General features: G+C 47.3%; 1 protein-coding gene across 1 annotated transcript; it reads left to right on the top strand.

Moving 5' to 3' along the window:
• The first annotated feature begins 281421 nt into the window (after positions 1-281421).
• Positions 281422-809569, top strand: LRRC43 (leucine rich repeat containing 43). The gene is made up of 12 exons (XM_085632775.1): positions 281422-281620; positions 392653-392910; positions 393484-393594; positions 426847-426986; positions 457948-458186; positions 474938-475110; positions 512767-512917; positions 548452-548591; positions 657119-657292; positions 726678-726875; positions 781356-781437; positions 806535-809569. The coding sequence occupies exons 1-12, from the start codon at positions 281531-281533 to the stop codon at positions 806678-806680; spliced, it is 1902 nt and encodes a 633-aa protein (XP_085488901.1). The 5' UTR covers positions 281422-281530; the 3' UTR covers positions 806681-809569.
• Positions 809570-835000: the final 25431 nt, after the last annotated feature.

Genomic DNA, 835000 nt, shown 5'->3' with positions numbered 1-835000 from the left:
GGTCACCTGGCTGCACGACCAGATAGCCCTGCGGGCCAGGCAACCAGATGGTCCTGCGGGCCGGGTGACCAGATGGCCCTGCGGGCTGGGGGACCAGATGGCCCTGCGGGCTGGCAGCCGGGCTAACTCCAACTTCTGTCCTTCCTCAAACTTCGAGAAAAATGGGCTCCCCGTCAGGGAGAGGACGTGGTCTGGGCTTAACCCTCCTTGGTTCCAGCCGAGGGTTCGGGCGCTGGGGACCGGGGGCCCACCGGGGCCTGGGGAGGCATTTCCTGGCCTGACTAGGGTTCGGAAGCTGGGCCCGGGGCTTGTGCTCCGTCCCAGGGTGCGGGAGCCCCCCATCCTGCAAGCCAGCCGAGGGTCCGGGATCTGGGGAAGGGTGTCCACCGGGGCACGGGGAGGCTCTCCCCGGCCTGGCTAGGGTTCAGAAGCTGGGACCGGGCCCAGGGCTCGTGCTCCGTCTGGCGGGCCCCGGGGTGCATGAGCCCCCCGTCCTGCAAGTCAGCCGAGGGTCCGGCCACTGGGGAAGAGTGTCCACCGGGGCCCGGGGAGGCTCTCCCCGGCCTGGCTAGGGTTCGGAAGCTGGGACCGGGCCCGGGGCTCGTGCTCCGTCCAGCGGGCCCCGGGGTGTGGGAGCCCCCCGTCCTGCAAGCCAGCTGAGGGTCCGGGTGCTGGAGACAGGGGTCCACCGGGGCCCAGGGAGGCTCTCCCCGGTCTGGCTGCTTTCAGAAGCAGGGACCGGGCCGGTGAGCAGGTGTGGTTGGGTTTATCTGCTACGCTGGTGGAGCGTAGTTTTCTGCCCACCCCTAGTCCAGCCTGCCACAGCAGAAATGAGACTATGGATTTTGGGGTTTGCAAACTCTGAGCATCTCCTTGGACAGACATGACTTTTGGGCACAATCCCAGTTTCAGCCTTTACAGGGTACTGCACTATGTTCTTGGACGAAAATATTTGTGGTCCCAAAGTTCTTCCTCGTCTGCTGTTGTAAAAGGTGTTTAAGTCGCAGTTTTACCTGCTTTTATTCATCGTTTTACTCTGCATTTGCAGGTGCTGTAGGATCCAATAAAATATTTCTCGAACAAGTTGAAATGGAGCAAATCGTACTTGTTTCCCTTTTTATGGCCTAAAGTGAGTTAAGAATGAACAATGACTAGCTCTCTGTGCACACACCCCACCACCGAAAAGTAGTGTAGCCCATTCAAAAAAGTTAATAAACTTTAAAAAGTAGATTCACCCTGAAGAGGCCGTCTGCAGTCCTTTCGGTACACAATTTATACTGTATTAGGCTATTGCCACAGCAAAGTTTTTCCCAAATGTGCCAACATTGTTATTTACAGGTAGTGTATTCAGTTGAAGCGGTTCACCTGGAACATAAACGTTATCAAGGTAGGGCTGGACTACCCCCACCTGATTGCAATTATATATAATTCTGGTGACCAGTTTATAATTTTCGGGTGTCAGTCCTATCTGGATTTTCTCCAATTCCTGTAAATAAAGGTGTAAAACTCTCAAAATGATGATGCTCCCTCGCCATATTGAGCTCTCGTTCACAGTTTGTGAAGCTTCGGGGGGGGAGCTGGAGTGGGGGTGTAGGATGCTGCATTCAAACCCTGGGTACGTAAGTCCTCTTATGATTTCATACAGCACGATGCTTCATCTGTGGGTGTTTTTTTGAATGAATATATATGTTGGCTGGCAAAAGGTTGGCTGGGTAATGATGACGGTAAATATTAGACAAGCAGACTGCACATTTTCTAAGAACTAAATTGCTTGTTGTGTAACTGCAATAGGCTGCGGGAATTAAAGGATTAATTGCCTGCCCCACAATTATTGGTTTCAGCCAAAGGCAAGGGCACACCATGATTTAGGTCATTAATATCCAGCAGTGTGATGGCGATTGGATTATTATCACACATAGTAACTATTAATAAGCGTTGTTGAATTGGAGACGTGCACCACTTCACCCTTAGGAGTGACTCGTTGAGAAATGATCTAATTATACTTTGAGGAAGGAATCCACTGTGTGATAACAATATACATATTGGCGGGAGTCAAGAAATGCTGTTCATAGAGTCACATGAACACCAGTGGCATGATGGCTTCACCCAGTGCTTTAAATGGGAAAAAATAAGTTCAGGAACTGATCAAATCGAGCTACGGATGTGGCTAGTGGGCGGGGCTAAGGGTGATGCTATGGGCCGGGCTAAGGGCAGGTTAAGATACTAAGATAATTCTATCATCTGTCAGGCATGAATATAGTCGTTTACGTCAAATGCGCTTACAACGCATGCAAATACAACACGGTCGTTACAACGACCGCATTGTTACATCGCGGTACCATTACAACGCAAGTCGTTACAACGACTTGCTCTAGACGGCGCGCTGGACTTAGGAATAGTATCATTTACTATTCCAACTCCAGTGTGTGCAACAGTAGGGAAGGTGTTGGAATAGTAGATTAAACTATTCCTTAGTTTAGAGCACCATCTAGAGTGACATGCGTTGTAATGGTACTGCGATGTAACTATGCTGTTGTTGTAACAACTGCGTTGTAATTGCTATGCATTGTAATGCATGCGATGTAATGGTTGTTTCCCGTCAGGCATCCATTTTGCACTTGCATTGCTCTTGTTAGTAGTCTCAGATTTGCTATGTGTGCAGAAAATTCCCACATGACCAATAGCATTCTGGAAAGCACATGTCCCATGCACCAGGAGTGATGATGGGGTGGTCCATGGGACACGGCCTTCGTTCAGAAACCTCATGTTCCTGCTTAAAGGACATATTGTGTTATCTTGGAGAGGAAAGGTTGACTGTTTGCTTTAGTTTGTCATTGTCACTTTTCTTCCAAACCTCTGGGAGCATCTGGCTGTAAATATCACATTGTCCTCAAAGTAGGAATGATTGCCCCATTGCACTCCTTGTAGGATGGCCACCTCGCATGGAGGCAAATTCAGGGTGGTATTGTAAAAAATTCAGGACAAAGGATCAAAATTGTGGACAAAAGAAGGAATCGTCATACCCCACTGGTTTTATCAAAGCATTTATTTACTATTTTTTATATTGCACTACTTATTCACTGTGCTGTTTATGTGATTGCCTCAAGGTATGCTACATTCAGGTGGTTATGTCCTTGCTCATTAGTAAATTGATACCCTTGGGTATCAAGGGTGATTATGTTTCTAAACATTTCAATTTGCGGAGCAAACAGTTTGCGATACATTAAGGTAAGTGACATTTTTACCTTCTGCTAGTTTAGGCAAGTTAACCAAATACATCTGGCTCACCTGACCCTCCACTAGACCTAAAAAGAATAATGAGGCAGAGCAGATGGCGTGTGTGACAGTCTCACCCCACATGTTAGGATGTGAGGTACCCACAACTTGTCTGTAGTCTCACAGCACCAAGAAGGCCCTGCATTAGAGTGTGCATCACTGACTATAGTTATCTCGAGACTCATAGCCCGACCACCAGAGAGAGAATTAAAGAGCAGGATGAAGTCAAGATCACACAGTAGATCTTCAGAAACTGATTGAAGTGGTTGAATAAGCAGCACCCTCCCACCCTGGCAAACTCTGACGGTGCGATGGTCAATTAGTAATGCTTGTGTAGGGCAGGTGGGCGCAGGCCCCTCATAATGTTGGGCCCTGGGCAATTGCCCACTCTGTCCATTTCTTAAAATAGCTCTGCAGTCTAGCCAAGCCTGGACCAGTGGTCTGGCTCAGCCCTAAGTACCTAAGAGCATGCAGAACCTTCAAAATATTGGGGATGCAAATTACACAACAAGCAAAATATAAAGACGATTAAGACTTTAAAATGGATAAAGTCTTTCTTTAACTCATGTAAGTGTTTCAGTTTAGTATATTAGATCACAACATTGTATTGACATTTATTTGAATTGGAAGTTTCTAAACATGAACTTTAAAATATGTATTAACCCTCCCTGCTGACAAAGCCATGAGTGAACAAAGCATACGAATTGTCAGGTGTCCCTTATGTCATGACCAATATTATTTTTATGAATCAAGGAACATTACTCTATATTGAAGCATGTACAAGTGATGTTTTACACCGGATCCATCTTGAACTGAATTACTTGAATGTGCTCTCAAATGTCACCATCACGTCAACTAAACACATGAAGTAACTTGATTTGCCTTAAATCAAACAATTTAGTCATGTGGGTGACTCGGAATTTGAATCCATGTTTCCTGGTCAAACATTGTGCAATTAAACAGCTGACTGTATTACTTTTTTTTCTCAACCCCATTTAGCACCAGATGATGGTGTTTTTGTTCAATTCTGTCAGATGAATTATACACTGTGATAAGTAAATACAGATCACAGGTCAATTTGACACAATGTCTTTAAAAAAAAGGTACCTGTGAAGGTGAGGGACTGCGGGGCAACATATTCTAACATTACTGACTTTCTCAGTGGTTGATGGGCACTAAAAAAAGTATAGATACTGTGATCCTAAGTGCAATGGGGATGTGGTCAGTGAGCTTGGAGGCAGAATCAAAGGCACAGCTAAAAAGAACAAAATATTCTGTCGCTAATTTTTGGATCTTTTACTATCCGGTAACTGCATATAAAATAATGCACACCTTAAATGAAAAATAAAACAAGTTTTAAAAAATCAGTGGGAAATGCACTATTTTATGTTACAAAATGATGTATGTGAGTGCGATCAGAAGCCCATGGAACTAAATTTCTATTTGGTTCAGAAGGGAATAGTGACTTTGTGTCCCTGCCCGTCACAGAAAGCATTATGAGTGTGTGAGTCATTATTTTAAATTTGCATTACACACAGTATAAGATACGCTGCTACAAAATGTGGACATAAATGTAGGTAAAAATCAAAAGTGTTTTCAAAGTGTACATTTTAGTAATATGTAGATTGCACCTAGTGCAAACAGCTTTACAACTGTCCATTAAAAGCAGGCGCTCAATCACTCAGCTTGGAAACACTACCAACAATACCTCTCAAAAAAAATACATTTTTGTCTTCAGGAAGTTTGAAGTGTTTCTATCAATTACCATTGGATCTCAAGCAGCCTTTACATTTACAGTTTAACTGACTGCACAGATCTGCATTTCTTTTCAGCGCATGCAGCCAAAACCCTGGCAAGAAGGCTTGTTTTTAGGTTTGCCTGGCTATAGCAGCGTATGCGTTGCTCTCGCCATGCGAGTGCCTTTTGCAATCAATTCTCTCAAAGCCGTACATGGACGCGTAGGGATGGACAAAGATGGCTGCTCTCGCCATTTGTCCAAACCTAACAGAATGCTCATGTACGTGCGGACTGTGGACAGTCCGACGCCATCTTGTGCCAATAGCTTCCCGTTGTCCATGGCAACCAAGCTTCTTATCAGAAGCTTCGTCACGTTAGTTTCCTGTTCCCACCCCCCTCCCGTTGGCCGTGTTCTCCATTCCCCCCACCCCCTTCCCATTGTCCGTGTCCCCTTTGTCCCCGCCCCCTCCCGTATGGCTGTGTTCTCCATAGTACCCCCAGGGGCACCCCGAGGTGGGCGACAAAGAGGTCGGTTTTGGCTCAGGCACCCCTTATGGTGTCGCGCAGAGGTACCCTTTGTACCGGCCTGCTTCCAGATCGCCCTGTAACTCCGCCACAGCCCTGGAGGCGGCTCACTGTCGCAGCCAGGGCCCCCCACCAACCCGCTATAGTCTTACCTGCAACCTCTCCTGACTAGGGCTTCCTGCAACTAGCTGGAAGGGAACCATCCCTGCAGAAAGAAGAGTTTGAAATGTTGCCACCTTATGACACTTTGCAGCGCTAGCGGGACTCAAACCCTTGTCCTGTGAGATCCCTTACAACCACAGGCACAAGACTACCAGTGAGCTATAGCTCCTGGTGTTGTAGATGGCCCCATCTATGTCCCCAAAGCCCTAGACGCTATCCTGGGTCGGATAGAGTCTGCTGAAATAAAGGACCCGTTGGGCCCGTGAAGATGTACCAAGAACTATTCGCCCCCTTGTGGGAAAGTTACACCTCTTCACAATTCTGGGCGGGAGGATGCCGGCACCCAGGCTCGCAAGGCCCCTGCCGGCACCCAGGCTCGCAAGGCCCCAACAATTTGATGACCTCATCTAACGGCCACCCTCCGCACCGGGTGTGCCTGAACCTGCGTGCCCATCTCTGGGACAGCAGCTCACTCTCTGGATGGCCCCTCCCCCGCCCGCCTGCTTTGGCTACTATGGTGAGAAGGGTTTTGTTTAACCATTGGGCAGTCCCCTCTATATGCTAAACCTGGTGCACAGGAGTGCTCCTAGCTGACAGCGCTTGCCCATGGGCAAGGAGCGACTCTTGCCCCTGCCCACCATTCCTTATTCCTTATGGGAATTATGCCCCTACAGATCCCTCAGTGATGAAAGCCCCTAGGCATACCAGCTTCGGGAATCTGTCTGGTTTGAGCAGTGCGCGCTGTCTGTATGGTTCAGGCATTGGGGATTGACTAAGTCCTACTTCGCCCCTCCCATCATGGTCCCCGGTAGGAGGGTGGCGGGGGGGTGCCCCCCGCCAACCCAGAGCATCCTCTGCGGTGCCTAATTTCTGCTCCGTTGAAGTAGAGTTTTAGTGACACCCTGGGCGTGCCAACTGTTCTATTGACATAATGTCCCCTTGTGTTTGACCCGCTGACACCCCAGTTATTGGGACGGCAGCACCATATGTTGGCTGGCCGCATCCCTTAAGCGAGGTAAAAGTGTCCGTAAACCATGTTCCCAGTTTCCTGCAGCTGCAGTACGCGACCAGTGACTCCGCTGGGGGGTACCACCAGCCGCAATGGTCCTCTGGACATTAAGAAATGCCTTATTCATACCTGGGCCTATCTCTAAATGATGGTGATTTCACACAGCCGTAAGGCCAGAGGCCCGCCTTGAAACCTATTTACTTGTTTTTTGCTACTCGGCCCCCTTATGGGTAGGCATCAAAGATTGGGCAACGCGCATGCTCCCAGGGCACGGTGCTGCTGGAGAGCAGATGTTTACCCACTCGCTGATACTTTATCTGTTGCTAAAATGCCCTACCGCTGGAACCGTAGACTTCGTGGTCCCACCTAGATTGATCCCATCGCCTGGGGGAAACCCAGTGGTGGACAGGACCTGCATGGTACCTCCCCCCCAGCGTAGCTATCGCTTATTTGTGACGCCGAAGCAGGAGATGCCCCCTTAGTCTCAAGTTCTAACCCATAGAGGATAACCTTGGGGGCAGACAAATCTGTGGGAACCAACCGGAAACTTTGGTGCAAATGCCGGCCCTATCCTGAATGTTGCGAATGCTGCATGGTCAATAATGCCCTGACACCATGAGGCTCTACGTGGTGTTTACCAAACATTTTGAACGACCGCACACTTGCTATATAACAACTATACGACCCACATGCCGCCCTGGCTAAAGCGCGGGTGGATAGGTCTTCATTGAAGCAACCCGAAATCTGTCTTTGGTTGCAGGGGAATGCCCCCCCAGTGTACATCTGGACCTGCTTCTATATGGTACCTTCAACTGATCCTCCTGCAGGCCTGACCCTAGGGTTTGGTGCCCGGCTCAGTGTGGTGCCGGCTGGTGTTTTGCAGCTTCTCACACTACCCCTGTACCACCCCAGTTCCGATGGCTAAACAAGGCTTGTGAGCTGTAGAAGATGACCGAAGCCACAGTTCAGGCTTCGTCTGGTAGCATATCAAAATTGCTTCCATTCTGAAATGGTGGGACTGTCACCTCTCTGAGTTGAATAAGCCTTAGGTGTCTCCCTTCCGTGAATAGCAAGCTCACCCCAGGCATGTGTAGCGGGCGCCGCGTTGCCATGCGGCCAACGTTATACTAAGTAACGTGGCATGTTGGTAGTCCCGGTAGTCCCGTGCTAATGTTCTCTGCCTGACACCCCACAGAGGGCTGTGCTTACAGCCTGCCCTGTGCAGTGTACGCCTTCTAAAACTCCAGGCCGCACCCAAGACAGAAGTTATTCACGCAGTTCCCACTGCTCCTCAGTGCGGGACCCCTCTTCGCATGCAGATAATTGGATTCCCAGGTAATCTAGCGTTCGTAAAGTTTTTGCTTGACTTTCAGTGTGGGAATGGTGGCCCTCTAAGCCCGCGCATGTACAGTCTGCACGGCAAACCCCCGGAAATCCCGCACTACTGGGGAGGAGGTGTACCACTCTGGAGGTCCCTCTTGTTCCCACTGACCTGCCCGGATGCTGGGGCGGGGGTCCTGGGAAACAACGACCAACTGAGTGATCACTTGCAACCCGGTCGGGTTGATTGCCCAGACAGAAGTTGTATTGAATAAGGAACCTGCATGGTCCAAGATTTAACTCGGGCGCCATGAGGCGGTCTGGAACACGGACCGGTGGGCCGCAAGTTATCGGCCTAACAATGAACTATTGGTGAGTTGGAGACAGAGATACCCTCCAAAACACTGAAATAACAACGGTGAGAATAGTTCTATGAAGAAAAGCATTGAATGAATCGCTCCTCAAAGTGAAGGGACAAATAGCCTGTCTGGTTACCCCCAAGGCAGGCGTACCGCAATGCCAGCTGTAGGCAGAGTGACACACAACCACCGACCTAGAGCTATTCATGGCAAAATGTACCTAGAGAACCAAATTGCGCAAAACTAGAATTTGGCATACGCGCGCGCTTCCGCCGCAAGGCAGTTCTACGGAACCCTGACAATTGTGCGACTACATGCCAGGCGGCAACTTCCTATCGCCCACACCTTGCTCCTGCCGAGCTGTCCATCATAGTAATACCACAACCAACCTAGATACTCGTGCAGGCATGATACTTGCGCCTGTTCCAAGCCTTCCAAACTATACAAATGGCTTGTTCAGCTGGCAACAGAGAATTAATCCCAGATGCATAGATCCATGCCTGTTGGGTCATTTCTACAATATACGGGCCGCACCAACTTGTGGCAGACTGTCCCCAGCGCCAGTTTGCAATTTGCTCGCGTGCGGCGACCCGCAACCACTTGGTCAAATCCCACCGGTAACTTTGTGCCGTGATTTTGGCCCTAGTGAGGCGCTATGTGGTGACCACTTCTTCTTTTGCCGCTATGTCAGTGCATCCCCGCATTCACTGCGATTGGGGCACTAAGCTACACCCATATCTACACCCCTTTTTTGGCTTAATCAATGCTTCCATTTGCATTAAATAATACACTACCATTCTATCTTGGTTGCGTTGCCCTCCAAGAACTAACCACCCACCTGGGTGGCTAGGTGACAGTTAAAGGCCTAAGGCTGGCACTTTCTTGCGAGCAAAACCAAACCACGCAGATGCAGCACGTCTATTGATATCAGTAATTGTACGAACATACCCGTGTACGGTAGTCTCTGGGTCCAGACAATTCGTAACTCTGACTCGTTGGACAATGGTGACCGTTACTGATAGGCCTGGCTAGCAGTAGCCCCACAGCTGTAAATTGCTCCTTTGCGTGTCAATCCCATCTCAACACCGTGCTCAGATCAAGGCCCACCTAAGCATGTTGGAGGGGCAGAGTTGCGGACTTATAGCACACCTCTTTTAGACTGTCGGCAGCGTTCCATGTTTAACTGTTACTAACATAGCCCAATGACCGTTCTACGTTAGGACTATCCCCACTCTGGTCCGCCCTGCCCAAGGACTAATGCACTTGGGAGCGCTGTCCATTAAAAGCAGGCGCTCAATCACTCAGCTTGGAAACACTACCAACAATACCTCTCAAAAAGAATACATTTTTGTCTTCAGGAAGTTTGAAGTGTTTCTATCAATTACCATTGGATCTCAAGCAGCCTTTACATTTACAGTTTAACTGACTGCACAGATCTGCATTTCTTTTCAGCGCATGCAGTCAAAACCCTGGCAAGAAGGCTTGTTTTTAGGTTTTGCCTGGCTATAGCAGCGTATGCGTTGCTCTCGCCATGCGAGTGCCTTTTGCAATCAATTCTCTCAAAGCCGTACATGGACGCGTAGGGATGGACAAAGATGGCTGCTCTCGCCATTTGTCCAAACCTAACAGAATGCTCATGTAGGTACGGGCTGTGGACAGTCCGACGCCATCTTGTGCCAATAGCTTCCCGTTGTCCATGGCAACCAAGCTTCTTCGTCACGTTAGTTTCCTGTTCCCACCCCCCTCCCGTTGGCCGTGTTCTCCATTCCCCCCACCCCCTTCCCATTGTCCGTGTCCCCTTTGTCCCCGCCCCCTCCCGTATGGCTGTGTTCTCCATTTCCCTGCCCCATTCCCGTTGTCCGTGTTCCCGTTCCCTTTGTTCCCGCCCCCCTCCCGCTGTCCGTTGTCTCGCAGCTTGTTCTTTTCTTGCCAGGTAATTTAGTCAAAGTTGCCTCATCACTTTTTCTTCCTTTGCCGCATAATTCCAGCGGCACTACTTTTCGACAAACCCAGCTGTAGCAGTTAGGAGGAATAATCTTTGTGATCGATGCAAAGTCAATATTCCGAAGTCTGCAGAAGAAAAGTCCGGCTCCATGTCTGTAATGCGTTTTATTCCCTGAAAAGTGATCCCCCTGCTACAGAGATCGATCTACTTCCTGCTACAACAGCTGCGAGCGAGTGAGACCGGTAGCTGCAGTAACAGAAACCCTTATGGGCCCAGCCGCCTGACTGGGACTTACTCACGCAATTGCAAAAGTTAATGTTTACTCCCGTGTATTTCTGTTTTAACGAGTAGCAGCCCTTTATGGCAGACGAAGAAATAGCGCGATCGTGTTTGCCGCTGCCCGCGTCCCAAGCAATGGGACATCAGCAGGGCAGCATTCTAGTGGCCGCCCGTCGGAGCCTTCCCCCCCTTGCTGCCTCGCGCGCGAGGCCTACGCCCACTTGGGAAGAAACCCCCTATCGCGTGGGGCTGGAGGCGGACCGGGGGGGCGGGGGGCGCGGCTTACCCGCTACTTAGTGGGCTCTCTCGCCCAGTTCCTCCTCTGTCTCCTGCGCGCCGCGACCCAGCCTGGACACGCGTTATCGTCGATACTCGGATCGGGATATCCCCCCCACCCCCCACCGCCTCGCGTCGTCGTGCCTTTCTGGAAGAGCTTTACGCGGTAAGTCTTGCTAACCTCTCCCACCCCGGCCCGACTAGTTCTGTGCAAAGCGCTGCGATATGGCATGGTGCTGGGCCGGGTAACGCGTCCAGCCACTCAGCAGCACTTCCGGGCAGCGGGGCTATTTGCAGAAACAAGGTTGGCCTCGTGTCTCCTGCTTCCGGTAACGCGGCGCACGCGAGGGTTCCGGCAAGGAGGGCCGGGCTGGCTCAGCGGGGGGGGGCAGGACGAGGGTTCAAATCCTGCCAATGCTCTCAAAGTTCCCTACGTGGTAAAATGTCAAACACTGCTGTGCCAGAAGCTGTAGCTCTGAGGCAGAGTCAAGTGTCTTTGGGGCGGCAGTCCCCTCCAGTTCAAGGGTTCGAGCCCTCCACCAGTTCAAAACTGACAGTTTGTGGGGATTGGCTTCCAGCGGGGGGGGGCGGGCTAGCAGGGTCACACGCGGTGCAGGCCGGGGAGGCAGGTTGGCTGGCAGAGGTGGCCACAGGGCGGCGGGATGCACATGCAGGGCGGCTCCCGCCAGGGCAAAGCCGGCGCACTAGGTGCATGCAAAAGGTGTTCAGGGTTGATTACTTCTCCGCCTTCCAAGGCTGGTAGCTGCCACGTGCTGTGTTTGCGCCTGATGCTTGCCATTGTACTAATCACCGTTCCTTTTCCAATTACAGGTGGTGAGGGAACGCCCGCGCATGTAGGGCTAGGACCGAGGCAAAGGCGCTAAAAGGACGCACGTAGCTGTACTGTCGGAGCATCGCCATGGAGAACATCGGGACACCGGGTCCACTGTTCTCCCAGGACACGTCGGTTGAGGAGACTCAGTCGAGCGCACCTCAGGAAGGGGTCTGGGCGGACTTTATGGCTTTCGCCCGGGAGAAGGGCACGGCTTGCGATTTCCAATGGGGTTGTAAATTGCAAGGCTCATTAATATTAATGAGCCTCTCGCAATTTGCAAGCCCATTGGGAATGACAGGCCCTCCCAGGTATGGTGGCCTGCTGGGTCAGCAGACCATCATGTCTGGGGCTGCTTTTAAATAAAGCAGTTTAAAAAAAAAAATGCATCCCGTTTTCATTAAAGGAAAACGGGGTGCATTTAAAAGAAATTAAAAAATAAAACGCCCCCCCCCCCCCCCCCCGCCCGCACAGGCGGGTACCATACCTTCCACCCCCGCTGCCGCGGAGCCTGCGCCAGTTGCACCTACTGTTGTAGCGGCGTCCGGAGGGGAGGGTGTAACCCAGGTCCCGAAGCCCCTAGTTACGCAGGCACCGCTGGCATCAGGCCGCTGCTCCCTGGCGTGGTTGGTGCCGCAGGCCGCAAAAGAAGGGATCTGGAGGAGGGAATATGTAGACATCCTGACATTACTTATGCATGGGTCAGCTGGGGCGGACACGAGGAAGATGGGCCGCAAGGAGGAGGAGAGGGTCAGGTACCAGCGGTGGCCGGACAAGACCATCGAAAACTGGACATCTGCATTCAATATATTGGCAGCGGTTATAGTACAGAAATTCCCCGAGCAGAGTGAGGCCCTAATGCAGTACGCCAGCACCATACAAGAGGAGGCGAGGCTCTCGGGGGGGTTAGGGTGGTTCTACTATGACCAAGATTTCAGGAAAAGAATGGCCATATGCCCAGACTTGGGGTGGGATCAAAAAGAAATTCAGCTTTGGGTAGAACACATGTGCCGCCCCACCAGGGAGAAGAAGGACCAGGGATATAAAGGGCAGGGTGAGGCAGTTGACAAGAGGAAGGACCACTCCCCCAAGCGCTCCTTTAGGCAGCCTTTTCGTGGTGGCAGGGGGCGGGGCCAGCGGCAGGGCAGGAGATTCAATTCTGGGACGTGCCGCCTTTACAATGGGGGCAATTGCACCTGGGGCAGGTCATGTAAGTTCACACACAACTGCAGCAAGTGCGGCGCTCAGCACCCCGCTTCTTCCTGCTCCTCCAGCCAGAGCGCCCCACAGCCCACAGCAGCACCCAGGAATGACGCCCGTATCTGAGACCACACCCGGGCCCACCCCCTCACCGCCAGCACCCCGCCCTCCCACACCAGTCATGCACCCCGCTTTCCAATGCTCACCACAGAGCGCCATGGCCCCTGTCAAAGGTCCTTCACCCATCATCCTGGGACATATCCTTCCACTCATTAGGAGGTATCCATTGCTCAGGGACAGACCGCTCCTGGCGGGGGGGTTCATCGATGGTTTCAGGATTCCCTACAATGGGCCGATGGAGGCCAGGGACGCTAGGAACCTTAAATCAGCTAGGGATCTGCCCGGGGTGGTGGACCAAAAGGTGGGGAAGGAGTTGTCAGCGGGTAGGATAGCGGGTCCTTTCAGCAGCCCGCCCCTGGACAACTTTCTAGTGTCCCCCCTTGGGGTGGTGCCGAAAAAACAACCTGGCGCATACCGTTTGATCCACCACTTGTCCTATCCTGAGGGAAATTCGGTGAACCACTGGCTGGACGAGGGTCTTTGTTCTGTAGTGTACTGCTCCCTGGACATGGCCATTGACATGGTCAGGAGAGTGGGACAGGGGGCGTGGCTGGCGAAGGCGGACATTGAATCCGCATTCCGCTTGCTGCCGGTTCATCCAGCTAGTCAACATCTGCTAGGCTTCAAGTGGGCAGGGCAGTTCTTTTATGATCGCTGCATGCCGATGGGCTGTGCCGTATCCTGCGCCTACTTCGAAGCCTTCAGCTCGTTCCTGCAGTGGGCCTTGGGGGAACTACACGGGATCACGCAGGTTACCCACTACCTGGATGACTTCCTAATTTTTGGCGCGAGTGGGACGAATGAGTGTGCAGTGGGTCTGAGTCGGTTTGAGGAGCTGGCAGAATTCCTGGGTGTTCCCCTTGCCCCAGGTAAGACCGAGGGCCCTGCGCAGGTACTGACCTTCCTCGGAGTGGAGCTGGACACGGTAAAGGGCGAATCGAGGCTCCCCGCCGAGAAGGTACAGGGCTTGTTACAGGACATCCAGGCGCTGCTGGGCAAGGACAAAGCGACCCTGGGGGCTGTCCAGAGCTTGATTGGCAAGTTGAATTTTGCAGCGAGAGTGATTCCAGCTGGCAGAGTGTTTTCAAGGAGACTGGCAGGGGCCACGGCTAAGGTGACCCGGAAGCACCACTTTGTAAGATTGACCGCAGGTTTGAAGGCTGATCTCGCCATGTGGGCTGAATTTCTGAGGGACTTTAACGGGACGGTGATTTGGAGGGCCCCTTGGATAGCCAGCCAGGAGCTCTGCTTGTTTTCGGATGCGTCTGGCAGGGAAGGTTTTGGTGTGATTCTGGGGGACGAATGGTGCGCGATGCGATGGCCCAATGCTTGGCGTAAGAAGAAGGTGACGCAGAATGTGGCAGTGTTGGAGCTCTTCCCGATTGTGGTAGCACTGCACCTCTGGCGGGCGGCTCTGAGCAATAGGAAGGTTGTCTTCTGGTCGGACAACATGGCGGTTGTCCACGCCATCAACGGCCTGACTGCCTCATGCCCGCTGGTCCTGAGCCTACTGAGGGAATTAGTCAGGGAGGGCCTGCGCAGCAATGTCGAGTGTAGGGCACGGCACATCGCGGGGGTGCGGAATGTGGCAGCTGATGCTCTTTCTCGCTTTCAGTGGCTCCGGTTCCGGGAGGCCTGGCCGCGTGCGAGGGCGGAGATGACACCATTCCCGGACCACCTCTGGCGCTTGCTTCAGTGGGAGAAAGACTGAGGAAGATGGGGGAGAGGTCCCTGGCGCCGGCGACACGGCGGAAATACCACTCGCAGCTAGCAACTTTCAGAGCTGTGAGAGAGGCGCTGGGTGCCTCAGCCTTAGGGGCGGAAGATCAGGTGGAGGCCTTTGTGGTATGGGCCAGGGAGACCGGCAGATCGCACTCTTGGGTCAGCGGTCACCTGGCGGCAGTGCGCCACGAAGCTAAGCTAGATGGTAGGGGCGACCCCGCGGGATCATCCAAGATCAGGGCGGCCTTGAAGGGCTGGGCCAGGGAGGAGGTCAGACAACCGGACACTAGGGCACCCATTGAATACAGAGACCTCCAACTCCTCTTAGATGTTTTGCCCCTGGTAACTTTCTCACCGTTTGAGGCCAGTTTGTTGTCCACAGCTTTCTGCCTGGCATTCTTTGGCGCTTTTAGGGTCAGCGAGCTGGTGGCCAAATCTAAGGAAGACCTGTCTAATTGCGCCCTGGGGATTGCGGATGTGACCCTTGACACAGCACTGGAGCTACGTATCCGCAGATCTAAAACAGACCAATTGGGGAAAGGGAAGACAGTGGTGCTACAGACTCTGGGGGATAACAGGTATTGCCCAGTTCACTGGGTCAGGGAATACCTTGCTTTGCGTCCAGAATCCCCTGGTCCCTTTCTGATCCACGCAGACGGGTCCCCCCTCACCAAATTTCAGTTTGAGCGTCTACTAGGAGCTTCACTGGCAAGAGCCGGTCTAGCGGGGAGCGGTCGCAGGTTTTCCTCGCACTCCTTTAGGATTGGTGCCGCTACCACCGCGGCCAAGGCCGGCTTGGGCCCTGAGGGAGTAAAAGGGGTAGGCCGCTGGGAATCGGACTGTTTCAAGAAGCATGTCCGTCCGTGAGGCTGTGGCACAACCCGGAGCGTTGTTCCCGCTCCAAGTTTTGTTCTGTACATTGTCATGAACGCATCGTTTGTGTGTGCAATAAAGATAAGCTTACTTAAAGGCCGTTTCATCGCTTTATTGGCAGGTTCCCGGGTATGGTTGGTAGGCCATTCCTACGTCTCGAGGATGGAACGCTGGGCAGCCCACAGGAACTGGTCGCAGAACTTTGCCACTACACAGCTTGAGTGGTTGGGTTCCCCGGGCATGAAATGGAGTGAAGCTCGCGGCATGATTGAGCAGCGCCTGGCAGTTGCAGGGGTCCAGCCCAATGTTATCATCTTGCACTTGGGGGGTAATGACTTGGTTGCCAGGGGGAGGAGGGCTCTGCTGCTGTCAATGCAATCTGACTTACAGGCCATCAGCCAAACCGTAGGGTCATGCGAGGTTTGGTGGTCTGAAATTGTCCCCCGCAGGGTTTGGAGAGGGGCCAGGTCCACGGCTGCGGTAGAGCGGTCCCGTAGGAGGCTTAATAGGTCCATGCAGAAATTCTTGGAGCGCAGGGGCATGGGCTTCATCAGACATGCTTTGATCCAAGAAAAGGTTGAGGGGTATTATGAGGCTGACGGGGTGCACCTCTCCAGGGTAGGCATGGACATGTTCCTCCTGGACGTACAAGAGGCATTGGCTGGCAAGGGACATCAGTAGCACTTGTTAGGAGAGGGGGGCTCTGGCAGCGACGGTAGCCTCTCCAGAGCTGTGGCGGAGTTACAGGGTGATCTGGATGCAGACTGGTACAGTAAGGGTACCTCTGCGACAGGCGGTACAGTAAGGGTACCCCTGTCTGGCACAGTAAGGGTGCCCGAGCCAAGGTCCAGGAGCCGAAGGGGGTTCTGGGAAGACCGCGACGGCGCCCCGTTAGTCCTTCGGGCGGTTGGGGGGCCTGACCAACCGGGGGTGGCCACAACACGCTCCGCCCCTGTCAGAAGGGGCGGGAGTAGGAGGCAGATCACGTGACCCAGTGGATGATCTGCAAATATTTATGTGCCACACTGCCAGGGCATCGACCCACCGTGTGTGCTGGCTCACCAGGCGGGCGGGCAGCAAGGGGCTGCCTGCCCTGGATCGCCCGTAAGATAACCCAATTTTATTATCATACTGTGTTGTATGAAATAAACCTGCAGCAGTTCTTCACCCACAAATAAAGTGTCAGTGTAATCTTTGGGTGATGTCTGTGTATGCGTGTTGACTGAAGCGGATGACGGTGTGGTCACTATGCCGCTGCCCGCGTCCCAAGCAATGGGACATCAGCAGGGCAGCATTCTAGTGGCCGCCCGTCGGAGCCTTCCCCCCCTTGCTGCCTCGCGCGCGAGGCCTACGCCCACTTGGGAAGAAACCCCCTATCGCGTGGGGCTGGAGGCGGACCGGGGGGGCGGGGGGCGCGGCTTACCCGCTACTTAGTGGGCTCTCTCGCCCAGTTCCTCCTCTGTCTCCTGCGCGCCACGACCCAGCCTGGACACGCGTTATCCCACCCTTTCCTCTTACCCCGCATGTCAGGCTCGGCGCGTTATTGGAATGTTTTAATTTTTCTTTTTGCGTTGCAGGCGGAGTTACAGGGTGATCTGGATGCAGACTGGTACAGTAAGGGTACCTCTGCGACAGGCGGTACAGTAAGGGTACCCCTGTCCGGCACAGTAAGGGTGCCCGAGCCAAGGTCCAGGAGCCGAAGGGGGTTCTGGGAAGACCGCGACGGCGCCCCGTTAGTCCTTCGGGCGGTTGGGGGGCCTGACCAACCGGGGGTGGCCACAACACGCTCCGCCCCTGTCAGAAGGGGCGGGAGTAGGAGGCAGATCACGTGACCCAGTGGATGATCTGCAAATATTTATGTGCCACACTGCCAGGGCATCGACCCACCGTGTGTGCTGGCTCACCAGGCGGGCGGGCAGCAAGGGGCTGCCTGCCCTGGATCGCCCGTAAGATAACCCAATTTTATTATCATACTGTGTTGTATGAAATAAACCTGCAGCAGTTCTTCACCCACAAATAAAGTGTCAGTGTAATCTTTGGGTGATGTCTGTGTATGCGTGTTGACTGAAGCGGATGACGGTGTGGTCACTATGCTTCTGTAATGATAGTCTTTTTCACCCATGTATAGCCTATACTTTTGACTGCTGCAATAGAGCTGAAAAGAATCACGAGAGCCAAAAGCTCCGAAAGGCAATAATGTATAGATGGGCATCACTTTGGTATTTGTTGACATGAATGTAACTCTACAGTCAATAAATAGCAGGGTGTGGCCCCATCCCAGCTCGTGAATCTAAGACCATTTGAAAAAGACCCTAGAATGACTACATTCCCCCTGAATTGCTGTCTAATGCCTAAACAACTCACCTAATAATTTTGCAAAGTGCCAACCAACTAGCACTGGACACCTCGGATGCCAGCTTGGGCACAGAAGGCAGGAAATAAATCGTAAAAAAAGAGTGGGGCTGTAATTAGCACAAACAATGCAAAATTATCCCAATTTGATTTAGGCAGGTTCACTCGAATTATGTGATTCTGCGGCCGCAGTGTTTTCCGTATAGTTATAAATTTGCTACTCTTGCCCCATTATCCATCATCTACTGCATAATTTGTACGTTTTAACCATTTCTTTAATTCAATTTGAGTGAAAGTTATTAAAACATTGTCACTCACAAAAGGTGCCACATTACGTTGCATAATGTGGCTTGTATTGCCACACAATTTAGTCTACCCTGCCACATAATTTGCCCCCCCCCCCCTTGCTGCAGAATTCCAGTGGCATGGATATTGGAAACAATGTCACAACCCTATTATTCCCTTTAGTGTAATGGGCCGTATTTTTTAGTCGCAGCTGAGATACAAACTACCAAATATATAAAAAAAAATCATGTGAATGTATGTTTGGAGTTGATTGTTATTTTATCTAAACCACATATTCATGTCTGTCTTCATGTTTGTCACTGCAAAGCAGCAATAAATGTTTGAGAAATAAATGCATGCGTTTACAAACATTTGATCATAGCTGCCATAGAATAAAATGCAAATTAAGGAACCCAAATGTTTTTTAACAAGCTATGCACTCCAATGCCATTATCTTTTATGCATATAACTCGTCAAGTTAATGTCAGTAATGACCATCATGGAAAATACATGTATTTCTGATATATTAAAGTCTGCCGTGGGATAAGTCCAATTTTCCGTTCGGGTATTTCAGAGGTTTGTGATCACGTTCTTTTTTTATTGGTGCTCTGAAGCAGCCTTCTGACTATATGACCACCATAAAAAAAGCCACACATTAACTACATAAAATCACACCTGGAAATGTGAAAATATATTTATAAAAAATTATATACACTGTGAATGCCAACACACCCTTTCTATATATTTATGGGTTTTGATTGATAGGCTTTATTTCGATACATAAAATATCTTAAAAGCAGTTCAACAGTTAAGGAAAACAACAAATAAAACACTTTCCCAGAAAAAAAGAAAGTAAAAAATAATAACTTAGTAAATACAATTAATACAGTTAAAATCAGGATTAAATTGATACGGAAAGCCTTTTTACACGAATCAACCAAGTCCACTTTAAAAATTTAGACACACCACAAACCACCAAAGTGGATGTGTCGGACAATAAAATGCGTAGGGCCACAGTGTGATAGCGAGTTCCCAACTGTCTACAAAGTGGTTTGAGCCAGCGCCTCCTGGGAGAGCAATAGTCAGGGCATTCAAAAAGAATATGTGCCACCGTCTCGACCCGCGTGGAACAGAGGGCACAAAAGGGGGAGGGCTGGGGGGACAATTTCCACCGGGATATCAGGTCACCTACAGGTAGAATCCCTACTCTAAATTTAAAATATAAAGCCCTATCAAATGGAATGGAAATCATGTCGAGATAGGGTACGTAAGCTACCACGTCTTTAATCCTCAAAAAGGCTACAGTTGACTTACATAGGCGTGGATCGACAGTGAGTTTGGACGAAACCCAATCCCAATACAATTTCTTTAAAGTGGCTTTAGGAGGGGCAGATCGAGTAACCCAAGCTTCACCTAAGCCTAACTCCCCCAGAAGATGTTTAACGTCCCGCAACCATGTAATCCTATACCAGCCCCCCATTGACATCACCTCGGAAAGTCCCTCCGCATAGGAGGCTAATTCGGGCACCCTCCACAAGCGGGCCCACAGGAGCAGGGGACGAAGTCGAGCTTGGTCCGTAATTGATCTGCAGCCTAAATCCAGCAACACTGGGACTGTGGGTGTGCTCAAAGGGAGAGCCATCAGATCTTTCAAGAATTTGCTCTCCGATTTTGCAAGTACGTCGAGATTGCTTGTACCCCACAACTCCGCCCCATACAAGGCAGCACTAACCCCTCTAGCTTTATAAATCTCCACAGCTGGGGCAATAAATTGTTTTGTGGAAGAACGATGTTCCCTAAGCAACACACCACCCACCCTTTTGTGGTTAAGGAGCATCTTGTGAATATGCGGAGTCCAACTCATAGAGTCGATAAGGCGGATTCCCAGGTAGTCAAACTCTGATACCCTCTCCAGGTGAGCAGAGTTCAAGACCGGGAGGCGCCACAGTTTCCTAGGAGGATTCATGATCAAATATTTGGTCTTGTCAACATTGATCACCAATCCCCTAAGGGAACAGAACTCCTGGAAGCGGTTAAGAAGTTTTTGGAGGCCCTGGGGGTCTTTGCAATGAGGAGGGTAACATCTGCAAAGAGCAGTGTGGTGATCCGAGTGCCCACCAGGGAGGGTGCATCAGCAGGTTCTTGTAGCAGATACTCAACCACACTATTCACATAGAGAGAGAATAGGGTGGGAGCTAACACACATCCCTGGCGGACGCCCCTACTCACTGGAATTCTGTCAGTTTTCTCCCCGTTCTTACCCCACCGCACCTGCGCATAATTGCCTGTGTGTAGTTTTATCAGGAGTGATAGGATATAAGAAGGCACCCCCAAACCCTGCAAGACCCTCCACAGTTCCTCCCTAGGTACCAGGTCAAAGGCAGTCTTGAGGTCGATAAAGGCCAGATAAAGACTGCCCTTGCCCAGCACCACCACCTTCCAATGCAGGAGCGCCAGTCTGAAGGCTTGCTCGATGGTCCCGGTTCCAGAGCGAAAACCAGCCTGGAAATCTGACAGGATCTTGTTATCATCCACCCATTGGAGGATCCTCCCCAGAATCACCTTCCCTGCCACCTTTTGGGATGAATCGATAAGGCTTATGGGCCTATAGTTAGCGGGGTTGTCCCGACATCCCTTCTTGAATATCGGGACAACCCCTTTCCAGGATTCAGGTACAGATGCTCCCCCCATAATAGCATTCAGTAGAGTGGAAACCAACTTCCCCCATTGCTTGGGATTGGCACGTAACAAGTCACCGGGTATCCCGTCAGGCCCAGCAGCTTTTAGGGGGACCAGGGACTTAATTACGACCTCCACTTCTCTGTCAGTAAAGGCATCGACCACAATGTCCCTTGCCTCGACCACCAGAGCAAAGGAGTCATTAAGGACCCCCTCGGCAGGGGTATAAAGGGACAAGAAGTGGCTAAACCAATTCTGAGCTGGGATATTACATGTCAGCAATGTGCCAACAGGCCTATCCCTGGTTCTTACCAAACTCCAAAATCCCCTAGCATTCCTGTCCAAGCTTGCAGCCAAGAGGTCCGCCCAGAACTTCTCCTCCCCCTCTCTTTTTGCTACCTTTAAGGTCTGGGAGTAATCTTTCCTTGCGAGCCTAATTGCAACCTGGGATTTAGATTTGACAGCCCCTACCAGCGCTTTTTTCTTGACTCTGCATTTTTTTGTAAACCAACCCTGCGTTTTGGGCAGCAACTTCCTGTTATTAGCACGAGGAGCCATGCTAGGGAGAATAAACAGGTTGCTCAGCGCCCTAGTTAAGTTGCAGAAGGTCAGCGTGACCTCCTCTGGCGATCGGGTCAGCGACTCCAATTTGCACTGTGCTGCAGCCAGGAGTGCCCCTAAATCTGCCACTTTCTCTTCGGACATGATAAGCTTAGCCCACTTCAGCTGTCTACCACAATTGGATGGGAAAACTTTGTGGGGGTTTGGAGCTATATAAGATGATAATCCCCCCTTATCAGTTAACCACCGGGGAAAGAGGGCGAGTGAAAGGAGATTATGATCACTCTCAGTTGTCGGTATGATCTCCATATCCTTCAGGATGCTCCAGAGACTTACGTCAAGAAGAATATAATCTATTCTAGACGTATGATTCGGCCTATTATAAGTATGAGCTCCCACTAAGTCAGACTTTGACCTCCCATTAACCGCCCTAAGGTCAAATTCCATGTTGAGGGAATTAATCTGTACCGCCACTTGGGTCCACCTCTTGATAGGAGGCAGCGCTAGGGCAGGAATCCCCCTCCTGGAGTCCTCCTCACCACTTCCCAATGTATCGTCCAAGCCCAAAGGCTCGAACGTACAATTCAGGTCTCCTGCCACCAAGATGCGAGATTTATTGGGGCGCTGCCTGAGCAGATCTTCTAATAGGGATATTGTGGCCGATAGTATACCACCCTTCGTGCCTCTGGCGTAGATGTTAAAGATGTCCAGGAGGAGGCCATCCCGTGCACCCTTTATAGTAATATTGAGGAGATCGGGAGAGTTGGTGGGGTGCTGAACCACCTGACAATCGAGAGCGACATCAACCCATATGAGGAGATCACCCGAAGGGCGTCCTTTCCCTAAAACAGGGGGGACAGCGGGAACAAAATATGTCGAATATCCGACCTTATGGCAGGGCTCCCTGCACCATGTTTCTTGAAAAATGCAAATAGAGTAACCCTCCACAAGGGCGTTCCAGTCTGGTAGTCCCAGCTTCCTCGAGATACCCGCAACGTTCCAGCTAAAAATCTTAAAGTCTGGATCTGCCACAACTGGCTCCCTGCGGGGCTCGGTGTTTAGTGCCCCCTCCGTCAGATCTATAAAACTTAATCTACTGCCCCCACTTAGTCTTCCTGCGAGCGGGTTAATATCCTGTGATGGGTTAGTGGCTTCGTCTAACTGAGAGGGAAGAATGGCATTGCTTTCACCCAACTCGTTTGGCACAGGAACATCACCTGGGCTTAGGACCCTGATGGCCACCCTATGGCAAGTGTCGGTTCAATATCCCGACGGCCCCCCATAAGACCCGGGCCAGACTGCCGGTTGGAATAATTGAGGGATGACAGGATTCTCGGGATAAATAGGGTTATTGCTCCAACCCCCGCCAAAATGTAAACCATTATAATTTGCTGCAGTCCTAGGGTAAAAATAGGTTAAATCTACTACACCAATGCTTGCCCCCCCAATTACATACTTTTGATTGCAAATAGTTTGAGCAACCCTATTGTCTTTGAAGTTTACCACCACACAATCTCCTTCTAGGTGCTTACGACCATAACCTACCCACCCTACCCTTCTCACTCCTAGGATCAACCCATCTAGACCCCTAGGAAGAGGTCTATTGGTCTTTAACCAGTGCATGGTTTTATTTTTTAAAGCCTGGTGGGATTCATAATGATCATCCTTCAAAGTGGGTACGTTAGTAAGTATGGCGACATACGGGTGGCACTCGGGGGGCAAATTCACCGGTGGAAAAGTTGGAGCCGTTTTGGGGGAAGATTCTTCTGGCTGGGTTTCTCTGGGGAGGTTAGTACAAGTTCTGGTCGAATGAGCTTGATCGAGACCATTGCCTTTGGCAATCCCATTCGAGGTTCCCTTATATTTAAGAGGTCCCTTCCTACCCGGCAGCTCAGCCCGGATAGGCTTCTTTACCGGGACTTTAAGAGGCTTAGGTACACTCGGTTGTGCTAGGCCTAATTGACTAGTACTGCCTGAGGTATCCGCAACCTGTGCAGCAGGTGCATTAGCCACAGCCAACATATTTACAGTGTTTGCTGTATTAGAGGCGGTAGGTGTGGCCTGTGTGGATGCAGGGAACATCCGGGTGCCACTATCCCCTCCCTGTCCATCCTCCCTGATTTTAGAGTGCAGTTTGATAAGGGTTTTTAGAGAGAAGAAATTATCCAAGGTTGCCTGTTCGAATCTATCCAACCTCTCTCTCAACCCTTTTACTCTCTCTACAATCGGGGACAATAATGTTATCATCAGATCTTCAAATTGTTTAATTGTTACAGAGTCATTAGGTGGAGCTAAATGACAGTCTGCTGTTGGATCTACACATGCTTCCTCAATCATATAACCTGAGTGATCACCCCCCTTTTCCATCCCGGGGTTTTTCGTGCCCAACCCCTCACCCGCTTTAGTTCCTAATCCCCTGGCACCATACTTCCTTGGTCTCTTATAAAGTTTTGGGAAGCTGCCTTTACGTGGGCTAGCAATCCTTTTCCTTTTAGTATAAGTTACATTCTTGGATACCGTCAGTGGTAAGACATGTGGCTGAGGGATATTAACTTGGATAGTAGGAATGATAGGGCGGGTTGTACGGACAGGGAATTCACTGGAGCATGGGTCAAAACTACTACTATCAACAGGAGGGGGAATAGATAAGGCTGCCAAGCTCTCCAACCTATCTATACTGGCCCTCAGAGATGCAACCCGTAAATGCTCCAGTGGAGGGGATGTAATTGAGAGGGGATCTGAACTACATACAGGCGAGGTAACAAGCGCCAGGGAACCCAATGAGGACCGTTTCGACGGAGGAAGTTCTTGGGAGAGACACCGCTCTGTCATTACAATCTCCTTCTCTATGACAGCAGCTACCCGTGTAATGAACTGATCCATAGTGCCTATAATACAGCTGGCTCCACCCTCTCCTCCTCTCCTGAGGCTCTTCCATGAACGGGTGGACATTAACACAGGTTATAGTGGTAACCAGATATTAATAATAATAATAAACCCCTATATGTCTAAAGATACAAGTGTTGTTGTCAGGGGGGTGGCCCGACCCGGCCCTGGACAGCCCCGGACTGCCACAGACTGCCCGCCCTTTGCCCGGGCTTCGCTCCGAGCTTCGACCCGCGCGCGACCTGCGTTCGCGGACGTGAGCGTGATTAAGTACGTATACGCTGGGGTCGTGGCTTGCAGGGAGAGCGGGCCGGGTGTCAGCTATTGGCCAGGCAGGGACTCCTGGGAGATGGAGTCCCTGCAGTAACGCTCGCAGCCCTGCTGTACTGCCACAGACCTCCCCAGCTGCCGTAGAAACTACAGGTACTCCGCTGATTTTTTCCGTGAAGCGGGACCCACAAAGCGGGTCCGGCGAACAGTGATGACAAATACAGCAATTAGGTCCAGGCACAAGATTCCTTGAGATGAGGGTCCACTTGCCCAGGGTCCAAGTAAAAGCACACAGGGTCCCACCAGCACCGGGGAAAGAAGGTGTTCTTAAATGCAGCCGGTGCGCTGGGGGCGTGGCTTGCAGGGAGAGCGGGCCAGGTGTCAGCTATTGGCCAGGCAGGGACTCCTGGGAGATGGAGTCCCTGCAGTAACGCTCGCAGCCCTGCTGTACTGCCACAGACCTCCCCAGCTGCCGTAGAAACTACAGGTACTCCGCTGATTTTTTCCGTGAAGCGGGACCCGCGAAGCGGGTCCGGCGAACAGTAATGACAAATACAGCAATTAGGTCCAGGCACAAGATTCCTTGAGATGAGGGTCCACTTGCCCAGGGTCCAAGTAAAAGCACACAGGGTCCCACCAGCACCGGGGAAAGAAGGTGTTCTTAAATGCAGCCGGTGCGCTGGGGGCGTGGCTTGCAGGGAGAGCGGGCCAGGTGTCAGCTATTGGCCAGGCAGGGACTCCTGGGAGATGGAGTCCCTGCAGTAACGCTCGCAGCCCTGCTGTACTGCCACAGACCTCCCCAGCTGCCGTAGAAACTACAGGTACTCCGCTGATTTTTTCCGTGAAGCGGGACCCACAAAGCGGGTCCGGCGAACAGTGATGACAAATACAGCAATTAGGTCCAGGCACAAGATTCCTTGAGATGAGGGTCCACTTGCCCAGGGTCCAAGTAAAAGCACACAGGGTCCCACCAGCACCGGGGAAAGAAGGTGTTCTTAAATGCAGCCGGTGCGCTGGGGGCGTGGCTTGCAGGGAGAGCGGGCCAGGTGTCAGCTATTGGCCAGGCAGGGACTCCTGGGAGATGGAGTCCCTGCAGTAACGCTCGCAGCCCTGCTGTACTGCCACAGACCTCCCCAGCTGCCGTAGAAACTACAGGTACTCCGCTGATTTTTTCCGTGAAGCGGGACCCGCGAAGCGGGTCCGGCGAACAGTAATGACAAATACAGCAATTAGGTCCAGGCACAAGATTCCTTGAGATGAGGGTCCACTTGCCCAGGGTCCAAGTAAAAGCACACAGGGTCCCACCAGCACCGGGGAAAGAAGGTGTTCTTAAATGCAGCCGGTGCGCTGGGGGCGTGGCTTGCAGGGAGAGCGGGCCAGGTGTCAGCTATTGGCCAGGCAGGGACTCCTGGGAGATGGAGTCCCTGCAGTAACGCTCGCAGCCCTGCTGTACTGCCACAGACCTCCCCAGCTGCCGTAGAAACTACAGGTACTCCGCTGATTTTTTTCCGTGAAGCGGGACCCGCGAAGCGGGTCCGGCGAACAGTGATGACAAATACAGCAATTAGGTCCAGGCACAAGATTCCTTGAGATGAGGGTCCACTTGCCCAGGGTCCAAGTAAAAGCACACAGGGTCCCCTGTTTATAGGTAACTGAGTTCATGAATGGCTCAGAGTGATATCATTTGAATACAGTCATGGTGCTCTGTGTTGTGGCTTCACCACTCTATTTGGGCAAATTTTGTTGTGCCTCAAACACCACATGTACCATCTGTTTCGAGAAGTATTGTTTGCTTAAAGTGGGTTTACAGCCTGCCCATTGCTTACCATTGGTTGGCTTCATTGTCACACTCATTTGCTTGTTTTTTATTTGCTAGCGTCTTTGAGCTTTCCTTCCTTTTCTTGTGTTTGCTCCTTGCCTGGGGAATGGATGTAATACTGTGTCCTTTCACTGCTTGCTTTTTCAGGTGCCATTTGTTTTAATTCACTTGAACACTCTACAAGAGGCCATGTGGTTTCCAACTGCTTCCATAGTGTGCTTCTCTGCCCCACTCTGCCACGCTCTGTGTTACTCTCTCTTGCCAGTGTGCATCTTCCCCTACTCTCCCACATATCCTTCTCTCCCATGTGCTTTCTCCCCACCAACCTCACTTTGCTGTCTTTCATTTGATCTCCTCACATGAGCCCTGTGTCGTTTCCCCACCCATACCTTGCTTCTCTCTGCCCCCGTTATGCTTCTGCTCCCCACTTGTACCACTGTGTTGCCTCCCTCCCCAGCATTGCTTCCATCTCCCATTGTTTCTTACCATACCCGTTCTAAAAAAAGAAACACTTTTGCCTTTTTTTAGTTACCAATCCAACTCAGATTGGTTACAAAAACTCTCTCAAAAAGGGTGCTGATCTTTTTTTCGATACACTCGTGTGTGGTATGTGCACCTTCAAAATGACACTGCAGGCATGCAAAAAGTATTTTTTTAATCTTTTAGCCATGTTGCTCAGCATTAGGCTGCAGGGCTAAAAGCACTGGCAGAGCTAATAAATCCCAAAGGTGAGACCTATTGGCTTTACCAATGCTTGTATTGAAATAGTTCATACCGGTTTTGGTATGTGGCTGGTGTTATTCTCCCAGTCTGCCACTAGAGGTCTCTGCATGCGAAGGGCTATGTTTAGGTACCTCGAGAAGCAGCTTTGAGCAGCATCAATGAGTGAATCCGTCAGTCCTAAAACTGAAGTTTGGACTCCCTTTTTTCTTCCTTCAATAATGCCCAACACTCAAGGTATTCTGGGGAAAGGTTTTTGACTTCATCAATAATGTGTTTAGCTGTAATTTAGCGATAGAATTCTCGTCCCTCACAACGGCGGCTATACGAACGAATCTAAGGTCCGAGAGGAATAAAGAACTAATAGACCTCTTACTGACAGCAGCGGTTAAAATGGTACTAGCCAACTGGAAAGATTCAAGCAAAACAAACTACAAAGGATGGATCACCTGGATCACACACCTCAGAGGAGCGGACAGCATCGCGCTACAGCACTCACCATGGAAAGCGTCCTCGAAAGGGCTGTGGGAAGCGCTGGACAAGTACCTAGTCCCTTATAAACCCCCATAAACATCTGGCCTCCACACTTAGATGGCCGATCCTCGAGCCAAAGCCGCAGACCGAAACAGAGCTTGCACGGGCTCGCAGGTGGACTCACAGACACCGTATATCTGGAAAGTTGTAATGAAGTATGTATAGCTGTTACCGATGTAATACCAAACATCTGTACCTCTCTTCATGCCTGACCTATCCCTCTTTGGCTTCACCACTTGATTTTCCTATCCTTTCCTCCCTACACTTCTTTCACTGTCAAAAGATAATAAGTAAGGGGTAGCTACATAAGCTGCAATGTAAGAATGTTCTCTGCCACTCATGGCTAACCCTGTAACATTACTTGTGATTGTATATGGTACATAAAAAAAAATAAAAAAAAATAAATGCTGTGTGTTGCCTGTTTTTTTGTTAATAGGTTCTGTTAATGTTTCCTGTATGCCAGCGGGTTTTCTCTTTCCTTGTAGCGTGATCTCTCATAAGCATCCTACCTGCTCCTTGGGGTATTGGAAGACAAACCAGTCTCTGGTGACTCATAGATTCCAGGTTGATGTATACATGTATGTTACTTGCACAGTGTGACCCTGGACACAAAGCAAGCCCTGCACTTGAGAAGGGGTTCACCGTGATAATTGGGCAGAACAGGAAGAGTACAGAAATGCGGGGGGGAGGGAGGGGTGTGCGTGCGTGTGTGTGTGTGTGTGTGTTTTTCATCCTGTGTTGTTTCTGCCCTCCCCCATCTTTTCCCGGAGGGCACCACAAGGGCTCCTCTCACTTGTGCACGGCTAGATGTTTGAATGAATTCTGGCACGTGTGCTTGAACTGCAGGTCATGACTTCGAGTCACGGAAAGGCCAATTCAGCCTTTAATCCTTCCGAAGTCAATAATTGCATTGGGTACTACTAATGCCTGTTTTTATAGTGCTTAGATTCAGCGACACCGCTGTATTCGGTGCTAGATTTCTGCTCTCGTAATTCGCAAGACTTGTAAATAATGTGACTAATCGATTATGGTTCAATTATAACATGATTGAGTCATAATCGAATAGTCAGCAATAGATGTCGACTAATCTGGACAGCTCTGAAATCATTGATGACAAGAATGCTCGCTGTTCTTGTAACACTGATTTCAAACTCGACTTATGTAAACTAGAGTCTGCATTCTCATAATAATCATTCAGTCACAATATATGATAAGTTTAAAGATTCAAAGAGGACAATGCCATTTGGGATCGAGGTATACAAGGAAGTGACGTCTATAGTGCATAGTAGCCAATGGTTTATGTCTTTAACATCAAGATCTTTCAAAAGGTTGAGTAAAGCTGTAGTGTCTTTGAGATAAGATTGCTGTTTTTGTACAATTGGTTGTAAAAAATAGTCAAGGTATTTACCTATCGGTTCAGATAAAGATCCACATGCCTGACCGTTAAGAATACCCCTGAAGAAGGGTTCAATCGGACCCGAAATGCATTGGGTACATCGTTTAAATATACTGGATGATTTTTCCCAGCTGTTTTGAATATCATTTACATGAAAAATACTGAAAACAAGTATATTTCAAACCAATAAATTGATTGGTCAAACATCGATGTTTCATGAATTAGATTTTGAACTAATTTGATAACATGTCAATGGCTGATTGAACAGCCCATTGTAAAGTGCTCACGCCGGCAAATGGCATTGTCCTCTTTGCATCATAGACTGGCAAATTACCTACGTCGCCATTGGATAGGCGAAATGGCGTTCTGAGCACATTTTTTTAAACTAAGTGTTATTTTTGGTTTAACATTTGTATAAGTGTGCACGTTGGCCATCGTTTTGAAGTTTAAAGATTCGACTAAGAGTTGGAAGTATAGGGGGATTTGGCTGGAGTATGCATTTCACTTTTATTTATTGGGCTGCACGGTGGGTAATCTGTGGGTTTTCTGCACTTGTCGGTTTGAGGTGTACCCAGAGAGTACTCACAACCTTTCACTGCTCTTGACTTGTGACAGAAACTTCTCAACGAGTTTTATAAACTGATGGTAGGCCAAAATTGGCAAGCTATTAAATGCATTTTAAGTGTATTGTTCTGGACTTTATATACTCTATGTAGATTTTAGATTAGCCTTACTGATGATGGTGATGACTGCTTTAGAGGCGGACATGCTGTGCTAGGAGAAGGGAAAACCGTGGCAGAATCCTAAAGCGAGAACATAATTGGGTTTTAGCTGCCATCGACTGAGTGGCCTTACTGATGATGGTGATGACTGCTTTACAGGCGGACATGCTGTGCTAGGAGAAGAGAAAATCGTGGCAGAGTCCTATAGCGAGAACATCATTGGGTTTTAGCTGCCATCGACTGAGTGGTTATTTTCAGTAAGCATCACAGAGGGAACCAAGGCCCGTATTTATGCTACACAAAGTCGTGCGACCATCAGCAAGATCGACTTCCATGCGCTAAGCTACTTTTCTCTCAAGGTCAAAGTTCGCTTTGCGTCCAAACCTCTTAGTTCAAGCCCGCTGTTAATGTATGCAAGGGGGGACATATATAGGGTGGGCCAGCGCAAGATTCATTGATTTAGGTGCAAAGCCAGATCTACTAAGATAGTTAGATCTGACTTTGCGCCACATTTTAATGCTTGGTGAAACCACGTGCAAGCAAGAGGTCAAGTGGCGCGTCGCCAAATATACCTATGTATAACAAGCACACATCTTACACGCCAGACCCCTGTGCTGTTGTCTACATGTGGAGATTTATAATGGAATCTGTACCTAGAGTACAAATCCTAGGCTAGAAACTACTAACTCACCTGTGCATCAAAGTACACAGCTGAGTATCACGCAGAACAGCCAGTTTTAGCATGTGCATCCCTAATGACTTAATCAGAGAGCGACGTTTGCTAAATTTAGACATTCTGCACTATTTTCACTCTTCGCACAATGCAGCGCTGCATTTGTCATGCATTCCATGAAGGACGGCAAATCTGGGCTCAACTATCCAGTGGCAGCCTTACAAGATGCCATAAGGAACTTCCAAAGGATTCGGGGGTGGGGGGAAGGGAGGGAGAAGGGGAAGGGCATTCTCTATCTAGACTCATTTCTTGATTTGATTTGATTTGGGTTTTATAGAGCGCGTAGCTACCCTCGGGCGTCCCAGCGCTATAGTGTCGGCCTGAAAGTACTCCTGGTATAGGATTATTGGGGGAAGAGCCAAGTTTTCAGTAATCTGCGGAATGAAAGCAGATTGTTTTCTGTGCGAATGCTGAGGGGGAGGCTGTTCCAGAGCTTGGGGGCGTGGTATGCAAAGCGGCGCCCATCCGTGCGTGCTCTTCTTATTCTGGGGACGCTAACAAGAAAAAGGGAGTCCGACCTAAGCTTGTTGGTAAATTTATGGGGTTTGATGAGTGGTTTTAGTATAGGTGGGCCTTTACCATATAAGATTTTATGAGAGATACATAAGTTTTTAAAGGCGATGCGCTCCTGGATGGGGAGCCAGTGGAGAGCCTTGAGAGAAGGTTTAGCCGAGCACCTTGATTTCGTCTCCGTGAGCAGTCTTGCTGCTGCATTCTGGGCGTGCTGAAGTTTTTTAATGACAGCTACTGGAGCGCCTAGGTACAGGGCGTTTCCATAATCCAGTCTAGATAAAATAAGGCCCTGGACAAGAATTTTTCTAGACTGGGAAGGGATAAGAGGGAGGATCTTGAGAGATCTGGAGGGTTGGCACCTACTTGGTAAACTCTGACAACCAAATGGAAGCACATTCACAATGGGAGCAAAAAGGGGAAACAAGGAGTCAGCCCGCCCCCACTATATCATTTAAAAACAATAATAGGTCCAACCCGGAGAGAAGTGAATCACACTTCTTTTCAAGACTCCTGGAGGTCATTTAATGCTTCTCATAGAAACCTCCCAGTACAGTTCTGGTTAGCAATCCAATAACTGATTAGTCGTTACTGTTCAATTTAAAAAACTATTTTAATCAATAACCACATCAAATGAGCATCCCGCCCTGGTCAAAATAAATGTGTATACACAACTCAAAAGATTAGATCAATTTAGGAAAAATGTGTGAAAGGGCTAGAAAGCACCTCACATGCGCAAACCCACAGGGCTGCTGGATGGTACTCGCCAGTATGCCCACGTTACCATCATCGGTCACTTTCTAGCCACAACAAACAAACATTGAAAATGCAATAAGTCTCGCCTTTGATTGTTAAAACCATTTGCTTTGCTAATGGTATTGTATAGCACAGCAAATGGCTTTAACTTAATGAAAAGCGAGACCTATTGCATTTTTAATGCTTGTTTGTTTGTGTGTCTGCCGCTCCCTCTGGATCATAGCACAGGAAGCTTCCACTTCAGCTGAGGCATTTAAAGTGTAACATTGGTCTTTTAGCACAAAGGCTAAAATTATGGACAAATGTTGTCCGTTGAATTCTTCATCACAGACAATAGAGGGTTAATTCTCGGACAGTCTGTGAAAATTATGGATGGTTGGTCATCTTAATTTCTTGGGCCTCTCTTAGTTCAGGATATCTTCAGGGTATCTTCCCAACAAATGTTGCTGTTCTTGTTTATTTGCAACCCAAACTGGAAAACGTGTTTCTTAAGCTGCCATCGGGCAAGACCACCAACGTGCTGCTACACCTCATAATTTACAGTGTAAACAATGTTGCCTGCTCGGTGACCTTTCTGCACAGATCATCTTAAAACTGTGAAAGCTGGGAAAGAACATCCTGCCAGGCGCTCAATTTGCCCTATTCAGTCCCTCCATTCAACACCATTGTTGAAGCCTCGCCTACATACCCCTCCCATCCTTCACAAGTCAGATGTGGCAGTGGTGCAGGGTGGAAAGGAGCCTCCTTTCAGCACAATGGCTAGAGTGCAATGCACAGACACAGAAACTGCATGCCTTTCCCACAGATCTAAGGATAATTTAGTAGCTCCTCATAACGAAGTGCGTGGAAATGAAACTCGAGCTGCAAGGTCACACCTTAAAGGGAACAAAAGGTATGAGTACCGGTACTCTCCTTGGTAGTGGAGAAGTGCCGGCACTAAGAGGGGAAAAAATAAGAAGTGCTGGTATTCAGTACCTGTGAGTAATGTCCCATTTAAAGCACTGGCCTCACCTGTGATGGGATGCCAGGCTTGCCTTATAATTCCATTGCGAATATTTTACAGGGAACCATGTAGTATGGAAAATAATTTTAGAGTGGCCTGTGAAATACAGATTTATTTGTCATAATGACAGCCCCCAAACCACTCTGCCAAGTTGCGACATTGTCAGGGCTGCAAAGATTATGCAGCATGAAGGACACAATTATACAGCAAGGTTATCAAAATTATGCATCAAGCATGCAAATTATGTTGCACATTAACTGGCAGTATTATTTTCATCAATTTGAGCAACAAGCAACATTTTTGGTGAAAACTTCAATTTATGTGATAAATGCAGTAAATCCATAATTATGCAGTAAATGGTGCAGTTGACAAATCCTTACATGTTCCTTACCATTGTTTTTTTGATAATAATCTGTTCAAGAAAGTTGAACAAAATCAAAAAAAATCTAAATTCAGTCAGTTTCTATTGCTAGTTGCACTTGGAAGAACACAAGCTAACTACCCCAAAATAAACATGTAATATAAAATATGAAAAATACATAACCGGTACCTTGTGCAATTTGACCCTTTATTGCCAACTTGTGGTTCCAGTGACAATTACAAACTGCTTGGCATTTGGCCAGAACAACTCACTGACAATATTGAAGCATATTGCACAGTTACCAGTTATAGATGCAAAAGACACACACACCACATATATATGTATGTATGTATGTATGTATTCACAATCCCAGGAGCTCCTCCTGGGAAATCTGCCCGTGGTTCGGTGGCGCGCGATGCGGGTAGAGCTGAACCGGCGTCACTATTCCCAACCAGATTCCAATAAATAGTGCTCTCAGGATTCAACTAAAGGATTTCACGTAGAAAGCTGTCATCCACCACGTTTGAAAATGAGTATCACATACGCGGAGCGCTGGAGAATGAAAAGAAACTGCAGTGAGCCTACGGCCTTACATGAAGCACAAGATGCGCTCACTAAAAGGATTTTGCAAAGAGGGTACAAATACAACTCATTGAAGCAGGGACACACTACTGAAACATGACATTGAGAAGGTAAAAGAAAAGAAAAAGAACACTGGAAGTCAGATCAGGATGATCACTAGTTGCAATGCCTACCAGGCTAAAGTGAGAGATAGTCTGTGTAGGCATTGGTATCTAGTGAAACAAGACCCTATATTACATGGGATGATATCACGCAGACTCATGGTGACTTTTAATAAAGCTAAATCCATGAGAAATGACCTATTCAATACCAACCCGGAAATAGTAAGAGGGGGAGGATGGCTAAATGCCAGTCCTAGCTTCCATACATGTTTTAAGTGTAAAGCATGTAAGTTTGGTCAAAATGAACGACAGGTCATACCTCCATTGATGAACAGTCCATGGAAAATAAGGTTTTCTTTAAACTGTAAAAGTGACTATGTAGTCTATATCATCCAATGCACTTTTCCTAAAATGTATGTTGGCAGTACAATTCATATGGTACATGTCCGCATCCTGCAACACCTCAGGGCGGTAAAGAACAATGATAAAATCTATGTGGTAGCTCGCCACATTAATGAGGTGCACAAAGGAAACATTAATGACATCATATTTTTCTATTGATCAAGTACAAAAGCTAAAAAGAGGTGGAAATCGAGAAGGTAAACTCCGCCAACTTGAATCAAAATATATAATGTTATTCAGTTAAAAAAATCCATATGGATTGAATGCTGAAGAGGATCTGCATGTTCACCTGATATAAATAAGATATCCATTGTAGTAAAAAGATCTTTTTAAAGCTACTTTTTAATATAGAACAGAGATGGGAAGACAGACCGGAAAGATCAAGCTATAGATTGCATTATAAATTCCAAATAATCAAATAGATGAAACTTTTCAGAGTTAAGAATCTTTTTGAACAATCTACCATGAACCATTTATTATCTGTATATTAACATTTTAAGAACATAAGTTATGTTTGTATGTATGGCTAAGCAATTGCACTTTTAATAGCAATTTTTGCACATAGGGAGAAGACAAAATCGTAGTTTAAGTAAGTACTTGCACTTTATTTGGACTTTATCACGTCGAGTACTGTATGAGATCTGTTTTACAAAAGAGTTTTATTATATATCTAAATGTGATGTATTTGGTTTACTTGGCAGATACAATGGTTGATTATGAAAGGGAGATATTTTCAGAAAATCTCTAAAGTCAACACAAATGACTGAATTTAAGTGAAAAACCAATCAATGGAACTTGCACTTTATTCAATGAATACATATTAGTATTGATGCTGCTGAAGTACATTTTGGACTCCTTTACAAATGTATATACATCTAATTTTTAACATCATTATTTTATCCATTGATATAGTTATAATGTATTAAATAACGAGTTGTTATTTATTGCGAGGACGTTAAGTAAGTGTGCAACACTTATGAGACAAATTAAATAAGTGGAGTTTTGTAGAGCATTTGTTCTGAAAATACATGGTTTACTATGTCTAGGCAAATCATCACTACATTAGCGCTTGAAGCTCCAAAATTGACAAATTAATTGACAAATTAATTGACATGATTTTAGATTGTCATTGTTTTCAATGTTGATGACCATGATTGAATTGTGGTTATGATCTTTTTGTTAAATATGTTTAAGGAGAAAGTGTAAACTTTGAATTTAAGCAGCAACGCAAGTCTGTCTTCCATAGCCATTCAAAGACTGGGTCATGTGACCGCAGTACTCTGTTTAAAAAGCATTATGGTTTTAATGACTGTCAATGTGAACAAGGCAGCCGAAATGTGTCATAGGGATAACATCGAAGTAAATATGAGGACGGAATAGCAATGCCACCCTTGTATCGGTGTCTGATCTTTATGGAGTTTTCAGAAATGGTTGGAATATATATATATATATATATATATATATATATATATATATATATATATATATATATATATATATATATATTCAATGAAAAAACCAAAGGTTTCACACATGTTATAGTTAGCTGGACATTTCACTCGTAAAAAACCAATGAAATTTCCCCATTATAGTTAGTTCAGGTAACTATAACTCGCGCGACCGCAATCCACTGCTGATGACGTCACATATTACATCACTCATGACATGATCAGTGACATCACTGATGACATCTTTGATGACATCATCCAGTGAATATGTGTCTTTCTGAAAAATAAATATTTTTTATATATGTATATCTAAAGGTTAATGGAAGAATAAATGGGTAAATAAGTGTCTAAATGGATGTTTTTTTTTGTAAAATTAATTGTATAACTGACTTATTAACAGTATCTTAGTGAATAAAAGTATTAGTGAGTAATGTTTAAATATTTAAATATCTGTATCAGTGTCTCACTTTGTGTATAAGTGTGTATCAAAGTTTATATTAGGATAAGAGGAGGTCTGCCACTCTTACACAAGGATGATGTCATCAGTGATGTCTCAAATGACATCACTGATGACATCACTGATGACATCATCCAGTGAATGTGTGTTTTTCTGAAAATTAAATAGGTTTTATATAAGTATATCTCAAGCTCGATGGAAGATTAAATGGGTATATAAGTGTCTAAATGGATGATTTGTTTTGTAAAATGTATTGTGTAACTGATTGTTAAAATGTATCATAGTGAATACATGGCTTAGTGAGTAATGTTTAAATATGTAAATATCTGTATCAGTCTCTCACTTTGTGTATAAGTGGCTGCATGGGTTGGTGAGTAGCTACATGGGAGTCAATATAGGTTATTAGTTGGTTTTTTGAGTATCAGTCTGAGTGTCTGCATGGTTCGGTGGGGGGTATTACGTAGTGCATAGGTGCATGAATGAGTGACTCACTGTATGTGTTGAAGACAGCATGTGTGCATGACTATATGGGTGGATGAGTATGTGTAAAGGTGTGTTAGTGAGTGAAAGACTGTCTCAATAGTGTCTCCATGAGTAACTACATATGTTTTTAACTGTTATATGTGTCTTTTGGTGTATATAACTGAGTATATGTGAGAGTAAGAGATTGAAAGAGTTCCTGTATGAATAAGTATGTGTTTTTATAAGTGATTGTTTAAAAGACTAAGTATGTGTAAGTTTCTGTAGAAGTATGTGTGGTGGTGTGTGTATAACTGTATATGCAAGTAAATGGATGTTTAATTCTTTATTAGCATGAGTGACTTTGTGTGTGAGTAACTCTATGGATGAGTGGCGTTGTGTAACAGGATGTATAGGTGTATGAATACATATGATGAGTGAGTACATGTATGAGTGACTGTATAGGACTGTTGGTGAATGAGTGGATGTGTATGTGGTTCTTAGAATTACTGAATGGGTTGTTGTAACTGATATTGATATGTTCATTATTTCGAACATTTTAGTTTCATTTTTTTTAAATGTGTGTATTAAAGGTTATATTAGGGGAAGAAGAGGTCTGCTACTATTTCACAAGGATGATGTCATCAGTGATGTCATCAGTGATGTCATTTGAGATGTCATCAGTGATGTCATGAGTGATGTCAGTGACCATGTCATGAGTGATGTAATATGTGACGTCATCAGTAGTGCATTGCGGGCACGCGAGTTATAGTTAGCTGAACTAACTATAACGGGGAAATTTCATTGGTTTTTTACGAGTGAAATGTCCAGCTAACTATAACATGTGTGAAACCTTTGGTTTTTTCATTGAATTTCTAAGGTTTTTTAAATGCTAATCCCTAACTATAACATGTGTGAAACCCATGGTTTTTTCAGTGAATTTGCAAGGTTTTTAAAATGCTAATTTCTAACTATAACGTGTGTGATACCCATGTTTTTTTCAGTGAATTTGTACGGTTTTTTAAATGCAAATTTTTTTTTGTCATTTTTTGTAACCCTTTGTATAAAATAATATATGTACTATATCCTGCATTATGGAAAGGTTTTTTTTTTTTTATTTATGCATTTTTTTCCGTGCGCGTACGGTAAGCTGACGGTACGTGCTTCGTACGTCATAAGTACGGTGCGCGTACGTGAGTGACGTACGCGTACACCCGGAAGCAACGTCGCGGGTACGCAGGGGCGTGTAATGCGCATGCGCGATACGCAATACGTGCGTGACGTACGCGTACACCCGGTAGCAACGTCGCGGTTATGCAGGGGCGTGTAATGCGCATGCGCGAGTGTGACATACGCGCTGCGTAAGCGCACCGTAAGCGTCACGTGCGCGCACGGCAGGTCATGTGACTTACAAAGAACACTTTTTATTGGTTGAAATTACTTTCACTTCCAGAAACTTCCCACACCACACCCATTCCCCTCATTACTGCTTGAAAGAACACTTTTCATTGGTTGAAACTACTTTCAGTTCCAGATTCTTCCCACACCACACCCATTCCCCTCATTTCTGCTTGTGATTCTCTAGGAGCAGGAGCTGGATTGACATTGGGATACAATGGCAGAACAGCAGACCTCTTCTGAGAGTGAGGCCAGCAGCACCACCATGATCCAGAGAAGGAGGAAACAAAAGACTTCTTTTGTATGGGAGTATTTCACTTTTCCAGAGGGGGAGAAAAAGGTGAATGCTCCATTGGTCACTTGCAAACTTTGTGGTCGTGTTTTATCAAGAGGAAATCCAAGGAGGAAATACTCCTTTGGAAATCACTCTATGAAGAGACACCTCCAGGACAGACACCCAAGGACCTTTGCTCGACATGCTGAAGAAAACCCTTCAGTAAGTCACCAGAGCCCAGCCTCAGATGCTCAGCCGAGTACATCATCGGCAGCTCAGCTGAGCCCTTCCTCTGATGTGGGAGCATCACCTTTTTCTTCTCCTGTGGACATCAACCCTCGATTTGGGAGCGTTGAAATGAGGTGTACAAAATGTGGTGGTCTTATTGTTTTTGGGGAGATCAGTCTTACCCTTATTAACAATAAGATAGACCAGCATGTTTGTAGACGCTCATAATACTCCCATTCTTTCTTTCCTCCATCCCTGTATGAACCCAACGCCTCTTATAAGAGCCAACCTTACCTCTCAACTTTTTTTTATTTTTTCTTTGAAACTTTTTTTTTATTTTTTTTTACCGTACGCGTACGGTAAGCGTATTTTTTTTTATTTTTTTAAAAACACTAAAAATCAATTACCACATCTCAAGATCCTTGAGAAATTAATAACTAATTTTTTTAAATCTTTTAAAGATAAAGTGGACCAGACCACAAAGTATGCAAGTGACCAATTGAGCATTCACCTTTTTCTCCCCCTCTGGAAAAGAAAAATACATTATGAATCCACTTTTCAGATTCTGAAAACAGCACATGTCCAAACTGCTTTTTCAGACCACCACCATGTGTAACCTGGGTGGCTGCCTACATTCCAGCAAGGGCAACCAGCCTTAGTGATGCTGAATGTATTTGCATTACTGGCTGAAACCTCAAACCCCACTCGCTTGTAAATACTGTGCATGATTCCACATGGTAAGCAGCTGGGTGTGTGCTAAGAGTCTGCTTCTGCACCAAAAAACGGCTCCCCCTTTCCATCTAATGCAACTGTGAAATCACCAGAGCAATACGCAATAAATCTCTGCCTATAATTCCTCTTTGCACACAGAGTCATGTTTTCACATTAGTCACAAAACGAAATTTCTTTGCCAATTTGAAAGCACACTTACTGCTCTTTTTTTTGTCAAGTGACAATCACTTTTACAGACTGACACATTATGAATCCACTTTTCAGATTCTTAAAAAAGCACATGTCCAAACTGCTTTTTCAGACCACCACCATGTGTATCCTGGGTGACTGCCTACATACCAGCAAGGGCAACCAGCCTTAGTGATGCTGAATGTATTTGCATTACAGACTGAAACCTCAAACCCCACTCGCTTGTAAATACTGTGCATGATTCCACATGGAAAGCAGCTGGGTGTGTGCTAAGAGTCTGCTTCTGCACCAAAAAATGACTCCCCCTTTTTACTACTAATGCAACTATGAAATCACCAGAGCAGTACACAATAAATCTCTGCCTGTAATTCCTATATGCACACAGAGTCATATTTTCACATTAGTCACAAAACGAAATTTCTTTGCCAATTTGAAAGCACACTTACTGCTCTTTTCTTTGACAAGTGATAATCACTTTTACAGACTGACACATTATGAATCCACTTTTCAGATTTTTTTAAAAGCACATGTCCAAACTGCTTTTTCAGACCACCACCATGTGTAACCTGGGTGACTGCCTACATTCCAGCAAGGGCAACCAGCCTTAGTGATGCTGAATGTATTTGCATTACTGACTGAAACCTCAAACCCCACTCGCTTGTAAATACTGTGCATGATTCAACATGGTAAGCAGCTGGGTGTGTGCTAAGAGTCTGCTTCTGCACCAAAAAATGGCTCCCCCTTTCCATGTAATGCAACTGTGAAATCACCAGAGCAATACGCAATAAATCTCTGCCTATAATTCCTCTTTGCACACAGAGTCATGTTTTCACATTAGTCACAAAACGAAATTTCTTTGCCAATTTGAAAGCACACTTACTGCTCTTTTTTTTGACAAGTGATAATCACTTTTACAGACTGACACATTATGAATCCACTTTTCAGATTTTTTTAATTGCACATGTCCAAACTGCTTTTTCAGACCACCACCATGTGTAACCTGGGTGACTGCCTACATTTCAGCAAGGGCAACCAGCCTTAGTGATGCTGAATGTATTTGCATTACTGACTGAAACCTCAAACCCCACTCGCTTGTAAATACTGTGCATGATTCAACATGGTAAGCAGCTGGGTGTGTGCTAAGAGTCTGCTTCTGCACCAAAAAATGGCTCCCCCTTTTTCCTACTAATGCAACTATGAAATCACCAGAGTAGTACACAATAAATCTCTGCCTGTAATTCCTATATGCACACAGAGTCATGTTTTCACATTACTCACAAAACGAAATTTCTTTCCCAATTTGAAAGCACACTTACTGCTCTTTTTTTTGTCAAGTGACAATCACTTTTACAGACTGACACATTATGAATCCACTTTTCAGATTCTTAAAAAAGCACATGTCCAAACTGCTTTTTCAGACCACCACCATGTGTATCCTGGGTGACTGCCTACATACCAGCAAGGGCAACCAGCCTTAGTGATGCTGAATGTATTTGCATTACAGACTGAAACCTCAAACCCCACTCGCTTGTAAATACTGTGCATGATTCCACATGGAAAGCAGCTGGGTGTGTGCTAAGAGTCTGCTTCTGCACCAAAAAATGACTCCCCCTTTTTACTACTAATGCAACAATGAAATCACCAGAGCAGTACACAATAAATCTCTGCCTGTAATTCCTATATGCACACAGAGTCATATTTTCACATTAGTCACAAAACAAAATTTCTTTGCCAATTTGAAAGCACACTTACTGCTCTTTTTTTTTACAAGTGATAATCACTTTTACAAACTGACACATTATGAATCCACTTTTCAGATTTTTTTAATTGCACATGTCCAAACTGCTTTTTCAGACCACCACCATGTGTAACCTGGGTGACTGCCTACATTCCAGCAAGGGCAACCAGCCTTAGTGATGCTGAATGTATTTGCATTACTGAGTCCAACCTCAAACCCTTAAACTATTCTTTTTTTATACCAGTACACCTTAATTTATCGTGAAAACATAGTCCATATTTTTTTACATGTTCCTCACATTTAAATTTCTCCCAAAACAGAAAATGATAAACACAACTTCAACAAAAGGAATTCCATTTCTATTATTCATTTCTTAATTTACCATATACATCCCCTCTCAAACTCTAAACTCACCTTTAAAATTAGTTAGCTGTGAAAGAAATGTGGCACTCAAACAGCAGATTATCAGAGCCAGGATCTCTTTTCTTTACACCTCTCTCCTATTCTCTTTCTATTGGTTGAAAACCAACCCTTTTCCAAAAGTACCCTTCCCCCAACTTGAGTTCTGCCTAGTACCCTTCCCCCAACTTGACTTCTGCCTGCTACCATAGCAACAGCTCATGGAACACTGCTGTGTGGAGTTAGGTCAGAAGTTCGCCAAACAATGTTTCAATTCCACAGAGCAAGAGTGCTTGACTTTTCAAACCTAACAGCAAATCCAAAGTACTGTTCTTTGGTAACACATTTTTCTGTACCAATACAAAACATGCTTCTATTAATTTACACATGCAGCCTAGTTTTTATTCTAGAATGGTATGAAACAGCCAATCAGTTCTTTTTTTTATGAAAAAAATATGTATGCCTCCATTTCCAAACTGTCTTTCATTTCATTTTCCCATTCTACTGAATTACACCTCCTGAGTGCATCCAGATCTCCTTGGAAGATGTTCACAGTGTGGATTGTAGGGCACAGCTATGTCTTCTGGAGTGAAAAGTATGCAGAGAAAACAGGTATGGTGAGAGACCTTGCTTTGCCAAATGTAGACATTAAATGGATTGGTCAGAGAGGGTTAAAGTGGCACCAATTGATGCCATTGGTGAAATCCTTCATGCAAATCCAACACCCTGACCTCATAATAGTGCACTGTGGTGGCAATGACCTAGGCACTTTGACTGGGGTAGGTCTGGAAATGCTTATGAAGGACACCTTTGCACAACTGTTTTCACTTTTCCCTAAAACTGCCTTTGTGTTTTCTAACATATGCCAAAGGCAAAAATGGAACTGGTCCAATCATTTCTGTCCGCAGATTGACAAAGCAAGAAAGCACGTCAACAAATCTGTTTCTGCTTTCCTCCGTGACTATGGTATGGGTTCCATTTACCACAACAACTTGCGTTACGACATGCAAGACATTTATAGAGGAGATGGTGTACACTTCAATGATGAAGGGAACAGAGTCTTCCTCTTGAACCTTAGACTCTGCATCGGTACTTACTTGTAGGTACCACTAAAAAATCACTTCATAAACACAACGGCTCTTTTTAGAGCCCCCTAATATCTAAACACTTAAATCTGAATTTTATTTCTCTTTTTATTTTTTTTTTCTACCGTACGCGTACGGTAAGCTTACCGTAAGCTTACCGTACGCGTACCCCGCGATTTAAAAAAAAAAAATAATAAATGTTTTCTTTGAACTTTTCTGTCCTTCTTTGACCCCCTTACAAATGTTAGGGGGTCTGTAACTCTCCACCTTGCCCCCTTTTCAAGATATCACTCTTTTTTTTCTGAGTGAAAAACATGAAATGGCGGCCGCCGCTTCCTGGTTTCGACCGATTCGAATGTTTACTAAGATCTAAGGGCCAATCAGAATCGCGCTCGCGCACGCCACCGTACGCGTACGGTAAGCGCACCGTAAGCGCACGGTAAGCTGCCACAGATATATATATTGATTAAAAGGCTATTTTCTCAGATTCTACTGAACAGATTTACACCAAACCTACAAAAGGCACTTCCTTGACCTAGGGACTACCTCTCTGCCAAATTTCAAGTAATTCTGTTCAGCCGTTCGGGCTGTAGCCCTGTCTAAAGGTCCTATGGAAAAATGCATGGGAAAAACGCGTTTTGGGACCCCCCTTTTATCTCAGCCCCCGCTTGACGAATCCCCCCGAGACTTTCAAGGAAGGAGCGGAGCGTAGCGCCCCACCTATTTTGAAAAATTCGCGAGGGTTCGTCCACCGGCGCCAAAGTTATTCAAAATAGAATGTTGCGGATTTCCTATGGAAACGTGGTCCTAACTATAACTACCTACTGGCGACCGCCAGTAGGTAATATATATATATATTGTAGAAAACTCCACGACACTCGGTTCAGTAAAGGAATACTCGCACTCCAAGGCTCGTTGTAAACAAAAAATGTTTAATGGCAACGCGTTTCGAGCAGACGCTCTTCTTCACTGGCCACAGTTGTAAATCACTCATCCACCATTTCTAGTGTACATAAACATAAAAAACGGACCAACTGCTGCTCGTAACCCGAGCATGAAAATAAACAAAAGACTTTCTCATATCTCATAGTGAGAGAAAATTGCATAAAAAACGTAAACTGCCCAGTGGCAATTAAGACAATAACTCCAGTTATCATACCAATCAATTATTTCCATATGAACACTCTCAAAAGACAGGTCAAGTGACCTGATGATCATGGTCCTTCGCAAATTCTAGATCAGAGTGAGATAACAAAATCCCAAATATATTTACACGAGGTTTTGAACACAGCAGGAGAAGGCAGGGGGCACCCAACCGGCAAGTATTGTCCTGGAAGCACAAATCCAAAACATAAAAATGTTTACTGTTACCCTAACAGCATTAATATTCTAACTGTATTCTTAGGTTCTTTAATTTTGTTTTATGTTTTATTCTTTATTTTTTTATTATATTATTTTTTAGTTAATTATCCTTCATACGGATCTATGAAGAGCAGACAATTTCACCCAATAGCTGCTTATCCAATATGGACAAAAAGTTCCTCATCTTCATTCAGGCCAAAAGGGTTCTTGGACTCTAGAAGAATAATATATTGTGACTCCAGAACTCTTAGTAGACAATAAACATTGGCATTTGGTCAGAAATGACCCAGTTGTGGGTGCAAATGTGAATATGCATCCACAAATAACTTACCGCAAAGTTCATTCCTTACAGGATATGCTTGTGAGAAGTTATATGGGAGCAAGCAAAAAGATCACATGGATACAACAGCAGAAAGGCTTTTTTAAATGTGGGAAATGTAAGGCCTGCGGCACCAGCAAAAATGTTAAGACTTACCCCCTACCTACAGGGAGGATTGGTACTATCAAGAAATTTATGAATTGTAACACTGAGTTTTGTGTGTATGTTATCAGATGCCCATGTGCCAAGTTGTATGTTGGGAGTACAATTTTTCCTGTTAAAAAGCGGATCCTTGAACATCTTAGTGCGATCAGAAATGTGGATGTTAATTATTCAACTGCCAGGCACTGGTTGAAATATCACAACAAAGATGTTAATTGTTTTTCATTCTTTGGAATTGACAGGGTTCCGGCAAACCCCAGAGGGGGAGATCGGGAGAAACAACTAAGAGTTCTGGAGTCACAATATATTATTCTTCTAGAGTCCAAGAACCCTTTTGGCCTGAATGAAGATGAGGAACTTTTTGTCCATATTGGATAAGCAGCTATTGGGTGAAAGTGTCTGCTCTTCATAGATCCGTATGAAGGATAATTAACTAAAAAATAATATAATAAAAAAATAAAGAATAAAACAACATTAAGGAACCTAAGAATACAGTTAGAATATTAATGCTGTTAGGGTAACAGTAAACATTTTTATGTTTTGGATTTGTGCTTCCAGGACAATACTAGCCGGTTGGGTGCCCCCTGCCTTATCCTGCTGTGTTCAAAACCTCGTGTAAATATATTTGGGATTTTGTTATCTCACTCTGATCTAGAATTTGCGAAGGACCATGATCATCAGGTCACTTGACCTGTCTTTTGAGAGTGTTCATATGGAAATAATTGATTGGTATGATAACTGGAGTTATTGTCTTAATTGCCACTGGGCAGTTTACGTTTTTTATGCAATTATATCATAATGGATTTTCTTTAATTACATTTGCATCTAAACACTCTCTTGTATATTAATATATGTAAAAAAACTCTTTGTGAATTTGGCACTGGCAATTGTAGATGGAGGATTGTTTGCTTATTTATACATTTTTTCTCTCACTATGAGATATGAGAAAGTCTTTTGTTTATTTTCATGCTCGGGTTACGAGCAACAGTTGGTCCGTTTTTTATGTTTATGTACACTAGAAATGGTGGATGAGTGATTTACAACTGTGGCCAGTGAAGAAGAGCGTCTGCTCGAAACGCGTTGCCATTAAACATTTTTTGTTTACAACGAGCCTTGGAGTGCGAGTATTCCTTTACTGAACCGAGTGTCGTGGAGTTTTCTACAATATATTACCGGAACCCGAATCCGGGAACTCGCACCGACCCCGAGAGGAGTGGAGCTGACGCGGTCGGGAAACTTTCTACTTCAAAATATATATATATATATATATATATATGTATGTATGAATATATGTTCACAATCCCGGGAGCTCCTCCTGGGAAATCAGCCCGTGGTTCGGTGTCCCGCGATGCAGGTAGAGCTGAACCAGCGTCACTATTCCCAACCAGATTCCAATAAATCACGCTCTCAGGATTCAAAGAAAGGATTGTGTAATGGGATAGGGGAGGAAGAAACACGAGAACCAGTGGGCCGTACTAATCTAGGGTTTATTAATTTGAATAAACGTCTTCTTCGTGCAGTTAACACATCAGAGGTGGGGAAAAAGAGTCCTTTTGGGGCTGGTGCTTTCCCTCTCCTGGAAGCGGTAGACTCCACGTCGCGTCTTCTGTCCCGCCGTCTCCAGGGAGTCTCCGTGGTGGGGTGACAAATAAAACAAAAGAAAAGCGGTATGAGATGGCAGTTTGATAATTTCTAAAACAAGGGATGGGGGAGTGTAGGACCACCTCCCAATGTGCTACACACACTCCTATATAAACGGTGAGGTGAAGGGGAGCCAGGTAGGTGCTCGCGGTAGGGATTCATCAGGCAGAAGGGGGAATAAGGCGGTTAATCTTCCGGGTGCCCTTCCCGCCTCCCAATCCAACCCAATACCCGTCCCCGTACCTTGGAAAACCACGCTCTTCCTGGAGCGTGGCGGGGCTGTTCGCATTGTAGAGGGTTTCTCAGCGAACTCTGCTCTTCTTGTAGATTCGGCGTTCGGGGTGTTCTTTCTTCGGCAAACCCGTAGAGGATCGTGCTCTGCCTCTCAGCGTCATCTTCCTTGTCGGTGTGCATACACACTTCCTTCTTGTCGTGGGCCAATCTTATCGGGCGGTTTGACGAAACATCAGCAAAGGGCGGGGCTCCAGTGGACGCGATTCCCAAATTAAAGGGACCATCCTCCGTTTCTTCTACTGTATTCCAGTGCGGTGCTGAAGCGTGATTCCATTCTTCCTGTTGGGGAGAGAGAAGAGGGAAAGAGGGGGAAGTTGCAGACCACCAGTCCACATACATATTGTCATACTCTGATGTTAATCCCACCTCGTTACCTACCCCCCCCCAGGATTCTCCCACTTTGGGAGAGGGAACACCCGGGAGAGGTAGTCCGCATTCCCATTGTCTTTTCCCTTTCTGTGGCATACCGTAAAGGTGAAGGGTTGAAGAGCCAAGAACCAACTAAGGACTCTGGGGTTTTGTGCTTTGTTTCTGCACATCCACTGTAAGGGGGCATGGTCAGTGTACAGAGTGAATGGCCTTCCTTCTAAGTAATATCTTAGCTTGTCTATGGCCCATTTGATTGCTAAACATTCTTTCTCGATGCTTGGGTATTTCACCTCCCTTGAAAAGAGCTTCCTGCTAATGTATAGAATGGGATGCTCGACTCCTTCATCCGACCTCTGCGACAATACCGTCCCCAGCCCATAATCGGAGGCGTCAGTGTGTAAGATAAAGGGTTTGTTAAAATCCGGGGATGCTAATACCGGACTTGTGGTGATGGTAGTTTTTAGAGTCTGAAAAGCCTCTAACATTTCCTGGGTAGGTTGGAGTAATAGCTGGGGTTTGGTACCTTTCCGAAGTATGTCAGTCAAAGGGGCGGCAACTTTGGAGAATTGGGGTATAAACCGCTGGTAATACCCCAGTAAGCCTAAAAAGGCGCGGAGTTCCAGTTTGTTCGTGGGGAATGGGGTCTCTACTATTGCTCGTACCTTTTCTACCTGAAGTGTTATTGTGCCATGCCCTAGAACATACCCTAGGTACTTTACTTTTTGGAAAGCTGCCCGAGATTTTCGGGAGTTGATATGTAGGCCGGCTTGTTTAAGGGCTTGAAGGATCTTCTGGAGATGTGATAGGTGTTCTTCCCATGTCCTGCTAAAGACCACTACATCGTCTAGATATGTGGAATAGAATGGGTGGAAGTCTTGGAGTACCGTATTCATCAAACGTTGGAACGTAGCAGGTGCCCCGTGTAGCCCGAATGGCAAACCATTAAATCCGTACAGTCTTTCTGCTGTTGCGAACGCCGTCTTTTTGTGGTCTTCTTCTCTCAAGGGCACCTGCCAATATCCTTTAGTCAGGTCTAATGTAGTGATGTACTTAGCATCCCCTAATTTTTCGATAAGCTTGTCTACTCGTGGGATGGGATAAGCATCGAAGGAAGAGATGGCATTCAATGCGCGGAAGTCCATGCAAAACCTTGTTGTGCCGTCTGGCTTCGGCACCATCACTATTGGGGATGACCAGTCGCTTACCGAAGGACGTATCACCCCTAACCTTAGCATGTCCTGTATCTCTTTCTTTACTGCGGCCCTTTTTGCCGCGGGGATTCGATAAGACCGTTGTTTCACCACCTTCCCGGGGGGTGTTATTATACAATGTTCAGCAAGAGTTGTTCTTCCGGGGATGTCTGAAAACAGGGCCGAGAAGGGTCATAATGTTTCATATAGTTCATCTCTGGCTTCCTTTGTGAGTTCCTCATTGATCACTAATTGGTCATGGGTGGTTTCTTCTGTACCTGTAGTAGGCAGAGACAAATGGGCTTGTCTTGATGGGGGTCCCAGCCATTTTTTTAACATGTTTATGTGATAAGTTTGTGTTAGTCTTGGGGACACCTGTACTATATATGACGTTTCTCCTATGGCCCCCACGACTTTATAGGGGCCTAACCACTCTGATTGGAATTTCTTTGAGGATGAAGGGAGAAGCACTAGGACCCAATCTCCGATGGATACGTGTCTCCATTTTTTTCCGCAATCGTAATAGGTCTTTTGTTTTTCTTGGTTTCTTTCAAGATGGGAGTAGGCCAGGTCTCTTAGTTTCCAAAGTTTGGACCTTAGTTGCTGTGTATACTCCAACACACCTTTGCTCTCCTCTTCTTCATCCCTTTCCCAAGCTTCTTTCGTCATTTCCAGTAACGACCTGGGCTGCCTGCCATATAATAGTTCAAAGGAGGAGCAGCCCATGTACTTGTGCACGGAGCACATAAAGGGCCAGAGGTAACAGTCAGTCCCATTCTTTTCCTTCGACTGCCAACATTATTTTGAGAGTGATTTTTAGAGTTCTGTTGTATCTCTCTACGAGGCCATCTGTTTGGGGATGGTAAACGGCGGTTCGTATGTGATGCAGGTCTAGGGTGCGACAGACCTCAGTCATGAGACGGGATACAAAAGGTGTTCCCTGATCTGTAAGGATTTCCTTTGGAAACCCCACCCTAGAGGATAGTTCCAGCAACTTGTCTGCGATGTTTCTGGAGGTAGGTGCTTTGAGTGGAAAGGCCTCCGGAAACCTGGTGGCATAGTCCACAATAACCAGGGCATATTGATTCCCTTTTTGCGCTTGGGGTAAAGGTCCAATCAAATCCATTCCGACTCTTTCGAATGGATTACCCATGATGGGTAGTGGCTGAAGGGGTTCTTGTCTGGGGTCGTTGTATATTTTTTTTCTGACACTCTTCACAGGTCTGGCAGTGAATTTTAATGTCTTTATAAACGCCGGGCCAGAAGAAATGACGCAAGACATTTTGGGTTGTCTTTTCCACACCTGTGTGTCCAGCTGTAAGATGAGAGTGGGGAAAAAAAAGGATTTGGTCTCTAAACACTAAGGGGACCAAAAGCTGTAGGGTATCCTCTGCACTACCTTTACGATATAACAGCCCGTCTTTAATCAGGAATTGAGGAAAGGCAGGGGAGGGATTATCTTGGTTTGCATGACCGGATTCCCAGGCATTAAAGAGAGTGGAGTCATTGGCTTGTGCAAACCTAAAACTCCTATCCATTAACCATGGCTCAGGGGATGTCAGGGCAGGTAGTGAGTGGCTGGTTGTTTTCTTTTTGTTTAAAATGCCCCATCCCTCCCATATACTGTGCTGGAACAGTCTCTAAAAGTCGGGGTTGTCTGTCCCCAACAGCAGTTCCTCAGGCAGTCCCTCTACCACCCCACCCTAACAGTACAGGGTTTCCCATGTGAGGTGGTGAGGACAATGGAGGCTACAGGATAGGGATGTACGTCCCTATGAACGCATCTGATATGTACTGTATTGTCGGGTATGAACTGGGAGGTGCTTAACAGGTTTTTCTGTATCTCCGATTGTCTACAACCGGAGTCTAGCAATGCTTTAACGTGTTTGCCATTCACCTGTACACTTACATGATAAGATGACCCCATCTCGGCTGTGTACAAAATTGACTTCGGGAAATAGCCCACTTCCATTGGTTCTTCTAGGGGTTTGCGTTTGGGACAGAGTCGGGCTATGTGGCCCCAGTCACCACACTCGAAACACTATGGACCACGGATGGGTGTGGAGTCCAACCGGTTTGGCTTGACCTTTGTTGGCTCTAAGGCTGCCCGTCCATTTCTTTCCGACTTGTTTGGTGTATACTTCGGCGTTTTCTCATTATACCACATGAGATTGCGTGGTTGGGCTCGGGAGAAAGTTGTAGTTATCTCCACTGCCAACTCGGGGGTAAGTTGATGGTGTTGCTTCAACCATCTTTGTGTCCCATATGGTAAGGTCTCCAGGAATTGCTCCAAATATATTCGGTCCATTATCTCCTCTTTGGTACTTGAGGCAGGCTTTAACCATTTGTCCGCCGCCATTTTGAGCCGAAAATAGAGGGTTTTAGGGTTCTCCCCTGGTCGGCCTCTCTCTTTCCTGAACTTCACCCGGTAGGCCTCTGCGTCCGTTCCTAGATGGTCTAATATCACATCTTTTATTATATGGTAGGGGCTGTCACCATGGACGTTAGCTGCCTAGTACGCTGACTGGGCTTCCCCAGTCAGTAAAGGAGCTAGAAAAAAGGGCCATTTATCCTTCGGCCAACCACAGGCTCTGGCGGCACGCTCAAAATTTAATAAAAAGGCATCTGGGTCTTCTCCGGCCATGTATTTTTGAAGGGAAACACCTGAGGGACCATGCATTGTACCCCTAATATCACTTTGAGGAGTTGTGGTAGGTTCCTTCAGGGCCTTTTGCAGCCCCTCAATTTGCGCAGTTATGGAATCCTTGAATACCTCACTATCAACTTGGGCTGAGGTCAACTGTCTTTTGACGGCCCATTCAAGTCTTTTCTGGCCCTTTACCAGGTGTTGTATAAGGGCGTCCATCATGTTTTTACTGACGGACGGTGTCGGATATCCCACTTCTGACACCACTTGTAATGGGGTAGGGGAGGAAGAAACACAAGAACCAGTGGGCGGTACTAATCTAGGGTTTATTAATTTCAATAAACGTCTTCTGCGTGCAGTTAGCACATCAGAGGTGGGGAAAAAGAGTCCTTTTGGGGCTGGTGCTTTCCCTCTCCTGGAAGCGGTAGACTCCATGTCGCGTCTACTGTCCCGCCATCTCCCAGGAGTCTCCGTGGTAGGGTGATAAATAAAACAAAAGAAAAGCGGTATGAGATGGCAGTTTGATCATTTCTAAAACAAGGGTTGGGGGAGTGTAGGACCACCTCCCAATGTGCTACACACTCCGATATAAACGGTGAGGTGAAGGGGAGCCAGGTAGGTGCTCGCGGTAGGGATTCGTCAGGCAGAAGGGGGAATAAGGCGGTTAATCTTCCGGGCGCCCTTCCCGCCTCCCAATCCAACCCGATACCCGTTCCCGTACCTTGGAAAGCCACGCTCCTCCTGGAGCGTGGCGGGTCTGTTCGCGTTGTAGAGGGTTTCTCAGCGAACTCGGCTCTTCCTGTAGATTCGGCGTTCCGGGTGTTCTTTCTTTGGCAAACCCGTAGAGGATCGCGCTCTACCTCTCAGCGTCTTCTTCCTTGTCGGTGTGCATACACACTTCCTTCTTGTCGTGGGCCAATCTTATCGGGCGGTTTGACGAAACGTCAAATGTAAATAGCCAATGTAAAGGATCCTAAAATTAATCTAAAAGTGAGTAAAAGTGCAAAAATAGTGAAATAATGATAAAAATACAGCGGGAATCCAGCGAGGAGGTAGATAAGAGGAACACTCCAAGATACTATTCTCCTAAATGAAGTTCCATCTTAACAAATACATAATAACAACCAAGAGCATAAATTGTAGCAAACGAGAGTCCCAAGTTATAATGGGTCCCCAGAGCTGCTTGTAGCTTGATGGTGTTGTTCCCAGATGAAAGAGGGAACTTGGCTGACAGTGTCCACATGTATGGAGAACTGGAACATACCGTTATGTGGAGAAAGCGTTTGATATTCATTGTTTTCTTGTCTATCGCCTTACTCCTTTAAAATTGAAAAGACAAAAGTAGGGGAAAGTATAAAAGGAGCAAATTAGTCCAAACGACTGGGTAACCGTTCTGCTCTAAATACAATTAGAAACTAGTATTCATATGATTAGTGAGGATACAGGTAAGGCAAACAAGATAAGTCAAGCAGTAGGATATCTTCGGACATGAGGAATTGATACTATATACACTGCAGGAAACAATCAAGATATATTTATATATATATTATTATTTTTTTTTTTGAGAAAGGCTGGGACCAGCCGAAGCTCGTCAGGACGGACAGAGCGCTGTGAAAAATAAATACATTATTTGACTTGGCTGGAGTGCCAATCACAGATACTCTTCTTGACCTCCCTGCTTCTTGCAACTCCGTGGCGTATAGCTGTGGCTAAAATGGTAGTGCTCCTTCGCCTTCCATGTTACTCCGCCAACTTACCCCTAGTTATACTGGCATCCTACTACTTTCAACACCAAATGCCTTAATTGTAAGTTGATTTGGGGGAGGGAGAGGCATAGGGTGAGCCTTGCCAAGCTGAAACGTCCGACAAACAAAGGGGGATGGAAGCACCAGATTTCCAGGGTTATTATTACGCAGCACAGCTCCAATGGTTGGCCTACTGGCTAGTGGGATTTCACCAACTCAATTTTATGCAAACGAGATGAGGCTATTTATGTTGGTTGCTTTTTCCGAAAGCCATATCCCACCCACCACCCTTCCCATGCTACTACAGATGGCAATCACAGCACTGCAGCGCAGCCTTTGCAAAACGGAGGTAAACGGGCATTATGCCCCTGCCGTTCCGCTAGTAGAGTTATTATCAGCGAATGGCCCACTCACACATAGGATTCTCTAACACTAGCTAGCAGTGGGAATCACAACTCTGGGAGACCTCTTGGAGGGGGAAACATTCCAACCATTCCATACTCTCACAAACATGACAGGTTTGTACTCAATGACAGAATTGTACTCACAATCCATTGACTATGGAGAGGTGCCCAGGGACAACCTTCCACCCATGCATTATTACAGGCCATGCACACGATTGGGCATGGGAGCCATTTTATAATCTGGCTCTACAGGGCCATACTGGTTCAAACCGGGGTATTGCAACAACTTCAACTGTTGTGGGAGGACGCACTGGGTAATCCTACCACGAGAAGGAATGGTAGCCCTAAAGTACCTGCAATGTGTCTCCCTCAATGCATGTTTCAAATTTAATTGTTTCAATATTTTACTAGGGGTGAGCGGAATTTGCGAAATTCACTTTCGCAAACTATCGTGAAAATGTTAAAAATCTCCGCAAACACGTGGAAATATTGCGAAGACGCGGAAGTGTTTTTCCCGCCCGTTTGCGGTATTTTCTGCATGAACGCGGCTCGCCAACTTACCCATGCGGTTGCTCACGGGCGCGGCCATCTTGTTTTCACTTGTCCCGCCCGCTCGCATTCGATATGACGTGCCCGCGTCCTCAAGCTCTCGCTCGTGGTGGAGAATGACGTGTTCGAGATCTCAATTATTTCATACTCTCGCCGTGCATGATCGCGAGAAGAAAGACGTGATCGCTTGACGAATGATGTGATCGCGCGACAAATGACGTTAATGCGGGCGCGAACTGTCGCGAGACAGCGCAAATGGCTACCAACAATCCAACATCTCGTGGAGAACGCGACCGGATCGGGATAACTTGTCGGCGAATGCGGGGATTCAGGTAAGGCGATCGTGCGCACGTGAGAATGTATTTTTTTACAGCGCGAGCAAGAAAAACATTTCTGGTAAGATGCGGATTGCGGAAATTTTGACATTTTCGCGCTCTCCGCGGAATACGAAAATGTCAAATTATCGCAATTTCCGCAAGCAGAACGGAATTTTCGCCCAGGCCTATATTTTACACATGGTTTACCTCACCCCCTCCCTAACTTCACAAGAATTATGCAACACCGACCGACTTATGCATGTCCCAGGCCTAGCCAGTCCCCAGTGGACTTGAACTTTCCAAACATGGTATGGTATTGCTCAGGGCTCCGCCACTACTGGGAGGGAGTATTATATATACTGGCAGCTTGTGATGGCCCTCCCCGACTTAATCGCTTGGAGGCCTCTTTGTTAGAGATCTACCCCCACCTGAAAAACGCCAAGGTATCCACGAGATCCTTGGACTTGGCCCTGATACTAGCCAAATGAGCTATCACCATGCAGTGGAAAGTCCAAGCCCCCACTACCCTATTAAGATGGAAACAGTGCTTTAAATGGGCTGGTACTGACTACGGGCACTTTTTTATTTTGCGAGGGAGAGTACCGGCACTTCTCAAGAGAAATGTAATACTTTTAATTGGAAAAAACCTCTCAGAAACAAGCCGACTCTGGTACAGAGTACCTGCACTTTTATTTTTCCATTTCAAACACTCGGTGGAAACAGACAGTGATCAGAAGGGCGGAGGCCAATAACACAGCTTGGCTTAGAGAAGAAAACAGGGCTTGCTCCAAACTCCCATAGCCTCGTCCTGGGCCTATATGGTCCAGGAATTTTAAACCCTTGGAGGCGAGAGCGAACATGGCCGGCTTTAGAGGGGTGCGACCAGTGCAGCCTCACTGGGCGCTGACCTGGAGGTGGGAGCTGTGTTTAGCAATAGCCTAGGATTTAAAAGCACTTGATGCAGAGTTCCTCGTGCATCCAGCTTTCAGGCAGCAATAAAAATGTCAGAATAATTTGTGATTAATGTTCCTGCTAGAAAGTGGGATCAGAGTTTTGTCTGGTGGCAAGTTTGACTCGGTATAACATAGCACAGAGGCTTAATATGCCTGCTGCAAAGAAAATCTGTATTTTATATGGATAGCTGATAGGAATAGGAAAGCTAGCCTTTACCAGCTCTTTGAAACAAATGAAATGTATGTGAGAGAGGAGCTATGGAGAGATGAGGGGCACTTTTACCGGGTGGTAGTGAGGGAATCAAAGAGGAGGTTATGGGGGGGGAGGGACAGGAGCTAAAACAGATTGTTGCACCACGCACCACCAGCGCTAAAGCTGGTCCTGAGAGCGGACCACCTTCCAAACTCAACCCAGCACACCCAGCCCCCTTAATACCGACTTAAGTTGCCAACGCCCAGATGCTCCCCCTTTGGAGTGTCCCACGACCCCTCTTGTCCCCCTCAGGCAAGTGACAGAATCCCCTAGGACTATCAGGTAAACTAGATCACATGGTCTTCAAGCTTCCACACTGGCGTCTGATCAATCTAGTCCACAGAGTCCACACCACACTGCTCAGTGTACACAAGATATGCAATGTAACAGATACATGACAGAGCATTCCAAACTACTTAGGTAGAACATTGCTCAAGTAAACTGCAAAATGAATTAAAGAGAAAAAAGGTACAGATTGTTTGAATAGTTATGATGATTGCTATTTCATATATTCCATTGAAATGTAAATCCTCTTGGAAACGGGAGGGGTCTGTTGGATTTGTTTTAACGTCACCGTTACAAATCGTAAAAGCATCAACCTGCAATAACTACAATAAAAAGATCAATAGTATTTGTTTTCTTGCACACTTCAGAGAGTCTTTCCGCTTAATTAAATATAAAGGAGGAAGACCGAGTAGCCTAGGGGAATACCTGAGTATCTGGATTGTCAGTGCCTTCAAAGGACCTGAGGCCATATGTACAACCATTTGCTTTTGCGACTCGGCAAATTGCGAAAAATTGCAAGTCACAAAAGCAAATGTACAACAGTGTCAGAGATGCTGTTGGCGATTCCCAATGGGTTTGCAAAATGTGAGGCTCATGAATATTAATGAGCCACTCGCAGTTTGCGACTCCATTGGGAATGGCTGGCCTTCTCAGGGATGGTGGCCTGCTGGGCTCAGCAGACCTCCATGTCAGGGACGGCTTTTAAATAAAGCAGGTTTTTTAATGCAGCCCGTTTTCCCTGGGACCACTGCCTGCCCTTAAAAATGCTTTACCACCTACAAGTAGGTGGAAATAGCGACTGATTTGCGACTGCAATTGCGGTCGCAAAACAGTCATACATAGGGCTCAGACTCGCTATTAGGAAGGGACGCCCTTGAAACGCTCCTTCCTAATAGCGAGTCGCAAATCTTAATTAGCGAGTCACAAAAATAAATTGCGACTTGCTAATTAGGGTTTGTACATGGCCCTTAGGTATTTTTGCATGCGCAAACGGGTCGCAAATCCATTTGCTCATGCAAAAATATGTCATACATCTGGCCCCTGGTGCTTGTGCGGAGGCGTAACTGACTCCTCTCTAACCAGTCAAGTCTTTTGGAGGCCTCAGCCTGTCAACTAATTCTCCATTTTCTCTATAAGCACATCTATCTATGATAAATTAATTTTGGGTAAATGAATATATGCTGGGCACCAGAGAAGTCTTACCTCAAAAAACATGAACCTTTAGAATTCCTCCCCGTCATTAATTTTTTAAGGGGGTCTTTTTCAACTTCAAATAATATGAAAAACTAAAGAGAATGACAGGGTACCATCCACCAACAAATCCCAAAAGCATTGGAGGCGTGCAATAAAGCTGGGCAGGCAGACGAACCCAACATCCCTTGAAGTGCAACATAGTGTTTGTGTTGTTAGATCTTCCATCTCTGCTGCTACACTGTGCAGGGTCTTTCGCTCAGCACAAGGCCTTGGAGTTTGGGGAACTGGAAGTGCGTCACCGTGGTGCCAGGAGTTTGAGAGGGGCTTTAGAGCCTTGCGTGGATTGGGATTTCACCCACTTTTCCTGTTTGTTGGATGCTTCCAGGGCCTGAAGGTCGCTGTGATTTTAGATCTCAGTATTTGCCACGTGAAGGCCTTTGCTTGAACAATGTTTGCCCCAGCTTGGACCTCTGAGTGGGTTGCTAGTTCGAGGCAAAGGGCTGGGGAAACCTGGTTCTGACCCTTGTATCCCCAATACTGGAAGCTTATGGGGCAAACATTCCCATCACGTGCAATTTTTACAGATGGCAATTACTCAGCATTATTTTTTGTATTGTTTTGATGTTGGGCAACTCAGTTCTTCTGGTTCTTCAGGTTGGGAATAGCCAGCATTGTACTTCTTTCCTGAATTTTAGATGGTTTTGTGTATTTTCTATCTAGGGTGGCAAGGATTTCAAGGTTTTGCCCCTGAAGAGAGAATCCTAGGCCACCCATGGTCTTTCCTTAAAGTGGAGTACGACGAATAGCAATGCTAGTCTTTATAGTAGTTTCCTGTTCCAGGAGCATACTTATGACAGCCCTGTTTTTTGTTTCTGGCCTGCCCCCATAGAGAAAGGATCAATGATCTTGCAAGGGGCAGGCCTGTCATCATTTTTTAAAACTTTTGAATCATGGTAATTTGCCTCTCTTGGGTGGGCATGGACTCGAAGTGCAGTGGTCTGGAGTAGGGGTGGGCGGAATTTGCGAAATTAACTTTCGCAAATTGTCGCGAAAATGCTAAAAATCTCCGCAAACACGCCGGAAATATCGCGAAGACGCGGAAGTTTTTTTCCCGCCTGTTCGCGGTATTTTTTGCGTGATCGCGGGTCGCCAACTTACCCATGCGGTTGCTCAAGGGCGCGGCCATCTTGTTTTCACTTGTCCCGCCCTCTCGCGATGCTTACTTCCTGTTCCTGGTCGCGCAATGCATGTTCGCGCCTGTTCGCGACCGCTTTTACTTGATCGCGTTGCTTTTTGCTTGCTCGGGGAGAAAATATTGCGCAAACTTGCGCACGTGGTCGCAATGGGCGTGGCCATCTTGTTTTTCACTCTATTGCATGGTTCTGGGGCCTGATTTTCACTCCTCCCAAAATCCTTTCAATCCTTTGTTTATAGCTTTTTTTGGATCTTTATTACTTATTATTTCTCTAACTATTTTCCTGCTTCTATATTTTTTTTTTTAGCTACTTTTTCTCTTTCTATTGCCTGCTATTTATTTCCATTACTCCTTTATTTATTTTACCTTTTCTTTCCCGCCCCATCCCCAGAACCATGTCCAAGGGTAGGGCTGTTCGCCGGCGCAGCCAGAGCCGCGACCGCCTTCCTTGCGGAAGGCGGCGCCCACAAGGGGTGCAGGCACGGGCCTTATTTGGGGAGGAGGAGTTGGCTGCACTAATTTTCTTTGTGCAGTGCCACCTCCCCTCAACCCTGGCAGCAGGTGGCAGGCCTGGGTCCGGGTACGGCCTCCGGGAGCGTCGGCAGCGGTGGGGGAAGGTGCGCCGGGCAGTGTCACGCATCTCTGGGGTCCGGCGCACCCAGGCACAGCTGACGCACCGGTGGTCCGACATCCTGGACCGTGAGCAGGACCTGCTGGACCTGCTAGGAGTGGAGGTCCCGGGGCTTGGTGAGTACATATTTAATTACTACAACTTTGTGTCTGTTCTTCTGCTCTGTGTTATATTTTGCGAATATTTTTTTTCCTTCCAACCAGCTAGAATGTTGCTGCTTACAATACATTCCAGGTTAATAACGTTTAAAAGTCTTCTGTGATTATGGTGCTCTTCTGCGCTACTACTAATCTTACTTGTTTGCAGCTTTGCGTTTGCGCTTGCTTAGCGTGATTCTTTACGAGTTTATTTTAGAGAAATTAAGTTACGTAATGCTGCAGCGACTCTAGTCCACTCCTTACTTTGTCCCGTCACTAATAGATAGGGGCGGATTGATGTTTAGGTACACTACTTTGTATGAGCTTCTAATTTGTTAGTGGTATGCGTGATGCCCCCTCACTCAGTTACGTGACGTGCTGCTAGTACGGCAGTCTTTAGAACCTTTTCTAGTTTGTTCAATGAGTGGTGGTAGGCTTAGCAGTTACTTAGCAGTAGCAGATCAGCATCAATCAAACCAAAATTTGGTGTATACAAAAAATGTAGTCATGTTCATGTGTCCTCCATGATTTGACCATACGCATTGTTGAGGAATACAGTGGAAATGCATACTTAATGTACAATTGGCATGCCTGGAATAGGTGGGCTAGGTTGGGTGGTACGTTGTACTTAGGCTTAGTTGTAACTTAGTTTTCTGGAATCAGAATGGAAGACTGGATTACTGTTGATAAATAGTAACTTAAGTAGTCGAACTGCGAATCCCCCGATATTACATGTTGACCAGATGAGATCGGTCAATGTAGTTATTGCAATTGTTGTTTACATAAGTGTTTTTTGACCGTTGTTGATATTGTATTTGTTTGACACCATCCATCAATGTTTGTCTCTTTCTTATATCTTTCCTGTTCATCAGCACCCAGGGGCAGACCGACAGGGACTGGGCAGTCGGCGGGACAGGAACAACACCACCAGGAGGACACCGCTGAGGGCTCCTCTGCTGGCCCCAGTAAGTCTTCTTGTTTTTAATAATATTTCTTATTCCATAACTTTTACTGCCCCATATTTTTCCTGAACTATTGTTGGTTTCCAAATGCTATTTTTTTACCACCAATTATCCTTCGATCTGTACGGTTTCAAAAATCTTATCCCTGCCTCCGCTATGATGACTCTGAGTACTACTACTACTACATACTATCAGTCTGTCTGTACTGTAGTAGCTAGTCTTGCCCAGTTGGCCAGTGCCACTCTTTGTGAAAGGTTGTAATATAAAACTCATATTCAGCAGTAGCTCGAGCCATTGAGTCCAATCCGTTGGGTCGTCGTCTTGTACTCCTTTTACTCTTATTGATCTTGAGGCTTTGAAAATTCACAGCAACAACAGCCCTACCAGATTTATTACTATTTTGATATGATACCCTATAGGACATACTAATGTTGTAGGGATCTTGCACATACATTTGCACCAGAAAATAGGATGTTGGTGATGGTAGGTTGGACCTTCCTTGCACACCTCAATCAGAAATTCCGCACCCACCACAATTCCACTGCTTGACTATAGTACTGTCTTGTCATAACTATTAGGTCTCGGAACCCTCCCCCCAAGATACCCAACAAGTAGACAACCCAGAACTTAACACACCCAACCTCTCAGTCGTGGAAGCAATTCACATGCACACCCTTACTTTAATTTGCTCACTCGTGTAAGTTAGTCCACACCAAATACCACCAAGTCTATGTAAGTTCAAAATGTTTATTTCAATTTGAGAAGGTCTGTACACTGTTTTCTTAGCAGCACCAACCGGAAAATCAATAACATTAAAACAATATACATTGTTACACTTATACAGTTGGGAATTAAATCATGATAACTGAACAGTGGTGGAAGGCAGCACCACCATCCCATAGCAATTTAGTTTATATAAATTTATAAAAGAAGATGTGAGTGAAGGGACCCCTCACCTTAGAAGAACCTAGTACTGGTAGTTGTTGCATCATTCAGAAGCTCTGGTTCGTAGAAGGGAATCTTGCGTCTCTAATGCGAAAAAATAAATGGTGTGCGTTAGTATATTGCAACTTGCAAGCATTTCTCAGCCGTGCCAAAAAGTGTAGCATCTATGGATAAGCAATATGGATTAACAGTAACAGTAGTACACCAGTACTTCCTAAAAAAGTGGCTTGTTAATGTTTGTGGACCGCTTGTACGCAGCGCGTAGACTAGACAGTAGCAGTGTGAGGCAGGTCATGTGGGCTCAAAGGTGTCTTAAGAAGCTGCAAGGTAAAGGTAACGTCGCATGTGCAAAAATAAAAGCCACAAAGGTAAAATGGTAGCATGGCTAGGGCTAATTAAGCAAAGGCTACAATGATCATATATAACTATTAGTCTCTACTCTACTACTACCTGATTTGTACTAGTGATGTATGTTAGTATTAACTCATTTTTCAACCTTGCAACTGATCAATAGGGGGGAGGTGTATATGACGCCTAATAAATGTGTAATGTTTTCTAGGCGCACTACCGACCACCAGTGCCGGGGCCAGCGAACAAGGCGACGCGGAGGGAGAGGATGCAGCAGTTGCTGCAGATACCGACGATGGAGCGGTAGGGGGAGTGGCAGCACCAGTGGCAGGCGGTGGTAAGTTAGATTCATAATCCTTAACTATTGTTGAACTTGACAGCACACTCACTGCAAGGGTGTACTGTATGTATATGTATACTGTACAGTTGTGACTTAGGGCCCCATTAGGATGGTGGGCGTATTGCCCCCGCCGGGCCGGCTGGAATTCACTGCCGACACCGCAGGGGCAAACCTCCGCCATCCCTGTAGAAATTATTCAGACCCCCCCACATGTCGACCAGGCGGAAAAGGGTTCAATATGCCGGTGGTGTCTCTCTGAACACACCGCCAGCCATATAATCTGCATTTTGGAATGCCTTTGCGTGGCGGCATTGCCGTCCGCCACGGAAAGGCATGCAGACATTGCAGAGTATGCTTGGGTGCCCCCATGGAGGGTACCTACCTATGCTATGGTACCCCCCCGCCTTTCCAAGCAAAACGCGACAGGCTTCATGCGGGGCCCGTCATGCTGTGCTTGGAAAAGCAGCACAACATGTATTTTTAGCATTGCTTTCGGCACCGCCAACCAGAATGTAAAAAAAACAGGATGCGCCAGCCACTGTGCCGGGCGCATCATCCTAATTAATTGTCCCCACGGGACCCCCACCCTTTTTAGCGTGAGGATGGCGGGCGGACAAAGTCTGCCCGCCATACGATGTCGTAAGTAGTAAGTATGAGTTGTTGTGAACGTTTGAAGTGTGAACTATAAGACTATAATCCCTTTAATTGGCATAGGAGCGGGAGTATCAAGTAACCAATGGCCTCATCTATCTAATTTCAACTCCGCTTTGAAAGTTTTATGGAGAAGAGCACCTGGTGCACTGTTCAACTAAAAAGTGAAAGACGGGTGGAAGGAAGAAGGACGGGCGCGATTTAAAATGTTATGTACTACTGTGCTTTATAGTGCTACTCTACCATGCCACTATGTGTATAAATAATTAACTTGTCTTACTGTTTTTCTAAGAGTATATTTTACAATTGTCTTGTTTTTTTCTTTTTGATACACAGCTACTCCTAAACTAAATCGAAGGGAGTTGGCCGCCAAGGCACGGCGTCGGAAGCTGGAGGCAATCCAGAGAGAATACCGGCGGCTGGTGGTCTTAGCCGAGGAGGAGGAGGAGACTGCGGCTGCAATTGGGGAAGCCTCCTCCCGTGGCCCGGGCCCCAGCCACCACCCTCCAGCGGTCCGGCACCACCGTCTGCTGGCTGCCCGCCGCCACCGTGCCATCTCCGGTGCCCCCCCCCACTGTGGCTGCAACTGCCGCACCCTTAGACGCCGCGTCGCCCGTTTAGAGGGCGAGATGCGCCAGATGCGTGTCTTCCTCGAGTCCCGCCCCACCAGTTAGTCCCTGTCATCCTGTTCTGCCCCTTTTTAAATTCTTGTTCTTAACTCGTTTGGGCGTTACAGACTTTTTTCTACTATGGACAGTGGTTGGGGTTAGGGAGGGGGGTGGGTCAGCTTTTGTGGGTTTAGTTTATTTTTGTTAGGGTAAATTAAATATATTTTTCTCTGTTACATGCAATGTTGTTAATGTTTTGTAGGTGGGGTAACTGTTTCCTTGCTGGTGCATGGCCGCCCATAGCCTGTGTTTGATTTCAATAATTGGCTGACTGTATAAGACACAAACAGATAGATGAGAGACACACCTCACTCATTGACTGGTCCTTCTAGTACTTTGTCTGTCCTCTAGTCTATGCATTCTTTGTACTGGTGTGTGAAAACGAAATCATTGACATGTCCATTATTAATTCTGCCTCCCCCAAACTTGTCTCTTACCGGTGCTTGATGTTTATGTCCAACTGTGTCACAGCACTGGCTGGATGGTGAAGATGGTTTCCTTTTTCATACATGCCATGATTGGGGTGGTGGTGGTGGTAGTATAGTAGTAGTAGTAGACACTGGCAGGGCGGCAGCATTTCCAAAAAAAGAAAAGGAGACAGTCAATCGCCTTTGAGAGACTGTTAGAGGAATAGTTGAATGAAGTACAGTACAGAACTTACCGAGCAACAATAATATGCTCAAATATTTGACAAAAAAACTGAATGGTGGTTAGGAGGATAGCCTACTAGACAGAGTTACAAACTATAGTTGTGTCGAGTCACTTGACTATGCCTACAGTCTAACAGTTATTGCTGTATTTGAGGAATGACAACAAACAAATCCAATCAATGCCGGCAATTCATGCTGAGGTATATGTTCCTTTGTTAAATAAAATAACCTCTGAAATATCCTACTCATGGGTGGCCAAGCAGAAGAAGATCATCGCTCTGCCTTGAAATTGAAGTAGTGTTGCTTTCACCACATCCGCCCCAGCAAGTGTGTGATTAAGTATTGGTGTACATTTAATTTAGTTACACCTCGACAATAAGTCACACAGCCCGGGGGAAGAGGGTTAGGGTTTGTTGAATGGATGGGAAGGGGGTTTTTGGGAAAGGTTTGACATAGAAAAACAGTATGCATACATAGACAAACAAACGACAATCATTGAAGACTACCATATCCATATGTTAAGGGAGAAAAAGGCAATGCATGCATGATGATGAGAGACCCGGATTACATACACTTCTAGTTCTTGTTCTGTTGTTCCGGCCTTAATACTTTAACACATAGCAAATAGAAATTTTAAATATTGGTAGGGAAGAAACGTAAACACAGAGCAAACCTAATGATGATAACAACTCCAAAAACACACTGTTGTAAAGATTGTATACAAGATATTAATCAAATTATTTAAAAGAAGATAAAAGTGGATACTGTTACTGTCTTATCCCGGTCAAAAATGTGGACTGGATTTGCATCTCGGCATTCCTCTTGCTCCTCTCGTCCATCAATCTTGGGTGTGTCGCCTCGCCACTGCCCGGCTGGAAAAAAAAGGTGATGGATTGGTAAGGTAATTAATATGCATTGTAATGTTTTACAAAGTTTAGGGCAAGGTCCGGCCTGTAATTGTAGATGGAAAACCAAAGGGGATATTGAGAAAGAAAGTGAAAACAAATGCACAAGTGATGGTGTAGTGCAACAAGAACACATTCCGAGGTGGCATGTATGCATCATCTCTACTCTAGTCTGTTTCCAGCATTGACCTTCAACAGTAACAGGAGAGAGCAGGCCCACAGTGCTTAGCATTAGCACATCCTACGTTAACACTTTAGAGTCCTTTTTTTCTCTCTCAAAGAGTTGGACAAACGCAAAGCACATTATCCATTCCAAACATAGCATTTTACAGTTTAAGTTAGTAAAATCAATGCACTGCAGTCATTCCACCGCTACACTCTATTCAACTTCTACACAGACATTTGGGTCTGCTGTGGTTGTTGTTGACGTGTTTACCTTTAGGCTTTTCTGTTTTATGCCACTCCTGAAACATCCTCCTGACTTCATCATCATCTCTTATACTTTTACTGACTGACTGTGAAGATCGGCCTGCAGTATAAGTAAAATTTTTATGACACAACAAGAGTAGAAATATAAATATTACTGACTTGAGTCATTCTTTATTGTGTACAGAAAGATAGATTACTACTAGTACACTTTGACATCACTTTGTGCACAACAAACAAACAACGCAAACACAAAGACCAATAGCTCAGAGTCAGGTGTCCAATGCATGCCATTAATTGTCATCATTCATTACCTGTTCCTTCTCATCTTAAGTTAACGGGCCATCTCTTTCGCCATCATCATGATGGACGGTGCTGTTGTGTCACAGTCATTTGCATTGCGCAGATTGAGTGAGTCCCCTTCCTGTATTGAATTAAAAGCAATGTATCACCAAGATGCAGGAGAAGTACACATTTCTTATCTGCAAGAAGGGGAAAATTAGTGTGTTCTGTAGAAAGTTGATTAGTGGCAGTGCGCAATTACATAAATTCATGCGCAACAAACACAACAAAATCTACATCATTCCGTCTGCGACTCTGCGGCCAATGCATGGCATCAATCATTACCTGTTCCATCTCATCTTGTTAACAGGCCGTCTATTTCGCCATCATCATCATGGATGGTGCTATTGTGTCACAGTCATACGCATTGCGCAGATTCAGTTAATGGCCAGTCTCTCTCGGCTCTGAAAGGAGGATAGCTATAGTAGTCATCTGATTCATGGTCCACTTGTTTTGGAAGGATGAGGAAAGTTTTAATTTGTTGTTACCATCATCCAATCATCATTCATGAGGGAAATGGAATTGAGCAGGAGATTCAGTATGATCGAGCGGAGGAGCTGGATTCGGAGGACTGTACTGTCAAATGGCAGACACCTGAAACTTGTATATTAAATTAGAAGAGTAGAAGATGGTGATAATGGATTTGTTGCGATTCACAAGTTTATAACCGGAACGACAGACACATAAACAAAGGGGGAAAAAAGGGAGGAAGACAGTAAGTGCGAGCCTAATTGTCAGGGAAGTATAGCTCGTCCTCAAACTCTGGGGGTTCTTCCAGTAGTAGGTAATCATCTGACACAATACTTCCGTCACCTGAGCCGCTGTCCTCATCTTCCTCTGTTGATTCATGTATTGTGTAATTCGGTGGTATGAAGTGCTGATTCATTTTGATCATTGTTAACCTCTCCACGTTTTTTGGAGATAGACTGGTCCTTCTCAATGTTTCAATGGAACCAGCAGCACTGAAAACACGTTCGGAAGAGACACTTGCGACAGGGCAAGCCAGATAGCTTATCGCCAGCCTGCTGAGCTTCGGCCATTCAGACCTTTTCCTATACCAATATTGCAATGGGTTTTGATCAACGTACACCTCTGTTGGGTCGTCCAGATAGGCCTGGACCATTCGCTCAATGTTCAGGGTTGCTGATGGTAAGCTTTTGTGCTGTTTTTTCTGTGCATCAGCACTGTGCTTACAATAACCCATCTTTACATACCAATCCTGTAATGATAATGATTGTACTCGGCCTAATGATCCAGTTTTTGTTTCTGTAGTCGATAGTGATGGTGAGTGTTGTGATTGTGAGCCAATCGCACTGCCCTCAGCCGACGAAGTTGCACTTGATTCTGCATGGCCTGCTTCAGTATCAGTACTTGTTGTGGGTTGATGTGGCGGGCTTTTAATTAGCAGCCCTTCGTTTTCAAACTTAATGGCTGCTTCAGCTATACAACTTTTGTAGCGGGCAACATCATTGTCGGAAAAAGCAAGGAATGTCTTCACAAGTCCTAATTTTGCACGTGGATCCAGAATTGTGGCACAAATGTAATGTTCTTGTGACAAAATTTTATTTTGTATCCTTACATTTTCAGTTAAGCGCCTGGATAAGCTCTCCACCAAGTCATGGGCTTGCCTTCTGTCCTCTACACCTTTGTAGGATTCGGACACATTATTCAGCTCATGCTCTAGCATTTGCAACAATGGGATAGCTTGGCCCATTGGACAGTCCTCCTTGCTGACTTCACATGTGAAGACCTCAAAAGGAGACAGCATCTCAGTCAGGCATTTAATTAGGGTCCATTGCTCCCTCTGAAGGGTCATGCCTTTAACACTAGCATCACTGCTTCTCTACCAGACATATTCATGGAGGGACCTGTGCTGTTCGTACAGACGATCAAGCATGTAATACGTTGAGTTCCAACGTGTTGCCACCTCCTGGATGAGTGCCTTGACTGGCATCCTAAATTCACATTGGATGATCCTCAGCTGCTTCCGAGCTTTAAAAGAATGGCTGAAATGAGTGCATATTCTTCGGCAGATGGCCAGTAAATTGCTGACTATGGGTTCTTTTTTCAGAAAGTCTTGCACTATAATGTTTATGCAGTGTGCCAAACACGGAACCCTGAAATAGGAACCAGGTTCCATGGCCTTAAGTACATTACTGCCATTGTCTGTGGCAACAAAACCAATACCAAGTCCTCTGGGCCGCAGCCATTCCAAAACCTTCGTGCGAAACTCTTCTAAAATGTTTTCAGCCGTATGAGGTTTCTCCATGGCGAACATGGCTACAGTTACATGTTTCCGAGTACCTTCAAAAATCGCAGCTGTGTCAACAACACCTCGTGCAGATAGTTTATCTCTAACCCCCACAAAAGAGATCCAGTGTGCAGTGATGCACATGTAATCTGTGGCTTGGCAACTGCTCCACATGTCTGTTGTCAGGTGGATATTGTGCACAGCACTCTTCTCCAAAGCTTGTCCAACCAATTCCAGCACATCATGATGTAGTGCCGGAACAGCAATTCTTGCGAAATAGGACCGGCTGGGAACTTTCCATTTCGGGCAGATGGCAGACACAAATTCAAGGAAACCCACCCCTTCCACAAATGAAAAAGGAAGAAGGTACAGCGCTAACATTTTAGCCAGCTTCGCATTGTACAATCGTGCCGTTGGGTGGTTGCGTTGGAACTGCCCCTCCAACCTAAACATGCTCTCAATGGTAGGCTGGCTTACTTTCCTTAGTGGTGCTGTTTTCATTAACCCACTAAGGCTCAACGAAACAGATTGTCTCATTGAGGTAATCGGTCGCCTTGGTGTCTCACCCTGACTCTGAGTATGGCTCTTACTGCGGTGCCACTCTGATGTTACTGAGGAGGATGTGGGCGTTACCACTGCAGTGACTGCACTACTGGAGACAGGGCTAGAAATGCCTCCCTGTTCTTCACCTGCCACCACAATAAAATCGCTCCCTGATTCTGAATCCTGACCAACTTCAATGGGTTTAGTTTTTCTACTTTCTTTTAACTTAAGTAGGTGATCCTCCCACACGATAGTGTGGTGTATTCTGAGATGACTTGCTTGTCCTCCGGTACCATAGTTTGTACCAAGCTTACCACGCCGAACACCTTGCCGACAAATTGAGCATATAGCAACGTTCTCCTCCTTGGTGCTAACAGAAAAGAAGTCCCAAACTGGGGAGGAGAACTTTCTGGCACTGCTGGATGTGCCACTTTCAACACCAGATGAACTTGAGGGGGTGCTTGAAAATATGTGACCCTGTCCACCTACACTGTGACTTTTACTACCACTTCCTACTGAGATGGTTGAGCTGGATGTAGGTCCCTGCCGGGCCTTGGAAAATATGGCAGCTGGAGGTAGTGGTGGTGTAACCTGTGTTGGTGAGATCCGTGCTACATCCCGCTCAGTAGCAGCCTTTCTGGATAGGGTGAGAATGTCGGTCTCCAATCCCTTTGGGGCGGGAGTAATGTGCGTGATGACTGGCTCGTCTTCATCAACATCATCACCCCCCTCTTCTACAACTACCTCCATAACTCTAAGTTTTTCTGGGACCTTCCTTTTCAGAAGCATTGTCTTGTGGCGTATACCACTCTCAGACCGAGCTGGTGGGACCCAAGTGTCATCACGATCATCAGAAGCGGGGCTTGAAGAAGAAGATGATGGACTAAGCCTCCTTTTCCTTGCTGGTGGTCTGGAAGACAATAGATCTTCTGAAACAGTGGTTTGACTTTGCTCCACTTTGTCTGCAGGAAGCTCGATTTCCTGAAATGCCCCTACGTCAGGAGCAACAACTACTATGGTGGGCTGTTGCGGCAGCTGCTGCTGTTCTTGTTGCGGCGGCTGCTTCTGTTCCTGCGGCGGCTGCTTCTGTTCTTGTTGCGGTGGCTGCTTCTGTTCTTGTTGCGGCGGCTGCTTCTGTTCTTGTTGCGGCGGCTGCTTCTGTTCTTGTTGCGGCGGCTGCTTCTGTTCTTGTTGCGGCAGCTGCTTCTGTTCTTGTTGCGGCAGCTGCTGCTGTTCTTGTTGCGGTGGCTGCACACTGATCTGCTGAGTTTGCGCCTGCGTTGAACTAGATTGTGTACTACTTTGCGGTAATAACATTTCTTCAACACCGCTGCTCGTTAGTAGACTGGCTACCTCTGCGACACTAAAGCCCTTGGGCCTAGGTTGGTGGGGTTGGACTGCTGTGCTGCTCCCAGCTTGGTTCCCGGACAACGCTTTGGTGCCAAAAAAAACATTGGCCGGCACACCACCAGTCGTGGTTAATGGCACTTCCTTTTTCTGTTCCTTATTCTCACCGGCAACTTTCTTGGTACTGGACCTGGTACCTTTCTTTGGGGCCATCTTCTTCAGATGTCAGGCAGGATGCAGATGCACTACAAGTTCTGGTCACACGTGGACGTGATGCGCAGCAGGACTTCTGTCTGGCTGGCAGTACAACAGGTAGCCGGGTGATGCTGCTGATGACACCTCCTACTCTGTCTTTTGTGCACCTAAAAGCAAATAAGACAGGAGAAGAACATCAGTGAAATGTTGCATTTGTTGTTGTGGTTCAGTTACTTAGTACTGTACTAGTGCAAACAAAAGATAGTCTAGCCATTTATGACTTTTTTTTTAACTAGAGCTATGTTATACTACTGTGTACAGCCACACACTACACTCTCAGGAAGGATAGGAAAGTTAATAATAACCACCAAAATAAAAATGTAATGAAAGTGGGGTGGACCATTAAATTATTTGAGCATCTCAGCATCCATGGAGCTGCTGCTGGCAAAGGGGGAGGATGGATGGAAGCAGTAAGCCAAATAGCCAATAGGAAAACCATGCAGGCCTATGGCAAAAGCAGGACACTAATAACTCACAGTCAAAACACCAAAAAAGGCCGCCACCCACATGGACACTCACAAATCACAAACAAGCCGGGGGCCTCGGAAACACCAGGAGCTGACAAAAGGCCTATAAAAGCCAGGTAAAGGATGCATGCTAAAGCACACTGCTCTGCCTTTTTAATGCAACAAAATGGAAATACGAACATTCACAGGCCCTAAAAAGGTCTGCAGGGTGCATGCATTGCACACCAACACACCAGACACATACAACGAAAGCATGTCTTTAAGACAACCAACGTCAGAAAGGCCACCCCAAAAAACACACTTCCCCAACTCAATCCAATGCCATCCATGCCCTAAATAATGTCTAAATTCAACTGATCACTCAGAAAACACTTGATTAATAAAGCTGTGGCTACCTGCTCTGATCCTAGTGGATGAAAAAACAGGCCTGTTGGCAGACAAGGCCAGGCAAGCTTGCAGGCCTAGGCTTCAAAATGGCCACCAGCCACATGCCATCAATGGGGGGGAGGGAAAAGAAGCGGTGGTCTATTCAGCTTCCAATGGTTAGTACAAAAATCAACAATGAGGGGGGGAATAGACCACTTGTCCTGTGTACCAGGGTCTCATTTAACGTGGATGGCTGTCGTTAAAAAACCCTCATATACGTACACAAGTCTCGGGCGGTATATGTTGATTCTCCGCCTTCGTGTGTCGTAATAGCATTATCATTGGGCTTTTTTTTGTCCAAATGCTTGCCTCCCCATGGAGGAAGACCAACTGGTTCTACAGTAGTGGTCAGAGAGATAAAAAAGAGGGTGTGCTCATGCTCAGTGAAAAAGTGATTCTGAAGATAAAACCCGGCTGTCAAAACTCTTTTCCTTTATTCTTGAGATATTTGACTTGGGAAATTAAAATCGTGAACGTGCATGTGGAGACCTAGTTATTGGTCTGATGCACTGGTTATTGTCTTTAGAAGGTCTGGTCTACATGTTTCAGCCTCGTGCAGAGTCTAGAGGCTTTCGTCAGGACCAAGGTGGGTTACGGGGAGCTACACTGGGCTCACCTTGTAAATTCTGGGGGCGGTTATAGTGTACTCACCACCCTTGAAGTAAGGAGTCAGATCTTTAAGTACCTGTTCCTTGTTTTGGATTCGAACATCTTGCTTCAGGATGTCAGTCAGGTAGTAGAAACCTGTTGCGGTTCCTCCGGCAGACCCACTTGTTCTGACTCTGAACAACTCCCAGGATAACGTCAGAGTCAGAACAAGTGGGTCTGCCGGAGGAACCGCAACAGGTTTCTACTACCTGACTGACATCCTGAAGCAAGATGTTCGAATCCAAAACAAGGAACAGGTACTTAAAGATCTGACTCCTTACTTCAAGGGTGGTGAGTACACTATAACCGCCCCCAGAATTTACAAGGTGAGCCCAGTGTAGCTCCCCGTAACCCACCTTGGTCCTGACGAAAGCCTCTAGACTGTGCACGAGGCTGAAACATGTAGACCAGACCTTCTAAAGACAATAACCAGTGCATCAGACCAATAACTAGGTCTCCACATGCACGTTCACGATTTTAATTTCCCAAGTCAAATATCTCAAGAATAAAGGAAAAGAGTTTTGACAGCCGGGTTTTATCTTCAGAATCACTTTTTCACTGAGCACGAGCACACCCTCTTTTTATCTCTCGGACCACTACTGTAGAACCAGTTGGTCTTCCTCCATGGGGAGGCAAGCATTTGGACAAAAAAAAGCCCAATGATAATGCTATTACGACACACGAAGGCGGAGAATCAACATATACCGCCCGAGACTTGTGTACGTATATGAGGGTTTTTTAACGACAGCCATCCACGTTAAATGAGACCCTGGTACACAGGACAAGTGGTCTATTCCCCCCCTCATTGTTGATTTTTGCACCAGCCACATGGCCAGGCCCAAAAACATCACAAAGGCCACCCCAAAAAACACACTTCCACAACTCAATCCAAAGCCATCCATGCCCTAAATGATGTCTAAATTCAACAGATCACACAGAACACACTTGATTAATAAAGCTGTGGCTACCTGCTCTGATCCTAGTGGATGAAAAAGCAGGCCTGTTGGCAGACAAGGCCAGGCAAGCTTGCAGGCCTAGGCTTCAAAATGGCCACCAGCCACATGGCCAGGCCCAAAAACATCACAAAGGCCACCCCAAAAAACACACTTCCACAACTCAATCCAAAGCCATCCATGCCCTAAATGATGTCTAAATTCAACAGATCACACAGAACACACTTGATTAATAAAGCTGTGGCTACCTGCTCTGATCCTAGTGGATGAAAAAGCAGGCCTGTTGGCAGACAAGGCCAGGCAAGCTTGCAGGCCTAGGCTTCAAAATGGCCACCAGCCACATGGCCAGGCCCAACAACATCACAAAGGCCACCCCAAAAAACACACTTCCCCAACTCAATCCAATGCCATCCATCCCCTAAATGATGTCTAAATTCAACAGACCACACAGAAAACACTTGATTAATAAAGCTTTGGCTACCTGCTCTGATCCTAGTGGATGAAAAAGCAGGCCTGTTGGCAGACAAGGCCAGGCAAGCTTGCAGGCCTAGGCTTCAAAATGGCCACCAGCCACATGGCCAGGCCCAAAAACATCACAAAGGCCACCCCAAAAAACACACTTCCCCAACTCAATCCAATGCCATCCATGCCCTAAATGATGTCTAAATTCAACAGACCACACAGAAAACACTTGATTAATAAAGCTTTGGCTACCTGCTCTGATCCTAGTGGATGAAAAAGCAGGCCTGTTGGCAGACAAGGCTAGGCAAGCTTGCAGGCCTAGGCTTCAAAATGGCCACCAGCCACATGGCCAGGCCCAACAACATCACAAAGGCCACCCCAAAAAACACACTTCCCCAACTCAATCCAATGCCATCCATGCCCTAAATGATGTCTAAATTCAACAGACCACACAGAAAACACTTGATTAATAAAGCTGTGGCTACCTGCTCTGATCCTAGTGGATGAAAAAGCAGGCCTGTTGGCAGACAAGGCCAGGCAAGCTTGCAGGCCTAGGCTTCAAAATGGCCACCAGCCACATGGCCAGGCCCAACAACATCACAAAGGCCACCCCAAAAAACACACTTCCCCAACTCAATCCAATGCCATCCATGCCCTAAATGATGTCTAAATTCAACTGACCACACAGAAAACACTTGATTAATAAAGCTGTGGCTACCTGCTCTGATCCTAGTGGATGAAAAAGCAGGCCTGTTGGCAGACAAGGCCAGGCAAGCTTGCAGGCCTAGGCTTCAAAATGGCCACCAGCCACATGGCCAGGCCCAACAACATCACTAAGGCCACCCCAAAAAACACACTTCCCCAACTCAATCCAATGCCATCCATGCCCTAAATGATGTCTAAATTCCATAGATCACTCAGAAAACACTTGATTAATAAAGCTGTGGCTACCTGCTCTGATCCTAGTGGATGAAAAAGCAGGCCTGTTGGCAGACAAGGCCAGGCAAGCTTGCAGGCCTAGGCTTCAAAATGGCCACCAGCCACATGGCCAGGCCTAACAACATCACAAAGGCCACCCCCAAAAAGCACACTTCCCCAACTCAATCCAATGCCATCCATGCCCTAAATGTGCTTGAAAATGAAATACATTCAAAAAACAACAAAAGGAACAGTTGCTTCATCATGCACACACACACCCACGAGACCATGCCCATGGCTAGCTCGGGCCTACTACTACTACCCACAAAATAAAAAAAATAAAAAAAGGAATGATGATAATTAATTATCAAAAATAAATTGTAGTTACAACAACTGCAATGCCCACAATCCAACAAACACAACAACCACTTACTTGTAAAATATCCTATTCCAAAAATCCTCAAATCCAATTGCAATGATGCCACAGACAAAAAGAGTGATCTTTCCAGCTCCAAATCCAAAGGCAGAATGAGCAGGAGATGGACAAAGCACTGGGAGGAGCCTGCTGGACAGGAACAGGAAGTTGGAGTTTCTGTGTCACTTCCTCCCTCTCTCCACCTTTTAAAACAATGACTCCTTGCACAAAAAAGGAAAGCCAAATGTCAATGTAAGGAGTTGTTTTCATCCAAAATCAGCATTTGCAGAAGGTTTCATGCTGCTAGAGCCGATATTCCTCTCCAAATTGAAAATTTGACGTTGTTGAGTTCTCGAGCTTCACATTACTTCCGCCGGCGTGTCGAAAACGACATGATCGCGTTCTCTTCTTTGTCCCTGTCGCGTTGGATATGACGTGTTCGGGGTCTCTTTCTCCTTTTCGCGTTCGATTAGACGTGCCCGCGTCCTCATCCTCTGGCTCGCGATGTAGAATGACGTGTTCGAGATCTCAATCTTCTCATACTCGCGTGGTGCATGATCGCGAGAAGAAAGACGTGATCGCACGACAAATGACGTGATCGCGTGACAAATGACGTTAATGCGGCCGCGAACTGTCGCGAGACAGCGCAAAATGGCTACCAAAATCCAACATCTCGTGGAGAACACGACCGGGTCGGGAAAACTTGTCGGCGAACGCGGGGATTCAGGTAAGGCGATCGCGCGAACACGAGAATGTATTTTTTTACAGCGCGAGCATGAAACAAATTATCACTAAGCTGCGGAATGCGGAAATTTTGACATTTTCGCGCTTTCTGCGGAACGCAAAAATGCCAAAATATCGCAATTTCCGCGAACGGAACGGAATTTTGGCCCAGGCCTAGTCTGGAGCTCAAGAGAGGAGGAGGAGTCACATGTCAAGGACGGGCTGGTTCTGTTGTGTTGTGTTGTGCAACCTGCTTCTGTTGTGCGTGGGAGTCCCTTGGTGCCCAGCAGGTGTATTAAGGTGCGATTAGTGTACGAAGTATCCACTCTTCCTGCTCTGCCCCCCTCTCTTTCTTCCTCTTATTTCCTCTCTTTCTGTCTCTCTGTCGCAGCTCCTCACTGAAAACCGTGCTTCAATAAACATCTCTTACCCTCTATTTCCTCTGCTTTCCTTACATCGTTCCCCTCTAAAATGGATCTATAAAGAAAGAAACACTTTCATTGGAAATGTCGTCTTTTTCTTCTATTTTTTGTGTTCCAAAGTGCAGCCTCAGGACCAAGAGAAAAAAGAGGTGCAAAATACAAACAATAAATAACTAAATAATGCATTACAGAGTGGTCGCAAAGTGCCCACATTGGTTTTGATAACACCTGAATACAGTAGCACCACTTTACAGAGTTTGCCAGTGAGCGCTACTTTTATTTTCTCGTCATTCTTTCAACAGCATTGTTTTCCCCAGGTGAGGACTGGAGTGGAAAACGTTTAATGTGATCCTTATTAGCTCTTTTTCTTATATTAGTTTATAAAATGTGTACTGCTGCTCTGTGTTCAGGGATGTTGTCTTTTTAAACCATACTACTTATGTTTTGTAAGGATTTAAGAAATGGACTTTGAAATGGGTCCCTTCCGAGTCCTGTAATCATGTGCTTAACATTTCAGGCAAAAACACTAATTGATTTCTGAATAATGAGTGTAAACTTGTTAAGGTAATCATGTTATTCTGCTTAGCTTTCACATGCTTTACTTAATCTTGCATTCCATATGAGGGTTTGCTTTTTCCAGGGTGTTACTTTTTTCAGGCAGCATATTACCCTTGTGCATAATTTGAATTAAGTCGCATCCAGGTGTTTATAGCGGGGCAATTGGGGGTAGCTGAAGGCAGAGCTGGTTTCTCTCAGTGGGACAGCATGGTGTTCAGTGGGGAAAAGGATGTGGTACTAAGGCCAGAGCTGCCGAATTTGTTACTGGGGAACCAGGTTCAGCCTTCGAGTCCAAGCCGCCAGACCACTCTCCTGAGGGAGTACATTCCCATGCTAGACCTTAGAAGCCCCCCAAGACCTTAGAAACCATATCTAGACCTTAGAATCCCTGGTGTCTTGGCACCTTGAAGGTCTGTCCGCCACAATCCATAATGAAGTTCACCTCCAGTCTTGTGGGCAGATCTACAAAGCAGCACACCCTAGAGTAGGGGTCTTCAAACTGTGGGGTGCGACACCCAGGGGGGCCGTGGAGCGATGCAAAGGGGGTCGCGCATTCCCAGTCACACTTCTGAGGCCCAAGGGCTTCAGCCCCCCCTATTCCCCCGTCCTGTGTCTCAGCCCGGGCTGCTGCAGTGCAACTCGAGCTGCTGGGGGCAGGGCAGTGTCTGGAGTCGTATCTCCGGCACGCCCGTCCGAGTTTTTCACAGGTCTTTAAAGACCATTTGCATATTTACATGCCTTTGTAAACTGGTTACAGAGGCTTAGTGTTTTTTCCTGGTTCCAGTACCCCCTGGGTCCCCACTCTGCCTATTCCTTACATTTGTATTGTACATTTACTGCAGAAGTGTGAGAATGCATTTCATGAAAAGGAATATAAAGTAGGGTTGCCAAAAGAAAAATGCCTGCCATGTTTAAAGAGCCTGCAAAGGCCTCTTCTTCACGCTAAATAGACTTATAAATAAAAAAGAATGTATTCATTTATTTGATCCCTTTTCTGTCTTTGTTCACTTTAATTATCAGTCATGGATCATTGGGCAGCCCTAGAACACAATTAAAAGTGCTTTCTATTTATATTTGCTGTTCTATGCACAGATAAGTGCTTAAAATACAGCTTTAGGTGACTGCTTATTTTAGTACCGACTGGACCATCAAAATAATCTGCTGGCAACCCTAACCATAGGACTGGAAGTTTGTTGCAGGATCAGCACATTATTTATTTCCTCCACCTTCGATCCCCGATTAATGCCATAAAAGCAATAGTTTAACTTAGGTGTTAAACCCTACACCACCGTCAATAACATGCTGAGTTACTTCAAGTGTCTCGGAATGCACCCTGCATTCAGACAACTCACTCCTCATTCTCACCCTTCACTTTCACGTTCACCATGCACTCTCAGCGATCACAATGCACTCACACTGATCACCATGCACTCACACCATTCACCAGCTGACCCTGCACTCACAGTGATCACTCTGCACTCACAATGCACTTGCGCTGTTCACCCTATACCTCACCCTGCAGTCACACAAGCACACTACTCACCCTGCACTCATGTGACACTTCACTCACCTGTCCCCCTCACTGCTCAATATGCAACTCACTCAAACAAGTTCATCAGTAATCATACATCCATTCTATTCAGAAAAGCGCCGAAGACATGGCTCTTTGTCTTGACTAGGCCTGGCTCCAGTGCTAAACCTCCCTGCAAGCAATGCTTGCTGCTAGAGCGCCGGGACACCTCTGTTGCTGAGGTAGCTGTTTGCGCTATACAAGCTCCAGTATTATTATTCGTCCCATTCTGAACTTGCAGCCGCACCCAAATTCATATGGCCAACTCACTCACCCTACAGTCACTCCTCTCACCCTACTCTCACACTGTTGCATCGCTCACCATGCACTCACATGGGCACTCTTGCCACCCACACAGTGCAGAGGGTTAATGTGCCTGCTACAAAGAATATGTACCATGCAGATCACAGAAATGAGCGTGAGTAAACTATGAGTAGCGCTATAAAAAAAGGAAATGTTTGTCAGAAAGGTGCTATAGAGAGATGAGGTGCATTGTTGGTAAGTGGTAGTGAGGGAACTCATGGAAAAGAAGGAAACGGGGTGGGGCACCAAAAAAGACTATTGCACCGTGTGCAACCATTGTTAGGGCAAGCCCTGGCTGGGGAGTGTTAGCCCTCCCCAAAGTTCTGGTGTAGTGACTCCCCTGCTTCTGCCTATTATTATTATTTACATTTGTAGTGCGCTACTGTTACCAAAAGGTGTCCTGGGTCTAATAACCATCTGCTGCCTGAAGGCAAATGAGAAACACATAGAAGGAGAACCTGCCAAATGGGGTAACCTACAGAGCATAGAGAAAGGTTTTTATATCTTCCTAAAGGATAATAGATTCTTGGTGGAGTGAAGCAAAGGAGGATGCAAGTTCCATAACTGCACGGCCTACACCAAAACAGCGAGACAGACAGCTCATGCCTTCTTGAATTAGGGAACAATAAGCAGAGTGGCAAAGGCCCGAGAGGAGCATACGGGTCCGACCCGTATGCTTGGTGAAGAGCGATGAGAGGATGAGAGAGGACAGCAAGGGAGTGAGAGAATTTGATTGAAGAGGTCAGGGGTGAGGAGAAATGTGAATTGCTAAAGAGAAGTGTGGACACGCAAGAAGTGAGTGTGAAAAAAACGCTAGGGCTTTTGTTAGAAGAAAGGGGAGATGTGAAAGATCAATGGGGGGACTGGAGAGGTTTAAGATACAATAGACAACATTTTGAATGGAGAGACAAGGTGAATGAGAAGGGCTGAGGGGCACGGGAGGTGAGGGGCCAGAGAGGCCATGAGATAAATGCAAGAGACTGTTAGAGATGAGGGCAGTGAAAAGACAGAATGGCAAGAGGTGATTAAAGGTGAAGTGAGAGGTTGAATGGGGAGAGTTCAGAAGTTGATCTTTCTGATGTTAATTGCTGTATTTTGGTTATAAACAGGTACTGATGGGGTAAATCTTTCGTCAGTGTTACTGTGTGTAAAAAATTAATTTCAAAATAATGAAGCAATGCTATCCCAAAATACCTTATTGTTGCCGCAAGAATTGAAATTCATTTAACTGTGTTCGACATTAGAACTGTACTGTCTATTTCTTTTTCTGTGGTTTTTATAGAAAAATTGTTGTGATTCTTCTTGAAAATACTTGATGAATCATTTGCTTGTATGTTTCTGAGTGAATGAATGAATGAATGTGAATAAATGAGTTGAAGTGTGATGAATGACTGATTGTGGTGGTTTGCAAATCTCAGTACACTATTGTTCTTTAAGTGTTTTGTAGAATTTTCTGATTGATCTATATAGTTGAAGGTCAACTAAACCCAAAATAATTAAACAATTGATTTATTCATTTGATAAAGCATCTTGTCCAAGGTTTTTGTTTAATTCAAAATTCCTTTCTCCTATTCGAATGAGAATAATGAAGTTATCTGCAGTATTAGCATCTTGTTGTTTCTTATTATAGTTGGCTTAGCTTTACTGCATTCAGCCAAAACCCAGTCTTGTTATTGATCCCAAAATACGCAGCATCACATAACACCATTTACATTTTCTTCCCACACAATTTAGTCAAGCCTGTCACGTAATTTGGTCCTCACCTGCCTCATAATTCCAGTAGCCCTGCCTACAGGTTTAGACATTTTTGTGAGGAGGGGGTCCTTACACCTCAACATGTTGACAGGGGGGTCTCGGCATCCAAAAGTTTGAAGACCTCTGCCCTAGAGCAACATTGACTCTGTCACCGAGGTGACAGGTTCCTTGAGGCCAGTCAGCCTCACCCATTGGTATCTCCTTTGGCCTCGGTTCAGCAGGAGTAGTGCAACTCACCAAAAATTGGCAATGCAGGATTTGCACACACACCAAATTAAGGGGCATGTTTACAAGGGAATGGCGAAGCGTGGCGTTAAGCAAACATTGCTAATGCCACGCTCACCCATTCTGAAATAGCAGGGATGCGCTTTATTTACAGTGGTGCAGGACAGCCCTGCTTTTTTCCTAGCGCTGACGCTAAACTCAGCTGCGTAGCACCAACGCAGGCACCCTTGCACCATAATGCAAGGGTGCCAGCGTTAAGGGAATGATTGTTTATGTGCAGAAAAAGTGTCCCTTCCTGTACTTAAACAATCCAGAATGGCTAATTGTAACTTCTATGTGTGCGGCATTGTGCAGCACACATAGAAATTGCAAATCATATTTTTTTAAATGATTGTTTATGTGTAGGAAGGGACACCTTTCTGCACATGAGCAATAATTCATGGCACTTTGCTGTTTCTATTTGTGCGGCACAATGCATCACACATAGAAACAGCAAAAACGAGGAGAAATTAATCATTTTTCCTCATTTCGCCATGTTAAGACCAGGTTTTCCCTGGTCTTAATTTTGCCACTGCCTCCTGTTTACGCCACCCTTGTAAATAGGGGGCAGCGTCAAAATCAGTGGGTGTTGCAGAGAAACAAAGGCCAGCCTGACAGACACTCTTATTGTTCAGGTCAGGCAGGCAGGCAGGAGCTGGACATGCGCTAAATACACAGACTGCCAGATGCCTGAACTGAACATTGCCAGGCTGAGAATTTTACACCCTTTGTGTGTGACCTCAGTCTGGCAAAAGTGCCTCAAGGCCCTCCCCCATGTGATGAACAGGAGCGCCACCGATTGCCTAGGACCTGGGCACTTCAGTTTAAAGGCCTGAAGTGCTGAGGGCAGAGTGTCAATCAGTAGCACCTAGTCACAGAGTAGGGTGGGATCAGCAGTCTCACTGACTCCATCCCACTCTGTGACAAGGTTGGGACTGCTGCCTTCCAATCGGCCAAAGAGGGAAGGCAGCAGTCCCAACCCTCCTGGGACCTCTGAGGCTTCCCTCTCGGAGAGCTGCAGTTAAGGTAAGTTTTATGCGTTTGTTGTTTCATGTGTGTATGTATTAATGTTTGTGTATCTAGCTAGCGCTATATACTCTCAAATAAATTAATAAATGTGTTAGTGTTGTGTCCGTGAGTGAATGCATGGATGTAAGTGAGGTGTATGTGTGACCACCGCTCCCTCCCTGGTACAATTACCATCTGCCACTGCTTTTAACACAGAGATCATTTTGTTATTTACAGCTAATATGTCACAATCCTTCTAATATAGCACAGTGAGGTATGACCGGACATCAAGAAACTGCATGCAAACTGAAAGGCATTACTTTAGAACCTTGTTTTTATCCTCAGTCTTTTGTAATTCCAAGGTTGTTAAAAAGGGTTACTTTGAATAATAAAGACTTATTAGCACACTCAATAACTGCATAGCATTTTAATTCTTACTGTGTGTTTCTGCAGACCAAGTGCTCTTAGTATATTATGCCTACTAGTGTGCATGATATGACTCCTACACATTGTATCCTCCATTGTGCACATGCATAGTAGTGCTTTAATTTACAATTGACATTTATATAACCATCGCTTTATGCGCTCTCCTAAGAGGCCAAGGATTGGATGTGCATTTAGTCTGAACACCTTAATGACCCAGTGGCAGGCACTGTGAGAAAGCAGTATCAGTAGAGTTGAGGGAGTGTCTGTGTTAAGGGTGTCACCAAAAGTTCTGGGAAATTGGGTAATCTTCCTTTCTGCTACAACAGCCTTGCCTTCATCTGTACCCCAAACAAACAAGTGCTTGCTGCAACACAATAGAAACAACAATGTCCTCTATACTTTTTAGTGCCAAAGTAAGTGGTCACAGTGAAGGACTTAGTAACGGAGGGCAGGGAATTGGTCAGAGTACGCGACTGTCTCTTTTCTGGCCTCTCCTTATATTTTAACTCAAAGTGTGGAACTCTCGACTTACTGTAGCAATCCTCAGTTTTCACACTGTTGCTTCACATTTACGTACAATTGTTTTGCACGAAAACTGTGTTTCAGATTTGTCTGCAGCAGTTTATTTTTGCTGTTGTCCCATACTGTCATTGTGAAGGAGTTTCTTGTTGTTGAATATTTTCAGACAAGTACATAGAATGTTAAGCCGTGCCAAACAAGTTGTGTTGCAATTGCTTTAATACAAGGGGGTGTTTCTTAATATGTAGATCACTGTGTGGTGTTAATTCTGCATAACCCTCCCAGTATTCTTTTTTGGAGCCACATTGTTGAAATAGCATTGAAATTCCTATTCATAGACATAAAGAGGTTTATAATCTGTTTTTGTAGAAATAATTCATGAATGTAAGCTTCGGGTTTGGTTCTGTGGTGACAGAACTACAAGATGAAAAGTAAAAGTGGTGACTGGTCTTGAAAATGAGTAGTTATTAGCACAGGTGCCCAGGTTAACCCCATCCCACTATCTGTATATTGAAAAGAATTTAGATTCGTCCTTAAAATGTTTTCTGCAAAATTTGAGAGATTCGGTTTTGGGCTGGTTTTTGGGCTGACACTGGTCTACGTTGTGCTGAATTTGGGCTTATCCTTGAGTGTCTTTGGGCTCGGGATAAGTCTCAAAATATGGCAACACTGCGCTTGATCTCTCCAGAGCGGCTGCGCTCGAATGGTTGCCTGACTGCGTATCACAGAAGCAATCTGCACCATTGATGGCAGCCACGGGTCACTGACACCAAGCGGCATGCCTGGAGATCCACGAGAGGACTGATGGCGGTATCTATCGTCGGTGGGGCGCCAACGGCGGCGGCAGAATGACGTGGACTCCGGCAGCCCCGCCACAACAGGGGTCGCAGGCAAGCCTGGGGCAGGGCTGCGGCCTCGTGGCGCAGTTTCCCCACAAATTGAAACCGAGGATTCTGGGCCCAGCTGGATGCCGAGACGGGCCGCTCCGTCCGGACCCCCGCTCAGTTACACAGTGGTGAGTCACTAGCTCGGCCTTTGGGTGGCTGCTGCATATAGCCAATCTTCTTCCAGCGATGCACGCAGTGGAGACGCTGATACCGATCTCTGATCCTCACGTAAGGGGGGGCCCCGACGGAGATGACTTCATTGCGGCCCATGCAAATGGCTCCTGGTGTCACGAAGTTATGTTGCACTTTCGAGCCCCATTAATCCACTTGCCTAAGCACCTTCTCCATCGCTTGCACAGGGAGAAAACAGCCAGAGCCACAGAAGTGGAGCTATTTAATAGCTCTAAGCATTGACCCAGCCTTTTGATGGCACGCTCCATCTGAGGGGGCCACAATATAACAGTTTAGTGTCGGCAAACCTGCTACGCACCCCAGAAATGAAGGGGCACTGTCCGCTTTATATGCTCAGAGACATCCATCATACTTTTCCCAATTGTGACGCCCCGTGCACCAACCCCTGAATTTTTATTAGCTGCCTGTGATCCACAACCATTACTGAGCCTCTCCTGCCTTATAATGGGTAGGGCGACCACAAGCAGCAGCAGCTACCATTTGAACTTACCAAAGCGCCCCGCCGGGAGGATGGGAATGCCGCGGCGCAAGGCGACCCCCTGGGCCCCACTGACCCCCCAGATGCTGAACAGCCCCCTATGGATGGAGCGGCAGCCATAATGGCGGAGCTGCCTGATGGTTTTTCAGCCATTGACGCGCGGTTTGACAACCTGGCGGCGCGCCTTGACACTATGCACAGCCACTTAGAACAACACGAGGCCCACATTGAATCTGCCAAAAAATGAATTTCCGACACGGAGGTTGCACAATCAGCTATGGCCAAACATCTAGATTGCATTGAGTGCCTCCTCAAGATGATGTCTGCCAAGGCAGTGGACCTGGAGGCAAGATCGAGACGCAATAACCTTCGAATAGCCGGGGTGGCTGACACCACCAACACAGGCCCCATGGAGGCATACGTGGAGCGTCTGCTCACGGACATCTTTGGAAGAGACTCCTACTCTGGGACATTCGCAGTCGAGCGGGCACATCGATCACTCGCCCCCAGATCGGCCCCCGGTGCTCCCACGCACCTGATAATAGCACGTCTCCTCAATTATCGTGACTGGGATGTGGCGCTTTGAAGGGCCAGAGATATCAAGGATCTTCAATATCAAGGGATGTCATTGTTACTGTACCTCGACTTTACACCAGTGGTGCAGGAAGCTTGGTTAAAATTTCAAGACATTAAGCGTGTTCTGAAAAGAGCCAATATTCGCTATGCCATGCTGTACCCAGCGTGTCTTCATGTTCAAGTTGACGGAAGTACCCATTTTTTTGGCATCCCCACGGTCGGTTGTATGACATTACCACGCCTTACTTCACCACGCACGTCTTTACATCGCACATATCACAGCGCATACCACTAACACGCATTTCCATTCATTCACATTACAAACACCTTCACCACGCATTCCACTACCACACAAACTTTTACCACGCTTACTGTCTCTGAAAAATTCTATCACAGTGTAGCACTGCCAACTGCTGTTGAAAATGTATTCATTAACTCTTAATACATTTTTTTAAATTCCATTTGTCGTTTACACATTTGTTAGTAATTTAACATGTTATATTTTTGGGGGGGAGACCCCCCACCCAACCCCATTTTTTAATTATCCACAAATGCGTGTATTTTTGTTGCAATGTAAAGACTCGCGTCCCAACAGTCTTTACGATCTAAAAAATGCATGGAAAATGTATTACGAAGTAACAACTTGCAGACTACATGCTGGGCCTGGGAAAGACTGCGTGAATTTTTGAAGACTGACCGTCTATACTCCCCGCATTTACCTCTACTGAATAACCCATAGATACCCCCGACCACCGAGAATTTAACACAACATGCGCTCTCCGGATGCTAGATTCGAGTGCTGGGGGATGCGTTTAGGGATGGTCGGGTGTGGTCAGTTACAGACATGGTGGAGGGCCATGATACATCCACATTGGATACATTTCTTTTACACAGGACAAGGGTCTCTTTGGCTGCTGCAATACGCCCTCGCTGATGGAACCACAGGACTTTCCTCCCCTATCCACTCCACAATAATCATATCACCCGATAGCACACATTTGTTCTCCAGGCTGCACCGCCTTGCCCAGACTCTTCGACCGGAGGTGGGCTGGGGCACGGACAGCATGGGAGACGGATCTGGGACATCCACTGACTGATAAAGAAATGGACATTTTGTTGTGAACAAACTCGCTACATTTCTAACAATTACAAACACAAGTTTCTTCACTTTAAATATATACATAGGGCCTATTTCACCCCCAAACTTCTGGCTAAAATGGATCCCACGAGGCCCGACAATTGTCACAAATGTGCAGCGCCACATGCCGACTTCATCCATCTGGCACGGAAGTCTTAGCGTTTTGGGAGGTGGTTTCGGTCATTTGACGTTGATGGTGGAATCAGAGCTATCACCCTCCCCATTGCTGGCACAGCTGGGATATGGTCACCTGCTGGGGACAGGAATCCGACACTTTACCACTATTCCTTTATTGCTGGCCAAGAGGCAGATCTCCCTGCCCTGGGGTGGAACCCACCCTCCGAAGGTAAAGTTAAGGCTGAGAGATCTAATGTACTGCGAAACAACTAGTGATGTTTATGCAATATTAATACCCCTCGCTTCTCGACCCAAGAACATTTGTCAACCACTCCGTTCCTACCTACTATTGCACCCTGAACTTACTGATTGAAACGTCTTAACACTAATAATACAACATGTACCAGGTGCCATATGTGGGCAATTAATACCACCTGTACTTTCTACTCATGTAACCCTGCATTGTTGTTGTTTGGAGATTGTTAGTATATTTGCCATTGGCGCATCGTATGCTACTTACCGAATTGATACGCTATGCACTATCTTTCCTGAGGCAACTATGTTTCTTTTTTGCTGTTTTAAAAAAAATGCAATAAAAACATATTTAGAAAAAAATAATGGTGAGGAATGGCATTATACTCTGTACATTTGTAGCACAAATTGCTGATTTCTTTATTTTGTATCTTGTCCCCGGAGTGGAGGGGGGTGGGGTCACTCTGCCCCCCCCCCCTCCCCCGGCCCTAGTGGAATAGGGTATTCCTACCCTGTCTTCGTATCACTTTTTTGTTTAACTTCAAAAGAGGAGAATATGTCCCAGGGTCCTGTAATGGCTGCCAGCAAAGTTTTTCTGATGTTGCTGGCAGTTCCACAGTTGGCAGCATAACCACTCAGCCACACCACATTTCTTCCCACAAACCACACACCGCTAACACATCATGGCTCCTGATTTATGGATGAACAATTCTGAAACCAAGGGGTAATGCAGGCCCCTATTAAGTTGAAGGCCTATGAATATTTGTTGCATGTGGGAGATTCCGAGGCCCCTCTTCACACTGTGCAGGGGGCCCTTCATTTTCTGTTACCCGACTTCCAGAAACTAGTTTTTGTTGCTGCGCATCTATTAAATATCCGCTTGCTTTTAGCTAGTATGTTTAAAATTCATTAGAATATATTTGCATTATAAATGCCTTAGACTAGTAACACACGTTTTATACAGTGGACTGAATATCCTACATGTTTGTGTCTAGAATGCCGTCCGCCAAATTCTAAATAAGGCCCTATGTCATCAATCACATTAGAATTTAAAAACAGTTCTGTAACTTGTACGTGTACAGTGGACTTATGTGTAGATGAAAAGAAATAGTAGCTCATGTTTATTCTGCCACTTTTTGTTAAAACTAAAAGGAAGTTTAAAATATAATAAACGGCAGATAAAATAAAAAGCGGGGTACCTGATCTGAACTCCATCCTGCTGCCTGCAATAGGATGTGACTGTGGATTTGGCACTTCTCAATGCCGCTGCCTCTCAGTGAACCAACCAACTGAACTCCGCTACTTGTGGAACTTCGCAGTTTTTTTGTCACTTCGCGGAGTATACGTGGAACTCCGCAACCTGCTAATATTAAGAACATTGGCTTGTTGAGCGCTCCACTGAACACAATGGAGTAGCTGTGGGCTTATAATGGCTGGTATAAGCCGGGGCCTCCAACTTTCCAATGTTTGTCTTCATGTTTCTTCCTTTTTAATTTGCAACATTCCCTCCTTAGTGGGTGGAATGTTCCAAAAGCTTTATAGCCCTTCCACCTCAGGCTATACCGGCTGTTAAAGGCTCTCTCCCTACACCTCAGGCCTATAACTCGTGTTCAGGGCCTTTAACAACCGGTACAGCCCATGTCAGCAGACTATAAAACCATAGTGAGAAGCGGTTGTAAGGGCACTTATAAAATTATGAGCTTCACTCTGCACGCAGAATCACTTCTATGGGCTTAGTGGTGAAATCCGTAGGATTTTCTACATCAAAGATCTCTTTTTCATGGATTTTAAATAGCTGCCACCAGCCTAAATGACTATTTCTTGGTGGTATGAACTGGTCTTATGGATCTAAGGCTGTAAGACCGCACAGGTCTGTGAGCCACAGCAACCTGGCGGTTTGGCTGATCTATGTACTGCTTCATGTCTTGTTTGTTCGTGAGAAAACACAATAAAAAATATTATTTTTTTTAAAGAAAGAGCACCGGGTACTTCACTTTACACACACAGTAACACCGGATGCTTAGCAACCTTTCTAAACATGGTTTTCCCTTTGTGTGCTGAGCGATTTTTCTGCAGGTGATTTTCCATCACACAGAATGTTTTTTTTTAACAAAAATTACCCTGGGCACTTACATTCCCCTTAGACTCCGGTAAATGAAGTTGAGGTTAGAGTTCTGCTTTCATCTCACATTTATTGCCACCATCTTTTTGACTACCATGTCCTATTAGTTCAGAAAGAACTCCTTACCCCTCATATCTTTTATTTTGTTCACTTCAATAGAGCATTGAGGTTGTCCAAGCTAAAGTCTTTTCTTAGGGAGGGTTTTCACACTTTTCCTGAATTATGCGCCATGCAGTCCTGAATACTCTTCTAGTGCTGTAGACTATGCCAAGTGATGGTCCAGGTTCAATTGTGAGTATTACTGATAACTTACGTTTGCTGAATGTGCCTCTTTTGAATGGGCTAACTATGCCTCTTTAGAATGTGCCAAATATGCCTCTTTAGAATGTGCTGAATGTGCCTCTTTAGAATGTGCCAAATGTGCCTCTTTAGAATGTGCCGAATGTTCTCCTTTAGAATGTGCTTCTTTAGAATGGGTTGAATGTGCCTCTTTAGAATGTTCCCCTTTAGAATGTACCCATTTGAAATGTGCTGAATGTGCCTCTTGAGAATGTGCCACATGTGCCTGTTTAGAATGTGCTGAACGGCCCTTTTTAAAATGTGCTGAATATGCCTCTTTAGAATGTGCTTAATGTGACAAATGTGCATCTTTAGAATGTGCCAAATGTGCATCTTTAGAATGTGCCAAATGTGCCTGTTTAGAATGTGCCAAATGTACCTCTTTAGAATTTGCCAATTGTGCCTATATAGAATGTGCTGAATGTTACTCTTTAGAATGTGCCGAATGTGCCTCTTTAGACTGTGCTGCATATGCCTCTGTTAGAAATCAGGTCTCTAGTTGGCAGAGGTATGCACCCTGTACATGTAGGGATCACAATCCTAGTCAGGGTAAGTCACAACACAATCCTAAATTATCCTGTGCTCATCCCCTAGTAGCTTGGCACAGAGCAGGCAGGCTTAACTTAGAAGGCAATGTGTAAAGTATTTGTGCAATAACTTTAGTATATGCTGAACATGCCTCTTTAGAATGTGCTGAATGTGCCTCTTTAGAATGTGCCAAATGCTCTTCTTTAGAATTTGCCAAATGTGCCTCTTTAGAATGTGTTGAATGTGCCTCTTTAGAATGTGCTGAATGTGCCTCTTTAGAATGTTACCTCTTTAGAATGTACCTCTTTAGAATGTGACTCTTCAAAATTTGCTTAATATGCCTCTTTAGAATGTGCTGAATGTGCCTTTTTAGAATAGGCTGAATGTGCCTTTTTAGAATGTGCTGAATGTGCCTCTTTTGCATGTGTTTAGTGTTCTCGAGTGTGCCAAAAGTGCCACTTTAGAATGTCCCAAATATGCCTCTTTATTTGGTGCGTAATGTGCCTCTTTAGAATTTGCAAAATGTACGTCTTTAGAATGTGCTGATTGTGCCTCTTTAGAATGTGCCCCTTTAGAATGTACTGAATGTGCCTCTTTAGTACGTGCTGAATGTTCCTCTTTGGAATGTGCTTAAGGTGCCTTTTTAGGCTGTGCCGAATGTGCATCTTTAGGATATGTTGAATGTAAATATTTAGTGCCAAATGTGCCTCTTGTGAATGTCCGAATTTGTCTGTTTAGAATTTTGCTGAATGTGTCTCTTTAGAATTTTGCTGAATGTGCCTCTTTAGATTGTGGCACTTTAGATTTGGCTGAATGTAACTCTTTAGAATGTGCCAAACGTGCCTTTAGTATATGCATAATGTGCCTCTTTAGAATGTGCCAAATGTGCATCTTTAGAATGTGTCCCGAAAGTGCCTCTTTATGTGCCGCTTTAGAATGCGCTTAGTGTTCCTCTTTAAAGTATGTCTATTTAGAATTTTGCTGGATGTGTCTCTTTCGAATGTGCTGCTTTAGATTTGGCTGAATGTAACTCTTTAAAAAAAAAATGTTTTTTTAGTCCTCATCCGCCTTGGGTAGAAAACAAAAAATTTGAAAACGTGCTCCGGGTCTCCCGTGACGTAGCACCAGCCAGAGATCTTTGTTTAAGGATGGATCACTTTACACCCTGCTTCGACTTCTCCAACCATAAATAGCTCAGTCTGACACAACCGCCGGTGGAGCTATCGCCAGAATAATAAAGCAATACAGTGTAAAGGCCTAATCATCAGACTATATAAGGGCAGAGGAATACACCCAATTTTCATAAGAAAGCCAGAACTCATTCCTTTTACTTTCTGATGCCCTATCTAACCGGATAGTGTATTTTACGAAGGTCATCCAATCTGTTTTAGTCATGGAGGGGTAGATTGTATCCAATTCTTACATATTTTTCTGTGGACCAGCAATATCAGATAAAAAATCAGCTTTCTAGTGTTGATTGGCAGAGATTCATAATATTCCGGGACCCCAAAAAAGGCAAGAGTTTTGCTTACTTGGAACATCTCACCGATTATTACAGACATAGAATTACTCACATCTAACCAGATCCCCTGGACCATAGGACACTCCAAGAACATGTGAATGTCATCCCCTTTTCCTTGCCATATTTTGGACATCTTGGCATGGGGCATTTCCCCAGCTTGGATGGTCTAAGCGGAGTCCAATAAACCCTGGTTCCTCCTTAAATTTGCAGCACGCACCGCGGAATATAGAATATTGCAAGATACTTGCCATAAATCTTCTGGCTGCATCCCCGGCAAGCTCCTCTCCCACAGTACCGTTGGCAGGTTGAAGTCTCCATCCCATCGGTCCACCAGAAGCCAGTACCAGTTTGCCACTTCTTTTTTTCTGATAACGCTGCTAATCATCTGAGATTCTAGTTCGTTTGATGAGCCAATGCCCGATCCAACAGAAAGACTCCAACATTTGATTTGAAGATATTTAAATCTTGAGAGCCTGTTGTTGGTAATCTCTTGCCCTCTATTCCAAGGGATCAGGTTTCCATTATCTCTCAGTTGACCCCAGATTAATATCCCTGATTCCCTTAATGGAAGGGTCAGGCTGTCCTTAAACCATTCATGAGACCCAGGGGAGTCCCAAATTGGTGCCAGTCCACTGTAATAACTGAATTTTAGTTCTTTCCTAATTTTATGCCACGTGGCTGCAAAGCACTGCAGAGTCTTAAGATGCACTTTTCTTTAAAGAATCTAGGGTCCCCAAATTTATGTATAAAAACCTAGCTCGCCCCCTTTCGCATCAAAAAGCATTGCCCTGAACATCTTTTTGGTATCAGAATCATCCGGTGTATTGAATAACATCTTTCCTCCTTTTAACAGAAAACCCAGACATAGTAGGATAGATCAGGCAATATCAGGCCCCCCTTGTCATACTGCTGTCTAAGCTTCTTCCATGCAATTCGAACCCCCTTTGAGGACCAAATGAAACTACTAATTTTTGACTGTACCCTTTTAAGCCAATCTTCCTTAAAGCCTATGGGGATGTTCTGAAACAAGAAAGTAGACTTAGGGAGAGTTGGCATCTTCACAAGGTTCACCCTACCATAAATTGTCAAGGGAAGGTGAGACCAACTCAGCAGTAGCTTCCCCACTACCTTACTACCTTCTGAAAATTAACTTCTGGAATTTATTCTATTTTTTGAATGATTTTAATACCTAAGTATCTCATTTCCTTTTTAATGCATTCCTGCTGCTAATTGATGTTCCAGGCCATTACAACTGTTTTGTTCTCCTTTACCTCGTAGCCTGAAATTCGCCCAAACTGTGATGACAATTCATATACTAGGGGCAAGGAAGTGCTTAGATCGGAAGTGTATACCACAAAGTCATCCGCATATAGCCCCACCTTCTTCCAACCCCGGAACTTAAAAGGGGGTATTCCGTCATGATTTCTAATCTGCACCACTAAGACTTCGATATATAGTTTAAATAGGAGGGGAGATAGTGGGCACCCCTGCCTGGTTCCACTAGAGATATTGAAGGACCGTGAGAGATTTCCATTTACCAAACCTTTGGCTGTAGGATTTTTATAAATCCTCTCTATGGACGTACAGACATTTTCACCCAGATCAGATAGCCTTAAAATCTTCTGCAGATAGGATCAGTTTTCCCTGTTGAAGGCTTTAGTCGCATCCAAGGTGATATGTGCTAGGGGCCCTTTGTAAACTGACGCTATGTCTATACCTCCGATTAAGTTGTATGTAAGATCTTTAATCCCCTGTCCCCGCACAAAAACCTTCTGGTCTTCATGTGGGAGATCCCCCACAACCCCATTCAGACTATCTGCCAATATCTTTGCGAAGATTTTGTAATCGCAATTCAGAAGCAAACATTTGGTGATTTATCTGGCTTTGGGATCAGGGTTACTGTGGCCTCATTCCAAGAGGTGGGAATCTCCCTTCAATTCTCAAATATAGCTTAGAACAGCCTCACCATTACCAAAATAAGATATTCCCCCAGTTTTTTGTGTATCTCAGTAGGGAGGCCATCCGGACCTGCAGCTTTACCTATTTTCCCTGCACTGATGGAGCTCCTGATCTATCCTTCTGTTATAGCGCTATTGATTACATCCCTTTGAGCTTCGCTGACTAAACGGGGAACATCCTGCCCAACCATTCTTCCATCTCTTCCCCCGTTATTACTAAATCCTCCATATATACCTTCCCAAAATGGCTTAAAAAGGCTTCTTCTGGGAGCATGGCCAAGATGGCGACTGGGTAAGATGTGTGTCCCCACGAAGGATAAGGACAGGAGCGAGAAAGCAGGGGGTGACTTTTCCAGAACGAAGAAGGCACGGAGAAGCCGTACTGACAGCCAGCACAGTTCCAGTAGCAGCGGACCAATATGGTGGTCTGGCTCCCAAATTGATGTCAGAAGGTGGAGCCCGGGAGAAATACAGTGACAAGCGACAGCCTGCGCAGACATTGGAAGGCGACCCCGATGTAGTGCTGGCAGTGGGGACTGCAATTAAGCAGCCGGAGACCCCGGACATCAACGCCGGGACCGGGAGAGAGCATGTAGTGGCAAGGTGGGAGCTGGCCCATGAAGGGATGAAGCACCCCAGCCCATGCCACACTCAACAGTAAGCAAGGCGGAGAGCAAGAGGCCGCATGTAGCCTTACCACCAGGAGATCGGCGCTGAGGGGCAGTGGCGATCGGACTTGGAGGAGGAAATAAGAGACAGAAAGAGACAGAGCAAGTGCCCTGATTGTTGAGGAGGCCCGAGGGGCCGTAAATCAAAAGGAGGGCACTGCAGACGGGTACTACAACTCGAGTCCGGGGCCTTGGGAATAAGATGAACCTCCACTGCTAGGCCCGCACAGTAAGATGGCATTGGGATCACTGTGCATACGATAAGGAAGGGAGTTCGCGTGGAAGCACACGTGAAGAACCCAGGAAGACCAGTTGCAGGGCATATGAAAAGAGCACTGGGGGCAGATACACCTAAGGCAGAGCCCGGGACCCGAAGAACATGGGTTGGCCCAAGGGAATGGAGGCCTAGGAGTCTTAAGAACCTGGCGGCTAAAAGAGAATGATTAGGGCCAGATCTATAAACACAAGAGCATAGGTGGGACTGGGAGATTGGTAATTTCCAGAAGGATCCAGCAAAAGGAGCGATCCCACACCTTATCCAAAGTCTGGGCTGGGGACGCTAAGAATGGTGGATGGCTACAAAGTAAATACACCCAAGGGGGATCCAGGCCTAGAAGACTGTTGACCACTGCCCACGCATAAAAGGTGACCCTGAATATAGTCTCATGAGGGAGGCCTCCTAAGAAGGATGAAGAGGCCTACAGAAAAGAGAGGTAGAAGGAAGTGCATCAGCGAGGCGGATCAACAGCTAACATGGCAGCAGGGAGAGGGAAAAAGGACCGAAGCCTCAAGGATATGCTGACTAAAGCCCCAATAACGAGTGGCGGGGAGGGGTGCACATCGCCCATCCCGCAAGCGGGACATGACTCAGAGTCTACGGAGGGGCTGGCCACTTGCACTTTTTTGGAGATGCTATTCAACACACTACGGGAGGATCTACAGACCCTGAGAGGTGAAATAACATCAGAGATGAAGGACGTCCAGAGGGATGTAGATGCCGTGGGTGAGAGAGTGGCCAGCATTGAGGAGCAGAACCAGGCCCGAGAGGAGGAAGTGGAACAGCTACAGCAGGAGGTGTTTCGCCTTAAAGCACAACAGATCGATCTCCAGGTGCACACGGAGGACCTGGAGAACCGGTCATGCCGGAATAACATCCGAATTAGAGGAGTTCCTTCCAAGGAAGAAGGTCCGGATATCACTCAATATCTATTGGGGCTGTTCCGGCACATCCTGAATATCCCCCAGGACTTTGAAATTAAGATTGACTGGGTGCACAGGGCGGGGCGCAGAGATGGGCACCAGCACCCCACCGAAGATCCTAGCTTACTTGCTGGATTTTCAGTTGAAAGAATCAATACTGTGCAAGGCCGGGGATTAGCAACCACTTAAATATCAAGACTACCCATTGTCCTATACCAAGATTTAGAAATGATAACTCTACAAAAACGAAGGGATTTCCGACTGACAAACAACACATCTACGGAATCACGGAGTGGCGTATTCATGGGGACATCCTTTCTGGTTAATCTTCAAATGGCAGGGCAAGCTTCACCAACTCAGATCATAACAAGAAGCATGCCAGATCCTCGGTATTGAGCATCCACTTGGCATCTCAAGGTTGCTGGTAACAGGTCAGAGGAGGCCGCACAAAGGACTATGCAGCAAGGCCGGACCCCACCACGATAGCGCTGGAGAGACAAGCAGTTCTACAATCGCTGTTCAAAGAGAAAGTGTCCCAGGAGGGCATCTGAAGGACCGAGGGACAGATAAGTGTATCACGACTGGCTTGTCAGGGGGCGGGGGGTTCCTCTGAGAACGGGGTGGCTCTCTGGGATTGACCACATTATGCACCCAACTTTTTTGTACACCAAGGACATGCGAACTTTACCTGCGGGTCCTGGACAATATGGGGAATTGTTGGAGTTTCAGTTGGGGTTAGGAAGGGGAGGGAGGGGATCTGGTACTTATGACAAATGGCTACAGAGACAACAGATAATGCTTGGGAGTTGGGCTACATCGGGGCTGGAGGGTGGAGAAGAGACGCAGGAATTTACAGATACCTCCAGGTAGCATTATTACTACCCACATGACGTGTCGTATTACACTTTGAAGGTTCTCACACTCAATGTGAAGGGTCTCAATAACCCCATAAAGAGGAAAGCTATCCTTTCTTATTTGGAGAATTCAGATGCAGATGTGTGTCTTCTTCAAGAGACCCACCTAAAGATTGGCATAGATTATGGACGCGAGTCTTCCCCCAGCAATTCATTTTCTCCTCATCGGATAAGAAGGCAGGAGTGGCAATCTTGATTGCTAAGCGGTTCTGTTGGGAAGTGAGAGATAAAGTAGCAGAAATTAAAGGGAGGCTCTTAGCTTATACACTGCAGGTGAGGGGACATACAATAGTGATAGGATCGATATATGCCCCCAACTCGGGACAGGAACACTTTCTGAAATCAGCTGTCTCAGAGTTTATGAATAGTCAAGAACGCATGACATTAATAGGGGGAGACTTAAACATAGTTATGGAGGCAGCTAAGGACAGATCATGGAGTTGTTATACACAAGTCGGAGAGCTCCCACGAGAGGGGGTGGGATGGCTCCAGACCATGGGACTGGTAGATCTATGGCAGGAAATACACCCCCAATTGTCCAAATACTCATTTTACTCTCACGCCCATGGTACATATGACCGCCTGGACTTCATAATAGGCACAACGGAATTGAATAGGTTAGTTGAGGAAGCAAACATACTGCCAGCAGCGCTCTCGGATCATGATGCAGTGATTGTCTCCATAAGGCTACCTATACAGCGGAAATTTACAGGAGGGTGGAGACTTAGAGAAAGCATGTTACACAAGAGCACCGTGATAACACAACTCACTAAATGTATCAAGGGTTATCTAGAGTTGAATGATTTCCCAGACATTACTGTAGCCACGCTGTGGGAAGCCCTAAAAGCGGTGGTAAGAGGGGAGATAATTGCCATCACAGCAGCAGAGTATAAGGAACGCAGGGAAAAAAGGGATCAATTGACATCACAGGTCTTAGAATTGGAACGGGTTCACAGACGAACAGGAGCACCTAGAGTATGGAAACAGCTGAAAGCGGCAAGTGTGCAACTGGCGGGGTTAGACCTAGATAGTTCTGAATATGCGGTGCTCCCGTTAAAATATTCCTATTACATAGGGGGAGATAGAACAGGGCGAATGTTGGCAAGAAAGCTCAGAGCCCGGACCCAACAGACAAAGATTCAGGCTATAAGGAACACAACGGGGGAGGAACTGATAGAGGACGAGGATTTGGCTCACACATTTAGGGATTTCTACATAGAATTGTACAAGGGGGAGGCCAGGTCGGATCAGCTCATAACATCATATTTAGAGGGGACTCACACGTCTAAGATACCTAGAGACCAGGCGGAGATGCTAGATGTCCCTATTCGGCTTGAAGAAGTGATAGGAGCAATATCACGACTTAAACTTCTGAAATCCCCAGGGCTGAATAGATTCTCAGCAGGAATTTACAAATCCTTTTGTCACATCTTAGCACCGGTCTTGACGTGGCTATTGAATTCATTCGGGGGGGCTGGGATCGATACCTTCTGGAATGCTGTCGGCGGCTGTTGTGGTCTTGCTTAAGTCAGCCAAAGACAACAAAGTATGTGGTTCATACCGCCCGGTGTCCCTTCTCAATGTGGACTTAAAATTGTTCATAAGCATATTGGTCTCTCGACTGGACCCACTGATGCCCGGGATCATCGAACCGGATCAAGCGGGATTTGTCCAAAATCGACAAAGTGGAGATAACACCAAAAGGATCCTACATTTAATAGATAAAGCACACCAGACAAACATGAATGCTCTACTACTAATGGTCGACGCTGAAAAGGCGTCTGATCGGGTAGACTGGTGATACCTCGACTGAACCTTGATTCACTTTGGCGTAGGGGAACTCTTCAGATCATGGGTGGCAGGATGCTATAGCTCTCCCACACCCACAATTGGGGTTAATGGCATTTCTTCTTGCCCCTTCTCTACCTAACAGGGCACCAGGCAGGGGTGCCCGCTGTCACCCCTCCTAATTGCCCTATACATTGAACTGCTGGCCCAAAAGTTCAGAGACAACTCCGATATTAAGGGCATTCCATTTGGGGGGAACAACATGCGATTATATGCCCCTGACATACTTGCTTCACTTAAAACCCCCGGGAGATCTCTCCCGGCCTCTTTAGAGGAACTGGAATCCTTTGGACGGGTTTCTGGATTCCAGACTAATTTAGGGAAATCACAGATACTCCATCTAGCAGGGTCACCGAAGGGCCCAGGGACAACAGGGCATAAACTCTCTGGTATCCAGGCGGCGGATTCTATCCATATCTGGGGATTGAGATTGCCCCGACGGTGGCACAAACAGTGGTGCTTAATTATGCTAAACTATCACGGCAGATCACGAAGGAGATAGATAGCTGGAAACATCATCATTTATCAGTTTTAGACTGAGTGGCTGCAGTTAAGATGTCATTGCTCCCTAAGACACTATATTTATTTCAGACGCTACCGGCTTCTCCACCTAAGGGCATACTCACTACACTACAAAAGAACATATTTCATTATATTTGGGCGGGTGGGCGATCTGGCATGCGAAGAGAATTGGGGTATTTGAAACTAGAAGAGGGGGGTTTAGGGATCCCAAATGTTGTGTCCAAATAATTATTCCAAGGGCCACACTTACCACTGGCCCGCAATATTATGCAAAATAAGGAGCAGTTGGCAACGTGGGAGGTTCAAACGTTTATTAGCCACCACAGAACTCTATATAGAGGAGCCTCGTCGATCCTCACCCATCAGGTGCGCCGAGGAAGACTGCTGGCTCCTTGACAGTAACACACTTTTATACATTATCAGTACAGCATACAAAACCTTATATGTGGAAAAGTACCAGTTAGTCCTGGCGCCCCTAATGAGCTCATGCCTATTTCTAGTTTCGGTTACACATACAAAGGGTTACTATCTTTACAGAGAAGGTCGAAAGGGTGACTCCCTTCTCGTCCCAGGTCTAGAGGAATTTGCTTGATACTCCCTTTTAGCAGATGTGACCTTGCTTCTCAGCAACTCAGCCTGTCTCCTAATTAAATGCAAGGAAAGGGGGAAGCAGAGGGTGTGCGGAAAAGACCACGTGATTCCCAAGTGAAAGAGCCGCAATCCAAGATGGAGGCGGTTCGGTTCTCGGCCCTTTTTGTCGTGCTACACATAATTGGGGATTTCGAACCGTTTAATACACCATAACTAGTCAGACTATCATTAGATATACTGCGCTAATCATATCATAGTGCCTTGAATACCTCAGAACGGCCCTTTTAGCGCAGCATAGCTAATAACGGGGTCAGTCTTCGAAAATACCCTCATCGATCTGCATTAAGTCATGCGTCTCCTTCTGAGCTCGCTGGGTATCTATTCTGGTTTGGACGGGCTCGGGCCTAGAGATGGATCGGCGAACTTGAGTAGCGCAATATGCACAGCAAGCAGGCCCGCACTGTAGACAAAGGCAGCAGGTGAAAATGAACCCTACTATTCCCAAAAGAATCATAAATAACTTCCATCCCCAGGTGGTCACCAAATCCCAAAACCACCCGGACAAAGACCAAGTACCAGTCTCGGTGTGAATTTCAGAGGCTAGCCGATGCAGTTTCTGAATGGCTAAATGGACAGAAGGGGCGGAGTCAGGTATATATACACAACAGGAACTGCCGATGACTCTACAAGCTCCTCCGCGATCAGCTAGGATAACATCTAAAACAAGACGATTTTGAAGGGTCACAAGCCGGGTCGCCTGGAGCTCCACTGTGATATTAGTTAATATGCCTGCAGTTGTATTAACCACCCCTTCCACCACTCTAGATAGCCTCCTAACTTCTTTACTATTGAGGATGGGTCCCCATATGAGCAACGCCCCTTTTATGATATCAACGAAGTGTTGGGCTGGAGTGTCAGTCTGGTCAGTGGCATCATTACTGGCGGCTTCAGCTTTTAGGCTCCGCCGATTTAAGGAATGAGATTTGTGATAATCAGAAGGAGCTATGTAGACCGGTGGGTAAAGGAAAGATAAGTAACATCGACCTGCCCATCCTCTGGGTAGCCAAGTGTATGCGTTTTCACCGCACACAAAATAAACATTGGGAGGGGTGAGTGTTGGGGGACTACTGAAAGTCTGCAGTTTATAAGTGTAATTACATCTACTATAACCTACGAATAAATGTCCAGTACCCTGCACGCAGAAGGAGGAGGATGTATTCAATACCGGGACCGGAATGATTTTCTCATCTGAGACATTTCGCTCCTGGAAATACTTGAAATACTCAGTAAAGTTAAAAGTCATGAAATCCAATACTTCATCCCTCAACCAGGTATCATTTTCATGATCAGTGTATACGTTCATACAGGCGGTAGGATCAAGGGTACCATCCGTCCCCTCAGCATTAGGAGTAAAACCTTGGTGTTTCTCTATAAAGGCATAATCCTTCTCTGAGAATCGACGTTCATCTATAGTGTAGTGTTCATATAGCATGGATAACATTTTGAACCAGGCTTCGCAACTACCTAGATAAGATAAGGGCATTGATATGAACAAATCTTGCTTATGCATCACTGACGGGAGAAGACCACAGACCCAACAATCAGTAACATTTGTGGAACTATGAGTCTGATGTAGCATCTCAATGAAGGCATTATGTACATATGTCTGTCGGTGTCTCTCCTTATGAGGGGCAAAAGTCTGGAAATGATGTTCCTTAGGAGCAGGGGTAGACACTATCAAGGTGTGCACAGGATGGCGGAACTCTAGATATATAAACAAACCTAAGCATAGTACAAATGATACAATCAATATAGAAATAAAAACAATTTTAACACGCAAGCTCCATGAGGAGAACATTGGCAAATGCGGGGGGAGTGGTACGGGGTACTATGGGGCGCCCTTCTTCAGGGACAAAACGAGCAAAAGGGTACATTTTCTCACTAAAAGTCCAATATAATCTCGGGAAAAGGGGCTTACAAGCAGTCCGACCTGCCGGAGGGTGCTTCTTTCCTGTGTCCGTATAGAGCCTCACAGGCAGACTCCTATCGTTCAGAGAAACCAAAAAAAGGTAAAAGATAAAAACTTCTCGCGTTGGGGTCGCACTTGACGCAACCCTTGTTGAAAGGAAACTCCACCTGGGCCCCCACCAACCGACCAATGTCTCTATCTTCGTTCTGAACAGAGCTTTACTGAAAGTTCCATGCTCTCAACGAGTTCAGTCCAGTGTTCTACCAACCCTCAGGTCTTTTGCCGAGGCCTCCGACTTCACTCGCCAAGGCTAGACCTGGGATTCCCTATTTCCGGGGCCGCAGGTGATATCGATCCCGACCAGGGGTTTCAGGATTCACAAACAAAACGGGCACAGTGGGGTCAGACGAGGAGCTGGGCTCCCGACCAGATGCCTCGCTTTTAGCAATTGGGTGGCCACAAAAAGGGGTTTCCAGGCTCACAGCACTCTCCCCTCGCCCGTCAACCTCTCTGCGGGTGTCCAGGGAAAGTGGTTATCTAGTGCTGGGTTCGCCCTGAGTTGGCAGGCCTTCCTCCTGGTCAAGCTGCTCCCTGGGCAACGGGAGGGGAACTCGCTTAAGATGGGAGATATGGATCCAGTGCTGCTTCCCCTCGACTTTCACCGCCGTTCGCGTTGCCAGGAGCACCTGGTACGGCCGGGAACAGCGCGGATCCAAACTCGATTTTCGTTGGTAGTTTCGAACCAAGACCCACTGTCCAGGTTCCACGCTGTGTCCAGGACCCTCCGGCAGGGGCTGCAGTACGGCAGATATCTGTTGATAAATGGAATGGAGATCTTTAGTCAAAGCATACAAATAGTCAGTCGACATAGGAGGGTCGATGTCCCTGAAGGATTTGGGCCGGGGTACTCCCCACACGTTGGCAGGTCTGCCAAAAATTACTTCATAAGGGGAGATACCGCTCCGGGAATGGGGAGTAGTTCTTACGGACAACAGGGCCAGGGGCAGGAGATCAGGCCATTTTAATCCTGTCGTGTCCTGAAGTTTAGCCAGTTTCAATTTCAGAATCCCATTATATTTCTCAACCAGACCCGCTGACTGAGGATGTCGGGCTGCGTGAAACTTCTGCTGGATGGACAGACCCATGCATACATACTTAACTAAGTTAGCATTAAAATGTGTCCCGTTGTCACTCCAAATCACCCGTGGCAACCCATATCGAGGGAAAAACTCTTTTACCAGAGCTTTCGCGGTTGCCAGGGCAGTATTCTCCTTTGTGGGATACGCCTCCACCCATTTACTAAAAGTACAAATCACCACCAGCACGTATTTCAGATTGTTAACTCGCTCTAGCTGTATGTAGTCCATTTGGAGTACTTCAAAGGGCAGGGTGGGTGGCGCAAAACTACCCGCCAAGACGGGAATGCTAACCCCAGGATTATGCTGGAGGCAAATCATGCAATGCTGAACCAAGTTCCTAGCTGTCTTATGGATATTAACATTATACCAGACAGGATCCAATGTGGCACAGATGCCCTGAACCCCTACATGTGAAGGTCCGTGTGCCATAGTTACTCCCGCATTTACAAATGCGTTTGGCAGTAACCATCTACACCTCTCTGACAAGTCAGTCCAACATCCATTCTCATCAAGCCTCCCCACCTGTTCTTGCCAGTATGTCAACTCTTCCGGGGTCACCTCCTTTTGTAGCTCTTTCACACTATCTATGGTGTTGTTAAAAACCCCTGCTTCTATCATTCTTGTCACTACAAACATGGAAGTGGTGTCAGACTGGGCTGTTTCTTTGGCAATTCTATCCGCAAAGAAATTTCCCCTCCCCACATCATCAACTATAGCCTTGTGTGCACTGCATTTGACTATGGCCAAGGTCTTAGGCAACGTTAATGTAGCCAGTAATCGGTCAACTAATGGTCCATTCTTTATCTTTTCGCCATGAGATGTCAAGAATCCTCTTTCCGCCCATAACCTCCCGAAGCTATGTGCTACACCGAACGCGTACTGGCTATCGGTGTAGACATTTAGCCTTAAGCCTTTCCCCAACTCGCAGGCCCTGAATAATGCAACCAATTCGGCCGCCTGGGCCGACCGGTATGGTATCTTTGCTGCCTCGACTACCGTTTGCAGGGTAGTGATCGCATAAGCCGCAGCTGTCGTACCATCCGGTAATCTAAAACAGGACTCATCAACATACAATTCTCCTTGGGCATCAGATAGTGGGGTGTCAGTTAGATCTATCCGGCCCTTGGTTTCTTCCTCAGTTCTAAAGATACAATCATGTATGTCTTGTCCACCATCTCCCGAAGGGAGGGGTAACAACGTGGCAGGGTTCAAATTAACACATCTTTTGATTGTTATATGAGGTGCAAACAGGGTCAATTCGTACCCTGTAAGACGCGCACTAGTTAAGTGCTGCGTCTGTGTCCTGTTTAATAATACGTCCACAGCATGAGGCACCATCACTGTCAGATCCGTATTCAGGACTAGCCCTTCCGATTGTCTGATTGCTACAGCCACTGCCGCTGCAGCCCTCAGACAACTGGGAAGTGCTCTGGCGACATTGTCCAAAACCGCCGAGAAATATGCACAAGGCCTTTGCTTACCAACAAAGTCTTGTGTCAACACTGAAAGAGAACAACCGTCCACCTCATGCACGTAGAGCACAAAAGGTTTCCGGTAGTCAGGGGTGCCAAGCACAGGAGCAGAGCAAAGAGCAGTTTTCAGAGCGGAAAAGGCAGTCTGGCATTCATCGGTCCAAGGTAAAGGCTCATGCACATCCTTCGTAGTTAGGTACAGGAAAGGTTTAGTCAAGAGAGAATAGTTAGCAATCCATTGGTGACAGTAGGAGGTTATACCAAGCAAAGCGCGGACATCACGTTGCGTGCGAGGAACAGGCATGTTAGTTATGGTTGCGATGCGCTCAGAAGTCAACCGTCTTCCCTCCTTCGACAGGAGATGACCGAGATAGGTCACCTCCGGTCGACAATATTGAAATTTAGAGAGCGACACCTTGTTACCATGAGTGGCCAAATGCCGTAGCAGGGTAACCGTGGCATCGCGGCAACCATGTTCTGTATCAGAGGCCACAAGGAGGTCGTCAACATACTGCAATAGGACATTACCTGGTGGCAATTGTAAAGAATCCAATACTCTTTTTAGGGCTTGGCTGTAGATACTAGGTATTTCGGTATACCCCTGGGGGGCGCGACAGAATCTAAAGCTGCGGCCCCCCAATGAGAAACCGAACAAATGTCTGCTATCTGGATGTATGGGAATACTAAAGAAAGAAATTCTTCAAATCAATCACCGAGAAAAATGTTGCAGTGGGAGGAATCATGGTCAAAATGGAATTAATGTCTGGTACCACAGGATATTGGGGTACCACAATCTTGTTAATCTCTCGCAAATCAATCACAAATCGGTAGGTATCAGCATAATCAGGGGACTGGGGTACGGGGGCTCGTTTAAGAATCGGAAGAATAGGACTGTTGCAGATATTGGAAGTCGTTTCCTCCACCACCCCTGTTCTAATCAAATCAGAAATAATGGCCAGTAAAGCGCGTTCTCCCGCGGGGGCTATTTTGTACTGTGGGATCCTCGGCAATTTGGCATTCTGTTTCAAGGTGATGGACACCGGGGGAATTTGTAGGAACCCTACGTCAGTGTCCCCCAGGGCCCAAAGATCCCTCAGGAGTTTTGCAAGCTCAGGGGGTAAGGAGTCCGTTTTTGAAAAACATTGAATGGAGGGGATAGAGGTATTCCGAATGGTCAGGTAAACTCCATCAGGGGAGCAATAGATGCGGGCATGCAATCTTTTTAATATATCCATACCCAGGAGATTTTCCCCACACTGGGAGGTGAGGAGGAAAGGCGATTCTATCGTAACCGGTCCCAGAGTAAGGGAAAGTGGCTTAGAAATGGGGCTTACCACCGGAGTTCCAGAGAACCCCACGGACACATTAGTCTGGCCAGACAGAGCGGCCCCCGGGACCAGGGCACGTGAAACAGAACTGTTCATAGCCCCTGTGTCAACCAAAAACTTACCTGATGCATCCAACAATCGTGCATGGACATAAGGTCCGGCTTGATCTATCGGGATTGACACATGCCCCTTACTCTGCCCTTGGCTGTCCTATGCTTGAGTATACCCGGCGTCTTCGTCCGTTACACGTCCGTCATTGTTGTACTGTTTACCTTGGCTTTGGTCGAAATAATTCTGACTGTTCTCACCTCGGGCTGCCTGTTCTTGTCTCGTGTATCCACCTCGATGCCCACTCATCCTTCCCCGTCCACGGCCCCTTGAAGCAGTATTCTGCTCATACAACAACGGGCACTGTGCTCTCCAATGCCCCTCCTCTTTACAAAAAGCACATTGATTTATGCCTAGATCTGTTCGCCCAGCCGTTTGCGTCGGTCTCGCCCCTCTTGGAGCGAAATTCTGCAACCCTCTTCCTCTTCCTCTACCCCTCTCCACTTGCTGCAGTAACACTCGTGTTTTCAAATCTTTCGACTTTCTTTCTGTCTTATCCTTGCTCTCATTCTCCCGATGCTCATAATACTGAGCCATGCTTAGTATCGTGGAAGGCGTGGTGGTCGTCCAAGTACTCTCAGCTGCCTGTAACCGGGCCGATACCTCAGGTAGCAAATTGGTTACGAATCTATTAACAAATAAACGCACACCCCCCTCCGTTGCCAAGTCCTGTCCGCTGAAGTCAATGAATACTCCCTCAAACCTCGTGAAAAAATCAGATACACTCTCGTCCTTCTTTTGCTTACAGGCCGTCAGCTTGTCCCAATCTACTTTCCTGGGTGGGATCAATGAATGCATACAAGTTATTATTTTCTCAGGCAAAGTCAGTATCTCAGGTCGGGGCTTGTTCCCTGGTTTACGATCTCTATCCCAGTTTCTCAGTTGGTCCCATGTCCCACCAAATTCTGTAACATGGTCCTGGTCATGTACCTGGCGCCAAATGTCCACCGGTACTAATAGGGCAAAGAATAATTCAATATCTGCCAACGTCATTACTGCTGACGAGGCGGCCTCGGTCAGTTCCTTGTAATATGCGGTGGGGTTTTTTCTAGGATCTGGCAACTGGCTTTTTAGGGATAGTACCTCACTCCGCTTCCAGGGGGTATAGACCCATTGTTCCTGGAACCGGGCGTCTATTCCCGGGCGGGTAACGACTCCGTGGGCATCCACCACTGCAGCAACTTCCGGATGGAAGATAGGGTGCACTTCTCGCATAGGGAACTGGGAGAATCCAGCGGGAATGGCAGACTGCAAACGAGTTCTATAAGAAACCAAAGTCTGCACCTTCCCATACACCTCTTCCGGTGTCAACTGAGATTTGTGGACCTGGTCAAGAATATCATATAATATAGCCGGAGCTTTCCCTTCCTGGTGTACCTGTTCCCACACAGAAATAAGACGGTTGGCCATATGCTCCAGGGCATGCTGTTGCATCACCGGTTCATAGTCTCTCATGGTACTCCAAATATCAGCAAGAGTATAAATGGGATGTCGCATCCACTGGGATGCTTGTGTGGCAATAGTTTCCCTTTCTTCCGTTCCCAGGGCAGAACGAGTGAACAACCTCCTACCCTCCGTTAGACTGGCCGGATGTATTGGAGTAGTCACAGCTGTTACCGGCGTGGTACTGGCGGAGGAGGAGGCCAGAACAGAAGGGGAAGACATTGACCCCGGCAACAGCTGAGGGGTCCCGGCTGCAGCTGCCGTCAATAAATTAGGCAGCATGGCCATAACTTCAGACACAGATGCCGGTAATCGGGAGAGGTTCGGCAGGGAGGGAGGGGTAGTAGTGGCCGGGGGAGCCGAAGCCGAGGCCCCCAGGGACATATTTGGGGCCGGGGCCGAGGCCCCTGACACCTCCGGATATATCCTCTGCGGTACATAAGGGGGCGGTGGCCTGGTGTCCAATAAATCCTCTATTTCATCTTCCGCATTCGGGCGGGTCACATAGCTCTTATCAACCTTTAATCTAAATTCGCGATTCATGCAATCCAATCCCTTCTCTACTCTTTCTCGGTCATAGGCCATAGCTTTCTGAGTAACATTCTGTCCTGCCTTGGCTCTAGCTACTTTCTCTTCCCTTATTCGCTGTTGTTTGGCCTCCTTCTGCCATGCAATTAGAGCATCGAACATGGCCTGCCTACTTCGCCTAGAAAACAGTTGTTCCTGTAGGAACGCAATTTTCTTCTCATCAAACGAACCCGTCTTGGGCCATCGCAACTCCTCATTTCCCTTGGTATACTTATGCCACAGAGTGCAGAACAACAACGGAGAGATCCCATGTTTGACATACATAAAATGGCTAGGACTGCCCTCCGGCGGGGCGGGTTGGCTCTCAGCTAATCTGGAGTCACTTGTTCGACAGCAGCAGCCAAAACAATTCAATTTACTAAAACAGGACATTTTGGTTAGTTTTCAGACATGTATACACAAAACAACAATCAACACGAATCATACACAACATACAATCGGTATCAGAGAACCAAGCCCGTCGACTCTGGTTCACAGTCCAAACACCAAACTGCATGCGGGATTCCGGCCACCCTCCTGGCTCACCACTAAGACCAGCCCCCAACGAGGACTTGCCCCGTCAGGAGTATGCCCTGTGGCTACCCAGTCTAGGTCGCGGGTCCTTCCACGTGCAATCCGTCTATAATCCTCTGGCGCGCCGTTTCCGTTTTTACTCAAATCAAATACAACCTGTACGTACTTCGAGTCAAACCACGGTAATGCTAACCCGATCAAGCAAGACACCACTCTCCGGTGCGTGCCTTCAAATCAATGCACCGCTGTCCAGCGCGAGCTTCAAACAAATGCAATCCGTGTTCAAAATCAAAAATGCATCGTTCTCAACGAATGCTCTTAAATCAATCAAATAACACACCGTCTTCAACGCGTGCTTTAACCAATAATGCACCGTTTATAACGCGTGCGTCAAATCAAATCAATACTCACCGGGTGTACCCAGATACGATTGTTCATTCTCCGCTGCCAACTCCTCCCGACCAAATCAGTCCATTTTCTGGGTTAAGCCCGTAGGACCCCGGTGAAGGGTAACTAGCAGCAGGGGACGTACCGAAAAGTCGCGCAGGGTGGGAGAAATCCTCAGGTTCCTCTCCCGCCAACCGGTCAGGACGCCCCCAATCCCACCACCCGAATACGGGGGGGGAAAGACCCTTTCACGGGGTCCCTTCGTGGTCGCCAACTGTTGTGTCCAAATAATTATTCCAAGGGCCACACTTACCACTGGCCCGCGATATTATGCAAAATAAGGAGCAGTTGGCAACGTGGGAGGTTCAAACGTTTATTAGCCACCACAGAACTCTATATAGAGGAGCCTCGTCGATCCTCACCCATCAGGTGCGCCGAGGAAGACTGCTGGCTCCTTGACAGTAACACACTTTTATACATTATCAGTACAGCATACAAAACCTTATATGTGGAAAAGTACCAGTTAGTCCTGGCGCCCCTAATGAGCTCATGCCTATTTCTAGTTTCGGTTACACATACAAAGGGTTACTATCTTTACAGAGAAGGTCGAAAGGGTGACTCCCTTCTCGTCCCAGGTCTAGAGGAATTTGCTTGATACTCCCTTTTAGCAGATGTGACCTTGCTTCTCAGCAACTCAGCCTGTCTCCTAATTAAATGCAAGGAAAGGGGGAAGCAGAGGGTGTGCGGAAAAGACCACGTGATTCCCAAGTGAAAGAGCCGCAATCCAAGATGGAGGCGGTTCGGTTCTCGGCCCTTTTTGTCGTGCTACACATAATTGGGGATTTCGAACCGTTTAATACACCATAACTAGTCAGACTATCATTAGATATACTGCGCTAATCATATCATAGTGCCTTGAATACCTCAGAAATCTTATGGATTATTATATAGCAGCCCAAATGAGATACCTAGTAGAGTGGAGTAGAACAGAATCAGACAAATACTGGCTATTCCAGGATAGAGCACTGGCTGGACTTCCTCTGTGGAAAATTCCCTTTTTAAAGAAGGCGGATAGGCCATCGAGCCTCTTGAGGTCACCTATTACAAAATTGTTGATGGAGGTGTGGAAGGGAGTAGCTATCAAGAAGAAACTTACGTAGTTTCCCTCCCCGATGTCACCATTGTTGGATAACAGAGAGTTCACACCAGGGTACGAAGGCATTCGCAACCTGGCAGACTACATCTTGCAAAGCGGCAGGACACATGTTTGACAATGACATGATCATATCATTCATACAACTACAACAAGATTATACACTACCTGACACAAAGCATTTCCACTATTTGTAGATAAAACATTGGTTACTCCACCCTGGTGTACACTCAAAGGTCAGTCGGAAACTGACAAGATACGAGAAGTGGTTGGTTACTAAAAAATCTGACAAAAAATCAGTCTCCGAATGATATGATATGCTGCGCCACACACCCCCTACACAGCACATCACCAGCCAGAAACAATGGGAAAAGGAACTAGGGAGAGAGCTGCCAAGAAAGTAATGGAGAGATTTATAATAGAGCCAAACATACAGCGCAGAATACAGCCAGCAAAGAAACGGCTATCAAAATAGCTACATATTGGAACCTGACCTCCGTACGCCTCAATAAAGGGAATCCAGACTGAAGCCCCACATGCTGGTGAGGGTGCGGGGAAGAGGGTACCCTGTTACATTTATTGTGGGATTGCCCAAATTTAGCAATGTACTGGCCCAGGATACTAGATGAAATAGATCAACGGTTTGTGACACAGATCCCACGATTTCCGGCATACGATGTGCTTGTACTGCCCAACCCCTTAACGTTTCCTTTGAAATCTTGTCGGTGGAAACAGATGGGTCTGGCCCTAGGGGCAGCTCTTCAAAATATTCTAGCACATTGGGGAACGCAAGTAACACCCACTTATTTGGGCTGGCTCCACAGACTGTGGATTGAAATATGGGGGAGGAGGCGCACACCTATTTGAACCTGTAAACTGTATTTTCTGCTAATTCTCAATGGTGTGACAGTGTTACGCCTGCTGTCAGGTCAAGCGTCTTATTAAATAGAGTAAAGAGTTACAAACCGGCGGGGTTGTATACACCGTGCACTGTGCACTGGGTTACTAGAGAACCCTACAAGTTTTCTTTAAGTGATCAAAAAATAATAAGCACATTAAAACCAGTGATAAATCTTAAGCATTGTATTGTTTAAATCTTGATACACATTAATTTGCATAAATCAAACTTAGGTGAACATAATTCTTTCACAAATATGCATCATATTGCATTAAGGTACATAACATGTGGTCATTACATCATGATCGACACATGAAATAATATACAGAATGGTTAGAAGAGAGCCCGATGCATTTCGGGACTGGCACGTCCCTTCATCAGGGACAACCTCAAATAGCAAAAGTGGTCAGACCAATATCAATAGCAACCTCATAATCAAAAATCGGTAGTACTCCACAGAGAAACGTGGTCACAATGATGGAAATGCCCTGTTGGGTTGCAGTGAAATAACTGGTGTGACGATCGAATAGAACTTTGCTGCCGGATGGCCTCAATCATTGAAAGTTATGGTCCGGGCTCAATAACGGGTGAAAAACTGCTGTGGTACATATTGGGGATGGAACGCATACATGCTTCACTCACAAACTCCGAAAAGGCATTTAAAGAAATATGGAAACCACTCCTTAATCTAATGTCAGTGAAATTTCATGAAATCACATGCCTGAAATAACGTTGGCTTCTCCGGATAACACACACAGGAGAAACATAAGATGCCCAATGAATCCTGAGTAAGAGAGATCTCTATAAGCCAGGTTCACAGTAGAGACAGACAATACGAGTACCAGAGTAAATAAACTGTAATAAGAATCGTATTCGGAAAAGGGTGGGTATAATGCGTTGTGATGCTATCATCAGCTGGATGTTTATGTTGATGACATTAATAAAAAACAGAGTTAAACCTAAAAAGGCTTCTTCTATGCCTTCCCTTGTTGGAATAGGATTTCCAGTAACCTCGCATTTGACCTCCTTTATAAAGCATCTTGCCTGATAACTTCTCACTTTCCAAGCCCGTAGCTTGCCACACCCTTCTCCATAGTTAAAATGGGCAAGTTTGCTAGCTCGCAATCTTTGTTGTAATCTCTCTTCAACTACCCCTACACGATCCATTTTGAGGGCCTGGAGATAGGTTTGCATCGACCCCTGCTCTGGTCCACTCCCTTGTAACTGTGTTCCAGCTGCTGTATCTTACTTTCAATTTCCGCTACCTCAGCTCTGTGTTGTTTACTTTTATAAGTTTGGACGGACATTATTTTCCCCCTCAGAAAAGCCTTATATGCATCCCAGACAACCCCTAGTGGCACGCTATCTATATTAGCCGCGAAAAAATCCTGGTATTCCAAACCAAGTTTCTCTAATATAACATCATCTAGGGCCATATGTAGGTAGCTAAATACCGGTCGGTAACGGACGAAATTCGGTAAATATCCCGTTACCGACCGGTATTTAGGCAATTGAGATGTAGGAGTCCAAAAAGAAGGATTCGGTAAATATGAATCGGTAAATACCAATTCATCTTTACCGAATCCAAATATACCGATTCATAATTACCGAATTCATATTTACAGATTCGGTAAATATGAAATGGTAAAACGATACCTGAGATGAAATTCGGTATTTAAGAGTCGGTAATTAACACAGATTGAAATCAGGTGGTAAACAGCCACAGTGCATATAAGCAATCCCAAAATGCAACAGAATGAACACCATGGCTTCTCTGTATGTGATTGCAAGGCGCCTACGTCTACAGGCAGCAGGTCTGAGGATTTGGAGACGGGAGGAACGCATTTACAGACAGCGCATCACACTCTTCCAACAGACTGAGGCTGAGATACATGAAAGGTACAGGCTACACCCCCAAACCATCATGGACCTGATAAGGGACCTGCACCAACTCCTGGACCAGCCAACAACAAGGGCGCATGCCATACCACCACATGTGCAGGTGCTCTGTAGCCTACATCTACTAGCATCTGGCAGTTACCAGGGGGTGATAGCTGCGGTAGGCGGGGTATCCCAGAGTTGCCTGTCCCGTTTCTTCAGGAAGTTCCTGGATGCCATGATGCAGAGAATGCAACACTACATTAGCTTCCCAAACACACAGGCTGAACTGCAGAAAACAAAGACAGACTTTTACCAGATGGCACACTTCCCGCATGTCATAGGCTGTATTGATGGCACACACATTTCAATCTGCCCACCAGCAGCCACTGTGCACATCTACAGGAACAAAAAGTCCACCCACTCCATAAATGTGCAGGTAATCTGCGATGCAGGCAAAATAATCACTGATATCGTAGCTAAGTTCCCTGGGAGCACCCACGACTCCATCATCTTCCAGAACAGTGGGATCTACACACGACTGGTTGCCAGAGAATTTGGAGAAGGATACCTGCTAGGTAAATCACTGTGACACTCCCTAATACTTATCGCAAATGAATGTGTATTGAGGCATGTGACTAATGCTACTCTCTTACTCACCTAGGCGATAGTGCATTTGCCGTGCGGTCATTCATCCTCACTCCCTACCTACACCCATCAACCCTGAGTGAAGACGATATAATGTGGCACACAAATCAACACGCAACGTGGTGGAGCGCACGTTTGGACTATTGAAAAGCAGGTTCCGCTGCCTCCACAAAAGCGGAGGCGCACGCCAGTACACACCCATCATCTGCTGCAAGATCATTGCCACTTGTGCAATGCTGCACAACCTTGCCACGAAGACAGGTACAGAGGTGGAAATAACAGATTTTGAGGACAATGACGATGAGTCTGCACAGCCAGAGCCCAACGCAGCAGGAGTGGCAACAGCAACAGATGGGAGAGAGAGACGGGCAGAGATCACATGCAACTATTTCTAAGTAAGTAAGGGGACACAGCCAGAAGTTGTATGCCATGACGTAGTTTTAATCATGCGGTTCACTGCCCTTATGTGGTGATCTTTCTTTTGCCTCTCCCTGTGCCGTGCAGCTCTGTCCTCATCCATCTTCGTGCACAGCAGCATGACGGACTGGGACATGTCCCGCATGCCCGCAGCCATCTCCCTCATGCCCTCAGCCATTGCGCTTATGCCCCTGTCAATATTGCCCATCGTGTCATTGAGGCCCTTCATTTGGCGCTGGACTGACAAGATTGCCTTTCCTTGTAGGCGCTGTACCTTGACCATGGTGGCCTCCAGCCCTAAGAACACCCCATGGCTCTCACCCTGTGGAGGTGGACTGTGCACCCGAGCCCTGCGGCGACGTCTGGCACCTGTGTGTGCTCCCTCAGAGGCGGAGTGCACACCGGCATGGCAACCATCCAGTGGCACAGTGGATGTTTCCGCAGCCCTCGAGTCTTCTGATGAGGACCCTGAGACATGTAATCTTGCAACAGCACGCCTCCTAGACCTGAACAATGCAGGTGGTGTCGATGCGGATGAGGCCAGCTGGAGTGGCGATGCTGGATGTGGTGGCGAGGCTGGCTGTGGTGGCGTGGCTGGCTGTGGTGGTGCGGCTGGCTGTGTTGCTGTTGTCTGGCCTGAACTTGTGGTGGTCTTCTCTGAGCTGTCCTTCCTTTTGGCAGTCCACACAGCACCCCCTTACACTGACCTGCTCCCTGCTGACGAGAGGCAACTACCTCGAAACACGTGTCCAGGGATGGCTAACGCAACACATACTGTTCTTTTTACACATCGTGGCATAGGCGTACCCGCCGTCGCCACTACATCTACCACAGTCCCTTGGGGCAACTTGCTGGTGTGACGAGCAGTGTGCGACCAACCTTTGCATAATTTTTTACGGCTCCCTTGAGCCAACGGGCTGACGAGCCTTGGATCTGCACCTGCGCGCCATGAGAGGTACTTGACCTGTTTTTAATTACATTTTGGCAGTCCACACGGCACCCCCTTACACTGACCTGCTCCCTGCTGACGAGAGGCAACTACCTCGAAACACGTGTCCAGGGATGGCTAACGCAACACATACTGTTCTTTATACATCGTGGCATAGGCGTACCCGCCGTCGCCACTACATCTACCACAGTCCCTTGGGGCAACTTGCTGGTGTGACGAGCAGTGTGCGACCAACCTGTGCATAATTTATTACGGCTCCCTTGAGCCAACGGGCTGACGAGCCTTGGATCTGCACCTGCGCGCCATGAGAGGTACTTGACCTGTTTTAATTACATTTTGGCAGTCCACGCGGCACCCCTTTACACTGACCTGCTCCCTGCTGACGAGAGGCAACTACCTCGAAACACGTGTCCAGGGATGGCTAACGCAACACATACTGTTCTTTATACATCGTGGCATAGGCGTACCCGCCGTCACCACTACATCTACCACAGTCCCTTGGGGCAACTTGCTGGTGTGACGAGCAGTGTGCGACCAACCTTTGCATAATTTATTACGGCTCCCTTGAGCCAACGGGCTGACGAGCCTTGGATCTGCACCTGCGCGCCATGAGAGGTACTTGACCTGTTTTAATTACATTTTGGCAGTCCACGCGGCACCCCTTTACACTGACCTGCTCCCTGCTGACGAGAGGCAACTACCTCGAAACACGTGTCCAGGGATGGCTAATGCAACACATACTGTTCTTTATACATCGTGGCATAGGCGTACCCGCCGTCGCCACTACATCTACCACAGTCCCTTGGGGCAACTTGCTGGTGTGACGAGCAGTGTGCGACCAACCTTTGCATAATTTATTACGGCTCCCTTGAGCCAACGGGCTGACGAGCCTTGGATCTGCACCTGCGCGCCATGAGAGGTACTTGACCTGTTTTAATTACATTTTGGCAGTCCACGCGGCACCCCTTTACACTGACCTGCTCCCTGCTGACGAGAGGCAACTACCTCGAAACACGTGTCCAGGGATGGCTAACACAACACATACTGTTCTTTATACATCGTGGCATAGGCGTACCCGCCGTCGCCACTACATCTACCACAGTCCCTTGGGGCAACTTGCTGGTGTGACGAGCAGTGTGCGACCAACCTTTGCATAATTTATTACGGCTCCCTTGAGCCAACGGGCTGACGAGCCTTGGATCTGCACCTGCGCGCCATGAGAGGTACTTGACCTGTTTTAATTACATTTTGGCAGTCCACGCGGCACCCCTTTACACTGACCTGCTCCCTGCTGACGAGAGGCAACTACCTCGAAACACGTGTCCAGGGATGGCTAACGCAACACATACTGTTCTTTATACATCGTGGCATAGGCGTACCCGCCGTCGCCACTACATCTACCACAGTCCCTTGGGACAACTTGCTGGTGTGACGAGCAGTGTGCGACCAACCTTTGCATAATTTATTACGGCTCCCTTGAGCCAACGGGCTGACGAGCCTTGGATCTGCACCTGCGCGCCATGAGAGGTACTTGACCTGTTTTAATTACATTTTGGCAGTCCACGCGGCACCCCTTTACACTGACCTGCTCCTTGCTGACGAGAGGCAACTACCTCGAAACACGTGTCCAGGGATGGCTAATGCAACACATACTGTTCTTTATACATCGTGGCATAGGCGTACCCGCCGTCGCCACTACATCTACCACAGTCCCTTGGGACAACTTGCTGGTGTGACGAGCAGTGTGCGACCAACCTTTGCATAATTTATTACGGCTCCCTTGAGCCAACGGGCTGACGAGCCTTGGATCTGCACCTGCGCGCCATGAGAGGTACTTGACCTGTTTTAATTACATTTTGGCAGTCCACGCGGCACCCCTTTACACTGACCTGCTCCCTGCTGACGAGAGGCAACTACCTCGAAACACGTGTCCAGGGATGGCTAACGCAACACATACTTGTGGGAGGGCGGGTCGGATAATCAGACGAGGAGGCTGTATATAGTGAGATGCTCTGCGAGTTTTATTCGAAATGACAGGTAATGGGCCACACGAGGGTGGTATGGATGTCTCAACGGTCCCTTGTGGTTCTTCTTCTGTTACTGATCCTTCGACTGATGGTTCTCCGCCCCTTCCGACCGCTCCGAGTACTTTGTGAGATTCTTCTTCTAGTTGTATATCCGGACCCACATTCGTCCCAGGGAGGCTCATAGGAGAGAGGAAAAGACGGCTGTCAGTAACGTATATGGTATGTGCCAAGGTTGTATCCCTTCACCGCAACACCACGTGAGAATTGTGCTGCCCTCCTTTCCTATGAGGGTGTTTGTATTTACAGGTGATTTTGGGCGAGAACGGTGAAGAGGTAAAACAAAGGGGGGGGGAAACGAAGGGAGTAAGGTACAGATCGGGAAAGGGTTCGTACTCTCTTCCTTACTCGGGTATATGACCCTTAGGCAACTCAAAACAACAAACAGAACATGGGAGAAAAAGGGGTTTCAGGAAAGTGCAGTCCTAGGGATGACTAATCATTACAGTGCAGACAATTGCGGACTTTTACTCAAAACAGTGCTCCCTCTCGTCAGCCAATCCCTCCCTTCCTGTACCCGGTCCCAACCTCCACCCGCTCCTCTTGCGCCCTCGCTCAGGGTTACTCACAGGCTCCGCCGCAACTCTCCCTGAGTTGCGGCCGCTCTCCAGCCTCCTCCGGTGGGCACCACCACTCCTCGCACCACGTCTCGTCTTCTTCGGCTTTTCCGTCCTCTTCGGTCTTTCTCCCGACTCGATCTCGGTCCTCGCGTCCTTCTTCTCCGTTGCTTCCGCCTTGCTCTTCTCCTAGTCCTTCGACCGCTTCCTTCTCGATCTTGTGTCCCTCGTCTCTTTTTACGGTCTGGTCCGTTGTGCTTCCGGGGTTAGCCCCTCCTCCTACCACGCTCTCCACGTCGCTGATTCGTCCCTGCGAAGGGGAAGGACAAGGGGGGGCGGTTATCCTTTCCGTCATACGTTCGACGGACCTGTGACATCGGGTGTCGGCTCTCCGGGCTCCCCGAGACCAGGGGATACGGGGGCCCCCGGAAGGTAAGTGACGGGGTGAACCTGTCTCCTTCTCACATCCCCTTTCCCTTGCTGTCCTTCTCGTAGGGGTTTGGGTTTGAGGAAATCGAGAAAGAAAGTCTACGTTGGCTTGTTCACTTCCTTTCCGATGTTTGGTATGAAAGCGATATGGTTGGAGGGATAAAAACCACCGTAGTACTCTATCGTTGTTCCCCTTGTTCCGCGCCAACCATTCTAATGGCGCATGATCGGTATACAGGGTGAAGTCCCTTCCTTCCAGGTAATGCTTCAGGGCATCGATGGCCCACTTGATGGCCAGGGCTTCCTTTTCGATGACTGCATAGTTCTGTTCCCTGGGGAACAGTTTTCTACTGATATACAGTATGGGTTTCACCTCCCCTTGTTGGGTGACTTGCGACAGGACCGCCCCCAGCCCTTGATCGGAGGCGTCAGTTTGGAGTATAAACGGCAAGCTATAATCAGGGCTAGCCAATACAGCGTCTGAGGTTAGGGTGGTTTTCAGGGTGTGAAATGCTTGCACTACTGTGGGGCTGGGATTCCTTAGCATGACTTCTGTTTTTACTGATTTATGTAAGAGATCTGTCAGGGGGGCAGCTATCTGGGAGAACCGGGGTATAAACCTCCTATAATACCCCAGGAGCCCCAAAAAGGCCCTGAGTTCTTTGGCGGTTCGTGGGAAGGGTATTTGTGTAATAGCCGCTAGTTTATTGTCTTGTGGTCGTATGACTCCTTCTCCCAACAGATACCCCAGGTATCTTACAGTTTGGGCGGCTAGATGGCTTTTGGCCGGGTTGATTTTGAGTCCCTGACTGCCCAAGGTCTGGATTACCTCATAGAGATGAGTCAAATGTTGTTCCCAGGTTTCACTGTAGATGACAATGTCATCGATGTATGCCCCGGCATACCTTTTATGTGGTTGTAATATCCGGTTCATAGCCCTCTGAAAGGTAGCCGGAGCCCCGTGCAACCCGAAAGGGAGTACTACAAATTGGAACAACCCATCGGGAGTGGAAAAGGCTGTCTTTTCTCGATCTTGGGGTCGAAGGGGTATTTGCCAGTACCCCTTACACAAATCCAGGGTACTGATGTATTTAGCCTTCCCGATCCGCTCTATCATCTCATCTACGCGGGGCAAGGGGTAGGTGCCGAACTCTGAGATTTTATTGACCTCCCTGAAATCAATACAAAAGCGTACCGAACCGTCTGGTTTCGGTACTAATACTATTGGGGGGTTCCATTCACTGGTGGAAGGTTCGATAATGCCCATCTGCAACATCTGCTGAACTTCCTCACGTATAGTATTCCTACGGGCCTCCGGTATCCGATACGGACGAAGGCGTACCGTTTTCCCTGCCTGGGTTTTTATCGAATGATCCACCAAAGTGGTTCGTCCAGGGGTCAAGGAGAAGACGGGCTGGAGGGGTAAGAGAGAGTTGACTAATTCCGATCGTAAGTCTGAGGGCAATTCCGCATCAATGCATTGGACATATAAGGGAAGATCCTTCCCAACCCCTACTAAAGAGGGAAGAGGTCCTTCCCATCGTTTCAAAAGGTTCACATGATACACCTGGTTGGTTCCACGCTTCTTATCTAATTCGATCCTGTAGGTAACGGGGGTCACTCTCTCTAACACTATATAGGGACCCTGCCATTGTCCTAATAATTTGTGGTCAGAGGAGGCCAACATGAGCAGAACGGCATCTCCCACAGCAAAGGTTCTACTCTTCGCCTTTTTATCATATTGTACTTTTTGGGCTTCCTGTGCTTTTTCCAGATTGTTTCTTACTATCGTTCTTATTTGTCCCAGATGGGTTCGTAGTTGGGATACATATTCTACTAGCGGTTTAGCGTGGTTGGGTTCTGCCTCCCAGGTCTCCCGCATCATGTCCATTAAGGACCTAGGTTGGTGGCCATACAGGAGCTCGAAGGGGGAGTAACCCGTGCTTTTCTGGGTTTTGCAGCGGATGGCATATAGGGCTAAGGGTAACATATCCTCCCATTTCCTTGTTTCTAGTTCCAATAGTTTTTTTAGGGTGATCTTGAGGGTGGCGTTGTATCGCTCCACCAGACCGTCGGTCTGTGGGTGATACGCTGCTGTTCTTATCTGTTTTATCCCCAATTGGGCACATACTTGTCTCATTAATTTGGACACAAACGGCGTTCCTTGGTCAGTTAAAATTTCCTTCGGGAACCCGACCCTAGCAAATATGGCGATCATTGCTTTGGCGATACTGGTGGCATCGGGATGTTTTAAGGCAACAGCTTCTGGGAACCGGGTCGCATAATCCACCAGTACCAATACATAGCGACACCCACTCCGGGAAGGAAGTAAAGGTCCTATGATATCCATTCCGATCCTACAAAACGGCTCATCGATTATTGGGAGGGGTTGTAATGGGGCTTTTGGAGGTCTATACCTACTGTTTTTTTGGCAGATAGGACATTCACGACAATAGGTTTCTACCTGTTTATATATGCCTGGCCAATAAAACTGTTCTAAGATTAATTGTTCGGTTTTCTCGTCTCCAAAATGTCCTCCCAGTAAATGACTATGGGCTAGGTAGAGTATTTTGTCCCTAAACGGGGTAGGCACTAACAACTGGGGTTTGGCTGTGGTTTTGGCCTGTCTATACAACAGACCATTCTGGATGAAGAATTGAGGTCCTACATGAAGGGGGTCTACCTGGTCCTTGGCTTGGTTCCATGCTTCCTGTAGTACAGGGTCCTCTCTCTGGGCGGCTCGAAAGTCTCGGTTGGTTTCCCAGGGACCCTCTTCCGTCCTGACGGGAAAAACGGATGCTGGATGACCCTTTTCTTTCCTTCTTTGATTCCTGGTTTTTCTACTCTTGGAGGGTGGCCATTCGTGATTCTCGTCCTGAGAGAAAGGTGCTATCTTCCACCAATCCTTCTCTTCAGGAACGGCTTTCGTGAGTAGCTCGGGTAGATATTTATAGTCGCTCCCCAGTATAATGGGTTCCGGGAGTCGGGGAATCAGGCCCACTTTGAGATCTGAGCCGGAATCAGAGGCATGCTGTATGTGAACATGAGTGGTGGGGTACGATTTAGTGTCTCCGTGTACGCACTGGATGTGCACCGTGCCATCTGGATCCCCACACGCTGGACCTAGATCCTGGGGTCGTACGACACTCTGTCGGCAGCCTGTATCGGCCAATGCGGTCAGGGGCTGTCCATTTACGTAGACCCCGCAGTGATACGGAGGGGTTTGTCGGGTCGAGGTGTGACAACTGTAATTCCGTGCTACTCCAATCTCCATGGGTTCTTCCTTTTGGGGACAAAACCGGGCTATGTGTCCTAGCCCCCCACAGTGAAAACATTGGGGCCCGGGGGGGGAGGTCTGAACACCGGTGGACCCTGAGGCCTGAAGGGAGGAGGTCCTGGGATGATTATAGCAGGATCGGGTTTTCGATTTAACGTCGGACGAGAGGGTCGAAGGGTCCCGCTTATTCCTGTTCTCCAAGGATGTTCTTCTCGTCCCTTTTGTGCTTCTTGGGCTTGGCTAGAGGCACTAGCGATCTCTACCGCTGTTTCCAGGGTCAAGTGAGCGTGCTGTCTCACCCATTTCTGTATGGGAGGATGAAGGGAGGACAAATATTGTTCCAAATAGACTTTGGCCATAATATCCTCCTTGGTAGCTGTAGCAGGTTTTAGCCACCGGTCGGCCATGTCTTTTACTCTAAAGTAAAGGGCTCGGGGTGTTTCTTGGGGCCCTTCTTTGATCTGTCTGAGTCTCAATCGGTAGGTGTCGTCATTGACTCCTAGTCTTTCCATGATACAATGTTTGATATCCTGATATGGGGTCAGTCCCGTGATGTTCGCTGATTGGTAAGAGGCTTGTAGTTCTCCCGAAAGCAAAGGCCCTAGGTATTGTCCCCATTTATCAGCTGGCCATGCGGCGGCTAATGCCATGCGCTCAAAGTTATTGAAAAAGAACTCCGGATCCTCACCACTGACGTATTTTTGTAGGATGACGGAGGGTAATGTACTGGGGCCTCTTTGTTGGCCCAGGGCATCCGCTATTTTCCCCATGGTCGTATCGTGAGTCTGTCCTTGATTGGTGATGACTTGTTGTAATTTCCCACGATCTTCTTCCACCACCGTGAGGAACCTCTCCATCGCCTTTCCTAGGCTCTCCTGATTTTCTGCCATTTTGGTTAATACGGCCATCATGTCTCCTCGGGATCCCACTTCTGACACCACTTGTGGGAGGGCGGGTCGGATAATCAGACGAGGAGGCTGTATATAGTGAGATGCTCTGCGAGTTTTATTCGAAATGACAGGTAATGGGCCACACGAGGGTGGTATGGATGTCTCAACGGTCCCTTGTGGTTCTTCTTCTGTTACTGATCCTTCGACTGATGGTTCTCCGCCCCTTCCGACCGCTCCGAGTACTTTGTGAGATTCTTCTTCTAGTTGTATATCCGGACCCACATTCGTCCCAGGGAGGCTCATAGGAGAGAGGAAAAGACGGCTGTCAGTAACGTATATGGTATGTGCCAAGGTTGTATCCCTTCACCGCAACACCACGTGAGAATTGTGCTGCCCTCCTTTCCTATGAGGGTGTTTGTATTTACAGGTGATTTTGGGCGAGAACGGTGAAGAGGTAAAACAAAGGGGGGGGGGGAAACGAAGGGAGTAAGGTACAGATCGGGAAAGGGTTCGTACTCTCTTCCTTACTCGGGTATATGACCCTTAGGCAACTCAAAACAACAAACAGAACATGGGAGAAAAAGGGGTTTCAGGAAAGTGCAGTCCTAGGGATGACTAATCATTACAGTGCAGACAATTGCGGACTTTTACTCAAAACAGTGCTCCCTCTCGTCAGCCAATCCCTCCCTTCCTGTACCCGGTCACAACCTCCACCCGCTCCTCTTGCGCCCTCGCTCAGGGTTACTCACAGGCTCCGCCGCAACTCTCCCTGAGTTGCGGCCGCTCTCCAGCCTCCTCCGGTGGGCACCACCACTCCTCGCACCACGTCTCGTCTTCTTCGGCTTTTCCGTCCTCTTCGGTCTTTCTCCCGACTCGATCTCGGTCCTCGCGTCCTTCTTCTCCGTTGCTTCCGCCTTGCTCTTCTCCTAGTCCTTCGACCGCTTCCTTCTCGATCTTGTGTCCCTCGTCTCTTTTTACGGTCTGGTCCGTTGTGCTTCCGGGGTTAGCCCCTCCTCCTACCACGCTCTCCACGTCGCTGATTCGTCCCTGCGAAGGGGAAGGACAAGGGGGGGCGGTTATCCTTTCCGTCATACGTTCGACGGACCTGTGACATCGGGTGTCGGCTCTCCGGGCTCCCCGAGACCAGGGGATACGGGGGCCCCCGGAAGGTAAGTGACGGGGTGAACCTGTCTCCTTCTCACAATACTATTCTTTATACATCGTGGCATAGGCGTACCCGCCGTCGCCACTACATCTACCACAGTCCCTTGGGGCAACTTGCTGGTGTGACGAGCAGTGTGCGACCAACCTTTGCATAATTTATTACGGCTCCCTTGAGCCAACGGGCTGACGAGCCTTGGATCTGCACCTGCGCGCCATGAGAGGTACTTGACCTGTTTTAATTACATTTTGGCAGTCCACGCGGCACCCCTTTACACTGACCTGCTCCCTGCTGACGAGAGGCAACTACCTCGAAACACGTGTCCAGGGATGGCTAACGCAACACATACTGGTCTTTATACATCGTGGCATAGGCGTACCCGCCGTCGCCACTACATCTACCACAGTCCCTTGGGGCAACTTGCTGGTGTGACGAGCAGTGTGCGACCAACCTTTGCATAATTTATTACGGCTCCCTTGAGCCAACGGGCTGACGAGCCTTGGATCTGCACCTGCGCGCCATGAGAGGTACTTGACCTGTTTTAATTACATTTTGGCAGTCCACGCGGCACCCCTTTACACTGACCTGCTCCCTGCTGACGAGAGGCAACTACCTCGAAACACGTGTCCAGGGATGGCTAACGCAACACATACTGTTCTTTATGCATCGTGGCATAGGCGTACCCGCCGTCGCCACTACATCTACCACAGTCCCTTGGGGCAACTTGCTGGTGTGACGAGCAGTGTGCGACCAACCTTTGCATAATTTATTACGGCTCCCTTGAGCCAACGGGCTGACGAGCCTTGGATCTGCACCTGCGCGCCATGAGAGGTACTTGACCTGTTTTAATTACATTTTGGCAGTCCACGCGGCACCCCTTTACACTGACCTGCTCCCTGCTGACGAGAGGCAACTACCTCGAAACACGTGTCCAGGGATGGCTAACGCAACACATACTGTTCTTTATACATCGTGGCATAGGTGCACCCGCCGTCGCCACTACATCTACCACAGTCCCTTGGGGCAACTTGCTGGTGTGACGAGCAGTGTGCGACCAACCTTTGCATAATTTATTACGGCTCCCTTGAGCCAACGGGCTGACGAGCCTTGGATCTGCACCTGCGCGCCATGAGAGGTACTTGACCTGTTTTAATTACATTTTGGCAGTCCACGCGGCACCCCTTTACACTGACCTGCTCCCTGCTGACGAGAGGCAACTACCTCGAAACACGTGTCCAGGGATGGCTAACGCAACACATACTGTTCTTTATACATCGTGGCATAGGCGTACCCGCCGTCGCCACTACATCTACCACAGTCCCTTGGGGCAACTTGCTGGTGTGACGAGCAGTGTGCGACCAACCTTTGCATAATTTATTACGGCTCCCTTGAGCCAACGGGCTGACGAGCCTTGGATCTGCACCTGCGCGCCATGAGAGGTACTTGACCTGTTTTAATTACATTTTGGCAGTCCACGCGGCACCCCTTTACACTGACCTGCTCCCTGCTGACGAGAGGCAACTACCTCGAAACACGTGTCCAGGGATGGCTAACGCAACACATACTGTTCTTTATACATCGTGGCATAGGCGTACCCGCCGTCGCCACTACATCTACAACAGTCCCTTGGGGCAACTTGCTGGTGTGACGAGCAGTGTGCGACCAACCTTTGCATAATTTATTACGGCTCCCTTGAGCCAACGGGCTGACGAGCCTTGGATCTGCACCTGCGCGCCATGAGAGGTACTTGACCTGTTTTAATTACATTTTGGCAGTCCACGCGGCACCCCTTTACACTGACCTGCTCCCTGCTGACGAGAGGCAACTACCTCGAAACACGTGTCCAGGGATGGCTAACGCAACACATACTGTTCTTTATACATCGTGGCATAGGCGTACCCGCCGTTGCCACTACATCTACCACAGTCCCTTGGGGCAACCTGCTGGTGTGACGAGCAGTGTGCGACCAAACTTTGCATAATTTATTACGGCTCCCTTGAGCCAACGGGCTGACGAGCCTTGGATCTGCACCTGCGCGCCATGAGAGGTACTTGACCTGTTTTAATTACATTTTGGCAGTCCACGCGGCACCCCTTTACACTGACCTGCTCCCTGCTGACGAGAGGCAACTACCTCGAAACACGTGTCCAGGGATGGCTAACGTAACACATACTGTTCTTTATACATCGTGGCATAGGTGTACCCGCCGTCGCCACTACATCTCCCACAGTCCCTTGGGGCAACTTGCTGGTGTGACGAGCAGTGTGCGACCAACCTTTGCATAATTTATTACGGCTCCCTTGAGCCAACGGGCTGACGAGCCTTGGATCTGCACCTGCGCGCCATGAGAGGTACTTGACCTGTTTTAATTACATTTTGGCAGTCCACGCGGCACCCCTTTACACTGACCTGCTCCCTGCTGACGAGAGGCAACTACCTCGAAACACGTGTCCAGGGATGGCTAACGCAACACATATTGTTCTTTATACATCGTGGCATAGGTGTACCCGCCGTCGCCACTACATCTACCACAGTCCCTTGGGGCAACTTGCTGGTGTGACGAGCAGTGTGCGACCAACCTTTGCATAATTTATTACGGCTCCCTTGAGCCAACGGGCTGACGAGCCTTGGATCTGCACCTGCGCGCCATGAGAGGTACTTGACCTGTTTTAATTACATTTTGGCAGTCCACGCGGCACCCCTTTACACTGACCTGCTCCCTGCTGACGAGAGGCAACTACCTCGAAACACGTGTCCAGGGATGGCTAACGCAACACATACTGTTCTTTATACATCGTGGCATAGGCGTACCCGCCGTCGCCACTACATCTACCACAGTCCCTTGGGGCAACTTGCTGGTGTGACGAGCAGTGTGCGACCAACCTTTGCATAATTTATTACGGCTCCCTTGAGCCAACGGGCTGACGAGCCTTGGATCTGCACCTGCGCGCCATGAGAGGTACTTGACCTGTTTTAATTACATTTTGGCAGTCCACGCGGCACCCCTTTACACTGACCTGCTCCCTGCTGACGAGAGGCAACTACCTCGAAACACGTGTCCAGGGATGGCTAACGCAACACATACTGTTCTTTATACATCGTGGCATAGGCGTACCCGCCGTCGCCACTACATCTACCACAGTCCCTTGGGGCAACTTGCTGGTGTGACGAGCAGTGTGCGACCAACCTTTGAATAATTTATTACGGCTCCCTTGAGCCAACGGGCTGACGAGCCTTGGATCTGCAACTGCGCGCCATGAGAGGTACTTGACCTGTTTTAATTACATTTTGGCAGTCCACGCGGCACCCCTTTACACTGACCTGCTCCCTGCTGACGAGAGGCAACTACCTCGAAACACGTGTCCAGGGATGGCTAACGCAACACATACTGTTCTTTATACATCGTGGCATAGGCGTACCCGCCGTCGCCACTACATCTACCACAGTCCCTTGGGGCAACTTGCTGGTGTGACGAGCAGTGTGCGACCAACCTTTGCATAATTTATTACGGCTCCCTTGAGCCAACGGGCTGACGAGCCTTGGATCTGCACCTGCGCGCCATGAGAGGTACTTGACCTGTTTTAATTACATTTTGGCAGTCCACGCGGCACCCCTTTACACTGACCTGCTCCCTGCTGACGAGAGGCAACTACCTCGAAACACGTGTCCAGGGATGGCTAACGCAACACATACTGTTCTTTATACATCGTGGCATAGGCGTACCCGCCGTCGCCACTACATCTACCACAGTCCCTTGGGGCAACTTGCTGGTGTGACGAGCAGTGTGCGACCAACCTTTGCATAATTTATTACGGCTCCCTTGAGCCAACGGGCTGACGAGCCTTGGATCTGCACCTGCGCGCCATGAGAGGTACTTGACCTGTTTTAATTACATTTTGGCAGTCCACGCGGCACCCCTTTACACTGACCTGCTCCCTGCTGACGAGAGGCAACTACCTCGAAACACGTGTCCAGGGATGGCTAACGCAACACATACTGTTCTTTATACATCGTGGCATAGGCGTACCCGCCGTTGCCACTACATCTACCACAGTCCCTTGGGGCAACTTGCTGGTGTGACGAGCAGTGTGCGACCAACCTTTGCATAATTTATTACGGCTCCCTTGAGCCAACGGGCTGACGAGCCTTGGATCTGCACCTGCGCGCCATGAGAGGTACTTGACCTGTTTTAATTACATTTTGGCAGTCCACGCGGCACCCCTTTACACTGACCTGCTCCCTGCTGACGAGAGGCAACTACCTCGAAACACGTGTCCAGGGATGGCTAACGCAACACATACTGTTCTTTATACATCGTGGCATAGGCGTACCAGCCGTCGCCACTACATCTACCACAGTCCCTTGGGGCAACTTGCTGGTGTGACGAGCAGTGTGCGACCAACCTTTGCATAATTTATTACGGCTCCCTTGAGCCAACGGGCTGACGAGCCTTGGATCTGCACCTGCGCGCCATGAGAGGTACTTGACCTGTTTTAATTACATTTTGGCAGTCCACGCGGCACCCCTTTACACTGACCTGCTCCCTGCTGACGAGAGGCAACTACCTCGAAACACGTGTCCAGGGATGGCTAACGCAACACATACTGTTCTTTATACATCGTGGCATAGGCGTACCCGCCGTCGCCACTACATCTACCACAGTCCCTTGGGGCAACTTGCTGGTGTGACGAGCAGTGTGCGACCAACCTTTGCATAATTTATTACGGCTCCCTTGAGCCAACGGGCTGACGAGCCTTGGATCTGCACCTGCGCGCCATGAGAGGTACTTGACCTGTTTTAATTACATTTTGGCAGTCCACGCGGCACCCCTTTACACTGACCTGCTCCCTGCTGACGAGAGGCAACTACCTCGAAACACGTGTCCAGGGATGGCTAACGCAACACATACTGTTCTTTATACATCGTGGCATAGGCGTACCCGCCGTCGCCACTACATCTACCACAGTCCCTTGGGGCAACTTGCTGGTGTGACGAGCAGTGTGCGACCAACCTTTGCATAATTTATTACGGCGCCCTTGAGCCAACGGGCTGACGAGCCTTAGATCTGCACCTGCGCGCCATGAGAGGTACTTGACCTGTTTTAATTACATTTTGGCAGTCCACGCGGCACCCCTTTACACTGACCTGCTCCCTGCTGACGAGAGGCAACTACCTCGAAACACTTGTCCAGGGATGGCTAACGCAACACATACTGTTCTTTATACATCGTGGCATAGGCGTACCCGCCGTCGCCACTACATCTACCACAGTCCCTTGGGGCAACTTGCTGGTGTGACGAGCAGTGTGCGACCAACCTTTGCATAATTTATTACGGCTCCCTTGAGCCAACGGGCTGACGAGCCTTGGATCTGCACCTGCGCGCCATGAGAGGTACTTGACCTGTTTTAATTACATTTTGGCAGTCCACGCGGCACCCCTTTACACTGACCTGCTCCCTGCTGACGAGAGGCAACTACCTCGAAACACGTGTCCAGGGATGGCTAACGCAACACATACTGTTCTTTATACATCGTGGCATAGGCGTACCCGCCGTCGCCACTACATCTACCACAGTCCCTTGGGGCAACTTGCTGGTGTGACGAGCAGTGTGCGACCAACCTGTGCATAATTTATTACGGCTCCCTTGAGCCAACGGGCTGACGAGCCTTGGATCTGCACCTGCGCGCCATGAGAGGTACTTGACCTGTTTTAATTACATTTTGGCAGTCCACGCGGCACCCCTTTACACTGACCTGCTCCCTGCTGACGAGAGGCAACTACCTCGAAACACGTGTCCAGGGATGGCTAACGCAACACATACTGTTCTTTATACATCGTGGCATAGGCGTACCCGCCGTCACCACTACATCTACCACAGTCCCTTGGGGCAACTTGCTGGTGTGACGAGCAGTGTGCGACCAACCTTTGCATAATTTATTACGGCTCCCTTGAGCCAACGGGCTGACGAGCCTTGGATCTGCACCTGCGCGCCATGAGAGGTACTTGACCTGTTTTAATTACATTTTGGCAGTCCACGCGGCACCCCTTTACACTGACCTGCTCCCTGCTGACGAGAGGCAACTACCTCGAAACACGTGTCCAGGGATGGCTAACGCAACACATACTGTTCTTTATACATCGTGGCATAGGCGTACCCGCCGTCGCCACTGCATCTACCACAGTCCCTTGGGGCAACTTGCTGGTGTGACGAGCAGTGTGCGACCAACCTTTGCATAATTTATTACGGCTCCCTTGAGCCAACGGGCTGACGAGCCTTGGATCTGCACCTGCGCGCCATGAGAGGTACTTGACCTCTTTTAATTACATTTTGGCAGTCCACGCGGCACCCCTTTACACTGACCTGCTCCCTGGTGACGAGAGGCAACTACCTCGAAACACGTGTCCAGGGATGGCTAACGCAACACATACTGTTCTTTATACATCGTGGCATAGGCGTACCCGCCGTCGCCACTACATCTACCACAGTCCCTTGGGGCAACTTGCTAGTGTGACGAGCAGTGTGCGACCAACCTTTGCATAATTTATTACGGCTCCCTTGAGCCAACGGGCTGACGAGCCTTGGATCTGCACCTGCGCGCCATGAGAGGTACTTGACCTGTTTTAATTACATTTTGGCAGTCCACGCGGCACCCCTTTACACTGACCTGCTCCCTGCTGACGAGAGGCAACTACCTCGAAACACGTGTCCAGGGATGGCTAACGCAACACATACTGTTCTTTATACATCGTGGCATAGGCGTACCCGCCGTCACCACTACATCTACCACAGTCCCTTGGGGCAACTTGCTGGTGTGACGAGCAGTGTGCGACCAACCTTTGCATAATTTATTACGGCTCCCTTGAGCCAACGGGCTGACGAGCCTTGGATCTGCACCTGCGCGCCATGAGAGGTACTTGACCTGTTTTAATTACATTTTGGCAGTCCACGCGGCACCCCTTTACACTGACCTGCTCCCTGCTGACGAGAGGCAACTACCTCGAAACACGTGTCCAGGGATGGCTAATGCAACACATACTGTTCTTTATACATCGTGGCATAGGCGTACCCGCCGTCGCCACTACATCTACCACAGTCCCTTGGGGCAACTTGCTAGTGTGACGAGCAGTGTGCGACCAACCTTTGCATAATTTATTACGGCTCCCTTGAGCCAACGGGCTGACGAGCCTTGGATCTGCACCTGCGCGCCATGAGAGGTACTTGACCTGTTTTAATTACATTTTGGCAGTCCACGCGGCACCCCTTTACACTGACCTGCTCCCTGCTGACGAGAGGCAACTACCTCGAAACACGTGTCCAGGGATGGCTAACGCAACACATACTGTTCTTTATACATCGTGGCATAGGCGTACCCGCCGTCACCACTACATCTACCACAGTCCCTTGGGGCAACTTGCTGGTGTGACGAGCAGTGTGCGACCAACCTTTGCATAATTTATTACGGCTCCCTTGAGCCAACGGGCTGACGAGCCTTGGATCTGCACCTGCGCGCCATGAGAGGTACTTGACCTGTTTTAATTACATTTTGGCAGTCCACGCGGCACCCCTTTACACTGACCTGCTCCCTGCTGACGAGAGGCAACTACCTCGAAACACGTGTCCAGGGATGGCTAATGCAACACATACTGTTCTTTATACATCGTGGCATAGGCGTACCCGCCGTCGCCACTACATCTACCACAGTCCCTTGGGGCAACTTGCTGGTGTGACGAGCAGTGTGCGACCAACCTTTGCATAATTTATTACGGCTCCCTTGAGCCAACGGGCTGACGAGCCTTGGATCTGCACCTGCGCGCCATGTGAGGTACTTGACCTGTTTTAATTACATTTTGGCAGTCCACGCGGCACCCCTTTACACTGACCTGCTCCCTGCTGACGAGAGGCAACTACCTCGAAACACGTGTCCAGGGATGGCTAACGCAACACATACTGTTCTTTATACATCGTGGCATAGGCGTACCCGCCGTTGCCACTACATCTACCACAGTCCCTTGGGGCAACTTGCTGGTGTGACGAGCAGTGTGCGACCAAACTTTGCATAATTTATTACGGCTCCCTTGAGCCAACGGGCTGACGAGCCTTGGATCTGCACCTGCGCGCCATGAGAGGTACTTGACCTGTTTTAATTACATTTTGGCAGTCCACGCGGCACCCCTTTACACTGACCTGCTCCCTGCTGACGAGAGGCAACTACCTCGAAACACGTGTCCAGGGATGGCTAACGTAACACATACTGTTCTTTATACATCGTGGCATAGGTGTACCCGCCGTCGCCACTACATCTCCCACAGTCCCTTGGGGCAACTTGCTGGTGTGACGAGCAGTGTGCGACCAACCTTTGCATAATTTATTACGGCTCCCTTGAGCCAACGGGCTGACGAGCCTTGGATCTGCACCTGCGCGCCATGAGAGGTACTTGACCTGTTTTAATTACATTTTGGCAGTCCACGCGGCACCCCTTTACACTGACCTGCTCCCTGCTGACGAGAGGCAACTACCTCGAAACACGTGTCCAGGGATGGCTAACGCAACACATATTGTTCTTTATACATCGTGGCATAGGTGTACCCGCCGTCGCCACTACATCTACCACAGTCCCTTGGGGCAACTTGCTGGTGTGACGAGCAGTGTGCGACCAACCTTTGCATAATTTATTACGGCTCCCTTGAGCCAACGGGCTGACGAGCCTTGGATCTGCACCTGCGCGCCATGAGAGGTACTTGACCTGTTTTAATTACATTTTGGCAGTCCACGCGGCACCCCTTTACACTGACCTGCTCCCTGCTGACGAGAGGCAACTACCTCGAAACACGTGTCCAGGGATGGCTAACGCAACACATACTGTTCTTTATACATCGTGGCATAGGCGTACCCGCCGTCGCCACTACATCTACCACAGTCCCTTGGGGCAACTTGTTGGTGTGACGAGCAGTGTGCGACCAACCTTTGCATAATTTATTACGGCTCCCTTGAGCCAACGGGCTGACGAGCCTTGGATCTGCACCTGCGCGCCATGAGAGGTACTTGACCTGTTTTAATTACATTTTGGCAGTCCACGCGGCACCCCTTTACACTGACCTGCTCCCTGCTGACGAGAGGCAACTACCTCGAAACACGTGTCCAGGGATGGCTAACGCAACACATACTGTTCTTTATACATCGTGGCATAGGCGTACCCGCCGTCGCCACTACATCTACCACAGTCCCTTGTGGCAACTTGCTGGTGTGACGAGCAGTGTGCGACCAACCTTTGCATAATTTATTACGGCTCCCTTGAGCCAACGGGCTGACGAGCCTTGGATCTGCACCTGCGCGCCATGAGAGGTACTTGACCTGTTTTAATTACATTTTGGCAGTCCACGCGGCACCCCTTTACACTGACCTGCTCCCTGCTGACGAGAGGCAACTACCTCGAAACACGTGTCCAGGGATGGCTAACGCAACACATACTGTTCTTTATACATCGTGGCATAGGCGTACCCGCCGTCGCCACTACATCTACCACAGTCCCTTGGGGCAACTTGCTGGTGTGACGAGCAGTGTGCGACCAACCTTTGCATAATTTATTACGGCTCCCTTGAGCCAACGGGCTGACGAGCCTTGGATCTGCACCTGCGCGCCATGAGAGGTACTTGACCTGTTTTAATTACATTTTGGCAGTCCACGCGGCACCCCTTTACACTGACCTGCTCCCTGCTGACGAGAGGCAACTACCTCGAAACACGTGTCCAGGGATGGCTAACGCAACACATACTGTTCTTTATACATCGTGGCATAGGCGTACCCGCCGTCGCCACTACATCTACCACAGTCCCTTGGGGCAACTTGCTGGTGTGACGAGCAGTGTGCGACCAACCTTTGCATAATTTATTACGGCTCCCTTGAGCCAACGGGCTGACGAGCCTTGGATCTGCACCTGCGCGCCATGAGAGGTACTTGACCTGTTTTAATTACATTTTGGCAGTCCACGCGGCACCCCTTTACACTGACCTGCTCCCTGCTGACGAGAGGCAACTACCTCGAAACACGTGTCCAGGGATGGCTAACGCAACACATACTGTTCTTTATACATCGTGGCATAGGCGTACCCGCCGTCGCCACTACATCTACCACAGTCCCTTGGGGCAACTTGCTGGTGTGACGAGCAGTGTGCGACCAACCTTTGCATAATTTATTACGGCGCCCTTGAGCCAACGGGCTGACGAGCCTTAGATCTGCACCTGCGCGCCATGAGAGGTACTTGACCTGTTTTAATTACATTTTGGCAGTCCACGCGGCACCCCTTTACACTGACCTGCTCCCTGCTGACGAGAGGCAACTACCTCGAAACACTTGTCCAGGGATGGCTAACGCAACACATACTGTTCTTTATACATCGTGGCATAGGCGTACCCGCCGTCGCCACTACATCTACCACAGTCCCTTGGGGCAACTTGCTGGTGTGACGAGCAGTGTGCGACCAACCTTTGCATAATTTATTACGGCTCCCTTGAGCCAACGGGCTGACGAGCCTTGGATCTGCACCTGCGCGCCATGAGAGGTACTTGACCTGTTTTAATTACATTTTGGCAGTCCACGCGGCACCCCTTTACACTGACCTGCTCCCTGCTGACGAGAGGCAACTACCTCGAAACACGTGTCCAGGGATGGCTAACGCAACACATACTGTTCTTTATACATCGTGGCATAGGCGTACCCGCCGTCGCCACTACATCTACCACAGTCCCTTGGGGCAACTTGCTGGTGTGACGAGCAGTGTGCGACCAACCTGTGCATAATTTATTACGGCTCCCTTGAGCCAACGGGCTGACGAGCCTTGGATCTGCACCTGCGCGCCATGAGAGGTACTTGACCTGTTTTAATTACATTTTGGCAGTCCACGCGGCACCCCTTTACACTGACCTGCTCCCTGCTGACGAGAGGCAACTACCTCGAAACACGTGTCCAGGGATGGCTAACGCAACACATACTGTTCTTTATACATCGTGGCATAGGCGTACCCGCCGTCACCACTACATCTACCACAGTCCCTTGGGGCAACTTGCTGGTGTGACGAGCAGTGTGCGACCAACCTTTGCATAATTTATTACGGCTCCCTTGAGCCAACGGGCTGACGAGCCTTGGATCTGCACCTGCGCGCCATGAGAGGTACTTGACCTGTTTTAATTACATTTTGGCAGTCCACGCGGCACCCCTTTACACTGACCTGCTCCCTGCTGACGAGAGGCAACTACCTCGAAACACGTGTCCAGGGATGGCTAACGCAACACATACTGTTCTTTATACATCGTGGCATAGGCGTACCCGCCGTCGCCACTGCATCTACCACAGTCCCTTGGGGCAACTTGCTGGTGTGACGAGCAGTGTGCGACCAACCTTTGCATAATTTATTACGGCTCCCTTGAGCCAACGGGCTGACGAGCCTTGGATCTGCACCTGCGCGCCATGAGAGGTACTTGACCTGTTTTAATTACATTTTGGCAGTCCACGCGGCACCCCTTTACACTGACCTGCTCCCTGGTGACGAGAGGCAACTACCTCGAAACACGTGTCCAGGGATGGCTAACGCAACACATACTGTTCTTTATACATCGTGGCATAGGCGTACCCGCCGTCGCCACTACATCTACCACAGTCCCTTGGGGCAACTTGCTAGTGTGACGAGCAGTGTGCGACCAACCTTTGCATAATTTATTACGGCTCCCTTGAGCCAACGGGCTGACGAGCCTTGGATCTGCACCTGCGCGCCATGAGAGGTACTTGACCTGTTTTAATTACATTTTGGCAGTCCACGCGGCACCCCTTTACACTGACCTGCTCCCTGCTGACGAGAGGCAACTACCTCGAAACACGTGTCCAGGGATGGCTAACGCAACACATACTGTTCTTTATACATCGTGGCATAGGCGTACCCGCCGTCACCACTACATCTACCACAGTCCCTTGGGGCAACTTGCTGGTGTGACGAGCAGTGTGCGACCAACCTTTGCATAATTTATTACGGCTCCCTTGAGCCAACGGGCTGACGAGCCTTGGATCTGCACCTGCGCGCCATGAGAGGTACTTGACCTGTTTTAATTACATTTTGGCAGTCCACGCGGCACCCCTTTACACTGACCTGCTCCCTGCTGACGAGAGGCAACTACCTCGAAACACGTGTCCAGGGATGGCTAATGCAACACATACTGTTCTTTATACATCGTGGCATAGGCGTACCCGCCGTCGCCACTACATCTACCACAGTCCCTTGGGGCAACTTGCTGGTGTGACGAGCAGTGTGCGACCAACCTTTGCATAATTTATTACGGCTCCCTTGAGCCAACGGGCTGACGAGCCTTGGATCTGCACCTGCGCGCCATGAGAGGTACTTGACCTGTTTTAATTACATTTTGGCAGTCCACGCGGCACCCCTTTACACTGACCTGCTCCCTGCTGACGAGAGGCAACTACCTCGAAACACTTGTCCAGGGATGGCTAACGCAACACATACTGTTCTTTATACATCGTGGCATAGGCGTACCCGCCGTCGCCACTACATCTACCACAGTCCCTTGGGGCAACTTGCTGGTGTGACGAGCAGTGTGCGACCAACCTTTGCATAATTTATTACGGCTCCCTTGAGCCAACGGGCTGACGAGCCTTGGATCTGCACCTGCGCGCCATGAGAGGTACTTGACCTGTTTTAATTACATTTTGGCAGTCCACGCGGCACCCCTTTACACTGACCTGCTCCCTGCTGACGAGAGGCAACTACCTCGAAACACGTGTCCAGGGATGGCTAACGCAACACATACTGTTCTTTATACATCGTGGCATAGGCGTACCCGCCGTCGCCACTACATCTACCACAGTCCCTTGGGGCAACTTGCTGGTGTGACGAGCAGTGTGCGACCAACCTTTGCATAATTTATTACGGCTCCCTTGAGCCAACGGGCTGACGAGCCTTGGATCTGCACCTGCGCGCCATGAGAGGTACTTGACCTGTTTTAATTACATTTTGGCAGTCCACGCGGCACCCCTTTACACTGACCTGCTCCCTGCTGACGAGAGGCAACTACCTCGAAACACGTGTCCAGGGATGGCTAACGCAACACATACTGTTCTTTATACATCGTGGCATAGGCGTACCCGCCGTCACCACTACATCTACCACAGTCCCTTGGGGCAACTTGCTGGTGTGACGAGCAGTGTGCGACCAACCTTTGCATAATTTATTACGGCTCCCTTGAGCCAACGGGCTGACGAGCCTTGGATCTGCACCTGCGCGCCATGAGCAGTACTTGACCTGTTTTAATTACATTTTGGCAGTCCACGCGGCACCCCTTTACACTGACCTGCTCCTTGCTGACGAGAGGCAACTACCTCGAAACACGTGTCCAGGGATGGCTAATGCAACACATACTGTTCTTTATACATCGTGGCATAGGCGTACCCGCCGTCGCCACTACATCTACCACAGTCCCTTGGGGCAACTTGCTGGTGTGACGAGCAGTGTGCGACCAACCTTTGCATAATTTATTACGGCTCCCTTGAGCCAACGGGCTGACGAGCCTTGGATCTGCACCTGCGCGCCATGAGAGGTACTTGACCTGTTTTAATTACATTTTGGCAGTCCACGCGGCACCCCTTTACACTGACCTGCTCCCTGCTGACGAGAGGCAACTACCTCGAAACACGTGTCCAGGGATGGCTAACGCAACACATACTGTTCTTTATACATCGTGGCATAGGCGTACCCGCCGTCGCCACTACATCTACCACAGTCCCTTGGGGCAACTTGCTGGTGTGACGAGCAGTGTGCGACCAACCTTTGCATAATTTATTACGGCTCCCTTGAGCCAACGGGCTGACGAGCCTTGGATCTGCACCTGCGCGCCATGAGAGGTACTTGACCTGTTTTAATTACATTTTGGCAGTCCACGCGGCACCCCTTTACACTGACCTGCTCCCTGCTGACGAGAGGCAACTACCTCGAAACACGTGTCCAGGGATGGCTAACGCAACACATACTGGTCTTTATACATCGTGGCATAGGCGTACCCGCCGTCGCCACTACATCTACCACAGTCCCTTGGGGCAACTTGCTGGTGTGACGAGCAGTGTGCGACCAACCTTTGCATAATTTATTACGGCTCCCTTGAGCCAACGGGCTGACGAGCCTTGGATCTGCACCTGCGCGCCATGAGAGGTACTTGACCTGTTTTAATTACATTTTGGCAGTCCACGCGGCACCCCTTTACACTGACCTGCTCCCTGCTGACGAGAGGCAACTACCTCGAAACACGTGTCCAGGGATGGCTAACGCAACACATACTGTTCTTTATACATCGTGGCATAGGCGTACCCGCCGTCGCCACTACATCTACCACAGTCCCTTGGGGCAACTTGCTGGTGTGACGAGCAGTGTGCGACCAACCTTTGCATAATTTATTACGGCTCCCTTGAGCCAACAGGCTGACGAGCCTTGGATCTGCACCTGCGCGCCATGAGAGGTACTTGACCTGTTTTAATTACATTTTGGCAGTCCACGCGGCACCCCTTTACACTGACCTGCTCCCTGCTGACGAGAGGCAACTACCTCGAAACACGTGTCCAGGGATGGCTAACGCAACACATACTGTTCTTTATACATCGTGGCATAGGTGTACCCGCCGTCGCCACTACATCTACCACAGTCCCTTGGGGCAACTTGCTGGTGTGACGAGCAGTGTGCGACCAACCTTTGCATAATTTATTACGGCTCCCTTGAGCCAACGGGCTGACGAGCCTTGGATCTGCACCTGCGCGCCATGAGAGGTACTTGACCTGTTTTAATTACATTTTGGCAGTCCACGCGGCACCCCTTTACACTGACCTGCTCCCTGCTGACGAGAGGCAACTACCTCGAAACACGTGTCCAGGGATGGCTAACGCAACACATACTGTTCTTTATACATAGTGGCATAGGCGTACCCGCCGTCGCCACTACATCTACCACAGTCCCTTGGGGCAACTTGCTGGTGTGACGAGCAGTGTGCGACCAACCTTTGCATAATTTATTACGGCTCCCTTGAGCCAACGGGCTGACGAGCCTTGGATCTGCACCTGCGCGCCATGAGAGATACTTGACCTGTTTTAATTACATTTTGGCAGTCCACGCGGCACCCCTTTACACTGACCTGCTCCCTGCTGACGAGAGGCAACTACCTCGAAACACGTGTCCAGGGATGGCTAACGCAACACATACTGTTCTTTATACATCGTGGCATAGGCGTACCCGCCGTCGCCACTACATCTACCACAGTCCCTTGGGGCACCTTGCTGGTGTGACGAGCAGTGTGCGACCAACCTTTGCATAATTTATTACGGCTCCATTGAGCCAACGGGCTGACGAGCCTTGGATCTGCACCTGCGCGCCATGAGAGGTACTTGACCTGTTTTAATTACATTTTGGCAGTCCACGCAGCACCCCTTTACACTGACCTGCTCCCTGCTGACGAGAGGCAACTACCTCGAAACACGTGTCCAGGGATGGCTAACGCAACACATACTGTTCTTTATACATCGTGGCATAGGCATACCCGCCGTCGCCACTACATCTCCCACAGTCCCTTGGGGCAACTTGCTGGTGTGACGAGCAGTGTGCGACCAACCTTTGCATAATTTATTACGGCTCCCTTGAGCCAACGGGCTGACGAGCCTTGGATCTGCACCTGCGCGCCATGAGAGGTACTTGACCTGTTTTAATTACATTTTGGCAGTCCACGCGGCACCCCTTTACACTGACCTGCTCCCTGCTGACGAGAGGCAACTACCTCGAAACACGTGTCCAGGGATGGCTAACGCAACACATACTGTTCTTTATACATCGTGGCATAGGCGTACCCGCCGTCGCCACTACATCTACCACAGTCCCTTGGGGCAACTTGCTGGTGTGACGAGCAGTGTGCGACCAACCTTTGAATAATTTATTACGGCTCCCTTGAGCCAACGGGCTGACGAGCCTTGGATCTGCACCTGCGCGCCATGAGAGGTACTTGACCTGTTTTAATTACATTTTGGCAATCCACGCGGCACCCCTTTACACTGACCTGCTCCCTGCTGACGAGAGGCAACTACCTCGAAACACGTGTCCAGGGATGGCTAACGCAACACATACTGTTCTTTATACATCGTGGCATAGGCGTACCCGCCGTCGCCACTACATCTACCACAGTCCCTTGGGGCAACTTGCTGGTGTGACGAGCAGTGTACGACCAACCTTTGCATAATTTATTACGGCTCCCTTGAGCCAACGGGCTGACGAGCCTTGGATCTGCACCTGCGCGCCATGAGAGGTACTTGACCTGTTTTAATTACATTTTGGCAGTCCACGCGGCACCCCTTTACACTGACCTGCTCCCTGCTGACGAGAGGCAACTACCTCGAAACACGTGTCCAGGGATGGCTAACGCAACACATACTGTTCTTTATACATCGTGGCATAGGCGTACCCGCCGTCGCCACTACATCTACCACAGTCCCTTGGGGCAACTTGCTGGTGTGACGAGCAGTGTGCGACCAACCTTTGCATAATTTATTACGGCTCCCTTGAGCCAACGGGCTGACGAGCCTTGGATCTGCACCTGCGCGCCATGAGAGGTACTTGACCTGTTTTAATTACATTTTGGCAGTCCACGCGGCACCCCTTTACACTGACCTGCTCCCTGCTGACGAGAGGCAACTACCTCGAAACACGTGTCCAGGGATGGCTAACGCAACACATACTGTTCTTTATACATCGTGGCATAGGCGTACCCGCCGTCGCCACTACATCTACCACAGTCCCTTGGGGCAACTTGCTGGTGTGACGAGCAGTGTGCGACCAACCTTTGCATAATTTATTACGGCTCCCTTGAGCCAACAGGCTGACGAGCCTTGGATCTGCACCTGCGCGCCATGAGAGGTACTTGACCTGTTTTAATTACATTTTGGCAGTCCACGCGGCACCCCTTTACACTGACCTGCTCCCTGCTGACGAGAGGCAACTACCTCGAAACACGTGTCCAGGGATGGCTAACGCAACACATACTGTTCTTTATACATCGTGGCATAGGTGTACCCGCCGTCGCCACTACATCTACCACAGTCCCTTGGGGCAACTTGCTGGTGTGACGAGCAGTGTGCGACTGTTGGACTTGGCCCTTCTGGCAGGTTCCCCCCGAAACTTTTTGCTTGTAATTGGTAACTTGGTGTAGTGATTTTGGGTTTCTGCGCACTTTACCGCTGTGTCCCAGGGTAAAGTGCGTGCGTGTTGTGAGGTTGGCCTGCCCTCCCATAGGAATGCATGGGGGAATGTAGATGTCCCGGTAGTTCCTGATGCGTGGGGTGTGCAGGCCCGTGTTTGGTATGTGCGGACTCGTGTGAGTGAATGCTGCGCGTTGATGTATGCGGCGGGCATGTACCTGGTGTGGAAGTGCCACTTCTAGAAGTGGGCACTTCAGTGTGCAGTCTGAAATGTGTGGCTTGTCTGATGATTGGCTGGTGAGGTCAGGTGACGGACTAGGGAATTCCCCAGAGTCAGGAGGAGTCACCCAGTGGTGAATGGGGAGTTAGCATGTTGATGGCTGGGGAGGAGTGTACCTGGGTCCTGAATAGGACAGGGCTTCCCCCACACAATGCTGGCGCCGGCCCCTGTGGTGCGTCTAATGACCCTAGCCCTGCCAGTGAATAGAGTGAGGGGCTGAGCACATCAAGGGTGCTCCCCAACCAGCTGCGACTGGTTTTCCCCCTCACCCTGAACCCAGAACAAAGGGATGTGGTGTATAAAAAGGGGCTGCGTCCCCTTACAAAATGTTCTTGTTCCAAACTCGAATCTACCAGGGGCATGCTGCTGCTGGGGCCCAGGGGAAGGCTTGCCTCCCTGGGCCCTGCCCAGCCCCTGGATGCCCTGGATACCTGGAGGACTTCTGGGACCTTTTTGGACTTTATTTGCTGTGCTTCCTTACTAAGCCTTATGGACTCTAGGCTGCCCTAGCGCTTGGTGGGCGCTGTACCTGCACTCTGCTGAGAGGCGCTTCATTTCTATGGCAGAGCGCTTCCCTGATTTACCCGAGCGCCTCTCTTTGCTGCCTGCAGCGCTGGGCTGCGATCTTTTTAGAGGGAATCCCCAGCGTAGGGATTCCCCCGCCTTGTGTCCTGTTGCGGGTGCCCACCCCGCTTATTCCTTTATTGATGTCCTTAATTGGCGGGTGCCACCCCGCTTTTGTGGTTAAAATTTGCGGGTGCCCACCCCGTATGTTCCGACACCGGGAAATCACCGCTGCAGCCCGGGCTGAAATCGGAAGTCAGGCGGGTTGAGGGCGGGCCTCCGGGACACCCAGAACAGGAAGTAGGAGGGCGGGAGCCTACCCCGCCTCCTTCCAGAGACTCGCGCTGTTCTAGAGGCCCCGGAGCAGGCAGGAGCCTACCCTGCGCCCCGGGGCGCTTGGCCCAAACGAAGAGTGCAGCCAGAACTTGGGCGGAGGGGGCGCGAGGCACATTGTCGGTGCCTGCCCCTCCGCGAGGAAACCTTGGAATCCTTCACGCCCCCCCCCCCGAGAGCGGAGAGAGGGAAGACGACGCGGGAGTCCCCGAGCAGCCCGGTGAGTGTTTAGGAGGGCTGGGGGACTCCGCGCATGTGCTGGGGGTGCGGGGGCAGTGATCGAGCCCCGTGAGGCTCCAAAGGTTGCCACGAGCATTTCTCGAGCCCCGTGAGGCTCTAGGGGGGCATTGTGTATAAAGAGTCCCCCGTGTGGGACTCTAACGAGACGGGCAAAATTGGTTATAGAGCCTAGAGGGCTCCAACGTCCCCCGCATTGTTTATGTTAAGAGCGCTAGTGCGCTCCAAAGTGACTTTCTGAGCTAGGTGGCTCCAACGTGCTGGATATTGTGTCATGGGCCAGTTGAGAGCCCAGGCCCCTATTTGCCTTCCACAGCTGCGCAGCACTTAGTGCCAGCTGCAGCGTTTAGGCCCTGCTTTGTCCCCAGCTGCCCAGCAAGTAGTGGGCAGCTGCTACGTTTAGGTTCTGGTGCGTCCTGGACTCTAATGTGATTGAGGTGTTATTGCGATTCATGCTAATGTGCTTTTGGGTGCTAGGAAATGTATTGTGTATAGCATGTTTTGCGCACCCTGTGTCTGATACCTCTAAATGTGGTTATTTCTGCCTAGAAGGTTGTTTTACCTGCTTAGGTTGATGGTAGGGAGAATGTACTTCCCTGTGCGATGTGCGCCCCTAGTATAGTTCTAGTTAGGTGGTTAGGTCTAATGAGTTAGACCAATGAGAATTGCATAATGTGATTTATGCCCCTGTGATAGATGCAGGATAGGTTTTATACCTGATGCTAGTGTGATGACGCTGAGGTCATTATTGCGCCAGTAGATACTGGTTATGTTCTACATGTACACTTGGTAATTGGTGTTATGTTCTAAGAGTGCTAATTCCTGACAGTGGTCCATGTGGCCCTGTCCCCTGTACATATAATCCCTTGTAAATTCTGCCCGTGCCTGTTGGCACATTGTAGAGTGTGTGTTTTTATCTAAGGTGTTGTGTATAATACAAAGGCTATTTTTTATAGAATACCTTGTGTGGAGTTTCCTTTGTGGTGGGCCTTGGGTGTTGTTGCTGGGTGCGCGCGCAAACGCTTTACACATCGCCTCAGGGATAAGCCTGTCTGCTCGTGCCAAGCTACCAAGGGGGTGAGCAGGGGTTATCTTTGGCGTGTAACTCCCCAGCCCTGACTAGAGTGGTGGTTTCTGCCTGGCTTTGGCGCAAGCCTCAGCCAACCAGAAATCCCATTTCTAACATTGGTGATCAGCGGTGGGATTTGGACTTGCGTTTGCGCTGTACCGCAGCAGCAACTGGCCGCACTACAAAACTCTGCATTTAGATAAATCACATGGTATAGGGATTATTGTTCAGAGGTTGCTTTTAAATGTCATTTCTTTGGAAATGTGTTTTTTTTGTGCACTGTGAGTTAGGTGTCCCTAGCTCGGGAGGGTAGATCATCCCCCTTAGTGCATTGTGTTTTCTGGATTCACCAGAGGGTGGGATCCAGTGGTGGCAGCAGATGTGTCCAGTGCATGTATTCCCATTCCCAGTTCCAGGGGTAGTGGTACCTGTGTCACGTGGTGGTCAGGTTGAGAAATCAGGGGCGGTAGAAACTGTCTTACCAGTCTTGGGAGGGGTTTGGGGATGAATGTGTAATGCGCTGGATGAATGTGAATGTCCCATTCCCAGTTCCCAGAGTAATAGTACCTGTGTCACGTGGTGGTCAGGTTGAGAAAATCAGGGGCGGTAGAAACTGTCTTACTAGTCTGGGGGGTGTGTGTGTGGATGAATGGTGTGAGTTCTCTGAAATAAGGAGCTTGCTGAATTCTTTGGTGTGAGTTCTCTGAAATAAGGAGCTTGCTGGTTGATTGGGTGTGAGTTCTCTGGGATAGGGAACTTGCATTGGGGAGTGATTCCAAAAGTAGTGGCTGAGGTGTCTTCCAGCCCAGCGTGGTGGAAGAGGTTTAGAGTAGCCCAGCTAGGTCTCGGTGTAGGGGCTCACGGCCTGTCTCTGCGGAGAAGGAGTGGGTGGGACTGCGTGTCTCCAGGTGCCCGAAACCCAGTGTCAGGGCCTGGATGGTTTCTTTAGGGAACATCAGGTCGGGGGCCTAGGCTGTACCAATAGGTCATTTGAGGAGGATCTCCCAGTGTCTAGAGGGCGTGGAGCGTCTGTAATCAGAGCTCCAGTAGTCCTGGTGTCTGGCGGTACCGCTCCAGTTGGGAGGGTGCGAAAGTCCAGAGGGAGGGGTGAGAGGGGGAGGGATTCCCCAGTGGGAACCAGTAGGTCAGGGACCAGCCGGGAGGGCTGTGTCACCACTGAGTGACCGTGGTGTCGCCACTTCTGTCCTGGGGGGTCTGCACGCACTGTCAGATGGACAGGAGGTCGTGAGATCAGCGCCAGGCAGACTGTCACACGACCCATTAGGTATGTGTCACCCTCGTTAAGTCCTGGTTCGCCAGGCATCTGACCAAAGGGTACGTCCCTCGGTTGGGGAGCCAGTAGTCGGTGTTTCCGGATCTGGACGTAAGGGCAGCTGTAGCCCTGAGGGCAGGTGGGGCTCATCTTAAGTAAAGAGACCCTGCTCTACAGTGGAAGGGGGTGCAGAGGGAGGGAGTCCTCGCCTCTGACCCCTTGGATCCCAGGTGGTAGACCAGTTGGTGGAGAGAGGTCCTAAACTGGTGGGAGAGTTGTGTTCTGGTGGGTGCTTCCCTGGGAGGGTGCGGAACCCCAGAAGTAGAGGTAGGGTGGGGCATTCTTGCCCGTGACCTCTGGTCAGCCTGAGGGTGCGGACCCTAGGTTGAAGGATCAGTGGTAGTTGGGAACTACACTGAGAGGGAGAGTGGAGAAGGGCTTGTATGCCAGGGGTTACTACCCCCCACTCTGGGTTTGGCAAGGACCAGTGGTATCTGGGTGGCCTAGGGCCTGGTCCTGGCCGTGGACAACTAGGTAGTACCAGTGGGGTAGCCTAGTTGGGCCTGAGTTCTTTTCGGTTGTTTTTTTTTCAGATGGAACCATGTTGATGGAGAAGGGCGTAGAACCGGAGAGTGTCCCTGCAGTGCGGGCCTGCGTCCGTGTTCTATCGCCCCAAGCAGGGAAGACCATCACGGTGGTGATTGGTCTGCCCTGCGTTTTGGCTGGAAGGGGGTTGTGTTGGACTTGGCCCTTCTGGCAGGTTCCCCCCGAAACTTTTTGCTTGTAATTGGTAACTTGGTGTAGTGATTTTGGGTTTCTGCGCACTTTACCGCTGTGTCCCAGGGTAAAGTGCGTGCGTGTTGTGAGGTTGGCCTGCCCTCCCATAGGAATGCATGGGGGAATGTAGATGTCCCGGTAGTTCCTGATGCGTGGGGTGTGCAGGCCCGTGTTTGGTATGTGCGGACTCGTGTGAGTGAATGCTGCGCGTTGATGTATGCGGCGGGCATGTACCTGGTGTGGAAGTGCCACTTCTAGAAGTGGGCACTTCAGTGTGCAGTCTGAAATGTGTGGCTTGTCTGATGATTGGCTGGTGAGGTCAGGTGACGGACTAGGGAATTCCCCAGAGTCAGGAGGAGTCACCCAGTGGTGAATGGGGAGTTAGCATGTTGATGGCTGGGGAGGAGTGTACCTGGGTCCTGAATAGGACAGGGCTTCCCCCACACAATGCTGGCGCCGGCCCCTGTGGTGCGTCTAATGACCCTAGCCCTGCCAGTGAATAGAGTGAGGGGCTGAGCACATCAAGGGTGCTCCCCAACCAGCTGCGACTGGTTTTCCCCCTCACCCTGAACCCAGAACAAAGGGATGTGGTGTATAAAAAGGGGCTGCGTCCCCTTACAAAATGTTCTTGTTCCAAACTCGAATCTACCAGGGGCATGCTGCTGCTGGGGCCCAGGGGAAGGCTTGCCTCCCTGGGCCCTGCCCAGCCCCTGGATGCCCTGGATACCTGGAGGACTTCTGGGACCTTTTTGGACTTTATTTGCTGTGCTTCCTTACTAAGCCTTATGGACTCTAGGCTGCCCTAGCGCTTGGTGGGCGCTGTACCTGCACTCTGCTGAGAGGCGCTTCATTTCTATGGCAGAGCGCTTCCCTGATTTACCCGAGCGCCTCTCTTTGCTGCCTGCAGCGCTGGGCTGCGATCTTTTTAGAGGGAATCCCCAGCGTAGGGATTCCCCCGCCTTGTGTCCTGTTGCGGGTGCCCACCCCGCTTATTCCTTTATTGATGTCCTTAATTGGCGGGTGCCACCCCGCTTTTGTGGTTAAAATTTGCGGGTGCCCACCCCGTATGTTCCGACACCGGGAAATCACCGCTGCAGCCCGGGCTGAAATCGGAAGTCAGGCGGGTTGAGGGCGGGCCTCCGGGACACCCAGAACAGGAAGTAGGAGGGCGGGAGCCTACCCCGCCTCCTTCCAGAGACTCGCGCTGTTCTAGAGGCCCCGGAGCAGGCAGGAGCCTACCCTGCGCCCCGGGGCGCTTGGCCCAAACGAAGAGTGCAGCCAGAACTTGGGCGGAGGGGGCGCGAGGCACATTGTCGGTGCCTGCCCCTCCGCGAGGAAACCTTGGAATCCTTCACGCCCCCCCCCCCGAGAGCGGAGAGAGGGAAGACGACGCGGGAGTCCCCGAGCAGCCCGGTGAGTGTTTAGGAGGGCTGGGGGACTCCGCGCATGTGCTGGGGGTGCGGGGGCAGTGATCGAGCCCCGTGAGGCTCCAAAGGTTGCCACGAGCATTTCTCGAGCCCCGTGAGGCTCTAGGGGGGCATTGTGTATAAAGAGTCCCCCGTGTGGGACTCTAACGAGACGGGCAAAATTGGTTATAGAGCCTAGAGGGCTCCAACGTCCCCCGCATTGTTTATGTTAAGAGCGCTAGTGCGCTCCAAAGTGACTTTCTGAGCTAGGTGGCTCCAACGTGCTGGATATTGTGTCATGGGCCAGTTGAGAGCCCAGGCCCCTATTTGCCTTCCACAGCTGCGCAGCACTTAGTGCCAGCTGCAGCGTTTAGGCCCTGCTTTGTCCCCAGCTGCCCAGCAAGTAGTGGGCAGCTGCTACGTTTAGGTTCTGGTGCGTCCTGGACTCTAATGTGATTGAGGTGTTATTGCGATTCATGCTAATGTGCTTTTGGGTGCTAGGAAATGTATTGTGTATAGCATGTTTTGCGCACCCTGTGTCTGATACCTCTAAATGTGGTTATTTCTGCCTAGAAGGTTGTTTTACCTGCTTAGGTTGATGGTAGGGAGAATGTACTTCCCTGTGCGATGTGCGCCCCTAGTATAGTTCTAGTTAGGTGGTTAGGTCTAATGAGTTAGACCAATGAGAATTGCATAATGTGATTTATGCCCCTGTGATAGATGCAGGATAGGTTTTATACCTGATGCTAGTGTGATGACGCTGAGGTCATTATTGCGCCAGTAGATACTGGTTATGTTCTACATGTACACTTGGTAATTGGTGTTATGTTCTAAGAGTGCTAATTCCTGACAGTGGTCCATGTGGCCCTGTCCCCTGTACATATAATCCCTTGTAAATTCTGCCCGTGCCTGTTGGCACATTGTAGAGTGTGTGTTTTTATCTAAGGTGTTGTGTATAATACAAAGGCTATTTTTTATAGAATACCTTGTGTGGAGTTTCCTTTGTGGTGGGCCTTGGGTGTTGTTGCTGGGTGCGCGCGCAAACGCTTTACACATCGCCTCAGGGATAAGCCTGTCTGCTCGTGCCAAGCTACCAAGGGGGTGAGCAGGGGTTATCTTTGGCGTGTAACTCCCCAGCCCTGACTAGAGTGGTGGTTTCTGCCTGGCTTTGGCGCAAGCCTCAGCCAACCAGAAATCCCATTTCTAACAGCGACCAACCTTTGCATAATTTATTACGGCTCCCTTGAGCCAACGGGCTGACGAGCCTTGGATCTGCACCTGCGCGCCATGAGAGGTACTTGACCTGTTTTAATTACATTTTGGCAGTCCACGCGGCACCCCTTTACACTGACCTGCTCCCTGCTGACGAGAGGCAACTACCTCGAAACACGTGTCCAGGGATGGCTAACGCAACACATACTGTTCTTTATACATAGTGGCATAGGCGTACCCGCCGTCGCCACTACATCTACCACAGTCCCTTGGGGCAACTTGCTGGTGTGACGAGCAGTGTGCGACCAACCTTTGCATAATTTATTACGGCTCCCTTGAGCCAACGGGCTGACGAGCCTTGGATCTGCACCTGCGCGCCATGAGAGGTACTTGACCTGTTTTAATTACATTTTGGCAGTCCACGCGGCACCCCTTTACACTGACCTGCTCCCTGCTGACGAGAGGCAACTACCTCGAAACACGTGTCCAGGGATGGCTAACGCAACACATACTGTTCTTTATACATCGTGGCATAGGCGTACCCGCCGTCGCCACTACATCTACCACAGTCCCTTGGGGCACCTTGCTGGTGTGACGAGCAGTGTGCGACCAACCTTTGCATAATTTATTACGGCTCCATTGAGCCAACGGGCTGACGAGCCTTGGATCTGCACCTGCGCGCCATGAGAGGTACTTGACCTGTTTTAATTACATTTTGGCAGTCCACGCAGCACCCCTTTACACTGACCTGCTCCCTGCTGACGAGAGGCAACTACCTCGAAACACGTGTCCAGGGATGGCTAACGCAACACATACTGTTCTTTATACATCGTGGCATAGGCATACCCGCCGTCGCCACTACATCTCCCACAGTCCCTTGGGGCAACTTGCTGGTGTGACGAGCAGTGTGCGACCAACCTTTGCATAATTTATTACGGCTCCCTTGAGCCAACGGGCTGACGAGCCTTGGATCTGCACCTGCGCGCCATGAGAGGTACTTGACCTGTTTTAATTACATTTTGGCAGTCCACGCGGCACCCCTTTACACTGACCTGCTCCCTGCTGACGAGAGGCAACTACCTCGAAACACGTGTCCAGGGATGGCTAACGCAACACATACTGTTCTTTATACATCGTGGCATAGGCGTACCCGCCGTCGCCACTACATCTACCACAGTCCCTTGGGGCAACTTGCTGGTGTGACGAGCAGTGTGCGACCAACCTTTGAATAATTTATTACGGCTCCCTTGAGCCAACGGGCTGACGAGCCTTGGATCTGCACCTGCGCGCCATGAGAGGTACTTGACCTGTTTTAATTACATTTTGGCAATCCACGCGGCACCCCTTTACACTGACCTGCTCCCTGCTGACGAGAGGCAACTACCTCGAAACACGTGTCCAGGGATGGCTAACGCAACACATACTGTTCTTTATACATCGTGGCATAGGCGTACCCGCCGTCGCCACTACATCTACCACAGTCCCTTGGGGCAACTTGCTGGTGTGACGAGCAGTGTACGACCAACCTTTGCATAATTTATTACGGCTCCCTTGAGCCAACGGGCTGACGAGCCTTGGATCTGCACCTGCGCGCCATGAGAGGTACTTGACCTGTTTTAATTACATTTTGGCAGTCCACGCGGCACCCCTTTACACTGACCTGCTCCCTGCTGACGAGAGGCAACTACCTCGAAACACGTGTCCAGGGATGGCTAACGCAACACATACTGTTCTTTATACATCGTGGCATAGGCGTACCCGCCGTCGCCACTACATCTACCACAGTCCCTTGGGGCAACTTGCTGGTGTGACGAGCAGTGTGCGACCAACCTTTGCATAATTTATTACGGCTCCCTTGAGCCAACGGGCTGACGAGCCTTGGATCTGCACCTGCGCGCCATGAGAGGTACTTGACCTGTTTTAATTACATTTTGGCAGTCCACGCGGCACCCCTTTACACTGACCTGCTCCCTGCTGACGAGAGGCAACTACCTCGAAACACGTGTCCAGGGATGGCTAACGCAACACATACTGTTCTTTATACATCGTGGCATAGGCGTACCCGCCGTCGCCACTACATCTACCACAGTCCCTTGGGGCAACTTGCTGGTGTGACGAGCAGTGTGCGACCAACCTTTGCATAATTTATTACGGCTCCCTTGAGCCAACGGGCTGACGAGCCTTGGATCTGCACCTGCGCGCCATGAGAGGTACTTGACCTGTTTTAATTACATTTTGGCAGTCCACGCGGCACCCCTTTACACTGACCTGCTCCCTGCTGACGAGAGGCAACTACCTCGAAACACGTGTCCAGGGATGGCTAACGCAACACATACTGTTCTTTATGCATCGTGGCATAGGCGTACCCGCCGTCGCCACTACATCTACCACAGTCCCTTGGGGCAACTTGCTGGTGTGACGAGCAGTGTGCGACCAACCTTTGCATAATTTATTACGGCTCCCTTGAGCCAACGGGCTGACGAGCCTTGGATCTGCACCTGCGCGCCATGAGAGGTACTTGACCTGTTTTAATTACATTTTGGCAGTCCACGCGGCACCCCTTTACACTGACCTGCTCCCTGCTGACGAGAGGCAACTACCTCGAAACACGTGTCCAGGGATGGCTAACGCAACACATACTGTTCTTTATACATCGTGGCATAGGCGTACCCGCCGTCGCCACTACATCTACCACAGTCCCTTGGGGCAACTTGCTGGTGTGACGAGCAGTGTGCGACCAACCTTTGCATAATTTATTACGGCTCCCTTGAGCCAACGGGCTGACGAGCCTTGGATCTGCACCTGCGCGCCATGAGAGGTACTTGACCTGTTTTAATTACATTTTGGCAGTCCACGCGGCACCCCTTTACACTGACCTGCTCCCTGCTGACGAGAGGCAACTACCTCGAAACACGTGTCCAGGGATGGCTAACGCAACACATACTGGTCTTTATACATCGTGGCATAGGCGTACCCGCCATCGCCACTACATCTACCACAGTCCCTTGGGGCAACTTGCTGGTGTGACGAGCAGTGTGCGACCAACCTTTGCATAATTTATTACGGCTCCCTTGAGCCAACGGGCTGACGAGCCTTGGATCTGCACCTGCGCGCCATGAGAGGTACTTGACCTGTTTTAATTACATTTTGGCAGTCCACGCGGCACCCCTTTACACTGACCTGCTCCCTGCTGACGAGAGGCAACTACCTCGAAACACGTGTCCAGGGATGGCTAACGCAACACATACTGTTCTTTATACATCGTGGCATAGGCGTACCCGCCGTCGCCACTACATCTACCACAGTCCCTTGGGGCAACTTGCTGGTGTGACGAGCAGTGTGCGACCAACCTTTGCATAATTTATTACGGTTCCCTTGAGCCAACAGGCTGACGAGCCTTGGATCTGCACCTGCGCGCCATGAGAGGTACTTGACCTGTTTTAATTACATTTTGGCAGTCCACGCGGCACCCCTTTACACTGACCTGCTCCCTGCTGACGAGAGGCAACTACCTCGAAACACGTGTCCAGGGATGGCTAACGCAACACATACTCTTCTTTATACATCGTGGCATAGGTGTACCCGCCGTCGCCACTACATCTACCACAGTCCCTTGGGGCAACTTGCTGGTGTGACGAGCAGTGTGCGACCAACCTTTGCATAATTTATTACGGCTCCCTTGAGCCAACGGGCTGACGAGCCTTGGATCTGCACCTGCGCGCCATGAGAGGTACTTGACCTGTTTTAATTACATTTTGGCAGTCCACGCGGCACCCCTTTACACTGACCTGCTCCCTGCTGACGAGAGGCAACTACCTCGAAACACGTGTCCAGGGATGGCTAACGCAACACATACTGTTCTTTATACATAGTGGCATAGGCGTACCCGCCGTCGCCACTACATCTACCACAGTCCCTTGGGGCAACTTGCTGGTGTGACGAGCAGTGTGCGACCAACCTTTGCATAATTTATTACGGCTCCCTTGAGCCAACGGGCTGACGAGCCTTGGATCTGCACCTGCGCGCCATGAGAGGTACTTGACCTGTTTTAATTACATTTTGGCAGTCCACGCGGCACCCCTTTACACTGACCTGCTCCCTGCTGACGAGAGGCAACTACCTCGAAACACGTGTCCAGGGATGGCTAACGCAACACATACTGTTCTTTATACATCGTGGCATAGGCGTACCCGCCGTCGCCACTACATCTACCACAGTCCCTTGGGGCACCTTGCTGGTGTGACGAGCAGTGTGCGACCAACCTTTGCATAATTTATTACGGCTCCCTTGAGCCAACGGGCTGACGAGCCTTGGATCTGCACCTGCGCGCCATGAGAGGTACTTGACCTGTTTTAATTACATTTTGGCAGTCTACGCAGCACCCCTTTACACTGACCTGCTCCCTGCTGACGAGAGGCAACTACCTCGAAACACGTGTCCAGGGATGGCTAACGCAACACATACTGTTCTTTATACATCGTGGCATAGGCGTACCCGCCGTCGCCACTACATCTACCACAGTCCCTTGGGGCAACTTGCTGGTGTGACGAGCAGTGTGCGACCAACCTTTGAATAATTTATTACGGCTCCCTTGAGCCAACGGGCTGACGAGCCTTGGATCTGCACCTGCGCGCCATGAGAGGTACTTGACCTGTTTTAATTACATTTTGGCAATCCACGCGGCACCCCTTTACACTGACCTGCTCCCTGCTGACGAGAGGCAACTACCTCGAAACACGTGTCCAGGGATGGCTAACGCAACACATACTGTTCTTTATACATCGTGGCATAGGCGTACCCGCCGTCGCCACTACATCTACCACAGTCCCTTGGGGCAACTTGCTGGTGTGACGAGCAGTGTACGACCAACCTTTGCATAATTTATTACGGCTCCCTTGAGCCAACGGGCTGACGAGCCTTGGATCTGCACCTGCGCGCCATGAGAGGTACTTGACCTGTTTTAATTACATTTTGGCAGTCCACGCGGCACCCCTTTACACTGACCTGCTCCCTGCTGACGAGAGGCAACTACCTCGAAACACGTGTCCAGGGATGGCTAACGCAACACATACTGTTCTTTATACATCGTGGCATAGGCGTACCCGCCGTCACCACTACATCTACCACAGTCCCTTGGGGCAACTTGCTGGTGTGACGAGCAGTGTGCGACCAACCTTTGCATAATTTATTACGGCTCCCTTGAGCCAACGGGCTGACGAGCCTTGGATCTGCACCTGCGCGCCATGAGAGGTACTTGACCTGTTTTAATTACATTTTGGCAGTCCACGCGGCACCCCTTTACACTGACCTGCTCCCTGCTGACGAGAGGCAACTACCTCGAAACACGTGTCCAGGGATGGCTAATGCAACACATACTGTTCTTTATACATCGTGGCATAGGCGTACCCGCCGTCGCCACTACATCTACCACAGTCCCTTGGGGCAACTTGCTGGTGTGACGAGCAGTGTGCGACCAACCTTTGCATAATTTATTACGGCTCCCTTGAGCCAACGGGCTGACGAGCCTTGGATCTGCACCTGCGCGCCATGAGAGGTACTTGACCTGTTTTAATTACATTTTGGCAGTCCACGCGGCACCCCTTTACACTGACCTGCTCCCTGCTGACGAGAGGCAACTACCTCGAAACACGTGTCCAGGGATGGCTAACGCAACACATACTGTTCTTTATACATCGTGGCATAGGCGTACCCGCCGTTGCCACTACATCTACCACAGTCCCTTGGGGCAACTTGCTGGTGTGACGAGCAGTGTGCGACCAAACTTTGCATAATTTATTACGGCTCCCTTGAGCCAACGGGCTGACGAGCCTTGGATCTGCACCTGCGCGCCATGAGAGGTACTTGACCTGTTTTAATTACATTTTGGCAGTCCACGCGGCACCCCTTTACACTGACCTGCTCCCTGCTGACGAGAGGCAACTACCTCGAAACACGTGTCCAGGGATGGCTAACGCAACACATACTGTTCTTTATACATCGTGGCATAGGCGTACCCGCCGTCGCCACTACATCTACCACAGTCCCTTGGGGCAACTTGCTGGTGTGACGAGCAGTGTACGACCAACCTTTGCATAATTTATTACGGCTCCCTTGAGCCAACGGGCTGACGAGCCTTGGATCTGCACCTGCGCGCCATGAGAGGTACTTGACCTGTTTTAATTACATTTTGGCAGTCCACGCGGCACCCCTTTACACTGACCTGCTCCCTGCTGACGAGAGGCAACTACCTCGAAACACGTGTCCAGGGATGGCTAACGCAACACATACTGTTCTTTATACATCGTGGCATAGGCGTACCCGCCGTCGCCACTACATCTACCACAGTCCCTTGGGGCAACTTGCTGGTGTGACGAGCAGTGTGCGACCAACCTTTGCATAATTTATTACGGCTCCCTTGAGCCAACGGGCTGACGAGCCTTGGATCTGCACCTGCGCGCCATGAGAGGTACTTGACCTGTTTTAATTACATTTTGGCAGTCCACGCGGCACCCCTTTACACTGACCTGCTCCCTGCTGACGAGAGGCAACTACCTCAAAACACGTGTCCAGGGATGGCTAACGCAACACATACTGTTCTTTATACATCGTGGCATAGGCGTACCCGCCGTCGCCACTACATCTACCACAGTCCCTTGGGGCAACTTGCTGGTGTGACGAGCAGTGTGCGACCAACCTTTGCATAATTTATTACGGCTCCCTTGAGCCAACGGGCTGACGAGCCTTGGATCTGCACCTGCGCGCCATGAGAGGTACTTGACCTGTTTTAATTACATTTTGGCAGTCCACGCGGCACCCCTTTACACTGACCTGCTCCCTGCTGACGAGAGGCAACTACCTCGAAACACGTGTCCAGGGATGGCTAACGCAACACATACTGTTCTTTATACATCGTGGCATAGGCGTACCCGCCGTCGCCACTACATCTACCACAGTCCCTTGGGGCAACTTGCTGGTGTGACGAGCAGTGTGCGACCAACCTTTGCATAATTTATTACGGCTCCCTTGAGCCAACGGGCTGACGAGCCTTGGATCTGCACCTGCGCGCCATGAGAGGTACTTGACCTGTTTTAATTACATTTTGGCAGTCCACGCGGCACCCCTTTACACTGACCTGCTCCCTGCTGACGAGAGGCAACTACCTCGAAACACGTGTCCAGGGATGGCTAACGCAACACATACTGTTCTTTATACATCGTGGCATAGGCGTACCCGCTGTTGCCACTACATCTACCACAGTCCCTTGGGGCAACTTGCTGGTGTGACGAGCAGTGTGCGACCAACCTTTGCATAATTTATTACGGCTCCCTTGAGCCAACGGGCTGACGAGCCTTGGATCTGCACCTGCGCGCCATGAGAGGTACTTGACCTGTTTTAATTACATTTTGGCAGTCCACGCGGCACCCCTTTACACTGACCTGCTCCCTGCTGACGAGAGGCAACTACCTCGAAACACGTGTCCAGGGATGGCTAACGCAACACATACTGTTCTTTATACATCGTGGCATAGGCGTACCCGCCGTCGCCACTACATCTACCACAGTCCCTTGGGGCAACTTGCTGGTGTGACGAGCAGTGTGCGACCAACCTTTGCATAATTTATTACGGCTCCCTTGAGCCAACGGGCTGACGAGCCTTGGATCTGCACCTGCGCGCCATGAGAGGTACTTGACCTGTTTTAATTACATTTTGGCAGTCCACGCGGCACCCCTTTACACTGACCTGCTCCCTGCTGACGAGAGGCAACTACCTCGAAACACGTGTCCAGGGATGGCTAACGCAACACATACTGTTCTTTATACATCGTGGCATAGGCGTACCCGCCGTCGCCACTACATCTACCACAGTCCCTTGGGGCAACTTGCTGGTGTGACGAGCAGTGTGCGACCAACCTTTGCATAATTTATTACGGCTCCCTTGAGCCAACGGGCTGACGAGCCTTGGATCTGCACCTGCGCGCCATGAGAGGTACTTGACCTGTTTTAATTACATTTTGGCAGTCCACGCGGCACCCCTTTACACTGACCTGCTCCCTGCTGACGAGAGGCAACTACCTCGAAACACGTGTCCAGGGATGGCTAACGCAACACATACTGTTCTTTATACATCGTGGCATAGGCGTACCCGCCGTCGCCACTACATCTACCACAGTCCCTTGGGGCAACTTGCTGGTGTGACGAGCAGTGTGCGACCAACCTTTGCATAATTTATTACGGCGCCCTTGAGCCAACGGGCTGACGAGCCTTAGATCTGCACCTGCGCGCCATGAGAGGTACTTGACCTGTTTTAATTACATTTTGGCAGTCCACGCGGCACCCCTTTACACTGACCTGCTCCCTGCTGACGAGAGGCAACTACCTCGAAACACTTGTCCAGGGATGGCTAACGCAACACATACTGTTCTTTATACATCGTGGCATAGGCGTACCCGCCGTCGCCACTACATCTACCACAGTCCCTTGGGGCAACTTGCTGGTGTGACGAGCAGTGTGCGACCAACCTTTGCATAATTTATTACGGCTCCCTTGAGCCAACGGGCTGACGAGCCTTGGATCTGCACCTGCGCGCCATGAGAGGTACTTGACCTGTTTTAATTACATTTTGGCAGTCCACGCGGCACCCCTTTACACTGACCTGCTCCCTGCTGACGAGAGGCAACTACCTCGAAACACGTGTCCAGGGATGGCTAACGCAACACATACTGTTCTTTATACATCGTGGCATAGGCGTACCCGCCGTCGCCACTACATCTACCACAGTCCCTTGGGGCAACTTGCTGGTGTGACGAGCAGTGTGCGACCAACCTGTGCATAATTTATTACGGCTCCCTTGAGCCAACGGGCTGACGAGCCTTGGATCTGCACCTGCGCGCCATGAGAGGTACTTGACCTGTTTTAATTACATTTTGGCAGTCCACGCGGCACCCCTTTACACTGACCTGCTCCCTGCTGACGAGAGGCAACTACCTCGAAACACGTGTCCAGGGATGGCTAACGCAACACATACTGTTCTTTATACATCGTGGCATAGGCGTACCCGCCGTCACCACTACATCTACCACAGTCCCTTGGGGCAACTTGCTGGTGTGACGAGCAGTGTGCGACCAACCTTTGCATAATTTATTACGGCTCCCTTGAGCCAACGGGCTGACGAGCCTTGGATCTGCACCTGCGCGCCATGAGAGGTACTTGACCTGTTTTAATTACATTTTGGCAGTCCACGCGGCACCCCTTTACACTGACCTGCTCCCTGCTGACGAGAGGCAACTACCTCGAAACACGTGTCCAGGGATGGCTAACGCAACACATACTGTTCTTTATACATCGTGGCATAGGCGTACCCGCCGTCGCCACTGCATCTACCACAGTCCCTTGGGGCAACTTGCTGGTGTGACGAGCAGTGTGCGACCAACCTTTGCATAATTTATTACGGCTCCCTTGAGCCAACGGGCTGACGAGCCTTGGATCTGCACCTGCGCGCCATGAGAGGTACTTGACCTGTTTTAATTACATTTTGGCAGTCCACGCGGCACCCCTTTACACTGACCTGCTCCCTGGTGACGAGAGGCAACTACCTCGAAACACGTGTCCAGGGATGGCTAACGCAACACATACTGTTCTTTATACATCGTGGCATAGGCGTACCCGCCGTCGCCACTACATCTACCACAGTCCCTTGGGGCAACTTGCTAGTGTGACGAGCAGTGTGCGACCAACCTTTGCATAATTTATTACGGCTCCCTTGAGCCAACGGGCTGACGAGCCTTGGATCTGCACCTGCGCGCCATGAGAGGTACTTGACCTGTTTTAATTACATTTTGGCAGTCCACGCGGCACCCCTTTACACTGACCTGCTCCCTGCTGACGAGAGGCAACTACCTCGAAACACGTGTCCAGGGATGGCTAACGCAACACATACTGTTCTTTATACATCGTGGCATAGGCGTACCCGCCGTCACCACTACATCTACCACAGTCCCTTGGGGCAACTTGCTGGTGTGACGAGCAGTGTGCGACCAACCTTTGCATAATTTATTACGGCTCCCTTGAGCCAACGGGCTGACGAGCCTTGGATCTGCACCTGCGCGCCATGAGAGGTACTTGACCTGTTTTAATTACATTTTGGCAGTCCACGCGGCACCCCTTTACACTGACCTGCTCCCTGCTGACGAGAGGCAACTACCTCGAAACACGTGTCCAGGGATGGCTAATGCAACACATACTGTTCTTTATACATCGTGGCATAGGCGTACCCGCCGTCGCCACTACATCTACCACAGTCCCTTGGGGCAACTTGCTGGTGTGACGAGCAGTGTGCGACCAACCTTTGCATAATTTATTACGGCTCCCTTGAGCCAACGGGCTGACGAGCCTTGGATCTGCACCTGCGCGCCATGAGAGGTACTTGACCTGTTTTAATTACATTTTGGCAGTCCACGCGGCACCCCTTTACACTGACCTGCTCCCTGCTGACGAGAGGCAACTACCTCGAAACACTTGTCCAGGGATGGCTAACGCAACACATACTGTTCTTTATACATCGTGGCATAGGCGTACCCGCCGTCGCCACTACATCTACCACAGTCCCTTGGGGCAACTTGCTGGTGTGACGAGCAGTGTGCGACCAACCTTTGCATAATTTATTACGGCTCCCTTGAGCCAACGGGCTGACGAGCCTTGGATCTGCACCTGCGCGCCATGAGAGGTACTTGACCTGTTTTAATTACATTTTGGCAGTCCACGCGGCACCCCTTTACACTGACCTGCTCCCTGCTGACGAGAGGCAACTACCTCGAAACACGTGTCCAGGGATGGCTAACGCAACACATACTGTTCTTTATACATCGTGGCATAGGCGTACCCGCCGTCGCCACTACATCTACCACAGTCCCTTGGGGCAACTTGCTGGTGTGACGAGCAGTGTGCGACCAACCTTTGCATAATTTATTACGGCTCCCTTGAGCCAACGGGCTGACGAGCCTTGGATCTGCACCTGCGCGCCATGAGAGGTACTTGACCTGTTTTAATTACATTTTGGCAGTCCACGCGGCACCCCTTTACACTGACCTGCTCCCTGCTGACGAGAGGCAACTACCTCGAAACACGTGTCCAGGGATGGCTAACGCAACACATACTGTTCTTTATACATCGTGGCATAGGCGTACCCGCCGTCACCACTACATCTACCACAGTCCCTTGGGGCAACTTGCTGGTGTGACGAGCAGTGTGCGACCAACCTTTGCATAATTTATTACGGCTCCCTTGAGCCAACGGGCTGACGAGCCTTGGATCTGCACCTGCGCGCCATGAGCAGTACTTGACCTGTTTTAATTACATTTTGGCAGTCCACGCGGCACCCCTTTACACTGACCTGCTCCTTGCTGACGAGAGGCAACTACCTCGAAACACGTGTCCAGGGATGGCTAATGCAACACATACTGTTCTTTATACATCGTGGCATAGGCGTACCCGCCGTCGCCACTACATCTACCACAGTCCCTTGGGGCAACTTGCTGGTGTGACGAGCAGTGTGCGACCAACCTTTGCATAATTTATTACGGCTCCCTTGAGCCAACGGGCTGACGAGCCTTGGATCTGCACCTGCGCGCCATGAGAGGTACTTGACCTGTTTTAATTACATTTTGGCAGTCCACGCGGCACCCCTTTACACTGACCTGCTCCCTGCTGACGAGAGGCAACTACCTCGAAACACGTGTCCAGGGATGGCTAACGCAACACATACTGTTCTTTATACATCGTGGCATAGGCGTACCCGCCGTCGCCACTACATCTACCACAGTCCCTTGGGGCAACTTGCTGGTGTGACGAGCAGTGTGCGACCAACCTTTGCATAATTTATTACGGCTCCCTTGAGCCAACGGGCTGACGAGCCTTGGATCTGCACCTGCGCGCCATGAGAGGTACTTGACCTGTTTTAATTACATTTTGGCAGTCCACGCGGCACCCCTTTACACTGACCTGCTCCCTGCTGACGAGAGGCAACTACCTCGAAACACGTGTCCAGGGATGGCTAACGCAACACATACTGGTCTTTATACATCGTGGCATAGGCGTACCCGCCGTCGCCACTACATCTACCACAGTCCCTTGGGGCAACTTGCTGGTGTGACGAGCAGTGTGCGACCAACCTTTGCATAATTTATTACGGCTCCCTTGAGCCAACGGGCTGACGAGCCTTGGATCTGCACCTGCGCGCCATGAGAGGTACTTGACCTGTTTTAATTACATTTTGGCAGTCCACGCGGCACCCCTTTACACTGACCTGCTCCCTGCTGACGAGAGGCAACTACCTCGAAACACGTGTCCAGGGATGGCTAACGCAACACATACTGTTCTTTATACATCGTGGCATAGGCGTACCCGCCGTCGCCACTACATCTACCACAGTCCCTTGGGGCAACTTGCTGGTGTGACGAGCAGTGTGCGACCAACCTTTGCATAATTTATTACGGCTCCCTTGAGCCAACAGGCTGACGAGCCTTGGATCTGCACCTGCGCGCCATGAGAGGTACTTGACCTGTTTTAATTACATTTTGGCAGTCCACGCGGCACCCCTTTACACTGACCTGCTCCCTGCTGACGAGAGGCAACTACCTCGAAACACGTGTCCAGGGATGGCTAACGCAACACATACTGTTCTTTATACATCGTGGCATAGGTGTACCCGCCGTCGCCACTACATCTACCACAGTCCCTTGGGGCAACTTGCTGGTGTGACGAGCAGTGTGCGACCAACCTTTGCATAATTTATTACGGCTCCCTTGAGCCAACGGGCTGACGAGCCTTGGATCTGCACCTGCGCGCCATGAGAGGTACTTGACCTGTTTTAATTACATTTTGGCAGTCCACGCGGCACCCCTTTACACTGACCTGCTCCCTGCTGACGAGAGGCAACTACCTCGAAACACGTGTCCAGGGATGGCTAACGCAACACATACTGTTCTTTATACATAGTGGCATAGGCGTACCCGCCGTCGCCACTACATCTACCACAGTCCCTTGGGGCAACTTGCTGGTGTGACGAGCAGTGTGCGACCAACCTTTGCATAATTTATTACGGCTCCCTTGAGCCAACGGGCTGACGAGCCTTGGATCTGCACCTGCGCGCCATGAGAGGTACTTGACCTGTTTTAATTACATTTTGGCAGTCCACGCGGCACCCCTTTACACTGACCTGCTCCCTGCTGACGAGAGGCAACTACCTCGAAACACGTGTCCAGGGATGGCTAACGCAACACATACTGTTCTTTATACATCGTGGCATAGGCGTACCCGCCGTCGCCACTACATCTACCACAGTCCCTTGGGGCACCTTGCTGGTGTGACGAGCAGTGTGCGACCAATCTTTGCATAATTTATTACGGCTCCATTGAGCCAACGGGCTGACGAGCCTTGGATCTGCACCTGCGCGCCATGAGAGGTACTTGACCTGTTTTAATTACATTTTGGCAGTCCACGCAGCACCCCTTTACACTGACCTGCTCCCTGCTGACGAGAGGCAACTACCTCGAAACACGTGTCCAGGGATGGCTAACGCAACACATACTGTTCTTTATACATCGTGGCATAGGCATACCCGCCGTCGCCACTACATCTCCCACAGTCCCTTGGGGCAACTTGCTGGTGTGACGAGCAGTGTGCGACCAACCTTTGCATAATTTATTACGGCTCCCTTGAGCCAACGGGCTGACGAGCCTTGGATCTGCACCTGCGCGCCATGAGAGGTACTTGACCTGTTTTAATTACATTTTGGCAGTCCACGCGGCACCCCTTTACACTGACCTGCTCCCTGCTGACGAGAGGCAACTACCTCGAAACACGTGTCCAGGGATGGCTAACGCAACACATACTGTTCTTTATACATCGTGGCATAGGCGTACCCGCCGTCGCCACTACATCTACCACAGTCCCTTGGGGCAACTTGCTGGTGTGACGAGCAGTGTGCGACCAACCTTTGAATAATTTATTACGGCTCCCTTGAGCCAACGGGCTGACGAGCCTTGGATCTGCACCTGCGCGCCATGAGAGGTACTTGACCTGTTTTAATTACATTTTGGCAATCCACGCGGCACCCCTTTACACTGACCTGCTCCCTGCTGACGAGAGGCAACTACCTCGAAACACGTGTCCAGGGATGGCTAACGCAACACATACTGTTCTTTATACATCGTGGCATAGGCGTACCCGCCGTCGCCACTACATCTACCACAGTCCCTTGGGGCAACTTGCTGGTGTGACGAGCAGTGTACGACCAACCTTTGCATAATTTATTACGGCTCCCTTGAGCCAACGGGCTGACGAGCCTTGGATCTGCACCTGCGCGCCATGAGAGGTACTTGACCTGTTTTAATTACATTTTGGCAGTCCACGCGGCACCCCTTTACACTGACCTGCTCCCTGCTGACGAGAGGCAACTACCTCGAAACACGTGTCCAGGGATGGCTAACGCAACACATACTGTTCTTTATACATCGTGGCATAGGCGTACCCGCCGTCGCCACTACATCTACCACAGTCCCTTGGGGCAACTTGCTGGTGTGACGAGCAGTGTGCGACCAACCTTTGCATAATTTATTACGGCTCCCTTGAGCCAACGGGCTGACGAGCCTTGGATCTGCACCTGCGCGCCATGAGAGGTACTTGACCTGTTTTAATTACATTTTGGCAGTCCACGCGGCACCCCTTTACACTGACCTGCTCCCTGCTGACGAGAGGCAACTACCTCGAAACACGTGTCCAGGGATGGCTAACGCAACACATACTCTTCTTTATACATCGTGGCATAGGCGTACCCGCCGTCGCCACTACATCTACCACAGTCCCTTGGGGCAACTTGCTGGTGTGACGAGCAGTGTGCGACCAACCTTTGCATAATTTATTACGGCTCCCTTGAGCCAACAGGCTGACGAGCCTTGGATCTGCACCTGCGCACCATGAGAGGTACTTGACCTGTTTTAATTACATTTTGGCAGTCCACGCGGCACCCCTTTACACTGACCTGCTCCCTGCTGACGAGAGGCAACTACCTCGAAACACGTGTCCAGGGATGGCTAACGCAACACATACTGTTCTTTATACATCGTGGCATAGGTGTACCCGCCGTCGCCACTACATCTACCACAGTCCCTTGGGGCAACTTGCTGGTGTGACGAGCAGTGTGCGACCAACCTTTGCATAATTTATTACGGCTCCCTTGAGCCAACGGGCTGACGAGCCTTGGATCTGCACCTGCGCGCCATGAGAGGTACTTGACCTGTTTTAATTACATTTTGGCAGTCCACGCGGCACCCCTTTACACTGACCTGCTCCCTGCTGACGAGAGGCAACTACCTCGAAACACGTGTCCAGGGATGGCTAACGCAACACATACTGTTCTTTATACATAGTGGCATAGGCGTACCCGCCGTCGCCACTACATCTACCACAGTCCCTTGGGGCAACTTGCTGGTGTGACGAGCAGTGTGCGACCAACCTTTGCATAATTTATTACGGCTCCCTTGAGCCAACGGGCTGACGAGCCTTGGATCTGCACCTGCGCGCCATGAGAGGTACTTGACCTGTTTTAATTACATTTTGGCAGTCCACGCGGCACCCCTTTACACTGACCTGCTCCCTGCTGACGAGAGGCAACTACCTCGAAACACGTGTCCAGGGATGGCTAACGCAACACATACTGTTCTTTATACATCGTGGCATAGGCGTACCCGCCGTCGCCACTACATCTACCACAGTCCCTTGGGGCACCTTGCTGGTGTGACGAGCAGTGTGCGACCAACCTTTGCATAATTTATTACGGCTCCATTGAGCCAACGGGCTGACGAGCCTTGGATCTGCACCTGCGCGCCATGAGAGGTACTTGACCTGTTTTAATTACATTTTGGCAGTCCACGCAGCACCCCTTTACACTGACCTGCTCCCTGCTGACGAGAGGCAACTACCTCGAAACACGTGTCCAGGGATGGCTAACGCAACACATACTGTTCTTTATACATCGTGGCATAGGCATACCCGCCGTCGCCACTACATCTCCCACAGTCCCTTGGGGCAACTTGCTGGTGTGACGAGCAGTGTGCGACCAACCTTTGCATAATTTATTACGGCTCCCTTGAGCCAACGGGCTGACGAGCCTTGGATCTGCACCTGCGCGCCATGAGAGGTACTTGACCTGTTTTAATTACATTTTGGCAGTCCACGCGGCACCCCTTTACACTGACCTGCTCCCTGCTGACGAGAGGCAACTACCTCGAAACACGTGTCCAGGGATGGCTAACGCAACACATACTGTTCTTTATACATCGTGGCATAGGCGTACCCGCCGTCGCCACTACATCTACCACAGTCCCTTGGGGCAACTTGCTGGTGTGACGAGCAGTGTGCGACCAACCTTTGAATAATTTATTACGGCTCCCTTGAGCCAACGGGCTGACGAGCCTTGGATCTGCACCTGCGCGCCATGAGAGGTACTTGACCTGTTTTAATTACATTTTGGCAATCCACGCGGCACCCCTTTACACTGACCTGCTCCCTGCTGACGAGAGGCAACTACCTCGAAACACGTGTCCAGGGATGGCTAACGCAACACATACTGTTCTTTATACATCGTGGCATAGGCGTACCCGCCGTCGCCACTACATCTACCACAGTCCCTTGGGGCAACTTGCTGGTGTGACGAGCAGTGTACGACCAACCTTTGCATAATTTATTACGGCTCCCTTGAGCCAACGGGCTGACGAGCCTTGGATCTGCACCTGCGCGCCATGAGAGGTACTTGACCTGTTTTAATTACATTTTGGCAGTCCACGCGGCACCCCTTTACACTGACCTGCTCCCTGCTGACGAGAGGCAACTACCTCGAAACACGTGTCCAGGGATGGCTAACGCAACACATACTGTTCTTTATACATCGTGGCATAGGCGTACCCGCCGTCGCCACTACATCTACCACAGTCCCTTGGGGCAACTTGCTGGTGTGACGAGCAGTGTGCGACCAACCTTTGCATAATTTATTACGGCTCCCTTGAGCCAACGGGCTGACGAGCCTTGGATCTGCACCTGCGCGCCATGAGAGGTACTTGACCTGTTTTAATTACATTTTGGCAGTCCACGCGGCACCCCTTTACACTGACCTGCTCCCTGCTGACGAGAGGCAACTACCTCGAAACACGTGTCCAGGGATGGCTAACGCAACACATACTGTTCTTTATACATCGTGGCATAGGCGTACCCGCCGTCGCCACTACATCTACCACAGTCCCTTGGGGCAACTTGCTGGTGTGACGAGCAGTGTGCGACCAACCTTTGCATAATTTATTACGGCTCCCTTGAGCCAACGGGCTGACGAGCCTTGGATCTGCACCTGCGCGCCATGAGAGGTACTTGACCTGTTTTAATTACATTTTGGCAGTCCACGCGGCACCCCTTTACACTGACCTGCTCCCTGCTGACGAGAGGCAACTACCTCGAAACACGTGTCCAGGGATGGCTAACGCAACACATACTGTTCTTTATGCATCGTGGCATAGGCGTACCCGCCGTCGCCACTACATCTACCACAGTCCCTTGGGGCAACTTGCTGGTGTGACGAGCAGTGTGCGACCAACCTTTGCATAATTTATTACGGCTCCCTTGAGCCAACGGGCTGACGAGCCTTGGATCTGCACCTGCGCGCCATGAGAGGTACTTGACCTGTTTTAATTACATTTTGGCAGTCCACGCGGCACCCCTTTACACTGACCTGCTCCCTGCTGACGAGAGGCAACTACCTCGAAACACGTGTCCAGGGATGGCTAACGCAACACATACTGTTCTTTATACATCGTGGCATAGGCGTACCCGCCGTCGCCACTACATCTACCACAGTCCCTTGGGGCAACTTGCTGGTGTGACGAGCAGTGTGCGACCAACCTTTGCATAATTTATTACGGCTCCCTTGAGCCAACGGGCTGACGAGCCTTGGATCTGCACCTGCGCGCCATGAGAGGTACTTGACCTGTTTTAATTACATTTTGGCAGTCCACGCGGCACCCCTTTACACTGACCTGCTCCCTGCTGACGAGAGGCAACTACCTCGAAACACGTGTCCAGGGATGGCTAACGCAACACATACTGGTCTTTATACATCGTGGCATAGGCGTACCCGCCATCGCCACTACATCTACCACAGTCCCTTGGGGCAACTTGCTGGTGTGACGAGCAGTGTGCGACCAACCTTTGCATAATTTATTACGGCTCCCTTGAGCCAACGGGCTGACGAGCCTTGGATCTGCACCTGCGCGCCATGAGAGGTACTTGACCTGTTTTAATTACATTTTGGCAGTCCACGCGGCACCCCTTTACACTGACCTGCTCCCTGCTGACGAGAGGCAACTACCTCGAAACACGTGTCCAGGGATGGCTAACGCAACACATACTGTTCTTTATACATCGTGGCATAGGCGTACCCGCCGTCGCCACTACATCTACCACAGTCCCTTGGGGCAACTTGCTGGTGTGACGAGCAGTGTGCGACCAACCTTTGCATAATTTATTACGGTTCCCTTGAGCCAACAGGCTGACGAGCCTTGGATCTGCACCTGCGCGCCATGAGAGGTACTTGACCTGTTTTAATTACATTTTGGCAGTCCACGCGGCACCCCTTTACACTGACCTGCTCCCTGCTGACGAGAGGCAACTACCTCGAAACACGTGTCCAGGGATGGCTAACGCAACACATACTGTTCTTTATACATCGTGGCATAGGTGTACCCGCCGTCGCCACTACATCTACCACAGTCCCTTGGGGCAACTTGCTGGTGTGACGAGCAGTGTGCGACCAACCTTTGCATAATTTATTACGGCTCCCTTGAGCCAACGGGCTGACGAGCCTTGGATCTGCACCTGCGCGCCATGAGAGGTACTTGACCTGTTTTAATTACATTTTGGCAGTCCACGCGGCACCCCTTTACACTGACCTGCTCCCTGCTGACGAGAGGCAACTACCTCGAAACACGTGTCCAGGGATGGCTAACGCAACACATACTGTTCTTTATACATAGTGGCATAGGCGTACCCGCCGTCGCCACTACATCTACCACAGTCCCTTGGGGCAACTTGCTGGTGTGACGAGCAGTGTGCGACCAACCTTTGCATAATTTATTACGGCTCCCTTGAGCCAACGGGCTGACGAGCCTTGGATCTGCACCTGCGCGCCATGAGAGGTACTTGACCTGTTTTAATTACATTTTGGCAGTCCACGCGGCACCCCTTTACACTGACCTGCTCCCTGCTGACGAGAGGCAACTACCTCGAAACACGTGTCCAGGGATGGCTAACGCAACACATACTGTTCTTTATACATCGTGGCATAGGCGTACCCGCCGTCGCCACTACATCTACCACAGTCCCTTGGGGCACCTTGCTGGTGTGACGAGCAGTGTGCGACCAACCTTTGCATAATTTATTACGGCTCCCTTGAGCCAACGGGCTGACGAGCCTTGGATCTGCACCTGCGCGCCATGAGAGGTACTTGACCTGTTTTAATTACATTTTGGCAGTCTACGCAGCACCCCTTTACACTGACCTGCTCCCTGCTGACGAGAGGCAACTACCTCGAAACACGTGTCCAGGGATGGCTAACGCAACACATACTGTTCTTTATACATCGTGGCATAGGCATACCCGCCGTCGCCACTACATCTCCCACAGTCCCTTGGGGCAACTTGCTGGTGTGACGAGCAGTGTGCGACCAACCTTTGCATAATTTATTACGGCTCCCTTGAGCCAACGGGCTGACGAGCCTTGGATCTGCACCTGCGCGCCATGAGAGGTACTTGACCTGTTTTAATTACATTTTGGCAGTCCACGCGGCACCCCTTTACACTGACCTGCTCCCTGCTGACGAGAGGCAACTACCTCGAAACACGTGTCCAGGGATGGCTAACGCAACACATACTGTTCTTTATACATCGTGGCATAGGCGTACCCGCCGTCGCCACTACATCTACCACAGTCCCTTGGGGCAACTTGCTGGTGTGACGAGCAGTGTGCGACCAACCTTTGAATAATTTATTACGGCTCCCTTGAGCCAACGGGCTGACGAGCCTTGGATCTGCACCTGCGCGCCATGAGAGGTACTTGACCTGTTTTAATTACATTTTGGCAATCCACGCGGCACCCCTTTACACTGACCTGCTCCCTGCTGACGAGAGGCAACTACCTCGAAACACGTGTCCAGGGATGGCTAACGCAACACATACTGTTCTTTATACATCGTGGCATAGGCGTACCCGCCGTCGCCACTACATCTACCACAGTCCCTTGGGGCAACTTGCTGGTGTGACGAGCAGTGTACGACCAACCTTTGCATAATTTATTACGGCTCCCTTGAGCCAACGGGCTGACGAGCCTTGGATCTGCACCTGCGCGCCATGAGAGGTACTTGACCTGTTTTAATTACATTTTGGCAGTCCACGCGGCACCCCTTTACACTGACCTGCTCCCTGCTGACGAGAGGCAACTACCTCGAAACACGTGTCCAGGGATGGCTAACGCAACACATACTGTTCTTTATACATCGTGGCATAGGCGTACCCGCCGTCGCCACTACATCTACCACAGTCCCTTGGGGCAACTTGCTGGTGTGACGAGCAGTGTGCGACCAACCTTTGCATAATTTATTACGGCTCCCTTGAGCCAACGGGCTGACGAGCCTTGGATCTGCACCTGCGCGCCATGAGAGGTACTTGACCTGTTTTAATTACATTTTGGCAGTCCACGCGGCACCCCTTTACACTGACCTGCTCCCTGCTGACGAGAGGCAACTACCTTGAAACACGTGTCCAGGGATGGCTAACGCAACACATACTGTTCTTTATACATCGTGGCATAGGCGTACCCGCCGTCGCCACTACATCTACCACAGTCCCTTGGGGCAACTTGCTGGTGTGACGAGCAGTGTGCGACCAACCTTTGCATAATTTATTACGGCTCCCTTGAGCCAACGGGCTGACGAGCCTTGGATCTGCACCTGCGCGCCATGAGAGGTACTTGACCTGTTTTAATTACATTTTGGCAGTCCACGCGGCACCCCTTTACACTGACCTGCTCCCTGCTGACGAGAGGCAACTACCTCGAAACACGTGTCCAGGGATGGCTAACGCAACACATACTGTTCTTTATACATCGTGGCATAGGCGTACCCGCCGTCGCCACTACATCTACCACAGTCCCTTGGGGCAACTTGCTGGTGTGACGAGCAGTGTGCGACCAACCTTTGCATAATTTATTACGGCTCCCTTGAGCCAACGGGCTGACGAGCCTTGGATCTGCACCTGCGCGCCATGAGAGGTACTTGACCTGTTTTAATTACATTTTGGCAGTCCACGCGGCACCCCTTTACACTGACCTGCTCCCTGCTGACGAGAGGCAACTACCTCGAAACACGTGTCCAGGGATGGCTAACGCAACACATACTGTTCTTTATACATCGTGGCATAGGCGTACCCGCCGTTGCCACTACATCTACCACAGTCCCTTGGGGCAACTTGCTGGTGTGACGAGCAGTGTGCGACCAACCTTTGCATAATTTATTACGGCTCCCTTGAGCCAACGGGCTGACGAGCCTTGGATCTGCACCTGCGCGCCATGAGAGGTACTTGACCTGTTTTAATTACATTTTGGCAGTCCACGCGGCAGCCCTTTACACTGACCTGCTCCCTGCTGACGAGAGGCAACTACCTCGAAACACGTGTCCAGGGATGGCTAACGCAACACATACTGTTCTTTATACATCGTGGCATAGGCGTACCCGCCGTCGCCACTACATCTACCACAGTCCCTTGGGGCAACTTGCTGGTGTGACGAGCAGTGTGCGACCAACCTTTGCATAATTTATTACGGCTCCCTTGAGCCAACGGGCTGACGAGCCTTGGATCTGCACCTGCGCGCCATGAGAGGTACTTGACCTGTTTTAATTACATTTTGGCAGTCCACGCGGCACCCCTTTACACTGATCTGCTCCCTGCTGACGAGAGGCAACTACCTCGAAACACGTGTCCAAGGATGGCTAACGCAACACATACTGTTCTTTATACATCGTGGCATAGGCGTACCTGCCGTCGCCACTACATCTACCACAGTCCCTTGGGGCAACTTGCTGGTGTGACGAGCAGTGTGCGACCAACCTTTGCATAATTTATTACGGCTCCCTTGAGCCAACGGGCTGACGAGCCTTGGATCTGCACCTGCGCGCCATGAGAGGTACTTGACCTGTTTTAATTACATTTTGGCAGTCCACGCGGCACCCCTTTACACTGACCTGCTCCCTGCTGACGAGAGGCAACTACCTCGAAACACGTGTCCAGGGATGGCTAACGCAACACATACTGTTCTTTATACATCGTGGCATAGGCGTACCCGCCGTCGCCACTACATCTACCACAGTCCCTTGGGGCAACTTGCTGGTGTGACGAGCAGTGTGCGACCAACCTTTGCATAATTTATTACGGCTCCCTTGAGCCAACGGGCTGACGAGCCTTGGATCTGCACCTGCGCGCCATGAGAGGTACTTGACCTGTTTTAATTACATTTTGGCAGTCCACGCGGCACCCCTTTACACTGACCTGCTCCCTGCTGACGAGAGGCAACTACCTCGAAACACGTGTCCAGGGATGGCTAACGCAACACATACTGTTCTTTATACATCGTGGCATAGGCGTACCCGCCGTTGCCACTACATCTACCACAGTCCCTTGGGGCAACTTGCTGGTGTGACGAGCAGTGTGCGACCAACCTTTGCATAATTTATTACGGCTCCCTTGAGCCAACGGGCTGACGAGCCTTGGATCTGCACCTGCGCGCCATGAGAGGTACTTGACCTGTTTTAATTACATTTTGGCAGTCCACGCGGCACCCCTTTACACTGACCTGCTCCCTGCTGACGAGAGGCAACTACCTCGAAACACGTGTCCAGGGATGGCTAACGCAACACATACTGTTCTTTATACATCGTGGCATAGGCGTACCCGCCGTCGCCACTACATCTACCACAGTCCCTTGGGGCAACTTGCTGGTGTGACGAGCAGTGTGCGACCAACCTTTGCATAATTTATTACGGCTCCCTTGAGCCAACGGGCTGACGAGCCTTGGATCTGCACCTGCGCGCCATGAGAGGTACTTGACCTGTTTTAATTACATTTTGGCAGTCCACGCGGCACCCCTTTACACTGACCTGCTCCCTGCTGACGAGAGGCAACTACCTCGAAACACGTGTCCAGGGATGGCTAACGCAACACATACTGTTCTTTATACATCGTGGCATAGGCGTACCCGCCGTCGCCACTACATCTACCACAGTCCCTTGGGGCAACTTGCTGGTGTGACGAGCAGTGTGCGACCAACCTTTGCATAATTTATTACGGCTCCCTTGAGCCAACGGGCTGACGAGCCTTGGATCTGCACCTGCGCGCCATGAGAGGTACTTGACCTGTTTTAATTACATTTTGGCAGTCCACGCGGCACCCCTTTACACTGACCTGCTCCCTGCTGACGAGAGGCAACTACCTCGAAACACGTGTCCAGGGATGGCTAACGCAACACATACTGTTCTTTATACATCGTGGCATAGGCGTACCCGCCGTCGCCACTACATCTACCACAGTCCCTTGGGGCAACTTGCTGGTGTGACGAGCAGTGTGCGACCAACCTTTGCATAATTTATTACGGCTCCCTTGAGCCAACGGGCTGACGAGCCTTGGATCTGCACCTGCGCGCCATGAGAGGTACTTGACCTGTTTTAATTACATTTTGGCAGTCCACGCGGCACCCCTTTACACTGACCTGCTCCCTGCTGACGAGAGGCAACTACCTCGAAACACGTGTCCAGGGATGGCTAACGCAACACATACTGTTCTTTATACATCGTGGCATAGGCGTACCCGCCGTCGCCACTACATCTACCACAGTCCCTTGGGGCAACTTGCTGGTGTGACGAGCAGTGTGCGACCAACCTTTGCATAATTTATTACGGCTCCCTTGAGCCAACGGGCTGACGAGCCTTGGATCTGCACTTGCGCGCCATGAGAGGTACTTGACCTGTTTTAATTACATTTTGGCAGTCCACGCGGCACCCCTTTACACTGACCTGCTCCCTGCTGACGAGAGGCAACTACCTCGAAACACGTGTCCAGGGATGGCTAACGCAACACATACTGTTCTTTATACATCGTGGCATAGGCGTACCCGCCGTCGCCACTACATCTACCACAGTCCCTTGGGGCAACTTGCTGGTGTGACGAGCAGTGTGCGACCAACCTTTGCATAATTTATTACGGCTCCCTTGAGCCAACGGGCTGACGAGCCTTGGATCTGCACCTGTGCGCCATGAGAGGTACTTGACCTGTTTTAATTACATTTTGGCAGTCCACGCGGCACCCCTTTACACTGACCTGCTCCCTGCTGACGAGAGGCAACTACCTCGAAACACGTGTCCAGGGATGGCTAACGCAACACATACTGTTCTTTATACATTGTGGCATAGGCGTACCCGCCGTCGCCACTACATCTCCCACAGTCCCTTGGGGCAACTTGCTGGTGTGACGAGCAGTGTGCGACCAACCTTTGCATAATTTATTACGGCTCCCTTGAGCCAACGGGCTGACGAGCCTTGGATCTGCACCTGCGCGCCATGAGAGGTACTTGACCTGTTTTAATTACATTTTAGCAGTCCACGCGGCACTCCTTTACACTGACCTGCTCCCTGCTGACGAGAGGCAACTACCTTGAAACACGTGTCCAGGGATGGCTAACGCAACACATACTGTTCTTTATACATCGTGGCATAGGTGTACCCGCCGTCGCCACTACATCTCCCACAGTCCCTTGGGGCAACTTGCTGGTGTGACGAGCAGTGTGCGACCAACCTTTGCATAATTTATTACGGCTCCCTTGAGCCAACGGGCTGACGAGCCTTGGATCTGCACCTGTGCGCCATGAGAGGTACTTGACCTGTTTTAATTAAATTTTGGCAGTCCACGCGGCACCCCTTTACACTGACCTGCTCCCTGCTGACGAGAGGCAACTACCTCGAAACACGTGTCCAGGGATGGCTAACACAACACATACTGTTCTTTATACATCGTGGCATAGGTGTACCCGCCACCGCCACTACATCTACCACAGGCCCTTGGGGCAACTTGCTGGTGTGACGAGCAGTGTGCGACCAACCTTTGCATAATTTATTACGGCTCCCTTGAGCCAACGGGCTGACGAGCCTTGGATCTGCACCTGCGCGCCATGAGAGGTACTTGACCTGTTTTAATTACATTTTGGCAGTCCACGCGGCACCCCTTTACACTGACCTGCTCCCTGCTGACGAGAGGCAACTACCTCGAAACACGTGTCCAGGGATGGCTAACGCAACACATACTGTTCTTTATACATCGTGGCATAGGCGTACCCGCCGTCGCCACTACATCTACCACAGTCCCTTGGGGCAACTTGCTGGTGTGACGAGTAGTGTGCGACCAACCTTTGCATAATTTATTACGGCTCCCTTGAGCCAACGGGCTGACGAGCCTTGGATCTGCACCTGCGTGCCATGAGAGGTACTTGACCTGTTTTAATTACATTTTGGCAGTCCACGCGGCACCCCTTTACACTGACCTGCTCCCTGCTGACGAGAGGCAACTACCTCGAAACACGTGTCCAGGGATGGCTAACGCAACACATACTGTTCTTTATACATCGTGGCATAGGCGTACCCGCCGTCGCCACTACATCTACCACAGTCCCTTGGGGCAACTTGCTGGTGTGACGAGCAGTGTGCGACCAACCTTTGCATAATTTATTACGGCTCCCTTGAGCCAACGGGCTGACGAGCCTTGGATCTGCACCTGCGCGCCATGAGAGGTACTTGACCTGTTTTAATTACATGTTGGCAGTCCACACGGCACCCCTTTACACTGACCTGCTCCCTGCTGACGAGAGGCAACTACCTCGAAACACGTGTCCAGGGATGGCTAACGCAACACATACTGTTCTTTATACATCGTGGCATAGGCGTACCCGCCGTCGCCACTACATCTACCACAGTCCCTTGGGGCAACTTGCTGGTGTGACGAGCAGTGTGCGACCAACCTTTGCATAATTTATTACAGCTCCCTTGAGCCAACGGGCTGACGAGCCTTGGATCTGCACCTGCGCGCCATGAGAGGTACTTGACCTGTTTTAATTACATTTTGGCAGTCCACGCGGCACCCCTTTACACTGACCTGCTCCCTGCTGACGAGAGGCAACTACCTCGAAACACGTGTCCAGGGATGGCTAACGCAACACATACTGTTCTTTATACATCGTGGCATAGGCGTACCCGCCGTCGCCACTACATCTCCCACAGTCCCTTGGGGCAACTTGCTGGTGTGACGAGCAGTGTGCGACCAACCTTTGCATAATTTATTACGGCTCCCTTGAGCCAACGGGCTGACGAGCCTTGGATCTGCACCTGCGCGCCATGAGAGGTACTTGACCTGTTTTAATTACATTTTGGCAGTCCACGCGGCACCCCTTTACACTGACCTGCTCCCTGCTAACGAGAGGCAACTACCTCGAAACACGTGTCCAGGGATGGCTAACACAACACATACTGTTCTTTACACATCGTGGCATAGGCGTACCCGCCATCGCCACTACATCTACCACAGTCCCTTGGGGCAACTTGCTGGTGTGATGAGCAGTGTGCGACCAACCTTTGCATAATTTATTACGGCTCCCTTGATCCAACGGGCTGACGAGCCTTGGATCTGCACCTGCGCGCCATGAGAGGTACTTGACCTGTTTTAATTACATTTTGGCAGTCCACGCGGCACCCCTTTACACTGACCTGCTCCCTGCTGACGAGAGGCAACTACCTCGAAACACGTGTCCAGGGATGGCTAACGCAACACATACTGTTCTTTATACATCGTGGCATAGGCGTACCCGCCGTCGCCACTACATCTACCACAGTCCCTTGGGGCAACTTGCTGGTGTGACGAGCAGTGTGCGACCAACCTTTGCATAATTTATTACGGCTCCCTTGAGCCAACGGGCTGACGAGCCTTGGATCTGCACCTGCGCGCCATGAGAGGTACTTGACCTGTTTTAATTACATTTTGGCACTCCACGCGGCACCCCTTTACACTGACCTGCTCCCTGCTGACGAGAGGGAACTACCTCGAAACACGTGTCCAGGGATGGCTAACGCAACACATACTGTTCTTTATACATCGTGGCATAGGCGTACCCGCCGTCGCCACTACATCTACCACAGTCCCTTGGGGCAACTTGCTGGTGTGACGAGCAGTGTGCGACCAACCTTTGCATAATTTATTACGGCTCCCTTGAGCCAACGGGCTGACGAGCCTTGGATCTGCACCTGCGCGCCATGAGAGGTACTTGACCTGTTTTAATTACATTTTGGCAGTCCACGCGGCACCCCTTTACACTGACCTGCTGACGAGAGGTAACTACCTCGAAACACGTGTCCAGGGATGGCTAACGCAACACATACTGTTCTTTATACATCGTGGCATAGGTGTACCCGCCGTCGCCACTACATCTACCACAGTCCCTTGGGGCAACTTGCTGGTGTGACGAGCAGTGTGCGACCAACCTTTGCATAATTTATTACGGCTCCCTTGAGCCAACGGGCTGACGAGCCTTGGATCTGCACCTGCGCGCCATGAGAGGTACTTGACCAGTTTTAATTACATTTTGGCAGTCCACGCGGCACCCCTTTACACTGACCTGCTCCCTGCTGACGAGAGGCAACTACCTCGAAACACGTGTCCAGGGATGGCTAACGCAACACATACTGTTCTTTATACATCGTGGCATAGGCGTACCCGCCGTCGCCACTACATCTACCACAGTCCCTTGGGGCAACTTGCTGGTGTGACGAGCAGTGTGCGACCAACCTTTGCACCAATACGGTATTTACCGATTCGGTAAATACTGATTCGAAACTCCGGTCGGTATTGTGGATTCGGTATTCATTTACCGAATTTTACCGATTCGGTAATTTTTACCGAACTTTTTGGTACATAGCAAATACCGATTTCTAAATACCGAATCGGTAAAATTCGGTATTTAGGAATCGGTATTTCTGGCCTACCTACATATGGCCCAAATAATTTAGTACGATCCAAAGTCCATCTTCTCTGTACCTTACTGTTTGAGTGTGCCAACACTAAAGTAGTAGCCAAGTGATCAGACAGGTGCGATCCAACATGGCTAACTTCTTGGACCTGGTCTTTTAAGTTTTGGTTGATCAGAAATAGATCTATTCTTGATTGATGACTGTGAGAAGGTGGCCTGGTATATACTGTCCACTAATTAAAGTAGGCACCCTGTACCAGTCCACACAACCCTTATGATGTATGAGGTCAAAGATAACCCTATTGAAAGCTATCATAGTGGTAGCAATGGAGAGCAGTCTTCAGGCTTAATCTTGTAGGAATGTAAAGCAGCTTATTTTACCAGAATATCACCTCCTGAATGACTAAATGAAAGGAGAACCACACAGTAGTTATATAAAAATATGTATTTATTAATATACCTATCTCTACTAATCTCTACATGAGATTGGAACATAAAGCACACAATACTGAATCGATAGTCCACACGTAAGTAGCACAATACACAGCGGGCTCCAGGGGGAGACCGAACCATATACTAAAAAAATCGTATAACAATCACGACTTCAATAGATACAGTGCCTAGAGCACGTAGAATCGCTAGGACCCCAAGGAACCACCCAAAAGAGTGACACAGGGAGCCCACGGAGGACGGGTGCAGAGAGGAAACACGACCGCGTGCTCCGTACACCTCTATGGGAAAGTCGCGGTTGTAAAGTTACAGTTTAAGGACACTTCTACGAGGACTTCAAGCAAACCCTTTGGAACATAGGAGGTTCTAGAGCCAACCCACCAGTGAGTACTGAAGTATCCGTGTTACCAATCTCAGAGGAGCCGGGTGCATAGGGGTCAAGTGGTGTCGGAAACCTTTGTCATTTTCAATGGAGAGCTGCAAAGTACTGCTGCCAGGAAGGTGAAGAGTGTCCGGTGGAATTCAAGCCTGAATTAGAGGTGAGAGGAACCCGAAAGCAGAGGGGACAGAGTCTGGGTCACGGCAAGTGACCAGGGGCTCGGTAGTCGAATGCCCACCGATGTCGGGTGCTTCAGGTGCGACGAAGGGAAGCTTCACTCTGCAGCCACAGGGACCAGGAGACGTCGAGGATGGCCAGGATCCGGAGGTGAGCTGTCCCACAAAGGATATCAAGTACTGAGGGGTCGGTGTCCGGCTGGAGCACCAACAAGTCTTGGCAAATGCAAACCACGCAGTCAGAGCAAACAGGTTACGGTGTGGACCAGCAAGGTCCAGGGGACTCCCCAAGCAATGGAGAGTCAGAGCACATCTGGAGCAATCAGGTAAGCCCACGTACAAACAAGGTGACCCTTGCCAGGACCCACAGGCCAACGGACCAGGGATCGCGAGGAGACCTCAAGCAAGTTTAAAAAGCACCAGCCCACAGAGCACTTGGTGAGTGGAGGCCGGATATCTTCAGTGCAAACACAGCTTGGGGTCAGGACTACATGGAGTCCAATGCACAAGCTCAGGAATCGCCAAAAAGCATATGCATTTAAAATGTACGTGGTGCACAGGGGTCCTGGTTGCACGGTCCCCACTTGGGATACTGGTCTCAGAATCTCTGAGAGGTCAGATCTACCTCAGGATCTTTCAGGAACCCATCTCCTGTGTTGCTGAATTCTTTGGAGTCCGCAGGAGCTCTGGAGAAGCAAACCGGTCTGTTGCGCTTAGGTGCCTGCTGCTGCAGGGGAATAACTCCTTTACTCTAAGGGAGATTCTTTAGTCGTGCAATCATCGTGCAGGCACTCGAAGTACTTGGTTTCTTCTTAGCAGAATCTTGTCCAGGTAAAATCTAAAGTCCTGTATCCAGGTAACCCACTTTATACACGGCGGCACAGGAGAGACGGATTACGTTGGTTAACAGCTGACCTCGAAATCAAGAGTGCTAATAGGCAGCTGTTCTCACTCCCCCGCCATTTTGAGTTTACAAACTTAATAAACTCGGTTCCTCTCCAAATGTGAGGGGCTCCACTTAAGGTGATATTCCCTTCTTCCTCTGAATTGTGAGGAGGGAGGTTCAGCACCTAGGGATTACAGTGGTGAGAGTCCTGAGGAAAGCCGGGGTATTAGTTTTGCTGGCTGAAACATGTCGATACCTATGCAGAGTGGAGGGGTTGGAATCTCATTATAAGCTCTCCAACCAACCATCCACATTTTTGTTTCTTGTTTTTATTCTGGACAGGGTACCTAACATTAAAATTACGATAAGGACTCCCTGTTACCAGTTTTATATCACTTGTTCTGCACCATTATCTCACCTGTAATTCCATGTATCACATTTTGTGTTGTATTGTCGTCCCCTCCCTATTGCTCCACCTCCAGCATTTGGCTGACGCGGAGGTGTGTTAGCAGCCCTATGATGAAGCATGACACAGCTTGCTGTGTGTGAGGGCAGTTTTATAAAATTGGTGCATTCCCATACACTTATCTACCCTCACGTAGCTTCTTAATTCCTCTTCTTTTTGTGAGATTTAAACTGTTGAGCGGGAGGTCGAAGAGGGTGTTATCATCTCACCCCTCTGTACGTTGTGTATTCTTAACCCACTTTATACCCATGGGAAGGGGTTGGACGGATTCTATAGACCCTCCTAGGGGAGGGGCAGGACAGAGGGGTGGCTACACCCATGTTCTTTGTCCAGTTTTGCACCAGAGCAGGAGCCAATGGCTCCCAGAACTGGTTTGAACAGGACTATGCATAGGGACACCAAATGTGCCCCCAGTGCCGACTTTTTGGCACTCTCAGAGTGCACCCACCTAGCCCCAAAACACGAAATCCTGTTTGGGAGGTGGTTACACCTCCCTGTGACAGGATGCTTATTGTCATGCCTTCCTCTGCTCGAGCTTGGCGCAGCAGCAGGAGAGCAGAATCGTGTCTGTGGTTGGCAGCATCCATTTGTGCTGCCCAGGTCGAGAAAGCTGGTACCGGGTAGACCGGTGACCCACAGTAATGGTTTCAGAAAGGTGGAATCATACCTCCCAGGTATGATTCCAAGGTGTTTGACACCAAACACAACATGTTTCTAAGCAGCCGTTTTAAAGTTAGCATTTACCGCGAGGTTATAATGCACTTAAACCTATATGTCTGGCTGCATCACAGACAACCCCAGAGAATGGTCTCCGAAGGCTGCAGAGGGGCCCTACTCATGCAGGGGCACCCTCTCAAGTAAAACCCAGCACTCTGCCTTCAGGATTGATGAGGCCTGCCATAGGGGGTGACTGAGTAGTGATTTAGATAGATATAGTGAACCTATATCTAAGTAAGTGGTGCAAGCACAGTCTGCTGTAGCAGGCCTGTTGTGTTGTTTTGAATGGCCTCTCATGTGTGGCATAATACATGCTTCAACCCATGGGAGGCCTCTGAGGTACCTATGCCCTGGGTACATGGTGTACCATATACTAGGGACTGATAAGGGTACCCCGGTATCCAATCTGGAATGTACCTAAAGTACATATATAGCAATTTAAAGGAGAAAGCGGATAGACTGGGGTCCTGGATAGCAAGGTCCCAGTCCGACTAGTCCAAAAACAGTGAGACATCAGCAAAAAGTAGGGCTAACCATAAGAAACAGATCCTACTTTCCTACAATGACCACATTTTTTATTGTTAAATGTGAAACTCCTTAAGATACCCTTTTACTCTCTCCAGATGTTGCACCATCCTAGTTGCTTAATAAAGTTTTTTCTCAAGGACCATGTCTTATTATTTACCTCAGCTCTACTTTTACAAGAGAGGTCCAGGTTCCCATCCAGCACAACATTAAAATCCACGGCTAGAATAATGGGATCAGGGAAGTTTAAGAGCTCTGACAGCAAATTGCTGAATGGGACAGGGTCATCTAAATTAGGGCCATAATATCCGACCACATTGTAAAACTGGTGGTAACATCTCAGTTTAACAATAACCCATCTGCCGGCCGTTTCCACTTTACTGTCCTCTATTGTGATCTGGGGGTTGTTTTTTACTAATATCGCTACCCCTCTTATGGTTAATTGTTGGTCAAAAATATGACCTTCTGTAACCACGTTCTGGATTTAAACGTCTCTCCCATCTCCTCACTGGTCAAATGGGTCTCTTGGAGAATTATGATCTGGGCAGAGGCATCCCTCAAGTATTGCAGGATCCTCTCTCTTCTATGCCTAACTCTAAGCCCATTTAAATTCCATGACAGAAACTCAATCTCTACGTTCTGACTAGCACTCATCTCTTACTCCCTAAGGTTATTGTTATACGGGAACTGGAGTCCCAATTTAGTTGAAGAGGGCACATTTATTTTTTAATTTTTGCCCACTGCTCCCCACCCCGTGCACCCAACCATACCTGTGAGCCCTTCACCCCCCCCCCACCCTGGAGAACCGTCCTTTTCCTTTTTCATGGCCTAAGCATAAGGAGGACACCCCGGGGTCGCAAGACAATAAACATAATATCTAGCTAAAAGTATTTATTCCTCTAAGGCAATCCGTGGGACTTAGTCGATTCACAGACAGTGGAAGAAAAAAAAAAACAGTGCAGACAATTCAAAAGGATGAGAAAAAGAAAAGGTAAAGGAAAAGATAAAAAGGACTGAGATTAGTAAATGCTTATACCAACACTCTCAACCCTCACTAACTTGTCCCTGTTTCTGATAGGGATTTAAGAAATGCTTAAGCTTCCTCTACTCGACGAAAGTTCTGCATCTTGTTATAATGCATTACTCGCAGACTGGCAGGAAATCCCTACTGTGCTGTGACATCCAGTTTTTTAGGGGTTCAATTAGTTTACCCAGCTCCCATTGTTTGTAAGCCGTAATCTGAGATATGTCAGACCTTATCTCGAAGTTGATGCTGTCTACTGATAATGTCTTCTTTTTTAGCGCCTTTGTGAGAATTTCTTCTTTGATTTTGTAGGTATGGAAGTGAACCAAAATCTTCCTTTGTTTTGTTTTATTTGGAGTTGCCCTAAATGGATCTCTATGGACCCTCTTTATGTCATTAATAAGATCTTGCTCTGTATGGTCAATATGGGTTACTAACTTAATCAGTCTTGCCACGAAAGCCTTCACATCATCCCCTGTCGCCCCCTCTGAAACTTTCAACAAATAGAGGTTGTTCGTTCTTTGGTTGTTCTCCAAAGACTCCAGTTTTCTTTAATAACTACTTCATTCCCCCCTTAGGAGAAGAATCTCCTTTTTATTAGCTTCCGATTGAAGCGTTAGATCTCTAACGGAAATTTCCAGTAGTGATGTCCTAGATGCGAGGTCATCTAACTTCCTTTCAAGGCTGTCACATGTTGACCTAATCTCCTTTTGATTTGTCTCAGAAGTTTTGAATCTGCTCCTAACTTCGGATGTTAATAGCTGGATTAAATCTGAGACTGATTGGGACTGTGATTTGGACTGTGATTGGAATTGTGGTTGGGATTGGAAAACAGCTACTGAGCTAGACCCCCCGCTCGAAAAGTGAGGATGAATCGCCATGCGATGTTAACTTCATCTGAGAGCTTTCTGGCTGAGGGGGCGGAGGGTCCATATTTCCAGTGAATATTGGATTCCTCTCCTCCTCCAACCTCAACGTGCTAGAGGCAGCTACTGCTGAAATTTCGGGGATACTTGCCAGTACCTTAAACGTATTCAGGCTTATAATATCTTTTTCTTCTGGCAGAAGTGACCCATTCAATAACGGATCTGAAGCTGTTTTTTTAAATATCAGGGTTTTTGACACCACTTAAAAAAAAAGTCCTTAGTGAGGGCGTAATCTTCAGATTCTGTATTTTTGTATCCAGCTTTTTTCTCCGTTTCCTCCTTCTGGGACTAACCCAATCTCCTGTGGCTATACAGCCTAAATTTGGTGCAGTAGTTTCTATCCCTGTTATGCCCTTTGAGAATTTAAACGGTGTATCCACAGTGGGGCCTCTCACCACTAGGCTTCTAAGCTGGTATCTGCCCTGAGGGGTACTACTTTCCAGTATATTCTCCACGTACATAGTGCCTGGGAGGCCACTGTGTTCTGTTGAGCTATCTCTTTTATGGCCAAAATACCCCTCTTTTGTTTATTAGTTGAAGGTACCTTTTTTTTACCGTAAATATTACTTTTTTTACTTTTCCTCCTTTCAAGCAGACCCCTCACAGAGGCTCTGGCCTGTACTTTCTAGGGTCCCTATAACTCTTCAAAATTTTCCGAATGTGCCTCTTTAGTTGGTGCGTAATGTGCCTCTTTATAATGTGTGCAATGTGCCTCTTTAGAATGTTCCAAATGTGCATTTTTAGAATGTGCTGATTGTGCCTTGTTAGAATGTACCCCTTTAAAATGTGTAGAATGTGCCTCTTTATGTGCTTCTTTAGAATGTGCTGAATGTTCCTCTTTAGAATGTGTCTATTTAGAATTTTGCTGAATGTGTCTCTTTAGAATTTTGCCGAATGAGTCTCTTTAGAATTTTGCTGAATGTGCCTCTTTAGAAGGTGCCAAATATGCCTCTTTAGAATGTGCCGAATGTGCCGAATGTGCCTCTTTACAATGAGTCTCTTTAGAATTTTGCTTAATGTGTCTCTTTAGAATGTGATGAATGTGCTGGATGTGCTGCTTTAGATTGTGCCAAATGTATTTCTTTAGAAGAGTGTACTGAATGTACCACTATAGAATGTCCCAAATGTGCCTCTTTAAAATGTGCCGAATGTGCCTCTTTAGTGGGTGCGTAACGTGCCTCTTTAGAATGTGTGTAATGTGCCTCTTTAGAATTTTCTGAATGTGTTCTTTAGAATATGCTGATTGTGCCTCTTTAGAATGTGCCCCTTTAGAATGTGCTGAATGTGCCTCTTTAGTATGTGCTGAATGTTCCTCTTTGGAATGTGCAGAATGTGCTTTTTCAGACTGTGCCGAATGTGCATCTTTAGAATGTGCTGAATGTGCCTGTTTAGAATGTGCCACATGTGCCTCTTAACTATGCGCAGAATGTTTCTCTTTCAAATGTGCCTCTTTAGAACGTGCCGAATGTACCTCTTAAGAATGTGCTGCATGTGCATCTTTTGGCTGTGCAGAATGTGCCTCATTTGAATGTGCTGAATGTGCCTCTTTAGTATGTGCTGAATGTTCCTCTTTGAAATGTGCAGAATGTGCCTTTTTAGACTGTGCTGAATGTGCATCTTTAGGATGTGTTGAATGTACCTGTTTAGAATATGCCTCTTAACTATGTGCAGAATGTTTCTCTTTAAAATGTTCCTCTTTAGAATGTGCCGAATGTACCTCTAAAGAATGGGCTGCATTTGCCTCTTTAGTTTGTGCTGAATGTGCCTCTTTAGAATCTGCTGAATGTGCCTCTTTAGTATGTGCTGAATGTTCCTCTTTAGAATGTGTCTGTATAATTTTGCTAAATGTGTCTCTTTGAGAACTTTGCTGAATGTGCCTCCTTAGAATGTGCCAAATGTGCCTCTTTAGAATGTGCTGCATTTGCCTCTTTGCGATACCAAAGGGGATGATGGACGGAGCGTTTGAGAAAATCAAACACTCACCCCCAGTCAACTGATCTGGGTTTAATCCATCATCATTCTTTAGCTCACTCCACCACCCCAGTTCAGACATGGCCATATGCAAATCAGTCTGACCCTGTGCCTCATGGGAACAGTCCAGCCCGAACTGCCAAGCCATGTCTTCCCTGGACCGGAAACAAGCATCCTGGGACCGGTTTCGGGTTCATAACCCTCATCAGCCAGGCTATCTTGAATCCAGTGTCAAAGTGAGCAACGGACCCACGTCTGGGCATACCCTGCCAACTTAGGGCGAACAAAGCGATACCAAAGGGGATGATGGACGAAGCGTTTGAGCAAATCAAACACTCACCCCCAGTCAACTGATCTGGGTTTAATCCATCACCGTTCTTTAGCCCACTCTGCCACCCCAGTTCAGACATGGCCATATGCAAATCAGTCTGACCCTGTGCCTCATAGGAACAGTCCAGCCCGAACTGCCAAGCCATGTCTTCCCTAGACCGGAAACAAGCTTCCTAGGACCGGTTTCTGGCATTTCAGCTGTCTTCAGCCAGGCTTGCTTGAATCCAGTGGCAAAGGGAGCAAGGGACTCACGTCTGAGCATACCCTGCCAACTTATGGCGAACAAAGCAAAAACCAAAGGAAATGATGGAAGGAGTGTTGAACATTGCAAGCACTCACCCCCAGTCAACTGATCTGGGTTTAATCCATCACCGTTCTTTAGTCCACTCTGCCACCCCAGTTCAGACATGGCCATATGCAAATCAGTCTGACCCTGTGCCTCATGGGAACAGTCCAGCCCGAACTGCCAAGCCATGTCTTCCCTGGACCGGAAACAAGCTTCCTACGACCGGTTTCTGGCATTTCAGCCGTTTTCAGCCAGGCTTGCTTGAATCCAGTGGCAAAGTGAGCAAGGGACTCACGTATGAGCATACCCTGCCAACTTATGGCGAATAAAGCAAAAACCAAAGGAAATGATGGACGGAGTGTTGAACATTGCAAGCACTCACCCCCAGTCAAGTGATCTGTGTTTAATCCATCACCGTTCTTTAACCCACTCTGCCACCCCAGTTCAGACATAGCCATATGCAAATCAGTCTGACCCTGTGCCTCATAGGAACAGTCCAGCCTGAAATGCCAAGCCATGTCTTCCCTGGACCGGAAACAAGCTTCCCAGGACCGGTTTCTGGCATTTCAGCCATCTTCAGCCAGGCTTGCTTGGATCCAGTGGCAAAGTGAGCAAGGGACTCACATCTGAGCATACCCTGCCAACTTATGGCGAACAAAGCAAAAACCAAATGAAATGATGGACGGAGTGTTGAACATTGCAAGCACTCACCCCCAGTGAACTGATCTGGGTTTAATGCTTTATTTGCAACCCCCCATCTTCATTTCTGTAACCTTGTTATTACTTTTGATCTCTCCGATTAATCCGGATTTCTTTGCAACCTCTCAATCATAATGTCTCCACTTTGTAATAATTTTTGATCTCTCCGATTATCTGGATTTCAACTCATCATTTATTATTTTTGTTCTCTCTCACCTCTACTTCCCATATCAACATACCCCTCTTTTTTCCAGTTCACACTTTTGATCGCCACCACCAAATCACAGGGCTAAACCGTATTTATTTTTCGCTGGCCTTTTTTGACGAGAGCACATACACTCTGGACACAACAACCGTGGGAGGAATGCCGTCGGTTTCACCTTCGTACTAAGGTAACATGATTCCCATTGATTCGGCATGCGTTCACGGCACCCGCAGTTTCCATCGCCATCGCGTTATTCATTTATTCTACTGGCATACGGAGAAGGCATTTAATTCATCACATGCACACTTGTTAAGACTCATTTACACGTGTTCACCATTTCCTACAGGCACAGCGGATTTCATTTATTTTATGCAACCGTTACTATCGTTTTTGCGTTCCGCTCTGGGCTTTTGTTTTTAACACGGTCACACTAACACCAACATGATTATATAAGAACACCACTTCTCATTTAGCCACAAGAGACTCTCTTTATACGTGCACTTATTCTCACTGTTCATCTCACGCAGTGTTGTTAGATTCCACAATATACATATTCAAGAGATCCCGTCTTTAGAGCATGGTTATTTCACTTTCTTGTTGCGTTTTGGTTTTCACTGGGACAGTGAGAGCACAAGTCACAATGTTTGCGCACTCATTTCCGTACAACACACTCATTCTATAAACATACAGGTCGCCTTACTTTCGTCCATCTCTATTTTCTTTAGGAATTTACTCCCTGACGAAGGGCAGGGCTACTGCCCGAAATGCATTGAGGTTTTCATTCGGATGGTTTATTTAGAGATCAAGAATAACCATTAAATAGATCTATTTCAAAAGAACATTATTATCTCATGAATACAATGAGGATATGATACCATATAATGAACAATACATTTTTGATTTGAGTTAGCCAAACTTTATTGATTATCTTCACAAACTTTTGAATGTTCACATAATTGGCAGTGCGCACGGAGGGACATCTTCTAAGTAGGGAAATGCAACCTTTTTGATTTGATCAGCCTTGGTTTAGATGTCGTTACCTCCCTACATGCCTATCCAACTAACAAACATTGAGAATCATTGATTGAATTGTTTACGGTGGTGTGCGTGATTCATCAACATTTCGTTTTAGAATGTACCTTATGTGACGCTATAGAAAATGCTGAATGTGCCTCTTCAGAATGTATCAAATGTGCCTCTTTAGATTATGTTGAATCTGTCTTGTAGTGATGATCGTTATCTACCTATGTACAACGCTAAGTTAGCATAACCGCGGTTAATGTTAGAAAGCCATCTTGCCGCTTTTGCTGCTTTTGCACACGACACTGTAGTCACATGTTATTAGAATTGAGAAATGCTTAATCGACTTTGCTTCACATGAGAACTGTCTGTTGTTAACATCTTGAACAGTGAATAGCGACCTTGGTCTGTACACAGTGTAACAGAAACAGTCTGGATCGCTAGACGGTGCATGTTGTTGAGTTCAGGTTGATCGGCCCACTAGTTTAGCCATAACACGCACGCAGCTGCAAATACCTGAAAGTCGAATGCTTTTAATATTGCAGTGCTACATGTTTTCAACACATTCGGAAGAAGAGCGTTCCTAGGAGCAGAGCATAGCTGATCCTGTGATGTGAACTCTCTGAGCTGATCTATACGGTATGGGGTTCCCCATTCAAGCCTAGAGACCTTTTATTAGTCTAATAATACTATTAGTGTGTTAGAGAAAGGAAGGTGGCCTAGAGCCACTGTCATTTTAGTATGATTGCTCCTTTCATTTTCTATGGTATTGTAACTATGCTGATGGTTTTGATTTTAATCGTTTGTCTGCTAATGTTAGCCAAACTGCTGCATATTAGGACACGAGGTTTATAAAATAAACTCTTTAAACTTTTCCCGTGTCTCTGTTTATTCTATTGTGGACTGGTACGAGAATAATTACGAAAAGGTGTTTCTGATTCCCACCATTCCTGAGAAATATACTAAGTCGCTTGTTCTGGGTTGTCTATACATTGGGACCGCCGATTAAACCTCGGATAACGAATGGGACACTGATGCTGGCCGGATAGGGGGTTCTGGGTTCTGAGGTGAGTTTTTGGTACACCGCAATTCACTGAGGGCCTGGGTTCCTGCGCATAGTTCTGCACATAAGCAGAATCCCTGCAACAGTCTCTTTAGAATGTGCAAAATGTGGCTCTTTAGAATGTGAATGATGTGGCTCTTTAGATTGTGCTGAATGTGTCTCTTTAGATTGTGCCAAATGTGCCTCTTTAGATTGTGCCTTGAATGACTATTTAGAATGTGCCAAATGTGCCTCTTTAGATTGGGCCGAATGTACCACTTTATAATGTGTTGAATGTACCTCTTTAGAATGTGACGAATGTGATTATTTAGAATGTGCCAAATGTGACTATTTAGATGTGCCAAATGTGCCTCTTTGGCTTGTGCCAAATGTGCCTCTTTAGATTGTGCCAAATGTGCCTCTTTAGATTGTGCCAAATGTTCCACTTCAGAATGTGCAAATGTGACTTTTTAGATTGTGCCGAATGTGCCTCTTTAGATTATGCCAAATGTGCCTCTTTAGATTGTGCCAAATGTGCCTCGATAGAATGTGCTGAATATGGCTCTTTAGATTGTGGTGAATACGGCTCTTTAGATTGTGACAAAATGTGGCTCTTTACAATGTGCTGAATGTGGCTCTTTAGATTCTGCCGAATGTGGCTCTTTTAATTGTTCCAAAATGTGGTTCTTTAGATTGTGCCAAATGGATCTCTTTAGAGTGTGCCGAATGTACCTCTTTAGAATGTGCCGAATATGGCTCTTTCGAATGTGCCTCTTTAGATTGTGCAAATTTGTGCCTCTTTAGATTGTGCAGAATGTGCCTCTTTGGGATGTGCCAAATGTGGCCCTTTAGAATGTGCCAAATGTGTTTTTTTGGAATGCACTGACTAATGTGTCTCTTTGGAATGTGCCGAATGTGCCTCTTTAGATTGTTACATCTGTGCCTCTTTAGATTGTGCCTAATGTGCTGCATTAGAATGTGTTGTATGTGCCTCTTTAGAAAGTGCCGAATTTGCCTATTTCAAATCTGCAGAATGTGTCTCTTTAGATTCTTCCAAATGTCGCTTTAGAATGTTCAGAATGTGTCGTTTTAGAATGTACCTTATGTACCGTTATAGAAAATGCCGAATGTGCATTTTGAGAATGTATCAAATGTGCCTCTTTAGATTATGTTGAATCTGTCTCTTTAGAAAGCTCAAAATGTCGCTCTTTGGATTGTGCCTAATGTAGCTCTTTAGATTGTGCTGAATGTGTTTCTTTAGATTATGCCAAATGTGCCTCTTTAGATTGTGCCAAATGTCCCTCTTTAGAATGTACCAAATATGTCTCTTTTGAATGTGCCGCATGTGCCTCTTTGGATTGTGCCTTAAATGACTATTTAGAATGTGCCAAATGTGCCTCTTTAGATTGGCCCGAATGTGCCTCTTTAGAATTTGCTGTCTGTACCTCTTTATAATGTATTGAATGTACCTCTTTAGTATGTGCTGAATGTGGCTCTTTAAAATGTGATGAAGATGACTATTTACAATGTGCCAAATGGGACTATTTAGATGTGCCAAATGTGCCTCTTTAGATTGTGGCAAATGTGCCTCTTTAAATAGTGCCAAATGTGACTATTTAGAATGTGCCTCTTTAGATTCTGCCAAATGTGCCTCTTTAGATTCTGCCAAATGTGTCACTTCAGAACTTGCCAAATGTGACTTTTTAGATTGTGCCAAATGTACCTCTTTAGATTATGCCAAATGTGCCTCTTTAGATTGTACCAAATGTGCCTCGTTAGAATGTGCCTAATATGGCTCTTTAGATTGTGCTGAGTATGGCTCTTTAGATTGTGCAGAATGTGCCTGTTTAGATTGTGCTGAATGTGGCTCTTTAGAATGTGCCAAATTTGACTCTTTAGAATGTGCTGAATGTGCCTCTTTAGATTGTTCCATCTGTGCCTCTTTAGATTGTGCCTAATGTGCCTCTTTAGATTGTGCCTAATGTGCCTCTTTAGGATGTGCTGATTGTGGCTCTTTAGAATGTGCCACATATGCCCCTTTATATTGTGATGAATATGCCTGTTTAGAGTGTGCCAAACCTACCTCTTTAGATTGTGCCAAATGTGCCGCTTTAGAATGTGCTGAATGTGGCTCTTTAGATTGTGCAGAATGTGGCTTTTTAGATTGTGCCGAATGTGATCTTTAGATTGTGCCTCTTTAGAATGTGCCGAATGTGGCTCTTTAGAATGTGCCACATGTGCCTTTTTATATTGTGCTGAATGTGCCTATTTAGAATGTGCCGAATGTGACTAATTAGAATGTGCCAAATGTAAGTATTTAAATGTTCCAAATGTGCCTCTTTAGATTGTGCCAAATGTGCCTCTTAAGAATGTGCTGAATGTTCCTATTTAGAATATGCCGAATGTGCATCTTTAGATTGGCCCAAATGTGCCTCTTTAGAGTATGCTGAATATACCGGTTTACAATGTGCCGATTGTGCTTCTTTTCTTTAAAATGTGATGAATGTGCCTCTTTAGAGTGTGATGAATGGACCTATTTAGAATGTGCCAAATGTGCCTCTTTCAAATGTGCTGAATGTGCCTCTTTAGATTGTTCCACATATGCCACTTTAGAATGTTTTGAATATGCCAAAAGTGGCTATTAAGATTGTGCCGAATATGGCTTGTTAGATTGTGCCAAATGTGGCTCTTTAGATTGTGCTGAATGTGCCTCTTTAGATTGTGCAGAATGTGGTTCTTTAGATTGTGCCACATGGGCTCCTTTATACTGTGATAAATATGCCTATTTAGAATGTGTCAAATCTGCCTCTGGAGATTGTGCTGCATGAGGCTCTTTACATTGTGCTAAATGTGCCTCTTTAGATTGTGCCGAATGTGCCTTTTTAGATTGTGCCAAATGTGATTCTTTAGATTTTGCCGAATTTGCCTACTTAGAATGTGCCAACTGTCTCTCAATATCCTGCCATTCATGTATCATGACGGAATTAAAATGAATGGCAGGATATTGAGAGACTAAAAGCAATCTCATTTTTGTCTAATGAAGTGGTAAAACCTTTGATACCGATATAATGACATACAACTGTACCACAGATGGAAATTAATCCTTTAAAGGCGACATAGGAGTATTGAATGATAAGCGAGAATCAAAGGTAACAATAACATGCCAATCAGTGATGTAAAGAGACATGGCTCTGTATTTACAACATTAAGGCATTATGGACTTTGTGGTCTTTTAAAAAAACAAACTGAGTTCAGTGAAAATGAAAGGGCAAATGCAAACAACATTAAATGAAATTGATTAGTCTGTGCTTCAAATTTAAAATCAAGTGTTCACTAACTCCGTTTTAAAACCTCACTAATAATCTACTCGGATGGCTTTCTATCGTGAGTCTTTCTTTGAACATTGAGGCATTGTGTGTCCGTCTTCACTGTTGATGAAATGTTTGCATAAATATTGAACAAATAACCACCCTTCTAATTAGCATATGATTAAGACTCATGTTGAGTTGAAACGCGTTATACTACATACTCTGCTGCCATTAAACAACTGTCACGAATGCTTGACTGGAGGGCTTGTTTTCACAGTACAGGAAAGTGCAGTATGTGTTTCTTTTTTTGGATATATATATATATATATATATCCGACTGGCAGTCACCAGTAGGTAGTTATAGTTAGGACCTATTTTCCATAGGAAATCCGGAACATTCTATTTGGAATAACGTTGGCGCCGATTGACGAACCTTCGCAAACTTTTCCAAACTTTTGGCCAGCTCCAGTCCGCTCCTATCCTGAAAATTTCACCGTGATTCGTCAAGCGGGGGCCGAGAAAAAAGGGGGGTCCCAAAACACGTTTTCCCCATGCATTTTCCCATAGGACCTGTTGACGCATCTACAGCCCGAACTGCTGAACGGAATTACACCATATTTGGCAAAGAGGTAGTCCTCAGTTCAGACTCGTGCCTTTTGCTTAAATGGTGTAAATCTGTTCAGTAGTTACTGAGAAAATTAGAGTTAAAAAGATAGATATATCTGGGCGGAGCCTAACCACACATCTCATCGTGAGATCTGATTGGCTGTCAGTACTTCATCCAAGAAGTGTTGGCAGCCATCTTGGGACCAATATACATGATAGCACCTCATTAAAAAGCATTGCAGTTAATAGAAGGTTTTAAGCCTTTAGTTACATTATAAATCATTTGTTGATGGTACCATACTCATTTTAGGAATTGTGGTGTGTTCTAAGGTGATTTTACCATGTGAAAAAGCCTTCTGCTGTGATATCATGAATCATGATTGAGAGAAAACTATTTTCTCATGCTTTTCCCACAGAGGTTTCTATAAGGTGATCTATAAGCTAAACTGAGAGCATATTTTCTGTAAATTCACATTATCTTTCTCAGTCATGTGAGAATGAAGTCTGACATTCTCAGTAAAACATGTACATCCAACAAGGGCAGAGACTGTCAGTTGATTCCTTTGTGTTCTACTGCAGCTTCCTAGAGTGTTCTAAAGAACAACTAGAGCGCTAACAGTCCTACTTATGACAAACGTATTGCACACCTGAAGCCATCTTGATTGGAATAAAGTGTTAACTCTTAATACATTTAATTTAAAAAGGAACAAAATGAGGGGGTTCATTTTGCCATAGAAAGTATGATTAGTGCTGCAGAAAGAAAAATTAGGGCACATTTTGAGTGACTTCTCAAATCCTCTTCTATTTCATAAAAAAATTCTGACATGCAGACTGCAACATGCACTTTCAATACCAGCAGCAGACTTCCCTGGTGAGCAGTAGCTTTACTACAGTGATCTAATAAGCAACTAGAGTGCTAACATTCTGAATTTATGGAAAATGTGTGACACATCTGAATGCCTTCTTGATGGAATCAAAGTTAAAAACTGAAAGTATTTCCTACTGAGGAGACTGCAGTAAGTAAGGAAATTAGGAAACTTCATAACAAATAAGTCTCCCAAAATGGCCACCAGAGACAAAAGAGCCCAAATGTAGCCCAAAAATCACCCAGATGTAGCCCAAGTATAGCCCAATGACAGAATGTCCCAGAGTGTTCTAACGAACAACTAGAGCGCTAACAGTCTTACTTATGACAAAAGTATGGCACACCTGAAGCCATCTTGATTGGAATGAAGTGGTAACACTTAAAACATTTAATTTACAAAGGAACAAAATGAGGGGGTTCATTTTGACATAGAAATTATGATAAGTGCTGCAGAAAGAAAAATTAGGGCACATTTTGAGTGACTTCTCAAATCCTCTTCTATTTCATAAAACAATTCTGACATGCAGACTGAAACATGCACTTTGAATACCAGCAGCAGACTTCCCTGGTGAGCAGTAGCTTTACTACAGTGATCTAATGAGCAACTAGAGTGCTAACATTCGGAATTTATGGCAAATGTGTGACACATCTGCATGCCTTCTTGATGGAACCAAAGTAAAAAGGAGGAGACTGTAGTAAGTGAGGAAATTAGGAAACTTCATAACAAATAAACTCCCAAGATGGCCACCAGAGACAAAAGAGCCCAAATGTAGCCCAAATATCACCCAGATGTAGCCCACATGTAGCCCAATGACAGAAGTGTGCAAAACACTTATTTTTGTGTATTTGCAGTTTTATAGAGTGCAGACTTGTCAGGTACTGGAGTGCTTTACATGAGCATTGGTTACATCACACAAGATCAAATTCATTTTGGTTGTAGACATGGGGAGATTAAGTGATTTGACCAGAATCACAGAATGTTGAGTTGAAGCAGAAACTCCAACCTGGTTCCCCAGTTGCAAAGTCTGCAGCTCTGGAAGTAACACCACATCCTCTCCCCTAGGTGCAACATTTAATCAAGTGGTCAACTGGATAAAAAAACATAAAGATTACAAATAATTTAAAAGTTCTTTGTCGCTATTTGAAAACCCAGAAAATATGTCCTCATTTTAGTTTTTTAGAGCTCTAACCATAATTTTGATGTAAATAAGACCCTCTCATATATGTAATTTCTAAAGGAAATGCTCTAAGTATTACAGTTTTGATTACATCAAGATGACGTCAGGCGTTCCACAGTTTTATTTTTTTACTTTCCCCCCCTCACCCCCCCCCCCGCCCCTAGAAAACCCCCCCCTTGTTGGTACTGGCGTGATGTATGCCAGTTTAACGTCAGAAAAAACCCTCCCTGAGCCCCCACAGTAGCCAAATAAGAAAAGGGACCGGCTTACCTCGACCTCCACCTCATAGTCTAATTAGTTGCCAAGGCAAAAATGTTTACGGGGAGGGCACGGGGGAGGACATGATGACGCGCTGGAATCGGAAGGAGGGAAGAAGCCCCTCAGCTATTGCTACCCAAATTAACTTATCGTATTAATGACCCCCTTTTATAAAAAAAAAAAAAAAATCCCCTCTTTCTCTTTTCCCTCCCTCAATGTTCTCTTCTTTTTCCCCCCTTTTTCTTTTTCAACTTTATTGTCCCTCTTTTCCCAACCTTAGTGAAATATTCTTTTTTTTTTTTTTTAATTCTTTTTTTTTCTTTTCCATTTTTTTCTTTTTTTTTCCTCCTCTCTCCCCTTCTCCTTCCCCTTCAATTGATTTTTCTAAATATTCTTTTACCTTTTCTCCCCTATTCTCGCTTCCTCCTTAACTTGCTGTAATCCACTCCCCCCTTTCTCTCCCTGACCCTTATTTAAGTTATCTTCTCTGGTCACCACCCCCATTAATCTTAAATTTCTCATACTCAAATTGATAAATTCCCCAGAGCAAAGACCACAGTTAACCAGATGACACTGCGCCTTTTTAAGAGTTTTTGTCCCGGGGGCAAAACCTGTGGGCCTGGAGCCTGGAAAAAGGGGGAAAGGAAGGTAAGAAAGAGAGCAACTCGACTTGGAAGCCCAATCAGTTTCCCTTCTCAGGAGTGCTGGCTTATGGAGGCAATTAGCTTGTCTGCCTCCTGAGGGGATCGTATATTATACATTTTATTGTTGTGCATCACCCTCAGGAAGGCGGGGAATCTCATCTGCACCGTTGCCCCTACTGCTCTGAACTTATCAATTTTTTGGCCTAGCTCCCACTGTCTGTCTAAGATGGTTTTAGACAGATCTGAACTAATCTCAAAAGAGAAGCCAGAAGCCGTCACTGACTTCGCTTTAAGAGCTAAATTAAGAATGTTTTCCTTGAGGGAATAGGTGAGAAAATTCACCAGTATCTTTCTAGGTTTCACTCTCCCGGGGTTGAGGCGGAAAGGATCTCTGTGGACCCTCTGAATGTCCCTCCCAAGACTCTCCACCGTCTCATCAAGGTTGAGTGAGTTTTTTATTAGGGTCACCACAAATGCCTTGATGTCATTACCCTCCTTCCCCTCTGGTACTTTTAATAAGCGGATGTTATTCCTTCTAGAGTAATTTTCTAGGGACTCCACTCTCTCCTTCATGACATCACTTTCCTTTAATAGAGACTGGATCTTAGACTCTGCTGACTCCAGGCTAGACTCCAAACGCCCTACCGAGTCTTCCAGATGCTCTGTTCTTTCAGAAAGACCGTCGACCTTCTTCTCAAGAGTCTCACAAACGGCCCTAATCTTCCACACTTTTGTAATAAATATAGAATGTTAGCAATCTAGTTGTTCATTGGGATACTGTTGAGAGGCAGACGCCAGGGGCACGGACTCTGAAAAGTGAAGGCAGGTAGGAGAGTGCAGAGGCAACAATTTGACCACACTGGGCAGGCAGGAAGAGCAGTGGCAGCACAAAAGACTATGGAGGGCAGTGGAAAGGGGGGCAGGGGCAACAAACCAACAATACAGGACTGGCAAGAGAGGCTGTGGCAATATAATAGACCATTGTGGGCAGAAGGAAGAGGCAGTGGTAGTACAACCATACATGCCAACAGACCCGTTTCAGCCAGGAAACGTCCAATGTTTTTAAGCTCAAATGGGCTTTATTTGATCTGTCTCCTGTCTACAAACTCCTCTTTTTCAATGTAACTCAAAGGGGAAATTCAATACCCCAGTTTTTTTTCAAAATCTCCCTCTTACCAAGTTCAAAATGTTCGCAAGTATGGTACATTGGATCATGGTAGACAGGAGGAATTGGGGTAGGGACATGGACTCGGATAACAGAGGACAGGAGGGACATGGAGAGGTGCACCAAACTGACCCTACAGGGCAGGCATCAGGGTTTGCAGCAGCACAATACACCACACAGGGCATGCGGGACAGGAGTGCAGCACAACAATCCATAGAAATCAATAGGGAGGGGACAGGACCATGCACATGGACAACAGTGAACAGAGGGGAAAGAGGCAATGGTAGCTAGCTGACCATAATGGACAGACAGGAGAGAAAGCTGCAGCATAACAGACCATAAAGGGCAGGAGGGACGGATCAGGGGTATTACAATGGAACAGACAAGCCAGGAGAGAGGGAATAGGGGTCTGCACATGGAAACAGAGGGCTGGGGGCAAGGGGGCAGGGCAGGAGCAGCAAGATGACCATGGAGGTCAGGCAGGATGGGCACTAGCAACAAGACACACCATGGAGAGCAACAATGAGACTATGATGGCATACACGCAGACCATGGAGGGAAGGTGAGAGGGGGTCAGGGGCAGCTAGCTGACCACACAGGGAAGGTGGGAGGGGCCATGGCAGCACAGAAGACCATGCATGGCAAGCGGGAGGGTTAGTGGCAGCACAATGGCTATGACGGGCAAGAAGGAGGGTGCAGGGGCATGCACAAAGGACCATGGAGGATAGAAGGGAGGGTCAGGACCTGGGCACAGACAAGAGAGTTCAGGGGAAGGGGCCTCACAACAGACCACGCGGGGCAGGCAATGAGGAGCAGTTGCAGCACAACAGACCAGGGGTGGCAGAAGGGTGTGGCAGTAAAATGGACCATGGAGGACAGGAGGAAGGGGATAGGGGCATGGCATGTGGACAGGCAGGGTGGAGGTGGCAGGGACAGGTTACAGTCATCTGACAATGCTAGGCAGGTGGGAGGGGAGTGGCAGCTCAACAGAACACTCAGAGTAGATAGGAGTGGCTGGTCCATGGAACATGGTGGGCAAAAATGATGGAGCAGGGGCATGCACAAAGACATCGGAGGGCAGGGGGAAGGAGAATAGGGGCAGCAAGCTAAGCACAGAGGCTAAGCAGGAGGTCCATGATGGGCCATAGAATTGGGCAATGGAGGGCAGGAGGAGTGGACTGGTACATCATGCTAAATGGAGGGCAGTGGCGGCACATCAGACCATGCATGGCAGGAGGGAGGAGGCTAGTCCATGGATTCAGACAACAGAGGATAGGGAGGAGGTGGATGGGGCAGCAAGCTAACTGTTCAGAGAAGGTGGGTATTAGGAACTTTATTGTTTTTAAAATGTGTGTCTGTGCAAACTATTTAAAATATGAACAAGTATGCAGCATAATCTCACTTTTATTCAGGAAGAAGAGGACGTTTGTGACTGTGACTCCGGGCTCACTTGGCAGAAACACCCCCTGACCCTCCACCCCCCATCGCAAAATGTAATGCCCGTGAAAAGGGTAGGTGAACGCAGTGTTAAATAGAACATAGTCCTGAGAGCACGATTGAAAATGAAAACTAGATATAGTATATGGTATAAACTATGCACCAAAAACTGTGATATAAGATGAACCGGGGCGTGAAATATAATATGCAATACATTGTGCACAATGACAGATTCATTGGAGAGCGCGAGATAGCACAGGCACTAGCGCGTGCTGTGCGATATGCGCCTTGGAGTGTAATATGCACAGGGCAGTGTTGTGTAACCTAACTAGTCTATAAAGTTGTAATATAAAATATGTGCTGGGGAGTGTAACGTTGTATATGCACTGTGACAAAGATATGGATCCCAGATTGTAATATGTATGGCATAGCGCTGTGCGTTATAACATAGGCGTCAAGGAAGGCACGTTAGATGGGGCAATATAACCCGTGCGAAGGCAAGTGTGGCATGACATATTCACGAGGTGGTGTTACAGTGCACATGGGCTAGAGAGTGTCATAGCATACGCACTAGCTGGTGGAATACAACACTCGGCGGGCACTGGTGGGTGTAACATAGCATTGGGCTCAGCCAGGAGCACGCTGTGACTCTCAAGTGAGGTTCGTCTCCTTTCCAGAGAGTAAAATAAAAAGTATTACACATCCGGCGGTGGATGTGTGTTTTATTAACCGTGAGGGGGGTTTCTTGCATAGTTTGGTCGAATTTTTGTCGAATCCCCTTTGAATGGCTTGGTGTGCATGTGTATTAAATGTGCCCGTCAATAGCTACCCATGTTTGTATAAATAAACGACAAGGGTGTCTACTTGGAGAGTACCCACCGGCGGGGGCGCCGGGATTAGGCGCGGTAGGGCGTCAGACACGTCAGAGCTTCACTAGCGGTGTAAATACATTCCACGTGCATTCATTGTATGCATAGTCGCCTTTTAATGAATATCACGCAAATCGTCATGGTGATAGGTACATACGGTTTGTCCAGCATGTCCTAGGTGTTTCTATAAATATATATTTTTTTTAAATAATAAAAAACAAAGGCTGGCCCGGGGGGATGGGGTCCCCGGGGCCATAAGTGGCCTGAGGAGGGGGGCAATGCAGCCCCCCTCCTAACGAATACAAAAAAAAAAAAAGGCCATGACCCGGGGGTTGGGGTCCCCGGGGCCGATTAAAGCCTTGGGAGGGCCAAATTAATTTTTTTCAACAAAAAAAATTAAGGTGCAGGCCCTGGGGGATGGGGTCCCCAGGGCCAATAAATTAGAAAAAGAAGGGGGGCCACACAGCCCTCCTTCTTAAAAAAAATTTAATAAATAAAAGACCGGCAAGGCGCCAGAGGCCATGCCCCCTCCTTGCAGCACTCTGCAAATGCGCCCCCTGGCCAGTTGTAAGTTGGGGAATTAATTCCCCTTCAATACTGAGGGTCCCTGAGGGCCAACTAGCCCAACCGGTATCTCCAGTATGCGCCAGGGAGCTGGGTTGCAGACAAGTGTTCTGAGGCCACGCCCGTTTTTACACCTCTATGCAACGCAGCTCTGTGGCGCTTACTGGAGTTACCTTGTGGGCTAGTTTGACCCTAGGGACCCTTAGGATTCAAGGGGACTTAATCTCTCAACTTAGAACGGCCACAGGGCGAGTTTGCACAGTGGTGAAGGGAGGGGACGGGGCCTGAGGTGACGTGTGCAAACACGCCCTGTGGCGTGTTTTAAGTTGGGGAAATAATTCCCTTTCAATCCTGAGGGACCCTGGGGGTCAACTAGCCCACCAGGTGCTTCCAGTAAGCGCCACTGCTCTGCGTTGCAGAGAATTGGTGCAGGCCGTGCCCCTTTTTCACCTCTCTGCAATGGCGCTTACTGGATGTACCTAGTGGGCTATTTTGCCCCTAGGGACCCTCAGGATTCAAGGGGACTTAATCTCCCAACTGAAAACGGCCACAGGGCATGTTTACACAGTGGGGAAGGGAGGGGATGGGGCCTGAGGTGACATGTGCAAACGCGCCCTGTGGCGCATTTTAAGTGGTAGTTTTAATCCCCTTCCCTATTATATACTAGGGGCTTACAGAGGAGGTCATGCTAATCACAGGGGGACCCCAACACATAGTGTTCCCTAGTGTATGTAGGTGTTTTCACTGTATTCTGAGTGTCTTTTAACATAGCACTAGCTCTAGGACTGGTTAGTCAGACTCAGTTACCACCAGTGTCCGTCTGAAAAAGTTGAGGGTACAGGATGATTTTGCAGCAAGGCTTCTTTCTGCTCTTCTGTTTGTTCGTTCTGCACGTTATCCTTCTTCCTGCACTTTTCTTCGTCTTTGAGGACTTCTGTTGCTTCTTTCTGCATTTCTTTTTTTTCTTTCTGTGCCTTTTTTCTTCTTTCTTCACATGTCCTATCTCTGTAGGCATAGTTAGAAATTAGCAATTATAAAACCTTTGAAATTCACTGAAAAAACCATAGGTTTCAGGCACGCTATAGTTAGGAATTAGCATTTAAAAAACCTTAGAAATTCACTGAAAAAACCATAGGTTTCAGGGGCGTTATAGCTAGCTGGACTTTTCACTCGTACAAAACCATTGAAATTCCCCCGTTATAGTTAGTTCAGCTAACTATAACTCGCGCGCCCGCAATTCACTGCTGATGACGTCACATATTACATCACTCATGACATGGTCAGTGACATCACTCATGACATCACTGATGACATCTCAAATGACATCACTGATGACATCATCCCTGTGATAGAGTGGCAGACCTCCTCTCCCCCTAATATAACCTTTGATACACACATTCAAAAAAATAAAACTAACATTTTCAAAACAATGGACATACCAATACCAGTTACAACAACCTATTCAGTAATTCTAAGATCCACATACACATCCACTCATTCACCAACAGTCCTATACAGTCACTCATACATGTACTCAATCATCATATGTACTCATACACCTATACATCCTGTTACACAACACCACTCATCCATAGTTACTCACACACATAGTCACTCATGCTAATAAAGAATCAAACATCCATTTACTTGCATATGGATCACTCACGAAATATCGAGAAGAAGAATATCGAATTGCCAAAATATCGAAGGAAAAATATAGAATGCCAAAATATCGAAGCCCTATCTCCAAACAGGTAAGTACAAAAATATAGAATCCTAAATATCGTTGTTAAAAATATAGTTAGTCACAATATCGAATTTTTTTAAATGTCTTAAAATTAATGTAAAATGAATGAAACAAAACATATAATTAACTGAAACATACTTAAAAATACTTAAATTACATTAAAATTAATAAATAATTAATGTAAGTAAAAAAAAAAAATACATATATATTAACGTAATATTTATTAAAAAAATGCAATATTTTTCGCGTAGGATAGCGGGCGGGTAAAATTTACTATTACCACTCCAGTAAGTGCAATAGTAGGGAAACGGATAGCGGGAGGGTAAAAATTACTATTCCCACTCCAGAGAGTGCAACAGTAGGGAAAGCGTTGGATAGCGGGAGGGTAAAAATTAGTATTCCCACTCCAGACAGTGTAATAATAGGGAAAGCATTGGATAGCGTAGGGGTAAAAATTAATATTCACACTCCAGAGAGTGCAACAGTAGGGAAAGCGTTGGATAGCGGGAGGGTAAAATTTACTATTCCCACTCCAGTGAGTTCAACAGTAGGGAAAGCATTGGATAGCGTAGGGGTAAAAATTACTATTCCCACTTCAGATAGTGCAACAGTAGGGAAAGCGTTGGATAGCGGGAGGGCAATATTTACTATTCCCACTCCAGTGAGTGCAACAGTAGGGAAAACGTCAGATGGCGTAGAGGTAAAAATTACAATTCCCACTCCAAAGAGTGCAACAGTAGGGAAAGCGTTGGATAGCGTAGGGGTAAAAATTACAATTCCCACTCCAAAGAGTGCAACAGTAGGGAAAGCGTTGGATAGCGTAGGGGTAAAAATTACTATTCCCACTCCAGTGAGTGCAACCGTAGGTGTCCCAACCTCAGGGAGTTTTAAGGTCTGTCCGAACTGTGGTCTTGACATCCCCAGAGTCCTTAATCTACCCATCTCCAGAAATAAAGAAAGGATGAGAGAGGAAAGTAGCAAGGAAACCCAAGTGATAAAATGCATTTTAGTCAATGTGAGATCTCTGGTCAAACATAGCATAGAATTTGCCAGACTCATGTGTGATCTAGGGGTCATGGTGGCTTTCATTACTGAAACCTGGACAGATGCAGCTTCCGGGCCGGATATTGTGGTAGCCACACCTCCCGACTTTTTATGCCAGACATTGGATAGACCTATAGGGAGAGGCGGAGGTCTGGCAGTGATTTATCATAAGTCAATTAAAGCTGCCTTTAAGCCACTCCCTATGGATACCTGTGAGGCATTATCTTTTAACCTTTCCCTTACCCATCATCACTCCATTAAGGGTTGTCTTCTGTATAGACCTCCGGGATCCAGGAAGGCGTTTCTTACCTCTCTGGATACCCTCATAGAAGAAGGTATGCTGGGAGATTTTAACTTTCACTTAGAGCTGACAGAAGAAGCGGACACTATGACATTGACTGACCTGATGATGACCGCCGACCTGAAACAACAGGTTGTGGGGTCCACGCATAGGGGAGGGCATGCCCTCGATGGGATTTTCTCTAGTTATCAGAACTTACATTTTAAGGGCTGTCTCCCTCTGGTATGGTCGGACCACGCGGCGGTCCAATTTGAGATTCTGCTGCCAAAAGCTCCCAGAAAAAACCTAGGCCCAAAGAAATGGGTGGAGAGAAGAGCATGGAATAAGGTGGATGCAGCCACCTTTAACGAAGTGTTGGTCTCGACCACAACACAACTTCCCTCTGAAGTGAATGAAGCCAGTCTAAGATATTCAAGGTGGCTGGAGCTAGCCTGTGACAGTGTAGCGCCAACCAAACTCCTTCGTCCTATGAGATTACAACCCTCAGCCCCTTGGTGTTCTGAGGAACTTAGGAACCTTAAACTTAAGTGTAAACAGTCTGAAAGAAGCTGGAGGAGGAACTATAATGATAAGGAGAAAAAGATGTATAAAGTCCACCTGCAGTCCTATAAACAAGCAATAGTGGCAGCCAAACAAAGGTTTTTCGCTGTTCAGATTAAGAGCGCTAAAAATTCTAGTAAAGAACTTTTTAAGACAGTGACTGCCCTTACCGTGCCGAAGCCCGTGTTAGTGCAGCCTAGCCAAGGACTTTGTGAAGATCTGGCCAAGTTCTTTTTATCTAAAGTTGAATCTATCTATACGGCCTTTAGCTCCCTTAGGGCCGGGAAAGCAGACAGTTGCACCGAGATTTCCACAATAACAAAGGTGTCCAGCCAGACGTTCCGGAATTTTCGGCCAATACTTTCTAGGGAAACTCAACAGCTCCTCATGGAAGCTAAATCTGGCTCGCCTCTGGACCCTTGCCCTGTAAAAGTGGTGAAATTGGCGCTGAGTCCAATTGCGGAATCTCTCACCACTATTGTTAACCTTATGTTTACAACTGGACTCTTTCCCAGTCAATGGAAACTGGCATCGGTCCTGCCACTTCTAAAAAAGCCTAAGCTCCCAGTTACGGATCCCAGTAGCTTTCGGCCAATCTCCAGACTGCCATTACCAGCTAAGGTGGTGGAGAAAATCATGAATAAGCAGCTTAGCCTATTCTTGAATGAGAACCAAGTACTTGACCCGACCCAGTTTGGTTTCAGACCTGGTCATAGTACGGAATCGGCTCTTATAAAGGCTACGGAAGAAATCAGGGTTGCTGTGGATCAGGGAGGGAGGGCGGCACTAATCCTGTTAGACCTGTCCGCAGCATTTGATACGGTTCACCATTCCATACTGTTGAACCGTCTAAACACCTGTGGCATTCAGGGGAAGGCCTGGGAACTCCTAAGGTCATTCCTCGAGGACAGGAAACAGATTGTTGCCCTCGGAGATTTTCAGTCCAACCCCTTTTCATTGCCTTGTGGGGTCCCGCAAGGGTCCTCACTTAGTCCGACTCTTTTTAATATTTATGTTAGTGCACTGGCCCCAATTATAGACACCTTTGGTTTCGGCCTCACATCATATGCCGACGACACTCAAATTGTGGTATCTCTGACACCGGAGTGCGAGGCTGATGTGGAAGGTCGTTTTCAAGAGTGTATGCTAGCAGTAGACAACTGGATGGCAAACAATTGTCTCAAACTAAACTCAGAGAAAACTGAAGTCATATTGTTTGGGAACAACACCAGCTTTTGGACTCCTTCCTGGTGGCCAGACCAAATGGGGAAAGCCCCTGTGCCAACTAGAAAGGTTAAGAACCTGGGGATCATACTAGATGATAAATTGACCTTAGGACCGCAAGTAAATGCACTAGCCTCTAAAATCAGCTATACCATTAAAATGCTGAGAAAAGTCCTGCCCTTATTGCCTAAGGACAATAGACAAATTGTAGTTGGTGCCACGGTAATGTCTAGATTGGATTACTGTAATGGACTCTACCTGAATATGCAACTAAAAGGATTAAAAAAACTGCAGATACTGCAAAATGCAGCAGTTAGATTACTTATGGACTCTTCTATTCCCTGTTCCGTATCCAAAGAGAGGAAAGCTTTACACTGGCTTCCAGTTAAAAGCCGTGTACAATTTAAAGTACTATGCCTGGCCTTTAAGGCCTTACATGGCATAGGTCCAGAGTTTCTACAGCAAAGACTGCGCTGGTACGTTCCAGGCAGACACTTGCGCTCTGAAGAGGTCAACCTGGTTTGGGTGCCTCGTATAAAGAAAGCCCGTTGGGGAGGCAAAAGTTTTATCTATGGCACAGCGAAAGCTTGGAATGAATTACCTCGCCATTTGAGATCTTTCACCGAGCTTTTACCCTTTCGTAAGGAATTAAAAACGTGGCTCTTTTCCAAAGAGTAGTCTGCCTCCTTTTATTGTTTCCTGCCAGTCTTAGAGAATCAAGAAGCGCCAGGACACCTCCGGGTATTTGTTGCGTTCTATAAATGACATTAACATTAACATAACAATTCCCACTCCAAAGAGTGCAACAGTAGGGAAAGCGTTGGATAGCGTAGGGGTAAAAATTACTATTCCCACTCCAGTGAGTGCAACTGTAGGGTAAGCGTTGGATAGCGTAGGGGTAAAAATTACTATTCCCACTTCAGAGAGTGCAACAGTAGGGAAAGCGTTGGATAGCGGGAGGGCAATATTTACTATTCCCACTCCAGTGAGTGCAACAGTAGGGAAAACGTCAGATGGCGTAGAGGTAAAAATTGCTATTCCCACTCCAAAGAGTGCAACAGTAGGGAAAGCGTTGGATAGCGTAGGGGTAAAAATTACTATTCCCACTCCAAAGAGTGCAACAGTAGGGAAAGCGTTGGATAGCGTAGGGGTAAAAATTACTATTCCCACTCCAGTGAGTGCAACTGTAGGGTAAGCGTTGGATAGCGTAGGGGTAAAAATTACTATTCCCACTTCAGAGAGTGCAACAGTAGGGAAAGCGTTGGATAGCGGGAGGGCAATATTTACTATTCCCACTCCAGTGAGTGCAACAGTAGGGAAAAAGTCAGATGGCGTAGAGGTAAAAATTACTATTCCCACTCCAAAGAGTGCAACTGTAGGGTAAGCGTTGGATAGCGTAGGGGTAAATATTACTATTCCCACTCCAGAGAGTGCAACAGTAGGGAAAGCGTTGGAAAGCGGGAGGGTAAAAATTACTATTCCCACGCCAAAGAGTGCAACAGTAGGGAAAGCGTTGGATAGCGTAGGGGTAAAAATTACTATTCCCACTCCAAAGAGTGCAACAGTAGGGAAAGCGTTGGATAGCGTAGGGGTAAAAATTACTATTCCCACTCCAGAGAGTGCAACAGTAGGGAAAGCGTTGGATAGCGGGAGGGTAAAAATTACTATTCCCACTCCAAAGAGTGCAACAGTAGGGAAAGCGTTGGATAGCGTAGGGGTAAAAATTACTATTCCCACTCCAAAGAGTGCAACAGTAGGGGTAAAAATTACTATTCCCACTTCAGAGAGTGCAACAGTAGGGAAAGCGTTGGATAGCGGGAGGGAAATATTTACTATTCCCACTCCAGTGAGTGCAACAGTAGGGAAAACGTCAGATGGCGTAGAGGTAAAAATTACTATTCCCACTCCAAAGAGTGCAACAGTAGGGAAAGCGTTGGATAGCGTAGGGGTAAAAAATTACTATTCCCACTCCAGTGAGTGCAACTGTAGGGTAAGCGTTGTGTCGTAAATAAAGCATGACGTGTAACTGACGTGTAACTGGGGGAAGGTTGCTGTACAGCCGGGGAGTCTGGAAGAGAGCCCTTCAGTGTCAGGACGACGAGCACATCTTGTATTATCTGATATCTAAAGTCCGGAGCAGGAACTGATCTGTGACATAGGTTGCCCATCACCAAGAGCCGTTGTGGCTTCTATTTCTTTATTCACTGCGTGGGCCTTACATGGGGGCTATGGGTTTTTCACTGACGTGAGCTTTGCAATCACTGAAAGGGAGACAGAAAGGCTAGGCTCTATCCTTTGCAGGCGGGTTTTGTTTATTCCTCCTTTTCCAGGCAGGAATGTGATTCAGTAGGAGTAAGCAGATAACCGTGCTCAATACTATCTCGGCACCCCGGACTGGGTCCCTTTGGCTGAGGCCCAAGTGTGCGAGGCCAAGGATACGCAGCTGCAGCTCTCAGAGCGTCTGAGGCCTGAAACCTCTTTTCGGGCTCCGGCTGAGCCACAAAATGGGCTTTCATGAAAATGGCACGAGTGCAGGAAAACATGATGCAAAACGTGTAGGCCTCAGTGCAGATTTGTCGTTTCTCTCATGGGAGACTTGATGGCAGGCCACGTTATAGCATAGGCATCATGGTTGACAGGCCATGGAGGGAAAATGCATGGCGTACATGCATGTACACGAAACGTTGGGGAACACATAGGGGACACATAGGCCTTGTCATAATCTTTATTTTCTCATTCCCTCCTTGTCCCCTAGTGGACCCTTCATGTCACATCTATTCTCATGAGACAGTCGATCTGTTCTTGCAGCATTATTTTTCCATTTTCAATGCTTTGTATATGAGGACGTGGAACACATGCAGTAGCACACAGGTCGCAAATGGGCCGGGCCACACTGCAGACATAGACAACAACTGAATACCATTAGTAGTATTAACCCACAGACGGTCAACACTTTCCATCCCCATGCCGATATTACTCCCCAGTCTAAGGGCAGCTGTACATAGGCTGTCTGGCCACAAATAAAGTAGGTGTGTCGTGATGCTCTGAAATAGGACTTTCCTTTGTCTTTAAACTCTATTATAGTATTACACTCGCTGTGCCCCAAATGTACTGAGCCTTCTTTTCTGACACACAAGTCCCCTTTTACTGGCAGGATTGTAATTGCAACTGGACCAAGTCCACGTGCCTGGGTCTTGATGTATGCTTTGGGCAATCTTGTGGAGCCTTGTTATTGCTTTTTATACAGATGGTGCGTTATTAGGAATAAAAACGCAACAGCTGGAGCCGATGATTCTACAAGCCCCGCCCCTATCCGCCAGGATGACGTCAAGAACAAGGCGGTTCTGAAGAACGACCATTCTCATAGCAGACTGTTCCTGGGTCAAGTTCCCCAGGGCTGATGCAGTCTCTTTTACAACTGTTTCTAGAATCCTTGTTAGCCTGCGGATAAGTTTACTATTCTGGACGGGACCTATGAAGAAAAAGAACCCTTTGTTGAAATCTGTATATTGCTCCCAAGCTGTCTCGGTCTGGTCAATGCCGGAGGCATCGAGCCCTCGTCTGTGTCTGATAAGTGCTAGTTGGGGATCTTGATGATCGTTTGATGGGGCCAAGAAAACGGGTGGTAAAAGAAATGATATGTAGCACGTCCCACCCCAGTCTAAGGGCAGCTGTACATAGGCTGTCTGGCCACAAATAAAGTAGGTGTGTCGTGATGCTCTGAAATAGGACTTTCCTTTGTCTTTAAACTCTATTATAGTATTACACCCGCTGTGCCCCAAATGTACTGAGCCTTCTTTTCTGACACACAAGTCCCCTTTTACTGGCAGGATTGTAATTGAGGATGGACCTACATTGTGTATGGGCTTGACATTCAACATTATAAAGTCGAGGGTCGCATTTCCTTGCTGATACTCTTCATTTTCTAGATCTGTACCTTTTCTTTGGGGAAGACCTTCTTCGTCTGGGAAACATGCTTCATTCATGACTTTATTCAAGTTACCCCATACCCAGTCACCCCTACACTCCTTGTCTTGACATTCTTTGGCATCACCGTTGATGGATGTCATTAAGGCAAACCATGCTCCGCAAGAACCATTATGGGAGAACGGAAAAGGGAAAAGAGGCAACACTCCCTTCACCTTCTGATACGGGGGAAGTCGGCCACAGACCCAGCAGTCTGTAGCATTGCTAGTCTGATGTGAATGGTGCAGCATCTGAATAAAGGTATTGTTGCGCAGGGCAAGTGGATAGGATAGCTCATAGGATGGCAGATCACTAAATGTATGCTTTATGGTATCATTAGTGGAGGAGTGTAAGAGTGAGGCAATAGGAGGAAAAATAGCATGTAGTATTAAGCTGATACATATTATCGTGATGCACAGAAGAGATATAAAAATCAAAGTCACTATACATCTACCACGTAATATTTTACAGTATTTGCTTTTCATCTTGCTCTTTTTATGATTATCATTGTCCGAGATCTTATGCAAGTCAGAATACATGTTCAACCGATTCACCACCTAGTGGACTTAATTGATCAAACGGGGTCTGGCTTTCTAGATCTAAGTTTAGCTTTGTACTCCTGCTGAGGAGTCTCCTCTAGTAAAGGGGGCTCAAAGTCTGAAAAGTTCGTTTCCTTTTTAAAAGAGTCGTTATTCCCGAAGTAGCGCTTGCAGTGGTGTATATGCAGCCATCCTTTCCGTCCTTCGACTTTAACGGCTGTCCTCATCGTCAATAGCACTAACTTCGGCGCCTTCCACCTCGGCTCAAGAGTACTCGTCCTGTCAAAGTTCCTTATTAAAATATAATCCCCAGGAGCGATGGAGTGTTCCTTGACCTGGGTGTTGTCGGGGAAGGCGGCGGCAACCTGCGAACGACAAGAGAGTAGTGCAGACATCAAGGAAGCCAGGTAATCTGTCAGCAAGTTACTATCAACATCAGTAATCTTTTTAGGCATCGGAGTGCCCCACATATTCGGTGGCCTACCAAAGACCACTTCGTAAGGAGATAAGCCAGTTCTAGAATGGGCTACCATTCGCATGTAAAAGAGGGCAACCGGCAGGGCTACCATCCAATCTACACCTTTTTCTGCACAAATCTTTGCTAGTTTTGTCTTTAAGGTCTGATTGTGCCTTTCTACAAGGCCTGCTGCTTCAGGATGTCGCACACAATGAAACTTCCAGGTATACCCTAACAGAAGGGACACCTGCTTCATGAGTTCAGAGGAGAAAGGCTGACCGTTGTCGGAATATACGACACGCGGTAATCCATAACGTGGGAAAAACTCTCGCACCAATTGTCTGGCGGTAGTTACAGCAGTATAATCAGGGACTGGATAGGCTTCTGTCCATCTTGTGAGTGCACATACAACTACCAGGACATATTTGTAACCTCTACATCTGTTCATTTGGATATAATCCATTTAGAGGACTTCAAAAGGATGGTCAGGTGGAGAGAATCCACCTTGTTCCACTGGAATGCCTTTACCTGGATTGAATTGGCAACAGATCATACATGTTCTGACTTTTTGTTTCGCTGCTGCACGCAGGTGCTTGTTGAACCAGATATTCTGTAAGCTGTCTAGCATTGCTTTCTCTCCTAAGTGTGCAGGACTATGTGCGGTATTTATGATCACTTGTACCATCGAATCAGGAAGAAACCATGTTGCTTTGCCCTTAGTCATCCAACCCTGATCAGTCAGTACCCCTCCTTGTTCCGACCATTTCTTTAATTCGTCTAGAGTAGCATGTGTCTGTATGTCTTGTACATCCCTGGAAGGATCCCTGACTGTCATGGCTTTGGTCATTGATGGTATCTGTGAGTTCGTCATGTCTAGTGGGGTCTGAGCTGTCTGTTTAGCAGTTCGGTCTGCCAGATCATTGCCTTGAGAAATGGTATCTGGGGCTTTAGTATGTGCTTTGCATTTCAGGATAGCTATGGCTGTCGGTAAATGTATCGCTTCCAGAAGGGCTTGTATAAGGGGGCCATGCTGTATCTTGGCCCCGTGAGAGGTCAAGAAACCTCTTTCTTTCCATAGTACTCCAAAATCGTGAACTACCCGGAATGCATATTGTGAATCGGTGTAAATGTTTACTCTCAAGTGCTTAGCTCTTATGCATGCTTGTGTCAGAGCGATGAGCTCTGCTGCTTGTGCTGACAGTATGTCTATTCTTTTAGTCTCTATGATTTCAGTAGCAGTGGTCACTGCATACGCTGCCACTAATTCTCCCGCCCCCGTCCTCATGCATGAGCCGTCAACATAGAGTGTTAGGTCAGGGTCTGGGAGTGCAACATCTGTCAAGTCTTGTCTTGGTTTAGTCACGGTATGTATCACTTCAACACAGTCATGTGGTGGAACGTTTTCTGTACTAGAGTGCAAAAGAGTAGCAGGATTCAGTATGTTGCATCGTCTGATCTCTATGTGTGGTTGAAATAACGTCAGCTCATAACCTGTCAGTCTCGCTACAGTCAGGTGTTGGGTTTGTGTCCGGTTCAAGAGATCCTCCACTGCCTGCGGTACTTGTACTGTCAGGGGGTGGCCCAGCACTATCGAGTCACTTTGTCTTATGGCTAAGGCCGTTGCTGCAACAGATTTTAGGCACGCAGGCAAAGCCTGGGCTACTGGGTCCAATGTACTAGAAAAATAAGCACAGGGCTTGTGTTTTCCTGCATGATCTTGTGTGAGGACAGATAGTGCTGTTCCATCCCGCTCTGTCACAAAAAGCATAAAAGATTTGTTGTAATCAGGGTCGCTAAAACTGGTGCTTGACATAAAGCTCTTCTTAATTCTTCAAATGCCACAGTGTGTTCTTTTGTCCAAGGGAGGACATTAGTAGAAGCTGCCTCCTGTGTCGTCAACTGCATTAGGGGCTTGGCTATGTAAGCATACTGGGGAATCCACTGCCTGCAATATGAAGTGAGGCCAATGAATGCACGTACCTCCTTTTGTGTCTTGGGCTGTGAAAGGCCAGAAATCAATTGAATACGTTCCGGTGTCAGTCGCCTACCCTCCTTGGAGAGCAAGTGCCCAAGGTACGCCACTTGCTGTTCACAGAATTGTAACTTCGAAGGGGACACTTTGTGCCCCTTGTCAGCCAGAAAGTGTAAAACCGTGAGTGATGCATCTTCGCAGTCAGTTTCTGATCTTGCTGTGATGAGAATGTCATCTACGTACTGTATCAGTGCTGTAGTGGTAGGCATATGAATACTGTCTAGTTGCCGTTTGAGTGCCTTACTGTAGATGCTAGGACTCTCTGTGTAGCCCTGTGGTGCTCTTGTGAATCTGAAGCTGCGGCCTTTTAAACTCAAGCCAAAAAGATATTGGCTGTCTGGATGTATTGGGATACTGAAAAATGCGTTCTTCAGATCGATAACTGTAAAGAACGTAGCCTCTGCATCAATAGCAGTCAATAATGAAGAAATGTCCGGGACCACCGGGTACTGTGGGACTACACATTTGTTCAATTCTCGCAGGTCCACAACTAATCTATAGACAGGTGGTGCTTTGGGATCAGTTCGCTTAAGAATAGGAAGAACAGGTGAGTTGCATACGTTTGAATCAGTCTCCACCACCACCCCTTGTGCAATGAGTTTGTCGATTAATTTCAGTAACCCTACTTCAGCCTCAGGTGGGATCTTGTATTGTCGTATCCGTGGCAGCACTACTCCTGCTTTGAGGGTGACCTGGTGTGGTGTAATGTTCATGAAACCTACGTCAGTCGGACCTTGTGCCCATAGGTGCTGTGGTACATTTTGGAGCCTGATGTCAAAATCTTTTATTACAAAATGTCCCTTGAAATCACGTAAATACAGTCGCACTCCTTCTGGCGAGCAACAGATAATTGCTCCCAGTTCCTTTAATGTCTTTATACCAAGTAAGTTTTCTGGACATGATTTAGTAAGCAGTAAGTCTGTTGTATGTATCAGTGGACCAACTCCTAAAGAGACTGGTTCCAAAACCTCGTTAATAATTGGCTTTCCTGAAAAACCCAGGGATATGCTCTTTGAGCCCGAGAGGGGTGCCCCTGGAACCTCGGAATGACTGATGGTAGTTCTACTCGCCCCAGTGTCAATCAAAAACTTTTTATCCTGTCCCAGTAAATGTGTATGTACATAGGGACCCTCTTGGTCCACAGGAACTGGAATAAGGGGCAAGTCGAATTCCCTCTCTAGGCTCCTTCATGAATATGCTTGGTATTCTGGATAGTTAGGTTGAGCGTGCTGATACATTTGTGCTGTAGCGTGGGTGGGTGCAGGTGCATGGACTGGCGGTGGCGGCGGTGGAAACGTATCTGATGTCTGATGCGTGTTATTTTCCTTGGGAGGAGATGGACGTGGCTTTGTTTTACCTGTAGCTATATTGTGTTTCAGGACTGCACATTCATTTACGTAGTGGCCTGGCTTCTTGCAATAATTACAGTTCCCTTTAACTGGTGTCGCGCTATTTTTGTTCGTGTTTGTGTTTGCCGGTGCCGATTGGGCCACCAGCATCTTCATCTTTGTGTCTTTCATGCGTCTCTTTTCCTGCTCGTGTTCTTCTCTAATTCTGTTCTGGTGATATTGTAACATTTGTAACATTTGTGAAGGGCTGTTTGCTTGCCAAGTACTCTCAACCTTCAGTACCCTATACTTAATCTCGGGTAGGGAATTTTCTACTAGTTTGCTCACAAAAAGATGGGGATATGATTCGCTACCGGGCTTAAGGCCACTATTGATAGTAAAACATTTCTCAAACCTAGAGTAAAAATCGCTTGTGTCCTCGTCTGGTTTCTGCTTACAGGCTGAAATAGCATCCCAGTCTTCCTTTTTAGTAACTAATAATCTAGGCAAAACTTGTACAAGGAGTTCAGGTAACTCTTTAGCTCGGGGACCCAGACCAACCCCCGGGGCTCTGGCTGAATCCTCTCTTTCCAACACATCCCAGCTAATCTTTTTCTCTCCCACCTCCCAGTCCTTTTCTTTAAGCTTCTCGTAAATACCAGCAGGCAATAGTACTTTCAATAATTTTAGAATGTCAGCATATGTATACTCTCCTAAGCGGAGAATGTCTTTTAGTTCTCGGTGAAAACCCCCCGGGTCTTTATCATGAGAGGGCAACATCTTTTTCATTTCCAGTATCTCTAATTTCGACAAGGGGGTGTAGACATACACCCGTTGTAGCACATTGTTTGTATCTTTTACAGGATGAACCTCTCGTAGGGGGTTCAGCTTGTCGTATAACTGTCGCCTATCATGAGGTGGAGCGGGAAGCAGGGACCTAGTCACGAATTCTATATATTTGTGTCGCTGATCTAGGATGATGTTTATCAATTCAGTACCCATGTTCGTCCACCTATCTAGTACTATGTCGTCCAGCAACTTATACAATAGACCGGGATCAGAATATTGACTCTCATACAACGTAATCAAATGTTGGACCATGTAAACACCAGCTATGCGCTGTTCGTTTGGTGGGAGGCTCAAGAACGTTTGGGCTACTATATCATTATTATATGTATCATATTGGGACACCCACAGGGTGGCTGACCGTGCTAATTCTTTTTCGGTCGGGGTGAGGGGCTGGTCGTTACCTATCCATCTATTCAGGGCCTTTTCGGTAGTTTGGAATAAACTTTCAAGGGAATATCTTTCTTTTATAGCCGTTCCCTGTTTACGGTAATTGAGGCCCTTGGGCCTCTCGAACCGTCGGGCATGGCCCACGTATAGTACTTTGTCTTTGTCCCCGGCTTCGTCATCAGAGGATGACTCAGCCTTTCCGTCCGGTCCTGCTTCGTGTGAGGCTATTATTGCCTTTCGGATTTTGGTCAACATGCTGTCTGTCTGTCCTGATTTATCATGCTGACCGGCATCTATGTGATCACTCCAACCTATATAACAAGGGTGTACGTCCCCGTCACCTTCGTCTTTTTCCCTGATCAGACAGTTAATTAGGAAACGAAGGATATAGGGGCATATGCATCAACCAAACTAATACCGATTCCTTAATAGCGAAAAATAAGGAATCGCCATTAAGGAATCGGTAATTGGCATGCATCAACAGATTCGGTGAAATTTAGCGATTCCTTAAAAATCGCTAAATTTACCGATTCCTTAATAGCGGGGCACGCAAACGGCCCCACTAGCAAATAGCGAGTTCGGTAATACCGATTTGGCAAATAGCGAGTTCGGTAATACCGAATTAGAAATTACCGAATCGGTAATAGCGAAATCGCAAATTGCCGCGTCGCTCCGGGAACAGGCTGATGACATCACCAACCAGGAAATACTGCTGCCCCACCCACATAGCCTCGACAGAGGAGCAGACAGGAGCTGGAAAGAAGGACAGGCTGTGCAGAGTGAGGCCACACAGATTCTGCCATTCACATCACACATCCATCATGTCGCAGGAAGTGCCATCCAGCGCAGAATCTGCACGCAAGCGCAAGAAGAAGTTTTCGGACAGGGAGCTGGAGTACCTCATCGAGGGAGTGTCCAGCAAACACGACCGCCTCTTTGGCAAGCTGTCCCTCAAGGTGCCTGAGACCGAGAAGCGGCGCATCTGGCAGCGCATCCGTGAGAGGGTCAATGCGGTTGGCGTCACTAGCCGCAGCATCGACGACCTTAAAAAACGGTGGTATGATCTGCGGAAGCGCGCAAAAGAGAGGATTGCTGAGAGGCTCCGGGAGGCAAGAAGGACTGGAGGCGGAACAAGCACTGCACCATCCAACACAGCCCTGGAGGACCTTGTGGAAGGGACGATAGAGCGGGAAGCCGTCGTGGGGGTGATCCAGATGGACACGTCCGGCGCAGCCACAAGTGCCCAAGGTAAGATGCATGCCTGTGCCACACCCAGCATAGCGTAAATCCATACCCATGCCCCCAGCCCAATCTCACTGTGTCTGCAGCTCTGGCACAGACAGTTCCACACATGACACTACTGCATCTTGGGAGTTGTAGTCTAGTCAGCCCAGAGTGCAGGTACAGGCGTAAATCCTCTGAGCACACAACACATATTTTGTACATGGCTGTAGACTGTTCATTTGTTGGACCACAGAGGGACATTGATGGGTACAACACTATGTAGGTGTAATCATCCCACTAATCATGCACTGTTTCACACACAGATGCATCACCTGGGGACTCTGACGACAGCGACCAGCTGATCATATCTGAGACACCCGTGGAGTCAGACCAGGAGACTGCGCAGGATGCGCACGCACCGCCAACACCTGCCACCCCACCAGCACCACCTCCACCAGCGCCACAATCAACGGCACCAGCACCAGTGCCACAAGCCAAGGCACCTGCGCCACAAGCCAAGGCACCACCACCTGCGCCACAAGCAACGGCACCAGCAAGCCAGCCTGCAGCTAGTACAGCCACAATACCGCAGAGGCACAGGCACCAAGTTGCGCCCTTGCAGGAGATGGCAACCCCCCCCCCACAATTGGCACCCACGCAGCGCACATCCACACCACCTGCTGCACCACATGGAGGCTCAAGACACGCACGGCGTCACAGGGCCCGTCGCAGTTCCGTCTCCTCAGCTGACCAGGATGTCCCAACAACCTCTGCAATTGAGGAGAGGATGCTGCGTACACAGAACCTGCAGGGAAGACATGTGGCTAGCATCAGCTGCAACATCGTGCGCCTAGCGAGGGAGATGCGCGCCATGACTGCAGCAGTCACCGACATGGGCTCCGCGGTCAGGGACATGGGCACGGCGGTCAGGGACCAGACCACTGCGGTTGCTGATGGCAATGCTCAGCTCAGGGAGGAGGTACGTGAGCTCACCCGTGCCATCAGGGAGGGCCATGAGTCCCAGAGGAGGAGTAACCGGCAGCTAATGTTGCGTTCTGCCGCCGCTACCAAGGCCATACAACGGCACAGCAACTGCACCGCTGTGTTGGCACGCCGCACAGTCTCCCTGCAGGTGGACCTTGGGCACTTCTGCGGTGATGTGGCCAAGTCACTGGGACACATCACCACTGCTGTGGAACAACTTCAGAGCAGCACATGCAGTGCTGCAGCATTGGGAGGGGATGACACCAGTGAGGCTGCCTCCAGTGTCAGCAGCGTGTCACTGGCAGAGGCCAGCACCAGGCGCCGAAGTTCGCGTGCCTCCACGGGGACAGGCCGTGGTGAGGGTTTGGATGCACCTGAGCGGAGGCTTGGTGTACGTGGCAAGCGCCACTAGAATTTTGGACATGCTGCAGGTCCATGGTGGAGCAACCATGGCCATCCAATTATTGTGTTTGCACAGGCCTGACTTTAAGGAACCTTTTATTTACATTTATGCAATCGGAGCATGATTCACAATGCTAGTTCTGTTGCACAATCCTCAGTGCTACTGTGCATTAAACAGTTGCACCCAACACCAACTTGTAATGTCTCATTTTACCCAGGGTCAAAAATGATTTTGCATTATGTCTGTCCGCCTCCTATGGCCCTCTGCTGTGTTTGGGATGTGTGCCGGTCGTCGTTGGGCGGGTGGTTGGTCAGCCTGGGGGTCGTCATCCCTGTCCACCTCCATGGGTATCCCCCTTCTGGTGGCAATGTTGTGCAGCATTGCACATACAGCAATTATTCGACAGCATGTGTCTGGTTGGTATAGCATGGCGCCGCCAGTCTTGTGGAGGATACGGAAGCGGCTCTTGAGAATCCCAAAAGTCCGCTCTATCACATTCCTCGTGCTGATGTGTGCAGCGTTGTAGCGATGTTCCTGCGGGGTTGCTGGATTTAGGTATGGGGTTAGTATGTATTCCCGCAGGGCGTAAGCACTGTCACCTAGAAGATAGAGGCATAGACTTAGCATTGGTGATGTACATACATGTGTGGTGTTGTTGTGGGGAAGCGTAGTTCTACTTACCTAACAGGAGTCCCTCTCCAAATTCTCCATTGAGTAGTCGCCTGTGCATTCCACTGTTGCGGAAGATGTATGAGTCGTGTGTGCTCCCTGGGAATTGTGCCACTAGGTCCGTTATGATGTTGTTGGCATCGCACACAACCTGCACGTTGATCGAGTGGTATGACTTGCGGTTCCTGAAAAGGTACTGATTTGCTGACGGAGGGCATATGGCGATATGCGTGCAGTCGATGCATCCAATCACATGTGGGAATTGTGCCACCTGGTAGAAAGCCTGTTTGGTGCGGTCCAACTGCTGTGGGGTTGTGGGGAAGCTGATGTGTGTGTGTAGCATTGTCAGCATGGCATCTAGGAATTTTTTGAAGAAGCGTGACAGTGCGCTTTGCGACACACCTCCGGCAACCACAATTACCCCCTGGAAACTCCCTGAGGCCAGTAGGTGCAGGCTGCATAGGACCTGAACGTGCGCAGGGATTGCATTGGTCCGGTGTGTCTGGTGCTGCAGTAATGGTTCCAGGTCTGCAATCAGGCGCATGATCATAGCGCGATTGAGGCGATATTTCTGGTACACCTCGTCCTCATTCTGGCCGAGCAGGGTTATGCGCAGTCTGAACACTCGCTCCTGGACCCTTCTCCTGCGCTGTCCTGCTGCATTGATCCGCATCCTCCTTGCAAGCACGTAGAGGGCAGCCATTTTGTGGGAGCCAACAGGGTCTCCTGGGCCAAATTTAAGGGTTTAGTGATTGCCTCAATCATTTGCACATATAGGAATTTTTTTTAAATTTTTTTTTTTTTTTTTTTTGTGACTTTACCTCCAGGTTTTGATTCCCCTTATTTAGCTCTGGCAAAATAGCGATTTTTGGAATTTTCGTTATTAGCGAGTTTTGTTGCATTGGGGTGCGATTCGTTATTTGCTATTGGCAATTTCTGGGAGCTAATAGTGATTTCGGTAATTGCGAATTCGGTATTTAGCGAATCGGTAAATTAGCATTTTGGGTATTAGCGATTCGGTATGTTCGAGGTTATTTATTTAGCGATTCGTTATTTGCTCGGGTTTTGGGTTGATGCATTGGGATTGGGTATTTTTCACACAATACCGGGAGCTATTACCGAATCGGTATTTTACCGACTGGATTTTGGCTTGATGCATAAGGGTGTTAGTTCTTAACAATTACTTTTCGGTTTTGTGTGGCCTCTGCTATGCACTCAGGACCCTCCCCTGTTCTTATGAAATTGTACATTTTCTTTAGGTGTTTATCCATATCTGGTAATTTTTCCAAATATGCGACTGCTTGTCTAAGTCTTAGTGAAATCACGAGCATATTGCTCTTTCCTGGATCTGGATCGTATATACATTCGGAGATGTCTACTTTTACAGTCGGCCCCCCTCCTGATGCTGTCCCGGATCCCTCCCCGCCGTCCTCGAGCTCCTGGAGTTGGGCCTGTGTTGGGGGTGCAGGGAAAGATCCGTCTAGGTTGCTGGTGGGGATTCCTCTAGGTAGGTGGTAACAAACGCTTCGGATGCTGTTGGTCTTATGTTTCGGGGTACTTGCGGTGGTCTTTCTACTGGGGCCACTCTTGCTAGTTCCTCTGAAAGGACGGGATAAATACCAGCAACGACAGTAATTCTTTCTCTTTCAGCCTGTTCTCTTTTGACCCGCTCCCCTTCCTCCTGTAACTTCTTTTCTTTGGCTTTTTCAGACTCCTGTCTACTTCTCTCTGCTTTGTGGAACTCTTTCTCTGTTCTTCTATGTGACTCCTTGCGCCAAAACTCAATGGCATCCTTCTGAGCAGGTCTACATTTTCTCTTCCATAGCTCTTCCTCTACCTTCATAATGCATTCCGCATCCCACGTTCCCGTGATAGGCCATCTATACTGTGTCTCTAAATCCTTCGTGTAATCCACCCATAGCTCTAAAAATAACACGGCATCTAAACCATGTTTACAGTACATGAAATGTCCAGGTGTGTCTCTAGGCGGAATGTTAACTGATTCCTCTAATACACCTTTCCTAGTACCTATTTTACGCAGTTTCGAAAACAACGGCATGTTGAAATGTAACCAAAAAAAAAAAAAATCACAATGAAACAATCTTACATACAAACCTGACACATTCAAACCTAACTGAACCTGACTAAGACAATAACATTCATACAGTTGAATCGGTGCACCTGAATACTTGAATACTTGAATACTTGAATGACTCTATGCATGCACTTGTATACTTGAATACTTGAAAACTCTATGCACTGGAATACAGCACAACCATACCGGTCTCACAAGTGAGACACGTCTTTACCGTGTTCATTAAATGAACCCGTCTTTATGCAACCCCCATGAAACTCACCGGGAAGCAGAACTTGAAGGCCTCGGACACTCGACGCTGCGCATGCGCGGGAATGGCGTATCTTTGGCGGATCTCTAGAAACCTCGGACACAGCTCTCTCGCAGGGTGGGCTCTGGGTCGGGACGATCCGCAATCCTCACCGCCTCGTATGGATGCCTGGTCGCAGTCCGTCTCCTCCGTTGGCCTGAGGGAGTTGGCGGGAAAAACCCGCGACGTGTACACTTGAAGTCCGTCACGGCTGTAGAAGGGGGCAAAACTGGACCTTCATCTCCGGCGCGTGGGGAAGGGGATTCGTCCCTGTTCGGGCGCCATAATAATGTCGTAAATAAAGTATTACGCACTCATAATTTCTATAGGTATCAATAGGATCATGCATAAAGCAAGAGGCTGAGTCCGTGGTATCAGGTTCAAAAGGGCTTTATTCCAATAACTTGAGTTATAGGGAGAATGGTTCCATCACCACAAGGGATCAGGAAGGGTCTTCTGCAACTTTATTCACAGAGCACAGTATATATACATTCCATATTATACGTAAGCAGGAGCGCTTCAGGCAGAGCAAGAGAGAATGAGATAAGAGCATGTGGGCGTGTAAGTATGCGTGAAGGTGGGTGTCCATGTGGGCGTCCACTTGATGAGTCATAGGTGAGTGTCATAGGTGGGTGGGTACCTGGAGGGGGTTGCGTGATCAGCTGGAACTTTACTGGAACTTTGCCTTACTTGTGCTCAACTCGAGCATGACGTGTAACTGACATGTAACTGGGGGAAGGTTGCTGTGCAGCCGGGGAGTCTGGAAGAGAGGCCTTCAGTGTCAGGACGACCAGCACATCTTGTATTATCTGATATCTAAAGTCCGGAGCAGGAACTGATCTGTGACATAGGTTGCCCATCACCAAGAGTCGATGTGGCTTCTATTTCTTTATTCACTGCGTGGGCCTTACATGTGGGCTATGGGTTTTTCACTGACGTGAGCTTTGCAATCACTGAAAGGGAGACAGAAAGGCTAGGCTCTATCCTTTGCAGGCGGGTTTTGTTTATTCCTCCTTTTCCAGGCAGGAATGTGATTCAGTAGGAGTAAGCAGATAACCGTGCTCAATACTATCTCAGCACCCCGGACTGGGTCCCTTTGGCTGAGGCCCAAGTGTGCGAGGCCAAGGATACGCAGCTGCAGCTCTCAGAGCGTCTGAGGCCTGAAACCTCTTTTCGGGCTCCGGCTGAGCCACAAAATGGGCTTTCATGAAAATGGCACGAGTGCAGGAAAACATGATGCAAAACGTGTAGGCCTCAGTGCAGATTTGTCGTTTCTCTCATGGGAGACTTGATGGCAGGCCACGTTATAGCATAGACATCATGGTTGACAGGCCATGGAGGGAAAATGCATGGCGTACATGCATGTACACGAAACGTTGGGGAACATATAGGGGACACATAGGCCTTGTCATAATCTTTATTTTCTCAGTTGGACAGCGTAAGGGTAAATATTACTATTCCCACACCAGAGAGTGGAACAGTAGGGAAAGCGTTGGATAGCAGGAGGGTAAAAATTACTATTCCCACTCCAAAGAGTGCAACAGTAGGGAAAGCGTTGGATAGCGTAGGGGTAAAAATTACTATTCCCACTCCAAAGAGTGCAACAGTAGGGAAAGCGTTGGATAGCGGGAGGGTAAAAATTACTATTCCCACTCCAAAGAGTGCAACAGTAGGGAAAGCGTTGGATAGCGTAGGGGTAAAAATTACTATTCCCACTCCAAAGAGTGCAACAGTAGGGAAAGTGTTGGATAGCGTAGGGGTAAAAATTACTATTCCCACTCCAGTGAGTGCAACAGTAGGGAAAGCGTTGGATAGCGTAGGGGTAAAAATTACTATTCCCACTCCAGAGTGTGCAACAGTAGGGAAAGCGTTGGATAGCGGGAGGGTAAAATTTACTATTCCCACTCCAGTGAGTGCAACTCTAGGGTAAGCGTTGGATACCGTAGGGGTACAAATTATTATTCCCACTCCAGTGAGTGCAATGGTAGGGAAAGCGTTGGATAGCGTAGGGGTAAAAATTACTATTCCCACTCCAGTGAGTGCAATAGTAGGGAAAATAATAATTTAATATTTTATTAAAAATAAATAAATTATTAATACCAAATAAAAATATTAAAATTAATTACCAATCACACAATATTTAATAATTAATTTTTAATAAATACCAATGGTTTTTATCAATAACCTATTAATAATTAATTAACAACCAATTAATTTTCAATACCAAAAATTAATAAATACAACTAATACTAATGAATAATGAATTAAGAATAAATTAAATAGCAATATACAAAAATTATTTCAATAATTAATTATTTACAATTAAATTAACTCCCACCATATTCCCCTATAAACCCACAACCCGCTACAAATAATAAATTAATACAATTAACATAATTATCAATTAAACAATTAATACTAATTAATTACCAATTAATACTAATTATTTACCAATTAATAATTAATCAACAACCAATTAATTTTCAATACCAATTAATAATTACCTAATAACAATTACATTACTTCCCACCCTATTTCCCTATAAACCCACAACCCGCTACAGAAGTAAAACGCAAAATTAAATTAAAAATAATTAATAATTCCTAAAAATTATTATTTAATGTACTATAATTAAATTACTTCCCACCCTAATCCCCTATACACCCACAACCCACTACGGAATTAAATTACACAAAAATTAAATAACATAAAATTCATTACTTTAAAAATATTCAAACATACATTCCAAAATTTATACATACTTTTAACACATATACTAACACTTAAAACACTATAAAAAAATTCGATATTTTTAACAACTATATTATTACTTACTTCTATATTATTTAAATCGATATTTTATTTCTTACCTGATTTTCGATATTCTTCACCACTATATTTTGGCAATTCGATATTCTGTCCATTCTATATTAAAAACTCGATATTCTGTCCTATCGATATTTTGAATTCGATATTATGTTTGTTTACCCTTGCATATACAGTTATACACACACCACCACACTTACTTCTACAGAAACTTACACATACTTAGGTGCCGATCACGATCCGTTAAAAAAATTCCCCGTACGACTCGTATCCGGTCTTTTTACCGTACGAATCGTACAAGTGCCGTACAAACTGGCAATCACGATTCGCATGGTAAAAAGTCCATACGAACCGCCTTGGGAATTATTCCCCACACGTCCTCGGGTCGGAAAATGTGTCCGACACGTCCTCGGACGATTTACCGTACAAATGTGAAAAGTGAAGTCCGACCGAGGAATCACGATCCAACCCGTGCGTCCGATCTGACAACCGTATGGTAAAAACACCGTCCGCACCGAACTCCCATTGCAACCATGGAGACATGTGCCCGCATACGCGCCCAACACTCCCCCCGGCACCCATACGGTCGAGTCGTACTCCCCGTGAATGTACACCCCCCCTGTATGTACACCCGTGTACGTGTCGAACCCCCACCCGTGTATGTACACCCGTGTACGTTCGAGTCGTACCCCCACCCCTGTACGTGTCGTACCACCGTGTATGTACACCCCTGTACGTTCGAGTCCTACCCCCACCTGTGTACGTGTCGTACCACCGTGTATGTACACCCCTGTACGTTCGAGTAGTACCCCCACCCGTGTACGTGTCGTACCACCGTGTATGTACACCCCTGTACGTTCGAGTCGTACCCCCACCCCTGTATGTGTCGTACCACCGTGTATGTACACCCCTGTACGTTCGAGTCCTACCCCCACCCGTGTACGTGTCGTACCACCGTGTATGTACACCCCAGTACGTTCGAGTCGTACCCCCACCCCTGTACGTGTCGTACCACCGTGTATGTACACCCGTGTATGTTCGAGTCCCACCCCCACCCGTGTACGTGTCGTACCACCGTGTATGTACACCCCAGTACATTCGAGTAGTACCCCCACCCATGTACGTGTCGTACCACCGTGTATGTACACCCCTGTACGTTCGAGTCCTACCCCCACCAGTGTACGTGTCGTACCACCGTGTATGTACACCCCAGTACGTTCGAGTCGTACCTCCACCCCTGTACGTGTCGTACCACCGTGTATGTACACCCCAGTACGTTCGAGTCGTACCCCCACCCCTGTACGTGTCGTACCACCGTGTATGTACACCCCAGTACGTTCGAGTCCTACCCCCACCCGTTTACGTGTCGTACCACCGTGTATGTACACCCCTGTATGTTCGAGTCGTACCCCCACCCCTGTACGTGTCGTACCACCGTGTATGTACACCCCTGTACGTTCGAGTCCTACCCCCACCAGTGTACGTGTCGTACCACCGTGTATGTACACCCCAGTACGTTCGAGTCGTACCTCCACCCCTGTACGTGTCGTACCACCGTGTATGTACACCCGTGTATGTTCGAGTCCCACCCCCACCCGTATACGTGTCGTACCACCGTGTATGTACACCCCAGTACGTTCGAGTAGTACCCCCACCCGTGTACGTGTCGTACCACCGTGTATGTACACCCCAGTACGTTCGAGTCCTACCCCCACCCGTGTACGTGTCGTACCACCGTGTATGTACACCCCTGTACGTTCGAGTCGTACCCCCACCCCTGTACGTGTCGTACCACCGTGCATGTACACCCCTGTACGTTCGAGTCCTACCCCCACCCGTGTACGTGTCGTACCACCGTGTATGTACACCCCAGTACGTTCGAGTCCTACCCCCACCCGTGTACGTGTCGTACCACCGTGCATGTACACCCCTGTACGTTCGAGTCGTACCCCCACCCGTGTACGTGTCGTACCACTGTGTATGTACACCCCTGTACGTTCGAGTCGTACCCCCACCCCTGTACGTGTCGTACCACCGTGTATGTACACCCCAGTACGTTGGAGTCCTACCCCCACCCGTGTACGTGTCGTACCACCGTGTATGTACACCCCTGTACGTTTGAGTCCTACCCCCACCCGTGTACGTGTCGTACCACCGTGTATGTACACCCCTGTACGTTCGAGTCCTACCCCCACCCGTGTACGTGTCGTACCACCGTGCATGTACACCCCTGTACGTTCGAGTCGTACCCCCACCCGTGTACGTGTCGTACCACCGTGTATGTACACCCCTGTACGTTCGAGTCGTACCCCCACCCCTGTACGTGTCGTACCACCGTGTATGTACACCCCAGTACGTTCGAGTCCTACCCCCACCCGTGTACGTGTCGTACCACTCGTGTATGTACACCCCTGTACGTGTCGTACCACTGTGTATGTACACCCCTGTACGTGTCGTACCACCGTGTATGTACACCCCTGTACGTGTCGTACCCCCTCGTGTATGTACACCCCTGTACGTGTCGAAGCCCCACCCGTGTATGTACACCCCTGTACATGTCGTACCCCCGTGTACCTACACCCGTGTACGTCAGAGTCGTACCCCCACCCGCGTATGCATGGAGCGTACCCCCACCACAACATCCTAAAGACGGAGCGCACGCCAGGCCCCAACATCACAACCGAATGTACGACTCGTACCAAGCCACACACAAGGACAGCACTGTACAACAAAATGGGCCATGTACACACCGTATACACGCACAAAAACGCACGTACACAACCAGGACAAACCAAAATGACACAAGAATACACCATTCGAATGGCACAAAGCCACAAAACATGTCCAACAACTACCAAAACAACACATTCACTGACCTGCAACTGCCAAAAACAAACAGAGGCCCAAAACACCACCACTCCTTATAACACACCCACCCAAACTTCAAACACAGCCACACCCACCAATGGACCAATTAAAAGGGCCCACACACACAAACCATGAGCCTTTGCAACAGACGCACTGCTGCCAGACCCCACAGACAACCTACAGCACCAAACTAGAAGCTTCACCACACCTTACACTTGCACACCTTCACACAACCACCTTCACAAACACCCCCTCATCACATTCACACACACACCTGCACAACCACACCCACACACCCACAACCATCCACACACACCCCCCCCACCATCCACACCCACACCCCTCACCATGCCCACTAACAAGAATCCAAAGTTCAGTAACCGAGAGTTGGAGGTCCTTGTCGATGAAATCCTCAGAGTCGAGCCACAGCTCTTTGGAACATTGGTCAGACAGACCAGCATTGCAGAGAAAACAGCCATGTGGCAGACCATCGTCGATGCTGTGAATGCTGTTGCGGACACCAGAAGGAACAAGCAGGAATGCCAAGCCAGGTGGTACGATCTGCGGAGGAGGGTCCGAGCCAAGATGACGGATGAACACAACCAGGCCAACGTCACTGGAGGAGGGCCGTCCCGCAGACCCGTACACTACCATCCCTGGGAGGAGAGGGTGATGGCCATACTGCCGGTGGAGGCAGTCGAAGGATTAGGAGGACTCAGAGACCCGGGTGAGTACACAAACAACGCACCTCACATGGGGGGAACGTCATCCACAACCAAACTCACAAACAGGCACGCAACCACCCCAAGCTATAGCATGACTCAACCACACTCCATGAACACGCACATGCCACTGGCGTCACCATGCCCCATGCACCCAGCTGGACAATGTCAAGTCACAGGCCACACAAGACACCAACACATGACACGGTAACCCGGATGGCGGGAGGGTGGGCCCCAAAATTCACATAGTGCAACTCAGAAGCAGACAACAATGCCCTCTGCCCATATGGCCTAGGTCACAGCCAGACAAACAGTGTGTCCTCACACAGGAAAGACTCGCCAGCAAATGGCGGGCGCCTTGCATTAACACATGGGGGTGAAGGCACTGTTTTGCACATGACAGCAGCTAATGAACAGCAAACATTGTGAAAGAGTGGCAGCACACACCACCACAGCAGCAGCGCAGAGACACACACTACACCCAATGGGTGCCTGGAGATCAGAAACAAACTCACATCAACAAGCCAAGGGCCATTCAAAGATCTGCTAGCAGTCTGTGCCCAGGAAGCTGGGCTAAGGTGACAGAGGGTGACACACAGAGGGAGGGAGAGGGGGACAGAGAGGGAGGGAGAGGGGGACAGAGAGGGAGGGAGACACAGGGAGAGCAAATCAGCCATGTGGTGTGTGGGAATGTCTGCTCGTCAGCAGGTGGACTGCGTGCATGTAGACAAGGGTGGCCAGTGCCAGCACCCTCCCTCTCCTCCATGGCAAAACACAGGGCCATGTCACAACCTGTGCACGAGCACAACGACAGCTACCTGCATCATTGAAGTGTGTGTAACTACTTCATGTGCCCACGTACAGTGCAACACGGAAGGCGCCAATGCACGGCTCGCCACACCTGCCCACTCCACTGCTGACTGCAGTCACACTTGACGCAGCAAGTAAGACTGTGCCACACATAGTTAAAGGCGCCAAAGCTGTGCCCAAGGGACACACCCATGCACAAGTGCACTGTGAGTGGAATGCAAGACAGATCCAAATTCCCAGAGGAAATGTTCCAACTTTGAAACTGATGAAACATGGATGTTGCATGGACCGAAATTAACATTGTCTCTCTCTCACACACAGGTCAGCCTCGTGGTTCACCCCCCAACACTGGGGGGGAAGACTCACAGGACCCGGCTCTGCGGGAGGCCGATCCCACCGGCAGCGACGATTCTCACCACTCTGTGGACGACCCCGACCAACCTGGCCCCTCTGGTGTCCAACCACCTGCAGCACCTGCGTCAGGTACAACGGGGCCAACCACCACCCCCACTCCTACCACATCCCAGGAGACACCCAGGATCCCTGCCCCACCACCACAAAGCAGCCAGGCTGGCCAGGAGGAACACGGTGTCCCGGGCACCCAGGAGGAGGCAGGCGACAACGCCAATGCCACCCCTCAGAGGTCCCGGAGACCCGATGTGCCCACAAGGGCAGGCCAGGTGCAAGTGGGCAGGGGTGGTGGGAGTGGAGGACGGCGGAGGCGCCAGCCTGACCAGTTGGCTGGGGATCCGGTATATTCCCATGTCCGAAACATCCTGGACACATACCGGCAGGACACCTTGGGCCTGGCCCAGGTTGTGTCCGTCCTCGAGGGGATCAAGACCCAGCAGGCCCAGCAACATGCGGAGCTACATGCCTGTCTACTGCAACACCAACGGAGGATAGAGGACGGACAGGCTGAGCTCGTGACGGCGTACACGGGAATTCACGATACACTCCGTCGGATGGCCGACAACATGGGCAACCCTCCCTGTGCCAGAAGGCGTAGAACATCACCACCCACAGGGAGGGATCAGGAGGAGGAGGAGGAAACATCCGATGGAGCATCCCAGACGTCGTCACGGCCTGCTTCTGAGGGTCCCCGCAGGAGGGCGGGTCGTCCACGGAAAAGACCGTGAGGGTCGGCGCTACAGCACCATCTCCCAGGACACCTGGCCTGGCACCTGGCCCACTGGAGCAACAGCAGCACAGCATCAAAAGACATTCTCTGCCACATGGCCTTGCTGGTCACTGTCTGACCAATGTTGACAAAGACTGGCATGGACTTCAAATGGCAAGGACACCAACTCCCCTACTGAACTTTGGATTCCAAACACCCGGAAAGCCCCTCATGTCATACCCTCCCACCCCCCCCCCCACACTAAAATAAAAAGTCACACCATGAAGAGAAGATGCCTGCTGGTTGCATTATTACCTTACATGTGTCTTGTAAAGTCTAACCATGCCTGAGTTCTCTTTTGACTTCAACCATCCACACCCTGGGGCCTGAGTCTGGCACAGGACACACGGGTCACAGTGTATTAGGCAAGACAGACATGGAGCACCATACACACCCGTGATGGGCCCAACCAGCTGAGGGGGTGGCCGCACAACCGTGCTGACGGACATATTGAGTACAGCAACAGTCATGCGCAGAGGTCAGGGATCATGTCCAGTGTCCTGGGTGGCACCCAGGTATGTGTAGACAGGTGGCAGAACCATGTCCTGCAAGCTTGAGTCCGGTGGATGCACATAATGGGGGCCTGGCCAACGTTGGATGCATGGGGATGGCACATGTCACAATACCCACACAGTCATGGACATCATGCACAATACACAGTCTCATCCCACACACACAGCTTGCATCTTGCTACTCGACACATAGACACATAGCCACTATCAGGGAAAACCATGCCAGACATGCTGGATGCACCGTGGCAACACACCAGCATTGACTGAGAAGAGGCACCTTGGAGGCATAGGGACACCTTTATTAGTCATGTATTCGGGAATGCAGAGGCAACTCGGAGTACACATGAACACTTCATGTGGAGTAACATGTGGGTCCAACACTGGCACCCCCCTTCTGCAGCACAAATGCGTGATAGCCATGGAACTGGCACACAAGCGTCGGCTAACAGCTAAACACCCACAGCTGCTCACGGAGAGCCTGCCATACACCATTGATCCGCTGATGTGGAAGTCCCACAGCATGTCAAGCCAATGCAAACCGTATGTGTCCGAGGGCAGTGTTACACACATTGATGCCATCATCACAATCCACTATCCCATCACTGATGACTGTCAACAAGTCTGACCATCTATTCAGGTGTACCCAGCTGCATGTCATGTGTTCCATGGTGATGCTACATGGCTGCAGAGGAACCAAACATCGACAGGGGCAGTGTGCATACATCGTGAACAACTGCCACACCCAATACACCCCTGATGCATCCCTTACCCTAAGGAGACTTCCAAACGTGTCCGTGCCTGTAACGCTGAGTCAGCACACGATGACGTGTCCATGAGGAATAGCAGTGCCACAACAATGCAAGCAGCAGACGGCATGCACAAGTACCTGGGGAAGAGAGACACACAAGAAGTCAGCCACAAAAAGCACCGCCACTTGCATGTGCATTTACTCGACACATGTATGGATGACAACATGCTAGGTCACAATTATGACTAGGGAAATACAACCATCACTGGCACCATCACTCCAGTGTCACACCCACACACACCTCTGACTCACGTGCCATACATGCAGGTGGAGACACACATCACAACACATGCCACACGGGGACCAATGCGTGCACACTCAGACACCGGTACTCACCACTAAGCAAAGAAGTCGCGAATGAGCCGAGTCCAGATGTCCTCTTGCGGCTCCACATCCTCCACATCACTAGCCCCATTGCCAAGCCCTTCGTCCTCCACGGGTGGATGGTCCTCGTCATCTTGATCCAGGATGAGTGGCACAGCTTTCTCAACTGCCATGTTGTGCAGCATGCAGCAGACCATGAAGATTTTGCAGACCTTCGCCGGGGCATATGGGAGGGCGCCGCCGGTCTTGTGTAGGCACCTGAATCGGCTCTTCTGCAGGCCAAACGTCCTCTCTATCACTCGCCTTGTCCGGCCATGGGCGGTGTTGTAGCGGAGCTGGGCCGGCGTGATGGGGTTGCGGAGAGGTGTGATCAGCCATGGCATGTTGGGATAGCCAGCGTCCCCTACATGGGAAGCACATGGACATCGTTAGAACAGGAGAAGCAGTCGTGCTGGAAGTCTACGCAAAATACAGGACAGACAGACTGTACCCACCAACAACACATGCTCGTTCGTTGCGCAGCTGCGTCATCATTTCAGGCATCCTGCTACGCCTCATGATGTAGGCATCGTGTGCTGATCCTGGGAAACGAGCACAGACATGTGAAATCACCATTTTGGACAGACACACCACAAGGGCATTGATGGAGTGGTAGTGCTTGCGATTGCGGTACGCTACCTCCTGTGCGTGTGGTGGTACCAAAGCAACATGTGTCCCATCTATGGACCCAATGACATGGGGCATCCCTCCCAGGGCATAGAATCCACGCTTGACCCCAGTCAACATTTCAGGGGTAGGAAAATGTATGAAGTCATCCAGGTGAATCAACATGGCCTCTAAGAAATCATGCAGCACACGGCAGAACATGCTCTGGGACATGCCACCAACATGAGCTATGGTATTTTGAAAGGTACCCGTGGCTAGAAAATGTAGGGCTGCCATTACCTTCAGCTTGGGTGTCAGTGCCGTAGGATACCTGTGCAGCAGTTGCAGGTGTGGTGCCAGTCTCGCCGTCAAATCCAGAATCAACCGCTGGGGGAAGCGGTAGCACCGGATACAATCATTCTCCCGCATGGCAGCCAAGTCCGGAATTGGTCGGGGAAGAGGCGGCGCTCTGCAGTAATTTGGAAGTGACAAGGAAGAGTGAGTGCACCACAACAACAAATAATTTGTCCTGAGCACATGTTAATCTGTCTATACACGTGCGACATACGGAGTCAGGTATGTGCCACATGCCCTGGACACGTATGGCTGGCAGGTGACACTCCTACCAAGACCCAGCTACACACGCAGATTGAGAACCTCCACATGCCATGGCATGGGATTAGCTGTGTCCCAGTGCAAGTGAACAGCCAGACGCAAGACAGGAGTGACATACACCCACACATCAGCAGAAGTAGGATGTCGATTGCAGAGACTGGTAGCGGAACACTAGAGCCACAGGTCACATGACATTACACTAGGACAGCCCACACACCTTGCCATGAAGGTGCACATGTCATGACTCACCACACATTCATAGAGAGGATGCAGACATGTCCTTGCTACGCTACTCCGTGTCCCATGCATACATACGCACCTCACATCCGATACCACATGTGGCATGGTGTGCGGAACAGTGTGCCATGGCCATCTACACACAGACACATGTTGGTTGCTGCAACGGCTGCAGCTTTTGAGGGAGCTCAAACATCTACCTAATGTGAACCCCCCACACATACATGACATAGTCACATCGTGCACCGTGGGTAGTGACATGTCAGGTGTGGTGACCCCTGTACCGGGCCTCAGGGGACACTTGCGTGTGTTGTTGTCCGTGCCATGCCAGTGACGCTCATGCCAAGTGTGCAGTACGACATGCACACATGTCAAAGGAGTCAAGGGCATGCCTGGCACACATTGCACATTACATATGTACACATCTCATCATACATCTGGTGCCTTCTCCACTCAGGAGTATTGTGCCACATCACAGCCTTTCACACCTGTGCCCCACACATGTAGTACTGCCCAGAGAATGCCTTGATGTCCATCCATGGACAAGTATGTCAGCCCTATTCCTTCCTGTGTGCTGCCTGTCACCACTGTGATGTGTGAAAAACACCGTACTTCTGCTAAGAGGGCCTGTGTACCTTCCCGTATCACTATGGGAGTGCTGCCGTATGTGTACCCATCGTGATGGTGAGCGTACAGGCATGTGTACGGTCCGTACCACTACGAGTACGCATACGCAAGAACACTCATAGTGGTACGGCCCGTACACGTGTGCCTATGTTCACTTTCACTATGGGTGTGCTCGCGTATGCGTACTCGTAGTGGTACGGCCCGTACACACGCCTGTACGCTCCCTATCACTATGGGTGTCCTCGCGTATGCGTACTCGTAGTGGTACGGCCCGTACACACGCCTGTACGCTCCCTATCACTATGGGTGTCCTCGCGTATGCGTACTCGTAGTGATGGTGAGCGTACAGACGTGTGTACGGGCCGTACCACTACGAGTACGCATACGCAAGGACACCCATAGTGATAGTGAGCGTACAGGCGTGTGTACGGGCCGTACCACTACGAGTACGCATACGCAAGGACACCCATAGTGATAGGGAGCGTACAGGCGTGTGTACGGGCCGTACCACTACGAGTACGCATACGCAAGGACACCCATAGTGATAGGGAGCGTACAGGCGTGTGTACGGGCCGTACCACTACGAGTACGCATACGCGAGGACACCCATAGTGATAGGGAGCATACAGGCGTGTGTACGGGCCGTTGCTATGCATTTGGGGTGCCCTAGGGCCCCGGAACGCACCGTACCTGTGTGTGAAGCTCCAAATTACATAGGGGACACATGAGGGACAAGTATTAGGGCCTACATGCATGCTGGTTGTCATGGAGGAGACCAAGTTTAAACTTTGATTTTGTTCTGGAAGGTGCACAGCAGAGGTCAGTTGGAATGAATCTACTTTGTTGCAATGTGTTTGTGGGGTTGACATCATGCTGAAGAAAAAAACAGAATAAGAACCCACTGACTGCTAGGTTTGAAGGGATTGGAGGAAACATAGGATGCAAATGTGAGTGACCAATCACTCTGCACTCCTGTGCATGAAATGGGCCAGCAAAGCAGATATAAGGCAGCCAGGTCCCATGAGGGAGCACTTGCCTGCACATCTCTGTATTCCACGACCCAGCTGCTGCTACTGATTTCCTGGAACCATGTCAAGGGCTGTGGAGAGGTCACAGCCATTCACCCTGGAGGAGAACATGGCTTTGGTGGATGTGATCCTCCCACAGTACCCCATGCTGTATGGGCGACCAGGTTATCAGGTGAGTGCAGTGTCCACTGGCACAGACTGTGTCCCTTTTTTTGTGACTGTGACTTCTGCTATTGTGTCCAGGTGTGACACACATGCTATGTACTGTAGGGGGGGTCCCAGGGGGGGGATGCCTGATGTCTCCCAGCAGTGCCCAGAGACAGGAGGGGTGTGTGCAGAGTCTCCCCAGCAGTGCCCGGAGACAGGAGGGGTGGGTGCCTATCACTCCCAGCAGTGCCCAGAGACAGGAGGGGTGTGTGCAGAGTCCCCCCAGCAGTGCCCAGAGACAGGAGGGGTGGGTACCTATCACTCCCAGCAGTGCCCAGAGACAGGAGGGGTGGGTGCCTATCACTCCCAGCAGTGCCCAGAGACAGGAGGGGTGTGTGCAGAGTCCCCCCAGCAGTGCCCAGAGACAGGAGGGGTGGGTGCCTATCACTCCCAGCAGTGCCCAGAGACAGGAGGTGTGGGTGCCTATCACTCCCAGCAGTGCCCAGGGACAGGAGGGGTGGGTGCCTATCACTCCCAGCAGTGCCCAGAGACAGGAGGGGTGTGTGCAGAGTCCCCCCAGCAGTGCCCAGAGACAGGAGGGGTGGGTGCCTATCACTCCCAGCAGTGCCCAGACATATGAGGGGTGGGTGCCTATCACTCCCAGCAGTGCCCAGAGACAGGAGGGGTGTGTGCAGAGTTCCCCCAGCAGTGCCCAGAGACAGGAGGGGTGTGTGCAGAGTCCCCCCAGCAGTGCCCAGAGACAGGAGGGGTGGGTGCCTATCACTCCCAGCAGTGCCCAGGGACAGGAGGGGTGGGTGCCTATCACTCCCAGCAGTGCCCAGAGACAGGAGGGGTGTGTGCAGAGTCCCCCCAGCAGTGCCCAGAGACAGGAGGGGTGGGTGCCTATCACTCCCAGCAGTGCCCAGGGACAGGAGGGGTGAGTGCCTATCACTCCCAGCAGTGCCCAGAGACAGGAGGGGTGGGTGTGATGCACAGTGTGAGCCTGGATCATTGATTGTGTAGTTGCCCTCATTCCACCTGTGTCCTTTCAATGGCACGTACTGCTTTTGGCCTTCCCCAGAGGATCATGTCCCTATGACAAAGTTGCAATGCGTTGGATGCATACTATGCCTTGTTGTAAACAGCAAATGTGTTCTAATATGTGTCTTTGTGACATGTGCCAGGTGTATTGATGTAGTGTCACTTGTTCATCCTCACAGGTAGACGCCTCTGCCAAGGAGCACATATGGCTGACCGCCGTCAGCGCCGTGAGGAGTGCGGATGGTCGGAAGCGGCGCCTGTCCCAGGTGAGGAAACGCTGGCAGGATATCCGGTGCTGGACGCGGAGGATCGCACGGGTCCTGCTGGGGGACTCACCTGAGAGCCATAAGAACCGCGGGCGCCGCCGTCTCTCCCACATCCACAAGCGTGTGCTGGCGGTGGTCTTTCCAGACTTGGACAGGCGCCTACAGGAGATGCAGCAGCAGGCAGGGGGTAGGTACATGTGTGTTTGTTGTGTTTCACCAGCATTTGTACGTGCACTGTTCCATGGATACACTGCCAGGGTTTTATGGTGCTGTGCAGATCCTGTTACCCACAGTATTGCAGTGCTCTCCTGCCTCCCTTCCCCTCCTTGCAATGTGTTCACTGGTCTGTGTGTAGTCACTCCGTCACAAGGTTATGTAGCCTGGCACCTTCTCCAAGTGTACTATGCCTGCAGCATCATGTGTGGGGGTGGTGTGTAACAGGTTTTGGGACCTTGCCTGTGCCCTGTCCAGTTCTGGACTTGTGGGTTCCATGTCAGTTGGCACTAATGCTGAGTCCAGACATGGGAGTTAATCTCTCAAGTGCGAGGCCTTCCAGCACGCATGTCCTATGTGGTGGCCTGTGACATGATGTGCATGAGTGTGCGGTACGCATAGTGCAGGGATGTTAGCGTGTGTTGCAGTCATTCCCATTCAGGAGCATCGAGTTGTGTGGCCACTACTGTCCCCAGGGGCATCTTTACCTAGGTATCATGTGTGTAATCCGAAAATGTCGAAAATCTCTGTGTCTACAGGATAGGTTGTGCTCTGTGCCATTGTCCCCTGGCACCATGTATATTGACGTGAAATGTAGTACAAGTGTCCACTGTCCAGCCTGACCTGAATTTCCCAGTACATACTCACGGTGGCCATTGCCTGTGTGTCTTGTTACAATCATCTGATGATGTTCATTTGTACATGATTATTTGGACAGGCGCGCCTTGTGTATTTTGTGTGCAATATTGAATTTTTGCATCCCATGTGTATTTCACCCAGACTAAGAGATGTACGTGCTTCCTGTGTCTCCAAAGAATTGTCTCATGTAGGGGGTGGGTGGTGCGGGCATGGCCTACATGTCAAGACCTGAAATCTCCTTGCTAGGACTGGCCAGTGTGTGATGTTTGCCTGGACATACACTCAAGGTGCAGTGTGCCAGTCAGGGTGGGCATGTTATCAGTATTACCTATAAAGCATGTGCCTCTAGTTCCTGGCTATGGTCCCTGCTCATCCCTATTTCCTGCCACGCTGTGTGGTGCAGATGCAGTGCTGTATTGTCCCCAGGGCCTTGCTCCTCAGTCAAAATTCCATGTCATCTCATTTGCTATTGTGTCATGCTCTCCATAGTTTTTCCGTGGCATGGTGGGTCAAACATCTGTGTCTTGCAGGGCCTACATCTGTACCTTGTTTTGTAGTTGTAACTCTTCTTTTCTTTCAGGCTATGCACTGTAACCTAAGTAGATTGGACTCATGTGACATATGTATACAGGTGTATGATTAATTTCTGTCTCTTCACCCTGCCCACAGCATCGTCGGGGGACACGGAGGGAGACATGGACACAGACGGCGCAGAGGGACCGAGCACCAGTGCCAGCGGTGACATCGTGGCTGGCACATCGAGTGGGACTGAGGTGGAGGAGAGTGAAGCCGGGGACCTGTCGACTGGCACAACAGAGTATGAAGCTGACGGGTCCGAGGATGATCTCTCCGAGTGGGCGGTGGCTGCACCACCATCTGACAGCAGCCCTACATCTCGCACCGCCCCCTCCATTGGCATCAGCCGCCTCCCACGTGCTCGTGTCCCTTCCCAGCGTGCCCAGTCACCGCATGTCTCCTTCCTGCCAGGCACCGCACCCCCTGCCCCTGTCTCCACTGCTGCCGCCAATGCCGAGTCTGTGGACATCCATCGGCAGTTGCAGGTTGGTCAGACTGCGATCCTTAATGTCCTCCATGCCCACAGCCAGGTCCTCAACAACATGGAGGCATACTTGGAGGGCATTCATTCATCGCAGGCTGACCAACGCAACTTGCTGAGGTCGATAGACTCGACACTGACTGCAGCAGTGGGTCTCCTGCAGCGCTACGTCCCACCCCCTACCCCTGTCCCTTCTACACTTCCCACTCCCATACCTGTCCCACATACACCCAGACGTCAGCATGCACCCACCACAACAGACACAGGCACCACACCAGCAGGGAAGGTCCGCCGCACACCTCCTGACACGCACACACAGGGTGTAGTAGGCACACCCACTGGGTCGGGGGCCAAATGTGTGACACGCAGCCAGAGTGGGAGTCCGCATTCCACCCAATCCACTCCCTCCAAATCCCCTCCCCTCAGCTCTCCTGGGCACATCTCCCCCAAAGACTCCTTCATGGCCGCTCTGTCCCTGAGCCCCACAGTGACGCCACCACCCAAGCGGTCAAGGAAGTCCTCGGTCAGGGTGGTTGATTCCCCCCCCTGTCTACACCCTCCCCCAGTGGCGCTGCGACCCATCGCTCTGACCCCCCCCCCCCCTCCTTGGGGCCTGTGGTACTTCGGGTGCAGGGGATTCCCTGGAGGACCTTGCTAAGGTGTGCAGCGAGATCCTGGCCTCCGCCTTTGGCCCTGCCCCACCCCCTGTGGTGGAGTCCTCCATCCCTGCACCCACGACGCCTACCCTTCACCCTCCTGTCCCTGCGGTGCCTGTTTCTTCCCCCCCACATGATGCCCTCACCCCTGTGGAAGACGACGGAATGTAACTGTGCAGGCAAGCTAGGGGACACGCATCCCACTGTGTCCCCCATCCAGCTGTGACTTCTGGACTGCCCTATGGGCTTTGTAAATATTGAACTTTCTACGAACATACAATTTTTGATCATGCTGATTAAAGCCATTTTTGTTTCCTTTGAACACTACTGCTTTTCTGATATTGCTGTTGGTGGGGCTGCTACATGATTTTGGGTGGTGGTCATGTGTTGGTTGTGTGGGAAATGTAGTAGTGTGCTGGTCATAGGGGGGACCCTGGGATCTGTGTGCCATCACACGGTGTTAGCTAGGTTTCTGTGTTCATGTAAGCAGTTGCTGCATGGTGAAATTGTCCAAAGGTGTATTCCTTCCTCTGTGGACCCTGCCATCTTCCCTGCAAGGTGTTCCCAATGTTTAGCGCAGAGCTGTGTGTACATTAGCTGGGTGTGTGACGGACTCCTTCTACTTTGCACATGCATGCTGAGCGATGTCTCCACCTGCATCATTTGTGGCATTCTTGGTAGTCATTGTACTTGTGTATGTGGACTATTGACATGACTTCATGTGTACATGTATTCTTTTCTGCGCTATGCATGCGTATACTCCCAGCCTCGCACACATGTTGTACATGTACTGCAGGGTCTTTGTGCACCTGACTGAAATTTGTGGGTATGGTATCTGTGGCTACTCCACCCTTTGCGTTTCATGGGCACTGCTGTGAGTGTTAGGCACACACCCCTCCTGTCTCTGGGCACTGCTGGGAGTGATAGGCACCCACCCCTCCTGCCTCTGGGCACTGCTGGGAGGACTCTGCACACACCCCTCCTGTCTCTGGGCACTGCTGGGAGTGATAGGCACCCACCCCTCCTGTCTCTGGGCACTGCTGGGAGTGATAGGCACCCACCCCTCCTGCCTCTGGGCACTGCTGGGAGGACTCTGCACCCACCCCTCCTGTCTCTGGGCACTGCTGGGAGTGATAGGCACCCACCCCTCCTGCCTCTGGGCACTGCTGGGAGGACTCTGCACACACCCCTCCTGTCTCTGGGCACTGCTGGGAGTGATAGGCACCCACCCCTCCTGTCTCTGGGCACTGCTGGGAGGACTCTGCACACACCCCTCCTGTCTCTGGGCACTGCTGGGAGGACTCTGCACACACCCCTCCTGTCTCTGGGCACTGCTGGGAGTGATAGGCACCCACCCCTCCTGACTCTGGGCACTGCTGGGAGCGATTGGCACACACCCCTCCTATTTAACAATATGTACGCTTAGTCCATACACGTGTGTGGGTTCGCTCCATGGGGGTACGGGTCGTACTTACACTGTTGGGGTGGGGGGTACGCTCCATACGTCCGCGGGTGAGGGTACGGGTCGTACTTACACTGTTGGGGTGGGGGGTACGCTCCATACGTCCGCGGGTGAGGGTACGGGTCGTACTTACACTGTTGGGGTGGGGGGTACGCTCCATACGTCCGCGGGTGAGGGTATGGGTCGTACTTACACTGTTGGGGTGGAGGTACGCTCCATACGTACGCAGGTGGGGGTACGGGTCATACTTACACTGTTGGGGTGGGGGGTACGCTCCATACGTCCGCAGGTGAGGGTACGGGTCGTACTTACACTGTTGGGGTGGGGGGTACGCTCCATGCATACGTGGGTGGGGGGACGTGTTGTACGTACACTGTTGGCATGGGGGTACGCTCCTTGCATACGCGGGTGGGGGTACGTGTCGTACTTACACTGTTGGGGTGGGGGGTACGCTCCATATGTACGCGGGTGGGGGTACGTGTCGTACTTACACTGTTAGCATGGGGGAACGCTCCTTGCATACGCGGGTGGGGGTACGTGTCGTACTTACACTGTTGGGGTGGGGGGTACGCTCCTTGCATACGCGGGTGGGGGTACGTGTCGTACTTACACTGTTGGCATGGGGGGTACGCTCCTTGCATACGCGGGTGGGGGTACGTGTCGTACTTACACTGTTGGGGTGGGGGGTGCGCTCCTTGCATACGCGGGTGGGGGTACGTGTCGTACTTACACTGTTGGGTGGGGGGTACGCTCCTTGCATACGCGGGTGGGGGTATGTGTCGTACTTACACTGTTGGCATGGGGGGTACACTCCTTGCATACGCGGGTGGGGGTACGTGTCATACTTACACTGTTGGGGTGGGGGGTGCGCTCCTTGCATACGCGGGTGGGGGTACGTGTCGTACTTACACTGTTGGGGTGGGGGGTACGCTCCTTGCATACGCGGGTGGGGGTACGTGTCGTACTTACACTGTTGGCATGATGGGGGTGCGCTCCTTGCATACGCGGGTGGGGGTACGTGTCGTACTTACACTGTTGGGGTTGGGGGTACGCTCCATGCATACGGGGTGGGGGTACGGTCCGTACATATCCGTCACCATGCTATGTGATGCTTGTGCGGGCCGTACCCAGGCCTTTGCCACGTGGGTACGAGCCGTCCCGCCATTGTTGGGGTGACGTAGGTGTGGGCGTGGTACAACTCGTACCCACGCTCTTAAGGCGTGGGTACGGGACGTACCTGTCTGGTTGTGTTGCCGGTTCTCGTCGTCAAGAACTTCCGTTGTGGCGGTCGCTGGCTTAGCTGGACACGCCCCCACCCCCTCGTAGTGACCAGGGCCTGAGGGTCAGGTATGTCCAGGGCATGTGTGCTGTGTGACTTTGGTGGGGGTTTTGTGGCCTGCCCTGGTCCTGCCACCCCCCCCCCCTTTCCCCCCTCCCTTTGTTGTTCTGACCTTCTGCGGCGTCTGCGTCGGAACCTGTAGAGGAGGTCGACTGCTATGAGGGCCGGGATGACACGTAGGTTCGGGTCCATGTCTGTCCGTCGCGTACGGGTACTCCTTGTTCGCGTCGTCCTGTCTGTCCGTCGCGTACCGGTACTCCTTGTTCGCCTCGTCCTGATTTCCCGGCAGTTTTTGGCAGCCGGAAAATATTCACCGTGCGGGATGACGTCGGTGCGAATCGTAATTCCTGGTTCGTGAATGGCAGGCTGCGTGCGTCCCGACGTCACGTCGGCGCTTTCCCGGATCGCATTTGTAGGTTTATTTTCGTCGGTCGGGGTTTTGTACGATTCGTACGGAAATGGTGTTTCCGTGCGAATCGTAATTCCATGTTTGTATATTTTGACGACCGGGTACGCGTCGGACGGAGAATATGCTCCGTCCGACGGTTCGTACCCGGTTTTTGCAGGATCGTGATCGGCACCTTAGTCTTTTAAACAATCACTTATAGAAACACATACTTATTCATACAGAAACTCTTTCAATCTCTCACTCTCACATATACTCACTTATATACACCAATAGTCACATATACTAGTTTAAAATATATGTAGTTACTCATAAAGACACTATTGAGACAGTCATTCACTCACTAAAACACCCATGCACACACTCATCTACCCATACAGTCCTGCACACATGCTGTCTTCAACACATACAAACAGTGAGTCACTCATTCATGCACCTATGCACTACGTAATACCCCCCACCGAACCATACAGACACTCAGACACTCATACCGATACTCAAAAAACCAACTAATAACCTATATAGACACTCATGTAGCTACTCACCAACACATGCAGCCACTTATACACAAAGTGAGAGACTGATACAGATATTTACATATTTAAACATTACTCACTAAGCCATGTATTCACTAAGATACACTTAATCAGTCAGTTATACAATCAATTTTTCAAAAACAAATCATCCATTTAGACACTTATATACCCATTTATTCTTCCATCGACCTTGAGATATACATATATAAAACATATGTAATTTTCAGAAAATCTCACATTCACTGGATGATGTCATCAGTGATGTAATCAGTGATGTCATTTGAGATGTCATCAGTGATGTCATGAGTGATGTCACTGACCATGTCATGAGTGATGTAATATGTGATGTCATCAGCAGTGAATTGCGGGCGCGTGAGTTATAGATAGCTGAACTAACTATAACGGGGTAATTTCAATGGTTTTGTACGAGTGAAAAGTCCAGCTAGCTATAACGCCCCTGAAACCTATGGTTTTTTCAGTGAATTTCTAAGGTTTTTTAAATGCTAATTCCTAACTATAGCGTGCCTGAAACCTATGGTTTTGTCAGTGAATATATATATATAAACAACCGCAATGGACCGCACTCCGCTAGCTCCTCCTCCGGGTCGCCCCAAGGGAAGCTGGTACATGAAGTTCTTGAGTGGTTCACCCCAGTGGGTGCAAGTAAGTACTTGTTGAACTGATGATCTCTGATGGAGTTCTTGAGTGGTTCACCCCAGTGGGTGCAAGTAAGTACTTGTTGAACTGATGATCTCTAGACCCGATACATGTCCCGGGTTTTAAAATATCGCCCGAGACATGGCTCGGGTTTCGGGATAACTTCCCTCCTCAGTAGAGAAAATAGTTAGGGGTGGAAGAGAGGGCCGCCAAGCAACCGTCAAGGGCCTCAGTGCCCGCACAGGCACGCAGGTGCGTCGTCCAGGAGCTCGTCAGCTCAAAGCTCGAGGGAGCCATTTTTATAAACAACCGCAATGGACCGCACTCCGCTAGCTCCTCCTCCGGGTCGCCCCAAGGGAAGCTGGTACATGAAGTTCTTGAGTGGTTCACCCCAGTGGGTGCAAGTAAGTACTTGTTGAACTGATGATCTCTGATGGAGTTCTTGAGTGGTTCACCCCAGTGGGTGCAAGTAAGTACTTGTTGAACTGATGATCTCTAGACCCGATACATGTCCCGGGTTTTAAAATATCGCCCGAGACATGGCTCGGGTTTCGGGATAACTTCCCTCCTCAGTAGAGAAAATAGTTAGGGGTGGAAGAGAGGGCCGCCAAGCAACCGTCAAGGGCCTCAGTGCCCGCACAGGCACGCAGGTGCGTCGTCCAGGAGCTCGTCGGCTCAAAGCTCGAGGGAGCCATTTTTATAAACAACCGCAATGGACCGCACTCCGCTAGCTCCTCCTCCGGGTCGCCCCAAGGGAAGCTGGTACATGAAGTTCTTGAGTGGTTCACCCCAGTGGGTGCAAGTAAGTACTTGTTGAACTGATGATCTCTGATGGAGTTCTTGAGTGGTTCACCCCAGTGGGTGCAAGTAAGTACTTGTTGAACTGATGATCTCTAGACCCGATACATGTCCCGGGTTTTAAAATATCGCCCGAGACATGGCTCGGGTTTCGGGATACCTTCCCTCCTCAGTAGAGAAAATAGTTAGGGGTGGAAGAGAGGGCCGCCAAGCAACCGTCAAGGGCCTCAGTGCCCGCACAGGCACGCAGGTGCGTCGTCCAGGAGCTCGTCAGCTCAAAGCTCGAGGAAGCCATTTTTATAAACAACCGCAATGGACCGCACTCCGCTAGCTCCTCCTCCGGGTCGCCCCAAGGGAAGCTGGTACATGAAGTTCTTGAGTGGTTCACCCCAGTGGGTGCAAGTAAGTACTTGTTGAACTGATGATCTCTGATGGAGTTCTTGAGTGGTTCACCCCAGTGGGTGCAAGTAAGTACTTGTTGAACTGATGATCTCTAGACCCGATACATGTCCCGGGTTTTAAAATATCGCCCGAGACATGGCTCGGGTTTCGGGATAACTTCCCTCCTCAGTAGAGAAAATAGTTGGGGGTGGAAGAGAGGGCCGCCAAGCAACCGTCAAGGGCCTCAGTGCCCGCACAGGCACGCAGGTGCGTCGTCCAGGAGCTCGTCAGCTCAAAGCTCGAGGGAGCCATTTTTATAAACAACCGCAATGGACCGCACTCCGCTAGCTCCTCCTCCGGGTCGCCCCAAGGGAAGCTGGTACATGAAGTTCTTGAGTGGTTCACCCCAGTGGGTGCAAGTAAGTACTTGTTGAACTGATGATCTCTGATAGAGTTCTTGAGTGGTTCACCCCAGTGGGTGCAAGTAAGTACTTGTTGAACTGATGATCTCTAGACCCGATACATGTCCCGGGTTTTAAAATATCGCCCGAGACATGGCTCGGGTTTCGGGATAACTTCCCTCCTCAGTAGAGAAAATAGTTAGGGGTGGAAGAGAGGGCCGCCAAGCAACCGTCAAGGGCCTCAGTGCCCGCACAGGCACGCAGGTGCGTCGTCCAGGAGCTCGTCAGCTCAAAGCTCGAGGGAGCCATTTTTATAAACAACTGCAATGGACCGCACTCCGCTAGCTCCTCCTCCGGGTCGCCCCAAGGGAAGCTGGTACATGAAGTTCTTGAGTGGTTCACCCCAGTGGGTGCAAGTAAGTACTTGTTGAACTGATGATCTCTGATGGAGTTCTTGAGTGGTTCACCCCAGTGGGTGCAAGTAAGTACTTGTTGAACTGATGATCTCTAGACCCGATACATGTCCCGGGTTTTAAAATATCGCCCGAGACATGGCTCGGGTTTCGGGATAACTTCCCTCCTCAGTAGAGAAAATAGTTAGGGGTGGAAGAGAGGGCCGCCAAGCAACCGTCAAGGGCCTCAGTGCCCGCACAGGCACGCAGGTGCGTCGGTCAGGAGCTCGTCAGCTCAAAGCTCAAGGGAGCCATTTTTATAAACAACCGCAATGGACCGCACTCCGCTAGCTCCTCCTCCGGGTCGCCCCAAGGGAAGCTGGTACATGAAGTTCTTGAGTGGTTCACCCCAGCGGGTGCAAGTAAGTACTTGTTGAACTGATGATCTCTGATGGAGTTCTTGAGTGGTTCACCCCAGTGGGTGCAAGTAAGTACTTGTTGAACTGATGATCTCTAGACCCGATACATGTCCCGGGTTTTAAAATATCGCCCGAGACATGGCTCGGGTTTCGGGATAACTTCCCTCCTCAGAAGAGAAAATAGTTAGGGGTGGAAGAGAGGGCCGCCAAGCAACCGTCAAGGGCCTCAGTGCCCGCACAGGCACGCAGGTGCGTCGTCCAGGAGCTCGTCAGCTCAAAGCTCGAGGGAGCCATTTTTATAAACAACCGCAATGGACCGCACTCCGCTAGCTCCTCCTCCGGGTCGCCCCAAGGGAAGCTGGTACATGAAGTTCTTGAGTGGTTCACCCCAGTGGGTGCAAGTAAGTACTTGTTGAACTGATGATCTCTGATGGAGTTCTTGAGTGGTTCACCCCAGTGGGTGCAAGTAAGTACTTGTTGAACTGATGATCTCTAGACCCGATACATGTCCCGGGTTTTAAAATATCGCCCGAGACATGGCTCGGGTTTCGGGATAACTTCCCTCCTCAGTAGAGAAAATAGTTAGGGGTGGAAGAGAGGGCCGCCAAGCAACCGTCAAGGGCCTCAGTGCCCGCACAGGCACGCAGGTGCGTCGTCCAGGAGCTCGTCAGCTCAAAGCTCGAGGGAGCCATTTTTATAAACAACCGCAATGGACCGCACTCCGCTAGCTCCTCCTCCGGGTCGCCCCAAGGGAAGCTGGTACATGAAGTTCTTGAGTGGTTCACCCCAGTGGGTGCAAGTAAGTACTTGTTGAACTGATGATCTCTGATGGAGTTCTTGAGTGGTTCACCCCAGTGGGTGCAAGTAAGTACTTGTTGAACTGATGATCTCTAGACCCGATACATGTCCCGGGTTTTAAAATATCGCCCGAGACATGGCTCGGGTTTCGGGATAACTTCCCTCCTCAGTAGAGAAAATAGTTAGGGGTGGAAGAGAGGGCCGCCAAGCAACCGCCAAGGGCCTCAGTGCCCGCACAGGCACGCAGGTGCGTCGTCCAGGAGCTCGTCAGCTCAAAGCTCGATGGAGCCATTTTTATAAACAACCGCAATGGACCGCACTCCGCTAGCTCCTCCTCCGGGTCGCCCCAAGGGAAGCTGGTACATGAAGTTCTTGAGTGGTTCACCCCAGTGGGTGCAAGTAAGTACTTGTTGAACTGATGATCTCTGATGGAGTTCTTGAGTGGTTCACCCCAGTGGGTGCAAGTAAGTACTTGTTGAACTGATGATCTCTAGACCCGATACATGTCCCGGGTTTTAAAATATCGCCCAAGACATGGCTCGGGTTTCGGGATAACTTCCCTCCTCAGTAGAGAAAATAGTTAGGGGTGGAAGAGAGGGCCGCCAAGCAACCGTCAAGGGCCTCAGTGCCCGCACAGGCACGCAGGTGCGTCGTCCAGGAGCTCGTCAGCTCAAAGCTCGAGGGAGCCATTTTTATAAACAACCGCAATGGACCGCACTCCGCTAGCTCCTCCTCCGGGTCGCCCCAAGGGAAGCTGGTACATGAAGTTCTTGAGTGGTTTTAGCAGCTTACACAGCAACCCTACACACTACCTCGAAACACGTGTCCAGGGATGGCTAACGCTACTCATACTTGCATGCATTACACGGGCATAGGCGTACTCGCCGACGCTGACCTCAGGGACCATTTTTCATTGGGGTAACACGCTTGGTAGGTGTAGCAGTGTGCGACCAATTAGACTTAACTTTATTTTCAGGCTCCCTTGAGTCAGTGGAGCCGACGGGCTCATGGTTACGCACCTGCGCGCTACGAGAGGTACTTTACCTGATAACGATTTTAGCAGCTTACACAGCAACCCTACACACTTTCCTACTCCCTGCTGACGAGAGGCAACTACCTCGAAACACGTGTCCAGGGATGGCTAACGCTACTCATACTTGCATGCATTACACGGGCATAGGCGTACTCGCCGACGCTGACCTCAGGGACCATTTTTCATTGGGGTAACACGCTTGGTAGGTGTAGCAGTGTGTGACCAATTAGACTTAACTTTATTTTCAGGCTCCCTTGAGCCAGTGGAGCCGACGGGCTCATGGTTACGCACCTGCGCGCTACGAGAGGTACTTTACCTGATAACGATTTTAGCAGCTTACACAGCACCCCTACACACTTTCCTACTCCCTGCTGACGAGAGGCAACTACCTCGAAACACGTGTCCAGGGATGGCTAACGCTACTCATACTTGCATGCATTACACAGGCATAGGCGTACTCGCCGACGCTGACCTCAGGGACCATTTTTCATTGGGGTAACACGCTTGGTAGGTGTAGCAGTGTGCGACCAATTAGACTTAACTTTATTTTCAGGCTCCCTTGAGCCAGTGGAGCCGACGGGCTCATGGTTATGCACCTGAGCGCTACGAGAGGTACTTTACCTGATAACGATTTTAGCAGCTTACACAGCAACCCTACACACTTTCCTACTCCCTGCTGACGAGAGGCAACTACCTCGAAACACGTGTCCAGGGATGGCTAACGCTACTCATACTTGCATGCATTACACGGGCATAGGCGTACTCACCGACGCTGACCTCAGGGACCATTTGTCATTGGGGTAACACGCTTGGTAGGTGTAGCAGTGTGCGACCAATTAGACTTAACTTTATTTTCAGGCTCCCTTGAGCCAGTGGAGCCGACGGGCTCATGGTTACGCACCTGCGCGCTACGAGAGGTACTTTACCTGATAACGATTTTAGCAGCTTACACAGCAACCCTACACACTTTCCTACTCCCTGCTGACGAGAGGCAACTACCTCGAAACACGTGTCCAGGGATGGCTAACGCTACTCATACTTGCATGCATTACACGGGCATAGGCGTACTCGCGGACGCTGACCTCAGGGACCATTTTTCATTGGGGTAACACGCTTGGTAGGTGTAGCAGTGTGCGACCAATTAGACTTAACTTTATTTTCAGGCTCCCTTGAGCCAGTGGAGCCGATGGGCTCATGGTTACGCACCTGCGCGCTACGAGAGGTACTTTACCTGATAACGATTTTAGCAGTGTAGTGAGTTCTCTCTGAATACGTACAGGCATTGTTAAGTTAGCATAACCACGTTAGATGTTAGAAAGCCATCTTTTTGCTTTTGCACACGGCACTGCGTTTACATGTTATTTCTTAAAACAAACTGCTGACTCGAGACTTGCTTCACACACGAGCAATCTGTTGTTACCATCCCAAGCTCTGCGCAGCGACCTTGGTCTGTACATGGTGTGACAAACAGTCTGGGTTATTACACAATGCATGTTTTTCACTCTAGGTTGATCGGCCCACTATTTAGCCATAACACACGCGCAGCTGCAAATGCCTGAAAATTAGTGCTTTTAGTATCATAGACATCATGTTTATTATTCAGACCGAAGACGAGCCTTCCTGCGAGAAGACTCCTGATGCTCCTGTGATGTGATTTCACTAAGCTGATCTTTGAGGTATGGGGTCCCCTATTCAAGCCTAAGAGACCTTCTATTAGCATAATAATAATATTAGCTTCTTAGTAAAGGGAAGGTGGTAGTATCCACTGTCATTATAATATGATCACCCCTTTTATATTCTATGGTATTGTAACTATGTTGCTGGTTTTGATATTAATCATTTGTCTGCTTGTATTAGCCAAAGTACTGCATCTTAGGACACGTGGTCTATAAAAATAAACCCCTTTTATTTACAACGTGTCTCTGTTGATTATTGTTGTGGACTGATGTGAGAATAATATACGAACAGGTATTTCCGATTCCCACCATTCCTGAGTATGTACTGAGTCGCGTGTTCTGGGTTGTCTTTTCATTGGGACCGCCGAGCTAAATCTCGGATAACGAATGGGACACTTATGCTAGCCGGATACTGGGTTCTGGGTTCTGAGGTGAGTTTCTGGTACACCACAATTCACTGAGGTCCTGGGGTTCTTCGCATAGTTCTGTGTATCAGCAGAATCCCTGCAACATGGCGCACCTAACGTTTGGTCTATGAGTTGAAACGCCTTAGTAGTGCTTACATTTAGTCCACAACACCCTCATTCTTGTTTCCGGATAACAAGTCTGACGGATTTAAACCTACCTAGTTCTATTGATATAGGTTCTTTCAAGCTTGATCATTAAAAAGGTTATTGAACCCTTGTGCTACTAAATACTTGAAGTATAGTTTGTCCTTATGGCAGTAGACATTGCGGCGCACAGCCGTGCAGCTCTGAAACGTCATTTGACGCAGTATGGGGTGCCGGACACGGGCATGGACGTCATCTTTGTGGTGGGAGCCGATGCGGCTCACCCGTTTGAGTTGTTCTATTCCTGGGTGACGATTCCGGCAGTCAGTGGAGATGACGATACCTTTCATTCTTACACTGCTACTGCCGTGCCTGCTAACTATGCGCCGTATAGGACACAGGAGATACCAATATCTGCTTGGCAACATCAGATTTGGTTTAATGGCGCCCTCCCCCATGTGGTTATACCGCCGAGAATGGGCCCTTTATCAATTGCGGGGGCCACTTGGCCGGTACTAGCCGGATTTACGCCTCATCCCCGTTACCTCACGGTGACGGTGGCTGAATTGCGTGTACTACACACTGCCCTTATATCAGTATATAGGGCGTTGGTGCAGTATGTGTCGCGCACTGTACAGGCGGGGGCGCCTGTTAGTGCGGGACAACCTAGTGATCGTCACGCGGTGGTCATTAGTCCTGTTATGGTCAATTCTGTTGTGGGCAAGCGCCCCCTCACAAGGGATGATTATCCTTTTTGGCTTGCTGAAAAATTTGACCAAATAGAGGCGGTTTATCCGCATACAACTCCTGTGGAAAAACACAGGATCCTCACCATTAGTTTGCCTAAAGACTTAGTTCCCCATATAGATGATTGTGTATCCTGGGGTAAGATTTTTGCTGCGACGTACGCGCAGTGCTTCGGCACTCCGTCTATGTTACAGCTGCCCTCCATAATTAAACAGGTTCAAGAGGACCATGGAGCGGAGTCTGCGATAGAATTGGGGATGCGGCTCCTCGGAGATTTTGGCCTGGTGGCTACCATGATAATGGGAAACCTTAAGGGTGATGCGTTGCACTTTCAGGTTCGTAATGAACTGAAGAAAGTTGCTGAAGAGGACAAGCCGCAGGAATTTGCAAAAATAATTTCAGAAGCATATCGCGATTTGGGTCGTAGCTCTTTAGGAGTTAAGCCTGTGATCAAAAATCCCGATTCTAAGCAGCAGGGTAAGGCAGAAACTTTTGGTAAGGATGGTCGGCCAATTTTTCCAAAACAACCTTGGCGGACTAAACAACAGGGAAAGCAGCAGCAGAAACAGGGCTCTCGGCCTGCCTCTCCCGTTCAGTCAAGTAGTGAACGCACTTATGATCTGCGAGATCGTGCTACTATTAAGTCTCCTGATAGATTTCAGGTTTCTGAACCGCGCTCTCCTCGTTCTTCACAGGAAACATCGGCTACACAGTCTGGTGGCGGAGGCGGTGGCAAAGGTCGGGGTGCTCCACAACAGCGTGACCAACCCCGACAGACTGAGGGTAAAGGCAAGCAGGACGAGTTTGCTCGACAAAGACCCCCGTTTCAGAAGAAGAAAGTGGCTGCTCTGACGGCTAAATATGCCTCAGATAGTGCGGACACAGCTTCAGAACCGGACATGGGCGCTGACGCTACTGGACAGCGCGGCAGAAATTACCATAGTCCGTCAAGCTCTGCGTCCATTTCTGGCGGCGACAGCAACTGATGTATTGGTTACTGTTGAAACAGCTGACACCAGAGTGGCTCCCCCTGATAGACTTTATGAAATAGTCTTATTAATAGAGGGTGACATACAACGTACTATAAAAGGGATTTTTTGGGATAATCTGACCACCACCTATGATATCCTCCTAGCGGAGGCAGATTGGCCCCCAGCCTTCATTTTGGAAGCTCCTAGAGGGGAGGAAAAAATCCTCCCGTCCTTTGCGCACACGGTGCCTAAGGACCAAGCTGAAATGTACGCTGGTGAGTGGGCGCTGGCGCTTGCGCCAGCGGTATATCGTACTCAAGTGGGTTGGGACCGGTTGTCCCCCTGCCATGAGATTCCGTTGCGGTCTATGCCCCAGCCTCAGCCCCAATATCCCATGCGTCGTGAAGCTAGACCTCACGTCGCGGCGATCCTTGAACAATTGGAATATCAGGGTGTAATTGAAACCTGTGTGTCCCCTATGAATAACCCTTTATTCACTGTAACGAAGCCTGACGGCTCGTACCGTTTAGTTTTGGATTACCGGCACCTAAACTCCCATTGCCGGACCTGCGCGGTACAAAATACACATAGCTCGGCTCTAGTCGACAGTCTCGTGCGTAAACGGTTTAAAACGACACTTGACATTTCCAATGGCTTTTTTAGCCATAACCTGTCCACACTGAGTAGCCAGTGGACAGCGTTTACTTCGGGCGGAAAACAAAAACAGTTTACGAGATTAGCCATGGGCTACAAAAATAGCCCTGGCGTCTTTTCCGCTCGCGTGGTTTCTCTCTTAGAAAGAATAGACCCCGAAGCATACTCCTATGTTGACGATATCTACCTCACGGATGATGAGCTGTTGCCGCATCTGTCTCGAGTCGACAATATTGTGGTGAGTTTTGCTGACTATGGCTACAAATTCAATTTTGCGAAGTCTCACATCGCGGAATATACAGTGTTGTTTTTGGGCTACGAGCTCAACAATGAAGGTAAGGGGTTAGCTCCCCACTTTCTGGAGAAGTGCGCATGCTTGAGTGCGCCAACGACACTAAAGAAATTACAATCTCTGCTGGGTTTTCTGAATTTCGGCCGTACGTACATTCCTGATTATGCCCAGCGTATCAAGCCGCTTTACGCCTTGGTACAACCCACATTTTCGAAGTCTAGCTGGCAGCTGGAACATTCTAAAATTTTACAGTCTTTACAGGCTGACCTTCTTGCTTCACAATATTTACTGACACGTGATAACCGCACCAACCTGGTAATAAGAATAGTGCCAGGCGCCGTGGGTTTCACGTATTTGACGTTTAATGAGGGCGATACAGTCCCCATTGCGTACAAATCCCACTTGTACACCTCTGCTGAATTACGTTTTTCCGCGGTCGAAAAAGTTCTGACTGCTGTACAGATGGCGATCCTTAAAGAACGCGCACTGTCGCATGGGAAACAGATTCTGGTTGTAACACCCTATCCTGCCTTAGAAGCAGTGACAAAGGCAAGTGTACCAAATTCTAAAGCTTTGCATCCTCGGTGGATACAATGGGCCACAACACTGACGTCGCCAGACGTCACTTACATCTTTGATGCCTCATTACAGACTCAAGAGTTCTTGCAGTATGAATTCGTTCATCCGGCTCCTCTGTCTTTGCGCCCGCTCGAAGAATACCATTGTGTCATATACACTGACGGGTCTGCGCAGCCCGCAATTGGATCAAAGCACGCCTACTCAGCGGCTTGCGCAATTGTCGTAGGTACTTTCGTAAATGGTGAATTCCAATCTGATGCAGTGCATACGCAGTCATTGGGCGATTGTACCGCGCAATTGGCGGAGCTTCGGGCTCTAGTGCTTGCACTGGAGTTTGCTGATCCCCGAGTCACTACTCTAATTGTGAGTGATTCTTTCTACTGTGTCCAGTCCTATAATGACAATTTACACTTCTGGTCTCAGAATGATTATCGAGAGACAAAAGGTGGCACAATTAAGCATAAAACGCTTTGGGTTCGAGTGGCAGACTTTAAAGAACGTCTCCCACTCGTGAATGTAATTCACACTCTTGGTCACCAACGACTTGGTGTCCATGCTGTCGGCAACAGCTTGGCTGACGAGGCAGCAAAAACAGCAGTGGCTACATACTTAGTGGCAGCAGTAACCAGATCAAAGAGTAAGATTGATGATGACATCTTGGCAGCTATTGCTGCTACAGAAAAGGGAGGCGTTTACCCGAAGGGTTTTCCTTCTCGTTACATTTACCATTTAAGTCCTGATAATGTCCCATTAGTGAGGATTAACGACGTTGGTGACAGAATTATTCCCAACGCGGACTGCAGACCCGCACTGATTCTGGCTGCTCATGAGGGGTTGGCGTCAGCCCACGCCGGAGTGTCAGCCACTATATCTCTGCTACAACAACGTTACTGGTGGTTTGGTTTATATAAACAAGCGCGCGCTTATGTTCTTGATTGTGACATTTGCCAACAGATTAAACCTTCTACTGTTGCGCGCCCATCACAAACGCAGTTGTACATATCCAATAAACCATTTGGTTGTGTTTATTTGGATCACTGCGGTCCTTTTTCTTCTGATACTGCGTACAAGTACATCTTGGTTGCAGTGGATTCGTGCACACGTTTTCTGTGGGTATGGCCACAAAGGAGTGCTGACTCGCGGACTGTCATCAGAGATTTGCGTGTCTTTGTGGGAACCTTTGCGTGTGGTACCTTCCATTCTGATCAGGGCCCTGCGTTCGCCTCTAAGGCTTACAAGGAGGCTATGAGAAATTTGGGGGTCCTAGTCAAATTTTCGTCCCCCTACCGACCTGAGGGTAATAGTGTGGTGGAGCGAATGAACCGTGACTTAAAGCAATCATTGACAGCCCGTGTTTTAGGCACAGGCCGGAACTGGCTAGCCCATTTGTATAACGTTCAACGTGCACTTAATAATCTCCCTAGAAGGTCTCTGGGTGGGCGGACCCCGTACATGATGCTCTTCGGAATCAGAATGTTTGTACCAGACCTTGATGGTCTAGACATGGCGGCGTCGACCGCACCCTTTGACGTAGATGATCACTGTGCTGTTTTACAGACTCTACAAGAAGCCAGAGACACTCTATCGAAGGAACACATGCCCTCCACATCTGAAGTTGAAGTTCAGGTTCCGGTAGTCGGCTGGCTACCCCGAGTTGGAGATCTGGTCCGTGAGAAGGTGGAGAACAAGAAGGAGTTCGGCCCCTCTTATCGTGCACCAGTTCCAGTGCTTGGAGTGCAGGGTACAAGAACAGTCATTTTACCTCCACTTCCTGGTCGCAAAGAAAACAGGTACATCTCTATTGACAATGTCAAACTTCAGCGAGTGGCCGATACTTCTTAGCATGTCTCCAGCAGTTTCATGCCAGACGATGCAAAGAAATTCAATGTTGACTCTTGCTTCTAACACCTTGCCTGATGTTGCCATCGAGATGCAATCGGTTACTGATCCCTTATTGATACCATCGGCTGGTGGTTTGCCCGAAGAGACTGAGTATGCTTATCCTACACGTGGTCCCTCGCCTGTTTTGCAATCTACGGCGCTTGGACAGTCCCGCTTCTCCTTTGACACTAACTCGTTGCCCTTAAGCCCCCCATCGAACATTGCTGTTTTTTTCAGCTGGTTTAAGAGACATTTTTTGATTGCACCTTGGACATACATTTGGCTGTTGCTTTTCAGTATTTTTTTGTTTATGTCCATTGGATTCGTGATAGTTTTTTTCCGTCTTGTGGATGGCCACTATCTGAGTGAGAGATCGACAATTAGACTTATCAATGGAACTTTGGCCCCCCACTCCTCGTCCCACGTCATGAAGAGGGACCAGACTTTTGTGAATATTACTGCCTGGCCCGTCTTGGATGGAATCGCATGGGATGCTGTTAAATTCCAAATTCATGGGCCTACAGAGGTCATTAATGTACCTAATGTATTTCGTGTTTCTATGGGTGATGTGGTTAGGCAGAACATACGTTCTGATGATTGGGATGTACACGCCATTGAGTCACTGTTTTCTGATTTGAAATATTATGCCGCTTTTGATGCGGAAGATTTATACGAAAATGCGGCTAATTATGCGGAACAGTATTGTTTTCAACATTATGGCAATCATTTCCTGCATAAAGCAAATACATTTAGAAATTTTGTAAATTTTACCCAATGGGAACACTGTCCTACTCCCGAATTCGGAAGTTCACAAACACTAGTTAACAAGTATTCATATTTTACCGATTTCAGTGTTTCCAACCCGGCAGCGTTTTATTTTAAGGTGCTGCCTGAGCCTACCGCAAAGGTTAGACTGACACACACAAAGTTACTTTATTCCAAGTCCTTTATGGACGAGTTGTCAATCAAAGGTTATGATGTATGGAAGGCTACTATTGATCTAAAGTCGGTTTGGGGTTCCAAGCCGTGGCAGGTACAGGGTACAGAGGCTTTACATCGTGCCTGTCTTATACCAAATCATATTTTATTTTTGAATTCATCCATCTTCCAAACCACCTGTTTTGGATTGGCTACTTCTAAACAATTAAAATCACCTTCTGTGCCGGATCTGGGCGCTTATCCCAATTGGGATAACCACACAGATCTGTCCCTTGCTGCTTTGCACTCCTTAGTTTCAAATACATCTTTCAATATTTCGAAAGTTAATGGTGAGGGTTGGTTAATTTGGCAAAGCAGTTCAGATATCTGTCAACGACGTTTTCTGGGACTGAAACCGGGGTATACTCAGGAACGCGTAGACCCTCGGTTTGAGTCGTCACATACTGTAACTACATACTCTGTGGGCAAGTTATGTCAATCTTGGCTGCGACATTCCACTTTGGCGTCTGTCAAAGTTCATTTATCACAATTACATGACAAAATAGATTTGAATGATTTTGTTAAGGGTCCTGTGGGAGGCAGAACCAAGAGGTGGGCGTATGCTATTTACAACGAAGTCTGGAAGTTGTCACAGATTGAGGCGGCTTCCAGATTGAGGGCTATTGACCAAGCCAACATGGAAAAGGTTTTAGCCGTTATAGATAACAGCATTAGCACTCTCTCTTCTAGGATTTATACATTAGATAATATTGTTTCATCAGTAGTTGATATTGTGCATGATGATATGTCTGTGTTATATCATGGTCAAAACCAGTTGCGTTCTGTTATGCAGTTTGCTTGGACATTGCAGACTTTAAAGGCAGGGAGAGTCCCTTGGGACTATCTTAACACTACATCGTTATTCCTTCCCTTTAACCTTACTGACAAGCAGCGATTTATGTCCATGAAGGATGCTACATATTCATTGTTACATATTGAAAAATTAGAACCATTGCCTTTTTCTGTAGCGGAGATCAATTCGGCTACGTGGTTAGTCCACGGATTGATAACTCTACCTTTTGCGCTTTTTAAGTTTACGTCTTGTATGAAACACTATGCTTTGGGTAGATATGAACCGCTGGGCACCGCTTTCATACATGAGGTTTGGTCCCTCCCCTTTACGTATAGATGTACTAGGGACGGGACTGAGGTTTATTTGAAGGGCGAGGAATGTACCACGTCACCTGACCATTCCTTGGTATGTAGGCACATTCAATTACACGGCGCATGCAATGTACAAGCACCGAATTTAGCATGCATCCTACGGGGTGTCCCAGTGCCTGTGATTACGCCTTCTTTCACACTGCTTGCTAACGGTAGTTATTTGATTTTGAATAGTGAAGCTTGCTGTGGGATGTTAGTGGGAATCCCGTATATTGTAACTGTCTCGCAGAAAGTGGTCTGCTGCAATAATGTTCTCTTTCCACCCCCGCATGGGCGGCTGGATGCTTCCATCTGGCCTTCGATTCCAACCTTGAAAGCAGAGTTCAACAAGTTGAGCAGAATAAGAGCCTTATTGTCCCAAAAAGAGGTGTCTTTGACTTCCTCTCGTGAAACATTCGACCTTCACGTTGCTAATACGCGCACAGAGGTACAGGCGCTTCTGAATACTGACCTCCCCCTGCATTTCGGCTCTTTGATCCAAACTATTTTCAATGCCTCGTCCACGACTGGCCTGGCTCATTTTTTTAAACTTGTGGGCTCGGGTCTCGTGACCTCTTTCCAAACTATTTTTGGTGTGGTTCCGGGCTTTTTTCATTCCCTTTTCTCGAGCATCTTTGGAGGTGTTCCGCTGCTTCTGGCACTAGTGGCGGGCGTGCTGCTTTTCCTTTTCATACTACGGAATGGCTGCTCCTTCTGTGCCGCACGTGCACCTGTCCCGCCTGCATCTTCTTCGTGATAGGATGCTTGACTTTTATGGAACTCTGCCATTGGCGACCTTAAGCCTGGCATATGGATTATCTTTCCGGTATTGCTACTTCACCTGCGTGCAGCCTGTGCTTCACTGCCTGGATTGTCCCTTTGAATGGCCTTTGGATTTGTGCTTGACCAGCCTGGTGGCTCCGGTGCCGGATTTCGATCGACTGATGAGGCCCTTAGTGTCTCACGAGTTGACCTGTTCTGGTGTCCGGATAATGGCTTGTGGAGCAGCACATGGGATCCTGGGTAATTGGGACATCTCTACAGCTGCCTACAACTTCTTGGCTATGAGCTATTTGGAGGAACATTCCGGGTGCCCTCTGATCGTGTTGGAAGCTCTGCTGATTGAAGAACACGTGTGTTCCTTTTCGTTGATGGATTGGATGGCTGAGACTTTCGCTGGCCCTGCAAATGATTTTTTGTTGGAAGCGGTTGCCACATATGCTGCCTATACATTCATGGATTGACTGAACTATCGTCCTTGGCGCCTGTCGCTCCTGGACGGCACCCTGCCGCGGCATTTACCTTTTTTTTTTTTTTTTTGCTTTCTCCCTGATGGTTGTTTTGAGTTTTTTTTTATTTTAATTGATTACATTTTTTTTCCGGACACCACAGTTTCCCCTTTTGCTTTTCAATTTTTGGATTGGTTACGCCTTGTTCTGCTCTGACGAAACTGAACTCTGCGTTCTCTCTTTTCTTGCCTACTAAATAGTGCTTCGATCAAGGGGGCGTGTAGTGAGTTCTCTCTGAATACGTACAGGCATTGTTAAGTTAGCATAACCACGTTAGATGTTAGAAAGCCATCTTTTTGCTTTTGCACACGGCACTGCGTTTACATGTTATTTCTTAAAACAAACTGCTGACTCGAGACTTGCTTCACACACGAGCAATCTGTTGTTACCATCCCAAGCTCTGCGCAGCGACCTTGGTCTGTACATGGTGTGACAAACAGTCTGGGTTATTACACAATGCATGTTTTTCACTCTAGGTTGATCGGCCCACTATTTAGCCATAACACACGCGCAGCTGCAAATGCCTGAAAATTAGTGCTTTTAGTATCATAGACATCATGTTTATTATTCAGACCGAAGACGAGCCTTCCTGCGAGAAGACTCCTGATGCTCCTGTGATGTGATTTCACTAAGCTGATCTTTGAGGTATGGGGTCCCCTATTCAAGCCTAAGAGACCTTCTATTAGCATAATAATAATATTAGCTTCTTAGTAAAGGGAAAGTGGTAGTATCCACTGTCATTATAATATGATCACCCCTTTTATATTCTATGGTATTGTAACTATGTTGCTGGTTTTGATATTAATCATTTGTCTGCTTGTATTAGCCAAAGTACTGCATCTTAGGACACGTGGTCTATAAAAATAAACCCCTTTTATTTACAACGTGTCTCTGTTGATTATTGTTGTGGACTGATGTGAGAATAATATACGAACAGGTATTTCCGATTCCCACCATTCCTGAGTATGTACTGAGTCGCGTGTTCTGGGTTGTCTTTTCATTGGGACCGCCGAGCTAAATCTCGGATAACGAATGGGACACTTATGCTAGCCGGATACTGGGTTCTGGGTTCTGAGGTGAGTTTCTGGTACACCACAATTCACTGAGGTCCTGGGGTTCTTCGCATAGTTCTGTGTATCAGCAGAATCCCTGCAACAGCTGCTTACACAGCAACCCTACACACTTTCCTACTCCCTGCTGACGAGAGGCAACTACCTCAAAACACGTGTCCAGGGATGGCTAACGCTACTCATACTTGCATGCATTACACGGGCATAGGCGTACTCGCCGACGCTGACCTCAGGGACCATTTTTCATTGGGGTAACACGCTTGGTAGGTGTAGCAGTGTGCGACCAATTAGACTTAACTTTATTTTCAGGCTCCCTTGAGCCAGTGGAGCCGACGGGCTCATGGTTACGCACCTGCGTGCTACGAGAGGTACTTTAGCTGATAACGATTTTAGCAGCTTACACAGCAACCCTACACACTTTCCTACTCCCTGCTGACGAGAGGCAACTACCTCGAAACACGTGTCCAGGGATGGCTAACGCTACTCATACTTGCATGCATTACACGGGCATAGGCGTACTCGCCGACGCTGACCTCAGGGACCATTTTTCATTGGGGTAACACGCTTGGTAGGTGTAGCAGTGTGCGACCAATTAGACTTAACTTTATTTTCAGGCTCCTGAGCCATTGGAGCCGACGGGCTCATGGTTACGCACCTGCGCGCTACGAGAGGTACTTTACCTGATAACGATTTTAGCAGCTTACACAGCAACCCTACACACTTTCCTACTCCCTGCTGACGAGAGGCAACTACCTCGAAACACGTGTCCAGGGATGGCTAATGCTACTCATACTTGCATGCATTACACGGGCATAGGCGTACTCGCCGACGCTGACCTCAGGGACCATTTTTCATTGGGGTAACACGCTTGGTAGGTGTAGCAGTGTGCGACCAATTAGGCTTAACTTTATTTTCAGGCTCCCTTGAGCCAGTGGAGCCGACGGGCTCATGGTTACGCACCTGCGCGCTACGAGAGGTACTTTACCTGATAACGATTTTAGCAGCTTACACAGCAACCCTACACACTTTCCTACTCCCTGCTGACGAGAGGCAACTACCTCGAAACACGTGTCCAGGGATGGCTAACGCTACACATACTTGCATGCATTACACGGGCATAGGCGTACTCGCCGACGCTGACCTCAGGGACCATTTTTCATTGGGGTAACACGCTTGGTAGGTGTAGCAGTGTGCGACCAATTAGACTTAACTTTATTTTCAGGCTCCCTTGAGCCAGTGGAGCCGACGGGCTCATGGTTACGCACCTGCGCGCTACGAGAGGTACTTTACCTGATAACGATTTTAGCAGCTTACACAGCAACCCTACACACTTACCTACTCCCTGCTGACGAGAGGCAACTACCTCGAAACACGTGTCCAGGGATGGCTAACGCTACTCATACTTGCATGCATTACACGGGCATAGGCGTACTCACCGACGCTGACCTCAGGGACCATTTTTCATTGGGGTAACACGCTTGGTAGGTGTAGCAGTGTGCGACCAATTAGACTTAACTTTATTTTCAGGCTCCCTTGAGCCAGTGGAGCCGACGGGCTCATGGTTACGCACCTGCGCGCTACGAGAGGTACTTTACCTGATAACGATTTTAGCAGCTTACACAGCAACCCTACACACTTTCCTACTCCCTGCTGACGAGAGGCAACTACCTCGAAACACGTGTCCAGGGATGGCTAACGCTACTCATACTTGCATGCATTACACGGGCATAGGCGTACTCGCCGACGCTGACCTCAGGGACCATTTTTCATTGGGGTAACACGCTTCGTAGGTGTAGCAGTGTGCGACCAATTAGACTTAACTTTATTTTCAGGCTCCCTTGAGCCAGTGGAGCCGACGGGCTCATGGTTACGCACCTGCGCGCTACGAGAGGTACTTTACCTGATAACGATTTTAGCAGCTTACACAGCAACCCTACACACTTTCCTACTCCCTGCTGACGAGAGGCAACTACCTCGAAACACGTGTCCAGGGATGGCTAACGCTACTCATACTTGCATGCATTACACGGGCATAGGCGTACTCGCCGACGCTGACCTCAGGGACCATTTTTCATTGGGGTAACACGCTTGGTAGGTGTAGCAGTGTGCGACCAATTAGACTTAACTTTATTTTCAGGCTCCCTTGAGCCAGTGGAGCCGACGGGCTCATGGTTACGCACCTGCGCGCTACGAGAGGTACTTTACCTGATAACGATTTTAGCAGCTTACACAGCAACCCTACACACTTTCCTACTCCCTGCTGACGAGAGGCAACTACCTCGAAACACGTGTCCAGGGATGGCTAACGCTACTCATACTTGCATGCATTACACGGGCATAGGCGTACTCGCCGACACTGACCTCAGGGACCATTTTTCATTGGGGTAACACGCTTGGTAGGTGTAGCAGTGTGCGACTAATTAGACTTAACTTTATTTTCAGGCTCCCTTGAGCCAGTGGAGCCGACGGGCTCATGGTTACGCACCTGCGCGCTACGAGAGGTACTTTACCTGATAACGATTTTAGCAGCTTACACAGCAACCCTACACACTTTCCTTCTCCCTGCTGACGAGAGGCAACTACCTCGAAACACGTGTCCAGGGATGGCTAACGCTACTCATACTTGCATGCATTACACGGGCATAGGCGTACTCGCCGACGCTGACCTCAGGGACCATTTTTCATTGGGGTAACACGCTTGGTAGGTGTAGCAGTGTGCGACCAATTAGACTTAACTTTATTTTCAGGCTCCCTTGAGCCAGTGGAGCCGACGGGCTCATGGTTACGCACCTGCGCGCTACGAGAGGTACTTTACTTGATAACGATTTTAGCAGCTTACACAGCAACCCTACACACTTTCCTACTCCCTGCTGACGAGAGGCAACTACCTCGAAACACGTGTCCAGGGATGGCTAACGCTACTCATACTTGCATGCATTACACGGGCATAGGCGTACTCGCCGACGCTGACCTCAGGGACCATTTTTCATTGGGGTAACACGCTTGGTAGGTGTAGCAGTGTGCGACCAATTAGACTTAACTTTATTTTCAGGCTCCCTTGAGCCAATGGAGCCGACGGGCTCATGGTTACGCACCTGCGCGCTACGAGAGGTACTTTACCTGATAACGATTTTAGCAGCTTACACAGCAACCCTACACACTTTCCTACTCCCTGCTGACGAGAGGCAACTACCTCGAAACACGTGTCCAGGGATGGCTAACGCTACTCATACTTGCATGCATTACACGGGCATAGGCGTACTCGCCGACGCTGACCTCAGGGACCATTTTTCATTGGGGTAACACGCTTGGTAGGTGTAGCTGTGTGCGACCAATTAGACTTAACTTTATTTTCAGGCTCTCTTGAGCCAGTGGAGCCGACGGGCTCATGGTTACGCACCTGCGCGCTACGAGAGGTACTTTACCTGATAACGATTTTAGCAGCTTACACAGCAACCCTACACACTTTCCTACTCCCTGCTGACGAGAGGCAACTACCTCGAAATACGTGTCCAGGGATGGCTAACGCTACTCATACTTGCATGCATTACACGGGCATAGGCGTACTCGCCGACACTGACCTCAGGGACCATTTTTCATTCGGGTAACACGCTTGGTAGGTGTAGCAGTGTGCGACCAATTAGACTTAACTTTATTTTCAGGCTCCCTTGAGCCAGTGGAGCCGACGGGCTCATGGTTACGCACCTGCGCGCTACGAGAGGTACTTTACCTGATAACGATTTTAGCAGCTTACACGGCAACCCTACACACTTTCCTACTCCCTGCTGACGAGAGGCAACTACCTCGAAACACGTGTCCAGGGATGGCTAACGCTACTCATACTTGCATGCATTGCACGGGCATAGGCGTACTCGCCGACGCTGACCTCAGGGACCATTTTTCATTGGGGTAACACGCTTGATAGGTGTAGCAGTGTGCGACCAATTAGACTTATATATATATATATATATATATATATATATATATATATATATATATATATATATATATATATACAGTTCATCGATTTCCTAACAGCAGCAGCTAGCTGAAGAACGGGACACGGACACCAATTGCGCGCAATTATATTTTTCTTTTAATTGCTGGCACTGATCGACATGGTAGATGACGCGTTTCTCCCAACTAGTGGGCTTGATCACATGACCATATTATACTCTTTTTTTCATTTTTAAAGCTCCCTCACCCTGCACGTGTCATGTGACTTAGAGAAAATAGAAAAAATACTCCACTTTAAAGTATGTTAAACGCGAACTAGTTAATCATATTAAATAAATAAATACAGCAACATGGGGCGAACAGTTCATAAATCGTAAAAAAGTTTTTACATAAAAAACCGTTAAAAAGAACAAGCAGAACATTCCTGGTTAAATCCTTTGCCAAACTTTTCAATGACTAACACATGACAGTATGCATACAACTTATATAAAATCATTCAATTGAAATGTTAATTGGGCATACTTTTCATTTAGTCTAAACGGTCGATTATTTTCACAATTAAGTCATTCCTAGCAGAAATAGCTGTTTCCTAATCTAGTTCCATGTGGAGCATAAAATAAGTGCATTAAAGTGACTGTGCCATAAGAACCAAATTTTTATAAAAAATCATGAATAATTTGAACACGGGCGGTCATAACAAAATGTTGTTAACTATCTTTTTTTTCCCCTCTCTTTTTTTCTTTTTCTTTTTCTCTTATCTCTTTATTCTATTTATCATCACACAATCAGGATTACTTGTATTGGACCACATAAAATTACTAGAATTTGATAATCATCTGTGATGTCAGCTGAACGATATGTTAGTTTGTAGATGACCATTAACAAACTAAAGTTGAAACCCGCTAAAATAGTAATAAAACTAGTTAAATCGTAAAAAACAGTTAATAGTTATTCATTGTAAAAATAACTAATATCTACAATAAATGAAAACTAAAAGACCCTAATAAATATAAAACTTTAAATAATTATAAATATCAATAAATAATTATAAAAAGTTGTATAATTCTTCCCCATTGTTCAATCCATTTGGGGTGCGGGTATCTAATTCAAGTATGAACCTGGCCTCCAATTGTCTCAAAATAATTTCCCTGTTTCCTCCCCTTCTCATTGGTGATATTGCAGCTATAACAAAATATCTCAGATCCTCCAGTTTGTTGTTATGTATAGCCTTAAAATGCCTGGCCACCAGGTAGGTCATATCCGAATTGACTATAGCTTTGAGATGCTGCAGAATACGTACGTGCACCTGCAGTTTGGTGCTACCCACGTACTGAAGCCCGCAGGTACAACTCAACACATAAACTGCATATTCGGTGCGACACGTATACCTAGCCTTAAGCTTACTGGTAGTGGGGCCATACATAGTAGTGTATTGTGATGTTTTGACCCCAAACTTGCATGCCCTACATGTGTTACATTTGATAAAACCATTACGGGGAACTAGCCACATATTATTGGGTTGAACTGAGTTGCTGATCAGCTCGGGGCTAGATTTGACAAGGGCATTATGCATAGATTTGGGTTTCCTAAAGGTCAAGGCTGGAGGGGTCGGAAACATTTGGTTTAAGACTAAATCGGTTTGAATAATGGGCCAGTGTTTGTTAATTATGGTCCTGATTTTCTTGTGCTGACACTGTAGGTGGTTACAAATCTCATTACTTGGTCTACCTCCTTCAGGTTATGTGGAGTTGCTTTATCGATGATTGTAGATACACATACAAAGTTATTGGAAATCGAATATTGCGAATTTCCTATGGAAAATAGGTCCTAACTATAACTATCTACTGGCGACCGCCAGTAGATAATATATATTATATATTCATATATATATATGCACAGCGCTTCACTTCGCCAAATTGACACAGACCACCAAGGATGATGCAACTAAATATATTCAGTGCTCATGCACACTATGAAGCGTATCGTAGCCCTGATCATATGAATGTGGCAGTGCCATACTGTTCAGATTTATATGGTGAAAGTTGGCATGAACACAGACAAAACACTGTACAAACATGTTTTCACAAAAGACAAATTCTGAATCTCAATGCAAGTTACAATATATTGTGTCATTTAAAAATAACATTCATATAATGTGGTATATATTTGTACATTCCATGATACACTCCATAATATTTCAAGAGACACCATGACATTGCTCATTGTCCCATTGTATCCTACACAGACCACTTGAACTGTGTTGTAGTACTGTGGATTGGAGTGTTCTCTTGTGAACAAATAGTGTGTCAGTGCCAACAAAAAAATATGTCAGTGTTCTGACTATGTACAAAACCTAAAGCCCCTAGTGGGCTTAACAAATTGAATGTGACATGCCGACCTAATAATCAGACATAATTAAACATAAAGCAGGTAAGACATATGATTAATCCTACATACCATTGTAGATGTCACCAAATATCTAAGAAAAACTTATTGTATTAGCATTGCTGTGCTTAGCAGACAGAACCCCTAAACAATATATACAAATATATGTATATTGTAGGAAAAAAACTCAAAAAGCTTTCATGCAGGGAAAAGTTACAACCTTCATTTTATAAGAAGGTGTGTAAATCCTCTTCACTGTTTAAACCTTTGGGAATTCTAGAATCAAGGTTCAATATGTACATAGTTTCGAATTTCTCAGGGCTTTGACTCGATCACCACCCCTTTTGGTGTGTGGTACTGAGTCAATTACAAAGTATGTCATTTGTGATACGTTGCTTTGATGAATTTTGGCTTAGTGCCTGGCCACTGAATATGATAAGTCAATATTTTTAATCACACGCACATTTTGTAATTTGCGTTTATGGGCCTGTAATACAGTGCTACCTTTGTATCTCAAATTGCAAATGCATGTGAGCACATAAATGACGTACTCACTTTTGCAATTGAAATTCCCTTTGATTGTGATGGATGTATCACTGAATAGTGGTAAATATTCCTTTGTGTTGATGCCAGTGGTGCATGCCCTACATCTGTTACATTTGTGAAACCAATTTCTGCCTGTTACCCAACTAGTGGTTCTGCTTATCCCTAGGCTTGATCTCACCAAAGTGTCCCTCATTGAATTGGCTCTGTGATATATTTGTAGTTTCTTTGGTACAAGAGCTCCTATTGTTGGGTCAGAGGGGACTAAATGGCAGTTTTTTCTAACAACCCTTGCCAATGCCCTATTTTGATTACGGAAGGTGGTTATAAGTCTGACAGTTTTTGATCCCTCTGTTTTAGTAAGGTTCCCAAATGGAATCTGTTCCCTAGTAATGTTGCTAACTTTCTCAAGTGCATTGTTGATAGTTGTGGTGTCATCAGGGGCATAACAAACACCACCGCAGCCCCCGCGGTGTGGGGGGGCCCTAATCTTCAGTGAGTGAAGGGGGGCCCCTCGGCTCTTTGGTGAGAGCTGTGAGAGAGAGGATTGCTCTTAAGCAAGCCTCTCTCTCTCTATAGGTGCCGCTAAAGCAGCCTGCGCTCGCTGACCCAGGACTGAAGAGAAACAAAGTATCAACTTACATTGTTTCTCTTCAGTCAGAGTCAAAGACAGGCCCGGAACAAGGATGGGGGCCCCAGAGACAGCATTCTCCACAGGGCTCTGCTCCTCTGAGGCAGCACCGAGCTGACAGGGGCAGGAGAAGGATTGCAGCTCCCTCCAGGAACAGAATCTGCTGCGACGCACTGGAAGGTAAACAAGCATTTGCAATAAATGCATTTGCATATATGCAAGTCATATATGGTTTGGATTGGAATTGTTAGTTGTGGAATTGTATTGTGTGGATTGGATCTGTATAGTGAAATAATATGGCATGGTGTGCAGTGTAATTATGTGGATAGTAATTGTGTGGTGTTGAGTGCACTGGAATTATGTGGCGCGGGATTGTGTGTCATGGAGTGGGATTGTGTGTCTTGGAGTGAGATTATCTGAAATGGTATTTTGTGATGTGGAGTGGTATGTAGTGGAGTTTACTTATGTGGTGTGCTGTTAAATATTGTAGCATGATGTGGAATTCCCTGGTGTAAATTGGATGTATGTGGTGTGTTGTGTAATTGTGTTGTTGGTTTGAATTATGTAGTTTGCTGGTGAATTATGTGGTGTGGAATGGAAATGTGTAGAGTTGAATTTGTGTGACGTGGACGTGTGCACTGTTGAGTGAAAATTATGTTGAGTGGTATTATGAGGCATGGTGTGAAGTGTAGTTATGTGGAATGTTGCTACGTGGCATAGACTGGATTTATGTGGTGTGTATTTATGCAATATGGAGTAGAGCATAGTTATGTGGAGGTAAATTATGTGGTGGTGGGGGGCGTGGCTTGGCGCGCAGCGATATGGCAGCACTATAGTGCGGCTCTGCCGGTCGCCACACTAATCCTTCGATTTATCCTGCGCTGTTGGAGCCCTTCCGTAAGCCCGACGCGGCGGAATTAACTGTGCACACCCAGGGTCCACACTGGTTACTAACTGGATGCGGCTAGCCCATCGCTTCGATCTGAGCCGACCTCCGGAGACTGTGTGCAGGGAACATGGCGGCGGACTGTGGAGGAGAGCGGCTGTGAGGGAGCGACGTGGAACGTTGGACGACTGCTGCGCTGTATTATCTGCGCTTTGGGACGGTCGGTGAGCTGTGTGGCCTCCTTAGAGGTAACCGGGAATATATCGCTCCTTTGCCGCGCCGATGCCGGAGCGCGATATCGAGTGCGGGGGCTGGTGGATGCTACTAACTCCACTGCTGGGGGCAGGATGCACTTGAGCGCCCGGCTCATGAGGACGCACTAGGCCGTGAGGTGGAAGATCACCGGAGCTCGGCGGAGGAACATCGGGAGAGCCCCGCTGGCAGCGCCATCGCGGTGAGGGGCAAAGAAAAGTCAGCGACCTGCTTCCCCCCACCGTTATTGTTTTGTACACCTAGGCCTGGGAGCTGCATTACAACCCTGGGGCCTTGTGGGGTGTCCAGGACCGGCTGTCATTGGTCTCCAGTGCCTGTTACCTCCCCGAACTTTGTCAAATATAAAGGGCCAGGTGCTGTTGGTGGCACAGTCTTTGTAGAGGGCTGGGTGCTCCTCAAGAAACGGAGACACGGAGGACAGTTCTGCTGGTGCCATTTGGAGCTACTGGGAGTACTGCGCAGCGCTTACCGGTAGGAATGTAGCTGGCCACAGAGCGCATGGGTGGACGCGGGCCTCGAAATCATTGAATGTGCACTTCTTGCAGAGGTAATTGTGGAGGCGAGCGTACTCTATTTGGCAGCCGACTGCCCATAATCGTGAGTCCTGGGTGCACGGCATCGTTTTCTAATCTTGCGGACTGACTGTGACCACGCTGGGATAGCAGACTGCTTCTGGTGAATGGACTGCATGCACAGCCTCTTGCTCCGTAAATCTGTAGTCACTCTGTGGACTCGCTGTATGTGCGGACTACCAGGCTGCACAACACAACAAAAATAACGGTAAAAAGAGACAAAGCTTGCTAATTCACAATAACAACATGGGGAAGCCTGATAAACACCAACCTCGCCTAAACTTTGAGTCACGCAAGGCTGGCAAGGTGGAGCAGAATACACCATCGGACTCGGAAATGGAAGCGACTGAGCAGGTCCCTACAGGGTTGGAGAAGACATTGGCGGCCATTCAGACAAGCTTACAATCTATAGACGGTAAAATGGAGGCGCTTAATGGCCGCATGGACAGTATATCAGCTAAATTGGATAAGCAGGTGGCGTGGATGGAGGCAGCGGAGCAGAGGATTTCGGATGCAGAGGATGGTTTACAACATGTGGCTGCTAAAACAACGGACATTGAAAAAATACTGGGGCTCATTAAAGATAAGAATGAGGATATTGAAGCGCGCTCGAGGCGTAACAATATACGCATCCTAGGCTTGCCGGAATCAACAAATGTGGGGCGGCTAGACGAATATATTGAAACTCCTCTGCAGGAAGTATGTGGGCCGGAAACCCTCTCCAACATGCTGGTAATGGAGCGCGCACACAGATCTCTGGCGGTGCGACCGCCTCCGGGCGCTCCGCCGCGACCCATTATTGCGCGGCTTCTCAACTTTAGGGACAGAGATGCGGTGCTATGTGTGGCCCGCCAGAAAGGGAAGATACACTATCAAGGGAATGAACTCTCGTTCTATCCAGACTTTACAGCTTCGGTCCAAGCCGCGAGAAAAGAGTTCCAAGGTGTAAAAAAACTGCTGCTGCAGGAGCAAGTGCCGTACGCTATGTTGTATCCTGCGCGGTTGCAAATTGGAGAAGATAGCGCGGCGAAGATCTTTAGTAACCCAAAACTAGCTATGGACTACGTGCGGACTCTGCGGCGCCAGAAACAAACACCGGGACATACCTCTGATGTAGAGTAATATTGTTGTATTATGTGTTCTGCTTGGTATCTTTTCTTCCCTGGCATCCTGGTTTGCGGAACGGTGGAGGCATGAGCACTAGCATGTTTACTTATTGGGAACTAGGGAACCCCTAATTGTTCAATATTCATTGGGCCGATAGTGAAAATGGCGATGTTTGCGATAATGACTAGGGGGATTATTTGCAATGGGTGGTTGCAGATGAACGATTGGCCTCCGCTGGGGACACATGGGGAGGTACTGAAGTAGCTTTCACTGTGGTACACTATGCGATACTGTACAAGAGCAGATTCCGTTGATCCAGTTTGCTGATGTTGAGTGACGAATGGGTGGGAGTTCTGGATGTTTGCATAGTGTTAAGATCAATATGTTCTATGTGGGCTCGGGAGGGTGCACCAGCGGCGGTATAATTGTGGGCAGCCCTCTCCCTCTAGTAAGGGAGAGAGAAGTGCGCCACTACGATCCCCCCATGGGAATACCCCATCTTGATTTGGGGGTGCGAAATTTTTTGTTGGACGGGGAAGTTATAGCAGGGTCTGTCTGTGGCGTATTGGGGTTGCCAAAGTGGGAGGGGGGAGGGGAAGGGCACTGGCCTCTTGTTGGGGTTGTTGAAGTTTTGTATGTAATGGACACAGACACAGATCCACCCGGGTGGTTGGGATGTTTGTCAATGCCAGAGATTCAGTGCAGATATAGGCGGGGCAGCAGGGGCATTGGGTGAGAGATACAACTGTATAACATGGAATATTCAAGGGCTCAACACTCCGAAAAAAGTTAGACAAGTATTAGCGTACCTAGATAGGCATAAAATTCATATTGCTTTGTTGCAGGAAACGCACTTATCCACACAAAGAGAGACTAATATTGCACGAAAGTGGGCAGGGTACCGGTTAGCGTCTTCATTTTCTACATACGCCAGAGGGGTACTCATTCTGATAAAGAAAGGCATACCATTTTCCCCAATACGGTCACAGACTGACAGCGAAGCCGATGGGCTCTAGTGCAGGGCAAGTTGGGAAATACATTTATTACGCTCATTAATGTCTATGGTCCGGTAGTAGACGAACCGCAACCATACGTACAACTGCTGGGAGTGCTCAGAACGTGGCCGGATGTGGCGACACTATGGGGGGGGTGATTTTAATACGCATCTTGACCCGATTCTAGACAAGTCCAATCCCCAAGGGGCGCGTACTGTCAAAGTCGCGCAATGTGTGTGCAATGCTATGGTAGAAATGGGCTTGGTGGACGTGTGGAGGTTGCACAACGCTGCTGAAAGAATAGGTACACATGTGACGCCGGCGCATCAAAGCTGGTCCAGATTAGACTACTGGTTACTGAACGAAGATGCTAACAGCTGGGCTACAAAGGTATACAATTGGCCGCGCACGCTTTCAGATCACAACCCAATAATGCTAGAACTCCAAATACCGACTAACACGCACTTCCCATTTACCTGGAGTTTCAGAGCTGAGGCGTTCCTTGAAACTATATACGAAGACACCATAAGGCAGGCAATTACGCAATATTTCGCACAAAATGTAGGGTCAGTGGATAGCCCAGCCATATTGTGGGAGGCATTCAAGGTCACAATCCGGGGGGTTTGCATGAGTACAACTTCAGGGATTTTGAGGGACCTCAGAGGTCAGCTGACGAAGCTTGAGGCGCAATTGAGTGAACTTGAGACGCAATATATCACAGATCCGGCGGCCACCCCTCTCGACAAGCTGCATGCCTTGTTAAAAGAGTACGATAAACTTGCGGACTCCGAGATACGATACAAATCAAGGCGACAAGTAGCTAGAGCCTATGGTGAGGCTTGACGCCCAAGCAAGCGGCTGGCCGAGACTATCCGATTTAGAACTCACTACCATCATATTCATAAGATAGTGGATGAAAATGGGGAGGAACACTATCAGCTGCGGGATATAGTGGAGCAGTTTAGAACCTTTTATGGTGAACTATACGCCTCTAGAGGCACTTGTGATGAAGCGAATCTGACTGAATATTTTGAGGGAGTCGCGTGTGTGTGGCTTGCGGATGGACACCGTGAATACCTCGGACGGCCCATAGAGGAGTCGGATATTAAGGAGGCCATTAAATCTCTACCTAATAACAAGGCCCCTGATCCAGACGGGCTCACTTCGGAATTTTATAAACAATACATGGACATCGTCGCCCCGTGTCTCCTAGAGGTGTACGCGGAGGCTCATGAGTCAGGGATACTGCCGCCCTCACTCTGGCAAGTGCTTATTATCACACTTCTAAAAAAGGATAAGGACCCGGCAATGTGCGAATCGTATCACCCCTTATCACTGATAAACTTAGACGCCAAAATACTGGCGAAAATATTGGCCACTAGACTGCAACCATTGCTCCCGGTCATGGTGCTGCCGGACAAGGCTGGTTTTGTTCCGGGTGTTCCACGTCCAATAACCTCCGCACGATATTCGCCATGTATCACATTTTAAACCCTGACCTTCAAGCTGCTGCGGTTATGCTTGATGCTGCTAAGGCCTTCGTTTCCATTGAATGGGGATATATGTTTTATATACTACGGAGATTGAGTCTTCCTAATGTTTTCTTACGCTGGCTGCAAATACTTTATACAGCCACGTCGGCGAGAGTTAAAGTTGGTGGCCTCACTTTAGACCCTCTACGTATAGACCGAGGCACCAGGTAGGGATGCCCATTATCGCCTCTACTGTTCGCTCTTGTGCTTGAGCCGCTTGCTTGTATTCTTCGTCAGTGTCACAGACAGACAGCGCTTAATTTTAATCAACGACCGGTTGAGATCTCTATATACGCTGACGACATGGTCCTTTTTATATGGGACCCACAGACCCACCTTTCGCAGGTGTTGCGAGAGTACATTCGGTTTGGTCTGTATTCTGGTCTTATGATCAATTGGGAAAAATCAGTGATTATCCCATTAACATTATGCATGCGCCCCCCCCCCCATTAGAATATCCTTTGATCTGAACGACTGATCCAGTCAAATATTTAGGGGTTTGGGTACATCGAGACCCTGAGGTAGTTATCAGGGAGAATTACGGTAGAGCGTCGCATCATTTAGAGGAGCAGGTGGAGGGGTGGGTGCATGTCCTTTTGTCTTTGGCAGATAGGGTCGCAGTGCTCAAAATGGTAGCCCTCCCTCATTTTTTGTATTAGTTCTGTAACATTCCACTTCCCTTAACCAGACATTTCTTTGCTGCGATCAGGACACAACTTTTAAAATTAGTGTGGGGAGGGAAACAGGTGAGAATTAGCTGGGCCACATTGACGCTTCCATACGCCGAGGGGGGGTTTAGTGCACCCGATCTATATATTTATTATTTATGTGCGCAGGCTCAATACGCTTATTATTGGTTTCGGCCATATGACTTTACCCCGCACTTGGCGGTGGAGGATGGGGATGCACATCACATACCACTGTCGGGAATACTCACTCATGTAAACAGAGGTACACCTCAGCAAAAGATTAATTCAATAGATGCGACGGTGGGCGCGTGGCAGGCGATCGTATGGCGGGAAAGCTCCCTATATATGCGCCGGCATTGCCGCTCGCTGGACATGCAGCGTTGTCTGTAATGCAGGAGACTGGTCCCATCAGGGCGTTAAAAGAAGTAGGAATAACGCATATGCGCGACATATACTCCGAGGGCAAATGCGCGCTAGATACTGAATTAGAGTTTATCAGCAATCCCAAGCCGCTATTCATTTACACTACACATCGCCTAAAGCGTGCCTTAAAAAATCATTACCCGGGGTTCCCGGCCGAACCACCGACGCTCCTCTCTCTGCAGTTGTTGCTGGTAACTCCCACAAAGAAGAAATTGATCACAAAACTGTATAAATCGATACAGGAGGAAGCACTAAGGGGGGTGGATCGGGGTCTGGAGTGTTGGAATTCCACATTAGAAACACCTCTGACAGTGAAAGACTGGGAACAAATATGCAGTCTGACATGGACACTCTCGCCCAACGGCAATTTAAGAATCATACATCTGAAATGTATACACCAGGTCTACCATACTCCTCTTAAAATGTATAAAATGGGACTTCGAAATACAGCGCAATGTAGGAGGTGTGGGCACGGCGACGCAGATTTCTGCCATCTTGGGTGGGATTGCGCAGCAGTCTACACATACTGGAAAGAGATACCCAGTCATATACATAAGATGGCAGGCGTTGAGATTCAGTGCACGCCGACGGCGTGCTTGCTTTGCTACGTCCCACAGCTGAAGGGGGCGTTGGGCAGGTTTGTGTGTGTCGCTCTTTTGTTAGCCAAAAGGCGAGTTGCTATGACTTGGGAGGGCCGCCTCAGTCCTCGGATAGCAGACTGGATTAAAGATTTAATACATTGTAGGGAAACTCTTGCAACCTACATGGAGGAACTGCCTGCTACATCGAGGCCTAAGGATATTTGGGAACCGCTTAGGCAATACCTGCAGGCTTATACCACTGCTGATGTTATCCTGTCTTAAAATAACCATTATAGGCTGCTCTGTTTACGGTGCTTGTAAAAATGTGTTTGCACGACAATGATTTGACTGTCGATGGTAGGTTGGATGTGTACTATGAAGCAATTGCATTAGGCCTGCATCTAACACCTGGGATCGCTTTATTTTCTCTTGATTTATGCGCCCTGCGAGGCGAAAATGTGTGCTGTTTTCAGCTTTCACAATTAACGTCTTTGTTTATCATTCCGGTATGTCTGCTGCTGAAAGTAGCTATTAACGCCATGTGAAAGTTTTGAAGAAAACAAGTAGGAATCAGCCTGGAAACAGACTCCGGCATGTTATTCCTATAATACTTACTCATCGTTATTTCCGTTCCCCCAACAACAAAACAGCAATGAAATTGGGCACTTAAGCGCTGTGGTGTCATTGTGTTGGAATCTTAAATCCTGGCTCCTCCATGCAGAGCGGCCGTTTTTGCACATTGTTCCCCGCAGGGAGGAGGAGGTTGTCCCGGTTCACATCACCCACTCCAGAGCTCTGGTGCCCTTCTCAAGCTCCTAACTCCCATCAGTAACCAGTCCTTGCATATGTTGCACTTGAAACGGCTGACATCGTAGGGCTGCCGGTGCATGGCACGCGCCTGCAACAAATCCTCGTGAGACCTAACTTATGGACTTTCTACGGAAATACGGCAAAATGTTGTGGGCATAGAAAAGGGACATTCATTACAGGACTACCACACAGGCAGCTGTACTGCATAATGATATTTACCGCATCGCGTTTAGGAGACCGGAAGTGTAGGAAAGTGGGTTTCTGTTGCAGTAACCCCCCACTGTTTGCCAGACTGCTGATGCACTTTTACTTGGTGTGCCCTGGGTCCCTGCCAATCAGGTTCCCAGGGCCTGTGTTCTTTCCCCAAAACAAACCCAATAGGCATCTCTGGCCACAGGTCAGCCCCTGGTAAATGGTACCACAGGTACCCAGGGCACTGTGACCAGAGAAGGCCTCTAAGGGCTGCAGCACTTATTGTGCCACCCTTAGAGTCCCTGTACCTTTACACACACACACACTGCCTTTGCAGGTTGCGTGTTTTGGTGCAGAACAAAGAGAAGAGTCGACATGGCACACATCGAGAGCGACATACGAGGGGGACTCCAGGCCAGCCACGTGCGCCGTTAGGACCCCTCCCCCATCCCCTCCTCCCCAGGGCCAGGCCGGCGGACCGGGCCAGCAGGGAGAAAGCTAGCCCCACCGCCCTCCCCCAGCTGCCCCCACCCCGGCAAGGACACACTCCCACGGGGAAAGGGAGGGAGGATGCAGGGAAAGGTACTGCCGGGCCCCCGGAGGAAATGCCCGGGGCGGGTATGCCACTGACCTCAAAAAACAGCGTCAGGGCAGCCAGGCAGGAGGGGCACCGTCGTCTGGGCAGGAAAAGAGGTCGCGCTGAGGGCGGGAAAGGTTTAAATACTTTTCCGCCCGTCCCCCCCCTCCTTCCGGAAGTGATGCCGTGCAGGGGGACCCACCCAGGTCCCCTCAACACTGCACTGCTGGCGAATGTGCCATCCTGTGGCACTAAAGATGGCCGCCCTCATAGGAGGCCCCCCTTCGTGGGCCCGGGGCAGCCTGGCAGTTGTGAGACCTGCGCTGTTTTGTCTTGTTGACCATTGTGGGTAGACCGTAGTAAATGGGATATTGAAGGGTAAACGCCTGAGGTGTGCTGATTCTGGTACTCTGGGTCGGTGACATAAGTGCTCCTCGGTGGCTTTGTGTCCGTGGAGAGTACTGGTGATGCAGGCGCGCAACACCCATTGGGCTCACCGGGCTTCAGCCCCCCCCCCCCCCCTAATGTGTGTCAGCCCGGCTGAGACAGCCTCGCGGGCTGACGTCCGTCTAATTGCAGCCGGTCCCGAGTACTTCACAGGTCTTTAAAAGACCATTTACTCGTTAATGAGGCTTTTGTTGTGTTTTCACCCCTTCCTACAGCCACTCTGCCTATGGCTGGAAGACTTAGCCCCCACCCCTCGAAATCTCTTTCAGCCCCCCACGAAATGTGTCTCTAGTTGCCCGCCTGTGATGATGGGATACTGCGAGACCGTGTACTGTGCGAGTGCTGCATGGCTGCTACAGCTATACATGACGTGTTCCTCAACAACACTTTTCACGCTGATGTTTATGATCCAAACTTTCAGTAAAAGCGAAAGAACAGGTCCCAGAATGCAATTCTGCTGGCTACAAAGTGGGACTCTGCCCCCCCTCCTCCCCCCCCCCCCCCACACCATTTTCTTGACGAAGGAATGCATCTTAATTTAGAATGAATCCATGGAATAGTGGGAGAACACATACAAGGCATTTCCCAGTGGGTGACTGTGTGCGATGAGTAAGTACCACTGCTCAGGTGCCATCTGTTTACGGCACATGAAGGTGACTTTCAACCAGTTCTGGATTTTCCTTGCAGGCTTGTATTTATAGCGCTTAAACTAAAAGTGAAAGTCTAAAATACTTCTCCAGGCTTAAAAACAATACCGACTGAAAGACTGGCGCTTGCTACGGGACATTTAAGATATGCTACCCGTGAATTTTGTGCAGAGAAGTGGTGCAGTCGCCAGGGTACTTGGTAACCACCCTTCTGTGAGTCTGTTTTTGCGTGCAAACACTGGACATTCTCGGGGGGCAGTGCACGCGGGTATCTGTGCTTCACTGTGCCTCATAGCAGGGTATGATGGTGTCTAGAACGCTGTGTCCAACTACTGGTAACGCTGTAGTTCTCTGAATGTCTCACCCCGAGCCATGCTGATATCTAAAAACTCCTCGTACCAGGGTTTGACATCAAAATATAAAAGTACAGCTGCTCACCATACCACAGTACCTGTGGGCCCCCTTTAAATGAGTGGAGTGCAGTTTCCCAGCACCTGTCCATTGAATGCCCTGCAATGTAGGCTGGTGTGCTGACGTCATCGATTCTTTGGGTGTCATTTACAGGTGGACATATTATCTGTTGTTCTCTTGATGCCTGTAACTGCAGGGCTAACTAGTGCTGTCAATCTGACTGAACAACATGCTCACGTATATTGAGGGGTTAAAATGTGGCCCCCAGAAAGGGGTTGAAGCAGGGTTGGAGTGCCATATTGGGTAATCAGGCAGTGCCCCGGGGGCTGCTCTCACACGTCATTGAGTGGGCTGGTAGGGCTGGTCTGACAAGTCAGTGAGTAAGGGATGTTTTGGCTTTTTCTGGGCCTGTTTTGTAGCCAGGTGGGACTGTGTTTACTGTTGATTTTCCAGAGATTAACACAAACATTGCCTGCAGCAAGCTTAAATCCACCCTGCCTTCCATGTATTGAGAAACTCCTGTACTAGTTCAAAACTGCCCTGATTTACAATAACGGATGGCCATTTTTTTTTTGCTATCTAATTTACTAATGAGGTACACTTTTACTTTGGTGCCCGGGCCTATTTTCTGTCCCAGTCCGACTCTAGGGTGGAGTTCCAAGGGGGAGAGGACGTTACATGAGAAGTGGGATTTGACGGACAACTTGCAAATCTATTTTTTAGATTAAATTTGTATACTGCAACAAAGACAACAAGCATTTGCAATGCAATAGGTCTCGCAGTTACGAGAGTTTCAGCTATTGGCATTGTAAATAACACCAATAGCTCAAACTTTAATAATGCGAGACCTAGTGCATTGCTGGAGCCCCTGATGGACAACGTACTCTATAGAAATGGGATTTACAAAGGTTTTGTTGACAATTGTGCTTTCCTCCTGTGCGCAAACATGGGCTTGGAATCATGCCTGGTGGGTGACGCTCCCAGAAAGAGGATTATTTCGAGGACAAAAGACGTCCTTGCTGCCTGTAAAATTGAAGACCTTTTGCAGAATACTATAGTGTACAGCCATAACTCATGTTTTTGTCCTTGTCCCTAAAATAAATAAACACCATAATTTCAAGGCTTTTATTAACAACAAAAAACATCTTTAAATCCATATATTGTAGCCAAGAGCATCAAAATCTGCATGCGGTTTCCTTTAATAGGAATTAACAGATTAAAGGTGTCCTCTGGTCAGCCCCGCATGCTTGTATGTTGATTAATCTTCCTTGGGATCAGATCGTAATGATCCCTCCCATGCCGCAGCTGCTTTTCAAGAGACGCAAGCTGTCGCTTACTAATGTGAGGAGTGCCTACCTCGGTGTGCACGTCCTCGTGAGCCCCTCCCCAGTGGCAGAGATCGACATTGCCGCCATCTACAGTTATCGAAACTAAAAACGGCGGTAGTTTCTGTGGAGCCCAAACAAAGGGAAGGCCAGGCCCATTTTAACAAGCTTGCCAAAAATTCTGTGACTGTTTCTGATTTTGTATCGTTGCATTTTTTTAAATAACTTTGAGTAATTACATTTATGTGGAGCGAACCACGCCCATAGGAGTAACGAAGCACTAATTTTCGAAACGACTCTCGTGAACTCCTCCAGTCGCCTCTGAGGCTGTTTACACGTGGGGTACAGGTGGTGAGGGCTGGTCGAAGCGCTTCACTGATTGGCCACCTTGTGATTGCCCTAGTGTGGGGCCACGTGCATGGTCATTGGGAGTCTCGAGCCCCAGGCCGCCAGCTGCACTGGGTCTAGGAAGCCACAGCCTACATTCCTAGCAATACTCTGCTGGGCGTTTTATAGAGCGGGAGTGGGACTCGAAGCGGTAACCGCTGCTAGTGAAGCTCTGGAGGGAGTTTGTTTCACGAAATGGTACGCTATTTCAGAGAAGGGAAAATATTTAAGAGCGCTTGGCCCTTAGGCTCCCTCTGACACATGTAATTCGTACTGTGAAAATCAAAGTTTCACATCTTCGTGTGACACAGGCAGCATGGATGTGATTGCCAATTAAACAAGCGACCTCTCTTGCTGCCTCCCGCGAGTGGTGCGCACGCGCCACAGCTAGCGATCTGTTTTCAATTATCGCGCCCGTGTCTGGGCACGATAATTGAAAACAGATGTCGGCGTGCGGGTAACAGACACCAATAGGCCATGGGCGGAGCAACGCGACCGCCTTTGGCCTATTGCGTGCTGTCTTTCTAAAAAAGATGACCGCAAACGCCAATACCGTGGACCAAAAGGAATCGCACACGCACGAGCGTGTGCGATTCCAGGGTCCGTTTTGGAACCCTTCACAAAAGGGCTCTCACCTGCGCGAGCAGCGCTGCGCACTGCATCACTAGGGGCGAACCCTAAAAAGGGCATTAGTTCTGTTCTGCCTTACATAATTGAGTGCAAACGGACTGCATTTAAACTGTATCACTGTGTTAAGGCACCTGCGGCCAAGATCTTTGTGCACCACGCAAACTCTGGGCTGTAGTAGCAGTAAGACAACTCTGGTGGTTCCTGCACTTGCTCTAGAGAGTTGCTAGCGATCTAATCACAAGTTTGACTCATCATAAAATAGCACTGAGGGTTAAAGCGTCTGCTGCACATCCTCAATCATCCGGGCACCAGCTGACCCCACATCAAAACCCCCGTCCTAAGATCTCTGTCTTTGATATGCGACATTACAGTATAGTTCTCCGAGTTCTGAAATGGCTGCAAGGAGCTGCATACAGGCTGCAAGGTATCTGTTTAGAACCATGCTGTTTTTTAATCAGTATTTTCGTATGCTAATGTTACTAAAATGGTTGCTTATTAGTGCCACTTCAATGATTCCTCGCTTAATTACTTACACAGACAGCTACATCTGCCATTCTTACAGTGAAGGCCTGTCTCGTACATTCAGAGGTTGGAAAGGTCAAAAACCTACCTCTAAATCAGAGTTTATCTCTTAAACGCTTATGATGTGACAAGGTGGGTGCTTTTTGTTCTCTCAATGGCATTGGCATTAAGGGCGCAAGCTGGCTCCCTGTTGGGATGATGCTGGAACAAAATGAGTGCCCATGGCTCTTCAAGTGATGCATTTGTGTTATCCCAGCTGCAACAGAACATAAGACACTTCCCTGTCCCACTGCAATTGCTGCTCTCACTACAAAACACAAGGTGCTGCACCCTGAATGTGTCCTCGTGTCAGCAGATTGCACCTGCATACATCAGTGTGGTGGGCTTGCATCTAGCTCAGTAATATCTGCTGCATGCAGCTGGACCCCTCTCTTTCCCACCACTGCTTGTACCCTCTCTTTCTCAATGTGTGTTCTTTAGCTAACTAACTTCGGCATTTGTTAAGCTCCCTTTTACCCAAAGGGGCTTCTTGGCATTGAATAATCAATGTGTATTGTTACCCATGTCAATGGTACTCATTGTATTGACCTCAGGAGGATAACAGAATGAGTGGACCCATCAGGATTTGAATCTGTGACTTAGAAGGCAAACATGGAACCCTGTAGAAAATGCAATAGTCCACTGAGCCATCAGATGCGGCGTTGGATGTCTTTTACAGCAGGGCATGCTAGTAGCTGTAGTTCTCTTTGCGTTTGTCACTGGAGGTGCTCTTTTTCTCAGTGCAGAGTATTTGGTATTTTTTTTCCTCTGAATAGTCCTTAATGCTGTGGATGCTGATATCTATAGTTCTCCGAATGTCACTCATCCCAAGGAATTCTGTAAATTGTAGTTCTGCTGTTCTGTCTTGCTGCAGGGCATGCTGGTATTGATAGCTTGCAGGGTTTCCTTTCAGCTGATTATGCTCATGTCTGCAGTTCTCTGACTTTTGCTGCATTGAATGCTGAAACTTGTGTTTTTGTTTTACAGCAGAACATGCCCGTAGGTGTATCTAAGTGACTTTTTCTGCATTGAATGCTGGAAGTTTAAGTTTTTTGTTGTTGCTTGAGTTCATGCTCATAGCTGTAGTGATCTGAGTGACACGCTGCATTGAATGCTAGATCTTGTAGTTTTTAGGTCAAGTTTTTAGGTCGAGCCTGGGCAGCGCATGTGTTGCTCTACGAGGAATGCTGTATTTGAGTAAGGACTTGGAGCTTCGCCCACTCTCTGCCCATATTTTTAATTGGCTTTTGTCCTTGTCCTTTGTAAATGCTGGCTTCTGATTCGTTAGTAGGATTGTTAGTCCCTCCTTAGTTCCGCCTTGTCTTCATTGTAACCTCCCATGAGGACTGGCCCTTTTGCTTCAAGGTATGTCCTATTTATTCTGTAAGCACTATTTTCTTTAATGAGTTTCTCCTACTGCTGGCACCACATGCTTTCCTGCAACAATCAGCGCACCATGTTCACTTTCCCATCGGCTCGGGACAATGCTGGCCGTTTCTTTGAAATAAAATAGGTCTCGAATTTACAAGAGGGTGAGCTATTGGCATTGTAAATGACAATGCCTTTTATTTATGTGTTATTTATCAAAACAGATAACTAAAAGGCATTGCCATTTACAATGCCAATAGCTTAAACTCTCTAAAATGCAAGACCTATTGCATTACAAATGCTTGTTAATAGTAGCTGTTGTTCATCAAAGTATTTACTATTCTTTTCCCACAACTGTCTTCAATATTTTCTCCTCATTATGTCATAGGCTAAGTTACATCATTGTTTACTTTTTTTGTATGTTTTTGGGCAGACATAAGATCCTGTTTACAAGCAGTTAGTGCAGAGTAAACCAAGGTTTGCTTTCAGAACTTTTAGTCACTTCAGAGTGTAAAACAGGAGAATCAACAATCTTTAGCCAAAATGTCAAAGAATGTTTTGTATCTAAGAATCTATCAAGCAAGATCATGGTATTTGTTCATACTTGTCACTCTTTTATTTTGCCAAAGTCACTCACTCCATTTTTACCTTTCAATACAGCTAGTCCTTTAATATTTTCCACCATATTTAGGATTTCTTATTTCAATGTTGAATGTTGACCCTAGTGGAAGATGATCCCTTTCTTTCTGTTGTAACACAGACAAGGAAGTGCAGAGGGCACGTTATATTTGAGAGACAACTGTGTGAATCAAGGTGGATAAAACACCATATAAATAATTTGATTGTACATGTATCAAATTAAATCTACCTGCACTTCACAAAGACTGAAGGTTAAGAGAAGTAATGATTAGCACTCCTTTTATCTGCTCAATCTTTCATACTTAACATATTGTCATCACAGGACCAGCTCATTAGTGATGTAATAAGTTTGTTGAGCGAATTATAATTGAAGTCACCTGTTATTATGACTTCATGTTTTATGTATTCGCAAAGTAGTTCTTCAGCCAATTCACAAAAGGTCACTATTTTTGCTTTTTGGTCACCATTTTGTAAGTTCAAGTAGACAGTGAGTGTTGGAAACATTAGGCCTTATTCCGATGTCGGCGGGCCTGCCACCGACAGGACGTTGCTGGCGGGCCCACTGTAATCCACAGAAGCAGTCCAACCGCCGGATTATGATTCGGCGGTCGGAGGCATTGGGCGGAGGGGACCATAGGTTAAGAACTAGTGATCTAGACTAAAAAGTGTTAGAAGGCCTTTGATGACCTGAACTCTGGACTCTGTTATACATCTCTACTGATGGCCCTTGGCTAAAGTCAGCTCTTCGTAGTGGGGATGAATTCTTCCAACAAAGTAGTTGGGGTGGCCCTCGCCCCACTCAATTAATAAGGGCAGGGAGCATCCTGTTGCCTACATCAGTCTTAGGTTGCTTCCTAAGGAGCATAACAGGGCTGACGTTGAAAAGGAGTGCTTTGCCGTCGTGTAGGCCTTTCGAAGGATCAGGTCTTACTTGTTCAGTATGAGGTCTGTAGTCCAGACAGATCACAGACCCCTTAAGTGGCGGGTGGCTGTGAAAGGATAGAACCAAGTTGCTCAGTTAATTAAAAAAATCACTCTCAGCCTAATCGAAGTCTGGGGTATGGTTTCTAACAAAAAACAAAGAAGTTCTATCAATATCATTGATATTGATTGATATTGAGTTGATAATCATGAAACTGACCAACGTAGATTCACTGTCACAAAGTTATTGATCATATAATGTACAGTGTCTGGAAATGTCATTACTTTTATACATTTCCTTCACATATGCAAATACGAAGTCAGATGGTTAAGAGTGAGATTGCAGGCAATGGGATCTAAGATAGGGGCCTCTGGTTCTCATGAGAAATTCGTGGAAAGGAATTTGAATTAGAGATGCACAGCAGGGGGTTTTCTGCTGAGTTAACAGGATTCGAACTTTCTTGCTGAAAGGTGCCAACGTGAAAATGAGGCTTTGGCTCTTGCAGATGAGAAAGGCTGCACACAGGAATACCCTATAACTGCAGTATAAAACAACATGGCTGATATAACAGTGATAGTCTAGTAGGTGTAAAACTGTGCATACATGTATGGCTCTGGGGATCAATCTCTTTGGAAGGATTGGGCCTAAGCATGGGGATCAAGGCAAGGTTACAGCACTGGAATGCAGATGGGCTTTGCTGCTGGATTTGCCAATCCCATGACCATGCTGTGCCAATGGTGAAGAAGGTCCCATTCATTCAGGTCTGAAAGGAGCATCTTTGAAGATGGAAAAGGCCCCTACATGACTTGCCAGAGTGTGTGGCCCTGCCCTGAGTTTCCCAGGGTTGATTCTCTGGTTCTTTGTGATCTTCTTGGTCCCAGTGCACATGGCAATCATGTATGCACTCTGAGGACCAGCATGGAAAAGGTTTGCGGCCCAGAACAGGACTCTATGGCCTTGAGGGGCACACCATGCACTCCCCCCCCTTTGCGGGGCAGTACTCATTTCAGCTCACTGTGCTGTTGAGGACTGACAGTGGAGACCAGTGAGGGGGCTGAGGCACTGAAGGTGAGGGCATTTTGTCTTGCTGCCCTTTACATTGCGCACATGTGCAGCTAGCTAGGAGAGTGTGAAGCGTTTGTGCTAGGCCTTACAATTGTAGCCTAGAAATGACATTTCGGAGCTCCTATGTGCCAATGGTTCATAAGATGGGTAGGAGAGAGCATGCAGTGTACATTGCAAGGCTCCTCGAAAGCAATCCTGAGGGACTCTGAAATTAACCTGACTCTAGGATCTGAAGAACACAAAACAGAGCGCTCCTCTGAAGTTCTGAGACATTTGTACCCCCTTGCTGCTTCATCCTTCTGCAAAGGAGTTACTTCCAAGTGCTTGGAAGGTAGCTGAGTGAGCAAAGGCTTTTTTTGTGCCTTTGCTTTCAGACCTCCTGAATGGAAGCTCTCAGCCTCGCCTCTCCTTGCTAACAATAGAGGTCAAAGTCTGCAGCTTTACCAGTCTGGGAAAATATGCAAAAAAGGTAAGAACTTCCTGAACTCTGTCAGTCCCAGATCTAAAATTCTGGAATCCACAATCCCGGTCTCCAAACTGAATATAGGTATGAGGTTGAAACCCCCAGTTGTACCAGTGCAGGTGACCCACAACACTAGAAACCAGGAAGACGTCTGAGCTCCAGGGTTTGGCTCACTGATTGCCAACTCTACTTGCCAGATTCAGTAACAGAAACTTAGGAAGTATGCATCCTATTACAAAATCTGCCTTGAAACTACCTTGAGGGTAGGAGCCCCTCCAGTCTTCCAGCACGCATCCTCAGACTGCTGAGGGTGGGTGCTGGATGTACCCTTGCTTGAAGGAAAGGCGGCCTAGAAGAGGAGGCCATAGGAGCTGTGCAGGAAGAGCTAAAGTTGGCCAGGGAAGGATATGCATTGCCAGGCCATGTGTTAAAGCTTTGAGACCCTGGAACCCCTTGCATTGTTTGCTGGGGGGAGATAATTTGCTCCCTGAATCTTTGCTTGTGTGTGGATACTTGGATATCTTTCCCTGACAACCAGTCCGTGGAAAACTGCGCAAAGCGTCCAGCAATACTCACTGTGAAGATGGACACACCACAATGAGTCTGTGATGCATTGGTGCTAAACAGGATTGCAACATCATTAGCAGCATTTAGGGATATAATCTCTACTCTCGACAACGTCAGTGGTGTGACTCGAAGTGGTTTCTTCATTTCATGTATGCACAGCACCTCCTTTCCAGATTTAGAAGGGGGTGCCTGGGAACAGAGACATCTCCAGGCTCATTCAGGCTGAGGCAGAGTGTGGACACTCTCTCCACATGAGCAGATGCATGTCAGGTGGAGGGTGCATCTCCAGCCTCAGACATGGCTCATGAGCAGATGCATGTCAGGTGGTGGGTGTATCTCCAGCCTCAGACAGGACAAAGGAGGAAACAAAGCCCTTATTGGATTTCTTAATGATAGGAAACATTGAGGCATTGCGGGGGAAACAACAAACATTGGCCCAATTTTGACTGGAATTTATATGCAACCACTCTGTATCCATGTTGGGAGGCTAGCGCCAATCCTAGTGAATTGTCGGGAGATCATAACCTACCAACCCTCCAGGGCAACTTACTAGATTTCACGCTGTCTTTATGATAGCCTTACCTATGGGGGCAGCCTGGCTGAACAGTAAGGTATTGACTATTATTTCTTACATGATTGAGGTCTGAGCAGGGTCGACTGACCTATAGGGTAATCTGGCAGTGGCCAAAGGACTGATCTCGCAGATGGGTGTATTGGCTATTTTTGGCTGTTGGTCTGTTTTAAGGCCTGGTGGACCTGTTGTTACTGGTTATTTCTCAGGTATTACCACAAACCTTTGCCTGTAACAAGCACATATGCATGAAGTGTCCCATTCCTTGCAAAACAATAAACAGTGTGCCTGTACAAGTTCAAAAGTGCCCTGGTTTGCAAACGTGGCTCACGTTTTTACCTATCTGATACGTTAATTTGGGGAAGGAGGGCATTTTTAGGTCTCGGCTGCGCTTGCGCAGTCTCGCGCCGAGATTTAATGACTTGGAGAAGAGGGGCTTGAACCCGCCCCTCTTCTCCCCTGTTCTCCATTGGCTGGCCTCTTGAATGCTGGCCAGCCATTGGAGAAGAGGTCAGTCATTCCAAACAGGCCCCGTCCTTTTCGGATCGGGGGGCGTGTTTTTTGCAAGAAGTCTCAAGGAGGAGACAACAGCAAAACACGCCCCCGAATCCGAAAACGACGCTGCCTTTCTCCGAGGCATTTCTGCTCTGCCTCGGAGAAAGGCGGTGGTGTCTTCCGGTGCCCTCGGCTTGTTTGTATGGCAGCCAGAGAGGTCGCTTGTGACGTGGTGGGTCACAGGACTTGGGAAAGGGGTTCATCCACTGGGCTGAAGGTGGACTGGCCATGCGACATTCCGGGTAATATGAATGCAGTCAGTGCTAAAGATCAGTTCTGTTTTTAATCATGTTTATCTGCACACACAAAAAACCCAACTGAATTCTAACAGTGATTGGTTCATGTTTGAAGTGCATAGTTGTGCGCTCGTCTAATAGGAAGGAAGCGCGCGTATAATGTTCATTTCCTGCGTCACAAGAACAACTCATTAACGCTATTTGTATACATACAATATAAGTCCGTGTTTGGGTAAAATACGTTCACCTAAATTTCTTTTGTAAACATGTTAAAAGCATGTTTTCGATTGATTATGTTGCCCACCCACTATCGTGTAGTTTTATTTTTGTTGCAGAAATACCGTCTTTCTTTAAAAGATGTTGGCGCTTACTCCATTTGGTCACGCAGGTAGATAGGTTATTTTTCGGGTTACCTAATGCGGGCTCCCGCCACACCCTTCTTCGGTACGGTCTGGCTTCACGCCCCCCTGCTCGTGGCTTCCAGCCCGGTGTTTCTGTGGTCCAGTTTCCCGCATGAAGGATCCGCGGGGTTTCCCTGCCACCACGAGTATTTTATGTGTAGAAAAGGAATGAACCGCCATCCGATGCATCCAGCGCCTAGAGTCTGGAACCAAGCTCTCCATTTGAACATCTTCACTTTGCGATCGTTTTAATAGCTTCATAATTAAAATTCCGATCCGGTAATTTGAATAATCATATCTTTTTCATCATCTCTTGAATGTTCTAGAAGGTGGATTCGATTGACAACTCTTGAGTACGTCTGCGCAACAAGCTGCCGTGCCCCCCCCCGCCTCCCTTCCCTTTCTCGTGTAAGCCTTTTAAACAAATTCATATAATAATAACCGCAAAACTATTACTCCCAGAATTGAAAATGATACTACATATTACCTAAAACAAAAAAAGCTGACTGACCATTGGAGATCACCAGTGGTCCCGGTCCATCTCTTCTGTTGCCTAACGAGCTGCAGGTGCAAAGCATGTTTCTACTGTGAATCTGGAAAAAGAACCGTGCGATCATTAACAGTATGTTAACACTTTCCAAAACAATCACACACCAGCACATTGTGTTTACGCTCTAAAAGCAGGTTAAAATGTAATACAAAATTCCATAGCACTGCTTCAGAATACTGTCAATTTCATCCTTTCTGAAAGCAGTTAAACTTTGATGTACGAAACAACCCCATAATTATATAAAATAAAAAAAACACATTCACAATTCTTGGTGTCGATTCATTTAATTTATTTCTTAATAAAATAGGCCCTCAGGAATTTTATAAGGAAATTGACATCACCGTGGTATTTGCCTTTGACGTCTCGGTGAATTGTGTATGCAAATTAGTCCACCATCATATTTTGAAAACTACAACCGGGACATTTGCGATCGTGTTTAATGTTTTAATGCTGCTTGCTTCAAGTAAAGAAAGAGAACGCGTAATACAGCACCTCCAAGAACACAAGTACGTTGTGACCACAATCTGCCCCAGGATGTGCGGGGCAAAAGGGCATTATAGATGTTTGTAATGTTTGGGCAATGTCCTTGTATAAATATCGTGAGTAGCCAATTGCACAGGTTTTTGTGAGACTTTCCCTGTTATGTACAAAATTGGAATATTTCGTTTAATACAACTGAGGGGGACATAGGTGTGTGTCGCGGTACATCCAGATAAGAATTTTAAAAGCTGTTAGCCAATCTTTGTTTTAGTCTTTTTTTAAAGTGTGACTTCAGACATGTCCCACTGTATGTAGTTTAACGCAAAGTGTGAAAGGAGGCAGTCTATAAGCGCACACGCATTGCAAGAAAGTTTACTTTAATGCCACGATTGTACAATGTCAAGTAAAAGCACAAAACCGACCACAGTGGAAAGACAGACGACACCGTTAAAGAGAACTCTCAGCTTTCTTCTATTATGGAGTAAATCTGAAAGGGACAAAAAGTTTACCCTACGTTTGTGAATAAGACAAAAAGAACTGTCAATGAACATTGTATAACAATAATCAAACATTGCCCCCTAGCTTTTAGAACACGTCCTGTGTCCTAAACACGTCCTTTAGTGCCCGGAAGCCTATCCAAGGACCGCTCGGAGCAGGATTGGTATGTTTTTTGAACGCGTCAACCCTGCTGCCTTGAGTTTCAGTGCAGGTGCCAGGCCCCGTCTGTGACTAGCAGGAAGGCCTACGGCCGACGCTGCCTGTTATCTCCTAGCAACCACAGACGCCTCGGATCTCCTTCTGGCGCCACTCGGCGCCCGCTTCTTTAATTACAAACTCCTCGAGGCTGTCACAGCGGCCCGACCGACCTTCACGATCTAACCGGGGGGTGCGGCCGCCCCATGCCTGAAGATGGCGGCAGCGGTGACGGCCCACGGAGCCTTCACAGAGCAGCTGAGGGCCTTGGGTCTGATGAACTTCCCCGGCGGCCTGGGCAGCTGGGTAAGGTTCGCATTCTTTCATTTTTCACGCCCTAAACCTTGGGCTAATCCACTAGCTAACCTGTCCTTACAAAGATAAACTTCACTCTTTCTGTTAAACAGTTAGGTTTTCCAACCTTATTTAAATCTGAAGGACTGTTGTCCGTCGGTTGTGATTTTGAAACAATGGACAACAGGCCAGTAGCCAGGAATATTTGGTTGGGGGGGCATGGCCCCTGTAATGACAACATCTAGAGGTGTTCCGGCCGGCCGGCTTGTACTGCCTTAAAATATTAGAGGGTGTGAGGAAATCCGATAAAGTCAAGAAGATATGATAAAAGAGAGAGACATGGGAGGATAAGAAAACACGAATATACAGAAAGAGTCAGAAAGAAGAAGAAGTAAAGAAAGGCAAGGGACAGAGAGAATGAATGGAAAGGCAGAAAGAAGATGAGGTGGAGAGATAAATCAGGAGAGACATGGAACAGCATATAGACAAAAATGAAATCAGAGAAAGACAGTGAAAGAGTTAGAGGAAGAGAAAGGCAAGTAAACTGAGATGAAAATAGGGAAAGACAGACAAAGAGCAGAAAGAACAGGGGGATAGAGAAATTTGTGCGACCTAAAGGTCAGAAAGATAGGGAGAGACTAGAAACACAGAGACGGGGTTAGACAGAGATGGCAAGTGAAAGAAAGACAGAAGAAAAAGACAGAGAGAGAAAAGGGACAAGAATAGAAGGGGATGCAGGGAAAGACAAAGGAGAGAGGCACACAGAGAGACCGAATGTGAGAGAGGTCGGCAAAGAATGTTATAGACGCAGCGACAAAAAGTTAGCGAGGGAGAGAGAAAGATATACATATAGAATGGTCAGGAAGAGCTAACAAGCGAGAGAGGGCAAGGACGAAACAGGAAGAAATATCTATTTTTGTTTTTATCTGACTATCTACCTGTTACTTTATGTCTGCATCTCTATTTTTGTATATATATGTTTTTGTGTTCGGGCCTATATCTATATCTAGCTATCTGTCGGTCTATCCGCCACTAACTAGCTCTGCATATCAACCTGTCTTTATTTATCTACCGTTCTATCTATTTATACATACATGCATAGATACTACATGCTTGGGTGATTTTATTGCATAAACTGCTGTGGTATAAAAACCCATATTTCACACAGGGAACCATGACATATGAGAAATATTTCACAGTTCTTGTGAAATGTAGGTTTCATAGTCATAATGACAAACCCCAAACAACTCTCTACAGCTTTACCACTGTCAGGGCCACTAGACTTACAAGGCAATGCTATCTGAATTGAGTAGCTAAAAAGGCGAATAATGCTTCACATTTTGGCAGTATTATTTTCATACGTTGAGCTAGAAACAATTTTTGTGGAATCTTCAAATCAAGCAAACTTATGTGGCAAACATGGTAAATCTAAAATTATGTGGTAAAGGCTGCAGCTATATAGTTGCAAAAATCAACAGGCCCTTTCCATTCCCCATTGTTTTCTTAATACTTTGTTCATGAACTGTAAACTCAAACATTTTAATTCCAGTCTGTGCTTGTTGTTAGATGATTTTTGAATCAAATAGATTTCTCATACTAACTACTCAAAATACATAAAGGCTTACATGTGCAATATAGTCCTTTATTGCCATTGCAGGGTTCTGGTGAAAGAAGAGAGCAGCAATGCTCCAAATCTTTGAAAATATGGAGCATTTCTGATCTCCTCTTTTCATGCAAAGCAACGTAGGAACTTTGCTTGTTGCCCTGCATTGTGTCAAAGTTTAGTAAATGTGGCCCTCAGTATACATAAATCACAAACTGCCCCAGCATCCATGTGCTGGGTATAAATTGCCCTCTGACCCGAGACCTGCAGGAACCGCAGTCTTGGTCTATTGATATAGCTAGGGACAAAAGATGCAGAGATGGATTTTTGAAATACTTTCCTTCCAGCTTCATCCAATGCATGCACTGCAATCGGAATTGAGCACTCAGTGCTTAAAGCCCAATCAGGAGGGTATTTCTCCAGTGTTTAAGGGCCAACTCTACCATATTTAGTATGGAGATCAGACCATCTTTTTGTTTTTGCAATACTCATCTGTACTGTTGTTTCAAATTATAGGGGCACATATGGAGGTTTTGTAAAGTTCTGGAAATCTCCTCTACTGTATTTTGTCTGGGGATCATCTGAATTATTGTTTCAAGGCCCTGAGATGGTGTCTGGAGCGATGAATGCATGGATGGTGAATATAAACAACTGGGAATTCATTGTGTATGGTGAATGAAAGTTAAATGGATGGTTGCTTAATTGTAGGTCGTGATTAGATGGATTCTGGAAGCCACCTGGAATAGACTTTGGGACACTAGTGAGATAGCTTTGCCTTTCAGGGCACACTTCTGGATGCACAAGGCTACCTCTGCTCACTGTAACTGTGTGGACACCAAATTGGTTTGGAATTTCTGTTAGCTTACCACATATCTTAGCGCTCTGAAGTGACTGCAAGGTGACATGTTAGAGCTATGTAAAAAAATAATCAGGGAGAAATGATTACCCCGCGAAGGATCAGAGGGGTGTTTAAATTAGCCCTCATGGTACACTATGGCAAACGGAGATGCCATTTAAGGTGACCAGATGTTGGTTATTTGCTTGAATAGTGCCTTTTTTTTTTTTTTTTTTAAACCTTTATTTATATCAGTCTGGAACACAGCTATTCAGCCGACATCCCGGAGGTTCGGCAGCCAATTAAGCAACACATGAAAGCGTCCGTAGCTCTAGTACAGGAAAAAGACAAAGGTTTCGTTTTTTAGACAACCTACAATAAATAACACTAGCAAGGCAGTATACACAATAAACTTGTGCCAGTTCCCGATGGGGGCGTGGCCCCATTCCCAAAATCAGGAGAAAGCCACCGGGCGGGTGGATGAGGGAAAAGCAGAGGCGCTAACATTCTAGCATATTTGCATCATGAAAATCCCAAGTTGGAAGTGAGGCTAGGGGGAAAGTTGCTCCTCTAACGGTTCAGTGGCCGGGGGCAGACATATATCACCCCTATACTGGTTCCATCGTCCCCATATCTTATGCCATTTCTTAGGCCGCCCCCGGGCACTATACACCGTTTTCTCTCTAAACATGCTCCAGTCCATATTGTCCATCCATGCATCCAGAGCGGGAGGTCTCTGAGAGCCCCACAGTCGCGCAATATCACGCTTCGCCACCATATTTCCTAGGGTCACCCATTGAGTCTGCGCCGCGTCATAATCAGTAGGACCCCAGACATTCAAAAGACAGCGCCGTGCCTCTGGCAGCAGTGCAATACCCGTGACCTGCAACACTACATGAATTTGCTTCCAGAACTCCGCGATCACACCACATTCCCATATGATATGTAGAAAGGTGCCCACCATCCCACAGCCCCTCTTACATAAACCATCCTCGGAGAAACCCATATGAATCAGTCGGGGCCCAGTGACGTAGACTCTATGAAGTATCTTAAGCTGGACCAGCCTTAGTCGTGCGGGGATCGCGACCTCCTTAGGAGAGGAGATGGCGTACTGCCAGTCCTCATCATCCAGTTCAAGGCCGTCCCTAGTCCACTGATCACGCACCCCTAGGAGGAGGTCGGTCCGGACATTAACGAGCTTCTTATAAATTAAGGAGATTGTACTCTCCGGCATATGGCCATCCAGGATCCGATCCTCCAAGGGAGAGGACTCAGGCACCCTCTCCCCTTCGACGAGGACGGACCGCAGAGCATGGCGTACCTGTGCATACCGGAAATATTCCGTACCCTCCAGAGCGTACTCCGTCCGTAGCTCGTCAAACGATTTAACTCGCCCCTTAGCCAGCAGGTCCCCCACCCTGGATATGCCGATCAGATCCCATTTCTCGAATCCCTTCGTGTGCCAAAGTTTCCCCAACATATCGGAATCAAACAGCGGAGTGGCGAGGGTGAGCTTATCCCTGTGCCCCTGCTGCCTGACTGATTAGAATTGTTGTATAGTTGTTTCTTTTGCCTCTGTACCGCGTGTTTGCTGCCCACGACTAGCCTTCGACTTCGCTCCCCGCTCCCCGCTTCCCGCCACCGCCGCGAACCACGCCCCTTTTTCCCTTCTGTACCCTCCCCGCTCCCGCCTCCCAGCTGCTCCGCCCCCCCGCGCACTTGGCCATATATGGCGACCGTGCGACGCAGGTGAGTGTGACCTAGTTCTAGGACACCCCCGCGCCGCACGGCCACCAGCTGCTGCGGGTGCCTCCCCGCATTTGTGCCTCGTTGCCCGGCTGCCGCCGCGCGGCCACGCCCCCTCCTTCGAGCGGCGTGGTCCGCTTCTCTCCCTGTGCCCCTGCGGTCTGACTGCTTAGTTTTGTTTGCATAACCTGAATTCTTGCCTTCTGTATCTCGCGTTTCTTTCCCTGTGCCCCTGCTGTCCGATTGCTTTGTATTGTTTGCATAACCTGAATTCTTCCTCCTTCTGTATCTCGTATTTCTTATCCCTGTGCCCCTGCTGCCTGACTGATTAGAATTGTTGTATAGTTGTTTCTTTTGCCTCTGTACCGCGTGTTTGCTGCCCACGACTAGCCTTCGACTTCGCTCCCCGCTCCCCGCTTCCCGCCACCGCCGCGAACCACGCCCCTTTTTCCCTTCTGTACCCTCCCCGCTCCCGCCTCCCAGCTGCTCCGCCCCCCCGCGCACTTGGCCATATATGGCGACCGTGCGACGCAGGTGAGTGTGACCTAGTTCTAGGACACCCCCGCGCCGCACGGCCACCAGCTGCTGCGTGTGCCTCCCCGCATTTGTGCCTCGTTGCCCGGCTGCCGCCGCGCGGCCACGCCCCCTCCTTCGAGCGGCGTGGTCCGCTTCTCTCCCTGTGCCCCTGCGGTCTGACTGCTTAGTTTTGTTTGCATAACCTGAATTCTTGCCTTCTGTATCTCGCGTTTCTTTCCCTGTGCCCCTGCTGTCCGATTGCTTTGTATTGTTTGCATAACCTGAATTCTTCCTCCTTCTGTATCTCGTATTTCTTATCCCTGTGCCCCTGCTGCCTGACTGATTAGAATTGTTGTATAGTTGTTTCTTTTGCCTCTGTACCGCGTGTTTGCTGCCCACGACTAGCCTTCGACTTCGCTCCCCGCTCCCCGCTTCCCGCCACCGCCGCGAACCACGCCCCTTTTTCCCTTCTGTACCCTCCCCGCTCCCGCCTCCCAGCTGCTCCGCCCCCCCGCGCACTTCGCCATATATGGCGACCGTGCGAACGCGCAGCGGTCACGCGCAGCGGGCGCGCCGATTGTGCGCCGAAGGCGCGCCAAAGGCAAGCCCGTCTACGCCCGTCCGCGCCTGGACCGCGCCCAGTGCCAGGACCCCTGGCCCACGGGGACCCCAGCCGACCCGCCTGACGTACACCGCCGCCACCCTCATCGCACTCAACACCGGCCGATTCCCAGGATGCCACCGAGCCACACCACGACGCACCCACGGACCCTTCAGCTGCCACGCCTGCAAGTTCTCCTGCATCCAGACCTGCCTCGCTCCAGCACCCGCCAAGTCGAACACCAGCAGCACCCACCTCAAGTGCATCCTGCTCAACACCCGCTCCGTCCACAGACACGCCATAGAACTCTGGAACCTCCTAGACACCACAGCCCCTGACGTTGCCTTCATCACGGAGACCTGGATGAACGCCTCTTCAGCTCCCGACATCGCCGTCGCCATCCCAGAGGGCTACAAGATCACCCGGAGGGACCGCACCGCCAACCAGATGGGAGGAGGCATCGCCATCATCCACAGGAACACCATCCGTATCACGACTAGCACCGACAACACCCTGACCACCGCCGAACACCTGCATTTCCAAATCCACACCGACCCGAAGACCACCCTCAGAGGCACCCTGATCTACCGACCTCCGGGACCACGCACCCAATTCAGCGAGGACATCGCCGACTTCGTCAGCCCGCATGCCCTCCCCTCCGCTGACTACATACTCCTGGGGGACCTCAACTTCCACCTGGAGAACAACAACGACCGCAACACCAGCACCCTGCTCGACAACCTCGCCAATCTTGGACTCAAGCAGCTGGTGTCCACCCCCACCCACCTCGCCGGACACACACTCGACGCAGTCTTCTCATCCAGCACAGACATCGCCTTCAGCCACGCCACAGAGCTTCAATGGACGGACCACAGATGCGTCCACTTCACCTTCAAAAGAACGACGACCCACCACCACCAGCAACAGACTGCCCGCAGAAGCTGGAACAAGATCACAGCCGACCAGCTCGCCACCTCCCTGAGCCAGCACCCTCCTGCCAGCTCAGCGAACCCCAGCCAGGCCGCCGACAACCTCACGAAGTGGATCAGCGACTGCGCGGACGAGCTCGCCCCGCTGAGGACCCCGCCCAGCAGACCCGGCAGTAGGAAAGCCCCATGGTTCACCGACGAACTCAAGAGCTCCAAGAAGAACTGCCGAGCCCTCGAGAAAGTCTGGAGAAGGGAACCAACACCAGACAACAGGACCACCCTCAAGCTTGCCACCCGGAAGCACCACCAGCTGATCCGCGCCGCCAAGAAAACTGCATTCAAGGACCGGCTGGACAACAACGCACACAACTGCAAGGAACTCTTCAACATCGTGAAAGAGCTTTCCAACCCCAACGCAGGAAACAACGACATCACCCCATCGCAAGACCTCTGCAACTCCCTCGCATCTTACTTCCACAACAAGATCACGGACATACACAACAGCTTCAACAACCAACCAACGCACACCACGACCGAACAACCACCCCCCACCACCACCCTCCACGCCTGGACTCCGATCAGCACCGAAGACACCATCCGCACGATGAACTCCATCCACTCCGGATCGCCGACCGACCCCTGCCCTCACCACGTCTTCAACAAGGCCGACGCTGTCATCGCACCCCACCTGCGAGACGTCATCAACACATCCTTCGACACCGCCACCTTCCCTGAGAGCTGGAAGCACGCCGAACTCAGCGCTCTTCTCAAGAAACCCACAGCAGACCCCACCGAACTCAAGAATTACCGCCCCATCTCGCTCCTCCCGTTTCCAGCCAAAGTCATCGAGAAGACCGTCAACAAGCAGCTGACCGCCTTCCTTGAGACGAATGGATCCCTCGACCCCTCACAATCTGGCTTCCGAGCCAACCACAGCACCGAGACCGCCCTCATCGCCGCCACCGATGACATCCGAGCCCTGATGGACAAGGGAGAAACAGCGGCCCTCATCCTCCTAGACCTCTCCGCGGCATTCGACACTGTCTGCCACCGCACCCTAGTGCATCGCCTCAGCAACGTCGGAATCCAGGAGAAGGCTCTGGAATGGATCATCTCCTTCCTCGACAGAAGAACACAGAGAGTCCGCCTACCACCGTACAAGTCAGAGGCCACCGAAGTCATCTGCGGCGTCCCTCAAGGATCCTCGCTGAGCCCCACCCTCTTCAACGTTTACATGAGCCCCCTCGCGGCCATCGCACGCCAACACAACCTCAGCATAATCTCCTACGCCGACGACACCCAGCTGATCCTCTCCCTGACCGACGACCCCGCCGCCGCCAGAGCCAACCTGCACGAAGGGATGAAAGAGGTAGCCGAATGGATGACGACCAGCCGCCTGAAACTGAACTCAGACAAGACGGAGGTCCTCATCCTGGGCTCCTCACCCTCCGCCTGGGACGACTCCTGGTGGCCTCCCGCCCTGGGCACCGCACCCAAACCGACAGACCACGCACGCAACCTGGGCTTCATCCTGGACTCCTCCCTCTCCATGACCAGGCAAGTCAACAACGTCTCCTCGGCGTGCTTCAACATCCTACGCATGCTACGGAAGATCTTCTGGTGGATCCCCACCGAGACCAGGAAGACCGTCACCCAGGCCCTCGTCACTAGCCGACTGGACTACGGCAACGCCCTCTACGCCGGTACCACCGCCAAGCTCCAAAAGAGACTCCAGCGGATCCAGAACGCCTCAGCCAGACTCATCCTCGACATCCCACGAACCAGCCACATCTCTGGACATCTGAGAGACCTACACTGGCTCCCCGTCAACAAAAGAATCACCTTCCGCCTCCTCACCCACGCACACAAAGCCCTACACGACCAAGGCCCGAGCTACCTCAACAACCGAATCAACTTCTACGCTCCCAAACGCCACCTCCGATCAGCCAACCACGCCCTCGCCGCCGTCCCCCGCATCCGAAGAGCGACTACAGGAGGAAGGTCCTTCTCCTACCTGGCCGCCAAGACCTGGAACTCCCTCCCGACCGACCTACGCCTGACCCAAGACCACCTCTCCTTCAGGAAGAAGCTGAAGACCTGGCTGTTCGAGCAGTAGCGGCACCCCCCTCCCCCCAGCGCCTTGAGACCCTACGGGTGAGTAGTGCGCTCTACAAATGTCTGTGATTGATTGATTGATTATCCTTCCAACCCAGCGAGTTCGTAACCGCCTTCCACACGTGCACCGCCACCTTGGTTGGCCCCGTGAGGGACCCATCCGTTGACCTGGAGTAGAGTGCTCTAAAGTAATTACCCCCGCGCAGCAACCACCGGTCCATAGCGAAGCCGGGGCTCAGCGCCGGATTGTAGACTCCGTGATTGATCGCACTCAACTGAGAGGCCCAATAATATCTTCTGATGTCAGGAAGCGCGATACCCCCATCGTACCACGGAAGGGTCAGCTTTGCTATCGCTATACGCGGACGGCCATCCCACAGCAACGAGCGCTGGAGGCTCTCAACTTCCCGAAAATAGCTGGCCGGGACCAGCTCCAGGGTATTCTGCAGGGCATAGAGAAACCGGGGACGAGACATCATTTTGAACAGCGCAGCACGGCCAAGGAGGGAAAGCGGCAGCCGCCGCCAGCCCGCCACATCCCGCCGCAGGCGTGTCAACGGAGGGAGCAGGTTTCTCTCATATCGAACAGTTGGATCGGTGGAGATATAGATCCCCAGATACAAGAAACCCTCCCGGGCGATCTGGATCGAGCAATTCTGCGGGAGAACAGGGACGTCTCCACTCAGGGCATACAGATACGACTTCCCCCAGTTAATGGTGAGACCCGAGTTCCTACCAAAAGAAGTCAAAATGTCACAGACAACTATGAGAGACTGCCTGGGTGAAGTGAGGTATAGCAGAATGTCGTCGGCATAAAGGGAAATGCGGTCCTCATGATCTGGTGACCATCGAATCCCCCTTACATCTGGGTGCCATCGTATCCAGGCCGCCAGCGGTTCAAGAGCGAGAGCAAACAACACCGGCGACAGGGGACAGCCCTGCCTGGTGCCCCTCCCCAGCTCGAACGGACGGGACGCCCTACCATTGACCGCGACTTTAGCCAGGGGTCCTTCATACAGTAGTCTCACCCAGCCAACAAAGCCAGGTCCAAAGCCGAATTTTGCAAGTGCGGCCCACAGATATGCCCACTCCACCGTGTCGAAAGCCATCGTGGCGTCAAGTGCTGCCACAATGGTCGGCTCCCGCAGCGTCCCCGTCCTTGCGAGCACGCCGTGGATGCGCCTAAGGTTCAACGCAATGTTACGGTGCGGGATGAAACCAGATTGGTCCGGGTGGATCAGGTCCCCGATCACCCTGATCAAACGGTTGGCCAGGACTTTAGCAAGGATTTTCGGCTCGGCATTAAGTAGCGAGATCGGCCTATATGAGCTGCACTTATTCCTGGGCTTGCCATCTTTATGTATGACCCCAATTGTCGCCAGGCGTTGGTCGAATGGAAGGCATCCCGTCTCCCGCGCCTCCACAAACATAGCTCGTAGATGTGGAGCGATCTTGTCCGGCCGGAGTTTATAGAACTCAATTGGCAGGCCATTCGGGCCCGAGGCCTTGCCCGGGCGCAGTGAGCGGATAGCACCCGCGACTTCGTCAGCTGTGATGTCGCCATCTAGATCTTCCCTGTCTATGTCAGAGAGGCAAGGCAAAGCAAGATCGCGCAGAAGTTCACACGAGTCCTCCACCGGCCTGTCCGACACAGAGGTATAGACCGTGCGGAAATAATCTGCGAAGCACTGGACTATGCCATCCGGCTCAGTGACAGTAACGCCACCCTCTGTTACTAGGTCCGGCACCACACGATTGACCCGCTCCTTTTTATCCAGCCACGCTATTAATTTCCCGGCCTTGTCCCCGACGTCGTACAGTCGCCCCTGCTGCTCCCTACTCAGAGCTTTGGCCGCATCCGTCACCAGGGCCTTATACTCCGACTGCTTAAGGCTCAATTTATGCAGCGCTGCTGCCGTGACCTCCTCCTCCAAAACCAACTCTAGAGCCGCCATCTCCGCCTCGATCTGAGCGACCTCCGCATCCCGCCGACGTTTGGCTGCCGCTATCAAGGAGAGGGCCTCTCCTCTCAGCACAGTTTTAAACGCTTCCCACAAAGACACCGCAGACATGACCGAGCCGAGATTTTCCTGGAAATAGCGATCGACCGCCTTCAGCACCGCACTACGAGTCTTAGGGTCACGGAGATACCAGGGGTTAATCGGAGCCACCCTGCCCCCCACTCCTCTACCAACATCCATACAGATCCACACCGGCGAATGGTCAGAAATACCCCTAGCCATGTGCCCAGCCTCGGACACAAAGGAGGCGTGTGCGGCCAAGGTAAGCACATAGTCAATTCTAGAGAGACTGCCATGCGCCCCGGAGTGGAAAGTGTACTGCCGCTGTGTGGGATGCAGCAGTCTCCAACAATCAACCAGACCAAGGGTATCTACAAAATCTGGAAGCCATTTCTGCGCCCCCCCAGAACTTCTTGGCGGGTGTCTGTCAAGCAATCCGGAGCCAACCGCATTAAAGTCACCACCCACCACCAACATTCCCTCTGGGAGATCCAACAGAGCCCTCCCCAGGTCCGCAAATGTGGAGGGCTGCAGCGCAGGAGGGACATAAACCGACACCAGGACCAGCGTCCTGCCCTCCCACCTCCCCGCCACAGCCGCAAATCGTCCCCTATCATCAACAGTGGTGGAGTCAACCTCAAACGGCAGCGAGGACCTGACAAGTATTCCAGCCCCTCTAGAGCCCGAGGAAAACCCCGAGTGTGCGACAAATTTGTAGCCCTTCCTGTTGAGTGCGTAGCACGTGTTACCTATCAAGTGTGTCTCTTGCAATAAGACTATATCAGGGGAGCATCGCTTCAGAAATTGCAGGACAATCCCTCGCTTAATACGATCCTCCAAGCCGTTAACATTCCAACTGAGTATCGTTAAGCCCCTACCCCCCATCCCGAAATGTAAGGAGACCTCCACCCTCCCCGTAGAACCGCACTCGAGCTACAGAAGTTTGCATCACTACGCCTTGCAGAACAAAAAACAACAACAACCACTTCAACAACCCCAATCCACCCCCCACCCTGCACCCCTGCGTAAGCTCCAAAAGCCCCCCCAACTTGCAGTGTGCCTGTCGCCCCATTCAAAGACTAATCTACAAAAAGAACCCCAGAGGAGGAAAAAGCTCCCTTCCTACCCCCGCCACCCCCCGGACTACCACCCTCCCGGAGGAACCGAAGACTGTGAGTCACCGTCCTGATCAAAATCAGAGTGATCTAGCACCCAAGTCCTCGCTCATTGTTCATCACGGCCACCTTCTGCTCCACCGTCATGTTCCCCGCTAGTCCGTCGTTGGGGCAATGTGTCCAGCCAGTCTCCGACCATGTCAGGTGATTCAAAAAAGAAAGTCCGCTCTTCATACACCACACGCAACCTGGCCGGGAAGAGCATGGCGTACTTCAGTCCCATCTCTCTTAGCCTTCTCTTGACCGCCAGGAAACCTTGCCGTTGCTTCTGCACCATCTGGGTAAAGTCCGGATAAAAACTCACTGTGGTGTTCTGAAAAGTCATCGAGCCGGACACTCGTGATGCTTGTAGAATGGCGTCGCGGTCCCTCAAATTAAAGATCCTGGCGACAATCGGTCTCGGAGGGGCCCCCACCTTGGGCCTCCCACCAGGGACTCTGTGGGCCCGTTCAACAGTAAAGAACTTACTAAGGCCTTTGGGCGCCAGATGGTTCACCACCAAGTCCTCCACGAACAGGTCCACCGACTGTTCCTCCGAATTTTCCGGGACCCCAATAATGCGCACGTTATTACGCCGTGCACGGCCTTCAAACTCCTCCAGCCGTCGGGCAAAGTGGTCATTTGCGGTCCTCAAGGTACGTACTTCCAGCTGCAGGTCAGAGACATCTCCCATGAGGCCAGAGGTTTTAAGGTACAAGGACTGAACCCGCTCATTAGTTTTCCCCAGATCTGCCCGAATCAAGTTGACGTCAATCGAGATTGTGTCCACTTTATGCGCCAGGGTCTCAAATTGCTGCCCGATAGAGGACTGCATCCGCTCGATGGCCCCCATGATATCCTGCAAGGTTAGTTCCGTGGCGGGGGGCAAACCGTCTTTCAAGGCTTCCAGTGCCCGTCCCGATCCGCCCGGTGACCCCTTCTGCTGGGCATAGCGGTCCATGTTGTTGGTTTGGGTGTATCCTCCCCGCCTGGTACTCTTGGGCTTCTGTTTTTCGGCTTCCGATTTGGTCGACATCGTGGTCTGCCGTGGAGACAGTCTCCTTGCCCATCCAGAGAAGACGACCATACAACAAGTGACCGGCGCAACTCACTCCCAGGCCAGGGCGCGATGAAGACAGGAAAGCGAAAGCGAAAGCGAAAGTGATGACACCGTCCTCCCGACGGCTCGCCCCTCACACGGCCGCTGTTGTTCAATTAGTGCTCGGGCACTGTGCCAGCGCAAGCCCCGGGCATCTTCCGGGGAGTAGGCCACAAACTTCCATGTAGCACAACTTCGGCCTCCGGTGAGCGATTTCAGTCCGGACAGCGACTATCACCTCAGCAACGGCTCGCCTCCAATATTCCGGGTGTTAAAAACAGGATGCTGCACAGGATATTTGCCGGAGGGAGCGAGGGTCTCAGGAGCTCTGAGCTCACGCGGCCATCTTGATCACGCGCTAGGCTCCTCCCCTCTAGTGCCTTTTTTTAAATTACATCTGTCCTAGCATCCTGACATGTTTTTGTTAGGTTGAATGAGCACAAGTATGCCATGCCTTGCAGCGAACCGAACTGCATGTTCAGCATGATGCAAAGATGGGTATCCCTCTAACACAGCCCTTCCACGTTTCCCAGGTCTATGTGTGACTGGCTCGTTCCGTCTAGGTTTTTTCATTTGAATTTGGTAGTGTTTAGCCTTGCTTATACCAAAGATAAAATAAGGAATACAAGTCACACAATGAAAAAGAAAAACACTTATGTGGACCATCTAGTCATGCGTTTACCCGGTAAATATAGCAGCTAGGCTACAAGCAAAGCTGCTGCCTTTTCTTACCATTGCTGCAAAAGGAGGGGTAAAAGTCGAGCATATCAAACATTTTGTCTTTTTAGGCAATCCAATTGCAATGTTTTTGTTTCATGCTATGCTTACCAAGTGGGAGATTTCTGGTGAAAATGGTAGAATGTGAACACACACCAAGCCAGATCAGGTACCATACTATTCCAGGCTAAGCAGATCTCCATGGCCCAGATCCACTTAAAACCCCATATATCTGCGCTGAAATGAGCAATTTTAAAGTGCAGCCCAGCATTTTGATTTCTTTTTTAGTGTTTAATCACCACAAAAACAACAGCAATAGCAATATCTGTGAAGCTATGTGATACCATAGTGCTAGAGCAGTGACTCATCTTTTTATTTCTACGCTAACACTTACTGACTGTCCTGGTTTTTGGTTTTTAAAGCCTGGCCACCCTACAATCACCAGAAATAAAATGTGGCCTAAGCCCCACTGAGAGAGTCTAAAATAAGAGTACGACAGGCAAACTCTGCATACTTGTGGGCTTCTGAGCAAACCTTCTAGCCCCAGCACTTATTCTTTTCCAAATTAGCCACCAAATCCAGCAAATATCTCAGATTTGAATTGCTACACTTGTATAGCTCTACACAATACGTAATAGCTTCTGAGCATGTTGTGTAGAGGGTGCTAATTTAACAAACAGCAGAGTAAGCCATGGTGGGACTGAACTTGGCTAACCAGCTCAGTGACACTACCTGCCACTGTAGGTTGTAGTAGTGAGAAAATAGGTGTGAGCGAGCCACTGAAAGTTCAAGCCAGATGTGTGCTGTACCTCAGCTGGAGTTCCTCTTGGACCCTTGAGATCAAAACGAAATGACTTTTAATGTGGCTGCCTGTCTCCAATGTTCTAGGCCCGGGCACCAAGAGTTAATGTCAAAGTATTAACCTTTGGTTTAAAACAGCAGATAAAGAAATTCCTATCTAGAGAGTAAATTGCACAATGTGAAACCACAAATTGTGGGTAAGTCCCAGCTTCCTTTCTTGACCAAATTGTGTGATCCTAAGCAAAGATTTGTTTCAACGTGCCACCTTAATTTTTATCATTACATATGGGAACACCTTAAAATAGATGAGCTCAGGATGTGCGCCGTACAAAAACCTATTGTGTTTGATTTAATGCGCTACAATATTGCTCCAAATGTAATAAGAACAAAGGGCACATATCATAACGGACTTGCATCTTATTGTTAACTAATGGCACTGTTCTCTTTGAGAGGGATAGGAATGTTTATCAGCTGAATTTGAAAAACTATCAGTTTTAATAAATGCCTCGCAATGCAGGTATATAATCTGATATTTTAAGGGGAAACTCTTCTGCTTTCCAGAATTAGGATTTAACAACCATTGATGTAAAACAGACAGATAGGCGGTAGAGATTCCTATCTAGCAGGGGAATTGCACAGTGTGAAACTCCCGGTGTGATGTCTAGCAGCAGTAACGACAGACACCAGTTATATGTGTAACACTAACTTTATTACTCTGCTTCCATCAACTTCCCTGTCCCTACTCTATCTCCCCCATCCTGTCGCCGCTCCTCCTCTTCCTCTAGTCCTCCTAACTCCGCCCACACCAACGACTATACCGCTCACCCTCTACATCTTCCCCTTTTTTAACAAAATGAAATGAAATGACTGACTTGTTTACAGTTCTTCAATAAGTCGTCGCGGCCTGCGAATGTCCTGTCTCGGTCTCAGTGACATGGTTCCTGTCACCACCTCTGAGTCTCCTTCAGGCCCAGGATGCGGACTCTCGGCAGCTCCAGCATGTTGCTCTCGGACTTCACTCTCTGGCTGCCCCCACAGTCTTTGAAGCGACTCCTTCATACCAGGCGTGCATTTCTGAAAATGAGACGCATTTCGGGTAACTCTTCGACTGTCTGATTCAGCCGTCACCATGGTACCCTTCTTCTGAGTGATTGTCAATGGTTCAGCTCGGAACTTGCAGTCTGTTTTCCGGTGCTGCTCCTGCTTGACGAGAACACAGTCCCCTTCATGGATGGAAGGCGATCGTGCTCTCCTTCTGGTGTCCGCATACGATTTCATTCTCTCTTTTCCACGACGATCTGCGGACACAACCTCTTGATGAATGCGAACAGGTGAGACTGCTCGTAGGGCGCCTTGCCATGTGGGTATCCTGTTCCTGATCGGTCTTCCCAGCATTAGGGTGGCAGGACATTTGCCCGTGGTGGCATGGGGAGTTGTCCTGTAGGCCCGGAGGACCTCATTGAGAGCCACCTGGAGGTCCCTTTTCTCACTGGTCGCTTGTTGAAACATTTTCTTCAAAGTGGCCATGAATCGTTCAATGGTGCCATTTGCCTGTGGCCATAAGGGCATGACTTTCCGATGCGTGAAGTTCATGTGCCGTGCAAAGTCACTAAACTCATGTCCGTTGAATAGAGGGCCATTGTCCGTTTTGAGCACCTTTGGAATACCCCACGCCGCAAACACTTCGTCCAGTACCGCGATAGTGCTGGCCGCACTAGTGGATGATACAAACTGGGCTATCGGGAACCGCAAATACTCGTCCATAATTGCCAGGACATACTTCCCTGACTGAAGAGGTCCATAGAAGTCCATAGCAAGTTCCTGCCACACGCCACTGGGTAATTCAGTCATTCGCAGAGGAGCCGGGGGACTTCCTTGACTGACAAGCTGACACTGCAGACAGTCTTTGAGAGTACGTTCCACCATCTGGTCTAATAACGGGGACCACACTCGCTCTCTCAGAGCTCGCTTCATTGCAACTACACCACGATGACCTTCGTGAGCTAGATTGACAATCCCTTGTCGTAGTTGCGTTGGGATGACGATCCTGTGATCCCTCAGCAGAAGCCCTTCCGAGGTGGCAGACAACTCCTCACTCACATGTCTGAATGCCTGCAGCTCTTGGTTGCTTGCTGGATCTACCGGTTCCTCATCATCATCAGATCTCCACCTGTTGGTCTGCAGGCGCCGGAGTACCTTCTGAAGAATGACGTCTTGCGCCGTCGCTTCCAGAATGGCCTCCAGGGGAACCGCAGGCGGTTGAGCCTGGCCCACGACAAAATGGACATATTCCTCTGCAATTGATGCCCCTGGCGCCGACGCAGTTCTAGGGTGGCGAGACATGTAGTCGGCCGGGTTGGCTGACTTGCCCGGCTTGTGCAGTATGGTGTAGGTGTACTCTTGCAATCGCAGGTCCCACCGCTCTATCCGAGGTGGCATCTTCGACCGTGGATTTCCAAATATGGTGACGAGCGCCTGATGATCCGTCACCATCGTGAAGTGCTTGCCATAAATGAACACATGGAAGTGTTCGCAGGCCCAGACAACCGCCAGACTCTCTTTCTCTGGCTGAGAGTACGCTTTTTCAGTGTCAGACAAACTGCGACTCGCATACGCTACGATGTGGCGCTGGTCCTCCTCTCGGTAATACTGAGCCAGGATCGCCCCTAGGCCCACCGGGCTGGCATCCACGGTTATTTCCGTCTTCCATTTGGGGTCAAAGTACGCCAGATTGTCAGCTGCCTCAACTGCCCGTTTGATGTCCTGAAAGGCCTGCTCACATTGACGGGTCCAGTCGAACGATTGTCCCTGCTTTGTGAGAGTGCGAAGTGGATGACTGATGGTGGCATAGTCTTTGATGTACCTGGCACAATAACTGGCCATGCCCAGAAAGGAACGGACATCACTGACGTCTTGAGGGCTCTTGGTGTCATTTAAAGCCATCACTTTCTCAGGGTCAGGCTTCATCCCTTCTCCAGAAAACACATGCCCAAAAAACTTGAGTGTAGATCGATGAAACTCGCACTTCTCTTTGTTCAATGTCAAGTTGGCGTCCAAGAGAGCGTGGCATACTCGATCGAGGGCCTTGTCATGCTCTTGGACGTTGGACCCATACACAAGGATATCGTCGCTGTAATTTAGCGTATTAGGTATGTGGCATATGGTTTGGCGTATTGCTTCCTGAAAGATCTCCGCAGCAGAAGAGATGCCAAAGCTTAATCGTTTATAACGAAACAGACCCAGGTGTGTCGCGAACGTTGTTATATACCTCGACCGTTCATGTAGTTCCAGCTGATGATAGCCTTTGTTTAAGTCCAGTTTCGAGGACACTCTGGCCCCATTCAACGCGGCAATCATATCACTCAAATGAGGCCCAGGATGTCGTTCCCGTTCAATCGCGGTGTTGGGAAGCCGCATGTCTACGCACAGTCGCACTTTTCCAGAAGTGCCCTTCTTGGGCACGATGACTACGGGTGACACCCATGGAGTGGGGCCGTCAGTCCTTTCAATGATATCTGAAGCGAGCAGTTCTTGCAGCTTGTCCTCCACAGCCTGCTGAAGGTGGTATGGTACCCGTCGGGGATGTTGAGCGACAGGTCAGATCTGCTCGTTGATGTGGAGTCGAACTTGACATTTATTCAGTCTTCCCAAACCACTGAATAGCTTGGGGAATTTGTGTAATATGTCCTGATCACCACTGACACGGTATAAGATCTCAACCAACCGAAGTCTCTCGGCCGTTGGTAGGCTGAGAAGGCAGTCAGCTTCCGGGCCATCAATCACGTGTATTACAGCGGACACCGACTTGTTCTGATGAAGAGTGGTTTGGAACTTCCCTAGACAGGGGAGCGGTTTCTTGGACATCCAGTTGAAGACCCGGACATACGCCGGGCACAACGGAGGTGGTGACTTCATCTTTTTGTACTCTGTTACCGGGATGTAATTCAGTGATGCCCCGCTGTCCAGGACAAACTGCGTGTCATGATTGCCCACGCTGATGTTCAGTCTCGGGTAGGTCTTCAATTGATCTGGATCGGCAACCATGCTGGCATATTCGACCGTGTACTCGGATTCACACGACCCTGATCGAGAGTCCGCGGATGGTGACCTTCTTGCCCAGCGAGATCTCCTCGATTCCCGGCTGGAATGTGATGAGCTGGAAGACGATTTTGGCCAATCTTGCACCGCTTTCGCGTGGTGTCGCCTGGTGTCCGAGCGAGTTGGCCTCATCGCTTCATTCTTCCTCTCCCGGCGATATTCGCCACAAGTCGCCTCAAAATGGTTAGTTCGTCCACACTTCCGACATTGCTGCCCCATGGCTGGACACGCTTCTCGGTGCGGGAAGTAATTCCCACATCTGTAACATTTCTTTCCCCCCTCTTGACTCTTGTCTTTTCTCCTTGATCCGTGTCTCCTGTGCTCAGTGTACCTCTGGCAAGAGGAAGGCCTAGAATGGTACCGGCGCTCCTTCGAGTGCCTGCGTCGGTGACTGTCTTGCACCCGGCATGCCTGCTCACGTCTTTCAGGGCGCCCGGCCTCCATGCTTTTGGCTTGCTCCTCCGCTTGGTCGTACACTCGAGTCATCTCCTCTATTTCCTCTAGGTTGTGACTTTTCCTCAGCAGCCTCCTCCTCAGTGTCTCAGACTGACACCCGTCAATTATCTGCGACCGGATGGCATCATCCGTTCAAAACGCATCGAACTCGCAATATCTGGACAATCGACGCAGTCGTGTTATGAACAAACTCATCACCTCTTCTTTCCCTTGACGGGCTTGATGAAAGGTATACCTTTCGTAATCCACATTTCTTTTAGTCAGAAACTTCCTGTTTAGCGCCTCGCGCACTTTATCATAAGTTCCTGTGTCCGCGTGAGGCAGTTCTTTGATGATCTTGCTAATTTCTTTGCCGACCAGATTGCGCAGTGCAATCACTTTGTCCTCATCCTCGGTCACCTTCGACCCTTTAATGTAATCCTCAAAGTCTTCAAGCCATTCTTGCCATCTGGAGCCCATGCTCTCCCCAACCGTTAACGGTAGCGGCTCTGGTGGGCGCAGGCGTGACATGCTCGTCATGATCGGTATGGCTTCGGTTCTTTGCGGCGAGTTGTGGTTTGACGTCATGGCAGCACGCACCTAACTCGTCCGGTCCTCCCCACGTGTCCGTCTGTTCCTAGCTTGCTTGGGGTCGGTGCCTGGTCAATTTCGTTACTCCTCGTCTGCCTCAGCAGATGCTTGACCACTCTCCTGACGAAATATTCTGTCTCTTGGCTTGTCGAGTGCTTGTTTAATTTCTGGCCTGACATAAAGATGGCCGCCCCATTGCTTCTTATGGAGATGTCCCACTGATGACTGCCTGACTCCAAGATGGCCGCCACACAGGGTCTCTCACTCCCACGAGGCCTTGCCTGCCACTCTCAGCCAGCTTGCCACACTATTTGTCAGTGCTTCACAATCATCACCTCTTCTAGTGCCTCACACGCACTCCAGGAGTCACTATCTGGCACAACAAGCTCGGGGTGGGCACCCGGCGTTCTTTTTCGCACGCGTGCCGTTTCTCACGCATCGGGCGTGAGATTTTCAGTTAGCGCGTAGCAGCGCTCAGTCACCCACGTGGTTTACCGCTCCGGTGCAGCCGTTAATCACCTCAGGAGCTGCCAGCATTCGTCGGGGTGGGCTCCCGCTCCTTCTCTCACAATCCTGGTGTCACTTGATATAGCGCGACTTAGCGCTCGATGACGAGCGCGTTTTCTTCACCGGCTGCACCGCAGGACAGGGGCATGTCTTCCTCGGCTTCTGGGGACACTGGGCTGCAGCATCCCACCTTCGTCGCCAGCTGTGATGTCTAGCAGCAGTAACGACAGACACCAGTTATATGTGTAACACTAACTTTATTACTCTGCTTCCATCACCTTCCCTGTCCCTACACTATCTCCCCCATCCTGTCGCCGCTCCTCCTCTTCCTCTAGCCCTCCTAACTCCGCCCACACCGACTATACTGCTCACCCTCTACACCCGGCTTCCCCGTTTGAGCAAATTGTGTGATTCTAGGCAAACATTGTATTTCCCCGTTACGCCTTTTCTTCATTATCGCCTATGAGAACACCTTCAAATGTGTGTTTAGGATATGCATTGTACAAAAACCTCTTGTGTTTAATTTAATAATCCATAATGTTGCTCTACCTATAATAATATAGGGCACACATGATAACTGACTAGCCTCTTAGTGTTCACCAATGGCATTGTATTCTTGGATGGGTCAGTATTTTTTTTAAGTTAAAGTTTAAAAACTATCAGTTTTAATAAGTGCTTCTCATTGCAGTGATTTAAATCTGATATTTTGAGGTACAATGGAAATATTTCCGCTTCCGGAATTAATAAGACGTTAAGTCAGGCCATTTATCTTTGATGTAAAACATTAGAGAAAGAGATTCCCATCTGGTCGCTAATTAAAATTGCACAATGGGAAAATATAAAACATGAGACCAATCACGGCTTCCCTGAATGACAAATTGTTGATCCTAGGCAAATATGTTATTTCTCCATGCCCAGTTTTTATTCATTGTCCCATATCAGAACACCATCAAATATGTGAGTTTAGGATGTGCACATCCTCTTGTGCAAAAATCTTGTGTTTGATTTAATAGGCTGTGATGCTGCTCCACGTATAAACAAAATCTAAGGCGTATATGGGGCACAAATGGCAACTGACTTAAAGTGTTCTTTAATGCAATTGACGTTCGGGTGGGTTTAAAACCATCAATAATCTGATAGTTTATGGTGAAACGCTTTTTGAAGATGCTTTTGAATCTTGAAGAGATTTTGTCATATTTTCTCATTGCTGCAAAGTTTACGTGGCAGATATTTTCATGACCCTTCGCTCGTGAACGGGCTTTTTCGAGCCAAGCCTGACCCCCTGCTCTGCTCTGGCAGGTGCTCCCTAGTAGTTTATGGTCTCATCCACCTCTTATGAGAACAGTCACTGATGTATCCAGTACTGAGGGCTCCTGTTTCTTTGTCCGGCTGGAGAACCCGCAGCTATCCTCGTCACTGGTGCTACAAACAGTATCATGTAGGTGGAGAGCAGCGTCTTGCCAATATTACGATGCCAGCTGCTGTAGTAATAAGGGTCCTCAGGCCCCGAGATCCGCGGCTCTGAAGCTCTGTGCGAGCAGAACGCAATCCTGTGATGGCACATACTACATGGAAAGGCAGCTCTGGCAACGGCAGGCTGGTGCGTGCTGCAAATGTTGGCCAAGCAGCAGGTGCATTGCAAGCAGCAACACAACTGGGTCCTATATATACTATGTGTGAAAGTAACTAACGCTGTTCCCTGAGCTGTTCAGCACATGTGCAAAGACACCCAAGAACTGCTGGAAGAATCAAGCAAGGGTCAGGAATGGCACGCCCCATATCCCTGGGCCCTCCTCTGCTTTTCTTGTGAGTTTATTTTCGTTTTTAGAGGTAAATGTCACATGTGTGACTGCACCGACCCTCCACTTTCTTTGTGGACGAATCCCCGCCCAGCCTCGACTCCTTTAGTAAAGCCTGACAGTGCAATCCACTATGCAGAGCGTTCTAAGAGCAGGCCCAAATTTCAATAATAATGTGGCAAAAAAGCAAAGGCAAAGCTTGTACTTTTTAGGGGGGCCACACGGAAAGATGGGCTGGCCCTCACACGGAAATATGAGCTGGCCCGGCCCGCTCGTCCCCACTCCCCACCCCCTCCCCCCCGTAGCTACAGCCCTGCTGCTGGACAAGCGAAAATGGCTACTCTGGCAGCCAGGTCAGTGTGTGTGCCGATTTATCTTGGCTTTTTGTGGGCCAGTTGTGTAGCCGGTTTTTACTGTTGTTTTCAGTGATATTAAACAAACATTCCCTGATGCACCCCTGAAATTGTCATGTGACCACATGTTGTGCACACACATGCCCTGTGTGTAACATGGAACTCTGAAAAATGCACTTTAGTGCAGTTTTCAAAGTTTTCACAAATTACCATCAACTTTAAATTGATGGTAATTTGCGATCCCTAATTGCGAAATCGCAATAAAAAATTGCATCATGCATTGCATTTAGGGATTCCCTATATGCATTCGCAATTTAAGTAATCGCAAATTTTGCGATTACTTAAATTGCGAATTTGCATTTGGGTTGATGCATCCCAAATGCAAAAATACGGGTCCCAAAGGGGCAGATTCTGAAAATCTGCCTCTTTGCGACCGGTATTTAGAATGATGCATATGCCCCTAAATCACTAAAAGGGACTACTTTTATTTTAGTGCCTAGGCCTATTTTATGTCCCAGTCTGACACTAACTAGAGTCTTCTCTTGGTATTGCCTTGCTTTTTAGGTCTCGCTGAGACAGCGAAAGCTGTCTCTTTGAGACATTTTGTAAGTGGGTTTTTAAAGTGCTTCCCCTGGCATAGAGTTACAGTGCACGAGGCGTGCACGCGCGCAAAGCAGACATATGGCTTTACGTCGCTCTCCCTCGTAGCCCCTCTCCGCCCCCTTCCCTGCTGCTATTTCACACCAGAACTCACACATCAGAACTCCCGCTTCTCCATCGCGTCTCGCGCTTTGTTCATTCTCCCCGCCCCCCCATCGCGTTTTGTTTTTCATTGTCATCGCGGGCAGCTTAAATTGCACAAGCGCGGTCCGCTTCGGCCGTGCTTGTCACATTGTGACTTTAAAGAGCTTGTTTAAATATGCTCCGTCCTCGCTTCACGGCTGGCCGCGGCGCTTTCCATTACAGTGGAACCAGTTTGTTGTATTTACTGTTAAGTATTTTAACACGGTAGGCGTTATGTAGACTGTGAGCACTACTTTCGTTATTCTGTTTCTCTTACTGCAGGAACGACTGCTTTGGTGCCTTCTTTTACCCCCCTCCCTCTTCCCTACCTTCCCCGCTCCCGTTGTCTGTGCTTTGTTAATCACCCCACCCTCCCGCTTGTATCTCCGTGTTGGGCAACCCTCCTACCCGCACTTCCATGTTGTTTGGCTGGGATGTGCGATCTTGCGAGAGGCGCGTTAATTTCATAACATTCAGGTGCCCCTGGGGCACCCCCAGACTGACTTTGCAAGTGTCAGGGGCCGTGGTGCAGGCCAGGTGATGGGGCTGCTGCTGTGCCATGCGCCGTCGCTGCTGCTATGAAGGTGCTGCCAGCGCTCCTTTCAGAACCCAGCCATCACGGGCCTCTCCATGCCCCCTCGCTGACTCACTGCTGAGGATCACACCTCCAGAGCAGCGACGGCATCTCCCCAGCCATCACGGGCCTCTCCATGCCCCCTCGCTGACTCACTGCTGAGGATCACACCTCCAGAGCAGCGACGGCATCTCCCCAGCCATCACGGGCGTCTACATGCCCCCTCGCTGACTCACTGCTGAGGATCACACCTCCAGAGCAGCGACGGCATCTCCCCAGCCATCACGGGCCTCTCCATGCCCCCTCGCTGACTCACTGCTGAGGATCACACCTCCAGAGCAGCGACGGCATCTCCCCAGCCATCACGGGCCTCTCCATGCCCCCTCGCTGACTCACTGCTGAGGATCACACCTCCAGAGCAGCGACGGCATCTCCCCAGCCATCACGGGCGTCTCCATGCCCCCTCGCTGACTCACTGCTGAGGATCACACCTCCAGAGCAGCGACGGCATCTCCCCAGCCATCACGGGCCTCTCCATGCCCCCTCGCTGACTCACTGCTGAGGATCACACCTCCAGAGCAGCGACGGCATCTCCCCAGCCATCACGGGCCTCTCCATGCCCCCTCGCTGACTCACTGCTGAGGATCACACCTCCAGAGCAGCGACGGCATCTCCCCAGCCATCACGGGCCTCTCCATGCCCCCTCGCTGACTCACTGCTGAGGATCACACCTCCAGAGCAGCGACGGCATCTCCCCAGCCATCACGGGCCTCTCCATGCCCCCTCGCTGACTCACTGCTGAGGATCACACCTCCAGAGCAGCGACGGCATCTCCCCAGCCATCACGGGCGTCTCCATGCCCCCTCGCTGACTCACTGCTGAGGATCACACCTCCAGAGCAGCGACGGCATCTCCCCAGCCATCACGGGCCTCTCCATGCCCCCTCGCTGACTCACTGCTGAGGATCACACCTCCAGAGCAGCGACGGCATCTCCCCAGCCATCACGGGCCTCTCCATGCCCCCTCGCTGACTCACTGCTGAGGATCACACCTCCAGAGCAGCGACGGCATCTCCCCAGCCATCACGGGCCTCTCCATGCCCCCTCGCTGACTCACTGCTGAGGATCACACCTCCAGAGCAGCGACGGCATCTCCCCAGCCATCACGGGCGTCTCCATGCCCCCTCGCTGACTCACTGCTGAGGATCACACCTCCAGAGCAGCGCCGGTATCTCCCCAGCCATCATGGGCCACTCCATGCCCGCTCGCAGACTCACTACTGAGGATCACACCTCTGGAGCAGCGCTGGTGTCTCCCCCAGCCCTGTCAGCATGTCAGCGCCCAGCAGATCAAGGGCCGCAGTGGTCTGTGGTGCCGAATACACCGAGAAATAAAGGAATGGACACAGGGGTTACATTTCTCCTCAGGCTCCAGGTCCTGTGAACGTAGAGTGACTACACTGCTCTGTGAATTATGTCTTGTTTAACTTCGCCCCCCCCAAAAAAGTTTAAAACTTTTTAAAAGTGTTGTATGCTGGCAATGTTGAGAGCTTGCGGCGTGTGTAATTTTGATGAGAAACGATGCAACATTCATTTTTATGCTTGAGAATAGCTGATTTCATAAGCATAAACTTTCAACTAAACGCGCACAGCAACACTACATGAGGTAATTACCGTCTTTTGAGAACTTAGACAACTATTTAGAGAATTTGAAAACGGGAATAATGCAATCGGTCTCGCATTTCATTAAGTTAAAGCCATTTGCTTTGCTATACAATACCATTAACAAAGCAAATGGCTATAACTTAATCAATTGCGAGACCTATTGCATTGCAAGTGCTTTTTTTTTACCGTCCTCTCAGGCCCCACCCGACCTCCTGTTCACCACCCCCACCGGATTAGCAAACCAATAACCCGCCCACTGGCTTTGCCAAAGCTTGTATTTTCCAGCAGTTCAGCCTTCTTTCTAGAGGAGGCCTTTGTGAAAAGAAACTTTAAAGTTCCAGCCCCGCCCCCCTTGTTCAGTTTAGGTCCTCCGGTGTAATGGCTCATTACCTCCTCTTCACAGTGAGTAAGTGTAAACTGATGTTTCCCAAACAGACAGGCGCGTTTGTCTGCATTTACACGATGTAGAAAGGGCAGTGCTTTAAATGGGCCATTACTCACCGGTACTAAGTACCGGCACTTCTAAATTTTCGGCGCTTGAGTACCGGAACTTCTCTTTGTACAAAGAGAGTACCGGTACTCTTGGGGCATCAAGCCAAGCTCAGTGAAATTTAGCATATACAAAAAAGAAGCGCGACACAGCTGACGTTTCAGTCCGTTTTCGTGAAGCACTCTGATCGAGAGCTAATCTCCCTACACAATGTGTCAATTTAGAAGCGGCCGGTATGTATTCATTCAGACATGGCAGGACGTTTGGGAGAGCCCAAGTCACACTGTGATTATCTACACAGTGTCCACTCATGCAGTGAAGTCAATAGCGCTGTATATTTGTGAGCAGGGACGGCTAAAAGGCATATATCGTGCCTTGCAGTAAATCTATAGAAGTCTTCCTGCTGGCATTGCAGAATACGGCAGCATTTGTTTGTAGTCCGATAAAGGGAGTCTGCCCACATTACTAAGCCTTGATTCCCACCAGCTACAGCGTCACTATCACCACCTTCCTCCTTTATCGGACTCCAAACAAATGCGACCGTATTCTGCTATGCCAGCAGGAGGAAAGATTAGCACTCGATCAGAGTGCTTCACAAAATGGAGAGTCGTGGCACATTTGAAACACATTGTCCTTTGTCATGCCCGTTGGATGTGAAGGGTGCAGGGGCATTACAACCAGAAGCAAAAATGTTCTTCTTCAGTAAGAAATACTCCGAGCTGAAATTAAAACTTTCTCATAGAGAGTGAAGTTTGCTTTGTGGGAAAAGAGGTTGTGTTCAGAAGTACAGCAATAAATCTCTGTGAGTGAACCAGCAAATAGGTTTGCTTCATTTGTGTGTGAAGTGTGTTGCCTAAAGCAAATGTTTTGTTATTTGTTGGGCAATTGATCGTATGGTCTAATGCTCTAGTCAAAGAGAAACTAACCACTTTACCTTAATAATGATCAAACCCTACTACAGAGCACTTTGTGAATTGTTATTCTCCAAACATGGAATATCCTGAATTCTCTAAAACCATGAGTTGGCAGTCTGTACCATAAAGCTCTTGAACTCACAAGGCCACCTGATCTAGGAAAGAACCTTGAATTTTAAACCTAAGTCCTTTGGATTTTCAAAACTAGTACTTTATTGGCCTAAATGCTGTACTTCGTTTTTGTGAACTTTTTCAATCCAAGAAGCTTCCTTGATATTCAGACCAAGCTGGTTTATCTCTTTGTTCCCTAAATTTTCCCTGTAACTTGCACGGGGATGGTGAAAACCGAGTGCTGTAGTCCAACAGTATTATTTTTGGCACCCACTCTTTTTCTTCTGAGAAGGCAGAGACACTGCAGCCTAAGGGGCGACCCTGTAATAGGACAATTACTCCGATTTAATCTGCTTTCCTCACTTTTTGCTGGGTTTTGGGAGTAGACTTAGATGCTGTGAAGATTGTTGGCCCATTTAGGGAAGCGTAATCAAATTGTTCTCAGGCTAGATTACAATCAAATTTGCATTGAGTGGCTCAGGTGAATGTATGTTTTGCATCTCAGTATCATTATGCACATCTGCGTATCAATTGAATCTCAGTCAAATTAAATGTATGCCTCTAGCCGGGTCCCTTAGCATTGCCAGTAGCCCTGCCCCCATAGCCCCGCCCCAAACCCTGCCCCCCTAGTCCACATCTCAATTTGGTGAGTACCTGCACTTATTTTTTTCCATTTAAAGCACTGAGTAAGGGACATGCTCCGTCAGGTTAGTGTGTGTAGCTATTGAACTGGTTTGGGAGAGGGGCACATTCCTAAATTCTTCAGATGTGGGAGCCCTTTAATACTCGATTCTACGGCTGCGGCATTTTCTGCATAATTATGGACAGGCATGCAACGCCCATTGGACTCAAAGGGCTTCAGCCTCCCCCGCGTCGTGTGTGGCAGCCCGGGATGAGGCAGCTTCCCGGCACACACACAGCCGCACCCGAGCACTTCACAGGTCTTTAAAAGACCTTTGGCTTGTTAATGAGGCTTTAATGGTTTTCACCCCTGCAGCTCCACTCTGCCTTTTGCTTGAATAATCAGCCCCCCCCCCCGAAATTTTCTCCTAGCCCCCCCCGAAATTTGACTCTAGTTGCGCCTCTGATTATGGATTTGCTGCACTCGCCACATAATACATCATCTTTTGAACAGTTTTCAGACTTTGATTTAAAATATATATAGTTTTGAGCTTATACAGATAAAAAGGTAATACAACTCTGTCACACATGTTGCTGCTCAGTGGTAGACCTTTTGGTAAAGTTAACTGGCCGCCTTCCTGTTGCTCATTGCTGTCTTTGGGAGTTAAACTGCTACTAATGAGGTGAAACCTTTCCAAAGATAGAGTTAACATGTGCAAACATGACAACGTGTTTAAGTAATGCTATAATGCCACAAATGGGCTACTTACACTGCATATTTAACCCTTTCTTGCTGCAGAAACCCATTAGCCCAGAGGGTATCAAAAGGCTATGAGTGAGAATCGAAGATTTCAGTAACAACTTTGAGTAATGAGGCTAAAGGATGAGTTCCTTGTAGCGGCCACAGAACACAGAGGTCACACAATTTCAACACAGTAGGGGCTATTTGTATCCTTTATAATACACAGTCACACCAGGGTTGGATTAGAATTAAAAATCGGGCCGGGCATGCTAAATAAAAGTGCCCAACATTTGCATATTGCCTTTCTGCAAAACACTGCTTCAGGTGAAGATTTATTAAAAAATAAAAAAAAACAGGGGGGGGGGGGTCTCTTTCAGTGGCATGTTTTCTTAACTTTAATTAGATAAACAAGTATTAAAAATGCAATAGGTCTCGCCTTTAATTAAGTAAAAGCCATTTGCATTGCTATACAATACCAATAGCAAAGCAAATGGCTTTAACTCAATACAAGGCGAGACCTATTGCATTTTCAATGCTTGTTTAATGAGACAACAGGAACTCTTAACAGAACTGTTATCCACTTTAAACTGAGAGTATTGCATACAAGCAAACATTTGAGAATAGATAAGCAGGAGATTTTAATTTCCCTACCGACTTGCGTGAAAGTGAAGAAAACGTCCAAGGAAACGTCCTGGAAAATTTCTGATGAGGATCCTCTGCCCCACTGTCACGGCAGCGGTATATCTTGTTCGCCGCTTATTTGATTAAGTGGGATGAATCATCATAGGATCTTGGCACCTGAGTGTCCCGTTCTCCAGGTGTTTATCATCCTCCACAAGGAGGGAGACTTTGCATTTATTACTTTTTTGCAGATTTATATAGCACAATTTCGACCTGAAGGTATTGGAGCGCTATACATGAGCACCAGTTACGTTACACAAGGACACATTCATTTTTTTGTTAGGCACGGGGAGATTATGTGATTTTTCCAGAATCACAGAATGTGGACAGGACCCCGAGGCTCAAACCTTGGTTTCCCAGCTCCAAAGTCGGCAGTCTAGTCGTCAGACCACATCCTCTCCCCATCGGGTGCCCGATGCTGCACTCGGCCGCCCCTGTGCCAATGTAGGTCTAAGTTTGGTGCTGCCTTATGGGTCCCCCAGTGCTTACCTTAATCCCCAGAGACTGGATTACTAAACCATGTTGCTTGCCAGTAAGCAGCATCTCTTTGATCACCCCCTTTCTCCATTGGATAACATTGGCGCCAGAGTCCAAATTTGAACCCTGCACCCAGACGACCCTGTGCCACTGGAGGTGCAGAGTTGCTACTTACATGATCCTTGCCTGGTGTTGATTCTTTATCCTGAAAACCAAGACTGTAATTTGTACACTTACCTGCAAACCTGCATTCTTGTTTTCCACCCATAGGTTAACATCGCTGAACTGAAAAATTGCACTGTGTCCACTTTTTAAGGTGAAAAATATTTTTTGTGAAAAACGTACTCACCTTTTAACGTATATCGTGGTCTTAAAATAAAGCTAGAAAGAAGCTTATGTTTCTAAAATTGGAGTTGATCTCCTTTTTGATGTGTCATTTATTAATCACTGTGTGTGTATAACAAATGTCTTACACTCCTTTGTGTTAGGTCTAAGGCTGTTTGACCACCATACCAAAAATAGAGCACCTTGAGTTACATTGAGCCATGTACCCTTCCGGGGGAATCTCTGGACTCTTTCAACAATATAACCAATTATTGGTATAACACATCAAGAGTCAGCTTCTTACAGACTGGAAGGGTCTTTGCCTTTTTTCCAAGTACAATGCAGAGCTTGCAACACATCAGCTGCATGCAGTGTGCATACTCTATTTTTTCTGAGAAAACCTCAGATTTTGAAAGCATCTAACAAATGTGATAGTGCACTCAAATGCATATTATTTCTGTCAAATACAATATCTCCAATTGTAATTTCCAGAGGCTGTGTCTGCTCTCGGATTTCAAATGTTATATCACCTCTTTATCCATTTCCTCATCACAGTCCTTACAGAACAAATGCGTCATGTCCTGCAACACACAACTACAAAGCCCTTTAATTTAAAAAGGTGTTAGACCTGACATCCTTGGCATGGTATTCTCCCAAACATTTTGCTTTCACTTCTCCTGTTTTGCTGGATTTGTTTTTGTTACAAAAAGAACAATTGATGGACAGAGTGCAGAACAATGTCATACATTCACCCCAGTACAGAGATCTGGGCCTAAATCCATCGGTTTGTTGCTCTCCATGCCATTCCAGTTTAACCTAGCCATATGCAAATCAGTCTTGACCCTGCACCCAATCGAAACAGTCAAGCCCGAACTGCCAGGCCAGGTCCTCCCTAGACTGGAAACAAGCATCCTAGGACCAGTTTGAGCACCGGTGGTGAGGAAAAGAATGATGGATTAAACCGAGATCTTAGTGACTGGGGTGAATGTTTGCATTGTTCTGTATTCAGTTCATCATTTGTTCTTTTTGCTTTTGTCGCCCTAAGTGGAAAGGGTATGCCCAGACGTGGGTCTCGTGCTCACACCAGATTCAAGCTAGCCTGGCTGATGAGTGGTAATGCCCCCAAACTGGTCCCTGTATGCTTGTTTCCGGTCCAGGGAGGACCTCACTTGGCAGTTCAGGCTGGACTGTTTCCATTGGAGCAGGGTCAAGACTGATTTGCATATGGCTGGGTTCAAACTGGGGTGGCGTGGTAATCAAAAGAACAATGGATTAAACCCATATCTTTGAGACTGGGGGTGAATGTTTGCCGCCACTGTTTCTGTGACTTCATCACAGTAACCGTGCAGTGTTGGACATGCCCAGATCATGTGGAACATTTCTACTCCGAGTTCACCACACCGCGGGCTTCCGCATTCTCCCTCTGGAAGTATTTGTTAATGCACCCTGGGGTGAGGCATCCAGGATGAAGAAATTAATTAGCCTAAATCTAGCATTTCTCGATACCTTGAGGTTCCCGGCCAAAACATTCTCTCAGTCCTTGTCATCTATAGGGGTGCCTAAGTCCGTCATCCAGCAGTCCTTCAGTGCATTAAGTGGTTGTAGGGTATCCTCTCCCATCACTCTATAGAGGCATATAACTGCTTTATTTCTGCCTTCCACTATGCCAATGTATCGGCAGGTGTTGTGATGTTTCTGTTGTGAGATGCCCGCCTTCCAGTGACGTCGGACGGCTGCTGTCACTCCCAATGCAGGAAGAAGTGGCCTTGGGAAGGTCCAATCCTTCTCTGAAATCCTCAAATGGGAGAAGTTCCCCATCTCTGTACAGGTCCCCTAAACTAGCTGTCCCCGACTGTGTCCAGTCTCCAATGCCCTCCCACTGTCCCGCGTGCAGCATAATATATAGCACTGTCATGGGGAGGTCTGGTGAATCCGGGATTTGACTATGTGTTTTTTGGAGCCATCTCCTGGAAAAGCGCCTCACCACCTGTATATTGCCGGTACAGTCAGACGGATCCCATCCACTTTCAGTCAATTTCGTAAAAGAGCATAAAGGTCAGGTATAAATGGCCCTATCTCACGTTCCTGTGTCTAACGCCCAGCTACTCATCGTGTGAACCACTGCAGTTGTCCTGCTAAGTAGTATGTTTCAAAGTCAGGGACCACAAGCCCTCCGTCACCAGTCGGGCGCTTCATCGTCATCAGGGCCACCAACTTACGGCCATTTCTCCAAAGAAAGGATGTTATAAGGAATTCTAGGTCAGTGAACCATTTCCTTGGTATCCATATAGGCAGCGTTGTGAAGAAATACAGCAGGCGTGGGAGTGCCACCATTTTTAAAAGCGCCACCCTTCCAGCTATGAATAGTAGTATGTTTTTCTAGAAATCGATACTGGTCTTTAAAGATCTTATAGCGGCCCCCATGTTATCTTTTAGCAAATCGGATTGGGAATGGTTTATCTTCATGCCGAGATATCCCAAGCAGCCAGGCTCTCATTGGGGATTACCCAGCCCATCCAGTGGGTCTCTACCCTCTGTCAGTGAGAAGATTCTAGACTTCTGCCAGTTGACCTTAAGCCCCGACATCACCCTAAATTCGGTCATCAGTTCCCTGACTCCCTCTAGTGCTCCCTCTGCCTCACCAAGGAACAGCGGTAAGTCATTAGCATATGATGCTATATAGTAATAATGTCTCCCTACTTGTATACCTTGGTACCTATTGCCTGTCCAGATGAGGCTAGCCAATGGCTCCATGGCCAGGGCGAACAGCAATGGGGAGAGAGGGCACCCCTGTCTCATTCCCCTCTCCACCCTATATTGCTCTAAGGTTGGAGACCCCTGTTCTTGACCCTGCTCCTCATGGGAACAGTCTAGTCCGAACTGCCAAGCCAGGTCCTCCCTGGACCGAAAACAAGCATCATGAGACCAGTTTCGGGCTGGACTGTTCCCAATGGGAGCAGGGCCAAGACTGATTTGCATATGGCTGGATCCAAAATGGAATGGCATGATGAACAAAAAGAATTCTGGATTTAGATAAGATCTCTATACTGGGGGTAAATGTTTGACTTTGTTAAGCATTCCATCCATCAATTTTTCTTTTTGCATTTGTAACCCGAGCGGGACGGGTAAGCGCAGACGTGGGTCTCGTGCTCACCATGCCAATGGAGTCAAGCTAGCCTGGCTGAAAGGGGGTGATACCCCAAAACCAGTCCCAAGATGCTTGTTTCTGGTCCAGGCAGGACCTGACTTGACATGGCAGTTTGTGCTGGACTGTTCCCATGGGGATCAGGCTCAAGACTGACTTGCATAGCTGGGTCCAAACTGGAATGGCAAGATGAGCAAAAAGAATAGATTTAGCCCCAAATCTCTGTACTGAGGTGAATGTTTGACATTGTTCAGCATTCCATCCATCAATTGGTCTTTTTACTTTTGGAAAGTTGGCATTTTCTCGTCCTAACCATTTGTGCCTTTTGCCAGTGTCCTGGGTCACATAACTGTGAATGGCTCTATTGTTGGGGTTTGCGTATTCCTTACAGAAAGTGGACACAAAGGGAGCTTAGGAGTGGACAGTATGGTCCATCCTGGCAGGATGACTGGGAGGAGCTGCAGCCAGTCCCACTTACACTTCAATAGATTCTGACACAAACACACGTGCCTGCCCTGACTTTTGTCACCTCAAACGTCTTGGAGCCTTGCCAGGGGAAGGGAAAGAAAACTTTTCAGAACCAGAGGTGGGAGTAGTATAGGGAATCCCCCACATCAAAGGCAGGCAACAGGTATAAATATTGGACCTTCAGAGCCACTCTTGAGAACACTCCTGGACTGCCGTGCTGCCAGAGGACTGCCCTGCTGCTTGAGGATTGCTTTGCTGTCTGAGAAGGAAGACTAAACCTGCTTACTGTCATCCCAGGCTAACCTGACTCCAAGGGTTAGGTGACTAACCTCCTGTTTGAGCAAGAGGGACAGAACACGCTCCAGAGGTCTCCCTGCCACTGCCCAGCTGATCTACTGCATCTGGACCTGCTTGAGCCCTTCTGGCCTCTGCTGAAGTGAGGTCCCGATCCCCAAGAGGAGACCCCCAGGTCCTGGACCTTTGGCTGACATCAATCTGAAGTCCTCCCAAGAAGAAGAGGTGAAAACCTAAAGTATATGTTTTTTACAAACGGGCCCCTTTGCGTTGAGATTCTCCTGCCGGTGATGACCACCAGCTCTGGTCAAGACTCCCATGTGATGCAAGATCAGCACTCCATGCCAGCAATGATTGTCCACGACGCCCACCAGCTCTTCACTCTACAGCGATGACCATCCACAGCGCTCTCCCTGCTCCTCGCAGCCTCCTCCACACCAAACGGAATTCTTCACTCAGGACTTTGAGAAGGTGACTCTTTCAGAGGGATTAACCTGGTCCCTATATCCAACCCATGCTCCTTTGCAAACTTGTGACTTTTCCCCAGTCAAGCACGACTTGATGACTCAGAGTGGCGCACTGTGCTTTTAGGTGCAATAATTACCTAAAACATGGAATTTGCATGTCTTCAGTTCTACTGATTGGATTTTTGTTGTTCTGGTATCATTTTATTTATTAACTTTTACTCTGTTTTCCTAAAAGGGTTTGGAATTTTTCTTCTGTTGTGTTTTCACTTTTTCACTGTTTGTATGGTGTATAATTACTTTACACATTGCCTGCAAGTTAAGGCTGACTGCTTTGTGCCAATCTTCCAGAGGGTTAAGCATAGGTTAATTTAGTGACTTTGTGGTTCACTCTAACAGGGATTGTGGTTGTTGCCTAAGTCGGACTTCCACCCCATCAACCAATAACCCCATTTCTTACAGACAGTTATATTGATTCTTCTCATTCTCTTTGCACATAATTAGCTAGCCTTTCAATCTGAAGTCCTGTGTTTCCTGATTTATGAGCCGGTGAATGCTGGGAGTTGCACTTGGCAGGCTGCCACGGGTGGCAAAGGTTTTGCTGTCTGGGGTTCCAGTGTCTGGTTTTCCAGTCAATAAATGTTCTTCCTCCTCTGGTATTGTATATCGTGTACATGATATGTTCTCTATTGGAGACCAATATGTCATACTTTCTAGAAACTGCAAAGGAATGGCATGATCAGTTCTTTGTCACTACCATTTGGATTTGTTCTTGAAATCTTGGCCCTTTGACATGCTACAATCTATTTCAGCTCCATGGTAAAGAAAAGTTGTGCCTTAAAGTGACTATTTTGTAAACAAGCTAGATTCTCTTAATATCTTCCTTGCTGAATTAATGCTTTCTTTATAGTCAGTACAAGAGGCCACTGATAGAACCATTATGGATGGAATTGTTGATCCCAATAAGGAAAATAGTTTTTCCACATTAACTTGTACTATTAAGGATTTGAAAAAGTAAGAAAATGACTAATAAAACTAGTTGTCAATAATCAATTTGTAAAGAGCCCTCAAGCCAATTTATAGCTAAGGGAAAGACTGAAGATTCTAAAGAATTCAAAGAAGGCCAAAGCGAGTGAATTTTCTAGGCGATGCAAATGTACACCCTTATGTTAATATTCAAGACAGTGGGGACTTGTATCTGTAGTTAACAGATTTGGATCCTAACACTACTTCACTTTGTTAATTACTAGACATTAACACCAGGTGGAGCTCTACAAACGTGCAAGACTCATCAAATGCAGATACAGCACTTATACTTTCTGCAGAGAGTACAATATTGTCGTTTGTGGACTTTTATTCTTGATATGATATCTCTTATATGAATAGGCAGTGATTCCCAAAAATATTGCATTCAATTTACCGGTGGCCTTTAAAAACCTCAAAGGATATGCTTTTCATTCAGTTTAAGCAAAAGAAAGATGAGAATAGGGAACATGTTAGACCCCAAGTTCCCAAGTGTACAGTAGGTTTGGAAACATTCAGGTCATATTCAATATAGGGTATTGATTTTCTTCCTAGGCGTTCTGTTGTATATGCTTTAGGTGTCCGTATATAGGTTTTCATGAAACATGTCCTTATATAGGCACAATTCACATTGCCCTTATATAGGCATAAGATCCCAGCCCTTATTTAGGCATTAGCCATGCTATCCAAATACAGGCATGGTCACCTACATGCGTCCACCCCAACGTCACAACGAGTTCTTAGAAACCAGACCCTTAAGCTCTTGGGAGTTCCCCTAGAACAGGATTATTGATTTCTCCAAGAACTCATTTATTATGCATGAACCGCTATTCCTTAAGGGTTCATTCCTGACGTCTTCCTCTGCCCGACTTTACGTCAATGCTAACATTCCAAGGCACCTACCGGGTATAAATATACCTTCACTTGCCCAAACAAGTAGGAGGAGACCTTGACTTTGGAGGAGCCCGCATCCCGGCCTGACGTACTGACAAGAGACGCTGTCATCCCTGCTCGCAGAGAATCCAGCTTCCAGTGTTCTGACTCCCTTCTCGGGGTGTTAGAGTTTGAGACCTGGAAAGAGATTCCCACCTCGTTCATTCTCAAGGTATGGAGCTGACTAGAACCTAGAGGGACTCTTGGCATACTAAAACTTGGCATACTAAAACTTAGCATACCATACTATAGAATACATCACCTACTTCTTACCTTGCACTACACTACTCGCATTTTTAGCTTATGTTATTTATGTATATGAATATATGTGTCATAGCTAAAAGATAATGCTAGCGCAGTATTATTCTTTCTACTGCTTACACTGTACATAATCTATCTCGCTGTCTTGTGATTGTAACAGCTCATATCTCTTACACGAGAAACAAGACTGTTCAATAAATCCTTTTATTGAAACGCCTGTCTATTCTTTCTGTGTAACTCTGAAGAAACTAAGCATGCACGATTAGCTGAGTGAAACTGTTATCTGTTGTTTCCACGATTCTGAGAGTGTTCCGATTCTAAAGGGAAACAAAGTTGTCATGTTTATGCGGTTGCCAGAAACTAATCCATTCTTGTTTACAAGGAGTTTCTAGTGGCCTCTGAGTTAGCTGGTACAAATTAATTAAGTTTAATTTACACAATAGGGGCATACTGACCTCAGTCCAATGCCAAATCTATAGGGTATATTATTCCAATGCGCAGAGCCTATTAGGGAAATAGGAACTACACTACATGGCGCCCAACGTTTGGTAAGACACTAATTTAACGCTAAATACTAAGTAACTCAGTTGTGCTTTTCTCAAAGATCCTTACTCACATACTCCATAAGACGTCTGGAGTGGGAAGGGTTAAGTATCTGCCAAAGCTGAATCGGACAAAAATCCTATATATTAGCTGTTTGGTTTGAATGTTGAAGGATACAGTGTTCCAAAATATTGTGCACCTTATCTTTGTTTCCTTGAAACTTGTTCTACATTTTTCAAAAACAATGTCCCTAAATGGGGATACGAACACCGAAAACGGTGTAGCTGCGGCTGATCCAGTCGTAACAGCTTTTAACTTTACAGGTTTGAAGGATACAGTGTTCCAAAATATTGTGCACCTTATCTTTGTTTCCTTGAAACTTGTTCTACATTTTTCAAAAACAATGTCTCTAAATGGGGATACGAACACCGAAAACGGTGTAGCTGCGGCTGATCCAGTCGTAACAGCTTTTAACTTTACAGTTTTTTTTTATTTTTTATAATTCATTTTATTGAAACAAACATCGGTTCATATAAACATTACAGAGGACACATAGCCAGAAAATAATATTGACATACGGAGGGAGAAAGTCATGTTTCAAACTGAAAGGGGAACATCACGGGGTAGGTGGGACATTTAATTCTGAACAATGTGGTGGCGTGCAGATGTCTACTCTATAGTTATTCCAAGGGCCACAAATGCGCGCCCATTTTTTAGGGCAACCCCTAGCGACATATACCGTCTTTTCCCTAAACTTACACCAGTCGAGATCTCTCTCCCAATTCTCCAGCGTAGGTGGTTTGGTGGCTCCCCATAATGGCGCGATATTTCGCTTGGCAATTATAAATCCCAAGGTGGCCCATTGTGTCTGGTGAGTGTTGAGATCTGCCTTCAGATGTTACGTAGGCAGTGTCTCGCCTCCGGTAAGAGACGGGTGTGTAGTACAGTGAGCAATACGTCGTGGACCTTGTGCCAAAAAGCGCCAAAAAACTTACATTCCCATATGGTGTGAAAAAAGGTTCCCAGCAATCCGCACCCCCTCCTACAGTCTCCTTTGTCAGTGACCCCCATACGGATCAGGCATGGCCTGGTAATGTACACGCGGTGAAAGATTTTTAGCTGCACCAGTCTGAGATGCGCCGGGATGGCGACCACCCTGGGTGAAGACACCTCCTCCTGCCAGTCTTTGTCCTCAATCACAATCCCATCTCCCGTCCACCTCTCCCTCAAAGCCACAAGGGGATCGGCGGTATTGTTTATCAGTTTCTTATATATTAGGGAAATGGTCTTTTCAGGAAGGTGGCTGTCGAGAATTCTGTCCTCTAGAGGTGGGTTGGGGTCATGCCTGCCGGTAAGAGCATCCGAAGTGCGTGTCTGATCTGGGCATAACGGAAGTACTCAGTGGGTGCTAGGTCATATTCGGCCTGCAGTGTGGTGAACGCCTTAATTCCCCCTTGCCCCCAGAGGTCTTTGATTTGTGTAATGCCTATGAGATCCCATTTATTGTCTCAAGCTCAGGAGATGTAGCTTCTCCGGTGTCACGCCTGCCTCTATGTCACCCTCAAGCTGGTAAATGTCGGCCTATTTGTCTAGAATGTCTTTCTGTTTCTCTCTCTCTTGGCCCCAGTGATCAAGGACAGGGCCTGACCTCGAACCACAGTCTTAAAAGCTTCCCATATGGATTGGGACGAGGGAACAGACCCCACATTTACGGTGAAGTAATCCTCCATGGCTTTGAGAAGGTTTGCGTGAATTTTCGGGTCTTTAAGGTACCAGGGGATGATCGGAGCCAGCCTACCCACTGTGACCTGGTTGAGTACTATGTGTGTCCATTCTGGGGAGTGGTCGGAGATGCCCCTGGCAAGGTGCCTGATCGTGTATGTGAGCAATGTGGGCTGCGGGGACTAGGCAATAATCCAGTCGGTATAGACTATGATGGGCGCCCGAGTGGAAGGTGTGTTGAATCTGGTTTGGATGGTATACCCTCCAAACATCCACGAACCACATAGTATCAAGAAATTCAGGTAACAAGTTAGCAGAGGGTCCCATCTCCCTGGGAGGGAAACGATCTAGTATGCCCAAAGCCACTGCGTTAAAATCACCGCCGAGGACCAGGAGGCCGTCTGGCATCGTGAGAAGGAATGAACCCAAGTCAGTGAATGTAGAGCCCTGTAGACCTGGGGGTACGTAGACTGATATAAACGTGATTGTGCAGCTTTCCCATGTACCCGAAATCCCAGAGTATCTGCCTCTCTCATCTGTCCATACTGAGCCCACCTCAAGTGGAAGCGTGTTTTTAAACATAATACTGACTCCTCGTGAGAGAGATGTGAAACCCGCATGTGAGACCATCCTGTATCCTCCCCTGTGCATTGCTTTGAAGCGGTTTCCAACCAAGTGCGTCTCCTGTAGGAGAATGATATCAGGGGCCTGCCATTTGATATATGATATATACGCTTAATCTTATCCCCAAGACCGTTGATGTTCCAGACAAAACCCTAACATTTTTGTCCCCCATGTCTCTCATAGCTCAGGCTTTTTTTGGCTAGTACCTCTGTGTCAATAATAAAAAGGAATACTGCTGTGCGAACCGTAACTACACTTAAATACAACCCCCCATCCCAACTACCCTCCCCCCCCTAGCCCAACGACCCCCCACCCTGCTGCCCTGCACTCTGGGCTCAGAACTGCCCATTTAAAAACTTGCAGAGTGCCTGTCACCCTGGAGAAGAACTATCAGTAGAAAATGTGAGGGCGCAGCAGCCCGGATATCTCCCCCCCCCCCCCCTCCCCCCCCGATGCAGCGAATACAAAGGCTCCAACATGGGTTACACTCCAAAGTTCAAAAAGTCAATCTTAACATAGGGAGGCGTTGCTCCGGGACCAGCCCCCCCCACCACCGATTACCTGCCCAACCAAATCCAATGATAAGCCAGTCCATGAGATGTCCCACATCCAGGTCATCCTTGTCAGCCATAGGCCTGTGAGGAGGCCTCACTCTCAGCATTACGATCTTGTGGGGTCTGCTCCGTTGGATATTCGAACCAGTCGGCTGCTTCCTCAGGATGCTTGAAAAACCAGATTTCCCCGCCCGATTCTACTCAAAGACGTGCTGGGAACAGCATAGAGTACTTCAGGCCCTTGTCTCAGAGTTTCTGTTTCACCGCCGTGAAGGATCAACTTTGACGCTGAACTCGTTGCGTAAAGTCTGGGAAAAAGGAGATGTCTGCGTTTTCGAAGCGAAGCGGGGCTCCCACTCTGGCATTTTGAAGGATGACGTCTCTATCTCGGCACTTGAGCACTCTTGCCAGCATCGGTCGCGGGGGAGCTCCCGGCTTGGGACCACCCCCCGGGACCCTGTACGCCCTCTCAATAACGAAGAACGTACTGAGGCCCTTGGGTTTCAGGTGTTGGAGCACAAGTTCCTCAACAAAGAGATCAGGAGCCTGTCCCTCCGCCTTCTCCGGCACACCCAAAATGCGCAGGTTATTGTGGCGTAATCGCCCTTCATAGTCATCCAGCTTGAGTTCAGTGGTTTTCCGGGAATTCTGTATATCTTGAAACTGCCCCTGGAGCTGGGTCACATCTTCAACAAGACTGGCGGTGGTGAGTTCCACCTTTTTGACTTTCCCGTTCAGCTTGGTGAGATCAGCGCGAATCAGGTTGTCCTTAATGGCGATGGTGTCCATTTTATGCTACAGCGCGATATGGCCAGTGGTAATCGCCTTCATTACATCTTTCAGGGATGGTTCCTGGTCTTACCCTCCCTGTTCTCCTGTTAGGCCACCCCCGGATTGCCGATGTTGGAGTAGATCTTTAGGGAGGGTATAGCGGTCAAGTCTATTCATTTGCACCGCCCTTTGCCCCTTCGTGCGGGGCACTTTGCTCTTCATTGTCACCATGCGGGCCGTTTGTAGGGTGTTCCTCCGATTACATGCGCTAGCGTCTGTTGGTGAATACGGGCGCACGTGGCTTAGCAGAGGGGCCAAGACTGTGTCTGGTTTTTACCTTATGGGCTGAACCAAGATGTAGCGCGCACCAGTGGCGCTGTCACAGCTCTCACTGAGTGGTCCTTCTGAGATGGTGGTGGTGGCAGGGGAGCCAAAAGCAGGTCCCGTGCGGAAGTTTGGATGTCGCCCCACACACTCTTGGTGTTCGGATAGGCCTTTCAGTAGGCTAGGGGATGTCTAAGGTAATGGGCAGCCTATGCCCCCTCCGATTGGCATATAGAATTAAGGAGCATGTCCTTACTTCATCCCCCCACTGTCCATATACTGGGTTGGTGTTCACTACGCAGGATGGGATCTGATCTTTTAGTCCTGTGTGGCCCTACTGAGATTTCTGGAGCTTCCTCATGATTTTACAGCTGGGGGGGTGCAACAAGCGGTTGTTTAACGTTACTGCTGCCTCTCTTCAGGCGCCCCCCCGCCCAAGCAGTCTCACCTCCTGTTATTGCTGTGTTCGGTCAGGACGCAGGAAGCTTCGCCCGGTGTGGCGCATTTTGGCCGATGTACGCACTTCGTTCCCAAGAGCTGCGGCAATGCCGGCAGATTTGCGGTTAGGCACACGAGGCCTCAGGGGCACTGGCAAAATCTCCAGCCCCGGGTCAACGCTCTCAAGGATCTGGGCCGTCGGCGCTTGCCAAGATCACAGGTCGCGCTGCCAGTTTCTTTTTGCAACCAGGCCCCAAAATTGAGACCCCGGCTCCAGCTCTCGAATAGGCCCACCGCTACCGGGATCTATATCTCCGAGCTCCGGGTGTTGTTTGCGGCGGGAGCCAGCCGCGGCGCCTCCGCTCACGATCGGGAGCAATTACCCACCACGGGGATTCAGCATTGGCAGTCAGGATGGCAGGGGGAAGGAAAGGGCTCACAAATCTGCGAGTCTAAGCGGCCATTACTCCCCGGATCTTGGCCATGCCCCCCAACTTTACAGGTTTAAATGAAACCGATGAGAGTGTTATACACATCCCTCCAAACTTAAGGAGAGCCATCGCTCTAAAACGTATAAAACACGGCCTAACACCAAGAGGTGGTAGAGCAGTTTTCATGATAGAGGCATACTATTTATGGATTGTATTCCCAGAATCAAATCCAATAACAAAAGTATTTCACTTCTTTGAAGAAGATGAACCACCAAAGGAATATATTTCTTTCGATTATATTGAAATTCCACTCACATACCAGGAGCATAATCTCTGGTTTAAAGGCACCCTAAAACATTACCAGGATCGGTCCACTAGGTAGACCAGGAGCAACATGGCCGATTCTAGCTGGCTACAAACCTCATTCTGACATCGAAGAGATGTCAGACAAAGAATTATTTACTCAACTACAAGAGTTAATAAAAAGTTACAGACAATTGGTCCAAAATGTCATGCGGACTTTCCCAGTCCAACCACCAATGGCCATTCCAAATCAAACCCCTCAACAAGGGTATACACTAAAAATTACTCCACAGACTTTACAGGTTGTCATGGGTAAAATGCCCACAAGACATGAACAAATTCCATTCTGGATAGCTCAAAACATTACTCAAATCTAAGCAGTATTTCCAAATACTATCCTTTATGAGAAACACAGAATCCTAACAATCTGTTTACCAATGTGGATCACACAACAACTGGAAGACTGCACCACTTGGGGCACAGTCCTTGCTGCCATCTATACTAAAACACATGGTGTTCCGTCAATTGCAGTAATACCAGATGTCCTGACAAATTCAAAACGAATACGGGGCAGAGCCTGCTCTGAATTTAGGTATGAAATTACTGAAAAACTTCGACCAGGTCTCAAAAATAATATTATCTAATATTAAAGGGGAGACAGCATCAGTGGCGATCCGCCAAAGCTTAAGAGAATTTGATGTAACAGAACATCAACATGTACTACTCAGAATAATAGAAAAATCTTATGCAGAATTAGGCAGAGACAGTTTTGGTGGAAAACCTTTTAGAAGCCAAAACTGTCTGACGGTCCTGAGAGGGACTCTAGTTTTCAAAATCCTACATCTTCTAAAGAGAAGTGGGAAACTAATAAACAAAATCCATAAGAGACACGTTCTCAATCCCAAGGTAGGTCTCCTCAAAAGGAGCCCTCTGAAAGGAGGAATAACTTCAGGTATAGGGATACATTAAGAAAACCTGACAGGTATCAAGATACTGATACACGATCCTCTCGTACCTTTCAGATATCGTCACAGACATCAGAAAGAAGAGGACGGTCAGATCACAAAGAAGAACGCGTGAAGTCAAAAGACGATCAACACGTTCAGAAAAATAAATCAAAACCTCAATTCACCAAAAAGAAGGTAGTAGGTCTGAAGATCAGACATGCAGAGAATACTGAGAACACAGCTCAAGAACGGAGAATGGGCTCAGACAATGCTGGACAGTGCATCAGAAGTAACAATAGCTCGCCAGACCCTGAAGGAACTTCTGGAGGTAGTGGACTTGAATGAGTACATCACAGTAGGGACTGTAGACACCAGGGTTAGTACTCCACAAAAGTTATATGAAATAACACTCCGGATGGAGGGAGACATACCAAGAAAAGTGAAAGCACTCTTTTGGGAGAAACTTTCAAGGGGTTATGATATACTTCTAGCAGAACAGGACTGGCCACCAAAATTTGTCAGGGAGTGCCCACATGGCGAGGACATCATTATGCCAGCCTTCTCCAACGATATTCCAATTCACCTAAAATATACTTATGCCAGAAAATGGGCAGTAGCCCAGGCCCCAGCATTATACAAAAATCATGTAGGATGGGATGAGGACTCACCTCACCACAAAATACAGCTAAAAAATCAACCTGCTGCACAAAGACATTACCCAATAAAGCAAGAAGCTAAAAAACAGGTCTGGGAGATCTTAGATCAACTTGAATACCAAGGGGTGATTGAAACATGCAACTCCTCCATGAACAATCGTTTGTTTCCTGTATCCAAACCAGACAATACATATCGTCTAGTTTTGGATTACAGACACTTGTTCCAAAACACTTGCAGTGCAAAATGCACATAGCACAGCATTAATGAATAACATTGTGCATAAAAAATATAAAACCACATTGGACATTTCAAATGGTTTCTTTTGTCAAAACATAGCACCTGAAAGCAGGTACTCAACAGCTTTCTCAATAATGGGGACCAAACGTCAATTTTGTTGACTCCCACAAGGGTTCAAAAACAGTCCAGGGTTATTCTCAGCAAGGGTAACAGAGTTACTACAACTTTATGATAACGAGGCATTGTCATACGTCGATGACATCTATCTGACAGACGATGACCTAGATAGGCACTTGAACAGGGTGAATACCATTATATTGGGCTGTGCCTCTGAGGGCTATAAATTCAACTTTAAAAAATCGAGAATTGCTCATCTCAATGTCCTTTTCCTAGGATATGAGCTTTCAAGTGAAGGCAAAAGCCTGGCAGCTAACTTTTTAGAAACGTGTGCGCTGCTCCAGCCTCCAAAAACGCTGAAAAACTTACAATCCATCTTGGGTTTCTTAAATTTTGAAAGAACTTACATTCTAAATTATGCAGAAAGGGTTAAACCTCTACGAATTAATCAAACCTGATTTTTCGACAAAACATTGGACACAGGAACACACAGACATCCTGCGTTCACTCCAAGTTAACATGTTAGCATCAAATCACTTACAAACATGCGTAAATAAACGCAATTTAGTGATCTGAATAATTTCGGGTCAATGCGGATTCACCTATTTTACATTTAATGAGGGTGAAAAAGTACCAATAGCATACAAATCACATTTGTATACACAAGCCGAAATGCACTTCACTTCAACAGAAAAGATACTGACAGCAGTTCAAACCGCTGTAGCAAAAATAGAGCTCTAGCCCAGGGGAAACGCATTATTGTCGGGACTCCAGTACCAGCCTTAGAGACGGTTACAAAAGCGAGCATTCCAAATGCAAACATCCTAGATGGATACAATGGGTTAATGCTCTTGCTACAACAGATGTTGAATATGTTTTTGATCCTGATTTAAAAACACAAGTGTTCCTGCAATATGAACATGAATGTCCTCTGCCCACTGAAATTCTGCCTCTTGATCAGTACGAATGTATAATTTATACTGACGGATCAGTACAAGCTGCTACAGGGAGTAAGCAAGTTTACAGTGCAGCATGCGCAATCGGTAAAGGTTGCATGCGCGATGGTATTTTCCGACCAATGGTCACTAAAACTCAATCTCTAGGAGATTGTACAGCTCAGCGAGCTGAACTACAAGCATTCAAACTGGCACTTGAGAATACAGATCGCGAATTCCCCACACTTATAGTGTGTGATTCCTTTTACTGTGTCCAGTCATATAATGAAAATTTACAGAATTGGTTTCAACACGGATTCAAAGATGCAAAAGGTGGCACAATAAAGCATAAAACACCTTTGGGAACAAGTAGTTCAGTTAAGAAATGAACTACCAAAAGCTCACGTGATACACACGCTGAGTCATCAACGTGATGGCGTTCACGTTGCAGGGAATTCATTGGCTGATGAAGCCGCAAAGGGTGCTGTACAAATGGCTTCTGTAGTTGCGATCACTCGTTCAAAAACGAGAATAGACAGTGAGATATTGTTGGCTGTCAATGCTTCAAGCAAAGGCAGTGGTGCAGCGTTACCAAAGAAATTTCCACTCAAGTACTCTTATGTAATTGATGCGAACAACGTTCCTTTTGCTCAAATCCCTGGAGTGGGGGATAGGGTAATTCCAAATATGGAACGTAGAGCAGCTTTGATTTATGAAGCACATCTTGGGGAGGGTCTGTCACATCAGGGGATCTCTAAAACTATATTAACATTAAAAGAGATGTACTGGTGGCCTGGAATGAATACACTGATTCACATCTTCATCGATGACTGCAGAGACTGCAATAGACAGCGTAGTGCAGAACGCCATCAGACACCAGACTATGAAGTAGCCTGCCCAGTACAAACACCATTGTTAGACAGCATTAGACTATCTACGCGCAGGCGTCCTTTATGACAAATGCGATCACAAAAACACTAACTCAAGGTTCCTATGGATGTGGCCACAGCGCTCGGCTGATGCTCGAACTGTTCCAAAAGATTTGCGAGTCTTTAGCAACACATACGCAATTGGCACACTACATTCTGACCATGGACCTGCATTTAGCTCTCGGGCTCACAAAGAAGCCATGGCCAGTTTGGGCGTAGCATTGCGGTACTCCTATCCCTTTCATCGTGAGGGAAATTCTGTTGTGGAAAGGAAAAACTGGGACTTAAAGCAGTCTATAAAAGCTAGAGTATTAGGTTCGGATGACGGGTGGGTCAAACATCTTTATGGGGTCCAATGCTCATTAAATAATTTGCCAAGAAGTTCTCTAGGGGGGTCACTCCATATGAGGTCCTATTTGGGACAAGAATGTGGGTTCCTGATCTCAAATGTAAAGACACAGTGGTGGAAAATAAATCGTTTGATATCAAAGATCGTTTGGCTGTTTTACAGGATCTAATTGAACTGAGATCGAAACAAAGCAATGTGTTCCTGAAGCCTACCACCACTGGGGAAAATCCGACAGTCCCAGCAAGGCCTGTCCGGATCCCAAAAGTTGGGGATCTAGTCAGAAAGAAGATTACGGACAAGAAGGAATTTGGACCTTCTTACAGGCAACCAGTACCTGTCCTAGCCGTCCACGGAACAAGAACTACTTCTGCCGCCGCTTGCTGGAAAAAAGGGGAAAAGATTAGTGTCAATCGACCTCATCAAACCACACTATGTGGCCGATACTAAATAGTAGGCCTCGTGGACTCCGACCTAGTAGCAGACGCCCTCCTCTTGCTACTATCCATGAGGTTCAGACTGAAAGACTCATAAACATCGAGAATTCAGCAGTAAGAGATGAAGGACTAAGTAACAATGCTATGGAACTCATCCTTCTTGAAACTCAAGTAACAGTTCGTCCAGATACACCTGTCTACACAAACGTAACACGTGATCAACTGGTTCCAGTGATTTCGACAAATCCTGATGCAATTCCAACAATTGACCGAACTGCTTCTGGCTACTTCATTAACTTTGATACATTTTCTGAGGATCCAAGTGAGCCTCAAACGACGCCAGCCCTAAAAACTTTCAAACAACAAGTACAAGAATTTTTTCGTTTTCTCAAAGACACTTATCTGGTTTCACCATGGATTGAACTATGGATTATTTCTGGAATATTTTTCTTTCTGCTTTGGCTAGCTTTGGTAATGGCTCTTAGCGTGCTTATGAATGGCAGATACATTCGTTTGGAAACTGAAAGTAAAAATGTAAACTTACTTTTAAAACCACACCAATCTTACCATCGTGAAGCAAGAGATTTGTCAGCAGTGAACATCACTGCCGTTCCTATACAGGATGGTATAGTTTAGGACAAAACTAATTTTAACATATTCGGCCCAACAGAGCTTTTGAAGATTCCACATTTATTTAAAATTTCATTAAGTGACTTTATTACCTCCAGTACCTATTCTGATGAACAATGAAAACTTAGAGGGTTCATCAGACTACGAACAGCTTTATTGTTACAACCACTATGGTCATCATTTCTTGCATAGATGTGCAACACCTAGAAATGTATTTATGTTTAACCAATGGGAACATTGTCCTACACCACCAAAGGGTAGTTCAAAAACGTTTGGAAATACATTTCCATATTTTTCAGGGCACAATACATCTGATCCAGAAACATTTTTCTACAGAAATGTGAACACAACAGGACAGAAAAATATGTTAACTATTACAAAACAGATTTATTCTGCAGCCTTTATTGCCCAACTGTCTAGACAAGGATTTGACTTTTGGAAAGACACAATCAACACAACATCTGTCTGGGGTTCTAAAGATTGGCAAGTGCAGGGGATAGAAGCTTTGTTTAGAGCCTGTATCATCCCTCAGCAAATAATGTTTTTGAATGACACTGTGCAACAAATGTCTTGCCTTGGATTAGCCAAGATCAAAGACATGAACACACCTTCTGTACCAAGACCTGCAAGTATTAGCACTACACAGGGAGCAGTCACAGTAGACACCATACTACAACAGATCAGATCCTGATTGGAAAAAAATGGTTGCTCTGGCCCACAGACACAAACATATGTCAAGAAAGGTTCCTGAATAGAATACAGGGCTTTACTATCCATAGGCCAGACCCACGTTATGTTCAACGCCAGCATTCTGGGGTAGTAACAAAATACTGTGTAGGGAAATTGTGCCTCGACTGGTTACAAAAATCTACACTCAAGGATGTGAAACTACACATATCTTTACTTAAAGAAGACGCAGACCTTAGGGATTTCTTGCTAGGACCAAGAAAACCGCGTCAAAACGTTTCATATATGCCGGCATTTATGCTGCTTATAATGAAATATGGAAGGTTTCACAGGCAGAGACCGCAGAAAGAATACATGAGCTTGATCGAATTAACTTAGAGAAATCTCTCTCTGTGGTCGACAATGGGTTAACAACTTTGACATCCAGAATATATTCACTGGACAACATTGTATCCTCTGCTATTGACATACTGGAACAAGATTTAGCCATGTTACAACAAGGCCAATCTCAGTTACGTTCTATTATGTTATTAGGTTGGACGCTGCAATCCTTGCGTGCAGGCTATGTGCCTTGGCGTTTTATCAACACGTCGTTTCTGTTATCAGAATACAATCTTATGGATAAACAGATCGAACTGGCACAAAGGGGAGCAAAGTATAATGGTATAAAATTACCATTTACGGTAGCAGAAAAACCAGATACAGAATGGCTTATCCATGGCAAAATAACTCTGCCTGTCACTACTTTTCATTTTCAGTATTGCCTCAAACTAAGGCAAGCAGGCAAATATGAAAGGTTGGGTAAAGAATACATTAAGATTTTAAGACATCCTGAGATTTACCTTACGAATATAGATGTTGGAGTAGGGTTGTGAAGTGTTTATAAGCGGTACACACTGTGAAAATGCACTGAGCAGATCTCTCATATGTCAGGACATTTCTTTACACGGGGCTTGTAATAGTTTTGTGGCAAACTTGTCCTGCCTCCTGCAGGGTACACCAGCTGCTGTGATTAATTCCACGTTTGGCCAACTTTCTAACGGGAGTTACCTCATGTTGAATGATCAGAGTTGCTGTGGCATGTTGCCAGGAATCCCATATCTGGTAACAGTTAGCTCCAGGGTTACTTGTATGAAAGTATTGTTCCCCCAAATAGACACAGTCAGGGAGTCACCTCTATGGCCTGAATGTTTCTTTTATACGTTTTGATACTTTAAGCAGAATGAAAGCCATGCTTTTGCAATAGACCGTGCCTTTGACCTCGGCCAAAGAAACCTTTGATCTACAAATTGCAGGGACTTCGGCTGAGATACAGGCGCTAATACGTACAAACTGCCATATACATTTCGTAGAAATGATGAGACGTATCTTAAACATGTCAGATACGAGCGGGATTGTACATGTATTTAACCCCTTCAGTGCCCATGACGAGCTGGACTCGTCATGGGCTGCGGTGGCGCTGTGCCCATGACGAGTCCAGCTCGTCATGAACCCCGCCCGCTAATGCAAAGCGCGGCACAGGGCGGGGAAAGGGGCGGGCATGCAAGGTGTTAAGACCATATGTTCAGGACTGTTAACACCTTTTCAGGCAGTTCTCGGAATCATTCCAAACTTCGTGCATTCGGTGTTTGGTGGTCTGCCATTAGTTCTAGCGCTCATTGCAGGAATCCTGTTCTTATTCCTACTGCTATGCTATGGCAAGCCTATCCGCCGGCGTCACTCCCAGCAACTTGGAGAAAGCTCTCCTAGAATGGAAATGCTGTGAGCGCATAGTGCAACTTCTGGGCATACCTCGTTTACGGGAACTTAATACAATATGGTTTCTGTCATTTAGACCAATCTGGCAAGATTGCATCTTACCTGTTCTACGCTGCCTGATTTGCGGTGAAGAATGCGTGCTAGACATTTGTCTAACACTCCCATCAGTCATGCCAATGGATATCGATAATGTACTGGACCCGATAACGGCCCAAGCTCTGTGTTGTCCCCAGAGGCTACCAATCCTGATGACGGCATTCGTTGAGATCTCACAGACGCTTCCTGCTGCTGCTGAGGTACGAGATGGATCAACAGGCACACAGGTAACAACGGATGTGAACATTGCTGCGGCATCCCATGCTGAGGGCGATGCTTCAAATCTCTGTGCAGTTAACCTTCTAAACGATGTGTTCCAACTGTCACCAACATCGGTAGACAATCTTTTGTCTAAAAGAGTTGAGGATTTCATGTTTTCTCCAGACCCATACACTGACTTTGATTCGGCTCACAGTGTACCAGTGAAGCAATGAATTAGGCCTCCCTATTTTCATAACAGAACAGAACTTGGAACTCTTCCTAAAATTGACTTTTTTCTAAATTTGAAAATACATGGCAATTGTAACGCCCTGAACGTCTCAGGATCGTTTAACAGACACGATAATGAGAACGCAACCACTTGTGAAGGTTTAGTTATTTTAATGAAGGCAAAAATAATACAAGGAATAAACAAAGGTTATAGTCACTGGAATCCTCCAGGCTAAGTACGTTACCAGCCCACAGCACGGATGGTCCTAGCCGTCCTCTGCATATACGCCGATCCCGGCGTATGCCAACAGAGGGCAGAAATGAAATGGCCGACAATGCCAATCGGTAGGCTGTGAGGGGCACGAAGAGTGTTGGGGAGAATCGAGGAGTCAGGGAAACACCCAGCCGGGGTCTCTACCTGAAGGGAGCAGCCGCTCAACCTCTTCCTCAGACTGCACCGGGACGCGGAGTCACCTCCTGGTGATGCGTCACCGATACCCCAATCACAAGCAAAGAAGACTGAACCGAGAGCAGCCGCTCGATCGATCCTGTGGACTTCCGAGTCTGTAACGCGGCAAACACCTCCTGGTGTGCGTTACAGCTGGCAGTCCCTGTATCTCTGGTCGGGCTGGGAGTTACGACTCCAACCAGCAAAAGCGCCACTGCGCTTTGACTCAGCCGAGTCAAAAAGCGAAGCTCAATGGTTATCCGGTAGAGCTTCCGGGTCCTTCACAGGTGATGATGGGGCAAGACACGGCCCAGGGAGTAACGACTCGACCTACCTCCGTTCTTGCCTTACTGGAGCACCACTCCGGAACACTGCTCTTCACTAAGCAGGTACGTCGGTGTAAACACAATATCCGACAGCGTTGTACCTCCCGGTTCCTCCCTTTATAGGGCGTGTTTTCCTTGAGTTATGTAACAGCTCTCCTGTTTACATAAGGGCGTGTTTTCCTTGAGTTATGTAACAGCTCTCCTGTTTACATAAGGGCGTGTTTTCCTTGAGTTATGTAACAGCTCTCCTGTTTACATAACCTCTCAACCGCTAAGCATCCTGGGAGATGTAGTCCGTTTTCGCTGGTTACCGTTTTCCTCCCCTCGCATGACAGGAATTCTTGACAGTACATCCTCCCTCTCAGCGGCTCCCCACGGGTCCAGCGCTGGCAGGAAAACGCCGATGGAACAAGGAGACCAAGCGCGGAGCATGAACCCCTTCAGCCGGTTCCCATGACTGCTCTTTCGGGCCATAGCCTTTCCATGCAACCAGGTACCACAGCTTCCCCCTGCGCCATTTGGACGCCCGTATGCCCGACACTTCATACTCCACCTCCGACTCCACGCATACCGGCCTAGGTGTCCCAGACGGCTTGGAGGGCGCTGGTTTGAGCAATGATACATGAAAGACAGGGTGTATCCGCAATGACTGGGGCAAGCACACCTTCACGTTCACGGGACCCATACACTTGGTAATTCGATAGGGGCCCATGTACTTGGGATGGAACACACTGTTCTTTCGAAACCTCATGTTTCTTGTGGATATCCAGACGTAGTCTCCAGTGCGGTACAGTGGCCCGTAACCTTCTCTTCCTGTCTGCCGCAGCCTTGTATCTTCTCTTGGCCTCTATTAGGACAGCCCTTGAGCGCATCAACGTGTCTTTTATGTGTGCCACCCTGTCCGCTGTGGCGGGAATCCTGTCCTCTCTGAACGGATGTAGAAATGGCAAGAACCTGGGATGTTGGCCATAGTTGCTATAGAACGGAGATGACTGTGTGGAGCTGTGAGTGGCGTTGTTATAGGCTATCTCTGCAACCCATAGCAAGTCGACCCATTCTTCCCTGCCCTGGTCCACAAAACATCGCAGATACTGTTTGAGCGTTTGGTTCAGGCGCTCGGTTTGGCCGTCCGTTTGAGGGTGGTAGCTGGTGGACAGGGCGGTCTTAACATGCAGCGCAGTGCACCAAGTCTTCCAGAATTGCGCAGTAAACTGCGACCCCCGGTCCGACACGATCACCCCAGGTAATCCATGCAGTCGTACCACATTCTTTAGGAGTAGTGACGCCAATTCCCTGGCCGTAGGGACTCTCTTGCAGGGGATGAAGTGCCCCATTTTCGTCAAGTAATCCACCACCACCAGTATTGCCGTCATCCCCTGGTCTACCGGTAGGCCCACCACGAAGTCCAGTGATATGCTATCCCATGGTCTATCCGGGGTCGGAAGTGGATGTATGAGCCCTTGGGTTCGGCCATGGTCGGCCTTCATGGTAGCACACATAGGACACTCCTGTCCCCACCTCCTGACATCCACTCTCATGGTTGGCCACCAGAAATGCCGTCCCATGCTAGCCACCGTTTTTTCAAAGCCCAAATGACCTGCGCATGGAGAGTCATGGCACCAGATGAATGCTTGTTTCCTTAGCCTAGGCGTGGGTATCAATAGGCACCTGCCCTTCAGGGGTATCCCGTCCTTCAGCTGCCATTCTCTGTGACTGAGGAGCCACCTCCGCCATGCGAATGACCTGATCCCTCTCTTTATTCCCCTCAGGAAAGTATCCGGTTGGATAACCCCCAATACCATCCTCGGGGAAATGATGGAATGCTCGGTCGCAGGCAATGGTTCCTTAACTGCAGATTGACGGGACAGGGCGTCCGCCTTCCGGTTTTCCGTCCCCGGCCGATATGTGATGCGGAAGTTGAACCCCGCAAAGAAGATCATCCACCGCAGCTGTCTGGGAGAAAGGTGTCTTGTGGCCGTCATGAACTGTAGGTTCCGATGGTCCGTGTACACCGATACCACATGTCTTGCCCCCATCAACCAATGCCTCCATTCGGTGAAGGCGTCCTTGATTGCGAGAAGCTCCTTCTCCGCAATATGGTAGTTGCGTTCGGCGTCGTTGAGTTTGCGGGACATGTACGCAACGGGATGAAGCACCCCTGTGTCGTGGTTGCGTTGGGACAAGATAGCCCCCAGCGCCACATCCGATGCGTCCGCTTCCACCACGTAGGGGAGATCCGGATCGGGGTGAGCCAACACCGGCGCCTTACCAAAGGCGCTTTTCAGGGCCTCAAAGGCTTTGTTCGCTTCAGGGGACCAGACAAACTCCTTGGACTTCCTCAGTAGCTGTGTGATTGGGGCCACCAATCCTGAAAATCCATCTATAAACTGCCTGTAAAAGTTGGCAAAGCCAATGAAACTTTGGACGTCCTTCACGCTTTGGGGCACCGGCCATTCTTTCACCGCCTTGATCTTTCGTTCTGCCATCTCCTGTCCCTCTGGACTCAGCATCACTCCGAGGAATTCCACGGATGTGACGTGGAAGTCACACTTGCTGAGTTTACAAAACAGCATGTTTTCCCTCAGCTTTTGGAGCACAGCTTTGACGTGGTGTACGTGCTCCTCCACACTGGACGAATAGATGAGGATGTCGTCGATATATACGACCACGTAGATATCCAACTCCTCTCTGAATACCTCATTCAAAAAGTACTGAAAGGCTGCCGGGGCGTTGCACAGACCGAACGGCATGACGAGGTACTCAAAAAGGCCGAACCTGGTCTTAAAGGCGGTCTTCCACTCGTCTCCGTCCCTCATGCGCACCAGATGGTATGCCCCTTTCAAATCCAACTTGGTGTAGATACGAGCTTTCTTGACCTGTTCCAGAAGTACACTGATGAGAGGCAAGGGGTACCGATTCTTTACGGTTATCGCATTCAATGCCCTAAAGTCCACACAGGCTCTCAGCTCCCCATTAGCCTTCGGGATGAAGAAGAGTGGCGAGGCGGCCGGAGACTTGGACGGGCGGATGAATCCTAGCTTGAGGAGTTTATCCAGGTACCCCCGGAGATGCACGTTTTCAGGCTCCGTCAGGGCATACAGCCTGCCGCTGGGAACGCTGGCCCCTGGCACCAGGTCGATCTGGCAGTCAAACTGTCTATGTGGTGGTAGCACTTCCGCCTTCACCTCATCAAATACATCCTCAAAACTGTGATAAGCCTGGGGGAGAGCCACATCTTTTTCTGCCGCTGTAGCCACCGTCTGACTCCCGCTCTCATCTGCGTCAAGGGATTCCGTTCTAATTCCACAATGCAGGATGCAATACGGTGACGTCAGTTCGATGCGATGTGTTGGCCAATCCACAGAGGGGTTGTGTTTCTGTAGCCACGGCAATCCCAATATGACGCCATATTGGGGCGCTCGGATGATGTTAAAATCGATGTGTTCCAAATGGTTCCTCCCACATCTCATCGGAAGGACCCCGTGTGCTGCCCGATGGGCCCCGTCACTAATCGCCTTCCGTCTACAGCATAGACGTCTTCGGGTACAGCTTTGGGAAGAAGCACTAGCCCTAGCCTGCATGCCTCGTTGTGGTCCATAAACATGCCAGTGGCCCCTGAATCCACCATGGCAACAACGGGTATCCACTGGTCATGCACTCCCACGTGCACCGTGAGAAACAGGTGTCGTTGTCCCTTAGTGACCGAGTTGGAAAGTGAAGGGATGGATGAGTGACTCCGAGATGCCCCTTCTTTGGTCTGGGAGTCCTCTAGTTTTCCGCCGGTACGTCCACCACGGCTGTTACCGACCGGTTGGCCCGATAACGTGACGTCTTCGGTTTGGCAGGGCATTCACGTACGTAGTGGCCTTTTTTGCCACAATATAGGCACAATCCTTGTTTACGGCGTGACTCTTTCTCCGTGGCTGTGAGGCTCGCTCGTATTGCGCCGATGTCCATGGGTTCTCCCTTGGATGCGGTGGAAGTTTCAGGACTTCCCACTGTCACATAGGATGGAAGGGAGTTTCCTTTTCTCCCATGATCCCCCTTTCTTTCACTTAGCCTATGTTCCAGCCGTAATACCAGGTTGATAAGGCCCTCACATGTCTTGGGTTGTGGGTCAATATGAGCCACGGCGTCCTTGAGCTCATCGCACAGCCCGTGATGGAAGAGCGCCGTCTGTTTAGCAACAGGCCACTTGGTTTCCGCAACCAGCCTTCGGAACGCGTTGAGATACTGCACCAGGTCGTTGGATCCCTGTCTCAACTCAAGCATTTCACGGTCCGCCGTGTACGAGTCAGCCCTTCTGTCGAAGACTTTCAGGAATTCCTCGCGAAAAGCACCCCAATCACATAAGATGGGGTCGTCCCAGCTCACCAGAGGTACTGCCCATTGTGCCTCGTTTCCAGCCAAATAGGATATAAGGAAAGCCACACGAGCCTGACTCGTGGGGAACGCCCTTGGTTTGCACGATAAATGTAGTGCCACTTGTGTGAGGAATACCTGCACTGTGTTAGGATCCCCACTGTACCTCTCTGGTGTTGCCAAGGGGACGGCTACCGGCATTTCCACTACTACCGCAGGGGTCTGGTTCGTGAGGGAGGTGCTGGGCGTGAGCGGGTCCAATTGGATAGCATCCAGTCTGGCTTTTACATCGGCTGTTTCTTGCCTGGAGGCAGCCAATTCAATTTGCACGGTCGCTAAAGCAGCCAGCACATCATCAAGTGTTGCCATGTCTGTTATCGACCGGGAGACAGTTAGTGTTATTAAGGTCGGATATTTTGTAACGCCCTGAACGTCTCAGGATCGTTTAACAGACACGATAATGAGAACGCAACCACTTGTGAAGGTTTAGTTATTTTAATGAAGGCAAAAATAATACAAGGAATAAACAAAGGTTATAGTCACTGGAATCCTCCAGGCTAAGTACGTTACCAGCCCACAGCACGGATGGTCCTAGCCGTCCTCTGCATATACGCCGATCCCGGCGTATGCCAACAGAGGGCAGAAATGAAATGGCCGACAATGCCAATCGGTAGGCTGTGAGGGGCACGAAGAGTGTTGGGGAGAATCGAGGAGTCAGGGAAACACCCAGCCGGGATCTCTACCTGAAGGGAGCAGCCGCTCAACCTCTTCCTCAGACTGCACCGGGACGCGGAGTCACCTCCTGGTGATGCGTCACCGATACCCCAATCACAAGCAAAGAAGACTGAACCGAGAGCAGCCGCTCGATCGATCCTGTGGACTTCCGAGTCTGTAACGCGGCAAACACCTCCTGGTGTGCGTTACAGCTGGCAGTCCCTGTATCTCTGGTCGGGCTGGGAGTTACGACTCCAACCAGCAAAAGCGCCACTGCGCTTTGACTCAGCCGAGTCAAAAAGCGAAGCTCAATGGTTATCCGGTAGAGCTTCCGGGTCCTTCACAGGTGACGATGGGGCAAGACACGGCCCAGGAAGTAACGACTCGACCTACCTCCGTTCTTGCCTTACTGGAGCACCACTCCGGAACACTGCTCTTCACTAAGCAGGTACGTCGGTGTAAACACAATATCCGACAGCGTTGTACCTCCCGGTTCCTCCCTTTATAGGGCGTGTTTTCCTTGAGTTATGTAACAGCTCTCCTGTTTACATAAGGGCGTGTTTTCCTTGAGTTATGTAACAGCTCTCCTGTTTACATAAGGGCGTGTTTTCCTTGAGTTATGTAACAGCTCTCCTGTTTACATAACCTCTCAACCGCTAAGCATCCTGGGAGATGTAGTCCGTTTTCGCTGGTTACCGTTTTCCTCCCCTCGCATGACAGGAATTCTTGACAGCAATTCAATCTGCTTACAGTAGAGCTATTCATATAGAACGGACTTCTTTGAATACTTCCAGGGACACATTGTCACCTTATTTACAACTATTTCATTTAGTACCAGCTTATGAAATGGCTTTGGTTTTTGAATAATTGTCAACCATTTCGTCATATGTATGTATTTCTAATAATTCCTATTGCATTTATTTCTGATATATGCTTAGAATGTAAAACTGCTTTAAAATGTGCAGTACCTTTTCATTACATGTTTAGCTACAGTTTTTTTAAAACTTCTTTTAGTATGCTTTTACAAATGTTTTTAGCAACATGTGGTACTCAGTTTAATGTTTAGCAGTTTTATGTTTAGCATTTAGTATTATCGTTTTTTCGAAAGTGGTGTGGGTGTTGTATTACACTTTTAGGTGTCCGTATATAGGTTTTCATGAAACATGTCCTTACATAGGCACAATTCGCATTTCCCTTATATAGGCATAAGATCCCAGTCCTTTTTTAGGCATTAGCCATGCTATCCAAATACAGGCATGGTCACCTACATCCGTCCACCCCAATGTCACAACGAGTTCTTAGAAACCAGACCCTTAAGCTCTTGGGAGTTCCCCTAGCCCAGGATTATTGTTTTTCCCAAGAACTCATTTATTATGCATGAACCGCTATTCCTTAAGGGTTCATTCCTGACGTCTTCCTCTGCCCGACTTTACGTCAATGCAAACATTCCAAAGCACCTACTGGGTATAAATATGCCTTCCCTTGCCCAAACAAGTAGGAGGAGACCTCGACTTTAGAGGAGCCTGTGTCCCGGCCTGACACACTGACAAGAGACGCTGTCATCCCTACTCACAGAGAATCCAGCTTCCAGTGTTCAGACTCCCTTCCCACCGCTCTCATTCTCAAGGCATGGAGCTGACTAGAACCTAGAGGGACCCTTGGCATACTAAAACTTGGCATACTAAAACTTCGCATACCATACTATAGAATACATCACCTACTTCTTACCTTGTACTACACTTAGGTCAGGTACACTGGGGTCGAACTAGTTAGAGTAGCATCTCATGAGTACTCAAATTTTTAGCTTAAGTTATTTATGCATATGAATATATGTGTCATAGCTAAAAGATAATGCTAGCGCAGTATTATTTCTTTCTACTGCTTACGCTGCACATAATCTTTCTCACATACTGTCTTGTGATTGTAACAGCTCATACCTCTTACATGAGAAACAAGACTGTTCAATAAATCCTTTTATTGAAACGCCCGTCTATAATTTCTGTGTAACTCTGAAGAAACTAAGCATGCATGACTACCTGAGTGAAACTGTTATCTGTTGTTTCCACGATTCTGAGAGTGTTCCGATTCTAAAGGGAAACAAAGTTGTCATGTTTATGCGGTTGCCAGAAACGAATCCCTTCTTGTTTACAAGGAGTTTCTAGTGGCCTCTGAGTTAGCTGGTACAAATTAATTACGTTTAATATACTCGATAGGGGCATACTGACATCAGTCCTATGCCAAATCTATAGGGTATATTATTCCAATACGCAGAGCCTAGTTCTAACATTGATTACAGTGTCCCTCAAAATACTGCAAATATGTAAGTGTTTGTACAGTTTCCTGCTGCCCGCTTCGCATTTATTAAGTTAGAAGAAATGCTTCCAGTGTTGAGATGTTACAAAAACAGTGGGGTACACGTCAGATTACTAAAATCTGTGTGCTGTCCCCGGTTCATGACATTAAGGAATCCTTTAGTTGGTCTTGGCTATCCTGTGTTTTAAATCGTAAAACATGCTGAGATCAGAAGTTCAGAAATATCTGACATGAACTGGGAATTTTGTGATGGTATATAGCTAGGGTCGAATGCATTTTGGCTTCTGATGATTTTTATTTGTTTAACAATTTTGTAATCACGTGTTTTTAGAAAACTTGGTTCATGAATTATTTTGATCGGCTTAATTATAAGGAATTCTCCAGCCCAGCTGATCCCATTTATAAGAAGCATGCCAACGACGGCATTGATATTCTTTTAAGGGTTGAATTTAACTGGACTGTTACTAAATTGATATTTAATTGTTATCCTATGTTTGTGGTGAGGTGTGATAGTGTCATCTCTTTCCTTGAGTAAGCATGAGTGATTTCCTGTCACATTAGAACCTTTTTTTGGCTGTTTTAATCTACAATATTATAATGTCTACGTATTGTTCTAGCCTTCTAGGCCTTGATCGTGTTCCTGTTATTTTGTTCAAATTAGCTTCACAACATTGATCAACAGTTTTTGAGTGTTTGTTTATAAAAAATCATAAATTCTAATCAAATTCCAGATTCTTGACAAGGGAGTCAAATTTTAGTCATTTATAAAAAGGGTAATAGTACTAATACTTTAAACTATCGCCTTATAAGATGTTACAGGGAAAGTTTTCATTCAAAAGCTGTATTAAGCCAACTCGAAACTTGGGAATAGGGTAATAATTTACTTCTCTTTGCACAAGTAGAGTAGCAACCCTTATGCTCTACAGTCGACACTTTATGCCTGTAGATGTTAAATGAGGAATACCCCAGCGAGAAGCATCGGAAGTTACAAATTGCATTAGTTGGCTTATCATGCGCTTTCATTCATGAGAGATTGGGAGCTTCATTCCATCAAAATATTTGTCTCAGACAATTATAGGTCTCCATTATGGCAAATGGGTGGAAGTTATGATTGGCCCCAGGTAAAGATCTAAAATCTAAAATTCTGCCAGTTAATGGATTCAAACAAGGTTGCATTCTAGCCCAGATACTTTTCTCGTTGTATACTGCTGATATTCCAACTTGTTTAAAAGAAAATTCTACGATCATTTAACCCTAATTTATGAGGTACTCATTTAACAACTTTTTTTGTATCTTTTTTTATTAAGTTTTGCAACATAACTCAATCTTATTATGATCTCATTGTCTCCACACTCACAATGTTTACAATATGGTGTACTTATTTTTCAAACATAACATATATAGGGGAGAGGATGTGGTCTGTTGGCTAGACTGCCGACTTTGGTGCTGGAAACCACGGGGTCGCGTCCACATCCTGTGATTCTGGGCAAATCACTTAATCTCCCCGTGCCTGAATGTGTAATGTAAATACGGTGCTCATGTAAAGCGCTCCAATACCTTCAGGTCGAGTTTGCGGTATATAAATATGCACACAAAAAAATAAAAATAAATATATATATATATATATATATATATATATATATATATAACAGCAGTACTAACTTGCTTCCCTTCCCCATTTCGCTGTTTGGCTCGCTGTATTAATTGTGCACTTTTTTCTCTTCAGTGGCTATTCTAGTGTATTCAATTACTTCAAGTATACTTAGGCAATTTAAGATGTTTTATCTTAGTTATTAATTAAGTTTAGCTCACTGTTCTCTTTAAACTTCCTCTGTTATGTGTGTTTATTCCTATTCTGATGTGGTCTATATTGTGAATATAGTTTGTAAATCCATTCATCTTACTTTTGTTGGTTTCCTTGTTTGCTTTTACTCATGGGGGCCAAGCATCTGGAGGAGCCAATAAATTGTGTAATAATGCGTCCCATTCAGTGAGGTCCATCATGAGCTTTTCGTTATGTGAGCCATGTTTACATGTTCGTATAAAAAAATGTGTTCTTAATTTACATGTGGTCAAAATGTGGTGCTTCCAACGTAAGGCAATACAGCGTTTAGCATCCCTAATGCAGCAAATTCTCTTTTCAATTTTAATTTTCTCTTATTAGCCATTAGATCTAGGATAAATTGTTTTACCTCTAACCCGGGGTGTTTCCCTGTACACTGTTGGTACACTGTTGCTTTTCACTACTTCCGTCTAGAATGTGTGTATTTTGAGGGCAGTGCTGCATGATGTGAAGAAGAGCAGCAGCAGCTTCATCACACCTGGGACACTGCAGTGAGTTTTCAGTGTAAATTTCACTTGTGAGTGGTGGAAGGTAAGTCATGTGGAGGATGTGGAACTGTGTTAGCTTAAGACTTGCATTACTGAAGATAACCGTTTGCCAGGTCCCACCCCATTCCGGTATGGCGATAAGTTCATCATGTCCTTGCATCCATCTGTCCCTTTACAGTGCCAGCTTTCCCTCCCATGTCTGTTCGCTTGGCGTTGTAAATTTCTGGTAAGCCAGATAACGACATCATAATGTGTATGTGGCTCAGGCGCTTCCAGGAATGTGCGCCTGATTTTCCTGACAGTTAATGGTTGGTGTCTTGCAAGAATTGTCCTGGCACAATTCTGTTTCTTGCACCTTAGGGTATGTGATAAATCCACCTTTCGGGTAAATATCTAATGTCTCACATCTGCCCATCCTCCAAACCTATGCGTATTTATCCTGTAGCAATGGATGCATTACACTGGCTACCAATTGCAAAGAGAATTCTTTTTAAGGTCCTCTTGATTACCTTTAGGGCTTTTCACCATCGAGGCCCTAAATATCTAACCGAGGGTTTTAAGCGATACAAGCCGGTACGTTGTCTAAGATCTGTGGGCCAAAACCTGCTGACTATCCCTAAATTTAAGCTGACAACTAAAGGTGGCAAATCTGTCTTCGTGTTGGGTGCTAAAGCATGGAACAAGCTTCCCTTTTCCTTACGCTCCTTGTCGGATGAAACCCAATACAGGAAAGCATTAAAAACTTGGGTATACTCTATGTCCAATTCAGCTTGTATAGCAATGGTCTGAGATGTAGTGTGCCGCATGTAATCTGTGTCTACTCCCCCCCCCCTTCTCGTACATCTGAGTTGGGTGAGCGCCAAGATACTCCCTGGAGTGGTAGCAGCGCTATAGAAGTAGCTTTTACATTACATTACATTACTATTTGCTTAAATGGACGTGAATCTATACCTGTATGTCATTTGTAAATGTTGGGCATGTAAGTGCTTTCTTGAGTATTCTTTTTCATATCGTCCTCGCTTGTCGCATTCTGTGGGAGAGGTGCATTCAAGTATGTTTTCCCCCATGATTATCAGTTCTGGTTCTGATTTGCACGTGGCCCATCCTAGTAAAACTTTCTCCCATTTGTGTTCTGCGTGGAACAAATGTACAGCATGTTGCACCTGCTTTGCCATATGGTATAATTCCATGTCTGGTACCTCTAGACCTCCATTACCCCATTCAAATTGAAGTGTATCTAATCTTATTTTGCTTCTCCTTCTGATCCATATAAGCAGAGTCAGTAATTGATTCAGCTTCTTAATAAACTGCTGTGGAATTGGATATGTGTTCCCCCAATCTGATACAAACACCTGCACTGGACTGCCATTTTAGCAAGTCAAACTCTGCCCATCATTGACAATGGCAGTGTGTTCCTAAACATTATAGATGATCTCAGACAATTTAGTATTTTGCCCATGTTTAATGAGTGACCTATTTCGGCATTATGTGAGACCTGTTTCCCCATTGAAAGAACTCATTGAAAGCCTGCTTCTGGGTTGTTACAGTTGTTCATCTGCTTAAGCCCTCCCAGTAAAGAGCTTTGTTTTGTCTTTATTAGTACACAACATTAGAGTTCACCAATTCTTGCTTATTCTTCTAAAAGAATGAGGGGACAGTTTTTGGGATCGCTAAGATACGCTAATGGATCATCTGCTTATAGTGATTCTATTTTATTGCTTGTGTCCAGTTGTATATCCTAGTCAGGTAATCAAAACTTAAGCAAAGAAGAGCAGTGAAAGCGGACAGCCATGCAGCCCTGTCTGTTCCTCTTTGTAGTTCCAGACTCTCTAATATTGTTAAATCCGTTCTGGCTGTGGATTTCATATAAAACATTGTGAAACAAGGAGAGGGGCTCTTATATTCCAAAGGGACAGAGCACCAAATAACCAAAATGTAAAAAAATACGTTTTCCCTTTAAAAGTACTCTAAATGATATCCGCACACTTATTCACCACAATCATTCACCAATTCTCACACTGTGTTCCGTTAAAGTTCCACTCAGGATGCTAAAGCACTTATAAAGATATTTAATTGATCATGTCACAATAATACATAAAAAATATACAAGAAAACACAAAAAGACAGTTTAAAAATTATTACATCCACAATATATTAAAACCAATGTGTGTCACAATTTTGTAAATTCATTACACTGCCAACTCCTTGGAAAGGAATATAATGAGACAGTTATATTTGTCTTATCCTTGTTAATTTGAAAATAATAGACAGCACCCTGAAGGGGAATTAATTTCCTGTCTTTGTTTTGCTACTGCCCTTTATAAAATATAACTGTCTCATTATATTCCTTTCCAAGGAGTTCGTAGTGAAATGAATTCACAAAATTGTGACACACATTGGTTTTAATATATTGTGGATGTAAAACATATTTTTTAACTTTTCTTATAAAACAGCCTATTCGACTTCAATTACCTCTGATCAAATCCCATTCGACCTGGTACTTCCCACACATAGTCCCAATGCACGATGTCAGATGCCTTTTCAGTATCTATCAATACTGCTGCACAGTGGTCGACAGTATTCTTTACGCTGTAAAATATATGGTTCCTGTACCTGATATTATGTAGGGTGTGCCTACGTTGTACAGAACTACTCTGGTCATCGCGCACCAGTTGTGCCAACACTTTTATCAGCCTAGTAGCTAGAAGCTTACTCAGTTTATTAGAATACACCTTTAGATAACAGCTTATATCTCTTCATGTCTAAAGGGTCTCCATCTGGCTTTTGTATCAGTACTATCATTGCTTTGCAGACCTCCATATACATCTCAGGAAGTTTGTCCATCAACTCCCTCGTACATGCTTGGGTATCTTGAGAGAGAGTCCATCACTTTCTTGTGTCTTTCCTGTCTTCATTCGTGTCCAGTTGTGTATAAACGGTTTTAATTACTGTATAGTTATCAGGGCATCTAACTCCTCCCTTTGTTCCCCAATGAGACCGGGCTGTATGAGCACCTCTAAGTAGCTTTATGTAGCTTAAATGATTTCTCTAGGTGGTAGTTTATAAAGCTCTGTTAAATATACGCAGAAACCATCATTAATACCTTTTTGTGTCATAATATCCCCATTCCTCTTCATCTCTCGAATGGACCTTGAGGGTTTGTGGCTTTTCTCAGTTCAATACCTAAACTAACCATTTGACTGTTTTAGATCTCTCCGTGTAAAACCTCTATCTATGGGACCTGTACGTAAATTAGTCTGATGCATCCGTGTGTGCCATTTATTTTTTTATCAGACTTCTACTATATCCGGCATTAGGTCTGGGTGGTGCGGAAATTCTCTGTAGGTTAGTCCTCATTTTTTCCCTGTTCCTTCTGCAGTCTTTCTTTTTCTAGCATTTTGAGGCCATTTGCTTTGGACATACATTCCTCCTGAAGTACCACCTTCATTGTCTGCCCTTCTGTTCTTCTACTGCCAATGCTACCTTACTTACTGTCACAGGAGCTGGTAATGGTTTCTCACAAACAGCCCAAAAAGACATGGCCCATCATTACCTCTGTTCTCATTCTCCATGTAGGGATTTTCGCTCTATGTTTAGCACCATCATAAGTGACCATAGGCAGTGAAGGGTCTGAAAAATATTATGCCATGTTTAATATCCCGCTATATTTTTGGTTCTGCTTCCTTTTAATAAACAAATACTCTAGCCTACTGTATGTGTCGGTCGTGGCTGATTAGTAGGAGTATTATTTTTCTGTTGGGTGGTGTGTTCGCGATAACTCAATCAAATCTATACCCGTCATAATTTCTGTTTGGGACTGTACAGTGGCATCTACTGAGGAATGCCTGACCAATTGACAATGGAACACACAGTTCGAATCTCCGGCCCAGAAAAGTCATATACGTGTATGGTTCTACCCTGTCCAACAGCATGCTGAAGAACTCTTTGTTGTCAATATTCAGTGAATATATATATATATATTTGTCAAACATATTTTCTGTCCATCTAGGACTACATATGTAACTAGGAATCGACCCTCTGGATCTGCCTTCCCGTCCCTGATTCTAAATGGCGCTCCTTGGGCTATTTATGTTAACACCCCGGCGCATAGTTTGAATAAGCTTGCCCAAACATTTGTCCTCTCCAATTTTTCCAACTCTTGTCCATTTCCTCCTCCCAACAAGTAATCTCCTCCAACATCACTTCGCTTATACCATATCGTTTCATGCATGAGTTATATAGACTCCTCACATTCCACATGATAATTTTCCAATTACTTCCCATTTATGTTGTGAAATTTTGCATGCATTGATTACTTTTTCATTCTTGTGAATAGAATTCTTATACTCTATTCATTCCATCTTTACCTATATTGGCAGGTGAATACCCTAAAGTGTGCAAATCGTTAATCTCTATGTTCAACAATAACTTCTGTATGAGATGTATTGTCCCTCTTTTTGTTGCTTGCATTTGATGCTCCCACTCTGGAGATCCACTGCTACCGCTTACTGGTAATCAACTTTAGTATTGCACCCTAAACAATAAACAAACAGTAGCAAAAATAAGTATTTCTTTGCCCAATTTATCATTGAAATCTTCTACAAGTCCCTTTTCAGAGGCAAACACTCATTGGCTCAAAGCAGAAGTATGCTCAGAAGTGCTCTCCAGCTGCCCCCTTTGCCTCATTGACAACATCACTTCTTGGCATTCATATTAGTTGCATCCTCTCCACATTTCCCTCCAAGCATTATTATTATGCACACTTGCCCTATATCCTGAATCATACCTTCAACATTGTACCTGCACTAGCTTTATTACACTGTGTCAGTTCAATGTCCATGATAATTGTCCCTCTCACATTGCAATCCTAAGTCTCTGGGCCTGATTTAGATCTTGGCGGATGGGATATCCCGCACAAATGGGACGGATATCCTGTCCGCAGTATTACAAGTGAATTATATCCTATGGTACTTGCAATACGGTGTGCTGCTGTTCTTGGTTGCTGGGGGTTCTGGACGTTCTGCCTCCTGTTTATGTTCCATTTTATTATCTGTACACGCAAGTATCCTGACGGATTTGTGTAGACTCTGTGCACTATACCACTGGACATATCATACCAAACCATGACATTGTGTATCGTATTGGGGTTCGTATAATTACCACTTGGTCATTGAAACCATTGACTGTCGAGTGAGAGGTCCCCATGTTTCACGGTACGGCTCCTCTGGCCTAGCCTACTGCTTTATGATATGGTCAATGTTAATTGAGTCCTGGTACCTATCTGTAAGCTGTAAAACTTGAAAACAATAAACAGATTTTTCACAACAAAAAAAAATGGTACTTGCAATACGGTGGACGGGATATACGTCATGTTTGTGATGGAGTATACCATATGCCAAGATCTAAATCAGGCCCTCTATATGCTGTGGGCGAACAAAGCAAAACCAAAGGGGATGATGGACGGAGTGTTGAACATTACAAGCACTCACCCCCAGTCAACTGATCTGGGTTTAATCCATCATCATTCTTTAGCTCACTCCGCCACCCCAGTTCAGACATGGCCGTATGCAAATCAGTCTGACCCTGTGCCTCATGGGAGCAGTCCAGCCCGAACTACCAAGCCATGTCTTCCCTGGACCGGAAACAAGCATCCTGGGACCGGTTTCTGGCTTACAGCCGTCATCAGCCAGGCTATCTTGAATCCAGTGGCAAAGTGAGCAAGGGACCCACGTCTGGGCATACCCTGCCAACTTAGAGCGAACAAAGCAAAACCAAAGGGGATGATGGACGGAGTGTTGAACATTGCAAGCACTCACCCCCAGTCAACTGATCTGGGTTTAATCCATCATCATTCTTTAGCTCACTCCGCCACCCCAGTTCAGACATGGCCGTATGCAAATCAGTCTGACCCTGTGCCTCATGGGAACAGTCCAGCCCGAACTGCCAAGCCATGTCTTCCCTGGACTGGAAACAAGCATCCTGGGACCGGTTTCTGGCTTACAGCCATCATCAGCCAGGCTATCTTGAATCCAGTGGCAAAGTGAGCAAGGGACCCATGTCTGGGCATACCCTGCCAACTTAGGGCGAACAAAGCAAAACCAAAGCTTGGACGTTCAATTTTTCCATAATTAGATGTTTTCTGAATTCACACCTTCTAAGGTTTGTTATAGATCTGTAATATTATAAAGGTTACTTTAAGTTTCCAGATCTTTCCATTGTCAGTAACCACATTCATATAAATTCTTACATTCATATATAGTTTTCTTTTCATCACTTCATAAACTCATCGGAAGGATAAAAGCATATTAGTATGTGATCCTCTTGCTCTAAGGCATGTGAAATAGTTTTAGTGTCTAGAGTTTTTGGTGGAGGGTTAAAGAAGGTGAGCAGGATGAATTCTCTTCTACAACCAGCTTCTTTTTGCAAGGTGCAATCGGCTGTGAATTGAATCAGTGGCTGGACCTTAACTTGAAAGTGTCCACCACATCGGACACAAGGGCGAGTTGTCACCAGGCTTCATTCCACCATAAATTTATGGCAAAAGAATATTTTAGTTGGTTGCCTAGAGCACTACAGAATAGATCCTAAGTGACCACTCTCCCGTAATTATTTGCTGCACAGGAATATAGCTCTGTGCTCATGAATAATCAGGGGCTCAAGACAGAACTGCAAAACCCAGATAAATTACCAATGCTAAAAATGTTTGACATTGTCTGCGTCCAGGAAACGTGGACAGTGGAGCCATCATCATTGGAGGATTTCACTGAATATTTTTCTCCTGCTACCCTGTCAAATTATGGAGGCCACCCTTCAAGGGGCATTGCCATCTATTTTTATCATTCAATCAATGTGGATGCTAGGGAAGCCCTATCCAGATTGCATGATATCTCAATGCTTCAGCTAAATTGCATAAAGCATCAACCGATTACTGATTCAAAGTCTATGATAATATGCAACATTTATGTTAATCCCAAAACATGTAAGTAAAAGGTCACAACAGAAAAGCTGATCACAGCTGTTGGGGAGAATATAAGCAAAAATCCGAATGCAATGTGCATTATCACAGGAGACTTTATATCTTTGCTATTTAAATGTGACAGTGAGCCCAAATTGCCTGACACATTTCTATATTGATATATTCCCTCATCTGTATCCGCAGAGTTGGATGAAAAAGGGAGATTCTTAGTCAAAAGCTCAACCTGCGAATCTTGAATGGAGGATCCAAATCTGATGGACCCGCTGTCTACACTCATGTTTCCCCGCAGCAGCAAGCCATTTTGGATTACATGTATGTAGTGACTAAAGATTCTAGGTATATCATGGACTTCATTATCACCCCCACTTTAGTAAGAGACCACTGTCTCCAAAAGATAACGTTATCTTGGGAACAAGAGTTTCATCTGCCACAAAGAATTTTAAGTCCCTCAGCTGAGGTGGAGCGCACTTAGAAACTTAAACGGCAAGCTGAATAGCCAGAGGAGCTGATGAAAAGGTGCACCATTGTATCCAGAACCGATTTTAATTTTAAGACATGTTAAACGTATTTTTTTTTAATTTTCCAAAACCTTTATTAGAGAAGTACAAGTCAAACAAAGTTCACTGTGCCACAGGGCCACTAAGATCTTCACAGTAAACAACCAAGTCAAATGGTACAAAGGCAAGTTATCGGCGTCTTGCAAGAAACATAAACATATTGAGGCTGAAAAAAGAAGCATCTCTACACAAACCAGCCACAGGGAGAACACACAATCGACAATAGCATCGAGTGGAAGCGCCACGGGCCGGGGAGGGCCTATGGGTAAAGAAAAACAAAAAGGGGAAAGGGGGGGGGGGCGGTCAACCATCAGCACCGGCGGCCACGCGGGCACAGGGCCGGCAGGGAGCGCGGGGGAGGCAGCGTCACTGGGGGGAGAATGGGAGCGAAGGTAAGTTACCAGAGGACCCCAAATATCAATGGGTCGAGACCTGGCGGGAAGTAAGTCCCAGAACTCCGTTAGTAGAGTCTGACACCGAGAAGCATCCTCCAGCCAGCTCTCGACCTTAGGAACAGGCCTGCGTCCCCAACACATTTCCACCCTACGCCTGGCCAGGACCAGCAGCATCGCTATTAAGCGTCGAGAAGCGTCCGGACAGAATTTGACAAAACCAAGAAGGCAAAGAGAAGGGTCAGGGAGCACTGTAGTACCAGCAATGTCCGAGACAGTGGAGCACACCCCCCGCCAGAAGTCAGAGACCTTAGGGCATAGCCATGCTAAGTGCGCGAAGTCCGCCGCAGGGGCAGCACAACGCACACAAGCGTCGCTGGGAATAAGCCCGAATTTATGGAGCTGCACGGGTGTACGGTACAACCGGTGTAAATACTTAAAATGAATCAGACGAAGTCGGTAATTAGGTGACAACTTCTTCATCTGGTTGCAGCAGTACAGCCAGTCGGCCTGAGTTATAGCCGTTCCAAGATCCGCACCCCAAGCCTCCCGCGCGCGGTCTGTGGAGTTGGAAGTGGACGCTAGAGTAAAAGCATAGAGTTTGGTGACCAGTTTACGCGGAGAAGAGGAGGAGTATATAAAATCGAGGGCTGGCATAGTGGGTGGGGGAAGCGGGAAAGTGGAGTGAAGCTTCCGACAAATAGCATGCAACTGGTAGAATAGAAGCGTATCCAATGAGCCCGAGGAGTCAGGAAGTGAGTAAAAGGTGTTCCCTGGGTAGAGGTCCGCCACAGTCCGCAAACCCAGACGAGTCGCATGTCTGGCCATTCCGGGAGGCTGGAGTGGAGGGAAATCAGGGTGATTAACCAGTGGCATCATATTGGCGGAGAGTAGAGGGAGATTAGAAAGCCGACGAAGGCTGGACCAGGCCCAGCGCAATGTCTCGACCGTGTCCACATCCGCCCTTGGGCGCACCGCCAGCGCAAACAGCGCAACAGTTCAGAGGGCTTTTATTGTGTTTCCACTTATTGAATGTCTTTGGTTGCAGTATGATTTAGTTTTATTGTACATTTGTTATATCACTGAGCAAATGATTTGCGATTGTTTTGTTTTTGTGATCTGCTCTTGATTTGTAATGGTTTTAATTACTCTAGCAATATAATATACTTACTTCACTTCTCTACATTTTGGCAACAGTCGTTTCCGATTGCATTATCCTATCATCAGTAATGTTGAAAGGTACATATTCCAGTTTCTCAGTTTCTAGACGTTCAATGCACCCTGGAAGCTCGGGTTTCTGGCTGCTATGTCTTTGAGGAGATCTAAGTAGTGCATTTGTGAGTTTCAATCTGTTTTGTCATGGTATACAGCATCAGAACATAGGTAAAGAGTCTAGTACTAGGCCTATGGGTCATTTGAGATGCAATATTTTGTCCTGCGATAATGAATTCAGGGAAACACCTCCATTGACTTCTCAGTTCACAAAACAGCGAAAGCCCAGTGCCTTTTACAAATCAGGGCCATGGGCTCTGAACTGTCAGGTCCTACAGCGCGTACTTAAAACGGTCTTGTCGTCTTTATAGACATGTTTTCATGACATTTGTCCAGCTGATGTGTTTCCTGTATCAAGGAATAGACAACAAACATAATGCCTATCCTTTGTTCTGTCTGTTACATAAATTCAACAAAGTATTTTGAAATAAACAAAACTGTCTTGTGGTCTTGAAATGGGGATGCTTCCTGGGCCTTGACTAAGACTATCTTATTTTTCTTTGACTTTACAGGAAAGTTGAGTTTGGATCTTCCTGTACTGGTAATATGAAATATTCTTCTGAGGATATCATAATTCTTCGTCTTAGGGTAATTACTTGAGGATACCTCTCTTTCTCATGAAAATTCACTATCTGTCGCCTGAGTCAGATGTATGAAGGTTCTTGCAGGATGTAGATGCAATGATTTTGCTAGGCAGGATTGTGTTCAAGGCATACAGTGCCAAGCCAAGTGGTTTTGCTCTACCCCATCCAGTTCTTCTCCGTGGAAGAGAGGGAAATGGGTGATAGCATATGTTGGGATATTGCTGAAAACTGCCCTGCAGCCATCGTGGCTTGCTTGCATGCATGATGTTGTCTTCAATAATTTGTTCAACTTTATACATAATGGTGGAGTGCCTCTTCTTTTGAAGTATGTCCACCGGTGTCTTCATATTTCTATTGTCTAGTTTTTTGATTTAGGGTTGCATTGTTTTGATTACTGGATCGCCTCTGATATTAGTGGATTTCTTCTTGGACAGTGTGCTTCTAGAAAGCGAGAGTTTTTCTGATGTTGGTGTTGCTTGTATTTCATGTCTCTGCTGTAGGTAGCTGGCAGTTGGTCTTTGTGTATTGCTCCCAGACAGTGAAACAAAGGCCCATATGCGTAAGCAGGATGGGCCATTTCTGACTTGATGAGAGGGACGAGCTGTCACCTACCACACTTGCACATTACAAAGGCTCTGCCAGAGCACACTAAAAAAGGGTTTGACACTAGTCCATTGTGACCCCAGACAATCTGGGGCGAGGGCAGGGAGGCAGGAATTTCCAAACACCTCTGAGGATGGAACCCTCCAGCTCCTTCTCCTACTTCAAAGTGATCACCAGGTATAAATATTGGACCCTCAGACCCAACTTTTCAGTACACCTTTGGACTGTGGAAAACTTAGAAGGATTGCTTTGTTGCTCTGCAAGAAAGACTGCTGCTCTGTTGCCCTGTTGCTATGCTTAATGTGTGAAGGAATGGAACGCCATCTTGAACCCAGGACCATCAGAGTGACTCCACGGGCTAGTTGGCTGGCATCCTGACCAGAGCCTCAAGGGCATAAGGCCTCAACCACCTTGAACCCAGCACCTGGACTCTGTCTAGTGTGAGTCGTACCCTTCAAGTGATGCCACCCCAGTCTTGGACAGTTGGAAGTGGCCTGAAGGTGCTCTGGCAGCCCTGCTGTGTGTCATGCCCCGCGGTCATGCCCCAAGACGTTTCCAGTATTTAAGGAGCATGGTTTCACTCGAACGCAGCTTAGCATTCTTGCTCCTAGCCCCGTTTCCGTCCTTGTTAGTTATGCCTGACTTTCGCTTTAGGATTTCCTGTTCCCGTTGGCGTCCGTTCGGTAGACGTCTGTTGCTGATAGCTGCGGTTTTCCTCCTGGCATATCTTCTCCGCTATTGCAGCTATTGTTGAAAGCGGCTGCTTTCTTCCTAGTAGCTCTGTTCCACAGCTACAGTAGTTTGAGCACGTTTGAATCTAATTCGTGTTCCACTGCTGTTTTTCCCTGTATTCCCTCTCCGGGTGCTCCGCCCCGCAGCCGGACTTATTCCCGTTGCTTGGCCGGGCACTGCTTACGATCCTTGCTTACTGGCAGGAGTTGTTCTCTCGCCTTCCCAGTGAAGACCCTGTTCTATTATTTATTTGGGGTACTTGCGTGGACCACAGTGCAGTGTACATGTGAAGGCTCATTTCACCAGAATCACGGTAACAACGCATAGCGCTGCCTTATTATACATATTACTGTTTATGTTACGTTTGGATGTAATTAGTCTGGTTGAATTCCTTGGCAGATTATTACCATACCCACTATAAGAACAAGCACGCACATCTCTCTGAGAACATAAAGAGGACTACGATCATGTGTTCCTCATAGTCCTCCTGGAGAACTGAGGGGTGAGCCTTATACATCCATAGCGTATTCATTACTAGTGAGTTGAGTTAGTTACATAACCTTATTTCTTCTATTGTACAGGAATACAGGGATTGATCCAAACCCGCCACCCTCTTATACTACTAGCTGTGACTAATAGCCGTGGTAGGTTCTATAGAAGTGTGTTGTTCATACACTGGTGTTGTATGGTGAATACAGAGTATAACACATTCCTTTCTTGCAGCTGGTTACTCCCTCAACTGTCCCTGACGTGGTTCCATCGACAAGACCTGTTTTTTCCCCACGCCTTTCCTTGTTTTGTTTCCCTGTTTTCCCCTGGCGTGCCATCTGATACTCTAGAGTCTGATAGAGTCGAAGGGCCGTAGGGGAGGACTGAGGACTATTCTCCAAGTTCCTGACGCTCCTGTGGAACGAACCTGGCAACCATTACAGAACGCTAAGCCCAAGTGGTGTGTTCTGCCCGAGCGTCATGGAACTGGGAGCAGTCTCGCTGGCGGATGTTGCCGGTATGATAGGCAACTTGCAGGCAGAGACTCAGGCCTTAGCAGATAGATTGGACACTCTCCAGCGCCAACAAAGCATAGCAGCAGCAGGAGGGAGAACTAATGTTGCACCACAAGTAATACAGGTCACTACACCTCCTTCCATTCCACTAGCCCCTCCTGAGAGGTTTTCTGGGTATGCTGCTAGATGTGCAGCATTTCTTAGTCAATGTCAGCTGCATCTTTCCTGTAAGGCTAACTGCTTTCCGTCTGATCAGTCCCGGGTTGCCTTTATGATTTCATACCTTAGTGGTTCAGCTGCTGACTGGGCCATTCCTTTGGTAGATAGAGATGACCCTCTGTTGCACAGTTTCTCAGCCTTCAAGAGAGAGTTCCGTAAGCTATTTGATAGGCATATGTACACTCATTCGTCTGATACCGAGTTGTTGGCTCTGAAACAGGGCAACCAAGATCTTGTTGCATACATTACATCATTCCGTAGACTAGTGGTAGAGTCCAATTGGCCTGAAGAAAAGCGTGGTACACTTTTTTACAGGGGGCTGCGTGACGACTTGAAGGACGCCCTATCCCAGATAGTAGAATTACCCGAGTCTTGTACTGACCTCATTGACTTAGTGGTCAAGATAGAACACCGGCTACAAGAGAGGAAGCAAGAGAAGGGGAAGTTTGAACCTCGATACGTAGCTACCAGAGAAAAGAAGGGTGATTCAGATAAGGGTACTGAGGAGAGTGAGCCCATGCAGATAGGCATAGTGAGGGGTCCATTGACTCCTGAAGAAAGGCAAAGAAGACGAATCAACAGGCTATGCCTATACTGTGGTAAGGCGGGTCACTTCCTGCGGTCCTGTCCGATTAAACCGACTCAGACAAAGAGCTCGGGAAACTAGAGAGCCCGGGGTCCTGTGAGACAAGAATCCCGGGTAGTTCTGGACTTACAGTCTCCTCCTCTGAGTACGACATAACCCTCACTAATCACCTTTATGTGTCAGCCTATATATCGCTTGAACAACATGGTCTTCATGTTGCCGTAATGATAGATTCCGGTGCCTCCGGGAACTTCATGGATTCTGATTGGGCAAGAGAAACCTGATACCTTGCACTAAGAAAGAGATAGTGAACAAGGTCACCACTATAGACGGTAGTCCTCTTATTTCAGGGCCAGTAACCCATAGAACAGTTCTGCTTCACATGAGAATAGACCCTAACCATCACGAAGAAATAGAATTCGATCTGATCTGTTCTCCACAATTTCCAGTGCTTTTAGGCATCCCATGGTTGAAGACCTATAACCCCATTATAGACTGGGAGAGGTCTACTCTAACGTTTCGCCCTGCTACAGGTCAGGAGTCCCAGATAGCGGTTGCACAGGTGATAACCGATACGGACAAGAAAGAACCTGTTCCTGAGTTGCCTTCCTGCTATCAGGATTTACAAACAGTTTTTGATCCCAGAGAAGCAGAGGTCCTTCCCCCGCACAGGGTATACGATTGTCGGATTGACCTCGAGACAGGAGCCAGAATCCCATGCAGCAGGGTTTATGCACTCACAGAAAAAGAGAATCTATACCTAAGAGACTACTTAGACTCCATGTTAGAAAAAGATTTCATCCGACCCTCACGCTCTCCTGCCTCTTCATCTTTATTTTTTATACCTAAGCGAGAAGGGGGTCTTCGATATTGCATCGATTACAGGAGATTAAACAACGTCACTATCAAGAACCGGTATCCTTTGCCTCTTATCGCCTCCCTCCTTGATAGAGTGCGCAGTGCTCAGTTCTTCACTAAGCTGGACCTGCGTGGTGCCTACCATCTAGTGCGTGTCAAGGAGGGAGACGAGTGGAAAACAGCCTTCTGCACTAAATACGGTCTGTTTGAATATCTTGTGATGCCCTTTGGGCTTTGTAATGCCCCTGCGGCGTTTCAGTTTTTTTATAAACGAAGTGCGCAAGGACATGCTTGATATGTATGTAATCGCCTATATTGATGACCTACTGATCTTTTCTCCTTCCATGTCGGAACATGTACTTCATGTGCGGAATGTGTTGGAGCGCCTACGCGATAACCACCTTTATTGCAAATTGGAGAAATGTACCTTCCATACACAAGCAGTGCCTTTTTTGGGTTTCGTTGTTTCTCCTTGGGGACTTGGTATGGATCCCGTCAAGGTTGAGGCTGTTCTCTCATGGCCAGCGCCCCGTACTGTCAAGGAACTTCAGAGCTTTCTGGGCTTTGCCAATTTCTATAGGCGGTTTATTCGGAACTTTTCGGAATTGGCAAATCCCATCACTGCACTGTTGAAAAAAGGAGTTCTGTTTGTGTGGTCGAGGGAGGCAGAGAGTTATTTTCAGCAGTTGAGATCAGCCTTCACAATTGCTCCTGTCTTACGCCATCCAGATCCCGCCTTGCCCTTTGTGGTGGAGGTGGACGCCTCTCAAGTGGCAGTGGGAGGTGTTCTGAGTCAAGCGGATCCTGTCTTAGGGGAATGTCACCCAGTGGCCTATTTCTCCCACAAGTTCACTCCCGCCGAATATAATTATGCAGTGGGGGACAAGGAGCTCCTCGCTATAAAGAAGGCCTTTGAGGAGTGGAGGCAGTATCTATTAGGTGCTCGTTACCCAGCTGTAGTATACACTGACCACCGTAACCTCCAATACCTAAAATCAGCCAAAGCCTTGTCCATGAGACAATTACGCTGGTCCCAATTCTTCAGTGAGTATGACTTCACCATACAATATCGGCCAGGGAAACGAAACGGCAAGGTGGACGCTTTGTCCCGATTGAGTTTCGAACAACCGGAAGAATCATTAGACTCGCCCAACATTATTCCCAGAGAGAACATCATAGGTGGGCTACTCACTGAGGAAGATTTCAGGAACCAGATCAGAAAGGGCCAATCCTCAGTGAATATGCAGGAACTAGTGGGCTCTCATGAAACCACTATTAAGGAGGGCTATGTTTGCATTCAAGGAGGAGTGGTGTTGCCTACCCGAGAACTGCAAGAACAGGTCTTGGATTGGTATCATTCGCATCCCATGGCAGGCCATCCAGGAATCAAGAAGACTACCAAGGCAGTGCGTGAACGCTTTTGGTGGCCTACTATGCTGAAAGACATAGAATCTTTTGTGAAAACCTGTCATGTGTGTGCTCAAAGCAAGGTATCCCACCAAAACCCGGTAGGCCTACTCTTACCACTAGCCTCCCCACCAGGCCCCTGGCATACGGTATCACTTGATTTTATAGTGGAGTTACCAGTCACCAAGAAGAATAACAATACATTGCTGGTTGTTGTGGATCTTTTCACGAAAACTGCTCATTTTGTCCCTTTGGGTGGTTTACCCACTACTGTTGAATTGGCTTCAGTATTCCTACATCAGGTAGTCCGCCTACATGGTTTCCCTTCTGTCTTAGTTTCGGATAGGGGGGCCCAATTTGTGTCTCGTTTTTGGAGGTGTTTATGCTCCTTGCTCCAGATAGATGTTAGGCTGTCCTCTAGCCATCACCCTCAGTCGGATGGACAGACCGAGAGGGTTAACCAGTGTTTCGAACAGTACGTTAGGAATCAAGCCTGCATTCCCTCACAGACTGGGATGAACTGGTATGGGTGGCTGAGATCTCGTACAACAACAATCCACATTCCTCCATTAACAACACGCCTTTCTTTTGTTCTTACGGTTTTCACCCAAAGCTGTTACCATTAGGGGTTCCCCCAGACAGCCTGACCCCGGCAGCAAATGACCTGGTTCAGAAATTACAGGGGATACACAGGGAAACCTTGGAGAACTTAGAAGTGGCCAAAGTGAGATACAAGGAGGGGGCGGACTTACACAGGAGATTGGAACCTATCTATACACCCGGGGATAAGTTGTGGCTTTCCACCAAACACATGTCACTTAGTGGTCCTCGCAAGTTCAACCCCAAGTTCATAGGTCCCTACAGGGTGCTAAAGGTGGTCAACCCGGTGGCTTTGAAGCTAGAATTGCCTGCTTCCTTCAAAATCCACCCGGTGTTCCACGTCTCGTTGGTAAAACCAGTTGAGCCAGGTACCAAGTTACCTAAAAAACCCACTCCTGTAACCATCCAAGACACCGAGGAGTACGAAGTCGAGGCCATAGTAGACTCACGTAAAGTTGGGAGGTCTCTCCAGTATCTTTTTCATTGGAAAGGTTATGGAGTAGAGGAACGCACTTGGGAACTAGCTTGTAACGTGCATGCTCCTCGTTTGGTTCGACTTTTCCATCAGAGACACCCGGACAAACCCAAGCAGTTGGGGGGACATTGTGGGGGGAGTGTGCTGTCATGCCCCGCGGTCATGCTCCAAGACGTTTCCAGTATTTTAGAAGCATGGTTTCACTCGAACGCCGCTTAGCGTTCTTGTTCCTAGCCCCGTTTCCGTCCTTGTTTGTTATGCCTGACTTCCGCTTTAGGATTTCCTGTTCCCGTTGGCGTCCGTTCGGTAGACGTCTGTTGCTGATAGCTGCAGTTTTCCTCCTGGCATATCTTCTCCGCTATTGCAGCTATTGTTGAAAGCGGCTGCTTTCTTCCTAGTAGCTCTGTTCCACAGTTACAGTAGTTTGAGCATGTTTGAATCTAATTTGTGTTCCACTGCTGTTTTTCCCAGTATTCCCTCTCCGGGTGCTCCGCCCCGCAGCCGGACTTATTCCCGTTGCTTGGCCGGGCACTGCTTACGATCCTTGCTTACTGGCTGGAGTTGTTCTCTCGCCTTCCCAGTGAAGACCCTGTTCTATTATTTATTTGGGGTACTTGCGTGGACCACAGTGCAGTGTACATGTGAAGGCTCATTTCACCAGAATCACGGTAACAACGCATAGCGCTGCCTTATTATACATATTACTGTTTATGTTACGTTTGGATGTAATTAGTCTGGTTGAATTCCTTGGCAGATTATTACCATACCCACTAGAAGAACAAGCACGCACATCTCTGTGAGAACATAAAGAGGACTACGATCATGTGTTCCTCATAGTCCTCCTGGAGAACTGAGGGGCGAGCCTTATACATCCATAGCGTATTCATTACTTGTGAGTTGAGTTAGTTACATAACCTTTGTTCTTCTATTGTACAGGAATACAGGGATTGATCCAAACCCGCCACCCTCTTATACTACTAGCTGTGACTAATAGCCGTGGTAGGTTCTATAGAAGTGTGTTGTTCATACACTGGTGTTGTATGGTGAATACAGAGTATAACACATTCCTTTCTTGCAGCTGGTTACTCCCTCAACTGTCCCTGACGTGGTTCCATCGACAAGACCTGTTTTTCCCCCGCCTTTCCTTGTTTTGTTTCCCTGTTTTCCCCTGGCGTGCCATCTGATACTCTAGAGTCTGATAGAGTCGGAGGGCCGTAGGGGAGGACTGAGGACTATTCTCCAAGTTCCTGACGCTCCTGTGGAACGAACCTGGCAACCATTACACTGTGGTCTCACCAGAACTGGCGCAGCGCGGTGCATCGCCTAACAAAACACTACATCAGAACTGCTGTGCTGTGCGTCTATGATGCAGGATTTCTCATTATAGCTTCATTGGAACTGTCGCTGCATAGATCAACATCAACACAGGCCTACGTATCGCAAACCCCTTGTCAACGGACTCCTCGACGATGTCACAGGACTCTGCATCGCAAGCCCCGCAACTTCTTTGGAATCAGCCAGTGCATGATGCATCTTCGATGCAGGACTTGGCATCACAAGCCCCTCATCTACAGCATCATCAAAGATGATGTCGGATCTCGCATTGCAGACTTGCAGCTTTCCGTATCTCCACACCATGACCTCTCATCACTTCTGCTCCACAATGCATCTTCAAGCGGGATCTTGTAACGCTCCGCAACCAGCATTTAAGGTACTCTTATTCCGCGGGCCTAACTTGGTCTATGTATCCGGCTTGCGCTCCATCACCGTCAACCAGAACTTGTGACTTTTTCCCAGCTCTACGCAACCAGATAACTACAGTTGGCGCTTTGCTTCTCTAGGCATTATTTTTACTTAAAAAATTGACATTGCTTATCTCTGGTTCTACTGATCAGATTTTTATTGTTGTGGTCTCAAATATTTATTGAATTTTACTCTATTTCTCTTGATTGGTGTGGTATTTTTCTTGTGTTGTGTTGAGCCAAAATTATTTGAAGCTCAATGGTAATAAAACCGAGGTCTTAATCCTTGGTAAAAAGAAAGACCTTTGGGGCTCGTTCCATTGGCCTGATGAGATGGGTGCTCTCCCGCGGCCAGTAGATCATGTCCGTAACCTGGGTTTTCATATTGACGATTCCCTGACGATGCACCATCAAGCAGTCAAGGTCACAGCCACTTGCTTTACCATTTTAAAATGGCTTAGGAAGATCCTTTGGATGTTACCTAATGCCACCCAGAAAACAGTAGTCCATGCCCTTATTACATCACGGCTGGACTACGGAAATGTTCTTTTTCTGGGTGCTAATAAGGCTGTGACCCGTAGATTGCAACTGGTGCAGAACTCAGCAGCAAGACTCCTTTGTAGGGTCCCCAGGTTCTCTCCCATCTCTGGCCATCTTCGAGATCTACACTGGCTCAGAATTGAAAAACTGATAGAATTTAAAGCACTGAGTTACATGTTTAAGACAAGTGGGGCTTAGCACCTGATTACTTGCACACCCTTGTTTGCCCCTACGTACCTACTCGCCACCTCCGCTCTACCACGCTTGAAAAATTTTCAGTGCCTAGTTTCAAACTTGCCAGAATGGGTGGCAAATCTTTTTCGGTTCTCGGTCCTACCCTTTGGAACTCCCTTCCTCTTGCTATTCGCAAAGAAACTATTTACACCCAGTTCCGTCGTTCATTAAAAACTTGGTTATTTAAACAAAAATTCCTTTTCTGTATTGTTGGCTGCATCCAGTGTCGTCCAGGCGCCGGGAAACCCTTTTTGGGTAGCTGTCGCGCCTTATAAATCGAATAAATAAATAATAAATAAATCATTTTCACTTTATTACTATTTGAAGTGCTGCATAAATACTTTACCCATTCCCTCTAAGTTAAGTCTGACTGCTTTTCTGCGAAGCCACCAGATGGTTAAGCACAGGTTTATTTGGGGTTTGCTTGTGTATTACCCTGACAGAGATTGTGGTTCCTGCTTGAGTTGAGCTAAACCCCTCTGAATTAGTAACCTAATTTCCAAAACTGCTGTTTCCTCAAGTCTTGTTAAAGCTTTCTTTCTCTGTCTGTGATCTATAATAGTCAGAAATATAGGCTAATGCTGGCAATATTCTGTGACCATTGGGTGTTTGTGTATTACCCATTAACATAGCTTTCTTAACTGTATATTGAAGCAGGAGTTCCCAAGTGGTTTATGAGAATATATGATTAATAATCAATTGCCAAAGGGGTCTGTCAAGGACATGGAATTTTTGGGAATGCATTCATTCGGCAGGAAGAGGGATAAAGGTGTGTTAATTGAATTGCTTGCCGAAATATCCCTATTGTTGTCAGTCCTAGGTTTCTACCTTCCTCCTTCATTTACATCACTTTTTTCAACCTCTGTGATATTGCTGGGGCATTGCACAGAAATCTTTTGGAGATAGGTAAAATTTAATACTTTTTTTCACTCGAAGGTTAATAAAGAAATAACCGAACACAAGGATTTCCTCATGCAAAGCAAAATCACTAAATTACAAAAAGATCTGAAAAAATTTAGTCATGAGAAGGTATACCCTTACATAAAAGATGACTACAAGGGCCAAGAATCAGGGTCATCGGACTCAGAACAAGAAGATTGGTCCAGCGATGGATCAAACAGGAGCTGTCAAAACAAACCAAGAAGACCATGGAGAGGGGGCTATAATCAGAGATATGGACATCCACAGATGTAACCCTGGCCAGGCCCATTTGGCCCAGTTCCATATCACGGCCCACCACAATATCCCACGGGACCCTACTTCCAACCTGATTTCAACCAGCATTTTTTAGGACAGGGCGGAAGGAGAGGCAAACGAGGTCGACGTTGCAACAGACGAATACAGTGGGAGGAAGACAGAACCGGAATGAATACAAGAAGCAACACCAGAGGCCAACAACAGCCACAGCCAGGGGGACAAGCACGATGAGGGACTAGTTGTGAACCTCAGTGATATTACCCTAACCACAGATGAGATTGCTGTCTTGGAGAAGGGTCTTGGATTTGTTCCAACCACCTGCTTGGATAAGTTCCAATTGAGATGTGAATTGGGAGAATTATTTAGAAAGATCAGGCTGAAGACCTTTTTTCTCAATAAAGAAATACCCCAAATGATGACAGCTACACTGACCTCAGACTCAAATCAACCTTCTTTCCTCCATCGGCCATGATGCCCCCGGAGGTACTTGCTTTTGAAGAAGCAGTAGTTAAAGCAGTAGAAGAGCTTCAACCTAAGAAGAACATATTTAACAACCTGAGCAACAAGGAACGAACTGCTCTTGAAAAATTGAAAAACAGAACGGAGATGATTATAAAGCCTGCTGACAAAGGTGGAGCAACAGTAATCCAAAGCACAAATGCCTATAGAACTGCATGTTTCACCCTCCTGGCTGACAAGAAATTCTACAGAATGATCAACCGAGACCCTACACAGAGACTCAGGAAGACTATCTCGACACTAAATCCAGACGCCCTGGAAAAAGGATGGATCTCTAAGAAAGAACGTGATTTCTTTAACCAAGAAAATCCACGAACACCTTTGTTCTACACTATTCCTAAAATTCATAAAGGAAAAATACCTCCTCTGGGCAGACCTATCGTCTCAGGAATAGAATCGATTCTGGAATCACTGTCCAAGTATACAGACTGGTTTCTTACGCCCACTGGTCACACGTATAACATCATACGTACAAGGTACCAAACACCTCCTCAACCTGCTGACCAACATTGAATATGACCCACAGGAAAATATCTTAGTGTACCTTGATGTGGAGGCATTGTATACTAGTATACCCCAGACCAAGAGCATTGAAGTCATAGAAGACCTTCTCAAAAAAGAAGACTGGCACTGGACAGCTCCAATCGATAATCACCTTAACGCGCCTGAGAACTTCTTTAAGTTTGAGAATCAAATGTACTTACAAATCCATGGCACTTCTATGGGGAGCACCTTTGCTCCTAGCATCGCATGCCTGTACATGAGCCACTTTGAGGACCAACATATATGGACTATGAATCCATTTACCAGTAACATCCATAAATGGTATAGATACATTGACGATATCCTGCTAATTTGGAAGGGCGATGACCAGACCCTACAACAATTTTCAGACTGGATCAGTGGGTTAAACCCACATTTACGTTTCACCATCAACATGAAAAGTAATCAACTTTTTAGACATAAATATAAATGCCAGGGACGGAACATTAACAAGTTCTCTATACACCAAACCCACTGACAGGAACAGCTTATTAAGATTTGACAGTGCTCATCCGCGCATCCTCAGAGAAAACCTTCCAGTGGGACAGTTCTTACGAATTTGGAGGAACTGTTCAGATCTCCAAGAATACAAAAAAGAAGCACACATCTTAACGGAGAAACTGAAACAAAAGGATTACCCTGCGAAAGTCATCGAAAAAGCCAAGAACAGAGCACGTAACACCCCACGAGAGGACCTTCTTGAGACTCATGAACGGACACAACCAGAACAGATGATTTGTGTCACTACATTCAATTCATCTTCCAATGACGTGAAAAAAATTATTAACAAGAAGTGGTCCATCCTTGCATCTAATAAATTAACATATGAAAAGCCTATGTTCTTATTCAGAAAGAATAAAAGCTTAAAGGATACTTTAGTACACACAGACACATACAAACCAAGGAGTGAGACCCAATTAACATTGTGGAACAATCCCCCAGTCATGGGCCACTTGCCTTGTGGTTCATGTGTGGTGTGTGAGTTTACTGAACACACAAAGAACTTAGATCTAGGGTTACACACACCCTGGGTACAGAGGTCACATACAAATTGTAATTCGGAATCAGTCATTTACCTCATTAAATGCCCATGCAATTTAACCTATGTTGGCATGACGAGTCGCAAGGTGAAGGTTCGTATTAGCGAACATAGAAGTACAATCAGACGTGCTATTACAGCAACAAGACTTACAGCACACTTTAAGGAACGTCAACATAAAGACACTGACATATGGTGGACAGTGATTGAAAAGGTTATGGGTAGCGGCAACCTACAGAAGAAACTCCTGGATAGAGAGCAACGCTGGGTGTACCGCTTGAAAACCCATGAGAGCGGCCTTAATGACTGTATTCCTTGGAGCCAAATTAATAAATAAGTGACAAAAATTATATTCTCCACTAAGAGTATCTTCCAAGATCTGTTCTGAGTCTACATTTGTGGTATATACCGTCAAAATACTAGCCATTTTGAACACTTAACGTTTCAGAAATCTGTGGCAACTTTTCTCAAATTCTTTTTTTCTTTTTTTCCAATTTTTCCATATTAACTATAATGGGGTCGATTCCGATCCTGGATAAACCGGGTACGAACCGTCGGACGGAGCGTTTTCTCCGTCCGACTCGTACCCGGTAGAAATACCTTACAAACATGCAAGTACGATTCGTACGCAAACACCATTTGTGTACGAATCGTAAAAAGCACCGACCGAACGAAAAATACCCACAATTCTGATCCGGGACAACGCGGACGTGACGTCCAGACGGAGACAGGCAGCGTTTCACGAACCAGCAAGTACGATTCGTGCCGACGTCACTCCGCACGGACAATATTTTACGGGAGCCAAAAACTGCCGGGAAATCAGGACAACGCGCACAAGGAGCACCTGTCCGCGACGGACAGCCATGGACCCCAACCTACGTGTCATCCCGGCCCTCATTGCAGTCCACCTGGTGTACAGGAACCGCCGCAGATGCCGCAGAAGGTCAGAACAACACCCAGGGTCAAAGGGGGGGGGGGCAGGGCCAGGAAACATAACCCCCACCCAAGTCCTAAATCAAACATGCCCTGTACATACCTGACCCCCAGGGCCTGGTCACTTCGGGGGTGGGGGCGTCTCCACCAAGGCCTGCGTCCGCCACAACGGAAGTCAACATGGACACGAACCGGCAACAGAACAATTGTGGTACGCACCGTACCCACGTCTTAAGATCGTGGGTACGGGTCGTACCACGCCCACCCCTACGTCACCGCCACAATGGCGGTACGGCCCGTACCCACGTCCCAAAGGCATGGGTACGGGCCGTACCGCCATTCTTGGGGTCACGTAGGGTTGGCCGTGGTACGACCCGTACCCACACCCTTAAGGCGTGAGTATGGTGCGTACCCCTACGGCACCCCAACAATGGTGGTACGGCCCGTACCCACGCCCCCAGAGCGTGGGTACGGCCCGTACCACGCGTACCCCTACGGCACCCCAACAATGGTGGTACGGCCCGTACCCACGCCCCCAGAGCGTGGGTACGGCCCGTACCACGCGTATCCCTACGTCTCCGCCACAATGGCGGTACGGCCCATACCCACGTCCCACAGGCATGGGTACGGGCCGTACCGCCATTCTTGGGGTGACGTATGGGTGGGCATGGTACGACCCGTACCCACGCCCTTAAGGCGTGGGTACGGTGTGTACCCCTATGGCACCCCAACAATGGTGGTACGGCCCGTACCCACGCCTCCAGAGCGTGGGTACGGCCCGTACCACGCGTACCCCTACGTCACCGCCACAATGGCGGTACAGCCCGTACCCACGTCCCACAGGCATGGGTATGGCCCGTACCACCATTGCAGTGGTGATGTAGGGGTACGCTTGGTACGAGCCGTACCCACGTCCTAAAGGCCTGGGTACGGTACGTACCCCTACGGCACCCCAACAATAGGGGTACGACCCGTACCCATGCCTCCAGGACGTGGGTAAGGCTCGTACCAAGCATACCCCCACATCACCACTGCAATGGTGCTACGAGCCGTACCCATGCCTGTGGGACGTGGGTACAGCTCGTACCACGCCAGTGGACAGACACATAGGGGTGTGTGGCCATCAGCCCCATGAGTGCCCAGACATGGGAGGGGTGGGTGCAGAGTCCCCCCAGCAGTGCCCAGACATAGGAGGGGTGGGTTCTTATCACTCCCAGCAGTGCCCAGACATAGAAGGGGTGGGTGCAGAGTCCCCCCAGCAGTGCCCAGACATAGCAGGGGTGGGTGCAGAGTCCTCCCAGCAGTGCCCAGACATAGCAGGGGTGGGTGCAGAGTCCTCCCAGCAGTGCCCAGACACAGGAGGGGTGGGTGCCTATCACTCCCAGCAGTGCCCAGACATAGGAGGGGTGGGTGCCTATCACTCCCAGCAGTGCCCAGACATAGGAGGGGTGGGTGCAGAGTCCTCCCAGCAGTGCCCAGACATAGGAGGGGTGGGTGCCTATCACTCCCAGCAGTGCCCAGACATAGGAGGGGTGGGTGCAGAGTCCTCCCAGCAGTGCCCAGACATAGCAGGGGTGGGTGCAGAGTCCTCCCAGCAGTGCCCAGACATAGGAGGGGTGGGTGCAGAGTCCTCCCAGCAGTGCCCAGACATAGGAGGGGTGGGTGCCTATCACTCCCAGCAGTGCCCAGACATAGGAGGGGTGGGTGCAGAGTCCTCCCAGCAGTGCCCAGACATAGCATGGGTGGGTGCAGAGTCCTCCCAGCAGTGCCCAGACATAGCAGGGGTGGGTGCAGAGTCCTCCCAGCAGTGCCGACATAGGAGGGGTGGGTGCAGAGTCCTCCCAGCAGTGCCCAGACACAGGAGGGGTGGGTGCAGAGTCCTCCCAGCAGTGCCCAGACATAGGAGGGGTGGGTGCAGAGTCCCCCCAGCAGTACCCAGACATAGCAGGGGTGGGTGCAGAGTCCTCCCAGCAGTGCCCAGACATAGCAGGGGTGGGTGCAGAGTCCTCCCAGCAGTGCCCAGACACAGGAGGGGTGGGTGCCTATCACTCCCAGCAGTGCCCAGACATAGGAGGGGTGGGTGCAGAGTCCTCCCAGCAGTGCCCAGACATAGGAGGGGTGGGTGCCTATCACTCCCAGCAGTGCCCAGACATAGGAGGGGTGGGTGCAGAGTCCTCCCAGCAGTGCCCAGACATAGCAGGGGTGGGTGCAGAGTCCTCCCATCAGTGCCCAGACATAGGAGGGGTGGGTGCAGAGTCCTCCCAGCAGTGCCCAGACATAGGAGGGGTGGGTGCCTATCACTCCCAGCAGTGCCCAGACATAGGAGGGGTGGGTGCAGAGTCCTCCCAGCAGTGCCCAGACATAGCAGGGGTGGGTGCAGAGTCCTCCCAGCAGTGCCCAGACATAGCAGGGGTGGGTGCAGAGTCCTCCCAGCAGTGCCGACATAGGAGGGGTGGGTGCAGAGTCCTCCCAGCAGTGCCCAGACACAGGAGGGGTGGGTGCCTATCATTCCCAGCAGTGCCCAGACATAGGAGGGGTGGGTGCAGAGTCCCCCAGCAGTGCCCAGACATAGGAGGGGTGGGTGCCTATCACTCCCAGCAGTGCCCAGCCATAGGAGGGGTGGGTGCAGAGTCCCCCCAGCAGTGCCCAGACATAGCAGGGGTGGGTGCAGAGTCCTCCCAGCAGTGCCCAGACATAGCAGGGGTGGGTGCAGAGTCCTCCCAGCAGTGCCCAGACATAGGAGGGGTGGGTGCAGAGTCCTCCCAGCAGTGCCCAGACACAGGAGGGGTGGGTGCCTATCACTCCCAGCAGTGCCCAGACATAGGAGGGGTGGGTGCCTATCACTCCCAGCAGTGCCCAGACACAGGAGGGGTGGGTGCCTATCCCTCCCAGCAGTGCCCAGACATATGACACATGCATACCCATCCCTGGTGCTGGCAGCACAATACACACAATGAGAGCATGCAACAAGACTGTATACTCACGTGCCACCCTACTAAACTAAGAGACCCAAAGGGAACACACAGTGTCACGCACATTCCAGGACTGATAGGAATGTACAGGTGCTGGGGCAGCCAACAAGTTGTTGCCTCCCATGGAAGGAAAAGGGTGGAGTACCCACAGATACAATGCCCACAATTGTCAGTCAGGTGACCAAAGACCCTGCAGACCACGTAACACATGTGTGCGAGGCTGGGAGTACACACATGCATAGGGCGTAAAAGGGAACATGTCCACATGAAGTCATGTCAATATACTCCATACACTAGTACAGTGACCACCAAGGATGCCACAAATGATGCAGCTGGAGACATTGCTGAGCAGGCATGGCCAAAGTTGAAGGGATCCGTCACACATCCAGGATATGTAGACACAGCTCAGCACAACAATTGGGAAACAGCCTACAGGGAAGATGTCAGGGTCCACACAGGAAGGAACACACCTTGGGACAATATCACCATACAGTAAGAGCACACGTGATCAAAGATTATTTGCAGAGCCCATGTGATGGCACACAGATACCAGTGTCCACCCCATGAGCAGCACACTACAACATTTCCCAGACACCTAACACATTATCACCACCTCAAATCATGGAGCAGCACCACCAACAGCAAGTCCAGGAAAGCATAAGTGTGCAAAAGAAAAACAAAATGCTTTATTCAGCATTCAAAATACATTTTTCAAATGTCCACTATTTACAAGGCCCATGGGCCAGGCCATCAGCAAAGTCCGGGGGGGTACACATCGGGACGTGTGTCCCCTAGCTTGCCTGCACAGTTCACATGTCCATTTCATCCACAGAAGGGGGGGCATCATGTGGGGGGGGAAGGACCAGGCACCGCAGGGACAGGAGGGGCAAGGGTAGGTGTCGTGGGTGCAGGGACGGACGACTCCACCACAGGGGGTGGGGCAGCGCCAAAGGTGGATTCCAGCACGGCGCTACACACTACAGCCAGGTCGCCCAGCGTCTCCCCTGCACCCAAAAGAACCACAGGCCCCAAGTAGGGGTGGGGCGTCAGAGGGATGGGTTGCAGCGCTACTGGGGGAGGGTGTGGACAGGGGGGGGGGACTCAACTCCACTGCCCGGGGACTCTCTCGACCGCTTGCGGGGTGGTGTCACACTGGGGCTGAGGGACAGACTGGCCAGGAAGGACTCCTTGTCCGACTGTTGGGCAGGGGAGCTAAGGGGAGTGGTTTTGGAGGAAGTGGGTCTTGAGGAATGTGGACTCCCACTCTGGCTGCGTGGCTGCCGTTTGCCCCCCGACCCAGTGGGTGTGCCTACTTCACCCTGTGTGTGCATGACTGGAGGAGTGCACTTTGCCTTCCCTGGTGGTGTGCTGCCTGTGTCTGGTGGGGTGCGTGCATAGGGACGTCTGGGTGTGCGTGGGACAGGCATGGGAGTAGGAAGTGTGGATGGTGCAGGGGTAGGGGGGGACGGAGCGCTGCTGGAGATCCACTGCTGCAGTTATTGAGGAGTCTATGGACTTCAGCAACATCCGTTGATCAGACATCGCTGCTGACATGCCCTCCATGTACGACAACATCTGTGTCAGCAGTCTGGTGTGCTCATGGAGGACAGTAAGCATCGATGCCTGACCAACCTGCAACTGCCGCTGAATGTCCACAGACTCGGCATTGACGGCAGCAGGGGAGACAGGGGCAGGGGGTGCGGTGCCTGGCACGAAGGAGACCTGTTGGCGCCTAGCACGAACGTAAGGGACCCGAGCAGGTGGGAGGCGGGTGATGGGAATGGAGGGGGCGGCCACAGATGGAGTGCTGCTCTCAGCTCTGGGAGCAGCATCCGCCCTCTCAGGGAGCTCAGCCTCGGACCCGTCAGCGTCATAGTCGGTGGTGGGACTGGACAGGTCCTCCGCCTCACTCCCCTCCGCCTCCGTGCCACTCGCTGAGCCAGACTCGCCAATCAGACACCTGTATACATATGACACATGATTCAAAACTACATAGGTCACAGTGCATAGCATGAAAAGCAACATGAGTAACATCTATGTAGGAGAGTAGGGTCTGCTTTCTATGTTCACCCCCACTTTTTGCTTTTGCTTTACTGGTTTTCGACTTAGATGTGGCTGTGGGCCTGCTAATCAGACCCACAGCCCTGCTGTTCTCTCTCTAAATTAATACTATGTACTTTAGGTGCATAACCCATTTGGATAGGATCACCTTATTGGCCCCTGTACAGTGTACCCTAGGTACCCAGGGCATAGGTGTACCCTAGGCCTACCAGGGGCTGCAGCATGTATTATGCCACCCCTGGCCTGGCCTTCCATTTTGACACAACTGGCTGATCACTCAGCTGGGGCAAGGTCGTGTAATCACCCCTTGCTTAGGTGTAGTATTCCTATACCTAACTTACATATAGACACATGTGTACCTATCAGTCACTCCTATGGCAGGCCTTGACAATCCTGGAGGCAGAGTGCTTGGTAACATGTGAGATGGTGCTCTAGCATGAGCTGAGCCTGTCTGCAGCTTTCGGAACCTTGTCCTTATAGCTGTTCTATGATATAGCCTACCATATACTCTTAAAGTGCCTTATAATCTTAGACGGTTATGGTAACTATGGTTTGGCTTTATCGAAACATGTCGTGTAAGGTGTCTAACACTGTGGGATAATACCCCCATGCCATTTCTGGACATGAGAATATTATTCCCCCCTTCTAGAGGGAAAGACATGTTAAAATCATACTTCAACTGTTAGCCTCTGACCAAAGCCTCAGCATCACAAAATGGATGCTGCTGCCACGACACAAGTCTGACCTCCTGCAGCTGGGAGTGATCCCAGCCAGGGAGGCCTGGACAATAGGTTTCCTGCTTGGGGAGGTGCTAGCACCTCCCCAGACAGCCTTTAGTGTATTGGGGCAGGGTGGGCTGAAAGGAATGAGACATGCCTGGGGCACACAAGGTGTTCCTTGCATAGTCCAGTTCAAACCGGCGCTGGGGCACTCCAGCCCCAGCTCTGGTGCGAAACTGGACAAAGGGAAGTGGGTGTAACCACCCCCTCCCAGGTCCCACCCATAAGGCGTGACCTAGCAGGTATCCCAGCCCCCCAGATTAGTATAAGAGTGGGAGTTGGGCCTCAAGACTTTAGATTATCCTGAACCTGCAAAACTGAACAGAAACTCTGGACCTTCGACATTCGACGAAAGAAGAAGACTGAAGAATCTCCCTTGTAGCCAAGGAGTGGCTACCCTGTGCAAACAGGCACCATCAAGAGACTACCCTTTGCTTTGCGACCGTTCTACGAGGAACCGACTGCAGAGCCCGACCAGAGCCTTGACTTCCAGACTTCTCCGACCCTCATCCACATCTGCAGCAGAGCTGAGATCCGTGGAGGCGACGAGCGACGTGGGACCGGCTACCTGGAAAAAGTGGCTAGTAACTTACAGCGCAGCTTCTGAGGTACCCTCGAAGTTGTGCACCGGGGATTGAGAAGCCCCAACCCCAAGCACCATCTGCACCGAAGATCAGCCCCCCACACTCCACGAGTCCTGCGTGGGGCCCTTCAGCATTTTCCTGCTTGCCGCGTCTGTCCGGTTGCTTGCCCGCTGGCTAGTGGCCTCTGTGACGACGCACCCTGAAATCTTCTGCGCTGGTTTGGCTCCTCCAGACTGGCTCCCGCTTCTCTGCAAAGAAGAAGCACCCCAGACCTTCCTGGTCTGCATCAGAAGCAAGTCCTTCGTTCTTCGTGGGTTCCGCTTGCCAAGGCTTGGTGAGTCCTAGTCCAACTTCGACGCCGCCGACAGCAAGAGCCTTCGTGGGACAGCTCGCCTCCGGGTCCTGGTCGTCCTCGACGCTTCCTGGTCCTCCTGGCTGCAGCGACAAGCTTCACCTTCACCTGCAAATCTTCACGACATCGCCTGGTTCCTTCCTGGTTCCACGTGGTCACTGGCTAGTGACCTTGACTCTGTCCCTTCTGCTTGCAGGTTTCCTTTCTTCTTGATCCCAGCCTTGGGATCCACCGGACACTCTTCACTGACTGCCTGTCAGCATCTTTCTTCAGGCATCCATAGGAGTCGACGACGAAAACGACGCATCTTCACCCCTATGCACCCGCAGCCTGTGGGCTAGGTAACTTGGGTACTCCGGTGCTCATCAGGATAGTGACTATCCTAGTGTCTAGTTTTCAAGTCTCAACTTCCTAGCTACTCCGGAAGTGTCCTAAATCTACCGTTTTCTAAACTGTACTATTGCTATTGACTTTTACGCATTACGCGTGAGTGTTTCCACTCTGCACACGAATCCCGTGGGCCTCCCACTTCCTAACTAACGCTAGTGTAGTGTAGCCCCAGCGATTCCCTAGGCCTAGGCCTATTCTATTTCCGTGACAGTGGTTCTTATACCACCTACTTAGTATATGGTTTGCGTGGCCCCTAGGGCCTAACTGTATTACTTACCTGTGTGACTTAATGTATGCTTAAATAAGACTGTGTTGTACTTACCTCTAATCTCATAAAGAGTGCTGAGGGTTTGACTAGAATAAATACACTTTATTTTATATATATATCTGTTGTGGTGTCCTTTCATTTGGTATTCAAGGGATTATATATGGTATCACAGCTGGCTTCACATGCCATTCAGAGTTTAGCCTAAGACTGCTCTTGTCCATGCTACCACTAGGATAGCTGGTCTATAAGGTTGACTTTACAACCAATCACCATAAGGGTATTTGGACTGATATAAGGTGTACACTATAACTAGTGACATCATACATCAGGCCAACTTCTCACAATCTACAATACTACGCACATATGTAGGCCCTGCACCACACAGTTGGTTGACCCACCATGCCACTGAGAAACAATGGAGAGCATGACACAACAGCAAAGAACTTGATATCAAATTAGACAGAGGAGCAAGTCTCTGGGGACAGTCGAGTACAGCATCTGGACCACACACCGTAGCCAAAAAAGGGATGAGCAGGAACCATGTCTTGTAACTTTTGGCACATGCTGCTTAGCAAATACATTAAACCCTGCCCAACATGACTGGGTCACTGCATGTTGAGTGTATGTCCAGACAATCATCACACACAGGCCAGACCTGGCAAGGACACATACGGTTTGGACATGTAGGCCTTACACGCACAAACCCCCCCTACCTGAGACAATGTGAGTGACACAGAGGGAGTACTTACACCTCTTACTCAGGGATTACTAAAATGCCCTTCAATAAATCCTGATTGTACACGTACTAACCCTTGTGCGCCTGTCCACACATAAAATTGACAAACCACCATCATCAGATAGTTGTACCAAAACACACTGGCACCGGCCACTGTGAGTATGCACAAGCCAAATTGGGTCACCCTGTACAGTGGACACATGTAGCACACTTTACGTATATACACATTAGGCCAGGGTACAATGCCACCGAGCCCAACCTATGCTGAAGACACAGTGAATGTCCACATTTTTGGATGACACACATGATACCTAGGAAAAGGTGCCCCAGCGGACTGTAGTGGCCACACTCCTCCATGGTCCGGGATGGATATGACTGCAACAGAAGCAAACGTCCCTGCACTATGCATATCTCCCACTCATGCACATCATGTCTGAGGCCACAACATCGGTCATGCATGCTGCAAGGCAGTACACTTTTCAGACACACTCCTATGTCAGGACTCAGCATCAGTGCCAACTAACATGGACCCCACATTGACTGAACTGGCCAGGGCACAGGCAAGGTCCCAACACATGTTACACACCACCCCCACACACGATGCTGCAAGCATTGGGCACTTGGATTAACTGGCAGCCTAGATGACCTTGTGCAAGAGTGACTACACACAGACCAGGGAACACGTGTCAAGGAGGGGAAGGGAGGAAGAACAGCACCGGTTTACTTTGGGGAACAGGATATGTACTGCACATATGAACCCTGCCAGTGTATCCATGCAACTGCGCACTTACAAAAGCTGGTGACACACAACAAACACACATGTACCTCCCCCCTTCCTGCTGCTGCTTCTCCGCTAGGCGCCTATCCAAGTCAGGGAAGACCACCGCCAGCACTCGCTTCATCTGGTGGGTCAGGCGCCGGCGCCCACGGTTCTTGTGGCTCTCAGGTGAGTCCCCCAGCAGGACCCGGGCGATCCTCCTGGTCCAGCACCGGATATCCTGCCAGCGTTTCCTCACCTGGGGCAGGCGCCGCCTCCGACCCTCCACCGACCTCACGGCACTGACGGCTCTCTTCCAGATCTCCCCCTTGGCATCGACGCCTACCTGTGAGGATGACAAAGTGAGACAACATCAATACACCTGCTACATGTCACAGAGACACACATGTGAACAATTTGGCTGGTTTGAACAGGGCATAGTATGCAGCAAAATCATTGCACCTTCATCATAGGGACATTATCATCTGGGGAAGGCCAAATGCACGACATGGCATTGAAAGTACACAGGTGGAATGAGGGGTGCAACACAATCACTGATCCCGGCTCACACTGTGCATCACAAGCTACACCACGATTATGTACAGCACCTCAAAGCAGTCACATGCCCCAGGCCACTGGCGCAACCTCAGCAGGGTACACAGACACACACAGGCACAGGACAATCACCTGCCATTGGCAAATGCGGGTACAAATATCACTCTGCACATGTGGCACTAGACCGGGGGGTGTCACAGGTGTGGGGCAGGCTCAGCACGTCAGACACACAGCACTGCTCCCTGCTCACATGAGATGGGTAGGGTATATGCATCCCTCATGCAGCAGGGGTGCAACACTCCACATAGACACTCACCCACATGACAGGGGACTTACACACACACCAATGTCCAGGGGACGGACACATCATTTGGACACTCTCACCACAGGTACACTCAACTCACACACATCTGTGGGTACAGTCACCTGTCTCCCTGGGGGGAACACAGAATCACATCAGGACTGTAGAAACAACATTCCCAAGAGGATTAGCCAGGCTGAATGTGGCATGCACCATGCAGTGCTTGTCACAGTGAGCATTATGCAAGTGAGGAGCGCAGACATGCACTACAGCATGCTCTGCATGGGAGACATGAGGCATAGCCCCCCCTGGGACCCACTCTAAAGAACATTGCATGTCTGTCACACCTGGACACAATGCCAGAAGTGACAGTCACAAACCAGGGGCACAGTCTAAGCTAATGGAGTCAGCACTTACCTGCTCCCCTGGTCTCCCATACAGGCAAGGGTACTGTGGGAGGATCACGTCCAGCAGGGCCTGGTTCTCCTCCTGTGTGAATGGCTGGGCCCTCTCCACAGACCTGGACATGGTGCCAGAGGAATCACGAGCAGCAGCAGTGGTGTGGAATGAAAGGTTGTGCAGGCAAGTGCTCTCTAATGGGGCCTGGCTGCCTTATATTTGCCTTGCAGGCCTGTTTCATTTACAGGAGTACAGAGTGATTGGTCAATCTCATTTGCATCCTACGTTTCCTCCAATCCCTTTAAACCTACCCCAGTGGGTGCCTTTGCATGTTTAAAAAAATGAGCATGATGTCAAGTCAACAACCACTTTGCAACTTTGTATATTGTCTCCAACCGACTTCTGCTGGCCACCTGTTGAAAAAATGTGAACTTGAAACTGGGTCTCCATGACAACCAGCATGCATTTAGGCCCTTATAATTGTCCCTCATGTGTCCTCTATGTAATTTCGCTATACACACACAGGTACGGAGCATTCCACGCCCCTAGGGCACTACTACTCCAGTGATACGGTCCGTACACGTGTGTGTAGGGACCGTACCACTATGGTTGTGTCGCCGTAGGCATACGCCATGGTGATACGGTCCATACACGCGTGTGTAGGGACCGTACCACTATGGATGTGTCGCCGTAGGTGTACGCCATGGTGATACGGTCCGTACACGCGTGTGTAGGGTCCGTACCACTAAGGTTGTGTCGCCGTAGGCGTACGCCATGGTGATACGGTCCGTACACGCGTGTGTAGGGTCCGTACCACTATGGTTGTGTCGCCGTAGGCGTACGCCATGGTGATACGGTCCGTACACGCGTGTGTAGGGTCCGTACCACTATGGTTGTGTCGCCGTAGGCGTACGCCATGGTGATACGGTCCGTACACGCGTGTGTAGGGTCTGTACCACTATGGTTGTGTCGCCGTAGGCGTACACCATGGTAATACGGTCCGTACACGCGTGTGTAGGGTCCGTACCACTATGGTTGTGTCGCCGTAGGCGTACGCCATGGTGATACGGTCCGAACACGCGTGTGTTGTGCTCCTGCTATTCCTCATGTATACAGCAACGTGTGCTGAATCAGCGTAACATGCACGGACATGTCGAAAAATCACCTTAGGGTAAGGGATGCACCACGGCTTTTTGGGTGTGCTATGTGTTTGCAATGTGTGTGCACTGCTCCTGTTCATGTTTGGTTACTTAGCATACATGTAGAATCACCATGGGTCACATGACATGGAGCTGGATTCACCTGAATTGATAGTCACACTTGGTGACAGTCATCTGTAATGTGATTTTGGATTGTGATGAAGGCATCAATGTGTGCAACACTGCCCTCGGAAACATACGGGATGCACCGGGTTGACATAGTGTGGGACATCCACATTAGTGGTTCAATGGTGAATTGCAGCCTCTCCGTGAGCAGCACGGGGTGTTTGCCTCAAACCTGTCACTTGTGTGCCAGTTCTATGGGTTTCCTGCATCTGTGGTGCAAAGGGGGGTGTTAGTGCAGGTTCCACATGTTCATCCACATGACCTGTGCATCTGTTAATATTGATGCATTTGCCTTCCGGCAAACATGACTTATAAAGGTGTCCCTCAGCCTCCAAGGTGCCTCATCTCTGTCAATGCAGGTCTCTTGCCACTGTGCATGCGGCATGTCTGGCATAGTTGTCACAGATTGTGCATATGAGTCTATGTGTAGAGTAGCAAGATGCAAGCTGTTTGTCAGGGATTATGATATGTATTGTGCACGATGTACATGGCTGTGTAGGTATTTTGCCATCTCAGTCCCCACAACGGCCACTTTGCTGCATGTGCATCCATTGTCTGTGTGTGTGCCATGTTGAACCAGACACTCCTCCCTTCTCATACACCTTATGCAGTAGTCCTTTCTGACATGCTTGTGTTAGTGTGCAACTTGTGGCATGGTTTCCAGGACATGGCGCCCGCTGCTGCAGGCCCTGCAGCAAGGGCACACAGAGTTTCTCGATTTGCCTTCACACACACGCCTCTAAGACGCACCCCCCTTCCTCCCTCCAAACATTCATTTTGGTGTAATCTGCTTGTGTGTGACACAGTTGCGGTGGCAAAGGCTGGACCGTCTGCACATGCTACGTGCACATTGCACTTGCCTCATGTCCTTGCATGTGCCACATCACGCTACACCATGATGTTGAGGCCACCCACCAAGCAATGTCCATCCAATACATCTGTTGCATGCACTCAGGCATGCGCTCATCGCCCACACAACACCTTTGCATAATGAGTGTGCAACTCCAACTGCCTACACAGCGCTGGCACGCCTTCCAGGCCCTGTCACACCAACCAGGTCATGTCCCTCCTACTCCCCACCGGCTCTGTACCCCAACATGGCCATGTGAGTGGTACTCCAGGCCTCTGCATATAGTATGGTGTCGTTGTGGGACACATGGCACAGGTATCATGTCTCAGCGTGTCAGTCTACAATGTGTCCAGGATCCCCCTCTACACCATGACATGCGCACTGCATCTCATCATCATCTGGTGTCCCATTGACAGGCAGGTGCTCCTCACCCTCCCCACAGACGCAGTCCTTGCCAGTTCCCATATTGAATAATGCATGGTATCCATTGGCAGATGGCTGCCCGTTGGCCACCTGATGCTGGACTTGTACACGACTGGGGTGTTCACCTGCGGATTGTCCCCTTACAGCTGGGTCAACTGCTTGTGTCCCACCCGCAAGGGCCCTGCACAGGCACACAGTGTCCACGCACACGAGCTGGTGTGCATCATGGAATGCCTACTCACATGTGCTATGCTGATCACCAGCATCTGTACCTCAGGCCTCAGAACACTCTGCATTATGCAAACGGTCCACTGTTCGATCCACCTCAAGGCAAGACAGACCATCCCCCAGGTCAACTTCGACATCCATGTCCAATCCTACCCTGCACTCTTGGGAGAAGTACCTTACACCTCCCATGACACTTGTCCACATCCAGGGTGCATCTGCACAGCTCTGCTTCAACATCCGGCAACCCAGCCACATCACCGTCCAACAGGGATAGCGGCAATGGATCACTGTCATCTGCAGGATGACCTTCACAATCCACGGCCACACTCAGGATGCAGCCCACGACCACGCCCCCAACACAACCATGTGGCACTGTCATCCAAGACCCCATTGTGCCATCTCCATGCATCCAACCTTGGCCTGGTCACCATTCTCCACATCCACCTGACTCCTGCTTGCAGGACATAGTTCCCCCACCTGGCTACACATACCTGGGACTCCCACCCCAGGACACTCCACATGATCCCTGACCTCTGCGCATGACTGTTGCTCTTTAAAATAGGCCTGTCCGCACAGTTGTGCAGGCACCCCCTCAGCTGGTTGGGCCTATCACGGGTGAGTATGGTGCTCCATGTCTGTATTGGATGATACATTGTGACCCATGTGTGTCCTGTGCCAGACTCAGACCCCGGGGTATGCATGGTTGGAGTTACTTCAAAATTGCAACATGTCTCAGGGCTTTTGACCTTATGCCCCAAGCCCACCCTAAAAACATAGCCACGGCTATACAAATTGGGGGTGCGGAATCTGTGCACAAAATACGGAGAGCTATAGCATATCTCCTAGTGCCCAAAAGTCTACAGATGGGTTTTATCCATATTTTTCGAGGTACTACATACATGGGACAAAAAAATAGTACATGTCCTACGGATTCACATTCTTCTACGCATCTATAAAACTTGTCGTTTTTATTTTGTTGGCCCCCCCCCATCTAGAGGTAAATTCAGCAACGGGTAGAGTACCCACCCGTATCTGAAAATACAATTTGCGATCAAGGGTTTTTTCGATTTTGTCCCAGTACCTCTCTAGGGATGGGTGAACTTTTAGATCGAGAAATCGACATGATAGATGGGTGGAAAGACCTTGGGTAGTTTCTACCTTATATACCCATTCCCAATACATTGTTTTCAGCTTTTCCTTAGATGGGAAAACAGCATTTACTGGGTCATTCCAAAGTTCAATCAGGCCTATGCTACCCAGGAGAGATTTAATCCCACGCAGCCAAGGTATTTTGTGGAATGAGTCAGATTTTATTAAATCCACAAAACCACTCCTGTAATGGACAAATTCACCTGTACACCAAAGCCAGCGCCAATAAAGTATTGGGCGAAGCTTTACAAGATGTTCGAGTGGCTTTTTACCAAGGTCCAATAATAGAGGTCGCAATGGTGTGCTAGAAGGGAGATTTGTAATCTTGCGTAAGAACGCATTTTCAAGCACCGTCAGGCTGTTCAGATTGCCAAAACCCCAGAGCTCAGCCCCATATAAGCATGAACTCAGAACCATCGTCCCATAGACTTCTAATACTGGTGAGATTGGTTTTGTAAATGAGGTTTTGAATCTAGAGAGAAGAACACCTGATTTTTGCTTGTGTATTAATGCGGCACGGTCTAATTGGCAGCCCCAGCGTATATCTTTCTGCAATGTAATGCCCAAGTATGTAAATGAGGAAACCTCCTCCAAGGGTAGCTTATTCATATAGATCCTTCCCTTATGAGATTTGTGAACATTAAATGACATGAACTTCGTTTTTTCGGTATTAACTTCCAGGCCCCTCGCTTTGCAGAACTCTTCAAAACGCCCAAGAGCCTTTTGTAGACCACTTGGGGTCTTGGAAATAATCAACGTATCATCCGCGAACATGAGGATGGGGATACGTGACCCTGCCAATACCGGCGCGTCGGTGGGGGTCAGCGAGAGGAAGTCGGCCACCCCGTTGACAAAGAGCGAGAACAGGGTCGGCGCCAAAACGCACCCCTGCCGCACGCCCCTGCCAACCGGAAAGTCCTCTGTCACCTCACCCACACCCCCCCAACGCACCCGAGCGACATTTCCCTCATGCAAGCGGACAACCACGGAGAGGAGTTCAGGTGCAATTCCCATTTCTCTCAGGACCTGCCAGAGCTTTCTACGTGGGACCAGGTCGAAAGCCGCTTTTAGGTCCACAAACACTGCATATAAGGCACCCTTTCCTAGGACCACCGTCTTCCAATACAGGATAACAAAACAGAAAACTTGGTCAATAGTACTTATCCGAGATCGGAATCCTGCCTGCATTGGACTTAGAATTTCCCGATCTTCTGTCCATGTTAGGATCTCATGTAGGATCATTCGGCCAATAATCTTCTGTATCGAATCTATTAGACTGATTGGCCTGTAGTTACCCGCAATAGACTTATCCCCCTTTTTAAATACTGGGACAATTTCTGCGCCCTTCCACGAAGAGGGGATATCAGCTCCCTGGGCAATTGCATTAGCAAGACGCATAATATAACTACACCAAAGGTGTCTATCACCAATAAACACATCCGCTGGAATTCCGTCCATGCCAGGTGCTTTACCCCCGAACACTTTATCTAAAGCCCTTCCTACATCTGTTAATGAAAATATTGCCTTATCGTAGTAGACATGGCTAAAAGTATCACTAGGGATTTCTTCACAGGGTGCGGCATACTGGGGTTTGAAGTAATCAACCCACGCATTCTGGGCCACGTTATTCTGTGGACGTTCTGGTATGCCACCCCTATCCCATTTATATATATCCCAGAATTGCTTGCTATTCTTACGCCTGCAAGCATCAAGGAGATCCTTCCACATTTCATTATCCCACATTTCCTTTGCCTCCTTCAATGTCTTCCTATAATATGACCTGGCAGATCTTACCAGTATTGGGTCTTTCAGTTTAAGGACACTGCCGAGTTCAACTCGGGCGTTCCTGCAATCGAGATTATACCATCCCTCTTTGTTGTGGTGCTTGAAGGTTCTTTTTGTATTAGGTTTAACAAAATATTTCCTCAGACCCTCAAAAAGTCTATTGTGAACTTCCACCACAGTCTGGCAAGAGCTCCGGCCCTCTACAGCTATACCAGGTACTTGTAATGCACCAGTTACTTCTTCGTTAATTGCTGTCATAGTTTTTGGATCTTCTACAATCCTGTCCCATTTTAAATAGCGCATATTATTAGACACAGATTGTTCGGGCTCAAGATTACCTTTCTGGGATGGTAAATTACCAAGCAAGGACAAATCAAATAATGAGGCAAGTGGATGGTGGTCACTCTCAGTTCGGTTGACAACCTTCATATCTCTAAAATGGGGCCAGAGCCTGACGTGAACAAGCAGGTAGTCTATTCTACTCGCCCTGCGGCCATTATCAAAGGTATTCATTCCAAGTTTATCTGACACACTTCTGCCATTAGCTGCCCTCAGGTGATTGCCTATGCACAATCCTTTTAACTGGATTGCTGCCTCTGTCCACCTTTTTACAGGAGCAATCTCGAGGGATGGAATTCCCCAGCTGGCATCTTCATCTGCTGTAAACTGTGATATATCGTGACCCAAAGGCTCAAAGGAGGTATTAAAATCACCTGCTACTAGGGGTAGAGTATTCAAGGGCAAAGAGTCTATTGTGTCTTCCAGTTCCTTTACAACTAGAGACTTTTTGCCCCCCGGTAGGCCTCGTGCATATACATTAAAGATTTCCAACTTAATCCCGGACTTAGAGGCAATCTTTACTGATAATATATCTTCACTAGTTCTTGGGCCTTGGTTTACTCGACACCCCAAATCCTGCCTTAGCCACATAGTTAATCCGCCAGACGGACGGCCTCTTGTGCTTTTTAATGCTGGGACATAGAAGTTGAGGAATCCATTACAAAACACAGGATCTATTGACCAAGTCTCTTGAAAGAGACATATATCATATTTTGTTATAAAACCCATCCATTCGGGGTAGGCAATTTTAGGGCCTAAACCTGCGATGTTCCAAGATATTATGGACAGTGAGCCATTCTCTCAATTTTTCCCCTTATTAGTGTCTAGACTCCATAATAAAGGACTTAAGCTATCCCTCTCTAAATAAGCCAAGTTATCCTTAGTAATAGTGCCCACATTGGTTTTAATACCATGCTCAATATCTCCTCCTACGCCACTAGGAAAGTATAACGGGGACACCACCTCTTTCCCTGTAATTAGTCGGCTTTCCGCTCCTATCTGATACAGGTCAGTTGTTATTGACCCGACTGACAGATTTAATTCATTACCAGATCTATCGACCTCAGTTATGTTTGGATGGTCTACCCCTTTCTCAGAGAAATTTTTGGTTGGTTTGGTTATTATATTCCTGTTACCAGGATGGTTTGGCCGTCAGTCACAGTCTTCCAGCCCAGAAGACCCAGGTATCTCATACTGTACATTAGGTCCTCTGTTATTCCTGGCCCAAATATCAAAACCTCTTTGACCACGATCTTCTGGGGTAAGCTGTTGGTGATCACAGTAGAAAAAGGACAAAGGCAAGGAAAGAATAGGGGTACAAGAATTGGAGTTCTGCCAGTTGCAGATATGTTCCACTGCCTTCTTATCCCCGAAATTGATTATTATACAATCTCCTACTATTGTTTTCCTCTTTGGACCTACCCAATCAACTCATCTGGCGAAAAGAATTTCTGCTGAAACATGCTGGGGTAAGGGGCGGTTTAAGTTAAGCCAAAATACGCACTTGTTCTTCAGTTCCCTATAATCCTCCCTTTTATCTGAGCCCAAAGGTTTAACCCCTGCCAGTATCACCACATAGGGTGTGGACTCTGGTGGGAGGTGTATACTTGGGGATTTTCTTACTGCTGGAGTACTAAGTGCTTCCCTCCCTGATAGCATAGCTACTGGACTTCCATTTGCTGATACCCTCCCTGCACTCACTGTGTTACATGCAGTATTCTTAGTAGTAACCCGAGATTCCTGCCCCGATGTTGGTAGATTGGGTTTAGCTACAGTAGGAGTAAAAGTTGGAGCAATATTGACAGTTGTAATCCTTTTGTCAGGCAACATGGCAGACGATTTAACAGACACCTGACAATTACTAGCATTTTTTTGACGGGTCTGTGCTGATGCATGCGCCAACTCCAAACAAACCAATCTATTTTCTATTGCATCCAGTCTGTCATAAATTGGAAGACATGTTTTGTAGAAAATTGATTCTATCTTTCCCCAAAAGTCATCTCCTAGGTCTTGCAACTCTTTAAATGGAATCAAAGGGGAGAATGTTGATACTCCGTCTTCAGGGCCAGGGGTGGCTTTTCCAGAGGGGGCAGGAATCGTCTCAGAGGTATCTTTGGAGATAGTTCGCCTTGCCTTCGCGTTTTGCCCTCCGATTGCCGATTTCCCGCGTTTCCTTTTAGGTCTCTGGTTCTTCGTATTCGTATTCCCCCTATTATTTGGGGGTAATATTTTTCCCTTGGAATTCGTGGCAGAACGTGTCTTAACACTCTGGGTCACGACATCAGTTTGAGTGGGGTTTGTTTGTCCCACTCTAGGTCTAGTATTAAGATTGGCTCCTTCAGATTCAGGAAGGCAATGGGAATGCCCTTCATGAGGGGGAGAGCTGTTTTCTAGCTCGCATACCACAGAGTTTGCATCGTAATCCATTCTCGGTGTTTTATTGTGCACCGGGGAGTGTACATAGGCCAAATGGCCCAGAGAGGAACGTTTATCTACCAAGGATCCCAAAGATAGGCTTTTCTCTGTTTGGTCGATTTCCTTTTCCAAGATAGACGAAACTCTCACCAGAAAATGATCTAATGTTCCAACTATGGATTTCCGACCCCTGTCAGTAACAGAGGTCATTGTGCTAACGGGGGTTATGACTGGGTCGCGTCCTTGGGAGCACAATTGTATGATACCAGTGATATTTATATTTGGAGCACCAAGAAGCAGGTGAAATATAACTAACCTTATCTGATGGTTAAGGGGGGGTGTCCCGTCCCGTCCTCAAGCGTCCTCTAACGGGCTCAAATGGGCCCGCCCTTGGCCCGGGCTTCGCCCGGCGCGCGTCCGTGCTGCAGAGGTGAGGGTGGAATTTTATCTGGCGAGTAGGTTATCCGCTGCAGGTGTGTGCCGCCAAGCCCCCTGGGCAACGTAGCTGTTTACAACTGCGATGCGTTGGATGAGGTGCTGCTGTTGCGCCAGAGGGACAGGTGCCAGGCCAGGTGACCTGGGAGATGGTGATGGTCCGCTGACTCTCACGGTCTTTTGCGTGGACTACCCACCTTCCTGGGGGGACCCTCAGAAGCAGGCCGTGACGATGTCTGGGATTCTCCGTCGGACGAATCCTCCTCCTCCTGATCCCTCCCTGTGGCTGGTGGTGATCTACGCCTGGTGGCACAGGGAGGGTTGCCCATGTTTTCGGCAATCCGACGGAGTACACGGGTCATGTCCGTTTGCACCGCCACGAGCTCAGCCAGTCTTGCCTCCATCCGTCCTTGGTGTTGCTGTTGACTGGCATATTGCTCGGCCTGCACGTTCTTTATCTGGTTGAGTGCCTCCACGGCCTGGCTGATGCCCCTGGTGTCACGCCGGTATGTGTCCAGGATGTTGCGGACGTGTGACATAGCTGGCTGGTCAGGCTCGCGCCTCCGCCATCCTTCACTCCCACCACCCCTGCCCACTTGAGCCTGGCCTGTCCTTGTGGGCACGTCGGGTCTCCGGGACCCCTGATGGATGGCATTTTGCGGGGTCACCTGCCTCCTCCTGGGTGCCCGGGGTCCGTCGTCCCTCCTGGTCAGACTGGCTGCATTGTGTGCGAGCAGGGCTCCTGTGTGTATCCTGGGATGTGGCAGGAATGGGGGTGGTGGTTGGCACAGTTGTACCTGACGCAGGTGCTACAGGTGCTTGGGCACCTGTGGTGAGAGTCGTCGCTGCCGGTGGGAACATCCTCACGCCGAGGCTGGTCCTGTGTGTCTTCCCCCCCTGTGTGTGAGAGAGAGACAATGTTAATGGTGTTACATGCGTCATCCATGTTTCATACATATTCAAGTTGGCACAGTTGCTCTGGGTAGTTGGATATGTCTAGCATTCCTCTCACAGTACACTTGTGGATGGGTATGTTGCAGGGGTCAGATTGATATGTACTCCTGGTTATTTGGCCTGTCTAATGAGTGTTGGGATGTTTATTTGGCTATGGATTGGTCTTGTTGTGTCACATGTCCATTGTGGGAGTGGCAATTTGCGTTGGCTGCCCCGGTGGTGTGTGCTTGTGTAAGGGGGGGGGTGTGACCGGGCATGCTGTTGGGTGTGGTGTGACTTGTCATTGGGTCGACCAGGTGATGTGTCTTTCCCCTCATGGTGCCCGCTGGCATGACAGTGAATGTGAGTTCCTGTGGTAGGTAGGTGGCATGTGGAGTTGGTGTTTGAGTGTACAGTGGTCACAGGTTTGCCTTGTGCTGTCTACAGCAGGGCCAAGTGTCATCTACCTTGTCTGTACTTGGCAAGTCCCTGTGCATTGTGCATGGTGCATGGGTATGTCCCTTGGCCACGGCTGTCAACACTTTTCCTATGTGTGACACACTCTTTGTTGTTGCATCAGTTTTGAACGCAGGGAGCAGTGTAGCAAGCGTGCGTAGCAAGCGCTGCAGGACCGACTTACGTGTTGCACTGTACGCGGCCAAATGTTGCTTTGTCATGTCTATTGGAGAATGCAGGTAGAAAACTTATGCATTTGTGACTGGGTTCTAACAAACACAGTGAGTGGGTATACTGGGTGTGAGGTTAGGTTTGTGCCTGCAGCGAGGATCGACTCGTGCACAGTTTAACACATGGGCCAGTGCTTTCCAAACGAACGAGGGGTGTTTCACGCACTGCCAGACATTGTCAACATGCACACAGTCCACCTGCTGATGGGCGGACATGCCCACACCACCCAAGGGTGATTTTGTCTCCCTCTGTCTCTCTCTCTCCCTCCCTCTGTCACCCTATTCCCTCCCTCTGTCTGTCTCCCTCTGTCGCCCTCTGTCTCCCTCCCTCTCTCTCCCTCTCCCTCCGTCTGTCTGTCACCCTCTGTCGCACTCTGTCGCCCTCTGTCACCCTCTGTCTCCCTCCCTCTCTCTCCCTCTCCCTCCGTCTGTCTGTCACCCTCTGTTGCACTCTGTCTCCCTCTGTCGCCCTCTGTCTCCCTCCCTCTCTCTCCCTCCCCCTCCCTCTGTCTGTCTCCCTCTCTCACCCTCTGTCTCCCTCCCTCTCTCTCCCTCCCCCTCCCTCTGTCTGTCTCCCTCTGTCGCCCTCTGTCTCCCTCCCTCTCTCTCCCCCTCCCTCTGTCTGTCTCCCTCTGTCGCCCTCTGTCTCCCTCCCTCTCTCTCCCTCTCCCTCTCCCTCCGTCTGTCTGTCACCCTCTGTCGCCCTCTGTCTCCCTCCCTCTCTCTCCCTCTCCCTCCGTCTGTCTGTCACCCTCTGTCGCCCTCTGTCTCCCTCCCTCTCTCTCCCTCCCCCTTCCTCTGTCTGTCTCCCTCTGTCGCCCTCTGTCTCCCTCCCTCTCTCTCACTCCCCCTCCCTCTGTCTGTCTCCCTCTGTCGCCCTCTGTCTCCCTCCCTCTCTCTCCCTCTCCCTCCGTCTGTCTGTCACCCTCTGTCTCCCTCTGTCGCCCTCTGTCTCCCTCCCTCTCTCTCCCTCTTCCTCCCTCTGTCTGTCGCCCTCTGTCTCCCTCCCTCTCTCTCCCTCCCCCTCCCTCTGTCTGTCTCCCTCTGTCGCCCTCCCTCCCCCTCCCTCTGTCTGTCTCCATCTGTCGCCCTCTGTCTCCCTCCCTCTCTCTCCCTCTCCCTCCGTCTGTCTGTCACCCTCTGTTGCACTCTGTCGCCCTCTGTCGCCCTCTGTCTCCCTCCCTCTCTCCCTCCCCCTCCCTCTGTCTGTCTCCCTCTGTCGCCCTCTGTCTCCCTCCCTCTCTCTCCCACTCCCTCCGTCTGTCTGTCACCCTCTGTCACCTCAGCCCAGCTTCCTGGGCACACATACTTTGCTGGTCATTCAAAGGCCATTGGCTTGTTCATGTGGCTTTGTATAGAATCTCCCGGACCCCATTGGGCAGAGTGTCTCTGAGTCTGCGCTGCAGCGGCGGTGTGTGCTGACACTCTATCACAGTGTTGCCTCTTCATTAGCTGCTGTTATGTGCGAATTGGGCCTTCATACCCATGTCATCCTGCGACGTGGCCGCCATTTGCAGGCGACACAGTACCGTGTCGGGACACACTGTTTGTATAGCTCTGCCCTAGGCCATATGGGCTGAGGGCATTGGTGTCTGCTTCAGAGTTGCACAATGTGATTTTGGAGGCCCCCCTCCCGGCATCACGGACATCCTGTCTTGTGTTGGTGTTTTGTGTGGCCTGTGACTTGGCATGGCCTTGCTTGGTGCATGGGGCATGGTGCTGATAGTGGCATGTGCGTGTTGTTGGAATGTGGTTGCGTCCGGGGATGGCTTTGGGGTAGTTACGTGCATTATCGGGAGTTGGGTTGTGGACGCGGTTCCCCCCATGTGGGGTGATTTGTTTGTGTACTCACCAGACTCGGCGAGTCCTTCTAGTCCGTGTTCTCCCACCGGCCGCAGCGTGCGCATCACCTTCTCCTCCCAGGGATGGTAGTGTACCGGTCTGCGGGCCGGCCCACCTCCAGTGATGTTGGCCTGGTTGTGTTCGTCGGTCATTTTGCGGCGGACCGTCCTCCGCAGATCGTACCACCTGGCTTGGCATTCATGCCTGGTCCTTCTGATAGGCGCAACAGCATTCACCCTCTCGATGATCCTCTGCCACATGGCTGATTTTTCAGATACGCTGGTCTGTCTGACCAATGTCCCAAAGAGCTGTGGCTCGACTCTGATGATTTCGTTGACAAGAATCTCCAGCTCCGCTGTTGTGAACTTTGGATTCCTGTCTGTGGGCATGGTGTGGGGTGTGGGTGTGGATGGTTGTGGGTGTGTGTGTGGGGTTGTGAAGGTGTGTGTGTGAATGTGATGAGGGGGTGTTTGTGAAGGTGGTTGTGTGAAGGTGTGCAAGTGTAAGGTGTAGTAAAGGTTGAAGTCTGGTGCTGTGGGTTGTCTGTGGGGTCTGGCAGCAGTGGGTCTGCTGCAAAGGCTCATGGTTTGTGTGTGTGGGCCCTTTTTATTGGTCCATTTGTGGGTGTGGCTGTGTTTGAACTTTGGGTGGGTGTGTTATAAGGGGTGGTTGTGTTTTGGGCCTCTGTTTACCTGTTTGGCTGTTTCAGGTCAGTGTATTGGGTGTATTTGGGCTTGTTGGACGTGTTTTGTGGTGTTGTGCGATTCATTGACTCTCCATGTGGTGTTTGGCAGTGTCCTGGTTCAGTACGTGTGTTTTTCGCGTCTGTGCGGTGCGTACATCGGCCATGTTGTTGTACAGTGCTCACATTTGCTATGGCTTGGTACGACTCATACATGCACACGGCTGGGTGAGGGTGCTGGTGTAGGGGCCTCGGGTAGGGTGCGTACAGGCACGGGCAGGGTGTGGGGGCCTGGCGGTACATGCCGTACATACGTGAACCCAGGGTACGACGTGTACATGGGGGGGGCTGGGTGTACGGGGCATACATACGGGGTGCTGGGGGTATGGTGTGTGCCCCCACCCCCGTATGGACGGTGCGTACCCCCAGCCCCTGTATGTACGTGCCGTACACCCGCCCCCCCGTATGTACGCGCCGTACCCCCAGCCTCCCCTATGGACGGAGCATACCCCCCCTCCCCTCCCTAGGTACTGAGCGTACCACCACCCCCCCGTAGGTACGCTGTGAACCCCCCCCCCAGCGCGTAACGCACCGTACATAGGGGGGGTGGGGGTATGCCTCGTACCTACGGGGTGGTGGGACGCTCCGTACTTACGGGGTGGTGGTATGCTCCGTACCTACGGGGGTGGTGGTACGCTCCGTACCTACGGGGGTGGTGGTATGCTCCGTACCTACGGGTGGGGTGGGGGTACGGCGCGGACATGGGGGGGTGCTGGGGTACGGCGCGTACGTGGTGGGTGTGCTGGGGGGGTGTTCGGCGCGTATGCGGGCAACTATTTGGACGTCTCCATAGTTGCTATGGGAGTTCGCACCATACGGTGTTTTTTCCATACGGTTGTGCATTCGGACGGACGGGACGGATCGTACTTGCGCGCTCGGACTTCAGTTTCCCGATTTGTAGGTAAAAATGTCCAGGGACGTGTCGGACACTATTTCCGACTCGAGGACGTGTCGGGGTATTTTCCCAATGCGATTCGTATGGATTTTTTAACATGCGAATCGTACTTGCCAGTTTGTACGGGACTTGTACGATACGTACGGTAAAAAAAACGGATATGATTCGTACGGGGGAAATTTTTAACGGATCGGAATCGACCCCAATATGTTTGACATACATAACTTGCAAAAAAAACATCTAGAGAACCTCATTCTCCATTTCAACTAGTTTAGCCTTGGTCCGATATCATTTTTCTAACAACAATGAACAATACTATCTTTTTCCCTGTTATCTGTTTTCAATAGCGGTCTCCCTTAATAACGGTTCTTCCATTTGACTCTTAACGCCACAAATTTGACTCTGGATCATGCCGTTATGAGCAAAACACACATGTATTTCATGTACTAGAACAAGTTTCGCTAGATGAGGAATATAATTTATCCCTACAATCCTCATTGCACTGTATCGAGTTGCACTATGTTTTCACAATCATTAATATCCCTCTGGTTCTGGCTTCCACTAGTACCTGAACTACAAATACACTACAGCGATTGTAAAAAAAAACAAAAAACAGTTTTTTGCAGTTTTCAATGTGCTTTATTTGGATACGTTTTTCTTGCACATTGCTTTCAAGTTAGTTCTAACGTCACTCTATCGTTAAGGCTGAACTTGAACTACAAATCCCGATTTTCCATGTTCATGAATCGGCACGTATCGTCGTAATGACGTCATTTCCGATTACCCTAGCAGGGGCGTGACTTCGGTTCTCCCCTTCCCGCGCTTCACACTAAGATAAAAAACCCTTAACCTCAGTACTCCTCTGCACAAGCCGTGGACCGGTACCCAAGTAGGTGAGAGGAGCGGGGCGAGATCTTGAACCGAAGTAAGTGTTTAGAGGCGCTGACACAATGCTGATCCGAACGCACTCATGAGATACAGAATCGCTTCCTGTAAGCGTCACTTTTCAGAGTCTTTCATCTCTCCCTCTCACTATTTCTCATCTCACCCGTTCTACTCGCGACTATCTCAGGACCGCCCATAGTTTCCTACCGGTCCTGTGTGACACTCGTACCCTCCAACAGCAGGGTAAGATTTTGAATGAATGTGGGTGATTGTATAGATTGATAGAATAAATGAAGAATGCATGTATGCACGTTACAGACCTGGTTAATCTTTCATAAAAAGGCACTATTCTGAGGATAATACGCTGAGTTATTTTTAATAACAGACTGGCACTTGGTGCACACTTTGGTATATACAAAAGACTAACACGCAGTTAGTGTTAGCATGCGTATAAAATCGCCACTTCACAAATACCTGTCACATAGGATCAATGTGTTACAGATCAAGAGATGAGAGGCACAAAAGGGGATAAGACTGTTGACACTAGCATGCACATGATTATGGCATGCCCATATGTCTGGTCTCCACTTCGCACCAAAATGGTACTAAGCACAACAGCATTGCTATAGTATTGTGACTTTTAATGTTATATGTTGTCGGTCGCATTTCTTTGTTTTCATTTTCACAGATGGACGTTAACAGCTAACAGATACATTTACTGTTATACATACGCGAGGAGTAGCTACTCTGCCCTCGCATCACAGATAGGATAGGGACTTCTCCTCCTATTTAATCATTCAGAGGGGCTAACTCTTTGCCCTGAAGAAAGTCCAGGACCTACATGGCCACCCAGGACGGAAACATGTTGGCACCAGGGTCCTAGGACCATAACACTCCTACAGACCCGATGTTTTCAATTTTTAATAACCCAGACAGACCCAAGAATAAAGGGACACCTGGGGTCTGCCTGAGGATTTTTAATCTTTAAGGCCCCCTGACCTCCATTTATCTAAAGAGCTCCCAATACTGTGGTCGAGCCCACCCTGACTTGTAGGAGTCGGGGTGACCCGATGATGAAGCATGACACCACTAGGGTGTGTGAGGGTAATTAAATAAATGCTAAGGTTTCCCTCCCCACATTTATGGTTGAGTTAGGTACAACCTTTCACTAGAGGGACCCCCGATAGTCTCTTCCTTCCCCTATTTTTTGCCTAAATTCCTTTTTTTCCCATGTGTAGTTAGTTAAGTAAACACCACTGACCACCAGTTGGTCTAATGGAGTATTTTTTGTGATACAAATTCTACCCAGGGAGGACATACTCCTTTTGAAATAACCTCTCTAACCCTTATGGCACGGGGATATTCCCCAAAGCCTTTGTGGAGATATACTTTTTTTCACAACAAAATGTTATTGTCAACAGCCAAGATATGCCGTTATAGGCCTTATACCATAACAGCGAGGTATACATAGTACAAATATTGATGTCGACATTTTGTAACCAGATATGTAAAAGAGGATCATGTGCATAACAACTTATTGCAATAACAATTAAAATACTATTTACCGTTCATATTCTCCATGGTTAATATTGCACAAACCATCATATATATATAATGTTTGTGGTAGTAGACATTTTCAGCTCAGAGTGTTGTCTCTAATGTACCTGTTTCTGTGACTTGATAAGCAGCTAAGGAATAAACAATGCAAGAACTGAAAAGAAAGGTGTAATGTGTGCTTAGGCATCAATATAGCCCCATCTTGTAGCTACTTTCCTTCCCTCAGAGACTTAGGATGTGATGATGAACGATTAGGCAAGTCGCAAAGAGAGGGTGCAATTTGACCACAGACTTTTTGGCACCCGTGTAATAGGTCAAACAGTAAAATGATCAGGCACAGAGCGACCTGTGTAATGAATATTAATTAGGCTGGTTGCTATTTGTTACTCCTTGTAATAGTCTAATACAGGACTAGTGCCCTGCAAAGGACATCAGACCACCATTTCTGCGTTCACATTCCCAAATGGGAAATATTCTTTTTTAATCAGCCCCTGTTCCTTAAAGCAACAGGGGCTGCTTTAAAATAATGTTTGTTTGGGACCACGCCTGCTTCCAAGCAGCCACCCTACGCAATCCTCGAAGTGGAAGTTACCCCATAGGGCTCGCTTCCCCTTTGTGAAAGAGTTATCACCTCTTTTTAGGAGTTGAAAACTTTTCAGTGGTTTGTGACTCTTTCGTTCTTCTTCTCAATTGCAATTAGGCATGAATGGCAAAACCCTTTTTGCAATTAGAAAAACTTTTGCAAATCGCAAAAAAGGGGAAAAAAGTATTTTGTAACTACAAACCCTGTTAAATCCTTTTAGGAGGAGGGGAATATGAAAAAAAAAATCTTCTGTTAGGCAGTGTTCGAAATGATTGTTGCCAATGGGATGACACTTTTGATTTTTCATCTTGTCTAATATTGAAACGATGCAGAGTTTGTTAATGTGCCTTCCTGTTACAGAATTTCAGAAGCTTTAGTTTGGTAAGTGAGGTATTAGTAGGTCATATACCGTTCACTGTTTTTGGGTGGAAGAGAAGAAACCATGAACTGTTGCTCATACATGTCAGTCTTCATGGCCAGGTACATTTGTCTTACTACTTTATCCACAGAACAAAACACGCTTCGATCTAGTGAAGATAAAATATACAGAAGAAACATATTGGGAGGATGAAAAGAGTGCTGCTGGAGAGGAGTATCCTGACGCGCTGAAAGAACTCCTGACCAGCAACTTCTCCCCCTGGGCATTGGAGGAGATCTGGAGCCCTGACGTCCAACAACTGCGGGAAGCATCAGTAGATGCCCCACAGCTCATCAGCCAAGCGTTTATCTTCCTTCACTTCAAGTCGTTGAGAATCGTGGATAAAGAAGTAGGTACAAACGGAATCTTTTTTTTTTTAACCATTTTCATTCAGTTTTATTACAGCACAGGTTTATGCGTACATACAATGCATATTACCACAAATACTGTGAAGCACAGTAATACCCAAAAGTGAAAAGGCGCTATATAAAATCATTAAACTTCCACAATCTGAAACACTCAGAATGAAACATGTAACAGTGGTTGATAACAGAGCTCACTGGATTGATAGAAGAATTATTCAAATATAACTCATAAAGCTTGTGCCTCTATTGCGTGTTTAACTCCTACTTTATTCCTTAAAATGCATCTGAGAGGATGGAATTCCACGCAGACGGACTTACCTTATGCATCAGAGGTCCAGTGACGTAGATCCAGCCCTTCCTCCTAAAGGAAGAAGCATGCGATACGATTAACTTTAATGTCTGTCATGTTCCTTAGCACAAAACCAGGTAAAATGTGTCCTGAATGATTAAATGTAAATTCACATGTACTGTAACATTAAACGTGACATTATATGCAACATGTCTCAAATTAAGTTCCCCTTAGAAACAGGATATTATTTTTTTCCATCCCCTCACAGGTGGAGGAAGTCGATCACAATTTATTGAAGTTTCTCAATTTGGAAGAACTGATATTAAGTGCCAATAAAATCAGAACACTAAATTCTGCTAATCTCCCAAGGAAACTAAAGGTATGGTATGCAAGTAATGCCTTCTGAATCAGAGTGCCTGTTTCACGTCAGTTATGGAGTGATTGTTTTGTAGAAGTATTGAGAGTGAATCCACTCGCCTTCTAAATGTAAACAGAAAATCAAGGTGAAGTGGAGCAACTATAACACCTCTCCTAACCAGGGAAAACTTTATGATTTTTAAAAGTGCTCTCACCCTCTAGAATTCACTAAAGGCATACTTCATCATCTAGTCCTCACCCAGGGCACCTAATGTGTCTGGGTGGGCTCAACCGCCCGAAGGAGGGAGCACTTCTAAATGGAACTACCGGTGTGATCTGTGTTTTATGTATAAAATTAACTCAAGTATCCGGGTTTAGTTTATTTGGCATATGAGTACTTGTTAGACCTGTCAGCCCTTTGGGTGGTCCCTCCTCATCATTATTTATTTTGTCCCACTTTTGCCTCAAACCCTGTTTGAATTTTTCCTTTTTGGGAACCACCAGACTTTTTAGTGTTGCTACAGATTCAGGGAGCCATTTTAGCTACCCCTGAAACTTCTGTCTGAGGGCCTGAAGCACAAAATGGTGGCCTCCCATGACATCACCAGCATCCACTGGAACCTACCAGCACCTTCCAGAACCTTCCAGGAGATTCCAGAACTGTGTGACAGTTGGAAACCGTTTAGAATGTTGGGAGGATAAGAGAGGCAGTTGGCAGTTGGAGCTGGCAGTTGGCACCTGACTGGTGAAGAGAGAGGAGCACAAGAGTGAAGGAGGAAGGAGTGAAGCAGCAGGGGTGGAAACTTGTGCCTGGAGTGGGGTCCATAAACCCACCCTTGATACTTGTCCCAGCTGATGGATCCCAGCCTATAGCCCTGTGTGGGAAGAAGAAAGAAGAAAACCATCCTAAGGACCTGGACAGCAGGAACAGGCCTTAGAACCAAGAAGATAACAAGATTCTGACCTGAGAGTTGGTTTCCCTGGAGCCTGGCGTCGAGTAGCCGAAGACCTGGAGCCCGAGGTGGAGAAGCGGCGCTGACTGAGGTAGCAGACGTCGTACCCGGAGCCGCCTGAGGTCATAAGAGGGCGCCGGCGGAGGTCGAGTGGAATACCAAGGGTCGAGAAGGAGGTGAACCGAGGTCGAGCGAGCGGCGTCATCGGAAGGGTGAAGTCCGCCCTCCGGAGTCGTCGGAGACCGAGGTAGAGGAGCACCGGAGGTCGGGAGTGAGGATCGCACTCCGGAGTCGCCCGGAGCCTGTGAGGAGGAGCACCGGAGGTCGGGGGTGAGGATCGCACCCCGGAGTCGCCGGAAGTCGACAGCGAGGCCAGGCCGGCCGACGTCATCGGAGCCGAGTGCGCCATCGGACCGGAGCCGCCCGAAGTCGACATCGTGTGGAGACTGCCCGACGCCGTCGAATCGAAGGTAGAGGTCGAACCGAGGCCCCGACATCGGACCGGAACCGCCTACCGGCGTCGTCAAAGAACTGACACTGTGCCGAGGCCGCCGAGACCGAACCGGAACCGCCTCACGGCGTCGACACGACTCCAGCGGCGTCGGAACATCAGAAAAGGGCAGTAAGTGGAGTAGAGGGCGCCTAAGGCCCTGTGGAGACCTGAGAGACTACTCTAAGGGGCTAGGGAGGTGCTGAAACCCACCTGACTGTGCCTGGGGTGAACTGGGACTAACCTGGAGAGGTTCTGTGGAGAGGGAAGCCAGGGCATTGGAATTTCCCCCCTTTTTTGATCTACCTCAGTTTAGGCCTCAGCCTTTGCCTCAGCCAGGGAGTAGTACCCCTCAAGCCTTTCACACCCTACAAGCTGTGCCTGGGCCAATTCAGCCCTTCAGTAGTGAAGTGTCATCTGATTCACAAAGTGTACTGTATACTTCTGATTATTTATTGGGGTTACTGTATTTATTAAGTTCTCATCTATTTATTGCTGCACTGAATTTCTAGGTCCACAGGACTTGTTGGTGTACAGTATTTATTGGGACCGTATTTATTGATACAGTATTTATTACCTCAAAGTATTTAATTGACTATATATATTGCACTTGTATTTATGCCCTGTTATTTATAATCACCCCTATTTATTTCAGCAAACAGCAAATATTTATTTGACCTGCTCTATTTAAGAATGTATATACTGTGATTGTTATTTATTTTCCCAATCAGCAACTAAGAGAAGAAAGATAAAGAGAACATATTTTCATAATTTTTACGGTGTAGAGTCGTTTTTGGAACGGATGCACGCATGGTTATTGTATGGGTATATTGTATGCTTAGCACTGCGCCTGTTTCCTGACCACTCGAGCCAAGCTACCCCATTGTGTCGGGAAGGTCCACCACCACCCTGCGGAGTGGGAGTGGGCTGTTTCCAACATAAATTGGTGTTCAGTGGTGGGATAGAGCTGTGCCTACATATACTCAACAATAACTGTGGGTAGTCCATAGGCCTACACCGGGAGTTTTCTCACAGCGGCCTTCCTAATTGTGGGTTTTTGTTTTTTCCAAATTTACTCTGGTGGTGGGAGGAGGTATTACTAAAGGTATCCCCCTGCATTGTTACTGCACAAAACCTGTCCGCTAACCTGAGTGGGCAAGATGGAGTTTGTTCTTGAAGATTTAGAAACATACACTGTGGCCCAACTCAGGGAGTTTTGCCAGCGAGAGGGGGTGTACTGTCCCCCAGGAGCAAAGAAGGGTGCACTTCAAACCAGCTTAAGGGCTTGGGGGGAGGCACGCAGGGAAGGCAAGGCTGAGGAGGAAGACAGGGATGGAGAGCCTGACCCCGAGGGGGCTGAGATGTACCAACCTGAGGTGGGGAACCTGTCAGCAGGGCCCAGGACACTTTCTAGGGGGGGCAGCCGTGCCTCTAGTGGGGGCTTATCCAGCGTGGAGTTAGCAGATCGGAGAGAGAAAAGACAGCTCACATTGGATTTAGCAAAGCTGGAGAAGGAGAAGGAGGAACAGAGGTTGGCTCATGAGACGGAGAAAGAGAGGATGGCTCATGAGATAAGACTGAAGGAGATAGAGCTTCAGATCCTCAGAATTGGGGCACCAACTGTTCCTAATGGTGGCAGCCAAATCCAAGAGTCCACCAGGGAATCCAAACCTTACCTGCCAAAGGACATTGTAGCAAGCTATGGGGCAGGTGATGACATCGCCAAATGGCTAGCAGCCTATGAGGTCTCATTGAGGGCCCATGGGGTTCCAGTGAAGTATTGGGGAGGGGGATTGTATAGGTACATGCCTCCAGCTGGTAGGGATGCTTTATTGGCCCTCGAAGAGGAGGAGCAAACCCACTACCCCACCATGAAACTGGCGCTCATCAGGAAGTTTGGACTAACTCCGGAAAAGTACAGGCAGAAGTTCAGGGGTAGTCACAAACTGGGCACACAGAATTGGGTGGACTTCCTGGACTATGCAAAGAAGGCACTGGAAGGTTGGATTCAGGGCAGTGAAGTCAGGAACTACGAGGAGCTGTTTGACCTGGTACTGAAGGAACACCTACTCGAGAAATGTTTTCCTGAACTGCGGCAACACCTGGTGGATAGCAAGCTGACCAGCCCCCGGAAGCTTGCTGAGGAGGCGGACATTTGGGCTAGTACCCGGGTGTCCACAAGGGGGACTGGAGGGGATACTCAAAAGGCCGGACAGGGCGCCCCCCAAAAGAAAGAAGGAGGGGAAAAGAAAAAGGAGTTCTCCAAAGGCCCCCAAAATAACTTCCAAGGGAAGGGAACAGGATTCACCTCTAAGGCTAACCCTCCCAGAAACCCTAATCCTGGCCAGAGTCAGCAGCCAAGGGTTGTCCATTGCTACGAGTGCGGTGGCGTTGGACACTATAAAGGAGATCCGAAGTGTCAGAAACGCTCACCCCCTCCCACTGGAGGAAAGCCCCCCGGAGTAGCTAGTGTAGTGCTCGGGGAGGAGATGCCCTTAACTAAGGGAAGGGAGTGGGCGGGTGTCACTTTAGTGTCCCTGGGAGAACGGGAGATGGTTCCTAAGATCCAGGTGCCCGCAAATACTGCAAAGTATGGGCAGTGGATCACCATCAACGGCCAAAGAGGGGAGGCTCTGAGAGACACAGGAGCCAGTATGACTATGGTACGTAGCCAACTGGTGTCTCCAGAGCAAGTCATTCCCGATGTACTCCACCCAGCCGCGATGGCTGACGGCAGAACCGGTCACTATCCCGTGGCTGAGGTTCCCTTTGAATGGGGGGGGGTTGCAGGTTCACTTCGAGTTGCCGTAAGCCCTGCCGTGCCAGTCGATTGTCTGCTGGGCAATGACATGGAGCACAACGCTTGGAAGGAGGTGGAATACCGGACTCATACCGAGATGCTGGGTACACCTGACTGGGCCTGTGTTAGCACAAGGTCCGAGACTACCCGAAGAGGGAGTTCATTCCGGCTGGAGCCTGGAACAAAGGCCCAGCCAGCTGCCAGTCAAGGGAAGAACCGAGGACAGGAGGAGCCTGCCTCGGCGTCTCCACCCCGTAGGACGGATAGGCCACCGGAGGTGGTGGACCAGGAGTCTGCGGAGGGGGACGTTACCAACCTGGAGGACTTACCCATCCCGGCCGAGTGGCACGTGGAGGGAGGCCCGTCCAGGGAGGAATTCTGCCAGGGCCAGAGGGAGTGCCCTACCCTTGAGGGGCTGAGGCGGCAGGCCGAAGCCCAGGCAGCAGGGAACGTTGAAGGGAACTACAGTGTTTACTGGGAGGATGGCCTCCTCTACAGTGAACCCAAGGCACCCCTACATGGATCGTCACGAGCCTTGGTAGTACCTCAACGTTTTCGAGCCTTCCTGTTAGAGTTGGCTCACGAGATCCCCTTGGCAGGACACCTGGGGCAAGACAAGACCTTCGCCCGTCTTGTCCCACACTTTTATTGGCCTCAGATGAAAGTGTCGTCCGATACCTACTGCCGGACATGTGTGTCTTGCCAAGCCAGTGGGAAAACAGGGGTGAAGCTGAAAGCTCCCCTGGAACCACTTCCTGTCGTTAGCACCCCCTTTGAAAGGGTGGGCATCGACATTGTGGGACCGTTAGATCCACCAACTACAGCTGGTCACAGGTTTATCCTGGTTCTGGTGGATCATGCCACACGGTACCCAGAGGCGATACCTCTGAGGACCATAACAGCACCTGTTGTGGCTAGGGCCCTGATGGGAATCTTTACCCGAGTGGGTTTTCCCAAGGAAGTTGTGTCCGACAGGGGGACCAACTTCATGTCAGCGTATATGCGGGCGATGTGGAAGGAGTGTGGAGTGACCTACCGGTTCACAACTCCTTACCACCCCCAGACCAATGGTCTGGTGGAAAGGTTTAACAAAACCTTAAAAGGCATGATCCGAAGTCTGCCTGAAAGCCTGCGGAGGAAATGGGACGTCCTCCTACCCTGTTTGCTCTTTTCTTACAGGGAAGTGCCACAGAAGGGAGTGGGCTTCAGCCCCTTCGAGCTTCTGTATGGGCACCCTGTACGTGGACCTCTTAACCTGGTGAGAGACGGATGGGAAAGAACTCCCAGAAAGCTCCCCCAGGATGTGGTGAGCTACATGCTGGCCTTCCGGAGCCAAATGGCTAAGTTGTGGAAGCAAGCTTCTGACAACTTGGAAGCCAGCCAAGCAGTGATGAAGGCGTGGTATGACCACAACGCTCACCCGGTGGAGTTGGAGCCTGGCCAGAAGGTGTGGGTGATCGAACCCGGAGAGCTTAGTGCCCTCCAGGATCGCTGGTCAGGACCCTTTGAGGTGTTGGAGAAGAAGGGTAAGGCTACCTACTTGGTGGACCTGAAGACCCCTCGTCAGCCCCTGCGGGTGCTGCATGCCAACCGCCTCAAACCCCACCACGAGAGGCCCGAAGTCATCTTGATGATGGTGACTGACGGAGGAGAGGACGTGGAAAGCGAGCCTCTCCCTGATCTGTTTGCGTCTCAGGAAAAGGATGGGTCGGTGGAGGGAGTGATTCTCTCCCCATCCCTAACTCCTGAACAGCAGGAGGACTGTCGCCAGGTCCTGGGGCAGTACTCCTCGTTGTTCTCCCTTGTCCCGGGTAGGACTCACCTGTGCGTCCATGACGTGGACACAGGAGACAGCCCACCTGTGAAGTCCAAGATCTACCGGATGTCTGACAAGGTGAAGGCCAGCATTCATAGTGAAGTCACTAAGATGCTGGAGCTAGGAGTGGTTGAACCTTCTAGCAGCCCCTGGTCCAGTCCGGTGGTGCTAGTACCAAAAGCTGCACCACCGGGTGCCCAACCAGAACTGAGGTTCTGTGTGGACTACCGGGGACTGAATTCAGTGACAAGGACTGATGCTCATCCGATCCCTAGGGCGGATGAATTGATTGACCGGCTGGGAGCTGCCCAATATCTAAGTACCTTTGACCTTACTTCGGGGTACTGGCAGATCTCTTTGACTGATGGAGCAAGGGAAAGGTCAGCCTTCTCCACGCCCAATGGCCACTACCAGTTCTGTGTGATGCCCTTTGGGCTCAAGAACGCACCTGCCACGTTTCAGCGCCTGGTAAACCAGATCCTCACCGGGATGGAGAGTTTCTCTGCTGCTTATCTGGATGACATAGCCGTCTTCAGTAACAGCTGGGAGGATCACTTGCGTCACCTGCAAGCTGTTCTCCAGGCCCTGAGACAAGCTGGATTGACGATCAAGGCCAGCAAGTGCCAGATCGGGCAGGGGTCGGTAGTGTACCTTGGACACTTGGTGGGTAGGGGAACGGTGCAACCCCTCCAGGCGAAGATCGAGGCCATCATGGCCTGGGAACCCCCCAAGACACAGACTGAGGTCCGAGCATTTTTGGGCCTCACGGGATACTACCGCCGCTTCGTGAAGGGGTACGGTACCATCGTAGCCCCTCTCACGGAGCTCACGTCCAAGAAACAACCTCGACGGGTAGTCTGGACGGAGGCTTGTCAGCAAGCCTTTGAGAAATTGAAGAAAGCCATGTGCGAGGCCCCGGTCTTAAGGGCCCCAGACTTTTCCAAGAAGTTCATTGTCCAGACAGATGCATCAGAACATGGCATTGGGGCAGTGTTATCGCAACTCAACGAAGAGGGTCTGGATCAACCCGTGGTCTTCCTATCCAGGAGACTACTTCCCAGGGAACAGAAGTGGAGTGCAATAGAGCGTGAAGCCTTTGCAGTGGTATGGGCTCTGAAGAAGTTGCGGCCATACCTGTTTGGCTCGCACTTCCTAGTTCAGACCGACCACCGACCCCTTCGTTGGCTGATGCAAATGAAGGGGGAGAATCCCAAGTTGTTGAGGTGGTCTATTTCCCTACAGGGGATGGACTTTCAGGTGGAACATCGGCCTGGAGTGGACCACGCCAATGCAGACGGTCTCTCAAGGTATTTCCGCCTTAGTGATGAGAACTCCCAAGGGGTTGGGTAGCTCTCCCCACTTTCAGCTGGGGGGGACGCGTGTTAGACCTGTCAGCCCTTTGGGTGGTCCCTCCTCATCATTATTTATTTTGTCCCACTTTTGCCTCAAACCCTGTTTGAATTTTTCCTTTTTGGGAACCACCAGACTTTTTAGTGTTGCTACAGATTCAGGGAGCCATTTTAGCTACCCCTGAAACTTCTGTCTGAGGGCCTGAAGCACAAAATGGTGGCCTCCCATGACATCACCAGCATCCACTGGAACCTACCAGCACCTTCCAGAACCTTCCAGGAGATTCCAGAACTGTGTGACAGTTGGAAACCGTTTAGAATGTTGGGAGGATAAGAGAGGCAGTTGGCAGTTGGAGCTGGCAGTTGGCACCTGACTGGTGAAGAGAGAGGAGCACAAGAGTGAAGGAGGAAGGAGTGAAGCAGCAGGGGTGGAAACTTGTGCCTGGAGTGGGGTCCATAAACCCACCCTTGATACTTGTCCCAGCTGATGGATCCCAGCCTATAGCCCTGTGTGGGAAGAAGAAAGAAGAAAACCATCCTAAGGACCTGGACAGCAGGAACAGGCCTTAGAACCAAGAAGATAACAAGATTCTGACCTGAGAGTTGGTTTCCCTGGAGCCTGGCGTCGAGTAGCCGAAGACCTGGAGCCCGAGGTGGAGAAGCGGCGCTGACTGAGGTAGCAGACGTCGTACCCGGAGCCGCCTGAGGTCATAAGAGGGCGCCGGCGGAGGTCGAGTGGAATACCAAGGGTCGAGAAGGAGGTGAACCGAGGTCGAGCGAGCGGCGTCATCGGAAGGGTGAAGTCCGCCCTCCGGAGTCGTCGGAGACCGAGGTAGAGGAGCACCGGAGGTCGGGAGTGAGGATCGCACTCCGGAGTCGCCCGGAGCCTGTGAGGAGGAGCACCGGAGGTCGGGGGTGAGGATCGCACCCCGGAGTCGCCGGAAGTCGACAGCGAGGCCAGGCCGGCCGACGTCATCGGAGCCGAGTGCGCCATCGGACCGGAGCCGCCCGAAGTCGACATCGTGTGGAGACTGCCCGACGCCGTCGAATCGAAGGTAGAGGTCGAACCGAGGCCCCGACATCGGACCGGAACCGCCTACCGGCGTCGTCAAAGAACTGACACTGTGCCGAGGCCGCCGAGACCGAACCGGAACCGCCTCACGGCGTCGACACGACTCCAGCGGCGTCGGAACATCAGAAAAGGGCAGTAAGTGGAGTAGAGGGCGCCTAAGGCCCTGTGGAGACCTGAGAGACTACTCTAAGGGGCTAGGGAGGTGCTGAAACCCACCTGACTGTGCCTGGGGTGAACTGGGACTAACCTGGAGAGGTTCTGTGGAGAGGGAAGCCAGGGCATTGGAATTTCCCCCCTTTTTTGATCTACCTCAGTTTAGGCCTCAGCCTTTGCCTCAGCCAGGGAGTAGTACCCCTCAAGCCTTTCACACCCTACAAGCTGTGCCTGGGCCAATTCAGCCCTTCAGTAGTGAAGTGTCATCTGATTCACAAAGTGTACTGTATACTTCTGATTATTTATTGGGGTTACTGTATTTATTAAGTTCTCATCTATTTATTGCTGCACTGAATTTCTAGGTCCACAGGACTTGTTGGTGTACAGTATTTATTGGGACCGTATTTATTGATACAGTATTTATTACCTCAAAGTATTTAATTGACTATATATATTGCACTTGTATTTATGCCCTGTTATTTATAATCACCCCTATTTATTTCAGCAAACAGCAAATATTTATTTGACCTGCTCTATTTAAGAATGTATATACTGTGATTGTTATTTATTTTCCCAATCAGCAACTAAGAGAAGAAAGATAAAGAGAACATATTTTCATAATTTTTACGGTGTAGAGTCGTTTTTGGAACGGATGCACGCATGGTTATTGTATGGGTATATTGTATGCTTAGCACTGCGCCTGTTTCCTGACCACTCGAGCCAAGCTACCCCATTGTGTCGGGAAGGTCCACCACCACCCTGCGGAGTGGGAGTGGGCTGTTTCCAACAGTACTTAAGTAAGGTTAAAAACACGAGGGGTGTCAATGGGGATAGATTAATGGCCCCTTGCATTTCAAACAAGAACGGCCAAAAGGAGTAACCACTACATTTCACAGAACCACTATGTAAATGACCTTATCTGGGTCATTCTAGAGACTTTGGAAAATCCAAACAAGGATTAAATTATGAGATTCCTTAATTTGTTGTAAGGCATGAGCTTCCAGGGCGGCGTCGGAATGATGACTGAGCTCCAATTGCAGGCTTGGCGGTTTGTTTTAAGTCTTGAGTAAGTTGCCGAGCATGATAGGAAGGGTGGATAACTTGTCCAAAACTGGAGCACAAGTGCAGCTAGCTTAAGTCCCTTGAGGGTCAGACTAGGCTAGCTTGAAAAGGTTATTTATGTCGCCTAGTTTTTCATCTGTGCCGAATCAAAATACGCTAAGGTATTGATTAATGATAACCCTGATGTCCATTTTATTAGACTGGTATTGTAGGGCATCCACTGATAGTTGCAAAGTGTTTAAAAGAGTTGTCCAGATGGTGTCCATCTGCGATTCTTCTTCTGGCCCTAGTTTTGCTTTAATGCTTTGAGTACTTCCTATTTGAGGAGAACTCTGAGCATACAAAGCTACAATCTCCTCCCATTCCCGAGTTCTGTGGTAAATGAAGTTGTTTATCGCCTGGTCTTTTTCCAAGACTTGTGGCCTGAATGCTCTCGGGTGTTTACAGGAGCCTGTGTTGAGCCTTTGACAAAAGAGGGGTGTATTGGAGGCAGTTGTTTGCAGTTGTTTAGCGGTATGCGATAATCACAGGGCTATGCTATCTGTAATGGAATAGAAAGGTGCTATAAGAGGCTTGGCAGAATGATTCATTAGTGGCTCGGTGGTGCACGTTCAGTAACCCACTTGCCTGGGCGCCCTCCGGTATCACTACAGATTTCTGTGTTTGACTGTGGCCATCTAAAGCTTGTCTATGTAGCAGGCCCAGTTATAGCGGCTGGGCCGGGTGGGCCAGGCCCCCCCAAACATGAGCCTGCCCCACCCAAACATGAGTCTTGGTCCTCGCAGTGACAGCTTAAAGGCAAATAGAAAATGGCCACTTTAATTTAAAACGTTCCTCCGAACGTTGTTTTCCTCCCTGTTCTGGGAGGTGAATGGTTGGGTCTGGTCGGTTCACTGATAGAATATCGATAACAAAATACATTGATGTTAAAAATATCGAAAAAAAAATATAGAATACAAAAATATCGACTATCATACCTACACAGGTAAGTACAACAATATTGAATCAAAAATATTGAGATAAAAATATAGATGTAAAAAATATCAATTTAAATATATATATATAAAATAAAATAATATATATTAAATATATTTAATATCAATATTAATCTTAACAAAATAAATTACATTTAATATACATTTTTACAAAATATTACAAATAAACTTAATTAAGAAAATTAACACACAAACATAATTTATACATATATATACTTTAAAATAATTAATAAACTATTACCTTTAATTTATTTTAAAACTTTAAAATTATATAAAAATAATATAAATAATTTAAAATATAAAACAAACTAGAATAAATTAAAACATAAAACTATGAAGAAATATTTACACTTAAATTGCCCAATACAATCAGTGCAACAGTAGGAAAAGTCTTGGATAGCAAAATAATTAAATTGACTATTACAACTCCAGTCAGTGTAACAGTAGGCAAAGTGTTGGATAGCGGATGGGTAAAAATGACTATTCCCACTCCGGTGAGAGCAACAGTAGGGAAAGTGTTGGATAGCGGAGGGGAAAAATTACTATTTCTACTCCAGTGAGTACAACAGTAGGGAAAGTGTTGGATAGCGGAGGGGTAAAAATTACTATTCCCACTCCAGTAAGAGCAACAGTAGGGAAAGTGTTGGATAGCGGAGGGGTAAAAATTACTATTCACACTTCACTGAGGGCAACAGTAGGATAAGTGTAGAATAGCGGAGAGGTAAAAATTACTTTTCCCACTCCAGTGAGTGCAACAGTAGGGAAAGTGCTGGATAGAAAAGGGGCAAAAATTACTATTCCAACTCCAGTGACTGCAACAGTAGGGAACGTTTTGTATAGCAGAGGGGTTACATTTACTATTCCTACTACAGTGAGAGCAACAGTAGGGAAAGTGTTGGATAGCGAAGGGGCATACATTAATAATCCCACGCCAAAGAGTGCAACAGAATGGTAAATGTTGAATAGCGGAGGGGTAGAAATTAGTATTCCTACTCCATTGAATGCAACAGTAGGATAATTACTATACCAACTCCAGTGAGCGCAACAGTAGGGAAAGTGTTGGATAGTGGAGGGGTTAAAATGTACTATTCCCACTCCAGAGAGTGCAAAAGTAGGGAAAGTGTTGGATAGCGGAGGGGTATAAATAAACTATTCCCACTCCAGAGAGTGCAACATCAGGGAAAGTGTTGGATAGCGGAGGGGTACAAATTACTATTCCAACTCTAATGAGTGAAAAAGTAGGGAAAGTGCTGGATAGCAGAGGGGTACAAATTACTATTCCCACTCCAAAGAGTGCAACAGTAGGGATAAGTGTTGGATAGAGGAGAGGTAAAAATTACTTTTCCAACTCCAGTGAGTGCAATAGTAGGGAAAGTGCAGGATAGCAGAGAGATAAAAATTACTATTCCCACTCCGGTGAGTGCAACAGTAGGGAAAGTGCTGGATAGCGGAGGGGTAAAAATTACTATACCAACTCCAGTGAGCGCAACAGTAGGGAAAGTGTTGGATAGTGGAGGGGTTGAAAATGACTATTCCCACTCCAGAGAGTGCAACAGTAGGGAAAGTGTTGGATAGCGGAGGGGTACAAATTACTATTCCAACTCTAATGAGTGAAAAAGTAGGGAAAGTGCTGGATAGCAGAGGGGTAAAAATTACTATTCCCACTCCAGTAAGAGCAACAGTAGCGAAAGTGTTGGATAGCGGAGGGGTAAAAATTACTATTCCCACTTTACTGAGGGCAACAGTAGGATAAGTGTTGGATAGCGGAGGGGTACAAATTACTATTCCCACTCCAGAGAGTGCAACAGTAGGGAAAGTGTTGGATAGCGGAGGGGTACAAATTACTATTCCAACTGTAATGAGTGAAAAAGTAGGGAAAGTGCTGGATAGCGGATAGGTAAAAATTACTATTCCAACTCCAGGGAGTTTAACAGTAGGGAAAGTGCAGGATAGTAGAGAAATAAAAATTACTATTCCCACTCCGGTGAGTGCAACAGTAGGGAAATTGCTGGATAGCGGAGGGGTAAAAACTACTATTCCAACTCCAGTGAGTGTAGCATTAGGGAAAGAGCTGGATAGCGGAGGGGTACAAATTACTATTCCCACTCCAAAGAGTGCAACAGTAAGGAAAGTGTTGGATAGCGGAGAGGTAAAAATTACTATTCCAACTCCAGTGAGTTTAATAGTGGGGAAAGTGCAGGATAGTAGAGAAATAAAAATTACTATTCCCACTCCGGTGAGTACAACAGTAGGGAAATTGCTGGATAGCGGAGGGGTAAAAATTACTATTCCAACTCCAGTGAGTGTAGCATTAGGGAAAGAGCTGGATAGCGGAGGGGTAAAAATTACTATTCCACTCCAGTAAATGCAACAGTGGGGAAAGTGTAGGATACTGGAGAAATAAAAATACTATTCACACTCACACACTTAAAAATATATATATATGTAAAAAAAAGGAAACAGAAATCAATAAACAATATTTAATATATATATATTAAACACATAAAAAGAACACATGTTATAATATTAATTTCAAATAACAAAAACCTACAAATATTATATAAAATAAAATATTAAATACATTTACAATAAAATAATTCTTTTAAACTAGAAAATATTTACAAACAAAAAAATGAATTACAACATAAATGTATTTATTTTATTTCTTAACCTATAGCATCACACCAATAACAAAACACTTCAACATTTTTAATTTAATTTATTTACATAATTAACATAATAATCAATAAAAAAAAATTATAAATAAAAAACTAATAAACATTAATTGACTACACACACTTTAACACTATAATATCCACAACACACAGCTAAATTAAACTATGAAATAATAAAACACAATTAAAACTTATTTTAAAATTAAAAACTATTACTGTTAACAACTAATAAATGAATAATTAAAAGTTCTTCAGTACCCACCCTTTACCCCTTTAAAAGTAAAAACAACAGACAAACAAATAAACCATCACCCAAAATAAATATAAAATAATTAACATTAATCAACAACTTTGTATTAATTAAGTAAATACAAATTACTTCCCACCCTTTACTCCTATAAACCCCACAGCACATACCTAAAATTAATTACACGAGCCCATAATTAATTACCAATTAATCAAAATTAATTAACCAATTATTAATTCATCAATTAAAAATAAATTACTTCCCACCCTTTACTCCTATAAAAAACACAACACACACCTACAATTAATTACACAACTACCAAAATGTATTACAAATTAATTAATTAAATGTAATTAACAAACAATTATTAATTCATAAATTAAAAATAAATTACTTCCCACCCTTTACACCTATAAACACCACAACACACACCGAAAATTAATTACAAAATTACCCAAATTAATTAACAACCAATCAATAATTCATACATTAAAAATAAATTACGTCTCACCCTTTACACCTATGAACACCATAAAACACACCTAAAATTATTTACACAATTACCATAATTAATTAATAGTGATTGTTTTAAATTAATTAACAACCAGTTATTAATTAATTAATAAAAATTAGTTTACACATTTAACACTATAAGATCTCAATTAAACAAATATTAATAAATAAAAATGAATCAATAAATGTAATATAATTGAATTACTTCCCACCCTATTCCCCTATAAACCCACCACCCACTATTGACCTAAAAACGCAAAATTTAGCAAAAAAAAGAATGCATTTAATATCATTAAATAACTTCCCACCCTATTCCCCTATAAACCCACAACCTGCTACAAAACTAAAATCCCAAAATGCAACACAATTCTTATACAAAAAAACATACATCACATACATATAAAATATATACTAAAATACATAACAATAATAAAAAACGATATTTTTAACTATATTATTGCAAACGATATTAAACACTTAGATTTTTAAAAAATTGATATTACTTACCTTAAGTCAATATTCTTGACCACGATATTCTTGCTGTCAATATTTCTGACCCACGATATTAATGACTCGTATTTGTGCAACTCAATATTTTGTACTCGATATTCTGTCTTTGCACCGTCCTGGGCTTTTTCTCACAGGCACCCCCCATTCACACATCTGCTATTAGAAAGGTGGGCTGTGTCGTGCAGGTACAGTGGGGCATGGCGAAGGGGACACATTCTTTATTAAGCACTGGCTGCATGGATATTTCCTTTTCTATTCAGTACTGGAAAAAAAAAATTTGTTTGTCCTAATTCACCTTTCCTGACCCCTGCAGCTGCTTATCAGATCGGGCTGTGAGGCAGAGTTCTATGAACTGAGTAGGAAAGAAAATGTGTGACTATTTGTTGTTATTTTTAACATCTGCAAAGGTGCAAAGGCCCAGCAAGGCACATACTTTGTGTATGCTTAGTTTAAATAGTTTTTATTATTATCATGGTCATAGATGCAAGAAAACAATAAAAGTGTCCAGATAACTGGTGAATAATGATCCTGCTGGATGGTGGCTGATATGGGGATAGGGCCCAAGGTCAGCTGTGAGATCAGGTGCAAATGAGAGGGATGGTAGAAAAGTGGATAATCGGGCCGGGAGGTACTTGTGTTGAATCCTGGCCTGCAGGAATTTGAGGGTTTGCATTTAGGTCCAGACATTTCTCGTACTTTCAAATAACTCTCCACATGCTCTGTATACACACAGAATCGATCCGTTGTATCATGGTGACTGTTTCCAAGTAGATATGATGTAATCTAGGGCTTGTAGGCTACCTCCAGAAGCGACAAATTGGGTCCGCAGTGGCCCACCCAAATAAAAATTGCTGGAGCAGGGCCTGCTATGTAGTGACAACTGGTGGCAGCAGCGACTTTGGTGCAGCGTGACAAGCTAGACAGGCAAAGCTGAAACGTCCAGGGAGGCACAGGGCCACAAGTCGCACCGCGATCTAGGGCTGCTGCTTCCACAGTTTCTGCTGCTTCCCCTAGCGCAGACACCCTAATGGCACTTACACCGCCTGGAAGCCTGCAGACCAGGAAGCTGGCCAAGTTGTCGGTAAGCCAGTAAGGCTGAAGCAGGGCTCTCAGCATGCCCTGCCTCAGCGCTGCTTCCCCTCACTGCCACTTCACTGCTTTCTTCTCTAGGCGAGAGGGGGCAGCAAGAAGTGGCAGAAAGAAGAAGGTAGCTACAGGTGTTAACACTGGGTGTGGGTGAGTTGGATGTGGGCAAGAGTTTTATGAGTGCGGGAGCATCTCCTACCTCTGGGGGGGTTGTGTTAGGTTGATGCATCCCCAATGCACTGCAGGACTTTGGTTCCGAGTAGCTAGCTTTGGACCCCCCGGGCCAAATTATTGCCCCACCGCCACTGAATGCCCTGTCATTCTCTCCACTACCATCGCAGCTCAGGCGGCTCACTCCTCCGCTCTGCTACTGACTTGTGCCTCACATGGCCCACCCACTCTGATTCCACTTCCTGGTTCAGGCGTCAAAGACAGTGCCTGACGTTTTTGCAGTGTGATGCCTTCTGCATGTGAACGTGTGGGTCTTCGTATAATAGGGGGAACCAGCATTACAAATAGATCCCCACACATAGTTGCATCAAGGACGATGACTGAGTCCCGGAACTCGTGTGATAAGGACTCAAGTGATACAAATTTGATTGTATTCTGTGGACCTACCCTGCACAAAGCTGGACTGATCAGGTTGGACGATGCTAGGGAGGAGCGGCAGTAACCTGTCTGCAATGAGTCAAGCTACATTGGTATTGTCAACGGTGATCATTGACAGAGGTCTATATGACTCAAAGGAATTGGCTGATTTATAAGGCTTAAGAAATGTAACTTAAAGCACCACTCTCCCCTACAAAGGTAACCATCCACTGTCCGTGGCCTCCTCATGTATAGGCTGTAGATGCAGGGCATAAAGCTCAGTGTATTCTTTATAAAATTGGACTTTAAGGCCATTTAGGACAGAAGCTTTTACACTAGGCATCCTGTGAATCACCTGGACAAAGTCCTACACACCAAAGGGTACATCCAGGTATTACCTGCGAGCATTGTCTAGCCACAATAATCGGATGGAATCCAGGGACTTCCCTGGGGCTGTGGGGGCAAGCATGACAGCAACGCTATAGAACTGGGAGTAATAATGCAGCACTACTGTCGTTATATCGCTGGTGGTATAGTAGCATTGATTGTCATCATCCAAGATTTCAGTGACGTATATATCACGCTTGATTGGTCCTCACAATCCCATTGTTCAAAGCAAGCATAGACTCAGGTTCAGTCGTCAGGTAGGGTAAGTGTAACACCCTGAAGAGGGACCCTCACCCAAGGACTGTTGTGTTGTGCATACTTGCAAAAGAAGAAGACAAACGCATATATCCAGTACGAAGTTAGTGGAATAGTATGAGGGGGATGCAGGCGTAGCCCCGCACCAAAGGTGCAAGTTGTTATTACTGAGGTGGTTGCTGCAATCCTCTGCATTGAGGATGTCTTCGGGTGCAGATTTTTTAACATGCTTGTGTCTAAATTTCAAACCCAGATTACAGTCGGTGAAGAAGTGGGTCTTCACCTGAGTAACAGCCCTTAGTTTGGCCAGAAAGAGAATGGCATAAGCCATCTCAGCTTTACAAGCTTTCGCTTTGCAGGGAAGAAGTCACAACGGGCACTCTGGACTGCTTGGGTGAAGTCCAGATAGAGATAGACTGAGAGCTTGTTTCACTGGTGTTGGATGTCCACCAGCTCTCTGGAGAGTCGCAATATCGCATCCCGATCCCTGTAGTGAAGGAGGCGGGCTCTGGTTGTGTGTGCCGTGCCCTGGGTGGTGGCTACGGACCCGATAAATGTATTTATTTATTTGGAATTTTTTTTATAGCGCGAACTTGACCACTGAGGGTATCAGAACGCTTTACAGATTATGCATCAAAAGGTAAATAGCATACAAAACAGAATACCCAAAACGACAAATTCAAAGTCAAAATTGTCCAGCAATCTCATGAGGCACAGCAAAACACATCATAAACAACAGAGGGGGCAAAAAGATCACAGTCTAGAATCGTCCGGCCGACTCATGAACAAGGTGGCTGGGGAACAGACAATGGGTATGGACCTAGAATCAAAGGAAGGTGCCAGGCTAAGGCAGAAATTTCTTCATCAGTAACCCTTTGGCTTCTTTTTTTTTTTTGGAATAACTTTATTTATTGGTTTTAAGCAGGCAAATTGACATTCAAACAAACCCCTCTTCACCCATACGTAGCCCAACAGACCCCACCACTTGGTGTAGGCGACTCATCCCTAGCGTACGTAGCCAAAGGTGGTGATCACTGTCCATACGAAAAAGGGGGAATGTCCAGCATTAGGCCCAAAAAAATTATAACATGCTTTGAAAGGGCAGTATCTAGGTCTGCACCCTGCCCCTTACATACCCCTTTCCTCCCTCCCTAGCCCAACTCCCCAAACTCCCCCCTCCCACCCCAGTTTGCTACCTCTCCATGTGAACCAGAAGATAAAGTGTCCCCTATTCTGTACCCTTAGAGCGTGAGGCGTCAGTAAGTCGGAGTAAGCGAAGATATTTGGGGCATGTGACTTCATTAAATTAATGCGCCAGCAATGCCAGGATGGGGCGCCAGATAGTACAGAAGGAGTCTGATGAGTGTGTCAGGTTAGCGTGTATGTGTTCCATCCCAATAATATACCACAGTTTGTGTAACCACCCAGTGTGTGTCGGGCGTGTTTGCGTGCCCCACAGTGATAAGATATGTTGTACTGCTGCGCCCATTGCTAGCCCCATTTCTTTCCCCCGAATGGATTTCAATGGGAAGGTGAGTGCATTGGGCAACCCTAGTAGAGTATAGACGGGGAAGCGGGGTATTTCGGTGTCGAAGTAAGTGTCTATATCAGCAAGCACTGCCGCCCAGTAACCTGTCACTTCCCTGCAGTCCCATAGGATATGCATCAAGGTGCCCTCCTCATCACAGCCCCTCCAACAGGTGGGGCTTCGATCTGGGTTAATTTTATTAAGGCGGGCTGAAGTCAGGTGCCAGTAAAGGGTGACCTTAATCGCAGATTCCCTGCTTGCTGTGTTCCTGGCAGTATGGTTCGCTCTGTAGTAGATCTGTTGCCACTCTTTTAATGAAAGGCTCCTACCTAATTCCGTCTCCCACCGTCGCTGTCCAGCCGAACGCTCCAGGGAGGCCAGGGGTCGCAGCATAAGATATAGTTCAGAAATCAAATGGCGGTCAGAGTGCTTCGATAAAAGCCACTTCTCATAGGCCGTAAGGTGTCTTCTCACTAAAGGGCGCGTGTCAGGTTGAAGTAACCAATGGCGAAGTTGGAAGTATTGAAATTTTTTGGGGTGTTTAATGCCGTGCCAGTCAGTCAACTCAGCGTATGGGAGGAACCCGTCAGTATCAAATAGGTGTCCTGCAGATTTACAGGCTGAGACTCGCCATTCCAGAAACGCCCTCGTGTCCAGTCCCGGGGGGAAGGCCGGGTTGTCAAATAAGGTCGTAAGGGGCGAGGGGAAGGATGTAAGATGCCGCTGGGTCACCACCGCATCCCACACCCTTACTTCAGAGCGCGAGATGGGAGATCTATTGAGATACCTTGGTCTATCTGCAGGTTTCAGGAATGGTATCTTCCACAAGGAGAGACCTGCCATCGCTCTGTCCTGGAACAGCCATCTCTTCTCTGACTCAGATCTACTCCATTCCACGAGATAGCGAAGCTGCGCCGCTCTATAGTAGGTCAGTAGGTGAGCAATCCCCAACCCCCCTTAGTTTGGGGGGTGGTAGGCAATGTCTCTGCAGACCCTCGGGCGCTTCCATGCCCAGATAAACCGGAGTAGCTCTTGTTGCAATGAGTGGATGTACCGCATGGGGGGTCCCGCCGGGATGGTCTGAAAAATATACAGTATTTTCGGCAAAATTGACATTTTGACCGCAGCCACACGGCCGAGTAGCGACAGGGGGTGAGTCTGCCATTTACAAAGATCACGGGTGATTTGGGAGTGTGGAACGGAGTAATTTCGGGCAATTGTTTGGTCAGTGGACGGGGTCAGAATTAACCCCAAATAGGGGATTTCGGATTGGAGACGTAATTCCCCGAATCCTGCAACCGCGCTCTCTGGGGCATTCTTATTGAGGCCCAGCGGCAGCAGCATGGACTTCCCCACGTTAACTTTAAAGCCCGAGACTTTACCAAAGTCAGTCAGCTCCTGTAAGAACGCTGGGACCGAGCGGCTGGGAGAATCAAGAGTTGCCAAGATATCGTCCGCATATAAATTAACGGTGTGGCGTTCCCCCCCGAAGGGGATACCAGAGATGTTGGGGTTGTCCCGTATCCGTTGCGCTAGGGGTTCAATGTATAGCGCAAAGAGCAGAGGTGAAAGAGGACACCCCTGTCTTGTGCCACGCCAGATGTCGAATGGCTGGGAACTGACCCCATTGACCCGGATCGTCGCTGTAGGTTGATCATAGCAGCTCGCGACCCAAGCCCTAAAACGAGCCCCTATGCCAATATGGGCCAATGTCTTATCCAAAAAACCCCAGTCCACCCTGTCGAACGCTTTCTCAGTGTCGACTGAAAGCAAGACAGCATCCAGATCCATGAAGTGGGCCTTGTCTATTAAGTGCATTAACCGATTGGTATTGTCACTGCTTTGCCTGTTGGGTATGAAACCCGATTGGTCAGATTCGATAATACCCGGCAAGCGGGGGCCCAGTCTGGCGGCCAGGACACCCGTAAAGAGCTTTAGGTTAAGATTAAGAAGGGAGTGGGATCCTTCCCAGGTTTGGGAATGACCACTATATCAGCCTCCAGCATATCCGCAGGGATAGAGCCCGGCCCCTCGAAGGAGTTAAACAGGCGGGTTAAAATCGGGGCAAGGGGCTGGCAAAAGGCTTTGTAAAAACCCGCCAAGAACCCATCCGGCGGGGGAGGAGCCTAGCGCGCATCCAAGATGGTCGCGTGAGCACAGGGCTCCCCGGACCCTCGCTGCTCCTCGGAATTTATCCTGACAATATCCTGATTTGGTTTATGGAATCTGGGAGATGACGACCGGCTGAGCACGTATCTCCTTTCAGAAATTTAATCGGACCCGGGAATCCTGAGTTATCGTTGTTTGAACTTTTGGGACCCACCCGACGGAGGTGCCCGGGGCGAAGGTGAGCCGTGGGGCCGTGTCGCAGTTGAACAACAACGGCTGCGGCGCGGTGCCAGGGGCCGCTCGGCCACTTTCGGTTTCACTTTCAGACCTCAGGGGGCTGGCCGGTGGAGCGATTGAGGTGGCGGGGTGTTTCCCTGACCTCTGCACAAAGCTTTGTCACCTCCTGCCACTAGAGTGCCTATCGCCTTGGGTCCCCCCGCACCGCCATACTGTGGCCTCGGGTGAGGCGCTGGTTTCCAGGGCCGGTATCCCAACTACTTTTGTCCGGCGGTCCCCCTCGGAGTCCGTGGCCTCATGGGGGGCAAGGGGGGCCCCGAGGGGCGCAAGACTAAATCCTCCCTCCGTGGAGGATCGGTCCAGACCAACAACATGGACCGCTATACTCAGGGCAGAGGCTCTCCTGGAACGGCCGGTCCCCCCTCAGACGTCGCCGGTGGTGGCACATCCGTCTCTTCGGAACTTTCCCTACAGGACATCATGGGCGCCATTGATGGCATCAGGGAGACCATCGCCACGCAATACGAGGCCCTGGCCCGCAAGATCGATACGGTGGCGATTGATGTCACCTTAATACGGGCGGACCTCTCCAAAACAAACGAGAGGGTTCAAACTCTCGATGCGCGGACCTCCACCCTGGGTGCGGATGTGGCGGACCTGCAGGCCGCGCTCGGCGACATCAAGGTGGTCAATGAGCAGATGGCCCGGCGGCTGGAGGACTTCGAGGGACGGGCCCGACGCAACAACATCCGTGTCATCGGCGTACCGGAGTCCTCCGACGACCGCCCGGTTGACCTCCTGGTCGAGGAACTCATCCTCCAACAGCTGACCCCTGCGGGCTTGAGTAAATTTTTTGCCGTTGAACGGGCTCATCGAGTTCCGGGCGGGCGGCCACGGCCGGGGGCCCCCCCGAGGCCTATCGTGGCCAAACTGTTTTACTACAGAGACCGGGATGCGATTCTGCAGGCCTCGCGGGTCCATGGCCCGGTTCGATATGAGACCTCATCCATTAACTTTTATCCGGACTTTACTCAACTTGTCCAGAAACAGCGGATGGGATTCCAGGGGGTGAAACGTCGTCTTCGTGAGCTGGGCCTAAAGTACTCTATGCTCTACCCTGCCAAACTCCGAGTGGAACATGAGGATCGGACTGCCTTCTTTGACTCTCCTGTGGCCGTGAGTGACTGGTTGGACTCGCTGCCGGACAGAGGTGGCCGTCCCGGGCCCTCTGCGGGTGCCAACGGTGACGGGTCCCCTTTGGAGTGACTCTTGGTCCTTGATTTTGCCAATTTGCACTGCTCAGCTGGGTTGTACTTCTTTGGTTCAGTGTGTTTTGCTAGTACCTGTATGGGGGGCGGGCGGGGACGGGTCCCTTTCCTCCTCCGGGGTCTTTTTGTAGACTGGGGTTAGTTGGGCGACAGGCACACTGCAATTTGGGGGGGTTTTTTGGCCCGCAGGGGTGCAGGGTGGGGGGAGTTGGGTGTTGGGGGGGGTGGGGGGGAAGGAGGGGTTGTTTTGTAGTGTGGTTTTTGTTTGCAGGGCGAGGTATTGATTTTCTGCCACCTTTGGGACTTGTGCTACTTGCGGGGGGACCTCTGATCTATTGGAGGGGATGGGGGGGGACGGGTTGAAGCTGATGTCATGGAACGTCAATGGGTTGGGGGACCGTATCAAACGGGGTGTAGTTCTGCAGTATTTGCGTCGTCTGACTCCTGATGTGGTGTTTATCCAGGAGACGCATTTGGTTGGCAATGTCTGCCATGCAATGAACAGGGGGGGATACCGCCTCGTGGCTCACTCTGGTTTCACAACTGGTTTCACAACTGGCTCCAGGGGGGTGGGCATTCTCCTGCGATCCTCACTTCCGTTGGAGATCACGAGGGTGGTCTCAGATGACAGAGGGCGTTATGTTTGTCTGACTGGGAGGTGGGAGGGGCATCCCCTTGCCCTGGTCTCAATTTACGTCCCACCGGGCCTCCAGAACTCCACCTTCGCGGACTTGGGTCGAATGCTGCTTGAACTTCCGGATGACCTTTTGCTTATGGGCGGGGATTTTAACTCGGTGGTTTCGGGGGACCTGGATCGTCACCCACCCAGGGCCCTCCCCGCTGCCCAGGCTTGGCTAGGTGGTCTGTTGGAGACCTTCGGCCTGGTGGATAGTTGGCGATTAATGCATCCGACCCAATGTCAATACACCTTTCACTCTGGGGCACATGGGAGTCTTTCTAGGTTAGACTATTTCCTTATGCCCGCGGCGCAGACGGGTCGAATTCGAGAGGTCAGGCACCTGGCGAGGGGTATCTCCGATCATTCCCCGCTGTGGCTTCTCTTTGACACCGAGTCGCGGTCTGCAGGGCGGATCGCTCCCATTAACCCGTGGTACCTGCGAGACCCTACGACCCGCGAGAGTCTGGTTAAGGCTATGGACCAATACTTTCTTGAAAACGAGGGGTCTGTGTTGTCTGCAATGTTCCTGTGGGAAGCCTTTAAAACCGTAATCCGCGGACACGCCCTCTCCCAGATAGTAGTGGCCAAGAAGCTCAGGAGTGAGGCGGTGGTGAAGCTGGAGACTGACATCTCGGGGCTGGAGTCGGCCTTGGAGGCGGGTGTCACTCCGGACGGGCTCCATGCCCTCAGCCTGAAACAGTTTGAATACAGATCTCTTGTCACCGACGCTGCCAAAACTATGTATAGGGAGCAGCAGGGTCGGTTGTATGATGCCGGGGACAAGGCGGGAAAGCTGATTGCGTGGCTGGACAAGAAGGAGAGAGTGAATCGTGTGGTCCCGGAGTTGCGTGTCTCGGATGGAGTGTGTGTGACTGAGCCTGGTGAGATTGTGGAATGTTTTGCCGACCACCTCCGGACTGTGTACTCCCCGGTGACTGATAGGGATGAGGAAGATTCTCGCCTTCTCCTGAGGGACATTGCTTTGCCTGGCCTTTCTGCCGAGGACCGTGAGCAGCTGGACGCTCCCTTGTCGGTGGATGAAATCGCGACTGCGATTCGGTCCCTTCGCTCGGGCAAGGCCATGGGTCCCAACGGTCTACCTATCGAATTATATAAGTTGCGCCCGGATAAACTAGCTCCCTTCCTCAGTCGTATGTTTCAGGAGTCCCTTGAGGCCGGTTCCCTTCCGGTCGACCAGCGACTGGCCACGATAGTCGTGATCCCCAAGGAAGGTAAGCCACGGGACCGCTGTGCCTCTTACAGGCCTATCTCAATGCTAAATGCAGAGCCTAAAATCCTGGCTAAAGTCCTTGCCAATCGTTTGTTGAGCGTTATCTGCGATCTGATTCATCCTGATCAATGCGGCTTCATCCCACATCGCAACACCGCCCTCAACTTGCGGCGTCTCCATGGCGCCCTCGCCAGGGCAGAGTACCTCTCCGAACCGGCCGTGCTGGTTTCTTTAGATGCCACGATGGCCTTTGACACCATCGAGTGGCCATTCCTCTGGGCTGTCTTGACCAAATTCGGCTTTGGGGAGGGATTTCTTGGCTGGGTGAAGCTTCTCTACACGGGACCCATGGCTCAGGTGGTGGTTAATGGGCGGGTCTCTCGGCCCTTCGCTCTCGGTAGGGGTACGAGGCAGGGGTGCCCGTTGTCCCCTCTGCTCTTTGCTCTCGCCCTGGAGCCACTCGCCGCTTGGCTCCGCTGGGAGCCCTCGATCAGGGGGATCCGGTGGGCCCCGGGCTTTGAGGATCGGGTCTCGTTATATGCTGACGATATCCTCCTGTATCTTACCTCGCCGCGGCAGTCGCTTAACGTTCTCTTCGATGTTCTGACTTCCTACGGGAGAAATTCGGGTCTCATGATTAACTGGTCTAAATCCTGTGTCTATCCTATCTCCGGTGCCCCCCTCTCCTGCCGCCTCGGCTTCCGATCCAAATATCTCAGTCCGGCTTTAAATACCTGGGGATACACATCTCGCTGGACCCGGTAGCTCGCTATGAGCACAATCTCCTGCTTCCACTTCGGCGTTTGAGGGAAGACACGGCTCGGTGGTGTAGGCTGCCCCTGTCCCCACTGGGTCGGGCCGCATTGTTTAAAATGATGTCCCTTCCCAGGTTCCTCTATGCACTTCAGAACTCCTTCGACATCATTCCAGTGGCCTACTTTCGGGAAGTAGAGAGCCTGCAGAGGAGACTGGTGTGGGACGGACGGGCGCGTATCGCCCTGGCCTAACTCACTCTCCCCTTGTGACGACGGGGGCATCGCGCTTCCCGACATTCGCAGGTATTATTGGGCCTCACAGCTATCAGCCATTAACCATGCCACGTATGCGCCTGGCTTGAACCCGGCGTATGAGATGGATAAATTCCTGCTTCCCGGCGGTAACTATAACAGGGCGCTTTACTCCCGCTCGGCTGGACGGACCCTGACGGGCCCCACTAAGATCGCGGTACGGATTCGGAAGGCGGCCAATGTAGCCATGGGCTGGAGTGAGCGACTGACATGCGCTACTCCTTTATTTGCCTCCGACCGACTGGGAAGCCTCTGGACAACGAAGGGGTTTGACCGTTGGGACACGATTGGCATCAGTAGAGTGGGAGACTTATGGATGAAGGGCGCGGTTAAGACCTTCGCGGCGCTCCAGAGCGAATACGAACTCTCGGAAAAGGAGTTCTTCTGATACGCCCAGGTTCGGCATGCCCTGCTCTCTGTCTTTGGGGAGGGGACCAAGATCCCGGCCTCTTCGCCCCTCGAGGACCGCATACTTGATGGTCATGTTCCCGACAGTACTATCTCCTTAATCTATAAAAAACTCATTAATAATCGGGCTGACCTATTGGTGCGCCTTCGGGAGATGTGGACGGGGGACGGGGTGGAATTAGACGACGAGGACTGGCAGTCCGCGCTATCGTCCCCCAAGGAAGTCGCCATTCCAGCCCGTCTCCGCCTGGTCCAGTTAAAGATTCTCCACCGGGTGTATGTGACGGGCCCCCGTCTGGTCTCGATGGGATTCTCGGAAGATGGGCTCTGCAAGCGGGGGTGTGGGCTCAGTGCCACCTTTCTCCATATCCTTTGGGAGTGCCGGGAGGTGGCGGAATACTGGCGTCGGGTTCATGGGGTCATGGGACAAGTCACCGGGGTGGCGCTGCTGCCGGAGGTGCGTCGCTGTGTCTTGAATGTGTGGGAGCCCAATGATTATAACGCGGCGCAGACTCGGTGGGCGGCCCTGGGCTACATGATTGCTAAGAGGGATATAGCGCAGCTTTGGGGCTCCCAGCGGCCACCCACCGTGTCAGTATGGAAGGAAAACATGGACTGGTGTATGTTCAGGGAGAAGACGGTATATGTGGCCCGCGATAAACCCGGGGCATGGGGTAGAATTTGGGGGCAATGGAACGTGTATCGTGGGGGTATCTGTACGCCCCCCCTAGTGGACACCGATATTGCCTTGTCCCCCTGACCCTTGATGGTTCCTTGCAACTGATTGTAATAATCGAATATAGATGTTCCTTTCCCGTTACCCCCCCCCCCGATCTTTCAGTACTCCCTCCTGTTGATAGCTAATTGAAGGTTTGGAGTAAAAGTCCCCCGGGTGTAGCCTGACCCACGCTTTTTGCCCGTATGCCTCGCCTTTTGTTTTTTGTTGTTATTTATGTTAAATGTATGTCTCCTGCTTCTCTCGAGCTATCCTGAGCCATTTACGGGGCTGGGCCCCAGGTGTCGCCTACTGCTTTAACTAATGTATGATCCTTTCTGAGTCTAGCGGCCGGCCCTGGTGGTTGTAGGCCCATGCTTGTAACTGCTTTATTGTTTTAATAAAATTTTTGAAAAAAAAAAAAAAAAAAAAAAAAAAAGAACCCATCCGGCCCCGGGGATTTCAGAGGTTTGAGACGGGATATCGCGCCCACAACCTCCTCCACTCTAATTGGAGCGTCCAACGCTGTAGCACCAGTCGCATTTAGAGTGGTAACCGCAGCCTGGCTAAGATAGGCCTCCCCGAGCCGTCGACCGTAGGGTCTTTACTGTACAAAGTGGCGTAGAACACACGGAGGGCTTCAGCAATCCGCTCATCGTCATCGACCCGCTCACCGGCAGAGGTGCTGACGTCCGCGATTTTGGATCGTTGAGCCCTGGCACGAACTTTACTCGGCAGGAGCTTCCCCGTCTTATCGCCCCCGACATAGTAGGAGAGCTTAAGTCGTAAGGCGTCATACTCCGCCCTGTCAAGGTCCAGGCTAGCCAGCTGGGCCCTGGCTGATTTCAGCTGTCGCCACATTCTCGGGGCTCCGGTACGACTGTGAACTCTTTCTAGTTCTGCCACTTTGGCCGTCAGCTCCTCTCTCTTCTGTCTGCGAATCTTGTTATCTGCAGCGGATATAGCTATGAGTTCCCCTCTCACTACTGTTTAAGGGCCCCCCATAATGCAGTCAAGGGTAAGTCCGGGGAATCATTAGCAGCCAAATAGCCAGTGATGCATTTATGCACTTGTTGTAAAACGTCGGGACGTTGCAAGAGGGGTTCCCGAAGGCGCCACCTCCCCTTTGGACGGTGCAGAGGGCGAATGTCAAGTGTGACAGTCACGGCGTCATGATCGGAAAGAGCCACCGGGATAATTTCAACGGACTGGACCAGTGCGTTGAGGTCAGACGACCCTATAAAGTGATCTAGCCGAACATACGTTTGATGTACATGTGAATAAAAGGAATATTGTGAGCTGTGGGGATGAGCCGCTCGCCAGAGATCTATCAGCCCCCTACCCCATAGCCAGTCCCGTCCCACACTCAAGATCGCCCCCGACCTCCCCTGGCGCTGACCCGATCGATCCTTACCAGAGTCCATGACTAGGTTGAGGTCGCCCCCAATAAAATATTTGCCGGTCATGGTGACGAAGGATTTCGGACAGGGAATCTGTGAGAAACGGCTCTTGTCCAGCGTTGGGAGCGTAAAGGGAGCCCACAATAACTGGGGTACCCCCCACCCAGAACCTGTAAGCCAGTAGCCTCCCCTTGACCTCTGATATTTTGTCCCCAATGTCGCCATGAAAGTGTCGCGCCAGCAGTATGGCCACCCCCCCTTTCTTATCTGGCATAGAGGAGAAGAACTGGTGAGGAAATGCTCGAGCTCTCATTCTATGCCAGTCTTTGGGTAGTAAATGTGTTTCCTGCAGCAGACAAATCGAGGCCCCATAGTTCTCTAGATAGCTCAGAATCGCCCGTCTCTTTATGGGGCTATTTAACCCCTTCACATTGAGAGTGAGGACTTGGGTTGCCATGGGAGACACCGTAGCTCTTTGAATGTGTGTAGGCTGGACACCGACCATTTGTGCTTAGGAGAAATCGACTCAGGGACGCCGCAACAATTTGGCTCACATTCCAGGATGCCCTCTGCCTCTATAGCCTCCCCTCGGCCGAACACCGGTACCCCCCCTCCGCAACTCCCACTCCATCCCGTCCTCCTCCTTCCTCCCCTACCCCCCACGAAACAGTCCCAAAGACCAAACATTGTCCAATATCCTCAGCACGAGCCAAGGACAAACGGAAATAGAATAGCAGGGTGAACATGGTGTCTGGATGACCCGGGCCCCCCGCCCGCCTCCCCCCGCGGTTCCAAAGTGTGATGCTTGGTGCAGCCCCCCATAGTGAGATTACAGAGAGTCTGGCCTAGAAGTGTCTCTTGTGACTGCTGCTAGGGCCGAAGCCCGTTCAGTGGTAATCGTTGCGCGATCCGGCTTCACGGTTGTCACAGGTGATCGACGACGTCCCATCCGTTGCCAGCCGTCCCTGGAAGAGCGTTGCGATGATTTAGGAGAAGAGTCGGGGCTGCGTTAAGTAAGGCCGAGTAAGTCTGATACCTCCTGGAACGAGCGGAGTTGGTGTAGCCTGCCATTCCACCTGAAGATTAAGCGGAAGGGATGGCCCCACAAGTAGGGCACTCCATTGGCTTTTAGGAAGGTGGTCGCGTCCTTGAAAGCTTTCCGCTTCTGAAGGGTGATGGAGGCCAGACCCTGGTAGAGAGCTATGGCGTGTCCCTGATACGTGAGTGGCTGTTTTAGGTGAGCTTCCTTTAAAATACGCTCCTTCAGGGGAAAGTCCGGCAAGAAGGCCAAGATGTCAGGTGGGGGAGCCGGTGTCTTTCGCCCAAGGCCCACCCTGTGGGCATGATCGATGCGGATCTCAAAGTCCTGGCCCGCCCCTAGAATGTCCTGAACGAGGCCCTGGAGGTATTCGGTCACGTTTGCCCCGTCCGCTTGTAATGGGACACCCCTCACGCGGATGTTGTTGCGGCGGGATCTATTTTCAAGGTCCTCCGCGTGAGCCTGCAGGTCGACCTGCTGATCCCTAAGTCGAAGGACTTCCTGCTGTAGCTGCTCAACTTCTTCAGATTTAGAGTGCTCACCGTTCTCTATGGCAGCCACATGCTCTCCCAGCTCGTCCACATTGCGGCGGATTTCTCGCACCTCCCCTGCCACCTCCTGTTTAAGTGCTTGAAAGTCTTCACGGAGGGTGTTAAAAAGAGATTCAAGAACTGCCCGGGTGGACTGCGTCGAGGATGGGGGGGTGGAGCTCCCCTGTCTCCAGCTGCTGACCCCTTTGTGAGCATATCTTTCAAGGAGCGAGCCCCCTTTTTCTTCATGTTGGCCATGGTGGTGCCACTAATGTGACGACTGAGTTGCTGCTCGTTGGGCAGAGCGATAAAGCCGCTCATGGGGTCCGCCCCCAGTCTCCTGAAGAGGTGATGTATCCCAAGCCGCCGTCCCCAGGCCGCGGCCAATCCTCACAAAAGCGGTCCCAGGCAGCGTCGGGAAGAGGGAGGGCGCGACTTAGGCTCACTCGGGCCGTGATCCCAGGCCTGGGCGGCGGGGGAGGTGCACCTCAGGGAGAGCGGGAACATACAGCGCCACAAGGAACTCCCCCGCAAAACTGCATGTACCTCAGAGGAGTCCGTGGCTGATTTGTAAAGTCCTTTGGCCACCCCCTCAAACCGAGGAGCAAGCCCAGAGCCCACAGTCCCCAAGAGCCATCAGAGCCCCAGACCAGGAGTAGCGATCCTGAGGCTGCAATAGCCGCTATGGCGATGCAAGCACCGAGGTTCGGACTAGTTCTGAGGCGGCTGACCAGAGTCTCACCGAGGCCAAATCCAGAGGACGCCAATTGAACTAGCCCTGTGCGCACACTTAGGTATGGCTCCAGGCGTGGAAAGTCACTGGCGGGCGGGCCTCTGGCACCACACTTTGAGAAGGGCGGCGCGCCCCGCACTGCCCTTATGGGGATCGTCTCCTGTGTCACTGGACCCGCTGGGCACCGCCATCACCTCTCCCTCACTCTGCGCACTTCCCAACACTCCCGGACCCGGGAAGCGTACCTGAGGCTCCAAGCTGTATCGGGCCGACCCCACTCCACTCCAGGCGCACCAACTTCAGTCGCAGCGGAGCTATGAGGGGAAGCGGCCCATGGGTCCGAAACTCCGGGCCGCACCCCTAGTCCAAGGCATGCGCACCGTGAGCCACCTCCTTCACAGTGTCGAGGCTCCAACTCCTGAACACCGTGCTGCGCCGCAGGACTGCCCCCGGAAGGGAAGGTAAGTGAAGGCCACTCCCGGCCGCCCAAACGCACACCAAAGATGAGGGCGTGGGAGCCCCCGCCGGTAGAGCTGCAGGAGCGGCGGCCCCCCAGGTCCAGAAATCAAGGGTCGCTCCTGTCACCACACGGCCCGGGGCAGCTGCACTGTGTATTGGAGGTCCACTGGCCTCTCTGGTGACTTGCACTGCTGCACGTCGCAGCCTCCAGGCTCCTTCGTCACAGTTCAAGAGGCTGGCGCGCGCCTGGTGGGATGCGCTTTGTCGCGGCTAGGTGCAGGTCAGTACGGGGGAGCGTGCTCACCTCACCTCAGCACCGGAGCCGCTCCCCGCCTGTGTCGCTCTCCAGTGCGCGATCTGCCACACTGGAACTGTGCCTGAGACAGAACACCGGGCCAGCGAGGACACCCACCGTCTCTCCCCGCAGGCGCCGCAGTCACCGAATGGGCGCCATGTTGCTGCAGAACGCCGGGCCCTCCACAGGTAAAGTCTTTGGATTCCGCCGCTCATAAGGCACAACGGGCCCCACGTCGCAGGATCGCTATGCCCCCTGATTTTGATACAGGTTTTGCTGCAAAAGTTGGGGGGCTGCAGGCACAGAGTAACCCGGGGCGAAGGGCCGCGGCGGGGAGCCTCAGAGCTTCACATCTCTTCAGGTCGCCATCCCGGCCACGCCCCCCTTGACTTCTTTTTTGAAGGAGACAGTAGACGGGTTCACCCTGACTTCAGGGGGAAGGGAGTTCCAGATCCTCTGAGACATCCCTGAGAAGGCTCGGTTATAGATCTTTTTATTTTTGAGGTTTAAGCAAAAAGGAGCTGGCGCTTCTGGAGGCTCTAGAACCACAGAAGAATTCCAGTTTCTGCACAAGGTACAACGGCGTCTTAAAGTGGATGGCTTTGTGAGCCATGCATGCAATTTGTAACTGTTTCCGAGCTTCATATGGCAACCAAATCAGTTCCCGCAAGTCCAGGGAGATGTGGTGGTATTTTTTTGTACCAGTTAAGAGCCTCGCAGCGGAGTTGAGGGTAGCCCTAAGAGGACCCGTCCTAACTCTGGGCAGGCCACAAAGTGTTGCACTATCATAGTCCAGCTTTGAGATCGCTAATGCTTGAACTGCAACTTTTAGGTCATGAGCAGCGAGGAAGGTTTGAGCTTCATAAGTAAGCTGAGTTGGAAGTTCGCTCCTTTGGTGAGGGAACTGATATGCTTCTGCATGTTCAGGCTTTTGTCTAGAATGATCCCCAGAGATGATGCTGAATCCACAAGGTGCGGTCCGCAGTTAAGGGCCGTCAGCTGATTCAACCATTGCTCCATGACAAGGGATTGGTTGTGGGGTGAGATCAGTAGGAATTCCGTTTTAAGAGCATTTAGCTTCAAGTGATTGTATGTCAGCCATCTTTATGTTTCCAGCAGGACTGAATTGAGGGACTGGATGTCTTCGGGGGAGGCGATCTTCAGGTATAGTTGGGTATCGTCCGCATACATATGATAGGAAATATTGGATGATTTTCAGATTTCTGTCAGAGGTTTCATAAACAGGTTAAAGAGCGTGGGAGACAAAGATGACCCCTGTGGCACCCCCAAGGTGACTGGTGCAGGGTGGGGCAAGGATTGGTTCACCTTGAAGCTTTGGGATCTCTTATGAAGGAAGGACGAGAACCAGCTTAAAACCGGCACAGACAGCCCCATCCTGTGCTCTAGGAAGTCAATTAGGTGATAATGTTTGACAGTATCAAATGCTGACGAAAGGTCCAGCAAGATCAGTAAGCATGACTCATTGTGATCCAGCATTCTAAGCGCATCATCCACGATGTGCGTTAACACCGACTCTGTACTATGACCTGGGCGGAAACCAGATTGGCATTGATCCAGGAGTTGGAAATGGTCAATGTGATGGCAAAGTTGGGCAAGCACACATTTCTCCAAGAGTTTTGCCAAGGTGGGGATGTTAGTGATTGAGCGAAAGTTAAGAAGGTCCGTGGGATCTGCATTTGGTTTCTTTAGGATCGGGGTAACTTGGCCTGCTTTAAGACAATCCGGAATAGCCCCTTGCATAAGAGAAGAATAAATGATAGGCACGCTCAATCCAGATGGACTGGCGAGGTGGTCGCGGAAAAAGGAGCAAAGCAAGTCCTCAATGTAAAGTTAAATGTTCCTCAGGGCGGTGGATTCCATCAGGCCCAGGATTCTCCCAGTCCACCCAACACAGTGGGGATCACAGGCTGGACGGATTGCTGTCGTCTGCAGAGCCTCCTTAAAAGGTAGCTATCTTGTGACTTTACTTGTTGAACTTGGGTCATGCTCGTGCCCCAGTAGGGTCGATATATTGGCTCAAAAGATGAGTCTGGCTTAATCAATACCCAACTTGCATAGTAATGTTGAATATTTTTGTCAATGCACTTTCGAGTAACGTGGGATCATATAACTAAAACGTTCATGAACCCCTAGTTTAGTTTGAAGTGACAAGGAGATGCGGTCTCCTGATGGACTATTAGTTGATTGTAGTGTGCACCCATACTCTGCGAATAGTGAACATTTGTGTTGTGCCCTGGAAGTAGGCATTTACATGATATTAAATACTCCCCTCCAAGACTATATTATAATGTTCTTTCAAGTGGTGGGCTTCATGTATATCTGGAAATATTGTAGACTGTGCATATTATTGCTTAGGAACCTAAATTTCAGTGTACTACTTTGATGAGAATCTTTTTTGTGAAAACTAATGTTTAATGGGTTATTTTACTTCAGGCACTGTGTTTTTATTAAGTTATTTTACTTTAGTTATTATGTTTGTAAATCAAATCTGCCTATTCATCCCCAGACTTTGGTAATTTTCTAGAAAATGTGTGGCCAATAAAGTGTACGTTTGTGTGAATTTCATGTTGTTGTTATCTTTTTTCTTCACTGTCTCTCTTCCAGGTCTTGGAACTCTGTGCCAATGAAATTGAAAGCTTGAAAGATCTGTGTTGTAACCCCCCAAAAGGAATTCAGCATTTAGGGCTTGGATATAACAGAATTTTCTGCCCATCAGAAAGCAGATATCTTACTGGACGTTACTGGTAAATTGTCTTATTTACAATTTCAGAGTGTCTAATAAAGTAATTTGACCTTATGATGTTTTGCACCGTTTAAGCTTTTCATTAACTTATTAATTTATTTGTATTCCTTTGTATACCATCCAATATGTCAGTTATTCCTTAGTGCCTTGTTTGAGATATATTATTACGAGCAAGTGGTTGCAGAAATAAATAAATTGATTAGGTAGCCTATCTTAAGTGATCAATCTCTTGCCGTCGGTGGTGAGAAGGTGTTTGTTCAATTCTTGTTTTTTGTCTTCAAATAGGAGTCAAGTTGGCACAATTAATGTGTCTCTTGGACAATAGATCTTTTTTCGAAGGAGAGTATGTGTAAGTCAGAGTTCCACATATGGACTCAAACAGGCGATACATAATGTGTGCAACAAGAGATTAGTTCTGGGAGTGGGAAATGGCAGCTCATTATGAGCATTTATGTCCCACCCATATCTATAAGAGAAGACAAGTTCAGATACTTTTTGATAATAGTACAAGCATGGAATCCATTTCACATTGCCAAAAATGATCAAATGAACAATATGTTCTAGACAGATGTGGGCCTTTTAAAGTGATAAGGTTCACAATGCTGCAGGCACTGGCACATTGTAAATGTGACCTTGGGGAGAGTAGGTAGTGGTTCGTTTGTCTTCTCTGTGCTACTCCTGCTGTCCTCAGCCTGAACAAACAGAGTTTAGACTGTTATGTTCAGCGGATTACACAGTATGTGATTCCCACCTGCTCTTTGCAGGCGCTAACCATTCCATGCTTTGCAAGAGCAAAAACAGTTGCAAAATATTTGTAAATTCCCTTGCGAACCAAAAGGGGAGGTGAACAGCTCTTGGCTCCCTGTTTCCTAATTTTCTAATTCTCAAGTGATTGCAATGCTTACATTGTAATTTGCAGTGGCCACTGTGAATCCTAATTCCATTATGTGAATTGTAAGTTCAGGTTTTGCAGAAATAGCCATGACTTTGCAAATGCAAAGTCTTTTGCGGATCGGCCCTATGACTGGAAAACTATATAGCACTTAAAATGGTTTTACAAAATGAGATTTAAAGCTCCTAGATTGATTATGTTCTAAGCCAAATTCAGGTAAAAGAATAAAAGTGTAAACATACAAACAGCCTTTTATGATATAATATTCTTATTAGATAGACATAGTAAAACACCAGGGGATAGACTGGTGCATTTCTTTAATGTTTATCCACAGTGTTATTCTCACATTCATTGGTTTTAGGAAGATTAGAGCATTAGTGAGATAATCTCCAAAATTTACTGATTTTCAAAGACGGCTTCGGAAGCATGAGGGAAACAACCTTTACATCGCGGATTTTAATCCGCAATACAATCACAACGCGGTTGTTACAACGACCACGTTGTAACCACGCAGTGCCATTACTACGCAAGTCATTACATCGACTTGCAGTAGATGTCGTTCTAACATAAGGAATAGTATAGTTTACTGTTCAAACACCTTCCCTACTGTTACGTAGGCTGGAGTTGGGATAGTAAATTATACATTTCTAATGTTACGGCACCCTCTACTGCAAGTCGATGTAATGACTTGCGTAGTAATGGCATAGCGTGGTTACAACACAGTCGTTGTAACAGCCGCGTTATTGTATTGTGGAGTAAAATCCGCATTGTAAAGGTATATATTCGAAGCATAAGCATCACAAATGGAAAGATACTTGGATGATGTCCCATGTGGCTAAAGAACTATGGAACCGATTACGATGGTGGGCGGACTTGAGCCCGATCGCCATCGTAGCGGGATCGGGACCGCCCGCCTGTAATTCGGCAGTCCTGCACCCCTAATCACGATGCGACCGCCACCGCAGCGGTCGCATTCAGCAATTTTTTTTTTGTGGTCCCAAACGCCATTGGTTGCATCCCCCTAGGCACTCCTGAGATCCTGTGACAAGGATTGATCAAATCGTGTCGATTTGTAGTTTATGTTGCAATAAACATTGACTCTTGTGTCGTTTTTTCAATTGAATAATTTTAATTTTCACGTCGAAATTAATTTCATTTCAACTTGCTTTTACGGCATCTTAATTACAACATACTTTCTTTGGGCTCCAATGCATTTTGGGCTACCCGCCCTTCTTCAGGGAGCATTACTGTAACAAAATCATCGCACACATACAGTTCAGAGAATTTTTTCAGTTAAATTGGTAACCCTATCCCCCGTGTTTCCATGTCATAATGATTAGATGAGCGCAACATACTGATTTCAATGCTCGTGATATTTATCATCCAATTTTAAATATTTGTCTTCACCTATATTTCTTTATATATAAATCAGTGCAGTGTGTCAGTTTCGTGTGAACGTTAAGTGAACTCGAAGTGTGTGCGCGCAATCATCGTTGTTATGACATTTTGTGATAGAAAAGTGAAAAACACTCGTGGATAAACATGCAGTTTACTCACGGTGCTTCACTTCCGACTTCTCCCCTTATGCTAGAATGAAAGGGGACGGTTCGATTAATCAAGCGTTCAGATATTAGTCATAGCGCTACTCGTTTTGGCGCAAAACATTGTGTCGTTGCTTTCAGCTTACTTGTGAAAGTTCCGTGCGGTGTTTTCAGTAATGAAAGGCGTCTTGTTTTTGGCTTTTCCCCTTATGCTAAAATGAAAGGGGACGGTTAATTAAATCTGCGTTCAGATTTTAATCCTAGCGCGGCTTGTTTGCGCGCAATACTTTGTATCGCTGATGTCAGCTTACTTGTAAAAGTTCTGCGCGGTATTTTCAGCAGTGCCGGCGTCTCGTTTTCGGCACAGTCGGCGTTTCTGTGCTTTCAGAATGCACGGATCAGGTGGATGATATTGATAAAGGACTATGGTATCAAGGTATGATCACAATGGATGGTATCAGTTCCTTCAAAAAAGGGAAATACAGCAAGCAGATCAGCTGTAAATTATAAGGATTGTCTCCATAGGATAAGTGAGTATGCAGAGAGGAGAGAAAGTGCTCCTATGTATGGTACGTGGTGCCCTCACACACCCTTGCGAGTGTATAGCATCATCATTGGGCAAAATTGCTCCTCGTGGGGGTGGCGCTGCAGTCCCTCACGGGCCCTGTTCAGGGGCTCTCTGGCGGAGATCTTTACAGGAGTTGCCGCATTTGTGTATGAGGGTATGTGGGTTGGGGAGTGATAGTGAGTGCAAGTTAAAATGAGCCAAGAGGGCCTAATTAGTTTAATCAGAGGTCCCCTGGTTCAGAGTAAAAAATTCACTGGGATGGAGATGCACCGTAGTGCCACTTAGAGAGGGGAAACAAAACCAAATAGAGTCCCACTTCTCTCAACCCGTGTAGTGTGTATCTAGAGTGTTTAGAAAAGGGTCGACATGTTTCGCGCTGTGAAGTGGTCCCTAGTGGATCCCAGAGCGCTTCATCAGGACCATATAAAAAACTGAGAATAGGGAATCAGGGAAAGACACCCTATATTCCCATGTATAACCTTTAGTCAGGTGCGCTTGACAATTAATGTCTTGGGACACGTTATTATACGTAGGTCCTGTCTAAAGCCCTCCCCGAACCGAAGATGGACTTCGTCAGCCGTACCGCGGAGTGAGGTAGAGGTCCTTCCTCACGTAACGGGAAACCTACCCGTCCTGCAGTGCCGCCGGTGGCACTGCAGGACGGGTAGGTTTCCCGTTACGTGAGGAAGGACTACACGGGTTGAGAGAAGTGGGACTCTATTTGGTTCTAGTGTCAGCATTGGCCAATGTCGAGTAATTATTTTTTTGAATGTGCTGCTCAGTGTTGAGAATCTGGATACTACCACCATCCTGGTGTTTTTTGGTTTGTTCGTATTCTTCAGAAGGTCTGTCCTGGAGATTGAGTTGCTCCGCTGTTTTGCCAGCTCTAAAGTTGATGCTGGATATCCTCTCTGTGCGAATCTTTCTGCCATTTCTTCTACTCTTTCAATCATTTTCACCGGGTTAGATGTAATCCTTTTTACCTTAAGCATTTGGGATATCGGTAGATGTTCCTTTAGTGATGCTTGATGAAAACTACTGTAATGTATTGTGTTGTTTCTGTCGTTTTTTCCCCGAAATATATCAGTTTCAAATCCATCTTTAGTCTTGGTAATTTCTACATCCAGGAATGTTATCCTTGTTTCTGATATTTCAGAAGTGAATTGTATCCGTTCATCAACATTATTCAAAGTGGATATTGCCGTTGTGAGTTCGTGTTGGTTGCCTTTCCACAAGATGAAAATATCGTCTATGTATCGCAAGAAAAGTTTGATTTTGGTATACCATTGCGGTTGTGACAAAATGTGGTCTTCCTCAAATTTCTGCATGAAGAGATTAACGTATGCCGGCGCAGTACAATTACCCATGGATGTACCTGTTAATTGGAGGTACCAGTTATTTTGCCATTGAAAGTAGCTTTGATACAGAGTGAAATGAATTAGTTCCACGAGGAATACTTGCATTGCTTGTTCTAAATCCGTCTGTAACAGTGCTTGTTCTATGGCTTCGATGCCCAGTAGGTGCGGAATCGAGGTATATAAGGATTTGATGTCAGCTGTGCATAGTAGAATCTTTTCTTCTGTGGTAACTGATACGTTTTGTAATTTCAATAAGAAATCAGTTGTGTCTTTTACATAAGTCTTCATATTCCTCACGCTTGGTTGTAGATATTTATCCAAGCATTGACCTATGGGCTTGTGTAAACTTCCTCGTATGGACACGATCGGTCTAAATAGTGGGTCTCTCAGGTCCTTATGAATTTTTGTTACCATGTACAATACAGGGCTTTTTGGGTTCTGTTTGATTGAAAAAAGTCTTGGTTTTTTCTTTGATCACTCCTGTGTCATATGCTTTTTTGACTATGTCTTTCAATAGATTAGCGAACTGTACAGTAGGGTTCTCATCCAACTTCATGTATGTTGTGGTATCTGAGATATGTTCTATTACTCGTGTCTCATAGAATGATGTATTAAGATTACAAGGGCTCCTCCCTTGTCAGCTTTTTGACATATGATCTTTTTGTTGTTGGCTTTTTTTCTTAGTGTATGCATGTCTTTCTGTGTTATGTTCTTGGTAGTATTTTTTATGGTAATTTAGTTTGGATAAATCTTGTTTGATTAGGTTTTCAAAAAGATCTAAGGTTTTGTGACTGACTGGTACTTGATACGTGCTTTGGACCGTTAGTCCCCGTAGTTGATCTGGCTCTTTTGGTGTTCGATCTTGCAGTATGTTCTCAAAGAAATGTCTCAAACGTAGTTTTCTCATCAGTTTAAAAAGACTCACTTCCAATTCTAGTTGATCCGTTTGTGTAGTTGGAACAAATGATGTACCTTTCTGTAATACTCTGAGTTCATGTGGTTCCAATTCACGATCAGAAATGTTAATAACCAGTTTTCCTTGGGTGTTGTCTTCTTTTTGTCTTTTTTTGTCATGGATGTTCCTTTTCTTTTTCCCCTCCTGGGTCGTCTTTGTCTTGGTGGCTTTGTTCTAAAAAAGCACCCGCTGTTGTCGGTTGTTGTCCATTGGGGGCTGCCATTTGTGTTTTTTTTATATGTAGTTTGATGTTGTGTTCTGTCCGTTGTATCGCATCTTGATGAGGATGTATCCGTTGAGTATAGGGCCGGTTTCGGCGGCGCTAGGCGTAAACTTCTGCCCACGTATATACTTCTCCTAACTTATAATCCAATGTGTGCCTACGGAATTTTCTTATCTTTCATTTATTTCTTGTGAGTGTTTTATTAACTGTTCATTGATATCTTCGAGTGTTTTTGTCCAGTCATCGGCTGACATTATGTTAGTGAGTTCATTGGTTACTTCTACAATCTCTTTTGATAAATCTTCAAGAATGCTAGACAGTTCCTCTATAATCAAAAGGATTAGGTCGAGGGAGCACTTATTTAAAATTGCATACCAGCGTTCTTAGAATTTTTGGGCATTTTTACTTATTGATGGTTTGAGCGCTATCCTTAATCCACGGGGTATGCGTTGCGCGCGGTGGTATTTTATTAAGGTGCTCGCATGTAGTCTCTGATTTATTTCTCTCTTAGATAGATATAATAGTTGTTTGATGTTCTGTTCCTTGGTACGATTCGTTGTTGATTGTGTAGTTTCCTCATGTATGAGTGCGTAGATTCTAGATACTTCTTCATTTAAAAATGCATAGGTTTCCGCTTGTAAATCTGTTGTCTTAGAAATCTCTTCACATGCCATGATTCAGTATTTTGTGTGGGTTTGCCGCTTGCTGTTGGACGGATAGTCTTGAATCACTAAACTTTATCTGGCCTGTGCACAACCACTTGTAAATATAGATATTTGTAACAGTTTTTCCAGGTTTTTAAACCGTTTTTTGGGTGCTCCCGGGGTGGCGTCTTCCGTCCTGGAGAACGTCACTGTCGTAAATACTTTTTTGTGCTCCCAAACACCATTGGTTGCATCCCCCAAGGCACTCCTGAGATCCTGTGACAAAGGTTGATCAAATCGTGTCGATTAAAGTTTAGGCATTCAGGCATTCAGCAATTTAACATTGCGGCGGGTTCTGCTGGCTGCAGCACCCGCTGCAATGTTAAATGGCCATGTTGTGCATTTCCATGCACAACGTGGCAGGCACCGCGCGGTGCCTGCCACCTTGGGCATGGAAATGTAGGGGTTACCATGGGTACTCCCCGTGCATACCTGGCCCCCCCAACACTGAGGGGGCCCACAACAGGCCCCCAAAATCCAGCCTCCGCCAGCCTTTCCATGGCAGTTCCATGACGCCTGCATTGTGATTGGGCCGGCGGTGCCTTCGAGGCACTGCCCCCATTTCCCCGGTCTTATCCGCTCCGCCAGGCAATCGGTACGATTGCCTGTGGTGGAAGCGCGGCGGGCGGGCTTTGCGCCCGCCACGCTTGCGGAACAATTCCCCCTGCCATCCTGATGTGGAGGGGGGAAATGGGCATGCAGATGGCAGAGAGACCGGCACCGCCGGGCCGGCGGTGGCGGTCCCTCCGCCATCATAATGAGCCCCTAAGACATAGTCATAGCTGAGTGAAACATATTGTGTGAAAATGTAGATACTGGCAGAATCTCCACACTTGCTACCATTTTCAAAGGAACAGTAATATCGAAAATATTACTCCGTAACTGATCTTCCCATTCTATTTGTCCATCACTTTAACTCCGATTCATGGTCTAATTTGATAACTGTAGGCAACCACGGCAACCTAAATATATCATTCAAGGCTCTGGATGACTGAACTGCTCTATGCAAATTCTGCAAAGAAACAATATGGATCATCTTTGTTAAAGAATACTTGATCCTTCATTTTAACATGAATCCTCAATATGGTGGTCATTGTATTGCAGAATCTATTGAAATGGTTTGCTGTGGACACACCGGTACTCAAAGCAAACAAATGAATCAGGACCCTGTTTGATGATGAGCTTTACTTGCATTGCAGAGTTCACAACCATGGACTTAATCTTGCACAATTAACTTCATACCTATCCAACATGCTTATTGTTACAATCATTCCAGTGTTTTTGAAAGTATCTAGATGACCTGATACAGGTTGACCATGATACCACAGAAGCCACAATTGTTGCTGTAATACATCAAAGATCCAGACTGTAGAACCAAAAATGGGAGACCACACTTCTGGAAGCAAGGAAACAAAAGATTTATTAGTACATTAGTACATAAAACAGACAATCTCAGCTCAGCGAAGAAGCTAGTATTTTACGCTATACTACTGGCTAGAAGGGAGATATGCAGAAAGTGGAAGGATCCTTTACCTCCCTCTATCAATGATTGGTACGCCTCTACCCTGCATGTTTCTAAGCTGGATTTGGCTAGAGCTAGGAATCCAGACAAAAGATCATTTTGGCATCTTCTTAAATGGGATCAGTGAGACTCTGGGTTTTTTTTTTTTTTTTTTCTTTTTTCTCCAGGTCCAATGATTAAGCCATTTATCCAACTGCTTGGCATAAGCGGTACTTTGATTCCCTTTTTTCAGCACTTGGGTAGCACCCTAGCTGAACTTCTGAGGTTATGGTATGGCGGTCGCTGGTATGTCAAGCTCTTTTGCTTAGGGATGAGGCCCCGGCTCCATGACTATCCCTCCCAGTTGGTATGAACTGTGTCAGCATATTGCTTGTAATCCGATTGATTGCGCACTTATAACCTTGGTGGCATATGAGGACAAAAAAAAAAAAAAAACAAAAAAAAAACAAAAAAAAAAAAAAACAGACAATCTCTAGAGATGGAGAGTGTCCGAGACCCACTGTTTACGTAGGTGTCAGGAGACTGTTCAATGTGTTATTGGCATGCAGCATCTTTTATAGGATGTGGATACACCCCTAGGGTGCAGGGGGACGACGGAAAGTCCATTGGTATGCAGGAATTCAGGTGTTTGAGGCAGAAATTCAGAGATTAGAGACCATGGAAAGTCCGTGGTATGCAGAATTTCTGTTTGGAGGCAGCTTACATGCCTTGCGGGTAAGAAAGGTTCTGTGACAGACCAGGTGTTAGGCCGTAGGCAGAGGCAGACCGGTTAGGGGCAGACCTGTTCTACTGTCTATACAAGTTCCTGAGACAAATGCGTGGGTGCAGCAGAAACCAGCCCAGGGCACTGACACGGGGTCACGTAGAAGATGATTCTGTGAAAGGTCAAAAAGGGATCATGTGCACAAGATGGAGTTTGCACACGGCAACATTAGCAGTTCAGTTATTACAGTCCCTCCTCTTGCCGTGTGCAACATCATTAGGAAATGTCAATATTACAGAGGTCTTCAATGGCCTGATGATATAGTATTTTGCTGTTTTCTTCCTGACGTGTCATAGGGGTGGGTCTACAAACGGAAGCACACAGAGAACAGAGTGCTGGACCACAATGAATGCACAGGCAGCAAAAGAAGACAGTACCCAAGGGGATCGTGAGGAACACCAGTATCTTCCATCCCCAAGTGATTAGTATGTTCCAAAAACCCGTTGTCCAGGTCCAAGGGGTCCCATTGTCTGGGTGTATTTCGATGGCGATTCGGTGTAGTTTAGAAATTGCTTCATAGACAGAGGGTGAGGCTCCTCCCCGATCTGCCAGGATGACGTCTAGTACCATGCGATTCTAGAGAGAAACCATACGTATCTCGGCTGTGTGTTGGGTCAGTATTCCTGCAGTGATGTTGGTAGTAGCTTACAGGACCCTGGTCAGTCGTCTGGTGTTGAGACTGTTGGACATGGGACCTCAAAAAGGTGGAAGGCCTTTCAGGGAATCGTTAAATTGCTGGTTGCTGGTATCGGTCTGGTCTACATCTGGTACCCGTCTTCTCTGTCTGTGGTACATGTTGTCCCTGTTAAACGTGGGTGGCAGCAGGAATGCAATATAGCATGTGCCACTCCAGTCAGAAGGCAGCCAGGTGTAAGCTTTGTTTCCACATACAAAATGCAATCCTGACGGAAGGCTGAGATAGGGTGTGAAGTTATTGTAAATTATGGTAGTATTGCATAGACTGGCTCCTACAGGTATTTTCCCTTGACCTTGCAGACATAATATACCAGGACGTGACGTAATAGAAATGGCGACTTCTTTCTCTTGGGTGGGAAGGAAAGTGTAACCCCAGGTGTCCTGCATAGGGGTGGACATTATAGCACGCATTTGTGGCGGGTCAGAGGTATTACAGATAGTATTGTTTTTTGCATGGAAAGTCCAAAGAAAGGGTTGGAATGTTGTAAGGTTGCCTCTGTCATAACGTGATGGAAAACCGTTCGTCAAGTTGTACACCAAAGCACAAGTGTAGGCAGGAGAGGCAGGAAACACTAAGAATGAGATAGTGTGCTGAGCTGCGCGAGGTAGGAGTCAACAAACATAACAGTCTGTTGCATTTGAAACCTGATTAAATTGGTGCAACATTTGAATAAAAGTATTATTATGAAATTCCAGGAGTCTGTCGAGGTGTGCGTCTGGCAAAGGCACGTGATAGTGTTTGGGTGGCGTTGGTGGAACTGTTGCTTGCGGTAATGTATGTTTGGCGGGGGCTGTTTCTTCGAGGATCCAAAATGATATACCAGCAATTATTGCAATTATGGTCAGAAGGAACAGTATTATGGTACGGGTACTGTAAACTCTCATTCTAGCTTTCTTCAGCGTTGGGGTAGTATCACAGGTGCATGTGACCTCTGGATTCATACCGTTCCCGTGTCGTTGATTGTTTTCTTCATCGGGGGGAACATTGGCAGACCTGGATGATGGCCCTTGTTGATAATCATTGTTCAAGGGGGTGCGTAGTCTTTGGTACTCATGAATAGGACGGATCGTGACATATCTGGGTTTTGGGGAGATCGGTCCCACATTATCGTGACCTCCAGCCATAATAGCTCTACGAGTGTCCCGAGAGTACTGCAATGTCCCTAATAGCTGCCGATAGTTGTTGGTTGCTTCACTGACCAATATCTGCCCCGGTAAACCACTACTAGGGGTACCTAGGACCCTCGGCCAGATTTTACTACCGCCCTGCAGCAACGGACAATGGAGTACTAACGGCCCTTGGAGTTGGGCTTGTTCTTCAGCTTAGCCTTGGATTGGAGGTAGTATCCGTCTGTTCCCTCGTCACAGAGTTCCAACTCAGTGTCTGGCTCAAGGTGTGGCGATGCAGGCTTTTCGTGCCCTAGGACTTCCTTTTGGGCTTGTAGCTGTTCCTTGGTGACAGGGTCCACTTTTCGGTAGTGGGAAGCGTGCACCCACGATTTTCTTCCTTCCACTCTGATAGCTGTTCTTGTGGCCAGGAGCACCTGCAGAGGGCCCTTCGAGCGTGGTTGTAAAGATTGAGTGCGGGCAAAATGATTCACCAGGACGAAGTCACCAGGGAGGATGTGATGGCCTGGACCCTGGGATCTGTCCTCAGTAGTGGCCCGCACCTGTTCATGGATTAAAGACATTGTTTCAGTAAGTTCATACAAATAATCAGTCAATATCTCCTGTGGTAGCTCAGAAATGGACTTTGGAGAGGGTGCTTTCCAAATGTTCATGGGTCTGCCAAAGACTACCTCGCATGGGGTAAGATGGGATTTAGAATGTGGGACTGATCTAATAGATAGTAGTGCCAATGGGAGAGCATTGACCCAATTCAGTCCTGTTTCTGTTGTTATTTTAGCCAATTTTTCTTTAAGGATCCCATTGTACCTCTCCACCAGCCCTGCTGCCTCGGGGTGAAAAGCTGCATGAAATTTTTGTTTGACCCCTAGCCCTTCCAAGATGTTCTTAACTGTTTGTCCAATAAAATTGGACCCTCTGTCACTTTGCATCAATCTACAAAGGCCATATCTAGGAAAGAATTCTTTCAATAATACCTTAGCTGTAGTGATGGCCGTGTTATCTTTCGTGGGGTATGCCTCGACCCATTTGCTAAAGGCACAGATTACCACTAATGCATATTTGTAGCTATTGACTCTGTTTAACTGTATGTAGTCCATCTGAAGGACCTCAAACGGTGCAGTAGGTAGAGCGAATCCTGCCATTGAGACTTTAGTTCCCTGACCTATGTTGTGTTGGAGACATGTGAGGCACTGCTTGACAAACCGTTCTGCTGCTGGTCGGAGTCGGGGGTAGTCCCACACTTCCTTGAGCATGGTGCACATGGCCTGGGAACCAATATGTGCAGGTATGTGAGTCATAGTGAGCAATGGGATTACGAAAGCCTGTGGTAGTTTCCATTTGAGCATATCTTGGGACCTCCAGCACCCCTCTTCATCAATCATTCCATCTGTTTCCCGCTGGCCCTTTTCTTCAAGAGTGGCTGAACGCTGTATGTCAATTATCTGCTGTCTAGCGTCATGCAATTTCTCAGTTTGTGACTTAAGGACGTATACTCGGGCTGGTACTTCCCCCAATGCTGTCCATCTCGCTATCTTATCTGCTAAGGCATTTCCTTGCCCTACTTCATCTGTCACCCTTTTGTGAGCTGCACATTTGATTACTGCCAGTTTGGTTGGTAAAGTGATCGCTTCCAAAAGGGCATTGATAAGGTCGCCATGCTGAATAGGGGTGCCATCGGAAGTAAGGAAACCTTGTTCTTTCCATAGCAGGGCAAAATTATATACCACCCCAAAAGCATATTGACTGTCGGTATATATATTGACTGACATATTGGTACTAAGGATGCATGCTCGTGTAAGGACTGTTATTTCCGCTGCCTGGGCTGATTTCATAGCTGTTTCTATTACTGTAAGGGCTGTAGTGACTGCATAGGCAGCGGAAGTAGTACCGTCCGGTAATTTTAGACAAGACCCATCCACCCACAAGTGGCCTTCTGCCTCTGGGAAAGCCGTATCTTTCAGATCCACCCGACTATTTGTTTCAGCTTCAGTATGGAACACGCAGTCATGGTGGGGTGGCTGTGTGAAGGGATCAGCAGTTGGTAGAGGTAAGAGTGTGGCTGGGTTAAGGGTGGGTCAACGTTGTATTGTGATATGAGGGTTAAGAAGGGTGAGTTCATATCCATGTAATCGGGCACTGGTGAGATGTTGTGTCTTGGTTTTGTTGAGCAATATGTCCACCGAATGGGGGACCAAAACCGTCAAGGGGGAGCCTAAAACAATGCCCTCCGTCTGTCGTACCGCTACTGCAGCGGCCGCTACAGCGCGTAGACAGGTGGGTAAAGCAGAGGCAACAGGGTCTAATACTGCAGAAAAGTACGCACAAGGTCGTTTGTGTGTGCCGTGTGTCTGACAGAGGAGTGAAAGGCTGCATCCAGATTGTTCGTGTACAAAAAGAAAAAAAAGTTTTTGATAGTTGGGAGTACCTAGTAGAGGAGCAGAGCACAGGGCCTGGCATAGTGTGATGAATGCTTCTGTGTGTTGAGTGGTCCAGGGGACGGGGTCAGATACATCTCTGGTGACTAGAAAAAGGAGTGGTTTTATGATGAGAGAGAAATTAGGGACCCATTGTCTACAAAAGGAAGTCAGTCCTATGAGTGCTCTGACATCTCGTTGGGTGACAGAAGTTGGAAAATTTAGAATAGTTTGAAACCTATCTGGTGTAAGAGTGCGTCCCTCCTCAGACAATAAGTGACCCAAATAGGTCACTTGGTGTTTACAATACTGTAGCTTGTCTTTAGAAACCTTGTGTCCCTTAGTAGCAAGAAACTGGAGGATGAGCATGGATGCTTTGCGGGCAAAAGAATGTCATCTACATATTGAATTAACGCCACTCCCTGCGGAAGCTGAATCTGATCCAGTTGTATTTTTAAAGCCTGGCTATAGATGCTGGGACTTTCAGTGTAGCCCTGAAGAGCTTCACAGAATCTATAGGAGACATCCATCAATGTAAATCCAAAAAGAAAACGGGAATCCTTGGGCCCGATTCACAGAACTAACTTAAGACAAAAGCCTAAACTTACTACCATTTTCGTATTCACAGAAGGCACTTACTCATTTTGGTATTCACAGAAGACACTTACTCACTTCGGTATTCACAGAAGTTAGGAGTCCTAACTTTAGGACTCCTAAATGCCTTCTGTAAATACCGAAAGTCTTAAAATTAGGATTTTTCTCAGTTTAGGAGTCCTAAAGTTAGGACTCCTAACTTTACTACTACTAAACTGAGAAAAATCCTAATTTTAAGGCTTTCGGTATTCACAGAAGGCATTTAGGAGTCCTAAAGTTAGGAGTCCTGACTTTACTACTACTAAATTGAGAAAAATCCTAATTTTAAGACTTTCGGTATTCACAGAAGGCATTTAGGAGTCCTAAAGTTAGGAGTCCTGACTTTACTACTACTAAATTGAGAAAAATCCTAATTTTAAGACTTTCGGTATTCACAGAAGGCATTTAGGAGTCCTAAAGTTAGGAGTCCTAACTATACTACCACTAAACTGAGAAAAATCCTATTTTTAAGGCTTTCGGTATTCACAGAAGGCATTTAGGAGTCCTAAAGTTAGGAGTCCTAACTTTACTACTACTAAATTGAGAAAAATCCTAATTTTAAGACTTTCGGTATTCACAGAAGGCATTTAGGAGTCCTAAAGTTAGGACTCCTAACTTCTGTGAATACCAAAATGAGTAATTGCCTTCTGTGAATACCAAAATGAGTAAGTGCCTTCTGTGAATACCAAAATGGTAGTAAGTTTATGATTTTGTCTTAAGTTAGTTCTGTGAATTGGGCCCCTTGTGTATAGGAATAGAGAAGAATGCATTTTTAAGGTCTATAACTGTGACTACTCTAGCTGTTGGTGGGATCATGGTGAGAATGGTGGTAATGTCAGAAACTACAGGGAACTGAGGCTGCACTATTTTGTTAATAGCTCGCAGGTCAATCACAAATCTATATATCTTTTGTCCTGTAGGGGAACGTTTACGAACCGGGAGAATAGGACTGTTACAGACATTTCCTGATACCTGTTCCACTACATCAGCGAGTATGAGGTCCTGAACAATGGCTTGGAGGGCAACCTCTCCCTCTTTAGATATTTTATACTGTGGGATCCTTGGTAGAGCTACTCCTGGTTTTACAGTGATATGCACTGGAGGCATTTGGATGGACCCAACGTCAGTATCAGAGGTTGCCCATAGACAGGGGGAAATAGTCGCCAATTCATCTTGCATGTGTGATAACTGTAAAAGCTGGGCAGAAGCAGAAGGTGTAATGTTATCGTACAGTATTAGCCGAACGTTATTTGGTGAACACCGAATGGTAGCTCTATAGTGCTTCAACAGATCCAAGCCTAACAGGTTCTCTGGGCATTGGGAAGATAGTAAAAAGGTAGCTGAAGTTTGTTCACCCTGCATTGAAAATGGTGTTGGGCAGGACAAGGGATTGACAGAGGGCTGACCATCGAATCCAGTAGATGTAATGAGTTTGCCGGATGGAGGAGCCCTCAAGATCAGTGGTGTGGCTAGAGTGCTACGGGATGCTCCTGTGTCTATTAAGAAAGATCCCGCTGACCCTGCGACAGACGCTGTAACGTATGGTCCCTGTTGATCTACAGGTATTTCCACTTGTTCCTTCCCCCATCCTTGACTGTCCTATGCTGCCCAATATAGGGATGTCATGTCAATATTATCCTCAGTATAGTCCTGAACAGTAGCTTGGAGTTCCTGCTGTCTTGGGCCCTTATCGAATCTATTCTCCCTGTAAAGTGGTGTGGTTTGTGTCGGGGTGTTATTTATCCTGGATTGTGTTTTCCCTGAAGCGATGTTGGCTGCTAGAATCCTACAATCACCTTTCCAGTGTCCTTGCCTTTTACAATAAGCGCAGATGTCAGTAGGTTGAGGGCCTAACCTGGGTAGTTGACGTGGGGTACCTGAGGTATGTTGTTTAGGTTGCGGGCATGAGACCGTTGGTCTGGACATATTGCTGTTGGTGCGACGTGTATCTAATTGACTAAGTAACACTTGTTCTTTTAATTTCTTCTTTTTGTTCTCTTTCTCATCTTCCGCTGTCTTATTCTGTGTCTCGTAATATTGAGCCATAGTCAGAATAATGGCCGGAGTGGCCGCTGGCCAACTACTTTCCTAGATGTTAGTCTGATCCCCACTGAAGGTAACAGACCCTTTACAAAAGTTTGAATTAAGAGATGTCGGACAGTTTCAGTGGTCACATCCTGACCACTGAAGTCAGTGTACGATTTTCCCAGCCTTGTGAAATAGTCAGAGGCTGACTCATCCTGGTTCTGTTTACAAGCAGCAAGTAATGTCCAGTCTATTTTCCTCTCAGGTGCCATTGTTTTCAATTTTGTCAGCAATCTTTGGGGCAATTTTAAAATATTATCATGTGGTTTTTCACCTGGTTTCCTATTTGTATCTTTGAGTGCCAACTCTTCCCATGTATCCCCAAGGGCTACCTGATCATCTGTAAACCGTAGGGGTTTCCACAGTTCGGCTGGAAGTATAAGTCCAAAAAACTGTATTATGTCTGTTAAAGTCAGTGTATATGTTATGTTATGTTAGGGGCATTTGTAATGCGCACAGCTGCCCCAGCTAAGGGGCGTCCTGGCGCCAGACAAGAAAGACATAGCCACACCTAACAGAACAACGAAATGAACAAACAGACAGCGCAGAGAGGAAGGGATTTAGAATAACACCGTCTTTAAAGCTTTGCGAAATGAAAGGAGATCGTCCAAAAGGCGAATCTCCAACGGGATAGAATTCCACAGGATAGCTGCTTTTACCCGGAAAGAACGACCTCCCATACGGCTCAACTTGAATCTCGGGACCACCGCAAGCGCTTGGCCCATCGATCTCAAAGAGCGAGAAGGTACATAAAAAGACAGGAGATTCGACAGGATCCGAGGAGCTAAACCCTTCAGGATCTTAAAAGCCAGGCATAGAACTTTAAAGTCAATTCTAGTTTTCACCGGCAGCCAGTGTAGAGATCGAAGAGTACCGGAGACAGAGCAGGACCTGGGCAGACCAACTATGGCTCTGGCTGCTGCGTTTTGGACGCGTTGGAAGCGATTAATTTCCGCCAAGTTTGCCCCTACCAGGAGGGAGCTGGCATAGTCCAAGCAAGAGATTACAGTTGCCTGAACCACCAGCTGCCTCATGGGGGGGTCAAAAAACTTCAAGACGGATCTCAGGCCTCGAAGAACCCCAAAACAGCAAGCCGCAGTCTTCTTGGGAGTGCCCCACAAAACTGAGAACGGGCTCCAGCCACACTCCCAGGTTTCTCAGCTCCATAACTGGAGTTGGAGCTGGCCCAAGTTCAGATGGCCACCATCTGTCTCCCCAAAGCTCTCGCCCCTTCCCGACAACCATCACCTCAGTTTTCTTCGCGTTGAGCTGGAGACAATTAACATTCATCCAGCTCGCCACCGTTCTCAGTCCACTCTGGAACCTGGGGGCATCACACTCAGCATCCCCGCTGATAGTGACCGCTAGCTGAGTGTCGTCAGCATAAGAGACCATCGTCAGGTCCCACTGCTTGACAACATCAGCCAGCGGCCTCACATAAAGATTGAAAAGCGTAGGACTCAGCGAGGATCCATGGGGCACCCCCAGGCCCAGGGGATGGAATTTGGACTGATGAGGAGGTATGGCAACGCAGAAGGAACGATCGTCAAGAAAGGAGAGGAACCACTGTAAGGCTACACCACCAATGCCCATTTCCTCCAAGCGACGTAAAAGAATAGGGTGTGAGACAGTATCAAAGGCGGCGCTTAGATCTAAAAGTATTAGCGCCGCCGTCTGCCCCGCATCCAACATTCCACGTAGATGCTCAACCATTGCGAGAAGAGCTGTCTCCGTACTATGCCCAGCACGAAACCCGTGCTGGGTATCATCCAGGATATTGGCACGGGTGAGGTGATTAGAAAGAGCCTGGTTAACATGGGCCTCCATGACTTTTGCCGGCCAAGGAAGTAAAGAAATAGGCCGGTAGTTCTCCGGTTTTGAGGGATCCAAAGAAGGCTTCTTCAAAATAAGAGAGACCACAGCCCGCTTCCATTCCGCTGGGACCATACCCGTCGCCAGCGAGGTATTAATGAAAGATCGCAATATAGGGCATCCTACAAAGGACTGATCTCTAAAGAAGATAGGCTTTAATGGATCCAAGGGTGAGCCAGACTTAATTTTTTGGGTCACCCTATCAAAATCCTCAGAAGAAAGCAGAGGAAGGGACTCCATAGTGGGGCGGCACGGGATCATCACCGGAGGTCCCAATGGCGGGCCCATAGAGGAAAATGACCGGTAAATGGCTTGCACCTTCTCCAAAAAGAAGGATGCCAGAGCCTCACAATGAATGGTGGAGGCCAATACAGGGGAAGAGGTTCTTTTGGCCAAGAGATCTTTAAGGGCCTTAAATATTGATTTGGAAGGGTTAGGGCTGTTGTGGAAATCTTCCAAATTGAACGCCGCACGAGTTCTACAAATGGCGCGATGGTAAGCCTTGACGGAGTTCAGATACAGCGTTTTTTTTGCTGCATCGTAATGTCTCCGCCACTCTCTCTCAGCCCGCCTACAAGTGCCCTTTAACGCCCGAAGGGCGCTGTTATACCAAGGGCTCGATTCTCTAGAGCGTGACTTACTTGCCTTAAGAGGGATCAAAAAATCGAGTGCCCTAGTGATCCACTTGCAGAAAAAATCATAACCCAGTTCCACACTATCCAAGGGTCCCAGCGGATCTGCGGCCAACACCTCATGGAAGTCCTCTAATCTGAGTTTATTCCAGTGCCTTCTGAAAATTGATCTGGGAGGAGGGATGGAGGGAGTGTCAGGCAACGGAGCTCGGATGGCCACTAAGAAATGATCCGACCACCCCACTGGTGTTATAGCAGAGATGGTAACTTCCGGGAGATTGGTAAAAAAAGGATCAAGCGTATGTCCTCCCACATGAGTGGGTTGAGCTACCTTTTGATCCAATTGGAGGGCCTCTAGGTCAGCTAAGATATTGTTGACAGCCGGCATGCTCCTGTTCTCAAAGTGGAGATTAAGGTCTCCCAAGATGGAAAAATTAGCACAGCCAATGGACAAGGAGCTAACAGCATCGGGGAAAGCTTCTCTAAATGCCACGTCACTGCCAGGGGGCCGGTAAACCACCATCCCCGAGATAGAAAACTGGGGGCTGATCGAGACATTAAAAAAGGCGCTTTCACACCCAACAATGTTTAAGACCTTCCAACTGCAGGGGAAACTTGATTTGACGGCAAGAGCGATGCCTCCTCCTCTAGATAACCGATTAAGAGTGAAAACCGAATATTCAGGGGGGAAAGCCAAGTTGATAATGGCTGTATCGTGTTCCTGCAGCCACGTTTCCGTGATCGCAAATATGTCAGGAGACTCTTCCTGTATAAGATCGAAAAAGGCTAAATGATGTTGGACCAGAGACCTAACATTTAGGTTCAATAAGCGAAGTGACGGCGTTGAGCCGTTGCCTTGCGAAGCTGAGAGGGAAGTTCCCTTGGAGATGCGAACAGGAGAGCCAAATGCCCATCTCTTGCAGGCACATCGATGAGGGCCGCTAAGCGGATGGATCTGTGCCTGATCACACTTCGCAATAGAATCTCCAATGAACCGTAAACGAATACTAGAATAGGTAATCATGCCGACACTAACAGCCCAAGTGATCGAGACGAGCCCCCAAGCGCCCTAGGCGTCCTCAGCGCGGACGGGCGCAGACGGGCAGGACTCAGGCACGACTCCGGCTAAGCGACGGCGCCCCACTGCGCGATCCCGCTGCGCGGGAGGAGCGACTTTAAATAGGTGTCCCGCGAGGTTGTCCAGACGCGTGAACACTCGCAATGGCGCCCGCCGGGATGAAGCAACACCAGCCCAACCAAAGATGGCGCCCAAAACTAAACTATGGACCCACCCGTGACCCGGACCCACCAAACGGCGGTGCTTGAGATGTTTTAAATGCGGTAAGAGGGAGGGGGGACCCCTGCCTAATCTCAGACTAAAACCAGGGGTAAGAAAGTAAAGTGAAAACAAATACAAAATGGGAAAGTTAAAAATCGCGGCGATAGCAGCAGCGCTAACGCAGCTACAGTAATACCTTGTCTGGTAGCCAAAGAAGAAGGACCGCCTTAAATAGGTGTCCAGCGAGGTTGTCCAGACGCGTGAACACTCGCAATGGCGCCCGCCGGGATGAAGCAACAACAGCCCAACCAAAGATGGCGCCCAAAACTAAACTATGGACCCACCCGTGACCCGGACCCACCAAACGGCGGTGCTTGAGATGTTTTAAATGCGGTAAGAGGGAGGGGGGACCCCTGCCTAATCTCAGACTAAAACCAGGGGTAAGAAAGTAAAGTGAAAACAAATACAAAATGGGAAAGTTAAAAATCGCGGCGATAGCAGCAGCGCTAACGCAGCTACAGTAATACCTTGTCTATATGAGCTTAGAATCTGTTGGACGCTTTCATAGAATCCTGTGGGATTCTTTCAGGTATCAGGGATATCCTGTCGCAGCTGCAACATTTCTACTTTGGTCCAGGGGGTATATACAAAATTGAACAACCATCTAGAACATGCATTGGGATCATTAGGGTTAGTAACATTAGACCCATCGCCCCGAGGTGGGACAAAAACGGGTGCTGCTTCTTTACCAGGCATTTGTTGTGTCTTTTCAATAGGTTCTGTCTTGTTGGAATGGCTCTCTTTATGTAAAGTGGTTTTGATCATTGCCAATAAAGTATCACTTTCATTTTTTGTTGACCCACCACTCTCTACTAAACGATATTGTTTTGGAAACGCCGAGGGTGTATCTATACCCTCGTCATCATGTTTAGCCATTAGGTGATAAGCCATCCTCTCTAGTAGATAGCTTTTCCCTGCCACTTGGATCTGTTCATTGGCTGCACTGTGTATGTCTGTTGGGGTGGCACCTTTGTATATTAGCTGCTGGGCTCAGCGATTTATTCTTTTCCTGTCATGGCCTCTTAATCGTGGATGTTTTTTTCTATATTTGCTAGTATCGGAATCATGACCTAGTACTACAGATTCCAACTCAGAGTCTGAATCTTCAGTAGACAGGTGTCGCTTCTTTTGTTTTTTTTACTTTTAATCTTACCACCGGTTCAGCAACGGTAAGAGGCGGGGAATCTGATTCGCTAACCGAAGGAATCGGGGCAGTGGTTTCAAATGGCTGAACAGGTTGATTTTGTGCGTTTGGGAGTACATTAGGAATGATGGGTGGGGCCTGTAGCGGTTGTATTAACAATTGTGGCTGATAGGCAGGGGGTCTAGAATACAAGAGTGCATCCTCTTCATCCTGTTTAGTGGGTTGTATCGGGTATTGACCTGTTGTACTTAACCTATATTCTCTGTCATGTCGATATTGTTTTTGAAACGCCGAGGGTGTATCTATACCCTCGTCATCATGTTTAGCCATTAGGTGATAAGCCATCCTCTCTAGTAGATAGCTTTTCCCTGCCACTTGGATCTGTTCATTGGCTGCACTGTGTATGTCTGTTGGGGTGGCACCTTTGTATATTAGCTGCTGGGCTCAGCGATTTATTCTTTTCCTGTCATGGCCTCTTAATCGTGGATGTTTTTTTCTATATTCGCTAGTATCGGAATCATGACCTAGTACTAGAGATTCCAACTCAGAGTCTGAATCTTCAGTAGACGGGTGTCGCTTCTATTGTTTTTTTACTTTTAATCTTACCACCGGTTCAGCAACGGTAAGAGGCGCGGAATCTGATTCGCTAACCGAAGGAATCGGGGCAGTGGTTTCAAATGGCTGAACAGGTTGATTTTGTGCGTTTGGGAGTACATTAGGAATGATGGGTGGGGCCTGTAGCGGTTGTATTAACAATTGTGGCTGATAGGCAGGGGGTCTAGAATACAAGAGTGCATCCTCTTCATCCTGTTTAGTGGGTTGTATCGGGTATTGACCTGTTGTACTTAATAGGGGTGGGCGGAATTTGCGGAATTAACCTTCGCAAATTATCGCGAGAATGTTTAAAATTATCGCAAACAAGCAGAAATATCGCGAAGATGCGGAAGTTTTTTTCCGGCATGTTCGCGAGATTTTCTGCATGGTTGCGGGTCGCCAACTTACCCATGTGGTTGCTTGCGGGCGCGGCCATCTTGTTTTGAGTTGTTCTCGCGGTGCATGATCGCGAGAAGAAAGACGTGATCGCGCGACGCATGACGTCACTGCGGGCGCGAACTGTCGCGAGACAGCGCAAATGGCTAAAAACAATACAACATCTCATGGAGAACGCGACCGGATCAAGAAAACTTGTCGGCGAACGCAGGGATTCAGGTAAGGCGATCGCGCGCGCGCGAGAATGTATTATTTTACAGCGCGAGCAAGAAACAAATTATCGCCAAGCTGCGGAAACCGGAATTTTTGACATTTTCGCGCTCTCCGCGGAACGCAAAAATGTCAAATTATCGCAATTTCCGCGAACGGAACGAAATTTTTGCCCAGGCCTAGTACTTAACCTATATTCTCTGTCATGTCTCTCTATATTACGCTCTATTTCCTTTCCCCTAAGGGCTGCCATGTCTGATTGGGGTGTTCTCCTTTTCTGATTATTCTGTTTAGCCTGGGCCTTCCTAATTCTCTCATGTATTTCTTTCTTCCAAAGCCCAAAAGAATCAAATATACTTGCTCTAACCTTCCGCCGGTGAAGTTGTTCTTCTAGGTACGTTATTTGCGGCATCTCAAACGACCCAAACTCTGGCCATTGTAATTCTACATTTGATCTTGTGTATTTCCGCCACAATTTTGTGTAAATAATACCGGAAATACCATACTTTATGTATATTTCTTTGTTAAGGGTTCCTTCCGGAGGAGCGGGCTGACTTTCTTCAAGGGTATCTTGACCATAAAAACAGCAACATAATTTCCTTAATCTGTTAGAGACAGGCAGGTCTACAATATAGGTATCAACAAGGATATTCTTTTACGCCTATAATTTGTTCAAAATCGAGAACACATTACCTGTCCTTCGGTCTTTGCAAAAATCGAATAATTAATCATAAACCAGAATAGTCAAAGGCCTGTACAATATGATTTTCAGAACAGAGAAAATATGTCGCTCAATGCGACCCTACCAGAATACTGATGTGTCCTGCTTCCAGCGGGTTCTCCTCTTTTTCCAAAACAAATTAGGTGGACCAAAAAGGAAAAGGAGCTCCAGTCAGGACCGGGGCCACTGTTGTAGAGGACACCGTCGCGGGAAGGAGATACTGGCGACGTCGGCTACGGGGACTTGAATCTGCTTTTCTGTAGGTGCACTCCTCAGTTACCGATCTTCCCTTCCTCTCCGGGTCATCAAGCCTGGACCACCGAATCTCTGATGGAGTCCCACGTTGATGCGCCAATTTGTAGAACCAAAAATGGGAGACCACACTTCTGGAAGCAAGAAAACAAAAGATTTATTAGTACATAAAACAGACAATCTCTAGAGGTGGAAGAGAGTCCGAGACCCACTGTTTACGTAGGTGTTTACGTAGGTGTCAGGAGACTGTTCAATGTGTTTTTGGCATGCAGCTTCTTTTATAGGATGTGGATACTCCCCTAGGGTGCAGGGGGATGACGGAAAGTCCATTGGTATGCAGGAATTCAGGTGTTTGAGGCAGAAATTCAGAGATTTGAGACCATGGAAAGTCCGTGGTATGCACAATTTCGGGAGTGGGCTGGACATGTTCCTGTTTGGAGGCAGCTTACATGCCTTGCGGGTAAGAAAGGTTCTGTGACAGACCAGGTGTTAGGCCGTAGGCAGAGGCAGACCGGTTAGGGATAGACCTGTTCTACTGTCTATACAAGTTCCTTAGACAAATGCGTGGGTGCAGCAGAAACAAGCCCAGGGCACTGACACGGGGTCACATAGAAGATGATTCTGTGAAAGGTCAAAAAGGGATCATGTGCACAAGATGGAGTTTGCACACGGCAACATTAGCAGTTCAGTTATTACAGTACCTCACCTTGGTTTAAATGATAATCGATCATCATGGTTATAAAGATAGATGCCTTCCGTAGTCTGAGCATTAGCATATTTTGTTCATCTAATTTGGACAATGTTTCCTATTAGTAATAGTCAGCAGCTTATCTTTGAATATTGGACATTGCATGTATCTGCAGCATCTAGCTGACAGTGCATTTGAATCAAAACATCTGCTTTGGTTTTATAGTTTCCAGGGTTAAAATGTTTTGTGAATCAAATTTTGCAAAAACGATGTTCAATTAGTCTGGTCTGTCTTTGGTAAATGGGCTAGTCTTCCTTGAAAACTTAAAAAGTCTAAGATACTTATTTTCATATTAGAATAATTAGGATGCTCTATAGTCAAGTAGGGAAAGCATATCTGATTGTTTACCTCTGGTCATACATAGTGTATATCGAAATCAATGTGTTTATATGCCATGAGGTGAAATATAGGTTTATTCAGAAGTAGGGTTGTCACCCTTTTTACCAGCCTGCACTTACATATTTTCCACGCAATGGCAAGATTAATTTGCATATGGTTGCTCCCTTCTGGAGCAGTGCAGTACGCAAAGACCACAAACACCCCAAGCGACTGACATTCGGTGAGACTATTTCATGTGTTCCATCCATCATCTTTTCTTGTCTTCTCAGAAGACACTTCAGGCCTCCTCAGGACCTCCAGTAAAAGTACCTCTTTGCTGCATGTTGTTGGCTGTTGGTGACATGCATGGTGGGCTCATGTTCCCTCTCCTCTACTCCCATCAGAGATTGTAGTCGCTCTTTACTCTGGGGCTCAGTTTCAATGTCCTTACTGCCTCCCAACCCTCATAGTTCTTACATCTCATGCTGGGATTCATTCTCGTCTTGTACTGCTCCAGGCCTCTCCTAGTCACATCTTACAGCCAGATAAAAGGTAGTGACCTCAGTTTTAAGCAGCAGATTACAAAGTGGTTTCTCTTAATGTCATTGTCAGACATGTCTGAACATATGGGAACGCTGCTTTTTCTTTCGCCTTCCTTTTGTGCTCTCATGCCACCTGAGCCTCATTAGCTGAGTAGTCGGGAGTGGGCTGCGGAACTTGTCGCGCCATGGACCCACTCTGTCCCTTCCGTTGATGAGATCTGCTGGGCTGCGTGGCTTCACCAAGGACTCGTAAGGGCCCACTCCAGTCTGCAGTCAGTACTCACTGCCACCGCAGGAAACTTCTAGTTGGAGCCTGAAGAGCGAGCGTACCCAAGCCACACTTCACCATAGCTGCTGTTAAGGGACCACCACGCCGCAGTATTCCTCAGGACTCCAGGATGGCCATCTTGCCCTGGGCACATTTGTATTTGGCAGAGCCTTTGAGACCGGAGCAGGTTTTGCCTAGCACTAGTTGCAGAATCGTAGCTTTTCTCAAAATTTTACTTGGCCTTTTTGTTTCAGGCTCTGACAGGTATGGATAGGCTAGTCTGTAGGAGCTCTCCAAAAGTCACTGGCCTTGGTCGATTTCTAGCACACTCGTAGCACATGAATGTTTAACTCATTTTTACTTATTATCCCTCTTTTCTTCTGTCAAACTCTTGGCAGACAATCACAAAATGTATAATTTAATGTAGCAGAGAGCTAGGGCACCACTCACTGCTTCATCTCTCAACATCAACCTCTCCTAACTCCCACTTCAAGATGGGAAGGCGTGGCAATGTTCAGCAAAGACTTCTGTACACATCTGGCAATGGATAAGGAGGAGCAGAATAGGTTAAGGCAGCTTAACCGTGTCTATAGGGCCCATCCACTAAGTATTGTGGGCATTCTGAAGGATATGTTGGCCCATCTGTGACACTTATACACACTATTGAGGACATTCTGACTAACTCTGACATGATGACCCAATAGTGTTATATCTGAGTATTCCTGGGGGCATCGTGGCTAACCATGACATGTTCCTCCATAATAGTTGCCAATCAGTGACATATTTGCTCCTATTACCGACAATATTCTCGCTATCATCAATGTTTTAATGGCCCATCCTTGCCATATTGCAGGCATTCCTAGAAACATTCTGGCGATACCTGACATACTAGTTAGTGACCAATCCTTGCCATTTTGTTGCCGTTATTGACAAGGATTTGGCTTTTCATGGCATAACAGTAGTCCATCTTTCATTTGTTGTTTCCATTCTTGACATCATTCTGGTTTTGCCTGGCATTATGGTGGTGAAACATTTTGCCACATGGTGAGAATCACCGGCATTTGATAATGATATGTGCCCATGTAAGGCAGAATCTATTTATGTGTGACAGTAGTATATGTGCAAGCTTGGTTAAAACATCAGGCTGATGTTTCAGGACGCAACATGAGTTTACTAAAGTAGACATCTAGTATTATGGGACAAACATACAGTTTTGTCATGGAACTACCATGCTTCTGTTTTGGGGAATTGGGCTTCTTTACCCCAAATTAAAATGTTGTTTTTTATATTAAAATGCCTCTATTTTCAGAAACTGACATGCTGAGGTTTTAAACAAAATACCAAGGGGAACGTCCTGCCATGTTTTTTATTTAATAACTTGTAGAGTATTTTTATCATATTCATTGATTTGTTTCTACCAAGTGGTTCTTTATTGTTTTCATTCTTTAAAGTATTGAAACACATTAACATCTTAGACATGCCTCTTAGTTCTTTTTTCTCTTACTTGTGGTACATTTGTACGCATACTTGCGTTCTTATACAGTGATCTCCTTGTTCTAGAAGCACCTGTTAATCTCCTGCCTTTACGTGTGCACAGTCATAATTATCTGCACGTTATCCTGCACTAATGTTGTTTTTAAGTGCTGTAAATAACAGCTGTTACTGTTACATACCTTAATGGTACTCAATTTATTTACATCGAATGGAGTGAAGGCTGCTTATCCTTGCAGAATTTAAATTATTGACCTTGAAGAGAGTGAAAGCTGTTTTGGCCTTGCAGGAATTAATTTATGGAATGAAGGATATTTTGACCTTGCAAGATCTCATTTATGTACCTCAGTAGGAGTGAAGACTGTTTTGACATGGCATGAATTTATTTAAAAAAAATAAAATAATAATATATTTTTAATAATTTTTTCATCATACAGCATGTACAGGTTGTGATTACATTTCTTCAAAAAGCAGAGCGACAATTGGAAAACATCATTAAATATAGCATTTCCAATTGTGTTACAATATTGCAATCCCCTCCTATGTAATCAACTTGAATGTGGAGAACCTGCGTGACCCACTAAGCTCTCGATAACCCTATGTTTATCTGACCAACGTCTTGACAGAGATGCTTCAGCCATGAGTATCCCCCCTCAGAATCGCTACTCCTGTTTAATGAAGCCCTCTCTGACGTCCTGCTCGGGGCCTGGGCCAAGCCCTGAACAGGCATTCCTATACACTGGACTATCTCTCGCAGCGATCGCCCTGTGCCAGGGACCCAGCCTTCGTCTCCCAGCATCCCACCACTGAGGGCCTGGTGGTCCAGGATCAACCTCCAAGATAAATCCCTATGCTTTCCCTACCACATCACCAGATCCAATCCAAGAGGCTGGATACCTTCGGAAAGAGGATTTTCTCTTTCACCAGTTTTGAACTACGGTCTGTGAACACTGTGTGCTAATTGGACCATTATTCCCAGTTTACAATCAGATGTACATTGGATATGAACTCACTGGACAGAGCCATTTCTTCCACGGTGGTGGTCTGACGTCACACCTGGCTGAGGACAACTGGCTTTTTAGGGGATGTCCAGGCATCTCTTATGGACATGCCCTTCAGTGGTATTTGCCCTATTGGTGACAAGGCAGATTAGGCACTTGAGTGTTTCAAATATATAAAGGCCACCGCTAAGTTGTTGGGGCTCACCATGGCCCCATGATATCTGCATTCCATCTTCCACCCCTTTTATAGCTACGGTAGGGGCTATCATCCACATCCCTTTCGCACAAGCCACCACGGCCGGCAGGCATCACAGTCCCTTTGTGGCTGCGGACATGGCTACCACAAACCTCTTGGGAAGCAGAGCCAGATGTCGACCCAATCTGTTCCAATGCAGCTGCAATCTCAAAGCCTCTTTAGTTTGCCCTCCTACCATCATAGGCGCCCAGATGGTGGCAGGATTCAGCACAACCTGCCCCAGTGGCAGGAAATCACTTGTCACATTGTCCAGCGGGGCTATTCCCTACCTTTCTAACAGACCCGCCACTGTCCATTGATCGGCTGATGGAGGACCTTGCTCTTGCGCCAAGAAGGAGCTATTAGAGGGAACAGGCATCAGAAGTGGGACATGGTTGCTATTCCGGACACTTTCCAGTACCGGAAAAGAATGGAGTCCTTTGTCCTATCATAGACCTACCCCATCTCAACTACTTCCTGAAAAGGGAAAAACTCAAAATATCTCAGGTACTATCTGCCCTCGACCCTGGAGACTAGATGGTATCACTGGACTTGCAGGACGCCTACTTCCATATCCCTGTCATGCCTGCCCACAGGCATTACCTGCGCTTCACTGTAGTCTAGTAGCATTATCAGTTTGCTGGGCTCCCCTTTGACTTTACCAGCACCCCTCGGGTGTTCACCGAGGTGATATCGGTGGTTGCAGCTCATGGAGGTCAGGGGTTATGGTCTTTCCCTACCTCGATGACTGGCTGTTGAAGGCGTGGTCACCCCAGGCAGTTGCCTCTCAGCTCCAGGCCACCTGCATTCGCTGGGGTTCGCTAGCAACATGCCGAAGTCACACCTGACTCCCTCTAAGACACTTAATTTCATCAGAGCTATTTTGGACACAATGCAGTTTCGGGCCTAGTCTCCTTAGCGGTGAGTCCAGGATATTCAGGCTATGATCCTGATGTTTTAATCTCAAACTCATGATGTTTCAATCTTAGTCCTGAATTTTGGTGAGACTGAGTCTGAGGCTTCTGGGCCTGATAACCCCTCTTCCTTTCCCCACCCAGAGATCACAGTGGTGACAGATGCGTCACTCCTGAGTTGGGGTGGCCATTTGGGAAAGGTGGAGATCAGAGAACTCTGGTCTCAGGTGGAGACTCAGATCCACATCAAAATGTTGGAACTGAGAGCGATTCACCTGCCATTGAAAGCCTTTATTCCTTCCATTAAGGGAAGGCTTGTTCATGTATTCACAGACACCACAGTAATGTAGTATTGCAAAACGCAGGTTGGGGTGGGGTCGTGGACCCTGCATCAAGAGGCTGTGCGTCTCTGGGCATGGCTGGAACATCAGGGTATTCTCCTGGTGGTTCAACCTTTGGTGGGCTCTCTGGATGCCAGAGCAGACAAACTCAGCCGTTGCTACTACACAGATCATGAATGACACCTCCATCTGGATGTGGTGCATGGTCCCTTCAGAGGTTGGAGACAACCCTGGTTATTTCTATTTGCTACTGCTGAGAACTCGCAGTGTCAATCCTTTTGCATGCTAGAGCTTCCAAGGCGGCTCTCGCTTTGAGATGCATTCTATCTCAAGTGGAGTTCAGGACTCCTGTATGCCTTTCCACCCATACCACTCCTGAACAGAGTTCTCAAGAAGATCAAGCACGACCGGTTCCAAGACATCTTAGTGGCCCTGGATTGGGCAAGGAGAGTATGGTATTCCAAACTCCTGAACATGAGCATCTGTCCTCCAATCAATCTGCCTTATCTGGAGGGTCGTCGGTCACAGCAACAGGACAGGATTGTGCACTTGAACCTGCACACTCTCCACCTACATGCATGGAGAATGAGCGGTGACAGTTGAGGGTTATTGATCTTTGCCCCCGAAGTATGTGATTTGATCCTGGCATTCAGGCGTCCCTCCAAAAAAACGATTATATGCCTGACGATGGAACACATTTGTGACTTTGTGTGCTGCTAAATCCATTGATCCTCTGTCTGTACCCTTATCTGAAATTATTTTATTTCTTTTATCCCTTTCCCATCAAGGCCTTTCTTTGGGCACATTTAAATGATACCTTTCTACCATTTTAGCCTACCTGCGGTTGCTGGATTAACCCTCCATGTTCATCTCACCTATTATGACTTGTTTCCTGAAAGGTTTACGGCACATGTTTCCACCTACACCTTTCATGATTCCCCAGTGGGAGCTACATTCAGTTCTCACTTTCCTCATGCGTTCACCTTTTGAGTCCTTTCATAACTGCCCTCTGAGACTGCTTAAAATCAAAACAGTCTTCCTTGTGGCTGTAACATCTGATACAGACCCAGTACACACATTTTATTCCAGATAAGTTGGTCCTCATGTCCTGTCCCTCCGTTTTGCCAAAGAGACTATCTAGCTGCAGATTCCTTGCTGATAACCCCCCTCCCTGTTTTTTTTTGTTAAATATATTTTTATTGTTTTTAAAGATATCAAGTTACAAACAAAAGGCAAAAATAACTTGTTGGGGGAGGAAACCCCAATGCAGGTCAACAACCGAGCAGTACAGAGTGCCAGTGGATCGCATACAGTTTGTGGACTAGGAATCGGCAGTTGGAGAATAGCTTGTAGCAGTCAACTGTTGCTTCCCCCCAATCCCCCCCCCCACCCAAAACACCAGAACATGAGAACTTACTCCCCGTTTTTTTAACTGTATTTTATCCTCACAGAGATCTTTCAGGACCTCATCTTGGCACAATGATCATTTCATTTTAGTTTGGCTCTGTCCTTCTAGTACGGAAGAATAATCATGAACCGAGGTCAGCTCGCTGGGGTGGCACCTACATAGGCGCTGAGGTCAGTGCACTGGTGTGGCGCCTGTATTAGCACTGTGCACATCACATCCAGTGCAGACGATGCCACATAGAGCCAAATGACGCCACCTACCGGTGTGCAAGGGGATTGCTAAAACAATTCCAGATCCAGTCTGATGCCTGGGGAATCTTCGAGGAGTCTGAAGTTTAATAGAGTCTCTACTAGATAAGGTGCAACTGAAGGTAAGTAACTTGTTCGCCAGTGTGATAGGTGGTTCTGTCTGGTTATTCTCTCTGCATGGCATTATCACATAGGGGATAGTTTCTAACTCTGAAACAGATGCACTTGAAAGATATAAAACTGAGGAGTTCAAAAGAAAGGTAAAGAAAGTTTTGTCACGACCTTTCACAAGTTGCCAATGAATTACTTAGTGATTACAAACTTGTAATGTTTTCTAGTGTATCTGAAGTTACCCTGGCTTCAAGATTAGAAATAGAAGTCAGTATAGGGTTTTAATTTGATGAAGCTTTATCCTGAAACATAAGCAGTAAGAATTGTGAAGTGGGAGCTCTCTTCTTGTCTAACCAATTGCCCTGCCCTGCACGACTTGTGAAACCAATGTCCTGCTCGTTGCGATGCCACAGATTTTAGGTGGTGTGATCTCTACAGCTGGTTATTTTACTTTATTTTACCCTCTCAGCCTTATAAGTGTAAATGGTGTCCTCCAGAATAGAGCCCCCTACAAACACATACTCATTGTATATTTACACAGGCCATCAGTAAACTGGGTTTCGAAGGGTTCGGTGAACAGTAGAATGCCTTGTGAATAGTTAACAGTGATAGTAGTTTTATAAGGTAAAAAATAATGTTGATTTTCTTGTGTGTTTGAAAAACGTAACAAATTGTGATATCTCTTTTGTTTCTAGGCCAAATCTTCTATCCCTCGATTTAAGTTTCAATAATCTGACTGATCTGCGTGGTATCCTTTCCAAAATGATCACCCTCGAGCACCTCCGGATCCTCCTGCTCCAGGGCAATCCAGTGGCTCTGCTTCCTTGGTACCATGGTTTTACCGTCAGCAGCCTCCCTGAGCTCTCTGTCCTGGATGATGTGGTGATCTCAGCAGATGGGCGGCTCCGGCACAAGGGCTTATCTGAAAGGCCAGGTGAGACTCGATGCGTTTAAGGACAGTTGTGACATGCCTCGCCTTCAGTGCTTCTATGTGACCATACCCAACGCTGGGGTTGTCAAGCCCATCAAGCCTTGGACAGGTGCTGTCAATCACCGAGGGCCTGCACTTCTTTGATTGAAAAAGGAGAGTATCCGCACATCTCACCAGGACTTTATTTTTTGGGAGAATACTGGCACATCTCACTAGTAAGCAGAGGTCTGCTATCGCTATATCATTTTAATATATTACATGACAAAATATTACGTCCACTCCTTCAGACCTACGCACTAGATTATCAAGCTAAGACTGTGTGGAGGCAAGAATACAAAATATATACTGACCATGGTGGTGTAGTGAAAACAATAGCTTTGTACCTTTATTTTTAAGTTTCATATAAACCAACTTTCTATCATTATTAACAGTAACCACAGTGTACTGTAGGTAAGGGAAAAATACCACACCGTGCAAAATTCATTTCCTTTTCCCTGCCTAGTTTGTAGATAACAGTCATGCGACAATGCAGACCAGCCACATTCCCCCGCACAAACCCTCCCTCAGTAAAGAGCTAATCATCTGAGTCATCACTATCACCCCACTTCAGAGCAAGGTCTGGGGCCGTGAACCAGTCACCCAAGTCCCTCCATGTAAGAACATCTTTCCCCACCATCTCATCCCTCCTACTGAGTTTCATTTGAATCTCTTCCGCTACCATACATTCCGCCACCTTCTGTCTCATCCAGGTGAAGACCACCTTTCGTCTAGCAAGAACCAGTGCCAGCTGCAAGAATCTGTACGGCATCTTGAGGCCATTAGGCCTCCTTATATTCCACAGTAAGGAGAACTGTGGCGTAACTGTGGTCTGCAGTAAAGTGGTATGTGTGAGTTCAGCCACCACCCGAACCCAAAAATCCTGTTCTTTGCGGCACCCCCACCCAGATGAAAGACGTCAGCCCCCTGGGAGCCACAACGGGGACATTTGCCACATTGAGGCTGAGATATCTGTCGTAGGTTCAGGGGGGTCAGGTATGTATGATATAAAACGTTGTAGTGAATCAGCTTAAAGAGGCCATTACTCAAGACAGTCTTTGTGAGGGCACAGACACGACCCCAGTCCTTGTCCTCAATGGGCGCCCCATATCCTCCTCCCAGGCCATCCAAACCAGCAACTGCCCGCCAGCCGTGTCCTCTGTCGATTCTTTGTATATCAAGAATACATCGGATGCCTTCCTGACTCATAGGACAGTAAGGTCCTCAGAGTGTCCGACACCACAGGTGCCGCCGGAAAGTTGGTCTGGGTCTGCCTGGCTAGCTCCACCAATCTTGTATAGTGCAAGAAGTGGCCCAGCCACAGTGCAAACCCCACCTGCACATCCTCGAAACCGATAAAGTGCTCTTTGGGGGACAAATCCCACATTAGCTCTCAGCCTCCATCCCTCCATGCTTGGAAGGACATATTTTCAGCCATCTGCCGGACAGACGCCAGTATCCACACTGGTAGCTCTCGGTAAAAAGTGGCGTGCCTCAGCACAACTGTGACTAGCTCCTGCCATATACTAGCAGTCTGCCTGACTATGAATATCGCACTGTCCTGTGCCCCAGAGCCCACCATCAATGTCGCCGGAAGCTGCCCAGCATCGAATTCCCCTACCATTATGCCCTTTTTCCAACTGTACCCAGTCTTCATTCAGCGTGCAGCTTGCTACATGTGCACGGCATGGTTATAAAATTCGAGCAGTTGCACTTTCGGTCTGCCCTCCTTGTATCTCTGCGTTAGGGTGGCCAAGGCCACTCTGTTTGTTTCCTGGCCCAGATATGGGAAATGATGATTGTGTCCAGCTGTCTGAACACCCTGGCCGGCAGTGAGCAGAGAGAATTTTGTACGATGTATAAGCAATGCCGTAGGAGTACCATCTTGGAGATAGCTACTCTGCCCATCAATGACAGTGGGAGTGTATTCTAAAAGGCGACCGAGGCTCTCAGCGAGTCCATCACCATCCACATGTTGAAGCGTATCTGTTGCACCCTAGAGTGCGCAACCATGATCCCCAGATAACGGAAATGATCTTGCTCCCATTTCAGACCAGTGTTCGGTAGGAGCACCATAGGGGTCCCCACCAACGCAGCAAAAGGAAACAACAGGGACTTACTGCGATTGATTCACAGCCCTGACAGGACCCCAAAGTTGTCCATTAGGCGCAAAAGAATCTCTAAGGATTCCCGGGGGAGCTAAGGTAAAACTGAGCGTCATCTGCATACAGTGATCCAATATGACAAACATCATCCAACTTTATGCCCCAGTCACACAGCTCCAGCCGAACCCACACCGCTAGGGGCTCCATCGTGAGTACAAAAAGGAGCGGGGGACAGGGCACAGACCTGGCGTATCCACCTGCTCAGAGCACAGCTCTCTGAGCGGCGCTGTCCCACCCGCTCTCGGGCCCTAGGTTCATTGTAGAGCAGCCTAATGCTGCTGCGGAAATGGGACTCAAACCCCATGACCCAGAGGATGTCAAGCAAGTATCCTCAGTCAACAGTTTTGAAGGCTTTTTCCATCTCTGCTGTTCATGACCTCATGTGATTCATTACCTCATGCATCTCATGCATCAAACGCCTGATGTTCATCCCAATATTGCATCCCAGTTTAAACCCACATTAGTCCTCCTGGACCAGGCTGGTCATGATGGAGTTCAAGCTATTGGCCAACAACTTCCACAGAAACTTCACATACACATTGATAATTGTAAGCTTGCTATATACCTGCCGGGTTTTAAGCAGCATGCATATGTCTCCCTCACTCATACTGGGTGGCAGTACCCCCATCTCTCTTGCCTCCAGGAAAATCTCAAGCAGGCCCTGCGAGACTGCGGCTAAACACTCCAGTAAAAATCCCACTGGGAGCCTTGGCATGTGGTAACATATGCAATGCTGCACGCAATTCCTCCAGCTCAGTGGTGGAGTCTAGGTCCTCAGCCGCAGCTTTCCTGATCCTTGGGAGTTCCAGGCCCTCCAGCAAAATCCTATCAGAGTCCTGCACAACCCAGGGGTTCACCCTATAGACACTCTCCAGGTGTACCCAAAAGGTGGACACAATGTCAGCCCTTGTTGTCACACTCGCGCCATCAGAGGCCACCAGGTGCATCATTGGGGATAGCGTGTGTGCCCTGTGCTGGATCCGAGCCAGAAGCCTACCCAACTTGTCTCCCTCCCTGTGCAGTCTTTGTCTGTATTGCCTCAGGGTATACTTATCCAACCTGTCCCATATGTCCGTTATGCGTCTCCACACTTCTGTTTCCCCCGGCGCATTTCTGGGTCTGTGAAATCCCTCACCTGCAGGCCAGCCAGATCCATCTCCTCCATCTTAAGTTCAGCCTGAAGTAGGTGCAGTACCCCACAGATGAGTCCCATAGTCCCATAAATGTCCCCGCAACACCACCTTTAGTGTCTCCCATTCCGTGGCCCTTCGAGCCGTAGTGCCCCAGTTAAGTTCCATTTGTTCTCGGGACAGCTCTTGCCTCCCCACAGGGTCTCTGAGCATCTCTGCCGGTAGCCGCCATGCCACTCCCCTCTGTGCCAAACCCCCCCACTTCTGTCAACAGCAGACAAGAGAATGATCCTAGAGGAACCTAGCTAGGTGTGTCAAAGCCACGCAGTCCGCTACTGGAAGTCCTCCTGCCAGTTTCCTGTCCAGCCTACTGTGTGTGTTATGAGTGGGAGAGTGGCATGCGTATGTATGCACGCTGCGTAGGGTCCAACGGGTGCCACGTACCCGCAAGACCCACGTTGTCCATGACCTCTCTAAGCATGTTAGTCAAGTGGGGTTTGATGCCCTCCCTGGGTGGCGTTGTGTCTAGGCCTCCGTCCAGCACACAATTTAATCCCCTTAACCAGAGAATGGTTGTGTCTGCTTCCTTCACCAGGTCCTGCATTGCGTAGAAAAAGTATGGGTTATCCACATTTGGGGTTTATGTGTTAAGCACGGCCACCACCCTCTGTCTAGTGCACCCTGTTGCACTGCCCTCCACGTCTGCCTCAGCATATGTTAAGGAGAATAGTCTGCCCAAGGGTACCCATGTAAACACCTGCCTGCCATATGTGGAGTAGGAGGAATGGAAAACCTGATCCCGCCATTTCCTGGCTAGTCACATGGCCCCGGCATCATCCAGGTGTGTCTCTTGCAAGCAGGTTATGCTGACCCTATGATGCTTTAGGAAGGTGAGCACCCTGTATCTTTTCGTGTAGGAGCCTAGCCCTCTGACATTCCATGTCAGCAGTCTAACACCATCCCCCCTCCCCCATCACCGGGATGCAAAGGTTCTTGGGACCCCCTCCCCACACTCCACTGTGTTCAATTCCAGCCACTGCAAGAGTGTAAACAATAACAAACAATTGTGAATGAACCCCCCCACCCAGTGCAACAACACAACTACAGATGCCTAGCCAATGCATGTGTCAGGACCTGCACAGCCTCCCTACCTGTCCAACACTCCCAGCTTCCCGACCTGCCATACAACTCTGCTTATGTCTTCCGGGTCCCCGCAGGGCGATCTGGTTTCCGCCCCACTGACCATAGCTCAATATCGACTTGCCCCAAGTGGTGCTCCAGCTCAGGCACCCACAGACACCAATTCAGCATGCCAGGTCCAGCTCTCCTCAAGCCATATATTGCAGCCATCTTACAGAGCTGTTGGTCCCCCCCACCCCCAGGGTTGACAGCATCATTCAGCCACTCATTCTAGTCATTCCCCAGAAACACCTCCCACATGGAGAGGCACAACAGCACAGGTAAATTCAATTCCTCATCTCCTCAGCGTTCAATGTGTTCAGCCCATAGTCTGTCTCAAGGCCCAGCGCACCAGTCTCCGACTCCGGCACAGGGAAAGGAGACCTTTACCCTAATGAGGCCCCGGGCCTTCTTCGCCTCACACCTGCATGGTGAATCGTCACTCGCTGGGAGCCCACAGGGCCAGCATCCCAGCAGTCTCTTCTGGCGCAGTCACGTCTGGGGTCCCTGGGTTCCCCTGTGTGCCCCCACAGTGGCGGAGCACCGAAGTCTTGTCCCATATTTCCATACACTCCCAAACTTCCTCCGGATGGTCAAAGAAATGCGCCTTCCCCTGCGAGATGACTTTCAGCATCGAAGGATACAGGAGCATGTACTTCAGCCGTAACGCTCGCAGTTTTTGCTTAGCCCTCAGAAAGGATTTACGTTGCTCTTGCACCTTCTTGATGTAGTCTGGATAGATGACTGTTCTACAGTTCTCAAACAAGGGCACCGATTGTTCATGGGAGGACACAGAATGCAGTCCCTGTCATGAGATTTCAGGATTCAGCAGATGATTGTCCTTGGTACGTCTTCCGGTGGCAGGGGGCACCAGAGCGCTGTGTGTCCGTTCGACCATGAAGAAATTCGACAATCCCCATGGTTGAAGCTTCCTCGGGACCCAGTTCTCCAGGAAGACCTCCGTCGTGGTCCCCTCCGCCCTCTCTGGGATCCCCAGCACTCGGATGTTACTGCATCAGGAGCTACCACCCACATCCTCCACCTGGCTCTCTAGCTCACTGGATACTGTGGACAACTCAGCCATCTGCCACTTGAGGGTAGTGACCTTTGCCTGCGAGGACTCGATGTTACTCTTGGCCGCTGTGACCTTGTCACCACCTTCCACAGATCGGCGCATAGCAGATTTACATCTATAGAGACGGTTTTGATTTTTGTTCTAGCGTGGTCTGAGGACCATGGATGGCTGCCAATAGTTCTGCCTGTCGAGGCTTCAGGTCCCTTTCTAGCAATCCTCCTGCAGATTATGGCCCACCCTGCTAGGTGATCCCCAGGGGTGGTTGTTGTGGCGACATATATGACATGATAGTGTAATCAGAGTTCCAATATGCCGGTCTCTCCATCCCAATGGCTTCTCCATAGGACCTCCGGTGTGCGGCACTCTACCTCCCTCCAGATCAAGTATGGGCAGGTTGGGCTACCAGTACACCTGTGCAGTGACTCTCAGCTCCCAGCCATGCACCAAATAAACTCCCAGGGGCATCGACAAGCCTACCCGCAGTCCCTGACTGTTAATTAAGATAAGCGTCCAGTACCGTAAACTCTACCAGCCATCTGGGTGACCCCGCTCCTGCCACCCAGCACCAGTACCTGCAGGTCACCTCCTACCCACTGTGCCAGTGCTTCCCCAGTTCACAGAATGTCCCCGGCTGTCCAGGCATTCATCTTAGACACCAGGCCACCTCCTCGGGCTTTCTCCACTGACCTGGACCCTCTACTGATGTCCCTGCTGGCGTCCTCCCCACCGGTTGATGCCTCTACTTCTCTTCACAGCCTCATCTCTACGCCGCTCAGGTGCATTTGCAAACCCCGGCGCCAGTCCCAGCTCTCTTGAGCAGCTAGCAGATGCCAGGGCCTCCCACCCCCTGGAGCCAGCTGGCCAGCCATCTTTCCCCTACCACAGCCGTTCGGTCACTTAGCTGCATGAGCAATGCTCATCTCCAGGGTCCGTAGAAGGGTCAGGCCCCCCTACTACAGGAGGGAGAAGTGAGAGAGACGAGATGAGGACACCCGCCCCCGGCCGTACCCCATAGCCAAGCAGCGATGTCCCTGCCGGCTAGGGCAAGTCAGCGCAGGGCCTGCTGCTCTCCTTGTTTGCTGGTCGCCGCGTTTCCCACCGCCTCGGAGCTGTAGAGAGCCACCTGGTCTCTTCTTTAAAAGTTTACCATGCATGCACCTCTCGTGACCGGGCTCGGTCTGAGGGTATAAATACATGAGCCAGGGTTGCACATGACCACTGACTGCACGAGACTCGATGTACTTGTTCCCTGTGTATGCGGCGCAGTAAAGTACAGACCATTGCCATGCAGCCTTACCCATTACAGTGGCGGTGAGGGTTCATCCACTCACGCCCTCCATCCCACTGTGCCTGTAATCCTGTTTGCGGTGCAGCGCACTGAGCACCAGACCGCACTGCCGTTGTGACGGTGCACCGCATGAGAAGACTCCAGCACCAGCTTGCAGCAAAGATTGACGGGAGCGGGGAGCACGGACTCCCTCTAGTGTGCACTGGCTGTTTCTGCTCCGGCCCCAGAGACCTGAAATCACCGCTGAACGGGGGCGTGGCTTCATGCCCCACTGTGTGCATTGCTGCTGGGCCAACTCACGGATCGAGGTGAGAGTGCCCCACCCTGGTGGGTTCACTAAAGAGAACTGCACAAGACACACACGGCAAGAATTCGGAGTGTGCATCTATTTCTCCCCCACAACTCTGCAAGTATCAATTGTTTTTCCATTGGCGCCCCAGGTAAAAGCACCGCGCTCAAGCTTGCAGCCCATCACAGCACCCTGCCACTGTCTACTCCTGACACCACAGACATCTTCACCCCACAGTGGGGATAGCCAACCTAAGGTCACACTAAACGGGAAAAGAGAGCCAGACCTCGGTGCAAGGACAAAGCTAGTCACGGGTTGTGGTGTTAGCAGCTTCCCGCCAGCTCCTCACCCACCTCCTGCAGTAGTGCTGCTACTGCACACAAAGACCACCATCCATTAGCCATGGAAGATCCCCCACCACCAAACGTGTCAGTGACGCTCATAGCCCCCCTCAGCCAGTTCACCGACCTTGCCACTGCCGTGCTGGAAGCTCTGGTTGGGTCGCCTCACTAACTACTTCAGGGGAACCAGAGAGACTGGTGCAGTGAAGCGCTCCATGCTCATGCATTTCGGAGGCGATGAGCTCTACGAGTTGTTTGAGACGCTGTCGGACACAGGGGAGGATCACGACTATGAAGCAACAATCAACGTCCTTAACAGACATTTTGATCCGCAAATGAACCCGGACTATGAGCGGTTCAAGCTGCGTCAGGCCAGTCAATCCAAGGTCGAGACCATGGACATGTTCTACATGAGGCTGAGGAAACTTGCCTGCACATGCACAAACATCGATCGGCTGGAGGAAATCTGAGCACAGATCACCCAAGGGTGCAAGTCCATCGCGTAAACCAGGCATGTCCCTCAATGAGATCCTCGTCCTGGCACACTCGCATGAGCTGTCAGACGAGATGGAGGCCGCCTGAGTTCGCAGCAGTGCAGCTACTCCAATGTCCACATCAAAGAAGAGTCGGTAGAGGCGATACAATGGCGCCGCGGACCTGCCCACACGCAGATCCCTCCCAGTCGGCTTGCAGAGAAGTGCGGATACTGTGGTTTTGAGCGCAAGACCGATGCCCAGAAAGAGGGCAGACCTGCTCCAAGTGCAGCAAGGCCAACCACTTTGCCAGCGTTTGCTGCAGGGGCAGCTGACGATCCCAGGTAGGTGCCTCAAGAGGGCGTGCCACAACTTTACGCCACTTGACCCTAGAAGACCCCTCCCACACAGAAGTGTACCGGGGACAAGGCGGGCTACCCACTACAAGGACGAGGATGATGTTTTCATCATCTCTTTTGCCAAACGGTCCAGCCGGAAGAAATGGCCCCCTCCCATGTTCCACGTGCAAGTCAGCGGCACCACCCTTCACGCACTAATCGATACAGGGGTGTCGCTGAACGTGATGGACTCTGACCAATATGAAAAGCTATCACCTCGACCACCCCTTGTCTCGAGCTTGGCCAAGATCTACACATACGGAGGCACAACACCCATGCCGCTTCTCAGTGTGATTAAAATTAATGTCTCCAGCCCGAAATGATCTATCCAAGCACGTTTTCTACGTGATGGAAGGCCAGAAGGGGACACTGTTAGGATGCCACATCTCCGAAGATCTGGAGTTGGTGTTCTTCGCCAAACAAGTACACAAAACACACGCGGAAGACATTCTGAATGGGTTCCCGCAGCTCTTCCGATGTTTGGGACGCCTCAAAGGACACCAGGTGAAACTCCACATAGACAGAAGAGTCAGGCCAACGGCGCTCAGACACAGGCGCATCCTGTTTCATCTTCTCCCCCTCATGGAGAAGGAGCTACAAGACCTCGAGAGCCAAGGTGTCATCGAGAAAGTGTCGGGCCCACCCCATGGGTGTCACCGCGCGTGATAGCCCCAAAGCCCAAGCAGCCGGGGGCCGTCCGGTTGTGTGCCGACATGAGGCTTCCCAATCAGGCCATACGGAGAGAAAGACGCGTGACCCCCGACGATGGACGACATAGTGGCCGATCTAAACGGCACCCAGTGGTTCTCCAAACTGGACTTGAATTTGGGGTACCACAAACTCGAGCTAGCACCAGAAATTCATTACATAACAACCTTTTCGACACACCTGGGCCTCCGGCGATACACTCGACTCAGCTTTGGGGTATCCTCCGCCACCAAGGTGTTTCAGAACGCCATCAAAGAAACCCTCTCAGGCCTGGTCAGTGTGATAAATCTCAGCGATGACATTTTAATATACTACCAGAGCCTGGAGGAGCACCACGTCTGGCTACAAGCCACGCTACAGCGCCTTCCAGACTGCGGCCTCACTCTGCACAAGAAAAAGTGCTCATTCTATCAAGGTTCGATTGAGTTCTTTGGATATGTGTTTTCAAGAGAAGGGCTTAGCGTAGATCCATGCAAAGCAGAAGCCATCCGGAATGCCCCAGTGCCCCAGAACCCGACGGAAGTTAGCAGCTTCCTTGGCATGGTGACATACTGCTGGAGGTTCATCCATGGCCTGGCCATGTTGTCGGAACTGCTGTGCTAGCTGGCGAACACCAACGTGCTATAGGAATGGGGCCCCAAAGAGGAGTCGGCTTTCAACAACATCAAAAAGGCTCTACTGGATCAGACGACCATGGCGTATTTTCACCCCAAGAAGAGAACAGAACTAGTTGTGGACGCTAGCACTGTAGGGCTCGTGGCAGTCCTCCTGCAAGAGAACCAAAAAGGAACATGTGTCCCAGTCGCCTACGCCAGCCGGGCGCTGTCGCAGACAGAGACCCGCTATGCTCAAATAGAGCGAGAAGCCTTGGCCATCCGGTGGGCATGCAAACACTTCCACCTGTACCTCTGCGCCCATCCGTTCCGAATCGTAACGGATCACAAACCTCTACTACCCCTGTTTAGCGGGTCGTCTCGCATAGCACCGCCGAGGATAGAGTGATGGGCTGTCCAGCTTCAGGCCTACACCTTCCAACCCAGTGGACTTCCTGTCAAGACATCCACCACAAGGCAGCGCAGGGGAAGCCAACTCATGCCCAATCGCCATAACGAGAGAAGATCTCCGAAGCACCAATCAATCAATCAATCAATCAAGGCCATTTATAAAGCGCACTACTCACCCGGAGGGTCTCAAGGCACTTGGGGGGGAGGGGGGGTGCCGCTACTGCTCGAACAGCCAGGTCTTGAGCTTCTTCCTGAAGGAGAGGTGGTCTTGGGTCAGGCGCAGGTTGGGAGGGAGGGAGTTCCAGGACTTGGCGGCCAGGTAGGAGAAGGACCTTCCTCCTGTTGTCGCTCTTTGGATGCGGGGGACGGCGGCGAGGGCGTGGCTGGTTGATCGGAGATGGCGTTTGGGAGCGTAGAAGTTGAGGCGGTTGTTGAGGTAGCTCGGGCCTTGGTCGTGTAGGGCTTTGTGTGCGTGGGTGAGGAGACGGAAGGTGATTCTCTTGTTGACGGGGAGCCAGTGCAGGTCTCTCAGATGTCCGGAGATGTGGCTGCTTCGGGGGATGTCGAGGATGAGTCTGGCTGAGGCGGTCTGTATCCGCTGGAGTCTCTTCTGGAGCTTGGCGGTGGTTCCGGCGTAGAGGGCGTTGCCGTAGTCCAGTCGGCTGGTGACAAGGGCCTGGGTGACCGTCTTCCTGGTCTCGGTGGGGATCCACCGGAAGATCTTCCGTAGCATGCGCAGGATGTTGAAACAGGACGAGGAGACGGCGTTGACTTGTCTGGTCATGGAGAGGGAGGAGTCCAGGATGAAGCCCAGGTTTCGTGCGTGGTCTGTCGGTTTGGGTGCAGTGCCCAGGGCGGGGGGCCACCAGGAGTCGTCCCAGGTGGAGGGCGAGGAGCCCAGGATGAGGACTTCCGTCTTGTCTGAGTTCAGTTTCAGGCGGCTGGTCATCATCCACTCGGCTACGTCTTTCATCCCTTCGTGGAGGTTGGCTCTGGCGGCGGCGGGGTCGTTGGTCAGGGAGAGGATCAGCTGGGTGTCGTCTGCGTAGGAGATGATGTTGAGGTTGTGTTGGCGTGCGATGGCCGCAAGGGGGCTCATGTAGATGTTGAAGAGGGTGGGGCTCAGTGATGATCCTTGGGGGACGCCGCAGATGACTTTGGTGGCCTCTGACTTGTACGGTGGTAGGCGGACTCTCTGTGTCCTTCCGTCGAGGAAGGAGATGATCCATTCCAGTGCCTTCTCCTGGATTCCGACGTTGCTGAGGCGCTGCACTAGGGTGCGGTGGCAGACAGTGTCGAATGCCGCGGAGAGGTCTAGGAGGATGAGGGCCGCTGTTTCTCCGTTGTCCAACAGGGCTCGGATGTCATCGGTGGCCGCGATGAGGGCGGTTTCGGTGCTGTGGTTGGCTCGGAAGCCAGACTGTGAGGGGTCGAGGGATCCATTCGTCTCGAGGAAGGCGGCCAGCTGCTTGTTGACGGTCTTCTCGATGACTTCGGCTGGAAACGGGAGGAGCGAGATGGGGCGGTAATTCTTGAGTTCGGTGGGGTCCGCTGTTGGTTTCTTTAGTAGAGCGCTGAGTTCGGCGTGCTTCCAGCTCTCAGGGAAGGTGGCGGCGTCGAAGGAGGTGTTGATGATGTCCCGCAGGTGGGGTGCGATGACAGCGTCGGCCTTGTTGAATACGTGGTGAGGGCAGGGGTCGGTCGGAGATCCGGAGTGGATAGAGTTCATCGTGCGGATGGTGTCGTCTGTGTTGATCGGGGTCCAGGCGCTGAGGGTGGTGGTGGGGGGCGTTGGTGCGGTCGTGGGGGGCGTTGTTTGTGGGATGAAGCTGTTGTGTATGTCAGCGATCTTGTTGTGGAAGTAGGAGGCGAGGGAGTTGCAGAGGTCTTGCGACGGGGTGATGTCGTTGTTTCCGGCGTTGGGGTTGGAGAGCTCTTTCACGATGTTGAAGAGTTCCTTGCAGTTGTGTGCGTTGTTGTCCAGCCGGTCCTTGAATGCAGTTTTCTTGGTGGCGTGGATTAGTTGATGGTGCTTCCGGGTGGCGAGCTTGAGGGTGGTCATGTTGTCCGGTGTTGGCTCCCTTTTCCAGGCTTTCTCGAGGGCTCGGCAGTTCTTCTTGGAGCTCTTGAGTTCGTCGGTAAACCATGGGGCCTTCTTGCTGCCGGGTCTGCTGGGCGGGGTCCTCAGTGGGGCGAGTTCGTCCGCACAGGTGCTGATCCACTTCGTGAGGTTGTCGGCGGCCTGGCTAGGGTTCGCTGAGCTGGCTGGAGGGTGCTGGCTCAGGGAAGCGGCGAGCTGGTGGGCTGTGATCTTGTTCCAGCTTCTTCGAGCATCCTGTTGCTGGTGGTGGTGGATCGTGGTTCTTCTGAAGGTGAAGTGGACGCAGCTGTGGTCCGTCCAGTGGAGTCCAGTGGCGTGGCTGAAGGCGATGTCTTTGCTGGATGAGAAGACGGCGTCGAGTGTGTGTCCGGCGAGGTGGGTGGGGGTGGACACCAGCTGCTTGAGTCCGAGGTTGGCGAGGTTGTCAAGCAGGGTGGTGGTGTTGCGGTCGTTGTTGTTCTCCAGGTGGAAGTTGATGTCCCCCAGGAGGATGTAGTCAGCGGAGGGGAGGGCGTGTGGGCTGATGAAGTCGGCGATGTCTTCGCTGAATGGTGTGCGTGGTCCCGGGGGTCGGTAGATCAGGGTGCCTCTGAGGGTGGTCTTGGGGTCGGTGTGGATCTGGAAGTGTAGGTGTTCGGCGGTAGTCAGGGTGTCGTCGGTGTTGGTCGTGATGCGGATGGTGTTCTTGTGGACGATGGCAATGCCTCCTCCAGTCTGGTTGTTGCGATCTTGTATCCCTCTGGGATGGCGATGGCGATGGCGATGTCGGGCGCTGAGGAGTCGTTCATCCAGGTTTCCGTGAGGAAGGCAACGTCTGGAGATGTGGTGTCGAGGAGGTTCCAGAGTTCGATGGCGTGTCTGTGGACGGAGCGGGTGTTGAGCAGGATGCACTTGAGGTGGTAGCTGCTGGTGTTCGGCTTGGCGGATGCTGGTGTGGGGCAGGTCCGGATGCAGGTGAACTTGCAGGTGAGGCAGCTGAAGGGTCCGTGGGTGCGTCTCGAGGTGGCTTGGTGGCATCCCGGGGTTCGGCCGGTGTTGAGTGCGTTGAGGGTGGTGGCGTCGTACGTCTGGCGGGTGGGCTGGGGTCCTCGGGGGCCAGGGGTTCGGGCGCTGGGCGCGGGCCAGGCACGGACGGGCGCAGACGGGCTTACCTTTGGCGCACCTTCGGCGCACAATCGGCGCGCCCGCTGCGCGTATGCACGGTCGCCATTTCTGGCGAAGTGGGAGGGAGGGCGGAGCAGCTGGGAGGTGGGAGCGGGGAGGGCACAGAAGGTAAGGGGGCGTGGCCGCACGCAGGCGGCAGGAAGCGGGGAGCGGGAAGTGGGTGGGGGGGCACAGAGAGCGGCGCTAAAACAATGCAGGCACAAAAAAGGAAAAATCAAGGGTACAGAACAGAAGGGCAAAACGATACAGGCAGCACAGAAGGAAGAAAACACATGCCAAATGTGACGGCGGGGGCGGGGTCGACGGGGCGGGCTCAGCGAGGCTGAGGACAGTAGCGAGGGGACGCACACGCTACAGCTGGTGGCCGTGCGGCGCGGGGGTGTCCTGAGGTCAGGTCACCACAGACACCGATGATACCCTTGGGAAAGTGAAGTAAATGCTGGCCACCAAACAATGGCATTGATTCCTCGACGGCTCCAAGACTCTTGTGGCAGAAGAACAACATGGCCCGTGCCAGCTAGCTCTGGAGGGTGCGGCATGAGCTAAGCAACACCGGGTTTGGTTTGGTGCTACAAGGGCAAAGGATTGTCATCCCGAGAAGCCTCCACAGTCGTATGGTCACACTTGCCCATCAAGGACACCAAGGAGCCGCAAAGACAAAGGCCAGCCTCTGCGCGAAAGTGTGGTTTCCCGGCATGGACGACATGGTGGATGAGGAAGTCAGACGCTGCCTCCCCTGCACAATAACCGACAAGAAGCCCGCTCCGGCGCCCTTACTGATGGAAGAGCCATGTCTGACTCCCTGGACGAAAGTCAGCATTGAATTCGGAAGTTACCCCGATGGGAGACACACCGTGGTGATTATGGACTCGTTCTCCAAATTCCCTGTAGAAGAACTTGTGCCGACCACAGCATTCACTCATGTCCAGCCTGTCCTGAAAAAGATATTTGCACTATTTGGGCTTCCCCGAGAGTTGAAGACAGACAATGGGCTGCTCTTCCAGGAGCAAGACTTCCATGATTTCCTGGCCCAAAGAGCCATCAAAGACCTTCGGATCACTCAATAATGGTCGTAAGCCAGCGGGGAAGTGGAGCGGTTCATGAGAACACCGAACAGAGCCTACTGGATCGGTGTGGATCAGCAACAAGACCCCAAAGTGTGTCTGCACCAATTCCTGCTGGCGTACCGTCAAACAACACACTCCACAACCAGATGTGCGCCTGCCTCGTTGCTGCTCAAGGAGTCGCTGTGGGACGTCACCCCAGAAGACCCTTAGTGGTCACCCCGCAACATAGAGCAGACCCAACAAAGGTGGCAAACAACTAATGAAAAGGCAACTAAGGATCGGGGTGCGAAGGCTCTGACACTGCATGTAGGTGCCCGGGTGGTGCTAAGGAACCGCCATCCTGGATGGATGTTTTGCACCCCTTACGAGCCCGAAGTGTGGACAGTGACCCGAGTGGATGGCACCCTGATTACGGCCCAGTGTGGTCAGCATACCGTAGCAAGGAATGTGTCCTGGTTTAAGGCTTTGCCAGGCAAGGCCACTCCTGCAAATCACCCACACGAGATGCTGCGTGGGCCTGAAAGTGATGATGGTGTGCTGCTCAAAGCTGGCGGTCAGAGCTATACGCACTGCTCCTCGATGATGGCGGCAGCAGAATCACCCAACAGAACGACAAGGGGGTCACCTTCAGTGTCGCCGACTGGACTCTCGGAGAACACGCTGGGTGCCAGTCCAGTGCAAAAACCGAGGAGTCAGAGCTACCTGTTACAGCCTAACCCTGCTCCGAGCCAGAAACTAAGAGACTTCATCTGCTGATATGTCTATGCATACTCTGTATGCTTGTTCCAGCTCCTCGTTCTGGTTTTATTCTTCCCTCACCTGCTCTTTTCTTTTCTGGTGCAAACTAAAATAAGGGAGGGATGTAGAAAGCCACCTGACCTCTCCTTTAAAATGTTACCATGCATGCACCCCTCATGACCGGGCTCAGTCCAAGGGTATAAATAAATGAGCCAGGGTGGCATGTGACCACTGGCCGAATGAGACTCGATGTGCCTGCCCCCGTGTATGCGGCGCAGTAAAGTGCAGGCCATTGCGACACAGCCTTACTCACCACAGGAGCCTCCCAGTGGGCCCCCCCAGCCCCTGTCTGCTTGGATGCCGGCTGGCGTTGACCTGCAGGATCTTTGACCGTGGATCTGGCCCAGTCACCGCTCTGCTCCTGCGCTAGCCTGCTGACTTGTATTTTGCTGTTTCTGTCATTGCATCCAGATATACGATACTACAAGTAACATCTTACCTACAACAAGTCAGGACTATTTGATTTGTCAATGGTTGTTAGTTGTGTAAGATAAGTAAGCAGCAACTAGCGCTTGTATATAATATTGAAAAAGCTTCCACTTGAAGCCCTGGTGACACCACGACAATGTTGCTGCCCCTGAGTTTCAAAAAGAAAAGGGAAATCCAGAGAGAAAATGATTCTCCTCAGAGTATTTCCATTCCCTTACAGTGCTCACCTGGCATGACGTCATGCTGTAACCTCTCCACTAGTGAGAAGTGTGCAGTGTGAGCACGTGCACGTCTTTTGTCACTGCAGTCTGGAAAAATTGGGACCGCCTGCGCCAGGGCACAAAACAGAGCCCAATAAGATCCATTTCTAGGCCCCCTTTAACAAAACTGCGGGTGCTCAGCACCAGTGAGACCTGGCCCACTTAAACCTTCTGCTCTATCTTCCTCTGCTCCATTGACGCTGGCCTTGCGGTCGCTTTAGGCCAGTCATCTTCTCGGTGGGCCCCGATTAGCTCCGCCTGCACCCGGTGTCATGGCTGGTCCCCGGTCTTTACGCCTGCCGCGTAGCACTCAGGTTGCAGCTCGAAGGCTCACGCCCACTCGGCCATATTGCTTGGCCACGCCCCCTAGGTCAATATTGTTAACCTCGAAGTAGTGACGGCCAACTGTAAACAGGTAATGTGGGATAATGAGCACCAGCAATTCTACACTTCCATTTCAAGCTGCTGTGTCTCCTGCCAGACTCCCACTCCAGGGTCTTGGGTGCCAGCGGCCTCGGACGGTACCCTTCTGTTGTGCTTAAGAAGAACATTGGCTCTGTTCAGTCCAATTCCTTCTCTCACATTGGTTTTACTGGGCCGTTACATTTATAAAAGAACTGCTGAGTCTCTGCTCCCCACCCCGGGACTCTGATGCCTTTAGGCATTGTGATCATGGCACTTTTTGGGAAATTTCACCCTGACAATGCATATTCATTCACGCAGTGTAAATACTTTAAGTGAATATGCATGCTATGTGAATCCTTGTTTATTTGCTCCTCTATGTTAATTATTTGGGGGGGGGGGGGGAGTCGAAGTAGAACCTGATGTGAAATGTGTCTCTTTTCTCAGATCTTATGCGCGATGCAGCCCATGTTTTTGTAAGTATTGGAAAATTAAAGGGGCTGCCACATCCCCCATCGGAACAGGAAGATGCTCCGGAATATCCTGTCATCACCTACAACTACTATGTGACTTACACATTTGTATGTGAACTAGAAGACAAGGACATGGAGGAAACAAAGGTGAAGGCCACTGTTTTCATCTGCTGCGTATTGGTTGTCATGCTAGGTGAATGTTACTTATATTAAGATGGCTTCGTAAACTCCTCTCCAAGTAAGACTAGGACTTCTAGGGATTCATGCTAACCCTGTACTGGATATGTCAGACCATCCCTTCCACAGCCCTTCAGTGGAGCAGACGTACATTTGTTTGATCACTTCAAATTCCTCTCTTTATTGTGGGACTGTAGCATCCTGATGTGTCTGAAGTGAGCTTCAGAGAATGGCTGGGGAGCTAGAGTGACAGCGCTGTAGATGTGCTAGGTGTGTCAGTACCTGTGGAATGTGAATGGTTGCATCTTGAGAAAACGAATTAGATGCCATGCTTTGGAAGTATGTTTACAGCAGCAGGGAACAATTTAACTATGCACAAACACAACTCCTCAGAAATTCCCTTTCCCTCTGGAAACAGATTAGCATAGAGGACCTATCATTCACATGCCCTCGCAGCTGCCTCACAGTCATGTGTGGCAATGTACCCTAGCTTCTCCTGCCTTGCTGCCAGTGACTAGCCAGAAATTGTGTACACCCATTATAGGATGGAGCACAATAAGTCGAGGTGGCAACAATCCCACCTAAGTCGCATCGTTGTGAGTTCCTGTATGGAAAGCTATAGACTTATGTCACTGGTCCTCCTGTTCCGGTAGCTCCTGCCTGATTCCCTTATCAGCTCAAAGTTCATGAGTAAAGACTTTTATTCTACCCTCCATTTGCAGTGCCATAAGATCTGACAGATGGCTTAACCTGACCCTAGATGTAGAGTGCTGACTCTAAGCATGCCACGCTCTTACTGTCTATTGAAGAATCAGTGATGCCAGGTATCTACGACTCCTCTCCATCCTCTGCATCTCTCTGCACCTCCAAGGGCATGCTGTGTCATGGAGAGGCACGGTGAATTAGCCCACCAGTGGCTTGACATGGATGAGCTCCAGGCCATCTAGTCCTTGATTGCATAAGGGTTTGGGCCTTCCACAAATGTCCAGGGTTCGGTGCACTAAAATCCAATATCTGCATCTTAACTAGGTACACCTATAATTACAAACACGTCTGCTAAAAATCCAAGAACCTTTCTTGCCTAACTGCTGTCAAATGCACATCATTTACATACTTACAATAGTACAATCTTTATTGTGCATAGGCATCTCCAAGCCTTGCCTACTATTGTATTGTACCAAGCATTCCACCCACACATATTCCCTCATATTCTCTCATGAATTCACATGACAAAGTGGGCAGCAACCAATAATAGATTAATTTTGTAAAATGCGAAAATGGAAATTGGTTGGAACATGGCACACATGGTTTTATCTTTTTTGGGCATTTTTTTCAGTGAATGGGCTCACCTGGGCCACTGCCAAACTGTGGAAAGCTAATCCAGTTGATGACGAGAAAGCACTAAATGAAACAGTTTGTCCATAAAGGCAGAAGACCAAAGGAAGCCCTGAATCCATGTGTATCGTGAGTCAGCAGGAACGGTCTGGCCTCTATAAATTCCTAGGCATGAAGTAAATCCTTATGATTTCAGTTATCAGTCTGATTGTGGCTTATCTATCGCTGTGGGTCTTGGAAGTTGTATTTTAGATTCATGATATGCCACCACAATATTTTTGCTTTCTGCACGAGTGCTGTGCACTGCCATTGTATCAGTCAGTATTCATGAGCTAACAATGGCTTTCAAGAAACAAGATGCTTCCATTGACTAGTCATGACTGTTAAAAATGGCTTCTCAGCCATGTTCTGAAATACTGGTTACGAAAACCCATTCGGAGTCCAACAGCAAGTGGATGCCATGTCCTTCATAATGCATCGGCCCTTCTTCTCTACTCTACTCAGACATGGTAAGAGCCTCTGTCTTCTTGCTCTGGTGGACAGTATCCACATCTTTTCCTCGCATTTGATGACTGCTTCAGAGATTTCTAGGTGTATTGGAAAAGCAACATAGGACCACTGCAATGTCTCTTTCACCCACCTAATCTCTGATACCATGTTTGGCAGTCTCCCAATCTGGCATTTCTCTCATTTGACCTGTTTCCAGGTCCACAGACATGGCTGGGGCAGATCTTGAATAGTTCTTGTTTTTCTGTATTTTTCAGTCTTTTCTAAATAGTCTAGGGCTTTGTGTCAGGTTTCCTCTGATTCTAGTCATGAGTGCTGAGCCTCGCTGTGGTGACACTGGTGGCCGTGCTCCAAAACATCTAGGTCTCTTTAATGGTGTTGATGGAAGTTGCACTGTGCTTTTCTGATTCTTATTATTCGATTCCTAATTTCCACTTCTCCATCTCGACCGACAGGTTGACAAGAACATTCCAGAGGATCAGGTGTCCATTGCCGTACCTTTCTCTCGTGGAGGTTCCTCCCACTCTTCTGTATTGTGCCTGGCTCAATATCTTAATTGGGTGATGATAAGTGGCAAGAGGTGGACAGACCTCTGCAATGTCTTTATTGTGCTGCTTGACTTCTCCCTGATTCTCCAGTACAGGTTCATCCTGTGATGCCCATGATCACCCCGAAATTCCTTTGGTGCAGGCTCTTCTTCAGCACCTATTGTCTGTGAGGCAGCAGATGGCTGAGTTGTTTCCTCACTCTTCACCGGTACCTATTCAGGTGGCAAGGTCTTGGGTGACTTGACTCTAGCACTCATCAATCACTTTACAGCATAAATGTTCGCCACTATCTGTTTCTCCAACATATTTCAGTGCATAATTAGCTACTGGTGTTCTGGTCAGTCCAGGCCCCCTCTACAAGGTAACATCATATCATTGAAATTGAATTGAAATTAAATTTATAAAGCGCAGCTCATGCCCGGAGGCGTCTTGGTGCTATAAACGATCTAAGAACAGTAGAAACACTAGTACAGACGGCAATCAGGTTGGTTCATTCAGATGGTTTGTGTGAAAATCCAAGTTTTCAAACCTTTCCTGAAACTAATCAAGGAGGGTGCTTTTTTTAAATTGATGGGTAATGTATTCCACTGCATTGCTGCTGATCTGAAAAGGCTCCTGCCTCCCCAAGTGGCCTTCTTGAAGGGGGTGGTTGCCATGTTCCTGGCTGTTCCTGACCGTAAGGTTCTGTTGGAAACATACCATTTTAGTTTTTTCCTAAATTGTGTTGGTCCTAGATTGTGTAGTGATTTAAAAGCCAGGCATAAGACTTTAAACTTGCATCTCTGCCTGACTGGAAGCCAGTGTAATTTTTTTATGGCTTCTCTCGCTGAAACATTTTTAGGGATTTTTAAGATAAGACGTGCCGCTGCGTTTTGTACAATCTGAAGCCTGTTAATCAGGCCTGAATTGATGGTGAGGTAGAGGCTATTACAGTAATCTAGGCGGGAGAGGACCAAAGCCAGAGTCACTGTTTTCAAAAGTTCCTCTGGTATATATTTCTTAGTTTTGTTGATTAATCTTATAGCACATAAGGAGATGGCTGTGACTTTACCGACTTGGTCCTTGAATTTGAGTTCTTTATCAATGACGATGCCCAGATCCTTAGTTTTAGCGGCGGGTACAGGTAGCACATCAAGTACTGGTGGCCACCAGTCAGGCATCCAGAGGGAGGGTTTATTGCCAAAGATGATAACCTCTGTTTTAGACGTGTTCAACTTCAAGCAGTTGTCATCCATCCAGTCACTCACATTCTTCATACAGATATTAAAAGCCTTGCCCGGGTGCTTTTCTCCATTTGTTAAGGACACCACAATCTGTGTGTCATCAGCATAGGAAGCTAGGGCAAATCCTGCTTTTTTTATTATCAGGGCTAATGGCGCTACATATAGATTAAAAAGTGTGGGACTCAGGTCAGAGCCCTGCGGAACTCCACATGGTAGGGAAAACTGTTTGGAGGTTACGGACTCCATTGCTACATTTAGTTGCCGGTTGGTTAGGAAAGATTTTAAGAGTTTAAGTGCAGTGCCTTTTATTCCTGCTTCCTGCATACGGACAGCCAAGATTTCATGGCTGACCGTATCAAAGGCCGCCGAGAGATCAAGCAGCACCAGCACGGCCGTTCCTCCTCCGTCTAGAATTATCGGATATCTTCTGTGGCTGTGATTAAGGCCGACTCAGTGCTGTGATGCTTCCTGAAACCGTGTTGTGTTTCGTGTAATAATTAGATTTAATATGTTCAGTGATTTGTTTATTCATTGAATTTTCAATGCATTTGGCAGCGAAGGGTAATCTCATAGTGCGATAATTACCGGGTTCTGAGCTATCAAGATTGTCTTTTTTTAAAAGGGGGAGAATGGAGGTGCGTTTCCACTGGGTGGGAAAAATTCCGCTGGCAAATACTGTGTTAGATAGAGCCCAGGTACACTGCTAGTTGTGTGGGTAGCAGGTGCATTATGTTGGGCGGGCAGGGGTCATATGGAGAACCAGACTTAATTGATAAAATAAGGTCTATTAATTGTTCGTCCGAGGGATTTCTGAATTCAAGAAAGCTGGTAATATCTTTTCTTGGGGTTGGGTTTATACTTGCTCTGGATTTTAATGCTTGTAAAATTATCATAGATGTTAATCACCTTTTTTTTAAATGAGTTCGCTAGTAGGTTACAAAAGTCCTGCATTCTGCTATTGGCCCATGCTGTCAGCGGGACGCATGCTTATTTAAAGTTCTGCACCAAAGATATAGTAGGCTTCAGTTCACGCTTACATGTAAGAAGAGGGGTGACTGAAGTTAGACCCTGAATTCGGTGTCATGGTCACTATGGCTGAAAGAGACATAACTGAAGTACTGATCTTCGGGAAGAACACCTCCACATGGGAACACAGCTGGTGGCCTGAAGAACTCAGACCTACACCCACACTGACTTACCATGCACACAACCTTGGCATCATCCTCTACAGCCAACTGACCATGAAATGACAAGTCAACACAGTTGCCTCCTCCTGCTTCCTCAAACTTGTCATGCTCTGCAGAATCTTCAGATGGATCCCAACCAACACTAGAAAGACCATCACTCAGACCCTCATGACCAGCCACCTTAACTATAGCAATGCTCTTTAAGCCAGCTTCTCCACCCAGCTCCTCAGAAGACTCCAGACCATGCAGAACTCCGCATCCAGACTCATCCTGGACCTAACCAAACGAACCCACATTGCCACTCACCTGAAAGACCTTCACTGGCTCCCCATTCGGCAGAGATGCCAATTCAAGATCCTCACACACGCCTAAAAAGCCCTCCACAAACTAGGACCTGCTTACATCAACCATCAACTGAACTTCCACCAACGCTCTAGACACATATGCTCCTCTCCACTCATCCTTGCACACACACCTCGCATCCGTCACAGCTGCAGCAGTGGCCTCTCCTTTACATTGCTGCCAAAACCTGGAACGGCCTTCCCGCACAGCCCCCTCACTGGCAGACTTCAGAAAGAGACTCAAGACTTGGCTGTTCAATGGAGACACAGCACATAGATACCCCTAGGGGTGACAGTGTTGCACTTGACAAGTGCTGTGTGATTTGATTTGATGGTTGAATTCACTTTATGAGATAAACAATGAGGGCAGTAAACAAGGACAGGTGGATGTACATGTTATGAAGTCTGATGTAATTGAGAGTAGTAAAGCTTTTTAAAACAACACTGAAAGAATACATGTGCAGTTTAGATCCATGATGTTCTACTCATGAGGGGATATTCAACAATAATGTGGTAATGTCATGAGCTGTGAGGGAGTAAAAGTGAGGAGCTGGTAATGTGGTTAGTGTGGGCGCTTTACGCAATGTTGGAGGAAATCTGAGAATTTAAATATTAAGGTACTGAGTGACACAACTGGGTGAATACAGTCAGTAACATGGTTTCAGTAGTGGAGGGAGATACATTTACTCTGCAAACTACTTTGACATTTGTATTGACTATTGAGGATTTGTGTAGGCTCAAGGGAGAGATCATTTGAATTGCAAGTTTGGAGTGAGGCATTTTGACATTCATTCCTTGCATACTATTGCAGTGAGCTATGGCTGGTAAGGGTTCTCCTATTAAGGTATTTGGATATTTTACTACAGAGGTTGTTTCTAAGAACTACACATCACAGAGCTAGATGTTTGCAATGTGGGTCAAGGTGCGATGCTTGGGCAGCTTCTCCCCTGGGACTAGAAGATTGTTCTCAAACCCAATAATGATGAACAATTTCCTTGACATAAAGCAGTTTCCAGAGGTGTTCAGAAGAAATGTGGATGTTTAATGGACTGTATGGTCATTGTCTGTCTCCAGAGGGATTATAAGCTATAATAAGCGCACAACGTGCAAGTCGCTAATATATACGGATCATGCTACAACCTGGAAGACCGCTTCCCGGCTCAGAAAAAATAACATGCAATAAGGGTACTCCAGTTGAGTGTTATTGAGAATAATAGATCAAACATTGGTAAGGCAATTACATATACAATCAATATGAAGGCATTATACAAAATTCCATAGCGTTTCTTTCAAAGTGAGTAATGTGTCTGTTAATCTGAGAAACACATTTATTTTCTGCAGTGCTTAGAGGCTTATGTGAAAGAAACAAAAGGGAACTATTGTGGGTCCCCGAGGGAGGTCACCAGTTCTCATAGTGCACAAGGCTTTTTGCCACATCTGTTTGTGTGTTAACCTTGGTGAACTCAACAGTAATGTTATAGTTCACTGACCTCTGTACTAGGGAGATGATCACTTCTGTATACATCACAATCAAGGTAAATTGCATTATTCATCCTATGGTGTGATGACTTTTATAATTCCTAATGAATAATGTTGGAAGTTTTAAGCATGTTTCGGGATGTGTTCCCTGTAGGATGATGTTTAGATTCATGTGTATTTTGGAAAATAATGAAAGACTGAGGATGGTACTTCATATTAGGAGCTCCACGCTCACCATTAAAAGATGAAGCTGGTCCAGTGAGAAGACAATGTTCACAAGAATTGAAAGCAGGTGCTGACAGGCCACGGCAATCTTGCAATGCCGAAGAAATAGGGTTTCCTGGGAGTCCGCGAGAGCAGACCTGGTTCGGGGGCACAACTTTTTTTTTTTTGATAATCAAATTTATTGGCATTTGAAAAACAAACAAACAAAATGACAGTGTTAGACCTGTCAGCCCTTTGGGTGGTCCCTCCTCATCATTATTTATTTTGTCCCACTTTTGCCTCAAACCCTGTTTGAATTTTTCCTTTTTGGGAACCACCAGACTTTTTAGTGTTGCTACAGATTCAGGGAGCCATTTTAGCTACCCCTGAAACTTCTGTCTGAGGGCCTGAAGCACAAAATGGTGGCCTCCTGTGACATCACCAGCATCCACTGGAACCTACCAGCACCTTCCAGAACCTTCCAGGAGATTCCAGAACTGTGTGACAGTTGGAAACCGTTTAGAATGTTGGGAGGATAAGAGAGGCAGTTGGCAGTTGGAGCTGGCAGTTGGCACCTGACTGGTGAAGAGAGAGGAGCACAAGAGTGAAGGAGGAAGGAGTGAAGCAGCAGGGGTGGAAACTTGTGCCTGGAGTGGGGTCCATAAACCCACCCTTGATACTTGTCCCAGCTGATGGATCCCAGCCTATAGCCCTGTGTGGGAAGGAGAAAGAAGAAAACCATCCTAAGGACCTGGACAGCAGGAACAGGCCTTAGAACCAAGAAGATAACAAGATTCTGACCTGAGAGTTGGTTTCCCTGGAGCCTGGCGTCGAGTAGCCGAAGACCTGGAGCCCGAGGTGGAGAAGCGGCGCTGACTGAGGTAGCAGACGTCGTACCCGGAGCCGCCTGAGGTCATAAGAGGGCGCCGGCGGAGGTCGAGTGGAATACCAAGGGTCGAGAAGGAGGTGAACCGAGGTCGAGCGAGCGGCGTCATCGGAAGGGTGAAGTCCGCCCTCCGGAGTCGTCGGAGACCGAGGTAGAGGAGCACCGGAGGTCGGGAGTGAGGATCGCACTCCGGAGTCGCCCGGAGCCTGTGAGGAGGAGCACCGGAGGTCGGGGGTGAGGATCGCACCCCGGAGTCGCCGGAAGTCGACAGCGAGGCCAGGCCGGCCGACGTCATCGGAGCCGAGAGCGCCATCGGACCGGAGCCGCCCGAAGTCGACATCGTGTGGAGACTGCCCGACGCCGTCGAATCGAAGGTAGAGGTCGAACCGAGGCCCCGACATCGGACCGGAACCGCCTACCGGCGTCGTCAAAGAACTGACACTGTGCCGAGGCCGCCGAGACCGAACCGGAACCGCCTCACGGCGTCGACACGACTCCAGCGGCGTCGGAACATCAGAAAAGGGCAGTAAGTGGAGTAGAGGGCGCCTAAGGCCCTGTGGAGACCTGAGAGACTACTCTAAGGGGCTAGGGAGGTGCTGAAGCCCACCTGACTGTGCCTGGGGTGAACTGGGACTAACCTAGAGAGGTTGTGTGGAGAGGGAAGCCAGGGCATTGGAATTTCCCCCCCTTTTGATCTACCTCAGTTTAGGCCTCAGCCTTTGCCTCAGCCAGGGAGTAGCCCCCCCCCCTCAAGCCTTCCACACCCTACAAGCTGTACCTGGGCCAAATCAGCCCTTAAGAATTGAAGTGCCATCTGATTCACAAAGTGTACTGTATACTTCTAATTATTTATTGGGGATACTGTATTTATTAAGTTCTTATCTATTTATTGCTGCACTGAATTTATAGGTCCACAGGACTTGTTGGTGTACAGTATTTATTGGGACAGTATTTATTAGTACAGTATTTATTACCTCAAAGTATTTAATTGACTGTATATATTGCACTTGTATTTATGCCCTGTTATTTATGATCACCCCTATTTATTTCAGCAAACAGCAAATATTTATTTGACCTGCTCTATTTAAAATGTATATACTGTGATTGTTATTTATTCTCCCAATCAGCAACTAAGAGAAGAAAGATAAAGAAACATATTTTCATAATTTTTACGGTGTAGAGTCGTTTTTGGAACGGATGCACGCATGGTTATTGTATGGGTATATTGTATGCTTAGCACTGCGCCTGTTTCCTGACCACTCGAGCCAAGCTACCCCAGTGTGTTCGGGGAGTCCACCACCACCCTGCGGAGTGGGAGTGGGCGTTTCCAACATAAATTGGTGTTCAGTGGTGGGATAGAGCTGTGCCTACATATACTCAACAATAACTGTGGGTAGTCCATAGGCCTACACCGGGAGTTTTCTCACAGCGGCCTTCCTAATTGTGGGTTTTTGTTTTTTTCCAAATTTACTCTGGTGGTGGGAGGAGGTATTACTAAAGGTATCCCCCTGCCTTGTTACTGCACAAAACCTGTCCTCTAACCTGAGTGGGCAAGATGGAGTTTGTTCTTGAAGATTTAGAAACATACACTGTGGCCCAACTCAGGGAGTTTTGCCAGCGAGAGGGGGTGTACTGTCCCCCAGGAGCAAAGAAGGGTGCACTTCAAACCAGCTTAAGGGCTTGGGGGGAGGCACGCAGGGAAGGCAAGGCTGAGGAGGAAGACAGGGATGGAGAGCCTGACCCCGAGGGGGCTGAGATGTACCAACCTGAGGTGGGGAACCTGTCAGCAGGGCCCAGGACACTTTCTAGGGGGGGCAGCCGTGCCTCTAGTGGGGGCTTATCCAGCGTGGAGTTAGCAGATCGGAGAGAGAAAAGACAGCTCACATTGGATTTAGCAAAGCTGGAGAAGGAGAAGGAGGAACAGAGGTTGGCTCATGAGACGGAGAAAGAGAGGATGGCTCATGAGATAAGACTGAAGGAGATAGAGCTTCAGATCCTCAGAATTGGGGCACCAACTGTTCCTAATGGTGGCAGCCAAATCCAAGAGTCCACCAGGGAATCCAAACCTTACCTGCCAAAGGACATTGTAGCAAGCTATGGGGCAGGTGATGACATCGCCAAATGGCTAGCAGCCTATGAGGTCTCATTGAGGGCCCATGGGGTTCCAGTGAAGTATTGGGGAGGGGGATTGTACAAATACATGCCTCCAGCTGGTAGGGATGCTTTATTGGCCCTCGAAGAGGAGGAGCAAACCCACTACCCCACCATGAAACTGGCGCTCATCAGGAAGTTTGGACTAACTCCGGAAAAGTACAGGCAGAAGTTCAGGGGTAGTCACAAACTGGGCACACAGAATTGGGTGGACTTCCTGGACTATGCAAAGAAGGCACTGGAAGGTTGGATTCAGGGCAGTGAAGTCAGGAACTACGAGGAGCTGTTTGACCTGGTATTGAAGGAACACCTACTCGAGAAATGTTTCCCTGAACTGCGGCAACACCTGGTGGATAGCAAGCTGACCAGCCCCCGGAAGCTTGCTGAGGAGGCGGACATTTGGGCTAGTACCCGGGTGTCCACAAGGGGGACTGGAGGGGATACTCAAAAGGCCGGACAGGGCGCCCCCCAAAAGAAAGAAGGAGGGGAAAAGAAAAAGGAGTTCTCCAAAGGCCCCCAAAATAACTTCCAAGGGAAGGGAACAGGATTCACCTCTAAGGCTAACCCACCCAGAAACCCTAATCCTGGCCAGAGTCAGCAGCCAAGGGTTGTCCATTGCTACGAGTGCGGTGGCGTTGGACACTATAAAGGAGATCCGAAGTGTCAGAAACGATCACCCCCTCCCACTGGAGGAAAGCCCCCCGGAGTAGCTAGTGTAGTGCTCGGGGAGGAGATGCCCTTAAATAAGGGAAGGGAGTGGGCGGGTGTCACTTTAGTGTCCCTGGGAGAACGGGAGATGGTTCCTAAGATCCAGGTGCCCGCAAATACCGCAAAGTATGGGCAGTGGGTCACCATCAACGGCCAAAGAGGGGAGGCTCTGAGAGACACAGGAGCCAGTATGACTATGGTGCGTAGCCAACTGGTGTCTCCAGAGCAGGTAATTCCCGATGTACTCCACCCAGCCGCGATGGCTGACGGCAGAACCGGCCACTATCCCGTGGCTGAGGTTCCCTTTGAATGGGGGGGGGTTGCAGGTTCACTTCGAGTTGCCGTAAGCCCTGCCGTGCCAGTCGATTGTCTGCTGGGCAATGACATGGAGCACAACGCTTGGAAGGAGGTGGAATACCGGACTCACACCGAGATGCTGGGTACACCTGACTGGGCCTGTGTTAGCACAAGGTCCGTGACTACCCGAAGAGGGAGTTCATTCCGGCTGGAGCCTGGAACAAAGGCCCAGCCAGCTGCCAGTCAAGGGAAGAACCGAGGACAGGAGGAGCCTGCCTCGGCGTCTCCACCCCGTAGGACGGATAGGCCACCGGAGGTGGTGGACCAGGAGTCTGCGGAGGGGGATGTTACCAACCTGGAGGACTTACCCATCCCGGCCGAGTGGCACGTGGAGGGAGGCCCGTCCAGGGAGGAATTCTGCCAGGGCCAGAGGGAGTGCCCTACCCTTGAGGGGCTGAGGCGACAGGCCGAAGCCCAGGCAGCAGGGAACGTTGAAGGGAACTACAGTGTTTACTGGGAGGATGGCCTCCTCTACAGTGAACCCAAGACACCCCTACATGGATCGTCACGAGCCTTGGTAGTCCCTCAACGTTATCGAGCCTTCCTTTTAGAGTTGGCTCACGAGATCCCCTTGGCAGGACACCTGGGGCAAGACAAGACCTTCGCCCGTCTTGTCCCACACTTTTATTGGCCTCAGATGAAAGTGTCGTCCGATACCTACTGCCGGACATGTGTGTCTTGCCAAGCCAGTGGGAAAACAGGGGTGAAGCTGAAAGCTCCCCTGGAACCACTTCCTGTCGTTAGCACCCCCTTTGAAAGGGTGGGCATCGACATTGTGGGTCCGTTAGATCCGCCAACATCAGCTGGTCACAGGTTTATCCTGGTTCTGGTGGATCATGCCACACGGTACCCAGAGGCAATCCCTCTGAGGACCATAACAGCACCTGTTGTGGCAAGGGCCCTGATGGGAATCTTTACCCGAGTGGGTTTTCCCAAGGAAGTTGTGTCCGACAGGGGGACCAACTTCATGTCAGCGTATATGCGGGCAATGTGGAAGGAGTGTGGAGTGACCTACCGGTTCACAACTCCTTACCACCCCCAGACCAATGGTCTGGTGGAGAGGTTTAATAAAACCTTAAAAGGCATGATCAGAAGTCTGCCTGAAAGCCTGCGGAGGAAATGGGACGTCCTCCTACCCTGTTTACTTTTTTCTTACAGGGAAGTGCCACAGAAGGGAGTGGGCTTCAGCCCCTTCGAGCTTCTGTATGGGCACCCTGTACGCGGACCTCTTAACCTGGTGAGAGACGGATGGGAAAGAACTCCCAGAAAGCTCCCCCAGGATGTGGTGAGCTACATGCTGGCCTTCCGGAGCCAAATGGCTAAGTTGTGGAAGCAAGCTTCTGACAACTTGGAAGCCAGCCAAGCTGTAATGAAGGCGTGGTATGACCACAATGCTCACCCGGTGGAGTTGGAGCCTGGCCAGAAGGTGTGGGTGATCGAACCAGGAGAGCTTAGTGCCCTCCAGGATCGCTGGTCAGGACCCTTTGAGGTGTTGGAGAAGAAGGGTAAGGCTACCTACTTGGTGGACCTGAAGACCCCTCGTCAGCCCCTGCGGGTGCTGCATGCCAACCGCCTCAAACCCCACCACGAGAGGCCCGAAGTCATCTTGATGATGGTGACTGACGGAGGAGAGGACGTGGAAAGCGAGCCTCTCCCTGATCTGTTTGCGTCTCAAGAAAAGGATGGGTCGGTGGAGGGAGTGATTCTCTCCCCATCCCTAACTCCTGAACAGCAGGAGGACTGTCGCCAGGTCCTGGGGCAGTACTCCTCGTTGTTCTCCCTTGTCCCGGGTAGGACTCACCTGTGCGTCCATGACGTGGACACAGGAGACAGCCCACCTGTGAAGTCCAAGATCTACCGGATGTCAGACAAGGTGAAGGCCAGCATTCATAGTGAGGTCACTAAGATGCTGGAGCTAGGAGTGATTGAACCTTCTAGCAGCCCCTGGTCCAGTCCGGTGGTGTTAGTACCGAAAGCTGCACCACCGGGTGCCCAACCAGAACTGAGGTTCTGTGTGGACTACCGGGGACTGAATTCAGTGACAAAAACTGATGCTCATCCGATCCCTAGGGCGGATGAATTGATTGACCGGCTGGGAGCTGCCCAATATCTAAGTACCTTTGACCTTACTTCGGGGTACTGGCAGATCTCTTTGACTGATGGAGCAAGGGAAAGGTCAGCCTTTTCCACGCCCAATGGCCACTACCAGTTCTGTGTGATGCCCTTTGGGCTCAAGAACGCACCTGCCACGTTTCAGCGCCTGGTAAACCAGATCCTCACCGGAATGGAGAGTTTCTCTGCTGCTTATCTGGATGACATAGCCGTCTTCAGTAACAGCTGGGAGGATCACTTGCGTCACCTGCAAGCTGTTCTCCAGGCCCTGAGACAAGCTGGATTGACGATCAAGGCCAGCAAGTGCCAGATCGGGCAGGGGTCGGTAGTGTACCTTGGACACTTGGTGGGTAGGGGAACGGTGCAACCCCTCCAGGCGAAGATCGAGGCCATCATGGCCTGGGAACCCCCCAAGACACAGACTGAGGTCCGAGCATTTTTGGGCCTCACGGGATACTATCGCCGCTTCGTGAAGGGGTACGGTACCATCGTAGCCCCTCTCACGGAGCTCACGTCCAAGAAACAACCTCGACGGGTAGTCTGGACGGAGGCTTGTCAGCAAGCCTTTGAGAAATTGAAGAAAGCCATGTGCGAGGCCCCGGTCTTAAGGGCCCCAGACTTTTCCAAGAAGTTCATTGTCCAGACAGATGCATCAGAACATGGCATTGGGGCAGTGTTATCGCAACTCAACGAAGAGGGTCTGGATCAACCCGTGGTCTTCCTATCCAGGAGACTACTTCCCAGGGAACAGAAGTGGAGTGCAATAGAGCGTGAAGCCTTTGCAGTGGTATGGGCTCTGAAGAAGTTGCGGCCATACCTGTTTGGCTCGCACTTCCTGGTTCAGACCGACCACAGACCCCTTCGTTGGCTGATGCAAATGAAGGGGGAGAATCCCAAGTTGTTGAGGTGGTCTATTTCCCTACAGGGGATGGACTTTCAGGTGGAACATCGGCCTGGAGTGGACCACGCCAATGCAGACGGTCTCTCAAGGTATTTCCGCCTTAGTGATGAGAACTCCCAAGGGGTTGGGTAGCTCTCCCCACTTTCAGCTGGGGGGGACGCGTGTTAGACCTGTCAGCCCTTTGGGTGGTCCCTCCTCATCATTATTTATTTTGTCCCACTTTTGCCTCAAACCCTGTTTGAATTTTTCCTTTTTGGGAACCACCAGACTTTTTAGTGTTGCTACAGATTCAGGGAGCCATTTTAGCTACCCCTGAAACTTCTGTCTGAGGGCCTGAAGCACAAAATGGTGGCCTCCTGTGACATCACCAGCATCCACTGGAACCTACCAGCACCTTCCAGAACCTTCCAGGAGATTCCAGAACTGTGTGACAGTTGGAAACCGTTTAGAATGTTGGGAGGATAAGAGAGGCAGTTGGCAGTTGGAGCTGGCAGTTGGCACCTGACTGGTGAAGAGAGAGGAGCACAAGAGTGAAGGAGGAAGGAGTGAAGCAGCAGGGGTGGAAACTTGTGCCTGGAGTGGGGTCCATAAACCCACCCTTGATACTTGTCCCAGCTGATGGATCCCAGCCTATAGCCCTGTGTGGGAAGGAGAAAGAAGAAAACCATCCTAAGGACCTGGACAGCAGGAACAGGCCTTAGAACCAAGAAGATAACAAGATTCTGACCTGAGAGTTGGTTTCCCTGGAGCCTGGCGTCGAGTAGCCGAAGACCTGGAGCCCGAGGTGGAGAAGCGGCGCTGACTGAGGTAGCAGACGTCGTACCCGGAGCCGCCTGAGGTCATAAGAGGGCGCCGGCGGAGGTCGAGTGGAATACCAAGGGTCGAGAAGGAGGTGAACCGAGGTCGAGCGAGCGGCGTCATCGGAAGGGTGAAGTCCGCCCTCCGGAGTCGTCGGAGACCGAGGTAGAGGAGCACCGGAGGTCGGGAGTGAGGATCGCACTCCGGAGTCGCCCGGAGCCTGTGAGGAGGAGCACCGGAGGTCGGGGGTGAGGATCGCACCCCGGAGTCGCCGGAAGTCGACAGCGAGGCCAGGCCGGCCGACGTCATCGGAGCCGAGAGCGCCATCGGACCGGAGCCGCCCGAAGTCGACATCGTGTGGAGACTGCCCGACGCCGTCGAATCGAAGGTAGAGGTCGAACCGAGGCCCCGACATCGGACCGGAACCGCCTACCGGCGTCGTCAAAGAACTGACACTGTGCCGAGGCCGCCGAGACCGAACCGGAACCGCCTCACGGCGTCGACACGACTCCAGCGGCGTCGGAACATCAGAAAAGGGCAGTAAGTGGAGTAGAGGGCGCCTAAGGCCCTGTGGAGACCTGAGAGACTACTCTAAGGGGCTAGGGAGGTGCTGAAGCCCACCTGACTGTGCCTGGGGTGAACTGGGACTAACCTAGAGAGGTTGTGTGGAGAGGGAAGCCAGGGCATTGGAATTTCCCCCCCTTTTGATCTACCTCAGTTTAGGCCTCAGCCTTTGCCTCAGCCAGGGAGTAGCCCCCCCCCCTCAAGCCTTCCACACCCTACAAGCTGTACCTGGGCCAAATCAGCCCTTAAGAATTGAAGTGCCATCTGATTCACAAAGTGTACTGTATACTTCTAATTATTTATTGGGGATACTGTATTTATTAAGTTCTTATCTATTTATTGCTGCACTGAATTTATAGGTCCACAGGACTTGTTGGTGTACAGTATTTATTGGGACAGTATTTATTAGTACAGTATTTATTACCTCAAAGTATTTAATTGACTGTATATATTGCACTTGTATTTATGCCCTGTTATTTATGATCACCCCTATTTATTTCAGCAAACAGCAAATATTTATTTGACCTGCTCTATTTAAAATGTATATACTGTGATTGTTATTTATTCTCCCAATCAGCAACTAAGAGAAGAAAGATAAAGAAACATATTTTCATAATTTTTACGGTGTAGAGTCGTTTTTGGAACGGATGCACGCATGGTTATTGTATGGGTATATTGTATGCTTAGCACTGCGCCTGTTTCCTGACCACTCGAGCCAAGCTACCCCAGTGTGTTCGGGGAGTCCACCACCACCCTGCGGAGTGGGAGTGGGCGTTTCCAACAGACAGAAAATCGAAATCCATCTCCAACAGACAGTAAGAGCCAAAGCCATGATAGGGGTATTCAAGCAAGCCACCCCGACTGAAAGGCAATACATTGGTGCATAAGAAAATCAGAGCAAATCATTCAAAACAGTAAGTTCAGCCACTTGCCCCATACATTGTGGTCAGGGGCACAACTTAAGATAAACTGAGGAGGTCTAACATGCACAAACTTGCCAGGCGGGGAATCTGCAAGAAGTCCTGAAAGAAGCTCTGTTTCATAGAGATACCTAAGCAAGGCTAGAACAGTTTGTTAAAGGGGTGGCCCTCTAGCTTCAAAGTGAAAGGGTTTACAAAGAAACTGGAGAAAACAAGCATTTGCAATGCAATAGGTCTCACATTTACACAAGTTCAAGCTATTGGCATTGTAAATGACAATGCCTTTTATTTATGTTTTAAAAATGAAAACAAAAAAAAGGCATTGTTATTTGCAATGTCAATAGCTCAAACTCGCGTAAATGCGAGACCTATTGCATTGCAAATGCTTGTTTAGGTATCTGTCCTCCCAGGGAAGTGATGGTATTGAGGGAAGTGGAAATGCACAAATCTACTACCTTTGACTTTAGATATTCAAACATAGGGCAGAAGTCATCTAATATGACAGCCCATTTTTTTGAGTTAAGTGTACTCCAAGGTCTGAACATCACTACTTATTTCTGGGTGATACGGTTAGTGGCAATTGTAGCTAGAACATTAAACAAGAAAGGAAACTGAAGGCCTGAGAGAAATATATAGAAAAATATTAATTCAAAAAAATTAACCATTGCATGGTTCCAAAGAGACGATGCAAGAGTAAAACAGAGATAGACAAGTCCAATCACAAAGTGCAAGAGACTGCTCAAATTGTGAGCGAGGACATAAACATAAAATAAACACACAGACACCAAGAGACCATGTAAGTGAGAGAAGAAGAGATAGCCAGGTATTGCATACTGCAAGCGACACCCAAGGAGGCCCACAAAATATCCCACAGGAGACGGTGCATGGGTGAGAACGAGAGACAGACAATGGCAATTACAAACAGCAATAGATAGCACAACATGTGAGAGAGAAACACACACTATGAACCTCACACCCCAAGAGAATAGACAGGGCGAGACACAAGACTCATCACGGATAACTATTGGCTGAAAGAGAGACATCCACACAAAATATAGGCCCCACCCCGGAAAGAGATATACAGGAAACAGATGCGGTCTGAAAGAGACATTAACAGGTGTGGGATTTAAACAAGACACAGGCCACAGGGACGTAGATGCAAACTTTAAAGAGACAGTGCTCAGTTCTCCTCTGATGGGTCCCTCATAGTTCACGAGAAGGTGACAAGTATTTCTACAGTCCTCTGAGTGACAGCTGTCCCTTAACCAGCCCCAACAGTGTTCCTGCTTAGTGCATTTACTGACACGTGACATTTGGACAGGAAGCTGATTGCCGCAGCAGACGCAAAAAAAACCAACTAGGCTATTTCATCGGATGTGATTACTCTACACTTCCATGTTTCTACCCGTGACGAGGTCTCTCTTTCTGCCAGTTATCGAAAACTCTGCAGATACTCTGACAGAAGCAGGCTGAGGGCTTGGCGTGGTGTCGCTGAGTTTGAGTGCCCTGTCCATGCACACCCCCTGGAGCATAGGCTAGTATGTGTCCAAACCACACCACCCACAAGACCCGGTGTGACCACCTGGCAGAATCAGACCCATGTTTTTCAGATATTCCTTGAGGTTTGGGTGCAGACACGAGGACATACTGTAGCTCCGAACTCTTATGTGAAACACGGGCAAGATTTTTTTCTTTTTTTTTTATGCAGCTTTAAATAGCACAATCTCGACCTGAAGGTATTGGTGAGCTTTACATGTACATGAGTAACAGTTACATTACACCACAACCTATCAGCCAGCCCAGAACACCCGACCTGCAAACCTAAAAATGGCTGATCAATCAGTTCTGCTTCAATAGCCTTCTACACAGCTGGCTGGAAGGGTCATTAAGGCGTTGCTTGCTGCTGCAAATGCAGTGATGTACAGGTCACCAGTTCGAATTCCTGCAAGGCCTTTCATCTTCCCGATGTTAGTAAATTTAGTATCGTTAAGGTGTGTAGGGGTAACACCTGCGATTTACAGCACTTGGAAACGGCAGAAGTGCGGTATGAAGCGCCATATAAATGTAAGACATTATAAGTGTCCTGAGCGCCTCATTTGACTGTCCTTCATAGTATAACGTAATGGCGTTCTGTCAGGATGAACAGTATACCCCCCTGGTTGGCCCACATTCCTCTTAAGTTCGGCCCTTCGCCTGTCTAACCACTCTAATGGAATACATATATGAGCTGAGAAAAGCAACCCCTCCGCCTCTTAGACGGGCGGCGGGAGGGGAAATGTGTGCGCCCGTCTTTGAGCACACCGAGGTATCCTCATTTTTTGGGAGGGGAGGGCCATTATGCTAGAGCCCTATAACTTCTTATGCAATGTAAACCAAGAATCTCTGTTACCGGGTGATATTTGGGTGGTTTCGGGGAGTAGTCGCGAAGTGAACCGTCAGTCCATTAATAAATACTGTAAGCTGTATGCATCTCCTACGCCCCCCCATTCCTCTCTGCATTCCATGGCTTTGACCCTGACTTGGATGGGTCTGCTCTCTTTTTAAAGGTAACAGAGGGTGAGGGCGACTGGAACAGCTGAGCTGAAAGAAGAGTGGTAAGGCGAAAGTGAAAGCGTGCCGAAGCGTTGTGCCCACACAGCAAACGCATGCACATCTCCTGTCCGGGCGCGTGGAGGCACGGCAAAGAGGAGTCCAGGCGCGTGCACATCGCCTGTCCAGGCGTGCACATGTCTTGTCCCCCTTCGGCCAAGAAACCGACAACAATAGTTCTCGCCAAGGCGTGCAACGCACATGAGCTGCGTCGCTAGGCGAGACCTAAAAACTAGATTGCCACGTAAATTTATCTACTGAGTTGTGGAGTACATTGCCAATGTAACAGAGCCATTTTGATAGAGAACTTTTATACATGCAAGCTGATCATGCAGGTGGCGTATTATCTGGAATTTCAGAGAATATATAACCAGTGGACTCCCTATGTAACAGCTGGACGCCCTGTGAAATAATGAATGCTCACAGCACCATTGAATGATACTGGAATACCATTAGGCATGCATCCAGTGTGCCCCTGAGTATTCTGGGCACTGAATATTAACAATATAGGCCTGAGCTGAGCTTGCACTGTTGGCATGGAGCTACAGACAACCAAAAGTGATTTGACACAAGGGCCAGGATTTTCCAAATAAGAAGTAACCCAATTCTTTGGTTTATCTGCCTTGTTTAAACTTTGAAGCAAGTTGAATTCAGTATTAGTCCACTCAGGCATTTTTTAGGCACATGGGAGGCAAGAACAAGGCTCTGGCTGTTATCCCTTCAGGGGCACCATTGACATCCCGATGGTAATTTAACACCCTTTGACCAACAACAAGGACCTACAGCAGTTCAAGGGAAGCAAAGGGCTATAACATGTGAGTGTACTCAGCAACAAATGGAGATGGGGGTTAATACATCTGAAGCAGGAGCATCTGAGCAGACAAAGCAAAATGGTATTAACAAGAGGGTATTTGAATAAGAATATGAGGGCATGACCAATCAGATTGAAATGTGACATAACAGAGAAACTGGCAAATGCAGACAAGAATCTATTATCGATTGATGAAAGGATGGAAATTCGATTTCCATCATGTTGAACTCTCTCATGACCAGGCAAAGAGTTCTGAGCCTAGATACTGAAACTACAAAAAATCTCAACCAAGAAGAAACTAGGTGATGCAGACAATAACACAAAGCATTGTAACACTGTGTTTTTAGGAATCTCTGCCTCTTTTGCCTCCTCTGCCTCTGAAAATTGTGTCGAAGAGCTCTTTAATGATTTCTTTCAAAATACAGACCAAGTGACAGCAGTGTTGGATTGCATTCACGGAGTATTCAGACTTGCAAAGGAAGAAGGAGAGTGTCCATTTATTTTCAAAGACAAGTAATTCTTCATGGTGAAACACCAAAATCAAGGAGACATCATGTACCAAGGCAATAGCTCTACCTCTAACAGCTGTACCAGCCTCTCTCGGAATTCATATTGGCTAGGTGCCATGAAAAGAGGGATGTCAAACAGTAACTTTAGAAAGTAAAATACCTTACAAAAGCTACCTCTTGAGGTTGATTTACAAGTAGGAAGACACCTGAGTGACAAGTACTTGCAAAGAAGAAAAACAATAAAAATTCTGGGTATGAAAAAATACTAGGAAGAAAATGAGAAGCTATCTCAGAAAAACCTAGAAAAAACAATCTGTATGATGCTAGGTTTGGGGCTGTGGGCAGGAAGTAATCTCCATGCAGTCATGAAAATTATCATATAGAAAGGAGGAAGAAACATGTTAACATTATTCTCACGTATTAAGGGTATTTTTTTAGTTTTCAGGTTACTTTGAAATCCTGATCGATCCTTCTACCTCACCTTTTGAACATCCCTTACACCACTCTAAATCCAGTTTTCTATAGCTTATCTGCGCTGGCAGAGGCCATGGACTCCGTGTTAATGTCAGCAATGACCTTCCAGCCACATCATTAGAGGTATAAAATTCCTAACCGGCATACCCGCGTCAGTACCCTTTTTCTGTGCTACCACTTTGAATTTGAAGCTCGCTCATGATTTCTGAAAAGAATTCCGTTTTTGCTTTGTGAATGATGTCTTCCCCACATTGAGAGTCAAATATCGATCACCGACCCTCATGACATCTGCGTTTTGTGCTTGTGCTCGAACCATGCACTCATTTGTGTGAGTCCTGTCAGAGCATTCACCCCAAGCCATAAAGGAAAGGCAAGCTAAGCTTTTTTATGGCCTGGGCAAGAGAAGAAGGCAGTGGTATATGTTGAATCTCGCCCAAGGTCTCAATCTCCTGCTTTTCCTGAACTTATAGCTTTCAAGAGACACATGCATGAAAAGAAGAAGGGACATGGAGACCACAGAAAAGTAAGTCACCTAAGGGTCCACCTGCACCTCCTGATTCTTCAGAGCCAGAATTGGTACCTGTACAGGTTCCAATCAACCAATGCTGCCAGCATAAACAGACCCCGACATAGCACCTGTATTCACTCTACTGGATCACACTAAAAGCCACAGACTTATCTGGAGCAGATACCGTGTACTTTATGATTTACATGTCGGAAGTATTTAGTCAGGCCATGGTTCCCTCTGGAGCACCTTTGAGCCCCATGGGAACTGTGAGGTCATTGTTTAGTCTTCCACTGAGGCCTTATTCTATGGCGCCATTCTAAACTTGATACTTCAACCCATGGCTCCTTTGGTGCTGGTGCCGATCCAGATGTAATTGCTGTCTCGGGGCGCAGCTCCTGCCCCTCCATTGATACAGGTGCGATTCCGACGCCACCACCAGCCACCATTCTGACTCTGATGGTGCGATTACCGACACCAAATACAGAGATGCAGACCCAACCCCCCCCCCCCCCACCTCTGCTAAGCATTCTCTTTCAGACCCATTAGAAATGGCCATAAGATCTTGAAGAGAGGCACAAAGAAAAATAGAAGAGCACTAGTACAGGAGACTCTCTCAATGCTCTATTTGAGATGATTCAGATCCCATAGATGATCTGAACACACATGGAGAAAGGGAGTTTCCTCTGTTTATATCTCTTGATACTTTTGTCTTTCAAAAAATGGGGCAGGCAACTGGGATAAACAACATGTCTAGAACTTGAAATGTTTCACCCTTCAGGCCCTGTTGCTCTGGAGGTGGCTTCCTATCACAAAGTGATTAAAAAAGCTGCTGATGCCCTAGAGCTTACTTTGCTTTATGTTCAAACTAAGGCTACTATTCGTACAGGGGTACTTCTGCCTTCATCTCAAGCAGCAGAACCTCTTTTACCTTTGCTGGATCCAGTATTGGCTCCCTGGACTAGACCTTCTTTCTCTCTAGCATTTAACAGAGTAATTGCCTGTTATCACAGGCCTGCTACAGCAGATCCTAGGTTTTTTGTCTCGGTGCACTTCTCCTGAAAGTGATTGTACAGGCATTGAGTACCTCAAAGTTCACCCTGGGAGCTTTTCTTACAACCCCAGCAAATTGAGAATCCAAAAAGCTGGAGGCCAGACACAAGATGTTTTCGGTGGAAAGTCTTGCCTTAAAGATCATTATATGCATGAAGCGTGGGATATGGCGACTCTCATTGAACCAAATCTACCAGACAACCTGGAAGTCGATGTTTCAGAATTAGAGATGGACATGTAGCATTAAGGCAGATCTTTCAATCAGGTCTTGATACAGATGATTTAGTAGTGAGAGCTATGGGTTCCTCTGTGGAATTAAGGCATGCCTGGGTGAGAACCTCAGTTTTTTTCTTCAGATCTGCAGTCCACAATAAAGGACTTACCATTTGATAGCTCAAAACTATTTTGGGAGATTAGAGCATATTAAGGCTAGTAGAGCAACAGGTTGTTCTTCATGGCTTCAGACCTCCTGAAGATGGCTTCAGTTTCCTCCTGTGGCAATCCCTCAGCCCCAAAAGTGGACTCAGAACCCAGTGGTTAGGCATTATAGAGGCCATGGAAAAAATAGGGGATGTGTCACCCACAAGCCTGCTTGTTCCTTCTCTGGCCAATCTGGCCGTCCGCTGCCTTTTGGCTTGGTTTGCGCTATAGAAATACTATATGAATGCATACTTACACACATAGAGCAGGAGGTTGCACTCCTGCTTCAGAAAGAAGCAGTGGAGTTGGTGCCCCAGCAGGAGATTGGACAGTGGTGCTACTCTCAGTATTTTCTAATGACCCAATAGGATTGCAGTCATCAGGATCTTTAATTTTTTTCTCTGCCAGGAAAAGTTCAAGATGCTGTCCCTGGCTCATTTCCTTTTGGTGCTCGAAGGAGGAGACTGGATGATGACACTCGACTTGCAGGATGTGTATTTCTACATATTGATTGTTCAGTCATGCAGGAAGTACATCTGTTTCATTGTAGGTTGCACTCATTATCAGTTTGCCGTACTTATCTTTGGCCTAACTATGGCAACTTAAGTCTTTATGAAGGTGATGACAGTGGTAGCAGCTCATCTCAGGGGTCCGGGGATACCATTATTCGCATATCAAGATGACCATCTACTAAAAGCTCAGTGTTCTGAGATAGTGGCATGCCACTTTCTGTCCACAGCATCCCTGCTGTTCGAATCTCACTTAAGACCCTCTCCCCATCTTTTGTTCATTGGGCAGTTCCAGATGCATCATTTGTCTGAGCCTTTCAACCTCCTTAGAGAATTTGAGACATTCAGGCTGTGGTTCTGATGTTCTGGGATAGAATTCAAATTCCACTGCTGATGGTCTTGCACATGCTAGTTTGCTGGCTTCTTGCATCCTCGTGGTCAAGTATGCACACTGGCACATGAGGCTCTCCATTGGTGCCTCCTCATACAGTGGTTCTAACATGGAGGAGATCATTGTGATCTCTTGAAGCACTGCTGCAGATCTGAGCTGATAGGGAGTGGAGAACAACTTTACATCAGGGTTGTCATTCCAACCTCCTCTTATGGTGGCCATGATTGTGGCGAATGCCTCCACCCTAGGTGAGGTGTACGTGCGGAGAACTGAAAATCAAAGGTCCCTGATCTCCGGAAAGTGGGTTCTTTAACCTGTTAGAACCTATGACAATTTGACTGGTGCTCAAGGCCTGCCTCCCCGCCGTTCAGGGTCATTCTGATCTTAACAGACAATAAATCTCTGATTTGGCATGTTATCAAACAAGGAGGAGTGGGCTCTCACTTTCTTTGTTAAGAAACGTTGAGGCTCTGGACCTGGGCACATCAGAATGGAATTTAGCTAATGAAGCAGGGTCTTTTTTTATCATATAAGACTCCCAGGCCCATTCTGCCCGCACCTGAGCATGAGACCCTCATGTAGGCTCCACCAGCTAGCATACAGTAATCTGTTAAATTGATCAGAGTTCTGTACCCATTTTTCTGAACACAGCAGGCTCTAAGCCTCTGTGACTCAAAATCGCAAGCAGCTTCTATTTTTGCGAGGCACCCTGGCCCACGCCCCGCTTTCTTCGTGTGGCCAACTTTCTCTGTGAGTCCAATGGTAGTTCCTCTCTCTCACACCTTTCTCACACCGCAAGAACACAGAAGTTCTGACTACAGACAGAACATCTGATCATGAGACTAGAAAAATTCTCACCGCAGGGAACAAGGAACTAAGGTGCTGTGGCAAGTTGGGCGTTGTTCTATTTATGTTTGGTTTATATTATCGCCATCTTCTCGCTTGCCCTATGAAACTTAAGACGTGCACTTAGCGTGAGATACTGACCTTTGGCCTGGCGAAGTTCTGCTTTATTGTAAGTGATCACCTTATTTCTGATAAATGTACGCCCTGTGGGTATTATTGACGTCAGTACAGCTGACCAGTTCTGCATTTAATTTCTGCTTTTGGAGATATAAAAATGAGACCCACAGTCCACTCGCCGGACTACCACCCTGAAGTGACCCCTTTGGGTCACTAACGCCTGTGTGGTCTCCTTCAGCCATCTAACTAGCATCTTTGGCTGAAGCTCTATTTGCTTATTGTACTTTGAAATTGTATCTTTATCTCTCCTCTGCATTGTCCTTATTCTAAAACATTATTGCAATTGCAAAGCAGTTTTTTCCTCCTGTTTTAACGTGTGCATTCTTAGCATTGCAGCCAAGTATATCTGGCATTTTGGAAGTATTTCTCTTGATCAAAATTGTGTTTTTCATATTGCATTTACAAATGTGTCTTTTAAGTTTTAGACTGCTCATTTCATATTGCATTCTTTGAAATGTTTCTCTTCTAAACGCTTTCTTTGATTTATGAATTCCATTGAATATGATATAAAAAGTGCCTTCTGATATGGTGATTCTCTGTGAAACAAAGTAATTTTATTTTTGTATCCAATTATCTTTTTCTTGAAGCTGCGCCTTCTAATAAATAGTTTTATACCTATTGGCTTGGTTTCTGCTTCTCACACGTTTATTTCCGTCATTTTAGTATGGGCATCCCTGAGCACCCCGGCTCAAGTTAATCAGCCCAAAAACCCTCCCCCCAACACTAGTAGCCTGCCATCTGGGAAGCTTGTTAAAAACCAGAGCAGAGGGCCTGAGCCACCATCACCTTGATGACCATGAATGGCACCACCCACACGCGATCATCACACTTCTTGCCCTGTGGGGGAAAGCTCATGTGGATTTATTTGCAACTCACAGCAACACCCATTACCCAAAGGTTCTGTGCTCTCAAGTATCCGTTGTAGGGAGCCTTGGGGGACAGGTTTTGATTGAAATTGAATTTTCCACATGACTACACTTTGCCTCCCACACCCTTAATTTCTTGAGTTCTGAGTGAGATTTGTCAAGAACAACTCAGGACTCAACGCATTCTTATTGCTCTATTGGCCAAGAAGGGTGTGTTATACAGACATCCTGCACCTCTCCTTGTATCCCCTGCTCCGTCTTTCTCTCCGGGTGGATGTTCTTTCCCAGTAAGGTAAGAGGGCAAAGTTCTAAATCCCAAGCTCTGACACCTTGCCTGTAGATTGAGAGGGGACACTTAACTGTTTTTAGTTACCAGCAGCAATGTAGGAGTTTGTTATTGAAAAACAAAAAAAGAATGCCTCCCACGCCATAGGAGTTTACTCCCAGGGTGTGTGGATCATTTGTGTTTTTCCGTGTCCCTTACCACCATGCTTTTCCTTGTGATGGACAGGTAAAAGAAAGCCTTTTCACTGTCCTTCATAAATAGGGTGGATGAAGTAAAGTCCTTACCCTGACGGCCCATACTCAGTCAGGCCATCGGAGGAAGTATCCCATTGACGGAGCCAACAAGGGTTCTATCAACAGAATACTTAGGTCCACTCAACTCTAAATAGGGCAGGTACAGTGTTGTTTAGCAAGCAAGGTACTCTTTTACATCTGTGATGAAGTACTCTGTCTGCCAAACTCTAAATCATGCCCTTAGTTCTTACTGTGATCGGACCTATGATTTCGAAACTGATGACCAGCTCTTTGTGGTTATACAAGAAAGAGAAAAAGGAAATCTGTTCAAAATAGGGCCTATCAAAATGGATCATATTGTGCATTAAAATGTGCTATTCTGTGGTGCAGAAAAAAACATTGGCAGGCATGCAAGTGCATTCCACCAGGGCTAAGTCTTACACTTCCACATTAGAATGGGGAGTCACGTAGCGGACATCGGTAGGGCTGCTGCATGGGCATCTCTGCATACTTTTGAAAAGCACTACTGTTTAGTTACTGAAGTATGACAAGATGGCCGTTTTGCTCATTCTGTCCTCCTGGACTTCAATGTTTAACTATGCTTCAACTCTCCTCCAGGTGCTGTATTGTTTGGTAATGTAGTCAAAACATGATGAATCTGCAGGTAGAAGTATCCATCAGAATAAAAAGTTACTTACCTTCAGTAACGATCTTTCTGGTGGATACTCTTTCTACCTGTAGATTCCTCACTGACCCTTCCATCCTCCGAGGCTTGAAGAACGTTGATGAATAATGATTATCAATGTGTATTAATATTTTTTCATTTTGCAGTGCATGTCTATAATTTCACAAGTGTCTCTCATCCTTTTGCCTTGTTTGTGTAGATAAAATAGAGGGGAAGCTGTCATTGGTATGCTAGTTGGGAGCTTTATAACTTTGATGTAGTCACTGGGAGGTCGTAGCTGATGTCAACATGGAGTCAGTGCTCTCTGTTGGCGTGTATGAGCTGTGGTAAAACGTTTACGGATTCAGACTGATCTCAGAGATGTTCAAAAGGTGAAGAATCTGCAGGTAGAAAGAGTAACATTCAGAAAGATTGTTACCAAAAAAAAGTAACTTTTTTAGGTGCTGAGTAGAAAGGGGGATAGAGAAATTGTGTTAAAAATAGATTAAGGCTATTCCCCCGATAATAGTAGTTTTTCTGCAAATGGTTTCCTTGAACATCCATGGATTACTTTTTCCAGCATATCTTTTTAGGAGTGGCTATCACTGTAATCCAGAAAATCCATCTCCTGAACAAACCTCTGGAACGATACACTTCACTTCAGAAGTTCTCATCACATTCTAGTATATGGAGACCGGTCGCCAAGCACACGACTTCATAATAAAGGCAGGGGGGCTGATATGCATTATAGGACATTTTGCAGCGGCACATCTTTGAGCAGATGTTTCCTCAAGTTGCAAAATGTGTAGAATATTAGGGAGATTTTTATTTTTAATTTAGCAGCTGACAGACCTATGACAAGCGGATGAAAAGAGGAAAACAATGACTTACATCTCTAGTGCATAGGCTGTCCTTATTTGGGTTAACAAGGTTTGTGCTATTTTCACCCTCGGGAAAGAAATTGTGCCTTTTGCTCCATCCATTAGAAGTATACCAGAAGTAATTTATCCATAGTCATTAAGTGGTCACTATATGCCACAGTTAGCACTGTTTGCTAATAAGAAAATTAGCAAAAATCACTATCATATCAAGCACCAGTCTGTTTACATTACAATTAATGAGGGTAGAGAAAGAAAGAATGTGTAGACTCAAATTTCACTTTGAGTAAACATCTTTTCCAGAAAGAAACTATTAGAAGTCTTGGAAGTAAACTTTAAATGATACAGTGGAGCTGTCATAGGAGGTAATCTAGAAGGTCTGGCAGAGAAGCAGAGAACGCCATGGACGCACATTCCCTGTTCCAGCACTTGTCTGAAAACACATTGAAGACTCTGTATTAAGCTGAGTTTGCTCCTTTATAGGTGACAGGGCACAAAACACCTCTGGCACTAGAACTGTTCCATGGTGTGTCCCTAAACCTTCTACCCTTTCCCCTCTTTTGTTCAACATGTACTTGTGCCATTTGGCGTGCTTTCTTCCTGTGAACGTCCTTCTTTTGTAAGCCAGTAATACCCACATTTTGATGATAATTGGAAAAGGCCATGGTCATACTTGCTCCCTCAGCTGCTAGAAAAGGTCTGAAATGGATCTCTGAGAACCATCCTAAGTGAAATCAATCCAAAATCATGTTCACACTTGTAATTCTCCTAATGTTTGGGACAATCTCCTGTGGCTGTCCTCTCGGTACTGTCTCAAACAAATCCTAGTGGTGAAGAATTTTCACATACTTCTGTCAGCGGCAGCCGGTACAGGTAAGTGTGGTGGGGCAGGGCCCGGCAAGGCACGGCGGGGGGGAAGCTGACAGACAATGGAATAGGTGTTATTTATTTATTTAATTATACCTATTCCGTTGTCTGTCGACTTCCCCCCACTCCCACCCTGCCCCGCCCCACTGCCTCACCGCATTTACCTGTGCCGGCCGCCGCTGCCTTCTGTACTCCATACTCCCTTAAATGCTTGCTCTGCAGTGACCAAAAACATTTTTTTTTATTTTTGTACCTTTTGACTTATTTTAGCTCTTTTTGTTGATGACCATAATGACTCCACTACCAATGCTTTCATCCGCTGTGACATTATTTATTGTAACTAAATCTTTCTTGGTTCTGGATTTGAAAAAAGCAGCCAAACTTCTCAACATGCATAATACTACAGCTAGGACCGTTTTTGTCAAATATAATCATGTTTCAGCAAAGATCAGAGCACTGCACTGACTGCCAATTCCTAGGTACAAGTGTTTCTTTCATGGTGGAACAACTTGTACAATCCTTGGAGCTACTATGTAGATCAAACTACCCCATTCTATTATACATGAAAACATCTTCTTAAGTTTAAGAACCTGATAATTACTTGTCTTTTTGATTGTACCTTGTACCCTCTAAATAGTTCAGGTTTCTTTCTATCCTTCAGGATTTGTTAGCACCAAAGACCATTTTGGGGTTATATGCTTGCAATCTATACATTGTCTTATCAGTAGATAAATTACTGGCAGCCCACTTCAGAAAGCATTTCACGTACCTGAAGCTAGAAAACAATTAATTGCTTTTGGAAAGACAGTGTAATCAAACATGGGTTTGATAGAAACTACTGAACAATAAGGTGAATTGGCAAGATGGCTTTAGAACTCTATTCCATAAAATATTTAAAGGGGATCTGTCTCAGCCATTGGTTTAATTATTCAATTATTTTGCAAATGCAGGAGAATTGCACAGAGCATATAGAAACATATGTAATGCTTTTGTTCCATCCCCAAAAGACTAAGTAGGCTCTGCCTTTGCAGGCTCAAAGCACTCTTGTAACAAGATGTCAAAATCTGCTCAAATTTATTAGCTGCATCTTGTGCTTCCCACATTTGACAAACACAGACCAAGTGAGATTCACCTGCAAAAGATCGAAACATTACTTTACTTTGTATGGCCCATAAAAACAGCATTACATTTCCATTAGCTTTACTGATGTTAGATTCATAGTTAGATCAATCATGGCAAACTTCAAAAAGACATGGCAAATTTTAAGATATCCTCCACTAAACTTAAGGTACAAAATGGGCAAATATTTAGTCAAGCAAGGCATATACCAAATGTATCTTTTGGTACATTTGACTGGGATCTGAGCACAGGACAGCACCAAGAGCTAACCAGACTTCACGTAGGTTCAGAAGGAGAAGCATTTTATACGCTATCCATCTGCTCTTTGTCAGGCACCGTGCTTAGACCGCTGCTGATCTTCCTTGCCTCCTGGGTTGTTCTCATGCTTCTGTGACCCAGAAGAGTTTCCTGCAAGCCCTGTTCAAGTCATGTTGGTCACGCAGAGCAGAACTTCAAAATTCTGCGTAGCTTGCAAGATGTCACATGTGGGTTTCTTTTTCATAGTTAAAGAAATACCATGATCTCCTCGAAACAAGCGAAAACCATATAGTCCTTTCTAAGATGATGTCTGTCCATTCGAGGATGCCAAGATGTTGCAGAGTCAGTTCCTGATTAAATCATAAATAAAAGGGCTATATGAGAGAACGATGCTTTGCAGCATATTTTGCTTGAGTGTTTTTTTGCTTCTATCTTTGCCCCTCGCCTCTGTTTTTTCAGGTTGGCTCATTTTCCTTCTCGATTTGTCTCTTGGTATAGTGTGCCTCTTCTTTTTCCTAGTATCAGGGGTAGGTGCTGTGTTGCTGATTTCTCATGCACTACCTTATTCGTCAATCAAGAATTAAAAGAGTGCCAGAGGAGATGTTTTACCTTTTTGTGGGGTTTCCTCCTAAGTGTGACATTGTCATCTTTCACATATATTATTCTGTGGAATGTGGCACCATGGCCACTTAATGGAATTTTCCTATCCTCACGCAATCTCGAAGGGTACTCAGCAGACCATTTCAGAATCCAATCCATGATACCTCTAAATGCTCTCTCTGATATTTACCTTGGCTATGGTAAATATAGCGAACAAAATAAGGTGGAAGGAGGCCTAGCATACATGTGCCACCCTCTAATGGCAACTCCTTATTTGGAGGTAACATCAATTGTATGATTAGAATCACGTAATCTATGCTACTTATAATCTTGACGAGCTAGAAGGTTTCTGAAATGTCTCTTGGTAAAACTAAATCAAGTTTATTCAGTGGGGCTATTTCTTACAGAATCCAAATATTGTATACAGTACACCAGATCAGCAATTCACTTTGAGTGGAAAAAGCACATTGTTCAATATTTAGACGTAAAGATTAAAGTAAATTGTCAAGAATTGTTTCAACATAACATTTTCAAATGGCTGTCTCATGTAAATGCAGACTTAACCAAAGTGGAGTAAATTGATATTCCATTACTGGGAAAAATGATAAGTTTGAAGACATATGGCTTGCCTGTTTTACTCTGTTGCATTTTCGAATCTGATACCCAGGAATATTGAAACATCTACTAGCCAAGTCAGAAATCCAAAACCACACCTTAACAGCTTAGTTTACAACTCTATTGGAATGGCATGCCACTGGTCAAGCTAGGATTAGAACAAGAGAAAGGAATACTACAAAACCACTGAACCTAACGTAGCTCTATTATAGCTATTTTGACTATGTTATCCAAGTGAATTGTCCTTACAGAGAGAGGTACCAATAAAAGTATACCTTGTCGTCTTTCATGTCTCCTTTGAAACCAGTATCACACTATGGCAATAGTGACTTCTATCCAAGAGTAGAGCTGTATCTTGCCAGTTGATGAGAGGCTGAGAAATTGGTGCACTGCGAGGAAATATACTTCTATGGAAACCTGGGGATTTATATAAGTGTAAGCAATTATTTTCAATATCCAAGTCAAGGAGAATCCGCTTTATTCAAATTGTGCAACAGACAGCCAAAGAGAAATCCAGATGTCTGGAATTTGGTAGAATTTGAGAACTGTTTTTAGAAGATTATACTTTGCATCCAGGGCTTGATTTACAAAGCCATTTTGCGGTTGCAAGCCCATTGTGACCTCAAGATGGATTTTTTGTATGTACAAAACACATTTTGTGAGTCGCAAAATCATTCACAAAATGGGCTTACTGACTCATTCAGAATTGTAATCAGGAAGAGTTGTCAAATGAACCCCATCCTTCCCAGGTCCATTTCAGAATGTAAAGTATTGAACATTTACTGACTCCTCAAAGGAGGTGGTAACAGATTTGCAAGGCAGAAGCTGCCCCTGTTAGACAGTTCCCCCATTGGGTGACCTCGAGGGAGCAAACAGTTATCCAGGGGACTACTGTGTTTTTGCCGCTATGTGTTCCTAACAGGAAACTTTTTTTTTTTTTGCAGAACTGGTTCCTTTAAGAAACATAGGCTGCTTTAATATAAAATAAGGTCTCCCACTTGGAAATGCAGACACGGAGATGGTGTTCTCCTCTTCTTTGCAGGCCATCCTTCCTGTACTTGAAGCGAATTGTATGGGATTGCGTAAAATTACCTGCCCAATTAATTGTCATTGGGCAGGTCGTTCAGTGGTTTCATTAGAATGGAGATGTTTTGACGCTACTTATTTGTTTGACTTTTTTATTGTTGCATTTAGGTCATATACAAAATACAAAATCAAGTCGTGAATTGGTACATGTTCATAGGTAGCACAACAAGCATACAACAGGACTATCAACTTTGGCCTCATATTGAATAGATCACCTCCCATCTCATTGGTCAAATTACATCATTTGTTTACACTGTGTTGTGCTCTTACTCCTCTGCAAGTGGGGAATTGGTATTGACAGGCAGACAGAGAAACCCCCTTGCCAAATTCCCCTTCCCCCATATTTTGGTCCATTTATGTTGGCAGCCTATTCCCCCGTACAACGCCCTCTCGGCCTGCATACACCAATCCATTTCAGTTTTCCAGTCTCTCAATGTTGGCGCCAAGTCCGCCCTCCATTTCTTCGCAATGTTGCGCTTAGCCACTGTAAAGCCCAGTGTGACCCAGGTTCTTTCTCCCGCTGTTAGGTCTGCTTTCTCCCAGATGTTTAATTAACACCATTGGGTGGCTTCTCCATCTGCCTCCCACACACCGTAAGCATACATGTAGTAATCTTTCCCCAGTATTCTTGTATTCTCGGGCAACCCCACCATACGTGGACGAACGTACTTGTCTGCCCATATTGTCTATGACATTGCGATGAGTAATTTCTACCCGTTTAAACCAGTGTGATAGGTGTGTATTATGTTCTGTGTAGAATTTTTCATTCGACGAATTTAAATCCGGAGCGTATGGCTACCTCCCTTGGTGATGCAAGCGCCTCCTGCCACTCTTCATCAGTGAGGGTTCCCACGTCCTCCTCCCACTTTGTCTGGATTTTCTCTAAGGTGTCGGGTGAATTGTGAAGCAATTTCTGGTATGTCAATGATATTGCCTTGTCTCTAAGGTAGTCGTTAAGGAGTCTATCCTCCAAAGGGGAGGAGTCTGGGAGAGCTGTACCTAGTGGGATTGCTCTTGATAGGGCATGTCGTATCTGAAGGTAACAGAAGATTTCCGTTGAGGATAGCTCATATTCGCTCTGGAGGTCTGCAAGGGGCTTAATTTTCCCTCCCGCCCATAGGTCTCCCATCCTGGAGAGACCAATGCAGTCCCATTTATCAAAGCCTGGTGGGTGCACTAATAGTCCTAGTGAATCCCACAATGGAGTGGCTAGAGTAACCTTATCTTTCCATCCCATCAACGCTGACGCCATATGCCAGATTTTAATCGTTGTTAATGTTGGGGTGTGTACCGGCGAGTTTTGTTACCCGCTATAGAGGGCCCTGAGGATACCTCCTGATCCCATGTTGTTTCTATCTAGTCTATACGCAGGTTCAGTCTGCTCTAGATGAGCCCATCGATTAACCACTATTAACTGTGCTGCCCAATATTAGTATTGGAGTGCCGGGAGGGCGACCCCGCCGTCATACCAGCCTTTGACCAGCTTATTTTCTGCTATTTGTGGGACTCCCCTGTCCCAAAGAAGCGTCCGTATCTCTGACTCAACAGTTCAGATATATCTTGGGGGTACCAAATAGGGCGTATTTCGTACAATATAAACAAAACAGGGGATTGCCATAATTTTTATATAGGGAGGCTCTGCCCAATAACGACAAGGGCAGAGTACTCCAGTGTCTTACGTCTTCCCTCAACCGTTGCAAAGGCGGGTCCAAATTGCAGTCATAAAAGACCATCGTGTCGGTGGTAACATAAACTCTCAGGTATCGAAATCCCTCCTTAGTGATTTGCACCGTACAGGATCTGGGAAGCCGGGGGGGTGGGAGGGGGTGGTCCGCAGATAACATACAGAACAGATTTGTTCCAGTTTATAGTATATCCTGAGAATTTTTTAAATAGAGTAAAAATATTTAGTACACTATGTAGTGAAAAATAGGGGCTCGCCAAGTAAAGAAGGATATCATCAGCATAGAGGGAGATTCTATCCTCTCAGTCTTCCGTCCATTTTAGTCCCCTTATCAGCAGGTCGCCTCTTATCCACACCGCTAATGGTTCCAAAACTAGGACAAAAATCAATGGGGAGAGGGGACAACCTTGCCTTGTCCCTCTATGCAAGTGAAACATTTTTGATCTGCCACCGTTGTTTATAACCTGTGCTCGGGTATAAAAGTTTAACCCACATCAAACATTTCTCCCTAAACCCAAACTTCTCTAAAACCGTAATTAAAAAGGGCCACTCTATCATATCAAACGCCATTTTAGTGTTAGGGACATTACGGTTGCTTTTTCTCTGACATGGATGCGCTGATGGTTAAGTGAGGTATTTCTACCTGGCATGAATCCTGATTCATCAGGATGAACCAACTTGTGCAGCAATGGAGCCAGGCGTGTCACTAGGATTTTCGCTAGTATCTTGACTTCTGCGTTTAGCAGCGATATATGATGCACACCTTTCTGTGTATTACAACTATTTTTGCTAATTGCTGGTCATCAGGCAGTTTCCCTTTTTTAACGCTTTCTTGGTACATTCGCGATAAGTATGGGTCAATTGCAGACGCATTTAGTTTATACAATTCAATTGGTAGGACGTTTGGGCCCTTTGCTTTGCCGGTTTGCAAAGCCCCTATTGCTTGCACTATTTCACTCTCAGTTGGATCCAATTCTAGGCTCTCCCTGTTCTCCCTGTTCTCCACCCCGAGGGACAGACCCAAGGTGGCCAATAGTTCATGTGCATCGGCCTAAGAGGTCAATCGTGATGGTGTATACAGCTGCTCATAGTATGTCGCAATGGCGTCTGCTATTTCTTGCCTATCTCTCAGTGGTGTGCCAGTATCTGGGTTAATCTGGAACACCCATCTGGAGGCCATTTCCTTCTCTTCTAGCCATGCCAGCAATTTGCCCACTGTATCCCCCACCTCATAAATTCGATGTTGGGACACCCGGTTCTGCGCTTTAGCTGCCTCTTCGGCAATATCTTTGTACGCTCTCTGCTTCATTTGTAATCTATGTTGTATGTCTGGGGAGACTGACTTCTGCAACTCAGATGCTAGCTTCTGGGTTACTGCTTCTATCTCTGACAGTTGTTTCTGCCTTTCCTTTTTGTGGCTGGCTATTATGGAGACTCATTGGCCCCTAATAACTGCCTTATAGGCCTCCCATAATATTTGGGCTGAGTCCACCGGCTCCTTATTTTCTTCAAAGTAGTTTTTTGTTGCTTTCATTATGCCTGCTCTAACTGATGGCACTTGTAGGTACCAGGGGCTAATCGTCATCTGGTTACTCTTATGCCCTGTTCCTCCCCCATAGGTTGCACTCAGTGGCGAATGATTGGAGATGCCTCTGGGGAGGTGAATCACTTCACCGAACAGCGAGAGTTGTCCCACCACACCAAACATATAGTCTATACGGGATAAATTTCCATGGACCCCTTAGTGGAAGGTATATTGACGAGTCAGGGGGTTGCACGTACGCCACATGTCAACAAGAACCATGGCCGACAAGAACTCAGCCAAGGACTATCTCTGATCATGGTAATGTGTATCTGCCCAAGTTGCTCGAGGAGACCCTATCGGGAGGGCGCTTTACTTTTACCTTCAAGGCTTTCTGTCCGACCTCCTGTTCTGTAGCTATTAATTTCTTGAGACCTGTATCTTGCATTGCTACCACAACAAACCATTTCATGTAGCTAGAACCTCTAAATAGCCCCAACCAAAAAACGAGTTCCCCCGACACCCCTCCCTGCTTCCCTGCATTGTGGACTTAAAACTGCCCCCCCACCCCCCAACTCCGCAGAGTGCCTGTATAACCTCTCTCTCATAACTTACTGTCTGGGAGCGTGTCTCCACCGGCTGTTCACCCGCTACAATCCTATTGCACAATCATACAATGACTTTACCAGTTTAAAGCTGTGTCGCTGGAGTCTAATAGGGTCTTCGACCCTTTCTGCAGTCTATCTCAAAATAAAACAGTGAGCAGTTCTGAAATGCATGAATCGAACCGGTTCCACAGCTTCCAGGTGGCCGACACTCATCTGGGCTGTCTGCGTATATCTGGTGTCCAATTTGGTTCTAAAGTGTCACAGATTTCCTCCTGTGCAGCTATCGCTTCAGCTATGATTGAACAGCTGTGCCTCAGTTTCCGTCCCCTGATACTTCCTTTTCTCGTTGATGTCTTGGGTGCCTTCTCTCTTTGTCGTCTTGTTGTCGGTGGGGGTTGGAACGCGCCTAACCCGTTGTCCTCCATCCCTCCAGCCACTCCCAAGCTTCTTCCGGGCAATTGAAAAAACACATTTTCACTTCTGCCACCATCCGCAGCTTCGCTAGGAACAGCATCGCATATTTTAGGTCTCTATCACAAAGTACTTTTTTGATCTCCATAAAGGAGCGGCGCTTATTCTGGATCTGGGCTGTGAAGTCCAGAAAGAAGGTTATTGTGCAAATGTCATATTTCAATGGAGGAGCTGTATGGGCAGTCTGCATTATGACGTCCCTATTACTGAAGTTAAAGATCCTGGCCCAGATAGGACGGGGGGGGGGGTGTGGGGGTGTGGGCACCCGGTCTCGGCCGGCCTCCCGGCAACTCGGTGGGCACGTTCCACAGAGAAATAGTTAAAGAGGGCACGGGGCTGTAGATGTTTTGTAATAACTTCTTCAACTAATAGATCTGTAGACGGCCCCCCGGCATGCTCCGGCACCCCTAAAATGCGTATGTGACGCTATTAGTACATCAGTCGTATGCAAAATCAGAGACTGGTTGTAAAACATCAGTGTGCAATATGCACCCAAATTTTGCGACAAGTCTCTGTACATCTGCCCCTTAGTCTTTAGCTTTAGACAAAGGAGATTCTAATAAGAAACTCCTATATGTGATACAATGAGAAATTTATCTACAAAAGGAAATATCTTTAGTGTCATAGAAAAATACAGAGCCTAGCCAGCTATATCCTCCTAGAGAGTTCGGATTAAAGAAAACTCTTGCAAAGCGTTACTTGGATGCCACCTCGCCCTATAATGATTGTAAAAAATGTACCCTGTATTATTTTTCACAGTACTGTATTATTGGCTGTGGGCAGCAGGAGATATGCCTTACTTCTGATGAGGCTGTTCTGTATTCCTCCCATTTATTTTCACCATGTTGGGACTGCTGCAAAGCACTGCTCTGGTTAGGCTTTGTACATTTACTACTGGTAATTGTAATGATAGGTATGGACATGGGAGAAGTTTATACTTTGCAGGGTGTGGAGTGGCAAACTGTGTACACATTTCTATAAAGGGGGGACCACGTTGAAGTTTGCATATTCTTGAAAGCTAAGACAACACCCGTAACAATGGTATGGGCCATAGTTCTGCATATGGCGATAGTTAAGAAGATCACTGAAAAACGTAACACTGTTATATGTTTAAAAACATAGGGATACCTCGGAGTGTCTCAATATTGAGAAGAGGCAGGAATCAAGTAGATACCCTAAAACATCTTTATGAGCTCACATTGAATTAAGGTGTTTGAGAGCAAGGAACATGTCTGTGCAATACACTAGTAATCAGTGCAGATGAATGGAATGCTAGATGCCCCAAAATCAGGAAATGTACACTTGATTTAGCTACACTACAATTACCCAATAACAACGAAAAGCTTGTGCCCTATCTGTTCTAGGTAGCAACTGAAAATACCACAGAATCTCCTGTCTTATTTGTCTCCGTTGTAGAAGACCATCTAAAACCACCAAAGGACAACAGTGAAATAAAAGACATAGAATCCGTGGCTATGAATCCTCTTCTCAAACAAGTACAGCAGGATAACTCTGGTATTTATATATTTACTTATTTTTGTGCTTGTAGAGTCCACTTAAGGGTGCAGATTACAATGTATATGTGGATTTGTGCCTTGTTCACAATGAATATGCAGAACCAGGCATGCATAAGGCTCTTTGGACCTGATTTAGTTCTTGGCGGACGTATTACTCCATCACAGCTGTGACGGATATCCCGTCCGCCGAAATATAAAACCCTTAGGTTATAATGGGATTTATATTTCGGCGGACGGGATATGTTTCACTGTTGTGACGGAGTATCCCGTCTGCCATGATTTAATCAGGTCCTTTGGCTTGGAACTTGCTAACACTCCTGGGAGCCAACACGTTCACGCAGGCATTTCTCATATCTAGTCATTAATGTAATAAGACTTTGAAAACAGGGCCAGATCTTTGTCCCTATCAAATTTAAAATATATCTCATATAGACTTCTAGCTGTAGATTCCTTACCTTTGAATTTCCCAGGCTGCCCCATATTTACGCTGCCCTTGTAAATATGAGGCAGCATCAAAATAAATGGATGTTACGGTGCAGCGCCCACCACAACACCCATTGCCCACCCCAAGTGTAGCGTGAAAGAGGGCCTTATTCACAAGGCAATATTAGGCCACGTTAAGTGGCTTAACGCTGCCTTGTGAATAGGGTGAAGCCCGTATAGCCACTTCAACGTCCTGAAAAGTGACGCTGTGGTGGTGATAGGGGCTTGTAAATATGCCCCTTAGTGTGAAAGTGGTGGGAAATGGGTGTTTCGTGCGAGTTCACACCGCAACAACCATTGATTTTGACACTGCCCCATAATTACAAGGGCAGAGTAAATATGGGGCAGTGCCAAAATTAAGACCATGGAAAACCTGGTCTTAAACAGGCGCAATGAGGAGAATCGATACAAGCGTGTGAATATATCAAATATATCAATATTGGAGAACTGGAGGTACAGGTAAGCAACTAAGTTAAATCCTTAGGATAGTCCGTATTGCTTACAATATCACAAATATACAGTAACAGCATCCTGTTAAAATGTACAGCACATCCAACTTATAAAGTAGTCATGATATAAAGGTTCCATGTTATTAACCTACAGCAATGTGCTCAGACCATTCTCCCATTGTGTTATGTTCATGTTCAAGGGAATCACATTGCTGTTGGTGGATCCATTTACATTCAGGCATCTGGAGAATGTCACATATGTCACCTCCTTTTTATGTTTTTGTTGCCTTCTCAATGACAAATAAATTTTTAGGCAACACCATATATATTATACCACACTGGAAGAGTTATAGTTAATCAATGACGGCAGCTAGTGTGTTATTCTCTCGTGCGCAGATGTCTTGGTGTTGAGTGATAATTTGCAGTCCATGCCTTTAGAGCATATGTAATGTTCCAATACCAATTGGAGGACCAAGAATGTTTCTTTACATGTATCTTGTGGCTTAGCTGAATGTACAATGTAATCTTAATATTGCAGCCCCGCCTGCAAGCAAATGGAGATCGATGGAGGTTTCCTGACTGTAATATATGCCAGTGTTTATTAATTATCTTAATCAGTCTGTTTGTGTGTGGGCAGAAAGTAGTTACACAGACTATTTTCTTATTGGTTTTCTTAGGCTCTTATTAAAGTAAATCTTCCCTGGGTAAAAACCACACTCATTTCATGGCTGTTTTAACCAGCTTATGTGGGTATCCCCACCCTGTCAGTCTTTTCATCAGGACTTTTGATTCTGAAAAGTATTTTTTTTTCTGAGTGCAATTGCATCTAAGCCTTAGATATTTAAACAAGGAGTTCTTATCTGTAGGGTGGTAATTCATTTGCACTGTTGGTTGTGCTTATAAAGTGTAAGTTTTGAATAGTATTGAAGTGTTCTAGAAACTAAGGGGCTCATTAGGATGGCGGACGAGAGGCATAAACGTGGTGCTGGCGGTGGCTTAAAACGGCCTTTTCCGCATTCCAGCAGCGGTCTTCGCGGCCGCCATATTACAATGGGCAAACATAGTACATTTCCCGTCCGCCGCGGAGCGCCGTAAACCGCCAGATATTTGCACCCGCCACCGCGACGGAGGGAGCCAATGTAGACCTACCGCCGTGCGGAATGACGTCCCGCCCGCCGTACAAACACGATGCCCCAAACAGCCCATCACACCGCAGCGGAGAAACCACCCACCCTGAGACGGCGGAAGCATGACAGCGGAGCCCGAAACCAGACTCCCGATCCCGTCCAGCCAGTCTGGACCACAATGGATCCAGCTCTTCAAGCCTTTCCACTACCAGCAAATAATGAACCGTCGCGAACAACGCGGCAGGTACGCAATCACACAACTCTGCACACAACCACAACACACAACTCCTGGGCTGATATACGGTTCCTGTCCACATCTGACACTCTGGTGGGGACTGGAACATATCCCCTAGTCTACCCACGCATGTCCTACCTGTCAGAAAATCACCCCTCCGCATCTAGGTCACACATCAACCGTACTGCAACCTCCCGGTAACGTCACCGCAGAGGTGAAGACGCGGGAAAACCTGCGCACAATGTAGTAGGCAGGGCCGGCGCCAGGCATGGGCAGTCCACAATGATTCACAGGGCTCCACCTCCACCCTGCACACACTACGCTTGCCACACCTATTTGGGAACATGCTGTGTGCTCCTCTCCTGTGCCCCCCTGCACAATTCATCTGCCAGGTGTACCCAGACCCTGCACCCCACACACCAAAGGACAAGGGAGCCTGTTTTGGAATGTGGGTGTGAAAAGGAACACCCTGCACAGAAGCTCAGGGGCTGGATAACCCTCCTCCTCACACCTACCCTCCACTCATGTGAAGCAAACTGAGTATAATCACAAAATGAAGACTCACACTGCATATGAACATCCAATGAACAGTTCACACTGCCTGCAAGTTGCCCACAAACACCCCACACCAACACTGTGCCACATACTCATACCATAGGTCAGCAGCAAAGGAGGAGAACAAATGGGCCAGCCAAAAGTGAAGTGGATAGTGCTGGAAAACCATGGAGCAAGCCACATAGCATGTGTACATCACATGCAAGAGAAGGAACATATCATACCACCCTTAGGCCATGAAATCAGACATGGGTTGCACAGTGAGTGAAATTAAACCAAAGTGACCTCTGTGGAACAACTCAGGGAGACAGCAAGGCACAGCATGCATAGGCACAGGGATGATAGGACGTGTCTTAAGTCAAACAGTGACCAGCCACACATCTTTGTCAACTTACTTGACAAGTGTATGTCATCAGCACTACACACATAAATCAATGGGGAGAGGAGTTGGCCTAACGGCTAGGGCGGTCGACCTCAAATCTAGGGAACTGGGTTCGAGTCTCGGCAATGACGCTGAACATCCTGTGATTCTGGGAAAATCACTTACTCTCCCCGTGCCTAACAAAAATGAATGTGTCCTCATGTAATGCAACTGGTGCTATGTAAAGCGCTCTGATACCTGATTCGGGTCAAGTTGGCGCTACATAAAACTCTGTAAAAAAAAAAATGTCACACTCCCTGATTGTCAAACACAAGTAGAACCTTCACACATACCCCTCCTCCACCCACCTCACACCTGCAACACTCAACACCAGTGTTAAACACACAGAATGGTGCAAATGATGTCCTGTGAGTTCACTGACAACCAATCACACTCCCTGGGGTGCATCCACAAACATCACACTCACACTCAGGGATTCCTGAACCAATGCTGACACAAAAACAATAGCCAAACACAAAGCTCACAAACAACATACACATAAGTGCAACAAGCCCACACATGGCCAGCCAAAAAGTGGAAAAGCAATGGGACCCCAGACAGAACAGGAGTACACAACATTGCCACTCAGGGCCAATGCACACACACCATACCCCAACACAAACAAGAATTGCATCATCAAAAATCAATCATGAACACTAACTGGGATCAATGGGACAATCAGCTAACACAGACAGAAACACCACACCACCCGTTAAGTCAACATGGTGTCATAGTGTACCACAAGCATGCACATGCACAATCCTGACAAGTGACAGCTCAAAAATAGGAGGACAAAACACCAAGGTGCTGCACTCAAAACAAGCTCAGGAACAAGCATCCTCCTAACTGCATGTGACAGATACACATGTAATGCACACTACACTTGCAACACACATCGGAATATATCACAATGCACAAACAACTTACACACAATGTCATGCAAATAGACCATCACACACACAGAGCATCTGTCAGTTGAAAGAACCAACACAGGCCAAACACTGCATACATTCACAACAAAAACACAACAGATGCACAGACCAATCCTTCACATTGAAAACTCAGCTGGACATCAGGTTGATGCACAACAAACAAGTACAAGGCAACATACCTTCAACCTTTTGAACGGACCTCGCCTGGTGGTTGTTCCCATCGGACCCTTCCGCAGCTCTGTAGGCTGCGCTACATCTCGCCGGACCAGCTGCGCGGGTCCCGCTTCGAGGAGGAGACCAGTGGGTGCCCCGGACTTCGTGCTGACACCTGGAGGACTGCTGGGGCGTGCTGAGGGACACTAGCAGGGCTGCGAGCAGAGTTGCAGGGACTCCATTTCCTAGGAGTCCCTGCCTGGCCAACCTGCCACACCTGGCCCGCTCTCCCTGCTTGTCACGCCCCCCGCACTCCCAGTGTGATTAAAGCTCTTCTGTTCCTTTCCCCGGCGGGAAACCTTTTGAACGGACCTCGCCTGGTGGTTGTTCCCATCGGACCCTTCCGCAGCTCTGTAAGCTGCGCTACATCTCGCCGGACCCGCTGCGCGGGTCCCGCTTCAAGGAGGAGACCAGTGGGTGCCCCGGACTTCGTGCTGACACCTGGAGGACTGCTGGGGCGTGCTGAGGGACACTAGCAGGGCTGCGAGCAGAGTTGCAGGGACCCGATTTGAGGAGTTTTGTAATGTCAACGATTTAAAAATCAATGTGAGCAAAACTAAATTTATGGTTCTAACTAAAAGTCGCCCCATTAGGAGCTTAGTGAGCATGAATGGAGTCGGTTTGGAACAAGTTTAGGTTATGACCTATTTAGGAGTAACCTTGGACTACCGTCTCCGCTGGAAACCACAGGTTGACACATTACACCTAAAATTTGCTCGCCTTACTGGTTGTCTTATGCAGGAGCAAAAAAGGTCCTTAACTAAACGTGTCAAGCCCGCACTTAAGATCTATGCTACCAAGGTAAGCTCCGCGATATTGTACGGGGCAGACCTCTGGGGGCATATGGACCTATCAACCCTGGTGAAAGTTCAAAATAAATTCTTGCGGAAACTGGTAGGACTCCCCCAATCAGCTCCAATCAAACCACTATGTCTGGATATGGGCTGCAACCCAATTAACGAAATGGCTCGATACAGGCTAGTAGCCCTGTGGAGACGTATCTGGGCTACCCCAGACTTAAGCCTCTTTGCTAGGGAACTTGAGGAAGTAAGATCTATTTGGGGGTCTAGTAGTATACCCTGGCTTCGTGAAGTGAAGTTGATCTTGGATGACATGGGTCTTAATCAGCTGTGGGTTTCCCCGGGTTTAACCACCTTTCCTTCAAAACAGGAATTTAAAGCACTTTACTGGGCTTTTGTTCGCCAAGCATTAGTTATCGCCTCAGATTCTACTAGCTTAACAGGAAGGTTCTTGTCCCATAAATTGGACCCTTTCCTGGAGAATTACTGGGACGTTATAACTAAGACACTTGACAAAAAGCTCTACCACCAGTTCCGAGTAGGGTCTCTGCCCTTAAGATCCTTCACCAAGAACTGGTCTAACCGAGCGAGTGATTTCTGCCCCTGGTGCATTGGTCACAAGGAGAGTGTTGGCCATCTCCTATTTGCATGTCCAGCTTATTATTCTCCAAGAAGCAAATGGATTAGGCCCATTTGCCGCAATATTAAAGTCAGAGGGAGTGCTGAGGCTATATGGGTGCTTCGTACCAATACCTCTGAGGTGGTAGTTGTGGGCGTAGCCAAATTCCTGGGGTGGGCATGGGTGATTAGAGCAAGATATCTGCAGGCACCTTGATCTTGCTCTCGTTTTTTAACTTCTCAACGGGTTTTTTCATGTATTAGGTCTTTATCATACTGTTTAATTCTATTCTTAACGTTGAAATGTTTTTTGAAATTTATGAAATTGTAATTGTGATGGTTTTAAATTAACTATCTTATGTATGTCTAATTTCTATTGCTTTCAATTGTCTTTTATGATGTAAAAATCGAAATAAAGACTTTAAACCACCAACCACCACTGACAACACTGCATGCACAACAAGCAGTGTGTGCACACCAACCAAATCTGTAGCAGACACATCTGAGTGCCACACCATGTACTCCCACAACACAAATCATCACAGCACACAGATGACATCATACTCAGGAAGGGTAGCTGTACCTCAGCAAACACACATACAGCTCAGCCATCACACACAGATGCACAACTCAGGGACACCCAGGTGCAAACAACATGACCAGAGGACTGTGCTGCACAAACATTTGCACTGCACATGAGCAACCATGATTGCAAACCAGTACAAGAAAATAACACATAACTAATTGGGAAACTGTCCCAGGTAGCACATTGGTCCTGTGCACTGATCCGCACCACAAAACATAGTGTAACAAAGGAAGTGGTGGGGAGGCTCACACACTGGCAAGCCAAGGGGTGGGAGACATGAGATTGAAGTGGTGTGTACGTCTGTAGCGGGCAGGTGAGTAGTGTACGGTACACAAACACATAGTGGAGTCACTCACAATGTGTATGCATCAGAAGCACAGATAGGGGATGGTATGACTCCACATCCCATACTGGAGCCAAAGACGGGTCAAGTGACAGCAATGCATGAGAAAACTCAGAAATAATGTCAGTGTGGCTGAGCAGGTCTGCACAGTGAGCACAAACTGTAACAAGACACATGGCTGAACAACAAAACACAACACAGACTTGGCTGTCACATACTCTGCATACTCACAACTGGCAGCAACAACAAGTAGGTGTCCCCCAGGAGTGCAAGGACACACCAAAACATTGCACAGTGCTCAACCTACAACTACTCCTACATGTGCCCACAATCAGAAACACATGGCTGACAATTCAAACAAACAGGCACTCATTTCCTGGATCATACATGTGTGCAGTTGGCATTGCAGGGGCACACACACATCAACACTACTGACCAAGTCACCCCCTTCACACTTCATGACCACTCAAGTGCAGACATACAAATGTACCCATGTGACTAGGAAGACAGGCCATCACAAGATGACCAGGCATCAACACTGCTGTTCACACATCAAGGAAGATCACACAGATCTGATGGACCCTGGCCACCACACAAGTAATCCTGTGGCTAGAATTCAACCCTGTTCTGGTCTTGCATCCTAACATGACATGTGTACAATTTAGCAAACCTGACCATAGAATGATTAGGATAAGAGTGGATCATCACAAACACCCTTCATTGCACCCTCAAGCCTTAGAGTCAAGAAGAACCAAAGTGCCTGTCACCTCTGGCAAACTCTGAAAAAGTAAAACAAGCAATTGGCAAGTGGCATTCAGAGCATGTGTCACATGAAACCATACCCAAACAGAAAGCTTTTTACTTAGCAAGGACATTGACAAAGCAGACAACAGGAGTAACTGTCGTTATTACATAATACACATATGGGCCTCAAAAGTAGACAAGAGCAAGACCAGTGGCCAGTCCATAGTTCAAAGGAGGTACATGTGTGCATTAGAACCTGCACAGGGAATGGGCATCCAAATTACAAACAGCAAGGCCAGTGGCCAGTCCATAGTTCAAAGGAGGGACATGTGTGCATGAGAACCTGCACAAGGAAATGGGCATCCAAAGTTACAAACAGCAAGGCCAGTGTCCAGCCCATAGTTGAAAGGAGGCACATGTGTGCATGAGAACCAGCACAGTGAATGGGCATCAAAAGTTACAAACAGCAAGGCCAGTGGCCAGTCCATAGTTCAAAGGAGGCAAATGCGTTCATGAGAACCTGCACAGGGAATGGGCATCAAAATGTACAAACAGCAAGGCCAGTGTCCAGTCCATAGTTCAAAGGAGGGACATGTGTGCATGAGAACCTGCACAGGGAATGGGCATCCAAAGTTACAAACAGCAAGGCCAGTGTCCAGTCCACAGTTCAAAGGAGGGACATGTGTGCATGAGAACCTGCACAGGGAATGGGCATCCAAAGTTACAAACAGCAAGGCCAGTGTCCAGTCCATAGTTCAAAGGAGGCACATGTGTGCATAAGAACCTGCACAGGGAATAGGCATCCAAAGTTACAAACAGCAGGGCCAGTGTCAAGTCCATAGTTCAAATGAGGCACATGTGTGCATAAGAACCTGCACAGGGAATAGGCATCCAAAGTTACAAACAGCAGGGCCAGTGTCAAGTCCATAGTTCAAATGAGGGACATGTGTTCATGAGAACCCGTACAGGGAATGGGCATCCAAAGTTACAAACAGCAAGGCCAGTGGCCAGTCCATAGTTCAAAAGAGGCACATGTGTGCATGAGAACCTGCACAGGGAATGGGTGACACCATACACTGCCATGGTAAGCAACCCAGCTAGGGGGATAACAATGTGCAGTCCAGGCACCGCTGTGGAAGAGACAGGTTTGGGAGGGGGACTTTGCCTCAGAATTGGCTGTCAGTCGAACTGGGAGGTGGCTGATTGTCAGGGCCAGTTGGAGGACTAGACCTGGGAGAATGAGGACCAGCTGAGGTAGAGGCATCAGTGGCTTTGGTAGCCGGAGGGCTTCTTGGACCGGGTGGCGTGGTGGCACGGGCGGTGGAGACATGCTGCTATGAGACACAGTATGGGAGGGTGAATGTGGAGGGCTGCTTCTCCACATATTGAGGATTCGATAGCCCAGAACCGTCTTGGGGGGAGTGGGAAGTGGGGCGGGCACAACAGGCACACTCTCCACTCTTCAAAGGTGCATCAGGTGCAGGTGGTGGCCCTCCCTCTGAGGATCTTTTGGATCTGGCAGTACGCTTGGCCTGGCCTTGCCTTTTCCCCTCCATCCCCTGTTGACCAGGTGAACCCCCCACAGTGCCCTCCAGCCCCAGCTTCACAGGGATGTGGACGGGAGTTGAGGTTGTGGGTGAATCTGCCTTGGAGTGCTTTTTCTGTGGAGTATTTGCAGGCACCAGCTTCACAGCAGGCACGGTCTGTCTTTGGGATCCGCTTTTGGGGCTGGAGTGACCTTAGATGGGGCTGGTTTTGAGGCATGTGAGCCTGAGGCCTGCTTATTGGCTTCATGCGCCTGAGTGTCACCTGAAGGGTTTTTGCCTTTGCGCTCCTGTGTGTCTTTTGATTGTTTGGGGGATGATGTCTGTGCTCTGTGCCGCTTGGGGTGCTGCTTTTTTGTGCTGCGTGTGGAGTACCTGGAGCCTGAGGGCTGTGGTGTGTGGTCACTCTCGTCAGATGTTGCCACTGGCAGGGGGGTTGCCAAAGGGACTGGAGCTGGACTCTGAGCCTGTGACAGCTGATTGGCTGTCGTCACTGTGTAGGACAAAGACTGGACAGTTCTGGTTAGCCCACCCACGTCAGAATGAATCCCCTCCATGAAGCAACTACCTGTGCCAACTTCTTGTCATGGTCTTGGAAGGCATTCAGGAGAGTTGTCTGACCCACACACAGCTGGCGCAAAAGGTCCACAGCCTCAGCACTGAGGGCAGCAGGGGAGGCAGGGTCAGCGGTGCCTGGGGGGAAGGACACTCTTCCCTTCTTACCGCTGCGGGCACGTGCAGCATTAGTGGAAGTAGCTGGGAGGGGGCGCACTGGACGATGTGTGGTGGAAGAGGAGGTAGATTTCCCACTCCCTGTGCCCACCAACATCGATACGTCACCGCTGGCATCAGATGACGTTGAGGTTGGTGTTTCTGGGTGTGATTCTTCAAGGGCACTCCTGTCCCCCTCCGAGGCGCTGGTCACATCAGTGTCAGTGAGATCATGTGTAGCAGTCGTGCAAGAGGCCTCACCACTGGTGTCCGTCCCCTGTCCTTCTGTGCCCTCGGTAGATGCTGCAAGAGACAGAGACGTAGTTACAGTTTAGTGCCAAACTCACAAACATCATATGCAAACAAAGCACAAAACAAGATGATGATACCCCCATGTTGCACACCCCCCTGTGCATTCTGCATGTGCAACCTTAATGCAAAAAACAAAAGATGCATGGTAACATGCATACTTGGCATTAATGACCCATGTGATGTTCACACAGCCAAATAACTTGGCCGTGCCGCCATGTAACCCTACATACAGATTCCTGTAAGCACACCTACGTGCCTGTAGGTGAACAAGATGTACATATCAACATGTTGCCACAGTCACATATGGAGTCACTTTAAGGGGACAACACAGATGCAGACTCCAAAATGTCCCTTTGCAACGGCCATAAGCTCCTGCTATCCACCATGTTGTGCTTTGAAGCCCATCTACAGTTGCACAGTGGTGTCAGATGTGTAGTTCAGACATTTTCAAGGTCAGGCACTGCACACTAAGATCAGGCACACTGCCTTTCAATGCCCAGAGATGTTCATGACTCCTCTAATGCAGCAGATGCCATAGGCCACATCTCAGCATGCAATGTCAAGGGCCATTACATTAAACACATGAGAAAGTACATGTAGCAAAAATGCATGACAGCTGCACTCAACACAGAGGCCACTTACAAGCCATTGCATCACACTAGAAACATCACAGATCTCCGCACTGGCTCAGGGTTGGGATACATGCAGTCACTCACAGCCAAAGTCACCCTTCGCAGAATACTCACCCCCAACTCGCTGCTGATGGGCCCTCAGACGTCCATCTAGTAGTGGCTGTGTCACTGCCAAGATGCGAGCCATTAGTGGTGTCATGCTCCTGCGCGCCTACCTGCCAGTCCGAGGGAGCAGCCCCAGCGTCATCTCTACCACGTTTTTGCTCAGCCGGCAGATGTCATCCCACCTCTTGTGACAGTGTGTGTGTCATCGGTTGCAGACGCCCGGAGCCCGCACCTTGCGTGCAATGGCCCTCCAGATGGCCTTAGGCTGGTGGAATTTAAGCTGCAGGCATGGGAGACAAGAGGAGGAAATATCAGTAACACTGGGTTATGGCCCACTGTGGCTCAGTACAGGAGCATGCACACATTTAGCACAGCTATTCAGATATGTTCAGCAGAGGCCATACAGCATGACATGTAGTACATTAGCATAAGACAATCGTACCTAAATGCATGAAGGTGTGAGGATGGACACAGTACCTGGCCATATGCATATGCAGAATGCCAGCACAGAAAGCAATGTGAAGAAGGCCCTCATCTGCAATGCAGTTGGTGATTGAGCAAGACATCCATTACATTGTAAATGATGTTTCGGGGCAGACTCACTGGGTCCAACAATGCACATCCCTCAACGTCCTTGGCCTGTGAATGGCTCACTGTGTCATGGAGGTCATATTTAGAGACACAATCTTACATTCCCACTCCCTTCTCACGAGGTCTGTCTTGTGCAATCCACAGGCCTAAGCTAGCTCATTGAGGAATAGGGTGGCAGACAACACATATGTCTCACTCTGTCCATTCAGTGATGGGTCCCTGTCACATTGGGCAGTAAATACGCAGGCCAGGGGGGCTCACACTGATGTTAAACATGGGCCATCTGAACAGTCACATGCATGTACAATATGAGAGTGCAAACAGTGCCTACACATGCGAGTCAGTACACATAAGGAAAATAATGGAAGGGGGATGTTCCTGAAGTACAACACTCTGCTGTGTCATATGGGAATTTCCACCAAGAGTGTCAGCCTCAGTTATTTCACCCTTGTGCATACAGCTCACAGATCCATGGTGGCAATACAAAGTGAAAACACTTCCATCAGTACTCTCTGGACGAAAAGTCTTGGTAATGTCACAAATGGGCATGAGAAAGCCTCATGGACTCAAACATCCATTAGCTCAGGCAATGTCTGTTCTGACTTCCACTTTCCAATCTAGCCGTGTCACTGTATGGCTGCAAATACACTGCATGTCCCTCCCATCATGAAATGCAGCACGGGAAATGTACAAATAGGGAAAAAAACAATTTTCCTGAAGTCAGCATGCTAGGCAGTGTACCACACAAACCCACACTCTCAGGCACATACTGCAGCTGATTAACTTCATGTGTGCACTCCCTGCACCGCCTACTCTCACTCTGAAACACTTACCATGACATCAGGAGCACCATATAGCCTCCCATACTGTGAGAGCACCTCGTCCACCAGGACCTCCAGCTCCGTCGTGGTGAAGGGACGGGCCCTGATGTTCTCAGTCCTCGCCATGATTGGGTCCAGGAGACAGGAACAGCAGCAGTTGGTGGTGAAGAGTGTCAGCCAGCAGTGTCTGGAAGCAGTGGAAATGTGTGGCTCTCTCCCACACATATGTAGCCCCCTGGGGTTGTTTCAGTGGTACTAAGCTGATGCAATTGGTGTTCCAGGTCAGCTTTTTTCAAATGCTACCAATGACCGGCCCCGCGGTGGCGGAGCACGCCTACCGCGATTTTCAAATGTGTATTTCACTACCACAATTGCGGTTCCCATTGGCTGCATGGGCATTGGCGGTGACACACTGCAGGAGCCAGGCAGTCTCTACCGCCATCGTGCATCTTTCAATTGCATCCAATGACCGGCCCCACGGTAGCAGAGCACACCTTCCGCGATTTTCAAAAGTGCATTAGTCTACCGCGATTGGTTGAATGGGCATGGGCGGTGACACACCGCTGGGCCCAGGCGGTCGCTACTGCGATTTGGCACCATGAAATTGGTGCCTATGGCTGTGGTTGTGGTGGCAGAGCACGCTTACGGCACCTATGGACACATCATGCTGTAGCAATGGCAATGGTCAGTTCTCAAATTCAATGTGAGATCCTTCGCCACTGGAAGAATGAACTCGTGTTAGCACTCCTGTGCGAAAAAAATCGCTTCAAAAAATCAATGTTCCATTACACATATTTCACTTTGGTTTATTGAACTTCATATTCTGATAGTGAAATTTCCATCCATTTGTTAAAGTACTTGTTCAGTATGATACCATTCCATTTGATAACTTTATTTCGGTCGGAGACCATAAAAGTGCAAAGAGAAAAAATACATACAAGAGTGCACACATCATTAAAACAATAAATAAAAGCAAGTTAATATACTATTAAAAACGAATTCAACTCTATGGTTATCAAAAGACAGGGTCAATAAAAGGCGGCAATATTTACCCAAAACTTTTCCTTCTTCGCCACATACCAAGTAAAAAGCGGGCGACAGCAAAATCAATGGGGGGATGAGTATCATATGTTAAAACCCTACATGCCTGTATACAATGTCTAAACCCAAGGTTCCTACATAATGGGATCAACCAATGTTTCCTTATCAATTGGTAGGCAGGGCAGAAGAACATAACATGGCATACATCTTCTCGGTTATAATTACAAGCGGGGCAGACGATATTTTCTGATTTTGCACATTTGTGGGTAAGTGCCCTGAGTGGTAAGCTGCCATGTCTTAGCTGTATATAAAGCTTCCTCACGAGGGGTGGATAAATTACGTCTAGAAAGACTTCTGCTCGCGTTTCGGCTTTTACTAAGAGAAACTCTTTGGAAAGTCTCCCCAGAGAGCTTGATCCATGTAGGGCAAGTAATTTCTGTTGCCTCAGCTGACTTGTGAGTTCCAATTTAGGTATCCCTAGACAGGACACCTCCGGGGACTCCCAGAGCTCGATCCGGCCAATCCTTATGCTGAGATTCTTGATGTGGTGTAACCACGCGATATTCTTATTTTTTTATAAGAGCCCAAACCTCTAGGAATTCCTCTCTGGCACTGACCAGAGTCTTTTCCAGTAGAGCATGGGCCGTAGAGCTGCTAAGTCTTCAATTGATTCCAGCCCCAGATCAAGTCGCAAAGGAATAAGAGGTGTGCTTAGCGGCAGACCCAAGAGGCTTCTCATAAAACCCTGCTCAGCCCTGAGAAGTTTAGATATGTTTTTATGGCCCCAGAGTTCAGCGCCATACAATGCGGCAGTTCTGGCGTGTAGTCGATATATTTCTATAGCCGGAGCTGCCGGTTTAAAGTCCGAAGTTCACTGGACTTTGGTAATCCCTCCCATAACTTGGGACAACCTGAGCGTTGATTTCGAAATTTGAGAATCCCAGTCAAAATTCTCCGTCAAGTTGATCTCAAGGTAAACAAAAGTCTTAACTCTCTCAAGCGCAGAGCCGTTAAGAGTGGGGTTTGGACGGGTCTGCTTCGGAGGATTGAAAATCATAAACTTGGTCTTATCCAAGTTTATCTCCAATCCTCGAGCAGTACAAAATGCAACAAAACCGTCCAGATTTATGCTGAATGCCCGATGATGTTTTGGATAACAACAAAGTGTCATCCGCAAACATCAGAGCGGGCACTCTGCCGGTGGCCAGCCTGGGGGCCTCATTATCAATTACATCGGCTAAATGGTCCACAAGACCATTGATGTAAAGACTGAACAGGGTTGGGGCCAAGACACACCCTTGTCGTACACCCTTCCTAACTGGAAAGGGTGCAGACAGATCGCCATGCCTCCCACACCTAACTTGGGCATAATTACCGTTGTGGAGTCTAGTTAAGATGTTCAGTAGATAGGGTGGGAGACCCATATCTGCTAAGACTTTCCACAGCTTTTCCCTTGGGACGAGGTCAAAGGCGGCACGCAGATCAACAAAGATGAGGTAGAGGCTACCACCCTCAACTCTCACCGTTTTCCAAAATAAGACCTGCAGCCGGAAAATTTGGTCTATAGTTGAAATACCCGACCTAAACCCGGCCTGTAATGTAGTCAATATTTCATTTTCTTCCATCCATCCTTGAATTCTGTCTAAAATAATTCTACCCGTTAGTTTCTGGGAGGTATATATAAGGCTAATGGGCCTATAATTTGCTGGGGTTAGCGGGCAGCCTTTCTTAAAAATGGGGACGATCTCCGCTCCTAGCCAAGTATCTGGTGGATCAGCCCCCATAAGGATTGAGTTAAATAAAACCACCAGGTGCGATGCCCATATTTTAGGTTGGGACCGAAATAGGTCCGCGGGCATCTTATCTAATCCAGGAGCTTTATTAGGTAGTAGCCTTGCTATTGCAGACTCTACTTCCTTGAGGGTAGTGACCTCGGACTGATCCAAGTGAAACTCGCCCCCATCCACCAGGGAGTCCTCACTCCGTCCGCCGTCCGAAAACCCAAGCAATCGATACTCCTGCTGGGACTCAGAGGCTGCAAACGGAGGGCGGATCATAGTTTCACCAAAGACCGAGTCAGTCCCTCTCACTGATCTATGCTCCAAAAGTAAATCGGGATTAGAAAGGAGCGTAATATCTTCACCCGAGTCGCCATATAGTGCTCCAAAATGCGCTTCCCACACTCGGGATGCTATATTTGCAATTGGGGTTGAGCCTCCCCTACTCGCACCGAAACTCACAATAGCCCAGAACGCCTTGGAATCTCTTCGAGAAAGAGGTGATCTAAGTTCCTCCCATCTATGCTCCTCCCAGTGCTTCTTTCCCCTGAGAATGGCCTTTTTATATTCCAGACGGAATTTCTTAATGTTGGCTCTATCTTCATCTTTTATTGCAGAAAGCAGATCCTTTTTTGCTTTTCTACAGGAGGCATCATACCAGGGATGTGTCCCGTCCTGGTGGCATTTTTCCTTTCCCACAGGATTGAACACATCCACCAGCTTGGCAACCAGCTGTTTATGGATTGCCAGGGGGGTACCCTGGGAATCTGCACCTAAGTTACCTTCACTTATATCCCCCATGTCAGAAAGAAACGGTATAAGTATCTGATATATTTTAGCGAGTTTAGCGGGGGAATTCTGGAAATAGGGCCATTTGACCCTCCTCCTATTGTTAGATATCAGCAAGGGAAGCGATAGGCCATTGGGGTCAGGGGGAGGGTTTGTTAACCCAAAGCTTCCCGGTTTGAGAGTTAAGACAAGGGCGTTGTGATCGCTATCTTGTCTAGGGTATATCATAAACTCCAACAACTTATCCCAGTGTCTGGTTTCCATCAATATATAATCAATGATGGAAGTTTGCCCTGGTCTATTAAACGTGGCCGACCCCGGGCAATCGGGTTTCAACCTCCCGTTACAGGCCCTTAAAGACATTGCGAGGGAGAAGGACTTAATTTGAAGGACCAGAGGGGTCCAAGCTCTAACAGGAGGAATTTGAGGATCCAGAACATGCCAGAACTGGTCCTCTTCATCCAACTCTCCCATATCCGAGCTCTCAAGGGGCTCAAATTGGCAATTGAAATCACCTCCAACTAATAGAGCAACTGAGGGGTTGAGTGACAATATAAAGTGCTTTAGTGTATCAATGGTGCCAGATTCTTGACCGCTCTTAACTGGTCTAGAATAGATGTTTACTATGGCAACCTGTGACATATCTTTAAGTGTTAAGAGTACACATTGGACGTCAGGGGAGTTAGTTGTTATTTGGACTGCCTGGGCGCCCAAGTGCGTACCCACCCATGTTGTCAGACCACCCGAAGGTCTCCCTCTGCCCCTTGTTGTTGCCAGAATATCAAAGGTGGCAAAACCAGTCCTTACATTCTCCTCTAATGCCCATGTTTCTTGCATCCACCAAATATCATGCCTGCCTATGAAATTGCCCCACTCAGGTATGGATAATTTATTCTTCATCCCAGCCACATTCCAGGACAGAATTTTTATTTTCCCATCTTCTACCCTATTACTAGCCAGTGGATCACCCTCATTTTGGTTAGAACTAGTTCTTCGTATTTGAATATTAGGTTCTAATATCATTTCCCTTACCTCATCTCTTAATGGTGCCACCGATGGAAGAGAAGCCCCCACATGTTCAGTAGTTTCTCTCGCATCCATCCCTCCCCCGTCTATGCTCGAAGAGTGGGGTATTAATGCATATTCAGAGGTACTGCTCCCACCATTACCCTCCACTGTCGCTATTTGGGTACCCAAAATATTATCAATATGTGGTACAGGGCTCTGCCTTACATCTGGTCAATCAACCTCTTCCAACATACTAAACCTGTTCTTTTGGGGGAATAGTGAGAGTAGGGGGGTAGTTTGCCACCGGTGCTCCCATGTTGTCATTCCCTGTTGTGCTCTGGCATGCAAAATATTCTTGCCCCCCCTCACACCAAATACCTCTATTCTGCCCTGTTCTTAGCTGGAGTGCCGGGTAGAAGTACGACAAGTGTAGTGGAATAATTTGAGTATTAGACCTGATTGGTGTCCTGCTGCAGATATAATCTACAGCGAGTGTGTGCCTAAAGTTGATAATGACACAATTTCCTGCGATGGTTTTAGGTGCGGCCCCAATCCAGTCTACTCTTCTTACACCCAATATTTCACCAGAGATGTTGGAGGGAAGGGGCCTATTGGAGTTAAGCCAATACACACATTTGTTTTTTAATTCAGAATAGTCCTCATTTTTTCCTTGGGTTAAGGGGGGGACACCAACAAGCACCACAGCGTATGGTAGGGACTCTGGTGGGAGATCTATACAAGGCAGCACGATTTGAGACCCCTCCCTGGCAGTATTTCTGTTCACTTGTGCTTGCTTATCCGGACGTTTTACCCCCACTTCGGTAGCCCCCCTCTGCGTTATAGGGATACCGATGCCTGTATCCCTAGACAAAGATGTAATTGTGTCAGGGGTAGTCTTGACGATTAGCTGGGGGGGTACAGGTGGAATATTTTTACTAACAGGGGGATTATCGTGATTGGAAACAGAACTAGTACTAGGGTTCCCTAATGAACTAGTCAGTTGGGCTCTCACTAGACCTACGTTGTTAATGGTGGAAACTAGTCTGTCCAACCTGGATGACAAAGATTTAAAATGTGAGCCAAGTAACTGTTCCATATGAGCCTGGAAGTCAAGTAGCAGATGGGTAGCCCAGAGAGGTGCCCCCATAGAAGACGAAGGAGAGGGACCACCATCAGCCAAAGTGGAATCAATTAGAGGCATATAGTTTTTTTTGTTACTTTTCTTTTCCCAATCCTAAGATTCCTGCTTGCGGGGCGGGTTACAAACACCTTTTTGGCTACAAAATATGATGGAGATTTAATAGCCTCTGGAGCATTAGTTTCATTAAGGACAGGCTGTGCACAGGGCAACTCAGCAAAGGAACACATAAGAGAGGAATTAAAATCAGGGGGATTAGTGATAACAATTGAGGAATCCTCCATAGATTGGACTGTTGGAATAGCAGGGGTAATCGACAATCGCCTCTCCGTGTTTTCTATAGCTGTTGCCACTACCTCAATTGTTTTCTGAAGCATTTTATCAATGGCTGTAAGACTTGGGAGGGGTTGCGTCGTTGCTGTCTGATGCCTGGTCGTGGGGCGGGATGTAGTAGACTTAGAATTTTTACTGTTTTTACCATTCCCTTTCATATTTACAAGCAGGGTAGGAAGCTCTCGCAATTTGCTATAATTCCTCCCTGCAGACTTAGGCAGCACTAGACACTAGAGGGAGTGAACTATTAGGTGTATAAATCCTATAGCCAGAGAGGTTTGATTTCCACAGCAATATCCGAAGTTCCAATCAATAATGTATTCCCCTTTTTTACAATACGTAACAACTATGGCAAGTCCAAATGGGAGGCTGTCAGTGGGGTGACCCAGCCCAGCCTCTTTCGGCCCCTGACGGTCACAGACGGCCCGCCCTTTGCCCGGGCTTAGCCCGGCGTCCGCCCGCGCGCGTCCCGCGAGGCGGGATGCCAATCTCCAATAAGTACTCTACGCGTACTGTGGGAGTGGCTGCTGGTCGTTTGTGCGCCCCACTGGCTCCTGGTAGTTTGAGTCCCTCCGTGGGCTCTGTCAATCCGCAAAAGTCACTGGCAGCCTGGCGATGCGTCTCCCGCGAAGAGGGAGGTGCGAGCAGTTAAAGTAGCCCTCGCTCGTTGGTGGGAGTGGCTGCTAGTCGTTTGTGCGCCCCACTGGCTCCTGGTAGTTTGAGTCCCTCCGTGGGCTCTGTCAATCCGCAAAAGTCACTGGCAGCCAGGCGATGCGTCTCCCGCGAAGCGGGAGGCGCGAGCAGTTAAAGTAGCCCTCGCTCGTTGGTGGGAGTGGCTGCTGGTCGTTTGTGCGCCCCACTGGCTCCTGGTAGTTTGAGTCTCTCCGTGGGCTCTGTCAATCCGCAAAAGTCACTGGCAGCCTGGCGATGCGTCTCCCGCGAAGTGGGAGGCGCGAGCAGTTAAAGTAGCCCTCGCTCGTTGGTGGGAGTGGCTGCTGGTCGTTTGTGCGCCCCACTGGCTCCTGGTAGTTTGAGTCCCTCCGTGGGCTCTGTCAATCCGCAAAAGTCACTGGCAGCCTGGCGATGCGTCTCCCGCGAAGCAACATCATAACATCATAACATTTACAATAAGTCATTGTTTAGTTCACAGGGGTAACAAAGAAAATTCCCCGATGCATTTCGGGTCCAGCCCTTCTTCAGGGGATTCTCCCTGTAAAAAATATATATAATACACTATTTGACCCTTGACCAGAATGCATAAATCTAACAGCTATATAATTGGTAGGTGTAACAGTTTGGTGAATCATGCAGATAATATGTGTGGTTAATGAGTGAAGTAAATAAAATGGTGAACGACCATCTTTAATACACCGCCTGTAACCCAATTCATGATGGACAACATTACCATTTCTAATACGTATCAATGTCGTATATAAAAATGTGCACGTATCAATGTACTGATTTGTATTACATTGAGCCAGTATGAACTCGCCTACATCGCATAGATGTTTTCTTATACTGCTGCAAACACCGTGTACATAACTACAATGTCATTATGATTGTATAGACATTCATGTATAAATGTATCAATGAGTGTTTCATTGAGCCAGCCAGGGCTCGTTTACTATGCACTGATGTTTTTCACTTATGTTTTTTTCTAATCAGGTACAGGCGCTGAGACGCCCCGCCGAACACTCATTTCCACCAGTTCTACACTCATAGTAGTCCCATTCGGGTCACAAAGCTACCTCACACATGTGCTGTATCAACTATTCTCAGGGCTGGTTATGCAAGATGTTGAAATGTACCTTTTGGCATTCACATAGTCTGAATCTGTTTTGGGGGTACTCACTGTGTGAATACTGGACAAGTGTACGACTAGTTTAGCTCAAGGTGGCCCTACATGTAAGTTGTGCTGTAAGCTGATGTTTGATGCCAGTCATTGTTGGAGCTGTGTCAGTCAAAACGTAAGATGTTGGACACATCTCATAGGGGAAGGGAATTAACATGTGTCCCCTTTCATCTCACCTAGGAGGCGACCAAATGTGCATCGTCCATTCACATTGCTTGCGCACATGCAGGACATCATACGTAAATTCTGTTTAGATCGACCTAACCTTCAAGCCCTATGTGGTCAGTTGGAGCCACATCTGAGGCCTCGCAGGACCTATCCGACTTCTTTGACACCAACGTGTAAGGAGATGGCGGCCCTGTATTTCTTTGCAACTAGTTCATTCCAGTACACGGTTTCCAGCGCAGGTGGTATGTCTCAACCAATGTTCAGCATGGTGCTATGTGATGTCCAGTCCGCTATGATGACCTACAAGGACAGCTACATCCATTTCTCCAGGAGACATGAATTGGCAGCTGTGAAGGGTGATTTTTATGACCTTGCCCAAATCCCTAATGTTGTTGGTGCCATTGACTGCACACATGTTGCCCTGGTTCCACCACAGGCAATTGAGCACATTTACAGGAACAGGAAGCATTTCCATTCCATTAATGTGCGTGTGGTATGCCAAGCGAATATGATAATCTCCCATGTCTGTGCCAAATATCCTGGATCTGTCCATGACCCCTACATCCTGCATAACAGCATCATACCACAGCTGATGGCAAATCTGCATCTAGAGCGTGCGTGGATTGTGGGTGAGTATGCAGAGTCAAGTAGCGTGCTATACATGTGATATGCTGTCCTCTGCCACAGTTATGTTACAAAATTGTTCTGTGTATCTCACACCTAGGTGACTCTGCATATCCCAACTGACCTTGGTTGCTGAGCCCACTGAGGAATCCCAGGGCCCCGGGTGAAGTCGCTACAGTGATGCCCATGGGAGGACACTTCGTGTGGTGGAGTGTACTTTTGGTCTACTTAAGTCACGATTTCGCTGCCTGGACAAGAACGGAGGTGCACTGATGTACTCTCCCCAAAAGGTGTGTCAGATCGTAGTTGCATGCTGCATGCTCCACAACCTGGCCTTGTGCACAGAGATCCCCCTGATCCTGGGTGATGAAGAGCAGCCGAGACCCCCACCTGCAAACCCACACATGTCCAGTGACGAGGATAGTGGAGAGGTGGAAGGTGTCGACCCTGCGTCAACAGCTCATCAACCACTACAACGGTGCTATTGTCTGCTGAATTTGTTGTTGGTGAAAAGGCCTAGGGGAGCTTTGTGACTGCTGCCTGTTGTTGGCTCTGTGCTGGTTGCTAATGTTTCTGGGACAGGGTAGTTATGCACAGCTACAGGATGTCTATGTCGGTACAGTTGCTCATTGTAATGTGTGCAGATTTGAGTACCTTGATAACAAGTGTTGTGTAATGGCTGTGATGCCATCACCTGACAAGTGAATGTTGTTCTCTTGTGTATTCATAGGTCCCTTCAGCCTCTCAATGCCTCAAAACAATCAGTGCTCCTGGTACATTGTAATCAGAGTCGACATTGTACACGAAAAACATAGGTGTGTAAAGAGTGCTTATTTACAATAGGTATATGTGACAGGGAAGTGAATATTTACAAAAAGGTGAAAAGGGAATCAATGAGTTGTCAGTGATGGTAGATGAGACAATAGAGTAGTCACCACATTGATGTGGTGACACAGTCCAACAGACGCCTGCCATCAACATGGCAGTGTGGGTAAGGACAGTCAACAAAGTCAATGGCAAGGTGAGGAGAGGTGCCATCATGGCTGGCTCCTTGACTGGCGCTTGGCTGGTGCTTTGCCACGTGATCCTCCATTGCTTTTCCTTGGATGGCCCCTTGAGCGTTTGACAGGGGGGCCTCTGCTGCGGGCTCAGCGGTGTCTGAGAACTCGCCCCTCTCTGTGGCCGCAGGGGAGGTGGTGGGACTGTCATCCTGCGGGCCAGTGGAGGGAGGTTGAGCTGTTCTTCGGGCCGCAGGCATGTCTCTCAGGACACCCACAAGCTGGCCCAAGAGGTCCACGATTTGGCCCATATGTGTCTCTGTGGACCTCAGCAGCAGGCGGAGCTCACATGATTCTTCCAGAGACTGGCCAGTGTGTCCCTGGGCTTGTTCATATGCCCCAAGGACTCTGGTGATCTTGACCAGGGCTTCAGTTCCAGTGTCCGGTTGATTTTGTCACCCAGTTACCCTACCACTTGCCCTGCTGTCCCGTACCTGTGGCGTCACCACTCGACACACCTGCGTACTCTCCCTGCCCTCCTCAGATTGTGGGGTGGTGTGGGCATCCTCTGAGGCAGGGACAGTGTTGCAGGCAGCACTGGTGGTGGAGGCCGCACAGGTCATTCCGGCAGGAGTCAGCGCTGTTGTTGTTGCTGAGGTGGTGGCGGTGGGGACAGTGGGTACCTGGGACCTGGTGCGCCCTGGCAGGCCTGATGGGCCTGCTTCTGGGCCTGCATCTAAGGAATCCAGTGAGTATGCATCAGAGAGTCCATGGTCTAGGGGGGGGAAGCCTGGCTCTGCAGGTTGGTGTTGTCATCTGCAGCAGTCAGTTCTTGGTCACCTGTGGAACAGGGGAGAAATGGTCATTAAAGTGTACCCCACATGCTTGGTGTTAGATGTTTGGATGTTACATTTTATATACCACACAGTTTACATTGACATCACTTTGTATGGCTGCACGGTACTGAGCATCATGACATGATGTGGAGGTACATACATTACTTTTCCATGGTGTGACATGTCAATAGATACCATGCGCCACGTACAGATTGTGTGATTACAAGGACATGTCGTCATCTAACGATTAGCAGCACAACAACTTTATGTGAAGCATCTTTGTTGTTTACTCTGCATGGAAGACATTACATCTGAGCATGAACTAGCAATTGTAATCTCATGCATACCCTTGTCATATCATGTGCTTTGCTTTCTTTTTAATACTGACCATGCTTGTTTTGTTTTCATTTGGGCCTTGATGCTCTGCCCCCATGGCACTTACAGATAGCATTCCGTGCTGTGCATTATTGTGCCCTGAATTTCTTAAACATGTGATTTTGTGAGTCACACTTTGGTTTCTGTGACAGTTACATGCGCTTTGCTGTCTGCACACTGGAAGTGGCTATTGGATCTATGCCAAGTTTGGTGGGATGTGAGGGCTGGTGTGGTCATATGGCTCCATGCTTTTTGAAAGAAATGGCGGGGTGCATGCACTGTCTACCTACCTGTTCTATGGCACATTTGTGGGGAATTTCAGACACATCTTTCTGGGTGTGTGGTGGAGTGCTCCATCCTGCTCAGCTTTGGGACAAGGGTGCCTGGTGGGAGTTGTAGTGCAGGCTTCCCAAACGAAACCACCCCTCCCTGTTAAGATGGCTACCTACCTGTTAGGTGAAGGTGGGCAGTACAATGGCTGACACATGGTTGGGTTGTGGGGAGAGCTCCATCCTCCTGCTCAGGGGTGGGACAAGAGAGCATGAGATGGCTACCTACCTGTAAGTTTGGAGGGAGCAATGCAATGGCTGCCACATGCTTATAGGTGGGGTGGGGGGAGTGCTCCATCCTGGTGTGCTTTGGGACAAGGGTGCCTGGTGGGAGTTGTAGTTCAGACTTCCTCACCACAAACCCCCCTCCCTGTTAAGATGGCTACCTACCTGTAAGTTTGGTTGGTGAAATACAATGCCACCGCTTCACAATCTCCTTCTTGGTGTGTGGGACAGTCTCTACTGAATTGACTTTGCTGAATATCCTTCCCCACATTTGTGCTCTGGTGGCTAATGGTGTCTGTTGGACCAGGTTACCAAACAATTGTGGTTCTACTCCGATTACCTCATCTACTATGACTGACAACCCATTGTCAGTGAATTTGGGCATTTTCTTCTGTGCCATGGTGTGTGATGTGCAAATGTGTTAAATGTGCAGGTGTGAGAGTGGTGGTGGTGATGTAAGTGGTGTGTGTGTGTGTGTTGTGCTGGTGAGATGTGTGGTGGTTTGCCTCTCCTTTGTGCTGTAGGGTTGGTTCCTTCAGGGGTGGAGTATTGCAAAGGATTCTGGTCAGGGAAGGGGCTGGTTTTATACTCAGCTATGTAGGTGTGTCAAAATGGAGTATTGCTGTCAGGTGTGTAGTGTGGGTTGTCCTGGGATTTGTATTCTTTTAGTTGCCTTGGGGATGTGTCATTGAGGTGGGTTATGTGTTTTTAGGGGCTGAGTTAGTTTGATGTGTACACTTGTTGGTCTTTTTGTCGACCGCCATAATTGTTCCGGAGTGGCTGCGGCGGTGGGTATGCAACCGCCCTCCCGCCGGCTCTCCCATTCATCACTGGTTGCGATCGCAGCGGTCAGAAACAGCGGATAGTTCCGCTGTCACCTCAATGGTATCCTAATTGGATGTGCGGTCCATCCGCTGGCCGTGCGGCGGTTGTGGGTATTTCTGCCGCAAATCTGACAGCCGTGGATGGATTTTCACCTGCTCCACCCGCTACCGGCGGTCTTTCGTGGCATCATTCCACCGCAGTCGTTTTTTTCTGGCGGTTGATCCTAATCTGGCTGCCAGTTTTGCCGTGGTGTGTGAGGACAGTTCTTTTCCGCTACCACAGCGGTCGGACTGGTTTTCCGACCACCATCCTAATAGACCCCTTTGTTCCTTCCTTCTCTTTTAAGTGGCAATCTTTTTCTCAAATTATGAGTTTTTAAAAACGTTTTTGATATAGTGTGAAGAATAAATGTTTTTCCAAAATGATCTTTGAATTGAGTGAGCTAGGTTTTATTTAAATGGCTTTTTCTCAGGTAACTGAGTTGCTGATCATTTATTCAAGTAATGTTTCTCTTAAATGTACCTTTGTTGTACAGATATGAAAAACCATGGTCTCCTTGGCATAATGGGTTGCTCTTGTGTATTTTGTAGACACCACCCACATGTGGCATTTTAAAAAGACAATAGGTTTGATAAGCTGCCCTATGGCACTGCAGGAAAAACTGGAGTACAACATGTCAGACTAAACAGTCTTAACTTTAATTAAATCAACCATTGTATGTGCCTTCAAGCCCTCAAGACCCACATGGCTAATATTCAGAAGTGAAATATGAAATTTAAAAAATATACGTGGGACAGTAGAAAGACTAAGGAGTGGTTAAGGAGTTTAATGTTTTATTTATATACTCCAATTTAATTTAAAATTCATGGTATTACCTGCAGAATGTTATATCTCTTGTTGAAAATGTCTGTGTTTTTATTTTTGTAATGTACTGTGCTTCTGCTTTGCTTATGCTTTATAAAAGATTTATTTATTTATTTAGAAAGTTTTGTATAGCGCGAAGTGACCCTCGAGGGTATCAGAGCGCTTTACATGGAGATAACACGATTAGCACTTGGTCTGATCAACATGCAAACATATGCATGAGAGACAAACAAATCAACAATAAAGAATAGGCTAATAGTGGTTGGAGTAGAATAAAGCACGTACAAGGCAAGATAGTCTACTTAAGAGATTGCTATCTGAATCTATTCAATGTCATTGATATGTTGATTTAGGGTAATAACTTAGTCAGTAGATATGATTTGGCTTCTCTTTTGAAGGCGTAGGTGGAGGAAATTAGGCAAAGGTCCGGCGGTAAAGAGTTCCATATCTATGTTTTAAGTTAAACTATTGCCAACTGAGCATACTTAGGGCATCTAATTGGTGGAAGAAATTCAGCTGGAGAATTTTAGTTTGTGCTTAGAAATGGGAGGATTTTCAAGTTCCTCCAAACTCTAAATGAGGACCTGGCTACTAATCACTTTCCTTGAGAAGCATCCAAAGCTGCCACATGACCTCTTGTTATGAGAATCCTCTTTTATCAGTCATGGCTTTATGGCCAGAAATACTTTACGTTCTGGGGCTTTTAAACCCATATCTATAATTGAAAATGTTCACCTACAAGTTCCAAAACTCAAAGTAATGTTGACTGAATTCAAGCATTTAGCTGAATGGCATGCCCAAGTCCTATGGGCAGTCAACAGCTAAATGCTGTACTAACTGGAACTACATGAAATTTGGTGAGTAGATGAAACCAGATCCACCTAATGTTTGGTTAGTGAAACAGATTTTGCTATTACTCAAAGATGTCAATATTTTCATTTGTATTTGAAGTATTAAGTAGGCTCAGACTGGGACCTGTGCATAAAAGTCAGAAGTGCCCACATTCACAAATCTACATTACCTTCTAAAAACACACTATTTTGGTAGTCCTTGGGCAGTGAACTATTGAGATCTTTATTGAGGTTATCCTCCAGTTCAAATTCTGTTTATTGCTTTTTTACATTACAGTGAACTAGGGCAAACTGACATACACAAAACTTTTTTTAAATGTATAATTTTTATAAGATACATAATACCATACATTAAACCATCACAATTGGAATTGATTTCAGTTTGTATTGTAAATTAAATAAGCCCATGCCTATGTTTAGTTGATGACAGACTTACATTTATTCTGCTTCACTCTAGTCTGAGTAGCGATGATTGAAAGCTGGTGTCAAAGGCTTATATGTCCTAGGTAACTACCTCCAGCCCTGCTGGATCTCCTGTATGGGGTGCGTCTGCCCACCACACTGCCCTCTTTTACACAGGTGTCTCTTACCTGCTGGCCCTTCAGCTGGGACCGTCAACTCATCAAACTGACTCCTTTGTGGCGATGTTATGGCTATGTCAGCTCTCAACTCTGGAGGGCTTTGCCCCCTGGAATCGGATTCGGATCCCCTACCTGGGAGATGTCTTTGAAGGGGGCCACCTCAAGACATTTCAGGATTTTAGGTCTCGGTACTCCCTTTCCAAATCACAGTTTTTTCAGTATCTCACACTACACCATGCCTTACAGGCCCATGCTCTCCCAGACACGCCACTGCCTGAATACAGTCCACTCGAGGCAAAGATTTTCTTGGGTGTCTGAATAGGGGACCCATCTCAAAGATTTCTCATTCACTGGTCATCCATGCCCCTGATGGCCTTGAACGTGCTAAGCATCAATGGGAGGCATCGATGGGAGACCTGGATGTAGATGAATGGAGGGAGGCTTGCATGGCACCCAAGAGTTTGCGATTTCAGTCCAACTGCATATGGTCTAATTCAATTATCTACACACTACGTACCTCGTCCCCCAGCGCTTGCAATGCTTCTCCCCCGACGCCCCTGCCACGTGCACAAGGTGTGCGCTTCTGGCAGCTGATTTTTTGCTTATGGCATGGGACTGTCCAGCACTGAGGCCCTACCTTGAGGGAATAGGTTGGGAGCTTTCTTCTGTCCTGGGCCACACAGTGGAGCTCACCCCTTGTAATGTACTGTTGGGGCTGGTGTTGGACTTTGGGGGCCCACTGGCGGAGTGGGCCTTTTTGGGAGTGGCTTGTTTGGTCGCCAAGAGGGACGTAGCCTGTGACTGGAAGCAGCGAGCTCTACCGACTATCCGGTGCTGGCGTAAGGGGTTGGACTTGTGTGCGCATCAGGAAAAGCCTGATAAGGAGCACTGTGTGTGGGGATTGAAATGTTGCCCCATCTGGGCAGGTATCTTGGGGGATTAAAAACCTGTATTATAAATCGGCTCCCCCTTTACGGATATCATACTACTTGACTTATTGAACCTGATGCCTTGCATGACTAGATCCTATTCTCCACAGAGACATAGATGTCTGAGCGACATGCCTGAGGGAGGGGGGTGGGCAGAAGCTGAATGGGGGGGGAAGAGAGTTTCGTTATTTTATTGTTGAGATTGCCATGAATGAGTACTAGAATGGACAGTTGAGATGTCGATCTATCGACACCGGAATATAGAGCACGGCACTTCTGAGGACTCTGATTGGACCATTGAACACTGTTACCCTCATGTGAGAAGGCTGCATGAAACAAGAATTTGCAAATAGAAATGAGCAACCCACAAATATGAATGTCGATAAATGTTAATAACAGCATAATGGAAGCTCTATAATCCCACTGTATTGCTCCTACTTGATGTGATAATTGAATAAAATCTGTTTACAAAAATAAAATCAGGAAAAGCCTGTTTTTGTGGCGCGTGGCTGTCCTCAGAAGCACGACTGAATAAGAGGGAAATGGTGTAACTATTATGGACTTTCATTATAATTCCATGCAGCTTGGCTATATTGGTGTCAGTTCCTGCAATGTCATTGCCTGTACGCGATCTCTGTAAGGCCATTGCTTTCTATGCGATTCAGTTTTTTATCTGCAGTGCCCGTGGAGGCACTTAGGCCATACTACACTATCGCTGTACATTTGGAATCGAAGGCAATTACCTCAAACCATTATAGGAAAATACATATACAAATATAGATCAGACAAATACACAAATTAAGAAATATTTGTTTAATTCACAAACAAAAAATATGTGAAAATATACATTTTAATGGGAAAGGTGGATCTATTCAACTTTGAGATTTGTTTCTTTATTTCTAATAGACTAAGCAATATGCTAGACTCTTCCTTATCAGTGTCTTTTTTTCTTGCTCCTAATGCATGCTGTCTTTTTGTCTACACATACTAGTGCTTCTTCAATTGAGGCCACCAGTCGCCTATATTAGGTTCTGTTTGCTGTACTTGGTCTCCTTCCACAAATCAAGATACAAATACCAGCTTATTTTTTAGATTCCAATATCAAATTCCTACATGTTTAAAGAGCATTTGAAAACTTTATATTTTCAATTTTGCTTTTTTATGTGAATGTTCTTTATTGATCTGCAAATTTTTATTTAATTTTAGAAACAGTCATGGATTCCCAGTGGTCCGGGACCCCTGGATAAGAGCCACTGTTCTATTACATTTTTTGGAAATAGGAATAAGATAACTTCTACTTCAGGATTATGGAAACTCCCATTAGGTGCTATGTTCTGAAAGAAGAGAGATGTGTGTCTGTCCTCAGTGTCAGATCTGTCATGGCATTCAGTTCTCTAAATAGTTTGCCCCAATAGTCGTTAATCTGCGAGCAGGCCCAAGCAAGGTGGAAAATATCAGCTTCAGGGGTGCTGCAGTGCGCGCAGTGTGCATTTTCATGCCAGGCTAACCATGCCGCATCATCTGGTGTGTAGTACATGCGGTGCAGGAATTTATAATGTGCCAATCTGTGTTTGTCATTCCTGGATACATCCTTAGTGTATGCGCAGCAGTATCCCCAGCGTTCCTCCGTAAGCTCCAACCCTAAGTCCCGTTACCACTGTGCCATAGCCTAGCTGGGTTCAAATGTCATTTCCCCCATCAATGCATTGTACATTAGTGTAGCTTCCTGGGTACAGGATCAGACACTACTAAGAACAGCAACTCCCAATTCTTTGGTTTTCTGGGGAAAGAGGGGAATCTACACTTTACTGTCTCATTTAATCAGAGATACAAAACATTGTCCATGGGTGACACCTCCTCCCCTCCCCCGTTCTACATCTTCCTTCAGGGAGATAAAGATGGTGTTGGTGTACTGATCGTATAGTGTAAGGAGTCCTCCTAAACGTTCTGCTATTTGCCTGCTAGTAGCTTAAAAGTGAGGGCAACCTTTATAATCTTGGCCCATGGTATGTGTGGGTAATATATTGTATTTATTGTACAGATTTTTGCCAGTCCATACCATGCCCACAACGAGCAAATGACTGTGTAGATTTATTATTTGTGCCTAGTCAGGGCCTGTAGTTCAGTAGGGCTGGAGAGGGCCCTCTATGCGGTGCCTGTCTGGTGTTATGGAACAAGTGCTGATTCCATCCCAGGCGTATCGTTCATGGTTGTTGAAGAAGGCCCTGGTGAGGGGAATATGTATATTCAGGCAGAGCTATAGCAGCTGAGGCAGTACACATTTTTCATGAGACCAATTCTGCCAGCCATTGTGAACAGCAGTTTGATCAATTTTTCTGTTTTGGGGGTTATTCTGTCTACCGTTCTGCCATATTTCTCACTGTCACCGAAGTCTTTTGGTGAAACTGTGCTACCAGATACCTCATTGGTGTTTCCTGCCCTTGTAATGGATATGCCAGCTGTGGTTGCACAGTGCTGGGCTTGAGCGGTGTCATAATTGATTTCAGCCAGTTGATAGTCAATCCTGTGCATTCCCCAAAGTTTATTATATCCGATATTGTTGGTTGGAGGTTAGCATCCGGGCTTTTCACTATTAACACAAGGTCATCTGCATAAAGCGAGATCAATAGCTACCAAACGCCAAATTGGATGCCTCTGTGGCTATGTGTTTCATGGAGCATGCAGGCCAGGGGCTCCACTGGCAGGGCGAATATTAGTGATGAGCGGGGGTAGCACTGTCTACTTTCCCTCTGATTCTCAATGGGATCCGAAGTCTGTCTCTTCGCCCGCACTCGGGCCACCAGGCGTTCATATGGAAACCCCAGCAAACGTAGCATTCTCTACTCAGCCCTAATCTCTCAACTGTCACCATCATGTATGTCCACTCAATGAAATCAAATGCCTTGCTGGCGTCCAAAAAGATAGCCACAATACTATTTGTGGCTGTAGTAGAGCAGCCACTGTAAACAGCACCTGTAAGTTGTACAATGTCAGGCGACCAGGAATAAAACCCTACTGGTTTGGCAAGACTAGCCATTGCATCAACAGGAGCAGCCCTGCCATCAATATCTTCGCAAGTATCTTATTGTCAATATTTATAAGTGACAGCTGGTGGTAGGAGTCACATTTTTGAGGAGGTTTACCCGACTTCTGCAGCCTAATCACTATTGCCTAGTGTAGGTGGCAAGAGCCCTTTCTGGATTGCCTCTCTGTACATGTCTAGCAGGTGGGTGAGGGGGCGAGCAGGTCACTTTATTCTTTGTAGAATTCACTGGTCAGACCATTCTTACCTGGGCCTTTGCCATTCTGCAGCTTCGCTATAGCCAGTTTAATGTCCTCTTCCATGATCGGAGAGCATAATATCTCCCTCTCTGCTGCTTCCACCCACGCTAGTGTAATCTCCTTGAGGTAGCGGTGTATGTCTACTGCATGGGGTGTGTACTTCGTGCTGAACAGTTTAGTGTAGTTGTTAGTGAATGCGGTGGGGATATCGGTCGATCGATAAATGCTATCTCCCTGCCCTGTGTCAAGTGTGACAATGTGGTCTGCCACCCACAAGGGTCTAATTAATTGTGCCAGTGTGTGCCTTGGCCTTTCCCCCTCTCTGTAGACCCCGGCCACTTCATATTTGCCATTGTAGTGTCCTTCATGGTCAGCCTCCTCCCTGTAAATTATTATTGTGTGCTTTATCTGCGTTTTCACTTTTGGGGTGGGGTGGGGTGGGAAAATTGGGACAATTCTAACCTCAAGAGTTCCCACTCAAGAGTGTCTAGTCAGCTCCGGATAGATTATAGGATCCCATGCCCCTTGGCAATGCACTCTCCTCTCATTACTGCCTTGAACGCTTCACAGACCACCCTCTGTTCCTGCAGTGAGGTCTTGTTGGTCTGATAATAGGTGGTTAAGACGTGCCTGATCTCCAGTCTAAATGTGCTATCCCGTAGCATGAGGGATTGGAACCTCCAGCCCCTGTGTTTCTTTGGTGAGTCAGGGAGGTGTAATAATAAAATCACTAGCGACTGATCGGAATAGGTACGAAGGTGGTGCTCGATTACGCTAATCCAGCCTATCACATCTCTAGTCCACAGCCAGTAGTCCAGGTTGGGCAATGTGCCATGCACTGCTGAGTGGAAGGTATTCACGTTTGTCATTATGTGTATCTCTCCATAGGTTGGTTATTACTTGATTCTGCATATTCTCCTTAATGTCCGCCCTCATCCCCATGTTCTGTCCTGCATGGATGTTAGTACTGTCTAGGGTGCTATCCAACGTGGTGTTGTGATAGTCTCCCCATAGTAGTGTGTGGGGTGATGCGTTCTGTACATGTGAAAACACTTTTGTGAAAACCTGTGGATCATCATGGTTAGGGCCATAGGTATTTAATATGGTAATTGGGATTTGAGTCAGTATCTCTTGTATGCATTAATAGCACCCCCCAGGGTCAGCTGTGATATCAATCTGGTGGTAGGCCAGTCTGCTCCTCAGAAGTATCTCCACCCTTTGGAGTATCTAGAGTACCCCACGAAGTACCTATGCGACCACCAGCTTCTAGCCATCCAGCCACTCCCATCTGGTGCTAGGTGTGTCTCTTGCGGCAAAAATATGTCTATAGAGTCGTGTGTGGCATAAGCCACGACATGTCTGGCCTTCCTGGCATCCTTGAGACCCCTCACATTCCATGTCATCAATCAAAGATCCGTATGCATCTCATTACCCCTTCGTATCTGGTTCTACATTGAACGTCGTGGCTCCCAGTGTTTTTCTGTTCTCAGCTGCCTGACTACGTTCAATTATATAACAAGTGTGTTTTCGATCCCTCCCCCTGCCGCCCTATACCCATGCCAGGCCCAAACTGCCCAGTCTACACCCAAGCAGTAAGCCATCCCTCAACATCAACAACCGTACCCACTCCCTCCCACCCTCAAGTACAATCATCCAAGCAGTCATGCATTGGAGGCTGCCTGAAACTATAGTAATAATGCCCGATAACATACCCTGTTGGTGTGTTCACCCCTGCGATATTTCCATAGTTCTCCACGAAATCAACCTCTGCCCACTAGCACCCACTTTTCCCAACTGCTCTGCTGTAACCTTGGATGTGACCAGCTGCCACACCTGCTGCACTGGCTGTGCTCCAAGGTACAGGCCCACAGCTCAAGGAATGCACTCACAGTACAGTCATCAGTGCTACAGAGGCGGGGCAATTCCAATTTGTGGTATTAGTCCTAGTCTCTCTTCCAAGGTCACATCCCCCTCTAGGACAGGGCGGTCTACAACCAGCGCAGTCCCTGTCCTCATTCCACATCACTGAGATTCTGCATGGAGCCTTCGCCCCGCTGACCCCCACCACGGGATTTAGAGCATTTGTTGAGGAAGGTCGCAGCTGCCTGGTGGTCCAAAAATATATGTACCCTCCCATTAAGGTCAATTTGAGCCACTGAGGTTACAACATGGCATATCCCACCTCCATCTTGCGTAGACGTTTCTTTCTGTGGGCCTCCTGTACCGCCTGCCTATGATCTGGATAGAATGCTAGGGCGTGATTTTGGACTTGCTCTTGGCCATTGCCAGAATATCATCTTGGTCTCTGTAATTTCGTAGCTTGACCAGGATAAGTCTCGGGGGCGACTCAGGCATTGGCTGGGGACCCAGTGTGAAGTGTGCTCTCTCAACCACAAACATGGGGGATAGGTTATCTCTCCCAAACACTTTCACAATCAGATTTTCCACAAAGGATGTTCAGCACAAATGGGGCCGCTCCCAGTTAGGTGTCCTAGGTGCTACAGTTTTTTAATTTGTGAGTGCAGTCATCTCACAAAATGTGACGGACTGGTCTCACACACCACCTGGTGTCATGCTTCATCATTGACCAGTCCTCGCTCTGTAAAAACTGGGAGCGGCCCCATTTGTACTGAACATTATATGTTGGAGGCTGCCGACTCCTAGTACCCCGTGCCTCTGGTTCCCTCACCCCAGATCTCCTCTGGGTTTTGTGGTTACACATTTCCACAAAGGCTGCCATTTTCCCTATTGCTCATGTGCAAGCGCGCCTCCAAGTCCTCATTTTTTTCTCCTCACCTGCTGAAGTTCAGCCGCAAGTGTCTTTTGCGTTTCAACTACCTCGGTGAGTGTTTTGTCCATATCTGAAATTCGTTGCTTATCTCGGGTGAGTCAGTTGTCATGCCTCTTCAGCCTTTCTTTCATGCGTCCAGCTGGTGTGTCAGTGCATCAATCTTCCCATCAGTTTTAGTCAAATTGTTGTTCATTCTTTTCAGGAGGCTTTTTATCTCTGGGTCAGAAGGTGCTTCTGTCAGCCCAGCTACTTCTCCCCGCTGGGATCCCCCTCGATCATCGTCCCTAGAGGGTCTCCTGGATTTGAACTCCAGCTTGTCCTGGCGTGTGTCCCCTTTCCCAATTGCGGGGCTCTGTCGATCATCCCTGTCCAGAGCCCCCAGGCTGTTGGGAAGACAAGTCGGCCTAAGCGCCTGATGCACCACGATGGAGGAGATATGGTCACTTTTGCCTCCCTCACTCTTCTCCTGGCCCGCGCTGTCTTATGTTGTGCGGGTGCGCTTGTGGCCCTCCTGCTGCAGGTGCACTTAGGATCAAATCAGTAGTCCCAAGTGATCCTCCGTTCCGCCTTTAGGCCCGCTGTAATCGCCCCCTTCCGGACGCCGCACCAGGCAGTATCAGTTTGCCCACATGGCCTGGAATTCGCCCGGCCACCCCCGTCAGCCCGTCCTTGGCTCGCCCCGGCCCGCGTCATTACAAACAAGCCCAACTAGTCCACAATAGGTCAAACAAGCATTTGCAGTGGAATCGGTCTCACCTTTGGGACCTTATATGCAATTAGCTATGCAGCACGTTAGCCTGGATGCTGAAACATCTACTGTTCTTTAACATGGAGGGAAAGTAAGCACCAAACTGCGTGACATGCCAGGTTTGGGAACACATGGAGAGAAATATTGAATTCAGCTGGAAATCGTATGGTCCAAAGCTCTGTTTTTAATATAAAATCAGGGGCTTCGGTGGTCATATCACTGAAAATAGAAGATTTGAAAAAAATATTATTGTCTACGGGTGCTCGTGGAAGACAATTTCTATGGACTGGAATCTAGAGAATGCTAAAGTGATTCTGTTATTTTACTGACCTCTGCTGGTCGTTTTCTATCAAGAAAGTTAAATAGAGGCAGTTGCCAGAATTTTTTTTAAAAGATGTCCCTCAGCAGAACGCAATTCTGGTATTTATTGATCTCTACTGGTCGTTTTCTATCAAGACAGTAAAATAGAGGCAGTTGAACAGAAAAAAGTCCCTAAGCAGAAGGAGACAAGTCCTAGGGCTGATCGCCAGAGCCCAAAAAGTACATACACATATAAGTATATACTAAAGTATATACAAGAGGTCACAAGAGGTCTTGAATGCTCGACCTAAAAAACAGTCCATGTGGTGTTTTGGGTCAGTTCTATTATTGCAAAAGCATGTATGACGTAAATGGTATCAAGAACAAACAAAAGCTACACAAAGGGCAGCATCAGTTTTGCTGGTTACATTTCGAGGTTTGGTTGAGGAGTGATGGGTGATTGATTATACCAAGACAGTTCCAATATATGTTAATATTTTACAAATCATACATGTATGTATTGTTCATTTGGGTGAATGTGTTTTTTGGAACTAACAATGGGTTAAAGGATTTTGTTAGCCTAGCTTGCCAAGTTGTATTAAATATTGCAGTGCATTTAACTAGCTGGTAATCATTTCCGGTCAGTCTCTTCATACAGCACCGCTGCCAAGTCTTGGGAAGAAGTCATTGACAACAACTACCGACAGGAGCACGTTTTGGGAGACATACTTGGGCTCAAGGCGTTCCTCCTCTACGGGATCACAGTGGATGTTATTGAGGAAAAGGTTAGTGTGTACAATCTTTACAGGCCATTTTCTGTTGCACTGGAAGAATTTCTCCCACATTTCATTGATGTGAACCTATTTCCCTTCATTACCTGAAGTACAATAGTGTTGTCACCCTCAACCTCCATATGCGACCCTTGAACCTCCTATTTTCAACATTAGAAGATGGTGATGTATCCTATCCAAAGAGCAGGATTCACCATGTGACCCCCCCTCCCCTCCACAGGCTTTTACCGACCCATTTTGTGGTCTCGACCACTTTACCTACGACTCCCTGACTAAAAGCATAAGGGGCTCTTTGTCGCAAAGATGTATCACCTTACAGATATGTATAGCTGGCTACTTATTCTCTTTCATGTATATCAAAGATTTTATTGAGTAATACTCGGAAAATCCAACTCATCTATAACCGTGAATTCATACCCATGGGGGCTCATCAAACTCGTATGGTGGCAGTCACTCCTGGAACCTTCAAAGGGCCATTCCGTTTTCAACTCACGATGTTTCTTACCTACTGCTATTCTTAGACAGTTCAATATGTAAATAAAACTGAACTTTCCTATTTTACTTCAGTTGTTTTTCCTTTTCTGGCTGGTTTCTTTTAATGAAAATATAAGCACATGAATATAAATATATATATTACTTATAGAGAGGAAGAGGATATGGAAGTAAAGAAACTCTAAGTATTCAGTGACCTAAACTTCTTTGTGAATGCCAAAAAGTAAGACATGCTGCCTATTCTTTGCAATTCATGAATACTTAAAGTTGTTTACTTCTTAATAACAGATTTTTATTTTTTTAAATGCGAAATTGCTGTCATTTTCGAAGCTTTGATCAGAATGTGAAAAGCTGCTTACTCTAGTCGTAAGTGTGCCAGCCTAAAAACAAAAAGGAAAATTTCATCATGGATTCAATTAGATGGAATATTTATTTATTTCAAAGTTTTGTGAACTTCAGGATGGAATTCATCCAACTCCATCCGCAGGCTATGCAGGCGCGAAAGAAACTGAAGGCCATTTGAAGAGAGCCTCTGCAGGGTCCTTTCAGGGCTGCAGCAAGGTCCACTTGAAGAACCTTCTGAGTTCATATCTCACTGCTCGTCTCCACTTCCGGGAGGTTTTTTCATGCAGTAACTATCATTTCGAGTTGCAAGAGTATCTTTGCATTGAAACTACTTACCCACTCATGCATTGTGCTAATTCCCTTTAATTTGGAAATCTTGAACAGTTATCTCTGTCCTTACTTTCCTTTATTATATACATATTTGAATTCACTTATATATGCATTTAAAGTCCCTCATTCAAAACCCATTCCTTGTAGTGCCCCCTTTTGGACCCCCTTTCCCTCAGAGTTAGCTCCCAGTACCAGCCGAGCCAACAGAAAAAAGAAAAAAAAAACAGCCACAACATGACAGTAAAATAGAGACCAACAGGGAGAAAGTTGGAGGAGTGCAGGGTCCAGGCACCTTGCTGGTGTTTGTCTCTACAATGCAATGCTCTCCTGACTCTGGAAAAGGATGACAGGACATTACTGCAGGGTTCAGTGCATCTTTAGCCCAGTCTTTGTCCACAGCCCAAACCCCCATCTCCTCCCTCGTCAGGTGTGCCGTTGAGAGGGTCATAATTCCAGCAGCTGTGAATGTGCTGGTGGTGGTGGTGGGAGAACCAAGGGGGGGCCTAGCATGTTACACCCTTTTTAGGTCCCGCCTACGCAGCACGCATGTGCTGCATAGGAAAGAGACCTTTAGGAATCGGCACAGCTTTGCGGGCAAAAACGTGCACGCGTTACATTGGTTCCAATGCATCGCGTACACGTCTGGCTATTCCCTTGCTGGAGCGAGCTTTTTTGCCATGTGTTCTCAATTATCGCTCCTGGCGCCGCTCGCTCCCGCAAGCGAAACGCTGCCTGCTCTCGGCCGCACTTCCCCCAACCCCTACTTGCGCGAGGCACACGCGCTTGTTATACGTTCTGGGAGTTCTGTTGTCAAAACTAGAAAATAACGTTTTAAATGAAAAGCCAATGTTTTCGATCGCTTATCCGCCCACGAGATATGTGATTTGTTTCCAGCGGTCTCACAAAACAAAGTATTTACCTTCACACAGCAGCACGACGATATTTACATAGCCAAGGGACACATTTCAAACTGCTGTCGTGCATAATCACACAGAAATGCCGTAGTCTTCCTCAAGCAAATGCCAGATGGCATCACCGCTCCCTCCCACTTAGGAAATTCCCACAAATTATTAATAATTCATGTGGTAACGAAATCTTGAATTCCTTTCCTAATAGTGTATAAATGCAAATTACCCTGCGACATTCAGAAGTCCTGCAAACAACGGGGCTACACAATTAAACAGCATATAACTTTACAAACGGAACTCACCAGCTCTCTGCCTTCTTCCGATCTCAATAGCTCGATCCTGGCAACTCATCCTCCCGGGGTAGACATGGAAAAGGGACAATCTTCTCACAGTACCGCAGCCAGGAGCGTCGGCGTTCTTTCCGCAAGTCTAAAATGTACTGGAGCTGGGTTCCTGATTGCAGGTTAGATGAGTCTGCAGATCATCAGATGACAGAGTGGCTAAGGGAGCGCCCACGATCATCTACATAGAAGACGGACGCACTGGAGGCTCGGTGTCGGACAGAAAGTGAATCAAAGTGTCCATGATGTTTGTGTTTTAGCAAAGTTTCAAATGACTTCGAACCTCGAATCCAAAAGTGTTTGTATACATTTACAAATCATTCGATTCTTTAGAGTTGCAATTTTACAGTTACGTTGCTATCACGATATTTAAAACTTTTGAATGTTTTAATAATCATTCCCTTGCATAGTTCCCAATTAGATCGAATTTATTCTTTGAAGACTGTAAATTGTTGCATTTAGAAGGCTCTATTATCTCTCAATTTTCTACTCCAAGTTCTTATTTGGATTCTGGAACTTGTGGTGCTGTTTTATGATGGAATAAACAAAACTACATGTCCCAGAATTCAAAGGAAGAAACCGTGGCACATCAATTATGGACCCAGAAAACTTGCAGGGCTCCTTGTTTTAAGGAAGGGTTAAAAAGTTGTCTTCATGAGGATAAAGTTCCAGAGGTATGGAAATCGAAGCAACAGGTGTTCTCACTAGGTCAGTTGCAAGCTGCTGTTACCCTACAGATAACTGACTGTTGATTTGAGAAGGAGCACCTTGGCTTAGTCTCTCCCACCCTCCACGTGCTAAGCCCTTTTTGGGTCGAGCCAAACGCAGCGCGCATTTCGCTGCTCTAGAAAAACGACCTCTTGGAATCGCTCTGGACTTGTGGCCTGTGGTTACGAGCAGCGCCTCGCAAGCACCACTTGCTGGACTTTCAGCCTATGGCTTGCGGTTACGAGCAGCGGCTCGCGAGTGCGTGCGCACCAATCGCGGGGTGCCGCAGCTGCATTCGCGGCCGCGCTTGCGTCAAAGTGATTCATTTGAATGTTATCGCTTCATCTTTAAATGCACGCCCTTTCGGATACACTGCGCTAAAGGCAGAATGTAAAAGTCGGTTACTAAATATCGGACCGGAAAATGCGAGTTTCCAGGTGTTCCTGAAGTTGTGGGAAAGTGCTCGGGTCCAGGTGAGCGACGCTGAAGGCAATATGAAAGCGCCTAACACAATGGCTAACAAATATGGTCCTCCCAAGGACACTGGATCAGCACTTCCGGTAGGCAGGTGAGCCTCATTACGCCACCTGGCACCTGGCTCAGGCGAAAGTGTGACATCACCTTGGCGTCTCGCAAGGCAAACACGCACACAAAACAGGACGGGGACGGGCAGGCGGACATGGCCAGGTATGACTCATGCGCAGGGAGACGTGAAACCCGGGAGCAGGCCCGCTCGAGGCCACAGTCGACACACACCTTACCACACGGTATCAGCTCTGCACCATCAGCGGCCACAAGCAGGTTTACCTGTCCTTTTTCTTGGGTTGTACTATTCTAGTAACTCAGGCACACCATGTTTGACCATAAGTTCCTACAAATAAATACAAAATAGAAGAGAAGAAGGCCAGGAATCTACTGGGGATTCTGCGCGTCCCACATCTGCCTGGAAGCACACTTGGTAAGTGTTCCTGCATTATGCTCTGATCTGAGAGGGTCGGGGTTCAGACCACTGGAACAGATGCCTCGGCAGAAAGGGACACGATGCCACTGAACAGAACACAAGTCTGTTCGGGATGAGCGCTGCCCGCCCAGAACCACCTGCAGGCTTCCGTAGCAATGCGTTTCTCTAAGTGTCCTAAACGTAATCAGCATGGTATGGGGGCCATACAGTGCTAGATGGACAGCATTTTAAATGTTTTTTATAGTTCTTTTTTTTAATGCAAGAATTTCTGTTGAGCGGGCAAACCTTACTGCAAATTTGAAGTTTTCGCCCACGCAACAAAGTAAAACAAATATTGGCAAAGTCAATCCGTCCGACATTAACTACTAGTCTTTTGGCACGGTCAATAAATGCCTTATCTTGTTTTGTCATTTCTTTTGCAGAAGTTTATCTTTGGGGAAGCTGCCTGAAACCTAGCCAATCTATTGGCTAAACGAAAAAATATTTTATGGTCACAAAAAGAACACATTGCTTTAATATCCTAAGGTGGTGACTGGAACTACTGTGTGAGTGGATGTGCTCGTTGTGAAACTGCATAATGCTGTCACTCACATGAACTTAGCCAATAGCTAAAGTGGGCTGACCCAGTGCCCCAAGCTGTGTACTTTAGTGTGCCGAAGGAAAAGGTGAAGGACAATAGCAGGCTAATGAATAAAGAGCACCAGCTGAGAGTCCCTACAAGTGAGCGCACTATACATACAATTTTAGTCAAATCAGATGATCTTGTCCGACACTGACCCTGAAAAAAAAATAGTGGCAAACTAAAGGCACTGGGCTGATTGATCTCTACAGCCAGGAGATCACAGGTGAAATAAAATAAAATCATCTCATCTTCCCAGGTAGTACAACTGACCAGAGCAACACTAACAGCTATTGTCAACAGGCATGACTGGTGCAAGGTTTTTGGCATCATAACAGAAGAAGTTTCATGTATCTGCCCTACTAGCTTCCTTTTCGGACAACAAGGAGTTGTTTCATGCTCCTAGAGGCAATCTGGTGGCACCTGAGGCCGCTCTGTAAGTATTGAATGGCACTGTATGTATAAGCCCTGTATAAATGGCCATAATCATGCATGCTAATCGCCTGAGAGGGTCTATATTTTGGCGTAGCGATGTACAGAAACTGAAAATGGATCCAGTGGAGAGAAAAACCATTCATAACGAGGCAACCCTGTGGACAGGAAACGTATCGACTGGTCACAGAAAACAGCCATGGTTAACTAGGCGGTCTGCCATCCTTATTAGCGATGCAAAGCACAACATCCTTATTCATTCTGCAATTAATCTAAAGTGAACATCACTTTGTTACGTGTTGCAGTAGACGCCATAATAGCGACAGGAATGCCCACACCTGGGTTCCCTGCTCACTGTGCCTCAGGACACATGCTAGATCTCACCGACTATATGTAAAAAAAGGATAATGCCTAGGGACTAATATCCACGTATAGATTCAGATGAAAAGATAGATGAATTATCTCCTCTCTAGAGTAATATTTTTTCTCCAACCAACACTGTGTTGCTTTATTTTATGGCTAAGTCAACGGCGATTCCAATAAGAGCAAATGATATATAGAAAACTTAACTTTTTTTGTATGTGAAAGTATATTTATTTATACCCCACTTTTTCTGAAATTCTTTCGTTTTTAAACATATATATACAGTAAACAAATACAATATTTACAATACTTACATATAACTACACAACTCAACATATACATATCAACAAACGCCCTTTGTTTATACCAGGATGCTTCTGGGCTTGTTTAGACACAGCATTCCTATATATCAAAGATCACTGATCCAGAGTCACTGCGAGATTTTGTCGTTTATAATCTCCTAATTATTTTGAGTGCTCTTTCAATAATCATTTCAATCCATAAAGCAAAAAATCAAACGAGTGTCTTCAAAACCAAAATGTCGACGCGTTTCAGCCTTATAACTTTTTCGGCCTCCTCAGGACTAGGGCATCCGAACACATAGATTTCAACCTACAAATCAATGGTCATTATTACTATATACATTATATACACAGGAACAAACACACTATTTTACAATTATTTTACAAGGCACTAAAAACTGAAGTGGCGGCCCAGACAAAGCAAGAGAGATTTAAAATTAAACACCCAAAGTGTGAATCAGACCTTATTACCCAATCTATCATATCACCGATAGTGGATTTAAAGGAGTTAAGTGAAAGAGATACATAATTATCTAAAATAAACCTAAAAGTATGTCTAGCTTCTTATGCCAGGAGAAGCCTATTACCTCTTGTCCCAACAGAATCTAATGGAACAACTGGTCGTCTTTTCTTTAAGTGATTCTTGTATTTCTTGATGGGCTAAAAGTAACAAGAGTACATATCACAAAAGCAAATCATTCTATCCGTAATAGATATATCTAATTTCTAATCAGGAACTTATAAGTCCATTTCTCGATATATCGGGATCTCTATTGTTTCAAACTACACCGATGAGAGTCGTAACATTGAAGGAAATCCACTAAATAACATTAAAAACCATAGAAAGCACCTAGCATTGCTTGCACCTACGAGTCATCAAGAGTAAGTAAGAAACATACCTTTTAAGTCACTTATTCACCATAGCGAAGCCATTCATTACTCGGTTTTCTCTATCGGTATTTGCGTATATACACGATATTCTAGCGTTTCACCTCTGTCAAAAAAGACCCAACACAAGAACATAAATCTAAGTACAAGGCCTCCTATGTCTTACTGAAGCCTTCGCAACGCGTACCCGGTTGTCCGTTATTCTCACCTTTAAGTATAAACCCGGGACCAACTTCTACCGTTCTTTCTCTCTAGTTTGAGAGGATTGCGTCCATAGTCACGTGGTACGGAAGTTTATTTAAACACGACAAAGCGTGCCGTAAACACAATGGAAGGACCAATTTTTACACGGGAAAAAAAGAAAGAAAAGAGACAACAGCGTTACCGGCCGTAAACCTAGTAAAGGGACTATTTTTGACTGTAACAGGGACTGCTCCTATATAAACGCTAAAAAGACGTGGATAACCATTATAATTACTAGAAATAATTGAAATGCGATAAAGTCCATGTTTACACCTCATATTACCGCCCACCTAGGAGATCACTTAAATCTTCCTATATTCAATGCTAAATTAAATACTAACATCTAAAAAAACTGGAAAATAATTGAGTCCTTAGGAATTTCTAAACCTTTGTTTGCGTTCAAAAAAGGCAAAAATATCCGCCAACAACTTGTAAGGGCCACAAGACAGACAGAAATACCTAGAAAAGATCTGCGGAACCTCCTGAATTTGCCACCTGTAGTTGGCCACTTTCGATGCCAAAACTGTTCGGCATGCAACCTAACAGAAGACTCCAAGCAATTGGAGATCAATGGCCTGGTACACTACCAAAAGTCATTTTCCAATTGCAATTCCAAAAATGCAATTTATTGCATAAAGTGTCCATGTAATAAATATTACATAGGCCAGACAATACAGCATGTAAAGAAACGTATATTGCAACACAAATCAAGAATTAAATGTAATGTCCAGGGGGCTCCGCTGGTGCATCACTTTCAGAATCATCAACATTCAGAGAATGACTTGAAATGGTCAGTAATGTGTTTAGTCGGTAATTTTGAAAAAAATGAGTTACAAATGAAACTCAACAGACTTGAGGCCAGGCTGATAGCAAAATACCAAACCACAACGTTAGGCCTTAATGATAAAGATGAGATCTGGGCACTGCTACAATGATGATTTGTTCAAATGGCTCATATGTTCTCCTGATGATGTTTCGTGCTATGGCTGGTTCTCAATTACTTGCAACCATGTATTATGAAAGGTCAGAATGTAAGGAGTGGCGGTACCACATTGGGGTATAAGGTGTTTATTAGTTTTTATTTCATCTTAATAGGCACAATATGATTTCAATATAGAAATATCATCAAAAAATATACACTTCGTTTTTTTAGATGTTAGTATTTAATTTAGCATTGAATATAGGAAGATTTAAGTGATCTCCTAGGTGGGCGGTAATATGAGGTGTAAACATGGACTTTATCGCATTTCAATTATTTCTAGTAATTATAATGGTTATCCACGTCTTTTTAGCGTTTATATAGGAGCAGTCCCTGTTACAGTCAAAAATAGTCCCTTTACTAGGTTTACGGCCGGTAACGCTGTTGTCTCTTTTCTTTCTTTTTTTCCCGTGTAAAAATTGGTCCTTCCATTGTGTTTACGGCACGCTTTGTCGTGTTTAAATAAACTTCCGTACCACGTGACTATGGACGCAATCCTCTCAAACTAGAGAGAAAGAACGGTAGAAGTTGGTCCCGGGTTTATACTTAAAGGTGAGAATAACGGACAACCGGGTACGCGTTGCGAAGGCTTCAGTAAGACATAGGAGGCCTTGTACTTAGATTTATGTTCTTGTGTTGGGTCTTTTTTGACAGAGGTGAAACGCTAGAATATCGTGTATATACGCAAATACCGATAGAGAAAACCGAGTAATGAATGGCTTCGCTATGGTGAATAAGTGACTTAAAAGGTATGTTTCTTACTTACTCTTGATGACTCGTAGGTGCAAGCAATGCTAGGTGCTTTCTATGGTTTTTAATGTTATTTAGTGGATTTCCTTCAATGTTACGACTCTCATCGGTGTAGTTTGAAACAATAGAGATCCCGATATATCGAGAAATGGACTTATAAGTTCCTGATTAGAAATTAGATATATCTATTACGGATAGAATGATTTGCTTTTGTGATATGTACTCTTGTTACTTTTAGCCCATCAAGAAATACAAGAATCACTTAAAGAAAAGACGACCAGTTGTTCCATTAGATTCTGTTGGGACAAGAGGTAATAGGCTTCTCCTGGCATAAGAAGCTAGACATACTTTTAGGTTTATTTTAGATAATTATGTATCTCTTTCACTTAACTCCTTTAAATCCACTATCGGTGATATGATAGATTGGGTAATAAGGTCTGATTCACACTTTGGGTGTTTAATTTTAAATCTCTCTTGCTTTGTCTGGGCCGCCACTTCAGTTTTTAGTGCCTTGTAAAATAATTGTAAAATAGTGTGTTTGTTCCTGTGTATATAATGTATATAGTAATAATGACCATTGATTTGTAGGTTGAAATCTATGTGTTCGGATGCCCTAGTCCTGAGGAGGCCGAAAAAGTTATAAGGCTGAAACGCGTCGACATTTTGGTTTTGAAGACACTCGTTTGATTTTTTGCTTTATGGATTGAAATGATTATTGAAAGAGCACTCAAAATAATTAGGAGATTATAAACGACAAAATCTCGCAGTGACTCTGGATCAGTGATCTTTGATATATTGGAATGCTGTGTCTAAATAAGCCCAGAAGCATCCTGGTATAAACAAAGGGCGTTTGTTGATATGTATATGTTGAGTTGTGTAGTTATATGTAAGTATTGTAAATATTGTATTTGTTTACTGTATATATATGTTTAAAAACGAAAGAATTTCAGAAAAAGTGGGGTATAAATAAATATACTTTCACATACAAAAAAAGTTAAGTTTTCTATATATCATTTGCTCTTATTGGAATCGCCGTTGACTTAGCCATAAAATAAAGCAACACAGTGTTGGTTGGAGAAAAAATATTACTCTAGAGAGGAGATAATTCATCTATCTTTTCATCTGAATCTATACGTGGATATTAGTCCCTAGGCATTATCCTTTTTTTACATATTGTTTACATACCCAGATGCCAGAGGGTTATTGGGTTCTCCCCCTTTTTTGAAAAGATCTCACCGACTAAGCATAAGTAGCCGGTAACTGGTTTAGGCCTGCTAGTGTCTGATCTGGAGGGGACTTATCCTAGCTGTTGGAGCAGGCCTGTACCTACTGGAGAGCAGTACTGTTCCAACGAGCGATTTGCATGACTGGCAAATACCTACTTATTCTACTGCATCCCTCCTAAATATTCAACCTCTCATTAACACTTGGAAGCATGCATGTCTAGGGTTATAAGGGCCTTTGCACGATCGCAGTAGGAGATAGCAAACAAGGCACCAGTTTCAGCATACTCTAATATGTAGTTCTCCTTGTTTCACAAAAACTCTCAGTGACCCCGCTGTCTGCTCACAGGGGAACATCTGGTAATGTAAGTCAGTCAATATATAGAGAGATATAAGCTGCTGTAGCCCAAGGGTCACAAGTTCAAAGATTAGCTTAGGATAGTTCAGCTACAAACTGAGCATGCAACGGTTAAAATACCAGAGTAAAACAAACATTGGCCTAGCCAATAGGTCTCGCTTTTGGGACCTTATAAGTGTTTAGCCATGCAACAGTTTATGTTGTTGCACCAAGGATATTGTGCTGGATAACTAAACACTTATAAGGTCCCAAAGGCAAGACCTATTGGCTATGCCAATGCTTTTTAAGTTTCCTGCTGACCCAAGTGCTCTGCAAAAGCCAGCATTTCCTTTGCCTGTGAGTTCCTTTAGGGAAAATCTGATTGCCTAGTTGAGGCCCACCACTGAGCATGTTCACACTGTCCAGACTTGAGAGGAGGGGGTACATTCAAAGGGCCCCTGGCATTGATACGGGCTTCCACCGGTTGCCAGGTTCCAAAATAAAACACTGACCATGTGTCTATGTTTTAAGAGTCTTGCAAGGCCTGAGAGGTATACTTAAAGTGAACTTCATATAAAGTCATCAGTATCCATTTGTAACATGACATTTCAGTTTTCTATTTATTTTATTTAGCAGTCATGGTTCACTACAGCAGTTCCAGAGCACGTTTCAAAGTGCTTTCTTCATATATTTTCTATTTAAAGTATGTACTGATAAGGGGGGAAATACCGACTTTTGAACTCTTTGTTGCACTGTCACTTTCCTTAATCTCTCTCTGTTCTTTTTTGCAGTTTTATATAGAACAAACTCGACCTGAAGGTATTGGAGTACTTAGGATGAACGGCAGTTACATTACACTAGGTCACATTCATATTTTTTTTAGGCACGGGGAGATTAAGTGGTTTGTCCAGAGTCAAAGGATGTTGAGCTGGCGCTGAGATTCAAACCAGTTTCAATGCCACATTTCCATCCCCTCCGTGTGGGTGTTTTTTTAGTTTTAACTCAATAATGCTCTTCACAGCTTGCGAAAAGCAACATTGTGTTATAATTCTAAGGAACACCAACACAGATGCATTGCTTATTGGTCAAACGTGCCAAAAGGCAATGTGTTTGTGTGGCATTCTTTAGGGTTTCAGCACAATGATGGTTTTCTCAGCCATCAAATACCAAAATTATGTAAAAACTGTAAGATACACCAACATGGGTACATTGTCCACAACTGAGGGGGACCTTAATATCCAATTTTGGACGGAGGCCCTCGGGAATGAGAGGAAAAGCGTGATCAGTAATTTGCATCCTCCCTGGCTATACAGTAAACCACAAAAAGCAAAAGTGACCAAGCTGAACACAAAAGACTCACATTAGGGGTAAATACTTTGTGTAAGGTGTCCCATGTATCATCCTATGTCTATCTGATATGCATTGGACAAAAGGATTCACAAAACGTGACATAACTGGCCTCTTACACCCACCAGGGTATCATTCTTCATCATCAGCAGAGAACATTCTAGCAGTTTATGGGCTCCTTGATTTGCAAGGAATACTTTTGAGGGTGGGTGGGTAGATATGGAGACAGGATCTAGAGGGTTTAAAAATTCCAGTACCCTAAGCCAAAGATGTGCTTTTAATGGGGCTAGGTCTAGAGGATGATTAAAACGTATGATGATGGCTGGGATTTTGTATTATCCCTGCATCTGAATGGGTCAACATGTTTCAGCGTATGTGGTGGCTCTAAAAAGAGTCCTAGGCTTTCATCAGGACCTAGTTCCCTATTCACCAAACTCCTTTTTCTACAAACACATGCATATAATCATCAACAGGCACACTATACCTTTTATTCTGATGGATACATCTGCCAGTGGATTCCTCACCTTGTGAATATCCCCTGCGCCAGTATTCCACTGAATTTTTCCCCCAGCTCTCCATGCCGATGTGGACGTCATAATACCTCGACTCCGCTCGCGACTCCGTATGACGTCACCGGAGTCATAAGAGAGCCACGTCGGCGTGATGACGTCTGTTCCCTTTTTTCTGTGCCGTCGACGCGTAACGGTTTTCCAGCACTCTCCTGGCACTTTGTAGTCTTCCTGTGGGTTACTGTTTCTGGATTTGCTATGTCTTTGACGAGAAAGTCAGGTTTCAAACCATTTAGGGAATGTGGGGGGGTCACATGTCCATCACTGACCCCCACGAAGATTGTTTATGGTGCCTTTCCTCAGACCATGATGTGGACGACTGTTCCATCTGTAGAAAGATGAATCCCAAGGCCCTGAAAGAGAGGGAAGCAAAGCTTTTCATGGCCAAGGCGAAAAAGAAGAGCAGAGGTAGGAAGAAAGAGAAGTCAAAGCCAGAGTCGTCGACTTCGCACACTTCGAAGTCGAGAAGGCACAAAAAGAAGAGGAAACATAGCTCTCGGCGCTAATCGTCGAAGAGTAAGGCTTCGAGGTCACCGTCGCCTCGACGTCGAAGTAAGGATTACATTTCTCCTTCGCCTTCCCCTTCTCCTCGTGTATCTCCGGAGAAGACACCTTCGCCCACGTTAACTCCGGCGCAGTCACCGGCGCAGTCACCGGCGCCAGTGGGTTCTCAGGCTTCCGACGCCGAGCCGGAGCAGGTGGAAGATCTTTCGCCAGTGCCAGAAGGTGAACCTGCAGCTCCGGTTGAGGATACTTCGGCTCCAGCTACTCCTCGACCAGATTCAGGTTTGAACCCATACTCGCATTTCCCGACCCCGGGTGCGAATCCGACGCATTTCCTTAATGCGATGTATGGGGTTTTCCAAAGAGCTGCCTTCCCATCCGGCGCACCTTCTGGTCCTGTGGGTCCAATGGCGTTTAGTTTGGGCGTGCCGCATCATTATGCTCAGGCACCTTTTATGCCCTTCTTGCCAATGGCTCCTTCATGGCAGTTCCCGGCCCCGTCTGGAGATCCATCCTCCCGGCCTCGACTGGACCGTTTGCCTTCATCGGAGCCTCCCTCGATGCCGGCGCCGACTCCATCTGCACCGCGTCTGGCGCCGCCGACTCCACGTTCGGTGGCGCCGACTCCGCGTACGTGCCGCCGACGCCGTGCCCTCGGATCTGTCCTCGAAGAAAGGCTCAGAGGATTATGGAGGAGGAGCAATATAGGGAAGAAGTGGAAGAAGGTGAAGTTGGTGACTCCACTGTCGAATTTGAGGGCATTCAGGAGGCAAGCGGACTAGATACCACTCCAGAATGGGAGCATTCTTCTGCTAGATCTTCTCCTCCACAAGAGTTGGCTCCTTATCATTTGGTCATCAGGAAGGCTGCAGAGTTGTTGGACTTACTGTTGCCCTCTGCAGAATACAAGCCAAACCTTTTGACTGAAGTCCTTCATTCACCCTCTCCCATCGTTGAGCCTTTGTTACCCTTTAATGAGACTAATTTAGAGCCTGTTATGGACGTTTGGCGCAAGCCACTTTCTTCACCTGCGGTCTCCAGAGTTGTGGCAAGGAGGTATAGAGTGGCACCGGGGGACCCGAGCTTCCTTTCTTTGCACCCTTCACCAGAGAGCCTTGTAGAGCAAGCTTCCTGTTCGAAGCAATCTTCAGGTGCCTTCCCTCAAGCACCAGCTGACAGGGACTCTAAAAAGATCGAACAGTCAGCTAAAAAGGTCTTTTCATCTGGGAGCATGGTGCTTAAGTCAACTAATGCCACATGCTTAATAGGGCGCTACGTTCATGCTTTAATGGACTCGGTGAAGCAGTTAGCCCCTAAACTGCCTGATGAGGAGAAGGTGTCTTTTATGGAGGTTGTTCAGTCAGGCCTAGATACGGCTGATTCCGTGGCTAGGATTATGGGATCTTCTATAGCCACTAGAAGGCAGGCTTGGCTTCGTTCTTCCAGCTTCTCTGCTAATGTACAGGCCACCCTGGTCGACTTACCCTTTGATGGGGAAAAGCTTTTTGGGGAAAAAGCTGATTCTGCCTTGCAAAGATTTAAAGATAGCAGGGCTACTGCGAAATCTTTAGGTTTGCAGACACAAGCAAAGGGGTTTGTCTTCAGGAAATATAGAGGATTTGGGAGGTCGTCATTTCGTTCCCTCCGTCAATCTCAACAGCAGCAGCAACAACAGCAGCAAAATCCTCTCTATAGATCGTATAGGGGAAGACAAAGGGGTCGGCGAGGTTCTGGTCGCAATCCCTCCTCCTCTTCAGCCTCCTCTGCTCCCAGTGAAGCTTTAGGGAAGCAGCCCTAGATCCCCCATCCAAGATCATGTGAGGCCTGTTGGGGGTCGGGTGTCCCATTTTCTGCGAGGTTGGAAATCGGTCACGACGGACCTTTGGCTTTTGAACGTCGTGGAGAATGGGTACGCCCTTCCCTTTCGGGAATTTCCTCCCCCTTACCCTCCTTGCCAAGGTTTTTGCACTGAGGACTATCTACTTCTTCTGCAGAAGGAGGTTCTTGCATTGTTACAAAAAGGTGCGATAGAGGTGGTTCCAGAGCAAGAAAGGGGTCAGGGATGCTACTCCCGGTATTTCCTGATTCCCAAAAAGGACAGCAGATTGCGTCCAATCCTGGACCTCAGAGTTTTGAATTTTTACCTGAAACAGGAGACATTCAAGATGCTAACCCTTGCACAGATTCTTCAAGTGTTGCAGCAAGAAGACTGGATGGTGTCGATCGACTTGCATGATGCGTATTTCCACATCCCTATCCTGAAGTCGCACAGGAAGAATCTCCGTTTTACGGTTGGGTCGCAACACTACCAGTTTGCGGTCCTTCTGTTTGGTCTTACTACTGCACCTCGAGTCTTCACCAAGGTGATGGCAGTGGTGGCTGCCCATCTCAGGAGGTCGGGGATTCCGGTCTTCCCCTACCTGGACGACTGGCTTCTGAAAGCAGAGTCTCCAGAGATGGTGCAACGTCATCTGCAGGTAACATCTCAGCTGTTATTCGACTTGGGTTTTTCGATCAATGTGCCAAAATCTCACCTGGTGCACTCTCAACGCAACCTGTTCATAGGGGCGGTACTGGACACTACTGTGTGTCGAGCATTTCCTCCTCCACAAAGAATTCTCGACATTCAGGAGATGATCCCTTTATTCCACAATGGAGCGGTTGTTCCAGTTCTGAAGGTCCTTCGCCTGCTCGGTCTGTTCACCTCCTGCATTCGGTTGGTCAACCATGCACGCTGGCACATGAGGGCACTCCAGTGGTGTCTCCGCAGGCAGTGGTATCAGCACAACGGAGATCTCAGGGAGTCGATCAGGATCTCCAGAGAAGCTGCAGCGGATCCATCTTGGTGGAACGTGGAGGGCAACCTGTCTCAAGGAAAGCCCTTTCATCTTCCTCCAACGGTGGCCACAGTAATATCAGATGCCTCCACCTTAGGGTGGGGTGCTCATCTGGGGGATCTGGAAATCAAGGGTCCTTGGTCTCCAGAGGAAAGATTGTCTCATACCAATCTTCTAGAATTGCAGGCGATATGTTTGGCGCTCAAGGCCTTCCTCCCTTCCCTTCGTGGTCAGTCGGTTCAAGTCCTGACGGACAACACTACCGCGATGTGGTATGTCAACAAGCAAGGGGGAGTAGGGTCGTACCGTCTCTGCAGAGAGGCGTTGCGGCTCTGGTCCTGGGCTCAGGACCATCGGATTTGCTTGATGGTGAATCATCTGGCCGGGGTGCTGAACGTACGTGCGAACAGAGTCAGTCGACAGTTTTCCGCCGACCACGAGTGGAGGCTTCATCCAGAGGTAGTTCAGCACATCTTACGGACGTGGGGGACTCCTCGGGTGGACCTTTTTGCCACTCTCGAGAATGCGCATTGCCCATCATTCTGCAGTCTCTATTTTCTGATGCAGGGGACGTTGGGGGACGCGTTTCAGTTGAGTTGAGGCTCACAACTCCTTTACGCGTTTCCTTCCATACCCTTGATTCCTCGGGCTCTGAGGAAGATTCGCCAAGACCGGGCCTTAGTTATATTGATCGCCCCGGATTGGCCAAGAAGGGTGTGGTACACAGATCTACTTCACCTTTCATCGCACCCTCCGCTCCGTCTCCCTCTCAGGGCAGACCTCATCTCGCAGTCGGAGGGGCAGGTTCTTCACCCCCACCTCCAAAGCCTGCACCTTCATTCCTGGAGATTGAACGGGGCAACCTGAGTTCTTTCTCTCTCCCGCCTGGTGTGGTGGATGTTATTTTATCGGCCAGGCGGCACTCCACCAAGGGCTATTTATCAGCCTTATCAGCTTTTCTGTGCCTTCCAGATCAGTTGCCGTTATTTAAGTCTCCTATTGTTTTAAGATTTATCAAAGGTCTTACTAACAGGTTTCCACCTACTCCCTTTGTAATGCCACAGTGGGACCTTAATCTTGTCTTAACTTTTTTGATGGGGTCCCCTTTTGAGCCCCTTCATAGCTGTTCGTTGAGGCTGTTGTCCTTTAAAACGGTCTTTCTTGTAGCCATAACCTCGGCAAGGAGGGTGAGTGAGCTTCAAGCTCTTAGTTCAAAACCCCCGTTTTTATCCTTACATGCTGAAAGGATGGTCCTCAGGACCAGGGCTGCTTTCCTACCTAAGGTAGTTATTCCCTTTCATCTGGGGCAGTCCATTACTCTCCCTGTGTTTTATCCTCCCCCTTCCAAGGAGGAGGAGAGACTTCACCGATTGGACCCTAAAATAGATGTGAGCTTTTATTTGGACAGAACGAAGAATTTTCGTTAGGATGATCAGCTCTTTGTGGGCTATATTGGACACTCTAAAGGCAAGGCTGTGCACAAGCGCACTCTATCCAGGTGGATCATCCTAGCCATCAAGATCTGCTACGCCCTTGCTGGTAAGGTTCCTCCTGAGGGTATTAGAGCTCATTCAACGAGAGCTAAGTCTTCTACCTCTGCTTTGGCCAGGGGTGTTCCTGTTGCAGACATTTGTAAAGCTGTGACTTGGGCCTCCCTCCATACTTTCGCAAAGCATTATTGGTTAGACTCTGAGATGAGGAGGGAGGGCCACTTTGCGCACTCTGTCTTGCAGGACTTTTTAGTATAGGAAGTGGACACCCTCCTCCGGGAGTGGGACTGCTGTGGGAATCTATTCACAAGGTGGGGAATCCACTGGCAGATGTATCCATCAGAAGAACAAGTTACTTACCTTCGGTAACGCTTTTTCTGGTGGATACAATATCTGCCTGTGGATTCCTCACTGGTCCACCCGCCTCCCCGTTGTCCACCTTTGTATACCTTAAAGGATGCCTTGCTTGACAGGTTGTTTTATCTGGTACACTTATAGGAAATGCTTTTGTTCTTTAGCTTTCCTTTTTGTATATGTACTATGTATATTTGTTCGAATGTTGTATACTTTGAATCTGTTGTCGGTCCACTTGTTCGCCTCGGAGGCACGGAAAAAATGGGTGGAACTGACGTCATCACGCCGACGTGGCTCTCTTATGGCTCCGGTGACGTCATACGGAGTCGCGAGCGGAGCCGAGGTATTATGACGTCCACGTCGGCGTGAAAAGCTGGGGAAAAAACTCAGTGGAATGCTGGCGCAGGGGATATTCACAAGGTGAGGAATCAACAGGCAGATATTGTATCCACCAGAAAAAGCGTTACCGAAGGTAAGTAACTTGTTCGTATAGTCCAGTGAGGAAGATTTTGCTTGAAATGCGAGGTATTTTTTATGGTCCTTAGCTTAGACTAATGGTATGTTTCTCTTGAATACGCAATTGTGCTTAACGAATCTGCCAAATATTCACATTGTCTATTGGTCACAGATACCAATAGACAATGTGCCTGTGTTTGTGTTTCACAATGTTAGATTTACAGCCTCATTTTCTTACTAAGTGGAAGATATCGTACTCAGATTGTGTTGGGCTCGAGGGTCCATGAGGAATCCAAGTTGAGACACAGCCAGGCATCTGGCTTGAGCCAGCCTCAAGCTTTCCGGGGCTTGCCCAGCTCTAGTTTTCTGTTGTGTATACAAGAGGTATTGGTTCTGCAAATCTGCTTTCTTCCTGGCCATCTTCTATGCATTCCCCCTTCTCCCTGCTGTCTCACAATCCCACCCCTATTTACTCCTTTCACTAAATTGCCTAAATAGGATTTGACTCCTTATTGTGTGCTTCTGGCTGCCTTCCCCATGTTTTTCTAAACATACTTCTTGGCTAATCCTTTACTGCCATCCATTTCATCTCCGAAATCAGGACCTTTGTGCCGTCATCAAATCTACCACCTATCATAAATGGCTGAGGGGTTTTTCTTCTCTGGTATTTATTTGCCTGCCTTGCATAGATATTAGTATCTTATAAAGTTGCTCTATTGATCTGCTCATAATCCTTCTACCTTCACTTAATAGGTCCTCTTTTGGAAAACCCTGATCTTTGCATTGTTGACGCTTCTGAGGTTTAGGATATTTTTTCCTTTATATTAGATGAAGAATTGTAATTCGGATTTGTTGTGTGCTGAATCTTGCTTCTGGGAAGCACTCAGTTTGTGCTGACTCAGCCATAGGGCATGACTTAAAACACACCATTTGCTTGACCCTCGACCCCAGTTGTCTTCTTTACTTTAAGTCTTTAATAGTGTCTTAATTTCTGAGGCCCATACCCAAAACTGCCCCACTGTGAGAGGGCTCTGGCACTAACTTGAAGGCTATCCCTGCTCCTGGTGGCTCATATTTGACGACGCGGCACGAGAGCCTGCACTCCCTCTGAACAAGATCTACCATTGAATTGATTTCCAGCAGCTCCCTCTAGGAAGGCTGTTGTCTAGAACTCCAATGCGGATGACGTTTTTTGATATCTATAACTAAGGTAACAAAGTTTCTGCTTCCCCCCACCATCCCAGTCAGTACTTTTGATGCTTTAATGCTGGAATCTGCACGAAACGAACGATTTTGTATCTGAGAAAAGAACAGAGCAAAGTAAATTTAAACTATTTATGCTGAGTTTGCATAATAAGAATTGAGTAAATTCATTTATTGACCCTTTTATATGTGAAAGAGGTGACATATGTCGATGCAAAAGTGTTCCAATTCTTATTACCCAAGCAGCCAAAATAGTAAAAAATCAGTTTGCTCGTTTTCATTAATAATGGTAACTGATACATGTGTAAAATGTTGTATATATGATAGATTGTAAATGTGTTTGCTGACAATCTACATCCTTCATTTATCCATTGTTACGGAATTCTGCATGGTGACTAGAGCAAAACTTTGTTGCTTGACCTTAGATTTTATCAAAGGTCCATAGATGAGTGTAATGCACAAACTTTAATTCCTCTACCATACAGTTGTATAAAATCAGAATGTTAAACTTAAGTACAATTCAGAACACAGAATTCTTCAACCAATGTCTTCCCCTGAATTTTCTACACTCAATATTTTTAGCTCCAACACATCAGAATCATTTCCTCAATGATCACATTATCCAGAGAAGAAATACTGAAATTCCATCCCCCGTCCATGGTCCGGGGAAATATTTCAATAAATGTCTGTGAATATCACTCCTCTTGAGGGCTGATTTCAAACTGCAACGACGTAAAGAAAATATTTAGAACATTCATCAAAATAAATGTAATTCACTACCAACTTGCAAACTCATATCGAGCATAAGACAAAATACATGACCTTTTCAAAATCACGAGTACATTGAGGCTTTCCAATGAAATTTAAATTCTTCCTAAATTCCACCTTTTAACAAACCAGGAAAATAATTTATGGGACCAGTCATCCCCAGATGTTCTGGTTAACATGAAACAGCATGTGAGTAGCATTGTCAAATTTAAGGTGTTACCTTCTACTGAAGAAAGACAAATATCCTGAAAAAACGTGTCTAGAAATACCCACTCTGGCTGCACCAACATTGTGAATACTAAAGACTTTCAATTAAAGTGAGTATTACTGTGCACTTCATTTACCACCACGAATCTGGGCAAATTGTTTGCACATTGTTTTTCATCCCTCCATTTGTGATGGGCTCCTTTGAGTTATAGGGCTGAAGAGCTCATTGGATTACACCTGGGGGCAATGAGGAGTTCATTGTCAGCAGGAGGAGCAGTCATCGCTGCAGCTTCTTGTTAGTAGGTGGCATGGGCGATCTCTGTTTGGAGCGAAGAGAAGGTCACTGTCAGAACTTCCTTTTGGCAGGAGAGGAAGTGGCCTTTGCTGAGGCAAGAAGCCCACTCGTGGTCACGAAGAGCCCCAAACTTCTGTATTTTTACTTGGAGTGCCCATTTTAAAGTGTTTAAACAGGAGAGTATACTCTGTTGACAGCTAAGAGTACAGCACCTGGAGGGGGACTTCTTGGGGATCAAGAGTTATTCGTGTAGAGGCCAGCAGCAGGGCTCAGGCAGGTCCAAGTGGTGCTGTTTGCTGGGCAGTTACAGGGAGGACTCAGGAAGCTTGTTGTTTCCCTGTAGCTCAACAGGATTGCAGTCACTTTTGGGAATCCTGGGTTCAAAGCAAGCAGGTCCAGTCTTTCTTCTTCAGACAGCAGGACAGCCCTTCTTCTGAATCTTTTACGTGTCCAGGGGTGTTCTGATGAGTGGTCCCAAGATGCCACATTTATACCTAGTATCAGCCTTTTTGTGGGGGCAATCCCTAGCTTACTCCCAAACTGGTTCTGGTCAGTTAGTCTCCTGGGTTTGTCTCCAAAATCTGAACAAGATAGACCATTTAATTTATTTCCAGCTGCTCCCTGTAGTAAAGCACCTTATCTGATAGAGACATCTACCCAGGCGTTGATGGCTCACATGAGGGATATATATAGTAATTCCTGGTCTTTGGTACCCCATCTCCCTCTGGAGCGCCTTTAGGCCCCAAGGAGGTGAGTGGGGCGCCGTCGGAGGGTTTGACCTCGGTGAGGGTGTAGTATGGCTTATAGGTCCATTGTCAACATTTGCTAAGTTAGCATGAGCTTCGCTGTCATGAGGCTGCTTTTGCACCCGACACTGCATTCATATATTTCGTAAGACTCTGTTTGTGCCCCTTTCACATGAGAACTGTCTACCTTGCACGTTCTCTGCTGTGCTCTGAGGTTTAGTCTGCACACGCTGTTCAAGGTTAAATAACAATGCCCCTTGTTATTCCGTTCTGGTCAGTCCCCCGCACCTAGACATAACATGCTACACACAGCTGCACTACTGGAAATAATGTACTTTAATATTGCAAGCGCAACATTTTCACACACACTTGGAGAGACACCTTTCGGAAGAGAAGAGCTGTGCTTTTCCTGAGATGTGAACATTGTATCTAGGCCTTGAGGTATGGGGGTCTGCTGACAAAGCCCAGAGGTCTTCTTTTTTTATAATAAACTTTCTCTTACCACGGGGAGGGTGGTTAGGTCGTTTAGTCCCTTTCCACTGATTTTTAGAAAATGATATCCCGTTGTATTCTATGGTATTGTAACAATGCTGACTATATTGTGTTTATGCATTTTGCTGCTAGTATTGGCTTGTGTACTGCACCATAGAGCGCGTTAGTTGAAATAAACATTTTAAACTATACCACATCTCAGATTACTCGCATTGTGGACAAGTACAAGTGAGTGAGTGAAAGAGTGTCTGGCTCCCGCGATTCCCAAGATAGAGTGACGTGGTCTGGGTTGTCTAATCATTGGTAGCTTTGCTGTAGACGGAGAATGAATGAGACACTATAGCTAGTCAGTTTGGGATTTTGGGTACTAATGTGGTAGGTTGGTACACCCCTATTTACTGAGGTCCTGTTTTCCTGTGCATAGTTCTGCATATGTGCAGAATCCCCGCAACATGGCACCGCCAACGTTTGGTCTGGTTCTTATCTGCGAGGCGCTTGAGTAGTGCTTGTCCACAATACCCTCACTTCTGCCTCCGGAGGCAGCTGTGACGGTTTAACCTCCTATATTGACATTTTTATAGGTTCTTTCAAGCTTGAAGTTTAAATAAAAGGTTTCTCTCTCTCTAATTAGCCCTCGTTGTGCTGCCGACTTTTAAGTTGTTCTGTTTTCTTTTCGGATGGCGCATTATATTGCTGTTCACAATCGTGCCCCGCTCATGGATTTCTTAAGAAATTACGGAGTCCCTGATGCAGGGGTGTGTTTGATTTTTGTAGTGGAAGCAGATCCTGCTTACCCGTTCAAGGTATTTTACTCTTGGGTCACCTTTCCGGAACAGAGACGACGATCTGTTTCATGAATACAACGCCGCAGCTGTTCCGATTGCGTATCAACCCTATCGGACCCTTGAGGTTCCGTTAACAGCTTGGCAACACCGTATTTGGTTTCATGGCGCCCTTCCTCACATTTTCACGCTGATCCGCTTGGGTCCTTTATCAGTAGAAGGGGCCACATGGCCGGTGTTAGCTGGGTATGCACCACACCCGCTTCGCTCGATGAGCTGCGCGTGTTGCATACTTCTCTGATTCGAGTACATAGAGCTGTTATTCAGTTCGTGTAGCGTACTTTCTAGGTGGCTCCACCTGGATTGTTGCGCAACCTACGGGGACTGGTGGGGTGACTATCAGTCCCGTTATGGTTAATTCGGTAATGGGCAAGCGTCTGACAAATAAGGAGGAATTACCTTATTGGCTTGCCGAGAAATTTGGACAGCTTGAAGCTGTTTTTCATAATACCTCTCCTGTAGAAAAACACAGAATTTTGACTATCAGTTTGCCTAAAGACTTGATTCCCGAGTTAGCTGATTGTAACACCTGGGGCAAGATGTTTGCAGCTGTGTATTCGAAGTGTTTCGGCACTCCCTCTATGACAGTCCTCCCCTCCGTGATTAGGCATGTTTAAGATGAGCATGGCGCTGAAGCGGATGTGGAATTGGGGATGCGTCTTGTGGGGGTGTTTGACATGGTGGCTGATATGATCCTTGCCAATGTCAAGGGCGATGCAGTAAGCTTTCAAGTCGCTAACGGCTTGGCAGCAGTCCCTGATGTGGACAAACCACGCAAATTACCAAATATTATTGCAAAGGCTTATAAAACCATTGGCCGCAATAGTTTGGGGGTTAAGCCTTTTACTCAAACGCAAACTCAGGCTCAAATACAGCCGAAAGTTCCATCTGACACAGATGGAAGCCCAGTCTTCTAAAAAGAACTGGAGGAACAAAAAAAAAGGGGGCAGCAACAACAATAACAGAAGCAAGGGTCGCGTGCTGGTTCACCGATTCATGATACTTCTGAGCGTACTTATGACTTGCGCGACCGCACGTAAATTAAGACTCTTGATAGATTTCAGGTCCCTGATCAGCGTTCTCCTCGTTCTTCACAGGACTCATCTAGCTCACAAGTCGGTTGTGGGGAACGCCAGGATCGTGGCACGAGTCAGCCAGTTCCAAGGGAACGTGATCAGACTCGTCAGTTTGACGGCAAGGGGAAGCAGGAGGAACAACCAGGCTTCCGTGCCCCTTTTCAAAAGAAAAAAGTTGCCGCTTTGACAGCGAGATATGCCTCAGACAGTGAGAACCTGACTGCTGGGCTGGACTTGGGCGGTAACCCTGCTAGACAGCGCAGCGGAAGTTACCATAGTGCGAGAGGCACTGCGTCCTTGTCTGGAGGCAACAGCAACTGATACTTTCATTACTGTGGAGACAGCTGACACGCAGGTTGCCCCCCCTTATCGACTGTACAATATGGTTTTTCATATAGAGGGTGACATTGAGCGTGTAATCACAGGGATTTTTGGGGAGAATCTAACAGCTTCCTATGACATTTTGCTAGCGGAGGCAGACTGGCCCCCACCATTTGTTCTAGCCGTGGCTCGCGGGGAGGACGTGATACTTACGAGTTTTTCGCGTTACGTCCCCAAAGAGCATGCAGAGGCCTTTGCAGCTGAGTGGGCTTTGGCCATGGCACCGGCACTGTACCATAATCAAGTTGGCTGGGATAAAGATTCACCGCTATATGATATTCCATTGCGGTCTATGCCTCAACCACAACCCCAATATCCAATACGGCGGGAAGTCAAAGATTCTGTTGCTGAGATTCTATCCCAGTTGGAGTATAAAGGAGTGATTGAAACATGTGTGTCACCAATGAATAATCTGCTCTTTACTGTATCTAAACCCGATGGGTCATACCGCATAGTTTTTGATAACCGGCACTTGAACTCTCATTGTCGGACCTTTGCAGTACAGAATACCCATAGCTCTGCTTTGGTAGACAGCATAGTTTGTAAAAAATATAAAACAACACTTGATGTTTCCGATGGTTTTTATAGCCACAACCTGTCCGCTGAATGCAGTCAATGGACCGCATTCAATGCAGGTGGAAAACAGAAAAAATACAGTTGTTTGCCTAAGGGGTATAACAATAGCCCCTGGGTTTTCGCAGCACGTGTTGTCTCTCTGTTGGACAGCATAGACCCAAATGCATACTCATATGTGGATGATATCTATCTCTTTTTTTTAAATTAAGTTTTTATTGAGCACGACATCAGTAAGTAAAACATCATCTTAACAAAGTCAAGGTCCAGAGAAAAGAAAAATAAGAATACAATTCGCAGAAAAGAGAAAATTGCTTGCTTAACCATAGATTATCCTGCTATGTATCACATTGTACAATTTGTAGAGACTCTTTTTTAACTTCACTAAGTTTAAATACATTATTCTCAGAATATAAAGTTAAAAGAAATATTTCCAGCTAGACGAAAATCTTTTAAGTGCTCCCGTTCGTTTAGCATAAACTTCTTCACATTTTTTGGTACGCTTCATCTTATTAAGCCATTTTTCGTATGAAGGTGCTTCAAGCGACCTCCAATTTTGTAGGATTAAAGAATGGGCCACTAACATTGAAATAGCTAGAAAATGACCCTCAGATTTAACTAAACTGACCTCCCTGCTTGTTATACCAAAAAGAGCTGCTTCCGCGATTGGGGGATAAGGTATTTTTATAGCCTGGCTAAAATAGTCAAAAGTTTTACGCCAAAACGTCTTGAGTTTTAGACATGAAAAAAAATATGCCTCCATCCCCCTTCAGTAGGAGAGAGGCAACGAAAGCATCTGTTTTCAACCTGGGGGTAGAATTTATTTAGGGCCTTTGGAGTATAATGCGCCATCCAGTGTGAGAGAAACGCCATTCTCTTAAAGTTGGCAGCTCTAAGAACCTTGTTGCCAGCAACTGATATCTTTTGCCATTCTAAGCTGGAAAAAGAACATGCTGTTTCTAGAGTAATCTTCTCTAAAACAAATTCTACCAAAAGGGGTTGATTTTGGGATCGCAATATTCTATACCAATTACCTACCCTTCTGATATTAGCGGAGAAAAGAGAAGTAGCTACCTTAGAAGGAGAACAACTCAATATTAATGTATATTTATTTAAGAAATGACCAATTTGAAGATATTAAAAAAATAAAGGCGTAGTACGATCATGGCTCCTTGTCTGCACTTCTTCCCATGTTATAATCCTATCCTGGATAAACTGATTAACTGTACCCAAGCCGGAATCCTGCCAGATTTTGATATGGGAAGAATGTATATAGAGACCCAGATCTCTACATTCATTTAGCTTTAAAGCATATAGACCCGAAAACCTGCTTTGTTTGAAAAATGGATCCAATCATCCTATAAGGTCAATAAGCGTTTTATATCTAGTTTTTTGGGGGAGTTTCGAGCTTTTGAGAAAAGTGGGAATTTGAGAACCTGCTTCAACAATCATTTTATTAATAAAAAAATTATCTCTACCTTTTATGTTGGATAATAAGCAAGCAACAAAATCTAGAAATGCTGTCATAATATGTATGAATATGCGGTAAGGCTAAACCACCTGATTCTATGTCTAATTGTAAAACCGAGAGTTTGACTCTAGAAGCCGTTTTTCCAAATTAAAGATCTAATCATTGAGTCAGTGCCTTAAAATAGGTAGCATTAACCTTGATAATAATGTTGGAAAATATAAAAACTAATAGAGGTAATATAGACATTTTAATAAGCGCCACTCGCCCTATCAAAGTTAACGGGAGACTTGCCCAGCTTTCCAAAAGTGTCTGTATTTTACTACTGGTAGCCTCGTAGTTTAATTTAGCTAACTCACTAAATTGCCCTGGTACATAAATACCAGGATATCGTATAGGATCTGTTTTACGAGCCTGAAATTGAGGATTTTGGGGCAAGAATTCAGGTCCTGTATTTAATATTATGATCTCTGTTTTGGTTGGATTAATTTTATATCCCCCAATTAATTCGAATTGACTAAATTCGATCTAAATCCGGTCAACGTTTTGCTTCTCAGGAGATAAATAGAGAAAGGCATCATCAGCAAATAACTTCAATTTAGCCATTCCGGGGATCGGTGCTTGTATATTCCTATTACCCCTTATTTTAATTGCTAAATGTTCTATAAAAAAAGTAAATAATAAAGGTGATAAGGGGCAACCTTGGCTAGTACCCCTGTTATTATCCACAGAGCCTATTTGATTGCCATTTATTACTAACTGGGCCTGAGATCCCCTATAAATGTTTTGTAACATAGAAATAACTTGGACCGGAAAATTTAAATTTTCAAGTCCAAAAAATAAAGTATCCCAATCAACTAATTCGAAAGCTTTTTCAGCATCAACCATCATAATACAGGCTGGTGTCCTATTGACGTTGAAATAATCCAATGCTTGTATCAGGTATCCAGTATTGGATGACATGGCCCGACCTGCGACAAAACCCGTTTGATCCATGTGGATTACTTCTTGGGCCAAAGGGGTGCCCAGATCTTCATCAAAATTTTGTAATCGGCATTTAAAAGACTAATGGGTCTATATGAATTCACGTTATTAGGTGGTTTACCCTTTTTCGTAAAACTTACTACGATCGCCCTCTTAAACTCCGATGGAACTGGACCACCTGTCTTAACATAATTAAAAAGTTTCTTAAGGAATGGAGTTAACTCTTTTACAAAAGTTTTATCAAATTCAATGAGTAGTACATCCTCCCCACAAGCTTTTGCCCCGCCATAGATTTTATAACCTCTGAAATTTCTGATATTATAATTTCGTTTTGCAGTTGTGATGCTGAATTCGTATCTAATCTGGGAAGTTTTACTCCTGCAAAGTATTCCTGAATCGCTTCGGAACTTATGGTATATTTTGTAGTATAAAGCTGATAATAATGTTCCAAAAAGACCCGATCAATCTCTGTTCTATCCGATACTACTGAATTTGTTTTGGGATCAATTAACTCTAATACACAGGCTGATTCCTGACGTTCTTTTGTTGCCCAGGCTAGCATTTCACCCACCATTTGGCCTTCTTCATAGATCTTTTGGATATAAGTTTGAGACCTATTGATTTCCTCAAGGATAAAGAAATCTCTCAAGGACGTCTTGGCTTCCTCCCACTGGCCCTGTGTTTGAGAGTTGCGAAGCCTGGAAGCATTATGAAGAGTTAATTGAAGTTCCGCAATTTTTTCCAGAAGCTTTTTCCACTGTCCTGCAGATGCAGCTATCATTTGGCCCGAGCTGCTGCTTTAAAACCACCCCAAACAGAAAAGATTTCGGCTGACCCGCAGTTCGTATTAAAATAATCCAGAATCCAGACACTGAAATTCTCCAGCCAAAGAGGGTCCTGGAGGAGGAGGCGGTCCATCTGCCACCTGGACCTCCTCCTGCCCCCACCAACGATTGAGAAATAAAAAAAATATCAATTCGGGAGGCGGTGTGAAACTGACGAGAGTAACAGGTATATTCCAGAGCTGCCTGATTAACCCTACGCCAAGCATCAATCAATTATGAGTGAAGGGTCAAACCATCAAAAACCTTCTTTGTCTGAGGTTTTAACTGTTTTTTGTTTTTGTTCGAGGTGTCGGTTTTTAGGTTTTGTATATAATTAAAGTCACCACCTAAAACAATTTGACCAGGCTCACCTATATGTAAATTATGAATTATTGATAATGCTGATGGATCATCAGTAATAGGTCCATAATATTTAACAAAATGTAGAATATTACCGTTAATTTTAACTTTTATCCAGATCCATCTACCTTGGGGGTCTCGTTTTTCTTGTATAAATTCCCAATCAGTATCTCTAGAAAAATAAATTGCGACCCCTCTCACAGCGGTCCCAGCTGACGCAAAAAAGGCTTTTGAAAACCAGCCCGGAATAAACAGTTTTGGAAAATTAGTCATTAAATGGGTTTACTGTCTTAATGTAACCAGCCACCTAATCAAACCGCCATATTTTTGCCTATTTAGAATGCCGTTAATGTTAGTTAAGCGATATAATGCACGATCTGATATTTGGATTTATAATACCAATGTCGAAAGTTCTTGACATTGCTTTTCCATTTCTGAGATTTTTCCAACCTGATTACTCCTGCTCTTTTTGTATTTATTTGGCCCTTCCTCCTTCCCCACTCCCCGAAAACCCCCACCCCAAAGTCTAACCCACCCCCTAGAAATGTGACCTTCCCCGCTATCCACATTTTCACCCCCCCCCCCCCCAGTAACTCCTGGTGCCCAGGTTCTGCACCAATGGTGACCTGCCCCTTCCCCCCCCCAACCTGAACCATTACAAAAAAGGAGAGACATTTTCAAATTACTTCCCAACAGAAATAGCCTCAAGCAACTCCTGAGCCTCTTCGATTTGCGTAAACATATGAAACTTCCCCTGTACTAAAACTTTCAATTTTGATTGTTGCGCGATAGAGGCTTTCGCCCCTTGAGCTTTAAAGAGATATAGAAGTTTTACGAATTCTTTACGCTTCTTTGCAGCTAATGCAGACATATCAGAGAAAATTCTACATTTTGTTGCCTCATTAATGTCAATAAGTCTCATTTGGATTGCTTTTGACAACACTTTTTCCTTGACCCGATAATCCGCAAAATTAACTAGAATGGTGCGGGGGAAGTTAATATTAGGTGGGGAATGAGCTGGAACACGGTGAGCCCTGGTCAATGTTAAATCACCAGAGAACTCGGGAATCACTGTTTGTTTGAGAAATGACTCGACCCATTGAAGTGTGTTTACACCTTCAGACCTCTCTGGTATCCCAACAATACGTAGATTTGAACGGTGTGAATAGTTTTCAAGTTCTTCAAATTTGTCTTCCAAAATTATTTTATCCCTTGCTGCTGAATTCACTTGCTTAAGAGTGCCGTTCATCTGATCTTCTAATTGAGAAATCCTTGAGTAGGAAAGCTTGCTACTGCCGCTTCTATCTTCCCCAGTCGGTGGTGTATCGCTGCTGTTTCACTTTCTTGCGATTTCTTCATATCGCGAATTTCGAGTATTACATTAGGCATAGATTTAATGTCAATCTGATATGAACTAGCCTCCTCATTTGGAATTCACAGCTCGAGTTCTTCTCTTCTTGACAGAGACCCAGATGGCTGTGGTAGCCTAGTAGCGGTCTGCTCCTCAGATTGTCTCTGGGCTGGTGCCAGTAGCATTTGTTGATCCTGAGGATGATTAAAATCCTTCTCAGCAACGGGAGAGTGTGGGAGTGGAGTTGCTACTGCCAGATTAATAGTTTGAAGAAAAACAGGGGATACCTATTCTAATGATGGCTCTTCTTGTCTCGCCATCTGAGCTGAGACTACTGGAAGAGGGGGAGGTGAAGACAAAGAAGGTAAGAGAGACCCTAAAGAAGGAGGTGGAGTCATATTCCCTTAATGGTGCAAGTATAGGCTGCCCTGTTACATCTTGGTTTGATTTTTCGAGCACTTGCACACTGAATGGGGCCAAATTCTTCTTCGCAAACAGAGAAAAGTCTTTGGAATTCTTCAGCCTTTTTTTTCGTGGTTGGGGGCCCCTGATATCTATCTCACAGACAACGAATTATGGCCGCATCTGTGCCGTGTTGACCGCATAATTCTAGAATTTGCAGACTACGGCTACAAATTCAATTTTGCCAAATCCCACATCGCATGTTATGCGGTGCTCTTTTTGGGCTATGAGCTCAACAATGAAGGTCAGGGCTTGGGTCCCCACTTTCTGGAGAAATGCGCACGTTTGCAGTCTCCAACTACCCTGAAAAAACTTCAGCCTTTGCTGTGATTTTTGAATTTTGGGCGTTCTTAAATTCCCAAATATGCCCAGCGCATCAAGCCGCTTTGTGCCTTGATACAACCTACTTTTTCAAAAGCCAGCTGGTTACCGGAACACTCTCCTATTTTACTTTCTTTGCAATCTGATTTGCTTGAATCTAAATACTTGTTGACACGGGATAATCACACTAACCTGGTGATACGAATCGTGCATGGTGCAGTAGGTTTCAGTTACTTGAAGTACGATGAAGGAGACACAGTACCTATCGCATATAAATCACATTTGTACACTTCGGCCGGAATTAGGTTTTCGACTGTTGAAAAAGTTTTGACTGCTGTGCAAATGGCAGTCCTAAAGGAACGCACACTGGCACAAGGAAAACACATTTTGGTGGTTACCCCTTACCCTGCTTTAGAAGCACTGACAAAGGCTAGTGTGCCAAACTCAAAGGCTTTGCATCCCCGTTGGATACAATCGTCTACTTCCTTGACGTCCCCAGATGTCACCTTTATCTTTGACCCCTCTCTTCAGACACAGGAGTTCTTGCAGTATGAACATGTTCATCCACCTCCCCGTCTTTGTTTCCTTTGGAGGGGTACGCATGTATCATTTACACCAATGGTTCGGCGCAACCGGCCACGGATTCGGGCACTAGGAGACTGTACTGCAAAATTGTCTGAGCTACGCGCTCTGGTTCTTGCTCTTGAGTTTGATGATCCAAATGTTTCGACTCTCATTGTCTGCGACTTTTATTACTGTGTGTTCAGTCTTTCAATGACAACTTATTCTTTTGGTCTCAAAATGATTATTGAGATTCTAAGGGCGGCACAATTAAGCATAAAACGCTTTGGGCTCAAGTGGCAGATCTTAAACAGCGTCTGCCGCTCACACATTTATACATACTCTTGGCCACCAGCATGTGGGAGCACACGCTCTTGGGAATTGTTTGGCTGATGAAGCAGCCAAATCTGCAGTAGCCACGTTTTTCGTAGCAGCCGTTACAAGATCCAAAACTAAGATTGATAATGACATTTTGGCAGCAATAGCTGCTACTAAGGAAGGCCCTTTTGCTAGAATACCAGACATTGGAGATTGGCTGATTCCCAACGCGGACCGCAGACACACTTTAATCAAAACCTCACACAAAGGCATGGCTTCGGCCCATGCCGGCGTGTCTGCGACTGTTTTTATCTTGCAGCAACGTTATTGGTGACGTGGTTTATATAAACAGACCTGTAATTATGTGCTTTCTTGTGACATCTGTCAACAAATCAAGCCTTGTGCTGTAACACGTCCACCACAAACACTGCTTTGCATTGCTAATCGCCCTTTTGCTTGAGTGTATCTTGATCAGTGCGGTCCCTTTTCTTCAGAAACTGCATATAAATATATTTAGTTGCAGTTAATTCGTGCACTAGATTCCTTTGGGTACGGCCACAACGCAGTGCTGATGCTCAAACCGTCATCAGGGATTTGCATGTCTTTGTAGGGATTTTTGCCTGTGGCACCTTTCATTCGGACCAAGGTCCAGCGTTCACCTCTGAGGCGTACAGGGATGCAATGAGGTCTATGGGAGTTCTGGTGCAGTTTTTGTCTCCATACAGGCCTGAGGGCAATTCAATTGTGGAGAGTATGAACCGTGACTTAAAGCAATCCTTGACATCTAGAGTCTTAGGTACTGGCAGGAACTGGTTAGCCCATGTGTATGGCATCCAACGTGCACTTAATAATCTCCCTAGAAAACCTCTGGGTGGGCGGACCCCATACGAGATGCTCTTTGGCATCCAAATATTTGTGCCAGACCTTGATGGTCTAGACGTTGCGGCGGCTGCCGCGACTTTTGACATAGATAATCATTCTACTGTATTACAGAACCTACAAGAGACCCGTGCCATCCTTGCTACTGAACATTTTTCCTCAGCAGCTGAAGCAGCGCTCCTGAAGCCGGCGGTCGGCTGGCTTCCTAAAGATGGAGATCTGGTCCGAGAAAAGGTGGAGAACAAAAAAGAATGTAGTCCCTCTTATCGTGCACCGGTTCCAGTGCTTGGCCTGAAGGGTACTCGAACAGTAATATTACCTCCTATTCCTGTCGCAAAGATGACAGATACATCTCACTGGACAATGTCAAGCTACAACATCTGGCCGATTCTGAATAGTGTGACACCTGCTGTTTCATGTCCCACAATTACACGGATTCGTGAAAGTGGCACGTCTTCCAGTTCACCACGAGACATTGTCATCGAGATGGATCCTGTTGTTGAACTTTCTTGTGTTCCCGCAGCTTCCTCCTGCAACGCGGAGTCTGTATTCACTATTCCAGTGAGTCATTCCATGATTTGCCGGATAGTCCACTGAACTATGGCAGTTTGTCCTATGACTCGTCTTCCACCTCCTGCCCCAACCAAATTGACTATCTTTTTCTCCTGGTTTAAAAAGACTTATTTGGTTCCTCCGTGGACATACATCTGGTTGATACTAATTATGATTTTTCTTTTTATGACAATTGGATTCGTAACAGTTTTTTTCCTACTCATCAATGGTCACTATTTGCCTGAACTCTCTGCTGTGAACTCTGTTGATGGTATTTTGGCACCCCATTCCTCTTCCCACATCATGAAGCATGACCAGACTCTTGTTAACATTTCAGCATTCCCAATTCCTCCTCATCTGCGAAGCCTTCACTGGCTCCCAGTAAAAAAGAGAATCAAATTCAAGGCACTCTCCCTTGCCTACAGAGCCTTAAGAGATAGAGGTCCAGGATATCTGAAACAGAGACTTCAGAAATATCATCAGACCAGGACCTTGCAATCCAATTCTCAGGTGCTACTCCACACTCCTCGCTTTGCCAAAGCCAGAATTGGTGGGCGAGCCTTCGCAGCGAGAACGGCCACTCTCTGGAATTCTTTGCCTGACCACCTGTGTAAAGCAGAATCGGAATCCACTTTCAGGAAGGCACTGAAAACATGGCTGCTTGATTCGCCCTAGCTTGTCCCTTTCCCCTGTCTGACCAAGCTGCTATTTTTATCGCCGGGACACCGCCGTTGGTGGTAGCAGCGCACTTTATAAATGGATATGGATAGAATTCCAGATGGTATCATTTGGGATAGGGGGGATTTTTAAATTCATGGTCCGACATAGCTCATTAATGTACCGTATATATTTCGTCTTTCTATGGGTGATGTGGTGATGCAGGACATACGTTCCGATGATTGGGATGTGCATGCAATACAAGCTTTGTTTTCTGATTTAAAATATTATTATGCTTTTAATGCTGAAGACTTGTATATGAATTCTGCCAATTATGCCAACCTATTCTGTTATCAACATTATGGGCATCATTTCATACACAAGACCAGTACATTACGTATTGTTGAAAATTACATACAATGGGAACATTGCCCTACACTGTTAAAAAGCAGCTCAAAAACACTTAAGAAAAAGTTTACATACTTCACAGATTTTGATAAATCAAATCCTGAATCGTATTATTTCAAATTAGGTGGCCCTTCAACTCAAAAAGTCATGTTAACCCATAGTAAATTGGTTTATTCCAATTCTTTCCGACATGATCTGTTCCTAAAAGGCTATGATCATTGGAAGGACACCATTGACTTAAAATCAATTTGGGGTTCTAAAGACTGTCAAGTGCAAGGCACTGAAGCCTTGCATCGCGCCTGCCTCATCCCAAAACAAATTTTGTTTTTAAATAGTACAGTATACCAAACCACATGCTTTGGTTTGGCTACTGCTAAGAAAATGAATGCCCCCGGCTATCCCAACAATAGCTGAATATAATGATTGGCACACACATACAAATTTTACCATTGAAGCTTTACAGATGTTAGTTCAGAATAATTCATTTAATGAATCTGCACTGGACCCACTTGGTTGGTTAGTTTGGCAGACTAATTCAAATGCCTGCCAACTCCGTTTTCATAACAGTAGTTTAGGTTCTATGCAAGACAGACTCGACCCTAGATTTTCTGATCCGCATACTGTTACAACCTATTCGATTGGTAAATTATGTCAACAGTGGTTGCAGCACACTACACTCTCGTACGTTAAAGAATACTTGTCGTTGTTGTCCAACAATATTAATTTGGCCGATTTTGTCTTAGGACCTAGAGCTCCTAGAACAAAACAATGGATATACGCTGCATACAATGGAATTTGGAAACTTTCTCGAATTGGAGCAACATTTTGTTGGCGGGAAATAGACCAGGCAAACTTTGAAAAAGTTTTGGCTGTTGTCGACAACAGCATTAATACACTGTCTTCAAGAATATATACATTAGATAATATTGTTTCCTCTGTTATTGACATTGTACAAGAAGATGTGTCTCTGTTACATCATGGTCAGAATCAATTGCGTTCTGTAATTCAATTTGCATGGACTTTGCAAACTCTAAAGATGAGAAAAATAGCGTGGGATTATTTGAATGCTACTGCTTTGCTTTTACCGTTTAATTTAACAGACAAACAGCAATTTATGTCATTGAAAGATGCTACCTACACTCTTTTGCACATTGAAAAATAGACCCTTTACCTTGTTCTGTAGCAGAATCGAATTCTGCAGTTTGGTTAATCGATGGGGTTATATCTTTGTCATTCTCTTTTTCAATTTACTTGAGTTATGAAACATTACCCTGTAGGCCGTTTTCAAGCCCTGGAAGCGCATTTCTGCATGAACTGTGGTCCCTGCCTTTCACTTATCGATGTTTAAGGGAAGATACTGAGGTTTATCTTACCGGGGAGGATTGTGATTCCACAGTAGGGCATTCCCAAATATGCAAAAACATACAATTGCATGGGGCGTGTAATCTGTCAGCTCCGAACCTCGCATGTGTTTTGAAAGGTAAACCAGTGCCCGTTATCATTCCCACATTCACTCTGCTTGCTAAGGGTAGCTATCTTATTTTAAATAACCAGGAATGCTGCTGCTTGCTTGCTGACATACCGTACATTGTAACGGTTTCCCCGCGCGTAATTTGTTGCAATAATGTGCTTTTTCCACCCCCGCGTGGGCCGCTGGATAGTTCAGTTTGGCCTTCAATACCAACTTTGAAATCAGATTTCAACAAGCTGAGCAGATTAACAAGAAGTCGCACTGACTACTGCAAGAGAAACCTTCACCCTCCAGTTGGCTAGTGCGGCCACTGAAATTCAAACATCTTTAAATACAAACTTCCCACCACATTTTGGGGAGTTAATACATCGCATCTTCAATGCATCGGCTACTCAAAGCCTAGCACATTTTTTTTAAGGTTGTGTGTTCTGGCCTCGTGTCTTCTCTTCAGACTATATTTGGTGTAATACCTGCATTCATTCATTCTATCTGTTCCAGCGCCTTTAGCGGTTTTCCCTTAATTTTGGCATTAGCCGCTGGAATCCTGATTCTGCTGTGCCTGCTGCGCAATGGCTGCTCCTGTTGTAGTGCTGCACAGACCGGGCCGGCTGCAATTGCTTCGTGACCGGATGCATGAACGCTACGGTACACTGCTACTTGCGACACTAAGCTTTTCTTACGGATGAATCTTACGCTCTGCGTATTTCACTTGCTTGCAACCCGTATTTTCTTGCCTCCGCTGTCAGTTTACGTGGGCATTGGATTTATGCCTTACCAACACATCATGTACCAACACATCATGCTCGGACCCAGATTTTGACCAGCTAATGAGTCCCTTAGTTGCTCACGAGCAGGAATCTTCTGGTAATTACTTAATGGCGCATGCTGCTGCACTTGGAATTTTGGCACAATGAGATATCTGTGGAGCTGCCCAGAATCTCCTACTTCAGAGTTACACTGAACATCACGCAAGTGATCCCGCAATACTGATGGAGACACCCGTCTATGAGGAACACTCTTTTTCATTCGTTTTGTTAAATTGGATGGCATCTCTTTTTTCTACAAATGACTTTTGGAGGGTATTGCATTCTTTTGCATCCACACCTTGATGGATTAATCAGGAACATGGCCAGCCGGCTTCATTTGGGTTTCGGATGCCTTTTTTCCATCAACATTTTTTTTCCCTGCATCTTCCTGAACTTGGTTTTTCATATAGACTTTGGTCTTTGCTTTTTCCAAATTTATGGACACGCTTATTAATATCTGCTCACGCTTTTTGAACTCTGTTTTCTTCCTATGCCTACCTATGATGGACTTACCAGGGTGAGGGTGTAGTATGGCTTATAGGTCCATTGTTGACATTTGCTAAGTTACCATGAGCTTCGCTGCCATGAAGCTGCTTTTGCGTACAACACTGCATGCATATATTTTGCAATGCCCTGTTTGTGCCCCTTTCACACGAGAACTGTCTACCTTGCACATTTTCTGCTGTGCTCTGAGGTTTAGTCTGCACACGCTGTTCAAGGTTAAATAACAATGCCCCTTGTTATTCCGTTCTCGTCAGTCCCCCGCACCTAGACATAACATGCTACACACAGCTGCACTACTGGAAATCGTGTACTTTAATATTACAACCGCAACATTTTCACACACACTTGGAGAGACACCTTTCCGAAGAGAAGAGCTGTGCTTGTCCTGAGATGTGAATATTGCATCTAGGCTGACATTGCATTTGCTGACAAAGCCCAGAGGTCTTCTTTTTTATAATAAACTATCTCTAACCACGGGGAGGGTGGTTATGTTGGTCAGTCCCTTTCACTGATTTTTAGAAAATGGGATGTATGTCGTTACAACGCACACTTTTACAACGCATGCACTTACAACGCATTTTTTACAACGCAACATCCACTACAACGCATTTTTAAAAACTACCTTTACAACGCATTCCATTACATCGCATACTACCTTTACAACGCATACCATTACAACGCATAATATTACATTGCATTTAAGGTAAGTATTGGATAGTATAGGGGTAAAAATTACTATTCTTACTCCAGGGGGTGTAACAGTAGGGTAAGTGTTGGATAGTATAGGGGTAAAAATTACTATTCTTACTCCAGGGGGTGCAACAGTAGGGTAAGTGTTGGATAGTATAGGGGTAAAAATTATTATTCTTACTCCAGGGGTGCAACAGTAGGGTAAGTGTTGGATAGTATAGGGGTAAAAATTACTATTCTAACTCCAGGGGGTGCAACAGTAGGGTAAGTGTTGGATAGTATAGGGGTAAAAATTACTATTCTAACTCCAGGGGGTGCAACAGTAGGGTAAGTGTTGGATAGTATAGGGGTAAAAATTACTATTCTAACTCCAGGGGGTGCAACAGTAGGGTAAGTGTTGGATAGTATAGGGGTAAAAATTACTATTCTAACTCCAGGGGGTGCAACAGTAGGGTAAGTGTTGGATAGTATGGGGGTAAAAATTACTATTCTAACTCCAGGGGGTGCAACAGTAGGGTAAGTGTTGGATAGTGTAGGGGTTTTAATGTAATATTATGCGTTGTAATGGTATGCGTTGTAAAGGTAGTATGCGATGTAATGGAATGCGTTGTAAAGGTAGTTTTTAAAAATGCGTTGTAGTGTCATGCGATGTAATGGAATGCGTTGTAGTGGATGTTGCGTTGTAAAAATTGCGTTGTAAGTGTAGTGCGTTGTAATAGTTGCGTTGTAAAGGTTGTTCCCCTAGAAAATGATATCTCGTTTGTATTCTATGGTATTATAACAATGCTGACTATATTGTGTTTATGCATTTTGGTGCCATTATTGGCTTGTGTACTGCACCATAGAGCACGTTAGTTGAAATAAACATTTTAAACTATACCGCGTCTCAGATTACTCGCATTGTGAACAAGTACGAGTGAGTGAGCAAAAGAGTGTCTAGCTCCCGCGATTCCCAAGATAGACTGACGTGTTCTGGGCTGTCTAATCATTGTTAGCTTCGCTGTAGAAGGAGAACGAATGAGACACTATAGCTAGTCGGTTTGGGATTTTGGGTACTAATGTGGTAGATTGGTACACCCCTATTCATTGAAGTCCTGTTTTCCTGTGCATAGTTCTGTATATGTGCAGAATCCCCGCAACAACGGTTGAGCTGTTGGAGTTGAGGCATCGGCGCCGGTCGAGGTCGGTTGACGCCGCTTTGGTGCAGGTCCACAGTCCTTCGGGATCTCGACCTATGACTCCGGACTTCGATCAGCTGAAACTGACGTCAATGATGAAGTTGCTTCTCCTCCTCCATGTAGGCATCGTACAACGTCGGATGTGGAGTCGACTATTCAAACTGAGGGAAATATATAGAATCTATACCGAAGACTCCAGTGGATGGTAAGGAGACTAGGAGTCATGATGTATGTGGTAAGCACATCTTTGCTTCTGCAAGCTCAGCCTTGAAATCCACAAATACGGCTTGCGTGCCAGGCCGATATTTTCATGCTTTATGGGATTCACTACATAATTTGTTGCCATCTCTTCCAGATAAAATCCGGTCAGAGATTGGTGATTTGATTAGAGATGGTCAGCAGGCTGCTAGGCATACCATAAGGTGTGGTATGGACACTACGGGCTCTGTAGGTCCCATCATGGCACCTGCAGTGGCATTAAGGCGTCGGTCGGGTTTGATAGCAACTTCGGGTTTCTCTGAGGCTGTCCAGTTGACTTGGTCGACATGTCATTTGATGGTGCCCATCTTTTTGTGAGTCAAGCTGATGCAGCATGAAGAAGCCTCTGTGCTAGACAGAGGTCTTCAGAGTCATAACTTTTTGTTGTTTGTTACTGGTGTAACTTGTCCTTATACTTAAGGTGCAGGCTATTTCTTTATAAGCGAGTAAGCTTTGATAGGGCATTTTACATGTCCGTTGATGGTTTGACCACTTGGTGTTCCTGCGAGAGCAGATGTTTTATTTTCAGTACCATTTTTTCCCTTTTTTAGGTTGGTATTGATTTAGATGACTGAGGGAAGTTTCCCTTTGTCCCTTGGTCTCTGAGGAGGTTTGTGCTCAAGAGGTTCTTGTCAAGAGATGTGTCTTTTTGTATGGAAGATTTTCTGACGCGAGTTTCTTTGAAGCAGTTCTGGTTGGTAAAATGTGCATGGTTTCGACCTTTTGTTGTCTCTCATAGGGACATGTTGGTATGCCAGTGGTAAGTCTGGTATATAGTGACCCTCTGGTCTTTACTCGTAAGAGTATTCAGTGTTGTATGCCCTCACTACTCTTGTGGTGTGCATTTTTATTATGGAGTTGATGGATTCATGACCTACGCTTTGTATTCTTTTTTTTTTGCTAAGCAATTTTATTAATTTTCAATGAACACACAGGCAGTTTATCGTACAGTGAGCGATACATAACAGTGACAGACAAAACGGGGGGAATAAGCCCCCCACATACACGAGTCCTACTAGGAATAGCAAGCAACAATGTCCACATCCATGTCCATAGGGAAGCCTCCGGAAGTTCAGTCTTCTACCACCCCAACCCATTTACCCCACACCCTTCAAAACTTTTTAGGGCAGCCGCGGGCAGCATACATGGAGCGCTCCTGCGCTGCACCCAATCTACCCCCCTGCGCCACCATGTCATGGAAGGTGCCAGCGGGTCCATCCAAAGGGCTGCAATATCTCGTTTAGCTACCATCAGAGCCGTAGTGAGACAAAGCTTCTCTGCCCTGTTCCCATCCAGACCGTCAGTAACTCCCAAGAGTATATTCATAGGGTTCAGCGGGACCTCCCAGCCCAGGACCTCAGTAAGATCAGCGGTCACTAGCTCCCAGTAATGAGTGATATCGGGACAGAGCCATACCATGCGATAAAAATCTGCTTGATGGCAGTGACAGCGGAGACAGGAAGCATCAGGCCGGAGCCCAGAGCGATGAAGGCGCAGTGGCGTGAGGTAGGCCGCGTGTAAATAGTATACTTGAACTAAGCGGAGCCGCGCAGAAGCTGTAACCATTTTAGGGGCCATCAGCGCATCCCTCCAATCCGCGTCATCTAAAGGGCCAATCCAACCCTCCCATTTATTCCGGATAGAGGAAAGGGAATTGGGGGTGTTATTTGTGAGGGAACGATAGATGCGGGAAATCCCCCCCTTCCCCAAATTACCAGTCATGACCTGTGCTTCAGACGGGCTATATTCGGGCAAGGTGGTCCCTTCCGAGATGTGCATATGGAGTGCATGGCGCAACTGAAGATAGCGGTAAAACTGAAAGGCGTGGAGGGAGAACCGGGTCTGTAGATCTGAGAATTCACAAATGTGGCTCCCGAGCCAGACATCTCCTAGCTGAGAAATTCCAATGTGGTCCCAGGCTCTAAAACCAGAGAGGGAGGTGACGTCTCTGAGCTGTATTCCGCACCACATGGGGGTATATCGGGTTAATTTGCCTGTCCAGCGGGTGTGGCGCAGGGCGGCTCGCCAGGCCCAAAAAAAACACGAGTAACTTCTGGCAGATTGTGGGGGATAGCAGTTCTGTAAAGCATCCCTTGAATACCAGAGAAACCCAGAGCATGTAGTTCCAGACGATAGGCCGTGTCCGCCCAACCACCATTGAACCAATCGTGCACGGTCAGAAGCCTGGTCGCCAGATAGTAGAGATGTAGGTTCGTCATTCCTAACCCCCCGTCAAAGGGCAGAATCCTGCATTGATTGAGGGCCAACCTTGGCCTCCTACCTCCCCATAGGAATTTAGTAGCCAAGCCATCCATCTCGCAGAACCAGGACCGGGAGAAGGTGAGGGGCATGTTTTGGAGCATATAGAGGAAACGGGGCAGAACCATCTTCTTAAAAAGAGCGATCCTGCCCACGAGGTTCAGTGGCAATGTTTGCCATCGGAGGAGATCAGCGCGAACCCGCTTCACCAGAGGGCTGACATTGAGAGACCAGGCGAGATCAAGAAGGAGCGTCACCCAGATCCCCAAGTACTTGAACGTCTGCCGCCGGAGAGGGATCGAGGACTGCCAATCGAAACACTCTCTTGACAGATGATGGGGGACCAGGACTGACTTGGCCGCATTCAGTCTGAGACTAGAAACACGCTCAAAGAAGTGCAGAGCTCGGAGACATCGAGGCCCTGAGCGGGCTGGGTCAGACAGAAAGATCAGGACGTCATCGGCATAGAGGGCAATCTTGTCCTCTGCCAGACCGGGCCATTGCCACCCCATGAGGAGCGGGTCCGCGTGAACAAGCGAGGCAAAGGGCTCCATCTCTAAAGCGACAAGGAGGGGTGAGAGGGGGAACCTTGCCTCGTGCCCCTCCTAATCGGAAAGGGGCATGAGAGGGCTCCGTTAATCATCACCTGGGCCCGCGGCTTGCAGTAAAGGGTCTTGACCAGTTTGCGAAAGAGGGGCCCAAAGCCCATCTCCGACAACACTGCCTCCAGATACTGCCAATCCACAGAATCAAATGCTTTCTCGAAATCCACGAGCAGCAAGGAGAGATAGGGAGTCAGTTGTTGTCGGTTCGCCAGAGCAAGGTGGAGCTGTCTGAGGCAGTGCCTGGTACCCCGGGCGGGCATAAAGCCGCATTGGTCCACCTGGACCAATGTGGTCAGGTAAGGGCGTATGCGTTGTGCCAAGACTGAAGCAAATATTTTGAGCTCCGAGTTGATAAGGGAAATAGGGCGGGAATCAGAGCAGTGGGTAGAGGGGGGCTGAGACTTAGGAATCACCACAATGGTGGCCAAATCCGTTTCAGGGCAGAAGGAGCTGCGGTCTACTGCCTCGCGGTACAGTGCCAGGAGATGGGGGACCTGCGTGTCCCGGTAAGACGCGTAAAACTCCTGTGGGAGGCCATCTGGTCCCGGCGTCTTGGCCGCCGCCATGTGGGAGATAGCATCATTGATTTCTACCGGAGTAATCGGGAGAGCAAGGCCCTCTGCTTCGGCATCAGTGAGCCGCGGGAGGGTGAATCTTTCATTCCGGAGGAGCTCCGATAGGGTGAGGTCTGGAGGTTGGGCAGAGTACAAAGAAGCATAGTAAGAAGCAAAACATTCAGCCACCGACACGGGGGCCTGATGGGTCTCCCCATGGGAATCCATCACCTTAGGAATAATACGGTTAGCCATTGGATAAGTGGCTAAGCGGTGGAGGAGCTTCCCATTTTTATCTCCCCACCCATACACTCGCGCCACGGAGGACCTCCACAAGAGCTTAGCAGACTCCATGGAGCCCTGCCTGAGCTCATCCCTTAGAAATGCGAGCTTCCGATCCTGGGCTTCCGCAAGCTCTCCAGGCGGATGGGCCTCTAGCCGAGCAGCCTGCGCCTCCAGGAGCGTGAGCCGGGCCTCCTGCTTCGTGCGTTGTGTTATGAGTTGGCCTTTGGCAAAACCGCAAATAGTTGCCTTAGCCGCCTCCCACAAGGTACCAGGGGACGAGACAGAGTCTTGGTTAGCGACAAAGTAGTGACTCAGTTCGAGCCCTATGTGCTTCCGGAAATCTTTGTCCTGGAGAAACCAGGCATTAAGCCGTGTCATGATCTGTCAGCAGCACAAGATATGAAAACACCACTAATTTGAAGGATTAGCCAGCGGGGACGATGACGGATGAGGAGCCCCCCCACTTCCCCTGAGCGCAATCTCTCACTGAGTAACAGAAACACTCCTGTGCAAGGGAGCACCCCGGGGAAAAGGGAAATGGAGAAAATAAGAAATGCTGCCGCTCTGAATGTTCCTTGTCACCCTATGCCTATTCTAGGGTTTTTGAAATCTTCAATTCTCTCCCCAGTGGGATAGCTGTATAAGAGAACAAAGAGAGGGATTAGGGCAAGGACTACAAGGATTGTACATACATATATATCACAGACCCCCCAGGACAAATACCTACTCACTATAATATCAGCAGCAAGGGTAAGGAATGGTGGCAGTGTTCACGCATTCCCACCTGGCGTGACTGTTTCATATAGACAGGATAAGTGTTCCTCTATAGAACGGCTTTGGAAATAAACAGGTCAGAGGAGGGCCTATATACCCTGGAATGCAGGCAATTAAAAGTATCTTGCACAAAACAGGAAGCTGGGGCTCGAAGGAAATGCGGGTGGAAGGCGGCTGCCACGACGAGCGCCGTTCTGCAAGGCCATTTTGCTTCAGTGTGTCCCCACGCAGGATCAGCTCAGCAGAGACCGGGAACCAGCAATCAGGGAAACAGATCCAGCGGGGAAATACCATCCGCCTTAAACAAAATCCATACGGGCAAGATTGTCGAGCGCCTCCTCTTCCGGGAGGAGGTGCTTTATAGGCACAAAGAAAGGACTAATGCCGGTTCTTCGCCTGGCGCCTCAGGGTTTTGTGGGACATGTAGTTCCTGGGGCGCCGGTTACCTGGGAACCGGACATGAAGTCCACAAAAGCCGGGCGTTTGGCAAGGGAGTCTCCTCTTGTACTGTGCAATCGCGACAGCCGCCAGACCGGGCGTGAAGAGGCCGGGAGATTACCCAGGCGCATAGAAACTGGGGAGTGGTCCGATATGCCTCTGGGCAGGATAGTGATATCTTGGATCGATCGACAGTCCAGGGCCGGAAGAAACATATAATCTAACCTGGCCTGTGCGTGGTGGGTGGCGGATGTGTGAGTGAACATACGAGTAGCCGGGTGTCAGAGTCACGGCCCAGTTCGAAAGGAGTGTGGAGTGGGAAACCCTAGAGACAGAAGGGACTGTGACAGAATCAAGGTCCGGGTCCATAACCGCATTAAAGTCCCCCCCAACTACAGTGATCCCCAAGGGCAGGTCAGCTACCATCGGAGCGAGGCGCCGCAGCGTGGAAGACAGCAGAGAGGGTGGAGAGTACACATTTATCAAGTTCAAGGATTGGGTACCAATGTTCCCCTCCAGAATAACAAAGCAGCCTCCCGGATCATGTATTACTTTACGCTCGACAAAAGGAAGGGTGCGGCGCAGCAGGACCGCCACCCCGTGTGATCCCCGGGTAAACTCAGAGTGCCAAACCCCACCGTAACCATAGCGTGCCAGAAAGGGGCAACGGTTGCCTACCAGATGGGTCTCTTGAAGCAGCAATGTCTACATTGTGGCGCTGGGCATACCGCAAGGCTGCAGTGCGCTTAACCTTATCTAGGAGGCCGTTTACATTCCATGACATAATATGAAGTGTGGGGAAACCAAATCGGTCGTCAGTCATGGAGAGGCTGGGGTGATGGTCGAGCACCCAGCACGCGCAGAGAGCACAGTGGTGCAAGCTCGTGGTGTGCAAGACATAGAAGGACAATGTCGGTCACTGTGTGGATGTCGCGGAATGAGGCAATAGTACTGGCATAAAGACAACAAATAATAAACAATAAAACCCGGGACAACGGTCCCCCTCACCCCCCAACCTATACTTCAGGAACGGAAGCATCTGTCGCCTTAACAGTGGAAAATAGCAAAAACCGAACTAAAACGCTCGGGACTGGGAAACGTGGAGGACCCCTCCTCTTTGCAGGATGTGCATAGTCAAGTCCGTCTGGGTTTGAAGCAGCGATGAGATGAGCCGCCGTCTCCGGCCGCGGAGCCAAGCCCGGCAGACAGAGACAGGCTCATGCGGGATCCCTGATGAGCATCGGGCTGCATGATAGGTCAGTATCAGTGAGGTCCAGCGGTGAAGGCCGGGACGAGGTGCTTCCAGGATCCAGGCGGCCCGAGGAGCCAGACCGCTGCACCCCCGAAGGCTCTCCAGGAAGCAGAGCCGGCTGCCGAGAGGAGCCCAGTGGGGTGTCCGAGCGGGCCCGCCTCTGGCCACGGCGTCGTCGTGAGTGGTTGCGGTGGGGCCGGGAGCCAGGAGCCCCTTGGAAGCCGGTTATCAGCCCGCAGGGAGCATTCCTCCATGGCCCTGGTCATTAAAGTCCTTTTGGACTATGTGTTTATGGTGCAGGTTGTTTTCTCTTTCTGAGCGGACTGCATATCTACATTTTTAGTATATGTGCTTCACTATTTGGAAAATTGTGCAAGTAAACTCTGAGTTTATTGTTTATTCTTTGGAAAACCCAAGATAGTGGCCTTCTCCTCTGTGGGTGGTGATAGGTAATTAATTTGTTCATTCCTAGAACATAATGGGTGAGCTCTGTATCTTACGCTGTGTGATAGGTAGTGTCAGAAACAATCTAATGGAGACTTCAAGATGCAGATTCCCTACCTGTTTTGGTCATACAGTTCATGGCTGGAGTTTTTAGGCATTATAGGAAGCTCTACTTGTTATTCTCCCAAAATGCTTTTTGCATCTGTCTGGAGGTTATATATTACCTGTCCTTTTCGGTATGCATCTATTTTCTCTGTGTTCACAAGTCCTTGCGAAATCATGGCTGTTACTTCTTGAGGCAGACTTGCGATCAAATTATGTTTCTTATCACAAGTGTTGTTGCATGCGCTTGTTGCTAACAAGGATTAATTTTATATATTATTTCCTTTTAATGTTTCAGTTTTTCCTTATTTAATGTTTTGATACTGCACTAATAGGTGCGTTCCCTTTTGCAATATACATATTTGTCTTCGTTTAAAAAATAAAAAAAAGAGAAAACAAAAATACGTTTTTAATGTGATTTGTGGTTACTTCTCTTCCTTCATTGCCTTGGTATTTTAAGTGTGCCCACGGCTCGGAGTCATGTTCAGACTTTTGGACCATGAGATTGAAGACTATGCGGGCGCAGGCGGTCCTGCAGTAAATGTGGGCCAGCGAAGCTCTATGAGTTGTCAGACCACTCGGAGTCTATTGTGACACATTTGTATATGTATTATGTATATGTGCAAGTGATACACCATTTTGAAAATATATATTTTTTTTTTACAACTGGCGGATCAATATTATATTCAAATCGCTTAGTGTCATTTTAGTCTCTTTACAGTGCATTGTGTAACCTTTGAGTGGTCATTTTGTTCAAAAACAAATCTTTATGCCATGGAGGTATTGTTTATCTTTCTTTTGGTTTCATTCATATTGGTATAATGGAATGAGTTCTGAGAGTCCTTCTTTGGATTTTATCGAGTTCTCTTTCCCTTTGGGGACAGAGAATAATGTCTGATAACTGACAGATAGTTCTTTAAGAGTTTTTTCTACTTTTTCTTGAAGGGCCGATTCTCTCGGGCGTGTAGGGTTGTTTTTCATGTATATGTTCTGTGACAGTGATTATGGAGTCTATCAAAAGCCAAGCTCTTGTTCTGCTACATTTGGTTGGTTGTTAGTTATGACCGGCTGATTCACTTTGAAAACTTTTGTATGATTAGTTGGCAGACCCTCCGCCAGGGTGGTATAACTATGGTATTTAATTCAAAAGTTAAGGAATCTGTGGCTAGATGTCTCTATCAGATGTAAAAGTTACTTACCTTCGGTAACTTAATATCTGGTAGAGACACAGTCTAGCCGCAGATTCATGAACTCCCTGCCCATCCTCCCCACTCTGCGAATGACCTATAAGGTAAGGGTTATACCCTTTTTCAGTACTGGTGTTATATACTGGTGAACACTATCTCAACTTATGTGGGGATTCAACAGACCCCTTTGCCTGGCCACATAGGTTTTGTTTAGAAGTTGCCATACCATTTATTTCCATGTGTGTGTGGTTGTTAGGGTGGGGGTGTTTTCTCTTTCCCGCTGGATTAGACACCAGTAGGCAGTATTGATTTATGTATTCTTTGAATGTCTTTGTTTGGTATCATCATACATTGTATTGGCACTATCAATATGTCACGTAATGGGTGATTCAACAATCAGCTTGGTGTTGTTTTTATAGGTTTTGTTTTGCTGTTACCATGTCATTCATTACCTTAGATGAATGGACTATAGAATGTAAGGTTTTCTTCCCTTACATGAGGATTATTCATCAGGCCACGGGGTTTCACACAGCCCTGTGTTTTATTGATTTTTTTCGGGTTTTCTTTTAAACATACCATTTGATGTTTCTTCTTTATTAATGTTTTAAAGATTTTTTTGGGCACACTTCTTCCACAACCAGTTTCTATAGTGACTCCGCGTTCTGGCGTGGAAGGTTTCACAGAAGAAACTGACGTCCGCGTTCTGGAGGGGACTTGTATGGCTCCACTAATGTCCTGACCGAAGTCAATGTTATCGCGGTGCCCTACGACGCCATCCCCCGGCGAGCAGAGGCACTGCTGAAAAAGTTCCGGATCCAGATTGGTGCCATGGGGAGAATTAAAAAGTTCATGAATCTGCGGCTAGAATGTGTCTCTACCAGATATTACATTTCCGAAGGTAAATAACTTCTACTTCTAGAAAAGCGATGCTGATGACATTTTTGTATCTATTACTAAGGTAACACAGAGTCTCGGCCTCTCCCCACCATACCTCCACTTTAGATGCTTTAATGTAAAAAATCCAGTTTGCTTGAATTTGCATGTAGTAAACAATTTTGTATCAGGCATAGAAGTAGAACAAAGTACATTTGCACAATTTTTGCTCAGTTTGCATAATAAGAATCAATGAATGCATTGTTTACCCTTTTATATGTGAAAGAGATGACAGACGTTGATGCAAAATCAGTTTGTTCTATTTCGTATTACCCAGGCAGCCAAAATATTGTTAGTTAAACTAGAGTAACACTAGACAAATTCAGACCTGGGTCAGGTTCGTTTGTGTGTGCTGCAGGCAGAGTCCTTTGAATTGTAATCAGGGCACGGCACAACTCCTCCTTAGCCATCCTGACAGGAAGACCCACTCCCTATACACCCAGGCGCATTTAGTCTGCATGTCTGGAAGGAATACACAACACACCGCAGGAGAGCGAGTCACAGTCATGTGACCTGGACACATGACTGTCCAGATCACATGACAAAATCAGTTTGTTCTATTTCGTATTACCCAGGCAGCCAAAATATTGTTTTTTAAACTAGAGTAACACTAGGCAAATTCAGACCTGGGTCAGGTTCCTTTGTGTGTGCTGCAGGCAGGGTCCTTTGAATTGTAATCAGGGCACAGCACAACTCCTCCTTAGCCATCCTGACAGGAAGACACACTCCCTATACACCCAGGCCCCTTTAGTCTGCATGTCTGGGAGGAATACACAACACACCGCAGGAGAGCGAGTCACAGTCATGTGACCTGGACACTGGCAGAAAGGCACATTTGGTTTAGGAAGGAAAATGGCAACTTTTTAAAAGTTTAATTTTCAGAGTAGTAACTTAAAATCTGACTAGGGATTTTAAATTGCAATTCAAATGAGTATAAGAAGCATTTCTCTTATCTGTTTCCAAACTGAAGTTATCACTTGTTAAGTGTAATAAGATAACACAGTTTTAGTTTATGGGACATGAGGCTTTGTTATAGTGATAAATTACTTTTTTTCACTTCAAGGACATGTAAAACAGGACCCAGCTAGGTTTAGGAAGACTCTACAGTGTCATGCCATTGACAACTACAGAGATCTAAAATGACTCTGGTGGAAGGACGCTCCGCTGCGCACTCTGCATTGCCCGGGGGTCGGAGGTTGTGAGACCGCGCTGAGACCGCGCTGGACGCCGCGAAAGGGACTACAGCCCCCAGAGTCCCTAGCGGTATCTTCCGCTTCCGCTTCCCTGCGCGCCCTGAGGCGCTTATAACTGCGAGGCTCCCTCCGCGGCGCGGGACGCGCGCGGGCGGCGCCGGGCTAAGCCCGGGCAAAGGGCGGGCCCTCTGTGGCCCTCAGAGGCCTGAGGAGACTGGACTGGGCCAGAGACGCTGGTCCTGGTCACAAGATCTGTAATAAGCAGCGGGGGTGATATTGAGTATTTGCTAATAATTGTTAGTGTTTTAAAAATTGTTATCTAAGTAATTATTAACGGACATAACGTTCTATCAATTCAGCAGGCTTGTGACGAGGGTGTGACTGTCCACAATATGTCTAGATCTAAAGCCTCTTCGGGGCCACGTACAATGGATAACTATTTGGTTCAGAGGGTTAGTAAGATAAATTCTGAAAGACGACAGTCATTGGGGAAAGCTAGTACCCCACCCCGAGAGAGCCCTTTAGGAGGTTTATCAACCTCCGGCATGGAGGATGCAAACAATCACTCTGATTCTACTACCCCGGAGGTGGTTGAGTTAACTGAGCTGGGGCAACCTGATTCTGTACACATTAGCCCCAATGAGCTAATAATAGATGACTGCCATGACAGGGTGGAACAATGTTCACCTCCCCCAAAAAAACGATCAGTAAGAACATGCAGGAAATTCCAGTCTAAAAAGGGGACATTATGTAATGGAAAGAAATCTGCAGACCAATCAGATAAAGATATCGGGAATACTGCCTTGAGCTCAGTTAATAAGGTAGGAATAGAGGATAATATTGTTAGTAACATTGAGGAGATTATTGGTACCAAGATTAAGGATATAATAGATCCACTGGTTTTAAAAATAGAGGAGTTAACTGAAGAAGTTGTCAGATTGGGCGGCTTGCTAAATAAGGCCTTAGGCAAATTGGGAGAAGTGTCTGCTGCTACTCCTGTTATAGAGGTGGTAACCGACACTACTAACACCCAAAGTAAGATTCAAGGACAGGGAGACCCTGCTAAGAAAGCCACAGGGAACAAAGGGAACGATAGTGCTACTCTGGCAATACCACAAATAGGCACCGACCCATCAGGCAGTAATTTGCCTGCTATAGATAATATAAACAGTTGGGAGGGAAACAAAATGAAGGGTGCTGTTAACCTCCCACCTGAGTGTGCTCCCTATGTGGTGGTACTCACAAATGTGCCACCGTTAGACAACAAGGTTCCCCAAGAAACTCATGATTCCTTAAAAAACAAATGTTTGTCGTGGTTAAATAGACAATGTGGTTTCCCATTGAATTTTTCTGACAATATTTTGACAACCAGAAGAGCCAACTGGATTGGGAGTGATAGGAAAAGACTAAAAGGGGACTGTGTAATTATTAACTTCAAATACCCGCAGCATGTTTCTACCGTCCTCCTAAGAGCGGCATCTCTCCCAATCTTAGATGGTAATGTATGTGCTCGAGCACTGGGATACTTTTATAATCACCTTAATGACAAAAGGAGGGTTAACAATAGAAATTCTACTTATCCACCTATTTGCAAACCTCATTTGGATATCCCTACTCAGAACAGATTTCTTGCACTTAGTACTCTGGACTCTAATGATTGACGTATAATGGAGACGGAGATATGTGCGGGAAGGGAAGAGGAACTGAATTTGGAGGATCATAGAGATGATTGTATATCCGTAATTTCTGGTATAACAACTTTGACCCCCAGATTGGTGCCTGAACAGGATGAGGTTGAGACCATACCAGATGGTCGTATGAATTCTGGTGATTTGGGCCAAATTACTGAGGTTGGCATTACGGAGGGAGATACCCGAGGTACTCCTAGTGGGAGTACGATCAGAGCAGGTATATGTTCCAGGTTGGTGTGCTGGAACGTAGCTGGTCTGAAATCTAAAAGTAGGGACCCGGGTTGGAACTCCTTTATTAACAGGTATGATATCCTATGCTTTCAGGAAACCTGGTGCAAAGATAATATTGATTATGAGGGGTTCGTTTCATATAACCTGCCAGCATATGGAGAGGGACCGGGTAGAGCTAAGGGGGGTTTACTCACCCTTGTATCGGTCCACCGACAGATGACGGTGATAAAATATGTGCCGGTAGGTGACCTAATACAGATGATTTGGATCCAAGAAGGTAAAAGTCGTAATATCCTTCTGATCAATTATTATAATAACATTTTTGATAGTACCAGGGGCAGAATTGTTACCGATCTGACCAATGCTATTGAGAACCTAAGTTCGATTTCTCACGAAGTATTTGATATCATTTGGTGTGGGGATTTCAATGTCTCATTATGCGAATTACTATCCACTAAAGCTTGTGGGGTTACAAATAATGCTGGATGGGAGGCCCCACATTTTGGGCATGATATGTATGGGGAAAAAGTGAATGCATTAATGGGGTGCCTTGACCTGGAAATTTTGGATTGTTGCAGGGATAGTAATGGTTCACCTATCCCCACATTTAGGAATTGGCGTGCCAATTCTGTAATTGACCATGTGTTGGTATCCTCCAGTATTGCCGATTGTTTTGGCCCACTTGAAATCGAAATAATGGATACCAGCGATCATAACTGTATTATTGTGCCCATGACTTTGTGGGAGGAGAATGATGAAGAGGTAGGGGCTACGGTTGAAAACATTGAAGCACACAGGGTTAATGGGGTAAGGTTGAGATGGATAGGTGCTAAAGCATCTGAATTAACCAAGTCTATTATCATGAAGAATTTAGCAGACATTGTCTTTATTTTAGAAAATAGATTAGATCATGAGCGGGTCTTATCTAGTTTTAAAGGTATCAACAATGCCATTAACGACAAGTTCACAAGCGGTAGTAGGGGCAGTAAGACGTCTGGCTTTGTTTGGTTTGATAAAATTTGTTCGGCTGCCCTGACCGACCTTAAGCAAGCCCTAGCAATAAGACCTAGGGATAAAAAACTAATAACTACTCTGAGGCTAGAATACAAAAAGGCTATTAAAGAAAGGAAGAAGGTTTTGCAGCTACAAGCGTGGGAATCTCTTAACCAGGCGGCAGAACTTTCGAATTCTGTATTATTCTGGACAACAGTTAATTCTCCGTTCCTTAAGGAAACAAATATGCCTGAGTTAACAGCAAATGTTTCCTGTGAAGGATGGATTACCCATTTCTCTAGTATTTTTGACTCAAATAAAAATAGTAATGTTGGGTCAGAAAGCTGGCCTATTATACCACTTGATATCACTGTGGAAGAAGTGGAAAGAGGGATAAGGGCAAGTAAGGGAGGAAAGGCCCAAGGCCCGGATGGGGTCCCAAGTGATGTATATAAGGAGACGCCAGAAGTATGGGGTCCGTTGTTGGCTGTTGTTTTTAATGCCGCGGTCTGTATAGGCCCCCCGCAAACTTGGGAGGAGTCTATAATTGTACCTATATACAAGAAGGGATCCAGGTCCGATGCAAAAAATTACCGACCAGTATCATTATTGGATGCCTCAGTAAAAGTTATGAGTAGGATTATGCTGGTTAGACTGGAAGAATGGGTAGAACAGGACCATATTCTGACAGATAGCCAATATGGCTTTAGGAAAGGTAGGGGTACACTCGATCAATGCATTAATTTAGAATTATTGATCGGGAAATACAGTGAAGCCAAATCTGGCCATATTTATATGTGCTTTGCTGATTTAAGTAGCGCCTTCGACATGGTCGACCACTCTATTTTGTGGACGACCCTGTTAGAATTAGGGGCGCCAAAGGGCATAATTTATTTTCTTGCCAGAATGTACGAGAGACTAAAAACATGTGTACGTTTTGGTAGGAAGGGTGAATGCACCAGGAACTTTAGCGTTAAACGCGGTATAAGGCAGGGTTGTGTTTTAGCTCCCCTTTTATTCATTTTATTTATAAATAATGTTGATGCTATTTTAAAAAAAGTACCTGCAGATGCCCCAATGATTAACGGTACCCCCGTTCCGGTGTTATTATACGCCGACGATGCTGTATTGCTGTCAAGAACTCCGATAGGGTTACAACGATTAATGGATAGTTTTGTATCTTTTATTGAAGATAAAAAATTAGTTATCAACAAAAGCAAAACTTATACAATGATCTGTGGCCCAAAGAAAATTAAACATGCAGCGAAAGGGTTTTTTATAGACAAGCTAAAAGTGCAGCAGGTGGACAAATTCTGTTATTTAGGTATAACCTTTGCTGAGGATAAAAATTGGACACATGAATTTAATAATATACGCAATAAAATGGCTAGAAATGCACATGGAATTTTTAGATTTGCACAGAAAATTGGGGATCGTAGGACCAGAGACATGGTAAAAATTTATCAGGCTAGATGTGTTTCGATTGCATTATATGGGGCTGGAATTTGGGGTTACAGTGGCGTACATGAGTTGCAACTGGAACAGAATTCTTTCCTAAAAAAAGTATTGTGTTTACCCACTTCGGCCTCTAATGCATTATGTCATCATGAACTAAATGTTAACTATTTATCCGATCTTTTGTCACTTAGACCTTTGATGTTGTGGAGATCAATTTGGTTGAATGAAGAAAAATCTTTCACTAGGTCTATAATCCAGGACTGTATGCGATTAGATAAAGTAAAAGCAATACCCTGGATTAAATACATTATTATGTGCTTTTCGGATATTTTCTTTTAACCTGAATATCGTAACTGATCCAAATGCTGTTTTATCAATCCCCAAGACTGAGCTGAAAAGGGTTTTTCTAGCCTTTGCCGAGAGGAAAAGAATAGTAATTGCAGGTTCTTTGTCCACTGTTATGTTTTACAACAGATACCTGTCCATGGATGGATTTCCCGTTTATCTAACTCTTGTCACCAGACCAACACATAAATTTGTACTAACCAGATTGAGATTTGGAATAGTGCATCATCTGGTGGCACATCCTGTAATGAGAAAATACCCTATAGGCCCTTGTAGATGTGACGGTTTTTCCAAGCAGAGCACGATGCACTTTATATTATTTTGCAAGCTGTACTCTAACTTCCGTGTTATTCTGCTAAAGCCCATGTTTGTTAAATATGGTACACGGACGGTTGAGCAGGCTATGAAATTGATTTTTAACTTACAATCTGCTGATATTTGTTTTTATACTGCTTCCTTTTTAAACAAATGCATCAACCTGAGGAAAAGTATGTGTTTTTAGATGTAGATATGTAATTTTAAGGTGTATTATGTTTTTAATGATTAATACTGTATATGAAATGTGATTATGTCTGCTATAAGTGTTCATGTTTTGTATTTGTGAATGTGACTGTGATTGCTTTTATGGACATTAACTTGCTCCGAATAAAGCTGAATTGAATTGAATTGACTCTGTTAGCTGCTAGGATTTTTGCTTCTGTGTCTTTATTTATATTTTGATGTATCAACCACTAAAGATTGAAAAATCAAAATTTTATATCTAGGCCTAAGGCTGATATTCTGATTGTTCAAACCTTTCTTCATACAGCAATGGAAGCATGATCCACTGACTTCAAATATAAACCAGGGAAGGCCAACACTGTTGGGCAGATTAGACAATTATGGATATCCTACGATGCCCATCAGTTTAATGGACATTATAAGCTGTTCTACAATTGAGTTCCTTTTAACTACTTGTAGACTTATGTTCTGTCTATCCATCTTAATACATTTGGCAGATGCCTGTAAGGTTTCTTAAAAGAGCTATACAGACTAGAGAAAAAGAACCATTTTTTGTACCCAGTCCTGCATCCTTTACAATCACCACCAATAAGCATTCTAAAACGTTGCTTTCTCTGATTTTAGCTTGGGTTTTGATGTATTGTGACACCATTCACTGGATGGCCCCTTCAAATGAATAGGAGCCATTCAACTCCTGCAGTTCTTACACCCACCGTTTTAATCACACACCTTCCCTTGTTAGCAAAATTTGCATAATCATTGGGAATGTGGGAGGAATGGCATTTGCTTGGTCTGCCCCGTCCTTTCCACAACAGAACTTGTAACATGACACAGTGATGGAAATCAACTCCATCCAAATGGGTCGGTTAGAAATGAATCCGAATAGCTGATTAAGATGCCGTAGGAACTGCTCCGACCCATGGTCGGAGCCGTTTACTATGGACTCGTAATCAGCCCTTTAGTGGAAAATGTGGGAGGGACCAAGGGGAGTTGTTGAAAAATTGGACATTCTTACTACATAATTCTTTGTTGTTCCACATGCCAGAGGCCATAACAGGCAATAGATTGTTTCATAGCTTCTACAAAATAGGTGGAGTTTTGGGATGAGTAAAGAGGGATTACGGGAGCGTTACAGCAGGGTTTAGGGAGGGACGTGAACCCACCCACAAAAAAGGAAGCCCATTGCTGTTCACAAACGGAATGGCATGGTGAGCAAAAAAACTATGGCTTTAGGCCCAGATCTCTGTACTGGGGTGAATGTATGACGTTGTTCGGCATTCTGTCCATCAATTGTTCTTTTTGAATTTGTCACCCCGAGTGGGACGGGTATGCTCAGACGTGAGTCCCGTGCTCTCCATGCCACTGGAGTCGAGCTATCCTGGCTGATGGAGGCTGAAAGCCCGAAAACGGTTCTAGGATGCTTGTTTCCAGACCAGGGAGGACCTGGCTTGGCAGTTAGGGCTGGACTTTTCCCTTTGGGCGCAGGGTCAAGACTGATTTGCATATGGCTGGGTCCAACCTGGAATGGCATGGTGAGCAAACAAATGATGGATTTAAGCCCAGATCTCTGTACTGGGGTGAATGTATGACATTGTTCTGCATTGTGTCCATCTATTGTTCTTTTTGCATTTTTAAAGTTACAACAGCCAGAAACTGTAGCAAATTACTCAAGCTCATAGTCGAAGTAGGTCCAGCATTACACATGGCCATCCACTGGTATTGAAGCACCCTTCCATAGAAAATGATAGAAATAGGGACTTAAAATAAAACCCCTTGGAAATAATATTACATTAAATGAAAATATTTAAAATAGGTACAAATCTAAATAAATGTAAATTAATGTTAAGACAGGTTTGGAAATGGGTCTTGTAAAGCATGCTATAAATAATATCTGAGACTGGTGATGCTATATAGCTTATGTTGCTATGAATAAAAAAAATAAAAGCTATTTTAAACAAATAACATAACATAAGAAAATATAATTAAATGTCTTTTAATTAATGCTATACATCACTGTTAATAATGAGTAGTGCACCATAAAAACATGTATTTTACTGTGGGTGGGAATTTATGCGTTAAAGTATACTTTAGCAAAATCTTTTTAATTTATTATATTTAAATTCATGAAATATTTTTCAATCAAAATTAAGTTTATAGTGATGTAACATTTTTCTTTTTTCTACATTAATACAAATCTAAAATTAATTTACAATCATAGTGAACATAAAACTATTTGTATTCACTTTTTCTAAGTTTAATAAAGTTAAAAAATGTTTGCTATACTTTGCCACAGGGTGATCTACACAGTCAGGAGAGAGATCTACTTATGGTAAGGTATTGGGAAATATGTTCCTTATACTGTCCCATACGGAAATCTCCATAGTTGGTGCAGAGCTCTCCGTATGGTAAATCAGAGGGAAAAGTTCTCAGCTGGTACCATACCGCTCACAGCAAACATCCATAACATTATCCATATATTGTGGATTTGTCCGTAGTTAAAATGCTACTGCTGGGCTGTATGTAGAGAATTGGAATAAATAATTGGATTACCTTTAAATTTGACAGAACCAGGTTATTCCTGTGGATACTGGAGGCTACAGCTTTTACGGTGATCAGAAACTCTTTATTAATCAAGGCCTCGTCATGGGGGGAGGGCTACGGCACCAATGATAGCGGAATAGACAAGTAGCATGAATTTGTGTATGGTAGCTGCAAATGTGATCTGTAAAACCCTTGGCTGCCCCAAACAATCCTGGCAAAGAATTTGGAGGCACTAAGCCTAACCAATAGTTAAGAAGAAAGTATAGGAAGATACATGTCTCTCTTGTAAAACAAACAGGTTAGAAAAGGGACTTATAAATTTGGTTGTGTATTTAAGTAACAAATGTAATATGAAGATATTTCTCTCATATGCAACTTGAATGTCAAAATGTAAAAATAACAAGGTAGTTTGTATACTAACCTATGTAACACCATGTCATTGCTGTAACCATTTATCATTCTATCTAATGCAAAATTGGTGAAAATATATGCATACAATAGTATCTAGGTTTACACAAAATACCACACTCTGTGTCCATCCATATGTGGTAAAAGGTCTGGTGTAAACACTGGGCAAGACTTCTCACAGATCCAACTACCGGTACAGTCACATTGAGACTGTGTGCATATACAAGTTATAGATTATTAGTGTGTACTCAGACAGATATAGTACAGGCTAGTATAGGCCAAAAATAAAAATCTGGTGTTGTGTTATCAATCCTTTTTTTTTCTGTATTCATTATTCCAGCCATTGCAATTGTTTTAACAGTAAACATGTTATGTTTCATGTAGGACAGCATTTCCAAAACTGTGGGTCGTGGCCCATTGGTGGGTCGCAAGCACATTTTTTGATTGGTAGGGGAACGTCAAAGCAATAATAAAGATACCTTTCAATTCTGTGGTTGTCTTGTCACATTTGCTGGTGCTTCAAGGAAAAAGCTCAAATGTCAGGTTATGTCTTCTGACAAATAGCTGCTTATTCTTTTAACATAGGACTGCGGTTTACTTTTCCTTCTCTGACTGCAAAGTGAGAGGAGTTTAAAGTGAATTATAAGACAATCTTGGTGGAGTAAAAGGTGTGTGGAAGGAAAAGCTGTAGGATGTCGTTTTTTTTGCAACAGCCAATAAAATGCAAATATCTGTAAATGAACTGTATGACTTAATCATTTAGGAAGGCAATAAAGAATATTTTTCTGTAATTTTGAAGTATGCTGGAAACAGATTTTTAATAGGATCCAAAAAAATCAAGATACTTTACTTGGTGATGCACAAATTGTATTGTATTATAATTGCATTTATATAGCGCTTACTACCCCTGAGGAGGCGTTGAAGCACTTTTCGGCAAGTAGCATGCTACTCCGGAACCCATAAAGGACTAGTGGTGAATTAGTATAGTGAAAATATGAAAGTAATTTGAGTGGTGGACATGTTTGTCAGTTATTTGGATTGAGAAGGATAGTGGAGGGATAGAAGGGGGGGAAAAGGTTTGCATTTATTTAGCGCTTGCTACCCTTGATGGGGTGTTGAAGTGCTTTTTCGGTGAGTAGAACGCTACTCAGGAATAGTGGAGGGATAAAAGAGGGAACGGTCTGGAATTTTTTGCAGGGAGTTTGGGGGGGTGTTTATAGCCATAGGAGGGAGTTTGGGATGAGTCAAGAGTGGAGGGACAGAAGGGAAGGATTTAGATTTTTTTTAATTTTTTTGGAGCTCATTGCAGTAGGAGGAGGGATGAGACTTGGGATGAGTAAAAGGGAGGTGGATGAGTACAAGGGGGTGTTTGGGGGTTAGTAGTCAGAGGGAGGGCTTAGAAAGGCTTGTTTTTGGGGATCGGAATAGTAAAAAGAGGTATGAGATGATGCAAGGGGGTGGAGTAGGGAAGAGTCTCAAAAGGATTTTTTGGGGGATCATAGTAGTGGTATGGTGTTTGGGAGGAATGAGACAGTGGAGGTAATGGATATATTGACATTATGAGAGGAAGTATTTTACGAAAAAGAGATAATATTTATCCACAATGTAGGGAACTATAATCCTTCAAGCTTGCATGAGCCCTCAGCCAATACATAGGATATACCTACTCAGCTGCGGCGGATTTTCCCTCTTCCCCATACGTCTCTGGGTAAATGAGAGTAGGGGTCTCTGAGAAAGTACGACCGAACTACTCAGATTTTACTATTAAATAAGAACCAAAAAATGTTGGCGGCACCATGTCGTGTAGTTCCTAATAATACATTGGATCTGCACGTTTGGACAACATAAACTAAGGGATTGGTGTCCAGACTGCTTCCAGACACTCCCAAAGGATATGTTAGCCTTTAGATCACCTAGCTCACAGTGCCACTATAAACCCCCTTACCTTACCAAGGAGCGAATAGTTTCTGGCAACTATTGAACATGACAACCCTTGATACTTCAGGGATTGTGGGAACAGTACAGTACTTTTCGTTCAGTCACTCATGCTCACGTCTTCTCAGAGAGATATACAGAATAAAACGATCGGGACGTTTTCAATAAACATTTATTGAACCAGCGTCATTCTAGTATAAAATACATGTGCGACAACCATTAGAAACAGATATATAAAATTTCCAGCATCAACAGAGTAAATAAAAGGTAGAATTCTATCATGGTGCTAAAACAGTGAATATATGCAGGCAATAGATACATGGCAATAATCAAGCGTACTCCTTTAAAAAAAAAAAATGTAAACATATTTTTATTGATGTTATGCAACAGACATACATATACGGCAGGGTTGCGTATCGACAATCTATATGTACATTGTATGACACTTGAATTCGCATTAATTACACAGCAGGTTGTTACATCGATTTTATGAATTCTTATACAGGTCATAAGTAACATTACGTCTTGGGAGGGGAACTCTCGGCATGGTTGTTATGCCGTAGTGGGGGGGGGGGGGTCAGTTGGGGATTACTTCTACAAGATGCCAGCATTGGTTATGCTATGTGGGCAAGACTGGACTCATATGGTGCCTTAATGGGGTTATTTTTTTCAGTTTTTTGTTCTATGTCTTTCATGATATGTCATTCATGGTTGCTACAGCTTATACATTGCTTGGTTTTCTGGGAGGGGCGCTCTCGACATAGTTGTAATGCCGTAGTGGGGGGAGGGGGGTCAGTTGGGGATTACTTCTACATGGTGACAGCATTTGTTATGGTATATGGGCAGGAGTGGATTCATATGGTACAGCTTTCCACACTTTTCGTATGGTTGACATCATTGGCACCTACGGGCATGGGTAGTTGTGGGCGTGACACAATCTCTTGTTTAAGTTGGAATGTACGGGGGCTGAACAACGCTCGGAAGGTGCGGCAGGTCTTGTCTTACTTGGATCGTCACCAGATCCACATTGCTTTATTGCAAGAGACGCATCTTACCAAGCAATCAGTCTTGCGCGTAGCCACAAGGTGGGCGGGGGTACGATTGGCCGCTTCCTATTCCTCGTATGCACGAGAGGTCATGATTCTTTGTGGCCACTCATGTTGAAGAGGATGTGAATGGGAGATATGTTATACTTCAGGGCCTGCTGTACAACACGACACTGACTATTGTAAATTTGTATGGCCCTAATGTTGATGACACCCTTTTTTTCGACACAGTATGGGGTAAGGTCTGCGCATTGCCGTCATCAGCTGTTCTGCGTGGGGGCGATCTCAATGTGGTGCTAGATCCTGCAATGGATAGGATGGCTGCGACGGCTCCTCCCTCTCGGAGAGCTGTTGTGTCTGTGCGAGATGGGATGGTAACTCTGGGCCTCACGGATCTATGGAGACTGAGGCATCCAAATGCTAAAGAAGGTACCTGTCATTCGTACGCGCGACAGTCCTGGTCTCGTCTTGACTACTGGCTGGGTTCGCAAGATATTTGCGCCTGGACTACGCAGATTAAACACTTGCCCAGAACCTTGTCGGACCACTCTCCAGTAGTTCTCAGTTTGGCTATACCAACCCTTGCCCTACTTCCCTTTCAATGGCGGTTGCAGTCGTCCTCACTGTTAGATCAGGTTTTCCGGGAGGGGATTCAGGAGGCCATAACTGATTATTTTTCACTCAATACGGGGTCTGTCCAGACGATGGAGTCGCTCTGAGAGGCCTTTAAAGTGACGATTCGAGGGGCCTGCATAGGGCTTCAGGCCGGGGTCTTAAAATCTTTACGCCGCACCATGGCGACACTTGAACGGGAGTTGCTGGCCTTGGAGCGTAGGTACAGTGAACAAGCTGATCCTGCAGTCTTGGCGGTAATTAAAGGGAAAATCGCGGAGTATAATGCAACGGCTGATCAGGAGATTAATCATTTGTCACGAAGATGTAGGGCACGTTATTATGGGGAGGGTGGACGGCCGGGACGAACTTTGGCTAGCCGTATATTGGAGCCACAGGCCAGAGCATGTACAATAACAGCGCTTACTACGGCTGAGGGCACGCACTATGACACGCCTGCTATCCTGAACTCCTTTGCTGATTATTACGCTGGGATGTACGCCCAGCGCCTAACGGTGGATGAGGCGGACCTTGTGCAGTATCTTGATGATATCGCCTTAGTCTGGCTCTCGCGCAGGCAGCAAGAGTTTCTGATGCACCGGCTCACTGTAGCTGAAGTGTGGGATGCAATCCTCGCGTTGCCGAATGGGAAAGCTGCGGGCACGGATGGTTTGCCGGCAGAGTTCTATAAGGAATATATTGACCAGCTTGCCCCTTGCCTCCTTCAGGTATATGAAGAGGCGTATGAAGCTCAATGTCTACCGCCAACCCTGCGCGAGGCCCTAGTGGTCACGCTTTTGAAACCTGATAAAGCACCGGATAGCTGCGACTCGTATCGGCCAATATCGCTTATTAATACTGATGTAAAAATATTGGCGAATGTGCTGGCGACAAGGCTGAAAATGCTCCTTCCTGATATGGTTCTCCCTGATCAGTCAGGGTTTATCCCCACCCGATCCACATTCAATAACTTGCGTACTATTTTCGCTGTGATGCACGTCTTGAAGCCCACTTTGCCAGCTGTGGCAGTACTACTTGACGCTTCTAAGGCGTTTGATTCAATATGGTGGTCCTATATGTTAGCGATTATACATCGTATGGGAGTCCCTTTCGCCTTCACCAATTGGATAAAATTGTTGTATACCAAACCTGTGGCGCGGGTTAGAGTTAATGGACATCTCTCGGGACAGTTTCAAATACACAGGGGCACGCGGCAGGGTTGTCCGTTGTCCCCTTTGTTATTTGCTCTCGTAATGGAGCCTTTGGCCTGTATCCTGCAGCAGCGTCATGCTCAAACCGCCTTGCGGTTCTTGCAGCGTCCGCTAGCAGTATCCATGTATGCGGAGGACATGGTGCTGTATGTTCGGGATCCAGCACGATATCTGGCGCAATTGATACGAGAATATGTTCGGTTCGAGCGATTTTCTGGATTGGGTATAAACTGGGCTAAGTCCACCATACTGCCCCTCACGGAGTGTACGCTTCGGTTTGAACTGGAATACCCCCTGACCTGGTGAACAGACACTGTAAAATATTTAGGAGTGTGGCTCCACAGGGACCTGCAGTCGGTTGTGCAGTCCAACTATGGTACCGCTATCACACGTCTTGAAGGACAGGGGAGTCGCTGGATCAAGCTGCCTTTGTCCTTTGCGGATCGAATTGCGCTGACAAAGATGGTGGTGCTTCCGCGCTTTCTGTATCTATTTTTAAATATACATGTGCGCTTAACGAGGTGTTTTTTTGATCAGCTCTGCTCTCTTGATCACCTTGACTTGGGGCGGTAAAAAACCGCGGCTTAAGTGGGAAGAGCTCACCCTTCCTTATGATCGGGGGGGATTCGCAGCACCCGATTTTTATCTTTACTATCTCTGCGCACAGGCTCGGTACGCCTATTACTGGCAGCAGGATCCGGCATATATTCCTCATGTGGCGGTGGAGGCGGGGGCAGTGCACCCGATACCGCTCAAGACCATGATCGTTAATCGGCACACGGTATTTGAAAAGGGGGAATTTGATACCATACAAATGACAGCTAGGGCCTGGCAGGATTTGGGCAAGCGAGCCCGGAAGTTGCCATTGTATGCGCCTAGTATGCCACTGTTGTATCACTCCGACCTATCTGTCACTGGGAAACTGGTGCATTGAAGACCCTTAAAGATATGGCTATGTCTACCATGGGGGACGTGTTTCCTGGAGGCAAGTTCATAGAGCTGGACAATCTAAATGTTCCAGGTATGACCACGGTCATGCAGCGATTTGTGTATACTAGGTTACGCTCTGCTGTGCGGGCGCTTTATCCACAGTTTCCTGCCGAGCCCCCTGTGCTAGAAGCGTTACAACTTATATACACAACCACGTCACGAACCAAGTTAGTCACTCAACTCTATCATGCATCGCAGAGGGATGCAGCACTGTGGGCACAGCTGCACTCATAAAATGGAATGCCGTACTTCCTGCTCCATTGTCAGAGGATGATTGGCAGGTCAGCTGCCGCTTAACAGGTCAGCTGACAGCAAATGGCAATCTGCGGTTAGTGCACTTATTGCATCAGCTATATTACACTCCAGCTCAGTTGTGTAAGTATGGGTTGCGGGAGACTGACAACTGCAAGCGCTGCGGCATGCCTGGTGCTGATTTTTATCATTTGGCGTGGGCATGCCCCAAGGTGCATGAATATTGGATTTCAGTCACACGAAGTCTGAGTCGGATGGTTGAGGAGCCTGTGGACTGCACCCCGCAAGTGTGCCTATTGGGTGCCGTCTCCAAAATTAAGGCATCTCACAAGAAGCTTGTGGCAGTAGCCCTATTATTGGCTAAACGTAGGGTTTCCATGTGTTGGGGGGGCAGGCCTGTACCCAATATTAAGTTATGGCTCCAGGATCTGGCTTACTGTCGGGACCAGCTTCTGTGCTATGCCGAAGAACTACCAACAAAGTCTAAACCAAGGGATATCTGGAGTCCGCTCACGTCTTATATGTTGTCGCTAACTGCTACCTAATGCTTTGTTCCGTTTCTGTAGCGATGTCATATCTCACACTGCCGCAAACTATATTTTTGTTGTTCTACCCTGTCTGGATGCTTGGCCCTATGGAATGCTGTGATACAATACTCTGCAAATGTATAATGAGATCTGTCCGTGCAGTACCAATGCACTGAGGTGGCTTATTGTATGACAATGTATTGCTGTTGAAAATGTATAAATAAATAAAAAATAAATTTTAAAAAAGCACTATCGAGGGGAGCTGGCAGATGTTTCAGGGAGTTGTGGGGGATGGAGGTTGCAGTGGGCCCTGGATGGGTTGTCTCGAGGTGGGTGGGGGTTGCGGTGCGGGTGGCTGGCGTGTGTGTGTGGGGGGGTGGTGTTGTTGGAGTTGGCTACTGGGATGCTGGAAAGTTTTTGGTGGGCGCTATCCTAGTGTCAAACCTAAAAACAGTGCGTATACAGTTTCCAACAAATAACCGTAAAAAGGCCACTAAGATGGCACCTATTGGGGATGTTCCAGCGTCCCAGTGGTCAATTTTGGCGGCATCGCCTTTTTGCGCATGCACCTTGTTCGCTTGCGCTGCGGCCTTCGCCCGCTGCCTGGTTTCGGGGTGGCTCGTCTGGGGTTTGTTGTGGCTTTCATCTTTTGCGGTTCCCTGGGGTGTCTGCCGGCTCCCTTCGATAGTTGAGAAGGTTGTAGCATACAGATACACTAGGGTTTGTTACCCAGTGGAATCCCAAATGATGAAGCATGCCACTTTAGTGGGTGATGGGATTCAATCCTCTAAATAAAGATTCCCCCAATGAAAAAAAAAAAAAAAGTAACATTACATCGTTGTTTAGGTACAATAACTTAGTAGCATGTTTTCGGAGCATTATGCGTCCCTATCTCACAAGTAACTCTGTGCTAAGCACAGCCATAGTATGTCATACAAAGTTGCAGTCATATTTACATGTTTCACAACTACTCTACCCTAACGAACTCCCTACCCTTCCCACCCTCCTGCAGCTCGGCCCACTTCCCAGCTAGTGACATATTCACATGTTTAATCCGTCCCCTGTGTACCCATTACCCCTGTAATACACTCTCCACGTGTCCCACCCCTTCCATGGATATAGAACAGTGCTGATACAGACTTTTGCGGACACTCCTGGTTTCTGGGGGATTCATTTAAGGAGCATCTATACATTCTCAGTACGATAGTATATCTATTGCGGTATATTCCTCCAACATCATATTCCAAACCATAGAGATCGGTGTTCTACGCAAGCCCCTGTATTCTTCCCTTTGTATCAAGCGTACTCCTAAGATGCGAACCCTAGCTAAGTGTACCTAGCAAGTATGTAGGTATGAAGCCAAGAATCCCCCTAGGAAAGAGCCAACCCCTTTACCTGATGGGTTAGAACGAAGGACCCCGTCTTGGTCTCGAGCTGGATACCCCACACGGGATGGCAGACCACTTCATGCTAGAGGTTCTGCGTGTAGGGACTCCAGCGTCTCGTGTCAGCATGGAAGCTTCTCCTCTAGTTTGCCCAGTGAAGATGTGGTGGTTATATATCCAAGAGGTACCCTCAGGGTGGTCTACCTAAAATGGTACTGTGGGCCAGACATTCAAGGATGACAATAGCAGTGGCTTTTGTACAGAATTATTATACAGAAGATGGTAATCCTGCTGTGATACTAAGAATCCTCATACATAATAAATGAGGCTAGTTTTCAAAGAAACCCACACAACATTTATTCAGCACATAACTAGGTAAAAGGTCAGGGCCAAACCGTTATGTAGAGCAAGGTAGGACAAATGTAGGTAAAAGGTTGTACATCTACCTAGTCCTATATTGGGCTACATTGGGGCTCATAACAAGGTAAGAAGCAAACAACAATGGGAGGGGTGGAGTGAGGGAGCAGACAGACAGGGGAGTTATACAGGACAGAGCCAACTACAAAAGATGCACTCTGTAGAGTGCATCAGCAAAGAAAAAAACAGTTCCCAAAAACGCAAGCAGTGTAAGGACACAAGTACTTGGGCGATGCTGTAGTGGAGGGCCACACAGAAGAAGAGGATATGGTCGACTGCAGCGCTGACCAACAGAATGCAAGCAATTAAAAAGTAGAATGATGCCAACCAATGGCAATTAATGGGTGACCTCCAAGCCACTCAATAGTAAATAAAATGTATGGAGGAGACAGCACATGCTCCGTCTAGCTTATACCTAAAAATGGCTGCATATTTTGGACATGGCGCGTCTGCTGTCAAACACACAGTGGTAATACTAGTCACAGGCACTGGAGCTGCAAAGGTCTCATGGGCCTTGGTACAAGCAGAGTTCATTTCCTCCATCCACTGGTGGAATAGTCAAATAAAGCCATTACTAAGAGGGCAGGGGCAACCAACACACATTGGCCCAGTGCCACTACACCTGCTCACTATATAGCTATGCTCGTGGGCACAAAGTATTTACATGAGGCACACAAACTGGTTGGGAAACATGGCATGTTGCTACTGGGCACACCGTCCTTATCCTGGGGGCACAAAGTTCAAAATACATGCTTAATGTTAATCCTGAGATCAAAACCGTATAGAGGGCAAATGTTTGTAATAAAGGAAAAAAAAATTTTAATACAGAGTTTTATATAGCGGCGCGAACTTGACCCGGAATCGGGTATCAGAGCGCTTTACATAGCACCAGTTGCATTACATGAGGACACATTCATTTTTGTTAGGCACAGGGAGATTAAGTGATTTGCCCAGAACCACAGGGTGTTCAGCGTCATTGCCGAGACTCGAACCCGGTTCCCCAGATTCGAGGTCGACCGCCCTAGCCGTTAGGCCAACTCCTCTATTGTCTGTGACATAATCGGCACACAGTATGCATGCAAAACATTTGTCGTTGGCACACAGATTAAGGTAGGTTTATACTGCAAACAAAGTATAGATGAGGTGCACTCTGTGTTTCTATGGACACACAATTATAATACAAAAGTGCAGTACCCAACACACAGTTTTTACTGACCAGAATAATCAGTGTATACTGCACACACAATGCTTTCACTGGGTGCACATGACTTGAGATAGGTGCACTGCTCATGGCGGTGACAGTATTTAGAGTTTGTGCACTACTTATTGTAGCAGTCCTTATTTGCATTTTCTTCATTTAAACCAAAAATGGTGCAATGTATACAAGGCCAATCAAACATTTGTTAATCAATATATGTGTTGTGCAGATTTAGTGTACGACATTGTAGAGCATTATATTATTGTACACATCTACAGGGAATTAGGCATTAATGGCAACAATCCCATCTTCACCAAGTTGGTGCACTCTTTTAAGCTGGCCACACATGGCTAACCATGACACATAATTTTCTTATACTGGGGGCATAATGGTTGTTGTTGCCGAAGAGGAATACATATTCTTCATACAATACTTTTTAGGCCAAAGCCTACCAGACATCGCAGCTGTCTGGTTGCTAAAAGCATTCTTAGGGACATTCTGAAAGCTGATCTAAGAATGCGTTCCACCCATTGCTCCCCATTGGCTTTGTGGTTTGTAACTCATATGTGCTTGCTTTTCATTTGCTGGATTTGTTTAGTGCTGTCCAGCATGTTTTTGTCCCTCCCATGGAGCATAGCCTGTTTACTCTATTCTTCCACAAGTGCCCGCGTTCTGTAAACAGGCCTTTATATTTTGTTTTTATCTTGTCAAATCTGCTGTGCATTCAAAGGCAGAGGTCAAATGCCAGGCTCTGTCTTCCAAGGGAGCTAGGTGTTTAATTTGCTTTCTCTAAATTCAAATGGAGACGATGTAGATGGAAATATGGGGTGGGGTAGAAATGCTTTTTTCTGGCACACAACAAAATTTAGAGGTCTATAAATGAACTGTGCAAATATTTTAGTCTATCAGGATTAGGAAAACACAAATAAATCAATTTTTTGGTAATTCTAAAGTGTGCTGAAATCAAATATTTGAATGCGATCACAACAAATCAATACAATAGGTGAAGCCATTTCCACACATTATCAGTTGTGTATCAGTAAAAATGTATGTGTGAGCAGATGTAATGGTCATTTTAATTGAAAATGTGTTGTCGGTAGCGGCAGTGTACTACCACACTCTACTCCACTCTACTGTATGATGATAAATATTCACAGAAACCTAATTTCCACATATTATCATTTGTGTGCTAAATAATTTTATCAGTAAAAGTGTATGACTGTGCAACACTAGTGGCCATTTCAATTGAAAATGTGCTGTCTGTAAATGATAATGCACTACCACATGATGCTTTACTTTCACAAACCTTCCCTCCTCATGTCCATTAAAATTAGGTGGGTCACGAAGGGTTGTCTTCTAAAAAGTGGGTTGTAGTTCCAAAAAGTTTGGGAACCACTGCTATAGGGACTACTTCAGGCTTAAAGACAATAAATATATGTAATAATGATATCTTTAAAAACAAAAGATATATATTAAAAACATATAATATCCTGCTGTACATTATAAATCACACATTCAATTTATGTTTGTGACCATACTCATAAGTCATTCTCCAATTGATTGGACACCAAATGTATTGCTAATCAACGTGAACATCATTCCTCAAATAAAAAAAGCACAGTTTTAATAGATATTGTACAGTATTGTTTCGCATCCTAGTGCTTTTTTGTTATATACTGTATTGTGTAACAAGCATTCCTCCTGTTTTTCATCAATGACTTTGCTTGTAAATTAATTTTTTCACAAAGGAAGGGTGATCTATTAGCATTGTTTGAGGTATATACACATCCTTAGTAACAAAGATTTAATTGGATCAATTGCAAATATTGTATTGCATCTCAAAAAGGCATAAAGATCTTACCTAACCAAGTGCCATATGTAGGTAAAACGTGTTTTGCGATTCTCTAATTGCAATTTTTAGGGAATCGCAATTAGAGAATTGCAAAACGCAATGTAGGTAGGATTAGCAAAATACTTTGTGATTCCCACCTATTCCTTATTTGCGAATCCCAAATTGAGATTCGCAAATAAGGAATACCTTGCCATTCATTCCTATGGGCTAGAAGGCCCATAGGAATGGAATGAATTGCACCCCTGAAATAAACGTGTGCACATGTGGCGCACATACATGCGCTAAGGGCATGTATGTGCGCCACATGGCACTTTGAAAAATGCAAAAAAGTGCATTTTTCAAAGATATCGCAAATTACCACCAACCTGAAGTTGGTGGTAATATGCGATTCCTTAAGCCAAATTCGCACAACTTGGGTGCTTCCTACATTGCATTTAAGGAATCGCAATTTGGGATTCCTTAAATGCATTAGCAAAATAAGGAATCGCAAATTTTGCGATTCCTTATTTTGCATGTGGGTTTTTGTGTGCTCCATAGCACACTGCCCAAATTGCGATCGCAAATGCTGAAATTCAGCTAATTTCAGCATTTGCGATCGCAATTTGGCTTCCTACATATGGCCCTAACTGTTTCCCTAAATTGGAAGTGATTTTTAGGATCTAATGAGTAATTGGCTTCTTTCATAACTCAGTGTTCCAAGATTCTGCAAATATTAGTGCAAAATGGTTGTTTGTTAGTACGGATACAGCAAGTTTGAATCAATAGATATAGTTATATGTTCCTATGTCCTTCAGTTATAAATAGGTATAATGTCCAATGTAAAGATAACAGCACACCTAAATGTTCTTTACAATATGCTAAACTGTTACGAGTTGTCAAGGTTTTCAAATGAGGATATGGTAATCCATTAATGGAAGTCTGCCACAATGCACTTGTCCATCAGAGCAAAGCAAATACTCAATACTTAAATCCCAGTAGATAAGGATTGTGGATTTATCTAACACGTTAAACGATCTTGTTCAGCTTTATCGTATGCACAGTCATGATATACTTAATGCTATGCTGTAGTGTGGAGCAGGGAAAGAAAATAGCAGAAGTACCCTGTGGGTACAGACACCAAATTGCTACCTGCTAGTTTTAAAACTATGGAGCTGGTATGAGATATCTATGTATAAGGAAAATTTGCCCGAAATGCCCAGATAGTAAAATTGTGTCATTGGGGTTGTACCTCAGTGGTAAAACTGTACATTTGTTGGACAACGTAAATGTCAAGAATGTGCCAGATTGATTCCATGCACGCTCTCAGGATATAGTCCTGCTAGTCCACAGTGCAACACCTGCACCCCCAACCTCACAGGGTAACAAATGTGTGCACCTCAGAACGTGACAACCATGACTCCCTAAAGAAATCGTGGTAACAGATCTAGAACCTTTTCATTTGGACTCTCATGCATACCGAAAGAAATACGCAAAAATTCACCACCTGCAGTTTCAATATTTATTGAAGCAGTGAGATTCTTGAGTAAAATACATATGCTAGGATGAGTATTAGAATGAAACATATTAGCATAATTAGCAATACAAGAACAGTGAGAAGATAAATAATTCCATCATTGTGCTAAAGCAATGAATATATGCTGGCATATATGTGGTGTATTACAGTGTGCTCCTACCGTATGCTCTCTAGCCTAATTTTGCCTAGGGTGTGTGATGTGCCAAAAAAAAACATGCCGGGTGATCTAACTCCCCGATACCTGTGGCAAGTGTCATGAGGCTGTCTGTCTTGGTGTAGAGTGGGACATCCCTCGTGGAGGAAGCGAGAATCAGCTGAGCTGGAATTCCGGCGTGCCGCAACCTCGTAGTGTCAGCAGAGTGCTCCTCTGATTTAAACAGTGAAGTGAATCTGTATATATAATAACAGACCCCATGCTACCATGTTGAAGTCTCAGTCATGCCGGAGTTGTTTATATTAGCTAGATAGCGTTGTCGCCAACCAGGAAATATAAGTCATAATTTTTGCGTAGTGAACTTTATTCACTTACTGAATGTTCACGGTGTCATGATAGTGTGCCTAAGAAGAATTAATGCAAGCAGATGCTGTTTCAGGGAATGCTATTCTGCACTTTCACAAACGCACATGTATGTCAAAAGTCACTGTGTTACAGGAAGACGCCATTATACTTTCCTTGGATGCTTCGATGGCATTCGACACCGTAGAATGGCCATATTTCATGGCGGTGCTTGAAAAGCTGGGCTTTGGCCCCCATTCTCATGTCCTGGGTAAGACTGTTATATGCGGCGCCACAGGCGCAGGTAGTAGTGAACAACAAACGCTCGGCCGCCTTTGTCCCCTGTCACCATTATTATTTGCATTGTCCCTAGAGCCCCTGGCGGCCTGGATCCGACAGGATCGCGTCATTCGAGGCCTGAGGTGGTCCGCGGACTGGGAGGATCGCATCTCGTTATACGCAGATGACATACTTCTTTTTTAGCTTCCCCCCGTAGATCACTCAGGAGCATCCTTGACATCTTTGCGGTATTTGGGTGGTACTCCGGGTTTTCGATCAACTGGGATAAATCCCTACTTTATGTGCTTAAGGGCCTCCCCCCTCGTTTATTCGATGACTGCCCCATTCAGATCGCGCAGGGTGGATTTCGCTACCTGGGAATATTTGTTACTCCTGACCTTAAGTTACATATTGAGAGAAATTTGCACCCACCTCTACAGAGGCTGTAGAGAGACATCGTCACTTGGAAGACACTCCCTCTTTCACTCCTGGGACGGGCAGCCTTATTTAAAATGATGTCCCTACCCCGTTTCCTGTATGCACTGTAAAACGCGCCCAACCCGGTGCCAGCTAGTAATTTTAGGGAAATTGAGAGTCTTCAAAGGGAACTGATCTGGAACGGGAGACCCCGCATAGCGCACAAGAAATTGGTCCTCAACTGGTTCGACTGAGGCATCAGCCTCCCGGACATAAAGAAATATTACTGGGCCGCGCCGTTGGCAGCCATTAACCAAGCCACCTATCGCGGCCCTCATGATCCAGGATATGCAATGGATAGATGGCTACTGCCAGGCGGAACCTTTGGCGTTCCACTTTACTCCCCCCGGGAAAAACTCTCGCTCACTGTCCCTACCAAGCATGCTGTAAGGATTTGGCATGACGTTCATAAAGGTATGGGTTGGAGTGGTAGGCTAACTCTCGCCACCCCATTGTGGGACTCGGAACAACTAGGCCAGTTGAGGACCTCCAAGGGTTTTGATAGATGGGATCCAATTGGCATTTCACGAATAGGTGATCTTTGGTCCAGAGGAGATGTGGTGCCGTTTTCAACATTACAACAACAACTTGAAATGGCGGACACAGAGTTTTTTTTAGATATCTGCAGATCTGTCATGCCCTATGCTCGGCTATACCAAAAGGCACTTCGCTCCCTGACTCTTCACCGCTGGAGGACAGACTCCTAGATGGCTACTTGCCGGAAAAGGCAGTCTCCCTTACTTATAAGAAGCTCCTCCATAATACCCCTGACCCCCTCGAAACACTTAAGGGGAATGGGTGGCAGACGGCCTTGAAATAGATGATGACGAATGGCGGGAGGCAGTGGCGTCCCCCCGGGAGATGGGTATATCTTCTCGACTACGGCTAGTCCAACTTAAGATCCTCCATAGGACCTACGTCACCGGACCACAACTGGTACACATGGGAAGGGGGGCGGGGCTGAGTGCCATAGGGGGTGTGGGCAGGTGGGCACATTTATACACATCCTCTGGGGCTGTGACCGTATTCAGCGGTTTTGGCCAGCGGTACACCAAACCTTTAGGTCTGTCCTGAACAAACACATACACCCTGAGGCGAAGCGCTGCATCCTTAACATTTGGGAGCCTACTGACCTCACCACCTCCGAGAGGACCTGGGTTACTTTGGGTCTTACAGCGGCTAAAAGGGACATCGCGCAACACTGGGGATCTGACACACCTCCCAAATTGATCAAGAGGACACAAAACATGGGCTGGTGCATGTTTCGAGAAAAGACTGTATACACTGCAAGGGGTTGCCCAAAAAAGTGAAAAGCAATTTGGGGCGCCTGGAACTCCTACAGATGCGACATCTGCGAAGCACCTTTGGTACTAATTGAGGATGAAGACCTATCCTCTTGAGCCCAAACAAAGGACCTACTATGTAAGATATCTTCGACGATCTACAATCTGTGTATTCCTGAAGTATATTGTATTGTTTATTTCTTCAACAGTGCTGCTGTCTCTTTATATTTTCAATAAAAAGAGTTATAAAAAAAAAGTGACCGTGTTTCAGAAAAAAGGCAACTTAAGAAATGTGAGCATGAAAATTGGGTCATTTTAGACTGGGCCATGTGACAATTGCTCATTGGTTATCCGGAAATGTACAGCATATAGCTGAATAAAAACTCCCAAGTAAAAAAAAAAAAAAAAATAAACACAAGTATGCACTTGTTAAAGTATTAAAAGACATTTCAGAATTACCCAATGAAGCTAATACAAGTACCTTGTTGCATGGTAGTGTAATTAAATGGTAAAGGATGTGCTGATACACTGGGGTTAAGAACCAGAAACTAATTTACAATGCATATACATTGAAGCACCCTGTAGTTGTCGTCAGGAAAGAGCCCATAGTTTAATTGCTAGTTATGCTAAAAAAAGGTTGGAACCGGCAATCTTCGAACTGGGTAAGGGCACAAGGCAGGGCTGCCCCGTGTCACCTCTTCTGTTCGCCCTGGCCCTTGAACCTTTGGCCATTTGGATTAGAGGGGATCCCTTGATTCGTGGACTCAATTGGTCCCCAGACTGGACAGAAAAAATCTCCCTCTATGCCGACGACATTTTACTCTATCTGGCCTATCCCCGGTCCTCGCTCCATAGGGTACTTCATATTGTTGCGCTTTTCCAAAAATACTCGGGTTATACTATCAAATGGGACAAATCCCTGGTCTACGTTCTGAGTGGACAACAGCTGACACTCCCCTTAGGTTATGAGGCCCAGATAGTTTCGGATGGATTTAAATATCTTGGCATATATATTACTAAAAACGCTGGTGTCTTCCATTCGAAAAACCTTGTCTCTCCTCTCCAATGTTTCTGTGCCGATGTTCAACATTGGAAGTCCTTACCTCTAATGCTCCTGGGGAGAGCGGCCCTTTATAAAATGATGGCACTTCCTTGTTTTCTTTATGCCCTGCAAAATGCGCCTTTTCTGGTCCCATCTCAATATTTTATATCCATTGATTCCGAGGTACGCTCCTTATTGTGGAACAGTGGAACACCCCGCATCGCTCTGGCCAAACTTACCAAAAGCTGGTATGATGGTGGTATTGCTCTTCCCGCAATTAGACCCTTTTATTGGGCTTCACAATTGGTGGTTCTTAACCACTGGCTGCATTGACCCATCACTGACCCGGCGTATAGAATGGATCGGTACAATATGCCTTCTGGCAACTATCTCAGGGCACTATACGGTGGAAAAAAATACATACCTCAATATACCCCTACCTCCACTGCAGCTGCTATTTGGCATGCGGCTAGTGCTGAGTTGGGCTGGAGAGGCAAGATTTCACAGGCAACTCCACTGCTTGAGTCCAGTCAATTAGGTATGCTCTCACAACAGCCGGGGTTTTATAAATGGGATCTCATTGGCCTTTCGAAAGAAGGTGACCTATGTTCGAGGGGGGGGTGGTTATCTCGTTTTGAGACCTACAAACTCAGTATCAACTTCAGGTGGGAGAAACTTTCCGATACCTCCAGGCACGACATGCATTACATAAAGCAATACCCAAAGGCTCTGATTTGCCAATCTCCTCCCCCTTAGAAGATAGACTACTAGATGATTATCTCCCCGAAAGTGCAATTTCACTGACATTCAGGAAAATTCTCAATAACTTGCCCGAGACCCATGATAAAATACGACTCAAATAGGCTGAGGAGATTGGTTTCTTGACGATGAGGACTGGAGAGAGGCCCTGGCATCGCCCCGGAAAGTGGCTATCCGCTCCGGTTTCAAGCTTATCCAACTTAAAATACTCCACAGAGCGTATTACACCAGCTCTGCGTTAGTTAAGATGGGCCTGCTGGTCTCTCCTGCCTGTCCCCTTGAATGTGGGCACACGGACACTTTTTTACATCAATGGTGAAATACTGGAGAAGGGTTGTTTCAGCGATGTCTCAGATATGTCACAAAATGATTGAAGTCTCCCCACGCCTGAGTCTCTTGAATATCTTGGGAGCCACGGACCTAACAAGATTTGAAAGGCTGTGGGTCACGCTGGGTTGCATGGTGGCTAAATGGAATATTGCCAGAACATGGAAGGGAGGGGTAATACTCCGACACACTGATTGGAAATCCGATCTGGATTGGTGTATGCAAGCGGAGAGAGCAGTGTATGAAAGCAGGGGATGCCCTGGTAAATGGACTAAAATATGGGGCCCATGGAACGAGAGCAGAGACTTTAGTTGCACCCCATTTGTAGATGCGCCCTCCACGGAGGTGGAGAATGAGACACTGTCAATGCTTCTTTGTAACATGGGATGATGTCACAACCGATTTGCCTTTGACCCAATGTATTGAGCTGTTTTGCATGTATCCTTTCTTTATCCGGTTATTATTTTAAGATTTGAGATTGCATTTGTTTGTTTGATTTTGACTTATGTTTTTCATTATTAAAAAGATTTATTATAAAAAGGAAAAGTTTGGAACAAGCCTGAGCTTTGTGTTTACGGGGTTCCGCTGTGACGTCTTTCTAGTCGTGCATCCCAGCTATAGACCATTTTGCCTACCTGCCTGTATTTGTTTGGTAACCCATGGGCAATTTTTACCATATGGACATATTGGTTGAAATTCTTTAACATGTAGTCATCTCATAAATGACCAGCTTATCATCAAGTAACAATTTACAATATTGCCAAGAACATTTAGGTAAGTAACTCTTTTTATGTAGGAGATTACACGTATTTATAACTTAAGGACATAAGAATATCTATAGTAATTGATTCATATTTGCTTTATTCTTAGTTTGATACAATCCTTCTGCACTTATATTCGCAAAATCTTGTAACAACGCATTATGACACAAGGCAAGAAGCAGATTTCCAATTAAGGACATCACTTGGTAGGTGGCTGACCGCAGCAAGATGGTAGAAGCGAGCTGAGTGAGTTCTCGGCCCGATTATCGTTCCAAAACCAGACATCCTGGCACCACTGAACCAGCGCGTCCGCTGCGGGCTCCGGGTACGGCGAAGCACCCCTATAGCCAGCAGCAACTTAGAGATTGGCAGAGTGTGGCCCTGGAGCACAGTGGACTCACAGTGACGGAGCGGAGCTTCATGGGGGCTGTTTGTGGGTGGTGTGATCAAAACAGACCCACCGCAGTGAGGTGGGAGATCGAGAGGTGACCCTCTTCTGTCCTGGTGGGGGTTCTCCTTCCCCTCCCTGCTTGGCTGGCGTGGAGTTTGGTGCAAGGGCTGCGTCTCATTGAGATTCCGGACGCGGCCTGCAGAGTCTGTGCTATGCACTGCGAAGAAGTGGTTGCCGGCAGAGGCCTGAGGCCAGGACGGAGCTACAGTGTGGCCTGCATCGCTTGGTGGCTGACAGTTCCTGTTTGAGCGGGTACTGTGAAATGGACTAGACGGCTGGATGTGGACAGTGAGTGCGGCCCAGGGGGACGATTATCGCTGATGGAGGCTGGGGGGGTGGGGGGTCAAATAGGGGACTGAGGCCGAATGGAACAGGCCTGCTCAGTACGAAGTCACTGACTCCTATCAATGCAATATGACAATCCCCAACCAATACGGTCTTCACCCAGTCAGAGATACATAACGTATTCAAAACATACTACAAAGCGCTCTATGACCCACTCCCTGTTGCCCATACAGTGCACGTACAAGCCTTCCTTGAGGAGTTAGAGTTGCCCACTGTTGATTGTGCGGCCCAAGAGGAGCTGCAGCTGCCCCTGACGGAGCAGAAACTGCGAGCTGTAATCCGAGCGTTAGCCACCTGCAAGACACCGGGGCTAGATGGTCTGCCAGACGAATTTTGCAAAGTGTACGAAGGTATACTAGTTACCAAATTATTGGAGATTTACCAGGCAGCCTTAGAGGGGGGACAGCTACTGCCAACACTTCGCGAGTCTCTTATAATATCCCTACCAAAGCCTGACAAAGACACACTCAAATTGACGTTCTACCACCCCTTGTCAATGTTCGCCATAGATCATAAGATACTTTGTAAAGTGCTCGCGGGTCACCTTATTGAACATATGCTGACGCTTGTGCATTCGGACCAGAATGGCTTCAGACCTGGTTGATCCACCATCCTAACCATACGCAGACTACATAGACTACTAGAATGAGCTCCCATCTATTGGCCTTTTGCCGCCTCCTTGGTAATAAACCTAGAGTGCGTGTTTGACACCATCGATTGAGAGAAGATGTTTGCAGTACTCGTGTGACTGGGGCTTTCGAGGAGGCTGCTCCGACTTTTTTGCCTTTTCTACATAGGCCCTACCAGCGGGTTTAAACGGGACAGCTCATCTCGACACCCCTCGAAATCAGTCAACGTACACGCTAGGTGTGCATGTTGTCCCCGCTCCTATTTGCATTGGCAGTAGAACTGTTGGCTCAGCGCCTCAGACACTCAGGGGAGGAATGGGGCATATGTATTAGGACTGAATTGCATGCGCTCTCATTATATGCGGATGATGTCCTCCTTACATACAAGACCTCTGTCTGGGAACTTGGAAGCATTAACTCTGTGTTTGAACACTTGCAGAACGCTTTAGGGCAGAGAGTGAACTGGGACAAGACTTGTCTTTTCCCATTGAGCCCGACCTGCCCGCTGCAACTCCTTATGGCAGGACGTCATCAGGTACTTTGAGAACCGACCATGTTCCGATATCTGGTGTTCGTATCTACCACAACTCCCGTGACCTGCTAGGTGGCAACCTCATGAGTGCAATTAACTCAATGAGGCCTCGGATTACTTTCTGGAGCACGCTACCACTCACGGTGCAGGGCAGAGTTTCCCTCTCCAAGATGGTGATTCTCCCTAGGCTCCTCTATTATTTCCAGAATTTGCCGGCTACTGTGCCACGCTCCACATTTCGCATCCTGCATGGGACTCTGGGCTCTTTTATCTGGAATAAAGGACGATGACAAGTGGCACTGAGAAAGCTTCAGTTGTCTGTTGCTCTGGGGGGGCTGGAGGTCCCCAACTTTGAGCCCTTCTATCTTGCGGCACCGTTACAATGGTCATCGCGATGGCTGGCAGACTGCTACTTGGCAGACTTGGGCTTTTCCTCACTGGATGGCACTGCTCAAATGGTTCATGAGCTTCTGCTGCCAGATGGCAAGCTCCCCCTGCGACCCAACATCTTATGGGCTATTGCACATGCCGGATACTCTAGGAGTCTTTGTTTGACACTGACGCAGATCCCTTATACACCAGAGATTAGAATGAGGTCCATACGTCCCTTTAGGGACTTACTCAGAAGGGAGGGGGTGGAACTCTGGTAGGCGGTAGGAGTGTACACATTGGGCTCCTTATTTCATGAGGGCACTCTTGTGCCCTTCAAACACCTATGTGAATTATAACATTCCCCCAGGTCATTTGCTAGCACACTGTACACTACTAGGAGCATTACAGTGACTTTGACACATTGCGTGCGAAGAACCTGAGACACATCCATTGCTACACACGATCCAAATAATGGGTTCTGGCCAACACCTCATTATGTGGTTCACACGTGTGATAACTTCTAACTCCCAAGACTTGATGCGGCCCACCCACAAAACTACATTGGGAGTGAGACATCGGCCAAGAGATCTCACCTAAAGAATGGAAGAAGGCGCTTATCTATTCCCGTAAGCATTCTGGTAATGCAAAATGTAAAAAAATTCAACACAACATCTTACATAGGGCTGATCTCACCCCTGTGCTACTGCACCAAATGTATGAAAGCACGTCTGCATGCCCTAGATGTGGTTCCAGCAACACAGATATAACGCACCTCTTCTAGAATTGCTCAGAGGCACAAGCGCTATGAGGGGCGGTCTTAAATGCCTTAGTGACGGTCACAGGTCAAGCAGTTCTTGGTACCATGGAGGCAGGATTGTTGGGGATTTACCAACGGGGAAGGCGAAGAGGCTCAACAACCTGTTTCATAGACTTAGCCCAAATTCTAACTAAACGCGTAATTGCTATGCGTTGGAAGAGCGCTTCCTCCCGAGCATGTCCTATTAGTATGCGGTAATGTTGAAATGGAGCATAGTGGAGTCCACAGCGCTGCACAGAGAAGAGAATAGGGGGTTCCTGAAAAGTCCCCATCGCACATGAGTGGGATGCCCTTGTGTGTGAGATGCAAATCTACTCTGAGGGACCTGGGAAGGGGGACCAGGCAGCGAGTTGTGACGCTCCTCTCCCCTCCTCTCTCATTGCGCCTGGTGCCAGGCCTGGAACGCAACTGCTTCCGCCATTCCCTGCTCCCCCTACTGTCTGTGAACGGAGCGGTGCCGGAGCGGTTTGTGTGCGCCTGGTGCAGGCTGGGGCGGGTTTGGGGAGCTCGAGGCCCACTATGCATGAGGCATATACCTCCTACATGGGAGATACCGATATTTTCTTTGGAACTGCCAATGCCCTGCTTGATTCTACTGTTAATCATGGCTATTGTTGCGGTTAAGCTGAAGACTGAACATATGTTCCCCATAGATGTCAACGCAACCATCCGAATGGCACCACTCCTGTGGGACATTGTATATGTAACGGATGAACGGATCTATGGCCCTGTACTTACCATGCATATCGACAGTTTTTCCATGCAAAACCTCAATAAAAGAACTGCACTTGGTTAGATAAGATCCTCATGCATTTTGAGATGTAATACATGATCAACATTCAGTGCAGTTACATCTTTCGCACTAAAGATGGATATACCTCGATGGTAATAGTTCGCCCTTCTTTTGTGAATTAAATTATAAGCAATGTAATTGATGCTAAATAAGATGAATGGTTGTTGCACCATGTAATATATAGCAAAAGCTCTAGGATGAGAAATAATCCTGTCTGTGTTAAAATTGTGTTTTTCTTTTTGAGGAATAATGTTTGTTTATGAGGATTAACCTTGGGGTGTCCAGTCAGTTTCAGAATGGCAAATAACTATGGTCACACACATAAAAGGAATGTGAGACACTGTCTGAGTGCTCACTAATAACCTAGGAACACCTGGCGAGGAAGGTAGGACGGAGCAATGGTTAAAAGCAGAGAGAGCGCTCCTTGCCTCCATGGAGAAGAAGCCTGAGCACTTTGATGAGATGCCCTGGAGTATGGCGGACTGTGAGGCCGGGCGGATCAGGTGCAGAGGAAAATAAAAGAAGGTGAAAATAAAATGGACAAGGCTGCCAAATCAGTGACAAACCTGGAGACCACTCTTGGGTGACCAGCAGAGAGCTCTGCATGGAATATGCAGTTTTAAACATGTGTCATTCTGATGGATGCTTGATTGGAAGACAAGGGGGAAGCCAAGGTGGTGTAGAGCTTGGAAAATGTGAGGTGCGTGGGCAGTCTGCGAGTGCTGGGTTGGCCAGTGGTAGATGTCACAGAGTCTCGTAAACACTACTGTCTACTGAATCTTTACTGCCGCAAGATGAGAAACCAGACCTGGCAGGGAGGACGATCCGTGGGGAGGAGTTGATGGATAACCCCCACCCAGCAGGAAGCGAAACACTGGAGTGGGGTGGGGGGCTGTGGTGGTGATTGTCCCCGAGAAAGGTGTGAGACAACCCATTTTAAGGGTGTCTGCTTGGAAAAGGTTTTTCCCATGGTTAAAGTATTTTTATATTCTCTGACCTCACCCCAGAGCCTCTTGAGTAGATGTGGCAATTACAAAGGGTTGTCTTGTTAGATTTGGCGGCACAAGCCTCTATTCCATGTCTTTAAGGTGTTTCAGAAAGAGAAAATGGAAACAGAGGCAGAGTTCAATTTTGTGAATGGAATGAGGGCCAGTGAAGAAGACAAGCTACAGTGGACCCTGAGGCTGGAAGACGTGTATGATCCTTGTTTACAAGAGCTGATTGTACAGATGTGAGGGCGCTCAACATGCTGAGTGGGTTGCTGAGCGGTTTCCTTGTAGTGTTGTTTTGCATTTTTTAAATACATATAGCACAAACTCGACCTGAAGGTTTTGGAGTGCTTTAGATGAGCACCAATTACATTACACAAGGTCACATGAATTTTTTAGGCACGTCGGATTAAGTGATATATCCAGCATCACAGGAAGTTGAGCCGACACTCGAACCTGGTTGGCAAGTCAGCGGCTCTCCTTGTAACGCCACATTCTCGCCCTCGTTTTGTTAGACTCCTGGTACTGGGAGTGTTCAATAGGATCTAAATTAATAATCTGCGGTCGCTTGAACCTTGGCCACTCCATTTTAATGACACTCATTTGTCATGATGGATGATTAAATATTGGGAGAACAGTGGCGTAACGAAACTTGAGGCCCCCCCCTGCAAGGTACGCGGAGGGGCCCCCCTCCAGGCTCAATCAGGAGCTCCCGGGCCGGAGCACTGTGCTGAGGGGGCCCCCTGGTGCTTGGGGTGCCCTCCGCAGCCCCCGCGGTGTGTTACTCCCCTGTGTGAGAAGAGATTTTTGTTATGTTCTTCTGTCATAGTTAAGTGCACCACCGCTTCAGATGTTGAACACCAAGATTTTAAACATTAAAGAGGGACTTTTGTTTGTCAATTGCTAGGCAGGCACTCAACCCGTCCCTCCACTTCTCTTCTCGCTTGCTCTAACGCTGCAGTAGAGGGAGGTTCTGGAGTGTATGCGCATGTGCCTACTCCCTTTTTGGTGTAAGAATCCCTGTTTGGGGGCGTGGCCTGCAGCCAACAGCGATGGCCGCGAAATAGCGAAGCTCCGGGAGCGGCGTAGTTTTCCCTGAATATCCGGAGCTTCATCCGTATGTTTATCCTGCCCCAAAGACAGCTATTAAGAAGAGGAGACGAGTGGTCCCGATTGATCTGGCCCTGAGTCTGAATTGAGGCCCGGGAAGCAGCGGAGGGCGTGCGGTAAGAAGCGGCCTTGTTCAGCGCCGGCAGCCGGGGCCTGTATTTGCCAGTGACTTGGGAACAGGAGGCGGGGCCCGGCGGTGGATGAGCGGCGCTGGCCCAGAACAGCGTGGAAGGAAGCTGCGGCGGCGGAGGACGCCTGGGGGGGGCACATCCACAGTGGCAGTGGAGACGACATCGGACTCGATCGTGTAGGCAGCGGCGCGTGGTGGACTCAGAGTGAGAACCAGAGGGGCCAAATGAGCCGTGTGATACAAAAGGCCGAGCGGTGAAGAGGGGGTGCACAAACAAGCAGCTAAGCCCTGGGGGTGTGAGAGAGAACAGAGGCCCAGTCGTTCCCGGGGCCCCTACGGACTGAATTACTATTGGAACCAGTGCAGCACTAGAGGGCGCGAGAGACGGGGAAAACCGACAGGCCGCGCTTGGCAACGGCCCCAGCGGCAGGCGGCGGGGATTACCTGTCAGAACTGACCAGACTAGGAGAAGATGGGGGGCAGGGGCCAGCGCGTGACTGCGCAAGCAAAACGCGACAAATATGCCTTCGCCAAAGACTCCAATGGCCCGCCTGAGCGCAAAGAGGTTTCAGATGGAACCCCGGACTCCGGGGGAGCAGCCAAGGTGACGTTAGAAGATATCATGGCAGCTCTTGCCAACGTGCAATCTACGATGGGTTCGACGTCTCCTTCCTCCGAGCTGATTTTCAAAAAATGAATGCCAGGGTGAGGGAAGTGGAACAGGTGGCAAAATCCCTCACCAAAGACACCGCCTCGTTGCTCCACAGAGTTGGTCGGTTAGAGGTTGAAAATAAACTCATGGCGGCAAAGCTGGACGATCAGGAGGGGCGCTCTAGACAGAACAACGTTAGAATTACCGGGATTCCCGAAAGTGAAGGGAACCATGCCATGGAACTATATGTAGAAGATCTCATACAATCTAAGCTTCAGCCTCGGGACTCTCCACCTTCTTTGCCGTGGAAAGGGCGCATAGAATACCAGGAGGTAAGCCCAAACCCGGGACGCCCCCTCGCCCTATACTGGCCCGCATCTTTCACTTTCGGGATCGAGACGTTATCCTGCAGGCAGCGAGAGTGTCACCGCCAGTGCGTATCCAGAATTCCCGGATCTCCTTCTTTCCGGACTATACGGCGGCAGTCGCCCAGCGTCGCAGAACCTTCATGGAGGTGAAAAAAGAACTTCGTAGAAAAGAACTTCCATATTCCATGCTCTTTCCGGCAAAACTGAGGGTGGTGGCGGATGGAAAGACATGCTTCTTTGAAACGCCAGAGGAGGCCCACGACTGGCTTGAGGGATGGCAACGGGCGGTGGGCAATGGAAGATCAAGGCGGTGACAACGACAAGATAAAGACGACGAAGGGGACCCCAAGATATCCGGAAGGGAGCGGAAGGAGTCAAATTCCACAAACACGGACACTGGGGAGTGATACGGCTAGAAGTTGGAGCATGACTTACGGTGTGGGGGTGAGATGAGCCCCTCACGAGGTGTGAATTGCCGGTGCGAAGAGTGTGGACATGGCAACCCTCCGCCACAGGTGATGCTAGTGACGGATCAGGACTGCAGGATCGATCGGGATGATGTACCGCGAATGCTGGCTGCAAGACTGTCTTTGGGGTTGTGGGGGGCTGCAGCGGCTCCTGGACTTCTCTCCCCCGACACGCAAGTACTGTTTATGGGATTAAAGCACTCTGCTATGTTGGGGTGGCGGATAGTTGGGGATCCGTCTGGCAGGAAAGCAGGGAGGGGGGTGGTAGATGGGGGTTGTTGTCCATTAGTGGATTTTTGTGTTTCTTTTTTGTTCTTTACTGTTCCTTGGGCACCTTGAGTTTGTATTGAGAGTACACACACACGAGGTACGTTTATGTATGAAAAGTGTGACGGTAATGCTAAATGCATCACAGAACTGGACCATGACACATGTTTGCACACACACGCAACGCAAGCACTACCAAGACAATGGCGAGTGTACCACTGAATGATCGCCATGCCCCGGGCGCCCGGCTGACCGTGATATCGTGGAATGTGAACGGCCTGGGCAATAAAATTAAGAGGGGGCTGGTACTACAACACATTAAGAGACACACTCCTTCGGTGGCTCTCCTACAAGAGACCCATTTGGTCAGCACGGCCGTGAAGGCACTCGATAGATGGGGTTTTAAAATGATAGTGCACTCGGAATTCACCTCCGGCTCCAGAGGAGTTGGGATCCTCCACTGTAAAAGCTGTCCCTTGGTGGTGACCGGGAAATGGGCAGATGACCAGGGAAGATTTGCTGCAATATCGGGGCAATGGGAAGGATGCAACTTCAATTTCGTTACGGTATACATCCCCCCGGCTCTGCACTCACTTGCTTTTCCGGCCCTTGGAATTTTCCTGTTGGGCCTTCCCCCTGGAGAACTAATCATAGGGGGCGACTTCAACGCCACAGTAGACGTGGACTGGGATAGACACCCCCCAAGAGGACAGAGCGCAACCCCCACACCCTTACGAGACTTTATAGACGCCATGGGGCTCCTTGATAGTTGCCGCGTGCGACACCCCACAGAACGTCAGTACACACATCATGCTAGCACACACAATAGTCTCGACTATTGACTACCTCCTCACCACTCCTACCTGTACTGATCGACTACAGGAGGTTAAACACCTCCCCAGGGGCATATCCGATCACTCGCCGGTGTTGCTAACGTACTCCTCATGCCTCTCAGGTAGCAGACGCACTTTCCCAATACATCCTGGATATATGAAGGTCCCAGGCGTGAGAAAGGCATTACACAACACTACGAAACATTATTTTCCCGAAAACGTACAGTCTGTTTCCTCGCCCATTGTCCTCTGGGAGGCCTATAAAACAGTGCTGCGCGGACAGGCCATTGCAGTAATTACAGCCCATAAACGAGATGCGGCACAGCAGGTGGTGAAGCTGGAGGAAGCAGTGACCATGGCAGATAAATGTACACACACTTAACCTCGCTAAACAAACATATAGAGACTATCTATGGGAGGCGGCACGGATACTCCTCACGAAAACACAGCACACAGTATACGAGATGGGGGACAAAGCGGGCACTGCTAGCATGGCTAGACAAAAAAGAGAAAGCCAACCGCTGGGCCATGGCTGAGACTGGCTTCCGGGGAGGTTGTGACAAACCCGGACGACATAGTGATGGCCTTCGCAAATCATTATGAACGGGTGTATACCTCTGCGGTGACGGCCACCGCTGAGGACAACTTGGCATTCCTAAAAGACATACAACTCCCGAGACTGACCTCGGAAGACGCGAGCACTCGAAGAGGATCTTTCAGAAGAGGAGGTCGCCCTAGCTGTTAACGGCCTCCAGTCCGGGAAAGCATTGGGACCGAACGGGATTCCAGTAGAATTGTTCAAGCGAGAGGCGGATACAGTGGTTCCGCACTTGCTGAAAATGTATGAGGCCAGTCTGAAGGAAGGCATACTTCCACGGGACCTAAGGGTTGCGACGCTGGTGGCAATACTGAAACCCGGGAAGCCCCCTACTGAGTGTACCTCTTACAGACCTATTTCACTCCTAAATGTGGTAGCCAAAATATTGGCAAAAATATTAGCGACCTGTATACAACCTCATTTACAGACACTCATTCACCCAGACCAGTCAGGCTTTATGCCCGGGTGAAACACTGCAATGAATATTAGGCGTTTGCTCGGCATACTGGCCAGTGGGCCCTACATCCACGAGGATGCAGTTATTCTCTCCCTGGATGCGAGTATGGCTTTTGACCGAGTGGAGTGGCCCTTTCTCTTCGCGGTGCTGGTGCATTTTGGTTTTGGGCCTAATTTTTGCGCATGGGTGCGGTTACTATATACAGAGCCTCTGGCGCAGGTGGTGGTGAATGGCCGCATATCAGAAGACTTTACGCTGGGACGAGGAACTAGAAAAGGGTGTCCTCTCTCCCCCCTGCTATTCGCCCTAGTGCTGGAACCATTGGCGGCATGGATAAGGCAGGATCCAGTTATATCAGGACTAAAATGGACAGAGACCTGGGATGACCGTATCTCGCTATACGCGGACGATATTTTGGTATATCTGACGCGACCGAAGCGATCCATAGGTGGACTACTGGACATCTGTGAATCCTATTGTAGACTCTCAGGTTATTCGATTAACTGGGCAAAATCAGTGCTCTATGTCCTACATGGGCCAACGCCGCAGCTCCCCAAAGGAGTGATGATACCGGTGGCGGAGGATGGTTTCAAATATCTGGGCATAAACATCACGCCTGACCCAGCACTGTTCCTAGAACGCAACTTGCTTCCGCCCCTGAAAAGACTAAGAAGCGATGTCAAATATTGGCACTCTCTTCCACTGACGTTGCTGGGGAGAGCGGCATTGTTCAAAATGATGGCTCTCCCTCGCTTCCTCTACGCACTGCAGAATGTGCCCACTTCGGTCCCGGACTCTTACTTTAAATCGGTTGAAGCAGAGGTGGGCTGCCTGCTGTGTGAGGGTAAACCTCACCGAATAGCTCTCTGCAAACTTATGCGGAGTTGGTATGATGGAGGGATCGCGCTGCCCAACATACGTCTATATTATTGGGCCTCCCAGCTCATTATAATCAATCAATGGCTTCATGCAACAAAGGATGACCCTGCTCTGCGAATGGACAGACACCTGCTGGGACTACAGGGAGTCCTTCACGCCCTGTACGACAAATCAGGGAAAAAGAAGCTAACAGGCCCCACAGCGCATACTGTACAGATATGGTACATGGCGCAGCGCAGGCTGGGATGGGAGGGGGTGATCACACAGCAGACGCCGCTATGGGTCTCCCCTACGATAGGTATGCAACACTTAAGTAAAGAATTTGTGGGGTGGGACCTCATAGGCATCTCCAGGGTCAGAGACCTCTGGAAGAAAGGTGAGGTGATGCCGTTTGCGAAGCTGCAGACAAGAGTATCAGATGAAGCGGACGGAGCACTTTACATTTTTGCAAATACAACATGCACTACAGAAAGCCATACCCAAAGGGACCAGCATACCCCAGTCCTCCCCGCTTGAGGATCATTTGCTTACGGACCACCTGACCAAGAAAGCTATCTCATTGACATACCGTAAACTGATGAACCATCAAAAAGACCCCACAGAGATCCTTAAAAGGAATTGGGAGGCGGAGGTGGGACAAATGGACGAACAAGAATGGCATGAGGCGCTGGCATCTCCGTGTGAGGTAGCGATCCCATCCAAAATAAAGCTGGTGCAGCTTAAAATACTGCACCGGATATATTACACTAGATACACACTTCATAAAATAGGGAAGGCAGTTACTCCGCTCTGTCTACGAGGATGCGGCCTCCAGGGCACCTTCTTCCATACCATATGGGAATGTCCTGACATTACTTTGTACTGGGGGGAGGTTATGACGACGGTCTCCCAGGTTACCGGTCATGATGTCCCGCCAGAGCCACGGATGTGTTTACTGAATGTGTGGGACGCTACTGATCTTAACCATGCTGACCAAACCTGGGTGGCCGTCGGACTAGCAATAGCAAAGAGGAATATTGCGCAATACTGGGGGGCGCAATCAACCCCCTCCCACATGAGGTGGTGCCGAGACCTAGACGGTGCCATGACGGCGGAGAGGGTGGTGTGTACAAACAGGGGCTGCCCCCGGAGATGGCAGAGGGTCTGGGGAAAATGGAACACATTTAGAGGCAATATATGCGAACCCCCTTCGTCAGACTCGGAGTCCGAACTGAGCGAATAAAATATGGACATCGTCACGCCATAAGGAAAGACACAAACAGAGAAGGGGGAAGATTGGTAGGTGGAGGCGTGGGATGTGTGAATATGTTTAGATGTAATCGCATAATAGTACCATTAAGAGTGTTGCAACTTAATAACTATGATAACAAACTATGTCATACGAATGAAACCTGTAATGAAAAAAGGTGTACATTTCTAATTAATAAAAACGAATTATTAAAAAAAAAAAAAAAAAAGAATCCCTGTTTGCTCCTTGATTTCTGATGTTTCATAAATGATCTGTACATACAGAGTAGAACAGAGAGAAAACCAAGCATTGGCAAAAATCAATAGGTATCACTTTTGGGACCTATTAGCTTTGCTAATGGTTTTTAACCATGCTGTACAGCATTGTTTTAGCCATGCTGCACAGCATCCCTGATCTTTCGATGTGACCACCCATGCATGTGCACTCTACAAAATTATGTAAGCACTTTTTTTTCTCTTTAGTTACCTATCCGAGTACGATCAGTAACTAATGAGAAAAAAGCACTGGGGTTTTTTTTTTTAAGTGGATGAGGGAACAAAGGGGAGTGGGTGGCGGAACAAACATGGAGGGCATTGACGGGGGCACAAAAAGCAACAGGTGATCGAGCAACGTAGAGTGTGGGGTGCAGCACATGGGTGAGCAGGCAATAGGAGAGCATGGTGGTGGGAAGGAGATGCAATGGGCAAGAGAGTAGTGCTGGGGTGGGAGGAAGTAACACAAAGCCTGTCGGTTGAGGAGGAGAAGCAATGGGCGAGAGAGCAACCTGGAGCAGGCGGGAAAGTAGAACACGGGAAAAAGCAATGAGGGAGGACACGAGGGCGAACGCAATGTGGATGGGGTTGGGCAGAAGGACACAGAAACAGGGAGAAACAAGGAGTCCGGTGGGGAGCGTAGTACACAGGGGAGGCAGCTGGAGAAAACATACACTCTCATGGAGTGCTTAACTGAAAAGAAAATAGTGCTTGAAAAGCAAGTAGTAGAAGAATAGAAACCATAACCTCGAAACACAGGCTGATAGGAGCCTGTGCCAGAAGCACCCCGGAGGTGGGAACCCCTCCCCGTAAGCCCACGAAAAAAAGAGGGCAACCGCATTGGTCGCCCTCAAGCTAACCGCTAGCCGCCCAATCTGGGTGAAAAGGGTCAAGCGGCCGGGGGTGTCAAATGAAGTGCAGAGTTCCCCTGCAGCCACTGAACCCCCCGAAACGTATCGGTATCGTTAACTGGGCGCCAGAGTTGTCGCGCAGTGAAGATCCCTGCTGGAGAAGAGTCGCCGAAGGAGAAAGAGTTGTGGAGGACACCCAGGAGACCGATGACAGCAGGAAGGAGGCCCCGCTCCCCCCTCCTGAGAATTAAGGAGAGGATCGGTGGTGTCAGCAGAGGAGCAGCCTCCGTTCCACACCGAAAGCATTTGCCATCATAGCCCCTCCCCCATTTCACCATTTTGGCTGGAGTATGATAGAGATTAAATATAGTTTTATAAAACTGGGCTTTAAAGTTCGTCGACAAACAGATTTCCCCAGTAATAGCAATCGCCTTTTCCAAAGAAACACTCGGCTCTCCAACCTTGAGTGCCCATTTAGAATTATGTTTATCTAGATCATCCCTCCTAATTTAAGGGGTTCCGTCACTATAGATTGTTTGCTCAGAAAATCGCGAATTTGTAAAAATGTGAAAAACTGATTTTTGTGAAGGAGAAATTTATCAGCTAGATCCGTAAAGGATACGTAGAGTCCTCCAGCCTCATAGAAATCCCAAATTTGGGTAATACCCTTTGATCTCCAGCTGCTGGCCACAGGATCCTGGAAAAATGAGGGTAATATACCTATGGCCATAGTAGGGGTATAAATAGTTAATTCCTAAATTTGAAGATTCTTTCGTACCGTGCTCCAAACCTTAAAATCAAACCCCCAAGACTTTAAAGTGCATTCTTTTATAATAACTCCTATCCAACCTCTTAAAGAGGCAGTTCCTGACCTCTTCACGCAGCAACATCTGATAGATTGAGGGGGCCTCAGCAGCGTTACTAATACTTTCTCTGGTCAACATTATCCGCATGTTAACTAAAAGACATGAATAATAATAGAGTGTGAAGTCGGGGACCGACCAACCCCCCCCCCTCTCCCTAGGAAGTGCCGTAAACTGCATAGCCCTTCGAGGTTTCCCTGGAGCCCATAAGAATTTAGAACAAAGTGCATGCAAATGTTGTATCTGGGCGCGAGATACCTCTAAGGGTACCGATCTGAAAAAATGTAAAACTTTGGGGAGTATGTTCATTTTCAAAATATTGGCTCTGCCGACCAAGGATAAATGTAGACACTCCCATCTGTCTAATGATTGCTTGACCTTGGTGGTAATATCCACCCAGTTTACGTCCACCAGATCTTTCACGTTTTCTCGGATCTTAATTCCGAGATACGTGACCTCCTTAACCACCCTAGGGTCACCAGCCATAATATCCTTAGTACAAAGGATCTGGGTTTTTGAAGTATTGATCTTATAACCTGAAACTGCACCATACTCAACTGCGAGCCGTTCCACCTCGGATATAGCAGGAAGGGGATCCGATGTTGTTATAGCGATATCGTCGGCATATGCAAAAACACGAAAGTTATGTTCCAAAACATGAAAGGGTTTAATCCGGGAGCTGCTTTCAAGCATTCATAAAAAGGGGTTGATACATAGGGCAAACAGCAAAGGGGAACAAGGGCATCCCTGCCGTGTGCCTCTTGAGATTTTAATAGGGTCTGAGACCATTCCCATAGATCAAATCCTATCAGTAGGTGACCAGTAAAGTACTCTTATAGCCTGGATGAAGCCCTGACCAAACCCCATCTGCTGCATAACCTGCCAGAGAAAATCCCAAGCTACGCGATCGAACGACTTCTCAGCATCCAATAGAATTAATCCTAAGTCTCTAGATTCAGCCTGTGCGATATCGAAAAGCGTCACGATTTTGTTAATATGGTTCACGGTCCCGACTTAGAATAAAACCATGCTGTTTTAGGGATACCAGGGGAGAGATAACTTTTGCCAAGTGATTCGCAAGAATTTTGGTGTAGATCTTCCCATTGCAGTTGACCAGGGAGATTGGGCGATATGACCCTGGCAGATCTGGCGGCTTATCTTTTTTCTTAAATATAACAAAATTGGCCTCGTCCCACGATTGTGGTGCCACCCCGCTGGGCTGTTTGAAAAACGGCCAACAAGTCTGTTTTAATTTCTTGAAAAAAAGCCCTATAGACCTCGGAAGGAAGCTTGTCGGGACCCTCTGCCTTATCATTCACCATGCTATTTATAGCTAGCTCTAACTCTTCCAAAGTGATAGGACTCCCAATATCTCTGCCTCTGCCTGTTCAACCTGATCCACTAGTTGTTGTAGCCCAGGGTTCGGAATATGCAGTCCTGGCTCTTTTCCGAGATAAAGGTCTTCAAAGAAACTATGGAAAATCCTAAGAATTTCTTTAGGATCATACACCATGTCACCAGACAAGTTTCTCATACCAGCTATTCTATGTATAGCTTCATTAGAGCATAGCCTGATAGCCTGACAGCGTCCAACCGCTTCACCATACTCATAGCATTCCTTTTTGTATAGAAGATATTTGGCTGCGATCTCCTTACTCCAGGATAAATTGATATTAGCCTTACACCTAGCGACATTAGTTTGGAGTTCAGTGATATTACTCTTAGCTAATATCCCTTCTACTAGATTTTCTTCCGCAGATTTGAGTCTAGTATACAATTCCTGCGTTAGAGATTTATCTTTCTTTTGTTGGTACAAGCCATAACTCAGGATCTCCCCTCTGAGGCAGGCCTTAAAAGCATCCCAGAGAACCCCGACAGATGTTGAGTGCCGGTTGTCTTGAAAGAACCCCTTGATCCAGCTCTTAATGTGGTCTAAGAAAGTATCATCCAGAAGGAGTTTCCTATTAAAAGTAAACATTTGTGGGTTAATAGAGGAACCTAATGCAGGAATGTCTAGAATCACTGGAGCATGATCTGATGTAATTCTTGGGAAGACTCACATTTTAACACCTGTGAATAGTGGAGGTGAGACAAAAAAATAATCAAGACAAACCAATTTTTGATGGGGGTAAGAATAAAATGTGAAGCCAGGATCATCCGTGTGAAGGTTATCCCACACATCGACCAACCCATGGTCCAACAATAAATGAAAAAGTGCCTTAAAAACCCTTGGTTTCATACCCTTATAGTTTTCTGGGCCCTGATAAAGTTCCTTATTACTCAGATTAATATTAAAGTCACCACATAGCACCAAAGGGGTAGGCCAAAGCGCAAGCTCCACATTCAAATGCTCCAAAACCATAGCTTCATCAAGGTTGGAGCCATAAACAGTACAAAGTGTACATTTTTCCCCCCCAGCAGACATTCCACGATAAGCCATCGTCCCAATTTATCAGCTAATACCCGTCCCGAGGTTTGCATTGCCGGTTTGGCTAGCAAAGCCAACCCCCGGGTGGTTGAAGATTGTGACGTAGCCGCTAAAAGCACAAAGCCCATTTTTGATAAAATGTTCCGCTTCCCCCAATGTACATGGGTCTCTTGTAAACAGATCAGGTCAGACTGGATCACACGCAATTCAGCAGCAGCCCTCTGCCTCTTATTGTAGCTGTTTAGGCCGCAGACATTTAAAGAACATATTCGCAGTCCTGGTCTAGCCATTAGAAATATAGGGGGACAAACTGATTCTCAATATTCTGAAAAAAGCCATTAGATACGTTAACCTGAACTTTTTACCGATACTGTGGATTATTTTCCTGATTTTACCCCCCAGAACCACCCAAACCCCCCCAGTCGCCCCAAACTCCTATCACCCCCACCCCCTTACCCCCCTTGCCCCTACCCTTCACAACAAGGCTTTAGGACCCATGGTCCCTGTGATGAAAAGCTGCCACCGCCCAGATGCCCACCCCCACAACAGACCCCTCACCCAATACAATAACTGTGACAATAAAGGAGAAAAGTTAGAATTCCCCGAATTCAGAAGACCAAATACATAATGCCTATATCGACTCAAGCTGTCTAGGATGCCTAATCACATATAAAATCGGGTGATACGAAGATTTAAAGGGAGAACGGAACAGAGATAGGAAACAGAGAGGAAGACAGAACAGAAAATCAATAGGATAAGAGACAAATATAACTAGAAGCTAGGCTACGTATTCAAATCAAACTTTGGCATTCATTTTAACAACTGTGACGACATTAGACAGTTATTCATAACGATTGCAGGAATTCTTTTGCGAGTATCTCGGAAGAAAAAAATGTGGTCTGATCTTTAACCATGACTTTAAGCTTGGCTGGGTTTAGTAGAAAGACCTGAGCCCCCTTAGCCTGAAATGGTGCGATAAGCTGGCGTAGATGCCAGCGCCTCTCCACAGTTAGATGACAAAAGTCAGGCCGGACAAAGAACTCCAAACCCTTGCCTGCCCGCTTTTTATCAGGACGTGCCAGGGAGTACACATCTTCCCGAGCCAGGAAGCTATTGAGAGATATCAGTATCGCTCTGGGTCGATCTAGAGTTTGACCAGATCTGGGTTAAATGGAAAGCGATGTGCTCTTTCCACTTGCGCCCACTCCTATTTATTCAGTTCAGGAAAGGCTTCTGTAAACAAATCACTAATACATTTTTCGCGGATCCTGTCCTTCAGCCCCCTCTGGAATTTGCAAGACCGTTAGATTGTTCCTGCGAGAACGATTTTCAATGTCAGCCAGTTTCCACTGTGTATCATCTTTTAGAGAGCGTAAAGAATCTGTCAAAGCCTTCTGAGCAGCTATTTCATCTTCGAGACATGAGATTTTTGCTTCTGCTTCATTAAATCTCGTTGTGAACTCTGTGCAGGCTTTAGCGAACTGACATACAGAATTCTGCAGTTTACGGCAAGACCCCTGCACTCTCTGATTCTCTACTCGTGCCTCCTCTCTATGGCTGACAATGGTCTGATAAATCAAAGCCAGTGAGACATCCTCAGAAGAGTTGGTTGGAGTATCAATATTGTCAGCGGTCCCAACCATTCTCTACGCTCAAGTTGGTTGAGCAGGAATAGTCCCATTGTAGCATTGCTCCCTGTACCATCATCTATCTGTTTAACACAGCCTTTCCCCTCTTGTTTTTTACGTACTGTACTTAGGGTGCCATCAACATCCCCCGCATCCTCAAAATGCGTGCTGCTATAGTCACTAGCGCCATCGACGTCAGGACCAGACATGTCTGTGGCCGCAAATATCGACTCAAGATCGTCGCTGGATGAATTTGACTGATCCGATAATGAGAAAAAATAATCCCCGGTTTCTATGTCCTGCAGTGAAGATTTAAGCCCTATAACATCATCTATTTTATCTCCTTTTGAGGTCAAATCAGAGTCCTTATTACTGTCTGGGCCGGCGTTTATGTCACCAGTCAGCAGGACCAAAGTAGAAGCGCCGCCTGCATGACCCAGGAGATTGCCAACGTCGTTTACAGTCTCACCCAATTCACCCACGAATGTGGCTCCGTGCATAGGTATAGTGCCCCCATTGGAATTGCTAGCACCGTTGAAGTTAAGATCTCTCAACCCCCCCCCCCCCCAGCTGCTCTATAGTGGGGTCTATAGTTCTCTCAATCGCTGTCGCCGCGTCTACAGACATATCCTGAGGATTTGGAAGAGTCTGGGGGTTATACCTTTATTCTTCGTTTTACCTGCAGAAAATATGGTCGGGATGGTGCGCTTACCCACATTCGTTAGCGTTTTCATTCCTTTTACAACCGGCTCCTTGCTCGGCGTTCTGGAAGTACTGGCTGTAGTCTAAGCAGATGCTGTGTTCTTTGGCTCAGTAGCAGTACCAGCAATGTTCACATGAAGGCGAGTCCTCCCTCTTCCAACCTTGGGAGGCATTGCGAGCACAATCCTGCCCGTGCCTCTGCAGCCACCGAAACAAGCAGGCGCCGTCAGCAAGGCCAGCACAAACACCGGGTGAACCTCGGACAGCCTCCACGAAACAGGGGATGTAGCACAGCCAAAATTGCCGCCGCCGCGACAATCTGCATGCCGTGCCGGTAAGGTATTCCTCCGTTCCGTTCTGACCCGGCTTGGGGGTTAGAGCAGCCAAGAGCAGACAGCTTACACGTCCGAAGCTACGGACGCCATCTTGCCTACCTATCCGTGTTACTAATGTGATATTTTGTACAGCCCCATGATGGGCGCTTAACTAACCAATGACTAATTAAAAGAATTTTTTTTTTTTTAAAAGGGACATCCATTACAGAAAAAAACTGTTTTCTACGCCCACTACTGTATGTCTGACAATCAGCAACAATAGGCATTCTTGGATGAGGCCTTGTTTAATTACATCACCTGGGGGTTTGAGATGTATATTTTGTGCTATCACCTACTGCAGGGCCCCTTTAACTAGGTTTTTGCAGCTAATTCCCTGGGTTTAAAAGGTTTAGGGCAGTTCTAATGTTGAAGAGTAGCGTTATGGAAAATATTTCCTTTTGATATATGTAATCTTTAGAAACACTTTATTTATTTATTTTTGTGTCCACATCGTGTGTCAAATACTGTCATGGTCCTGCCCATCCTTTTTTTCTTCTCTGGACATGCGCAAACTTTGTTAAAAAAGTGTTTTGCTTCATTGCTTGAGTTACATTAGAAGCACATTGTTTTTGTGCATGATGGTGGAATAGCTGAACCATACTTCGCTGAGTGGCCATATCTACTTAGAATAAGTGTGTCTTTAAGCTCATTATTGAATGGCAGGAGTTGATCTGTGTGATTTAGATTTTTCCTGAAGCCAATCTAGAATAAACATGACAAACTGGGAAGCAACCCATCTCCTGCTTTGTTTTTTTCTACCCTTTGGGGAAATGGGAAGTGTTTTGTCAAAAGATTAGAAATTTCTGATTGGCTGGTAGACTTGGATAAGATTCGTAACTACTACTATCATGTACAGCACTGTGCACAAAGGTAAATGTCTTGAAAGGTGTTCTGAACACCACGGGAGCCTTTGCAGCTTCCCGAACATTATGTAATATGTACCACCTTGGTTAAATTGAGCACTGATCTTTTTTTAATCGCAGTTTTTTATCATTACCTTTAGAGGTATCAGCAAGTAGAGAGGTCCATTATGCCAGTGATGGTGTGAGGTATTTTAGTTCTGTCTTCCTTCTCCAATAGTAGGAGATATATTTTAAGATGGCAACTGGAGGAACACATAATGACATCAGCATGATTATTTATTAAAAAACTAAATTCTGAGTTGGGATTGGTGGGTGCGAAATGTGACTTGGCCAAGGCATGGGGGGCTGTGGTGACTCAGTCACTGACGGAGTAGGAAAAAAGTATGGATATGTATATGCTGGGGGAAAAGACGACCTACAAAGCACGGGGTTGCCCCAAAAGTTCTGGAAAATATGGAAGCCATGGTTGACACACTAAGGATTGTCGCTCTCTAATTCACAGTGATCTCTAGCGATGGACTTGTGGGTTATGCAGCTGAAAGATGCTCCCAACAAATGTGTAAGATTCTAGAACAGTTACTAGATCACCCGCCACTTTTGTTTTTGTATGATGCCGAAGTCTCGCTGAGGGTGCCACTATGTGCTGCTATTAATCAATGTCTTTGTAATGTATTAAAGAAAATGTTAATAAACAAATATATTTTTAAAAGAAACTAAATTCTGAAATTGTTATCAATTTTACTTTAATTTCAGTCTTGACTAATCCACCCCTAAAGAATTCAAAGCCTGTAGGCTATTATTAACAAGTGGCTCTAACACAGGGCCAGAAACTCTTGCTTTCATTCAGAGTCAGCAAGTGATTTTAAGCCAAAATATCAAGGAAAAATATTGTGGGGCTAAAATATTGAGGAAAACAAATTGTGTGACCAAAATATCATCTTAACTCCACATCTACGTACCTTGAAGCTATGTACATTGTGAAGGCACATTTATTTGAAGTCAATTTTTTAAACCTATATTTACCTATTTATACTTACGTTGACTGTATTTTTGTTCTCAGTATTTAGGCTTTGATAATCTGTCCCACAACATTTTTTTCCTTGATATTCTGGTGGAAAAGCAAGCATGTTAGAGTCCTGCCACACTCGTATCCTTGCAAAACACCAACTTAACTATATGTCGCTCCACAACAGGATCTTGTGAAAGATGAAACACCAAATGAGTATCAAAAGGATAATTCTGAAATCCAGCAACCAATTCAAGCAGCTGTTCATGAAGTGGAGAAAAAAATACATCAGAAGGAGTGAGGGAGAGGATCCTTGAGGGCTCGACACTTCAGTCATCCTTTTACCTTAAGAATCACTCTTGGCTAACATTTTCTTTCTTTCACTCACAACTTATTCCAGCCATCTATATGTCGGACTCCTCGCCACGCCCCTCTCTCATTGCAGTAGAGTGGTGTGGTTACGGGTGTCAAATTCTTCTGACAGGTTGAGTATTATCAATAGTTCTTGATCACAGCTGTTCAGGATATTAAGTTTGATTCTTTGGATTTCCATACAGGCAGTCGCCATATTTCAGTCAGGAAGGAAGCCTGATAGTTTGTCTGATAGAAACCGGTCCTAGGAAGCTTGTTTCCGGTCCAGGGAAGACATGGCTTGGCAGTTCGGGCTGGACTGTTCCCATGAGGCACAGGGTCAGACTTATTTGCATATGGCCATGTCTGAACTGGGGTGGCAGAGCGGGCTAAAGAACGGTGATGGATTAAACCCAGATCAGTTGACTGGGGGTGAGTGCTTGCAATGTTCAACACTCCGTCCATCATTCCTTTGGTTTCTGATAGTTTGTCCCCTCAGATCTAAAATAGTTCTAGGTGGGCACTTCATTGAGAAAGTAGCTTCCTCCTCTGTAATCTTGAGAAGCAAAGCAATGTTTGCAATAGATCTAAGGATTGTATTTTTAGCAAAGGTATAACCCTGGTATTTTTAAATTCTGTTGGCATTTCTGTGCATTTAATGGAGTTATTTATCATTTCCATAATAAAGAGCCAAGTTGTTGCATTCCTCTCAACTAATAATAAATGGACACTGGCTCCCAAGTCAAGTGACTGGTTTAAGACTTTTAGTGAATGTTTTTGCCTCCTCAAATCTCAGTCACTGTTGCCCTTGTCAATGCTCTGAAACCATTTATCGGGGCGGTTTGCAGGGCTTAAGAAAAAACAAATATATGTTTTAAAAAGACTAAAATGTAGCCACAGTTTCCTTTCTTTTCGGGTAGACTTAGCAAACTGTCCTAGTCCTCCAGAATGACTTTTTTAAATCCCAGATTTCCTGCTCAGGTTCTAGGAGCAATACTACCTTATAGAAAGTCCTACAGTTTTCAGGAATGGTTCATCACACTCTTGTCCTTGGTTCCGAATGGCAGCAGGCTTCCCCTTCGCACAACTCCGTGTTCAGGTCTATAAGACATGTTGAGTTCCAACTGGTACACTGGAAGGTTGCCAACTGGCACTATCTGTAGGAAGGTGGATATCTGACTATGGTTACCCCCAACTTTTTGCCTAGTGTCTAGCTGGTTTTTCGACTTAGTTGGCCTGAGATCCTGCCATTCAGGGTCTCAGGCTGTCTGCTCTCCCTGTAAAATGGACTCGATGTACCCTAGGTACATACACAATTGGTAAGGATCACCTTATTGGACCCTGTACAGTGTACCCTAGGTACCCAGGGCATAGGTGTACCCTAGTCCTCCCAGGGGCTGCAGCATGTATTATGCCACCCCTGGTCTGGCCTTCCAATCAGACACAACTGGCTGATCACTCAGCTGGGGCAAGGTCGTGTAATCACCCCGTGCTTAGATATAGTATATCTATATCTACCTTATATATAGACACATGTGTACCTATCAGTCACTCCTATGGCAGGCCTTAACAATCCTGGAGGCAGAGTGCTTGGTAACATGTGAGATGGTGCTCTAGCATGAGCTGAGCCTGTCTGCAGCTTTCGGAACCATGTCCTTATAGCTGTTCTATGATATAGCCTACCATATACTCTTAAAGTGCCTTATAATCTTAAACGGTTATGGTAACTATGGTTGGGCTGTATCAAAACATGTCGTGTAAGGTGTCTAACACTTTGGAATAATACCCCCATACCATTTCTGGTGATGAGGATATTATTCCTCCCTTCTAGAGGGAGAGACATGTTAAAATCCTACTTTGCTGTTTAACTCTAACCAAAGCCTCAGCATCACAAAATGGATGCTGCTGCCACGACACAAGTCTGACCTCCTGCAGCTGGGAGTGATCCCAGCCAGGGAGGCCTGGACAATAGGTTTCCTGCTTGGGGAGGTGCTAGCACCTCCCCAGACAGCCTTTAGTGTATTGGGGCAGGGTGGGCTGAAAGGAATGAGACATGCCTGGGGCACACAAGGTGTTCCTTGCATAGTCCAGTTCAAACCGGCGCTGGGGCACTCCAGCCCCAGCTCTGGCGCGAAACTGGACAAAGGGAAGTGGGTGTAACCACCCCCCTCCCAGGTCCCACCCATAAGGCGTGACCTAGCAGGTATCCCAGCCCCCCAGATTAGTATAAGAGTGGGAGTTGGGCCTCAAGAGATTAGATTATCCTGAACCTGCAAAACTGAACAGAAACTCTGGACCTTCGACATTCGACGAAAGAAGAAGACTGAAGAATCTCCCTTGTAGCCAAGGAGTGGCTACCCTGTGCAAACAGGCACCATCAAGAGACTACCCTTTGCTTTGTGAAACGTTCGACGAGGAACCGACTGCAGAGCCCGACCAGAGCCTTGATTTCCAGACTTCTCCGACCCTCATCCACATCTGCAGCAGAGCTGAGATCCGTGGAGGCGACGAGCGACGTGGGACCGGCTACCTGGGAAAAGTGGCTAGTAACTTACAGCGCAGCTTCTGAGGTACCCTCGAAGTTGTGCACCGGGGATTGAGAAGCCCCAACCCCAAGCACCATCTGCACCGAAGACCAGCCCCCCACACTCCACGAGTCCTGCGTGGGGCCCTTCAGCATTTTCCTGCTTGCCGCGTCTGTCCGGTTGCTTGCCCGCTGGCTAGTGGCCTTTGTGACGACGCTCCCTGAAATCTTCCGCGCTGGTTTGGCTCCTCCAGACTGGCTCCCGCTTCTCTGCAAAGAAGAAGCACCCCAGACCTTCCTGGTCTGCACCAGAAGCAAGTCCCTTGTTCTTCGTGGGTTCCGCTTGCCAAGGCTTGGTGAGTCCTAGTCCAACTTCGACGCCGCCGACAGCAAGAGCCTTCGTGGGACAGCTCGCCTCCTGGTCCTGGTCGTCCTCGACGCTTCCTGGTCCTCCTGGCTGCAGCGACAAGCTTCACCTTCACCTGCAACTCTTCACGACATCGCCTGGTTCCTTCCTGGTTCCACGTGGTCACTGGCTAGTGACCTTGACTCTGTCCCCTCTGCTTGCAGGTTTCTTCTCTTCTTGATCCCAGCCTTGGGATCCACCGGACACTCTCCCCTGACTGCCTGTCAGCATCTTTCTTCAGGCATCCATAGGAGTCGACGACGAAAACGACGCATCTTCACCCCTATGCACCCGCAGCCTGTGGGCTAGGTAACTTGGGTACTCCGGTGCTCATCAGGATAGTGACTATCCTAGTGTCTAGTTTTCAAGTCTCAACTTCCTAGCTACTCCGGAAGTGTCCTAAATCTATCTATTTCTAAACTGTAACATTGCTATTGACTTTTACGCATTACGCGTGAGTGTTTCCACTCTGCACACGAATCCCGTGGGCCTCCCACTTCCTAACTAACGCTAGTGTAGTGTAGCCCCAGCGATTCCCTAGGCCTAGGCCTATCCTATTTCCGTGACAGTGGTTCTTATACCACTTATTTAGTATATGGTTTGCGTGGCCCCTAGGGCCTAACTGTATTACTTACCTGTGTGACTTACTGTATGCATTAATAAGACTGTGTTGTACTTACCTCTAAACTCATAAAGAGTGCTGAGGGTTTGCTTAGAATAAATACACTTTATTTTATATATATATCTGTTGTGGTGTCCTTTCATTTGGTATTCAAGGGATTATATATGGTATCACAGCTGGCTTCACATGCCATTCAGAGTTTAGCCTAAGACTGCTCTTGTCCATGCTACCACTAGGATAGCTGGTCTATAAGGTTGACTTTACAACCAATCACCATAAGGGTATTTGGACTGATATAAGGTGTACACTATAACTAGTGACATCATACATCAGGCCAACTTCTCACATTGGTGAGCAGCGGTTGGGATCTGAGCTTGCTGTTGTAATACCATTGTAATCTTGAGATACTAAATTGAAAGATCACACAGATATTGTCTAGGTACATATAACATAGTTTAAAATACTTAAGTCCTACTGGACTTAGTAGTTGTAGGTTGAAGGGAGTAACACACCCTGACTACAACTACTAGAGAGGTTTAGTAGAAACAACTAGTGTAGGTAGGTGCACACACCACACCCTCACTAGATCATGCCTCTGGGAGGAGATCAAGTAGATGCTCTCTCAGGAGGGGCAGGTCTGCAGAAGACCCCCTCTAGGTATGATACCTTAACATTCCAGGAGATGAGACATTTGTGTACCTCCAGAGGAATAAAACAGGGTTCCAACCCTACCCTTAGACAGCTAGTGGAGCTTCTGGAGGCCTATGATGTTGAAAGAGCTGCCAGGGATGGTGCCATAGCTGTAGATAAGGGTCTACCCACCACAGATGAGTCAGATGGGACTTCAGAGGAAGAGGTAGACAGCCAGGGCCAAGTAGGAAGACTTAGCCAGGCTAACTTAAGTTTACATGGGAGTTTGCATGGGGTCCCCCCATACAGACCCACAAGTAGGCATTCACAGAGAAGCAGGAGGGACAGATCCCCTTCAAGGGAATCCATCCACTCCCATGTTTCTAGCATCTCTAATGCTTCCTCTCACAGGGGAATGACTTCACCTGAGAGAAAGGAGCATAAAGCCAGAATGAGGGAAGCTAATCTGAGGATTCAGAGGGAAGAAATTGCCCTTGCCAAGGAGAAGCTTGCTCTGGCCAGAGAGCAACAATTGTGTGGGTCAGAACCCACTGGTGGCAGCAACATTCCTAGAGATAGGGATAGGTCTTATGACCATAGAAACCTAAGCAAGATAGTCCCCCCATATCAGAATGGGGATGACATCCACAAATGGATGACTGCTTTGGAGAGGGCCTGCAAAGTACAGCAGGTACCCCAAAGTCAGTGGGCAGCTATCTTGTGGCTCTCCTTTTCTGACAAAGGTAGAGACAAGCTCCTCACAGTCAGTGATGAGGATGCAAACAATTACAAAGTCCTGAAGAGTGCTCTGATAGATGGGTTTGGCTTAACCACTGAGCAATATAGGTTGTTGTTCAGAGACACCCAGAAGACACAGACACAGGACTGGTCTGATTTTGTGGATTGTGCCACTAAGGCTTTGGAAGGTTGGTTAAATGGCAGCAAGGTGCAGGACTATACAGGATTGTACAACTTGATTATGAGGGAGCAGATCCTTAGTAATTGTCAGAACCAGCTTCTCCATCAACACCTGGTAGACTCAGATTTGACCTCTCCCCAAGAATTGGGAAAGAGGGCAGATAAATGGGTCAGGACCAGGATTAGGCCTAAAAATCAGGGTGGTGACCAAAAGAAAGATACCACCAAGCCTCAAGAGAAGGGTGGGGATAAAGCAAAAGAGAAATCTTCCTCAGGGCCCCAAAACTCCACACAGGGTGGTGGGTCCCAAGCTCCCTCCTCTACCACAGTTAAAAAGCCTTACTGCCATGTGTGTAAAACACCTGGGCATTGGAAAACTGACAGCAGTTGTCCACAGGCTAAAAACAAAACTGTTCCTCCAACTACTCCTGTCACACCACCTATTACTGTCAGCAGTAATCCCCCAGGTGGTGGGAGTGCCCCCAAAAATTTGGTTGGGTTTTCTTGGGGAACACAGGGGGACTCTGGCTTAGCCAATTCCCCTACAGCAGCTACTCTTGTCTGTGATGGTGGCATGGGGTTTGCCAACTTCACTGCCTGTCCCAACACTTTGGGTAGGTACAGACAGGAACCCTACATCAATGGTAGAAAAGCTGAGGCCTACAGAGACACTGGAGCTAGCATCACTATGGTGGCCCATAGGCTAGTTCCCTCTGAGCAGCTTTTGCCTGGTTTCTCATACCAGGTAACTAACATTGATGGCAAACAGAACAGTCATCCCATGGCAGAGGTATGTCTCAGCTGGGGAGGGGTCACTGGCCCTAAAAGGGTGGCAGTGTCTCCAACCTTGCCTGTGGACTGCTTGCTGGGGAATGACTTAGAACTCTCAGCTTGGGCTGGAGTTGAACAAGACACCCATTCTAAAATGGTAGGCCTTTCCAAAAAGGGTAGTGGGGTTGTGCCAGTCACAACCCCTGTCCAAGTAGCTTTCCTCCCTGAAAAGGTTGGAAGGGCAGTGGTAGCCACAGCCCAGGCACAGACAGACTTCCCTGTAGAAATTGGCAGAGCTGTGACAGTCACAGCTCAAACACAAACTGAGTGCCCTCCTGAAAAGGTTGGCAAGGCTGTGATGGTCTCAGCCCACACTCAGACTGATATAGGTGTAGTGAAGCCTGAAACTATGGATCACTCCACACAAACAGAGAGTAGTGGGGAGGAAGAAAAGTCTCCCTCTCCCCAGACATTAGGAAAAGGTCAGCCTCCTCAGGGATCTGACCTCACCCCTTGTGAAGGAACTGCCCCAGAGGTAGCCAGGCCTGGCCTGGCAGAGCCTCTGATGTCAGTGGCCCCTTCCAAGGTGGGACCCAGTCTGGCGCAGGTAGCCTGCCTCTCTCTACCCTGCCTCAGTCAGCCCAGGGCTGCAGAGGTCAGGGAGGCCAGTGGACCCCAAGAGGGCCCCTGTCCACAAGAACCCCCCCTTCAAAAGAATGAGGATTGCCTGGTTGGTTGCCCTAGCCAGGTGATGGGTAAAAACATTCCTGAGGGATCCCCTTCACAGGTAGTTAGGGACCTCCCCCAGAGGGATTCTGTTGGGCACAGGCAAACATGGGACCTTAGGACCCCAAACCTGACCTGTCCCTCCAGTAAGCCCACAAAAGGGACCCAGCCTCCAGCTTTAGGTAGCCAGAGACTGACCCTGAGAGCACAGTGCAACTCAGTTAGAGAAAGAAAGGCATCCAGGGTGGAGGATGATTGGAGGAAGCTGAGGCCTCACTTTGAGGACACTCACTTCAGTACTCCATCTCAACACCAGCCTTTTACTTTGCAAAGACACACCAAAGGTAGAGATTCCCTATGGTGGAGACCCTATGATATCTTTAGGATGAGGGATTGCTTAGTGGACCATGAGACAGGGGGTAACCATGCCAGTGCTGGTTCTTCCTTATATGGCCACTCAGGCAATAGAGGCTTACCTTGTCAAGGCCAGCCTTATCTCCTTTCGTTTGGGGGGGGGGTTGTGTAGGAAGGTGGATATCTGACTATGGTTACCCCCAACTTTTTGCCTAGTGTCTAGCTGGTTTTTCGACTTAGTTGGCCTGAGATCCTGCCATTCAGGGTCTCAGGCTGTCTGCTCTCCCTGTAAAATGGACTCCATGTACCCTAGGTACATACACAATTGGTAAGGATCACCTTATTGGACCCTGTACAGTGTACCCTAGGTACCCAGGGCATAGGTGTACCCTAGGCCTCCCAGGGGCTGCAGCATGTATTATGCCACCCCTGGTCTGGCCTTCCAATCAGACACAACTGGCTGATCACTCAGCTGGGGCAAGGTCGTGTAATCACCCCTTGCTTAGATATAGTATATCTATATCTACCTTATATATAGACACATGTGTACCTATCAGTCACTCCTATGGCAGGCCTTAACAATCCTGGAGGCAGAGTGCTTGGTAACATGTGAGATGGTGCTCTAGCATGAGCTGAGCCTGTCTGCAGCTTTCGGAACCATGTCCTTATAGCTGTTCTATGATATAGCCTACCATATACTCTTAAAGTGCCTTATAATCTTAACCGGTTATGGTAACTATGGTTGGGCTGTATCAAAACATGTTGTGTAAGGTGTCTAACACTTTGGAATAATACCCCCATACCATTTCTGGTGATGAGGATATTATTCCTCCCTTCTAGAGGGAGAGACATGTTAAAATCCTACTTTGCTGTTTAACTCTAACCAAAGCCTCAACATCACAAAATGGATGCTGCTGCCACGACACAAGTCTGACCTCCTGCAGCTGGGAGTGATCCCAGCCAGGGAGGCCTGGACAATAGGTTTCCTGCTTGGGGAGGTGCTAGCACCCCAGACAGCCTTTAGTGTATTGGGGCAGGGTGGGCTGAAAGGAATGAGACATGCCTGGGGCACACAAGGTGTTCCTTGCATAGTCCAGTTCAAACCGGCGCTGGGGCACTCCAGCCCCAGCTCTGGCGCGAAACTGGACAAAGGGAAGTGGGTGTAACCACCCCCCTCCCAGGTCCCACCCATAAGGCGTGACCTAGCAGGTATCCCAGCCCCCCAGATTAGTATAAGAGTGGGAGTTGGGCCTCAAGAGATTAGATTATCCTGAACCTGCAAAACTGAACAGAAACTCTGGACCTTCGACATTCGACGAAAGAAGAAGACTGAAGAATCTCCCTTGTAGCCAAGGAGTGGCTACCCTGTGCAAACAGGCACCATCAAGAGACTACCCTTTGCTTTGTGAAACGTTCGACGAGGAACCGACTGCAGAGCCCGACCAGAGCCTTGATTTCCAGACTTCTCCGACCCTCATCCACATCTGCAGCAGAGCTGAGATCCGTGGAGGCGACGAGCGACGTGGGACCGGCTACCTGGGAAAAGTGGCTAGTAACTTACAGCGCAGCTTCTGAGGTACCCTCGAAGTTGTGCACCGGGGATTGAGAAGCCCCAACCCCAAGCACCATCTGCACCGAAGACCAGCCCCCCACACTCCACGAGTCCTGCGTGGGGCCCTTCAGCATTTTCCTGCTTGCCGCGTCTGTCCGGTTGCTTGCCCGCTGGCTAGTGGCCTTTGTGACGACGCTCCCTGAAATCTTCCGCGCTGGTTTGGCTCCTCCAGACTGGCTCCCGCTTCTCTGCAAAGAAGAAGCACCCCAGACCTTCCTGGTCTGCACCAGAAGCAAGTCCCTTGTTCTTCGTGGGTTCCGCTTGCCAAGGCTTGGTGAGTCCTAGTCCAACTTCGACGCCGCCGACAGCAAGAGCCTTCGTGGGACAGCTCGCCTCCTGGTCCTGGTCGTCCTCGACGCTTCCTGGTCCTCCTGGCTGCAGCGACAAGCTTCACCTTCACCTGCAACTCTTCACGACATCGCCTGGTTCCTTCCTGGTTCCACGTGGTCACTGGCTAGTGACCTTGACTCTGTCCCCTCTGCTTGCAGGTTTCTTCTCTTCTTGATCCCAGCCTTGGGATCCACCGGACACTCTCCCCTGACTGCCTGTCAGCATCTTTCTTCAGGCATCCATAGGAGTCGACGACGAAAACGACGCATCTTCACCCCTATGCACCCGCAGCCTGTGGGCTAGGTAACTTGGGTACTCCGGTGCTCATCAGGATAGTGACTATCCTAGTGTCTAGTTTTCAAGTCTCAACTTCCTAGCTACTCCGGAAGTGTCCTAAATCTATCTATTTCTAAACTGTAACATTGCTATTGACTTTTACGCATTACGCGTGAGTGTTTCCACTCTGCACACGAATCCCGTGGGCCTCCCACTTCCTAACTAACGCTAGTGTAGTGTAGCCCCAGCGATTCCCTAGGCCTAGGCCTATCCTATTTCCGTGACAGTGGTTCTTATACCACTTATTTAGTATATGGTTTGCGTGGCCCCTAGGGCCTAACTGTATTACTTACCTGTGTGACTTACTGTATGCATTAATAAGACTGTGTTGTACTTACCTCTAAACTCATAAAGAGTGCTGAGGGTTTGCTTAGAATAAATACACTTTATTTTATATATATATCTGTTGTGGTGTCCTTTCATTTGGTATTCAAGGGATTATATATGGTATCACAGCTGGCTTCACATGCCATTCAGAGTTTAGCCTAAGACTGCTCTTGTCCATGCTACCACTAGGATAGCTGGTCTATAAGGTTGACTTTACAACCAATCACCATAAGGGTATTTGGACTGATATAAGGTGTACACTATAACTAGTGACATCATACATCAGGCCAACTTCTCACACTATCTTCCTGGCTCTCACAACCATCTGCCCCCTCCAGACTCAGTAGGGAAATTCTACAGCATTAAACAAGAAAGATGACCATTTTTACCTGGTCCACTGACTTCTTAAAGACAGACAGTAGCTTTCTCTTTCTCAGGACCTTCTGCTCCCATCAAGTTCAGGAGGAAAGTTCCACAGAGACAAGCAGGCTTCCATGGCAGTACAGTGGTACCTTTAGCTCATTAGGTTAGCAGGATACTGCACAGGGATCCCTGAAGCAAAAAGTTGGAGAAGGTCAAATCAGAGATGGAGACACCTCTCTCCACTTCCCAGGCACCCAGGCAGACGTTCTTCAGTGCAGCAGCAGACAGGGGAGATTTTCTTAATTCAAGGTCAATCCTCCCCTAATGGTGGATCGAGCAAGGTAGCTCAGTCAGCTTTCGGTGATAAGGCTAGCATATTGTAAGGAAATTCTCAAACTTCTTCATTCAAGCTTTGTAGCAAAGTGAAGCACTTCCTTTCCTTTGTGGCAAACAAACCTCAGGTAACAAAAGACCAATTGACGATTCAATGTCTGCGCTATGTGGAACTCTTGACTTTCTCCCAACAACACCTCCGACCCTCTCAATTGAGCACACAGGTCGACAAAGAAAATGTATTCCCATTACCCGGCTCCTGTTGTGGGCCTCCTCTAGTGCCTGGCTCTACTGAGTATGGATGGACCCCTTCTATAAATCTGAAAGGTGACTCAGTGGCGTTGGCCACCTCTAGTTACTTCTCTTCTATCAACCTGATCATTGCGGGTCAGTTTTTTAAAGTTTTATTTATTAGGAAGGTCAGCAAAGGACATAAATTAGATGGAGTCACTGACAGAAATGGGTGGTATGCCTTTTGGAATGCAATTCAACTGAGCTCTGGGAGAATATGTTCCATATGTCAAAATTGTTTAAATGATAATAGGTAACAAGACTGTCTAATTAACACCACCTTTCTTTCCTGATAGCCTGGATCCTGCAAATGTGAGTTTGGTAGCATTTTCATATCAAAAGTGCTACGACTACATGTTACACCGTAAGAAGATGTTCTGCAGCACAGCCCGCTATTGAATACATGTAAATTAAAATCACAGGCTATGTTTTAGGAGTAAGTGGGAAGATATTCCCTTCACTCCTGCTCCCCTTATCCCCTACTCTATGCAAATTCTCAGATATCCTGCACTTTCTGATCAGATGCACTTCTGATTATTTTACAAGAGTGAGAGTTATGGTGATTTGGAAAGAACAAAATTGCTGTCCATTTAAAAAGAGCATGTGTGGGTATGCATACATAGGAAACTACAGCCACATCTGAGGTTAAGACATCAGACCTCATAAACTAAATTAGAGGAAACATTGCAAAATGATGGATTTTCTTACACCGCCATCATTAAAATTGTGCATTTTATTTTGGGTTGGTTTGTTGCGCTCTTATAGTTAACATGTTACACCATTGGTAGTCCTGCTAACAGCACAATGGGAAACCATGCTACAGGATTTACGCGGGGCAATGGAGGGAGGTGCGGAAGCTGCAGCCGCTCCCCCTAATGGGGATCTCACATCGGGGGAATATACAACCAGAATACCCTCCCAGGGAGCAGTAGACCTGGCTCCCCAGTTATATGGGCTGGAGCTATCTTAAGGGAGATAGGGGCCTAGAAGAGGTGACGTGGGAGGGCTTCAGTAGGATTAGTCCAAGCACATTACTTCTACCCGTACGAGTGCGCTCCCAACTATTAATCCAAATAAGCAGCACCCAACACACCCCTATATATACGCAAGTATTGCAAACTACCTCCTACAATACGCATGAACCATAGGGCTACAACCTGGAAATACTGCATGTCATATGGGGCACCGCCCACGATCCCCTCACTTTTGTCGCAAAGCCATTTAAGCCTAAAGGGGGACAGCATATCGGACAAGCTCTGCATAAGTTAGAGATGTGTCATTATATTACAATGCTCAGAACCTTTTGTTATACATGAGTTAATCTGTTTTATAATCAATTGTAAATCAGCCACAGCAGCGATAGGGATCGTGTCACACCGGACATGATATTTGATGGTCCTGGCATAACACAATATCACATGGTCAGCTGTAAAATTGTAAAGTCCTGTTTATAATAAGAGTGTAACTCGTTACTGACCAGCATTGTCATCGGAACAATTTTGCATATACTGTTTTCTTTTGTATCATGCAATACGTATGCAGCTGCACTTGTATCGCAAAAAACAAACTCAGTAAACAGATGGTTAAAAAAACATGTTACACCACTGGTGGCATACATCCATGGTAACTAATCCCTTTGTTTCTAGCCCTGTGAGTTCAAGCATTCCTAGTGTTATTTTTCTTAAAGTGTCCTGGGACTATATTTCCTGATTATATTATTCCGGACATTTTAACATTGGCTTATGTTTTTACAGACCCTTTATTGGCCAGATAAAGAAGCTTCTGTGGAAGGTGGAAGACCACAATCCGGTAAAAAAGATGGAAAAGCAAAAGAGCAAGAGAAGCAGAAGGAGAAAGGGCGCCAGAGTGCGCAGAAGGAGAAAGGGCGCCAGAGTGTGCAGAAGGAGAAAGGGCGCCAGAGTGCGAAGGTAAGGTAATGATAAAGGTCAAATTAGTAGGACTCCCTTTTTCCAGTAGGGCATTGTCTAAACAACATAAAAATTTATATTCAGCTAATTCATGTCTCCTTACCATATGTAAATGAACTGAGGTTCCATTTCCTGCTTGCATTGATGGTATCCTAGAACACCCAAAGTACAATGCATTGGCAATGGTCAAGCTAATTTTTCAAAAGCAGTTACTGTAAGCTGGTACTTGGCAGTTTTTTTTTAAACGATTGGTGTACTATCAATGGTCCTGAATTTGCTTTATCTATTTAGTTAATATTCCCAGAGCGTGCATCCACCCGAGGGCATCTTGCTGTTTTGCTGGATTGGTGAGATAAGAAGAACAAATAAAACATGTTAAAGGGGAACTTAAATATTAAAGTGCTATACTAGCTCAGCAAAAGAGAAAGGTTTTGAGAGTTTTCCTGAACATCAGATAGTTCAAAGTGGCATTCAGGGACAGCGTCAAGTTTTTCCTGGCTTTGGAACCTTGGAGGACAGGGACTGGCCCCCATTGCGTGCCTTAAAGACACATAGGATATACAGTAGCAAGGAGGCATTGGAACGCAGGCAGCTGGAGGATTGGTGAACTGAATGATTTCTGAACCTTCCATGCAGTAAGAGATTCTGTTATAATACAAAGCAGTGTAATCTTAACTTTTTGACTTACTGGTAGCCAGTGAAGGCGTCTCTGTTCATTGGAAACATGGTCACATTTCTTCAATCGATAGAGCTTACGTATGGCAAAATGTTGGTTGCTTTGTCATTTTGTTAGGGCATAATCTGAAAGACTGAAGTACAACATGTTGTAGTAGTCCAGCCAGAAAGCACACTTGAGGAAACTAGCTAGGTTGAAAGTTTAGAGGCACTAAAGGGAGCTGTTTTTCTAAGGTTTTGAGTATCCTAGAGCAGAAGAATGTGATTACATTTTTTTCTTTTGCAGTTTTATAGACTGCAAACTTGACCAAAGGTATTTGAGCCCTTTGCATGAACACCGATTACATTACACAAGGTTACATTCACTTTTTTAGGGACAGGGAGCTTAAGTAATCCTTTTTCCCTAGTTCCAAAGTCGGCAGCTCTGGTCTTGAACCAAGTATACTCCAAGAGATGTAACATGGATAGAGATGTGTGGAAGAGTACCCAACTTTGTATCCTGGAAGAAGCTGTCGCCTCTGAGCTTTTGATTTCGTGCGGACATTAATTACATTTTGTTGGGGTTAACATTCAAATCATTAATGGTTATCCTGTGTTGAATGCCAAGTAGATAGTTGCAGAGAGAAGGTTCCGAAATTGGAGCAAATTTGTCAGTATGAATAAAAAGATGCGTATCAACAGTGTAATAAACTGCCTTGCATCCGAAAGATCTAACATACTGGGCGAGTGGTTGTAATGCTTGTAATTTGACACAATAGGACACACCTAAACCCTGCACTCCCAAGAGGAGGCAAATGCACTACTGCACCTTTAAATAACACACGTAAAACAGCACTCCCAAAAGACGAGGCGATGAAACAAGACCCAGCACTCTCTTAAGGCTACGAAAGAAAACAAATTCAGGTGCATTTATAGTGTCACACACATGTTTATTAATTCAATATTTTGGAAAGGAAGACAAAATATACCAGTTGATGCAGACTCCCAAATATAAAGTAACTCAAGCACAAAACCAGAGTAAGATGTAGCATATATACCTGTAGCAAAGTGCAAAGAAACTTAGAAATGATATACATAAAGTAAGTAACACCTCACCGATCGTTCGCTCGACATCCTTGCCAACTCAAGCTGGGGAGCCCGTTGACAGCTGGGCTTGGACTCTCGACCGGGAGTCAGGTTCCGTTGGTCTTACGACAGCACGTCTACTCCATAAGTGAGCTCCAATTCACCTGTCAACATTATCCGGCTTTAATACGTTTTACTCACCATGAGGCGAAGGTTCTAGAAACCTCACCCTCTTTCTTCTGTTGCGAAAAATCGAGCTGGCCGTACTGATCTGTGTCAAGGTCAAGACAGAAGCTGGCCGGGGTACTGTATTTTGATTCCGAGACAGAGCTGTATATTCGGCACATTCCCTGAAAGGTACCAAGCATGCATCCCACACAACATGTTTCAGTTCACTCTGATTGGTGAGGAGCGAAAACAAGTGAAGAGCGAAAACATGCCCTCCCCACTTTGCAGCTATGTGTGAGCACAGAAAATGGAGTCTGTTACACAAGATGGAGTCAGCACAGAAAATGGAGTCTATTATGCCAAATGGAGCCAATGGTCAATATATTATTCTTAATATCACTACAGCGGTCCATATAGATGTAGTAGAGCATTGGAGAAAAGGACTAGTTACACCTAAATGCACACCAGTCAAACAGCACTGGTACTATAGTCAAGAGGATATAGATCTCTATATGGCCCGTCTAAAACATTGCCAAATGGCTCTCTTTACATCTACCTGCCCCTTAGTTTCTTTTAAACGGAGATCAGTATATCTTGGATACAAGATTCCTTCCAGATTACTTTAACTCATAATGAGCAAGAGTCATGGAAATTGCTTTTCCTCTCCAATTTTCTCAGTTTTTCCCTAAAAAGCATGCAATATAATCTAGTCAAACATGAGTGGAGAAATTTCCTGTGTACATTTTTTGAAAAAACGTCTAATCTTGATTCAACTGGAAACTCCTGTTTCTGCACAAAACATGGTTTCCACACAACTTGTAATGATGGCCTGAATGGGAATAAAATTAACGTTTTCCTCTTTGAGTCTAGCAAAAATGGGAAGGCAACTAAGATACTGGGCGCAAATTTGCTTTATGATGTATCCTTGACCAGAAATACTCTTCATGATAGTGATTTGTCATGTGTTATCAGGGCAGAATGGACAATCTCACCAATCTAGCATTTCCCCTGTAGGCTGCAAGCTTAATGGGCTGCTTTCAGAGCTGGATGGTCTGTCGTAACTCAACCATGCCTCCGTGACCCGATACTATTTGTAGCTTTGTTGCAAATTGAAGATGGTTTGAACATTTTTTACAGGGGTGATATTTGTTACAAGTCTGACCCTGCATGTTTTGTTGTTTAAAAGTCATCAATCAGACTTTGTAGTTTATCCTGGTTCAATGGCTCTTCGTGGGTTAGTGTGTCTATGGTGTGCTATCCTTTTGTACTAGAGGATACATTTATGAACCTTGTGCCAAGGAAGTCCTTGCTAAAATAAGTTCTGTTCACAGGCAGTGAACCATGAGTTCCTTTCAACCCTGCAATATGTGGTCCGGGTTTCCAGCACTGATTTGCCGTTTGTCGAGAGCTGGTGCTGTTTACCTTGGCTGCTGTTGTGGGGCCAGTAATCAGGTTTACAGTGGATTGTTACCAGATTCATCATGTTACAGGTTCCTAAAATACATATGACTTCTCTGTATGCTGTTTTTTCACATGCCCCTATTCTTCTAGTAATGTCTTGTTTTCAGTCAATAAGGGGCCGATTATGAGTTTCAGCGGTGTGGGCGACACTCCCTGCCACTCCCCGACAACACTGAGACTCGCCACCTCCTGCCCAATTACACTGTGGGTATCCCATGGTGGTGCCTCTTTTAAAGAATGCGGTGCCTTCGATAAAGGCACCGCAATGTGAACACCTGACATGGTTCCTGCACGGCATGGACTTGAAAGTCCATGTCGTGCAGGAACTTTTGCACCACAAACCGAAGGACTGCAAATATAGGAGAACATTCTCAGCAAAAACTCTCAAGATCGAGAGGCAAGATTACTGTTATCGCTTAAAAAGAGAAAGGCATCTGAAACTCCAGATTCCGGATATGAAGGGTCCTGCTAAGGTGAAAGGGTCATGAAAAAGAGAGAGATCTGGTAAAGATTTAACTGAACTGCCTAAAGAAACCCATAAAAAGGTGGATAAACAGAAGCTCGCATTGGAAAAGGGGATTTCTCCAACACCCCAAGAGATAAAGGGGCAAAAGGTATCAGCATCAGAGCCTTCTACACTTTTTGAGAAGTCATTGGCCTCTGCTGACACCAGAAAACCTCCTCTGAAAAATCAGGCAAGTTGCTGACTAAATCGTCAACGACAAGGATGACTACGTCGACCTATGGTCACGATGTCTACGACTTCGTCAACGGTTAACAGTAGTATTGATAATGTCTTCGTCAACGCAGAACATACCCACGCTGTCGTCGAAGCCATTTGTGGATGAACCAATGGCAGCTCCATCAACGCCACTTGCATGGACAGCTAAGATGACACCGACGAGACAGAGACCATTTTCTTCGTCAATGGCACTGTCGACAATCCCAGTGCCGGTCATTGTTGAACTAGTGCTAAGGCCAGTGCTAACCTCGCCTAGCAAGGTTTCACTGTTGCCACCATTGAGTCTTCTTGAAATGGGGAACATTAGAATGTATGACAATATCGGATTTTTTAGAGCTGCGACAAGCCCTTCGCAACTCCACGTTAAATGCCAAGACTCGGATGAAGATGAAGAACAAGTCTGAATACTCCCAAGATGACTTTTCCTTTAAGGACAGACAGCAAGGCAGGGAGAAAACATACGAGGAATTCCTCAAATTTTAGCCTTATGATGACACCTTAGATTTGCAGCAATCACATGAGCCAATAATGCAAGTCCCTGTAGCTTTAGTGATGGATCTCTGCTTAATTTTGCAGGACTATCATAAGAGGTTTCCTGGTAAGGAAGCAACACTTTCAAAACAGGTGCAAGTTAGGTGCTACAAAGGGAAACTTTATCACATCAGACTACCCCCTGGTACAGCATAAAGACATTCCCCGCAAAGAAAATTAGAAACTATCGCCATACACAATGACAATGTTGCTCAAGGGGATGATGATGATGAACCAGAAGAGGGTGAAATACAACAGGATCAGGCAACTACTACAGGTAATGAAAGGGACTACTACGTGACCCCTATATCAGCACCACAAACTCCCCCAGGTGCTAGCTCGCCACCTGATGATATTGGAGGATCCCATGCGCTTCTGGAGAGAGTGGCAAAGCGATTTGATCTCCCTACAACAAACCAAGAGTTTCTTGTATGATTTCAAGGGAAAAAAAAACAATGAGATCTATACCAATTGTTGAATTTGAATTTGGACTGAAGAGATTAAGGTCGTAAAGAACCCAGCTACAGTGGCTGCAGTAATACGGAGGCTGGATAAAAAGTACAAGGCTCCTGAGAGCTCCAAAGCCTGCATGAGAGGTCATCCAAAAGCTGACTCTGTGGTAATGCAGACGGTTCAAAGAATATCCAAGAATCTGATAGCACCCTGTTCAGCTTCTCCGTATAAGGAGGGTAGAAGACTGGACAATATAGGGAAGCATTTCTTCGCCATGGCAGCGATCACAATAAGGGCATCCATTGCCCTAGCCATACTTGGCAGGTATGACCATCAGATGTGGTCAGACCTATCTCAAGTTCTATAGTCCCTGCCAGAAGATAAAAAACAGGAAGCCAGAGCCATTCTACAAGAAGGGGAGCCTACATCCTCAGAGATCGATGTAGCCCATAAAGACTTCAGACAAATGGCTAAAGCAGCAGTCTTGAGAAGGCAGGGATGGCTTAAGGCAACATTATTTCGTCCGGAAGTGCAGTCAAAACTTTTACACATGCCCAACAATGGTGAAGTCTTATTTGGAAAACACATTGATGACGCCTTGCAGTCCATCAAGGCCGACACGGAGACTTTGAGATCCTTAGGAGTCCTACAACAAAGAAGGTTTTCATCCTTTCAAGGTGGTAAAAATAGAGGACAATATTCATTTTGTGGAGGAAACCAACCATATAAATACCAGCCATATCATCAGCAGGCACAGGGAAATCGTCAGCAGTTTTCCCAGCATTATAGACCTTCACAAACCACACAGCCAGGTAGAAGAAGAGATGCAGTCGCATCAAAAGCCAGGTATCCTCCAGAAGACAGTGACAGAGAAGTGACACCGGTTGCCTCTGTACCATCTCCCTATCGACAGGTCCTACGAAACTTGGAAATCCATCTTTTTCGACAGGTGGGTCTTAGACATCATAAAGTATGAACAAACCCTGGAGTTTATTCAGAAACCTCTATAACATCCACATGTCAGAAGGTCATACCAGCATCTTCGGCTGTTAAGAGAGGAAATCAAATTTCTGATTTCGAAGGGAGCAATAGAAGAAGTCTTACAGTGCTGCAGACACACAGGTTTTTACTCCAACCTCTTTCTATTGAAGATGAAGAATGGAAAATGGAAACAGGTGTTGGATCTGAGACAGCTCAACAAATACCTGAAAAACAATAATTGAGAATGGTTACGCTGCAGGACATCATTAAGTTGTTAAACAAAGGAGACCACATGACATAGTTGGATCTTCTAGATGCCTATTTCCATATATCCATACACGAAAGGCACAGGAGATATCTCAGATTCAAAGTGGACAGAAGTTACAAGCAATTAGGAGTTCTACCATGAATGCAAAAATTTGCAAGGTATATCCAACAAAAGTGAGGGTTGCAAAGATAATGACATTGGGGTCTACCCTATCAAGAAAAATGTCCACTTCAGTAAAGCAATTCAAGTCGTTTTTGGGATTGATATCATAATGCATTCCTCTCATCCCGGACTGCCGGTTGCACATGAGACCGCTGCAAGAACAAGTGGACAAGCTATGGACGCAGGACACAGGCTAGCTCAACGATGTTGTCCTTATAACACTAGAAATGGTGTGCACAATGCAATGGTGGATGAAGAAATAAATGATTGCAGTGGAGTCAACATTCTTATTCAAGACTCCAAGTTACATTATGACAATGCATGCCTCAATGGAAGGCTGGGGAGTAGATTTCCAAGACCTGGAAGTGTCCGTAAAATGGTCAAACGAAGCAAGAAGTAAACATATCAATCTCCTGGAACTGAAGGCAGTTGCATTGGGACTCAGTGCCTTCCTACCAAGAATGCAAGGGTCGGAGGTCTTGATTCGGCCAGACAACACAACCACAATATTTTATTTAAACAAACAAGGCAAAACAAGATCACGTCCTCTATCCAAAGAAGCACAGGACATTTGGAACTGGTGTCTACAACACAGGATTTCATGGAAAGCAGAACATGCTCAGGGCAAGGAAAACCAGTGGGCGGACGACTTAAGCAGGTCCATGAAAGACTGTCACAAGTGGGAATGGTCATACACTCAACTCAGAAAAATATTCAACAAATGGGTAATACCTTCTCTGGATCTGTTTGCTACTCCGACAAACAAAAAGTGTTGACACTAGGCAAGCAGGTTACCACACAAGAGATCATGGGGGAATTTGTTTCAGATGTCTTGGTCAGGCATATTTACGTATGCTTTCCCACCCAACCTTTAATCCCATGAACACTGAACAAGGTGAAACGAGAGTTGTGCAGATTATCCTGATAGCTCAGGTGTTGCAGAGACAATTCTGGTACACGGAGATGCTCTTAATATCAGAACAAAGTCATTTTCAACTAAAACCAGTCCCAGGTTTACTCAATAGAAATGGGCCAACTGGATTCTGAATACAACAAACTCCACCAGCTAAATATTTCCCAACAGTCTGGAAGCATTCTGGGAAAGCTAGAGCAGAGTCCACAAACACTTCATACAAGACAAAATGGCAGAGATTTTGTAATTAGCGTGCATCTAATGAGTGGCATCCTTTCTCCTCAGAGCTTGCGCAAGTACTACCATACCTTCTGTCATTAGCTCAATCCAGTCTATATCACAGCTCGATTAGAGTACATCTAGGTGCAATTTCAATATACAGACGCTATAACAATAAGAAGTCCCTGTGGTCTGACAGGTTGATAAAATAATTCCTGAAAGGGCTATTTCGAGCTTAAAAGCCGATAAGAAAACCACCAATTACTTAGCAGCTAAATATTATCTTGAACGGTTAATGAGGAGACTCTTCGAACCTATCCATAAAGCTGACATCAAACATCTTACATGGAAAATAGAAGTTGTATTAGATTTACATCTGCCAGACACGTTAGTGAGATTCAAGCCTTTAATAATGCAAGAGCTATACCTGCAGTTCAAGAAAGACAAAATCACCCTGCCTACTAATCCTCGATTCATACCCAAAGATACCTATGGATTTTCAACTCTGTGAACCAATTGTCTTAAAGTCATTCTTTCAGAGTGAGGCACAAAGGTTGCTCCACACCCTTGACGTTAAGAGATGTTTGAAGTTTAATTTGGAGAGAACTAAGGGTCAGATGTACGACTAGCAAAATTGCGCCTCGCAAATTATGACTCATTTGTGAGTTGCAATTTGCGAGGTGCAATTTGCCATGTTCAACAGTGTGTTTAACACTGTTTGCGATTTCCAATGGGGTTGTAAATTGCAAGGCTCATTAATATTAATGAGCCTCTCGCAATTTGCAAGCCCATTGGGAATGACAGGCCCTCCCAGGTATGGTGGCCTGCTGGGTCAGCAGACCATCATGTCTGGGGCTGCTTTTAAATAAAGCAGTTTAAAAAAAAAAATGCATCCCGTTTTCATTAAAGGAAAACGGGGTGCATTTAAAAGAAATTAAAAAATAAAACGTTTTCGTTTCATTTTTTAAGGGCAGGTAGTGGTCCCTGGGACCACTGCCTTCCCTTAAAAAATTGTTTTAGAAACAGTCACAAAGTGGAAGTGCGCTTCCGAATTGCGACTGCATTACCACTCTCTTGAAGTGGGTGGTAATTTGCGAGTGTTTTGCAACTGTAATTGCGGTCACAAAACATTCATACATTGATTTACGGATGCAATTTGGAAGGGAACGCCTCTTCCTAATTGCGACTCGCAATTCCTAAATAGCGAATTGCAAATAAATTGTGACTCGCTATTTAGGAATTGTACATTGCCCTGGGCCATTTTGCATGCGCAAACGGGTCGCAAACTCATTTGCGCACACAATTTAGGGTCGTACATCTGGCCCTAAGTCTTTCAGAAAGTCTGATCAGCTCCTGGTCACATTTGCTCCTGAGATAAGGTCAACCAGTGTCAAGAGGAACTATAGCAAGACAGGTATCGGGGCTATAGCTCTTTGTCACAAAAGAGCTGGAAGGCCGCTAACATCCAAGTTGCGCTCCCACTACACTAGAAGTATGGCAATCACTGTGGCTCTATTTGCAGGAGTGCCTTTGCCTAACATATGCAGAGCAGCCACATGTTCAAACAGGCATAATTTACCAGACACTATTATCTAGATGCTGCCAACAATAACGATCAAGCAGTTCTTAAAATTAGTTTCAATAAGGTGAGCTTGTCTGTTTTTATTTATAAAGGTTATTATTTGGTACTATTACAATGTAAATATGTAAATCTCTTTGTCAATAACCCTCCTCCACATAGGAATTTGTTATTTCACCGTTCTTTTCAGTTGCCTACTGCTAGCTATTCAGATTTAAGCATGGCATGTGAATTTATGAAAGATTCAAAACTGGAGAAAAAATCAAGTTACTTACCTGCACACTGTGGTTCTCCAGTATAGATATCTTTCATAGATTCACGTGACCCACCTGCCTCTCCTTCAGTCGCTCACCTCATTGATTATTTCTCCTATTCTGTGTGCAATTTTATGCACTCGTGCTTTGAAATCTGAGGTGTGAAGCCACTGGACAGGAGGAAAAGGGTGAAAGCTCCTCTCTGGTTGGCTGAACTTTGGTTGTGTTCAAAACGATGTGCATTGCTACATAATTCTATGGGAAACATACTTACAGTCTAAGTCAGTGGCATTTTTTTACTACTAACTATAATTACCGTGGGATTCCCACCTCAAGGATGGGGAAGATTCAAGCATGTGGATCTATGGAAGATATCAATGCTGGAGAACCACTGTAGTCAGGTAAGTAACTTGTTTTTTATTAACTACCTCACCGTGAAACACCATTCAAAATCGAGACACTATTAGATGTCCATTATAAATACTTCTCCTACTTTCTATTCCATCATGCAGCAGACCGTGCTAGAAGTTCCCTCTGATACTACAAAGAGTATAAAGGGCTTATCAAAGAACCCTAGAACTTTCCTTGTTAGGTCTTTTTGCTGCCACACATCTAGATGTCATTCACATCAGAATTTTCTTATTCTCAGTAGCCTAGAGAAGACTGCTCAAATACATTAACAGAGGTACCCCAGCTTCACTGTCGAGGTTTGGGGGGGAATTATAAACCTTTGAATATAATTTAAAAAACACTCTCCTGCAGCTTCTGAAATCACTCTAGAGAATGTTAAGATCCATTTAAATTCTGCAACGTCCTGTCTACAGCTATTTCAAAGTCAAAGTCAAAGTCAAAGCTTTATTTCGATAAAAAGTCATTATCATAAAAGCAGCTCAGTGTATAAAAAGTTACAGTTAAGAATAACAGTAATAAATTTAAAAAGATTTTATATCTCTGTTCCAACATTTAGGAAGGGCAATAGTTTCAAAAAATGTTTGTTCAGTTAAACTAGCCAACTAGTTGGTTACATTTTAGAGGTTAAACAATTATGGCAGCATTTTCAGTTTAAGAAATTTTTCTAACAAAGAATTAGACAGATTGTTTTAGCTTTTTGGCTCGGATAGCCCAAGCCCAGGATAGAAACTTGGCTAGGGCGCAAGCATAGGGTACGCTACTGTCCGAAGTAAGTATCCTGATTGCCACATCATGACTCCTAGTCCCCAGCTGACGGCATAGGTTTTTGAGCCAGATCCTCCTTGGAGTAGCATATTCGCCGCACACAAACATAAAATGTGCTAATGTTTCCGGTTTAACAAGACACGATGGGCATAGCTCAGACATTTCCATACAGTAAAGGTATTAAGTGGTAAGGTTCCCATTCTAAATCTAAAATACAAGGCCCTATCAAAGGGTTTTCCAATTGCATCCAGGTACAGTTCCCGCCTGGGGCAGTCTTTGAACTTCAGAAAGTCCTCTGTTAGCCTGCCCAGGGAGGTGCTAGAGTTTCTTTGAGAACAAATCCAGTCCCAATAAAGCTTTTTAAGTGTTTGCTTTGGGGGTGAAGTTCTACTTAGCCATGATTCAAGTTGACCCAACTTAATTAATAAGTTTTTCATGTCTTTTAGCCATTTGATTTTATACCAGCTTGGTGATGACATGATTTCCTTGAGGCCTCTGACATATCCGCTTAGTTCTTCTACCCGCCAAATACGGGCCCATAATAATAAAGGGCGAAATTTCGCGATTTCGCCAATCTGGGTACAGCCAAGGTCCATGAATAAAGGAAGTGTCGGGGTGCCTTGTGGAAGGGACATTATTTCTCTGCAGAATTTGTTCTCAGATCTCTGCAGAGCGTCAGTGGACGAATAGCCCCAGAGTTCCGCCCCATAAAGGGCAGAGCTAACTCCTTTAGCTGTGTAAATCTCAAGGACTGTTCCTATAGGCCTTGTTGTACTGGAACGTTGCTCTCTTAATAGGGCACCTGTAGTCCTTTTGTGGCTCAACAGCATTTTATCTAGGTGTGGCGTCCAGTCCATTTTATCCGAAAGGCGTATCCCAAGGTAATCAAAGACCTTTACCCTTTCCAGAAGCTCAGCGTTTAGGGTGGGGGAACGCACATGTTGTTTCGGTGGATTGAGGACAAGGTACTTCGTTTTGTTAGTATTTATTACCATACCTCGTTTGGTACAAAATGATTGGAAATTGTCCAAAAGTCTCTGGAGTCCCATTGGGGTTTTGGAGATTAAAAGCGTATCATCCGCGAAGAGGAGGGTCGGTATGCGTTCGCCAGCCAGGGATGGCTCGTCAGATGGATGTTTGAGGAGATGCTCAACCACCCCATTGATGTAGAGAGAGAAAAGGGTGGGAGCCAGAACACATCCCTGGCGGACTCCTCTCTCGACCGGAATACTGCCCGTTTTCTCCCCTCCAGGGCCCCACCTGACCTGGGCAAAGCTGTCCTGGTGTAGTCTGACTAATAGGGATAGTAGATAATGTGGCAGCCCCATGTCAGCAAGTACTTTCCATAATAGGTCCCTAGGTACAAGGTCAAAGGCAGTCTTTAAATCGATAAACGCGAGATAAAGACTGCCCTTGCCTATAACCACAACCTTCCAATATACCATCATGAGCCTGAATGCCTGCTCAATCGTTCCAGTACCCACTCTAAAACCTGCCTGGAAGTCGGAAAGGATTTTATTTTCTTCTACCCAATTTAGGATTCTAAGTAACAGGACTTTGCCGACAACTTTTTGGCTGGTATCTAACAAGCTGATTGGCCTATAGTTAGATGGGTCATCCCTCGAACCTTTCTTATGGATGGGGACCACCTCCGCCCCTTTCCACGATGAGGGAATAGGGGCACCCCTACAGATGGCAACAAGAAGGGAGTGGATCAATTTGCCCCATTTGGTGCTATCGGATTTTAGCAGGTCCCCGGGAATCCCATCAGGTCCGGCCGCTTTTTGTGGAATGATAGAGCTTATTGCGTATTCCACTTCCTTTAGCGTAAAATCAAAGTCAGTGGGGCAGAGTGCATAGTTTGTGGTAGGCAGGGATATAGCAGACCCTCTCCCGTTGGAGCCGTCATGGCAGGAGTAGAGTTTGGAGAAGTGGTCCTCCCACACCTGGCTTGAGATGTTACAGGTTAGCAGATCACTGTCTGGTCTGTTACGTGCCCTTATAGTGTCCCAAAAATATTTAGAGTCTTTTTTCAGGCTGGCTTCTTTAAGGGTTAACCAGTAGGCATCTTCCCACTCCCTTTTGGCCAACCACAAGACCTTTTTATATTCCCTTCTAGCTATTTGAATTGATAAGGGGGACTTCCCTTTAACTGCCTCAATTAGACATGTCTTGGCCTTTCTGCATGGTGCAGAATACCAGTCGTGTCTGCCTTTGGGTTTGGTTAGAGGTTTGGTTTTCCCTATAATCCCTTTTACCCAGAAAAGGTCCCCTATAGTTTTTATGGCTACTTCGTAGATAGTTGTTACCTTATCTGCTGCCATAAATAAATCTATGGAGCTGATTACATCTTGTGTGCCATTAATCACCTCTTCAATAGTGGACAATTTATTAGTATTACACAAGATCTTATTCCACTTAAGGCGTCTTCCACAAGAGGAGACAGTAATCTCCTGTGGACAGCTCGGTGGTGCTAGCGGCGCTCTGGTAGACCAAGAATTCATTAGGGTTAGGGAAAGTGAGTTATGATCACTCTCTATGGTAGGAATAACAACCATATCGATGACCGAACTCCAGAGCCCCCGGTCCAGCAGAATATAGTCTATCCTTGTGGAGTGACCAACTCTGTTGAACGTTGGGGCACCCATCTGATCAGAACGTGTGCGGCCATTGGCTGCTCTTAATCCAAACTCTAATGTAAGTGCGTTAAGCTGTATTGCACTGCGAGTCCAGTGCTTAATGGGTGGGATAGAGAGGATGGGAATACCCCACCTACTGTCCTCTTCTCCTAAATCGGGTATTCCTTCTAGGGGGAGTGGCTCATATGTGCAGTTGAAATCTCCTGCTATTATGATATGGCCAGGTTCGTTATGATCCCCTAATTGGGCCTCAAGTTCCGCTACTGTTGGTGAGATGCACCCATTTTTGGAGCCTCTAATGTAGACATCGTAGAGATCTACAAGTAGTCCCCCACGTTGGCCCGATAGAGAGATACCAAGGATGTCTGGGTTTCCTGCCTTTTTTATGGTTATCCGACAGTTGAGCGAAATGCTTACCCAGATGATAAGCCCCCCTGATGGCCGCCCCTTCCCTGCCTTAGGTTTTACAGCTGGTGTATAAAATGTGACAAACCCGACACGGTGCAGTGGCTCAGTGATCCAGGTCTCTTGGAATACACAAATCTTGTGGGCGTCAATCAGGACGTTCCACTCCGGGAGGCCTAATTTCCTAGAGATCCCCGCAAGGTTCCAACTAAGAATTTTTATCTCGCCATGTGTTGGATCACCGTCGGGGATGGTAATAATTTTAGAATTTGGTGGGTCTACACTGTCCCTAGTAAATATGTGGGCAAGTGGTATTAGGGGTGCCTCTGTTGGGGATTCGGAACATATAGGGAGAGATGTGGCTGGCGGAACATCCTCCATATCGTTATCGGTGATAGTGAGATTTATATCTGGACCTTCCATGAAGTTGAGTCAGTCTACCTCATCTAGCACACAGTATCTATTTGGATGAGCGAATTGTGAATACGAGGGGTCGAAAGAAGGGGGCAAGTCCTGCCATGGCTGTTGCCAATGATGGTTAGCGAATTGTGGAGGCTGAAGGGGTTGCTGCCACTGCTGAGCAGCCTGATATAGGGGTGGTAGATGTTGGAAAGGTTGTTGCCACTGAAGACTAGCATGATGTGGGAATAAAGATGAGAATTGTGGTGGTTGTTGCCAGTGTTTAGTGGTATGTTGCGGGGGATACACAGACCCTCTGTTAGTTGGAAAAGTAGGCCGATGGGGTTTTAGTCTTGGCGGCATGGGAAGGAAATAAGACAAAGGGAGTGGATTGATTTGGGTAGCAGGACCACTATTGGGTGTATTGCATATGTAGCTGGCTGCCCCTATATCCCTAAAGTTAACTGTAATTACATCCCCTGCTATTGTTTTCTTACTCCTGCCCACCCAGTCCCCTCTACGCACTGTAAGAATTTCACCACTCATATTGCTAGGTAAAGGTTTGTGTAGTTGAAGCCACTGAGCACATTTGTTTTTTAGCTCTACAAAGGTTTCTTTTACTCCCTCCTTCAGTGGGGGAACGGCTGTCAGCACAACCACAAAAGGAGAGACTTCCGGTGGCAGGCTAATTGACTTAAAGCGCGCCTGCTTTGGCTTAGAGCCTTCGGGCTTGTTTGTAGAATGAGGAGCTGCAGGGTTAGTAGACTTTCCTGTGAGATCTTTTGCTTGTAAGTTGGTAGTTTTATTTCCACCAGCAGATTGTTGCAAAGCCGAAGTAGGACCCACCGCCTTCGGAGTAGATAGGGGTGGGGATTGAGCAGAAGTATTCCCTGTTTGGGACAGGTGTAATACAGCTGAATCCTTGGTAGCTGATGGTATTTTTGCCTTGTTAGATGCATCTTTAGGGGGCTTGACGCAAGGTGAAGGTTTGGGAAGCGTTTCTTTAATCCCTTGTGACTGAATAGACCCAGGCCCATTCATCTTATTAGGCCATTTCGAAGTTATTAGCGACGTGAGTCTGTCAAGTTTGGAGATTAAAGGCTTTATTTGCGCTGCTATTGTGGCCTCAAGGTCCAGTTTAAGATCTGTTACCATGTTTTCAACCCAGCAGGGTATGCCTGACGCCAGGTGCGGGGTAGGCGATATCAAGTTGTGATTCCTTGCTTTAGCTTTAGGTTTTTCCTTAGACTTGGTCTTGGACGCCAGCTTTGTAGGAATAGTAACCCTGCCCCCAGTGTCGATAGGTACAGAAAGTGTTCCTTTGTCCATTTGCCCATCTAGGCTTGGCTTCGTCTTTTCAGATGTCTGGCAGACTTCTAGATCTGGGGTAGCCTCAAGATCAACATAAGACGGATCCGAGTCAGATTGGGTGACTGACAAATCGACAACGTTCGGAACTGTGAATTCGCCAGCGGTGGTCAAGGGTAGGGGTAAGGAACAATTAATCAAAGCTTGCTGGAAGGGTGAATTTGCGTTTGCAAGAGAGCCCAAGGAAGAGCGCTTAGCGTTCATGAGGTCCAAGGAAACTCTTTTTTCCAGCAATATAATACTTTTATCGATGGTCTCATTCACCCGTGAAATAAAAAGATCTATAGGTCCAGTCACTTGTGCTACCGCCATGGCTTTTTTAGTACAGCTTCTAGTTCTATTGCGCATAGTTGACATCTGTGGTGCTGGGTCAGATGCAAGAAGGGGCCTCTCAAAAGCGGTAGATGATAGGGCTAGGAGGCGGGCACTATGTGTTTATAAAAGAGATGGAAATCACAGTTCCGCCTACCTTGCCAACGGATGAAGGGCGAGGATACAGGGGTTCAGGGCCAGGGCCGTCCTCTGCCTTCCTTGAACGGCCTTAAACGCCCCGGCCTTTGCCCCGCGCGCGTCCCGCGTGCGCGTTGCTGCCACAGCTTATCTAAGGAGAGGTCAAGTGGAGGGGGCGGGAAGAGGACCAGCTGTGACCGATCCGCGCCGCTAGGCACGCTGGTCCTCGCAGTCCCGCCTCTGACCTTGGTGACCAGCTGTTGGTTTCCAGGAAGCGCGTTGGTGTTCATGCACGTCGAGGGACAGAAGGCTAAGTCCACAGTAACCAAAATCTTTGCCTACGAGCGGCTCCCGCGAAGCGGGGGCCGCAAGGTGTGGCGAAGTGGCCGGAGAGCAACAGGAATCAGGAGCAGCGCTCCAAACAGTAAGGGACCCTGGATGGCCAGCTGGAGGTGTCTGGGGATGAAGCGGGTCTTCTTGTTGTCACGGGCAGCGTTGCCGGCCAGCTCCAGGATCTCAGCGGTCAGCGTAAATACCTATCCAACTCGCTGTTCGGGCGTCTGCTAGGTGCAACCTTCAACGATTTTCATGAGTCACTGTTGACATTTTACCGGAATTGGCAATAGGTAATCCTTCTTGTGCAAGCATGCGGAGTTCATTTGATGAAAATCTTCAGCGGATACGCTGATGTTTTTCCCCGACGTTGACGAGGAGCGCACAGGCGTGATGTGAGCCTCGGATGGCACGGAGAGTCTTCGCTGTCTCTGAAAGAATAATAAGGAGGTTCGTTTTCAGCTGAAAACGAAGAACAGTGGAAAAAGACCAGAGGGGTATCTTGAGGTCTGTAGAATATTTCTGGTGGCTCACAATCTTCCCTATCAGCCGGTGCGCTATCGTGGTACACTGCCTTAGTGTGCGCGGAGTTTCCCAGGTACAGCTATTTAACTTCAAGAACCCCTCTATTCTGCAAATCATTTTATTTCATTATAGAAATACTTCTTGCTGAAAACACGTCATGATATATATGGAATGTTTCATGTTTATCCCAGCAATATCCATCAGGCTTTAACTTCTGCGACATATCTTGTTTATCAAGTAAATACATACTTATCTTTATCGTTTGGGCTACCTATTTATTTTATTAACAGGCCATCCTAATAGCCATATTTTTAATGTGTCAAGATTCATCCAGTCAGCTATCTCTTATTGTCCTGCCAATCTGCATTTCAGCAGTGACTTATTATTCAAACAGCCTTTATCATATGTATAACATTCCTTATCTGCAAAGCCTGTACTTGAGCTGATAATGCTACAATTATTTAAGTATATACAACTTACCGCCTTTACATATATACCTTTGTGTGTTTTGTCATTTCTAAAGCACAAACCTTAGCTGGCTAGTAACAAGGTGCAATAAAGGGGGCAAGCCCCAGTACAGCGATATGGGGGTAGACCTAGGAGGTACAGCTAGTGGAATGTGTGAGACATCAGCCTGTCTGAGATAGTGATCCATAAAGAGGTGAGTTGTCAGTTTCTTCCTGAATTGTAGGAGGATTGGTGATGTTGGATGTCAGAGCAGCTGTTGGTCCAGATCCTGGGAAAGTAATCTAAGAATGCTTGTTTTCCTGGTTTTTTTTCTGCAGTGCTTAGTCTCATATCTTGCGATGTTCAGATCTTCTTCTGTGGCACTAACCTCCAGATATTATTATTTTATTATTTTAGTTGGTAAGTGATACAGCTGATACTGAATATTATCTGGCCTTGCGGGGGAGGAGCCTGTGTTGATCCTTTAGTGTGTGGGTAATGTAGTCAGGTTTTCTTCAGCCCCTTGACGAATAGTGCTTCTGTCTGTAATATGCTTTTTAGGGGAGCGAGGGTGATCTCTGAAACGACGGTGGTCTATAGTGAGAGATTTTCCTTTGTCCTTTACAAATGCCAAGTGATGAAGCATTATCAAGGAAACTTTATCAAGGAAAAACTGGTGGATTAATTACAGTAGCTCCATATCAGACAACAGTTTTACAAATAGAACAGACAACTGGGTGACAGTAAGCAAAGAGGATGGCCTTTCCAAGTGTCCTGTGTGCTCTTCTGACCATCATGAGGTAGGCAACTATAAGTACCATAAGCAAATTCGTTTTAAAACTCTCAAAAGGAAAGCAAGACATATCTAGGCTGCCTTCAACATTATTTTTTTTAAATATCCATATCCAGCTAGCATCTCCAAATCTCTTCACCTAGTGAAAAGAAGTGGGGACAGGCCTGGGTTTCAGTCTCCGCCTAGAAACATTGAGGGTTGGCTCACTGCTATTCTTGTTTCCAACTTCATTATTGTCTACTTCAGCAAGGGAATTGTACCCAAAGAGCTAAACCGCCATTGTAAATCCTTTACTGAAAAGATCTAAACCCCAAAGACCCAAAGAATTATAGGCCTATCCTTTTGCTTCCTTATTTAGCTAAAGTACTGGAAAACCATCTTTAAAACCATGTCAAAGCCAATTCCATCTTGGCAAACTCTTAGGTCAGGATCAGGCATGGTACGCGTAAAGAGACTGTGACCATAACTGTATTGGACAATCTTCAGATAATTTTAGGTTTAAAATGTTTTTATTATTATTGCAATGCATAGAAACAAACAATACGACACATCGTGAGTATACGAGTACAGCGGTGAAGTCCAATGCCGGGCTAGAGGCCCTGTAGCGAACATTCTAATAATACGGCAGTCCGCTGTGACCCTCGATGATGAACAGTGCCGTAACAATCGAAAACAGTTCCCCCCCCTCCCGAACCATCCTCCCCCACCCCTAATTCCCATACCCCCACCCCAACCCCTGCCCTACCCCCGTCCAGTGCGTAGGTCTGATCCACTCCGTCTCCCCCTCCCTGTCTCTCCCAGAGGGACTCCACCCCATTACCAATTAAGAGGCAGATTCCTCCAGGGCCGTAAGCCGCAGGAGGCGAAGATATCTCGGGCAGGTCAGTTCCCTAAATTCAGTAACCAGCAGGGACTGAAACGGCTGCCAGAGATCATTGAACTGCTCTATATCCCCTGCCAGTGTAAGCGACAATTTCTCCATCCCCAACACATGCCATAATCTGTGAAGCCAGCCCGTGACAGTGGGGAGTGTCTTGGAGCGCCAGTGCGCGAGGATGTTCTGCATCGCCGACCCCAGTGCAATAGCTATCTGTCTACCCCTGCGGGATTTCAAGGGATACATCAACCCGTTCGGGAGGCCCAGTAATATGTATGCAGGGAAGCGCGGCAGCTCAGTGGCAAAATGGGAGTCGATATCGTCTATCACCTCCTTCCAATAAGAGTCGAGGAGCGGACAGCCCCACAGGATGTGTAGCAGCGTGCCCACCCGCCCGCATCCCCTCCAGCAGTTAGAATCCTTGCTATGATCCATGTCGTGTATGCGCTTCGGGGTGTAGTACCAGTACGTCGAGACTTTGGTGAACGTGTCAGTGAGTCCCATATGGTACGCCGAGTGCCTGGCCCTATATGCCACCTGCTCCCATTCCCTATGGCTCAGCGACCTGCCCAGTTCCCTCTCCCAGCGCTCCCGTCCCGGATTATAGAAGTGGGAGGAGGGTGTTTGTAACAGCTTGTAGAGATCGGTGATCAGCTTCGCGTTGGACGTGCGAGTCAAAAGCCATCGCTCATACGGGAGAAGTCTCCTATCAGCCGTCTCTCGCACCTGTGGATGCAGCGCCCAGTGGCGAGCCTGTAGGTAGTGCAACCTCTCGGTCTCCGGGAGCGCATACTCCTGTCTGAAGCGCACGAAGGGGATAACCCCTTCCGGGTCATACATATGACACAGGGCCCGACACCCCGCCTCCCGCCAAAGAGCGAAGGCCCCCTTCTCCAGTCCCGGGGTGAAGTCCGGATTATCCAACAAGGGTGTGAGAGGTGAAGGGAATGTTGTCAGGCCGTGCACAGCGTTGGTAGCATCCCAGACCCGTAGGGGTACTCGCGTGACGAAGGAGGCATATAGATTCGCCGGGCGGTGAGCCCGTCGAAGGAACGGCACCTCTTGCAAGGGCCTGCCCGCCACCGCTTGATCCTGAAAAAGCCAGTGCTTGTCGGATTCCCACCTACTCCACTCCACCAAGTAACGTAACTGCACTGCCTGAAAGTACCTGCGGAGGTCCGGGATCCCCAGCCCCCCGGCCTCCGGCGTGAGCATAGAGAGCGCCCTTTTCATCCTGGGCTTCTTGCCCCGCCATATGAAACGAGCCAGGTCCGACTGCGTCTGCTGGATCCAGCCCGTAGGTGGCTGCAATGGTAACGCCCTAAACAAATACAAAATCTGGGGCAAAACAGTCATTTTGATGGCAGCTATTCTGCCCAGCCATGACAAAGCGCTGCGATCCCACCGGCCTATCTCCTCTCGAATCTTCCTGCCCAAAGCGGCATAATTAGCCGCCACCATAGCCGGCAGGGTGGGAGCCAGCTGAATCCCGAGATAAGGCACCAACTCTTTCGACCAGAGCATCGGGAAGAGGTCCTGCAACGAAGTCCTAGTAGCTGGCTTGAGCGACACGTCCAACGCCACTGACTTCCCCACGTTCATTTTGAATCCCGAAATCGCGGCAAAGAAGTCCAACTCCTCGATACACGCCGGAAGGGCAGTGAGCGGATCATCCAGCGACAGTATGACGTCATCCGCGTACAGGCTAATGGCATGAGTGAAGCCTCCGAACCGCACCCCCCTCACTGCTGGGTTGTGGCGCACCCGTTGGGCGAAAGGCTCCATGTACAGGGCGAAGAGCAAGGGCGACAGCGGGCAACCCTGCCTCGTGCCCCTCTCGATGGCAAAACTTCTGGAGCTGTAGCCAGTCACCCGTACCGCTGCCGTCGGAGATTTGTAGCAATTGAAAATCCACGATCGGAATCTGTCCCCTATCCCCACCTTCCGCAGGACCTGCTCCAAAAAAGGCCAGTGGACGCGGTCAAACGCCTTTTCCGCGTCCACCGAAAGCATCATTCTCTCCCCTGGGATCCGTGATGCTTTTTCTAAGAGGTGAACTATCCGCTTGGTGTTGTCTACCGTCTGCCGTCCCGGGACAAAGCCCGCCTGGTCTGGGTCTATAAGGCCCGGTAGGTGGGGAGCCAACCGGGCCGCTAGGATCCCGGTGTACAGCTTAAGATCCACGTTCAAAAGTGAGATCGGCCTGTAGGAACTACATTGCGTCCGATCCTTCCCCGGTTTGGGGATGACCGTGATAGAGGCTTGCAGCAGGTCCGGTGGGATGGCCCCGGGAGCAGTGAAGGAGTTGAAGAGGCGCGTGAGAAGCGGGGCCAGCGTCACACAGAACGTTTTGTAGAAAAGGGATGTGTAGCCATCCGGCCCCGGGGCCTTCCCGTGTTTAAGTCGGGTGATGGCGGAGATCACTTCCTCAACTCGTATATCCCTGTCCAGGTGCTCCGCCTGCAAAGGCGTCAAGGAGGGGAGGGCAGTCGAGTCCAAATAGGCCGCCGTCGCCGATGCATCCGGGGGGTCCCCCGTATAGAGATCCGCATAAAATCCCCGGAAAGCCTCAGCTATATGGGTGTCCTCCGTAACCATCGACCCCGTGGAGTCGGAGACCTCCTTCACTAACTGTTGTTGTCGAGCCGCTCTAAGCCTGTTCGCCAGCAGCTGGCCACATCTATCCCCTCCCGTGTAGTAGGCATGGCGTAAGCGCAAAGCCGCGTACTCCGCGCGGTCCATGTCCAGGGCCGCCAAGAGCTTTCTGGCCTCCTTTAGCTGCCGCCATACCCGGGGAGCCCCTGTCCTGCGGTGCACCTGTTCCAGTTCGCGGACCCGCTGGGTGAGCTCCTCCCTCTTGTGCCGCCGCTCCTTGTTGTCGGCTGAAGAAAGAGCTATAAACTCCCCCCGTATCACCGCCTTCATGGCCGCCCACTGTGTCGCTTGCGAAGTGTTGGAAACCGCATTATGGGACAGGTAGTCCTGAATGGCATGCGTCACTTGCGTGACTACCGCCTTCCTATGCAGCAATGTGTCCCGCAGGCGCCAAACCCGCGGTGGACCCGAGATCGGCGGCAGTCGAAGCTCGACGGTGACCGGTGCGTGATCAGACAGGGAGACCACCCCCATCTCTGTCGCGGTAGCTATCGCACATACCGGCGCGGTGACCAAAAAGTGATCCAGGCGCGCGTAGGTCTTATGTGCGTGGGAGTAGTATGAATAGTCTCTATCAGTAGGATGCATGCGGCGCCAGAGGTCGTGGAGGTCCAGCTCCGCCAGCTGTGTCTTACACCCGTCGAGAATTCCCCCGCCTGCGGAGAGCGAAGCGCGGATCTGTCTAGGGCCGAGTCAAAGACCATATTGAGGTCACCCCCGAGGATAATGTGCCTGTCCTGCGAGGCAGTGACATCTTCCAAAGCTGCGCGTAAGAAGCGTTCTTGTTGTTCATTTGGGCTATATACAGATCCCACTGTGAAGTGGATACCCCCCACCCTAAACCTATAGGCTAACAGTCTCCCTTTCTGTTCGGATTGTTTGTGCAAGATCTCTCCCCTGAACTGCCTGGCCACCAAAATCGCCACCCCCGCCGTCTTAGCATTGCCAGAAGAGAAGAGTTGAGTCGGGAATTTGTGGGATCGGAGCCTGTGGCAGTCCCGAGGCAACAAGTGAGTCTCCTGGAGGAGGCAGATGTCTGCTCGGGTGCTTTCTAATAGGGATAACACAGCGCGCCGCTTAACCGGGTTGTTGAGGCCCCGAACATTAAGTGTCACGAGCTTAAGAGTGGTAGGCGGCATAGGGAAGGATAGGTGAAGTAGCGCAAAGCCTCCGCAGGCGCGGAGTCCGTCTCAAGAGCGCCGCCAAGGCGGCCGTAATCCCTGTGGTGCACTGGACGTTCCCCCCTCCCCTCCCGAGCCCCCCCCCCACACTCCCACTCAACCCCCCAACCACTCCCTTCCCCTCCCTCAACCCCACAACCTAAACGAACCCCCCCGAACCCCAACAAGCAACCCCTTGGACAACAGTCGAACAGCCCCAACCCCCACCCTTCCCTCCCTCCCTCCCCCGTCCTCCAACCCCAATTAACCATAGTCCCAGCCGAGTCCCACGAGGGACTAGTCTGTGGTGAGTAACTTAAGTGGACGTCCAGCCACCGTCTCCTCCCCGCTACCCCCTCCCCCCCCAGAGCCCCCAAACCTGCAAAGTGAAGTAAGCTGTGATGATCTCCCCCCGGAGTGTTCTTACGCCGTCAATGCGACGTCACCAGCGGCAGTGTCTCTGGCCACCTCGAGCACCGCGCCGGCCATGCCAGCCCTGATGGTGGGTGAGTCCGGCCTCTCGGTGCGGCCAGAAGAGTTCCGCCCCGTCACCCGCTGCCAGCCGTCTCTGGTAACGCGCCTCTGGTGCGGCGTAGCCGTATCTTCCTCCGTCTCAGGAATGCCCAATACCCCGCAGGTCTCCCGCAGGGAGCGTAGTTGGTGCAAAGTGCCATTCCACCGAAAGATGAGTCGGAAGGGGTGCCCCCAGGCGTAGGGCGTGCTGTGCTCCCTCAGAAAGTCTGTGGCAATCCGGAAGGCTTTGCGTTTCTGAAGCGTTATGGCAGATAAGTCCTGATACAAAGCTACTGGGTGTCCTCGAAATGTCAGGGATGACTTCTTCCTTGCCTCAGCCAAGATTCGCTCCTTGAGTGGAAAGTCCGGTAGAAAGGCCAGAATATCCGGCGGTGGTGCCGACGTGCGTCTCGGTGGACCCACCCTATGCGCTCTGTCAATCCGGATGGGGAAGTCCGTCGCCTCTCCCAAGATCTCCCTGAACAGGTTCTGTAGGTAGCTGGTCACATCAGACCCCTCGTCCGCGCTCGGAACTCCCCGGACCCGAATGTTGTTCCGCCGGGATCTGTTTTCGAGGTCCTCATTATGGGCTTGCAGGTCGAGCTGCTGGTCTCGGAGGCGCAGCACCTCCTGCTGCAACTGCTCAATGTCCTCGTCCCTCCTCTGACCAGCACCTTCCACGGAAGCCACCCGCTCTCCCAGGCCGTCTACCTCTCTGCGCACCTCTCGCATCTCCCCAGCGACCTCCTGTTTCAGCGTTTGAAAGTCATCCCTAAGGGAGCTGAAGAGTGACTCCATGAAGGCTCTAGTCACCGGCGGCTCTCTCTCGTCCGTCTCCTGCGCACCCCCGGAGGAGCCCGGCGACGGTTGCCCCTTATCCACCCTCTGGTGGTTCCTACTGAGCATCTCCGGGAGAGTGCGGTCCCCCTTCTTGCTGCTTCTGCTGCCCGCCATTGGTAGGGGGCGGCCGGCTCCTCCCGTGTCTCGGGTGCTCCACCCGCCCGCCGGCGTCGCTAGGCCACGGGGCTCGCTCCACGCTTATTCGGTCTCCCGTCCTCCTGCTGCGTCGGTTGGTCGGGCGGCACCAGCCCACCACCGCCAGGGCCCCGCCGAGCCCACACCTCACCTCTCGGGCCCGTTGACGTGACACACCGCAGGAGGGTCTCCTCAGCCTGCTCCTCTCTCGGGCCTTCAGTCCCGGTGCTGCTGCCTCTCACCCCTGGGTGGCAGCGCGAGTCCGTGGGGCCTACTTTCTCTCTCTGCAGCCCTTCCCAGGGAACAGCGCCGGCCGGGGGGGGGGGGGGGGGGGGGGGGAAACCGTCCACTCCGAGTCTCGCCGGATACACTAGTGTCCACCACCCGGCCCCCGACCACGCAGGTGGCGCCCTCCGCAGGCCCCTGGCCGTTCCTCGCAAGATGCCACGTGTCCTCCCAGGTTCCGCTGTTGCAGTCCTCCGGGGCTCACCGGCTGCTCCGGCAGGCGAACTGTCCGTCTCTAAGCAATACAGGGGCGACTCCCCCAGGCAGATGCGTGCTGGGCCCTTGGCCAGGCCGCCGGGTGCACCTCGACCTCTTCTCCTGCCGCGCTCGCCCCCGCGCTCCTCCGCGTTCCTCACTGGGCCCTGTACCGCTCTGCCGCTCTTCCTCTGACGTCAGGCGGCTAGCGGGGCCATCCGTCGTGTCCCCCGCGGAGCCCAGGACCGGCTGCCGCCCAGGCTATCTCGCCAGAGTACCTCCGCACCGGGGCCTCCGATGCGGGGCTCCGTTGTCGCTCTCCACCTCGTTGTCCGCCTGTATGCCGCGCCCCCGGCTCCGCGCCGTGTAGTGGCTCCGGGCCCCGGCCTTGGCTCCGCCTCCCGCCGTCTTCAGTCGACCTCTCCCCGTGAGGGTCTTCTGGCAGTCCCGTTCCCGGTTTCTCCGTCAATCGGGGTAGGTTTTCGCCGGCTCAGGGGGTGCTTGGGCTCCGCACCGTGGTCCGCGTCAGCAGGCTCCGGCTCTCGGCCCCTCCCTGCTGCTCCGTCCCGCGCTTGCCTTCCGCGGCCTCCTGCGATATCTTTCGGGGTCTCGCTGAGTCCCACCGCCGGGTCGCTGTTAGTCCCCTTCTTTCCCCACGATCTCCCAGCAGATATGGGGGAGATACTGCTAAAATCCTCGGTCCAAGGGCCTGGGGATTCAGGAGCTCACTGAGAGTGCGACCGCTCACTCCGCCATCTTGGCCACGCCCCCTTCAGATAATTTTAGATGGCAGCGGTATTAGTGCATTCATTTTATTAGGTCTCTTGGACACCTTTAAACACATTGAGCATTCTATCCTTTTTTTTTTGTTTAAATCGTTTTTTTATTAACCGTTTTTGTTTGTTTTTGCACATTGATCAGTAAAACATTACAGTCAGTGCAGCACCCATGTAACAGATGGGAAAAAAGGGGCAGGGAATTAATTGCAAGTAGCAAGGTACACTTTGACTAGGAACGACATAATTCAAATTCAGGGTGCGTTAATTACAACCAAGCCTATGGTAGTATCTCAAGAAGGAGAAAATGGTGCTGCTAAATCTATACATCAGATAGTATGCGAGTAGTGTAGGAACAGTGCAGTTCAAACATAACCTGGGAAGGAAGGGCAGGGAGAAGTCGCGCAAGACCTGCTACCATATCTAAATTCGCTGGAGGGCCAAAGACACCTCTAAGTCTCAGTGGTAGCAGGAATCCGTGGCACAGGGGCGGTGACTGTCCGAGTGTCGGTGTTATTCCACATTTACGTCAGTGAGGGGGGGGGGGTTGGGATACCCTGAGTGATGAGCCTCTGTGATGCAATTGGGGATCCCGTGTCTGTGCCTGCCCCCGAAAGTTTGGAAACCATCTCATCCCATTGAGGTGCCAGGGGGAACATACGAATTCGAAGCAGGTCCTCTGCGTAATACTGCACCCTGTGCCCTTGCCCAATTGAGTAGGGATCTGTGCCAGGCAAGAGGGTGCGGCGGCAGGGGGGATTTCCATTGCTTGGTAAGCAAGCGTTTGGCCGTTATGAGACCGAGGCCTAGAAACCGCATGGCAGCTCTGTATTTCTTGTTTCTACTGAAGAAGCGTAACACATGGGCTTCCCAGGTCGGGGGAGTGGTGCGGGAGGTGCAGCCCACTCGAGTAGTGGTCACCGTGCTCCAATAGTCAGTCAGGACTGGACAACCCCCTAAGCATATGTATTAGGTCAGCATCTAATTGTCGGCAGCGGGGACAAGCCGCATCCATGCGCAGGAAGTACCTCTTGATGTGGGCTGGGGTAAGGTAGGCCTGATGGAGGGTGAAACATTGTATCTATCGAAATCTTTAATTACGGGGGATGCTGGTCGGGACGCCACATGCAGCCAACCATTCCCTATCTGTAAACGCCCTACCCAGCGCCCCCTCCCAGTGAAGTCAGATTGTGGTGAGATCTGTTTCCGTGTGTTGTTGGAGTGAAGATGTGAACCAGCGCGTGAGATGGTTCCCTCTACCCATCACGTGTAGATACTGCAGTGTGTGATGTATGGGAGGTTCCTGGGCAAGTAGTGTTCAAAAAAAGGGACCCCCTGCAGAAAATGATTCTAATCATAGGGCAGGGTAAATGACATTGTGAAGAAAAATACCTAGGCAATTTCAAAGCAACACAATTGCATATTCAATGGAGACAACAAACGATGGTGTAGAAGGAGACACAACATGCAGAATTTTATCAAAAATAGATATAGACTTTATTCTATTCAAATATAGATGGGAATGATAGAAAAATTGGTAGTCATGGACTTTATAATTTCGAAGTCTGATTCAAGAATAGAAATTAGATGAAATAAACAAAACATAAAACAGTATAAAACAAGTCATATTCCAAGTTGGTCAGACAACAAAATCTGAGTACAAAAAACATGAAATTAAAAGTGGCGAAGACCAAGATGTTCTCAACGCGCGTTTCGACGCTAACAAGGCGTCTTCATCAGGAGAGCCACAATCTCTTTGAATCCTATAAATATACAAAAATGTACAGAGTGAAACACAACCAACTATATGTATATATTCTGTAACAATAATTCAAACAATTGACTTTCGTTTTTTTCTTACATTATCATACTGTTTTTTTCTTTTTTTTTAAATTAAAGCAAAACAGAGTGCTCCTTCACATGAATATAATGACATTAACAAACAATGTGCTATCACCAGTCCATGTAAAATAAAACAACTGTGGAGAAAATAAATGTAGCTGTAATGGTGTACAGGGAAAAAAAGGGGGGTGATAAAGAGCAGAGAGAGTCTGATTACATCAGTAATGATAAAGATGAAAGATAAATCAGAAGACATTGAGATAATCAATAGAAAAAGTTATAGCGTATAGTGGCAGAAGTCATTACACAGTAAAAGAAAATAGAGAAAGAGAGAAAGAAAGTCTATAAAGTTTAAATGTATGAAACAAGAAATAGAAGTTAACAGGTACTGCAGGTAGAGGTGAAATACAGGATCAAACAAGCAGCTGAGAGGTTGAATCTAATGTATCAAAGTGAATACGATACAATCAAAAGGGGAGATCTTACTGGATCAGTGAGAAAAACTGATAAATGTAGAACTGCGTGAGGTCCAACTGGAATTCACTGGCATGGGGAAATCTTCCTATTTAAAATAAGGGCAAACAGAAAATATAACAAGTGCTTAGTCAATCAGTTTAGTTATGAGGAATGAGACAATCAAGGAGAAAGTGGATGCAAAAATACAATGTACCTAGTAGCCAGAAGTACGCTTGAAATGTATGAATGAACCACGATGTATGTCCAATGGAAAGGTATCAAGCTGTCTGCGAGTTATTCTAATAAAATGGAAAAGAACAACGGAACTAAGGACATGGCTAAAGAAAAAACACTTCTTTTAGTGGCTACCCGTACAACATTGATATTTACCCACCGTCTGGTTGAATACTATCTGTCTTCCTCATTTACCATGTGCTAAGAAAATGAACTGCCGCCAATATCCTAAGGCTTGATGTTCGTATATAATATCGCTTGTATCTACATGGCAGGTACACCACTTGATATATCGTTTTTCGTTATATCACCTAATTCAGGGCTATGTCCTCAACTATATCTGGTGTTTTTTCTTTTCTTTCCTTTTTTACACCTAGATTAATTCGTGCATTGCTCAGTATTATTCTTTCTGGACAACTCTCCTGGCCTATGTACACGCCACACATGTGCCTTCAACCATTTGGTATGTTGTTTTCTTGCATTAATCCATACCGCATTGTCCTTTACTCTTTAGCCATGTCCTTAGTTCCGTTGTTCTTTTCCATTTTATTAGAATAACTCGCAGACAGCTTGATACCTTTCCATTGGACATACATCGTGGTTCATTCATACATTTCAAGCGTACTTCTGGCTACTAGGTACATTGTATTTTTGCATCCACTTTCTCCTTGATTGTCTCATTCCTCATAACTAAACTGATTGACTAAGCACTTGTTATATTTTCTGTTTGCCCTTATTTTAAATAGGAAGATTTCCCCATGCCAGTGAATTCCAGTTGGACCTCACGCAGTTCTACATTTATCAGTTTTTCTCACTGATCCAGTAAGATCTCCCCTTTTGATTGTATCGTATTCACTTTGATACATTAGATTCAACCTCTCAGCTGCTTGTTTGATCCTGTATTTCACCTCTACCTGCAGTACCTGTTAACTTCTATTTCTTGTTTCATACATTTAAACTTTATAGACTTTCTTTCTCTCTTTCTCTATTTTCTTTTACTGTGTAATGACTTCTGCCACTATACGCTATAACTTTTTCTATTGATTATCTCAATGTCTTCTGATTTATCTTTCATCTTTATCATTACTGATGTAATCAGACTCTCTCTGCTCTTTATCACCCCCCTTTTTTTCCCTGTACACCATTACAGCTACATTTATTTTCTCCACAGTTGTTTTATTTTACATGGACTGGTGATAGCACATTGTTTGTTAATGTCATTATATTCATGTGAAGGAGCACTCTGTTTTGCTTTAATTTAAAAAAAAAGAAAAAAACAGTATGATAATGTAAGAAAAAAACGAAAGTCAATTGTTTGAATTATTGTTACAGAATATATACATATAGTTGGTTGTGTTTCACTCTGTACATTTTTGTATATTTATAGGATTCAAAGAGATTGTGGCTCTCCTGATGAAGACGCCTTGTTAGCGTCGAAACGCGCGTTGAGAACATCTTGGTCTTCGCCACTTTTAATTTCATGTTTTTTGTACTCAGATTTTGTTGTCTGACCAACTTGGAATATGACTTGTTTTATACTGTTTTATGTTTTGTTTATTTCATCTAATTTCTATTCTTGAATCACACTTCGAAATTATAAAGTCCATGACTACCAATTTTTCTATCATTCCCATTTATATTTGAATAGAATAAAGTCTATATCTATTTTTGATAAAATTCTGCATGTTGTGTCTCCTTCTACACCATCGTTTGTTGTCTCCATTGAATATGCAATTGTGTTGCTTTGAAATTGCCTAGGTATTTTTCTTCACAAGGTTCCTGGGCAAGCGCACCCCATTTGGACGTTAACATGGCTATGAGTATTCTGTGTAGTAGGAACTGTCCAGGATGTTTATTCTCCCCTGCTATGAGTTCCTGGAATAGAATGAGAGCGCCTTCTTGGAAGAGGTCCTCCACATCCTGTATCCCCTCCGAGGTCCAGTGATGTAACTCCGCCGCCGTCAGGTAGGTGTCTCCCCGTGGAGTTCCCAATAGCTGGATGGCGGTGATTATGGGATGGTGATCCTAGTGAGGAAAAGACACCTACGGAAGCATTTGTACGCTACAGTGAGGAGAAAAACATCTGGGGGTCTAAGTGTAAAGCAAGGGCAGAAAATCTGGAGAAGGGTTGTCAGCGGTAGCGGAGGTTGCATAGAGGCCGTGTCTAGTAGGTAACGGAAGGACATCCACCTGGCGATCCACTGCATCTGGGAGGCCAGGTAGTAATGCTCGAAATTGGGTACCGCAAGGCCACCCAACTCAGTGGGCAGGTAAAGTTTTCCCATGGATACTCTATGGCGCGAGCCTCCCCATATGAAATCCCGCACTACTCTTTCCCATTGCTTAAAGAAGGGGGGTGAGATGATGAGGGGCAGAGTGGCGAAGTAATATAGGAGGCGGGGGAGAACCACCATCTTAATCAGGGCGATTCTACCAGATATTGCCACAGGGAGGGTTTTCCAGAACCCCATCTGAGACCGAATCGCCGTAGTAGCGCGGACAAGTTTTCCGTCGAAGAGATCAGCTTTGGCGCGATAAACCTGGACTCCTAGATAACGAAAGGATCAGTGCACCAGGCCACTGGTGTTCCCCCGAGTGTGTAGCCCGGATCCGGGATGTCCCCTAAGAATGGGGAGAGTATGGACTTCGGCGGGTTGACTTGCAGCACAGAGGGACGTGCAAAAAGACTAAGGGCTCGGTCAAGGGAAGGGGGAATATCATGAAGGTTTCTGGCGTATATTAATAGGTCATCCGCGTAAAGCGAAATGGTGTGTATGTCATCGCCTATTTCGATCCCCATATCTACATGAGTGTGGTTATGAGCCGCCAGTGGCTCCACTGCTAACGCAAATAGTAACAGGGACAACGGGCACCCCTGCCGTGTCCCATGTCGTACTCGAATCGGATTTGAAAGATACGGGCCTGTCCGGACTCGAACTGATGGATTACAGTATATCAACCGTACTAAGCCGAGGAAGTAGGGACCAACCCCAAAACGTGTCAGGGCAGAAAAGAGGAAATTCCAGGCCAGCGAGTCGAAGGCCTTCTCTAGGTCTAATACCATGCAACCGGAGCGCGGCCAGACAGTTGGGGCATATTCCACCACCCGAAAGTAGCGGCGTAGGTTCAGGGCCGTGTTACGCTGCGGGACGAATCCATTCTGGTCCGAATGTACCAGATCAGGGACTAGTGGGGCTAGCCGGTTGGCCAAGACCTTCGCCAGGATCTTATAATCCGAATTCAAGATAGCAATCGGCCGGTAGGAGCCAGGAGACGCAGGGTCCTTACCAGGTTTCAACAAAGACACCACATTAGCCGTACGCATGGATGGGGGCAGAGTCCCTTCCGAGATTGCCTCCAGGAACACAGAGTGTAGTTGCGGTACCAAATGTTCCGCGTAAGTTTTGAAAAATTCCGTTGGGAGTCTGTCTGGTCCTGGAGTCTTACCCGAGGACAAGACACGTAATGCGTCCCGTATTTCGTCTGCTGCTATAGCAGTGTTCAGCTCCAGGGTCTGATCCAATGACAGAGTAGGTAACTCCACTATGTCCAGGAAGGATCCCACGTCGTGAGCGTTACCTGTCAGGAGGGTGTCATAGAGGCGGGTATAGTAGTCAGTCATCAGCGCGTGAATGTCTCTCTGAGTGTTGCGTTCTCGACCAAGGTCGTCAAGGAGGATCAGAAACTATACATAACTGGGCCAGATCTGGGTTCATAACTTTATCGAACTTTGTGAAAGATGGGACATGGCTGACTCCGGATGAGATGGCTATCTTAATCTGTGGAAACTTTCTTCTTATGGGTTCATATGTTTTACTGTATAAGTCTCTGGCTCAAATCGAATTAACGCAGGATAGTCAATTCTCACACTTAACAAATGATATTTTCTGGTCCCCACTTTTAAAAAAAAAACGGAAAATGGAGAAGAAGCTTAGCGCAAAGCAGGGAGGAGGATGTAAGTGCCAAAGCAATTAAAAAATGGCAGAAGTATGAAAGCCTTAAATTGACTCATAATTCTTGGAAAACTTTAAATACATTTAACTTTACAGTCCTGAGAGGTGCAAATTGGCGACGAATGCTTTTTTTTAGTAAGTGGTTTTTATATTATACCCCTGCAACTATTGCTATAATGTATAGTAGTGCGTCGCCTACTTGTTTTAGATGTACTCAATCAGACCTGGCTAACTGGTCCCATATAATGGCCTTTTGCCCTAAAATTAAGATATTCTGGAAAGGAATGTTCTCTTTGCTTTCTCTTCATTTACATTTTACGATCAGTAGTTATTAAAATTTAATTATTTTTGGATTTGATCCAGAGCTTAATTTGGGTGATTCTCTGGCGAAACTTCTGTATATAATAGTAGCAGTGGCTAGATCACTGATTCTTAAGTATTGGAAGACAGAAACAGTTCCGACTGTAGATGAGTGGTATCAAAAAATTAAGAGAGACAGGAAAAGTGAATTTATATTTCCTCAAAGGATTGGGGCATTGCGTAAATTTACTAAAATCTGGGAATCCTATATTGATTGAAATTACTTGATTGATTATGGTAGTTGAAATTCGATGTTTGTTGTTAAGAATTTTGATCTCTATGCTTTTTTTGTATGCTCTCTGGGGATATACTGTATTGATTGTGTTGAATGGTTTGCCAAGTACTCCAAGAAAAAAAAAAAAGAAAAAAAAAGGAGGAGGAAATGTATGGGTCGCTGGGGATGTTCCCGACTAATCAAGTAGGCCAGTAGTCTCCCGGCTTTGTCTGCAGTCAAATGGGAGCGGATCGAGTGTGCCAAATAGTTATGGCAGCGCAGGTGGTCTAGAAGTGTCTCCCGTTCGGTATGGACAGCATTGAGGCGCTGCTGCCGTGCCGGGTTGGTGACAACCTGCGACTCAAGTTGGAGTAACCGGTCCTCAATGCAGGTCAGTGAGGTGTCTAACTGCCTGCAAATGCTCCAAGTCTGACCCAGACAATGGCCCCTAATCACCACCTTAAAAGCCTCCTATTCTGTGAGGATCGAGTCCGTGGAACCGGTATTAAGTGCAAAATAGTTAGCTATTGCAGACTCCAGTGAGCCTCGGAAGGGGGGGTCCTCCAAAGCTGCAGTCTGTAGGTGCCTGGTCGGAACCGGAGGAGGCGGCGCTCCCCAGGCCAGGTGCAGCAACAGGCGATTATGATCGGAGTGTGTCCGACCAAGATAATCCGTCGCTTGTATCAAAGGGAGGAGGGCTGCGGATGCGAGTACAAGGTCAAGGCCCACATGTAGCTTATGAACTGGAGAATAGAAGGAGTATACTCTGGAGTGAGGGTGTCGCTCCTGCCAAAAATCCAAAAGGCCCAGTTACCTAACCATGTGTTTAAAAGGCGAGTATTGGAGGAGGCTGTAGTATTAGTGAGGGGGGGAAAGGTGCGATCAAGGGAGACATTGAGTACTGCATTAAAGTCCGCCCCCAGGAGCCACGGGATGTCTCTCCATCGGAGGAAAATCTCTGAGAGATCACTCAGGAAGGTGCCCTGGGCAACATTGGGGGCCAATAAAATCGGTTGGCCGTTCAGTCTGCCGCCTATCAGGACATACCATGAGAGGTACTTGACCTGTTTTAATTACATTTTGGCAGTCCACGCGGCACCCCTTTACACTGACCTGCTCCCTGCTGACGAGAGGCAACTACCTCGAAACACGTGTCCAGGGATGACTAACGCAACACATACTGTTCTTTATACATCGTGGCATAGGCGTACTCGCCGTCGCCACTACATCTACCACAGTTCCTTGGGGCAACTTGCTGGTGTGACGAGCAGTGTGCAACCAACCTTTGCACAATTTATTACGGCTCCCTTGAGCCAACAGGCTGACGAGCCTTGGGTCTGCACCTGCGCGCCATGAGAGGTACTTGACCTGTTTTAATTACATTTTGGCAGTCCACGCGGCACCCCTTTACACTGACCTGCTCCCTGCTGACGAGAGGCAACTACCTCGAAACACGTGTCCAGGGATGACTAACGCAACACATACTGTTCTTTATACATCGTGGCATAGGCGTACTCGCCGTCGCCACTACATCTACCACAGTTCCTTGGGGCAACTTGCTGGTGTGACGAGCAGTGTGCGACCAACCTTTGCACAATTTATCAGGACATACCGTCCCATTGGGTCTGTCAGAACTTCCTTTTCTTCCCATGGGACCCCTTCCTTAACCCATATCATCACCCCTCTAGCCATGGATGAGTAATTGGTGCTGTATATTTGGCCACGCCAACGTCGGCGCAAGCGGGTGGCTTCCAAGGCCGTCAGATGTGTCTCCTGCAAAAATGCAATACTCGTCTTATGACGCTGCAAATAGGCATAAATGGCGTATCGCTTAGAAGGTGTCTGGATACCCTTGACATTCCAAGTGAGGACGTTAAGGTCTGTCATCAAGGCAATTAAAGTCAGTGTGCCCAGTCCGGATGCTGCGGGGCCCGCCATGTGGTGGGTTCCCTTGGATGGGGAGGCGGCAGGTCTGTGGGGTTGGCAACTCATACAGGGGAAGAAAAATAATAAGGTGAGGTCGTAAGCAACCTTGCAACAGGAAAAGAGCGGAACCCCAACATGAGGAACTGCCCAAACACTCACTCCAAGTCATGGCTACGGAACTGTCGTTGTTGTTTGACTTTGGGGGGGGGGGAGAAAAGTGCAACCAACGAATGAGAGGAGACAGTGTAAGGCCCGTCCCCTTCGAAGTACCGCAGTAAAGCAGGATATGGGACATCACAGAAATACTATGGTGTTTTAACATGCATATAAGTCACAAGTCAATTTAATATCAGGACTTTGGGGAGAGAAGAGAACCTGTAGAAGGAAGTAAGCAATGCATAATCTGTCCCTTTCAAATACCCCCAGGAAAGCATGTGAAAAAAGGGGGGGCATCGCACAAAAGGTAAATAACAAACAAGCTTGTCTTGGATCCGTGCCGCAGTCCGACCTTAATGTAAATTAAATATCAAATAATGTCATCCGCAGTTTGTGGGGTGACACCCTGAAGTGGGGGAAAATCCACATCTAGGGACCATTCCAGTGTGGATCTGAGCAGAGAGGTAGCAGAGCCGACCGGGGATGGAGATCTGGAGGGCCGCCATCGCCCGCAGGACCCCTTGACGTTCCAATCTGATTTGGTCGGGACTGGGGATGGTCACTGCATGTCCCATGGTCTTGGCCTTACCCCCTCGGCGTCACCCTCCACGAGGACATTCGCGAGGCGGGGACTCGTCAGATGGTTTGGGTGCCGACGCCAGACCCTGTTCCTCAAGCTAGTCCCATGTTTCCGCGGGGGAGTCAAAGTATTTTGTAGAGCCATCCTTGATAACTCGCAGGCGGGCCGGGAAGAGCAAGGAGAAGCGAAGGTCCAGGTCATGGAGCTGTGTTTTTTACGGCAATGAAGGTGGCTCGTCTCCTTTGCACCTGCGCAGTATAATCAGGAAAGAGAGAGACTGAGACGTTTTGCACCCTCGGGCTGGGGTGTTTGCCTAGCTCCCGTAGTATAGTGTCTCTGTCCCTGAAAATCATGACTCGGAATAGGAAGGGGTGAGGGCGTGCCCCGGAGGGGGCCTGCGAGCAGGTATGCGGTGGGCTAGCTCCACCACAAATTGTGGGGAGAGTGATCTGGGAGGCATGAACTCCTTCATCCAGGTCTCCGTGAAGGTCTCCGGGTCTTGTCCCTCCGCCCCTTCGGGAAGATTGACTACGCGTACATTATTTCCGCGTCAGCGACCCTCCGCGTCATCCACCTTATCCTCCAGGGTGCAAACTCGATCCAACAGATCTTGGAGTGCGGAGGAGCAATTCTGGGACTGGGGTCGGAGATCAGCTAGTGTGGTTTCCGCATCACAAAGTCGGTCTGAAAGTTTGTGTTGGTCGGCTCGAAGGAGTGTGAAATCTGAGGTGATAGTGTCCATGCGGCCTTCCAAGGATGTGCGGGTCAGATCCAGGGCGTTGCCGATGCGTTCCACTACTGCCAGTACAGAGTCCAGTTTGGTGACGATATCAGGCGGATTAATCGCAGTCGTCAATCCGGGGGTCGTGAATAATGTCCCAGCCTGGCCCCCAGTAGGCGCATCACGAGAGGGGTTGTTGCGTAAGCAGCCCATGACAATCTGCTGCACGCTCTTCATAGGAAATGAGACTGGGCTGCTAGGCCTCCGCGATGCCCCCAACTCAGAAGCCTCGTTTGCGATCAAGAGTGAACTCTCCAGAATGCAGCCTCCCGCTAGCCCACGATGCACCCCACCGCGCAGTCAGTGACCACAGGGGCCCTCCAGAAGGCAAGCTCTCTCCACAGTAGGCCCGGCAGAGGAGCAGCCCTGCGAAGAGCACAGGTGTCCGCGTCCGCCGGGCGACGCCCCGTCCGATGGCTAGCAAAACGTGGCGGTCAAGATATCTCCAGTCTCAGCCCCATCGCCTCAGTCTCCACACACGATACGGGGCCCTCCGCTGGCAATACACAGCAGGTCGCCACTGCTGCCACTTGTCAGATGGGACAGCAGGAGAATGCAGAGCTCCAATAGGAATGACTAGCGCTGGACTCCACCACTCTCCAGCTCACACCCAGGTGCACCTCTCAAAGGCCGGACATGGCATGTTGTAGTCCTTTCCCCACATAGAGCGTCCGGGCGTCCAGCACACCAGAGGGGGTTTCTGCAGCCAGCACAATGGGCGAACCAACTCACGGCAGTGAGAAGCCCTCAACTCCAGGATGATGAGGGGCCCCGGGCCCAACTGGACCCCGGGGCCTCCCCCAGCAAGGCCAACCCCCCCGGCAAATCCCATGCAGACACCGGCCGTGGAGAACGCACTGCAGGGTGCGGACCTAGGTATAAAGGATGGCGTGTCACAGGGCCACGTCCCCCCCAAGATCACGGAAGGGGCCACCGCCGGCAACACAGTAGGCCGCGATCACTCCAGGGGGGAGGGCAATGCCGGGCGGCGATAACAATTCGAGGCGCAGCGGGCACGAGCGTGGCCACCCCTCTAGGCCCGCAGTAAGCGCAGTGTTACAGTCCCAGCCCCGTGCAGGTGAGGGCCCCTAGGTCCGATCGACCCCCGTGGACCCCTGTAGTGTCCCAGCATGGACACGTTCTAGTGTTCCAGCATGTATGTATTACACTGTACACCCACCCACCACAGACGTCACTGGGTCAGGTGACGCTGTTAATAAAAAGGCCGAGCGCACGTGCTCGTGGCCATTCCAACTACACTAGCCATGTGTCCTGCGTCAGTCATTTCCCCTAGCATGAGGGCCTAAGGCCCAACATTACAATGGCGACGAGGCGGGTACTCTACCCCGCGTGTGCAGCCCCCGATCTGCGCAACGAAGACACAAAAACAACGAGGGAGAGAGGACTGCCCCAGTGAGGACACCCCCTCTGCATGAAGGCGCGACGCGCCGAGAAGCCGGCAGGGCGAGGCGGAGCCCGCAGCATGCCCCGAGGCGACCGGGAGCCCACCCTGCACCTCATGCGCCTGCCGCTGTGACCCTGGTGGGGGGGAAGCGCCCCGAAGACAAGCGGACCGATCGGAGCCCACCCGCATCGGCCGCGACGCCGTGATTCTGCAGGCGGAGGTCGGGTGCCCCCATCGACCTTGTCGCTGTGCTCGGAGGTGCCCTGAAGGAAAGGCAAGCCGAGCGGAGCCCACCCGCATCGGCTGCGGCCCAGGCAAGAAGCGTGAACCAGGCGGTGCCCACCCGCGGAAAGGAAAAAGGCCCGCCGGCCAAAAGGTGAGGAGCCGCGCTGAGAGGAAGACCAGCAGGGCGAAAGTGAGCCCTGGTTGCGAAGCACCCGGCCAGAGGAGAGAGGTGCCAGCACCCCCCCCTTCCCGCTCGGCCCGCGATGTGAGGAGGCTGGCTGCGGGAGGGGGCGGAATCGGTGTGGAAGCAAGTGCGGTGCCCACCCGCATTGACGGAGCTCACCCGAGTCAAGTACCTGCAGCAACGCCCCCGAGTGAAGCGGCACCAGCAGGCCCCCCCCCCGCGCGGTCCGTGAAGCCATGAGACCTGCTGCGGGGGCGGGGCGAACAGAAAGTGATAGCGGAGCCCACCCGCAGTGGCAGCGGTACGCGACCTCACGCGGCCAGCGCCGCCAATAAGTGAAAGCAGACAAAGGTACTATTAGCGGGTGCCTACCCCGCATAGGGACCGACATGCTGGCAAACCCTCCCCCCTCCCTGCCGCGCGAAGTCTGCAGGAAGCTGCCGCGGGCAGGGAGGGCGATCGCAAAAGTGAAGAATGGCCGCCGCCGGCCATCCGGAACATGCCCCCACCTGGCAGGACCCCGGCGGCATGGAAAATGTCCTGACTGTGCTAGGAAACCCAGCGTGATGGAGCAGCACCTCTCACCCAACGCGCGCACACACAGAGTAGTGCCGTGACCCCTGCAGCTCAATGTCAGTGCCTGTGCCCCCCCCTGCCTCTCAATAAATAAAGGAAAAAAAAGACTTACCTGCTGTCCAGCCACGTGTCCTGCCCTCCACTGCTCTGCCGGAGCTCCAGCCCGTCTGCACAGCCTACCAAAGCCTGGAAAAGAACAAGGAAGAAGAGGTTAGCAGCAGAGAAGGTTGCTGCTGACTGGAAGAAAAGCATACCCTGCACTGCCATCTAGTGGCCAGAGAGCAGCATTGCACCAGCTGCAGGAAAAGAATAGAGAGGCTAAAGAAGAGGCAGCAAGGCATGTACCGCAAGGGCAGACTGATGCGCAATGGTGAGCGCACAGGAACGCGACAGAGGCGCACAGGAATGCGCCAGAAGCGCAGGAAAGCGACAGAAGCGCAAGGAAAAAGAGACAGTGTGCCACAGGGATGTAGAGCCATCCCACAGCGACAAGGAGGAAGAAAGAAGAACGGTGTCAAGCCACATCCACCCCAGCGAGGACTGCGCTGTCGCCGCATCAAGTGGAGCGAACCCTCGAGCAAACTAAAGGACTCAGCGCAGATGCACCCCGGATGCGGAAGGTACACTGCGGCGCCTACAGGAGAGGAACCCACTGAAGAGGATGAGCGCAGCAAGTATCCGACTGGTGGGCAAGGATGCAGAGGCACACCCAGTGGCGCCAAGAAGCCACCACATCAACAGATCACGGTACAAGGAGCAACGCTACACTGAAGATGTACCACGACGGTACGAAGAGTAGCACGCCCCAGCGCCTGACAAGGCAGCGAACACAGGTAGTCACATGATGTGACGCACCTCGTGAACACAGGTAGTCACACGACGTGACACACCTCGTGAAGCCGACCAGCCAAATGGTCGCACCACAAAGGCCAAGCCGACCAGCCAAATGGTCGCGCCACAAAAGCCAACCCACCAGGGGTTGCAAGAGGAGGTGACCGACGCACGGGTCAGTAAATCTACGAAACAAAGGTCTGACGGAAGACCGAAGGTATCCTGCCAGTGATCGGCAGCGTGGACCGTCAAGTGGTCCAAGAAGCTCAAGAACAAAGAGGACCAAGAGTATGGCCCCACAAACCTCAACAACCAAAGTAACTGGTGAAAAGGAGAAGATGAAGAGAAGGTCACGACCCTAACTCGGAATGCTGAGGAAGATGAAGAGAGTGTTCTCGGATGAGGACAAGACCAGGGGGAACACATGCAGAGTGCGCGCGCTGCATGGAGAAGCCTGGCCAGACCAAGAGGAGAACAGAAACGGTCCAGAGTAGGTCGTGAAGCGAAGGGATGAAGATATCGGAGTGGCACATTTGCCACTACAAGAAAAGAAGGAAGATGACATCGGAGTGGCACGTCTGCCACTAAAGGGAAAAGGGGAAAGAAAGAGATCTGAGTGGCACGGTTGCCACTGCAAGAAGAAGGAGAAGAAGTCAGAGTGACTCGACATCCTCAAGGAGAAAAGAATCGAGGAAAGAGGGAAAGAGAGAGGAGTGTGGCAAGATACTCACACCCCGAAGATAAGGAAGGCGACAAGTGCCAGAACATGGAGAGCAAGTCCTGAGAACACCCGTGGCACGGAGAGAAGACCATCTGCTTGGCGATGCTTTCAGCACACCTGGGATCTGCAGAGGTGAGCAGGCCGGACCGTTCGGAACACCCACCTTTGGGGTCACACGGACACTGCACAACGCCAGCCGTGGTGAATCAGGGGCAAAGGCCTCAGGGATGCCAGTGAGAGAGAGCATCCCCGCGACGAGAGATGGTCATCAGCCGCCCTTCAGCGAAGGTCCCAGGAGGATGAAGACATCGCACGCAAAGACAGGAGCCAACAGCTACCCTCCAGGTCTGACTGCGGAATCTGAGGTGAGACTTGTCGTCTCCTCTGCACCCGCATTTATCGGCATGGGAGTAACACGATACAGGACACTCAACCCAGGACAGATCTGATGAAGAGGGCCTCAGGGACATCCCGTGGCAGGGGAACACCTGCGAGAGAGGCATCATGGTGAGAGGGGTGTCTTGCAATCAATCCGTCTTCTGCCAAAACAGAGTACACGCCACAGATGAAGAAGAGGACAGGACGGAAAGATGAACGGCAACAGCTGGCAGTGAACCACAAGAACTTCAACTGCGTTTGTCGCCATGGAAGCGAAGTGAGGAAAAGACTGTGAGTACAACTTCAAGGCAGAGTCGTCAACGGACTAGATCCATCGAGCACCCATGGCTGGTGCCACAGTAAACTGGTGGTCTCCGCGACAAGAAGAACCCCAAGCAGCGGAGGCGTAAGGGACTCTACAGAAGTTTTGGTCACTGTCTTACATATGTCTGGGTTTTCTTCTCCCACAGGTTGAACTTTGACTTTGGGTTTTTGTCATTAAAAATTGGGAGGGATGTAGTGTCCCAGCATGGACACGTTCTAGTGTTCCAGCATGTATGTATTACACTGTACACCCACCCACCACAGACGTCACTGGGTCAGGTGACGCTGTTAATAAAAAGGCCGAGCGCACGTGCTCGTGGCCATTTCCACTACACTAGCCATGTGTCCTGCGTCAGTCATTTCCCCTAGCATGAGGGCCTAAGGCCCAACATTACAGACCCCCACGCAGGCGCCGCAACTCAATGATAACTGCTGGATTCGCCGCTCATTCCCAGGCAGCAGCCCTCGCAGGGGCCCCAGGCTCGATCGGCCTCCGCGGCCCACACCGTTCACCAGGCACACAAGGGCAGTTGTGACACAGCCTAGTAGGGGGCTCTAGTAACCGACCCCCGTGGCCCCCCACCACCACCAGAAGGCACCTCATTTCGCCCCTCGCAGGCCTACCTCGGCTGGAAAGGCCTCACCGGTCAGTTCCAGCATTATGCCAGCGGTCCCCACAGCCGCAGCACAAGCCGCCGGATCCGGGCTCCTCCCTCAGCCAGCTCCTGGGCAGCTACCGCCGACCTGAAGAAATCACAGGGTGCCCCCGCCTCCCGCGGCATCACCAGGACAGGAGGCGGCAGCGTCAGGCAGGCATGGGAGCGCTGCGGAGCCACCGCTTACACGGAGGGAGCAGGATCGTTCTGCGCGGGTTAGCCGCGCGGTCGGGCCCAGGCCTCCACAACGCAGCAGGCCGCAACTCTCAGGGCCACCGCGGGATGAGTTCAGGACTCGGAGTACCCTCCTCTGGTAGCGCGACCCCAAGTAGGCATGGCAGGTAAGCACTGGGGCCGAATAGAGCTCCGTGTCAGCAGGATGCCCAGGATAATCAGGGGATGAGGCACGGAGCGCTAGCAGGATGCGTACGCCATCTTCGGCGCCTGGCCACACCCCCCTTGAGCATTCTATCCTTGGTAATCATCTAATGACCCTGGGCTGTTCTGGTACCTTGCGTAGTCAGATTGCCTCCTTTCTGCATGATAGATTGCAAATAATCAGTTTTGGCTCTTTTTCTTGAAAGGCAACACGCCCTCTGTCTCTGCCATTTAATCTTTACCGGATGCCCCTGGTTGGTTTATTCAGGAATTCCAATCCAAGATTATACTTCTAAGCAGATAACACACAAATTCCATATGATCCCCAAAAACGTTTTGGTGGTATCTGATATTCCTGTGGCACTGGAAGCTGTCCGATTCTGTTTGCAGTGTAACTTCCTCACCTTAAGTCCAGCCAAGATGTAAATATTAGCACACAAACATCTGCTTCCCTTGGGAAAGCACAATATGGGCATCCTCACATGGACCTACACCCATATGGTCATGAAATATGGAATCCTGATTGAGCAGGACCTCTCTGTTAAGCAACTAATAACAGCGGTCATTCGTTCCTGCTGTCATCAGCTATGTTTACTTCTTCATGGTGTTTCTCCAGCAGAGGTATTGTTTCTAATGCCTTTTTTCAGGCCTACCTTGATTTTGGGAATTCTGTTTATCTTGGCCTCTTGATAAAAACCATGTCTAGACCTCGGCATACATAAATTCCGCCCAGAACCTTTTCATCTTCGTTCACAACACTAGATCCCAGTAAACCCACAAATCGTTTTGCAGAAATCTTGCATTATGCGCAATATCTTTTATGACAAAGGCCCCAAATATCGCCCTCAGAAATTCTTCAAAAACATACCGTCACATCAGCTCCATATACTTTTCTCAGTCTGCAAATTTAATTATCAAAAGTTGGGTCAGAGATCTTTCTGGGTACAGGCCACTCGAGTAGGAAAAAAAACTACCACTTGTACTAATAGACTTGGTGCAAAAAGTGGTTACATATTGCTCACTTCCTTTTTGCAAAAAGTCTTTAGCTTTGTGATGTGAATATATACCAATAGTTCTCATCACAAAATCTCCTGTAACAGAGGGTCGCAAAATGACCTTTCGAATGTATATCCATTTGGCAGGTCGCTATTTGTGACCCCCTGTGATTTGCAGCAAACACAGTGAGTATGGCCTGCCAGGAACAGCAGATCACAATGCCTGTGTTTGCATTCCCAAATGGGAAGCTTGTTTTTTTCTAATTTAAAGTAGCTCATGTTTTATAATTGAACCTATGCCGCTTTAAAAAAAAAAAAAAGAGAGAGATCCCTTGGTCCCCCGCCACCGCCCGGCCTCATTAGAAGTGTCTGTAACTGATCAACTGTATGTGACTGAAATCGCAGTTCAAAAACATTGATTCCGTGAGTCCTTCTATAGGGCCATCTGTCATCTGTTTTGATTGTTCGTGTATCCAAGGCATACCTGTCGGTATATTGTGCATTGGTGAAGCCTCATTTTACGAAGCACTTGGATCTGGTTTGGGCGGAGTACAGGAAAGATTAGGAAATGTTGTTTTGGTAGCTGTTGCCCAAATGTAATAGAACTTCTGTTCTATAATGCTCTGCTGGTGTACATATAGAGGGTGCATCTGGTACTCATCTGACCTCAGGTTAGGTGTTACAGGCTGGTTGGAGCCCTTTGGAGATGGGTGTTGGGAGGAAGGTCGTGAGGCCAACTATTTAATTATTTTGATTGCTGTTGGCACATGGTATAGTGCTTGATAGGGTGGGTGATGGAAACATTGAGAGTGGTTGGCCATGTAAAGCCATTATGGAGTATTTGGTTCTAGTCAGACTTGTGAAAGATCTCCCTCACGGAGCTGGGATTTCAGCCATTGGCTTTGAACATGATAATGGCCCTGAAATAAATGGTGATATACTTCCTGTAGAGAGAGAAGTTTCCTGAAACATTCAGTTTAAGATTGCTCTAAATTTCCATACTCTTAGAGGTATTGTAGGAATGAATGTCACGTGCCTCGTTTCACGGTTGTGGATGTATAGTAGAAGGTCTGTCACAACAATGTAGAGTTTACAATTAATGTATTTGTCTTCAGTTTTGGGCTCTGAAAATGGTTTCATTGCAGAGTATTTGAACCATTTCTTGGCATTCATCATAGTGGTAGGCGATGAATGTAAACCTTACTGGACCTGATTTGAGGGGTGTGCTCCCAGAACCTTCTGCTCGGTGAACCTGGGTCACCATTAAGCATTGGGATTGCAACAAGGATGAGGAGAGTGACAGGTTATAGACAAGCTTTTTAGAAGAAGGACTTTAAATGTGATGAAGTGCAGTTAAGGGAGTGGGTTCTGCACTCACCCAACTAGCTAACAAGTCCTATTTGTCCCATAAACTTTGGGAGCATGGGGTGGCTAGTCATTTTACTGGATCAATGGTTGAATTCTGTCATGGAATTACCAAACAGGTCATTACTATGGAGGAAACCTTTGTTCTGAATGGCGTTGCGTTATTTACTGGGATTTACAGGAAGCAGCTTAGTTGCTCAATGTTCCTATCTCTATACCAGTTACCACGTCTGAGGTCATAAACACGTTGATGCCTTGTACACAGTGCCTCAAGTGAGATGAAAATATTGGAGGAGCTGTAAAAGGGGAGTCACCAAAGAATCATTTCTAGAGATACTTTACAATAGGCATGACCTGTGTGAAGAAGGGTGCGGCTCAGTACATATGAAACAGAATCCTATGCTTGATGAATTCCTAAATAGAGTCGTATTCCACAAGGAATTACCGAAATTAGCAGGAGCCGGAGCATTAGGGGCCTCAAGATCTGAAGACTTGGGAGTATCACAAAAGCATGACTGACTGTTTGAGGAGCCACTGCATGGGCAGTAAGGCTTGCAGTGCTGTCCAGGTAGATAATTGTAGTCTGAATTCAATGCAATGACACCCATGCATCTTTCAACCCACACCTATACACCCGTCTATCCATCTGACCATCCACCCGGCTACTTACACTTAGCAATTCATGCACTCTTCTATTGATCATTCCACCCACAGACATTCTTCCACCCCTTCATATTCGTCTACCTTCATCTGTGCACCCATCGGCTCCTCTTCATGTGTCCTTCATACCTAAGCCCTTAACACCCCGTCCACACCTGCACATTCATTCATCACCCCACATCCACTCATTTATCCCTCTGCACTTGGATCTATCCAGCTACATAACCAAACATATTCCCCTACCCACTAACTATTTATGCACCCACACCATCTGTTTATACAACCACCCAGCATCAATTCAACCATCCTTTGATATAACCAACACCCAGATGTGTTTTCTTGTGTCCATAGAAGTGTTGTCTGATTGTATGTGTCTGTGCATGTGGTGTCTGTGTGTATGTTAATGTCTGAGTGTGGTCTGTATACGTATAGATTCCTGTAAGTGTATTTTCTGTTTGTGCATCCAAACAAATCACACAACAACATGCCTACTGACATTACTAAATCTTGTTTTTTCACGAATTGCTAACTTGCATTGTCTTTCTTTGAGCCTCTTGTCCTTACTACCTCTCATTTCCCTTTTCTCTCATTTTCTTGTTATTTATTTCCTTTCTATTCCTCATATTTCTACTTCTCGCTTGGTCTTCTATATTATTCTCTGTCACAACATTTGTTATTTCCATATCCTCTCTAGTTTCTTTTCTCAGTATGTTTCATGCTCACTTTCTCTCTGCCATTAATTCTCTCTGCTTTATTTACTATCTATCTCTCTTCTTTTACCTTTTTTCTTATCAGTTTGCTCTTCATTTTTGCTTTCCATCCTTATTCCCCTCTTTATCTTTCTTTTATCCTCTTTCTTTCTTTTTACTGTGTTTCTTTCTTACTCTCCCTTGCAGGTCGATGAGATTTGGGCTTTAACCAGTCGTCTAAAAGTACTCAGCTCTGTCTCTGCCATTTTGTTTAGGATTTTCCTTCCTTTCAGCAGTTTTGGGACAGGTCACCATTTCTATTCAGGAAATATAGACAAAGAATAACTTATGTGTCGTTATTGAGACATATTTTATACTGTTGCTAATAGGCAGTGCAGATAATGCACGCCGATGGCCCCCTAAAGGCCTAATTTAGAATTTGACAGACATATTAATTACCGTCGCCATGGCAGAGTACTTTTTAGGTCTCGCTGGCGTTGCAGCGCGAAGCTCTGCCGCCAACGAGACTTATTGTTGCCGTGTTTGCTCCCAAGGGAGACAGACCAGGGCACGCGCAGCGATCAGGGCCTGTGGACGCGCTTCTGAGAAGCGCTTGCGCAGACGCCCCAAAGCGCGTGCGCGCCACGCTCCGCCGGGCGTGTCTTGTCTTTTGAGCACTGGTAGTTGCCTAATTGAGTTGTGCGGAATGCACTGTTTTTTTCAATTTGAGAGTTTAAACCAACCATGTAATTTAAAGCATGTATCGCAAAATGTGGAACAAAAAGACAACTTTGCTTAAATTACTACCTCTGCACCCGTCGGCACCCTGCTTTTTTTTTTTTTTACCAAAAACGATAAATACTTCACCTCCTCTACAAGCTGCGGGGGCTTCCAGAACATTCTTTGTCGGTTTGTCTGCTTTATAAACTGCTGGAAGTCGTGGTTTGATGCTACCCGTATGCCAGCCATCACTGAGACTGCCAGACGTAAACTGCACAGCCGGTGTAATCACCCGGGGCAAATAACACGTCTTGTGTGACAGACTTAAAACATGTGGAAACAGGACTGAGCACGTCACTTCACAGCTCCTTGCAAATGAATCAGGGCACGGACGTTCCGGAGGAAGAGCGCGCACCTCCCTGCAACGCACAAACATTGTACCCCCACCAGCCCGCCCGCTCCACCTGCCCCATGCTATCAGTTTGAATGTACAGTTCCGAAAACCCAACACCCTCGTAACTAGAATTCTTCTAGCAACACGATAAGAACTCAAAATCACTTTAGTAAACGTTTCACTTAAAATTGATCTAAAACCAGATCTGTGTGATGATTTGTCCGCACATGTCCTATCTCAATCAACATTTTACTCACAGCAATTTAGAAATAAAACAGACAGACAGACAAGCGTTATTGGCTTCACAAAAACAACTGCATGCCTCGCTGACACCGGAAACCATAACAACATTGACATTTTCAAAAGTCTCTTGGCCTGGAATTCCTATTTTTCACCTCACAACTGCTTCAGTTATGCTTCAACCATGCACAAGGCAGTGACCCCGGCACAACACGTTATAGAATCCGCGTGGCCTCACAACACCGCGTTGTACCTTTCTCGCGCCCGGCGCGTGGCGGTGCAGCACAGGGCCGAGAAGCTCTTCGGCGTTTTCTTCTCCTCGCCTGGATCTTTCGTCTCCATACCAGAGCTCGCGCGGCGCTTTGGTTTGGTAAACAGAGGTCATGCGGGTGTTGCAATCCTGCCATGCTCTTCCGCCGCACACAGAGGGGCTGTACCTGGCAAGTTCCTACACACGAGGTGGCAGGATACCAATGTTACAGCGAGGGAAATTACAATGAATTGCAAAGAGAGTCTCGCCCTAACTGCCCACTGAAATGAACCATACTGAAATTGTGTAAGGAGGGACAAACAAGCCAATATTAACCGCGGTTCACTCAAGGTTTCAAATTCACAGTAGTGTTGAATTACGGGGCTTTTACACTTTTCCTCCTTTTGATCGAATATATATTATCAAAATATGAAGAATGGACAGACATTTAGTTTAGGGTTCTTAAGGTTTTATAATAATCCTGGACAATAGTGCGAGGAAGAGAGAACGAGGAGAAAGGCATGGAGTGGACTAGCGCATGCTGTCGCTGCTCTGGGCAGATGCCTCCAGGCAGAGCAAGCGCAGGCAGATGATGCCAGACAGACGGAGGGCTATTCAGTGAGGGAGAGGAAAGAGTCGGTCAAAGAAGCCAATGTGAAGACTGGTCAGTCACTGAGAGGAGGCAAGAGAAGCTAGAGTAAGACCGTCCAATCAGTGAAGAAGCCAGACCGAGGGATGTCCAAGGGAGGGTCAGTAGCAGATTTACTCGTTGAAGATACCACACCCGCTGTCAAATGGTGCGACTGTGAATGGTGTACGGTGAGGAAGGAGAGACCTCTGAGGAACTGGAGAGCCTTCAGGGGAAAATTTCCTGCATAGAGGGGAAAGGGCATGATTTTGGCCAACAATTTTGTAACAAGCATTGGCAAAGCCAATAGGTCTCGCCTATTGGCGACCTATGGCAATCGAGTGGGGGTGGGTAACAGGGGAGCTCATGGGGGGTGGATGACAGGATGGTTTTTAAAAAAGCTCGACAAAGTGTCGCTGGTTGCTTCAAAGCACTATTTTTCCCTTTGGGTTGGTGGGAGGGGGGGGAGAAGAAATAGGGACGGAAATAAGTGTGAGGGGAGAAAAACACAGGGGGGGTGGGTGGGCGAATAAGCATGGACGGGAGGGCATGTGGGGGGAGAAGAAACATGGGAGTGCAGTCCAGAGGGGAGAAAAAACAGCGAGGGGTTGAGGATAAGTAAAAAAAAAAAAAAAGCAATAACACAGCCAGCGTTGACCGGAACATATCACAGAAATAGCACCTGAATCACATCATGAGCAGATGATGTCTCGCGGAGGGACACTAATCGGACGTAAACTGTACTTGATCTGTGCACCACGGAAAGGACAAGAAGTGACGCATGGCAAGTGCTGCCCAATGAGAAGGCAGAAAAGAAGAGTGACAATGATGATAAAGAATGGTAAGCAATGGGCATGTTCCAAACCCATTACTGAACAAAAGAGTCTTACACGCAAGAGCCCATTCACTAGCCCATGCTCACACAGGTGAGACCTAAAACCAAAGTAATTTTTTTCTGATAGAAAAAAAACAATTGTCATTGCTCATGACAAAGAAGGCTCCAGAGTGGCCACAAAGCATATCCAGTGCTTAGTTTGTGCAGGTGGTTGAATGTGATGGACAACAGCACTCTTTTTAGATCGAGTCTCCAAGGTAGCTCAGTTGTCTGGTTGTGAAAAGCATATTGTAGGATTACAAAGAACATACAGATGATTGGAATCCAGCCACTGCTTACCATTCGTTGGTCTACTGTCTTTCTCATGTGCCTGTTTCTTATTCATGTTATAGTTTATCACTCTTATGTTTGTCCCTCCCATGAAGCATCGCCTTTTTATCATATCTTTTGATTGTCCGGCTTCTATGCTTCCCCTGCTTGTTTTTCAAACACTACTTTTTTCTTGGGTTAAGCATTCCATGAAAGTGCATGTTTTTTCCAGCTCTGTCCCTTGTGTAATTCTCTCCCCCTGCACTCTATGTAGTTCTCTGTCATCTGTCTGCTTCTCCCCGCTCCCCTTCATGTTGCGCTCACCATCAAGTACTTCCTCCATTGCATTCTCATTGCTGGGCTTCTCCCCAATCTGCTCTGAGTTGCTCTATCGCTAGCTGCTTCTAGTTCCCCCAAGTCCTCAGTGTTGCTTCCCACCACCATCCCTCCTTCTCTCTCACCTGTCACTTCTCCTCCCAATCCCTGCCCTCCGTATGCTTCCCCCATCGGCACCCTCTCTCACCCGTTGCTTCTCCTCCCAAATCCACTCTAGGTGTTGCTTCTCCCAACCGCTCCCTCCTTCTCTCTTGCTCATCGCTTCTCATCCTGTCCCTGCCTTCCATTTTGCTTCCGCCCCCCCCACACTCTTTCCCACCACAAGAGCCCTTCATGTTGATTCCCTCCACCCTGGCCCTCTGTGTTGCTCCCCACATCACCTGTGCTTGAAAACAAAATCACTTTGGCACTACTTATTATTTTTTCATTTACTGATCCAGGTTAGTAAATACAAAAAAAAAATCTCACTTCGTTATGTAAGCACCACTTGTGTGTTACGTGCACCTACAACCTGATGCAACCACTGTATCATAGAGCCTTTTTTCTTTGTTTGTTTTCTTAAGCGATGCTGCAGAGCATTAGCAAAACCAATAGGTTCCAAAGGTGAGAACTATTGGCTTTGTGAAATGCTTGTTTGGGGATTCAGACTTTTTTTTACATCATCAGAAATTGACCCAGAGCAAAAGGGAGAAAGCCAGAAAAGGAAGAAAGAAGGAGGCAAACAAAGCTAGGAAAACAGTGACAAAGGGAAACAGAAAGGATGAACAAGCATTTGCAATGCAATAGGTCTCACTTTTGCGAGAGTTTAAGCTTTTGGCATTGTAAATGACAATGCCTTTTATTTATGTTTTAAAAACCAACAGATAAGAAAAAGGCATTGCCCTATAAAATGCCAATAGCTCAAACTCCCGCTAATGCGAGACCTATTGCATTGCAAATGCTTTTTTTTGTCAGTTTTGTATAGTGCGAACTCGACCAGAGGGTATTGGAGAGCTTTACATGAGCACCAGTTACATTACAGAAGGACACGTTCTTTTTTTATTAGGCACCAGGAGATTAAGTGATTTGCACAGAATCACAGGATGCTGAGAAGATGTCGAGACTCGAACATGGTTCCCCACCTTCAAAGTTTGCTGCTCTGGCCGTTACGCCACAGCAGTAGCACTTGATGGCGGTGGAAGCCGTACATCAGCCTTGCCCTTCTTAATAGTCTGAAAACAGTTTACCTCAATGACGCTCTTTTGAGAGCTGTGCCACCAGCATCGTATCAAGGGCCTCCTTTGCACCATAACCCCAACTGAAGGTCTTGTGTGAAGCTCCCTATCCCGAGGTTTCACGCGGCTGCATATTTTGGGCTTCGGCTCACTAAGCCAGTGCCCACAAGTGTCCCTTGTCAGCACAGCTTATCTAGCAGAATACATGCTTTCCTGTGTGGGCCACTCTGCCTACTCAGAAGCAAACAAAGAATACAGAGTGCATCAAGCGTTTCGCCTACACCTGCATCCCATCTTTTATTCATTACAGCTTCCCAAGCACTTCACCGGCCCCTGTGCATTGCCCACAGGGATATTCATGTACCTAGACAATGGCCTGCCATTAAAATGACAGGATGTTGCCCCTGTACAGTAGCACCTGGCAGGAGGTGCTGTGTGTGCGCGCAGGGAGGGCCGGGCCAGGAAGGGTGGAAGCAACACGAGGGCGGGGACAAAAGCCCAGCAACACGGGTTCTCCCCTCCCCAAACAGTAATCAAAGCCCGTGGCCTCTGCCACTGGCTGCTCATGCAAAGGACTGACTTACTGAGAATACGAGGAGCCGGGGGCCGCTGCCACATGGGCTCACACGTGCGCCCTGCATAGGCTCGAACTAATGGATAGGTCTGTGTGAGGTGCGCTTCCCATTACGTCTTCAACTGCTGCAGTTCGTAAAGCCCAGTGCTGATGATCGCTGTGGGTGGGGGTGTGGTGCTTTACAAACTGTGTGATATCTGCTGCCTAGGACCCCGAGAGGACCCCTGCTGGAGGACGCTTTCAGTCATAGTACCCCCAGGGGCACCCCGCTTTCCCCCCTCCCCCAAATTAGGTTACCCAATGAAAACACAAGAAACAGTTGTAAGTGGGTAACAAATGCTGCAGGTTTTATTACATAATTCCAGGGTATGTGATAGGTGGGTTATCTTACGGGCGATCCAAGGGCAGGCGGCCATCTACTTCACCTGCCCGCCTGATGAGCCGGGCAGCACGGGAACGACCCGCAAGTGCTGCCCCCCAAGTGATTCTTTTTTCGATCACATGCCGTTGAAATTCTACTCAAACCCCCCCTCTCGGGGGGGGTTTGAGTAGAAGCCCCCGGTTGTTCAGGCCCACAACCGCCCGCAGGCCTAGCGGGGCGCCGACCGGCTTCCGGGACCTCTCTGGAGGCTCCTCGTTTTGGCTCAGGCACCACGTGGTGCCGCGCAGAGGTACCCTTTGTACCGGCCTGCTTCCAGATCGCCCTGTAACTCCGCCTGCAACGAAAAGGAAAACATTACAACGCTCAGCAAAAACCCCACCCCACCACGCCTACGCCGGGTAAGCGGTAGGGAGGGAAAAAGGCGAGGTGGGCGACAAAGAGGTCGCCAGTGAGGGTGGGGGAAGGCTAAATAGCCTCCCCCTCACACCTGGGCCCGGAAGTGACGCGCATTGCGCGTCACTTCCGGCCCTGACACGAAGGGGGGCACCAGTCGGAGTCCCTGCCCCCGCCCCCCCGAAGGAGGGAGTGGGGAGGGGAGACCGGGGCCCCGGGGCCACTAAGGCGCCGACCGCTGAGTGGCCCCCTGCGGGGGCCGCGGTCAGCGGCATAGTACCCCCAGGGGCACCCCGCTTTCCCCCCTCCCCCAAATTAGGTTACCCAATGAAAACACAAGAAACAGTTGTAAGTGGGTAACAAATGCTGCAGGTTTTATTACATAATTCCAGGGTATGTAATAGGTGGGTTATCTTACGGGCGATCCAAGGGCAGGCGGCCATCTACTTCACCTGCCCGCCTGATGAGCCGGGCAGCACGGGAACGACCCGCAAGTGCTGCCCCCCAAGTGATTCTTTTTTCGATCACGTGCCGTTGAAATTCTACTCACACCCCCCCTCTCGGGGCGGAGCATCGCATAGCAAGCCCCCGGTTGTTCAGGCCCACAACCGCCCGCAGGCCTAGCGGGGCGCCGACCGGCTTCCGGGACCTCTCTGGAGGCTCCTCGTTTTGGCTCAGGCACCACGTGGTGCCGCGCAGAGGTACCCTTTGTACCGGCCTGCTTCCAGATCGCCCTGTAACTCCGCCACAGCCCTGGAGGCGGCTAACCGTCGCAGCCAGGGCCCCCCACCAACCTAGCTCTTTACCTGCACCCTCTGTTCACCAATGCTTCGCTTAAATCCAATAAAAACAGGTCCATGCCTATTTGGGAGAGGTGTACTCCATCTAAGTCGAAGTACCCCTTTACATTCCCCCGAATCATCTCATGGCGAAGAAAGCCCAAACCCCTTTGGGACGTGAACTTACGCATTGCTCCATTAATGCGCCTCCTGGAGTGCTCTACCGCTTCTAAGGATTTAGCCCCCCGCCAGGACCTGCGGGGGATGATCTCCGACCACACGATCTCACACTCGCCCAGACGCTTGCAGATTTCCCCTAAGTCTCTTTTCATGGCTAATAACAGCAATCGTCTCCCTAGGGTAACAAGCTCGTTCCCACCCAGGTGTATCACCAGCAGGTGGGGCAAGGTGGATCCGTGTGCTCTTAGTCTCTGCTCGATCTTATTCCTGAGTTCGAACCATCTCATCCCCGGCACCCCCATCCATTCCACTTCAGTCTGAGAGAAGTGTCGCATCCAATTCCGGTGCGATGCCCATTGGGCAGCCCGGGCGACAAATGAATGCCCGATCACCCACACCACTCGTCCTAATAAAGAGGAGACATGGTGTACACACAAGTTATTTAATCAGAAAGGGTGATTCCAACGATACACACTATAAAATCACAAAACACATTAACTAAAGGCTGCCTCACGGGCGAACATATATCTTATAACAATCAGATTCCCAACGCCCCAATTTCTTCACCTGTGCGGCCTCTAATCCCGCCAGGTGAGCGGCGGTGGCTGCGCCAATGCGGAAGGAGTGGCTGGAATACCTTCTGTCCGGCCGGGCGAGCCCCGCCCTGGCTAAACTGGCCCTGATTACCTGCTCGAACTGGTATCTAGTTACGGGGGTACCATTTGAATGCAACAGAAGATAACCAGGGCCGGGCGATCTGTACTCCAAAAACGCCTTTACCCATTGTACTGGGCAGAACCTGGGGTCACCTAGGGGCTGAAGAACCACCCTGATCCCCCGCCCCGCCTGATCAGTCTTGGACTTGCGTAAATGAATGGTCAGTGACCCAGAAATAGACACATCTGAAATTGCCAGCGCATCCCCTGAACAGTCGACCTTGGACCTAGCCACTAACTCGCTGACTCTGAATGCCCCGAAAAATGCTAAGCAGAATGTGGCTGAAAACAGCGTGGCCTCGTAATGAGAGTAGGTGACTAGCTCGAGAGCCCCTAGCATGCCTTTCAGGATTTCGAAATCAATGGGGGCCCGATTATCAGGGGCCCTGGGCTCCTCCCTAGCCCAGCCCTTCAAGGCGGCCCGGATCGGATAGGAGTTAGTGGGATCCGCCCCGCCAGACAACCTGGTGTCGTGGCTTACGGCCGCCAAGTGACTGCCTACCCATGAACGGCTTTTCCCCTGTCCCCTAGCCCACACCAGAAATGCTCGGACCTGGGACACCAACGCAGCCCCTGAAGTACCCAGCGCTACAGAAGTTGCTCTGAATGTTGCCATGTGGGCGCTGTAACGCTTTCTGGTACCTGGGGCCAGAGCTCTTTCTCCCATCGCCTTCAGGCTCAGTCCCACTGCAGGATCCTCCATAGATGGTCCGGGAATGGGGTCATCTGCGCTCTCGCCCGCGGCCAGGCCTCCCTGAATCGGAGCCACTGAAAACGAGAAAGAGCGTCAGCTGCCACATTTTGAATACCCTCAATGTGCCTGGCTTTAAACTCCACATTGATGCGCAGGCATGCCCGGACCAACTCCCTTAGTAAGCACAGCACCAGCCGGCACCTAGCGGACTGGTTGTTAATTGCCTGAACGACCGCCATGTTGTCAGACCAAAATACCACCTTTCTGTCTGACAACGCCGCCGGCCATAGGTGTAGTGCAACAACAATCGGGAAGAGCTCCAGAACAGTAACATTTTTGGTGATCCTACGCCTGCGCCAAACATTGGGCCATCCCTGAGCGCACCATTCCTCACCCAAGATAGCCCCGAAACCTTCCCTGCCTGAGGCATCTCTGGCCCCAGGTACCAGAAAGCGTTACATCGCCCACATGGCAACATTCAGAGCAACTTCTGTAGCGCTGGGTACTTCAGGGGCTGCGTTGGTGTCCCAGGTCCGAGCATTTCTGGTGTGGGCTAGGGGACAGGGGAAAAGCCGTTCATGGGTACGCAGTCACTTGGCGGCCGTAAGCCACGACACCAGGTTGTCTGGCGGGGCGGATCCCACTAACTCCTATCCCATCCGGGCCGCATTGAAGGGCTGGGCTAGGGAGGAGCCCAGGGCCCCTGATAATCGGGCCCCCATTGATTTCGAAATCCTGAAAGGCATGCTAGGGGCTCTCGAGCTAGTCACCTACTCTCATTACGAGGCCACGCTGTTTTCAGCCACATTCTGCTTAGCATTTTTCGGGGCATTCAGAGTCAGCGAGTTAGTGGCTAGGTCCAAGGTCGACTGTTCAGGGGATGCGCTGGCAATTTCAGATGTGTCTATTTCCGGGTCACTGACCATTCATTTACGCAAGTCCAAGACTGATCAGGCGGGGCAGGGGATCAGGGTGGTTCTTCAGCCCCTAGGTGACCCCAGGTTCTGCCCAGTACAATGGGTAAAGGCGTTTTTGGAGTACAGACCGCCCGGCCCTGGTTATCTTCTGTTGCATTCAAATGGTACCCCCGTAACTAGATACCAGTTCGAGCAGGTAATCAAGGCCAGTTTAGCCAGGGCGGGGCTCGCCCGGCCGGACAGAAGGTATTCCAGCCACTCCTTCCGCATTGGCGCTGCCACCGCCGCTCACCTGGCGGGATTAGAGGCCGCACAGGTGAAGAAATTGGGGCGTTGGGAATCTGATTGTTATAAGATATATGTTCGCCCGTGAGGCAGCCTTTAGTTAATGTGTTTTGTGATTTTATAGTGTGTATCGTTGAAATCACCCTTTCTGATTAAATAACTTGTGTGTACACCATGTCTCCTCTTTATTAGGACGAGTGGTGTGGGTGATCGGGCATTCATTTGTCGCCCGGGCTGCCCAATGGGCATCGCACCGGAATTGGATGCGACACTTCTCTCAGACTGAAGTGGAATGGATGGGGGTGCCGGGGATGAGATGGTTCGAACTCAGGAATAAGATCGAGCAGAGACTAAGAGCACACGGATCCACCTTGCCCCACCTGTTGGTGATACACCTGGGTGGGAACGACCTTGTTACCCTAGGGAGACGATTGCTGTTATTAGCCATGAAAAGAGACTTAGGGGAAATCTGCAAGCGTCTGGGAGAGTGTGAGATCGTGTGGTCGGAGATCATCCCCCGCAGGTCCTGGCGGGGGGCTAAATCCTTAGAAGCGGTAGAGCACTCCAGGAGGCGCATTAATGGAGCAATGCGTAAGTTCACGTCCCAAAGGGGTTTGGGCTTTCTTCGCCATGAGATGATTCGGGGGAATGTAAAGGGGTACTTCGACTTAGATGGAGTACACCTCTCCCAAATAGGCATGGACCTGTTTTTATTGGATTTAAGCGAAGCATTGGTGAACAGAGGGTGCAGGTAAAGAGCTAGGTTGGTGGGGGGCCCTGGCTGCGACGGTTAGCCGCCTCCAGGGCTGTGGCGGAGTTACAGGGCGATCTGGAAGCAGGCCGGTACAAAGGGTACCTCTGCGCGGCACCACGTGGTGCCTGAGCCAAAACGAGGAGCCTCCAGAGAGGTCCCGGAAGCCGGTCGGCGCCCCGCTAGGCCTGCGGGCGGTTGTGGGCCTGAACAACCGGGGGCTTGCTATGCGACGCTCCGCCCCGAGAGGGGGGGTGTGAGTAGAATTTCAACGGCACGTGATCGAAAAAAGAATCACTTGGGGGGCAGCACTTGCGGGTCGTTCCCGTGCTGCCCGGCTCATCAGGCGGGCAGGTGAAGTAGATGGCTGCCTGCCCTTGGATCGCCCGTAAGATAACCCACCTATTACATACCCTGGAATTATGTAATAAAACCTGCAGCATTTGTTACCCACTTACAACTGTTTCTTGTGTTTTCATTGGGTAACCTAATTTGGGGGAGGGGGGAAAGCGGGGTGCCCCTGGGGGTACTGTGCCGCTGACCGCGGCCCCCGCAGGGGGCCACTCGGCGGTCGGCGCCTTAGTGGCCCCGGGGCCCCGGTCTACCCTCCCCACTCCCTCCTTCGGGGGGGGCGGGGGCAGGGACTCCGACTGGTGCCCCCCCTTCGTGTCAGGACCGGAAGTGACGCGCAATGCGCGTCACTTCCGGGCCCAGGTGTGAGGGGGAGGCTATTTAGCCTTCCCCCACCCTCACTGGCGACCTCTTTGCGGCGACAAAGAGGTCGCCAGTGAGGGTGGGGGAAGGCTAAATAGCCTCCCCCTCACACCTGGGCCCGGAAGTGACGCGCATTGCGCGTCACTTCCGGCCCTGACACGAAGGGGGGCACCAGTCGGAGTCCCTGCCCCCGCCCCCCCCCGAAGGAGGGAGTGGGGAGGGGAGACCGGGGCCCCGGGGCCACTAAGGCGCCGACCGCCGAGTGGCCCCCTGCGGGGGCCGCGGTCAGCGGCAGCCCTGGTTCTTGCCAAACAGACTTCGCACTCGGGGACTTGCAGTTTTCTACATTTCTCATTCTATTCACTGGATTCAATATGGCAACGAGCAAAGTGTACCTGTCTGGGGGAAACACGTGACGCTTTTACAAATAAGGCACCCAGAAGCTCAAAGATATGTTTTCATATTAAAGATTCCTAATATACCTTTACAATACATACTTGGCACAAGATACCTTGTGAGTAATGTTTTGGTATGGGCAAAATATTTTATTGGCCAATTTACCCGACACCTTATGGATGGTTTGGCTGTGCATAGGCTCTTATGGCCAAGCCAGGCCATGACTCTGCTATGCCCATGACCTCTGCGGTGCACCTTTACATGGCAGCAAAGCCCAGTGTCACTGCACGCGAGCCTGGCGGTTAGCACTTCGGCCCGGGCGTCAGAGAGCTGTGCTGGGATCTAGCGCCTATATTTGCACAGATCAGCCAGGCACTTTCCCTCCGACCCGCACCGCTTGCAACCCCCTCCTTTCATCAGTTTATGTTACTCATCATACACTTCAGGGCAGAGCCTTGAAGAAAACATGCACATGATTGGCCCAGCTGGACAAAACCAATCCGGAAATAGAGGTCGTTAGAATTAATGGGAACGAGGTGGTTGCTACATAAAGAAAGTTACATCTATTGTAAACTTACTCGCCTTTCTATCGAACCCCCTCCTTTACTAGCCCACTTGTATGAAGAAAACCCAGTCTTCTAATCAAAGCACATTTACACGGTTTATCTGCAGTCCGAGGGAAAGTAAGAAGTAAAAGCAACGATTGTGAAAACAGACAGAAAACTAATCGGCTCAGCTTCTTACTAGCACTGCCTCCTGCCTCCTTTCTCTGTCAGCGTACTCTCCTTTCCCTTGGACTGTAGCTATCTGCGGAACGTTCTTCAGGTTCATGCCCATGTTTTTGTTCTGTCTCTCCTCGAGTCCTATATTTGTCCACCCACAAGTAATCAATTTTAAGCATCTATACAAAACAGGAATCTGGCCGCAACGTTTAAAAGCTGCGTTTGTGTCCGAGGGTGGTAGGAGTAGGAGGGAGCAGTAGCGACGGAGGTAAAGCAACTTTTAAAAAAAAACATTTGCAATGCAATAGGTCTCGCAGTTACACGAGTTAAAGCTATTGGCATTGTAAATGACAATGCGAATAGGCATTGTTATTTGCAATGTCAATAGCTCAAACTCGCGTAAATGCGAGACCTAATGCATTGCAAATGCTTGTTTTCTGCAGTGGTGAGGATACTCCACCCACCAAATTTAGAGCTGTCCACCAGCCCAGCAGACATCTCTAGAATTTTCAAGAAAAGCTGTCACAGCGATTCCTGTATATTCATTGAAAGCTTGACAGGCGGCTCTGTCAACATGACAGTCGTACAACAAACTTTCAACTTTTTTTTTATTTTCAAAAACAAAATCCCAAGGATTTTGTTTTTGGAAAAAAAATCCAATGACCCCCTCAGCATGAAAGTGTTCATTTTGCAGTTTTCACTTCCCCTTACTGACTTTACCACGTGGCTGAGAGGGTACTCCGTCGCAACGCCTAGCTCTAAATTGGGCCAAAATTATTGTCTTAAATGAGCAATAATTGTTGGTTTATTCATACTCCCCTGAGCTGAGTAAAATTGCTGCGTCATGTGCATACCCTCCTAATTGCCTTATTACCAGCACATCACAGGTGAGTGGCGATGTGGGCGCTTTGGTGTAAAGTGTGAATAGTAATAGATTATAGTGCTGTCTTTTTACACATAAATGTATTTAAACATAGAGCCTTCATCTTCCTCTTATTCATTCCTCAATTGGCTCTAATTGCACAGCTCTCCTTTTGTGCCCCACGCTACTCATGCATCAGATTCCCTCACTGAGTCAGCTGGTAGCAGTAGCCCCATCATGACTAACCTTTTGAAACTTACACACCCTGGTGGCATAACCCTGGCAAGAAGCCCAGGTAATGTCACCCACTACCTGAGAGCAGTCCACATGTGAAACACCAGAGGCGAGATGCATTCATTATTCACCCTCTGAGCATTAGATCTTCTGACAAAGTGTTTCCTTCATGAATACCTGAAAGTTCTCAGCTACTACATTACTTTACTAGATCATCAAAAGAAGTAGTATGCTTCTTAAGATGGCTAGGGGGTTAAAGCTGTTGATGCAGAGATCTGTGTGCATCAAATGCATTCCAGTATAATGCCCTTAAAATAGCTCAGGTGTTTAAAGCACTTGCTGTACACATACGTGTGTATTCTTTGACCACAAGCTTATTTTATCATAATGCACCAGTTGCAGAACATTACATGTAACATGAAGGCCAGAGATTTGTGCTCTATGTAAGAGATCTCAGTGGGTTAATGAGTTTGCTGCGCCAAACCAGAACATGATTCAAACAAAAGGACGTACTTGTTGCCCGTGAAGTGAGCCATTTTCTACCAAGCTGTACTAGACAGAAAAACCGAACCCAAATGCCCCCTGTTTAGCATACTGCTGATCTAACAAGAACTGTATGCATGTTGTTGTGCTGCATGTATGCTGGTGTTGGCAAACTGCATAGGACAGTCAGGGCAACCTGCTGGGGTCAGTTACCACTCAATTCCAGCACTAGTGATCAAGGATGATAGCATTTGATTTCTGGGGAGGTTTTAATGCCTGTGGCATGTGACACTGAAGCACCTTTGTTCATCAGTATGAACGTACTCAAGCCTCACATAGGAACACTCCATATACCAAACATGTTTAGTCTTCGGTTGATTGTATCTATATAAGTCAGCTGCTCAGTCTCTCGACTCCAGGCAACAAACCTCATCACCCCTTTTAGAGGATAAGTAAAGGGCCTTCAGAGTCATATCTTGATCCTCTTTGGGGATGGGATTCTCCGTGGACTAGTTCTCTTTTAAATATGTCGTCTAGGCAGGACTCGCCTTCAGTTGTGTCAGAGAACTGCTGTTGGGTGTCATCCCAGAGCATCGCCAATTCTCCCAGGGTTGTGCCATCCTCCTCACATTTTGCTCTCTCTTAAATGTTCATAGAGTAAATAAGAAAAATAGCCAGCGCCTTAATTTCTCCTGCACTACTACCCCACTGATGCATGACCAATCCATTGAATCCCCCAGGAGGCATTAATGAAGTAAAAAAAAGTCCCACTTTAGTTGCTTTCTTTATTTCCAAATGCCAAATTCTTCACCATTGAAATCATATTCAAGCATCTCAATTATTCAATACAAATACTGTTGGTCTAATACAAATACGGCCATCACATGTTTCAGGGAATAACCCCTTCCTCAGGGCTGGTGCTGATCCAGATCCATCACTTCATTGGGACCTTGTTCAAGCCTGATTTGTGCTCTTTGTTCTTGCCAGAAGACAGATGCCTCCATAATTAACTTCAGAAACTTCCTTCAGCGTGCACCAGAGACTGGTTATAATTTCAAGGTCTGATATTAGGAATTGCTACTGTGGTTCTGCGCACTCATTTGCACCTGAAGCCTTAGACAGTTCATCTTCGATCTCGCAGGAGAGAGAACTCACAGGATTACAAGGCTACCATTTCTGTGACTCCTGCAGTTTACCATGATTCTGTCTGGTGGGTAATTATGTAACACCTATAGGAAGACATTCCTTCAACCCATCCAACCCATGCCAATGACCATAACCACTGGTGCCAGCCATTGGAGATGGCTAGCCACTTTGGAGGGTCAAGAATTGCAGGGTTATTGGTCCCAGAAAAAAGGTCTTCTGTGAGCTAGCTCTCAGCAATCCAGTGAACTCTTAAGGTTTACTCCTCTTCTTTAGAGCTCCCCCTCTCCCTGAGATGATTTGCCTCATAGAGTGAAAGCTGACCGGTGCAACCAGTTGTTGTAATGGTAAGAGAGCTGGGCACAGCCACATTTCTGTACTATAACCAGAGGAGGTCTTAAGGCAAAGGACCTAGAGCTCCACAGGGGTCCACTGTGTGTGTGTCTGTGTGTATTTGTCTGTGTGGGTGTGTATGGTGATAGGAATTGAAAAAATAAATAATGCCCTCCTCGCCATAGGAGTTATTTCCCACAGCGAGAGGGCATTAGACAGCTTTCAGTGGCCCTTCCCGCCAGGCTTTTCCTGGGAGTTTCAAGCATTCAAAATTGACCTGTATGTCTACCTATCTAAATTAGGTGAATCGACACAGAGGTCAGCCTCCAAAGGCCCTTACACCATTGGGATGTCGGAGGGGTGTAACCATGGCAGAGACAGAGTAGTCTGTCCTTGTTTACACCAATGGTCTGCCCTCATATAGATCAGGCAGGTGGACCATTATCTTCCATGGCTGCTGGTCTCTAATTTCAAATGGATTCTTATGAAGCCATCATGGTTCCTACTAGGCTTGCCTTTTCTGGGCATGCGTTTAATTGTTCTCAAGCATATAAGCAGTCACAGAGCGGTGTCTTATTGTGCCACATCTCTTCAGACCTCTTTTGAGCAATTAAGTTCTATGCACTTGAGTCTTCTTGATAGCTCTAGGTCTTCCAGCTTTAGATCTACACTCTTCAGTCCAGCAACTTCAGGATAGGTTTTCCAATCTTGAATCTCAGAGCAGTGACGTCCGGTAAGTTTAGGAGGGACACACATGCACACATACACTTTCACATCCATGCATTCACACACACACACATACACACATACACACACAAATGCATCCATTCACAACACTCATTACCAAACATTCATACAAATACGCACGCACCAAATATTAATTAAAAACACACACACTAACCTGCAGCTCTGCCTCGGTGGTCCCAGGATGCCTGGGACTGCTGCCTTCCCTCATTGGCTAACCTAAGGACAGCCAATGAGGGAAGGCAACAGTCCCAACGTCATCACAGAGTGGGATAGGGTCAGTGAGACTGCTGACCCCACCCCACTTTGTGATTGACACTCGATCCTGGGCGCTTCAGGGCTTAAAACTGAAGCGCCCAGGTGTGAGGCAATCAGTGACGCTACCCCTCGTCACTGAGGGGAGGGCCTCAGGGACCTTTGCTGAGCTGAAGAGGTCACGCTCACAAGAGCTGTAACTTCCTCAGCCCAGCAAAGTTCAGTTCGTGAAGCCAGGAGTCTGCGCATTTAGCGCATGTCTGGCTCCTGGATGCCTGACCTAAAAATGAACAGTGTCTGTCAGGCTGACCTTAGTTCAGCCTGACAGACACTGTTCGTGAGGGGCAAAAGGTGGGGGGCGTGGCCCCTCAACGCCAATGGACCGGCCACGGCTGTCTCGGATTTCCTTAAGATCCAATCCTGAATACGTCAGTCCTGCGAGTGCAAGACCTGCTTATTACAGCATTGCAATCTCCAATCCACCAATTTAAGTTTGACATCTCTGGTTGTAAAGACACAGCTATATAAGTGAATCTATAATCAGGACTTAACTCTAAGGAGGATTTTCATGCATTTGGGCTTTTTCCCTCGAGTGCTATTTGAGATCGCTTTTCAGAAGACATCCTTCTTTTAAAAGAGATCTTGCCATTATTAGAGACAGTGTGGATTTGAGCTGGCCATTACCATGGGGCATCTCAGAACGAGGGAAAGAGTTGACTCCAGTGCCTACCCCATGCCCGGGTTGAACCCTTTCAGACCAGCTACACCTAGACAGCTATCAGCCACCACTACCACCACGTGGCACTGTTCCCCCTCAAGGATTCACAAAAGTGGCAAATGCAGAGCTGATCAATACTCAGAAGACTAACATGTTGTCCATTTAATGTGTCAAATAACTACTACTTGAACACATTACTACCTCTAACAAGAAGTCAATTATGAGTCACTAATATTGGTGGTGTGTGCTTTCTTAAAGGGGCAGTATCAATGTGTTGCCTCTAAAGGATGCAGTTTATCCATCTTCATTGTCTATTTTCTTTCATTTTTCTATTAAAAAAAGTTTTGTGAAAGAGTTTTTGTCGTCACTTGTTTTACACTAATGACCTTTTGAAATTAAAATGGTATTCTTTTTAAAGAAAAATAAAATACATTTGTCCATATAATCTACAGACAGGCTACAAAGATATGTTTCGTTTTATCACATAAGCTTTTCTAAAGAAATGTAGTTATGTTATACCTATTCTCCTTGGGCATGACTTTTCCGTACTCATGAACTTAATAAAAAAATCATAAGAACAGGCTGGTTAGAGCCCTTTAGAAATGGGTTTTTGGGAGGAGCGTCGTGAGGCCAAACATTTAGTTCTTTTGTTTGCTATTGGTGCATGGTATAGTGCTTGATAGGTTGGGTGTTGGGAACATTGGGAGTGGTTGGTCATGTGAACCCATTATGGAGTCTTTGGTTCTGGTTAGGAAAGATCTCCTCCATGGAGCTCAGATTTCAGCCATTTGCTTTGAACATGATAATGGCCCTGAAATGGGTGGGGGGTGGAGGTATTTCGACAGACGACGAGGAGGGAGAATTAATTATTTATTTAATTTTCCCTCGTGGTCGCCTGTCGAATCCCCTCCTCAACCTGGCCGCACTGCTCTTACCTGCACGGGCCACGGCTAAAAGAAATGTTGAAAGACCTTGGAGGAGTTGCAGAACACACGAGCTATCAAGCAAGCCACTAGGTGCATGCAGAAGTTGTGTGAGGCTCCAACCAGTCACTTTTTTTGCAGGTATTTCTGAATATTCACAGGGAGAACTAAAATAAATTTGAGGGCATGGCCTCTGGATTTGAGAGTAGTACACCATGGAGGATTGCAAACAATGTTTGCACTGAAAACAGCATTATAACGTGTGTCCAAATGTGTACAAGGAAGAATCTTGCCACAAAATGTTCACCAACTACCACCTGGAAAACATTCTGTGGCCAAACAGTGCACATCACAAGTTTGTGCACCTTAAATGGGGAATCATGCACAACTGTTATCATGTTGTTCCACTTTATGAGGTGTGTAAACTGGAATAGTGGCAAATTGCACACCTGGCAAATACCGAACCGCTTGCTATCTGTTCATGCTTTGGGCAAAATGTGTACCCTGGCCTTACCAGACATTAGGGTCCAAAAGGTAGGAAGAGATGGTAGGAATACAGAATTGAAGCAGATGGTAATCTTCTATCTGCTCTGATGTTTCGCATGCATATGGCACTGTCATACGAAGACTTAAGTATGCACAAACAGCATGCATTGTGAATTATAAATTCCTAGGCAATCAGAAAAAGGTAAATATCACAATAAATGTATTTTTATAAAGCAAACAAACAATAAATAGATTAATTAAACACAGTGTACCAACTCATAATTATACAGAAAAATTACTTTCTTTATTGCAATAGACTGCTAGTCTTTAAAAAATATATATATAAAGTCAATAATATCCATGGAATTAGAAGGAAAAGTATAATATTTCCATTACATACAAAAATACATCATGAATAAGGTATTTAAGTACAGAATGGGTACAAACCAATTCACAGAAGCACAATAAAAACGTTAAAAGCTTAATTTCGTAGCAAGAGAAATGTTTTCAAAATACATACTTATCAATTCTTAAAAACACAATATAACATAAAAAATAATCTTGCGGCAAAGGATCAGCGTCAAAGCATGTATTGTCACCCCAGAGAACCTGACCATTGGCTGTAATGACTATAAATTGCAGCCTCTCGAGTCCCACTGAATATTTAGAAATGGGATCTATGTTCCCTGGCTCAGGTAGTGCTACGTCATTGTCATGTTTTAAAGTAGTGTGTCTTAATTAGAAGGGAACATTGACGTCCAGACCTGACTTTCTGGTGAGAAACATTGCCTTGGTGCCTAGTCAGAGCTCTTTACTCGAGTCTGCAGGTTCTTACTGTCCATACCTGGATTTAAAAGGATGAGAAGAGATTCAGGAGTCTACTCTATACAAGTTACCAAGGTGTGGAGTTAGCTGGCCTCTAAACTCCAAAGGATTTTAACGTACCCGAGGGTAAGGGATTAGGGAAAAATAGTGTTGGTGGCTGTATGGTAGGTTGTCTTAGATGTCTTTGTGGTTTTTCCACAGGGATTTTTAAATTCAGTTTGTTTGTACTGGAATCATCCTGTGCACTATAAATTTGTTCTGTGTGAATTGTTTGTTTGGTCATCTAGAGTTCCTGGTTATAAAAGGTGTATGGAGTTAGCTTTTTTCAAAGGGGCATCTTTATTAACTTTGTTTTTTTGTGGCACTATTGAAGGCAGGCTGGAGTGTGTTATCACTGTTAGTTCATTGGGTAATGATGGAAAAGAATGACCAGGTTTTTGACGATTGCTTCAGACGGAAGTTGCTTAAACTATTGGTTCTGATGATTGGCTGATTAAGAATGGCTTAGATGGGTGAACAGTTGATGAATAATGGGATGGCACAGTGATAGCATGGGGCTGGAGTATGGCAGTCGATATTGGCCATAAACATGATATCTAATTTAAGGGTGTTGTGTAGTATTCTCATGTTGTGTTATTATATATTATGTTATCTTGTTCCCAGCTGCTCAGCCAGCGTGAATGTTCTGTGTGGGATGTTGGTGTGTGGGCCATGATTGGAATGCATGAGTGACTGGGTATGAGTGGTGACCGTTAGTGGAAGGGCTGAACAGCTAGCAGGTTGCTCCTGGGGGAGCTGGCCTACAGCACTTATACACCTTCTGATGAGGACTTATAAACTGCTGTACAGGATCTATTCTACTTGTTATCATCTTGAATAAATCTACTAAAACTGCATCTACCAGCGTGGACTACGTTACTACATTTATTTTGGCGACGAGTTGGAGACCTTCCCACGTGTTAAAGTTGGTCTGAGGCTACCTGGAGATGACATAGCGTCAAGATGTACAAGGTCAGAAAACCCAAAGAAAAATTCAAACAAAGTCTGAGTCAAAGGAGGCAACACGGAAACAAAAGAAGCCACAAAGAAATCAAAGGAAACTGGAACAGTACACATTGCAGCCCCACCAGTGTCCATCACAACGGACAGCCCCTACTCAAGCGTGCCGTACCCCGTCTCAAGAGGCCACAACGACAAGACCTGAGCCTTCAAGTACAGTAAGCCACTACTTTTATATCATGGATGCCGCACAGTATGTGACTTGCACGTACATTTTTTACCAAACAATTCTTACAAACTTTACATGTGTGTGCCTTATTTCTGCCTGCGTTGGAGCAGAGTTCCCTACACACTGGGACCTGCACAGAGTCACACATGAAGGTGCGCAAACAGATTTACATGGACTTTTCCATAGGAATCACGAGCTGCTGGGTGTCTTTAATCTAGCAGTGGCTGGCAGAACGGTAACAAGTGAGAGGACGTTGGGGCCACACACCAGCGATGTCTTTCGAGCCCTTGGGGACTAAGAGAGGTGAGACATGATCTGTCTTTGATTTTTGTACTTTACTGAGACCTCATGTCTGCGGCATTTTCTATACGCCGTTTTCTAGTTAAAAAAAAAAAAACATGGCACGAGACCATTCTACTTTTTGGATGTCTTTTCACTGGATAGTGGTTTTGTCACACTGGCACAGAAAACCTCCCTTAAGTTTTGCCCAGCATTGTAGAGGCACTTTTGGACAAGTTAGGAGTGTTTTGTCGACCTCGGCTGGGCACATCTTGCTACATTGGACATGTTTGAAATTTGCCCTGGTACTGGCGCAATTGTTGAGACATTGCAGGTGAGACATTTTCTGCCTTTTATTGTTGGTTGTTGCTTGAGCCATCCAGATCACAGAGGCAGTTAAACAGTCCTTACGCAGATTTAAAACGTAGGCGCGTGTTGCCTTTATGCATGCGCACACCTACCGTCATCTTTCACACGTGCGGAGTTCTAGCTTCAATGTCTACGTCACCTTGATCCCGGTGAGCTGCTTGAGAACGCTTGCCAGCATAGATGTGGCGTGAGCCACCCCGTGCGCGTCAACACTGCGTGACGCCATGTTGGATTTTCTTTGCTTTACAATAAAGTTAATCGGAAGTTTATGCTGACTGGGAACATCGCAGAGAGTTCATCTGCTTCTTTTCAGTCTTCCTATTTGTAGGTGTATCGTCTTTGGAGCAGCGCGTTATTTCAGGTACTTTTTCATTTTTATTCTTTGTGCATGGACGTACACAGTGCACAGTTGGGCAGCTGCATCTGCATGGAAGTACACAGTGCACAGTTGGGGAGCTGCTACTGGTTCTTCACGCTGACATATTGCTTTTGGCTCCTCTTCATTTTTCTTTGCCGCATATTGCATTGGAACATTCAAAACTTTGACAGTGGACTTTTTTGCATAGTTATGCATCCGGGTGACTTTGACTTTTGGCGTCTGGAAGTTCCACTTAACCATCGAGGATGTTCTACTCGGGTGAGAGGTCGCTCACCGGCGAGTGCACAATTTAAAATGTTCTACAGTTATAGTATGAGTATCCCAATGACCTACGGGATACTTTTCCTCTTTTGCAATGCCACTGTCAACGTTTTCTCATTCTTGGGTTGTCTTTCCTATGGAGTGATTTGTATTTACACTGTCCCTTACATGAGGGTTGACTCAAAGGTTTTGTTTACCCTCTTGCACATGAATGGGTTTTTAGTCCCATTTTCACACTATTTTACACTGTACCCCTACGTAAGGGTTGAGTCTAAGGGTTCTTTACCCTTTTTGTCCTGTTGCGAGGAGTAATTTTCCTTGTGTGCGTAAGACACCTTGTGCCGCACGTTCTATTTTTGTTGCAGGGTTTGGTTCCCTGTGTGCGTAAGACACCTTGTGCTGCATGTTCAATTTTGTTGCAGGGTTTGGTTCCCTGTGTGCGTAAGACACCTTGTACCGCACGTTCTATTTTTGTTGCAGGGTTTTTACCTTGTGTGCGTAAGCCACCCTGTGCTGCACTTTCTATTACACGTTGTTCCCTGTTTGGGTGGGGGCAGGAATTTGAGACATTTTCACATTTTAACTTGGTTTTTCTCCCTACATGGGAGTGTACACGTTTTTTCTTCTCACATGGGGAGCATACATATTGAGTTTCATATTTATTTCCTTTATTAGAGGAGGGGGGTGGGTATTATGTATTTATCTTTCCTCCTTGTTTAGTCCTTATCCCTCTAGTGATGTGTTGTTTGCCGTTCATCCCTGGGTTACGGGCTATTTACTCATATTGTACTTTGATTTATATCGTTTTTAGTTTGGTTTCATTATTCTTCTGTTTTATAAGAAAGAGATCATGTAGTATTCTCATGTTGTGTTATTATATATTATGTTATCTTGTTCCTAGCTGCTCAGCCAGTGTGAATGTTCTGTGTGGAATGTTGGTGTGTGGGCCATGAGTGGAATGCTTGAGTGTCTGGGTATGAGTGGTGACAGTTGGTGGAAGGGCTGAGCAGCTAGCAGGCTGCTCCTGGTGGGGCTGCCCAACAGCGCTTATACACCTGCTGATGAGGACTTATAGACTGCTGTACAGGATCTAATCTCCTTGTTATCATCTTGAATACATCTACTAAAACTATATCTACCAGCGTGGACTACGTTACTACATGTTGCCTAGGTTGTGAGCATCTGTATGGTGGGAAGTGGGGGCGTTCGAGGAGCTGGAGTTCATTAAGTGTGTCTATGAGATCTTCTTTTTCTAAGCGGTTGGGTCACCTCGTAAGTTGAAATACCTGAGTTAGAAGGTTGTTGCTTTGATTGATGACAGTGATAGTGATGAGGTCTTCTTTGAGGAAGGTATTGTTTTCAGGAGGTAAATAGATGAATGCAAAGTAGGTGCCATGTGATGCATTGATGGGAATGTGGCTACCGAGCAATGCAACGGAGGCTAGATCAGAGGGCTCCCAGATCAGTCAAGGCCATAGCCAATTGTGGCAAATGGAAATCCCCCCAGCGTGCTGTGTGCCAGGGGATGAGGGTACCCAGCATGTCAGTGGGGGAGAATTGAGCGTTGTCTGCGACGTTGGATGCATTAAAAGTGCTTAGGGTTGTGAGATCTGTGTTTGCATGTTTATGTGAGTTTAGGGACTGTGTATGATGTGCCTGAGCTTAGACATGTGATGAGGGGTATGGGTTCTGGGTATAGGTACTTTCCAGGACCAACTGGGGGAGGCACAGATTCAAGGGCATCTCCCATATTTTTTTAACCAAATGGTGCAGTGACAAAGAATGCTGCTTATTGGTTGACTGTCTGCCTGAAGGGGGACAAACGCATGGGCTTCTTGGATGATATTGAGGCTTCAAAAGGACTGATTTTCCATTTTTTCCGGCCCTTTATACAGTAAATAGTGGCTGGTCACTCAACTGAATACTTGGAGGTGGGTGGGCTCACTGTACACCTGGCCACAGGAACCTCTGGGGTGACTCTGAGAGATAATCTCAATTTTATTTACATAGTTTACTCTCCTCAGTGGAGCTAATGTATGTTTGATTTATTGCTAATGAAATATGTAGCTGACACTACAAGAACTTTTGATGTTTGCCTTTAAGGACAGAAAAGCAAGTGGAAAGCAGAAAAAGAAAAAAGTTAACTTGTCTAATCTTCACCCTGATGCTCCCATACGACGGATCCTGGGATCACTTCAATTGCAGATGGAGAAGCTGGTTGGAGGAGAGCCAACCGTCGATACAGTCTGTGACTTTGGGGTGTTGGCTACGACGGCAACCGTGGAAACTGCGAAAAACAAAGTAAGGCATTTTATAAAGGTATTGATTGGTTAAAATAAACGACAAAACATTTACTGATTTACAGCTCACACACAATAGCTACAGTACAGAAAAGTATGCCAAAAAGACCCCATATGTCTTATTCCTTATTAATTATTTAACCCAACACAATCACATCCTCTTTTCTCCTCTCCCTTTGCATCTCTGGGAGTGGGGCGTAAAACTACTACTGGTGACGTATTCCTCGTTGAATGAAATTCATTTCACCCACAGAGTACTGATAAGCCGCTGGCATGTGCTAACAAATTTAAAATACTTCTGATGAAATTAACTTGATTTATTAATTTATTTTTTAATTCTTGTTAAATGCTTGTCGGATCATTGTACAGAAACCTTAGAAAGTTCTTTCTCGTACAGAAGTGGATTGTGATCCAACAGCCGAAGCAGCCCCTGCCACAAGCCAGTCAGTCTGCCAGCCAAAATCCTTTTATTCGGTTTATATGAAAATAACCCATACAGCACACTTAAAAACACAGTAACACAATAAATACACTGTGCCAATAAAACATTAAAATCATGTTAAGGTCAAGTTCATCAATTCAAATGCAAGATAAAAAGGAACTGTACAGAATTAATTGAGCACCCTTCAATCACAGCTATCAGCAGTTCTGTGAAAGCCTCAATTTGAGTGGCCCTCTCAAACAAGCATTGGCATAGCCAATATGTCTCGCTTTTGGGGCCTTATAAGTATTTAGTTATGCAGCACAATATCCATGCAACAACATTAACTGTTGCATGGCTAAACACTTATAAGGTCCCAAAGGCGAGACCTATTGGCTATGCCAATGCTTGTTTTTCTGTGGGAGGCTCAAAGCTCACCCTAGCCTGGAACTACAATGTCACTCTTTTTTGTTTTGTGCGCTTATGAGCACGCACGTTGCCCTGCATGGAGTGTGGCTCTCGGAGGGCCCAACTCTTATGGGGTTGATTTTTAGGTACAATGCGGTGGTCAGAAGCAAACCTCACTATAAGTAGTGTGCGAATGGGGTTTATGGGGCGGAGAGTCTGGGTGAGTAGTTATTCTGTGGTTCCTCAGCTGAGGATTTTAGGTTTGTTGCGTGCACCACACTGCCGGAGGGTGCTAGCTTTGCAAAGAGACAAGTATTTACATTTGAAAGGAGGGGCAAATATATGTTTTCTACTGCAATGAATGGGACAGAGTATTTTGGAAGTGCCACAGAAAAAAAGGTGATACATTGTTGTCAGGAAAATAAGTTTAGGACCCGCCAGACAAGGATCTATCGAGTTGCCCTCTGTGTTCTTTAAACATATTTTATTGAGTTTTGTCAGCATACATAAATATCACACTTCCAGACCCATGTTCTATCTCCTTTGTCCAAGTTGCCGTGGACTGGCGAGTCACGTAGCCGTTGATTGCCCTCTCATTGTCCATACACTCATTCTTTGTGTTTATGCACACACACACACACACATATAACCTCCCCCCACACACACACATTCATCCCAAATACCCACCAGTGTCTGAATGCTTTATTTCTACACACATGCACAATATTCCTACACACATAGACAAGCACATAGGCAGAGTCCCTCTATGCACTCACCCATTGCATGCCCACAAAAAGCTCTCTTTATGCTCTCTTTATGCACTTGCACACAGCCACACACTATGGCAGTAAGCACACGCACAGCACAATCTTTAATGTATGCACACATGCTTCGTGTGCGGACACACCAGAACAGGCTTTCTGCAGGGACTTATAGGCCATGCCTGTTTGCCAGCATCTACACTCTCCCCTTTACAGACATACGATGCTCTGGTACGTCCTCACCCACACCGTCCATGTTCACACCTTCCCTCCTGCCCAGGGTTGGACTGGCCTAACGGGCACTCAGGCAATGTCCGGAGGGCTAGTCTGACAAGTCAGAGTGTAAGACAGTTTTTCTGTCTGATTGTGGCCTGTTTTATTATCTGCTGGGCCGGTTTTTATTGTGTATTTCCCTGATATTGTCACAACCGTTACCTGCAGCAAGCACAAATGCATGCAGTCTCCAATTCCCTTTATTCTCTCTCATTTCTCTCACGCACACACACACACACACACACACACACACACACACACACACTGCTTATGTTGACATTCACACTCTGCCTTTGTGCTCCTCCCACACACAATACTCCTGTTCTACACCTTATGGTATGCACACAAGCACCCACACTGAACTAGAGGCACACACAAACAAGCAGACCCACATGCGTTCCTTGTTGAAGTGTGTGGCTTTAGGTTTAGTTTAAATGATTTATGGTTAGGAGTTTAGATTTGAGCTGAAGGGGTTGGACTGGAGGTTTTTATGTGTTAATATGTAAGTACATGGGTTTAGGTTCAGGCTTAAAGAAAGATGTGGGTGTAGCTCTAAGATTTGAGGGCGGTTAGAGGTGAAATCTCAGCCCCCTTGGTTCGAGTTAGGCCCTGGTTTGGGCAGGTTTAGCGGAGATGGTAGTCCAGATCGGATTAGTTCAAATGTCCAACCCACATTTTCCCCATGGTGTACACACACACCCCTTTCTCTCAATGGCTACTAACCATATCTGTCTCTCTCGCTCTCTCCCACCCACCCTCCCTTCTACCCCAAATGATATAGACAGCCATCAGGCGCGCAATGCCCATTGAGCTCAAAGGGCTTCAGCCCCCCCGTCGTGTGTGTTAGCCCGTGCTGAGACAGCTTCCCGGGCACACACATTTAGTTGTTTACGGGGCTTTGTTGTGTTTTCACACCTTCTTACAGCCCCAGCAGCTCCACTCTGCCTATTGCTGGAAGACTTAGCCCCCCCCCCCCTGAAATTTGTATCAGCTCCTCCCAAAATCTGACTCTAGTTGCGCCTCTGACAGCCACAGTATGCCGTCAGGCACTCAAGTATGCCCGAAGCACACACTGTTCTAGAATGCCCCCGTTTTTTTCTTTCTTTGTTTAATAATTTTTTATTAAGTTTTCAGAAAAAGAAAGACAATATCAAGTAAATGAGCACATTGTGATTAAAATATAGCAATTAATATATGAAGAAATAACATGAACAAATAGTTTAAGGAAGAAAAAAGGAAAGAAAGTGTTGCAGGGATTCTGCTCATGCACAGAACTATGCGCAGGAACCCAGGACCTCGGTGAATCGTGGTGTACCAAAAACTCACCTCAGAACCCAGAACCCCTTATCCGACCAGCATCAGTGTCCCATTCGTTATCCGATTTTATCGTTTGCAAACTGCATTATAGAACGCAATTGATTTTGACTATGATATAAAACAGACAAATCATCCTGCACAATGTCAACAACAGATGAAACGATATTATCTAACGTATAAATTCTGGAAGACAGGGTGTTAATGCTACTATCTATAACAGCCAATACTTTCTCCATATTGGCTTGATCAATAGCTCGTAATCTGGATGCAGCTTCAATCTGTGATAGCTTCCAAACTTCGTTATAAACAGCATATACCCAACTTTTGGACCTGCCAACCGCAGGACCCTTAACAATCTATTTTGTCGTTCAATTGTGATAAATGAAGTTTAACAGATGCTAAGGTGGAATGTTGCAGCCAAGATTGGCATAACTACCCTACTGAGTAGGTAGTTACAGTATGAGAGGATTCAAAACGGGGTCCACACGAACTTGCGTATACCCCGGATTCAAATCCAGAAACCGATGTTGACAGGAATCTGAGCTTGTTTGCCATATTAACCATCCTTCCGGATTTAATTTGGAAATATTGAAGGATGTGTTAGAAATGTATGACTGCAACGTAGCAAGGGACAGATCAGTATGATTATCCCAATTAGGATAAACACTCAGATCCGGAGTAGAGGGAGAATTTAATTTTTTAGAAGTAGCCAATCCAAAACAGGTGGTCTGAAAAATTGACGAATTCAAAAATAATATGTGGTTCGGGATGAGGCAGGCACGATGCAAAGCTTCTGTTCCCTGTACCTGCCACGGTTTAGAACTCCAAACCGATGTAAGATCGACAGTAGCTTTCCACAGATCATAACCTCTGATTGCCAACTCATCCATAAAGGACTTGGAATACAACAATTTAGTGTGTGTCAGCCTAACTATCGAGGTAGACTCAGCCGCCACTTTAAAGTAAAAGGAGGCAGGATTCAACACACTGAAATCAGAAAAATATGTGAATTTGTCCACTAACGTGGTGGAGCTGCCCAGCCTAGGCTCTGGACAGTGTTCCCATTGCGTATAATTTACAAAATTTCTAAATGTATTTGCTTTGTGAAGGAAATGATTGCCATAATGTTGATAGCAAAACTGCTCATCATAATTAGCAGTATCTAAATACAAATCCTCAGCATCAAACGCAGCATAATATTTCAAATCAGAAAACAGTGCTTCTATGGCTTGAACATCCCAATCATCCGAGCGGATGCTTTGCTTAACTACATCACCCATAGAAACACGAAACACATTTGGCACATTGCTTACTTCAGTGGGACCATGAATTTGAAATTTAACAGCATCCCACGCTATCCCATCCAGTACAGGCCAGGCAGTAATGTTCACAAAAGTCTGGTCCCTTTTCATGATATGTGTATGTGATGAGGAGTGGGGGGGCCAAAGTTCCATCAATTAATCTAATTGTAGATCTTTCTTTCAGGTAGTGTCCATTTATAAGTCGAAAAAACACTACCACAAATCCAATGGACATAAACAAAACAAGCATTTGCAATGCAATCGGTTTCGCATTTACAAGCGTTTGAGCTATTGGCATTGTAAATGACAATGCCTTTTATTTATGAGCATTTTAAAAAAAAGATAAATAAAAGGCATTGTCATTTACAATGGCAATAGATAAAACTCTCGTAAATATAAGACCTATTGTATTGCAAATGCATTCAGCACCAGTGCTATGAAGATGTTTTAAAAAAGCATTAGGAGAGAGCATGCCCTGCCTGCAATAGCAAGCAGGAGAAAGGTATTTGAGAAAATAGTGCCCAGAGTACAAATTGCCATTGGTGTGCAGTGGAGAGAGGCCCTGGCTGAGGACTGCTGTGACGCACATGTCAAGGACAGCCAGCATAGGGCTGTGTATAAATCAGATAGTATGCACCACTAGACAGTAGGGATAGAACTGCCCGTGTCCCATATGTATGCTAGCAGTGTAAGAGCGTGTCTTTATGGGAGTAAGATTATGTTGATGTGAGCACCTGGTTGTTTAAAGTGGGAACGAGCACTGCCAGTATTTGTTGTAAATTGCATTAGTATAGCTTTTACTAGCAACATCTGGCCTTCTTTGCGGATTATGTTATCACTGGGTCTTGGCAGTACACTTCAGCACAGTTCGTATGATAATGCGCATATGGCATAACATATTAGATGACTCTGCCCTTGGCCCTTGCTTTTGCATGCGGATTGTACATTGACATATGTAGTGGGGAGCAATTTGTTATGCCGAGACTGTTGACTTTAAGGCGACTGGCAAGTAAAATGTGTTAAAGAGTATATACATACACCTGCAGTACTTCCCCTTACACTGCACACTGTGATATTCCGTTCTCTCAATTGCATGGCCCTGCAGCTCAGATTTATTACCTCAACTGGGTGTCACGTTTCCTTCTGTTATAAGCAGCATTTTAGCACAAGTGTGTGTAGGTAATAAATCATACACTAATAAGGCAAAATATGGCACATGTGCATGTCATTAGGACAGATGTAACCACCTCTTCTAAAATTGTTCAGATATCGTATGAGGAGAGATGCCACCCACATCTATGCTAAGCACACGAGCCGCTCACACACTCGTCTCTGCAGATCATAACTATGCATGTTTTACCAGCTGTGAATTCTGCCAAATTCTGCGTATGAAGTGAATGGCAACCGGTACATGATCAATGATCTTCTGCCCTGCCCCATGATGTTTGTTGGATGGCAACAGCAAAAAAAGGGAAAATAGCATGGACTCCGGATATGCACACACAAAAAGTGAGTCTAGGTGTGTGCATGGACCAGATGGCTGTTTATCTAGTATGGGGAGGGCATGGTCTGCAGATACAGCCCGAGAAGGATAATAGCTGTGGATGTACAGGTAGAGCAAGTCATTTGTGCTTGGGGGAGCACAACTGTGGATGTGTACACTAGACCTGGAAGGTGATAGGCTGTGCAAGTGTAACCTATTCTGCCTGAGCCTGGAGAATTACGTGCTGGTCCAGCATAAATAGGTTAGTGCATAGAGAACAGGGACGGTGCATATGTACACAGCAATAGGAGATTGTGAGCTGTGGGTGTGCACACAGTTTACAGGTGCAGAGACTGGCGTTGTGAACACAACCTATCGGAGGACATGAACTGCAGATGTGTTCACGTAGCCCGCAGATGGCAATTACATGTGGATGTATGTGCACACGCAGCCTGTGGAGGCACAGACTGGTTATGCACTCATCTTTCGCAGAACATACACTTTGGGTGTGCATAAAATCTGCAGAAATTACAATAAATGGGGGGGGGGGGGGTCCATATAAAGTAGAAAACATAGGGTGTTACTATGCAGTGTGCGCACCAGAGTTTACCAGAGTTGGGACAGAGACTGCACCCGCCTTGAGGATGGGGTCGGACTATATAGCCACACAGAGTATTGGGGAGGGGACATTGGAAGGCAAAGACTGTGGATAAGTAAATAATCTGGGACAGTACGTGGGCTCTGTATGTAGTTACAGGGATTTGGGTAATGGGGTGGGCTGCGCTTCTCTATTACGAGGCTATAGGGTCATGTGAATAGAGGCTTGTCGGGCGGCATAAGGACACGCGCCTATGGAACGCAGTGATTATAGATGTGACCATATAGGCGGTTGCACAGAACGTGCAAAGCCAGCTATGACATACTCAGGGAAGGACATGGATCCTAACGTGGGGCCTGGAAGATGAAAGTTACGCCCATGGCAGCATGTGAAGCGTCCCCATGTTAATTTTAAAAACACAATAAAAGCGGCTGAAACTTTAAGTGCGTCGCCCTGGGGAGAGGGGCTGCATTGTAAAAACAAATTATGTAACACCACATCGCTAACAGCACAATTGGCAGACCGATAATTAAAAAATTAAAACTAAAGACTGTTACCGACAGGTAGAGCTGCGACTTCTGTGACAGCCAGGGAATCCACGAACGTGTTGAGTTTTGGCGCATGCGTAGAATATAAGGCAGCGTTTGTATTGCGCATGTCATTAGGACAGGCCAGGCAAAATATAGTGCAAGGCACCAACCAATCAAGGGACAAACAAGCACTGAAAATGCAATAGGACTCGGATTTTCCCGAGTTCTATTGCATTTTAAATGGAAGTGCCGGTATGAAAGAAAGCACGAACAGGAGGGGGTGGGGGGTGGCTGCGTTAAAAAAAAGTTACAGTCTGCGGGAGGGAGCGGGAAAAGACAGGGAACCAAACCGGTTTTAATAGTAAAGGGGCTGATAGCCTCGGAAGATGAAAAATGACGTCAGGAGGCGGGACAAAAACACCAAAAACCATTGAAAATGCAGGGTTTTTCAGTACAGCCAATAAAATGTATGGCCGGAAAGTGGGCGGAGCTTCCCCCCACTATACTGTATACAGCATCTTTCACCGAGACAGCGCGTGCGCTGCCTAGGCGAAACCTAAAAATACATATGAGCACCAGCCAAATGTAAGTCCAAGGGGGAATTAAAAAATGTCTTTTAAACCAGACAGCAAAAAGTGAAACTTTTGATGGGGCAATGGAAGTCATTAAATTAGTGTCAAAGGAGAAGCGTGACTGGTTAACTGTGGTGGATTGTAAAACAGGCAATGGGACATCCGCAGGATAAGCATACTCAATATCTTCAGGTAGACCACCAGTTGTCGGTGGCAACAAAGGTCCAGTAACTGTATGCATCTCGACGGCAACATCAGGCAAGGTGGTAGAAGCTGGAGCCAAAACAGAATCGCAGGGCCAGAAACCACTGGAGTCATACTAAGAAGAATCGGCCACTCGCTGTAGCTCGACATCGTCAATAGAGATGTACCTGTTATCCTTGCGACCAGGAAGTGGAGGTAAAATGACTGTTCGTGTACCCTGCACGCCAAGCACTGGAACCGGTGCACGATAAGAGGGGCCGAACTCCTTCTTGTTCTCCACCTTCTCACGGACCAGACCACCAACTCGAGGTAGCCAGCCGACTACCGGAATCTGAAGCGCAGCATCAGATGTGGAGGGCACGTGTTCCTTCGCTAGACTGTCTCTGGCTTCTTGTAGATTCTGCAATACAGCACAGTGATCATCTACGTCAAAGGGTGCGGCTGACACCGCCATGTCTAGACCATCAAGGTCCGGGACAAACATTTGTATGCCAAAGAGCATCATGTATGGGGTCCGCCCACCCAGAGACCTTCTAGGGAGATTATTAAGAGCACGTTGGACGTTATACAAATGGGCTAGCCAGTTCCGGCTAGTGCCTAAAACCCTAGATGTCAAAGATTGCTTTAAGTCACGGTTCATTCGCTCCACCACACTATTACCCTCAGGTCGGTAGGGAGACGAAAATTTGACTTGGACCCCCAAATTTCTCATGGCTTCTTTGTACGCCTTAGAGGCGAACGCAGGGCCGTGATCAGAATGAAAGGTACCACATGCAAAACTTCCCACAAAGACACGCAAATCCCTGATGACAGTACGGGCATCAGCACTCCTTTGTGGCCATACCCACAGAAAACGTGTGCACGATTCCACTGCAACCAAGATGTACTTGTACGCAGTATCAGAGGTGAATGGACCGCAGTGATCTAAATAAACACACTCTAGTGGTTTATTAGATATATACAACTGAGTTTGTGGTGGGCGCGCCGCAGTTGAAGGTTTAATCTGCTGGCAAATGTCACAGTTAAGAACATAAGCGCAAGCTTGTTTATATAAACCGCACCACCAGTAACGCTGTTGTAACAGAGGTACAGTAGCTGCAACACCGGCATGGGCAGACGCCATGCCCTCGTGAGCCGCTAATATCAAAGATGGTCTGCAGTCCGCGTTGGGAATCAATCTGTCACCAACGTCGTTAATCCTCACTAACGGGACGTTATCAGGACTTAAGCGATAATGGTAACAAGAAGGGAAACCTCTCGGGTAATTCGTTCCCTTCTCTGTAGCAGCAATAGCTGCCAAGATGTCATCATCGATCTTACTTTTCGATCTTGTAACTGCTGCCACTAAGTATGTCGCCACTGCTGTTTTTGCTGCCTCGTCAGCTAGGCTGTTGCCGACAGCATGGACACCAACTCATTGGTGACCAAGAGTGTGAATTACATTCACGAGAGGCAGATGTTCTTTAAGTTCTGCCACTCGAACCCAAAGCATTTTATTCTTAATTGTGCTACCTTTGGAATCATGGTATTCATTTTGAGACCAAAAATGTAGATTGTCGTTGTAAGATTGAACACAATAAAACAAGTCACTCACTATAAGAGTGGTGACCCGAGAATCAACAAACTCCAGTGCAAGAACCAGAGCACGGAGCTCTGCCAACTGTGCGGTACAATCACCCAATGACTGCGTATGCACGACATCAGATTGGAATTCACCATTCACGAAAGTACCCACCACAATTGCGCAGGCCGCTGAATAGGCATGCTTCGATCCAGTCGCCGGTTGTGCAGAACCGTCAGTGTAAGTGAACCAAGGGTAATCCTCGAGCGGGCGCAAGGACAGAGGAGCTGGATGAACAAATTCATACTGTAAGAACTCCTGAGTCTGTAGTGCTGCGTCAAAGATATAGGTGACGTCGGGCGATGTCAAGGAAGTGGCCCATTGTACCCACCGGGGATGCAAAGCTTTAGAATTTGGTACACACTCGCTTTGGTCACTGCCTCAAGGGCAGGATATGGTGTGACCACCAACATGCGTTTCCCTTGCGATAGCGCTCGTTCTTTAAGAATCGCCATCTGAACTGCAGTCAAAACTTTCTCGACAGAGGAAAAGCGCAGTTCAGCCGAAGTGTACAGGTGTGATTTGTAGGCAATGGGGACGGTGTCGCCCTCATTGAACGTTAAGTACGTGAAACCCACTGCGCCTGGCACAATTCTTATTACCAGGTTAGTGTGGTTATCACGCGTCAGTAAGTATTTTGAAGCAAGAAGGTCAGCTTGCAAACATTGCAATATAGCTGAATGTGGTCTTGCTTCGCGATGCATGGGATATTGGGGTTGTGGCTGGGGCGTGGAGCGCAATGAAATCTCATGGCTGGGGGACAATTTATCCCAGCCCACCTGATTACGATACAAAGCCGGTGCTAGCACCAGAGCCCACTCCTCGGCGAACTTCTTAGCTTGGTCCTTTGGCACTGTGTGCGCAAAGGACGGGAGGATCACTTCCTCCTCTCTAGGAGCATCTAAAATGAAAGCCAGGGGCCAGTCTGCCTCTGCCAATAGAATATCATACGAAGAGGTCAGATTATCCCAAAAAATCCTTTGAATTGTACGTTGTATGTCACCTTCAATTAAAAGGACTATATTATACAGTCTGTCAGGGGGAGCCACTGTAGTGTCAGCAGTTTCTACAGTAATGAACGTGTCAGTTGCTGTCGCCACCAGATATGGACGCAGTGCTTGTCGCACTACTGTAACGTCCGCCGCGCTGTCGAGCAGCGTTAGTGCCCATGTCAGATTCTGAAGCTGCGTCTGCACTATCTGTGGCATACCTCGCTGTTAGCGCAGCAACCTTCTTCTTTTGAAACGGGGGTCGTTGACGTGCAGACTCGTCCTGCTTGCCTTTACCGTCAGCCTCACAGGGTTGCTCACGTCATTGGGCACCCCGTCCTCTCCCACGGTCTCTGCCACCGGACTGTGAAGCCGATGTTTCCTGTGAAGAACGAGGAGATCGTTGTTCAGAAACCTGAAATCTATCAGGTGACTTAATACTAGAGCGATCACGCAGATCATAAGTGCGTTCACTAGTCGACTGTACGGGTGAGGCAGGACGAGACCCCTGTTTCTGTTGCTGCTTCGCCTGTTTCTTTGCCCACCAATTTTGTTTTGGAAAATTTGGGCATTCGTCTTTACCAGGCGAGCTCACCTTAGTTTGCTGTACCAAATCAGGAATTATTACAGTTGGTTTAACATCTAAGGCACTGCGGCCTATGGTCCTATAGGCTTCCGCAATTATTTTAGCGAACTCCTTAGGCCTGTCGAGTTCGTCCACGCGGTCCAACTTATTAGCCACTTGGAACTGCATGGCATCGCCTTTGAGGTTGCCCATTACCATGGAAGCAACCACATGGAACACTCCGACAAGCCGCATTCCTAATTCCATAGCAGCCTCCGCACCGTGATTTTCTTGAACACGTTTAATGACGGAGGGAAGCACAGACATAGACGGAGTGCCGAAGCACTTCGAGTATGTCGCGGCAAAGACCTTGCCCCAGTTGTCACAATCGGCCATATCTGGGACTAAGTCTTTCGGCAAACTAATGGTGAGTATCCTGTGTTTCTCCACAGGAGTAGTATGCGGAAAAATCGCTTCCAGTTGGTCAAATTTCTCAGCAAGCCAATAAGGTAAGTCATCCTTATTTTGGGGGCGCTTGCCCATCAACGAATTAACCATAACAGGACTAATAACCAGCGCGTGGTGTTCAGCTGGTTGTCCCGCAATAGCAGGTGCCCCCACCTGCACGTTGCGTGACACGTACTGCACTAAAGCCCTATGTACTATAATAAGGGCTGTGTGAAGGACACGCAACTCAGCCACCGCTACCGTGAGATAACGGGGATGAGGCGTAAATCCGGCCAGCACCGGCCATGTGGCCCCTGGAATCGACAACGGGCCCATTCTAGCCAGTGTAACCGCATGGGGAAGGGCGCCATTAAACCAAATGGTATGCTGCCAGGCAGAAATAGGAAAAACAACTCATAAGGGAAAGACGCATCAGCGCTCACCACAAAAATAACAGCCATCCCATCTTCCGGCACCCCATACGTCGTCAAGTGACGGCGCAGAGGTGCACGGCTATGTGCAGCAATGTCAACCGCCATAAGGACACACTAAAGATCAACAACGAGTTTAATCAGTAGCACTAGGGTTCAGAAGAAACCTTTTTAATTATCTAGCTTGAAAGAACCTATTAGTCTAGAAACAGGTAGGTTATAAATCCGTCACTCCCGTTATCCGGAAACAAGAGTGAGGGAGTCGTGGACTAATATAAGCACTACTAAGGCGTTTCAAATCAATCGACCTCGCGTTGGGTGCCATGTTGCAGGAATTCTGCTCATGCACAGAACTATGCGCAGGAACCCAGGACCTCGGTGAATTGTGGTGTACCAAAAACTCACCTCAGAACCCAGAGCCCCTTATCCGACCAGCATCAGTGTCCCATTCGTTATCCGATTTTATCTCGGCGGTCCCAATGTATAGACAACCCAAAACAAGCGACTTAGTGTATTCTCAGGAATGGTGGGAATCAGAAATACCTGTTCATTATTATTCTCATATCAGTCCACAACAAGAGTAAACAGAGACACGGTAAAGTTTAAAGAGTTTATTTTATAAACCTCATGTCCTAAGATGCAGTTCTTTGGCTAACATAAGCAGACAAATTATTAAAATCAAAACCATCAGCATAGTTACAATACCATAGAAAATGAAAGGAGAAATCATAATAAAATAACAGTGGATTACAGCCACCTTCCTTTCGCTAGTAAACTAATATTATTATTATTAGACTAATAGAAGGTCTCTAGGCTTGAATGGGGAACCCCATACCGTAAAGATCAACTTAGTGGAATCACATCACAGGATCAGGTATACTCTGCTCCTGGGAAAGCTCTTCCTCCGAATGTGTATAAAGCATGCCGTCTGCAATATTAAAAGCACTCGACTTTCAGGTATTTGCAGCTGCGTGCGTGTTATGGCTAAATAGTGGGCCGATCAACCTGAATCCAAAAACATGCACCGTCTAGCGACCCAGACTGTTGCTTTACACAATGTTCAGACCAAGGTCGCAGCTCACTGTTAGGGATGTGAACAACAGACAGTTCTCATGTGAAGCAAAGGCGAGCAAGCATTTCTCAAATAATAACATGTAACTGCAGTGTCGTGTGCAAAAGCAGCAAAAGTGGCAAGATGGCTTTCTAACATCTAACGCGGTTGTGCTAACTTAGCAATGTACGTATATAAATAGCAGTCCTCACTACAAAAGAAATGGAGAAAAAAGAAAGAGAGAAGAAAGAAAGAAAAAAGGAACTTAGAAATTAAGACGCAGGTGCAAATGTAGAAAGATAAGAAGTAAAGGGTAGCCAAAGTAGATCAGATTTAATTTTCTGAGAGAGAGTAAGAGAAGAAACATTAGCAATTCTATGTTCATCACAAATAAAGTTCCACCAAGTTAACAATGATAATTTAGAATTATCTTTCCAGCAAGATAAAATCACTTTGAATGCTAAAGCAATAAATAAATCAAACAACAAAGAAATAGCAGTAGAACTATCCAAAGCAGGTGAGGAGGAACCTAGAAAAACATTTTGTATTGATAGTGGAACATTACATTGAAATATTTTCATACATTTAGACCAAATAGATTGCCAAAGCTTCAATACATTAGAACAATCATAAAGCTGATGAATTAAAGTCCCATTGAAGTCAGAAGAAGACCAACAAAGGGATGATGGAGTAGGGGAAAACTTGGATATACAAACAGGAGTAATAACAGCTCTACTATAAATGAAATATAGGGATTGAGTAATACGGACGGAAATAGAAGTTTTAAATAACTTGGACCATAATTTATCCCAAGAAGAGATAGAAAGCGTTAAAGATAACTCTGCTTCCCAGAGTAATTCTGTATGAGATTTGGAACGTTCAGTAACAGGTAATAACAACATCTTATAAATAGAAGCGGCCTTAGGCTTATGTTCTTGAGAAACACTATATAACGGTGAGTGTGGAATAAGTAAGGGAAAAGCTGAAGGGAAGTTATTAGAAGTTAAATAAGACTGCAAAGCTGTTGATATTAAAAGGTACTCATTAAGAAATGAATCAGGTAAATTATATTGCAATTGTAACTGATGGAAGGGAATAACAGAATTATGTTGAATTAATTGATGAATAAAATCAATTCCCTTCTCCTTCCAATGTTTGTAATAAAATAATTTACGCTTATATTTAATAAACTTATTAAACCAGATGGTGGAGGACAAAAAACATTGATAAGGATCTAGACCATCGGACAAAATATTATATAATAATTGTTGGGAATATTTTAAAATAGGATTATCTGATATGAATGTACAATTGGACATATAGATTATGTTTCGAATAGAAAAATCTTTTAATAGGGAACGCTCAAAAACAATCCAGTGAGGGATAGGGTATCAGCAAAATCATGGGTTAGGGCAAACAATTGACGGATTAAAAATGCATAATAATAAGATTTAAAGTCAGGAAAGCGCACACCACCTCTGTTTTGGGACGTTTCAGTTTCATAAGAGCAATGCGGATATGTTTGTCATTCCATAGAAATTTTGTACAAATAGAATTCATTTGTGAAAAATATGAAACAGGGATCCGAAAAGGTAGCATGGATAATGTATAAAGAACATGGGGCACAATCATCATTTTAATAGTATCTAATCTACCCCACCATGACAAATGAAGAGGGGACCAAGAAAGAAGGAGTGAATGTTTACTCCAGTATTGGAACTTTCATAGATTCCCATAGCTTGTATCATTCCCCGTCGTCGGAATGGGAGCCTCAGTAAATAAAAAAATAACATAGCAGTAGGTACAAAAGAGAAAGAATGGCCTAGGCCTCATCTCATTTTGTTGCATATCCCCCTCTTTTTGTACAAGACACCGAAACACATGTAAAACCAATCAGATTAGCCTCACCCCCTAGAACCTTCCTGAGAGAACCTCAGAGCCTCAGATTTTCTACCGCACGTTTTGCTAAGGGAGTCACCACTGAGCTCTGCTCAGATTTCTCTACAACTTTTGGATTTCATCTTTTTTCTCTTCAGGATGTCAGACAAGGAAAAGAAAGCTTTATTTAAAGCCTGTGCTACCTGTTCTAAAAAAAAAGACTTTGCATTGAGGACAAGCATAAAGACTGCTTTTATTGCTTGTACCCTGATCACAAGGCCACTGATTCTCTACCAAGACTCTGAGAGACAGGGAAGGACGTCTATTGACCTGGTTACAGAAGATGAAGTCACGTAAGGAAGTAATATCAAGTGACAGTGAAGATTCCTCCTCAGCCACATCTTCAAGGAGGTCTAAAAAGAGGGGTAGGTCTTCCCCTTCAACTTCGACTGAACCTCCTACTAAAGCCTTGCAAAAGACCTCTGATAGGTCTGACAGGCCCAGTCCCAAAAAATCTCCTCAACGAGGTGTAAAGGAGAGGGGGGGGGACTAGTTCCTGAGGTGCTTTCTACTCAGAAGGTGAGCCATGGACCTTCTGTTTCCTCTCCACCATCTGAAAAAGCAAAACGTTTCCAGAAACCAGCATCTGTACCTCAGGAGGGAAAATCTGAGAAGAAAATCCGTCCGTCGACGACGGCAATATCAGGTACGTCGACGACGGCATCTAAAATTCACCAGGCGTCGATTCCAGCTCCGTCGACGGGCCCGTCGTCAAGAGCTTCGCCTTCGACGACGACTTCGTCTACGCTACAGGTACCTGTCACAATGTCGTCGACGATGTTGACAACCTCGATGATGATGACGCCGACGATGGTGTTTCGACGGCGACGATGTCGATGACAACATCTACGATGGTACTGACGACGAGCTCGTCGACGGTACCGTCGACGATCAGCCCATCGTCGTCGACAATCCATTCTCCATCGACAATGCTTTCTTTATGATTTTAAGGAGCCTTACAGAAAATCCATCCGTTCCATCCCAATTGTGGAGCATATATGGAGTGAGGGAATAAAGGTGATGTAGTCTCCAGCTACCATCATCCCTGTTCTTCCGTGGCTGGAGAAAAAATATAAGGCTCCTGACGATAGTCCTGCTTGCCTGGTTGGTCAACCGAAGCCGGATTCTGTTATCTCGCAGGCGGCTCAAAGAAAGTCAAAGAATCCATCGGCGCCCCTTATCGCACCACCGGATAAGGAGGGTAGGTGCCTAGACAATGTGAGGAAGAGGTTTTCCTCTATGTCCAGCCTCCTTGTTAGAGCTGCCAATGCACTAGCAGTTTTGGAACGATATGATCGCCAAAAGTGGTGCGATTTATCTCCATATTTGGATCAGCTGCCAGATGGTTCCAAGGCTGACGCGAAGAAGATCCTGGAGGAAGGAGAGCGGTCTTCTTCAGAAATCATCGATTGCGCAATGGACATTGCACCACTGCTTTTCGCGCCTTGGCAGGTTCAGCTGTTCTAAGACGGCAAGGCTGGCTTCAGGCTACCTGGTTTCGCCCTGAAGTTCAGAATAAGATCTTAGATTTGCCATTTGATGGAGACATGCTTTTTGGGAAGCATGTGGACAACGCTATACAGGACATCAAAAAAGACACAGAAACTGCAAGGTCCCTGGAGACATTGCAATACCGCAAAGTGCCTTTTCGGGGTGCAAGAGGAAAAGGTTTTTCTACATACAGAGGAGGATACCAACAGCGCTACTCCTCCTAGTCACAGTCTGCACAGTCGTACAAAACTTAAGTACTCTCAACGCCAAGGCCATTCGGCGTCTTTTCTCTCGCCAGACTTCAAGAGGATGACAGGGGCGTCAGGGGAGAGATACTTCTAAACGCCAATAGCAGCTTCCCGGCTCTGCCTACTGTTCCTTCACCCCCGGTAACATCAGTGGGGGCAGGATATCACAATGTCTCCACAGCTGGAAGATCATAACATCAGATCGGTGGGTCCTCAATATCATCCGGTTTGGCCACACATTAGAGTTTCAACACCTCCCACCTTCCAGAGCCCCTCGCGCCACCGAATCAAAACATCTACATCTTCTACGTCTCGAAGCTCATCAACTGCTCATCAAAGGAGCGATAGAGCCAGTACCTCTATCCCAATGAGGAAAAGGGTTCTATTCCAGGTTTTTCCTGGTTCGCAAGAAGGAGGAAAAATGGCGCCCTATCTTAGACCTGAGGAAGCTCAACACCTATCTCCTAAAACTCTCGTTTCAGATGGTATCTCTTCAGGATATCTTGTGTCTCCTGAATCCAGGCGATTACATGGCAACTCTGGATCTCGAGGACGCATACTTCCATGTTCCTCTCCACCCAGCCCACAGTAGCCAAGAGCCACTTTCAGTTCAAGGTCCTGCCTTGTGGACTCAGATCCGCTCCGTGGATATTCACAAAGGTATTGGCCCCAGTTGCAGCGTTTCTCAAAAAACAGTCTCTACAGGTTTTTCCCTACCTGGACGATTGATTGATAAAAGCTCCATCTTCTCAAGCAACTACAAGGGCAGTCGAAAGTTGCATTCAGCTTTTCAATCATCTGGGTCTTCAGCTCAACAAAGACAATTCAGTCCTTCTTCCATCCAGGTCGGCCAAGTTTCTAGGGTCCATTCTGGATACAACTTGTTGCAAAGCTTTCCCATCAGAGGAAAGACAGAAAAGGCTGATTCTTTCCGCCCGTCAATTGCAAAGAAGACAATCTCTGTCTGTCCGTCTGTACAAATCTCTCCTAGGATCAATTTCATCCTGAATTCCCTTAATTCCGCATTGCAGACTTCGTATGCGTCCCTTACAAGAACAACTGGACATGCAAGGGCACCAGGCCGGAAGGCACATTCGACGACAAGATAATAGTCACTCGTCTTATGAGAGAGGCGGTCAACTGGTGGACGATCAAAGACAATATCTCGAAAGGTCTCACTTTCAAGGTTGCTCCAGCTCCTTTGATACTGACCACGGATGCCTCGCTAGAAGGCTGGGGAGCGATTTTGCAAGACCTTCAACTAAGCGGTCACTGGACACCCGAACAGCGCACTCTCCACATCAATCTTCTAGAGCTCAAGGCGATTCATTTGGCTTTACAGGCTTTCCTTCCGAGGATTCGGAACTCCACCGTCCTGGTCCGTACAGACAACACGACGGCCATGCATTATGTGAACAAACAAGGTGAAACAAGATCTCAACTTCTTTCCAAGGAGGCCCTAGAGATCTGGGAATGGGCAATTCTTCAAAAAATCGCTCTCTCAGCAGAACATCTTCCAGGTACCCTCAACACAACAGCAGATAAATTGAGTCGTCTGAAGTCAATCTGGCACGAGTGGGAGCTGGATCAGGACACTCTCGACAGTATTTTCGTACATTGGGGCACTCTGTCCATAGACCTGTTTGCTACCCCAGACAACAGGAAATGCCGGTTTTATGCAAGCAGGGATCACCATCGAGGATCTTTGGGGAATGCTCTTTCGATGGCCTGGTCAGGCGCATTTGTTAACGCCTTTCCGCCAATTCCCCTGATTCCAAGATTACTCAGAAAACTCAAGACGGAACCCTGCACAATGATTATAATAGCACCGGCGTGGCCCCGCTAGTTCTGGTTCACAGAGCTTCTCCTACTCTCTCAAGATCAGCCGGTTCACCTGCGTCCCATTCCTTCTCTATTGACAATGTCCCAGGGCCAAGTAGTGCATCCGGATCCAAGCTCACTTCAGTTGACAGCGTGGCTCCTGAGCACCGAGAATTCCAGAGTTTAAATATCCCTCAAGAATGTAAAGAGGTTTTAGCTCAAGCTCGTGCACCAAGTACAAATAAGACCTATCGCTCAAAATGGAAACGTTTCTGTTTGTGGTGCCACTGAGAAAACCTTCATCCGTTCTCTTCTGCGCCTCATCAAATATTGCCCTACATTCTGTCTCTGGCCAAGTCAGGTCTTGCACACTCTTCCATCAAGGTACACCTGGTGGCCATCTCTAGATTCAGACGGACAGCCTCTGGCTCTCCCCTCTGGTCTGCAAGGATTGTCAAACAATTCCTGAAAGGACTCTTTAGAGTTTTCCCTCCAGTTCGACCTCCGCATCCAATGTGGCAACTCAACTTGGTTCTTGCTCATCTCATGAGACCTCCATTTGAGCCTATTCATAAGGCGGATCTTACATGTCTGTCATGGAAGGTGGCCCTCCTTCTAGCCTTAACATCAGCCAGAAGTGTTGGAGAACTTCAAGCTCTCACGATTAAGGAACCTTTTTTACAGTTCAAAAACGACACTCTGATTCTAAGAACAAATCCAAAATTTATTCCAAAGGTCCCTTCGGATTTCCATTTAAATGAACCTGTCGTTCTAAAATCTTTTTTCCCTCGCCCTACGACTCCAACAGAAAGGTCTCTTCATTCCTTGGATGTCTAGAGATGTCTGAAATTTTATCTTCAGCGCACAAAGGATTTCAGGAAATCTACGCAACTCTTTGTCGCTTTTAGTGCTCCTCGAAAAGGTTTTCCCCTTTCAAAGCAAGGAATCTCACGTTGGATTGCCAGCGCAATTCACTACTGTCACCAAGCGGCGGGTAAGTCGCTATAAGGACGTGTACGGGCTCACTCCACAAGATCAGTTTCATCATCTGCTGCTCTCTTCGCTGGAGTTCCTATCAAGGACATTTGTAGGGCAGCTACATGGAGCAATGCCCAGACTTTCACAATGCACTACTGCTTGGACTCTTCCACACGGAGTGAGGCGGCAGTGGGACAAGCAGTGCTGAGGAATCTCTTCCAATAAGCGGTGAGCTTTCTATCCCTCCTTCCTGTTATTGCACATTTTGTATCTGGTAATATTTACTGACTAATGTTTCAATGTCTGTTTACTTCTTATGAAAGTATGGATACAGAGTTATTTCAGTATTTATGTCACAAAATGTGGTTTATTGCTAACTGCTAGCTACTCTGCTACAAGCTATGGGAATCTATGAAAGTTCCAATACTGGAGTAAGAAAACAAGTTACTTACCTGTAACTTTGGTTCTCCTGTATTGGTAACTTTCATAGATTCCCATGCACCCACCCTCCTCCCTGGGAAAGCTCAGCCTTCAGCAAATGTGGTTACTGTTACACAATGGCTACGAAAATCTGAGGCTCTGAGATTCTCTCAGGAAGGTTCGAGGGGGTGAGGCTAATCTGATTGGTTGTTACATGTTTTTTGGTCTCTTTTACAAAAAGAGGGGGATATGCTACAAAATAAGATGAGGCCTAGGCCTTTCTTTCTCTTTTGTACCTACTGCTATGTTATTTTTTTATTTACCGAGGCTCCCATTCCGACGACGGGGAATGATACAAGCTATGGGAATCTATTAAAGTTACCAATACTGGAGAACCAAAGTTACAGGTAAGTAACTTGTTTTCATTTTGGTAATTAATGCATTAAATGTATAAGTAATTGTGGTAGATAAGGTAGAGGAGAACCAAATACCAAGGTTTTTTAATTTTTGAGGGACACCAGGTAAAATTAGTATTATTAAACATAAATTGATAGCAGAGAAAATTCAAGGGTAAAACTTCTGTTTTAGAAAAGTTCAATTCAGAAATACTGGAATACAACTGAACTTCATCCAGAAAGGGAGGGAGAGAGGTAATGGGATTGGACATATATACCAGAATGTCATCAGCATATGCTGACAATTTAGTTTATATAGAATTAAGTGTAAAGCCAGAAATGAGTGTATTAACACGAATGCGCTCGAGAAAGGGTTCAAGACATAAAACAAATAGCAAGGGGGAAAGGGGACAACCCTGGCATGTACCCCTATATAAAAGGGAAGACTTTAGAGAAGCGATTGTTCACAAAAATACTAGCATGAGGAAAAGAATATAACAGTTTAACATAAGAAATAAAAGTTGGACCAAAACAAACCATTGAAGTGTATTAAACATAAATTGCCAGTTTATACGATCAAAAGCCTTATCGGCATCTAAGGACAGTGCTGCAAGTGGAGACTTGTACTTCCCCCCCAAAGGAGATAACGTTAGCAAACATGCGAGCATAGTCCGCAGCCAATCTGCCCTTAACAAAACCGGTTTGATCAGTTTTGACCAATAGAGGAATAATATTTTCGAGTCGAGAGGCAAGGATTTTAGCAAATATCTTACAATCATATTTGATTAATGAAATGGGATGATAGTTTTTACAGAGGGAATGATCTTCGTCAGGTTTGGGAATAAGGACATTCAAAGCCTCCATAAAGGAACCAGAAGCTTTAGAGTCAACAAGAAATGAATTAAAAAGGGCCAAAAGTTTGGGAGCAAAAATAGAGGAAAACGTAGAAAAGAATTCAACAAAGAGACCATCAGGGCCTGGTGCTTTTGATTTTTTTAAGGCTTGATGGCATCTGTTATCGCTTGAAGAGTAACCTCTTTTTCTAGTAATTCAAATTCATCAGGAAGCGAAGGGGGTTTAGAGAGACCTGAAAATAAATGTGTGTAAATTTTGATTAGAGTGATTTGTGTCATCAGAATATAATGATTGGTAATAATCATGAAATGCAGTAGCAATATCTTCATCAGAGGACGCCAAATTATTAGTATATTCATGTAGAATAGGACCAATACTTTTACATTCAGATTTAATTTTTAGGTAATTGGCCAGCATCTTACCAGCTTTATTTTGACCCCCATGGTACTTAGATTTATTTTAAGGAGAACATTACAAGCATCAACTGTAGCAAGTTTGTTAAGAGCAGATTTGGCTTTAATTAGTTCATGAAGAACAGAGGAAGATCTAGAAGTAAAGTAATTGTGTTCCAGCAGTTTGAGTTGTTGTAATAAAGTTGTGTACTTGGCCTTTGCGGTTTTCTTCTTCTTTGCTGAGTATGAAATAGTGAAGGCACGAAAGGAGTCCTTAAAGGCATCCCAATTATTAGGAATGGAAGTATCCGTAGGATTATTAATGGTAAAAAACTCATTGATAAAAGCAGTGGCTTCAGAAATGAAAACATTATCTGACCACAAAAAAAGTATTAAGTTTCCATCGACCAAACTTTGGAGAACTCGGGGAGAGGTCAAGAGCAGATAGGACAGGAGCATGATCAGAAATAAAAATAGATCCAATCTCAGAGGACTGAATAGTTGGAAGTAAGGGTTTACTAACCAAAATGTAATCAATTCTAGAACGGGTATGATGTACATTGGAAAAAACTGTAAACTCAAGGGAATCCGGGTTACAAGTCTTCCAAACATCAAATAGTGGATGGGAGGTAATGGCAGATTGAAATGATCTATGAGATTTATCGGGATGAAATTTGCATTTAGTTTGTCTATCAGAAAAGAGGTCTAACCATTGGTTAAAATCACCAGCAACAATAATATTGGAACCATCAATAGAGGAAAGTAAGATCTTGATATTGTTCAAAAAATCAGGATCTGGTTTAACAGGACCATAAATGTTCAATAAAACAAGTTCTTTATTATGTATAACAACCTTAGCCATTACCCACCGTCCATCAGTATCACATCGTGTAGATAAAATTTCACATGTAATGACTTATGAAATAATATAGTAACACCACCTTTCCAATTAGAGGCTGGAGAATAAATAACTTGACCCACCCATTGTCTTTTTAACTTAAGTGATTCAATATCAGTACAATGAGTTTCTTGAATGAAAGCAACATGAGAGTTAAATTTAGATAAATGAGAGAGTACCTTTTGTCTTTTGACGGGGTGACCAAGACCAGAACATTCCACGTAACAAGATTACACATATTGGAAGGAGGGGTAGGTGATACATGAATGAAGATGAAACACTTCAGGAGAACAACTGGGAACAGAAAAACACCAATTAATAGAAGAATACAGAAAACAACTTGTGAAACAACGAATAACAGCAAAAAGCACATGCATCGTACAAAATATTGTCACATAGAAAGAACAAACAAAAGAGAATAGGTAAAGAGAAGAAAATAAAAAGAAAAAAAGGTAGATCAAGGAAAGAGATCCAGATCTAAGACAATGAGGAAACAAAATGAGCATGGGACGCAACAGCACCGAGAACAGATGGAACGGCAGAGAAAAAGAAAATAAGAAGTAGGAAAATAAAAAGCCATATGAAATCTGTTAGAAAGATGGAAAAAAGAAGAAAAGAGAAAAAAGTTAGAGACGTTTAAATAGAATTAGCCACAGAAGTCGGAGGGAGACTGTGAAGAAAGGACCCCAATTTAACAGGATCATCAAATGAACAAGAGGAACCATTGTGAGTAATTTTACACAGGCAAGGGTGCAAAATGCCATAGCGAATATTTAACTGTCTCATCTGAGGGCGAAGAGCCAAAAATTCCTTCCTTCTGGCATTGGTAGCGTTAGAGGTATCCTGTGAGAGATAAATTGTGTGACCAGATCATACAAGGCGACGCTTTGCTTTTGTTGCTTGGAGCACACGCATGAGATCTGTAAACTCCAGAAATAACATTATAATACCTCTAGGTCTGATAGAGTTCGTTTGAATACGTCCAAGGCGATGAGCAAGTTGGATGTTTTTAAAAAAACCCTCTTTTTATTGTTTATAAAAACATAACAAGGTCACATATGAAAATTTGTTTCACCAAGATAGCAGGGTTTCCGCAGCACCGGCGACACAAACGACAGTATAGGACTAGACATATGTACAATAGTCCCGAGAGTAGGCTAGATTCAGTCCGTGATCTCCAGGCCGGATAGTCGGGCCTGCGGAGGCTCACATATGTCGCCTCTGTAGGTGTTCCAAAGCGACCACACCTCCCCCCACTTTCTGGGGCACCCCCGTGCCGTGTATACGGTCTTCTCCTGCAACATGCACCAGTCCATGTCTTTTTGCCAGTCCACCAATTTCGGCAGCATCGATGCACCCCACAGACGGGCTATGTTCCTTTTCGCCACCATTTGCCCAAGCGTGACCCAAAGCCTCCCCCGTGTAGATAAGTCCGTGGGTTCCCATATGTTCAATATACATCGCTTAGCCTCTGTGCGAAGGTCAACTTCCCACACTTCCCGCATGCAGGACACAACTCGCCTCCAGTACCTCTGCACCCCCGGGCATTCCCATAAGATATGGAAAAAGGAGCCAGTCGCCCCACACCACACCCCCTCTGGCAGAGCCCCTCCCTCCCCCCCCCCATCGCCTGAATTCTTGTGCAAGAAACGTATACTCTGTGCAATATTTTAAGCTGCACGAGCCGGAGTCTAGCCGATATCGCTACCTCCCGTGGGGACGCCAGAGCGGTAACCCACTCCTCGTCGTCAATCTCAAGTCCATCAGCCACCCACTTCTCTTTCAGGGAATTGAGTGGATCGGGGGGGTTATTTATCATTTTTTTGTACGTGAGCGAGATGGCATGCTCCGGCATGTGTCCGTCAAGCAGCCGATCCTCAAGCGGGGAGGCCTGCGGGGGTCGAGTCCCCGGTGGAATGTTCGCTTGGAGGGAAGTGTCTAATCTGCAGGTATTTGAAATACTCTGTAGGCGCCAAGTCGTACGTGTCCTGTAAGTAGGCAAAAGATCAGACCCCCTCGGACCCCCACAGGTTCTTCACCTGGGAGATCACGATAAGGTCCCAGCTACGGAACCCCTTTGTGTGTCCCAGGCTTCCCAGTCTCTCCGACGCCCACATGGGGGTGTCCATGGTCAAAGTGTTAGACCAGCCCAGCTTGCGGTGTGCAGCGTGCCATATTTGCACCGAGTGCTTCGTCGGTCCGATGAGCTGAAACTTGCTGAATCTTGGGTTTAGAGTAAAGCGTGACCTCGTAATTCCCCCCCGGGAGCAACCACCTGTCCATCCCGTAACCTGGGTCGTTCCCGTCACTATACGTCCCCTGATTGATCGCCGAAAGGTGAGCGGCCCAATAGTACTTGCGGATATCCGGGAGGGCTATCCCCCCGTCGTACCATCCCAACGTGAGTTTCCGCAGCGCTATTCTAGGCGCACCCGACCAAAGGAGGGCTCGCTGCGCCGCCTCTATAGCCACAAAGTAGAAATTGAGCACCAAGTCTGGGTAGTTTTGGAGGGCGTATAAAAATCTAGGGAGCGCCATCATTTTAAAGAGGGCCGCCCGGCCCAGCAGTGACAATGGCAGTCGCTGCCACGAAGTTGAGTCACGTTGGAGCCGTCGCAGTGGCGGCAGTAAATTCTTTTCATACCGGAGTGTCTTATCCAGAGTGACAAACACTCCAAGGTATCTGAAGCCGTCCTCCGCCACGGTAAGCGGGCAGCTGCTGGGGAGCCTGGGAGGGCTGCCATGGAGGACATAGAGGACGGATTTGTTCCAGTTGATGCGGAACTCCGTGTTCCGCCCAAAACTTGTAAATATATCCATCGCCGCCACTATAGATCTCCGCGGGTGGGATAAGTAAAGGAGGATATCATCGGCGTATAGCGAGATTTTGTCCTCCCAGCCGTCCGTCCATCGTATCCCTGTGAGGTAGATGTCCTGCCGGATCCACGCCGCCAGCGGCTCAAGCGAGAGCGCAAATAGGAGAGGCGAGAGCGGGCACCCCTGTCTGGTGCCCCTCTCCAGGGCGAAAACCTCAGAAACCTTGTTGTTGACTACCACCTGGGCCAGGGGCTCCGAGTACAGGATGCGAACCCATGCCGCAAAGCGGGAGCCGAAGCCCATTTTGCGGAGTACCGCCATCATGTAGGGCCATTCGAGGGTGTCGAAAGCCATGGTAGCGTCAAGCGACACCACCACCGCATCTTCTTGGATCGTGTGGCACCTACCCAATACACCATTCAGGCGGCGGATATTTAGTGCCGTATTGCGATGTGGCATGAAGCCGGACTGATCCGGGTGTACCAGCGTGGGAAGGACGGAGTGAAGCCTATTGGTGTGAGTTTTTGCTAGTATTTTCGGCTCTGCGTTGAGCAGGGAGATCGGTCCATACGATGAGCAGGCCTCTCTCGGCTTCCCTTCTTTCGGTATTGGCACTATAGTGGCCAGGCGCTGCTCGCGCGGCAAGCTCCCCGTCGCTGCGCTTTCCTCAAACATATGGAGGAGGTGCACGCTAAGAACGTCGGGCTTCAGCTTGTAGAGCTCAATAGGCAGACCATTAGGTCCAAGTGCTTTACCCGGGCGAAGGTCCGCGATCGCACGTTGCAGCTCATTCGCGGCGAGAGGGGCCTCCAGGGCTTCACGCTCGGCCTCCGACAGGCAGGGCATGCGAATATCTGCGAGCAAGGCATCAGAGTCCTCCTCCGGACGGTCTGACCCCTTACTGTATACCTGCCGAAAGTGCCCCGCAAATTCCGCCGCAATCTCTCGGGGCTCCGTTATCACGTCTCCCGACGCCTTAATAATCTCCGGCACCACGGTAGTGGCCCTCTGTTTTTTTCTCGAGCCAAGCAATAAGTTTGCCCGCCTTGTCGCCCTGGTCATATATCCTGCCTACCTTGTGTTGAATGGCAGTCTGGGCAGCGTGCGTGACCAGCTCCCTATATTCCGTGGTTTTAAGGCGCAACCGGTGCCGCACCCCCGGTTCAGCGTCCGCGCACGCGGCCTCTTCAAGTGCCCGAAGGTCCGTTTCAACCGAGGTGATCTGCGCCACCCGTTCCTTACGGCTGCCGGAGATGGCCGAAAGGGCCTCTCCCCGCAGCACCGTTTTAAAGGCCTCCCACAGGGTGACCGTGGAGGTAGTCGACCCGACGTTGAGCTCGAAGTACTGCTCGATAGAGCCGACCAGCTTTTTCCGCATGTCCTCACTCTTGAGGCGCCAGGCTGGTATAGGCAAGACACATCCCTCCCGGCCCCCCCCCCGCGCGAGGTGCACGTATATCGGGGAGTGATCAGAAATGCTGCGCGCCAGGAGGGAGGCCTCCCGTATGGTCATGTCAGGCTGTGAGGAAGTCAAAATATAGTCTAAGCGGGAGAAAGAGCGATGAGGGCCAGAGTGGAAGGTAAAGTGCCTACTCGTGGGGTGCAACAGCCGCCAGCTGTCCGTGAGCCCGAAGGCATCGAGGAAGTCCGCCAACCACCTTTGTCCCTGAGGCGTTTCCCTGGGGGGTTGTCTGTCAAGGGTTCCGGAGATCACTGCATTAAAGTCACCCCCGATGATCAACGTCCCGTCAGGGAGGGAGAGCAGGAGCCTACCCAGGTCCACATATGCTTGAGTCTGAAGGCCGGGGGGGATATAGGCAGAAAGGAGATTCAACCGACGGCCAGCCCATCTCCCCGATAGGCCCGCAAAGCGGCCCAGTGGGTCTGTTTCCGTGTGATCAATGTGGAGTGGCAGGGAACGGCGAAGCAAGATCCCCACTCCCCGAGAGCCAGAGGTGAAGCCAGAGTGTATCCCCATCTGTTGAGGGCCTGACATGTGTTTCCCATTAAGTGTGTTTCCTGCAGTAATACTACATCCGGGAGGTGGCGTTTGATAAACTGTAGGACAATGGTACGTTTGAGCCCATCTCCCAGCCCATTAACATTCCAGCTAAGAACCCTAAGGCTATCTTCCCAGCTACTAGCCATACTCATTACTGTAGGAGCCCGCCTGTCTTCGAGTACCGGTGCCGCCCGCCAACCCCTCCATACTGTCAGTGTGTGACCATATCAACCTTCTAACCACCCCCCCCTCCCACCCACCCCCCCAACAGCTCAGAACAATATACATAGCAATAGGGACTACCCATTGTGGATTCGTCCCGGTCTGGCTTTCCAGCCCGTCAGTAACCGCTGTAACATCCCTCCAAACAGACCCCCCCACCGCCCACCCGGCTCCGCAGGTTTTTAACTACCCACTGCCCCCTTCGCACCTCCGTCGCCGTTGCATCAAGCCACTCCTGGACCACCGCCGGCGAGGTGAAGAAATGAGATTTGCCTTCCGCGATGATTTTCAGTTTGGCGGGGAAGAACATCATATATTTTATGCCCCGGTCCCTGAGTGCCGCCTTCACACCCAGGAACGAGCGGCGCTCCTGCTGAACCCGCAGCGTGAAATCAGGGAAGAATCTGATGGTGGCCCCTTCGTGCTGGAGATCTCCCTGCTGCCTGGCCACCTATAGGATGGCGTCCCGGTCCCGATAGTTCAGTATCTGAGCGATAATTGTCCTCGGCGGGGCCCCCGGCCTTGGTCTAGGGAGCGGGGCTCGGTGAGCCCGCTCAATGGTGAAGAGCTTTGAGAGCCTTCTGGGCTTCAGATGATGTAGAATGAGGTCCTCCAGAAAGAGCTCTACGCTGCGCCCCTCCATTCCCTCCGGCACACCTACGACGCGGATGTTACTCCGTCGGGCCCTCCCTTCCTGGTCCTCGAGCCGAAGGGCCATTTGGCGATGTTGGAGGACGAGCTCGTTAATGCGCCCCTCAAGCCGTTTCTCTGAGGCCTGCAGGGCCTTGATGTCAGTCTCATTAGCTTTGGACCTCTCCGAAGTTTTGCCAAGGTCCGTGCGCAGCAGATTAACCTCAATCAAGATCTTGTCCATCTTTGTCTCAAGGTTAGTACCTAGCGTCTGTATCACGGCCATAATGGAAGTCAGGGAGGGCTCCGCATGCTCCACAACGGTTTCCATCGTTGCCCCAGACTGCGCCTGGCCGGTGGGCACCGCATATTTATCCAATTTATTGGTTTGTGTGGGTTTCCCCACCTTCGGGCGCATGGTGAATGTAGCCCGCTGCTTCGCCAAGGACCGTGGCCCAGCCCGGGCGCCAGCAGGCACCCCCGAGCCTCGGCTTCACCTCCTCTCCGCCCGGGCGGTGCACCGTCCCCGCACCACCGGCCGGCCACGTTGTCGCGGTAGAGTCACCGGCATTACCACCACACCAACCGTCCACCACACCGCGGTCCGCTGTCCTCCTCGGGCCGTGCCGCCCACCGCCGTCGGCCGCCACTGTAGAGCTCACTCGAATGTTGGGCGGAAGCCGTGGGCGCTTTCCCGTCGCTCCCCCGGGCATGCCCCGCCGGCTCACCTGTGCCACCTCCAGCCGGCCCACCACCCGCCCTCAGTCCAACCGGCAGTGTCGATCGCCCGGGCCGCTTTTCTCTCCGCCGCTCCACCAACCTCAATCTTGCCTCAGGTGACCCTGCTTCCCTCACAGGCCTGGCGAGTCCTTGCGCCGAGCTCCACCCCGGAGTCCGGCGCGTCGCAGATCGGCCGCCCCCTCAGGCCGGGTCGAGAGGTGCGTGGCTCTGCCCCCCACTCCTGCGTGCTCACCCTGGATCCCTCAGATGTCCGTCCACGTTGGATGTTTAATGATGGTTCAGATGGAAGATCAAGGAGTTCAGGTAGGAGCTTCTTAAGGAAAAGAAGGAGATCAGGACCCTCCAAATTTTCTGGCAAACCATAAAGACGAAGATTATTAAGTCTATTACGGTTTTCAAGATCCTCAGTGTGAAGTTTAAGATGCTGAATTTCCTGTTCCAGTATAGGAATTTTAGTAGAGACATCATGTAAGTCACTGATGCGCTGTTTCATATCAAAAACGTTCGCCTCCATAGTAATCCACCTATCTTCAATTTGTTGAAGCTTCTCCTTAGTAGTGGACATAAAAGAATTCAGACCCCTCACCTCATCAAGAATAGTATCAAGGACAGGATTATGCGATGACAACATAGGTGAAGGAGGGTCATTTTTAACTCTTTTGGGTTTTGTACCAGAATATGAAGCTCTGACAGGCGGAGAAATGTCACTAGCCATCTTGGAATGAGAGGCAGGACAATATGCAACTTTTAATGGAGATCTCAGCCTGCCCATATGATGTGAAAAAACACACTGCCTCTCTCAACAGAATACCTGAAAATGCGAGCACCAGAAGAAAAACGAGAGATAGTCACCAGCACAAGGAAAATGATGGTCGAATAGTAGAGAACACGGTAAAACAGACCGTTGATAAAGTTAAAGGAGGTCACAACCTGTCCACATTTTGATTAAGCACAATGTAACAGCAGGCAGTGAAGCAGAGAAAATGCAGAGTCACCAAGGTAAAGTATCATGACATTCATTCTTGGTTTAGGTGAAAATTCCCTTCGTTTCCACTCCCTATTTGGTAGGGAGAGACCATGCCAAAACAGAAAATTAAAACACAAGGCATCCACATGAGACAGGCAGAAAATGAGAAGTGAAAAAGTCAAAAAGCGCCTTGTAAAATATGCAGAACTAAATTGAAGAATTGTCCAAAATGACATGCAGCCATAATGATACTGGTACAGGATGTGAGGAAAAACAAAAATAAAAAAACGTTGCAGCGCGTTTAAATGCAAAACGCCGGTTATTTACCTCAGCAGGAGGTCAAACGCTGCGAGCGGCAGGCATAAAATGGCGGCCGCTCGCAACGATTCTGAAGAGATTCACCGCCGCTAATAACAGGTCATTCAGGTCTGGAAATGGAGCGAGAGAGGCTCCAAACGCCGCTCCAGCAGTTCAGCCACATCGGGACGTCTTTCTTCCTGCTCCGATGGAAGAAAAGAGACTGGAAAAGGTGAAAGAGCTCCGCGCCCGTGCGGAGCTCAGCTGAAAGCTGCTATCCTGCTGCGGCACAAGACCACATCCCCCTAGAATGCCCCCTTATCCACCTTCAACCAGACCCCCTACAAAGACATGCCCACTTAACAGCATACATGGAGGGAGGCTTCCAATCGCTATGCCAGAGTGCCAACACGGGCTTCCCTTTTGTACTCCATGCACCCAGTGTATGCCCACATGCAACATGCAAATGTTTTGTCATGGCAGGTGCACAACAAGCATTCATTGGACGCAACACGTCTCTTCCATAAACTTCCACTCCTAAAATGTCACTAACACTCTAAACAAAAATATATGGCTGCATTTTTAAAGATATTTTTTTTATTTTGCGCTAGACCACATGGCCTTGAATTGTTGCAGGTGCTCCACCTGGTCGCAGAGGCAGTGCCGGTCCCAGAGAGAAAGAAGGGGCTCTCTCAGACACCTAATAATCAGGGCGGCAAAACCTCAAAATAGAAGGGGTGAAAACACTCGCCCTCGGAGTGGTTTCAACTAGGAGCTGGCCTCGGCTCTGATGTCATCTTCCTGGTCCAGCGGCACGTGCCAGGGCCTGGGAGTGGTGACTCAAGTAGGGAACTCTGCCAAGCACTAGCTGTCTTCTTTTTCTCAGGACTTCAGGGTAGCCTGGGGCCGGTATGGGTCCCACCTGGTGGTGCCTCGCCTGTGCGGGGCTGGTGGCACAACCCCTTGCTCAGCAATTCACCTACTGTACCCAGTGGAGGGGGTAGGAGGGGGTTTTGGGACCAAGGGAGTTGCTACCTGGAGATCCCTGCGAGTTCTGGGCTGAATGTGAGCAAGACATGCCCCCTCCAGTGTCACCTCCCCGAGGGCCGCCTATACACAAGGGGACTGGTCCATGAGGGACGTGCCCTAGTTGGGGGGTCCACAAAAGTTCTGGTTTCTAGGAAACGACAGGAAAAACAAGTCCCAGTACCCTCTGCATGAAATAATTTCCAAAACTTGACTAACAAATGAAACAGTAAATCAAACGAGAACCCTGTGCATTAAAGGGTGATGGGTGATGATTCTCATGGTGCTGGTGTGGCGTGAAGTGGGCAGGCCTGCAGGAGTGAATGCCGTGTGTGTGTGGTGGACAGGGGTAAAGAGCACCAGAGAGCTCTGTTTATAGTATCACATGGCACAGGGGAGCATCACTGCCGGTAGCCGGGGGCAGGAGCTGCTATCATAGCCTGTCCTGTGATACCCTCGACCCGGCCCCACTTCCTCTGCTCTCACCAGCCATTGTGACCCAGGCAGGAACACAAGTATGCAGTGCCCCAAGAACCCTACTCACGTCTGTGGTTGGCACCCTGTGTCCTTCCCTTAGGCCCCCGATAGTAAACAGGAGGCTGGTGATGGGTTAAGGGTCGCACCAGGGGTCAGCCCTGTGATGTTATCTAAGGGTGCGTGCGAGCGAAACCAGCGTGCTCGTGGAACTGCTTGGGAGCAGTGCAAGTGAAAACTCATTAGAAACAAGTGTGGGAACAATGAAACCTAGTGGACGATGGAAGTAAATCTGAAAGTAAGGAAAGCTTAACAAGGGATTACTTCATTAACTACTTAATGCCTGACGATTTCGGAAGTTGCACGGGGCGCGGCTTTGAGGCTCAAGTACATGTACATTGTTTACCTTACGGGAGCGAGCAGCGGCAGGCATAATAATTGCTAACAGATGGCGCAGCTGCTTGCTCCCGCAAGGCAAACGCCGCACATGCACGTGGGCCCATTGGAAACAGTGCAGAGCATGCACGAGCTTCCACAAAAGCCCGGAGCGATTTCAAGAGGTACCTCCAAAGCAACTCTTGCGCACTGCATAGGCGAGACCTAAAAATGGCCACAGAAAAGCAGATATGGTCGTTGGCTAACAGTTGTAAAAAAGCTAATGCTGGCCTGGCTTGTATACAAGAGCTATACATTTACTCCTCAATTGTGCATAAAACCTACAAAAGAATATAAAGTGCAGTGTGTCTTGTAGAGAAATTAAATCACATTCACAAACAAGTAAACTGCCGACCTTATGCCAACAACTCGGTGTCACCAGTAGGCAGAGGAACAAGTTTAGCCTAAATCTGGTCAAAAAGAAATCTCTAGCTGGTGCTACGCACCATGATCAACTAGGGCTCTTTAAGCAAATTGCATTTCAGGAGAGCGGAGCCGCGAACTGTAGATTTCCGTAGCTGCTCCATCTCCCTTCTGTTATTGTTTTAGGCCAGAAAAGTAGATTTAGTCCACTTCAGATCTGATTTGGTCACACTTTCAGAGTTTTGAAATAAATTGGGGTGCCCAAGAGCAGAAAACATAACTCAACCTTTCAATCGGAGTTACCTCATTAAACTTCAAATAGTCCCTTATAATGTCTTTATTTAGGTAAGGACAATTCACTGCTCACAAAGATAACCACCTGAGCAAAAGAAAGAGAGCAAGAACGTCCAAAATGTTACCCATTCCCAATTCCTCGTGAACTATAAACCTTGCGGTGCTCGGAGGAGAGAGAAGGCGCCGAAAGAAAGAGTTCTCCACTATTTGAAAAGTGCAAATGTCTGCGCAACCCCAGATGTCATTGCCATGCACAGAAGCTTAGATATATTTGGCTATGTAAATCTTAAGCATAGTCAGGAGTGGTGCAGAGCCCAGCCTGGATGCAAAGTCCGAGACTGCTGCAATGGCCTTAATCGGTGAAAGCTTTTAAATGGACCGCTTCATCAGCATAAAACAGTACCGTAAAGGGCTTAGTGCCTATTCGGGGCAAATCTATAAGATTCTGGAGTAAGACCATATCCAGGCAGTTGATATAAACCGTGAACAGAAAGGGGGCAAGAATTCATCCTTGTCTAGCCCCTCTCTCCACCCTGAAGCTGGTAGTGCATTCACCATTCAAGTAATAAACTGGGACTCAAAGGTCTTACTTGGGTTAGCATTATTGGGCACCAAATGCAAATTATTCCTTTTTCCCATTTTAAAAGTGAAGTAGAGGTCCAAGATGGAAGAGGTGAGGTGGAAGGGGTGGGACCACCCCAGGCTTGTCTGGGTGCAGATGGGCGCAGACAGGCCAGCTCTCGGCCCGGCCAAGTGCCTGGGCTCAACCCGCACAAGTTCTGCACAGCAGGATCTCGAGGGGTGCAATATAACGCTTGCTGAGCTGCTCTACCCCCACCAGCCAGGAAGTCTGGGACCCGGAGTCCCTGCAACTGCCCAAGGTTCAAATACAGCATTGGCGTTCCATACAGCGGGGACATGAAGTGCTCTATATAGCGCTTGCCAAGCGTCACCACCTCCACCAGCCAGGAAGTCAGCGTTGGTGTCCCCTGCTGTGAATTGGTGGCAGAAACAACTAGTTCATATTACTGAGACGGTATTGAGTCCTATATCCTTTTCAGAAGGTTCCTGCTGTAATGACACAAATATACAATTATAGTCTTGCCCTGTGACACTTCGCATATGACACATGCATGCATTCGCTCACTCACACAGCAGGTTCTCTAGAAGGGTAGTCAACCTAAGATGCCTTTGAATCAGCAGTGACTAGTCAATTTAGTCCTTATCTCAAGGTACTTCCAGATACACAAGCAACAGCAACAGGAAGAAAGCCAACAGCACTATCTCAGGTTAGAAAAAAATAGGTTTTAACGCAGTTTTAAGCCAATTGGCTGTCACAAAGCTCAGATATGAAACGCTATGTAGAATGATTTTTTCATGTAATGTCTTTTTGCAGCATGCTGACTATAGTCCTGTACGTGCTCCATACTGAACACTGCCTCTGTCTATTCTCAGGCAGGATTTAAAAAAAAATCCTCCACTTTATTTATTATGTCAACATCCCATGTGGTTACCTCTATTCTCCACAAACTGGAAATGATAGCTTCCTTTTTGCATGTATCCAGTGCCACCATTAAGGCCACACAATGACATACGTGCCAATACTGAAACCAGTTTCTCATAATTCTGCATGATCACACATGACACTTGACCATATATTTTTATTTTCATTAGTTTACTCGTATCATTTTATCATAAAGAAATTTCGAGATGGATTTGTCATCTGTTATGCCATACATTTTTACATTACACAAAAGTTATACAAACTGTACAGAAAAACACAAAAAATGTTAAATTAAATTACAAATCTTACAGCACCACATAAACATTGTTGGACAAAACATCAAACAATACATTAACATACAACATTTAGTTCAAAGATATAAACAGCTCTGGTTCTGTAATTCTCAATCCAATTTCTCATTTGTGAAACAGGAAAAATGAACAATGCCCTGTAGGTTGGCGGTATACCGCCTGACTTGAAATCTACTTTTTCAGGGCAATACCAAACAGTGTACTATTGGGGCTCGTAAATAACTTTGCAATTTAATAATTTTGACTAATTCGCATCTCGAACCACCATGGTAGATACTTGTACGGAACACTTGTTTGGTGAAACACCATTCGACGCATTTCAGATCCTATTCTATTTCTTTTCAGGGTTCTCCTCAGGACTCAGAACACATTGTGAGCTGAAACAAACAAGAAAAGGGGGACACAATCATATTAGCACACATATCCAAACATTTTAAGCATCCACATATTCAGCACCATCTACACATAATTTACCTCTTTTCACAGGTACCTTCTCATTTAAATTTCATATTCAGATTAAGCCCCAACATCAAGATATGCTCAGACAGTAAAAAGAAGCAAAAAAGAAAAGAACACGATCTAAATTCAGTTTAATGTTCCAATTATCTTAAAAAGAGAGAAAACGCAAGACCGTGTATTAACAACCACTCACTTTAACCGATAACAGTGTTGCCCATCCCTGGGATCTGAAGGATATTCAGGGGTCGCGTGTACCAAATGACTGCAGGCTTTACCGACTAGAAGAAACAAAACAAATCATCCCTCAGCGGTTTTCAGACAGCCGCTCGAACTGATGCACTCTTCGCGGGCAAGGCACTCAACAAACCTCTTTTTGCGCTCAAAAAAGAAAAAAGTGTTGGCAACAGGGTTGGATTGAGATTAAAAATCGGCCTGGGCACGGTAGAAAAAAAGTGGCTCACATTTGCATATTGCCTTTCGCGAAACACTGCTTGGGTGAAATTTTATTAAAAAAAGGGTGGGGGTTTAAAAACGGATTAGTTTACACTGGTGAAACACACCTGAAAACAAGTGAGGCCACTTTTGCTCAGGCCCCCTGCCACCGCTCAATATGCATACATTAATGGGCCGGCCCAGCGAGAGAAAGGGAGTGACACCTCTGCCGGTGATAAAAAGGAGGTAATGGACGCCCATCTATCTCCGCTGGCGGTATCGAACAATGCAGAAACCGCACAAATCGCCCCCCCCCCAATGGTTCTAACAAAAGCAGCCCACAGCTTGAATTCGGATACAAGCCCCTCGGGCATTGCCCGAGTGCCCGCGTTACCAATCCGATGCTGGTTGGCAACTAAGTGGTACGAGCAGCATTGACAAAGATATCAATCAAAAACACATTGCGAGAACAGTTCAATTTACCACCCATTGTTGGACACCATAGGTGCGGTACATGTACATGCTGCAACCTAACCATCGAAGGATCCTTGTTCTCACATAACAATATAAATTGGAAACATATTTCTTTTTCCAACTGTAAAACAAAAAACGTAGTCTATGGGATATTATGCCCATGCCCTAAATTGTATATTGGCAAAACAAATCAAGAAGTACGCCAGCAGATTACACAACACAAATCAAGGATTCGCAAACAGGTATTCACTTCTCCACCGGTTAGCCATTGTATTAGTCAGAACCATGCAGGGAGTGAATTACGGTGGACTGTAATATCCGCAATTGAAGCAGATCCCCGTGGAGGTGACCTGGAGAGACGACTAACCCAGAGAGAAGCATTGCTAATCGTGAAATTTAATACAGCGGTTGACGGGTTAAATGAAATGACGGAGTTAAATAACCTGTAATAGGTTTACAGGCCAACTCGAGTAAACACATTACCAATGGTCCATCCATGTTCTATGATGGTTTTACAGGATTTGAGTTGATTTACCTACATCTCCCATAAGTCTTAGCGAGTATGTACTTCACCATTGTACACGAGTATCCAAGTCCCGGAAGCGCTAGTGTTGCGCAAAACTGGAAGTAAATCACTGAGGAACCCCCGGCCATATACCGACTTTCTCGCTGGCAGACAAACGAGTCAAACTGCCCAGATGCAAGCCGCGTGCGAGGCCTTGTAAGATTAAGGTATGAAAAGATGGATTACACTAGCCGTGCCTTGCCCGCGAAGAGTGCACTACTTGGAGCGTTCGTTTAAATTGATGAGCGTGTGTTCTAGATGTTTTTTCTAGTCACTAATGACTGCAGTTAATTGGTACAAGATTAGTTACAACAATCGTGCCTTGCTCGCGAAGAGCGCATCAGTTCGAGCAGCTGTCTGAAAACCGCTGAGTGATGATTTGTTTTGTTTTGTAGCGTGCGCTGCATCGCAATTTGCGATGCAGGGCGTGCTACGAAATTCGTTTTATTTATTTAATTTTTTACTTACCTCCAATTATCCATATTCCGGTTTTTAGTACCCCCCACCCTACCCCTCCCCCGCCCCGCCTTTCCGCCCCAGGGAACTCCCTCCACGGGCCACGGCTGCATGCACGGCGGTTGTAATGGGTAGCTTGGTTCCTGAATTGATTATGGAGGCTGCACTGATCTAAAGGAAGGCAGGAATGTTTTGAGAAGGTCCAGTCCGCCCTCTAGCTGGTTATCCTAGCAGGTCTGGTGCATTAGAATTCAGGAAGCGACCCATGTATCACAGGTCATTAGGATATGTGAGTATTTGTGTAACATCACAGGTAAGGTGTTTTTTAAGCCTGCACAAACATCCTGCTACCTCTTCCAGCCAGTACCTGGAGCAGACTGTTTAGGGGGTGTAGCTGGCTATTCTGAATGCTAAATCCATTTGCAGTTCTTCCTCACATGATTTCAGCCTAGAATCAAGATATAAGCAGATGCTCTGGGTGAACAAATTCTCACTTCAGCTCGTCTGATTTTATCTTCAGTGATTGCAAGAATGTGTATCCAGAATAAGTATTATAATAGAGAGGTACTCGTCCCAGCAGAGCTTTTTTGAAACCTGTAGTTATACTGTAGTGAGATATCTATCTTTGCGATGGTCCACAGGTTAGGCCACACTACATGTAGAATAGAACATTTGACATGTACCCGGTTCAGATCAGATGTGCCCTAAATGGCGACCATGGAGCCCCAACAGCACTCAAAAGCAATTCAGCTTCCGTGGAGTCGCCGTGCATTCCAGTGTGACGCCTATCCCCAAGGGGCTGCAAATCAGATATTCACAAAATCCTAATGAGGTACATTACAGATTTGAGCTTTCTTGTTATGGGCTACTAAATGGAATTTTATTTAATTCTTTTACATGTAGATTGGTCTTTGTTCATGATTTTTAGAAACTATGTGAAATTTGCACACCATGTAACACTTTTTGGAATTTTGTTGCATCTTGTTTTTAGGTCTCGACTAGCGACGCAGCGCATTCGCTGCTCGCTTGGCGAGACTATTGTCATCGATTTGTGTTCGGAAGGGGGACAGGAGATGTGCAGGGAGAGGATGTAGCCTTGCGGCTAGAGCGGTCGATGTCGAAGCTGGGGAACCGGGTTTGAGTCTCTGCTACGACGCTCAACATCCTGTGATTCTGGGCAAATCTCTTAAACTCCCCGTGCCTAAGAATAAAATGAATGTGTGCTTGTGTAACGAAACTGGTGCTATGTAAAGCGCTCTGGTAATCGATTTATCGGGTCTAGTTCGCGCTATATAAAACTTCCCTAAAAAAATAAATAAATGTGCACGCGCCCGGACAGGCGATGTGGACGCGTAGGGCTCCCGGCTTTTCAGCACAAGGCGCGCATGGCGTGCTTTCACTTTCCCTCTCTCCCCCAGTCTCCTGTAGGCACATTAAGATTCCGGGCGGCGCACGAGGCTGATGATTATATTTTGGGGAGAGTTAATTAATGGGAGGCGAACGCACGCACACGTAGCTCCGCTGTTCGCCCCCTCCTTAAATCCCAATCAGGAATTTCTTTAAAGACGGGAGCAGAAGACGGAGTCTGGGTGTATGGCTGTCTTCTTTCTTCCCTCAGCCCCGGCCCCTCCTCGACGGGTCTCCTCCCCTACCTCGCTTGCCGTCATTTACAGATGATTACAAATCATCAGCTTTAATAATGTCAGCTCATTAACCCGCAGAGACCCCTCACTGCAAAACAATTTTCAGAGCCAGTCCTTCATAGCCCGGCTCGGCTGCACCTACAGCCCTGCCTGTCCGACACAGACCTGCCGGCCCAAGTAGACCTGCTTGGCCCCAGCCTTGCCTGCCCCGCATACGTCACAGTCCTGCCTCTGCCTTAAACCCTGTCTATCCCTCCTTTATTTTACTAGACTCCCAGTATGCTGCTGCACCCCACCCCATTTTGCTGAGCTTGCTAATGCAGCGTGCCCCTAGACGTGCTTAATCTGGACTCCGTTGCAGACCCACCCTTAACCATCTCCTCCGTGTGCTCAGTGTTGACTTTATCCTCATAACATGCTCATCATGTGCTGTAGGCTTTGCCATACTTGAGTGGAAATAAAATGCTATCCACTGACTGGTCTTTGGGTTGCATTCAACTTAACTTTTAATGGAATGTGTTTCAGGAGGTGGTGTCATTTGTGTTTTTTAGGGAAGGGAGATTATATCTGAATAAGTGTGCTTTAAATTTGGAGGTGTTTTAAGTAGATACCAGTTAAAGAAACAAGGAGACCCCAGGAGTCAGACGGGACCGAGGGTAGGTACATTTTTGTAAGGAACAGTGGTCCCATTCAAACAGAATAAAGTGACATACCGCAATTAGTACAATGAAAAATTGGGTTTTATGTTTGAAGACAATGCAAAAAGTAATAATAGTAAATTACAATAAAATAGTAAAGGAAAAAATGTTTGAACAGTGAGTGAGTTGGTGGCAGGGTAAAGGGAAATCAGCCGATTTCCGATACCCAGGCAAGTGATTAAAAGGTGACTTTTTGGTGCACGAAGGTAAGTATTAACAAAAAGTCAGTAAAGCATTTCATACTCCAACATTTCAGATAATAATACAACGGAGTTTAGAAATGGTTGTCGACGACGTTTCGATCCCTGTGCGAATAATGGGATCTCTTCAGGACAGGAGGATGTCAAGATTACCTGGGGGTAGCCTAGTAGGGAGGGGAGAGAAGTAATTACGGTTGCAGAATTTTAGAGACAGAAAAGGTTAAAATTAACAATAAAAAGGCGCGGGGAGGGTGAGGTGGGTAGAAGGAGAAGAGTGAGAAAGTTGCGAATAGTGAATCCTAAGGTAAGAAGTAAAATGAGGAGGGAAGGGAGGAGGGTGTATCCCTATAGTGGTCAAGGGACCAGTGAATGGGAGAGGGGAAGTGAGAAGGAGAGAAGATTACGAAAACTTACGGAGTCAAAATTGAAGAGGGGGATCCAGTAGCTGCCACACAAGGTGGAGAGGTAAGGGGCAATTGTGCCCGGTCAGAGCAGAGTAAACGGCGTCAAGACCTGACCTGGTTAAGGGTAATGAGTCCCGAGAAGGCGGGAAATGGTCATGACGGATCTGCGGGGAAGCGGAGGGTAAATTAATAGATGAACGGATATGGGGAGCTAAAGAAATGAGGCAGGGGGTGCTACGAAGGCTTACCAGGTAGGACGCAGAGGTCCCAGAGTGAAGCGTGGGTAGGGCTCGTCAGAATCGGGCGAATGCGGGTTCCGAGTCCCGGAGAACGTTAAGGTGAAGTCCCGCATGTGTCGGGTGTTCCGAGATCGAGGCGTGTAAAACTCGGATAACCTGCGGGAAGGATTAAGGGTAATGAGCAGAGTAGGTGAGGTAGGGTGCCAAAGGACACGGTCTATAGAGGCCGGCGAAGACTCACCAATTGAAGCCGCACGTTTCCGGGATAAGGGATCCAGCAGTATGGACGATGTAACGGAAGTGAGGGCTCGTGGAGTGCGAGCGCTGGGAGGGCCTAATTCGGACAGTGGTAGAAATAGTGCCGCCCAGTAGTAAGAGAGAGAAGAGGGACAGAAGGAAGAGGCGAAAACGGTGGCCATGATGGGAGGATAGGTATTACCCATGTGAGGTGTGTTAAGGGGAGTGGTGAAACAAAAGTGAGGTGATGGAAAGGGAATGAAGAGACAGAATAGGTGCGGCCGTGGGCCAGGAGAAGGAGATAGGTGTAGAAGAGAGGGGGAAGCGAGGGGGATCAGAATAGGGAATCTAGTATAGAATAAGGAATTTGGAAAAGAAGGGGAGTTGGGTACAATAGACATGGAAAAGTAAAGAAGGGCTCATTAGATACAAGTGGGTAAAATGGACATTTCATTATTGGCAAAAGGCTCAGTATACAGCACAATAGAGAAATAACTGGGATTTACAGTAAGTTGGACCAGTCCTCAAGTCGGTTCAGTCCTGTGTGATGACTATCAGAGCGGATTATCCATTTTAGTTCCTCCTTGTTGAGGACAGCCGCTATGTTCATGTTCCTTGTAGACTGTACGATCACGCTGAGGATATGCCATGTCATGCCGTCCTCAGTGTGATTGAGTTGCATAAAATGTTCAACAAGAGGTGCATTAGCGGTCTTACAGCGGATCCTGCTTCTATGTTGGCAAATCCGGACTCTGATTTTTTGCGTTGTTTGCCCCATATAGATCAGGTTACAAGGGCAGGTTATGGCATATATAACATTATTAGTGTTACAATTGGAAAAGTTACTCAGGGTGATGTTAATATTCCCATGCACAAATGTTTTAGTGTCCAATGTGAGACAACAAACGCTACAACTGGTACATTTGAAATGGCCTACTAGGGGTGGTAGATTACAGAAGGTTCTAAGGGTAGGGTCCCTTTTAGGTTCTGGAAGTGCGGCCCTGACTAGATGGTCCTTAATGCTCTTGTTCTTTTTGAAAGCAAAAAGGGGGCGTTCTATTTTTAGATTGCCAGCATTGAGTGTAGGCCAATGCCTGTTGATACATTTTTTCACCACGTTGGAAATTGGTGTGAATGTGGTGACACATACAAGTTTGTCGTTATTTTTCTTATCCTTGGGAGTGAGTAGAATCTCCCTAGGGCAGTACCAGACTCTCTTGAGCGATCTCTACACTAGTTTGCGTGGGTAGCCTCTATCGGTCAATTTCTTCAATAGCAGGTTAGCTTCAGAAAAATAATCTTGTTTAAAGAAGCAGTTACGCCGTATACGCAAAAATTGTGAGTAGGGAAGTGAGTCGCGAAGGGCTCTGGGGTGGTGACTGTTATATGACAAAAGAGTGTTTTTTTCGGTGGGTTTTCGATAAAGGGTGGTGTATAGACCGCCATTGTTAGCAATGATAGATAGATCCAAAAATGCTATTTGTTCTTTGCTACTATTGACAGTAAATTTGAGGCCATTGCTGTGATGATTAAGCCAGATATGGAATTGGGCGAGGTGGTCTGTATTACTTTTCCAAATAAGGAAAATGTCATCGATGTAGCGTTTCCATTCTAAAATGTGGGGTCTGAAGGGGTTGTGGGGGGAGATAGTATTATGTTGGTTTCTAGCCAATCCATGTAGAGTATTGCAAACTTTGGCGCGAAAACTGCTCCCATACTGGTGCCTTTCACTTGTAGGTAAAAGGTACCGTCAAAAAGGAAAAAATTCTTAGTCAGGCAAATCTTGAGGAGGTGAGTAATGAAGGAGGTGGGGACGGAATGGGGTTGTGGCCTAGTGTTGAGGGTAGAGCGGATGACGTCAATACCTTCATCATGGGGAATGTTGGTGTAGAGTGACTCCACATCGAGGGTACAGAGGAGGTTACTGAGGGGATTGAAGGGAAGCTCCTCTATAAGGTTAACCATAGCCATGGTGTCCTTAATGTAGCATTGTGTGGTCGGGACAAAATCTCTGATAAAATGGTCAATGTACCTGCCAAGTGGTTCCAAAATTGAGCCACAGCCGGATACAATAGGCCGTCCCGGGGGGGTGGTGGGGTTCTTATGTATCTTGGGTAAAGTGTAAATGACCGGTGTGCGGGGGCATTTGGTGTTGAGAAACTGGAATTCATTTTTGGTAAGAAACCCTTGAACCAGGCCCTCTTCAGTGATATCCAGGATAGGTTTTTGAATTTCTTTGGTGGGGTCAGTGGGTAGTCTTAGATAGTGATCTGTTCTGGAGAGTTGTGCCAGTATACCTTGTTTATATGAGTCGGTGTTTTGGATGACAATGCCACCACCCCTGTCTGATGGTTTGATGGTCAAATTATTCATTTGCTTGAGTCCCTTCATTGCATTTTTTTCGGACAGTGACAGGTTGTAAGGGATGAAAGTACGCTGATGTTCAAGTATAGCAATGTCCTTGAGAATCAATTTTTCAAAAGTGAGAATTTCAGCCGGGATACTGTGAAGCGGCGGGGAGAAGGTAGAGGGGGGACTCCTGGTTTTTGCCTATCTCCCTCCCCCCTCTCCCCACCCTTTGGCATGGCACAACACGCTCCCCTATATTCAGATGACTACATCAAAAGAATATTAGAAGGTCCCTCTCTCTTTACTGAGACTACAGAAAGTACAGGCCCTACTCAAAACACTATTTTTGAACAACTCGAGAAATCTACCAAAAAATTCATCAGACTACAACTAATGGTCCGCATGCTTACTGAATACCTCAAATCAGACACAATTCCCGCAGGGCTCCAGGTCCGCAATATCCCAGGAGTCTTCACTGACATTAAGAAATATATCACTGGTTTCAGTCATATCGGTACTACATGCTCAAGACACTGGATGGTCTTGGGCATAGATATAGCCAACGAAGAAGCAAAAAAATTAGAGATAGAAATTAAGGATATTGAAAAACAGATCAAAGAGAACAGTACACTCACTGATGCTAAGAACTTACTTGACAAAGTTGAGAAAACCCTATCCGAATTTCATCGCATTGAACGAAACAAAAAAATAATCAAAGTTAAGCGAGACGTCAAGAATTATAAAATAGAGAGGACCTACCCATACCTACTTGAGGACTTTTACACCAACAGGGCATACTTGGGTCCCAGAACACAACGACCCTGGGGCAGATTCAACAAACAGCAACACGTGGTTGGCTTTTCTGACACCTCAGCTGAGTCCTCAGATAATTCTGAATCCACTGAAGGCCCTAGTACATCCAGAACCAGAACTAATCCGAATTTTTTAGGGCAAGACCAGGGGCGCCAACCCACCCGCGGAACACCCCGCCTTCCCCGTTGGCACAGTACCCCTGGAGACAGACAAACACGCCAAAGGTATTACCAATGGTGAGCAACACTGCTCCCCACCTTGATTCCTCCAACCGTGATCCCACAGTCACCATGGGTGAACAAGAAATTATTCCCATCTTCAATCTCTCGACTCACTTACTTTCTGATAAAGAAATCGCATTACTTAGCAAAGGGCTTTCCTTTGTCCCTACTACTAAACCTGATTACCTACAACTCCAAATTGAGCTTTTACGCTTTTTTAGAAAGATACGACTTCATGCCTTCTTTCAGAACAGATCATATACACCCTCAACAGCATTTACCACATTTCGTCCCCCCTCTACCTTCTCCCCGCCGCTTCACAGTATCCCGGCTGAAATTCTCACTTTTGAAAAATTGATTCTCAAGGACATTGCTATACTTGAACATCAGCGTACTTTCATCCCTTACAACCTGTCACTGTCCGAAAAAAATGCAATGAAGGGACTCAAGCAAATGAATAATTTGACCATCAAACCAGCAGACAGGGGTGGTGGCATTGTCATCCAAAACACCGACTCATATAAACAAGGTACACTGGCACAACTCTCCAGAACAGATCACTATCTAAGACTACCCACTGACCCCACCAAAGAAATTCAAAAACTTATCCTGGATATCACTGAAGAGGGCCTGGCTCAAGGGTTTCTTACCAAAAATGAATTCCAGTTTCTCAACACCAAATGCCCCCGCACACCGGTCATTTACACTTTACCCAAGATACGTAAGAACCCCACCACCCCCCCGGGACGGCCTATTGTATCCGGCTGTGGCTCAATTTTGGAACCACTTGGCAGGTACATTGACCATTTTATCAGAGATTTTGTCCCGACCACACAATGCTACATTAAGGACACCATGGCTTGGTTAACCTTATAGAGGAGCTTCCCTTCAATCCCCTCAGCAACCTCCTCTGTACCCTCGATGCGGAGTCACTCTACACCAACATTCCCCATGATGAAGGTATTGACGTCATCCGCTCTACCCTCAACACTAGGCCACAACCCCATTCCGTCCCCACCTCCTTCATTACTCACCTCCTCAAGATTTGCCTGACTAAGAATTTTTTCCTTTTTGACGGTACCTTTTACCTACAAGTGAAAGGCACCAGTATGGGAGCAGTTTTCGCGCCAAATTTTGCAATACTCTACATGGATTGGCTAGAAACCAACATAATACTATCTCCCCCCACAACCCCTTCAGACCCCACATTCTAGAATGGAAACGCTACATCGATGACATTTTCCTTATTTGGAACAGTAATACAGACCACCTCGCCCAATTCCATATCTGGCTTAATCATCACAGCAATGGCCTCAAATTTACTGTCAACAGTAGCAAAGAACAAATAGCATTTTTGGATGTATCTATCATTGCTAAAAATGGCGGTCTATACACCACCCTTTATCGAAAACCCACCGAAAAAAACACTCTTTTGTCATATAACAGTCACCACCCAGAGCCCTTCGCGACTCACTTCCCTACTCACAATTTTTGCGTATACGGCGTAACTGCTTCTTTAAACAAGATTATTTTTCTGAAGCTAACCTGCAATTGAAGAAATTGACCGATAGAGGCTACCCACGCAAACTAGTGTAGAGATCGCTCAAGAGAGTCTGGTACTGCCCTAGGGAGATTCTACTCACTCCCAAGGATAAGAAAAATAACGACAAACTTGTATGTGTCACCACATTCACACCAATTTCCAACGTGGTGAAAAAATGTATCAACAGGCATTGGCCTACACTCAATGCTGGCAATCTAAAAATAGAACGCCCCCTTTTTGCTTTCAAAAAGAAAAAGAGCATTAAGGACCATCTAGTCAGGGCCGCACTTCCAGAACCTAAAAGGGACCCTACCCTTAGAACCTTCTGTAATCTACCACCCCTAGTAGGCCATTTCAAATGTACCAGTTGTAGCGTTTGTTGTCTCACATTGGACACTAAAACATTTGAGCATGGGAATATTAACATCACCCTGAGTAACTTTTCCAATTGTAACACTAATAATGTTATATATGCCATAACCTGCCCTTGTAACCTGATCTATATGGGGCAAACAACGCAAAAAATCAGAGTCCGGATTTGCCAACATAGAAGCAGGATCCGCTGTAAGACCGCTAATGCACCTCTTGTTGAACATTTTACGCAACTCAATCACACTGAGGACGACATGACATGGCAGATCATCAGCGTGATCGTACAGTCTACAAGGAACATGAACATAGCGGCTGTCCTCAACAAGGAGGAACTAAAATGGATAATCCGCTCTGATAGTCATCACACAGGACTGAACCGACTTGAGGACTGGTCCAACTTACTTTAAATCCCAGTTATTTCTCAATTGTGCTGTATACTGAGCCTTTTGCCAATAATGAAATGTCCATTTTACACACTTGTATCTAATGAGCCCTTCTTTACTTTTACTCTGTGCACATCAAATCGAACTGGGACGTTATTTATGTGTACGGCACCGCATACATTACACTGCCATGGCTGATACTGTGCAAGAGTCGTACACTGCATACATGTTTGACTGTTACACTATTGTGTGGATGAAGAAGTAAAAATGCACATCAGGTTGGGCTAATAAATATCATAGCAAGGTTGTCAGAAAAACATACCATAATGTCCCTTCCACACACCCTGAACTTTGCAAATATTGAAAATAAGAATGAGCAGACTTTAAACTAATTTAGCTGTCCTTGGTTCTCAACAGTTGGGTGGCCCCTCGTATAGTATGTCAGACTTTTCTATCATCCATATGCCCTTGTTTTGTGTGTATTATTTTGGGTCATGATCGTACTTTGGCAAACTTGATTTATTGATTTTAACACCATTAACTAATCCCAGTCACCGAGCAGGTAGAGCCATCACCTTTGCAGAGTTTAAGTTTCGCAAGATGGTGGATCTGATATGTTGTAGCATGACTAATTCTAAGGTTTCCCTCTTTTCTGTGTATGTATGTGCATCGGGAAAATTCTCGGTCGCATATAATACCAAAACTCCGTTTTCTTGTATGCAGAATACTAGTATCATCCGTTACGCCAGTCACGATAGTGCTTTTGTGATGTCCATTATTGATGATTTGAGGTCAATTACTATGTATTCGTGGCCGTGAAAGCAAGAAAATACACAATGCTTTTATAAAAAGACTTGCCCTTTAACATAATACAAGCATGTAATTCATTGTCTTTATAAAGTAAAAAGAGGCCCACCCATAACTTTATCTGAATGTAATTCAGTAAACAAAACGTTTATAGGCCCAATTCAAGGTAGTAGAGTCCCACACTCCTTAGTAGCAAAATATAATCTTAACTTCTAAATAAAACACCCAGGATGTTAGCAGATGGTAACGAGCAAACGGATTTATGTGGCTAAATTGGATGTGTTTGCAGGAAATAGTGCATCCGAACCTTTATTATTAGAATGCTCATGTACTAGCGAAGGTAAAGTTGGGATTGATTTTGATGAAATATTTCCAAACAGACGAAACGGTATTATTCATTAGAACTATCATGAAGAAACCCAAGCCTCATTCTGTTCTCGCAGTTCCACATGCTTTTTAATCACTTACTAACATCATCGTATTAATCACGGGAGGCCAGTCAATAAAGCAGGTACATCTTTCAGAGGAAACCTCAAGCGTACCATTCCAAGTAGCTGCTCCAAATAGTCTGTTATGTATCCTACCTTGATAGAAAGAATACCTTTTTGAAAGCTTTTATTTCAACATTTATTGATTTCATTGGCCTGCAGGGGCAATTTTTTTTTCTTACAAGTGGGTGGAATCATAAATGATTACTTTCTTTATTTATTTCTCTCAGCACTCGTTCTATCGGAATATTTTCTTCCGAGTTGCAAAAGTCTGAATTTAATAAACTTTCATACCAGTTAACGCATTGCCTATCATGGTTTGTATATTCCATTTTTCCAACGCGACCCAGGCTTTCTCTTGTAATCTTTTTCTGTTACCATCGGGCTTCTTTTCCACACAGACATATTGATCGGTACTCCCAAAGTTGAGAGCCATGATTTTCCGTTCTGCGGTCTCACCTTTGTCCACATGCGTTTTTAACTACTCGTGACCTGTATAAAGCCTCTCTACTTTTAAGACGCCAGATAGGGTGTGTAAACAAAAAAAGTCCATCTTTTGTAGTGTCTGCTGATCTACATAGTTGGACTTCAAAGTCGTGGCTGTAAACGAAACATTCGATTGCTTTATGGAATTGTATGCCTTCAATCGAGAATAATTTAACATGCTCACAGAGAAGACATACTTTCCAAATTCCTTAAGAGGTCGCAAGTGAATCGTATTTGAAACCGTTAACATATACATGATATTCTTAGCAAATATCAATCAAGCCTTCCCATAATGCTTTGTGTTCAGAGCTGGCCAGTCCAAATTTGGTGGCATATCTGAGATCAGTTCACTCAGTCTACTCATAAGGTGTCTCAAAGATTACAAAATAAAAAAAATACAATAGTGCAGGTTGAAGGCTTAAGCATTGAGCTACCAAATGTAATCTACAGACACAGAATTGAGATAATTTGACTTTTTTAATGGCCTTCAAAGCAAACCCCGGTATTTTGTCAAAATGAAAACAATTTCTATTGACATTGTGGATGATTCATTCTTGGTCCAGCTTATTGTTCAAGTTAGGGCATTCTAGTCTGTAGCATTTGTAAGACTTCTCAAGGCGTGTACATGCATGAAAGAATGCTGTGGCCTTGATATCGTTCACTTCAACCGTGAAAGTAAGCAAGAAATATGAGTTTAGTAAAATAAAATCACAGTAGGAAAGTCGAGCAAGAATTGTTGCCATTTATGCAAGAGATTGGTACAGCGGTGATACTAAGTGGGCAAAATGGGACTAGTTCATGTTCAGAAATGTAGCTTTAGCATACCATACTGAATAGGAAATATTGCATCCATAATACTAAACGAGATGTAGTGATAGTGGCATATTCAGTAATTCGTATTGCAACTGTGGCTTATTTAGCAAGGGGTAATTTAGCTATACCATAAAAAACAAAAATAAATCACATATTGGAATATACTCAATATTGCACGTCTATTAAACAATAATTTTTCCACTCTCACTGAGCTGGATATTGAATTGTCGCACTAAAAATAAACAATCTCACTAAGCAAGCAAAGTAACCACAACTGGTAGAGCAATGGCAGTGGCAGTATATTAGCGGGGAAATATCAGGCAATTGAGTATCCTTGACAGTAGCATTTGTGACCACGCTTTTTTGTTATGCAAGAACTATTGCAAATTAATAAGGAGTAAAACAAAATCCATAAAATAAGTAAAAATATTGCTTGTATTAGCAAGGATTATTGTGACCATGTACTAGGCAAGTATCGACCATGACTGCTCTCTTGTTAAGCCTCCCTGACGCCTCCTTAGGTTTCCTAAGAGCTATACAGAAAAAAATGTAGCCTGCTGTCTCCATGCAGTTAGTCACTTTCAACTTTTAAAGCTACTACTCTTCCAGAATGTCTACACTGACACACCTCTGATTAAACTGTATTGTAACACAAAAGTTGGTCCACCAAAACACCAGGCTGCCTAGCCAAATTTTAAGTCCAGTTACACAGACTGTCATGCTCATTGATGTATATTGAAAAAATAGCAGTGAGAAAGAGGTTACTTTCACTGCTCATTCTAGAAATAGGACTTGAATGACATAAACAACTTTTCAAGAGCATCTTCTAACACGCAGCTGGAGTGTTTCCTCGTTTATGAGCTGTTTCACACAGTGTGTTTTGGTGAAAACTGTAACCGAAGCTACACCAATGTAATGTGTGGGATTAGATAACGATTCTCAAGTATTATAGATGTCAATGTGTTTTTCGCTTTAGAGTTAAAAAATATCCAAAACAATAACATCTCATGGCTATAATATGATGTTATGGTGAGCAAGCATAATTTGTAACACATGAAGTTTAAATATTGCAACCTCATGTGGGTGTTAGGCATTTAATAAGCACAACTTTAAAGGGCTGTGAAGACGAATATACATCAGCTAGCTACTGTGGAGTATAATTAGTTTAAAATACTTAAAGTGCCCAACTTTAAGTGAATGTACAGGTCGTAGTGTGACAGCTGTAACTATAAAGCCGCTTGACTTATGAGAAACTGTGGCCAGAAATATTGCAATTTAACAAAAATCTGGAAGTGTTATCAATAACAAACTAAATCATTTTTAAATTGAATACAAATGTACTTTAATATGTTGTAAAGCGAGAGAAGCCATCCCTGTAAACTAGAAGAGGGTATTTGAGAAGCTACTTAACCAAAATAGAAAGAGTGTAACGTTGGAAACCACCCTACTGTGGGGGAATGTACATATTTTTTTATTGCTACACCAGTACCGTGGTATAAAGCTGGAAATACAGTGGTCTAAAAGTAGATGTCTGGTATAGCCTCAGCTGTTACAAGATGTAATTTTCTAAGTATCAACACCTCAACAGAAAGGTAAAGCTGTCGATACCACAACTGTAAAATATTGTAAAGCCAGCTCTAAAAACAAGTGGGGTGAACTGTGCTTGGATGAGAGTGCAGTGTGATCCCTCCCTTGTGTTTTGAAAGGCTCCCTTGAGCCAACAAGCTTAGCTGGGGTGCACCTGTGTGCCTGTGGAGTGGTACAGTGACCTGTGAAGACTTGGGCAGCATTTCAGCAACCCCAAATAACTTTCCTCTACTTTCTACTACTTCTGCTCTCTACTGATGTTGAGCTAAACTCAGAAACATGTGTCTAGAGATAACAGCACTACCTGCACTAACTTTGGTGAAAAACTACAGCAATTTTGAAGTAAGCGTACTGCATTTACCAGAATACAATTGGGTGAACTGTGCTGGGATGAGGCAGAGTGCTTCCCCTCCCCCCCTTGTGTCTAAGTACATGTTAAACTGCTCTGTTACTAAGTGATAGGAAAGCTTAGAATGCTGGGACTGATAGGCTTGTGTGAATTTTGAATATCTCAACATTAATATTTTATGCTGCCTACCTTAAGAGGATGTAATACTAGGGGTATTTAAAACAGTTATTTCATCTGTAGTGGTGTGTAAATCTGGAAGGGCCTCATGTAATGGAATGTAAAGTTGAGCACATGTCCTCACTTTATTTTCATATCTCCGTTCACGGTCACTAGCCAACCTTTGGTATAGACGAGTTTATGCACTATCCATAATGAGTCTGTACCTCTACAGGCTGCCCACATGCTTTTCAGAAAAGCTCCAGTGGATGTTCTCTTGGTAAATGCTCAGGGAAATGGGAATTATATTCTGTAATAACCTGTAGTTGTGTCCCTCGATCGGAGGAGGTGTCCAGGGCCTATTTTAATATTGTCCTCCTCTGATCTGCGTATTTACCAAGCCGTTGAGAAAAGACCAAGTTGTCTGGTGTTGGTTCATCTGATTATTAAAACAAAATCCACCACCACACACACATGACCAGAATGCTCCAGTAAAAAGACAAAAGTTTCAATACATCCATATAATTCAACCCATTCCTTAAATGATGTCAACCAAACTGTTCATAGTAGTAAAACATCCTTTGCATCAGGCAGAGTGCTTCCATGGTGGTTGCTAATGATTTGGGGCACAATGTAAACCTGTAAAACAATCAATAGAAGCTACCTTCAAACAGATTGGAAAAAACATCAAATCCTTGTGAGCCCACCGCTGTTGGGTTGCTGTTTCTTTCCTCCAGCAAAAATGTACCCAGCTCAAATGATAGATTCTATAAGGTGTATTAATTTCCCGAACAAGGGGAGGTATAGGAAGAACAACGACAAAAGGGCCTGTCCTCCGGGTAATATGCTATAATCAACAAGCATTTGCAATGCAATAGGTCTACCATTTGTAATGACAATGCCTTTTATTTATGTTTTAAAAGTCAACACATAAATAAAAGGAATTGTCATTTACAGTGCCTTTAGCTCAAATTCTCATAAATGCGAGACCTATTGCATTGCAAATGCTTGTTCTTTTTCTTTGTGCTTTTATGGCCTTTTAGCTTAATAAAGATTATTTTTACTGACTGGACTTGATTTTTTAAATGGATTTTAAAATGTTAGCTTCAATATTTCCTTCGCGTTCATGGTTGTGTTGTAAATAAGCCACATAAGTTGAAAAATTAGTTACAATAATTAATTCACAATATTATTGTCATTTTGAGATACCTTGGCTTTTTCGGGGCTAAACAAAAAACAATACTGTTTGTGAATCTTTCATATATCAGTTGTGCAAACCAATGTCAGTTTGGAGTGACTAAACATAAAACATGCACTTTACTACTGGTGGTCGCGTAAATGTTAGAAAATACAATCTTTCTCATAATTAGAGACAGTGTAATACATATTACCCAATACACAACTGAAACATAATGAAAGTTTATTTGTGCATAGCATTTGGTGCGGACTCATTCTGGTCCTTATTCTTCCAAAGACCAAGGATATGAAATTCATTTTGCCTACTATTGCAGTGATCCCAGCAGTAGAAATGGAGGGGCGTGATACCTGCCAGGAGTTCACCCCATTAAAAAAAAAAGTACCTTATTCATACTCATTTGCTGTCACATTTACTCTCTTCTCCCTCACTCACATTCACATTCTCCTTCCCACTCACTGTTATTTGTACACAAACGTACTCATACTCACTGGTTCTCGTTCTCACTTAAAAACTTACTTACCCTTTCTCACTCATCGACTGAGCCCTGGCACAACTGTACCCACTGCACCATTGATAACTACACTCCTGACTCACTTCCACTCTCTCTCACAATCTCCAATCACTCACTCCTTTTAATGCACTCACACTCCTTCACTCACTCCTTCATACTCACTTTTACTTACTCGTACACATTCAAACTCAGATTCACACTCAGCTTGGGCCGTCTCCAATTCCGGTAATGTTGAGAAATTTGGGAGTGTGGTTGGATCCCACTCTTAGCCTCGTCGGGCACACTAAGAAAACCGCGGCCTGCTGTTTTGGGGTCCTTCTGGGCTTAAGACCTGTCCTGAAGTTTTTTGACCCCCTACCAGGCAGCTGGTGGTTCAGGCAACAGTAATATCTCGTCTGGATTATGCCAGCTCTCTCCTGGTAGGGGCAAACCAGGCAGAAATCACCCGCCTTCAACGTGTCCAAAACGCCGCAGCTAGAGCCATAGTTGGCTTGCCCAGGTCCTGCTCTGTCTCTAGTACCCTTCGATCTTTGCATTGGCTGCCGGTTAAGACAAGAATTCATTTTAAAGTTTTATGTCTGGCTTTTAAGATCTTGAAGGGATCAGCCCCCCAGATCCTCTTGAATCTCTTGTCTTGCTATGTTCCGAACCGCTCTTTGAGATCACTGGGCCAAGCGCTCGCTGTGGTCCCGAGGTTTAAACTCAGCCGAGCTGGTGGCCGGTCCTTCCGGGTAAAAGCAGCAGGGCTTTGGAACTCTCTTCCGATTGAGATTCGCTCGATGGAAGACCTTCTTTTGTTCCGTAAAGCCATAAAAACCTTCCTGTTTTAATTTTTTCCCTCTTACTAGCTGCGCCCTTTTCTCTGTTTCCATGCTCAGTATTTGTTGTGTTTTACCTTGTCATGCGCCAGGACGCCCCTTAGCTGGGGCAGCTGTGCGCACTACAAATGTTCCTAACATAACATAACTTTCACTGTCGCTGACACTTGCAAACACACACACACATTCCCTCAATCCGATTCACTTTCAAATCACTCACAAACACATGCATACATGAACAGAGAAACAACATTTTTCTGACTTACCTTGCTTCCTTTTCAACAGATCAGGAAACTGGTGCTAGACATTGGAACCGGCAAGTCATGAATGTCAACGAGGATCCCGGCAGAGCGGCAAGGGCAGGTTTGAAAAGGGGGGAGACCCCCTCGATCCTTCTCCCAGCTTCTTGACGGGATTAAAAACACAGCCCTATAAGAAGCTGGGACAGAGCTGAGGTTCCTGCCCCTGCAGTTCTGTGTGGCTTTTCATTGGTCTCAGGTATGCAATACTGTGCACCCTGATAGACACATTTTAGCAGATATACTGTACTGCCTGAGGCATGCGCAGAATGTCTGCTAACTAAAATTAATTGTGCCTGTGGACCGTAATTGAACTACACCCCCCAGAAATACGCAATCCAGACATTCACCTAGACACTGTTTTCTTTTAACAGCACTCTTAACAGTAGCTGTATCATGCCTCGGCCCCCTGTCATCAGGAGCCTGGAGAGGAGGCTGAGAGGGCTGACCTGCGCACTGAAAGGGTTCATCAAAACACAAAAGTTGTTCACTGCTAAAGTAAAGAATGCACAGTGCAGGATTCCAAGAGGCAAAGTGCAGGATGAGAGGTTTCACAGGAGGCAGGAGGGCTGCGCCCTGGGGCCCCTAACAAGGAGCCGCTACCAGACAAGACATTCAGTGGTGCTGCAAGCTGCTTAAAATGAGAAAGTAGTTCTGTTAATAAAACTTCTTCTATAGGTGCACAGTGCTTGCTTTATGTTTTTGCTCTATTTTGGAAAGAAACACGCACACACACTCTCTCTCTCTCTCTCTCGATCTCTGCTATCCAGTTTGCTCTTTAAAGTTCTTGTTCTGTTGTTACATGGCCAAGGCTACCCTGCTGCTAGGCCTGCGCTTAACCAATACATAAATAAATATATAGATTGGTATTTGCCTTGTATACTAAGTAGACATTGCAGGAATATTTGAGTTCCTAAATTAAAATCCTCTTAAGATCATTTGTGCCTGCACATCACCAGGCTTTCATTGAACTTATATTTATTTTAACAGGAGGGAAAGAAAAGTAAAGACAAAAAATCTAAAACTGGAAGAGACAGTTCAGCAAGTCGAAAAACAACAGCGTCGAGCAAAGGTAACACTTCATAGTCCAGTTGCAAGCCGTGGTATCTGTCGATCTCTGCATCTGTTTGCACATTTGTGTATCAATCTGTCTTTATATCAGTATGACTGTCTGACCTTTTATGAATATTTATACCTGGGTCTGTGAATGCCTAGCAACCCGCCCACGAGTTTGCACAGTACAAGGAAATGCAAATCTGCGTTTCATAAATAGAGGGGTACTACGTTTTATTTTACTTTATACATTTACATTTGAACATAATGCCCTTGATACACCAAATAAAACAGAAGTGCAACTTAAATAGATGAGTGGGAGCTGTTTGTGCCTAATACTGTTAATCTGGAAGTTATAAACACACAAAAGAAATATTGGCAGTGTCCAGGGATTCGTGGGCAACGCAGAGTGGGGTTTCTGCCCAAATTCTAAAGCAGGCTCGATCATTCACAAAGCAGATGCACATTTCACGCCCCTTTCTTTGCTGGAGGTAAAGTACAATATGATTAGATTTCTTAAGTCAGGCTTTCCACCTGAGCAAATGTGAAGAAAACAATGTATGATTTGTAATGAGTTTTCCCATTGAGAGATTGCTGTCTTGTCTAGATGCCTGCTGCGTGACAGCAGATCGCACGTTGCACTCATTGCCTTGTAACTGGCTCCTTCCACCAAAAGGTTCTTACTCTGCTAGTTAGGGCCACAGGGTGCTCCATCACATCATCCTCGCTAATTGATTGCCGCACTCTTCTACATAGCTGCCAAGGCTTCAGAGTACCTATGGGTGACATTTTCATGATTTCAGTGTAATTATGAGTGACATGCAGTGACTATGAGTGACACTTTCCCGCGAGCAAAATCAATCAATGAAGGTGAGGGAAACATATAAATATGAGAAATTACACCCATTTGAGTAATGAGAAACTGTAAGAAGATCTTGAAACTGGTGCAAAGCACCTAAAAGGCATTAACCTAGTACCCTTGAAAGCTGATCGTACAGAAAAAAAAATTGTGTAACCGTGATATTAAACAGCAAACCTATCTTTGAGAGGCAGTAGTTTATTACCGGTTTTTGCACATATGCAAACACACACGCAGTTATTGTTTGGGTACTTAGAGGTCTGGTCTAGGGCGATGTTCTGATGTTTGTCCCATTCTTTGCGGGGTGTCCACCTCATCTGTACTGTTCTGGTAACTGACAACTATGTGCTTTGTTTCTTCTGGAGTCTGCACCTCTTTCTACAGGTGTGTGTGTGTGTGTGTGTGTGTGTGTGTGTATATATAGTGTGCGCTCCGGTGTAAGCTCCAGATTCTGCATTCCAGAGTTTATTCTGTGTCTGGATTCTAGTGCATCCCTGGTGTTCTGGTGTGTAATCTTCCATGCTACTGTGTTCTGGAGTTTAGTGCGCTGAATAGCCTCTGGCCTTTGTTCCTCTGTGTGCATACTCTCCAGCGCCTGTCTCACCCTTATCTGGTTTCTGCTCGGTGTTCTCATGTCAGGCCGCTCTGTGTGTATTTCAGGCAGGAGCGGTGCAACGGTGTCCTTTACGTCCCCGCCCTACCCCTCACTTATCGTCAGTTGTAGGCTCCAGAGCTTTGGAGCGCCCTGCTACAAACTCCAGTCACCAGAGCAGGAGGGCAAAGATCTCAGGAAATACCGCCATCCTGGGGGCCGGAAGTACTGTACTTCTGTCACCACAGCTGGGGTCCACTTCCCCGATTATCATGAATGACTCCTCCTTTCCTTCTCTCTGCATCTGCCCTCTGCCGTCTACTCCTCACATCCCGTTTTCACTTCCCAATACCTCTTTCTCCCCTTCCTTCTCAGAGGTCGAAGTTTAAGACAACATACATTGGCAAAGCCAGCAGTTTGGGCCGTTCTGTAGTGAATGCAGAAATATAACCCTCACACCGCACGGTGTGAGCTGAAGTGGGAGCAACCTGCACTGGTTGAAACTTGTGCATGGCAGACGCATGAGTCTGTGTTGTATTGTGACTCTTCATGATTCTTGAAGCATTGTAAGCATTCTTGCGGAAAAGAACGTGCATGCGCGTGAGTGTTTATTTCCCTGACTCACTCATGCGTTGAAATTGATTTGTTAGGTTTCAAGAAATTGATTTGTTAGGTTTCTTCAATGACAGTATCACTTGCTTGGGAAGGACTGCACATACTAAAATATATGTTGCAAAAAAAGGTAAAGCTATTGTGGGGTGGAAGGATCTTGCTAAATTAGAAATCTATCTTATTCCTGGTGGTGATCCCCTGTCAGGACTCATGGTCTTCCTCTTACCTCCTTGTGCTCACTTGAGGAGTCCAATTTAGCAGTGTGTAAAAATAAATTTCTGGTTGTCTTTAGTGACTCGCTAGGTTGTGTTAAATTGTGTTAAAAAAAACTCAGTTCCGGTCACTCATAAAGCTTGCCCCATTCCATTAAGTGGCAGGGATGAACTCAAATCCCCTCTTGACAAAATGTTAGCTGAGGGTAATTGTTAAAGCAGGGGCTTCACTACGTTTGTAACACCCTTTGGTGCTTACCAATTCACTAGACTGCCTTTTGGTCTAGCATCTGCCTCCAGTGTATTTCAGAGACGAATGTACACCATTTTAAAGGATATATAAACCATCAGTGATCACCCACAGCAGACTTGAAACTAATGACGGGATTGAACCTTATCTATGTGTTGTGTATAATGCCCAAGACAGGTTTTTAATGGCACGTTTTAGGCTCAATTCTTTACCTTTTCTATTAGCTGAACCAGCTGGTTTTAGTCATTCAATTGAGCAGAAGGGTGCCTGCGGTTGCGACAATAAGTCTCCGCAGGACACCCTTCATTTTGTACTTTTATGTCCCTGGTATGCAACCCCAAGACGCAGATTTTTAAAGGAGATTTTAAAAAAATCTAGGTTTATCCATGCTAAAGATGCACTGATCTTTTTACAAAGGGCCAGTGACCCACTAACCTTATGCTCTGTTATCAGTTTCCTGAAATTTGCATTAAGACTCAGGATAACTAGAGGATAGTTCTGTTAACGACCCTATAGGATTCTCCATTTTCCAATAGCGATCAGGTTCCATTTTGTTTGTTGTTTTATGATGTTTGTACAGTGATAATGAACTTTATGCTTATAGTCTCATTCAATGTTCTTGTATATTGATTTAATGCTTTTTTAAAAATTGTATTATAATGTACTCTTTTATGATGGTTTTTAACCACCGAATAAAGAACTATTGAATTGAATTGAATTGGATATATCTGGTGTGCAGGCTTATCAGGATGATGTTCTTATATTTGCTGGAACCATTGCTCAACATGACAACATATTGGACAAGGTTCTTAGAAAATTCACTGAATATGGAATCACTCTCAGGTTGGACAAATGTCAGTTTAATGTTGAGGAATTTGATTATTAGGGGCATTCTATTAGCGCCAATGGTATTTCGCCGAAACTTTGTTTGGTGGAAGCCATTAAGGATGCACCTGTTCCCAGAGATAAGGATTCATTACGCTCATTTTTGGGTTTGAGTGAGTACTACTCAAGGTTTGTCGAGGGATATTCATTTGTGGTGCAACCTTTGAGAGAGCTGCTTAAAAAGGGGCAGAAATGTATTTGGAATGATGAGACACGGACTACATTTGAGAATGTGAAACAATTAATTATTTCAGCGCCTGCACTTTCCCCTTTTCAACCAGATAAGGAATGCATCCTTACAGTGGACGCAAGTCAGGTTGGGTTGGGTGCAGTCCTTTCACATACTATTCAAGGTAAAGAACGCAAAGTCGCATTTGCATCTCGCACACTGTCTTTAGCAGAATCTCATTATATTACTATAGAGCGAGAGGCACTAGCTTGTTCATGGGCTGTGGAGAAGTTTAAAATGTTTCAGTGGGGACAGCACTTTACCATTTTCACTGATCACAGACCATTGTTACACTTATTGAATGGAAATGTCTCTGGTAAAGCATCTTCTCGTTTAATAAGGATATTGTCCAAGTTACAAGAGCATAACTTTACGTTGAAATACATACCAGGTGGAAAAAACGTCAGAGCTGCCTGTCTTTCCAGGCTACCTATTTTGGAGGATGTTAAAGCGGATATGAGCTCTGACAAATGTGTTGTTGCATTGGTCGATGAGGTCATTTCTAATTCTGCCTCTCTTTCACATGAGGATTGGTTAAAGGCTTTTGCTTTGGATCCTGCTTTAGTTATGGTGGCTGATTTCATAAAAAAGGCTGGCCCACAATCAGAAGTGTGGAACCTTCCTCGCGACCTTTTTAACAAGTTGCTGAGGAACTAACGATGGTGCAAGGAGTATTAGTAAGGGGCGATCGTTGTGTCCCACCTGTTTCCCTAAGAATGTCTCTTATCAAAGAAGCTCTTGCTGGTCACTTAGGAGTTTCAAGCACATGCAAAGCACTGAAGCAATTTTTGTGGTGGCCATCATTGGAGTCACAAGTAGAAAAGTTTGTTGAGGATTGTCCCATTTGTTTAGTGTCGGACAAACATTGGAAAAGACATTAAACACCCCTTATGCCTGTTCCTTTGCCTGAGGAAGCTTGGTGTAAGATTGCATTGGATTTTGCAGGACCGTTTGAATTATTGCCTTCAGGTCAATGCTATTGTATGGAAGTTGTACATTATTTTAGCAAATGGGTTTACTTCAAATTTACATCACACCCCGACACTGATTCAGTCATAAACTTTTTGAGGAGTATATTTTTCATTGAAGGTGTTCCAAAGGAATTTGTTTCTGATAACGGCACACACTTTGTGTCTAGGAAAATGTGTGCATTTTTAGATGAGCATTCCATCAGACACCTAACCACTGCTTTCTATTCTCCTTCTGTAAATGGACTCGTGGAAAGAATGAATCACTTTCTAAAAGAAGGAGTTCAGACAGCTTTGACAATGGGGTGGGATGTGAAAGAATGTTTTGTAAAAAAAGTCTGGTCATATTTACTCACACCTCACAGCACAACTGGCGTATCACCGTTTCTTTTATTAAGGAAAAAGTTGCCCAGGTGTTAATTTTGCCCAGATTGGGTCAGAAACATGAATAAAGAAGGTTCTGGTCAATGGTTGGAAGCTGTAGCTGAAAGAGTTGAAAGAAAACAACTGCAAAGCAAAGCAGCTTTTGATCGCAGGCATAAAGTTCATGAGAGCAAATTGAAAGTGGGAGATTTTGTTTTGATTAAAGCTCCTAAGAGAGTAAGAAAAGGAGAGTCCAAATGGTCTATCCCCGTGGAAATTGAAAAAATGTCAAAAGGTTCAGCATTATTGAAAGGAAAAGGTTAGTGGAGTAAGAGAGATTTAGTACATGTTACCAAAGAGCAGGCATGTAAAATATCCCGCATAAGAAAGAAAGACGATTCTAATTTTTTAGATTTAACAGGTTGTGATTTTGAAGAACCTTCTTCAAGCATTTCAGTTTCACCTACTAACGAGGTCAATGTTGGTTCTGAAGTATCTATTTCAGTTTCTTCTCAGAATGACATTTCAGGAGAGGCATCCTCCTCTACTGTTTCTTAAAGGCTTGCACGCAATGTAGGTATGCCTACCAAATTTAAAGATTTTTATGTTGATTACCTGTATTAATTGTAAGATACTCCATTGTTACTTCTTTTTTTCTTTTGTTTTTAAGGGGGAAGGTGTTGTACTGTGACTCTTCATGATTCTTGAAGCATTGTAAGCATTCTCGCGGGCAGCACGTACACGCGCGTGAGTGTTACTTTCCCTGACTCACTCACATGCTGAGCACTTCGCGCACTCCAGAATGTCCATGGTTATAACATTCTGTTTATCTTTAAAACATGCATCAGCGTGCAGACAGCTTGGTTCTGCGTGCGGATGCATGATGCCTTTCAAACCTCACTAAGCTTTATTTATACTGTTCAGACTCACAGTTGAGTCAGTTTTCAATGGATCTTCTTGCTGCCAGACCTGCTGCTGTGGGCTCCTTTTTTATATACTTTAAAATAAATACTTAAATACTTTTTAAACCCAGGATTGCCTTTCTCCTTTTTCTTACTGGATGTGCCACTTCACCTGGAAACCACATACCACAGTCTGTCATTGTTTTCTCATTAGGCAAAATCATACTGACACTTGTGACGTCAGTGCAGATGCCGCACCGGGTGAATAGGTTACATTGTAGCCTAACCAAGAGTGAGCTCAGCTGAGCCAGCACCCAAGCCTGCAGCATGCAGCACAGACCATGCACTGCCAGCATCTTTCTCAGTCTCACACAGTGGTAATAGAGCCCCAGACTGCTGAGGAGGCGCTATAAATGTGTGACTCTGCATTACAGTGAGGTGATGCGAACCACCACACTGAAATGCGTTTGTCTTACACCTTATGTGTGGTACTTGGCAGAGCTGTTTCTACATCCACCTCGAATGCTAGCGTAAACTTTTCTTACTTCCACACTTGAGAATAATACAGTGGAAAGTGGGAAAAACAGTGGCTCACCTTATTGAAATAGATGTCGTAGAACTGCTTTTCTTACTGCTGCATCAGTTGTCCCCACAGAATTAAGGCAGAAGTGCAGAGGAAAGGTGTGCTTGTTTTATCAGCTTGCTGCTCGCCATATGTTTCGAATGGGCACAACTGCAAAGGGAGCTGCGCAGGTGGAGACTGCTCTGGTGGAGTGGGCCGTGACCTTAGCAGTTAAAGGTTTTCCTGCTTGTCGATGACAAAATGGTATGGCCAAAGCAATACCTCTTGCTATAGTCTGCTTAGAAAGAGGAAAGCTCTTTTTGTGGTCCTCGTTTGATATGTAACGTATGTATGATCTTTCCACTGGTGTTTGAGGATCAGGGAAATATGTTCTCAATATGACTGGTTCATTTAAGTGAAAGCCTGACGGGACCTTTGGAATCAATTTAGGATTAGTCCTGAAGATCACACTGTAGGTTTTGAATTGGAGAAAAGGTTGTTTGATTGTAAATGCCTGGATGTTGCTCACCTGCTCTGCTGAAGTAAAGGGCAGTAGAAGCTCTGTCTTCCAGGAAATGTATTTTAACTCCGCTTTGTGAATTGGTTCAAATGGGTCATCAGTTGCGACAGTATAATATTAAGATGCCAAGGAGAAGGAGGAAGTGTCACTGGAGGAAACATTAGAAAGAGTCCTTTAAGGAATTGCTTTATTGTTCTTGAGGACCATAACAATGGAGATTTACTGGTTTGACAAAACCTGGAAATAGCCGCTAGATGTACTTTAATGGATGAGTGAGACAGGCCAGATTTTGCAAGGTGAAGAAGATACAGAAGTATCTGTTCCAGTGATGATGTGAAAGAATAGATGTTGGAGTCCATACACATTATACAAAATCTCTTCCACTTAAGTTTATATGTTTTATTCGTGGTATTTCTCAACATTTGGAAGGAATATCTAGTTTGTCAAACTCATGGAACTCAGGAGCTAGGCCAACAACTGAGGATATGTCGGGTTGGGATGATGGACCTGGCCTTGGTTCATTGTTAACAGGGTCGGTATTGGTTCCAACTGAACGGGACGCTGCTCCAAGAGGAGCAGGAGCTCTGTAAACCAAAACTGGCGGGCCACCTGGAAGCTACGAGAAGGACTTGGCAAGGCTCTCTCTTCTTCTTTCTTAGAAACCTTGGGATCAATGGTATCGGGGAGAAAGCATAATTATAAATTCCTGACCAGCTGATCAAAAACGCATTTCCCCATGATCCTTTCTGTAGTTGCCAACTGGCGAAGAACTGCCATTTTCCTTTGTCGGTCATTGTGAACAGGTCTGAGCCTGGTTTGCCTCAGCAGTGGAAAAGCTTGTTTAAAGGTTGTGCTGGTCCTGCTCATCGAGTCTGCAAGGATGTTGGCTATGCCTGGCACATGTTCTGCCCTGAGAGTTTTTCTGTGTCGAGGGCCCAGTTCCATATCTCTTGCGCTTGAAGGGATAGCACTGGTGTACTTGTTCCGCCTTGCTTGTTCAGGTAGGGCATACTCTTAGTGTTGTCGGTTAGGATGAGTACTGACAATCCTGCGATCTTACCCAGGAATTTTAGATTTTAGCACCAAGGAGATTGCCTTTAGCTCCAGTAAGTTGATATGGAGTGTTGTTTGTTGGTCAGTCCATTTTCCCCTGACCGTTAAGTCCTGGAGATATTCGGCCCCGCCCTCATGTGACGCATTTGTCGTTATCATACATTTTGGAATCTGTGTCAGAAATTAGATGCCTGCGGAAATGTTGGGTGTGTGCGACCACCATCACATGGCTTGCCTCATTGTGGACGTACTCTGAATCATATCATCGAAAGAGGTGTTGGTTTGTAGCCACTGGCTGTCCAACTCTTCCGTAAGTGGCCTAATGTGAAGACAGCAGGTTGGTATGAGAGGAATGCAAGAGGAGTGCATCCCCAGAAAAGACTTGTAGAGACGGACAGAAGTGGACCTTCTTTTGGTGAGGCACAGTGCTAGACTGTGAATCTTTTCCTGTCTCTCATTGGAGGAGAAGGCTTTCGCTTGGATTGTATCCATCAGAGCTCCAAAAAAGGCGATGGTGGTTGTAGCAGTAAGATGCAAGTTTTGGTGGTTGACTGAAAGGCCTAAGGCATGGAAAAAACATGGACATGTTGCAGTATCCTTTGCTGTGTGCTGTGATGTGCTTGCCTTTATTAGCGATTCGTCCAAATACTGGAATACTTGCCCTGCTCCTTGCCTAAGATATGCTGCCACAGGAGCACATTGGTGAATTCTTGAGGTGCTGATCTTAGTCCGAATGGCAAAACCTTGAATTGGTAGTGAGTGCCGGCTACTGTGAATAATAAGAATTTCATGTGCTTGGGGAGAATTGGGAGATGAAAGTAGGCATCTTGGAGATCCAAGGCCATCATATGATCACCTTGATTTAGAAGGTGTAGCACATCCTGAAGAGTGACCATACGAAATGACTGTTGTTTAAGAAACTTGTTGAGTTGTTGAAGTTCTAAGATGGGGCGCCAGTCTCCTGTATTCTTCCGTATAAGGAAGAAGCAAGAGTAGAAACTGATTCCCCTCTAAGTCTTTGGTACAATTTCTATTGCTCCTATGCATTTCATTGTGGTTATTTGCAATAAAAGCACTTTTAAGTGGTAAGGTGGTGGTCCTTGCGGTGGTACATTTGGTGGAGTTTGCTGAAACTTCAGGGTATGTCCTCAGGTGATGATATCAAGGACCCACCGGTCTGATGTGATCTAGGACCATTGGTGAAAGTAATTGGAAATTCTGCCACCAATGTGAGTAGTCAAGGTGGAAGTGGTGGCCAGCACTTGCTGAGGGTCACTGCATTTTGATGGTGTCTCTGCCTCTATAGGAAGACTTTCCTCTACCAGGATGTCTGAATGCTGCAGATGGGGGTTGCCTATAGGACTGTTGTTGTTACTGGCCAGCAATCTGACAATATTGTCCTTGATAGGGTATTTACTGTTTGTACTGTTGATAACCACCTTTAAAAGAGGAAACTCCTCTGCCTCAGGCTGCCCGAAAGGGCTGCCTCCTATATTGGAGAGTGCCCAGAGGTCCGGCTGTTTCGGTGTCAGTCTTGATGGACTGGAGCGCGTCGATAACATGTTTGCCAAACAGTAATTGACCATCATATGGCATGTCCATGATTTTGTCTGAATTTCAGGCGGAAGGAAGTAGCTTTAAGCCATCCCTGACGTTTTAGGACTGCCGCCCCGTCTAGTTGTCGAAAGACTGTGGATGACACATCTATGGCACAGTCTCTTATTTCTGCTAAAATCTTCTCTCCCTCATGCAGTATCTTTCGCGCCTCTAGTTTTGCATCCTCCTGTAAGAAGTCAATATATGTGGAGATATCTGACCATATTGGGCAGTCGTAAAGCCCCAGAATTGCCACCTGTGCTACTACGGAATCCGGAAAGAGTGGTTGTATTTGGTAATCGTCCCACTCATTTGGAATTTAAGTGGTATCCTCAATCTCACCCTCCTCTCTGTCTTCATCCATGGATGGAGGATCTTCTACTGGAGGCTCTGGAATTGGAGCATATTATGAAGAGACAAGGACACCCAAGTATATCTGGAAGGGACCTTGGGTATGAGTATCTATCTAGGAACAATGGTCCCCCACATTGAAAAATAATTATAAATTACAACATAGAAATACAATGACATCTATGTTTCTATATCAAAATTGTACTTTTTACTTCAGGCGTATCAAAAAGACCCCTTGCTAGACAGAAAGAGGTGCAGGGGGACAGGGAGCTTGAATCAAAGAATCAACAAAGGGCTAATGTTCCTAAGAAAAAAGGGAGGCAGGATCTCTCAAGTGGTGGAGAGTGCCTGGACCAGAGGTTTGGATGGGGAGTGCAAGTTAGGTGATTTGTGATGTGAAGTGGTGGCGTGTGAGTAAAGGTTAAAATCTGTAAGGGAGATCCTGTATTATACTTTAATGTGGGGATTGCCCTTCCAGGGATAAAAATCTATAGTCTTAAAGGAACCCTGGTAGTCTGAGTGTTGAGACTTAATAAGGTAAGTATCCTATCATTTTGAGGGAGGGACCTTGCTCCGGTCACCCCTTCCTTGAAACCTGTGGTTTTTTCAATGAATTTCTAAGGTTTTTTAACTAGCTAATTTCAAACTATAACGTCCCTGAAACCTGTGATTGTTTTAAGTAACTTTTTAAGGTTTTTTAACTAGCAGTCACGTTTGCAGAGTGGTGGAGAAAGGGTTCTTGGCATCCGAGCAGCTCTCAGGGATTCTGTTGTGTAGGACTTACAGGAGCTACCAGGAGGGATTCTTGGAGTAAAGTGGACTTCATCCCCCAACCAGTATAGCGCCAGGAGGTGCGTTTGCAGAGTGGTGGACAAAGGGAGTGTTGCCTCCAAAGACCTCTTAGCAATCCCACTGTATGGGACCTACTGGAGGTAACAGTAGGGGTAGTTGGCCCCCAAGGACGTCCTTGGAAGCCAACTACCTCTCCTATTACCTCCAGTAAGTCCCACACAGCAGGATTGCTGAGTTTTGATAGCAGGCCACACCCCTTTGTCCACCACTCTTCAAAAGCGATTCTTGCCGAGCTCTTGGTTGGGGGATGAAGTCCCCTTCGCTGCTAGTAGTCCTTAGGGGACAACTAGCCTACCTGTTACCTGCAGTAAGCCCCACATAGTCTGATTTCTGAGAGGTGGTCACAGGCCACACACCCTTTCTCCTCCTCTCTGCAAACGTACCTCCTGGTGTGCTTTTGGTGGGGGGATGAAGTCCCCTTGCCTCTTGAGGGTCCCTGGGGGCCAACTAGCCCTCCTGTTACCTCCAGTATACCCCACACAGCTGGATTGTTGAGAGGTGGTCTGAGGCCACGCCCCCTTTCTCCACCACTATGAAAACACACCTCCTGACATGCTCTTGGTTGGGGGGATGAAGTACCCTTGTCTCTTGAGGGTCCCTGGGGGCCAGCTAGCCCTCATGTTCCCTCCAGTAAGCCCCACACAGCTGGATTGCTGAAAGGTTGCCTGAGGCCACGCCCTCTTTCTCTACCACTCTGCAAACGCGCCACCTGGCACACTGCTGCTTGTGGGGATGAAGTCCACTTAAGTCCTGAGGCCCTCATCCCCCCACCAGCAGTGCGCCAAGAGGCGCTTTTGCAGAGTGGGAGACCGTGCTTTGTTTTTAGGTCTCGCATGGCGTGGCAGCGCAGAGCGCTGCTTGCCTCGACGAGATTTATTGTGGACGAGGAGTTTCAGTAGAGGGCTTGAAGCCCCGCCCCTCATTTCCATTGGCTGGCGTCACCGTTTATGCTAAACGGTGGCCTGCCATTGGAAATGAGGGTTTTTGGTTCACGCCCTTTCGCCTGTGAGCCGTACTGGCTCGCCTGCTTTGCGTCTGTCGCAAAGCACTTTCTTATCTTTAAGGGGCCATGTGTTTCTAATTAGAAACACATGGCCCCACAAAGACAAGAGATCGATTCTTGTTCTACACTGTCATGCTCTCCCCGGCATGGCAGTCATGACCCCCGTGGGTGGGGAAAGCCCATCCCCTGCTCCCGTCCTTCACGTGGGTACGCCGAGGTCCGGCAGGCAGGCACATTCCTGCGGTGAGGTTGGGACTGCTGCCTGCCCGCTTCCTGTCAGCTGAGCGTGTTTCACCGGGCCCCCATCCGGGGGCCTTCCGAGCACCGAGACACTGTGGAGAGCGTGCCCCGGCTGAACCCCCCCAAACCTAGGTCGTAGATCCCCTTCCCCCCATAGGCGTATGGGAACATACACTACACAGTTACCAGCACTGCTGAGGAGTCCTTACTGTTAGTGACTGTAACCGCGGCACTGACGGGGCACGCACTTGCCACACACGTGGCTAAGTCGTGGTGGGGGTGGGGGGAGGCAGGATAGCGGTACATACCTCGCATAAAACGGCAGAACGGACAACCAGGGTGCAAGCGCCCCACACTCGAACAGACCAATTACAGCGAGTAATAGGATTGCAAGCTTCAAACACACAGGTGAGATACACAGGTGGTGATTGAGCGAGCTTCCCTCACACACCCTAGTAAAGTATAGCGCAGGCAGTGGCAATTTGAGCTTCCCTCACATGCACTCGACAGGAACAGCGCAGTCAGGAGTAGACGAGTAGTGCAGGCTTCCTTCACATGCACCGGGCAGCTGCAGCACAGGCCCTGCCCGGGGCAGCATTGGCAAAGCAGGGTTAACAAGGTGCCATGCTCCACCCGCCCCCCTGCCGGTTGTTCCGCACATGGGATAAAAATAGCCTGGTATCTGGGAGAAATATGCAAGGAGTGTATAAGGGAGGTGGGTAGGCAAATCCGGGGATGATGATGAGTGAGGTAACCGAATGAGGGCACCTGGGTTGCAAGGCACCTGAAAAGCGAGATCAGTGAGTGGGGAAGTGGGGGGGCAGATCACTGAGGTGGAGACGCTTGAGGAAAGGGCGGGCGGGGCACGTAACTAAGATCTCCATTTAGTTAACTTGGAGGAGGGATCGCGGTAGGGAAGTCACACGAGGCGCTAGAGGATGGCACCTGGAGAATGCGTTCACTGAGATTAGTGGGGGTTGGGGGTTTAGTTCACGGTAGTGCAGTGACTGAGTTTGCTCACCTGAGATCGCCGGGTGTTGATCGGGGACGGAGGTGCGTGGGTAAGCTCGATGGGGCTGGCTGCGTTGAGGTGGGAGGGGCACTTAGTTCACCATAGTGGGAATAGGTCCGGGTTGAGGCCACTAGCGGCGTCCTGGTGGTAAAGGTGGCCGAGCAAACAAATTAACAGGGAGAGCGGAGCCACAGGCCTGGCTCAGATCTTAGAGCCAGTGCACGCGCTCAGCCCAGGACATTTTTTTGCTGTGTAAATCATGCAATAAATATCACATACAATATGATATTTCTCTTCAAAATTAAAAAAAAGTGTATTTCTTTAAACGTGTAAGTTTTGACATTAATGCTCACATTATAACACTACACATTGTAGCACAAACGTGAGAAGTACTTTATTAAAAGTGTAACTTTTTAAACATGAACCTTTAGTGGCCTAAGAGGCAAAATGATTGTCATGTAACCCCTGTACTGAACCAGGTTATTAATTATAGAGTAACATTCCTTATGTTAAGGTATTGTTTTTAGCTCTTTGTGCACATTTTATATAGTGCAAACTCGAGCCGAGGGTACTGGAGTGCTTTATATAAGCACCCGTCGCATTGCACACTGCCAGCCACCATTCATTGTTTATAGGCACGGGGAAATAAAGTGATTTGATTGGAATAATAGGATGTTGAGTTAAGGCTGAGACGAACGAGGTTCCCCAGGTCCCAAGTCGACAGCTCTGGCCTTAACGCCGCATCACGGGAATGGGGAGCGAGGCAGGCAGAAGCCACGTGAAAGCTCGGCTCGTAATGGGCCCGAGGCTCCAGCAGGACCTCGAGGTGAGCCAGAGCCGGGCTTCCTCTTGAGCCTTGATCGAAAATTTAAGTCAGTAGTAGGAAGGACCATCTTATGGCACGACGCTATTGGAGACAGGAGAGGGTTAATTTATTAGGAGGGGGAGTACCCAATAGTGAGGTTAAATAGGGCATCAGAGGAGTGAGTCCTTAGGGTGAGGGGTGATGTGATGTCGGTGAGAGGGTGAGGGTCCTGGTGAGGGCTTTATGAGCGGTTGAGACTGGGAAAGTGAGAGTCAGGGAATAACAAGCCGAGGGCACGGTTTTGACATTATAATCAGTGTTGGAATCGAGCTATTTTTATTGGGAGCTTTTTAAAAATGTTTTTATGATATTGGTAAAAAAGTGAGTTTATATTTACTTTAAATTTCTATAATTGTGAGATTATTTAAAGTAACTAAATAACGTGAATTGGAATGTACCAGGAACGCGTATTGGGAGGGCGCTTGGGGTGTATGCTGTGAGAGTCGGTGCGTTCCGGAACATATGAGGGTTCAGGGTTGTGCCAGTACTGGATTGTGCCCAGAGTGCACCACGGATCTGTTTTGCCGAAGAACCCGGGAAGACTTGTTAGGTCCAAGTAGGAACGCTCTGCCAATCGATGTCTCAAAACCCAATTTTTTTGAGGATTTGCTTCATTTCTGCTCTCAGAATGGTGATCTGGGCTGACCTAGAACACTAACATGTGCAACGAAATGTCTAAACAATTTCCCACCACGACCAGTAAGTTGTAATGGCTTCTAGCACGGACTGCCGCTGCTCACCGCTCAACACAGAACTGTGTAGCTGCACTAGACACAGCGTGTCTAGCTGTTGCGCCGGTCTCTGCGGGGTCAAAGGTCTCACCATGGAGACCTTGGCGCCGGGAAACCTCCTGGTAGCTGTGCGCCCTATAAATTCTAGAAATAATAATAATAATAATGGAGTCTCTACTACAAGCGATGGCCGCCACCATGAGCCAACCATGTGTGCACTGCAGCAGATTTCACACAGAAACGTAGCTCTATATAAATTCTTCTACAGTGATCTGCAGTCCTTTTCTAGGCCGAATACACCTTATGGTCTTTTTTATAGGCAGTGAAGGTCTGCTGTGATTGGGTGCACCTAGCCCCAAATGTATAGTTGGACCTATTGCAACAGTTTTTTGCAGTTCTACACTAAAAAAAGTATATCCTCGGTGTCACCTGCTCGCCTCCAAGGGGGTGCAGTTTGTCACCACCATGAAATCTTTCAACACATGCGGGCATGAGCAAAACCTCACTGTACCTGCAGGGTCATTGCACAGGTTCTGAAGCCCTGCGTTGTTGGCAATGAGTAATTCCCAGTGAAATGGTATGTATGCACCTGGAACGCGGGGTAGTGGAAGGGTGGGATTGCTGAATCAGGGGGCCCCTTCTACTGGATATCATGTAATCCTGCAATTAGTCTTCACTCACCGTGATTAACGTAATGGTGATGTCAAGGGGCTGTGAGTATCTTGGACAAAATAAAATTATGCATTATGCAAAATTCGATACATTTCAAAAAACATTTTGCACTACGCAATATCACATCTTTTTGTTTGCGAGACACTGGGTTGCACAGAATCTGCCGCCTTCCGGTATGTTGACTGACTTTTCTATGAACACAAGATACCTTACTTAAGATCCTGGCAAAACACAATTTAAGGTAAAAGTGAAATTTCTCAAAGTTTTCACAACATTTGGCAAAATTTGAAGAAAAAAAATCCATCATCCATCTGCATAGGAAGTGACATCACTGCATTTCCCATCATACATCTGCACCTTAAGAGGCAACAGTCTTTAAAAGAAGAAGCTAAGCAAGAGGACTAATTGTCATCATCCAGGAAGTGACAGAGCTTTTGGTAATGCTGTACATGTATGTGCATGCTTGCTTCTGCGCATGTGAGTCTGTGTTTGTATGTGCACGTGAGTCTGTGTTAGTATGTGCTTGTGTGTTTGTGTATTTATGTATGCAGCTGCAGGTGGCTGTGTTCCCAAATGTGTGCACGTCTGTGTGTGCGTTTGTGTCTGTGTATGCGTGTTTCTTTGAATCTGTGCTTGCACGTTTGTGTGTGTCTATCTGTGCATCTATGTTTATTTTGAAGGTCTTTTTATTGCACATAAGAGACCCAGGGGGCACTTTGTACTTATAGTCCTTGCTTACGAGAAGCAAGGCTGGCAGTAAAAGAGGCGCAGTTTCTGCCAGCTTTGCTTCCAGTAAGCAACAAGTATAAGTACAAATTGTGTGTTTACGCACCGCTTGCAGGTTTTCAAAACACATAAATAAAAGGCATTGTCATCTACAATGCCAATAGCTCACATTCTCGCAATTGCGAGACCTATTGCATTGCAAATGCTGTTTTTTTGTTTTCAACAGGATTCGACGACCCAATGTTACTCCCGCTGAAATTTGTGAAAAAAAAATGCTTTTACAGGGACCCCCTGAGCAGACCAAGGGGGTCAGGGTGTTTCTACCCTGCCACCTTTTCTTGATTTTTAACCTTTTTTCATCTTTTTTCTTGTGACTCAGTTCAACCGAGTCACAAGATGGCTGCCAACACTGCCTGATTTGAAGTGTTGTCAGCCAATCAGATCTTAGGCTCGAGATCAGGAGGGTACATAGATCCTTCGCGTCGATATATGGATATGTGAGAAATCTTTACATTGCTCAGTAACTACTGAACGGATTTACACCATTTAACAAAAAGAGTGCTTTTTGAGCCAAGAGCTACCTTTTTGCCAAATTTGGTTTCAATCCGTTCATCAGTTTGGGCTGTAGCTAAGTTTAAAGTCTAATATGGAAATTAACATGGGGAAAACATGTTTTGGGACACCCCTTTTTCTCAGCCCCCGCTTGACGAATCACCCCAAAACTTTTAACACTGTAACCATAGACACACCAATAGCAGTTAGTACATACCCGCTCAGTGATTCATACGTTTACACACACATCCACCCACTAACTCATACACGCAGTCATTCATCAATACAGCCACTGATATATCCACTCATACACCCATATAAACACTCACACACTGTCACTCACCCAAAGAGTTACTCAAAAACCTAGTCAGTCACCCAAAGAATGAATTACACTGCCATTTACTCACCTATACAGTTATACACACACCACGTCACTTATTCATACAGAAATGTACTGTCTTCAACAATTACTGACATACGCACACACTTGTTCATGCAGCCACTGTCACAATCACTCACTGTCACATATACTCACTTATATACTCCAACACTCACAAATACTTGCTTTCACATATGTATTTACTTACACAGATACCACTAACATATCCATTTACTCACCAACACAGCTATAAGTACACTCACTAACCCATACACTCCCTAACACATGCACTCATAAACACATAAACCCAGTGAATTACCCACTCACACATCTATGCACAGAGTCACACACCCCCCACCCACCCACACAGACTCAGGCACCCATACAAATACTCAGACAACCAATCAATAACCCATATAGACACTCATGTAGCTACTCACCAACCCATTCAGCTGCTTACACACCAACTGACAGACTGATACAGACATTTACACAGTTTACTCACTAACCCATGAATTCAGTAAGACAAGTTTAATCACTCACTTATACAGTCAGTCACGCACCTACTAAATCATTTAGTCAGACTCTCATACACCCACTCATACTTCAATACACCTTGGCATTTATATATATATATAAAACATATTTAAACTTTACAGAAACACACAGTCACTGGATGATGTCATCAGTGATTTCATCAGTGATGTCATTTGAGATGTCATCAGTGATGTCACTGAGCATGTCGAGTGATGTGATAAGTGACATCATCAGCAGTGCATTGTGGGGCGTGAGTTATAGTTAGCTCTACTAACTAGAACAGCCACATTTCTCTGGTTCTATACGAGTGAAATGTCAAACTAACTATAACGTCCCTGAAACCTATGGTTTTTTAACTGAATATATATATATATATATATATATGCACACATATATATTTACACTAAGTTCATTTTCCGTCTTCCCGGTACCCAAAGCAGGCAGCAGTATACAGTGTGCTGTAAGGTTTTATTCCTTTATGAATGAATAATTGGAAAGTGCAAACAGGTAATTGCCGACGCGTTTCAGCTTCTCCGCCCTCAACTAGACCATAGAGTCTCCACTGTGCAGATAGTCTTTATAAAGAGCTTGTGCATATCCAGATCGTTCCACTCTTCTGATTAAAAACAGCTAAACCTCTGCCTAATTCTCACTTGAGGGACCAATTTCAACACCTGTTTTCACTAAGAAACATATTTTTCATTTCAGATCATTTTTGGTTCACTGATTCATACTGTTTCTTGTAAACTACTCAAGTAATCATTCACAAATGTCATGTTATGATTAAGTAAAACCTTATCAAAATAATTCCTAAAATGTCATGTGCAAAGATGATCATCCATGTTAGCTTGTTGAGATCACAATATTGCTCTATAATTTCCTTCAGTTTTAGTGAGTAGTGGTGTCAATAATTCCGTATTGGTTACTTATGTAATATCTCTTTCATTATTACTAAGAGTTTGTTTTTTAATCAAATACCTGTTTAATTTTTGGGCTGTTTCTTCTTATGAATGTACAAGAAGTTCTGTACTTCCTTGTTAAGGCCCTAAGGTAACTCTGTGGCAACGAATTTGTATTTTGCATTCTATATTTCTACACTGTTATTTTTAATTTGACGGGCTTCTAAGTCATTTTGGGTATTTCCTTCTATACATGTATAAAAAGTTCTGCATTCTTATTGTGACCCCGATGTTTCACTGTGCCTATTAAAATTATCATTCTTGATTCTGCTTTCCTTAATATTAGTTATTTGTTGCCTCCACTATGTGGTTTTTCAATGTGTTGGATTCCTAAATATCTCAAATCTGCTTTGGTCCCTGCCTTTTTCTACGAAAAATATTTGACAATCGGGTACCTAAAACTCTATTTTGCATGGGTCTGAGATGCTGCAGAATTCTTAGATTCACTTTGTGGTGCTTCCCATATATTGTTTCTTGCAGGTGCATTGTATTACATACACTACATGGTCTGTTTCACAAGTTATGTGTTCTTTGATTGCTCTCTCTTTCCCATTAAATAATTTTAAAGTAGTTGTGTTCATTCCATCTTATCCTACTACTCGATGTTGACTTCACCAATTTGTTTGTATTTACTTAAGGACAGTTCAGGACTTCACAACACCTTAGATGCTCTAGGCAGTTTTTATCAGCCTTGACAGCCAGTAGGACTGTCAGCAATCTGCAAAACCCACCTGCTGTTTTCCACTCTCACATCATCCCGCTTCCCTGGCTGAACTTCTCCCTTAACCTCACCTTTTTTCAAGTGTCTACTGGTCCACTGTCCTCCTTCCCTCATCAGCCATTTTGTGTCTTTGTTTGTCCAAATGGTGACACCACTTTGCCTGAGCTCTAACAATTTCCTTGTTTTAGGCAGTTTTAACGAATGGCAGTGACCCATCTAATCGTGATGGGGTCAACCTCCTTGACTCCTGCTCCTCTGTATAAGCCATTCGATTAGTGGTTTGAATTACTAATTCACCAGGACACACCCTTACTCTCATTATTTCTAATATGAGTTACCTAGGAACCTTTGATTCCTTCCTGGGCTGATCATTACACTATCCCTTTTTTATTTTAATTAGGCTTCCTGATCCTTTTAGATCTGTACCCACAAAGCTATTTATATAAAAGGAAGAGCCTGACACAGAATTACTGAGGCTAAAATTAACCCTATTGATAATACTCCGATAAAGCATATTGATACCAATGACAGTTCTTTTCAGATTGGCATACAAATGCTCTGGATATATTTGCTCCTACTAAACAAATCTTTCCATTGAGATCTGCCTGATCATCTACTTGGTTCCGTTGTGAATTTGCCAATTCAAAAAAAAACACTATAAGACTTTGGAACATCGCTGGCTTTTGTCCTATGAACTCATCCTGAAATATCAATTGAAGGACGTTCAACATACTTTCAAAAATCTCATGTAATCCACTCGTACTACTTTTTTTTAACCAGAATTGCATTTCTCCGCCCTCCAGTCAAACCTCAGAGGTTTTAGTATCGTGGGCAAACAAACTGCGCTTCAATCTAACCTATTTTTTTTTTTAAAGCATGATATTCTTAAAACTTTAGACTATACCCGCTCCTGCCTCCTCCAACGTTAGCTCTTCATCCACAAGCCTTTTGTAGATTTCCCTCTGGTTCCTAAAGTGGATATTACGACTAAAATCTTTGCTATTAAAATCAGATATCTCCTCTGTCCCTGTCCCATGGCAGTTGTCAAAGATGTTCCTGACACTATTATGTGAGGTTTAACATCACTGTACAAATAGTCTCTCAGACGGTCAGGTTTCACACTCCATGGAAAAAGACTATAGTTGTTACACTTTTGAAAACAGCAGTAACATATCCTGTCATTAGGTCTAACTTGTAGCATATTTTGCTCCTCTGTCCTTCCAAGTGTAAAGAAAGCATAATTAATATCCAGCTCTTTTTTTTATTAATTGAAGAACATTATATTTTTGATTATGCACAAGCAAGCTTTAGTCCACAGCATAGCACCAAGGCTGCTCTCTTGTTGGTACTAAACGATCTACACCTCATCTAAAGTAAATATGGTTCTGTAGCCTTGGTAGCCCTGGACCTTTCCACACCGTTTCATATAGCTCCTCTTTCATTCTTCTTGACCGCCTCTCAGGAGGTCAGGTAAAGAACCAGTCATGAAACTGGTTTGGTTCCTTTCTGACTAATTGCTCAAAGGTGTTATCTCGTCTGCACCTTACACATCAGACTCTAAGGGGCACATGCATCAAAGGTTTTTGCGAGCGCATATGGTGCGATTCGCAAAAATTGCCCGTTTGCGCCCGCAAAATGGCCTTTTGCGATGCAGTAAAGTGTTAGGCACTTGCAATTTAAGAAATCGCAATTTATTGCGATTTCTTAAATTGCGATTCCATTTAAGGAATCGCAATTTGCGATTCCTTAAATGCAGTGCTGGAAGCACGTAGAAATAGCGAATTAGCTATTTGGGGCCGCAAAATACAGAGAAATTACTCTGGTCTGTATTTTGCAAAAACTTTGAAAAATGCAGGTTTCAGGTTACACACACACATGCCCTTGGGGCATGTATGTGCGCAACATGGGTGCACATCACAATTTCAGGGGTGCAACAAGGTGTCATTTTGACACCTTTGCACCCTTGAAATTGCATGCGCAATTTAAATTGCGCATGCAATTTCCCATTCATTTATATGGGCCTGTGGGTAATCGCAATTAAGGACTCGCTAAAACTTTTCTTGATGCATGTGCCTGCATACCTCTACCCTTGGCGTCTCTCAGATTCCTGCACTGAATTCGACCCTATGCAACAAGTATGTTGTCTTTTTTGCAAATAGTATTTGTTTCTGTAGTATAGCTAGGTGACAGTAATCTTAAGCAAGATGATTCTATAGTCTGGATTGCTGCATTCGTGGACTGGATGGTTACTAACTGCATGCACCTGTATTTGGACTGCATTTGGAAATACGTCGTGTCCTCCTGTGTGTTCCCCTCTCTCGTGTCTTTTAAATCTTTACAGAACTTAAGTGTGATCTTTGACTCTAAACTCTCGTTCAAGGATCACATCCACAATGTCACTCGCACATCTTTTTAAAGTTTTACACTGAAGGCTTACTGTACTTTAGCCTCATTCTACAAGGCAGTGAATTATACTTTCTAAGATAGTCTACTGCAGTTGTCTGCTTATTGGTCTCCCTGAACGTGTGCTGCAGCACCTTCACCTCAAACAGAGCCCTGCAACTAGATTTCTCAATAGATGTATCCCACACCTCCACCCACCCTGCATCCATTGTTTGGCAAACTCCAAGGCATTGTGCCTTTACTGCTGGACTTTATAGAACCCTGGACCTATTTTTAATCAGTGGCAGTTTACACTCTTCCCCAGCTCTACCAAGAGGCCACCAAGTGCCAACCTTTGAACTATTCTTAGTGTTGGTTATTATAAGATGGGTGGTTGTGACGTCTCAATACTGAATGCCAAGGCATTTAAAGCTCAACCTCTCACTCTCAATACCTGTGAAAAATCACCTTTTTTTTTAGAAGGAATCTCAAAACTGTGCTCTTTTCATCCTCGTTAATAACAGTATTACTTATCATTGTTTGCCTTCCACTCACTCTCTTGTTTCCTTCCTTCTGATTGGTCAGTGCCTCCTGCTCCTTCCTCCAAGCACTTTCACTGTCAGTCCCTGCCGGGGAGCATGTACACCTCCCTGTCTGCTGCCAGCGTCATTCCACTGTCCGCGCACTCCTGCAGGTACTTTTTTCTTCTACTTTTGGGCATGTGCTCCTAAAAAGTGCATACCTGCAGTCCGTCTCCCACCCCTCCTTCATGTTGCTTGTCCCCCATCCGCCCTCCTCCACTCTCCCTAGTGTTGCTGCTCCCCCCCCCGCACCGCCCTCCTGTGGCTTGCACTCTCCAATGCTTAGTTTAAGAAAAAAACATTATGATGCAGTCAACGCTGGCTGTGGCATGGTACTTTCCTCTACTGTAAGCCATGTAGCACAGCCGCCCCCGCTGCTGTGCAGCATGGCTCAAAGTAAAGAAAAGAAAGTGCTATGAAGCAATCAACGCTGCCACATCATAGTGCTTTTTTTCTTTAAACCATGTTGCACAGCTGCCGGCACTGCTGTGCAACATAGCATTAAGTAAAGGGAAAAAGCTCTGAGAAAAGCAGACAGAAGTGCCAGTACAATGCTGCCAAGCTTATAATAGAGAAGTGGCAGGGTTAACATCTGCGCTAAATCGTGTGTAGAAGTTGCAATGATCAATCCAAAATTGTACAAAGCATAAGAAAACGGCACTGATCGTTTCGAAGATGGAGATAACAGACCTCCAAAAGACTAAAGACGATTATCCTGAGCAAATGTTCGATTTATAAATGTTCACAAGTATGTTGTAGTAGATATGTTCTCCACTTTTTTTTCAATCTTGCAACACATACAAGGCGATACTGTAGCCGGCCCGATTTTCAAACTTGTAATACACCCAAAATTGATACTATAGCCAGCCAACACGTGTTTCGTCCGTGATAAGTATCCCACTTACTTTCTCAGGGAAAGTCAAATGCCTCATACAAATTGCAATTCAGCATATATGAATGGGACCAAATATCTCTTTGACACCTTAGTTTCTGTAGTTGCCGGCACGCACACCGATCTAGTAGTTAATTGGACTGTATAAATTCCATATCGTCGCAGTGCTCAGTGAGAGTGCTCCTCATGAGTAGCGGCGTGACGTATTTGACTATAGTATCGTTCTTGGATAATAATCAGCGATTGGTCGGATTTTTACTTAATATATTACCAGATGCCCGTGCAGAGACATCGGATCTTTGCTCTTCCGCTGGGCTTCTTTTATAAACCACAAAGGCCCACCCACAACATTTTATCATGGCAAAACTAGAGATCTACTTTTAACTCATACATTGCTTTGGCTATGCCACTTGTCCCTATTAGGAATAGATACCCCCCTTTGACTGATCTCGAAGCTTGTGATGGACTCGTAGCGTCTCCTTATAAGTCCTTCCTGCCTTAAACCAAGAGTGCTACTGCCTTACTCCCTACCCTGACTGATACAACTAACCTTAGAGAACATATAGCTATTTTAAAGTTCATGTCCTGGAATATAGCAGGGTATAATCAGAAGAGGTACAACCCTGATTGGCTGTCGCTTGTCTCAAACTATGATATTATCTGCTTCCAACATATCTAGTACAGCATACATGTGGAATTTATAAATTAGACATTTATAAATTGGAGATATACTTACAGCATACTAGTACAGCATACTTGTGGACATTTATAAATTGGACATTTATAAATTGGAGATATACTTACAGCATACTCGTACAGCATACTTGTGGACATTTATAAATTGGACATTTGCTTAGGATAATCTTCTTCAGTGCTGCCAAGCTGTCCAGTGTCACCTGTGACTCCCTCTTCCAGCCGTGGAATCTACCCATGGCACTTCATATGCTAGTTCCTTAGGGTCTGCTTGTGATTGGACAGGTGAGGTTATATTTCTCAGATTGCAAGATGTTTGTATAACAGCAGCACTGGTTGTGGGCAAGACATGTGAAAAGGGGGCTACTCGGTGCACTTATAATGCCGGGGCCCACGTGAAACTGTCCTGCAGACTGTTGGAGCATTTACAGACGTTCTCTCAGAATTGACCTTTGGAACTAAAAACAGCTATGGGTCTGTGAACTAAACAGCAATTCGTGCCCTGCTTTCCAACATGCAACTTCTTACTTACAAAGTTCATCAAAATAACAAGCTCGGCTGCTGGGCAACATGTATTAAAAAGCATTACAAATGCCAATTGATCTCACATAGGCGAAACCCAGTGGCTTTGCCAATGCTTATTAGATCCTCTCGCCTTGCACCGCTTCCCTCAACAGGTAATAATGAATACATTCTCATGAAAAAATTATAATAATAATAATATCCTCTTCACTTTGCAAGTGTTAAGGTCATGTAGCGTGATATATGTTCAAGATGCAGATTGTTACTAAGCATTCCGTACTGCTGACGTCCATGATCAACAATCGGAGGAGAGGCGGTGGCAAGGCGGTACTTCTTTGTTAGCAGAGGTGTGAGTCTAAGGTGTAGAGGTAGATGGTCCGCAGGGCCCATCTGAGGCAATAAAAGCAGTTCTGGCAAAAATGCTCAAACCAACCCCACTCCCTTTGTCTCCTTGCGTAGCCTTCTATTTGCATTCATCCACTCTCTCTCTCTCCTTCCCTCCTCTGACTCTCTGATTGCTTTCTTTCTAAACCCCCCTCCCCTATTTTCTCTTGAAGCCTCCTGTGCCTTCGTCCAATAAGCTTAGGAGCTGGGGAAAGTGCCAGAGGCACCAGGAGCGGCCCTGTGCTTTCAAAACTGGCCTCCGTGGTCTCCACCCCACCGGGGAAATACCTGGTGGAGTAAAAGGCTTGGGCGGCCCTGATGGTCAGTAGAGATGTGCATTAGCTGGTTCAGAGAAGAGTCATGTTGCTATATGTGTGTGAGACATAAAGATCCTTGCCCTTTGCTCTAATTGACAGAATATGGAAGTGGTCAGTGTTGTGTTTTATGTTGTTGTTTCAGGAAAGGGTAAAGGCAAAAAGACTATAGATGAGGTGGCTCCTGAAGACCCTCCACCACCTGTGCCGCTGACCGTGGAGTTCCAGGTGCAGCTGCTCCAGTGGACGTCATTCTCCGATGCGCTGAAGGAGGAAGCGAGTCCACCCTAAACGGACATGAGTACTCATCCCTTAAGAGGACAGATCTCAGTCGTTACAGTGTTCCTGGAACAGTTCCTCAAAAAGAAACCTACACTTTGGTCATGTAAATGCCCTTCTGCCTCTGCCCCCTGCATGTGTAGTGTGTGGCACTCCGTGTAAATGTAGTAAAAACAGATACTGTGCGCAGCCCAAGACAAGTCCACTCTTTATTGTACATCTTGACAAATGAACAGGCATCGACGTTTCATTTTTTAAAAAAATTGCAAACATTCTTATCGCGTGGTATCAATGTGAACATTTTCTCACATGAATAACTTTGAAATTCCATATAAATTTAATTGCCCAAAAATATTACCTTTGCCCAGGCATGGTGATAAAATATTAAGCATTAGCACAGTTTCTTAGAGATGCTTAAAAACATTAGGAACTTTAACGAAAAAAGATTTTCCGAAGGTGGAAGGCTGCTTTACTGTAGAATTAAATGAAAAATGTTTTATTAATCCGCACAATGAGATGACAATATTCTCTAATATAGCCCCAACAGCTTGGGAAGATCACTTTGCGAGCTTATACTCTTGTATGGGCCCAAATCAAATAGCTTCTACTGCCTTACATTCTAATTTTGAATGTCAAGCAGAAGACGTTCCGGTGATCACGACAAGGGAGGTGGAAACTGCCATTCACAAACTTTTACCCAACAAAGTGCAAGGCTCAGATAAGGTTCCAGGCGATCTTTTCCGCTCAGAACCTAAAGTATGGGCTCCCTATCTCTGTGTTTTGTTTAACTCTATACTATTGGGTGCGGAACCGCCAGAGACCTGGCGTGGAGCAGAGATTGTGCCAATTTATAAAAAAGGATGCCCTTTACAACCTTCGAACTATAGGCCCATAAGTCTGATTGATATTACCCAAAAGTTGCTTGGACGTATAGTCCTGGATAGAATCCAGATTTGGGTGGTGGAAAATGATATTTTGAGTATCCTACAGGCGGGTTTTAGAAAGGGCATTTCTACAATTGATCAGTTATTTCGACTCCAGGTCCTTTACTGGAAAACTGTGAGTGTGGAGGGTGGCAGCCTCTACATCATTTTTGTTGACCTGAGGTCAGCATTTGACCTGGTGCCACGAGAAAAATTGTGGAGAGTTCTCCAGGAACTTGAAGTCCCTCCGTATCTTCTGGATGTCCTGAGAAGGCTACATTAAAAAAAGTTTGCCCAGGTTAGATGTGGGAAATATGGAGAGCTATCTGCTCGTTTTCCAGTGAACAGAGGAGTTTGTCAAGGATGCGTGTTGGCACCTACCCTTTTCTGCTTGTATGTCAATGGGCTTATTAATCATCTTGAAGGCATTAAGGACACTGATGTCCCAAGACTCGCCACGGGTAGGGTACCGGCATTGATGTTCCCTGACGACACTTTGTTGTTGTCCCGAACATCTACCGGCATCCAGCGTATTTTAGACGGCTTTGTGGACTTCTGTGGGGAAAGAGGTTTGGAGATCAATCTAGCAAAAACGAAGTTTATGATCCTCAATCCCCCTAAGCATACAAGCCCAAATCCAGTTTTGAATGGTATTCCGCTGGAGCGAGTTAAGACTTTTGGATATCTTGGGATCACTCTGCAAGAACATCTTGGGTGGGAGGTACAAGCTGCAAACTCAGTACTAAAGCTGACCCAAATTGTAGGAGGAATATCTAAGCTCTTTTGAGGTTCGGTCTTTAAGACTGTTGCGCCAGTGGTAGAAATGTATAAGACACAAGCTAGAGCAGCGTCCACATATTGAGCAGAATTATGGGGACATTGTAAGCCTCTAAGCCTAACTAGGACTGAACATGTTTTTATGAGAAATTTGTTGGGCTTGCCCCCAAGCACTCCGTTGGTTCCTATTAGGTTTGACCCAGGGCTGCTACCTGTGGAGGAGGGGGTGGCGTTGCGGCCAGTGATATACTGGAAGAGACTTTGGTCTATTCCGGAGTTGGGTTCTTTTCGAGAAGAATTTAAGGGGGTTTGGCCGCTAATTAAAAATAAGAAAATTCCCTGGTTAACCCATATCAGGGATACCTGTGACAAGATTGGTCTCCCAGAATTATGGGGTTCCCCGGAGGTCTCATGCTTGGCACTCTCAAAGGCAAACTTGGTAGACCAATACAGGCACTATAATTTATGAGCCTCCATGTGAATTCTGGTGTTGGCAGACTGACTGCTCAGTTTCTCCAAATTAAAATTAATTACAGGAGGGAGGAATTTCTTGACCTGATTTTTCCTGCTGTTGCTAAGAAGTTGTACTTTCAGCTGAGAATAGGCAGTCTACCACTTAGGTCTTTTACCTCCAGATGGGAAATAAACAAAAATACCGATTGCCCTGCCTGTGGTTTCCGAATGGAAAATGTAAAACATGTTTTTTTCTTTTGTCCTGTGTATCTCCAGTTACGTAATCGTTGGTTAAAACCTATTTGTAAAAATCTGGGATTTAGAGATTGTGAAAATGCTTTAAGAGTATTGAAATATGATACTCACCCTCCGATTGTCTTTGCAGTCTCTCGTTTTTTAAATGGTATGTGGATCAAACGTAGAAAACTCTGTAATTAAGTAATAAGCTTAAATGTATCTTATACCCAATCCTGATTTTATTATGCTGTGTTTTAATTTAATGTATTTATTGTGTAATTATATGTTGTTATATTTTATCTGTACTTTTATGGCCTTTGCGGCCGAAAAAAGTTTTTTGATGATGACTTAGACACTTAACCGTGAAAAAGTTTCCCTATTGGGCAACGGTCTCCTTTCTGTAATCATTCACACATAACAATCCTGCTCGGTTGCTTTTTTTGTCAGAGTTTACATTTAGGTTTGTTAAGGCAACCTGGCAGAAAACAGTCATGGCTGCTGCCAGTGTACAGTGGTGGGGCGGCAGGGCAGCAGCGGCCAGGGGGACAAGGGGGTGTTGTGGGTCAGGGAGGGGGAATTAATAATAAAAAACGTACCTGATGCCGGCCGGCAACCTTGCATTTACTGGTTCTTCTGCTCTTCCTGCTCCCAGCAGTCCCTCAAACATAATTCATGGACTCCCAGTCCAATCCAGACACTGCTCTCATGTGATGAGAGCAGCGTGGGGATTGGCCTGAGCAGGCAGGTTTGCTGCTCACTCAGGCACAGGGAGTCTGTGCCATTTCTCCACCGAGCTGCTGTGTTGGAGAACCCTGAAGGTGAAGTAGGAGTGCCTTCCCTTTCAGTAATAAATCATAGTCGCATCCGTTTATATGTAGCTTTCACTTTTTATTTGAAGGTACTTAATTTGATGTGAGATATAGGATTTGAAAACAGCCAACACGTGTTTAACCCCCTCTGGCTGATATCCCCGGGGCTTTCTCAAGGCTTAGAGACAAAGAAAGTAAATCCCTTCCCATCTTCAATGAAGTTGCGTTTTCAATTCTGTATACATCTATGTACACGGGTTAAATCCCTCTCCAACATTATTTTCGGGGTTGGAGAAACCTAAATGCGCATGTCTGTTTGGCCGGTCAAACCGACATGCGCATTTACAAGTGCTCACCACTCCTCCTCCCAGTCCCTGCCCTGTCAACAGAGGATTTCCTGGCCCGCCCTAGACTCAGCAGTATTGGCTGAAAAATAAAAGATAATAACATTATTTTTTTATCATTTTATTTTTCATTCTGCGCTATGTGTGGCGACGCTTCTCCACCATTACGGAGGAGCCGCCGCTGGCAGAAGGTCTAATCAGTAAAAGAGTACAGAAACCAAAACACAGAACAAGATTAACCATTTCTTAATAACAGTGCAGCATGGAGTTAAGCTAAATTTTGGCTTTTGTGTTTGGCATATGATTTTAACATGTCCCTGGTTCATACAATCCAACACAATTGATCTCGCTTAGTGACTGGTGGCATCCGAATATCAGTTGTTACTTCGCCGACTTCTACATCAGTGCTAAGTACTCAAGAGAATCTTAACATCAGGGATTCTTACATCAGGAGGGCCTTCATTATGCAGGTATGATTGTATTATTTCTAGCCGTCTGTCTATATTTCCATCTATCTATACATCTATTATCTATTTAAATCTATCTATATAGCTATAAAATTCTAAAACATATTGTAATTCTTTTATTTTATTTGTAACCATGTTTTTTATTGACATTTAATATTCATATGAATGAGCATAGATATAGCACAACATGTAATTTAGTGGACAATAAAACCAACAAGCATTTGCAATGCAATCGGTCTCGCCTTTGGGACCTTATATGTATTTAGCTATGCAGCACATTAGCCTGGGTGCTGAAGCATCTACTGTTCTTTAACATGGAGGAAAGTAAGCACCAAACTGCGTGAATGGAGAGAAATATTGCCTTTCAGCTAAAAAGATGTGGGACTTATTCACAGAGGCATTTTGGAGTATGTAAAGAAGTATGCTTAGTGTACTGTTTTACGTACTTTTATCTACTTTTGTAAGTTAGTCCCAAAATATCCAAATGGGAATAAAGTGGGAATATTCAAATACAATTAGTACAAATAGAAAGGACTGTGCCCCCCTTGCACTTTTACTAGTTGTGAGTTGGATGTTATAGGGTTGCTTCCCAAAGCTGTGGACGAGTATGTAAAAGTGTTCTCCTGTAGTACTGATTCCTATACCCTCAAATGCTTGTGTGAGTGAGCTGCAAAACATGCCTATAAAGGTTGTACTTCAGTGTCACAGATAGGTACTTTTCCAAGTACCACCCACACTGTGGAAATGTCTAGTGGATACAAATCACTCCCAGATGTTTGTGGAGATGACAGGGAATGGTAGGGCTGTTAACCAATAGACTGATATCGTTTTTTTTTTAAAAATATCAGACCAGAAATTGTTAGCTCAGAGATGGATATTTCAGTGCCTTGGAAGTGTCACATGCCTGATGCCGCTACCCAAAAACCAATTGGAATGCAATGTTTCCATGCCACGAAACAAGCTCTAATCCCAAATACATGTGTGCCAAATCCTCTCTGAAAAATTGCATGGTAGCATTAGTTTTCCTAAAAATGAGATGATTGGTGTGTCAGTTGTACTTAAAGAACAGTCAACACATAACTGCAGTGGAAATGTGGGATCACAAACCCAACTCCAGCTCTATTCCTTTGCTGTGATTAATTATCTGAGTGTACGTGCAACCCAAGACTGGAACAAGGCTCTTCCCTGCCAAATCCTCTCTTAGAACACTGCACCAAGACAGCTTGTTGTGCTTCAGAGACTCGAAAAATAAGATGCACAGGATATTCAATGCTGTCCTCAGACACGGGAAGTATGAATAGCTACTTGTATTTAAAAAACAACAATTGTGTAGTGTAAGATCCAATATCAGCTTTTTGTTTGTAAGCGCACCATACCACTGTGTTTAAATGTGACCCACAGTAACTCCAAGTAACCCAGTTTAAGGTCATTAAAGAGCAGAGGAGCATTGCATCCTAATATTGTCTAAAATGCATAAGAATGCATGGTGCCTTTTATGTAAGGGAAAACATGGTATAGAAAGATGCTTAGGGTCTAAAAACATTCACAAGCGCTTTGTTGGAATGTAGACTCACCTACCTCAAAGCCCACAGCAGTCAATCCATTATAGTAAAATGTAATGTTAGAAATATTCTTGTGCTATTGTGAAATAGTGTGCTCTGCTCAGGATAACAAAAAAGGAACTGAATTATGTATTTTAATTTAAAAGTATGTAATTGCAAAATACTGCAAAACCAGTTTCCAGAATGGCTGCATTATAGAAAAATAAGAAGCGAGAGTCAAGTAAGGTTTATTTAATTTAAGATACACAATAAATATCAAGAAAAAAAGGTTTAGGATGCAATAAACAAACCCAGCTCAAGGTACTTCATGCTTGCAGCCTCATCGCCTGATGCAGAACAATGCTGCTGGGAAATCATTTGTCATTTGCTACGAGCTTAGACTAGTGTTTTCAAATCATGTGACATTTCGGATTAATGCAAAAAATAAAAAGGAGAAATTATGTGCAGGTGGTAAATATGATGGTTAGAAAAAAGCTTCATGAATAAGAGTTTTATGCTCTGATATAAACGACCAGGTCAAATACATGTTATTTAAAATAAAATGTAAAACATAATTAACTTTATAAATGATTAACAATACAAGTTTGCAAACAATGTAAATTTTTTGTAAATACATAAACTGTTATTGACAAAAGTAACAACTTTTGCCACAAATTGTAAACTCCAAAATGTCAAAAGATACAGATATATTGTTCTGGAATCTAATAGAAGAGGTTTCTGCAGATTGAATTGGTTGCGTTTGCACAGGGATAGTATATTTATTTTAGTTAACTTACATACGACTGGTGAATGTATGTGATATGAAGATCAGTAGAAATCCTATATCCATACATCTCAGACATAACCTTAGTAATATCGACATTTACTTGCCTGTCTCTAGGACTTTGCAGCTGATGACACACTTAGAGTTTGCGGTAGAAATTACCCCTTTGAGATCCTTTACCAGGTGTTTGCACTTTGATGATTTCCACATCACGGCACGATTTTGAATTTTATTTATTCATGTGTATGTACTGCACACAGACAAGTAAATATAGTTTACAAGCTCACTGTGTGAGTCGGTCTAGCTTTAGTGTGATGTGTGTAACACATGTAGTGGTGTGGGCTGAAGAGAAGTGACAACAGAGGACCTTGCACTGTAACTATCACTGTACGTGCGCTTCCCCGTCCTCGTATTCAGACGTGGCCTGAAGATTCTTGTCGTTTTTGTGCGAGCTCTTCCTTCCTTGTTGTTGAAAATGAGGGTTTCACAGTTCCCTGCTTATAAAAAAGCATTTGGTTAATTTAAACCTCGGCTGCACGCACTTGCTCTAGAAAATTACCACTAGAAACACAACTGCGTACGTGTATTTCCAAACAAAATTATGTCTGGTGCTGAAACACACAGTAAGTCTTGAGTGGAAAATGTTAGCGCAGGGCATTACTCTGTCATGGTTATAAATTAACTGTCCACGAGCCCAAGATTTATACTTGAATTCCGATACTTTCTTTCTTCCGACACAAAAATGCACATTTAAGGTGCATACAAGCGATATCTTACCTGGATAACGCTCCCTCCTGGAGCAGGGAGCGGCAATGCAGCGCTAAGGTGCTCTCATTTCATTCACAAATGTTGTAAGTACGAGCGACTAATGGATGTGTTATTGCCACGATGACACATTGGAAAAGTGTGGCTCAATGGTTAGAGCGGCAGACGCTGATGCAGAGGTCTGGCCCGGGACCAGGGTTCAATTCCCACCTCGGCGGCTCTTGGAGCTAGGATGCCTGGCTTCACCTTTGGGGTGCCCAGGAGTGGACATCTCACAGGAAAACCAGGAAGGTTCCACAGCGGTATGAATACAGTGCTACGAGACCCCTGGGTAGAAGTGCGCTATATAAGTACAAATACATTTACATTTACATCAGAATCTCAACAAAAGTCCAGAAAAGGAGTTTGGGATCCGCTTCTAAACATACATTGAAATAGGTTTTGTGAAATTGCAGCAAGCAAAATAAATGTAACATGCACCCTGCTGTGTTTTAGTAATATTTCTGTCAGGCGTGTCCTCTGAAGCTCAGTGACTGTATATTAGTAATCTGGACTTGTTTCCTGCAGACCAGGCGTGAAGCAATTCCAAAGCCATCCAAGATGTGAAATCTTAGTTGAAAAATGAAAGATGCAAGTCAAGCAAAGACAACGCAAAGTAAATTTAGATGCGCTCCGGCTAGCTGAGGATGTTTTATAAATGTGTGACGCTGAGCTGTGGGCTGCCAGGTAATGAATAAAAGGTAATAAACTTACGGCTTGATTGTCGTGTATCCAGAGTGAGCTCCACTAACATGCCTGGCGCTGAGAGTAGGTGATCACGCTTGGTCGAGAGAAGCCTCCTCCTTCCCGTGGCTTTAATCTCCCTTTGTCTGTGTGTCTGGGTTCATGGTGCTGAGGGCTTTGGGGCCCTGCGCGCACAGCGTGCTGAATGTAAATAAAGCACAATGTCCTGCCTGCAGTAGGACATTAGTACATAGAAGAATTCTAAAATTCACACTACCATGTGCAGGTCTGATGCATAACCGGTTAGGGCAAAGCCACTCATACACGGCTGGGGGCTGCTTGCTAGTAAATTGGGGTCACTATAATTTCAGTGCCCGGGCCAATTTTCTGACCCATCTCGACCCTACAGAATTCACCCTTCTTCGAGACTCAAAAGGCTGAAAGGTATTACCTTGGTGAACATGGCTACTATGCTGTTATCACTGCATTTCAGTCATACAGGAAGAGATTCGGTGAGTAGTTTGTTAGGTTTTATATTTTACCCACCGCATGAATTAAAACGAATGAAAAAAAAAACGAAATCACACCGTAATGCTGTATAATGCTAAAAACGAAAACCTATCTGCCGCAGGAGAACTTGGAAATAAAAGGTTGTTTCCATTTCGTTTCGTGTTGAAGACCATCCCCTATCCAATTCACCCTCCACCCTCCCTCCCTCCTCCTCGCAAGCCGAGTTCCTCCCCATCGAGCTGCTGAGATCAGCGCCATTTGTTTTTACGGATCTTATTGGCTTTAGGTGGCACATTGAGAGACACTGTCTCCCGTCGCAAGTAAAAGATCAAATCCCCGTGGGCACGGCCAAAGGAGGACAGGGTGACAACCCTCAGATTGCCTCCGGTGCAATCATTACACTGTGTTTTGCATCATCCATGACGCAAAAGGACGCGCACCAATGAAAATTGGAGGCGGAGCCGTGAGACGACTTCTGGAATCGTATCGATTCCAAGAAGCTCTCGTATGACGAGGTCAGCGCATGCGCTGCTTACGTCAGGCCGAGACCTAAAAACAAAAAAAACGTATCAATGGGCAGACAACAGTGAAAATTCATAGAAATTGCCAAGGCGAGATTGCTTTTCCCAGTGAGAAAACACTTTGCTCGTCATTGAACATTATTAATGTCGAATTTCAACAGAGTGGTAAAACAACTATTTAATCAGGGTATTGTTTTTTTTTTTATTCCGTGTGTTACTCTACCTCCCGCTCCAACTGAGACTTCTATAACAGTAGTGACATGCATGGGCTAAAAGCTCAGGGGCTTATTTACGAGAGTCTTGCGCTGCCGGAGAGTCACTTTTTCGGACACTCCGGCAGCGCAATCCTCTTATCCATATATATATATGAGGCCACGCAAAGCAACTTTGTGTGGCTTTGCATGGCCTCTTAGATATGGAGTATGGCAAGGCAGTGCAACTCGCTGCGTTGCCTTACTACGTCGCAAGGAGGTGTTTCGCGGACGTTGCAATGGGTTTTCCCACGCAATACCCATGGATTTTGACACTGCCCCACATTTATGTAATCACATAAACCTGGGGCAGCACCAAAACCTTACGCCTCCCCAGAGCAGGTGTAACACCAAGAAATATTTTTATTTCTCTTTGTTTTTTCCTCTTTCCATGTGTACTGCATTCTGCAGCACACATAGAAAAAGGAAAACGCCTCTCAAGATTGTTTTTGTTCAGGAAGATGCATGCAGCGCAGAAACCCTTGCACCTTAGTTCAAGGTTGCTTGCGTTTGGTACTAGGCAGCAAATTGTGCACCAGTGCAGGGGAAAGGACAGGAATGCCCCGTATTTCATAAATACAATGCATTCCTGCCCTTTCACATTGGCGTAGGGCAGCGCAGCAAGATACATGTGGTGCTGCCCTATGCCAATTCCCCATAAATGAGGCTCTCATGGGGCTTATTTATGAGAACCTTGTGCCACTTTTGCACCATGTAAAGTCGTACATGCGTGACGCAGGGCTGTCATAAAAATGTATGAAGCCACGCAAAGCCACCCTGCGTGACTTTGAATGGCCTCATAAATCACGAGTAAGGTGACGCAGTGCAAATCGCTGCGTCGCCTTACTCTGTGCCACGGAGCTGTTGCGGTGGGTATTCCCACGCAAAACCCATGGAATTTGACGCCGTCCCAGATTTACAAAGTGATGTAAACCTGGGGAATTGCCAAATTTGTGCTCCTCCCTACGTGCGCCGTATTTTTATTTATCCTTGTTTTTTCCCTCTTTGCATGTGTGCTATTATCTGAAGCACACGTAGAAAGAGGAAAACACCTTGTAGGATTGTGTTTGTGCAGGAATGTGCCCCTTCCCGCACAAAATTAATCCTGCATGCAGCGGAGGCTCATAGTGCAAGGGTGCCTACGTTGGTGTTAGGCAGGCAGAAAGGACAGGAATGCACCATATTGCTTAAATACGGTGCTTCTCTGCCCTATCACTTTGGCGTATGGCAGCACATCAAAGTGCCTTGATGTGGTGCCCTACGCCAAAATGCTATAAATGAGGCCCTCCGTTTGAATGGTCAGTCAGCTCCTTCTTTCCCCACTTAACTAATTATTCTCTGGACAAGTGCCCTGCGGCACATCAGATTCAAGATTAAATATTTACTGGAAATTCACTTTTGGCTCAGCTTCGTGGGAGGTACCTGACATTCTCTTCCAGGGGATTCTCTTTAATAGTCATAAGCACTGAATATTCCCACCCATTTGCAGGAATATTCAGTGCTTATGACTTTGATGAGGATACCCCTGGAAGAGAACTAGGATTACAGGTAAGTAACTTTTCCTTCTATTCATTGCACCCTTCCTTTCTAATTCAGGAACATGTTGAGCCACCTCCAGCTGCTACCTGACGTACGTCTTGAGGGGCTTCCATATTTTTTAGGTTTATTTGCATTTGGTAAACAAAGGCCAGCAACATATTTTTTTTTTAATTTATTCATTTGGCAGCCATTGGCTGATGGCTTCTCCATAGAGTACATACGTTGTGAAGTACTTACAGAGCACACTGTTGCCTGTGGAAGCGTACTGGCGCTAGTGTGTACCCAGAAGTGGACTGTCAAATAAATCTCAAAAGCCTATTTCAATTTCAAATTAAGATTGTGAGTGAGAGAAACGTTTTCAACACCTTTCGAAACGGGATGAGGTGCAGTTTGGAGCCCAGATTGCAAGGATGCCAGTTCCAGACTTTTGCAGCCTTGACAGAAAAGGGTTTTTGGACATTAGTATTGCTGGACCTGAGATTTCGCATAGGACTGTAAGATGAAACCTATTTTGTAAATAAGTGGGGCCTAGTTTATAAAAAGCTTTAAAAAACAGGCACAAAGACTTACAAACGATCATTTTGGCAATAGGCTGTGATAGAGCACCACGTTATTCTGAATGTTTGTAGGGGTGCATCATATTCACTGTTAGTCTGCACCCATATATGTTAACCGACTTATAGTAATGTGTGGCTTAGAAATGTATCACTCAAATCTGCTCACAATAGTATGATTAGAACTGTACCATGCCTTTCATGAAGAGTAATGTCGTAGTTCGTTGCAAGTGTATTTTAGTCAACATATAATGATTGTTTTTCATGTAATGCGATGCATTAGGTTTAAACGTGCACCATATTAAAGTTTGCACATGTAGTTTGCTTATTCATATATAAAGCGTAATGAAGTTACTGCTTATAATGTGATGTTAGAAGTGTGGGTTTAAACAGTGTAAAGGCCTGATCGCATATACGTTTAAAGAGAAGGTCTGTTCATTTCTTATGTTAGCTAAATATTGTAGGCCGAAAATGATTTCCCTTGGTAAGGCTTTAGGTTTCGGGACATTAGAAATCTCAGAGAAGTGGAAATGTTCTCGTTCTCATGTTTCTGTTGCAGGTGCAAGGACACTTAGCTCGTTAGAGAGACCAACCCTTTGTTTTAGGAGTTAGGATGGTACGAGAAGCCAATATGGGTGTACACCGGAATTTAGGGATGATACTTTCGGCAGAGAAGGTGCCTGGGACCCAAGGTCAAGCTAACCGTCGTTGGATGGGATACAAGTTTCACTGGAAAAGTACTGGAAGAAGACCTGGCTGAAGAGGTGTGTCGGAGGACGTGTTCTATGTTTTTGGGATTTTGAATTAGGGACAGTGCCCCGTGGGTTGAGCAGTTGAGATTTAGATGGGAAGCTAGAAGGAGCATCTTAGAGCGAGGTCTGACTAAGTGAGTGCACTTCTAAGGAAGTCTTCACTTCTGACACCTTTTACTCTCTTGCCTGGGAGGGAAAATGCTAAGTAGGGATGACACCTTGGAGATAGAGTGGGGATAGACTAACTGATTTTTCTTTTAAGCTAATGACTTCTAATGTAGAGACTGGTGTAATTATCGCATTTCTAAAGTTATTGGAATTGATTATTATTCTTATTCTGAGTCGGATGAAACTCCTGCATAGAATCTCGTTTATATTAGTGTCCATTTATTTTCTTCGCCTTGTATTGAGGTGCTTGTATGTCCAGTTATTCTTGGTTGTAATAAATTCCTAGAAAATTGGCTTTGGAGTCAGTGGTCCTTTTAGAGATCAAATTCAATGTATTGATTATGTGTTAAAATTTGACTTCCTCCCGTCTACACTATTTAGCCGATAAGAAGATCCTGGCGACCTGAGAGGATTCTCGGTGATGGTAAGGTAGATAAGAATCCGGCGTCATCAGCTGCCAATGCAAATAATTTATTGCAGCAGAGACCACGTCTTCGCCCACCACATGCTCAGCGGGGGTGGAGCCGTCTGTTTACAAAACTGAGCTAAAGTTAATCACCCTTCTAGAAAAATTTAAAAAATTATAAGAGATAAGTATGCCTTTGAATGTATGTAGAGGATATATCCTGTCTTTCCATGGGTGTCCTAATAATAGGTTAGCCCTGGCAGCAAATTGGGATTATAGACTAGAGGCGTCAGAGGGACAGTAAGGTGCTTGTCTTTTTACTCCTACCCAAACCGGACCAGTGTGAAAGCAAGATCCCCATAGGGTGTGTGAGGCTGTTACCCTGAGGCCTCTGACTTCACAGAAGACATAGTAGGTATTTTAATGATATCTGGGCTTCGGTTTCTTCTATTGCTAGTCATGGTTGTTTTGTAATGGCACCCATCCACTCCAGTTTTTTCAGTAGTGTAGTGTGGGGGTTGATTGACATCAGGGCCAGCCCTGCACCCAACCCCCCACGGTCTGCAAATCTCTTATTTAAAATGCCATTGTAATGTAATTTAGTAATCCATAAATTAAATGTAAGCAGAAAAGCAGTACCTTCTTAAAAAAAAAGTAGCACCTTATACTTTTAAAAAATGCACACAAATGTAACATTAAGCAGACTTCCTTCTGTGTAAAGAGAGTCCAGGTATTTATAAGATTTTCCATCAAAAAAAGAAACTTGGAATGAATTCTTGTATTTTTGTTATAATAGTGTGTTCTACCCTTTAAACATATTTGTGTCACATTTAAAATTATATTTTGGGGCTGTGGTGTTTGAAAACAGAATATATTTTGGCTGAGAAGGGTTTGCCTTTCTCGTCTAGCTTAATGCATTTTCAATTATTATGCTGCACCATATATTCATGTACGTTTTTGATCTATACTGTTTATGTTTTTTAGATGACATGTTATTTATCTTTCCGCATTTAATCTTTTTGTCCCGGGAACAAATAGAAACCACATCTGACAGTGAAGAATGCTCTGTCAGGCTCCTCTATGGTTGTGAACACTGAGAGCTCCGAAGCTTGGACTGTACCAGGCACAGTTCAGAACAGCTCAAAGAAGGTTTATTTTTGGTTTGGAACTTGTGTACTTTTCAGGCAGGAGGAGCCCGAGCCTACTGTCCTGGGAAACGATCATTATTTTTGCTATTAGGTACTTGAATAGCAACCTGTGACAGGAGGAGGGCCGGCCCCTGCGGTGAGCAGAGAGCCCCGGCAATTGCTGGGATTGTCTTTCTCTTCAAAGCCGCTTTGAAGAGTTTCCCAGACAGTGTTAAAGTGTCCGATATGAAAGCAGACATTCATTCTACTTGTTTAACCTTTTGCCCTCTGCCAATTCTTTTGAAAAGCTGCTCCTATTAGTGATCAAGTATCTTCCTGTAGAATACCGAGCATAGGGCATGACGTGTCAAAGTGTTTACCCGTTCTGTGTCTATGGGGAAGTGTGTTGATACAGCAAGGCCATATTTCACAGGCAGGGCCACTTTTGAGTCCAGCTCTTGTCTTGTTGGGAACAGACTCACTCCCTCTCTCCCATGCCTGATTGTGACGTGTAAAGGGGTTTCCCTGGCTGATTCCAACTCCGCACCTTACCGTCTCCTAGCCGGAAGCAGTGTTCCATCTGCTCAGGACTCCTTACGTTCATAGGTTCACACTGAATGCTCTTTACTTTCGAAGGCAGTCATGAGATGGGTGCCCAAGGAGGGTCCTTGAGCGCTGAGATGCCGAGTGTTGCACTGCACCTGCAGGCCCAACACATCATGCAGCCACCAGGACATCCATATACCTTCTGCCTTGGAGTGGGAGAGCATTTCTGCGTACATTGATCTGGGAATGGTGTTGGGGAAGCTGACATCCACAGTGCTGAAGAGAGGCCACCCTTGACGGGGTGGCTAGGCGGCTGCCACGGTGTGGCATGCTCCAGTTGTCACTGGTACTTATCATTTACTTAGTCAATGGTTATCCTGAAATCTGGTTTAAATCTGGCCGCCGTGTCTCTATGCTGGATCTCCCTACTGGATAGGATTATGGGACTGTGAGTGCTTCAGTGCCCAAAAACGCACGTTCCAATAGTTTGTGATGTCACGGCTTCAAAAAAAGGTATTTTCCAGGAAAGTTAGAAGTAGATATTATAAATCCAGGTCTCGTTGTATCTGGCTCGTTCTATGCTGGCCATGGCAGGGGCGCACGTGGTAGCCTTATCACAGTTTAGAGAACATAAACTCTACCCCTGCAGACCAGCCTCATGCTGGTGGTCTTTACAAGACTTAGTCAGAAACAACACTCTTTGCAACCCATTGCATTCTTTCGGGACGTTGTATATGTATAGAATTGACACGTCATAAAATATCCAACAGAAAATCATTTGAGAACTTGACTAAATCATTGTGAAAAGTGCATTTTGGTTTCACAAAATATCCAACAGGAACTAATATGAGTATTTAGATAAATCATTGCACTAGTGGGCATTTCTATGAGTCTCTTGCTTCGCTGTTGCTTCACTTTTTGTTACGCAACGGCAGCACAATCTACCAAATCCTATTTATGAGGCCACGCAAAAGCACTTTGCGTGGCTTTGAATTGCCTTATAGATATGGAGTAAGGCAAGGCAGCGCAAACCACTGCTTTGTCTTACTCTGCGCAGGGAGGCCCTCCATGGGCAACGGTGGGTGTTCCCACGCAACACCCATGGATTTTGACACATCCCCAGATTTATAAGACCATTTAAACCTGGCGATGCACCAAAATCTTATGCCTTCCGAGAGGAGGTGTGTCATAAACAGTGGGGAACCCAATCAACCCTTGACGGCTTGGGCAAATAGTGTTAGCAGGTAAGTGTGCCAACAAGGGATTTATTCAGCTAAACACTTAAATAGATTTAAACATTCAATGTTGACAGGTTATCACACGCCGACATTTCGAGCGAGCGTTTCTTTGACGAACAGATGGCTTTAACTTGCCTGTCAGCGTATAGTGGACACTGTACCCCAGAACTGTGCATTTTATCTTCTCAAGTTTGTGCACTCCTTAATGACTTTATCCTAAACACGATACATCTGGTCGATACGCTTCTTTAAGTACCAAATTATCTGGACTACTAAGTTCTTTCACATGCACCTTGAAGGGTCAACCATTTTTTTTAATAGTCCTGAAGATGGTCTAGTGGACAAAAGCCTTAATTAGACCGAAACGTCAACAACTACACCTTTTTCCCTCTTTTGTTATTGTTTCATTATTCAAGACAAGGTGTACACAATTGTTACTAGGAAGGACATTCATTTGTATATATTTGCAACTTCTGGTTTCATTGTGTTATGATCTTGTACCCTTTATATATATAAAAAATTGTCTCTGCAACAATATAAAACTCTTTTGAATATATACACCTGTGTTCCCTTTTATTATATCTCGTTTTGATGGAAGATGATTACAAGTAGAAATAACTCCCAACTTGTTTTTGTTTAAAAACGTTAATGACAAGTAAATTGTGAAAACCTGTCAACATTGAATGTTTAAATCTATTTAAGTGTTTAGCTGAATAAATCCCTTGTTGGCGCACTTACCTGCTAATACCCAGAGGTGGTGCAGCGAGGGGAAATAACGTTATTTCTCCTCGTGTTTTTCCTCTTTCTATGTGTGGAAAGAGGAAAAAGCCTGCCAGAATTGTGTTTGTGCAGGAAGGTGCCCTTTACAGTACACAACAGATCCTGCATGCAACGCAGGCACCCGTGCACCGCGGTGCCTGTCTTGGAGCTAGGCTGCCGCAAAGGCTCCCGCACAGGGGGAAGGACAGGAATGCGCTGTACGCCATAGATGTGGCACATTCCCGCCCCTTCAAGTTGATACAGGGCAGCGCAGCAAGGAGACTTGCTGCGGTGCCCTGCCCCAAATCCCTAAAAATATGTCCCAAAGTGTAGTTTATTCTGCCCAGAAATTCAAGGGGGTAAACATACCTGGCTTATTTGTGTCTGTGGGCAACCTCCATTGTTAAGCCAGTAGCCGAATTAAAGTATTGGGCTAATAGAGACGTTCAACACTAATGCCATTCAAGAAACACGTCTAAAGAGTCCTGGGTAATTTCTGTGGCTCTGCCAACAACCAAACACAGCAGCAGCAGCAAAGGCAAACTAAGCCGTACAAAGGAGTTGAACAAAATAAACACTGAAACACTGTCAAGCTGGCCTCATCCCACAGTTTCTAAAGCGCCTTTCAGCGAAGTTTATTTAAGTCTGAAGTGAAAAGTGTTGCCGTGGTGATCAAGTTTAAACACGATGTTAGTGCCCATTGTGTAGGACAATCGGGGAACCAAAACAAAGCAGGAAAACAAACTACCTAGGGTGTTTTCTATGTCAATTGGCAAACTAAATGCAGAGCAGAAAACATGAGGTGATCAGACCAGAGGAAGGTTAAATGCCGACAGGGAGATATTCTGCTAGCAGCAACACAATTACAGGGCAAAGGGAGGCCAGTTGTACAAAGGAAAGGCACATTTAAGTGATAGTCAAGAAAGTCAATATATAACGTACAAGAGACATGGCCAGTGGGAGAAGTCGTTCCACTCTAGTCGAAGTGACATCTAGCCGCCCTTCTTCAGGGCCGCATTGGCTGCTCGTGGGGCTAGGTCACTGTTCCTTCGCTAGTCCATTATAGGCCACCACTTGGTGCTGCCGGGCCTCAAAAATGACTCTAAAACGAAGACATCTATTGAGCAAGAAGCTAAGACACAGAGAGGGTGCCGCGTCAATGAGGTCGAGTCCGGCCTTCTCCTGTAGAACCCTGCATTGTGCGGCTTCCTTACATGCTTCCTGTAGCCTGATAATTGTAGGTTCTAGAGCCCACCAAGCTCAATGTATTCAATTGTAATAACATGAGTGGCAATTTCAATTTGAGTAATGTTTTGTGTTCGAAAACATGTGTGCACTTATTAAGAAACCGTGCACAAGCACTTTTGTCATAAGTGTCATCAAAGTACAGAACTAGTGCTAGCATCAGAGGGGTCATGTTAGTTCTGTGTTGGGGGACTTTGCAGCTACGGCAAAGAGCTCGCTGGATATACCAAACCTACAAGAAAGTGCTCGCGAATTGTTTAAAATACAGTTATCGCAGTGTAACATGTACAACGTATGCGTCATTGTTAGCACATACAACAACATGGAGTATGTGTTATACTCTGGACACCAGCACAGACCAGAACGAGATGATGCAAGGCAAGGGTTCAAATGGACCGCATGCGGTGGGTGTTGCTTAGAATAAAATAATTCAAGAACTATTAAAACATGTTGGTTCTTTGATGGCAAAATGTCAAGGGATCTTAATGGAAACGCTGAAAGAAACGTCTTTATGGCTAGTGCTCAATTTGGATAAAAAAAAACATAAACGGAAGGGCCCACAGTTTTTATCAGGGGTCCGCTGCTGAATGAGGAGGTTCCAAATACCAGTGCTGCCCAGTTTTGGTTCCACCTCATGCCTATGTTCTCTACCACCCACTTGCCTCCTGTAGGTTCCCTTTCATGACTGCGTTCTCCCTTTGTGTTTGCCTACCTTCTATCTCCCTTGTCTTTCTCTGGTTTTGGGTCAAAATCTGACATTGACAATAAATTCCTTGCTCGAAACACCATGACTTGGAGCTATGGAAGAACACACAGATGTAAGCGCTGCTTTATTCACAGGGATAGGAAGGACACGCAATACCTCTAATAAAGTATCCCGCAAGAACATTAGCGCAGATTTGTCCCGCATTCATCGTGCTGCTTGGGGCCAATATTTATCAAGGTTTTGCGTCGCCCTTGCGCCATGCATGAGGACGCAAGGATGACGCAAAACCTAAATGAAATTTACCAAGCCATGCAAGGCCACCTTGTGTGGCCATGCATGGATTGATAACTCTAGAGTAAAGCAAGGCAGCACAACTCGCTGTGTTGCGTTACTCTGCTGCAGGGATGTGTGCCATGGGTGGAGCGTGGGTGGTCCCACGCATCCACCTATGCATTCTGCACATTCACAATTTTACCAACACTGGTAGACCTGGAAATGCGTCCGGATTGTACGCCTCCCCACCAGAAATGCAACAAGAAGAAATATCTTTATTTTACCTTTTTTCCTCTTTCTAAGTATGCTGCATTTTACAGCACATTTACAAAGAGAGAAATGCTCTTAGGATTGGTTTTGTGCAGGAAGGTGTCCCTTTTAATGCAAAAACAATCCTGCCTGCAATGTAGGTACCCTTGCAGCATGTCGAATATGGATATTTGAACTCAGGATTGCAAGGACATTAGTATTGCTGGACTGTAGAATTCGCATAGTACGGTAATGAAGTTACTTATTTTGTAAATAAGTGGGGCCTAGTTTACTTCTGCTTAGTGCTCTGCCTGCGCTAGGCAGCAGTTTGTGTGCCAGCAAAGGCAGAGAGCAGGAATGTGCTGTATAATGCACTGCTTAATTTGCAAAAAATAATCTGGAGGCCACTGCAGACACTGTAACAATACAAGTACTAACACACTCTCCTACAAGTGTGACAGTTCGGACTATGGGCCTTATGTAGGTAAATTACATTTACCGATTCTTAAATACCGAATTTTACCGATTTGGTATTTATGAATCGGTAAATGTAATGTATGTAAAAAAATATCGATTCGGTAAGTGTCGGTATTTTAGAATCGGTATTTACCGATTCGGTAATGGTAACCTGTATCTCATTGATTCCTATGGGCCAGGAGGCCCATAGGAATCAATGGGAAGCCAGTTACCATTACCGAATCGGTAAATACCGAATCGGTAATGGGGGGAGCTCAATCAAGGGTGGCAGGGTGTCACATTGACACCCTGTTGCACCCCTGATTCCTGCATGTGTGCACATGTGGCACACATACATGCCCTGAGGGCATGTGTGTCTGCCACATTGCACACATCTAAGGGCCAAAAAATGCATTAACTGAGTCATTCATCATTTACCACCAACTTTCAGTTGGTGGTAAATAACGAATCCCCACACCCACCACACACTCCCCCTACATCTCATTTCTGTATTCGGTATTTACCGAATCGGTAAAATTACCGATTCGGTAATTTTACCGATTCGGTAAATTACCGAATACAGAAATGATCCCCCTACATATCACAAGCCTAAATACCGGTCGGTAACGGTATATTTACCGAAAATCGGCCGTTACCGACCGGTATTGGGCTACCTACATATGGCCCTAAATCAGGCCCCAAAGCTACAAGAATGGCTTAGGTGGCAGGTAATATTCAATTTTGATTTTGAGTTAATAATTAATCGTCATTCTGGTCATCTCTAAATTAGCCAAACTGCACTACCTTGTGACAGACTGTCACAGGTCCCAGTGCTGACAATTAAGTGCAGGTGCCGAGCACCGGAAACCAAAGGCTCAGATTAAGCACTGGTATAATGTTAAATACGGCGCATTCCTGCCCTTTACCTTTCAAGCAGCGCAGCAAGGTCGCTTGCTGTGTTGTGTTGCATGAATATTTGATAAGTATGGCCCTCTGTTCTTCTGGCTGCACCTCGATGGCTGTGCCCGTTCACTCGCCCGTTTTGCTATGATTTACCTGGATTCTCTGGGATGCCGCTGTGCAGATTCTCCCGGTTTTGTGCCTCTACAGTTTTGTCTACTTGGCCTCCTGCAGTCACCTGCAGACAGACCCCGGTGGGGAAGGCAGTGAGCACCTTTGCCTGGCCTGCTTTGCCGCTCGAGTTGTTGGGTGGCGAGCAGACTTCAGGTTTTGTTTGTTAGGGCTGGAGCAGGAGGGTGTGGTGAAGTGGAGCGCAGGGGGTTGCCTGTATTAAGTGGTGTAGCAAGGGTATGCCTCTAGGAATACAGGGAGGCGGTGGTGTTGGCACCCAGTGTGGCTTGCGGTTTGCGTCCATCTGGGAGGCCTCTCTCGGCAGGCACTTTTATTTTGTATAGGAAAGAGTAAGGAAGAAGAAGGAACCTTAAGAGCAGTGATCCCATTGCCCGGACTTGTATATCTAGAACGATTGAATTAATAATGTTGAACACTTATTCAGAGTGGTCAACATGAGGTTACTGTGCCCAGTAAACCCAACGTTTTGAGATTGAGTTATTGGTTGGGCCTGGAGAACTGTGCTTTCCCTTCATTCGGTACTCAGCTAAATAGCAAGCTACTAAGATGATCTGCTTACTTATGATTTTTTGCAATGTTATAGTTCGAATACCTTCCTTTATTATGTCATTACATACCTGTTGCTATTCGTGTATATTGCTGCTGTTCTGCCACAATTGTATAACCTATGTGTTTTGTAACTCTTCTGTAAAGCGCACTGATACCCACTAGGGTCATGTTTGCACTATACAAAACTTTTCAAATAAATAATATAATTTACAAATTAAGAAGCAGGAATATAGTTTTAAAATCTACTCCTTCTACTTCCTATGGACCAAAAAGCTCTTCGATGAAGATCAGCACACAATGGGGCTTTGGCTGCTTTGCCACAAATTACATCCTTTTTCCCAAAAATTGAAGAAGAAAAATTGTCATCAAGCCCATTAGCATTACCTGACATGGGCAATAACACCTTGATGTAACTTTCGCCAATAACTAACATCAAGACCGCATCAGTCATGCTCACATCTGAAACAGCATGTAACCAGAGTATGTTAGAGGAAGATCACATGATTGCTGAGGTAAATTCACCTTCTCGCTTGATGCTGATGGATTTTACCTTGCAAGATGTACAGGGCCAAAAGCAAACAAGCACTGGCAAAGCCAATAGGTCTAGCCTATGCAAGAGCTATTAGCTTTGCCAATGTGTTTTAACCATGTTGTACACCAGCGTGGCTGCTGTTCAGCATGGCTAAATGTTTGTGGGCCAGAGGAGAGTGGAGTGAAGTGTTGTAGAGTGGAATTGCAAAGAGTGGAGTAGTGTGTTGTAGAAGTGGCATAGAGTTTTGTGTATTGGAGTGGCATAGAGTGCAGTGGCGTGCAGTGGTGTAAAGTAGACCGGTTTAGAGTGCATTGGCGTGGACTGTTGCAGAGTATAGTGACGTGGAGTGCGATGGCATAGAGTGCAGCATCATAGAATGCAGCAGCATAGTTTAGAGTGGTGCATAGTAGAGTGAAGTGTTGTAAAGTAGAGTGTCATAAAGTGCCGTGGTGTAGAGTGGCGTAAAGTGCATTGGCGTACAGTGTAGTGTCATAGAGAGCAGTGGTATAGAGTGCAGTGACATAGAGTGCATTGGCGTAGAGTATAGTTGAATAAAGCGCAGTGGCATAGAGTGCAGACACATAGAGTGCAGTGCCATAGACTAGAGCGGCATAGAGTGCAGAGACATTAAGTGGAGTAGATTGTTTCAGAGTAGAGTGAAGTGGCCTGGAGTGGTGCAGGGTAGAATGCAGTGGCGAAGAGAAGAGTGGCATAGAGTGTAGTGGTGTAGAGTAAAGTGGTGTAGGGTGCAGGGGCATAGAGTGCAGTGGTGCAGAGTAGATTAGAGTGACCTAGAGTGGATTGGTGTAGAGTGCAGTGGTGTAGAGGATTACAGAGTAAAGTGCATTGCTGTAGAGTGCACTGTTTCCGAGTGGCATAGAGTGGAGTTGTGCAGAGTAGATTGGACTGGCCTAGACTGAAGTGGTGTAGAGTGCAATAGTGTAGAGTAGAGTGGTGCAGAGTGCTTTGGCATAGAGTAGAGTGGTGCAGAGTAGAGTAGAAAGGCGTAGAGTACAGTGGCATAGAATGGAGTGGCGCAGAGTGGAGAAGAGTGCAGTGGTGAGGAGTGTTGTACAGTGGAGTGGTGCAGAGTAGAGTTCAGTGGCATGGAGTGGTTCAGAGTAGAGTGGAGTTACATAAAGTGGATTATGCATGGTATGATAGCACACTGCCATTAGAGACAACCATTTCAATTGAAATGACCATTACATTTGCACAAACATACAGTTATACTAATAGCGCTTGTGAGAAGTTGGCCTGATATATGATGTCACTAGTTCTAGTGTACACCTTGTATCAGTCCAAACAACCCTTATGGTGATTGTTTGTAAAGTCAACCTTATAGACCAGCTATCCTAGTGGTAGCATGGACAAGAGCAGTCTTAGGCTAAACTCTGTATGGCATGTGAAGCCAGCTGTTATACCATTTGCAACCCCTTGAATACCAAATGAAAGGACACCACAACAGATATATTATAAAAATAGAATGTATTTATTCTAGTCAAAATACCCTCAGCACTCTTTATGAGATTCGAGGTAAGTACAACACAGTCTTATTTAAGCATACATAAGTCACACAGGTAAGTAATACAGTTAGGCCCTAGGGGCCACGCAAACCATATACTAAGTAAGTGGTATAAGAACCACTGTCACGAACACAGGTTAGGCCTAGGCCTACGGAATCGCTGGGGCTACACTATCCTATCAGTTGCTAGGCAGTGGAAGGCCCACGGGATTCAGGTGCAGAGTGGAAACACTCACGCGTAATGCGTTAAAGTCGATAGAAATGGTAGTATTTAGAAATTAAGAGTTTTAGGACACTTCAGAAGGAACTAGGAGTTAGAGACTTGGAAACTAGACACTAGGATAGTTAATACCCGTGTGAGCACCGGAGTACCCAAGTTACCTAGCCCACGGGTGCATAGGTGTGAACTTGCGTCGGGTTTAGTCGTCGACTCCTATGGATGCCTGAAGAAAAGATGCTGACAGGCAGTCAGTGAAGAGTGTCCGGTGGATTCCAAGGACGGAATCAAGAAGGAGGATACCTGCAAACAGAGGGGACAGAGTCTAGGTCACCAGCCAGGAGCCGGGAAGGAACCAGGAAGGAACCAGTCGATGTCGTGAAGATGCAGGTGAAGAGGTGAAGCTTGTCGCAGCAGCCACGGGTACCAGGAGGCGTCGAGGACGACCAGAACCATGAGGCGAGCTGTCCCACGAGGGCTCTTGTTGTCGGCGGCGTCGATGTCGAGTTGGGACACAACAAGCCTTGGCAAGCGCAACCCACGCAGAATGAAGGATTCGCTTCTGTTGCAGACCAGGAAGGCCTGAGGTGCTTCTCTTTCACAGGGAAGCAAGGGCCAGTCTGGAGGAGCCAAACCAGCGGTGGAAAGTCAAAGGTTCGTCGTCGCAGAGGTCACTAGCCAACGGGCAAGCAACCGGACAGACGCGTCGAGCAGGAAAATGCAGAAGGGCCGCAGGCAGAACTCATGGAGTGTGGAGGGCTGATCTTCGGTGCAGATGGTGCTCGGGGTTGGGGCTTCTCAATCCCCAGAGCACAACTTCGAGGATGCCTCAGAAGCTGCGCTGGAAGCAAGTAGCCAATTTTCCCAGGTAGCCGGTCCCACGTCTCTCGTCGCCTCCACGGATCTCAGCTTCGCTGTGGATGTGGATCAGGGTCGGAGAAGTCTGGAAGTCAAGGCGCTGGTCGGGCTCTGCAGTCGGTTCCTCGTAGAACGTTGAGCAAAGCAAACGGCAGGTCGCTTGATGGTGCCTGTTTGCACAGGGTGGCCACTCCTTGGCCACAAGGGAGATTCTTCAGTCTTCTTCCGTAGTCGAATGTCGAAGGTCCAGAGTTTCTGTTCAAGTTTCAGTTATCAGGATAATCCAAAGTCCTAGGGACTCAGCTCCCACTCTTATACTAATCTGGGGGGCTGGGTTACCTGCTAGGTCCCTCCTATGGGTGGGACCAGGGAGGGGGGTGGTTACACCCCCTTCCCTTTGTCCAGCTTCGCGCCAGGATTGGGTCTGGAATGCCCCAGCACCGGTTTGAACTGGACTATGCATGGGACACCTTGTGTGCCCCAGGCAGTGTCTCGTTTCATTCATCCCTCCCTGCCCCAATACACTAAGGCCTGTCTAGGGTGGTGCTAGCACCTCCCAAGGCAGGAAACCTATTGTCCAAGCCTCCCTCGCTGGAAGTACTCCCAGCAGTAGGAGGTCAGACTTGTGTCTGTGGCAGCAGCATCCATTTTGTGATGCTGGGGCTCTGGTTAACTTTAACCGGGTAGTAGGTCTTCAACATGTCTTCTCCCTCTAGAAGGGAGGAATACTATCCTCACCGCCAAAAATGGTGTGGTGGTAGTATTCCAAAGTGTTAGACACCTTACACAACATGTTTTGATAAAGCCAAACCATAGTTACCATAACCGCGAGGATTATAAGGCACTTTAAGAGTATATGGTAGGCGATATCATAGAACAGCTATAAGGACATGGTTCCGAAAGCTGCAGACAGGTTCAGCTCATGCTAGAGCACCATCTCACATGTTACCAAGCACTCTGCCTTCAGGATTGTTAAGGCCTGCCATAGGAGTGACTGATAGGTTATCCATGTGTCTATATATAAGGTAGGTATAGGAATACTACACCTAAGCAAGGGGTGATTACACGACCTTGCCCCAGCTGAGTGATCAGCCAGTTGTGTCATAATGGAAGGCCAGCCAGGGGTGGCATAATACATGCTGCAGCCCCTGGTAGGCCTAGGGTACACCTATTCCCTGGGTACCTAAGGTACACTGTACAGGGCCCTAGAAGGTGATCCTTACCAATTGGGTTATGTACCTAAAGTACATGGTGTGAATTTAGAGAGAGAACAGCTGGTCTGTGGGTCTGATTAGCAGGCCCACAGCCACATCTAAGTCGAAAACCAGTGAAGCAAAAGCAAAAAGTGGGGGTGAACATAGAAAGCAGACCCTACTCTCCTACAGCGCTATGCAGTTCAAAAGCGATAATGTGTGGAAATGCCATCACCTAGTGTTTCCAACACAGTTCAGAATTAAAAAGAGTCAAGGCAAACCACTCTATCTCCCAGCCCTCTCCCGTACTCATGGGGGTCCCCCAAGGATCCGCTGTATCTCCTATCCTCTTCAATCTTTTCTTTGAACCTCTTGCACATTCTCTAAATTCCATGGACATTCTCTTCCACATGTATGCGGACAACACGCAACTATATCTGAAAATCTCATCCTCGGAAAACATAATTTCACTCAATACTACCCTAACGTTTACTCAAAACTGGTTAACGGAGAACCATCTACTGCTCAATACCTCTAAAACGGAATTCCTGCTCATCTCCCCTCCGAATCTCATCCCCAAGCTAGACCTCTGGCTGAGTCACCTCACTGCTTTCAACTGTACGCCTCTCATCGTAGACACAGCCAAGTCTCTCGGTATCACCATGGACAAGCACCTGAACATGAAAGGTCATATCAGCAATGTATGCAAAGGAGCTAACCACTTGATGAGATCTCTCAGAAATATCAAACCTTTCCTTCCTCTAAATGATTTCAAGCAGGTGGTCCAAGCGCTTGTCTTGCCGAGGTTAGATAACGGCAGTGCTACCCTCTGTGACCTTCCCAAATACGCTCTGGCTCCACTAAGGGCTGCACTTAACTCGGCTGCTAGACTGGTTACAGATACCAAGCGAAGAGAACATATATCCCCAATCCCTCAATTGGTTGTCCTTCGAAGCACAAATTCAATTAAAGATTGCTGTTCTTACACACAAAGCCCTTCACCTTAATACTCCTATGTACCTTGCGCAAACATTTAAACTATCCTGTGGCGTAAGAGCTTCAAGAAGCGCCCCCACCCTCCTCCTGAAACCACTCATCCTTAAGAAAAAGAGAAGTTGTCACTGAGCTTTCTCCGGAGCTGCCCCTAAGATTTGGAACTCTCTCCCACCGGAAGTTCGCAGAATCTCCTCATTGACGGCGGTCAAAGTGGAAGCCAAAAGATTCCTAATGAACAAATTCATACCCTAATAGGGTTAGACTCACGGGCCCCTTGACATTGCACATGCTGACTTTGTTCTTATTTTTGATACAGCTCCCCCTTGTACACTGTGTTTCACCCTTGCTGCCCGCCTACACCTGTTTTATTGTATTACCCTTCTAGTTGTATTTTGCACTGTATTTTCCTTCTCTCCCTTCCTCTTATGGATATTGTTATAGATATTGCTTTTGTACTTCCTCCCATCATATTGTAAAGCGCTCTGTTATCCCTCAGGATCTTGTTTGCGCTATATAAAACTTTATAATTAAATAAAAATAAAAAAATTAAAAATGCGTTCCTAATTCTGATAAATTCTGAAATACTTGCACAGTTCATTTAAATGTTGTTGTGTGCTAGACAAAAAAACACCCATTCCTACCCCAGCAAGATTGTCACATAAATCCTCTCACTTTGAAGTCAGAGATAGAAAAGTAAAGACCAAGCTCCCTCAGAAGACAGAGTCTGACATTTGACCTCTGTCTTTGAATGCATAGCAAATGTGAGATTTACAGGCCTGTTTACTGAAAATAGCCATTGTGGAGTAATACAAGGGACGTTTGTGTGAGAAAGGTTTGCTCCTTGGTAAAACAAACCAAGCCAGCAAATAGAAAGCCAGAAAATGTGAGATACCAACCACAAAGCCAATGATAAGTAATAGGCAGAATGCATTCCCAGGGAAGCTTTCTGAATGTCCCCAGGATGCCTTTAGGAAACCTAGGCTTTGAAATTTGAAAAATATCCCACCATCATGAGAGGCATTAACTTGGTTTTGAAAGTCGTCTACTCCCCATGGAGGACCTCTCAAATTCTCCTGAGTCTCCTTAATCACAAGCATTCATCATCCTGGGAAATATGTGCACGTTACCAAGGCCCAACATATTTTGCAGGACATTTTAAAATGACTAGAAAAACAGCACTCAGCTCGATCATATCTCGAACACAATGTCCACTATCCTTTTTGCACCTACTTCAAAAGATATAAATTTAGGTCAATTAAAAGAATCTTTACCTACATTTTACCTCTTATTGAGGCATCACATTAATGCAATGTGTTATGAGATACCAAGAAGGTGAATAATATGGCTGTGCGAGTGGGAGAACCCTTAGAGGCAGAAAAAGCTAAGGTGAAAAAGAAGCACAAAAAAAAACATATATTGCCTCCATAATTTGTTTTCCCAAAGATTCTAGGGGCATATTTACAAGGGCCATATCTCCGCTTTTTTGTCTTTTAAAGCCAAAAAAGCGGAGATAAGAGGGTGATAACATGCATTAGCACATGTTAGCACCCTTTTACCCGACGCCTCCCTTTGCATCTCTAATGAGATGCAAAGTGGGCGTCACTGGGCAGTACAGCCTTGTAAATATCGCTGATTTACACATCGCGATATTTACAAGGCTGCCCACGCATTTTATCAGACTTAGTTTTTGGAGAAAACAGCTGTTTTCTCCAAAAACTAACATCTGCTAAAATGCAGACTTAGCTATACTGACCATTGGGGGTGGATTATGCTGATATGACCACAGGGGCGTATCAGCAAGGTTATCGCCGTTTTCCATGGAACATCGCTGGAAAACCAGCGATGTTCTATGGAAAACATCGCTATCGCTGGGAAATCATCGCCATTGGGCTATGCGTTGTTAATACAACGCTAGCATGGCGATAATTTCCTGCGATAGCCAGCGATAACATTTTTCTCGCTAAGAGCGGCCAGCGATAATTATCGCTGCCGCTTGTTAATATGCCCCCTAGTGTCTTGACTGACAAAACACATTAATCTCAGCTTCTCGACCAGTTAATCACTCAGTTGCCACGTACCCAATATTTAATAAAGTTAAAACATCTAAAATCTTGTTTTTATCTCAATCAGTTGAACTTGATGAGGTGCAGATATCAACAGAAGAGAAAGCACCTAAAAATGAGAAAAGGAAGCAAAGAAATAAAAAAAATGGAGAATGATGAAAACAAGAATGCAACAGATAATGTT

Source organism: Triturus cristatus, chromosome 11 (assembly GCF_964204655.1).
Source record: "Triturus cristatus chromosome 11, aTriCri1.1, whole genome shotgun sequence".
In the NCBI taxonomy this organism is placed as follows: Eukaryota; Metazoa; Chordata; class Amphibia; order Caudata; family Salamandridae; genus Triturus; species Triturus cristatus.
Note: the sequence above shows the minus strand (reverse complement) of the source record. Positions and strands in the feature narration are given on the sequence as shown.

Excerpts from the sequence above, each read along its gene's own strand:
- LRRC43 (XM_085632775.1), top strand. The coding sequence starts at position 281,531 with ATGGCGGCAGCGGTGACGGCCCACGGAGCCTTCACAGAGCAGCTGAGG. Across the intron at positions 426,987-457,947 it reads TATCTTACTGGACGTTACTG|GCCAAATCTTCTATCCCTCG; the intron begins GTAAATTGTCTT and ends TTTTGTTTCTAG. Across the intron at positions 726,876-781,355 it reads TGGAAACTGCGAAAAACAAA|GAGGGAAAGAAAAGTAAAGA; the intron begins GTAAGGCATTTT and ends TTATTTTAACAG.